Consider the following 1,153,433-nt stretch of genomic DNA (forward strand, 5'->3'; position numbering starts at 1 on the left):
AGCTAAAACCGCTGTGCTCATACGCGCTTTTTGAATCCAGCTTTTAACAGTCCTAGTTTTCCAAAGCAATCTGAGTTCCAAAACTTTATTCCAACAGTTCATTAAACAGCTATGGCTTCCATTATTACAATCCATTTTCCAAATACACAAACCAAAGTGGCATCATTCTTCTGTTAGGACAAAGCAAATCAGGGTGCAAAAAAGGAGCAGGCTGTGTCAAAGGGAAAGGTGGCCAGCCATCAATCCAGTCCTGTGTTCAGCCCAAATAAAGGAGCTGCAGCAGAGGTCATCCTGGTGCAACATTCCTTTTACAAGACACTGTACCTAAAACTGCAGAGAATATGCTGCTACCATGAACATCATTCTTCACCATGAATTTTCTTGTCTTAAGTGAATGTTGCATTGTTGGCTCAAGTACAGAAGTGAAGGCAATGAGTGTCAAAAAGCCCAGTGCTATCCCAGTAAGATTTGCAGCCTGCCTCTGCTGATTGAGTCAGGGCACTTGAGATTCAGGCTTCTATTTATGCAATCAAACATGGAAAAAAGGAACAAACAAATGAGGAAGCTATTGCTTCTGTGCTTTTTAAATATAACTTTTTCTAATTAAGCAGAAAGTTTCTGATGAAAGAATTGTTACCCCTGTGTTTAGACATACATAAAACATGCATGTTCTATGATGCAGCTTTGACAACTTTTAGAATAAAAGCTCTAAGCTCCAGATGATAAACTGTACTCAGACACTTTGACTATTATATTCCAGTGGCACAAAGGAACAGAATTTCCATCCTGGGATACCTTGTAATTATGTTGTAAAGTCTCCTGTGAAGATAAATAATAACTTATAGTACTTAAAAGCATGCCATGCATGAATAAATGCTGTTTCTCTCCTCCTTCAGCATCTTTCATTCAATAGTATCCACAAGAATGTATAAAACTATTGCATATTATTGTATTGTGTATGTTGTGTGTATATATATATAGCCTTGCTATATAACAAAGTGCATTGTTCTAAAATTCTAAATAGGTCTCTCTAGAGTGCTTCTCTCTTCCCCTCCCCTCTCTCCTCATTTTCTCCATATTCTTTTCTAGTATACTTCGCTGTTGCTTACACTCTTTTCCTTCCTGAAAACTCAGCCTTTCTCTGTCTAGACCCAATACCACTACAATACCCAAACAACAATAGTTATTAGAGGTTATCAAATCTTGTTGCCCAGTAGAGGCCAGGATGCCAATAGTGGCGCTGAGCATGTTTTCTCAAGAGGTGGAAGTGTACAGTACACACATGCACACGCAGCCATCCACACAGATACACAGACAAAAAACACAGCCCTGGCACAATCACCAACAGCACCAGCACCCACAATACTGTTCCCCTGTCTGGCTGATTAGGATGAAGGCCTGCAAGCAAGGAACACATACTCCATACAATACTCCAGTGGCTGTTCATAGACACTCCATCTGTCCAGTAACTGACTGCTGGATCTTCTGGTGTCTCCAGTGTCTGGCACCTGGACATAAAAGCCCCTAAGGCCTGCACGTCCACATGGGTTGCTGGGTCCCAAACCCCCAGGAGCATGTGACACACACCCTCTGACTCTCTCCGGTAACTGGTCTTACTCAATCTATACCCAGTCCCTGAATCCCCTGATCTGACAGTCGCCACATGTACAAAGGTACGTGCTAACAGGCTCTCTTACAGCTGGTCCCCTGACCCCATGGGTCCTTCCCACAGCTGGCCTGGAGCTCCTAGTCCCTCCCATAGACCACACCCAGGGTTCTCTGGTATCTCCAGTACTTGGCTCCCAAGCTTATCTTAAAAGCCTGCTAGCCCAGCTTCATGCTCTTTAGTAATTACACACAGTGATGTACAGATCCTCACAAGACACATGTACTCCAGTCTTTCCAGCTGCTGCCACTCCAGACAAATGGATATCTATGACTGGGCATTTGTCCAGTTGCTGGCACTCAGCCCTACACACACTCCAGTCTTTGCAGCTGCTGGTATCACAGAAGCATGGGCCCCTGTGACCACTGGTCCCCTCTCCGTTCACTGGTACTTAGCTGTCCATCCACTGACAGACAGACTCTCATCCATGAAAACAGTTGCAAATGAAGTTCAGCAACAATGCTGGAAAAGCAGCTCTGATCAGGTACTTACCAGCGGCCTTACAACTGGCCCTTATTGCTACCTCTTCCTTATCTTCTCACATTTGTCCCTCCTCTAAACACCTTGATCCTCCTTTTCCCTACCTTGGTCCTTCTCCTTAATGTTTTATAATAAGTCTTGCACAATCCCAAGGATTTCTGAAGTCATTATGGGATGCAAGGACAATGTCCCTCTCAGGATGATGTGGCATCTGTAGTAACCCAGAGAGCCTCTTCCATTAACTTGTGTGGTGAGTTTCACACTTGGTCCTGAGGCACATCCTCCTCCTTTTACAGGCCCAGATCCAGATCAGGGTGTTCTTCCCTGATGTTTTCCCAATGATTTCGTCACTGGAGTTTCACCTCCTGTCATCGCTCCTCTGTGCTCATGGCAATCAGCCTCTGGTCACATCATGTGGAAATTAACCAATTTTCTGTATTATTGTTACATTATCAAGCCCAGCTGAAAAATTTACAAGTTATTTTCAATACAGATATTCTAGATACATCATAAGCATTGATGAACACAAAATACAATCAAAATTACTGAACACAAGAACCCCAACAGACCCAAACTGCAAAGCTTTTGGTTTGTAAGTGCCTGTGATAGCATGCACAAATCCCTAGGGAGTTTTCCCAATGACTTCAATAACTGATAGATGAAGCTAAAGGCAAAAGATGCTCTGTAGGGAAAGACAGCACAACTTTCATATTTTATTTCTGTTCTTTACCCTTTTAATCATTTTAGGGCTCATTCTGTAGAAATTATTTGCAAGTACATCTAAATAGAAATGTTGTGACTATAGCCACGATTTGTAAGAAAATATAAGATACAAGTTGAAGCCCCATCCTGGCAGTTAGTGCTTCCGTGGATATCTGTGTAGCTAAGCACAGCACAAAAGGATCTAATGCTCCTCCTGTGCAGCTTCCAAATAACTATTTCTTCTGTTAAAACCTCTCTATTTCAGAGAGGTCTTCGGAAAAGAATTTGTTGACATGAGAATGAGCCACTGAAGAGAGACAGGAGTACAGGAGAAGGTCCTGGAGATTCTTAGGTAAGGGCTTAGGTACTGCTTGTTAGCATCTCTATTGAAAGACATATATTTATATATATTTCGTTACTTAAGAAACAACTGCTCTGTTCATGTACTAATTAAAAAACCCCCAAACCCCCAGAGCTCACCTTGTAGGCTACTAAAAATCTGCAGCCATTCAGCAGATATAGCCAGTAATACTATTTTTCTCCAGACAGAATTCTAAGTATTTTAAAAACCATCACAGAACACACACACAAACTAAGGACATTGCTACATTAAAATATATCTTTAGGAATTAGAATATAATAACATCAAATATGCAATTGCTAACTAGTTGTTCAGTATGGCATTGGGGAGAGGAACTTTTTGGAAGAATAACAGAAGGAATTGCTGATTCGGGGATTTCTTTACAATTGCGGAATGCTGTTAATAGAATAAAAGGATTACTGGAGATTTTAAAGAAAAATAAGGGAGTTTTGCATGAGGCTACACTGGTCCAGGAATTGCACGGTAACAGCTCTGCAGTCTAAAACAAATTTTTGGTTTTTAACTTTCAGAGTTTTCATTCATACATTTAATATTTCTAATCACATAGCTGTTCTCAATTAAAAGTTAAAAGGCAAGGAAATATAAAACCTTCCAAATCTCAAGAAAATTCTATGGATAGAAGCTTAGAAGGACCACAGAAGAGTGGCCCTCAGCACCATGCTCAGGGCCACTTCCCTGCTCACTTCTTTATCATCACCTCTGCTAAGTGTGTAATGTTGAGCTCGTACAACACAGCTGTGATAAAGTCATGCAAAGAGACTAGAACTGCACGAACAGCCGGCTCCTTACTGGTTCCACACCACTACGTTTTAAAGCATTTGCATTCACACATACTCAGCAAAGCAATCAAGAAATTTTTGGGCAACACCAGTCAGAGCAGTTAAGCAGGTGGTAATATTTCATAAACTTTTCCACTTCTATCCTATTCTTCCTCATCCATCTCTTTTCCATGCTGAAAAGGCTGTCACCTCCTGAAAAGCTCTTCTGAACAGGAAAAAAAATAACCAAAAATCTCAACAAAGATGGTCTTTTCAATTCCAAACATACTCTTTCAGGAACAGAGGCCTAGAGCTATAAACTGTCATTAAGATGAAGTCCCATGATGAATTAAGACAGCTATCAAACTGCTTCCTGGTTTGCTCTCCACTGACTCTCTAAGTAATGTTTCCCATTTGTCCACAGGTTAAGAGATTTTTACACATTCATTAAACCATCCACAAGGGTCACCAAGACCTTTGTTTTATCTGATCACAGCTACTCCAGAGCTCATGGCTGGACTAAGACATGGCTAACAGAAAGGGCAAAAATAGACTGAAGGGCTTTAATTTTACCATGAGATAAACTTACTGAGATAATTCAGATAAAACATCAAGTTTTACTGCAAATAAGTTTTTTCGGTGAATTGTTTTGACCAGCATGGGTTCTTTTCGCCTACCTGATGTGTGTTAGCTACTCAAATTAAACAAACAAACAAAAAATAGAGAGCATTTTAGCACTGAAGACCAGTTCTGTGACCTAAGCTCTAGCACTTAGGTCTGTACATGACCTTGACAAGATGTTAGAGGAAACTGCAGATTTTACACAACGAAACAGAGACAGTGGATGCATTCAAGAGGCTAGAAAAACAGGTTCCATCATTTAGCAGCTGCAATTTGAAAAAATTAAAAAAAAATAATTTACCCCAATCGAATGATTAACAATAGCATCATAGACATAAATGTTGTGTTACTGAAATATTACTAAGGCATCTAGTAAATAGTATTCATGGTAAATGAATTAGCATTAAACAAAAAACGCCACCCACTCCTGCATTTTATAGTCTCCCTCTCTTCCTCCAGGGGAAAAGAAAAAAAAAAAAGAGTAAGGTTGAGGGACACAGAGTTTTTTTCAATACCTCAAAAGTGACTGCACAGAACAAATCCATAACCTTCTGACATGTTGCTCTCTGTTTCTGGAGTTGTTCACAACACATATTTCCCTTCTGTCCTTCAGTCAGCTGAACTCACAAAACAAAGAGGTTTAATTCAGTCAGAGTTGGAGGTATTAGGCATAAAAAAGATAGATCTGTCACCTCCTGACTGGTGAGCAAGGTCAAGAATGCAGACAGCAGAAGGAAAAAGATGGCCGAGAATGGTTTGGATGTTAAGTCACTGGTATAACATTTAGGAGTCATTGGTAAAGCCAGACCCTGCGCAGGATTCAGTGTTGCTTTCACACTCCAGCAAGCTGAAAAATCTTGGCAACTGATCACACAAGAGAAGCCAAATTCCAGAGCCAGCTGGGATGGGTAAGCACAACTGCACCCACTTTACTAGCAATATTAATCATAAGATGGTAGAATGTAAAACTCTGGAAATGGTAGAGGAGTAAAGAGGAAATGTAAGAGAGCCTATGCCAGGAATACACAGTGGTGAAGGGCTCATGATGAGGTAAGAAAAGCGGTACAGCAAAGCAACGTTTGAAAAACTGAGTATACCTATTCAGAAGAAAGCAACATGTTTTTAGCAAGTTTCAAGCCTTTCTCCGAGGTGACCTCACTCCTTTCTTACAGCGTCTTTCTCGACTCGTGAGCAGAGCACAGTTTTCTTCTGCCAGATCGTTAGTTACAATGGCAGTTCGACCAAAGAGTGTTCACTGCCATGGCCTCGTGGATGCCAACAAAACCCGACATCGCCTGCCATTTACCCGCACCCCTTGTTTACAACCAGTCAGCCCACTTCCAGCCCTTGCTTGCCTGCACACGTACTCTCTGAGACTAGGAGTCCTCGTACAAAGCCCTTTCCAAGCATCCCTCCAAGGGATGCTACCACACCCAGCACCATCATCCAAACCGCCGATTCCAGCCCAGAACAACTCGTATTTTCTGGGAGGAACCTCTCTGACTCTCGTCCTTTTAACTCTTTGGGGAGCACTTCACACCTCGCACGGAACCGCCATCTTCCAAACACCACCAAACCCAAATTTCAGTGCTTTCGTAAATAACGACCCTCTCGGGACTCAGTCTTCCTCCTGGGCCACCTGCTCCGCGCTGGTGACTCTCTCCCGCCTTGCCCTTCCCCAGCCCGCACGGTTCCCCCTGGAGCAGCTCCCGCAGGGCACCGGCAGCACTCGGACGGACGGAGGGGGGGGTGGGGGTGGCGAGACCCTCGGGTGGTGTGGAAGCCACACAGCCGGTGTAAAAGCCACACAGCCGCTGTGGAAGCCACAGCTCCGCCACCCCCACGTGACTCCCGCCCCCCTCCGCCGTTGGGGAAGCTCCGGAGCGGCGCGTGGCGGCCGCCGTACCCGGAAAAGGAAGGGAAAGGGAAGGGGCGCGGCGCGGCCGGCGCAGGCGGGCAGCGGCGGCAGGGCTCAGCCCGTCCCGGCGGCGGGCCAGGTAACCTCTGTCTTCTTTTTCTCCTCCCCTTCCCGCGGCTGCTGCCCTCTCACGGCCCGGAGCCGGCCCGGGGCCGGGCCTGCCCCAGCGCGGCGCTCAGGGCAGTGCCGGTGTCCGGGGCCGCCGCGGCGTTGGCAGCGGGGACCGTGAGCGCGGGCGCGGCTCCTGCGGGTCACGAAACCACCGAGCGGGTCAGGTCGGGAGGAGCAACAGTGGAGCATCTGGTCCAGCCTCCCTGCTCAAGCAGGGCCGTCCTTGCGCACGTGGCACAGGATGGTGTCCAGGTGGTTCCTGAGCGTCTCCAGTGAGGGAGACTCCACAACCCCTCCGGGCAACTCGTTCCAGTGCGCGGTCACCCGCACAGTAAATAAGCTTCTCGTCATGTTCCGGTGCTACTCCTTGTGCATCAGGTTCTGCCCATTCTCTCTTGTCCTGTTGGTTGGCACCACGGAGAAGAGCCTGGATCCATCCTCTTGGCACTCCTCCTTCAGATACTCATAGACATTGATGAGGTCACCTCTCGGCCGTCCCTTTCTGCCGGCGGTGTGGGGTTTTTAAGGCTGACTAATCTTTTAGGAAACTGAGGTTCTCGGCTTTAGGTTATGTTCTCTGTGTCTCCCTGGAAAAGGGAGGCAGCCCTCGGGTGTAGCCCTGCACGCAGCCTGCACAGCAGTTCATTCGCAGCCTTGCTGGAGTATTTATATTTATGGAATGAAACGCATAAACGCTTGTGAGCGTCTGGTCCACAGCAATGGTCTGCCTGCCTAGTGAAAGAAGCCGTGTGGCCATAATGTTAAAACACAGATAGAACATGGCAGCACAACAAATGCATTTTTGTGCAGTGGTGGAAGCACTCGCCCAGCTGGTTTGCCAAAACCTCCAGGAAATCCAGTGATTAAAGGTTGGGAGTTTCGATTTTTAAGCAGGAGCATATAGTTTATACTACTTATTCATTCCTAAGAGAGAAATTATAGGGCTTCTTTTAAGCACGAGAAAACCCTAACCTAGAACTGAGTTGGTGCACCCTTGAGGGCTCTCATTGTTTAGCCGGTGCTAGCAGTGACTCAGGTGAAGCTAAACAAAGGTAAGCTTGCACCTGGGGAGGTGTTTATGGCCAGTGACCTCACTGTGGTATGCAGCTTCATCTCCTGTTGCCTGAGGCCACACATCTGGGAAAAGTGCTGAATGCATAAGAAGTTTAAATGTCTCTCGCTGCATTGATGCTTTGAGAAGGGTTTGATTTTGTTGTGGTTTTTTTCTGTTTGTTTAAGCAAATTATGAACTGGCATTACAGAGGAAGATGTGATCGGTTCTATGCAAACTGTTAAAATTTTCCTCTTTTTTTAGGTTGTTTACACTGCTAAAAAGGAACTGCAATGGAGAGTACGGTATCGGTTATTTTCCTTGTATCCTTTTCCATACTGCTGTGTGAAAGTTATCACCATGGAGTGGAGACCGTTACTGTTGTGCATACATCAGAGAGAGCTTTTCCAGAAAAGACAGTGGGCATTAATACTGACTTGGCAGGACTAATACAGAAGTTTCACCTTCAAGAACTTTTTCATCGTTATGGAGAAAACAACTCTCTATCAATTGATGGGTTTAGAAAACTTCTCCAGAACATAGGTATAGATAAAATGAAAAGGATTAAAATAGGCCACGATCATGACCATGATCGCCATGATCATGACCATGATCACCACGATCATGATCATCATGATCATGACCATGACCATGATCATGATCATCACTTTCACCATAATCATGTTTCGTTGAGTAAAAGCTCCGAGAAGACTGCTTGTCCAAACCACGAATCTGATGCTAACAAAGACCACAGGAACAGCCACGTGAAGGAACCTCATAAAGCGGAGAATGTGGAACACCAGCAGAACTTTGTACGCAGCAAGAACACCGTTAATGAAATAATGGCATCTGTCATCACTGCTTCTGCAGGTGGCCACTCCGAGGTGCAGAATGTGCAACCTGGGGAAGTCAAGACAGTTGCTCGCTCGGGGCTGACCGGCCCCAACGCCGTCAATGTCACGGGCGGCCGCAATGCGAGCTGGCTTGCTGTCAGCAAGGCAAATGAATCTCGTGCTTCCCCGAAGGAGTCGGAAGGAGGAAGTTACCTGTATTCTAAACTGAAAAAACAAAGCACTCAAGAGGTGAGTCCGATTCTGTTGTATTCTCAGGAATCCGGATCCACTGGGAATGTTGTCGTGGCTTATTCGTCAGATGCTTGTCGTTCAGCTGGGTGCAAGCTTTGTGGTGTAACCATACCCATGGCAAAACACATGCAAACAACTTTCCTTGAAACTTAACGTTTTGAAGGAATGTTGTGTCATGTTCACAAGCTCAGAGGAAAATTAAGTATAAACATATACTTTGTTTAATATATTTACTATCTATATAATAATTTAAAATATTACTAAAAATGAGAAACATTTAAAATTTAAAACTTGCAGTTCTGCCTTAAAGTCAGCCTCTGTCTTGTTTTCCTAATAATATGATGAAAGTAAAAAAATCTAGTTAAAATACTGTCATTCTTATCAAAGCTGTCACAGCTGTGATAGCATAGAACCATTTTCCTTCAACCCCCTCCCCGTCTTCAAGACTGTATATAGAAACCAACTGTAAAAAATATTGTGTCAAAAAGTTACCTGGTACTTTAAAATAGTAAAAAGTAGGGCCAATAAAGTCAATAATTGTGTTGTAGACAGTTTTCTTACACAGTCAAGTCCTTTTCTGTTAAAGCCTTTAAAAGGCAATTGGGGTCTTAACATTTGCAGCCAGGTAATTCAGACTGGATGTTGTGTAACGTGTGACTGTAGGTACTGAATTCACAAGTTGTTGCTGTGTTCTGCACAGTCAAAGCAGAAGTTCTTTAAACTTGGTGAGACTACATGTAGGTCGTCCAATGGGGAGCTCTTTACTAGAGGAAGTGTATGCAGAACATGCTCTGTGTAAGACTTTCCACAGTAGTCACTTCTATAAAAAGGTTTTTGACCTTGTTATAGCTTCCTTGTGTGGCCTTTAAAACAGAATGAAATGTATTAGGCCTTTTCTATTTGTACAGCAAAAAGCACCTGACCCACTTGTGCTGAGAATGAGTGATAATTATGTACCAGGACTCCCAAATGAGCTTTCTGGGAGAGGAAAGGGGTGGAGGGACATTTTTCACTTAAATTGGTCTGTTACCAGTTTTTGAGTTGTGTTGATACAGCTGTTTTTCTATGGTACCACTGCATTTCAATTAAGATGGGATGTGCAGTCCTTTTAAGGTATGTCATGGTATTTTGGTTCTGGTTAATCTTTAACATATGTCTTATTTCCACAGTGCTCAAATGCTTCAAAACTGATGCAGTCACATGGAATAGGCACTCAAGTATTGCTGTCTGCTACAGAATTTAGTTACCTCTGTCCAGCTCTTATTAATCAGATCGATGGCAAGTACTGCATAGTCCATGCAACTAGTGAAAAAGCTGAAACTCCTCCCAAAAGTTACTCTCTGCAGATAGGTAGGTTGTTTTTTAACATCAAAGCTTAATGGAAACATATTTCAGTTGGTTATGAATCTTTGTGGCTTAACTGTGATCAGAAGTGTTTGATAACAGAAATGTTAAGTAAACAAAGTCATGTACAGCTGTTACTTACTGTTGTTACTGCTTTATTTTTTTTTTTTTACCAGCCTGGATTGGTGGCTTTATATCCATCTCCGTCATCAGTTTTCTTTCCTTACTGGGTGTTATATTGGTGCCGTTGATGAATCGTGTATTTTTCAAATTTCTTCTAAGTTTTCTTGTGGCACTGGCTGTGGGGACCTTGAGTGGAGATGCCTTCTTACACCTCCTTCCACATGTAAGTATTAATTACTGTTTCATTTCTCATCTCGGAGAACTTGACACCTGTCTGTAATACTTAATGATAATTTTAATCCCTTTTAATTAATACCAGTTTGGTGAGTCCCTTTTCAGCCTTGTAAGGTAGATTATGTGATGGAATGGTTTTCCATTTGAAACTGTTTGTGTTACTCATTTCCGTCCTTACAGTGCAAGAACTTCACAGCGTTATCCCTCTCTCTATTTCCTGTTTTTAGGCATATATATGCTGCCAAGTTACTTATTGTTCCTTGTATGCAAGAATTTTGCATAAATGTTCTTAGTTGTTTATGGCAATGCTGCCTGTTCTTCTTCCAGTTTAATGGACTTTACAGATAGTGGAAATTGCTCACTGAACACTTCAAATGTGGAATAGATAATCAACTATTTTCTGTTATAAGCCACTTATGGTGATGGCTTATCTATAGTAAATTTTTTATCAGAATCAAGCATTTCTGAAGTCCAGGGAAAATATTACTTGATAGTTGTTTTTGGAGTTGTTTTTATGTAATATGGACAATGAAATAGGTAGAAATTTAGCAATCAAATTCCCTTCTTGAAGCTCTCAGACAGACGTTTTGCTGCTTCCTCTCCCAAAAGTAACTTGTTCCAGCTTTCAGAAAAGTATAAGAATGTAGCTTCAGTGAATGGGTGAATACCAGGCCTATTCTCAGTCCTTACAATGTTTCTTCCCATCAACAAATTTCCAGCCAATGGATTTCTTTGTAATTGTTTGAGTCTGTATGCAGAGCATTTACCCTGTGAAACTTGTCAAGTCTGGCCTTCAGACATGAGGAAAATAATATGGAAAAAATACTTTCTACGTTTCTTTTGTTACAGTTCTTTTGAATGTAACAACTTTCCACCTTTGGTTCTCCTTTTAGTCTCATGGAAACCATCACCATCACCATGAAAAGCCTCTAACTGAACAAAACAAAGGCTCTATGCACAAACATCCTGCATTTCAAAGTACAGAGGAGAGTGCTTACCTGGATTCTACATGGAAAGGACTTACAGCACTTGGAGGCTTGTACTTCATGTTTCTAGTGGAGCATTTGATCACTTTAATAAAGCAGTTTAAAGACAAGAAGAAAAAGGTGGGGAAACTAGTACTTTGAAGCTCTATTGTATTGCATGCTCATTTCTGAAAACACTTATTAAAACCCTTTTGCAAGTATTATATGTTTTTGATTTAATAGCGATAGCTGACTTGATTAGTGTTAGAATTTCATTTATATTGGTGATACATATACTTTTAAACTGCGTGATAACCTTTTTGTGTGGTCCCATTATTAAGGGCTTTTAGCTATTTCCATAACCAGACAATGTAGTACAGGCTTGATATCACAGTGAGTTGTTTAATAAGCAAATGTGCAAACATCCAAATGCACCTTTGTTTTAACAGAGTGATTTAAGAAGTCACTGTTCATTATTGACTTCCTTCTGACTGAATTTTGGCAGGTCATAAATGTTGGTAACTTGCCAATTACTCGTTCTTTACAGACTAGTGTAGCCAGGAATAATGAATGATGTAAAAGCCGACTCAGTAAAATAAGATACAGGAAAAGCTGGTGATATAATAGAATCATAGAATGTTTTGGGTTGGAAGGGACCTTGAAGGTCGTCTGGTTCCAACAATCTTAAGCTTTACTTTGATCAGGGGAGGTTGTGTTGGCGTGGTTTATACTGAAGCTAAACTAACTGTGAGCTTTCCCTATCACTAGTTAAGTTTATTTGACAGGAAAGAAAATGAAGAGTTTCAAGCAAAGCAAGTATTTTTTGTGTCCTTCTCTGAGCCACAGGAATGAATCTCCTGTTAGACTAATTACACTCTTCTAGACGCTGAGTCTAAATTGTTGTGATACAGACATTAGTGAGCAAGGATTAGAGATTTTACTTGGTTTTCCTTCTGTACATTATAAAAACCCCCATTATATTGACCTTACAATAGAAAAGAATGAGCGGAATAACTTCTACTCAGTATTTGATGTGTTTTGCTTCTCAGCTAACCCCTTTGCTTATTCCTTGTGCAAAAATGTGGTGTATTTATTTGTGTGGGTTTGTTGTTTGTTTGTGTGGTTCTTTTGGTTTTTTTCTCCTCTCCTGTGGAGCCTGAGGAATCCTTTTTGTCTTATACTCAACCGGGTTTCTAATATTCCTCTTCTCCACTCTTTATACGGCCTCCATGTTGTCTTCTTTCTATGCAGGCTGCATAAATGTTGTGAATATAATTTTGCTTATGTATATCCTGAAAAATAAGTACAATATTTGTAACTGCAGTATTTTCTTTTCGACTAAGAAAAAAAATGAAGATGATGGAGAAAGTAAGAAGTTTTCAGCGAATGAAGAAAAGTTAGATGCAGATGATCGTAAGTCTCATTAATATTGAACAGTTGTTATTTTGTGGCAGAGCTGTTTAAAAAACACCTGATTGATGGCAGCTCATAGATCTGCTTCTTACTGTAGGTTGGATAACTGCCTGCTTGAATTCTTTCCAAAACCAAACCTGCCTCTGCTTTGATATATAGAGGACTAGCTCTATTTGCTGCTTTCCTTTAAAAAGGATCAATAGGTTGGAAGTGGAGAACTCACAGTTTTGAAACCTTAAGCCTTTTAATTATGGATTTAGCAGCAGAAGTTGAAGTCATCCTGTGAAGCTCTTCTGGCCATGGCTGTTGCAAATACAGCTTTACCTGCTGGCTTCTGCACTTCTCTTTAGACTGTTAGATGTTATATGTGTGATTCATTATTTAGATTTCTGTGTATTTTAAGTCTGGATTTTGTTAGTTTGATTATTTATAAGGGTGATAATCTAAAATTCTAGATATTACTTGAAGTATTTGGAGTGCGAATGATCATATGTCCCCAAGGTCACGCTTTAATCCAAACCACACCTCACTAGATACCTGTTAGCTCTTGTAGCTAAAGGAGACGCTAAGTTTTTCAGAATAATTTTATAACTAATGAAAAAGTTGTCTCTAAGGTAGAAAAAACCCCGTAAATGTATTCATTTAATTGCAGGGGAAGAATTTGCAAATTTTAGGAGTTAGTAAAAATAACCAACCTTAGTGTGCCTTGATGTCTATACGAGGATCTCTCATGGTCTGTGTTGATGGCTTTATTTCTATGTGTTTTTCAGGCGTAAAACCAAAGTGCATATATTTATATGAAATACAGGAGTTTCCAAAATTATCTGTAACGTAATCCTCTTTTGTGTCCTTATTCTTCAGCCCTAAGATGAATAAATGGCACATGCTTTTCAGATACTTGGTCCTTCTGAAGCAATTGAACTAACAGCCTTCATGCTGTGAAACTGGGACTTGGAGCCTTATGCTGTTGTGTTTAAATTGCACTAGGTCTTAGATTAAAAGCTTTTTTACCTTTTAGGAAGCATTTGTGGCCATAATGTAAGGGCTGTTTCAGCAGCTGGAGACAGAAACTAAAAGTTTTTCTTATTTTGAACTATCGGGAATTATCTCTGAAAACTGATTAAAGAAAATAAGTTGTGGAAACCCTTAAAAATAAAATTTCTGGTGCAAGAACCTGCCTTATCAGTCTCATCTTCAAGACTAACTGGTTTGTTCTTTACCACATCACATGTTCAACTTGTTTGTTTGTTTCTTCCTAGGTGTTTTTAAAAATGTATAACTTTTATACTCTGGGTTTTTGTAACAGGGCCTGAGGGCTATCTAGGGACAGACTCTCAAGATCCATCAGCCTTCATGTCTCAGCAGCCAACTGTACAAGAGGAGGAGGAAGTGATGATAGCTCATTCTCATCAGGAGGAGGTTGACAATGAATATGTGTCCAGGGGCTGTAGAAACAAATGCCACTCTCACTTACATGATACCCTAGGACAGACAGATCATCTTAGTCACCATCACCATGACTACCATCATATTCTGCATCACCATCATCACCAGAACCATCATCCCCACAGTCACAGTCAGCGCTACTCACGTGAAGAACTGAAGGACGCGGGGATAGCAACTCTGGCATGGATGGTGATTATGGGAGATGGACTACACAACTTTAGTGATGGGCTAGCAATTGGTAAGTGTTAACTTGGACTCTGCAGCTTTGCTCTATGTGAAGACGGTGAAGTCTTCTTGCTGTCTCTTATCTCTATTAGGAATGTAGCTCATTAATCTGTGAAGCCTAAACTGCTATCCAATAGCATCATCTCTGAATAAGAAAAATCTCCAGTTTAGCAACATGGAGGTCAGTTAGAAATGAAACAGAAATTATGTGCTTACAGCTGCGTTTCTTTAGGAAATCCATAAACTTTGCTATATTTTCTACTTCTAGCAAAGTTAAAGCTAACATTTTTCAAAACTAAAGCTAGGCTTATAAAACAGTATTTAGGACTGACTTTTTATTTCAAAACCTGCAGATGTTCCACAGTTTTTTTAATCCTAATTATTTTTATGACAAGCTTGTATTTTTCGTCACATACAAAGTAACTATGGTTTTTTTACTTTAGTCAATCCACTAGTGTCATTGGTTTCTTTACTTCTTTTTCTCTTCCATCTTCACTTGTTATGCAGCAAGGTCGGGTTCTATACTTGGCATATCTGTCTTTTGGGCCCTGGTTACATGTCATGTGTAAGTTCCCCTAGAGCACTGGTGAGTAGGGAGGTGGGGCCCTGGTTTCAATCTGCTTTAGCCTAAAGTTTACTCAAATGGATTAGGCAATATATATGTGTGATTGCTGTGCTGTGGGAGGTAGGCATGCATTCATTTTTGCTGTAAAATTAATTTGGTCCAAATCATTGCGTTCTTCAGAGTGCTTTTACACTTTTGCATAGCAGTCATGTCACATCCAGATTTTCAGATCTTACCACCCCCTAAAGAGCAGCATTGCAGTTCTTCCTAGTGCTTGTACTAACCTTCCAGAGAAGATCTATGCTGCTTTTTGTATCCTAGGAGTGTGTGAGTAGGACAGTAGTTGTCCATTACCAGTCAGAAACATGATTCATGGAGAAGATACCAATGAAGTCACTGTATGTTGCCTTTATGCAGATTTTTGGATTAAGAATACCTATATCAATTGTAGCATTAACAGTTGGACTTGATCTTTTGCAACCTAAATGATTCTATGATTCCAGAAGTAGTTTTCTTCAGATGCTCAGTGTACTGCCCTCAGTCTCTCTTCTTGGAAAAGGTTTTAAAAAAATTTTATTTTCTTAAACATCGGTTGGTCATAATCTACTCAGAATCTTGTTCCTAAAGTTGAGCTTAATAGTCCATTTTTTTTCAAATTTAAAATTGTATAAACAGTTATTTTATCTGTAAACAAAAACATGTCTCTTTTTGTTCCTGTTTTGTTCATGTCCCTATTCTTCCCTTAACATGTTGTAGTTGCTCAGTCTTTTTTGCTAATGCTTCAGTGAAAATATTTCTTTATCACAAAAATAATAGGTTGAATATTTTGTTTTGGACTTCTGTCTGGGAGGTCAGGTTTGGGGATTGTCATTTTTTCTAGGAGAGCTAGACTACTGGTATTTTGAATTTAAAAGGTTAAAGTAAGTTACAGAAAGTGAAGTCAAATCAGTAATCTTCAGTTCTTATGCTAATCTTTTCTGATCTTGACTTTTGTATTTAAGACTAATCTTTACAGGTATTGTATTCATTTCCAGCTTGTTTAGGATACTGGGGGCAGTTCAGCAGTATCAGTCTTTCTGTAAATTTTATTGTAGGACAAGTTCATTCTTGTTTGAGGAGAAAACCCAATAATAACTATTTTTTCACAGCAGTATTTGCAGTTGTTCAGATTCAGTCAATTCCAAGTATAATGTGAAAAGAGACTTTCTTATTTAATCTCATTTTTGGTGAAAGTTGAAGCATGAAATGTAAATTTCTGAGCAGATCAGTAGTGAAAATGTGGTAGAAAGAAGATTTGCATACAAATGACACACAGAATCAATTAACCTCCTGGCATTAGGGAGATTTGAGAAGGAGCTATGACTTTATAGTTACGAAGGGAAAAGTATGAGAAAGGTTAATAAAGGCTTATTGAATGGGAGAGCAATAGCTTTTAGAAGTCCTGCTGTGTAGCTTGTTCAGGCTAATGGAAATATGGGTTTCCTTCAGTTCCGTATGTGCTTAAAAGTATTATGGGAAAACATCAGTTTGATGGTGTCGTGAAAATGCTACTTGTGTAGTCTTACCTGTATTTAAAAGATGTGAATGCTTCTGTAAAGATAGCTTTAGCCACCATAACCCTTCATTTAAGTTCATTCACTCTGTGAATTGTTATTCATGATTTCCATCAGTTACTTCTTTCCTCAGATCTGTTCTGCTAATTATGTAGGAACAAGTTTTAGAAGTGCTTATTTTTTTATTAGAGCATGGAACAGTTGCATCTGACTCGTTTGTACAAAATCATCATCTGTGATTTGGACTTTTCTGTGTAACTGCAATTAAATAAGTAAAATGCAGAATCCTATTTTTAGGATACGCACTAGTCTTGCGTATAAATTTTTTCCTTCAGCTTTTGAAAGAAGTGATGTCTTTAAAGTGTATTTTAAGATACCAATGATGCTACTAAATCAACTTATTGATAAGGGATAGTGCCAGATTTATTAACGTCATCTTCAGTTTGTTGAAGTTTCAAGGCTTCTTTTTAGCAAAAAAGCAAAAATAGATATTTTTATATAAACTTGTACTTTGGTTACTTCTTACTTTTCCTTCTTGAACTTTGTAAGAATTAAGTTTACTGTGGTCTTGTCTAAAGCTCCAATGCTTGATGTGTCACCTCAGAACTTACTTCCTCCCCACTGCCCCCCAGCTTAGTGTCATCTGCAGATTTGCTCTTGGTGCCGTCTGTTTCATCCAGATCATTAGTGAAGCCACTGAAGAAAATTAGTTGCAGTTTTTGTCCTGGTGAGCTCTACTTCTCACTAGCCAGCCATCCGGCCCTCTTAGCTCAGCATTCGAGCCAGTGTGCAAGCTCATGTTTCCTCTTTGCCCAGATGAGACTGGCTGTAAGAGATAGTGTCAGAAATCCTACTAAAGTCAAGTTCTGTTACATTCACTGCTGTCACTGTCTCTGTAGTCAGTTATTTCCTCAAGCTGGATGAAGCATCTGGAGAGGGATTTGAAGAGGATATTCAGCATGATCTTTCCAGGAACTCAGATGGTGCTGACTGTTCCCTAAGTCCCGTTCTTTGCCTTTCTTAAAGATGGGAATAATGTTATCCTTTTCTCAGAGTTCCACCAGGGCCTTCCATAGCCGTGGTTCTCCACAGACATGTGGAGACTCCAAGACTGCAGCTTTGTAGTCACACTAGTCAACTCTGTCAGCGCCCTTGAGTGTGAGTCCCATCCTGGCATGTGTATGAGTGTTTCCAGTTTTTTCTACATATCGCTCAGCTGTTGCTTGTGTGGTTTGCTGTGCCTTGGGGATGGTGTTGGGATCTGGCTTTGCCAATGAGGACTGAGAGGAAGGCTGTGCTGATGCTTTGCTCTTTTTTATGTCTACTGCTTGTTTCCCTTCCTGATCTGTCAATTTTTGCAGAATGTTGTTTCTCAGCTAGCATTCTTGTAGAACTGTTTCTTGTTATCCTTGGTGTCTTGTTAGTTTTAGCTCCAGCTGGGCTTCCGTCTTCCTCCTTTTTGTTCCACTGCTTTTAACTTCCTTGTTGCCAGTCTTTGTTCTATTTCTTGTGTGCTTCTCTTTTGAGTCTTAATTCATTAAGACACACTGCTTAGCTGGGCATGTCTTCTGTGAGTGTTCTTGCACTAGCCACCTCTTCTGGGCACTATTTCCCTTTTGACTGATTCCCAGGGTATTCTGCACTGCAATTCCTTAAAGAATTCAGAGTCTGCTTTGTTAGAGTCTCAATTTTGCTTCCTCCTTTCCCAGTCTCCTTCTGTATCCTTAACTCAGTTACCTCATGCTCTCAAGATGTCATTTTTTGCTGTATTTGCCATCGTTTTTTCCTTGGTTTGGTGCAGTAGCATCAGTTAGAAGGCTAATCCTGGTAGGCTTTTCTGTCATTTGTATTGAGGAAAGCATTAGCAATGCAATTTAGGGCCATCCTGGATTGTGTGCCCAGTACTGTTACCTTCACAGCTGAAAAATCTTCTGTGAATGGTGATGTCCTGTGTTCACAGGTAGCCTTAGCCACCACCTTTTCTTCATTAGATGGTTTGTGAGTGGTACTCCTGGGTCTCTTGTGTGCCAGCTACTGTGTCATGGCCTTATGGCTCTTTAATTGCTTATTGGCAGCACCTTGTTTGCTGGCAGGCTGCTGGTAGCAGCTGAAGAGGAAGCTGGATGTGGTTCTGCACCCTGGGGGAGGCTCTCCATGCAGCTGGGGACCTCCCATGCTGCGAGTGAGCTGTGGTTCAGCTCTGCAGCGTGCTGCGTCCTCCTCAGCTGCTGCCAAATAAGAAAAATGGCAAGCAAAAGGAGAAACAGAGAAAACCAGAAAGATGGAGACTGTTGGACTAATTTAAGGGGGTTTTGTGTTTTTTTTCTTTCCTCCACTTAAAGTGTAGTAGTTGGCTTATATTCAAGCTGCCTAGAATTCAGTCTTTGACTGTTGATTTCATGTGACTTACACAGCATCTCTTACTGTTGAATTGACTTCCTTTTTCAAGTGCTGACTCTCAGATGTAGTTGAACTCCTTCCCTTTGTATCTTAAAAAAAAAAGTATTTATTGCATTTTTTGGGAAGGGTTATGTTGTGGAAAGGTATTAGTTCAGAAATAAGATAGTGAAATGTGGTTTACTTTACTTGGAAGATTCTGAAGGAGAATTTTGAAACCTACGAATTGTAAACAACACTTCAGTTAAAGTTTAAATACTTCCACAAACAGAAGAATAACTTGAGTGAAACTAATATGTCCTAATATGACACAAGCATGTGCAACGATGCTTCTGCACTTGATGTCTAAATATGCAGTAATGTTTTGTTCACACCTTTTTTTTTCCTGTCTCTTCATAGGAGCAGCCTTTACTGAAGGGTTATCTAGTGGTTTAAGCACTTCTGTGGCTGTGTTTTGCCATGAATTACCTCATGAGCTAGGTAAGACCCCTGTATTTCCATATACTGCATGTATATGTTCTTAAAGGTGCATATGGGAGAATAAGTGATTTTATTCTGTGTCTCTGTAAAATTTGATCAGCAAACTGCATCTGTGTCAGGTTGTCTATTCAAGAATACTTCTAATTTACTTAAAGATGTTTCTAAACATTTCTTAATTGAAATCATCTTACTTTTAAAAATCTAAATATTTCTGCTACTTTGTTTAAAACTCTGCCTCTTGCAGTTACAGCTTGTTCTGTCTAGTTTAGTTGTAGTTTTTACTCTCCTTGTATATAACGTAAGTTGTGAATTGCAGGAGGATGCATGACAGAATTTGCCTTTCTCACATCTCTTTAATTTTATTCTTGTGCTTGTGCTGTTAAATGAAGGTCATGATTATCGTCAAACTACTTTCCACATAACATTTGCTGCTTTTTCATTAAGTCTTGCAAAGAACTGCTGTAGCTCTAAATTAAACTTGAAACTACTTAGAAATGTTTCCTAGAAATAATTTGTCTTTCAAGCTCAAGTGATTTAAATTCATGTGCTGTCCCACGAGATATTATTTTCGTGTTTTACAATATAAGTTCAGTATTTGGCCCTTTTGAGGGGCAGCTTGTGGGAACAGGACAGATCTGCTTAGTTTAACCCAAGATGAAACTGATCTTCCCAATTGTCAAATCATTTTGAATGCAACTGGTGTTTATTTCTTAGCCGTCATAGTCACAGTCATACTGGGTGTATAGAATGGAGAAAGAAAAGTTTGCTTGCACTTTAAGGTTTAATTCCCTAGAGAGTAGAACATTCAGTTTCATTTAAAGGAGCTCGTAAACCAGTATGTGTAAACATCAAACGCTATATTAAACAGCTTGATGTATTTGTGCAGTAATGTTATGCAGAAATAGTTATTCTGGGGAAAACATACCTGATTTTATGACTTGGGAGGAGTTGAGTCTTATTCATATTAATCATGGAATCTTGTATTAATTACATGTATTAAAAGTTGTTAGTTCAGATATACAAAGTAAATTCATGTTATGAATCTGATAATTTTAGATTCAGCTGTTCTGTTGGGCTTGGAAATAAGAAAAATCTTTTAAAGTTTAAATCATACTTCTTTAATCAGCACAGAAAATTTGATAAGAAATACCTTCTTTAGCAGAGGACATGAAGTGGCATAGGAATATCGAAACAAATGGGACTAGCTGAAGTTAGCTGGGATTAAAATTGGATCATTGTTGTTAATGCTAAACAATGTTTATAATATACCAGTTCATTTTATCAGCAGTATCTTGTAGGAAAAGCTGTTGTAACAAATTACTCAACTGAGCTTTGAAGATCACTTTTGTTTGTTTGTTTACTTTAACTGGAGATAACTTATATAAGCTTCTGTTACTCTGGTTTAGAAAAAAATCTGTTCTGCATTACAGGAAATCTGTTTCTGGCTGGGGGCCTATCATTTCTTCAAGTAAAATTAAGACACTAAGGATCATTTACAGAAATTAACAAAGAAATTATTTTAAAATTTATGAAAAGACTTAAAGAACAAAGAGCAGTTACAGGATAATAAATGGAATAATCACCATTGCTTTATGCAGTCGAGTGGGAATATTTTATTTTAGGGACTTCTTTAGAATGCTCATGTATATCAAGTACTGCAGCATTTTACAGTGGTGGTTTAAATGCAAACTACACTAAGATATAAAGCTCTTAAAGAACATCCAAAGCAGGGCTATGAAGATGGTGAAGGGCCTTGAAGGGAAGCCATACAAGGAGCAGCTGAGGTGACTTGGTCTGTTCAGCCTGGAGGAGATTGAGGGGAGACCTCATAGCTGTTTACAGCTTCCTCGTGAGGGGAAGAGGAGGGGCAGTGATCTCTTCTCTGGTGACCAGTGAGAGGACCCGAGGGAGTGGCCTGAAGTTCTATTAGGGGAGGTTTATGTTGGATATTAGGAAAAGGTTCTTCACCTAGAGGGTTATTAGGTACTGGAACAGGCACCCCAGGGAAGTTGTCACAGCACCAAGCCTGACAGAGTTCAAGAAGTGTTTGGACAATGCTCTCAGGCACATGGTGTGCTTCTTGAGGATGTTCTGTGCATGGCCAGGAGTTGGACTTCCATGATCCTTGTGGGTCCCTTCTAACGCTGGTTATTCTGTGATTCAGTGCAAAGTTGCTTCTTCCAAAACTCCTAAGACTTTAAGGTTATAAACTTACAGTGTTTGCTGCTGTGTTTGTTTGCTGTGCTTCATGTGCATCCTTTAATTTTCCGTCCCCCAGTGATTTCTAATTTTATGAAGGAAAAAGAATAAGACAAATAACAGCATAGACAGAGCTTAGTAATCTTGTAAGTAAGAGAACTGTAAGTAAGAAAATACTACAGTAATTACCTGAGAGTGAAAACTTTGGGTGTTTTTTTTCCTTCCCCTGTTGTAGGAGATTTTGCTGTACTTCTAAAAGCCGGTATGACTGTCAAGCAAGCTGTGCTTTACAACGCTCTGTCTGCTATGCTGGCCTATCTTGGGATGGCGACTGGGATCCTTATTGGTCATTATGCAGACAATGTCTCAATGTGGATATTTGCACTTACTGCTGGCTTGTTCATGTACGTGGCTCTTGTGGATATGGTAAGTGGCTAGACTTACTTGAATTTTATATAACACAGTTTAAGAATTAATGCTAATTTTTTCGTCTCAAATTCTTCCATTTTTTCTCCCTCAATTAACTTTCTCTGTGCTTGGAGGTGCTAATGAGTGTAAGTGCTCAGTTAAATGTTAATGTGAAAGTGCCTTTATTCAGATTACTGTAGGAACAGGCTCTGTTTTCCCCTTAGCTGTTAAACAGAAGCAGTTAACAGCAGAGGTAAAGAATTTTCTGCTGACAGTGGCCAGTATAGCTGGTAAGACTGCAAGTTGCACACTATCAGCACCACCAAATTTGCTCCAACTTTTCCATGAAATCATTACTGCTTCTTGGCATGAAGACAGATATTTTTTAAAAATGTATATTGTACCTCCAGAAGTATGTTTGTACAAAGTGGATATTTGTGAAAGCTCAACTGTCATTTTAAGAATAAAACTCTTGGCTCAAATCACTTATTAAATAATCATATCCCAAGTCAATGGTTGACTTAGGACATCAGCATAATTATCATGAAAACAATAATTAGAACATTACTGGTTCTCTCCATCTGTAAATATGAAAGTAGCCTCTCACAGTGTTGTCCATGTTGAGTAGCACCTAATTCAAGGAGCAATATTAATGCAGTCGACAAGAACTAGAGGAGTAAGACTCCTCCACCTTGTGCCTCATGGTTGAAGAACTGGGTTTGAAGTAATTGTTTGTTTTGAAGGCATTTAACATTTTCATGTTTGTTTAGGTACCTGAAATGCTCCACAATGATGCCAGTGATCATGGATGTAGCCGGTGGGGATACTTCCTGTTACAGAATGCTGGGATTCTCTTGGGTTTTGGGATAATGCTGCTTATCTCAGTGTTTGAACATAAGATTGTATTCAGGATAAACCTGTAATCCTGGCTGCCAGAAAGACAGTTTGGTGTTAAATTATAACTAGTAGGGTTTTTTTCTATTAAGCTCCTTATTGGAGAGGTACATTTGATATAGACTAGATATTTTTATTGATGTGCTTTGTTGTTAAGCCCTTTCCTCCCTTCTCCCCAGATAGAAATGAACACTGTAAAGTTTTGGTTTTTTTTACTTGGGATTTAGCATTGCTTATGGTACTGTGGAAAGTGGTACTTAGTAAAACACGGTTAAAGTGCCAAATCGGTATTATCTTTGGGGTTAGGTTGGTTTTTTTACTAAACTTATTTACTGTATGTAATTATATGTAATGTTTTTTTACTTCAACGGTTTGGTTGGTTTAGAGAGGCAAAACAACAGTGGTTTTTATTTTAGCACAATAAAAATCAGTGGATACAAATCACAGTGAACAGCGTAAAATGAGACAAAGATGTAATGGTTAACATGTGTTTATATTGGTAGACATTCATCTCTTCATCCACCTAGTGTATACGGATTTACAGTGGTGGTGCTCTGAACAGCTTGTGGATTCCCTGTGTCTTATTCCAGTTGGTTTCTACTCCACACAAATTAATATGAAATAACGTTCTAAGTGTTTGCATCAAATGTTTTACTTGTTTCATCCCTTCTGATACTAGTTGCTTTTCACTGATTTGTCAAATCAGCAACAAAAGTACAGCTATGAAATTGTAAAAGTATGGCTCTAAAATATGTGAATTTCACTAAAAAGGCTTTAAAACCAGTGCTATATCCCACTTTGCCTGAAATGACAAAGGTGTATTAAGCCTGTTTTATATCAAAGAGAGGAATGGTACAGGCTGAGATAAAAGTCATTTACTATAACAGCTTCCTGAAGTCAAGTGTTGGTTTACTTTGGAAAAATGAGCTGAGTGGGAGAGCTGCCTACTTCTAGTTCAGTATGATTGCACACAAACTTGTGCTCGCAAAGCAGTTATAGTCTTTGCAAGAACTAAGGCTGAAAAATACAAAATACCAAAATTTCTTTGACAGCATATCTAGGGAAGCAGCATGTTAAGAATAATAAGTGTAGACTTAACTATGTGGTTTGAACTTAATATTTTTCACGACCCTGAATGTAACTGAAGGAAGAAGGCTGAAAAAAACAATAGCAAAATAAATAAATTCTGCATTTACAGGGAAGGTGAATGTTAGACAACTTTTGTTTGATTACTAACTAACAGCATTATGGTATCTTACTAGCTAGCTTTAAAAATCCCAAAAATATAACAATTAGAATTTGTTTCTGATCCACTGCTTCAAATCATGAGCTGAATAAGAAGCTTGGACACCACGGAAGTGTTTAATGATACCTGATGGGTTGAAACAGTCTGTTGGTCTATCATACAATGGAAGCCAAAACCTATTCTATCACCTCAAAAATAGATGTTTTCAATTAATTGAGTGGTTTGAGAGTTTTTTATTAGTTGAGAAATGGGTATCACAGGAGTTTTTGCAGCCAATGGAATATTAGCTTCTGCTCCTCCTTCAGTCTTTTCTGAGGTTAAAAAGATTGAGGTTTAATCTTCTGCCCACAGTGATGAAATGCTGTTCAGTGCCTCCTTTGAAGCCAGGGGACTGAGAAAGGCATACTTCCTTCAGCGCTGCTAATGCATCCTGAAAGCAGCACTAAGCTATGATGAGGTCTTAACACCTCCCCTATATCTGCACATGTAGGACCCTGTGTGTCTCTGCTTGGTGAGCAGTTGCTTGGAGAGAAGAACAGAATTCCCTTTTGGAAGCACTCATTTTCCTCCTCCTAACCTAACTTTTCATCACTAGAAGCTACTCTGGTGCTGGGCTTTCATCTTTAGTGAGAACACTGACAAAATGTAGGTGTGCATTATCTCCCGTCATCAAGCAGTTTACATTCCGTATGTCTTCTGTTCTATGCTATTGCATTTGGATTAAGCCTCTGGACTTTTGTTGGAAGCACACCTCTGAACAGAGGAGTTGTGCCATGGTACAACAGCCATCTGCTATGTTTTTATAGCATCTCCTTGATCACCCATCCTGTGCTGTCTTTACTCCTGTCTTATAACAGTCATATTCTAGTGTTCCCAAGCTTGAATTAGTAGTATTTATAAGTATGATGAAAAATGGATATATATCTACTCATTGCTTCTGCATCTTCCATACACTTAAACGGATAGCTTATTTGAACTCTCAGAAGAGAAGGTAACCTGGTTTTTTCAGTCTTAACTCTGATGATAATTCCGCCCTTTCTTCTATGTTCATTTAACTTCAGAGTAGCTAAACTCTGCATTAAACCCACCTGCTGATCTTCATCTTTCCCTTTCCACCTCTAGTGCTTGAATACCATAATCTTTGGCTCATCAAAAGCTGTTTCATTTTTGCTATCACCACCTCCCTTTTAGAAAAACAGATCCAAACAACCATGCTGACACCCATGCTGACACACATACACACACTAAACCTGTCAAATGGAATTTTTTCATGCCTTTTCCTAAACTGACCTCCAATCTTGGCAGTCCCACCTCATTCCAGATCTCTCAAAATATAGCTGCTTTTCCCCTGGAGGTGTTCCTGATAATCTCTTTATTGGAGCCGAATGTATGATTCTTTGGGGTGATCTGATTTCACCCTGACCTATCTAAACAAGTCTTGCCTTTGCTAGGGTAATAGTGCTGGTCACCATCAGTGCTGATGTGCCTCAGTTTGTGCTCCGGTACTGCTCCTCATGGGCAACACATATTACTGAGGAAAAAAAGTCAGCAAGACTTGTCCCTTCCTTTCCTCCAGACCTCTCATTGTGACTGTTCTGCATGATGCAGTTTCTGGGATGCAGCCTCACTGTGTCCTAGCAGGCTTTGTAAGGCTTGGGCACCATGTTTACCCAAGGTGTAGTAAACCACCATAAATACTGTGCACTTCAGCCCATGGGGCTTTCACCTTCTGTCCTGCACTCTCAGCTGCTACAGAAATTGGGCATGCTCCACCTCTGTGGTCCTGAGGGATTTCAGACTTGGATGAACTCAATTTGCTTTGAATTTTTTACTAGCCTACAACCATAATAGCTGCCAGTTCAGCTGGACTTCTGTTGTCCACGTACTGGATATGACACAGGAAGCGGACACGTGGCCCAGTGTTGCTCAAGAGACTTTAACATCAGTGACTAAATGATGGAGATAAATCTACACATTTCAGACAGTGTTTCCAGTGGGTTCTTGGCTGGTTTTTGATGTGCCCAACTGACATTAAAATATCTGCATATCAAAACGCATTGCTAATGTAACAATATGAAAAATGAATGGCCTTTAGAGCATGTGGGTAGAAATGTCTCTAACCTAAAAAACAAGCATATTCCACCTCTTTAATGATTGATGGAGAGATGTCCATGACAGACAGCTGTCCAAACTAGTAATTGAGAAGACTGAAACTTGCTGTAGGTTTGTACCAGCAAGATGACAAAAGGTTGTTTGTTTGTTTGTTTGTTTTGGGTTGGTTTGTTTATTTGTTGTTTTGTTGTCAGCCTTATAAAGTAGAATCTGCATCTGTTGCAGTGTACTCATATTGGAAATATTCGTGGTTTGGCCAACTGATGGGGCAGAGCCTCTAAGCAGCCCTTTTATGCATATATTTTTCTGCAGCAGTTTATAATGTGCCTGCTGATATTCTGACTGATAAATGGAAGTGTCTGTTTTGTGTATCTGTCTATAGCTTAATTATGGTACAGACCTTAATTTTATATGCTGTTACAGCTGCCTTTAGCGCCTGCGCTAGATGCGGGTAAATGGAATAGGCAAACAATGCTGGAATCAGTTGTTTGGGATTTTGGTAACATGTTCTTCTAATAATTTTTGCCTGTATTTATACAGAAAAGGTGTCGTGTAGTTACTATGTGCAGCGAAAGTCAAAACAAAGGAGTGGAAGCTCTCACCTGCCTGGCCTGTGGGGTTCAGGCGCCGGTACGGTTTCTCTGCTCCTTTGTGGCTATATGTGATGGCAGGTGTGTATTTATGTTTATCTAAAACACAGTGAAGGCTTAAATGGAACTGAGAGGCTAAAATGGAATTCATCAAGGCTCTCCTGCTGCCTGAACTGAGACACCAGCACAACTAAAATTTCTGTGGAAAATGTGGCTCATTGTGTGTGTGTGCCAAAAGCAAGAAACAAAACGATGTTTTAATGAAATGTGCTGTTTACTTAAGGTACCTTTTTTGGCGTGTATATATATCATGACTGTTGCTGTTACTGTATTGCTGTGTGCTAGAGAAAATAAACCACTGAACCAAATGCTGGGTTTTGAGCGTTTTTCTCACTGACGTAGATGTGGCGAAAGATGCTACATCTTTCGTTTACCTTCTCGGGGCGGGTGGGTGGGGTGGGGTGGGGGAAAAAGTAAAATTGCATTTCTTTGGAGTTTCCCCTGCCGGCGAGAAGGAGGGGGCCGGGTTGGGGCCGCCCCTCTCTCCGTCATCGCGGCGCGCCGGCTGGGCGGGCCAGGATGGGCGGGATGGAGGCGGCGGCGGCGGGTCCGGGGGGAGCGGAGCGGTACTTTACGCGCTGGTACAAACCAGGTACCGCCGGGCGGGGGGACCCGGGACCGGGGCCTGAGGGGCGACGGGGCAGTGACTGGTGTTTGTGCCCTTGTTGCAGACGTGAAGGGGCGGCCGTGCGAGGACTTCTGCGTGCTGCAGCACTCCAACAGGCGAGTGGGGCGGGGGGGCTTGGGGTCTGCCCTCTGCCCGCCGCGTTCTGACCCCCGGCAGGACTCTGGCCTCGCTTTCCATTCAACAAGGGGAACTGCCGGGTTCTGCACCTGGGATGGGGCAACCCCGGATGTACGTACAGACTGGGGAGTGAGATGCTGGAAAGCAGTGCCACGGAAAGGGACCTGGGGGTCCTGGTCGATGCCAAGTGGAATCTGAGTTAGCAGTGCTGTGTCAGCCAGGAGAGCCAATGATGTCCTGGGGGGCATCAGACAAAGCAGCCGGTCGAGTGGGGGGATTGTCTCGCTCGGCACTGGTGCGGCCTCACCTTGAATATTGTGTGCAGTTTTGGGCACCACAATATAAGAAAGATATTAAGCCCTTAGAGAAAAGGTTCTGTACCTAGAGTGTGGTTGGGCACTGGAACAGGCTCCCCAGGGAAGTGGTCACAGCACCAAGCCTGACAGAGTTCAAGAAGCATTTGGATGATACTCTCAGGCACATGGTGTGACTCCTGGGGATGGTCCTGTGCAGGGCCAGGAGTTGGTCTCCATGATCCTTGTGGGTCCCTTCCAACTCAGCGTATTCTGTGATTCTGTGATTTGTGTACTATGGATGGTGAAGGCAAGATAGGAAAATGTCATGCGTTGCTTCTGCTTGGCTGTAGCTGGATATCCATTTATTTGGAATAAATCAACCTGTACCTTATTTGGAGTCTCATACTTTACCTCCCTCAGCAGCAGCCTGTTGGGGCATTCGGAGTGCCCCAACACATTGCCTTGCTGCAGCCTTTTGGAGCTGGAGCTTCTCTGTGGCTGTTTTCTGCAGTTCTTTCTCGTTCTTTCAAAACAGAAATCAGAGTGCCTGTGAATAAAAGGCATGACAGCAACGGCAAGAGAGGCCACCCTTGCATATGTACTAAATACTAAATATGTAGTTACTAGTCTCAGTTGTCTGATATAAACAGTACTTTAAATCCTATTGAGGTGGGGGAAAAGGAAATTAAAATTTGTTCAAATGTCTATGAAGACTGTTTTGCTACTCTGAATTGTGAAATATTGGCTTACACAGAAGCTTAGCCAAATGCTCTGTGAAGTATTTTACCCTTATTATGCGTGGGGCTGTAGCTCAGTTTGGTTTTTCGAGGCAGTATAAAATTCTGGGGGGATTTTTTTTTTGTTTTGCAAAAACAAAAGTCATCCAACAGATGACTGTTCAAATAAATGATTTGCCATCTCCCCCTTAGAAAGAGGCTGGAGTGAAGTGGAGGTAGCTTTGCTGCTGGGGCATGCTGGATGCATTCACCAGGATCCAGCTCCCTCTTGTGGGAGCTGCGCAGCCAGAACTCCCTAGGAGTGTGTGGAGATGGATGCAGCATCCACCGGGAAAGATCCGATTCTGTGCCCTGGTTTCCTCTCCAGTCACTGTGCTGTTAATTCTGGTCCTCACTGCAGGTTTTATGCTCCTCTTGAACAGAAAAGCTTCATCTCTCTTCATTTACTGGCAAGTTCTGGGCTCTCCATGCTTGTGTGTTATGCATGGTTCTGGACCAGGGATGAAGACAGGCTGTCTCTTTAGCTTGGCTTGTCTCAAACTGTCCAGTTTCATGGCAAGAAATAACCCTCCTTTAGAAAAAGATGAAATGCAAGCAGCAGGCTAACTAAAGCCCAGATCACTGAAGGATTTATCTTCTCTAACTATTCACTACAAATGGCCTTTAGCTGTTCTGAGAAACATTGCCTTGCATTACATTTTGTGACAAAAATGTACTGTGCTCATACTTGTTTAAGTGAGTATCTACTTCAGCTATTAGCTGTCAAGTGAACAAAGTATGCTCCCACAGGGTACATCAACAGACAGAACAGCTCTGGCTTATTTAAAAGCAGTGGTTCTGTTTCAAGTAAAAAGTGTAGTGCTTTTGATGATCCTGTCTAATATCTCAAAATGAAGCACCTTTTATGGGAGTTTTAGGAATGAGTGCAGTTTTCATTTGGGGTGGCACAGCAGGCATCAAGTAAGATAGGCAGAGAAGGTTGTGGAGCTTGCTTAGAGCACAAGAGCATGGCTTCTCAAAACTATAGCATAATACTTTTTTTTTTTTTTCTTCAGAATCTGTGTCATCACCTTGGCAGAAGCCCATCCTCTTCTTCAAAGTGGGAAAACAATTAAAAGCATTAATTACCAAATCAGTGCCAACTGTAGCAGACTTCAGAATAAGGTCTCTGGGAAGTCAAAAAGGGTATGGCTTTTTTCTTTCGTTAATTTTCATTTTTATCTCTCATACTGCCTAAAACTTTCTGTCCTTTCTAGGATAGAAACCTAGGAGGTTACTTTTGTATTGTATTTTAAACCAGCCCCTCTACAGCTGAAGAATTCAGACTTCCTCAAGAGGTGCCTGTCTGGCTGTCCCAGCCCAGGTCTTGCAGTGCTCCTACAGCACTGGTGGTTTCCAGCGTTGCTCAAACCCACTCACTTTTAGTAATTTTTTTTTTTTTTATAGTATACAGAGGGACATAAGCATCCCTGAAAAGACACAAATTTATTTCCAGGAAAATGCCAAGGATTTGGAGACTGCTGTTTTTCTCAAGCTAGTCTAGATAGCAAATGGACCAGTTTAGTGTGTTTCATGGTGGGTTTTTGAATGTGTAGTTTAACCTGCTTATACTGAAATCAGCCATGCTGTTTCTTCCCCGATTTTAATCTGATCAAACTACAGGTCTGCTATTCTGCAAGAAACTTAATTATGACTCAATCTGGAAGCCCTTAACAAGCTTCTGTTTGATTTGTGCATCTTCCCTTCGGTAGGGAAGCACAGCTCTGTAACTTGCAATGACCTGTAACTATCACCCATCCTTGCTTTCTGAGAAGCTTGCAAACTTATGTTGCTGATGGTAATACTTTTAAAAGCCCTGTGTCATTAAACTACATATATATTTATTTATTTTCCAAATGCAGGGAGCTCAGTTTTTAACAGAACTTGCCCCTCTGTGCAGGATATCTTCATCAGATGGAGAGGAATACACCATTTACAGGTAAGGTTTTTCCCTTTTTCTTCTTACCTTGACATACCATGCACATCTACTGAATCTAAACACTTTTGCAGTTGTATACGAGGGCGGCTGATAGAAGTGAATGAAAACATTCTCAGTAACCCCACTCTTCTGCAAGAAAAGGTAAGACACTTTCTTGCTTTTTATTTTTAACTTTTATTTCACTGCTTACTTCAGTCTTGCTTTACAGCCATCAACTGAGGGTTACATTGCAGTGGTTCTACCCAAATTTGAAGAAAGCAAGAGCATAACTCAAGGACTTCTGACGCAGAAGGAGTACGAGGAAGTTTTGTTGAAACGCCGTAATTCTTCTTCATGAAATCAATTCTACACTTATCATCTGTACTTGATACTAAACAAGCTACTTTTATTGTACACTGTGAGTTTTGTAGTATTGAAAGGCCTAGTGCCAGTTTTTAAAAGTGGAACTAAACTGCTTGATTCATACAAGAATAAACCAGTTCAAATAGTTTGTATATTAAAATTTCCATACTCTTTTTCTCTGAGTTCTAACACTACAAGTTCTTAAATAAGCTCAGAATGACATGTTGGAGTATTTATGTTCCACAATCAGTTTTGCTTAATGCAAGGCTAAAACATACAGAAAAATCATATGAATTAGCTATCATCAAATTCAGCTAAACAAAAACAATATGGAGAGTTTGACCAAGGTGAATTGAAAATAAAAATGTAACAGAAGCGTAGGCACAAAGAGCAGATAAACTTGAAAATAAACATTTCACACCAGGTTGTATTTTCATGGCATCCTGAAGTCAAATAATGCCCTTTGTACAGAATTCTGTAACAATCAGTATCTATTTTCTTAAATTTTAAATGGTATAATGTCAAATCTGCATAATACTTCAGTGGTTCAACATGCAACTCAAATTCTCAGTAAATTTTAATAAAAAAAGGAAGCAACAACTACCATCTACAAATAGAGAGGGTAAAAGAAAAAGGATTTGAGTCAAGACTATTAGTCACTTAGAAATACCCTTTCGTAAAGATCAGTCATGTCATCAAGATTAAAATTCAGGGGTGCAGCTACTGAAAGAGGGTTTTTTTCCTAAAACTACTTCATTGCAGGTATAACTTGTAACTAAGATAACATTTCAGTGCTTCAGGCCACAGCTTTTCAGACTATATTCCTGATTCTGCTTTGTCAAATATATAGACTGATATAGGCCGGAGATGAGTTTACAGACTTCAACAGTAGTGTTACATATAGCATATGCAGCACAGGCATCTTTACATAAAATGTCTATTAGCAGCATCTTTGGGCTGAAACATCCAGTAAGACATTCATAAGCATTAATTACAAAATCGGTATCAGTGAGCATAGGAAAGGCATTCACATTATAAAAATACAGAAGATTTAACTAGTTGGCGTTGTAATAGCTAAGTAATGGGACATCTATTAGATGTGACAAAGGCCAACAGTTTCATTTCAAATTAACCTGGCTTGACTTTCCACAAATGAAAGCAATATCGAAAATTCAGGAAGTGTTATTTTCAAATGGGAGTTCCTGCATTTCTCAGTGCTATAATTACTTGCTCTCTAAAAACGTCATGTTTGTTACATGATTTTCTAAAGACTTGATGCCAAATGTCTCCGCTCTCCTTTCTGGAGTATGTGCATTTGTACCAGTTCGTATTCTGTCTTCTTTCCATGGTGGAGCAGGTTTAAGGCAACCATTTCCTGCTTTATTCTGTGTATATATATAAAAAAAGAATATTTCTTAAAAACAATCAATCAACCAACCCCAACAAAACAAAACCCAAAGTCTATTTAAAATAGTGCAGATGAACCAAATACTGACCTTTCTCAGTAATTTGAAGCAAAGTGGAAGAAGTTGGCATAATAGAGTCATCACATTCCTTGTTTTCAGAATGCATGCATCAACCTAAACAAGACAATTAACAGTAGAACAAGACCACTCATTACTTGTGTTAGGCAGTTGTTTTCTACATGAGATGGTAATCTGCTCTGAGCTGGAATAAGTAATATTTCTCCTTCTGAAATCTCATGTAATCAAATGGTTTTGCCTACATTTTTATAAATTTCTCTATATAGTACATGTAAAACAAGAGCATCCTTTCTGTTTAGCTAAGACTTGAGCTATGATGCAGAAGGGAGTGACACACATCCCAAGAGAATGTGTAATTCTCTACTAACAATACAATATTAAACAGTAATAGGAGTTTCTTGGAAAGGAGCTCTTGTCATGTAAGTATGAATCATCACAATCCTTCATGATTTTCTCTTCTGTTTTATGTCCTGTCAGCATGCTTTAGAAAGCCATGCATCATGAAAGCCTCACTTTGATGTGAGTTACACTAAGAGTTGTCTTAAAGCTTAGAGCATTTGAGTTCATGCCTCAAGTCTGACACTCAGCACAGATTATAAATTTGGGCCCTTTACAAACACTAATTTGAGAGCCTAGTACTGCTTTCTAGTGATACATCACTGTATAAACAGACTGGAGTTCCCATTCAGTTTAGAGAGTGTAAAACAAACCAAGAGGTAGCCCCAAGGTGCTCAGTTTGGTTCTGAGTGGCTTGCATGCTCTATCTAGTTTTAGACCTTGCTGTAAAATTGAAACACCTTTTCCACAGCCAGTTGGAAACAAACATTCAGGTGCACAGAAGTCATGTTGCTCACACTGATCATACTGCTGCTCAGGGATACTTCAGTTCTTCAAGAAACCTGACCTCCAGTCCCCACTGAGTTTTGCAGATCTACTTCTTGTGGTAATTAACAATGCTGAAACTTTCATGGCAGCTGTATAGGTATTTATTTATAGCAAATATGAATATTATCAGAAAAAATTCTGGGTAGTCTAGGGTACACTACCTACCTACTGAGAAGGAAGCATGTATTTCAGAAATAGAGCCAGGGGGTTGGAATTTACATTTATATTTATTTACATTTATGTTAAGCATTAGTAACAACAGAACAACAATAATTATTACAGTGGTGGAAATACTGAAGTCCACAGTGAGGTATGCTTAATTACAGCTCCTATTTCTCTGGATGAAATTCGAGTGGATTACAGTATTATTACTGCAATCTAGTGGATTGCGGTGTAATTATATACAGTATTACTCCATCTCTTATTATTCTGCTGAAAATTCTCATTTGCAGCATGATAAAATCCCAGTACTTCTCTTTATCTAGTGGGTAAGGTCAGGGGCATGTTGATAGAAGTTCTCTGAAAAAAGATCTCAGCAGCAAAAAGAATATAAAGTAGTGGAAGCCTATGGACACCTTCCCACCTTTTAATTTTTTTTAAGTGCAGTCCAGGAAAATCATTGTCTTGGCAAACATTTCTGTAAACTCTTTCAGTAACAGTAATTTCAGTACTTTAAGCAATAGGAAGGAAAAAATATCCTATTACTTATTTTACTGATTCTTAGACTCAATAAGTCAGTAAAAGCTCAGAGTAGGGAAACTGTTCCTTAAAACATTAATATCAATTATATGTATGTGGCCATTGGGCCAATTACAGAAAACTTGATATCCTATGATCCCTAAAAAAAAATTCATATAAGCCTGTAGAGTAATACCATCCAATATCCAAGTCATCCAATGACAGGCTTCCATGTATGCTGGGTGCCAATGTACTGTATTTTGCCTCCTATCAAACTCCCAGCATGAATGAGTGGATCAGGTCAGGATAAACTTCAGTGAAACCCTTCTCTGGTAGTAGGGAAAACATAAAGAAAAAAAAAAATAAAAGGCCAGAAGACAACAGCACCCATGCTGGAGAGAATCCCTTCCTGAGACAAGGCAGTGCAGCAAATGGCTGGGACTCGTTATCAGTGAGGGGTGTCCCAACAGACAAAACATTTTCAGCAAGGACAGCAGTTCTTATGGTTTTTCCTCTTTATTTTGCACATCAGCTGCTCAAAACATGTTAAGTGCAAAATAATACTTTCGTTCCTCTCCTACACAGGGAACAGCAACAGTGACACACTGCGTAGCAGAAAAATGCTTGCTCAAAAGCACAAAATTTTGTACTTATTAATTTTTATGATCCTCTGTCAATCCAGAAGCCAGTCAAGAAGTTCAGCTGTCATGAACTGTTCCATATTTTAACAGGAGCATAAATTAGTAAGTTACTGCATTCCTAAACAAGTTAGGCATTGCTTTCAGGAATATATATAATATTTACCTTACCTTTGTAAATGTAGCACTTTTTCCCTGAGCAGAAGCTTTAGCTGTTATCTGGAGCTGCCTGCACACAGAGATGAGTTTTTCAGCCTCCAACAGAAGTAAAGGCTTGTCATCCTCGTGTACCTGAAAACATGGTTCAGGAAGACAAAACAACTTGTGTTAAAGATTCTGACATTAAGTTAACAGAGGAGACAGCACAGCCAGCTTTTAAGCACTGGTGTCATAAGCTGAATGGCTCTTTTAGAGGTCATACATCACCTGATCAGAAAAAGCATGAAGAGCTGAAGCAAGCTTTGTGCCCTCTGTGGCAAAAATCTGAAAGGAGGAGAAAGCATGAAAGAAAATGAACCACAATGGAAGTTTTTCCTCGTTGTTTTAATAGTGTGCTATAAAGTTAAAAGGTAGCAGGAAATACTTGTAATTGTTGTATATATTTATAATTCACAAGTCAGCAGTTTGCAGTGACTTCTGAAATAAAAAGCTACATTACAAACTGCCATCCTCCCAGATAAGCAAAGCTTAAAGGCTTTTCCTTTACATATAAAACCCCCTGTGATTTCCAATTATTTTTTGCACTGTGGCAGCTCAGAAATTTTTTGTGGGTAGATAACACCTGCCGTGTTTGTATCTTGTCCTATCAAAGGTAACCAGTCTCCTGTTATACACAAGCATGAAGGCTGGACACAAGGAATCCACGCGTTCCTGCATTTGGTCCCTTCCTTCTGTTTGTATTATGCAATTTTTTACACCCTCTTTCTTTCCCAAGAAAATACTGCTGCTCAGACTAGGATCGAGCAGCACTATATAGTTAACATTATAAGGGACTGAGCTACTACTAATGTATTGAAGTCCACTGATTTTTGCCATATAATGCCATAATTTGCTATTCTTCCTCCTATCTGGAATGTAACACCTATTGGTATAATGAGTGATGTCTCAAGCTACTACTGGAACACTGAAAAGTTTGCTTTCAGAAGGTACGTACCAGAGTTAGGCTGCTTAAAATCTACAGCTGCCAGTCAATTCATGGTACACTGTACTTATGTGTAAGGAATCAGAGACTTAAGTTCCAATTTGGCCTTCACTCAAGAGTGCTTACCTCCTGTTTTGTTTAAAACATATTACCTCTGCTTGATGAAATAAATCTTGAGTAGTTTTCAGAAGTCCTTCTCCTCTGTGGGAAATAAAGGAAGCAGAAGATATGCCATGTATAGACTGCAGATTATTTTGCCTATTACTTCTGTAAGTTATAGTCTCACCACTGAATATTTAACAGTGCACACCACTGAACTGTAAAATATCAGTCTTTTAGAAGATACTAGACACAACAATAACTTACTATAGGAACTGCATTTCAAAATATTATACCGACACCTCAGTAGCTAGAGCACTATTGGGGAATTAGCAATGGCTCAGTTCTCTTAAGCTGAACAAGAACAGAAATCCATGTCTCTGGCATACTGAGTATTATTGAACTAGTAGCTTAGAAGAAAAAAATCTCAACTCTTGCAAATAAAAACAAACCTAAACTCTTCAAGTAAGAAAGCTAACATTACAAGGGTAAGTTTCAGAACAACTCTTTTCACTACAGCAAAGATTATATACCTGTGCTTTAATTCCCTTGATTTTCAAAGTATTTACGAACATACTTCTTAAAATGTTTACTGTCCCCAAGAGATATTTAAATAGACGTGCTGCAGCCCTTTAACCCCCCCCTAATTTTATTACTAAACAGCTCAGAAATTTACAAAAATTTATAAAGCTTAAGGATAAAATCAAGTTCCTATCTGAATGGGTCCCAATTATTATACTCCGAAAATGAAACTATCTTCTTTCTTATAAACACTGTTAATGCTCTTCTTCCTACCAAAATTTGCTGCATACAATGTAATTACCTGGTAAATAAATACATGGAGTAGGCCATACTTGACATGCCTTGTCCATGTTGCACGATCTCATTCTCCTGATCTTCCCATTTCTCTGTCTCAGAATCCACATCAGATGTGAGCAGATGCAATTCTAATCCAAGTTTTGCAATTTTTGCCTGTTCCTGTAACCACATTTATGGTACTTGAAAACGCATTCTTCAGACAAGATAAAAATAATAAAGGAGTTTTTTTACAAAAATGATGGCATCTTACCTCAGTATCTAGTTTGACTGGCTTTAATGCTTTCAGATTTGCATTATGCTTCTGTTTCAAACAAAAATAATATTTTTAAATAAAAGGAATTTGTAATCATTTTACTAACAAATCATAAGAGGTAGCTCTATACTCAGAGGAAGACTTTGCAGGAGAGTTCTAGTGCTTTACACAAAATTCTCAGTAGAAACTGAGAGCCTGTTCTGTCTGCCTTCCTGAAACTGGAATATGCAAACAGCATCTGTGCCCTGTAGATGCCTGAAATTTCAAGGAAAAGACCTCTTCCACAGTTCTTGGACTCCACTTCCTAATGCAGTACAATCTCTTCCCCTTACCCTCTAAATCTTCAGTAATACTTGGGACTAAAGAGTCTCAATCAAGTGCTCCTGCACTGATTTTTCCATCATCAGAGATGACACTATGTAACAGGGAAGTTGATTTAGTCAGCTGATGTAAGCTCCAACCCATGTAAATACTAGTGTAGCTCATTTTCTGTGTCCCTTTGTTGAAATAGCTGGTAACAAACAGTGGCACTTTGATTTTTCCTTCTTTTATTTAAGTCATGAACTATTGAAAATACCAGTCTGTCTGCAAGCCAAATACCGGCTCAGATTAAACAATAATTAGTGCAGTGCTTGCCAACTGCATGACACACTTATGCAGGAATACATCATTTGTTTCAAATTAATTTGCAGATCCTGGCTTTAACATTGTGTGCTGGTGCTGTCACTGTGCAAAGACAGCAAATACTAACAGATGTGAGATCCACAGTCCATGTTCAGAAACTGCACTGGATTGCAGAGGAATAGCAAGTACAAAGTTGGTGTCATAACTTGGAGAGGTGTGAGACAGAGGAAGAGGATGGATGATCTCTGAGGAGGAGAGCAGGACTGAGACCCTTGTCTGAGAATCTGAAAAAAGCTGCTGTATTCATTAGTGGGAGTACTTGGGCAAATTAAGCTCAGTAATGCCTGAGGGGGAAAAAAACCCCAACACTGTTCATTATGAACAGCATCAGAAATGAAGCCCCCTGGCACCACCATCAGCATCTCTCACTTCAGGCGTCTGAGCAAAAGTAAAATACTACTACTGAATTTCCTACTGCAATTTGGTGCTCAGTTTAGCTTTCATGCCATTTCTCTTTTTCCATCTTGAAATGTTTAAATATTCTGAATCTTATGAATGTCTCCTCCGATTTGGAACTGTAATTCTGCCTATGTATTAGAGATGCTGATCTCAAAGATTTAGCACAAAGGGTAAAACTGATACTCTCAATTGTGATTTGCACATTAGAGATGCAGTTTAAGAAATGCTGGTTTTAAGGCATTTTAAAAGAAGAAAGGAAGACAAAACCAAACTAAATTTGCATGTAAACACAAATTTTGTGCTAGAAGGTATCACAAATATTTAAGGTGCAAGAATGAAGGGTACTCAAGAAAACCAGCCCTCTAGCACAGGTTAAGCTTTTCTATCCACAAATAACTAAAGAAATCTTGTAATGTTTTTGTAGTTTTCTCCACTCTAGTGTTCACTTGCATTATTTGAATACTACAATTGTTAAAAAAGCAGACAAGTTATTCTGCTTTTAAAACATGATTTAACACTTAATACTATAGAGAAAAAAATATACCCATGCAGTAAGCACACACATGAATCAGCACTGCTGCTCTGGTCCTCAGCTACGGCATGATCTGGGATGCCACTCATTACCAGCAAACAGCACAGTTGCAATTAAACAGATGTAACAAAATATGTAATCTAATTAGATCGACAGGAACAACATGGCCTCTGTGCAGGGACAGCGTGGGTGTTAGCCAGGCACAGAAGACCTCTGTGCTGACAGTAGGGAGAGAAGAGGCACTACTGAGCGTAACAGCACTGGGAAGAGAGGCAGTTCCAAAGCTTAATGCATCAGTTAGGCAAAGAAGTTAGTCTGTGAAGAGACTCTAGTGTCTTATGGAAGTAATCTACATCTCCTGTCTACTTTCGAACTGTGCATTTATTTTAACTCCCACTCAATGGTAAGTATCTTACAAAACTCAAAAGAAGGCAGCAACCTCTCAGAGAATAACAATGCAGAACTGTTTAAATCCTGGGCACGAATTTTTTATCCAGAGTATTTTAAAAGGCATATGAATCAACAGGTGGAAATCTGACTTCAAATTTCTCTTTAAATTTTGGCTGAAGTCTAGGAGCTATGTAGCTTCTAGACAGTGAAGGACAAAAACCCTATCAAAAGTCACTGAACCAGTCTGTTTGCAGTTTCAATATTTAGTTCCCTAACCGTGGAATTCACCCATGCTCATGCAGCCAAACATTATATTCTATTTAAATCTGCAGATTGGGTTGATAAGATATGAGCTTTCCTCTTCTTAAGGGTAAGAAGTAGTATTGTGTTTGAAGTCATAGAATTACACAACAGAAGACACGGAGAGACAGGGGATCATTTCACACCCAAATTCCTGAACACTACAGGTTAAGGAAAGAAAGCATGGAGAGAAAGAAACAAGCTAGAGCTTACTGTACTTTCTGAGATCATTCTTTCCTTTTTTCCTACCCATGAAAAGATTCAGTTCGTAGCAAGTGAATGAAATGACTGATGACATGATACTAACAAGGTTTAGAAGGTTTCCTAACATACAGATGCTCTCAGAAAGAATGTAATATCAATTATAATCAGCTAAGGATATTCAATGTCTCACACCTAAACCTGGATATTTGGTGTAACTTTTTTCTCTACATTAAACACACTTAAGATCACAGAAGGAAACAAGAACCCATTATCTGAAGAGCCTACAACAGGTTCAAACGTCCATAGGTTCCAAATAGGTCAATTTGGGCTACAATGTTAGGTCTTGGTAATTTTTTTTTTTTTTTAAATTTCGGTATGTTGAAGCATATTCTTACTGTTTTAATAGCAACAATGCATCTTTAAATTATATAGCATGACAGTAGAGCTATGTGATAAGAAATGTCATATTAATAAACAGGAATTAAAGTTCATGTACAATCAAAGTGATCAAAGCACATTACATAACTAGTTACCATAGTTTTCAGTCTGTTTATTATTCCTTTAATAAATTGACAAAGTTTGGTATTTTACTGTCAACCATCCATCCATCCATTCAGGACTTGTTACCAAGACATTGCTGTCCCCATCAAGTTGTGATACAGAAAATTCAAACAGATAAAAGCAGATATAAAGTAAATACAACAAACCCAACAGCAACTTACCCCTGGTCTGGGCAGTGACAAGTAGACACGCTTCTCTCCTATGAAGAACACACAGGTTTATACCAAAATTTGTATGCACATTTTAATCAATGGGATCAAATGCCTTACTTCATCCTTAAATTGCAGTACTACAAAAGCAAATTACTTACCTGTAATTTCTCCTCTCTGAATATTGCAGATCTTCTGTCTCATGCTTTCAGAGAGACAGGCCAAGAGCTCTGTACTGTTCAGATTTTAGCTCCCAGCAACTGGCAGTTAAGAAAGCTTCTCTGAACAGTTTCCCTCAGTAATATTTCTAGTCCCCTTGCTTGTATTCCATAGGGAGTAAAGCAACTCTCTCCAATGACTTACTATTTACATGCACTCGTTTTGTTGCAAAGTATAGAACATGCAGTGGGTAGCTCCATGTAAGGCTTGTTTTGGCATGGGTTGTATGGTCTAAAATTTGGAGTAGACACTGCCACTGGTAAGAAATATCTAGGCAGGTTTTTCTAAAATATGCCAATAAAACCCTCACGTTGTACTGTACTATATGTATCCCACATGCATTGTATTTTATAAAGAAAAAAGTTCTACAGCATTTTACACACTTATTCACATGTTTCTTGTATCACTGGGAGCCTCAAATATTCCAAATCTGAGCAAAACAAACAGGAAAAAAAATCCTTTTACGTGTTACCTAAAAGTTCGTAAGAAGATTTTATTAAAAAGAAGAAACAGAGCCTGGGCTAAAAGCCTGGGATTAGAGCTTCAGCTACCAGAAGCCATAATGATCTATGAAGACTTACATTTATTGCAATAGATTCAGGAGAGGAAAAACTGCTAAACGAAATTAAAATAAATAACAACCTTAAAAGCTAGTAAGAAATAAGATTTTACTCAAAAACCCCAAGGGTACTACAATGGATGTCACTACCAGGTTTACACAGAGATGATGCATCTCAACAAAGGACGAGCAACAAACCCTCCTACAGTCGCTACTTCCTCATCTTGTATCAGCTTCTAGAGAAATTCTGTTCTGAGTCCTCAGAAGACAGTTCCTTTGTGCATTCATGATTTTTTGAAAGCATGCCCTTTATCTCCTGACACCACAGAAAGACTGTGAGCTCCATGTCTAGGCAACTGACTCCTAAAAAACAACTTTTAGGATGTTGACTAGTGTCTCTCCACCCTCCTGATAAATATGAAAAATGTAACTTTACTTTTTTCTAATATCACCTCTTCCCCTACCCAGTTTTGCAAAAGATGAATGAGCTATCAGGGAACAAGCTGCCTAACTATTTTTTTTTCAGAATGCAGAGTTATTCAGATATTAATTGCCCAAACATGTATCCAAGCAAGATTTCTCCCTAAAGACTGATACAAATTATGAGAAGTGATTTACAATATCCCATGTATCAAAACATCAGCTAAAGGGCATATAAGAAAGCATGTAAGACATACCAAGAACAAAAGCTAACTTGTAATTTTAAAATGCTGCAGCATAAAAGATCTCCTTTGGAGCTATGTCAAAACTTGTGCCTTGTTAAAAAAAAATAAGTTCAAACACGAAAAGATTTGACATAATAAATGGAATACAAATGTATACTGAGAAGACACACGTCTCACACACAAAAGGTCAACATTCAGAATTACAGAAACCAAATGGAAATATGTAGCAAACAGAAATAAGAAAAAACCTTGCCTTTGCTCTTGAAGTAATTCCCATTATTTGGCTTTGCAAGGTTTAGTTACTCATATTCATTTAGTTGATTATATTCAGAAAGAAGAAGGATCTTACTATTTATATCTTGGGACAATTTTAAAAAAACCCTAAAAACCAAAAAACCATGCAAACAAAAAACACATCTCACTGGACCCACAGACACAGGAACTTTCAAAAGAGCAGATCAACTCAAGGCAGAGATAATTCTACTTAATCAGAAAATACTTAATTACATCAGTATAATCACAGAACTTTCACTTCATTAACAGAATACATATATATAATTTTTCAGGTATTTAATTTCCCTAGTTTGTGTGTCAGATCTTACTATAATAATATGAGGCTTTTTGCCACATTATGATCTTTTTATTTATTTGAGTCTGCCTTTGCTTTCCTAATGCATGTTCTCTAACATGTTTTTCGTTTTTTAATTTTTTTTAACTTATAATTTATTTTTATTTCTCCTTGTCTTCCAATTTTATGCTTTCTATTAGTTCCAATCATGTCTTTCCCTCCAAAGTGCATCTATTTCAACTTCCAAATCCTGCTTTTCATGTCACTTCTTCTCTGAGAGGATGGCAGCATGCCTGCTTCACTCTTCTTTCTAGAATTCAAATGTCTTCATTCTGAAATTCTGATCTGTATTGCCTATTCATCAACTACGGCCCTCCCAAATCGTCATGGTCATTTAACTCCTCGCAAATCAAGTGGGCACAACAAAAGAGGAGAGCAGAAAAGTAAATTATCTTCATCAACCATTCTCTCACTTCCGACCAAGTTATAAGGGAGCAATCAGAGAATTATTTATATTCTTATCCAGCCTGTTGAAACCAAAATGTTAGAAAAAAAAAGAGACTGGCTGATATCCAACAGCTTGGACCGATGAGAGGTACTTCTGTCAAGTGATCCACCTCCAAGTACAGGAGTTTCAGAGTTAAGTATCAAAGCTAAAGAAACAAAATGATCCTGCCTGTGCGTGCAGAACCAAACCTCCCAGGTGGCAGGAGCCTCCCTCTTGAGGAGCCTGTCACCCTCAGCCCAGACCAGATACACTGACATTGAGCAGAATGGGCCTCACCGCTGGATTAAGAAGTGGTTTAGGACTGAGTAAAAGAGGGACAACTCTACCTCCCCATACAGTTCTGCACAGCACAGAAATATTTTCAAAATACAGATGAGGGTTACTGGGCTGTGGCGTCTCACCAACCTCCCCTACCCCAACATGCCTGTGCGCCCTGCTCCCTAAGACAAGACCATTTAAATTTGGGCATGATCTGGTGTGATTATATTAAAATTGAGTAAAATACTGCTTCACTTTCAAGCTAAATACAGCCCTCTATCCAAGTGAGTTTTGAACCTTAGTATGAGAAATACCTCATTTGCTGTTATGAAAAAAAACTGGATAAGGAGATATGCAATTGCTTGTAAAAATAAAGAAATTAGTATAAACGTGAATCTAGTATAATCCGAAAAATGCTTATTTTATTTTTTGTGTCCAGCACATTTAGTCAGCATTCAATTTTTGCATCTCAAGCTGTATTCTGAACTCTCTATCAAAGCCAAACATTTCAGTTGGTAGTACAAAAATACAGGTTTTTAAGCTGAGGAGAAAAAAAATATATACCTCTTACTGTAATTCTATATTTTGTTACACACAATCACAATTTTACTAGGAATAAAGCACTTGATATATTTTAGTCTGTACAATAAAGACACTTTTAGCAACCTCAACATTAAGACAAATATCATGAATTACAAGAAGAATAAAGTCTTATGAAATAGTGAAACTTCACTGTGTTCAGAGGCAAAAGTTTTGTGAATGTCACTCTTATACTCTCTTAGCAAACAAATATTTTAGTGTCATTTATTTACTGGGTCACCAGTTGTATTTTCTAGGAGATGTCCAAAGTGTCAAGGTAACTTCAGGGTATTTTCCGGTAGCAAAAAGGTGGGACTACTAGGGGAGAAGGGGGTTCCCTCCCCGCTTTTTTTTTTTACTGACAAGGGTCAATCTGAAGTCCAACAAGAGAAAACAAGCAAACAAAACCAGATTAGCTCACAATACAAAGGAAAACTTTGTAAAAGATGGGTGGATATAGGAGACCAAATTACTTCTAAGGAGATAACTGATGGCTAATATGAAACAAATCAGATTCAGAGAGAAGGTCCCTACTAGGTAGGTCCAAAAGACAAGGAAAATGGAGACATGATCTCTTAAGCATTGTTTTGGCAATGCAAGGCCTAATGTACCTGAGGCCATATAGAGAACATAAGCTACACTTAGTATCTTACCAGTGGTGGTATCAGAACAATTTATGCTGAAAGACTAAGGAAATGAGAGATGCTAATAAAACAGACTCATCTGACTATGCCAAACAGGAGAAGGTAGTCTTCAACTAGGTCTACGCATGAGATAGCCTCCAACACCTATCCATTTTCTTTTCTCTCCTTCAAGCAATGACATTGGGTTGCCCTTGTGAAATGATGCTTTTAAAGAAAGTGGAAAGTACCATTTATGGGAAATGTGTTATCTGCCATCAACAGCCCCAAGAGAAAGTTACTAACTACAGAGGAAACTGGGCACCTCACAAGAACAATTTGTTTGGAGAGCCAAGTATATGCTTTGCTGTGGCTGCATGATTCTCATCCTATTATTTTTAAATATAGCAATATATATATGTATGTACACACGCACAGATAGATATAAATACATAAAAAGGTTACAATTCAACCCTGCTAGACCACTGTATGAAAAAAATCAGATACTGCATTATCAGCCCTAGAAATTCCAAATTTATTCTAACACATTAATAATAGAGCAATACCATTATTTAAGTTTCATTTTATAAAATGTTATGTTTAAAGAAAGTGAGTATGTCCCTGGCTCCCAAAACAAACCAAAACCCGCTGAATGTTAAAAGGCCCATAAACAGAATCTCTGACTGCTACATATATTTATGTGGCATTCCAGACCAAGGTGGAAGAACAAGTAGGATAACAATCATGTATTTCTCAAAAGTCTCAAATTCCCAATAACCTGTGCTACACACAAGTATTGTAAACCCACCTAGAATTTCAACATATGTTTCCCTTCTACAAGTCTTGAGGCTCAGGCACACACTCATTTAGCAACCAGCAGCAACAATTTAAAATATTACACCCTGTGGCTGGTTGCTACTGTGTTCACAATGCTGGCAGAAAAGAACTGCTTACACAAAAAATCAAGTACAGAAAGTTAAACTGACAAAATAAGCTCCAAAAATGGAAAAAGGTCTCATGTTAATAGGTCTCATGTTAATAGCAAGATGAAGTATTTTATCACTGATAAAGTGTCATCTAACCTGAATAAGGATTTACTTTTTCTGTATCTTAGATACAAAAAATTAAGTCCCTGTATTTAACTAACTCTAAACTTTAAAACCTGAGCAATTCTCTTAAAAATACAAGACATTCAGTATTATTATATATTACATTCTATCTGTATTATACCTTAAAGACTGAAACAAACACATAGCTGCAAGAAGTATGACAGACTACACTAAAGACATAATCTGGAAAAAATTATGTTGGACAAAAATGAAAACCAAAATGCCTTCCATTTTAAAGGTAAAGTACCCTGTGCTAAAAGTAAACACAGAATTTTCTCCTTAAGATTCCAAGCTTTTCTTCTACATGTTGTACAAATACCAATAAACTTACCAACCAGAGCAAATATCCCAAGATTGTGCAGAGTCGTCAAAGATTCCATCCAGGAGGAAGGACAGCAGTTTAAAAATCAAATAACTACATTCACTACTTTATGAAGTGAATACAAGGCAAGCTGACAGTATAGAATATATATGGATATATGTATTGTGCTAAAATACAGGAAATTAATTAAACATGTCACACAATTTAAGTTGTATCTTTACTCTCATGAGCTGATATGTCTTAGACAAACCAAAAGGTGGGATGAAAGCCCTACACACCTAATATCTGGACACTGGTGGCAAAGAGCTGTGTCTAATGCATTTGTGTCCTTTCAACAGTTCATCTGATTTTGCCAGAACTAACCACAGTGCAGAAAGTTAAACATACCTAATCATACACAAAACTAGACCTTTAAATTTTTGGCTGCTTTTATTTGAGAAAATCCAGTAAGCAGCCTGATTCAATATCTATACAAAACTAATATAATGTGTATTGATACCTAGATCCCACAGGATGTGGAACTGTTTCTTGCACTCCTCTCTTAAGAAAACAGTATTTCCTAAATCACACTTAAAATTCTTAGATCATGTGTTTTGAAAACTACATTTTTCTATTTCCATACAGCATTCTTACCTCGTCTTCCTTCAAACACATCATTGATTTCTCTCAATAATAAAGACATGTCACTCAGTTGAGACTCCCATGCCTCGCAGAACACCTCAAGGTTTTCTTTTGCAATCTTGCTAGATGGGTGTAATGCCAGTGTTTCTGCAGCAGAAATTATCTGGACAGAGAACAAAGCATTTGCTGTTGCAAGTCCTAGGACATAGCGTTCCACATGAATTCACAAATGCCTCCACAGGCAAAACACAAAATTAAACTGCTACTATTATGTCTTTGTAGTGTAGTCATCTGACATTTGCAGGCTTGGTGATCTTCCTTGTGTGTTCTTTTAGCTGCTACCCAGCATTAAAGTGTAATTCCTTCTTAGAACTGCTTTGAACAGTTCAACATTATATTTCAAAAAAATTCACACAAGTAATTTTTATTGATGTATTATGTTTAGTAGAAGTGGTCAATTTGAAAGCTAAACATACCTGTGGGCCAGTGACCTGAAAGGTGTCTTCTGCATGTATGCAAGTAATCTCAAGGGGCTCAGTTCCAGAAACATGCCTCAATAAGCGACACATCTAGATTTTTTAAAAAAAAATATGAAAAGAATGGTAAAAAATATGCTTTCATTAGTAGTGAGAAAAGGTGTACATGCAAAAACCCACACAAACAAAAACTTCTGACAGTCCAGAAACTTACAGGGAACCACACAGCTGGGTGTTTTCTCATGGAGCATTTACAATAAAAATTCTGACTTGGAAGGTGTAGAAAACCACCAAGAGAAACACAATTCTTAATAAATAAATTAAAATGAAACAAAAACAATTTTACATATTTATGACAGGATAAAACTGAAAGCAATCACACATGTATAGAACTTGGTAATACTGTAGCCTAAATAATTTCACCAGAGCAGGCTTATTCAGCAATTAGCAATGATGTGGAAAATGTAGGCTTTCATCATCCAGGGGACTGAATTATATTTGAGCAAATCAGCATCAAATTAGTTTAGGGAAGTAATACTGTTTCCTTTCACAGTAAGCTAACATCCTTTTTTTTTTTTCTTCTTCATTAAGACTAAGAGTGAACTTTTGCTCAAGAAGGAACATGGAATTTTTCAGATCAAAAGGATTTTCTAAGACAGAGACAGCACTTATGAAACCTACTGCACTGTCCATCAGAAATGCTCACATGCAAACACTAAACCTCATGGTTATGACTGAAAACAAAAATCAGTGTCTCACTGGAACACTAAATAGTCACAGATAAAGGGGACATTGAAACTGAAATCAAAAATTCACAGCATTGATCTGCTAGTCCTGGAAGTTCAATGGTATTGCTTTTGCTTATTTATACTTCCTCAAGCCCTGTATAGTGTGTATTTTTTTAGAAATTACTATTAGATACCATGCAAGTACAGCTGCTGGCTTTCATGACCCATATTTCAGATCAAAGTGATCTATCTTTGTATGTCTCCTACTTGTACAGGTACCTTAGCTCACAGAAAACAAGGTACAGGTGGCAGACATCCTCTCCACAGCCACTCCTACAAACCACGATGTCTCAGTACTCAGAAGTCCTCTTTATTCATATGTGTGAATACCACCGTACAAAACCATAAATGCATCAGTCCATGGAACATACAAACTGCTTTTCACGAAGGAGAAAGATTTTCAGTGGCTTTCTTGACTGACACAAGACCTTCAAAATGGTCAAATTCACTGAATTAAGAAACTTTACCACATAATTTCCAGCATTATTGTATATTTGGATTCAGCTATTGCTAGATGCCTCCTGCTTGAAAGAAAAGGGTTATCATCTCTTCTTAGATCTAGAAACCCATTTTTTTGTTAATATTTTAGACTCAACATATACATACAGATTGAGTCTAGATCCAAGAGGAGAATTGGATACAACTGTATATGCTTTCTACAACACCTGTATGCCACAGTGACACCTCTGGTTCAGACCCTACCAAGAACAATACAAAATTCAACAACATACCAGGAAAACAAAGTTAAAAAAAAACCCCACCAACACAGACCAAAGCCTTCTTAAAGAACAGATTGATGCAAATCCAGCCACTCATTTTCTAAGTGTCTTACACAGTGAAAGGTGTTGTGAACTCACCTCAACAAGTTGTTCTTTCTGCTCTGATAGCTTGCAAGTATATTCTGCTACAGCTTCAAGATTTCCTTCTACTCCTGTGATTTTTAATGCTTTGAGAACCATATGATCTGTATGGTATTTTAGAAGATCTGCTGCCAAAGATGTTGCTGCACTGTGGACCTTGAGTAGCATTAAAAGGAGAGATAAACCATGGAAGGAAAAAAAATTAATTCAGTACGAAGTCAAACAAAAGACATACTGATTTTTCCAAGAAGCAAAATTTTACTGCTATGAAAGCTCATATACAGCTTGCTTATTATCTTGGGTTTTATTTCTTCTATTACTATTCAAAGTACAAAGGTAAAATGCACGGCACTAAAAAAAAAACAACAAACCACTGCAAAACAATAAAACCCCCCAAAAAAACAGAACAAAAAAAATAACCAAAACCAACAACCTCACAATCGAATATGGAGGGAAACAAAACAGCAGCTAGGTAAAATGAGGACATGAAGTTACCACACTGCTGCTTTCTGATTATGTTACAGATAGGGAAAAAACAGGTGCATGAATCTGTGGGTCACCAAGTTCAGCATAAGCAAGGAACAATGTCCACTGCACTTTTCATAAAGAACACACATTAAACTGTGTGAATCAGACTGAAGCCACACAACATATGAATTTATAATACATTAGAAATTAGAATTATCAGTGGTGCAAAGAAAAGCTTGACAGTTATATAGCTTGTGACACAGCCTTAGGAAAGTAAAAACCACCTTTTCTACAAGGAGATGGGTCTTGGAGAAGTCTCAAACACTCACGCTACCAAGAAGAAAGAAGGTTCTACTTTAAACACATCCCTAGATCCAGACACACTTTCAGACTCACAGATGTGCTGAAATTGTGCTGTGAAGGACTCTGCTTGACAACAGCTATCAATGACAGCTGCTGCTAGTTCTAGTAACCAGTCAGGAGGTTTACCTGTGCCCTTAAGAACAGAGGTAAAACCAAAACAGCAACCTCTTTAGAAAGAGAAGAGTACTCTTATGCTCATAAGACTATTATGAGTCTTGTAATATTGCACTCACTTTGCTAGACTACGCTGAATATAGAACAACTTGGCTGATCAAGGAAAGTATTTTTCAAGCTCTTACGAATGCAATGAGCTTGAAACTGATGCTGTAGAGAAGGGAATATTTACTGTAATGATATGCTGGGTTTTTTATTTCATTGGACTCTATTTATTTTTACCCCTTTCCCTTGGCAGTACAGTGTACCCAGAATTAACTTTCTCTGCATTTGTTTTTTAGTTTCACAAAAGACAGCTGAATTACTGCCTCAAAACCTGCCACAACTGTTTTTAGAGAGGAAAGAAAACAGCTATGACAACCTGCTATAAACTATTTATATAATGTTGCCTGCATGGCATTAAAAATTAGCACAAACCACTAATCTCAGAAATGAAGTCAGCTCGGAAGAAAGGATATGTGAAAGGCTTGTAATGTTGAAGTGGGAACTGGCAATTCTCATTTATATATAGGCTACATAGAGATTACCTTTTCATTAGAGATTCTTTTCATCATGATCTAAGACAGAAATATACTTCTAGTTAATGCTGTCTCTGATCATTAGCAGGAAAATCATCTCAAGGAATGAATGTAACTTTCGTTTCTTCCATAAAGAGACAGAGATGGGAAAGAACTACTTTTAACAAGGCTGTCTTGTGTTCTCAGCCACTCAGGCTCTCAAAAGCTTTTTAATTAGAGTCATAATACTTTCATTTTACCAGTGAGATCCTGGTTGCTGACTGATACACTGCAGTACCCCTGACAGGACAGTCCTCCTCAGTCATGTAAAGAAGCATGGCTACTTTGGGATCAATTCAATCACTACAGAGAGAACAACAAAAATGACATAATACTCTAAACTTACTTCTAAGCATAGCATCAATCCCGTGCATTTTAAAATGGCTCTTACTAAAGCAAGCTTTTCGACTCTATAAGTCAACAAAGCAAATAACAGAGGATTTGTGGGTTTAGAAATCCACACCCACTCAATTTGCTCCACAATTCCTAAAACGGCATGCTATGTTTTCACCTGCATTGCTTTTAATACGGAGCTACATCACAGGGCAGAGGTAACCCACCATTTTGTATTTTATGCCACCTTTGTTAGCTGGTTTACAGAACATAATTTTCTATTTTTGTCACCTGACAAAGTTCTTTAACTTAAGTGTGGTACATGTGTAGTCTTTGCTGCATGACATTTTCATAAATATAAACCTGTGGGCAGGATGATGTGTTAACATTTACATTTACAGAGCTGCAAGAAAATACAAGATATTAATTATTTCTTCCACATACCATATTCCAGCCACCTGTGGCTTTACAATCTATGAAATTACACAGCTGCATACTAATTTGACTGGGAATCATCCCTTCTACCCCATTCAGCACCCAGGAATGATGTTACTCAGAAATTATAATCTTACAGTTAAAGTAGCTGAATGCCACTTTGGAAAAGCTCTGTGACCGACTTTCTACATAATGGTGACCACATTACAAACTGTTAATCAAAGAGCACAAATTATGTACCCTCCACTTTCTGGGAGCCCAACATGCTGCCTAACAGCAGAAGTGCAAAGCACTTTACTGAAACTGAAATGGATTCAAAGCACTGTTTAAATCTTCAGGACAGCTGCAGGAACTGTAATCCAGAAGACAAAATTTCTCATTTCATCTATATTAAAAAAAAAGGAGCATGATTTTTTGAGCAGTTGAGGTTTTCCAGTTACAGCACCTGACAGCTCAGCCTAATAAGTTCACCATGCTTCCCTAAGATCTTTGCACTGCTCTGTGTTGAAACCCTCACTGTTCTTAGTCTTCATTTCTCCATCTGTTTAAAAGAACAGTAATTTGAAGCAGTTGAAAAGATATCTGAATGATCTGCAAATATTCAGGAAGCTGCCAGAAACCAGTAATTCTGTATTTGACTCAAATCTGTGTAACAGATAAGGCAGCAATGCTACTCCTTACCAGAAAGGGGGAAGACCCTGATCAGCAAATGCAGTCCATCCCAAGTACCAAGGCAGCTATTCTATGTGTATATGTAAGCTGACCTCCAGCATGCTTGCATTTAGGAAAAGAAACATGATTTACAACAGGCACATACACAGCTGCCAACAGCAGAGAAAAAACTCCAGTTTAAGGCACTGACATAACACATTTCTGCTATAGAAATCAATAGAACAGGTTAAGTACAAACAAACTGCAAATGTAATTTATTGATTTAGGTGCACACTAAAAGAAAAAGTGTTTAAAATGGTGACACACAAATCCCCAAGGAAACTTTGCCTTTACATTTAAAGCAATGATTATATGCATAGTACTTACTTCCAAACACTTCTTTTTTGTCAGTTAGCAATGAGCCCATGTATCCAACGGATTTCTAATCAGTAAGGTCAGAGAAGATAATAGCTCCCTGATGTAATTCTGATGTAGCTACTCTTTTCTATAAATAGATATTAGCCTTTTTGGGTGCAGGATACCATTTTACAACTTCACATATAACAAGTAAAAAATCCAAACTCAATTTATCTTGCTTAAGCTACACTTACCTCTCTTTTAAGTTCATTCATGCACTGGCATGTTTTTAGAATGGCTACTTCCAAGTCTTCCATGAGATCCTTTGTCTTCTGGTTTTGCTACAAGCCAAAGAAAGCAACGAACAAGACATTAGACAAAAACCCCAGCAAAACCCACCTTCATGTCATGTGTCATTAGTTCAAGGAGCTTTAGAAGATGGCCTTTTCCTTCCAGATGAAATGCACTCCTTTGCACATCCTGTGTATATCCTAAAATTCTTTTATAGAAACATTCGTCACAAAATTAAAACTAAAAATAATAGTGGTTCAATCTAATTGACTGCTTCCATTCAACAGCAATTTATTTCTAAGTCTCACTGAGCTTTTCTTCAGGAAAAGGATTTCCTTAAGCTTGCCAAGTTCCTAAAATCTGTCTAACCAGCCTAGAGTAAAACAAGAGTTTAAGGCTTTTTTTTTTTTAAAGATAAACACCCTTTTAAAATGAAGTGATACCTAAAATGTTATACCAAATGTTCTATATTGAATTATAAAAAGAGACTCTCAGGAGTCCTTGAGAAAATATTCACCCTCCAATGAAGCTATTGAGCTGAACCTAAATAGCCATTTCAGTGAGCTGATGCTATTTTATCTGCTACTGTGTCTTTAGGCACAGCTAGGTTGGGTTATTTATCAATAAAAATACTTAAAGCATAAGCACACACGTGCATGCCCAAGTATCTTCATGGATCATATATATGCATAATCTAGTACAAGGCTCTCATTTCTATCACTTGAAACATAGCATGTAAATTATTTAGAGGTGATCATTTTCCACCAGTAATAGAGCTTAGAAATACCCAAGTGTCCTAGTTTTGGCTGGGATAGAATTAATTTTCTTCATAAATCTGGCATGGTGCTGCTTTGGATTTGTGATAAAAACAGTGCTGACAACATGGGGATGTGTTAGTTATTGCTGAGCAGTGTTTACACAGCTGCCTACCAGGGCTAACAACCAACAACAAGCTAAACACAGGTTTAGTTTCTATAGTTAAAGGTGTCTATGCAACTAATATTCTATATGTGTCTTGTTTGTCATAACAATATTCTGTTATATCAGTAAGATTTATATGCCCTTCAAACTGCACTACTGTGTTAAGAACACCTGACTGCAGTATCTGATTCAAAGAGATAAAAAGGAACAAAAATGCTTTCTCATAAGTAATACACTCAATTAAGTAAGTATCCTATACTAGTACACATCTGCCATATTTCATAATGTTGGTAAGATTTTGTGCTATATGTTTCCCAGAAGCAAGACTGAAAGCAAGTCAGCATCAAAACCAGAAACTGCATTTTCCATCTCTGCTTTTCCTCTCTCTTTTGCATGTATCTTCTATCATCTTCAAGGAATAAGTAAGACAAATGACAAGAGAGAGGCTTAACATGCTTCTTCTCTAAAAAGAAAAACTCCCATCATTTAAATCATGTAAAAAAATAGCTTGTAAGTCTTAGTGTCTCTTCCTCTCTCCACAAGAATTAAAAAAATCAAGTCAATTTTTTAGAGTGTTTCCCTTTCCAATAGTTTAACTGTTTTCAATATTCTGTTAAAAACAGGAAATAAAACTGTGGTCACTGCTATGGGATCAAGACAACTGAAATCTCTGAACTACTCCAACAGAATACCTAACTGTTTAAGACTGCACAATGATACTTTAGTTCACTGCCTTGTTTCCAATTACAGCTTCTTTAAAATTAGTCTACTGCCACCAGTAGCCTAATTTAGCCATCAAAGAATCAATGAAGCAATGACACTGGGGCAAGGGGAGGACAGAACATATCCAAGTTGCAGAAGGCACAGAACAAACTGTGGCTTCCTTGATCAGCTCTCACTGTGAGGAATACACTCAGTTCTCTCTTCCCAGAACAGAAGAAAGACTGCATCAAAAATTTCTTTCCAAAGTAGAGGTGAAAAGATTTACTTTGCTAAAAAGCTCTTACAGCTTGCATCCACACTGAAACCAGCTGCTCTAGTTCCATTTTAGCCTGTTTAGACAGCTCCAAAATGTGTTCTCTGTGCTCATGACTGGTATAGGCAGAGTCTGTGAAGTCTTCTGTATGTTCCAGGATAACTTCCAGCATTGTCGAAAGGTTCTCTTTTGAGAGAAAATAAAGATTCTCACGAAGACCCTCCACCTTATTCTGAAAAAGAAGCATATAAATTCCTTGAGAATTTATGTGATCATACAGTTGCGATGCAAATGCAGAAAGCAGAGGCATCATTTTACATTTTATTTTTCTCCTCAATGCTTTCTTTAGTTATTCACTTATTTTCAAAGTAATCCAACAATCTGCTTGTGCCCAGACCTCCAGTTTGAGGTTTGGGATAATTTCTTTAAAGTGATAATGCCATCAGCAAATTACTGGCCACTTACCAGGAGTAACAGCAAATACATCACTGTTCTACTGCTGTCAATAAAAAGTTTCTAACTTTAGTAAGTTTCAGAAATTAAATGTGCATTCCAATTTTGTTTGATCTTTGTACATCCATGTAATCTATTTTGAGTAGTTTTCTAAAACTTTGTATGTAGCAAATTGAATACTTTGAGGCACACTGCAAAAATTTCAATTGAATTCTAAAGGGGGAAATAGATAAGTAAATAAATTAAATCAAAGTGACAGGCTCAAAAGCAGTAAGACGTGGTGTTCATTAACTGTTCTTAACAGAGTATGAAATTTAAAAACGCCTTTATGAGGAAAAAAAACCCCTGAGCTACAAGATAAATTTCAATTCAGAACATTTCCTTTGAATGACAGCTTGTTCTTCTAAATGTTTGTATGAATATTTTTGTCTGCAGTTTTACTAAGTAAGAATTCTTGAACAACAACTATTTTAATGAAGGTCTGATCAGATCCTGATACTTCAGTTTATTCAACGTCAAGGCATCACCTCAACAAAACATTAGAGTTCTGAATGCATACTGATTCAAAAGGATATGGCAAGTATCATGAGGTGTATTTTGGCAATGACTTTGAAATTATAGTCCCTTCTTGTCAGATTCTCTAACATTTTGGGACAGTTATTTAAGTTAACACTGTTGAAGAGATGCAGCTCCACCATTTTACATTTAAAAACTACTTTTTTTCCCCCTAAAATCCTGGTTACGAGGTACTTTATTGGCTGTAGAAAACAATATAATTTCTACTCTCACCTTGAATTCTTTGATGCCAGAATATATGCTGATGGGGGCCATTTCATTTTCTCCATTTGGTCGTGAGTCAGTTACAATTTCTATTACCTGTTCCAAAGCTAGTCTCATCCGATGAAACACTCCATCTTTGTTAATGCGAGCAGATTCACAGTCTGGATGCCGCAGACAAGTCTTTTTAAAGAAAGTTAAGTAACTATTATGAAAGAGTACACATGCAGTATATTGAAATGAAAGCTTCCTATTAAGGCAAGTCTAAGGAATGTGTTAGAATATTACGAATTCTTTCTGTTAAACTGCTGTTAAGTAGAATTCACACCACTACTGAGAATATAAAGGTTTTCTTTACCCATTCTTTAGTCTTACACCCTTCTTTAGCATGAAGTTTAAACTGGGGCTGAGAGAGGAGAGCTGGATATCCTGCCAGATGTCATGCTCTGTGATTTAGCCAAGTTGTGTAAGAGTGCACATACTCACTCACCTTTGAAGCAGTCAGGAGCATCATGGTGCACTTCTCAAGAACAGCCCTAGATGCTGCCATTCTAGCCTTTTTCTTTTCATCCTTCAAATCCTAAACATCAAAAGAAAGAAAATGACCTGAATAATACACAGTATCTAAAATACTAACTGCTTGTGAGATTGGAAAAAGGAAACTTTCTAGCAGATGAATGGGTTGTGAGAAGGCTTCCCAGTGTCTGACAATTGCTATTTTCAGCCTAACTCATGATCTAGAACTTGCTTTTCAGAGAGATTTTAATTTATACATTTATTCTTGGCTCTATTCAATTCAGATTTCAAAGAAGGAAGATCTCAGAGCATGTTATGTAAACTGTTGCTAATTTTGCTATCTTTACCATATAGCATTATTCATAAAACAGAAAAAGGATGGGAAAAGAATACCTGACTGAAAATATTTTCTGAAATGGGAAAAAGGGTAAGGCAGAGGCAGAGAACATCTGCTTTTCATCGTACTGCAGTGAAGGAAATATAAACTAAATCTTTTTTCTACTTGAGTGTTGTATTTGCTACATACCAGTAATAAAGAAAGTCTTGACAGGCTAAAAAAGCAATTCTTCTGTATTGCTCTGCATTGAGTACATAAACTTATCAAGAACTGTCCAGGGAGATGGATATACCTGCAAAACTGAACTAACCCCCCAGCAAAGTTCATCAAAACGGAAGAGTTTAGACACCACACTGGGATGTAGGGGAAGAGGGCAAGACATGAATCCCTCAGCATAGAAGGATGTCTAGCAATAGGAAGAACTTTGAAAGCTACAAGTACAATCTTCTCACTGCTCACAAAGATAGCTGAGTGCTATCTGAGTCAACTGAATGGGACTGGCTGAAAAGGGAACAGTTTACATTAATGCGACTACATTAAAAAAAAGGCACACAGATAAATCACTGCAGCAATCTGTTTTGACATTTTTATAAAATTTGTATTTAGCAACTACAGAAAATCTTTTAAGATCAAAATCACCACATTAAAAAAAACCCAAACAAAAACCAAAAACCAATCAAACGACAAAACAGTTAATTTCTGAAATTCTGACATTACACTCTGATAATTCTGATGGTACTCAGGAGTTTCCAGCATACTTAAAAGTACTTTGAGGGATATTTCCTCACAACAGGACTAGCAATGCCACATATCAGCCTACACATTGTAAACTGAGTATATCGAGAAAGCAGACATAATTTAAAAAGTGGTAATAAAACAGTCTTTCCAAAAGAGTCAAGTAGGAAAGGAGGGGAAAGCAGAAGATGAGTTAACACTGAAAACCCAAAACAGTTGAAAATAGTATCACTTACTAGTAATGCATCTTTCCCTTTTAAAGGCACAACTGCTATCAATACTTTAGGGAAAAATAGAGTTAATTTCCAAGGAGAGAGTTAATTTCCTTTAATTATATGCAGCTTTCCGAGAAATGGTTCTTCGAGACTGCGCATGTACTTAGCAGACTCAGCACACATCAACAGTAAAAGGGAACACATGAGGCTGGTCAATTGTTTATACAAACTGAATTCTGAAATTTGCTGGATATTAGGGACTCTGTATATCTATACCAAACCCTGGTTCAATTCTGAATAGGGGATTGGATTGCCAAGGGAAAGCAATCTGAGCTCACAGCAGAAGTCTTAAGCCTCACAGCAAACCCTTTATTTATAAGGAAGTTGCAGGGAAAAAAGCTTCCTGCATGAATGAAAGGTTTTGATAGAGTAGCTGCATGTGAGAACTAAAAAAATCATTGCCCTAACACAAGAAGGTTTTGACCTAAACCTAGAAAAATATTCAATAATAATAATGAAAGACAAACCCTAAAAAGCCACCAAGCAGATGCTTTATTAGAATCTAAGGATTTCATGTTTGGAGTTTTCTAAAATAATTACTCTGCTTTCAAGTCCCTTCACTGTGTGCACACATCAAATATTTCTGTCAAGTAACAACAGAAAAATTCTCTACCAATGTAAAGAGCCAAAAAAGTTAGAGTCAAAAGACAGGGATTGAAAGCAAAGGACACCACAAATAACATGCAACCAGGCATCTGGAAGATATGCAGATCAAATAATGCAGTGATATTTCTCAGGCTGAGCTTTAAAATCAAAAGATGTACTTTGGGTGGAGCAAGGACAGGTTAGGTTCCAGAGACAGGACACCAGCAATTGTTCTGTTTCATTAATCATCCCAGAAGAACTCAAATCTTTCAGATAATAAGATGAAAATTACAGTGTACAACATCCCTCACAACCTTTTATTAATACTTACATTTTGACGATCTCCAGTTAAATGGGCAAACTCTACCATTTCATTTCCAAACTGGCTGAATATTTGTACAAACTCCTGGAAACTACTAACTTTTTCTAGTTGTTCCATTGTTGCAAGAACCTGCAAGATAAGGGAAAATACTGCAAATCATCAAGATGCTAAACAGAAAGTGTTATTATTAACCTAGGAATACTACTATTTACAGGAACTTCTAAATAGTGTAGTTTAAAATGCATATATTTTGTTACTATTTAAGCATTAATAACTCAACAGATGGAAATCAAGTGTAAATTAATAATCATGCTTCATTCAAAATGAGTAAACCTGTTGTCAGCCCTCAGAAAACACTGTCTTCATTTCTCCCAGTATCAAGACTGACAGTATTACAGGATTCAGCTTCCAGATTTAGGAAAAACGTGTATTTAAATTTAATATGACAGTAACAAGTGTTTGAAATTAATATGCACATTATATCCGTGTTGTAACTCTCAATTTCAAAGCTCAATTTCAGATGCATAACTTTCAAAGTCTAAAACCACAGTTGCAAAGGCAGGTGTTTCAATGGCTCTGTGCACTAAAAAAAAGGGCAACAGAATTCAACAAAAGTAAACAAAAAAGTTAGAAATTAGTTAATACATAGTTTTATACTATCCGTAGCAATTTTCTCTAACTTTGGAGATTTTTATTAGTTGTTTATAAAACAAAGAACTAAATATATCCAAGTTGTATCAAGTTCTTACTCACAATACATTAAAGCATGTAAAATCAGCATTTTTTAAAAACATTCAGCAAAAATTATCATATAGCTTATAAATTACTGATTACTGAAGCTATCCTGTGAAGTCACTACAATATGGTTTATAACAGAGATTAACATCAGGGTTTTTCAGGTTAGACATATACTTGCTAATCTCAAAGTGACCTTTCAAATCCATTAAAAGTCTTCAGAAGTGAAAACAGTCAAGGCAGTTCTTTATTGTTTTTCACACTGGAGACAAGATACCACATAAAAATTCAACAAACTGAAATTTAAAGGGAGAAACTTCGAGTTATTCTTCCTTTCCTATGCCTGAACTAAAAAAACCAGTCTATATTCTGGATTATGACAAGCTACCTTTGGCGAACTCTCCTAGAAACACCTGTTCCTTTGTGGTAGAGCAGCTGCTCAGTCTCAGCTATAAACTACTAAATCCTGTGACTACTGTGGAACTGACTGCTTTATCGTGCAATATTAGACCTCAGTATCTGTCTGAGTATATTATGTTATGCAGCCAGTTCCACAAAGACTGTAGAATAAGGACTTTCCTGATTCATGTGTTGATGTTACGAGTAAGGATGGAATATAAAGAACTTGGAAGGAAGGTGCACAAAGAGAAAGATGTGAAAATAGCAGTATGAGAGTGGAAGGAGAGAACCACAGGATTGGGAGAATGAGGATGTAGAAAAGAAAGCGCAGAGAAAAGAGAAAACATACAAGTTGAACTCCAACTTTCTCTACTAAAAATGGACAAAAGATTAATTATGATCTACTGTTCTTGTTTTAAGCAAGTATAGTATTTCATGAGTATGGTCTTGGTTGCAAACAACCCTGTTACAGTTACCCTAGAGCAAGTGTTTCTCTCATGACAAACCTCGTCAAATAAAAATTTCAGTGAAAGCACATGCATTTCCATTACATCTAATAATTCTAGACATCCCAGGCAGAGCTGACATTCCAAGAAATTGTACAGACAGCTCTAAATTTGTCTAAAGGTTATTCAAGAAGCTGCTACAATGCAAAATACCCGTGATGTCTTCATAATTTTTCATTTTAAAAGTTCTTCAACATGGAACACGCAGATAGTAATGAAAATGTACATTTTTAAATACAAGATTAAAAGTACGTAACAAAATAAGGCTTTAAGTTCTTACTAATATCTAAATTAGCACCTGGTATTGCACAGCTACGGTTGCAGTATGAATGTTGCCTTTCAGACAGCGGTCGTAGGCTGACAGCACTTCAGGGCACATCCATATTTTGATCCAATCTGCAACAGTGCAGCAGCTCCCCCACTACCTGTCACTTCTCTGCTCATTGTTCTGGCACTCCTAACCTGACTGGTGACAGCAAGTGGAGCAAGACCTTAAGCTCACTGATGTAATGACTAAGTCTGATGGACAATGAAACTAATTTTATAAGGTGGAAAGATGTAGGCAGGGACAGAACAAATGCACACAACCTAAGAACACAAGGACAGTATATATGGTGCAGAGGATGCAGAAGCAGGAACACGATCATTGGGATCATCAAACAGAAGTTGGGTTCTGGAGCTGATCACCACCCCAGAAGATCTCAATCACTTCATCATTCTGTGCAGTTGAATGTCCAACCACTAAGCTGTCTTTCTATCCTTTGCCCTTGGTTGACTCTTGATTTATATGAGGAAGATGATGATGACAATGAAAATAAAAGGTGTTCAGAAAGTGCTGCAGAAAAAAAAAAAAAAGGGCAATAAAAGTTTAACATTGGGCATTCAGTCTCTAAGATAAAAATGGAGCTGAGATCTTCTGGAACAGTGACCCACTTCAAGAAGCCAGAGTCTGTTCCTGTTGGCAGTACTGATGATCCTATCTTTCCATCCTCTATGCCATATTATACTACACTGTCTCTGAGTATTTGTGTTCACTTCTTAAGTCCCTGCCCATACCACCCCTCTACCAGAAAATTTCTTAAAGGAAGAACTGCTTTGCTATCCATCATAGTGTCTGACACACTTTTCAGGAATGTACTCTATAGAAATCAGGGCATATATAAATATCAGGCCTCTAAAAGACACCATCAATTGTTTAATTAAATAGAGATGTGAATTGCCCTACTGGTACCATAAACAGAAGCCACCTTTCTCAAATACATGTGCACTATGCACAGAAAAACTCAAAAGCTCACAAACACTAGCTGTGTCCTGGGGGCATCAGGCAAAGCATCACCAGCTGGTTGAGGAGGATGACTGTCCCACTCTGCTCTGCACTGGTGTGGCTTCACTTTGAATATTGTGTGCAGTTTTGGGCATGACAAAACAAAAAAGATATTAAGCTCTTAGAGAGTGTCCAAAGGAAGGCACCAAAGATGGTGAAGGGCCTTGAGTGGAAGCCATACGAGGAGAGACTCAAGTCACTTGGTCTGTTCTGCCTGGAGAAGAGGAGATTGAGGGGAAACGTCATTGCAGTCTACAGCTTCCTCTTGAGGGAAAGTGGAAGAGCAGGCACTGATCTATTCTGTCTGGTGACCAGTGACAGGACCCAAGAGAACGACATCAAGCTATGTCAGGGGAGCTTTAGGTTGGATATTAGGAAAAGGTTTTTCATCCAGAGGGTGGCTGGGCACTGGGACAGGCTCCCCAAGGAAGTGGTCACAACACCAAGGCTCTCTTGAGTTCAAGAAGTGTTTTGACAAAGCACACAGGTACATGGTGTGGTTCTCGGTCCTGTGCAGGGTCAGGAGTTGGGCTTCCATGATCCTTATGCATGATCCTTGTGAGTCCCTTCCAATTCAGGATAGCCTATGATTTTATGACTATGGCAGTCAGTCAGATATGCTTACTCTGGACTATGAGACTTTGCCTGAAATACCTTCAAAATTAAATTCTGCACCTATGCTTACTATAGTCATTTCAGAGTATATACGACAATATTTTCGTATATATTTAAAATTATCAGAAACCATGCTTGCTGCTGAAATGATATATTCTTCCTTATCCTTTCATTATACATACACTTGCACAGTTGCTCTGTAGCCTAAATCTGTGTTACCACCAGCCACCTTTGGAAAGGTATATTAATTAGGATTATTGCATTGTAGGCTGTAGACAACAGCAGAAAAGCAGCAAAAGGTATTAAATACACCATTCTGGTCTCCAGGGCAAGAAAAGACCAAAGCTGCAAGTAACTTCATCAAACTGATACAGATGAAAATGCCACCACCTTAACCAACCACTGGGAGATGAAAACAGCACAAATACAGCAAATCAGGAGCAGGTTATTTTTGTTGGTTTTCAATCCTGGACTTAACTAAGTGTCTTGGACCTAGGAGCTGCAAAACAGAGACCATCACATCTGCAAAGCAAATTGGGACAGAAGTATAACGACATCATGAGGAGTCAAAAGAGGAAAGAGGGGCACTGCTCTGGATTATGAATTCCAAATTCATGGAAAACCCCAGGCTTTATGAGGTTCTCATTTTTCAAACATGAGCGTTTTCTATTTTTGTTTTAGCACATTGTGGAGAAAAAGAAATGGAAGAATATCCTACAGGCAAGACAGTGAAGTCTGCACTGCATGAAATGGATTATATTTGAGGTTAAATGGGCCTTCATACATTATTTAAACCAACTAAGTAGATTCATGCTAAGTTTCAAGACCTAAGTTAAACTGCGTAAAAAACTTTTAATCTGTAAGCCTCACATCTCTAGCACAGAATTTCATATGCATTCCTCACAGCTTTTTGCTTAGACACATCCATAATGCTCTCTTTGTCTTGATCCTGACAGTACAAACATCCTGTCATTAGCAAGGAGAAGCTTTTATTGACCATTTTACACACACACACTTTTATGTAGAAGTAAACCTGAAGTTATATAAGCAGTAATACAGCATCTTCTACAGCATACTAAGTCAATAGAGCAATAAATATGGGTCACATAAGATGTAGAGTCATTGAAAATTGTTATTTTAATACTACTGACTTACAGCCACCTCCTTTCAGATACCTTGTGGATAAACATGTGCAAGACATTAATTTTTACCTTTTTATTTTAGACTTCCCCTAGAGATATAATGAAAATACCACTTCATTTACCACCACTCTTTTGCACTGACTGCAGGTATCAGTTAAACAAAATAGAAAAGGAGCTACAAATACCTTATTTCTGGAAGTTATAATTTGCTTTATAACAATTCTGTCTGCTAACACCAGCACCTTTGTGACAGAAGATAGCAACAATCTTGCAGCTTTTACCACACCCGTTTTGTCTGTAAAGATTGTTATGTGGCTATCAGATTCTGGATGATCCAAGTTTGCCACATCTGTAAGCTGTGCAATTGTTTCACCTAGAAATAAAAAAAATAAGTTAACTTTTCATACTCAGAAAACAGATACTGGGCCATTTAGCATTCTTAACTTTTACCTTTGAGGGATGAAACAATTTCAGAGCTACCCACAACTCTTTTTTATTTCACTTCACTTCCTTTTATTGACTGTTGGTGGCACCCTCTCCATATTTAAATTTGGACTACTACTCAGTACTACCTTATTCTTCCATCTGTAACATACACCAATTTTCTTACAGTCTACAGATATTTGAGTGGGGGGTGGAGTTGAGCAGTGTGGAGCGAGAAAACATTAACGAGAGATATGTTTTTAATAGCAAAAGTCAAATCAGTATCTACACTTGCAGCATCAACCCACTGAAAGAGTGGGATGCAGCAAGGAAGGAAGAACTACAAATTCCCTTCCACTTTCCAAATTTCAGTTAGCATTCCCATAATTTATAGATTTCTACCCCTTTAGAAGTCTTCAGGCACGAATAATAAAAGAGATTCCAGTAACTTTATAAATTATAAGACTGAAGCATTATAGTGAGACTACTGCACTTTTTATTCTAAGGAGAGACACTAAACAGTATGCTGACAGAGAGAGGAGACAAAAAAAAGGCAATAAAGCACTGATTTTCAGTTCATCATTATCTTCTTTTTCAATTTGCATTTAGTTAAATAGATAGTAGTTAAATAGGCTTAACTGACCACTTCTATTTCTTATGCAGTCAAAAATTCTGCATCCAGTGCAGCCAAGGGATCTGCTTATTTGAGAAAAATCACAGACCCTATCCAATTAAATCTTCTGGAGTACACTAGATAATAGTGCAATAGAGAAAAGACAGGGCAGTTTCCTATTCCATTATCACAGAAAGGCTGCTGGGAGACTGAACTCAGGCAAGCTCTGAGACATGCTTTTGGTTAGCATGTAAGACAAGATTATCAACCTACAACTGACCTATAGATCATCCTTGAATATAAAATCTAGAAGATCTGATCAAGTTCCCTAAGACTCTTTAATAAAACCGCAGGTAATTCACCTAAACAGACAAAATACTCCAAAAGCCTGATAAAGCCACTGCTCCCATATGAAAAACCTGAGGGTGCATTATTCTGGTACTCCACAAATATCACACACAAACACTACAGGACAAGACCTGACAGTCCTTCAAACTATAGGGCTTCACACTGCATAGCATTCATGTATAGATTTCTCTCCTCTGGTAATTGTAATCTCTTGGCTTCTTAAGTTGCCTAAATAGGTATTCCATTATGGCAAGGAACTTTCAGGACTTTTGCCAGGACCAGGCCAGGTCATAAAAGGCATGCTCCAAATAATCAGAGGGTCACTCTAGTGTAAGCATGCAAATATGATAAACAGAGTACAGTCTGAGATGGTGAGTTCCCCAGCTGAAGGGCCTAAAAATAAGCAAGAAGAATTATAAAAGTAGAGCTACTATTCTAACAGCAAAGGTAGCCAGATGCACTAACAGTGAATCTGTAGGATGAGTCTCCAGTCAGGTAATGAGACAATTTAACAGCAAAACACACTGGCCATTGCCTTTTCCACAATCCAATTCATTTTGGTTATGCCAATGTCTGCTTGCTCACCTTTGTCAGCTAATTAATCCCAATCTCTTCCTTTGACCTCAAAATATATGATACAACATAAAATGGTGTAGAAACATACAGAGAACAATTAAAATAGATGTAAAGTTCTTCTGGTAACCAAGAAAGGATGCACAACATTACTATCCCGTTTCTTATGCTGTAGGATTCATCTTCTTGAAGATGAATCAAGTCATAGGTGAAGCATCTACTCATACAAAAACTTATCAGAGAACGTGAAAGACCTGCAACATCTGCCTGTCAAAAGCTCCACACAGCCCCAGAAATTCGAGACTTCTGATAATAGAACAAAGGCTTCCTCCTCTGCCTGTAGATTGCAACTACAGGAACATGAATTAAACCTTGGGAGTAAGCCATGAGGAGCAAAATCTGTTATGGTAAAGAGACTGAGTTAGGGAAGACATCTGGGTATAAACAAGCCCATAAAACACACCTGAGCATGTTAAAGAAGCAGTTCACTGTCCCTGTAATTCTCCTATTGTGACTGAAAGATTGTGACAATTGGGAGAGATTTCCAATGACAGAAAGACAACTGTCACATCCAAGAAGGTGCCACATCCACATGCAAGAAGGGTAACAAGAAAAATTCAGGCAATTATGGGCTAGTCAGCCTCACATCAGCTTCCAGGATTATTACTAAAATAACACTGGAAGCCATTACCACATGAAGCAGAAAAAGGCAGTCAGGAAGAGACAGCACAGACCTGCAAGGGTGAATAGTCCCTTATTGATCTGAATGCCTTCTATGATGAGACGGTACCAATTTTAAAAAAAGAAAGCTATGAATGCTGTGCATCTCAACTTCAGCAAGGCCTCTGACATGATCTCCCATAATGTCCTTATAACTTCATCATAAGATACAGACTGAATAACTGAAAAATGGTGGGTAGAGAATGAACCTGACTGTTGGGCTTAGGGATAACTGCTACAAAGTCCAATGGGCAGTCAATTTTCAATGGTACCTCTCTGGGACTGATATGAGACATCAAAACCGTTCCCAGGATGATGGGCCAGCATGTTCAGCAAGTGTGTGAACAATACCAAAATGGGGCAGTGTCTGATACTGTGGAGGGCAGATCTCCATTCTTGAAGCTAAAATGTCCCTTACAACCTCAGTTATTCCGTGATTCAATTTATTCATCTTAAATTGTCATTTTTCAGTCTTCTTAATTTAGTCCTCTCTGTACTAAAAGACATGGCAAAAATAGAGAGCTATTTATTGCTTTCATTTTACTCCATGTCTTCCTCTAGAGCTATGTAGTCAACTGGTAGAGAATACCGGAAATGTTATGACACTAACTTATTCCTGACATGTGCTTTATCTTTTAAATTAACAGTCTTTCCTAGTTTTAGAGGGAAAAAAAAAAGATAAAAATCACAGAAGGGCATCTAAAATGCACTTCTTTTGAGTTACGTTCCACTGCTATACTGTCATTGTTAACACTGACACAGTGCAAGACTAATGTTAGGCAAAATCTGCTACATGACCCTCTGCAGTGTTTTATGATTCTATTTTGAGTCAATCAAATTACAAGGTTTATTACAAGGAAATAGTCATAACAAGTCTGAAACACTTCAGATCACTGATTATACCCTTCACAAGAGGCAGATACAACATCTGTCATCCTTCAAAGCCTCTGCAGGATATGCAATTGATTTAAAGACTCCCTACTTTTCTTAGCAACTGAGATGCTTAATGTTCTAAATCCTTTAGTGTTGAAATCTATCTTCTACGCCTAACAAAATGTCCCTTTAATTTCCGAGGCACAATCTAATTTATCAGCTATAAAGAATAATGAAAAGCTTACAACACACTCTGCCCTAAACAGCAAGGGCTTTCTGCTACCTATGCCTCCAGAACATAGGACTCTTTTATACATGTCAATATTCTTGGCTATAATTGTCCAGGAATTTTTTTTTTATTTGCTTGGAAACACTGAGCAGCCCACAGAGATAATACTGGCACAAAAAAACCCCATCAAAAAAAAACCAAAACAAACAGAAGAAAACGTGTTTGCTATATTGAATTTCCCATATAAGTCTTCAGTTAGCTCTAAAATGCATAGCTCACAGAGAAAAACTGGCCCATGCCAAGGTAAATGTGAGGCTTGAGAGAAATGTAAACAATCCATATCTTCACTCCCCTAGACTGAGGCACATTACTGCGCAACAGGAAATAAAACTTACTGTGTAAAAAACTATAGCCTTTTGTTGAGGTAAAATACCGCAGACTATTTTTAGATTCTGAGATCCTCCTGGATACACTGATAGGAAGAAAAAACACTTGGCCACAGCATAAATGGCAAGTCAAGAAACAGATTCAGACTTCACTGCTCTTCTAGCAGCTGAGATTATGAATGTGAACTTTGGCAATTTTGGCTTGTCAGCATTTTACTTGGATCTCTGAAGAGAAAACACATGCTTCACATAACAACTGGAATGTTTTTAAATTAGGACATTTCTGTTCGCAGCCAAATTTACTGGAGCGACTAGGAATTTTCAGTCTAAAGTTTATCCAGAATAGTCCTTCAAATCACAAGAACAATCATTCATCACCAGCATGTTTCTAGACATTGTGATTCATTGTTGAGGGATTTTCAGAGGATTTCTTACAGTACCATGCCTAACTTCCAAGCTTTTTTTTTCTTTTAATCACAAATAATAGTATGACCTGCATCCCCAAAGTTTGAGGCCAGTACAGTGAATCAGCAAGAAATACACCAGTTAGGACAGCAAAAGACAGGTTTTTCAGAATTCTGAGGTTATTTAAAAGATAAAAACCAAACACCCACCCACAAGTCCACTATTTAACTTAACAGAATGGTTTTAAGGACAGTAACCCCTGTCTTGGAGTAGAGTAGTGCTCCTTTCTGGAGTCAGAGACATTAGCATTGAAGGGTCATTTATTTGCCTCCACATCCAGAAGCTCAAGATTGTCTCCCTGAAGCCACAGTAAGCAGGAAGCCTATCACACTTGTAGCTACATCCACCTGCTCAAACTGGGAAAGCTTCAAATAGAATTTCCTATGATCCAAAGGTATTTGAAAGAAAAACCAAAACCTCACCTCACTTACAACAAAAGGAACATTCTACTAGAAGTCATCTTGAAGGCTGCACTGCAGATCTAAGGATATGCATTTACTGAGAGCCACTGAAATATCATGCAAGGAATAGTACTTAATATCTAGGATAGTAGTTTCTAGCATGACACTGACATTCTCTTATGTTATCCCCTATTTGCCTAGACAGAGGCTTCTGTGAGGAGGAGGCTGACAGCAGGCAACTCAGTTATCCATACTTCACATTCAATTCACACACACAGCAACTTTGCAACAAAACTTGAATCCAGCAAAAAGGCAAACACAATATGATTTTCATTCTACTGAGAGGAGTCATCAGATGACTGATGTGAGTCATCTTACTGAATCCTGATGAAATATGGGTTGACACTGACCTTCATTCAGACATTCAGATTTAGAATGCAGTGACCTCAATAGCATAACACCCAATTTTAGATACTCCACTGTTTTAGCTTGGTAGCAATAAAGTTGTATTCTCAACACTCTGTTCTTTGTCTTTAATAACATCATAAAACAAAGAGCAGTCAGATAAATTCCTTGCGGCAAATGATCCTATAAAAATCAGAGCCAACTTACAATTCCATTCCCTGTTCATAAGATGACTGTAATTTAAATAAGTGAAAAAATCAGGTAACAGATCAGGCCTTGAATGAACCAGCAGAAGATGGTTAAGCAATCAAATAGTAAAGTTCTTACGTTATTCCTGACACTAAAAATAGTGTGCCAAAAATGGCACAAGTACAATTTCATGAGTAACTACATACCTGCTCTCCTTGCCTCAATGCAAGCAACACTCATTTCCTCTTTCAATTCATGGTTTTCGTTGGCTATGGCTTCACCCACTGTAACAAATCTTCCAACTGCCAGGTTAACTGCTTGGCCCACTCGCTGAATTGCTTGCAGAGTCTTGTCTGAACGCTTTGGTTTATCCTTATGATTAATAAGAGTAGTTATCTGCAAACAAGAAGAGTTATTTATTAGACCATTTTAACTTCAGCGTTAAAGGCAAGTTTTGAACTGAACTCCGTAATAGATTTTTACCATACTTCACTAATAACATTTAGTGTTGAGTCATAAGGTATCATTTAACTTCTCAGAGAATAAAAAAAAAAAGGTTGCTCATCTGCTGTGATCTCAGATTAATTTAAATGAACAGAAGAATTTTTACTTTTTTCCCTCCCATTTGCAGTATTAAAATAAGCTCCCTCACATCTGAACAGCCTTTCACACTACAGACACATTAAAGTATCCCCCATTAAAGTATCCACTGTACTTGTAACTTAAACTCAATTGCACGTGTTTCTAGAATTTAGAAAAAGGTTGCCATTTAGATGCAAGTTATCAGTAAAACCATTTGCAAGGACATTCCTATTCTGAACTCCTCTCTCAGCTTTTCTGTCCACATCATGCTATACATTCCCTCTTGGATCACACAGACCAGAGATCAGCTGCACACTGGCTGCAGGAGACTGAAGATTTGTCCAAAACACCAAACTTAAGGAAACAAAGAGATCCTTTCCCCTCACCAAGGAGAAAGGCATGAATGCAGAACCAGATTCTCAACCAAGGCAGTAAGTAAATGTGAGAACAGCATGCAATCCTGCCACTCAGAAATAAGTGAGCTTTACGTTTTTGGTATGACAACTGTTTTCTTATGAGAAGCAGGACTGAAGTTAAACTCTGTAGTTTCAAACATCCTAAATCACCATAAAGGCCCAACAAGGATAGTCCTGCCTGTCTTTGCCTCCCACTGTCATGGCTGCAATTAATTTATCTGATGTGAGTTAAACCTGAGTTGTGGAGAAGGTGATGCTTGTTAATTTAGTTTTTCCCATAATCAGGTTTCCAGTCCAGTTCAGTGCGTAGCTCTACAAACACTTCTAGTAGCAAAAGGTAAAAGGTACAGACTGGAGAAAGATGGGCAGAAGTGCTCCTTTCAGCAGCAGTGTGATTTTAAAATGCCCACAGAACTCTACTGTAAGCCACATTCCCAGGCGCTCAAGGATGCCTGCTGAGAGAATCTCAGAAATACATGAATTACTTAACTGTCTGAACACCTCAGCTATATCAGCTTAATCACAAGTGTCTTTGCCATTCCTCAGAAAAATATAAACCATCATTCACTCATACATTCTCCTACTAGTCAAGCCTATGGTTGGAGAAGAGCATACAAGCTCTACCTGTAATGCTCACATGAGATCCAAGGACATAGTAGGAAACAATGTAGGAACTGTTCTGCTTCATGATGTGATCAATGCCCAGTGCTTACCCTTCAGATGTCACTGAGTTGTCTTTCTGGGGGGAAAAAATTGTGGTTTTCAATACCTTTCTGAGGCTAGTTTTGAATGCCAGGAGTTCGTTTAGCCAAGTGTCCAGTATTAAACTCTTTGCAATGGAAAATGTCAATACTTCATAGAGTTCTTTGCACACTGGGGGGGGGGGGGGGGGGGGGAAAGAACAGTGCTGTCCTAAGGAAGAACTGCTATGAGAATGGAAGAGTATTTTGTCCCGGTCCAAAACATCAGTACAGAAATGCTTAGTCTGTCCACTGCCTTCTTATATATGCCCTATTTTTCCAACTTGTACATAAGCCACAAGGTCTAAAGGAAGGTCACTCACTATAATTCATACAACAAATCTGCCTGTGTAAGAGTTCCCCTGTAAGAAGTCACCAAGCTTCAACCCCAAAGCCTATGAACCCCAGATGCCCTTCCAGTGCAAAGATCTTATGATGATGAAAACAGCTTTATTACTTTTACTACTATTATTTACTGAGCAAATAATTCAGATTCGTTTTAGAGGAGGAATGACATTCCTCAAAACACACAATTACCACCACTTCAGTGGAAATTCAGATCAATATGAAATTGATGGTACAACCAGCTGCACTATGCAGCTCTCCTGAATTCTTGCATTGTAGATGCTTCAGGTATACAAATATTAACAAATATTAACAAATACCCAAAATCTAACAATCCCAGTTGGTGGATTCTTGATTAGGCATGGCCAGCAAGCCTACTGAGAGCATTAGTCCAAATGTTGAGGATGACCAATTTGATAGAAGGTCACAACTTTCTTTCCTCAACTGCTTTTTAAGCAAACAGCAACCCAATACTGGGTTAAATATTACATTCATACAGTTAATGACTTCTCATAAGTGTATATAAAATAACACTGGCCTAAGACAAACTGCAAGTTTACATACTGGCTGCAAGTTTACCTCCCACAGCATTTCACACCAGTAAAAGTTTAAATATGTTCTTCATAACCCTGAAAAAAAATGCGTATGCAAATCACATTGCAGAGTGAAAGGAATCCCACTGTCTCTTAAAAATCACCAAGGGCATTTATTTTAATTCCTATGTTACTGTAGAGGTATGCAAATAATAAAAATCATGAAGATATCACAGCTTAAAAGGCTTTATTAAAATCCTACAAAACACTTTCAAAAACATGAGTGCCTTTTACATTTCTATCCTTTCTTTAGCACTCTCTTCAGAGGGCATCATAAGTTTTGCAGAAAAAAACCCAAACCCATTCCCCCTCCCCCCCCCAGTCTTTCCATAGGTTAAGCAAGAATCAGGAGCTGTTTTGACAGCTCCCTCACCAGTGTCATGTTAATCTCAAAGTTCAGCAAGACCAAATGTATGGTCCTGCACTGGGCCCGGGACAATCCCCAGTATCAATGCAGGCTGGAAGATGAATGGATTGAGAACAGCCCAGCAGAACATGACTTGGGGTACTGGTGCTTGAAAAACTGGATGTGAGCTGACAACATCTGCTCGCAGCCCAAGAGCCAACTGCATTCTGGGCTGCATCAAAAAATGTGTGGCCTGCAGCTCAAGGGAGGTGATGCTCCCCCTCTCCTTCACTCTGGTGAGACCTCACCTGGAGTGCTGCATCCAGCTCTGAGACCCCCAACATAAGAAGGAGCTGGACCTGCTGAAGCAAGTCCAGGGGAGGGCAAGGAAGATGATGAGGGGGATGGAACACCTCTCCTATGAAGATAGGTTGAGCAAGCTGGGGTCATTCAGCCTGGAGAAGGGTCCAGGGAGATCTTATAGTGGCCTTTCAATATGTAAAGGAGGCTTAGAATAAAGATGAAGAAAGACTTTTTACCAAGGCCTGTAGTGACAGTAGAAAGGTCAATGGTTTTAAATTAAAAGAGGGTGGTTTTAGACTGGACTTAAAGAGGAAATTTTTTACCAGAAAAGTTGTGAGGCACTGAAACAGATTCCCTGACTTGTGGACGCCCCACCATCGTAAGAGTTCAAGGCTAGGTGCTTTGAACAACCTGGGGCTTTGATGAGGCTTTGAGCAACGCAATCTAGTGGAAGCTATTCCCACCCATGGTTGGGGGGGTGGAACTAGATAGTCTTGAAAGGTCCCTTTTAACCCAAATTATTCTGTGATTCTATGACCTACTTTAGACACTCACTGGAGTAGCTTGTATGTGCAAATTAAACCCAGCTTGGATGCCTATAGTTATACACAGCAGCAGAGGCTTTGCAAATATCTCCTGGAATAATGAATTTTTAGATGGATAATATAATTTCTTCTCAGACTGGCTAACTTAGGGCCACTATAGTAACTATCTTAACATTGGCATGGAGGGAAGTTTGTTGAGCTCTCTTTTTTTTTTTTTTCAGAAAAGTCAAAAACTATGGATTGCCAGTTAAAAACAACCATTGCGAAAAAACTAAAACAGAGGTTTGTCAAGAAGCTTGAAAAATAACAAACATCTTCACGTAACACCTATTTCAGATGTCATCAACATTATGTAGCAAATGCAGCCTGTACTGATATTAGATTTACATAGGATGTGTGCTATAAAAAAATAACAAACAGCCCTGAAATAGGAATAGGTAGGTCATGATGAAAGAAAGAGATAGAGAAAGATATAAAATATAGATCAGCTAAAGCAAAAAGGGCTGGTCTTGGTTCTAGAAACATGAGTTAGACATAAACCAAATGTAAAATGCTTAAGAACGTCAAAGGCACAAGCAAAGCTGTTCAGACACAGATGGACTTTTCATAACCTGCCACCTGCAGAAAACATTGCTATGCAAACAAGGAGAATGTGTAATTCTGAGAAATATCTTACTCTTTCTATCATGAAGTGTTAAGAGTGACAGGTGTATTTCTAGCTATGTCCTCCATTTCAAATAAACTTTTGGAAAAGCAGAGGCAATAGCAGTTTCAGATTCTTTTCAAGAGTTAATCAAGCAGGTAATTACCAATCAGTTAAAAAGCTAACAAACAAGATCTGAACTGAGCAAGGAGAGGACTTTCACTAGCATGTTAAGTGACAAACTGAAGGAACCTGAGATGCTAATAAGCAGCACAAAGATTATTTAGTAGTTCAGACCACAGTAAAAAAAAAAAATCCCTAGGCAGTGAAACTGGAGGGTTGTTGGGAAGAGGCACACAATACTACTTGCCTCAGGACACAAACAGAGCAATGAGCATTAAAAGGCAAATAATCTAGGGTTCTACAATAAAGAATAAACAACGTTTTTGCTCCTGGCTTTTAAACATTTAAAACAAGGATAAATTAGGTTAAATGGAGAAAAGCAAAGACCCACAAGAAACCTAACAAGGAACTTTGTCCCCAACAATCATCTTTCTCCAAAGAAACCCTAAGAACCTATAAAAAACTGAACTAGTAAAACGTGCAGCATTCAAGATATTTCAGATTACCAGGAATTGCTTTTCCCCAGCAGCCCATCCAGCTGCAACCAGACCAGAACTGTTACTGCCGTGTTTCTTTCATTTTTTTTTCAGTTAAGGAAATCACTTCAAGTCCCAGAACATTATCTAAGCCCTCCTTTAAAGCTTAGCACCTCCCAAATATTTAATCTGTTGTATTCTGATCATGTATTACCCAGTGACCAACATCTGTGGTATTTGGACAGGAGCTAACCACTGAAAAGATTACCTGCAAGTCTCTTTGAACAAGAGTAATATGTTACATGCTGTTTACTTAAGGATTTACTGATCAGGTCTTAGAAAGGAAACAGTCCTTTCGATGGTACTCACCCTCTGTTTAATGTGAGCTCTTACGCCGCTGCCATGGAATGCTTATCTGAGATTGCAGACAATCAGCTTAAGGAGTGCGCAGTCTCAAGAAATTGGCAGTTACAATCTTTTGTCACTTTTTACGAGAAGCCACAGAAAAATAATGGCCTTTTCCCAAGTACTTTACCAAAACTAACACATACAGTCATAATGTATCACGATATATTTCATATTTAAGGAAACCAGCTCAGTTGTGGCAGTTTTTGAGCAGCTGTTTTCAGATCTCTTTGAGGGCCTTTAGATACTGACATTGAAGTCGTTATATGCTTCATGCACAGGAAACATCATGGCAGCACGCTTAGCTAAAAATATTCTAATGTCTATTTATTGTCAGTGTAATTAAGTCTTGCATGACAGAATTAAGTGATACTTAAGAGACTGGGTTTCAGGAAGTATTTATAGACATCTATAAATAAAACCAGAGGAAATGTAGCTATTTCACAGCCACTGCTACAAACATAAGAGTTAAACTAAGAAGTTGCATTGGAAGTTACCCTATCCATATCCCTCCCTAGGGAAGTACCCGCATTGTACACAGGATGATTTAGACTCTAAAGAGTAGTATTTGTTACTACCTCTTATGTGGTGGGTTGACCCTGCGTGACTGCCAGGTGCCCACCAAAGCCACTTTATCACTCCTCTCCTCAGCTGCACAGGGGAGAGAAAATAAAACAAAAGGCTTGCGGGCTGAGGCAAGGACAGGAAGAGATCGCTCACCAGTTACCCTTATGGGCAAAAAACAGCCTCCACTTGGGGATATTAATTGAGTTTATTACCAATCAAATCAGAACAGGATAATGAGAAGTAAAACAAATATTAAGAACACCTTCCCCCCACCCCTCCCTCCTTCCCAGGCTTAACTTCATTCCCAGTTCTCTATCCACTCTCCCCCAGCAGCGCAAGGAGATGGGGAATGCAGGTTGTGGTCAGTTCAAAGTTGTTTCTGTTGCTGCTTCCTCCTCAAAAAGAGGTCTCTTTCCCCTGCTCCAGCGTGGGGTCTCTCCCACAGGAGACAGTCCTCCATGAACTTCTCCAACATGAGTCCTTCCCACAGGCTACAGTTCTTCACAAACTGTTCCAGCATGGATCCCTCTAACTGGTGCAGTCCTTCAGGAACAGATTGCTCCAGCATAGGTACCCGGTGGTGTCATGCCATTGAACCTGCTCCTTTCTCCATATCCTCCCTTGGACATCTACCTGCTCCAGTGTGAGGTCCTCCATGGGCTGCAGGGGCACAGCTGCCTCACCATGGTCTTCACCACGGGCTGCAGGGGAATCTCTGCTCCAACACCTCGACCACCTATTCCCCCTGACTTCTTTGCTGAGCTTGGTGTCTGTGGAGCTGTTTGACTCACATATTCTCGCTCCTCCCTTATCTGGCCGCAACAACTTCTGCACAACATTTTTTCCCCTTCTTAAGTATGTCATCACAGACACAATACTACCATTGCTGATGGGCTGGGCCTTGGTCAGTGGTAGGTCCATCCTGGAGCCAGTTGGCATTTTCTCTGTCAGTCGTAGAGGAAGGTTCCGGCAGCTCCTTGGAGAAGCCATCCCTGTAGCATCCCCTGTCATCAGAACCTTGTCACGAAAACCCCATACACTCATATTAATCAGCTTTCCTGCTAGAAAGAAAATCAAGACGCTATCTCTATGCAATAAGGATTAACAGCCTCAGAGTAACAGCTCCTACTTAATTTTGTGTATTCTCTGCTTTCTACCTTCCATTAACTTCATAATGGTAGAAAATTCCTTTCTGAAAAAAAATGTAATACTGAGAATGAAAAGCCTTTGCTAAGAAAATGCAATAGCACTACATGTGTTGGAAGAATCACAGAATCGATTAGATTGAAAAAGACATCTGAGATCATTGACTCCAACCTATGACTGAACACCACCATGTCAACTGGACCATGGCACTAAGTGCCATGTCCAATCTTTCCTTAAACACTTCTAGGGATGGTGATCCCACCACCTCCCTGGGTAGCCCATTCCAGCATCTAATCACTCTTTCTGTGAAGAAATTATTCCTAATGTCCAACCTAACCTCTCCTGGCACAGCTTAGGACGATGTCCGCTTGTCCTGTCACTACTTGCCCAGGAGAAGAGACTGACACTCTCCTTGCTACGACCTCTTTTCAGGTAGCTTCTACAACAGAAGAGTGTTGTACAGTAAATTTGGTTGCATTTGACAGGACATAGAAAAATCTTGGTCAAAAAGGCCTTTCCCATGCAGCCTGCACTTTCATTAGTTCATCTTGAGTTTGAACTTCTAATATTAAATTTTAAGTACTGTCTGTCATTAGCTTTGTGTACTACTTACGGACAACCAGGTCTTCAGACTCATTAGCCAGAGAGCAGCACATGTTGTTCCAACGCCCACACCTGCTACAGAATACAGCCATGCGTGAGAGAGAGCAGAGAAGCAGCAGCTGGCATTTGACATCCTGTCCATAAGGGCTACAAGCAGAACTGTCACACAGACTTCTCATCACAAGATGAGCCTCAGGGATCTCAAGAAGTGAACAAGAACTACCTGCTTACTTGTCCTAGAAATCAGAAGTCTGTTAAGATTAGATGCCTGTCCAGGCATAGTAGAAAATGCTTAAGATTTCCATTATTTCAAGCAATAAAATATGTTTTAGAAGTGTGGCTAATGATTGAGTTTTTAGAATTGGAAAGCCTTATCTCTCTACTCATATTTCATTATGTAGAAAAATTGCACAAATAAACTCAATTTTGAAAGTTTCTGAAGGTTGGAAAAGACTAAACAAAATAGAATTCAACTGCATTAATTACTAGTTAACTGTAAGAACCCATACTGTATTCATCCTGAAAACATTATTTGAGACAGCTGCCACTGCTTTATGGTCAACTGAATGTGTCATTATTCAAAGGGTAAACTAAACTCTTCTTGCAGAAGTCACAAAGTCCTCAACACATCATTCAGGACCCTGAGTCAACACTTGTGTAAAAAAGCAGCTCCCAACAAGTGGTGTGATCCAGCTAATGTGTTTTCCTCATAGTGCCTATGCACTGATGTCTAGAAGGGCAGTACAAATATGCTCCATGTCCAGGACTGCTGAGTACTATTATTGTTGCATTGAGACTATTGTAGTTGTACCTTTACCTGAAGGCTCTTTAGAAGTACCTTCTCATTGGTTTTATACACATCTTTCACAAAAACCTTCAGGGAAGCAAATTAAATAAACAACTTCAACAACCTGTAAGCTGGTTCACTTATCTGTGGGCAAATGCTGACACAATTAGCGGAGCCTCAGGTTAACTTTCACATGTAGTGTCTAACAAGCTGGTAAGACACCTCTGAAAGGGTGAGGGAACAATCTAGGACCTGCAGTGACAAGTAGAAGCTGTCAAGCAACTCAAGAGCAGCCCTACCAAATCAGATCTGGTATCTGGTATCCCTGACCTAGAATTTTATATCTGATAGTACAACTTACCTACTTGTCTAGAGACAATTGTGAGAATGAAACAAGCAAATGCGACACTAGCCATAGTGCAGCTGTAACCAGAATTTTTGGTTAACTGCAAATTGTACATTTAATTTTAAAACACCATTTAATTATGTACTTCTCACAAGCACAATAGCTTCAACAAATGGAAATATTATCTGGAAAGCGTGAAAACAGTCCTCTTCATCTCCTTCAAAACCCACTCTTTGTAAAGTTCATCAGGAGTGACAAGAGTACACAACATCAAATTCAAATACACGCCTCAGACTATTAGTACCATCACTATGTACTTGTTAGACATTCTTGGAATTTTTAAGAGATCAAAAGAAAGGATTCAACTCACAGCAAGACTGTACTATAGTAGTGAATAGCCTTTCTTTGTGCTGACTGCATTCCTAGAAAACCAAGGGCTTTTTAAATTTCAAGATCCAAACTGCACCACTGAGAAAATGATTATCCAAAATGTGATACAGATGAACTTGTTCAGATGAGGTGTAGTATTTTGATGACAGCAATTTATTTCCTTGAGAGACGGTTATTTTGGGTTTGGGGGGATTTGCGTGACCTTTTTGGTTTGGTTTCTTTTGTGGGTTTTTTCTTGTTGGTTTGGGGTTTTGTTTGTTTTGTTTGGGTTGGGTTTTGGTTTGTTTTGGGTTTTTTTGGGGTGTTCTTTTGTCAAAGCAATGAAAACTGGAAACTTCAGGAATTCTTTTTCTTCAGTGGGATTAAATTATTTCCAATTCTTTCTTTTTGCAAGTTTTTTTTGAAAAGGAACTTTGGAGAAATAAAAAACAAGAACAAAAAAAAGGAATGAACACAGCTCTCACTATTCTTTCAGCCTATGGATTCTTAGATATTATGTGGAAGACTGAATTAATTTAGCAATGTTACTGAAGTAACGCTATTGAAGAGGAGAAATGTGCTTTCTTCTAAATGTTCACTTTTCACAGGTTCCTTAAAATCAGGGATCCCCACTGATCTGCAGAGGTGAAGCAGAAAAGTACACAAAAACTGATGTGCACTGCTGCTATCCCTCCCCTCTTTTTTCCACATATGGAAGAGAAGAAAATGATCACTGGAAAATGCTCAGTGAGGCTTGACCACTGATCAAAGCTACCTTGTTTACTCTTATTGCCACGTGCCTTGCAAGTCAGAGAACTACTGCCCTATCTTCCCCTACAAAAAGGGGGGATGTCTCCAGAAATTAGTGACCACGATAAAGATCTTAATTTTCAGATAATTCAAGATCAAGCTTTCTTCTCTTTTTATACAGATGTACGGAATTTCACAGACTGAAATTTGTACCAAAATTTGCACCTTTGGGCAACTTGACATGAGTTAGCAAAAACAGTTTTTCAAATTGGAAGTCCAATTTAGCCTCTTCTGATTATATGATACACCCATTAACAAGTACATGGAACATGAGAAAATATGTGTTTACCTATCATAAAATGCACGCAGAGGTAAAATTGGCTAACTCATCTGCTGTCTTGAAGTTTGCTGAAATGCACCACTACGTCACTAGAAAAGGTGAACATAAGCTAAATGACCAAATAATTGGGTTTTGAGGTGCACAAGGCAGTACATTTTCCTCCCCTCCTGTTGCCCTCCAGTTCACTAACTTCTTACCTAAAAGGGTAGATTTCATAAACAAAGCTATTACCCTTTTTCATTCCACATATAGAATTCCTGTGCTTGATCAAGTCTAAGAAAACCCAACTCGGAGGAAAGTTCATTGTTTAAAGTGTGCTTTCAAATGTGGTCAAAACAAATGTAGACATGTTTTCAGCACCAGAGAGATGCAAGTCTGAGAAATAACTCAATTTACTTATACAATCAGGTAACCTCAAAACTAGAGACTGGCAAATGTTAATTGTGGCTTTTCTCCCTAACTTGCCTTTGTTAATGTACCTAACCGTCTGCTACTTGTGCAAACAATGCTCTGAGTTGCTCTTTCCAAAAAAAGCCACTGTTGTGGAACTAAAAATTCAGACATTGTAATAAAGAATGTATCAGGGACAACACATTATTATCAGCAATTGAGAATTCTTTCTATTCAAAAGAGGATCAGCTCCTGAATATGCAGCAAAAGTTGCTTGTTAGTTCCATAAACAGGCAGCTTCCCTGGCATGAATACCAGCCATTCAATCCATCTTGCACCGAATGTTGCCAGCCAGGAGGGTTCCTACAGCCTTTTTCAGAGAAGGCTTCCTTAGCAGCATTTTGGCATACCACTTCCATTCAGAGCAACACCTGGTATTCCATTTTGAAAAGCACATACTTGCTCTAGAGATTAATAAAGAACTACAGCGTGCTATGGAAAAGGCTATGCAAATCCAACTGCTATCCACCTACAGGAGTGCAAAACAAAACGTTCATATAATCCAGGAACTATTATTTACGTTAAAGTGCCTTTATGTTCTTTTGATTGCTTCGCTGAAGAGTTCGAGGACAACAAAAACTCATTCAGCTGGAAAATTTAAGAACACTTAAATGTAACACAGAGATACAATACAAAATCTTTGATAACTAAAAGGAAGCACTCCATACACCAGCTTAACTCCTACATGTTAAGCACTTGCAACATTGGACAGTATTACCCTTCTACTTCTAAACCATTTTCACACCTGTGAATAAACAAACAAACAAAAATACCATCACAAACCCCATGTTTACAAGATTATGTTACTACAGAACAATTTTACTCTATTGCTATTTGAAAATAGAGGATTTGCGTGGTTCTAAATGGTTACACTTATTCTGCTTAATACAAACATGTTTCTCTAAAACAAAAGCAACAGTATAATTTTTTTATTTTTTCATATACATCTGAAAGAACTTTAGGATTTGCTCTTACATTACTGCTGTAACTGATGTTTAGGAGTTATCTTACCATTTGAGAATTCATTTTATGCATAAAGTCAAAAAAATAATCCAATTCAGCATCTAAAGTAGATTAATTAGTAATAAGCTGGCACTAGGATCTATATCACTGCACATTGACATCATTAGCTTTAAACAAGGCTATTAATGGAATGTAATATAACTCAATGAGTAAAAAATAGAACTTAAGGTTCTAGCTAGCAAGGGTTATACTTTGTCAATGAATTAAGAAATGTAAAATAAATCCATGCAGAAAGCTATAGGCTCATAGTACCACACAGCAGTTTTACTGAACTATAATCAGAGTTGTTTGCAATCATTAATTCATAAATCATCCTTTGGGGATTTCCCTACCTAATCTATCTAAAACCATCTGTTAACAATGCTGAACAGCAAGAAAGCTGCTCTAATTCTTCCTGTGCAGGATCACAGAGAGGCAGTTTTGATTTAATAGTCATTCTAATGGAGAACTACAAAAATTTGTCTAATCTGTAGAAAAGTCATTAATCAGATCTCAAAAATATGAAAGATAAAATTCCATTGAAAAAGATTTTCAGCTATGTCAGTAAAAAGCATCTTCCTTCAGCTACTTGAAGCGCTAGTCTGACTCATTTATCACATCAAAGACTAAGGTATAGAACATTATAAAGCAGTAGCCAAGCTTAAAGCCAATTTCAGTATCCAAGGGTTCATGGAAAAAGAAGCCTGAAACCACAGTTGTTTCATGATAGTGCTGTTGCTCATGTGGTAAAATGTTCAAGTGCAATTTTCTTTGTAAAGCAAAATATCATTAGTGATAGTAATATCAATAATTATTAATGTAACAAAATTGTAACAATATTTTAATTTACCTCTTTATAGTCTACTCTACAGTACTCCTGGCCTCCACAGTACTGTAAATGACCCTCTATTTCTCTTTCACTTTTCATAACGACCTAGCTCCAATGACTAAAAGCTGTCAATTAAAAAGTAATCTCAGTAAAAGGAAAACTGTGATCACATCAGCCAAGAAATACAATTGATACTTTTACTGAAATAATCACCTTTTCGATATCAAGATGACAATCTCCTAAGATTAATTTTTCTGCATAAATCGATGAGAAATAATTAGACTCCTTTAGGGGCACAGAGCACCAAGTGTAGGCTGTAGGCTGAGTAACAGCTGAGCTGCTGCCAGAAAAAGAACTTGTATGGAGTGGAAGACGCTTAACACAAACCAGAAATCACAACTTAACCCACAATACCTATGGAACCACGGGGAAAGGGGCAGTGAGTTAGTGACTAATTGAAAGTAACGAGGTGCAACTCTGTTCCCAGGCAGCACACACCCTATGCTTCCAGACTCATGGCACTCAGAGCGTAGGACTCTGCATCCATGGCAGTTTCCCCGCAGCACAGATGTAAACTAAGAAGAGTTTAGCAGGAGGTTTGCTTCACTCTGTACAAGTTATAACGCAAGCTTCTACACCACAATTCATAATTTTATTACTCAACAGTAGTGCCAAGTTTCAAGTCTAAAGGGAGTACCAAATTAACTCCCAAGGGAGAAAATTCTGGAAAAGGGGGTAACTTCTCAAAGCTTGCAACTTACCAGGTTTTTTTAAGTAACAACAAGCAAAGACTAGGTCCCAAGAAGCATTTTAAAAAGAGCATGCTCAGATTTATTTTTTTTTTCCCCTCAGATGCACTGAGAAAAGCAATGAGTTTAAGACAAATATGCATCACCCGCCTTTTTCGAAAAAAGAATTTTCCCATCCACCAAGAAGAGCCATAAGGGGCAAGCACAAGCCCTGGCACCATACTGGAGCAGCAACAGTCAGCAATGTAAAAACCCTTTAGCACCTTAGACATATGAAAGGGAAAGACCTAGAAGTACCAAAAAAATTCCCAGTGAAACAAGGCAGCCAAGGGACTTGCTAGAACAAATCTGTCAGTGCATCTGCTGCATGGGAAATGCAAATAAGTTGAAATGGATCTGAGCTTGGACTGAATGCTGAAGTTCAGGAAGGGAAGGAGACTATGTATATTTCTTAGTTTTATGAATGTTGCCCAGAGTGTATGAGATGCTTCTATTCAGAAGATGCTTCTGCTTAGAAAAGGGCCACGGCAGACCTCGATGAAAAGATGGTATCTACTTTTGATACTGTACCAATGGAAGCCTATTTAACCTAAGGCGACTGAAGGCCCACACCAAGACCTTAAATTATCTTGTCTGGGAGCTGCTTTACGCTGACGATGGCACCCTCATCGCCCACACAGAAGCAGCTCTGCAGCGTTTAACATCCTGCTTTGCTGAGGTTGCTGAGCTTTTTGGGCTGGAAGTCAGCTTAAAGAAGACAGAAGTCTTCTATCAACCTGCACCTCAGGAAGTCTTCCATCATCCCCATATCACCACCGGCGAATCAGAGCTCAAATCAGTCCAGCAGTTTAATTACCTAGGCAGCCTCATCTCCTCGGACGGTAAGATCGATGGAGAGATAGACAACAGGTTAGCAAAGGCACATAGAGCTTTCAGAAGACTCCATAAAAGAGTTTGGCAAAATAAACACTTGAAGAAAAGTACAAAGATCAGTGTTTACAGAGCCATAGTGCTGTCTACTCTTTTATATGGATCCGAATCATGGGTCATCTGCCGCCACCACCTGCGACTCTTAGAACGCTTCCATCAACGCTGCCTCCATACAATCCTAAACATCCACTGGTCAGATTATGTGATCAATACATCTGTTCTAGAACAAGCAGCAGTCACAAGCATTGAGGTCATGTTACTGAGAACTCAGCTGCATTGGGCAGGACACGTCTCCAGGACAGAGGACTACCGCCTCCCTAAGATTGTGCTTTATGGTGAATTTGCCACTGGTTGCCACATGAGAGGAGCCCCAAAAAGAAGATACAAGGACTCCCTGAAACAACACCTCAGCCTTGGCCATAATGATCATCATAACTGGTCTACTCTGGCTTCCAATCGGAAGGCCTGGAGACACATCATCTTTAACGCTGCTGCTTCTTTTAAGAACGCATGCAGGATCACTCTAGAGGAGAAAAGACAATGCAGAAAGAATCGTGTCCTGCTGATACCATCCAAGGAGTCTTTCTGCTGTGCCTTTTGCAACTGGACTTGTCTATCTTGCATTGGCCTCTTTAGCCACCAGAACGCTTGTAGCAAATGTCGGTAGAGTCCTTCACAAATCTTCATTCGCGAAGCCTAGCCATGATGATTTAGAAGAGTGCCACACATGTACAACCCAAACAAAATAAGCCTGGTGAAGCTCCTTGAATACATCCAGAGGAAATATTCTTCAGCAAGGAAGCATACTAAGGTCCACGTCTACAGGTATACTGAAAATCTCAGTGTGAGTTGCTGTTCAGAGTTCTGCTGCTACTAGGTTACAACATGAGCAACCTAGTAGTTTCCCGTCACCTCAGAATCACAGAAGGGTCAGGCTGGGAGGGACCACAGTGGGTCATCTGGTCCAACCACCCTGCTAAAGCACGGTCATCCTAGATCACACTGCACGGAATTGGGTTGTCAGTCCTTGAATATTTCCAGTGTAGAGGACTCCACAACCTCTCTGGGCAGCCTGTTCTACCCACAGAATAAAGAAGTTACTCCTCATATTCAGGTGGAACTTCCTGTGCATCAGTTTCTGCTTGTTGCCTTTTTTCCTGTTGCTTGGCACCACTGATAAGAGCCTGGTTCTGTTCTCTTGGCACCCTCCTTTCACATACTTATATACACTGATGAGGTCCCCTCTCAGCTATCTCTTCTCAAGGCTGAACAGGTCCAGTTCCCTCAGCCTGTCCTTGTAGGAGGGATGCTTCAGTCCCTTAATCATCTTTATTGCCCTCCACTGCACCTGCTCCAGAAGCCCCATGTCTCTCTTGTCCTGAGGAGCCCAGAACTGGACACAGCACTCCAGATGTGGCCTCACTAGGGCTGAGTAGGAGGGGCAGGATCACCTCCCTCTACCTGCTGGCAATGGTCTTCCTAGTCCACCCCAGGACTGAAGTGCCACTGGCCTTCTTGGCCCCTAGGGTACACTGCTGGCTCATGGACATCTTGTTGTCCACCAGGACCCCCAGATCCTCCTCCACAGAGCTGCTTTCCTGCAGGTCAGGCCCCAGCCTGTACGAGGTTATTTCCCCCCAGGTGCAGGACCCTGCATTTGCCTTTGCTGAATTTCAGAAGGTTCCTCTCTGCCCATCTCTCCATCCTGTCGAGGTCCTTCTGAAGGGCTGCACAGCCCTCTGGGGTATCAGCCACTCCTCCCAGCTTTGTGTCGTCAGCAAATTTGCTGAGGAAGCATCTGTCCCTTCATCCAAGTCATTGATGAGTAAGTTAAACAGTACTGGGCCCAGTATTTTACCTTGGAGGATACCACTAGTGAAAGGCTTCCAACTAGACTGTGCCACTGATTATGACCCTCTGGAATCTGATGTTCACCCAGTTGTCAGTCTGCCTCTGTGTCAATACAGCCAGTCCATGCTTCCTGAATTTGCCTATGAGGATGTTGTGAGAGACAGCATCGAAAGCCTTGCTGAAATCGAGGTAGACAATATCCACTGCTCTCCCCTCATCCATCCAGGATGTTTCATCATAGAAGGCAATCAGGTGGGTTAAGTGTGATTTACCTTTAGTGAATCCATGCTGACTATTCCTGATCACCTTCTTGTCATCCATGTGGATAGAAATGGCCTCCAGAACAAGGCGTTCCATCACCTTCCCAGGGACTGAGGAGAGGTTGACAGGCCAGTAGTTCCCTGGGTCCCCCTTCTTGCCCTTTTTGCTGCTGGGGTGACATTTGATTTCTTCCAGTCCTCAGGCAACTCTCCTGATCACCACAATCTTTCAAAGATGAACGTGAGTGTCCTTGCTATGGTGTCTGCCAGCTCTCTCAGCACTCATGGATGCATCCCGTCAGGGCCCATGGACTCATGGATGTCAAGTTTGCCTCCTTGACCAATGGAAAGTCTTCCTTCCAACATTCCTTTACCCTAGCCTCCTGGGTCTGAGATTCCTGAAGGTTGGTCTTGTCAGTGAAGACCGATGCAACCAAGGTGTTCAGTAACTTTGCCTTCTCTGCGTCCTCTGTTAACCTGTTGCCATTTAGCAACAGGCCCACATTATTCTTAGCTTTCCTTTTGTTATTGATGGATTTGAAGAAGTCATCTGAGGACTTCCAAGCCAATGAATCCACAAAACAGCTTCCCCCAAGACACTGCTAGCCTACAGACAAAATTCAAAGACCAGTGTCATGGAACAGTAGCATACTGAACTCCATATCTACAGTTTTACACTTTTCTTAAATCTCTCTCTTGGACAGCTCATGCTTTTTCAGTGCCATGGAGAATAATATCAGTTCCACTAAAGATACAGTAAAGTACCAGCTATTACAGTCCATTTCTTCAGACGTTATAACTCTGATGTACTCAGTTACTTTCTTACCACAGTTTTGTTCTATTCCTTTGAAAGAAAATAAGAACAGAGCAAAGCAGCTCTTCATAATTGTGCTAAACTACAAAAGAAAGCAAAGTGATCCCTACTCCAGAATGTACCTTATGTGATGTACTCAGAGAATCTGTGTAATCAAAGTGACTGCAGAACAGGCTATAAAAGTGTTAGATAAAATGAACTGGAACAACTTGACAACATTGGATGTTATTCACTAAGATTTCAAGGGGCTAAAAGATACAACGAATTATATCAACTTCCTCATGCAATCTCCTGCCTAGAACTAGATCGACAGTTGAGGTATGAAGGTTGCCCAACACTTGCACATGGAAAATCAATACAAAAAGTTAGGAAGAAGTAGCAGAAACCTGCATAATTATGACATATTGACAAAGACTCAACATAGTGTTTGTTAAAGGAATTGCTGCCTCACAAAACAACCAGATTTCTCTGTAGACATCTCAGATCACACGGATAAGAAGGCACTCTGCTAGAAAACTAGGAAATAAAGTGCATACTATTTCAGAGGACATTAAGCAAGTCTATGAAAGAAATAGAAGCCCTTTTGTATGAGTATTTTACTTATTAAGAGACAGCATGATGAGAAGATGAAGGATAAGAGAAAATAAATGACTGCACACTTTAACAGAGGGAGATGACCAATGGACTTACATAGAAAGCTGCACTGCAACATGGATTATTACATATAATCATAAAGAGGGAGGAGAGATAAGCAAACTTCCTGTCAGATCATCTTTCCAGCTTGTCCCTCTGTCTAGTAGCCCTGTTCTCTACAGTATCAGACACTCTCTAACTCACTGTGGAGGAGTTCACATGCCCGTTGAACATGCTGGCCCATCACCCCAACATTCAGACCATTAAAAAAGATGTTAAACAGTACAGTCCCCCATATCAGTCCCTGATAATTGATCAGAAAAGAAACAGAGAAAAGGTCACAGATTATATACAGACCTCTAGCTTGATGTACAATGGCTATTCTACAGTCGTATCTTCAGTCTGAAAACTGCGTCAGTGAGCTTTTTACAAAAGTAGAAAAACATCAGCTGTTGGTTCTTCTTTGGGCTCTAATAATTAACTCCAGAAACTTATTGAAAAACAGAATACTGACAGAATATTATGTAATGGTATATAACATTTACTGAAATAGGAATTATTTTAGCTAGCTTCAGAGAAAGCAAGGAAACAACACCATGAACAGGTTTGTTTTATCCAACTCAAGGTATGTACCACTGTTAACTTATGTAGAATCTATGACTGAAAACAACAAAATTCAGAAGCTTTGGTATCATGGGCTTTTTGTAGTTAAAATAAAGAAAAGCTTAAAAACTTTTATTTTTGACTATATAGATCAAGTCAATTCCAAAACCTCCGACAGTATATCCTATACCAAGAAAATTGGAAAAACATGTTCAGTAATATACAGGCACACAATCATTCTCCAAAGTGCCTATGACAAAAAGGGATTTCTGAAGGTTGAGCAGCTAGTTGTAATCACAGAGGTCTGCCCTCTGGATGCTGGAGGATAGCTCACCTTCAACTGTGAAAACTGTGTTCCTTTGGGAATACAGAAGCATAGAATGATTCGGGACAGAAGCAATCTTAAAAGTCATCTAGTTCCACTCAGACCCTGCCAAGGGCAGGGACACTTTCCACTAGACCAGGGTGCTCAGAGCCCCACCCAACCTGGCCTTGGACACTTCCAGGGATGGGGCATTCACAGCTTCTCTGGGCAACCTGTTTCACTGTCCCACCACCCTCATAGAGAAGAATTTCTTCCCAATATCTAAACATATCTTCTTTCAGCTTAAAGCCATTCCCCTATGTCCTATCACTTCATGTCTTTGTAATAAGTCCCTCTCTAGCTTTCTTGTAGGTCCCTTTCAGGTACTGAAAGGCTGCTACAAGTCTGTCCAGAGTCTTCTCTTCTCCAGACAGACAAGAGCTCAAAGCTTCCCTCCTTTCCCCAAGCACCTCATTGTAAAGGTTGACAAGATCCTATTCTGCAGTTTCTCAGAAGGCTTCCTTAGAACAGATCTAGACAGACAAACTCCTACAGCTGTGAAAATACCCAACTGCTGCTAGACCAGCACCCAGGTGCATAATGGCAGCTGCGGAAGTCACTGGTGGAACCACATCCTGGAAAGTGCTTTTCCCCTGCCTTTGCCTTTCCTCAACTGCTTAAATGACTTGTTATTAAATGAGTCAGCACTGACCACTTCAAACACCCTTCCTGACTTGTGTTGCCAAAAACTTTCCATAAAAAAAAATAAAATCCAAAATAATTAGATTGGAAATGGGTAGCAGCAGTGAAGGAAATGTCTAGATTTTTGAAGAATACCATACTATTTATGCATGGAACACTGAACTAAAGACACCTATCCAGAAGAAGAAAATTCTACTTATTTTAAAGAAAATTTTGGTGTTTGACCCCAGAAGCCCCATTTTCTGAACTGCATGCCACATGCTTTGCAAAATAGTGTACAATGATTCTTTTCACAGTACAGCTATGTATATAGTGAAGAAGTATTAGCACATATGCTTAATACTGCAGCTTAAATCTACCATCTTCTTTTGTCATTTGTGGCACTTCTAGAAATAGGTTGCATCAGGGTCTGAATAGACTCCAAGGGTAATTTCTCCCAGTGAAAAAACAGGAATCTTATACCACTGCTGGTAGCAAATATACTCTGTTACAACATAGTCTATAAGAAAAAAAAAAATCAAACAAAACAACCCTCACATTTGCTGACTAAGAACAAGTGGTCAAACACGTTTGCAACATTAAAATCAGGACGATGTACTGTACAGCACATGAATTTAATAACAATCAATGCAGCTTTTTTTCCTTAAAGAAAAGATTTAGCTCCTCATGAAAGATTTAAAGTGAGTTTGTCAGACAGAGCACCTTTTGTTTCCTCTTTGCTTAAAGTAGTGAAAAGCAGTAGCAATGTTCTGTTTTTTCAGTAGTATACAAGTATCACACTTCTCAGCTTTTAACAAAATGGTAAACTGTAAAGTTAACTTCACAGCAAGAAAAAAGCCCTTTGCAAGTGTATTTCCACAAGCAAAAAAACAAAGTCCTGAAGGTTACTGCCATACACAGCTTATGCAGAATCTAAAAACAAATTCTGAGACTAAGTACTGTATAAACACCATTTTGCATAAATTCCCAAACAAAGCCAGCCAGTGAGATCTCTACTGAACAATCTAAATGAAACAGTACAGACAGAACTGATTAGCCACTACAGTAAGTGGGGCATTTCAGGAGTCAAGTGTAGAGAGCTACTGCTGACACCATCAGCAAATTCAGCCTGGATCTGAACAGAGCTCAGTGCTCACGCTTCAAGGGAACAAGCTTGTCTGGAATCCTTTAGCAGCAAAAGAGTAAGCTCTGAGTGTTCACAAACGCTCAGACACCTTACCCTGCATATAGAGGAAGTGAAAGCTGCTTATTCCTTCTGGAAGATGCTGTCACAGGTTTTGTGGTCAATGAAAAATTATACATGACATATTACATGTCCAACAAACCCACAGAGAAGTAAAATCATTGTTATTAAAGAGTATTCCAGAGAAATAAGAACGTGCACATCTTCATTTAAATCTGTTAAAAGTAAGAATTTAACATTTGCAACTACAGTCAGCTTTTGCAATTGGATGTGTTTCTGATTGCTCTTAAGCTTCCTAAAAGAGGTCTCCATATTCTACCTCAGTTGTTTCAGGACTAGGAAATTTATTTAACTTTACTTTGCCTTGGAACAAGTGGTTCAGGTTTTGCAGAACTGACTGATTTCTCCAAACAGAAAAATAAATATACGTTACCATGATAAGTACAGAAACACAATCACCAATCACAAACCCTTCCAGCAGCCCAGCTGTACAAATGCAAAACAAGGCTTATCACATTTGTTTCCAGATCGGCTACGATGGTATAAACACAACTCGACCTCACCAGGACTAGTTATTTTTGTATATCTGTTACATACTGCCTAAAGATTTTATACAGATAGGTTTTTACTAGCTAACTTTAATGATCAGTGCCCAAAGCACAAAAACTCCATACAGCAAACACTGTGCTGTTTTCATAGATTATTTTTCAAGGAAGAAAATTTTATGGGGTATGTCAAACGCCAATTTTGTAACTAAATATTGCCAAACACCGACTTTGTAACTAAAAAAACCAACAAAAACCCCACCAACGCCAAAGCGGCAGGCAAACAATTACTTAGCAGACCGATTTTTATTTTATTTTAAGGTCATTTAGCACTGTGAGGGAGACGTTAAAAGGTCACCCAGACACAGTCTGCGTATTCCTGAACTTCATAAAATCGGACACTACCCTGCGACGCGGTTAGAGCTCCAATCCATGCAACGCTCAAGCCAGACCGCGAAAACACAAAGCTCCGCCAAAGCCCCTGGAAGAGGAGCGCTCTCGCCAGCGCCAAGCTCCGAGGAAAGGAGCGCGCTCCCACGCGGACAGCCGCCAGGCGGGAGGCTCGGGAAGCCGGGAGCACCCGAGCGGCGGGGCAGTCCCTCCGCCCGCCACCCACCGCGGCATCCCGGGGCTCGCCCCGCCGGCGGCACCGCAGCGCCCGGCGTTACGCAACGCTCCCCGCGACCTTGCGGGGAACTTCGGAGTCTGTCTGGGGACGGACGTGCGAGCGGCATCACCCGCACGGCCCCCGCTCGGCCAGCCGCCGCCGGCCGGCGGGACCCCGGGACGGGAAGAAGGGAGGGAGGGAGGAAGGGGGAGCGGCTCGGAGCAGCCACCCCCGCCCGCGCGGCCGGACAGAGGGGGCTCCGGAGCGCCGCAACTCGAGCGCGCAAACTTCGGCGGCGGCGGCCGAGCCCCGTCCCGAGCGGGCGGCGGGAGGCGGTCAGAGCTTCCCGGCGGGAGCCAGCGCTGCCGCCCGCCTCTCGAGGGCTGCGGGGCGGGGGATGGGGGGTGCAGGTGTCTCGCGGCAGCATTCCTACCTGCGACACCAGCGGCACCAGCGTCTGCTCCACGGAGCGCGTGCGGATCTCCAGCCCCGCGTCCGCGCCCAGTCCCGACGAGGACGACGAGGAGACGCCGCTGCTGCTGCACGGGGACGTGGCCATAGCGGGGAAGCCGGGCCGGGACCCCCCGCCGCCGCCGCCACGCACGCTCCCGCACGGCCGACCCTTCTCCCGGCGCTCCGCTCCGCTTCCCTCCGCGCCGCTCCGCCCCCGCGGCCGCCACCGCCCCCTCTCCCGTTCCCTGCCCGAACGCCGGGGCGCCGGGCGAAGCCGCGCGCGCGCGCTCAGCCAACCAGCCCCCCCTTCCCCGCCCTTGGCGGCCCCTTCCACGCCCCTCGGGACGGGATGGATTTAAAGAGGCAGCTCGCGCTCCTGCGCTTCCCGCCCCTCCGCGGAGCCGGATCCCGGTGTTTGCCGCCTACTCTCGTGCCCCTCCTTTCCCGCGCCCGTAGCCCCCCGCCCCACCCCGCAGTCGGCGGAGGAGGGGGAAGCTGGGAGTCGTCCCGCCACCACGGCTGCCAGCGGGGGTTTCCCCGCCGGTCTCGCCCGAGGCAGGCTGGCGGGTGCAGGCAGAGGATCTGTGCCCGAGTGGGGAAAGCGGACCAGGCAGTGGCTGAGGGGCTCTGATGGCCCCAAGGAGGCGGGAGTCCGATCCGGTCACCGGGGCAGCAGCGGGGCTGCAGTGGCTTCGGCTGGCGCGAACCCCGGGAAGGGTGGTCCCGGTCGGGAAGTGAGGGGCGCCGGTGTGGGGGCCAGGGAGAGGCAGCCGGGGACCCGCTCTCTTTCTGGGGAGGGCTGCAGTCACGGTTCGCGTACTTTATAGCATGGGGGAAGGGGCCCTGATGGGTGTCTCGAACTAAACGCCATCAGCTTTTCTTAGCAGCCTTTAGGGCGAGGGGGCAAAAGGCTTCTCCTGGCTTTGAGTGATTTGTGTTCCATACCTGGCACACGGGCTGCTCTCAGAGAATAGCTGTCGTGGGCATCCGGGTTTGCCCAGCCCTGGTGCTAAAGCAGAGCACCTATGATCGATCTAGCAAGAAGGCGGCAAAAGTAATTCAAAGGAATAAAAATGATTTGGTTTGTGTTGCGAGTTGGGGGATTTTTGTTGTTGTTCTGGTTTGGCATGGGCTAAACTCACTTCACGTTACTTAGTACCCTGTATTTGAAAAGTAGCAGGACCTGGATTCTTTCAGGTCTGATTTGGCTGTATGTATTTGGTATGGCTGGCTCTTCTACAGGCTTGTCTGCACAAAATTGTGGAAAGGGAATGGAGCTCTTCTGGCTGTGATCCAAACCACCGAGGTGTGAAGCAGATCCAGCCCAACACTCGGGTCACTCGATGCAGTGCTGTGTATGAGAGAGCAAGCCCTGTGTAGGGTCTGGGACAGTAAATCACTTTAACTTAGCTACTTAGTTTCCTGGTCAGAACTGAGGATTTGTATTTGACTGCTCAGCTCTCACACAACACAACTCTGTAGCGGTGTCTTTGGCTTTTTTATGTTTTCAATCAAGGACTTTGTATCATTTTGTGTCTTCAGAAAGATTTCTGACCCATTTTGCGCAAAGCATCTTTTCCACAATTTTGAAACATAGACATAAGATAAAGGACAATATTTGTTGTCCTTTGGAGTCCTATGGAGTTATCCATATTTATTAAAAAAGAAAATTGCCTGAGCTGCAAGGATAACCCTAGATAACAATATGACCCTATTCCTAGCTCTTCAGGAAATTGATTTCCAACATGGTCTCATATTTTCTAAAATGACATCTTATATAACATCAAGTGTTACAGGAGAGAACTGAAGGCTTAAACCTGCCATGGCACAAAAACATCTGAATGATGATGTAGACTTGAAATTAATGCTAGTCTTGCTTGACCAAAGGGGTTTAAAGCACACTTGAGATTTCTTTTTTTTTTCTCCTAAACTTTTCATTTTCATGCAACATCTTTCATTCTTTTTCAGGTAATTTGTTTTTCCTCTCAATATCCAGATTCTAAGCCTTGCCAACAATTGTTGTTTTCTTTTACCTTTTGGTAGAGTACTGAGGGCAGGGGTGGTTGCAGCCTCCCCAGGACTGTGAACTGGTACTGGAGACTTCTGGATCATATGAGGTGAAGCATCCACCAGACAAAGTGGCAGTAATACCAGACAGAAGTGCATTCCTTTGCCCTCTTCCCCCTGTTTTTCCCACTCTGACTATTTTATGAATATTGCTGTAATACAGATTAACTATGTCATCAACATCTACAGATACAAATCTACAATTCACATCAGAAATTAACTAGAAGCACATGCACACTTGGATGCACAAGTGTTTTATAATTTGACAATTTGTGTCACTTAATTTCAAAGACAGCTGCCTATCATCTTCAACACAATAACAGATCGGATGTCCCAGGGATGATGTTTTCTGATTGAAAGCCGAGTTAGTAGCAGAGGTTAATGATTAATTTTAAAGATTGTAGCTTCTCTTTGAAAAAGAAGACAAGTTTACTATAAAAGATACTGGCAAAAATAGTTTAAAAATAATTTCCTACACTTATTGGACAAACAGTAGGAACTTTGCAATACCTTTCTGCAGACGGAAGTCTTGGTCCCAATCTACCACGCTCTTTTGCTGCTTCCATTTTGTTTTCACTAGAGAAGCAGCATTAGTGGGTGGTACTAGAGACAACGCTGTCTAGTTCTCCCACTTCTCTTCCTAACATGCTTCCAGTTTAAACATGGAAACCACATGCTCTGCTTCTGAAATCCTGTGCTAAGCAAACAGAACGCATGTTGTGATGTTTTTAATATAACACGATTGAAAAGCTCTAGCATGCTGCAGACTAATGTCTTTGAAGACACCTTGAGGAGATCTTCAAACATCATAGCCTAGAGCTTAATTGTGCTTTTTAATTATGTTAAGACAATTTGAATGAGGCAGAGTGATAGATTGCAACCACACCTTTGGCATGCCAACACATACCTCTGAGGGAGCACACTGCAATGCACAGCACTAGACTATTTTGCATACAATCATCTTCAGCCCATGTGATGGATTCAGGAAAGCAATAGCCCATCACCCCAGAAAGAACATCCCTCATGCCTGTACGATGTGAGGACCACCCACTGGCCATGGCAGTCTCGAGGTACCACTTGAGTTAGCATTGTTTAACTCTGCTTCGAATCTGAAAAGCATTTGAAGTATTAAGATAGAGGACAAGAGTAATGCCTAATGGACTATATTTCTAACTTCATGATTTGCCAGCGCTCAAGTAGAAGGGATTCGTATCCTCATAGCATTATCAACATGTTATATTGTCCCTCCTTGTATTGTTTCCAAACTTCACTCAAGGAGGTGACACCTGTTGCTCTGCCTACGATCCCCCACAAGCTTGGGTTCTGTGACTGGTGGCAGGTTCTCACACACAAAGTAAACCATTTTTCCCTCATCTTGCTCTTCATCTTTATTGTTCCCATCTGAAGCACCTTTTATAGGAGATAACATTACTACCCAGAACGGTGCTCTGCCAAAGTTCTCAGACTAAAGTGATGACCCCCACACGCTGACAATGACAGTGCTCCTGAGAAGGATGGTTGTTTTGAACCTTTATGTGTAGCTAGGCCTCTGACCATGGATGCTCGCCTCTTAGCTTTGATGAGAATTATATGAAACGTACTAATGGGTGTACTGAGCGAATCTTATACTACCTGTGCCATGGCTTGTTTGGAAAGGCTGTCAGCCTCAGTTTGATGGAGTAGCTGGCACCTGCTTTTACCTTCTAGCTAAGACGTGTGTGCTACCTGATCTGTTTAAAGCAAACCAAGATGGGTAATACTTTAACAGTTTATATTATGCTTTTGCTAATCCGGTCATTTTGACCAGAATAAGGTCAGTGGTGAGAACAGAAACCTTTTTCACATGAAGAAACCTTCCTTAGGAAACAGGTTTTATAGTTGTTCTGTATGTGCTGTTGAGGCATATACAGGAAAGCAGATGCCATTTAGCCAGTCAAGACAGGATTGAACTTGTGAACTTTGAAGAGGAGCCTAACAGTTTCTGTCTACAAGGAGCAGTTGGTCTAGGAAGCGCAAACTGCAGGGAGAACAAGGAAATACTGATAAAGGCCAGCTGATGGGATCAGAGGGCTTTTCAGTAAATGTTGATAATGAGCACTTTTCCACACATGTTAATAACGAATGAGATAAGACATAGGAATTAGCTACATTAATAAAACTTTGAGGTTGACTTCCAAGGAGTAATTGCTCTTTATCCTCCCATAGAGAGCATCCCAGATATCCAAGGGTGAGAGGAAGCGGTGCCTCCATTGCTTCCTTATCTCCGAGCTGCAGTCTGGAAAGCAGAGCTGAGTGAGCTAAGTGTCAGATTGCTTTCTTTCTCTTTCCTCCAGGTAAGATTAAAGTTATAGCAGTGTGGGAGGGGAAAGTGCATCAATCATCTTTCTAGATGAAATTTACAAATCCACTTTAAGCTTTTCCCTTGATTACTTCTAGTTTCCTCTAAAACTTGACAAAGTCATACTTCTTTTTGTTTCAGTGGGGATGTTTTGCAGGCAACTTGTGAAATTAGTAATTTTAAAGACGGCTAAAAATTTTAGGCTTTTGGGAAAAGTCAAAAGATGGTAGACAAGCGTTGCGTGAAATGTCTAATCCTGATTATTAGTAGTTATTAACTCCAAAATACATTACACTTCTTTATGAAACCAATCAATCTTTTATGTTTACTTCATGCCATATAGTAAAATACTTTACAAAGACTACATTACTTTTTTTCACGTGGAGAGCATTTTATGTGACTGTACACTGACTATATTTTTTTTCCATTTTTATGAATTTACTAGTTTCACAGTGGGATTACAGTAATTATTACAGAAACTATGAAGAAGAGGGGATATAAAAGTAATGTATAGACATATGTGAAGGACTACAAGTCCTACTAGTGTCTGTTTTTATTCTGACTGTTTATCCAGAATGCCTGTGTGCCCATGCAGCCCGAGAGTGATTTCAAGCACTGGCTCCCTTTTTGTTTATGAAGTGGTGGCTGTTACTTCAGCAAGTAACAGCTGTTTGGCCATGCTACCAAATGTGGTACACCTCTAAACCATTTCTGTTCCCTATTACTGTGGAAAATGAGAAACCTTGTTTGGATGGTCAGATACTGATAGCCCATCATGGCTTGACTGCCTCTTTTAGAGACCACTTATGAATTGAGTTACCCATGCTAGTTCTCCAAGAAACTTAAGGACTCAGTACACTTCATCAGTCCCAGCACCATCAAGAGACTTCTGTAATGAGTAGCAGTTTTTGAGAATACATCGAGCCATAAAACATATGTTTCCTGTGACATACTGAATGCAAAGAACACAGAAGCTTGAGTCAACCTATTAAAATTAAAGAAAGATCATTAAAGTCAGGGTCTGAAGAAAATATCCTACCTTTTCACTGATGTTTCCTACCCAAGCCATCTACAGTTGTAGTAGATGTGTGTCTCAGGTAGGGAAGAGCAAGGGAACAAGTTGCAATCCTGTAAGGCTTTGCTTTTTTAACGATGAGAGTTTTTGGCAAGGAAAGATGTATACTGGATAATATATAATGGATGCTGCTAGAGTTGCACAAGACTCTCCATTGTAAGACCCTTGTTTTTGGCTGTATATACATATGCTAAGTTTCAAAACTTTGGTGTTTTCTCCAGCAGGTGTTTGTCTTAGAATGTGTTGTTCTTTTATTTTTTCAGAAGAAATTATGTTATCCTGAATTAAAAGAAAATAAAACAGAAGAAGTGAGGTTAGGGCAAAAAAGGCATTTATCAAAGCTGCATAATTCTTATCATTGTTTTGCTGAGGTCTAGGCTGGCCCACAAAGGTGAAATTTAATGACATGTATGTAAATGAGATGGGACAGTCAAAGAAATGCCTTCTGTACTTTCTGTAACAGTATTTCTAAATTTACCTGAAGAATAAATTTGTGAAAACTTATTTTTATATGTTTTGAAGGATTTATTTGTTGACTACCAAGTAAATTTTCTGACACCTCTACATACATTGAGCGGGACTGGTTTTTTTGAGAGCCTAGAATAGGGATCAAATGTAAGGAGTAGGAATAAATGAGAATGGGACAGGCTGAAGGAGAGCACAGCAAGTGATAGGAGAATAAGGGCCCAGCTGCAAGGGAAACATGTAACAGGAAGCAAGTACTGTGCTAGTCAGAGATTTTGGTGTTCTCCAGCTGCAGGAATTACCTTCACCAAGTCTTGTGTGGGACAAGTGGGACTCAATGATCTTAGAGGTCTTATCCAACCTAAATAATTCTTTGCTTCTGTGACAGACAGGGACTTGTGATTGTTGGACAGGTATAACGTATTGCGGGAGAAGCTGAGGCTGCTCTGTAGTCAAGCCTGGTATTTTTTTCCTTTATTTAGAATTTGCTTGTGCTGTCCTTTAATACATATTACTGATATATGGACTGGAGTCTAACACCCACATTGGTGTGACAACTTTTGGAGGTGAAAAGTCTCATCAGTTTAGCTTCAGCTGTGAACTTGGCCTTATTTCAAAACGACATCTGAAAAATACAGTTTCAACTTGAACTGTAGGTAGGAATTCATGTGCAGTTTTATAAAATCATACCCTAGGAATAGGAGAGTACAGGACCCTTTTCAGACTAACACTCTATAGATTTATCAGTGCATTACTATACTCTTCAAAACTCAGTGCCGCTGTAACATTTCAGGCAAAATCACCTAGATGATCAGTTCCTAGATGCTAAGTAAAAATTTGGGATTTTTGTCTTGCAGTCCATGAAGTTTTTCTTTCATGCATATATATTTTTAAAAGAACTATGTCTGAGGCTCATTCATTACATCTAGGACCTTGTTCTAAACAGGAGCTAGCACACTAGTTTTAGGAGTCATAAGCAGCCTTGAAATAAGCAGGTACACGATAATCATCCCTCATGAAAGTCTTAAACTGACCTGTAGTTAGGATTGGGAATAAGCTTTTGATGCCAAATCTTTTACCTCTTTCAAACCTGCTATCATCCTAGCACTGAGTGGTATTTTCTGGGGCTTTTTTACTGTTCCTATGGGTTATAAAATAAATATGGAGGATTAAAGGTTTGAAGAAATCTCTAGCCTGCAAAATCTTTAAGAGCATTTGCCACCTAGCAACAGCCAAGAACGTGTGTTTCCTTCGAACAATCTGCAATTGTGTGATTCAGAAGAAATCTCCACAGTGTTTATAACTGCAATTGTAACTTATGTAGGAAGGGAAAATGCAGCAAAAGGCTCTGGTTACATCACTGACAAAAGGATTTCATTACCATAAGAAGTCCCTAACAGGGTGACAAATAATCAAGATCAAAAAGAATGTGTGAGACCAGCAGAAAGGGAAACAATGACGTTCCTATTATAGCTGTGGCCTTTGCAATAAATGATATGTCAGCTTTTTCATTTTGAATTGTGCTGAATAACTTAGTGATTTTAATTCATCAGCAAATGAATACTTAGATTAGAAGCTATTTTCTTTTCAAATGTGCATTTGCTAATTTAGTCATGCAATAAATACCACATTCCTTGAAAAGTGTGTGTTATTTTTAGAGATATTGTTTATAGATATTAATGATTTAAAACCACAGCTACTCTGTTAGTTTGCACAGATATGTGCGGAAAGTATGGTAATTATATGAGAGGAAGGGTAATTGCAACATGCGTGAGCTGGCTGGCTATCAAAGTCCCATTGGTCTGCATTTTGTGATGCTAATGAGATAGTAGGGAAAAATTACACAGATGCTAATGCACATGGGTTCTACTTAGATGATTCGCATGCATAAGTCTTTACAATGTCTAAGAATATGCTTTACTGGGTATCAGTTATCTCAGTTGCTCTGTTTTCCTCATTTTTTTTTTCACCTCCTTAAAGGAAAAAAATGGGGGATACTTAAAGACACTGCATCTTTCATACCTTCCAGACCTCCGAACCATGTACACTTGTTAAGGAATTTTACCCATGTGACATTGTTAAATTAACCTGGATCTGTTTAAAGAAAAAAAAGAGCTTCTAAACTTATGTTCATGGTATTACTTAAAATTACTTATTAACAGGGTACTAAACCCCACTTTGTTTCAGTATATGTTCTTTTTAAAACATGCTTCTCAGTTAACAAACTAACTTAAGCCCAACAAAGACATTACTAATATACATTATAACAAAATACTTCTGATTTTAAAAAATAGACGGTGTGTTGTTGCTAACCTCTTACGGGCAGCTGGTAGGATTCAATTCTGTTTCTGGCAGCAGGAAAGTACATGCTGAAGTATCAGAATTAGAGCAGAAAATTGTAAGTGCAGCTGAAATGGAAGGGGAAGCGGCAAGCTATTGCCAAGGGAGCACAACCACTTTTGAAATAAGCACATTCAGTGAGTTTATACTAAATATTAAAAGTTCCAGAAAGCATAACGTAAATAACTGAAAATTTAGAACCCTCTCTTTTTCAGTCATGTTCAAGGTACTAAAAGCATTTCTTAGAACGTGATATTTGTACTGAATTGCCAGTACAAATTGCAATATCAGACATTTTTGGAAAACGTCATAATGTAGATAGGCTCTAACAGGCAAAAGTTTTGAAAGCAAAATGAGTTGTTGGGGTTAAGGAGCACATTGACAGAATGTTTTTTTGCTGTACTTACTAACAGTAGTCCTGACCTGGCAATTCTTCCACTGATGTACATTGGTGTGGTGCCAGATGAGGACTGCATGTTCAGGTGTGCTTGGGACACTGTATGTGTTCCTCTAATAGGAATAAATTTGCAGATCACAGGTGGAAGGCACTTAAAAGTCCAAGCTTTCTCGTTTCACAGTTGGTCTATTCTAGCAATCAGAATATGAAATCTAATTGTCTACTTTGTATAAGGAGAAAATAGTTTCCTAATCAAATGTTTCTTTGATTCTGTCATAAAGGATGGCAAAAGTTCTGCTTCTCTGGAGAGAAAACAAACCAATCAATAGGAGACAATTTGTGTTTTCAGAGTTCCAGGATTCACGTCAGCTATTTAGCCTGCAAGTTGCTTCAGGATTCTCAGGACTTCATTTAGTGTCTATACCTATATATGTACCCATTTTGATTTCTTACAACACTATGTATCTTACCAGGCAACATAATTAGAAAAATATCACTCTATTTAAAACAGTGTATTTTTTGAAACTTAAAATATCACAGAGTAATCAATAATTACATCCTGACGGAATTGCTCTATACTCTGCCTGTCATGCTCAAATACTGATATGCATTGAGTAGGGAATCTCAGCCCTTTCAGCAGAAACTGTGCAACAACTGTATTTTATCTACCTCTGTCCTTCTCAAGAGTTATGATCAAGGTGCTGAGGGGATACAACAAATGATAATATTCTTTTAGCTCTAGCAGAGCTTCTCCTTGACTTTGAAAGATAGATGATTAAAAATCACATTTTTTAAAAAGTAGGCACAGCAGAAACAAGTCGGAAAGTGAAAATCCACGTAGATTAGTGTAACCTGGTGTCCAGGTGACATGTGTAGCATACATAACCTGATTAAAATCCCTACTCAGTCAGCTTCAGATCATAGTCTTTAAACTAAATTCCCACTTCCCATTTGTGTGTTTAGCCATGGATATTTCAAGGTAGTGTCTTTCTTTTAAGAAGTCTCAGTCAGGCTTTGTCTTCACCCACATACAAAACAGGAACTGCTGTGTTCCCCACAATTAATTCTTACCTAAATTTAGGAAAAAAAATATATTTAATAGGAAATTTCCAGTCTTAACCTTTTACTAATGTACTTATGATTTATTGTTCTTTTTATTTCAAAATAGGACTAAAAAGAGTGATCTAGAGCAGCTCATATCATGTTTAGCAATGTTCCTGCAGGTTTACTATTCATCCCAAACAAATGGTCCACTTATGTCCACTTAAGGATTTAAACTTACGTTTCTTTCTTCCCTCCTAATGTTCTTTTCGATATCTGAAGATGCTTTAAGACATTTCTGCCCCAAACCTTCGTAATGGAAACTGTGAATTAATACTTTTGACTCCTAAATCATGCATTATTTAGTTCTTCCTCTTAAAAGTTCCTTAAAAAGAAGTCACATATTAAATATGAGTTTCAGAGAAAGTTCAGCATTCCAAGGGCACCTTATAAAAGGCATGAGCACCTGTCTTCAGATGGGGATTTTGTGTATATAGGCTGATCCCAATAGACTTAATGTGCGTGATGAAATTGTACTATAGCCATGCAGTTTGAATTAGACTGTTACTTTTATATCTCTTATCACTACTCCTTTCCAGTTAACATTCTCTTCATTTACATCCTGAGTTTGTAATCCCTTAGGATATTTTTTCAGCAATTTTTCTGGAGTAAAATATTCATAAGATTAGAATCACTAGTTTGTCATATTCCTCATTTGTATACAGCAAACGTGCTTATAGTTGGTTCTGTAGTACTTGTTTGCAATCCTCTAGCCAGGAAGAATAAAACCCAACAAACTGGTTTGGTACCTTATACTTCTCCCATTACGATTCCACTGAAGGAAATTCTTTGGAAGAGTCAAAACCCTTCAGATATTGACCTGAAACTGTTCCTGTGGAAGTCAGCTGTCATCTCCTGAGTTCACTGGGTCGGGCACAGGTCAATAAAGGGCACTTCTGTGAATCCCCACTTACTGTAGCCCAAGCTCTGTTCATGAGGGGTGGCTGTATTCTTGCGTGCTAGCACCTGATAGCTTTTCTTCCTTGTCCTCTGTTCAGCACTATGGATGGTCTCAATTTTTGGCAGGCTAATGTGGAAAAATTGCTAGAAGGAATTAGGCACAGGGAACATGCATCTATTGAACCTTACAATATTTATAGTCATCATGACTCTGTCCTGTCCTTCTAGAGTTGATAGTGAGAGACATTTTATCACTATTTATTCAGCTCTTTTTATATTTATTTCCTGTCTAATGGAATGGATGCAAATTGGAAGTGGGGGAGCAGGGAGGGGAAGAGGAGAGAGAGGAAACCCTTCCTTGCTCTCTGTTTATGTCACCCTGAACAGTGCTCATCATCAAATACCTCAGTAGTTGAATTCACCTTCTAATGATGAACTCACCTTCTAATGAAGCATATTATTAGTTATGCCTGTGCTTTTCAGAGATCCAGACTCCTCTAGTCGAAGGTCAATGGCAATCTCCAAGAGAGTGGAAGTAGATTTGCTCCCAGTAAGGCAGCACTATCTTCTTCTCCTCCCTTGGCAATTTTGCTTCAGAAGAATTGGTTACAGATTTTCTGGTTGTTTTTTTTTTTAAACAGATTTTCTTTTGATCCTAAGAATGTATTGAAAGCTGATCCAACCATAATTAGTGTTCTCTTCTCTGGATTATTTATGTGAGGCTGCTGGGAGAATTGGCGTATTCAATACTCTGGCTTTTACTTTCTATAGATCCCAGCCTTTGAGAGCACTCTAGGTTAGAAAAAGTAACAAATGGTATTATTGTCCCACAGGACCTCATACCACTCTAAAAAAAATAATAGGATATGCATAGTTTAGCAGAGTAGGTGTTTCAATGATTTCTAGTTGAGACATGTTGCTGTGTACACTTTTATCCCTTTCCAGTGGATGATAGACAAAATTTTGAAACTGTTAATTAAAGGGTAACTTAGAAGAGTTTTTTAGGTTGGAAAGTAAGACTTTATTAAGTTCAACCTTGGTAGAAGACAATGCCAGGAACTATAATCAAGGATAAAAAGGCTAAGTTTAGCCCACTCCTTTCAATTCTTTTGTCTGAGGTCAAACTCTTGTTGTTAATAGCTGCCTCTCTTTTGCTAAGCCATGCAGTTTAGGTTCCTATAGGCTTCCATATAAAAACGACCAGTATGATCCAACATAGACAATTCATACTTTTTCAACCATGCAGCTGTTAAACACTAACCAGTTAATCATAGCCGTTCAATCTGAGAAGGCATACTTCAGCCAAATTTAATATTATTTCATGGAAGTGTTCAGTGTTTTCAGAGGCACATTTAAAATCTAAGCCTGTTGGCAAACAGAGGTAGCTGAGCCTCCCCTGTTCCACAGCACTAAAGCACAGAGGACAAGCAAGGCAGGCAGGCTATGCAGGCTTATTAGACTCAGCTTTCTTTTTAGAACAATTTCTCTAACACATTTTGCTAAGCTGTAAGTCGAATATAAATGGAACCTGTTGCTCTACTATAACAGTGCAAGGAACCTTCAGCTATCACCATTTCTGAACTAATACCTAAATATTTGGAGAAAGCTGTGGATCACTAAATCTGAGATTTGAACAGGAATCTGGAATCCTATAACAAACTAAGTTCTCAGATACTCTAGGAATATGAAACTTAATGTTCATAGGTATGTAACACATCTTAGTTCAACAAAATAAAGGGCTACTGGATTAAGCTACAATATCTAGTACTAAGTCACAAAGCTGGTAGTTCCTGAAAATGCCTTTGCATCTGAAAGGCTCAGGAGCTATATATGAGTCAAAGTAAGGAAAACCTGGATGAGCAATTACATAAAACTGGAAGGGTCTTTTTGCAGCAAGCTCTACTTGTGCATCACTAATACAGCCCAGACAGCTGTGATGTCTCAGTGAAGACTATAAAGAGCATTAATCTTGTTTTCTGACAGCCTATCATATGATTTTTAACAGCTTTATGCAATGAATATAATTTCTTTCGTTTTTTTCAGTGTAGGCTTTACTGGAAAATACTACAGAAAATTTTCTTTAATTTCTTATATTCTTTGTTATTTGAAAGCCAAAAATTAGGCTAACATCAGTGGTTATAGATTCCCTAGTAATTTATTTTACTTGGTTGAATATAGAGCTTTTATCAGATTTCTACAGTGAAAATTTTCCAAAGTAAATTCAGAATTATTTTCAACAAATATTTCACAGTGAGACTGAAACATATCACAGATGGTACCATTCAAATGAATGAGTGTAGAAGATAATGCATAAAATTGATTCATCAAATGAATTTAAATATTTATGGGAAAAATATATTCCATAATATTTTCAACAGATTTCATATGCTCTCATGAAAAAAATGACAATCCTACAGACTTTTCTGGTTAGGGATTGGAATGATGTTGTTAAAGAAATATGTCTTTACATCATAAAGTATAAGCCTGCAGCGTCTAAGCTTGCCTTCCCTATTAATTTTTCCTAAATGTATTTCTAAAAACCTCTTAACTTGTTTTCTTTCATCAACTAATGTGTCTAACCTGTATTACTTCCCTGTAATTATTTTCTATATTTTCTCTGTAATCATTTTCTATGTCATTTATCTCAAGGGAATTTGAATGATTGAAACAAGCAGACTCTATTTTGTCATCATTCAATGATATCATTTTGATAATTTCTTTATTATTTACCATATAGTTTGTGGATCCTGTTATCCAATAATGCACTCCACAGTAACCAAAAGCCTGCTGGTGAAATCTCTGTAGTTAGATTAGCTTGCTGACGTTTGTCACTTTTTCCATGAAATGAAATTTACCCGTTCTATCTGAAATACTAGCTGGTGCAAAAAGATTGCTGGAGGACCAGCGTCTGTGGCACTTCCATCCCCTGCCATTGCTCTGGTAATCAGGTAAACAGAACATCCATCACTTTTAGCAGATGAGCAGTGCTGCTGCCTTCTGAACTGAGAGACCTGAAGGGATCTTACCTGCAAAGGGCTATTTACACTCAGGGTAAATTCCCACATGCACTCTCTTGCAGTCACAACTTAAAGACTTCCAGCTTGGTTTTAATGAAAACATTAATCAAGTTCTAATTATTTCTGAATTATTTTAATTCTGTTTATCAACAGGTACACTATGTTACCTTGTAATTACCAAGTTACAAAAGGTGCTTATATCAGAAAAGCAAAGTGTTTTTTGTATATTTTTAATATGTAAAGCTCATGAGTACTTATAGTTGATACTGCATCCCATTTTTCTAGTTAAACTCTGCCTGATAGCATTTCAGTGTTTACACAGTTCAACTTTTCAGTTACCTTTCGTGTCCTGATTCTGCCAAAGTATATTTTTTTAAAATCTAATGTGAGCAAAACACATAGTTTTTTGTTTTAGCTAGAACTGTTAACCAGAAATAACACAGTTTGCCATTCCTTTCAAATGTATTTCTCAGGCTGCAATGTGGTCTGTGCAGTTAAAAATGTGGCAATAAAACAAATAGTCTTATAAATTCATGTACAAGATGTTCCAAGAATGCAGTCAGAAGAGAAGGAGACAAAGAGGACTGGTGAAGGATAAAACACTGTGCAGGCTCATTTGCAGTTCTACAGTGAACGCCTTTATGTGGCTGGTGCCTTTCCTTTCCCCTCCTTCTCAAAAGCAAGAGACTTCCAGGAGAGACTGAACTTTAAATTCGTTTTGGCATTTCTTACTAGGAGGAATTTACTAGTAGCTACAGCAAAAAGAGTTAGTGATTTAGGACCAACTTTGACATATTAGCTTTTCCTTTAACTCCTTAAAGACAAGACTTATTTTACAACATAACTGGATATTTTTTTCTTTCTCTAGTTTGCAAACTGAGTTAAGGGAACATAAAGAGTTACATTTAGTTGGACTTCCACAGCAAATCTGTAGCTAAGCCAGAAACAGATGCCTGGGTTCTTCTGTCCTCTGCTCTAACCTTGAGACTCACTATGTGTTTTTGCCAATACATATGTGATAGCTCATGGGTTTTGAACCGATAGCATTCTGGATAGTTAGGAAGCTGCTCAAGTAGAAGCTGTCATTGGTAGATTGTATTTTTATCTGGTGTCATCTCACCATCCACTCTACCCAGAATCAATTTGGCTGTATATTCCTTGCAGACCATTTATTTGCTTCTACTCCATTCCTGCCAGAAAGCGTTTCTAAGCTTCTCTACAGTATGCCCCACTACTTATGCAAATCTCTTAAGATATTATAATATACTGCTTAAGTGAAGCTAGCAGCCTAAGAGCTACATGACATGCAGTTAGGCTTCATTTATATCGAGAATATAATTCTGATTATAGAGGCAAAATACACCAAGCACTGCATACACACAAAGATAGTACATGTATAGTACATGTCTCCGTAATAGGCATATTCATTATAGTAAAGCCCGAGGATGCTTTGGGTTACTTTCACACTGACTATTATTACTATTAATGCAGTGAGAAACGATACCAGCCATAAAATTTGAGAAGTTTTCAGTTCCAGGACATTTAATAAATTAATTAATTTCATAATTACAAAACAGAAGGTTCTCTGCAGTCAGATAACAGCAAGGAAAGAAGCATAGAGGCTGAGTTGTGGCAGGGTTTTTTAGTTGTCAAGCAAATTGGAAACTTGACTAATACAACAGTTACACTTTGTTGTAACACAGTGCTAAATGGAAGAGCACCCTTCAAACACTGGTACTGTTGAATCTCATGGGGAGCCACTCCAATCCTTATATAAAAAAATGAAGAAGCTTTAGCACCCTAAACCAAAGGAAGCTAGAGATACTTTAAACAAAAGTATTTAACTGTTTCTCTCTAAAACAAACCCAGAACATTGGCTTTCCACCAAGCAATTCAACAAATGTAGAGGAGAAGCACAGATAAACTGCCCTGGGAACTCTGACTCATGATGTCAGTCGTCCTCCTTGTTGCAAAGGGGAAACAGTTTGCACCACCACCCTTTTTCCTGGCACAGCCTGTTTCCTCCTCTCCTGTTCCAGGACGCAGCCCAGCCTGCTGACCCATGAGCCTGTGGTGTTTTATGTACTCTGCCCACCACAGAAAAAGGATAAACCAGTCCACCAATAGCCCTTTGCAGGTAAAATCCCTTCAGGTCTCACTTCAGAAGGCAGCAGCACTGCTCATCAGCTCCTTGCTGTCTCATACATGACAGCAGGTACTTGCTCTTCTATGCAGACATTCAAAAGGGCTCACAAATGGGCTTCAAATATTCGTGCAAATGTTTGTTGACATTTTTAACTTCATAAAATGAAATGTTACTGGTCCGACTAATACTCTGGTGAATTTACTATTACTTTTTGGCATATTTTCAGCAATTTGAGCATGGTGAGAACTTCTGTTGCTCAGTTTATCTCAGATACACTTTTTTGCCAAAAAAGGTGTACCTACTGCTTAAGTGCATCATGTACGGTTGCTGAGTCTGAGTGTGCAGACAAGGTTTCGTGCTAGCCCTCCCAAATTTGACCTTCAGTTCTGGTTTACTGGTCTCCTACCCACTCACAGAAAAAATTAAATTGAAGGGTACCCTCTCAGTTCTGCTGTAATTAATTTCCAGGAAAAGCATCGTGAGTTCAGCTACTGATGTGGTACTGGTCCTTTGCAGCACAAACTTCACCGTCAGCCCTCCTTCCAGGTCATACAACCTATATTCAGATCAGTAGTAGATCTCTTCATTTCATCCCTGGTTTGATAAGTTTTGGGACTTGGACTCAGTGATATTTATGGGTCCCTTTCAACTCAAGATATTCTATGAGTCTAAGCTGAACCTCTATCTCTGCAAATTGCATCCCTCTCTTCTTGTTTTCCACAAACTTGGAGCACTGGGAAAAGTACTACAGGTACACCGAGATCCTGTGTTTCTCTGGAATAGCACTCTCCTTACAAAACTACTGTCAAACACAGCATAACTGTCCTCCAGTTTCTTGCCCTGGAAAGAGTCTACCCCGCTCCCTCCTTCTTCTGCCCTGCTCCTTCAGGAGTCCTCGCAAGTGAGATCTATCTTTCTGCTCTTCTATCTGCTGGTATATGTACTCAGTCAAACTGGGGACAGATCAAATGGTGATAGCAATCCCCTCCAGCAAATATCTACACATTACCTGTGCACCTCAGCACTAGACTACAGCAAAACCCAGCATGACTGGGTTTCCAACCAACTGACAGACTGAGACTGGTACAAGATGGATGGCTTCATTAATCAGAATATTTTACTGTAAGACAGTGTATTAGTGCTTTCTTTTTTTGCAACAACTAGTCGAGGATTATTGCAACAGCTAGTTTCAGGATTCAGAAGTGTTGCTTTAAATATATAAATCTCTAGCTGGCCCATAGCTTATTTTCATGAGACTGTATTTTCTCCTATACTGTGCTACCTCTCAACTATCACATTCAAGGTAGAGACTTTTAGCTGAAGGATCTAATGGCAGTGCTCTTTGTGCCTTTATTATATGTTTGGAAGGGGATTTCCAAGCATGGTGGAAATTGCTATTAGTTCCATCGTTGTATTATGGTTTCTTTCTGTCTATGTTTACATACTAAAAGAGTCAACGAACAGTGAATCAATTCTTTCAGTAATATTCCATTGCTGTTATCTTTACAAAGAGTTGGTATCAATGATAGTCTTCAAAACTCAGAATTTTATTCTTATTTGTGTTGTTACTTGAGAGGGGGAAAACCTCCTTTAGTTTTTTTTTTTTAAATCCTACTCTTTTCCAGCTTATGCATATTGTGGACAGGTGATTAATATACTATGGGTATGGCAATGACTTCACAGTTACTGCTTCCCAGTTTATGTTGTAAAACTTATGACTGCTCCATAAAAATATCTTGTTTTTCTCTTATGGGGAATTTTCATTAGAAACTACTTTATAAATTCAGCATGAACATTAAAGGAAAAATTCATGAAAGTTGAGCACACTATAAGCTGAACTTGGCAGCTGCACTGGGTAATATATGTGACAGAAGAATGGAAACAGAAAAATTAATAGGCAATGGATATGAATATGAACTATGTCAGAGTTGTTCTAAATCACTAATGTTTAACAAAAGATTTATTGTCCAAAGATAACATTTAAATTATTGGATTTTCATCACTTAGTATAAACTATCATTCCTTTGAATATCTTTTTGAAAAAAGGTGAAAAATATCAGATTTACTTTCCTGTTAAAATCCAATAATGAAACACCTATCTAGAAGTGCATTTCTTTCTCAATGTAGGTCAGGGTAGTAACATTGTACACGTTTTCTTAATAGAAGATATCTAGGCCAAAAAAATTTCATTATTTCATTAGGAGATTACAAGGGTGGATGACTTGAATTGAAGCAGCTTAGTTAGAAATCCTTTTCTTTTCTTAGTTCAAATTACTCTGAGACAGGGAGTCTCCCCCATCATTAAACTGATAACAGTGCAATTGGGGGCCATGAGCAATGGCACAAGCAACCTACCTGGAAAGTCCAGACTGCTGAGAAGGATGGGATTACAAGTTACATCTGAGGTACCAAGGAAAGGAGAAGGGACAAGTTAGTTTCAAGACAAAATTCTGAGATTTTACATTTCTAAACTGAAATTTGCTAATTGAAAAAGTATAAAACAGTATTTTGGCTTTTGGTTATCATCTATTTTTTAACGGTAGAATTCCCAAGAATTTCAAATTCTCAGTTTTAATAAATGCTACTAGAAACAGCTACCTAAGACCTTCATCTCATTCAGGCTTCAGCTCTACAGGTCACAGGGGCACAACAGTAATAGCTTTCCAAATCGCTCAATTGCTAGGGCTGTTTCAGAAGATTTATTTCAGATTTGTGAAAGTTCTGGGTCCTGAGCAGCTCAGCTGCCCTGTGAGTCCTATGCCAATGCCGCAGGGATTGGGATGGTGTAAGAACTTAGTCTGAAATAAAATGGCAGGTCACTGTGCAAAGTAGTCAATTAAAATTTAGGTGATCTATATTCCAGTTTTGTTTTCTGATGCTTGTATGCTTGCTGGCTTCCTAAGCCTGTAATTCATTTATAGAAAGATAAATTTCATATCCATGACTGTGACAGCCTGCATGCCTTGTCTATTGGAGCAAGCTAGCAGTACTCCATATAAAGCAGTTCCCCGAGGGGCCCATAATGTTTAGGATCGGTGCCTTGGCAAAAAAGTGCTCTCATTGCTATAAGCAAAAGAATCCCATCACAATAATTTTTCTGTTCAGAATATTTTTCTTTGCAATACAGCTTTCTTCATTTTCTCCAAAGGCCTTCCAGTTTCTACATTTTCCTGTGCTGGCATACTTAGGACTCTGTGTTATTCCAGAGCATTTGCATTTTTGGTGTGGGGATAGTGCATCCTTCTTTTCACACAGTAACAGAGCACAGCCTGCAATATCAAATAAGAAAAACTTTAATAGATATGAATAAAATCCTATTCTGAAGAATTTTACCTCTGAACTGTGTGTTACTACTTAACAAGCTTGTGATTTCAAGTTTGATTGATAGGGTCTGTTATTCTGTAAATTTGAGAGGTTAAAACGAACCATGACATTAGAAACTGGCACAGTTTGTTAGGGGAGAAATGTTGCCTTTGTTTGCATGTTTAGGGGGATTATTGGTTGATTGGCTATTGGCAATTCTTGCCACTTTTCTATGTGCTAGTGTCCAACAGCATTTTATTTTCCAGGCATTATGGACTTGGTCACTTCATTACTTGAAATTTCCTGGTGTTTTATCTGAGCATAATTTGCTACTGGCAGATTATTCTCCTCAAGTCCACAAAACAAATTTCACTCACTCCCTATGCTCTCATTCCCCTTTATTTACCCCATGTAAGTGGTTATGTGGATCTGAGGAGACCTTTAGAACAAGGGATAACAGAGTATGGGGTAACAGAATATGAATTAATCAGACCTTACAACAGGCAGCCAGGTATTATCTTATTTTTTTATTTCAAAAATATTTCTTGGTACGATCTAAGATGCTGGAGATGACACCAGATATTTCAAATTTCCAGGGAATGAGTCCATATATATGTTTAAAATTAGCTTCACCTCATCAGAGGCCCAAGACTCATCATGTAAAGGGGCCAGAGGTTTTATTACAATGAATATCTAGTCCTAGTTGTCATTTACATTAAACACAAACATCTTGATCTCTTTATACTTGGGAGATTAAGGAGTAAATAAACTATCCAAAGATGAGATATTCAGCATTGTTATGACAGAGAGAGGACTCAAACACAGGTCTCTGGGAATAAGACACTGGGACACTTAGGAGAAGCACAACTTTTTCCAAGAACTCATAATTTATGCATTTAGATAGTTATCTCTTCCCCTGATGACTGATACTGCTGATAGTTAAATGGATGACATAACTATTCAAAGTACCAGGAAAAGCAAGTGTTAAATCACTCATCACTAATGAGACTGCTACTGCTCTTGTCCCAGTACTAATGAACTAGAGGTACATTAAGCTGGGATGCCTGCAGGAACTGCTCAGCTAAGAGAATTCCAGTGGTCCTCCACTCCCTGTTCATTGCCGCTGACCTGTATTCAGATTTTACCTCCAACTTGAGTAGTCTGAAGGGCTGCCATCTTTCAGAATATGGGAAGTGCAATATTTACGCTGCAACTGATCAATTTTAGCTGCACTATTGCCTCGTGTCCTCACTGCTCTGGGTTACGCCACCGCAGTTGCACTGAACTTAGCGTACAGCCTCCTCTGTGGCAAATTCCAAGTGATTTTAGAAAGCATTCTCAGGATTTAGGAGACTGTGAGTTAAATCCCCCAGAACATACTGCTGTTTTCTTCTGAAACTGGGAATAGGAACGAAACTGTGATTTTCTCATAGGGCAGAGCAGCTTCAGATTTTGGAAATCTGCCATAAGGTCTATGCAGCAGCTGTTGGGAAGTAGAGGGAATGGCAGAGAGCTGGAAACTGAGATCAACAGCTGCAGAATTATTCTTTACAGCTGTCTTATGTTCTTTTCCTTTGATATGCCTCTTTTAAAAGTTTTTGTAATATGTGAGAAGAGTTTCTTAAAACAAACCCCTTTTTCTGGGTCTGCGATGGACTCAGCATCCCTGAGTGACAAAAAGGTTCCCTGCTTTGTTGTAATGAGGTGTCTGGAGAGCACTTCCTCTGAGCTGAGAGAAAACAACATATTTTCTGTGGAAAAGATGTGCAAAAAATAATCATTGCACTTTTTGAAGTCCCCTTGGTGGATGATGCTATTGAGGAAGACTGCAGGGAGACAATGATGGAGCCTATATGTCCTTTCTGTGTACCACCTCTTATCTCTTCTCAAAGTACCTAAACCATATCGGATTACACAGGAATGCAATAGTAACTCATCATGGTGGGTATTTGAGGAAAGGCTTTAATTTGCACCAGCAGAGGTTCAGATTGGATATTAGTAAAAAAAAACCCACTCTGAAACACTAGTTAGGCATTGGAATAAGTTGCTCAGGGAGGTGGCGGAGTCACAGTCTCTGGAAGTGTTCAAGAGGTGTCTGGATGTGGCACTTGAGGCCATGGTTTAGGCGTGATTATGGTGGTGCTGGTTTGATGGTTGGACTAGGTGATCTTGAAAGTCTCTTCCAACTTTTATGATTCTGTGATTCTGTATTTGATGGTGTAGTTAGAACTGTTGGGTGAGTGTTAAAAACTCTGAACTTAACAGGACCAACAGAAATGATGTGATGACCTTTAGATGGAAGGAAAGAGGATAACTGCAAAAAATATCAGATAATGTTTTAAACAGGAACTCTGTAAGCTTTAGGTGTACATTCGCAGTTCCCTCAGATAAATAATTGTGCTGGTTTAAAAGTTAACCAGCAGGGGGAATGAACCCAACTCAAAGGAGAGATTATAAGTCAGAATAACAATTTATTAAAATAATATAGTAAGTACAATAATACAAACAAACAATTGGTCTCAACCCACAAAAACCCAAATGTGTAACCCAGTACCCTGGGGCCTGAACAAAGTGGTGTTCCTTGGGCCCTGTTTGAGTCCAAAGTAAAGGGAGAGGGGAAGAACCTGCTGGTGGGAGAGCTGCTGCAGTCTGGCCAGAACTGGTGATCGCAGTCCAGTGGTGGTCTAAGTCTGGTTGAGAGCGATGAGATGCAGCCGTCCTCTGGATCCCACGAGTGGGTTGAAAAATGTTCCAAAACTCCAAGATTATATATCCTCCAGTTCAGGCAGGAATGCTTGGTACTCTCCTCAGGGCGGGGAGTTCACAAAGGGTGTGAGGACAGAAACATCCTCCTATCTCACAGGCCTCTTAACACCTAGTTTATAGCCTGAGGAGTCAGGCTCTATGGGCAGAAGGTGCGAATAGTCTATTGACAACAATAGTCTAGTTTCTGGGAAATGACATGGAAGGCTATAGAATACAGTTTTGGGTTACACCCACCATGCTCTATGGGCAGAGGGTGCGAATAGTCTATTGACAACAATAGTCTAGTTTCTGGGAAATGACATGGAAGGCTATAGAATACAGTTTTGGGTTACACCCACCATGATGAACTGATCTCAGCTGTCCTAACTAGGACATTATCCACCCCTTATTCTATGCCATCCATGTCATGCCCAAATTAACCCCCTTTAAAAACTATATCCCTTTAAAACTATATACATCTATCTATCTATCTATATATATACAATGAAACATTACAGACCATTCTCACTCAAAATTAGGTCCCCTTGTGGTACACAACGTGTCTCCCCATCTTTTTGCATTGCCCACCACGTGGAACCAGGTCCCTGAGCAAAAACAATCCCTCGGATGGGTTTGCCTTTGCTTGAGGTGGGACTAATCCAAACAGTCTTCCCTAACATTCCTCTCATATGTACCACGGGGACTTTATCTCCATCTACAGTATGCAAAAGTTCTGATTGGGCAGGGCCAGCTCGATTGATGGAACCTCTGGTGTTGACCAACCAGGTGGCCTTTGCTAAATGCAGCTCCCAGTGTTTGAGAGTCTCCCCACACAGTGCCTTCAGAGTGGTTTTCAGCAGTCCGTTGCACCGCTCAACTTTTCCAGCAGCTGGTGCATGGTAGGGGATATGATACACCCACTCAATGCCGTGCTCTTTGGCCCAGGTGTCTATGAGGCCATTCTTGAAATGGGTCCCATTATCAGACTCAATTCTCTCCGGGGTGCCGTGTCGCCACAGGACTTGTTTTTCAAGGCCCAGGATGGTATTCCGGGCAGTGGCATGAGGCACGGGGTATGTCTCCAACCATCCAGTGCTTCCTTCTACCATGGTCAGTACGTAGTGCTTACCCTGGCGGGTTTTGGGGAGCGTGATGTAGTCAACTTGCCAGGCTTCCCCATACCTGTACTTTGACCACCGTCCACCATACCATAGAGGCTTCACCCGCTTGGCCTGCTTGATGGCAGCACATGTCTCACAGTCATGGATGACCTGTGAGACAATGTCCTTGGTTAAGTCCACCCCTCGGTCACGAGCCCATCTGTATGTTGCATCTCTCCCCTGGTGACCGGAGGCGTCATGGGCCCATCGAGCCAGAAATAATTCTCCTTTGTGCTGCCAATCCAGATCTACCTGAGAGACTTTAATCCTGGCAGCTCGGTCCGCCTGCTCGTTGTTATGATGCTCCTCATTAGCCCGTTTCTTGCCTACATGAGCGTCTACATGACGGACCTTCACACTCAGCTTCTCTACCCGGCCAGCGATGTCCTGCCACATCTCCGCCGCCCAGATGGGTTTCCCTTGGCGCTGCCAGTTGGCCTTTTTCCATCTTTCCAGCCATCCCCACAGAGCATTGGCCACCATCCATGAGTCAGTGTAGAGATAGAGTCTTGGCCACTTCTCTCGTTCAGCTATATCCAAAGCCAACTGAACGGCTTTAAGCTCTGCAAACTGACTTGACCCACCTTGTCCTTCGGTCGCTTCTGCAACTCGCCGTGTGGGACTCCATACAGCTGCCTTCCATTTTCGGTTTGTCCCTACAATGCGGCAGGAGCCATCCGTGAAGAGCACATATCGCCTTTCATCTGCGGGTAGCTTGTCATATGGTGGGGCCTCCTCAGCCCGTGTCACCTTCTCCTCCTCTTCTTCAGAGGATAGTCCGAAACTCTCACTTTCGGGCCAATTGGTGATAATTTCCAGAATCCCAGGGCGATTAGGATTCCCTATCCGGGTTCGCTGCGTGATCAGAGCCATCCACTTACTCCATGTGGCATCGGTGGCATGATGTGTGGAAGGAACTCTTCCCTTGAACATCCAGCCCAGCACTGGTAGTCGGGGTGCCAGGAGGAGCTGCGCTTCGGTGCCGATTACTTCTGAGGCAGCTCGAACTCCTTCGTAGGCAGCCAGGATCTCTTTCTCAGTTGGTGTATAGCTGGCTTCAGATCCTTTGTATCCCCGACTCCAGAATCCCAGCGGTCGTCCTCGGGTCTCCCCAGGCACTTTCTGCCAGAGGCTCCAAGAAGGGCCATTCTCCCCGGCTGCGGTGTAGAGCACGTTCTTCACGTCCTGTCCTGTCCTTACTGGCCCAAGGGCTACCGCATGGGCAATCTCCTGTTTAATTTGTTCAAAGGCTTGTTGTTGTTCGGGGCCCCACTGGAAATCATTTTTCTTCCGTGTCACAAGGTAGAGAGGGCTTACAATCTGACTATACTCGGGGATATGCATCCTCCAAAAGCCCACAGCGCCTAGGAAAGCCTGTGTTTCCTTCTTGCTGGTTGGTTCATTTCTTTCTCCCTCTGACTCAGCTGTGGTTTGGGTGGACGTGGTGTCTGCGGATTTGGTCCTTCTCTCCTCGCCCTGACAGTGCTGTATCATGTCAAGCAGTGCCCGGTAGGCAGTGGCCAGGGCCCAGCAGGTTGCTGTGAGCTGGCCATCTCTGGAGCTGCCAGAGCATTTTTCCTTCACCAGTCTTATCATGCTAACAGGATCCTGCAGTTGTTCAGGGGTGAATTTCCAGATCATTGGAGGAGAAAACTTTTCCAAATACTGGCTGATGTCCTCCCACTTCCCGTGCCACTCAGCATTATCTGCTCCCAGGGCAGGTGTCCAACCAACCTCCCTAAAAGGCACTTTTCTGACCCTAAACATGGTGTACACAGTACAGAGCAGACAGAGCAACACTAACAATAACATTATGCTGTCCTTAACATCAAAAGGGAACTCAATATTTTCAAAAACTGTTTTAGCAGGTCTGAAGGGGAAGAAGGAGGTGGGAGGCAGGAAACCATCCACCCCTGTTCCCCCAAAAAGCTGGGTACGATTTTTAATGAGGCCCCAGAGGTAGCAACCCAAACCAGGACAGGCAAACAGGACTGAATACACATTTACAATGAAACTCATTGCTTCTGATGTTAGAATGACATAAACATAATATACTAATAAAGCAATTTGGATCCCTCTCCCTGGTCTTAAAGAGAGCATCAAAACAGGCAAATAATACGCCATCTGTGGAAATATGAACAGGCTCAAATACAACATCCATGTGAGTGCATCAAACAACATGGTGATCAGGGAGTTTCTATATTCAAATAGACAAATGCTTCAAATGAAATTGTGATTCTGACTTCTCTCTCTCTGCCCCACGTTGGGCGCCAAAATGTGCTGGTTTAAAAGTTAACCAGCAGGGGGAATGAACCCAACTCAAAGGAGAGATTATAAGTCAGAATAACAATTTATTAAAATAATATAGTAAGTACAATAATACAAACAAACAATTGGTCTCAACCCACAAAAACCCAAATGTGTAACCCAGTACCCTGGGGCCTGAACAAAGTGGTGTTCCTTGGGCCCTGTTTGAGTCCAAAGTAAAGGGAGAGGGGAAGAACCTGCTGGTGGGAGAGCTGCTGCAGTCTGGCCAGAACTGGTGATCGCAGTCCAGTGGTGGTCTAAGTCTGGTTGAGAGCGATGAGATGCAGCCGTCCTCTGGATCCCACGAGTGGGTTGAAAAATGTTCCAAAACTCCAAGATTATATATCCTCCAGTTCAGGCAGGAATGCTTGGTACTCTCCTCAGGGCGGGGAGTTCACAAAGGGTGTGAGGACAGAAACATCCTCCTATCTCACAGGCCTCTTAACACCTAGTTTATAGCCTGAGGAGTCAGGCTCTATGGGCAGAAGGTGCGAATAGTCTATTGACAACAATAGTCTAGTTTCTGGGAAATGACATGGAAGGCTATAGAATACAGTTTTGGGTTACACCCACCATGCTCTATGGGCAGAGGGTGCGAATAGTCTATTGACAACAATAGTCTAGTTTCTGGGAAATGACATGGAAGGCTATAGAATACAGTTTTGGGTTACACCCACCATGATGAACTGATCTCAGCTGTCCTAACTAGGACAATAATTCTCTACTGAATCTCTCAACACATGTTATTCTTCACACACATTATTATTCAACAATCCAATTCCGGCCTTTTGTCATATTTCAACTCTTCAGTCCTACTTATGACATGTTGAGAAGTGATACTTTTCTTACAGGAGGTGGCTGAAAATTTGTTTACAGATCCAAAACTGTGAAGTCAGGTTTCAGAGAGCTGAGATGCGCTACTCAGGCCCTTCTCAGGCCTTGTGCTTTGTTCTGATGTGTTTCTTAGATAAAAGTTACTGCTATGACAAAAGAATTTGTCATCAGTTCTTCGTCATAACTCTGCAGAGAATGCATCATTTCAAAAACCTCAGCATATAAAATGAAACTGCTCTAAGATTACATCATTAAAAGACTTTTAGCACACTATAAAAGAATGTAAGTAGCATTCAGTTACCAAAAGTGGTTTGCCATGATCTACACCTTGATCATCTTTAACCAATTTAAAGATTGCATTTGATAAGTCTTCACCTAGTGTACAAAGGCAACTTATAGAAGCTGGAAAAGCTTTTAAGTGCCTTTTAAGTGCACTTATTTTTGATGAATAAGCCTCGGAATACTTGTGTATTATGCTGACAAAATGAAACATAACCTGAAGTTCCTAGATATTTTTTGGCATATGAGAGTGATAAGAAAGTTTTGTTACATAACTTTCAAATCAGGAGTTATATTATGCATGTCATTGTTTTATGCAGCATATGATCTGAGCAGTTAGATAGAAGCAAATATGCTTGTATTCAATACTATGATAACTATATAATTCCAATTATCAAAACTATAATGGACCAATGAGAAAAGTATGTCCTTTTAATTAGTCTTTAATTATTTTTTACTTTAAAAGAAAGAGTTATTATATTTTTAAACTGTATTATATTCTTTTCCATCCAAGTTATAGGAGAACAAGTCACTCACTTCAGATTAAATAAACTGCTGTCCCTATCATGATTCGTTTTCTTGGCAGACTTTTTATCGCTTATGTTGCAGTCACTTCAGCCTTTTTCTTACCAACCAAATAAGCTGTTACTTAGCAGAAGTGCTGGAATTTGATTTTATGCTTTTCTCTTTTAACATTTTATCCCGTGTCTGACAATCCATCATGAGAAACTGGAAAGCTCTTACCTTTTTTGATAGGTGCAGAATTCTTCTACAGTGAAGGGGTATCTCTTGTTTTACAGATGAGTTATTTTAATGATCTCTAAAGTCATGATCATCATGTATATACGTATATAATTCAATAAATTAGTAATATATGAGGGCCATAGCCAACCCTAACTCACAATCAATTACTCATACCTTTAGTGCCGGTCCATAGACAGGCATCATGTTTGACTATATGTGACATTTTAAACAGGTAGGATAGCACAACCTTTATTGAAGGTAATTCCAACTGAATATCTTGGAAATCAACTAGAGCTTTCCTGGAAGACACATAGTGTAACATCTTACAATGCAGCAGCAGCTGAATTCCTTTCCATGCCAAGTTTATTAATGAACATATGAAAATTTGCGTTCAGGATTTAATTCAATTACTCGGAAACCTCTCTAGGAGTGAGCGCTCATCATACTTCTTTCAACTGTTCCTAGCTGTCAGAAAACAGAAGGAATTTCCATGTCAGGTTTTTTTGGAGGATGTCTGGCCTCTGGAATGCTCAAGTGGTCTTTCTCCTAAAATCAGAAGGGGATCCCAGCTCGCTTTCCAGTTCCCTCAAAGGGCTATAACTTTTATTTGTTCAGTGTGATAGTTTGTGGGAGTGAAAACATCAGTGACACAGTAAAACCCCCAGAGGCTGAAGGTCTGCTTTATTTATAGGATGTTGAGCCTGTTATGAAACTTCCATACAGCACTAGCAAAGCTACTACTTAGGGATAAAAAAAAATTATAGAAGCCATATGGGCTGGTTTGTTTCATGTTTTTGCCCTTCCCACAGTACTCACTTAATGTGCAATAAAACATACTAGACTTCAAATAACATTAAGTATTTTCTGTTCATATAACTTGACATGAAGCCTTTGAAAGGTTTCTTTTTTTGTGTGCCACTCCCCTAACTGGGTTACAAATACATAAATAAAAGTGTGAGGGAACATCAGACTTCAATAGCCAATGGCTCAAATACAGTTCCACACCCATGACTATATTTCAAGCCTGTAATTCAGGATAGCCACAGAATAACAGAAAATCATATTTTTCTTAGGCTTTGTCTTTAAATTTTTTTAAAAAAGATTTAATTTCATCAAGGCTGAACTCCAGCCTAAAAAAGGTTATAGTCAATGACTGGATCTGTTGGTGTTGCCTGGCAAAACTTATGTCAGTAGCATTTCTCCAAATGGTTCAATCTTCCCCACATCCTTCTGAGAAGTGAATGAAAAATCTATGTCCCTTACAATTAAGGATGGAGTGTGCCCGTGGTGAAAAAGATTCTTATGCCAGCAGAGAGTGCTGGTCCTCATGTGGTCTCATCAGCCTTTACAGACTTGAGTGCATCAGAAGCTGCCCCTCTTTTGACATTGTCCTTAAAACTTACCTCTGGTTAGCTAAGCCCAGGCAGATGATGGCTCAATCAGAATGTGTTGTCATTAACGATGGAGTTAGATCAGAATTATAGTTTTGAAATGATTCTCCTGATTATGCTCATTTACTGTGCTTTTGTTTGCATCACAGAGAGATCTTTGACATAGGTGGATGAGCTCTTCCTAAAAAAAAAGAAGAACACTAAAGAACCCCCTTCCTTTATAATGAAAGTCAACCCAACATTTGGTTTCATCAAACAGTATGCTTCACTAAGTATGCTCCAGCCACTACTGGGCTGTTAGTCAGCCTTGGCTGTCGGGTGACTGGACAAAAGCTGAAACACATTGAGTGTCAATGTTGGATCAATACTGCAACCTCAGATTGCAGTCTGCAAAGTTGGATTCGCTCCACCCACATCGCACAATTTGCTAATGTAGACATTGCCTTGGCAGGAAAGAACTGGGGAGACTTTTATTTTTTAGATGTCAGAGGGAAATGCCTTTTGGGTGGCAAAGTCCTGTGTTCAGAGCTCATTGTGCTAGTCATCATGCTTCCTGCATTCACATAATAGGTTTTGAAATTAAAAGGGGATTTTTAATGTGGTAAACTGGGAGGACAGTTCTACAGTCTTGAGGTGGCCAAAAGACTGAAACTACTCATCTTTAATTAGGCTGTGATTAAGTCATAATGTCTACAGGCACATGCTTTCAGACTGGATGCTGGGAACTTGTAAAAGACGTGCAAATTAAAATTTTGTTTTGTAAAGTGGGTCACTGCCGGTGTATGTTTACACCTGCTCATCTTTGCTGTGAAACATTGTCTTTGCTTGGAAACTACAGCACAGCTGACCTTCCAGAAATGGCATAAAACCCTACCTTCTGGGTTGCAATGTTACCATCATTATCATCTTTGTGTTTCCCTCCTTGGCAAAGTTTTAAGTAAATAGCTGAGTTTGGCACCAACCTTGTGTCCTTTCAGTTTTGATTTTCCCTTCTGCTGTGATTTGGTTTGGCTTCTCCACTGTCACACTTCAAAACCAGGGATGGGCCTCAAGAAAATCATATCAATGGGGAAGGAATGTGATGGGACATGGGTATTTAGCAGAAAATCATGCTGTTGTCCCCACTGGTATTTAGGCCACCCCCAATAGAATAAAGGGACAGCTGGATATGTGCAGCAGTTATTTTTGGCTTCTGGAACAGTCAGTTTGGATTAGAAGAAGCTAGGTGCAAATTAAAGAGACCTATAGCTGTCTTAAATTGTCAAGGATTAATGACTTGTCAGTTAGCCCTAAAAAGAGGGACCAGGAAGATGGAGGATGATCTGCTTTAACAGAATTTGTGAGCTGCATTGTCGCCAGCATTTGCCCAGAAGAAACATTCAGACACGTCATGTTTACAGCAGCTGCTCTGAAGTCTGAGCAATCAAAACACAGATTTCTCCCAACACTCTGAAACCAAAGCAGGCCACACTGAATCTCCCATGCGCAGATGAAAACTCCCAGCTATTATTTTCTGTTTGTTTAGCGTGCCTGTGGAATAGACCGTGACCGGTGATTTCCAGTCCATCCCGCTGTGTCTGTGTGGGCAGAGGCACTACAGCTCTCTTGCAGTGGTGGGAGGCAGCCAGGCTGTCTGCACAGGCAATGCTGAATTCAGTGGTGGGTCTATTGCTCAGGAGAGCTTGTGCTGCCCATGGCAAAAGAGTCAAGACTTCCAGCCCACAGTGCTGAGTGGGATATTGTTTTCTGTAGTAATCCTTCCCCAGGATGAGTGACAAGGAAGAGACTGAACTTGCAGTGTGGTCCTGCTTCTGGCTATTGGAAACTTTTGAAGAGATTGTGATAGTGATCACTTATGCGCAGGGTGATTTAAAGTAGCGTCTCTTTTTTAAAAATGCAGAGCCACCACTCTGGTGACAATGGATGCAAGATCCACTTGGGTATAGTAGAAGAGGATAAGAGCTCATTTGGTCTTAATCCAGTCCAGCTATAGAAAGAAGTACAACGAAATCAAGCATTTCAAAACATAATTATGGCGGAGACAAACTGTGCCCAAAGGACAAATTCTACACCAAAATTTCAAACCCTGTCTGTTTATGTGCATTCAGGAACAATTTCACATTAAAGCAAATCTACTATTTAATGGCTGAATCAGAAGACAGTGGGATTTTCTCTGTAGAGAGCTGTACAGCTTTTTCTTTGGAGAAGCAAGGCCTTGCATGGTTGGCATCAAGTGGAAACTAGGAGAGCTGCATGACCAAGGGTCATAAGAAGTGAGATTTCTTCTCCAGATGAGCCTGACTGTGCTGAAAAGTACTAACAGGCTGTAGCAGAGCAGTGGGCTAAAAACCAAATTTCCCCTTAGAGCTTTTGCAGGGCTGCAACAGGTAGCTTCCACCCTGATAGAGTGAAATTAAAGGGCATGTTTCAGACTTTGGGGACACGAACAGAGCTTGATGAGCTGCATTTTACAAATTCTCTGTTTCCTTCAGATGTGTGAGTAACTAGGCTGACATCTCCAAGCCATCAAGAGCCCCAGACTGGTCCGTGGGCCATGAGTAAGGTCCTTTGCCCTTTGCTAGCAGCTTAGTCTCAGTTTCATATGACTGCAAAGACACTGCAGTTTGAAAAATCTTAATGAACTCGTTCCTTGAACTGGAATATCCACTAGCCAGTCTAGTTTCCTAACTAATGACCCTCTTATCTGGATTACTTTCCTAAGACAAATTTTCAAATGCAAACTCATCATTGTTTTTTCTGCTTCTGTTGATTCGCTCAGCCCTGCTCACAGGCCTGCAGGGTTACAAACCCTCTCTGATCATATGCTAATGAGTCATTAATACTGACTGTCTCTTAATGTGAATAAAGCACCCCTTCTTAGTCAGCCTTTGTCCAAATAAAGAAGTCTATTCTGATAACAAAAATGTTAAAACCAGCCAAAAATCAGTGAGATAAAATTAGAATAGCTCTTCTTCAGGGCTGCCAGGAGCAGGACTCAGATCATTCTGCTGCAGCCTGGCTGGTCCTCCCTGCCACTGGCCCTTGTCTCATTTAAGCCTACATGTTCACTAAATTACACTTTGAGTCTAAGATGGGGTAACTATGTTCAGTCAGATTTTAATGTCTTTAGATGGCCAAGAACAAAAGGTCAACACTGTTACTAGCTGTACGGCTTTCCTGGCATGTGACTTTTCACCATAAACTTGGCACAAGGTCATTTTAAGATGTTTTTTGCACTTTTGTTAGCAAAGGGGAATTACCCATTCACTTCTAGACAAGGTTAAATAGCTGACAACAGCTACAGGTTAAATATTAAGCCGTTGGGCCTTCATTTCAAGTAAGAAATTGCAGCTGTCTTCAAAAACACTTGAAAGTTCAGGCAACATCTTGGAACTGGTACAAGTAAAGGCCACTTCTAATTAGCACAGGAGAACTGTAGGGATTTTGAGTCAGACTCTGTTGTGCAGGACCTTAATACAACTTTGCAAGATTAATAAAGGCCATATTTGAAAAAGCTATCTTTTTCAAGAACAACCAGTGTTTGCTTGTATTATATTCAGCAGGTCTGAAGATAAAATCAAATGAGATGGCTGAGCTGACTTCTCAGCTTGCTATTTCTAAAAATAATTCTCTCACTTTTTCTTTTCTGTGTTAATTTCTACCACTTCCATGAAATGAGCTGCACCTTGAACGATAGCACCAAGGGAGCCCAGGGAAGTGCTGGGGACCAGTGGGGTAAGAGTAAGAAGGAGGATGCCAGTGACAAAAAAGGAGGAGGAAGAGACAGAGAAAGACTGCTCCTTTTAGGAGGAAGAAGAGGGAGAAGGACTGATGGGTCAGTTCATCCTATTTGGTCTGACTGGACCCCTGGGATCCTACAACAGATTTGCAATAGATTCACAATAGCCTAAAGGCTCCACAGTCCAAGCATTTAGACATAGGTTTAATAAAATGTTTAGGCTCATGTATTTTTTTTCTAAACTTGTAATTTCCCCTTTTATTTGCTTTTCAAAGAGTTTGATAATAGCTAGGATCTATATCTCATTGTGTTAGGATCTGTGGAATTATGATAGCAGTGATAATTTTGAAAGTACGAACCAAGTTCAAGTCCCCAGTTTGCTCACAGCTTGCAGTAATAGCTACCACAGGGGGTAAAAAGCTGCCTTCATTTCAGACAGGAACTGTGTGCTTCCAGAGTGCACAATTTTGGCATCTTTTCCAGAATGTTACTGAATTTGATATTTGTACTCTAAAATGCACCAGCTCATTACATTTGGCCACCATCCATTTCTCATTACTTTGGATGGCCAGGACATGCTTGCAGCTCAGTTTTCCTTCCTGGTTTTCCTCACATGGTTTTCAAGGCTGCCTGAATTATGGCGCATGATGCCTGAACTGCTAAACCTTTACCTAAATAAAAGCACATGCCCTCATTTACTATCCAGCCATAGTGTGCTCTAGCTTAGCTCTTGAAAACTGCTTGAGGATGTGGTTCAGAGTAGAGGCAAGAGCAGCCCACATTTCTAAAGGTGGTCATGACCCATGTTCTACATGCTGTGTGGCTTGAATAAATCAGGGAGAAACAGAGGCTAAAAGTTGGCAGTCTGTAGCTTCATAGAAATAAGGATTTATTTTTTAATTGCACCAAACATGTGATGGTTCCTAATTCACAAAGGTTCAAAGTAAAACACATCACCTTATTAGAGTTGAGTTTAAAATTGTCTTGAAAGAGACTGGAAAAGCTTAAGTGTCCTAAGATGGTCAAGAAACCATTCAAGAAGGTGAAATGCCTCAGCTCATTTTTGTGTTCTCCTCCCAAAACACGGGTTTACTGTGTGAGTCCTTCTAGTTCCCTTCAGTTCAAACTAAAAAAGATGCTTTCCACATACCTATGTAAACTTGCTCTAAGATGAGGAGGGAACTTCACAGAGAGAAGATGCCTGTATAATGGTCACTTAAAAGCTTTTCCTTTCTGCACCTCAGCTGGTAGTTGCTCCTGGCTGGTTGAACAGTACACAGTTGTATGACGAGGTGGTAAGGGCAACAGTGGGTCAGGCCTGGAAGAAAGTTCTGTGCTAAAGGTCAGATGTAGGTGTGTTTCAGTGGTGCTGCAGGCTTAGTGCAGTGGGGAAAAACTAAAATCTCACTACTCTAGTGTTTTATAAGCAGTATCTTGTGCTGCTTTGCTTTTGATAGCAGGTACTTGGCTATTTATGTGAAGTTTCTATGAGGCCTCTCTTTTGTTGCATTTTGTAGACACCAGTGCAAGTCTGATTAACTGTGACAGATGACTGCAGATGCAGTCCTCTTCCCAAATGCTGAGAAGTGTCCTGTAATATTTGCTGGTCACATTTGCCTAGGTTTGGGGTTGGTGATCACAGCTCTGGGACTGCTTTTTTTGTAAGTAATACTCTAATTCATTTAATAATGCAAATGTGGTCCCAGCAGTGCAGTTTTACTGCATAATGACTAATCTCTGTCACAGCAGGATGCCGAGAATGAGTTTCTCTGGGAAGCTGTGGGTATGCATAATGAACAGCTATCCCTAATAAAGTCTTTTTAATCAGGACTGTTTCTCAGATCAACTAAGTTAAATGAGTTTGCACTTTGTAAACACAAGGATTGAAGTCTCTGACTTGGGCAAAACACCACATCTACTCTGAAGTCAGTGAACATTCAAATACATTGACATCCTGCCCCTAAGAGCTAACTCTTATGCTCACGTGTGGACAGAAAAGTCCATGTCACACTATACTGCCTCCAGTTAATGTATGCAGAATACGTGATGCTGCTTTTCGTGTACGTGTTTCAGTTTCCCTCTAACAATCTATGAATACAAGTCACAGCCAAGGACTCCATCAGAATATTTCAAGCAAATTTGAAAACAAAAAGACATATGTTTCAAAGATGCAAGTTTCCTGGGCATTAGAAGAAAGCAGGTGAGAAAGGAGAGAGATATAACTTCAGGAAAGCTACATCTTGAGTTCATATCTTATCAGATGCCAGGGAGCCCAGTTTTCCATCAGTGTGTCTGCATTGATTGCACCTCAGCAGGGAGATCCCTCTGAAAGCAAGCAGGACTCCTAAGGTCTGCTGTTCACAGTACTACCAGTTTAATAGAAACAGCTCTACTTCCAGTTTGGGATTCATACAAATATGACCACGAGAAAAATCTGTCTTGGGAGTCTGGACCATTGCAATTTTTATTAAGTAATTAAAAATCGCTTCAGCAACACATTTTGTGTTTTGGAGGCTATATTCCCTCAAGGACTTGCATTTGAATGTCACAGCATTATAATTAGACATGAGAATAAGTAAGTAAAATGCCAAGTTTGCCCTTGATGGCCATCTTGTGTATAATCTTTATAAATACCTACATACCTGTATTATACTTAAAGTATAGGTATAATACAGGTCTAACAGACTGATCTTTTGTTCATAGGATCACGACCAAGGAAATGAATCTGTGCTTCTTAATATGACTATTGACTCAACAAGATTTTGCAGGCTTACCCCAAATTCAGGTACATCTTTTCCTTATTTCTTTTGTTAAAGAGAAGGCAAGTCTACCTTATGCTCCAGTAAGAATGCTAATCTAAATTTTCAGTACAGACAGACTCAGGAGAGTAAGATACTCTTTTTGCTTTACTGTTTCTTTGTTGATTACAGAGGTCAAAGCAGCCAGTCATAAAAATTCAGAGGTTATTGTGGTTAAAATCACTTTGTAAAAGAGCCTGGAAACATCTTGAGTTTTTCTTATGCTTTTATGTCTTTTTTTTTTTACTACGTATTTAATGAAGAAAAAAGATAAGTTATTTTCTTTTCAAAGATGCAAAGTAGATGTGCTAATAATTTCTGCTTACTTCTAGCATCATTTGCAAATACTGTCCCCCTAGAATTTCACACCAAATAGGTTTTGTAAAAAATCTAAGCCTCTAAATTTCATGTCTTAATTTTTTATCACATGCAATGTTTCTGGCAGAGGGAAAGCCCATAGCCCAGCCAGGGATGTCACACCAACTGCAGTTTTACTATATAAGCACAGGAGCTGCTGCTCCCACTTTGTGGTGGAAACCCCCGTCTTCTCACAGAAATCTAGCATAGAAAATCTATTTTTTCTGTTAAAAGCAGGAGTTTGCTTTTATTTTCTGGATATGATAATATGATTAATTTTTCCTTACATACTTGTCCAGTTAAAATTGTAATTATTACAAATCCATATCTGGCTTTTGTGCTTTTAGAGTTTTACAAGTCAAGTCACCACTAGGATGGGAAACTCGGGATGATCTGTTGAAGGGCTGATAAAAAAGTTGTTACACACAGGGTGATAAATTAAAACCAAGGGTTTGAGGTTCTTCCTTCTAATCTTTCATGGGAAGTGTAAGCCTGAGGACTGTTTCAGAAGGCCAGACCTTTATGTTTGGCTTTTTGACCATGTGTTCTGCACTTTGATCTCCTTCCTGTCATTCTATGTGACAGTGTATATGAGAACTACAGCAATGTCTCACCTAATATGATGTTCTGTCAGCGAGCAACAAGGAAATCTGGGAGGGACTACAAAGTAAGGCTGAGAAAAAAATTAATTATAGATTAAAACCCTAGGTTTTTTGGCTTGTTGGGAAATTTGAAGTGGGATGTTCATGAGAGGAAAATTTAGCTCATGAGTAGTATTTGATTTTTTCTATTTAAGCAGAACCACTATCCATTTATTTAAATGTTAAAAAAAAGGAGAGAAAAAGAGACAAAGACATTATTTCCAGTTGCCCCATTCAAACTTTTCTCTCACCTGATCTGAGACCTTCAAGGGAAAATGGATTTAAAACAACTCTTTTGTGAAAGTAATTGGTAAACTAGTCTGAATTTCACAGCTGTTCTCAGGAGCTCTCTGAACACTGTCTGAAAATGAAATTGGATGTTAAGGATATTGCCTATAAAGGAATCATCTGAATTTTGTCACTGGACTTATGTGACTTAATTAATTATTTTGGCAAGGTGTTAGCTGATGTAGAATCATTTGTAATGTTGATGTTTTTGTTTTCACAAGCCTATAAAAACCTACAATCCAGGTAGCTTAAATCGCTTAAATCAAAGGCATTAGGCATCCCCTTCTGAGGATGGTGTGTATATTAAATGTCTGTACTCATACGCTAGATCAAATTTCATAATTAGCAAGATGCAATATGTTTTGGGAAATATACTCACTTAGAAGGGTGTACAGAAGCTTGCAAAAATATATTCCTTGTCTATATGTTTAAAGACTGTCACAGTGAGTAAAAACTCCAAATATAGAAGTTTAAAGGAAATCCTGTCTCTACTCCTCCCTGTTAAGACCAGCCTGTTCACAGTATGGCCAGAACAGCCAGCATGCCTGAGGTGGCTGATGTTCACAGGTGAGTGTCACTGGCAGGAAACCTTCAGGTGAACAGGGATACCTGAGCCCCACTCTTGATGTGAGGAGGGACCCAAGTACTGCAATTACTACTGTTGCGAGAAAAAATAGGGTACAACAAACAGCATTTGGCTGGTCCCTGAGGGGTGCTCCTTGCAAGGATATTCTCAATTCTTATTGATGTCTTCATAAAGCTGATGTCTTTATAATGCTTCAGGAGTCTCAGAGGATGTTGGGGAAATTGCCTTGCTTCCACTTTCTGGAACTGGTAACACTGTATTCCTTGGCAAAAAGCATTTTTATTTCTTTTCTTCTTTTTTTAATCTCTTATGGACAGAAACAAATGCTCATATGAGATCCTAGGGAATCACAGCCCTAAACATCTATAATTTCTGTGGATTGCTAACACTGTTTACACTTACAACAAGGATGGGAATTTTGGAGAGAAAGCTCAGCTAGCACCATGCAAGAGCAACAAAAAATTATCCAAATCTGCTCTACAAGCATCCTGTAAAGTACTAAAAGTTGTTGATACTAAGAGCCTTGCTGACTGCTAGCTGCAGGACACTCAGCTCTGCCTTTGTGCAACCTGGCTCTTTTTGGTGTAGTTGCTGGTGTTTTTTCATTTGGGCTTTTTATTTTCTCAGGATAGATTCTTTTCCAAGTTCTCTAAAATAATTTCTTCTATCTCTCTAAAATAGTCTGAAAAGCATTAGCTGAAGACAGTGTAAAGAAGACAGCGCAAAGAAGACAGTGCAAGCACAGTAGTTCTGCATGCTGTTTAGTAAAATCAGGAAAGACAGCTCTGTTGCTAGAGTGCTCACAGCATTTGAAAAAGTCTTCTCAAAGTACCTTAGTCTCAAGAGATATACCCCTAGGCTACTGTGAACTCGTACCATACCTGACCCACCTTTATCATGAATCTATTTGTTACAGACATGAATATTTTAAAATTGTCACTCCTCAAGAAATTGAGCACAGCCTGTCCCAGCTTTTATCAGATCACAGTAATAGCATGTGTTTGCTGGATGCAATATAATTCTAGGTTTTAAATTAAGTATACCCACTGTGGGAGATAACCCATAGCAACAACAGCTTTTGATAGGGAATGGTGTTTGCCTTTGGAATATTACAGACTTTGTCCAGATTTTTTTCAAATCACATTGTGAAAGCTAGTAAACATTCACATTTAAAAATACCTTCACTCCTTTACTGCCTAACTCATTCTCACTGTATTCTTTTTTGTTGGATATGGATTGTATACTTTATATAGAAAGCTGTTCAGGAGAGGAAAGCTGTTCAGGAGAGGAAGCAATTTGCAATTACATATTCATCATAAGAAAAATATTAGAGTGATAATGGTTCCTATATTTAAATTGTGAAATAATTTGTTTGTGAGATTAAAAAAATCCCCATAACAATGCCAAAGGCAGAACATTTCCAAAGAGTTTCTCTAATAACCGGACTGTAAAACTGAGGGATGCTAACACTTGACAGTTATCTCAGGCTGGGTGTATAGAAACTTGGTTAACTATAAGGAATAATGACAAATCCAAACATGTGTGCTCTCTTTCCAATTCTCTCCATGCTGTGGAGGGTTGAGTATTTGTAGTGGGACTCTCCCTTTCTCATATAGTTACACTTAAAATACTCCAGGACACAGTTTGGAACGTGTAACATTTCAGAACATGCATTTGCCTTGTGCAGTGGGCAGTGGTGGTGCTACAGGCTCAATCCCAATCACATCCCACACTAACTGTCTTCTGCTGCCAGAGAACCAAAGTTTTCTCTCATGTCTCTAGAGAACTATTTTGCCTTCTTTATTCTTCCATCAAGTGCACTGTGCTGTTTCTTACAAAAATGCAACATCTATTTTGGATAATAATATTAAAAATGGATAAAGATATAGCATTTGAAGTTCTTCTGGTTTTCCCAGCATTAATAGTAGCAGATGGTGGAAATCAATTTGTTATTAATTTACTTTCATGTCAAACACTCAATATAATTAAGCAAAGTGTCATCTAAATTCTGATTACTTACTTTCAAATTAAAATGATACGTAAAACAGACTCCTAATTATCATGCTAATACCTATGAAATGCTGCTTTCAGTTTCCAAACTTCATAGGCCTTTTAGTATAAGACTTCAAAGTCTCCTGGGAGGAATTATGGGTAGGAAGGTCAGGACTTAAAGCTGGATTTGTTTAATACTATCCTTCATGTGGGAGTGCTCATTTCAGTTGTTAATTCCCTTTGCTAAATTTCACACATGCAACAAAGCATGACTATCAGTGTTATATTTGGGTACCATTTGCTCCAGCTGCATACACATAAAAAAAAAGTGGTATTCTCCCTGATACTTATAGAAATTACCCAAGTGCATCACAAACATGATTTAAAACCTTAACACAGTACATATCTCTGCTTATATTTAGAAAAAAAACTTACTTGTGTTAGTGTTAATTAAAGCCAAATTAGAAGAAGAGAAAAACAAATCTGACTGAGGAAAACATCATCATGCATGCCATTTGCTTTGTAATTGTGCACATACCTAATTACCCTTCCATAGAGATGAAACATCAGAGAGGACTCTCAAGCCCTTTTCCTTATTATCTATTTAGTACAACAGTTTTCCTCCATGAGCTATCGCATCCAACCTTGTTTTCAATGTTTCAAGTTACTCAAAATTCCTCTTTTTTTTTCCCCCTGGGGAAAACTGTTTAATCTTTTGCAGACTGACCATGAAAATGTTTCCAGATACTCATCCAGTCTTTTTCACTCCTCTAAGTCATCCAATCCCTCCTATGTCTGCTGCAGGACTTCAAAATAGGATTATTATATGTGGTTTACAGCCTGCAAACTGGATATAGGATTAGCCATTTTAGCTTGATCCTACCTGATAAACTGTGAAATAGTAATAGGACAGGAAACCTTTTTCCAAGCATTAATTTTCCACATAAGAAATGTACCTTTAGAAATATCGTTGCCTCAAGTAACAGGAGAAAATCACAATTGCTGTGAGTGGGAGGGAGGATGATCCATGCAAAAATTATTTCTCGTTAACATTTTTCACAAAGGTTTGAAAATCAGCCTCAGATGAAGAACAAGGAAGAAAATCAAGGATCAGTGCAAGGATCAGCAAGGCTATCACTATACTTCATTAGCAGAAAATACATGTGCTTTTGTAGCATAGCAAAAAGCAACCCACAGGCAGAAGCTCTTTTCAGCAAGAGGAAGAAATAAGGAGACGCCAAGTTTTAAGAAAACCAGCCATATAGGGCTTTGACCTGCCTGCAGTGGGAGGCTGAGAGCAACCTATGTAGATGGTACAGAAGCAGCTCTGGAAAAATTTTCTAGAATATCTCACACAGTGTTGGGTGATTTGCTTTTATACAGCTGGTCCCTGGGACTCCTGACAGTCCTACATTCAAAAAAATCAAAAGAACTTAGCTTTTACTTTGGAGATTAAATAATTTCATTTTTGTCATTAGCAAAGTTACAACCTCAGTGTACTGTGGTAAAAGCTATGCCAGAGGCTACCAAGAGTCCACCATACATCCTGTATATCTGTAGTGCAGCTTATACAGGGGCAGATCAGCAGATGGAGGGCTCAGAGCACATCACATCCAGGCATCTTCACAATCTCCTTCCAGGCTTTTATAAATGACGCTCAGCAAAACAAACCAAGTTTATTTTAAACCAATCTATAGTCAAACAAAAATAAAACAGAGCCTGCATTTCTTCAGTACCATGAAAATGATTCATGTAAGGACAATGCTTTTTATTAGAGATGCTAACATTAAATATAAAAAATATATGATGGACTCGGGAATAGGACCAAAATACCTCTCTGTCAGAGCAATAGATTTCCCAGTAATGAAGACCAGTATTACATCTCCAACTTGCCTTTGTTTGGGAGGGCACTTGCACAGAGATCAAACTGATCACATTACTCAGAAGTGGAGAAGAACATCAGGTCAAAGGTATTACTTAAATGACATAGAATGACTGAAATCAATGACTACTTGAAATCAAATGACATTGAAAAGATGGATATGCTTTTGAGAGCTAGATGTGGTTGTGCAAATACATTTTACATGTGAGAAGCTGTATAAGTACTGTGATACAGTGGCTCTGCCAACCTATGAATGGTTCTCAAATATCTGACCATTGAATACAAAATGGATGAAAATACAATATATATTCTTCACGCCCACTGTTTGTCATCAAGATAGAAATGGAAACAGATGTATGACATCGTACTTTAATTGAAAACATAACAGTGCTTGCCTTGAAGGAACTCTGTTGTTTAGTAAATATAGGAATATTGCAATATCTCATGATAAAAGTTCCATTATGTAGCTGCTGAAAAAGAAAACATGACAGAAAAAAATAATGTCTCTGTGAGATAAGAAGCATCCTTGTTTGTTCATATTGTGTTTTGTCTGTACCATTCATTCTAAGGGTTGAGGAAATTGATAAAAAAATTCAGGCCAAACTTGTTGCAGCAATTTAGGAAATAACAAAATGTGCTAGTCCACTCTGTGCTTTGGCTGCGGTAACTGCTCTCTAGCACAAAGCTGGCAGGACAGAAGTGTTTGCTCAGAAATTCAGTGCAAAACCGGTCATCTTAAGCTGAGTTCTGGATACTAAACTTCGCCTTCGGTCTTGTGGGTTCATATGTATCCCTGGCTCCACAGTAGGGCTGGATTGATGTGGTGGGGGAAGACGGAAAGAAGAAATAAGTCACCTTCCACTGCATTCCTCTTTCTACAGAAAGGAGGGGACGAGAAGGATGAATAGTGGCCCAAAATACAGACAACTGAAGCACCAGAACTTAGAACTGCAAATGACCAAACTTGATCAGATTTGCAGGATCGTCAGCAAGTGTCATGCATTGAGGCATGGTCTTAAACACATATTTGCTCAGACATAAAAATCTTTCATTGTCTGGAATAAATTATTGTCTGTGAAGAAATAAAAATGCGAAATCTCATTATAGAAACATAATAATGTAAATCTCTAAATAGGGTAGGAACAGGGGAAATAATACACCATAGGGAAAATGGGGGAATAATATATGAAGAAAAGGTCATGGTCAAGGTTTTATTCAGTGTCTTGCCTTATAAAATTATGAATGGAATTTAAAATTATTTACAAGCATACACAGTTTTGTTGAAAGGGTTTAAGGAGAAAACAGGTTTGAGGAAAAAATTTGGGGGAAGAGAATTAGAAGGAATGTGTGATAAGAGAAGATATGTCACGAGTAACAGAGAGCAGACAGGGCAAAACATGAGGATTTCAGTGGGATAATATTATGAGTGAGAACAACTCATGTCCACACCAGCTGGGATTCAGCACCTTTGCAAGGTAGGTGACCTCTGGATTACAATGCTTAACCTGAATTCAGAGGCCAAAGAAATGAAAACTTTATCAGATACCTTCTTGTCAAATGAGATATAAATCAATGGAGCCTTCCCAAAAATGTAAACACTAAACCAGATTATCTCTGGCTCCAATGTTCAAGAGGATTTTTGAGCTTTAATATGATTCTCCTTTTATGGCTATTATGGATATAAGTACTAAATGATTGCCATATTATTAAATTCTGTCAGTTAATCTATTTTGTAGCTGTGTATAATATTTTGTTTACCACTAAATCTTAGTTAGAATTCAGTCATATTTAGAAAGAAGCAGATCACTTAGAAAACAACAGCTAAAATATTTAGGTCTCTTAGACACAAAAATAATTTTCAAAGTTTTGAAAGGACAAAATATATACAAGCTAAAAGCAGAAGGATGTCTGTGTACTGAAAAGTACAATATTAATGTAATAATGTGCTTGTAAGAATCAAGGTAAAACTTAAAGTAACTGAAAAGAAATGAAAGAAAGGGAACTACTATATGAGAAAATTATTTGAATAAACCAATAGGCTGTTAATACAGATAGCATCCTAACATATAGGCTGATGTTTTCACTTGGACGTGAACAGTGACGTGAAATAGCAGTAAAAACCCTATTAGTCATTTTTATGTTTATCAGAGCTTCTTCCAACATATTGTCAAATTGCATCTAATGATCTCTTTTAAAAAAGGAATAGTTCTGGACAAATAGAAATAACAGAATGTGGAATGATACCGATGAAGAAAATAGAAAAAAATCCCCACCAGGTATTTTACAAAGATACATGAAGATGAGCTATTTTTAATATCTGGAAAGATTTGGATGCAATTATCTATGATAAAATAGGGAAGGTACATCCTATTTCTATGCCATAAAAACAAAACCACAAATACAACAGAAAGGGAAAAAATCTGCCTAAGAGGCCTGGGATCCTTTTTTGTCTATTTCATCAACACCCACCTAAAATTTATTGAAGTTGTTTTTAAGCTGCAGTCCTGAAAAAGGTTGAACAAATTTTCAACATTCAGAAGACGATTTTTATAACGTATTAGGGCTACAATAAATTGATTCATGTCATAGTTTACTGGGCATAGTGAACAGTTTGTAAAGTAAAGAATAAAATTCCACTTTCTTTATCACAGTTCAGAAGAGCAAACCCTGAGAAGATGCAGACAATCAGAGATTTGCTCCAAGAGAAGTATAACAATTTATATCAGCCTTGGACAACTCTTGTAATGTTTTTCATGTCTTGAGAGAGGTTATATTTATTCTAGGAATTCTCTGAATCCCTGGGAGTGTTCAAGGCCAAGCTGGATGGGGCTCTGAGCAACCTGGTCTAGTGGAAGTTGTCCCTGTCCATGGCAGGGGGTTTGGAACTGGATGATCATTAATGTCCCTCCAAACCTAAGCCATTCTATGATTCTGTGATTAAATTAAAGAAAATATAATTTTCCTGTATGTGATGGAAATAGCAAGAAGGAAAACATATTCTATTCACAGATCTCAGGGGAAAAAAAAGGATCATGTTTAAAAAAAAAGATAATGTTTAAAACATTTTCTTAGCATTTTCTAGATCAACATCTTTTACAGTACAAGAAAATCTGTGTTTACTTCCTAACAGATGTTACATATTCAAAAGAGGATCAGAAAATATTGTTTAGATATTAATTTTTATACAGAAAGTTACAAATATACACGAGAAATCATAACTATTTCTATTCATATTGATGACTTTTATCAGGAATTTGGAAAAGGTTGTGATAACAATTCCATTGGTGTACATCTGGAAAAATACAACAGAATTATTAGAGATTATATCATTCAAATATGACCAGAAGCTGGCTCTATGGTTTTAGAGCTTACCTGCTAATATTTTAGTTAGTTTTTTACTGTCTTATAAAGTAGGAATGTTAGTTTATTATAATTAAATTAGAAATTCCTTCTACTAAAAACTCTATAAAGATGACTAATGTTTTATGCAGGCTGTAATAAAGTCCAAGTAAATAACACTTCTTTTTTTTTTTGGCTCCAACATGAATGCATCTTTTTTAGTTTTCCCCAAGGCTAAAGGTTTATTCTTTTTTTGCCATCCTTATTATTACACCCTGGTGTTCAAAAGGTAGAACAGTCCTCAGGGTAATACCACCACCTATTAAGTTCATGGCATGTGCAGACTGGTACAGACCCCCCCTAGGGCTCATGCTTTTCCCTGATACTCATCTAAGGTTGTCCTGCCGCAGTGACCTTGGGCTCACTGCAGGCTCAGAGAGGGAGAACTCCCTCACTGGAGACTGTGGTGGAAAAACTTCTCATTAAGAATAAAGTTTTGCCATCTGTCACAAGCCTCGTGTAAACAGCTGAACAAAATGCCTTGGCTTTCCCAGATCTTAAGCACTTCCAGTACAAGTCAGGTAATGACTAATGACAGTCAGGGAAAAAAATAGGCAAAGGGCCACGGAAAATGGAATAATTTAAAGCCAGTCTTACAAAGAGCTAAACAAAAACCAGAAAAGTGTGCAAGCAGAAGTCATGTCAGCAGCTCCCCTTTTCCTTGCTTTCTTGCTATATATATTTTTGGGTGACTTGGTAGCATTATCAAGCACATGTGCTGTACCATGAATAGACTGGGAATGATACACAGTTTCCAAGCTCCCCCATAGCTGGTTTCTACATGAGGCATGTGTGCAACTCTTCAGTGCACATCTGTCAATTTCTGTAGCACTCATTTTTTTCTTTTTTTTTGTTTGTTTTTTGTTTGTTTGTTTTAGTAAAAACAGAACTAATTTATACAATTTAAGGAACATGTTATAGTTTGAGAAATGTAAATGTAGTGCAAACACACTGAGGTAGGTGACAGAGTCATTCAGCCCCTGGTACCTGGACTGTACGCTGTTTCATGAGCACATCAAAGTCTTTCTATAGGCTGGCTCTCAGGGCTGGCTCTCAGGTGGGAAGTGAGCTAATGGTGCAGAGACATAGTGGGCCAAGGGGGCAGGGTTACAGCACCCTAGGGCACATGGAGTGGGGAAAAGGCAGAGGAGTTTGTACTGCACTGGGCAGGGGGTGAGGTGAAGGGGGAGAGGGACGGAGCAGGGCTCATTATGGATATCAACAAGAAAGGCCATAAACTAAACAGCTTAATAAAATAGCAGATTTTGTAAGATAAGAAAAGAAGAGGAATATATATATAGTGAGTACACCTCATATCCCTTCAGATGCTGGGCATTCTTGCGCTTATGCAGCATTGGATGGATCCACATGGATTTCCCCAAGGAATTCTGCAGAGAGCAGACCCTGTCCATGGAGAGACATTCTCCCACTCTCCCCCTTTTGATAATTTGAGCTAATATAGGAGTTTCTCACAAGAAAATTATTCCCAGAGGACGCTCACAGAACTTTTTGCTGTTAGATAAAGGCAAGGCCACGTAGGAGGCAAAATTTGCGGTACAGTGTGGGAGCTGCCCACAGATAGCTCTGTGACTGTGATGCAGCTGAGGTGGTTCCACAGCCAGGGGACCTGTGCAGCCTGGCACAGCCCAAGGACCCTTCTGGGCAGGCAGCCCAGCACACACGTGCACCTGCCTGGAGTAACAGTGACAGGGGTCACTCACTCCTCCAAAGGCAGCTCTCTCCCAGGCAGGAGAGCTGTGATCCACCCCCTGATCCAAACAGAAGTTACTCTTCTCAACCATTTTGTAAGTTACAGATTATCTGAGTGGGGTGTCCCGCTAGCAGACAGTTTTCCAACAGGTTGGAAGGTTATTTCCACCCTAGCAGACCCCAGCGCAGCTCAGGCTGGTGTGGGACAGCAAGCTCTCTCCTAATGCGGCTCCTCACACTAAAAAATGGGCTGCTCAAGCCCTGTGCATAAGGCCCAGAAGAGCAGGGATGTTCAGGATTGCTGGCTCCTTGAACACAGTGCAGAAGTTAGGGCAACAAGGAAGTGAATAGGAGAGTGGAAAAGGAGATGAGAAGGAAAAAAGTTTCTGGTATGTAATGAGAGACTAGGAAAAGGATCATAAAATATCTCAAGTTGGAAGGTACCCATAAAGTTCATTTAGTCTAACTCTCTGCTCTTCGTATGACTACCTAAAATTACACCATATGACTAAGAGCATCATCCGGATGCTCCTTGAACTCTGACAGACTTGGTACTATACCACTTCCCTGGGGAGCCTGTTCCAATGATCAGTCACCATCACAGTGAAGAATCTGAACTTCCCCTGACACAGCTTCATTCCATTTCCTCATGTTCTATCTCTAGTCACCAGAGAGAGGAGATCAGCACCTTCCCCTCCGCTGCCACCTTTGAGGAGGTTGTAGACTACAATGAAGCCACCTCTCAGCCTTCTTTTCTCAGAACTGAATAAACCAAGTGACTTCAGCCACTCCTTGGAAGCTTGCCCTCGAGACCTTTCATCATCTTAGTTGCCCTCTTTGGACACACTCTCATAGTCTGATGTCCTTCTTACATTGTAGCACCCAAAGCTGCACACAGGACTTGAGGTGAGGCTGCACCAGTGCAGCACAGAGCAGGACAAACACCTCCCTTGACCAGCTGGTGATGCTTTGCCTGATGCACCCTGGGACAATGTTGGCCCTCCTGGCTAGGAGGCCAGTGGCCAGGGCACAGTGTTGACTCACATTCAACTTGCCATCAACCAAAATTCCCAGATCTCTTTCTGTGTGGCTGCTCTCCAGCCTGTCTGCCCCACAATTTGTTTGTATAACAAGGATTACACTGTTCCAGATGAAGAATCTGGCACGTGCTCTTTTTAAAATTCATACGGTTGGTTGCCCAGTTCTCTAGTCCATCCAGATCTCTCTATAAGGCCTCTCTGCTCTTGAAGGATTCATCTTCAGGAAGCTTACTTAGTTTACATTTGGTTCCTGTAGCATAAACAGCACTGGCCCTAAAACTGAGCCCTGGGGAACTCCACTACTGACTGGCCACCAGCCTGATGTAACACCATTTTGTACAACTCTTTGAGCCTGATCCATCAGCCAATTGCTCACTCAATGTGCTACAGACTTGTCCACATTTTGTACAGAAGGAGAAGAAGAGTTAAATAAACTCAGAATTCAATGTCTGTTGAAAATATGATCACCTGTTTGAGCAAATATGCGACTTACGCTATGGTTTAGGCTGGATGGGGTCTCTGAAGGTCCAGCTCTTGCTATTAAAAGAAACACTACTGAAAGGATAAATTTCAAAAGCAGGAAAACATTTCATAAAGGAGGTGACTGAGGGAGCAAATGGATGCAGCAGTTTGTTTAACAGTTTGTGCAGAAGGACACAACAACTCTGCTCTGAACCGCATCCATGTCCTCAGCAATGGTGGTGATGCACGGCAGGATATGGTCCCCAGCAGACACTGGAGCGATTTCCCTGTAACAGATCCATAGAATCACAGAACAGCTGAGTTTGGAAGGGACATCTGAAATTTGTCTTGTCCAACCTTTTCCTGCTTAAGCAGGGCCAGAGGTCTCAACCCAGAGAGAGCTCCAGGAGGATGCAGCTCTCCAGCTCTTGGCCTGTAGGGAATGCCTAGGGCCTCTCATTGAGGCTGGGGCAGCAGGAGACGGTCTTCTAGCCTGTAGTAGGTGTGTCCTCATTGAAGATCTGTGTCACCAAGTTAAGAAGCTGTAGGAGTAGGTCAGCAGACTGCAGCACCAGGGGTGATGAGAAAGAGAGGGACTGGATCTTCTCGGACACACTGGAGCTTCAAGAGTCTGAAGTAAGACACGTGGAATAGTGTGGGACTAAAAGTGGGTGGATGAAAGTTTCTTCACCTGTTTGTCTGATGCACAATAAAGTTTTGCTGTAGCTGATAATATGGATGAAGGACTTTTTGGATGGAAGAAATGAGAGAATTGGGGAAGGAACTATGAGGAAAATTGCAATTTACCTTGCCGATATTCCTTCATGAAATGAGATTTTTTCATGTCCTCAAAATGATGTAAAAATTCACTCTAGCCCTGTGTAAGTTTGGTTTTGTTGACAGTTTATGCAGCATGAAAGGTAAGCATCTATTGTCTGAGTATTATTATTACTGAGTGTGCAGAAGTTTGATTCTCATGAGTGAATTTCAGTGTGCACTGCAGGCTTTTGGTAGGTGCCCCTTCTGCCTGGTTCTTTCATGCAAAGCTATTTGCAGAATGTCCTGTAAGGCTCACTGGTGCAGAGATTGCTTTTGCCCTCATTCTCTAGACATACTTGCTTCAGTATTTTACTTCTTTAAATGTTCTCTTTATGACTGGAAACAAATAAAAATTAAAACAAAATAACTTGCCTTAAAACACTTTAGCACATGAGAGTTAAAACTCATGTGCTTGGAAACGCTAGACTGAGTTATGTTGTATATATTTTTCCAAGTGGTTAAACTAATGTAGCTTTTCATATTTTCTCCATTTCATGGTGTTTTCCTTATGCAAACTAATTTTCATTTTTTTCCATTTTATCCACTGAGTCAATTTTAACTATCAAAATACTAACTCAAAGTCCAAAGAGTATGTTTTTTAGAATTGTTATTTAGAAGAAGGAAGTTGAACTCTAGATTTAGGTGCAAAGCAGCTCTCACTACCTTAAATCTGAAGAGGTATTACAAGTTCACGTTCAGTACACTGCAATTTCCTAATCTGGAATACTTTGATTGATTTACCATTGGGATTTTTTTTTGCTTGTGTTCAGTCAATTTTTTTACTTTCTGAATTTCTTTCCCATCAACTATTATTCAGCCTTACATCTCTGTAGGAAACATCTTTCTTATTAACAATGTTTTCTTAATGCTAGTGTGGTATGAAGTCTTCTTCTGAGCCGCTTATATAAGCTGAGCCATACTAAACAGAAAGCATATTTCCCCCTTTCAAAATAAAGTTGTTTTTATTTCTCCTCTGTTGCCTGTGGCATTTGTCCAAGCTGTGTCCTGCTGTGGGTGACAGGGGAAAAACAAGAGTCACCTGTGATGCCAACTCCAACTTAAATGGCACAGGGTGCTTTGTGGCCACTACATCAGGACAGGTTCAAGCCTTTCTTACAACTTCATCTATAACCTGTGGTAAAGCAGTTTATCAAATACTCCAGAGAAGCTGTTGTCTACTACAGAAACTTCGTACACCAATACACACCAATAGCAAAAGGAAAAAAAAAAAAAAAGAACACCCCTCCCCCCCCAAATTTTTAAAAGGAAACTGTAGTTTGACAGAAATTAGAGTTTTTTGTTACCTTTCCTAGAAGAGGAAGTATGACCCAACACAAGCAGGCTGCTGTATGAGTATTGAATATGCTGTGGCATGTTCCTCTTTCCCCTGCAGCTCTGAGACTCAGCAGACGTTTGCCTTTGAGAACTTAGCACTGGAAATGGGGATTTCCTCATACAAATTTGTAATGCTGTTTGTGCTTCCTCCTAGCTGAAACCCGTGACAGCTCCAGATGGGAAGGTTAGAAGGTTATTAATTTTCCTACCTGTGCTCACCAAGGTACCAGGTGTGAGACAGTGAAAAAGAACAGGGAAATGTGGCATTATCATACAGTTAAAAAAAGTTGCCAGTTCCTAGTGTCAGTAACCAGATCCCTGACTCACAGCCTCATCTAATACTGGGAATCTGTTTGACTGCTGAAGGCTTTGGATCAGGCTTATCCTTCCGGAGATTACTAAATATCATATAATTTGTGCAACAACCTTTCATGATCAAATCCATTATAAATATATATGCAGTGGATGTGGTTGCATACATATATATTTATGTGTGTGTATATATATGTGTGTGTGTGTACAAATAAAATAATCCATTGACCATAATTCAACATGTTAAGCTTGGGTTTTTCAAAATGAAGAAATGTGTCAGGAGATTATTACCCAATTTATTTTTGGGTTTGGAAGATATTATTCTATGGTACGAAAGAATATCCTATAGAAGCCATACCAAATCTACATACAGAATGCAAGTGTAAAATATGATTTTAAGTATTCCAGATGGCATTTCCACATACTCTTTCTTTTTTGTGTGTGTGTGTGTTTATACACGTACGCCCTCTGGTATGAATGCCTATTATCATGTCTCTTTTTAGAGCTTCTGCTTCAAAAACATAATGCATAATCAATTGGATTATGTGACAAGCTGTTTCATCCTTTTTCTCTCTTTTTTTTCCCCCTAAGCAATTTTCTAGGTCATGTTTGCGTTAGGTCTTCCTTTAAAAAAAAAAAAAAGAAAATCAGAGAGATTTTCTGTGGAATTTCTTTCAGCCAGCAATTACAGTCATTGTTTGGAGAACTAATTTTGAATGATATTTCTAAATAATTAATTTATTTTTTCTTTAGAAAATCAGAAACCCATTTTGGCAGTGGGGATGTAAGCTATTCATAAAATAATTAGAATACAGCCTTCAAGAAAAATGGAAATAGCTATAGTTAAGATTTGTTCAGTTCAACTTCTTTCACCAGCATCATTCAGATTTCAGTCTTCAGTGAGATGAATTAAAGGAGAAATTGTTTCTAAAAACTTATTCTAAACATTTTAAATTAAACCTATTCAAGTGACAATATCTGCTTTTTTTATCCCAGCAAGCCCATAAGTATTTCTCATGCACTGAAATGCCTTCCAAAGTAGATCTCACAGTTGGCAAAAAGGAAGAGGCTGGATCTGTACTCAACATGTCAAAGGCAAGAGAGTTGTTCCTAGCCTCTCTGTGTTGTATGGGGTATCCTCTGTGAAGCTTGGAAGTAATTTAAACTCGTCTTTATGGTTTTGGTCACTATTTTTTATTATTTATTTTCACAATGCTCCTGCTCTGTTCCCACAGATGAAACCTTGGCCCCAAGCAAGCCATCAGAAGTGCCCCAGTGCTGGAATCTGATTTCCAAGTTTCAATTCAAGCCTCGCAATCCAAGCTGGAGGCAATGGATGCTGTGGGTGGTTTGCTCCTCTTCTGGATGTTATTCTTTGTCTTCCACAACAGGCACTTCATCACTGAAGATATATGGTGCTTGAGAGATTTGGGGTTGTTCCGCCTGGAGAAGAGATGTCTCTGGGTTCACCTTAGAGCAGCCTCCCTGTACCTAAAGGAGGATTTCTACAGAAAAGAGAGGGAGGTACTATGTATCAAGGAGTGTAGTGGTAGGACAAGAGGGAATGGCTTCAAACTGAAAGAGAGTAGGTTTAGGTTAGATATTAGGAAGAAATTCTTTACTGTGGTGGTGGTGATGCACAGAAACGGGTTTCCCTGAGAAGCTGTGGCTGCCCCATCCCTGTAAATGTTCAAATCCTGGTTGGATGGGGCCCTGACCAACCTGGTCTAGTGAAAGGTGTCCCTGACCATGGGAGGGGTATTGGAAGTAGATGATTTTTAAGGTCCCTTCCAACCCAAACCATTGTATGAGTCTGTGATTTTATTATGAATTCTGGTCTATGAAAAAATTGTCACCCAGAAAATGAATATAATAATACCCCTCTGCCTAACAGTTATCTTATAAAGAAAAACGTAACTCGTAAATTTTTTCCTGAGACATTCAGGTGCTGTGGCCATAGAAGAAGGCTACTAGGAAAAAGATAATTCTGGGCTAAGACTACTATACAGCCATGATATAACTAATGAGGAGAAATTAAAATACTGAATAGCTGTCTCATTCTCCAGACACTATTTGTCCAGGTTGATATTGGAGGCAAGCAACCTACAGTAAAAATAGCAAGCAGTAACTTCTATATGAGGCAACTGCATTAGGAACTACTTCATAAGGCAAGTATACAATGAAGACACATAAAGATAGGCTAAGGTCAAAAACTTACAAGAAAAAGGCCTCCCAACCTTTGAGTACTTGGCTTTGCTCATTTAGCAACTTTCGAACATTCCTCTATAGAATTAAACTACATATAACTTTAAACCTAACATGCGATTGCTGCTTTTCAAAGTATCATGTATGATGACTCCTGTCTATTAATATATGTTCCTCTACATCAACAAGACTCCACCCAATAACAGAAAGCATAACACTTTGATTTAACCTAGCAAAGACTAGAGTTCCTCTCAACATGTATTCAATTAACAATACATGCAATATATATCCAACACCATGTTTTCCGCAGAAAACAAGAAAAGAAAGGTGAGGCTAAACATGCTGTATAATACTTTGGAAACACTCTGCAGGAAATGAAAACACATTTGCAACGTTATTATATTTTCATCTCAATGTTTAGGCATAGATAAATACATTAAATACTATATATAACTTTTTGACTGGTATATTTTTTCAGTCTCTATCATAAAGCTGTAAGCATAACTGAGTTGAGTAGGGAGCATGTGAAGAGCACTAAGCCACCTCTGCCTGCAAAACCTGTCTTGCAGAGATGAGTTTACCATCAAAATTACTATTTTGCTACTATTTTACTATTGGAACAAACGTATTCCAATAACGGAATAACTGAAGTTACTCCAGCATCTAACTAACTGGCAAATTTATTTTAAGCTCAAGAAACCTTGTCAGTGTAAGTACAAACTCTCTTATGGGAGTTTGTTGATGTAACTCCATTGGCAGAACCAAACTGGGACATGTAAAAGATGTGAATAAAACTATGGAGTGACTTTTGAAGTCTGCTTAGGCACCACAGCAACTATTTCTGATGTTCAATGAACTGAGCTCTTCCTATGCCTCAAAAATTACACCAAAGGTGGCAAAAAGCAAAAGATTATTTTTACGTATATTTCTGAAAAGTGAAGAAGTTATTTTCTAGGACTATGAAGGAAAACAGCAAGGACAGATTTTAATTCAGTAAGGACATTAGCTATGAATGAAGACTGGCTGTTGCTGACTAGTCCTTTTTCATTCCTGTAACATCATTGACCATCACCATTAATTCCTTATAAAGCACATTCCTAAAAGGCATATTGGTTCTGTTATAATTATCCAATATTCTGAACTTCTCATATACTATCCTCAAGATATTTCAGTTTTCAAGAGAATTCACAAAAAAACTTTCTTGGGTTAGACCCAAGGCTCAGGGTCTCGTGTGAATGAGGACTTGGTCAGACATAATACTTACAAAAAGTAAGAAATGAGGCTTGTCTGGGCTGATCTGTCCTGACACAAATCCAGCTTCCTGCGCTTTTTGGCCATGCTGCCATGGTGCTGTTACAGCATTCCTCATGGTACTTTCAAGTCCATAATCTGCGTTGATTTATCTCAGTTCTCCCAGTGCTGGGCAGTATTAGAGTGACACAAGGTCGTAGTGACAGACCTTTATTTGGAGAAAGGAGGCAATCAGTGGCAATACTTGGCACTAGCAGACCTCTACAATGTGCTCTCTCAAATTGGCTGGGAAAGCACCATCCTCGAGGTGGTGGCCTAAGAATGAGAGGACCAGCGCCACAAAACCCTGCAGCATGGAGGCACAGTGCCCCTGCACCCTCCGGCATAACATGCACCTCAAACCTCTCCAAGAGGACAGCAGCAGCAGTGGGTTATCTATCAGCTGAGCTAACTTTTTGTGTCACAGAGGAATCCCTTACCCAGTCCATCTTGGAAAAGCCTACACTTATGCCTACAATCACAGTCAGAGCCAGCTTTGTTCCCACAGCAACAGAGGCAACTCCTATAACATGACCCAGCTTTTTGGCAGTGCCCGACCTCCTTCTGCCGGAGCCCTGACTCCAACCCTGGCAGGGCATGCTGAGAAGAGGGTTGCTGTGCAACCTGACTGCTGTACAGCCATCCTTGGCACCTCAGGACAGCACTCCTCAGTTAAAGCATGCTTTGATTACTAGATCCATGCATTTTTCTGCAAGGAGTCATTTGTTCCCTTAGCAGCTAACATTTCTGGCTGTATCTTGTGTGTGATCAGGCACAGCTTCCTTCCTCTCATACCCTCTGGAAAAAACTGTGCCTAGCTGGAACGTTTTTGTGTCAGGTTACAGTGCTGCTGACAGCCAGCATTCAAGAACACACAGGCACATGCGGAGATGAAGGCCTGGCAGGAAAGTTTCAGGGCCCAAAGTGTTCCCTATGGTATGCAGAGTGTTTCTTCTGGATGTCTGCTTGCTTTCTGCTTTCTCTTCCTGGTCCCTGCCTCATTCCCTGCTCAGCCCCATAGAGATGACTTCTACCTCTAGCCCAGGCTTTCCAGCTTTTCAGTTCAGTTTTAATTATTTCAGGATATCCCAGGTGCGATTTAGGGACGGGAAGCACATCTCTGTTTCTCTGCCCTTCCACACTTTCATTGCAGAGTTCTCCATTTATACTTCAGCCTGGCCTCTACTCCAGGGCCTTCTGCATGTGTGGTGCAGAGCATTTGGAGGCAGAGTGGAGGTCTTGAAGGTCCTACTGAGACTCCTACGCAGCCTGTGGGGCAGCAGGTTGCACCTGTAGCTACTGGGAACTGGCAAAACCCTTGAGCCTGTGAAGCCAAATGGCTGATGCAGTTCAAGCACATCCTTTCTTGAAAAACAGAGGCATTCAAACATATTCAGATCACCCGTCTGGGCCCTGACCATTGCTCATTGCGAATTCTCCTGCTTTCTGTGACACTAATTTTAGGACATCATATACATGGCAATAAACACACCCCGAGGTCAGTGACTTAATTTACGCATGACTCTTTATCAGAAGGTGGCTTCACAGGTGACTGAAACAGACTAGAAATGGCTAACAACGACATGATCTCTGATACTCAGCTCAGCTCTTTCCTAGTACCTGTGGAATCAACTTGGTGAAGGGTCTAGAGGCTAAGTCCTGTGAGGGGCAGCTGCAGGAACGAGGGTTGTTTAGTCTGGAGGAGACTCAGGGGTGACTTTATCACTTTCTACAACTACCTGAAAGGAGGTTGTAGGAGGTGGGGATTGGCCTGTTCTCCCAGGCAACTAGTGACAGGATGAGAGGACACAGTCTTAAGCTGTGCCAGGAGAGGTTCAGATTGGACGTCAGGAGGAATTTCTTCACAGAGTGATTATACACTGGAATGAACTACCCAGGGAAGTGGTGGAGTCATCATCCCTGGAGGTGTTTAAGGAAAGACTGGACATGGCACTTAGTGCCATGGTCTAGTTGACAAGGTGGTGTTAGGTCACAGGTTGGACTCCATGGCCTCAGTCTTTTCCATCCCGATTCTGTGATTCTGTAACTTCCATACACACAAACACAAACCCCCTCCCCCAGCCAAACAGAAAAGTTTTAAACATTTTACACCTCTGAGCGCTTGGCAAAAGGTGCAATAAAGATTAAAACTAAGACCTCCCCCAGAAATACCCCAATCACCCCACACTGACCCGCCCGGAGCCGCTCAGGCCGCTCCTCCCCCGGGCCCGCCTCTCGCGGGGTCGTTGCCAAGGGAGCCGCGCGGGGTCGCGCACGCGGCGGTGGCCAAGATGGCGGCGCCCGTGTCGCTCTGTCATGTCGCCTGCTGCGCCAACCGGGCGGGTGGCGGGGCCGTATCTTGGGGCCGTGGCGGCCTCTTCGCCTTCGGCAGCTGCCACGACGTCGTCCTCTACGACCCAGCGGTTAGCTGATGGGGCTGTGGAGCGGGTGGGGCCGGGGCCGGGGCCGGGTCAGGGCTGGTCCCTCACGTCGGTGCTTTCTGTGTCCCGTAGGCGAGGCGGGTGGCCGCCACCCTCCGGGGCCACGCCGGCAGGGTGAACTGCGTGCGCTGGGTTCGTCGGCGGGACTGCGGTGAGTAGCCCTTGTTCCTTCGGGTGTGGGATGCCGCGGGGGGCTCGGAGCTGGTTCCCCTCGGGGCCGGGCAGCTGCTGTCCTCGTAGGGGAGGGTCGGGCCGGCAACAGAGGGGCTGTGCTGTAAACTGAAGGAAATGGGGATATGCAGCGTTTCCTCTCGCCTTAAACTAGGCTTTCCAGTAGGTATTTCACAGAATAACAAAATCAGTTAGGTTGAAAGAGACCTTTCAGATCTTTGAGTTCAACCTATGGCCAAACACTATCACGTCAGCCTAGACCATGGCACTGAGTGCCACGTCCAGTCTTTCATTAAACACCTCCAGGAACGGTGACTCCACCACCTCCCTGGGCAGCCCATTCCAATGTCTAATTACCCTTTCTGTGAGAAATTCTTCCTAATGCCCAAGCTAAACCTCCCCTGATGCAGCTTAAGACTGTATCCTCTCATCCTGTCGTGAGCTGTCTGGGAGAAGAGACCGACCCCCACCTGGCTACAGTCTTCTTTCAGGTGGTTGCAGAGAGAGCTAAGGTCCCCCCTGAGCCTTCTCCAGGCTAAAAAATCCCAACCCCAGCTCCCTCAGCTGCTGCTCATAAAGTTGTGCTCCAGACCCTCCACCACCTCCATTGCCCTTCTCTGAACTTGCTCCAGCACCTCAGTGTCCTTCTGGAATTGAGGGACATAGAACTGGACACAGTACTCGAGGTGTGGCCTCAATTTGACATTACTCCTCACAGGAATGTGACTTGCCAAACCCAGGTGAGCTTCCCAGTGAGTGTGGGGATTTGGTTGGGCTGTCTGCTTCCAGCCTCACAGCCAAGGGCGCCTTGAGAGGATGGTTGCCCAAGGCTGCGGTGTTCCTGAGAGATTGGTGGCTGTGCTGCTTGAGCTGCCACCGGGCTCTTTAGTAAGGGTTTGGAGTCTTACCTGTTTTAACTTTGTAAACTGATTCTCAGTGCCTTATGAGCAATCTCTGACTATACAGCTCTAAGTTGCATAGAGTTCATATCCACGAAAAACTATGATCTTTAGATGGATAGGAATCTTTGAGACACTTAGGAGGCTTTTGCTTGATAGTAATTCCAAGATTTAGCGTTGCTTAGTGCAGACTGTTCAAAGGCACTTATTCTTGCCCTTAGGCATTTATGGAAAATTACTGACAAAGAGAAATGGGGCCGTTGATTAGACTGTTAATGTAATGTGCAGGTTGTCTTTTTGGAGGAGATGTACTGAGGTGAAAACATTAGTGTTTAATGGTGATAAGACCTACCATCCTTCAACTGATTGCACTAAAACACATTCTTCTTAAAACTGATAAAAAGAAATTATTTTCAGGGAACGTGGGAGTTAAATTTTCATGTGAGACCTTTGAATTCTGTTTGATTAGATTTATCTTGCTGTGTTTTCCTATCCTTCAAAAAGACCAAACAAAAGCCCAAAATATTAATTTACAGTGTTGGATTTGAGGTTCTTTTGGAAAGATATTTTTATCACATTCATCCAGAACTTTAAATATTCCTATGACTTTTCTCTTTATGCTGTGTTAGGTAATACATTTGCTCTTAAGCTGTTCTGCCCAGTGCAATTCCTATTAGCCATACTTTATTTTGATGGAAACTTTGGTTACCAGTGATATTTTCTGACTTGTAACCAATGTAACTGCTTATGTTTGTTGTCTGTTGTTACAAAGGTAAGAGTTCTCAAAACTTACCAAAACGTATTTTTTAGCTTCTGAAACAGAGTTAATTTCTGGTGGATCTGATAAACAACTTATTCTTTGGGATTGGAATGGTGTAGAAACATGGAATAATCAGGTAAGCTACAGTAACCCCTTTTCAAAGCTCCCTCTTCACTAGTTTCTCACTAATCTCAAATTATCTGTTTTGTCTATATTTCTGGTTCATACCTCATTGTTTTACTTTGACTGTTGAATCCCATGTGTGTATCCTTTTAATTGTTGGTATTATGTCGTGCTGTGTTTTACTATAAATGTTGTTTCCTCTTTTCTATAGTTCATCTTTTTCAAATCAGAAAATAAACTAACTAATCAGTCATCAGGTGGATTTGTTTAGCATGTCTGAAAGATCTTGATTGTCTCTTCTTTACTCATCAGCTTTCTGATGTCATGTGGCTCTTTTCTTTAAACCACCTTAAAATCTTCAAACTATGAGATCCATTCTGAGTTGACATTTTCTGTACCCTCCTTCCTCATTTCCTTATGTCCATTTCTAGTGATTTCCAGTCAATCTGTGCAACAGTGTAATGTTTGTTTGTAGGTAGTCTTAGAAGGATGGTATACAAGTTGGGGTAGGTGCTTAACAAAAATAAAATTAAAAAATGCATGGAACAATTGAGTTTTGTCAGAGAAATTGAGAAAAGAAAGGAGACATGCTAACTTATTATTCATACTGTAAAATATAAGGCAAAAGATGGAGTACTGTGTAATAGAGCCTTCAGAATGAACTGAAATTTAGATAAAAAAACGCTCTATTATCTAACTTTTAAAATCTTGCTTATTAGGCATTGTTTTCTGAATGGCTGTGTAGGTAACTCGTTTCACTGGCTGTCTCAAACTAGATTAGGCTTGGCACTTTAAAGTGCATGAGAATGCATAGTAGGGGGAAATGCATAGTAGGGAGAATGTAATTGATGTGGGAATGTTCTTGGAAGTAAGTTATTTCTGATCCTGATCCATTGTAACTATTTATGCATTTATTTAAGATAACATACAGACTTCTTATTAACTTTTTATGCTGATGTGGTGCACAGCCTTATGGCAATCATTGCAAAAGAGTGTGGCTAAATATACACATTTTAATGACAGTTCTAGACTAGTGTAAACTCTTAAAAACAGACAAAATTCTATATCAGACTGATCAAAAATTCTTACTGGGGGATACCAAGCTATATTTTGGAAAGAGATGTCAGATATGTTTGTGATAAAATTTGTATAAATGCTGGATGATTTGTAGTTGCAGAATTAAAGTAATTTTGGTCTTTATGTTTATCAGGAACAGATTGCAAATTGAATCACCTTTATTTATTCATTTAGAAAGTAGATGCTTAAGTCTAGACTTAGAGGTTTTGTTTTTCATGTTGTCATTTTGAAGGAATAAAAAGCTGGTTTGATTTGTGAGAACACGCTAAACATTGCTGCTAGAGCTGCTCTAGTGCTACTATTTCATTGTGTTCTCTGTTCTCCTTCACCAAGGTTCTCCAGACTTTTGTGAGATGTTCCTTAGGGTGAGGGATAAGAGAAGTAGAAGAAGGAAGGAAAACTGCTCTTCCTAATTTCTATGCTGTTTCTATTCCTCAAGGAGTGATGATGTTTGTATAGTGTACACAGCAACATTTAATTCTGTTCAGCTTTGAGCAAAATCAAGTTAATGTTCATTATGTGCTGTATCCTTTCTCTGGGTTTCTTAGAATATGCTATAGCTTAAGCATAGTTTGTAGATGCTCTGCCATTGCAGGTACACAACTCATTTTCAGTATTAAATTCTCTCGGATAAGTTACTGGAATTTAAAAATGTGTAAAATTTTCTTCTGTTCAGCCTGTCAAAAGTGTTCCCCTCAAAGGCCACACGGAAGCTGTTTGTGCTGTGGATGCTGTCTACCAGTCAGAGGAACCTGACCTTAACCTGCTAATAGCTTCTGCAGCTTCTGACTCCACTGTGAGAATCTGGTCTCGGCATGGTTCAGAAGGTAACATTTTTGTAACATTAGGGACAACATACTGGCTGGATGAAAGTGATAAATGTTTATCCATTTAAGTAATAGACTAAATACTAACATCTTTTAATGCAACTATGTTGATTTCTCTTAGACTTTGGTACATCAAAACACTGTATTGCTCTTTTAAAGCCTTGGGTCAGATTTGTTCTGCAGAATGATTTACCTTTATTTTTCATCGGTGATGTGTTGACTAAATTTACTTTTTTTTAATATGTATTCAGAATCTGATGATATGAGCCATCATTTTGCCCTGTAACATGGGAGCAGACTAGCTGTATGTGCATGTGAAGTAAAATTATGTAGTACAGTCATTAATGCTGGCATTAGAAAGGTGTCACTTGTTTGTTACTATTGATTTGAGTCCAATGAAGTTTAGGATAACAGGATCTTGACCTTTTTGTGAACTAGACTCTTGCATGGACACATGGGAAAACGGCTTTTTGAAATACATAAGAAATAAATAGGGTAGATAATCTAGATTTAAAGTGTTATTTGCTAGTTGAGTTGTAGTGACTGCATCTCTTAAGGTACTTTCTTCCTTATCTGGTGTATTTGAAGATTTCGCATTCCCTTGCCTGCATGAGAGAGATAGGTGGGAGGTGCCAATCTTCAGTCCCATGTGCTGGAAGACATTTCTCATGTTCCTAGAAAACACTGTGAAATCCTGTCCTTTCCATTTTGTTTTGCTGTTTTGATTTCCAGAGATGGAGAGACCAATTCTTCGGCTGTAGAGAGGTTTTTTTTGCTATCCTGTTGTTTATTTTGATCTGGATGGCTTACCAGTTTAGCCATTTCTAGATCTCAGAGGTGTTTGCAGGTTTTTCTTCATCTCTCTAGCTACTCTTCTAGCAAATGGATTCAGTTGTAGCTGCCTGTGTAGTGAATGTTGTTGCCACTGGATATATTTTGCAATATTTATTGCTTCTGATGTGTTATCACAGTGAAGCTGTATAGATCTAATACTCGGTGGAGAATAGTGACTTATCTTCTAACTGATTCTGGATGTATTTCTATGGCCCCACAGAAGATAATGTTATTATTTAGGCTTCTAAAAAGTGTAGAAGATTTTTAGCTCCTTAAGAGAAAAATAGATGGGAAATTTTAACTATATAATGTATTAGGAAAGGACAGTGCAACGGTAATACTTACAGTGAATAAGATCAACACTGTCTGTTCCTGTTTTCCAGCTAAATGCATTGAAATTCTGCAGTTTGGAAATGGATTTGTTATGGATGTCTGCTTATCCTTCTTGCCTGGCAGCAATGGTAAGTACAGCTGCACGTCTTGAATATCAATGCAGGAAACATAAAATCTAAGAAATCCCCCAAACAGATTTTCACTTGACTGACTCCAGACTCTTATGCCACAGTTTTTGTTTTCTGTGGAATAACCTAAGCTGATGTTTGTATTTAAAGATTTTCAATGAACTCTTCTTAGTAATTAGAAAAACACCGACTGATTACAGTGTCTTCAAAATGACAATGAAATGGAGTTTTTAGTTGAACTCTTGAAACGGAGAGCTTTAAAAGGAGGTAACAATGCTGTATGTGAATAGGATAGGATGATCGTAGAATATGCTGAGTTGGAAGGGACCCATCAGGATCATTTAGTTCAGCTCCTGGCCCTGCACAGGACCATTCCCAAGAGTCACACCATGTGCCTGAGAGTGTTGTGCGAATGCTTCTTGAACTCTGTCAGTCTTGGTGCTGTGACCACTTCTGAGGGGAACCTGTTCCAGCTGTCAACCATCCTCTGAGAGAGAAACCTTTTCCCAGTATTCAGCCTAAACCTCCCCGACTCAGCTTCGTGCCATTTCCTCGCGTCCTGTCACTGGTCGCGAGAGTGATGAGATCAGTGTCTGCCCCTCCTCTTCCCCTCACGAGGAAGTTGTAGACTGCAATGAAGTCTCCTCTCAGTCTTCTCTTCTCCAGGCTGAACAGACCAAGTGACCTCAGCCTCTTGTATGGCTTCCCCTCTGGACCCTTCACCATCTTTGTTGCCCTCCTTCGGATGCTCTCTAAAAGCTTAATGTCTTTTTTGTATTGTGGTGCCCAAAACTGCACATGGGACCCAAGGTGAGGCTGCACCAGTAGTTGCACCTACTCCTTATTGTGCTGCTGTATATGTTTGTTCTTGAATTGAAGGGCAAGAGCCAGAAAAAGAACTCTCAGGCCTGCATTGAAAATTACAGATTAACAAGCAGTGCTTATCACCTGTTCAGTCTTAAATGTGAAAAAACCTGAGATGCTGAACTAGTTTAACCTGACTGTTCAGTATGGTTTATATAGTTTTCTATTAACATAAATGCTCAGATTTTGTAGCCTGCCACAGGCACATTCTTTTGTTGCAAATATGTAGAAGCTTTTTTTTTTTTTTTTAAGCTACATGTATCCTCAAGCCAGATACACAAGTTAAGTTTTTGTTTAAGTATCATTACAGTCTTTCACGTGGATGGAGATGTGCTGGGGTCCCAAGAGAAAAAGTACTAAATTTTCTTACTGTATCTAGAGTTTTCAACTCTTTACTGAATGCATTTCACACTGATATGTTGTTTTGATTATATGCCTCCAGAGTAGTTATTCACCAGCTTATTTTATTCTTTGGCTTGTGATAGTTCTGGGAGATATGAAAGCTCTATCAGGATATGTTGTCCCATTTGAAAATACCAATGTCTGTTTTCAGGGTGTGTCTGATACCAAAAGCATCATCTGCACCAGTAAAGAGCTTTTAAACCTCACTCTCTTTTTCTCCTGTGAATGTGTTAACAGATGGTTGTTAGATGAAGTTAAAAGGCTTGAGGATAAATTAAAATCATTACCTCCAATATGAATTTTGTTAGAAGTGAAGCATCTGTGGTGCCAGCTTAATGAGTATATCATTCATATTGCAAAGCAATGGATTGTTTCTTCATTTATGATACTGTACAGATAAGAAATAGTCACTAACACTCTAGACTAGTGCATCTGTTTAATGTTGTATATAAGAGAAGTGATTATTCACTTTGGAAACACCTTAAATTAAGATTTATCATATTAATTCTTAAAACTAAATGCTTTTGAAACCAAAATTGCGTAGAGTACTTGGAGCTTCTTTAAATGGTGGAATAGTAAGCATTTTCTTTAGCTGTGAAAAGCTCCCAGAGTCCCCCAAACACAATTTTGCTGAAAGTTATGTTAAGAGCTTGACAGTCCTTTACTATGGACTCTTTCCATCCCCATTCAAATTAGTTATCCTAAGTAACACAGTGCTCATAACATGAGAAAGAGTACTTTACTTTTCTGAAGAACTGAAATTATTTTCGAATGAGAAGTTATTTGCATAGGTTTTGTACGGAATTAGAAAAAAAATTCCTATACTTTGGTGTTTTTCGTGCCAATGAACTGTGTTGCTATAATTGTCACAGAATAGTTTAGATTTGGAACCACAAATTTACTATTAGAAATGTTTCTTGGAGAAATCTATAGAGGGGCTTTTAATATAGCATAGCCATGTTCTCTGTTTTCTCCATAAACCTGACATAATCATCCATATAACAGAAATGCTTTTATTCAGAGGAGTATGTTAATTCTGAAATCTAAATAAAGTAGCTTAAAATATATTATTAAAAATATCTCTACTGATCATTTTGTCAGAAACGTTAATCTGTAGTGGCAATTTGGAATTTTTATGAGCTTCGGGGAAAAATGATCTATGAAAACTTCAAGAGTTGCTCTGAAATCTTTATGAAGGCTGTGTTGTCAGCTGTATTAAGATTTAAAAAAATCTTTTCTCTTGGGGAAAATCTTCATTTCTTAAGTCAGGAATTAAATACAGAATTATTTTTCTGAAAATCGTAAACTACACTTCTAAACTAGAAGCATTTGCGGTAACCTCTAATTTCACCAAGCAAAGAAATGTAAAGCTTACATTGAAATTTGATTCGTACACAATGGATGCTTTAGCTTTCAGAAGGCATTGATGTTCATGATGCCTAGTATTTTAACTGATTGTCCTCAAAAATAAATTATTAAAAAAAAATTGGCCCATTTTTGTGAAGAAGTCAAATGGGGAAAGCTGACAGACTTCTCATGAAAATCTGACCAGTCATTTGCAGCTGGAATACAGCTTAAACACTTTACTGAGTGCTTAAGTTGAGGAGTTTCTGTACATTTGTTTCTGAGTCTTGAAGAAGAGCTTTGTGCTGTTTTGGTTGGTTGTCTGCAGAACTCTGCTTCTAAGATGCTGGGAATAGGATTTACTATTTTACAAATCTTGATCAGCTCTTTTGTCACATTCCGTGTTTCTTCCTACCACTTGGATAAGTGCCATGATGTAGCTTGGCCTTTGACAGTAAATAATTGTCTCCTCAGAACTGAATTACAACAGATGGAAAAAAGAACAAGTGAACTTGAAAAAGCTTTGCTGATCCAACTTTTCTTATTTCTTTTGTAGGACTTTTATCTCAGTAAGATTCTAATAACCTAGAACATTTATATAAGAAACTGTATACTGGTCTGTTTTTGCCAGTTACACATTTCTTGATAGAACTTTTGAGTGAAACTATTTGCATTTGTCTGCTACAGCAACTAGATCATAACTCTGCCCTTGTTTTTATTAAAGTTTCATTCCATGGAGTAAATATATGGTTAGAGTAATGGACTGTTTCCAAGAACATCCATTGTGTTGTATTTTGTGGAAGAAAACCTCATGCTTGCCCAATTTCTGTGGACCCGACAACCAGGTCTTCTTTCACAGCAGCTCATTGCCTCCAGTTCAAAGGGGGATTTTTTTTAGCCCTATGTAAAATGAGGGGGAGATGGAGGTGAAATGTGACTTAGATGTTGGAAAAAAGCAGCAAATGATGGAGGTACAAGAATGTGGAATGCAGCTTAAAAGTGCAGGAGGAACAGCAGATAACTAGGCACAGATTTGGTACAAGCAGAAAGAGGAAATTAACGTACAGCATAAAAGTATTATGAATATTCAAGTTGATTTTGGTCTATCCACACTAAAGGAAATAGTTGATTTTAGTGAAATTTAGTATGTTGTTTTCTACTCAGACTTGAGAAATGCAAATGTCTAACCCTGAGAACTTATTTCTTCATAATTTTATAATGAATTCATTTTCTTTTACTATTTCAGTCCCTAGCAGTAGTACTTCATCCTTAGGTCCTAAAAAAACAGTAGAGTAAGGCTTACCTGTTTCCCCCCATCATCTTTTATGGGAGAGATGAACTAATACACTGCCAAACTTCTCTTCTTTTACCCTTAGACGTAACTTTGCTTGGTTTGATTCTATAGACTTATGGGGTTTATGCACTTTCTAGGATAGCCGGTGGAAGTAAACTATTACTCAAGACTTGAGTACGTTTGTAAAAATGCTCTTTGCTTTCATATTCTTGGTTACAGATAGTGGTGATCTGTCTTCCTTTTTTGGTCTGTCTTTTTATTTGCTGTATAATAATTGTACTAAGTTCATCTAAACTTACCTCAGTTGATTTAGGAACTTGAACTGCATTAGTTTTGAGTCATTTTGTTTTGCTCCTTGCTTCCTCTTTATTTAGAGCAAATACCTGTTGATATCAATAAAATATATTTAATTAAAAACCTTGAACTTCCTACAGATATGGGAGTGTGAGGCGAACTACTCTTGTTGGCATCTTAAATATTTGCAGATATTGTTTGCATGCAGAAATAACTTCTGAGTTTTGTGTTCTTGAGATACTAGCCTATTTCAAATAGTGTTAGGCATGTAGTGTAGAAAACATTAAAAAGTGGTATCACACTTGCCTGTCTGTAGATGGTAATATATTTCTTAATACTATATTAATTTTTAAATTAGCTTTATATTTTTTTCATATCTTAGAATATTAGATTTTATGAAAAATGAAGACTTTCTTTTCCTTTCCAGTACCAGTTCTGGCTTGCGGTGGTGACGACTGCAAAATAAGTTTGTTCACACAGCAAAATGGTCAGGTAATTGCAGTTTTTGTCTCTTGCTTAGAACATTACTCATTTCTTCTGCTTCTTTTCATTTGTGCTATAGTTTAAGTTCTTCATTAAGTACTGTGTCTAGATAGCCCTCACATACAACTGCCCCTTTTCAAATAGTTCATCCATTTTTCTAAGTAATGGTGAAATGCACATACAGAATATTGAAGTTGGATTCAGTGTATGAAAGTGTTTTTCTTAACTTTTTTTCCCTGTGTGAAGATAGCCTGTGTTTGTATTCCCACTGATACAAAATAGCTGCAACTGTCCTTCTTTATTAAGTATCCATGCATTGAGTGGTTCATATGGAAATGATATTACTTTCAGTCTATAAATTCTTATAATAAAACTGTTATGATTTATATCTGAGGAATTTTATGGGGTTTTTTTGTTAAGTATTTTACGCTAAGTATAATTTTATGCTAAGTATGCTCTTGATGTTTGAATGCTTTTGAACATCAAAAAACATATTTTAGGAGTATCTGATCTTCTAAAAGCACACACATTTTTCATGTATTATTTGGAAGCTGGCAATTCTAATTTTTCATACAGACGAATGTTCCTTTGGAGCAGTAGAAAAACATTATGTCCTCCCTTGCATCTGTTAGATTCTAAAGCATGTGTTGAATGACTATTTTCCAAAACAGAAGTCAGTGTCACTTTTTTTCTCTCTCTCACTCCCTTAAAAAACCCCTCAAACCACAAGCACTGCCCCAATGCACCAGTGAAGCTACGAAACCCCCATTGAAACTGGCATCTGTATTCTTCTGGATCTTCTGTTCAGGCCCAGTGCCCTTGGAGATTAAAGAATAGACACTCCTTTTTTCTTTCTTTTTTTTTTTTTTTTTGAGAAAGATTAAAGCTACTTTATGGATAATTTTGCCAGTTTGTGTTGCCATATACAACAATAAGATATTTTGGTTGCTGTTGTTATCAATAAAATAAGTACTTCCTTGTTTGTCTGCTATGTTCAGTGATTTCGTGACTACTAAGCAGAAAAGAAGGGTACTGTCTAAGATTTTAAAATTTTTATTTTTCTTATTTAGCTCATGAGTTAATTTAGTGAATTCTGTGGGAATTAGCAATGGCAGAATGCCACATGATTCTCAGTGTGCTAAAGAAAGACTTATCTCAGGGGCTGTGCAGTTGATTTTTCTCATTCAGAGTCTGTAACTTGTTTTCTTGTATGATTCAGATTAACAAATTGTATAGATTTGACTGCCAAAAATGTTCAGAGATACATAACTTATTTTGCCAATTGTTGGCCAAACTTTTGAGTATAGCAATAGTCTTAGCCATTCTTAAATGCAGTCAGTCTGTGGAGGATAAAGAAAGGTAACTTGTTTATTCAAGTTTCATCTCCATTTTCATGAGCAAGTTTGTGGTGTTTTTTTTTGGAAGTAGTAGAAAACTTTATTTGTACAAGGGATGAGCAATTTTCTCTTATTTTACATGTGTTATTTTTCGCACCTTCAATTTTAGAAAGCGTTTTCACCAGCTGTTCTGGCAGAGTTGGTGTTCAGAGTATCTCTTAAATGAGGTGGGACTTCTTGTTGGTGCCTATCTTAACTTTCCAGAACATCTCTTTTAACTAAGAGTGTGTAGGTCTCAAAGAGAAGAGACCAAATCTGATTCCTTGTAAAAGTGCTTGTGTGGTGCATTGCTAACAGAATTAAAACATCCTCGCAAGCCTTCTGACATAAATTCCTTCCTAGCTGCTAAAGGCAGGTTCTCCTCTGTAGTTAGATTCTCTCAGATCTACTGACACCTTTTTAGATGGCTACTGTAGTACTCTTAAAGGTATTTGAAGGAAGTGTTACCGTTGTCCTTCCATTTTTTACTAGAACTTAGCATAGGAGAGTCATTAGAATCTAAACTCTGTTACTCCCTTAGTGGTAAGGATTTGTGGCTCTGTCCTGTTAATTGTGACTCTTGTAAACCACTTACTTTAGTTAACATCCTAAAAAAAATTGTATGAATCCAGAGGTAGAATGTACATTTATGACGGGGCATTCTAATGAAACTTAAAGGGCACTGTTAGATGCTGAGGGAGGATGAGGCATCTTCAGTTAGCTAATTCAGGCTACCTTTTGGTAAAGTCATTAATTTTATAGTTGAAACATTTATTCATTAGCAACTGCTTGGTTTTTGAAATTGAATGGACAGGCTTTAAATATTTTTAAGATTCCCTACCCATAGATCCCTTCCTGTGTTAAGTAGTAGAGAGAAAAATAAACTATTTACTTTTCTGACTTGTTGAAAGAGGGTATTGATTTATGAAAGTATCCAGGGAAAAATCTTTCAGAAACCATTATATGTCTTTCTGCTTGAGGTATAATATCTATGGATGTGGCCTATGGAGGGGAAATAAGTAAACCAGGGGATCAAAATAGAGCTTTAAACCAAAACATTTCTGTATTCAGCTTAGTTACTCTGAGAAGATGGTGCAGTGCGTGTTTGACTAGGTTTCACCCAAATAATTTGCCCTAATTGAAAAGTGGAGTAAGAGACTCAAAGACAATTTAGACTCTTTCTAATCTGATGAGATATACAGATGCAAGAGGGATATCACATCTAGCATCTGCTGCAGAAAAAATGAGAAGACTTGAACCTGTGTTGCCAAATTTGCCAAACAATGCTACTAGCCTGGTCCTGAAGAAGATGTACCCCAAGTGTGGGCAGAATTAGTTGTTCAGAGTGTGCTGAGCATGTCCACAGACAAACTGGCTTCATCAGTTTTGCTACCTACAAACAGCTTTATTCTTTGCTTAAAAGAAAAGAGACCAGATTGTTGCTTAGCAGCAATGTTCAGAGATTAGTTAAGAGGCATGGGAAAACCTGTGAAGTAGGTGAGTCAGACCATGAGGTTTTGTTCAATTTAACTGTTGGTACTCTAACTTCTTATGTAACCAGTGAAGACCAAGTGGAAAACTGAAATAGAGAAGGAGAAATATGAGCTATAGAAACAAAATCTGTAAAAAAGAGAAGAGTGACAGCTCAAAATACTGGTAAATGTAACCTAGACAATAATAAAAACTTTGAGTCAGTTAAAAATAATGACCATATGCATCTGCAAGGAGCTTTATATTGATTCAATTTTAGAACAGAATACATCTAACAAACTGAGTATGTGATACTAAGAAACACAGTCTTCAAAGAAAAACGCAAAAACAATACAAGAAACCCTAGCAGAAGGCATAACAGCAACACTACTGCTTGCTCAGTTTCAGTGGACAATTTTTATTTTTATGGGAAACAATATCTTGAAAACTTTGGGTGAATCATAGAATATCTCAAGTTGGAAGGGACCCATAAGGTTCATTAAGTCCAACTCCTTGCTCCTCACAAGACTACCTAAAATTAAATCGTATGACTAGGAATGGTCACAGTCATGCTTCGTGGCATCTTCCTTCTGTACGTGGTAAAGGACCTTGTGTTCACCGCTGTTTTCCAACCACTGTACTGACACTGTTCAGATGGGTGCAAAGTTGAGGATGATGTGATAGGAATGGGAAAGACAGCACCATGAGTTTTTCATTTAAGGGAGTGAACGTGTTTACAGAGGTATGGGGATATCCCTCCTCAGCAACGGGACCACATACACCATCTGGTGCTAGTATTACTGCTGATGAGTGAATATGAGGTAATGAAATTCAGAAACCTCCACCTTAAACCAGGTGAATTGCCACCAAGTTCAAGGGGACTATGCAATGTAAGCATGTAAAAATAAAAATTAATAGGCTTCTAGCTGACTGGTTAAGAGTGCTTGTTCTATAGCACAAAGAAACTGAGTACTTGACTTAAAGCTAAGTAGTGCATAAAAGCCCATTTGGGAAATGACTTAGAAACGTGGGGTGGTATTAATAATCTCAAAGTAATTAGTTTTACTCTTTAAAGAAAGAACAAATGACTGCTTTTTGTAATAGTTCTTTTTGATGTGAGACGATGAGGGTGATTAGAGAAGAAACATGCCACAACACCTTGAAATTAAAAAAAGGAAAATTATTAGATGTATGTTTAGATTAATGTTAAAGTCAAGTTTTAGGAGATGGGCACACTAACATTAACAGAACCATAAAAGAGAAGTATTTTAGCAACAGTTCAGCCTAAGCCAATCTTTCATTTGGAAAAAACCTTACCAACTTACCTTGGTGAATATAAAATACAGAGCATTATGTCAAAGATGGTGTAAATGAATAAATAAATACATGTTTACTGTCTGAAATATGAATTGCTAAATTTTTTTTTTAATGTATTGTCAGAAACATGTAGTCTTGAGGAAAAATCTTAGGTTGCTGTTTGATCTTGCTTCCTGGAGTGTTCCTGCCTTTACTTACACATAATATGTTGGGTGCTTAATATAAATATTGATCCGGAATGCCACATCCAGAAGTACCAGTGAGTCCAGAAGTGACTAGCTAAATGAGGCTTAGATGACCGTGAGAACACATTCTTAAGACCAAAACTTTCTGATTTGGAAGCATCTGATCAGCTATTCTAGCTTGGTATTTCATATATAGATTGTTCTGTAATTTTAGGGGCATTTTACAAAGGCATGTAGTCATGGGACAAGGGCCAATGGGTTTAAACTGAAAGAGGGTAGGTTTGCAGTAGATACTAGAAAGAAATTCTTTGCTGTGAGGGTGGCGAGGCACTGGAACAGATTACCCAGAGTTGTGGATGCCCCATCCCCGGAAGTGATCAAGGACAGGTTGGATGGGGCTTTCAGCAACCTGATCTAATGGAAGGTGACCCTGCCCATGGCAGGGGCTTTGGAACTAGATGATCTTTATTGTCTCTTCCAAAGCAAACCATTCTATGATTCTGTGACTGCAAATGTAGAACAAGGAGAAGCCAATGACAATGATGGGAAGGTGATTTTGGAGAGTATCAGAAACTTTGGGTGAATGAGAGAGGCACCAATTTCTGAGTATGGTTTTTTCATACTGCAGATTTTTCCTTTGGCTGAGTTACTGTTGATTACCATCAACTCTGTAGCAGAAGAGAGAGATTTTGAGAAAGAGCAGACATGCAATGAGAAAGGCTTTTGTTTTTGCTCCTAGATAGGGAGAAAGAGCTCAGTTGCAGAGTTGTGCTGATAGCAGAGGCTGTCATTTAATCTTAGCTCTTAGTAGGCCTAGGTAAGGGATTTAGCAGAATATAAATGCCAGAAATAATGTGATATTTATTCATACTAAACTACACTAGTGTTTTAACGGTAATGGTTATTTCAGACATTTTAAGTCAACTTGAGATAAAAAAGTGTCATGAAAGTGTCAAAGAGCTGTTTCTGGGCAAAGAAAAATAGAAATGGTTTAAACGCTAAGTAAGCAGTAAACACTTAATTGAATCAAAATAAAGTGGTAACATTATAAGAGAAATTATTTGTCAGGTCATACTGGCATTATGTTATTCTTTGTGTACCGCAGTAAACCTGATAAAGGTAAAAAAAAATTTTATCTTTATCATAGGGAGACTGTAGCCTCTTGAGGGTGTGCACCTTAAATTCACATTCTTTCCTGCTCATGTGTGGGTAATGCCATAATGTAACGTGTTTATCTAATGGTGGCAAAACCAAAACAGCTTACGAGAATCTATCTGTAAATAAAAATGTTCAGTAGCAGCTGAATTTTTTCCAGTTTCAAGTAGTGGAGCTGTAAATATAAAAGACTTGAAAAACCAAAGCTCGTTGGTGATATGTGCATAGTAATTAAGTGCATTTCTGTGATCTAACAGGAATTCTTGTTCAGTTTCAGAAAACATTAATACTCCCTGGACATGAAGATTGGATAAGAGGTGTTGAGTGGGCAGTCTGTGGTCAGTATGAAAGATGAATAAAGTGGAATACTGGTTTAATGACAGTACTACTTGTATTACCCCTCCAGCAGATGACTTTGATGCACTGTAGCACCTCAGCTCTTGCAGTTGTGATGTTTGGTTTCCTGAGATTGTGGTACTAATATTAAAAATCAAGATGGAACTTTGTGTCCTGTTAAGATGTAAACATTTTTCTTGCTTGCTTCAAGTATGTTTACCTGACTGATACCTAAATGCAAACAAATTGGAGTTTTAGCAATAAACAGATATCTGTATCTGAGTGAGAAAGAGTTGGCTGCTTTTTCAGTGGGGAGAGTAGGGGGAAATAGTCCTTTTCTCTTTTCTTCTCCTGCTTCCCCCTCTTTTTTTTTTTTTTTTTTAAGAATAAGAAATTAAGAGGATAATGTTTTCAGACGTTAACTAATCAAATAGCTGGCACAAATAAAATAGATGGAATTAGAGGAACTCCAACCCTGAAGAAAAGAAAGGAGGAAAGGAGTTCTTGACAAGTATTGAGACTAATTGGTAGAAATCCAACAGCAACAGCCATAAGTAGTAGGGAAGCATATGTAGAACAGTATATGTACAGTATTTACCATGTTTTCCACATTTTGTAAGCAGGGATATGTTCCTAGTCAGTGTGTTATAAATTCATAGAGAGTTTGAAATTAGAAAGTGAGTTGATGTTGAAATAAAACAACAACTTGTCGTATGTTGTATGATATTGTACACAATATGTTTTGTATGATATTGTGTACAATAGGAAAATTTGGATAACACTGTAGGTGCGTTTTGGAAAGAAGGTAGGTTAATCATGGCAGTGACTGAATGAAAAAGCAATGAGAATGTGGGTCTAATTTTTTCTTTGAAAACAAATAGGGGAAGACCTTTTTCTAGCAAGCTGTGCTCAGGATTGTTTGATAAGAATTTGGAAAGTGTGTACAAAATCAAAGCAACTTCCAGAAACTGAAGATGATTCCATAAGATTGAAAGAGAATGTTTTTACTGTCAAAGGTAGGTAACAACTGTAAAATTCTCTTGCACAACTTTTCACTTGTGTATCTCTTCATGGTTTTAGGCGAGCTAACAAGGTGGTTGCCATCTAATTTGATTTGTTTCTTGTATAAAAAGACTGTGAGATGGATTTGACTGCCTTATTGTTAGCTGTTAGAAAAAGCGGAGTTACTGTTTTAAAGCTGTAACTATGTAAAGTTAATGATGTGTTACAAGCAATGGTGAAGCAGTGAGAGAGCTTAATATTAACATACACTGTTATGTATATTCCAAATGCTGTATGTAGGACATATGTTTGTGGGAAGTAAGCTGTTGTGCAGTTCTCCTCCAGTTTAATAGCATATCTTTAATTTTGTTTCAAATGCAATTAATTAAAAGGTGCTTCTATTACTTAAACTTTCGAAACATACTGGAGAGAACAGATAAGCATGTGCAAGCTTACTTTATGGTTGTTTAACGTACTGTTTGAGCACTGTAACACCAGAGGTTCGCGTTGCTGCTGTTGTGGGGTAAATTATCAGGCAACATAGGTAATATAATGAAGTGTGTATGATGTTATGTGTAAAAAATGCTCCTGCTACTTCTGCAAATCCCTATTCATTGTCTGAAATATCTTAATGCTTGTATTTTGAGTCATTCAGAGATGCAAATATGCTTAAGATTATGGGTAGAGCCAGTGTCAGAGCATTTATTTCAAAATTGCGGGAGAGTTCTCCAGGAATTCTGTGATACCACTCTGAGGCAATACACTGACCTCTTCAGCCTGGTACTCAGGACTTGTAGCAAAGTAGGTTTTCAAGGAGCTGTTCAATGTCAATAAGCTATTGAGGTACTGGAAGATGTTGAAAGCAATTGATTATTCTCACTGAAGATACCAGAAATGATCTGGTTTTGTCGTGGCTTTTAGAAAGCAATGTGCTTTTCTCTGATTTCTGGTAGATACTGACACATCATATGCAATTACTTTGGAGTCGGTATTGGCTGGTCATGAAAACTGGGTGTATGCAGTTCACTGGCAACCTTCATTTTCCAAAGGTAAAAAGATACCAAAAACCTAGCAACTGTGTTAAGTGTTGTATACACAGAGTACAGTCACGTGTCTTTGTATTGTGTTTGCATGTTCACTTGTTACTGTAGACTATGAAAACCTTTTAATTCTGCAAATAAGGTTTTATGAGTAAATGGATGTTGCCTTTTACTCAGGTTTTCTTTAAAAAATGAAATAAAATAACTGAGCTGTAATGACTTTACTGTAATTGATTTATTGATTATGGTGTACAAATTAATTAATCAGTATGAATTAATAGCTCTAATAGTTTATTTCTATATATGTATTTGAAATGTCTATTCTTCAGAAGGTAAACATTACCTCAAGAGCACTCCTTTCTTTTTTGTGGAGTAGAAAGAAAAAAATAGCAACATTTAGAAGATTAATCTTCAGTCTTCCATGAATTAAGATAACATGGCAGGGGTTCCTGGAGTATTGATTTTCTCTAGCCATAAAGCATTAGTGCAGATTCTCATTGAAAAAGTGTTATTTTAAATTGAATTTTGTATTTTATTCTAGTGTTTATCTTTCTTTTAAAATCCTTAAATTTTGACAGCCTGGTTTGCAATACTGATTTGCTGTTAGGTGTCTGCCTGGTGTATAACAGAAGGAGATTCTTGGTTTGACATGCTTGCACAGTCAGAATGCCCTTGTGTATTTGTACTGACAAAGTTGCCTTTTTTTCTGATATATTTTAGAATTACTGATGGCAGCTGACTGCAGTGGTATGAACAACATCTTTTTTGGTGTATATGCAACACTTGAACAGCAGAGTGCCATTAGAATGCCAAAATAACTGTAGTGAAAGACACAGGACTTGCTTTAAAAATTTTGGCTTAGTTATCTGGTCTTTAACCTTTTTTTTTTTTTTTTAATTAGACTCCAGTAAAAGATTTTTCCTCTTATAGCACAATGTAGGCCTGTCAGTCTTGTACTGCAGTTTGAAAACTGTCCTGTCAGACCATGAAGTTTTCCAAGTGTCTTACATCAGGCTTCTGCATATGTGCAGCTGCTTGCATTCTGTGGCCTGCCCAATCTTGGGTTCCCCAAAACACATTGTCAGTAGAGGCAGACTGATCTGAGAGACATATTCTCAGTGCTGAAGGTAGGTCTGGTGCTGGCATAAGATATCACCTCATTATGAGATGCCCACCAACATCTCTATTATCAAGAAAAGTTCCGCAGTCATTCTCCTACAGGTTTCACAGCCAGTTTCATCTTTCCCATTCTAGTTGTGTTCAGCATTTTTCTGGAGTGTTTCACTGTATTTTTGGAAGCAGTCCTGACTGCTTTATGTATTACAAGGTGCTACAGTGTATTGAAATTTGTAGTGAATCTAAAAGTTTGGAAAAAAAAACAACCAGGGAATACTAGGAGATTGTTTTGTTTTAAACTGTAAACCTCTCAGTAAAAAATTACTTAAGGAATGGAACTGAGAACTGCTATGCATTCTCTTTGTGAAGCTCCAGCTTATCCTCCAAATTATATTTAATTCAATATCAGTTTGGAGTGAGTAAACTGTGGAATACGGTTGTTCTCATGTACATGTTTTGCATTTTCTTTGGGCGATTATGGCTGAAGAATAGAATACCTCCTAATGAACGCCTGGCAAGAATGCAATGGCTTTAAGTCTGGCATATAGGTACTGCATTGCACATCTCTGATACTGAGCAATTTTCTTATCATGTTTGGATTACAGTATGACCTAATTTTTTTAGCAAATATTCTCCTAGGTTGTAGGGTAATAATTTTCCTTGTACTGTAGATGGCAGCATGCAACAACCAATGAGGATATTGTCTGCATCAATGGACAAAACTGTGATCATCTGGGAACCTGATAAGGAATCTGGAGTCTGGCTAGAACAGGCAAGTGTCAGTCTTTCTCACAATATGTACTGTATTCAACTTGTGTTTTCAGTATAGTGTGTGTACTGCAGGGAACAAAAGCTTTATAAAATTCTGACAGAGAAAGGCAAAAGCAGTTTCATGCAAAAATACTCACTCTGATGCTGTGTTGCAAATAAAACTATATTTAAAAAAAAGTAATGTGATACAAAATGATTTTTATCGCTTCTTTGCTTTCTTATTACTGTATTGGAGAGTTTATAAGGTGTATTTGTGCTCAACTGTCATTCATAGTATAGCAAAAAAGGTGCTGCATAGTTACACATGCTCTGCAGTCCTGGTAAGAGGAGGAAGAAACTTTCCTGAACTATTTGCAGTTAATCCTTGTGGGAATGTGACCCAAGCAGTTACTGCAGAGCAGCTGACATGAAATTCATAAGCTTGGTTTTACTCACAATAACTTGTTCATGGGCTGTGTCATTAGGTTTGTCTTCCATTCGAGCTGAATACTCATGTCACTGTAGTATTTTGAAAGGTGTTCTAATGTGGAGCATCCTAAATAAACAAGTGGTATGACAAGATTTCTCTAGTGCTTTGATTGATGTCTTTGTTTTCAGTTGACCTGCTTTTCCAAATTACAGTAGTTCAGCTGAAATTGTTTGTGTTGGGTTATGCCAACCATTGTTTGTGATCTTTCCTGTCACAAAGGAAGTTCTAATCCTCTCTTGGGTGAAAAAGAGAGAATTACAGTAGTGTATTTATTTTTCCTCTGTTTCACTGAAAAGTTCTTGTGCCTTTGTACTGAAGTAGAAATTAGTTCATAATCAAGTGATCACATGGAGATGCCATTTGATGTCCTTAGTTGTAATGCTTAGTTGTGGCTAAATTTACAGGCTTCTAAAAATGGGTTGTGCAGTAAAGCTTGTAGCAAGTTGTTATTCTTTTATTCTTTCATTTTACGTTCTATTTCCATTGGTTTGACCACAAGTGTGCAGCTTGAAGTTCAGATCAGTTCTTAACTTTGCAATTAAAATATTTTTTAAATGTATTTGTGTGCATAATGTGAACTTCTGTCTGTAGGTAAATTTTCATCTCATGAAATAAGAATGATTTCCTATGAGTGGAAGACCATTTTCATAGATATTTCACTTCTGATTCAGGTACGGGTAGGTGAAGTGGGTGGCAATACTCTTGGATTTTTTGACTGCCAGTTTAGTCCAGATGGTTCGATGATCGTTGCTCATGCTTTTCATGGAGCACTACATCTTTGGAAACAGGCTACAGTTAATAAGGTATGTTGGTTTTTTGTTAGTAGTATTACTTAAAAGAATTATGCTTTTATGTCACTTCAGGTAAGTTTCTGTTATTAATAGAAAAGTGTAACAGTACAATTTAAAATTAATGATTGAAATAGTCCTTCTCTGAACATAATATTGTAGGAATCTCACTCCTGCACAGAAGGGAGATTGAAATCTCCCAGGCTCTAAAACCTGTTTCTTACCTATGGGAATCATGAAGTCAGTTGAATAGACTGAACTCATTTGTGGTTTGCTTAGTTTACAACTGAACCAATAACACAAGTTTCTCTTAGATTGGAGCAATAAATCAGTATTTGTATCTCTTTAGTCACTCTTGAGTTCTAATAATTTGCTGTTTACAAATGTCTTTTTCTTGCTTTCTTAGAAAGTACATCAATTCTTTTATTTTGGTTAGAATATGCCAATCAGTCAAGTGAAAACTCCTTGCTTCTTTGGGTGACTTTTTTAATAGAAAGAATGGACTCCAGAAGTTGTGATTTCAGGACATTTTAACAGTGTAGAGGATGTAAAGTGGGATCCAGAAGGAGAGTTTATCATCAGTGTGGGCTCTGATCAAACTACTAGACTCTTTGCTCCATGGAAAAGAAAAGAAGAGACACAGGTATGATCTTCAAAGATTTTGTGAGTTTGGTTAAGAGGGCTTGTCTGTCCTGAGTTTGGAATAAGTCGCCTGAATATAACTCAAACCTTAAATATCCCCAGGAGGTGATCTGTTCAAAATTGCTTGGTTTGACCATTCAATGTGTCCTGTTTTCACTGTAAAAATATTAAATGGCAGAGTTTTTGCAATCACATATGACTGCTGTTTAATCCTGAGTTCACCTCCAGATTACCTTCAGTTAGTCTTCTTCCAGGGTCTTGGAAAAGGCTCTGCAGTATTTCAGAAGGAGGAATATATGGCTGATTCTAACAACCATCTATTGCCGTTGTTTAACAATTGGCTAAACACTGCTGCAGGTAATCATAAAGAAACTCAACTTTGTGGTTTTTTTACACAAGGTTAATCTAAAAAAAGTTCTCACTATGTTTTTTTTTACACTAGTTTGTTTATGACTGACTGTTTTACTAGAATGGTTATCTGAACTACATGAGTGCAGTCAGAAACTAAGGACCGCACAGGTGCTTGCTCACACCTCCTGCATTGGGCTGGGGGGAACCCTGTCTAGGAGTGCAGAAGTGTTGTGTTGGAGGAAGGGCATTTCCAGTTTCCTTCTCTGCTTTTTTCCTTAATCTCCAATCTGGAGGGTACAGCAGCTTTGTGGAAAAGATCATCATCATGGCCAGGCTTCGCGAATGAAGATTTGGGAAGGGCTCTATCTACATTTGTTCCAAGCACGCTGGTGGCTAATAAGGCCAGTATGAGATAGACATGTCTGATTGCAAGAGGCACAACAGAAAGACTCCTTAGGTGGTATATTCTGCAAGGCATGGTTCTTTCTGCATTGTCTTTTCTCCTCGAGAGTGATCCTGCATGCATTCTCAAAGGCATCAGCAGTGTTATAGATGGTGTGTCTCCAAACCTCCCAACTGGAGGCCAGAGTAGACCAGTTATGTTGATCAATATGGCCAAGGCTGAGATGTTGTTTCAGGGAGTCCTTGTATCTTCTCTTCGGGGCTCCTCTCTTGCGGCAGCCAGTGGCAAGTTCACCATAAAGCAAGATCTTAGGGAGGCGGTGGTCCTTCACCCTGGAGACGTGTCCTGCCCAGCGCAGCTGTGTTCTCAGTAACATGGCCTCAATATTTGTGTGTGGAAAAGATAGTACGTTGGATTTGACATAGTGAAGCAGAGTCCGGGACTAGCACATGATGTAAGTTGGCAGCCTTCAAGAATTGTCAATATCACTTTCTCTGTGACCTACTGAAGTACCACTCTTTGTTATATATGCTGCTTGCTAAATTTTAATCCTATTTCTGAAAGAACTGAGCTTTGTATGATTTACCTGATCAGCTCTCCCTGAAACTGTTGAATCAATTGATTTAGCAGACAGATTGTGGTCTTCATATCTAAATCTGGTGTGAACTGAATTCTTATACTTTCTGTTCTGACACAGAGCAGCCACCTTGCATCCAAGTAGTGTCAGCATTTGCTGCATGGGGTATGGGAGAAAGCTATAGTATTCTTTTGGTGAGATGAAGTGGAGGGTTGACATAGAAATGGGTCATTTGAAGGAGTCTGTTCAGGACTTCTGAACCCTGAAAACCAGGCATTTAGTTTTGCTGCTTATGAACTTGGGTAACACAGGCCTTTAAAATGCCTTAGTTTTTTTACTGAGTTTAGTATCTGAAAAATTAAAACAGGTGACATCTGATATTTATCTTAACAAGACACAATGAATGGTTCATATATCTATGAAGAGTTAGTATTACAGCTCAATATTCATGTTTTTCTTTATAAAAAGGAAACTAAGTGTTAAATGCAAATAATTATCCCTTCTTAAAGTCTCAATTCTGATAACAGAATATCAGAAATGGGGGATAATGGTCAGCTTCAATTTGTCATGCAAATTTGCATCCTGATTTTTCTGGAAGAAGCTTATCGTGTGACTTATGCAGCTGTCTCTTTGTTTTGGGGTTTGAGTTTTTTGTTGGTTTTTTTTTTTCATTCCTGTTATGTGCTGTGATCTAAAGTATGTAAAGGGTAAGAAGGGCTTTCTACACTGTTTGATTTTATTTTTTTTTAAGAATGAATGCTTTTTTTTTGCATTGGGAAGTAATCAAGCCCTTGTGAAATCATGAGGTTTTGTAGGATGTCTCAAATTCCCATTTAGGTCCTATCAGAAACTTGAGCATTCAAAGCTCAATTGAATTTTTAGGGTGAGGCAGTTTACAGTCAATAACATGTCTTTGTTTATATTCATATGGTATCTAGTACAATGTAGATTCTGTCTTGGCTACAGGGATTGTAATACTGAAGTAGTCTAAATTAATTTTAATTGATGAAATTAATTCTAATTCTGTTAGCTGTTAACTCTAAAGTGCACACTGTATTTTTCCAACTAAAGTATCATATAGGAGCAGTAGCAAATGACACTTGGGAAAAATCTCTTCATGAAAGTGTATTTGCTAGAAAAGAAAGATGTTTTTTGAAAAAAATTTTTTCTCATGTGTAGAATAAATCAGATTTTTAGAAAAGCAATTTAAATATTTTAATATATTTTTTACTAATATTCTTTGTTTAGTATGACTGTAAAACTGCCTTGTCTATCTATTTTGATTAGCTGTTAATTCTCATTTTTTTTGTGTTAAAACTTGAAGAGTGGATATGAATATAGAAAAGTAGGAAAAACTAATACTTCAAATGAAAACACTTCTATAATTTTCCGGATGTTTTTTCTACAAGAAACTATTTTGGTTTTGACAGTTTTTTTTCAGAACTTATATTAAATGGTCTCACTAAAATCAAGTATTTAAAGAAAAGAGGGAAGTAGGAACCTTTATCCTGATAACAGCAGTGCTGCTGTGCTTTGTGAAAGACAGATGAAGGAAGCAAGGTAATTATCACTACCTTTCTTAGGTCTTTCAGAGCTACAGTTTCTAAAGTAGTAGCATCCAATCCTCCTTTTGCTTAGGCAATTTATGTTCTATTCCTGACTGTCTAGCATAAAGAAGTCACAGTAAGTGCCTTAAACACATCTGTGCAGGGACACAGTTTACTAATTACAGGAATTGTGTGGTGGAAAACTAGTATTCAGCTAATGTTATGTGATCATACATCAGTTTTATGCACATCAGTAGAAGGCTGCTTTATGTTAATGAAGTTAGCAGGTAAAGGATTAGTACTTTTTTCAAACTTGAAATCTTACTGCTTCTCTGGTTAAGGATTGTGTTTTAACTTTGTGTATGTTCATTTAGGTAACCTGGCATGAAATTGCGAGGCCTCAAGTACATGGATATGACATGCGTTGTCTGGCAATGGTTGGCCGGTTTCAGTTTGTGTCAGGAGCAGATGAAAAAGTGCTTCGAGTTTTTCGTGCTCCCAGGAATTTTATAGAAAATTTCAGTAACATCACTGGTATTTCAATGGAGAAGCTGTGCTCCCATGTAAGTGTGCTAAAGCAATGCTAAATGAAGACGGCCCTCTTAGATGTAAATAAAGTTAATGCTTTAGAAAATTTCAGATCGCACTAAACTCTGTAAAAATTCCTTTAATCATTCTTAAACCTTAACCTTGTTTTTCCTTTCCCTTCTGCTTACTTCCATGTGTGTTGTTGCATATGTACTTTTGTGGTGTTGTCATATGAAAAAGGTTCTATTTGAAACCAAGCAAGACCTAGTGTCAAAAGATTGTAGAGTGTGGGTGAATTTTAAGTAAGTCAGATCATGTAGACCACTGTACACACTTGGGGATTAAGCAAACAATAAAGCTTGGGAATGTGCTTCTCCTTAATTTACGGGTGTAGTAGTCCTGGCTGGATGTAATTATTGTTGTGTGGTTATCTGTTGGTATTATTAATTGTTTTTTTTTTAATTGTATGCTTGGAAATAGCATAAAGCTTTCAGCACAGTTGTTAGTTCTTATATATAAATATTTATAAAGATGTACTTGCTCATGCTTAATTTCCTCTTGACACTGAAAATTTTTTTGAGGCCTCTACATTCCAATTCTTAGGTGTTGGTACCTATGCTGTCCTGCATTGCTGTCCTTTCTTTACTCCCCATTTGCATTAAGATCTAATTCTGGTTTTCCCTGCATTTTGTAGAGTAGACCTTGTTCAAGATAGATGCCTCTGTACAGTGCCTTGCATTCTCTTTGGATTTCTTGCTCAAAAGCAGTGTTTTCTGTGCAGTGTCTCGGAGATGGATTGGCCTTTCAATTTAATTTAACAACTGAAATATCTGGGAAACAAGTATAATCATTTTTGATACCAAGAAGTCACACAAGTAGCTGTTTAGTGCTTTAGTTCTACAAGACTTTGTAAGCATTTGCATTAATGACCATTGTACAAAAAACTGTGCTCTTATAATGCTGGCAGATACCATTATTTTACTTTTACGTAGACTTTTCTTATCGGCTCTTTGTCTGAGTGCTGTTTTTTGATTCATGATATCACAAAGTGTTCACATGGGCTTTGGTTAAAGAGGAAGGCTTTGTGAGCTCTAATGATACAGCTACTCTTAAGTAGCTTTATTGAAATTGTTTTCTGTGAAAGCTTTTTATCGTTAAAGTGGGTAAGCTTTTTTGTAATTTGGCTCACATGCCTTCCCCCAAAAAGTACTTAAAACCAACAAAGCCACCTTTATGTTCAAAAAGGATTGAATAGGATTATATTCAGTTCAAATCCATTGGATTGTATTATACTTAGGGTTGTAATGAAGAACCATTTTTGTTTTAGGGGCCTTAGACTTGTATGTGTCTGTCATATGTTTTCTCATCTAATTATGAACATATAAATAAATTTTAAGCTGTCACCTAAATTATTGATTTAATTTTGTAAAACAGTCTTTGAACTTTTCAGACACTGTAAGGAAGGGATTTTACAGCTATTAAATCTTTTTCATCTCTGCACAAAGGTCCGCAAGTTCACTTACCCTTTCTAAATTTTTACTTTTTACCCTATACCATTATAAAAGTAATTTCTGACTGATGATTTGTCTGTCCCCTGTGCTGCTTTAAACAGGCACGTATTCCAGCCACATCTCTGTGCTATTTACTGAGTTGTGTTTGAAGTTGTGGTCACAGGCACTCAACCCCCCCTCTCTTTTCCAAAATGCTGCTTTATTATTTCACCTCAGAACAACTATTCCCAGTTCTATTGTGTTAAAATCTGCAGTGCTCTCAGTAATAGATTAATTGTCATGTATGTGCTGGAATAAATAAAATTGTCGAAGAAAACCTGTAATTAGGGATGAAGAAAACTCTTGACCTGAGGCCTAAGAAAAGGTATGTGGGGTTTTTGTTGGTTGGTTGGTTTTGTTTTGTTGTTTTTTTTTTTCTTTTCTTTTTTTTCTGGTGGAGTACTGGTCTTTGTTTTGTCCAGGATTGGAAGTTTTTCAAAGTTTCCCCTTTCACTTCTCTAGCAAAGTAACTCTCAGATATTTCTTAAACTGTGGCCTTTGAAATCCAAACCTACATAACAATCTGTGTGTAACCTTTTTTTTTTTAATTCAACAGTCATCTGATCTTCCAGAAGGTGCAACTGTGCCAGCGTTGGGATTATCCAATAAAGCTGTTTTTGAAGGTATGGCAGTGAGAAATAATTGTTATGATGTTTCATCTGGAAACGTTTTTTAAGTGATTGTTTTAGTGTACATATTTTTTGTAGGTCTGTAAGTGCAGGTGTTACTGCAAGTTCAGAGTCTAGAAATAAAATTGTGCAAAGTGTTTAGTTCTCTGGTAGCACCTAAATATGGTGCTTAAAAATAAAAGCACGAGTGAGGATCTTTTCTCCCTTTATCTGCCTTTGTTTTTTCCCCCTAAACATTCCCAAATGTCTCGTGCAAGCCCAAAATGCTTTCTCTGCTCTCCATATTGTGTCCTGCACCTCTGTAGGAATTAGCCCTACTCAGTCTGAACAGGGCTCCTGAGAGCCTCATTGCTCTTCTGTGATGCATCTGGGAGTAGCCAGGGCAGGATACTATAAGAATTCCTCACCTGCCATTTTTCTTCTTTTTTCCATGCTCACTACCCCCCACCTCCCTGCCCTAAGAAGACTAATGACTTATAGTCAAAAAATTAGTATTGAATAGCATACTGTGAAAACTAGGTTCAGAGTTATTAAAGCAAAACTACCTGTTACTACTTGCAGTTACTCTGTAAAATACCTAGCTACATTCTTGAGTCCTTTTCACACTCTCCTCAAATGTTATCACCTTTGTAGAAGCTTATAGAAGTAATGCTTCTTTGAGGGGAATCAGTCAGATTTTCTCTTACAGTGAAAATAGCCATTTCTCCAGGTAAATGATGCTTTGTAGAAAGTATTGGGAGGGAAGAATTAGTTAGCCAACAGTAAGTAATGTTGTGTCTGTAAAGACTGGTGGGGCACCAGGTGAATTTCTTGGAGAGGCATTGGAAATGACATTGTGGGGGAACAAGGAAGGAGGGACAAGCACCTGTGTAGGGCGATAAAAAATATTTTCTTGAGAGTGAGGATGAGACTGGTAGTCTGGTTTTTGATAAAGTCTCTGGTAAAAATGCACTATAGTGGAATCTACAAATTAGGTCAGACCTGTTTTTTGTCTGCTTAAAGCTTTTTCAGAAGGTGTGATCTAAAAAAGGAAGCATTTTAATAAGCTTTGTCTCCAGGGTCTCTGGTGGCAATAAGCCAAATTTTCCTAAGCCATTTGTGAGAGAAAAACCAGCTTTGTTGTACTTGAAATACAACTCATACTCGAAATAACTCATAAAATATATTTTGGCAAAGGTTTTTTTCCCATGCTTTCTAATGAGCTCTTCTGCTGCGAGAGGAGAAAACCCCCTCCTTCTCTATCGTCTCACAGAGAATAACTAATATCCACTGATTTCACATGGCCCACCCAGAAGCAGCCCTATGAATAGAATTTTCCTGCCTTGTCCACCATTGCTCAGCCAATGCTGTCAGCACTAATGGCTTGGGGTAAAGCACCACAGACCTCTGTTCTCACACTGCAGAGGAATCTTCGTGGTGACCGATGATCAGATAGTGGTCTCAGATAAATGTTGCTCATTTCATTTTCAAGGAGAGAGAAGACAGTATGAAAGAGAAAATAATCTTTTTTTTTTTTGCTTTTTCTATACCTACTTTTTGAAACTACTGTATTTGAGATGTACATTTGGCAAAAAGGTAGTTTATGTCTGAGGGAAACTGTTGCCCAGCTCGGTACCTTTTTCTTAATACTGTCAAAGTGAAGGACAGAGTTGAATTTTAACTTAAAATTAACTACTTTCAGTTACTTCTGGTACTTTTACCTAAAGCTAAGGACTGAGCCTTCAGCAGTTTTGCAGAAGTTTGCAAGGTGTAGATACTCTTGCTCAAGCAAGAGTAGGGATCTACATTAAATTTAGGAACTCATCACTTTTGTCAGAGATTTTTGTCTTAAACATTTTCAAGTACAGAAGGAAAGGTTTAACATTGAGGAAACACAGGTTGAACTCCTGGTGACTGCTTTGTTCAGTCAAATCAAATTTTCTTTAAGAATATCTAAAAGAATCTGTGCTGATGGAGAGAGGTCATTCTTGAAGGTTAGATTTTATCTTTTTTAGAAATTTCATTGTCACATGCATCAGAATAACTAGCTTCTAATAGTCATATTATTGTAACTGCAAGCAGGGAAACCTGGTTTCAGTTACTTGTATTGTAAAAACAATACATACTTTTTATGCATATAATAAGTCCTCATGTTTTCCCTCCTTTCAAGTATGTTCTCTAGCTAATGGAGTCCTTACTTTGAATAGGAGATATGGCTCTTCAACCAGCAGAGGATGAAGAATCATTTAATACAATTTCGAATCAGTATCCTGAGATTTATTTTCAACCCATGATCCTTACAGGTATGAGATTCATTTCTGTTGTAGGAAATAGAGAATGAGGTTCGTTGGATATAAACTTGAGGCATTATTTAGCTGATTTTTAGATTATTTAGTACCAAATTTGAATACACTGTACAAATGTTTTTTAGAACCTCCATCAGAGGATCACTTGCTGCAGAATACCTTATGGCCTGAAATTCAGAAGTTGTAAGTTTTTTCCTTATTGAAATTACAAAATTTCCAGAACGCTATTGTAACATTAATGTAGTATGGTCTTGTAACTCTTCCTATTTACTATCTGATTTGCCTTGTCTTTACAAATACTTGTAAAATAAATACATTATATGTGTATAAAAATTAGAAAATATAAAATACATACATGTATGCATGTTATTATATGTATATAAAACATATATGTTATTATGTGTATATAAGATTAGGAAATTATATATAAAACTTAGGAAACAGTGCCACAAATGGCATTTAGAACTGATGTGTCACAATTTTATTTTACTAGTTGTTTCTCCTTAAAACCTTGCCTATGCTCAGGGTCTCTTCTCTGTAAGGAGTTTTGTGCTTTCTTTCCACTTCATGGCACAGGCTTGCAGATGAAGTTTGTCTTTCTGGTATGGAAGTAAAGGCTGAGGCATCAATAGAGGAGCTTCCCCCTAAAGCCTAACAGAGTTATAAGATGCAATAGATGGAAGCAGCAGCTAAAATAGGATGTGCCTAGTGGTAGAGCAAAGTGATGAATGTTGAGTAAAATGGTTACAAACCCAGTTTGGGTACTAAATGCTGACAGGGTGGTTGTGGATTGCAGATATTGGACTTATATGGTCATAATAATTGTTTTGTGGTTACAGAGTTTTAGAATTCTTCAGCTATGTTTTCTTCCTTTTCTGAAATTCTCAATTTGCAGATGAAGGTTGTCACCTAATTTGTTCCCTAAGGATCCCAGTAACATGAGGCTATCCTTTCACAGTCTTCAAAGCTTTAGTATCAGTCTTAAAACTACAACATGAAGAAATTAATAATCTCAATCTCTTATGAGTTTTTTTTATCTGAATCTCCTAAAAGAGTGGTCTCAGGCAGGAACAAGAAGAATGTTGGCCTTTGCTGATGATTACAGCTACCTTTATACTTTACCAGTTTTGTGACTTCAGTTGGGGGTCAGGAAATAAAAAGCTTTGGAAAAACACTTTGCAGCTTGCTTTCATTTGACTGAGGGGGAAGTTCTGTGGGAGCTCATCTTTACTTTCAACTGGGCAGTAAATCTCCTTTGATTACTTCTAAGCTCTTTTACTATGTTTGTACTCAAAGGAGGGTTTCCTGAGAGGAAAGCTGGTGGATGTTAGACAATATCTGCACACCTTGTAATTCTGTTACATTAACTGCTTCTTCTGTGCATGCTATGGCTGCTAATGCACTCACGTAAGAAGTTTGATAAGGGATGTTTAAGTAGTGAAGCGGAGCCAAGGGCAAGATTTTTCTTCATTTGCCTTTGACATTTTGCCAAGTCTAGTGGGACATTAATATTTGATACTCTGCTATGGGAGTACTGCCTATCTTCCTGTATATCCTGCATTCATTAAAATAACTCCATTTTATGATGGTCTTCAGATGACTTATCTGAGAATTTTTTTCTGTTTTCAGAGACACAGCTAATGATAGGGATTATTTTATGCAAGAGCAAGAAGATGTAAAGCATTCGTAGACTTTGAGGTTTTTTGCTCAGAATAATCTTGAAAGGAGTAACATGAAAACTCATAATGTAGATTTCAAGTTGCCATAGCAGCAGAAAACCAGTGTGAGGCACTGACTTGCTAAAAATAGCTTGTTTGTAATTGACATTTGTGTATTCCTAGCTCTAACTTGACACCAAATTTTGAAGGATTAGTGTTGGATTTTGCAAAATGTTTGCTTGAAGAGGTTTTAGTATGAAGAACTTGCTGAATTTTTTACATAATCTAATAACTTAAAAATATGGTGAATCTTGTGAGAATGTGCTAATCTTTATCCTCTTTGAAAATTACTGCAGAGAGTTTGTAGGCATCCTACTGAGATTAAAGCGTGAGTGTTGACATATGTGTTTATCTGCATATGTATGTACATTTCATGTAATACACTTGAAAGTCTAAGAGATCCTTTTTGACACTAGAAAATTACTGTATTCATTTGTCTGGACACTTTGAAGGTCCAGTCAGTTTACCTGTGCCTAAAAAAATGCTATGAACTGCATAATGCTAAGGCAAAACGGTTTGTGGTTGAAAATATCATTTCATTATTCTTTCATGCAGTTACTTCTCTCCATTGTGAACCTTTATTTGGTGGTGTACTACATAATGAAGAAATCAGACTGTGTGTATGGGATCAGGGAAAAGAGTGGTACTAGAGCTCCTATACTGGCAAGGCGTATATACTCATGTACACAGCATCTCCTATTGCTGCTGTCTTAATTTGCTTTACTAGAGACAGCACTGGCCTGTACAGGCAGCCAGTCTGACCTAAGACAGTCCTGCTCATGTGACTTTGCCAAAGCCAATATTTTATATTTTCTGTTAATTTAACAAGAAATGTTACATTTTAGAGCTTCCATTTAGCAAAAACAAAGTTGCATGCAGAAGCTTGAAGTCTTTCCGTCAAGTCCTCTTCAATACTACATTTAGGAGATAAAACCAAAACAACCGAGGACTTGTTTCATGACTTGTTCCACAGGTTATTTTTCCTTCATGGAATTTCTGTAAATTTATACTTTTGATGGAATAAATATTTTTTAGTTTTAGAAAATTGACTTTCAGTGGTTTCCACTACAAAATAATCTCCAGGAATGTGCTTTAAAGTTAAGCATTATGATAAAATTCCTGCTAGTCGCAAGTTAAGAGTAAGCCATGCAGTACTACTTTCATCATTGTGTTTTCCTTTTCCAACATGATTCTTGTCCTTTGGTTCAAAAATCAGGATTTCACAGAACTCACTGGGTGTTTCTGGTATATTTCTTCAGTGGTATTCAAATATATGGCTTCTGATTTTTATTGGTGGTGTTAAAATTGTTTTTCAAGAAAATAAGGGTACATTAAATGCTGCTTTAGTTTGCTTTGTTAATCATTAGTGTAGCTTCTGCAGGACTGTGGAATGGGCTGGAGAGATTTTTTTGTAGTCAGTTTCTAATTCTGAAAGAATTTATGCAGATGTTTAAACTGAATGCGGAACATTATTAGGAATTATTTGGAATGTAATACTGAAAATGACTATGATGCGTTAAATATCTTTTCACATGTATTTCAGATATGGACATGGATATGAAATATTTTGTGTTGCTTGCAATAATTCAAACACTGTAATTGCTTCAGCATGTAAGGTAAGAAAAGATTCTAGCACCATCTAGTGAAAAGTGCCCACCAGATTTCTAGGGCTGACAGAGCAGGAATCAGAATTCAGTTTGGGCTGAATTCTGTTCTTTTACATAAATGTGAAAGATTTTTTATAGATGGCAGTTGCCTTGCAGAGGTGAGAGTCAATGCAAATAAATTATTCCTAAATTATGTATGATTCATTTGAAGATACTAATAAGATAAATTCTAACAAATATAGGTCTGAAATATTTTCTTGCTGATATATTGTCAACATTAGTAAAAAATAGTGAAACAATCTTGAAAATTCCCAGAGGAAAGCTGGATCTTACTTGATTGCAAACCTTAAAACAAGCCCCCTAACATCTTAGTATTTTGAAATGTGTGATTTTTATATTTGCTTTCATTAATTCTCACTGATATTTTTTTTCCATCTATACAGGCTTCCAAAAAAGAACATGCAGCAATTATTTTGTGGAGCACTACTTCTTGGAAAAAACTGCAGAGTTTGTCTTTTCACAATCTGACTGTTACTCAACTGGCATTTTCTCCTGATGACAGATTTTTACTAGCAGTTTCTAGAGACAGGAATTGGTCACTGTGGAGGAAAGAAGACTCCTCTGAGTCAGGTAAGATATGCAAAGTGGATATACACATTTGAAGACTTTGCAGTTTGTTCAATATTTTTGGCTGCAGAATATTTGAAAGAGAATTGATGTAATATTTTAATGGACATTTTCCTTACAACTTTGAAGAATTAATTGTTGTAGACTCTTGTGGTTTTAAGAAATGCAATTAATAATGTATGGAAAGCTAGAAATTAAATTAAAATGCAGAGAAGAATATAATCAGGCTTTAAATGCTGTTTAATTGATGGATGTAATGAAGTCTACTCTTCTGCCTTCTGCATGTGATAGTATGTTTGACTTATTGAAATCAAGTGTACAAGCTGGCGTGTAATGCCTGAACTTCCAGTTGGCATTCTGTCAAGAAAAGCCTTCATCGCGGTATTCTGTGCAGGCATAGCTGGAGGGTTCGTTGCTACACCCGTATCCTGCATAGAGCTGCCTTGTCCCTGTTTGCAGGACATGGCACTTTGAGACTCTTGACAGGATTAATCTCTGTCTTTAGTGTGGCATTCTGATAATCCTACACAATTGATTAATTTGACTAGGACTGTCTCTGTCTGGAAAAAATGCTGATAGTAAGGATTCAGTTGACCCTCTCATTAAGACTTTGAGCCTTGCAAAATCATGAGGAGATTGCTGTTGAACGCTTTAATGGAATCCTAGACCAGATGCTTGTGCTGAAAGTGATTATCGTTGCTCTGTTGGCTTAATAGCATATAAACACTGCTGTGCTCTATAGAATGTTCCTAGAGACTTGGCAGTGAGTTTTGGCCCCTTCAGACAGTGTCCAGTTGTATCCTGGCTTGAATTTCTGTTCTATTCAGACTTCTATTCTAAAGCCTGGCATATTGTCCACAGTAGTTACACAATGTTTCAGAATAAGGATCATGAATACTCACAGCAAGTAGAGGAAATCCTCTTTTCATCTCTTCATCAATAACCCTTCTGTCTACAAATAACATCATTATCAGTGTAAAGAAAAAAGTGCTGGTATTGGCATCCCCAGAAGTGGTTATTCAAAGTCTGTGCTCCAAAATGGCAACCTTTCCTACTTAGGAAAAGCAGTTCCATTTAATGATCTGCTGATCAGATTTAGTTCTTAATTGTATACATGCTGAAATGGCAGCCTGTCTCTTTGGGAACACATGAATCTTTACAATTAGACCATTATAATTTCAGCTCTTGGGGCTTTACTGGTAAATAAGAACTGTGGTGAAATACTGGGAATATGTGAACACATGGTAAATGTCGCACTATTCAAAAACTTCTGAAGTCAGTGTTCTTACAAAAAACTTGATAGAAATAATCCGAAGGTGTTATACTTGGACTTAAATTCTTCTGAAACAGAAATGTGTGTAAAAGATTGAACTGTTCCTACTGTTTTAGGGCTCTAAGGGCTGACTGATACTGTCTTGAACAGTTGCTCGTTATCACTAGTAGTAGTAAGTGTTGCAAAAAATACCCATATGGTCCTAAGTATTCCCAGTTGCTTTAAAGAGGAATGGAATAATATCCAAGTATTCCTGCAGTTCTTACATAAAGTTAGGTAAGAGTAACAATTACTTTTAATATGTAAAGTAGTTGAAGCAAGGGTTTTGCTCTGTATGTTTTGTTCCAGGAGCAGTCTTCGCTTGCTGTGCATACACAGACAAAAATACAGCTGTTCACAGTCGAATCATTTGGTCTTGTGATTGGACACCAGATAGCAAGTATTTTATTACTGGTAGTCGAGACAAAAAGGTAATTAATATTAAAGGTTTGGAAAGCCCAGAATTATTTTAATGTATTTTAGATTAGCAAATGCTTTGTTCTAATGAGCCCTTTTTCTATAAATACACAAAAGGCTTATTGTGTGTTTTAGCGCAGAAATCAGTGATACTTTCATAAGCTAAATAAAGTGCTTGAATATATGTATATACAAGACTGTGGGCTGCCAGTTGGACTTTCTCCCTTCTTCTTTCATGCAGTAAGACAAGCATATGTTGCATAATTCTATGGGTCTCAAGTTTTTCTTCAACTTTCATAACAGAATCTGTTTTTGTTGTCGGTAACTTTAATGATATCAGACAGACTGTCTACAAAGACGAATCTTTGTAGATAGAGATTTTTTACTATTTTCAGGGTCATCTACTTTGTTCTGTGTCCTAGAATTCCTTTAGTTAAGTTATTCCTTATGTTTTGTAAGTGCATTTACAAGAAGTTCAAAGTGAAAATTCCTAGATGACTCTATTTTCTTACAGGTCGTTATCTGGGGCCAGTGTGATTTATCTGTGAATACTGAAGGGAATATGCTGGATTTAGTCAAGCCTTGTTCAACAGTACTAGATGCTGGGGATTCTGTAACTGCTATTAGTATCAGCCGTGTGCTTACTCCTGATGGAAGGTATTGCTGGTTTTCTGTAATGTCATTTTGTATTTAATTCGAAATTAATATTTTCATAGTCAACTGATGTTCTGTGGCTAAACAGCTCCCGAAATCTACCTGTCAATTATTTCAACTATTCTTTAACTGAATGACCTCTACTTTTTTTTCCTTCCTAGCCACCTTTTCAGCTGTATAGTGACTTCTCCAAACAGTGTAACAATAAAAAAAGGAAGTGGGAGCGGGAGGGAGGAAGGCATGAACACACCTGAAATGCATTAATTTTTCCAACAGTATTAACTGATCTGATGTTGTAATAAGCTCCTTACTTTTTCCTAAGCAAATATATTTTGCAGGTTTCTGCTTTGCTGGTTTTTTTAATGAAGTGGCTTTGATTTCAATTGTGATGTATTAATTTTTGTGGAAAAGTAAATACTGATTTGAAGGGCAAGGTGCAAAACAGTACTTGAGTGCTACTTCTTTCTATCCTGCATTAGAACTAGGCCTTGCTGAGCTACCTACTGTAATTTCTGTTAACTAATGCAGTTATTCTCTTGATAGATATATTGTTGCAGTAGGCTTAGAGAATGGGAAGATTGTCTTGTACACATGGAAGCAAAGTGGACAAGAACTGGCAGTAGCTGACTGGACCACATGTGTTGAGATAGGTAACAGGTATGTCTTTTGAAGTAAGTTAGGAGCAATGAAATATTATTCTTGAGACTAATAGTGCTGGAGTTATGTTCTTGTAATATATAAAATGATATGAAACTGGTTTATTTGTATACCAAAATTGTTATCCTTTGATCCCTGACGGTCTAAAGATACCTTAAAGCGAAACTCGGGAAAAAAATATTGGTTATTTAGATGTATTAAAAAACTCACCCATGAATGTGAACAAAAAACAAGAGGGGGTTAAACCCCGAAATAAATACTTCATGCTATGCAAATGCTTTGAGAAATATTTCTCTTTGTTGGCCCTACTTAAAAAGAAATAAAAATAAAAAAGTCATAAAATAAGATGATAGAAAACACTGAAGAGACGGGGGAAAGAATCCCTGTCTATATACATCAGCAAAACATTTTGGAGTGGATGACAGCAAGCTTTCAAGAGCAGCTTCTACCAGAAACCAAAGGAATGACAAGATCTATGCGGTGCTGCTGCAGTGACAGCTAGAGAGACTCTGTAGAAAGACTTTGAATGTTTCACTTGAAGCACTCTCCTAGATTCTTCTGTCACATACTGGCATTGATAGTAACAGAAATGAAAGCTGACGGTGACTTTGGCCTGTATGTGTGTGAAGTGAATTGGGAAGGGATACCAGATAACAGGAAATTGTAGGCTAAAAGCCAAAAATCTGTCATATCTCAGTAACTGAGATGCTAGACCTGTAGCTTAATGTGGTAAAACTGGAAATCAATAGCTGTTTGAATTATTGATGAGCGAGAGGATAAAATGTCATTAGTGTTAATGGCCCTACTTATTTTAAGAATTTAATACCTGCTGGTTGTCACAAATCAGTTTTTCCTCAGTTGGTAGTGTTAACTGAAGAGTACTAATTATATGAATGTTGATGTTTACAGTCACATACCCAACTGTGTTTGACATTTTGCAGTTATGTATGGATTTCTTTTTGTTGCAGCCAAAGTCATGCTCTTGCTGTGAAACGTTTATGTTGGAGACATCATGCAGGCAGAGCTGGACATAATGATCAGAACAGCAGCGAGTGGTTGCAGCTTGCAAGTTGTGGAGCTGATCACTGTGTTAAAGTATTCAATGTCAACAGATTTGCTCTTTAGCAAAGACAGCAGGCCTGTCTGTGCCAAACAGATTCACAATATTTTATGTCAACTTTTAGCCATTTTGATTATTGAATTTTCTGTTTTCTGCTCGGGGGAGTGAAACATCTGACATGTAACTTATTAAAGCAACTTTGGTGGAAGTTTGAAATGTCAAATATTTTTATAATCCTGCAGTTCTGGGAATATGAAATATTTTATATGTTTTGGTTGGTGGATATCCTGGAACTGAGGCATGGGAGATGGGTAGGGTATAGGAGGAGGATAATGAGACAGCTTTAATCACTGGCTCCAAGGGTGGGTGGGAAGCTGGTGACACTTGGGTTATGTACTTGGGATTCCAAGTGGAGTACTGAATTTTTTTTAAACTCCTATTCCTATCAAACTTTTACTGTCAATTGGCTTGCCAGTGCTGACGTGTTTCAGGATGTGCAGTCAAACAGATCAGAGTTAAATGTACAGCTTTCTCTGATTGCCTTCTGAATGTGTATTACAGTCTTGTTCCAAGTCTAGGGCCACCTGACGTTAGAAGGAGTAGTTGTGTCTGTATGCTTGGACAGGCCTGTGTTTGATTTTATTCCTTTATTCTGCTGTGCAGAGTGCTGAGCTTGTGCTTCTCGGTCACGTGGGGCTTAAAGCCAAACTCACAGACCACTTAAATCTTCTGGTGTCTCCCCTGTGTACCAGTGAGCTCTCTCTGAAGAGAGTGCTGTAGAAGAGCCACCTCTTAATCTCTTGGAGGGCTGTCCTCTACAGTTTGGACTGGAAAAACTTACAAATATCACTAGGCAGGAGCTAAAAGGAGGCAGCCATTCCTTACCACTGCCTTTGGACTCTTCCTGACTTTTGACGGCTCCTTATCTACTCTGGTGAAAACAGATTAGCTTAGTTGTCCAGTAGTGTTGTAATTTAAGCAGAATGTTACTAAGACAGTGAGTACTTCAGAAAGAAGCCTTTACCTCAGCAAGTCTGTGTCTAATTCCAAAGTCTAATTCAGAAATTTGTTAAACTTTGAGAATGAAATTCTTGTTATTCCAGAAACACTTGCTACCCAGAACTGGTAGTGCAGAGGTAATTGGAATTGCGTCTAACTTTTTACTGTGTTGCATCTTCAAATTAAGAGTACAGTTCTTTCAGAGTGGGCCATGCTCTTTCCAGATAATAATAGTTTATATTTTAAACAATTTTGTATTTTAGCTTTTCATTTTCAGTTTCATTTTTCAACAACTAAAAAATCAACTTTTAATGTGGGGGCAGGGAAATAAAAAATGACTTGTTAATAAAGGTGATTTGCTATATTTTATTTGTGCTTTACCCAATGCTTTTCTTACATGTGTGCTTTAAGCATTTAAGCATTTGAGCAGTGTATTTTACTTGTCTGGGAATTTCTAAGCAGTCGTGTCCTGGCAAGCAAAAGATATAACTTATCACTCATGAAGTTTCAAAAAGCTGCCAAAGGTGGAACTTCATTCTATGTCACAGTTGTCATTTGGTGTCTTACCTCCAATTTGATGATTGTACCAGATAATTCTTTCCAATACTAGTATGTCTTGCCATGTGGCCATTCTTATGTATAGTTCAAAGTGAAACATCGTATTAGTTGTCCCTCTCTTTTATTTGCTGAAATGCTGTCATTAAACAAGCATCAGCTGTTAGATGATTTAGTAATCCTTTCCATTACCCCTGGAACTTTTGTGACTCAATCAAATTAAATACCTCGTTGTTCCAACTTTAAATACATCAGATTAGTCTGTTGGTCTCACAAGTCTAAATGTTTATAATAGACACTTTTAATTTTTGATTAAGTTAGAGATTGTCAAGAGAGACCTTGACACATTATTAATATTTTATGTATGATATTATCTTTGCTTGCATATATCTTTGCTAAGCATTTAGTGGGCATGACTTTTACATACACCTTTACCTTCTCAGTAAGTCCGCTAAAGTCTTAAAACTAGCATGTAAATCAGCATTTTAAGAAAAACTTAGAAATGAGCTGCTGGCCATGTATGTGGCACTCAAATTCTCTGCTTGTTGTACAGTGCCATTGGAAGTAGAGTTGAGAAAACTGATGGGATAAACTAAAGTTTTGCATAGAATATTCTAATATCTTTTGATACATTTGAGGTAAAACCATTCCATTAATATTTTGAATACACATTATCAAAAGTATTTTACTGGCTTTATGCTTGTTCTGAGAAGACTTTGTGGCCAAGGATATGAACATACTGTTTCATGTAGTCAGACTTAAAGGAGGAAGATTGTCTTGTCTTACAGGAGAGATATCTATGAAAAAGCAAGCAAGAAATGGCATGGATCTTGTTATTTATAATTTGAGATCTGTAACTAAAATCAAATGGTTATTGAGGTGATCCAAAGCAATTTTAAGTCTTTCAGTCCAGGATGTAGGCATCCTCAAGTGTTGGACCAAAAAGGCATGCAAACACTGACTTTAGAGGTGAGGATGCTGTGGTGTCTACTGGATTAGAAGGACAAAATATGCTGTTTGTGTAAACTGGGAAGATGAGAGATACTGACATTCAGCCATAGGAACTCCTGCGTGGGCTCCACATGGCAGGTTCCATACACACTACTGCTATTGATTGTGTTAATTTTTTCCGTTATGAAATGGGAAAGAACAAGCAGGTTACATATCATGCTAAGCCTTAGAAAAAAAAGTATAATTTTCTGCTGTTGTCTGTCTTGTGGGCTGGGACTTCAGAAGTAACTAGAAGCTGTTGAAAATTTCAAGGAAGTCAATTATTGAACTCTCAGCTATTGAAAACATCACTTTGGTAACTCTGAGTAATCTCTGTTTTCCAAAATATTTAATGGGGAAAAAATGAGAATGCTCTGAGGCTCACTGCCAATTGCAGCTAATGCAGAGATGAGAAAAGAGGAGGCAGCAGCTGTGTCCTCATTTAGAATCGAATCTTTAAAGAAGTGGCTGTTGCAAATAAGGAAACTTTAAAATAACTGAAATGGGAAGCAAAAATATTACTTGCTCTGTTTTAGGGAGCATCTGGAGCTGTACAAAAGATGAGACAAAATCACTGACAGGACAGAAATCAGAATTTGCCTTTAGTGCCTTAGGAAGCTGGTGGAGGTGGGAGTTGTTGAGCACATTTTAATGATGCTCTACTACTGCTATTTTAGCAGCAGTACTGTATCAGGATCTACAGTGATAGTTTTGGGATGGCAGGGTAGCATGTTTACCCCATGACTTTCCCAGCCCTTGACCCTCCAACCATTCCTGGTTTTGCCCTGTGTACTGGCACATCCTCAGAGAGTTCTGGGACGTCCCTTCATATGCTTCTTTTCCCCAGCCAGGGTCTGCCTTTTTGCCCATGCCAACCACCCGATTTTCTTATCCTGCTTCTGCCTTTGCTGGTAGAGAGCCTGGAGGGCTGTGGGCCCCATTTGCCAGCCCCTGAGACTCTCACTCAAGCACGGCTCCTGCTCTCACCTTGTGTGACTAGCTCTAGTGACAGTATGCAAGCAGTTTGTCCTCAATGGCACATACAAACGTTGTTAGCAGCATCATTTTATTTTCTGCAGTAACTGATCTATGCTGTAATGCAATAATAAAATAATAAATAATGCAATAATAAAACTAGAAATGATCACTTGCTCTTTCTGGAGGGAAAAGGGTAGGCCATGTGACAAAGCCCGATGCTGTACTATAATAATGGGGTTAGCTCCAGTACCCTGGGGTAGCTGTGCCAACCACATGTGCCCTGGACTTGAAGTCCTCTAAGAAAGCTGCACCATGTATATGGTGTTTGCATGATTCAGCCAACATTACTGCTGTACAGATGAGAGGAGGTGCTATGCCCAAGGTAATCACCATGTTACGATAGACTTCAGCATAGACTCCAGCAGATCTCAACTGAAATAATGAGGGATGCAGCAAAGAGATTTTTTTACTGCAGAGGAGCTATTCCCCTTGAATCAAGAGCTTGTGCAAACACAGATCTTGTTGTCTTGCGTCATTTTGTTTTTTTTCTAAGCCTTTTCTCTCTTTTCTCTCACCCACCCTTCTTCTGAGATGTTTTGCCTTCTTAGTCCCTTCTCCATTCTTGCTGGCCCCTAAATCCTCACTTAATCAATCCTTATTTTCTCAACAGCCTCGTCTCTCTTCCTATTGTTCTTGTAAGATAATCCTATCCTTTCTAATACAGGATCCTAAGAGAATTCATATATAGTATAACATCCTTTTGGTATTTTCTGTTCTACCTTCTATGTCCCTGATTCTTCCTTTGCTATGTTTTGGGCTTTTGGTATTTACACAGTCTGTCCAGTCTCATTACCTACTTTCTCCCTGACGGCAAATTGCTGGCATACGTGTGAGCAGCACGCCCTTCCTCTCTTGCTGAAGCATAAGCTATATACCTGCCAGTGGGGAGAACTTTTCTCCTCCACAAAAATGAATTGACTGCAGTTCCCTCAAGGGAAGCTTTCCAAGTGCTTTTCAAGATGAAACAATAGTTATGTTTGTCTTTCCATTTCATAATCTTGGAGAGTCTCCTTCCTATGAGTTATCATATAAAGATGTACTTCTGAGAGAATATCTGTACTGCATAGATGGACTTTTTAGAGCATGGGAGCTTTCTGCTGTTTAAGTTCTTTGCTTTGACATGGCAGGCATTTCTATATTCGTATTTCTGGATGCTACTAGTTTTCACCACTGTCCACAGAGAGCACTGAGCTGTGCCACACATTTCTCTTTCTCTGCAGAAGAGGTTCAGCCAGCGAGGTTGAAACAGCTGCAGTTCAGGGAAGTGCCTGAGATGCCTGTAGGTTGCTCTGTGTGGGTCTTCAGGATGGGTCAGTCTGACCTACACAGTTGCTAAAGGTGCAATGTAGAAGCCTGCCAGGGATCCTTTGGTCAAACTTCTGCTTCTGTGGTGTGTGCATACAGTCTCTTTATATCGCAAACATTGCTGTGCCTTCAGTAGCAGTTCTGGTTCACTAAACCCTATGGGACTAGTCAAGGTGAGAGCCCCTTTACAGCTGGTGACCATTGATTCAGGCTGGTGGACCTCCCCTATAGTAACAGGTACATGAAATGTACCTGTAACTATAATATAAAAGCTAATATTAAAGCTAATATTAAAGCTAATAAAAAGGTATAAATGTCGGGTTTGCTTAGCTACTGCTAAACAAAGGCCTGCTTCAACTTTTTCTACCCATTGAAAAGAAATCTGGTGTGTTTTTTCATGTAAAAAGTATTGTCAATGCTCAAAACATAGCTCTGTGATGTGAAATTCTGCAATTCCTCTTAATTGTGCAAAAGTGCATTTCCACAGGTTAATAGTACTGAAAATTTTTAGCTCAGACCTGAAATAAAAAAAGATTGTGTTTCACAGAGCAATAGGATCACAGGATTATTAAAATTGGAAGGGAGCTCAGGAAATCTGTATTCCATGCTTCTGCTCCAGGCAGGGTCAGGTATGAAATCACACCAGGTTGCTCAGAGCTTCTTCTGATCTGATCTTGAAAATCTCAGAGTGGCGACTGCACAGTTTCTCTGAGCAACCTGTTTGACTGCTGACTGTCTTCATGGTGAAAACTGTTTTTCTCTCAGTTCTGAACCTCTCTTGTTTCAGTTTATGCCCTCTCTTACCTTCCTTCAGCTCACCACTGTGTAGAGCTGGGCTCCATCATCTTCACAGTCTCCTCCTAAGTGTTAAAAGGCTGCTACCAGGTGCCTACAAAGACCCCTCTTCCCCAGCTGAACCTGCCCCATTCTTCTGCCTCCCCCTACAGGGCAACTGCTCCCTGCTCCCTCCACCTTGGTGGCCCTCTGCCGCACTTGCGACAGTTTACATCACCTTTCCTGTATTGGGAAACTCCCAACTGGACAGGTACCCATGGTCTCATTACAGTAGCATCTTATTACAATGGTGTGTCTAAAGTCTGTTGTACAGTTTCCTCCCCTACGAAGTTTAAATCTGTAACTCTCTCTTCTTTAAACTTATCATGTCCCTTTCCTACACTATTCCTTTGCATGCACTTGACTGTGTGTGGTGGTGATGCAATCCCGTGACCAAGAGCAGCAGATTTTAACATTGTGTCTGCAGAGCTGGGCCTTTCCTGTATCCACTCTGCAGTGTGCTCCAACATCTCTGCCAGATGTGAATTCAGACATTGCTCTGACCATGTGGCAACACAGCTTCTGGGAACAAAAGAGCCCCCATCACACTACTGAGTGTCCTTACGCCACGTTTCCACCACTGGCATGGTGGAAAGGGCAGAAGAAAGATAAGATGGTTTGGGTCTGGCTGGAAGCTCTGTTTGTCTCCTGCCTCCATCTGAGCATGGGGAGTCTGCCAGTAGGGAGCAAGGCACCCAGCCCAAGTTTTTGTCCAGAGCCCACAGCAGAGCTGCAATCCATATTAATTGTTTCCCTGTGACCTGGGGTGGCCAGAGCAGCCATGTGTTTAGGTAACTAAGAGCTGACTGCACTACAGACAGGAGCTGTCGTGTTGGTTGTAAACCCAAACAGCCCCTCACCCCTAAAAATTCTATATTAAAAAAATTACTTATTGTCTGTCTCAGAGGAGAAGAAATTGATGCTATTTTAAATGCCTAAACTGTGGTCATTTCACTGAAAAATCAGTGAGTTGATTGCTTCCACATGCCGAGGACCACCAGGTGGCAATATAAGAAAAAAGATAAGCGCGAATTTCCAGCACCTGTCATATATACCCAAAAAATCAAAATAAATTAGAAATTTATCAGTCAAACACAGGTATTTGGTATCCTCTGAGATGTTTAAATGCAGTGTTTCAGTGATAAGCATTTCTCATGAAATACTGATTTTGAAAGCATTCTTTCTTCTGTTTTTGTACTGCAGTCAGGAAACTGACTGTAAACTTCAGAAAATGATGAGCACCTCTGAATCACAAAGGGTCTTATTGTCTGCTATAGATATTCTCCCTCACTGCAACGTATCAATTTGAAGAAGATTTTTAAAAATGGTAATTTTCTTACTTTACTTTGTTGAAGTGTAAAATGGGACTTTTTTTCCTATGTGTGTTTTGTTGTCTGTGTTTTGTATTCTAAAAGGCTGTCTAACCATGTGGATGCCCCTGGGAAGGGTTTAAGCTAATGAAGTCTCATGCACCTCCTGTAGACAGCTGTGATTAGATTAGAGGGCAGATTTAGATGAGATATTAGGAAGAAATTCTTTACTTTGAGGGTGGTGAGGCTCTAGAACAGGTTGCCCATAGAAGTTGTGTGTGACCCATCCCTAGGAGTGTTCAAGGCCAGGTCAGATGGGGCTTTGAGGAGTGTGACCCAGTGAGAGGTGTCCCTGTGTGTGGCAGGGGGGTTGGAACTTGAAGGTCTTTAAGGTCCCTTCCAAGCCAAACCGTTCCATGATTCTATAATTTGTAAGTAAAGAGTCACCATATTGGATTATATGATGAAACTCTCCCAGATTCCAGTGACTTATGTTTCAGGAACATTTTCAACCAGAGGAAGAGCCCTAATGCCTATTAGCTATTGAAGAATTTCCTTTTCCTTCCATGTATTTGTCCAACTGCTTTTTGAATCCATGCAAACCCATAATTCCCCTAGTGATTAGTGAGAAATCCTCAGGGAAACTAGAGGGAAATCCTCAGTCTCTACCAGTAAGAAGATGCATGTCTTGTTTGTTTTGAACATTTAATGCCTCCTTGGTTTTATACTAGAAAAGGATTAGTTGTTTTTCACTGTCTTCTTGTTATTCCTGATTTTATAGACCTTTAGTATATTTCTCACCCATGGATTTCTTTTCCAGTCTGAAGAGTCCTGTTGTAATTAAGTGTTCCTTTCATGGCAGCTGTACTCTTCCTTTCATTGAACTTATTTCCTCTTCCTCAGTGCTACAAAATTTCTACCAATAAGGAAATATTTATTACTGATTTTGCACCTTTTTATTTATTCATGTTTATCTGGGAGCCTAGTCAACAATACTGTTTGTGCTGGCAAATAATTTTCTTTTTTTTTTTTGTTTTGTTATTTTTTTTTTTTAAACAAGTCAAAACTTTCTTATTTGAAGCATTTAAGGTGCATGATGCTGTCTTTTGGGTATTTGTGACAGAGTGTAGTATCTTATCTTTGGACTGTTTTGTTCTTACGTCGTTTAAGTCATAAATTGATTTTTCTAGTATCATTCTGCTCTGCAGTGACAAGTTGCAGAGGCCTCAGAATCACAGCACGGTGTGGAACGATTAGCACTTGCTGCTAAAGGATAAACCTAATACTAAAATAACAGGGTAGCTGCAACCCAAGACTGAAGGTACTGGCAGCATATGTTTGGGACGTCTGTGCAGCAGCTGATATTATGCCTCCTGCGTCTTTGCAGCTCCATCAAAGAATCAGTCAATCACGGTGGTGAGAATTTCATTTATTGACTCAGTAAAAATAGAGGAGGCTGCTGAGTGACTTTCCAGCCACGTCAGGAAAGGGGTTTTCACACTGTGTGGAAGGCCTCCCAACAGACGTGGCAGATGCCAGAAACCTTTTCCAGTTGACCTTGCCAACAAAATTAGCAGAGAGAGAAAAGTCTCCATAGGATTTTACAGATTTAAAAACAAAGAAATAATTGATTTTTTTAAGTCTAGAGGAAAGTGCCATTGCTGCTCAGCTTGTCCTTTTGCATAACATAGGAGGGAATTATTGTATCCTATTGATGCAGTGACTTGTGGTTAACCAGGTTATCCAAGATCTTTAAAAAAGCAAAAGAATTTGGAAACATCTCCTTACTCCTCCACAACTCGTTCGTTATAATGTGAGGCTAAAACTCAGTGTAACGTGAGGCTAAAAGAGGTGCTCCAAAAGCAAGGAAGGGCTTGCAAGGTTGTGATGTTGGTCTTAGGGTCTTGTTCTGTTACAGTGGTGGTGGGGTTAACTGATCATCAAAATGAGGTGAGAGAAGTCATGTAAAAGAGTACTATCCACTTTTCTCCATATATATTGAAGAAACAAATAAAAATTTGGGTTTGATATGCCTCTAAGAGGAAACAAATGTCAGAAAAATTTTACCCAGACTTGCCCCTATCCCCTCCTCTGATGGCTGTTTGGTTGAGGGTTAGAACTAGTGCCCCAGATACAGGCAATGAGCCAGCCCAAAGCAGGCAAAAATGCCTGATTTCATCCCGAGCATAACTTCAGCATGGCAGAATTGCAACAAACAAAGACATTGGAGAGTTTTGAGATTTGCCTAAGAGTGCAATGTTTGCAAAACCCCTGCCCTTCCTGGGAGCAGACTGTACTCTGCCATGGTGATGACGATGATGTCTGCGTGGAGCCTGTTCTGCACCTTGTGCTTCTGCGTAGGTGTGGGAGAAAGGTGAACATATGCTTTTGAAGAAGCTGTCGTATCCCTGTTTCCTTCTGAAGGTGCCATATGTGGCTCTCTGAGTCACCAGGACGTAGTTTACCCTATGATAGGAGCAGCTCTTGACAGCGCTGCTGGTGCAGTGGGCTCTGAGGTCAATGTAGAGGTTGATGTGCTTTTGGATCTGAGATTCATATTCTACACCATCCCTTCAGCTAGCAGTGGTGACAAGCCTAGTCTTCCTACAGGTGAGCTGCAGGGGCTTGGGATCATTCCTCTTTGGGGTCTTTTTCTTACAGACATCTTCCCACTTTGTTCTGCAGCCTGGTGGAAGCCCTTTTTTAGGTATGCACAATATTTTCGCAAAAGGGTGGCATCTGAAACTGGCCAGTTATGACTTTGGCTATGATGCCATTCCCATGTTCAAATCTTGAAGCTGTTTGCCATGTCTCATGGCAGTGTGTCGGCAGACAACCAATTCACCTCAGCTTCTGAAAGCACACCGTGTTCCAGGCAGACGTTCTCTTTTTTGTCATCAGCTCTTGGCTAATATAAACAATATTCACTTCCCAAGTGGCACAGATATGCAAATGAACCTTTCATAGGATAATGGCCATATGAAGCTTTGCTAGCAGGCATTCACGACATGTGGAGGCATGTTGGTGCCAGATGCTTGCAGGGTTTTGGCTGTGCTATTCTCTTTTCCAGTAGGATAGTCAGTACCAGGCTATTTTGGGAGATCCACTGCAGGCCCAGATCAATGATTGGTGCTTCTTTAACAGCTTTCGGCAAAAGCACTCTCCAGGTTGCCACAGGATTAGCTGGCCCCTACACAGTGTCGTTCTGCTTCCTAAAGCCCTTGGCTTGTCTAGCTGTTGTGGAGTCCTTTACAAATACCAAACCAATGTCATGTTGCAACATCTCTGAGATGTGACCGTTTTTCATGACACAAACAGAGTGGTTCATCATTCTTAGTGAAACCTGCTGGGGAATCATGTTGTGATGGGATGAAAAGTAACAAAATCATCAGATTCTTCTGTCTTTTCCAACTGGAGTTAAAACTTGTACCGCTGTATACAGTCATCTATAATGATGTAAAAGCCACTCATACTGGTATACATGGAACTCTATAATTTTTGCTTCTTTGTTTGTCAGGTTAAAATACTGCATGATATATTGAGGTCTGTTGCTTTGTCAGATAGAGGAGAACATCAATCTGCTTGCCCTTTTTCTTCTTTGAAGATTAAAGCTCACCTAAAATAGCTGAATTCAGTTTACAGCTTGGCTAGCAGCAGCAGTCAAATTGAGATGGGTCAGGGGCTGACCCAAGTCAAACTCATAGCCTTTGCTTTCATTCATGTCAGTTCAGAAAATGACAAGCTCTCACCCTAACCATGGAAACCCAGCGCTTCCACTGCAGGGCAGCAGCCATGACAGAACGAGACAGCTCATTGCTCTGGGAGACCAGAAACTGGAACTAAACTCAAATGTCCCCTGCACAGATGATCTTGTAATGCCCTGTGTTGTATACTGGGAGGAAGAAAGCAGTAGCAATTGTAATGCACTGTGGTTCAGATGGATTTCCTTGGAGCGGAGACACCTCCTAAGACATGTATGACTTTCAGGAAGTTTGTTGTCAGGAGGACAGGTTCCTTCTGACCCACTGTCTTACTATTTGAGTAGCCACAAATTACTTGACCTGGGTTTCACCTTGGCATTCTGCTCTGAGCAAAGTGGAATTACGAGAGGCAGCTGAAGCAGCAGGAGAGCTAAAATGCGTTGTTGATGGCACAGTGGTTTTCAGTGTCCAAAGCTATCTGCAGCTTGGGACTCTTCTTCATTCTGCTCACCACAGAGATAACGGTTGCAGGCTAAAGCATCAAACTTTTTTCCTACACAGAGAAGAGATCTGTGCAACATCACTCTCTCACTGGGAAGATACATGTCCTAACCTCTCTGCCCATGGAGCTGGGTGCTTTGCCTCTTTGTATGTGTGATTGTTAGGGGCAAAGAAGAGCCCTGAGTGGTGTCTCTTCTCCCCGATCCCCCTGCGTGTCCTGCTGTTGGGCAGCCAGCCTGCTACTGCTTGTCCCATGGTGGGGTTCTTCACAAGTTCTCGGCTAATACCAGCATTTTGTGATTACTGTTACTCATTTGTGCCTCACAGTGTTGCTTTTTACTAGATCATGTTTGCTCCATAGATGTCTATTTTAAATAAGCCAGAGTTGATGGTAAGTAGTCAGAACATTTGAAGGGCCTTTACTTGCATTTCTGACAATGCATGCAATTATTCTAGCACCAGCATGACTGTTTTGTTTGCCAAATGCTGATCTGATTTATCGCTATAGCAGCTTGAAAAGTGGTATAGCTAATGACAGTCAGCTCCAACATCTTTTCCTGATTGCCTATTATTGTCCTGAACCAGTTTAATTTCCTATTTTCTTTGTTAAAAATGTAGAGGGGGAACAAGAGGTTGTTTTAGTCCTCAATATTGGACTATTGAGAATAGCCAGAATTTAATCTGCCATCAGGAAGGCAGAGCTACAGCCTTGCTTTTTGGTAGTGACTCACTACATAAATTAAGCAGGATGGTCCCCAAGGCTTATACTTCTCATGCGCTCTGCATCATGTTAGAAACATTAAAATATTAACGAACTTTGGTCCCAGGGCAGCTCAATGCTCACTCAGCTCTGTTTTCAAGCTAGAATGCACTCCTTCTTTGGAGTCTGTAGTAAACTTCAGAAAACTTAACCTGAAAGCCAGAGCATCATCATTCAGCAGCACCTAAACTCCCTTCAATTATTCAAAAGCCACTCTGAGAGACTCTTTGGAGTCATGTTACAGATGTTTGGTGGTATTATTATATATTTCATTAAATGGCATATCTCTCTGGCCCTCACTGTTCTTGTGAATGAGATCATTACCATTTCTACACAACAATCTCACCTCCTCATTCTCCCTAACACCTTGAAACTATCAATGTTCTTCTTATGTTTATGTCACAAGGGTGAGATCTTAAATATCTTGAAGTCATTACTAGATAGCTGGTGCTCCTAACACAAGAAAACCACAGAGATCAAGTTTCAAGAAGCAAAAGAGAGGAGGCAGTTGAAGGAATATACCTTTTTCTTTACCTGAATATTTCAAGAGGAGCATTAGGTACTGGCCAACTATCAAAATCTTGCTTTTTTCTCACATGCACTCCTCCCTTACAGCCCTTCTTCAAGGGATCTCAGTGGTGGCTGTAGCGAAGAAGATCCTGTGTGAGGAAGACAAAATTAAATCACTGACAGCTCTGCCTCCTCCACTGAGCTGCCAATTCAACGTTGATGATGTTTTCTTCACAGGCTCCTGCAGCTTTGTTGTGTAAGGCTATCATCCCAACCAGATCTAGAGGGCCAAGGGAAAACTGGATGCTTGCAATAGCAGCAGTCTTAGCATTCATATTACCTGACAGGTGGGTAGTGAAAAGATAGAAAGCAAAGGGGGGGATACTGGCCAGTGTTCCATTATTTTTTTTTAATTTTCCCCTTCTCTTCCCTCCACTCAAGGCTGATAGAGCTTTGCCTAAAGAAGTTCAGAGTATTTCCAAAACTTACTTTGTTTTGAAAAGGTCTTCTGAAAATTTTCTGCCAGTTAAGGCCGTGTGAAATCACACATCAGAAAGAGCTCCGGTGCTGCAAAATGACACGCCCATCATTTCTACATTTCTGTCTGTGAATGTCTTCCAGTATTTCTCCTTTAAACTTCAGCAACGCCCTCACCTATTTTTAATTGTTACTTCTCTTTGATCTTTGCACAGCAAGTATTTTTCAGTCAGCTTCACCAGAAGAAGCTGAAGTATCACCTAAGGGTGATGGAAAAGGGGGAATAAGTGCACAGCTGGGACAGGCACTTTTAGGAGGAAATAGCTCCTGTTGATGTTTGGGTGTCCTTGAGTGACCAATAGCTCTGGACTTTGAATCCCTTCTAAGTGACAGCTATTTTCACTCACTGGTCTGAGTTTCCAGATCATGAGACAGACATTAAGAAACCCTTCTCACTCTGGGCTGACTGAACTGAATGGAAATTAAACAATAGTCAAAATAGGGAATTCTGGGAAGACTCTGGGGCCTGCAGTGGGCTTTGAAAGAGGAGAAGTCTTGTTTATCTACTGAGTCTTGTTTATCTACCTACCAGAGGACAGGTAAAAAGCTGTGTGTTCATTAGGAGCACAGGATGAGTAGGGTGTTCTTGCTGAATGTTTTTCTGTGCCTAAGCATTGACTAGAAAGTCACTCGTGCGTCTGAGAAACCCAATGGAAACTGTGAAATGAGATTTTGAAAAAATATTGCAGCAATGAATTTGGACAATTCAGTGATTTTGAGAATGTCAGGAGTGGACAGAAGGAATACATCTTGACATTCTTATCTTATTTGTTCTAGAATTAGAATAGTTGTTAAAGTCCCTTCCTTATTGTATTAGGGAGGGTTTGAAACATACCGAATCTTGAAACCATGACACTGTTAAAAGCTTAACAAAACCCAATATTTATTACCAAGAGGTGGCCAACAAAAATGAACAAACCCAAAAGGGAGAAAGGAGGAGAGAAATAAGCCCCCAGCATGACCTCAACAGTTACCCAGCTGTTGCCCATAAAGTTATCTTACCGACCTAGCATGCCTATAATTACCCACAGCAGAAGCTGAATCCTTGGAGAATCAGTAAGTTCACAAACTGGCAGGCATCCCTGCCAAAAGGCAACATTGTCCTTGTGGTAAAGCTAGCTCCCCTCAAGAAAGCACTATCTGCTTTTATACAGTTAACTGAGTGACCACGACCTCCCAGGTGTGGCCAGCACCGACCAGCCAGAGGCCCTCAGTCCCACCTCCCGGTTATGTAAGCACATCTCTTCTGCGCATTCATGAGAACTTTGGAAATCCCCTCACGCACGCGCAGTATGCTTTGGAGGTCTTTCTTAATTGAGTCTGGGGGCGCTACTTCATCCTCCTCCTCCTCAATCTCTCCTTCAAGCGACCTTGGAGGACAAGTAGCCAATCACAGAATACCAATTAAAACAGTTTATACAAGAAGCTCTCTTCAAGGACAACTTTCCCATTTATTAGTGCTTGTTTTCCCATAACTTGGCAGGGAAAGAGCAAAATTTTCACAGGTGGCGGGGCCAAACACAGACCAGCATAATTAACCCCTGACACACTTACATAGAGGGACAGACTGCAAAGATAACAGAAGTAGATATGGGCGTGCATTGCCAAATTATTTGAAAACCAATACAATGTAACTTTCTAAAACATCTTTTATGCAAGCAGTGGCCCAAACTGTTTTAAAAAAATAAATCAGTGTAACTGCAAAATTAAGCAAAAAAGAAAATTTACTGCTAGGAGAGTGTCCTATTTTTGGTTGAAGGTTGGTGCTTCCTGACTGCCACTACTGCTGTGTTTTAGCTGTCCCTCAAAACCAGCTGATGGATGATGAAACGAGGTACATGTCAGTCTCTTCTCCCAGATAAAAAGCAACAGAACAGGTGTAAATGGCCTCAAGTTGCACCAGGAGAAGTTTAGAATGGATATTAGGAAGAATTTCTTCACTGAAGGGATTGTCAAGCGTTGGAACAAGCTGCCCAGGGAAGCAGTGGAGTCACTATTTCTGGAGGTATTTGAGAGATGTATAGATGTGGCACTTAGGGACACAGCTTAGTGGTGGACTTTGCAGTGCTGGGTTAATGGTTGGACTTAATGATCTTAGAGGTCTTTTCCAACCTTTATTATTTGATGGTTCTGTGAATGAGCATTTCTGGAAACGTTGTTAACTGACTGAGGAAAGAAGCTGAATATTGAGTTTATGAAACAGCTGATGCTCTTGTAGGAAAGTACAAAAAAGTGTTTCCATTTTAATGATGGAACAAGTACCTAGATTTTATTTGACTTAAACAGATGCATTGGGTGGGCACTTGTAAGTCCTAGTAGACAATGTTTGGCATGAAGCTGAAGTCCCGAGTGTGCAGGGTGAAAATCATCAGCTTCATTTCTACAGTGCTCAGGAAAGTTCTTTGTGTTTAGAGAGAAGAGAAACGGCCCGGGATTCCACTCTGGGAGAAAAGAGTAAGGAAAGGGAAATAAACCTGCCTCTTGCTGGGACAGCTGCTGACAAGAGAGAGAAGCCACAGCAGTGGCCGTGCACCAGGCACTCTGAGCAAGGGGGGAAGGTCTGATGGAGGCAGAGGCTAATGACTGGTGGGGAACTCGCTGTGATCGTCTCTACAACTCTCCACTTGTGGTGGGATCAGAGCTGACAGAAATCATCTCAAAGTGAGGACTTAAAGCACCCAAATCTGACCACAGCAGGCTGATACAAAGCTGACCACAGACTCCCTGTCTGTAGCAGAATCCCTCCCTGCGTTGAGGGATTAGGTCTAGGAAAAGTAACTGCAACCACTGCTTTTCAAAATAAGGGTTTCCTGACAAAATTTTGTTCTATGTAATTTAAATCCTGTACTCCAGTAACCCTCATGGTTATTGTGGATATAGTGACTTTACCATCAGCTGATCTTGGGGACACCAGTGATGTCTCTATGCTTTGCTACATGTACGTCTGCCCAAGCACATGGCTAAGCAGAAGTGATGGATGCTATGTGGAACTGCTGTGCTATTAGGAATTCCCCCCTCCTAAGCAGTGCTTCCTGGCAATGAAATTGTCTTACTCTCTGACAACAAAATCGATCAGCAGGCTCCTCTCAGATCTCATCACCACCTTCACCACCTCGCTGCTTATACTACATAAACCAATTTTTAATATTCTTATTTCTTTATTCTGTTTCACCATGTTATATGTAACAATTATGGTTAGTATTAAAAATAAAGAAGTAAGGAAGTAAGATGCTTTTACAGACCATCTAGACAGCTACAGAATTACCTATGACCCCACTTCTCCTCCAGTCAGCTATGCCACAGTAAAAGTCCTTGATAATCAGTGTGAAATTGCATCAGGATTATCATCCAGGTGGCAAATCTATACCCATTTAGGCGGGAACAAGTGTTTCTCTCAAAGATTATAGAAATGCAGATTAGAATCCTGTATCTGAATCACTTTACACCAAATTAATTGTTTTGCTTTTCTTTAAAAATACATAAACAGACGAAGTACATGGGGAATTTTGCTTCCATTATCTGTAGTTAGGGATTAGAGTTGGTGATGGCTGTACCTTTGCTTGGAGTGACTGAGAAACATAGTGGTTAAATTTTATTTGGGTCACTTGTAACATTTAATTTTCACAGCCAGTTTGGTTGGCAGAATATTTGATTATATATTTTTTTTGCATAATGAAGCAATGGAAATCCACAGCAATCCTCCTTGATAAAAGACAGTGGGATTATACATATTTTAAAAGTCTACATGGGCTTTCCTGTAAGCATGAGGCTCGGGAAAAGAGGTTTTTTCTCCTGTCAAAGCCAGTGGAGCAGAGCTAGGTCTTTTCAAAACTGTAACAGCCCTCTAAGGAAGGAGAGAGATGTAAGCTGCAGTGACGTGAGGGAGGCAGACACCTCACCCCCACCCACCCCCAATTGCAAGTGTGTAAAGGCATGTGAGAGCTAGTCCTCTGAAACAGAGAGCTGGCAGGATCCACCTCTTCTGCTGGTGCAACAAGAATGGATTTACATCTCATTTGTGCAATCCTCCAGGGCAGGAATCAGAGCTAAACAAAGACATCTTTGGCAAGGGAGAGGAAATCCATGTATTTTATGTGACAGCTAAGGTTTACTCTTTGGTAAAGAGGACTTAACTACACTGTACCACCAGCCCACGTCACACTTGGTCCAGGCTGAGCAGCATCAGGGGAATGCAGGACCGATGCTGGTGACTGGGGTCAGCTACCAGCAGCAGCTGAAAGCATCTTGCTTGGCTCTCTGAGCCTTTGGGGTGGGGGAAGCAGAAAGCAAGCAGGTTGTATAAATTCTCAGCAAAATGAGTGTACTAAATTTGCAGCATTTCTTCCTTCTGAGTGTGGGCATTAAAAAATACATTTTCAGTAGGCAGGGAGTGGGTGTGTGAGAGAGCAAAGTGTTTGCACTCCTTTCCCACCATCTCAAAAAGGGTGGATGTTTCAGGGGAAAGGATCCTGACAGCAGAGTTCATCTTTGATTAGTGCATCATAAAGAAGTCACGCAGAGTTGCCCAGTCCTAAGTGACTGCAGAACAGACTGTGGAAGGAATAGACAAAATGAGTATTATCAGATCACCAGGACTGGAAGACATTCACTCAAGTCTCCTAAAGGAGAATGTAAGGATGAAAGAGCTGATCTGCATGCAGCAGCTTACAAACTCCTGTCTAAAACCAGTTTGATGGTAATTTTGACACTTCCATGGGAAAACTAATAGGAACTATAAAAGTAAGAGAATTAGTGGACAGGCAGTAAAAATGACAAACAGAAATGTTAGTGTGACTTTGTACCTGAGTCCTCTCTCTTAAATGTGTATCAGCGTGGTGGGTAAGACTGGACTGCTCAGTGTAATCCTCTTGAATTCCCTAAAGATCTGTGAAGACCTGGGTTGCCTGGAAGCAAGGGTAAGTTCACCTCTGGTTGCCTAGAACAGTTGGTAAGAGATGGAGGGGCTGATGTGAGGATGCAGGTAGTAATGGAGAAGAGACAGTGCAGAGGTGCAAGTGGTAGGGTGTAGGGAGGAAAGCGTAGCAGAGTGGGGACAGGCAATGTGACAGGGAAGGAGACTGGGGAAGGGAAAAATGGATGTGGGGAGGCACCTGTATACTGGCTTTTTTCTCTCTGTTTAAGAGAAGCTGAAAATGCAGGGGGACAGTAGGAGTGGCACTGATGGAGGCAGCCGACAGAATCTGCTTGGGGCCATGGGCAGGTGTTGCTCTGCATGACATGGTCTCTTGTAGAGACTCAAAAAAGTATCTTCGACACAGCAAAGGCCTTGACTCAATGTAATCTCTGGAGGTAGGATGGTGATTTCCAGTGGAAAGATGAGGGGCAATGGGCAGAAACTGAAATATTGAAAATTCCACTTATATGTCAGGAGGATCTTCTTTATGGTGAGGGTGGTCAAACATAGGCACAAGAGGACCCAGAGAGATTGTGGAATCTCTCTTCTTGCAGATATTCACAAGTGATCTGCACCTCCTCCTGGGTGAGTGGCTCTAGATGGCCCTGCTTGAGCAGGAAGGTTGGAGTAGATGACTTCCAGATGTTGCTTCCCACTTTGACTGTTTTATGAAGAGGAAGATGAGACAACTGTTTGCTTGTAAAGTAGTAATGGGAAGAGGATAGCAATGGCTCTGGGTTTTAGGATTGATTCAGTTTTTCCATACCAATGTGTTGTCCCTCCTATTCTCTCTTTCTGATAGCTTAAAACTCATTTATAAAATGCCACTTCTGCATTCAGCTTTCTCTCGAGCCCCCAGAAAGCACATTTTAAATTCCAAATATCTAAGTGTAAACCTTTTGGTGAAGACCTCTTGGAATAGAGCCAGCCCTATTTCTGCCAACCAGTACCCAGTATGAGAGCTTTGGTCTTTCTAGAAGCCATTACTTACCCTGTTTCTCCAAATGCACTGGTTTTCCTTGTGTGAATGAGCCCATCAGTAAAATTATGATTAACCCATGTTCTGCATTGCATATTGACCTTGAGTTCACTTCTTGTTGTTGCAAATTGAAGTACTCCAGAAAGCAGTTAAAGTTCTCAAATATCTTAAAGGCCAACTTCCTCTTGAGTCATTTGGCAGCAGCTACAATTGCCTGAAGCATTAAAATTGGCAGCTTAGCTGAAGGAAGGTGAGACACATGGTATTTTGAACAGAAGAGACCTTGACCTTGAAAATGGCTTTTGTGCTTGTTCTCCAGGGTCTATACTTGTGCATCTGGAGGTTTTGCTGCAAAATTTCCTGGGTGAGAAGAGTGGGGTGGGTCAGGAGAAGCCAATGGGTGAGAGTGGGGTTCATGAATGTGTGATTGTTTTCTTTTAGTGTATTTTACCTCTGAGCCCAAAGGCTATACCTATTTTTATGTGTAGTTTAAAAACAGATATCTTTGTCAGTGAGCCATTTAGCTAGAAACTCTCTTAACTCTGTAAAGACACCATGTGGTGACTTGTTATGAGCCTAAGCAGAGTTGATAAGAGCTAGGTAGGACTGCCAACATCTTCGTATAAAGAGAACTTATTTTCCTAAATTAGAAACCCATTTAGAGATGGCACGTCCTCCCTTTCTCGAGCGGAAGTCCTCCTGCCTTAGGTTTTCAGAAATTCAGTGATTTTAGACACCTCTGTTTTGCATGTTACAGATGCAGATTACAGACTACTTTGAGGGCCAAGTGTTTTTGAAAATGGAAATCCCTTAAATACTTTGATCAGTCAGCCCCTTCAACAGCTTTTCTCATGGCTATTAGCTTTTGTCTTGTACTGAGTAATTCACTTGCTCCAAGAATGTGCTCTGTCCTTTTTGCTAATTCTGTCTACTGGGGAATAGTCTACTTCTTACCTCAGGTTTCAAAAGTACCCTAAATAAAGACGACCTCTGTGATATTGCAAAAACTAGCCTGCTACTCCAGAATGCTACTTTTCTAAAGGCTCAAGCAACCTGCTGCGTACAGTCAACAGTGAAATAGCAGAGACATCATCAAATGAACCAGCTCTAAGACCTGGTTACCTCTCCTCCTGGTATTGCTGCACCTAGCTCTGAGGATGTCTGGTGCTGCCAAAGCTGCCTCATGCATGTGTGCTCCAGCAGCATTGTAATTATGGGGAGAAAGTGTCGGCTGTGAAGACATCACCTGAGCATCTCCTGCTGGCTAACACTTCTTGATTTGATGGTGGGTTTGGTTGGGGGGGAAAATGTTATGGAAAACAAAGGGTACAAGGCACTAATTCATCTCTAAGTCTCTTTCCCACTTGGTCTTTCTTCATTAGTTTCACTGGCCGTTTCTCATCCTCAACAGAGTAGCTGGAGCCATTGCACTCTTCACCAGCAGATGCTAAAGGAATTAAAACATATATGCTGTTATATCCATTGCAGTAAGAGTTCTTTTAAAACACAACAGGAGAAGACATCTGGGCTCACATGTACCACAACAAACATGAATGGATGTCAAGGAAAAACTTTTCCAGTAATTCATTCAGCTTTCACTGAGCAGTCAGACTGTTTTGTGGGGTCTGCCATCATACAGAGACCTCCCATCTGGCTTATCCTTTTGGTGTAGACTTCTGCTCCGTTCTCTGGATTCGGTCGCTCTAAGTATCTATAGTGACAGAAACTAAAACTGGTATTTTCATGTAATTTAGAAACCTTTCAGCTGTCTGACAGGTTGTTACAGAGGTGAGGATATGTTATAGACCAATAAATACACAGTACTCTTTGTAATAACAACTGAAAACCTGTGTCGATTTTCTTCTCCCATTTGGCAAGACTCCAAGCATCTGCTGTCTAAGATTATCAACTTTTTGTAGCAAATTGGTACAGTGAAACAGAATAGGTCCAATTTTCTTATTCCTTTTGTAACTGGAATAAAAACTCCAAAGAATTGCTACCAGACAACAGAAGATAAAGTACTATGTGGTCAGATTTATGTTCCTTGTAACACTTCTCTGGTAATGATACAAACATCACATTAGATTTTATTTAAAAAACAACAAAAACCAACCCTATTAATTTTTCCTTCTTTAATGTAAGTGAAAATTGGTACGTGCAGGGAACAGGTTATCCACCTTGCATTTTGGAATATGTTTGTTTGCTGGGTTATTCACACACACACTAGAGAAATTCGTTATATCTGGTGTTGAGGATGGAAAGTGCTTGAGCTTCAAGGAAGGGAAGGTTTAAAACTCTTTGGGCAAACCTAGACATAGTCATCATCTAATCACCAGGCCTCTGGTCCTGAGGCAAGATACCTCTGTTTACTGCTGTCTTTCCAAATTTTCCTGTTGTTACGAAGTAGGTAGGGATCTGTGCCCCATAAGTGAGGAGGAGGTCTGCTTTCCAGCCATCAGCACGGCAGGCAGAGGCAGCGAAGAGGCAAGGGGCTCCTAGTGGTATGCTCCTCTCTGGGTGTTACAACAATTTCTTGAACTCATTGAAATGATTTGCCAGAAGGCTTCAGCAGAGAAAGGAAAACAAATCAAGCCAGAAGCTGGCTAGTGGGGCAGAGGAAAAAAATGGGCAGAGGAACATAAATGATGCAATCCCTTCATATGGCAGCAGCTAAGTGGTTAAAAACAAAGAGTACCAAACCCATGTCTGGTTCCTTAAGCCATGCCTTTTTGAGACTGTATCTGAGGCCAATGGTGTAGGTGAACACAAGGCTTCAGAAAGCAGACAGTAGCAACAGACATAAGTGCATCTGGATGTTGCTGTCTCAGGTGACAGACAGCTGCTGTCTGACCTTGAGGTAGCAGCAAGATGTTCTGTTAACCCTTCCTTGAGGAAATGATATGGGAGGCTGTTTGCACCCTTCAGCTGCAAGCTGGTGAGAAAATTGTTAGGAGCTGCCATATCAGGCAGGCAGGCAGAGGTGAGGCTGCTGCAGCCAGCAGCCAGGCTGAGCAGGTAGGCCCCACAGGCACACAGGGACATTGTAAGGACTTAAAGAGCACAGTTGCCTGTGTTAAACACTGTTAAGGCCACAGAAGGAATTTGCCATGATGTAAGCACAGAATGGAGCGACAGGATGGTGCTAAGTCCAGGCCCAGCAGAGATAAGTCTGGTTAGCACATCCTGGATAAGGGATCCAGACAAAAATCCACACTGTGGTAAACTATGTAAAGAAGCAACAGCTTGTATACATATCACTGGTCAAATAAATATCACCCCGAGTTATGGGACAGATGGCATCTAGAACCACCAACGACCCCTGAAGTCCCCCAAATATGCCTCCATGGATAAACCCCCACAGTGAGACATTGAGATAAGGTGGTACTGTTGTCTAGGTGTTATATTAGACCTAGTGGGAAGTAAACAAAGCTGTGGGAGAATATATCACTGAATATTCACATGAAGAATGCAGAATTTACACACCACAGAGAAAGCCAACTCAGCAACTGTGCTGAAACCAGCTCCGGCTGGGTAAAAGGTAATTCTGGCAGAGGGAGATTGTGGCCACTGACTCACAGCCCACTGACCCAAGAAACCCACTGGCTCAAAAGGAAAGAAAGAGTCAGCATGCAGAATAATTAGCATTAGAGAACTGTTTAGCCAATGAGCATTAATTCCTTTGTTTGCTAAAATGTATAAATAGTGAAAAGTCTTGAATGATCTCGAGACTCCCACTACTGAGAATCCCAGGGTGAAGAAGGAGCAATGGGATGCTGCTGGATCCATGGGTGATGGCTATCTTCCACTTGATCTCTCTCTCTCTTCCGTACCTCTTTTCTATTTCTTTCTATCTCTTTCCTTCATATTCATTGTTAAATAAAAGCCTTGTTATTGACTTCGGCATATGGTCTTGTTTACACCTTAGTTTGGGCAGAGGCATATCTCAATAATCAGACCATTACAGGCATGTACAAACACAGCTGGCTGCACACATCAGCATGGGCAGAAAACACAGCACTTGCAACACCTGGACATCCAAGCCCCTGAGACCCCCAACCCCACTCCAGTTGCTATGACAAACAGAGGCACACTGTAGGTCTCTTCAGTCACTGGCCTTAGACCCTCAGCCAGCAGACGGCCCCTGGATCCTCTCCTCTCCAATGCCTCAGGCACACAATATGCAAAGGTTTGTCTGAGCCAACTTCCAGATGCCAAAATCTCTCCAACAGCTGGTTTTGGGCTCCTGGTCCCTCCAGCAGCCAGCTCTCAGACCCTCTGGTCTCTACTTCTCAGCCCATAGTTCTGGCTGCTATAATATCTGGCTCCCAGGACTCTCACCCTGCTCACTGGCTAGTGTGGCTCCATGTTTGCTAGTGATTACACAGCACTATGCACACCCATGCATACCTCCATGTGTGCCAGTTTCTCCAGTTGCTGGCACCACAGAAAAAAGGGCTCTCTTACTCATGGTCCTCTAGCCTGAATGCTGACACTTGGACCTCCATGCACACAGAGCAGAGAGCCCCTCACTCGGGAAAATAGAAATGGGGTTTAATGAGAAGACAGGACAGGCTATTGCAGTCAGGCACATGGCATGGCCACAGAAACGTGCTTAGCAATGTTTACACACCATCAGTTACTTTTTTCCCATTTCTTATCTTTTTTGCCATGCTTATTGCTCCAAAACCACATTAATCCCTCACTGTCCCTTCCTTACAACCTGTAGTAAGTCTCACAAAATCCTCAAGCGTTCTTCCCGTGCATTCCTCAATGAATCCCACATCCCTTAAGGTAGTAACGCATCCTCAGTCTGTAAGGCCATCCAGAGCGGATTTCCCACAAAAACTCATCTTGATGATGGGTTTCCCACCAGGACAGTGGACTGAGCATCCTCCTGCGATGTGCCTAACAATAGCCAGGTCAAGGTGCTCCTCTCTGTCTGATTAGGATATTAGGCTTTGGCTGCTTGTCATCACTCCTCCATGCTCCTTTTTGTTGGTAATGTGTTTTGATAGCAAAAAAATTAAATCTAGATAAGAGAACTTGCAGAACTCTTGTAGGAAGGCTGCACATCCACAGCTGTCCTTGCAGTTAATGGGAGGTGAAGCTAATTAAAATTACTTAGGGCTATTGCCAACAAAATTATATGGAAGCACTGTATTCATTATTTAGTAAGCTTTGCACTCTAAACTTTACCACATAACCTCACTGCTATAAATCATATTACATTCAAAGAGCAGTTAAAAGTGCTTGGGTTTTGCCATATGCTCATTTCTCATTTGTTTAATTCTTGACTCATGAAGTTATTTTTGTTTCACACTCCTAAATTAAAACTGGATTGGCCCAAGGGTGTCAATTTAAACTTAATGATTAAAAAACACCAACAAAAACAAAGTAAGGAAAATGTACAAAGGCAGGGCAATGAAAGCTAATGATGAAGTTAGATATAAATCCTGGTATGATGCATGGTAGCAATACAGGAAATTGTAGCCACTTACTGCCATTGTTCACCCCACATTTCTGCTTTACCAAAACAGCAATAATTTTTTAAAAAATGTATGAGCCCAGAACATCCTGTCAAAAATTTCTTACATGATAAATCAAAATAGTATAAATACTGCAAAATGTCTTATCAGCTCAAGAATACAGGGTGATTGAAACCTTAAACTTGCTGGATGCCTGATGGAAACTGAACACGGCAGAGAGGAGGCAATCTAGGAGTTCCTGGAGTGTGTGAAAGATAACTTCATGATACAGCTGGTGAGCCTGGGGTGGTATCCTGCTAGATCTGCTGTTTACAAACAGAGAAGGGCTGGTGGAAGGTTTGGTGGTTGGAGGCCATCTTGGGCACAGCAACCACAAAATGATAGTTTTTGATTCTTGGTGAAGTAAGGAAGGGCATTTAGAGAGCAGACTTTGGGTTGCTCAGGACACTGGTTCAGAGAGTCCCTTAGGAAACAGTTCTTAATAACAAAGGGGTCCAGGAAGACTGGACATACTTTTGGAAGGAAATCTTAAAGGCGCAGAAGCATGCCATCCCTCTGTGCAGAAAGGTAAGCTGGTGGGGAAGAAGACAAACCTGCTTGAACACTGTGCTTTTGCTGGAACTCAGGAAAACCCCCAAAATTTATGACCTATGGAAGAAGGAGCACACAACTGAGGAAGAGTACAAGGATGTCATAAGGTCAAGTAGAGGGAAAATTAGAAAGGTGAAAGCTCAGCTAGAACTCAATCTGAACACTGCAGTGGAAGATAATAAAAGGGGTTTTATAAATACATTAACAATAAACAGAAGGCCAAGGAAAATCTCCATCCTTTATTGGACGCAGGGAGGAACGTTGTCGCCAAGGATGGAGAAAAAGCTGAGGTATTAAATGCCTTCTTTACCTTAGTCTTTAACAGAAAGACTGGTTATCCTCAGGGCAACCAGTCCCTGGTTTAGTAGACAGGGATAGGGAGCAGAATAGACTCACTGCAACCCATGAGGAAGTAGTTAGTGACCTGATGACCTGCTGAACCAATTAGACACACATAAGTCTATGGGACCATATGAGATTCATCTAAGGTGCTGAAGAAGCTGCCAGAATTGCTTGCCAAGCCTTTCTGCATAATTTATAATCGGTCCTGGTTAAATGAGGGGGTCCCAGACAACTGGAGGTTAGTAAATGTCACATCCATCTGCAAGGGTTGGAAAAAGGATCTGAGGAAGTACAGGTCTGTCAGCCTGATCTCAGTGCTGGGGTAGGTTGTGGAATAGATCATCTTGAGTGTGATCACATGGCATGTACAGGAAAACCACAGGATCAGGTCTAGCCAGCATGGGTTTAGGAAAGGCAGTTCCTGCTTGACCAATCTGATCTCCTTTTATCACCAAGTGACCTGTCTGGTGGATGAGGGAAAGGCTGTGGGTGTAGTCTACCTGGACTTCAGTAAAACCTTCATTACTCAGCATACTTCTGGAAAAGCTGGCAGCCCATGGCTTGGACAGGTACACTCCCCACTGGGTTAAGAACTGGCTGGGTGGCCAGGTCCAGAGAGTGGCAGTGAATGGTGCCACATCCAATGGGTGAACAGTCACTAGTGGGGATCTCCAAGGCTCAGTCTTGTGGCCAGTCCTGTTTAATAACTTTATCAGTGATCTGGATGAGAAAATTGACTGCATCCTCAGTAAGTACAGATGAGACCAAGGCTGACCTGCTGCAGGGCAGGAAAGCTCTACAACGGGATCTGGACAGGCTGGAGCAATGGGCCAAGGTCAGTGGTATGAGGTTCAACAAGGTCAAGTGCTGTGTCCTGCACTTGGGCCACAACAATGCCATGCAGTGCTACAGGCTGGGGGAAGAATGGCTGGAGTGTGGCCCAGTGGAAAAGGACCTGGGATTGCAGTTGGACATGAGCCAGCAATGTGCCCAGGTGGCCAAGAAGGCCAATGCCATCCTGGCTTGTATAAAAAATAGCATGGCCATCAGGACTCAGGAAGTGATTGTCCTTCTGTACTTTGCACTGGTGAGGCCTCATCTTGAGTACTATGTCCACTTCTGGGCCCTTCCATTCAGGAAGGACATTGAGGTGCTGGAGTGTGTCCAGAGAAGGGCAGTGGAGCTGATGAAGGGTCTAGAGAGTAAGTAATACCAATAAGATGAGAAGCTGAGGGAGGTGGGGTTGTTTAATCTGGAGAAAAGGAGGCTCAGGGGTGACCTTATTGCTCTCTACAACCACCTGAAAGGAGGTTGTAGGCATGTGGAGGTCAGCCTCTTCTCCCAGCAACTTGTGACAGGACAAGAGGAAGTGGCCTCAAGCTGCACCAGGGGAGGGTCAGGTTGGACATCAGGAAGAATTTCTTCACTGAAAGGGTGATTAAGCATTGGAGTGGACTGCCCAGGGAGGTGGTGGAGTCATCGGCCCTGGAGGCGTTCAAGAAATGACTCGATGTGGCACTTAGTGCCATGGTTTAGTTGACATGGTGGTGTTCACTTAAAAAGGTTGGACTCAATGATCTTGGAGGTCTTTTCCAACCTTAGTGATTCTGTGATTCTATGACTTCATATTAACTTTGCACATAGGACTTCAATGTTCCAAATTTGGCAGCAGGAAAGTTTAATTCTGCAGTATAAAATAAACATTCTTATATGTACGCAAGTTGTCAATATGTCCAGATAACAGCTTCTGCTGTAAAGTTTTGGTTGGAAAAAATGTAGAAACTTATTCTATATTGCTTTATAACTTTCTAAAATTCTAACTGATTTTCTCAAACTGCTTTTAATATATGCATCCACACATATGTTTTCCCCCTTCTCCAGACTGTTTTGTTTTGCAGTAAACCCTTACTCTGCTTTATGGCTTTATGGTTCCATCTGGGAAATCATATGAAATAATCTGGGAAATCATATGATTCAATATTGACTTGTCTTCTCCCTCTGCAAGTAATGTTTTCTGCCCAGTGACAGGTTTGACCAGCAAAACCACTGGGGGAGGAGGACTAAGCAAGTGGTGGAAAACTGTTACCTTTTTTTTTATTATTTATTTTTTTTCTGGTATTGTGGGGTTTTTTTTGTTGTTTGTGTTTGATATTTTTTCATTTTTGTTTGTTTGCTTTTACAGTTTTTGAGATGTTTTTCAGGTTGATCTAAAAGCTGTGATCAAAAATGTTTTCTCCCAAGGAGAAAGAGTGGGGAAATCATTCTTCTTCCTTCTTCATATATTCCCTAGTTCTCTTTTTTTTTTAATATTTTGATTTCCAGATACTTGCTCTTGTCTAGAATGTTGATAGGCAATAATAAGGCAACAGCCTGCTCTCCCTTATAGATAGGATGAGCTTGTTTCAGTAGAGTAAACCTAAGATGAATTTACAGTGGCATAAACACTGGAAATAGTGGTGAGTGTTGAGGAAGGAGTTGGAAAGTACTTTTCATGATCAGCCTTTTTTATGGTGATTTCAGGGAACATTGAGTCATTCAGTTTATATAACTGTGAGGATATAGACTTGTTCGTCTATACAAATACCTTGCATCTCATGTGAGCTACTGAAGTCCAAGCTCTCTCTCTGGTGCTAATGGTGGAGGATGGGAGAAGAGCAGCAGACACAGTGTTTTTTGGCAATTGAATGGCTTCAGATGAAAGGATCTTACTTTTCCTCTTTTTGCCTTAGACTCCATGAAACTTACGTGGACTTTTGTGCACACCTTTCCTATGCCCTTCTGCCAACTGCACCAGATTTCCTTTAGAAGAAAGCTTTTGCAGTGAGTTGTTGGTCACCCAAATTCTTCACCAGGAGGAGCATAGTTACGAGAGTGGGCTCCCTTTCTCCAGTCCTGGGAGTGGGCTCCCTTCTGTCAGTCCTGGTTGGCTTAGGGAGGCTATCTTTGTATCTTCCTAAACAATCTGGACACTTCTTGTTGGTGAGCTAGCTAACAAGAATAATTACACAACAATCACTATGTTCTCTTAGTCCTTTACCATATATGGTGAAACCTGTCAGCTTCGGGACAAAGAAAAGAACAAGTTAAGCAGCTGATCCCAACTGTTTAGTGATTCTGCAGCCATAGACAAACCAAGCTCAGAGCTGCCCAAAACACAATCCCATAAGTCCTGACAGCAGAGTCATCACTCAGTAAATGCAGATAATGTGGCCCTTCACTAGCAATAACAACACTGATCTACTGGCTTACGTCTTTGACAGAGGGTTTTTTTCTTGGTATTCATACCATTTCTCCTGCAAAAGAAGGGCTCAGTCTGTAGTCTAGCAAACTATCAGGTGGCCTGAGGCACTTGGCAGTTGTGAGGAGCAGATTTGGCCACCAAAGAAACCCAAAGAGATGAAATCGAATAGTCATAGAAAAGCAGAAGGGACTTCTTAGGGTTTGAAGCCAGAAACTCTCACCAAGAGGACTGAAGAAAAACGAGGAGGATGATAGGTAGGGCAAGAAGGAATCATGTAATTTATGGGTAGCCAAATGGCTGCCTGACAGGTGCAAAAGCAATTTAGCAGATTGTGGGATGTTTTTATGCAGAAAGGTCTGTCTTTGGGGAAGTGCAGCTCTGCCCACAGCAATTGCATTGGGAACAGCGCCAGAAAGACAGTATGACAGAGGACTGTCTTCAGCAGAAACATCTATTGTATTCTAAACCAGTGATCTGTGTATCAAATATAAAGAAAACTATAGTGCATAAAGCAGTGTTGCTCAGTGTACCACAAAAATCCAGATAAATCTTTGCCAATTTAGTAAATACATGCATATGATCTGCTACTCCACCCTTCTTCTGTGTTAATGCTATCTACAGGGATGTACAAACTACCGGTAGGAAATGTCTCTGCCACAGATGCAGGAACAGACACTTGTCTTAGACCACCACAGTTTACATGGTATGGCTTACATGGTACAGCTTACAACATTGCACGTAAATGGAGAAATATCCAGATGTATCCCAAAGAGTGGGGTAAGTTCCATGACAAATAAAATCTCCTTGGACAAGGGCATCTGTCCATTCATCATGGGGAGTCCGAGGGTAAAGTCAACTTCAATGTCTTTCTGTGTCAGCTATGTCAGGAAGAAACAGGGAAGTCTCATGTGGTATAACAGATGAATTTCATAATGGGAGTCAATTAAATGGCAGTGAATTCTGAGGAAAGTACTTTTTAAATGCTATACTGGTGACTGGGATCAACAAAGTTAAAAAATGGCCTAAAGCTTTGGGATGAGGGTTGCTGATGACTGCTTCAGGTATTGAACTTCAGTCTCAGGGAGTACGAAGGGACAGTTCAAGACGGGGCAGAACTTTTGGAGGAACTAATGATTTCCATAAACGTCTTTCCCTTTGTTAAGATGTCAAACACATTTTTGAACTTCCATGATAAATAAGTTGGTAGTGTAAGTAAAAAAAAAAAAAGCAGTTCCTTTCTTCCATTCACTTTAGTCTTTCTTTCATAAGTACAAACAGTACACTGTAAACACAGTTCCCCTGTAGGAACAGCAAAGGAAAAAAAAAGATGAAGAGTCCTTATTTGCATAACTAGTGTAGTACTTATAATGTACTTGTAATGAAGGTAATATAACATCTATTTAGAACAGAGTAAAAGAACTGAACATCAGTAAAAGGAAAGCATTATTCCAAAAGAGAGAGAAATTAATGGGAAACATCTTTTCATCATTTTCAATAGACCCCATTAAATTAATTTGAGCAAGTTGTCTAAATTCTGGTATGTTCATAAGTGTTTTTTACACATACCAAGCTGAACTAGCTCCAGAAAGAAAGAAAAATGCCTTCCTAGACTCTTTCTCTATATTCAACCAAAGCAGCAACGTGTTCATCAAAGCCATAAACAAAGTGCATAACCAGAGATTTAATTCTTGAAATTGCACTTGGCTACAAAACTTTCAAAGCCATGTGGAGAAGGCCTTTGTGCAGAGTCCCTTACTGTAGCTTTAGAGTATGATGAACTAAATTAATTCAAGGAAGTTATTATTTCTTGCAGTTTGCCTGTGATGAGAGCTGGGACTGCGTTTTCTTTTCGGAGCTTGGATTTTAATCTATGTTAATATTCACATCAACAGGGTAAGTTAATGAGGCCCAAGCTCATTTTATTATCTTTCATCTGACTGAAGCTCTAAGCTTCCACCCGCACAGTCTGGGATACGCAGTTTGCATGCTGGATGAGGAAGAGCAGTTTATTCTTGAGCATTTGTACTGCACAGACAAGAGTGCTCTGTGGTTGGTGTTCTCCATATGGGAAAGTTAATTTTATTTCTGTCTTGCTTGAAAACAAACAAACAATAAATCAGCAACATAAAAAAATAAAAGGCAAAATATAAGGGGTATGAAAAGAAATGCAAGCGTTCCCGCAAGGTCTGAAACGAGCTGGGTGTGCACTTATTTTCTTTGTAGAAGACAATGAGTGGTTGATGATTGCTGATGTACACTTAGAGAAAATAGAACTTATTTAAAAGAAGACTATATTAAAGTAGGCGCTTTTTAATTCTTGAAACGATTTTTGTCACGTTTGGGTCTCCTGAAGTGCGTATTCACTCCAAATGATTTCTGAAGTAAGGACTGACTGACTTTTCAGAAGGATTTGAACATATCAGATATTCTAGCATTGGTAACAACTACAAAAAGAACAATGGAAATGGCATGTAGAGTTGAACTGGTAAAGTAGATGAAAAGGAAAAAAAAAGAAAATAAAGATAAGGTGTGCAGCCTTTCTGTATGTTGCATTGCAGAGAAATGTGGTTTGGAGAGGATCTGCCTGGCTGCTGAATGTCCCGTCCACTCTGCCTGCCTGTAAGAGCACAGGGTGCTGGAGAAGCCTAGCAGGTCCAGGAGAATGAAGGAGAAGTTCCACTGTCTCGGTAATTTAAAAAATATTCAGTCAGGGGAGTGCTTCTCTGGAAGAAGAGAGGAGTAATTAGTCTTCCTACCCTGGGATCAGGTTAGGATAAAAATGCAAACCAAACTTCTGTGGAGAGGAATTGATGGCAGATGACGCAACTGCTTCTGTCTTGTGGCAAAACAAATAACCTATTGCTCAGTGGGGTCAGATCACAAAATCACAGAACCAATTAGGTTGGAAAAGACCTCTGAGATCATCGAGTCCAACCTTTGACGGAACACCATCACGTCAACTAGACCATGGCACTAAGAGCCACATCCAGTCTTTTCTTAAACACTTCCACCCTGGGCAGTTTGTTCCAACAATTAACAACCCTTTCAGCAAAGGAATCCTTCCTGATGTCCAGCCTGAACCTCCCCTGGTGCAGCTTGAGTTTATGTCCTCTTGTCCTGTCATCAGTTGCCTCGGAGATGAGACTGATCCTCACCTTGCTACAGCCTCCTTTCAAGTAGTTTCAGATGCCTTTGGGTTTATCAGTTCGCTACTCCTGATACTGAAATGCTGTGCTACAGACCAATTAAAGAAATGTCTTTATATGTCTTTCCATCCTCTTTACAATTTTTGTTGTCCCTAATAGGAGCAGTTTTATATCAAATGAAAGTATCATATAGAGCAAAACGCGACGGGAGGAGCGACAGGTTAACATAAGGCAAGAAAAAATCTGTGGAGAATTCACAAGTGCTAGTCTGAATTTTACAATTAATTCTTTCACTTTCAAAGAGTTACAAGCCTGCTTTTGCAGAGATGAAGGCAGCTTTAATTAGCAGTGAGCAAACAGGCCCCAGTGGGTGGAGCAAGTAGGTTTGATCCCAGGTTTGGCAACCCAAATCAGCTGCTCAAAGATAACTGAAAGCTGTCATCTAACTCAATAGTCCATTAAACGTGGGATGTGTTTACTTGATTTTGTTTTGAAATTATTTTCATTTGTCTCAGTGAGATACATCTGAAAGTTTTGAGCTGTAGTAAATATTGTTCTTATTTGTTTGCATGCATTATGTTGGAACAACTCATGCGTTTTTTCCACTTTGCTGAGCTTTACTCTCATCATAAATTGCTTATTTAAGTTCAAATGTCAGTAAATAAGTCCAGTTAGGTAAATAAGTTTGTGAGTTTTAAAACTAAAACAAAGCAGTAAATATAGAATATTAGCTGAGAAAGGAGTGGGAAACTGAAAGTTCCTCAAAGAATGGGGATGCTTATTAGAGAAATATTCCTTGTCACACAGCAGTACGACAGATTTTCAGCTGTACTTTCAGCTTGGAGAGTCTATAACCTCAAAGGAAAATTCTGAAAGGCCTCTGAAAGGCCTCTGAAAACAATAGCGTATGTATACGTAGGGAGAATAGAGAAATAAGTCCTCTCTCCATTCCCTGACTAAGGCAGTCTGGTTAAAAAATGTTTCTTTGTCTGTAAGAACCAGTTTCCATAAAATTTTCATAAGGATTGATAATTTGCAAGCTTCACACTACTTCAGCCCTCCAGTAATAACAAAAGCCTGGAAACAGCCTAGGATATTGAGGTACTGGATTGAATTTCAAACTTCAGGCCTACTAGAAACTGAGGTCAAAAGTTGGAGGAAAGTTGCTCCCATTTTAGTTACTACCAACACTGAGGCAGTTAGTGATGGTCTTGGCTGAGTTTCTGACAATTTTAGCAGCTTTATTTGTACAGCTAGCTTTGTGGGATGACAGTGACTACTATCTTTTGCTAGGGATGCTCGTATTTGATGCTGACATTGATGTATCTTCCTCAGAAGTGATTGCAGCTGAGTTGCTTGTTCATTTGCATCTTTATGACTCTCAAGCCATCTTGTATATCTGTTGTTTTGATATTTTACCCCTTTTCTCCCATTAACTCTTTTACTTTTCTCAAATAGTGTCTTCCAGTGACACAAGTATGAGCCAAGGCAAACTGAAGAGGATTTCTTTCCAGTGTTGAGTCAGGATGAGTTGTGGGGCTCATGGAATTCTTAGCTTAAAGATTTAACCTTTATCTCATCAGCCTCCCTCTGCAGACCCAGTGTGAAGCTACTGTCCTTGCTTCCCCTGTTATTGTTAGTGTCCTTCCACCCATCACTCATTATGAGGAGAGTCAAGGTCTTTGGAAATCTCCTTTCTTGAGGAGAAGCTGATTTATGCTCAGCAATTTGGTCTTCTCAGCAGGTCTGTTAGTGGCACCTCCATCTGCAGATTGCCCCTAAGAGCACACTCAGGCACGTGGCCCCTGCACTGCTGCCCCCCCCCTTACCTTTATTTCCTGAAGTGCTCAAGAGACAACTTTCACCTCTTCTGTTTTGTCTGTGGCTCTCTGCTTCAGACACAGCTCTAATAGGGGAAAAAGTGAGAAGTTTCTCAGGTTGGAGGAACAGTTTTGTTCTCTGGAGTAGCAAGAGCTATGTTTGTATTTTGGAGAACACTTTCCTGTTACAAAGCTTGTGCTGGATTGTATCACCAGTTGATAGCCTGTTTAATAATTTGGACTAGTTATTATGTCAGCTAGCTTGTTTGGTAAGGATGCGAGGTTCCTCCCTCATGTAGAACAGATGTATCCATCCCTCTGTCTGCTGTGACAGGTCCCTGGTGTTTGGAAATACTGGAGTATCCTTAGACAGGCAGAGTAGGAACCACTTGGGTAACTACAGCAGAGCACTCTAAGAATACAAAGTCATTGCATGTTTTCCTGTCTGCTTTTAATTTCTGCTTCATGCTCTTTTTCCCTAAAAACAGGGGATGTTCAGTCGCATAGGCTCAGGGTTTTGCGCTGTGTGGCAGAGCGGGCCAGGGCCAAGGAGAATTAATTCTGATCTAGGGATGGCTTGTGTGTGTAAGTCCTTAGAATAGCTTTTGCTTTTAGATACTTGACAAATTCCCAAAGCAGGAGATGGCATGGATGTCTCTGCCTTGACCCTCATGGTGTTTTCCGAGGCCATTAATGTCGGGCTGCTTGTACTTTCTCCATGTCCTGCCAGTGCTCTCTGCAATGAACACACACAGCCTGTTCCACCTCCAACCTCCCGCTGCTTTGCAGTCAATTAGACTTGCTAGAGTGGACAACTTCACTTCTGTGGAATGGTTTGCTGCCAGTAGCAGCTCCTCTGATCAAGCAGGCATCCCACACTGCTGAGGGCCATGGTATGTAGGTGGGCCATGTGGTTGCTGAGGTGATTGCAGCTGTGGGTTGTAAATGTAATTGATACTTTTCTTAAGTTGCTCCCATTGCATGTGGGTACAGGGTCAATTCTAGCCAAAGCCCATGTTTGCTGACTCATGAAGATGTCTGTCCTTTCTCCTGAAGCTCAAGGTCATCTGAGCTCCTTTTTGCTATGCTCATTTCTGCTAGTGAGTCAGCCCAGAGGCTGACTGGTACCTATAGATTCTGTCCTCAGGTCTATTTGATCTCTACTGAATTTAGCCTCTTAAGTTCAGTAATTTGTTTAAATCCTTGTGTGATGCTCGGCTTTGATGGGCATCAGTAGCAGCCACTTTCTTGCGGCAGTGAAGGACATTCTCAGTGGCTGGAGATGGCTCTCCCTCCTTTATCCTCCTGTCTGTCCTTCCCTCTTTCCTTTCATTTGGCCCACTTCAGCACCTCATCACCAAGGGACGGATTTTAAACCAGCTACAATTTGCAAAGATGGTGGCTCAAAATGTCTGCAGGTAAGAGAGGTCTGTGGCAACACTGACATGATGGTACTGCCACCCAGGGTTGCCCTTGCCAGCAGCCCAACATGGGCTCGGGCTATCTCCTCCCCAACTCTTCCAATGCATCCCTAGACCTTCTGTTGATCCTCTGCAATGTCATTTAGTGAGTAGTGATAAACATAGTAGTGCACTCAGAATCCTGATTGGCTCAAGAGGCAGTGTACTCTTAAAAGTGCACTCTTGTATAATATTCCTGCATATTGAAGTAATGGCTATAAATACTATTCACTATGTCAGGAGATAGAAAAGGCAGTCAGTAACTGAGAACTGAACTCAGACAAAAATCACGATGCTTAAGCCATTGTAATAAACCTACCATTCTTCTCAGATATTGAGCAGAAAATCCCTATTAAACTGGTCAGTGAGAAGGAAAGTCAGCTTACTGAACAGGCAAACCAGACCATCCTTTGGACTGTGGCATGAGAGCAAAATAAAGCCCTGCAAATATCCATAGGGTGCTGTGGAAATGCTGGGACAGGTCTTGCTGGGCTGGCTTCCAGTAGCTAACCAAGCCTGAGCAGAAAGCGACAGAAACACTAATCCAGTCTTTGGGAGAACAGGCTCACTGTCCTGAGATTTGTAATGAACAAACAAGTTTTGAAAAGATCAGAAAATATTTGACTATCAATGTCTAGGAAGAGATATCTCTTAAAAGAAAGAGGAACTACTCTTTCTTTATCATCCTTTATTTTAATTATTTGAAAGTAGTGCTGCAAGATTAGCAATCTTTCATGAATTCAATAGCAATTTTATGATTGTATAGGAAGTGTATTTGTTGTGGCTCTGTAAACTCAATGGTTCAAGCAAACTTGCTCCTCTGACATCTCCCTCTTATTTTTTTCATGACTTCTTAAAGTAATGTTTTGTTTTGTTCTGGTTTCCTATTACTCATGAACAAGCTAAGATGTTCACATCCTCCCACAGCTTTTGGTTGAATATAGGTTTCACATTAAAGTTGTTCTGGACTTTTTTTCCTTTCTTGAATGATCTTTGACGTATCTGTTTGAGTTTCTCCTTCCAGCTGGTATTCTGCATTGAGAGCCACGATCCGCACTGTTAACTCGTCTCTGGTATTTTCTCTTTTGCGTATATTTGGTGGAACTCCTAAGCTGCATCAGAAATCTACTGAAAACACATTTGTTGTGGGTCTAATTCCTTCACCTTGGGCTTTATGACATTTTGTGCTGGCTTGAGAATGCTGCCCTGTTGAAAAGCAGAAATCTCAAAATACTCTTTCTTCTAGCTTTCTCATTGCCCTACGTTTTCTCCCTCTTCCTCTTTTGCCATATAGAAGAACCCACTTTAGGACACAAACCCCACTACATAAATGAAACTAGATGGAGAAATTTAGTGTTTGCCTTCATGAAGCAATTGGATCAGTGTTTATTCTCAGAAACTTCTCATTTGGTGAAGAAGAGATTTTACTATTGCGCTAGAAGATTGGCTCAATTTCAATAGTTTATGTGAAATAGTAAAATCATTCTCTTCTGAATTCACACTCACTGCAGTGCAAGACAGAATAGTGAGTGGATTAAGTATGCTTTGGATATAAATGTTCAGTATATATTATTTTCCCATTTAAAAAAGGTCTTAGACTTCACTCATGAGTACTGCAATGAGTACTGTATTTTAGGGCAGAGGCTCATCTATCTATTTTGTCAAAATGCAAACCCTTCAACTACTAGGATGTGTATTTTTATTACATATTACATTTTTATTAAAATGTGGTGTTGTAATAGGATTCCTCTTTCTCCAAGGAGGCTTTTATATATACTTATGTTTATATACACACACACTCATTAAAAATGGTTTTGCTATGGGGAAGAGGGCATTGAGTCCAAAAGGCTAGGTTTTACATATTTTATTCATAAAAACAGATTTGCAACAATTTATTAAAAATTGATCTCATGCAGTATAAGGTTATACAAGAAATTCTTCATTTACATTTTATTCTGGCAGTTCCAGTCTAGTTTAAAGCATTTGTGCACTAACATCATTGGAAAATGCCATTGGGGCACAGCCTCTTCATAAATTTACAGTACATTTTTGCTGCAGTATAAAAGAACAGAAACATTAAATAGCTATATTCACTTGGTTGGTCTTGTTATCTGCAGTAAAGTAAAAAAAATGTTATGGGAGAAACTACAGTATCATTGAGACAAAGAATGTACTGCATGGTTTAAACCTAATAAACGTCACACAGTCAGTATTCACGAAGTTACAGACACACACACACACACACACACTCACCTCCAATGGTCTGATACTTCTGAATTTTTTTCCTGCTAAGTTGGAATAATATTTCTACAGAGATCTTTGTGTATACATTATATACAATATTGTAATTTTCTCTTTTTAAAAATTAACATTCCTTTTAAAATAAACCAGGCCCTGATGATATTAATAAAGCAAGAGAATACTGTCAACACACATTGAGTGACAACGTCAGTGTTTAGTGCTTAAACAGAGTAATGAGTTCTATTTTATCTGTGATTATACTTACAGGTTTTTTTTGTTCTAAAAACTACAGATATTTCCATACCCTCTCTTACTGTATGTGCCAAGTGAAATATTTTGTGATGCTCCTGATTGTAAGATTCAGATACATATTCATGTTGGTTTTGGCCACTATGAGGAGTATTTTATTTTTAATGGAGATTTATGCTAGCTTGTCAAAGCTGCAGTTAAGTCCCTCAGCTAATGAACCCCTTCAACTGTGCTTCAGTCATTGCTATCTGTAAACCTTTGTAGGTATGTCTTTCCAAAGGTTTGGTCTGAGATGCACAGGTGTTGGTCAAAGAAAACTGAGAGCCCAGTGGGTGCTTCATGTGTTTTTTCCCCCTACTTTCAGCAAACAGCCCTGGAAGTCAGAGGACACATTTGCAGTCCCTTTGAAAAAGAAGCTGCATGTGTGTCTCACCTGTGCCTGAGGGTTTGGCTCCAGAGCTGGTTCAGACGGTACGCCACTTTCATTCCTCCTAATTGCTTCGGTTCAGGGAATGGAGCTAAAGTATAAAACCCTTTGTTTTTTTTTACACAGTCCTTTTAGGCTTCAGATAAAATATTCTATTGGTAAATTGGATTTGTCCTCTCTATTATCTGCTACAACTGTCACACACAGGTACGAAGCAAACATGGTGTATATTCACATCTATGTGCTCTGCAGGCTTTGCCTGCAGCAGCAAAGTGCTGTGCCCTAGCCCCTCCCCCTCTCCAAATCAACTAAATTAATTTTATTGTAATTATGTGTGACACAATTCAAACAAATTAGGAAAAACAATTCATCCTGTGACATTAAGACTTTACTACCCATCTGTCCTCAGTTTCCTGAGTTATCAGCCCTAGGACTTTTCCAGACAGTTTAGTATGTTACGATTGGTGGTGTTTATTCTGAAATAGGTGCAAAAACTTTGCTAAAAATGAAGCTGCAGATGGTCAGCAGTTACTACCACTGCCCCTGGAGAAGGGCAAAGTGCTCCTCTTGCAACTAGCAGCTCTCCAGCTGGTGGCAACTCAGAGCTGGAGCTTCTGGCTCTGCTTGGGTTTCACATACAGCTGCAAAATAGAGGTGACCCTGCTCACAGCACTGCAGTCTCAATGACACCTGAGGAATCATTTCTCACAATTCCTTCCTACTGAACATCATCACCTGAAATGAAAACAAGCAAGACTAACCAGTGCAGAATGTTTCCAGCAATTTTACACAACTCTTGTAAAAATGAGTGTATCTATTTCAACATGGTATAGGTCAACCACTGCATTTTCCTTACATGGATATAGTATAGAATTGCATGTTCTCAGCAGCCACACAAAGCTCAGTGACATTTGAGTGTTTGGTTTTTTTTCCCTAGTGTCTTTTTTGCAAGATCCGTATTTCCCAGCCTTCTTGTTGCTAGTAGAAATTTTGGAAGAAATGTTTTTTTTTCAGTGACTTCTAGGTGAAGAAATAAAAACTCCATGAATAAGGCTACAGATCAAACTCCTTGTGTCCTTCTCCTTTGCCTTCCCACATGAGTTACACGGGCACTCCTGTGATGAGGGCCTCAGCGGCAGTTCCTCTGTGGTAAGAGCCAATGTTACATGTTTGTAGCAGAGTTCCAGGTCAGATGTTTAGTCCAGTCATTGAGTACTTAAAAGCAGTTCAGGAAGCACTGATCTCCCTTTCCTACAGCCCCGAAACCATCACTCGGAAGGAGGGCGGCACGTGTCTGTGCCGAGGGCTGGCACTGGGGCTTACACACGGACTGGCACAGCTCGCATCCACTCCCCCTATGGACGGCAAGTAGGCATGGTGAAGGATGGGCAGCTGCAAGGACAGCCGACGCTGTATGCTGAAGGAGACACACAGAGAGAAAGGGGTTAGCCAAGGGGAAGATGTAATACATTACACGGTTGATATGTTCACAGGTTGCCGCTAGGATGTTTCCTGTGCCTGCTGCTGCGACTGGGAGGGTTAATGCCAAGAGCATTGCACTTGCTGCTGTTGAGCTACGCCACCATGATGTTATTTCCCCTTGGGGAATTTTTCTGACAGGTTAGACATGACAGAGGAATCTAAGGGTGCTTTCTCAGCATCCCACAACCTTGTAAAATTCCCAGGCACATTCAGGTTAATTGCTAGAGTGCTGATGCCATGAAAAGGGAAAACCTTAAGCTTGCAATAGGGGTGAATGGCTTGGTGATCCCCCAGCCCCTTGTAAAGCTATCTACTGCATGCAGAGCCCTGGCTAACTGTGTAGACATGCATGAGGTCACAGAGTTTTAAGCCATGCACCACTTAGCACAAGGATTAAGGATGGCATTTTTGCAACTCCAGCTAAGGCAAACACAGGTGCGTGGCAGGTGGGAATTGGGACTGATGGCTTTTTCCAAGTAGTTCCTCTTTAAAGCTTTTGTCTGTGCTTTTGAGGTGATGGACGCTTTTGAGTTCCAGCAGTCAGTGCTACGGGCCTGAGGAGTTGGCACTATAAAAGCAGTCTAACCTACCACCAAAATTCAGTATTTAAGAACCTAACATTCTCTATTCATTTTCCCAAGCAGGTTGACATAATGATATCTTGTTTAAGGTTTTCTTAAATGGATATTAAACTGTGCTCACAGGTATCCCATCTAACCCCTCTCCCTGGAGAAGATGGTGCCATGAGGGGCTCTGCTACCCCTGTGCTGTGAATATACTAGCACCTTTCACAAAATCAAAATCCAGTTAATGTTTGCTAGTGTAAGAGATATTTTCAGTCATCAAGATGTTATCAACAAGATGGCTTAGCATTTGGAGACAGTCACCCTTGAAACACAGAGGCACTTTCTAAAGAGAAGACAGTTGTCAAGGTGACTGAGCTGAACTGAAGACTGGCTTTTTGATTCCAGAAGAAAAATGCCCATAGAAAGCATTTTATCAGTAAATTTATGTTTCCCTGTTATCTGATATAATGACTGTGTATAGGCCTTTATAAGAGGTGTGTGTTTGAAAGCTAGTCTTTGGACAGCCTTTCTAATTCAAACAACATTTAATTTCTTTTTTGCTTTGTGTTAGGAAGCAGAGACAAATACCAAGGCATCCATGCACTGCTCAGGGACCAAGCAGTATAGTTTTTAAATTCAAACAGAAAGAAATGTAATACTCTTCTCTTTTGCTTCTTCACTACAAATCATGGCTTGCTTATAGAGATATGCAGTAGAAATAGATGTTGTCTGTCTATTCAGGAAACTCTTTCTCATTGTTTTTCACCCTCAAACTCCCTATAAAAGTTTCATGCAATGTTAATCCACAGTGGTGATCATTCTAGTGCTGGCAATGCATTCCTGGGACTAAACAGAATCCATTCATTGTTATTTTGCTACTGTGCCCAGCTCTTTCTGATGCTATCAATGAAATCATGCCTTGTTCCCAAGGAGTGCAGAGGTGGCATGGCTCGCTGTTTCCATGTGCTGAATCCTTATGAGCCTGATGCTGCAGATTGTCATTCCATCTCTTGTTGCAGGGTCAAATGCAGAATTGCCTGTGCTTATTTTCCCACCAGTGGAAATGCTTACTCTGTTCAACTGTTATAGACTTCTCATTAAAGAGCTTTTTGAAGCTATTCCAAAAGAATCCAGTTGCATAATCAAGTGAATAGGATTGTTTTTTTCATCCATTTCAGTGTTAGCCATACCATGGACAAAGCATGTTTATTTAGCTATGCCAATGGTGGCTGCAGTGAGTGGCAAATTTTCCTTTAACTGTACTTAAAAGTTTGCTTTCACTTGAAAACTAGTTCCGGGAATTGGGGCAGAGAACTGTAGCCTGGAGACTCACACACAATAAAGAGTTTAGACAGAACCCTTAGAGGGGAACACAAAACAAAACAAGTAAAAAATCCAAACAAACCTGCTATTTTCTCCTTAAGCAAAAGTAAATCTTGTGACCTGCTTCACTCTTTTTAGGGTTTGTGCCTTGCCTCACTCTTTCTAGGGCTTTTTCTGCAATATCAGTGATTTTTCTCTTCTCCCTCCCCTGCCACACCAGTGTTGTCAGTGCTTTTGGGGGATCCCTCAGTATCAATAAAAGCTAGGGGATGAAGAGATCAAGAACAGCCCTGTCAAGAAGAAGCTGGGTATGAAGAGATCAAGAACAGCCCTGTCAAGAAGAAGCTAGACATGACCCAGCAATGTGCACTTGCAGACCAGAAAGCCAACCATATCCTGGGCTGCATCAAAAGCAGCATGGCCAGCAGGTCAAAGGAGGTAATGCTGCCCTCATGAGACACCACCTGAAGTACTGCATCCAGATCTGGGGCCTCCAACATAAGAAGAATGTGGACCTGGAATGAGTCCAGAGGAGGGTCACAAAAATGATCAGAGGGCTGGAGGATGTCTCCTATGAAAAGAGGCTAAGATAGCTGGGGTTGTTCAGCCTGGAGAAGAGAAGGCTCCTTACAGCACCCTTCCAGTACCTAAAGGGGGCTTACAAGAGAGATGGAGAGGGACTTTTTACAAGGGCATGGAGTGATAGGACACTGGATGATTTTAAACTAAAAGGGGGTAAATTTAGACTAGATATAAGGAAGAAATTTTTTATGATGAGAGTACTGAAACACTGGCGCAGATGGCCCAAAGACGTTGTAGATGCCTTATCCCTGGTAACATTCAAGGCCAGGCTGGATGGGGCTTTGTGCAACCTGATGTGGTTGAAGTTGTCTCTGCTCATTGCAGGGAGATCGGACTGGTTGACCTTTCAAGGGCCCTTCCAGAATTCTATGAATATGAAAGCATATATATGGTCCAGTATTTTGAAGAGGGAATGGTTAGTATTAGCGGGTCTAGAATCATAGACAACCACTGAAGGACATGGAAAGGAAAGGTGGTGCCACACACAGAGCAGCCACCCAACAGGGCAGGGCATATGTCCTCAGCTCTGTACAGAAATACTATTTATTAGGAAAACATAAATCAGGTAAAATCTTGACTTCCAGTGTCAATGTAAATGGAAACACAATGCAATGCACATGGGAATGCACAATACCACAAAGGGGGCAGAGGCATCTGAAAAAATATTTTGGTTTTGTAATAGAAAACTACTACTGAGATCTATTGGTATGTGGGGGGACAGAAACAAGTACTGTAACTGTCAAGCATCCAAAGTTCTGCGGGAGTGTGTAAACTGTGTCTAAACACTTAGGGATTATTTCAGTTAATTCTGCAGCCCATAAATGTTTATTTTTAGCAGCTGCAGGGAAGCTGGAGCAGTTTTAAAGACTACAATAAAGCAAGATGTTGAACAAGCAAGTAAAGTAATCATTCTAAATCTACTATATTTTAATGACAGATTTGAGTAAGATCACAGACTAATATGATCCACTGTCAATGAAGAAACTGAATAACAGAGGCATGTTCATGCTGAGGCATATGGCTGTTAATGCAATAATCCAGCCACAACCAACTTCTTAGAATGAGAATTTTTAGTTACTAAAATTAAAATAACTGGCTCCAGTTATGCTTTGAAGTTATGCTTTGAAGGTTACAAAAAAACCTGCATATAGAAATAGTCTATTAAAATGGTAGGTTTCAGTGGGTTCCTTCAGAAATCTATCATCACCTTTACTTAGAGATCTGGAAGGCTGTTACATACTGTTGCTGTTAAAATGAGAACAGTATAAATTTTTAACAGTGCCAAAAACTAATTCAGTGGATGTAGGTCACGGATGAGACAGGACAATAGACAGAAATGAAGGTGCACAGAAGGATGACTTTGAGGGTCACAGAAGATAAACCGTTGAATGTATTCATGCAGCCATCACACAGATAAGCTGACTGATGAGATCTTTAGATAAGCAAGCAGGACTGCCCAGCAGGAAAGAGTTGACTTTGTGTGTGTGAGAGACAACTCAGTCTGCTGGGAAACTGTTGTATCTATTCTGAACTGATTCAGGCTGCTCTCTGGACCTCAGATGAACTGGCATGGTGCAACATCCATCCGCGCAGCTACGCATCCCCCAAACAGGGTTTCTGAACACTAGATTGTTGCTGAGCATTACCCAGGAGAGTACAAGTTGAAACAGTTGTGCTAGGGAGTATGCTAAAAAGCACAATAGAAAATCAAAGCACAGGGCTTGAGCCTGTGCACTGGCACTGTTTTGCCTACTGTAGGAAGTGTTAATTTACACTGTGTAGCCAGTGTAAACAGGAGAGAAAGCAGTCAGCATCCACTTTTTGCTCTTCTTATCTGATGGTCTGACTAGGTATGGATAGTGTATGGCAGTATGGATAATGTATGGCATCCTGGCCAGCAGGAAAGGGACTAAGATGCAACAAGAACTGAGAATCATCTATATTCCTGCTCTAGGGCTGCTTTACAGTCATACAGACCACATTTTCCCTAGGCATGGAGTTCTAAGTCTAAGGCAAGCACAAACCAAGTGTTTCTCACATTCTGATTGAGATGATGTAAACATCACACCATCAACAAAGGTGAAAAAGCTTCCTGCACTACTGAGGCTGAAGTGCATGTGTACTGCTGTGCCTTCACTTTGGACACAACTGTAGAATAAGAAATCATACTTGCAAACAGTGAAATACAGCACTAGTGGTAAGAAAGAATGAAAAAATCCCAAATCAACTCTTTTCTGTACTCTATAAGAATCTTTATGCTGGAAGATGTCAGCTGTAATGAGTGCTGACAAGCACAGGAAGCTGGGATGATTCTTTTTCCAACAGCCATCAAAGAGTTAACGGTTCTGCAGGCAAATTATTGTCTTAACATCCTCCTTTCACAGGCTTGTGACAAAGAGGAAATATTTTTCAGACTAATGTCCTTGAGATTTGTGTTCTTGTAAAAGAAATAGGTTTCTCAGACTGTGCAAATACCTATCAGGTGCCCTATGTATGAAGTGAAATGAGAAAGAGAAGACAGAAACTACAACTTACTTCTTACTCCTTTCTTTATTTTATTTTTGACAAAAAATGTATATTTAGTAACCACTGAAGGTCAGAAGTCCTGCCAGACAAGTTGATAAACAAGCCCTCAGTTGCAGAAGGATATCTTAAAGAGTAAAAAGTTTGGAGAGAGGCAATCTCTTGCAAAAAGAAGGAAGTCCTGAAGATGGTTATACTTCTCCTCTCTGTCAGGTCCACTGTGCCTAGGTAGTGTGGCTCTCAAACTGCCAGCTCACCCTCAGGGGAGACATTGATCCTTGGACCTGGCACATTCACAGCTGTGCAAATGCTGAATGACACTGTTTTGATTTAGCAGGACTTTATTAATTGCTTTCCATAAATGCCAGTGACTGTTCAGATTTGTACTGAGCCACTCTTCAGGACCTTTAGGAAATCTCAGTCTTGTCATCAGCTATCACTAGCCTAGAAGTTCTGTCATCACCTTTCCTTTTTTTGTCTGTATTAAATCTATATCAAGACAATTGGATTGAGTGTCTGTCTTTTTCTTAGCATCTTTCTTAATGTAAGGAGGCCACATGTGGGTGAGTCTGCATTCACAAAACATTATTTCTGACAAATGGTGCTGAAAAAAACACAGGCCTCTAATAGCTGTGCATTAAAGCGCTCTGCTGACCCCATGAAGTCACGAGAGCTCTCTCAGCAAGAGCCCTGCCTTTGTGAAATTACAGGATATTTCGTATACTGTGGGCTTTTCTCAGTGTATGTGTGTATGTGTGTGTGTGTATTAGCTTCTTTGCAGGTTTGGGTTGGGATTTTTTTTTAAGTGTAAGGACAGAGTTAGAAATCCACATGTTTTCCTGCACCAGGTAGTACAAGAGAGTAGCTACTATCTGAAATTAGGGTTGATGTCACAGATGTAACATGTGACTCATTCTAGTAATCTGTTTAATTTATTCTGTTTTTAAATAAGCTTTTAAGTTGCTCAGGAGTCCGACAACTATTAGTTCAGATCCTAATGAAGCAATGCTCGTGTCACCAGACTGCCATGAGGAAATGGATGATCCAGGGACAAATGAATATGGCACTTCTCTGAGCTCTGGCCTATGGCAGGTCCTGATCAGCTATTAGAGGGTAGGACATGACTTTATTGCATAGGTTCCTAGAGAGAAAGGCTGACACCATAAGACTCCTTCCCTTCCAAAAATCTAGCCACTGTTTTGTGCCACCTTCTCCTTGTAGCTGCAGCATTGTTTCTAAGGGAGACTACTTGGTGCAGGCTTTCCTATGCCAAAACTCAGGTCCAGCTGCTATGGCAATGTTGAAAAGCCCTCAGAATGTTTTTTATTTCTCAGCTAGCTTAAGATTGGAGAAGAATAAAATGTCTATGTACACCATGAACCCCTCTGGCAGGTGTGTGGAAGGACTTGGACTTTTGACAAGAGCCATAAGACATGTGTGCACTTATGTACATCCTCTTCATTCCTCCATTTATTGGTGGTCGGGCACAGCTCATCCTGCAACTCTCTACAGAAACTTTAGCTATGGATGTTTCTGACAAAAGAAAAGCAATATGTTAGTTTGCCTTTGGGGCACCTTTGGATCTCATACCCCTGATATCCTTTAAATTTCACCGAGGTGGTGACCAGGTGGCAGGGAGGCATCACAGTGCAACGTTGCTGCCTACTGGTGCTTTAGGAGGCACCATTCACATTCTCTGTTGCTGATGTTTCAGGCCCTCTCTGTAGATGGGGCTGGCTGAAAGGGGGTTACAGTGAAGATCTTCCCATAAAAAATGCATGAAAGAGAAATATGGGCTTTGAGGAAATGTAATAATTTAAATTAACATTTTGTCAGCAAGGCAGCTGGTGTCCAGGATGGAATATACGTCTAAAACAGTAGCAAGTATGTGCACCCAAGCCTGTGCATACCCAGGAGAGCAAGGGGTATCTCATGTTGTATCAGCAGCTAATGATATATACTTACTGTTCTGGAGAGTTGATGTCTTCTATGGGATCTTTGCTTGTTCTGCAAGGGTCTGATGAACCCCACTGTGCTGGTGGATTTTGATCAAGATGATTTTTCAAAATGGCTTTCTCACCATCTGGATGGACAAGACATTCAGTTTTATTTTACTGTGACCAAGTGACCATTGTAAAATTGTTCCATTTTAAAATTTCCCAGATATCCATAATGACAAAAAGTAAAATTATTCTACCTATATTCCAATTTGTTCTCAGGTTTTCCTGTGAGAATTTGGTACTCTTATGTGTTGGATGATGTATTCCTCCATAAAAACTATCTTGAAGAAACAGAAAAGTGACAAAAACTCTTTTGTCCTTCCTTTGGTTCCCTCCGCCTTTAAAAAAACCCCACAAACCAAACCTTGTTGCCCACCTCTTTGTAGCTGTATAATGCTCTCTTATCTACACTGAGGCTAAGGGGAAAATTAATGTAACTGTACTGTTCTTACACTCAGAAATTGTAACCTTTTCATAAGAAACACCCTTCTTTGTTAAATCTTTTCCTAGAAAAACTATAATATCATTGATGTATAAAACCTTGGTACTCTCATAATCACATAGGCAATTAGGTGCTGTCATTTGACTATCTGCTACTGCTATCATTTAGCATGGAAATATGATTCATATCAGTTGCACTGGTCCATAGGCTGTCTGCAGAAGGACAGCTAATGATGTCATTAAGCTTTCTCCTGCCATTCTCTTTTCTGTGGAGTGATAATGAAGAAGATCATAATTTTCCCCATCTCTCACTTCACTTGATTCCCCTGGGTGTCCTGTGAGTCCCTGTGAGTGCTGAAGCCCATGGCATCATTCCCCTTGAGAAACACGGGCAAACACAACCATTTTAAGAAGGCCATCTTTGCCAGGGATCCTTTCTGTTCCTGCCCGCTTTTCCAAAGTATCCTGCTGCGTTAAGCCAAATAAAATCACATGGAAAGCATCTGAATAATGAGGACAGTTCACAGCTTTCATAAATAATTACAGAGCAGCTCCAAATCCATCACCAGCAGTTGTTTGCCACACAAACAGAGAAACAATGATTGCTGCAGGCATTGAGGCAGCAAAGAAAAGAAGTCTAAGGTAAATTCTTGAACAGGATACTGGAGGATTTGAACATAAAAATGGGCATGAGAGGGAAAAACAGAAAAAGAGTAAAGGGAAAGGAAAATAGCATGAAAAAGCCAGTGCATTTTGAAGGCCTAAGTTGCATTTCTGTTCTATTTGTGCTCAGAAGCCCCATCTGAGTCTCCCAGCATGCAAGGAATATATGTGTTATAGACAGGCACTGGTGGGACAAAACAAACAGCAGAAACAGGAAGTGAGGAAAGAAGTTGAAAGCATAAACAGAAATGTTTTGAAGGCAAACTCCAACACGTATAATTGCCCTCCCAGCAAGGTCATCCCTGGCATTATTTGACAGTATTCCCTTTCTGCTGTGAAAAACATAACAAGCAACGTGGAAAGAGGAGTGTAGGTGAGGATGTAACAATGTGCAGACATGAGGATCACTACAGCTCAGAAGAGAAGTTTTTGCACTTATGTTGCAGAGAAGGGTCTTGGTGAGAAAGGTGACCAGAACACATGAAGCTGCTTTGGGTGGGGCAAGAAAATGTCAGTAAAAGAGAGCTAAGGAATTCAGGTGTGGCAAGACTGTTTAAAAGAAAGAGATGGTAAGATTCAGTGATGGTTTAAATGTGAAGGGAAGACAGCATAGAGTCAAATCTGACAGTGGTTAAGCAATGAAGTCTGTTGTCTCGGGGCAGCCTGAAGTTTGCTGGTGTGGCATTTGCTGTTACAAGAATTCAGTTTTTATTTTCTATATAGCACATTTCTTTGTATATTGAGTTTGACATTTTTTGCATAAAAGGCTTGTGATGTCTATAAAGAGTCACGTAGAAAAGAACATTTTTTTACTTCTATGATTAAAAACAATGTTCAGTTTAGTTCAGATCAGTCCTGAGCTGATCTAAGCTGACAGTGAAAACTGCTGACTTTTTGACATAGACCAAAGTAAAAATTTGAGTAACCCTTGTAATTAGGGATGGAAAAGCCCTATGACTTAATTATTTTAGGGTTCCAACTCATTTGGCCCAGATAAGCAATTTATCATTTTACAAAGCCACTGAAGATATAATTCTTCATCAAATGATTGGAATATGCAACTGTTCACGTTTGAGAGTATGTGATTTAATATATTAATCTGTGTTGTATACCACTAAAGGAGTTTCATGTACTTTCAGATACACTGTGTGAGAGAGAGAGAGAGAAGGAGGTGGTCCCTGTCAAAAAGGTGGGGGATTTAGCTTAGAGTAGAGCAGAAATCATATATTCTCTGCCTACTCACCTCTCAACACCAACCGTCCGTTTATCACCGTGTGTTATTCTTAATAGACCCTTTTCTACCACCCTTGCAGATGACTCTCCCTTAATACACTGAATAAATTTCTGTATACAAGGCTACCAAATGCAAGTTTTAATGTATATGCATAAAATACACACAAAATTCACATAAAACTGTCACTTTCTTTTTTTTTCCTTTTTCCTTTTTTTCTTTGCTTCTTTCAAAATACAAATAACAAAAAAAAGGGGAGATAATTCTTATTTGTTAAGCTTTTTGGGAGAGGAATGGTTAGATTTTTATTTTGCAGCTACGGAAACTAGAATATCTTCATTTGTCATTTACTTTTCATTTAAATAATGAAGAGCAAGATTCTCACTTAGTCATATGCTTCTAGGAGCTGGAGCTTAAAGGAAAAACACTTATCATATACACTTAAAAAACTTACAGATGGAGAAAACTAGTTTTATATATATGAACAACTGAAAGAAAATAAATTAAGGGTAGTCGTAAGCATTTGAGTTCCCAGTTTCCCCTGGAAAGTGTAGCACTGCTTTTAGTACTTTCCCAGCTTCTCCTCCTCTGTCCATTAATTATGCCGCTTGGAAAATGCTTTCCATTCTCAGGGTACTATCTTCCAATGCAGATACTATTGAGAAAGTTGCACTGGGATGATATAACTACCTTCTAAATTGAATTTACATTACCCAGAAGCACCTTCTAAACAATTTTCACCTTTGTAGACCTCAAACTGGAACTCAGAAGTCTGGATAAGTGATGCCTGAGCACTTTCCATTCAGAAAACTGTTGGGGAAAAAAGACAAATAGATCTCAAGGGCCTCGAACAGCACTCACTGATGGGTTCATTAGAAAACAAAGCTTGCTGTCAGTTGTCGGTGAGAGCCAGAAGGCTTTAGGTCAGGACTTTTTCCTGCCTGTAGCAAAGCTTCCAATTACAAAGCTCTGAGCAGCAAGAGCACACCCGATGCAGGTTGCCCAGGGGCTCAGCGAGGAGGTCACTGCTCCCAGCTGCTGCCTCTCCCTCAGCCAGGGGTGACGGTCGCTTCAGACATATAATCACTCCGCAGCCTGGTGCTGCCAAAATTACCTGGGCAGGCTTAAATGCGCCATGCATTTTAATGACCCCTGTTCAGCTGCAGGCAGGAAGCACCAGGTGACTGATGCTACTTCAATTTCTTCCAAGAGTTTAGAAACCATGTTTCCTTAAGTAGAAGCTTGTTTTGTTGATGTTTGTACACTGCAGCTTTATTGAACATCTTCATCATTATATTTTAGCAGCAATATTCCTCTGATGGCTTACGACTGGGTGGCAGAACTGCTCTTCATCCAACATCAATTTTACTGTTGTTTTCTCTTTGCTGTAAATCGTATTTTATGCCCCATAAAGAAGCAAGTGTGATTTAATAATGACTTAGAAGAGCTGGCAGAGATAACTTTGCTGATGTATTAAAGAGGTCTAGAAATTTTAAAGCTTAGAGGTAGATTTTTAAAATCTGCTCTAATATTTCCAAGTTCTGTTGCTTGGACTGTGAAACATGACCTGCCAGTCTCTGCTTTTCAGGTGAGTTGGATATAAAGAAAGTAAAATGAAAGGAAAAATTAAAATGATCACATTGTCTGCTGGGTAATCAGAAAAAGTTCTCCTGAAGTAAGTGCTCCACATAGGCAGTCTAAATTATGACTCTAATAGTTATGTTATGAGAGGAAGAAAGGAAAAATCAGCAAAGTTCTGCTCTGGTTTATACTACTTTAAGTGAACTCCCTTTACTACAGATTAATTTCTGTGAAAGAAAGGACAGGCACTGAACTTCTGACAGTTTGATCTCCCTGTTGAAATAGAAACAAGCTCCTATCTCAGGGTTAAATCCATTTGCTAGGCTTCATAGAAACTAGTATACATATCTCTATATACCTCTATATACAAGGGATATAAGGAAATCTATCCTTTCTTTAAAACAGTATTCTTTTACAAGAGTTATTTCTGAAAACCTTTACCTTTGAATCAGTATTTCAATCTCAAGCTTAATACTTGAATCATACAAACTTCATAAAAGTGATATTTCCCCCATCTATCACAGATGAACTCTGTTTTGCTTCACATTTGAGAGCAATATGCCTTTGAAATCTGTTTTTCTTTGAGCTGCTTTTACACGGGGAAAAACTAACACTAGGGAACATCATAGTGGGGTGACAGGTGACAGTATGTAGGCATATCTGACATGTAAATGAATGCTCCCAGTTCACTTACAGCAATGAGTAAAGGCTGCTTTCTGGCTTAAAACAGGCTTTCTGAGCAAGGAAGGGTGCCTGCAGAGAGATCTTGTGAAAAGGGTTTGTTCATAAGTGGGGCCTATGGCAAGGCTGTCTCTTGCTTCTTCTGTACTTCCCATAGGATGGCTGTCATTCATTAATTTCCCTAATATGCTACTCTGAAATGTACTGGCCAAGGTAGTGATAGATGGATACTCTACTGTAGGATTTCTTCTGAGCTTCACTTTATATGAAACTCTTGCAATCTATGAATCTATTAATTATTTCATGTGGAAATGATTTCATGTACTAAAATGTCAAATAGAAGTCAAGTAGAGTAAGATAGTAAGATTCCAAGTGCAGCAAAATAATCCAGCCCCCTTCCCCCCCCCCCCCCAACTACATAGTATCTTCCCTCTGTGTATGTTTTTTTCAATAGTTTTATCTCTACAGGAACTTGCACAGCAGAAATAACTTCTACTTTCATGAAGTCTCTCCTGTTTCTGGCATATTGATTGGGTGCAAGGAGCCCTTTTGGGAAGCTCTGGTTGTTGCTGGGCAGCTGCTTCAGGCTCCCTAGCCTGAACACCCATTTGATTTCCCACAGTTTTGTCCGTGTCAGGGTATTTCTTCCCTGGAACTGTGTGACACAACCTTCCTCTTTACGCAGAATCACAGTTACAAGCATTCGTCCTCCTTTTTTTCCAAATGTCAGCCTGATAAACACAGCTGTGCCTTCAAGCCTGACTCTTCTTGCTGAATGGCACTGCCAGTTACAGGGACAGCCTGATCCAAGCATTGGTCTACCTCATAGCCCATCCCTGCCTCAAACCCAGGCTCTAATGTGACTGCTGCTCCAGGAAGGCCACCAGATCTAAAAAATGCTGGGGACAGAAGTTAATGTTGCGTTGTGTACACAGGTGAGGTCACTAGCAGACATAGTGACTCAGTCATCCAAGGAAAGTACTGAATGAAGTTAAGGGAATACCCTTTTCAATTCAACAGGGAAAGCCGTCTGAAGTCCCAGAGCCACAGTTTGTGGAGTATGTTGAGAACTGCTTGACCACACAAAGCTATCTAGCAGCACAGCTAAAAGCCTGCATTAAAAAAAAGCAATCAAACCATAAACCACAAATCACATTTTCCTAATTGCTTTTCTTACATAGCCAATTGCTGTAGATGTCTCAGGGACATTATGCATTTGTGAACAAGAGATGAGTGTTTCAGATAATATCTCTCTTTAAATGAGATGTACTGAAATGTGCTGTAAAGGAGCAGTCCCCGTGCCAGGAAAGAGCTCCTGGGCTGCACTGGGAGCTGTTGCTGTTAATAGCTAACCAGAAATCCCAATGTTATGAAACATTGCCTGAGGTCAGGCAGGTATAGGAGTGCACAGCTGTGTCTACCTATTTGGGCTAAAACATTTTAAAACTTGTATCCTAAATCCATATTTGATATAAATGAGGGTGGTGGGGAAGGAAGAGTCAAATAACCTCCTTTGGCACTTGGCTATAGGAGTTAGGAATTTTAACTCGGGACAGTTTTTACAGATCAGAAGCCTACTGAACTGTACTGACATGAAAGCTTGATTAGGGCTTGTTAGAGATGCATTGCCTAAGTCCCATGTTGTGATCTGTAGTGTGAAGAGCTGTGCCCTGAGTTTGTGTAAGCAATAGCAATGGGTTACACTACATGGCATTCTCTACATGAACTTCTCCAGAACAGCAAGGTATTTCATAAAGACAATTGATGTGAGACTGAGTTACAAAGTGAATGTGGTAAATGATCTGCTACGATTTTTAGCTCCGAGCCAGCCCCTATTATGAGTGTTTCTCTTCACTGTCCTATTCCTGCTCTCTCAGCTCACGTTTTTCATAAGGTCAAGGTAGGCACAAACCTCATAATCACCTTAAAAACAATATTGGACTGGCTTCCCCAGTTGCACGGTGCAGATGAGAGACATGGTTGCTTCTAGGTCATGCTAATAGTTTATTTACAATTCTGAAGCTTCACTCAAATACCATCAGGCATGCATAATTTCAAGACTCTACTTTCCTTTACAGAAACTTACATGAAATACATAGCTACAGAAAGCATAGTTATGTCATTCAGAGTTAGCTTATCCGTAGCCGTAAGGGTCAGAATTTTTTTAAGTACCATTTAAGTGATGTCTGTTTGAATCTGCACAGGAGCAGCAGTGACTCAGCAGCATGAATTCTCCAAAGCCTTGTTATTTTGATTGGAATGGCAAATTTAAATTAAGCACATAGGTTGACTATTGGGAATGGTTGCAGTGAGAGAGAGAGAGAGGACATTCAGACATGTAGCTAAGGGACAGGGAAATGTGGAAAGAGGGAAAACAAGAGGCAAAAGAAATAGAGGGACAGAAAAAGGCTAGCAAGGGTTGTTGGTCATGGTGGCTCAGAGCCTGGAAATATGAATATTTGATGTCACTTGATTCAGGATCAGGATACACCATAATATGCACGCTGCTTGGAGCATTTGCCACCAGGTATGGGACTAAGCTTCGAACACCTGCTTCAAATTGGGATCCAGGTCTTCCTCATTCCCAGGTAAATGGATACTCTAATCTTTCAATACATAGATGGCCAAGGGAAAACATCTTTCTCCCCCTTCCCCACATTTTGGGTGAAGATTTATGCAGTAGGTCCACTGAGAAAAATGTTGGCAACTTCAGTATGCAGAAGAATATCTACCCTGCAAATCCCAGTAATACATAGTTTCAAGCTACTCTGGACATTAAGGCTCTGTACCTGCAGGTGATTTTAAATATGTACCCCACAGCAGAAATGTCGAAGTCAGGGAACTGTACTGTGGGAAAAACAAAAACACAGAAAATTTTGGATGGTGTTGTTTAAAGCAGCAGTTAGGCAGCAATGTCTTTTGTAGATATAGCCACAAGTAAGTGCAGGAAGGTTATATTTTATCCTTGATTTCTTTGCCAGCATCTTATTGCTAATGGAGTGTATCCTGCTGTGGGAAGCATCCCATCCTAAATTTATACCCAGTGTATCTCTTGAGAATAATTTTTTGTTTCTCATACCCAAATTCAGATGGGCATTTGGCACAATGCAATGTATCTTTTCTGCTTGAAATATTATTCATGATTTATCATTTTTCCTGGAGCATCTGACATGAGAAGAACATTCTATGTGTTCCTTTCAAACACTTGGTAAAACTGCCTCATCCCACTCACTGATGTTAGTTCTTGCTCCTGATCTCAGCCCAATAATCACACGCCTCCAGCAGCTATTTACGTTTTCCTTTTCCTCCTTTTCCCCCTTCTGTTTTTTACTTTTAAAAAAGGACACTGGAAACTCTTCCTTTTTTTTTTCTTTTTTTGCCACAAGTTACACAACCCAGCGTATATCCAGGCTAAAACAAAAGGCGCAAGAAAAAGTAACCTCATCCAGCCAAAATTTCAATATACTTCAAAAACATATGTGAACTGTTTGCTGTTGTTCTAAAATTATTTTGCAACAACTATATTTACAGGAGTAGCTTCTGTTCCACTTAACCAAGCTTATGGTTTCACATCGATAGGAAGCCTGCAGTGTAACAAACATGCAAATCTACAACTTCCCAACACAGGGCAACTAGTTTCTCACATACTATAGTAATATTCAGCTGTACAAAGTTATTTGCCAGAAGCCACAAAGTTGATCCATTCTAGAGTTAGAAATGGAAGGTGGGTGTCCTGGCTTCCACTTTTATTGCACTATGCACCAGATCTTATTGCTTCCCAGAAGCGAAATGGCTTTAATGGAAGCAATTCTCTTGCATGTATTTCTTCAGGGAGTGATGCAAGAGACAACTTAGGAATATTACAGTTGTCATGAAATCCTTTTTTATCAGTTCCAAGGGAAGAAATTTCATACATGAGTGCCTTCAATTCTGCATTTAGAGTCCAAATCAGCACTGAAATATTTACATTCTTTTCTTTTATGTGCTTGATAGCAGTGTTCAAAAGCAGGATTTGAGCATCCTAGTGAAGCAAGCACATATTAAACTAGGCTTCCTACTGCTGAAGGCTTAACTCTTGCAAGATCTGAAACATTCTGTGACTTTCCTCCCTCCATGCAGCACAGAAAACTTGACTTCTGAACACAAGTATTCTTTTAGAAGTTTCCCACTTTACCATGTGTATTACAATAGCTGACATACATACATACCTACCTACAGAAATAACTACTCAGTGGGTACCCTATTGTTTATTATGTGAATCTGCATACTCTCTATAATGCAACCAAAATATTTAAAGCTCTGTCTTACCAAAGTCTGAGTGCTCTGGGACCAATCCAATGAGATTGCTATTCAAAGTTTTGATGGGTTAAGCTACTAATGGATTTTACTAACTCTCACCTTTGCTGTCTGTGAAGTTCCGTATACTAAGAATATCATTAAGATCCTGATAGTGGTTCTGCTTAATGTATGTTGTTTTCTCAGGAGTGTCCTGAAGTTGCATTGTGACCTCTTCCAAGTCTTTGTCCAGCTGAAAAACAAAGAGAGTATAAATCCCTAAAAATTCAGAAGTAATTTCTTCAGGTATCTGCACTAACTGCATAGCTTTCCATAATTAGACTAGAGGGCAGGTGGTAATGCAATTACTACACTGTGCCAAATACAGCTGTCTTCTTATAGCACTACTACACTACCTCTAAAAGTCATGCTACAAGTAACAAATTGTGTTCAACTGTTACACACAGCCGTTTGAGAGGAATAAGCTTTAGTAGTTAGCCGTTTAAGCAATTCAGAGGTACTGGTGAATGAGAAAGATATGAGATATGGGCATCAGAAAGCCCAGTCTACAAACCCCTCAACTCTTTATTTTTTATGTGTAAGATTGTGGCATACATAGCTATAACCACTTCATCCATCAAATTATCAAGCATACAGGAGAATATAAGTCACCTGTGACAAGGAAACTCTGATTTGGATCCACTGGTTCTGGGCATTTAGTCTATCCAAGCAAGGTCCAAATGAGATCAGCAGAGCCCTGTGTGCACTAATGTGGCTCAATTGCTCTGATCAGCCTTACCTGTGCTCACCATCATGAGCCTTGCAAGGCACAGGCTGAGATCTTGTGAGTTAGGAGGCTTAGTAGAAAAAACTATGGTAGGGTAAAGGAACAGAAATAGCCAGTAGGCAGATTATTCATTAAAAATTTCAAGGCTCTCACATGAAAGGGAGCTGGCAAAGCTGAACTAATTTTTCTTTAACAAGGCAGAGATAACTTTTCTTTTGGAGTCTTTGGTAGCCTGAGTAAAGTCCTTCTAGTTACCTACGCAGTTGTTGTTACTTAAGATCTGGACAAAGAAGTAACTGTTGCAACAAAATACCTTTTCTTCAAGGTATAAGAGTACTTTACAGATTGGGCAAGAACAGGTTAGTTTCTGCACAATATAGATCTGTTATGGTTATCTTATCTCACAAATTGGACAGTCTTCAAGACTGATTTGTCATCATTTCAGGTCTCCTGAGAAAGGATGTATATAATTATAAATGTACATCCTGTAGCTCTAATGGAATTCATGTACTCCACGTACTCAGCCTTTCCCTCAGTAGGTGGAGCTCCTCACTGAAGGAGCTTCATGGCCTTTGTGCAAAAAGGATCAGCTTACATGATCATAAAGGTCTTTTCTATCTTAAGATGTAATTCCGTTTCATAGAAGATGTAAAAACCCATCTAGCAAGCTTTTGAGCAAACTCTCAGAGAGGTTGAGAAATAACAGCAACGGCAGTCTCTGAACTCAACCGTAAACAGGAACAAAGACTTAAGTACCCCTGGGGCTGCGGGTCCCTGTTACGCTTGCACATAAAGGTTACACTCCTAGAACTACTGCTTCTGTGGTGCTCAGCATGCCCATGTGAAACAGCAGGGTAATTGGCCTGTTACAAATAAATAGGGGATGTTTCTTCTTATTTTGCTGAGGTACATTTTCATTTTGTCACACCTGCTAAGTATTCACTGTACTAATTAGCTATTCATATAAATCATCCCTTTCCTATTATTTTAGTGTTTTTCTATGGGAAAAGCTATTTTTTTTTCTCTCTAAAAAGTAGTCAGCACTTAAGCAGATTTCAGAATTGCTACCAAAAAAATAATAAAAGATAAAGTTCCTGGGCAGTATATGCAATAAACAATACCTCTGTAATTTTCATTCTCAAGCGGTGGTTCTCTGACTGCAATCCTTCTAGTCGAGATGTGCTGGCCTGATTGACGCTGGTGACTGATGTGGATGTTTTTGAATCTTCTTTCTTTTGATTTTGAGTGAACTGAAATCTTCTGTTCTGTGTGGCTGCATCTGGATTTGTTCGCAGTGTGATGAGCTGAAAGGTTGAAAAGCCTTAAGAAATCCTGTTTTATTTTTGCAGCTATTTATTTTGTATCTCAAAATACTGAGAGGCAAGCCAAGAGTTCCTTTTTGACTTTCAAGTACAAAACTCTGGAAAGTGAGCTCTGCTTGTCATAAGCAGTACTTGAGGCAATTTCTGAATAACTCTATAGAAGAGGTTGAATGAAAATGATTATGAGAATGGAAGCATTAAAAAAATTTAGAAAAAAATAATTCAAAATATATTTATCTGGATTTTAATTACATTGAAATAAATATATTGTAACATTCTATCAAATGTATTTTTCTCCTTCATTGATATCTTTTTACTTTCAGAGGATATATTCCTTCCCCAAGAAAAAAAAACAATCCACCAAGCCCTTCTCTTCTCAAGCACAGTTTCATCTGAAATTTCTCCTTTCCTACTGTTACAAGTTACACTCAGGCAGAGAGAGGCATGAAGCAGGAGCATTAACAGAGAGAACTCATGGGAGATTGCACTCTGGAGATAACAGAAACTTAATTAGTTTTTAGCAACCAAAAATAAACCAAATCTGTTCAAACAAATTAAATAAGCCATTTAAAAAAAGGTTAACCTTAAACATACTTAATTTAAGCAAATATAAGTAAAATTTAACACTCAGTGACAATGTGAAAATATCACCTCGACATGAGGAGAGAAAGCTACTGCTGTTTGGCAAGGGGGAGAGAGATTCTCAGATTACTCTAGAGAATACAAAATTTATGTTACTTGCCAAGCAGCATACATATACATTTGTATACAGACAAAGCTGAAGGAGCTCTCTGCCCTGAGAGCATAGGCATGGCATAATAAATCCAAAGTTGTCTGAAAAGAGGGAAGGGGCAATAATTTTTTAAGCATAGCCTAGACAGATTTTGTGGTATAGCTGCATTTTGGAATTGGTTCCTCTTATTTTTAAGAGCATTCTTAAAATTCCGCAGCTCTGGTGGCATGAAGTAAGGCCCTAACTTCTGATTGAGAGAGATCTGACTGGGCAGACACTGGAGCATCTGGTCCCTGGTATGTATCTACAGATCGAGTCTGCAGATTGGGATGATGCTTGCAGACAATAAATTTCCTTTTTACGGTGGTAAAATAGATGGAGAAGGCTAAGGTTCTCTGTGTCTCCTTCACCATAATCTTTACTGGTAAAACTTGCCTTCTGAAATCCCAGAACCGTAAAGCAATTGAACACAAGTTCAGGCAACCTGACAAGTTGCGTCCCTGAGGACTAAGAGAATGGTCAATGTCATTGTGAGGCCACTCTCAGTTACTTTTGGAAGATGATGTCAACTGGGAGAAGTTCTTGAGGACTGGAAGGAAGGAAATGTCACAGCTGTGTTCAGGAGAGTGAGAGGAGGATTCGAGGAAATGCCTTCTTCCCACCTTCACCTCAGTCCATCGAGGATGCTGCAGCAAATCCTCTTGGGAACCATTTCCAAACATACAAAGAGCAAGAAGGTGATTAGAAGCAGTCATTATTGATTTATGAAGGAGAAATCCTGCCTGACCAGCCTGATTTATAGCATTCTTCAGTGAGATATCTGGGCTGATAGATAAGGGAAGAGAATTACTTTTCTTGACTTAAGCAAAGATTTCAACACTGTGTCCCATAACATCCTCATAGTCAAACTGCTAAAATAGTGACCGGGTAAGCGGCCACTGAAGTGGATTCAAAACAGGCTAAACTGACAGGCTCGGAGGATTGTGATAACCAGTCACCAGTGCTGTACCTCAGGACCACAGTAGGACCCAAACTTTGTTAGTGACTCATCGGCGAGTTTGCAGATGATCCTTAAAGAGGAGGAGGCGGTGGCATTGATACACCAGATGATTGCACTGCAGTTCAATGGGATGTCAAGAGACTGGAGATCTGGGCCAATAAGCTAGGCCCATATCTGGCCCCTGAAGCTAGGCAAAGGGGAATACTAAGTTCCACCCTTGAGGAAAAGTAAATTCCAAGCACCCACCCAAACAAAATGAGGGGTGTTTGGCTGGAAAGCAGCTTTTCAGTAAAAGCTCTGGAAATTGTGGTGGACAACAAGTATAACATGAGCCAACAGTACCCTGGGCCAATGGAAATGATCCTTCCTTTCTGCTCAGCCTGAGTGAGAGCACAGCTGGTGTGTTGTGTCCAGGTTTGGGCTCCCCAGAGCAAGAAAGGCATAGGTATACTGAAGAAAGCCCAGAGAAGGGCTACAAAGATGCTGAGATTGGAGCCTTATGATACAAGTGGAGGCTGATGATTACTTAGCCTTGAGATGGAAGAGATTGGTGGGGGAATGACACTGTGTGTAACTACACTACGGAAGAGAGTAAGGAGGATAGAACCAGACTCTTCTCAGTGGTGTGCAATGAAAAGAAGGGAGGCAGAAGCTGAAAAAACAGAAATTTCACCTAAACATCAGAAAAAAACCTTTTCCTACTGTGAACATGGTCAAATGATGGTATAGATGCTCAGAGGGGTTGGAAAGTGTTCATCTCTGGAGATAACCAAGACCCAATTCCTCAACTGCAATTACCCTGCGTATCCTACTGTAGCTGAGCCTTCCTTGAACCCCTGTATCTTCACTTCCACCTTCTTTATTTCTAATTAGGCTGGTTGTAATTACTGGTGTGCCTAAAACCCATACCAAAAACTACATGAAAATGAAGTTAAAGGTGAAGAATGGTAATAACAAGGCTTATTAATTTAGCAGGTAGAAGCATTACAATATAAAAATTCTGCAATTTGTTGTGGTCTAAGTTCAAACTGAATATAAGATTGAATCCTCTTCACCTGGAAGTTTATAGCTGAAAACTGGATGATTTGAAACAAGGACATATGATGCAATAAATTTGTTCACATGGTGAGGATTGTCCATGGGCAATGTTGTTGGCTTACACTGCAAAAAGAATGAGGTTAAATGAGCTTTTTTTTTTTTTTTTTTTTTTGTTCTTCAGGCCATAAAATCAGTGGAACTTATATCTTGCTGTCTTACATCTGTGCAGTTTCAATTTCAACCAAGGGTCAATTGTGAATAGACAAAAATTGCTACCAACACTGAAAATTAATGTTTTAATCCCTAGAACTGATTTTGCCTTGCTGCTTTACAGGAAACTGGATCAGAATTAATGTGGTAATGCCATTGCAGCTAACAATGGTATGTACTCAGTGGGTGACTACAAGTGAACACAATGTTCTCTCTCAAAAAAGATAGAGTAGAAAAAATAAAAGGACGTGGAAGTTTGATAAACATGGATAAACGTGGGACAATTACTTCATTTATATTAGGCTTTCTTCTTTTAAAGAAGTGAAGATTATGCTGAAAAATACTATAGACATGTCGGTCCTTAAAAAGATAATCAGATGTAGCAGTTAACTTCTAACAGGAAACGTATGCATAACATGTTTCAATTCTGAAGGTCACTTCTACAAGACATCCTTGAACCCAGAAATCAATAATAGGTCTAAAAATGTTTGGACATTTTTTTATTGGATAACAAGAATGTCTACAATTACTGTCAGTAGGATGCAGTCTAATGTTATTAACATTTGTACCTTTAAATGGAGAGAGTGATGAGCATTTGTTCCCTGATCTGTCTTACTCTGCTATGGGATTTTCTTCATGGTTTTTTTCTGAGGCACTTGGTACCGAATGAAATGGCAGTGGATGAAGTGGACATTTAACTGGAGACGTATAGCAATTGCCATGTTAGATGTAAATAAGATTAGTAGAGCTGAGAAGAAGGAAGGGGAAAATGTCATGTTTCATTCCCTAATGTGTCTACATTGTTGAATAGTTGCCTATTCAGATTCATAAAAGGACTGTGGGGCAAAATTGAATTTCAGCACTGTTGACCCAGGGGACTGCTGAAGATTAGTTAAAAGGAATACACTTCACTTGGTATAGCAGAGAAGTAGTAGCACTCACCTGGCTCAAAACCACATTATTGCTTGTATCTGTCTGGTCAGAGTTTAATAAATGAAAAAGCGCAGTCTTTCAAGTCTTCATTATCATCTCCTGTGCTCGACAAGCCACAGGCTTTAGCAATCTTCCTATGTCACCAAAATTGTACTAATTTAGGACATACTTGTTAAGGGGAGCGATTTGGTGCCTGTCTCACACTAACATCTCTCCTAGATGTGCAAACTGGGTGGTGCCAGATACAATCTTTTGTGGGGCCCAGAAGGGCTATTGTGAAACCTGTGCTGAAGCAGGTTGCAGGAGAGGGCGCTTGCCAGCCATCCTGCTGTGACTGTGGCACAGCACAGAGAGAAGAGACACAGGACAAAATATATGAGTGTAAGAATAAGAACTCTCCAGCTGTGGAAGCACTCCATGGGCATTGGAAGTGTTGCATTCCAGCCCTTGCTTCAACATTTTTTTTGTATGTTATCCAATGACAAATTTTGTTGCAAAAATGCTAAGCATTTAAAAACCTGAGAATACATGGAAAGAGGTTAAGTACTTCACACTAGATGGCTATGTTTCATAGTTGTATTTTGAGGAAAAAAGAACTGAGAGAAAAAATAAGGGTAGGGTAATTGGGGTTTAAAAGAAGATCAGACAAAGGGGTTAAAAAAGGAAACAGAAAAGTAATTTCAGAGCCTTTGACAATGTAAGAGAAGGATGGGCAAAGGAACATGAAAGCAAAAGGGCAAAGAGCTTGGACAGCATTAATGCTTCTCTTTGAAGAGAGTTCTGACATTCTATGGAGGTATTTTTGGCATCAGAGTTTTAATATGCTGTAGTGGTTTGAACCAGGTTTTCCCCCTGAAGCTAAGAAAGTGGTAACCCCCAGGGGGTGGTAACACTTGAGATTTGAACCAATCTGCACTCCTGCAAAATATAAACATACCACAAGCAAACAGAAGAGAAGTAGTTGTAGTTTGGTTGTTGAAGTGGTAGCCATGTTGTAAGACCACGAGGAGAGAGCAGGAGTCCCCCTGGGGGGGCTCCAGCCTCCCAGCCCCTTGGCTGGGGCTGCAGGGACCTGGAACAGTGTTAAACTGCGCCAGGTGTCTGTAGCTGAAAGGTTGGGAGTTTTCTCTCCACCGTGGGCAGTGGCCGGAGTAGCGGCAGCCAGCACTGACCAGAGGGAAAGCGGCGGCACAGAGCCAAAAGATGAGAGAGCAGCAAACAAACATGCGGCAAAGCAGACAGAACTTCTGCAAGCTGAGAGAGAAAGAACAGCAGCAGAGAGCAGAACTAAGTTATACAGAGACAAAGTTTGGGGGTAAGAACTGCAAAACTCCCCTAAACATTCTTTGAGATCCCTCCAAAATGGAGGGGGTGGACTCTTACTGATTCGAAGTCCTAAATGGAGTAAAGGAGCTAAGAAGCTCGGTTGTCCTGAGAGCTCAGCCAGGACAGTGTGTAGGAGGTTGACCTTGGAGCCCTCCCTTGCTGCAAGCTACAAAGAAGCTCACAGCCATCTTGAGGCAGGGCACAGAAATTCTGCAAGGGGCTTGAGTACCCTGGAATACCAGACCGTCACGAAGACCCCCTGTGCTTCGTGGTATGACCGTGGTGGAACGACCTTTGTCTGGGGTGAACGTAGCCCACGGAAGACCCCTTTGCCTGCGTCGAGGGGCCGAGGGGGGCTTGGAGGCCTCCCTCGTGTGTGCTGGCAGAGATCCAGCTCCAACTGCTGCATGGAAGACACAGAGAACCTGCTGCCTTAGAAGATACTGCTGCTCAGAGACTAGAGGGATCTTTCCTTCTTCCCTCCTGGACTTTTATTTGGAGGGGAGAAGAGATCTGATCCATTGTAAATACTTACGTCATGGTAGAGATAGTTGAGATCGTGTGTATAATGTATTATAATATTTATGTGTACAGTCATTGTAATATATATTCCCTTTCCCCCATTCTGAGTCTTGTGTTTTGTCTGGAAAAAAAATCATCCCACATTAGGTTGAGATGTGGGAGGGGGCTTAGACTAGGAAATTAGATTTTTTGGAGTTCTCAAACCATGACATATGCATTTTCATACAGCTTACACACTTAAATCTTGCAGAATTTTGAAGTACACTCTATTATGTTTGTGAATGTTCCCTTAATTTAGAATGAAGTTATGATTCTTCCCTAAGATCCAGAATAAAAATATGACTAGGCATGTCTATGTATGGCTTTTTAATATTTGAGAAGGGAATTGCAGAACTTGTAAAGCCATCCTATTTAGTCAGTCCTGGAGGATGAATTACTTCGCTTTTTTTCAGATCAGAAATCAGCTTCTATTGCTAGTCTGTGCCTCTAATTTCCTTCAGAGGGTACACTTCTATATGAATTTATTAGTTTTTTATTTTACACACATAGTTCTTGCCCCCCTCAGTAGATGGGATGCCACTTAGCACCAGAATCTACTGACTACAATTTGCTCAATACATTGATTGAACATTGTCCAGTAAAGAGCCACAAACTTTTTATCAATACTCATTTGAAAAACCTAAAAACAGATCTGAGAGGTGAAAGGACCTATATTTTGGCTCTTGCCTTGCAAACATTTTGGACATCCAACTGCATATGCGTCTGATTTGGGGTGATAAGCTACATTTATGCAAGTCACTTAAAATTAATACAATTGCACATTTTACTTCAAAATATCAAATACATTCCCTAGCACTTGAGGCTTTGCTAGAGTAAGCTTACGTAAAAACCAGTTTTCCCTTCATTCAAGATCTGTCATATTCACATCTAAAGCTTAACTCTGCAAGGAAAATGGTCAAGTTCCAGCGCTCTGTGGGTAAGGGTCTTCTCAGTTCTTCCGACAAGGTGCAATGAAAGCACTCTTAGAGCCCAAAAGAGCAAAAAGAAATGAAAACATATGCCTTCCAATCTGTGCCTCACTTAGTCCATTAATATACACAATAAAAAATACAAGTTCAGCACTTGCAATATACATACAGATTTCCTCTTAAGTACTGAAAAAGCCTATTGTAGCACCATACTTAGAGATTTCAACACAGTTGACCTTACATAGTGCCAGTGAACTAAAATGATCTTATTGTTTTGTAGGTATAGAAACAGAGATCTTGATTATCTTGCTTAGGATATGTAAGAATCATAGAATATCCTGGGAAGGGACACACAAAGATCATTGAAGTCCGACTCCTGGCCCTGCACAGGACCACCTCAAGAGTCACACTGTGTGCCTGTTCAACTGCTTCTTGCACTCTGTCAAGATTGGTGCTGTGACCACTTCCCTGGGGGGCCTGTTCCAGTGCCCAACTACCCTCTAGCTGAAGAACCTTTTCCTAATATCCAACCTAAAACTCTCCTGAGACAGCTTCATGCCATTCCTTGGAGTCCTATTGCTGGTCACCGGAGAGAAGAGAGAAGAAACATGGCGGAGCAGATAACAGGACCTGGCCCTCCTGAATCTCCACTTATAATTCTTTCCAAAAAGTTCCTGGAAGTTGGAAATAGAGACTATTCCATTGAAACTACAGAAAACAATGTTTGTTTCCCCAGTCACAGTTTCAGTAAAAATATAGGCATTAGAAACTCATATATTCACACTCCTGTAACTTTGCATATTCCATTAGCTCCAAAATCTCATGAAGCTTTGTTTTTCCCTCAGGGTCCAGAAACAAGAGTTTATAGATGGGCTTGATTAAGAATTCACACACATCCCCTGCACTTGGAAAGGCAATAAACATTTATATATTAAATCGTGATTACAAAACAGAAGAAAAAAATCCAAATCCATGCAAAACATATTCACCTACCTTAGGTACAAACACAAGGCAGAGAGTAATGGTGCTGCAGAATATTATGACTAAAGCAACAATGCAGAACTGCACATTGGGTTGGTCTCGGGTAAGGAATGAAACAGCAGCACCAATGATGCACATTATCCCCACATTGTATACACTCATTCCGATGTACTTGCTGTCATTCAAAGCAGGAATGCTGACATTTCGTGTCTCCCAGGCTAGGAAACACCCAAATAACTGAAATGTTAAAAGAGAGAGAAAAGATGATAATTATAAGAGTAACTGGCTGTCATCCAGAAAAAGCATTAATTTAAAACAGGTATGTTTTTTAACTTAACAAATGCAGGTGCTATTACAATACAGAGGTATACACCTACCTTTTATTCAGTATCTAATTACACATGTGATCTGTTTTGCTCACTAGGATAGATTCCTGCTCTCCCTCTCATGAGAGAAATGGGAAACTTTGAATTAGTCATTATGGGAAAAAATTACTCTAAATGCTATGGCTATCTTTATTTTGTACTTTTAGTAATTTTTAAAGACAGTTCTTCCTCTTTCTTGTAAAGGATTCCAATAAAGATGTAAAGTGCACTGTTCTTTTAGCTATTTTTAACAGCTGTTCTCAATATACACTTATCAATCCAGTCATTCATTATATGATTATCACCTACATTAATAAGCAGCAGTGCCAAGATGTGTCCCTATGGGACATAAATAAACAACATAGAAAGTGTCACCCCAGTTGTTCAGATTGCAATTATAATGTCTTTTATTATAGTGGGAGTTGGTAATGGCCTTTCAATTGCAGTTGTCTAATGATTTCTGGCATAAAACATTCTTGTGGCAATTTTTTGTTTGCTTTTTTCTTTGGTGTATTTTTAAGTTTTAGCCCCTTTGTTATTTGCAATATGCTTTTGCAGTTCAGCAGGGGAAAGTCTTTAGTGGAAGGAAGCCATCTTCATCCCTTGAAATTTAATTAGATTTTTCTGCAACATGAACTGCTGCAAACAATTATTTTCTTACTCTTACATTTCTCAGAGAAGTTCTGGCAATGCAGTAAAACCCTAAACAAACTCAAGATGTTGTAAATAGGTAACCAGCCTACAGTCTAGGCAAAGGAATACACTCTTGTGGGAGTGAATGGTGCCTTGGGAAGAATAACAGACAGCAGATGGTATTGGAGGGAAGGGAAGTATAGAGAGAGAAACCACCACTAAGACCCACCCTCCCCCCTGTACACACTGCTGCAGGAGATGGTCCTATACAGGGCATTCCCTTGTCTCATCATCGCAGTCCTGCCTCTTTGATTTAATCCATCTCCTCTAGTAGGACTAGAGCTTACACCTCACTCCAGCTGCTTGTCTCTTCTCCAGCTCTTCCCAGCAGCCTAAGAATTGCAGGAAGAACAGTAGTGGCTGCTGCAGTCAGAGCATGGGAGAGGGCTCTTAAGGGGTCAAGGTGTCTGTAAAGAGCTACCCGGGTCAGCAAGGAGTCTCAGACATTCGGGTAAGGCAGCTGAGGAGAGTGAACCATTTATCAAGCTGTGTAGCTTTGTGCCAGAACAGCAGCTCATCCCCTAATACATTTTCAGAGCCCCTCTGTTAAACAAGGTAATACCTCCAATAAGGAGGGATGCAGACAGCACTCCTCTGCTGTTGGGTGGGTCCGGCATTGTGCACAGGCAGAGCAGGAAATGTACAGACTCCTTTACAGGCTCTGCAGTAACAAATCATTCACTGAATTCACTGTATTCAGGCTGCACTGGGGACATAGAGTGGTGGTACCTTTTTGCAGGACACAAACCTATTCCTCCCAGACATCCCACTGTCTCAGCGGTTGCCTGTCCTGCACTCCCTGCACTCTTGGTGCTGCGCAGCTCAGCCGTGCTGCAAATTTGCATTTCACCAGCCCCTGAAATGACAAATAGGCTGGTCTGGGCTGAGCTGTTTTGAAGGATAGAAGGAATCCTTGTCTGTATTTCTACATCACATTTTTAAAGGATGACACCCTGATTAACTATGGAGAAGATTTCTATCTTCTCCTACTACTGTTCATTATTAATGAGATTTTTAGAGTTGCTGGTTATCCCTCACTCTCCTCCACCTCTCCCAGTATGAACAAATTCCCTTCCAAAAGTATTATTCTGGGAATACAGCCAATATACTTATGTGAGGACAGCACTTATTACAAATAATGGGGATTAATTTATAGCTGAGGCGGTTATAAAGCGATCTAAAATATCAATTATAATGGAAAAAAGATGGTTTGAAGAGTATTGTGGGGGTTATGGTTTGGCCTATTCTCATTTATGATTGAGAACAGCATGGAAAATAGTTAAGTATCTTCCAGATGAAAAGAATATATTTATTTATACAATAACTAAAGAAAGGGAGAGGTTCTTGCAGCAAGTGGGTTTCCTGAGAATGATGCACTATTGTAAGGGCTTAAGGATCACAGTTGCCTGTCTCAAGCACTGTTTAGGCCACAGAAGGACTTAGTCATGAGAAAAGCACAGAATGGAGCCACAGGATGGTGCTAAGTCCAGGTTGAGCAGAGACAAGATCTGGTTAGCACATCCTGGGTAATGTATCCAGACAAAAATTCCCACTGTGGCAGTGGGAAAAGAAGCAACTACTTGTACGCATATCACCACATCACAGGTCAAACAAAGATCACCCCAAGCCATGGGACAGAGGCCTCCATGTATAACTTGGAATGTAAATTAAGCCATCTTAATGGGAACTTGAGATAGGATAAGGGAGGTACTATTGTCTGAGTGGTATCTCAGGCCTATGGGGAGATAAACAAAGCATGGGAGAAGAATGCATCACTGATAATGGACACAGAATGCAGAATTTACACACCACAGAGAAAGCCAACTCAGCAATTGTGCTGAAATCTGCAGGAGGTAAAAGGTCACTCCAGCAGAGGGAGACCGTGACCACTGACTCACGGCCCACTGACCCAAGAAACCCACTGACTCAAAAGTAAAGAAAGAGTAAGCATACAAATTAATTAGCATTAGAGAACTGTTTAGCTGATGAGCATTAATTCCTTTTTTTGCAAAAATGTATAAATAGCGAAAAATTTTGAACAACCTTGGGACCTCCAACACAGAGAATCCCAGGGTGAAGAAGGACCAAAAGGATGCCGCTCGATCCGTGAGTGATGACTATCTTCTGCTTAGTCTGTCTCTCTCTGTCTCTCTCTCTCTTCCTCCCTCCTCTCTTTTCTATGTTTTTTTGTCTTTATACCTCATATTTTATCTGACTATTGACTTTGGCATATGGTCTCATTTGCACCTTGATTCAGGCAGAGGCATCTCTCAATAATCAGATCTTAACAACTATAAATTTGAGAGCATTTTTTAAATTTTAATTACCCCTTTGGGTAAAATGCTTGCCTCAGGAAGAGAGATCTCTTTTCTAGAAGTCACAGCTCATCTTTGAAACATGGATAGAAGATGAGAGTTTTCTGCAGCCTGTTGCCAGGGTAGTGGTGATTGCAGAGGTGCTCCTTGTTTGCCTGCTACAGATGCCTGCAGGGCTCCATGAGGTTGGTAAGATTTCTCCTCTTAGATAAAGTTTTCCTAAGGGAACATGATGCTTTGCTTTCTCCCCACCTGCCCTTCTTATTTTCCCCCTTCCTGAGGCTCAGACAATCTGCACAAATAAAAGATTCAGTTTTATGACTGTAAAAATCCTGTAAATCCCCAAAATGGCTTGCTTGAGGAATGGGATGCAGACATTGTTTGTGAAAGGTTCAGATTTCTGTGATTCCTTGACAAGTTTTGAATATGAAACTTAGGAACTTCAGTTAAAAACACAGACTCATAGTACCTAGTTCAGCTCCTCTTTACTCCTGGTACCTAAACTTTAAACATTAATTTTCTCCAGATAAGTAAATTACATTTCAAATTATGCTTGGGGGCACCTAATTCTTGAGACTGCTGTAAATTTAAGGACTATTTGATATTTAAGGCTGCCTGCTGGGATTTGCAATGCAGCTGTCTCTCTTACTATTGCTCCTAGAGGGCTCAGGCTGCTAAAGTCTTTTCAGACTGTCTACTGGCTTGGGCCTCACACAAAAATGATGCTGGTGATGACCATTGCATATCTTCATGTTTGGAGAACACAGTACAGTGATGTGACCAAGATGTGCTCCCCAGTCCCAGAGTAGAGGCTGGCTTCAGAAGGAGCTCTCAACTTCTTTCAGAGCTGTCAGATTTTACGTAGTCAGAGAGTGACTGTCTTAATTACTTGGGCATTTGCGTGGGATGTTAGTTCTGATCTCTGCTGGGAGTTTTGATTAAACAGTCTTTAGAGAAGGCGTACATGAATACACATTGGGATAGAGGCAGGCAGCTCTTAGCAGTGCTAATGTGCTGGATTCAGAGAGGTGTAGGACATATTTGTCCCACTGCTTTATATCAGCTCACTTAGGCAGCTCCTTGCTGGCAGTTACAATTCCCATCCTGAGGCTTCTGATGGACCCTGTGAATCACAGAAGGAGTTTGAACAACTCAGGGCTACGCATTCTCCTATAGAAAGCAGTGGTCTAAAAGTTAAGGATATAACAGTCTACTGTTATATCCTTAATGGCCTAATTTAAGTCCCTTTGGGGATCTCAACCAATGACTTATAAAGCATGTAACTGGGAAGGCTTTCTGTATTTTTAGTCATGAACTTAAAACCTTTTTCCAATCTGATCTTCTAAATACACATCTTACTGATATAGAAAGTGTCATAAAATGTTGTTTTGGATTTTCTCAGAAGGTACGGACTGCTGTACAGGCAAGAGATTGGTTTGTTTCATTTTTGTTTGAGGGTAGGCAGCTTCTATTTGACACTACATTGATGTAAAGTATTAACTTTGTAGTAGCTGGTATGGTAGTTTAGGCTGTGTTGTCAGTGCACCTGAAAAGGGTATGAGACAATAATTGTATAAATTTGGGGAAAACAGTACCTGAAGACCACATAGTCTGAAGGATTATATTGTGAATACACTGTGACTAATGATAGAATACTGCTCCCTAAGAGAAATCTGTATTAAAATCTCAGAGGAATAACAACTATGGCAGATACAATACCTGTGTTTATAGAGTTTAACAGGAAAACTTTAATTTTAAAAAATCTTGTACTAACGAAATTGTGATAGCTGGGGGTATAATAAAAGTGTTTGTAGTTGACGTATTGGAAAACATTTAACACTGCCTTTTAAAACTCTACTAGCTAATTAATTTTAAAGCTTGTTCACGGGAATTACTGTTAAAGACAATAACGATTGCCTACTGATGCACAATATATATTGATACAACCAAGTGCCTAATTTGATATTGGACTGCACAGACTGTCAGATGACAAGCAGGAAATTATTTATCCTTCTCCATTCCCTCTTGCCCTGTACTGCCCTTAAACCATTTTTTATATGTTTCATTTCAAAGTCATGTCAGCTTTTACTTTGAGCGTTGGTTATGAGCAGTATTGGGAAAAGAAAGATAAAGAAAGAAAATTATACTGAGGATATCAGACAGGAGCAGAGAAATACCAAAGGAAAAGTCTCCAGTGTTGCCAGAAGTCATGCTTGCCAATAACTAGTGGATATGGTTTTAGAAAGATTATATACTGGACCGGGCTGCAGCTAATTGCTGTACTGTAGTAGCACTTATAGTGCTCACTTGTGCATCATAGCCTTGCTATGTCACATGAAAGAATAAAAACAAGCCTTTACTACAAAGATTTTACATCTTGGGATTTTTGCTTGGTTTGGTTTTGGTTTGGGGCTTTTTGGGGGGAAGAATTGTCTTTTTTTTTTCCTTAGCTAGGTTACCATGAGATTTTTCCTCGTGTCTCCCTTAAAGACAAAGGTAGTTCTGGACTGTGACCTGTCTCAATCTGAAGTAACTGTGAAACTGGACTTGTGGATTTCCCCACTTATGTTCAGTCATTAAATCCAGATCATCACAGACATAGGCATAATGGCTGCAGATATTTTTCAATGACATTTTTCAAAAACAAAAAAAAAGAGATTTTTGGTTTTCATGTTTTCACTGGAGAATTGGGCAGTAAAAAATATTGAGCATTTTCCAGGAAGATGCATAGAAAAGGGATTTTTTTTTAATTAACGGCACAATAAGTAAGATTAGAAAACTGAAAGACGAACTATGGCCTTGTAGGTCTCTTACCTTCACAATTAGTACAATCTGATGTTAAACCATTGCTTACTCCCCTGATCTGGTATGAGTCAGCTGTGTATTTAGTTCATTTTCACAGAGCTGCTCTAGATAGACATTACTAAAAGGAAGCTTAATATTTCTATTGATCATTAGGACAACAACTAAATATTGTTTTTAATTGCAAGATATGATATTTAGCTATTCAGCTGAAGGACTTTGTGTTCTCAAAGGTCTTGCAAAACCCTTTATGCCCAGTGCAAGATGGAAAGGCAGCTGCACAAAGCTGTGAACACTAATAGGCGCCCAGATAAAATTTTTCACTTTACACTCCAGCCTCCAAATCAAAGGGTCAATAAACTATTTTCCCTTCTTTCCATTCAGACTATATTTGACTTTCTATTATGAAAATTCTGCTTAGTCATTAAACACATTATGATAACTAAGTTGAAACAAATACACAATTGGTTATTAGCAAACATCCATTTGGAATAGCTTTATATTTTCTCTGGCATGAGATTATCACAAACAATCATAACACTGTAAAGAACTGAAGCACGTCTCATCAAAACCAGTGTGTGCTACAGTTTAAGTCTTTCTGCTATACAAATATTGATGTCAAGAGACATGTAAGGGAATTCTGCACTATCTGCAACATTTCAAAAACATATTTGAAGTTTCCTTATGGCCATAGTAGGGAAAAATTTATCGAACAAAACCATATGAAAACATGTGGTTTTGGATACTAAAATACTGTCAATGTTTTATTAAAGAGATAATATCTGGTACCACTATAAATTATACCAGAAAGCTTAACTATGTTCCTCTCTAGTCATTGTAAGATGGGACAGATAGCTTACTGCTAAACCCATCATAAATATGAGCTGGAATTATGAAAATTGGGAAGGGGGGCAGTCCCTTCTTCCAAGTACTCTTTTTGATCATGAAGGGAATTAGGAAAGAATGCAATTAAATGTGTTAAAAATCAAAGGTATTTTCAGAAAATAATTAGGAATTTTAACTTTTGAAAACTATTCCATTTTTATACACATCGAATTTATTAATTTGCTAAAGAGATTAATTAACAATACTGTTGACATAGTATCGTAAGATAATTTGGAGAGACTTGAGGAAATTATCTAGTGCAAGCTCCTTCTCAAAAAGCAGGCTCAGATGTGAGATCAGACTACGCTGCTTATAGCTTTATCCATCCTGGTCTTGAAATCTTCCAAGGACAAAGGGTGATCAGCCTCTCTGGGGAACCTGTTCCACTGCTTCACTTTCCTCAGAGCAAAAAACCCAACTCTTTATATCCAGCCTTCACTGAGTAAATATAGTAAAAGAGTAAAAAGGAGGAGCATGTGTTGCACACCACAGCTATATGATTCATAAGCAGCTCCTGAGCTAGACAGATAGAGAGGGCATAAACACCTGAAGCAGTAGTAAGAAGCTACATCCAGCATCCAGCAAGGACAATCAGTCCATCCCCATTTGTAGGTACCTAAATGCTATTAGTGACTGAGTTTCTGCTGAGTATTTGATTACTGATGCCTCTCACACAACCAGCCTCTGCTGGAGTTCAGAGAACCTAGTGAGGACCTTCTACCCCCAGCAAAACACTCTGCCCTCCTGCCTACCATGGCAAGAGCATGGAGTGTTAACCAAAGACTGGGCCATTGGGCACCAACTGCAGCCCAAGGTCTAAATCATGGTATCTAACTCCTTTTTTGTAAATCTACTTCCAGATGCATGAAAAAAATGGAAAAGTAATGCTTATGGATTAGCCACCAAAGCAAAGGAATCTATTAGAAGAGAAAGCAGGGGAAGCAACAGGAATATCTACAAACAGCAAGTACAAAATGTTTGGGTATGTGTGTAAACAATCTGCCCTAAACTTCATGGGTAAAAAAGCTTTTCTTACCTTAAAAATTGTTTTGGTGTTGTGGAATGCAAAACAAATAAGCAACAAAATTGGCCAAAGTCTAGACAGAATGTAACAAAAGTTAAAAAGAGGAAATTAATAATAATGTTTATGAATTAAAGGTCTAAAATAGAGATAGTGAAAAGGGTAGTTAAATATATAATAGTAAATTAATAGCTAGCAGCATTAACAGAATTCATAAGGATTCCTAAAAATGTATGTGGAGGAAAAGGAGTTGTAATAATGATTCATTCCTTGGAAGATCACAAATTCAATAGTAATGATGAATGATAAGATATGCTTAACAAGTGTTTTTATCCTATATTTACATAGAGATGGAACAATCCACTCCCATCTTGCCAAAACAGAGGACTCATTGAAAACCCTCTCAAGGCAAGCTGCTGTAATCACCGAGATCTGGTAACTTACATCAGGAGTTTTAAGAATTGATTTAGAAGGTGTCTGAACTGTTGGGCTTAATTGTTGATATTTATTGGAATTCTGGCAAAGCTCCAGTTAAGATACAAAGAGGCCATATGGGAAAAGAGAAAGTGGAACATCTTCAGTGATTACAGAGCTATTACTATAATTTCTATCCTAAGCAAATTAATAAAATGGTTGACACATGAACTCAGGCAATAAGTGAAAAAAAAAGTGATAGGAATATAATTCAACGTGTTATTATTTTTTTCAATGAGATTGTGAAACTGAATAAGAGTTAATCACATTCACGCAGCTTACTTGGATTTCTCAGTACTGTTTGTCTTAATACTGCACGGTATTGTTATTTAAAAATAGAATGTTATAAAATCAATACAACAAATTTAAACTGATTGAAATCTACACAATTGATCTCAACATATAACTATTAACAAGAAGCCACTCAAAAAGATAATTATAGGTTTCTAAAAATTCCTAACCTAAGCTGTCCCGTAGATGTACATTGACTTGAAGGAGACTATAATATCACAGCTGAAAATGATGCAGAGGAAGAAGAGGAGGAGCAACTCAGAGATGTCATTTTCAATAAAGAGCAAGAGTTTTAGAAAAATCACGGAAATTTGGCCAAATGCAGGGAAGTTTGCCTAGAAATAAAGGCACCAAGTCATTTTAGAGAAAGAGGGATAAAATATATGCAAGACCACCAAGGTTCAAGGTTTGGAAGTAAGACAAATTCAACTTAGCGATTAGAGAGCCTCAGAAAACAGAAGATTCTTTCAGACTTGAAACTAAGATTGAACATTATCCCAAGGATATATTTTAGTTGAATTAATACTTTTTTTGGCTTCACAAATCATAGAATCATAGAATCATAGAATAGATTGGGTTGGAAAAGACCTTCAAGATCATCAAGTCCAACCCCTGATCCAACTCCAATTACTATATCATGGCACTAAGGGCCATGTCCAATCTCTTTTTAAAAACCTCTAGGGATGGTGAATCCACCACCTCTCTGGGTAGACCGTTCCAATGCCTGATAACCCTCTCTGTAAAGAATTTCTTCCTAATATCTAACCTAAACCTCCCCTGGCAGAGCTTGAGCCCATGTCCCCTTGTCCTGTTGTTGGTTGCCTGGGAAAAGAGACCAACCCCCGCCTGGCTATAACCTCCCTTCAGGTAGTTGAAGAGAGTGATGAGGTCACCTCTAAACCTTCTCTTCTCCAGACTAAACAACCCCAGCTCCCTCAGCCTCTCCTCATAGGACTTGTGCTCAAGTCCCTTCACCAGCCTCGTTGCTCTTCTCTGGACCTGCTCCAGCACCTCAATATCCTTCCTGAACTGAGGGGCCCAGAGCTGAACACAGTACTCCAGGTGTGGCCGCACCAATGCAGAGTACAGGGGAAGGATCACTTCCCTGCTCCTGCTGGCCACACTGTTCCTGATGCAGGCCAGGATGCCATTGGCCTTCTTGGCCACCTGGGCACACTGTTGGCTCATGTTCAGCATCCTGTCGATTGGCACCCCCAGATCCCTTTCTGCCTGGCTGCTCTCCAGCCACTCTGTCCCCAGCCTGTAGTGCTGCAGGGGGTTGTTGTGGCCAAAGTGCAGGACCCGGCACTTGGCCTTGTTGAACTTCATTCCATTGGAGTCAGTCCATCTCTCAAGTCTATCCAGAGCCCTCCTGCCTTCCGGCAGGTCGACACTCCCTCTCAACTTGGTGTCATCTGCAAATTTGCTGATGATGGACTCAATCCCCTCATCTAAATCATTGATAAAGATGTTAAAAAGGACTGGGCCCAGCACCTGGGGACCACCACTGGTGACCGGCCGCCAACTGGATGCAGCCCCGTTCACCACCACTCTCTGGGCCCGGCTCTCAAGCCAGTTCCTGACCCAGCAGAGAGTGCCCCTGTCCAAGCCGTGGGCTGCCAGCTTTTCCAGGAGTATGCTGTGGGAGATGGTGTCAAAGGTTTTGCTGAAGTCCAGATAGACCACATCCACAGCCTTTCCCTCATCCACCAGGTGGGTCACCTGATCGTAAAAGGAGATCAGGTTGGTCAAACAGGATCTGCCCCTCCTAAACCCATGTTGGCTGGGTCTGACCCCTTGTCCTTCCTGTAGCTGCTGTGTGATTTCACACAGGATAATCTGCTCCATAACTCTGCCAGGCACCAAGGTCAGGCTGACAGGCCTGTAGTTACCCGGGTCAGCCTTGCAGCCTTTTTTATGGATTGAGGTGATATTTACCAACTTCCAGTCATATGGGACCTCTCCAGTGAGCCAGGATTGTTGGAAGATGATGGAGAGCGGCTTGGCAAGCTCTTCTGCCAGCTCCCTCATTACCCTAGGATGGATCCTGTCTGGTCCCATAGACTTGTGAGGATCCAGGTGACTCAGTAAGTCACTATTTCCTCCTGGAATACAAGGGGACTATTTGGTTTCCTATCTCTGTCTACCAGCTCCAGAGGCCAGTTGCCTTGAGGGCCACCTGTCCTACTGGTAAAAACTGAGGCAAAGTAGGTGTTAAGTACCTCAGCCTTCTCCTCATCTCTATTAACTGTGTTTCCCTCCAAGTCCCTCAAAGAATGGAGGTTTTCTTTGCCCCTCCTTTTGTTATTAATGTATTTATAGAAGGACTTTTTATTATCCCTAACAGAAATGGCTAATTTAACTTCAAATTACACTTTTGTATCCCTGATTTTCTTTCTGCATGATCTAGCTGTCTTCCTGAATTCTTCGTAAGTAGCCAGTTCTTTCTTCCACAGTCGGTAAACTCTCTTTTTATCCCTGATTTCCTTCAGAATCTCCCTATTTAACCAAGCTGGTTGTCTTCCCCGCCGGCTTGCCTTTCGGCACACCGGTACGGCCTGTTCCTGTGCACTCAAAACTTCCTGCTTGAAGCACATCCATCCCTCCTGGACCCCTTGTTTTCAAGGGTTGTTTCCCAGGGTATGCTCTGGACTAGACTTTTGAATAGGTCAAAATCTGCCCTCCGGAAGTCCAGCGTAGAGGTTTTATTGTTGTTTCTCCTTGAATCTCTGAGTATTGAAAATTCTATTATTTCATGGTCACTATTTCCCAGGCGGCCTTCAACCACTACATCTCCCATCAGCCCTCCTCTGTTTGTAAACAGCAGGTCTAGCGGGGCCTTACCCCTGGTAGGTTCATTTACCAGTTGATGAAGGAAATTGTCCTCTATACACTCCAGAAAATTCCTAGACTGCCTCTTCTCTGTAGTACTGAGCTCCCAGCAGATATCCAGCAGGTTAAAGTCACCCACAAGGACAAGGGCTGACGATTTCGAGACATCCGCCAGCTGCTTGTAGAATATTTCATCCCCTTCGTCATCCTGGTAGGGCGGTCTGTAACAGACACCTATGATGATGTCGGCCTTGTTGGCCTTCCCCCTGATTCTGGTCCACAGGCACTCAACCTTATCGTTACTGATCTCAAGTTCAACAGAGTCAAGAGACTCTCTAACATATAAAGCCACCCCTTCACTTCTCCTACCCTGCCTGTTCTTTCTGAAGAGCTTGTAGCCATCCATGGCAACACTCCAGTCATGTGAGTCATCCCACCACGTTTCTGTGATGGCGACTATATCATAGCCTTCCTGCTGCACCATGGCTTCCAGCTCCTCTTGTTTGTTGCCCATACTGCATGCATTAGTGTACATGCACTTCAGGTGGGCTGTTGATTTAATTCTTAACTCAGGCTTTCCATCCTTAGGCTGATCACTGGAGAGCCCGGTTCCAACCCCTTCCCCCTTCAAACCTAGTTTAAAGCCCTCCTGATCAGCCACGGATTCAACTACGGAGTTGTGTTGTGCAGTATATCAACTATAGTGGCCACTGGAATTTTTGAATAGGAATCATTAGAAGAAATTAAATTTCTTATTCTTAGTGACCTTTATCAAGTCCCATGATGCATATGCATTATTTTTTTCCTTACCTGAAATTCTGATACTTTCATCCTAAGCAAGGTTAGCTAAGGATGATACGTTAAAAACACTGTATGAGAAGTGGTCAGTATTATTATGGCTTAAAAACGCCTCAATTAACACTTACGGGAAAAGAGTAGGATTTGATACAGAGAGTAACAGTCAAGCTGAAAACACACCTTTGCCGCAAAAACCTGTTTCTCAGTAGCTTAATAACATACCCGTAATAATTTGTCAGGGACAAAATAAAACTTCCAACATATGTACACCTTGAGTCTAATGTTAATTAAGAGCATTATCAGGAAGAGAGGAATCAAATAGTAGACAAGACTAGTTTGTGTGATTAATAAGCAAAGCATTAGAGAGGAGTCTAGTCCGGTATTGTTCTGGCTGAGATCAGAAAAATAACTCATACCCCTCAGAAATATGTTAGTGCACTCACTAACAACACATCACTGACAAGTTTAAGATGGTGTGTTTTCTATCATCCTTTGGAATGGATGAAAAAAAGGTACTTTTCAACTATGTCTATATCATCAGAAATCAAAAGCTTGACATACTAGAATTGACTAGTTGACATGCAACTGGTCTATTTGACTTGGTGGTGTTTGGTCATAGGTTAGACTCGATGATCTCAGAAGTTTTTTCCAACCTAATTGATTCTGTGATTCTGTGATGGTCAACATGTACATGCAGAGAGACCTTGAACTCGAATGTAGCCTTTTAGGAGCTGAACCTGAGATGGGAGAAAACATGGAATCCCATAAGTATGGGGGAATTTGAGAAGACTAATAAATTGGTCATTAAGAAGACTTACACAATGGTAAAGGCAAGATTTAGGATGATCACCTTCCTATTATTCTCTAGTCACCAGTCCTGAGGAATATGAATCCAATAACTGAGAAGCCTTCATGCAGTTAGTAAGCAATTCCTCACATCCCCTCAAAGGCAATTGAAGAATTGTGAATCTGACTTTTAAAGTTTGCTTACTTTAATATAGAGGGATCTGGTGCATCCTGGCGAGTAATGCCTTCCCTTATTTTGCTTTCCCTTGCCTTCCCTTCCCTTTCCTGCCCTTCTGTGCTCTGCCCTACCCTGAGTGATTTATTCACTGCATCAGTGCATTTAAAACATCAAAATGGACAGTATTGTTTCATACTTCAAAAGAAAAGTTTTTTTTAGGTTAACCCAATTTTTTGAATTCCCATTTTGAGACAAGAAGTCATGGTAAATAATTTTGACCCAAGCATATCACTAAGCCATTTCACCTTAAATATTGCTTTGCTAATTGTAATGAGCAATACTAGATGTTTAGTATATAGCAAGTTAAATTAGATATAAATATTTCATTATTACAAACCACAAAATTTTGTATCAGGTAAACGTTTATAAATTGATACAGTAACATGAGAAGTTCTGTTTTTTGTTCTGAAGACAAATTATGTGTGGCATACAGAAACATCTTTGGGGATGAGATAAAATGCATCAATTCTCTTGTCCTCATGTCACTCACCATCACAATTATTTAAATGACTCAGATGAATATATTCCTTTTTCTTATGTAGTGATTTGTGTGATAAGAGGGCAATGGAGTAATAAAAAGTGCATATTTCACTGCTGATTATCAAACAGTTTGCGCCTGAAATAAGTATGGTGAGTAATGGCATTTGCAAAATAAGTTTGCAAATGATGCTTGCAGACTTAAAGAGTCAAATACCTTGTAGAAAATAGTCCAACAAATATGTTGACAAATGAATCTAGGGCAACAGACTAGTGGGAACCAATACAGTTTGGTTACTGTCTAACACAACTCAAACTTGAAACATCAAAGAAAATTGCCTGAGAATGTAAATTAAAAATTTATGCCGCTATTTTCCCTTCCTAATTTTTAATCGAAAACATTAATGAAGTTATTTTTATAAAAAAACAGCAAAAACCCAAATCCAAACCAATCCAAACAGAAACCCCTCTACCATTTGTTTGAGTCCTTGAGTACTTTTAAAGGGATTTTAATTTGATTTGTCTATTTACACGACCTTAGGAAAATTAAGCATATTTACTTGGTTACTTTTCAAACATATTCACAGACAAAAATGCCTTAAGCAATTGTATAAGAAACACTGGTAAATTCTAACTGGAAAAATGCAAAAGGAACTGCTTAAAATTTCTATACAAGGGGATTGGAAAGTGACAGAAGCAGGAAAAACTTTTTTCCTTTTAACAAATTATCTAAGACAAATCTTGTAAAATTAAACTTGCCCTCCTAAGTTAAGGGCAGATATGTGAAACCATGAGTAAAGTAGTATACTAGAAAAGGGATGAAAAGTTAAGAACTTCATCCCTGAAGATAAATCAATGACCCAATAGATACAAACAGACCAAACAGATACCAGCACAAAGTATGCAAATATTGTAATAAAGTTAAATAACTTGCCAGCAACTGAGTACTAAAGCTATGCTTTCCAGTCTAACTATACCTCTGGAAGATTTGTCTTAAAAAAGAGACAAAATCAGAAACTGACACTATTCAGACTAGGAAGAATCAAACAAAGAAATATAAGTAGGAATTTCAGAAGCTCCCAGCTCCACAAAAGTCTTTGTAGATGTGCCCTGCAGAGGAGTACGACAGCTTTGACAGCCTGAAGGAGCCCTCGCTCCCTTTTGTTTGTAGCAATCTGTTTTGAGCTGGACTAGTTCCTTGGTGTGTAAAGGAACATGTAATGTTCAGGTACAATTTTGGGTCGTGTGCTGTGTTTTTTGCATAAAGAATAATGTTTTATGCCAATGGACAGTTATATCTTACTGTAAAGCTGTGGCCCCAGTGCTGGTCAATGTCATGGCTCCTAACTTCTGGTTCCTTGCCTTCAAGACACATACGTCTCAATTCTGTGCTACATGCTGAGGCTACTGTGAATCTAGAGCCACTCAGAGCCGCCCAGTAACACATGCTGAGGTGTGGAATCTATGCTAATTCCTGATCCCTTTGGAGGGATCAAGTATGTCCTAGCTTTTGATTTCACAGCCTGCTTGGACATTCTCTGAAAAAGAAGAATCTACACCTAAAGTTGGTTTTTAAAAAAAGTAATTATTAAATGGAAATATGAGAAGGATTCCTTTTGGCTAGTAGCTCCAGGATCAGAGCTCTCACCTGGGAGCTGCAAGCACTTGGTGCTAGTGCCTTTTTTGCCTGAAAGCTCACCCCAGCAGACCAGTCTGATGACAAAACAACTGTTCAGAATTTATCCCTCCCTGTTGAACCTTATATTGGATATTTAAAGAGCTTTCAGCCTGAAAAAAGCAGCATGAAAAGCAGCAGGACTCGACAGAGCAGTTATTCACAGTGGAGAAGGAAGAGGAGGAGTCCAGGCACCAGCAACTCTGTCTCCCTGGCTTAGCCCTGGGCAGCAGCACCAACCATGCCAAGTGGAAGCAGCTGATCCAGTCTTTCATGGATGTCCTAATGAACCAGCACGCTACAAATTCACAGAACAGATTGAATCCTTCGGGCAGTGCAGACTAATGTTTATCTAGGCTTAGGATCCAGATGGGGCTCAACTCAAGATAGGTGTTCTGCTGGTCAGTGCTGTCAAAATCAGATATTTTTAAAACCTTCAGGCTTGGGAGCTTTTCATCACTAAAAGTCATCTTTACAATTTCTCTCTCTCTTTTTTTTTTTTTTTTTAATTAACTATCAAGCTTCAAGGTTCCTGGTTCCTGAGGTCTGTTTAAATAACTAAACCTTTTTGTGGAGATGGGCCTCAGTGATAAAAGGGTTATTTTCATTCAGGCCCCAAATTAATCTTGTATCTTGTGACTATTCCTGAAGGACATTTTCAACTCAGAGGCAAACACCTAGAACCCTACTTTTTTGGAGAACCTACAGGAATTCAGATGATTTGGCCTCTTTATTTATAAAGCTGCCTCATTTATAGACCCATCTTTTCATTATTGAATTTCTTGGTTCATGGTATATTTATGGTATTCCACTTAAGTGCTATTAATATCTTATTTATTTTAGGCATGCATATATCCACATATTATTGCCCAATGAACTTTAGACCAGATCTGATTATAAAAGTTGTACTCAATGCAGTCTTAACTCACTCCCAACCATCAGGAAAGTAAATATAATTCAGTTCATGCCTATCATAAATAACAGCTTGAAATCCGTGTTGTACAGAAAAAGCTATGCTTACCATCAGCAGCCCTTTATAAGCATAGACAATCCCAAGCCAAATTGTCATGTGGGTGTTTTCGCAGTGCTCCAAGATTGGTCGGATAGAGATGTCTCTGCCTGCAGGGTCCGGCTGCAAAAATAAAATATGAAATATTTGGATTCAGATTCCCTTTGCATTCACACCTCAGTGGATCTTAAATCTATTTTCAGTTGATTGAGGATGTGTAGAATACAGAGTGGACAACTTTAAAATAACTTGTGATGAGTGCAGACCCCTGAACCTGCAGAGAAATACGGTGAAAAACAAGGATCTGAGGAAACAGTTGCATGACAGCTACCACATGGTGAGGTCACATCTACTGCAAAACAGAAAGAAAATGTCTGAAGTCACTCTGTATTTAACACTGTCAGTCACATTTATCAGCTTTAGGACGTCTAATTTTTCTACAAGGCAAACAGCTTGAAAGCACAGGAATGAAAATGAATGTATTTAAATTCATCTTTCCTTTCACCTGTGGTTCTTGTGTCACTGGCAAATGGCTGATAAACAATGTATGAAACATTGCTGTGTTTCAGGTGTTTTTTCATTGATAACCATGAGCTAAATCAAAGATCATTTACTATGGAAACTACAACAGTAGCTTAGAAGAGAGCATAAATCATAAAAATAAAATAAAAAAGTCCTTTAGAGCCAGGGATTGCCTATAAAAAATGCAATACTGCTGGAAGCTTTGTAGCCTTCCATTTATTTTGAAAAGGAGATTGTATAATATTGCAGAGTCAAGAGGACTTGGATACTATCAGGACTGTTTGTATGAAGACTGAGAAGAAAAACCTTCAAGAACCAACCCTTGCTCTCTTCACCTTTTTTTTGCTTTTTAAACAGGGGAAAGAACATACAGAGCAAAGGGGTACTAGCTACTATTCTGTGTGCAATTAGAACATATATTAGGATCTGGTCAAACCGTTAAACTGTTTGTTAATGATGTACGTTATATAAAAACACAAGGATCTTTTTGTATGTGATTCTAAGAGATCTTGTTTTACTTATATACCACAGAACACTCCTGTTGGCTATTCTGAGACATGTGTACCTGCAGTCTGTCGTGCTTTACATAATATTGAAAGCTATTTTTCCTTTCTACTCTGAAACACTGTATCTGAACTTCAGCCAAACTAAGATCAACCCAGACATAACTTTCTGTACCTGGTTGTCTCAGTGGGCTTTGCAAATTTCCTTTTTGATGAACAACATGAGTAAAATGTGTCATACAGAAGTATAATGACTATTATATAAGAAAAAATAATGTTTTTACTAATGTAGAATGAAATGTAGAATTGTATGTAGAAGGACTTTGGAAGGATCTGAATAATTTCCTAAAGCTTATTCTTGCTGCTTCTGATGGTGCATGACTTTTGCCATGAATTTCAGTGGTCACAGCATTAATCTGCATCTCACTTTCTTCCACTGGTATTTTTGTATGTGTGGCACTGCCCCATACCTCATATACTGTAAAAAAATAATGTAACAAATAAGTACATAGATGGTGGTGGAAAAAACCCAAACAATCTTGTGCTATGCACTGCAAAGTGAAAGGATTCACAATTTTCTTTGCAAATCCTTCAGTAGGCAAGACATTAACATTTAAAACCTATTCCTATCCTGGACTTCTGTAGAAACCCTGAACAGCAAAATAAAGCTCTTTGAAAAAAGATGTCTTAAAATAAAATAAGATAAAACTGACGGCAGCAATATTAAGTCTCCCAGAGAGACTCCATCCTAATGGTTGTTGATGTCAGGCAAACAACCATTAGCTGAAGAACTGAAATGACTGTAAGCATTAAGTGTCATCCACAACATTTAAGATGTTACAAATGTTTGTCTGGGGATCAGTTGAACTCCCTTATTCTCCATCATCAGTGACACAAGCCCAATGTTAAATTTTAGGTACACTGAAAACACTGTTTCACATCAAAGTTACAACCTGTTATGTTCAACATAATTTCTTTCTATTACGAAGTAAAGTTCACAGGAGAAATCATTCACACAGAGCTCTGAATATGTAACTGATGTGTGAACAGGACTGTACGGCAGAGTCATTTTTCTGAAATTCTAAATTACACCTAAGCCTGCCAACAACTTCATTCCTCATGGTCTGGAATTACGGAAGTTACATAAAACTTAAGGATGTGGTCATCAGACTGTTTTCTTTATTTTTTCCTTCACACTGATGAGTCAGCACAAGAGTCTCTCTTTGTTTCCCCAGTTCCATATCACTCCTGTCATGTATTCCTTCTATTTTGGTTTCATCCTTTTCTGAAACAAGAAAGTATATAAATAATTTAGTCTTCCACCTGGTGCAATGGACAATGTGATGTGGTTCATTTCACTTGTTCCTGTTGAAAACTCCAGTCACACTTGGACTGAAGGATTCCACCACTTTTAACCAGCTATAAGTAACTGGAATAGTTCCTTGTTTCTAAGAATATTACTGAAATGAAAACTGCTATTTGATCTGTGGCAGATTATATTTTTACTTTCCCTATGTGGGTATTCTCTAATTTTATTTGCTTCAAAATTGGAAAGCATATGTCCATTCATTACTCAAAAACTCTCTTTAAAGACCCAGGCAGAAAAATGATGAAATGGAAAACATAACTTGTTTTCAAATACTATTAGAGAAAAACCATCATTTCCTTAGTAGGAAGTTTGTCAGATTTTGTGAGGCATGATAGTTTAAAATTTATGTTAATTAAATAAAACAGTGTTTGGGAGATAGGGAAATCTCGTGAAGTGCTCTAGTGGGAGCAGGGAAAGAGGATAATGATTGCAGCATTAGCAAAAATGTACATGGGGCAGCACTTTTTCAAAACAATTTCCAGATCTGCTAGGTAGTGGTATTTTAAACAAAAGTTTACCAAAGTTCTGTGCATGTGGAGTTAAACATTGACAGGTAGCAATAATTTTACAGTGAACTGATTTTGCTGATTACTTATTGCTACTGCAAAATGACATTCCTGTTATACTGCTTTTAATTTGCCATTTTGTTTCTTCACTGATTTTGCATGAATTAACTAATCATAGCAAAAAGCTGGGTTAAAAAAAATATGATATTTTCTGATGTCAAAAGAATTTTTAAAAACTCTACAATTACAGCTGAATGGGACACTTGACTGACCTCTCTAATCATCCACCATTTGTGCACTTTGTTACTGCTTTAGAGAGGATGACAACATAAATGCTACCAGTGATTATATATGTACTGGAAATTTGCCCTTTCCTTTTATAGAAAACAGTCTCAATGCCCTTCAGATGTCATTCTCAAAAGCCTGAAGACCTTCTGCCTTGTGATTAGTCTGAAGCTTTCCTACCTCTTCTGAAACCTAATAAGATTTCTGACACTGACATCAATTTCTGGAGTGCTTTCAGCAGTTGAACATAAATAGTTTAATCTGTTCACTTCATACAAGAGTTGTGTATCATCACCAGTAAAATGCTTGTTTTACATGAGATCAGCTAGGTCTAGAAAGCAACCCAAACCGGTAAACAGATTATCCACAGAAAGTTTATATCCTCTGTGTGTGTGTGTTTAAACTATTATTAGTCAATTCTGTAGGCCTCTGCTCTTCAGTCTGCCTGGAGTGCTGGCAAATCCTCATCATAACAGGTGAGTGACGGCTTAGATGGGTATTGCCAGAATGACAATTGAAGCTTAAAACTACCTGGAACCATCAGGGAAATTTCCAGGAGAGACCCTGTGATGACAGAGACTGCTGAGTGCCTCCTACCTTCCTACATCCCCTCCAAATAGCTGAGCAGCACCGAGACTCTTGTTTCCTTCGCGTATGTATGGATTGCAATACCAAACTACAGGCTTGATTTAGGTTGTTTTTCAAAGTGTCCTGTGTTAGGGAGGCAGAAAGACAGTGCTTCAAGTGCAAATGCCATTTTAATTGAATGATTATGTCCATTTCCTTTAAGAATCTGGTTCCACTTGAATAAACAAATGTATTCAATGAATTCCTTGCCTTAAGCTCAGGTGTGGGAAGACAGGGCAAAATAGACTGAGGCACCTGTGCCTTCTGGGCACGATGATGCTATATGATCCATATAGAAACAGCTCTTATCTATTTTATTTTATTTTATTTTATTCTATAACTATAATTTATTAGTGGCTACTATAGTGGCCAAAATCCCCCTGGAAAAGGGAGATATTTGTATGATGGCTAATGTATCTTTGACTTATTTGTTCTTTATAGCCATTCCTTTTCTATAGCTCCACAGAGGTCTTAAAAGGGTCTATGTTCCATGGGAAACTTCCTCCAGCAAATGTCCAGGAAGAACAGAGTGGGCTAGTACACAGTATTCAAAAGTCCTTGACCTTCCTAAAGTACTACTTTTACACGGTCACTTCTTCAGGTCCCTTGGCCAGTACAGTAGATGATTCTATGTACAGAATTGTGGTGTTGCTTGTGTGACAGAGCTTGCAGGTGGTCAATCTCAGCACGCATGAGAAGAAACTTTGCAGATCTCTGGTGTGACACTGTGCCATTTCTGAAACTGCAGTTTCACCAGTGAGAGAATCAGAACATTAGGCCCCAGACTTTTCCGGAGATGGATGTGGAACAAAGGGTAAATAGTTCCAGCTTCTGTTTACTAGGTTTAAAATAAACTGTGCAGTCCCCATAGTACAGGAAAACACAGGATCATACTCTCCTGTCACACTGTTAACATGTTAACATACCATCCCAGTGTCTGTTTTATCTTCCCTTTAAATGGTTTCAATCGAACCAGCATGAATTAGATAACTCTGGCATTTTTAGTTTGGCACATTTAACAGTCATATGGAGCTCAACTGTGATTCTTTGTCTTAAAATTCAGACTTTGCTAAATTAGAAGATCATCCTTACTTCTTAAATTAACCTTTTTTTTTATTTAAGGATAATTATAGTTGGCTTATTCTATAAGTTCTGTAAAGGTGTTTCACAAACAGATTTAAACAGTTTGAGCATGCAGTGTGAAATTGAGAGCTAGGCTCTTAATTACTGATGAAAAGAGAACAAGAAGGATCAGATTCTGTTGACTTTCCAATTACTTAATAATTTGAAGGCATTTTTACAGCAAAACAACTGCGATATGAAAAAGAGATTTTCCAGGAAATGGATCCCTTTTGTTTCATATATTTTTTATGTTTTACAGTCATAGCTTCCACTAATGCAAATTAGGAAATGCAATACTAAGCTGGGGTAGCTCATTTGGAATATCTTCCAATTAAAAATTTGGTAGAGTAAAAACTTGTTTGTCTTTGTTCATATTAAAATTTGAGTTCAGATACATTACGAATCACACTGCTTGTTATGCAGTAGCTCAACCAAGTACAAAACTATTACTGAATTCTTACAGTCCAGTGGCCAGTTTAATTTCTCTTCAAGATTAATTGAGGAGTTTGAACTTTTCTGTAACATTATAATGATTAAGAACTGAGGTATGAAGTATTTCAGGACAGAAGATCTGAATGCACGTAGATCTGAATGCACACCCCTTGCCCTCGTGACATGAACTAAAGGATATCTTTAGGTTGTCCAGGGGGATTACAGGGCATTTTCTGCTTCAGTCATTTTCTTCCCACCCCACCTGAGTCAATGGACTGGATTTTAAGCATTATCTGGCTGCATAAAAACTTCAACAGCTAAACTCTTCCCACAATTCAAAAGAAATCCTGTTTATTTTTTAATTTCTAAAAAAAAAAATAATTCTAAGTGGTATTTTAGTATGGAACAGTAACTCTGTAATGGCTGGCTACCTAGAAATCATGACACAATGAAATGACATTTGCCAGAATATCAATATATATATATTCTTATTTTTTATCCAGTCATTTTTCTCAATTTGGTTTTCTAAAGAATAAAAAAAGATGTACCATGTAAGTCAGGGAAAAAAGAAATAATACACTGAGGGCTTCAAGGATATTGACGATGCTATTTTACATTACTCAGCTTGTTACATATACAGAATCCAGGTCTAAACTTCCAAGTGGATGGGAGCAAAGAAAGACAGGAAAAAAACCCCAAAGTGTCAAAGATAACCACTGTAATTCCTACTATCCCAAAACAATAAATTTTGGTAATACAGACACAGTGATATCACTCTGCAATATATTTAAAAGAAACTTACTTTTTAGGTCCCCATCTGTCTTTTGTATAAATAATTCCATAAATCAGCGAGTGTACATACTGTAAATTAACATGATTTAAAGATGATAAAATGCCAGGAGAGCTATTTATAAGCTCTTTTATAGTGAATTTGTCCATACACTTACTTATAGAAAAAATCTCCCATCAGCATTATTTATAACATCACTTCACTTCATGAGTTTTATTTTCCTGTTGTGGTGGTTCATTTTGTTTAGATGAAACTGGGTTTTGAGAGCCAAAAGGTTCCCAGAGATTTCTTGCTATTTTTATTAAGACCATCCCCTAATCCAAGCAGTTTCATTTATTTGCATTAACATAAAATGCAAAATAGTAGTTTTGACTGAGTAAAGAAACCCCTGTGATCCCTGCGAACAACTGTAGACTAGGAAATGAAAGGGAAAAGGCAAAATTGGCTTGTATCATGGAGTGTTTCAAACAACTGTGACTGAGTCTTCCCACTCCACTCAGCTATTGCTTCAGTAGAAATTTCACATCATATTATTTCCTCAGAGAATGTTGCCCCAATTGCATATCTAGTGACTGGATAATGAAACGTTTCCATGTATGTGCATGAAGGCAGAGGGACAAGTGTTACAAAGACTTAATAAAGTATTCTGAGCAGTAGAACACGTCCTTTTCTGTGAAGGGAGGGCAAAGGGCTAAGATGCGTAAGAAAAGTAGGTCAGAGGAATGAAGACCTTTTTCACTATCCAGACCCTCTTGCGCTGCACAGATTCTTCCAGAAATGTGCTCTTCTTGGTATCAGCTTCACAAACTGAGTATGAGTATTTTCCCCTCCTCTCCCATGAAGCTGCCCAGAACTGTGCCTCACAAGCCGGACTGGCAGTTGTTTCCATTTTTTTTAACTTTCCTAGCTAGATTTCCGGCTATGCTGGAGGCCACACCAGTCACTCCTTCTGGTGACTGAAGGAATTCAATATCTCCTTGCTTACGGTAATGGAAACAGACAGCTTTCTTCTGGAACTATGGCAAATGCATAAAGAAGAAGAGTAGAACCAAACCACAGGGGACAGCCATGAGCAAACTGTTTGGGTGGCCCCAGATGGAACCAAGGAAGAGGCTCTTTTTGCAGATAATGGGGCTCTTTTTGCTAGTGGGTAGGTTTTGGGTTGCAGGCAAGGATATGACTTACCATCCTTTCTGTGGCACTCAGAGAAACGGGATTTAACACCTTTCCTGTAAGTAAGGCAGATTTGCAACCAACAACAAGCAGAATCTATCATCAGTTACTTTTTCCTGCAAGAAAAATGCTCAGGCCCTCTATTGCGCCCAGCTATTTGGGTCAAGGAGGAAAAAAAATCTCACCTCTATGATCATCCTATATTTTCTGGTTAATGCTATAGTTTTTTTGATCTATGGTTTATGAAAATGTTTGTTACTATGCTTATTTGCATTGCAGTGACAACAGTAACAAATGGATGCTGACTTCTTGCAGAAAGTGAAAAATCCATGCCTTAAGAGGATGTAAAAAGATGTGAGGTGTGGGAGAAGAGAGAAGAAGCATAATGTGGGGTTGTGTGACATTTTCAGAGCCAAACATCATTGGAGACCACTATCACCCTGTGCAGTCACTGGTAAATTAATAGTTTCTGGGCAGGGGCAAATAAAAAAAGGATTATTTCTTAACATGAAGGAACATTTTAACTTCCTCAGTTATTCTTTTATATTCTCCAAAATGGTAAGATGGTGGTCCACTAACCTACTGGAGGATTTTCTGTTATTTTTATCACTGTCAAGTCTTTCCATTGTTTTCAAAAATTTTGAGTGAAATTTTTAACTTCTAAATGCTAAGACTAACTTAATAAGTATATTCCCATAATTACATCATTATAGTTGTAGCAGAAGCATGTACATCTCCTCCAAAGTCTGTCTAAAATTAGGTACTCCAACTTCTCCATCACAAAAGCTGCCATCTTAAATCAACTCCCGGTTTCTCGTTGACAGTCAAATGTAAGGTGCATCTCAATATACAGAAGTACATGAAAATATTTGTCTTTCATAATAATTTTGAAGATTTCAATTTTTCTCCCACCTTGCAACACTAGTAATGTATCAGATATAAACATTTTTACACACATTTTTCAACCAAACAATGGGTGAATGAATAAATCAATAAAGGTCAAGTCAACAGAAATATTTTGATTGCTTCAAAAGATTTAATTTGATTTTGACCTTCTAAAACTGCTAACCTTCTTTGATATAACCTAACTCCATTTTGAGAAGAAAGGTCATGCTGAATTCAAAAGAGATGTTCTTTAGTTAACAAAGGTCAACAAGAACATTTTAGCACTTTTCTACCAAAATAATTTTGCATGAGGAAACTGACTGAGATCGTCTTTTTTTTTTTAACAAGTATATAAATCTTACAACTACGCTACGTTTTCTGAGAAAAATATCTCAATACTTAAATTAAGGAATATCATCAGCAATAAGATTGCAAATCCACCATCTTGAAAATTACCTCTGAATGCTCACACTTGCTAGTATAACTGATCCTGTATCAGAGCAGTGACACCAATGAGTGAACCACACAGCTTTACAACTTTTACTGGCACAATTATGCCAGTAAAGCCTACGGACTGGAGGCCAGGACAGGTGATTAAAGGCACACAAAGTATGCCTTGATCTTTGGTAGAGTCCTGCTTCAGGTATGAAAGATCTAGGCCTCAATAAACTAAAATTACTCTCATAATCTTAAATCTAAGAATCTCATTAGTCTTTCCCACCTTAAAGAAAGACTCTGAAGTGAGGCTTAGTATTTCATAGTTATATTGACATTACAGTTAAATTATACCATCTTAACTGTTTTATCTTCAGCAAAACACAGTATATAGATTTTTATTGCATTAACTTCAGTTTGAAATAAAACATCTCTTTTAGAAAAAACATTCAGTGACAATGAACTTACATAGCTCTTGCTGAGCCAATTCTGTTGACTGCAAAAAAAAGGACCTAATTTTTCTTCTTATGTCTAAAATGAATAAGGTTCCCTTAGTTCTTACTATGTTTTGTCTACTGACTTGAAAGGCTACATAACAAAATTTTGTTCCTATCTTGGTATTTACAGATTTTGGCCCAATAAACTCTTCATTTAGTCCTTGATCACCCACACGTTTTTTACCATGTACATGTTTTGTCTTTATTGACATGTTTTATTGGTCTTCAATGGATCATTGGACCAGCATGTTTCCTGAAGACTGGAATGGAGCATGCTAAGCCCTGCAGACATATCCAGTATTAATACCATCATAATACCTAAGGTCAGGTTAGATCAATATATATATATGAAATCACAGATGCCATAAAATGTCCCAATTTCTCTTTATTCTAAATGGATAGACAAATGTGAAGATAGTTTAAAAGCTACAGAAAAGAAAAAAGATAATTTTGAAATCTTATTCACCAAATACTTCTCTTGACTTCATATGAATATTTGGAATGAGTAGGAACCCATAATAGTTCCACTAAGGTAGCTTGAAAGTTACATGCCCCCAAAACACAAAAAGAATAGCAGTTACAGGGATTTTTGATTTTTCCATTACGCCTTTCTTCTACAAATAGCTATTTCGGTGTCACTATTTCTATTGACGTTATTCAGAGCAAAGTAGGTAGTCATGGGAATTTTTTCTTTCTCTCAGTTCAGTAAAACTTTTATGCAACATTTTTCTTAAATAATTTATCTTCTTTCAGCATCTGTCAGACCAGATTTGATTTAACACAAGTCTACCACACACTTTAAATGTTGCAGGTCCTTTGCTCTGATATACAACAGAAGAATTTTCAGTTTATAAAGCAAGTCAATGTGAAACAAAACCTAGCAACCATAAAATCCATTTTATATTTCCATAGATTTTTGTTAAATTCCAAATCATATAGTTTTTTTGTTTTGTTTTTGAAACATATTTGATATATATATGTAACACAAGCAGATAACTCTGAACATACTCTGCCTTGCAATTCCTAAATCTTCTTGACAAAAGCAGTACATTTGCTTATTTTTAAAGTTTTTTTTCAGTGAATTCTTGCATTAGAAGATCTTGACAAGACAAAATGTTTACTTTCAAACTAAAGAATTTATTGGAAATCCTGATCTGTAACGATTCTCTGATGTATTTTTATATATTTTTTTCTATAACTAAATATACAGTGTATATCTATAGCTATACATTTTTCACTTGTCATGAGCACTTGAAGCTGTCCCAGTAGGTAGAAATGATCTTACCTACAAGCATCTTCCTAGTAGAGGTGTATCATACTGTGTCAGGCATCAGCATGTTTCAGGAAACTGTATTGTTCCAGTACTGGCAGTAAAGCTTGTAATCTTTACTGGACTTGAAGAATTTATTGAGATGGTTATTTCTGTGGTAAAGTGCTTCCATCATCCTCTGAATCTATCTATCATTTTTTTTAATGGAGTGTACTTAGCAACTTTATCATTCATCCTGTTATTTTTTTAGGGATGTCCATTGCCTACTGCATCCCTATTGCAGTTTTATTTTAGCAGATGAGCACGTGTAATTCTTACAGAGCATTTCCAAAGCTGCCATGAAAGCCATCAAAAACTCTTTCTCAGCATAGCCCCTGACAGCTTACATTTACACCCAAGTTTTAATTTCTGAGATCAAGGCACTGAAGAGAAACAGTAAGCGGTTGATGCCTTTGTTCTTGATGCCACTTTTCACTGCTCACTGAGAGACCATCAGACGACAAGATAAGCACAGGGAGACAGGCATTATTACCACGAGGGCAGGAGAAGCAGCACATTTCTGAACAGTGATGGCTGGTGTCAACTTGGGTTTTCTGACTGTCATGGTTTGAGATAGCCCCATAATCCAATCCCCTAGCTCCATTCCCCCCTCCCACATCTCAACCTAATGTGAGATGGGTTTTTTTCCAGACAAAACACACCAGACTCAAAGTGGGGGAAAGGGAATATATTACAATGACTGTACAAATAAATACCATATCAAATTATACACATGATCACAACTATCTCTACCATAACATATGTATTTACAGTGGATCAGATCTCTTCTCCCCTCCAAATAAAAGTCCAGGAGGGAAAGAAGGACAGATCCCTTTCAGTCTCTGAACGGCAGCATCTTCTGAGGCAGCAGTCTGTCTTCTTCTCCACGTGCAGCAGCTGATAGCTGGATTTCTGCCAGCACTCACGAGGGAGGTATTCAAGCCTCTCTCGGCCCCATCGCCTCCAACCGAGGGGTCTTCCGTGGGCTTCGTAACCCCAGACAAGGTCGTTTCACCACGTCATATCACGAAGACACAGGGGGGTCTTCGTGACGGTCTGGTATCTCTTGCAGGGCCTCTGTGCCCTGTCTCTCAGGCTGCCACCGTGGCAGCAGTGCAAGGGGGGGAAGCCAAGGTCAACTCCCCCTGCATTCCATCTGGCCGTCCCGGTCTAGCTACGGGACGCTCTGAGCTTCTTAGCTCCTCTCTCACTCCGGTGCTGCATGCCCAAAACTGCTCTCCAAAATAGGAGTCCATGTCCCTCTTCTCCAAGAGGGGTCTCAAGGGAGTTTTAGGGGATCTGGTACATTCTTACCCCCAGAACTCTGTCTCTCAGGCTGCTGGCTCTCTTTTTTCCTGGCTCTCCTTCCAGGAGCCCTTTCTCTGGTGCTGCATGTTGCTTCTGCTGCTCCTTCAGTTCAGGTCCTTATCTCCTGTCTGGCTCTCTGCCACCGTTTCTCTGGTCAGTGCCGGCTGCTGCTCTGCGCCCATGGAGAAAAACATCTCCCGGCATAACCACAGGCACCTAGCCCAGCTTTATGCTGTTCCAGGTCCCCGCAGCCCCCCAGCCAGGGGCTGGGAGGCCCCAGAGGGCCCAAGGGGCTCAGAGCCCCTTCCTCGTGGCTCTACAACATGGCCACCTCTCCCACAACAAAACTACAACTCTTCTTTTCCGGTGAGCTTGTGGGATGTTGACATTTTTGCAGGAGCGCCCATTGGACAGAACTCCAAAACTTCCAGGGGTTTCCACCCCTTGGGGTCTACCACTTTTCTAGCCTCTGGGGGAAAACAAGATTCAAACCATGACACTGACTTGGCATTCACCTGCTTTGTAATATCCACCTACAGCCACTAACTAGCCCGTCACACATTCCTGAACAAACCTCTTCTGTTTGAGCTACCTGAGCAATTATAATGCTGTCACCATATCCCCCTAAAGGTAGCAGTGTGACAAGACTTTAGGACAGGTGGGAGGTGTGACTTTCTGGCACTTTACACTGGGCTGTGTGTGGCAGTGCTATAGGAATCCTTGGAGCAGGACCAGCCTGAGTAGCTGGGTAAGCAGTAGCAATATGGCCCCAGGAAATCTCAGTTTCGCTGATGTGCTCTGAGAAGCTGATGAAAATGCAGAATGTTCTGCTACAGAGCTCTTAGTTGATCTTCCCTGAAGTAAATCCACACTGAGGATCTCTGGAGCAGGTATGGTAAGAGCAAAATGATCGAACTCAGCAAGGTTAGATGTCTTGGCTCCTCTGCTGGAAGAAGCTTTCCTTACCATTGAGAAACTGAAGCTTGAGCTGGTGTTCACAACTCATCTGAGGCTTGAAAAAGGGTCAGTGGTGACAATTCTCAATCACTTGATTCTCTATACAGCAGAGTAGATTTTTGTTAAATTAATCAGGAAATTAAGTAAGAATCTCACAAATCAAGGATAGAAATAAACCTTGGGAGAAATACTGAGATCTGATAGAACAAGGGAAATATGAAAATTGAAGAAGACTGAAACATTAGACATTTTGGTTCAAGAAGACTGTGGGGAAGAAAGGAAATGGTGGTGAACATAGTCCATTCTGTCTGCCAAATTAAGGAGAAAGGGAAGAGGGAGCTAAAACGGAAAGTGGACAGGTTCACATGCTCCCGTAAATAGCGTTTCCTTCTATCACTTCCTGCACCAAGTGGGGTGTGAATTGATTCAATATAAATTTCATACACAGTCTCCCTGTTAACATATACACACCAAAAAAGGAAAGAATTCTTTCTGCAACCTGTTCAATATATTAAAAAAAAGAGTATCTCTTAATGAACTTTTATAAAAGCGATTTTTTTTAAATGTGTTTGTATAAGTAAATGTGTGCTTTCATGGCAACAAGGCCTGATATTCCAACAATAACCTTGACATTACTTTGTGAATACATGAGGCATTCAATAAAAAAAAAATAGGAATTATTTGTTAGAGACGGAAAACTGCTTTCTTAGGAGGTGGTTGAAGGCTATGAAATCTCCCTCTATAGGAATCAAAAACTGTATTACTGTTTTAGAAAGAGGAACTCCTATTGAGGCAAAACACAAATGCATTGTTTTGAGCTTGACTTAACAAAACCAATGTTTATTAAATTGAAAAATATCCATCCAATATTACTGTCCAGGGACAAATGGACAGAGAAAGACACGCGATAGTTTTCATACACTTGTTTCTGAATAGACAAGTATATCCACCACTGAGTAGTGCTAGGATATCTTCAATGGGGTGAACAAATGTAAAAAATTTGAGTGGACCATGATTAAGCTAACCTGTTAAAATTAAAACATCAGAATTTATGTATAACTTATTGTGAATATGTAGCATGATTTGTTTGCATACAGTTTAGGGGTTAGAATATTTATTGTTTATAAAAAAATTTGAAAGAGCCACCGAAGGTGTATTCATACTATTATTTTCAGGGAAAAAACCCCAAACAAATTCTTACCTTAAATTTCAGAATATTACAGTTTTTACCTGGACTTTTTATCACAGTTGAAATTTACAAAAACCCATTCTGTACAGTTTATGATATGTAATTTATGATAGCCTTCTCCAATTAAATAGAACCAGATTCCACAAATAATTCTTTTCTGTAGTAATTTGGGCAACCCATGGAATAATTAATTAAGCAAAAATTACTTGAATAATGTAATCTAGTGTTTCAAAAGCCAAAATAGTTCACATTATCCAATTGTATGTTAAATAGCACCTTAGTAGTGTATGAACAAATTGTCACAATATGGCCCTATGCATTTAAGTTTTTATGGAGGCATATTAACTTCTTATTGTTCTTTTGAATACGTTTTTCTCCTTAAGAAATAAAGTATGTGGTATCTCGGTTACTATATCTGCTAATTATGATTAAATAAAAGGTTTCAATTTTCAATGTAGTATTTCTAAATACATTCCTTTCAAATACTGTACCAAATATAATAGTCACAATATGCAATTTAGAATGAATCAAGCAACCATGAGTCTAAACATTGAGATATGCATTGTTCACATGTGAATCAAATCAAACTCTAAGAATCAGTATCTCTTGTGACAAGCAATAAGAAGCTTCCTCCAAGTCTCTCTGATACATATTAGCCGTGTAAATATGTTCTTTTTAATTAAATGTTCTTTTTAAGATGCAGATGTTATAGTTTATTTTCTATTCCCAACGTATTTTCACTAATATGACACGTTGTTCTCTGTTTTATAGACTTTAATATGTTCTCTCTATGTTTGCCAAAATAGTCTCAGAAGAATCCAGTAACATCTAACTCTATGACTAAAATCATTTGCCTATGCCACAGGTTACAAACACACAGTATGTAGCATACAGATTGAAATCAAATCCATGAGGTACCATTTGTTGCTTCTGGATTTTTTTTCCGGAATATTTTACTTGGCGGAGAATTAATATAAAAATGTACCTGAAATTCTCTGATCAAACACCTGCCTATATGGACATAAGAGTATCTTTACTGGCATCTCCTAGAACAGATGTGGGGTTATCTGCACATGTGAATGGCTATCTTCAACCCTTAGCTTTCAAGCATTATCTAAATGAAACAACAAAACCAGAAATTATAAATATACAGATGAAGGACAAGACCGAATATGCTTTTTTTACCATCATCATGCCATTTTTTAACAAATGATGAACACTCACATCTGTAAAAATAGTGTTTAAAATGGCTGTAAAAGACAGGCAGGTGCAGGCTGTGTTCGCAGAGGAATTTGTTTTGTGTGCATGGACAGTGGCAAACAAGTAAGATATGATGTTATTAAATCTATCCGTTAACATGGCTGTCCAGCAGGGTTAATGTGTCTTTGTTAAAGGGTGTATTTTTCTAGCTCTGTGGATAAGTGCAATTCAGAGCATATTATTGGTTTGGATCCAGCAACCATAACTAAAAATTGATTGCTGTAGTTGTTCATTCTTGTCACCCAGCTGCTGGGGTGGGAAGAGTGCCTAGTCTAGATATAACACGCCTTCCCTAAATTGAATGGGCACCTTATTTTTCACTGGAGTGTAGTCAGGATTATGCTGGTGATTTTTTGCATTTTTCAAGCATAACAGGATTCCTGCAACTGCAACTACTTTGAATCACCACCTGTATTAATGCCTGGGCTACTCATATAATTTCAAAGTCCTGTGGTCTTAATACCCACCAGTGGATGGAGTACTCTAGGGACACTTTTAGAGCACACTTGATGCAGTTTCACTGAAAAAGTGAAGCTAAATCAGAATTGCATTCCCAAATCAAAATGCTGATGCAGACAAAGTTCCTTGAGGAGAGAAGCTTTTTCATATTGTATTTCAAGATTTACATTAAACTGAATAACTTGATTACCAAAGGTACATGTGTGTTTGTATGTCTATAGTTTCATATGACATACCTCTGGTATGGATTTTTTTTTTTAAAATTGACTTTTAAGAAGCTGTGAGTTGAAGATTAAGAGTTGCTCTTTTAATTTGCATTCGAAAGCTGAACTATGATTTAACAAGATCAAAACAGAAGACTGAACTCCCTTACAGAAGCTGTCTTTCAAGCATTTAGAGAGATTCAGAATGTTTCTGTAAATTGCAGTCTTCAGGCTGATTAGACATTCCCTGTGTCAGCATCACCACAGACAGAAACCTGGAGGGTCTTTTTAGCTATACCTTCACTCCTGATCTGCATTTTTTGAATTATGTCAAACCACCTTGTATGGTAAGGCTGATTTGTGAGGGTTGCTCCCATGTACTGTAATAGAGAACACCAGTCATTCTTGGTAGTGCCTTTGAGGCATTGTATCCAATTGGTCTCTTGTAATACTGTGGTATGTGCAGGTACACCTGTGCATGTGCAACAAGTACAGAACTTTCTGAAGGTGATCAGGAGAAAAGCCACAGTGTGCTGTCCTCTTCTTAGTACACAAAGCTCACACAGCCAACAGCTTGAGCAACTAGCAAAAGGCATTGCCCCCAGGCATTTCTTCGTATGGCAAAAAGCGTGTCCGGTTAGTCAACTAGCAATTTTTGAAGTATATTTTCAAATTCTTAGTCTATGTCAATTTGACAATGCACAGAGAATGGTGGTACGGGGGTGGAATTTACCCAGAGAGCTTTCTTGTCTTTTTCACTTTATATCTATGTCTCCTTAAGAACGTCTCTAGCTTAGACTGTTGGAAGGACAACAAGATATCAAGCTATTCATGTATTTCAGGGAACCAAGGAATAGCTGAGGTCACAAGGCACCTCTGGAATTCATCTTGTCCTCTCTGCTTCACACAGAGTCAGCTAGAATTGACCGCATATTGTTATCTCCTGTGGTGGTACGCAGGACCCTTCTAAAAAGGACCCAATATTCAGCTTGTTTGCCCAAAGCTGGCCAAGCTGTAGTGCTGCAAGTAAATATAGGGTACTCACAGCACAGGGTACTCATGGCACAATTAGCTCAGACCCAAGTTCCTGGCTTGTCCTGAGGTTTGCATAGAAATATGGTATTCAAGTGTGGGCTTTGTTCTGCACTCAAAATGAAGTATAGATATGCCAGCGGAATATTCCAAACACAGATCCACAGATAAAAAATCCCATGTTTTACCTTCTGCTTAGTCTTCATGTATATGGCTTTTCCCCTAACATATGTCCTCGATTCCCAAAGTGATGAGTATATTGAAAATTTATGCATGCTTTACATTTAATTTAAGCATTTCCATAGCAACCTCTAGATTTCAGGATGTTTTACTTTTGTCCCAAGATATCGAATATATTCTTTTTGGAACAATTTCCCAGGCTGTATTTAGCCACATTCATATGACTTTCTACAATTCAATTTCCAACAAAAATTACCAAATCATCCACCAGAAGCCAAGTTAATGTTTATTATTTCTTTCATCTCACCGTGTTTAAATAAGTAGTCCTGTATCAAATGGAGTTAATGTAGCCTGATTGATCAGAATCAGTGTTTTTGATTGATAGATGCAGGTGTTTAGGAAGGTTCAACTTCCAAGGAATAGATCAAAGGTGCCTCTCCTCCTCTTTCTCTCTCTTTCTCTCTCCCTCTGGGTCTTTTACACAGGTGCTCTACTCTCAGGAGACTCTAAAGGATGAACACACTTACAAGAGGCCTGATATTCAACCAGTATTCATAACGACATAATGATAGGTAAAGCAAACATAACTGTCTGTATGCTGAAGTGTCAAACAAAATTAAAGGGACTTGAGGTGAAGTATGATACACCTAGCAATAATGAATTGATGAGCCATACTTCTACATGGGTGACCTTAAACACTTTCAAAACCATCTGAGATTCAAGGAGGAATGAAAAACCAGTATAGTTAAAAGAGGAAATTTATATACAAATAAAGGAATACAGGGGAGGTATGGAAAAAAAATCTTCCTTGTACATTTTCACTTGTTTTTCATCTGCATTTTGCCTTTCTAAATGTCACTTCTGAAAAGGATTCCACAACTGCCAGCTATTACCCCCGCCCCTTTGCTGTCACAAAAGCAAACTTTCATCATGTTTGATTCCTGTTCCAGGACCACAACTGGTACAGCACACATCTTTTACACTGATATACCTCTGTGAGCAGCCAGCATAAAGCAAATATCTAATGAAGAGTAGGCGAATGAAGCATTTAAATTTGCCATCAGGTTATGCACACATCACCTTCATTTTGTGCAAGCAGTAATGCCTAAACCAGGTGGTGAACAATCAGGCTTCCCATCCTGTCAGGCAGTAACCTGACGCTTTACTTGCCTGATGTGTCACACAAACCTGAGCTGCTATGTAAACAGCAATAAGTAACAGAGAAGTAGGTGGTGGCACATTTGCATTTGCAACTTGCGCATTTCTTCCAGTCCCATCTCTTTCATGCTAGGAAGCAAAACGAGGCAGTAAGGAGAAAGGTACTCTCAGGATCCTGGCAGGCTCCAGGATATAACTATCAAATAAATCAATTAATTTGACCCTAACGTAATTATCTGCTTTAGAAGAAGGGTGATTTTAGCTTGCTGAATTCACTTACAAGATCAAACAATTATCCTAATAAGTTTATACTGTTGTAAAGATGATAACATTCTCAGCAGCCCCAGTACAACTCCAATGGTTTGAGTAGAGCTGCTACACACTTACATAGATCAGAGCAGCTTTCAGTCAGGCAGTAGTGATTTGATCTCCAATTAAAAAATTAATCTTCAAAAATAAAGCCAACCGTTAGAATTAAACTGTTGTCAGAGATACAGTGAATGTACACCTGTAGCATGGAAATTATACTCCGTTTGTGGGTGGATATATCAATAACAGATTCAAAATTGAAGCCATTTCCTCTGGTTTCCATGCCCAATCTGTTGTAAGCCATAATGTCCTTGGGAGGGAAGTCTATGGGTGAGGCTCACAGCAAGAATCTAGGATATTAAATGTTACACTTTAAGATCTGTTGTTTATTTTTTTGTAAAAATGGTGTAGTGAGGAGGAACAATGTCAGACTGGGAGTCATAAAAGCTGAGCACTTCACTGAATGTATGTGGTGTTCTCAGGTCCTGTTCCTGCAAAAAGAAAGACCAAGGTACTTCTCCAAGAAATGTGCTAAAAACCAGGAGAAAAAAATCACTAATGTGCCTCCTGTATTTCAACAGGTTACTAGAGTAGAAACTGCTGCTGGTGTGGTATCTATTTTCACAGAATCACAGAATATTCTGAGTTGGAAGGGACCCACAAGGATCATTGAGTCCAACTCTTAAGTGAATGGCCCATGCAGGGGATTGAACCTGTGACTTTGGTGCTATTTTATCTTGAGTCCTCTAATACAGACAATATGCTCCAAGACTGCAAACAGAATATCAGATGGAACAGTGCTCAGCCTGTAAACCCTGGCAGAGTTGGAAGAGCCCAGCTGCTCAACAACAAACATGGCTTAGGCAGTTCTGCCCTAGAAACTGTGCTTGGGCATCTGAAAAGTTAAGAGCTAGAATTTCAGAAGCCTGAAAGGAGAAGTGGTAGCTAGATTGAGATTGTGTTAAGATTAATTTTCACCTAGGGACCTGTGGAAAATCTAGGCAATTAAGAATTTAAATTAGTTTGGAGTCCTGACCCTATATTCCCACACGCCTCCTACAGTACTTTGGCTATTATGGGCTTTCCCTAAACAATGCACCACCATGCAACAAATACTGTCAACACAGAACCGTCATGTCTGCCATCACCAGCTCATTTTCTTCTGCTTCCCTTGCCACTGTCCATCTTCTTCTGTTCAAAGCAGATCCCCTCCTTAGCTCAGAACATTATCCACGTAGCTAATTAATCTAATTTCATGCATCCCTGGCATTTGTGGACACATTCCTTGCTCACCATTTACTTCCTTTCTGGTGACAGAGGTAAACACAAAGCAGCCAGGTTTTTAGGGGGATGAGAAAAGCTGGGAAGCATCAGAGAGGACGCCACGCTGCCCACGCAGCACAGGGCAGCTCAACTTATGGGAAACTGAGCAACAGGCACTCTTCTACTCATGGTGAGTGGGAAAGAGAACTAGATGTCTGAGAGAAGGTTGGAAGAGTAAAGCTACAGAGACCTAGTAATAATTGCCCACTGCATCCAGAACTCCCCAAGCCAAACAGCAGCTGTTATGTTTAACTTCAAAACTACACGTGTATTCACTCCATCTGGAAGGCATACTTGGCAGACTATAATGATGGTCTCTAAATTATCAAAAGTATTTAACATATAATACCAAAGAAGAAAAACGGCAGCTGAAGTTAATAAACTGTTAGTAACATATTATTTCAGCTACCCACATGTAAACTGGTCAAAAGTCACATTGGGACAAAGTTTAGAGAAGAAATTTCTTTACAAATTAAATGAACTGCCTCAAGCATGACCTAGTTCCAAGTACTGAGAAGAAGGAATGAATCTCAAGCAAAAAAATTACTTCAGCTAAGATGCATTTGGACATTATTATTCTGAAACTATAAAGGCTACACAGATTAACAGTAAAATAGTCAAAGTTAGCAATTGATTTAATTATTTCAGTTCATGTTTATTTGCATTTCAGTTCTCAGTACTAAATCTAGAAGCAGGAGTTTGTTTTAGCAGTAACTGGAGTTGAACCTTAAATGGTAATGATAACCAATTTCCTTGAAGAATAGAGAAGGATACAGTGCAATTTCTATTTATGCATATGATGAAAATTTAAACCCATCTCAAACACAGTCATTAGAACATGAAGAACCAATGGGTATATAAACACAGGAATAAATAGCAGGCAATTTTTTAAAAAGTGTTAGATGGAGGACATTTCATGAGGCCATTCACACTAAGGCCAAAGACAACAAAACAGAACAATTGAGAAGAAGAGAACTGTTACAAAGATGCTCAAGGATGTATTTACAAAGAGGGCAGGAGTGCTGGGTTTCAAGGATGCATGTCCATCATTTTGATATCATCAGTACCTGTGGCAGGCCAGCCTGCAGGCACCCAATCCTTGTGACACCTCAGTTTTCTCTGCAAATATTTCTAGTAGGTACCACTGTTTCTGCAGCTAGGTGCATGCATGGCACCTCAGGACATTTGTCCACCTGTAACTTGCTTTATGATGAACCTCACCACAAAATGCTTCCTGACTGACTGACTTGTGGGGCCTGATTTTCTAAATCTGCTTAGCCAGTACCTATGCCTTTGTAAAACACAGCTTGTGGGAAGGAGAGAGAGGTGTCCTTTTCCTCTTCCTCTTCCCTCACCCCATCCCAGCTGTTGTCTGTCAGGATGGAATAGAGATGGGATCCTAACTCTCTTGCCCTTCATTGTATTTAAACCAGCATCTTCCACCTGAGCACACTAACTTGCTGGAGCACAGTAGTGTTTAAAACCTAATACCCAAATTGGGAATAGAGAGCATGAGAGAAACTGCCACTGCCACGACCCTACAGTTTGATGTATAGCTGTCAGCTAGAGGATTGGCACTTCAAAACCTAATTTTGGGTCAGGAATTCTATTAACTAGTGCAAGTACTTTAAATGGACCTAGTTCTCTGTGTGGCTGCACAGCAGTGAAAGAAATGCGCATGCAGGTGTGAGAGTGATGTGTACTGGAATATGGAAATCACTGGCCATGGAGTGTCTCTAATCCTCTTCTATTTTTGGTCTAACATGTGGCACTGAAATCCATCCTGCCAGCTGTTTGGCTAGCTTTAAGGAGAAAAACAAGTTCAAAATGTGGTACAAGTCAAGGTAAATTAAACATTTCTTGACAAATTGCTGTGTGACTCAAATAATCAAGGAGGTAATAAAATAAAGAGGCATCGTGGTCATCAACACCCTGAACTGCCATCAACAGATCTCTTTATACTTTTAAACAAAATTATCTCCAATGCTTCCTTGCGCACAGCAAACAACTAATTTCTTCTAAATGTGAGTAATGCTGTCATTCATGCATATACTAGTCACTTTTTAAAAAGATGGTGACAGGAAGATGTACATGTACAATCTACATTGACTATTGGAAATCATCCATTTAATCAACAGTCAATGCCTTTAATTTGTTTCCTGAGGATGAAGACAGCTTCTACAGCTAATCCTAACTTTAAGTCCTTAATATTCTAATCCTTCTCATACATGGACAACATTTAATTAGAAGTAAGCTGCATTTGGTAGAATATGAAACTGCTCAATTATCTGTGTCACCATTCATTTGGTTGGCTAAAAAGAGAGAAGAAAAATCACGTATTTTTCATAAGAATTTTGTAAGAATGACAAGTTTTATCACAAAGACATTTAACTATTCATCTTATTATTAAGTAATAAAAAATATCTTTTTAAAACCCCCATAGAGTAAAGAAATAATACCCTAAAATAGGGTATGTTATTGAAATTTTCCCACTCCAGTCTCAACAGCAGAGTATATACCTCCAGTATATTTTGGAGAAAAGAGTGATTGTCTCATTTTAGTGGTGGGGAACTGCAAAAGACTAAATTATCCAAAGTTATTATCCAAAAGTTATAAAGGCTGTAGCTACACTCCAGTGGACTTAATTGGAATCCTGAGTTAGTTATCAGACTATTATGCCAATCTTCTACCCTGGTTATTGATAGGTTTGATTGTAATTTATACCAAGCATCATAAGATCTTACCTGTTCCTTGCTGCAAAACACTTTTTCATGGCATAAATGACAATTATTGAATTAATCTCAAGGACAAACGTGGTAGGAAATGAGGTTTCATCCTTACACTTTGATATCTGAAGTGCTTCTGAGAACTAGGGTGGGGAAAGAAATAACCTACCCAGAAGTGTCATGACAACATACAAACACGAACTTCTGCTGTGGTAGCAGAGTTGCTTCATTTACACAAAGAACTAATTTATTACTGATAGTAAAGAATATTTAGATTAATTTAAGTGGACTTTAAATAGAACATAACAGAAAAGTTAGACCTTCATTATTGCTGTTACTATATAGAAATAATGCTTATAGTTCACCGACAGGTGTGAATTTACACTTAAAAACACAATTTCTTTCAATGTTTTTACATTTTTTTAGGGTAATTAGTATATCTGCACTGCACTACAGCAAAGACAAAGGAACTGTCACTGTAGGTAAGACCAATAGCATAGCTAGCTGGAACCTTTCTTGCAGAAGTGCTTTGCAAAATGTCCAAAACTTGTTAGCTAAACATATTTCCAGGAAAATGAAAATAAAATCCTTCTCCCCAGGTGCTGGAATTTTCTCTAAAGGAGTGGTAAAATCTTTTTTACTTGTATAATGGTTAAACTGCATTTTTTCCTCTGCATTTCTTACACAAGTTATTTCAACAGGTTAATTATTCATAGTCTGCAAAGTATATCCTTTCATCTTAAAATTGTGTTAAAAAAAAAAAGACTTCTGCTGGCAGTTTGCTTATGTCATATTAGAAAGAGTAAATATACTGTTTGGCAATTTTCACTATTAATTATTTTATATACTACTCTCATCTTACCTCCTATGTATTTTCTGAGATTTTCCAAAAGTATCCGAACTAAACTGCTTTATCATTTCTGTTGTCCTCCTGTTATCTGAAATTTGTCCTTCATCTCTCTGATCTTGATTCCTTATATTTTCCACTTTCATCACTGTGTGCCACAGACATCTACCATTCTTATTAGCTGTAAAATTGCTCTTCAAAATGGAAACTCTTACATTATGCTTCTCTTTGTTGCCCTTACCTCAGTCCTTTTAAGTTGTCTCACAACATTTTAAATTTAACTGAACTGATTAACTTATGGATAGATGCAAGTTTCACTACATAAACATGACAACTTTTAAACTTGTTAAGTTCCTATGATCTTCATGCTGATTTTGAGGCATTTCATTGTTAGATTAAATATATACATTTTTCTATTTATTTCTAACCAATAGATGTACGAAGCCAACTTTTCTAATCTGTTAGTCACTTTTTGAACTAAAGTAGCAGAATAAAAGCACCATCCTCTCACTTTCACTGGTAAAATGTAAGGTAATAATACCACCATGCATTTTTTGTAATAGAGTAATGACTGCCTGGATCACTGTTTTATGTAATACATGTAAGTTCTATTATTGTGATATACTCATGATTTAGTATATTGTGATAAGTGAGATAGATCCTGTAAGAAAACCTTTGGAAAATATATATAACTGCTCAAGCCTACATACATTCAAATTTTGCTGCTCTTCACACTTTTTCTCAGGTATTCTTGAGAAGAGAGTATTTCAGTATATTCTTTAAAGGTTTAAGAAGTTTTAAAGCTTTAAAGATATAAAAGACAGGAATGCTTTGCTGTTTTAGTGATGTCTGAAAGTGATGGTAATCCCATATTCTTTCAAAACACCTAAAAGGTATTTGAAAGCAGGGTATTTCAGCTTCTGCTATGCTTGAAAAGTGAAACTCCAAAGGTATCCCCATTGACTACGACACATTTTACTTATTAGAATTACTTTTCTCTTTAGGCTTCATACTTGAAAGTGGGAGGTTTGTCCTACAAAAGTGCTTGAAAGTTTCTACTTTCTTCATATATTACTACTAGAGCATGTCGGATATATTTAGTTTCTGTTTTTCACAACTGGATGTAGTGACTCACACTTTGTGGCTGTTCTTTTCATTTTCAAAGCAATTATTCCTGCAAAGGCTCATATACCCAGGTTGTCAGCCAATTATTTCTTATATGCCTGAAAAAAGGGCATTTTTGCAGAAATGTATCATTTGACAATTTGCTGGAGCCTGTGGTATTGTTAGATTTCTTTGAATATTTCAGCTTGGATTTTAATTGTTTCTGTTCATAGGTGCTAAATTAATGAATTAAATCCAGGAACACATTCATCCCTGGAAAAAGCATAGATTTACTACCTTAAAGCAAATCTCTGTTTATTCCAAAAAACCAACATCAAGAACAAGAAGGAACCTTCAGGGTGCTCTGAAACAAACTTCCCTATACTGTGCAGTGAAAGCATACAGAAGAGAGAAGTTATGTTTAGAGCTTGCTTTGCAGTCACCACAAATAATCTGTATTTTAAATATGAAACTCAACAGTACATGAAATCTGCAAGCACATCTCATGTAGGATTTCACCCTGCTGGCTGGGGAAGAAGAGAAAACTATGACAGCTACGGTAAATTATTTTGAAGAGCCCTTTCATACTAAACAGAAGCAACTCCACTTAACATGAATCTTACATCTAAATAAAATTCAAATAACTACATAAAGGCTACAGAGCCTTAAAGATTTAGAGTCTTTAAGCTAAACTGTTTAAAAAGAATGGCAGAAGTGGAAGCAATCCTTTCTAGTGTATAACCAGTGTTACACAAGGGCAATACACTTCATGAGTTCCTCCTGTCAGAACTTCTTATTGTAATTTTTCCTCCCTAATGTCAACCTTGCTGTAGACATTTCCATGTCTATGACAAGGAGAGGAAATAATATTCTCCTGTGGTTTTAGGGATCATTAAGTGTAATCATGGCAAAGCTCCTTTATCAGAACAAATCCAGTTTAGCATGACATTGTTGGAGGTCTCTTGAGATGGCTAAACCTCAGGGGTTTTCTCATGTAACTCCTACTGTGTCAATATTGCATTTAAGTATGTTTGTGACACACTGATAGACAATTTGCCTTTAAAACAGTGTATCATAGGTTCACAGGAAAATTCTAAGACACCTCAGGGACCTGTCTGTAGTTTAAACCACTGCTGAAAGCAGGGTCAGCTATGGAATCAGATCCAGTTACTCATCCAGTTCAATTTTTAAACTGGCAGACTGCACAAACTCTCTGGGCAACCTGTTTTAAGGCAGGATTGTGCTCTCTGCAAAACAAGATTCTCTTTGTGTCTAGGTCAAGCCTCTCATCTGTCTTTTTGCTCATTGTTCCTTGTCCTCCCACTATGTAGTTCTAAGAGGAAGCTCACCCCATCTTCTCAGTAGTGTTCTTAGAGGTAATGGAAGGCTGATGTTAAGCCAACCTGGAGCTTCTTCTTCCCAAGGCCATTCCCTCAACCTCTTCTCTCATGTGAAATGCTCCAGCCACTACCATGCTCTTTGCTTTGATTCCTGGAATAGTACAGGAACTCAAAGGAATGGTATTCAAAAAAAGTTGCATTTTTTAAAAATAATCAGTGATATATTGAAATTGAAATTTTCAAATATAATTTTAATGACTTTCAAAAAATTTCAAAAAATTGAAATTTTAATCACATGAATTTTAGACATTAGCAGCAAGAATTTTAGGACAACAAACTAGCTCTGTCCTAGTGTCTTGCTTCATCAGATCTAAGATCACATGTGATCTAGAACATTAAAGAGTGTTAATTTTACAATCTCCATTTAATGTGAATTATGGTTTTGACAGGTGGATGTATATGTTTGCAAAATCAACAACTCTACTTGAACGCTCATGGCAAGTAGCTGATTCTGTAAAAGAGAACTGCAATAAAAGTCTTCCATGTGCAACAAACCAGGTGAAAATACAAAGAAGTAAGGTTTATTCTGAAGCATATGATGTGGTTTACACTTTATTTGAGACAATGACTTTAAAAGCTGATGTTCAACTTTGCGTTTGCTGGCAAACACAATTTTTTTGTTTCATTGTCTTTGCAGTGAAAATAGTTAGCAACAAGGTTATATAATAATTTGAAATATGATGCAAGGGCATGGTGAATACTCTATCACCTTTTTTTCTGAGATGATGAGACCTTTCTGAGATGTTTTGAAAGACCCAGAAAAAACAGCAGCTTATGTATTAAGTGGAGGAACTACAGTCTGACATTCAGATTAGAAATGCCTCTGACACAAAATATATGGGAATGCGTTTTTTTAAATTAAGGAAAGAGAAACTGGACCAAGAATATGGAAAAAAAATCTATTCGATATTTTAAAAACATAGAAATATGAACAGTCTGGATGTTAACTCTACACTGACTTTTGTTCTACAGGTTGGTTGCTTCACCTGTGCCTCTGGGGCCACGTGCACCCCGCCAGGGCAGTCGCTCAGGCCACATCTGCCCCACCTGCTCCAGAGAGCAGCGAAGAAATGGCCTGCAGGCTGAAAATGTTCATTAGAACTTCATGGTGAATGAGCAGCAATGTCAGAGCAGCCAGATGTGTGCAATGTGATTGATCTGATGATATGTGGTCCACCTGACGCGGCAGGAAAGTGGGTAGAGAGGGGGGTGTTATGCAGGCCTAGACTGAATTTAATGCAACGGTGCTGTAGAAAAGGGGATGAGGTGACATGGGGGAGGCTGCAGCAAACAGCTCACTCTGACACTGCAAGTGAGGTGGAATGTCCTGCAGAAGGATATAAATAAGTTGTTTCCCAATCTCTCTTCCAAGATAAAAGCTACAATATCTAGCACACTCAACCCTCCTGTAGCAGTTCTGCATTGCATATTTAATTAATTACATATAAGTGACAATTTAAAATAACAGAAAACAGAATAACTATACTTACCATTGTTTCCTGCTGGAAGTAACTAATTTTTTTTTTCTAAAACAGTTTGTCCAACTCTGAAACTGCTCGCTAACAATAAGTCTTGTTAGTGACTACTGTTGGCAAAGAATAACTACAATCGCACAAACACAAAAGCACAATGAAGAAAAAAACAGCATTAAAAATTGGGAGACCATGAAGATTTTGCAAACAGAAATTCTACGAAAAATAACCAAAGGAATGTTGCAAACAGTATTTTGGGTTCCGTAGCTGAATCCGTCAAGGCACTGCTGTCAACTCCCACCAGGTGGCTCTCCACTCTGGAACATAGCAGCTTGGTAGATCCCTTTTCATAGGAGAAAGGGGTTTGTGCTTATGCAAAAATACTAAGATTTTCTTCTGAATCTAAATATCCACCTCAGCTGCTGAACAGATGCTCAGACTAGGAGATGGCGCAACAGCCTCACACTCAATTCTTCTGTTTATTTAGAGGCTGTTATTTCTGAATTATTTTCTGAATCTGGAAGGACTGTAACCCCCTGCTTACTCAACTCCATATCCTGCAGTACATGCAAACAGAATGTGTGTCTGAGTTTGCTGGGTGCCTGTCTACTATAAAAAATAATATGGCTAAAGTCCTGGGCACCTTTAATATCACAATTAAAGGATCATGAAATCTGGCTTATGAAATATAATTTTGCTCATTGGTTGAAACTTGTATTTCTCTTTAAATCTTTTCTATCTCTACCCACGACTGCTTAAACTTTCCACAATTTCTCTGAAATAAAGCTTCCATTCCTTAATAATGTAATATATTTTTGCTTTATTATGATGGTAGGCATTTGTAAGATGTTTTCCTCTCCATCCCTGCACACCTGAGATAACAATGATTATCAAAGTCATCATGCTAAACTGAGATGTCATTACTGGGTCAGAGTCTGAAAAGGAGGCAGCAGAGAAAATCACCTTTATGTGCACCCTGCTTTAATTGAAGGACACAGCAGATTGGCTCCTGTAGCACTAACTTTATATGACCTTGGTCTTTTTTGCCATTTTAGAGGAAGACACTGTCCGTGATTCCAAGTGCTTCATTTTTTCATACCTCACAGCATTACATCATCTTTTCCCCTCTGCCTGTTCAACAACAAGGTTTTTAACATTGAGAAAGAAGCAATGGGGACACAGTTCTCTTTGTTTTCTTTCTCACTCTAATTTTTCGTTTTGTATTGATTCTTCATAGTGCTGGCACCTGGACAAAGAAAGGGCACTTTGCAGCCTGGCCTTGCTTCTTTTTGGGATTAACACTTTGTCCTCATTTCAGTCTTTGCAAAGCAGCTGCTTGTAATGTAAAATGTTATCACCAAAGCAAGCTAACAAAAAAAGATTCATTAACTGAGCAATCAAAGCTATTCTCACAAAAATGGAAATATGGACTGATATTATGGGATTTCTGTGAAACAAGCTGAAGTGGTCAGTATATGAGGAGATAATCCCTGAACCAGATCACAGGTGCTGCTCATTTTTCTCAAAACTCAACCCCACATTTCATAATCCAGGGAAACTGAAATCTATCCTCTAGGTATAATGTGTTACATAATAACTTCATCTTTAGACAGAGTATATCTTTATAAATACATTTTTGTATTAATTTTTTTTTAAGTAAGAAGACTTCTAAATTCAATGCTGAAGTGAGGAGCACAAACTGCCTGCAGCTGAAAACCAGGTTCTGTTTTGCCCACTTCTGTGGTTAAAGTCTCCCCACATTGCCATATTTTACCAAGTGCATCACCAAAAATCCTCATTCTGACATGCTGATGTTGCACACAAGGAAATGGAAAGTGCATAGGCAATCTCCTGAGGAAGCAACACCATCACATTCTTCTCCACTCAAGGATGCTAAGAGAGAGAATGTGGCCATGGCAACAGAAAAGGGATGGATGGGGCCTGCCTCCTAGGAAATACAGAGAAATCCCTCTGCCAAATAGCACATATGTCACAGATGGTGGTAGCATGGGCGACCCGGGGATGCTTTTTGCCAGCAGCAAGTGTGTTTCCACACATACACCTGAGCCCATGCTATAGAATTACAGGATTATTAGTTGTCAGGATTTTAAAATAATACAAAAATTATCTCCCAATACTCTATTTTAGCTTAAGGTGCAAGGGCCATAGCAAAATGTAGTATGCAGAAACTTAATTTATGTCCCTAATTTATGCCTACTTTAATTTTAGTGTGTGCATTAGTAAAATATATATGGTATTGACTTCACAGGTACTTAAAAAAAAAATATTTAATTTTTTTTTATTGGAAGGCTACATGTGTCTTAAGGATAATTAAGGGGACAATGAACAAAGCATCAGTCACGTTGTTTGAAAGATGTAATGAAGAGCAGACTGTGCAATGTTAGGAATGAGTTACTTCTAATTTCAAAGACGTATGGCCATGACAAATGTTAATCATGAGGAGTGTCCTGCTAAAATTAATAGGACAAGCAAACAATTTTGAATAAAGGCAAATTTTTTCAAGAGAAGAGATAAGAAAGCCAAGAAAACCCTCAAAAGTATGAAACTCATGATAACATTGTGAAAACTCCAAGGCAGTAGGTTGATCTTTCTTATTTGCTATGACTAATCCCCAGTTGGACTTACAGATACATTTAAATATTACCTGGTATTATTTCTGAAGACAGAATATTTCTCTACTTTCTGCTTTTTTAGTGCTTTTAAATTTGTGATATGAATGCACTAGTGTAGTTTCTGCTTTCCTTTTTTTGTTTCTTTGCATTGCCACGAGGAAAAATAAGAAAAAACTTCCTGCAATTCTAATCGTGACCAACTCAACAGCCCATGGGGTTTGTGTTCACAAAAAACTCTAGATGTGGGTCAAGTTCAGACTTGCCAATTTTTGCCTTGAGGCTTTTTCCTGCAAAGCTAATTCTATAGGGCAGAAGCACATAACGTTATACTCAGACAGACAGCTATTTTTAGCAATTAAAGACATTATGTTTTAAACAATAAAAGCATTGCAATTTGCAGAATAATTGTGCTATGCAGCAAAGATTACAGATAACCTGAATATGCAGAAATGGCATCTCTTCCATGACAGCACTTGTTTTCTGTCCTTGATAGTGACAGCTTATTTATTTTGTATTGTTTTTTGAGATTCTGAAGTGCCTGAAACGCAGTCGCAGTGTTTTTCATGTAAAATGATTCCAACAGCAGCCTGATGTGGAAGTTCTTCTTACAATCAGGTCAAACAAAAAGAATGCATTATTTTAATAGTGGAAAAGGCTAATCATGTAGGAAGCACTGTTTTGTAGCACAAGCACTTTGAGACAGCAAACGTTAGAGCAAATTGCCATAAAGAATGAACAAAGCTGGGTTTTGAGCACTCATAAAGTGTTTTTTCCAATCCTTGCTGCGGTTCATTGTATCTCTGGGAGATGCTTGGACAAAAAACGGAGCTGGGGAATTTTACATCTCCAGCTAACAGAGGAGTATCAGAGAGACAATAAAACTGATATTTACAGTAGAGCAGAACATGATGAAAACCAAGATACAGATGTGTCTGAATTACCCTTGGTATCCCAAACAAGGAGGTGGAGTGGAACCTTCCTTATAGATAAGACTTGCCTGCTGATCCAAGAAGATAAGCACTGGAAAACACGCTATCAAAAGACACTCATGAGCATTCTTTTCTTCTAAAACAATTTTTCTTGAGGATATAGGAAGTCAACTGTTCATTGATAATGCAAAGGAGACGTGTGGTCCAGATTATCAAGTTTGCTTCAATTACTTTTCACAGCTCAACTAGTAGCGAGGATGAGACACATTTGCCAACTAGGGATTCTTTCAGTACAAGACAGTTCATTATCACAAATACAGTAGTATCCCACCATTCCTAGAAAAGGAAACATATTGGAAAGGGCTGTAGTTTTCTTGCACTCTGCTTGGTTTGGTAAACAGCTCCTTTAGACCAGTTGCTAATTAGCAGTCTTCTGATCAGCACTAAATTCTCCCAATACCATAACTCACGCAAAACCATTCTCGGAATCAGCAAACAGGCAGTCTCAGCCATGATCATTGTGAATGCGAAAACAAGCTTGTTACAAAAAGTTGTTTTGCTCTATGAAAAAATTAAATATTTTAATTTTATGCTAATTAAAAAAAAAAGCAAATGTTACAATATCTTAATTTCTTCAAGACAGTTTTCTCCAGCAGCCTCAATAGAGGTTCACAGTAGTGCCCTGCCTAACAAAGCTGTATGATTCTTCCCCTCAAATTACACAGGTTATTTTTTTTTTTGTTTTGCATCAGGAGTTACATACAGATTATGCATAGACACAGAATTTGTGTGAGTATGTGCCTCATCCATATGCTAATTATCGTTTTTTAAAATATTTTCAATTTGGGAATACGGATTTTTCCCCTCCAAGTGTCTGACTTATTGTGTAACTGTTTTGGTCATAATAGTTGACTGGATATCATTCATATATTTTCAGAGATAGTGAAACTAATTTTCAGATACCTCTGTATTCATGAAAAATTATGCTGTCACCAAGAACAATTATGAAAGACTGTTTCTTTTTCCTGTCATTCCAATTATATTCACTGTTTCCCTTACTTTCTTCTCCTTGCTGGATGGAAAGATGAAAATTGCCCATGGTCTCAATTCATTTTCTCACTCTGCAAATTAAACTTCCTAAAAATTGTTCCCTTAAAAATGAATTTATTACTTTTGCTGCTGCAGTCTGCACCCAGATAATCTCATTGTCACTCTCTCTCATATATATCTGCTAGTCTCAGATGGTTCCACTTCATTATGCCCAACTATGGCATTAGGATGGCTACGCAGAAATGGGCGAGTTCAGGATAAGTAGGTATTGTTTTTGGAAAACTGATCCCTACTACAAAGTAGGAGTGTGTTGTTTGGAGGATGATGTCTGACTATGTGGAGCTTCACCAGCATTTGTGAGATGTTAAAAGTTATAGTCTGCTTGCTGCTGAGACAGAAAAAGGTAAGTGACATTTGACTAGCAAGATCACTGACCTGAATAGAGCCTCAACCTTGTAGACATGTAACCTCTGTGTATCATACTACAAATAAAAACGTGTTTTGCATTTTTCTGAAAAAATATTGGAAAATGCCTAAACCACAATAAAGTGCTTGGAAATGGTTCCCAGTGGCATTTGCTCCACCACTATCACAGCGATCAAGGTGTGGTTGACTCGCCTGTACTTTCCTAGACCCTTCTGCTTGCCCTTATTGAAGATATTGGTGACCTTTGGTTTTCCAGTCCTCTGAAACCTCCCCCAGCCATCACAGTTTTCCAAAGATAATCAAGACTGACCTCACAATGACATCAGCCAGCTCCCTTAGTCCTCAGGGATGCATTCAGTTGGGTCTCACAGATTGTATGTGTCCATTTGGTTTAATGATCCCTAGTGTGATCTTCCTGAGCATAAAGCTCCACTGCTCCAGCCTTTCTTATGGGTCTCAGGGGATAGAATTCTTCAGGGCAGATTTTATCAGTAGAGGCTGAGGTGAAAAAGGCACTGAGTATCTCACCCTTTTCCATGTCCTTTGTCACCAGGTCCCCTACCCCTTTCTGTGTCAGGCCCTCATTTTTGTCGATCTCCCTTTTGCAGTAGATAACCCTGTAAAATTCCTTCATGCTGCCCTTCCTGTCTTTTTCAACTGCAGATGCGCTTTCACCTTCCTAATGCCATTTCTGCTCAGTCAGAGAGTATCTCTTTATTCCTCTGTTTCACCTGTTCCAGCTTTCATCTCTTCTGCTATTCCTTTCCAGGTCTGAGTTGACTAAGAAGCTCTTCCTCATTCATCACAGAATTGTAGCATCATTAAGGTTGGAAAAGACCTCTAAGATCACCAAGTCCAGTCGTCAGCCTAGCACCACCACCATATTCATCACTAAACCATGTCCTCAAGTGCTATATCCACGTTTTTTCAGCACTTCCATGGATGGTGACTCCACCCACTTTCCTGGGTAGCCTGTTCCAACGCCTGACCACCTCTTCCATGGAGAAACTTTTCTGAATATTCCCATCTCTCTACAACTTCCTTTCAGGTAGTTGTAGAGAGAGATAAGGTCTTCCCTGAGCCTCCTTTGCTCCAGGATAAACAACCCAAGCTCTCTCAGCTGCTCTTCACAGGTCTTATGTTCCAGACCCTTCACCAACTCCATTGCCCTCCTTGGGACATGCTCCAGCACCTCAATGTCTTTCTTGTAGTGAGGGGTCGAAACCTGAACACAGGTATAAGCCTTCTGCCACTTTGGCTTGATTTCTTCCTCACTGGCATTGTTCACTGTTATACATGGAGAAGGTGACCCTGAAAATCATCCAGGGCTTCTCATCTGCTCTTCTCTCCATGACCATCTCCTATGGGATCCTTTCAAGTAGATTCTTCAACAGTCCGAAGTCTGCTGTTCTGTAATCCAAAGTTGTGTTCCTCCTATTTGTCACTCAGGAATGGGATCTCCATCACCTCGAGGTCACTGCAGCCAAGACTGCCCCCAACTTTCCTATCTCCAATCCTTCCTTGTTTGGAAGCATCCAGTCCAATGGAGGGTCAGCCATTGCTGGATGACCAGCCAACCCCGCTGAAAAGTTGTCATCAATGCAATCCATGTATCCTCAGGATTGCGTGTTTAATGCTGTGTCTGGCACATATTAGGCCCTTTATGAGAAGCAGGGTTTTTGAACATGAGGTTTCTTCCCCTTGTCTGAAGACGGCAGCATCTTCTTCCCAATTAGGCAGTCTGTAACAGATATTGCTACAATATGGTCTACCCTCTAATCCGAAGCCATAAACTGTTGACTGGCTTATTGTGTGTCCCAGGGCAAGGTTCCATTAAGTCTGCCAGTCTCTCACAAAAAGCTGAATTACTCCACAACCTTCCTCATCACCTGTCTTTGCTAAAGAGCATGTGTCCATCCATTGCAGTACACTGGTTGTGGGAGCCTTCCCACCACGTCTGCAAGGTTGTAGAGCCACACCTGCATGCATGCTTTTGATCCCTCCTTTTTTTTGGTCTCATGCTATATGCACGCAGCAGTGTAAAGCCTTTTCAGAGAGGTGCTCCAGCCTGTTGATTTCTCAGATATTATGAGAGCTTCCCCCATGATGCTGTCCTTGTGGCACTTCCCTGTTTGCATGTATATGCTTCACCCTGTTTTGCCATTCTTAAGCTCTGTCTTGTCTACTGCACTTTCCTGCCAACACAGCCCACCACTTCTGCAATGGACTGTGGGTCACCATGTCGCTTCACCCCCTCATTCCGAGTTTCAGTCTCCTCAGCAGGCTTTATTGCCAGTCTGCTGGCAAAGACACTTTTGCCTGAATCCACCTCAGTGCTATTTTCTAAAATCCACCTAAGTAGTAATTTCAGACATTTGCATTACTAAGTAGAAATCACACAAAGCTAGGCTGAAAGAAATCTCTGAGACAGGATGAAGTATACTCAGCTCACTCTTGATTACACATTCATCTAATGTGTCCTCAGAAATCTCCAGTGAAGGAGACTGCACAGTTAGCATGTTCTAGCACAATCTGTCCCCACACTTACATTTTCTTAGCATCTAACTTAACTCTCTTTTGGATAAATCCAGCTAACTATTTTTGTTCTATACTCAGTGGATAAGAGGAAATTTGGATTTTTCATCATTATAATAATCTTAATATTTCATGGTTCTTTTTATGACAAGCTTTCTTATACTTGTTTTGTTTAGAACAAAGAAGGTACAACAAATCAGCAAATTCTCAAACCTCCCTCACAAATCTTTTTCTAAACTTCTCGTACCTATTCTGACTTTCTGCTGGACTCATAGCAATTTGCTTACCTGTTCTTGAAGGCCAGGCATCCAATGTAGTTGTCTAGTTAAAATATCATACGTAAAATAAAGTATTGTCCTATCTCCCACGCTTTACATAAAACCATTGTAATTCATCACTTTTTTTTTAGCAGTATTAAACTGCAGTTTCATAGTTAGATTGTGAGCTATCCCTGCTCCTTTGTACAGTATAATCACCATTATTTCAAATCTTCTATTTGGGTATTTTATTCTTCCTTAGTAAGTGTAGCACTTCTATCATGTCTAATGATTTTCAGACCACTTCTTCAAACTACTGTGACATTTGAATTTGAATCCCCTCCTCCAAAATATTCCCATCTTATCAGTGGAAAAAAAAATCTCCATTTTTTGATGAGCATTTTCTGATAATTAATGAAACTGGAACAAAACACAGGAAAAGTCTGTAAAGAATGTTACATAAAATGTCCTCCCACTTTGACAGTGAACTGTCATAACTGCTTTTTGGTACATTTCTGCAGCCAGTGGGTGCACCCACCAGATGGCAATTTCATCCAGAACATTTCCCTAAGTTGCTTACGAGAATATAACTGGTAGTGTGTCAAAAACCTTATTAATGTCCAAATATATCACATCCAATGCTTCTTTTGTATCCACTAGGCCAGTTATACTGTCAAAAAGGAAAACAGATTGATTTGACTTGATTTGTTCCTGATAAATTGGTGTTGGCTGTTTCATATCACTTTGTTATTTTATTATCTATGTGCTTATAAACTGATTATTTAACAATTTGTTTTGGTACATTTTTCAGTATCAAAGGCAGGGTGACTGTTCTACGATTTGTATTTTGTCATTGATAATATTTCACAAAACGATCATTTCTATTGTAGTCAAAGCATTCTTGAATGTTCAAGTTCAAAGTCTACAATTTATAATGTAATTGTAAATATTACACATTTTTAAACTATATTACAAATTTCAACAGAAACCTTTGTATCTCTGTCCCTCTGTATTTGGGTTTTGCCTTTTGTTTCTTCTACTATTGCAGTTATATGTGCCCCAAGCCTGTTTCTTTAGTCTATGGTAAATTATGAGGACTCCGCAGAGAAATTTCTGAATTACCCTTCTGAATTATGCCACAAACTGCTTTTCTTACCTCCCTTTGAAGTCCTCCTCAGGAAGGTCTTCCTTCATGATCCTTATACAGAATTAGCAAAGCAGAAGTAGTTTACTATGGGCTTGTTTGCAAACTCCTAACAACAACTAACAAAACAAAACTACTGATTGCATGTTTTATCCTTCCTTTGCCAATTGTTTTTGCACATCCCAAGGGTTCAGGAATTCAAACCACCTCACTGTTTGGACAGTGCAGCCTGATGGTTTTAAACAAGAGATCCAGTAGGATCTATTTACAGCAATTACAGATCTACCTTTACCTCCAAACTTTTTCTTTGTGTTTAGCCTGACTAGACAAGCATGAAGCAAGGAATCTATAATTTCTGAGAGACAAGAGATTTAATTAGCTCACAGGACAACACATTGCAGCAAAGTATTGTGAGAAATAATAAACCAGAAAGTGCTTCAGCCTCAGGAAAATATTGTTTACAAGTGTTATTCTTACAAAAACCTCAGTAACAAAATACTTTGAGGTTGCTGTAAGAAATCTGGATGCTTGGAATGATGGATTAACTATATTGTGAACTGTCTGGTCTAAACCATTATTCAGAATGGTGTTCCCTTACTGTGTGACTCCCAGAATTACTCTGGATGGAGTAAGGAAGACAAGGAGTTTCCCGTGGTACACAGTCCTACGGCTTCATCTTGTCTGAAGTTACTGAGCTAGTGGAATATATTATCCAATACTTGTATGAATTTAGCACTGAGGTGCTACACAGTTAACCAAGTCAGATAACATCATCCTAGTTTATATCAGCAACTTATTTTAAACAAGAGAGACTCCTTTTCATAAGTCAAGGCCTTCTTTTTTTTGGTCAGCCTGCTCCTGCACTCTTAATGCAAGGACCAGTTCACTTCTCCGTGCTGTTTCCTCTCCACTGCAGGATTTGTCAAAATAAGGTCACTGTAACATGGTTTTCAGAAAGAGCTTCCTTGTGATGCCTGAGATGTTGAAACCTGGTTACATGGAAGGATGAGTAGGAGTTAAGCCCATTACACTACTACCCTCAGCACCACTGGCCTTCAGTGAGCTCTTGGGTGGAAGTGAAAGGGACAGTTTAAGCCTATAAAGCCCTAAGTAGTCTGACAAGGATCTAAATAATAATTGCAGAATAAACTGCTGAAATCATTATTCTGCTGTGTAGCCTGTGAGGGTACCAGAGAAGCAGAGCCTCTGCAGAAGACATGACAGGCAGCCAGCATTTTACGCCAAGGGATCTTCATTCTTACTCTTCTCACCCATGGCATTTGTTGACTTCTAGCATGCTGTAACTACCAATACTCTTCTTGTATTTCAGAGGAAAAGGCAAGATCAAAGTTTGAGAAGGTGGGGAATAATTGATGTGAATATACAACTGAGCATAGGATTATGTACTAAGATTTATACACTAAGAGGACAGATGTATGTGGGCACCTGTAACTATTGCAGTGAATCCACGTGTTCATACTTTCTCATCCCAACATCTGTGAAAACTATCTATCCAAACTTACAGATAAGAAAGTGCCCAATTTAATCCAGAACTTATTCAAACATTAATGCCAGCTCACAAGCATTTCTTCAGTAATGTTTCTCTCTCTTCAGATCTCAGACAAGTGATAGAAAGACAAGACAGTTGATCAAAGTAAAATTAAACCGCCTGTGGCTGAGATTAGGGAAAAAAGTAATAATTGCTAAATGAGAGAAGGCACTTCCCTGCTAATCGACACACTAAACCCTTAGGTCCGTATTTGAAATGCCATGGACTTCACAAGTCTGTGGGGGGGAAGGCTGGCTTGACATTAACTGTGTGCTGCTTGGCACTCAAGGGGATAGAAAAACTGCAACAATTAAGTTTTCAAAAGACTTTTTAGGTAATTCAAATTTTAAGTTTCAGTTGCTCTTTTAATCATTGCTGTTAGCAGACAGGAATTCCTATGAAACAGACTGCCAAGAAAATGGCTTATTTTCAACACCCTTTATATTCCTGTCAAAATTGAAATGGGATAACTTCATTTGTCAGTCGTTTTGCATTTTGCAGTCCTTTTCTTTCTCTTTCTGCTTCTGTTATTTAGAGAAATAAAAAAGGGAGCACACAGAAAATATTTTTTCTCCTTCATTGCTGCACACTTGTTCCCACCCAAATCTTCAATTTTGAAATTAATGGAATTTTCACATAGGACAATATAATCAAAAATTCCTCTAATGCACTTCAAAGTGTGTTTACTGTGTGCTGATGCCATCCCTTGTCACTCCACAGGGAATTGCAGGCATTCCAATACAGAGCACTCTGAAGATGCTTTTGCATGGAGAAGTAGTGTGAACTGTTTATGGTCTCTCAGAGCTGTTTAACAATAATCTCCATTCTCAAAAGAAGAAACAACTCTAAGTATTTCCTTCAACCCCTCAAATCAACTTGCTATATCCTATAAACATATTTATGAAGAGGATACACACATCTTCTTAGAGCTTATTTTAAGGAAAATGTCTGTAAAGACTGAGTCAGGTTTGCCAAATGAATGTCTTTGCATACTGTGTAATCCAGAACTGTGTTTCACAGACCATATTAACATGAATTGACCACTTTTATGAAACCAAATACAGCTTGGAAAAATATAGACTTATTCATTATAAGAAGAAAAGTTCTGCTCTCCTCCAGCTCATCATTTTCCTGTCTCAAAGATGCCAGACAGATGGAATTAGAGTAGTTTAAAATTATCATGTTGCTTTTTGAGTTAACTAGTACCAGTATGTTTTACTTCCTTCTGACCTTTACACTATATTTTTTGTTGTATATTTTCTTTTCTATTCTTTCCAGATGATATGTTCATTTTGACAACAAGGGTCCTCTTCTGCTTGGAACACAGTGCCCTGTATATATATGTATATATATATGTATATATATATGTATATATATATGTATATATATATGTATATAGGTATATAGGTATATATGTATATATATGTATATAGGTAAAAGCATATATGAGGAGCATTGCACAACTATAGCTTAGAACATAAATAAATTGATAATGACTAAACACAAGCAAGTTCAATTAGAATGATAATATCAAAGAGGAGCAGTTCTGTAGTGTGATCTGTAAATGGTACCTTGTGCCAGATACTACTCAAAACCTGTCCCTCATTGCTCTACTGAACCACTGGATGGCATCAACCTGTAACATTATCAGTTGCTGCTGCTTTTGTCTTCACACTCTTTTGATTATTCTACCATTTACTACTGCTACTATAAAATCTGTGCACTCTTCATCTAAAACACCAATCCTGTGAGAGCAGCCTTTGGGAAAAAAATTGACAATTTATTATCCTAATAGAGATACTAACTGTGATCTTATCGCCATTTCAGTAACTGATTTTAATTACACTACAACATACAGCACCAGCTGCACAATACTTGAAAGAAATCTTATTTATGCAGTTCATACAGTCTAGTAAACTTGTTAAGGACTCATAAACCATTTATGCTCAGCAGATTTTAAATAAAAAGATAGTTTTAGAGTATGAAGTCACGTACTGCCAAAGGTATTTCTTGTTTCATACCTGTCAATATCTGCTGGTAAACCAGGAAAACTTTATAATGAGTCATATTCTATGAAGAAGAAATACTGCTTTTTGTAATATCTGAAACTCAAATCTTGGATTTTTACTGAATATTCATTTCTAATGGTTATGAAAAAACATGTGTCTCATGTTTGAAAAACTTCTTGTCAAAGGTATTCATTTCACAAAACATCTGGCCATATAGTTAATGCTGTCAGTGGGAATCTTTGTAGGATGAGTTGTTTCCACACACATCACACTTTGCAGCAATGGAGCCTTTTATAGACTCAGTTCTACCTTCAAGTATATCTGAACAACTCTGTTTCAAGTCAATGCAAATTAGAAGAACTGTGCTGTTTTTATAGTTTGGTATCCCTGATAGCCTCCTTCTAAGGAGAGGAAAAGTGCTTGACTGGGATGTTCAGACTATTATAGATAAATGTTGAAATTCATTGGTGCATTTGTATTGTGATACTGTCAAATCTGTACATGAATTTGTACACACTAATCCAGTTATGCTAGGTACATCTGGCATGTGGTATTTGAATGGATGGTCATTGCAAACAAACCCCATACCACACAGCTAAACAGGACTGACCGTACACTCTATGTATTCCCTATAGAAATTACAAACTTTTTCACTGCCTTTACAGGGTCAACTAGCCAAGATCTCCTGGTAGAAGCCTCATAGTTCTCATTCATGTTACAATTTGTTGTCCTGTGCCCATCAGTGTTTATGCCCTCATGCTGTTTATGCTTCACTTGAGGGCAGGAGTCAGCTTCATTTATCTCTGAAATATTCAACAATGAGCATCCACTAACTGTCCTTATAATTCATGCTGGGCTGTCTTAATTAAAATGAGATTTATTAGAGGGAAAGAATCAAATTAAACTTTAAGCAGAGTAAAAACAGTCAGATTAATGTCATGATAAATTTAAATCTCTAGGCCAGATTCTTTCTCTTTTTTAAGGTTGTAATATATTAGATAGATAAGAAGGAATTTAAAAACCCTATATGTCATAAAGTTGATTTGCTGCTGCCCAACAGCAATGTGCTCTCAAGGCTGTATCCAACAAGATGATCCAAAATGTAAGGACAGGGATAGCTATCTTTCAGGCATCTGCCTTCACAGGTTTGGTGGCTAGATTAGATATGTGGCTGTAGACAGATACCCTCAAATAAAAACCAGCACAATCAGTATCTTGAGTGGAAAGCTGCCTAGAGTTAGGCATTAGGATAGCAGGATCATTAAATCTTGCCTCTTAGGCATATCATCCAGATTTTGCTTTTTTTTTTTTCTCCAGTATGAAATACATTCATCAAACTTACCTCTGAGTTTTTCTTTAAAAACAAAGCTACAAAAGAAGTGGTCTTGCAGTCCCACATAAAAATTGGTGTCTTAGAGTTCTGATCAGGGAGAGGGGAACCACTTCCTAGTTCATTGAATAAAATGCAAAAAAAAAAAGTAACCCTGAGATTAAGAATCAATCATCTACGAAAGCAGTTTGTTTCTCCAAATAATAATGCAAAGTGACAAGTTTCCAGGAGACAGACAAATGTGCCTATGAAGAAGAGTCAATGCCTGAAACTGGGAGCTTAAACTCTGAGCAGGGAATTGAAATTGGTGTTCCAGTTCTTGGGCAAACAAGCTCACCATCATCTTGTGCCATATAAAGGGTTATGTTTTACAAGGAAGGGGCAAGTGTCACAGAGATTTGTTGGTTTTACTGAAGTCTAAGTTGTTCAAACTTAATAAGAGAAGTGATGCTTCCCTTCCAAGTACTGGTGTAAAACAATGTATGTGTTTGTTCCATCCTCCCAAGATTGAAGCAACTCATCATATGTATTATCATTCTGGAAGATTTTGAAGCAACAAATAGAGTGTTACTGGTTTAGGTCACAGTTGCACAATAGTCTTCAGCAGTTTTGGATTTAATTACATAACTCTGCTCAAGTTTCAGTTAAGATGCTTGAACTTTTTCTCTTTAATTCCAGTTTTTAATTTGTTTGTTAACATAGCCTTTTTCTTCATATTGTATATCAGCTCAGATTTGCAAAACTAAGAATAAAAGAAGGCAATCAGTAACATTATTCTTAGGCTCAAACTTCACTTCATAGAGCCTCAAGCCTTAACCAAATTTACTCAACCCTAATGTAACTCAGTCTGTGAAATCAGCTGTGCTGATGTTTATGCACACCAGTTCAAGATATTTGGACTTAGAAAGCATCAAACTGAGCAGCTCAACACTGGCTGATGAAGATATTGAAAAAGATATCTGGCCTTTCTGGCCCCAGATATTTTTGGTGTGGAGGGATGGAGTCTCAGTTTCCATTTCCTGCTACTTTATTCCATCATGGAAGGGAGGTGCCATTGCCACTGCTTGCTTCTCTTCAAATAAGATTAAGTAATGCCTGAAAGGATTTCTGATAAGTCTGCACCAATAAACTTCTATAAGTAAGTACAGCTGGAAGAGTGGTGTGCTTTTTGGTTTGAATGGGAGTTATCTTTCAGAAGAAAAAACTATTTTTTAGTCTGGTTTGCAATGATAACTGACTTCAGGTGATGCAGAAGAGGCAAATACTGCTAGTGTGCAGCATGTCAGCCGGTAGCATGCTTCTCAGTCTGTAATTCCCTCTATATTCACTTCTGCAGAGCTGCTCTGGCTAATGGACTGCATATTACAGTCCATACTGTTGTTTTTAGTAAGTGTGGTTAAAGACATGCCTGTAGCAATGCAATGAGAGTATCAGAGTATATAACCGAGAGGTTTCTGGAAAAATTCCTTTTTGTCTTAAAAGTCAGGCTTTTCTCTGTACGGTAATGAACACCTCCCCTCCATTTACCCATGGGAGCAGACGTGCAATAGTTTCAGAAAGTGGCCTCAGAATCCAGGCATTTAGGCTGGATTTGAGATCATTGAGGAATTATTATGGCCTTATATTTTCATCTCAGCTGTACAATCTTACTCTTATTTTATTTATATTGGGAAAGGGAGCATAGATTAAAAACAGATTTATACAGAATAGACAGAGACCAGATTAAAATAGCCTGTCTGAATATTTTATCTAGTCTGACTCTCTGGAAGGTTCATCCAGATTGGTTTAGTTATATTGGAAAAAAATTACTTTTCTAAGAAAGCATTTTCTGCTTTTCCCCCTTTGACCCTTTCCATCTCTCATGCTGTCAGTTACTTCTGGATTAAAACCACTTTTCTCTTCAAATCCCAGACCAGTGAGTTCATGTCATTTGCTTGTAAAATCTGACAGAATTCATCATCCTATCAGAGAAACTGATTGGAACTTTATGACCATTCCAGTGATACAATGTCTGATCGAGTGCTCTGTCTGAAGTGGGTAGAATAGCTTTTTGTTCCTGGTAGATTAGCCACGTCTTTCATTTCTTTTGACATACATATCTGCTGATATATCTAACTCTGTTGTATTTTCCAGTTCCATCAAAATTTAATATTTCAAATGTACCTGTCATTCAACTGGTGTGTTACTCAGTGAAAAGAGGTCAAGGTGCACGGATCTCAGATGACATATCAATTATTCTTGTCTGAAGACAAACCATGTGTTTTGGCTCTGTATCTTAAAAGCAAAGGTCCATAACTTAGATTTCTGCCAGCATGTTTCCTTCTCTTTATTAAATACAAATTATTTATAAATTTCATAGGTTTAAAACTGTCATAGTGTTGAGCAGTTTAACTTAAAATATTCCATTCCAGCATTTGCTGAACAAATCCAGATAAATGTTAGCACCTTCCCTCACACCAAAAATAACCTGAAAACAAATAGTGAGCCACTTATCAAAACAAGAAAGAAATAGTGTTTTCTGATTTATTGCCTATCATTTGAGCACTGTTTGAATTTCTTGCATGAATGATTAATATTTTATGAAAAGGAGAACAAATAGTGGACAGTCACTGTTCCGGAAAAATAAATTTGCTCTATTAGTATATATTAATTTGCCATAAAGTTCACAATGCTTTTAGATTGGAGAACAATTTTCCTAAATCTTTTAAACTTAAATTGAGAATAAGTAAGTGCCTCACAAATTACAGAAATATAAATCTAGTTTGGGAAGTATTTTCTGACTCATACAGTAGCTAACCCATTATACTACTTATAGTAATGTCAACAGTATAAATGTCATTGTAGTAGTGGTATAGCTCAACAGGGGAGACACCAAGAATTGCACAGTTAACATTCAGATTTGCACATACACAAACTCCAGAAGAGGAAGAGGACTTCAAAAAGCAATTGAATAAACCAGGCTATTTTTGTATAATGCCTCCTCCCACTAACCAAAACAGGTAACATTCACATGTTCACTGAATTTACTATAACTATATTTTTCTGAATACTACTCTTTATGCATCCCTTATACATAGGGACACTCCCATGTCTCTCATACTCCTTGACTGGCACATACATTTAAGGACTTCAAGTGCCCCATCTCAGAGTCTGTAGAAACTTGTATTCCATCTACCACTTTGAGTGACGTTAGAAGCACAGCAAAGTGATGATAGAGAGAAAGAAAAATAGATAATAGGGTCCACAGAGACAAAACATTTTGAACGACTGTCATTTCTTAAGAGCAAATAGATTTAGACTCTAGTAATAATGTTTTTTTTTTATAAGGATGCCAAAGGGCATCTGAGAAAGAGCCAGGAGCGTGGCCTCATGGCACAAAAGGGTATATTTTCAAGTCATTACTCATTCTCCTTCTTGTACTGACGGGATTGGTCTTTCACATTACCTGGAAGCCTGGGGATTATTGACTGTTTAAAATAGTCTGGTGGGTTGTTGTTTACACCTGGTAACTGCAGTGCTGTGAAAGTTATTTCATGCTGAATGTATAAGGGTGAAAACTGCTCCCTTACACAGTGAATACGGCCAATGTAATGTGCACAGTGCAGTCTGTCAGGATGCAAAGTGTGACTTCTCTTTTAGGAAAACAAAATCATTGCAGGAGAACTGGATTGTCTGAGTTTCAATGTATTTTCAGGAAGAGTGGACGACTGAGGGTCCATATGCCTCCTGTTTGCATGTGTTGAGGCATGTGTTAAGACCATACGTTTAAAGGGAGGGAAATATGACACTGCGACTGGTTATGCTCACCACTCCTGTGTGAAGACAACGTTAGAGAAGTGATACTATAAATGCCCACATGCTGCTTCGAACTGGCAGCCAGCTTTGAAGTAGCCTCAGGTGAAATCTTGCAAGTGAAGACATATGAGATAATGATGATTATAATCACATTGCAGTGCAAGGATTTAAGCTGACCACATTGATGATATTGACCAAAACTCTTGATGAAATTGCTCAGGATCCCAGGACAGTTCCTATGGAACCAAGAATGGGGCTGAACACAATATCTGGATAAAATATCCCAAGATCCTAATGAGCATGACAAGGCTGATGTCACAGTCCTGAGCTGAAGATCCATATGGAAAACCAACTGAGCCATATTGGTTACATCATCCCATTTTCTCTTGGATGTGCATGAGGAAGCGATACAGATAGCAACAGAAATTTTTCCTGTAGCTCTGAGATGGAAGTAAGATATGCATTTCCATAAGATACACTGGTTTACAAAACTTATTTGCAAACAATTTCAGAAATTGAAGAAGAAGAAATGGCAGCAGTAATATGTGGAAAGCAAGTGGAAGGGACAAATTTGCTGCTTTTTTTTAGGAAAAGATGTCCTGTGTCTTCCCTGTTTGCAGGATTGTCTTGTGTTAGGATCTCCGTTACTGATTTACGGATTAAGAAACATTCCCTCTGTCTGATCCTTTAACTGAAGTGTGGGCTTGAAATCTATAAAAGAATGGATGTGTAGCTTTCACAAAGAAATTCCTACCTTTCAGTGACATCTGTCATTAATTGGAATGATTCAACAACTTTTATCTATGAGGCATGAGGCATTACATCACAATTGCAGGGCCAGAAAGATGCGTGCACATTGATGGAAAAATGTGTGTACATATTTTTTTGTAATGTCCAGTATTTCAAAAAGATTTCTTAAATATATAGGGGAAGTCAGCGTGACTTTGAGTAATATCAGAACAGAGCATTAAGGAATAGAGACAGATTTAAAATGCAGGAAAGTATTCCACAGTAAAGGTATAATGTCAATGTGATTGACAATGGTAATGCCAATGGTAATGTCAGTCTAGAGAGATGTAATCAACAGAACTGATAATAAATATCAGTTTTTTCAATTCTAAGGAGTTCCAAATCCATCTTCTTTCTCTACTTGTCTGAATTGTAACATATTTTCCAAGAAAAACACCCCTATTTAACCAAAGCAGGATTCCTGTAGGCCAAAAAAATCCTTATGGTAGTCATTATTCTTCTACAGAATTTGGATACAGTGACATGTAGAAAGAGGAGAGACCTGGTGACTGAATTGCTGTACTGAATGCAATTTGAATGGTAAATCAGAATATGTCTTTCACTGAGATTGAACTCTCTAAGGAGGAAGTTACAGAGCAATTAGAGACGCAATTACAGTAAGTCATCAGGACCAGATGGTATTTCATTCAAGGATTGAAAGGAATAATGTGAAAGAGTGTATTGAAGAGGATATTTATTCTGCAGCTTCCAAAGAGGCAGGTTTGACTCTCTCAGTAGAGTGAACAGCATACTGAACAGTCCCTGACAGTTGTCCACCGAGTCTCTGGTGACACAAGAGCAAGTTCTGGTCTCTGGGTCCTTGCTGCTCCCTGAGAAAAAGAATGAGTTTCATACTGTAAGTCTGAAATTCAACACATTTGGATTCTGCAGAAAATTTTACTTTCTTATCAAGTGATTTCTACTGAGAAAAAGGCTTCAAGAGGTCAAGATGAAACTCTCAAACTCTACCATAATGGCAGATAGCAAAATTAGTAGAAATGTAGAAGGTATTGCATTTGTTCCTTCTAGAAAGAGGAAAGTCGTGGTTCAAGCTGGATTGGTTGTATCTATGAAGTAAATATAAAACTCTGGCTAGTAAGAGATGTGCCAGTGCGAAGAGCACTGGTTGATGTTAATCTTCAAACAGGTACAGTATAACTCTCATGTCAAGGATATGCCACAGGATTACAGGACTACCCAAGGGAATATTTTCCCATCCCAGAGTAAACTCTATGATTCTCCAGAATTAAACCCAGTTCTTCCCTGTGAGTTGTCCCTGAAACTCTCTTAGATTCTGTTAAGTGATAAATGCTTTATTGCTGTTGACCATATATATGGTCTTATATGGTCTGCAAGTTTGGACTGTTTTGTGTATTTGCTTTTTTGTCTGCCCAAAATTTAGCATAAGGTTCTTGCCAGCAATGGTGGGGAACAAAATTTTAGCTGAATGTAAAGAAAACAAAAATAAACAGATAAATGAAGACTTATATAAATTCAGACCTTTAAGACTGATAACAACTATTTCAATAGGCAGCATACATAGGATTTTACACTGAATGTGCATATATTTCAACCATGCTATGCTGGCCAATAAGAACTGATTAAATATTGAAGATGAGACCAATCTCTAACATTTAGCAGCTAGAAAACATGTTTTGTTTCTTTTTCTGGGCACATGTACATACTGAGCTAGCTCCGCTATATATCCAGAAACTACTGTGCATAATTCAGTGCAATTAAACCTACTGTTTATGCAAGTTATTCTTAAAATAGCAACTGTTTCCAAAGATAGCAAGGCTGCTCCTAAAAAGACAGTCTTGTAATCTGTAGACAGAGGCAACTTAAATCAGAGCCAGGAAAACGGTCTAAGAATCTAGTTTATAAGTTAGTAAGATGCTGATACTATTTCAGATGATTAAATTTAACATCTGATCTATCAGACAAAGCAAACAAAAAAAAAAAAGAAGCACAAATTTTGGCACATTTTGTCCTCCCTCAAGTGTCCCTGTACTTACAGAGCTTTTCTTATGTGAAATGTCTCTGCAGCAACCACCAGCAGTCTCTACCCAAAAAGCCAATCCCATTCCTGGATGCCCACAGCTGATAAGTCAATTGAGTAACAATATATCTAGCTTTATACTAGGTTAGAACACAGAATGGCAGGAAACTGCCATTTTCACACTATTTAGTAGGGTTAAAGGTCAAAAAGTTATGTCCTTCAGAGTTATTATTAGGAATATTTATTTTACATATTTATATCAAGAGAGAACTGGACTGTGCATTACTAGAGTTTGCTGATTGTACTAAGTGATTTCAGACATTAAAACACTACAAAGTACTTAAACTACAGCAGGATTTGCACAAATTGGGGGGATTGGACCATCTTATACAAGATGTTACAGAAATGAGCTCTTCAACTTCTGAAAGCATAATGCCAACATTAACTAAATCCCTGGAAAACTTCCTTTGGTTTGGACTGTGCAGGAGTATGAATAAACACATTTAATGAACTAGGTGAGAAAACTGAGAGAAAAGATTATGCCAGATAATACTGTGTAAGGTTTTTTATTCCAGCAGTTCCACAGCACTGATCCATATTTTTAAAAAATATTATCCAGACCCATATATTTATAATTTTGAATACATAATTGAAACTACAAGATGGAGCTGTAAGATAATGCACGTAAGCAAGTCTGCATTTATTAATTTTATTAACAAGACCTAAATCTGTAGCCCTCTGGAAGGGAAACAACTTTGGAGTGTTATGTTCACCAGCCATCTAAAATCTGAAGTCAAACTAAAAATCATGTATTATTTACAGTCTATTAAAATCCCTCTTGTCCCCTCAGAAAAAAAACTGCTGAATATAGCTAGAGAGTTTTCAGAGTATCTGGGATGGAGAACCTGTTACAAAAAAAGAATATGTACCCTGTTCCATTTAACAATCTACCTATGATTCCTTACATGATTTGCAAAGGCTGGAGACATGAGTAGCAGCCATGCTTCTGTGCTTTGATAGTTATCTGTGATGAATTTTTTCCTGTCTAGAATATGTTGAGTGGAAAGTGGCAGTGGCTCTGCCACTCTGTTTCCAGACACAGCAGTTCCAAAAACCGTCTGATGGAGCCTGACTATGGATTAGTACATCTGCATTCTGACAGTCCTTCCCGATCTTTGTTCTTTGTTTTGGCTGGTAGGATGGCCTTTGGTACACCAGGAGAGCTGGCTTACAGATAGTTTGTTATGCTGTAACCCTAATTTGGGTAAAATTGCTGTCATCCCTGGCTTGAAACCATGTTTCCTCAGTTATTCTCCATAAAGTCTGTTCAGTTCACTCATTGATAGGTGAAATATCCCTGGCAGTCTCATGAGAATATTTGACAGGCTTGTTACCGAAACAAGAGATTCCACAGAAAGTACTGCAGGGAAAAGGCCATGAAATTACCATCCCAGGAAATGTTTTCTGCAACATTAGCAGAAATGCTAATGTTTCCTCTAAAGGAAAGACTGTAATTCTGATATTGTTGACTCACAGTGAGGATCGCAGTAAGATGCCTGAAGCTGTTACATAACCATGCCAAAGGATGGTTGAACCACACCTGCAGCAGTCCATAAACAGCTGCAGAAAATGCTCTGACAGAGACTATAATTTTTTTCATCTTCTGGGTTGAAAACTTCATGTATGGTCCAGCCACACCTGCTTTGGAAGGGGCAACATCTGGGGCAAGGAGTGGGAAAACTGGTAAAGGCAACATGCACTTCCATATCTGTTAATTCACCCTGTGTCAACTCAACTGGATTAAAACAAAAAGGAAGAAAGGTAATCACTGCACCAACCTGGATGAGTAGCTACACATGGTTGCTCCATAGTGTAAACTTGAATGCTTCAGGCTAGTTCATCAGACTGTGAATTGGTATAGTCAAAGCAGGTAAACAGAATGTTTGGCAGCTCTCTGCTCCTTCTCTCAACAGAACATGCCTTTAGATCTTCTAATGTGATCCACACTGTAACAGTCCTGTAAAGTGCTTTTTTTTTTTTAACTGAAAACTAATATCCTGTAAGGATGGTCAGCAGCATCTTCTTTTAATATTGAAAGTAATATAAATCTGTTTGTAAATAACAGAAAAAGTATAATATCTTTTTCTCCTGTCCGAAAGCACATAAAACATTACAAATCTCTAAATACTTTTACAAATCTTGGTTGTAGAGGTGCTGTGGTTTGGTAGAGAAGGACATCAGTCTATATCAAACTGTTTAGTTCAGTCTTCATATTAAGTTTCAGGGCCACACTCAACCCAGATGTAAAAATGCAGCTCACAGTAGCAGTCTTCATAGTTATGACAGTAAAATTTTAGCTATAGTAAAATTAAAATGACTACTGTAATAGAAACTGTGAGTAACCTCCAGATTTTAGATGTTCATGCATACCCCTGGCTTAAATAGAAACAATACTACTCTTCATCTTCTGGAGTTACTAGGAAACAAAATTATTGTAATTCTTCCTGATTTCTTTTTTTCCATAAGTCAAAAGTTAATTACTTCACAGATGGCAGAATGGTGAATTGAATGAATGCAGTCAGCTTGCCTAGAAAACTGGATTCCAGAACATATGCAGTGAAATGAGACAGAAAAAAGGGCTGGCAAACAATAAATATCTATTTCCTTTTTGCTTTAAATAGACTGAAAGGTCAAGAGAAATATATGGCTGATATTTGTCCAAGTAAATAGCAATATTACTAGGTATATTGGTCCACAAGAAATCTCAAACAGAAGGATGAGCAATAAATTGGTTAGTAAAAGGTATTCCTCCATAATAATTTATTTCTTTAATATTTTTAATCATAATAAATTGAAATAAATAGTCCTAAGTTTTGCTGCTATTCTGTCTTATTGCTAACAGTGATAGAGATCAAGTTTTTATTACACATTTAAGGGTATAAAGAAAATATTTTCGTGGTTTTTAAGTGCATTATATGTAGGAACATCGTAGATTGTAATTTGCAGCATTCATGATCAGCACACAGGAAACATTTAGTACCCATAGCAAAAGATTCCCTCTTATTCTTTTGTGCCAAAGCTGTTCTTCTACCTCACTGATTTAACACTGACATACTATTAGGGAACTATACTAATAATGAGAATGGCTACAGGCATCCCAGAATGAGCTGAGCTCAAATATTAGGGAGCTAACATTAGAGACAAGGCTCAAAAGCGACAAAAGTAATGTGTCAGTTCTGGCTAAATTCATCAGACATGTCTACACCAGAAACAACAGACACAAGTGAATGCTGGGTTTTTCTTTAGCTTAATCTGCTAGGTTTAACTATTTCAAATTATACAGGTTTATGTCATGGCCATCAGCGCCTTCTCATGGAAGCCTAACTCCATTACCCATAGTCTGAGATTAGGGAACGAGTGTATTTAAAATCAGCTGTATATGACTAACCAGCTGATAAAAAGGTTGAATGTTTGAATTCAACCAGCTGTTGAATGAAGCAACATCTGTTGTCCAAATTGCAACACGTTATAATTAATTTGTTTTAAATTTGTTTAAATTTGTTCACTGTCTTCATAAGAGTTCTTTAAATATGACCAGTAAGGAGCCTTTGCTTTGGACTGCTACTGTATGAAATTAAATAGGCCAAGTCTTGCAGTAAAAGTTCTGCGATCAGATTTTGCTCCTCAGTGTATATTAAATATTTTCCTCATATCTCTTTACAACAGTGATGGCATTTAAATAGCCAGCTATGGATCCCTTATGGTACTAGTGAAAGAGTACAATCCACCATAGAGGAGTTTTATTGTGATGTGATACTTTGGCACCTGAGAACATGTGATTTACACTCATTCCTAATAATACATTTTACACCTGAGTTAAAAGATCCATTGGATTTGGAAGTGTATTCACTGGTTCTGTTGTGTTTAGCAGAACATCAAAATGAAGCAAACTCTCAATGCAATAGCCAAGACCTACACACAAGTCAGCAACACTAACACATCCCTATTTAGAGCTGAACTGTCAGGTATGGCAGCACTTTCAGCACCCTTGAAAACCTAATGGCAGGATGTACCAGGATGAAGAGCATGGAGATGAAACCAGCATATTTCTACAGGGGTTGTCAGTGCTCAGATCAGGATTTTCATCCTCTACAATCAACTGTGCTTCAGCAAATACCTTTCAGAAGGGCAAATCACAGTTTTCATTTATGTGACTGTCACCTTTAGTACAATAATTTGTACCTTATTGTGAAGCCTCTGTCTTGCTGGAATTTCGCTGTACAGGCAAGACTGTAAAAGAATCTGGGAAATTTCAGTGACTGATTCCCTTAGCTACCAGTTGGGACTTCAGTACATATTTCCTCCTCATCTCTCAAATATTGCAGTCTGGGGAGAAAAAAGTCTGTTTTGGAAACATGCACTTAAAAAGTAGTTACAAAATGAAGCCCTATTTAAGCATAACCACGTTTATGCCTGTATTTTTAAAAAACTTCAGAGCTTGATCTTGGCAATTCTAGGCTAATAAATTTCACATCTAAACCTGACAAAAGGGCTGAAATGATAAATTAAGCAGAAGGGAAAGAGACCTGAGAGACCAGGCTTGCTGACACGATATAATTGGCATGGATTCTCACTGTTCTTTGACTGCAAATAGAATAGTGGCTATGTGAGAAAAAATGAGTATATTTCATTTTAAAATCTAAGTTTCTACAGAAGAGGTTATTGCAAAGCTGTGAGGTGATAGGCAAAATGCATACAAAAACAGTGAACTGCAAAAAAATAGTATCAATATGCACCTGACACAAGGGGCTGTTTCCAAATATTTGCTTTAAAAGCTCAGTGTAGGGGTGTGAGGAATGGGTGAGGTGGGGAGGTAGGAAGGGGTGTTTATTTTTTTTTTTTTTTTTTTTTTTTTTTTTTTTTGTTATTTCAAAGAGACATTGATTCAAAGTACCTAAGTGTTAAACTATCCAAATTAGACATTTAAATTCCCAGTGCAGCCAATGACAGATTTCTAGTCTTTTTGCAATCACCGGGAATTTATGAGGATTCAAGAGGTCACCAATCTGAGCCATTTACCTCTGGCACAGGCTATTGCCACCATACCAGACATGGCAGAATGGATGATATACTTGCTGCAATTCAGTTCTCACACATTAACTTAAAATCACTGCTGACTTTCTTTTAGGTTAATGACTTAGGTGGAACACTATGGCAGCCAAAATGTCATTCTGTCACTTCTGTTAGCAATCTGGAGAGCGCCAACAGATATCAGACTTGGATATTTGGTGGCAGTAAATTGCCCAGAGACCATCTGCTTAAAGCACAACTGATGGTAACTGAAGTGCTTGAAAAGGCATTTCAATATTCTTGTATAGTGGAAGTTGTCCTAGGAGTGCTAAACTGTGCCTGACCACTGACCCCTCCCAGATGCTTCAGCCTGTGAATGAAGGTTGCATGGTAGGCACCTTGGTCTGCTCAAATCCAGAACTGAGAATCCTCTGCAGCTGCCTGCATCTCCTTTTAAACAGGAGAAAGACTGCATAGATGGTAAGCAACAGCACTGAGTAGCAGCAAACTTGCCAAAAAAGAGGAATTCCTCAGTATTCTTGTTGACATGGGCCCGTCTACACACAAATGCCAAAGAGAGTAAAAACTCACTGCTTAGCTAAAATCCAAGATGGAGAGAACACAGCTGGGTTTTGACCCTGCCCTCAGAAATCTCTCTGCTTTCCATTACACTAATGGGCAATGTAAAATAAAATAAAAAAATCTGATTTCATGAGCAGATTATGTTAAATAGATTACCCTAACACAATTCATCTATTACAATTACAGATAAAGAATGAATCTGTAAGAGAAGCTGCAAACTGATCATTTGAATCCAGCTCCTTCAAAGTTAATGAATAGAATGAACAGTGAAAACCTAGCACTATTTCATGACCTGAATAGAAACTCTTTGCAGAGCTGTACAAAGAAATAAATCTGGAGTACAGGGTAGGACACAATCTTGTTTAGCATCTATGCAACAAAACCTGATATTACGCTATCAGTCTTCATAGAAGTTAAATAGATTATCTGTGAAAAGCATTAGCCAAACTGTTCATCCACCCTTCCAGTTACATAATGAAGTCTACAAAATTTGCTTATGGTTGTAGAGGATGATGCTACATCAGCTCATACACCTATATAGAAAGAAATCCCGCAAAATATAGCTTCATGGCACACAGACAGAAAATGCGGAAATACGTCAGGTGTTCTGCTCTTCCACATGGTGGAAGAACAGCAGTTTCATTACATTGAAGCTTCTCCAGCTTTAGATCCAAATCTGGAAAAAAGCCCTAAAACCTCACTACTTAGCCATATGCTTTTCTCTAAGTATGAATCACCTGTTTACTTCAGTATGAGTACCCATATGCTGAAGGTTCACAACATGTTGAAATACTATCTTGGTCTGGAACCAAAGCTAGAAACAAGACAGATCTTTCTAGAGACCTGAAATGGTTTGAAGTTTGCAATATAAAAGATTTACAGATTATACCAGGATAATGAAAAATAGAAGATAATTAACAATGCAATTGGGAAGATGAAAAAGAAAGGGATTGCAAAAATGGCAAGAAAACTTCTATATTCTGGGATGACTAGAAGTAGATTAATTCACAGTAATACAAAATTGGATCACTCTGTCTTTTGCAGTTTGAATGCTACAGGGCACTGTCGAATTGAGGGTTGCAAAAAAAGAGGAATGGCCTCATGGCTCATTACTGGTGTATTTAAAATGTTCTGTCTTGCTTCTTAATGTAGGGATTGATAATTTTGATTGTCACTCAGTAAATAATTTTTTGTTTGTTTGCCAGATCAAAAGGCTAGTTAACTTTTCTCTTAGCAAAGGTATTTCTGAATTTACCTTAATATTGTATTGGAAAATAAGCAACACAGATTGTAGTATCTGGCACAAAAGTTAGATCAGACTCCAAAAAGATAAAAACTACTCAGTAATGTGAGATAACAGAGTTACGAATTGGGTGTACTTGAGCATTCTTAAATTGCATTCGATACCTTTTCCAAAAGCTGTTTATAGCTCAGAGGAATATTCTCTGAGGTGTGGAGTCCCAGCTCTCCCACTTACATATGGTAATATTTCTGAATATTCAAACCCCTTAGCATCAGGCAAGGCCTCTTAGTGCTATTGTTCAGGAGTAAGTACGTATCATCCATTTCACTCATGAGGTTACATAAGGATATTTTTGGCAGAGCTGTGCACAAACGCAGGTTTTTAATGAAGCAGCTACAAATATTTTCCCTTGCTGCACCACAGAACAAATTTCCTAAAAGATAAGCAATATTAGTGTTGTTCCAGCTTCACTGTTTTAATGACATAGAAACACAGGTTTTGTAGGAGGAGGGGATACATTTTGTCAGATTGCCTGGAAAAAGCAAATAAATCTATGGATTTATGAGTTTATCATCAGGTTTGAAAAGGAAGCAAAAACTTCAAACTAATGCAGGAAGAGAAAAAATGTTCCGAGTTAAACTGAATTTTGTTATGCGCTTAAGACAATTTGAGGCAAATAGATAGTTAGCACTAATGGCTAAACCAGGTATTTTTATCACTTGCTTGTTCCTGGATTGAGGAAGGCAAGCCAAGCATCAAATATCTAATGTACTCTCTCAGCATCATTTATAATTGTACTTCCTAGTAGGTGCTGCGTTACGGTTCTTCTTACAGTATTAAAGGAAAACATTTCTTCTGAATACCAGAGAGCTCCAAAGGTGGAAAAACTACTGATGTCCCCAGGACATAAGATACATAAATGCAAGAAGATTGATCTAAGGAGTAGCTCAAGCTTAGCTCAAACACTGCTCTAGAATTTGATTACCTGATGATATCTATTGTGGTCTTTTAAAATTTATTTTATTTATGAGTAACACTAAACTAGCTTTGTCTTTTGGCCTCACTGGCAACAGAACATTTCTTCCGTATAATATCTACTGTACTTCAGCCCCGTTCAGTAGGATGCTAGAGCCGTTCTTGGTTAAAAGACTCAGGAGGTGAGCTTGTTGGCTGCCAGACTCAGCTTCCCTGTCCATCAGCATGGTCTGCATGCTTACTAGAAAGTCAAAGCTGTACAAATCATTGTGATTGAAATGCCTGTTACCTACAGAAGAATTTCCTCTTCCCTTCTGGTTTTAGTTTGTTCACAGATCACTGTCAGAGAAAAATTAGCCTTAATCCCAATCTATAGACATAAAGCTTCATTCATCAAAATTACCAACTTGCAGTCTTTCATCATTACAAAATTTATATGAAGGAAGGTAATCTTCAGAGAAATCTGTAAATTTTTAAAAAAATTTTGTAAAATAATTAAAGGTTAATGCATGATGGAGGTCACAACATTAGATAATAGGGACAGCTTCTTTCAGTACCTTGGGATTCTGCACTAGAAAGGACATCATCCTGCCTTACTTTCAGAACACCACTAAAAACCATCAGATTTTCACTAGGGCAACTCTACCCTGTCATGTATCTTCTAAACATCCAGTTCTCTGAAGGTTTCAAGTTCTGTTTCCAGCCTTCATCTCTGGACTCCTCACTAAACTAGATTATTCAAAATGGTTATACTCCCAGTATACACTTGACTGCCCTCTCCGCAGTGCAATAACCACAATGAACATTGAAAATCAGTCTGTTATGAAATTCCTTTCACTTCCAAGGTTCTTCCTTAACTCCCAATGACATTTTGCTCAGTCTCAGGAAGGATGACTTTATATATCTAGACTTTCTCAGAAACTGCCAGAAGTATATATGGGGAAGTAAACTTTCTCCTTTCATAGAAACAGTCCAGAGGATTTCTTTACGTATACTAGCAGACAGATTCTAAGTTTGTGAAAGCAACAGATTTCATAAAGGCAGCTTTCAGTAGACTAATTAACTAGTTTTATGATATAAAGTTTGTGTTTTCTTGGTATATAATCTATTTTAATTAACCATGAAGTGGAATGTTAATTACTGTTGTCATTTCATTTTAGACAGTCACATCAGTTTCAGAATGGACTTCACTGGATGTTATTGAAAACGCATTTCAAAGTAAAACATGTGACAAATTAAAGTGTTTCAAATAAGCACCATTCAAATTTGATTCTGCAAGTAGGTGGGAAAATAATTTTGATCTACAGCCTAGATATCATGTCACTGTATGGAAAAGCCTTTGTGGCAAGGAGATTAACATACACAGCGCTTCTCTTTTCCACATTACCAGAATTTTTTCAGTAGACATGGATTGCAGAGACAGACTGGAAGGGCAAAAAGAAGCTGGGCGTTTCTAGACAGAAAGCTTCCCTCAAGAATTTTGGAATATTTTGTTGTACTAGCACATGCATTTTCTTATCTGCACTTTGCAGCTGCCTAGCAGACACTAATGAGAGATTTCATGTTCATACCAATTACTTGAAATATTTAATGTCCTTCTTAAGGTGCATTTACACATCAAAGAAATGACTCAGTCCAAGCATGTCACAATGCTGTAGAGGAAAAAAAAATGTCCCCACTTTGTGTTGTAAGAGAAACAACTTTGAGTTTTCCTGTAGTTAAGGCTACATCATCAGTTTTATTTTAGATCTTCGTTTTCAGAGGTTCATAACCCAGGGCAAAAGCGCTGTATCTGTACAATTCTGGGTAGACAGTATATCAGGTAAACACTAAAGTCATACTCTCCTTAGCCAGTTGGTGACATTTTTAGGTAGGCAACAGACAGGATCCCAACAACAACTTGGACACAACAATAGTGAATAAATGAATAGTGAATGAATAGTTGTGCACAACTAATAGGCGTTTGGACACTGAAGCAAAATTACCCAGCCTGTGTTATAGAACTAGGGTGTTGTAGCCAATTCTTTAAGGTCTGAGACAAATTACTAAACTTCTCTGTCTGTAAATATACCCTTCTTGAAATAATAAATTATTTTGCTTCATTGGTTTTTTCAGAACTCATTAGATAGCATTCACAAAATGCTTCTGTGAAGAACGCTGGGTGTTAATTAACCTTTTAATGTTTAAAAGTTACTGACACAATAGTTTTCAGTTGATGAGAAAACCATAAAAGATGTAGGTTAGGTTGCTAGTGATGTGTTGCAGTGATGGTGGCCAGTAGCTTAGGAAGCAAGCTGTAAATGCATAAGATTTTTTAGGTTTTTTTTCTGCTAGAAAAAACATTTGGTCATCTCTACCATTATAAACATGAAACTAAAGAAAGCTGGGTTTGTCATGTGAAAAGATCTGATTAATTTCATATTGATTTCATTTTCTGTACTACTATCTTATTAACAAATTTTTACCATGCAGCTCAGGGTCGTTGGTTACAGATCACTGTTGCCTACAGGAGTACTAGCCTGCCCCTACTGAAACTCATCTACAACTACAGTGTTTCTAGTTGGTGAGAAAGGATGTGATCCCTTCAGAAGGTAGTACATCAGCTGGGTGGTAAATGGTGAGCTCAGCAGTGTCTGAGTGAAACACCAGGCACTGAAGCACCCTTCCTTCACCACACCATGAGGTGACCTCTGTCTTGCCACTTTCCATCCAAAGAAATTGTTGTTATTGCCAGAGATTGTTGCTCACAAAGACAGCTTACCCTCAGTACATAAACATTATCTGAATTTAGCCTCACATCTTTTAAGGTCTTATTAGACCTGTCTCTGGTAAGGAAGGATCTTTAGCTATTAAATCAAATAACATTTTCTAAGCACACACATTTAAATGTCTGAGTTTGGTTCACAGCCTACTGCTTCATGCTGTATATTCTTTAGTCTTTTTAAAAAATATAAGAGCATTGGGAATACATTTGCAGTCTTAAAATAGTTGGAATCATATTGGAACTATTTTTTTTGTTTAGAATACTAATACAAACAAATACATTCAGAGATAGGAAGTATATTTCCATATGAAGAGAATGTTTATAAATAATATCAAGATTTTAAAATCTGTAATTATCTCCCATTTTTCACTGATTTGAAGAGAATTTATAATCTTAAACTTATGAAAATTAAAAATGAAAGTATTAGTCTATGAAAAGCAATATATTCGAGATATAACAAAACCAAACCTCTCTATTTTTATGGCAGCTAATATGCAAAATACCATAAGGTTATCTTTTCTATAATGAAACTGATAAGAATCTTTTAGCAAAACACATATTCATCATTTCATTTAAAAAATTTAATTGCTGAATTTGAAAGAGTAAATTTTGCTATTATTAGTGCAGCCAGTCTTTGATTTGTAGGTCAGATGAAAAAAATGGTCTCTTTGACACAATTAGCAAAAATCTGTTTCATGTTTAATCCTGTTCTTCAGCTAGTACTCCCTTTGACCAGGAACTGTTAATCTCTGTGGCTTTTCATTCCAAGCAAAAATTAGCTTTTGGCACTTAGCCTCCTTTTAAATAACCTTTTCTCTTTTTTTGGTGGCGAAATGTGGCTGAAATTGTTCAGAGGTGCCCTTTAACCTTTGTTACTGTGTGGTCAAGTATGGTCCCAGGAAGAGAAGAGAGAAATTCAGTAAATTTCCCAGAAAATATTTATATCCTCATTCAGAACCCAGAAATTACACTGTCAAAATGATACTAAAATCTCTACAGAAATGTGTGCAATTTCACAAGTAGGTGTGTGGGGTGGGGAGGAATAAAAATCTACCAAAAGAGGTTACTGAAATGTCAAAATCTGGAGACTTCAAAGGAAGCAGGAACACAACCATCATTGGTCTTCAATAAGACCTAGGAACTAAATACTTTCAAGTGACCCTTTTGCAAGTTCAGCACGACTGGACCTGTGACAGGACACTATGCAGCCATAAGTCAGACACGGATTGTTGTAGTAAAGAAATAAAATTCCTCTATGGGTGCATAATAGCTTGATGTGCATGTGTGACTGAAGATTTCACACCATCTTCTAAAGCATGTGCTATTGCCTCTCACAGAATATTAATATGGATTGAATTACTAATGTACTCCTTAACAGTTTTATAGAAAAATTTTTACCAAATCTGGAGGTGATATAAGACTATGAAGTGTTTGTATACCTACAAAAGTAAAGAGAAAGCAGACTTATGATACTTGCAGAGGATGATCAGGGGTGTGAAATACAGGGGAATAAAAAGATAAAACTATCCTCAGGATACCTGTAATAACAATGCCCACAAAAATTCTGCACATCAGAAACCAGTAATATTAAGAGAACTGTGGAGAATCAAGTGGATAAAAGGTTTTAGTGAAATATTAACAGAATCTTCATCCCTCTGTTTTGCTTCTCTTTCCAGAAGAGTCGCAATGAGGTCTTCAGCATATGGCTCTCCCTGTTCAGGGTCAGAACAGTTCATGAAATAGGAGGAGCAGTGCAACAAGAGCAGAAATTATTCTAACATGGATAAGACTTTAGTACTGAATTTAGAAATAAACATAATTAGCAAAATTATATGAAGAGTAAGTATGTCCTGGATACCTGCCTACAAGAATTTCAAGAAAGTGTTTCTTTATATATATATTAATAATATATCTTAAAAGTGTTTAAAGGTAAACTAAAACAAGGGAAGATTCAGATTGCTGAAAGCAGAAACTTTAAGAAAAGTGATGTGTCTCTAGCTGTGGAATGGTCTGGGACGTATGATGACTTTGGAAGATATTTTATGCTGTGTGGGGATACCATTGCACCAGCACACAAAGGAAAGACCCAGCAGAGTGAGAGTGCAGAAGTGGGAAGTGACAATTGATAAGTACACTGTGACTCAACAAGAAAAGAGAATTCTGCTCAAGGAATTCAACATGTCTGGAGCCTGTTGGCTTGTCCAAGTCGCTCATCCAAAGGCTGCGGAGTCCTGCCCTACCTTTTGCCAGCCTGCCTGATTACTAAGCTGATGACTGGACAGGCTGCCTTGAGTTACTGTGCACTGAAATGGACTTGCATGAAGGCATTTAGCATAAAGCGCATTTCTGCAATGCACAATAGATGAAAGAGATGACTCAAATGCTTTCTGTCAGTGGCAGATTAAAAGATTAAAATTAAAATTGTAAAGGTGTGTTACGCAAAAGGATGCAGACACAGTGTGAGACCTGGCATTGTGGTGCCTGACTTTGAAGTGGTTGGCATCTGCTTCTGAAGTGCAATCTACCACCCCACGGCAGCTGCCTGCACTGTCTACAGCGCTCTTCCGAATGAGATTCAAAGCAGTAGCACATTGAGCAGTGAGCCACAAACACTACGCCAAGAAAAAAATCTAACAACAGAGGTGTTTCTGAAATTACACCTTCCTTCAGCTTTAGACTTCCAGAAGAGGATTAGCTATGCTAGGGAATCGCACACCGGTGTCTTTCCAGTACAGTAAACCAGCTCCCTAGCTTCAGGTAAAATCTGTGGAGATTTTACTCCAACCTATGGGACTGGGACACCCAGAAAGCGCAGCTGCAGTAATCATCCCCCAGTTGTGTAATACGTCTTCTCAAGGACACAGGGAAGTGTAGATGTTGAGATGCTGAACCGCCATCACACCTTCAGTTCCAGCTGCAGAAACTGCTATAAGTCCAAACAGAAACCATCTTGGATATGCTGGGCTACAAAGAGAAAGGTACAGTACAAAGCACAGTACAACAGGCAGGCTGATGGGGCACATCTCAATTAGGGTGGGTGAACCGAGAACGGTTCCTCTACTTTTTTAATTAAAGCATCTGAGACTGCTGTGTTTTCAGCTGACTTTATTCTCCTTGAATGAATTAGACTTGCTCTGACAACAGACACAAGACTGAATGCCTAAAGAGACATACGTAGAGAAAGGCCTGAGGTACATGGGTGGTGAACATCCAGTTACATGAAGTCTGCCCAGATGCAGAAGTTCAGATGTGAGGGAACTAATGAGGGAACTAACTGGTGAAACTGAAGTGTCTGCAGACCAAGGGGCTGCAGAAGAAGGGATTTCTAAATGAAGTATAAATACTGCTAAAGCTCCCCAGGAGTAAAAATCTTTTGTCTTTTCAGAATATGAAACTGAGAAACGGGAAAGGACAGAACTGAAGGAAATATCAAACAAACAACAAAAGATAATTTCGTTTTTTTTTCTTAAATATCAGAGGTGCAAACTATGGTGTAATTTACGCATGAAGTGTGAATTAGACAAATATACTAGCTACACTGAGTACATATAGGCCACCAGAGCCTGCCCTCAAAGGCTGCAAAGCAAATAATGTAACATTAAAAGAGGACAACAAAACACAGAGTGAGTGCAAACCCATAAAATAATTGCGAAAAATCACCACTATTTTGGTTATGAGAGAACTTCAGAAAATTGGTACAGGATTACATGCCACTGAGAAAAGTCCTGCATCCACAGATGGAATACTACTGTTGCTTTCTAAGAGTTAAGACTATTAAAAATCATAAATCATACCCTAAAATACATGTGTTTCACTAAATGTAAGAATTTGTGAGTTGCAATTCTCATTTGTTCACCTTTGCTAGTTACCATAATCAACCAGCACCACTGCTGCTCTTCTTTGTCTATATTCTTCCTAGTTCTCACTTGCGTGAGAACTGCTTTCCTCATTGTGCACCGATAAACAGGAAGACGTTGTCCTGCTCATAATATTCCAGGATCTTAGCAATAAAATAGAAATAAAAAGATATGGAAAGTAATTCACCTTAATGGCAGAATCACAAAGGTGATGTTTGGCAGATTCTGTTTTAGTGCACGCATACAATGCTACTACATACACCTTATGTACAACCCTCCCTGCACTATTAAAGACCAATAAAGTTGTAAAGTTTTTCATGGCTGGGCTTCGCAAACGAAGATCTGGGAAGAGCTCTACCCACGTTTGTTGCAAGCGTGTTGGTGGCTGAAAATGCCAATAGGAGACAGGCATGTCCGGTTGCAGAAGGCACAGCAGAAAGACTCCTTAGATGGTATATTCTGCAAGGTACGATTCTTTCTGCGTTGTTTTTTCTCCTCAAGGGTGATCCTGTGTGCTTTCTCAAAAGCATCAGCAGCGTTATAGATGGTGTGTCTCCAGGTCTCCCGATTGGAGGTCAGAGTAGACCAGTTATGTTGATCAATATGGCCAAGGCTGAGATGTTGTTTCAGGGAGTCCTTGTATCTTTTCTTTGGGGCCCCTCTCATGTGGCAGTCGGTGGTAAGTTCACCATAGAGCAGGATCTTGGGGAGGCAGTGGTCCTTCATCCTGGACACATGACCTGCCCAACGCAGCTGTGTTCTCAGCAACATGGTCTCAATGCTTGTGACTGCTGCTTGTTCTAGAACAGATGTATTGGTCACATAATCTGACCAGTGGATGTTTAGGATTGAACGGAGGCAGCGTTGATGGAAGCGTTCTAGGAGACACAGATGGTGGTGGTAGATGACCCATGATTCAGATCCGTATAGGAGACTAGACAGCACTATGGCTCTGTAAACACTGATCTTGGTGCTTTTCTTCAGGTGTTTATTTCGCCAAACTCTTTTATGAAGCTTTCCGAAAGCACTGTATGCCTTTGCTAACCTGTTGTCTATCTCCCCGTCAATCTTACCGTCCGAGGAGACGAGGCTACCAAGGTAATTAAATTGCTGGACTGATTTGAGTTCTGATTGGCCAATGGTGATGTGGGGATGATGGGGGACTTCCTGAGGTGCAGGTTGATAGAGAACTTCTGTCTTCTTTAGACTGACTTCCAGCCCAAAGAGCTCAGCAGCGTCTGCAAAGCAGGACGTTAAATGCTGCAGAGCTGCTTCTGTGTGGGCAACAAGGGTGGCGTCATCAGGATAAAGCATCTCCCGGACAAGATGGTTTAAGGTCTTGGTGTGGGCCTTCAGTTGCCTTAGGTTGAAAAGGCTTCCATCTGTATGGTATCGAATGTAGATATCATCCTGATCATCGAGGTCTGCCATGGCCCTTTGGAGCGTCATGCTGAAAAAGACTGTGAATAGGAGCGAGAATGTAGCCTTGTTTCACAACATTCTTTATTAGAAAGGGCTCATAAAGTGTGTTGCCGTATCTGACTTGGCCATGCTGATCCTCGTGGAGTGGGATGATCATTTTAAGGAACTTGGGGGAACAACCTAAACGTTCCAAAATCTGCCATAGACCTTTTTTGCTCACAGTATCAAAAGCCTTGGTGAGGTTGACAAAGGTTACATAAAGAACTTTGTTCTGTTCCCTACACTTCTCTTGCAGTTGTCTGAGAAGAAATACCATGTCTGTGGTACTCCTGTTGGCTCTGAAAAGTTGTAAAGTAGTATTTAAGGGACAGCACTTTTACCTATGTGGAAGATTATGGATAGGATTTGGATTCCTACAATACCTTCACTATTGTAGCAAGCTTGCCTTTGACAGGTACACATTGTTCTTAGTTGAAAAGTCATGATTTAAAACCTAAATCCAAGCACTGCTCAAAACCTCCCCACTGAAATCAGGTGAATGCTTGATGATTAATTAGTTAATGCAAAACATGATGCAAAGGCAGGAGACACAATACTAATATCTCAGAAGAATGGAGGGCACTATTAACAAAACCAATTACATTTGCAACAGCAGGTGACAGTTCCTTTCCCTCCCAGACTCCTAGGTCAGCAACTGTTTCTGTCTTTGGTGAGAGGCTTTTCATCTCAGGCTACTGAATGATGCCGACAAATACTGACCTTGCTTAACCATGGTTATTATCTACGTTCACCACCACAAATTTAACAGCACTTCTGTTTTATGCTGCTTTCTCTGAACCATTTCTTCCTGGCTTCTCGCTCAGGCCTGGCTCCGGATTCCTCTTTGCCAGGATGAAGCCTCAGTGTCAAGTTTTCCCAAATGTGTTTTGTCTTTTTTTATTTTTTTATTTTTTTTTCAATCTATGACCTGGCTCGGCTGGCTAAAGGGGAGAGGCTCAGCAGTCTGTCAAGTCTGACAGTTCCCCCAGGCTGGAGAAGCAGGCATGGCTCTTTCAAAATGTATTAGAGTGCCGAGGGGACTATTAAGAAGAGAAAAACAAGGGAAAACAGTCCACTGGATTCTACTTTCTGAGCATGCAGTGTGGAATAAAACAATTCATGTCCTAAGTTTGGAAGACCAAACAGAAAAGCAAATTCCCTGTGGGAAAATGAAAACATAGGTTTTCTTGCATTCATAATTACAGAGCATAGTTATGGTTTGAGAGACCCCAAAATCCAATTCCCTTATCCAAACCCCCTCCCACATCTCAACCCAGCGTGAGATGGTTTCCAGACACTACATGAGACTCAGAATGGGGGAAAAGGAATATATTACAATGACTGTACAAATAAATACTACAATACATTATATACAATCTTAGCTATCTCTACCATGACATAAAAGTATTTACAATGGATCAAATCTCTTCTCCTCTCCAAATAAAACTCCAGGAGGGAAGAAGGAAATGATCTTTTCTACTTTCAGAGCAGTAGTCTCTAAGGCAGTAGGCTTTCTTCTTCTCATGTATGTAGCAACTGTGGCTGGATCTCTGCCAGTACTCATGAGAGGGTATCCAAGCCCTCTCGGCCACTCGTCTTCAAGTGAGGGTCTTCTTTTCCGTGGGCTGCGTTTCCCAGGACAAGGGCACTATCACCACGTCATACCACGAAGCGCAGGGGTCTTTGTGATGGTCCTTATCTTCAGGGGATTCAAGTTCCCTACAGAGCTCTTAGGTTCTGTCTCAAGCAGGGTGTGGGGGGGCAAGGTCACCCTCTCCGCATTCTTTCTTTGAGCTTTTCAGCTCCTTCTGCAGTGCTGTAGCACTCTTAGACTCTTTTAGGTAAGAGTCCATCTCCTCCTCCTTTTCTAGGAGGGGTCTCCAAGGAGTTTGGGGTTTTAGTTTCAGTTCTTACCCAAACTTTCTCTGTAGAACTCAGTTCTCTCTCTGCTGCTGGCTCTCGTTCTCTTTCTCTCTCTCCTTCCAGGAGTTCTCTCTGTGTTGCTGCCTTCCTGTTGTTGATGCTTGGTCTTATCTCTTCTGGCTCTCTGCCACCGCTCCGGCCAGTGTTGTTCTGCCGCTGCTTCTGCTGCTCACTCACAGTGGAGAAAAACTCCCAGCTTTCTAGCTACAGATACTTGGTCTAGTTTAACACTGTTCTAAGTCTCTGTAGCCCCCCTGCCGGGGGCTGGGGGGGGCCCAGAGGCCCCAAGGGGCTCCGAGCCCCTTCCTCGTGGCCTCAGAACATGGTCACCTCTCTCAACAACAACCTTCTCTTCCGTTCTGCTTGTGGTATGTTTATATTTTGCAGAAGCGCTCATTGGGTAAAACCTCAAAACTTCAAGGGTCACCACCCCCTGGGGTTTTACCATTTTATAACTGCAGGGGGAAAACTGTTTCCCCCCACCACAATAGTTGTCCAGGTAGTTCAACTTTTTACAACATACATTTTATTTAAGCAAATTTTCTATGTTGCTCAACTTAACTATTAAATTACTTGGCACAGGTATGCAAAATTTCACACTAAAGAGAGTATTTGTGCTAATTTGATACTGTGAGCAGTTAATTTTGATGGATGGAAAATATGCAATATTAAGAGAGGACACTTGAGTAAAGTGAAAAAAATAAGCACTATAAAATGTCATACCTTAAAATATCATTGGTTCAGAAGTCTCACTGTTGTTGGTATGAGCTGAAAAATGAGCAGTGGAAATTCTGTATTTCAGGGAAGAATAAATAGGCTTTTCCTTAAGTGTCAGATGCTTGTACTTTAATAATAAGTGTATATATGTTAACAGAAAGAATGGAGTTAGAACTGTCAAAGGTGGTTGGCTCTAAATTGCCTCAGGAGAGCCTTGCCAGTGAGAAGTCTCAACTGAAATATGATATTCTCCCATTCAGCAGTGAGGATGAAATCGATAGCCCATTCTTCAAAGTTAATAATAATCTTTATATAACAGCAATTTTAAAAAAATGACAAGAATATTTATAAAAAATCTGATTTATCGCACACTGAGAATATGCTTTGCCTGAAGAAGCCATCTGTCTCTGCACTTCACAACTCTGTTTTCTGTAGGAGATAGGCTGTCATATGAAACATTTCTTTCTGCTGTTTATTTTGGGGTTCTCAGTTTGAAAGAGATCAAATATTTTGTATATTTTTTTCAGCACAAGAAGACATATTTGAAGGCTGACACATGAATCAAAGGCCCAGGAAAGGTGTTAAGCTTGTATAAAAGTTTAAGTGAAAGTGAAGATTGAGTAAGACAACTGTCAATGGCTGGAAAAGCTTTCAAGCAAAGTGTCTTGGAGAAGGGTTATAGTAGTGTTTGAATCTGAACGAACCAGTGTACTGAGCAGAGTAGTCTGGAAAAACAAGTGCTTTGTTTGTTCCAACACCAATAAGTGCACTTTTGACGCTGCCATTACTGCAAGAGTGCCCTTCTACAATTCTCTTCAAATGAGCATTTTTCTGCATGTATGAACATTTGTGATGGAGTTCTGTTAAGAAAGTGTATTGTTAACTCTCCAAAGATTAACTCCTTTTTATCTACTTATACATGAAAGGAAAGTGAGAAAAAACAAGATAGTTTCAGAGGTTGATAAAGATCTGATCTGTATTGGATGTAGATGATTCAGGAACAAAACAGGGGGTGTGTTTTACAGCTTGTTTTGCAGCAATATAGTCAACTTCAAAACTCCAACAATAAGAAACAGTAGCAGTGATCCTAAGGTTTTTGCTGTAGAATCACATTATGGAACATTCTAGCTGGACAAAATCAGTGCACATTTGTCTAGTTACAGAGGTACAGTAGCAGAAAAGGAAGTACTCTATTTAACTAAGCACAGGTGTGTCCTCAACATAGGAGAGGAAAACAAACATCTTTCCTTGGAAGAAGAAGCTTTCGATGGCAAAAGCTGAGTCAAGAGATGTAGTAGGTCAAAAATTAATAAATGAATAAAGAAAAAAGGAGTAATATGGAAAGGAGGCAGCTGAAAGAATGAAAAGAGAAAAAGAGAAAATGCAAAACATCCAGAGAGAGAGAGAGAGAAAGAGAGAGAGAAAATGAGAGAGAGAGAGAGGAGAACCCAAGGAATGAGGGTGAGGAAATAAGAACATTTAAGTACTTATCTGGATCAGTCCAAAGCCACTAATATTTGTAATACTTTCTCATCAGTTTCAACAGGAATTGGCTCTGGGTTGTACTTGAGTTTATATTTCTGTTAGACATGTAACTGTGTGAAGCAAAAGGAAACTAATAGTGGGATCTGATTGTTTCAAAATAGCAGGAATGCTGGGCTAACAAGTCTGGGGGAAAACAATTCTGCCCACACAAGCAATAAAATGGCTTAGAGCATGTGTGTTTCATGTGGGTTCAGTTGGAAAGACTGCAGAAGTGGTGAATACACACCTCATTGCTCCTTTAGTGGCTGTATTTTTTCAGAATAAAAGTTCATTTAGGACAAGTTGTATCTGGAAGGGAAGCAAGAGGTAGCAGACAATTCTGGTACCATTTCATCAGATACAGCATAAAAGGAGTTATGTGTGCTGAGATGGAAATGTGTACTATAAGTGTTATAAAGTGAAGAAAAGCTTGGAAGACAATTCCCCTTCAGGGCTTAGGTATACACAAAATCCAGAGTTCTTTCAGTTTAGTGACAGGTATTATTATATTTTTTTTCATTCAAGGAAGAAAACAAAACCCAAGAGTTGCTAATCTCAGGCAAAAAAGTTTCAAGTTTCCTTCAAGGTCAAATCAAATAATCAACCCAAAGAACCAAGTCACCTTTTTCTGAGAAGTTTAAAAGAGACTCATTACACTGGCTCACCAAAGTCCACAACTGCAGAGAACCTAACTCATGAGCACATGTAGCTTACAACAGTGACAGAGTCAGACCTTGGATAACTGGCACCAGTCATCTCCCCACGTTCCCCACTCTGAAAAACGGGTTGCACCTCTCTGCTCCTTCCTCCTGCCCTCTCCCTATAGGTGCAACATGCCTGGGGAGAAGGTGCTTAGGAGGGTAACAGGGGAAAGAGGGAGAGCAGACTTCATAGGAGATATCCAAGCTGAAAGTTGCCAGGGTGCATAATAAATTGCTGAACTGGTGAATCAAAGAAGAGTGTGAGAAGAACACAAGCAGTCTAGACTTCTTACAGTAAAAACAGAGTGCAAAATCAAAACCTGTAGTATATTAATATCATGTGTAAGAAGTTAAAGGTCTTTTACAAGTCATTCCAAAGCACTTTCTCAGGACAACAGTCCATTTTGGCCTCAGAAAAGCTACAACACACAGCCTGGGGATTTCTGGGAAGAACACTGACCAGTGTGAGCTCCTGCATTGAGTGCCATTGCACTTGATCTACATTAAAGGAAGCAATTCAGCAGATACACCTGCAATCAAATGAATTTTGCCAGTATATACCCAGTATATTTTATGGCTGGGTATTACATGATAACCACTTTAAGTTAGCAAAAGTTTATGTGTTAATCATTCTGATGTCCCAGCCAGGAGAGCCACAGGTATTGCCATAATGTTAAATGAAAAAGAAAAAACAACCAAAACCACATCTTTCTTGCCAAAACATGGATATCCACCAAATGCTTTCCAAAATTTTAAAAAGTCAAAATACACAGTACTGTATTCTTGTTTCCAGTTTCCAATATTGCTGGATATTGCCAAGAAAATAACAGACATGTTACATGAAAACAACGAGCAAGAGAAGAAAAAGATGGATTTGTACTTTACCTAAACAAAACTCTCTGATTATTTTTATTATTCACAGCTTGTTCTTTCAGCAGGTGATATCATCTACTGCTATAGCCCTTATTCCATCAGAATTACCCCTGGGTCAGCCTAGGGATAGCCTGATAAATAGTTATTCCTACACATCCACCGACTTTCCTCTGCAAAACTAACAGAGGAGATCAGAGGGACTGCAGCTGTTCAGCTGTACCAGCCAAAACACAGAAAACAGGTCACATAAGGGGGTACAACTATTCTGTAGCTTGAAGACCTTGGAGCCATTCTCTTGAGGTAAGCCACTCTTCCTAGTGTTTCATGTAAGTCCATAAGGAATCAGCAGAATACTGGTTTTCACAGAGTCTATAATCTGTATTTGATGATCCATGTAATTTTTGGTTACTGTGGTTCTTAGTGGTTTTTGAGTTCTTGAGATCTTTTTAATAAATTGTCATTTTGCCAGTTTTCTAATGCTTTTCCTTATAAGACATTACAATCTTTGATAAACAGTCTCTCACTGGAGTTTTCTCAGTAGTTACTGACTTTACAACATGCCACCTTAATGTTTTTTTCCCTCTGTAACTGTATTTAACCACTGAAGCCCTAAAGCAGTACCTTTTCATCTAGACTGTCTCAAGTGAGTATTTATTTTCTTTGAAGAGTAGCAATAAAATTTAAAAAAAAAAAGGAGAAAGAAAAAGAAAAAAAAGGAAAAGAACCCCCCCCACACCTTTCCCAGAATAATCTTCAGTATCTTAATGCAGAATTTGGTGGTAAAATGAGTACTGCATGTGTCCGGAAAAGTCACAGTTCAGCCAGTGAGCACATGCTGGTAGCTGTGCACAACAGCTTGCAGAGTCAGGGCCTGAATCAGCAGTATTACTGGTAAGAAGAAAAGACAGAGGATAAAAATCTATGATATGTTATGAGGAGCTGTTTCATGAGACAAAGACAACAAAATGACATTCTGTACTCTCATGGTTAAGGACAGGAAATTTTGTCAATATTTTTACCCTACTCTTTTTCAAACACTAAACATTAGATACAATAAATTTCACAGATTGTGCTGACCATGTTAATTATGTATTTTGTTTCATGATGATCTTCTACCCAATCTTCAGGACAAATATTAATAGTGAATACTTTCTTTTTAAAATGTAAGTTAAAAAATTACATTGAAATGCACCTGTGCATAGGACAGTCCCCTAAGCCTAATTTGATCTTAAAACAAGACCTAAATTATAGATAGCTTCACTGATCTTATTAATTTCCTCTGTTCCCACTACATATTTCAGAAAGCATTAAATGGTGTTATTGTGTAAATATGATACCACTAATAAATCTAAGCTGATAAGGAAAAATCACAGATTTTAAAAAAAGACGCAAAATACAAATCCAGACCATACTGCATTCAAATACATACTTCTGTTATTTTCTCAAGCATTCAATGAAGTGAGCAATAGTTTCTGTTTTCTTTATTATCAATTTCCCTTATTCAGCTCCTCATTCCCTTGAAAGACTACTTATAGGCTTCATTACTTGATTTCTTCTGCTTCTCTGCCTTTGGTTTCATGCCAACCAAGGTAAAATTAGTAGCAGAAAGGAAATCCCATGCAGCCCTGAGGTAAAATCTTAGGAAATTCACGTTTTTACTTTACGAACTTGAAGAATCACAGAATGGCTAAGGTAGGAAGGGATCTCCTGAAGTCATCTTGTCCAACTCATTTGCTCAAGCGTGGCCACCTAGAACAGGCTTCCCAGGTGGCTTTTGAATATCTCCAAGGACAGAGACTCCTCCATGTCTGTGGGCAACCTGTGCTAGTGCTCAGTCACCCTCAGAGTGAAAATGTGTTTTCTGATGTTCAGATAGAACCTCCTCTGTTTCATGTTGTTCTCCTTGCCTCTGGTCCTGTCACTGACAGCCACTGAAAAGTACTTGGCTCCATCCAATCTGCTCCCTCCCTTTGGGTATTTACATACATAGACAAGATCCTCTGCAGTCCCAGCTCCCTCAGTCTTTCCTCATAGGAGAAAGGTTTCAGTTTCTTCATCTTTGTGGCCCTTCATTGGACTCTGTTGTATATTCATGTATCTCCTGTACTGGGGAGGCCGGAACTGGACACAATACTCCAGGTGTGGCCTCACCAGTGCTGATTAGAGGGGAAGGATAATCTCTTTTCACCTGCTCTCAGTGCTTTGCCTAATGCAACCAAGGATATCTTTGGCCACCTTTGTGGCAAGGGCACACCACAAGTTTTTGTTCCATGTGGTGTCTATCAGAAGCCCTGCTCCTTTTCTGCCAAGCTACTTCCACCTGGTCAGCCCCCAGAATGTAAGGGTACCCAGGCTTGATTCTCCCTGGGTGAAGGACTTTGAACTTCCTCTTGCTGAGCTGCCTGAGGTTCCTGTCAGTCCATTTGTCCAGAATTTCAAGGACCCTCTGCCTGGCAGCACAACCCCCTCATGTATTGGCCATCCCTACCAGTTATGAGTCATTAGCAACCTTTCTGGGTGTGTGCTCCTCACCATCACCCAGATCATTATTGAAGATGTCAAACAGGACTGGATCTAGTATTGACCCTTGGGGTACACCGCTACCTACTTGCCTCCAGCCAGACTTCGTGCTGCTGATCACCACTCTCTGGGCCCAGCCATTCAGCCAGTTTTCAGTTCACCTCGCTATATGCTCGTACAGCCCTTATAGCAACGGTTTCTCTATGAAGATAAGGTAGATAGTGTCAAAAGCCTTACTAAAGTCAAGGTAAACAGACAGTATCCACCTCCCTTCCCTCATTTACCAGGCCAGTCCTTTCATCATAGAAATTTATCCCCCTTACTTAAAAGGAGAATATTAAACTGAATTTGTGGTTTGATAAGATAGCTATTTCTCTGTCAGGATTTATGTGCAGTGAAAATTGCTAATGTACTTGTATGCAACAGCCACTGCTTGGAGAGCCACCAAAACCAGTCAAGTATCAATAGCTATATTGATGAAATCACTTGGCCAGCACTCATTTGAAAAAGAACAAAACTAAAGAAGGAAAGAGGGAAGAAATAGAATTATCACCATTTAAACAGGTTAGGATGGAAAATACCATTTAATCGACAAATAAGTAAGTAGTCAGTTTTATCTGAACTTCTCTCTGGTGTATGAAGTTACTGTGAAAAGCACTGTTGTTGCCATGACTGCACTGCCATATGATAAGATGAAAACTTTTAAGCACACAGTTGCAGGAAACAGTCTGAAATTTCTGTCCTTTTCATTATCAGGCCATGAGCTAATTAGTTAGAATAAGTACGAAAACTTCTCTCAGGGCACATTAATTCACAATGCATATTCATGGGGGTTCCTACTCATCCTCTCAAGCATTCTGGACTGCCTACTGAGAGGCAGCATGGTTTACCCTCCAGTAGTGCCCTGCAGAAAAGTGGGTATAACACCACTTACTGTGTTTTGAAGTCTAATTAGCTGTTTGCAAAAAGAACTGAGGTCGGCAGATGAAAAGTGCTTCAGAAATGCAAAATATTATTATTACTATTAATAATAGTAATAAAGCACATGCACCAAATAATTACCATAGCAAAACAACACTGATGATTTATAAGGTTCCCAAACAGTATGAAATGGATGTTAAAAGGAAGTTGAGAAAATACCTTCTTTTCCTTCAGCAAAACCACTTGAATATCATTGTTCTTGTTTTCTTAATAGATACTGTTAATAATACAACTGGCATTAAATGTTGTGCATAAGCTAGGTGACTTTTCTAAATAGAGAAAATAATACAGCTAATGTTTTAAAATGAAGTCCGTATTAGGTTAAAAAATGCTGAATGTTAATCAGGAGATTTTCCAGATTTTCAAGCACTGAATTGGCTGGTCTCTTGAAAAACATGACCTATTTTTAAACACTGATCTTCAAAATGCTCTACTTACAGTCTTATGTTCAAAGTATTAGGCTGCAAGGTTTGGAACAATCTAAATAATTGATGATCGTCTAATCAAAAGGGACATACATCAAAGAGAGAAAGCTCCAGTTCTGTTCATTGAAAGAGTTAGGCAAACATGGAAAAAAGAAAAAGGAATGTCATGACTGAAAATGTGGGCAAAAAAGGAATCAAATTACTACTGAACAGTTTTTTTGCAGACCACTCCTATCATAAATCCCACAAATTGTTTATGATGAATAATTCCATTGACAACATCAAGTAAAAACTGAATCCCAAAGCAAACTAAATTTTCACAAGTCATACTTTTTATCCCTTTGTACACAAGCTCCTAATAGACTCTAATAAGTATTCAAATGTCTAATAGACAAGATTGCAATCCTTCAATTTATTCCACCTAGAATGAATATGTTTTTGTGACAGGTAACTTGATAGCTTGGAAATTTGTATCTTCCCTGCGTAATAAACATTACTGGTTTAATTTATTTTAGTTAAAAATATTTCAGTTAAACTGGTGAAAAAAATTGCAGAATTAGAAAAAGTTTTACATTAATAACTGCTCACTGGCAGGAGTTCTGATGTGAATTAAATGGCTATAAGTTAGGTCAAAATCAATTTAGAGATGTCACAAAATATGTCCATCTTAGAATTCACCTTTACTTAAAGCCTCTAAGCTTCATATGCAAATTAAGGATAAAGACATATCTTAAATCTTGCAGTACCAATGGAAGTAAATTTCCAGGCATTCTAATTTTATAAAATTGTATCTCTTTCTCATAGATGAAACATAGGCTCTGAGAAACCTGATCTTGTGAAAGATGTCTCTGTGGAGAAAGGTGTCCCCACGGCAGGGGGTTTGAAACTAGGTGATCTTTAGGTCCCTTCCAACCCAAACTATTCTATAATTCTATGACTTCTGACACAGAATAATATCGACATCATTTCACCATGCAATTTTCTGAATAGATCTTTTAAGGCAAGAGTCTTCTTTTTAATTTATATTTACAAACTGCACTAAAATAGTCCAAACTTCTAAAACACACTCCAAGCCCCAAAATTTTAATGGATATACTTCATTAACCTTTTAAAAGGAATATATTCCGTAATACTTTTCAGTCTGTGTTTAAGACAATAAAAGAATTATCTTGGTATTTTCTTTATAGATGTATATGAGTTATGTCCAGGCACAGGCATTTTCATTGGTAGCCATGTACTTTTGCCTTCTTTTCTTTGCTGGCTTCTGGGACTCTATTTCAAAAGAATATTCTTCTGCTCCTTTTACCTTTTTTCTTGAAGTCACTTTTACCTTCACTCCTGTTTCTCATGTTTTTCTGCTACATAAGAGCAATAGAAAAAGGGTTTCTCCTTTTTCTATGACACTGTTGTATATAGGCAGCCTTACAATTCAGGAAAGATTAAAAGAATCTGAAATCCTAACATCAAATTATTTTTAAAAGATTAATATGTAGGTTTCAATCTGTTTTATGTATTAACCCTACCATTATAAAAGTAACTAATTTTTTGTCCTTTCTAGAGCTTTTATGCAGAGCTTCAAATAAGGCTGTATTCTCAGTGAGCTGAATATGGTGCAAACATGTGATAGAGAGTCTATGAGGCAGGTTGCAGCATTGCAAGCAAGCAAGTTTGCTTTGTATGAACAGCTACCAGGCACCTGGTGAGATAGATCAAAAACCAGAGAAAAGGAAGTCTTCATGGCACAATTCCTACACCCTAAGGCAACCACACCCCTAATTATTAATACAACTTGGAAAGCAAACTTCTTTTGAGAAAAGAAATTATGAAATTAAATTTTGTCCTTTACAGGATACACGTACATAATGTTTGCAACTATTTGGATACAAAGGCAAAATATCTTGCAGCTCTCCTCTATTCATCACAAATATAAAAAAAAAACAAATGCAAATTTTCTTCTAGCTAGAATGTTTTACAGGATAAGAAGAAAAAAAAAAGGTTCAGCACCTGCACTTGGCACTTTCCCTGATACACAAATACCCGTTGTTCCCCTTTATCCCTCTAAATCTCTGTGAGGCTTTGAATAACACTAAAATAATGTGGCCACTTCCTCTAGGTGTCTCCTCTTTCAAAGACGGGAAACAAAGGAAGACACTACAAAAATGACTATGCCTTTCTAAGCTGTTTCACAGTATGGGATAAATGTCAGACACTAAAATCAGATTTTAGTCCCAGACTTAAAAAAAAAGGAAAAGTCTTAGAAATAGTTACAGACTGGACATCTAATATCTTGGTATCTCCCATGACTGAATTGAACCCAAAGACTAAACTAAAAGCTCTCCATGTAAAAGAATAAGGGTGTAAAGATCTACAAAGGTGCCTTTTATCCCACTCTTGGACCTTTATAATAATTTACTGAATGGAAAATCAGAGCAACACACCTTCAGGTACTCTCCAAATGGCACACACCCTTGACTTTTCTCCAAAGGAATGAGAATTGGATGCCTTAAAAGACATCCTAGGGACCTACTTAGTTTGTAATATTTCCTTTCACTTCAGAATATCAGCATGACACTGTAGTTAACAAAGAGGGCTGTTGGAAGTGCAGAAATGCAAGAGGTAAGGGGAGGACAATCACTAACAACTCAGTCTCTTGGCTTGTATCTCAGCCCATTTCCCATTTGATAGGCAATATAGCTCTTCTCTTCTCTACCTGCTCCAAAACATAGAAGATAACTGCTTTGTAATGAAAGCAATTAGCTTAAAAAATTATGCCATTCTCTATAAACTTGGCAGTTATGAGAAGTTGCAAACTTATTTGATGGTCAACATTAGGTTCATTTGCCAATGTACTACTAGTTTGCTTCAAACACAAGGCTGCTAACAAGAAACTAAAAATGTTTTCATTTAGTCCCTCGTGATTCATGTATGAAGTTCCTGACAGAAATTAGAGTACACTGCTCCCAGTTAAAAGGTGGCAGCTCTTTGCTGAAGGACTGGTTGTCACCAACTATTAAACATTTCTGTCACACAGTTGAAAGCACCTTAATTCTGAGTTTAGATGAACATGCTTCTCTTTTGCCAAAGGTTAAACAAAACTTGGGGAACAATTTGTTACAAGCATTGACACAACTGTCACTCTTTAAGCCTTATATTTTTTTTTTAATTTGCCTTGTCTAGCTTTTCCTATTAGTTTCTACAATACGCTGTGACAGTGTGATACATTCGGAGCCCTAACAGTAACTCATAGAGCCTTCTTATGTAAAATGAAAATAACTATTTCAAATAGGTTAAATATATTTACACACAGACAGATATAAAAGAGGTTTTGAGGTTTCCAGATGTGTATTATTCTGTGTTGGGCTACTGAAAAGAAATTGTCATCTAAAATAGATTTTATTTAGCCATGCTTTGTTTCTTTGCATTTAGTACAGTCTTTTACTTTCCTAGTCAGCAGCATGCCACCTGCTCTTTCATTTCCTCAAAGTAGGTCAGCAGTCAGCCATCAATCTTTCATCTTCATTACAGCTAAATCCTGAAGCCTGAGGCAAATGAACCATTTTAAAGAAGATGCAGTGATAGCGGTGGTATTCTCTCTCTTGTGTTAGCCATTTGCAGTTGAAAAAAATATCACAAAATGCAGGTGAAACTAACCAGCATTTAACTGGAAAATAAAAGGACTGCAAGCAGTTCTCACAAGGTCTTTGTAAAAATGTGGGAACCAGTTCCTAAACACAGAAAGATGGGTCCAGTCTACACATCATATAAGATTCTTCATATTATTATTAAACTCTGAATTTCAAATGTTAAATCATTACTCCCCTAAAAGAAGACAATTCTAGATCTTCAACTAATCTAGTGCCTTAGAAACATAGTCTTACTCCAGCGTCTGTTCACTTATGATCAATTTTTAACAATTTTTCTCATGTGTCAGCACTGACACACAGTTTGAATAGTTCATCTCCCCTTCTGGTATATAATATCCATGAAATTTAGATGTAATAATCATATATCCTCCTGTCATCAGTTCTGCAAAATTAAGCAAGTTATACTTTTTACAACTTCTTTAATAACAGTGGTTTTCAGGTTTCTTTTAATTAACCCAACATTTCTTGCATGCACCTGCTCCTCTATGAGCTCTCTTTTTTTTTTTTTATCAGAGGTGACCAGACTTAAAGAAAATACCATAATTTAGAATTTTTAAACAAAATCTGTGGAAATTGGATTTTCTGTGCAATAATTAGAATCACAGAATCATTTAGGCTGGAAAAGACCTCTAAAATCACCGAGTCCAACTGTTAACCTGGCACTGCCAAGTTCACCACTAAACCATGTCCCTCAGTGCCACATCCACATACCTTTTGAACAATTCCAAGGATAATGACTCAACAACTTTCCTGGGCAACCTGTTCCAGTACTTGACAACCCTTTCAGTGAAGATTTTTTTCCTAATATCCCATCTAAACTTCCCCTTGAGGGACTCAACTTGAAGCCATTTCCTCTTGTCCAATGGATTGTTACTTGAGAGAAAAAACTTATCCCTGCCTTGCTCTAACCTCCTATCAGGTAGTTGTAGAGAGCAAGAAGGCCTTGTACATATTTGTGCTGAACCTTGGAAGCCTTTGGCTTCACACAGCACTTCTATTTCTGAAAGTCAATGAAGCACAGTTAAGTTCAGTGAAGCATGGAATAGTTATCAGAAACACAGATATTTGATAATTTCACCAGATACAGGCAATAAGTCACTGATATTTTCTTGAACAGTGAAAGATCAGGGTGAGGTAGACAAGAAAAAGCTTTGAAACAACAAAACAGGATGGAAGGAAGCCCACATAAAGCGTATATGTGCAAATGACAGGTGGACGAGGGTGAAACTGGGGGAAGTGTTCACACTTTTTCTGGGAAGTCAGCATGATGGAGCATCTCTTTGAAGTGCCTGTACATAAATGGATGCATGCAGCATGGAGGAAAACCAGGTGGAATTAAGAGGTATGTACGCAGTTGCAGGGCTGCATCCTCACTGGAGTCACAGAGATGTGGTGGGAAGGTCCCCATGACTGGAGTGTTGCAAAAGATAAATAGGAAGGAACAGGCTGAGGAGGGAAAAAGGCAAAGTTGTCTATTACATGATTCAGCAGCAGGAATACACTGGGTTCTGCCCTGGGATGGATGATAAATCCAGATCTTAGGGGTTAAAATTAGAGGGCAGAACAAAGTGGTGTATGTTGTGGTCGGTGTTTACTACTGACCACCCAATTAGGAAGAAGTTGATGAGGTCATATTCAGACAATGAGAAAAAGCTTCATGTTTGCAGATCCTGGTTCCCATGGGGGAATTAATTGCCTTGATATATCCTGGAAATACAACACAAGAAACCACAAATCCTGGTGTTCTGTAGATTGCATCGATGAGAACTTTCTTACACAGATGATGGATAATCTGATGACAGGAATTACACGTCTGGACCCAGAAAAAAGGCAGAAGCAGTGGAGGAGGTTGGTGACAGTCTCGGCTGCTGTGACCACGAGATAGTGGAGTTTGTGATCCTGGAAGGAGGAAACAAGGCAAATAGCATAACAACGCTGGATTACAGGACAGCAGATTGTTGAAGGATTTTTCCACAGCAAAAGGGAGACTACAGAAAATGAGACCCTTCCCTCATTAGTTGAATATGAATGAGACAAGGGACCTGGTGGCAAAAGACGTGAATGAGGTACTCAATGCCTTCTTTACCTCAGACTTGGCTGATAATATTTACCCTGAGGACCTGCAGCCCCTGAAAGCAGTGGGAAGGTCTGGAGCAATGAAGTTTTATGCTCATTTAGGAGAATCACATTAGGAAACATTAAAGCAAGTGGACATACACAATTCTGTGGGACATGCTTGAATGCATCGATGAGGACTAAAGGAGCTGGTTGATGTCATTGCAAGGCCACTCTTGATTATCTTTGGAAGATTGTGGTGACTGAGGGAGGTTCTAGAGAACTGGAAATTCCAAGAACTCTGTTACCATTGATATGGGCAAGTAGAAGGATGTAGAGAACTACAGGCCAGTCAACCACACCTTGTCCTGTTATAGTGATGTAGTAAATCCTGCTGGGAACAATTTTCAAGCACATTAAGGACAAGAATGCAACTGGAATTAGTCAGCAAGGATTTATAAAGGGGATCATTATAAAGGGGATTATAAAGGCCCTTGCCTGATCCACCTTATAGCCTTCTGTGAAAATTGCCTAGCTTGTTGGGTTAGGGGAAAGCAGTTGGTACTGCTTATCTTCACATGAGTAAGGCTTTCAACATTGTTCCATAATTTCCTCAGGAACAAACAGTAGGGATTAGATAAATAGACCATGAGAGGGACTGGAAATTGGCTAAACTGTTAAATTCAAGGGATTGTGATATCCAGCAGCATGATATTCAACAGGAGTCAAGTCACGAGTGATTTTTCCTAGGGATCAACCTGTTGCCAATGCTGTTTAACGTGCTAATGACGTAAATGGTAGGGCAGAGTGCTTCTTCAGCAAGTTTGCAGATGATACAGAAGTAGGAGACATTGATAAACCAGATGGTTGTGCTGCTATTCAGTGGGATGGCAACAGCCTGGAGATCTGAGCTGAGAGAGATCTCCTGAGCAAAGAGAAATACCAAGTCCTATCCCTAGGGATGAAGAACCACAGACACCCACTCATACAGGCTGGGTGGTGTTTGGCTGGAAAGTAGCTTTGCAGAAGGTCCTGGGTTCCTGTCAGAGACCAAGTGGCCTTTGAGCTAGCAGTGTGCCCTTGCATTAGGAAGAGTGTCACCAGCAGGCTGAAGGACGTGATTCTTCTCATCTACTCAGCCCTGGTGAGATTATATTTGGAGTACTGTGACCAAGCCTGGGATCCCTAATGCCATAGTGACAAGGCAAGTGACAAGGCAAGGACATACTGGATTGAGTCCAGGAATAGAGCATTAAAATGCTCAAGGTATTGGAGCATCTGACATGAGAAGAGGCTGAGAGCTGGTGTTTTGCCTTAGAGAAGAAGCCTTTAGAGAAACAGCATTTTATGCGCATAAAAATAAAATGGGAGGAACTAAAGAAGAAGAAACCAGACTTTTGTCAGTGGTATTCAATGAAAGAACAAAAACCACAATTTGAAATGCAGGAAGTGCCAATTAAACATCAGGAAAAAAAGGGGTTTTTTTATGAGGGTGGTTTAACACTATAACATGTTGCCCAGAGAGGTTGTAGAGAGTCCACATTTGGATATATTCAAAACATGACTGGACATGGTCTTGAACAAAGTGACCCTGTTTTGAGCAGGGTCAGTGGACTAGAAAATATCCAGAGATTCCCTCCACTCACAACGATTCTATAATTCTATATTTCAGTTCTCAACTTCAGTTTCCTTTTCAGAAATCAGTTTGTATGAATTAAATAAAAACTGAGTAAACACTGGAGATGTCTTCCTCTTTATGACATATTAGAAGAACATGTTTTCCCACTTTAGCACTACTATCAAGTGCTCTAAAAATATGATATTGTGACATACTTAGAAAAGAATGCAGGGAACCGGGCATTGAGAATTACTTTCTAAACATTCTTCCATCAAAGTTCAGACGTGCTATCTGCAGTTTGTCAGAACACCTCTCTTTATTCCATGAAAACATTATAAATAACAGAAATAAAATTAAACGCCAAATGTCAAGAGAATTAAAAAATTATAAAGGCATTTTCTCTCTCCATAGCTGATGCATATAACGAGAGGCGTACTTACTCACAAAGGTCTATCTAGCCTAATACATATCTCTAGTTCTACCAAACTATCCCTTCCCTAGTGAGGGATCTGAAAAAGGCCAAGCACACGGAAAAAACTCTCTATAATATTCTGTCACTCAACGATTTCTTCAGAGTGAGGTCATGCCTTCTTATTTAACATCTCAAGACAGCTTCTTCTTTCATTGGTGTGCCCGAAAAAGTTGCTATATTAAATCCTGTGTAAACATTTAGGACGGACAACACTTTGCAGAAAAAGTTCTCCATCTGCACTATGTGTTGTCTGTTCTTTGAACCTGCCAGTTCCACTTCATGCTCCTTAGCTCTTGTATTGGAATAGACTATGTGTGATCACTTCTAATCGCATTTGCTAAGCCACTGAAGATTTTATTCTTCCCTGTCCTCATCAATCTCTCTTCTAGACAGAAGCAATCACAGCCTGTTCCTTGGATGGGGGCTCTTCTGCACTTTCAAGGCTCTAAGTAGCTCTGTATGTTTTCCACCTCCTGAAGGTAAGGAAGTGTGTTGGGACTGTACACAGTAGATGTATAACTCCACTCTGGATTTAAACATTGGCATAATATTGCTTTATATTTTGTTGCCTACTTGTGGTCTTATAATTCCTTACACTTGGTTTGCCTTTTGACTCCTACTGTGCATTAAGATGATATTTTCTTAGAACTGTGTGCTATTTAACAAGATCTAACCATCACTTGGCATTTATTTACATTCAGTTTCACCTGTCATTTCATTTTCACCTAAACCAGAAATCTTGCTTGGCATTTCAATTTATGAAATCAGTGTCATAGGGACTTGTGGAAATGACTTGTCAAAGGTGATTATTTTAACAGCTTAAATAACTACTTTGATCATTTCTGATATGGATCTCATTTCATATTAATTAAAATTTTATTAATTTATTAAAAAAACTTCAAAACATGGGAAAATATGGAAAGAATATCCAAATTATCACACTGGTGCCCCCACAGTGATCTCTTCCATCTTATTCCAGCTTAATTCCTTTATAATGCCACTTCTTATAATGTTCTTTGATGGTTTGCCAGCACATGTACATTTCCATCCTGAATGTTTCTCCATAGTGCTTTAACTGGCTCCTCTTTCTTCTATTTTAATGTATGGAAATAAAGAATATGAAAAAACTTTGCTTTAAACTGCTCACAGCATTATTGTAGGATTAGACTCCAAAGAAAGCATTAAAGATATGTACCTTCAACCTATATAACCAAGGTGAAGAATACCTCTGCCTTGGCAGCAAGAAATTTTCATTTTGCTTTCACCTGTTGCACAAAGTTATGTGCTAGCTCCATGGCATTACTGCAAACAGAAATTCCACAGGAAATGGAACTTTCAATCATTAGCTCTACCAATTTAGGTCCTAGATGTACTGTTCCACTTTTATTTGCAACAGTCTCACAAAAGGAGAGAGAGGACCGATCAGAGCAGTTAAATTAAAAATCCCTTTTCTGCAGAGAAATAATCAGCATGCAGAAATAAATAACAGGAGGAATATCCAGCTTTCACCTACCACAATCTGGACAACAAATGGGTTGTTTTAATTATGTTTAGGTCCTCTACCATTGCATAAGAGATTCTTGAAAATTCACATAAGCTAGGAGTTCACACATTCAAGACTGCCATAAAACAAGAGAGACTCCATGCTCTGTGCCTCTTCGAAAAACATACGAACAGAAAAAATAATTTAAAAAAAATAAATTTAATTGGACATTTGGTCATCTGAATCATCCCTGACCAGATGCCAGAACTGAAATATCATCAAAACATTAAACATATATATGTATCTATTAACACTCATTCATACATATACATGTACATCTATATACAACACACTGAAATTAAATATTTAGAGAAGCATTTTTTCACAAATATGTGTCTTTTGGAGTATCTAATTCTGAATACATTAGAAGACACTCTTCCACACCAGGACGAATTACACAATATTTCATTTGTTAACAAAAACCCCAGACATAATGATTTTAAACTGTAAGCAGGGTATTTCCATAAAATGAGGATTCTAGCCCTGTAAACTCTAACCTGACATAATAATAGTAATAAAGGAACTATCAACTGCTTTGAAAGATTCTTGGAGCCCTAAAATTCTCAAAAATGCTTACTTGGGTCACAGATGCAAATATCTCAGAGTGAATGCAAAGTGTCAAATAAAATGGGAATTCTAAAGAAATAAATACACCAATCACTTAAATCCAAGATGTTATTTGAGATAACTAAGAGTCCCTTATAACACAATCATAATAAGGAAGTTATATATTATAGCAGATATTACATGAGAAATATTAGGATGGCTAATACAGGTTTTCAGAGTATCTAAAATACAACACTGTTTCTTTAAATGTATGTGAAAAATCAAAACACTGGATCCATGACATGGATCCATTGACTGGATTTAAGGTGAGAAGTAATGGTGACAATAGAACGAAGTCTCAGCATTTTCTGGTGAAAATACTCTCGATTACCACCACCAAAAAAAAGGACAAAGCTGCCTGGCAGCTACAGCTGTGGGGAGTGGGTCTCTCCCTTTATGAGTCACCCTCATCCACTAGCAACTTGCTCCACCTCTTCCACATAACTTAAGCATTTATATTTGAGTCTTACTACAACCATTAAATCAGGTCGTACTGGGAAGCCTCAGGTTGACTGTGCAAAAGCATGTCGCTATCAACCTGTGTAGCTCATGGTTGATGTGCAATTTGTAACTCTTTCTTTAAAGAAAAAATGAATGATTGGATCTGAGCAGCCTGAGCATTCTTAACAAAAACATAAGCCTCGTACCTCTTTTGGAAAATCAACAGATCTGCATCCATTCTTCATTTTTCTGCTTACTCCTGACCCATGGTCACCTGCAGTTAGGTCATTACCACTCTTTAACAGCTGCATAAGAGTGGGTAGCGATCTAAAGCTGAGCTAACCCAAGCTGTCCTTTCACACAGTCAGTTTTATGAATGACCTGAAGATTAGAGTAGTGAAAATGAGCATGAGGTAAGATTTGGTGAGCATGAGGTAAGATTTGGTAAGCATGAGAGTTCATGGACAGAGGCAGGAGAAAGCATTACAGGAGGGTAGAGAAGCATGGGAGGAAGGCATGCACTGCCCGTATTACAGCTGCTGGAGGAATGAGAACAAAGTTAGGAAAGTAGACTGAAGTCATTAAAAAGCAAGACATCCTCCATTTTACAGCTTTAAAAAATACATATCTCATTGAAGTGTTGTTAATGCATATTGGCCTCATTAACAATGCAGTTAACAGCTATTATGTGCTTCTTCTCTTTTATCCACAGAGAGTATATACAGGAAGACATTTTAAAATAAAAATGCATATGCATAAACACATTCTGCTGGATGTCGATGCTGGAGAAAGCTAATTGAGAAACAATCCTTGCTTTTGTAGGAGTGAGGAGATTTGTGATAATCTGAAGTTTTTGTAGAAAAGTTCATTCTCATGTTTGGCAGATCCAAAAAAAAAAAAAAAAAAGCTTTTTCTCACGTATGAAATGTCCATTTAAATTTTAGAGTATGCTTATCAGAGAAGAAACAACTTTATCCTCAAAAGCGAAGCAAGCTTTAGTTACATCATATAGGCATATAAAAGCTCTGATTTTACTACCATATGGGAAACGCAAGCAGAGAATGGCCCAAGGCACTTGCAGTAAATATCCTGTGTTGGCACTAGCACTTTATTCCTAAATAATTTTCAAAATATATCTATATTTTCACATCCAAATACACTGTATTTGTGTTTTGCAGATGATAAGGTCTAAACAACTGTGGCTGCATTCCCTTGCCAGGGTATGACAGAGTCTTCAAGAAATAGAGTACGTTGCTTACAGATGCTGCTCTGTAAGAGAGCCTAGTAACAATGAGGAATCCAGGACAATAAATACAGAAGTGAAATGACCTGTAGTGCACAGAAGTAAAATGTATGGCTTTGGTCATGGAAGCTCTTCTTTAGGCCTCTCCCCACCAGCACAAAGTCTATTTTACTTGGGTTAAATTTTCAGCACTCCACCATCTACTTATTGCCTGTGTGTGTGCCCATGCTGTCTAGCTGGTACTCCCTGTCTCCCTGGGTTCCACATCTCCCTGGGTATGCTAGGATCAGATGTACTCTACCTGGTACTTCCCCTGCAAGTGAAAGTACATCAGTATCTTTTAAGTTTGAGCAACATTGAAGTGGTTTTAGTGCAAAGCCAATGTGCACCTTTGGGATGATCAAGCACTGCATAAAGATCTTGAGGCTGGTGACTCAACGGCTTGCTTCTCCCAGTTGACAACAGGACTAATGGCTGCCATTAATCCATCCCAGCACAATATCTTGGCCAGAACTCAGGACAGTCTAGGTGAACAATATTGACTATTATTGCTTGTAACGTAAGCTGAAGCTTGCCTTCTCCATAAGATTGCTTATGACTGAAAGTTTAAAGAAGTACCAGGATACCCATGTTATATCTTTTCAGTATCAGCCTATCTAAACATTTGAAGGAACAAGGGAATATTCTTCCCCCCCAAAGAAGTATTAATTACATTAGACAATTTGTTATCCTAAATAGATATTTTAATGCAAGATTCTCTATCTTCAGAGAAGGATTTTATTGATCTCTATTGCAGCCTCAGCATATTCTTGGAGTAATTCATTATGGTTTGTTTCATCCACATCAGTATCTGTTTTCTGACATAAACATTTAAGTCTGTTTTTCTTTATACAGTGGTTATTTGCTTCCAGAAAACAAGAGATATGTTACAATACTAACAAAGCGTTAGACATTGAAAACCCAGGATAGAATGCAAAAAGGAAGATTAATCAGTTCCTAGAGTCTGTTTTCTGGAAGTTTTTTTAAATCAGGTTTTCATGATTTAAAATTTGGAGAGAGAGTTTTATTGTCTTTTTTGCTTCTGATATTAAGAAAACTCAAATCAGTGACAAAAGAGCAAAATATGTTCCTGTCTGGATTACAAAGCCTGTAAATCTCGACTCTCAATATACAGTTTAGGTTCTCTGAAAGAAAAAAGAAAACACATGAGGAGATGAGCTTCTAAGCCCTTGTTGCTGTGGCACTGTTAGACACCAGACCAGTTATTATTGGATCAGAACCACCTTGTGGGGAGTGTGTAAGTGTGTGTGTAGGGGGAAGGAATGGGTCGAACCTCACGGAGGTGGGGTGGCATCGTATCCCTCATGGCAGGCCCTTGGAGCCCACATGGGGAATCCCCAGAGTAGCTGTCAGTCACAAGTAGCCTAGGAAAACTGTGACACACCACATCTCCTGCAGCCCCTAAGCCAGGCTCAGATTGGCAGGGGCAGTGAGGGCACTGTCCCTCATCCTGGCCTGGAACCCCAGAGTGGCTGGTGGGTCAGAGATCCCACCTGGAGGGGTTGGCCACAGGGACCAGAGCAGATAAAACCGTAGTCATATGGTTTGCCTCATGGCATGGCCCTGCCACGTGGACTTGTGAGAGCTGGTCTTCTACAACACTTCTCTTCCTTTTTCTCCTTTTCTCTTCTTGCTCCCTCTGCTTCTCTTTCTTTTTTCCTTTCTTGATGCTAGGGTGGCTTGGAGCTGAAAGGATTGGATCTTAAGTGTTGTGGAATTGGTTAGATTTTGCCTTAAGTGTTGTTGATTTATTGGATCTTAAGTGTTGTGGGTTTATTGGATCTTGACTTCAGTGTTGTGAGTTGGTTGGACTGTGACTTAAGTGTTGTGGATTAATAGTATATGCTGAGTCAGTATTGTGGTAGAACATTTTTGTCTAGCTTGTGTAGTGTCCTTTTGAACTTAGGCCAAGTTCCTTTATTTGCTTCACTAACTTAATAAAGAAATCCCTTGAGAATAAACTCGTGGCTTATTCTCTTGATGCTATCTCAAGGTATTAAGGAACCCTATATCTATATATTAAAGTAAAACTCCTAGCCAAGCTGGTGACCTGGTAGCTCCTGGGGCTTGGAGTCTTACGGGACCTGCTTTAACAAATGCTGAAACATTCTAAAGCCAGGTATGTTGCTATTTGGTAGTCAGTTTCTAATTGCCAAAAAGTATCAGTGTTGTCCTATACCAACTTTGTAGTTGTTTGCAGCCTTTTAAGGGTGCATAAAATCAGTATTAACTTTGGATCTGGCTTTAGGTTTCAGAGAAATAAACCTGAATGATTGTATCCTATGTATGTGACGTTTAAAGTCAGGAATAGCCACCAAGCCTATGTCCTAGTTACCTGGACTGGGACCAGTTTATCACTATGTGGGTATAACTAAAACTATGTATTCTACACCCTCATCAAAAGAGGTAAATAAATTGCTTTAGTCTGTGCTTATGTGTTGACTTCCTGGTGTTAGATTCTGGCATCTGATTTCCTTTCATCCAATAGACTAATTTCACTTAGAACTAGGGATTATACCTGGAATTCCCAAGGAAGAACAATAATCTGAGTTTCCAAATGCAGTTGAAAGGATGGGTCCTGTTGGGTACCTCTGGTAGCAGAGTCCTCAGAACTGGAGGAGCTACAGCAAAGAGTTCACAAAGCAGCAGTGACATGCCAGAAGTGTGACTACATAACTGTAGCACAAGTAACAATAATTGTATTTTAAAACTCCTCCACTATCATGCTTCCATATTCCAGAATAATTCTTCCACTCTAAGAACCATAATTCCATACTAAAATCAGTGTTGCTCAACAGCACAAGCATGAAAATATGCAGACAAAAATACTGAAGCTAATTGAGTCTAAAAATGTGTGAGGAAAGTAACTGAGTGGGCCTTATGATGACAAATATAATTTGATTTCAGTAACTGTAATGCCATTTTCACCTAAAACCAGTGAAACTGCTTATATATTTTCTCAGAGTCATAATTAATTCATGGAATTGATCTGGGAATTGCTTTGACAGTGAAGTCCAAAATTTTGTTCAGTGGTGTGCAACAGTGAAAAATAATACACTAAATATAAAGAAGAGGATGAATAATAGATAAAACACATTACATAGATCTTCTAAAATATGTAATATTAGTCATCCTAACTAAAAAGGATGCTTTATAGTTTCTATGTCATCGGAAAAAGATCTTAATAAGATTGGGGCTGCCTACCAAAGAGAAAAGAGGAAAATAATGTTGCAAACACACAGATGCATAGTAATAACTGGTATTGCAAAAGGAGGCATGGAAGATTCAATTCTCTTTTTTTCCCTAAAAGAAAAATAATGTACGTTCAGTGAGATTGAAAAACGACACTTCCAAAAGTGAAAAAAGAACTTCTTCACACATTGCGTAGTTAGCAATTACACTGAACTGTGCAATGTTAGCAAGAGTCAAAACCCCCTGACATTTATGGGAATAACAAAAGTGTTCAACTAGTGAGGGAATAAAAGAGTTATGAGATATACTCAACTGTACACTTCAAGTCACTACTCATTATGAATTATGGCCAAAATTTCAAGCGTGACTGGTAAACTCTCAAATGTGCAGTACACACTTCTATCATCCACTTCTGAAGGTATTTGGGCCAGTCATTGTTTTAAACAACCTGTTGGACAAGAGGAATTACAAGCCTTGTCCATGATAGTGGTTCCTACATTCCTGATGTTGGGAAGTAGTGCTTTTTGGGAAGTGAATAATTCCTAAAATTGGATTTGCATACTGAAGAGGAATAAATACCAGCAAGCCTCATCTTATTAAGTAGCTGAAGCAGCAGCCATTGTCCTGCCATTTTGTAACTGGCCCTGCCCCATTTATTTTTTTTTTCCAATTTGATACGTGTTTCCATGGGAACAGAAGCAGGACTAGCCACCAGCTGAGTCAATCTCAGCTGCTGGCTCCCAGTTCTCACGTTTTGTTCTGTTTCCTTGGAAACTGATGTCAAATGAGAAAGAGAAGTAAACCAGTTTTTACTCTTTAATAGTTACTCTTTCTTTGGACCTGCTCTACATCCTCTGGGCTGGTGGAAGGTTTAGAGCTGACTTTAATGCCATTCATTTTCCCCTCCTTTGGAACGTCTGCCAGCCACCGGTGGGTCCCAGCAGATGCAAGTAAGAGTTCTCAGTTTGAGCTACTGCTGGCAGCCGCCTGCTGTGAACTACAATGGCAAGATTTTAAAGCAGGCTACAGATTTCAGGAGACATTTGGCTCCCACAGTCTGTAATATTTCAGATTGGAAGGAAAGAAATTAAATTTATTTAAAAAATAGTAGGGGAAACAGATGGGCATAATGATATTTAGAGAACAAATTGACTAACAAGCTCTGACCTGCATTAGTCTGAACACCCCCAGAAACTACTTCAGCCAATTAAATTCTTCATTTCATATTACACATTTGACAAAGTTCTCTCTAATCCAGCTGTTAGCTGACTGAATAGCCCAACAGCACAATGTAAACAACACCCCATAAACACATCTGTTTCTGCATACACACATATGCAGAAAGAGAAAAGAACATGATATGATTGTTTCAAAATGGTGAAGAATCTACATAATTCTATTTGAGTACATGAATTTGAAACAGACATCTTTATCAATTCCATACCTATGTTACTCCCACATTTTTAGCATGTGTATACAAACACACACATACACACCCTGCACTCTCTATATAATTTTGGACCAGGGTATTTTCCAGTTCCTACAGCAACAGTGTCATTAATGAAGATGAATACTGAAGAGAAAAATCTACATTTGTGCAGGTTGAATCCAAATTTTCATATAACTTTCATTTAAAAATGTAGAGACAAGTCAATTTTACAAGACAATAGTCTGTCCAAAGGAAAAGTTTTAAATTTGATGGCCTCTGCTCTTAGTTAACTAGTCCATCAAGGTATAGAAGCATGCTTACCTTGGACATGCTTTTACCCTTCCTTTTCTATCACACCTAATGCATGCATTCCTTGCTGAGTATTCTTTACATCACATCTCAGTTATGAGAGAGCTGCAGCTCTCTTATTCTGCAGCTGCAATAAGGAAAGAGAATTCCACTTTATGTTGAACTTTGCAAGATCTGTCCAGAATTCTTCACAATCAGCCCTCATTTTAATTTTCTGAAATAACTTACTGTAACCATTAAAACGTTGTCATCTTCTCATTCACCTTCTCTTCCACTGAACAACACAGGTACCAGCACAAAGACTGGAACTTGTCCTGAAGTACTCTACTGGCTACATCTGTCCATACTAGAAAAGGAACTGTTATTTATTTCTTAATTCTGTTTCCTTATTCTAAAGAACTTAATACCCATTTCAGGGCTTCTCTCTTATTCCGTGGTTATGTCGTATCCACGAGAGCCTTTGATGAAAGAAATTGATGAGTCCTTTTTGGAGACCTAGTAGGCTGTGTCAACTTCTATTCACAAGTTTGCTGGCTTCTTCAAAGGACTTCGATAAGTTTTAATGACTTGTTCCTTCACAAGTGCCACGTCAACTCCTCCTCAATGTAGCATATCAATTACTAATTCTACTCCTGATTATAATTTTTATAAGGTGGCCTACTACAGACTTTAACTTACAAGTCTGAGGTTTCCATTCTGTCATGAAAACATGGCAAGACATTTGCAACATTTTGTTCAGATATCAAAGTAGTTCTGAGCTAATGATTACATACTGTTGTTGGTAGTTTGACTGTTACTCTTTTGAATTACTTTAGAAAGCCTGGGAGAATATAATATTTTTGCAGTGATTTATTTCTGATCAGTTTCTCTATTCCTACCAGAAACTCCAGTTACTCCTCAGTGGGTTCATCAGAAGGGTTCTAGCACAGCAATCTCCACAAACTCTTCCACTAAGAATTTTTCTGAATGAAGCAAATCAATCATTTAATCATTCTACACGGCCTTGTTTTCTGCAGGTAATGCTCTTCTATTCTGATCAAATATTGTTCCAAAGGTTCCCTGGCAAACTTCCTGCTATCTGTATTTACAGAAAGATTTACTATTAGTTTTTCATTCATTGCAAGATTTTTTTTTTTAGACTGCTTTATTGTCTTCTACATTTAACTTAGCAGACTTTATGATCTTGTCTATTTTCCTCATTTGGATACAACTTTAATTTTTTTGAAGGATGTCTTCCTGCTGCTTTGTCATGTTGAATCTCTTCTTTTTCAAGTCTTACTCAATGTGTGGCATGCATTTACTCTGTGTCTCAAATATGGTATTCTTACTAATCTCTAGATCACCCACAAAGACTTAACTCTCTACAGTGTCCTCTTTAGTCTCTTTAGTGTCTCTTTAGTGTCCTCAGTTTAGTGTTGTTCCCTTTTCTGAAGCCTGAGTATCTGTCTACTGCTCTTTTTTGGCTGTTGCTTCTTCAAACTATGAAAACTAAGAACAATATATTTGGAAATATACTGGAGAAAACTCCTTCAGATATCTAGACATTGGAACAGATTCTGTATGCTATTCAGAATGAAATGAAGGGTTAATTCTCTGTAGGTTCTCTAATCTATTGAATTACAAAGCAGTTACCAAATGAGTTAGTCTGAGCAGCACATTCATCTAGTTCACATATACATTTTTTTGCTTTCTGTGATGTTTATGACTCCCTCAACTTATCAGTCAAAGCTGGCCTTCTGGCTTGTTGGTTAGTAATATGTATCCAACAGCATAGTTATACACTTGGAATGCACAAAAAATATTAATATGGTAATTTGAATTGATTTTTCGTTAACATACTGCACTACTCTGACACTGGCATGGTATACTCAATCTTTCCTGCATATTGGCATTTTTGTTATTGCAATATCCTCATATAAGGTTGGGTATTCTTAGTCTCCTCACTTTGCATCTATATCAATGCTAGAAGCCCAAATAGGTTGGGTTTCATTGATCTCTCTTTCTCTTCTGTGTCTTCTAAAATTGCACTTTTTCTCCATTTCACATTTATTACCATCCCAGGACAATTCAGTGTGAAACATTAAATACTAGTATTCCAGATACCAGAATAAAGTTAACTTTTAAGTATTGATATTGTTGTCATAAGAATGCACAAGAGACAACATCACAGAGATAACTACATAACTGGTACTAAGATGTCAAGGAAGGGAAAGGCTGCTGCACTGGACTAACAGGTTTTAAAATTCTACAAGAAATATTGTAGAATCCAGTGTGCAAGGTACTGTTTTTATTGAATCTAACACTAATGAAGATCTTTTTTCCTTGAGAATTATAAAATCTAGTCCATCTCCCCTAGTATACAAGTTATTATTTATTAAACACTATCATTGTCTATCTTCCCTGGCCACAGAGGTTGTCTGTTGTGTTGTGAGAAGATAAGCCAGACAGAGGCTTTCAAGCTAAACTGTAAAGTAAAAGAGTTATTACACCATTGCGTTATGAGCAAGAGGTGAGTGTGACTGTATGTCTACACACAGACCCTTTAACTATACTAAGTACCTAAATGAATTATGCTATGGTTATTGCACAGACTCCACTTTGTAAAGGATTTTGCTATTTCAGACTGTGGTTTCAGTCCAATGCAGCTGAGCAACTGAAATTACAGCAAGCTGGTTTCCTAAGTATTTTTTGTCTTGTGGCTGGATTCTCTTGGTCTAAGAGTGAAGGTCCCCTGAATTGGGTCATTTAAAATGTCTGTTTTTAGACAAAGGGATAAACTCACTCTGTGACCCTTCTCTTTGGGGAGACACTACCCAAATCTCTCCTCCACACAGCTGTCTGTTTCCATCAAATCTGTTGCAGTGCTATGTCCTTAAAAGCTGTATCTTCTCAAATCTGTCAGATTTGACTGAAACAGGAAAAGTTTGTTAGGCAGTAGGAAAAAACCACACAGAGCCCCTTGTACATAAATGTGGCCTTCTTAAGAAACCAGGACAAAATCCAGATGGTTGGGAAAAGATGGTAAAGCCTTTCTACTGGGGCAAAGCTCTTGCACAGTTACATACACAGAAGCACCATAATTCCTCATGGCCTGTTGAGCTGAAGAACCCAGACAGCAAGACAGAGAGAAAGGATACGCTCCAGTTCATACAACTGGGAGACACTTAGTCTGGCAGGAACCTAGCTGAGATCTGATCATAACAACAGAGCATTTTGATGATGAAAAAAAAGGTGAATTATGATGAAAAAAGCAAATTCCTAGTTCAGCCTAGGAAGAATCTAGTGAGAAAAAAAGCGATTGGTCTCTCCACTGGTCTGAAAAATTAGCAAAAGGAAAAATGTTACAGCCAGTGCAACTAGCAAAACAGATGAATAGGGGTTATATTATGGATTAATTCCTATTTTTTGCACTGCTGCTTGAAGTTGAGAAGCATTTTTTATCAGTAAACTTTTGTGTTATGTGAAAATCAAGCCTACAGTACTCTATGAAATGTACGTAGGGGCAACCTTACAGTTCTTCTGCAGGAGATCAACATATAGTTATGGAAATTTTAAAGTTGTGCCTGCCTTGATCTTTAACCTGTTTGCTTTTATGCAGCAATTTTATTATCTATATATCATATAGCATAAACCACTCACCCTACTGATGACCGGAGGATCTGGATGCCTTATGGTTCAGTCATTAAAACTTTTAAAATGGTGTCTTATAGCAGCCACAGATGTGCTTTTCATAAAGAACCCATACATCTGGGGTCAGGATGCCAGAGACAAGTCTGAAAACTGACAGACCCAACATCCCATGTGACTTTTGTCTTCTGTAAGGGCCAGAAAATCTCCACAAAAGCCTTCACTTCCCTTTGTATTTTTAGATTTAGACTGCCTATTCTCAGCTTTTAGGCATGGATTGCTTGGACTTTGCAAACTACTCCAGAAAAGGAGCCTGAATTTTTACGCTCTGGATTTAAGAAATTTTTAAAAGTTCTTCATAATTTACTGCTGTTAATTCATTGAAACAAACTATTTTGTGAATAATGGCAAACAGCAAAGGACACTGCCAGTTTTTAGGCTTCTCGTCTTGGTTACTTTGATTGACGTGTTTATGAAGACACAACTAAGAGAGGACCACCTGATAGTAACCAAATGCAGAACTATCATGTAGGAAGCCAGTGAGTATTCATAAACAGCACTCAAATGGTTCATTAGCTAGAATGACTGATTGCATTCATAACTTTGGAACCTACAGTTAGCTTAGTCTTTATCACTAGGATTAGCTTTAACTGAGGGAAGTAATCCCTTTGAAATTATTTCATAGAAGCAAGTGGGACAAGGAATATATGTTACACAATATTCCTGAAAACAGAAACTTGCCTCCAGCAGTGTTTACTATGTGGTAAGTACTTTTCAAACACAGAAAAGATAATACCTGCTCAGTCAAACTCAACTAAATAATTGACCATTGCACTTAAAATTTATTTATATGATATGATATTATATTTATTATATTATAGCATAATAATAATAGGGGCAAAAAATTTGTTATTTGCCTCTACTAAGGAGTTTTTTAGACCTGAAGAGGTGTGCTTCAGGAAAGCAAATTGCAGTTCACCTCATGACTTATATAATAAACATATTTTATGCACATACAATATTTTAATGACTTGTTTGCATAATACTTTTATTTCCTTCCCACCCCAAATCCACTAGCTTAAAAAACATTCTGCACAACTTATAGTAATAGCTAAGAGCTTTAACAGTACACTCAAGTCAATTCTACGCTGAGTGCTCAAAATATTAAACAGTCTCATGTGTGACTTTGCATGGGATTACATAGTTCCCAGAGAATTTCAGTTCTGTTACAAAGTTCAGGCAACTGGTGTGCAGCCCCATGGTCTAGTCAGCCCCAAATGTGGAACAACTACACTAAGTTTTTAGTATTATACATTACATGATAAAAGAACACTGAAAAGTTCAGATGGAAATTGCAATAATTTAAAACTGCAGTAAACATTATTTCTCAAATACATGGCATTTTATGGTTTAATAACTTCACAGTAATTGCTGCTGACTATGGACATTTCACTTAAGTGATTCTAGTAAGACTAGATATCAGGATTTTTAGTTATACTAAAGTAAAAAGTAAAATTCCTTCTAAAAGTAAAATTCCTTCTAAATGAGCATTATTTCAGTTGGATTTCATGACTTTTTTCATGTTTTGTTTTAGATGAGCAGAGAAACTGTTAATACTGACAATTGAAATATCAGTTGCGATACAGTTGGAACAAAATGATGTAAACAAGGCTCTGAACAAGCTACTATGGCTTCAAGCTGTACACACATAGAGCAGCAACATCTCCACAAGACAAATTTCAATTGCATTTTCCATTTTTTATTAAAAACCATATTAATTGAGAAGTCTTTTAAAAAAAAGTTCAAACTTTATGGAATGACTGACATATCTTTTCAGACTCTAAAATGATTTCTTGAAAGGCAACCCTTGCAGTTCAGGAGGCATTGTTCTAAGGTATTTTCTACAAATTACATTCAAATAAAAATTAAAATCTTCTCCTAATAAAATTCCAGAGCTACCCTGCAAAGTAAGAACAAAGTAAAAGCAATGAAGTAAAATAGCATATCTTTTCTTGTGTATGTTAACATCAGAAAGCTCCCATTCTTTTTCTTACTGATTGCCAAATATTGGAGAATAACACCTCTAGACTGTCCTCATATGATCTAGTTTTCAGATATCACCAGTTTCCACGTTGAAAGCAATAAACTCTCAAAAACTGCTTATCTACATACAGATAGTTTTTATTTTTTCTGGTTGTGCATTGCTGCTGTCCTGTTTCTTACTGTCAGTTTGTCCAGAAAGCTCTGCTTCAGCTTCCCTTCTAGAAACCAACCAGAATGCTGGAAAATATGTACAGTTAGCACCAAGCTATTACCTCCTCCCTATCCAAATTGCAATTGTGACCTTTCTGAGAATGACATTAAAATACGAACAATCAGTATGGATGTATGAATATAAAATTACTAAAAATAAATATAGCAGTAGGTAACATAATTCCTGACCACCTCCACAAAGAATGCAGTCTAAGCAGTGACCTCTCCTGCACTTATCTTGAATGAGCTGTTACTGAAATCCACTAATGGGTTCTGATAATCTATTATTTATTGCAACAAACTCTAAGAGAGAGTCTTAGCAGAGGACTCTCCTGTATTTACAACCCTTTCAAATAAAATCTCTCACAAGTGACAGAATTGTGGCACCTTCAACTACAGATACAATTTCTTCTGGTTGCAGTTATTTCATTTCTATTTCGTTTAAAAAACAGAACCCTTCCTCCCCCAAAATACACAGTTTGATTTGCTTTCTTATAACCTACTGCATTTGTAGCTTGGTCTTATAGAAAGCTGAAGATACTGATATGCAACCACAAGTATTATTTGGGCTTGAGGACATACCTCCATGTTATATTTTTCCACTGTCCTCCTCAAAGGATCCACAACCTGCCAGCAAATCAGGATGCAAAGATCAATCAGTAGCATCCCTCCAACTATCACGAGTAGCTTCTGGTCTTTAATGATCTGGAGAGACAAAAAAAAAAAAAAAAAAAAGAAAAAAGAAGCAGGGAGATTCCCATGAGCCATAGATAGATCCCTGTACAGCTTTTTTCCTATACAGGGAGAAAAATACAGGTTGCTAATAATAAAGGTTTTTAACAATGAACAAAGAAAAGTTTCAGAAATATGGAAAGTTGAAAACAAGAATACATAAATTATTTTATTTCATTTCATCATTATTAGAAGTATCTAAAGTGCTTTCCAATTTCTAAAAAGAAATTTGGAGGACTCTTAAATATTAATATTGAAGTCCAGGTTTATTACTAATTCCTGGAAAAAGAAAAAAAAAATTTAGGGTGCTACTATTGTGTCTATGTATGCAAATGTGGACAAGTGTTCATCTCACCTCTCAGAGTAGCAGGAGTTGAGATAGTTTTCACTAGGATTTACAGTGTTCACTTTTTCATAACCTTCTTGGATGTGGAAAACACACTCAAAAGGTATCAAAAGATAAGTTTATTTTGGAGTTTTTGTGTGTCTATGTGTTTAACATTTGCCTTTGTTACGCAAGTAGAAAGGAATGATTTATTTTTTCTATATAAGAAAGGTCAGAGGCCTTAATGCACATCCAGTGTAAGACATGCTTTTAATTCTGCAAGGATTTTAGGTTCAAAAAAGAAAGACAAGAGTTGCTGATAAAAATAACAAGCCAAACCACATATTACAATCTTGTATAGCTTTATGCAATTCCTATGTTATATGCATAGCAACACAAAAAATATACTGCAAAGACATTATTTTAGTTGCCAAGTTGTAAACATGTTGAAATATCAGGCTTAAATTAACTTTATGTCGGTGCCCTTGAACCTATGTTCACGGTTTTTAAATTAATATGTACCTCTATTACTAATGAACACTCATACAAGAGTCAAAAGATTTGCCAAGTTGCTTTAACGTGGACAAAGCTACATATTTTTTTCCCAAGTTTTGTTTCTCAGAAATAGTTGGCCTAATCAAAATGAAATATTCAAAAATATTGAGACTGAGAAGCTTAATAAAGTTGTGATTATTTCAGTTCAATTTAATGAAATTGTTAGGATTTTGAAAATGTGTTATGAAGTATTAGTGTCAGCTAACACTGGCAAGGTTACTATTTCTGCCTAGAAAAAACTGTATTTGCATTGAATTCTTATCAAGTTTAAGGAAATTATAAAAAAGGAATAAAATTTTAAATACTGTAAGAAGAAATTTAGAAAGTTTGGTTTTCATATTGTTTGCTGTGATACATTCTTTATTTTGAAAGATGCTTCTGCAACATTGTACACTGCTTTTTGTTAATCTGCTGGATTATTTTATAGATAATTTGGAGTAGACTAAGACAACAATCAGAATGAGTTAAAGGACTCGATACATTATTTTCATTTCCTGAGATAAGTTATTTAAATCCATGTAGCCACCATCATTATAAAGGAGTGGAAAAGTATGCTTTCCACATGTTTGCAGCAGTAATGAAGCAGTACATCCATTTCATCAGAGATAGCACAGACATGTCTAGAGAGGGCAGATGAAGAGGAAGGCTGCAACTTTCATGGTGGTACATCTTGCTGCTGGATGGCTTGGTAAGGAGAACTTTGCAAGGAAAAGGTGCCTTGGTGGGATGTGCAAGGGGAGAAAGACTGTTGAAATGTGTTTCCTTATTAAGCTAAAATGAAAGCAGATATTAAGCAAAGATTCTCAGACACAGCTTGGTCCCTTGTCTTCTTTGGGAAAACAGAACTATTGCCTAACTTTTTAGTTCCTTACCAAGAGACAATCAAAGCTGAAAAGGGTCAGGTTATCCGCTGTAAAAAAAAGCCCATGCATTTTTTAATCTCCCTTACAATGCCTCTAAACAGGTCTTGAGTGAAACAAACATAATGCTGCTCCTAGTATGAGTGGAGATATGGAAGAGAAAAACCATGGGGAGTCAAGTTCAAAGAGAATTTGGATTTAGATGACATGTAGACACCTCAACTCAAATTTCTTTTCCTCCCTCTTAAATGGCTAGGGAAATTATTGTATTGGCATACTTTTGTTGGCCTTTCTTTTTAACTGATGGGGTTTATTATACTGAAGTTGGCTGTTGAACTATTACGTCTAGCCTTTCTCAGTAGCCAGTGGGCAAGGACAGAAGCCTTTAAAGGACAATTCATCCCACCTGTGTGGGGCACAATTTAGGATCAGAAAAATTACTATTCTGAAACATGTCCCTCCCTTCTTCCCTCCCCACACCCTAAGAGGATGTGAAGACAATTAACTTCAGCTAAAAATACGTATTTGAGAAAATTAAAGCTATGTGAAAAGCATCTGCCAGAAATGTTTCCCTTTGCCCTCCTAAACCCAAAAGGTTCCTTGAAAAAAAACCCAAAACATCTTATCTTTCTAATGAAAATAGTGAGCATTTTAGATGCAGATTTACCAACATCTGACAATACTAATTAAACTGGTACAATGTCAGAAGCAAAAGAATGAAAGGATATTATTAAAAGCAGTAATACTCATAATCCATTCATAGGATCAAAATAAATCACTTCATGATCACATTGCTAACCACTCCTCCTTGCTCTTGGATGTCTTTCTTTCATTCATACCTGACCTTGCACTACTGTCAGTATTTTAGTTCACATGTAAGTTTGGTAACCTTTTTTTGGACAGGTAGTTATTAGAACAAATAAAAGTAGAGATACAGCAAACAGTGGAGCTCTTCCTTGGATACCTCTTGGAGCTATTTTCCCTACATTATGCTGTTAATGGACCTTTTCTGGACAGAAGGGGAGAGTTATTTAAGAGCAGTTGTCACTGGCAGTGGGTATTATTCGTCCCTTACTTCTGCCAGACAGCCAGGAGGAAGGCAAGCAAAAGAGAGCCCATAAGATAACCAGATAAAGTGACCTACACTACTGTAATGAGCTCTGTAAAACACTGGGGTACTGATGCTGTGTGCAGGGTGAGCAGGCTGAATGCAGTGTGCCTGGGGCTGCCTCACACGCTCAGCACAGTGCTGGTCTATCCCTGGCAAAACCATTGCTGGAATGTTTTTTTTTTCTGCTGAAGCAGAACTCTCCACCAAAATGCTAGCTTTCAGAACAAGACACTGAACTTCAATTATTTTCATTTCTGTCAATGATTAGCAGCTTGTCCTAACATAAATTTGCTCTGAGAAATGCTGCTGGTATATCACTAGCAGCATTTCTAAAAGGCTTGCTACTCTCCTCCTTCCACCCGCAGGAAGCCCAGCTTTCCCTCTCCCCAGCCATCACTCCCACCCACCAGCACTCCTTAAGTTCAGTACATTCACTCCTTGGGAAACACCAGATGCACTGAAGGAGTCTTGACTCAGATATTGTGAATCCAACAAATCCTCTGACAAAAGAAAGTCACAAGCAACTGAGGCTCCTCACAATCAAATATATCATTCTTCTTTAAGAAGAAAGTTCTTATTTTTTCCCTTTTCATTTTCCTTCTAGCATACAGTAAATCAGCTTTTGGAGAAATGAACAGTAGCTAATAAAATCCATTTTTGCAAGTGCTTCTGAATCCTTCCTGAGGCCAAGCTCTCACACAGCAGCATCTGTGAGTCATATTTTCTACCATCTGTGATTGGATAGGTGAATCTGTCTCATCCTGGCAGATCTGCCCACTGTTATAAATGCCATTGCTACCAGTCTGGACTATATATCTGGAAACGATGTCCTCAAAACAAATTCACTCAGTAGAGAAACTGGTAAGCCATTCTTTTCTCAGCAACATTGTTGCATGAGCAAATAAAAATTATTCTGAAAACCTGTGACTATAAAGACAGATCAAAATCTTTACCTTCCATAGACCTTGCAGTCAGATCAAAGGAGATATAAAATCTCTCTAAATCTTTCTGGGATAAAGTTTCTGCTCATGGAAACTTCAGAGGATTTTCTAGAACTATCACAGGCTACGTGCCACAGTAACTTCAATTGTCCATTTAGTTATTATTTCATAGACTTTTTGTGGGGCTTTTTTTTCCTTTGCTTCCTAAAGCACATCCATTGCGCCCTGAAGGACACTATTGTCAGTCAGTTTATGGGATTACTTGGCAATCTGGCAAACAACAGTAATTAAACATTAGGCTTTTTTTTTATAGTTAAGGTTAGGGAAAACTTTTTGTTATTTCTTACCTTATTAGAAATCAACTCTGCATATGCATATGATGTAGAACTTAAAGCTGAACTTCATTCTAAACCAAGAAGAAAGAGCCTTGCATATGAAGACTAACCCTTTTCTCCGGGATGCAACATTAGTGATGTACTGAGTTCCACCAATGGCTTTTCAACATTGACTGAAGAATTAATTTACCCTGTCTTTTTTTCAGAGTTAAGTTTGTTTGTTCCTGGTAACAGAGTTAGTTTCTTGTTACCAGGAACTTCACCTGCCTTTGTCAGAAGAAAATATCTTTAGATTTATAGGAAGGTAAATTATTAGGTAAATCTTTGTGGTTTGGTTGATTGGTTGAGTTTTTAATTGAATTCATAGAAGCATAGTAAGTCTGGGAGTAGTTTTGTATCTATTTATAGGTTTGGATATAAATATATATATATTTTCTTTTTCATTTAAAATGTAGGGGTTTTCTGTTTAAGAAGGTGATTCTGGTTTCTCTCATGTAGATCAACCATTTCTACTCTAGCTGACAGAGCTGTCCCTTGCCTTCTGGCACTAGCTGGATAAACACTTAATGGTATTAATTAACTTTTTTTCAGTTGTCTCTTCCCCAGACTCCGGGGATGGAATCTGTAGAGAAAAAACCTTTTTAAAGGATCCCTCTGTGAAGCTTCCTAGACCTTATTCAATTAAATGAATAGCACTGACAGCAATTATAAAAGCCCTCAGAAATCTGAAACCAAATATTCCTCTCCCTGGTACATAGAGAAATCATGCTGATAAGAGTTCTTCCTCTGAGCTGGAGGGGAAAGGGAAAAAATAATAGAGTTTTGGGGGCAAAAAATTATAAAGTCTTAAAGGCTGGAAAAGGAAGCATAAAACCACTCCTGAATTTGCCTTCAGGATACTCTCTCCACTGCATAAGCTACTCCTTCCTTTCCCTCAGTATGATTAATAGACACCTCTGGGTTGGTCCCCTACATTAAGTGGGTTGACACAAGTGGGATGGCGCCATGAGGTTGGTGATGCAGAGGCAGTGGTAGGTGGATGAACTTTGCCATACGTGGGTTGAGGGAGATATCTATCTTATAGTTATTAAAGCCATTAATATTTTAGAGAACTGTACTGTAATACATTCTTAATTTCTATTGTGTAATGGAATGAGAAAAAAGGACTATTGAAAACACATTATACATTGTTCCAAATAACTCCACAATGTTTTTTTCAACAGCTATTATGAGTATTTCCTATAATAGATTCTATGATTAGTATTGGGAACACATCACGCTGCAATTACACTAGCTTTAGTGAGTGAATGCTAACATTTTAGAAAGCATGCTTTGTAGAAACAAGGTTTTTTGACCAGTAAGTCACTGGGAGTAAAAAGCTAAGTTTTACACTCTTAGAGGTATTTTGATTAATTTCATGGAAGATTTGTATATCTACTTATAAAAAACAAACAAAAAAGTTACATTTCTGTTTCCTGTGAGAATCTACTGTGATCCTTCTAGTCTAGGAACTTGATGACTTTTTCTGCTTTCCAGGATAGTGGAGTGTGTAGTACTCTTGACAAAAATGGACAATCGGATATCACCAAAAAGCTTGGTTTTGAGAATTAAATAGCTACAGTCACTAGCCTGCTAAAGAACACATTTCTAAAGCACGTTCTCTTTGCTAACTCCTGTTTAGGATAATTGCATCATTGGGTAGACTCATCCTCTCAATAACAGTATTGCGAATGTGGATCTGTTGACTCTATGCCTTGATGCCAGGAGAAGCTATCCAATCAGAGGACACATTTCCTCTTTTCCAACTCATATAAAAGAAAGCAGGAACATCCTAGTGGTAGTGCTCCCTAGGGGATGTAGAAGATAGAAACTTTACAGATGTTAGAGAAGGAGAGGGATTCAGTGACGGGTTAAAAAAAGTTATAAAAATCCTCATTTTTGAAAGCCTGAGCCTTAGTCATGACTACAATGCACTAGAGAATTGGAGAGGTGATTGTTTTACTAATATTGCTAATCCAAGCATAATGAGCCCACAGAGTGATACAACATGGCTATTTTTCACAAAACTCTTTCGAAAGGACAAAAATAAAAAGCATTTTCATTTAAAAATGGCACTAAAGAAATCTAACTCGACAAAATCAGAACCAGCTATTTTTGCTGAACTGTGCTTTAGAGAATAGTCTTACAAACATCCCTGAATATTGTGTTAACTTCTGCTTACTACCATAAATAAAGCAAGACATTTTGCCTTGAGAGAGCTGCATATGACATCAACACAGCAGGTCAAATTCACCTTCGAGAGAAATGCACCTGTTGAGCCCAACATCACATTGGCAATAAGGGTGAAGGAATTTCTGCGAGAGCTGTGAATTCTCATGTTTACTGTTAAAAGGAATCCCAATCTTCAGGAAAAAAATGAAAGTGCATAAAGGATTTGAATGCTCTAGAAGAAATGTTCTGATTTTGTTTGTGATAACATTAAAATACCTAGACTTTAATATTTTCCTTAATGAAAAATTCTGTGGGAAAGCATACTACATCATTACCAAATAGTTAGGAACATCAATGCACTTGATTACATTTACAATCCAATTTCAAGCTATTCAGGAAAAAATTGCCTCATACTTTGTAGCGACATGTCTTTATTTCTCTGTCATCCATTAGTCTCATAATACATAGAAATTATGGTTGTAGTACCATTTATGAGCAGTTACATTTCACACACAGTTTTCATTGTTTTTGTCACTACTGAGTTTGAGCCTTATCAAACTGTACCATGCAGAAATTTACATACATAAATTACTTCAAAAGCAGATTTTTCTCCTAGATGTACAGTTCATTAGCTCAGTTTCTCTCTGTGACAGGAGCTTGAGATTAAGCTCCCTGATCCATATTTATATGAATGTAAATTTTAGAGATATGATTCCTATTGTTCCTTGGTTGACACTTTGGCTGATCAGCTCTTATGAAAACCAGGATGTTTATTTTACATCTAAATATGGATTCTAGGATTACACTGACTATTTTTGAAGCTTTGGACTTAAAATTTATAGTTGTAGCTATTTGGGGGAAAAATAATTTGCTTTCTACTTATATCGCTTTAGGAAATACTGTATCTGTATATTAATAACCCATGAAGTCACCTGAATAATTTACACACTGCACTGTACGTATCATAGATTACTTTGTCCAGTGGTAAATATTCATAATAAAAAAAAAAATCCTAAACATAAGCAAATTTCAAGCTGCTGTCTTATTTCTTACTCTCAGGAACTGAACAATAACACTGAACATTGCTTTAGGTATCCATATGCTGGTTCATTTTTAGCAGATGGTCCCTAATAGATTGTTACTGTTGGTATGGTTACCCAAAGTAAATTTCTGGATCCTGACACATCTTGTCTTCAGACTTATGATCTCTCATATATATTTAGTAGAATACATGTGTATTCCAGGGGAAATCCATCGTATAACTTTTTTTCATACACACAAAAAGCTCTGGCTAGATTGAACAAAAATGTTCTGCAAAAGTATGAATATTTACTGTCTGAAAACTGACCTGGAAAAATATATTATAGCAGTGGTTACAGAAAGAACTATCGGATGATATGAACTATATTCATGCTAATACAGAACCGCGTCTACAAAGGATTAAAGTGAATAAAGGAGACATGGCCTGTGAGGTTCTGACCTAAACCCTCTGTCATTATAATCTGGAGAACTTGGCTTCATCTATTTTTAAATGACTAAGATAATGGGTAACTTTTTTTAAACCTCTAGCACTTTTGTGAGAAAAATTATAGATTGTAATAAATTCTAAATTCCACAGGTGGCTCAAAAAACTTATAGCAAATTTATGTCTAGAGATTACACTTGTTCTATAAACTTTCTCGCAGAGGTAGTCAAATGAGAGGTGCAGATAGCAATCAACAGAGACAAGTTGTGAGGAGAAGAGAGCAGCAAAAAAGCTGATAATCGTGCACACTCCAACTGCTTTAATCTCTCTTTCCCCCCGGGGACACTGTGCAATTGCAGGAACTGGCAGCTTCCCTGCAGCTGGCACCATGCAGGTATAGGAGCACACAGCCAGCTGCTGCCCACCCTGACCTGGGGGGATCAGAACCTGGGGCTGCTCAGAGTAATCCGTGTGCCCTGCTCCCCAGAAAGAGCCTGGATGGTCTTACTCCTTCCGGTTTTCCCATGTGCCTGTTTACAAGATATTAACTATACAAATTATGGAGGTAGAGCGGCCAGATTTGTGTTGGGATGGAGTGGGAAGGCAATGAGCTACAATTTTGAGAATTCCTGCTCTGTTTCACTCAGGTAATAAATTTCCTTCTCAGAAACAATGAAACAAAAGAATGATTTCTGAAAACTATGCTCAGAGATATTCCTAAAGCATAACAAATAATTCTATGAAGTAATTATTTTACTTCATTTGGCACTTAACTCTCTTATATATGAGACTGTCTTTCTCAAAACTCCACGTTTGCTCCATGACAGTGGCATTATGTAGAAAACTAAGGCTGAACTGGGGAATGCACACAGGGAAAGAAATGGAAATTGTAGAGATCTGAGCAAGCTGTAGTTTTTCAGTTATTGACATTTAGCCACAACATAGAACTTTTAATGTTTTCATGAGCCCATTCTTCATAAAGAAAACCAAAAGAAAGAGAATTCAATTATTAAGAGCTGCATGCATCAGCAAAAGGAGCCTTTACATCTTTGCACACCTCATCAGCTTGAGCTAAAACAGTCACTAGTAGCTATCATGAGCTGTACAACCACATAACAGGAAGACAAGGTACAGGTTTTGCCTGTAGGTTTTATAGGTACATAGTAATAGAAAAAGAACAGAGAAATTCTAAAATCCTGTGTTCAGATTTTATGCTCTGCCCACACTTCTTGTGCAACCATTTTTGCCAGTCCTAATCTCAGCTTTTTTCTTGCCTCTTACTCCTTTCTAATTCCTACATTCCTTTCCCAGTCTGTGTCCCTACTTTTCAGGCCTCCCATTTTGCCTCTAAATTTCAATTGTAATCTAATTTTTAAGTCAGACCTAATCTCTCATCTAGTTTGCCACTTAAATACCGAACTCAGGCTCTACATTCCATCATACTCAGCTTTCTTCATCAGTTCTTACAGCCTTTCCTGTCTTTACTGGCTTGCAAACTTAGTTTAATTCTAGGGGAATTTTAATACAAATTCAGTCTCCCTCTTCAACATTTTCTCCCAGTATACAGTTCCAAGCTTTTCCCTACCCTTTTCACATGGACAGGTTTCCCTGTTGAAGCTCCTAGCAGCAAACCTGATTTCTCATCTTCAGCCTCTTTCCTGCTCCCAACGTCTTGGCCCTACCATTCCCTTGCAGTGCCAGCCTCCCATCCTAGTGTCAACAACATAGTCTGTACAATCTCCTACCCATCTTTGTAAGGCATGAAGACCATAGCTCTCTTCAGTAGTCTTTTAAGGACCTAGGAGGCCAAATACATGAAAATAAGTTTGCCAGATGGCAGCCTGACAGGCATAGCTAAGTCGGGTTAGATTGATAAGTCATTTTTCTCTGTTGTGGTTGGTTTCTTGCCCTGTGATAGTACCAATACAGAGAAAAGCTTATGAATTATCATGAAGGAGTAGAATAATGTTGGCAAAATTATAGCAGCACAAGCCTCAAGAAAAGACGCTGTTATACATCCCTTGTGTAACTATATTCTGTATTTGTCTTGTAACAACTTTTGTCAGCATGAAGACATATGCCACCAGAAGTCTACAGGGGTAGTAATAATTGAGTACAAGGATAATTATTTTCAGTGAAAATTAAACATAAAAACCCCCACTGTGATGCCACAGTTAAAGAATTAAGTCCAAGTAGACAAAGCCAGAATGTACTATGTTAACGGTAAGACAAGCTTATAACATCAACTGAGATGTATTCCACTTTCAAACAGGAACTGCGACAAAGCAATATTGTGACCCACATCATATTCGTGTTTTATTGTAGCCATCTAAAAATGGCCAAATGGTTGTCTTTGTAGGAGCAGAATATATAAAACTTATGGAGGCTTTAAATACCACGACTTTGAATTTCTTACTATTCTGGTATTTATCAAAAGTGTATGGGCTTTATTTGGCATGCAGGAGTTATGCAGGAGCAGTCATTATGCAGGACTGCTTTAACACCCCCAAAACCCCAAGACAGTGCAGATCCCATCAAAACAGACAGCTTCTTATCCTTCTAAATTTTACCAGAAGGTCTGGCTTCTTCAAATGGTTCAGCTCGCTAAAGCTTCCCCAGGACATCATGTGCTCTCCTGCCACTGATATTCTCCTCTCTCTCCTCTCATCTGCTGCCAGCCCTCCCGCTGCCAAGGGAAACATAAAAGTAGTTCCCACCTCTCACTGAGCAGAAGACATTCTGCTGCCCAAACCAACAAAAAGGAGACATAGAAACCCAGAATTGCACAGTTATTATTAATACTAATTCTATTCTATTTTCCATTACCTCTACTAATCTTTTCAAAACTAAAAAGTAATGTATTTCCCCCTACTGACTTCGTAATTTCCATTTGACAAAATCGATTCCTTTGCACCCCTCTGTTTCTGTTCCAGTTAAAATTAATGCATTTTTAATTTGCTTCCTTTGAGCCCTAGGAAGATCAAAGATGGTAACCAAGCTCTGGGAATTTTGCAAAATTTGTTCATTAGTAGTTTGATAGCAGAAGGAGTGTATTCTTAATTTTTTTGTTTATTATTTTCCAATAATAGAGGAGTGGATGTATAAATGGGTGAAAATAAAAGAGATTTTTGAAAGCTTTATAAACAACAGTTAATGAGAATCTTTGACTAATTCAAGACACTCTAAATACTTTAGTTCCACTCTCCACTGCACTAAAATGGAGCCATAGTGTATTTTTATTATTTAAAAATCTGTACACTTTCTCACAATGAGACAGAAATCCACTCATCTCTTCACAAAACCATGCTGTGCACTTAAGATAAGTGTCCAATAAATGTACGGAAGCAAGCTTGCCCTATCTGATGAAGATAGATTTATTCATCATATTCTTCTCTCCCTTACTTAATACTCACTTTAATGAAATCAATTAACCAATATTTTCAAAAGCTGAACAGAGATTCTTCCACGTTGTGAAGAAATTTCACTGTTGGGAAAAATTTTCCTCATGAAAATATTGAGGATGACAGGCAAAAGTGGTAGGCCTAAATGTTATATGGATTTTACTGTCATACTTACATACGAGTAGTAACTGAAGCGATTACAAATTAATAGGATCCACAGTACTTAAATAATTTTGGAACTTTGTACTCCTCTGACTGTAACACCAGTCTGCTCTATCATGACACAGCTAATTCAAGAAACATTAATGTGCTTTTTCATGCAGCACTACTTTTGTTTATTTGTCAGTATAGATATTGTTTGTGAAAATTTCTAATGTCTGTGCACCCAAAGATAGAAAATATTTGTAAATAATATCTGCAGAAAATGGAAATGGCATTCTTGTAAGACATAAGTAAAGAGTGCCACATTTTTCAATCAAGTCCTAAAGCCAGTTTTATCTATCCTGGCAAATCAAAGACAGAAAATGTATGACTAGTAAATATTTATCCTGGATAGCTAATTTGTTTTACATTAAGAAAACTGTTGTCTTCTATGATTCATGCTTGTGTTTTGGAGTGGGATATCCAAATAAAGCACTCTTTAAAGTTTACAGAACAAAATGCATTATTTACTTAATTCCAGAATATTGAATAGGGCACCCTAATAGCCTTGAATTTCCAGTATCACTCAGAGCAAAGTAGCTCATTAGTCAGCATCCAGATATCTGAAAGTTTATCTCCCTTATACTGGTTGGTGTCTTTTTAACTGATCTTAAATAATTCTTAACATCCAGCTGTGCATAAACAATTGCAATTTGCAATTTGTTGAAGAACAGGGGCACTGTAGAATTGAAAAAAAAAAAAAAGTAATTGCTTAGTAAGAGTTCATTGTAGTACCTGTTCATTCCTCTTTGAAATGTACGTGTTGTGAAAATGATAAAGTTCTGAGGATAATAAAGGTTATTAAGTAAATGCTTTTATGTGTTAGACTGAGAATATATTGTGTAAATTCAATGATTTACAAAGACTTGTACCAACATAGCTGAAAACATATTTGCAATATAAAATTTAATTTTTCAGAAAGATAAAATACTGGCTCATCTTTCATTAAAGAAGTTTAATATAGAAAGTGTAAGATCCTTGACAAATATATATAGAAGACTCTGGTAGCATAAACTGATATATTACAGCGGGCTCTTTGCACAGGTGCAGAAAGGGTGGTTTCCAATTCCCTCCATCCAGAGTATCCTGTTCCTGGTACAGAAATTTTTTATAATTTTAGGTTTTTTTAGCATATTTTGTATTTACTCTTCATTATTTTTTACAATGAATGATATTTGGGATTTAATTAACAAACATTTAAGCAAACCTGACAGGACAGAATAGTAGGGGGAAGTACTAGGTGGCTGTGTTGTTAGGGTGCCAGAGTGCTAGATCCAGTTCCAGATGCAATTCCTTAATAACTTCAGACACAAATCCTCTTAGAAACTGAGTTAACTCTCTGTGTTTATCTGAAGTCCAAACCTTTTAAGGGAAGGATGTATCCCATTGTAACAGACTCCCTACACATTGCAATTGTGGAAAAAATAACACAGTACTGACAAAAAAAATTAATAATAGAGATCTCTGACCACACATAGAGGGAAATAAAAAGAGAAATCTGACAAGGTTTTGGAATATTGTTCTACTTATTTTGAATGTGACTCTTTATCACTTACTAGAATAAATATATTCAGATACACATAGGAACTGCATTTGGCACTACTCTATAATAATACTAATTTTGTTTCTCTGTTTCATGTGCATTTCTCCTAATGCTTTTTCTGTCAAAATGATTTCTATTCACCATTTTTCCAATTTTTAAATAAAACCATTTGATTAAAAGTACTTCATGTGTGAAAAGAAGCTCCACAGAGGAAAGTATCAAATGAACAATACATACATGAAGTGCTGTACTAGTCCTGAGCTGAGCCTAGCTGTTTACAGAAAATATGCTGTACCAAAAATGACAGAGACAGTTGTAGTTCAGTTCTGATCAGTCTTAGAGTAAACTTGTGGAATTTCAATCAAAATTAGAAATAGAAAGCTGTTTAAACAGCATTTTCTCTTGCCTTCTCCTACTAATTCATGAGAAATCTGGGTGTAACATCTGTATCTAAACCAAACGTAATAAGAAAACATTTCCTAACAGTTGTGAATCTACCAGAAGGAGCCCTCTGGATGCTGAAACAACATACTAAGTGAGAGTGGGGATTCGAATTCACTTTGACATTTTATAACCATCTCCACTGCCCACCTCTTGTTATAAAGACTGAAGAGAGGATGCTTGACTCCAACTCTCAGAGACTAAAAAGGAGATCAAGAAAGCCCCAGTATTAAACCATTCAGGATCTTTGAACGGGACACATGAACAGAGTCAGCACAGCTGTGGCCAATTAGGAAAGGTAGCAAAACAATTAGAAAATTATATTTAAAAAGCAATAAGAAAAGAGTTTGTTTCTTCTCACCTTTTTCTTCATTTTTACATTTTTGAAAATTGCATGAACTCTCCATGTTTTTGCAAACATTGCTCCGAATGCAGTTGTGTATCCCACTGTAAGAATCCATGTTCGGACCTAAAATATATATACATAAATAAAGGCAAAGTCATTTAATTTTCAATGCACAATGTGGATATCACAATTTAAGCCAACTTGTTTCTCAAGGCCTCGAGAAAAAAATATTCAAAGAACTTCACAAAAATTTTAACATTTCAGAATTTCTCATTACCTACTTGCTTTTTTAACTTCTCCCTCCATCCTCTCTCCAACCGAAACAAATCTGGATGCTGAATTAACCCTCTCTTTCATATATAAAATCACAAATCTCTTACAATATTCTGCATTTTTGTTCACTTTTGTTGTGTTCTGTACAGAGAGTGGAAAGAACTAATGGAGGAACTAGAGACAGACTATAAACAGTACTCAGTGAGTTAACATTAACAGTAACATTTTGATCAGAAAATGAACAGAGAAATAGAGATGTTATTCAGACTAAATAAGATAAAATTGTACTATGTGAGGTATGCATCACTCAGTGAAAACCCTGAGCATTCTGGAAAGATAAGAAAACAGGAACATAGTCTTGGTAGGCAGGCCCTGGAGATGGTGAGCTTGCACAGAGTGATGAAGCAATAGGACCCTGAGCTGGCCACAGCTATGACATAGACCTATCGAGACATTTTCCTCATAGTGAGCTTCACAGAGAAAACCAGAAAATTTAAAAACTAAAATAGAATTGATGTATGTAGTGTAAAAAGGAGAATAAGGTGTTGTTTTTTTTTTGTTTGTTTAATAGAAAAGCTTCAAATTGATCAAGAAGGAGAGAATACAAGTTACAAAAGCTTTTTTCTGCAATTTCCCAACTGCCCATAGCCTCTTGTACATAGGCCCTCGCTTTCAGACTTGTTTTGAGCTAGGACAGTGACTTTCAGAGTTGTAGTAAGTTCTGCACAACCCTCTCTAATTCCTTGGAAGTTTCTCTTTTCATTACCTATAGGTTTGGTTGTTTGAAAGCTTTTCTGCCCTCAACAGGCCATCTTCCTCCCCAAAGATGGGTCAGACACTACAGCGTATAGCAGGCAGAAGACCATGCAAGAGGCACAGCATGGAGCTGGAAGCCAATAGCTAAGAAATCACAAGGAGGAGGAACAATCTCATCCTCTTTTTAGAGACTACACATGGACCAGTTGTCAAAAAGGGAGACTGCACAGAAACAAAGAAAGAAGTCCCTTGCAGATGAAAAAAAATGAGGGAGAGACAATGACTAAAGAAAGGGAAGGGAAAGCTATAAAAAGGGAAAGCCAGACTTCTTTTGGCCGTATTGATCGTGCATCCTTGGCCAGTGGTGTTTTGTGATGTAAAACTAATCTGATTTAGAGAAACCAGCACATTCTGAGAAAGTATTTGGAAAATAGCCTTTAGATGACCTAAAGGCAATGTTTTTCATTGGAAACCAGGCTAGTTTCACATCTAACATCTGGAGAGTTTGGGATTTTTAACTTGTAACTTCAGGATATGTATATTGATGAGAAACGAGGTGTTCTAGTAAGATGAAAAACTTGGCATCTAAGATAAATATGAGTAATAATATAAGTACTTCATTTCTAAATATATGCTATCTAGTTTTTGCTTTTCCAAATTTTTTCAGAATTTCCATTTTAGTATTCAAAACGTGTTTTTTTTTCTCCCAAAATTTTCTGTGGAAAAGAAATTCTGAGTTTTCATAAGTATGAGCGATTGGGCATCAAAGCAGGAAAGAAAAGATATGAAAAAAAACATATTACACATTCAAAAACATTGATAAGGTAATAAGTGACATAAAATTACTGTAGTTCCTTACAGTAAACAAACAAACAAACAAATAAATAAATAAGACACATTTGATCCATAATGGTTGGTATTATGTATAGAAGACTGTTTAGATATATATTAACATCATAGTGGCACCTAATGTTGTGGTTTATCTTTAGCATTGCTCATACTGACCCTGAATTTAGAGTTCACTGATTGCTGGTTAATCTCGTTGTTAATAAAACTGATAAACCAACTGCGATTAGATTCAAACCCCACTTTGTGACATTCTTGAATGTGATATTGAAAAAGAAACCCCTAACAAAAAAAAAAAATAAAAAAAGTAATAGATATTTAGGTCAGCAAAGTATTATTTTTAACTGAAATACTTCTCAAGTCTGCTCATTATCCATTATCATACATTATGCTTCAGTAAAACCACTGTTAGATCAACTCTGAGTGATTCAACAAATTCATTTCATATCAACATGTTCATCTTAGCCAGTTACGTTTTTTTTGACTTGACACCAATAACCATACTTAGCATTCAATCTTTTTGCTGCTATTAATAAGTATTCAGCTCTTTTCTGTACAGTTTAGTGATATATTTGGTAAACAAATACATGGTATTTTCGTGTCTCTAATAAGAGTCTGATTTGTTCTCACTGAGACAGTAATTGTCTCTTGGGAATAGTAATAAATTCAATTATGCTCATAATATGTTTCTAACCCAATATTCAGAAAAATGTTATTTCTAGAATATTTAATTCAAAAAGTTTTATATATTCCTGATCTGGATTGTGCATATTAGAATAACATAACCACTGTCTGTATTGGAAACATTCTAGCTGAAACATACCAGGAGATTTTGTCAAAATGAGATCACTGTTGCTAAGAAGGAGATGGTAAGTTTCATATGAAAATAAATTTTTAACTTTGAAGAAAATTACCTCGAATTTGTCTGTTATAATTCATTAATGCAGCTGGCAAAATGAAAAATTTAGAAAACAGTAGAAGCCGCTGAAATTCATATATCTGCTCATTTATATTATTAAATGTATTATATCTCCAAATCCCACTCATTTGAAAGAACATGATAAAAATAACACCAATAATCATAGAGGATGACCATTATGTTATAGAATTGATCCAGTAATTCTCTCATGTTGGAAGTTTATAATGACGTATTTCGACAGAAAAAGCTGAAGAAGATCACCCTTCACCCAGTACCTACCAAATGAGCAGGAAAGAGGTCTCTTAGTAGACAAGAACTTGCATTCAAATACGTATTCCAAACTAGACACAAAACTTAAAAACATTCTTTTTTTTTCTTAATTAAGTGGTTAGGTCATAACAAAATTCTTCATGCCTTCAATTAATTTTTGGATATACTGACTAATTGAATATTTCCTACTAATAATTTTTTCTCTATAATTCAAACACAATGTAGAAGTGTCAAAGGAAATTATATTCTTTGGTATACAACAATCAAGTATATTTATACAGATAGTAAAATGCAGTCTCCTAGTTCTCTTTCCTTTATACTTACTACACTATTTTGGTTTAGGGTTTGTTTTTGAAAGTATCATGTAGGAATTTGTGCTTTTTGTAAGTAGAAGCTCTTACAGGTGCATTGCTTGTGATAACTAAAAAAACCTAGAAATCATTTATCTGATGAACAACACTGTTGACAATCACCAAACACTGAAAGTGTCTCCATAGAGAAACAGACCTTTCTGGGTAATTTTTTTTAATGGAATAGTGAAACAACTTGATTCTTTAAGAACTCTTTCTTCAGCTGGTAAAATATTTAAATTATGTTTCTGTAGTGGAATCACTTAGATTTAAAATTCTTGAAATATATTTTTTACCATCTCAAAATGTTAATTTTATTGTGTGTGTGGTTTTTTTTTTTTTATTAGGGTTTTTTTTGGCTTTTTGGTTGGTTTGTTGGTTTTGGGGGTTTGGTTTTGGTTGGTTGGTTGTGGTTTTTTTGGGGGGGTTTTGTTTGTTTTGGTTTTTGGTTTGGTTTGGTTTGCTTTGCTTTTTAATAAAAACTTGCACATCTTTCTTTTGTAGGACTTGACACTCCAGACACTCTCCAGCTTAATATATGAGACTCAGACTGATTAATTTAGGGAATATCAATAATTAGCCAGTTCTACACACGCACTGGGTGGAAGCTCCAGTGCCCACAGGGGTAGGCTGCAGCTGAATATTACTGCTGAGCATCTTAGAGGCATCTCGTACTAGACTTAGGCACTTAAAAGGGACAAATGTGAGAATAAATCATGCTGTTGGTTTAGCCCTGCAGAGCACAATTATGTTTAAGAGGACAATTCTGTTGACTCTTATGGACTACTCATGAGTTGAAAATTAAGTACCTTCTATTTTTCTTGGCAAACCAGAGATGTAAAGGACAATTATTATGAACAAAAATGTGTCATCTCAACAAGTTTTCACTGGGTCGTGATCCTGCTTCTATTAACCATGGCAAAATTCCTTGCACAGGTCTACACAAGCAGACCACAAAGAACGAGTTCATCCCTTTGAATTATACTTTTCTCATTTATATCAAACATTTTTGACAAGTTTTTATGACTCTTAACACATTTTTAGAATTTATGTGGCACCAGCACAGATTCCTGCAAAATGTAAGTGGCAATAATGTTATAGAATTGAATCCTGCTGTTTTCACATAAATTAAGTACAGTGGCTCATCACATGCTGTGAGATCTCCTGTGGTGATTTCTTAATACACTTTAGATCATTTTTCAGAGTTAATCTGTGGGCAGAGTAAAAGATGTTACACTTTCTCCTTTTTCTATAAGGAGCTTCTGAAATCTGTCTGCTGTCCTACTGTAGGAGAGGCAAAACACTCTAAAAATATTACCTTAATAAATCTCTGACAAGGTTGTGGTGTATTTACTTCATCACACAACATAATTTTGTTTCTAGGATCTATTCAGCCTCATAACTTTTGTTTGAATCCTTTTTTTTTTACCCCCAAGAAAATGTCATTTACTAAAACAGAAGCAGAGCAGGCTTATGTTAAACTCAGTAACATGAGTTTTTCAAAGGCAATGAGAATTGCCTTTGAATTAAATAGGAGTGAGATCAGTCTCAGGCTGAAGGACAGTGAGGACAATTATGGAAGTGATTATACAAAAAAGGGATTAAAATTAACAGCTAAACAATTAAGTAGGAAATAAACTGAAGAATACAGACAAAATTAAAAAGGCCAGATGAAAAAAAATAAACAAAGGCTATGGTTTCTGGAGACAAAGAAATAGATTAGAGGTCTAAATCCTCTTGCAGTTCAGTAAAATTTGAGTATCTGTCTGTTTGGGTTTTCTTTAATTCCTGTCCAAAACTAAACAATTTGTGGAAAAGAATTAGGCAAATATGAGGTCTAAAGATGGGAAAAAAACCCCACCCCAAAACCTGAGTTTTGAAAAATGCCTAAAGAGCATAAAGAACATGAATAAGGAGCACATCTTCAACTACTGTCCAAATATCAAAGCCAGATGCTATTTTGTAGCACGGTATCTAGTCCCAGGGGCTCTTGCCCATAGTATAATGAGAAAACCACGGCTTCAAGGTGGCACTGCCCAGATGTTTTACTTTCAGTCAGTTGCCTCAAAAATGATTAAACAGAGAAAACTCAAAGTGACAAGTGAAGACAAAGCAGAAATAAATATTTAGGCAGAAGGTTCGTACATCTTCTCCCTCTCCCTGTTTACCCATTAGAGGCAAGTCCCTTCTTCCAGAACTGCTCTCAGCCATCTTTCATAGTTTTAGCAAGTTGCCCACCATGCCCCTCACCCTGCAGCCTGCTCCCATTCCTAGGAATCTGTTTCATAACATCTCACAACTGTCTTTTCCTGCCTGCTCCTCACTGCAGTCTCTCAGTGTCTGATGTCTTTTCCAGGATGTCTCTCCACTGTTAAACCACCGTGCAATCCTCACCTTGCACAGGTTCAGGGTTTCCCAAGAAAAGATGCAATGTGGACCATGGAGTTCCACCTTGCCTAGCTGTTCTCTCAGCATGGCAGACATAAGACTATGAAAAATCAGTAAAAAAGAACAAAACCTGCCTTTCACGTTGTTACACGGCACAGAGTCAAAAGTGTTAGTGATCCATAACTAAGAATAATACTAGTTGAAAACTAGAAAGGGCTTCTGAATATCTAGATATGTTTAAAGGTCACATCTTAAAGTACACCTTTGAGAAGATAAGGTCTATAACATCTACTGTTGCCAAGAATGCACATGTTCTCAAAATGTTTGACTGAGAAAAACACAAATTCTGGATACTAGCACAGACACACTGCAGTAGGCAGCTGGATCTTTCAGTGGTCTGACAAAGTGGTATCTTTATACTCTCTCTCTTTCTGTCTCTCTATCCCATCTCACCCCACTGTTTGGTTTCTTCTTTATGTACAAAGTACTCCTAGAAGAGTATGAATCCTATACTGAATTATTCTAAACATATCATTTGCCCCTTTTCTATCACTGCCATCACCCAGTACAGCACACTCTCTAGGAGATAGTGATGCTACACATCAGAACTACCAAGACTGAGGAGAAGCAGAGATGTTCAGTCTACCTAACACAGTAGACCTTTCTTTGAGGAGATTATGGGTATTTTACTCCAATGTGGAGTACTCAATCTTCAGCCCCAACCTAACAATTAGAAGTACCTATTTGAGGAAAATGCATAACAGAGAAGACTATGGTCCTCCTCGGGACCATAGTAGTCTTTCATCCCGTAGCAGTTCCAGCTTGCAAAGACATTACTTATCTTAAATGTAAACCATGAAATTCTCAGTGGAATGTATTGCAGAAGTCTAAATGTTATGATCATATCTAATATTCTCTCTATTTTAAGTATCTACATTTAGTATGTCAGCTTAAACTCTATTCATAGGATATGTCACTGGCATTGCTAATTTTGAGTCTCTCTCTTCCATATAATGAATGCTTTCAATTATATTTCCACTTGCTTGCATTTTTCCAGTTGGCATCACATCTCGTTTCACACCCTTACTTCTAACCTTTTTTTTGCTATGATATCATGGTAATTCTGAGATTAAAAACAAAGACAGAACATTCTCATTCTCTCTCTCTCTCATATCTGAAGCACTTTGTACTTTAGCATACATGCATTTAATGAAATATTGTATTGCTTTTCCTTGTTCTGTACAACCAATAAAGTTGCCATTAAGTAAGACTTGATCTAATGATTCAATAATACACTGACCACTTTCTCAGAACTCACTGTTCTGGATCATTTTAATTCCATATAACTGGAGTTTTAAAATATGATACCTAATCTCTAATTCTGATGTGAAACTAAATAATGCTACGTTTGCTATTATGAATTCTTACTGCAAGTACAAACAATTATTATGCATGTATTTGATTACTTTTCCATAGAAAATGGGCATACCAAGATAAAAACAAGTGTGTTTGGGAACAAATTACCCACTCTATCACAGAGTTAACATTATATAATTTCAAATACAAATATAATACCTCTATTCAGCAAATTATTTGACCAAATGTTTGAAGTGCTTGCTGACTCTCAAATACATTTACACTTGTTTCTGTTTCAGCATAATGACTTATACACCATATCCTCCCACAGTGCCTTACAGAGTGGAAAAGCTTATCAAATAAATCCTTTGAAACTTCCAGGTGTTAATGGTTTAATTTTGGATTATATTTCAGTGTCCTTGGAATATTACAGCAGTAAGCATATGGCATATGTAGATTTAGATTTTAGAAAAGTATAAAACAGACATTACAAAGCATTTCACCCTCCAAACAGTGGTATGAACACTGTACTACAAAGGAAACACACCCAATAGAGTTGAAAGTAATATCTACAATTTGGAAAACATTTTTTCTTGCATTTGTGAGCATAGAATCATAGAATGGCCTGGGTTGTAAGATATCTTAAAGATCACTTAGTTCCAATTCCCCCTCCATGGGCATGGACACCTTAGTGAACACAGTAGCTTTAAGGACTTCCTATAGTTGTTGTCAAAAATTTTCAGAAACTTGAACAGAGACTGTATATAACATATCTAATTAGGTACACTTGCTCTTGTGTATATACTGCTACCCTGGTGAAATCTAACCACTTTTGAAATACAGAAGACAAAGAGGGTGATTACTTGGCTTAGAGAGGGGATAACACTAATGACAGCTTTATAGTTTTGCATGTGCTTATAAAAGCCGAATGAAAATTTTTACTTCCCTACCAAAAAAATATCTCCCTTCATTGACATAGCTCTTCTCTGTGCCTGAGATGTATTTACTACACCCATGATTTGACTCAATGGCTTTTTATGGTCATTTTCCATTGTAGCTAGTTCTTTCAAAGACTAAGCCACAGTCTTACATAAAACGGGAATTTTAAACTAATCTCTCATTATGGCTAGAATGGGTAATCAAAATCATGCATTTCCAGGGAGATGGATGATGAAGAGAGATTTGTAATGGCCTGATCCTATAAGCACTGGTATCTGTAAGCAGTCCTTATGAAACCACTAAGCATACTGCCCATATGGAAATCTGGATGTTTACGACATGGAGCCAAATGTATGTACTGTACCCATCACTTTGTGGAAGTTTTGAGGAGAGGAGGAGAGAGAAAAGAGTTATTGAACAGAAAAGCATGTTTGTCTTTCATATTTATGAATTTCCCAGCATTAATTCAGAGTTTTCTAGATATGAGAAAAATGCATTGCCATAGTCAATGATAGCCATGTAAAGATGGTTATCATTATCTATGCTATATCTATCATTATTATCTAAGCTTCTAAGAGAAGTATAAGCTATTCCATTAAAAAATTATAACTGGAGAAGGAAATTTTATAAGAATTGTTTTAATGATCAGGAAGTCAGAAAAAAAAATTCCTGATTGGCAGCTACAGAAGGGTTTGTTGCATCTATGGATGAAAAACTAATTGCTGACAGAGCTAGGATTCATAAGGTACATCAGCAGCTGTGCACAGGAAAATACAATCAGAAATGCTTCTGTACGGACTGAAAATGTGGAAAGCCAAGACTGGGAAGAAATCTCATAGATACAGCATTTAACTATGTAAAAAAAAAATAAAAAATCCCAAAACTCTGTTTAAGGCAGGTGGTGTTACTTCTTAATCAAAGTTGGCTTTAGGACACAGCATTCTTCCTCACCCTTTTCTTTTATTGGTCATTTAATCAAGTGGCTATATTAATCAAGTGCCAACCCAGATCTATCCCTCTTCAGCAGATAGAGATTTAGTGCTTTACTGTAGAAAGACTGGATATTCTTTCTTTCTCTTTTCTTTTGCTGCTAATGTTTGAGTGTCTAAAATACAGCTGTGTCCATGCCCAGCTAAGGAGGGTAGGACTTTCCACAGACAATCCTGTACGTTCACCTATACTGTATCTTCTAGTCCATCTTGGCATATGCTAAAGAATCTCCAGTGTTTTGAAATGGTATAACTGAACAAGTCACATGGTATTTCACTTTTTTAATGGTTCTAGACAGTATGGAGGGTTTCAGCTGACATATTTGGATGTCTTCGCATCAACTAGCTTTATGCATCCAACTTTCATGCTTTGAATTATCCTGTCTCCAGTCATGACATCAGAAATTCAGACACCTAAAAAAAAAGTGCAGTGAACTGCAACTTTCTACAGACTTGAAGAAGGATCAAAACTGTAGTGAAGATAACTCCTAAGTAAGTCTGATATTCTTAGGCAACAGGTCTAAGCACAGTCTTCAAATTTTTTGAGAAGAAAATGTTTGTTTCTGGAGGGAATATCCTTGCAGTGAAGTTCTTTCTCTTTTCCCTTCTTTGAAATGTCCTCTGTAAGTTAGGCTGCACATTACAGTGAGCAATTAAGACATTTTAGATTTCTAGGTGGACATATTTAATTTGGTTTCAGAGTTGCTCGTTTTGATTTAACTAGACTGTATTCTATATGGATCTAAGCGTGTGTGAGTTTATAGTGTAGCCTGGAAGTAGTAGTACAAGTCTTTGGAGATTCAGCCAAAAAGATTGACTAAAAAGATCTAGGCAAACAGCAGTCATGAAGTTTAAAATAATATAGAATATATAAAGACAACATAGTAGTTTTACAGGTACTAGAGTTGTCATACTATGAGTACAACCTTTAGTAAATCATCTTCATATATATGATTTCAAAACAAGAAAGTACATCTACCCTTTCAGTCTGAGGTCAAATACCTATGCACATGAAGCTTTCAATACTAATACTAGTACTAACAACAACAACGTCAACAATAATAATAAAGCTTTGTGCAGGTCTAAGAATTTGGTCTCAGAAAATACCCCAGTAAAGAACAAAGAGATTCAGTGATTAAATGGACTAAGACATCCAACTACCTAAATTTTCTGTTTGCATTTCTCACAGGGCTTTCTGTAAGACTATCTTCAACTAGAATATATGGAGTTACTTACTGTGCAAAGTGTCTCAAATGTCTTTTCGGAGACAAAGGATCCATCAAGACCAAAAAGAAAAATAGATGCATAAGAAAGCATCCCTCCAAGGATAATAAGGTTGTTCATGTAGGGACTGGACATCTTTATTAGTCTATGGACAAAAGGTGATAGTGCATTAAGAGGAAAAGATTACTGCTAGGCTATTAGAGCAATAATGAAGAGCTTTTTGTAACCAGGCAAACAGATAAACCTTCTTGTAGAACTTTGTGAAATCTATAGGCATGCACAGTATTTGCTGTTTTATAAAGTCTAGCATTGTCTAGAATTGTTTTAGTATTTGAATGTTTACTAAAAAGACCTCCTGTTTAACTGATGAATTAATTAGCAAGGGTTAATATTATTAGAAGACAGTCAAACATAGATTAAAAAAATTACACTGTTCAGAGAGTATAAAAGAAAAATACAGTCTGTTTCATATATTACACAGCGATTTCAATTAAACAGTTCTAAAATATCATCTTTCCACAGTTTTAACATTTTCCTTACATATTTATATGTAGATAGATATATATACGTGACGGGTTCTACAAACATGGCATTTAAATATGAAAGAATTAGTGACAGAAGTAACACAAGTGTCTTACTTTTGATTTCTGTTTTTGATGTTAAAGAACAAGAAAGCACTGGCCATTATCATTCCTAGGATGGTGAGGGCAGAAAGGATGCTGTAGAGAGGTAGGGAGATTTTGCGCAGCTCCTCTTGTATAATTGTTTTGTCCTTTGGAGGCTCAAGTCCTAGAATTACATGAAGAAAAAAAAGCAAAACCTCAACCAGATGCAGAATTTCTGTAAGAAACTTTGCCTTATACATGATTCAGTACATTTAGCAACCGTGAACTACACCAGTAGTTGATGAAGTCATTGACTTTGACAGACATATGTTAGTCACATAGATTGACATGAAGATTTGTATTTCTGGAACAGGTAAATATACTCTTTGGAAGAAAAACCACAACAAAACCCTGATGCAGAAACTCATACATGATAACTAGTCTCATTTTAAAGTTCAGATAAACACTAAAATGAATACTATGACTGTAAATCTTAACATGAGGTTATTGCTTTTCTGAAACAAGTGACAGAACAATGAGTAGAAAACAGAAGGCATCTCTTCTGTGCATACTGTCATGACCAGAGCAAATTCAAACGGCCTGTTGAGACCATTCTTGGTGTAACATCACTAGGACAGGAAATAGCCCTGTGGGATGAAATGGGGTCCTGGGCTGAGGGCAAGGTGGGGGAAGCCCTGGGAGAAGGGAAGGCAGGACTGTTGGTGCCTTCAGAATAATAGAACAATATGGAAAAATATTTTTTGGCAGAAGTGTTATAGGAACAGATCCACTTTGCAAATCCCTGCAGACGTGGACTTGAACATATGAACTTAAAAGATATGTTTAAAGCCATGAGCTTGATTGACAGTCAGCTCCCACTATTAAAAGTCTTGGTTTAATGAGGAGAATCACTGTCTAACAAGTGCAATAAAGCTCTGCATCCCCTACTTCCCACGCTTCAGTTTACCTGCTTACTAACTTTTTCCTTGGTGCAGGGAATTGGAAAAAGGCCCTTTGCATCACTGTCTTCCTTCAGAATTGTATTTGTGTGCTCTACACTGCCTGAGCCTGTCCTTTTTCATCAGTCCTCTGTGGGGTTGCAAGGGTGACCACATGGGGCCAAGAAGCTCCACTTCACAGCATGGCTGCAGAAGCAGAGCTCTGCAGAACCACAGATCACAGAGCTATAAGTGACTGACTAGTAGTTGCCATGGCTAATTTTTACGTCCACTCTTCTACTTTGCACCTAAAAGAATATTCAAGGATTTATACAACAAAATAACTTTACCCATACCAGTTAAGTTGAAATAATTCAGACCATGGAAACTTGCTATCCTTTTGTCTTTATGCCAAAGATTTAAAAAAAAAAAAATCCTTTAGGTGATTACAATAAAGTGACAGTGAAGGGATCATTTACTGTTTTGATAGTGGAGAATTTTCTTCTTTTCTTTTTCCCTCCACAGAGTATGCATTTACAGTCCATGGCAATTCACAAAACTAGACGAGTAACAAAACAAAAAGATAATAAAGCACACATCTGATTTAAAATAACTAACACTAAAGAATAAAACCTCACAATGCTGTATTTGAACCATAGAGAGTATACTGATGGTTTGCACTTATTAAATATAAGAACACCTTCAGATGTGGTCAGAACAAAAACTGTCTTGTTCTGAAAAAAACTGTATAGAGATTTTTTTTCCCATCATATACTGTCTATAAAGGCAAGGAATTATGAACAAAGCCTGTCTCCTGTTACTTGATTCATCCTGCATACATTCTCTGGAAATTAATGGTATTGATTCACTATTCAACTACATCATTAGTTCCTCCTTGCAGCAAAAATAATCTGCTGGGTCCCAGACTCTGGTAACTGGGACAAGTTCTGCATTCTTCATTTCCAAAGCCTCATTCTCCAGACAGATGTGAGTTTGTGTAGATGTGCTCTTTAAAGTCCTTTAAAGCAAAGGATACCAAAAGGAAAGGCGGAAAAGTAGCCATGAATTAGATCACTTCAGTGAAACTCCACCCATGCTCATGCCATCCTTGGGTTTTGGGACACTAGAGGAAGGTGTAGTAGAGTACAGCAGCTTGATACTCATGCACCTCACCACTCCTAGAGAAAAACCACACAGAACTGACAAAGTCAACTTGACTTTATCTTACTGAACTGCACCATAGCAGAACTTAGGAATAAATCTTAAATATTAGCTTTGAAAAAATAGTATGTATGCCTATATTCAACAGGAGACACCCTTAAAACTCATTTCAGCTCACATCTGACTGCTATGACCATATGCTCTGAAAACCATGGGTATGCCCACACTCCAACTGCTGTGAGGGCAGACGAAGTTCCCATGTTATCTTTGGAACTGCATGGGATAAAAAAAGGCAAGAAGATACAGCAACAAGGCTATATGCCTGCTGTGGACCTTGGGAGAGCTGCTGGGCTAAATACCCTCTCTGGCCCTGTTTCACATGGGCCATGTTAAAGCTAGTCTTTGTATTTTAAAACTCTATTTTCTAACTACCTAAAAGACATCTCCCAAAGAAAAACAACCACCTCCCTCTTGTGTCTGCAAACATAGCACATGAGAACATCCCTCAGGTGAGATGAGCTGGGGGAGTGGGAAATAGGGATTAAATAAGAACATTATTCATTGGTGGAGACGAAATAGAAGACACATCTGCTTGCTGAAATATCAAAGAACATTTGTGTACACATATAAATTTGAATTTGCCCTGTCATTGGAATAAAAACCAAGTATACAATTTCCAAATATTGCGATTTTCTGTTCAGAATCCTATTTTTTAAGCACAGCTTAGTTCCCTTTCTCTTTCTTCAGTGTCATACTTTTTTATTAAAAATACTAAACCAGTTCTTTAAGAGCATGCATTCTTACGAACTACATACATCTATTCATGTCACTCCTATACCTTTTTCCAGTCTTCTCTCCTACCTTGGAATCTGATGACACTGTTGTTTATTTCCAGTGTGTCAGCTACAGCATTGTATTCTCCCACCTTTACTTCCTTTCGCTCTGCAGAGAAACAAACAAGAGTGATTGCTTATGGCAGTTCACATGTTCTCAATTATTTAACCGATTTTTTCTTCTTTTTTGACAGTATGTCAAAAGGAAAAGAAATATGAAAGAATAGGGTATGAATTATTAAATCAGAATGCCAGACAGCTAACATCATTAAAAGAAATATTTCTGATTCTTGAAAGAAATGCAAAGTATTTTTAAGAACTCATTTACATAATCAGGAAACTGTTATTGGGCACAGACATCTCCAGCTTAAAGATCACACAGTTTCTTACTGGCTCATACTATGCAGGACATTTTTGCTGGGAGAGCAGGTATGGCTAAATCACACATTCCCCTCCCATTTAAACAACTAGGACATCTTGCTTAGTGAAGTATTTCCCAGGAGATTCATAGCAGCAGGCTCCAGCCAGTATGAAGTAGATTGGCTAGTTAGCAGATAGGCCAGGAATCAAATCTCTTACTCTGACTGGGAATTAGCAACTCATTAGTACCCTGACTGCAAACCTTACTATGTTATATAATTAAAGCCAACATGCATTTGAGATAAAATTTTACAGTTAGTCTCATCTGCTATTTTGGGACTATGGTCACATACATGACTTTCCTGCACCTAACGGAATAGCGTATGCAGATAGAGGAATTTAATTTGTTTGTCTGCTGCCTTGGTCACTGTAGCTGGAACTCTGACATGCATTTTTCCCACACATCTGATAGCATCTGGCATGAACGAATTTCTGCCATTTCTGTTGGGTTTTTGGAATGGCTTAGAAGTGCAAGAACTTACTAAATTATCACTCTTACACTAAAACTTTTACATTTTGATCATACTTATAAACTCGAGGCACACTGGACACAGTTTTCTTTGATGAGTTAGCTCAACAGAAAAGTAGGCCCTTCAGGCCTCTATATTGGGGCATGCAATTTACATTTAAATTCTGAGCTCATGACCCTATTTGTGACACTGATTTTGGGAGCTGATGACCTTGAACTAGATTGCGAATTTGAAAAGTCTGTATTTTACCCAACAGATCCACAGTAACCTTTTCTCCTTTCTCACTCAAAGTGATTTTTGCCTCTTCAGCTCTGCTGAATGGAGCACCTAGCTCCATTTTAGTAAAATCTGCAGGCTGACTAATACTAATCTGAGAGCTCACAGGAGGTAAAAGTTTTCCTTACATAAATAATTATTTTTATTGTTAAAATTGTCTACACAGAACTGTAGATTGGGCTGCAAATCTGACAGGGAGACCTAGGCATTTGTCCCCCCATCAAAAGCTGGAGTTTCCAGCTTCGAAGACTAATTTTCATTTCACATGAGTGTGATCTACTTGGAGGGCCCTAAGACTAGTTTGGAATAAAAGCAGGATCCCCTGGTCCCCAGCAGCAGTTTACAGAGCCCATCCATGTGGCATCATATACTCTTAGGAGTGAATATACGTTTGTAATTTCTGTCACTGACTGAAATTCTCTGTGAAATAGATACATGAATAAATTCCCGACAGTTGTAAACTGTAAAAGAAATATTCCTAGTAGTCATTTAAAAGCTAAACTTTTAAATGTCATTTAATGCTAAAAACAGAACTGATTCACTTCCATTTGTATTTGTATCATGACAGCTTTTACCTGTAGATCTAAAACATCAAAACACAACCTAGAGAGAAGAGAGACAAACATCAGAATGCATATTGATATACAGTGTGCATATTAGATGCCAGATGGTCCACAGCATCTACTGATAGGAAAGAGGGAAGACGTGCACCTTGATGTTGGTCTAGCCACAACTTTACAGCAACAGGTTAAAGCCTGATAGCTCTGATAAATGTAGAGGAGAAAAGAGTAATTGCTCTGCAACTATTTCTGGAGCTGGGACTAGGTGAGATGTGATAAGCATGTAACAGGTGGAGAGCATACAAAAAAGACAGTGTAAATCCATGGTCTGATTAAAGTACTGCAGTTGAGAAAGTTTTTCTGTGATTACTTCATGTGACATACAGTGTCATTCCTTTTCAACATTTCTATATTCTTACATGGCTTCCTTCGCAGATGAAGTAACACAGAGAATGTGCCTGATGAGGTAGCCTACAACTACCTAGCCTGGGTACCAGGAGCTAGCCCTTGTAGGAATGGAGCTTGGCAGCTGGAGAAACAAACTTCCAGGCCAGCCCGAAGATCAAGACTTTTTTGATCGAGAAACCCAAGACTGTGGGGAAAACCTGCAACATTTAGTACCAGGGAACCACATTATCAATGCCTTGTCCCTTACAAAAAGGAAAGGACAGTTCATAGAGAACATGCCAAGCTTTACTGAAGTCAAGAAAAGCCATAAAGATATTTGATATCTTAAACAACTGGGGGAATTAGTCTATGAGGGAAATAAACCAGATTTTTATTGAGAGGAGGGATATACTATCCTCTTGGTATGATTAAAGGGGTGCTGAGAGGGAGACACCAAAAGGTTTTGTTCTCTCAGCAAGGAGTACAACTCAGTTTTTGGTTTTTCAGATCCCCAAGTACAAGTGTTGATCAGTGAAAAAGTCACCTCCAAATACTAAATAAAGGAAGCAAGGAGGCAGCATTATGGCTCTCTCCTGTTTATCATAGGTCAACATAGATAAGGATGTAAGTGGAGGCTCTGTATTTCTATGTGTCATTTCATCCAGTTTGCTTTGAAAATTCTGAATTATTCAAGTTAGTATACTGTTGGTATAATGTAGCTCAGTCAAAACTTCTGAGTGTTCAACAACAAAAGGATAGGAGGAAGTGGAACTCCTCCAAAGAAACACAACAACAAAGTGCTTTGTACAATATTCACAATATGATGCTGACTTCTTTTTGTAGTGCTTCCATTATTTTTAACTAGATCTTTCCACACTCATGATAGAGAGATTGTACTGAAATCCCTCAGTTCATGTTAAAATGAGGAAGAAAAATATTGGGGGAAAATATACTGGGTTTGTGAGATAATGTTTGTCAATACAATGACAGGAGGGGTGAAATTTCAGAATTTGAGTCTGCAGCTGTTCTTTCAAACAGGAAGAAAAAAGTATGAAAACTAACCAACACAGAGAAAACTGCCCCAGAAATATGTGAGTGAAATGTATGCCTATCTCACAGAATTATAAACAACTAATCCTTGATTTTAATTAATTATCTCAGAATAGATTACTTATATGGCCAAGATGAAAGCCTTCTACCAACAAAGAACAGAGCTAATCTTAAAGGTATATTCAAATTTTTTCTTCTACATATTTTATTACAGAATTTTATAGCCCACTTTAAGCAACTCCAGACAAATTAACACACTACCATTAAATAATTGGCTCCCATTTCACAAAGTTAATATGATAGATTTTCAATGGCATATCAGGTAGTTACATGTTCTTATTCAATAAAAGCAAAAGAATCATCCTACAACAGATATTAGCTGAGTAAAACAAACTTAGCAAAATTCACAGCAGTATTATGATTGCAGGTATGACTTATTCACTTACACTGAGAATTTCCAGATAAGACAGTGCTTAGGTTCAGTTCCTTTCACTACATAATTTCCATTTCCACCACATTTTTGTATTTAATTTACACCTCATGAAGATAGTTTCTACTGAGAGATATTTAAGGATGAGAGAAAGCATTTGTAATGCATAAGAGATGGGTCTTTGTTTTGAAAAAACATCCCTGCATAAGGTGCTGCCTCCATGACTCCTTCTCCTTGAAGAGCTTTTCAAAATTTTTTTATATACCTCCTCCTACTTCTCGACTCCCTTAAAACCTTCCTGTGACAACAGTTTAAGAATCTCTTATCCTACTCTTTGTCAACTGCCCCTCTTGCTTAACCATCCTAATTCAGTGGGAGTGATTATATGTTTAGCATATTAGAAAATCTTGCTGCATATTCAGCTCTTAGCAGCCTATCTCAGGAGCCAATGTTATTAAACCTTGTCCTACAACAGAATCATTTAGTTCCCTGGACATTGTTCCTCTTCCATGCATCACAGCTCAACAGGACTGCTGGCAGCTATAGGGAAAATTTACCCATCATATCTCAGAAGAGTTTTGGAAAATGCCCAAGTGATTGCAGACTGGTAAAACTAAGCAGGGTCCATAAAATCCTTAGGAAGAGAATGACTCTGAAATTTGGAAAGACTTTAATCTCAAATTTCAAATCAGTCTCCTAGACATGAACCAGAAATCATGTCACTGCACAACTACTCACACTTTCAAAGACACATCTAACCTATCTGAAAGCTCACCATTCACAGGCTGTTGGCAACTCATTGATGGGCTCAGTCCAGAGACAGGGTGAATAGTGCTCAGAAACATTACATTAGTGTCCAGAGGCTTGCCTTTCTCCATTTTAGCCTCTGCTCATGTTCCCTTTTAAAGAGTGAATGCTTTTCTGTAACACTTTACGCTGTCAGTCTCATCTAGCAATCATTTGTCACTGTTGGGTCTTAGGTCTTCTATCTCATTCCCACTATAGCCTTCTGTGAAGGTTCCTGGAGAGATCATGTGCTGCACTGAGTGACAGCAATCCTGTGACCAAGAGTGTTCAGAGAGCAAGACATGGGAAGGAAGATGGGCCAAACATAAGCAGTGAAAATCCTAAACTGGAGACTGCAAACTGATGCCAACTTTGAGAACACTTCCCATATTTCAGTAAATCCTGTGCAATTTGCCTGCAAAGTCCCTTCTAACCTGCCCTACCTGTCTCACTCATTTTGAAAGCTGGAAATGCTGTTTCAAATGCCTTTACAATGCTAAATGAAACTAAGCACGATGAAAGCTAATTTCCTTCAGAATAAATACAGAAACATTTCATGTTGTGGTTCATGTAGAAAGTCTTAGCAAATTAATGTAATTTTAACTTTCATAATATATCCTTGTCAGACAGGACTGAGAAGCTTTTCAGTTATCCTTATCACATATCAGCAATAACCAACACAAGTTGAAAGCTTCCAGTTAAAAAAAAATAAATCACAATAGAAGCTTATAAATAATGAATGAGCAAAGCCTTTTTCACGAATTTCATCCACTTGCAGGCAACTATTTCTTTGTTTAAAGACAAAAATGCTGAGATTAAGAATCACAGTTCAAATAAGGAAGAAAATGTCAGGTCAGATAAAAGATTATTCTTCATCAGAAGCTGCCAGAAAAGAGAGAATCAAGGAAGAAAAATAGGTTACCTTTGCAAGGATTTGAATTACCACAGTTTTTACCCTTGTAATTAGAGTTTAAAATCTGTTTTGCCTTAAGAAATATTACCTTCATCTTTAACTCCTTCATAACTATTTCCTTCATTTGAAGTTATTGTCTAATGTTTTATTTATGAAATCCCGTATTCCATTGTTTTGGAAACATACATACACAGCACACAGGAAATCCTGGGTTATGCAAGTAGTATATCTAGCAAGTGATAATTACTCCTCATAGCCAGTTCTCTGGTTATGAATCTTTCATTCATCCATAAAACAAAACAGACAGAAAGGACAAACCAGACAAAGGCCAAACAGGGTATCCTTAGAGTTGGGATAAAAGCTAAGCAGTCTTAACCCTGGGCTTATTTCACTGTGTTAGTAATGGTATTTAGCCAACCAGACACAGCAAGCAAGGAGGCAAGTTGTAAATAAAATATCATTAAGTAACCTGAACTCATAAAAAAACCTAGTAATTTTGTAGCCTGAGTAGATTTTTCTATAAAAATTTCAAGAATCTGCATTTTTAAGAGCATATAAAAATTATTTTAACTGATTCTTTTTTTCGCTTTGTTTTGTATTTTTACTGATTCTTTGTTTTTACTTTCCTGATTATACCTCTGCCTCCTATTTTGTTTGCTTATGTCTAGATTTGCATAGAAATTTAGTAATATAGTTCATGTGGATTTAATACCTAAATGTCTTAGATATTTATATATTATGCATCAAAAAGCTATATAATGAAATAAAAAATAAAAGCTTTGAGTTTAAACCAATTATTTCTTAAAATGAGAATTGTTAACACCATCATTATAGCTTTCATTTTGGAAACTGAGAAATCCTGAGATTAGCTCAGTCGGTTAAAACTGGGTGCTAATAACACCAAGGTCATGGGTTCAATTCCCTGTATGGGCCATTCACTTGAGAGCTGGACTCAATGATCCTTGTGGCTCCCTTCCAACTTGGAATAGTCTGTGATTCTGTATGAACAAATATACAGTAATGAAGGCAGATCATCCATGAAGCATAACAATGTTTGTGATGAAGCAAGTGTACAGAGCAAACACTACTTCTTCTGCATAGAAGTTCCTCTTTCTTAGGGTGCTTAAAAAAATCCTTGATAGTTTTACATGAGGTCACACTTTTTTTTGGTTTAATAATTTTAGCATTAAGTCTTGACTGATACCAAACTGTATAACCACTGAAACATATGTAGTACTTTGGATGAACTCTAACTCGATTAAATAAGTTAACAGACAAAAATATATATTCAAATGGATACAGTATGATTCTATTTTAGGATACATGCATGTGCAATAACTGCAACGTCTTGGTCCAGCTAAGGGTTCTTCTATTCCATTGCTTATTGTCTTTTATGATTTAACTTTTGAGAGAATGTAAATCATCATTCTGAAAGTTTATCTGCCACAGTAAATTATTCTTTGAAGTTATACAGAGTAATTATACATATGTTTTTTAGTATTAATATTTATCTAAATGTATCATGGTCTACAAACAAAAATTTATATTTATTTCACTTATCACTTGGAATCACCTCTTCTTAGCACAGGCCAAACCCAGAGTGCTTTTCTTAACTCAGAATTTAGAGTGGAGAATAACACTGTACATGTAAAACTACAGGCACTCATCATGAGAAGACGTTTTCTCAATTATGAAATAATAACTTCATTACTTGTTATATGCCTTCAAGTACTTCATGCACTCTAGTCACATACACTAGTCCATTTTCTACAGTGAGTGTGCTAGGCAATCAGCCTGTGCAGACACACAGGCTTGGGCTGACTTCCCGGGAGAACTCCCAAGAGCTTCCTGGGTTGGAAAGGCCATCCAGGCAGTGACAGGTTTGGACGTGGATGCCACTGATCTGCAGAGAAGCCCTCCTGGCAGAATCCCAGGGCCCAGCAGCAGCTCCATCTGTCAGAGTCTCTCTGGGAGAGGGACAGTTGAAGGCAGGACCAAACAGGGGGTGGAGGTGCCAGTGACAGAGGGTGTGGTCACATTCTGTTGCCTCATGAGCTTGATTTCAGAGTGTGAAAGATCAGAGGCTATGAGGCACAATTCAAGATATACCACGATACTGCACTCATTCAAAGGTAAAGGGACAGCAAACCACAGGATGGGAGCGTATCCATTTTGACAATCTATGATGCTTCCAAAAAAACCCCAAGATGACAAAGCAGTAGTGTATCCACATATTTCATTCAAGGGGAATAAATGTAATTACTGTCTCTCTAGTGTCCTGGAAACTCAGTATGAGTAGGCACAGTGTGCATTATCAGGAGAGTTTTGCAAAAGAAAGATTTGAATCATTATCAAATTACCAGATAATTTTTTTTTAGTTAACCTAAAAGTTACTTATGAACTTAAGTCAAATTCACCAAGTAGTGTCATTTAGGAAGAAAAAACTATGAATAGCACTGCTGTTGGTCTTTTCTGACTCACCAGGGTTAAATGCATATGCAGTTGAAAAATGCAAGACACCCAAGATAGTGGCCTAATCCCAGTTTCCATCTGCTAGCTCAGCATTTAAGCTTTCCATACAAACATGACAGAAGATGTGACAGGGAATATCCTGACAGGAAAGACAGAGTCCCTAGGGACCTGGATGACCCTGTCTCTAGCCCAGTTGAGCACTCTGGTTGAATCAGACAAAAGACCAAGGTGATCTTTTCCTTCTCTGGTATGTTTAATATTCTAGCATTTAATTTGATTTTCTTGTGCATGCCCAAAAGAAATGTTTCACTACACTTACCTAAACATGTTACTTGTAACTGAAATTTTAAATTCAGTTCAACGTGGAAGATCAACTATTTTTTTGCAGTAGACAAAACAAATTTAAAAACTCACATCAGATACCTAGAAAACCTTGCATGGTTACCTTTTCCCAGGGAGGCTTTTCTTGTCTATGTGGTGATTTCTTGTCAGTGTGGGGATGCACAGCACAAGAACTGACAGAAGCTCTAGTCTGTGGACAGCTTCAGCTGACCTGCACATGGCTGCCAAGTCTCTGCCACAGTGTTTTCAGTGGCTGCTCAAATGTACAGAATGAACTGCACGATGCAGTTCTTTTGAGGGCTCGTTGGCCCTTCCTAATTCATATGATAACCAAACTTAAGTGCATAACATGACAGAAATAAAAATGTCTCCCAGCACAGAAGATGTTTGCTTGACCAGTGGATCATGCCAGCAGTCGTGCCTCTCAACAAGGTTGTTTTTCCCTCCACTTAGCAAGGCATGCCTGCTTTCTGGTGATCTCACACCACACGGGGACAACGCAAAGGCTCCATTATAGCATATTTGGATGCATACACACGATTTTATAATTAAGGCCTTCCCTCACCTTCTGTCAGGGCTGTGTTTTCCCTCCCCTGGGAGAAGAATGTTCAGCACACCGCTGAGCAGCCTCCCAGCAGGCAGTGCCTGCTCTGCTTCAGCTGAGAGGTCCGAAAATGGAATGCTCTGGCTTCTTCCTTACACACTGCATCCTTAAAATTTTTCAGAGATAAGAGGGCATTATTTAAAAGTTGGAGTTTCACAGTTACTATGCCTGAGATGGGAGGAGAGCAGCAGCTGCTGTGCATATTATTTGTGTTAGATATCAACTACTCATTATGTCCTCGAATAACCACTCTTGCCATTACACCAGGTGGCCTGTGAAAACACTGTAGCACATGAAGAGCTTTGAATATCTTCATTATTCAGGGTCAAAACCAAAGACAGAATTCCTACTGCCTTCGTCCTAAGATACTAAATAAGGGATCTGAGGCAGTGTTAAACACATTCATACAACGCTGCAAACTCTATGCTCTTTTCTGTTTTGTCATTTGTGCAGTAACTGCCAGGGCTTTTTCCTGTACAAGAAATCCCATTTTGAATCACTCAGGCCAGTTTATTCCAGATACTTTATTCCAGAAGAGTAGGGAAATCATTAAGTTAAAAACTTAGAGCAACAAAAAGCCCACTTGTGAAACAAGTTGCAAGTGCAAGTGCACCCTCACTGAGGTATAGGGGAAACTACAAAGGCACCCAGGCAGTGACACTCCCCTAGATCACTCGTTCCGTTTCCTCTGCTGAGATGAACAAGAGAGCTGTCACTCAAGGTGCCATCGAAAGCCGTAGACTTTGAAACTTCCCAACTCTTGCCTACCCCTGACAATCAGCTCCCCATCCAGAAGTCACATGGGATCACAGATTGGATTTCCCTGTCCTCAGGGAGGTAGTCTCTGCTCCCATCAGGGACGGGGTTGTCACTGCTGTATTTAGGGATGGCACACTAGGGAGCAAGAAAACAAGAAATGTTATGCAATGCCAAGATGCCCATCTAACTCAAGAATTACATGATTAGTAGAGTGAGAAAAGTGTGTGCATGAGTGCTACTTTGAGTGTTTCTAGAATCATAGAAAGGGACCTTAAAGATCATCTAGTTCCAACCCCCCTGCCATGGGCAGAGATGCATTTACAAGCAGCAGGTAGCTGCTTGAAGCCTGGGGCACTGGCCAAGGAGTGCAGGTGGTGAGGCTGTGCAACCCCATGCCCTCAGGCACTGGAAGATGTGAAAGCTCAGCAGTTAGGAAAAATGACCATGGCCTACTCAGTTCTCACAGGTTTTAAGAGACAGATCCAGGAGATGGATCACCTCACAAAGGTACTGTCTACAAAAGAAGTGGTGAGTTTTCACACACCAGCATTTGAAATGTTTTGCGTGCCAGCCCAGCCCAACAGACTCCTACAATGATATTTTTCACTTTATAAATTTCCATTTGATGCTTTTTTTTAAAATGTAAGTGTATGCAAATTGTATGTCAGGATGAGACCAAAGCAGTTTTGAAACATAAGATGATAGTAACAGTCAATTCAGAATTTATCTATCCTGATACAGGTTTTTCATGAAGACAGAGTAGTGTGGCTTCCTTCAGGTACTACCAGTACATTTTAGTAAGATGCATTCTAGTCTTGAATTTCAAAATTTATCAACACTACTATTCCTTTATTTTTTTCTTTTAAAATCTAAAGGTGGTAAAACTTACTAGGGAAAAAAAAAATCTTTGCAAAAAAAGCTCATTCAGAAAACTATGTGGGTATAGTCAGATTTTTTTTAATCTGAAAGATGATCTTGTATTCAAGAGATAAGAAACACACTCCAACTGAAACTTTTTAAAAACCAAAGTTCCAGAGAAATAATTCCATTTTCCTGCTAATTCAGTAAACTTCCACTTGCTTTAACCTGTTTTGAGTAATCTCTTTGTACTAATCCACTAGGAAAAACAGAAAGGAGGAAAGAGATACAACAGTGATTTCCTCTTAGTACTAACAAGGAACAATGTGTTTTACTAAGAGTAAAAAAAGTGATGTAGAAGACTGATTAAGATACAAAGAGTTTTGAAGTAAAAGTCACTGATTATATCCATAATGATTGCTTCCAAAATTTCCTAAAATATGGTAGATATTGTTGTGCTGTTTCATTTTAAATTCTGATTTATTTTTCCTTTTGTTTCTTCATCTGGAATAGCTACAGGAAACAGACTAGCATTAAGAGAAAGAACTTTCCATGGAAAGCTACAGCCATTAAATTATAATTACTCTAAATAATAAAGGATTTAATAATTAATATAGAGCAGTTATATAATACACCTGACAGACAGCTCTGGAATAACGTTGCCTGGCACAGCACGGCCAGAGCACACAAGCCTTTATGGATAAGCATAGCGTTGTTTTTGTACATAACATTAGATACACTCCTCTAAGAGCTTCCAGAATTAAAACTGATATTTTAGGCACTGAGAGAAAACAGTTTGACAAAACACTCATAGTTTGAAAGAATCTATTCTGCCCAGAAAATTGATAGCATACAGCAATGATGATTTTTAGTTTGAACATTATCTTGTTAGAAGAGGACAGGATTTATCCCTGTAGGAATGAAATATAATATAAGGCAAACGTCCTTGAAAAAGTGGATGAAAACTAGAAAATCATAAGTATGCATTTTTTCTCATGTATGACTATTGCAGTATGAGAGTGAAGAATGGTAGAAATTTTTACAACGGGTTGGGCATAAAAGACTAGGTTCAATAACCTCCATAAGAGGAACAAAACCCTGGAAAACCACAGTACAAAATTGATGTCATCAGCTTTTTATTACAACTGGGATCAAAAGTTGACAAATTCCAGTGCTTCAAATGAGAGGGATATTTGTGTAACTCTTCTAACATAATGATTTGCCTTTTGCCTGAGACAATGTTAAAATTGTAGATGCACAATAAGTAAAGAAAGCTGAAGCTTGTTAAGAGTATGAGAGTAAGAGGAATTTCAGAAGCCGGAATTGCTAAAAGGAGTTTAAAAATATTTTTAAAAGTTTTTCCCTGAAACTGCTAGCAAAGTATTAGTATAAGCTACCTACAAAACCCAATCGTCCCACAAACTTTATTTCTGACAAATCTGAAAGTCAAAATCATGGTGATTAAACTGTGGGAAGAGTTTTAAAATCTTACTTGAAGTGAGTATGTATGAAGTGAGTACTTCAGTATATCTGTATCTGAGTATATCTTACCACTAGTTACAGCATTCAATGGAAATTTAAGTCACAGAATGTTTCCAGAAGGAAAAAAAAAAAGAGATTGAATGGAACAGAATGATAATCTATATCACGTGTTTTATATGGGTAGCAGAATTATGAAAAGCAAGTACTTTATATACTTGACCATAAATCTTTAACTACCCAAATTTTAAGAATCTCAGTACAAAACTGTATTAGAAAAATACTACTAAAACTTAGATACAGTTTTTGTCTTTTCACCGTCTTATACAAAATTCCTTCTTCTGCAATAGCATGTACAGATTAGTGAGAGCTAGCAATGCAAGCAAGTGTTCTTACTGCTTTTCAGTAAAAGATGTAAAAAAGTTGTCTTGCTTTCCTGTGTTTTGGCTAGGTACACAAAAATCTAGCACAAATTTCTTGCTTCTAGATTTAAGTACATTTGATTTAAACAAGAAACATAGGATGTAAAACAATAAAGTTCAAAACTATGAGCACACAGAAGCCAAAAACGTATGAAACATAACGTAAAGAAATGGTCACCCTTCTTATGTGAGACTGGTGCCTGGATCTTCACTTGAATATTTGGAAATATAGGGCCTCAAATTCTAGTCACAGTCCTTTCCTTATTCCTGATGCCTTCAATGGTATTATCATCTGACTTTCTTGGAGGAATAGAGATGTCCTGGTCTTGGTCCTGGTAGGACCAGTACCAGGAAAGAGAAGAGACAATAAAGGGGCCAGGATTTATGGCACATACTGCATGCCCCTTGCTAAGTTTTGCCTGTGCTAAAAACCCATCCTGCCTAAATTACTTTTTTCACTCAACTAGACCATGTTACTCATTGCATCAGTAGCATGAGTAAGCATGGGGAAAGCACAGTTGCTGAACAGAACAGTGCTGTGTTGCATCCTCCTCTGCTCCGGCCTTGCTGTGAGGAGTCGCTGGCTCCTTTTCAATCACACCATTGGTGGGAGAGTGCTGCTGTTTGGCAGCACCTCTGTTTTCCATGCACAGCATCAACACTGAACTGTATCTTAGTTTGCCTTGCTCTACTGAATTATTTCTGGTACGCAGCAGTGGATATGTTCCCAGAAATGGAAATTTCTCACTTAAATAGAGAATATTCTATAACTCACATATCCTATTCATGGACTGTTTCTGCAGATGCTTTTCATCCTTGAACTGTAAAGGATAGCAGTGTTGCAATTTCTCAGGAAACCAATTCTCACTTCTGCAACTGGTATCGAAACCTTGTCAACGTGCTGTATTACTTGGGTTATTTCTTCCCTGTGCAGCATGCCCTCAGGCATTCTGGCAGATTTTTAAGCTGCTGTTTTACTCAAAGATAGTATGTCATGGGTTTTCCAGTATTTCTTGTGCGTGTATGTGGGAGAGACAGTAGACCTACCATAAAGACAAAGCCTGACAGAGTTCAAGTTTGGACAATGCTCTCAGGCACATGGTGGGACTCTTGGGGATGGTCCTGTGCAGGGCCAGGAGCTGGACTCAATGATCCTTATGGGTCTTTCCAACTTGGCATATTCTGTGATTCTGTGAAAACTTTATGGACTCTTGTACTACCATTAACAATACAGTCGTTTCCCATTCTTACTTCTACCCTCAATGCACTGAATCCCTTCACAGCTTTGACACACACCCTACCACCTCCAGCATACCAAAAATACTTTGCAAGACCAGAAGGAGTGACAAGAGACATCCCTGGTGACCAGTAGGCACAGGTGGTGGGAGGCACAGAGAAATGATGGGAGGACACAGACACTGCTTAGCCACGCTTCAGTCCCAAAAACTACAGCAGGTAATCCTGGAGATATCAGAGCCCCGAGAAACAGCAATGTATATCCTTAATACTCATGTACTTCCAAAAGAAATATTATTTATAGGCCTTTTTACCTACTGTTAAGTCCTTAATCTCGTATTTGGAGAGTCTAAGTTCCTCAAAACGAATCAACTGTTTTGGGCATATCTCTACCATTTTGAAGTTTTACAGAAAAGGTCCAAACAGAGAGTTACAGGTATCATTCAACTAGGTCCATTTCAAAGGTAGCGACTCACCAACCAGAACAGTATAACTACTTGGTTTGTGACTTTGGTTTATAAAACTGTCCTATTGAGTTTCCTGATTTTGCCTATAAAGATGAAGTAATGAACAAGCAGAAAACATAACATTTTTGATAATGTATAAAATCATTATGATTTTTTTTTAACTTGGGGTATGATACTCTCAGATATACTGCTTCTATTTCCTTCAGTGGGGCTTCTCATGTCTTAGGTTTTTACAGGACATGCTGTAAAACAAATATGGCTGAAAGACAATTGCATCCAATTGAAAGGAAACACCAAATCTATCTTATGATCTAGCTTGTGCATTGTCTGTTACCTTTAATAGTTGATACTGGTTTTGTGAAAACCTGCTCACTGATTTTAGTAAGAGAAGTTGGGTAAGTCTGTTTTGAAGAGGTTCAATTTCCTGCTCCTATTTTCTTAATAAAATCCTCCTTCTTTACACCCCATACAAACCTTTCATAGAGCTTAAACACAAAATTACCTGCTCTCTGAAACCCAGTAATATGCTCCTAAATTATCTAATTCCCATTCATTTAAAAAAAATAATAATTTATTCTATACCTTGACCTAGCATAGAGTGTAATTTAACAATCAAGAGAGCACTATACACATAATTTGAATGGTGAAAAATCATTTGAATTTCTCTGCTTCTTGTATGAGACATTTTCTTAGAGGAACCCGTGTATGACTAATTTAGTTCTATATCTGAAAGAAAACAGGCCTCTTGAAGATAAAGTTGAACAGAATTATCACAACAAATTTTTGTATCATCATGCCATCTTGGATGATATTTTTCTAACATTAAATTGCTATTGCTTTTGTATCAATCACAAATAAAAGAAAGTTTTAAAGCCAGTTTAAAGAGGACTGTCTCCAAATTTAATTACAATTTTTTGTCAGTATTTAATTTTTGGTGGAAACAAATAATGAATTAATGAGATCAGCTTGTAGTTCTGAATACTGTATAAATGATTTTTTCTTACTACAAATAAATTATTCTTGCAACTTTATTTGATCATCAAAACATGCAAAATATTACATTTGAAATAGTTAATCTCTTTCCCAGGTATTAAACAGGATTACTACATGTAGCAAAATTCAGTAAATTTTAACAAATATTTTTAAAAGAGAAAAATAATACTGCAGAGAAGAAAAATTTAAAATTATATATTTATAACCAAATGCAGCATTTGTTTTTCGCTTGCTTTGATTTTTTTTGTTTGTTTTTTTTTTGTTTGGTTTTTTTCTGTGATTGCCCAAACATTCTGTGTTAGTAATGAATTTGAAAAGAGAGAGGCACAGGAATCTGTACTAATGTGACTAGGTACCAAACTGGCTTATTGCACTGGACAGGCACATGGGGACAGAGTCAACCACAGCCGTCCATCAAGTGTAAGACAATGAGCAATTAGTGAGGTGCTTCAGGGAGCCCACAAAATCTCCAAAACCCAAGTATGACACTAACAATTTCTGTGCTCTTAAAATTCATTCTAAAACTGAACTTACTAGCGTCAGGTGATACATCCCGCAAGACTGCTCAAGACAGTCTTCTGCTGAAGACACAAGGTACCACACACAAGAAAGTTGCACCCTTTCATAGGCTGTTGGATCACTAACCCAGCTATGCTGGATTAGCCAACTCAGCTTAAGCATCATAAATACACATTTAATACAATTTATCAGACGATTATCTATTAAAAACCCTAATTTGCTCAGTTCTTCAAAGCAAATGTTTATTCCTGACCAGCTTTAAAGTCAGCCTAAATGGTGGAAAATGTGGATGGATCTTCCCATTCATAGTTCGCCATAGAGAGGGTAAGAAGCGCAACAGAGCCTGGTATTAACAACCTTGCTGAAGTCTTCCTGGCTCTGGATGGTGTACTGTTTGACATTTACCATGATTTGCATGTACAAGAAAACTTTATGAACCAAAGTAGTATAAGTTAGGTCCGTAAAGTCTCCTTTTTTCCCTTGTCCTTCTACAATAAGTCATTCAGGGTGATATTCCTACCAGTCTTGCTCTGAGGAACTAGTCTTCAGATTTGCCGTGTTCTCCAAATTATTGTGCTGGGGAGGGATCTAAAATGAATTTAATCTTAATTTGCATTACGAAAAAATACAGTTTGGGCTTTCTTAGCAAGGATTCTGAGTTCTCATATTTACAGATTTAATTTTGGTTGATTTACTCTTCAGCAATACCAAATTATTTTCTTGAGCTCTAAAGTCAGTAAATAATAAGTGTCTGAACTTGGCTATTTAAACTTTATTATATGAAAAGCGACTGCAGACTTGAAACCTACAGAACAGGCAACTGAATAGTACTTATAATTATTGAAATATTACTGTAGTTAATTCCTCCCTTTCATAGCTACTACACTGTTTATTAGTTAAAAGATGATTTGATGGAATTCCTCTGTCCAAACTTTGATGAGTACAGTGTAGACTTCTGTATCACAACTACCTTTTCTAGGGTGCCTGTCAAGATGTTGAGGAAAACAGGCACTTCTTACAGAGCATGATTTGCTTGATCTACCACAGACACATACCAAAAGATAAGATTCAGTTTCTTCTGGAATTGCCAGTATGTTTCCTTAACTTGGATCAAGACAACTTGCCTGGATGCAAATATCTGGGTAAATTCTTTGACTTTTCATGGATATCACAGGTAACACGGATTTCATCTCCTGAGATGACCATCTTACAAAAGAAAGAGGAGTTAAAACATATTCTCTTCTTACACAATGATCCATCGCACATAGTAGCATAGCTTTGAAAAGAGTTGAAGAACAAATGTTTGAAAGAAAGGTTTCCAAAAAGGCCACTGAAGAAAACAATACCAGCTCACAAACAATAATCCTGCTGTCACACCTGTACAAATAGAGGGGAGCACACAAACAAACAGAAACTGAGCTCAGCCAAAGATGGCTGCTGGTGCACGGATATATTTGGGCTTAGGATTTTTGTTGAAATTTCCTACTGGTTTAACTAGTTTAAGCTAATTTTTTAGGTTTTCCTGTACTTCAAAGTACTTCAAAGTACTTCAAAGGTCTATGACTGTTCAAATATACGTTAAGGAATTTCTATTTCTGTTTCCAGTTTTGTTGGCCAGGACATTCAATGACCTAGGCACCAAGGTCAAACACAAATATGGGCATAATTAATAGTGCAAATATATGCTAGAACTGACCCAGTACGTTTTTGTTCCATGAAAGAGGAATTCCTGTTAATCCTACTTAGTCTTGAAACAAGAGTCAGGCCTAAGAGAGTTAACTAAGATAGGTCCCCTAACATCTACTCTGCCTGAGCTACCAAGACTCATTCTGTTCTGCCTACTGGATCAAAACTTAGAAGAATGATAGAAGCAGTATACAATAGGCCTAGAGGTAATAAATTAGGATAAGGTAAGATAAGGTAGACATTTGAGTAGGAGGAATAAGCCTGGAGCCAAGGCTTTCTCCAAGCTTCAGTGAGCAGGTTGAGAACAATGGAAAGGTAGAGAGGTCAGACCCATGAAGATGAGAAGAAGACCCCAAAACCCGGGCTAAATGCCAGAACCCCCACTGAAATTGGGGGCCAAAAAAAACACTGCCCTAAGCGCCGCCTGAGCTCCACCTATACTCCGCCTGTCATTAATATGTATAGATAGATGTTGCAATCATATGAATATGTATAAGAATTATATATGAAAATTGTATAAAACCCCTGAATTTGTGATACCTCTGAGTAAGTTTTCTGTGGTGTGAACCACACTTGCTCCCAACGTTGTAATAAATACCTTTGCTGCTCAAAAGATCCAAAGTGTCTGAGCAGTTCTCCGTACTGGATTTTTTGGCATCAGTCTCTTAGGTCAGTCACAGGACCACCCCTCTGAGATACATTACAGAACAGTTTAAGTTCCCTCTCAGAAAAATCTGGATGAGGGATCTAAACTCAGCTCTCCCCTACTCTAAATGAACGTTCCAGCTTCTGGACTGTCATTTTGCTCTTTCTTTGTAGTAAATTAATATTTAGTTACGTATACATAGCAAAAAAGTACCAGCATTAATGACTTCTTAGAAATTCACCCCAGATATATCTCAGGAGCAATTCAGTACCTTTAGAATAAAGAGAGGTTTTTATGCAAATTCCTGCTTTGCATCAACTGGAGGATGGAACTACATCTGAATTATGCACTTTTCATGTGGGTGTTCTGCTTGCTAGGCAGAGGAGCATCCTGAGCAAAGTTGCATCCGACAGCATACTTTCTTGTAAGAAAACACCTTATTTGTCCTGAGGTGTTAGGACTTAGAAGTGCCATATTTCAGTGCAAATGTGGAGCAGAAAAATGCTGGTGTAATTATGGGCATGCAAGGAGTTATAGAACAGGCAAATATCTGAGGAACAGTTCTGAGGATCTACATTCTTACTATTTAATTGGTAAACCAATCAAAATCAATTTCAATTAAATCCATAATATTCAGTTACCGAATAAAACACATTTATCATTCAAACTTAGAAGTTCATTTTCATCTGGCAAGGACAGTCAGTTTGTGTATGTGTCAAAACCAAAGCAGAACCACAAAAAACAATTCAAAATGACAGACACTTTTGCAATAACTAAATTCTATGTACACCTTTTATGTTTGTAGTCCTGGGAGAAGGCGTTACAACAGAATTTCACATGCTGGTATAAAAGCGTTTCTTGAAGGAAATAAGGATTTGTATTTCATATGCCTCAAGAACATAATTTCTACAATTGGGCACTTAATATTAATATTGGTTCAGAGATCAAAGTGGTCTGTGGAACAATATCTTGAAAATTAAAAGCAGCTATATTCCCAGATGAATATTTAATCCACATGCAAAATAAAGTCTCTTGCATTGTCTGTCAGATTACAGGTTTGACTATGTGAGATGCTGAAAGTCCTGAAAGCCCAATCAATTTAGTATTTCAAGACTGACTCAGGATTTTGCTGTATCAGGCTCAGAGTTTACAATGGTACAACTACACTGCTTCATAAAGGACTGCTTAATTAAAGCACATACACAGCAGTAATTCATCATACCATAAGCTATTGCTGATTAAAACCTGTAAGCTGGTTTTAAAACCTTGTGCACTCATTATAATAAATAGTAGGGAAGGATTCCCAAAGGCTTGACCCATTTCCAATGCAATTTGACCCAATTCAGTTTGATGCAGCTTCATTTATATTTTATCTGTTGATTGAGTTTTATCCATCTAACAGATCAGCTATTGATTTCTACATAACAGTACAACTTATAGAATCACTCCAGATGAAAAGGAGAAACAACTATTGTTCAGTTTTGTTTGTCCTTGGTCTCTCCATTGGGATTAATTATCTAACATCATCTAGTTAGCTTGTTTTGAAAAATGAAATGTGGATGGCATAACCTCCCTGGCAGTTTGTTCTACTACTTGACCGTTACACAGTTATCCAGTGATTTGGCTGATGTGTAATCTAAATATTCCCCTATGTCCTTCTCTAGCTCCATAATTATGGACCACAGGCAAAAGTCCTTCCTTGAGAATGGCAGCTAAATTGTATTATAGGAATGAAAACTTATCATGTGTACAAGCCAGGAAGCTTTCCTCCTGTTTCAGACCTTTATGATGCACTCACATCTTTTAGTTTAGGGAATCAGTGGCAATTTCTTGAACAGCAATTTACAAATCTCAGATGAGGAGAATTCCCAGCAAACTCATATCATCTGAGAAAAGGGAATACATGGGAGAATATTCCAGTCAAAGCACAATGGAGTTTACCACTACTCCAGGGACTGATTGTTACTGGTCCTCTACAAAGAGTGGAAAATACACACACAGTGGTGACAGAGGACATATTATATATTGCTTATGTTGTATCTGAGACAACAGTATATGCACATGACTATCTTTTATACAAAATTTAACCGATTGTAAAATTCTTAGCATTTTTTCCCACAGGAAGAATTAAACCCAGTTTTCAAGGTCTAGTTTCCCAGTAGTCCTCTGCTCTGGGAAGATACCAACAAAGATGAATAAAAAATGATCAACAAAGGGGAAATTCAGAGAACCCTGATTGTACTGCTTTTCTGTCCATCTTGGGAAGCCTTCCCATTTCTGTATTAGTCAAGAAACTGTGTGGTATGCTAAGTGGCAAACAATTTGACTGAATTAGAGTAACATTATGAAACATTTCAACTCTGTGTTTCCATCTCCATCCTGAGAAATGCAAAATAGGGACACAATTTCACTTTCTTAATGCAAAACGACTAAAACCCACTCTATGGCCTAATCTCTCACTCAAGTTAAAGTCATGTCTCTCAGCATAAAATCATTCCAGTTTCTTTATCTGGACCTTGAATGAGTTTACCTCAGTTCCATGTAACTTTTCAATTGCTAGAGATTTTCAGCAGTAGTAATTTTATACTTAAGAATAAAAGGAAAAAAAGTACTTGTGAGCTTTTACCTTTGATCCTGTAAGTGCTGACTTTTGAGTGCTTGGTTTATGGCATGCAAATGTTGCATTTCAGTCCCACACTCCCATCTCCTGTTTTTTGCTTGTTTTTAATAATAGTTGCAAAGCCAAGATGAAAAGAAACCAAGCAAGTGCAATATATCTATTCTTAAATAAAGCATAATATTTCACCCTAAATTTATCCAAAATAATGAGAATATAAATGTCACCTGGAATGAATACCTCCTGAATGAGTGTGAATTACAGATAGTCACAAAATCAATTACATTTTAATGAAGAATACTGATGAGCTACTTTTACACCTGTTCTTTTAGTCTATATGTTAGGGAGCTGGTGAAAGCACAAAGCAACAGATACTGCCAAGGCCTAGAAACCGTCTCTTCTCTCACCATCCTTTGCATCTGCACCTTGTAGTTATCTGAATTTCAGGAAAAGCACTGTTAATTTTGGAGTTCAAACATGCAAAATTTTAATACATGCCAAGAGTCCACAGCTGGCATCAGCCCATAGGCTTGAGTGCACCTTCCCCCCATTACCCATGCCTGGCTATGGCAACGCTACTTGAGGGAAGGAGGCTGAACATAATTGCAGAATCACAGAATCATTTAGGTTGGAAAAGATCTCCAAGATCATCAAGTCCAACCTTTGACCAATCTCCACCTTGTCAACTCGACCATAGCACAAAGTATCATCTCCAGTCATTTCTTGAATTCCTCAAATCTGTCACAAAAAGAGGCAGTACATATTTCTGTAGTATCTGTTGCCCAGCACAAGGAGGAATGTATGCAGATTGTGAAGGCTCAGAGTTACTCTTCCAGTACATCTGTCCATGTCCCTGAGGGATAGGAAGTCCTGCCAGGGATGCTAGTTGGACTGCTTTGCATGGATGCATCTGTAGGCAGCAAAAAGAGCCTTTTCTTCCAACTTCTCTGCCCATGCAAGAGAAGCCAAGGTTTTGCTAAATGGAAGAGCTCCAGGCCAAATAAATTGAACCTGACAGATCATTTAAGATAAACTTTTATTCCTCTTAGGATCTCATGCTAAGTAAATCTCAACATAAAATTTCACAAGGCAGAGATGAGGAACTTTGCAATGCTCCTGCCTAGACTGTTTTTCTTTCTTTTATTCAGTAAAGGAGCAAGAAAACATTATCATTATTCTGTCCAGATCTTCTTTGTCAATCAGAACAAATGTCTAAGGGGAGAAAAGCTTGGAAAAATGCTTGCCTGATGAGGTCTTCAGTTACAAAGCTGAGGGAGATGCATTTATCTGGCTACTTCATCTTACGAAAGAGTTAGGTTTTGGATTTGCTCCATTTGGGATGGGGGGATGTGTTTATTGACCTGGCTGCCAGCTAGCTTCACAGAATCACAGAATATTCTGGGTTGGAAGGGAGCCACAGGGATCATTGAGTCCAGCTCTTAAGTGAATGGCCCATACAGAGATCAAATCCACGAGTTTGGCTCTAACCAACTGAGCTAATTTTTGGGAAAACCCATTTTGGGTAGCCTTTTCAAAATGCCTGAGTGACTTAGAAATACATGTCTTGTAACTCATTTGTCTTTCCCCCTAACATTTTATCTTTTATATTTCTTACATTTAGTCAGCTTCTTCCATACATATAGATAGATCATAGAGGGCTAGAAAAAAATAAAATCAAACTTTCATTAAAAAAAAAAATATATATATATTAATAAGGGAAACAGAAGCACAAGTCCAACTCAAGCCCAGAGGAGGAATGAAATATTTTACTTCCTCAGTGGTCCATGGCATCTGTAGGGCATTCTACATCCATAGGACACGTCTACATATTTATGGTTTATGAGCCCAGAGTCTTCTCCAGAACTCACACTTTTGTAAACACCACTAATTCCAGAGCCAGCCCACAGTTAGAGTTATGTGCTCCACTGATTTTAGCTAGCACAGTACATCAGCTGGCCAAAAGCCGCCTGAGTTTTCCAGGGATTAAAACAGGACTAAAGTGCTGAAAAATGAACCTGTAACACAGAGGCAATAGTCTAGCATTTGGCTACAGGTTATCACTTAGGTTGTCAGCTTAATTTATCAAACCTGGATACAAGCAGTTAGAGAGCTTTTGAGGATTTATAACTTCTGTATACAACTGCAGCCTTAAATCCACCTTAACATTTTCTCAATGTGAAAATTCACATATGGTTTTTCAAAAATTTTGCTTTCTTCTCGGAATTCAACAAGACCCTTGTGTATTTAGTGACCTTTGGGATTCACACTTCAGGGACTTTTCAAAGTCTTTCCCTTTGAAGGGGGTAAAGCACAGACTAAATACGTGAACAAGTCCCTCTTTTTTATCAGGCCCTCTGTCATTTACTAACACAGCACAATGCAACATTCGCCTGCTGTCACATCAGACTGCCACAGCCATGCTCCAAATGTCACATTAGCAAAGTCAGGTTAAAATCACTTTGTGTTACAACACTGTCTGCAGTGACCTTTTGAAGGGCCAGAATGAAAGGAAGGCTTAGCTCCCCTTGCTCTGTGCAGGGAGCATCTCCTAATTTTCTCTCCAAAATGCAAGAAGCACAGGCTTCATATTCAAGAGGGGGTTGTCAGATTTTATGAATGTGCGACATTTCTGCAATCCACTGAGCTCTCCATGGCTCCATCCTATAACCTGTGGGTACAAGCAGTCTTCTAAAAGAATAAAATTGATTACTTGTGGATTTCGGTCTGTTTATGTCAGACACCTTGTTCTTTCCAATATGCAGGTTGAGGAGCACAGGGATCTGTTTTCCCCTGATGTACTCAGCTTTCCATTTTGACACTGTTTAGGGCAGTATGCGGAGTTATTTGACTCACCAGGTTTATTAATAGCTTGACCTTTTAAAACGGCCAGAACAGGGTATGTGAATTGCTAATTTGGGACCTATAGGGTACTCTTAACTGAAGCAAGGATCCACCATGACTGTATGACAGATGGGAATATGTTTCCCAGGGAAGAGCTATCCAGCCTCCTCAGTGCAAAAGCTTGTGGACAGCTATGCAGAAGGACTGGAACAGACTGCCCAGTGAGGCAGAGGAGGCACCACATCCCTTGAAGCATTCAATAAGTGACTGGACCCAGCATTTAGTTCTATGATCTAGCTGACAAGGTGGTGATTGGACAAAGGTCGGACTTGATGATCTTGGAGGTCTTTACCAACCTAAAGGATTCTATGATTCTATGAATTTAGATGAAACCCTTTAATGAGGTATTGCTATTTTCCTCCTCCTTCAAGCTAGCCTTTATTGGTAAAGCTGAGATGATTCACAGTGGCCAAGCCACTGGCAGGAAGCTGTCCCAGTGCTTCCAATGTCATGTGGGTTTTCCAAGTCCACCTAGTAAAAACAGTCAAGTCCACAATCTTGCAAAATAAAAGGAAATTGGTTGTTATACATAAATGCTCCTACACAAGAGATTAACAGGTAAAGATTGTACAGTCTGTCAAGGTCAAGCATGGCCTGGATAGCTCTAAATTGGATATGCAGAAAGCAGCTCAAGGAGGAAAAATATGTCAATGGCATAGAGGTTAAACAAAGTGGGGAGGAATATACTGAGAACACAGTAAGGTATCAAACAGCTTTGTGTCAGTAGTTTGGGATCATATAAAACAGCACTTAGTTTTATGTACAAATGACAGTTCCCTATTTCTCTGCCCGACCTTGTTCCTTACATGTACAGTATTAATTCAATATATTTTTCATACTGGCAGTAGTTTGAACTAAACCACTACTAAAACATCTGTGGTGAAATAATTTTGTTACAGGTAGATGTACTAGATCAATCTAATGAAAAAACTTACTCATGAGGAATTCATCCCTTGTCCTCTATAATCATTTAAGGAAAAAATTATACATGCACTCCAGTTGAAGATAGCATATACCAAGATGAATAGAATTGTAAGCAGACATTTTTCTCAACAGTCCACACTCATGTTCTCCCTTTGGCATTAATCTTTGAACCAGTAACTCAAGAGTGGGAAAATTATGACTCAGTCCTTTCATTCCAGGGGCAAGGGGATGTTTAGGTCCATAGTAAGTTTTTTAAAAATGTTTTGCCTATGTCCAAAATATCTGGAATGTGGTTGTTGTGGTTTTGTTGACTCCTAGAGTCTGTAAAAGTCTGAAAAAATGAGCTTACTCTCAGATTATGTGACTACAAAGGGTTTATACTGCCACTTGGAATAAAGAAATGGAAAGCTACTGTTTTCTGAACTGGCATCCCCACTTCATTTCTTTTCAAAAGGAGGGTGATAAACTCCTGTTCAAGGAAATCAGCAGGATTCACTGAAAATAAACAGAGAAATGCTTATCACAGATGTGTAAACAATTCAGTATCCAATAACATGATTCAAACCAGAAAATGACACCTGTGCCATTGTGGAGTACTACCTAAGGTCAGACATTTAGAAACAAAATCCAAAAGATTTTTTCCTTCCAAATCTATTAATTACATGTGCTCATTTTCTATTACCATGTTTACAGAATCAGAATTCTTTAATTTCTGAACTAGAGTCCAGTGATGATGTATTGAAGTAGATAGTTTTTCCAGAAAAAAAAATGTCAGTTTAGAGAACAAGGTGCCAATACAATGACTGCATGATCTGCTATGACTTGAAATTAAATTACCATTTGTAATGACAGAACAAAACTAAACTATGATTAGGACGCAAAAAGAAGGAAAAGTAAATCTGAAAAGCAGTTCAGTCTTTCTGTAAGCTTAACAAGGAGTTAACACCTGGATTAATACTGCTTCTGTGCTCTCAAACTTTTAGTATGAACGCCTCTACAAATTCTGGAGCATAAGATTCACAACTGCCTTTGGTCACCTACACAGTGAATGAATCTATATTCACTGTTTTTAAAAAAAATATTCCTTTCTCACTTCCCTTATCTATGATAGGTCTGCCTGTCATAGTTGTTTTCTCATAAAACTGGGATGAAATTGTCTACCATCTCAGAAGTAGTTCTATAAAGGACACCCTTGTCAAATGTACTTTGTTATAAAATTCCACAGATTTAGAGATCTGTTAGACTTTATAACCTTATCTTGGCATCTCTAGCCTACAACTATACAAACATTTACATACTGGTTTCCTGTACTACTAAACAATATTCTGTTTCGTCTGTTCAAATGGTGATATCAAATGATAAATCTATGTCCTTTCAGTCACCTAGATAAAGTTCATTTTCTTCTTTTCCATTAATTAAGAATTTAAGTTGTTCTAAGTCAACGTTCTCTGTCTCTCGGGGAAATATTTGAACTACAAGTTAGGGATGATGCCACTGCAATAGATGGCATTCTCTAATTATTAACTCAAATGAAATATTTTCCCACAATATATACCAGAATACACCAGATAGATTTTTTTGTAAGTCTTCTGGCTCTTTTTATCCCCCTGTAGATGTATTAAAAATCCTTCCAGAAAAAAAATGTCTCTCTGAGATGTCGAGGGGAGAGATTTGCCAGCACACAGCTCTGTAGAGATCAGCAGGTCATGGTGGCCCTGTAGCCCTCAAGAGAGCCTCTGCCTCTCTTCAAAAGACAGGGAGGACTGGGTGGTGACAGGGTGGGACAGCGCTGTACATCATCTGAAATGGAACATCTGAACAAGTTAGCTCTAGTAGAAGTAGGATTCTGAATACTAATTGAAAAAAATTGTTTTCTAAATTGCAGTAAAAGTTGGAGATTTCTGAAGGAAAGACCTGACAATTCTTTCACGTCCTTTTTAGACACCATTTCTTTAGTAGGGTACTAATTTCTGTTAACTTTCTGGAGCTGGGTACTTCAGTCTTTTGTAGAAATTAATTACTATAAAATTACTTCCATTGCTTTCCAACTTTTTTTCTTTGCTGTTATGTTTGAAAGTTAGTCCTTTTTCTTGGTATTTAAGACATCTCCTAAGACATTTTTGCACAGCATAGTGACAGAGACTTATCAGATCCTGTGAAACCGTGTGCCTCAGAGTATGCTGGATGCACTGAAACAGAATCCTATAAAAATGGCAGCTATCTCTATAATGCATGTGCTTGTCCCAGTAATAATTATTTGCACAGTTCAAGCCACCTCTCAAGGGATGAACAGCTCTGTAAAGCACAGGCACAGACACAGTAAAAAATAGGTCTCCCCTGTTCCTCACGTGCCCAGGGGAAAACAATGAATCCAACTCTTCTCAGCAACCCTGCTTACTGCAACTTTCAGTGGCACAGAAGTACACCCATCTAGCCTGAAACTGGTTGTCTCGAATACCGACAGCTGCAAAGCTGTGGCCTCCCATAGCTGCGCTCCCAATGGAAAGGCTACCTACCAAATGCTGATTTTGCTCCTGGGCAGATTTCCAGCCTACAGTCTGCTCCCTGTTATTGTTGCTACACTGCTAGCAGCACCCCAGTTGGCCTGTTTAAAGCTAGCTCAGGTAAAACAAAATAAGCTGCCATGACAACCAGCAGCTGCAGTATCAGCATACCCTTTCAGTGTGTCCTTCCTGGCCTTGCAATTTATATCCACACAATACCACTTGCTCAAAATGAGGTGACTCAAGTAACTCCACACACTTAATCCCATTAATCTTTCTTTGTAAGTAATGCCCTAAGACCTCAAACAATTTCTATAGCCTTATCCATCCTTTCTTCAGTTTGACAGCACATGTACGCGACTTAGGTACCTGAATCTCAGTACATTATTCCATGTTTATTTATAAAAACAAACCCAATGAACACAAACCCCAACTACTAGTAAGTAATACTAACAGATTACAAGAGGAATAACTGGTACAGGGGGAAACAGTGCTGCTGGTAGGTATGGAACAGAAGAGAAATCGAACAGGAAATATGTTAAAAATAATCTGAAAAAAGGGGGAAACCACTATAAACGTATATTAAAATATAACCTCCTTTATGGTTTCATCTAACAGAGGACTGTTATAAAATTGTCTCAGATACTGATAATAAAATTATCAGGTGGTGTTCAGTGCTAGTAAGGTACAGTGTAACATACAAGAGAAAATGAATATTGAGTATACAAACGTAGTGGTTGGTACTAATTAATTAATAATATCCAGGATGATACCTTGGACTTACTGTGGCTGGTTCTTTGAAAACATCAGTGTTGTGCTCACCAATGGCCAAAGAAGCAAAAAGAAGACGAATGTGGCAGAACAGAATATTGGGAAAGTAGTTAAAATAATACAGAAAGGTCATTCAGAGTGTGAGGTATGGAGGTGGATATTTCAGTGCTATGTGTGGCTCACATTAAGCTCTCACGGAAAGGGAATAAGAGTATCATGAGAGGTAGGGGTTTATTAGAATTATGGAGCAGGTTTTACAAGATGGAAAAACTAAATGGATGATAAAGACTCGCATTTCTAAAAAGACTCATTGATAAGAGAGACCTGTAAAACATGAACAATATGTGGAAAGTAAGACACATTTATTAATTGCTTCCCACACTACAGGAATCAGGGTATGCCCAATGAAATTGTAAGACAGTTAATTTAAAACAAACAAACAAACAAACAAACAGATGGAAGGGTTTTAATCCTTACATGCGTATTTATTTTGTGAAACTCATTGCTAGTGGATGTGTTGAAGGCCAAAAGTATAAATGGATTAATAAAAGATATGACAAATTTATAGACAATAAATCCACATGCAACTGTTAAACCTGATGGTCCAAAGACACCTTCCAGCTCAAAAACTCATGAAAACATTTGCCTTTGGGAACTCGGAGTGTAAACCAGACAAAAAACAATTCTATATACTTCTGTTCTGATACAGATACCCATAACATATAGAGTCTTCCCACACTTGGGAAATCTCAGCTTCAATTCACTTTCTGCCTGAGGAGCATTATAGTTTTCACTTCTTTGTATTTATGACCAGGCGATACATAAGTCTGGATAAAGATTTTCACTATTTGTCCTGCTAAAATCCTGTACAACATAGAAAAAAAATCCAGACCAATAGACAGAAGATAAAGAGTAAGAGGCCCTGATACTGTAACTTTTAGCAGTTATGGTACTCACTTGGATGAGAGATCTAAGCCCCAGAGATTTACATTCAAATACTGTGGATTTAAAGGAAAATAGAGAACCAAAAAAAATAGAACTGATGTTGGAAGAGCAATTAAATCTTATGTTTTCTCCTTACAAATAATCTAACCACCAGTCTAGGGTTTCATGATTATCCTTACTAGAAACAACACAAAGAAATACACCAAGTGGTATCAGTAGCATATAGTGGACAAGTATCTGTAAATAAAGTGCCAGAATCACATGTTGCCGAGGAGCAATAGGTTAAGATTAAATACAGCTGGCCTAGCAGAGAACTCAATATATAGTAAAAGTGATCTGTCTGTCTCAAGGCACATCTACAGCACTTCAGAGGTCTGTTTAACTTGTTCTTCAAAATTTCCAGAGGTAGAAATTTTATGCATTTTCCAGTGATTAAATATCCCTTTCATTAGAAAATTTTTCCTAACATTTGGCTCAAATTTCCACTGCTACTATTCAAATCCTTTAATTCTCAGCCAGATGATGAGAGCAGAACAAGCAAAGGTTTTATCAGCAACTGTCACGCATTTCAACCATCTTCTCTTCTTTAAGCAGCCTAGATATTTTGCTTTTCTCAAAGAGGTATCTTTTTAGGCTTCTGTCATCTCTGCACATATTTCTTAAATCAGCACTGGACATAGGAGTTTGCTATAGCCTTTTGGCACTGGGGAAATTAAAAGGATACTATTATTTATACATCCCAGTGCAGAATTTTTTTTTTTATCTTTTCAAGTTTTTGCTTATTCATGTTCAGCCTATGACCCATTGTAATCCCTAGTTCCTTTTATAATTATAGCCCGGTGAATTGTTTCCCATTCTGTTTTTGTAGAGCAGTTTACTCCCAATGTAGCACGAGACATTTGACCTAAAATAACAGTATTATTTTTTTTCCTGATTACTTCTTCAATTTCTTCATATTTGTTTGAATCCTTGTCTAGTCCCCCTCGTGCCTGCTGACTCTCTCAGAGACCACTGTACATTTTGACAATTATATTTTCTAGCTCATCTTCTTTATCAGTAATGACAATATTCCATGACTCAAGATTGAAGGCACCTTCAGAATTCTGCTTGATATACCTCTCCATATGAGGAGGCTATTATTTTCATTGAAAGGGGACTTTAACTCAGTTTTGTGGACACCTTCTATTTTCACAGAGATCATATAGACAATAGTATCCCAAACTGCTTAAGAGAATGGCATTGACAAAAAAAGACAAAAGTAGTACTCTGCAGAGTTATGTGACTGAAATGCGATGCCTAAAATATTTTTTGAATCAGTGTTCTAACTGACAAGTTATAAGACAAGATAACACCCCTGGGGTTTTGTATACCACAGTTCATACCAACAGAATAAACTGCTATTGAAATATCTGAGAGAATGTAGAAAATTATTATTTAGGGGATATTTCAATGGGGGAGGACCTATGAAATGTTCCCCAAAGTCATCACTAACTGCTCTGGAGCTGAAAAATGTTTGGAGTGGGGCGGGGTGTCATCATGTGTGTCAGTGTATTGGAAAATTGCTACAAATCACCATGGGCACTGCTTAGCAGACCTAATTTGACAGCATTTAATTTTAACGGGACTTAATTTTGATGGGACAGCATTTAATTTTGACAGGACTTAGTTTGACACACCTACAGGTTAGAGCAAAGAAGTGACTGAGAGTAGCCCTGTGGAGAAGGACTTGGGGGTGATGGCTGATAAACTCAACATGTGTGCTTGCAGCCCAGAAGGCCAACCACATCCTGAGCTGCATTAAAAGTAGTGTGGCCGGCAGGCTGAGGGAGGTGATTCTCCCTCTACTCTCATGAGACCCCCACCTGGAATACTGCATACAGTTCTGGTGCCCCCAACAAAGAAGGGCAATGGAACTGTTGGAGCAAGTCCAGAAGAGAGCCATGAAGCTCATAAAGGGACAAGAGCACCCTCCCTATGAAGACAGGCTGAGAAAGTTGAGGCTGTTCAGTCTGGAGAAGAGAAGGTTGCATGGAGACCTCTCAGCCTTCCAGTATCCGAAGGGGGCCTACAAGGAAGTTAGACAGAGAATCTTCAGCACGAACTGTAGTGATAGGAAAACAGGGAACAGCTTCAAATTGAAACACAGTGGGTTTAGATGAGATATGAGGAAGAAATTCTCTACTGTGAGGGTGGTGAGGAATAGGTTGCCCAGAGAAGCTGTGGATGCCCAACCCTGGAAGTGTTCAGAGCCAGTTCGGAAGGGACTTTGAGCAACCTAGTCTAGTGGGAGATGATCCTGCTCATGGTATGGAGGTTGGAACTAGATTATATTTAAGATGCCTGTCAACCCAAACCATTCTATGATTACATAAATTGATCACTAAGCTAAAAAAATACTGGTCACTAAGATACAGATAGTTACAATCTAACTACACTACTCATATGGAGATAAAATGAAGTCGATACGGTACAACGAGAAGTCTACCAAATACACATTCATGCAATTACAGTCAAGATCTCCAGTTAGGATGTGTCAGAAGAAAGCTTTCTAACTCCTTAGTTAACTCCCTCTTTTTGAGTGCAAAATGATAGTCTTTAATGACACAGTGGTCTTTTTCAGAAGTATCCGACTCAGAATCCTCTGACCAGGATAAACAGCACACAGTTTAATTTACATCTTTATTGTTCATTACATGACATTAGCAATTTTTTATTGATCACTAGTCAAATTCTGCTCAACCAACAGAATTCTGAATTTCTTTATATACTTTTCCCCAAAGTTCATATCCAGATATTTGAACATACTCCTCAACCTCAAAAAAACCACTTAATATTTACAAGGAAATTGTATTCTGAATTTTTAAGTTTTCTGCAGAAGTAGTGAAATATGAATCCATCAGTTCTGGATTTTTGACACCACAGTTTCCAGATATATATCTCTAAGTTTTCAGAGTTGTTACTAAATATTTTCTGTTTATTGGATTGTATTCCTTCAACGTTATCACAGAAATAAAATCCACAGACTGGCTCTTTGGCATCTATTCTGGACAGATGTTAAATACAAAAAAAACCAAAACCAAAAACAAAACAAAAAAAAACACAACAAAAACAATAAAAACCAAACCAAACCAAACAAACAAACAAAAAAAACAAAGGCAAATAATCTCATTATTTAAATGAACATTTATGGAAGCAAGGACCAACAGCAGTTAAGAGTATGATGGCCTGTACTTAGAATAATTGAAGGAAATTTTTCCAGGCTTGGATTAATGCCCTTGGAGAAGAAGCTACTGTATATGTGGATAATTCTGGAGAATTTCTCCTTCATTGAAGGACAGCAATCCTGGATTCTTGTATATCTTTCTCTTGACTGTAGAGTAGACATTTGTCTATGTCTTTTGATTAAACTCAGAGAAGAGTTTAAGTATATCTGGGGCTCTTACTGCAGAAATTCAGTAGAGCTTTTTCTAAGACCAAAGGGGTTACACTTGACAAGTTACACTCTTCCTCTTACTCAGCACCCAGATCACCTTTCAACACTAACAGATGTCATGCCATATTACCTGGCTAAACGAGTTGAAACTCTTAAATTCTTCCCAGAAAGACACAGCAGGACTTATACACATTTCAATGGTATTTGCTTACAATTCACCTATAAGTTTCCTTTTGAACCTATTTAAGGACAGATGTCTCTTAGGTTTTCTCCACAGCCTGACAGGAATAGGCATCTGACTGAAAGCCTTTTAGGCTTCAGTCTGATTAATCAGAAAAGACCTGCCAAAGTGAAACATTTTGAAGGACAGGTATAGATCTGTTCTTGAGGCCTCCTGTATCCCAGTAATCTATAATCTCAGTTTTTTTACTGTCCTCCTTGCTCCTTGATATGCACACAAAAGTTGTCAGGATTCGCTTTCAGCTCTTACTAGAGAAAAGATTTTTACAATCTACTTCAACTACATGTTTGACGATGAGAATAGTCCTTAAATTGTACCTCTGGAAAAACTGCCATTCATTTGGAAGGATGCCAGCTTCAAACATCACTTGGATACTTGAGCTAGGCTGGCAGTCTGCTCTTTATTTACCAGGTAGAGGAAGAAAAGGTTATTACATGTGCTTTGAATTCTTTGTTACATATTAAATTGTTCCTGAGTAGTATCCATGATCTATAAAGCACTAAGTAGTTTGGTCACAGCTATCTCTGGCACCATCTGTTTGACCACTTGTAAAAGTAACAGACTGCACAGAAGCAGAAAAAGAGGCATGACTAGCATGAGTTTGGGAAAAATTATATCTAGATTCAAAATTAAACCAGATATTCAAAATTTCATCACAGTGAGTCAGGCATGCTGCAGTTATCCCCTGAAGCCTCACAGGCTGTTTTTCCCTTGCTTCTGGTAGACATAACTGTCTGCTTCTTCCATAACTAAAACTTTTGCAGATAGTCTCATTAAAATAAAAATTTCTAGCAAAGAAGAGAAGATTTAGCTCCTGAGTCTGCCCAGCTGATTTTCTACCCCAGAAAATGAGGAACAGAGGTTTGGGTCATATTCTGATATATGATTTCATATTTATCTGCTTTATTTTTCTGCACTGAATTATTTGTGACAACTGTGATAACTTTCATTCAAATTGTTAAAAAAATCTGTAAAGTTATGTAAATGAAAAAATGATTCTTGAGGCATAGAGAACTAAAACTGGTGATTCCCAGTTATTATGTTTTGATAATAAGCTACTAATACATTTAATATATTCTATATTAATAATTACAATTACTCCTATAAAAGCATTTCCAAGACATCTTTGATGTGGTCTTTTATCCTTGAAATCATCATGATTACTACTACATTCCAAAAAAAATTTAACCAATGAGTTGTATATCTGTCTCATGCTTGATAGTACCTAATAGCTATAACTATAAAGGAAAAGCCCATTTTCCATTTTAAGTACTGGACTTAATTAACTTCTTTACATTACTAGGAACTTTCCTAACAGTCCAAGAATTATTAAAAGTTAATGAGACTGTTTCAGGAAGCTTTCTAACCAATAAAGGATTCTTTTGAACAAATTAATAATTTCTACAATTATACCATAAGTATTGAATATAAAAGCTTTGGATAAAAACAATACCAACAAAAGAAGAACAGAAAAAATCTCTGTTAATAGTTAGAATATAATTTGTAGTTTTTAAAAAGATAACTTTTATCGGAGTTGTTATACTGTTCCTTATTTCAATTTCTCATACATTTTTGTACCTTCTTTTCATTTCCAAAATGATTGAGAAACTAAACAAAACTTGAGACCAGCCTTAAGACGTGTTGACAGACTATTGTACACACAAGAAAAAAATTAAGCCCTTCTCTGGCATTTCTCCATTGGATGACTGAGTTATTTTCTTCCCATAGGCTAATTGGAAACCTTTGTTTGATGATCAAAATCCCAAGTATGTGCTTTAATCAGTTCTGAAATAGTAATTTTTAATTTCAAGGAATTATAAAATGGGCATATATCTCCTATGTTCTTATTAATCCAACAGTACTTTAACTTATGGTAAAACCACTGGCATTAAATAGTAGCTAATATGAAACTGAAGACATAAAGAAACTCAATTTGAATGGTTGGAAATATAAATTAGTATAAAATCAGTTATCCTGGACTTGTATTGCTCCTCCAGATTAGTTCAGAAGATACATGTTGGAGCTCCCCATGATTCCAAATCATATCCTTAATGCGCAAAGGAAATGCACCAAATTCCCTCCTCTCTCAGATGTTCTGAAAGGTAGCTGCCTTAGTCATAATGCATAACAGCTCCTTCAGACTTCTGAGCAATAAACACATCTTTTAGAACTTTTCTCATGATTTTTGCATGTGGCTGTAAACACTGCTATTATGAAAAAAGGGGGGTGAAAGGGAAGAAGAGGAAGCAATCAATATTTATTACTAGTGTTGAGCAAGAATTGCTAAATTATACTACCATGAGATGACGTCTGCAATGTTTTAGTGGGTCGAAATGCTTCCGGGAACAAGAGTTAATAGCATCAGTTATAGTTGTGAAGGCAAGAGCAATCCTGACCATTGCTTCAGTAATTTAGAAGGAGTAACAGATCCCCTCAAGTGCACTGCTGTTCATTAATAATAATGCCCATACAGCAGATGATTTCTGTTTAAAGAATGAGCCTTTGTAACTTGGTCAGCAGGATTATGTTTAAAGCGATCTCCTGAAAACAAAAGGAGTGCAAGCTTCTCTCTCACACATTGTTTGAAAAGAATTTGCCATCTTACTACTACTCTCACGAGATCATCCAAATGCAATCATCTCCAGTTTTATCTCAGCCTCAGCCTAAGAACAAAATTGCATACTATAAACTGCAGAAACGACTACAACATGAATCACCATTTCTGCAAAAAAACTCTCCCAGCAAGCACCTCATCCTGGCTGCAAATGGCCCTTGACAAATCCCTGCGGCTGCATTTGAGGTCTCTGCTGCTGAGACCATTCCCTGGAGGCACAGCTCAGGCTGAGAGGATGCAGCAGGCTTGGTGAGTCGAGCGTGTTGCCTCCAAGGGATGGGGTCAGCAGTTTGTGTCCTCTGCGCGCTGAGGGACTGACTCCTCAAGCAACTTTTAGCAAGCAGTTGCAGAATGTCAAAAGTGAGTCTTAAGAGAGCATCAACACTAACTTGAAAGAGCTTAACAGCAAAAATCTTCTCTAAATTCCCCTTCAGATTTCGTTTTCAGAAACAACTGTATTAAGGAGTGGATGATTAGCTGACCAGGAGGGTTTTTCAAACAGCTGCTGGTTGTTAAAGATCAGTAATTTCTATAAATGTGGACTGTTGTCAAGAAAAATTCTTGGAAATACCTCACAGAACTCAAGATTCAGAACATAGTATTTTAAAAAGCTAATGAAAACTTATTAAGTACCTTGCTGGATCTTCTAAGCAGTTCATTGTACATATTTAAAACATCCTGAAACAAATGCAACTGATACACAAGTTTGAAACTGTATACATAATTATAAGGAAAATTGTTTGCAACCTACCTTGGAATTGTGTAAATTTGATGGTTCCCATCCTCTCTCCATTTCTGAAAACAACTTGACCCTAAATAAAATAAACAAATACCTTAAAAGTTTTATAAATCTCTCATAATATAGTTTCATTAACACTGTAATTTTCTATTAACTATTAAAATTACCAAAACAATGTTTAAACTCTGAACATAGTAGATAGTAGATTCAACGAAGGACAAAATAACTCAATTAACACCTCCTTAAAGCTTTCTTCAAATGGCCTTAGAAAGTTGACTGGTGTTACCACCCATTTTTCATGGATGGAAATGGAAGTACAATAAAGCCAGTAACTTATTGAATCTCAGATGATGAGAGATATGCAAACAAACAATTTTCACGGTTTGACTGTTTTTATCAAGGATATGTGAATCTATCCAAGATCACGCAAGAAAATCATTCTCCATTTTATTCATCATACAGTTCTCCAAAGATAATTATCATATCTTATATACTTATCCTACTAGATTAGGGATACCAGTGGCTCCTGTGGCTTGGTTTTGTACTATGCCAACACGTGTGTCCTAGTATTCATTTTAAATGTAATGTCTTTAAGTCAGTACTACTGTTTGTGGTGCTACAAATTGTTATTCTCATTATAATGGTCATGTAATGCTTAAGCCTCCTCACATATCCCTAGGAAATTACTCCCATCTTTCATCACATCTTTCTGGAGTAAATTAAGAAAAGATCTTGTTAAATTTCCTCCTTACTTCAGCTGTTTCATAATTAAGTATGAAAAAGAGGGTTTCATTCATTTATGCTAAGAAGTATTTTTAATATTTTGAACCCGTAGTGGAGGTCCGAGTGTTGTCAAGATGGATTGCTGTTCTACTGCATCCCTGGTTTGGTTTATTAACATCATCGCCATTAATCTTTGTTTTGGCAGACATGAGGGTAAAAAAAACAAATGGCAAACATGTAAAGCTACAGTACATTTCTCTGTGCAAGCCTGCCCTTTCTTGAATAATCTGTTCTGGTCACTGAAGAGATGCACTGAAGGCCTCTGAATTACTGAAATCAACTCCCTGCAGGAACTGATTGGAGCAACAACAGTTTGGTAGTACAGCACACATACCTCCCATTTCCTGCAAGCCACAGAACACCATTTCCCTTTGATAAATAGAAGGCAACACTCTTAAATAAGTGTAAGCTACCTTGTGCTAAGCCTTAAAAGTCAGAAACCCTGATCTGTGTCTAAAAGGGACTGAGAGAAATGAACACTGGTAATGGGAGGGATTCTGGTGACAGTAGCCAAAGGACACAGTAACCACACCTGCTGAAATCCAGCTAAGTCTCATCTAGTGGCTGCTAAGGCAGCTCCAGAAGAGAATATAAAACATTAGCAGGCAGATTTATGCATGCATCTTATCAGCCTTCATCCAGATCTCCTTTAGTTAGGAGAAATACTTTTTCATATCCCTTCATTGGTTTGAACGTAATGATAACATATTTGGCTAATTGGCTTAAGTAAAAAGTAGTAGAAAATGTTAAAGAAAAGACTTGTAAAGATGCTATGCAAGTATCACCTATTGCAGACATATATTTATGATCAATCCAGTCTTAACTTTGGTTCTGTGACCTGTGTTGGAGAATGCTGTAGTTAAATTTTTCAATATGTGGAAAGATTATTTTTTATTTGATTTTATATTTACTGCCTTCTACTTTAACTCTGTCTCCTCTTATTCATTTATTACAAGCTAACAGGACTGTAGGTAAGAGTCTACTAGAGAGCTCTTTATAGACAAACATACAGCAAGCACCACTGTCATCATCTATGGTGAGAGCCCTCTACAATTTTCTTCCATTGTTGATAGTATAGTGTTGTATACAGACTCAAGAAATTTTCTAGATTCCAAGTGCAACTGCTTGAAATATTATTGCTTCCTGTAAATCACCCACATTTTCATCATTAAGTAGTACAGACATACACCATATGCATCTACTGACTAGAGATAAATACATACATTCTTGCTGGCATGTTCTGAAACTATCAACAGAATGTAAATCAAGTCTGAATAAATGCAAAATTTGGGATTAAAAATATAAACAGGATTTTATGGCTTATACTGATCTAAGCAGCAGATAAATAAAGACATGGATGATGATGATGATGAAAGAGTCATGGAACAAATTATGAAAAAATGTCCTAATTATCTGCAAAATTATTCAATCAGCAGTTTATTTTCATTATAGATTACTGGAAAATCCTGAAAAGTCAAATGGGTTATTATAAGGAATAACAATTTCTACATACTATTTTATGAGATGACATTGTCATGACTATTGTTTATGAACTACAGAGTTTGTATGTAACACATACAGATACTAACAGGAAAAGAAAGTGGATAAATTAAAATAGGCTACCATTTCTGTGTGCAATCGAATTACTAAATCTGTTTTCGAAGGTCAAAGCAATAAAAATCCATAACAGCAATAATTTTCAAAGCAGGATTCTCAACTGAAATCTCTGAGGTTGACAGTTCGTACTCATTACCCAGGCACCAAAAGTGGAACCACATCTGCAGTTACCATTTGGTTCTTTCCTCCTCAGGAACAGGCTGCTTCATAACAACATTTGACAATTAGCTACTGTGCCTCAAGTACCTTCAACCACTAAGGTTCTAAAGGAGAACTGAGGAAATCTTGAGGGTTTCCTTTAGGAAAGGAAACATTCTTAGATGTTTATTGAGGGTTTAAGTAGTCCCAGCAGACACAGATATGGTGTTGCTGCTGCAGTATTTGATTCTGCCAATGCGGCAGAAAGGAGTGCTCCTCATGAACACTGAGAAACTGTATAAATAGCAATACCTTTAGTTCTTCAAACAGGAATAGGAGGAAAGTTAATGATAGTCATCCCTTGCTCTATGCTTCCCCTGCTATTTAATGAAAAATAAAAGAATTTGAGGTAAGTGATATAAATACATAATAAAATGTTGTAGAATTTAATTTAATAAACTACAGCAACACTAGACTAAATAAGTCAACCAATGTTTCAGAAATTATTGTTTTCAGTGTTTTCTGGAAATTATTGTGCTTATTTATGGCATGGGAAGTGAGTTATAATTTGATGATGTTCTTATCAAGCCATTTCATTGCCACTGAGGTAACCTACCATAAGACTTAGCTAGAGAATTAACTTCTTTAGACTTAAGATTCATAAATTACTAAAAGCGTTTTTCCTTTATTTAAAGTAGCAGATGTTTGAATAATAGATATTACTAATACACACATTAAGCTCTGACATTACAAAAGCTAGTCTTAGTACTATTTTGTCCTCCAGCACATGTGCCAGTATAGACTGCAGCCATCACAAAACATAGATCTTATGAAATCCACACGAATATAAAACAGACAAAACCCTCTTTTGCATTCCATTATGTTTTAGTGACATTATATAGGCATATTTAGATACTTAGGAGCAAAAAGATCAGTGGTTGTATAGATGAGAAGTACCATATTAAAGAAAATAATGGAAGTAATGTTAATACTAACTTCTTTAGAACATGATCATCAGATTAAAAAAAATATTTCCCAAACAAGTAAATATTTTATTTCGAGAGATGTAAAATAAGAAGTCTGTCCTGAACTGGCATTTAAATGAACTGCAAAAGTGAATAACTTGCACTTAGACCAAACCACACATTTTACTATATATTAAATAGTTAATCAGCAAAATTTTCCTCTTCCGTTACACACAGATCATCCCAATGGAGACCAACAGAAACCACACTGGTATCTTAGTGCCTATTTTATTTTCTTCAATCTACCATCTACAATTTTTTTCTTTTTTTACTAGTTGTAAAAGTCAATGCCAGAGTAAACACCAGTTCTATAACAGATCTGCCCAGCTTTTAGCTGTGGGCAGGCATGTTTACATCAGCAATGACCCTTGAAAAGTTGATGGGAAGGATATAGAAAGTATGTGGCTTGGAGTTCACTAGACAGCAATGTGAACAGAGGGTAGAAGAGGAGCTACATGAGCTCATTCTGGCACAGTGTGGCACCCTGGTGTGTACAGCCACCGCTGCACACACTGTCCTAGTTTTTTTGGCCCAAATATATCCCTGTATTTGGGATTCGCTGCAGCTGTGTAACTTATCATGCAGCCTTATGCAGGTGTACTTCATTCAGTTTGGCTAAATCTACAATCACCCATAAGCATAAACAATTCTAGCCTCACATTGCAAGTTAGGTAGCTTGGACAAGTGAAATATAGAAGCTTATGTTGTAGCTTTTTGGTTTGGTTAGTTTGTTGTTTAGGTATTTTTTATACATCTCTGAGTCCAGCTGTTTTTCCTGTAATTGTTTTTTTTTCTTTTTTTTCCTCCCCAAAAGGTACAGTTCTTGAATGTCCTTTACAAATTACAAAAACCAGAACCAAGCATTTCAGTAGTGTCACTCTCCCAACTGCCACATGCAAGGACATCATCTCCCCGGTTCTTCTGAGTAACATCATCTTCTTTGTGCTCTATTTTACAAGCCTAACATCAATTTATGTACTCAGTTATACAGAATAACTCTTTCATCTCCTTAACAGAAAGACAGTCTCAACCCTCCCTGGATGTACAATATTAACTTTTTATCTTGAATTGATATTCCTTAAGTAATTAGTCCTTTATCTGTGGTCAGAATAACAAATTCACATCGTCTATTCACAATTACAAATTATTAGCTGACATCAGCTTTATTTCAGACACATGGGACTTCCCCTGTCTTATAGCAGTTATTTGCCTACACTTGGAAGCAGCTGTTTATTATACTTCTATATTTTTTCATGGTGGATAAAATGTAGATATCTTTGCTATATTGTGAACATGTCATTAAGCTCTTTTTGAGCTATAGAATACTGGCATTTACTAGAACTTTCTTTGTATTATCTCTGACAGTATTATTATTCAGCTCTGGACGTAGGCCCATGCCAAAGTTAGAATTCTTTCATTCTTCATATGCTAAAATCCACAGCCAACACATTTTTTTACTGATGTCTTTAGTTTCCTTCATCTTTTTCAAGCAAACCAGAGTTCAGAAATTTCTTAACTGCTCTCTCAGTCAGGGCCATGTCTGCACTTTGACCACCATTTGATTTTCTGTGTATTTTCTTCTGCAGAGTATCTTAAATACAGTAAACATAGAAATAAATATATAGCATTTACTTCACAATTTTCAGTACTATTCCATCAAAAAAGGTCTATTTTAGACCATCTTCACTTCCTTCTCCAACACTCTTCCCCCACATGGCACCAAACAATTATTAGCTCTGGGCTACTCTGTCCCGTAGGCAAATCATCTCCCCACATAACAGTGTTTAAACCCAGTGGCTTTCCCTGTAATGTCTGAGCCTACACAACTAAACTTGCCCCTAAAATAAATTAACTCAGTCACTTTTGGGGTACTTGAGTTAGATATTTGATATCATGTAAACCATCTAAATAAATGCAGGCAGAAATACCTGAAAAGCAGTGGGATAACTATGACAACTTAATGATATTACTATACAATTTTATATATATATATATAATTTTATATACTATTTATATATTTATATAATGTATAAACTTAGAGCTGTCTCTTTAAGCTATATGACATCTGCTGAAATCAAGGTGTACTTCTGAACCTTTAGTTTCCTTATGGCACTATGTCCAACAAAAGTAGAAGCCAAGGAGGGTGAAGCATCACAGGACAGGAAACCTAAGAGCTAACATCCAGAGGGTAAGTACTGCCCTCCCACATTGCTTCTAGTTGCACAGTTATACACCTACCTGGTGGTAGCTCAGCATTCATCAGGCCTCTTGTGTGAGCTGCAGTGGCCTATTAACCATCAAAATAGTTTGGTTGGTCAGTTGGTTTGGTTTGGGTTTTTGTTTGTTTGGGGTTTTTAATTTTATTTCTTATTGTTTTGGCAAGTGGGCGACATGTTGTTTCTGAATTGTCAAAACCGGAGCCAGCACAAAGGAACCCTGGATGGATGCAGAAAGAGTGAGGAGGAAGGGAGCAAGATATGCTTTGTTAGTCCCAGATGCTTTCAGAAGACTTGCTGTTTTATCATGTAATTCACACAGCCTGCTACTCACATGTTGTACTTGGTTTACTCACACAGGACTCCTTAGCTGCCAACATGCCTTCCCTGACATGCACAAAACAGCAAGCTGGCATTCTATGGGTCTTGGCTCTGCAGCTTCTGGATGGTGAAGAGCTATACTCTGCAATTCATAGCCCCTTCCACCCTCCAAACATCATGTCCAAGAGAGCAGTGCTTTATAGAGAAAGGGAATATCATTTAGTCTACCCAATGGGCTTTTAGCTACAAGTATAACCTCATTTCTGAAACAAAACAGCAAACTTCCAGCTGGGGGCAGCTTGTGCACAACTCTTCTGGCTTCAACGTAGTTACATCACTAGCCATATTTAGACACAGGCAAAGAACTAAGCACAGGAGCTGTAAGCAGAGTGCAAGAGAAGAAGGATATTAGGGAGACAGCAGTAAAGTTGTAACCCCTTGTGGGATAAAGAGATAACTGTCACCTTTGGATCAATGAGAGAAGGCAGAGGTTGACGAAAATTAAAATGCTCCATAAAATCAACAATGCTGCTGAGTCCATGATTTTATATCCTTAGTCCACTGTGGATAAAATGTTTCCAGAACATTTGGTCAAAGCAGGTCCAGTGACTGTTGCTTTTCAAGGCTTGAGACTACTTTCAAAAAAGGTGTTTCACTGAAAATTTTCAAGATTGAAGATTAAAATCTGAAATAGTTTATGATCCAAAGGAATGCCTTTTCCCTGCCTGTTTTCTCTCTTATGGCATTTTCTAAAAGCTTTGAGTAACTGAACTCTGGAGAGCAGCAGCAGCAGGGCAGCTCAAAGAGGAGGGTGAAGCACAGCTAAAAATCTGGTCTTGGCTAACATTTTCTAAATGAAGCAATAACATCACTCTCATCTAAACAGAAACTTGTGTTATAGCTATGACAGAGCAGACATAAAATAGCAGCATAATGTGCTTACTTAGCAGGCATAAAATGATTACTTACAAGCATTAAGTATCTGTCTGCACCACAGCAAACATGCTGTGTGTGCTTAAAAACATACCTCAAAACAAGTAAGTTTCCCAAACGTAAAAATGTGGGTTTTGGAGGAAAAAAGTGTGGACTTTCTGTGAAGGAAGATAAATTTTTGGAAGAGAATTGCACAGAAAAAATATTTCTGGTAATCATGACAGTGATGGAAAAGAAGAACGCAGAATTGGCATTCATCAAATCTCATAATATTGGAACTAGGAGGCACTCATCTATTAGGACGTTAGTCTAAAACAGAAAAATCAGTGATGTTTTTCACATTGTTCCTTTGCACAACAGGTAATGACCTTCTGAAATTTATACTGAGTGAGATTTCCTTGTTTTTTTCTTTTAGAAACAGAGGACTGGGAGGTGAGCCAGTCTACTGCCCTCATGAAACACTTCACATATTCTTATGTATCTTCTCTATATAAGTAAACTTAGCAAACTCTAGTCACAAAGGTAAATGGCAAATCAGCATTATCCCGGAGATCAGAAAAAAAATCATGATTTTTAAATAGGTTACAGATACTGCTCTAACATGAGTGAAGTATGAGATAAGCAGATGTACAGGTTAACATCAGAGGCCATTTGGAGATAAAGAACACAGGATAGAGATATAAGTTCCTTTTTTATTTTTCCCCCATGGCAAAAACAGTTCTGGGCAAAAATATCCAGAAGTTTTAATAAAAAGACGGGCTAGATGTCTCATATTTGCCAAGATTTTTGTTAGCATCAGCTGATTGAAGTAGTCTGTGGCATTGGCCCATTGTGCTCTGCTTTGGCACTCATCTACCTTAAATGCCTACAGAATAAGCAAGAGTTTCTAGAAATTAAAAAATATATATATAAAAATCGCTGGAAATCCCTGGTTCCCTTAATAAACCTTCAGTTACAATAATTTCCTAAAAAAAAAAAATCTACACTGTGCATCTCCTAATGTCATGAGTATCATTATAGGAATGATTTACAATGTGAAGACCAACACCTTCAAATTCTGGGAAAGGTGATCAAGTATAACAACATCTTTATGTGCCTATCATTCATATACGTTCTGAGTCTATGATTATGTGAAAATACAAAGTCCTGTAGGTCTTACCATCATGATTTCACCATGTTGCTGCTTCACTCCCTTCTAAATAAAGAGGTCCAGTCTATTCAGTCTCTTCTTCAATGGAGAGGGGATTTTTTTGTTTGCTATCTCTACTCTCTAAGTCCCTTTTAAAATTTTATTTATTTTCTGACAAAGGTTCAAACACAGATGCTCTTGCTGTGTAGAAGGGTGCCTCTATTTCTAACTATGATTTTGCTATCTGATATTTATCACCTTTTGGGCAGAACTTCCTCTCTCTCTTTTTTTTTTTTAGGGAAACGAAGGAATCAGATAGGGAACAGAAATTCTTTAGTTGAAATTTCTTCCCTCCATTTCAGCATTATCCTCTATCTTCAGTTGTCATTGCATAAAAGTGTGCTGTTGCCAGTACAATGACATAAGCTCAGACTAAGCTGCTCCATTAGATTAGCATTTAGATGCATCTACACAATTTTACACAGCTATGCTGAAATAGGACAGCATAATCATAGCATTTCTTTCAGCACAGCAAGCAAAAGCATCGTTTACAAACATCTGAGCTCTCCGTTTACACACAGAAGGGAATAATGTTCCTGACAAGGTACTAACATTTCATAAGCAGGTAAAGGTGCGGGGAAAAGGATACTGTTCAGGAAATCATGTATTGAATGGTATCAAACTTGCTGGCCATTGCAACTGAAGACAAAACCTTTATGCTTTGTCACTCATTAATGTGCTTTTATGCATTCATCTGAGCTTAGGGTCAGCACAAGATAAAGCAATTAGATGCTCTTTTTTACCAATTTTTTTTGACATATCATTTTCATGCAGAGATGGAGTTTTTTTGTAAAGAAGTTTTTTTTAATCCAGTGATTTTTTTGTGAGCCACCTCTTTCAGTGATCAGGTAAGCTCTGTATTGGACATCATTAGTGATCCTAAGTTTAAAAGCATGGCAGGAAAGAAATTAAAATGAAACATATATATTTGACAAACTTTCTGGCAAGGGTTTTTTTTTCTCAATGCTTCAGAAATAAAATGACAATCAGGGGAACGGTTTGCAACAAATGCTTTCAAGTCTGATGATATATATAACTGAGAGTGGACTAGTAGTATTTAGCCAATTTCCTAATCTGTGGTTGGCCCTTGAAGCATGAGCAAAACAATTCCTTTCCCCTTGATTCAATTTCTTCCAGGAGTGCATAAAATCATTGATGTAAACAACCTGTCTTTCAAGGTGTCAAGAAAAAAGGAAATTGTCTGAAGCACTGGGACTAGGAGCTCAAGCCCTTTCAAGAGTGTATTAAAAAGTAAATATGAACTGCTGAGGTGATGTTCAGAATTGTTCTCATGAGCTTGAGTCCCTGAAGATTTCAGTTTCTAGCTCTGTGTGTCTGTAGAAACAGCAACAGCACATTATATTTCACCATCATAGTTTTTTTTCCCACTGCTTTTGTAAAAATGAATCAGAAGAGACGGCACAAAGCCTTTTAAGGACACTGCATTAAGCAGCGTTTCCATCTCTTCACCAGTGCAATTTCAGATGATGTTCTAAAGTAATTTCTATTTTCTTTAAAATACATTAAACTCAGCAGAGAGCAGAACTGTGCAGTCTGTATTTCATTTCTTCTGATGATGACCCAAACGACTGCAAGAGCTACAACCTCTTCTTTGTGCACTTCCTGCCCAGGCTCTGTCACGTTGGCTGGACACAGGAGATTACTTTGTTTACTATGTTTTTTCTAATGAGCAGGCAGCCTCTGTTATTAAGAACAGAGCAGGTAGCCTCTGTTATTAGCCAGTTCTTCACATGCAAAGTAGAACACACTGTCATTACCCCTGTGCAAGTGCTGAGCACAGTATCTTCAGACTATTATCTTTCTAAGTGAGGAACTTTAATTCAAAACTGCCTTAACAGGAAAGGGGAATTTAAAAAGGCACAAAGACCAGACAGCTTTACAAATCTCCTTTTAAGTATGAATACCTGTCAGTCTTGGACAATTCTTGCTACTGGCTAGAGAAAAGGCTATGACAGCAGACTCATTCCCAGTGTTAAATGGCTGCTCTACACCTGAAAATTCCCAGGCAGAAGTGTGAGCTGATGCTGACCAGGAAAGACTATTTGAATCAGCTAAAAGATGAGGGTTTTTTAGTGAACAGCCATCCGTGTCTAGAACACTAAAACCGATTTTCCCTCTTTTTGCTCAGTACAAGCTCTTACACAGAAACTCAAAATATTTTATTCAATATTCATAAAATGTTTCTAGTGATTAGAGGATTTTAAACTTTTCTTTGGTAAATCAACTAAGGCAGTTCAAAGCACAGTGGAACTTCCAGGACACTGACTTTCTAGTACATGTTTCCCAGTGACAGTCACTGAAATGGGTCCCTTTTTCATTTCAGAATGAAACAACCATAATGTTTGTTCATTTAAATTTACAACAAGCTTCTAACAGCCTTTTATTTTAGCCCAGTTGTAGTTTCAGCTCTATTTGACAACTGTCAGAATTGCTATGACATTTAAGATGGCTATTTCTGTAAAGCTAAAAAGCCTAGATTAAGCTATTTCCAATGCTAGAACTCTCAGAACTACTTTTCTTTAAAACTTCAGATTTTTGTCTATATTGCTATCAGAAAGTATTCCTGAAGACAGCTATATTTGATGATAATGAAGTAGAAGCTTCATCCTCTTCTATTTCTTCTTTACTGCATCCCTCCAGGTGATGCTTTCATCAGCATCAAATTCTGACTGAAATTTGCAGAGAAGAGCATTATCATTGCTGAACACAGATTTGAACAGGCTTGGCAGTGGCAGGAAGGAAGTCTAACCAACATATTCTTAATAAAATCAAATTCATCCCTTTTCATTGTCTATTTTAATCCTTCAGGCTATTCTAACCTGTGCCAACAACCTGCAGAAAATCAGTGAGATATAATTGGCATAGTTTTGACACTTTAAGGATTCTCCGTTTATATCTTTGTAGCAGTTTTGCTGAGAAAAGATGGCAGACTCCAGATTCATTGTAAAACAGTCAGATCCAAAGATGCTAAAGAGGTTCAGTTTGGTTTCTGAGTTGGGAGTAATGAGCATCATATACCATTAGATCCTACACAACATCTTTCCAGCTGGCATATGTCAGAGCTCTCAAAGGTGTAGCTCTCTTCATAAAGCAATGCTTAGAGTAATGGTGTTACTTTGGGATCACTTTTCCTACATTTTCAGAATACTAAAATTAAGGCTTACTGATACTTAAATATCTTCCCACTGTGATGAATGCTTAAAAAAAACTTGTAAAATACTTTGTTATTTCAAACAAATACTCTACCCAAAATTAATTAAAAATCAATGTCATACAAAAATTTGAGACATATTGAGTCACTTAACAGAGAAAACAGTGCATTTTTAAAAGAAATATACTATTTGAGAACTCTTTAAGATTCCCTATGTATAAGATGATGGAGACGAAAATAAGACAACAGATAATATCTCATTGTTACCCCTTAACTCACGCTAGCTAATTTGCCAAAATGAGAATAAATGCAAGTTATTAGTAAACTGAGTCCTCTTTTTGGTTTTCTTCTAATTCAAAGTAGTGTTCAAAGTCCAGTCAGTGATACAAAATAGCTAAGGGATAGACATCTCTGTCTCTTTTTACCCGTGCCCCCCAACATTCCCACATCGAAGACGGTATTTACACTATATCATGCAGGCTAATTCAGATGCACCCAGGCAAGGGAACTGGTAGATCTACATAGGAAAAAAGGATTGGTTTCAGCCTGAAAGTACAGTCAGATTCCCAGACTACCAAGCTTGGTCTAGTGAATCTCCTTTCTCAGCTCAGACACTACAAAGCTGCTTCTGGACAAAAAACCAACCAGGCAATCAAATAAAAAAACCCAACAACCAAAAAGACCCCCCAAAGCAGAAAAAATAAAACAAACCCACAACAACCCCCCCAAACCAAAACCAAAAAAACAACCCCCCCAAAGAAAAATAAAAAAACCCCAACCAAACAAAAAAAAACCACCAGCAAAACTAACCAACCAACAACAAAAAAACCAAAACAAACCCCCCCCAAAACAATCCCTTCCTGAAAAACAAACAAAAGGATTTGCATGTATCTTTAAGGTACTGCTCCCAGTTCTTGCTTCAAGAAGAGTTCAGGCAGAATCAGCGAGTAAATTTGGAAATGGAAGGGAATTACTACGATCAATGCATTTGCGTGGGGCTGTATTCATATCTAAGTCCTTGGGGTAATAAAACTCAGTGTGGGGAGGTTTTTTTGCTTCCATTATTTCCATCAGAAGACTGCTTCTGAACCTGAATCTTCTCATCATTTTAAGCTTTCCTCTAGCTTTTAGGTTCCTCTTACTTTTGGCCATATACTTTTAGGCACACAGTATTATTTGGAGGAGCTTTCCCCCTCTTTTTTTAGCTGATATTTATGCAGAGAACAAGTAGTTCTCCACTCAGCATACTAGGTATTATCGGAGCTGCAACAGGGAGACAAAAAACAAACCAGCTCAGTTATCTTTCCATCACAAAAATTGGTATTATATAGGAGGTAGACTTTTACCTGCCTGGTCTGAAATGTCTCTCTCATGCACAAAGTGTATAGGAACTTCATGTTCCAGAACATAGGCAGGGATTGGTTTTCAGCATCCTGCAAGTGAGACTGGAGAGGAAGCAAGCATTCTGGGCTGCTCCTCTTTGAACCCTGGACACCTAAACTCTCTTTAAATGCCTCTGGTATGTCTAAAGTAGACAGGTTAATGCTCTCCTCTGATTATTTGGCAAACAACACAATTCAGTTATTTAATACTTTAGAGAATTTGAAATTGGTATATCCCTTTTACTTAATTGCAATGAAAAGGAAAAAGAATAAATTTTAAAAGACATACAAAAAATGCTTGAAAACAGGAAAAATGCACAAATTTTTCCTAATGAAAAAGGGCTAAAATAAGTTCTCAGATTTTAAAAATACTTTATTTGAAACGAAAATGTTAAATATTGTCTTTTGAAACTGTAAAAATAATTTTCTACATATTTTTAAATACTGAAAATACTAATACTTAAATTTTGAAAAAAATATTTGAGTGTGTCTATCAAAAGGCTGATGGTGTCAAAATATCACTCAAAAGAGCAGATAATCTTTAACTCATAAGTGCACTCTTTAGAGAATAATGTGCACAAGTGTACACCAAGTTCCCCAATTTATATTCAGAAAAGACTGCACTTATTTGAATACAAGGTGAGGTTTCACTTCCCTCTCAACAGTGGTACCCCAGCCCCACAGACCTGAATCCCGCTGAGCTGTGCTGAACTGCTGTTAGAGCCTCAGCAGTGTACTCTAGCAACTGAGCAAGCCAATGCCAGGGCAAATCCACTGGGACCACTGCTGGCAGCACCTCAACCCGTGCTGAAGGAAGTCCTGAAATTGAAACTGTTCTGCAGAGGGTGCTGAACTGATTTAAAGCTAAGATTTTCAAAGACAAGCACAGACACCCAGCCATTGCTTTGCTCATTTTTCTATTCCCAGGGAAAGAGACAGTTGCCTCACACTCAAAAGCCTCATCTTATCAGCTTGGCTGATTTCTTCACCCCCGTTTAAGAGATCAGACCTTCAAGGTATAGGAAGCATTACAGTTGGAAGAGATCTCACTGGAAAACAGAGAAACTGTTGTTTAAAGATGCAGTACTATTCATTTTCCTACAAGAGATCCCACACTACAAGTTCTAAATAAGCACCATGAGTTGAAGCTCACGCTGACACCTCTGTAATTAAAGCATTTCAGCATCAGGCGCTTGGCTTCTTGGAGAGACAGCAATAATATCTAAACAGCCTGAAGGAAGACAAATGACAGATTCCATTATTTTTTCTGGCTATCTCCAGTATCGTAACCTTTTCCTTATCTTGGTCAACACACTCACACTGAATGGAATGGGACTAAATTTCTTTTTAATACTCTGACAAACTGCACTGCTCCGTACAATAGCAGCAAACCTCGTATTCACAGCTGCCCTTAAAAATCAGTTACTTCTATTTTTTAACACTCATCGTCAATCATCTATGTTAATTGGCCAAGAGTATGGCATGCCTATAGAGTATTAAATGTCCCAAAATAACTAATGAGAATTCTTTTATTTCATCTGTCTCAAATGAAAGTGGTATTAGAATAAGAAAGTGTCTCCTTCTCTGCCACTGGCATTCAATGAATATTTATGATGTTTTTCACTATATTGCAGTGATATGACAATGTTGAATTCCAGCTAGAATGAGGATACAGCACTTAAAAGGAGATTCTACTCTCTTTCTATCACTCATAAAAGGAATTAATAATTGCAAAACAGCTAACAAACAATTACTTCTCAAATTAGATCTTATTTATATTCTATGCTGAAAAAGGAATCTCCTAATGTGTAGCAATAACTATCTTTAAAAACACTAATAATGTGAACACATTTATTAAATATTTGTAAAACTATTTTATGCATAGCACTAATGCTGACTGATCAAAGCATATGTAATTAATGGACAAGAAAACAATCATTGCAATAATGGAAATCCTATTAACATATAAATTATGTTGTTTTCAAAAACTTAGAATATTCATATAAGGAAGATATCTCTTATTCCAAAACATTTTTTTGAAGCCATTGAGCCAAGTCAACTTCCCTGGAAGGGCCATATTGCTGTGTCTCATGGTATTAGAAAAATCATTATCCTCTGGAGAGGTACTTGTAGGAAATGATTAGGAAGTTTCAATGCAGATCTGGGTACCAGGTGGTACTGTTGGGCTATGTTACTGTCCACATTAGGTAAAGGAATTTATGCAGCACTGTTTTTCAATCCTATTTCTCTCTCTTCTATTACCATCCACCAGATAATGTACATTGGTAACCCCTAGAGGCAAAGAGGGCTTTATCTATCATGGTCTTTTTTTCCTCATCAGAAATCTTCCCTCTACAATGTGGCAGGGGGACTATACAGGAACAGTAGAGGTGAGGCATTTGCTAATGACAAAGGGATTTTTTTGACTCAATGTATTCAGAAAAGGAATTTTACTTACTAAACCCTGACAGTAATTTTTGGGCTGGAAGCCAGGAACAATTTCCAGCACTCTCTGACTTATCTCCCAGGGTGGACACAGCCTGTCCTACAGACAAAGACACAATGTTCAGACTCTTTCCTGACAAGGCATGTTCATACTCTTGAAGAGAGATACAGTGTTCATACTCATATTTTAAAGACTGAATTTTATTTGCTTCCCATACAGTGCACACAGGGAGTAGAGAATCCAGTGATAAAGCTGCTCTTAGTTGCAAACCTTTTTATATCTAAGCCCCAGAAGACTATCAATATCCTATTTAAAGGTGATGTCTGGAGAGAAAATTCATGTCTCCAGACATCCTAACCAGTATTTGATCAACAGTATCATAGAAAATATTTGAAGTCTTCTACTGACATCAGTGATGTCTAATATAAATTTCTGTCTCAAGACAGCATTCATCTTTTTTTTTTTTCAAAATGTGTCCAAATAATGACTATTTTTTCCCAGAACATGCACTACTTTATTAATAAAGACCATAATTTGGAGATTTTCTGAGCCTTTGAACATCTTTAAGATTTATTCCTAGAAGTTGGGCCACTTCTCACTTCACCAAGATTTTAGTAATGGAATTTTCCCATGGAAAGTAATGGACTAAATATTCTAGATGATACCTAAGAGAAACTTTCTTGCTAACTTCTCTCAGTGAGAAGGATGAGACTTTTATTTTGTGTGTGGACTTCCAGATGCCATTGTAACATGTCAAAACAACATGCATTTTACATGGGGCTAAATATTCCCACTGAAATTAAAGCAGAAGCCAGCTGCTGTCTTTATTCAATAGTGCTGAATTTATATAATGTACACATGCAGTAAAGCGCTATGATAACTCTTTGTGCCCTCATGAGTAAAAATGATGGTCAGGTGGATATAAAACATTCCCTCTTTTAAAATGTATAAATAGATTGTACTAAAAAAATCAGTTTTTCACACATCACAGATATACTTAATAGTACATACAGGTGAGGAATAGGGAAATGACAGGCAAAGCATTCTCCATTCTGATTGTTTATATTTAATGAAATAATTGTAATTTCCATGTTGTAATAGTCTAGTAGCCCAGCACATCAAATATATAGGAGTTAGTATGCTATTTTAGTATTACAGAGTTTTCCTCTAAAATTTTCATTTTATCAGAAATGGTTTCCTAAAAGAATAACTCCAATTATAGCTTGAGATGAACCATCTTTAGCTCCAAATTTGTCTAAGGAATCTATGGTAGGAAAAGTAAGTAGTCTTCAAATGCCCAACCTTCTATTGGAGGTTTATTTTAAAATTTTCTGCACATCAAATGCTATAAACCTCCTGCTTCTGATTCTCTTCTTCCCAAAAGGTATTAGTTATAATAAAATTGTCCTTTTTTTTTTTTTTTTACATGCATTAATTTCAATCAAGATTGTTTGGTCACTGTATACAGTCAAACAAAGTTAGTATATCTGAGAATGGTGCTAATCAGGGAAACATGTTATCATTCCACAACTTTAGTCCACCCTGTAATGAACTAAGGGTGCTGTCATAGTAAGCACTTCACAACTCTTTAGGCCTTTTGTTTCTTTCCTATTACCTATGTCTTTTACCCAATGTAAACAGAAAATCAACTGAACAAAAATATTGTCCCTCAACATTTAAAATAAGCAGCAGATTTCCTCAGAGCAAGGTACATTCAAGAGTCTCGTGTTAGCTCTCCTTTTCCAGTTTAGCCTGCAAACACGGTAAAAACTTCAGCAAGCATCAAATCCAGGAAAAGCTCTCATGTTTTGCCAAATCTGCACTTTTTTCAGTAAGCAGCAAATATGAGAAGTTTTTCATTCAGACACACTGCATGAAACACCATTCATTAAAAAGAAAGATCATGCAGATAGCTGTTATAAGGATATGCATTCAGTAAGAAAATGCATTTAAATTCTATTATGCTGGCTACACTTCAAACACACTCCACAACCGCGCGCTGACTCTCGTGTCTGACCTTCAAACAAAGCCCTCTCACCATGCAACAATTGACAGAGGCTATCACGGAACATATCTTCAGGTAAAGTTCCAAATGGTGCCTACTGCAGAGCAGGCTTGACTCAAGTGCTGCCTCTGCAGGGTGCTGTATCATGGTTCTCACATGCCAGCCCAAGCCCATTGCTGCTGGGTTATTCTACCTCTGCACCAAGAAACAGCTCCCTTAAAGGGCAAGAGAGCAGTTCTCAGACTCCAAGTTCCCACCCGTGCTCAGTTTACTGTCCAGCAGAGTGGGTTTGATAGTATCTCAGAGTTGAAAAGGAAACAGTAAGACAAAATGAGGGGGGGGAGCAGAATAGCAACCCTGAAATAAGAACACGAGACACCGTTTTTTAAGATGAATCATCTTTCCTTCTTGTATATCCTGGATGGCTAATCTGAAGAGAACTATGACCCCTTCTGCTGAAGCAAACAGTGCCATCTGGTTTCTAATTAAGTTTTACTTTTTCTTTTTTTCACCTTTTTTAGCAGTATGAAGACATACAGCCCTTAAAAAACTGCTGGTTTGCAAGTTACATAATCTTTAAACTTAAACTTTGCTCTACGGTGAAATCAGGTCAGGTTTTTCAAATAGTTTGTAAAAACAACTTCCTATGAGTAGCATTCGATGTATAGCTGTTCTAAATAACTAGCAGGAACAAGCTTCCATATTTCTCCTGTTAATTTATTGTAAGTCTAATAACCTGTTTTGGGGTTCGGAGGGTTTCTGAAAGTGGTTTCCACTTCACCCAGAATTCAGAAAAACCCACAAACTCTTACAATTTCTTTCTGCTTACATAGGTAGAATTTAAAAATGCCAACAATAGCATTATAGTTTTGGAAAGAATTTTGACACATCCAACTTTTAAAGAAATATTTGGTATTTTAATGTTAAAAACCTGCCATCAGTCAGTATGAATGCATGCCAATTACTGCACATTTAGAAGAGGTATACAGCAAATATGAGAATCACTTGAAAGTTTTATAAGTATCATAGAGCAACACACTGGACATACTCTGTCAGTAAATGCATCTTTGTTATTCTGTCTGCAAAGAGACTTCACCAAGGAAGCCTGGAGAGGGTTCCAGGTGTACCCATCTACATCACTACTACCTTCATGTATTTGATTACAAGATTAAGATAAAAAAACACACAGGTTTCAGGAATCTGGAAATCAGGGCAGAAAAATAGCCCGTGTTTACAATAAAATAAGGTATATCTAAACAAATAATCTTCAAACTAGAGGCAAAGAGGAAAAAGAGTGAGAAAGATAAGAAAACTGCCCCATCTGTCTGGAATAAGCTTCAGAATAACTTGTATTGAGAAAACTCCTATCCCTTACAAACACTTCCACTGCAGAAAGATGTGAATTAATGAAGAGGAATTCAGAAAGCCAAAACACAAAAGCAGCTTTTGCCAACATCATGAACGTCCAATACTATTTCTCCTCTCAGATCACAGACTTTAAATCAATGGCCTAATCACTGCCACATAGCTTCCCAACATACACATTGGTAGAGGAATTTAAATTAAATTAAGTACATAGGGATTAATTTCCTGGGGAGGATTAAGACCTTTCCATCTATACAGAATGGTTGAATAAGAAGTGAATAGAGATATTGTCTAAAATATTTGAAGCAGGCAATCAGTAAAGGAAAAAGCTTTTTCATTTAGGAGATGTAAAGGTAAAGAAGAACTATAGCAGGAGAAGCAGATTAGATCTACAGCACAAAGGCGAGGAGAGAGAAATATATCTTTAATAAAGACTTCAAGCTTTGGTCATGACCAGCAGAATTCTTTTGCAAACACAAAAAATAGGAGCAAAAGATAGTGCCATCTCAGAGCGGAAGAGAGGTGGTAGAGATGGTGATCAGGTGCATATCCTGGGGGGGGACACTTCAAGGCTGTGCACTACAGCATCTGAAGAGCAAACTACGCACATTTGATAACTACAATCAGTGTTTAAGTCAAACAGACAGTGTTGTCTGATTTCTGAATGTAAACTGGGCTTTATTTTGGTTGCCAGTTAACAAAAGATAAATGGACATGAACTTAAAGCTGCATTTAGCTAAAAAGTTGTGGCTATTAAAGGTAAATTCTCATTGTTATAACTAAAAGAATTGAAACAACAAAATCTTGTGAACGTGAGAGAGATGAAACATTTTGCCATGAGGTAATTAATTTTAAAAAATGGAGAAAACAATTGACAGAGAAAGATAGCCATCCCTCTTTTCTCTTCTTAAAAATCTCATTAAAGCATGAGGGAATTTTTTCTCTTGTTGTCCTTCCTGTATGAGATCCACTGCTGAATGAGTTTATACTAGTGACGCACAGGGCATTTGGAGCACCTTCTTTCCTGGCTACTCTTGCCTATGTACTGCCAGGAGTTACTGAGCCTTGTGGAAAGCAGCCTGAGATGTAGTTGGTATGACAAACACAAGAGAAAATAAGGTTTTTATGTTGTATTGGGATTGCATTACATACAGCTGTGTTTTAATACTAAATGAGAGGAATCCATGGTGTATGTATTTTAAAAAGCATTTGTAGATCTCAAAGAATAAAGCCAATGTAAAATTACAATAATAACTTCAGCTTTATTATCTCCATTTGAACTCAGGATATTCTGTGATTCTAACTTAAGATGATAAAATACATGCAGCCTGAGAAAGCCTAACACACGATATCTCTGATGTAGGACTGCCTCGCATGTCACTTGGAGAAGTGAAAAGCATGTCACAGACTAGTTTTTCAGCCATGGCAAGCCCCCAGGCTGTAGCATGACTTTATTTAAAAACCTAAGCCTGACATGCCTTTAATTTCACTGAGATGCACATTAAAAATTGTATAATATTTGCATTTTATATAACCAAGTTTATTCTCTCTTACTGCTAGCATTTGGGATATTGTAAAACAGTTCCACAGAGAGAGGAGACTGAATGTTAACTCTTTAAGGGGTATGTTTTTCTTACTTGAATAGAACCTACCTTGCAAAACAAGGAGCCTACTCTTTTAAGGTTTGATTCAATACGGCCCTTCACTAGTCCATTTGGAATACTCACACGTAATATTCAGGGTGCTCTTAAGCACTTCACTTAAACAGAGCCTAACAGAAAGACAAGTATAAGCAGTTTAAAATGCTGAGAGAAAATACTTTTCAGAAATAAAATATCAAATGCAGCTGTTCTGCCCCGATGTTTCTAAGTATCTGTATTAAGTAGAGAAAAATATTCTATGTTTTTTAAACATTTGGTTTCACAGTACATATTCCCTTGATTTACAGTGGAGAGATATGTAGTTTGACATTTGTAGATGAGCAACAGTTAGGATCTTCCCTGTTTATTTTATAATTTTTATGGAGTTATTTCTAATACCACTCTTTTTTATCACTCATCATTGTGACAGCCTTTGACCAATTTACAAATTTATCACATCTAAATTCACTCCTCATCTAAAAAACCCTGAACGTATAAGACAGATAACATGATTATCAGGATATACATAAAATGCATCATCATCACTTTCCTGTGGCAATACTTTATAGATGTATTTCAATCAGAAATACAATATGGTATGGCTTATGCTTAAATACATATAAATAATAAGTTTCATAATAAAATCAATATTCTAAGTGCTTAGCTGCATCTTTACTTGCCTGAACATTTTAACAGCTGACATTTACTCACCGAAGCCCACACAAATACAGAAACCTAGATGTTAAAAACCTCAAATGCCCAAACATAAAAAAACCCAGACTTTTTACCCCCATTAAAACGATCTTAGCTTCATGACCAACCAAACTCCATGAAAGTCAGGACACAAACTGGGATTAGATACCCCACTATGCCTTGCCCTAAATCTCAATGCTTTCATCACTCAAGCATCCACCAGAGAACTACAAGCATAAACGCTTAAAACTCTAAGGACTTGGCGGTGCTCCAAACCCACCTAGAGGAGCCTGTTCTATAATGGATAACCCACAACATATCCAAATACCTCTTACCAAACCAGCCTATATACCACCGTCACCAGCTCATCCCTAAACTGAGGGACTAACAGTGAGCACAACAGCCATACTACGCTAACAAGACAGGTCAAGGTATAGCTTATGAGATGGAAGAAATGGGCTACAGTTTCTAACATAGAAAATTCCATGACAAGGAATGCGAAACCACTTCTGAAAGGCAGATTTAGCAGTAAAGCAGGACAATAATGCCTCCTTTAAGTTGGCTCTGGAGCATGTACATACCGCCTGTCACCCTCCTCACAAGCCATAATCATTTTCATTCCTAATAAACCCCCAAGCTAAAGATGAGGCAAGTCGTAACAAGGTAAATGTACCGGAAGGTGCACTTAGTCTACCAAGACGTAGCTATAACAAAAGCATTCAGCTTACACCTGAAAGATACCTGCTCCACACCAGATCGTCTTGAAGCCTAACTGTAGCTTTATATGCCACCCACCAGCATATAAACCAAATCAACCTCACCCACTAAACTAAAACATCTTCACCCGACCCAGTATTGGCGATAGAGAGGTACATCCAAGATGCGATAGAGACCATGTACCGAAAGGGAAAAATGAAATAGCAATGACAAACCAAGCACTAAACAGCAAGGACTAATCCTTGTACCTTTTGCATCATGATTTAGTAAGAATCACCCAAGCAAAACGCTAGTTTAAGCCTACCATCCCGAAACCCAAGTGAGCTACTTATGAGCAGTTATTTACTGAGCAAACCCATCTCTGTTGCAAAAGAGTGGGATGACTCGTTGGTAGAGGTGAAAAGCCAACTGAGCTGAGTGATAGCTGCTTGCCCATGAAAGGAATCTTGGTTCTTTCTTAATTCACCTCCAAGGACCCCACTCAACCCACATGAAGTGAATTAAGGGCAATTTAAAGGAGGTACAGCTCCTTTAAAAAAGAATACATTCTTTCCCAGCAGATAAGCTAATTCACACCTTAACTGTGGGCCTTCGAGCAGCCATCATCAAAGAGTGCGCCGAAGCTCTACACCAAAAAAAAATATAAATTCCCCATGACTCCCTCTCCCTTAATAGGCCAACTTACACTAGATAAGAGGATTTATGCTAAAATGAGTAACTAGGGATCCCCTCTACAGTGCAAGCTTACATTATCACATTATTAACAAATCACAAGATATTTACTAACATTAACAAGACCAAATATCACAAACTCTGTTAACCCACTCTGTTACATTTTTCTTCCGTCCTTCTGTCCATGTATATGCTATTTGTAGTAAGAGCTACAGAAATTCATGAGCTCAATGACTCAGATGCCACTACTCAGGTTTTAAGGGAAAGCATGCTTAATATTCATGATTCATAACACTTACTTATCCAAATGTTTTCTGAACCACATCTACAGGGATTTCTGTTCCCACTATCACAGTTTTTCCCACAGCCCAGGAGCAGCTGGGATGCATTTTAGAAGTGCTCTGAAGCAGGTTCCCTCCCCTCCCTCATAGGTTAAATGTTGACTCAAATGGGGGAAATGGCCCCTGCTGGGTCCCTTAGGGCTTAACACCTGTGTTATGGAAAATAGACCTAAAGGAGAAAGAAAGAGCTTGCTTTGCTCTACACTGTTAGGTAATACCAACTAATGTATGTCTTTCTTCCCATAAACTTTCCCCTTACTTTCTGTAAGAGGGAAAACTTGAAACTAATATGCACAGGTCTGAAACATTAGGCAGAAAACTGAACACTGAATCTTTTCTAGAATACTAATTGCAGCTTTTAGGCCTCTCTAAAATAACCTGCATTTTCAACATGGAAACTAACAGAAAACATCATCTAGATGCAAAATTTCCACAGTGCCACATTAAAACAAATAGCTTTAATATCACATAATAAAATCATGAATCAATTAACATCTCCAGAATTTACAATAGAAAGGTCCTTACAAAGCATTTGTGATGCTGCTGAGGTCTACTCACAACAATCAGTATGTTATCTAGTATTAATGCTGTGTTGGTTTGTTTTGTGTTCATATAAAGGGACTGGCAAACAATTATTATTCAGATGTATGTGTAGCTTGACGGATTTATTCCTAGATGCAATTTAAGTGATCTATGTGTTCTTACCTGAGGCAATTTATATCTTTAATCCCCGATTAAATTTTGTGGTGCCATAATTGCTTTTCTTATATTTTTGCTTTGCTTCTATATCAATGAAACTGTCATAATGGAGAAGAAATTGCGTAGCCTGACACCGGGAAAAGATTTTAATTAAAAAAAAGGAAATTAACTGACAAGTTAGATATTTTGGGTCTCAAATGCCAAGCTTCAGTGTCATTCATAACAAAAGCACTAATAACAAAATTTATGAGATATGAATGTGATCTTAGAAAACTCAATGTTAAGAAATTCCATCACTTCCAATTAGAAAACACCATTATCATTGCAGCCTCCTTTGGAGACACTCAGATGCTTCTCTGGTCTACAGCAAACATCTGAGTTCAGCAGAACAAGAACCTCTGGGCTACAGAAGAACACCTCTGTCTCACAAAATTCACATTCACCTGAGACGTGCACTTCTGACCACTGAAAATTCCTTTCCCCTTTGTAACTCCTGAAGAACATTTCAACCAAACATGAACAGTCACCAGGCACATGCAGCATCACCACCATGCATCAGAAGGCAAGTCAAGCAGTGGCACACAGGACAAAAAAGTCAGCTGGGGGAAGACCTTCAGTTCTTCAGACTTCAGAGGCAAATCAACAAGCTATTTCCTCCACTGCATGGAGCAGGACCCTGTCCCTCACCGAGGGTGGCTGAAGGAGGGAGGGAAAATTGCCAGGGTCTGCTGCTGTCTCTTACTCCTGGGACAATATTCTTTGCAGTTTCTAGCTGTGGCTTTTAGCTCTGTATATTTTGCAGCACTCACAATGATGACTGCTTATGCACAACATCATCCTAATTATCAAACACAACTGAACCACTGTCTAATTCAGCAGTCAGAATGAATGAAGCAGAATTGAAATCGCACAGGCAGAAGAATTTTCCCAGAAGTTTTTGATAAACAATTTACAAGGTAGAAAAGGTGTAGAATTTACAAGGAATAAAATAATATCTTTATTTTTCAAAAATTTCCAATTAAAGGTTTGGTTCCTATATAGTTAATCTAAGCAGACAAAAAACGATCTCTCAGTCCATCATAGATGGAAAACCACTGTAGGTTTTGCTGATTTTGAAATACACTATTATGGACCACTCTTCCCTCAAATCATTCTCTATAATCTGTTGATTTGTGCTGATTTACTCTGGAAAATTCTTCAGTTTTTCAGCATTACAGTGATACTCAGAATTTTACATGTCATCACTGTAGAGTGTACTCTTCTGTGATGAGGAAATGTCAGCCCTGGACAGCTTTATTTACACATTCTATGATATTGTTTAGCTGTAAGTTCCCTCTTCAGATTCAAATTACCTTTTTTTGGTTAGAGCTAGGTTTCTTAATCTATTTACTTTTTATGACACCTACTGACACTAAATGAGTGACATGATACAGAAACTGTGCAGGTTTTGCTCAGAGTGAAGGGTCACTCAGTCAAAAAGGCTTGATCACGTATAAGTAAGAGAGCTGTGTACAGCTTTGTTTGTCTTCATCACAGACACAAAATTAAAGGTTGTCAAAGCAGTCCAGCAAGTTCTTGGATGAGAGGCAGGAAGACTTCTTAAGAGAGACAATAAAGTTTCATGAAGCTTTGACTAGATATTGAAGGCTGATATATAAAAATATAGATGCTGTTGGAAGGATCAACAGCACAGAGACATGTGAACTTCTATTCAGACTGTTTGAAAAGAACAATCTGATTCCTGACAGTGGTTAGTAGGCATGGTTATAATTTTTGGTGCATTTGAGGTCAATACTTATTAAAAAATTGGAAAAAATACTGTCACACAGAAAGATTCAACAAGTAAAACATGACAGCTCTGAGATTTGATTAAAACTGTTTATTAAAAAAATGAGACAAGAGCCTGCTTTCTGTCCAGTGCTTTGGGTTCATATGCCAACAACCTCAGCTGTCACTACAGACCAGATATAAAGTGGGTGATAGTGTAAAAGTCAGACACCTAGGATTGTTTTGCTAAAATTTATAGATCAGAAATACTTACAAATAGTTCACATTAGGTGACGGGGCGGAAAAATAAAAAAAAATAAGGCAAACTCCTTTAATTTGCAAAGTACTGCCTTTGGCTTCTGCCTGCTATGTCAGAGCAGATCTGAAGCTGGGACACAGCACAAAGGAACATGTCCTGTACTAAAGGAGCTCCACCAAGGGCCTTGCTGCAATTTCTACTTCATCACCTTTCACAAGTTTCTTCATGTGAAGAACTCCAAGGGGGAAGTCCTACCACACCATATCCTCTACTATGTGCAAGATCTTTCTTGTTTTATGAAATCTTAAAAAAAGAACTCTCTCTACATTGCTATAGTAGAGGCTAGACAATGCAAAACCTATCCTCATCACCAGCGGCAGCTGAGGAAACAACCTCCTATAAGAAGATGGTGGGGAGAAGAGCAGAAGGTAACAAATACAGAAGTTCTAAAAGCTGGCTCCAAAAATACTAAAAAACTATTTGAAAATATACTGTGCATTTGTCCGCATTAAATGTCATTATAATACTTAAATTTTCTTGTGTTTCACTAAAATGCTCGCAGGCTCCAAGAATCCTATTTGCAACTGGAGCACCTCTCCAAGGAAGAAAACTAGTTCATCATAGAAATCATGACTGTCAGAAAAGAGGAGCAGTGATGTATGAAAATATAATCCATTGAACATCAGACCTGACAACCCCAGAGCATTTCCAGGCTAAGTCAGCTAATAATGCCACTCTTAACATTGCAGGTGGATTCACACTCAGCAAAATGACATATTCAAGTTAAGGAATATTTTTGCCTAGAGCTGTCATAAAGACTAACAACAGCAGAGAGTATGTTAATTGGTGAAGCTAAAATTTCAGAAGTACTGCAGTGTGAACAGAGAATTAAAATACAGTTCTGAAAGTTAAGGGTTTTTTGCTGGCCATAAAGTAAAAATGTCACATTGCAAAATATTCCCCAAGGGAAAATTTTGCTTTTAAGTGCACACAAAAATTCCCACCAGGCTAAATTCTAATTCTCGTAACATTAATGTGGGTCACTTTCACTGAAGACAAAAAAGACTCCTTTCAAAACCCTTTTAAACTTGTCCACTGATGGGGTAACCCAGATGAAAGCAGAACATAAATTAAAGTTTGCCAGGCAACTATTCAGCAGTGGAAAGAAGTATATTTTACCGAAATCAATTGATCTTTGTGAATATGGTTCAAAAGTTATCATAAAAATGTACTTATTTAATTTCTTCTCTTAGAGTATCCAAATCAGTGCTGTAAAGGATAAAAATAAGCATGTTAAAACTAATTTTATCCTTCATAATTTATTTACTAAATGAACCTGCTTTCAGATCTAAGCATATTTAGAAAGATATTTATTATTTGTGTGCTTTCCTCATTCTCTAAACTCTCAAGAAAGTCAGATGTTGAGAAGATATTAGAGTAGTATGATGACAACCCTTCAAAAATTGTAGAAATCATATTCTTAAGATTTCGACATACTGGCTTATGAATAGTCTTCCTGTTTCTTCAACCTTCATAATGTTATCTCTATGCTTTGAGATTTCTCGTTTATCTTTTTTCTGTGTTTTACATTCCCAGCCAACTGATACCCAGTTAAGAATTACACTGTTGTGCCAAAGGACTATACATAATGAGCACAACTGATCACTAAAATATTCAGTATTTCTTTGATTTACATGATCCGCATTAAAAGTTGCAGGTTTTTATAGTCATCATTAGACATTACTTCTAAATTGCTATACTCCACCACATCATTTTAATTGCTCACAGCTATTTGACATCTGAGTCATGAAATTCCACGTAGTATACTACCTAGACACATTCTCTAAACGTGCTTGAACAAGCTCTTGAGACTAATCAAGAGCTAACTACCTTAGAGCACTACACCTGATCAACACTCTTAGAATATAGTCATTAATTCTAGAAAGCATTTCAAAAGAAGTTTCTTTTAAATTTTCTATGAATAAAAAGGATTTTGGAATAACATTTTGAGTTGTATTTGCAAATTATTTATTAAAGCACTTTGCTAGGTAAGGACCACCTCCTTCTCACAATGAAGTTAAAAGAGCTTTGCCACCGACTCAAAGAACAGGATCAAACCAGTAAAATCTTAGTATACTTTGCCTATGAAGTGAAATAATAATAAAAACAATGTCTATTAAGAGAAGGGAGAACAATAATACTAAAATTTTGCATCTTTATGGTACTTATTGTCCCAAAGAAGTCCTGGTGTAAAGCTAGTAAATAATAACTTCCTTATCCATCTGAAATCTCAGTGAGGGTTTTAGGTACACAGAACAGAATTACCAGAGCTGGAACATTCCCAAGGCAGCAGGGCTAACATCTGTTCCCGTGGAAAATAAAACAAGAACTGTAATTCCCTCAAGCACTCAGGAATTCAGTTTTATACTATTTCTAAAATATGTTTTCTCTAAAATAATAGTGGTTTTTAACTCCAGAATCATGACAGAAAGGCATTCACATCTCAAACTTTAAGCTAAATCAGGTACTCCTGTAGTGCCCTCTTCTAGGAGAGGAGAGAGATAAATCAGAGACAGGTCTGAGGAAAGAGTTTGCAGATTCAGGTTGATGCAGAATAACTAATTTTGCTGTTCTGACCACTGTACCTAGAAAGACAGGATGGTGCACCTGAAGGCTGTACTGTTTGGTGAATTCATCCCCAAGAAACCGGGCAGCTGAGGGCTTGGAAATATCCATGTAAGACCACTTTGCTTGTAATTTCAAATGGAGACATAGCAGATAGTAGCATCCCTAAATTTGCCATGCATATTTTTTCCTTCTCTTAGGGGCACCAAATGCAGGAATAACTATACCACTGCAAAACAGTTACTCTGGAATGTCCATAATTCATAGATTTTTGCCTATGCTTCATTGCACCACCTGCAAATACGCACCTGGAAGTATGGTTCAGCTGTGCCTGTACTAGCCTGCACTTGAGTCACACACCATCTGCCAAGTAGCCATAAAGCAGCCTAGCTGACTCTTCAGGACCATCAAGCTCCATCTAGTAAACACTTACACTGTCCATCTTCTAAACACATCCATATCTCAACATATTTCTGAGGAATGATCGTAATCTGTTAGTGATATGCTCTTCAACAAGGACAGTTAAATCAGTTTCAAGAAAAGCAGTCAGGTGAGAAAATGTTTATTAAACTCTAAGCAGTACTAAGCAAATCAGAAATAGAACAAGAGATACTGGAGACTGGAAACTCAGAATTGCTCAGTGATGCAGATTAGATGAACGCCTTCCAAGAAATCTTTTTCCTTCATATTATATTCTCCTAAATGCACCTTCTCCTGCAGTCTTTCTTTCCAGACTTGTTCCTCTCAAAAAAAAAAAAGGTGTGTGTGGGTAAGGGACACAGCTATGGATACAATTTCTCTCCCAGGGCTTCTCCACCCAGAACTCAGACTCTGCTGACACTTCATCTGTTCCCTCTCTTGGGAAGGGGCAGTCCTCCTTTACAGGCAACATTACTTGAAAGGGCCTTGAAATAATTTTAACCTGCACTATGTAATCACAGCACTCAAGTTATGATACATAATCCTAGCAAGGCTACTGTACTGACTGACACAGTATGGTAGCTATCACAGCTACCAAGAACTGCATCAGGTCCCAGGGCAACTAAATCACCTTGGACTTTTCTTTCTCCATCAGACTTCAATTTCCCTCTGCACCTGCCTTAACAGGAGTGTTCTAATCTTTCCTTGGGAGGTTGCAGCTGCAGTTTCAGTAAGACTAAGGGTGACATTTCAAATTAGAACTTTGCAACATTGTCAACATCACATACCTTGGACCACATTTTCCATTTTGGATAATAATTGCAGGAAAGACTCTGTCAAAACAGTTCTTTATAGCATATATTGCAAATCCTTAGGTCTTTCCTATGGCCTTTTGTATGATGAAGAGAGATGTGTATAATCTCTTGCTGATATGGGATAATCACCAGAGATCCACACTGATGTGTCATCTGCCTTTGATCATAAGATACTGACATTTTTTGAAGTCACAGTGTAGATGAGTGGAGCTACTCCAGGTTTTCTATAAGTTTTAAGAGATGGTATTTCATTGGTACGATTGTTACAAGCCGGTCACTTCTTCATAAGTGTCTGTAGGATTTTATTCTATCACCCTTTTTCAACAGGCACACAAACAACATTTCCTATCTCTTAGAAAAAAACACCAAAACACCTTGGTGAAACAGAGCACAGGGCTTTACCACAGTGAAAGAAGGTACATAACATTTTTCCTTCTTCTTCTACTGAATGCTGAAGGAGTGTCAAAAGAGCAGCTTACCTACCTAGTACTTCTGACTAAGTAGAACACAAAAGGCCATCTAATCATCAGGAAAAACAATCTGCTACTTATGCAACAGGTACCAGAACCTGTAGTTTCATATAGCATGTCCAAAATGTATACGCTGTCCACTCTTTCAGTATCCTTCTATTTTCAAACAGCCCTGTGCACCAAACTCAGAGAAACCCAACTGGCAGAGGTAGAAACCATCTTGAAAACTGTCTTTAAAACCACTGATACCTTCTCCCAGCTTAACTGTTGATCTGGAGTAGAACAGAGATCTCAAATATCACAAATACATATTTTTTTTTCTTTAGTCTTTCATCCTTCAAAATCAAGTAATATAGAAACAAAAAAACAAACAAACAACAACAACAAAAACCCACCAAAACCAAAACAGAGCAAAAGAAGAAAAAGTCCGAAAATATAAACCAAAGATGGATTAGAAACAGCTATAAAACAAATCACACTTCAGAAAAAAATAAGGTGATGGAATTACTGAAATGTGCTTGCTTTCTTCAGAAGCTTGTAGGAGAATTACCCTGTGAAGTACAACCTGCATCATCATTTATACAGTGCAATCACCTTTCCTTGGCTTTTTTTTCTTTATTATTTGTAGGGACTTCCATACTTTGTACACAAAATAGCAACAAAGCAGCTTCTAGGGCATATTAAACATTATTTTGAACACTATCTGGATACAGAAAAAATTAAATACAAAGCAGAGGAAGCTAAGAGGCGGTAGCTAGAAAATATTTCACTAGCTTTTCTATAAATATATGTTGTTCATTTATTTTCATCAAATATCCAGCTATTAAAATGACAGATGCTGCAGTAAGTGTTCTACAACTTCAGACTAAAGCCTTTTTTCCTTTGACACCTACTATAACTATTAAATCATCAACTGCTGATTAGCTTGAGGGCTAATCTTTGAAATGTCATAGTTAATTTCAGTTCTCACTTTAAAAAGTTAGGATTTCCTTCTGGATGCAGTTTTACACTGTTGGCAGATGAAAACATTTGCACTGAATTTTCCTAACGAGCAAACATTGCTTATGACCTTATGCAAACTTGCTGATGGCTTACTTTAAGAGCTCTCTATTTTGAGGAGTCTCCTAAATGAACCAGCCAGATAGAGAGCAAATTAGTTCACCAACCCAGTTCACTCTTCTCACTTGCTCATCTGAATTGGATAATGCACTGGAAGTCTAGAGGAAGGAAAGCAGTAAGAGATTCACTATGTTAATCTCCGCTCAGTTAAACTGAGATTCAAAATTCAGGAAAAACAAAAAGCTGCGTAGGGGGTCTTGCACACAGCCAGACCCCAAGTATTTTTCTCTCTTGTGCTACACAAGAAATTCCACAACAGGAATCAAGTTCTGGAAAATCAAAAGACAACACAAGGCATTAAAGTCGGCATAGTTCACATTCATAATCCATGGGTCTAGGTGTGGAAAACAAACAGATTTGCCAAGAGTTGCTGGGGTTGTGAGCATCTCCATGTGTGTGCGTACATACATATAGTTTCCTATGTGTTTTGTTAGCTTATTGTACTCCCTCAAATCACTCCATTAGTATTAATGTCTAATTACAAATTTTCAAATGCTCAAAATTAAGTCAAAATTTGAATCTAAAAGCATTTCTCAGGAACAGATGTTAAATATTCCATTGCACAGTAAACCTCCACCTCTCCCACTCCCTCTTATAAAATTAAATGTATTTTTAAAGCTCTACTCCAGATTAACAAGAAGTTGCTTGATTGAAACTTCTGCCCTCACCCCAATACTATTTACCCTACCTCAGGCATATCAACAAAGAAAGTGGAGGTAAGTTACTAAGATAAATCTTCAGAAACAATCAGCATCAAAATAGAAAGTGAACTTCATATAAATAAGCATTTTTTCAGTTATGAAACATGACTGGATCCCTTCAAATGCAGGATGCCAGGGACAGACTTGAAAGCTATTTCATGGCTGTGGTTTCAATTGCGTAGCAGCTACTGTGGTGGAATTTTACCCTACTGTGCTAGTGTCTTTGGTTCACACAAAAGGAAAAGACAACACTGTATTTAATTTTCTCTCTCCTCCACTGCAATTCTTTTTCCATTACACAGAAAAAAAGAAGGCCATGAGGATGAGAAATAAATTAACAAATTTGAAACCTGATTTATAATAGCAGATAATAGCAATAATTGCAAGGAGAGAATACCCCACTGCAACAGTTATAAGACTTCAGGCATAAAACAGTGAGAATGATAACATTCATGACTTCGCATCAGTGACAAAGGTGAAACTAAAAGAAAATTAGAGAAAAACATTTTTAAAAAGCAGTGACATTTTTTGCATAAAAAAGGAATTAAAAATTACCTCCAACATGCACTGTATTTTTCCCACTACCTGGCTACCCCATGGAACCAATACAAACTTCTACCATTCTGAGAACAAAGGAGGTATTTAATACGCCAGCCTTTCAGTAGCTACAGGGGACATGCAAGAAAACTGGAGAGGGACTACTTATAAGAGATGTAGTGATAGGACAAGGGAGAAAGGATTCAAACTTCAAGGGAGTGGGTTTAGATAAATATTAGGAACAAATTCTTTATTGTGAGGGTGGTGAGACAAAGGAACAGGCTGCCCAGAGAAGCTGTGGATGCCCCATCCCTGGAAGTGTTCAAGGCCAGGTTTAAAGGGGCTTTCAGCATCCCTGTCTAGAGAAAGGTGTCCCTGCCCATGGCAGGGGGGGTTGGAACTAGATGACCTTTAAGGTTCCTTCCAACCCAAACCGTTCTATGACATCTTCCCAGGTATAATTAACCTTTTTTTTTTTGCTAACAAATATCAGTGCTGCTGTAGTTGTAAGTGTATCAATGCTGTGTAGCCATTGATAGTCTTTACAAGGAGAAAAAAAAGGAAAAAAATTACTAAAACAAAATCCTTCTGTTCTCTAGACGGATTTCAATTCAGTATACTCTAAATATTACTTGATATCCTGAGAAGACAGCACTAATTCTTCATAAATTTTTAAGCCTACAAGCTAGATAGTGCTATTATGGTAGTACTACACAAAATAAAGTTTGACTTTTCTTCTTCTCTTTTTTTAATTATCCTTTAGACAAACAATCTTGCTGTAGGAGAATTATTCTAGCTCTATGGAAAATTCTCTTCGGCTTTCATACATACTTGATGAGCATGTTATAGGTAGCATGCTATAAACTGCTGAGTAATTAAAATGAAGATGTATACATATCCCAGATATATATTTTGTCTCCCACCACTTTATCCCTCTGTACTGATTCCAAGTAGTAACAGAGACCTCAGTAGATCCTCCAACTCTAAATTACTTTCATTGCTTCTACCAACTATATAAGGGAACTCCTCAAACATTTAAACTGTGCCAGAATAAATTGTTTGAATATTTCTCATCTTCCATTTTCTAACAGTTAGGTTATCAGAAAGAATGTGTACTATTTGAGAAGAGGGATATATCTAGCAAGGAAACAGGCACCTTGTACTTTATAAACCACTAAGGTGGTGGTGTTGCATTCAGTTTACACAACTGCCTTTACCTGAATTAGGAGAAGTGGAAAAATAATGTCCAAAACCCTTTAAGGTATTTTCCCATTTCAATAACTTTCCCATTTATAAATAATTAAGTGTTCTGATAACCAAAGAATTAGAAAAATGTACACCATGAAGACCAAGCTAGTCCCAAATCAAAAGAACTCCAGTCCTGAAAGTTGGTCACTGCAGATGGACCATTCTAACCACACAACGCCTTACTCAATTAGAAAACAGACACCACCAGTGAATCTGACTACAGAATTAGAGTATTTAGATTAATAAAACTGTAGGAACATCCCTGCAGGTCTTTTGTTTGTTCATATTTCATTTCTTATCACAAAGTCCTTTTGTACCTGTAAAACGGTACCTAGTTTATCTTTGAAAAAGTGTAGCAGATAACTGTATTACTATTTTCTGATAATACACCAAATTTATGTTTCCTTGCTCTGTATTCAAAACACATAAGAAATCTATATGGTAAACATGACTTTGATATGCACAGATAATCAGATAAAGACAAAGGAAAAATAACAGAAGGAATTAATTTGCTATGAAAAAAAAAATTCCAGAAAGAGAGCAGAACACTCGGGAATATTTAAAAAATGTCCATATTTTTTTTTTCCAATAGATTTCTGACAGTAGAATTAGAATAAATGACACTTATGCACTGAGTTTCTGATGCATAAAAATAGGATTAGTCATGTCAAGTCTCTGGGCAATAGCCTTAACTGTTTTCTAAATGTTTCCTCCTGGAAAATAAAGAAAAAAAAATAACAGAAAACTAAAAGAATGATATTCTGTATAATCAGGAACTAGTCCACTTCATCCCAACAAGTCTTTTCAAAATTATTTAAAAATTCCACAAAACACACCACTCAACAGTTTGGTTTGCTATAAATAATTTCAAAGAAAATGAAAACTGGGTAAAAGGATTTATTATTTATGACACAACAGTGTTTCTGATATCATATTCACAGAAAGCATAAAGAAAGATGCCTCTACCTAATAGATTTTACATTTTTAGATTCTTGGCTACAGCTTCTTGTCTATCTTCTCTTACCTAATAAATAACATCACAGTTTACAATATTATTGGATGAGGTTTTGAATATTGATAAAATTTAGTCCTTTTTATGTCTTCTTTTTTTCAGAAACTCATTTTATATTTGGCATAGATACTCTTGAAAAAAGGAATGTCCTTTCCCTGTTTAGAATAAGTTTCTATACTAAAATACATTTTCTGGAAGAAAAAAAATTAGATTTGGCACTCCAAGACTTAAAACTTATATTGCAGTGAAAGTTTTAAATTAGGTCAAAAATTACAGCAGATTATTACACTGAAGAATAAAAACTTTAAAAATATTTCTGGTATGAATCAATCTGTTCCTTCAACTTTCTGAATACTTCAATGAAAGACATTTAATATCTCCTCTAAAACACTTTTTTTCCGTGCTGTCTGGAAAAACCTGAGTATCATTTGTTCTAATTATGTCCTAAGAAAGTGTAGCTGCTACAGATTTTTTTCTCTCCATATCTTGCACATTAAAATGTTTTTGTGAATTACGGGAACAGGAAGCATGATCCTTGTATGTACCAGATTTGGGCTGTGCATTGTCATTATGACTTGGTAGAGCAATGTTAAAGAGAAAGATTTTACAAAGCACCTCAGACATGCACTAAATACAGTGAATAATCATGCAGTAATTTCTTTGAAAACCATTATACCTGTGAGAATAAAATAAGTAAACAGCTGAATATCGTTGGTGAAGCTTTGATTCATTCACTCCCTAAAGGGATGTGTGCGAGGTTTTGCTGGTGTCCCTGAAACTAATGAAAAAACAAGTTTTTTTCAGTCTCAGAGATTTTGGGTTTGGTTTTGTTGGATTTTGGAGGGGGAGCAGTAAAGGGCAATTAAGCACTACTAATGAAATCTATCAATGTGACCATAATTTGCTATCCCATTGCATCCATAGTAGGATTGGATCTTTGATAAGTAGTAGCTATGAACCAGACTCTACAGGGACTCAGATATACCTGTCCTGAGTTATTCCAAGTACAGCATTTATCAATAGGCTTGAAATTGCATACTGCTACGTAGTTCCTTTTTTTTGTTCAGTTTTTGTTTTTCTTTCTTTGTCTTAGCCTCTTTGCCTCCTGCTAAGTTCAGCACTGGAGTTAGAGATGGTGTACTATAACCTATTAACAAAAACTAACGATGGAGGGAAATGTATTCTCAGATCTCATTCCATCTACTCCTTAACTGCTAAACATTCACTTAGGTCACTGCATCTAGTAACACTTGTGGTTCCCTTGAGACCACTCTGAGTTCTTAATTCAAACAACATTCATGCTTAAAAATTTGACAACTAAGAAATTGTACAGTGTCATCATTTGGCATCAGAAGACAGGTAATGCACAAGAGTCTCAAGGCAACAATATTAATTTTTAATATAAAGTAGAACTGTGGAAGCTCTGAAGATAGAAGAAATACACAACTGTGTTTCTTTTTCAAGAGTACTTAATATTTAATGATTGTTGCAACTACTGACACAGAATCACAAGCCTCCTCCACCCCACAATTATCTGATTTGGACCTACCGTTACTCCAAAGAAGTTGGTTTCATTCATAGCATCCAGGAAAATTTTGCCAAGTTTGTGATTTGTGTAGTTAAAATCTTCAATTTTTTGGTGCTTGGTAGTGGCATTCAGATACTTCATTGCCCGCTGCAGGGTCTTGGCAATCACCCATATTCCATCATAGGCATAACCATGAAATTTGCTGGATTGTCCATCACCACGCTTAGCATTGTATTCCTTTTCATACTGCTGTGGAGTCTGTATAGGAGAAAAAACTGTTTTACCTCAATACTTAACATATTACAGAGTTGCATCCAAACCAACAACTCAGACTGCACCCTCCTATTTAGAGACATGCATGACTAACACAGAAAAGGCCGCCAAAACAAAAATTATGAAAGAAACTAAAATTCAAAAAACGTGCGGCCTGACTTATAAAACTGCTGGTGAGAGTGGGAGAAAGATCTAGAAGACAGAGAGACTGAAAGCAACTGTGCTGCTTCACTGTGTGAAGAACAACTTGCTTTATTTTGCTTTTGTACAAAAGGCTTTAGTTCAATCAAAACTACCAGTGTACTAGTGAGCTATAATACTTGAACAGAGAATAAGTCTGTATCCCTGCAAATTATTGGTCTGATTACACTTTACAGGATAATGCAAATCAAATAACCTTTACTTAAGTAAGCATTTGCTTAATATGAAATTATCTGAGCGGCAATTTGCCTATGTTTTACAAGTTCACTACATTCTTGATGGTGTGCTCTCTTATGATGAGTTGCCTTTCAGTAAAGTTGCCTTTCACGCTCACTCAGCAAGGCATGAAAGGTACATGGAAAAAAAAAGATGAAAAGCAGCAAAATCAGCCATGTTTATTCATTGGTCAGAGTTTGTATGGATTTGTTCTGTGATCAGATGTTATGTGCTTTATGGAAATACCACATATTTATATATTAAAAACAAGCCTCACCTACTGCCCCCTAGTTCTGAAAGGCACAAATCATCATTGAAATTAGCTGTTTGCAGGAATAGGTTTAAATATAAAAGTTTTCTCTTTCTGTGCTCAACCATTTAACTTGACATGACACAGCACTATACTGCAATTATAATTCAAGCTTTAATGTACATTTGGCTATAATGTTCATACAGAGGGAAGAGGACAGATTTGAAGCAAGGGACTTTAGTGTTTTCTTACCCTGTAGAAAATTTGAATTGATTTTTAAATATTTACAAATTGCAAACCAGTGAAAAGATGAGACTAACCATGATGACTGCCAGGTCTCTTTGTAGAAGAATCATTTAGCTTCACCTCCCTTCTTGGTGCTTTATTGTGCCAACGCACTGGTGAGACAACTGATGGTATAATAAAATAGATGGAGGAAAAATACTAACCCTTCCTGATATAGTCTTTGATGTTTTTGAGCTGAGAGGCTCAAAATCCACTCCAATATAACCTTCCATGGCTGCAAGAAGATTTTTACTGAGACACTGTGAGGAATTAATCCAGGATTCCCACCAAAGATTTTCATACCACCCTGGAATAATCCATAGATATTTGCTGCCATACATTTCTTCATCATAAGCCTGTAAATAAAGAAAAACAGAAAAGATAATAGTCATTGTAATAGAGGTATTGAACATAAAAGCAATTGCTTTCTGTTAGCGTTTTTTTCCTTATTAATGAAATTATGGCATAATCAAAGGATCCACAAGTATTTTGAACAGTTTAGAGTAGTCACTTGCTAATAATGAAGACTCTTTTCTTGAAGCCTCCTGCCTTTAGAATACAGGAAATTAGAAGAGAATTTACTAAATCCTGTTCTGCTTTCAGTAGATCATTTCTTCAAAAACAGAAACCTGAAACTATATTCTAAAACTAGGGGAGTTTAAGAGGAACACTGGCAGAAGGCACAGCTGTGCAGAGAAAATTCTTCATAACACAACTAGTACATGAGTGATAGGACTACCACCATGCTACCACATTTAAACTAAGTTATTATTACCCTTATATCAACCTAAAGACTACATAAACTAGGATTAGGTTAAACAAGAAAACTTGGATCATAGGCACCATCAAATCACAATGTGGTAAAGATGGATTAGATGACTGTGCTAAAACAGAGACCGCAGAGTTTCTTCTAAAGAGTATGAATCAATAGTAAATTGATAAAGCAAAACCTTAGTGATTTCTTTTTTTTTTAGCAAGCAATTTCTTCATGTGAAATTCTGTACTGCTTGAATACTGAATACAGCCCACTGTACTCCAAGATACTGAGGTGGTGGTTATCTCTTTTCAATACTTAGCAGATATATATAACTGGAAACAGAAATACTTTCTTAGTCAGACACATATGCTGTTGTACCTAAAAGCTGATCTATTCACAACAGATATTCTTTTTCATTGTGAAAAGTGTTCTAGGATAAAATTAGCAAGTTTTATCTCAGATGTTTCTCTCACTGTCTTGCAACTAGATATTTTTCTTTTGACATTTCAGTCAGACTCCATTTCAAAACAGCACATTTCATGCTTCTTGGGATCCTAATAGAAGCAATACTGGAGATAGAAGGCATAAGACAAAAATTCCAATTTTCAGAAATACATGGCACAAGCTTAGAGTTCTTAACAGGAAAGTGGCAACATTTTCACAGAAAATATTACAGAAGGAGGAAATTATAAGAATGCAAACAGGACATATTAGTCATTCAGAAATAACTGTTTTGAAAAGTATCCCAAAGATCATAGAAAAAGCATATCAGATTTATACATGAATAGCAGAAAATATTAAATAGGGCAACCTCTTAAATATGTTAATACCTAAATTAAAAATGGGCTTTAAATATGTGAATTCTATTATAGTGGTGCCAACTCAGTTCATAACTGTATTGTGCACAAAGCAGATTTGTTTGGCCACTGGTTACAGGAGCTTTTGTTCAGCTAAAATCAAATTTAATGTGTTTGTATACAACGTTGTTCAAAGTCCTCGTATCTGAAACCTCATGTCTTGCATGTCATATCTTACTGTATTGGGTTTCTGTGGCCTGGTCTTGGTAATGGGGGGGCTACAGGGGTGGCTTCTATGAGAAGCTGCCAGAAGCTTCCCCCATGTCCTGCAGAGCCAATGCCAGCCAGCTCCAGGGACAGACTCACTGCTGGCCAAGGCTGAGGCAATCAGGAATGATAGTAACATTTTTGTGATAAAAATAAGAAGGGAAAAAAACCTCATTGTGCAGATGAAAAATGCAGCCAGAGAAAAGCAGAGTGAGAACATTGCAACAACCCTGCAGACACCAAGGTGAGTGGAGAAGGAAGTGGAGAAGGTGCTCCAGGTGCGGGAGCTGAGGCCCCTGTAGCCTGTGTTGCAGACCATGGTGGAGCAGCTCCAGCCCATGGAGGACCACGGGAATGCAGAGATCCACCTGCAGCCCATGGAGGAACCCATGCTGGAGCAGGTGGATGCCCAATGGAGACTGTGACCCCGTGGGAGGCCCAAGATGGAACAGGGGCCTGGCAGGGACCTGCTGACCCATGGAAAGAGGATCCCACACTAGAGCAGGTTTTCCTGGTAGGACTTGTGGCCCTGTGGGGGACCCATGCTGGGTCCTGTGCCTGAAGGACTGCACCCCATGGAAAAATGACCCACATGCTGGAGAAGTTTGTGAAGGACTGTGTCCCATGGGAGCGACCCCACAGGAAGCAGAGGAAGGACTCCTCTCCCTGAGCAGTGGCAGAAACAACTGACCGTAACCCCCATTCCCCATCTCCCTGCACTGCTGGGGGGGGAGGAGGAAGAACTTGGAAGGAGGGAGAGGTGAGGGAAGGTGTTTTTAAGATTTGTGTTATTTCCCATTCTTCTGCTCTGATTCAGTTAGTAAAAAATTTAATTAATATTCCCACTTTGAGTCTGTTTTGCCCATGATAGTAATCAGTAAGTGATCTTTCCTGGTCCTTATCTCAACTCATGAACCCTTTGTTATATTTTCTCTCCTCTGTCCAGTTGCAGAGGGGAGTGAGAGAGCAGCTTCAGTGGGCATCTGGCATCCAGCCAGAGTCAACCCACTACACTTACTTATTCCACAATCACAGAACCATAGAATATACTGAGTTGGAATCTGCAGAAATAGTTAGTCTTTCTCTTACTCATTAATTCTACCCTTCCAGAAACACATCTGCTTTTGTCCCCCTGCCCTTCTCCACTCCTGCCACAGCTATGGCAACACTGCATCCCAGATCCATGTGGGTGGAAAACAGCAATCCCATCCTGCAGTACTTCCTTAGGTATAAAAGAGCTTCCATTACACAATTAGGTTATTCAAGACCTTTCAGTGACACAGTGTCCTTTATTTGACAGTTTTCAAATCACTAAGGACACAAACTGACACAGAATAGTGCTTTTAGAGAAGGACAAACTTATGTAGCTTCCCCCTGCTCTATAGAGATTAAAGTATCAAATTGTGTGTTGCCAGAAAGTATTGGCTGTGAACTATTCTGAAATTAGAGCTGTTGGAAATTTTCTGTTTGCATAAGCACTTGAACTGTTTCCTGCATAATCTGTGAATGCCCTGGGATATGGAATGAAAATTGAATGTTTCAAAAAAGCCAGGAACTCCATCCTGGAAATGAGGGATCATTCCCAACATGGGTGCACTGAAAGTCTGGTTGCATTTTCACATTTCTGCAATAATTTGGTTTAACAAAAACCAAAACAAACACTTGATGAGCTGGTAGCTCATTGTTAGAGATATGGTGACATGGTAGGGCTTGAAGGGTAGTCTGGGGAAGACAAAGGAAGGAAGAAAATCAGCTCCCTTATGGCTTAGTACCATGACCATGCAGTCATTTTTCTAGTGATAGCACAGTTGATAGCATTCAGTGACAGTGTTTGGGTTCCAGAAGACTTAACTGCAAAATACTGCTTTTTACCACCCTTTCCTCCCTGTTCATTCTGTTAAATGGAGATGATTTTGATGCTTAAAAGATACAATCGCTTGAAATACGTGGACCTTTGCTGAACTGTCTGAATGCATGTAGACCAATTCTTACAAGTTTTAGTTTCTAAAGGAGGATTTTTTGACACACAAGAGAAAGGTGAGGAAGGGTTACAAGTACTTCGTACCACCAGAAGAGTATATATCTTCCCTACTTTTTCTCTCATGCCCTATGTAGGCTGCAAAGCTCTGAGTTGCTGTCAAACAGCCAGGAAACTGTCATTGACAATTTTTGCCCTTGTGAAATTGAATTTTTGTTTTTCTTTTTAAACTTTTTAAAGTTTAAAGTCTTTTTAAACGTTTTAAAGTTTAAAAACACAGATTTGTGCGTCAATTAATAAAGAGATGCTTATTTACAGCAAAGAAATTTCTGTAAGAGATCTTTCTTATATGTAGTAAACAATTACTGGCAACTTGTTGATTGCTGAAGTATTAGGTTTTGAGCAAAAAACTCCAATTTCTATTCCATGAAAAACATCAAATTCATCCCACTGAGGTGGAAATGACATTGCAAAGCTAATATTTCCCATAGAACTAAAATTGCTTACTGTTTTTGACACTGGTGTTAAATGAATAGCTAAGCTTATTTAAATCATTGTAGGAAACACCTCCTAACATTCACTTTGGTTTGAACCAGTCCTGTCCGGTTTTTAAAGTCTGCCATTGAATTATACAGTCTTTTAGCACATTTATTATGTGGATGTCAGTCCCTTCCAAATAACAAGCAATACAACAAGAGGAAACGGTCTGAAGTTGCACCAGGGAAGGTTTACATTGGGCATTAAGAAAGATTTCTTCACTGAAAGGATTATCAAGAAACAATGAAGTGGTTGGGTCGTCATGCCTGAAGGTATTTAAAAGATGTCGTACTTTGGGACATGGTTTAGTGGTGGACTTGGTAGTGCTGGGTTAATTGTACTTGATAATCTTACAGATCTTTTCCAACCTAAATGATTCTATGATTCTATATAAACTCAAATGAATGGATATCCTGAGGAAACCTCGCAGCACATGACTGTTGAATTCTGGCAGAAAAGTGAGGCAGACTTTAAAGATTTTACCACCTACATAAGTCATTAGCAAAAAATATTCAGGTTATAACCACAATCAGAAAGAAAAGAATAAAGCTTGCACTCGTGAAATAATATCTTCTTTTAATAAACTCAAAGCCTTTCTCTGGCTGACATCAGTCACCCTGCAAAATATAATAGGGAATCACAAGTGAAACCTACCCAAAGACAAACCTGGAAAAGAGGGGTTAAAAACCTTGACATATCTAAATTATTGTGCTTTTAGACATATATCTGTAGGAGTGCATGAGTCAACAATATATTTTATGACTAATAACAAGCTCTCTGACATATCGTAGTGCATTAAGGTATAAATGACCTACTTTGAAGTGCCCTCTCCTGCATATAGTCTCCTTCTGAAACTCTCAAATAAATACATTTATACAAGTCTAAATACAAGATCTCTCAGATTTATCTAGGTTTCAGAAAAATCCACCTTTTTATTTTTGACACTAATGCACTTTAGAAGCAGCCATCATTCTTCAAACCGCTCAGTTACGCATGTCTCCCATGTTCATACCAAACCATAGCCACAGAAAGCTCTGGTGGGCATTTGTGTGAAAGAGGCATCCTCTCCCCAAAATCCTTCAGACTAGAGTGATGCAGAGGAGAGGACAGCCTGCTTCTCCAAGGGCTTCTAGGATTTCTTCAGTGGCCTCACATGCATGTGGACTTAGAAAAGAATTATAGAGGAAGACAACTAGAAATAAGGGGCAGTGGCATAAATGAGATCAATCTCTTGCTAATGTTGGATTGCAAGACAATTCTGACCAGGATCCCTCAGCTGGGGAAATGCAGCCCAGCTCCAAGAGATCTGAAGAGGAGATGGGCTGCGAAGGACTATTCTTTCTTCCAGGAATGAAAAAACAGCATATTATCTCTGTCAATCCAGTTTAAATGCCAGAACAAAAAGATCTATATACAAAGACCTAGAGATGAGAAGAATGAAAAATAAAAGAATACTTTCCATTTCCTTTTGGATGAAAACAGATTTTGTTCCTTCCAAATATACTCTAAAATTTACTTTCCAAATTTTGCCACCAACTGGGACAGCTGCTGAGTATGAGCCAAAACGCATCTGGGCACACATAGCACTCAGATTTTGAATTTCTGCCTTTCCTTTCTTTTCTTGGGTAGGTAACTGTCTCTCAAAGTGAACACTAAAAAACACCCTCTGAAATTTAGTTGCCATCATTATTGCTTTTCCTTATATCTATTGTGTTCTTGGATCATACAGGATTAATCTGACTATTTAGACTAAGAATTCAATACCAATACAAAATTTAGGTCATTAAAATCTGCCTCTTTGGGATTTTTTTTTTTCAGGCAGGTACAAATATAGATCCACAATTTAATCCCGCTACTTCCAGTGGCAATAACAGTGTGCATGTTTGCAGCACATTTGCACACACAAACAAATGGTGAGGATAGGGAATTTTATATTTGCTAGTGTTACTATATGATTTTAATTTAAAAAAATATTTTTTACAAACTAAATAATTTACTTTTGTGTAATATATTTAATATGTACAGCAGTCAGCCAGGAATGGCAACTATACAATTAGCAACATTTTCAGTAGCAGGAATTACTGGTGTTGCTGAGTTCCGATGTATAAGAACTGGCTTGAATTTCTTTTTCTTTCAAAACTAACCGTGCAAAACTGCATACACCCAGAAATTGCCACCATAACACAACTCTTAAACATGATTCAAATCTTGCAGTTCTCTGTATCTGCCGCTACGTATACAAGTATTTCCCTGGATCTGATGTGAAGAGAAATGCTTAAATTCGATTTGGCATTTAATTCCTCTACAGGAAAGCAATAAGAAGAAGCTAACCTTACAGTCCATGCCTAAATTCCACTGAGGTCAAGTATGAAGTATTTTATTGAAAGAGAAATGGAGCTAAGCATGTCTAACCTTTCTTTAGCATATAAATCTTCACAGAACCAAACTCCATGAAGAAATGTTTATGCTCAAGTTACTTTTTATTTAAATGTAGCACATTCTTTATTCTGATAATGCAATTAAATATATTTACTTACACAGCAGAAAACTTTCACAGCCATTTCCTCATCAAACTGGCCAAGGATTATCCGAACATCATTTCCCTGCAGATTGAATAAAATATGTGGCAGTTAAATACAGTCACTTTCAATTGGCCAGTCAGATCATGTAGGGAGTTAGCACAGATTACAACTGCACACAGTAGAATTAATAAGGAACTAGTTAACTTTCTATAAATTCAAGAACTTGAAGCACCGCAAAAGAAAGAAGCTGAGGTGTTCGAAGAAAATGATTAAGCAATAGCACTAATTAGAATAAAATTGTGATATTACAGTCAAATATTACTTGTCATATATTACTATCCAATAACATTAAAATATCAAATATTCTTTTGATTCCTTGCAAGATTTCTTTTACAATTTTGCATTTTAAAACCAGCTGAAGGCTTACGCTTTTCACTGTTCACATGAAAAAATGCTGTAAAATTAAGAAACTAGATTTCTGAGATAAAATGCCCTGATATTATGTCTGCTTTAATAATTTTTAAAGGTTTTAATCATACAGCATCTTCTCTACAGTCACTATAACATATTGTCAATCCCCCCTCTTCTCCCTGTCAACTCTGCAGATTAAAAAAAAATCACATTTTAAAAATCTATGACTGAAGTCCAAAGATGGCATTTTACTTTCATATTTAGAAACATATTTAGAAAGTATTCCTAAATTCAGAAGCATATGCAGGAAAATATTTCTCCAGGAACAAGCAGGGCTAACCTTTTTCTCATATGAAAAATTACTTCTAACATCTATTAAACACAGAACAGATAGCTTTTTATGACTTCATATTACCTTTTCTTTCACACAAAGGCAGAGTTCTTGGCAAAAGCTTGAGCACATAAAATTTTTCATTTCTTTCATGAAACACCTGGTTAGAATTACTAATAGCTCTTTCCCTCTCCAAGGAAAAAACAAATATATGATTCAGATTGAATTTCAGTGGCGAAAAACATTTCAGTTTTAATTAAATCAATGTATCATAGATTTTTAGTTTAGATAATTCCAATGTTTATTTCCCATTCAGCAGAAAATATTATGATGGGCAGTGCAAAAAGATATTGGAATGCTTCTGCAATAGAATGCATGAAATTATTATCACTCTTAGCATGGTTAAAGTCAGAAATAATGTAATTTTCTTTGCTCATTCTGAATCTGTGCATTTTCAGTAAGCCTGCTTCTCTTCATTTTTATATTTAACCACAGACTGATAAAGTAATGTAAATCTTATTCAAGTGGATTAAATTTTTTTTAAACAAATCTAACAGGGTCATATGAAACTAAGCAAACAAATTACACAAATTACATCAATAGTATTACAGTTTTTGTAAGGACAATAAATAGATCTAGGAATTACGCAGAAAAAACCCACCTCATCTACTATTTCTATTTTTCACATTTTAAAAATAGTTCTGTCACTCTTGGAACCCCAAGTCTGAATCACTTGATTGCTCTGAACATAAAAATGCAGATCTGATATTTGAAAAAAAAAGTAGCAGAGTTTGATTACAAAATAAATGGCACAGTACCTAATTATTAAACTTAAAATTGAAGAAATTCCATTTCGTTTTATAACATGATGAGAACCAATTTACAAAAAAACAACGACAAAAGAGGTAAACTATGTGGCCTCATAGTTAATGAGTACCAAAGACTGTAGCCAGGGTGTAGAGAATAATCCCACAGTGTACATACAGCAATGCTGCCTGCTGGCTGTGCAAAACCCTTCAGACTGAAGTCATAGTGTCTGTGGTGTATGGTTCCACTCCTTAAGACTTTGCTTGCACCTGATCATCATATAATTTAGTAAGAAATCATGTAACCAAAGAATTGTGTGTTAAAACACAGGTAGAAGGAACTAATTTAGGAAAGTCTGTACAAAAACTCTTCCTCTTCCATGCATAACATTCTTCCTCTGTGCAATGATGAACTCCTCAGTAAGCCTCTTTCTCTTAACTCTACTTTTTGCAATCCTTTCTACATTTTTCCCAGATTTTTTCCTGAAGAATTGTATTCAAGATTACAAATAAACCTAGACCCATTTGATGCCAGGATTGGGTATCCTGTCTCCATCCTGCATAAGATACATTGAAGCTACAAATTCATTCAACTGGACGTAGCTCAAGTCCCTTGCAGATGTTTTATCTGGATGAATAATGAAGTCTGTACAGAAGTGTGTCAGAGCTGGGTTAAGGTCAGTGCTTGTGGGTCAAAGTATATGCCCACATTATAGTCTTATACAAAGAAGACAACAGCCACTTTCTGGGCGTAACTTTTTTTGCCCTTCATTCATACTGACAACTGACTATAAATCAATATGATTTCCTGGCAAGGATATACTCTTCCTTTACATCAACCCTCTTAAGCTGATGCAAGTTAACACGGTGGAACTTTCTTGTAGGGATCAAAGAAGTCACCCATTGGATCCCAGGAAGTGTCAAGTGTCTTTCTCAGAGAGTTGTAAATTGCTTGCATGGAGCTAAAAGATATTTGACAGAAGAGTTTTTAATTCATGGAACTAGGCAGGTGATCTACAAGATGATTAAAAACATCCTGGGGGAAGGCAACTCCCAAAACTGCACTTATATAAAAAGACCAATGTTTAGACCATTTGCCAGATGGTGAGCTGTCATATTTACTCTTCTCAGAGATTAGAGTAGCAATATCAGCCTTTAAGCTTTGCCCCTCAGTAAGAAATACATATGTTCCCATATGGAGTAAAGTTCAAACAAGATAATGTACATTTCATTTACCCACAGTTGTGGCAGCCTCTGCATAAAAACATGTTTTAAAAATAAAGACAATAGCACAGCCTCAAAAATTAATGACTCTTTTGCTCCCTTCTTTCTTTCATATAGGTGAGGATATTATTCAGCTACTAAATATAAAGTGTATTTGGTAGTACCATCAGCCGAGTACTATAAACCCTGAAAACAGTGAGGATCAACACCTCTAAGATGCTCCACCGAGGGATGAAGAACAACTTATCTCCTGCACTGCCATTTCTAACAGCCACAGACATGAGACACTCTTTAGCCTTTTCAGAGTTTTTGAGTGATGCACATTATGCTGGAATAGGCAGCTATTTTTTTCAGCCTGCAGAGCTTCTCTTCTTTGCTCAGATTTTAATCTGTCTCATTTCTAATGAATAACATGACTGTGCTGTATTATAGAGCTTTCCGGAGAAGGATTGCTACAATATCTTATATGCCAGGAAAAGTCAATGTCTTGGCATACTCTTTATGAAATACCTAAATTGAACAGCTCAGATACTCTGTCTTATTCTCTACCATGTATCTGATAGTCAAGAGGTTATCAATAAATCTACACAAAGCTGGGTAACTTTGACTTGTTCTGCCTTCTAAATACCTGAATGTCCACTTGAAGCACTATAGATGAGCCTGACCTTAACTATGGAATCACTGATGTTGAAGGTGAACTAGAGGATGTCAACTCCCAGCACCATAACACGCTGGTAAAACTTGTTGATGCCTGTTAGTGTGCATGTCACTTACTGAGATCAATGCCACTTCCAAACCTGTTCAAGGCACAAAATTTTAAAATTAATTAAACTTGACTGTTAGAATGAGAGATCATGTTCAATCAGTATTCAAAAAACCTACTGTACTTGGAAAATCAGATGGAAACTGTTTCATTGAATTGGAAGTCATATATTGCAATTTTTTTTTGTCCTGCATGCAAGACACAAAAAAGTTGGAAGCAGAAGTGTTATTGCTGATACAATTTGTCTGTGCATGTTTAGAATTTTTAAGCATTTAAGTTGATGTACAAATGCATATCCTTTAACATCCCTTTCTGTAAACACAAAAATGAGTTTTCGAGATATCCATAAGCCTAATTTTACCTTTCAGATGTGATTCAAAGAGGCTGGGGTCAATGCAGTAGAAACTAAGGTGTTACTGGGAAAAGTATAAAATATATTTCTGCAAATCATACCAGATTTTTCTACTTCCCATCACATAATCATCGATTTCATTAATTTAAACTGTGTTTATGAAAATAAAAGGTATTTCAGTAAGCAGATACCAGTTTACCTATATGAGGTTTACATCTTGAAGAAAAGAATTGACATATTTAGAATTGGATAGCTATGTTCTATGTCCAACCAAATGTCTATTATGCCTATATGTACCTAATGACAACTAACCTTATATTTCAGTCAAGAAGAAGAAATTGTCTGGATAATTTCTTATTTGTTATTTTACTAATTTGTTTTGAAGAAGAAATCAAGAGATTAATATATTTTTAGTTGAGTCTTCTGGTCTTCCCTATAAAACAACCCAGTGTGTTGTTGACGCACAGAAAAGCTAGAATCACACCTAACTTTCAGCCTAAGTATATATGCTTATATGAATTTTTCTTGTTATTACATTATCTATGGGTTAAAATAGTTCTTCATTATTGTTAGTCAAAAATGTGGACTTCACTGATAACACATACCGGAGTCTCTTCAACCCCACATAAGAAACGCAAACTGGTTTAATCTGGGCAGACACAAATGGTTTCCTATAAAGATAAACTTTACCCATTAGTACTTTAAATATTCCAGTTTACATTTCTAAATTGTGGGAATAATAAAGCCCACTTAATTTACCTTGTTCCAGAACTTTTCCAGCTAGCTTCAGTAGTCTAGTCTTACACAGACTAGACTCCTTGCTTTAATTTTGATTTTTTTTTTTTAATAACAGTTTACTAAGATTTTTGTAACCTGTTTTACAGATATTTAAGTGTTTACAGGATCATGGCTCTGATTGTATCTCAGATGTACTTAGTGCCAGCAACGATTTGACCATCACTATTTAAAAATGCTTTCTCCTGCTGTTCAATAATTTATTGCTCGTTGCACTGCATGGTAATGCTAAAATATAGTTTTAATTTTATGAGATGCCAGGAGTCTAATAAATCATTATAGTAAGAAAAGGTGGTAAATTATTCTGTTATATTTTTTTTTCCTTTTTTTACCCTATAATTCATATGAAATAATGCAGATGATGTAAGCAAAGAATTCAATCTAAAATGTGTAATGAAGCTAATGGAAAGAGGCTCAATGCTTTGGCTACATTTATTTACCTTTGCTACAATAATTTGCCTTAAAATGGTTCTGGTTCCAAGCCTCAAGAGTTGTCACACTTATATCACTAAGATTGGGGCTTTAGGTACAAATATTAAGCCAGCAACAACTTTCTTTACTTATTGTCACTATTGGGAACTATTAAAAATATTTACTATATGCATGGACCTTCATTGACTTAAGCAGGACCAGGCCTTCAAAATGCCATTTTTTTAATCTTATCATGCAATGGAATGTAATAATATGTCATTCTAACACAAATTTTGTTTCATTAGCCCTCTTCATCAGAAAAAAAAATCGCCGCTTTCTTGTTATTCCTCAAACAGCAGCACATACCTTAAGCTTCTTTACACTTGTGCAGGGATCATCGGAAAAACTCTCTGTATCTGAAATCTCGATGTCTTCACCATAAAGGACGCCAGTCAGATCATTCCTCACCTGTCAGAAGTTAAGAAAAAGGCAAACTAGTGAACTGAGATTCAGTGAGAAGGAAGCAGATGGAATATATTTATCACTGTGATGACAAGTAACGATCTTGAGAATGGTATATGAACCTGCATATCTTTTTCCATTTTGTCTAGAATCTGATCAAGGCACTATTCCTTTATGACCACAATCTACTATCAATGGCTATACTATGCAAGAAGCCTTATTATGCGTGGTGAAGAGTCCACAGTAGGTTCCCACTTTGCACCATGGGGATGGATAATTCTCCTATATTTCCTAGGCTGTTAAGACCAAAAACTTTGTTGCAGCCAAGATGATGTTTGAGACTCTATAAAGGCAAAAGACTCATTAAGGAAAATCTTACACATTCTCAAGTACTGATTTGAAACCACTGTCAGCTGGTCCTAGCATGAATCAGCAGAGCTTAGTTTCCAGCATTTAGGGACCGATAAAGCTTAATGAACTCCTTTGTGCCCTCCCCCTCTCTTAGACCATGGAGCAGCAGGTGGTATAGGTTGTTTAAAGGTGACACATACAACCATGTACCAACAGATTTTTGCACCTATTTTTTTTTAATAGTGGCAAGACCGTCCTCTTTGAGCTGTGTAATAGCACAAAGAAGCCAGATAACATACAAAGCAATCTGGCTTACCAATTTAAGAGGTTTGTTTCATATAAATACTTCAAGGTTTTCTGTCTTAATCATTGATGGTTTTCCTCCAGCCACGTGACTGCAAAACTAGTTTCTCATTACCATTCCTAATAGATGAGCAAAAATAATTTTAGTCTGTAACACGATTACAGACTGAAATGAACAGAGTGGGGCACCAATTTTAAGTTAATAAAATTATGATCACATTCATGGCACTGATTATCTATTTAATTTGTTTTTAATGACAGAAATAGGAGAAGTAAATCACAGTGTAAAACAGGTATCTCAGAAGCAAACACAGAAAATAGAAGATGGAAGATATGTGGTATTAAACATGAAAATTTAGAAGCCTATATATCACATGAAGATACTTTCCGATGACCCTCCATATGGGTCATTTCCTGACAATCATTACTACAACAGCTGCCTTAATTACTTCTTCCATGACCTCTATGTAATTTTATCTCTTTTAACCATGCTTTAAAATCACTAAGATGCATTTTTACATTATAACCTTTTACAATTAAAACAAACAGGACATATAAGTAACTTTTAATTTAAAAAATAGTTTATCTTAAAGAAGCAAGTCAGAATGGTCAGCTCACCAACATTTTAGTTAAAACTTTTTATCTTTTTGTGATGTTATCAGTTTTTAAGCTAATTCTGTGAAAATATATTCACTGACAAAAATGATTAGTAATGACTCCTTTTTCTGCTAGTTTACTAGTAAAAATGAATTATTGTTATTTTAGCTCCAACAATGCCATTAACTGCTCCTTACGATACAGGTTTTTCTCAATAAAAAGAAAAACTTTTTTTCTGAAACAAACCATTAGTGATACCAAAAGAAAACAGACCTCTCTTGATCATAGTTCAGCTAATGTCCAAAATCGTTTACCTAGTATGAAAGTTCACTAAAACTATCATTTGCTACTGACAAAAAGTAATATTTTCCTTAGCTATCAGCACTGTACTTTCCAAGCAAATGTGTCATATGCTTCTACCCCATACTGTCCTACTTTCTTCGGTATAAGAACATATTTAGTTTTAGATTTGCTTTTCTGATATTTTCTTGATTTTCCGCTGAAACCTATTCTAGTCATTCTTTTAATCTAAAAAAAGACTAGTTTAATATTATTCAGCTACTCTGAGCAGAAAACATGATTTACCCAAATACTCTTTAGTCAAATTAGACCATTATTAACATGAGAACTGTGATAAAAAATTCCACATTAAGTATTATTAAAATAGGTTAACACTTATAGATAGGCTTCAATGGTGGGCATAAAGCTGACAATTATAAAAATTATGCTTCAGACTGTCTACTGACTTGCTGTGACTCCATCCTTTCAGAACTCATTCATGAGCTCTGCAACTGAAGAATACAATTGCATACGTTTGGGTTTTTTTCTGAGTAACATGCATTTAAATTCAGCCATTGAGAAATTTCTCTAAAACGTCCTGGCTCATCTGCTAGAAGCCAAGTCCTCTGTAGCTTTCAGAGCTCATTGAACTACTTATCAACCTCCCAAAAGACATACCTTACTAGATTTTTATGCCAAAGAAGTTGAAAAACTTTTTCCTTCACTGCTACGATCACACATTTGATATTTTCCAGATGCATGTGTTGTGGAGATTTTGCCAAAGAAAGGTGATTCTTTCCCATTACCCCAACAAGATACTAAGAGCTTTATAAGCATTTACAAGGTTTACACTGGTTTTCTAGAAAGCAATGGTTTTTTTCCCCTTTCAATGCTCTAACCACTATTCTGACACGTCGTCTTGTGCCTGGTCTGGGGTATTTATACTATATTTCCCAGTCTTTGTTTCCTCTTTCCATACTTTTATTTTCACCATCCTCAGGGTCTTTTCTTCCTTTATAAATACTCTAAATATATAATGGAATGGAAATTTCTGATTTTCTTTTTACAGAGGTTATTAATTTCTTTCAAATAAATTTAACTACAGAATCTTCTGATTTGGATTTGGGTCCAAAGTCAGAATTTGCAAAGCAGTTCTAGAGCTGCCAATTCCTGTTGCAAACATTCTGATTTTGGATGAAATTTGTGAAACTCAGAACACAAAATTATGGATATTTTGTTTTAGCAGATGCTTTCAGTCCTGGAAAGTGTGATCACCAGCAGTACCAAGCAGTTTTAGAGTTCAGCAGCAATTGTTTCATTCCAGCAACTCCAAGTAAAGAGAATTATATAACTACTTGGCTGTGATGGAGAGAATGAGAAACCAACACTCCCACAGCATCACTGGGGCACAGACTGATGGCACCAGGCTGAGCTGAAATAGAGTTATGGACGATGAGGTGGTCCTGGGGGGCTGGTCAGAAAGGTCTTTAGATGCTCTCAGAGCCCCGGCACTGAATTCTGGTTGTTTTTTACTTCCTATATGAAGTATGTATGATGATTCTCTGCATACAATATCTAAATGATCCCGTACCTCACAAGGATACAAAAGTTGCACACACGTTGATCTTGTTTTAGGTGAAATGAGAATTCTCACTTCAGTTGGAACAAGCACCTGCTGACCAGTAGTAAATAGTATCCATTTGACCACAGTATTTCATTTTTTTTAAGCCAATTTTATCCTTTTTTTTTTCTCTAGTAAAATAGTAAAGAAAGGTGATATTCCTGATGAATTGTCACTCTAGTGATGGTTCAGGGGTCTCCACTGACCAAGGTTTCAGACTAGGTTTCAAAATATATGCTCAAAGGCACAGTTCATTCAGTCAATCCTAACTCTGCCAGTTATTTACTAAATAAATTTAATAATTTTTAGATTAATAATACTACTTTGCTTTTAACAGATATTTCCCATGACCTTTTGGTTCACTAAAGCTGCATGTAAGTACAGCAAACTAAATCCTTGTCATTCAGAGCAGTTTAATCCTACCAGATGCTGACCACAAGAGACTCCTAACAAATGAGAACTGGTCAGACCAGATGGATTACACAGTCAGATATTTTACTAAGATTTCCTGCTGCCCAAAGTATACTGTGTACTTTGAAATGCTGTGATGTAGGAGTTTCAGTACAGAGTTATAAATATATGTGTACAAAACAAATGTTTGAATGATAAGAAAAAAATACTTCCTCACTACATGGACAAAATGTAAATTGTGAGTAATTGCATGGGACAGATTACAATTTCTGGGATTAGTAGAGATCTCACCATACATGATGCATTACAAGCAAACATAATTATCCTTATTTTCATTCCAATGAAACAAACACATTACTCACATTTAGAGGCTTAGAAGCATTGAGTGAAACTTACTTTCAAGAAACACTCTGTCTGGATAAATTAGAGAGACACACTTTCATTGATATATACCTCATTTAGGACTATAAAATGAGACCTTATTTGAAGCAGAGAGACAATGCAAAACCAAAAGATGAAGCATAAATAAACCAAGAGGAAAGAGTAAAATATTATTTTAGCTATTAGTAAGGTGTCCCTAATTTCCCCCAAATTCTCTAAGGTAAAAAAATTAAAGTAAGAAAATTTCTTTCTCATGTTTTTTGGTCACAGTGGCTAAACATAGTCAGGAACTCTGATGTTAAACCTACCAGCTGTGTGTAAAAAGAATTGATAGGAATGTAGGGTCTTGTGGTAGGGGGATGTTAATTAGGGGGCTTTAAGGTGACTTACAAACAGTTCAAGTTAGAAGGTGATTTCTCTGCAAGAAAAAGATAAAATCCATTCATCTTATTAAGAGGTGAATCACTTGCTATCAGGTACTGGAAGACACCAGCATATTACAGTGAAATAAAAATTTAACTAGGGAAAAAAACCAGGGATCTGCACTATGACAAAATATGAACAGATTAAATTTCACTTAATCTACAAGCATGCTAAGAACATGCTCAATATGTTCACCAGGACTTTGTTTGGTCTGAAAAAAAAAGCTCTCTTCAATAAGATTAGACACTAAGACAAGTTAACATACAACTCAGTAGTACAGAAGAGAGGGGAAAAGACACAGTACATTCCTTATGGGAAAAAAATGCATAACATATTGTCAAGCTATAAAAGCAAGGATTGAAAATTAGTGATATATGCTATAAAAAATAACATCTGTTCACATGAGGAGTTCAGAGGTACCAATGAAGAAAATGGAGGAAGAAAATAAACACAAAATATACTCCTGGATCCTTCAGTGCGAGACACTATCTACAAAACTGAGGGCAGTGTGGTTTCTGATGGCTTCCAGATAAATAGGACAACCATCCTTCTACAAGTTTATCAGACTTGACTCTTACAGATAGCAGAACAAAAGCAAAGGCTCTGGAGGTTGTAATATTATACAACAGTAATTTTCACGCCTGGTATTATGAAAGTAAATAGGGGTCATATTGGGAATAGATTATTTAATAATTCATAAACCAATGCCAGAAGTGCAAGTAATTAAGCAAGCGTTTAGAATTGCTTGTTTATTAAAGCAAGGGAATGCAACAGGACTACTGAAAGTTGGTGCAAGAAGCATTCAAGTGACTAGGAGCGCTGAAATACTCAACATTTGATCTTGGAGGGAATGCGGAGGCAGACAAATAAAGGTGCTCTATATTATTATGTGTGGAGTATAGTCAGAACATATAAAGCAAAATATAGGCTATACCTGCATCTTTTTCTGAAAAATAAAATTTCTCAGGGTTTAGACTATGTGTTTAGAGAAAAAAATACTTATAGAAATTTAAAAAAAACCCCAACAACTACTTAGAATACATAGTAAAGCTGCTTTACATTGGTGAATTTGGTCTAGATCAGGAAATAAGAACAGAAAAAGAAGAAAAGTCTCATGGTAGCAGAGAAGAAAAGAATAAATCACAGCCTAGAAAAAGAAAATTAATTTCTTTTGACACACACTCTGTTACACCACCCTCAAAACCATTTCTGTAATAGCCTTCATGTAGCAAATAGACCATTCTGAATATGAATATAGACTACTGAACCAAAAATTAGGGACTCAACATCTAATTACATTATTACAGGTGGACAACATATAGTAGTCATTAGTAATTTTTATATACATACACATTTCAAGCACATTTATTATACTCAGGAAGAGCCTATTTACTAAAACAATTCTAAGTAGAATTCATTGACAGGGATAATTCAAACAAACATGAATGACAATTAAATATTGCTTAAGAAAATGTTAACAGTGCGAAAAGAGCTATTATTTAGAATTATAAAAGGAAGTGCCTTTATGCAAATCCTCCTTGATTAGGTAGAATGAAAGCAACAGTAACATTTATACATTTACAGTCTCTTCATCCATGAAGGATGAAATATTTTTTATTCCAACACTAACTAGGAAGGATGTTACATGGATGTTGGCAAAGTTAATAGGCATTTCTAAGGAATGAGTCATCTCATTCATAAATATATGCCTGGAACAGGTGAGATAAATTGCACCCTGGAAAAGCCTCTCTTCTTTCTCCATTAACCATAAATGGAGCCTAGATGACTCTCAGATATAGCAGCTGAACTGTAGCTGAATTCCAGGCCTCAAAATCTAACCTGTCTCAAAATGCCGGTGTACCACCGGCATCCACTGAAACTTAGAAGCCCCAGAGATCTCTTACTCTCATAAAGGGTTCTCAGGGCAAGGTCAGAGCAGTGGGCTGCCTTCCTGCACCCATTCTCAACCTGACCACCCAACAGCTGAGGGAGAACACACAGGTTCCAGCCACTTCTTGGCTGCTAGAGGAGGTTTGTACAAATCGAGAGGTTTTTGCAAAACCTGGAAGTCTTTATGTATCTGAGATCTTTTTCTTTCAGAAACCCTGGGCCAAGTTTGAAGTTTTACCATGCACTCAGTTGCTGTACCAAAGCTACAGCGGTTTACTAATGGTTTAATCACATCAAACTCAGGGGACTATATCAACATTTATGAAAATCTCTGCATCCAGGAGTACGTATTGTTATCAACTGAAAACTATGAATACAAGCCTCAGTGGGAAACTAAAAAAAGAAAGAAACATTTACCTAATATAAAAATTGGATGACATTTTGAAGAAAGGGAGATTATAGAACCTGTGAGAATACAGATGATGAGAAATTATTACAAACTTATTTCAGAAATCCTCAAAAATATCAATCCACATTCCTCAGGCTTCCTAAATGTCGAAAGGTCAGCAATATCAAGCTTAGGTTTAATTCCGTTCTGTGCCTGAACTATGGGAGTATTTGCCTTTATTACAACACACCGGGGTATTTGGGCTTTAGGCGTTTCAGGAGTGGAGGTTTGCATAAAGTTTGAGAACAGTTTAATAAAGCTTTTCATTAACTTACTTTCACGCAGCAATGCGCTGCTTCAAACAGTTTTGGTTAAATCAACTTTGTAAAAAACCCCTGTGGTTAAAATATCATAAGTCTCTATTTCTACTTTCAGATGAAAAATGGTAAAAAGACATCATTTTAGGGTCAAAGGTCATCACATTACAATGTTGCCCAAATGATAATGCTATTATAAATAGACAAGAAAATTTTACCATATGAACCATTCTTCAGCCCCATGTTCCTTTCTTCTGGAAAAATACAGAAGTTACCTTCTAATCTCTTCTGAGTCAAATTGGTTCTGCTACATTAGAGAACTAAATTGGATGCTAACTGAAGTGATATTACTGGGCAGAGACAAGTAGTAATAAGATTTTAAAAATAAATATTCCTCTTTCTCTCCATTGTGTATCATTTACATTCAAAGAACCTTTTTCACTTGCACTTGTCTATTAAATTGAGCCATCCTTTTTTGTTTTCTTAAGACTGGAATTTTGTAGCACATTGTAGTAAGGACTGTAAACTTAATCCATTTGGAAACTAAAGTTAGAAGAAACTAAACTGAAGGTACAAGTAGTAATGTGTAACGTATTGAAATTTCATACTAATGTATAATTTTCCAAAGTAACTTTTTGAGGTCTTTAAAGTAGGAATAATTAGTCACTGATTAATTTTCTTCTGTCTCAGACGCTTACTAATACCATTCCTGTAATCACTGGGATTATTATCTGGGGAAACAACTGGTTTACAAACCTAAAAGCCCACCTTCTGCACATGCAAGCACTGCTGATCTGATCATTCTGTCAAAATGCTTCAGCATCAGCTCTCTGTGCAGACACAATATTTGGTTTATTTATTTTTATAATGCAAAAAATGAAAATAATTTCACAAATATTTCAAAAGTGCAATTTTATTTTTTTTTGCATCTTCTCTGTTTGTGAGACACAGCAAAACATCAGCAGTTCAGACCTTTGAAAGTAGGATTGTGAATCTGATTATAATAGTTGGCATCAAGAGTCTGCACTCACCCATCTCTACTGGAGGAACTGAGAAGTATGAAATCTTGAAAAACTGAGATACTGTCGGTGTTACAGGAAATCTCTTTTCTTCCTGCTTTCAAACCCACAACCCAGAAGAAAGCTGAAATTCACAGTCTTAGTAGTGGCAGTCTTCACAATAGGAACCACATCCTTCCCTTTGGATCTCCTCGAAGTACTCCATATTTCAAATAATAGACATACTATCTCACAGAGTAGCTGAAAGGCTACATAACATAGGACATGGGGGGGAAAAAAATCATCCCCAGTTCAATTTTATTGTCATTTGATCTGCAAGAAAGTTCAAATGGCCAAAGACAATTAATACTTTTCTATTTTATAGTGCAGTAACTTCTGAAAAAGTGTCACTTCAGTGTATAGTTTCAAGAATGTTCACAGAGCCTCCTATGATATTCATTCAATTAAGACAGTTCTCTATGTCTTTTGAAGACATCCTGTAGTGACAGCTTAATGCTACAACTAAAACTTTTGTAGGATACAGCTGTTCCAGTGTTTAACTGTATGAAAAATAAATGCCCTAAAAAGTATTTTCATCAGTTGTGGAACAGTCAGAATGCTTTAAGAATTAGTCCTTGATGTCTTGACTCTACCCAAACAAGCATATACATGATGGAGTATTCTGTCTCATCTGAAACTACTATACTTGCTTGAAGATAGGTCTTAGACAAAACCACAGACTTGCTAAGAAATTGGGGTCACTCACCAGGTTACCCTCTCAAACAGATTCTACTAGCTAAAGATGAATTTTTGGTTCAGGACAGCACAAGAATAATCATAAAACCAATACATAATCAACAATTATTTTTAATAAAGAAACAGAACAAGACAGATGTTCAAGCATCCAAACTCTCCTGTTTCTTAAAGCAGTACATTCATATGTAAGATTTTCTATGTCAAGACTTCTTCAATAAAGGTTGTTAATCACCTCTTTGAGGAAGAGACGTTAACCTTAACACTGATTTCTGATTTCTGCAGATGCTATACCTGCAGGAAGAAGCAGCAGTCTTGTAGGAGCTGTATGGCAACTATGCACCCAGCTCTTAATCGTTGTAGGAAACCTCACATGAGTCTACCCATCAGTGAATGCTTCCTGAAGAAATGTCTTTTATTTTACTGCTCTGTTTCCAAACAAAAAAAAAAGAGGAGAGGCAATCCTAGAAAATGTAAAAAAAAAAAAAAAAATGAAGTGGATCATGTGGAAAATTAATGGTATCTAACATTTAGTGAGTATGATAATGCCACCCATGGTCTCAGAAAAAAGTATAAAACTGAAAATAAAGCTGGCAAAATTAATAAAAGAACAGGCATACAATTTTAACTACTTATATGTATTTTGAAAATGTGCCATGCAAATCATCAAATTGTGATTTCTGGGAAGCACATGAGGTTGTCCTGTTCCCTCTTCCTTATACGCAGCAGCAAGTTGAAGTTCAAGGCTGCTTAAAGGAGTGTGAGAGGAAGTTGCTAAGAGTCTGCAGCAGAAAAAATAATTGGTGTTTAAATGGCACTCCCTGGCATAAAAGGAACAACAGTAGTTGCTATCTCCCAAGGAGAAGAAATTTACAGACTAAACTATCATTTTTGCTTCCAATCTCTCTTTGTCTTTCCCACCAGTTTCCCCTAGAAACTGATACTGGCTCTGTCATATATTACAACACTGATTTTCCCAAATTCATCATAAGAGACATGACTGTCCTCTGCTAAAGGCTTCAGAGAGTAACTACTTCTGTTAAAAAAACCAAGCAACTAAATAATGTGTAGAAGCCATAATCAAATTCCTCTTTGGAAAGCAGGAATTTAGGTGAGTTAGTTAATAGCTCAGTTAACCCATGCCAGTTAATTTAATCAGGTTAATATATGCTATGCTAACTCTAAATTAAATTCACTTTTTAAGTTAAATTAAGGTAAAGCAAGCTAAAGTAGTGTCACTGTTAGAGCATTTTCATCCTATTTTTTAGGACTACTAGATGATTAAACTTTATTTGGGAATTTGGGGATTATCCCTTGGTTCACCAAGATTAAAGAAAATATGAAAACTCTATTAACATCTTTTAATATTGAAGAAAACCTTGCAGCAACATTTCCTGCAATGGCGTATGACTGTTATTTCACACTTTATTTACTTCAGAATCCTCAGAAGGATGCCATATGGTGGTGATAATTTACTGTACTTGAGCGTCTCAGTTTGGTTCACATACTTCCTCCACTGAGATTTCAATTGTTGGCTGAAGCTGTACTGCAGTTACCTGTGAAAAGTCCTTCTAGAAAAGAGATTTTCCTCTGGCTCTTGTACATATCTTTTTGAACCCTTTAATACCTTTGTTAATTGCCCTTTGACAGACTTCTGTGTTCTGAGATTTCTTCCTTCCAGTATGTTTTCTTGAAACTTCCTAAAGCACAATAATTCTTGGTATATCTCATATCAAGTCCTTCATAAATAAATTCTGCACATTATTTTATGTTATTCTCAGTGAGATTCTGAATAGGCACTGTGTTACATCTTGGCATATTGTCTTAAGCAGCCTTGTGGGGGTTGCACTCATTCTTACAGCAACGTAATTAAAAAAACATGGTGGCATCTTTTCACTTCATTAGTTTCAATTTCTCTTTTTCTGCAGTCAAATCCTCCAGGATCACATTAATACAAGCTATTTGGTTTAAGAAATTAAAGCAAATTTTATCCATGACTGGAAAATCATACAAAAATATAAACAGTTTATCAGTACTGTCTGAAGAAGACAGTAAGAAAACAAAATCTTCTAGGTTGCTAATAATTACTTGAAGTGTTTTATACTACAAATTAAGGAAGCAGTTTCAATCTGTGTCTTTGGGCAACTTGTTGGCAACTTCAGATGGTAAATATGTGTGTTTGCTATCGACTGGTGGTCATCTCCTTGACCATGTGTGCTAATACTTTTTACTGTTGCTGTCCTTGGAACTCACAAAACACCTGCAATCAGACTTTACCCTTCTATATCCCCACAAGAACTAACAACAATCTGGTATAAAAAATGTTTGGTACCTTCATAAGCATATGTAATGCTTCCCTCTTAGGAAGGAGAGAATCCTTGTAGCATTATTTAGGGATACACATTTGACCTCACTGGAATTGGACAATCTCTTTAAAAATAATTTTTACCTATTGCTGAGTTTTATACAAATTCGGTGTCATTTGTTACATGTTTTTAATTGGTCTGAAGGATAACACCCATTTAGCATTAAAAAAAACCCCAAAACTGTAACATTAATAGCCTGTAAGGAGGGATCCTTTAAACCAGAAAGAAATCTAGAAGCACAGGCAATAATCCCAATAGTCCACACAAGCAAACTCTGGCAAGAAGCTGGGACTGGGAGTTAGGAGAAAGCCATTAATTTTGTTTAAAGGATGTTCTCTTTTTTACAGAACATTACTGTTAAAGCTCTGCAGGCATATTTGAATTTAGATGTGTGGATCCTGCAACCTGAATAATTCTTTAAATTGTCATCTATTTATTAATCTTAATGCTCAGAAAGTTTGACAGATAATATCTAAGAGTGTAGGTGTTATTAGAGGATTCAGGAAACTGATCGTCCATTGTCGCTGATAATGTCGGAACGGCCAAAGCGACACGAAAAAGGTTCCAGCAAAATTTATTCCAAGAAAAAAGCAGGGACAACAACCCGGGGCTGCTGCGCAGCCCCTTAAGTACAGTTTTTGAACACACGTAATGCACACGGATAGGACAGTTCAAACTTTCACACCAGAATTCTTACAGCTAATAGGTGCATTTTCTAAACTCTACTTTCTCACAACAAGTTTGCTCTTTCTCAAAACAGCCCAGTTCTTTCCCACAACAGTCCCGAGCACCTGCTCTTATTTTTCTCTCATGTTGATGCTCTTCCCAACCACTCTCGTTCAAAACAGGTCCTTGTTCTCATGAGACAGTGCTCCTGTTCTCATGAGACAGTGTTCTCTGTTCCCACAGGACAGCTTCTTCAGGATGCATCAGTATGTTGTCAGGATCAGGGCCTCCATTTTCAGTCCTCTCTTTCAGTCCATCTCAGGGGTATACTTTGATCTGGTCAACATCTATTACTTCGTCAGTATGTGCCAAGGTGCTGACAGACCCGCTGTCACCCGTGACAGTCCATCACTAATGTGTGTGAATAAATGTTTAGATATTGATCTGTTGACATGGAACCAGAGTCCCCTTCACATTGTATGAACACATCAAAGTAAGGGAAATACAAAAGTTATTGCTGACATTTGGGTCTAAGAATGTATATTAGAGAAAGGAGGAGGGGAATCCTCCCTCTTTCTCTCCCTGCCCTGATTCCCTACGTCACCAGATGATGTGATACTCATAAGTAATGGTCCTAAAGAAAAGGAGAAATGAAGAAAGTGAGAATATCTTACAATGCAATGCATCTCTTAGTTTCCAATTGTTTCTCCAAACTGCTATACCATAGATTTTAATGGATTAATTTTCAGTTTTACAAGAGGAAGTGGCATGCAAGTGTCTTCATATGGTGTCATGGTGTGAAAAGAACTTACAGGAATTGAATAGGACATCTTACTAAGGCCTTTTATTCTTGCGAGAAATAACGATATACAGAACAGAATAACTTCCCCCAAAGAAGCTGTGCTCGATTCAGGGAGTACTTAGATTACGTAAAGGGTGGAGCCCTTGCTGTGAACATCTGTTTCCAAAATGTGCTCTCCATAGTACAAGTTTGCTCTCTAAAGCAGTGACTTTCTCATTCACTGTTAAAATGTCACCTTCATATTGAAGGGACACTTTAAGTGTGTGTCTTTTTTTTTTTAAATATCTACTATGGGCAGCTTCCTTTCATCACAGAAAAGGTCAGCAAGTTTGCAACACTTGTTTGTAAAATAAAAATGTGTAACATCTTCAAGTTTGAAAACCTTTTTAAGCACTTCATCATAAGAAAACCAGTGAACTTCTATGGGCTACAATGAATGTTCATGTTCAGTCCCCACCTCATTAGGGAGTACTGTAAATATACTACTATTTAAAGGTATTTTTACATATAAAATTAACCACATCGATAGCACCCTGGAGGACTTCATACACTTTTGGCTCCAGCTGCTTTGCTGCAAGAGCTTGTCTATGGCTGACACAGCAAAGGAATTTCATGTGTGATGCTAGCTCTGCAACTCCCTAGAATACATTTTTTGTCCCAGCTGCTCCATTAGTGGTTACACTTACATGATTTTTCCATAAAACATTACTCTCATTAAAGAAGTCATTTACTGCCAAGAATGTATCTTCTGCAGTACATTTTTCCTTCAATAGCTTACAAAGAAGTACTTCTTTATTTGTTTCATTATTGAAACAGAATCTAGCAAATACCTGAAACACATTAGAAACATCTGTATTTTCACCCAGCTGCACCAAACCTCCTACACTGTATGCTTTGTTTTAATATCCCATTTTCAATTCTTCAGCAATTCTTTAGTTCATCTTTCAACAGCATATGCTGACAAAGGAATGGACTTTTTTTGTCATATTGTTTTCCATGTATCATTTCAGCTATTTTCACTACAACAAGAAGAACAGGTGTTGCCCCAATAATATGGACCTTTTTGTCTTTTCCTATAAAGAAACATCAGAATTTGATTTTAAACATTTATCATTATGTTTAGCTATGTAAAGTACTGGACAGAGTATCACATGACTTTAAATATCACTTGAGGCTTGTTTTCGTGTTCTGGATGCTTAACTTAACGTCTTTCTAATTGCAATGTCTTCATATGCTATCAACACTAAACATCTCAAGGCACAAAACAACTTTAGAGAAAGGTTCACTATTAGCAACCGTAGCTATAAATCTCTATTTCAACTTGTAATTGGGGTGGGTTTTTTTGGCTCGCTTCTTGTCAGATCTCGTTAGCTGATCCTTGTTTTTATCCATAACATAGCTGATGAAAAGCTCATACTAGCAGGAGAAAAAATGCCAGCTTTATCATTTTCTTCTTGTTCACTTCTACTGGCATTATCAGTATTATCTTTGATCTGCAGTTGCTTTGCAGGAATCTTTTTAAGCCACTTGTCCATTTTGTAGTTTAGTAAAACTAGATAATATAATCCATAAATCCACTTAACTGTGGACATGTAAACTGTAACACATCACAATATGCTGAAAGTGAATGAATGAGTGAGCATGCCCAACCCCTCTCAACCCCTCAACGCTGCAAAGTACCCACTTTTCCCTCAGGACACTTCATGAACCCTACATGACACATGGATCAACTAAATGCACCAGTGTCAATTTGCATACTAAATTTCTTTCTTATTTTTAATATAAAAAGAAATATAAACGCAAATTTAGCCATTTTCTTCCTGCACCCCAACAGATCATCCACTGGGGTGCAGACACCCCTATCTGGAGATCACTGCTCTGGGGATCCTTAGCCCTACTCACTCTTTTACTGGGCACAGTTCAGAGTATGCCAGCATGTACTGGATTGCAGCAGGGATTGAAAGCAGTCTGTGCCCATCTGAAAAAAGACATGCACTTCAAGATATATGCCTAGCAAAAAAGACATATGCTTACAGTACCTGGAGTACTGCTAAAGTACCTACTCTCCCAAAACTGAAGATAGCGAATTCTATCCAGTCTTTCCACTAAAAGCAATACCAAGATAAAGCTCCAACTTTAGATGAAAACTGTAAGATTGATTTGCAATTTGGAAATAGACTGTACAGTGAGAGGCTAAATGAGCTCTAAGATGGATTAAGACAGAACTGAATCTTGATGATACAGTCTGTACATGATAAATTACCTACTTAAGGAGATTTTCTAACTCCCATCTCTTTAATCTAGCAGACAAAAATACATAAAATACGGTGCCTGGAAGTTAAAGATTAAATAAAACAACTTTTAAAATGTGTATCATTGGACATTAAAACAGTGACAAAAATATAGTAAATTTCCCAGATTTCTAGTGTTCTTGAGTATGAATACATGCAAAACAACAGGATTATACACATATTAATTAGATTCTGTAGCATTTTTCCTTATCAAACCAAGAAACACTGTGCATTTTGACTAGATATAACAAAACTTTCATATTTTGTACTTACTGGCATCCGGTCTACCTCTTTCATGTATTTTCACCTTGGTGTCTGCATTGTCAAAGTGATAATAAATCCCTGCAAAAAGTAGATCTATTTAAGATCTACTGATTAAAACCATTAATGGCTTCCATTTCACTGGTAGCAACCTGAGTACAAACGAGTAACACGATGTACTGGGTCTGGATGGAATGACGTTACGAAGTCAACTTTGCTCACAGCAGCCTGTGTGTTGCTGTGCTCTAAAACAGCAATGATAACCCACCAATGTTTTGGTTGTTGCTAAAACATGCTTGCATAATATCAAGGATTTCTCTCGGTCTGCTGCTCCCAAAAAACAGTAAACGGGCAATACATAAAATGTTGTGAGGGGACAAAGCCAGAACAGCTGATCCAAATTGACTGAAGGGGTATTCCCTATCATACAATGTCATGGTCATCAGTAGAAGCTCAAGAAAAGATTTTTACATTATACCACATAATACTGTATTAAGATCTACTGGTAGGTAACAGGTTTTTAAGGAAAAATAAAAAGATTTTAATGCCAGAAGGAAATCTATCAGTCTGAACAGCTGCAAAATAGAGGGCAGAATACTTTAGTCAGAAAGTACTGCATCAAAACTATGTAATGGAGGCTGACAGTATCTCAGCCTTAATAAACAAAATCCTTTTTTAAAAGTCCTTTCTGTCTTGGAGACAACTAAGAACTTTTAATTTTTCTTGTAGACATATTACTAAGATCACACTTGGAATCTCTGATCCCACAGAGCTTAGCATTTGCTTATCAAATAATTCTATTTAGCTTTATTTTTTTCACAGATAAAACTTTGCAGCTAAGCCTTACTACAGATTGATCTTCTTTTGTTGCATTGCTGACTGAAATGCAAACGTCCATACTGTGTACACCTGAAAAGACTTGCATTATTTTTCCTTGACTATCTTTCATTCTTACATTGAATTTTAAAGGAAATAGTAAAATTAATAATTGAAAATTAATGTGCATTCTGTACTTGTCTACAGTTTTATTTAAATTGACATAGAATTTCTACCACAGATTCAAAGGATCTGGGAGCTTTATTTAAGTTTACTTTCTAATAAATGTGAATCACTTCATCACGAAATACCAGACCGCTTACTATTCATTCAGCAGAAGTGATGTTTCAACTAGAGAAATAAAAAATAATCCATTTAATTTCAATTAACTATTTTTTTCTTATGCAAATACGTTAAGCCAGTGTTCAAAGCTCAGTATGTTCCACATTTCAGGCTGCCTGATTACTTCCACCAAACTCTGATCGATGAGAATAGCTGTCACAACATACCAAGGTTGTACTCTATTTTTCAGTAAGGGACTACAGATATTTGAGGCACGTGTCCCTTCACCCTGCTATATTGCTCCTGTAGTCTCTCTTGTTCCCATCACCCTGCACCCTGTGCTTTAGCTCCTGCCTACCGTCATCTCACTCAGCTGTGATAATCTCCTTCCCCTATGGTTCCTAGATTAGGTAAACCAATGCAATGCTGTAGGAATCCAGAAGCATCACCAATTTTTTTCCACTGAGACATCTTACCTTTAGGGTGAGAGGTGCCCACAGGCTATAAATGATTAGCTTACGCTGCACAGTTAGTTCAGGATGCTAACATTATACAGAAAGGAATCCCAAACACAGAGCAATTCCTGTGAGCAAAGGGAGCATTCTGGCCCTGTTTTTGGGTGTGTTCAGTTCATCACTAAAGTCAAAACTTTATGTAGGTCACACCCCATTAATACCGTAAACATTTAAGAGGACCAATTCTGAATCTAGTCTTCCATTTAATAATGGTGAAAAAAGTCTGTTTTATCAAGCCTATTCAGAAGTTACCTTTACCTAGTTTTGAAGTAAAAAATTTGCCGAAGAGTGTTGTTTGATAACATACAGGAATCCTGCCTGAGAGAGAAAAAAGGTGCAATCAGAAGGTAAAGTTAAGAAAATGATGGCAAGTATCTTCTATAGAAAGAGCTAAACAAGTTATGCAAAGCATTTTAAGGAAACAAAGTTTAAGCTAAAGAAGGCAGTCCAGGTAGGGAGATTTCTTTAGATTCGTATTTGTAGAGCTGCACATAGGATAAGTACTTTCAAGAGAAATGAAAAGCTAAAACCAACTAGTTTCCAGGTGAAAGGGTGTTGTGAAGTTCTTGCTTTCTGTCTTTGCATTCATCCTAAAGTGTCTAACATTCATATAAACAAAAGCCTCAGTAAACCCATGGATGGTGGTATCCATCACAGAAACCTTCATAATAAATACCATGGTTTTTCATTTCAGCAAGATGGACAAGAGAAGCAAAACTGGTCTGAGGGCAGACCTCAGGACTGATTGCAGAAGGCTGACGAGTTAACACAGAGCACTTGTCTGTTCCACCAGTGCAAGAGCAAACACTTGCAATCATTAGACTTGACAGAGGCAAAACATGAATATTTTCCTAGGCTGTAGGCAGATTAGTTTGCTAGTGCATCAGAACATTATACAGGCTGAAATTAAACAAATAACGCTAAAGTGAAGAAAATGTCTGGAAAACAAAGTAAGAGCTGAAGGCTACACTGCAGAGTATCATAATCAAAAGATAATTCATATATTTCCCTCCTCTCCTTCTCCAGGGCATAGCATTTCAATGTGATGTCAACAGGCCTACAATCTCCGGTACTGCAAGAAGTACAACTTTCCAGTATAGACAAAGAAACAAATCAGAGCTGGGAACTTTGCATGTAACACTGCACGAGCATGGCAATTTGGAACTATGCTAACCTAGGGGTCAGGTCTCTGAATTCTTACTGTAATTGTCAGAACTGGATAGAAAACCATGTAGTGAAAATTTATGTAATTTTTGTATTTTGAAAGATATTTAACCCTCTTATACCTTCCAACTAGTGATTTTAATGCTTATATGAATTGCCGGTTTAGAGCCTTAGAGAGAAGATGTCTTGAAAAGACATATGGACATATTCTTGATGAAGCTGGGAAGTGATGAAAATTTCTTGAAGGACATGAAAGGCTAGGCTTTTCATTGATAAAGTTGCTGCAGCTGAATTCTGCAGTCCTATTCTGTTTAAAATTAGCATCTCATATACAGAATCACTTTAGACAGATGAAGGGTACAGTGACTATATCTCTATTGTATGCAACCTCAAGAAGCAGAAGGATCAGAGAAGGGAAGTTTTCAAGCTGGAGGCATGATAAGATTTAGAAGAGTTCAAAACAAAGCAAGGGGGGAAAGTGGGCCAAGTAAAGTCTGGGGAAAACATTTCTGCTTCCTTCTTAGTGACTGCAAACAAGAACTTTGTTGTGTCCTGAGCTTGAAGGCAAGAGGAACTGTGGGGGAGTGTAGTTCTATATTGAATAGGACATTTGTTTTATGGATGGATTCTTGCTTCGGTAGGAAGCCATGGTTTCAGCAATCACCATGCAAAGCACCACCCCTGATAACTGCAAAGCCATAGCCTCCCGTTTCCCAACATACACTTTGACTTACGCATTTTTTAAATGCTACTGTTTATTTACTTATTAGGAAAAGTAATTGCATCCTGAGGTATGCAATTGAGATGGCTTAACAGATTCCCCTAGTCCTTGACACCTATTTGTCCTGTCTGGCAAGTTGCACTTGATCACAGAGTTTTTTAAGGAAGTTTTGTTGTGACTGTTAGGACCTTTTAATGCCATACATTGTCTTGTCTGTCATCACGAAGTTTTACTTTCTTTTAGCAACCCCTCTTTAGATCGGGGATGTAAAACATGCCAGAACAAATCTCCACTATGTGCCTGCATGGCAAACAAAGGTGCAGTAAAGGCACTCCTGCTCATGCCACATTACTAACTGTACATATTGAAGGAATGATAAGAACAGTCTCTCCAGAAGAAAGACCAACATCTGCTCATTTCTCATCATCCTGATAAGAACAGTCTCTCCAGAAGAAAGACCAACATCTGCTCATTTCTCATCATCCAAACAACTGCCAACTCAATGTTCATGTACAGGCTGAACTTTAAAAAGTTTTGTAAGTGAAATGTTCTCTACAACACTGTCTAATTCTGCTCTGTATTCCTCCTCTCTTTAGTACATGTACAATTTGCAGAATGAAATACAGGAATTCACCACCCACCTTCCTCCCTCAGAACAGTGCAGAGCAAACATAAGCATTTCTTGTTATGGATCTGTTTAAGAATATCTGGACATATTCCTAGTTTTCCACCTACACTGTACCTTTCTGGAATGTGTTACTCTCCCATTTATTACAGTACCAAAAGTACTTGGAGTTACTGCCCGAAAAGGTTGCAGATGTCTGCCACTTGGTCCTGACAGTGGGCTGATGTAAGTCCTGACAGTGGCCTGATGCATTCCTTTTAGAGGATTCAAAGAGAAGGGAAAAGAGAAATTCCACTTCTTTGGTGTCTTCTTCAAAGAGAAATTAAGATAAAAATATCATCATCTGCAGAAATAGCTTTCTGAGAGAAAGGACTGACCTCCATTCAGCCTTTGAAGTACAGACAGTAGCACTCTGGAGTCCAGAAAATTATTCAGGGATGCGAACTCTGCATGTACAGAAATACATCTGTATAGCCCCAGAAGAAGGCTTTAACTTCCTAGAAAAATGCCAGGATTTATAATACATAGAAATCTCAGTGCTGACTCTTGGCTACCTTTACTAGTTCCTTGATCTGTGTGCTGTCATCTCTGACTGATTTTGGGAATGCATCCAAAAATCATTTATCCACTACTCCATCAATTGTGTAAGGAGTAAGAACAACTGAACTCCACAGGTTTTGAAGCTAGAAATAAGAAGCCTAAATACTTTTTACAGACCCAGTTTTCTGAGCCTCCTTGAAGCTCCTTCACAGCAATTGCAAAGAGCTCTGGAGAGGAAGCCAACATAGCCACTGCAACAACATTTTTAGTGAATCTAACTCCTATTTAACATTTATGTGATTTAGCTTTTGACATTTACAAAAAGGTTGATCTCAAGTTCTTTTTAACTGTATTGACTGCAGTCAAAGTTTAGATATGTGTGTGCTGGAAGCCTTCATGCATTCATTCAGCCAGGCAATACTAATACAATGTCCAAGTAGTTTGTCTGATCCGGACTTTAAAAGAGGTATTTGGCAAAATTAGAACACCTTCAAGTGTAGCTTCAATATCAAAACAGAATGATTATTATAATAAAATTTTCAAGAATTTGGATTTGATTAATTCTGTATTTTCTAGCAAAAAGAAAAAATACATTTTTCATAAATAAGTTCTCCACAGAGTGATGAAACACTGATTAAAGAAATCAAAAATTTTTACTTGCAGAAGGAACTCATGGTTACAATTCTGATTGATTAGATGTAAGAAAGAACTAGGAAAGGACACTCTTGTTAAGAATGGGGTGTGTTTAAAATCCACAAGAATTTACCACTGAAAGGGACTGCCTGGGACAACCAGACAGTTGATACATAGTTTTAAAAAATCCACACATGGGAAGTCTCTTCATGTGTTGTACGCTGTAAAACATTTTACAGAATCAAAACTTAAATCTGCAATAAAATATTTAAAGCTACAGCTATAATGTTCCAAAGCAAAAGAATTTAAAAGGAAAAAAATTTGAAATCGTCACCAATGTATTATGGTCCTGCAAGAGCTGAAACCTGTTTAATTAAAATCCTAGAAATTCTAGTAAGCTTACCACATGTGAAGCCTACCACACTTCCTTTCTAATTCCTGTTAACAAGATCATTCAGACATCCCCTATGATGATTCGTTTTTGTTTTTTTAATGGGAATTTCTTCATTCCGTGTGTCATCTACAACTTTCACAAGTTTGTAAGTTGTTCTCCCCAAAGTAATGAATTAATACAATTAAAACAATTGGTCCCAGGGCTATTCCTTTAAAAAGAAAAAGTCGCTGGCAACTTCTTTATCCTGAAAATACTATTTGCTGCAGTCTTCCTTCTGGCTGTGCTTCTGAACTGCCTTAGAAATCCCTGCACTGATCCTATCCTCCCTATTCTACCAAGGTCCTGCAGGGCACTGTGCCAAACAAAATAAAATTCAACTAAGCATTAAAATCCACTCTAGTAGTTCTAAGAAATCAATTAGCTTAACATCTCTGAAATAATTTTCCTTTGATGAAACTATTTTTCCTGCCCTCTGCCTCCCCCTGTATTATTTCCTTACAGATTCTGCTTTTCCTGTGTCGCACATGGACATGGCAGTCTGTGCAGAAGTCTATGGGCTTTGCTTTGCAATCATCTAGGGACAAGGTCTGGCATCATCAGGAAACTTCTAGGAACCCTCTGAGAAACTTCTTGCAGACACTACAGTCTCAATATCTCTGTATTCCAGGGGTCAGTAGAAATTGAGACACCATCTGTCCCAAATTGTGATCTCTGCCACCAAGAGGAAGGTTCCTCCTCCACCTAAAGGCTTAAAAATATGAAAGAGATCCACCACCCTCAAAGTTGAAGATGAGCCATATGTACTTTTGAGAAAAGTATCTGGGTCCCTTACACCCAAACCTGATCCTAAACCAGGCAAGACCACCAGGAAGAAGTGGCAAGATATAGTAATGGGCGGCTCCTTCCTGTGGAAAACAGAGGACCTGTTCCATCTGTTACACATCCATCTGCAGACCTGACCTACCGCCTAGGGAAGGTGGCTACTTGCTGGGGACTCAATTCAGGATGATGTGGAGAGGACACCAAGGCTTGTCTGACACTCTGACTATCACTCCCTGCTGTTCTTCCACATGGGCACCGATGATGCTGCCTGGAGAGTATCAAAAGTGTCTGCAAGCTCTGGGGACAATAGTCAGGGACATGGGGGCCCAGGTGGTGGTGTCTTTACTCCTGCCAATAAGGGGAAATGTTGGGAGGAGGAGGCAGCTAATACATGTCCACAACTAGTTGTGGGACTAGTCTTGGTTAGAGGGTTTTGATTTCTACAATTATGGAATGCTCCTTGTGGATCAATATCTGCTGGGGCGAGATGGGATCCTTCTCACTGAGTGAGGCAAAGTTATCTTTGCCAGCAGAATGGCTGACCTGGTAAAGAGGCACTTCAAATTAGGAATGAAAGAGGAGCGTTACCACAAGCCCTGTGAGAGAGTGATGGGCAGGGAAGGTTGATAAACAAAGGACCTGGAATGATGTGACTGAAAAGGGATCACAAAAACAACAAAACAAGGCTTAAGCATGTCACTTCCAACAGCTAAGCAAGGATGTGCCTACAAGGTACCATTATGGAGAAATCTTTCCAATCCTTTTAGGGAATTCAGCATGTGGGGTGCCTCTCTGAAGTGCCCATACACTAATGCAAGCAGCATGGAAAATAAACATGGTAACTTTGATTCAGTGACCAGTTGTGGGACTACCATTTTATGGGGTTCACAGACGAGGTCAAATAGATCCTGTCACTTGAGTGCTGCAGTGGAGCGATACAGCCTCCTTAGGAAGGAGGGAAGGAAGATGAGGAGGTGGAGTTGCTCTTTATGAGGCAGAACAGTCTGACTACAAGGAGCTCTTCCTAGGGATAGAAAATGAGCCAACTGAGATCTTATGGGCAAACAGTTACTGAGCACACCAATGCAGGTGATACTGTAGTGGGTCAATAATCTTTGAATAATCATGGTGACTTGGAGAAGTGAATGAAGACTGGAGGAAAGGAAATGTCAGAAAACTACAGGCTGGCCAACCTCACATCAATCCCTGTGAAGGTGATGGAACATATTTTCTACCTAGAATTCATCAATGCTTTTGATATTGTCCCATAAGATTCTCCTAGAGGAGTTAATAAAGTATGGGCTGGAAAAGTGGGCAGTGAGATGAATGGTCTGAATGGCAGGGGCAGAGGGTGGTGATAGGTGGCATGAGGTTTAGCTAGAGGCCAGAAGGTACCCCAAGGGTCAATACACTTGAACTTCCTGTTCAATGTCATCATTAATTATCTGGACAATGGGGCAAAGTGCACCCCCAGCAAGATTGCTGATGACATGTAACTGGGATGAGTGACTGATACACAACAGGGTCATGCTGCCATCCGGAGGGACCTCAATAGGTTGGAGAAATGCACTGACAGGAACCTCATGAAATTCAACAAGGGGAAGCAAGAAGTTTTGGGCTGCGGAGGAACAACATGCACTAATATATGCTGGGGACTGTCCAGCTGGAAAGCAGTTTGGTGGAAAAGGACCTAGTAGATGCCAAGTTTAAGATGAGCCAGCAATGGGTCCTTGTGGCAAATAAGGCTAATGGCATCCTGGGTTGCATAAAGGAGGAGTGTTGTCATAGTAGGTCAAGGGAGGTGATCCTTCCCCTCTACTCAGTGCATACATGGAGTGCCAGGTCCAGTTCTCAGTTTCTCAATAGAAGACACATGGAGACACTGGAGAGAGTCCAGTGAAGGGCTATGAAGGTGATTAAGACACTGGAGCATCACTCTTATGAGGAGAGGTTGAGAGATTTGGGACTGTTGAATATGAAGAAAAGAAATCTTGATAGGGAATCTCATTAATGTGTACTAATATCTGAAGGGAGGATTAAAGAGAATGGAGCCAGGCTTCTTTCAGTGGTGCCCAGTGGCAGGATCAGAGTCAATGGACATAAACTGAAACCTAAGAAATAGCATCTGAATGTCGGGAAACACTTTGTAACCATGAGGATCACCAAGCACTGACACCAGTTGCCCAGAGAAGTTGTGCAGTCTTCATCTGTGATGGTACTAAAAGTCTGCCTGGACACAGCCACTTCTAATTACTTGTTATTCACAATTTTTACCTAAATATTACTCCTTATTCTGTAGCTGAATGTGCATAGGCCATTTCCCATAAAGAAGGGCAAATGAAAGGCTAAGGTTCCATCTCCAATTTGTCTCCATTTCCTATATCATAATCCTAGGATCTTCCTATAATCTCAGGGCCTCTAAATATTTACCAGGACTCAGAAGAATCATGCTGGATCCAGCACTTCAGTAGTGTTCAAAACCTCTAGAAATCCCACTAATAACTTTTCCCTGTTTTGTTTTCATCATATTGTCATATTTTTTGCAAACAACAAAAGAAATTTACCATGGCAATACTCTTTCCTAGCAGAAATACCTAGATCCACTTCATGCCCCACTCCCTCCTCTCAGATGTGAAAGTACCTCTCAATGCCCTCCCCCAAAAATAGTCCTTTACACTCCCATCATGCAAAATCTTTACTCTTCACTTTGAGTGATGTCCAGTAAGTCTCCATTAAATTTAAGTTCCCACTTTTCCAAAGGACTTTAGAACTGCAGTGCAAGTTATAACCCTAGAGCTTGAGTCACTCTGAAAATGAAAAATTAGCTTTGGACAGATGAGCTGATTCACAACACAGTGAAATGACTGCTAAGATCAATTGCAGCAGAGAAGGCCGAAACTTGGGAGAGGACCGCCCCTTTCATCAGCGGTCTGCAATTATAGGGAAGTAAATAAAACATGAAACTGCACTGGAAGCCAAACTATATGCAGATCAATCTGTCTGTTCCAGACAAATAAAAAAAGACTGGCCGGCTGTTAACAGCTTACGTTCTTATTTCTCTGGGAGACTGCCAGACTGAGCCATAGGCTGCAGCGTGGTCCACACCACTGTTTTATTCAAGATCCCCGCTATAACACTGTAGCACAGATAATCAGAGGATGAATAGCACTGTACTAATAACAGTACAGATACATGTTTTGGGCATGACTGAGAATACATGAAAAAATCTTATAATAGTGTTAACCCTTATCTTGGACCCTTTCTTCTTTTCCTGTAGAGTAAATTATTAACATGAAAAGATGGCAGAATTGTGACTATATGACACGATGTATGTTCTACATTTCTAGCTTTAAAGTCCAAGAGGGATGACTATGATGTTTTTTCTTAAAGCCTTTTCTTAGGAAAAGGTATCTCTAGCTCTACAAAGGTTCCACTTTCCTCACAGGGCACAAAAGGTTTTGAAACCTGCTGAAACTCAATTCTGAACCATCACAAAACCATCTAAAAGCAAGAATGAATATAGAGAAAAGATGGTATACATCTGAGTTGGATACAACCAGAATAATACAGAAACAATCACATTTCTTAAGAAACTATTAGGTTGCTTTTATTAAAAAAAATTCAAATAAATAAATGTATCTATGAACAGACAATAGCACTGAAGAGAACACACAAAACCACTTAAAAATTATTCTCATAACCCGAGATAATTCTAGTTTTAATCATTCATAGTGAAAGTGATAGGAAATAGACATATTTTTTAAATTGAACTCAAGTAACGGCCCTAGTCCTGGACATGGTAACTCCAAGCAGTTTAACAGCTGATTTATCTTCTTGACCCCAGTACTTGCAGATTACCTTTCACAAAGAACAGATTCTGTTAAATTTGCATGCTCTTCTGGGAAGGTTCATCATTCCAAAGGACATTCTGTGACTTTTCCAGGATTTTATTTTAATCTCTTAGCAATCAAGACCCTGGATTTTGAGAAATTGTTTCAGAGATGGATATTTCATGAAATAAGCTTATTATCTTCTGATTTAGGCAATATCACATTTTACCTACTATTCAGCTACATCATGTGCACTTTTAAATTTTATCACTTTACCATTGATTTTAATTTGAAAATATCCTGTAATTGCCTGATGAATGGAAGATAATTAGAGACCAAATCAAAACTATTGTGTGAGGGAGGATGGTTGCATCGGAAATCACTGTTTTGAATCACATTTCATCCTTGTATTACCCTTTTCTAAAAAAACAAGCATCGAAGAATAGAAAAACCCAAAACAGAAACAGGACAATGCTGCAGTATAAGCAATAAAATTTCAATCTGCAATGTTAACATCTGTTACAATTAGCATTGTCTTGAAACATTTTTTGATATAATCTAAATAGGATTTTTTTTTCTTTAAATATGTCTTGGTTTCAGATAAAGTGAAGATTTTTGTATCAGATCCATTAGGAAACTCTTAACCATGTGGAATTCTCAGTCATGAGGTATTAGACATATAGAAGGTACTGATCATTCCACTGCTTTATCTTGTGTTGCAAATACCAACCTATCACATGTGCACCGTGTAAGGTTTAAACATGAAAGAGTGGTGAGCAGTTCTCTAAAAAACTCTTCAATTTGGTTTGGTTTTGTTCAAGGAGTGGAATTTGACAAGGACTAATCAATTCATGTGAACCCTGGGAACTCTCAGGGTGATAGTGGAGTGTGAATCTTCAGTGCCAGATGACATAACCATACAATACTACCGCATAGCTCTAATTCTTGGCCAGGTGAATTTCTTCTTTTCTTCTTTCATTTTTGGAAGCTAAAACAATTTAAGAAATGTACTGAGAAACAGACTAAAAAGTGAAAAAATATTGGATAAAATACTACTGTCATAAAGAAAAAAATTTCCTTAGCACGAATGATGTTTGTGCAAAACGCCAAAACCACACTTATACATGACCTTCAGAAAATTCCAGCAAGCGACCATTTGCCTAAATAGCTTCTTTTAAGATTCTGAAATTTCTTACTTAAAGAAATATCTTGGTTATTTCCATTTGAAATTACTGCAGTGATTCTTCTTTAAACCACCTACAAGCACCATCAAAGATATAGTTTCCCTTTTATTAGTAGAAGTCACTTTCAGAGACTGCTTTTCTGTGAAGATCTTAATGGGTCAACTTGAATTATAGGAAAGCATAGTTATAAGACAGAACAGGGCAATTCATTCTTCTTTGCAAGCTCAAGAAAACTTGAATTAAATTGTTCCTAAGACCTTGCTATAGAAATTAGCCAAGAACTGGGAATAGGGCAATATGAAGGAAGACTTCAGGTACATGACCCTTTAAAAAAAAGTATAAATTAGGAAGTGATTGTTTTAAAAAGTTTTATAGTTAAACAATTACATTTATGCCTCAGTTTCTCTGCTGTCATTTGCTTCTTTCCATGCCTTTTCCCACATTTTCCCTCTACTGCCTTCTGTGTCTCTCTTACCTTCTACCTTTTTACTGTTCAAAGTTGAAGGCATGGCACTCCTTCTAGGATGAAATCACTGTGTACTATTCAGAGCTCCAAGATTTAACACTGCTGTTATCGGTCAAATTTGAGGCTTCCAAGGTCATTCGTGGACAAAAAGTAACATTATTCTGCTGCCTTAAAACATCTCAGCAACTGTGATGGAGAGCGAAAATCTCTGCTCTTCTTTTCTTTTCTCAGAATTCAAGCCTAAGATGTCAAGAAGCATAATCACACATAGAAGTCTACATGATGTATACAAAGAGTCATTAAAAATTGGTGTCCCAAGCTTGTTTTCTGCCTGAAATTCGAAAGGTCAACATATATTTATTTTCCCTGCTTAATCCCTCTCAGCCCCTCAATAACTCTCTCACTGCCTCTGCTTATTCACTGAAGTCTCATCATAACTGACCACTAACTCAGATCCAAATTTGCAGACTCCACAGTGAGAGAGCAAGGCTACAATAAATAAACTTCTAGATTAACAATACTTCTACCCTGCTTTCTCTAGAGCAACAGACACATACTCTGTTGAGAAGACTTGTTTGCTAGCTGCTTTTCTTTGGAACAATTTTCTTTTTCCCAGTATTACATTTTCTGGGATAAGACTTGGAACTGAGATGCTCAATTCCTTTAAGTTAGATAAAACAGACCCTGATAACCTGCTGATTTTTGCAGATGATGTCAGTGTACAAAATGCAACACAATCTAAAGAAATCCTAAGAGTGTTAATCATGCCAGAAAAAGTGCTATTTTGTCCACTTAAAAGGTTTGTTTCTCTTTAGTTTCTGTCATCAACGTATTTTTAGGTTATTGAACTCAATGAAGTCTGTGACAGTCACAAGAGAGAATATTTTATCTTTTATTTTTCATATTGTTAATCTATTTCATTAGCTTGCTGCACACTTCTCATTTCTTGTCTTTTTGAAATCCCACCTACACTGATAAAATTACATTAGAAGTTCTCAATATTTCCAAGAAGAAGCAGAGAAGGCACATAAAGAGACAATTAACAAGAAGTAGCGAAAAACAGAGAGTCACTTGAGACGAACAGAATTTAACTTATTTTAAAAACAATCCCAGACAAGATATTCAGTGGGAGGGAAACATATATTTTAAAAAAATCTAGAAATATCATGAATATGATACCAAACGTCAAGTTAAAAAGCAGTTTCACTGAATTTTAACATGAGAGGATAGCAAAAAGAAGCAACTGAAGCCAGTCTAGAGGAAGTGTCCTATCACAAAACAAGGAAGACAGAATCCCTCTTAGTGTACCAGTGCAATCAAGTGGCAACTTTCATTTTGAAACGTACTATGAACAAAAAAAAGTGTATAAATAAAATGAACAATATGCAGGAAACAACAGAAAAATGCTGAAGTAAGGTAAACTAGAATTACTGATTAGCATATATAGCATTATCTGAAACCCAATACACAACACATATACAGTATACATTTTTCTGTTCAGCAGTCATATTCTGAAGCCTGTACATCTTCTACAATACTGGTGGCTCCCATCAGTTTTGACTTATTAATAGTTAAGTATGACTTCATTCTCATGACTCTTCCCATTGAAGCATGAAAAACAGTAAACAACAGATCACAGGAATATTGCTTGGTTTGCCTAATTCAAAATACAGTCTCAAACAGGTAGTGCCAAACAGCACGAAAATTGGGGGCACCAGTCACTGCATAATCTCTAATCAGTTGAAACTTCACCTGGGAATTGGAAACAGGACATAGTCAGGACTTTTCCAAGAACTGTATGTGCAACAGTGTTATGGTTTAGGAACCTTATTCTCCAGTTTAATGCTTCTGGTGAAACTATGTGCCACTCACTCACACTCTCCCGCCCCCTCCTCTGCAGTGGGCTGGAGTGGAGAATCAGAGGCACTGAAGGTAAAGATCACAAGTTGAAATAAGAACAATTTACTGCAAACAGCAATGAGATAAGAAAATGAACAGTAATAGCAACAATACTAATGACAGAGGGTACAAGAAAGAGGTGAATGATTCACATGGAAACAAAAATGCTTGGCCATTCCCTCCACCACACTACATCAACCTCGAAAAGACTCTCTTTCCCCAGCCCTTGGCAATGAGGTGAGGTGGTATAGAATAACCTATGCATCCCACCCATGGCCCCTCCTGCCTACTGCAAAAATCAACCCTGTCTTGGCTGGAACCAGGACAAACAGCTACAACTCTCCAGGGTTGAGAGAGACGAGAGACCTCTCAAGATCTCTTCCAGCCTCAATTACCCTACAGTTTATATACAGTAAACACTTTTAAGCTGAAAATCCTGAAAATATTTTGTAACCTCATTTATAAATCTTTGCCCCAGAATTAACTTTTGAAACACAATCTTCTCCCAGAGGATGAGAACAGGGCAGCAATCCATAAAATCTAGGACACAGAAGCACAATAGGTATGAACCTGTCCTACTTAGGTAACAGAACTGATGAAGTGTGTATATTATCCTTATACCAAGTCAACTTACACAATTTAAAAATTAATCCAACGGAAGGGATATTCTCATTGTACAAACAGACCTGAAGAACTCACAAAGAATGCTAACAGTGAGCTGAGCTATTGGCAGCCATAGAATTCAGGTCACTTGAAAAGTCATAATCCTTGAGATTCAAGTAATGCCAAGAAAGGGAGTCTCGAGCCACACTAACAGTATGAGATGTATAGATGTTGCGCATGTGCTTTAAGAACTGAAACATTAGCATAAACTTCTCCATTCTCTCTACCTATCCTTTATTTCCCTATGCAACCTGGAGAATAAGAAAGATGTAACAATTTTTAAAAAAGAAAGAGAAGATTTATCACAAAGTAAAATGAAATGGATGACAATGCAAAGTCTCAGCAGAAAGGGTTACCAAAGGAAACAACTGAAAAAGAAGTAATAAATCCTCTGTGATTTTGGCCTTCAGAGATGTATTGGAGTAAGACTGATAATCTAAGCAATTGAGACAACTGTCTCACTACAAGGCAACGTAAACCAAAAAGCTTTATGACTTTGAGGAGCGGCTAACTTGCAGAGAAATTAGATGAGCTGAAGTTATTCAGGAGATAAGACAGTGATCCAGCTAAGGAAAAATATGGTCAGCCCCCCAAAAAAAATTAAGTTAGATGGCAGTTGAAGAGATGCAATCAGAGTTCCTGTTGACTAAACTACATGAGTATGAAGTCCCTGCACAATAAGAATAAGAAAGAAGCATCTATTTCTGTATGTGCTTAGGTGGAAGGACCACTGGAGGAAATTTAGATAGATATCCAAATTGTTCTAGATTAAAAAAAAAAAAAAAGAGATCTGTCAAACTGATACAGTCTTTCTGGGACATGGAAAAATGAGAGAGAGAACTGCTCTGTCTTGCTGCTAAGATTAAACCCTCCCAAGTTACTACACAGGCTTTTCTAAAGATTCCATTAATTTATTTCTACTTATTTTATTTCAAATGAGAGTAACAGAGATGACATTCAGTTACTTCTGATTTAGTGCTTTGTAATGCATTTTCAGTATACATAAGACCAATCACATCTTAAACTCAGGGGCATTTTACAACAAAGAGAGAAGTTTTAGATGCTTTTCAACTATTTTGTCACTTTCAAAAAAAATGTTAGAAGTATAGTTTTGCCTGATATTTCTTTAGAGGGAAAATTACATTTTCAGTGGATGTATAGACTTATACCTGCACCAGGAGGCCACAAACAGGCCTTGATGGTCCTTCCTCTGGGACTTCCACCCACACCTTTTAGTCTTGTGTTTTCAGTTTCTGCCACAGACCTGTGCAGCAGCCACTAGAACTGATCCTGACCTGTGGAATGATTTCTCAGCTTGGCCTTGGACCTGCCTCAATGCTATGGACTTAATTGCCTGATGGTCTGAATGCTTGGCTGATACTGGTCTCAATCCCTGGGTCTGCCTTTCTCCCTTGCAGTGGGACTGGGCTCTGCCCAGACACCGCATGCTCTCCTGCTCTGTTGCTGGTGGCTCCCATCCCTCACTGATCCCAGACAACAAATGAATCATTTCCTTCACTTCTTCCTGTGCTTTCACTGTCTGCATGAGGAAGGGAGAAACTTTGCATTGAGCTGAAAAAGGAAGGATTGAGCTCTAATCATTTTGAAGATCCAGGACTCAACATGCTCTATAATAATCAGAATTCAAGGAAGCTTTAACTGGATCTTGCTTTACCTGAAAGCTTTAATGAATCACACTAAATTGAGTTTGTAGTCTGACTTAGAAGGTTGTTTATTACCTTTCAAGAGAAATGGAAAGGCTTTGAATGCAAGTGCAGCACTCTTGCAAACCTTTGAAAGTTGCAATTTTAACACTTCTTAAGTGACCCTGACACACATGAAGTCCATCCCTCTGTCCCAAAGGAAGACCAAGAATCACTGTATTGTGTTTGTTTAGTCTTATCCTAAAAAGCCCTACAAGAGAAAGATTAAAAAACCTACCCTGTCTATTTCACTATTTTCCACTTCTAATTGTTCTCATCAAACTTGTTTCTAGATGACTGAACCTTTTTATAGGTGTCTCTGGTCTGCTTCCTTCTTGAAGATGATACTAGATCTGATGTTCCAACTTACATCTAATGAACACTAAGTAGCACTGAAGTTTACTCAGTGTGTCGTGTCAATATTGCATTACATTGGTGTGGTGAAATGGGAGTTGTTTCTTTCTTTTTTATTTTTTACAAGAGGTCAGGCACTATGAACTTCTTGACCCTTACTCAGTTTGTGGTTTATTGTAGTGTCTCCCATATCTTTCTCTGGAGATCTGCTGCCTAGATAGTAATTTTTTTCACTTAAGTATTATTTATAACTTTCATCAATGGGTTGGTTTTGGCTGGGGTAGAGTTAATTTTCTTCACAGTAGCTTGCATGGGGCTATGTTTTGGATTTGTGCTGAACATGGGGTTGATAATATAGAGATATTTTTGTTTTAACTGGGCAGTGCTTACACAGAGCCAAAGCCTTTTCTGCTTTTTGTAGTGCCAAGCTGTCAAGAGAGTTGAGGGTACATGGGAGGTTGGCAGGAGACACAGCTGGGTCAGGTGACCCAAACTGACCAAAGGGATGTTTCATACCATATGACATCATGCTCAGTATATAAAGTGGGGGGGAGAAGGAGGAAGTGGAGGACTGTTGAAGTTACTTGTCTTCCCAAGTAACCATTAACACATAATGGGGCCCTGCTCTTCTGGGGGTGGCTGAACATCTGCCTGCCCATGGGAAGCAGTGAAATTAATTCCTTGTTTTATTTTGCTTGTGCACACGGCTTTTGCTTTCCCTATTAAACTGTCTTTATCTCAATCCATGAGTTTTCCAGCTTTTACCCTTCAGATTCTCTCCCCAGTCCTGCTGGTGGGGGAGTGAGTGAGTGAGTGGCTGTGTCGGGTTTGGCTGCTGGCTGGGGTTAAATCAATATAATTCTGAAACCTAATCCTGTCCTCTGCAAAGTACTTTCAGTTTTTCCCAAGTAGGTATCAACTGCAATTTAATAAACATTTTCTCTATCCCACTGTCCAGAGAAAACCTTATCTCTTTCTGGAGAAAACTACTTGACAGAATCTCATCCTTCTTGTTTGACAGTAAACCACTGATAACTACTCACTGAAATTATAATTCCAAGACAGAGAAGGGTAAAGCATACCATACTTTTTGGTGACTTTTAGCTTCAGCATTTGTTTTAAAAACAAATATTTTACTGACTTGATGTCAATTAACTTTAGTGGTAGCAATATTTGTTAGAGACTAGACTGCTCTTACAGTTATCTTCACCAAGATCAAGTTTCCCTACTTTTCTTTAGGAGCACTTTTAACATTTTTGTAAGTAAAAAAACACCACACTTACCACTATCACACCTCTTTGAGAGCTGTTATCTTGTCATAGAGGGAAATCAGATTGCTTTACAAGATTTATTCTGGACAAATCCATTTTTGTCATTGTTTAGCATCTTTTTATCTTCTGTGTAATTCCAAACAGATTATCTGCTCGAGTGTCTTTCTAGGAATTAAATTTAACCTGACTGGTCTATAATTCCCTGGGCCCTTGTGTGTTTTTGGGAAAGACAGACACAAATGTTTCTTCCCTCCCTCTACAATTCGTTTACTTTTTATCCTTTAATTCTTGAAGCTCATAAGGGAAGAGTCTAAGATTTCTTAAGTATTCCATAGTGAATTAATTGTGCGAGACAATTTGAAAATATTTGACTCATCTAAGCAGACTCTAACCTGTTCTTATCCCTCTTCACTAGTTTTAATTAGGCTGATCTTCAGAACACAGTCAGCCTTTTTAAAATGAATGCTGAGGAAGATAAAAAACCGAACAACCAAACAACAAGGCATACCTCTATTAGTTTTGTCTCTCTGTCAGTTAATGGGCTGACTCTTTCCCTTGTCTTTTTGTTATTAATTACTTATAGGGTGTTTACTTTTACTCTATTGTTAAACCCATGCTTAAGTCACTTGGTCAATACTTTACCACCATTACATTGACCAAAATGATGGTCAGGGTGAAACTCAGATTTTAGGAGTGCATGGTATGTGATCACAATAGTTCTGTGGGCCTCAGTCATTTCTGTCTCAGTAAGCTCCCCCAATATTTTCAGCCATAGACTTACCAGATTTTGTTTGTCATAGTTCAGATTGATGCTTAGAAGAAATCAGAGCACAAAAGGAGCACAACAAAATTTGATTTATTCTCTCTTTTATGTGAGCCAATGTCAGGATACCAGCCTCCTTCAAAGACATACATTTTTGCAAGTCAAAGAACATAAAGGGACTCTGCACTTGGGTGCAATGGTCTTGGGTGTAAAAAAATAGACATGCAAAGGTGTGGGTAGTTTTTTACTACAGACAGTCAAATTAAGCTTATTCAATACAGAAAAGGTGACCTATTAAGAGAAAGCCAAACAAGACTGATATAGTGGGTCTGTTTCTTTTTATTTAATTGCTATTAATAGAGGAACCGACTCTTTAGAAATCTGATATTAGTAGCTCTCTGTGTGTAAGAGAAATTGTGCAAATCTTACCTCAGAAAACCTTGGTAAATCCTGGGTTAAAGTTCCTACTCTCTTCCAGTGATAGTATTTGAGTAACTTCAAAATTGCTGGATTCACTGCATTATCAGATGGCACTGTCCGGAAGAAATAAGGATATTTTTTCTTATCAGCCAGCTCTGGGGTTGTTGCTGCAAATGAAAGCTGGAAAAAAATCAAATAAAAAAAAATAAAAGTCAACACAAGTTCAGCTAGCAGTCAGAAAAAAAACCCTTTGCTTTTCTGGGTGCAAAAAGGTACAATCCGTGCACTGCTGTCATGTAGAGAAGTTTCATCATCATATAGCTTGGAAGTCCTACAGCACCATTTATTTTAAAGAGATTTTTTAACTTTAGCTCTATAATCCACTGTCTACAAAATTAAACTAGGGAATTGTAAAAGTCAGTGGTGTAAAATCCTTTGTTTGAGATCATGCGTCTTACACATTGCACAGATCAAGAAGGCCTAAGGGATTAAATCACCATGATGAATTCCCCACCAACTGCTCTTCATATAAGTTGAGGATAGCTCCAAGAGGATATCATATTCTCAAAGTCTTATCTATCTTTAAATTACTGGGTGAACTTCTAGTAGCACTTCTTCCTATCTTCAGGTAATAAAACAGATCCAGGCAGCAGAAAAAGAGAAAATAATTATGTTAGCCAAGGCTGAAACTCAGAATTTTATTTGAGTTCCAGCTTCCTGCTGGTTTGTGTTACAAAAGGGGACTCAGTGGCTAAAACACTGGAAATTGTTCATGATTTCACAATGGTTATAACAAAAGAAAAGAGGAAAAACCTTTAAAACATACACACAAAAACTCCAGAAAACTTCACCAAATTCTTCTGCCCAAGTTAAAGGCAGCATATTTTCGTGAATGATTTTCAGGCATTGTTATGAATAGAATGCCTATATGTTCATTTTTGAAAACAATCCTACTATGAAGATACTTCTGGTCATTCCCTCCAGTACTATTTATATTGCTAGGAAAGTGCTTCTCAAGTATTATTTTTATTTTTCAGCCGGGCATAGTGGTTGAAGGGTTTCTTAAAGTAATGTTTTAACGCAAATTGGTTTGACTGTCAAAAAAATAAGCTCCTTGATACAGTTACTTAAAGTCTTTCAAACTCAAGACAGTCAGAAAATGTAGGTGAATTCAAGCCTATGTAAGTATATCCAACTGTAGCATTAAGTTCACTTTCTTCAATCAAGCATTCAGCATATTTGGGTTAGATACCCTTTTTGGAAATTCAGATAGACAAGTTTAATCTGAAATAAAAATTCAAGTCTTTTCTTCATGTTTATGAAAATCTTGATTTAGCCTACCAGAGAGAGGACTCATTTTCTGACTGATTTTAGACTCACAAAGAATATATTACATTGTAATAATGGCATGAATACAGTCTATTTTCCTAGTTAAAACCCCTAAACTCCAAATAACTTATAGTGTGCATAACTGGACAGTTTACATTATACCATTTAAATAGAAGGTTCTTTCTCTTCACCAGTCAGGAGCTACAGAATATTTTTTAGGACGTTCTGCTGCCAGATCATTCTAAGGTAAAATATTTTTATTATAGCAACTGATGTTCTATTAGATTTCATGAAAAAAGTACAGCATGAAGAGGTGCTGTTTATTGTCATCTTTATTTTCCAAAACCATTCCCATAAGGGAAGAAGAATGAACCTCTCCCAGGTGGACCTAGTCAGCTTTTCTGTTGAACATCATTCATTCACTGTACAATGAAAGTGGAAATAAGGACCTGTACCTCTGACTGAGAAAGAGAGAAAATTCAACATTAGAAATCCAACATGAAGAGGAATACCTCTCAGCAGCCTACCTGCTTGCAGCCTGCTGACTACAAAGGACTTGTTTTTCAAGCTATTATGGTTTTGGATCAAACATAATTTGATTGATCCTTAAGAAAAAGAAGTAAAGAGCAACACTGAAGTAACAGTAGTGGCAAGAAACAAGTTCACCTAACTCAGGTTTCAAAGATTGAACGGTAGATTTTTCTGATCGATAGTACAAAGCTCCATAGTAACAAGAAGCATCTCTATACCTGTGAGATCATTTTAGGATGAAGATCTGTGATATAAGCAAGACAGCTCATATCCCTCCTTTGTGACTTTTTTGTGACTTACAGTGCCTGTATGCACTATCCTAATTGCTTACATTTCCTTAGAAACAATGAAGCAAAACCTTACTTTTCTTCATTGCTTACAGAAAGATGAAGAAGACGTAAGAGATTTCTCAGCCATGTAAGGTGAGATGAGATGAATTCAGGTTTAAGCACAAAACTAATGACACCTGAATTACAAAAGAACATTATTCTTCATTTTCTTTTTGAGTAAAGGTTTTATTAAAATATAAAATGAGAAAATTTCATGCTCAAACAATTCTTGGATTTTAGGATATGTCCAGAGGCTTTTTTTTCAAGCATCACATATATCATGGTTGATCTCATTCTGCATCACTTTGACATTTAATAAGACACTCAAAAGAGAAGGAGAAATATCCTGAAAAAGTTAAGTCATTGAAAGTAATTAACTTTTCCTAAAATCATCCCTGTAAGAATTTGGGACATGCAATGAACTTAACCCAACAAACACCAGCACTCAATATTCTATTTTCAGAGGGACAAAGAGGTAAAATGAAAAACCTCATTAAGTTCTAAAAAGTGGTAGTGAAAAAATCATGTTAATAAATGAACTGACATAAGGTAGACTTACTGGAAAGGTATTTGATACAGCGCAACTATATGGAAATATCAGGAAAATATTCATAACTAAAAGTTTATGTGATAAAGCAAATAAGATCAAAACACAGTCCACCCACATATTCATTGAGATGGTGCAGGCCTTTTTAACCAAACAAAAATCCTCTGTATTTTAGGTCTAAAGTGGTTTATTCATGGCTGATTTGAAACTTGCAGCCTTTTCATAGTTTCTTCGCTTCATTCTACAGGACAGAAAGCCATTCTGCTTTTTCTTACCGGAATCTCTTTTTATAACTTTCAGTTATGTAGTCAAAAATCTGGATGAATGGCATCAGTCTGAAGTACTTTAAGTTAAAGCAAGCATGCTCCTGTTTAAGGAAGTAATGGTGCATTCCCTTAAAGAAAGTCAGTACAGAAGCGGGAATGGTAAGACGATAAGCTCTGCCATTCAATGGGAAAGACTAGGAGTTCCATAAGAAAGGATGGTGTAGGAGGAATAGGTGCAATTGTGCAAGAATTTGTAATGGCAAGCTAGAACTGGTTTCGTTTAGGAAGACTGCAAAATGCCTTCTCAAATGGGTTAGATGTTTTTTTTCCTTCCTTCTGCATTTCAGATAAAGTTGCAGGGAGAAACTGTGAGGAAGCTCTGTCTCTCCCTGATATGTAGAGAGATAATATGTTTGCAGACATGTACAGGGCCTCCTCGGGACAGAGAGGGTGGGGGAGGAGAGAGAGAGAGAAGATACAAAAAGCCTTGGAGAAGGTGGGGCATTGTCTTTTTCCCTGGGGCCTGTTGTGTGCAGCATTGTTTAGAAGTGGTCCTTGCCTCTGAAATAAACCTTCGATCCTTCCTTGGTATTCTTGGGAAGAATACCTGCGTATGTTTGACCTTACAGATGGATATTAGAAAGGGAAAACAAAATTAGAATAGGAAACAACACTATATACAGAATGCATATCCATAGGAATCCAGAAGTTGGAAGCTGGAAGGCTGAATGAAGCCACACTGTTGTCCCTAGTACTGGAAAGAGAAAGGAAGCCACTGGAAATGACAAGTGATCTTCTGGTGTTCAGATGTTTTATTATCTCAAGGAAGCATTTATGTTTAATTTTTGTCACTGTAATATTGTACAGAAGTCTGGGAAAAATAAAAGAGCAGAATTATCCTGGGTAACCAGTCACTCTCATCTAAGGCAACAGGTCGGTTTAAGAGTTGTTTGTTTAAGAGGACTGTATCAGCTAAACTAAATCAGTAACAGAAACTCCTAGCAAAGTTATTGTAAGTCCAATAAAAGAGTAGGGCAGGAAACTACACTCCCCTCATAAAGCTGGTGGAGTAGAGTGGTGAGAGCATATCCCACCACAAGCTCATCAGCAGATCAAAGAAGGAGCCTGTCACCCAGCAGAAGGTGCCAGAGCACTTGCCTCTCCAAAGGAGAAGACTGTGAAACAAAGCTACACACTTGTAGTATTATACACATAATGGAGTATTATACATTGGAGGGGAAAAAGAAAAGTAAAAAAAAGGATCTTAGGTAACAGCATAACCTCTCTTGAATAAAATGTCTTCTTCTAAGACAACTGATTCATGTTTGCAAATGGGGGAAATCTGCTGATTGAACACCAGAGAGACCAGAGAGATTAGCTTAATTTTCCTAGGTTTCTTCACTAGGCTTGTACAAGAATTTTATTAATGATCACTAGAAATTTAAATCTGCCCCTGCTGCTGCAAAACTAGCCCTCACAGAGAGTTTTTTACGTATGGCAGTTATCACCTTTATTTCCTGCACCTTTTCTAGAAAGCTAAATTGTGCTGATAAATCAGCAAAAAAAGGAAAATGCAAATAATTCTTTCCAGAAAAAAGGGCATAATGTCAGAAAGCTCCATACAAAATAGTCTTACAGTGATACAGGGTTGGACACAGAATCTTGTCATAGGATAATAAATAACAAGGGTGAAACTCAGGAACATGATGGTAATTTGCAGAAATGAGTACTTGTAACACCACACACCACTCCTTTGCGTGCCTTGCCAGGAACTCTTATGCTCTGACAAGCCTGTGCCAACAATAATACTAGAGTGCAAGCATGTGATGACTTGATGGTCCCAGGAGCTAGAAGGACCAGAATGGAAACTAATGAATAATGAAGAGTTAAAAGATTTGCCTGCCACAACTCTTGAGACAGCATTAGATGACTTCACATAACGAGTGAAACAATACATTCTTAACCCAGAGACAGAGAATAGATTGAAGTATAACAATTATATTGCATTTTTAATGGAATGGTAATTATAAAATATAAATATTTAGGTTAAATGTTAATTTGCAGTAACTTTACTATAAAAGCCAACTTTTCCAGATGTGCAGTCAAACTATCACTGAACTTGATCTTGCCACTAGTGAAGTCATGAATAAATTTTAATATCATAACAGTACTTGAAATAAGAAAAGACTGATATTTATTCAAGAAGAATATTAAGGAGAACCTTAAATACATGATAGCATGTAAAGAAAAAAAGGAATATATTAGACTGCTTCTTCCCACCTCAATGCACAAAATGTACCATTTAATCAACTTTGATGGATGACTTAGAGAAAAAGAAATCACATTGCAAAGATTGTTGCAAACACCTATATATTTGGAAAATATTTCAATATAAGAAGTTAAGTGCAGCAATTTCATTGACAGTTGCATTGCACAGATCTTCAAACCAGGTGAAAGAAGCACAAAGTAGTGAAGATCAAGAAACAAAGATAATGTTTCTTGCCATTTTACCTGTACAACTGCTGGTGATAAGTGTCTATATAAAGACAGCAAAGAAGGAGGTTCTGAACTGGACCCAGGAATCACAGTGGCAATCTCCCCTCCTAGCTATGCTCTAATCCTGATCCCCAACTAGGAAAGGTAACACGCTAACGTAATTTGACTAATGAAGAAAATATTAAGTTTCCAGCTTTTCCAGCAGTGGTAAATCAGTTACATTTTCACCTGTCATATAATAGTCTAAAATATGTGAGTATTTTTGAATATTTGAATATTTTTTAGCTGTCATATAATACTCTTGGACAAAAGCTCCAGAGACTCCATCATTCAGAAGTTTTTATGGACTGGACAATCTTCATTGCTATAACAAATAAAAGTAATTATAATTAAAAAATGTTCTGTTAACTCTGTAAAGGTTTTAAGTATGACAGTTAGAAGAAAAAATAAACATCTGGGAGAATATCTATGATGGTTCACTAGCTGGTACATGGGCAAGATGCCTCATTCAAATGGGAACATAAAATGCACGTTGTATTAAACACACTGGACAAGAATTGATCTCGTGGATGAACATCCCTCTCATCATCCATAGCACATTATCCATGTGATTAGAGCTACTGTTCCTTTTAAAATCAGATGTTTTGCCAAATGCTGCTGCCCAATATCATCTGTTGTTACCTTCATTAATTCTGTGTCTGAAATTGCTTCCACTGACAGCCTTTTGGCACCTGGGAATTTTCAGAAAAAGCACTTCCAGCTGGTCTCAAGGTTGGAAGGCACCCGCCTCCATGCTGATGGTATTTCAGTGAATTAATCCAATCACAATAAGTCTGATATTCAGCTGCATTCTGCTCTGGAGACATTTTAGGAAGCAATTCTGGCTACTGAACAAATCAATATTTTTGAAGACAGAAACTGGTTTAGATAAAATAAAATCCATATGCGAAATACTTCAGCTGAAAGATGTGTGCCTATAGGTTAATGGGAAAGGAACGTTCAGTCCTCTCTGTTCCCTGCTTGGGCAGCCTGACCTACTCCCAGTGTAACTTGGTAAGACCTGCAGATGTCTGAATGCAAGAAGTCAGACCAGAAAATAAAATCTGGTCTTTTGATGTTAAACATTTTTACTCCCATAAAGTCTGTGGGTTATGATGAGGAACAGTGATTGAAGCTTTGGGGACCCCAATATAAGAAGTGAGTCCATAGTATGGAGTGAGTCCATAGTTGGACCACAAAAACATTATCAGAGAGCTGGAGCACCTCTCCCAAGAAAACAGGGAGAGGGTTTAGGCAGGAGAAGAAAAGGCTCCAGGAAGACCTTATAGCATCTTCCAGTACCTAGAGGGGCCCTACAAGAGAGATGCAGAGGGACTTTTTACAAGGGAGTGGAGTGATAGGACAAGGGGGAATAGTTTTAAATTGAAAGAGGTTAGATATTATGAAGAAATTCTTTACTATGAGGATAGTGAGGCACTGGAACAGGTTGCCCAGAGAAGTTGTGGATGCCCCACCCCTGGAAGTGTTCAAGTCCAGGTTGGATAAGGCTTAGAGCAAGCTGGTCTAGCAGAAGGTGTCCCTACCTATGGCAGGGGAAGTAGATTATCTCTAAGGTCCCTTCCAACTCAAGCCATTCTATGATTCTATGAATTCGTTCTCAGCTGACAGGGGTTTTTTTTGTCTTCAAGTCATGGAAAGGATAAACAGTCACTGAAAATTGTAGCAGATCTGCTCAAAAAAAAAAAAAAAGAAGAAAACAACCTAGACATTAGCATTACTGCTTCACCTGCCTCTTGAGCTAAAAGATTCACTTCATTCTACCTATTCACACCACCAAGAGCTATGTTTATGAACTTTGTAGAAAAAGAAAAAGTAAAAGGAATTCCTAGAAGAACATTTCGGATGAACAGAAAATTTAATATTTATTATTGTTCAGAGCAAAATAAAGTTACATATCAAATCCAAGTCCAAGTAATAGAATCCATTGTAAGTTCTAATAAATACTGCCTAACAAACTTAATGCATTCGTCTTACTTCTGAAACATGCCAAGAAAGTATACAATGGAGTTATGGAGAATGTCCTTCAGTTCAGTGGTTAACAGTGCAACCAGTAAAATTAATAGAGACTTTATGGTTAGAGTTTCAGTAGGTAGTCAAGTGAACATGAAGCAGAATCATCTCAAACCGATTATCCTATCCAAATTCAAAATTTATCATTACGTTTAACTTGATTCTTTCACTATTAATGAAAAATAAGCAATTGTCATCCCCTTTTCATTGCATATTTCTTCTGACCATTCATTTGAAAAGGTCTATTCGAGTTTGAAGCAGATCTAAAAATGTCAATAATTGCTTTTTCTATACTCCAGAAAATATTTTCAGATCTACATTAGACAAAAATAATTTACAGCTAACACATATGTTCTATATTCTGCTAGAGGTTGAACAGAGCATTGAAATTAAATGGCAGATCTACTGAAGTTTCTGCAAATTTTCTTTCCAATTCCAAACAGAATAAAAGACAAAATCTATTGAGAATTTTCCATAAATGGAACTGTATTGCAAAAGAGGGTTGTATATCTTTGTCCGTCACACTCAGTTGCTTAGCATTTGGCTAGTGGCCTGGAATATATTAGAATTCAACTTCAAATCCCTGCTGTCCTTCAGTCATGGTATTATTGTTTATCCCAAATCAAGCTGAGTTTCCTCCACTCATACTCTTGCTATCCAGTTTGCATGTTTCTTGTCTATAACAGATTATCCTCAAAATTTAATAGAAACCAACGACTTCATAAAATATTTTACCTTTGATAAAACAGGCTATATTGCCATAATCCATTAAAGAAAAAAAAAAAAAAAGAAAATTCTTTTCAGACCTATTCACAGCAGTGTGTTCCTGGCTGGCTGCCCAAAACTATTATCATTCTATTAGTATTGTTTGTTAGATTTCATCCAGCTATCACATGCTAAAACTACAGCTGTTCTGTCTACATTTGGATTTTAAATATCTGCTCTATTTTTTTTCTGCCTTTAAATGATGTAAAGGAGGGAAAAAACTTCCCCAATATAAAGATACCTTAAATGTGTGATATGGATATGTACGATACTGTTCTTTTGAGCAAAGGAACCCTGCACTCTATTGGAAATGGGGAGAAGAACCATTGGTGGGCTTTAAGTTGAGAATTTCTCAGTTCTTCTGTAGAGTGGACACTCTAATACAGCCCAAATTCCATCCTTTCCATCTTTTATTTCTTTTACTAGACTACAACATCTTAAGAAATAAGGTACACCATGTTAGCTCAAGATTTAATGAAATCTTTACAAAAATACCTTTTCCTCGTCCTAAATTGGGAATTAATGGTTTGTTCATTTCTTCATTCTCTGGTTTCAAACCTAAGCAAGAAATCCCAGATTTTTCAAGCTAAAACAGGTGACATCCTCCCATATGCAATACATAAAAACATTGTTTATTCTATACAGAACAGCACAACTTAGAGATGACTTCTCTGGTCCTGGGAGCAATACCCCGTCACTAATTCGGTACTTGGCCCGGGCTAATTTGCCTTTTCTTTCAGCTCCGTAACTTCTCCAATATCTCAGAGCTGCATGCTGCAGTTACACCCCACCAGAAGTGCTTAGAGAGTAGTTTGACATCAGTCACTTGGAACTGTACCTTCTCTAATAATGGATAAAGAAGGGTTATGCTACAGAAGTCAAGGGTTTGCTGGAGGGGAGATGTTGAAATAAAAACTAAACTAAAAAATAATAAAACTAAAAAATCAGGGAACTTTCTCTGCCAACAGACGTTGCCAGCAAAATAAATACTGCTTGCCCAGCAGCAAGGGCAACTTGAGTTACGTTACCACTAAAGACCTTCAGCAGAAATGTCAATCACAATTATGATTATAATATATTTGGCATTAAAATGTCAAACGTGTCATTGATCTTCCTCTAAGAAATAACCAAGATCATGCATACTATATGCATATTTTTCTTAATCTGTGGTTAATACAGATTTTAACAAGATGCTCTAGATAAGAATCAACATGTACAAAACCTTTGTAACATATGCAACTAGGAAATGTTCATGCAGATATACTCAGACAACCTAAATTGCAAAGCTGCCAAAGCTGCATTCTGTGTTTTTTGATCTATAAGTATGAGAAGTTGTAAAAAAAAATCTAATGAGCCATTGTAATCTATTTTTCTGAAACAAAAATGTCAAACAGTCTTGGTCCAAGCACAGTTACAAAGTAAAAATCCCCTCCTGAACGTCACGGAGGAAGTGGAAGAAAGCACAAGTGTTTCCTCCCAGTGCTGATGGCTGCAGGACATAAGCTAATCATTGCCTCAGTAACCCTCAATGTGGTTTTCTCAATACCTATGCCTTGCAGGTCACTTCAGCAGTTACTATTAATTTAATAAGAGTTTCTTTATGCTTGCATTTAAGTACAGTACTTGCCCCCGGTCTTTGAATGCATGCTGGGTAGAAAGCATTAACATTATCTACACCATTTAAGATTATGCACACTTCAATTAGATCTCACAACCATTTTTCCTTAGTTGCTGCCATCATCCTAGTTCCTGCAGGCTGAAAGCGGAATGTTTTCTCCAGACCTTGTTATCTTTTTTGTCACTTATTTCATAAAACTGCAATCCCATCTATTCCTGAAAAATATTCCTTATCGATCTGCTCTTCTTACTGTATTTTCCATAACTTACATCCATCCAGGTGAGATAAAAACTGAACTAAATTATTCCACATTCATATGTAGTACTAAACCCAATGTAGCCTTAATTTTTCATACGCAAGGAACAGCTTTGTGCTCGATCGTTGTCACAGAGCCAGAAAAGTGCTTAAGAATATAGTTGATTTTAAATATTTCAGTAGTCTTATTGATTTGAGAGAAGGAACTCATATATGAAAACTCAGACATGCATTAGAGTTTGGTTCTGCTTATTAGTTTTGGAAGGCTGTTTTAAATATCGTCTTTCCTAATTCAATCTCATGTATTTCATTATTTATTACTTCTCTGTGCAGTGATTAAGTTGAAATTTGTGAAGTCGCTTGCCTCCTCTCAGCCCTCTCATTTGCAACCCAGTGTTTTCTGAATTGCCATTTATTTTTATACAACACTTCTGACCAAACTGTCGTCATATTTGCACAGGGTTTTTTGGTTGGTTTTTTTACCACATATCCTATGGCTTTGTCTGCTTGGTCTCAACAGTTTACTGACTTGGGCATCTGTTATTTTGGGTACTGCTGAGTTCTTTTGGTCTTTTTCGAACACTGCTCTTGGACATATTCCTGAAAAATGTGAACTTGTCTGCTATTTTTACTGTCTCTACATGGGACAAACTAATGATGGGACAGACAGCAGGGAAAGTGAAAAGCATCTGTGAGAGAGGTGACCAGTGTAATTCCAGATCAGAAAATATAAACCATTAATATTCAGCTGGAGATTTCAGAAATTAAACTGGTAATCTGTATTGCTTTTCCTAAGGAATTATACTTTATTTCATGCTAATATGGTTTCGCTATGAATTTTGAAGTACCTCCTGCAGTTAAAATAATGTCAGCTTTATCAAGAATATATGTCAAGAGGTGCATTAACAACCAATATTAATGTGCTGTGCATCTAGGTGAAAAACAAAATAAAATCTTATTTTCACTGTCTTTTTTACAAGCAGGTTATTCAGAAATTCTCTGAACGCTAAAGTTTCTTAAATGAACATTGATTTATTTTTTTCTATTTAAATATAGCTACTAAAGAGAACTATGTCTTTGAGAATTGAGACTCCTGGTGTATTTAAACATTTATCCAATAAGAAAAGAGAAGGTAAACCACAAGTGACAGACTACCTTTCTGCTTACTGAGTGGTAGTAAAAAGTAAGGTACTTTTCCTAATATGTACATGCTACCTTTGCAGCAAGTTCACAGAAATCACTAGAAATTAATAGGGCATTCTTTTCTTTTTTTCTTTTGTTACTTTGTTTATCATCAGATTCACCCAGTTTACTATCCATAAATTACTAAAATTGTCAGATTTGTTTCTACCATACTAATAGTTTATTTATTCTCCAACTTCCTGGACTTCTGTTTTTCCCCTCGTAGAGAGATTCGGATTACTCTGAGCAGAAAAGCATGTTCCAGAGTACAGGTAAGGAGTGACCAGAAGGTGACCAGCCTTAATACAGCCTCTTGATCAATTCCAAAATAAAGCTCTAAAGAGCAGGGAGAAAACCCTGTCAGAATATAAGCAACAGCACAAGAACTGGATAAGAGGCTGTGAGAGAGATGGACAAGACAGAACATGAGAAGTGTTGTTCACAAGAAAGACACATTGTAGGGAAAAAAAATGAATTAACAGATCAAAGCAAACCATGGATGGACTCCATGTACAGATAAAGTAAAGAATTGGTCTTATTTTTGTAATCTGCTGAAAGCTTGGCTTTGTGAGTACTTGGACTGATTATGCATACAGAGGCATCTAACCAGCTGCACCGTTACATGTCCACAGATTTAATGAACGTACTTCAGAGGTCTACAGCCACTGAAAAACCTGTGTCACTTGGATGTCAGAGATAGAAAGTAAAGACTAGCATATGCTTTCTAAGACTTTTCTTAAGTTAACATGAGAAATTTTACATACCACTATATTTGAAGGAGTGTAAAGCTTCAAATTTGATGCAGTTTATATTGGTGCATCATAACTTATATTGACTTGCCTAGGGTAAACCTTAAGGTAAGATGAATCACTCCCTAGAAGCATCTGCTTCTCACCACTGTAAGCACTAGTGGGAACTACAGTGACTGTATCAGATGCAGCCACCTACACTGCACCTGGTCGAATGAATCCCATAAAAATTATTAGACCTATATAAATATTTAAGCATGTTAAGCAGTGAAGCACTTAGAAGACACTTCGCCTCTTAACCCCTGAGGATTTCTAGGTATTTGATTTCTTTAAAAGGTTAAACTGGATGGTTAGTAAAGCTGACAGTGCCTTAATTCTTCAAAAATCATATTAAAGGCAAATATGGATGTCACAAAATTTTCAAGTGGATCCATATCTTCACTGTCTGGGAAAACTTTTAACATAGTGCTAAGATTTTAGATAACTGAATATTCACTGTAATTTCTCTCAACCTTAAAATACTTGGAGATTCAGACCAGGCGTCTCAAAACAGTCTTAACCTTGTTCTTACCTTGTTCTATTTCATCATAGTATAGTATTTCTACATCTACATAAACCACCAAGCAGTTTATGGGGTAGCTGTTTACTTTGTTGACTATGAGTTCTCATTTGAGCCAGTGATTTTTTGCAGTGTCATTAAGCATGTAACATCATCATATGCCATGCCCATATAATGTTCCTCTATGACTGGCAATCTCATTTACCGTAAAATTCAAACAATAGCCAATCAAAACTATGTTGATACACCTTCACCTGCTCCTTTCATGCTTTTGTATGTATATCCACACAACCAAGGCTGCAGTTGGACTAGGTTCCTGCTATATCCCAACTGCTGCATGGCACTTGAGCTTTCACAGTCACTCATGGAGCTAAGCCCTCACTCTCTATTTTCTGCGTGTTCTGCTTGACCAAAAGACAAATGCAACACACTTGAAATATAACAAGAAATGTATTTTAAATGAATAAATCAGAGAGAAGAGACTACAGTTTTAACCCACCCCTTTCTACACTAAACTTCAAGGCTTTGCGGCAGCAGTGGGGTAAAACTGAGGCAAAAAGGATACTGGACAGATACTGCAAACAAATGCAATCTTTGGCTTGGGGATTTAGGAATCATTATTCCCCTGTGACAGCCAGCTAAACATGGAAGAGAGGTAGGTGGGTAGAAGGCTTTCTCACTGTTCTTTGCACAAACAGTGCACCAAAGATAAGAAGTTCTCCCAGAAATAGTAAGGATGAACCAAAGAAGCAAAACAGAGTAAAGCTTCAAAAACATATGGTCTGGAAATGTTTTGAATTAGTTGATCCAGTAAAAAAAAAAAAAAAAAAAAAAAAAGAAAAATATTGGGAAATATACTTCCAGTTCCTAGACTGGCTATAAATAATATGATGATGTTGTCAGGATGTCATTCAAATAAAAATTGTCTCAATTCCTTTTGTATTAGATGTTTATTTTTAAGCTACTGATGGAAAGGATTTTTTCTGTATCCACAGAGAGTACACAATAATTCAGAAATTTTGATGCTATTACTTATTGATGTTGTTGAGAACTCATAAGCTATACATAAAGATCAATACACATAATCTACCTGCATTGAGAGCCCCTATCTCTCACTGCCAGTAAAACCATGCATTTATTCAAGTTCTGAGCCTGCAGGACACAATTGAGTGTAGTTGCTGGAAGGGAGCTGGTCAGGAAGTAGCAGGGAAGGGCAACGTCTCCAAAAGGAATATAACAGCTTCTGGGTTTCTGAATCCTTATTTCGGAAAGGCATAGCATTGCTTCACAACAGCTTTCAAAGAGTGAGAAGCCACTCCAAGTTTTTTGGGGTGAGATTGGGAACAGACATGTACATCCTCTCTGCCCCATATGTCTTCCTACCTTTCCCTTTTCTCGTTTATTACAAAATATTTGCCTCCTTCTTGAGACTTGCAGTACAAAGGCACAAAATAGCCATCTTTTTACCTGTGGTATAACCTCAACTCACCTCCTCCTGAGCTGCTCAGAAGAGGCAAGAACCAGAAGCTGCTCCCCAGAGAAGATGGAGTACAAAGGTGAGGGCAGAACAAACAACTCAAAGGGCTGGAGAAAGTGGTGTCTGCCCTTGCTGATCTGCCCCTTGCTTCCCTCTGCAGTGATCCCTCTCTCCCTAGCCCCTGCCTCACAACTGTTCAGAGAAAGAGCAGATACCAGCGGGATGCCTGTCCCTGTGTTTAAGCACAGAGATAAGACAGGTACCTCTGCCCTCATGCCACACCCCAACCTGGTGTTAGCAGCACATGCAAGCTGCTGCTGCAGAGTGTGACTGCGATTCTTAACAAGAGCCTGTTATGAGTGTGTGAGCTGTGTCCCTTGTGGATTCTTGAGAATGAAGTAGTTGTTTGTAGTGCCAAACACTGTCTTCATTCTTCTAAAATCCAAGTATTAAAAAAAAAAATTCCTAAGGTTGTTATACAGTGTAAGAACATATTCATACACACATCAGATCTCCTCTGAGACTTCGCCAGGCTAAACAATCCCAACTGTCTCAGGCTCCCGCATATGATAGGTGGTCAAATCCCTTCATCCTTGCAGTAGCTTTTGCCAGACTTGCTCTAGTACATCCACATATCTCTTGTTTTGGGTAGCCCAGACGTGGACACACCAATGCAGATGTGCTCTAGTCCGGGTTGAGCAGAGGAGAAGACTCACTCACTGCCCTTGACCTAGTGGTAACCAAAAAAAAAAAAAAAAAACCACAACAAGAAACTTGCAACCAGAGATATAAAACAGTCATAAAGATGACTTTTAAGAACGACTAATGTGCAGTTGCAAGTTAAAGCTCTAAAACATCATTCGTATAGTATATTCCTCTATTTTCCTCTCTGACAACAAACTGGAAGTAGAGCAAACACATTATTCTGTTAGAATGATGCCCCCTAGCCCTATTATTCACACACAGTTATACAGAAAACATCTTCGCTAAATCAGAACTAACAGTGTTCAACCACAATTCTTTGCATTGCTTCTGTATATCCAGTTCCATGCAGTATTCCAGGTTTGGGTAGCCAGCTTACTGTCTCACTATTTAAATGGCTGTCATCGAAAAAACAGTGTTACTTGAGTCACATAATTCCAATACATGATTTCACAAATGCAAATTCACAAATCCCACAAATACAGTTCTCTCAATGCTTCTGCACTCAGAAACTGCCATGCATCTAAGACTGAGGATAAGAGAGTAGCTTTAGATTTCATTTAAGATAATGAGCCATAAATTTATCTCTTCACTCCTCTTCACAGAGGTTTGAGAGCTGACAGTCTGAGGAGATGAATGGGAAAAATCCACACTACATTCAAATTTATTCATTCAAATTTATTCGATCAGGTTGTTCACAAAGGCAGGCAAACACCTATGCTGGAATCCACTGTGTCCAATCTCCATACATTCAAAAAAGCTTAACATATCAGGGCGATGGCCACACCGGGTCAAAGCAAAAATATATACCATTGTTTCTTTCACCTCTGTGTCTACTCTCTCCTAGGTATCTGCTCCTAGATATCTGCTAGTAAACATTTGCAAAAGAAACTCTCAACCTCCAGAAATTTGCAGTTCAGGAATTTATTTGGACTTGATGATCTTAGAGGTCTTTTACAACCTTAACAATTCTATGATTCCATGATGTGCATGCCTTAAAATGCCTGTGTAGCAACATGACATATTAAATACTGTAGGACAACTGGCCTACACACTGACCATGTTCATACAGATAGATGTCTTTAAAGGTTTAGTTTTTATTACTAAAACTTTGTAAGGGCAGAAGACCCTTCTGGAAGAAGACCCTTCTAAGCTTGTTTCACTTAGAAAGACTTTTCTGCCTAGAAGAGGTATCTTTCCCTAAGACAGTTTTAGATGTTTTCTCCTCCTGCATTCCAGGGAAACTCTCCCTGGTATGAGAAAAAGGCAAGTCTTTGCAGATATGTGAAGGGCTCCCACAGAGTGGGGGACCAGAGATGATAAAAACCCTGAGAAGAACAGGGTATGTGTTTTACTCCAGGGCCCAGTGTTTGAAACACTGTTAAGATTAATGTTCTGTAAGTCTAGTGTTCTCGACTTTGGAAATAAATTTTCCTACAATCCTTCCACTGCCTGGCATTTTGGGGCTACCTGAGTGTTATCTTACTTCACAGTCTTCCTGTACTCACTGCAGCTTCCCACAACGAGAATAAGCAGAAGATGCAACTTACTGGCACAGTGCGGCAACTCTGGCAATTCTTAGTTGGAAGTTAAATCTCTAAATCCTCGGGCTGCTTTCAATTATAATGAGATAGGAAATTGCATGGAATTGCTCCCAGGATATGAATTTTATAAGTGGTTCTGTAAAAGTCCATCCCCACCCTCAGGCAATAAATAGAGTAGGGTCACACTGAGAATCCAACCCTTTTCTTTCTTGAAAATGCAAGGACAGCTGTAAACTATTAAAAAAATGCTTGTAATGAAGCATATCAGTAAAAATAACTACATGGACGTTCTAAAATTCCTCAGGTTTCATCTTGGCAATTAGATTTCACCACAGCCAAGCAGAGATAAAGAAAAGAGAAGATGTTGCAAATCCTATATTTCGAGATCTGTGGCTGTTACATTTATTACTAGGAAGTCAGCAATGCTTGCAGCCATCAGGAGCCCTGCAGTTCAGCATTCCTGGCTGTTACAAGCTCTGTCAGGCAGCCGGCAAATGCTTCGAGCTGACATTAATCACCGACTTTGGGGTTCACAGCTGTTACAAGCAGTTCCAGCAACTTGGCGGTGCTAGTAACAATTTATTTCACTTAGCAACAAACGCTGGCATATGAGTGTTGCTTATAATTTCTAAGGAGCTTTTTGCCAATGCTATTGGCTTCCACAGTCAGCTGGGGTTATAGTAATGGGAGATTTAAGAACTTTTAAGACCATTTCTAGCTGTGGTGCCTAACGACAAAGAGTACCTTTGGCTACAGTAACCGTGCATACAAACATTGCTAATATGTTGGTAACTTTGCAAATAATAACCGAGTGCCTGATACTACCTACAGCTGTGGAAGCATTAGTCAGTGCTTCAAAACGCTGCTGCTATGTCAACAACATGTATAGAGTTTAACAAGTCATTCTTACAATACCAGGAGATATTCTGCCAGAGCTCTGCGCTGCAGCTAAGTCCCTCAGCAGGGTATATTAGCTCAGGCTCAGCACTGTGTGAATAAAGTCACACAGATTTTGAGCAACGTGAAAATATTGAAAGCTACACTGCAGAGAACAGGGTGCTAAGAACACAGAGACTCTGCTTCTGAATACCAAAAAATGTGTTTAATGCACCAGAGAGACAGTAGAAAATTTTGATTTAGACATCACTGTCATTATTTGTGAAGATAACTACAGTGGGGCTTTTTTAAACCTAAATTAAAAATGAAAAGGAAAATACTCAGTGCTTTATAAAGAAATTGTGGATTTGCTCCATTATGTCTTAACAAAGGGATGTCCAAGGAAAGGAGTGAAATAATTTTGAAAAGCAATATATCATGAAAGGTATAGTGTAATTCAATCCCTGAGCAGGAGAGAAACTTTTTTTGCAAAATCTTTCCTTATCTTCAAGTTTCACCACATCTGCAAATTGCACAAGGGAGTTTTTGAATATTTTTTATTTTTTTATTGGCAGAAGACAACCTTCACATTAAATTAAAGAATACCTGTGAAATTACTTGTTTTAACCCTTCTTAATAGAAAAAGTGTATTACATGTGATTTCTTAATTTCATTTTGAAAAATGGTTAAATATTTGCTTCTACAAATCTTTGGTTTATCTTGGATTGGATTTTATATATTATACACCTAAATATATGACATTAACACTAATGCTTTTAGATGCGTTAAGATGTCTTACGAAAAGTATGTCTAAAGGCAATTTTGATTTAAAAAATTTCAGACAGATGTTGAAGGACATAATTTTAGTGCATAACTGACTGTGTTTTCAAGTTTTTTTTTCTTTCACTGCTAACTCCTTCATAAAAATAAAGAGCAAATCACGCTAAACTAGTCAGATCACACTTTTCGATAGAGAACAAACTTTGTATCTGAAGGAGAAAAAAGGGAAATGACACATCTCATTTTTAACAAGGTTTTTGACACTATCTTACGGTATTTTCTAAGCAGACTTACAACCATCCTAAGCAGACTGAACTACCATTCAGTTGGTATATAACTAGCTAGGAAACTACAAAAGAAAACTAACTATGAAAATTTCCTACTGTATCATATGGTTTACTCCACTTACATACAGCCTATTCCATTTGTGATATCTTATGGGGCTGAGTGATGAAATAACATGTAAGCTATCACACTTGCAGATAACAGTTCAGAAGGGATCCAAGATACAGAAATGCAGTTGTATAATTCAGAACAATAGTAAATGAGAGAAATACTCTGGAGAAAATAGGATGAAATTCAGTAAGATGAAATGAAATTTAGCAACAATGAACCCCATCAAATTAGAAAAAAAAAAAAAAAAAGAAAGAAAAAAATTAAAAAACTGTTAGTCTTGCTCCAGAAAATAAAAATATCTGAGCATATAATAGTTCAGAAAGTTGAATGCGAATCAAAAATGGCATTCTGCAGGAATAAGGTCATGCTATTGTGTATGAACAGGAATCTTATCTGTACTCTAGTGGGAGTAGATTTTGTCCTCTACTGCTGATATGTGCCAATACAGCAGCTGAGTCTAAGAACATATTGTTGTTTCCAGTACCAAAAGGAGGAGAGGTCAACCATTTCTTTTGTGCTTCTTTCCAGAGGTTATGCCCAAGATCCACACAGAAGGTCCAAATGATACTTATAAAGAAAGCGCTTTCAGTTGGTGGCATATTGTCAGTTAATTCTGCCCACCAGAATATAAAACTAGACCTTATTCATTAAATCCCATTTCAGCAATTGTAGGATACCACGTAGCGAAACGAATCTAGAGAACATGAGCTCCAATAACCCAAACCCACACAATATTGCCTGCACACTTTATTAAACTGAAAACTTGTACTAAAACCCACTTTCAGATAGCAATGATGTGTCACAAAACGAGAGCATAGAAAGATGAGAAACAATGCCAATGCCCTTGACCTACAGAGAAACGGGGAATTTATTCTGCGAAACTCCTGATGACCTTTGTTAGGCTTGCTGAATCTGGTGGCCCAACAGAGTAGAGGCAGCCACAGCTCTGTGTCCCCCAATCAAGCCAACCTCAAGGCTGGGCAGGTATTCCCTGTACAGAGAATACACAAATACATGTATATGCATGAACATGCACACACGCATGTATAGATACAGACTTAAACAGTCTGCCCAGCACCTTTTCCTGGACATTCAGGTCTCCGCAGCTGGTGGTACCTGGACATACAAACCCCTGATACCCCCAGCCCTGCTCCAGTTGGTGGTGCTCCGGCACACACAGGCACACTATGGGGTTGTCCAGTCACTGGCCTTAGACCCTCAGCCTAATCATACACAGGACAAATTGTACTGGACAGGCACAGGGCGTGGTCAGACAAGTGCACTGACCAGCAACCTGTTTCCATACAACTAGCCTCTTTTAACCCCTTTCCCCACTATTTCCCATGCTTATTCCTCCACAATTCACCATGATCCCTCTCTTCTTCCCTTCTTCCCTGCTTGTGCTTCCTCCTCTAAACATCCCATAACAAGTCTTGCACAGACCCAAGACGCCCTTTGCCTGCATCCCAGGCAACTCCTATACCCTATAGGCAGTAAGATTCCTCTTTTCAAAGGTGGTCCCAAGACCGACTCCCACTGACTGATCCTGATGGGCCTCACACCTGGACAATGGGGCCCATCACTCCCTTGTAGCAGACCTGTGAGTGTCTGAGTCAGGGTCACCTCTGTCCCTGATAAGCTTCTGATGTTCCTCCAACTGCCATTGTCCCTTTGCTCCTTTGTCCTCATGGATACAACCTCTTTATCTTATCTTATACCATAACAACCTGAAGTAGTGGGTTATGTATCACGTGCCAGAGGAAGAGAGGAAGGAAAGGGAATCACCACTAGCCTGAGGTGGCAGACTTGTGATTCTGATTCCAACCAAAGCAGCCACCTGCACTCTTGAGCAGTACAGACAAAGTGAAAGAATTGCATATGAAGAGGAATATCATCATGACTTTCCCTACTTTCTGTCTCTTTCTGTAGACAGTTTCCAGTGTTTAAAAGTAAGGCAATAAACAAGGAAATGAACGAGCAGAAAAAAACAAATTATGAATCTTGGAGGTTGAAATCTTTCCTGGTCCTTGAGTGCACCTAGCATAAAACATTAAGTAAAGTGATTACTTATGTAGCATTCATAGAATGAAAGAATGGTTTGGGCTGGAAAGAACTTCAAAGAATATATATTTCGAAACTCCATGGCATGAGCAGGGACACCTTCCACTAGACTAAGTTGCTCAAAGCCCCATCCAACCTGGCCTTGAACACAACTTCTCTGGGCAACCTATTTCAGTGTCCATTATATATTCACACATATACGGAGAGAGAGTGAGTGTTTATATATATGTTCATACATATATATTTATTTGAATGTGTTATAAAAATATATACATTATATATTAATATAATAATTGTCATCACAATTAACAGAGATCTAAACATCCTAACCCCTCCTGGGTTTACCAACCAGTTAGCTATGCAATGACTCATCCTAAGCCTAGCTGTTTCACCACAAACTCTCTACAGTTTCTCTTGTTTTCCCTATATAAACACCGTAACACAGTCTACACACAGTCATTAAATATTCCCAATCTCTCTGCCTTCAACAACCTCCTTTGATGGAGGTCATCTAAGAGCTTCACCCTTTAATGTTTAAAAACTTTTTCAAAACCTTCAAATCTGAATACTTTATGAAGCCTGTGCATGCATTTACTCTTTGAACAGAAAGATAACCAGCCTCAAAGCCAGTTGGAAAATATTTATGTACTTTCTCATCATCATTTCAGTAAACAAGTTACATTTTCCCCCAAAAATCCTTCATTCTCTTATTCATCTTTTTTGGGTTGTTCCAGTTCAAATTATATGAACATTTTAGCCAGATTTTTGCAGAATATTCTAATGATTTAATGAGATACTACCCATATCTTGTACCATGGTACTCATTGTTTCCTGTTCCAATAAAGAATCTCTTGCCGTGACAAAACTGAATTACCTTTTGCATACACATGGTGTTTTACAGACACAGGTGACTGTCTGCAGCAGAAATTTCTGTTATTAGTTTCAAAATGCACACTTCTGCACAATTAATCCTTCCCTATAATCTCTATTGCTCCTTCCAAAAGTGTTTCCTCTGTAATACAGCAAGAAAGTTCTTTTCAGCAGTACAGTATGTGGCAGCTTTGACATCAGGATATGCAACTTCCCCCAAACTGTTGAACAGCCACCATGCTAATGATTTAAGGGGTCTTTGTAAGAAGGTGATAGATAGGGTTTTGAAGTCCTTCAGAAGAATAAGGGCAGTAAATCTGCATATAGCACACTTATGATTCCCAACAGTTATAAAGGAAATGTGTGTCTGTGTGTGAGCAGCGGGGAGGTGGAATAACAGGAAATGCTGGGTTATGTTGGACAAAATTATTGATATTCATTGCTATTATGGAAGAAGTGTAATTTATAGGGATGGTCTAAGTAGTAGACTATTTTGGGGGGTATTCTGATTTATTTGGTTTTGTTATTTACTAAAAGGCTTAAATACAACAATGGATTGGTGTGATTGGTGTGCCCTTATATTTATATTTTATAAGCTTAGCTTTGTTAATATGCACTTAATCATGGTGCTAGGTAAGATTAATTGACTTTACCTCATTTAAAAAGTGTTTATTTTCTACCTCAATCTAGTTCAAACAGTGAGATTTTACAGAAATACTGAAAATTTTTGCTGTTGGAAATATTTGTGGGGGTTTTTTTGCAAATCTTTTTATTTTACTTTTTATAAGTCTTTCTAATTTCACAGAATCATAGAAAGGCTTCAACTGGAAGGAACCAAAAAGATCATGTAGTTTCAACCCACCCCACTATGGCCAGGGATTTCACACCAGACTGCTCAAAGGCCCACCCAACCTGGCCTTGAACACTTCCAGGAATGGAGCATCTACAGCTTCTCTGGGAAACCTGTTCTAGTGCTTCACCATCCTCACAGTAAAGAATTTCTCCATAATATCTAATCTAAATCTCTTCTCTTTTAGTTTGAAACTGTTCCCACTTGTCCTATCACTGTCTGCCTATGTAAAAAGTCAGTCTCCCCCTTTTCCATAATCCCCTTTCAAGTACTGGAAGAATGCAATGAGGTCTCACTGGAGCTTTCTCTCCTCCAGGCTCTATCCTTTCAGCCTGTCTTCATAGGAGAGGTGCTACAGCCCTCTGATTATCTTTTTGGCCCTCCTCTGGACATGCTCCAACAGGTCCACAATTTGCATCCTAATAATTTCCTTTAGCTGTATAATCATGAGCAGTAGTCACAGAAGACTACAGAAGGTAACAGAGAGAAAGATAATTTTTGATACTAATTAATTAAAAATGAACAATTAGAGGATCTGTTAATTTCATTTTGTGGCACCAAATCAAATGGCCCATGTGTAAAATAAGAAGAGTACTTCTTGCAGGGGCAGAAAAAGAACCAGGCCATTAGGGTATAATCTGTTCATGCACAAATTCTAGCGAGGATAAAGAGAAATCTGTCTAGCAAGATCTGTCCTAAATTTGCCTAATTGCTTCATAAGTGCTATTGAGACAGGAAATGTAGCTGCTACTGCAGTTGTAAAATGAAAGGCAGAAAAGGAAGATGGTTATTGAGTCTATTTTTAAGTATGAAAAATGCACTCGCGTAGTACAATGATGCAGACGTTCAGACACACCAGAATGGAAACGAGAATAGTACAGTGAAAGAACTGGTTTGTGTTACATTTCAGCATGATGACAACCACCCCAGACCTACGCGGTATAGAAACACAACGGCTAAATAGCTCATAAGGTTTAAAGGTTAGTAGAAGCATACCACAGATGATATTTCCTGTGTAAAATATGCTTCTGAAAATTTTATATTACATCACAGTTTTAGAACTAGAGGGTTACTGTCCTGTGCATTCACATAACTTAAAGGCTGTCAGTACTTTCCTGAGGTCCCATTATTTGGAGAAACAACTGACTGTACTGACAGTGGCCCTCCTAAACAAAAAATCCCATTTTATGTCCTATTACAGTGACATTTTTTAAAACTACTCCTTCAAGACTCAGGTGGCCTCAGAAGAGAAAAAGTATCTTTTTTTTCTTTACTCATGACAGGAGAAAAATCATACCTGGATCTGGCAAACTACTGGTCTATTGGTAGTCCTGAAATCCTAGAATCAGAATCATTAAGGTTGGAAAAGACCTCTAAGATCATGAGTTCCAACTGTTAGCCTAGCACCACTAAACCATGTCCCTAAGTGCCACATCCAGACATCTTACAGAATCACAGAATCAGAGAATATGTGAGTTGGAAAGGACCCATAAGGATCGTTGAGTTCAATCCTTGAACACTGCCAGGAATGGTGATTCCACTACTTTCCTGGGCAACCTGTCCCAATGCTTGCCCAGACTTTCAGTGGAGAAATTTTTCCCAATATCCAATCTAAACATCCCTGGCACCTCTTGATGCCATTTCCTCGTGTCCTGTTGCTTGTTACCTGGGAGAAGAGACCAGCCTCCACCTAGCTACAACCTCCTTTCAGGTAGTTGTAGAGAATGATAATGTCTCCCCCCAGCCTCTTTTTCTCCAGGTTAAATAGTCACAGCCCCCTCAGCTACTTCTCATCAGACTTGCTCTCCAGACCCTTCACCAGCTTTGTTGCCCTTCTCTGGACAAGCTCCAGCATCCCAATGTCTTTTTTATAGTGAGGGGCCCAAAACCAAACGCAGAAATTTGAGGTGTGGCCTCACGACTGCCAAGTGTAGGATGACAATTAATTGTCAATAAATGCTGAGGGAGGAAAAGATTAAAATAGGTAATTAAAAAGTGAGGCTGTTGTAACTGAATCTGGAGAGGGACTACCACGTTCCCATTAAAGAAATTTAAAAGTAGCATTTACTTTGAAATACACATTTCCTTCTCTATTTTTTCATCAGATTTAATGTTTGTATGATGTTCATGATTGAAAAACAAGTTTTCCATAAAGCAGAGGAATGGATAAACAGATTCCTCCTTCCACACTGATAAAAAACTTGCGTCAATCATTATCAGATGAAATTGTGATCCAATTAGACTGGTACAAATCATGCCAAACTACGATGACAGAAGTGACTGCTGAACTTTATCACAGAGCTAGTCCCCCCAGAAATGGATAGATAGGCATGGCACTGACACAGCGTAATGCCAAGTGTGTCCAACTACAATTCAGAAGGACATTTAAACGTTTAGTAGACAAAGAAACTGTCTACTAAAGATAGACCATAATCTCTCCATGGCTATAGCAAAATGCTTCTTCTGGGGGGTTTACATGAGATGTATCTAGACTAGCATTGAAAAAAACAGGTATTTGTCATTAACAGAAGCATTATCTAAAAGAAGCCATTTCAGCAGTTAACCTATTACAATTTGTCTCACTGCAGATGGGAGATAAACAGATCAAGATAACAAACCATCAGTAATTTTTACAGTACTATGAACATCAAGCATCAAAAACCCCCACCTCTTCCTTTTTCAATAAAAATAACATTAAAAGAAAACACAGAGGCATTCTTCATAAGGTTCATAGTTTAAGCCTGACCTACTCATTTAAAGGGGAAAAAAAAGAAAACAGGAATTTATTTTTGCAGGGAGGATGAAGATTCTTGCATAACAACAATGCAGGAATTGAGGTATTAAGTAAAGAACCAATATCACAAGTTAATCCTGAGGGCTGACAGCTCTGTTCAGTCCATGTCTCCAGGGCCAGTGGCAGCTGACGAGCTGGGGCTGAAAATGAGGGAGTTTGTGTACGAACAAGGATCTGATGACATGTACCCACCGACCAGATTGTGGGTGATGACTCAACTAAGTTTGTTAATCACTTACTAAGAATAAAGTCCTAATTAACAAGCTAGTGTGAATGTGGATTTATGGCTTTCCAGCAGTCACCAAATTACAAGCCTAATGTCTATGTTTGAATAAAAAAACTTTTTAAAAGTATGGTTTTTTTTTTCATTTTAGCTAAATAATAAAATTCTGTTAACCCTTAACTATCCCAGTTAAACCCTTATCTTCCTAAATCACTCACCTAGATTTCAGAGACGCGTCTTAATTAAATTAAAAGAACATCCCTTCATGAATGGTTATCCTATTTGTGAGCTCACTGAACCAGCAGGTTCAAACCTGCAGGGTTGGCAGATGAGAGAGTCTGCTTTCTTCCCCCAAATCCTACATCCATCAGTGGCTCTTTTGGATTCACAAACTACTGGCATTTCAAAGTAGTTCTAACAGTCCTCAAGATTCTGCTGGGGTAGCTAGAAATTATAGCAAAATGGAAGACCCTCAGTCAGGAACAATTAATGGTTTTTCTCCTTTGCAGTGTCCTCAGAAGTGTTATCATGCTTTGGGAAACCCAGGAGTAACAGATGTAAATGCCTTCAGACTAGCAGATCCTAATCCTGTTTGTGCTGGTGTATGGCACAGAACATGTATATGGCCTTTGGCTTTCAGCAGGCAGAACATGAGAAGAGTCCATCTCCTCAGGGCACCCATTTGTGTAACTGTCAGTAGCCAGAGGGCAATGGCAAGCAGGAAAGCAGGCATGTAACTAATAATTGCCAGAGGGCAATGGCAAGCAGGAAAGCAGGTATGTAACTAATAATTGCCTTTCTGCAAAGATGACAGCTATCCTCTATATAAAAGCCTAATGGCCAGGAATTCCAGGATGCCTCCAGGATGGCCAGGATGCATGCCTCTCTTTAATTCCAGGTGTTTTCATCTTCCCCTCACACCATCCAGAACATCACTATAATGACAAGACCACAGCTCCCTCAAGGAAGGGTGCACTGCTTGCAATACACAGCAAAAGGTCATCACAAACCATCCAAGGCATTCATACATCCCTTTTTTGTCCCACTCTGCTCCTCGTGTTAAGTCTTGGAAGAAATTGTGGAGGCCACTGCTTCCACAATCCTGACCACACTCATATAGCACAGACAGCTTCACAGCACGACTTCTGGTCACTGCTGTCAGGACATTTATGCAAAAAATCAGGTTAAAGCTGGAGCCGGGTGGTCAGAGCAGTTCAGGCCTGTGGACAAGCAGAAGTATTGGTGCCAGCAGGACTTTAAGTAGGGACATACCAAGCAAGTGCATCTAGAGACATCATGAAAATTCAGCTTCTACAGCTTTTATTTTAGGTGCTCAAAGCCTTCCTACATCCAACATGTACAGATGCACATGATATTCCATGTTTGAACTATTCCATGGAATTGTTGAAACAAGTTGTTTTGTATTGTAAGTGAGTTTCTGTTGCCTTGGAAGAGTTTATCAGTTAACTAGTTATGTCAAAGACAAAGAGATAGGTTTGGCCACTAACTCCCCATTTGGTTTGCAACGAGCATTTCTACAGCAACTGGTTGTGATCTTGAAACTAGAAACATGAATTCATATGGTGATTAAGTAGATTGAGGAGAATGGTAACATTATACTCAGCAGAACACACACTAATATATCTTCCACTGGAGGATTTCAGTCTCATCACTGCAATGCTCTTCTATGCCCGACAGAGGTTTGGAAGGAACACAGAATCAACACTTGCTTGGAAAAAAAAGTTAGCTGACACTTCTAATATCACTAAAATTAAGTTTAAGCTTATTTTTGTCCACTTTATGTCTCAGGTACTACTAGAAAAACCCCTAGAGATTCTGACTTTATAGACTTAGAACAGATCCATACGGAAATGCATGTGTGTTGAGTGTCAGTATGAAAGCTACATGTCTAGGAGAAAGATGAAAATTTTCCCCATTGGAGGAAGAGGACTATATCCACTAAATGAGACACAGAAGGAAGAAATGAAACCATAGCCCGAGAACCAGGATAGTATAAAGAGAATACTACCTGGTTTTATAAATACTATATAAAAGTAGATACAGAGTAAGGAACCCGCTGTTTTGCCGAGAGGGGTTTGTTTGTATTTCCTTGTTGTGAATGAGAACTTGTTATGGCACACAAAGTAGAAATTGCTTGGGAAGTAATTAGAAAAATCACTTTCTGAAGAATATTAATCAATGATTGCAGACTTCCTGTAAAATGAGGCTAGAGCTTTAAAAAAGTATTTTTCCATGATGAAAAAGAATAAAATCATTATGCATGTGCAACTAAAAAAGAAAAAGGAGCTGAGAAAGAGCCTTTAAATATGTAGGAATGAGAGAGGAAATTAAGTCAGGTATGGGAGAACAGTGTAACAGGAGCAAGTCAGAGAATCCTACATCAGGCTGAAAAGGATGTCAGCTCTCCTGGCAGAGAGACTGCTCTGCTTTATTTCCTCAGATAATCTGACAAACAATAAGTGGGAAAGTTGTTCCTATTCTCATTGCACTGGAGGAAAGATCCTACCTCTGCTCTGTTCTTCCTGAGAATTAGCTCCTTCATGCTTATAGCTTGTCTCCCTTCTTTCTTTGAATTCCTCCTTAAATAACTTCAGGTCTTCTGGCCTTTCTTTGCAGATCAAGCTTCCTGGACCAAAAATAATTGTCATCGCTCACCTCTGAACACACAGCCTTCAAGTGTTGTGCTCAGACATGGACACAGGCTGTCCGGGATTGAGTGCTTATCCCATTATCATATTTCCCCTTGTACTTCTGCCGTTGATCAGAGAGCTGAGCTAATTCTTTGGGCTTTATGATCAGGTCAAAATTCAGACAGTGCTTGGTGGATCAAGCTGTACTAATTAGCTGAACACAGAATAAGAGAGCTGAAAATGCTCATAACTTGTTAGTTTCTGGACTTCTCAAGGATATTCTTCCATAGTTCTTGAAAAGCCAGCATGTTTATTTCTGTTTGATGGCATTTTTGTTTCCATTTTTTAATGCTTTAAGTTACAGAATTGCCTTTCCTGACAGAAAAATTGGCTGACCAGAGAAGACTTTTCAGTGGCCGCGCCTCAGTAAGCAAAGCTAACTCAGAGGGACAGGGAGTATGTGATTCTGTCTTTGTCTGAGTGTCCAATAGTCTTTGAACACAGATCACACATATTAAATCAGCAGATAGCACTAGGTAAAGATGGGTGCTAATCAAATCAAAGGTCAAAATTAGCACTAATAAGCAAAATCTCAACAACTTGAAGTAGTAGATTGCAAATAAATCAGGAATTCAATAGAAATATGGGCAAGCCATCAAATTTGCAGGCAAACATAAAATGGGAAATTGGAGTTTTTGCAGAATAGAACGTTGGTCCAGTTTAGGAAATAACACTTCAAGTAGGCTGTGGACCAAAGAGACTATGTCCAGAGATGAGCATTAGAAAGGACCAGAGGTCCAGAAAACAACTTTAAAGAAAAATTGGGGTTTAACCTCACCGCAACAAGAAAGATTCCGGTTAGCTATGATGAAAAAAATGCTGGTAGCCAAGCCCTGGAGAAGGCAGGTTGCACAATCACCATTTTGAAAACTTTAAAACCAGATTATTAAAGAACATTGCCAATAATAATACAGATATGATTTCTTTAACTCGAAGCCCTTTCCAACTAGAATTGCTATGGTGACAAGATAATGATTTCGGTTTTTTCTCTCTGTTGTGCTTATGAGGTTAAATGCAGAAATAAAAATAATTTTTTTTAAAGAGCGAATGTTCCCACCATATATATAGTCCCAGTGGATTGCAAAATTAATCAGAAACTGAAATGCCCAAGCACCATAAAAATCTTGGGGTTTCATGACAGAGTGAATCCCGTGACCACTTCTATCTTTCAGGCCTATGCCTGCAAATTGCGTTTGATTGCTAACGCAGTCTGAAAACATTCTTTTGTCCCTATGCCCTAATTAATGCCTCATGCAGACTACCATAAGCCCTTTCTTAGAGCTGGGAAGTAAACATTGTACTAACTTCAGAAAGAAAAAAATTAAGTGAGAAACTGTCAAATAAATAGAAACGAACATACTAAATATGAATAGAAAGTTGAATAAGAAATCATTTCAACTGTTTCCAGTCTGTACTTGATGTAAAGTAGAAAGAGCGTCAAAAAAACCCTCTCAATTGCCTAATTTTCCACTTCCATATATTGTCAGAGAAACATCAAAAAATTATATCTTAAAATTTAAATGGTAGATCTATGAAGATCTATATATTTATCACTTCTATTTCTAAACATAAGCATTTTGACAGTATATGAAGCAAGAAATAAGTCTATAAGTCTAGTTAGTTTCTATAAAAATTATATTTTGTTTTCCCCAACAATGAAATGTTTTGTTTTCCCCGACACTGAATAGAGTGTTTACAACCTTTGGGCAGTGCTTTTAGTTATCTACACTTTTCTTCAACACTTAGCAGCATTCAACAAATTTTCTGTTATCTATGTTTTATTTCTGAATCACTGGGTAAGTCAAACTACTTCTAAAAGAACTTAATGTTTACCCACACTCAGAAAACATACCAAAACAAAGGTCTGTTTATGATGAACAACAACAGAAAAGTCTGAAAAATTGTTTTAATGTGCAAGTCCCAAAATGATGGCAGACAACAGTTACCCGATTTTACAGAAAGCACTTCTGCATCTTAGCAAAGCAAAGGTATATTCCCCTTGGTCAAAAGCAGAACAGTGAGGTTTTGTTTGGTTATTTTTTTTTACATTTGTTTTCATGTTATGATATTGAAACAGTCAGTCTATCCCAACTGAAAGATGCCACAAGGATGATACTTAGAGCAGATACTAACTACCATCAGCCTAAAGTAGCCAGTGACCAATAACTGGTTAGGCTTTAACTGAATATATAAAATTGGTTAAAAAAAAGGAAGATTTTGCCAAACATTTCCTTTAGCTTTCATTTTTTAAAAGCTAAATTTCTTCTAAAGTAAAAAAAATAATAAAGAAGATTGCTACCAACATGGTTTTGATGTGATTGGTAGTCACAGAAGATAAACTCAAAATATCCTAATTGCTGTATATTTGCTCAAATACCTTACTCAATGTAATTGGTCTTACAGAATGTATTTATCTAAATGTGTAAAAAGACAGCTTTTCTTTAATATGTTTCTATCTGATGGTGTAAGAGAAGTTATTTTTTTAAGTGGTTTGGAAATAATATGCATGTTTTACTTTCCCATCTGCCTGCAGGCGTGAGTTGGCATTTGCTCTACCAAAGTGTCTGTGGTAGCGTACTGAGTTGCCATCAGGACTGCATAGAATGTTATGTCACGTCAGGCCAATAGTAAATGCAACCAGATTTTTAATTAAAAATAGCAAATCCAAAGATAATACTTATATAAATGTATACAAAATGAACAAATACATTGAAGTACTGCCAGGGCTTTTTTGGTGTTTCTGAAGACAGAAGCATAGGGCTTTTTATTTTCCCTATCCGCCTATTTGTCCATATTTCCTTATTAAGTAAATTCTCACTAAAACTAGTACACAAAAGTAATATTGTCTGTCAATTAAGGTTTCCCTTAGGGGAAGTATTTTGTGATTCTATTTACTTAATGCCTGCAATGTACTTGTTACAAGTAGTAGTAAATATACGTTACTTCACAACGTGCTACATTTCCCAAGACCTCCTATTCTTTGGCATAAAGTTCTCTAACAGTACCAGTATATTTGACTTTCAGGCATCTTATGATCCAGGAATTTTTTCTGCCAAAAAATGACTGCCAAAGTCACTCTAGAAGCTTTGCTTTAGCCTGCAAGTTTCATGCATATGGGACATGTATTGATTTTGATACTTGCCTAAGACAGATCCTTCTGTATGTTGTTATTAGCTACTGGTCAAGTAAAATAAATGTCTGCAGAAATTACGTACAGAAATACACTTATAATACACACACAGAGTCCGACACTGCAATCCGTAAACACCAACCCCCAATCACTAAAGTACAACACTAAGCACTGAAGGTCACCACACGCCTGCACTTTGTGCTACATCATGACAAAACACTCAGTGTGCTGATGAAGTCTATGCTGCCTGTGATACATGTCCCTGAGAAGACTGAAGAAAAATATAACTGTCCACTTTTTCTCCTGTAGATCTCTAGTCGTATTGTGAATCCTTCATGATTTAAGCAAGGGTGTTACTGGTGACTTTGAAAACAAAGTGGACAAAATGTGATCTTGTAAACTTGATTTCGTAGTAAAATAATGAAATATTCACTTAATTCTACAGGATTAAAATACTAATGGATTTCTATTGAAAACACATTTACAAACAATAAATCATGACAGATGAACAACTTCATGCAAGACTGCAAAATTTAAATAAGTAACAGATTTAGGCAGGTTATCTATCTCCAGGAGTCTTGCCTTTCCACTGCAACAGATTTCAAGACAATTTCAGAAAGACTGAGAGACCTTGACTGAAGATTAATGACAAGAAGCACTAACAAAGCAGCTGCTTCTGCTACCTTCTGCCACCATGGTGAGAACAGATTAGAAAACCATTATGACGTGATTTCCCTGAGAAATGCACCCCTGTACCTGTATACACTGTCACCTTTGATAAAGAAAGAAACAATCATTTCATTAGAGTCATCCAGAATGCTCCTTCTCCTCCCCAAAGAAGCAAGGAATTGCTGAATGCTGTATCTGGATAACAGCAGCACAAGCTGAAGACAGCACAAGCTGAAAGCAGATTTCCTCCCACAGTGATAGGAGTATAGGGCATATAGTGCTGCCTCTAGTACACTGCTGGACAGATCCACATCATCTCCTCTCAGAGTAAGTGCCTTTAATTAGAACTTGGCAGAAGGAGCAACAAAAAATACACATGACCCTCATCAAAAGCTGGGAAGGTGCAGGAAAAAGGTGAGCTGTTACTGCATCAGCTCAGACTCTGAAGTAATATTCTGTTCAATATTTAATTACTAGCTTATTAACTGAGTATAGAGCAGTAATTTAAGAGAGATATAATCACATAATGGCTTAGACTGGAAGGACCTTGAAGATCATCTAATTCCAACCCCTCTGCCATTGGCAGGTGTTCTGGTTTAGGAATGGTATTCCCCAATTTAGTATTCCCAATAAAAAGACCACAAGCTGCTCACTCTCTTCCCCCTTCAACTGAAAGCACAAAAGGCAGAGATCATGGGTTGAGATAAGAACAATTTACTGAAAATAGCAATGAGATAAGAAAACTAACAATAACAGCAACAATAATAATAATAACAAAAGATATAAGAAAAAGAAACTATTTACACATAAAGTAAAACAATACTGGAATGCCCTTCTTCACAGAAGCCAGAGAGAATCCCTTTCTCTCATCCCTGGCAATGATGTGAGGTGGTATGGAGCAAAATTAGAGTCTGGCCCCACCCTCAGGCACACCCCCTCTCGGCTACCACAAAAAATTAACCCAGTTGTTGGCCAAAACCTGGACAGAAGAGACATTTGCCATTTGATCAGGTTGCTCAAAGCCCCAGCCAACCTGGCCTTAAATGCTTCCAAGGATTGGCCATCTACCACTCCTCTGAGCAACATGTTCCAGTGCCTCACCACCCTCACAGTAAAGAATTTCTTCCTAATATCTAATCTAAACTAACATACTTTCAGATCTAGAGATTGATTTATTCCTTTCCTTAATACTTTTTCCCCCAAGATTATCTTAACTCAATATGTAAATTTTCTATTTTCCTATAAGACTTTTGAATATTAGTTTATTAGACAACAATGATTTTTAACTTCTTTTTAATCATAAATATTTTACTTGTCCTTTAATGACAACCTGTTTGTCACTAGTGGTAAAGAGCTGGTTTGAAAGACTTGATTTTCCACTTTTCCTTCCCCCACCCAAGCTGTTTCTTTACCATATTCTCTCCTTGTTTACCAAGGCCATCCACGATCAGGTTTTGCTCACTGCAACAGATTTTGATATGTCAACAGAAAAACGATGAGGGCATTGCTGCACCCTCTTGCTATTCAAGTGTTATTTTTGAAGTGCCTGAACTAATCTATCATGATAAGCACTTTTAAACACTATTCCTAAGCTAATTTTACTGCTTAATTCAGAACTTTTATTTCAATCCAACCAAGCTAGAAAACAATATAAAGATTAAACACATCCATTTATCTGAATTTTATTCTGTGCAGATACTATATTTCAGCAGATCCTGTCAAGTGGCTACATGCTCAAACAATATTCTACTATTACATCATTGCACATATGTCCTACAAACTTAACTACTCATGGTGCAACTTGCAGTCTGTCCATCTTGGTGGCATCTGTACTCCAGCAGATAATATCTGGATTTTTAGGAATAAATAACTCAGGATTTCAAACCAGCTATACAGTATTTCCCTGTTTATCAAAGACAATTATATCTTTGCAGCAAATGCAGCTGCTTGGCTTTCTTTAAGTATTTGTATCTAATTTTTAATTTGCTAAAGCTACTTTCTAGACACTGGGTACTTTTATTTTTCATTATAGCTTAAAGGACCTTACTTAACATCTTTCTTTGTATGCACTTGTAAGGTCACAGATTAATCATCTCTTAATAGGCACACTGATTAGGCAAATATTTCATTGTACTTTACACTACTTCCTTATACCTAAGATCACAGGAAAAATACACAGTATTTTTAAATGGATTTAAAGAAGACATGACAGTCGTGTTCATTATATCATTGAGTGGAAGACCAGGTCAACTCTCTAGCTTCAGAAATCAAATTATTTTCAGTTTCAGTTGAATTGTTTTCTGAAGCAGCATAAAGAATTACAATTCTTAAAAATACTTCACTCAGCATGAAAGGAAATGTCTTCACATTCTCTTTTTCTGAAGGGCTGTACATCATTGAGAAGTGTATTCTCAAGAATAAAATCAGCTAATAAGTTTAGACAGGAACACTAGGAATAGGAAGACTTAGATGTTTTCGGGTTTCTGAGTAAGTTATTTCATAGGGTCTTAGGGGAAAAAATATTGTATACGTGCTGCAGAAAGATCAGTTCTGGTGAACTCTGGAGATTCTCTAAGATGTGATGAAACTCAGTATTTTTGAATCACAAAGACTAAGAAATATCTGGTTATTACAGGGCGCAACGGCAATCAAAAACCACTCAGGAAATTTTCTGGAAACCACCTCAGAAAATTGTGAACTTCAAAGAATGTATTTTATCTAAAGCACACTTCATACTTTCCCCAAATCAAATGACTTCTGATAAGGAGAGTCTTTGAGTTTCAAGGCAAGACTAGCTGAGAAAAATGGCTACCTCCTTTCCTTCACTGCAGTGAAAATGTTATTTATAAGATGCATCTTCTCAGAGGAGTTAGACAGATTCATTATTAGAAGATTCTGGGAGAGAATTTCGGCTCATGTAGAGATACTTTCTCCCAAAATAAGAGGAAAGGCAAAATATTGCATTAGCTACCTTTATGCAACTGAAAGGACTCATATTTGCCTAGCATTTGTTTTGCTGAGATATCTATCATGTAACATGGTAGCATTATCAGATATAAAGATACAATCACTAATAAATGGCCACACTAATAAATTCCCTGTTGCACTGCAGATACTCAAAACTGATATATTGCAAAGGTTGTCAATCCTCTTTTCTGTATAAATAGACTATTTTAAAGCTTACATTGAAATATCTAGCCTCCATGAAATTCCTTCCTTGCTGTTAGAACTATTAAGAGATGCTAGTATATACACTGTAAAAAAATATAAAGCTTTATTATAGTTTTTGCACTGCAGTATTATTTTAGTGACTTTGAAACATGAGTATATTTCAGGCTTAAGGAAAAAAACCATGGAATTGCTGTAAAATAAACATTAACTGTGAAAAGAGATAGGGAAATATAATGTGATTGTACTGAAAAAAGTAAAATAAATCTGAGCAAGGACTCAGATTTACATTGCCTGCCACACAGGTGTTGTTAACACAGATTTAAATCTGATTCCTGTGCATGTTTGTGTGGGAAATAGCTATTCTTACATGCACAAAACCAGGAGGTATAACCTAATTGATACACCTCATTACCTTAAGTGTGGGCAGCAAGCAGAAGAGCGCAGAACTTAAGAACTGTCAACTCAGACAGCAGTTCTAGTTCAGGCCCTCAACACACTGAAACCATCCCAGTGCAACACTGAGCTCATTTAGCCTGCCTCTCAATAGGAAATAATTTGTGGGGAAGGCTGTATGCTGACACTCAGCAACCGAGTATCTCTGCCACTCTCTGCTCTAGAATGAATTTAGTCCTAGGACTTCTAGACCTCCAAGGTGGTAAGGCCAAAGAGTATTTAAAAAAAAAAATGGTGGGGGAATTAAGATGCAGAAGGAAATCATTAAGTTTTGTAACCTCTTTTTGTCCTGCACCAAGAAGGAAAACCAGGAAAGTAAAACTTACAAGACACAAACAAAAAAACCCCAAAACCAAAACAGACAGAGCAGAAATTATGGCTCAGTGGAATCCATAGTTGGGGAAATCTCATTGACAGAAAGATGAGCTGCCAGGACACAGCTGGTGTGGAAAGCGAACAGCATTGGAAGAAAAAGTGAGAGGTAGGTCTCCAGAGGAATGACCGCAGAGAATTTCATGCAACATGGAATTACAGTCTTCTGGATGGATTGCCTCTAATCTCAGGGGACAAAAACAGCAGTCATAAAATAACCCTCCATTCAACTAGTGAATTTACTACTATGCCATTTTTTATTCATTGATTATACTTCTCTCTTTAATACTTCATTCAGGTAAATCCAGATACTTTTTTTTCTTTAGCCATCTCTGCTTAAGGGTAGTTGATGTTGGAAGTGCCACTCTTGTTCTATCCCTCTGGTTGTAGTCATGTTGCAATTACCTTTGGTTTTCTTTCTCTGGACCATTTTTGTAAAATACAGTCATCAGAAGTGTTCTTGATGTAGAATGAAGTTATTTAGTTATTAAGCATACTTGTAAACAATTCACCACCTATTATCAGTATTACAACATTTTAGCCCTTTTGTTTTCAATAATGGGTTGCAATCCCCAGAGGTTTTAGATACAAAACCTCAAGTAGTTTAAGACCTTTCCACATGTCAGCTATATTAGACATATCATGTAGGCTGCAGGGATTCTCAGAAAAGTTCCAGCATTCCTTTGCTCTGGAAGGACCAGGCTAAGTAGATTGGTCTGGATGACTGTTGGACATGCAGCAGTTATAAGACTAGCAATTACTTCATAGAAACAGAAGAGAATACTGTGCACCTATTTCTTAACACAGTGTCTGAAACCTGTTTCTATTTTATTTTACATCTCTGCTTATGGTATGGTCCTGTTGGCAGCTGCTCAGAATAAATCACTCTCTAGGACACTGTCAGCAAGGTTGTTAATAAAAAGCAAACACTAGACATATTAATAAGTGTCATCCTACTCTATTAACTGGAAGAAGGAAGTTTCAAAAAGTGACAATAACAAAGTAGTATTTACAGAGATCATCTTTCAAATTTTTCCACGGTGATAAGAGGAAATCCACTGCGAATTGTACTTCAGCATTCCATCTGTTACACATGCAGTATTCTGTCCTGAAGGTCAAAATTAAGTTTATTTAATTTCTAAACTGTAGACATGGCACATGATAAATAATAGTGCATTTTGAGTCTCTATCACTGCTCTGTCTCCAAAAAGTACCCCCCAAATAACAAGATTCCTATATTCAATGTGTCAGATTTTATTCAATATTGCAGCTGAGAACAAGACATAAATTTCCTAAATATGATTTTCCTTTCAGCATTCACTCTGTTTTCATCAACTAGAACAGTAGGTCAGACAAATATATTTAAAAAGGTAAAATAGATTAAAACACCCAAGAAATTAAATTTAGTCTCCTGCCTAAAAAAGGTGAAGTCTATTTTAATTTTTTTAACAAAATTCACTCCAGTTAGTGACATATTATGGCTGGAAATTTAGGGGGTTGCAAATTTTTATTTAGGGTTTACCTTTATTCCTTTCTGAAACATGTAAAATTTTACTCATGTTACAAATAAATTATATTTAAAAAAAAAATCTTTTAAGTGATTGCTGCTGTTTATATTTTGAATAAATACATTTTCTTGAGCATTAAACACAAAAGAAAAACTTAAAGCTGAAGGAAGGTGCATTGGACCTAGGCAGTGATGTTCAGCTGTGCAATAAGCACTAACAGTGGGAATCAGAAGGAGGGGAGCTGGAGTGAGGATTGTTATGCAGTTGATGGGGTCATGGGTACTGTTTTCTAGGTCATAGTTTAAAGAATGGGAGGGATTCAGAAAAAAATTCCTTAGTTAGGAAGCATTTTGTAATAAAATTAAGAACTGTTGCCTTGTCTCACATACGGTAGTGGTTTCTTTCAGTTGACATTAATTGGGTGGAGTTGTCCAATTTCTTTGTTTACAGTAAATAAAAGACAGTTTGAGTTTCAAGTCTGGATTGCTGTGGTTTTCGGCCTTGAGAAAACCAGTCTCTGGATGGCAAGGAATCTGGGCAAACTTTGGTAAATTGGTAGGGTGCGTGACACCTCCCATTAGTTGGGACTTCACATCAGAGCAAGTGTTTGATCCTGCCGAGATGGCACGTCATTTGGCAGAAGGGTGTTTGAGGTTGACATGAGGCTCCAGTTTTAAGAGCAGTACTTTTCCATTTTACGTGATGTGCATTTATAGAACTGTAGAAAAGAGACTTCAACTTTATGCATCAGTCAGGATCAAAGTAATTCTAGTATAGACTCTAGAACTGCGTTTGCAATAAGGAAAAGGTAATAGGAAAGAGGACTTGTTAGAATATGCCACCTAAGTGTCAAATAAGAAAATGAAAATAAATTAACATTTCTGAAGAAACTGGGCCGCAAGAAAGACATGGACTTTTGGGAATGAGTCCGGGAAAGGGCAACAAAAACAATTAGGGGACTGAAACATCTCTCCTATCAAAAAAGGCTGGGACTGTTCAACCTGGAAAAGAGAAGCCCTGGGGAGGATCTTATGAATGTGTAGAAGTACCCGATGAAAAGGAATGAAGAGTAAGGCAAACTGTTCCCAGTGGTGCCCAGTGTCATGACAAGAGGCAATCTACACAAATGGAAACATAGGAGGTGCTGTCTGAACATCAGGAAACATTTCTTTTTACTAGGAGGATGGATATACAAAAGCTGCCTGGGCACAGGCAATCAGCAATATGTGACCCTGCTTGAGCAGATGGGTTGGACTACACAATCTGCATAGGTGCCTTTCAGCCTCAACTAGTCTGCAACTCCCACAAGTATGACTGGAGTTGTCATATGGTAACTCTACATCAACAAGTCAGAAACTTACTCTCTCATACCAAAGGGAAGGCTAACTGTTCTCGATTTATAAATCAGTAGGTTCATTCTTAATACAGAAGCTATAGACATGTTACAAGCATTACTAGATTAAACAGCTTGTGATACACAGGAGGCAAGCCTAAGTCATGATAGTAGAAATGCATTAATTTTTTTGCCCATAAAGACCTTCTAAGTAGTGTTTTAAGTTAATTCATTCCATCTAAACATCTATTTTATCAGAAATCAATTTAGTCAAAGACAGATAATACAGAAAATGTCATCTGACACATGGTTAAAATTTTGGAGTTCTAAGCAACTTTTAAATTCTCTCTTCTGAGCTCTTAAACTTCATAACCTCCTGTGACTCCAGTGATTGCTTGAGCACAGAAACAATGATCATAGCACTAGTGTGTTCTTTACCTTTACAAGATAAAAGTCTTAACATTGGTATAAAACAAATTCTTACCAATAAAGGGTGATCAACCATCACTGTAATCACCATAACTGATTTCTTTTCTAGAACAGAAGTCAAGACAATATCACTCCTCTATGACTTAAAACAAAAGGTGCTACAGTCCCACAGGAACATTTGCAATGAAAAAATGTATTAAAACGAGCAGGTAGATGCTGCTTGGAATACTTGTAAAGACTGGACAAGGAAGTGAAGAGTACTGCAAGCACCAAGATACATGCAAGGGGTCAGTGTTGCTAACATGGTGAGAAGAGAGCTTTCTTCTGCTCCATTTGCCAGGACACAACACTTCCTGTGCCTATCACTTCTCAAGGAGTATTAAGAAATCATACAAATGTTTGACAAGCCAAACACTCCCCTAAGATATCATCCAAACTACCTAGTCCAGAAAAAATAAAAAATCATGCTTTGCTAGTCTTGAAACATGTCTTCTTGGCTGGGATGTGGCATGACTTTACAATTGCTACTGCAGATGCAGTGATTTGAATTCTCATTTAACTGACTCGGTTCTTTGATGCTACTTTTATCTTCTTCTAATTGAACGTGGCAGAATATTCAGTCTACGCCTCGCAGCTGCACAGGTGATAGTATAATAACATGCAATAATTACATTTTACTGTCTCAGTTGTTATTAACACTTTTATTCAAAGTTACACATATTTTTGAGCTGTCAGCTTCAAAGTCAAGATTACAACAGGTGAGAACATCTGTCCTAGTAACTGCTTATTAGCTGCAGAGATCTATATCAGATTTGGAGGGATTTTTTTGCTACCTTATTTGCCAATAAATTTAAGAGCAGCATTTCATATAACATCATAATCTACACTGGAAATGCTTTCCTATTAGTGTCTTCGGGTCTCTAAAGAATTTATGAAATCGATAAATAATCACTCCCTCTCCAGAGATTTCTTTGTCCATGTAAAAAAATAAATGGTGCCATAAATATTTTTAGGTTAAGGCGGACACTTTAAGTGCAGTATATCTATACATTGGTAGTATTTGTGCATGGGAAACCACATCCATGCAGTAAAACCAAACAAGACCTTCAGCTCTAATTCAGTATATACAAAGTTGTGCTCTGAAACATTAAACATTATAAGGTTAAGACAGGTAAGCCGCTGCAGACATCATGTTAGTGTTTCCTGGTAGCTAAATATTTCAACAGAATATTAAGAATTTCTAGAAAGACCATAGCATAAAACAGAGGACATCCTTATGACAGTGTATTTATGTCCATGATGTCACCTCAGCTGGAATGCTGACTGTTTCCAGTTCTCTTTTCCATACTCCACTTCAAAAATGAGACAGTAGAAACCAAGAAGTTACAACAAAAGTCTGCAAAAAATGATCAAAATCATGGAATGATTCCCACAATGTGACACTAAATACACCAAGGAGAGATGTGAATGAGTTTGCAAAGCAGCTACGAAAATAAAAATAATAGTGGAGAAGGTGGTAAGAAAGAAAGTGGAGGTGGGGTAAAACCAACACTGGGCTCAGTATGGAACCTTGGAGGACACCACTAGTGACAGGCCTTCAACTAGACCCCATGACACTTATTACAAACCCTCTGGGATCTACTGTTCAGACAGTGTCAATCCACCTCATTGTCCAATCTACCAGTCCACTGGTCTTTCAAGGGTACAATTAAAAAAAAAAAAAAGTCAAACAAAAAAGCTCAATGCTTATATGATCCTTCTCCCATGCTTTATACGTCCACAGGGGAAAAAAATGAAAGAAAAAAATCATACAGTCCAGCATCAAACAGTTGAAGTAAAATCTCAGCAGACGTGGAATTCCACGTTCCACTGCACTTTGTTCTTTTTTCCAGTACATCATCTTATACTATAAGATACCACTATAGCTCTGAGCTACAGCCCCTCAACATAGAACAAAAAAAAATGGAGAGAGAAGTTTCCAGAAAACAACAGTTCTCTTACCTTTTGGCCATATCCCTGTGGTTATTCAAACTAATTCCTGAAGCACTCTATAACACAGGACTCCCACTCCCAATTCCTTACAAAGCCCTAACTCAAAGCCAAGTGAAGCCCTTCCATTGCCCTGAGAGGAATAGATCCTTTGAGCCCAGAAATAAGTGACTACCATCACTTATTACAGACTTTTCTGTAGGAGCTGTGTTGTGTTAATGTTCTACAAAATTTCAAATGAAGGGCAAATCTTATCAAAGAAATGTTGAGTAAAATAAACACAGTTCATATAACAATTTGCTTCCTCTGCTGTGAAAGACACTCTCATACCATTCAAGTTAAGGATTTTCCATTACAGTTTGCTCATCTCTTCTCTTTCAATTCTATAAAAAGAGAAATCACTAAGGAGCAGCTGCCTGTTCTTCAAGAGCAAAAACCAGCAACATAATCTAAATTCTGTTTTTCGTGCTATATAAGCATTTTCATTTCTTGACTTACATTTTAAACTCATTTAGCAGTAAACATATATTTAAAAAAGAAACCAAACATGTTCCATTTTCCACACAATCATGGTAAGTGGTTTAACACTGGAAAAGGACAAAATGCTTTTGATATCTAGAAGATAACTGACCTCAAACAAAAACTTTACATATTGTCACACTCTGGTGAGATTTGGTAGATACCTATCTATTGCTACCTTTATCTACCTATTTTTATCAATTGACTTTAAGGCAATCCCTATTAAGTCATTCCAAAGCAATATTTTACACGTAGTGGAATTCTCACATAGATTCAATACAAAGGTCAAGTAGTGCAAATTTCTTTATTTCTAAAGCTCCTGTAATGCAGAAAAGGGCAAATCTCTTTAAAAAAACAGGGCAGAAGATGCACCACACTTGTCATGGAGCTTTTCAGAACCCAAAAGGGTTTCCTGAATATCAGAAATGTTTGGTACAAATGAGATTTTTTTCCAATTACTCAGCCTAATTCAAGTTAATAAAGATCACTGCTGCTAATGCAAATTCTGTTCTTTTTAAGCACCTTTTCTAATTATCATTATTTTTAAATAAAGATGCATGCACTGCTATATTCCCTGTATTTTTCTACCTTTGCTAGTTCTGCAGAAACATTTGTGCACCACAACTGGCTTACTTGCAGCAACAAATTTTCTTCTGGTTGACATTTTCCCCAACTTTTAGCTCTGTAGCTTTTACACAGCACACATAGTGAAGCATTAAATACTTATCTCTAGTTATAAACACAAATTCACTTTTTCTTGGTTAAAGGTCACATAAGGAGTTGGGAGACAGTTCTTGTTTTCCTTTGTTCCCTATAGTGTTTAACATTGTCATGTATTATCCTTTTTTCCTCTACAAGTTGAATAACACTGATTCTTTTAATTGCTTATGTTTGTAGCTTATAATCTTTCCTCTTTCTTCCTGGAAATCTCCAATTTAACTACTCCTGGTTTATACTGTGATAGGATTATTTATTCCTTGCAGTTGCAAAAAAGGTGATTAAATTATTCCTTTAAAATAAGAGCACAAAAACTACCAACAGAGTAAAAGCCTGATGACTGTAAAACTGGGATCCACGAGTTATGCGTTTAAAAAAGCTAATGATCTGCATCAACTACGAATGCACCACTGAAATCAAAAAGCTCTATTTCTATTTTTACTACAAAGTCATTGACAGAATAAAGAGTCTAAAAGTAGTGCAATATTCATGAATGATTTAGTATGAGGAGAAGATGCCGATTACATCAAGATTCAGACATCAGTATTTGTCAGCCAAATGGGACTGAAAGCTTCTTAAAAATGAACCCTTAAAAACAATTGAAATAGAAAATGGAATAGCTATCAACATTTTTTATTCATTATCTATAGATAACTCAAAAGTCTGGTATGTTTTTCTTGTATATCATGATATATTTTCTTCTCTTTCCTGTAAGAGATAAAAGGATCTCCCTAACATGAAAAGAATAATCCTCAACTGAACAAATGTATAGTTTAAAAATCCTCTATCTCCACACTCTTATTCACTATAGAATCGTCGAGAACAAAATAAAGACAGAAAATGTATTAAACTCCCCTTTGGTAGAAATCTGACCCTGTCTCCCCACCCTGTATTTCAATAGAAGGGCATGGAACACAGAGAAGTTAACAATTTAGTAACACATTTCATAATTTTATAATTTTAAGAATGGATTTCTGACATCTGGTTCAAGATGCTCTAATCTGTCCCAGAAAACTTGAAATAGTTCTTTTAGATTTATTTTTTTTTTGTAAATTTTTGTCTTGTTTGTTTTTCATTCGAAAATAGGACTTAGAACTAAATATTGCATTCTAAAAGAATTAATTATTTAATTTCTTGGCAACTAAAAAATATCAAAATTAAATTGCTGACACAAGTAGTATGCACGAGACAGTATGTATTGACAGAAATTATTATCACACATAGGACTTAATTATGCTCCACTGAGGTGCATTTTCAGAAAAAAGTTGAACCGATCTGGATGTAACAAACAAATTTAGATCTAAAAATACACAAAACCCCCAGAAATTCTGCTGCAGAAAAATATGAAAATGGAAAAAGGTCAGCATAACCATTCAAGCAAGAGCAGGTCAAAGTGCAGTATCAATGATACTAGGATAAAGTAAATTCCAAGCCCAAAGAAGGGGAAAGGCAGATGGCTGAATATTCTTGAGGAAGTAAGAGGAATTTCAACAAATTCCTAAGAAAAGAAAGTGACATGGTATACCTGAGGAACCAGAGCCATTAATTCACAAGAAAATAGATCAGAAAAACTCATAAACGGGGGAAAAAAAATGAAGCATTTTATTTAGGGACAAACTAAAAGCAGAGAAAAGGATTGGATTATACCACCACTAGGAAACTCAGGAATGGAAGTAAATTTTCCTAATATCAAGATCCACATCAAGACCTAAGAGAATAAAATGGAAAGGCTTGAAGAGAGTTTGTAAGGAAACGCACACAAGTAGTTGAAAACATGCAGCCCAGCACTTTGTAGATACCTTAGTAAAGTAACAGTAAGCTAAAGAAACACACAGTCATTTTTGAATACATCTAAATGAAATATCAAACCTCATCTCTACTCCTGTAATGCAACACTGGGCAATAATCTTAAGATTCAATGAGTTTTATGAATTAGTTTAAAAGACTTTTCTCCAAGTTCATGAATTACATCAAAGGAACTAATAGTTCTATCTCATCATGACAGTTCCCACTTGAGTTATTTCTTAAAATGAAAGAAATCTCTAAAGAGACTACCTATAACTTGATATGCTTTACTGAACCAACAGTTTGAAGATAAAATTATTTCACTTTCCTAAGCTACAGCCGAGGTTTTAAAATAGAATCAGTTTTGTTCCCTGTAGTCATTAAGGTCAGTGAATAACTGCCCAGCAGATAACCAAAGGGATGTTACTTGTCAGTCAGACTGCACTGTGATTAGAACCAAGAGAGAGTCCTTTTTTTTAACCATTTTTGTTGCATGCTAATTACATGGTGACATAAATAGAACTCTTGAAAACCTCACAAACAGGGAGAGAGACAAGGCAGAGGTGTTTAATACATTCTTTGCCTCTGTCTTCAACACGGATGATGGACTGAGGGGGTCACAGTGCCCTGAGCTGGAGGACCACGACTGTGAGAATGATCAAGTCCCAGTCGACCCTGAAATTGTGAGGGATCTGCTGCTCCCTCTGGGACCTAATGGGATTCACCAAGAATCCTCAAAGAACTGGCTGATGACATTGCACAACTTCCCTCAATGATTTTTGAGCAGTCTTGGGAATCCAGAGAGGTCCCAGCTGACTGGAATCTGGTGAACGTTATCCCAGTTTTCAAGAAGGGCAAGAAGGAGGACCCTGGAAACTATAGGCCTGTCAGTCTCATTTCAGTGCCTGGTAAAGTTATGGAGAAGATTATACTGGGAGGTATTGAAGAACACCTGAAAGACAACATTGTCATCGGTCACAACCACCATGGCTTCATTAGAGGAAAGTCTTGCTTATCAAACCTGATTTCCTTTTGTGAAAAGGTAAGACACCTAGATGATCAAGGAAAGCCAGTTGATGTAATCCTTATTTGCATTTCAGTAAAGCTTTTGATACTGTCTCTCATAGGATCCTTCCAGACAAAATGTCCAGCACACAGCTGGACATCCATGTGGTGGATGAGCAGTTGGCTCACAGGTTGAGGACAGAGGGTAATAGTGGATGGGGCGACATCAGACTGGCAACCTGTCACTAGTGGGGTTCCACAGGGCTCCATCTTGTGTTGGATTCCAAAATTTGGATATGAGAAAAAGAAAAAAACTGCTAGGTTTAAACAAAAGCCGTGGGTTGACAGAGACTGGGAAAAAACCTCCGTCTAGAGTCCAGACAAGGATCCATTGATGTCATGGGTTTGGAATGTCCCACCCAAGCCCAAAAAAACCATGCCCTGATCTCATCAGGCTTGTGCAGAAGACCTATTGTACCTTATTTCTCCCTTTGTGTTCCCTGAATGCCTGCATTCTGTAGATCCGAATACCTGTTCCCCCCTGTAAAATTCCCTAAGATAAAATGGGTTTTTCTCTATGATGTAAGTGCTAAGACCCAAAAGTTTGTAATTTAGGATTTCCCCTTTACCTCATCCCTGTAAAGTCCCTAATTGTAAGAGTTCTGCCCCCGATGAATATGTAAACCCCCTGTTGAATATGTAAACCCTAAACACTTTAAATATGAACTTGTAAGTCCAATAAAGCATTCCAGTTTTCTGCCTCTGCTGGGATCGTCAAAGTTATTGACCTCTGCAACCTTGGGCCCTGTGCTCTTCAACATCTTCATAAATGACTTGGATGCAGGACTGGAAGGGATACTAAGCAGGTTTGCAATGACACAAAACTTGGAGAAGCTGTTGTCTCCCTCAAAGGCAGGGAGGCCCTGCAGAGAGACCTCAACAAATTAGAGGACTGGGCAGTCACCAACCATATAAAGTTCAACAAGGGCAAGTGTAGGATTCTGCACCTGAATGTACATACAGACTGGGGAATGAGATGCTGGAAAGCTGTGCCATGGAAAGGGACCTGGGGGTCCTGGTCGGTGGCAAGTTGAATCTGAGTCAGCAGTGCCCTGGCAGCCAGGAGGGCCAACCCTGTCCCTGGGGGGCATCAGGCAAAGTATTGCCAGCGGGTCGAGAGAGGGGATTGTCCCACTCTGCTCTGCACTGGTGTGGCCTCACCTTGAATATTTAGTGCAGTTTTGGGTGCCACAATGTAAGAGAGATATTACTATTAGAGAGCATCCAAAGGAGGGCAACGAAGATGGTGAAGGGTCTTGAGGGGAAGCCGTATGAGGAGCAGCTGAGGTCACTAGGTCTGTTCAGTGTGGAGAAGAGAAGGGGCGGGCTCTGAACTCTTCTCTGTGGTGACCAGTGACAGAACCTGAGGGAATTCCTGAAGTTATGTCAGGGGAGGTTTAGCTTTGATATTAGGAAAAGGTTCTTCACCCAGATGGTGGCTGTGTGCTGGAATAGGTTCCCCAGGGAAGTGATCACAGTACCGAGCCTAACAGAGTTCAAGAAGCATTTGGACGATACTCTCGGGCACATGGTGTGATTCTTTGGGATGGTCCTGTGCAGGGCTAAGAGTTGGACTCAATCCTTTTTGGCCCATTTCAATTCAGCATATTTTGTGTTTCTGTGAAAACAGAATACTTCCATTCGTATCTTTTAACCCAAAGACACTATTTTCATGCCTTCCAGTTCTTTTCCAGGATAGCTAAGATGACATCCTCTTACCCTCTCCTGAGAAATGTGACTGGTCTCCATTTAATACCAGTGGACAAAAAATTGCCAGCAACTACACACGGAGTGACAGAATTTAGAGGGTGAATTAGAAAACCTGAGCTTGTTCTGGATAACTCCAAAGTAACAACATTTGCAATGGTGTATAAAATCTTTTTTTGAGTTAGCTGAAAAGTCTTATTTAATCTCCACTTTTTATGTTTCATTGTTTTACAACAAAAGAATGAAAACAAAAATAGTTTCAAAATGACAGTGAACTTTCTTATTTATAAAATCTCTAGGTTACTAATTTTGGTTCATCCATTTTGATAACCCTGAAATTATACAGTCAGTTTTTCTTTAAAAAATACCCCACATCAGAAATATCCCACATCATACAAAAACTCCTGCAATGTTCCCCCAGTTTCATTAACCATTTAATATCAGCACAACTGCTTGCTCCAACAACATAAGTTTCCCTGGACTGATCTCTAAAAACTGATGTCCTGTTTGAAATTTCTGAGTGACTCACTCAATGAAATCAGCTGCACCATAAGTCTCCTGAGTTATGATAAGCAACTAAGTCATGCAGCTAAATCACATCGACATGGATTAACTGGAAATGAAATTTATTTATGATGAAATTGAATCTGAATATAGTGAGGTTACTTTCAGAAACAAACTTGACTTGGCAGGAGAAGTGTATGAAAATAAAGCTGCTAAATGTAGAAGAATGGAAACATCCATAGGTAAAAGTGCAGCGTGCCAGAGAATTACAAAAACCATAAGCAAATAAAAACTACCAACTGCAGATAGAAAAAACAAATGTCAGTTGTGTAAAATTACACTTTCAGTCAGAAATTCCAGCCTTTTTAAACTACAAACTAGTAACAAATACTAAAGAGTCAGCACAAAGATGGCAAAAAAGACTCTGATGATGAAAGATATATTTCCTTGGGTTCTTCAATAATATATATATATATATATATATATATATATATATATATATATATATATAAAATTAATAAATCTGCAAAGAGCAGATTCTGATATGGGAAATAAACAGACCAGTAATTCAAAATATATATCATAGCATGTTCATTTTGGTAAGGAAAGCTTTTAACTAAAATTTCTGATGCAAAAAATAAAACTCTATAGCTTGTATTCAAAGACAGATAATTTTAAGTGAATCGGGAGAACAAAAAAATCCATGATTAAAAGCAAAAGCTTAAACAGGAACACATATTTTTACGGAACAAATGAAAGTAAGTATGTAAAATCTAGTTATATTGTATTACAAATACATCATACCTACCTGTAGAAAATTCAGGTATTATGTGCAAGCGATGACCGATCTTTATCAAGTAATACAGAACATGGATCTACATGGAAAGTGTTCTTCATGTGTGCCAATCAGGTTTCACTTTCAGTGGCACTTTCAGGGGTTATTTTAAATCAAATACTATTAACTGGTTGGACAAGCTAGAAAGAGTGCCAAGCTCCTTGCAAATTCCTCTTAAAATAAACAACACGCAGTAAGAGGCTATGTAGCATTTTACTGCCTCCCTGCAAATGATCTCTACATTTTTCTCAAAAATAAATTTGGAAACCGTTTTCAATGACATTCCCATATTAATTGAGATATTCATGGAGCAGATATTTTGACTAGAAGCTAAAAAGCTAAAAAATAAGGATGAAAAAGTTGTGCACATGGAAGGTGAATTTATATCACAGAAAAATCTCCAACATGTTGATATAATTAAGCCTCTCTAATGAGTTAGAAATCCAGACTAGTCACACAAGATATTTCAGTTTCTCTAGCCTTCTTCTGCAGTCAATAGGGAAAGACTCTTCTTGAAGGCAATGCCTTATTTGGGGGCTGATCTTGCTCTCTAGAGGGCAATCTCTTGCTCCCTCTTTCTACACTGACTACAGAAAGAAATTAGAAAGATCAGAAATTAGCAGCACACCTTTGTTAATAAACTCATTCCATACTAAATTAGTGTGTGGAAAGATTGGAAAGAGCAATTACTTATATATAAAGAATTAAATATTGTCCCAGCTATAAAGTTCTAGTGAAATATTTCAAGTTTAACAAAGAAGCCAGGATACCTGTTAATGCTGCATCATCAGCAGGTTAGAAGGTTTCTTTCATGGTGATTAAACAGTGGCATAGTTTCTTAGTTACTAAAGCAAAGTGAAACTATTCTTACTGACAAAATAATACCAGAAACTTGTCTTTATGCTTGATAAATATTTATCATTTGAAATTTACTGACAGCAAAACAAATTAACCATTAGAAATCAGTTTATAGGAATTCTAGTGCAATTACTTGTTAAGGTCTTTTTAGGCTTTTAAAGTGATGCAAACTTGCAGAAGTACTCCTAAAAATGAAATACTATGCCAGTAAGAAATTATTGCAGAAAAATTTCAATGACACCTTTCAAAAACTAAATTAAGAAGGTGTAGGAAGGGAAATTGTGACTCATCTACCATCCTGTCCTATAAAAAAAAAAATTATAAATATATAAATTCTGAAAAATTCCAATGGGAAACACTTTTTTAGGAGCATTGATTCTGAAATTTATGAAGATTACAGAGATAATGTTTAAGTCAAAATCTAACTAGCTTCTTGACCCAAATCCAGAGGTAAACCTAGACATTACTCACAAACCAGTCTGAGCAAACAAGACACAACATTAGGTATCAACCTAATGTTTAGCAACCTGCCAAAATAGCAGCCTGTGTTAAGGTTGTATATCCTTCCTTGCTGCACAAATAAAGGACACCTAAAAAATCCAAGGCAATAAACTGACTTAGCATTTTTGAGGGACTGCTGTAGGCAGAAATAACTTGTGCCATCTCCTTCACTGAGGAAGTGACTAAAGGAAGGTGGTGAAAGGCAAGAATAAGATATAGAGAACACTAAACAGTCAAATGTAAGAACTCATCTCTGAAGTTCATCAGGGCAACATATCTCTAATCTCCCAATAAGAAGCAATGGAAAGACCAAATTACATTCAGTGCAAAATCCCTGGAAGACTAGTCTATGCCTGTGTGTGCTGGCTATCACCAAAAATTAGCATCACCAACCAGGAGAAGGAAGAAAACTGAAAACAAGTTATGGCAGCCAATAAAGGTAATGATGTTGACTTCTCTTCTGTGGTAGTGAGACTCATCTGAGGGGTATGTGTGTGTTTTGTTCATATAAATATATATTTTATTTATATAGATATATATACAAGTAAATATATAAATAAATGTGTTTTACCAACAATTTCGTAATAACTTTGTCTTAAAGCTTAGTAGTAGTGCAGCTGCAAAACCCTACAGAAATGTAGGAAGCTTGATCAGGAAGGCTAGGGAAAAAAAAAAAACCCACACCTTTTGGCTATGTAAAAGTCACCTTCCTTCTGTATCAGCCACCTTGGCTAAATAATAGAAAAGTCATTTTATTGATGTTTTATTATCTTTTAAGAGCAAGCACAGGGACTCTGTTCTCTTTCCAATGTTCTGTGTTACTCAGGGTAAAAATGCAAATTCTTGATCCATTGGAAGCTAGCCATAGGTATGGATGAATTAGTCAACACCCACAAGGCAGATCAGAAGGGCTTGTTACTGTTTTTTTCTCCAAGAAAGGTTTAAATAGTTACCTTTATTTGTTCACACCCAAAATTTAACAGTAAAATCTGTCAAATACTCTCGATTCTTCAACTTAATACTTCCCCAGCAAATGGCAAATGTCCTTATCCTCTGAAGGCAGAAAACAGCGACATCATCACCAGCACGGACATTATGGTCCCAATTATATGTTGCACTGCTATGCCTGGCAGAACTTGAGAGTTGTTTGATGTTCTTTTGTCTTCCTGAGTTGGCAGAAAATAAAAGTCTGAAACATGAATTTCCCTACCCTCGGTTAATCTAATTGGGTTGTTCACTCATTCTAAGTGCCAGCATTAACTGTTCAATGATCCTATTTTGGAAAGCAGTTGCGAGAGGAAGTGGAACTGAAGCACAGGAGGATCAGCTGGGAGTTCTCAAAAGCAATAAAACACAGGAGGGAAAAGTAAATGAGAAACAGAGGATGAACTGGAAAGAAAATGCTCAGAATGCCAGGAGAGAAATAGACAATAAAAAGCAGCTCTAAAATTGGCTTTCCAGGTCTTTGTGACATTCAGTCTCACCGAGACATTTACTCTGTATACCAGCAGTACATTTAGACATTATTGTTTATTTCAGCTTCTTAAGAACTTTCTACTTGCTTTAGTGGGAAATCTGTTATAAGGCAGAAGTGGACAGTTCCCAGGCTGTGTACAAGGGTAGAGATCGCCTTCCCATGAGGATGTGTTCAGTACCAACTTGTAATGCAGAAAGCCATTTTAATTTTTGTTAAGTGAAAACAAAATTACAAATGTTTACAGTGCTCTGGGCATAAAGTCAAGCAATAATTTTCTGAAAAAAAAAAAATACTTTCTTTTCTGGAACTTGTAAGAGCAGAGAAGGCATACTAAGCTCTTGACTTTTGGGGGCAAGTTGATTTGTCTGTGGGAGAAAAAGTACTCAGTTATATGTGATGAGATGACATGTAGGAGAGAAAGCAGAAAACTTTATTAGTTATAATGAAAAATACAAAAAGACGGGTGTGGGTTTGCTGCAACTGTTGCAAAATCCTACTTACTAGGACATTATTGGTGCAACAATAGGAGAATTTTTACAATATTTGCTATCAAATTTACTTTTCACACTGCTGGCAGCACCAGTCAGAGATTAATCAACATTGCCTAGTAAGACAGACAAGTGTTCAGTAAGCAAGTAGGAGAAACTGAGCTAAGTATTTAACATGCAAGAGTAGAAGGCCTCTTTCAGATGCATTATGGTACCATGAGGAAAGCTGTGGGTTTGCAGGCACGTTTTGGTTCTAACATACTGAAACACTGAGTGATAGACACCAAAAAAGAATTATTTTTTTTATGGCTGCAAAATTAAATTAATTCCTGCAAGTAAACCTTAACTAAGCATTGCAAAGGAAAAAAGATAAACATCCCCCTTTGACATTCAGCTAAAAATTTTCTTGACTTTAGAGTTTTGCTGATTATTAAAAGGAATGACAGAAAAAGCAGGGGTCATATGTTGTTTGTAAAGAAGGTTTCGATTGTCAAGGGGGCATCTTTTGGTTCCTTTGATATCAGAAATGGAAAATTTCTACTTCAAGTATTAAGCTACAGCACTAAAAACAAATAAGATGGTTGAATCAAGGAGACATACATAATCTATCATCTGAAAACATGACTGAGTAAAAAAGACAAATGTACTTTATCAAGGTAAAAAATTGTTATTGTTAGAAAAAGAAAAAAGAAAAAAACTGATCAATATTTTCATACACGGAAAATGTATAAATGTATAAGATTTTTGGCCTACAGACCTTTTTTATTTAATTTAGTATTCACATCGCACTTATTTGGAACCAGGTGTGATTAAAATCTTCCTAAATTCTTTGGTTTAGACAAAGGCCATGACAATTTGCTGATTATAAGAAATATGTTATTATTTACATTGATTCTTATCTAATTACTTAAAACCAAATAATTTTACCAGCAATTAAAAATGCAAGAACATGCTAAACTTTGTGGGACTACAGAGAGATCTAATTTTCTGAGTACTTTTTAAACAGTCTTAATGTAAAACCACAGTAAGTGTATTGTATTTTGCTTTCTTGATCCAGAAGAAAGGAAACTGAATATTCAAAAACTCTCACACATACACATCAGTAAAGATTTCCTCCTTTACTAGGATCTTACCATAACTTGGCCCTATGATTTCAAGTCACCTCAGCTAAATTCCTACTTACAAATGGTGAGAATGTTTCTGGTAAAATATCTGAAATTAACTTAAATTGCCATAAACTAATACTGACAGCAGGAAGGGGGGGGGGGAGGGAAGAATTCAAAGGAGTTTTTTCAGTCATTTTCTCAGAGGAGATTCAAATGTCACAACAGGCAAAGTACTTCTCTGGTCAGAACAACAGACACATATTATTAACCCACATGATTTCTTTAGCCTGCTCTGTAAAAAAAAAAAAAAATCAACAAAGCAAAAAGTTAAATACCTTATTTAAACACATGCTGCCTTGTTCTCAAAAAAAAAATTAAAAATCTAGGCAATTAAAACTAACATGAAAAAGCAAAAACATTACAAAAAGGGGAAAGTTACTTGCTTTAAATAAATAAGCTGACAAAGCTTATTTATCAGAATTTCATTCTACAAAGTAGATTTACTCTTCAGTGCCAAAACAAATTTGGTAAGAAATTTGTGTGGGTGTTTTAAGCATGTATTTATTTTTTACAAGTGAAATAGATTTTTCCCTTGAGAAAACATGTAATCTAAATTCATTTAATTAAGTAAAAATTAGTTAGAAACTCAGTGGAAAGAAATTTCATCATTTTCAGTAGATTTTCTCTCTGTCTTAAAACTATTCTACTGGTTATTCTAAATATACTACCACTAAAGTAAATAAAAGATAAAAATGATGGATATCAATAAAATAGATTGGGTACCCAAGCAGTCAGTAGGAATCTAATACTACTTTTCCAATTTGATTTTATTTTCAGTAAGGGTATATGTCATATGAGAACTTACTGAGAAGCACCTGAAACTCCTTGAAACCAAATCCATTATCTTTTCTAGTGTTTTCCTAGCAAGTTGCTTTTCATTTTTCAGTCACTTTCCTTGCTAACAAAATCCTTTTTGATTCTGTTTTCACTGTAAGAAGAGCAGCAATACCTGCCTAACCTTCCTGCAATAGCTACCACACAGTTGTTTTAATGCCAAATGCTGAAAACTGACAGAGGAAGTGAGATACTTTTAAATCTTCCCTTTACAGAGTATGTAATTCACTGCTTGTGAAGTTCCTGTCTATAAGACAGTTAACAGTCTAGACAGTTTTCTTCTTCATCTCTAGCCATTAGAAAGTAATATAGAGAAGAGCCACCATAACTTGGATTTAAAAAGCCCCTAACACTGTCAACAGGGAGCACAAGGAGCAATGCACCTTCTCTACTGCTTTTCCCAAGAACAGTTGGGGAAAAAAAGGTACTAGGAAGAGACAAGCAAATAGAAATATACCTTCAAAACATCTAACTTTCACCTCTATTCGTCAATGGTGTGGTAGCAAACAGTCTCTACAGGGTTAAGACAAAGGACAGGTAGGGTGTGAGGCCTGGAGGAGCATCAAAGGCCTTTATATCTGGCTCCCCGTGTGAGATGGACAAGAGAAGGTCGTTCAATACTTCCCACACCAACGTCCAACCTCCTGTACATAACCCAGAACATACTGTTCAGAAGACATACAGTCACAGCAAAGCTCCAACAACCCAGGAAACTGCAGCTGGCCCTTGCACAGAAACAAGATGTCTCCTCATACATACATTTGAATTTTTGTAGCTGACTAGGGATCACATTACGTTTTGCCTGCTAAGTCAGAGAAGGTCAGTAACATTATAAATCATCTCCTTGCATACAAATCAAGTTCTCTAAATCCTTATTTGATCTCTGAGAAACTAGATTGAAGAAAGAACATGAAAAAAATTGCCAAAATGTTCCCAGACAGATACAGTACCATTTCCATAAATTTTAATTTTATGGTCTTCTAATACATGTAATTTTTGAGTCCTCAAACTATTCTTCCTGCAGTTTCTGCAATGTAAGGACTACAGATAATCCAGTAGTTCCACTTGTGCTGGAGTCAAAAGTAAAACCATCTTCTTTATTCTGTATTTTCTTGCATTTACTTTATTAAAACCATGGAACCATGTGTTCACTTCATCTACCAAGACTGCTCAAATGACTTCAAAGTAAGTCTTTACACTTGATATGCAAAATGTATATAAAATTAGGATTTATTTTATCATGTTTAATCCAAAGTAAGCTTTCAACACCATTGCATTACATGGCAATAAAACTCCCTCTCTTTTACAATAAAGAAGAAATTCTAAACCTCAGAATTCTAAACTCCATATATGTGGGTGACATTCAAGGCAAATCAGACTTGAAAAACCCTACCATAACACAGATGGAAAAGGCGCTGACATCAAGAGCTATAGAAAGACTTGAAAAGACAAAAATGAACATTATGAAGACCAAAAGCATGAAATGCTTGAGAATGTACTTTTAGCATGGCCTTCGGTATGAAAAGGAGTATTCTTATTTTAAAGATCACAAGCATTTCCTTTCACAATTCACATTCTGTCACAGAATGATGCACCAGAATTTTTTCTTACATCAAAAATTAAGTCCCATAATGTTGGACTATAGCTCAGCAGGTACCTAGTTCCTCTTCTTGTAATCACACACTAAAATCAACAGGCGACAAGGAAACTAAATAGCAGTGAAGAGACTAAATCTGTAGCACAAATTGGTATATGTGCTCTGCATATTTTTCCAAAATGACAGCCCTGAATGGTGCCTTTTCTCTTCTTGCCTTTTTCCATCTTTATTACGTTGACTTGAAAATTTCTGATTTCACTATTTAGCTAAAGTGTAGACTAGGTGCAACCTCTCGAGTCAGAATCTAGTCCCTTGCTATTACAGGTCTGACTGCTCTTAATAAGAGACAGGTCCAGACCATCACTACTCTGCTGATGACAAACCTTCTAATTTTCAACACACATACATGAAAAAAGTTGAGTAAATTAAAAGGTAATTTCTTTTTCTTCCTAATTTATGTAGAGAAAGCAATTAGCCTTTGCAGATAACTCTTGGAAGATTTGCCCACTGAGCACTTTAAACAGATTACAATGCATGGTTCAAAAACATGGGAAGTAAACTAATGTTAGGCTTGCAGAGGGAACAGAAAGATCTCGAAAAATTGGCCAATAGAGTCAGTCACAAAACTTAGGTTATTTTTTCCACAGCGATTCTTACACTGCACTGCAGACTTTAAACTACTTAATGAACAGAGCAGCAGTACAGACTTATCAAAATGGTGAAGACAAGCTGCTCTAACAGTTTTCAGGCTTAGTCTCTCCTCTGGTAGATGGGAAAAAGCAGGTTCAGGCAGGGATTGTGTGTGTTGTGGCCTTACTGCTTGGAAAGTATTTGTTGAAAATATTAATCCAACATGAAATTTGTTGATTATTTTCATCTATTAATCATATTTTGTGTCTTTGCAAGGGCATAAGTGAGGAAAAAGTAGTGTATTACTTGGTAATGAAATAAATTGATATTGCCATGGAATTTAACGACTGCTACTGCAAAATACAGAAGTTGTTAACAGAGAATTTGATGTCATCACACAGCAGAATACAAATGACTTCAGTTACATTTCAAAATACCTGTATTAAAAACTTCAATTCATAAATTGCTTGAAAGATCTTCAAATCACACGTGCATTACCATACTCTGACCTATTTATCCATGAGTAGATATCATCATTCAAACCAAAGCAATTCCTAGTCAAAAAGCTGAAAGATCATTCTGTGCAAAAACAAAACTAAACTACCTCCCTCTCCACATATACAGAATTGTGTATAACCAACATAAAAAGTTTCCAATTTCTCATTTTATGATGCCCCAAGCAGATTCAGACAACTCAAACAAAATCCCAAAACCAAACAAAAATCCCACCACAACAACAATAGCAAACAAACACCAAAAAAAATAGAAAAAATAACCACATACCCCTCTGTCATATAGAAAACACATTAGAAATTGATAGGCATTGTGATTTTTTTTAATATCTTTTTCAATTTGGACTACTACAAAAATAATGAAAGTCTCTTTCAGAAAAAAATCACCACTGTTTTACTGGTAAGCAAATATAGTGTAGAAGAAGGATGCTAATCATGGTAATAATAATATATAAGGGAAAGAAATATAAATACAGTCTTAGTTTTAGTCATACTGATCTTGACAAGATTATGGGGAAAATAGTGGATGAAAAAAGAGGGGCTTAGCAATAATTAACTGAAACATAGAATCATAAATGCACATAGAGAGAGAACACAACAGAAAAGGGGTCATGGAATTGAGTTGAACTGTGTTGTGTTTTTTAGTAACCACATTTGATCAAATACCATGATTGCATGACCCCCACTATTAACAGTGAATTGAAAACTCCTTAAAATGAGTTTACTGTGGGTCCATAACTACCAAAATATTTGACCTTACTGAAACAAGCAATCAAACCAAATAGCCAATCCAGCAGACATATTGTTAATGATCAGTAGAGATGAAACGCATTTATGTTCCTAATGACAACAATGACCCTTGACACTCAATAATTTTAAACTGACATATGTGTACGTACTGAATACCACCAGGTTCACTTAAGTGCCTAAAAAGCTAAGCGTGTAATCACTTTGCTGAATCAACACCTTACATAACAAGTTTATTTTTATCAGATGCATATCAAAGAGTATACTCTTTGAGACAACTTTGAATTTGAATGCTGACAACCTGGTTTCCCTGACTTAAAAATTTCCAGACTTCATGGTTTATTTAGAGAAAAATTACGAATGTAAGTTTTTGATTAAAAGGAATGAATTAGATAATAGAATAATACTTGCTTAAATGTTGTGTCACAATACAGTGCACTAGAATGAGAGATCCATTTTTCTCAACTATTAATTTGCATTGCTTGTAGATGGGCTTGTCTGACAGAGGCAGTATTTTGTAATGGTTAGAGAATTGTGAAACAAACTTCAAGTGAACAAAAATGGGTCCTGTTTCTTGATTGTTGATGTCTTTCTGTCTAATTTTCAATAAATGCAAATGCCATGCCTCAATTTACTTAGTACCAGAAAGAGTTTTAATTACTTTTAGGTGTCACTATCTACCCAAATGTGACTGATTGTCAAAAGATAAATTTGTAAAATTGAGATTCAGTAATCAGCAGTATAGAATATGGGTAGTTTACTGTTTCATGTCAACAAAGTTGCCAACCTAAATTACCAGTGTAATAAAGCACTGATTCACATGCTGCATGTGCATAGACGAGATGGATAAGGGGGGACCTGCTATCTGTTTTGGAACTTCTTGCCTAGGGAAATGAAGCTTAGTTGCTCTGGCCACATGTTTCTCTGAATCTCAGACACCTGTTTTCAACAAACTTCATACAAGTCCTCGACGAGGTGGAGGGGGGAGCCCTTGTCAGCCTCCATCAATGTCAAAAAAGGCTGAAACACGTACTATTTACAGTGTTACTTCAGAATTCAGGACAGAAGGGACCCCTGAGGATCAAAGAGATCAACTCCCTGCTTTCAGCAGGATCTTCTAGATGAGGTAGCTCAGGGTCACGCATAGTCAAATTCTGAACATCACCATGGATGAAGATTCAAAAACCTCTCTGGGAACCCGTTCCAGTCTCTGATCATGGTAAAAAATAAAATATCTAACCATATTGCAACTTATGTTCATTGCTTCTTGTCCTACCATTGTACTCCTTAGGCTGGAAAGCTTGGCTCTACCATTCCTGCGCTTCCCATTGGATTTTTCTTATTTTATCATTTGGGAAAAAAAAAGAGCTTTTTTTTAATAGCAGCTATAATAGGAACAACTTTCTGAGGCAAAACTGACTGAAAAAAAAATTAAAAATAACCATGTTGAAAATTATAACATCTCTGAGGTAACAAAAACAAATGCTATTCCAGGCTTTCTTCATTTCAACTCACGCTCATGGTTTGGTAAAAAAGCTCTCTCCATCTCTTGAAAGTTCAGTATAAGCATACTATATAGAAAGAAACTGTTTTACCCCGGAAATTGGAAAGATTTGAAAACAAAACAATGTTTTAAATGCCGGTTTCTTTTCTTTTAAAGGATTTCTAAAATGTGTATCTATTTTCCCAAGGGCAACAAAGTCTCAGTTTGTAAGTACCTTTGTATTAAAAGATTTTTCAGTGGCAAGCAGCTCCTTGACAGACAAAGTTACAAAGACAAATGACTGGAGACCGAAGCTAAGCAAGGCCTGACTGGAAATATTTTCAGAGTGAGTGCAATTAATCAATAGAACACCTCACCTAAGGGTATGCTGGATTCTCTGTAGAACATTTTAAATAAAAAATGGATGTCTTTTATAAAGATTCAGTCTAGCTTAGCCATAAATTACTAGGATGTACAAAGAGGTACAGTAGATGAAAAATTTTGGCCTGAGTTTTAATTGAATGTCAAGCTAAATGTTGTACTAGCTGCTTCTGGCCTGAAGATCTTGGACTCTGCAAATAAACTATTTTCAACTTTTAGAAAACAGCAGTTTCAATAAAAGTTTTTAAGGCCCAGTTTTAGAATGAGTAAAGCCTCAGATACACAATTAGATAAGCTCTGTGTGATAACCCTGCCCACACAGTCTCACATTTCAGCTTTCTGAATATTTGGGATACTGGTTGCAAGAGAACTCTTTAGGCTTCTAAAGATACAGGAGTAAAAAACTGAGAAACCCAGCAGTTGCATAGGAACAATATTTACCGTGTACAGATGACAGAGAAGGCATCATCCTTTCCTCCTCAGTTAGCTTATGCTGCTCACATCACAGAAAGGGAACAAGGATCTGCTGTATGCTTGCAGTTCTGCCAGGCCAGTGCAAAGAAAGAAGAGGTTTCTGCCTGGCAAAACAGTTGCTGCTGAGGACCCAGTGTCCATCACATTGTACAGATTCACACAGGTCCTGTGGGCAAGCAACAATTTCTAGAGGAAGAAGAGTTAGTTGTGTTCCCAGAGCACACATGGCTCTTGGTTCTTCAGTAGGTCAAGAGAGGTGATTCTTCCCCTCTACTCTGCTCTCGTAAGACCCCACTTTGAGTACTGCATCCAGGTCTGAGGGGTCTCCAGCACAGGAAGGACATAGACCTGTTGAACAAAGTCCAGAGGAGGGCCACCAAAGTGATTAGAGGGATGGAGAACATCTCCTACTGGAAAAGGCTAAGAGAGTTGGGATTGCTCAGCCTGGAAAAGAAAAGGCTTCAGGCTGACTCAACTGCGGCCTGCCAGTACCTGAAGGGAGCCCACAAGAGAGATGGAGAGAAACTTTTTACAAGAGCATGTAGTGATAGGACAAGGGGCAATGGTTTCAAACTGAAAGAGAGTAGGTTTAGATTAGATACCAAAAAAAAATTCTTTACTGTGAGGGTGGTGAGGAACCCGAACAGATTGCCCAGAAAAGCTGTGGATGTTCCATCTCTGGATTTGGTAAGGCCTGGTTGGATGAAGCTCTGATTAACCTGGTCTAATGAAAGGCATCCCTGTCCATGGCAGGGGGGCTGGAACTCACTGATCTTTAAGGTTCCTTCCAATCCAGGCCATTCTATGATGTCATGATTCTATGATTCTTCCTTGTGGAAGCTGGCTCATGCACTCCAACACCTCCCCTTGCTAAGAGCCAAAGCATGGTAAGTGGGGACAATAGTACAATTTATTTTAAAACCATACTCCAGATCTGAACTAAAATGCTAATGGAGATATTGCCTTAGAGTCTTAGCCAGCTGGGCCCAGATGCAGTCTAAAAAGCACAAGGGCAATTTTCCTGAAAGGCCACCTCCATGTCTTCACAGCTGCAGAAGAATCTGTGATGTGTCTGATGCCTTGGGGCATAGAGACAAGCTTTTCTTCACAATACAAAAGCTAAAAAATGACTAATGATGGAAACAGAGTCTATCTTTTTATGTGATTTAAGGAACTGGTGTTCAAGCATTTAATAAGATCATTTCTTTTTTACTTTAGGAACAAAGGCAAAAATAAACTGATATAATTCCTTTGCCTCCCTGCAAGCTAATGTGATTTGGAATACTATTTCCTTCCTATCTTTCCCCAGAAAACACCTTCACATGAACTCATTTTCCACTTGAAAATGAAAAATATTCTGTTTGTTGAAAAGCCAAATATTGGGTTTTTTTACTGAAAGACAATTTCTTGCCTCTAGACTGTATGCAAAAATGAGGACAAAGTCACTAGATTCTTTCATTATGGATTTCTGACAAACAAAAAAAAGCAACCAAGTTATTAAAAGATCTGAGTAAAGAACTTAGTCAGTCATGGTTATTCTTTTTTTTTTTTTTTGTGGCAATTACTTTATCTTGTGTACAATGAGCTGTTAATAGTCACTACAATGATGCTTCACGCAATTTCCAGATGAATAATTTCCTTCTAAAACTTTTTCCTCAATTTAAGACACTAAGTAGCTTTCTCCATTATCCAAGGTAGGCTTTCTCATTTTTTTGCAAAAGGTAATTTTCCATGTTTTCATACTATAAATGATAACACTGCATTTTTCCTCTAAGAACATCTGTGTTCAACTGACTTCTAGATAAGACTGGACAGAATAATTTTGAGGATCTAGAGTGACCTCATATGAAAGACAAGGCAAAGGATTTCCCTAAATCCCATTTTCTTTAACCTACAGCATAGTTTTAGAAAAACACTTGCTCTTGACCTGCTAGTAAGGTAGAATTGAATGAAAGCTTCAGTAAATTGTTATACTAAATATTTCTGCTGTTAAAAATGTATACCTTATTTCTAGTCTTATTCCACTTACTTCAAAGCTTTGAATTATGTTTGATATGTTTCTTTTTAGTCTGAAGTGGTTAGTTTTTATATGGTTCAGCTGACAAAATTTCACCATCATATGTCTGAGGGTTTGAACAGAATCCTTGAAATCTCTCATTATAAGAAGACCTTTTTACTGCATTTTAGCTATTAGCATAGCTCTTCTGGGAAAATTTTGGAATTTATTGTCTTCAGATATGGGTACCAGAACTAGGTATGGAATTTATTCTAAAAATTCCCTTATTTATCTGCCTATCCATCCAAGAATGCTGTTTTGTTGAGTGCAGCATCACACTGTGATGATAGACCAATTATCTACCGAGATTATAATTTTTTTTTCAGGAACACTGCTTTCCAGAAGAGAGGAGTATAATCCAGAAGACAAGAGGACGAAACGCAGGAAGACGTTGTTCTCTCACTAATCAGGATCACTCTGTGCTAGTGACTTTGTTTTGTTACTTCTAATTCCCTAACCTCTGCAAGGCAAATGCCTCTATTACTTAGAAACTAACCCAATTTATAAACATGTGAGGATTTTTTCTCAACAGAAAATATAATTTCCAAGCAGGACAAGTTTGGCAGGAGGTAATTTTTCATAAACTTGTATGCATCATTTTTCTCTTGCCTCCGTCTGGTCATTATTAGTCAAAAACCTGTATCATGTGTTCTGTTTTGTAGGACTCACTTCAACCTGTATCAACTCAAACTGTCCTTTACAGTCTTTTAACATAGTAGTGAAGTGTTGGGTTCCTTCTAGTTCCTTTGAAGTTCTTTGATAGTCCTAGATGATAACATTCATGACAAACAGTCACAAGGTTCTTTGACCAATTTTTCAGAAAACTTAAATACAAATTTATTTAGAACAACTGGTTCTAAAGTACCTAACTATCATCCTCACAAGTTACTGCAGAAAAGCTTATAGCATTTTTTTGTCATGGAAAGATTATTAAAGCAACTCTTCTACTGTTTATACATTGTTACTGACAATATGATTTCCTCCTAACACTTAACTAGTATCTGTCAGATTTCTTTAGTTCCTTAAACATATCTTATTGCTATTCTCGTTTCTCTTACCATCCTGGAATTACAGAATAGTTTAGGTGGGGAGGCACCTCCAGAGATTGCCTAGAACAAATCTCTGTCCAGAGCAGCACTAATCACATCAGACTGTTCAAGAACTTATATTCCAAACATTCCTACCTTCTGATTTCCCTCAGTTGTTATCACTTTCTCCTTTTTAATTTTTTTTCATTAAATGTCATACAGTATGCTAGTTAGTTTTTCCTTTGTTTGGTTTTTATAATCAGGAGAGCCTGTAGATGTCTGGATATGGAACAATATTATTAAACAATTTAAATTATAAACTGTAGTAATTTAAACACAAACCTCTACTTTCAACAATCCTTTTTCTTTGTTGTTGTTGTTCAGGAAGTTGCCATTTCTAACATAATTTATCCAGACTAAAGTCCTCTATCATACATCCTCATTTTCTCCTGTATATATCAGAACTACATCCTGAGTTCATCATTTTGTTTTCTACCATGATCTAATGGTTTTCAGCAAATATCAGGTAATAACTTTATAATGATTACATGCTTCATAATTCTCTAATCTGAAAGTAATCTCTTAAATATTAATTTTCTTTTCAAAAGGTCACTGACATTGCAACAAGAAATGCTATTTTTGAGTGATACCTCTTATGTTTTGCTCATTTAATCTTTCTTAAAGAGGCTGTGACTGTTGAATTTACTCCAATCATGGAGTAAATTTTACAGTCTAATCGTGTCAATTTTTTGAGTAGAATTCAGTAATACATAAAATTGAATTTATATTTATATATGAGGAATTATAGTTATTTTCATTTGAAACTCAAGTGCAAACAAGTAAAGAATGTATTGACCATTTAACCAACTATGCAAAATATAATTTTGCATTAAGATAGGTAGACTTTCTCTCTTCCCTGTATTCTTTTATTATTTTCAGTGCAGTGATCTCTTGACCATCTTCATCAAGCTATCTCCCCCTGAATTTCCATCCTTGTTTTAGTGAGGAGGAAGCCATACAAGTTATGCAGTCTCTGCTTAGGACAGAAAGCAGCCACTGTTTCAATACATTATTACTGTAGATTTCTGCCTGCTCTCTTCTTTGGTTTTTGGGTTTGACAAGATCTTTTGGCTGTCATATTTTTGTATTGTTAGGGTTGTGTAGTAAATTACAAAGAGGCTCAAGAATTTTCCTCTTAGAACAATAACTTTAATACTTTATTAACTATGGTAAGACAGATCACCTTGAAAAAACTATGCTATTCTGTAGAAATACATGAAGCTAGAATTAACAGTTTCAATACATAGGCAATTGCCAAGAATGTCAACACTTTCAGAATTATAATGTGTGAGAGATAAACCATCTTTAGCCTTTTAAACCTACTAGGAACCACCATGGTTCAGCAATCTCAGAATCACAGGATAACAGAAAAACAAATAGTACAACTTCCTGCTCGAAAGAGGGTCAAACCAATGTCAAACCAAATTCGTGTTATTAGGATCTTTAAGTTTTTAGAAATGCATATTTATGCATGCATTTATATTCAATTCAATATTCAGAGTGTATATCTCTCTGTTTCATTGTTATTGCTTTTAAAGCCTGAAGGATTAAAATGAAATCTGCTCATCATTTTTAGTTGATAAGGGAATCTGTGGTGATTTCAGCCTATCAGGGGAATTTCACTGCTATTACTTCAATTTTTTTAGTCTATATTAAAAAAAATCAAAATAAAGACTGAGGGCTACATTCACAAAATCACAGAATAGCTGAGGCAGGAAGGAAACTTGAGACATTGTCTAGTCCAATCTCTCTGCTCAAACCAAGGTCTATTCATACAGGTTGCTCAAGACCCTGTCCAATCACATTTATGAATATTTTCAGAAATGGACTTTCCACAATTTCTCTAGGTTTGGTCATCCCTACAATGAGACATGGAATTTCCTGCATTTCAGTCTGTACCCGTTTCCTCTTGTCACTGGGCACCACTGAGAAGAGTCCAGCTCTGCCTTCTTCACTTCCGCCATCAGATATTTATACAAATTGACATGATCCCCTCAAGTCTTCTCTTCTCCAGGCAAAACAGTCCCAACTCTCTCAGCCTCTATTCATATGGCAGACACCCCAAACCATTAATCATCTCTGTAGGCCTCCATTAGAGACCTCCATTCCTTTGCCAGGAAGCCCAAATCTGGACACCAATACACCATTCCAGCTGTGCCGAGAAGAGGGGAAGGATCACCTCCCTCAGACTCAACCTGCTGGTTACAGACTGCCCAATGCATCCAGACCAAGGGTACCGAGTATCTCCAAGGATGGAGACTCCACACCACTCCTGGGGAACCTGTTTCAGTGTTTGACCACCCTCACGTTAAAGAAAATTTTCCTACCTATGTACTCAGAAGATCCTATCTCTACTATTAAATTATCCAGACTAGGAAATACGTTTATGCCAAAACCAGAGAATGTACTTAAAATGAGATCTCATTTGTGCACTGCAAATATAAGTCCCATTTCTCTAGCTCAAGATATTTCGCATATATTTCTAAAGAAAAATTAAACTAGAAGTCAAATGGAGATAAGATATATATAATGGTTTTAACCTCCAACCACAATAAGGTTAACACAAGTAAAGTATGTCTCTCTGAGAGCAGAACATTTCAAAACTGGTTTATGCAAAAAATTATGAAGAATTTACATCTTCATCCAAGAAAAAGTTGCATAGAGTAATAAAAACACAGAAGTTTTTATATTTATATTATATTTATAAATACTCCCAGATATCAGGTTTTAATTTTGAGCAATTTAACCAAATTTTATATATATATATATATGTATATATTCTAGATGTATATATTCTAGATGTATATATTCTAATAAAAACTTCAATATTTGTAGCTCTGATCTGCATGCTCTATCATACTTTCATAGTGCACAATTCTATACTTTTTCTGAGCAAAATAAAAATAGAGATGCTGCCATAGATAAATGGCAGTATATAGAGATAATATATATAATAGAGACACTGCCATAGATAAAAAAAAACGGAGGTTCATAATTTTTTATTTATACATAACTAAAGTAGCACATGGGATCTAGGAATCACCAAACAGAGATAAGTATCTTCAAAATTAAAAACTTAGTCTCTCAATTTCCTTGAAGAAAGCTTAGAAAACATTAAAATGAATTAATTTTTATTAATGTCTATGTTTTGAAATATTACAACATGTATTTCCAGATTCAAAAGAAACAGAAGATTACAATTTTTGGTACCTCTTGGCTACTGTCATATATTATGTTGTGAAACTTAGGCTCAATTTTTTGTAAAATAAGGAATGTTGTGATCTGTGTGTTAAGGTGGTTAAGATTGTGTTAGGTTAAGATACAGTGATTCTTCTGGAGTCTGCTCTGGAAAAGACTTGCATTGAAATTCTGAACATTGAGTGTAATCAATACCTAAATTATATAATATTCTTCCTCTATAAGGATTTTTTGACAGTTATCCAACAGATTATAAATGAACTGAGGGTTTCTCATACTGTATAAAAAAACCCATTCCAGTCATTTGTTCCTGTAAAACAGATAATTTGAGTGCCCTATCCTGAATTGACTCCAAGGAGCTGACAGTATTCTACATGGCCGTTAAGTTCAGACATACCAAATATCACATTCTAAATTTCATAAAAATTTAAGCTGACAAGATGAGTCATATACTGTTTAAGCTATATCTTCATGAGAACAGAGACAGATTATTGCCCTGTACACATCTAGAACTTTTGAAAATTACCCCGAAACTACAATCAACAAACCAGCTATTTTCTGGTTCTGTCCTCACTGTATGTTTATATTGCACAAGGTAACTGCAGGTAGCATAGTAAATACAAACTCAGGTATAGGTAAAATTAAGTATCCCAGTACCTACAAGTTAAATAGTGCAGAAAACAACTTGTGGGACCTGGGTCCCAGAAGGGGACCCTGGACTCTGTGCACATTTATCTTCCTTATAACATGAACTGGAAACTGTGGTGGTGCAAAAACACAGCTGAAAACAAGTCATATACTAAACAGGGCATACTCAGCTGACAGGAATGCCAAGGGTAATGGTGAGTGCCAAATCCCTTGCTCTGCAAAGACCAGGCACATCAGTCAAGGGAGCAGATCCATACACCCATCCATGCAAATCACAGACTGAAGAGCACTGATACTTGTTCTGTCAAAGCAGCTGGCTATAGTTCATTATTTTTATCTGGACACATTGGCTACCAGTATGTAGGAAGCACTCATATTTTAGAGGTAGTGTAAGTCTTGCCCAGAAGAAAGGAACCTTAGATGGTATACAACCCTCAGGTTGGTGTACCAGGACTGTTTTTATCATCGTACAAAGATCAGGGTAATCGCAACTACACTGTGCGATCTTCTCCTAACCCATGTCAGTGGTGCCTCACTGCACAGTAAAGTATTTAAAAGGTTCATGTGACCAGAAAAACAGAGCATGAGAGGACAGTGACTCCACAGCCTACTGGTTATGGCACTCAGATGTGATTTTGACTGTCTTGGGGGAGAATTGTAAACCTTCAGAATTCTGGGTAACTGTTCTGACTATTTTATTTTAACAAACACCAGCATCCTCTTTACTATCATGTCTGCTGGAAACATTTTAAAAGAAAAACAGTGGATTTTATTAAGGCCTGTTTCTGCAACTAAGTGACGATAACCTGCATCGACTAGAACAAGACTAAATAGAATGCACAACAGCAAATTCATACATATCCAGCACGTGGTGCCATCTGAGACAAAAATGGAGCTGCCTTATACATTTAGGCATTCCTGAAATCAGCCAAATCTCCACGAAGGGGATTTTTTTTTCCTATCAGTATGATGATCTTCAATGTCTAATAGTATGCCTCAGTAGAGGCATACAACTTCCTCTGTGTTGAGCTCATAAAGTTGTTATAACCACTTTGAAGAGATTTCTCCAGATGACAATTAGATTGCAGAGCAGGAAAAAGGATTTGGCTAATAACTTTTCATTTTGTTCATTACAGTCACTTCCACAGAAGCCAATTGTGATGATAAAATTAGAACTGCAATTTTATATATGGTGATTGAACATAGTAAGCAGTTGCAGTATGATGCAAGACAGACATGGTTCCAGAAATATCTGGCAAACACATGTACTCTGAGAACACCAATACTTTTTCAGAGCAATGGAATACAAAGTTGGGCTCTTAAGCTCACTGTACAGCACACAGGAAGAGTTAAGTGCCTCAGGACTCGATTCAAGCACATCAGGCATGATGAGCATGGGGGTGGTTAGAGCTGGAGCAATGAGCCATTCCAAGCCAACAAGTGCATCTGAAATCCCACCCTCTGCAGGGCTGAAGCAGCAGGTTTCGTAAATCCATGCTCTTGGAGACCAAAGCATGCTCTGAAAATGTGTACACTTCATCCTTTTTCACTTTTTGGTTTTCAGGTAAATGTGAAAGGTGAGTATTATTATTCCATATAAATCCTGTTTAGATCACCCAAAGAAAAGTGGAAATTCATCCCTTCTCTACAGTGACACAGGTACTCACACAGAGCTTGTGTTTGTACCACCAAAAAAGAAGCTGAGACAGTACCACTTCCAATTCTTAAAAATTAATTTCATGAGAGTAAGAACTGAGCTATGACCATTTGAGACAGTTCACTGCACCTTTGATGTTTTGTGGTAAGACGGAATTGCCTCCCTCAAAGGCCAAAACTGAAGGAGGTACAAAACCAGAAATTGTGATATTGGCCACAGTAATCCTTGTGACAGTTCAGGAAAGTGACATTTGTTTTGGTCCCCCTGTGATTTTGTTTTTCATAATGACTGTAGAAATTGCGGTCAAAACTCCTGGTAAACTCACAAGCAGCATCAGCTAGGATGGGATCCCTCCTGACAGAAGCAAGCATGCCATGGAGGTTCTTGTGCTTGGCAAGAGATGCAGAATGAGAAACATTTACACTCTGAAGCAGGGCAGGATCAAGGGCAAAGTCTGACAGCAAGTTTGATTTGAGAGACTGGGCCTCGAGATGTCCTCATATAGTGGGGTTACCAAAATTCATTTCATACATGGACAAGTCTGAAGCTCTATAGAATTCAAGTGATGCACATTCTATTATTCATCTAGGGATCTGAGGCAATAATGTCACCCTTGAGGGTGAAGTTTGCTTTCTAGCAGCATACATCTTATAAATTCAGCCTTTGTGGAAAACATTCAGGTAAGATTTATGTAGTCTCTGGACATGCAGCTAAGACTTCCAAAGTAGCACTCTCAATCACTTAGTAAACATTTATTCTTAGATTTACTGCACAGTGACCTCTCCCCTTTACAACTATGCTAAGAATGTCATATTCTGTGTGAATTCATTTGTGACTGGAGACACAAGATGCCTTTCTAAGGTGATTATAATACTATAATAATCTGCCTGTAAAACAGTAGAATACTGGGCAACAATGTTTAAAGTTTCATTTTCCTCATTCACATAACCAGTTAGACCATTGAACTAACTATGAAATTACACCCTGTTGGTTCATCTGCAGTAATAAATGTGGACTTCTGGACATAAAAATAAATGCCTGCTGTTCAAAGGAGCAGTGTGCAAGCCATGACTAATTGGCAACATGTTGCCTTTAAACCCTCCTAGCACTGCTTGTGGCAATAAGAAACATAAAAGTTAAGAAGGAGGTTAACAGAAAGAACAAAGAAATAAATATTTGTCCAAAGATTATTACTCAGTTTTGTTGTCTTCTGTTTCAATGATTTAAATTAAAAAACCTCAAACAAAAAACAAAGAAAAACCAAAACAAATCACAAAACCACAAAAACAAACAAAAAACCCCAAAGCAAAACCAAAAAAGCCCAAACATACCTACATACTGGTTTTTTTAGGGCATAGTAAGTTGCAGAATCCTATATGTCTTTTCGTGGTCTAACCACTGTACAGTGAATAGGAGACAAGTCATGCTGGTGCAAGCACATTTGTTATGAGGGAAGATTTGTTTTACAATTTAGGATATGCCTCCTGCAACTTTGCGTACAGTCTATTTATAGGGTGACTATATGATAATTATAGTTGCAAAAGCAGTAGCTTGAGGTCTTGATGAATAAAGGTGAATAGTCAGGCAGTGAAACTCAGACCCTCACAGTTGCATCTTTCTGCCTTTTGCTCTAACAAAGGAAAAAGAAAAGAAACCATCTTCTGCATTTTGTTACTTCCTCCCAAGCTAAGGATTTTAGGAGGAAAAAAAGCTAAGGATTTGGGAGGAATTTATCCTGTCCTAGGAAGGATGGGGTTTTATAACATTGTCAGACAGACTTTCAAAAGCAAGGACAAAATCACATTGGTCACAAGATTTTCACACTGACAACTCAAAGAACTCATTATCAACATTAATGTTAATGTCATTAATCATAATTAGATTTGGCAACTGCAATATTACTGAATTTTAATAGCTAAGAAGACACAAGCATTTGAAAAGACTGAATGAAATTTACTAGGTAAGAATCGTTTCTTAAACTTCTGTCTCTACAGCCAAATTTCTTCCAGGTTGGTCTGATTACGGTCCCTAATCCTTAATTCTGACCTCCTGTATCTAGATCCACAAATAACATACAGGATTTTTCTGTCAGAGCAAATTATTGGTTCTGGTCCTTCCTTCACCTTCGGATTTGAAAATCACATTTTTTTTCAACTTCTCACACATAAGCAGAATAATGCAAAACAGGTGAAGGGCAAAAACAACTGGAGAGCAGAAAGTCACAGGAAGAAAATTTCAAAGCGGGCTCTTACGTAGCACCCACTTATGCATGTCAAACATATTTCTGAATGAAAATTAATCCTCAAGCAATGTAAGAGAATGCAATTACTTTTTTCTGAAACACACCAGTGCCCTATCAGAAATGGGCTGTGCCATAAAAAAGACCGAAGACAGTTTCAGATAATTCTAAACACATAACTGTGTATGTATACACATATAGGTAGGCACGCAACTTTATTATTTAATTTTCATATTGTTAATAAGAACTAAACATCATCTCTATTGCTTGTTCAGTAACTCTGCTTTTCTCAGCAGCATTCAGAGCCTTCAAAACAGAAGGAGTTAAAATTTGCTTCCCAAACAAATCTTTGGATTGATTGATTGTTTAAATTAAACAAGAGACATGAGGAAAATTATCTTTTTAGCATGAGTATGTCTTTATAGTGAAAAGCCCCATTATTAGCAAGGCTGCATGTCTGCGCCACTTTCTCAGAACTGAGCTTTTTCTTGCAGCTATAGATACTCCCAGACAGAATAGTGGATTCAGTCTGGGAGTTTGTTTGGAATCATTGAATGGCTTTTGTTGGAATGTATCTTAAATATCATCTAGTTCCAACCCCTCTGCCATGAGTTGGGACACCTTCCATTAGACCAGGTTGCTCAGAGCCCCATCTAACCTGGCCTTGAACACTTGCAGGGTAGAGCAGCCACAGCTTCTCTGGGTAACCTATTCAAGTGCCTCACCAACCTCACAGTAAAGAATTTATTCCTAGTAGTAAATCTAAACCTACCGTCTTTCAGTTAGCCACTACCCCTTGTCTTATCTCTCCAGGACCCCCTAAAAAGTCCCTCTCCAGCTTTCTTCTGGATCCCTTTTAGGTACTGGAAGGTTGTTTTAAGTTTTCCCCAGAGCATTCCCTTCTCCAGGTTGAATAACCTCAGCTCTCTGAGCCTGTCATCACCGGAGATGTGATCATCACACTGACCATCTTCGTGGCCTTCACTGGACAAATACGAAAAAGCATCCAGCTTTTTATTTGTAATTGTAGAATATTTCAGACTTTTAGACTGTCATCACTCTTCTAAAAGCTTTTATTTTCAAAAGGGTTACGATGAAGAACTTTCTTGCTCTTTTCTATAGAAAAAAATTAACACTATATTTATGTCAAGATACTAGCGTTTAATAAAGAATACAAAGTTGAAGCTCCCAAGCACTTTACTGAATACTTCAGACTGTGGCAACCTGTCACTCCCATATCCTGTGTATTCCTATTCCCTTATCTGAATACTGAAGGACTTTAACAAACCTTTCAGAAGCTGTGCCACTAATCTTTTTACTTTCAGAAAGCAAACTGACATAATGAATCCATATGAATACATATTGTGCCCTCACAGTAGCTTAATTATAAGTAATCATAGAAGTTTCCTAGTTTAGTTTGTATCATAACACAAACAAAGCTCATACTGGTTATACTGTCAATCTTGCTGTAGTTTATTAATTAGCTTGAGATAGGTTGTCTATTAGATAACAAAGTCTAATGGACTTCTTTTGCAAGATAAAGGAAGATGAGAACTACTCTTCACTGGTGAAATGCTTTCCTTTACTCTGAGAATTAGGAGCAGAGTGTGTCATAGCTTAACACAGAGTTCAGAAATCTCAAGCTACTCATCTCCTAAATATGAACAAAACCAAGGCAAGACAAAAATCAAAGTAAATCAAGATTTTCAATTACAGTTTGGAATTAAAACATAGAGAGCCAAGAAGAGATTCTGAAAGACTGTAAAGGTGCAATTGTGGAACTCCTTTTCAGTACAAAAATAAGTTTAGACTCGGTTACTTAAGCTTTCTATTGCTGTAAATTTTAAATGTGATGAGAAGGAAAAGGAAATAAAATTATAAGTCAATGCTTAAAAGCTGTGAGATGTGTTCCTCTTCTCAGTGCAATCCTAGGGCCAAACAAAGCGTCTTACTCCAAATACAAAAATGGTTTCAGCCACAATTTTGCATACATTTATTAGTGGTTTTCCAACAGAGTCTGGAGGTTCTTAAGCTACACTGCTCATACCTGTTTTCTCTGTGCAATATGCGATATGCGATAACTAAGGCTATAGGAAATAAATGTGTTTCCAAGACACTTCATGTTTAACTAAAGCATAACTATCCCTTGTTCAATTGACCTTATTTTTCTCCAACTGTGTTAAAACTTAACTGATGCGTGGAGAAAGCATGTAGCAAGATCTACAAGTCCCCAGGAACTGTTCTAGAGGTATCAAGTTCTGAAAATACAAAAAAATAAAACAGATGCCATACAGATTTCAATACTAGATGAATCATACATCAAGAACATCACTGTATTTGAGAATCATGCCCTTAGAACAGCTTCTATTATATGAGGATTTGTACTTTAGCACTTCCTTTTCTGTAAACATATCAGCATTTTGTTACTTCTTCAATTGAGCATTAACCTTTTTCTGGTTTTAAAGGCCAATAAATATTCTATTTCATTTTCAAAGTTATATAAAGATGCTCTTTCTTTTTCCAAGCACTTGGTGTATGAGTTTGTTCTAAAATCTATGCCCAGGAGCTGCTGTTGTTGAATTTGTACGAATTATGCTATTCCCCTAAATAAGTAATTAAGTAGCTGCTGCCAAACAGCATTCAGGAGAAAGCAGGTTAATTTACCACATGAAAATGCTTTCCTTGTTCTGTAATAGAACAGTACTTTGAAGAAAAACATTCAAATAAGAAAGAACAAAATGAAGGAGTGAATTTAGGGCTGTGGGAGTAGTATTATGACGCAACAAAATTTACCGTATCAATTTTGACTTAGTTGCATTTGCCTTTTACTGTGGAAAGGTTTGTGTGTTCCAAGGACAGCTGTAGCTATGGTAGAGGGTGCCACTCTATATAAGGCCACTCAAGCCAGGTTGGACAAAAGGACTGGATAGAAAGCAACCACAGGGCTTTTCAAGAAGGCTGTTGAGGAACAGGGCAGCAAGCTGGTCCTGTAGAACACACTCAATGTCACCTTTCAGAAACAAATTAAAGTAGCCACTCTGACAAACAGCATACCAAAATAATCAATTCTAGCTTTACAGAAGTTATAGGTATGGTGAAAATAAACATAAGGACCACGTTTGGGGAATTGGTGGTAAAAGAAGCTTGAAACCAACTTTTCTAGAATATTTGAAATGTTGCAACAATCAGAGAAATACAGCACTGTAGTCTGAACATTTTGAAATAAATTAATAATGACTTCCAAAAATCAACAAAAAAGCCATAAAGTGACTTTCAGTTAAATAAGATAGCTTTAATCAATATAACCTTTAAAGCAGAAAAATCATATACAGATGAGCAACCAATTAGCATCTGATTTCCCTGAGCTAGCTTTCAAATGAGAGATATAGAAATGAGATTTGTAGAAAGTCAGGTACAGGGCAAAATGCAAGGGGTAGCTCAAAATTCAATGCTGCTAGTGCTGAGAAACTATAAAAATGCTCCCACTAAACAATGGGAGAATTCTAGATATGTTTGTGGGTCACAGAGTAATGAAAGCAATGCGATTAATGAATCAAAAGGTGATTCTTTGGGTTGGCAGAACCATGAATAAGTCAAATATTATCATTAATGGGGTATTAGTGTCACACAGCTATATCCCCACAAATCCCAGAGAAAGTCATGTGAAAACATGATGACGAGCTATGGAGTAGAATGAAATTTGGCAGCACTACTGTCCAGTGGGTTAGACCATAAAAACCCCAGACAAGGTATTAGAAAAAGTGCCATAAAAACAATCTCGAATCTGAAAAAGAAATTAGTGTATATCCCAGTCATCATCATTCCGCATAGAAAGGATGCTGAACTACAAGTGATTTTACAAAGAAGCAAATCTTAAATCTGCCTATTGTATCAGGACAGGGAAGAGGAGAGAAGGAAGACATGGCAATCAAAACTGCCCATCTATCTCCCCTCCCAAAACCACCTCCAGAAAAATCAGCAGCAAATAGCAATAAACGAGCCTGAGGGGACGTGAAGGGATACCTTCATAGCAGTGAAGGAAGCAGTAGCAATAGCTGCAAGGTGCAGCACTGAAACATTTTGGTGAGCAAGATTCTACCTGGCAAGTCTACCCTAGCTGAAGGGCTGCAAAAGCCACATGAGAAAAGACTTCAACGCTCTTTTATAGAAAGGAACAAAATAAGGAAAACAAAAGACCAGCTGAAAAAACCCTCAACAATACAAGCAGTGAGACAGAATAAAAGTTATACAGAGGAAAAAAAGAAAAAAGAAAACCAAAAATCCAAGCACACAACTGTTATTTATTCTGATAATAAATTAACCTGGATATTTTAAACACTTTATCAATAAAGTGAATTAGCATTAAAACACGAGGTTTTGTATTTGAAAAAAAAATATCAATGCTTGTATACTGCATTATGGGTTGAGAGTTTTAAATGTATTTTATTTTTGTACAAAAAGCCATTCAGATTCGTGGGAGGAGTTCATGAAGGAGAGGGAATATCTAATTCGTTCAGAATTAAATGTGTTTTCCCAAACACAAATTATAAAACATGGCAACATAACATCCTTGCCTTTTAAGTGTGTGTCTGTTCCCTAGACCACAACTCACATTCATTTTATATTATTGATCCAACACTAAACAAAAGTGATTGAATTATTGTGTACAAACAGCTAAGAAAAAAAAAGTGGTTTTTTTTTCTGACATAACATGCAGAATAGTTAGAATAAATAGTTAGAATAGTTAGAATAAATATATAGTTTCAGTCTCCAACTGCTTTGACTTAACTCTAGAGCTGTATTAAAATACCTTTACTCATGCTTTATGTAATGAACTGAACTTTAGACATTAGATTAAAGGCAAAAACTAGACTATATATTGCAGTTTTGCTGTTTTCTCCAGAACAAACAATATGAAAAAGGACAGTTAATCATATTTAAAGAAAAGTGAACACTGGATAGAAGCTAATTTCAAACTGATGGAAAGACAGGTTAAGCCATAGAAATCAATGCCACAAATTTAAACAGAAGGTAAAAAGAAGAGAAAAAAATGTCCTACTAACTCTTGCAGGGCATCTGAAATTTGGGATGTACACTTCTTGCCATAACTAAGCCTGGAAATTTTCTGAAATTTTCAATTTAAACCTTGTGGACCAAATTTCTACCATTAACAACAATGCAATGCTAATGTCTCCTCTGGAGTACAACTGCAATAATGCACTGGGAATCAGGATCAGTGCTTTTAATCACTGCAAAAGAACTTGTCTCACTGAAGTTATTCTTCCACCCTAGGCCAGTCTCCCCTGCTGCACTGCCACATTCATTTCTCTAAGTTTAAAGGTGAACATACAACTACTTCCAAGAATCCCAAGTGTGCTTTGTCTTGTGCACGTGTGCATCTGTCCACACACTGAGACACATAGTCTAATTAGGAAGTATGGCATTGATGATCTGTTTCAACTCCCCATGCTTCTGCTCCTCCAGCAGCAACCACAGAGCTTCGGAGGGTCCATCAATAACAGCGGGGTTCCTGCTGACAGCTTGTATCAAGGGGAGGATTTGCAGAACTAAAAGGTCTGTCTCCCTCCAAGTTCACCAGCACTTCTCTCAAATGAGGGGCAACTTCACATGAAACTCTGCCTGAAGGTCAGACCTACTGTGTTTTCTTCCTGTTCAGGAGCTCCCGGGCATTCCTACGGCGAAGTGAGCAAAACTTCCATATGTGCTCAGCTAACTCCCAAAAGTAGGACCAGAATGTCATCAGGTTTGCACCTTATTATATAAGACCTCAAGAGTTGTTTTCCCTCACACACTTTGCATATTAAAAGCACAACACAAATACAGAAAGTCTATAAAATCCCTTCAATCCCAAAAGAAAAAATAGGAAAGCAAAGGGGAAAAAAAAGAGGAGGAAAAAAAGAAGAGATCACAATGGTGATTTGTGGGCCAAGAAGCCAAAGACTCTAGTTTTGTGGTGCATTGGGTCATATTCCTGTGGGAGAAAGGTCTGTTCAAGTGGGACTGCCTGCATCACATAGATAGAAGTTGCTAATCTTCTTAGCCAAAGACTAGTTTAAATGGTCTTTTCATTACTCAAAATAATAATACATGGAAATTGTGCAATGAAGGCAAAAGTAGCACAAACTCACTCTACTGGAACAAGTGAGACAAGGAATGTTAAAAAAAAAGGAAAAACTCTGTGATGAATTGCATTACTGCAGTGTTAAAACCCACCATTTATAACCTGCATATAGTTATGAAATCCTGTAAACATTAGAAGAATTTTGCTGAGTAACAGGGACACCTAATAAAGCCTCGTTTCCTACAGATACATGTGTCTTAGGTTTCTACAAACACATACCTCAGCTCCTACTCGATATCCTTCTGGGTTTCACCCTTCCTTTGTGTTCCCTTAAATTTTTTTCTGCTGCTTTTTTAACAATCCTCTCAACGCAGTCAGTTCCCATTCCATAAACAGCCTCTGGACATGAAGCACCACACTGCATGGTTGGCCCAAAGTTCTCTGTGATCATGCTGCAGCCTTTCCTTCATTCATCTGGATCCCTCTCCTCAGCAGCTCATTTTCACAGAAATGTATAGAAGTTAATAATCTTTGGGAAATCCTTTGTTACAATTTGGTTGCAATTGGCCAGTGGTCAGAAATTATTAGGAGGAACTGACAATGCAATCACATCAGCCTTGTTTCAGAAGGAAAACAAAGGCTAGAAACATCACTGATTTTCTCAAACACCAGTAGCCTTTTCACTGATTCAGAGATGGGATCTTGAATACCTATGGGTTTTCTCTGGGACAACAAAACAAATCTTAGGGTAGGCTCTTTAATATTCAATTACATGATCTAGAGAACTAAAGGAGTTTTCCCTTTCTAACATCCCTTTTTAATACATGGAACTTGCCCTATGTTAATATGCCCAAAAGTAATACATCATGATTAGGGTACCTATAATTTTGTTAGAAAACTTTCTAACATGAGGTGCTGAATCCAAAATAAGGTTACTCAGTTTTGAATGTCATTACGATCTAATCACTGGATTGCCTGAAGCAGTTACTTGCCTAGAAGTTGGCAGTTATGACTAGATTACATAAAATATGCAGAAACAGAGGATATTCCAAAGAAGCACAAATATTTATACTTTGTTTCTAGCAGAGGTTTATTTCCAGAGTCAAATGAAATTGTAAATGAAGCAGGTTGTATGAGAATGTAAATGGCACAACAAAAGAAAATGACAAATCTCCAAAAATGGAGAAAGAGTTTGGCAGATTAAGAGAGATGACTGTTGTGGTCAAAATCCTCATCCCGATTAAATGTTTCTGTTAATATGACAATGAGGGAAAGTGAGAGATGACAATGAAAACAGAAGAAACAGCAATATAAAAATATATAAATTAGATGCTTTTGTCACTGTAAGAAATTCACATGGAGATGTAAACAGATGTAACCCTGAAATAAAAGAGAAAGACTGAATTGCTAATTATTTCCTCTGTTTTGCACTATTTGGATACTAGAAGGAATGCTTCAGTATAAAAATTCAAAACAAATAACTTGTCTTTTGCAAGATGTAGATACTATTCATTATTCTTCCTCACTTTGTTTAATTGCCTTGAACACACATTGAAAGGCAATGAGGATAAGATTAATCTGGAAGAATCTGACATTGAAATATTCACCCTACAGCACAGCAGCTACCCAGTTTTATACCTTTGTGACTTTAGGGCCCACTGTCAAAGGCACAGAACATTAACAACACTTTTAAACTGAAACACGAAGGGTTCAAACTGATTTCACACCACAGACTGGAGATCAAAGACACACATGCATCTTCCAGCCCATGCTCAGACTGTCACTCAACAAAGTAAGGACTGCTGGCACACAGAGATTACTCATTGAGAAGGTTTTCATTTGAGAGGCTTGGGAATGGGTGTCTGCATATGTCCTACTAAGAATGTGTGTTCAAAAAATATTTTCCAAGTTGTGTCACCTAGCATACCTCAGTGAAAGTCCTTCAGGACGACATAAATCTTCGTAGACTAAAACAACTTGCTCTTTTCACAGATATAAAATGGTCCATTAAAATATAATTAATTTTGTTACAGTAAGAGATAATTAAATCAGCCAGCAGTTGAAGACAGCTAATTGAGAACACAAACTCCCTTTCTGTTGCTGATCATAACTAAACCAGAATTTGTCAAGATGCAGAAAGAAAAGTACTCTGTTTTGATGCAGCATGGAAATAAGGCAAGTCACCTTCAGATTTACACTCTTCTCAACCTCTGATAGTCTTGCATATTTCACCTTGTTGCAGGCCATCAGTGACCTGATTTAACCAGCTAAGTAAAACAGACTACCATTATCAACAGCATACAGTAAGGAGAGTAGAGTCGGAAGCTGCTTTGCAAAAATCTATTTCCTTCCCCTCCCCCATCACTACAATAGTTGCCTGAGTAGCAAATGCAACACAATCATTTCCAGCACATTTATACTCTTGGGGTTTTGGCAACTTTATACTGAAGAGAATGAAGAAGAGGCAGAACAGAGAAATTTACCCAAACAGAGGAAAAGTAGTCACCCAGAGACTTGAAATTCAGGGCTAAAAAGCTTTCAAAAAAGTTTGGGTTTTTTTGCAGTCAGCAGGTCTCATATTTTATTTGCCCAGAGAAGCAATTTTTTTCAGTTATTATTCTTCTTTTCTTCTCTATTCTCCCCAGGACTATCAGTATCATCCTGCATTTCCCTTGCATGGAAGGCAGTCATCACTTTGCTCAACCTCATGACACCTGTGTAAATCAAATCAAATGTTCCTGCTAGGGTTAAGAGCTTTGTTTTCATGACTGCAGGCACAGGGACAAAGTGATGGGGACATTTGAATGCAAATAGCCTACTCAATAATACAATGTCAGGTTCTTTTTTGTCTGTATGTTGTTCTCCCTCGACTTGAAATGATTTTATCATAATTTCATATAACTATTTGTGTGAGTTTGCTGTGATTCCTTGATGCGAAGTTTCAAGTTTTGAGGGTGGGCAATCCTGTATTTTATCAGGCTGAATATTGCTCCACTTCTGAGAACTACAGATTTCTATCTTTTCTTTCTATTGAAGTTATGCTTTTAATCAGAGACACTTATGTCAGTGTATCCTGAGGAGTCAAAAATTTGTACTGTTCTCCCCACTATCTTATACCTGCTGATTTGCAGATACGCAAACCCCTGTCACCATGACATAACACTTTCACAAGCAGTATTTAGACTGTTGCTGCTATACCATCCACTAAGCCTTGCCACACTTCCCAGCCATGCTGCTATTTGTGTTTTTTCATCATCCAGTCAATCAATATCTAAAAACCTGACACAAAGTGTAGTTTTGCCATGTGAGGATTTATCTAGTGCCCACAGGATACTAAACCCAAAAAGTAAAGAATCCCTTTGATGGACTGATATCATAAATAATGTTTAAGACATAGTCACAACCATAATGGCTAAATACAAAGAAATAAATGCTCTCTGGCAGCAATGCATCATATCATTCTATATTTTAACACCTTTACTGACAAGTTCAGACATTTAAAAGCTTTCTAATCACCCTTCCTTCTAGCCTGAGCAACTTCATGAACAAATTGATTTTCAGATTTTATCAGGCAGAACTTGAATGTAAATAAAAAGATTTTTAGCACAATGAAATCCAGCTATTTAAAACATCCTACATCATATGGAAGTTCCATGTGACAACTTAAAAAGAAACAAGAGTTTCAGCCACATACTTCATTATAGGTCATGAACTAGACCATTTTCAAGAGAAAGTGTTAAAGGATAGTGTCAGGCTTTCTGTTTTTTCTCCATTCTCCCCAGAAACACACTATTATTTTGTTTCCACAGTAGAACTGATGTTTTTCACATCAGAAAAAAAATCCTGAAGCATCAGAAAAAAAGATCTGATCTGACAAGCATTGCAAACTCAGTTAACAAGCTACTTTAATTATCCTCCTAAGATTTTCCCATTTGTACTCTGATCATCATCTTTTTCACAAACTTAATTATGCCTCATTTGTTCTTTCTGCACTACTCTCGGTAAGTATTCCAGGTGGAAAAGAGGAGCCTGTTTATAACTGTAACCTCAGGTAATTTTTATATATTATTATTTTTTTATTTTGCTATAGAATAATTTGGGGGTTTTTAATAAAAAAATATACAAACTTATCTTTGGGCAATATGAATATTGAGTAGAAAGCTATGGTATTTCCACATGAGAAAAGCAAAACTGGATGGCTATGTGAACAGCCATCAGTCCGAAAATTAACACTAGACAGATGATTGAATAAATGAAAATCATGCTGTTATCATCTGCATTTTAAAGATTAGTATTAATAAATTCTGATTCCTCAGCAGAGGGAACCTTTCCACAAACTTGACCTTTGAGAAAGCCAAGAAGAAGAACAGCTGGGAATAAATGTGCTTTGTGAGCTACATACTGAGACATGAACCCAGTTACTACTTAGAATTTATGCACTTCTAACAGTTTTAAAGTCAATAGGAATTATTGCATTATAACTGAGTAGAGGCAGAGTAAATACCCAGAAGTACCATAATTTGAGGCCTGAGGAGCTGTTTCATGTTTTCAAAATCCTAGATCCACCCGCCTACCATGATTGAACTTGATTTCATTTAGGTTGCTTTTTGAGATGCATTAATTTTATTTAATTAACCTACTGAGACACGTGACTCCTGCCCCATACTCACATGCATTTTGAGTACAATGCCAAGCCTTAAAATCCAGTACTATATAGGAGTAACTATTCTTCTTTACATGTAATTTCATTGGCCTTCGGAACTGAGACATGCTAATTACACAAAATGAGAAGCTAGAAAAGCATCAAACCTAAGTTTCTATATTTCAAAAAAAAAGATCCAGAGATACAAGGTAGTTAACATTTGAATATATTCCATTCCATGCCTTACCTGAACCAAATTCCATCCCTTTAGAGATTCAGCAATGATAGAAGTAACTGTTGCACATACACCACCAAAAACCATCAGATGATTAGGTCCATATTTTATTGCATCATAGAAGGCTTTGAGTCCTTTTGCATTGTCGCACTGGGAAAAAAAAGAAAAAAAAGAGTCAATATTTAATGTCATAAATAAAATAATTAACTAAGAAATAAACTATTAGGGAGTTAGGCAGGAAAAAAGAGTCAGGAGTTGCATAGATATAAAAATTGTACAATATATAACATCTGAAAACCTAAACATGAAGAATTAGAGTATTCGCTTCCAGACTCCTAGTGTGATGTAGTGAAAGAACAGCAAACCCCCTCCTTACATTGTATAAAACCAGAACTTCAATACCACTGTTCGACAAATAATAAAAAAGGTCCAGCAAAAAAGGTTGACTGAAACCTTTTCTACATTGAGAGCTACCATTTCCAAAAGAAAAATTTGGAATGTAATACCAGATTGCCAGTAGGACTTCCATAGTTGGAAGAAAGTTGGACAATATTGCTGGTCTCTGTAAAAAAAGTTCTGTCTGTAATGAAAGCTTCTAAGTAACCTCTCTTTAAAGTCCAACCCCAGCATTCTGTGCAAAAATATATAATGAAGAGACTATTACTTAGAAGGATAACACAAAGTCTTCAAAAGGTAACAAAACAGTATTCTTTTAAGAATCTGCTAAGAATTAATTGTTCTGTTCTCATAACTCACACTGCTTTGAGCAGAAGGTGGGGCTAAATGACACTGTGAGGTCCTTCTAACCTGACCTGTTCTAGGCTTCTCTGATAATTAGTTTGATCTTTATTTCAGATGTAAAGAATTTTACTGTAAACTGAGACCAGGATTCAAAATTAAGAAACAAGGGCTGATCTAGTCAGTACTGCAAAAGATACATCAATCCATGAATGGAGTAGTATCAATCATTCATAATAACCCATGTAGTCACAGCTTTACTCCTGAGCTTACAACAAAGTATTAATAAATTATTTGCCTGAAGAATTTGATTCCAAACCATACTGGAAGTCAGAAGTGCCAACAGGCTATAATGGCAGTTGCCACTGCTCCATTAGCAGCCACTTCCTTATCTCTCTTTTTGAAACAAAAATTTTCTGCCCATTTTTGCTTCCTCTACAAAGTCTTGCACAAATGTACTCTTTATAAGAAATGTCATACACCAGCCTCCCATATTTCATTATCACAATTCAATAAAACAATTCATTAACTATCAGCATCCAAGTAGTAATTGTATTGCATTCTGTGGAGAGAAAAAAGATTTTGACTAAGAAGTTTGGAAGCTTATATTAATCTCCTTACTGAATTAATATGTGAAATGAAAAATTACTCTATTTGCATTCTGTCTGCAAGAATAGAATTATTGCTCCCACTTATTCAAAAGGATACAGATTTTTAAGGCATAGACCTTTTTAAATTGAATAATATAGCACAACGCCTTCCTTCTTAATGCAGAAAAAAACCCAAACCACTTCAGTATGGTAGATGCTTCCCTATCAGTTTGATGGACTGGTGGCAAGCTCACATTCTGAAGGAATTAAGAATGTGATTATTGGAAGAAGCAGTGTCCTCTATTCTTACTCCTCCACTCCCTAAAGACCAGTTTATTCCAAGTGCAACTAGAAGGCTCAACTAAATCCTGACTTTCATAAGCAGCCAAAGACACTAGAGCTTCAAATATCTGAACTTAAGTGGCATTTAGCCAAGTTTTTGCCCTCATCCACTGTATCATTTGAAGGTGCGGTAGCAGAGATTGTTGAACTTGTTTTCATAGCAACTTAAAACCAGTTAATACAAATTTTTTTTTTGCATTGTCACATTTTAGATGTCTCGCTGAGGAGCAGTTCAAGAAGAATACAAGTCATATATTAAAAAAAGATGATGTTAATGTAAAATAACACTCAGAATCTGTAGCCCATGAAAGACTATGTACATGAAAAGTTATGGAGAAATAAAATTCTGCATTCTAAATAATAAAGACATATGGCATGTTATCTGAAGTCGAATTCACACTGAAATTCACCTTTGCATCACAAAGCACTGATGTATTTTTAACTATTATTTGCCTACAAAACATTTCTCACTGCAGTAAACTTATGCAATTATGGGTCCCAGCAGGTTGACTCACTGGGAGGTCCAGAATTGCTATTATTATAAGGCTTTTTTAATTTGATTTTTACCTGTTCATGAAGACACTTGCATGACAAAACCCCCTTCTTAATCACAGAGCAGTTCTCTTGGGAAGGTATGCCAAAATCTTTATTCGTCTCTCCCAAAGTGAAAGGTTTACGCTGCTGAGATATATTACTGATCAATCAAAAGTACATACAATAACACCTGAGCTTCTCTTCAATGTGATTCAGTTAAAAGCCTACCATGTTCTCACCTTTGTACTTTCCTCCTGAATAGTCTTATCTCTCTGACTTTTATGCCACCATGAATAATTATACTAGACTCTGTCTACTCCTTGAGCAAAACCATCCCAATAGTCCAAAGTATGTCTCAGAGACAAAGAATAAAAACTTAACACTGTGGCTGGCCACAACTGGACAGATATGAAAGGAAAAATGAGAAAGATGGGAGAAAGCAGACTTTCACATTTGTTTAATGTCACATTTCACAACACACATTGTGTATAGCATTCTTCCCTGCAAGCAACAGAACAGTCTGTCACAAGTATTAAAAAATAAACATTCAGATAAAAATAATAGCCTTACCAAGCCAGACAGACAAGTAGTAGAAAAGGTTTCTTCCTGCCTCTAGTCTGAGGAATGTATCCTTAGTGAGCTCCTGAAGCCCTCTGAACAAGGTGAGTTTTTAAGAAATCCCAAGCAGCACCATTGCTGCTCACGGCCTCCTATTGCCAAAACCTACATATGTAACCCTAAATGAGGGCAACACTGTTGAAAGACAACAGTCACTGAAATTCCCATCGTATAACCACCAAACAAGTTCTTGAGTTGCTGTCGCCAAGTGACTCCAAACAGGTTCAGGAAGAATGCTATGCAGTAATCTAATTACTAAAATCCACATTCAAATGCAGAGGTTAGAAAGTCCTGGTCACATGTGGATGACAAGAAGCTGACTGGCTTTAATTGACTAAAAGCAATGAAGAGGAAAGAATCCCTTGTAAGAAGTCACAAGCTTATATGATGAAAGATATAATCTGAAGGAGTCAACACCCCTTTTGCTACCTAGTTTTGCTCTTTCATCTAAATTGTCACCAACATGTCTATTTCACCGAGCTGAAGTGCAACCAGCTCAATTTTGATCCCTATACAAAACTAGACAGCTATGCAGTGCCACTGAACTTGACTCATTGAAACACTAAGAATAGTTGTAATACCTTTCTTATTGAGGAAATGTAGTTTTACCATAACTAGAATTCCAAATACAGGTATTTTGATACATGTCCCAATTTTCTTCAGGGGAAGGAGCTGAGAACTACCTACCCCAAACACATCAATTGCTGTGCTCAGTCTCAGTCAAAAGCCTGAAATAAGAAACTTATAAATAGCAAACATATATATTAAAGAAATAATTACGTTAAGTGTATTTCTTAACACATTCACTTGATACAGATAATATGGAAAATTCACAAGGAAAAATACTAGCAAATCACCAATCGAAGGTGTGTGAAGTGTCCTGCGTCTTGTTGCGTCAAAGTCAGCTTAATATCACAGCTGGTATCTGACAAAGTGTGCATAGTTCTCATTTCCAAGGAAACAGAACCACCTATTTTAATTAAGAAAATAGCCAGATGAGCTGCTGCATGGGAGAGGAGTTAAATAAGTTTGGGGATTGAGGTGTTAACCTTCCTGAATCCTCTTCAGAGGAGAGGCTGACAAATAAAACTATAATCCTCCACCGAGAAAAGGATCCAAATGCACAGGGAGGAAGGACAGCCTGAGGCATTACGGGTGCACAAGGACGAGAAACATTTCTGTAGAGAACAGTACAGCAGCTGAATACACAAGAGACCTTCTCCACTGCACCCAAAGGCCCTCTGAAGCTGAGAGAAAGGATGTCCCATGTGAAGCCACTCATCACTGAAGCCAGGAGAAGCAGCAGGACTGATCGGTGAGGGTTGTTGGCTCCCAGGAAGGCTGTCTGGCAGACACTGAAAGTTAGCTATATTCTGGCACAACTTGACTTTTTCTGAGTGGAAGTAAACCTGAGGAACAAGTATCTATTGAGCTACTGACAATTGATATCAGACATCCTTTACGGTGAGTGGGAATAACAAACTGCTGCTGTCTGCATAATAAAATATCCAACTTTATCAAGTGATATGAAATTTTTCAGCAGCACTCTGCTGTGAATATCATTGGACAGAGAAGCAAGTGCTCATAAATATATAAAGAGACTTCTTTAAACAGAGAGAAGAGATGTACAAAGCTTTATTCCTATCCTCTGCAAAATCTTGCTCAGGAACTCTGTGTTATACCATCAGCTCAAAAGGAGCTAAGAAATGAGGAGCACCAACAAATATTTTAATTTCATTTTCACTGACTTCCTTAAAGTCATCAGTAAATACAGACCATTTGTTGAAAAACATACAGACAACTACTCTGAGCTACAACAAAGGTCAACCAAGTTAGCATCCTCTGCCTGTTTTATGGGCAGGGCATGCTTCCCCTGAGGTTACCTCTGTTTTCAAGTATCTGCAACTTAAGTACTTTCAAAGCCAGCAATCATTTTTACATTAAAGAGCTGTAACTGGATTTTCTTTCCATGAGTTTGTACAACTGCTCTTGGAACCACCACTTTGACAATCACAAACATAATAATCCATAAAAGAAAAAACACTACCTTTCATTTGTTCTAGAATTCTTCACACTTTGCAAAGTAGGTGTGAGGTGTGTTACTATGAATGTTAAAAGTTCATAAATACATGAAAATAAATGGGACTAGTTTGTAGATCAAAAACCAATTCAAAACTTCCTAATAGAGACATGGCAATTTTCTCAGGAAACTCCTGAATCACAGCTTGTTGATGGCTAGGACACTGTTCTAGGGAAGTAGGATTAAAAACTTGACTTTTCCTGCTGATCAGCGGTTTCAGGATGATGCCAAGCACTTGCATCAAGTCTGGTCTGAACCACTATAGGCATTCCTATATTCTGCATTTGAAAAACAAAAGCAACGCCCTCCAACAACACCAAACTTCTGTATCTTAAAACTGAAGTTAACTCATCCCAAACTGTGGGCTCTGCTGTATGTGATTTCTCTGTCATATTTTAATTTTAACTGCTAGCAATCAGATTTGGTTTTGCTTTAGAAAGTGTGGACGTAGCAGAGAAGGACTTAATCTATTCAGTGAAATATTTCCCAGTAAATTAACCCTCTCTCCTTGACAGCTCTTGACATACTTTGAAATTTTACCTAGCAATTTCTTTATCTGATTCTGCCTGCTGCACAGGGAATAGTTCACAGAGTGCTACCACTAAGGTGCTGGTGCCTGGCATCCCATTTAACAGATTATATTCTGCCTCAGGTGTCTCCAACCTCTTAAGTCATTGACCCCACAGCAAGGGTGACCACTCACTCCTCTGACACCTCATTTCCTAAAAGAATGTCTAAACACCTTGTGAAGGCTCAGCCTCTTGATCAGTGACATTTTCTTTCTTCTTGGTTCACTGTTTGGGAACTGAGTCCACCCAGCAAGATAAACAAAAATTTCCCATCTCTCTTTATAAGATAAGTATATTTACTTTTTCCATTCAGATACTTTGGTTTTTTTTCATTATATGACTTATAGTTTCCATCTTGTTACTATTTCTTGGAGAATATAACATTTACACGGAATTATTCCAATTTAAGAACTCCAATATGAAATGGAATTGGAATGTAGCAAATAGATAAATCCTGTGTAATCAAAACTAACTCTGTCTATGGTTCCACCCCGATTAAGTATGCAGTAATAACAACAGTAAGATCAATTTGTCTTCCTCTTTTCAGAGTAAACTTGGATTCAGCTTGAAAGGTGAAGTCTTTCCTCAAAGAAAGTTGAAGTTTTCCCTGATATATAACTGTTACACGCACAGGAATTCAGAAGATCATCAAGAGGTATTTTGCATATTTGCGATATGAAGATCACTCCCGTTCAATAACACAACCATTGGGTTAATGTGGTAAGGTTTTGGTAGCAGGGGAGAAGTAGAGGTGGCTTCTGTGAGAAGATACCAGGAGTTGCCCCCACATTTTTGCCCCCAGAACTGGCAGTCAGTTCTGGTCAGCTCCAAAACAGGTCTGCCACTGCCCAAAGCTGAGCCCATCAGTGGTGCTGATGAAATTCTGTGATAACATACTTAAGAACAGGCAAAAAAAATCACTGCACAGCAGCTGTGAAAGAGGAACAAGAAAAAAATGTGAGAGCAACAGCCCTGCAGGCATCAAGGTCAGCGAAGAAGGAGGGGTAGGAGGTGCTCCAGATGCTGCAGCCCATGGTGAGACAGGCTATCCCCCGCCGCCCATGGAGGTCCATGATGAAACAGAGATCCACTGTGTCTTTTTTCTGGCTAAACCACTAATCCAATGCAGGAGTTGTTCTGGGGCTACACAGTGATTAAATTCATAATTCAGGTAACACTGGCCAGGTTGTCTGTAAGATGGTGAGCAGAAATTCAAAACATTAACATCTCACTGTGAATTGCTAATGGAAAGCTAGCATTTGGGCCTTGGAGAGATCCTATTGTGCAATATGAGCAATTAGTCAGATCCCACTGTATAAGTTATTGAGTTTTGCTGGATTATTCTGCAGCTAGAACTGTCATCTTACCAAAATCAAATTGGTGTTGATTCAAATATTCCTAGGCCAGAGGGGATTTTATAACATCCACACTGTATTTGCTCACCTACAACATTCAGTCTATTTTGTTATAGTCATTCACTTCTGCATTAATCCAATAAAATATTCCACAAGACAGTTTTACAGGTGTTTTCTAATTAGCAGCATTAATTGAAGTAGATGGATGTTCCCATACACAAGGTCATCTTGAATTAGAAATTTTTCCAAGTATCCTTAAAGCTGCATGTAAATGTTCACATTCAGAGTTTTATAGTATAAATACATAAAACCAAAAACTCAGTCCTAGAACTGTATTGTTTTCTTCTGACCCCCTGGTGCTCAAACACTGTCAGATATTTTGGTACATTCAGTATTAACAGGGAGAGAATGCCTTGCTCACTTCTTCCTCCCAACATAATCAGTGCTACTCCACTGCCATTATGTTTTATGGAAATAAGTCGAATTATGGAAAAGCATAAAAGTCCAGAGGAACAGTGTAGGGAAAATAATGTATTCAAATACATTTAGAAAACAAATAACATATTCTGGTTTTGAGAATAAGCTGGCTCAGTCTTCTCCAGCTATTCCAATTTTTACCAAGAAGTTCAACATTACAACGATTTCTTACTAAACAAAGAATTAATTTTAATTATTCAACAATCCAGGAAAATATCTCTGGGCTTTATCTGCATCAAAAGACTTTTTAAATCCCCCCTAGGAAATCAGTTGTGTTTTTGCATTTAAGTAACCTCAAAAGGTGCTAATTGTTTCAGACTCTTGAGCCTCAAGATCATTATCACTTAAATTTCTTGTTGCCACCTACTTACTATTTTGTTGCCTCTCAGACATGTGCTGAAATAGATTTACAAAGCATTTGTCAGCTGCAACTCAAGTAAAAAATGACGACATAAGGGACATAACATTGCTGGGCTCAACACAGAATCGCAAATGTCAATTCTACAATTTTGTACTTGTCTCATCTTTTCTTTCCTTGCCTTTATTCATTACCATTTATTATTACACTAGTGTAAATAGTCCATATTTTCATAGTCACACTCTGTTGGACTATTTCATTTAGATTTCCTTTCATTCCATTCTCTGTGATTTTAAGAATATAGGGAAGAATTCACAGAAGTAAAAAGATGTGTTATTTAAATATGATATTTGATTTTCTTTTTTCAGATCTAGAGTGTAAGCACTGCAAAAGATATGATTTTTGGCATGAACAATCAAAATAAATCAAAAATTAAAACAGAAGTACATCATTCTATGTTTAGTAAAATAAATTTTCTGGAACTATCTTAAAAAAGTAGAGTTTTAGCAATGTTCTCCTTTTGTTTTGTCTACTATTGACTACATACTCAGCTTTAATAAGAGTGGGTTTTTTTCCCCAGGTCATTTTGGGAATAAGAAAAATCGCAGGATGCAGGGAAGGGTACTATCTCCGAACTGTTAGCATGTCTTTTCTGTACCCTGAAAATCATTACATACTAAAAATGTGTAACTCCTTCTAACTGCAGCTGCGCTCTTTGCAGGAAATAAAAGGAAGGAATGAAATAGGAGATTATAGAAGGAGAAAAAAAATCCAAGTTTATAAATAACAATCAAGAAGCTCTTGTAGATGGAAGAAAATAGAAGTGTACTACTACAAAACATTTGAAGGAACAGTGACACACATGATAGTATGCCTGGCATCCCATTCCTCAGTAACAAGCTGCAATTGAAACCAAGGTAGGAGTGCAATGATATTTTGAAAAATAACTTGGCCCTCAGCAATCAGCAAGAATCAGTTGTGGGGGAAGCCTGCTGTATGAATTCTTTCTTTCCCATGACCTACTTGCTCCTGAAACAGGCTTTATTTTTATAAAACAGGTGGGAAAAAAAAAAAGAAATATTTCTTGATACTTTTCTGACACAAAATAAAAATATTATTCTAAGGGTGAGGAGATATGGAAAAAGAGCTCTTCAGCATTTTCCTGGTTAAGAGCATCATGTTGAAATAAAGTCTCCCTTGTGTGCCTCTGTCATAAGGCAACAGGGCCTGTCTCTCAGTGCGCACAACCACAGACGTTTCTAAATAAGCATTCACCGGGGATGACATGAGGCACAGATGACTCCAAGGCACTTCAGAATTGTTCTTATAGCTTCTGAAAGTCACTTACCTGGAAGATGTGAGGCAATCTCTTAAGCTATCACAAGGATGTCTGTAGCATCCTTGAGAATATATTTGAATTCTAATAAAAGGTCCGAAAGCACCTGGAAATTTTGGAAAATAAGACGAAACTCTTTTCCTTTAGAGGTCAATGTTCAACATCAAGAGTGTTAAGTGCTACATGTAGCTCTCAGCATGACTTTTTCTGAAGCAATATTGTTTGAATTTTTTCATTTTATTTTTTATACGTTTTAAAAATTCCCCAACAAGAATTTCAACACAGATACAGATCAGAATTAAAATACAGCTGACAAAGTAGAAGTTTAGAAAGGGCCTAATGAATTAAGAATAGCAAAAAATAATTTTTTCTACTCAAGGATCAAGAAGATCTGGTGTAACAGTCTTTGTTGCACGTCTCCAATTTTTTAATTAAAATCTTTTTACATCACAATGTAAAACAGTTCAACTTTGTCTACAGCAAATAAAACTTTGTTAAGCTAATTTGTCTAAGGAGGAATAATGCACAATCTTTTGGATAAGCTACCATTAAAATTAACCCATAAAAGCCAAATTAAATTCATGGTATGCTTTAATTTGACTTAAATTAACATAGCACAAGATTACAATAATTCACCATTTTCTGGAATTGTTAGGCTGGAAATGGATAGACTGCATATTAGCACAGGTAAATATTATATTAATTTTTCCCCATTAATACCTGGCAAAAGAGACAATATGGAGAGAATACAGTTTTATTTCAATGACTACACAGATGGCATGACATTCACTGTGTAAGTAGCTGTAATGCTTCACAGTTGGCAGGTATGAAAATGCCTCAAAATCATGGGCTTATCTGCACTGAGGAGCTGACTCAAAGTTGAACGTTAGACGCAAAGGAAAGGAAAGGAAAGGAACAGCCCTGGAAGTACAGAAAGATATTGGAATAATAACATGTTTAAAACAGTTTCCAATTTCATGAGCTCTGCAGACAGGCTTATCACAGGTATTTCTTCACAGCTTTTCTTTAATAACTTGCCCAACTTAGTTTGTGTTTTCCCTATTTAAAGGCTCACTGTGATCCAGTTGAGTTTTATATTCTATGAAAATAACTGGTAGAGATTAGGAACCACTTCAAAAACATAAAATGGTGGAACTATATGACTCGTGGTCCTGTCACATTAATGTATGGACACTAAATTTCAATAGTTTTAAAGCTATACAAGCAAGATATTTCCTCCACACTGCAAACTGCAAGATGATTAACAAACAGCTGTTCCTTTACAAGATCAAGACAGGTTAGCAGACTGACGAATAAATCCTCACCACTTGTATTCAACAGCACAGTATGGGATTTTTACAAGCAGAATGACTAGTGCTCTTTCCCCTTAGAGTACCCACAGAAAATCTTGATTAAGCTTGCCAAGAGCAGGGTATTGACCTGTTTATCAAACCTAATTTCCTTTTATGAGAAGGTAACCCACCTAGTTAATCAAGGGAAGCCAGTTGACGTAATCTTTTTGGATTTCAGTAAAGCTTTTGATACTGTCTCTCACAGGATCCTTCCAGACAAAATGTCCAGCACACAGCTGGATAAACACATCATGTGGTGGGTGAGCAGTTGGCTCACAGGTCAAGCACAGAGGGTAACAGTGAATGGGGTAACATGAGACTGGTGACCTGTCACTAGTGGGGTTCCACAGGGCTCCATCTTGGGTCCTGTGCTCTTCAACATCTTCATAAATGACTTGGACGCAGGACTGGAAGGGATACTAAGCAAGTTTGCAAATGACACAAAAGTCAGAGGAGCCATTGACTCCCTCAAAGGCAGGGAGGCCCTGAAGAGAGACCTCAACAAATTAGAAGACTGGGCAATCACCAACCACATGAAGTTCAACAAGGGCAAGTGTAGGATTCTGCACCTGGGACGATGCAACCCTGGATGTATGTACAGCCTGGGGAATGAGATACTGGAAAGCAGTGCCATGGAAAGGGACCTGGGGGTCCTTGCTGACAGCAAGCTGAATATGAGCCAGTAGTGCCCTGGCTACCAGGAGGGCCAACCCTGTCCTGGGGGGCATCAGGCAAAGCATCGTCAGCAGGTCAAGGGAGAGGATTGTCCCACTCTGCTCTGCACTGGTGTGGCCTCATCTTGAATATTGTGTGCAGTTCTGGGCACCACAATATAAGAAAGATATTAAGCTCTTATATATCATCCAAAGGAGGGCCACAAAGATGGTGAAGGGCCTTGAAGGGAAGCCGTATGAGGACTGGCTGAGTTCACTCACTTGGTCTGTTCAGCCTGGAGAAGAGGAGACTGAGGGGAGCCCTCATTGCAGTTACAACTTCCTCATGAGGGGAAGAGGAGGGGTAGACACTAATATCCAGTGACAGAATCCAAGGGAATGGCCTGAAATTGTGTCAGGGGAGGGTTAGGTTAGATAATAGGAAAAGGTTCTTCACCCAGAGGGTGGCTGAGCACTGGAACAGACTCCCCAGGGAAGTGGTCACAGCACCAAACCTGACAGAGTTCAAGAAGCATTTGCACAATAGTCTTGGAAACATGCTATGACTCTTGGCAATAGTCTTGTGCAGGGCCAGGAGTTGGACTCAATGATTCTTGTTGGTTCCTTCCAGTTCAGCATATTCTGTGATTACTCACCTTGATGTACTGATCCTTGAGGGTTCCCTCCTTATACTCCAGAAAAAAAAAAGGACATGGAAAAAAATTGAAATAGAGCTGGGCTGTGTGCAGGTGCAATGCCCATGGAGTGCACAGCTCAAACCTGCAGTCAACCCCAGATCAACCATGCAGATGCTTAAGAGTAAATACATTCAGTGCAAGTCTGGAAGCTGCAAATAAAGTTCATACTAGAAGCTAAGGTCTGCTAGCCTGTCCATCTTAGCCTAATTACGTCACCCTAATTCTCTTCCTTAGTTATCTCATTTCGTTTCTTACATGTGGTATATACTTGTGATACTCACAACAAACTTATTTGTTATTCAGCTACTTTCCTGCTCGCCACCCAAGATGAATCAAGAGCCACAGAAGACACTGTTCTCTCTCTGTGCACGCCATACTCCATAATGAATCCCAATATGAACTCCCTCAGACATGTCTCACTGAACGAGTAATTCCTGCTGGCTGTTAACCAAGCTCTACAGAAATTTCATTGACACACCATAAAGAAGCTCCAAACTACCAAATCCTCTGTCATTTGCCTAGTTACCTTCATTGTGGTTGTATTTGACACTCCCTTATTGCTGCTATTAATTTGGCACATAATGCTCTGCTAGGCAGTGCTACCCCCCAAGCAAAGCTCATATGCATGAGTACAATTCACAGTTTTGTAAACTGAATTTTGACTTGCCTAAACTCTAGTAAAAAGGGTTTGACTAAACTCTACTTAACTCCAAATGACTCATAGTAGGAAATTCTCATATTAGTTTAATAACTGGATAGAGAAACAGATCAGTTTTTCCATCTGTCTACAAAAAAACCCCTGCCTTAAACATCTCCATGAATGACTTAGACTCATTCAGTCCTAAGTTGCCCAGAAATTTAAAAAATAATGCAAATATCAAGTTCCTCAAGACAGCCTGCTTTCTCTTACACCATGTACTCCAACAGAGCTAAATTGCTTTAAGCTTGCCCAGGGAACAGTGCAGATTCTTGACATTCCATTGTCAAATATGTACTGACTGTCACCCAAAATCTTAACAGGCTGACATGGTATAAAATGCTAATAGAATGATTCTAATCATTTTGTCAAGCATGGCTGACACTACATTGTCAAGTGAAAAAAAGTACTTTGTAGAGCTCTGGATCAATTTTAATTTTTGCCCTGGCATCAGAAAGGTAAAAGAAGTGGTGTGAATGAGTTAAAATTTTCTTGCTACTTTTTTTTAGGCAACGAACTGAAGGGAAATGTACAAGTCCTGACCAGGTGAAATATGAAATTGCCAATGACCTTGTCCAAGGAAACCATCCTCAAAATGAACCAGTGCTCTGAATACCTTACAAGATTTCAAGTGTTTTCTTGATGCAATACTCAGTGTCTCAAGGGTAGGAAACAGATTTCTGTCATTAAGTCTTCTACTACAAAGTCATGGTGCAGTAAAAGAGATATAAATAGGTTTTCTTTTGGCTACTGGAAGCTGCATAAAAATTGGCAGCTGTGGAAAATGTTGGTGCAGGATAGAGGCACAACATCTATTTTACAACCAGTACTGGAAACACATACTAGCAAGCCTAGGATCATAAGGCTTTGATAAAATACAAAAACACTCTTGTGCCATAGACCAGATGGTGCAGTAGAGCCAAGAAAAGCATTTTCTACTTAAGCTGTGGTCAGAAACTATCACCTGGCTGCTACCTTTCCACAGCCCAATGAGAAGAGTTTATGCAAGTAGTTCCCACTTCAGGTAAAGCAAGTTGACAAATTACAACCAATATTTACAGTTGTTCGAATATAAATCTGTTGACCTCACATTGAAATGGATAAGAGTTCACATCACCTTTTCCACTTTGGCAAAGCAGGATGTGTATGTATGTGTGTGTGTGTGTCAGCATGTGCATGCAGAAGCAGGCACAGAGGAAGGACAAGGACAACAGTGTTGCTGGTTGCCACAAGTCTTCCTGCAGTTCTGATTTGACTGGGATGATTTGAAGGTGAAGGACACCACAGCAGTCAAAAGGAAATGCTCTTTTCAAACACCCAACTTGGCTTTAAGAATATGACAATTTATTAGCAGAGTTCCACATACTAATCATGAAAAACGAATCCAGAAGCAAACAAACAAACAAAACCCACCTACTGTGAAGAAACAAACAAAAAAAACCCCAAAACAAATCCACGCCATCAATCGCTCCATCAAACAGAGATGGAAGTACAAGTCAACTTGCTGAGCTAAGAAGCAGGAAGTGACAAAATGACATCTCAGGTGCCAGTTCATGAGACCACAGAGCAGGTTGTTCCTTGGGCACAGTGGAATCTGTATTCCCTAGCAACAGTAAAACCACTGGCAAAAAAAAAGGATAATTTCTCCCACCGCCTCCTACTTACTCTGCTATATGCAAACTGATGGGAGACTCTGTCAGTGAGTACCTGCTTCCAGCATGTTCAAAACGTAGTTTAAGCTACTGAATGAGTTGGAAGATAGAAGACTCACACCCACAGCAAAGAAGAGGAGAGAAAGGCAGGGATATGCACGAATCACAAAACACACAATATGGATTTGGGTGGCATGTAGTGTGTTAGCATGCAAACGCGCCTGAGTTGGGGGTGGGGGGAAAGTGTTATATGTGTCTCCTCTAACCACAAAAGCTTATTCACTTCTTTAAGCTCAGCTTACTAGAGTATTTCCCCAGATATCAGTTAGATGTGGATATGACAAAAGAAGCACGCCTCCAGATTTCAGAACTCCTCATACTTTAAATTCACTATGATAACAAAACTCTATTAAGGAAAGGAAAACAGAAAATTTATCCACTGCTTTCTCTCCATTATGGTGTAACCATTTCTGTGAATTTTCTTTATTCATAAACTGTCAACAGTGTGTGTTCAACCATAAACTTTAGAAACAAGTATGAACATAATCAATTAATTGAGATCACAATAGAAAACAAATTTAGAAAAATTAAACTACAAGAGTTATTTGCAGTATTACTCAGAGAAATTATTGGGTACACAGCCTACTGATAATCTACTGATAATCAACTGATAGCCTACTGATAATCAACTTCCGAGTGCTGCATACTTCTGATCTATACCACAGCATACGGAAAACATATTAGCTCGCAGCTAACAAAATACTAGTTCTTCTTTTGACTAGCTCCTGGCAATAGAGGAGAGACTCTTTAGAGTCCTGTTTTGGTGATTTTTCAATTTGTTTGTGCATTAGCTCTACCATGTGTATTAGGAGCAACTTATACTGGTCGCCCTCATATTTCTCACCGAGTACAAAGCAGTTACCTTCCAGTGCATGATTTATTATTGCAAATAAATTTGCACACACACCTTGAAATGTCATTTAACAGTCTAGTTTGGCCTTTTCAAAAATATTTAGCAGCTTTAGTTCCTGTACTTTCTCATCTTCAGCAAATATTGGATAAGTTCTTAATTACAAATTCTTAGTGTTCAACAGATAGGATGCTGAACATTTAATCAAAGCATGTAAAACAATATGACTAAGTTATGTAAGATCTGTGTAAATTAAGCTGATATGAAGTACTAGTTCAGCACAAAGACAACCCCTTTTAAAAAAAAATCACATTTTTATCAAGTATCTGCATTAAAAGTGACACATTTTGTTCAAAGAAATGCAAACAGCACTGCTTCTATTCAGAAATAATAAAACAGAAGTGATCTTGGCACAGCTTTAATCTCTTATAAATAATTTATTTGCCTTCCATTTGGAAATAAGCCCCATTTAAAACTTCACAGAATTTCTGTAAGAACCCCTACTAACATAACTCATTCTGGGACTTCAAACTTTAAGAAAATATTTAGGGTTAAGTCTTCAAGAAGGTATTAATGAAAAATGTTTATTTTGTGTAGGATGATTTTTTTTTCTTTTTAATATAAGACACAAAACCAGTCATCAAGGACCTGAGTAGAAGATACCTTTTTTCCCCCCGATGGTCTAGACAGAGGAATGCTTCTAATTCAGCTCAAACAGTTTCAGGACACCTTTAGCAGGAAAATGGAAATATATCTTGTCTAGACAATCATGTGCCTGACAGTTAAAAAAAACTCTTCTGAATGGCAAGACTGGACTACCTCAAGCTGAGAAGAGATACAAACATGAGACTCTAAATATCAGCTAATGCTGTAAACACAAAGGCCAAAGTCAGCAAACCTCTTGTTATGGTGAGTCCAACTCCCGCCAGCAAGTGCTCATCTGACCTACCCTTTTAGACTTGAATCTAAAGGCATTTAACTCCTTGATGCCACCGATCTCTGAATAAATATCTTGGTGATGTACAAACATAAAACATGTCATTAATTTAACTACTTGAGGATTTCCAAGCTAATATTACCCACTTTGCTAGCTTCTTATAGAGTTAATCAATGATTCATGAACTTCTTGGAAAGTACAAAAAGTCAGAAGCTGGATGAGCTAAAGGGAACATCATGGCAACCCCACAAACTGTCGGGCCACATGGAACAGGACAGAGGTCAAAACTTCGCATTGATAGATCCCCAAAGGACACACCTTTCTCCTTTAAAGAAGCTGCTGGAACAGTAAACTGAAGTCCTTTGCTCATAACTCATTTACCTGAGCTCAGCCAAGTCAAATTGTTATGTTTGCACGATGCAGAGCTGCACTGCCCATCACTGGCGCCTTGACAAGCCAAAGGTTAACAGCACCCTCATGAATTTCATCAAGGCAAATACAAAGTCTTACACGTAGGAGCAAAGACTCCCCATGCAGAAGTTCAGTCTGGGAACTGAGAGGCCAAGCAGCACAGACACGAAAGTAGGAGTCTAGTGAACAGTAAGTTGACTGTGGGTCAGCAGTATGGTTATGCAGTAGTGAGTGTAACTGCAGACTGCTCTGCACTAGCAAAAGCATAGCCAGTGCTTTGAGAGGACTGACTATTCCCTTCTAGTCATCGTTGTTTGTGTTTCAAGGAGCCTGCTCACTTTTAAGCCTTCAGATATAAAGGACGATAAACAGGAGAGAATCCAAGGAGAGACATCAAAATGGTGATGAGCACACGATGCATGAGAAACAACTGAAGAAGCTGGGCTCCTTCAGTCTTAGGAAGAGAAAGCTACCGAGGTCTCTAATTGCAGCTTTCTAGTCCCTAACAGCGGGAATACAGATGGAGACAGACTCTTCTCACAGACACGCAATGAAAGAACAAGAGGTCACAGTCACCAGTTGCAGCAAGAGCAATTCTGACTAGACTTAAGAGGTAAAAAGGCAAGTTGAATGATCAAGGACTAGAACAGGTTGACTGGAGAGCCTGGAAAATCTCCATCCCTGGAAATTTTCGACACCTAACAGATAAATGCCCTGAGCAACCTGAGAGAGCTTCAAGATCATCCCTACTTTGAGCAGGATGTTGACCAGATGATCCCCAAAGGTACTTTTCAAGAAAAATTAATTGTGATATTCCAATAATAAGTAGCCACAAGAGCTGAAGCAAAGAAAGAAAGGCAAAATCAGCCTCACAACAACAATAGACCCTCACATGGATCTATTCACAGCAGCCTCCAATGCAGCATTATTTCTAGCTAACCCAGCAGCAATTCCAGCACTGATTCAACAAGGTCTGCAAAATTTCAAGCAACATCCATGAGTGCTGAAAAAATAGGGTATTAAACCCCATTTTTTGAATGAAGCTGTGCAGATAAAACTGTAAGGTTTTGAGCCTAAGGTCTGTATTACAACTTTCCATCACAGAAAAGAATTATTTTGTATTGGGAAAGCTGAAAATTATTTTGACTGACACTTACTTAAGACAGCAGTAGGAAGATATATGTTTCAGAAAGAAAGGCATGTTAATTTTAACATAACAACAGCATGATCTCTGGCTTTCATGTGAGATTTTATTTGAAATATTGATTTTTGTTTTGCTTTTTTAAGTTACATTTTCAACATGGTTTGTTCTCTGCAACCATAAAGAGTATTATTTACAAATTGCTATGGATAGTTGGACAATTGGTATCATCTGTTGTTTTCTTTGTACGAATGTCAAACTGGTATGCAGTAATTTTTCTAACTAAATGAATTTCGATTTGTCTAAAAAGCTTTTTAAACATAGTTTAGTCAACAAGTGATATCTTCTTTTGTTTTTACACACTTGTGTTCACCCAGCAACTTCAAACAGGTGAGTAAAAATGCTATATGACAAAATTTATTAGTCCACAAACACAGGATGTGTCACCTTTTGCTGCGATCCCAGAATAAATCCTGGCAAGCTAGAGTTTACAAAAGCTCAATGAAAGTAATGACAGTAACATTCCTTGTAATAACTTAAATGAAATATTGAAATACTATAATCATTTAAGGTATTTATAACTTATTGTAATTAAAGCTTCTCCTAGAAAACACCAGATTGTGTAGGCTATATTCCTGGAAAGAAGGCATCTGCTAATCTTGGTAAACAGAGCAGAAAAGTGGGATCTGATTTAGAATAAACACTCTTAATATCCATTCATTGCTTTTTCAAGATTGTTCCTTGAACTGGACCAGCCCCAGAAGTTGCCAACATATGCTCCATCCTGTAGAACTAAACCCTTGATCACCATCACCTCACTCCTCAGCTGTAGGGTGCACAGTGTTTCACACTGGAGTTACTGCTAGTCAGGAGGCATACAGAAGCCTGCAGCTTCAAATAAAAAACACTTAAATGTAATTCATGTGTTTCAGCATCAGAATCTTGTCTTTCACATGACTGTTATACTCTATAGATCTGTGAACATAGTATGGGGGAGATTTAGGTTGGGGAAGCAAAATGGGTAGGAACAGAGAGATGGTAAAATTAGATAAGGTAAGACAACCTGAACCAATCCTTGCAGACAAAAATCTCACTGAGTGAATCTGCGCTAAAATACTCTTCCATCTAAATTGTGATTGTGATCCCTTGTCATTTAAGGACAGATCTCATTTGAATTACTCCCTTTAGGTAATCAAATAAATTCTTTTGATTTCCTACCATCTGTTTAAATTGGAATAGAAATAGCAGATGTCAGTTGTGTCTGCAAGAATGTACTATCATATAGAGTTCACATCTCTTCCCTGAGTACTCCTTAAGCCTAGCACCACTTCTGCCCTGAGACATCCAAATTACTTTCACTCCAATCCTCCTTCACACTCTATCGAAAATCTTTCCTCATTCCTTCCATCTGCATACTGTTACTCCAGGGTTAGGCTTACAGAGCCCAAATGAATATAAGCATAATCATAATCCTTCCTGCTAAAGAGTGACAGACAAAAGTCTCTGCCTATACAGCATCTATATGCCTTCCAATGTGTCCTAACTCCCCTAATACTTGATCCTGAGCTCAGACCTGTGTCTAACCCAACACACTTGGCACCCTATCAATACTTCTGTCCTGCTTTCCCACTGACTACTGGCATCTCTCTTCAAAGAGTACAACCTGAAATGTCTAAATAAGTACAAGATGCTGGGCATGCTACTGCAGCAGATGTACGTTCAGGAAATATCCTCTGAGAAACCACATCTGTGGCAGCCTTTTGAGAATCTGTTCAATTTATAAGATAGCCTTGTCACACTGATAATTTGGATTTCTAACAGACATCCAAGTAAAATTGATACAGAATGCTCTGTAAAAAAATTTTGGGAGAACATCTTGTATGTTGCCTCATTACTGTATACTCTGTTATTCAGTGTAGCTTACATAAGGCTTTTTGAGATCCAGCATTCACAAATGCTGGCATTCAAATACAAAGGAAGTGGTCCAACACATTGCAATATCATTATAAAAAATGTATTTTTAAGGATATTTGAATGTGAAATTTTTTTAGTATAAGGAGATGAAAAACAGGATATACTATGCCTGTGCTTTATATAGTACTATCAACATGTTCTCTTTCTTTTTTTTTTTTTTTTGTTTTCCACTAAACATGATTGAGATGTCGGTCCCAAACATTCATGACACTAGCATACCCTTGAGTGTAATATACCTGTATTGATTTGACTGAAATTTGCTATAGAAGATAATTTAGGAGTTTCAAGAATAGTATCTCATGCTATGCCCCCTCTTGCTTCTTCCTCCTCTTTGTTCTAGCCCACTGATCATGAAGTTAGGGAGTACAAGCCCTCACATCAGCAAATTAGTACAATGGTTCTGTAATACAAGGACCTTTAGGATTGTCACCAGACAAAATTTGATATAGAACAGAAGCATGCAGCAGCTGTAATAGCTTCTGTGCAGCTCTTCCCTATGTCCCACAGTATTCAGCAAACACTAAAACCAGGGAAGAGGGGGAGGCAGAGAGAGAGAGAGAGACAGAGAGACAAAAGGACAGAGAGAGAGAGAAAGAGAGAGAGAGAGAGAGTAAATAACTAGCACTTCGCAGTATGTCAGGAATAACTAGCTTCCTATCACCCACCTAGTGCAGGTAATACAAGTTAAAACCTTAGTTGTTCTTTAAAATTTTTAAAGAATTTAATGAGTACAGCCAGTCAGAAGATAGACAGCAGAAGAGCGCACTAAGCCCAGCATTAAAACTCAGCCTCCTTGGCAGTGTATGCACTCCTTTGCCTGAATTATTTTCTAGAAGAGAGGAGGGGATATTGTTGCATTCCTGATTCTCATATTGACCTGGGGTTTGTCATTAGCCCCGCATTTTATTTCCAGATAGGCTCTGAATTGGCTAAAATCCAATCCATCATTGCCAATATGGTGGACTTAAGTTGCACAAAGTTCTCTATAGGACCCTAATTTATTGCTAGAACCAACTTTGTAATCAGCCAACACTAGACCAAACGTTCTTCTGGGCCCAGAGTAGAAGATAAGTTTCTACGATTCCCACATTTTTGCTTAATGGTAATGATTAATCACTGTCAAAGTTAAATTCTGTTCACACACACAAGAAAACAGTTTACTTCTGCTGCCTGTTATTCTTAGTTGAGGAGGTAATGATTTGTACTGTGCATTTAAAGTTTCTCCTTTCTAAACACGCTGTTGTCATGTCAGGAGCTTGCACTCTGAATTGTTCAAGGTAGCAAAAAAAAGTCCGTTTCAACCTATTGCACAACATCATTTATGAACAGTCAACAAACATTGGGAAGATTAGATGTATCCAGACCAATAAATCTACTGCTATTATTCAAAGCCTATGCTAACATCTTTTCTGGTAAAACAAAGGAGTGAATGCAAGGGGAAATTACACAATTACTGATGCTTGACATCTAAGTGATGAACAGACAATGAGAAGGGTGAACTACTGTCACTCACTACTCCATTTAGCCGTCTTTAAGAAGGATGCTGTGAGGACAGATTGAGCAGCCTAAGGAACACATGAGAGTCAGAAGACTGAATCTCACTATCAGACCTCCCACCCTGCCACCTCTGTATGCACTAGAGGTGCACAAGCTAGGGCTGGGACAGCCTGACCAAGTTGGGAATGAACCTGATAGCACCACCATAGGAAACACAGGATACTGTTACCTTTATCTGCCTTTCCTTAAATCGTGAACACCTGGGAAGCGGCATCTATGCTCCTGCTCTCCCAGGTCTGTTTTCGCTCCTGCTACTTCAGTGTCATGGGTCCAGCAACACTCTTCTGTGCTGCAAGCCAACAGTGTGCACTCTCAGATCACAGGTTAAACTTTATCCTGGGTTGCATCAAAAGGAGTGTGGCCAGCAGGTCAAAGGAGGTGATTCTGCCCCTTGGCTCTCATAAGACCCCACGTGGTCCTCAACACAGGAAAGATGTAGGGCCACAAAGATAGTCAGAGATGAAGCACCTCTCCTATGAAGATAGGCTGAGAAAGTTAGAGGTGTTGAGCCTGGGGGAGAGAAGGCTCTCGGGAAACTTTAGCAATCTTCCAGACTTTAAAAGGGGCTTATAAGAAAGAGGGAGAGAGATTTTTGACACAGGCAGGTAGTGATAGAACAAGAGGGAATGGTTTTAAACTGAAAGAGATTTAGATCAAATGTTATGAAGAAATTTTTTACTCAGAGGGTGATAAGACACTGGAACAGGTTGCCCAGAGCAGCTGCAGATGCTCCGTCCCTGGAAGTGTTCAAGGCCAAGTTGAATAGGGCCCTGAGCAACCTGGTCTAGTGAGAGGTATCCCTGTCCATGGCAGGAAGGTTGGAACTAGATGATCTTTAAGGTCCCTTTCAACTCCCAAACCATTCTATGATTCTCCTCACAAGCACAAGACCTTCAATAAAATCACCATGAGCCTGTGCTCAAGAGAGCAAACTCGACGCATTTTTTCAGCTAACCAATATCTCCTCTGACAGGAGTCTAAATGCCCCTACTTTTTTAGGGTGAAAGTTGTCATATGTTATCATATATGTAAGTTGACCTTTTGCTGTTTTAATGAGTCTTCATTTAGAGTCTTGGCATTTGCTGAAAAATATGAAGCTAGAGTAAGCAGAAAAAGCCTAAAACTGAGTTGTTATAACAATCCACATGCACTTTCCACACCCATGCCCTTAATGCATCTGAGAGTACAGGTTACCCCCATGATTGAAGCTGAACTAACACCTCACTGCTGATGAGAGCAAGAGGCACTGACCTTCTGCTCCTGCCACCCTCTCACCAAGCCTGGTTTTGACAGTCATTTGATCACACAGTGAATATAATAAAACTATAAAAAAGCAGAAAAGTACACAGGTGATTTCTTTTCCCCTTATCAGTGAGTTAAACTAGCTTACCCTGAAATAAGGGGCAAGCAGGCGGGATGGGGAGGTTCATTCAGGGAAGGTACAAGAAATTTCCCTTTCTGCAGCAGCAAGCCCTTAGCTGGGCTGGCTTCACTGCGAGCTCGCTCTTATGATGGCTGCAGAGATGCATTCCCAGTGTGTTTTATAACAAAGAGCAAGTCTTTACATCTCCTGAGGCTCACACCTCTTCTCTTACTTTTTTAGTGATTTTCCATTCTTTCTGTCCTATTTTTTTGGTTTGAGCGCTCACACACATGTATAACCTCTCAACATATGCCTTCAGCTTAAGATTGTAATAAAACAATAATAATCATCATCTAGCTTCCCTAGGTTCCTATCTATCTTCTTACCATGTCTAGATATCACTGTGAAGACGGACATTTAATTCCACTTACATTTAGCTTGACTAAACGATGATTAAGCCCATAGTTTTATCCACACCCCTGATTGCTTACACATCAAACGGGCAGTGGGTGGTAGCCATTAACACTACTAACAGTTGAAGAGATTTCTTTTTCTGGCAGCATTTCTTAAAGTCTCATCTTAGGACTTAGTTTTTAATATTTTTCAATAGTTCATTATAAAAGCAGATTCATGAAGAATTCTTTTAATATTACACATCCATGTCTGATCCTCCTCTTCCTTACAGTGGTTATTTGCTACAGTAATTTCACTATCTTCAGAGGTCTTGGTTTTAAGTACATTAATTTAAGTAAGTTTAAAAGTAGGCCATGCAAACAAAATGAAATATGGGCAAAGTGCAAAAACTCTTTAACAGTCTCATTTAATTTGACATATAAAGTAAATATGGATTTTATTCAGGGATGTATTGTCATCTTCAAAAGTCTGCTAATCCTAGAAGTCATTTTATTGAGTCTTTGGTTCGTGATTTTTAAGCAATAATTTATTTCAATTAAATGACAGCATCTTTTAATCACAGGGAAGTGACTTGGCAGACAAGCAATTCTCTCTTTGGAGCTTTCATACATTTATTCATCTGCCTAAATTTCCTAACACTTTGGAGTTCAGTTGAAGTTTCATCCTGAATTAATGAATTGGGTAAAGAAATCTGTTTCATTACAACACATAAGAAACACACATAAGAAATGAAATAAGGCAAATGTTAGGGGGAACAAGGGTAGTGTGATAACTTCAAGCCTGAAAAAAACCAGATGTAAACCCACTGTGATCATTGGCCATCCACCTCCATATGCCAGAGTTAAAATTAGTCCACAATAGCTATGATTTTTACATCAACAAAACCATAGCTTTCCCCAAAAATTACACAGGTGTCATACAAAGCAAGCAAAGGTGTTAAACACTGCTGATGCAGGTAAGAAGTATCTCTTTGCCTGGAAAATAATGTTTAACGTCAGATCAGGCAAAATAATTAAGCCTGGTAGTAGTCACCAGACCTCAGTACCCACACTAATGTGACCATTCCTGACAGGGCTGGAGAAGAAACAAAGTTCCATTCACTGACATCAGGCTGCTGCGTATGTGTGCCCTGCTATAATGCTCCATTTTTGAAATCTCTTTGCCTGCATATCACTGGAAAAACAACAATAATGCCTGAAGCTTTCTGATCATACATTTTTCCCCGTTGTATTTTTCAATTTAGAAAGAGCCCTAATAGCTCCGTTTTCTAAAAATGGATGTTTTCACTTGGCAGACAAGTAGCCCTTAGACACCAGGGCACACTTTTTTGTTGTTGTTCTGATGGCAATTGTTCTGCTGGAGTACATCAGAAAGCATTGAAATCTCCTTACAGAGTTTATCACATTTGCTTTCTTCAGCCAGAAATGAAAATAAGTTGTAAGTTAAAAAACTATGCCAGCCACTTAAGAAATAGTTTCACATTATTAGACCACATTGCCGTAATTATAAAAATTCCATGCAAAACCTCAATTCCCAAACTTACTAAAATCTTCTTTTCATATCCTATACCTACTTCTTTTCCTATGCTATTGATCCAGACTAAGTACTTGCTGTGTTATCTCACCATCTCCCAAGAACATAGTTAGGAAACAAAAAACGCGCAACAAATCCATGAAATTGTTAAGTGCACCGTAGCATAAAAGCATTTAACAAGGTTCTCTGACCACATCGCTTGTGTTCAATCCACAAGAGCACCTCCTACTACTTAGCCTAACAGTCCAGTTTCTATTCTGATACACACATCTGTCACAGAAAAAGGAATTAATTCAATCTACCATGAATTCATGGACTCTTTGAATCTAGGATTTAACTCCATGGTATGTGCAAAGCTGAGCACTGTACAGCACTGAAATCCTGAAAAGTATCAGGTAAATTATATATAGAATTAGAAGAGCAAGAAATAGGTGCTTAAATTGCTTGACTCCTTGATGCTGTGGTTTACAGAGGAGCTATTTTAATCATGGAAAGATACCCTTGCTACACCTAAATAAGCTGTGGGAAATGATCTAGGGGAGAAAACTGTATTTTTAAACTCAAGGTCCAGCCAGTAGACAGTCCTATATAATTTTATCTTAGAAAACAGCTCATAGTGCTGTGACACAAAGGGAGGAAAAAAGGAAAAAGAAAACCAAACAAGCAAACAAAAAAGAACAAACAAAACACAGTCATCACCTTGAGAAACTGCTACGGAGTCTGAAACTTAGACAGATCTCCAGCTTTTCGCTAGCAGCAAGAAGCCACAATAAAGAGATGAAATAGAGTTAGAACAGCAGTTGGGATTCTCACTTTGTTACACATATATCATGCTGAATTAGAAACTGCACTGCACCCAGAGGGTGGTTGGGCACTGGAACAGGCTCCCCAGGGAAGTGGTCACAGTACCAACACTGTCTGAGCTCTAGAAGCATTTGGACAAAACTCTCAGGTACAAAGTGTGATTCTTGGGGTGTCATGTGCAGGGCCAGGAGTTGGACTCAGTGATCCTGACGGGTTCCTTCCAACTCCGCATATTCTATGATTAACAGTCTTAATAAAATAACTGTGCTTATTTAGACAGTGTGTTTGTAAAACTCAAGAGCTTTAATCTCTCCAGGTTCAGCTTATAGCATAGGTCAGAAATTTAATGCTGTGCAACCCAAAACACAATCCTGGTTATCTCATGCTCACAACCCTTAGCCACACTGGCAGCTAGAGTATATGGAAAACTTAGTCATTCATTAAGCAATGGGAACATTTAAAGGATGTTTATGAACATTGCCATCTGAATGCCACTGGAATAAATTAAGCCAAAGTTCAAAAATATTTTCTCATATAACTATGAGAAATATATATATAAATATATCTCATATAACTATGAGATACACCTTATAATTACCTACAGTTGGTTTATATTTTAAAGGCTAACTCATTTGAAAGAGGGAAAAGACAACAGTTGATAGAGGCTGTGTCCATACTTTTCCCCCTTGCTATATGTTTCTATTGCCTGTGTACAGGGAATAGAGGGAAAACATCTTTAAATTGTGTTACCTGCAACATTTATAATAAAATGTATATAGTATTGCATGCATTTGATGTACATCCTTCTGTGTATTCCAGCACTGTGTCATTAAAATATTAATATCTGGTCTCTTCCTCCTTACAGTGTGAAATTGGCCATATTTCAACTTGTTTGTTTTCCTAACAGTTACACAGTTTCAATGGCTATCATATACAATATTTTCTGAATATATAAATACACCTAAATAACTGCAAACTATACAAATTATGAGGTTACATTTACTCATGTATCTTGACATTTAGAAATTCTTCTGCATTCTAGTTACTTTCCCCTCTACGACATTTAAACATCTCCCAAGATTTCACTATGATTGCTTCCTTTTATATCAGGTCACATTTAACAAATCTCAGCAATGCAAAAAAAAAAAAAAAAAAAAAAAGAAAAAGAAAATTCACCATCTCTGTGAGTAGCTCCAAATGCACAGTTCCAAACTTGCTCAAACTGTAGCAAAAGCACATCTCCCAGTTCTTTCACAACAACGGATTAGATTTGGTTTTACATTTCTTTAGCCTAATACTAAACACAGATGATATCTTAACAAACAATTTCTTCAAGAGCACTCCACCTCTAACTTCCGTCAATCTGTAACTTAATCTTACTCCCATAGAAAAATCAAGCAATCGCTTGGTTCCTCATCTGTTATTGCACAGCACCCATGGGGCAATCACAGAAAAGGCTTATTTATACATTAGTGGAAGATTAGATTATTTCTTCTGTGGTTTGATCAGGCATTGGGGTGTTCTCTCAATTTTTCTTACATCCTTACTAGCTCTTCAGTTTCCTTCAGCTGGAAAACCTTGCAAACCAAAACCACAGTTTCATACAAACTCACGGGTGGCCTATGTTCCAAAACACAGGTGCTGCTGCAAAGCATCAGTATAAAGGAACTCACTGGAATTAGTCCTGTAGGTCCAGATCTTCAACCACTGTCAATTCGTTTCTATACCACCAAAGTAAGCTCACATTAATAGTTTGGTCAACCCTTTAGCCATCCTAAACATCTCTAATTATGTAATGAAGGATCACAGTCGTAACTGGCACTGATACTTTGCCCTCTGATATCTTCCTTGAAGTCAATATTTCTCAGCCTATTTTGCAGCTAGATCACAACTGCTCATTAAATAATAAAACCCAACACCATTTACTTCTCTCGATCTAGTTAGAAAAATCTCTATGTCTTGAGTAGCTCAGGTAATAACTTAATAGTCAATAAAAAAAGTTATCTTTACAATTTAAGCTTTAAAGATTTTCCTCCCCAATTACATTTCTAACAAGTTAAAATAATGAGACTAGGCAATATTTTACATTAAAACTGCAGAATATACAGGATAGAGTGGTACCCATTAAAAAGTGTTTTAAGATGGTATGTTTCGAAAATGCAACAGACTGCTTCCATAGCAGTATTGTACACACATTGCTACGTTGAGACTTTGTCTTTCCAGAGGGCAAGGGAATAGTGCAATGGCAGACACATTAATTGCCTTATGGCAAATGGCTACATACCACGCTGGCTAATAAAACTAGGAATCAAATAAGAACCCCTCCCAAATCTTCCACAATAAATCTATGCTTTTTTAGCCATATATATTTATGTGGCAAGTTTTCACAAGAATGGCTCTTTGCACTTCACCCTACCCATGCAAGAAATTTCTTCAAAGTTATTTTGTCCTTTATTATCATTAATAAACCTATTTAGAAAAAAAAAAAAAAACCAAACCAAACAAACAACACACTATCTGTCATTTAATCCTATAAATGTAGTGCATTTAGTCAGTTACCTTAGGACAGACGCTGTATAAATGCAGTATCACAACATGCTGAAGCTGGTGGTCAGTACATACTTAAACCTGTACTGCTTAATGTTATACATTTGTGATACATTAATTATACGTAAATCTTTTGAGTAAGCCTAGACATCTATCCCTTGATCCTTAAAATTAAGGACAGAAGCAACACAGGGTTTAAGCCTGCACATGCCTCCCTGACAACAGATTCGTCAAGCAGATTCCTTCCCAGAGCAGTTCTCCAAGATATATTGAAAATATTCTGTATTTCTCAATGGAAAATTCTCAGGTTCAGCCACAGAATCACCTGTAATGAGGATTGTCTCAAAACTAGTTGTATTTTGGATCTACTAAGTAAAATAGAGGATAAGATGATTTTCTTCCCAATGCCTCCTTGGCCCTTTCCCTGAGGCTGTGTTGGCCTCCTTACACAAACCACTCCCTCTCCCACCCGGCTGATGCCTCAGCATAACCACATGGCTCTCAAACATATGGTTCAGGCACTTGGCTCTGAAGCTGCCAGGCACACACAAGGAAGTTAAAGTAGGTTAACTCTAGGAGGCTGCTGAAAACAAATTATAATATCAAATAGATTTAAGTGAGTAGAATTGATGAACTCCACTCTTTCTTTTAACAGCATTTAAGCACTGAATAGATGCATTGACCTCTGCGTGCCTGTTCAGCAGACCTGAAGGCAACTACATGAATATATCCCTCAATAAAGGCTCTAGCCTATTTGCACACAAGTGATAACCCTTTTCCTAATAAAAGCAAAAGATACTTTGTTGCTGAAAGTGATGCATTTATGAGAATCTTGACTACATTGCCATTATCTGCTTTTACTCAAAGACATAATTTCTGTTTATAAATAGCAATGTGAAACTCAGTTCCTCAGAGACAGGTATAGATAGACCACTGCAAAGGTCTGGAAAATGGGGTAGGAAATTCTTATCTGCCGTGTTCTGTTTAGAAGTTTGTCATAACAGTCTCATCTCCTTCAGTTTGTAGAGATGCTTGTATCCATCCACAGTGCAGGACAGTAACCAACAGAGAACAGAAGGTGAACATGTTTTGACACACTTCAGCCTTCAACACCTTCAGAAGACTGTGTCATACAGAAAGTATTTTTCACTCTTACGACTTACTGGATCATGTCCAAATTATATTAAGGCATATGAGTTCATAGTAAGTACTCTACATAACGTTAAACTAGAGGTTTAAAGTTGGCATAGATCTAGTACTACTGGTAAGAGGTCAGACACAGAACATTCATCAAATGGGACAAACCCACTGTTTCTATCCTTGATCTACAGTTAAAACCAGCACTGTTTAGCTGAAAAACTCGTTTGTTTTTGAGTCACAACTGCTGCTTCTGACTTGTGATTACTGCCCCACTGCAATCCCCAGTTTTCAGTTCTCCACTATGGTACATTCATTCCTATTGTCATCCCCTCAACAAAGAGCTTATCAGTAATTCATACCCATGTCAGTTATTTCGCTTAAAAATGCCCAAAATGTCTCCCTTCATTCTCCTCAAAAGAGCATCAGTTTTCTTTTATGCAAGGACTAAAAGACATTTCAACTTTTTCTTCAAAGTGTTGGAGCAGAAGCTTATTTTTGATTTTTACATCAAACTTAAACTAAAAAATTTAAGCATATACTTCTGATGCTACTCACCTAGATCTGTCCCATAACTCTAGGTTAATATTCCTATCACGGAAAATAAGAATAGCTAGAGAATGTAGGTACCAAAGCAACTTAAAAGAAATAAATTTATTGCAGCTGAATCACACAGAGATGCTTCCAAAAGAGAGAGGCAAAGAAGTAAAAAAAAAAAAAAATTACTTCTAATAATAATGAACAGATTATTTTTTAAGAAAAAAATAATTTAACTGATTTGTACTGTGCTGTGCAAGATAACACAAAATGCTTCATCATAGTTAAGGATGTGATTTATTTTTTACATGTTTTCTCAATAAGATTAAGACCATCTCATTACTCAATTGGATTAAAATGTCCTGATTTACAAAACTGAAAAAATGGTTTTCATTTTGGTTGTAGAAAGCAGTTTTGAGGTTATTCACAGCCACACCAGTAAATTGGCATTAGGTAACAAAATGAAACAGGGACAGAGTTCTTTTGTATATTAAAACTATAGTGGTCAGTTAAAAACTGACAAACGTACAAAGGGATGAGATAATTAACACCTCTTAATTCTCTTTTTTGGTGTCTAAATTACAACCTTCTTCCTCATGCTGGAACACTGTTAAGAGTCATTTTGTTCCTTCAGTAAGTTATAGATCTGATTCCCAACTAGACTCACTTATAACAACTGGAAACACTACAAATGCAAAAAGGAGTCAGGTCAGTCACTGTCAATTAATACGTGACACTACACATCTGCAACACAAAAGAAGTTTTTGCAATCTTAAAAATAACTGAGCCAAAGAATGAACCTAAGGGCTTCCACATAGTGGAAATGACAAATTGCATGACAAATAGGCATTTTTAAAGTATTAAATCCAAATTTCCAGAAGTATTAGAGATATTTGTTCCCTCTGCATCTCCAAAGTGACATACATAAAAGGACCCTGACCACCAATAGGGTTCTTCTGCTATGAAAAAAAAAAAAAGAAATGCTCCACAGTCTCTGAAAATTTCCAAAACACCAGAAAAAAAAATTTTAGACATGCAAGGTCTGCATTTCTAAGTCACACTTTTTTCCCCAGTTCCTAGGCTCAGCATTTGTAATCAGCAAGTCTCTAGTTCCACACATAATACACCCGATATCACTCTTTCTTTTTGTCTCCATCTGTCTTTAGTTCTAGTTTTCTTCTTCCTTTATCATATTTTCGTTATGAATAGTGGGAATTCTAGTTTCTTGAAGACATGTTAGAATGAGCAAATATCCTTAAAGCAGAGGTACTGCTTGAGGTAGACAGTGAGAGCACTAAATGTGCTTAGATATCACATATTGGACATATGCAAATATTAAGACTTAGGACTAGACAGTCTCCTGCTTGTATTTGTACTGACAGATGTGAATTTGTCTCTGTTAATATATTGAGTTACACTGCAGAGTTTGAATCTGAATTGAGGGGTTTGTGTCCTTCAACTAATTCTTCCTAATGGTGAAGCAAAATTAAGCAGAGGACCCTATTGTGTTTCTAGCACAACTCTAAGAAGTCTGCTTATTTTCTTCTCCTCCTCCACTCTGCCTCCTAAATGAATGCAAGAAAGCAAACATTCCACAAGAAAGATCCTCAGAGAGCAATTTCGTTCTCCCATTGCTCGGAAGGAGAAAATGGGCCACCAGGGGCAGACCATCCGAGCATGTAACTCCTTTGGGATTGGTATGGTCAGGATTCCCCTGCTTTGAAGGCAAACACATGCCCTGCAGCAAAGGGCTGCAGTGCACATGGGTAAGCTAGTTATTAATAATTTAGCTTGTATAACAATGGTCCATCTCTTGTAGCCTTGCCTTTGTACTGGGACTATGAACACTGGCTCAGTAGCTCATGCTTTTTGCTCCAGAACATCTCTGGCTTGCACCCAGGCTAACTATGTAAACCTGCTCAGACTGGGTTTCACAGGGTGCAAACACACCTCTGACTGCAGCAGGCACTGTAAAAACATTCTTCTAGCCCAGAGCTGACAACTGGACCATATAACATACCTGTATGTGTTGCATATGTACATGAGAAGTAAATTACTTAGTCTACTGCAAGGGGGCTAGAATGAGATGATCTCCCTTCCAAGATAAATCAGTAAAACAGAAGTACACACTAGGTTTGGAGCTCATTGGTTGCAAACTGAGGGGTAAATATTTAAACATCACATTTAAATGCAAAAGCATCAAACGCAATTTTAAAAATTATCTACTGCAATGTTTCCAGACACAGCAAATAATCCAAAAAGGACTATCATGTGCATCTTGAATCATAACATTTGAGAATGATTAACTCATTGTGTAACTGATGAAGAGAAAGGCTTCTAAAATAATAACAATAACAAGAATGGAAAGTATATCTTAGGAGAAGGCTAAATATTAGCTTGACTTATTTATACCACAAAATAGAAGGTGCAGAGAGTAGTCCTGTTTTTTACCAACTATGTCAAAATGGAATTAAATTATACTAGGAACTTAAAACATCTTACAATTTCTATTTCCACATTCAGTTTTGAGCATCTGGAACATTTTGAATATTCCACCTTTGAATGGAATATATTTATATCACAGCTAATGATCTTCATTGCAACCCAGAGGATGGGAAATTACTTTCTTTTTTAAGCAATTATTCTGAAAGGTTTTTCAGAGTGTATAGATATGTCAAGCAGATCAGACCTGACCCAGCATGTGAAGAGTGTCACACTTTCACATATATTAATAATATTTCTGAATCACGTCAAGCTGAAACCTGAAGTCAAAGATGTTCATGGAGACTAATATGCCTGACCAAGAGGAGAGCATGAAATGGAAGAATACGAGGTTGAGGAGACAACACTGGAACGCAATTCCATAATTCCAATAATTTATATTTATAGCAATAAAATAGAATATAAATGCTTAAGTTTAAACTGATTCATTTAATTTTAAAGCATCACTTATTAGAACACTGTGTTCATTATCTGGGAAAGCAATTTGCATCCTTAAACGTGTGATTTAAGTACAACAAAATTTTAGCACAATTCCCTTTTTTTTTCCCTAAAGAGAATAAGCCCAATACACTGCAAACAAGAAAATCACCCAAATTACTCATTCTTTCCTTCTGTGCAAAATGTCAGTATTATTAATTGAGCATTTTTAGTGAGTGTTTTCCATATGGAGGTCATAGAGATGAATTAGGTACATACAATATTAGCATTTATTTCATTTTACACTTACTATTGCTGTCATATAAATGCTTCCACAAGATGTGTTCTTATGGACACTGAAATCTCATTGAGGGAGGAAATACTTCTCTTATTTTATCTTCTGGTAATTATCTACTTCTAGAAAAATCTCATAACATCAGTTATAATCATAGAATTAATAGACATGTGGTCATTATATACTACATATTCTTCCTGAAAAGTGAGTTATTATTTATTGATAATTTCAGAAAGATTTGTAAATGGAAAAGATGTTTCTCAAACCCTTTATCCTGGGGAATGATATGTGCACATTCTCTATCATAAAGCAGCTTAATAGAAGTATTGATGAAAGAAGTATTGACATGGCAATTCTTGCAGAAGCAAACTCATCTTGTGTTTTAAGAGTAGAATTACCTGGTATACATGTGATATTGGTTCTTTACAGACACAGGAAAAAAAAAATCAACCTTAAAATATTTTGTTATCATATCAAAATATAACTGCAGTTAAAAGCCACAGAAATAATTTCACTCACTGGAAAATTCATTAAATAAAAAAATCCCTGTAGTTGTCATAGCTTACAGTTTAATGAATTGGTTCTTTTCCTTTAATTTAAATTCAAGCATGAGATGCATAATAAAAATCGAGATGGCTATACATTTTATTGCTATGTTAAGGTGAAGAAATAAATATGCAAATATGGAATTTCAAATTACTTTAGAGACCACGCAAGCAGGCAAGATTTATAAATATGAAAGGAAGTCAGCCCTGCTAAAAACTCATCTCGCTCTACTGACATTCTTCATAAATGTATATTTTTAGAAATGCATTTATACCAAATCTGTTAACACTTTGGGATCCGTACAGCACAAACACACTTGTTCCCATATTATTTTTTCCCTGAATTCTGCCATATCAACACTTTTCAACAAGTTCATTCTTTTCAAAAATTACACTAAGCTGTTGGTTGTGACTATTCCTTTGACTTTAAGAAAAATTTAAAATTTACCACTATTTCTACATGATGGATTTTCCTTTCAGTACTACTTTTCCCTCCTCTGTATTGTTCATTGTTTCTGCTGTTGTTTACATATTCTGGGTTTGTGCTGACTGTGACTGAAATCCAGAAAGGATTTCCGAAAACCAGCAAGGTCCAAATCCTGTCCTGAGGACAGAATTTGTCAATCCCTACTGGAGGTGTTAGCACAGATTCGCCCCTAGACTGAATGCATCACACCCAGGGAGGGTTTTTCTTACCTACAGGAAACAACTACTAGGAGGAAAAGCTTCTTTTTAATGTCCAGGCATGGAATCCTAAACCTGCAAGAAAACATCACATCTTGCCCTTTGCTTTTTCACTTCTTGAGTGACTTTCTAAATGTACCAGTTGTATCATTCTCTTCATAACCCTTCACCTTTTTGAACTCCCAAAGGATTATTATTAAGTTGGATGAAAACTAATGATCAAGAAACAGTAAGAGGCAAACTAGAGTGCTCTACTGCCGAAGGTGAGACAGTCCCACATGCTCAGTCACCTGCCAAGTGGGCAGGACATGGGCACTCTCTGGCCACACACAGACTCTACTTGAGCCACAGCTCAAGGCATTAGGGAACATGAGGCAGCTAGCAGCGCTATAAAGACTGAACAGGGACAAAATCCCACTGGACACAAAGAAAGCTTAAATTATATTTATCACAGTGCATGCAGAGATCAGGCAGATGGACAGAGGACTCAAATCTCCAGGACATCAGGCTTTATTAAGTATTTTTTCACAGAACTAATTCCTAATTAGATTGTACACATTTAATGACAAGTACACTGCGCCTACTCCTTTTCTCCACAATTACATTACCAGTTACTGAATACCACAGATATTTTTTTCATGGGGAAAAAAAAATCCAATAAAATTTAAGGTCTCTTTACACACTTTCTGAGCTTTTCCCATTATTTGTGCTACAACTAGGCTACTTGCACCAAAATCCTCAACAGTCCTATCTGACTTTATAAAACAATAAAATAGTAAAATCATAGCTTTGCACTTCTGAGCAGTCATCTGACAGTGTGGAAGGTGAAATCAACTCCTCTCTTAATTGATTCTGTGGAATCTCTTGAAACAGAAATAAGGAGAAGAAAGTAATCATGATGGAAGATCAAGAAGTTTCTCATTAAACTTTCCAAGAAGTTTCCTTGCTCTGAATCAGCACAAGGTAAGAACCTACAAATACAATCTAAAAAAAAACCCAAAACCCTGGTGATCATTGTGATCCAGTGTTAAATTCCTTACAGTTGTATTACTAGTTCTTTTTCTTGTAACTTTAGAGACAGTAAACAAACAATCCTTTACACTATCTCCAAGGTAGCATGACCATTCTGTGCCAGTCAAACCACAACATTGAGTAAACTCAGTTTTTCACCACATCTTAACTCTTAATTCATGAATTTCTGGAAAATAAAATTGAAAGGCAGCAGTTTCTTAGCTTAACTCTCTTGTCAAAGTTTACTTGCAAAAGTAAATAATGAAAACTTAACCTAGGATTTACTGACTGCTGATATCTGGTAGTATGTTTACTCCAGAGCATAACATCTATGTTCTTTCCTCATAAACTCTGTAGTGGTGACCATATGAAAGCTGGAAAAAGCACCTTTGATATGTCTCAATTATTCCTTTTTATGCAGACATGAACCTTGTGGAGTGTTTGATGACTTAAGGCAAGGAACAGAAGTCAAAAGGAAGGGATAATAACAGGACCTGCTCCAAGAGAGATTGAAAAACTAGAGACAGCTATCACCACTGCAAGACTTTACACATTAAGGCACACACCTGCTGTGGACTCTCAGCAAGAGCTTTTCTGCTTTCCATAATTCTCTAAAACAGGACAGGTGCAGGGCTAGGAGTTGGACTTGATGATCCCTGTGGGTGTCTTCCAACTCAGCATATTCTGTGATTCTGAAAGGTAGTAATTTAAGCGCCACAAAAAAAATACCTGGGGACTGACCAATGAACCACCTATTCCCTTTTCACCTGTGAAAATTATTCAGACCTCTTCTACTCTCCCATTTTTGCCCCAGGTCCTTAGATATGTCACAGCATATGTTGCTTTCTGTTGATCACTTGATTTTAAATGGTACCTTAATTCTGCATTTTCAGATTTTGTTTTGATTGGGCTAGAGAAGTGAGAGATCATATCGAGATAAAGAGATAGGGAGATAGAGATACGAACTTCTCCTTGGAACGTCCCAGCTACCAACTTTTGTGCCCAGAAACTACCTAGGACAGAGACGAGAAGATCTAACCCTCCAGTTTTGTGTAATGAAGATGCCTTGGCTGCACCAAGTCATCAATCAAGTCATGCTTTGACACAAACACTCTGACAAATCTAAGAACTCTCTGCTTTGATTAAGGTCATCAAGAAGGCAGATCCAGTGCTGAAAGCAAATACAAAAAAAACTCTTGATAAATTTGCTAGGGGAAACTAATAGGAAGTAAAGAGGAAAAGCAGGTAAAGTGTTAAAGATAACAGCTCCACATAGCTTTCTGGAGCATAGGGATGGGCTGAAAAAGACAAATTTCAGTACTGATAGACCAGCTTACTTTCAATACAAACAGTAATACACTCTCCACTAAAGGAAAAGGACTGCATTTGAGAGCTGCTAAGTCAGGATCAAACTTTGGGACACTGCAGGGAGTGTCCAGAGGAGTGGTACCAATTACTGATGAAGACAGGACCTGCTGGGGGAAGCTTCACTACACAGCAGACAGTGTCTCGGTACCATTTCCCACAAGGGCAGCACTGGAGTGCCTCACAAGTAAAAAGAGCAGTAGGCAGGAAGACTCATAGTCTTGTGAGAAGCAGACTGCTCTGGAGTGCAGAGTAAAAAACTACATCCCAACTCCTGCTACCAGTGGAAGGGTGCGCACAGGGGCCCAGGGATGCCACTCAAGCTGCCAGATGCTGTGGGTGTCTGCAGTATACAGGCTGTATGTACCACACCACATCACATGACAAGATAACTTGTCAATATTGGTACAGGATGGGCCAACCAGATATGATACACAGCTGGATCTGCAGTTAACTAACACAGGAAGCACCAGATGGACATGGGATAATCAGTTGTAGCATTGGTTGTGGTGACCCTGAAATAGGGTTCAAGATCCTGAAGGGAGTGAAAAAGTAAAGTAGAGACCTCAGATCTGGGAAAATAATGGAGTTAGTCCTCTTTAATTTCTGAGCACGTGAAGGAGCGAGTGACTGGGAAGAATCAGCAAGGGTTTACTAAGAGTAGATCCTGATGGACCAACCTGATTGTTTAACCTCAAGAACCAGAGGGGGAGTAGATGGGGTATCATAACACCAGGAGAGATTGGTGTGTAAGAATTTTAACAGTATTATTAGTCTTGCTTTTCTACAATTAATAATAATTAGACTCATAATCTTTCAGTTATATTAAGAATAAATGTTTGGTTTTACATATATAAATATATATATATATTATTTACACATATATAAATATATTATATATACATATACTCTTTGCTTACTTATATATATCCTCCTTACCATAACAAGATTTTCAACGTAACAGGAGGCCAAACTGTTTCAGTCCCAATCAACACTGGCCACTGAGTCCATGGCACTTGGGTTTGCTGGAGTTGCAGATTCCCATGTCCACCTCTGTGTATCTTAGCTTTACAGGAAGCACAGGTTGAGTATTTCCTGTGAGTTTCCCTTTAAAAGGCAAAAATTTACCAGTTCTGTACAGGATCTATTAGATACAGTACATGAGCCTTGCAGATGCAGATAATAAATATGCACAGTGTATTTATGCACATATAATATCATTTCATGTAAATGTAAACCAGTCTTTCACATATTCACAGAGTCCTTCTGGGTTCCCAGCTGAATAGGAATGCCCTGTGCCAACAAACTGTGCCACCTGAGCTGTCACCTGCAAGGGCAAGCCAGGACAGAGGGTAACAGAAATCAAATAGAACAAGAATAAATTTAAAATCTAATGGAATAAGTTTTGGTCATACTCCCTACCCCTCCCACACCTAACTGCAAGAAGAAAAGGACAAAGAGATGGGATTGACAAGGAACTGAAGCAACAGGGTCACATGATGAAGTGACTGAAGCCAATTTGCGGTCACAAGATTGAAACCTCCAAGTCCAACCAGTTCTGGTTTGCTCGTGTGAGCAAAGTTCCTCACTTGTCATGCCTGACTGCACCTCCATGGTCTCTCTCGGGGCATTCCTAGTTGCACCTCTTTCCCCAAGACATGCAGAGCTTGCAGCCTGCCCTTCCAGCAGAAGGATCTCCTCAGAGTGCAGGAGCCAGCACCTAGGCAGTGCTCCCCTGCCACCCAGGTCCAGTCTTGTCAGTACAAAATACCTTTTTTCCTTTCTTTTTTTTTTTCCCCTCCCCTGCCTTTTCCTTTTCTTCCTTTCCTTTCTTTTCTTCCTTTAAAACACAAAACTGAAATCAAACAACATTACAGAATAATTGATCAGCATGAGAAAGAGGTGGGTATCTTTTGAGTATACACTGAAGACAAAAACTGCAGAGACGCTCTCTGATGCAGGTGGTTCACAGTCACCCCGTTTCAGACTATGCATGGACTACACCCAAAACCTGAAAGGATGTAATGTGCAGATTTGCTTTTTATCCAGGTGTCACAAGCCTCTGAATAATTCCCCCTGATGCAATGGGGCTTACTTCTCATACACAGCTTTTTGAATAGCTGACAGTCCCATCAATAGAGCCACTGTCATTCCGAGATTGCACAAGTGCAAGCACAGATGCCGTTCTACACAAAACACCCTAATCTATTTGCTTTTTGAGCAAAACAATTTCTCATAAGAATATGCTGGTTTATGTATTTCAGGACTCTGAGCATTCTCCTCCTCCTGCCTGTTACCCAGGGAGACCATATGATGGCATGGTCACCATGGAAACAGTGGACAAACTTAAGATGTTTTCATTGCTGTAGATAAAAGCCATCTGCATTATTTTTTTCATTTCTCTTTCTCACACCACTAGCACGGGCTCCCAAGCCAAACTGTGGCAGCTGTGGTGCCACCCTGCAGCCAAGAAACAAGTCCTTTTCTCAAAGCAGGACCCTAACCACGTCCCTGCGCTCACAGGTGGGGGACAGGGCAAACCTCCTACTGGTTGCTGCAGCAGTCATCTGCCCTCCTTACTCCCCCACCTCACAGCATTCCACTGGGAGATAGGTTTCTGAAAGTTTTCTGACCATGTTCCAATAGGGGGAAAGTACAGTTTGCCTGAACAGACACAAAGGGGCCAATGAGCATTTGTGTAGGTTTATAAAAAAAACAAAGATCCAAATCTGAGTTGGAATACAACTATAGTTCTGGTTTATTTAAGAAGAATTTCTTTTCTCTCAAATTGATTCATTTCTATTCCCAGATGTTCACTAAAAATGTAGCCCCTTACTGGCTCTACAAGCTTCCTAGTTTTACTTTCAAGATCTTCTGTCACAAACATGCTTTACTCTCCCAAAGATATCATCTTCTGCAAAGTAGGGAGAGATCTTACTTAAAAACAATTTATCTTCAATCAAATAATTTTAGTAACAGATAGCACAAAAAATGTTTGCCTAAATAAACAAGGAATATTCAACCTATACCCTAATTCAATCAGGGCTATGGTGTACCTGTTGAGTTTTTACTAATACAGCAATACAGCATTTCAAGGCTGGTACCTTTTTTTTTTCTGTTTTAGGAATTAGCAATCCCCAGGAAAGGCCTTGACCATGGGTATTTAGCACTAATGGTGTCATCTCTCTGTGTACTCAGGTACAGTTCATCAGAAATTTATAAATAATTATTTACACAATACACAAGATGAAAATTTAGTAAGCACTCTTGAAGCTGCGCTGTTTCACTGTGGCTAACAAATAAAAACATTTTTTCTCTGCAGTAGGCCAAGATGACTGAATACAACCAGAAATATCTATTAATTAAGCATCAAATTAGGTTTCTGCAGTGTTTTCCAGACAACAACTGGATGTTCTGTTACACACAATTTATTTGCTGGAGGTTGAATTTTGCTGTTCTTGCAGGGTTTTGGTTTTTTTTAGGAAACCTGAGGGTTTCTGTTTCCTAGTCATTAAGCCAAATTTTTGACACTGTTACATGAGCATATCCTTTCCATGTATTAAAAAATTATATTACTGTAAAAAGCCAATTTCTTCACAATGGCACTTCAATTAAAATGACAGAAATCTCAGAGAATGCTTCTTAATTTCAACAGTCACTTGTAATTCTGTTTTAATCTTTGAGTGGGTAGAAATGTACTGTTTAATGTTACATGCCTGCTACCTGATTATGCTCTCTGTAGCCTATAAATCCTCTGACTCCTATCAAAACAATGGTATGAAGTAATTTTATTGTTAGATTTTGTTAAAGCTGGGAGCTTCCTATCAAATAAAAGACCTGACTGTAAGTTAAAGACAGTCACTAAGGAGGCAGCTGGTGTTTTGGACAGCTGGAGTTTCTTCCCCACTTGTTTACAGTTAATTCTACCCTGCACAATGGTCTCCAATGAAATCCTGCCCCAGGCTGTGATCAGGTCACTTCTGAAGCAACTCTTTAGTAAAATAGACTTTCCTTTTCTCTTATATTAAGAGACATTCCAAATGTCACATCAGTCTTATTTCTTACCCTGAATTCTTTCCAGTTTCTTTGCCGAATGCATAAACCAGAACTGAGTACGCTCTTGAAGTAAAAGAATAAATGTTCAATTAAGAAAATCTATAAAATGTTCCTATTACCACTCAATATTCTTGTACACTTGAGAATTACAGATATTTGTTCAGCCCATAAAATGATCCCCAAATCCTTCTTCAAGTTACTACTGTCATTATACCCAATATTCCCTGATAATGTACACAAAGCAGGAGTACAAATAGCTGTGGTAGCTCAACACATTGAATTAAGAACACAAGTAAATTGTAGCTAGTTGATTTCAGATCCCAACTTCAAAACATAACTAGTTTCTTTCAAGTTTAAAATTTATTACTTCAAACCACTGAGACAGCTTGAAATAAGCTGACAGCCAGAACAATCTTGCTTAAAAAAAAGTCAATATAAGCTATAGAGAAAAGATCATCAAGATTGAAAATAATAATAATAAATGGTTTGCAACCTTTCTGCCTAGATTTACTACTTTCATATCCTACTGTTTAAATAAATAAATAACATACAAACAAAGGGGAAATTTAAGCTCTAGTATGATTTTCCATTTCGAATCAGATAAAGAATCCATCAGTTGCAGACACAGGACACTGGATGTTTTGTGTTTCCCTGTGAGCATCATAAGAATGCAGGGTTCAAAAAACAGCAGTACGAAAAGAGCTGCAAGACATTAGGAGGTTTTGGTCAGTCTGTGACTTTAGTCTCAATAAGCTCCTGAAAGATTGTGTCTTTCTTAAGAAGACAGAGATCAGAAAGAAGAAAATGAGATTCACCAACATTTTTGATTGGGTTTTTTTTTCTCCAACATAGTAGCTGAAAGCAGGGACATTTATCATCATTTTTGTGGATAAGATACAACAATTATGACCATCCTTACTAATCCAACCTATAAACTTACTGACTGAATACATCCTATACATGCCACTGTTGGCGGTCATGCCTAATAAGTTTAAAGATCTCCTTCCATTTATATTATCAAAGGTGAAATCCAAAGGAGTTTTGTCACAATTTGTAAATGTCCATAGGGTAGAAAGGATTTATTTTTAAGAGACCAATCTACCAGCCAAGTTTAATGAAATCTAATGGCTGTGTGCTGTATAGTAATATACAGAGCTTTTCCACATTCCCTTATGTACTGCATAGAGCTGTAGGAAACACACACAAGCTTATGACTCCCTCAGTGCAGCAGAAGAGATATGAAGATTCAAAATTGAAGCATTTATGATGAAATTTATTTTGTGATTTTAAATTCTACCTGTCATTTGAAGTATAATAATCTCTCACTCTTCAATAAAACCTCTCTATCAGTGTAGAGAGGAGAAATTACTTCCTTTACAGAAATTCTTTGGGATATAGAGTAAATCAAGGCAGCAAAATGCTTTCTCTGCAAATTTCTTTTGCTGTAAGTCAAAGCTATATCTGGAAGGCCAGCTGTGGAAAAGCAGCATATAGGAGGACTTGATGCTGCATTTTGGGAGTCTGGCAAGGTGCAGAGCACCAGCAAGTTGAGAGGGATGTAGCAAGCGCAGAAGCCAGAGACAAGAGGTGACAACAGACCAGGAGGAGGAAGGATGATCTGAGGAACTATCCTTAAGAAAGGAGAGGTAAACCAGGCAACTGTAAAAGCCTAAGATACTGTAAGTGACACCTAGACACTTAAGTCATGGTAAGACAATGTGTACAGAAAGAGAGATACACTGCTCTGGAAGGCCTTGCAGCGAGGTGCTTGAAAAGAGCTGTTACCAATGAAATGGCAGACCTCTGCCTCATTTTGTAACTAAAGATACTTTTGCATCCAAAAAGGCATCCATCAACACCACAACTAATTCTGGGAAAGCAAAGGGCAAGGATGAGATAGAGTGTTTTACTTATACCACATACAACTTTGGGAACTAGTGAGAGATACATAGAAATCAATACTACTTTGAGGAGAATACTACTTTAGCATTAGTACTAATAGTACTAGTACTGCTTTGTACTTAAGTACAAATGCTAAGTATCTCTGGGGGGAAAAAAAAAAGTTATATTTAATGTTTTTTTTCACCTGAGATATATATACACATTTGTTGTCACCCTATTCTCGTAGCAAAATTGAGATCTTTTAGCCAACCAGCAGTTTTTTTCTCTTATCAGAGTATTTATAGTGGTTACCTCAGACCAAGCAAGCCTCAAATCTACCTCCTTCCTTCTATTCTTACCAAAGAGTTTGAGTTTCTCTGTTTATGGGCTACTACACCAAGAAACAGTTGAAACAGTTGCAACAGAGTAGCTCCCCAACCCAGCACCATGTCTCCAGAGTTATCGCAATTCTCAGGATGATCTTTACATCTATCTAGTTTACAAGCAAGCTTTCAGAACTTCTGAGGATAGACAGATCTATGTGTCTTGAAATACAGTGCCATTACTCTCAATGATAATGCTGGCTTGTGACTTAAAAGGACAGTCAAGCCTTTAATCCTTTAAAATTACAAGATGAAAGAGAGGATTGAAGCAGTATTTTCACAAATGTCAAACTGATTCACATGTCTAGTTCTCTCCTGAAATTTTGAGAATGCAGGCTTTAAAGTTGCTTAACAACTTATTTTAGGGGATCCAAATCTCTAAATAATGATAAGTATGCTCCATTTATGTAAAAAAAGAAGTAAGAGAGCATGCTCAGAACTGATTCTTAAAAACATTAAGATTAAAGCAATCAGAAGATAGAAGAACAGAAGTGTTCAGATATTTCCAAAGTCTCAGTACAGAGCAGCCTGTATGTGTTTCTATAATTGGATCTCACACATCTGAGAGAAATGTAAATTGTTTGGAAGTAAAAAGGGTTTGCTTTTTATATTTCCTGTATATCCATATATTTATATTTGAAAAAAAATATAAAGTATATTTTATATTAGAACCAAGTCAGCCCATTGCTGAGTACCAAATAACAAGAGAGATGGAGATGTCTGGAGGAACAGAAGAAAAAAAAAAGAAAATAAACACCGAAACCAACCAAAAAAGAAGTTTCATATTCTTTTTTAAAACTTATTTCTGTTGATTTGTTGATTCACTGGTCCCTCTTAACAAAGCAGTATTCAAAATTTCAATAAAGATTGCAGAACATACAGTATTTTCTTGTGCCAGCTCCTATGGTCTAGCTCTCCTTTGAACTATGATATAGGACTCTCATCCTTCATCTCAACATTCCTATTCTTGCCTGACATGGGAGACAGTCAGGCTGGTCTCTTAGAGATTTTGCCTTCCAATAACCATGCAAATATTTCTTTACTACACTAAATGTTATCTCCCCACGCTGGACCAGTTACTAGGCAACTCCTTGCTGCAATGAAACTCTAAATTCTTGACTTCCCTTTTGGTGGTTATTTCCTACTGCTTTATGCAGCAGCCAGGAATGCACTTGTCACTGGACCTTACAGTTTATATCACTGTAAATTAATTAAAAACACAAACATTTTAGTAGACTAACTATGTGTAGCTTATCACTGGTTCTTGACTGAGAACAAACATCATGATGATAGGCAACTTCGTGGGGCCAGCAGCATTGAGGCGATTGTAGACCTTCTACAGAGGACAGAAACCATCTAAATCTTGCTATTTGACTACAGTCCACATAGAAACAAGGCTGAGGAGAAAGCAGTTATTTATCAATTTCCTACATATTGCATTTTTCCTTCTATGTCTCAAGGGAAAGCTGTTCTCTCATATACAGTAGTAAAAAAAAAGTATATACACAGGTTTTTTCTCCCACATATTTCTAACCAGTCTAAGTATCTGGTTCAATCTTATCATGCTGGCATCCAGGCTACATCTCTAGATGTCACAAAGCTTATGTCTATTCGCTTCTGTAACTTACCTTCATTAGATCAAACAAAAATTTACTAAGTCTACAGGCCAGCTACCAGAAGGCAATAACATCCTAATGTTATGTGAAAACTACATGTACTGAAAAGACATTTGCTTTTTTCTCTCTCACAGGAAATCAAAGATAATCAGGTAATCAACATTGTTATTTGAACAAATGGAAAACAAAATAAAGCCCACCAATCTCACTCACTCCTCATAATTCTTAAATTCTAGTTTATGACAGAATAGTGAGTTTTAACAAATTTTATATTCAGCCAATTTTTATCATCAACAGAAACGTTTAAATAGATAAATTCCAAACTTTAACACAGAATAAAAGAAATCCCATTTCATATGTTCATGTTCATATGAGCATGAGACAAGTCTGTTTGTTTTGTGTTTTCCACCCATCTCTGCAATGCAATTTAAAAGTTTTTGTCTGAGCTATTTTTAAATGTTTCATTTCATTGCTTCCACTTATTTACATTAAGCAAAATTCTTCTTTACTCTGCTTAATCCAATTATTAAACACAAGTTAAATTAAAAGGTTAGTCAGAGGATTAGGATGGCAGAAAAAAAGACCATTCAGAACTTTGTGTTTTATGTCTAAACTTCCATTTGCATTACACTTCTGTCTATAAATAACACTGACTGCACATAATGTTAGGTCTAACTGAGGTAGGATTTCTGCTTTTTAGGACAAACAGGTAGGCAATATTCCTGACCTTCATTATATCTCATTCTGAAAGCTACTCTACTTTCTCAGGAGGAAGAGGTATCTCCTCTCTTTGTAGGGTACCAAGTCAGCTGCCAGATTTTATACAGTGGTACTGAACTCTTTTACCTGGACTATGTAGGCTGGATCACGCCTGTCCTGAACACGTGTGATCAAGGAGCGAGACTTCACCCACAGGCTAGACCTCAGCTTGTACAAAGGAGCAGAGTGAGAGCCTGGTGTGGCAGGGAGAGAGGAGAGATCCTGTTTGTTAACATATTAGACAGCAAGTCATGCCAAGGCTAAAGGAGTGGAGGGACAGCAGCTTGTTTCTGAAAGAGGGACATTAAAAAAATAGGAAGTCACCGCTGAAAACTGGAGTAGATCAGGTATTCTTATGGATCTTTTGGAGAAACATACAGTTCTGTTCTACCCATAGCTTATTGCATAGGCTTAATTTAGCCTTATATAAATTATCATTTGCAAGATGCCCCTAAAATTTTTTTTTTGCTTGACTCTGCAGCTTTCCACTTCTAGTTCATTCTGGGCAATGTGCTGACTAGCTAGGCAAACACTTTTCTATCACTTTTATTAGCTGACATTGTTTCAGAGTCAGTGCTAGTTTGTTTTCCAAGTACATCACTGCACCACAGCATGATTTAAGAATTAAATTGTCACACTCAAGACCAAGATTTTAAATCATAGCTCTGCTCCTGAGTTATTTGTTTATTTTACACAAGTTGCTCAATTTTCAGTGCTTCTAATTCCACGCATTAAATCCTGTTATCAGCAAGGCTGGATTCTCCCCTTAAGGCTATGAGATCCATAGGTGATAACCACAAGACTTTCCAAAACCTTTGCAGATTCATATGTGTTTTTCTACTTAAAATCTAGAGTTAAGTAAAGCAGATTAGGCAAGGAGAACTTTGAACGATTGCCAGGCTCCCCCCAATCCCAGCTTAGTGCTTCCTATAGTCTCTTTAACTTCCTCTGCCCTGGTCAGGGGTTCAGATAATCTCTTACATGCTAGCTATATCAAGGATACAGGTAAAAAGGAAAAGTCTCCTGCTCTTTCAATAAGAACAGTTAAATGTAAGAATTATTTTCTACAAGCTGGGGAAATCTGGAAGGAAGCAGATACTGCAAAAATATCTTCACAGAAGCAGCTAATAAATTGTTTTATCAGTGCTAAGAGGCTAACTAAAAATTGTTAGTGCAGCAAACGCAGAGAATAATTGTCTGCATAAGTAGTAATGAGTTTACTGGGAATACTGGAGGGTTTTGCATGTTCACTGCGAGTGATCTAAAAACATTGCTTAGTACATCAGAATCATCACCAGTAAAATAACTAATGAAAATTACAGACACAAAAAACTTCAAGGTCTTTTTCATCTTCTGCCTTTCTTTGCTTATGTAGGGATTCAGTGGAACCAAAGATGTCATTCAGTAAATGGCAACAAATAGCTAGTTGCAGTTCATCTTCTAGATGAAAACAATCCAAAACAGCAAAAAATTTCTTAGCAAAAAATTTTTGACAATGTCACTGACACATATGGAGTTGCAGACTATGGAAGATTAGATCTATTAAAAAAAAAAAAAATCCACTATTTTGAAAGACAGGTTATCAAACTGTTTTATGAAGTATTCCATAAATTGCTAGTCTCAACTACAGATACTTACTGCTAAGATCTTAATGCTGACAGCCTAAAGTCAGCATTTGCAGATGAATCCTTGAATACCATATCCCAAATGTCACTCAGATACTGACAATATACAGCAACTCAGAGGCAGGGCTTTACTAACAAGTTTCAAAATTAAATAAAGCCACGAAAGATTCAGCTTGCAAGTGTCTAACAGAGATTACTTCAGACCAGAAATTATATAGCCAATGTGCATGTGTTGTTTTAAATAGCAGATGAACAGATACATCTTCTCACTATGAAGGACATAACTGGGTTTCGGGAAGAATCGAGAAGTATATTCCCTGACTATTACCATAAATACATCAAAAATACACATGCACTTGTAAAGATGTGGGTCTGTGAATGCCATTTGTTTCACTGTGAAATCATCTGACAGCAAAACTTTTCCAGTCTTCGCCTAAGTACAGATTCCAGTCAAAAAAAAACCCAATCAATTTTCTGACGCTTCATCTTTAATAGATTAGAAAAAAAATAATAAGCCTAACACAAACAAAAGCCAACTGATTGAAAACTAGCACATTTTTGGTTTGTTTAACATGGGGAAAAAAGAGAAAAAAACTTTAGAAAGTAGTCCTCCTCATTAACTAGCTTAGTTTGGAAAACCTTCTAGGGCTCCCATTGAAATCACGGACCTTTATCTTAATTCAGTAAGAACAAAGGCAAATTTTACAGTTTCAGATCTATAGATGTAGGATAAGTTACTACATCAAGGGAAAAAAAGAAAAATCAGAGGAGGAGGCAGGTGCTGATCTCAGCTGATGGTGTATTGTTTTCTTAATTAAAAAAAAAAGGACCACACGATAATAAAAAAGGAAGAGTATTATCCATAAGACAACCAGAGAAGTGCTTTTGCTCTGTGTGGCACTAGCAAGGTCTTTACTAGCATGTCCAGTTGTGACTGCTAAAACTAAAAGAGTACCCAGAATCTTCACAGTTGGCCACTGGGCAATTAATGGGACCAAGCAGAAACCTGAAAAGTATAACTTGCAAGAAAGGGTTAAATGAGTCGGGACAGTTTGCCCTGGGAAGTGAAAATGAGTAATCATTCAGAGTCATCAAATATCTAAGTGGCAAATTAAAGAAGCTTAAGGTATGATTTTCCCCTCCACATTTGCTAGCAGTAGAGTATGGGCTTGCATCACAGATTTAAAGTAGAAAAAGTTTCCTGTGCCCAAGACTGAAAGCTAGAATATGAGTAGGAAAGGATCTGAATCCTCATCACAGAAGATTTTTAAGAATAGGTTGGACAAATGTTTATGAGAAGTGACAGTTACAATCGATCCATTTATATTTGGACGGATATATAGAAAACACAGCCTCTCAAAGTCCTTTCAGTTCTCTCCAATTTTCCTGTCAAGGACTTGCAGAGTTTACTTCACGAGCGTATCTTGAATGTCTCACATTTTTCCCATGCTGCAGCCAGTTTAACGGTAAAGTGTATGCAGCTTTCAAAAAAATATTACCCAGGCAAATTGGGATAAGAGACAATGACCAGCAGAACTAAGACTCACCAACCAAAGGAGCAGGCAGGAATATTGTGCTGCACCTTGTTCCACCATCAAGTTTATAGCCCACAGCAAATCAGCTTATGAAAAAACAGTAACAAAAAGGTGAAGGAAAACATTTCAGATCTGCAAATATATGCTAGGATATTTAAACAATTGCTTCTTCACTGCATCCCATCTGCCTGTCAACTGCACTACAGGCAGATATAGAGATACACTGCTACAATGCTATAGGACCCCAGTAGTGCTCTGAGCACAGGCCTGGACTGAAAACCAGTGAGAACTATGAAGCTCAGCTTACCAGCGTCTGATTTTCAAACCTTGACAGATTTGGTAAGTAAGGAAGTCTCTCAGGCACAAACATTAACAAAAAGAATAAAAAACAGGAATGAGAACAGCCAGGAATTGAAGAAATTGTACAAGAATAGGTGTGACAAGGATTCTTTATATTTAAAAAAAAATGTAAAAAATGCCATATGCTGACATAATATTATACACATACACAGCAAGACAGTAGGTGTAATACAATATTTTTGTTAATCACTGTATGTAGCTTCCTTTCCACAATCATTATAGCTACCAGAGAGCTTTGTAGCTTCTGATCAGATCAGGGCAGATGAAGCTCTAATTTAATTTGAATTGGGTCAAACCAAATGAATTGATGGTGACTCATTTCAGAGCATATAGCTTAGCAAAGTAAAGAGCTGGAGGAATTTATTCTCCCATCTGAGATAGTACTATTATTATTATTACTAGGAGTTAGGAAGTCTCCTTCACTTGTACTTTACTGGAAGCATGCAATCTTTCTTGTGACTATGCTGTCCCAGTTTTCAGATATTGTCATCCTGCTACATGGGGTGATGCTTGGAATCATTTCAAAGCTGAAATCCAGGGAAGCAAAAATCCTGTTTTCGAAAACTGAGTTGTAGGAAAGAACTGTTATTCAGGGTTTATGGTGACCTGGGCAGAAAACTGCTCAAGTACAGTCAGTTTGCTGCTAATTAAAAAAGCTGATTATCTTTTCAGAGACATACAGCCAATGTTTGAAATAGTTTACTTCACTGGTTTAAAGATATCCATGCATGCTTTCATACTGTCTTTACTTTAAGTATTACGTAATAAATAACACTTTGACTTCTTAGACTGCAAAATCCTGCTAATGCTCAATATTTGCATTGTTTAGTCAGTAGTACAAAGAATCATTCTGCTTTAGTAAGCATTCTCTAGATATCATATTCTATCATGCATTGGGTTCATAGGAGCACTAAACCCACAGCGACTTCTGTATTGATAATGTATGGAGCTAAAAAAAGTCACTGCATCTGATATCACAGTATCATAGAATCACAGAACAGTTTGGGTTGGAAGGGACCTTAAAGATCATTTAGTTCTAACCCCCTTACCACAAACAGGGACACATTTCATTAGACCAGATTGCTTACAGATCCATCCAACCTGGCCTTGGACACTTCCAGGGGTGGGGACATCTGCAACTTCTCTGGGCAACCTGTTCCAGTGCTTCACCGCTCCCAGTTTTTTCCTGATACCTAATCTAAACCTTCTCTCTTTCAGTTTGAAGCCATTCATCCTTACCCTGTCACTACAAGAGAGCTCTCCAGCTCTCTCATAAGCCCCCTTTAAGCACTGGAAGACCACAATTAGGTCACCTTGAAGCCCTTTCTCTTCCAGGTTAAAAAGATCCAATTCTCTCAGCCTTTCCTCGTAGGAGAGGTGCTCCTTCCCTCTAACCAAATGGTGGCCCTCCTCTGGACTCACTTCAACAGTTTGATGTCCTTCCTGTACTGGGGACCTCAGAGCTGAATGCAGTACTCCAGGTGGGGTCTCAGGAGAGCAGAACAGAGGGGGCAGAATCACCTCCCTCAACTTGCTGGCTTTTGATGCAGTCGAGGACACAAGTGCCTTTCTGGGCTGCATGTGCGCATTGCTGGCTCATGTCCAGCTTTTCATCCACCAGCACCCCTAAGTCCTTCTCAGCAAGGTCATAAAACTTTATAGGCAGGGTGGAGAGAGTGGGCAAGAGCTCTGAAAGTTCACATTGGAGTCTGACATGGGTACTTGCACAAGAACCAAACACGGTTGCTCTGCCCCTAGCTGGCCCTTAGCAAAGGCCCAAGAGGGCAAGACATGAACTTGCACTTCAGCTCCTCCCACTGACAGTCTGACTTCCTAACAGGAACCCATTCTCATCAGCACTTCAGTCTACGTGGGTTAAGAAATGGAAAGGCTGAACTGCAGGTACTTGCCTCATTCTTCTGACTATAATGAAGACGGTAATTTCCAACAGCTAGGGGAAATCTTAAATCAGTACAGGCAAATACATCAAAACCCACCTTCCAACTTCTAAACTAATTGCAATGCAAAACTGCCATAATATCCTAAGCACAATCAATCATAAACAGGCAGACTGCAATTAGATACATGGATACTAATCAGACTCAGCTACAGCATTTCTCACGTCAGCCTCAGCTATGCAGAAGAAAGAAAATGCAAAACTTTAAGGATTCCTTACCTTTTTCCAGGTCACTGTTTCCCCTCTAACATTTTAAGAAATAGAGAAACCCAGCAGTTCAGGTGCACAGCTAGTTTCTTCTCCTCTCACTGGAGGTGACCTAATTACACTACCACATCAATGATTCTTTAATGCATCTCTGTCCCTACACTGTACTGATAATAAAGCAAAAACATCAGTAACTACACAAGATAGGAATAACCACTGTGCCATTTTTTATATACTTACTATTTACTATAGTACTACTTACTATAAGTGCTATTATTTATAAGCTACCATCAATTTTTGAAGTTCAGTCTTTGACTGTCCTGCTCACCCAGCACTACCACAGGCCCCTTGCATGAGAACTTATTGCTCATAATATTCTGTGTATACTTATAGACTATGTTATGGCCCATGACAGTACAGGACCCCTCTTTGCACTGTGATGAAGGGCTTCTTTCCTTCAAGATTCATTCCTTCTGATTTACACCACAATAAGGCAGTACTAATACAAGTGAAGAGAGTTACACAACATGGAGAGATTGTACCTGGCCTTACAGTTTCCAGTATACAATTAAACCATTTCATGTAATTCTGAGAGCAAGACAGAGGGAAGAGATGACAGCTCTTTGTTCTGTCCTACTTAATTCAGCGCACAGCTCTACCATATTCTAGTTCCAAGAATTCTCCTTCTGTGATTCCTCCATAAGTTTTACAGCATCTACGTACACAATATATTTTAAATAAATTTGGTTTCGCAGCATACCTACAGCAAGAAAAAAATTATAAAACAGGGCCTAGAGAAACAGATTTAAAAAAAACCACCACCACACACTTACTACTAATTTTGGATACTCAGTCTGAAAGTGCTGAAAACTGCTTTTTCAGAAGACTTGTTCTATGGTGCTCTTCTATGTTCAAAGCCCAGCTCCTATTAACTTCAGCTGCAGCTGCAAGTACTCAGTGCTTCTGCAAATCAAACACTGAGGTCGCAAGTCAGCAACCCAGAAAATGAGAGCCACCTGTGAAAAGCTGTGTTTCTCTGCCGTGACTGGCACTGCATTAGCAGAAATGCTTCTTCACAGCTGTTCAGCTGTAACTAAGGCTAGGCAAGATAGCTGTTTGTTTTGCAGAGGGTTTTTTTAATTATTTATTTTTAAAGAAAATAGTAAACTATTTACAAGCTCAGGTTGAATTCAGTAATAAAGAACTTGACAAGTGGGAAAGCTCTACAGATGTCTTCCCTCTGAAGCAGATCTGGCTGAGGGGTGGAGAAGGACTTGGCACAACCAGTCCTACTGCTATGTAGGCATCAGCATTGCAGAGATTTTCACTGTCTCTTTTTCTGTTGCCTGTCATGTTGACCTTCCTTTCAACAAGGAAGCAGGTTGCAAAGAGTTAGTAAAAGCTCTTGGAAGTAATTTATATTTCCTGCCTGTGAACAACTTCCCATTTCACTGCAGAGTAGCGGTGGTCTGAACTGGAGGAAGCCACGGAGCAGGAACTAGGATAGCTCTATTGGCCACTTGCCTGCAGCATCTAGGATCTACTGGGTACTGCAGGATCTGTGCCAGCTTCCAGGTGTACAGCTTTGCTTCAACACAAAAAGTGCACTTGGGCCACCTGGAAATTGTGAGCTTCAACAATTAAAGAGACACAAAAAGTTGTGTTCAAGATACAGTAGTGACAAAGCTAGTCTTTCCTAGATAGCTGCTCACTGAGGGAACTCCTGTGATGATTCTCTCTCTACAAGGGGAAAAAAAACCAGCGTGGTGTTAGTTGGATGTAATGTCTATAGGGGTTTTTAGACCATTTTAAAAATCACCCGTGATTTTTCTGGGTAGTGTTTTTAGTTTCATGATTACCTTCAAGATACATCCATGCTTTGATCTTCATTTCTCATGCATCATTTTTCCAAGCCTCCAGTCTTACAGTAAATAACTATCCTCACAACCAGGCCGTAGGAATAATTCAAATTGCCCCTACGAAAAACAGTGTAGAGTTTCTTCTTTCAGAATTATGGTTGTAGAGGAACATGATTTGCACTTCCATTACATGTAACCTTGCTGCTACTGAGTGTATTTATGTCTCAGCTATAAATCTCTTGTCACTATCACTGAGTGCTGGCCAATACCTCTGACCACACACAATAAGGAGTTACAGTAGTGAAACTGAGCCTACTTCCAGCAGCATGCTGAAAGCAAAATTTTCAGAGGAATTCTTTTCTGCTCAAGTAGCTATTTGAAGCTTAGAAAACTACATGATGATGTGTTATCTTTCTCCCTTCTGTTTCCAATCTCTGTATTAATTCCCCTTTTATTCATAGTTAGATATAACAAAATTTGTAAATACTGGTTGCATAAACCACTCAGACTAATGAAGAGCAAAGCATAATTTAATGCTAGTAGGCTTCTGTCCTTTACATTAATTGCTTTTATAAAGGATATATTTATTATTTTTCACATGGCTTTCACTGGAATACAATGAAATTTTTTCAGTTATAAATAAAAGGTTTTCAGTTTGCTTTATTCAGCTCTTTATATGATTTTGTTACTTTTGTAAGAGCTTTCTGACTACATCTGTCTTGATAAGTTGTCTTCAAAGGTTTTATTGCCTTATTTGGTCACCTTGTCTCAACCCATATTGCCAGGTAGCTGCTGAACCTGTTGCTAGAAATCAGTCTTTCACGTATGTCTTCTTGTGCCCTTCACGACTTATCTCTGGTTTTAGATGCTAGTTTGTGTCCTTGTTTAGCAAGAATATTGGAAATCTCAGAAATCTGTCTATCTCTGCATAATAATATTTGGTTAGCTACCACTGGCTTAATGCTTGCAGTCACAATTTCATCTGCTGCTGGCTTCAAAGCCTCATTTGCTATAAACAAAATAGTCCATATATGGTGTGACATAAGCTGTACTGGAAGGCTGCCTTTGCCTTCTGCTGGTGTTTTTCTTTAGTGTAGTAATTCATTCTACATGCTTTGTTATTCTGATATGCTCCCACTTACCTATCTCTCTCCATCTGGAGATGGGGGGGAGGAAGGGAGAGAGAAAAACAATACAACCCGAAGCCCAGGTTTTTGGCAGTCTTGACAATTATTTCTGCCCTGTCATGGTGGAAGCTGTGCTGTGAAGAAGATTAGATGTGTTCAAGCTCATGACAAGAAAACTAAGGCCCATTAACTGTAATAACACTTGACACCTTCTGTTGTTCATTATGCTATCAGGTTACAGTCAAGAACTTCCTCAGCCAAACGTTATAGTGTCATCTGTGTTTGTATCTAACCCCCCTGAGGCCCCACACAACTAAACTGTCATTGGCACCATTACAGCACTAAGAAAATAGCAAAATGTCCTTCAAAACCGGGTGTATCAGCCAAAAGCCATCCAGAAGATCAAAAAGTTATTTTTTTTCTTTGTCAATCGGTGTTGGAAGGCATTCTGAAGGGAAATGTCTAACACTGAGCCTCTTGCTTGTGTGGCTGCTAGCTTTTTAAAAATTTTCAATGAGGAGTAATTTAATATGCATTGAAAAATGAGTGAGTCAGTAGCTATGAATTCACCTATGTTTCTCTAGAAGTTATTACACTGCTCATTCCATCTGATGATCGTATGATCTTGTTTTAAAGCTTCTTCTTTCCCCAGGCTATCAATTTGGTCTGATTTCTTCTTCCAGAGACACTGCTGTTGTAATATTTCTGCAGGGATGATCTCCAAATGATATTTTCAAGCAAATCACTTCAAGCCTTTGCCTAATGGTTCTAGGTTTTTATAAAGGACACCTACATTACAGCATGAGTTCATAAATGTTTCTATATACAGCAGACATAAGTCACTATTGAAGTCATAGGCCTGGGTATACCTCTAGTACTGACATTGAACTATTACCCCACTTATTCTTCTCCATCTACAAATTCTGGAAGATTTTAATTTCATAACTCTGAAATTGATGTCCAGATATTTATTTGTAGAATTACTTTTTCTTCCTTGCTTCACAGCTCCACCACAAGGAGCAAGAAGCTCGTGCAAGTTGAATTAATTTCCCATGTAACATACACTTCGTATTTGTTTCTGCTAGTAAGGGAATTGCTGCTTAATCCAGACACTGTACAAGCAGAGTTACAGAGATGTCATACAAGGTCTGGCCTGTCAAACAATAGGATTATCAGTAAGCAAACTGTTTTCCTGTTGCATTTGGACAGATTAGCCACAGTGAATATAGCAAATAGCATTGCAAAGCAAAAACAAGTCATCCAAAATAGCTCAGTGGCTTGCATTACAGTAATTGCTTCCAAAGATGAGTTATTTTTGTCAAGGTAAAAAGAAATACTTATAAGACTATTTTAAATGACTGTAACGTGACCTCAAAATTTGCATATGCAATAATGCAAATATTATTATTTATTGACTTATAAACTCTAATTTGCATGATATGTATATTCATATACTTTCAAAAAGATGCTGAAATGATAAGGATGAAAACAACAGGCAGCATAGCAGTGTTTTGCACTCCAAGAACATAAACATTACATTATCCTAGAAGATAAACATTTACAAATAAACACTTGCTTTGCTTTGGAGGAAAACAAAAAATGAGCAAAAAAACCCCCCAAATCAAAACAACATAAAACCTGCCACATCTGCCTCGGTAAACTTGGTTCACCTGTCCCTCACACCAGCAGCTTGTTAAGAACTGAGCCATCCTGTTCAGGTCAATAACCTTTATTAGGCAGTGGCCATGATACTTTGCATGACAAGTGTAGCTTGAGATAGGCTTTGGTTCATTTCCATTTAGAGGGTGACAATATACCATAAGTTTCAAAACCAAGTAAAATCTTACCAGACCTTCAAACTCATTAACAGAAAAATTCTAGATAACCAAAGTTAGGTTGATGGAATATGTGTGTTAAAACATCTTTCTATGCACAAAGAAGCACTGAAACCATGTCATTTTAAGGTGAGCTGGGGCTCAGGTGCATTATCTCCTCAGTCCAATTGTGCTGTAGTTTCTGGTGGAAGGAGAACTGGGCAAAGGGCTCCATGTGCTTTACCAGGCTATCCTAGCTGTGCAAATGCAGTGCCAGTGCTTGAGCACAAAACAAACACGCTCTTTAGCTAACATAGAGCCTGTGAGCATGTTACTGTAACCTCGGTCTTTTCTAAGTGATGGGAGCTGCCTCTTAAACCGAAAAGCTGTTACCATCCCTTACAGCATTACACAAACTCCACTGGGGTGTCTGAGGCCGTGGAGAAAGCATTGATGTTGTGCCTTATCTCAAAAAGAGCCATGACAATGGTACTGTGACCATTATTGCAAAAGAACTTCTCAGCTCAGGTTTCCAGTGAAGGTTCCATTTCTTCCAAAAAACTGTAACCTGGGAAAAGTGACCTGAAAACTGTCTTCAGTATTCTTTTTTTTTTTCTTTTGTCATTTGTTTTCTCCCAACAGTTAAAGTTTTTCTAGACACTTTTCATGGCCACTGAAAACAGCCAGTCAAAAAACAGAAGGCCTTTTATCAAATGGAGAACTTATGGAATAAACTGAAAAAACAATATTTTTAAAAAGCAAGCAAAACTAAACACAAAACCAAAACTCACAAAGAAAACATTTTGAATTATCAGTAAGCATCAGATCTTTGAATCTGAAGATACTATCCCAATAGGAGTTGTTTGGCTGGCATATTAAAATTCATCCAATTGTGCTGCATTGTCTGTCTTTTGGAGCAGGGGAAGGGGAAGATTAGCCCTACAATTAGCTACAAGGACTGCTACATTTTACAGGTAGAATTTATATGAAGCATTCAAAGACTGAATCATTTTATATGGCAGAGAAAGGGATGATAGACACAACTTTCTAACTCCATGCTTAAAATAATTTCATTTTCATGGCATTGGAAGTGTTAATACTACATACTCATTGTAGAGTTGCATTCAGGAGAGGAATGACAACCTGACATAGATGCCCTCAATCACTGGAAATCATCAAGATCATTGAGAGAGATGACTTCTGGGTCTGCTTCAAATTTATTATTCTCATAACAGCAAACAAAGGCATATCCTTGCTTCACAACCCACTTTTGGCCAAGTGAGTGACCTTCTGAGATGCAGCAAACTGTGCCCAGCCTTCTCTGCCTCCAAGAAAATTTTTTTGTCAGTTGTGTAACTAGTGCATTTGTCCTACACTCCCCCACCACCTCCCCAATGCTCTTGCTGCTCCACAGGCTCCTTGCCTTTTGCTGCCACCTTCCCTCTAGGCAGACCTCTGTTAACCTAACCCAACAGGAGCAGCCTCCCAATGCCATCTAGGGCTGACCTAAACAAGTCCTTCTAATTAAAGGAAGGAGATAAAAAAATCAACAAAATAACTAAAATAATCCCCCAGCACTCAACGAAATATGCCATCGGCCATGCCTCCTGTCAGGTTTTATTCCCATCCCTGTCTTTCATATTACTTTTACAGTCTGTCAGTGCAACTGAGATAGTTGTTTTCCTTTATTGACCCTTCCACCTCATCCACCTGATGCATAAACTTAGCCTTAATTTATCCCTTCATCTCTTCTTCTCCAACTCTTAATTTTAATATTTCTGGCATTTCCTTACTGTACAGTTTGTTCTACTCATTACTCTAAACTCAGTCTTCTTCACTTCTTTTTAAACAAACTCTTGATTATGTTTGGCCATTTGGTTATTTCTTTCTGCATGCAAGATTTTATGTCACACTGATTTTTGCAGGATGTGAGATTGACAAAATATTCTGTCACATAGATGAATAAAATTTCAATAATGTAAAAAGAAAAATTTTTTCCCAGAAAATTACATTTTTTTATGTGTATGGGGGGAGATTTTTCCCTTTAATAGTGGAATTTTTAATTTTTTTCTTCAAATCCAAAGGGTAAAAGAAAGTCTAAAGTATGATTTCTCCACTCACCCTCCTCTCATCAACTCTGTGATTATATTTTTATATTATTATGGCTAGCTCCTGTTTATAAGTCCCTAAATAATCCAATACACAGTTAATGCATCAAGTCTTGTTTTCTCCCCGTCAGCAAGAGTGTCATTTTCCCTACAAAACACTTAATACGTCCGCACATTATGTTACAGAAAAATGTCTGTGCACAAAAATACGCTCTTTCAAATACTTCCTTTAAATCTATCCCAGCAGGACACTTACAAATCCTTATGCACCTGTCAATCTGTCTAACATGTCTTCTTACACTAATTGCATGTGCTTTTCTAGCACGTTGGCCACATGCCACTACTATCATACATCTTGTACCAAGGGAACAAGATTTCTGGGATAGGGACATCTTTTTGGTACTAAAGCTACATCAAATGAAAACCTACTCTTTTCAGCAGCCTTCTTGCTATGATAACAGAAAAAAATAAGCGTTTGGAAACCAAGTCCTAAACTATTTTGTACTTACGAGCATATTTGACCTTTATGCTCTTTATGTCAAGTTGTATTTCAATAAACCCCAGTTCTGACATAGTTGCTCACAACAAATACGTTTCTAAAGGAAACCAATATCCTTTAAAGTTGAATTGAAAGAGAAAGCAATTAAAACAGGAAATATGTTTCCACTTTTTTATTAAAATTAGAGCTGTTGCAAATGTCAAACTGGACAAAGGACAAAGAAAATAAAACATTAAAAGCAATTATAGAAGATATTATGCTCAAATACAAATTACATATAGAAGCTTACACAACTTACAAAGTTTGTGAGAGGATGCATCTCTTTTCTTAATATTCTTAAAAATTATAATATGTACTATATAGACTTAAGATGAGTCTTAAGTTACTATTTTTGAGTAATTAATATCTGCTTTAAAACACATTTTTTAAATAATATTCCCATTTAGGTAGACAACTAAAAATGGATGTCAGAAGTAGAAGTGAAGCAAATCACTCATATCATCTTCAATACCTTTGTGAAAACTAACAAAGTCTCTTTCAGGAGAGATGGAAGGCATTCTACACTCATAGATCTCTCCTGTGCTGTCCTCCCTTCAAACAGCAGTGCAAGATATGTGTATGTGGGGGATACTTGTCTTTTGAATCTATTGCCAGAAAGCATGAAAGATGAAATTAGCCCACAATCATCATCCATGTTACCTTGCTTATGCAACTTAATCAAGATCAAACTTCGTCTTAAGTTTGAGAAAAATAGGCCTTGCATCTTGAAGTCATTTCTTATCAGTGTGATAAGGCTCACGAATTGATTTCTCAGCTCCATGTATTGTTTATGTTGGCAAGACATCTTGAAAGCATACCCTATTTTTGGTGGAACTTGTAAGAACAGCATTATTTTAGAAAATGATCTTACCATATTTCTCAAATATTTTTTCTCAAACACTATGACATGATGCAATTAGCCTGTAATATAACTAGATGTAATTAGACTATAAGAGGGAAGATATTATTCTTTTCTATTTGGCACTATGTCTTGAATACTCTATCTAGCTTTGATTGTCCAGCAAAAGTCCAGTTACCAGGTTGGTCAGAAGCCTGAAGCGCACAGCCCAGTACAGAGAGACTGAGGGAGCTGGGCTTGTTGAGCCTGGCTGAGTGACAACATAACAGTACCTGAAAAGGGGCTACGAAGATGAAAGGCCTGGCAGTGGGACATAACAGTGGGCAATAAAATAGCTAATCCCGGGAGATTCGTCAGGACACCAAGAATAACATTTTCGCTAGAACAGCACTGGGGCAGACAGCCCAGTGTGGTTGAAGTCTGTACCCTGAAGGTGTCTGAGGTTTGGCCAACTGAGCCATGGCTGACTCTCTGGAGCTTGGGCAGGAGCACTACTTGGAGCAGGAAGTTAGACAAGATGACTTTTTCGTCTAAGGGTGCAAAGATAGGAAGGGACACAAGAGAATATTTAAATCCATAACAGGTGTTTATAGAGCTTGACTAGAAGTTACACCTGAAATATAAATGTACCTTACCTTTGACCAACCCTAAAGATGTATTTTGAAATGTAAGCACTGTCTAATTTTAATAACTCTGTTTAAAATTAAAATTGAATAAAATTTTTCTGAAGTGAAACTGGAGTTAGACATCTCTTCACACTGATCATCATTCAGAAAGAATTAAAAAATATTTATAGCTTTCAATAGTACTACTTTCTGTAAAAACTGATTCAGAGATTTACATAGGTGGGTCTACTCACACAATTAAAGTCTGTTCTTATTTGTGCTTTCTACCTTCAACTGTTTTAATGTTCATTCATCTTTTAAATGTGTGTGTGGAGGAGACAGGAATTACATTTCATTCTGGGTGCATCATGGTTTTGCCATCTATATGCTATTCAGATTTTAAACCAAAACGAGACAACAGAACAACCTACTGGTATAAATCCAAACAGTATACATTTGCTGTTTATAAAAAAGGCTAAAAAATATTAAGAAGAATGTGCACTGTCTCTGGAGAAGCAAGGAAAAGATCCATCGTTTTTACATATATTACCAACGTGCTACCCTCTAAAACAAAAAAAATGAACGTAAGCGCACAACAAAAGCCTTCATGCCAGCAGAACTAGAAGTTGAAGAAAGTATATTTCAGAATTGTTTCTGGCTAATATTGCCATCTCCCCCACTCCTCCTGAACTTTCTGCTTCTTTTCCAGCTCACATAGCCTCTCTATGAAATACTTGAAGGTCCAGGCTATCTACAGGTTCTCGTGTTGTAGTACATCTGAAGTGTTGATAATACACATGAATATACTCTTTTGAGGGGAAGAAGGAAAGAATCTTTCATCTTGGGAAATCCAGAAAGGTCACCATTTCAAGGGATCTGAAGGAACCATATCCACACCCGATTGACACTTTTTTATAATTTCTGTATTTTTTTTCTTCCCAGTACCACTGCATTTAAGATCCAGAAAAGAAATTTTGAAGGAGCCAACTGTTGTATGAGAGCACAGTAAAACTTAGCAAAAAGTGATGCTAGGAGAGGGAGCTGATTCTGTATGTATCAGGCGACTCACAACTGCGTAAGCAGTCGTGAGCTGTCACTAACGATGACGTAATAGAGACTTCTTGTCTTACTGAGCATCATTACCATGGATACAGAAAATATCTCAATTAAATTTTGGGGGCTTTTTTAAAATTACTATTTGGCCAGTAAAGTGCTAGCTCTGCTTCACTGCTGAAATAACAAAAAGTTCTAAAACCATGTTGCACTGAAGCTGACAGACGTAATGGTGGAGTCTGATGCAGAACAGTTCAGCTGGAAGCTGCCAAGGAACAAACAAGGAAAAAAAAATCAATGCTAGATTTGCAGACACTTGCACAGTTTCATGTTGCATGTAAATGGCTCCTTTCCCCTACATTCCTATATATTTATTTTTCAAATACTGTAATTTTAATTAAAATTATTTCAATGACGAGCTTAACATTCCCTGTAGGCAGCAACATCTTTCAATACTTTTGGCACCATGTACTAATTAAAACTTTAAAAAAATATTTACATAGTATATATATAATACATTACTAATATGTTATATATATATAATTATTCTAAATATCTTCTGTAATCATCTAGAGCCTTATCTCCCCAAGATACACTCTTGCCAGTGACAAACAAGGATCAACTCTTCTGCATGTGCATATGTATGCATATTTTAACAAAAACACCAATCAGAACGCTTTTATATTGCACATGTCACTTCAAAAATGCAAAATGAGACAAACACTTGGATGATGTGGGAGATGGACTACAACCCACTTAATGCTACATTTTATCACAGTGTAATTTTTTTCCACAAATTAATCTAATGGGCAATTCTAGTACAGAACAGGAATGGAGTAAATGATCCCACCTCAATCTTACATAATGGAGCAAATCATCACCCACTCTACATGAGTTTTAATTTGTTACAGTAGAAAACAATTATAGATCAATCTGTCAATGGACTAATCTGAGCAACTAAAACTAGTTGACCTTTCTGGTATGCAGTTCCAGGACCAGAATCGCTCTCCTGCTAAGCAGCAGCAGATGGCCAAAGCTGTGCAGTTCTACTTGCTGGTAAAAAGTAATTTGTTTTTCAGGATCATTAGGTATGTAAAGAAAGAAGATACTGGCAAGCCCTTACTTAAGAATCCCAGCCCAGAACAAAAGTGCATCCACAAAAGGGGCAACAAAAGTGGCTGGCTGCTCTGGGTTTGGCATCACTGAGGTCATCTGTCATTGCTCCAGGGTCACCTGTGGCTGCTCAGACTCCTGCTTTAGTTTGGAGCATCCATGCCACCCAGAGCTACCCAGAAACGCTGATCTAAGCACGCTGTACACCACAAACAGCATCCCCCGGTGTTGCAGCACAAGAATGGAGATGATAGAAAAGAACATCATGATCAAAGACATAAAAGCAGAAAAACAGGAACAGGTAAAAAAGCACAAAGTTGAGAAGGTGAAAATATTACATGAAAAACAAAAATTCATTTCATAATAGCAACAAAAAAAAATTAAAACAAAACCTGAGGTCATGGAAGAACAACAACAACAAAAAATATCTTAAGCTTGGCTAAATAGTTTTCTCTTACACAGTGTGGATTCAAAATAGGAAATTTGGAAGAAAACCCTAGAGTAAAAGTACTACTACTCAGTTCCCAATAGCCCAGACACAAACAAAAAAATTTACTTCTGTACTCATATGTTAAAATATGATCTGTTGGTTTTATTCTGTTCAAATTTCTTTTATTGAAGAACAAGAAATAACACAGATGTAATAGAGAAAGCTTTTACAGAGGAGCACTTTTGCTACCCCAGAAAGTGAATCTTCCCCCCACCCAAAGGATTCTTAAGGCATGTAGTCTTCAATATCAGTAAATCGCTTTACTAACCACCTTAAATATGAATTTTCTGGAATGTTCATTTAGTATTGTATACATAATTAAAGTGCATGATAATATATACTTGCATCTCAAGTTGCCCAAAAAGTACCTGATGCTAAGAAAAGAGGTAACTTTTCAGAAGTCTATAGTTACTAATAATCTAGATGCTTTTATTTCTGCACGCTGCATTTTTAACACAAGATGAAGTTATGTGGCCATTTGGGCAAATGGCATTTTGTTAATATGGTTGTTGGAAATTTTTTTAAGTCAAGCAGAGCAGGTTCCCTAAAATTACTTGTTTAAAAAGAATTTGTATTCAACAGTGCTCATAAATAAACAGCTTAAAAAAAAATCCACTCATTAGTGAGTGGGAAGCCACTAATTCCCTGTTGTAGGTCCTAAACCAACAATTCTGGCTAGTTTTAGGCTTTCATTTTTAAAGCTATTAAGATTAATCCTTTGGAAGTAAATAAAGCATTTCAAATGAATGTATGAAAACCAAAATAGTGAGTTCTTGATTCTGCAAAGTGCTTATGCACTACTCACAGTTTTACCAAGAAATTAAAGTTTCTGATCAATTTTGATGTTATTGACTTGGAGATATCCAAAGAAAAAACTAATTATCAACACTCCTAGTATTCCTTTCACACACACGCCTGATGTGCTACAACATAAAATTGGTTAGGAAAGAGGAAAATAAGGTCTTGTATTTGCACCTCTTAGCTCTGATGTATGACCTATAGATTAGCATTAAGCCCCTTGTTCACACCTAGCCATCCATGCAAGAGGCTAATCTGACTATAAGCACTTTTGGCAAACTCTTCCCAGGCAGATGAATGGATTTTCCAGGAGTTGTTAACCATTCATAATCTGCTGGCAATACTTACTGGGTCAAAATCCAAAAGGTTTTGCTTGTTGGAATGATGCATCAGCTTAAATTGATGTTAAAGTTCTCACTATTATTGATTTTATAAGGCATTGTGACCCAAAGTATGGCCCTGGAGAGTGCTCACAGACTCTAATCTCACTAATTCCTCTTGTGCAGGCATAAGACTTTGTTTAGTGTAGCTCAAAAAAGTGTATCTGTATCAAATTGGTAAAGCAAATGTCCAGGATAAAATGATCAAGCTGAATATATATTAGATCTGGTTTTAATAATAAAGGACATAAATAGGCTATAACATAAACTTAACCCATTCTATAACTAGCAAATGTGGCTTTTGGGGAGGAAAATTACTGTCAACCATGTGGGAAGTTTGTAAGCATATATATGTGTGCATATACATATATGTATATGCCTACACATACATGCACAGACGAAGTACTCAATCTGAGAATTATGCAGGCAATTCATGTTACTTCAGTTAAAAACTTTTGCCACACAAGTAGGAATTGGAAGAGTCTGTTTCAGGTCTTCACTTTCAGAAAATTCAGAAATACTGCAATTGCAGAGCACTAAGGCAATGCATACAGTCTTTGTTCTCTAATTTAGCTTTCTTTGCACAGATGAGACATCTGCTTGGAGGAAAATGGGAAAATGTCGTTTTTGATAAATATACAATGCCTGTGGCAAATTAGGATTGTATTTGACAATCCTACAAAAGTACAGAGGACGCAAGGTTTTTAATGCTGATTATCTTCCAGATCTTCAATATATTTTCAACAGCCATTAAAATAGTCATCTTCAAAGAACTTGTCAGGGGAAAAGTAAAATATAGTTATGTGGAACAAATTCCTTCATACAAAGATTCTTTTTACATGGTTTCCTACCCAGGATCATCAGTCTTTTTAAAAGAAGGGGGAAATACTTTGGATCATGTCTCCTATTGTCTTTGAAATTATTGTTATTTAATTTTCTGACAGTATTCTCCTAATTGTCAAACCTGGTATGTCATTCTGCATTTCTTATTTCCCAGACAAATTTAAAATTTTGTGTTTTAAATCCTGGATCTTGAAAGCAAATGCATACATGGACTATAACAGACTACACAAATACGAATTATGACATAATCTGATAACAAGCAATGAAATTATTATTACCAGTTAAATCTGAAAAAAAAAACCAACAAAACAAAACAAAAAACCCAGCACAAAGACTGTTATCATTGTTTAGTAACTTACACCTTGAGAACAGAGCATAGGACATAATGGATCTGTGAGGTTTCATTATGCTACAATGTCTGTTCAAGACACTCTTCTGTTGTCTACTAAAACCCTTGATCTAAGTTTTATTATTATTTCCACTTCATTAAAGAATTCATCTTTCTTGGTTGCATTAAACCTAAATAGCAGGATGAAAAAAATGTTGGAAAACAGCTCTAGTTCTGTATCATCTGTGTGTCTGGGCTTAGATCTCTGCAATCCAGGTAGCAACCAGCAAACAACTACTGAAAGGACGACTTCTGCCCACGGTATACCTTGCTCTCACTGAATTTGCTGCCAAAACAGCAGAGAGCAACTGGAAAAAAGATTTCCCTTTGGCACAGAGCTTGACTGAAAAGACTTCAATTTTAAAACCACTCAGAAAATATTCTCCGATCAAAATCAAAACCTACATTCTCAAAAAAGACATCCTGGACATTCCTAAAATAGAAAGATAATGGACAGTTTTTCTATTGCTGGCATATGAATTGTTGCAAGAACCCAGCACTGCAACCTGCTGATGTAATTGCTCTTCTAACAACTCATGAGCTTATACTTCTGATGCCAAAAGATCCAGGTTCAACCTTTAAAATAGACCTGAAGGAAGCTGTGAAAGGAAACTGCAAAGGAGAACCCTACTGCCCCCAAGGGCAGGAATAGGCATAAAGAATTCCTGGAAAGATTTTCACTTTTAAGAGTACACAACAACGTAGACAATTTTGGATGCTGCTGGCACTGTCACACTTGACTTGTGTTTTCATGAGGTTTTGGTCTCGACAATACATCCTTCCTGACAAACAATGGATAATCCATGTCCTTCCCATCAACCTTCCATCATCAGTACACCCCTGAGGAACTGAGAAATTAGGAATTTCCCCTTAGTGGTAAATAAACTCCTACTTTGGCTTTGTAATACCTGTCTTTAAAATTACAACATTTTGGAGACCATATCTGCTTCAAAATGCAGCATTATAACAACAATAAACCTAGTTCTGGTCAAAAATAGAATTGTAACCAACTTTGAACCATCTTTCTGTGCTCACATGCACATCCAGAAGAATAAACACTCTAAACAAGTTCCTCAAAGGTCTGAAGACATCTCTGACACTGTTATTTTATATTACTATTATTTTATTTTATAATAAATGCTACAATACAGTACACATATATGGTATATATACCATCCTATTATTACATTTTCTGATGTATCAATATATTAGTGAGAAGACAATAAACCATTAAGTACATTATAAATGACAAAAAAAGTTCATGAGAGCAATGTATCAAATGACTCTGCATAAGCCTCTGCCTGCCATATCTACTACCCATTATACTTTACCCATTATGGGTAAAGAAACACCTGGACCTTATAAGCAGGTATCTGGCAAACCTCTGTATCTTTCATTTAGATAGCACTTTCCATGACTTTCCATGCTAAAACTAGTTCTTGAGGAAGAGAAGCATCCTTTGTTGTCTAGATGTTTATATAAATATTGATATGGATAAGGCCAATATAGGCAGATTAGATAATAAAAAATTCTTTGCTGTTTCATATCAAAGAAAAACCCAACACCTTGGGCTTGGGGCTTCAGTTCCTCCCTCATCAGCTAGCACAGCAAGTCACACTAATGTCATGGATTTGTCTACATAAAACATCAACTTTCAGTAGGAAGTGAACACTAAGGCAAGAGGAAAGGCACAGGTGACTTCTTTTTTCTTTCTCGCTGGTTTCAGGAGGTTTTCATTTTGCTTTGTTTCAACCAGAGTTTCTCACTGTCCATTCATCAGTAACACCACGAGGATGTGCTACCCTAAGTCCAAGACACTGTGAAGTGCTGTTCAGGAGCAGCAACAAAAAGCAATCCCTCAAATAAAGTTTTTTTGGGGACAGAGCGTTCCTGAGCTACATGGACAGAGCAGGAAGGTCTGTTTCTCCTGTTCTGCCAGGGATTAAGGGCTGGGAAGGAAGAAAGGTTCAGGGAAGGAGGCCCTGGCCTATGGTCTTTTTACACAACTCGAGAACAGAGGACAAATGACATTTGTGGAGCATCATATGATAGAGCAGCAAATGGGAACAGGTATGAAAAAATACGTGAAACGAGAGTGAATGATAACTAGAAATTTATCCTAGGTCCTCACTTGGGATCATGTCTCCCTCACCTCTGCTATTCCACAGCTTGGACTTTTCCAGACAGAAACAGAGCCTCTGCCTTTTGGTTTTAGGGTCTGGGAGTTCACTGCTCACAGCTGGGAAGCAAAAACTGTGATTGCTCCATATGCAGCGAGACCATATTTTCTATTTGAGTATTATGTTGTTCTGTTCCTCTTCTCCACAGAGAATAAGGGAAAATCAATCTAGTGGGACTTTTTTACTTGAAAAAGTACTACTTGATCTGCTTGATCCCTAGAAAGAGCACAAACCTCTCTACAGGGTTAAATGAGTGCAACAGGCACTGCTTGAAAGGCATGAAATTTGCAGGTATCAGGTAGCAGCAAAGATGTACAGAGCTGTATGCAACACAAATCAAAGTAGATGCAAAGAACCTCAGAAGAAATAAGTGAGAAGGGAAAGAGAATAGAGATAAAAGCATTTGTATGTATTTACATAGATTAAGCTGGGCAAACTGACAAGCAAATGTACACTTCTGGAAGAGGCTGGCAGAAACTGATTACAGGAAAAGGAGGGAAGGAAATAAAAAATATACAAGTGCTTCTAGAATATACGCATTCATGTAACAAGATGGAACAGCTGAAGAGAAGAGAATGATTTTTCCAGAGCCACAAAGAAAATCGTGAGACCCAGGGCATGGCTTTTGCTTGACTGGCATGATACATCAGAAAGTTAAGAAGAAAAAAAATTAATTTACACATCCTCTACTCTGGCTAACATTTCCAGACCTACCTAGGCATGTGTCAGAGATCCCTGTCCTTGCAAATCAGCCCCTAACAGCACTCCAGACCTTCTTCTTCCTTAGTGCAAACCCCCATAAGCTATGGAAGTCTTTGTAATCAAGCCTTTGTCTCAAACTTGTACATTCCTATGGTCTGTTTTTCTTTTAACACCACCCCAAGAATGACCAAGAACTGGTTTTGTGTTCCTCTCCAGAGACTGTAGTCCTAGAGACTTGTATGAACCTGTATCAGCCATGGCAACAGTTACACGCTTATTTACTCAGTGCATTTATTTCTCAAAAAAACCAACTGTATTAAAGAAACAAGGAAAAAATTATAATGCTAGACATACTGAGGTTATAGTATTGAAAAAATTAACACACCTGCTGGTCAAAATATTATCTTTGGTCTACTCACTCTGATGCACTGTCTCAAAAGTATGTTGATTATGAAGGCATTTATGAGAGTGTCATGTTACGGATATGAAGATAGACCAATATATTTGTAATGTATATAGATGTACACATTTTCTTCCATAAAAATCTAGCAGCTGGATAGATTTCTGCAGAGCTAATGGAAACTCTTCCTTCCTCTTCACAGTTTTTTAGTACTAGCAGGAATCTCTGATTTGACCTTGGGCAAGGCATTTAAATTCTTTGTGCCTGTGTTTTGTCATCTGTAAAATTAAGGCTATAATACCTACCTACTTCACAAGAGGGGCAGTGTTAAATTTAATGCACTAATGTTTTAAAGTGTTTTCAGACAGCTGGATCAAAAACACTACAGAATGTAACTTGTTATTAAATTATGCTTCACTGAGTTAAGTTGTTGCTTTGATTAAATAAGAAAAAAATATTCAAATGACACCTCTTGGATACTTTTTTTTTCCAAAGGATGCAGCCTACATACAGATGGACTCAAAGGCTTATTTTGGAGAAAGAAAGAAAGTAAGGAAATGTAGTAGTCAATAGACGTGAAAGAGTCCTGAGGAGTGGATGATTACAAGGGTGTTTAAAGCAATTGTGAAGTAGAGCAGAAGGCAACTGCACCTTGTGCCCTACTGTGACACATCAGTCTCTGGAAGCAATATAGTCGCTGTTCATCTCTGTGCCAGCGGAACAGGAAAACCCCCTCTGTACCATCACATTAACTGCTGCATCTGGCCTCTGCTTGGAGTAGTGAAGTGCAAGATCTGAAGCCTGGAGTCTCTTTCCTGGTGGATCCGACCACCTCCCAGGTACAGCTCAGATATGCTTGGAGTCTGTTCAGTCATGGCAGCTAATCTGTCTGCGATGAACGTGGCACACAAAAATATCAGTTGTAAAAAGGGGGATTTATTGCAGGAGGGTTGTTCGTACCTGATGCCTCTCCTACATCTCCTCTTGACCTGATGCGCAGATGCCTGGTCTTGTCCTGTGATCTCACATCAGGATCTTGTTGTGTGGGGGGAAGGGGAAGGAGTGTTTGGAGCAAGAGCTGCAGGAAGATGAGAAGGGTTTTTGACAGCATGTTGAGTTGGATGTTGTACTGGTGTTGATGCCGCTGGTCCCAATGCCATCAAGACATTTCTTGTGGATGACAAGGAATCTAGGAAAGTAGTGATTAACATGCATATCAGTGTGATTGACAAGCTATGTTGTCTGCTTTGTGCTAATGTATTGCATGGATAACACCTATTCTCGGCATACCAGAGTCAGCATATAGATTTAGAGTACAGACTTAAATCAGAAATATCTAGTACCTTTCACAATAAATAAAAAGAAATTGTTTGATGGATCTATATGCTCAATAGACCATGGAGATCAGATTCTGTCTGGTAAGGGAACATTTTTGCCTCAAAGGGTTCAAATGGCTAGTAGGCAACATTCTTTCAGATTGCAGAAAGACCCATTCATTTGCTTTCCCATTCCTCCATCCCAAATTTACCACTTGCAAAGGCAAGAAAAAAATAAGTACAACATCAGGTTTGATAACCTTCTCATAGTAGTGTGCTATTAAATATACACAAATCAGGGAGCTTGGAAAAACATAAGCCTTCCCAATCTGCCAAGAAGATTGAAATGGAAGTTTCAAAGTCTAAGGTTGTATATATTTTATATTCTTTCTGACACCATGCTGCATTCGTTAAAATTACCATTCTTTTTTTTTCTTTTCTTATCAGAGGCTAGACTACATGCTTTATTACTACACAGGTCAAAGATCACACAGGCTTCTAAACAACAACGATGCTACTTTATTTTCTTGAGAGAAACCTTTGAGATGTGAAAACTTACCACAAAAGCAGAGATGCCACTTTTGTCTGTTTGAATCCCTGCAGGACTGCCGCTGTGTGAAATGTGTGTAGTAGCTCGTAGGATTAACTCTGTGTGATAACTCTACTTTCTGTTGGTATTCCACACAAATATTCCTTCTCAATTTTCCTCTTTTCAGCAAAGCACATATGTGCCATTCCCAATGGCATTGGTTTAATCTATTGGTTTTAATTTATCTCATATTTTATAGAATTAAAGTCAAGTACCTGAAGTTGAATTCATAATGGTATCAGTTTTATTTATTTGCTTATTTGGCTGACTAGAAATTTTTAAGTTCCTGGTACAACTCTAACATATGATCATCCAGAATCAGTCTCCTGCTGCCAAAAATTATCTATGTCCTTTGATTGAAAGATCAGCCGCTTCCTTTGTCATCTTTATGCCAAATGTTAACTCTGAATCTTCTTTTAGCAGCAAAGAGGTAACATTTCGCAGTCTGTTACATGTACAACTTCGGCATGTAATTTCTATCAGATGATTAAGTATAAGGATCTGAATAACCATATTTCTGAGTGGTAAGCACAAAAATGTATTGTCAGAATATCTTCAGCTAAGAGAATACTACCTCATCGCTACTGCAGCAAAACAGTTTTCTTCCACCTCTAATTTTAGTGACATATCTTCTAACAGTTACAACTCTACCTTACAGCAAGGCTGGCTGGAGGAACAATAATGTGATTTATGTCTGAAAGCCATTTACCCAAAGTAAACTACAGTAAAATAAAGCATGTTCAAAAATATAATTTAAGACTACCATTTTTGTGGGAAGATAAAGTGTGTAGATTTGTATTTCATTTAGGAATAGTGCAGCAGTCAATGTTTCCAGTACTGTTTGAAGTGACTGATTCAGCAGGTTGTTGCAGGGAAGTGAGGCTGTTAATGTAGCAAGCTAATTTCTGGATATTATTTTTATGCACAGAATATAGAACCTTATCGATAATCATTTGGCTAATTACAAGCACAAGATGAAATGGCACTCTGTGTGTGTAAAAAAGGTGTAGAGAAGGAAAGCAGGAACTACACAGAACAATTCAGCATATAGAGTGGAAATTAAGGATGTCAAGTCATGAGCAGAGCAAGAATGCAGGGGTTGCTGTCAGAGGTGACAGGAACAGGAGGAGGTGCAGAAAAGATCATCACCCTCTAAGCAGGTAAAAGTGTAGCCCCCTACTGTGAAAGGTTTTTTTAATGATCTGGAAATGAACTGATTTCAGAGGTTTCCACAATTCACTACTCCTGGCATAGAACAAACCCACTATAGTTAATATTTCTAAGTTCTACAGGGTGAAAGGTCTGTTCCAGAGGTTTTGATCTTCTTCCTAGCTGTTTCACAAGGAGAAAGGAGAGGGAAGGTTGGATTGTTTGTTCTGTATGATGCAGCAAGTACATTTATACCCCTGACATTTCTCTTCTTTTGGCAGCTCCCCCACAGATCACCCTGTGCATGGAGAATATAGAAGCAGCAGGACAGAACAGCACAGCAATCACAAACCTCCTGTGTATCTGAAGCTGAGATAGAATCACCAGCACTGAAGCTAAAAACCAATTTCAGTGACATCTGGCAGAATTTGCCAGCTGTTAATATGTGACTTCATCCATGGTAAAACAGGTAAAAATGCACATCTTCAATGAATGAATTGCACAACATTGAAGAACTGAGAAAAAGTACCAGAAATTAATCATAAAAGAGGTAAGCAAAGAAAAAAAATAGTAGGTCCTTCATATGACAATTTCTCAAACACTCTTTATATTTAAATGAATGTTAAATGAAATTATTAAAGCTGGAAACCTGAACTTGTCTGTATTGAATTGTACTTATTTTTTCCAGGCTGTTTCTCCAATTCATTGTGATCATATTCAATTTTAATTCCATCCCCCAGCTAACACCAAAGAAAAAATATCAATGCAAATTTACAGATCATGTCCTGAACTGCTGTGCAGATGTCAGATAGGAGGAACATGTTGCATCTTTATTTTTAGATTCCAGCAGAAATGTTTAGAGCTGATTGGCCCCAAGTCTGACTGCTTCTGACTTTCAGAAGGATTTAAAATGGAATACTCTAAACTACACAATTCACTTCAATAGCTATGGAAGTCCTACTGCAAAAGCAACTTGAAGCTACAGGATACCACGAAAAGTCAGCTACCAGATCCATTCCATAGAGAGTCTTCAGAAAACAAATTAAGCAGCCACTGTTCCCACAGACTCATGTTTCAGACTGAATATTCACTGGATAGGACAGTGTTTTCAAGCTCTGGTCACACTCTCAGAATTCCCTTGAGACAATTTTGGTTTTTTTTGTGTCTCACTCTCCAAACACTGCCCATGTAGGCTCCTACCAGGCCTGTTGTGTAAACCCACTATTAAGGTCTCATCCTGCAGTGCTTCATGGAAAAAGAGTGTCAGATCCCACCGAGAATTCTACCAGAAGATTGTACCACCAGTGCCAGATGCAAAGCACTGTGTAACTATGTAGACTTCCCTGGGCTGTGAGAAAGCCCACAGGGCTATTTACCCAAGCCACCTCTTGCAGACTGACACATGCCTGCATTGTGGGCTCCCCTAAGTAGAGGACTGAACAGTATCCATCTTGATGATTCAGGATCATGGTGAACTTGAAAGTTGCTTCTCCTCAGGACTGCATGTTGTTTGAGGATATACTACTGCTGCTACTACTACTGCAAGTACTACTACTCCTACTACTACTGCTGTTATTACTGCCAGAAACATTAAATATAGAATAATGATCCCCCTTTATGTTGAAATTACACTCTTTCAGATTTAAAACAACCACAACTTCCAGACTGCAGACTCTTTCATAACAACCAAAAAAGTTCTTTCCTTTTTTCCCCCCCTTTTTTTTCAAATAATAAAGATTTTTCCACCATTTCTTCCTGATGTATCTTGCAAATTCCACCCTAAAAACATTTGGAGCCTCATGATGAGTAACTGCGATTCTACCACTGTTAATCTTGCATATAGATTGACATTTGAGTCAGGTTTAATATAACAGATGAACCCAACTGCTGACTGGTTCCAGTTATGTTTAGATGTTCAGTGAGTGACTTGTAAAAATAGCAAAAAAAATACTTCTCTAGAGGCTGAGGAATTAACACCATGCTGAAACACAGATCTCTTCTCAAGTAGTTTTCTTTTTGGGGAGATCTTTTCATCCACCTGTTATTAAGAGAAATCAATGCAAGAAAGAAATTTATGGGATGTGGGAAAAGGGAGGGGCCATGCAGGAGAGCTATAGGAACACTGTCAGAGTACACAGAGATGCAACAAGAAAGGCCAAGGCCCACTTGAAATTGAGTCTGGCAAAGGACATCAAGGACAACAAGTGCTTCTACATGTACATCAGCAGCAAAGGGAAGATTAGAGGAAATGTGGAGCTGCTGCTGAATTACATGAGTATCTTGGTAATGGAAGACACAGAAAAGATGAAATCACTGAATACCTTCTTTGCCCCAGTCTTCACTGCTGAGAACAGCTCTCAGGAGTCTCAGACCTCAGAGGTAAGAGAGAAGGCCAGAGAAAGGAAGACTTCCCCCTGATCATAGAGGGCTGGGTTACAGATCAGCTAGGCAGACTAAACACCCATAAATCCATTGGCCCTGATGGGATGAACCCACGGGTGCTGAGGGAGATGGCAGATGTTGTTGCTCTACTGCTCTCCATCATCTTTGAAAAATCATGGAGAACAGGAAAGGTAATGTTGATCCCATTTTTAAAAAGGGCAAGAAAGAGGACCTGGGAAACTACCAGCTGGTCAGCCTTACATCCATGCTTGGACAGTGATGGAACAGAACATTCTGGAGGTCATTACCAAGCATGTAGAAGAAAAGAAGGTCATCAGGAGTAGTCAACATGGATTCACCAAAGGGAAATCGTCCTTGACCAATCTGATAGCCTTCTATGGACACATTGCAGGATGGATCAATTAGGAGAGAGCAGTGGATGTTAGCTACCTTGACTTCAGCAAGGCTTTTGTCACTGTCTCCCACAACATCCTTGTAGGTGAGCTCAGGAAATGTGGGTTAGATGAATGGACAGCGAGATGGTTCAAGAAAAGGCTGAATGGTAGAGCTCAAAGAGTCGTGATCAGTGGAGCAGAATCCAGTTGGAGGCCTATAATCAGCAGCACTCCCCAGGCTTCAATACTGGGTCCAGTCTTACTAAACTTGCTTATCAGTGACCTGAACAAAGTGATAGAATGCAAGGGATCATCAGCAAGTTTGCTGACAATATGAAACTGGAGGGAGTGATGCCATCTGAAGGCTGTGACACCATCTACCCTTGATAGGGTGGAGAATTGAGCATAGAGAAACCTAATGAGTTTCAACAAAGGCAAGTGTAGGATCCTGCAACTGGGGAGGAATAACCCCAACTACCAGTACAAGTTGGGGGCTGACCTACTAGGGAGCAGCTCTGCAGACAAGGACCAGAGAGTATTGACAGACTGACCATGAGCCAGCAGTGTGCCCTTGGGGCCAGGAGGGCCAATGGTATCCTGGGGTGTATGGGAATAGTATGGCCAGCAAGTCGAGGGAGGTGATCCTCCCCCTCTATTTGGCCCTAGTGAGACCACATCTGGAGTACTGTGTCCAGTTCTACTCTCCCCAGTACAAAAAAGACAAGGAGCTACCGAAGATGGTCCAGCAGATAGACACAAAGATGATTAAGGGTCTGGAACATATCTTATGAGGAGAAACTGTAGGAGCTGGGCCTGTTTAATGTGGAAAAGAGAAAACTGAGAAGGGATCTCATTAACGCATATAAATATCATAAAGACGGATGCTAAGACTCTCTTCAGTGGTACCCAGTGACAGGATGAGGAGCAATGGGCATAAACTAAAAAAAACGTTTCACCTCAAGATGGGGTAGAACTTCTTTACACTGAGGGTGGCAGAGCACTGGAACAGGCTGTCCACAGAGGTCGTGGAGTCTTCTTCTCTGGAGACATTCCAAACCCACCTGGATGCATTCGTGTGTAACCTGCTCCAGGTGACATTGCCTTGGCAGGGGAGTTGGACTAGGTGAACTCCAGAGATCCATTCCAACCCTAAAAATTCTGTGATTCATCTGCCAAATGACAACACAGAATGCAAGAGTAGTGAACAATTCACTCATTTACTTCCCTGCACTATCGCAAAATATTAATGGCAAAATGCAGATTTGCATAAAAATTGGCAAACTGCATGTTTGGTCATAGCTGATTAATATGAAACCATTTTCATTTCTACTCTTCTTACAGAACTCAAGTTATATATGGGTTATAAGAATGTAACGTCCCTCCATTTCTTCAATTCACTGTGCGCTTTCCTTCCCTGTCTTGCCATCTGTTTAGGTGTTGTGTTTTTTTTAAGCTCTACTATTTCATGCTACTAAAACTTTGCAAATTTTAAGCTGAAAAGGGAGTTGAGTAACGAGTAATTTTGACTCTTTAACGTGGTTAAGTAAAATATTCAGTCTTTAATAATTTGAATTATCTTTGAGGTTTCCTATTAAATAGTAAATCTAGTAACCTTACTTAGTTCTTATACAGCGGTTTTCACCATGGACAAAGCAGGAAATTATCAGTTTGCCAACATTTCAGATACCCAAATATTCCTGAAATTCCTTCATTTCTTCCCACTCAGGTTCAATTTAGCTTATCTTGCTTAACAATTAGAAACCACAGAACAGATGAGGTTGAAAGGAGCATATGAGGATCATTCAGTCCAACCCCCTTGTTCAAAACAGGCTCAGAAAAACTAAATTTTCCAGGGCTGTGCTCAGTTCTGAGTGTCTCAGGATGAAGACTATACAACATCTCTAGATAGCCTGTTCCAGTGTTCAACCACTCTCACAGTAAAGTAAAAAAAAAAAAAATTCTTATATTCAGATAGAATTTTCTGTGTTTCAGTTTATGCCCATTGCCTCTTGTCTTCTCAATGGGTGCAAATGAGAAAAGTCTGTTTCTTCTTTATGCTCTGCCATCAGACATTTATAAATATCGATAAGATTTCCCTTGACCCTTCTCTTCTTCAGGCTAGATAATCCCACCTTCATCAGCCTCACCACATATGAGCATTTGCTCATCATCCTTGTAGACTTGCTCCAGTAAGTCTATATCTCTGTTGTACCAGAGCGCCCAGAACCGACACTCCAGATGGGGCCTCACAAGTGATGAATAGACAAGAAGGATCACCTCCCTCAACCTCTTGGCAACACTCCTCCTAATGCAGCCAGCCCAGGAAGCTGTTGGCTTCTTTTGCTGCAAGGGTACATTGCTGGCTCATGGTCAGCTTGTTGCCCACCAGGACCCTTGAGGCCATTTTTGGAAAGCTGCTTTCCACCTTGTCAGCCCCAGTATGTAACTGGTGCCTGGTGTTACTGCTCCCTGTGAGTAGGACTTTGCGCTTCCCCTTGCTGAACTGCATAAGATTCCTCTCTGTCACTTCTCCAGCACATCACGATCCCTCTAGCACACACACCTGGTTTATCAGCCATTTCTCCCAGATTTGTATCATCAGCAAACTTGCAGAGGGTACAGTCTGCCCCATCATCCTGATCCTTAATTAAAAGGTTAAGCGGTACCAGTCCCTGTATTTATGCCTGAGTGTCCGATCTCCAGCTAGACTTTGTGCCACTAATCACCACACGCTGAGCCTCGCAGTTCAGACAGCTTTCAGTACCCCTCCACTAGCCCCTCCTTCATCAGTTTGTGAGCTCCTTATCACTTATGTTGTTTGTAAATTATCACCAATGCCCTCCAGAAACATCCTGAACTGTCTGTGCCCTTCTGCGTTGTCCCTCCTGCAGACGTGAGAATGGCACAAGCCACCCATGAGATGAAGAGATGACAGCACAATATGGTAGTTGCACTTTACCTTCATGCTAGTGAGTCACCAAATACCATCTGTTTTGCCTTCTCTTACATACAGTATTTCAAAACTAAATTTTTAACTACATTTTGTACGTAATGTTCTCCAAACCATTTAACCGTCTTGGTAACCCTCTGCTGGACTCATGCCGTTATGTCAACGTCTTGCACTGAAGGGCCCCAGGTTAGGTCCTTTCAACCCAATCTTGTTGAGCTCCCTCTGCCTCCAATCATCTACAACCTGGTGTCATCTACAAACTTGAGAAGTGTGTGCTCCATCCCATCCTCTGCATCAATAACATAATAGAGGAATTACACAAAATCAGCTCCAGTGTTGGTCAATCTCAGAAGGACACTGCTCAGTCTTCTCAGTCTTTAGGAGGGATATATTTAGTTAGAGGGCTAGGTTCCAGGTGACATGTTTTAGAACTGAAAAATAGTATTTATAATTTGGTTTTCTATTTAAGGAACTCTCTCTGTATTTTTACTGACCTATAAAATCCATTCCGTATAGCAAAGTTTAAATATAACATATCGTTACATTACATTTCTGTTTTCAGAAATTTTGAGGACTCTGATCAACATTTTCCATTGTTTAAGAATTACTTGCTCTGTTATACACACAACTTCAATGCATATTTCTACTTTAGCCCAATCAGACCTACAAGAATTGCAGTTACCAGAGGTAAATTTAAAAGCCTCTTAAGAAATACATGCTCATATCTTACCATTATAAAGAAGAAATCTAAAATAAAGTTTCAGACAGATAAACCACATTCATTTAGTTAAGTGTGAAGTTGTTAACAAGGTATATTTCTTCAAAGTCAAATGGAACAATATAAAGAAAATGTCTACTCTGCACAGGACAAAAAGGCAGGAAGTTAAATTTCATTGCAAAAGGCACTATGGTCCTTACTTGACTGCTACACCTTATGAATCTCTTTCCTATTTTGTTAGTACCATCCATTACAGATGTTGAAAACCATGAGTCAGGCTCCAAGATGCCATAAAACTGAACCTGTAATCATAACGAATTTGTATTGCTTATTTATCTTTTGATTTTGGAGTGCATTCCTATTACCTTTTCAAGTTTTACTCTGCAACCACACAAGAGACTGCATGCCTATTTTTAAATGAAAGCATTAGAGTGGCTTCCTGATCATTTATCACACCACCTTTTTCACTGCTTCCAGTACTCACTTCAGAGCTCTCTCCTACTTGTTTTTTTCTTGTGTGCTATGGAAACTGTCCAAGACATCAGCTTCATTTCAAGGACCCAGAGTCTTCCCACATTTCCTTATGCTTCAAAAGAGGAAGAGTCAAAAGAAGGAAAGGGTGATCTGGGGCAATCTTTAACTGAAATAATAATGGAAGCAGTAATTTCATACATCAGTTCAAACAAATTAGAGGAACTGGTACAGGACAGAACTGTCTGGGTGTGATCTACCTGTGCATTATATATTGGGCAATACAAAAAGCGGATTGACTAACACTCAAGTAAAACAAGAATCTATGTGGATATCCCAGTGAAGCCAGAAATACTGTCACAGGTTTCTACATGTGATATCTGGGCCAAAGAAGATTTCACCAAGCCAAGTAAAATGCAAAAGTAAAAAACAAGAAAGTCTGGGGGCTTTTATTTAGGGGAATTAAGTTGAATAAGTCTCCCTATGTGATACTTGGGACTGACCTTCTCTTTCAAATCAGGCAGCGTGGGGATTCAATCAGATCCTACCTGTGCATGTATCTCTTCTGATTGAGGCATCTGCAGGCTTTGACCAGACTCATCTCCCCTCTGTGAACCCCTTTTATTACTCCTGTATTCATATTTACGATGGAGTTCAGCTCATATATAGATGTATCACTGTTTTGTCTAATATCTGTTTATAATATTCTATCCACTCTTTTCTATTTCATTTTTTATACATTGCACTTTGATTTTAATGTATTTGCTTTCCTGATACATTTGCCCACTGAATGGGAATTTTAATTGAAAACTGAACTTGAACTCAGAATGGTTGAAATTTAACATATTTTATATTATCTTACCAAATTAATTACATAGGTCACACATATGTGTGACAAGATAGTCTGAACTGTGGCTGAAGCATCACAGTGATGATGAACAACAAATTGTTAAGTTTGGGAAAAGTGAATATGACTAGACTGCCAGAGGATCAGTGTCAGAACAGTCCTGTTTAATATTTTAATTTTTATATGGAAGGCATAAACAACCAGTTAATTTGCTGGAAATTTGCTGATGCTATTAGACTGGATGCTATCAAGAATACTAACGAAGGCAAGGAAATAATAACAAGGAATTCAGTTTAGAAATGTGTTTGGAAAATAACAAAAATTTTCAAAGGTGTAAAATTATTAATTAGCAAAAGCATCCTGCAAAATTAAAATATCAATAACAAAAACAAAGTGAACACAGTTCTAGAAGAAGCACTGAAAGCAGAAAATTAGACAAACATGAATTCTACAGTGGAAGTAAAGAGAACACATATTAGGTAACACAGGCAGTTCCTGGGAGGTAGCAGTCCCTCAGGCTCAAAGATATATTGCCATTAGCAAGTTTACTTCTCAGATGCTAAATGGATGGTCTGTCATGTAAAAACCTAGGTAGTATCCAGGCATTCTATAAGCACACACACAGACTTGAAGGTATTCCCTAGATTAAGAGAAGAGCAGTTCATGAATATGAAAGAGTAAAAACACTATAAACACACAGTTTTGCTACACAGCTGGTCAACAATCTAATGATTGTCATGTATTTGAACAGTACATGCCCAGATACACAGTGTGATTCATTTGACCAAACTTAGACATGCTAAATATTCTGGCTTAGTTTAGTAGACAGTGGAAAGAAACAGACTATTCTAGTACGAGATTCATTGCATTCTAAAGCAGAAGTCTAAATGTCTTGACTACAAAGGCTGACCAGCTCAGACATACATATCTAAAAAAAGGTGTGATGAATCAGACATCATCTTTGCATCCATCACCATTTCTCAGTTCAGTTCAGCTTTGATGGGTCCTATCCATCCATATGGATCCTGATTGTGGATCAGGTCTTAGGAAGGGAAAGGCTAAACTAGCCATACTTATATAAAACTAAGAAAGAAAGCATTCTCAATAATTATCAAGGCAGAAAACTCCACAAGTGTAGAAAAAAAGTAACAGGGACAGGCGGGAATGGCCATAAGCTGAAGGAGGGTAGATTTAAATAAGGTACTGGGAAGAAATTCTCTACTGTGAGGGTGGTGAGGCACTGGAACAGGTTGCCCAGAGAGATGTCCCAATTCTGAAAGTGTTCAAGGTCCAGATGGATGGGGCTCTGAGTGACCTGGCCTAGTGGAAGGTGTCCCTGCCCATGGTAGGGGGTTTGGAACTAGACGATCTTTAAGGTCCCTTCCAACCCAAACCATTCTATAATTTTATGATTCTGTGAATGGGAGCTTTAGAAATGCCATCATTTCAAATTAGATAATTTTATTAGCAGTTCTCTTCCAGAGATTTAAAGAAATGTCTATAAAGCAAAAGAGCTCTCATACAGGAGAGATGAAACCTGAAGCAAGAAAATGGTCTTTTGGATGTCATATTCATAACTAGTCCCACACCATTTCCTTTAGTTATACATAGCTACATGTATTTACACATACAGGTTTTTTAGGTAAACAAAGTCAAAGTACAAAACTTCTGTTGCATCATTTCTATTGATTTACAATCTTTCACTGATATGTGAAACACTGTAAAATCTTAAAATACCCTCTGTTTCTCAAGCTAAGCTTTTTGTCATCAAGGGAATGGGTTTCAAATTTCTCCCAAGCAGAAAAGGTCATACTGTGACTCTGTCTATCAAAAAAACTCAAACTAAAACAATTACAGTCTAATCTCCTCATGTTTTAAGAAGACAGTCTGTATCTCAGTATTATTCCAAGAAGGAAGACTAAGTGTTCTCTATGTGCTGACAACCAAGGACGTGTCAAAGTTTCTAGAGACACTTTTACCTTCATATACAATTTTAAAATAAATAGGGTTCTTTTCCTATATCAGATATGTATCCCTTTTGCTCTTTGGACCTCAGCACATCAGTAGTAATAGCAGAGGCAATGCTGTGGGAACCATGCTTTTACAGTGTGAGGTTAAAGTAGGAGTCAAGAAGGGAAATGGAGAATGGTGATACTCTTATGTTCCTTCTCTAGAAAGTTAATTTGATGAATGGTGTAACTTCTGAAAATTCTGCCTTGCAGCAAGAAAATAAAAGCACTTCCTCTGTTTACCACACCTAATAGAAAGTAGTGAGATGAACTCACAACCAGTATACGGAGATCACAGTGTGATCTTAAATCTAACAGAGAGCCTTATATATTACAATTGAAATACAAAATGAGCAAAGTTTAACCAGAAATAAAATGTGAAATTGCTTATTGGTGCAACTTGGCAAAAAATGCAGCAAATTCTCTTCACCCTTGGAAGACTGAATAAAAATTGCACATCTTTCAAACAGATATATTACAACTCTGAGGGAGACTGGTGAACTGCTGTAGGAATCACTTGATGGATAGAGTAACGGGTCCATGGAAGGCTAATGAAGTCAAGATTACCATATTGTGCAAATACTGGTAAGTTTTTGACCAAGTTAGGATGGACAACAGTAACAACAAAAACTAGGCATGAAGAACTAGCAGTTCTTGTCATAAGCATACCACACTCAGCCTACCAACACTTCTATCACCATGTCCATCTCTGCCAAGACAAAAACTATTGCTGATGTACCAATATCTACAAGCAAGTATCCCTTTCAAAGACTACGTTTTGTTTCGCTTTTCAGTCATCTGGTTTTCTCTGCTGTTTGGTATGTAGGTTGTGCTACAAAGGAGAGGCTTTCTGATATTTCTGCCAGTTTCTCCCCTGATTTTCCATATAGGAAGAGATCTGTATGATCTCTTAATAAATAGATCTTAGTCCCATGGATAAAGGCTTGGCACATCACCCAGCTTTTAAAAATGCTTGTATTATAGCATCACTTTGACTGCAGCTACCAGCACACCAAACTTAAGGGAAACAACAAGAATTTTTTATCTTATCATTGCATTTCTACCCACCCCACAGGTTATATATCTTACTTTATTAATACTGGGGTTTGGATTTTGTAGAAAGAAGCTTACACTGAAGTAAATTCTTTTGGCTGTGGTTGTGGTTTCTTTCTACATAGACTTAAAGATCAGATATTTTTAAGGCACCTTTACCTTGTCAGGTTTCAGTAAAACAGTCCTTTGCATAAATAAGACTCAGATCAAGAGTATTTTTCCCATTTTTATATAAGTACCTACAGGATTGCTTGTATCAGCAAGGTTTAAATAATTTAATAGGTATCACATAAGTATTATAAACCAACTCCAGCTACTTGTCAGATCTTCATGTGAGTTTTGTTATGTATCAAGGAATTCTTATTTCTATTAGTGTTTTTTCATTTGGAACAAAACAGTGAATGCAATTCAATGTCCCTGTATTCACATTAAAAATAAATAAATACTTAATTAGACATGATTTAATCACAAAAATGGGAAAAAAATTACAAAACCCGCATGATTGTCCTTAAATGATGCATTAAACATAGTTTTCAGAAAATCTTCCATTCCAGCCTGAAATCCATGAAATATACTCAGTAAAGTACTGTAGCAATTCTGGATCCACTCAGCAACAAGAAGTCAATTCCAAACAAAAATGTGAATAAAAATGCATTTCTCTCTTCTTCCTGTTGCTAAATACCTTTGGAGTTAACACCCTTCACTACAGCTTCAAAGTGCATTTCTTCAAATACAGCACTCTGATCATAACATTTGGGTCTCTGAATTTCTTGTGGTTTAGCTGATACCAAGCCATGCACTCCCAAAGGGTTCCTGTGCTTGGAAGTTGAGCATAAGACATTGGGGTGACATATTTTCCTGATCCTTCTCATTTTAAAACCCTGTGAAACGCCTACTTATTCTTCACAACATTTCATCAGCCTCCTGTTGTTGACTCCTCTCTCTTGGATCCCTGCCTCTCTCTCTTACTGTGGGCAGTTGAGAAACCACAGAGCACCCAGAGTCAGTGGTCATGGGCAGGAAAAAGGAGCTCTGGAGCAGTAGTGATGTGAGACAAGACAGAGCATATGCTAACTGTGAGCAAGAAGACCCCAGCATTGGGAAACAAGGATAAGAGCCACAGATGGACTGAGTACTTTGACTATGGTGAACATAGAAGATCTGGAGAATAACTAGAAGAATTGGGCACGAACATCCTCAGAGAACAATGCTACATTCCTTTTTTTTGTTTTTGTTTTTGTTTTTGTTTTTTTTTTAAATTCCAGATTCCTTCTCTATGTTTAAAATATTTACTCTGCATCTCTGTCAAACAAGAAAATGTTTCTAATGGTATGGTGTTAGTTGGTATCAGAGAAATGCATAGATGGTATAGGTATGGCCAGTCTTTGCGAACAAAGATTTGGGAAAGTAAAAGTCATTTTTATTTTAAAAGATTTCCTATGCAAAAAAAAATTAATAAAGTTTAATTGTCATGCAAAACCAAAATGTCTAATCCTCCAGGGGGACTACTCAAATCAATCAAGTGGTCTGACCACCTCTTACTTACTTTGAAATAAACCCTGGTTTACTTCTCCTGACACTGTGCTAGTTGTCCAGCAGTTCACTATTCTCAGAGCAGTTCGTGAGGCTGCCACACTTCAGCCTAGCTGCAAAGGATCTATAATTTAGCAACATTTTTTTTTTTTTTAGTTCTTTGTCTTCAGAAGGTCCTTACATTTTTTTATCACTGCTTTACAGTGAAAGCTAAGAAAATTGCAAGATGTATCTGAGAATGGCAGCAGAATAGAGGCATCACTGGTGGTGTTTCTTTAGAGACTGATATTGCACAAACATAAACCAGCATAAAAAGTTGAAGTTGTCCTAAACAAAGTGTGCTTATATGCACTAACTTTTCCAGAATCTGATTGTTCTGATGGATCTTCCTTTTCATTTTAGAATGTGAAAAGAGTCATTTTATGAAATTTTCACAGTACAGATCAAAAAATATGCATGTGTAGAATTTCCATATGGAAAACATTCATGAGGAGCTATGAGCAGGGAGGTGCAGAACAGAAGCAAGTGATTTGGTGAAGTTTTGCAAGTGGTTTGCATGTTATTAAGAATTTTAATCTTCATAAAAACAGTAATTCAAATTCTGACTTTCTTTTTTTTATTATTTTGAATTTTAATATGTAATATAGAGCAAAACACTGCCATCTCAATTGAAACTAATTTTGAAAGGAAAATACAAGTGCATGCAATTTCAAAAATTATGTCAAGACTATCTAAATTATCCTTCCTTGGTTTTTGAACTTAAGGCTTGGTCACAGTAATGTGGTTTCACAGTCTTTGTGATTTTGAAAGAAATTGTGCTCTGCATTGATAGTTCTCCTTACCATTTTCCCCTTATACAAGAGTTAAAAGCAAGACCAGAGAGCAGGATGTGTTTCCCCAGCATTACAAAATTTCATCTATGAAAAAGCTGTAAATGGGGAGGCCCACCTAAACTACAGCTCCACACCACATTGCAGCAGCAAGCCCATGGTCACCTCTGGTGAGGGGTGACCTGGTTGTCCACAGGGTTGGCACAGAAATGCTTCCTGGTCTGCATTCCTGGCCACAGTGTGGCCACCATCCTGCTTCCCAACACAGGATAGAGTATTGCTGACCTGGTTTCCAGGTTTTTCTGCTAGACATGAGAGACCAAAGAAGGATATGTTTTAACCAAGAAAAATGAAGTGGGGGTGGTGGGAAGAGAGCACTCCGAACCATCTGCTGAAACCCCACAGAAAGCAAGAGGTGATGGAAATGCATTGTTACTACAGGTTTTTAAATTAAAATTCCCATAGACACCTAGAGTAGGCTCTAGCTGACACAATACAGACCCCCACATAGGAGACATTTGCATCTACACTAGGCAACTGAGGCTCCCTTTATACTTCATAGGAAGAAATATGCTTTCTCTAGTATACAATTCTTTTTATCTTAAAAGAGTCACCTAAAATAGGTTAGATGAATTTTTCCACATAGAAATGCCTACTCTTTGACAGTACAAGAATCCTGCTACACTAGCTGAAGGGAGATATTCCCAGCCCAGGCCTCCAAATTCAGATCAGATGAAATCCAGAGCTTGTCTGTCCTGGACATACCTCAGAACACCCCTGGCTTTATAGTGCCAAACCCTTCTTCTGCTCTGTCAGCTCTCGTTGGATCCACCAACCAAATCCTCTGCTCAAATTCCTTACAGTTCAGAAGCAGTAATAGGAAAACAAAAAATGCCAAGCTCAAATAATTTTTCTCACATCAGATGTCCATATGTACACCACCCATATGTATAAGGTACATTAAACCCAGCAACTTCAAAGGTCTGAAATGAATGAAGGGTGACACTAAGAAGATAGAGTAAAAAGATAAAACTACATAAGTGAATAAAGACTGAGTCTTCTGGGGCCAAAAGGTAAGAAAGACTACATTTCTTTCTGCTATATGAGAATTAGCTCAAATAACATTTAGAAAGGGTTAGCTTAAGGCAACTGTGTAGCCTTTGTGCATTCTGAACCCCTGATGCACTGAAAAGTAAAACATTAGAATAAAACTGTACCTGGGTAGATTTCATGGCAGTTCAAAAGAATTGCTTATAAGGAATTTGGCCAGGTTTATCCCATTTTTCTTCAATATATGATTTAGAAAACAAAGAGCTATTGCCAGGAATCATAATTAAGACTTTTTTTGGGGAAAAATATAGGCAACAGGACCCTTTTCTTATTGTTTTCAGTTAGACAGTTCTAATAATAGGGATAGTGATACAACAGTCTAGGAAAGCTAATATTAGCATTTGACAAGTGTTTTATGCTTCACAATTTTCATGACTAAAATACTGTACTGAGAGGCAGAATACAATACCTTGTTCAAGTGAATGTTAGATGTCAAGAACCAACTTACCAAATACATGGTCTTCTAATAACTTCCTAGGACATCAATTTACAGAACTTTTCAAAATGTCAAGTCTTTACAAAACATGAATGACATGATGCTTTCATTTCCTATGCTGTCCTGGCAAATGGTTTCATAAAGCATCCCAGAAGGTATGAAATGTACAAGGTGGAATTACAGATCATATGCAACAAGTTGCACACACAAAAATCAATAGCTATTTTTTCTTCTTTATGAAATAATGCTGGTGTTTTATATTAACACCATTGCATATTTTTTTTACTTTCTTTTAAGAAATTAATGTACACATACAATACAAAATTGCTTCAGTTTACTTCATCTTAAGCCTGAAGTAGATTTTTTTTCTTACTTAGGTAGGATAAGAAAATAAATATGTCTTGAAATTTTCAATTTAGAAATAATTTGCTTATCAATGTCACTTTCAGTGACTGTTCCATTGCTAGTTTGTGGGGTTTTTTTGGTTTAGTTTGTTTTGTTTTTTTTAATAAACACATAAAGATATGTCTTAAATAAGCTGACAAACACCTATCATGTTATTGTGTCGTTCCATTACAAAGGAACCAGTTTATTAACAAAATAAAGCCAACAAACCTTTAAGTCAGACAGATATGTTGTATCATCCCTGTCAGAAACGATACACATCAGGATAGACTCAGCCAAGTGTCAACAAGCAATCTGAGTGCAAATCAGCACTACTGAGATAATCCCAGTGGTAAAGTCTATTTGTTTGCTCAGGCCATGTCCTAATTACAGCACTTAAACTCTTCTTGTTAACACTATTGCTAATAAAGTTCTGGCTTCATATCCCTTTAATTGGCTACTAACTCACTGAAAACTAGGTAAGAATAGAAGAATAACTTTGAAGGACCAACATATTTTTCTTTACACACCAGTAAAACTATTTTTAGATTTGCCTAAGCCTGTAAGAATCCACCAGCCAGATCACCCTGAGGACAGCGTAGAAGGAGAGACTCCAGATGTCAGCCATACGGTGAAAGACAGAAATAAAGTGATATGCAGACAGCTCAATTATACCTGGCTGCCCACTCCCATGAGTGAAAATCTCAAGGGCATAATTTCCCCTACTGCACTAAAAAGCTACTCCATGGTTGGATTAACAAATCTGCACAAATCAGCTTTTCTGCCTTCCCACACCCTTTGTGCAACACTTCAAGGATTTGTGCTCTCCACACAATCCAGGTTCAGCCTTGCTTCAGCCCTGCTACCTTAGAGGGGGTGAAACACATCTCCCCATGATGCCCCTGCTTGGGGTGGCTGGAAAAAAGAGAAATATCAGTTCTATTAACACTGTCCTTCTGGTATAAGTAAGTAAACATTGCAGACATAGATTTCCATTTGATGGATAAGCAGTCATTTACCAAACTACAAGATTATTTTCACTTGCTTGTTTTTCATTCTCAGTGAATATTTAAGCATTTTTTGTGTGAAAGTGCTACATGAGTGTTCAAGGGACTCCCACTTGCAAGGAATTGACAACGCAGTAATTAGAAAATGCACATTTAATCACAGGAGACCTGAGAGACATCAGTCAAAGAAAGCATTCAGTTCTCAGCTCAGTGCCAAAGCCACCAGGTTATAAAGTACTCTGCTGAAGAAAGTTTTCCCAAAGGCTCCAGCTGAAACAGCTTCCTTTAATACAAAGGATGCAGACAGTTCTTGCAAGAGTGCTCCCTTTGTCTCATGGTTACCATTCAAATTTTGGAGTAGTGACAACTTAATTAGATTAAAAAAAACAGTAGCAAAGCAGAAGACTGAAAACTCTCCCAAAAACATACTACCTTGCAGCAGGGCAGTGCTCTCTCGTAGGCAGCAGAGAAGGTGGATTCAAAACCCCAGGGGCTCAGGACAGAGCCCAACCCTGCTCCCCTGTGCTCTTGAATGAAGCCACAACATTGTTCAAGCCCTGTGCAACATTTTATATTGGGTGTCATGATTTCTTTCCATTTTTTATTTCTGCAAAGGCAACACAAGTATTTTTGGTTGTAACTTCTCTCTCTTCCTAGTTAACTATGCCAAAAAGTCAATTATGTTTCCCCTCCTGAAAGATCTTGCATCCAAAAAGCAAAGTATATGTATTTTATGCTTAAAAGGAAGTTAATTCAAAGGTTGTGTAAGGTCATATGTGGCAAATCTAGGCTCACAACATTAACAAACAGAATCAACTCTCTTGCATCCATACTGTCCCTGAGAAACAATTAAATCCAAGGACCTCTGTAGCTTGTCTGTAATCAGTACTTAAAACTCAAGACTGTGTACTCTACTCTCAGAACCAGGAAGAAAAATCAGAAACCTTAAGAACCTGCATTTCGTTAATCTCTTATAAGTCACCACAACATATCTTTTCCCAGGGGTTGCTTCAAAAAGATAATTATAGATTACTTCATCATTTCAATTCAAATTGTAGAGGTCAGTGCAAAAGAGCTGAAGTTGTGCAATTCAAATACACTGAACGTTTATGTGGGGAAAAATATTTTGGAGTTGCTCCTGGAACTGGAAACTATGTAAACACAATCAGCAAATAAACATCCGCCTACACGCACACACACATACACACCCGACCCAAATGAAACAAATACCAGTAGGTTGTAATTGCTGTCCACTTAAAATCACATCCACAGTTTTGACTTATTTAAGCTGAAATGTTACTGCGTATCTTAATCTTTTTACATGAGAAATTAAGATGTACACATTTTTCAGGACTGCATATCTATAATTGAACTTACAGACAAATAAATAAAACAGTGAATTGTATTAAAAGTAATTTACAAGACAGATATTTTCTTAATGAGTACATGCAGTTGATACATTGGTCTTCAGTATTAAACATGGAAACTATCCTCAGGTAATTTTATAGCATGTTTGTTACATGTTAAGCACTTCAAAAATTACATATAAGTGCTTATGAACCAAATACACTATTAAAATTACATTCTAATTTCTCCCTTGGCTAATTTTCTATAGCTTCAAAAGAAGACATATAATATCTTCTTCCCATTATATAATGCAGCACAACTGTCATAGGTGTAATATTGTCACATTTTAATAACTTCATCATGATAGTATAATCCATATTTAAAGGTTTATATATAAGCAAATATGTTGAGACGCACTACTTCACAACTTCAAAATATTAAGCAGTATAGGGAGCCTGTATGCATGTAAGTGTGTATGAGTCTGAGGGTAACTGCTCCACCACACATCTTCAATGCAGGAGAGAGAAGTTCAAATCAGTGAAAATCTCCTTAAGAACAGGTTTAGAGTCCCAAATCACCCTGATATGTGAGTTCCTCCTCTTAAATTTGTCACAATTCTTTTGGTCAGACTGAAAGACAGGTTTTAGAAGCAGATTGCCTTAATTTCTGCACAGGAGATGGGGAGATATATCAATCCTAGAAGAAGATTTTCTCAAATTTGAAATTATTACAAAGATATCCTCTCAATACCTTTTATATCTAGTTTCTCAGAATCCTCAACTCTTATATTTTTCCTTTAACTTTCCTTAAACCAGCAATCAAGAATCTACACAGTCAAACACACTGCTCCAGTGGCACAGCACAGACCTCCCGCCTGCTCACGCAGAAGCAGAAAGACAGCAATCTGTAAAGCTCTCACTGTGGAAAGCTGGAAGAGCAAGATGCAGAAGACAGTGCAGAAGAACAGGGCAACTCAGCAAGCCATGGATTTGGAGATCACTTTCTGAGTACCTCAGACACACCTGAAGATACCATAGGTGTTTGCCATCCCTCCCAATTTGCACACTCTTTATTCCTGCTTCTAGCACCAAGAGGACACGATTGCACTGCAAGGTCCCTGTCACAGTCAGGCAACCACCCAAGAGCCCAAACTTTTCTGGAAAGCCACATTTGCTGTATTTCAGCAGAGCAGTGTTCGCCAGGAAGGGATTCAGTCGCAAGCTTTTCAAAGTGTGCTCACAGAGAAGGCTCGAACATTACACAACTCTACACCTACATCCATTTACCTGTGTGTCATGGAATGATACCTGGAGTTCATAGTTCTTCAATATCCATTTATGCTTGTATAAATGTTTCAAGGCTATATGGACCGCAGGCAACACATCTGTCGTTATGTTTCTCCGATCAATCAGGCAGCTGTTGGGTAAAAGCCCGAGAAGAGAGAGGCGAGTACGATTCAGTTCCTCAGAGCACCTGACTATTAGTAACACAAACAGCACCAGTGTGTCCAGTTTCCAGCTCCAGAAAACCATCTTTCTTGGTGCTTTTCTTCTTTTTCCTTCCCTTCCCCTGCAGCCCACATCCCTGAAGAGAAGGCCTTAGATTCCCCAGTTGTCCGACATTTTGCAGCTCTCGGTTGCTTCAGTCAGCTGTGTCCCTCTAAGAAAGGAGCTAATTGTTATTAAAGGATAAAGACCTCTCTACGACTGGCTTTTCCAATTTGGACAGTAATCCAGCTCACAGCAGTGCTGTGAATCAATACTTCACAAGAATAATCTCTAGGCAAATTGCTCTGCCAAGTCTAATTTTAAACGTGTCATTTTAAACATTTCTGTAGCAGAAATATTCAACCATAGGTGACAAATCAATACACAGACTTGTATGATTCTTATGAAAATAGATATTCTAGGGATTGATCAAGGTGGTTGCATACTGAACACGTATTTGCAGCAACCTGCATGCCATTGGCTCAGAAGACTGCTTCAGTTTGTTTTATCTTGCGCAGACCACATTTTCTATTGGCTTCATACACACCAAAGAGAGAATATGCAGTGTTGTGTATTGATAATACTCTACATACTTCTAGTGCAAAAGCTGGATCAGCTTAAAACTGTAGATCCTCTGCCTCTGCTTTTACCAGAAACCCCATGCTTCTCTTAAAATCAGTAGTAGTTTTGAGAAAACAGCATTCAGGCCTGTTCCTCCAATCTACAGTCACATAGCTTTTGATAGGCATTTCACATATTGTCGTAATTTCAACACACTATTTGCAGTTTTCCAAGTAATATGCCAGGCTACGAAATGGAACAGATGCTGTACATGCAGAAGTGCAGAGAAAATAGTAATGCTGGAGAAAATCTTCTTTGCTGCTAATCAAAACTCGCCAGAATGTGAAGGGATTATATATAGGATCACCACACCAGAGAAGAACACGCACCTCTGCTCTCCAGGACTTGCAGCCCACCTCACCCCGCGGACAACCACTTCCCTGCCCCTTTCACAGCAGCAAAGCCACTGTTCTCATGTTGGCAGCCACCTAGGTGATCTTTTTCCTCCCTTCAAGTAGCCAGGTCTCTCCAGGCACAGAAAGTCCCTACTGGAATGCTATCATAGGCAAAGGAAGGAAACACAAGAGCCAAATCCCAAGGCAGGGAGAGGAAGGACATGTGGCCAGGGAGATGCTCGCTTCTCCAAGAAGAATAAAGGTCCAGTTTTTAGCAAGTGTCATTATATATACAGTAGAATAGAAAATTGTTTTGCCATCTTGTGGAAATTCAAGATTTCAAAAGAATTCCCTGTGCCAATCTGGGATGGAAACCCAAAACCTCAAAGGTTTTCACAACTCAATATTCTGAAAGGAAAACAAATGGAAGGGCCATAAGCAGAAGGCTAATTTGGTACAAATCAAATTTGAAATTACATGTTCAGAGCTTGGCAACTTATTTTGGGTTTTTTTGACATTTCAAAAAAAAAATAGTTTGCTGCAGAAAGTAAGGGTGGTTTGTCTAATTTTAGTTTTCAAAACACAACATTCCAGGTCAACAAATTATTCTGAAACTGACATGCAACTAAAAAGTTTCTACAGAAAATGACTAAATAAATTCTAATTATAAATATTCTAATTACAATCTATATATTGTTGAATGAGGGCATGGAAGTAAATAAATAAATAAAAATTTAAAAAAGAGCAAAATTATATTGAATAAAGAAGCAATAAAAGTTTACCTTGGGCCCAGCAAATAGTCCCAAGCAGGAGATATGCTCAATTTATCACTAACTGTCCACAGTGACTCTTCTGCCAATTCACCTGTGCAACTGCATGGGCAAGAAAAGAGCCCAATGCATTCTTTGACACAAAAATGAGGTGAAATAGAAATACCTGATGCATAACCCTTGCTTTTCTTTATCACCATTGCCTATAGTCAGAAAGCAGCAAGGTTGTATTGATTATATATATCCCCTCCCACTTTGTGTGGGGAAGGAAAAACAGGTTTTCTTCCTACACAAGACTATGACCAAATCAAATGCATTAGGATCAAAATTTATTATAGGCATAGCAACAATTTTACACAATGACTTAATAGGTATCTTCCATTGTTTAGTCTTGTGATTCCATAATGTGATTACTGAAAACATATTTTTTAAATGTTTTTAAACTCAAGATTAAATTCTTCCCTGAGCAGAGGGCCAGTTTAGGCCCAGATGTTGCTTAAATCCCATTTAAAACCTTCCTTAGAAGCTTAAATGGGATTTTGTTGGTGAATAGTCCTTGGACCAGCCTTCCTTACAGCATTTTTTCAACATTGACTACATTAAGTAAGAGGGGAGGAAAGCAGGTATTCACACTGCCAAACCACAGCAGCTAAAGTGCTCCGAACTCTTCCTCCTTTGCCTAAATCTTTTCACCAGCTAAGTGGATACATGGGACTCCACTGAGTCATAGTTTTGGCCCATATGTAGGTAACAAAAAAACGTGCTTTGACTACCCAGTGTGCTCCTCTGTGTTCAAAAAAACACCAATCTGCCAGCACATCTTACACGACCCCCGTTGCTCAGGCAGTGGCTTTAAATTCATGAGAGAGCACAGGTATATCAGAGGTTATGAAATCATATTCAGCACCATATGGATGGACATACATTTTGGGGAACATCACCTTATTCTATAGATGTGTGACTGGTTTCAGCCTAGACAAGTATTTTTTCTCTCCTTGAGCTACTTCTGTGTGTCCTCAGCATTGCTGCATTTAACCCATGCCTCACAAAGAAGCAAACAAGATTATGTACTTGAGCAGCCTCCTGTTACTTGTGTCCTTGACAGAAACCTTAACTATCTAACCAGATGATCGTTTCTTATATAGTATTTTTATTGCTAATTAATCCTGTAATACTTTTGGAAAAACAAGGCCATGTGTTTTCGTTTTGATTGATAAAATAATCATGTTTACTGTGCTCATGACACAGGTATAATTTTTGGGTTTAGAATAGCATCTTTCTTACATCCCTTTCTCAAATGGGATGCTGAATTTCCACAATCATTTGAAATAGCACTAATTTTGAAACTTAACTTCAGTGTCAGAAAATGAAGGCTATTTCATTTTGAACTCTGCCTTCCTCACTGTTCTGGGAGGTTTTACCAAAGGTAAATAACTGTTGTTCAGCACAGTAAGGTAGATTTTACAAGATCTAGCTGAAAGGCTTAGGACAGAACTGGTGACCAGATGACTCACTGTTGGCATCTCCTTTGTGAGATCCACACAAACTGAGTAATTTTCAGAGTGGGAAACTGTAGGAGGAAATTGTGCTCTCTTGTAGAAGCACAGTCCCTGAGAATCTAAAAATAGAAGAAAACCCAAACACCTGGCATAAAAGTATTGCCCATAACCAATATTTTCCAAAGGAAAAAGGAGAAATCTTCTCAGTGTTGTCCTCCTCTATCACATTATCCTCTGCTTTGATAGCATTTTAAATTCAGTTCCCAATCCCCTGATCAGTATTTTTGAACTGTAAATCACTTAGAGTTATTAGTTCATGTAAAAGGTTGACTACAGAGTGTATTAACTATGTTAAAGGCTGGCTATATATTTAAGCTATATGTCACCTCATGCCTCCCACACACAGTTTCCTCCCCCTTGAGTAACACCCATTAACATTTATAGGATGTTCTAATCCCAGCCTCATATGTTAGTTTTTTCAAAGTAGGTAATCATTCACCCTTCTTGTCCCACATGTCTCTGCTCTTGCTGCTTAATCGCTTAGTGTAATTGGAGTACAGAGCACTTGCACATCCTAAGAAACCTTGGTGATATATTGGAAACCAATGCATTTATTATGGATGGCAACTCCTGTTCTTGTACTGAGACCAAGCCTCTACCCATTGCCAAGAGCAGCTTTAATATCAATACACTATTATCTGCTGTAATGTGTCCCAGCTTTCTAAGTAGCTGGTTGTTCAGCTAAAATTATTTACCTCCCACAGCATCACCCAAATGACCAGGCAGTGTATGTTGAACTGCTCTACCAAGACTGATCAGATTTGCTTGTAGCTAGAGAGACTCACTTGGAGAAGGCAAATGAAAATTTATTTTTGCTGCAAATCCTAGTGTTTCACTCCTCATGTGTAGCCTGAAAATCCCATCTCTGCCTCCTTTCCCTATTTCCCAGCAGTGCAGCACAAAGATCAAATTAATTTCCTCCATTCTGAACAGGAGGCTTGAAGAAAACAGATAAAATTACTAGTATATACGGTAACAGTGAGATTATTCCTGAAGTAACAGATCAAATTCTAGTAGCAGCACTTTGAGAATGAAGATGACAAATTGTAAAAGATTGAAAGACACAAGAACACATCAAAATCTGAGAGAAAAAAACACAACACCCAAAAGCCAATTCAGTCTATCTAGTCTAATGTTCAGAGGTGGCTTAATCTGTAATTTGATCCATAGTAGATGAAAAAACGATTTCTAGTAATGCCAAAATTTTGAACTCAAGGATTAAGGAAAACTCACTTTTACCCTTCAGTAAACTATCCCCTTTTAATGAAATTATCTTTACTATATCTGATAAAAAAGTTGTTTGCTGCAGTAACTACTCTAAGGGCTTCTGCTGACATTGAGACACCTCCCGATAGCCACCAGTGACATAATTGTGCCAGCCATATAGACCTGCCTTGAGTAACAAGACCCCAGGGAAATTGCACTCCCACCATGTCACTCCTTTTGTTTACATCATACAAGCTGTTATTTTTGCCAAGGTCAAACACATCATTTTCAGATATGTGTTCATTATAAAAAATACTATTTTTTAATTGTCTGGTTTTTAAAAATATCTGTACCTTGCATATTTCTCAACTACAAGATCTGAGATGTAATAATCTAATTCTACGGGATATTTAATATGCTACTGATTCTGAAAGGATCTCCATCCTAAAGGCTGAACAAAATCAGCATTTTATTCCATCAGGCAGTCTAAAACTTTAAAGCAAGTAAGGATGAATGCCTTTGGTCTTAATTAAAAGTGGCAATTCTAGGTCTCCTCCTCATAGAAGCACGTCGCATTTTTATAGGTGGGCTGGCTTTCTAAAGTGCTGAGCATTCAGCAATTCCCACTGTTGTTGACAGAAAATGCAAATCACTCGGTGGTTTTGGAAAGCAAATCTTTAGTTCAGGGAGCTGACTGGAAACTCTTTTTCTTTTGTTTTGTTTTTTTCCTGTGGCAAAAAAAAAAAAAAAAAGAAGTGATCTGGAGCTGATACTATTAGCATGCTTCACAGCAAGAAATAAGGAGCAGAGGGGAGCTTGGCTAAGTTTAAAGATCTGGAATGCAAAACTTTTTCTATCACTTATGTAGTGGTACCTATTCCTACTTAATTTACATTACTTAATTTACATTAATTTACTACATTGCACAAAGTCTTCTTGCCGCTAGAGCATCCCTCCAGATTAGATTCTTACCAAAAACATGGAATTTTTAGAAAGGGAGAAAGTTGGATTTCTTTCTTGGTCAACCTCCTGTAAATTATTAATACTTAGGGCTTGCCACATTTACAGGGAAAAGTGGAAAGCAAAACCCAAGATGCTTTTACAGAACTTCAAAATTACATAGAAGACCCGACAGAAACACAGAGCTTAATATTTTTATACCCTATGTGTATACAAAAATATCCCTACTTGATGCTGTTAGATACACAACAGCGCACGTTTGAATCAGAGTGCTTGAAAAATGTTATGTATTTTGTACCACACCAAGTGTTAGTCTGTCAAAAACTGTCCCTTCATATAGAGTAAAAATTGTAAAGAGAGAGATGTATTCTTTGCTAGAAAAACATTTAATTCTCTGTGAAAACAGGAGTAGTAAACAGTGGAAAGGAAGTTAATTAGCATCCCAAAAGGGGCCTCTTACTACTTCTCCCTGGAGGTTTTGGATGCAAAATGGTTACTTAGACACCTATTGTGTGTATGAATCTTCACATAATTCTGTAGTTCAATGAAGCTGCAGCAGAAGCTGAGGCCTATCCTAGATAAATGGTAAATTAAAGTACATAACTACTTTAAGGACATAAAACATTCAACAAATAGATTTTTTTAGAGGTACATGGTTGTGATTATTTAAAAAAAAATTGAGACTCTGGAAATAATCAGGCAGACAGGATGAGTTCCTCTGATGAGGATTGTGACAAAATAGGTCTTACAAAAATGGTGGATGTAAGGAAGAAAATGAGTTTAGCAAGAATTAAAAAAATGTTCTGCAGAACCAGCTACTCGGTGGCAGAGCACATGAATCCAGCAGACCCAGCTTGCAAAGAAGGAGGCAAACAAGGTTTTCACGTATGGTCTGCGACAACCCGGCAAAGGGAAGAAAACTTCTGATTCCATCAGGATCTAATCCACCAGAGCCCTTCATGTATGGTCTGAATCCCCTGGATAGCCCTAAAAGCCAGAAAGCCTTCAACCCACAGTCTTCCCAGTGATGTCCCGGGTCTGTAGCCAGGAAGGCATTGCAGGGCGAGTAGTGAATGCAAAAACCGGGAGCTGCTCTCTCACAGCCCTCAGCGGCTGCAGGGTCAGCAGAGTTTAAGCTGGAAATAGCAATGGACTTTTAAAGGGATTTCAGGCAAATCACAGGGAGAAGTTTTCCAGGAAGGAGGATTTGGGGGGATCATTAAGACAAGATCTGAAGGTTTTCTAAAGTACATATTCTAGTTGGCAGTGAAGCAGGCAGAAATCCCCAAGTGAAATACATGGACTATATTGTAAGAGGTGGAAAATCCTAATGGTCTTCTGATCTTAGAACTCATTAATTATTTAAGGGAAGTACCATGGCCATAGTAGGAAATCTAAGTTTTCTAATCCTATCCCTCAAACTCGTGATGTTCACTTTAAAGCAATTAGTCCATTATCTGGGCCTTCATCTCCCAGGAGCCTCAGTAACAACAATTTGGATAACCCTGCTGAATTAGCCCTCATATTCTTCATTCTTTGTGAGTATAATTTTCAGGCAGGAGGTGGATATTTGCCTTTAATTTGATATTTGATATTTGCCTCTTCACATTTGAAAAAACTTATTTGAAAAATACTATGGATAAAATTGTCGGAAATTTTAGGCCGATGATTATGAAAAACTAATGGCACAGAAACTGGACATCAATCACAGACTTCGAAATAAGATTACATGGTTATTCCATCACAAGGGGCAAAAAAAGAAATTAAAAAAGTGTTTGCCAGTCAGTATGTCCCATTTCCACTCAACAGGCAGTATGAAGCAGTCCCCAAATACAGCAGATCTTAGCCACAGCAAAACCTTCTGCAAGCAGAGAAATTCCCGATTAGCAAAGAACACAGCCTACAAGTGTCAGTGGCATGGCAAGGGAAGACAGAGCTTGACTGCAAATATATTCCACCTACTCTTAGGGGCACTACCTTATTTAAGTCAGAGCAATGGTGTGGCTGAACCAGGCTGCTTCAGGAGTCAGGCTACAGATCGATTAATGCTGAAGTCTGGGGATCATGAAAGTACTGCAAATCTCATTTCTAGCTCAGCTAGACCCACAAATCATAGAACAGCACATTGGGTTCCTGAAAATCTTGAGATCTGTGACTGACTTAGTTCCAAGATACTTAGTATGAAAATAAATTCAAACCAATATGATGTATGTGCACTGTACCATCTCAGTTTGGAATCCCAATTTGAAATATTCCTACTGCAATATAAGGGGCTGATGTATATTAACACACATCTCCACAGGACTGAGTCACACCCGTGCTGACCAACCTCAGTGCACCTCTCTGCTACCCCCAGCTGTTTCAAAAACTATCTGAGACAAAATGGATCACAGAGGGTTGTCCCACCACTTGATTCCCTGAACCAGACTTCTGTATGTAATGGTTCAACCCTTCCTAAGGAAAAGTATCTTCTTTCCTGTGATAGCAATGGTCTCCACTTGAGTTTTCATGAAAGAGCTGTTTGGCTCCCAGCTTCTTCAGTTTGCTCAAATGCATTTTTCTTCTGCTGTATGCCATGGAAAGGCCCATAGAGCAATGAAATGAAAAGCAGAGAATAAAGCTTGGCATGCACATGCATTGTCATGCTCAGATCATTAAAGTGAGATGGTGTTTTGTAGCCTTGATATGCAATGCTATTTATGTTTTCATCCTAAATAGTTACACGTATTTAATAAAATCAATATAAATAGTGCATGGACAACTTTCTTTGTGAATGCCATCATTAAATCTCTCTCATCTAGCTCCTTCCTCTCCCTTTTCCTGTCGCAAATATTTTCTTCACAGTTACCACCAGGATATTACACCCCATATTTTCCACAAACTTGAGTAAATCACTCTGGTTGATAACCATATCAGAAGATAGGGCCTTCCCCCTCTTTCTTCAATTGTAAATGGAAACTCCTTCCTAGATTTATTCAAAAAATAATTTTTCCCTGCTGATGGAGTGTGTTTGGCATTTGAATCAAAAGATTCCATAACAGTGTGTTTTGCAGTATGCATAGAATAAGTTATACAAGAAATTGCAAGACATATGCCAGAAACTGATTTTAATCTCTTTGAAGAGATATTTAGAGGATATACATTCTGCAGGTCTGGGATCCGCACCCAGAGGAGTGGGTGCAGTGAATACATGATTTCTCTCCTCTCCCCACCCACATCTTAACATCAGCAGAGAAGCCAGCATAGAATTAACATAAACACTTAACTTTTAGATTATTCCCTCCAAGTTTAAAAAACTCTAAAGCAAAAAGAGGTTATGTTGCAAATGGAGTCCTATTACGTGAAAGTCAAAGGGGACACTGACTATTTAAAGAAATATGTCCCTCCCAAGCAGAACGTTGTCAGCAGAGCAGACAGTGATCGTCACCGTACACGTAACGTATTGCATTTTAATGCCACAATCTCTGCAAATATCAGACAGCGCAAGTACTTGGTAATATTAAAAGGTAAGAAATTACCCAACTATCTCAACATATGCCAGACACAGGCTCACCTGATGATACAAGAAAAAATGTCTGCCAGTTCTGTCTGCTATAAACTGGACTCCCTTTCAGGCTCTGATGTCTCCTGTGTATTCAGCTGTTACTCTTAGAAGACCACACCACCACCTTGTTTGTTCCATTTTGAGCACTACAAAAATGAAAATAAGGCTCCAGACAATTTAGTACTCAGAGCATTCACAGGCATGACAGGGCTTACCCCCAGGAGCCCCACTTGACTTTGGTACACCATGCTTCCCTTGCGAATCCAGCTGCTGCTGAAGTGACTTCAATCTATGCCTCCTAAGACAAAGGGCCTTATCCACACATGGCATGCACTTCTTTTTGTTTATGGGGGGGAGGGAACTGAGGAGGGGGGGGGACAAGGGGGTTGCTCCCTTGCTCAGTTCTTTTGTTGTAGAGTTTTTCAGACAGCAACTAGTAGCTATTTGTCCCTCTGTGAGGACTGTTATATGCTATTGAACACTGAGCTCCAGTGAACAGATACCTTATTTTCCATCACTGACACAAACCTGCTCTTCTGTTTCCAGAATATATTCCCCATCCTTAGCAAAAATAAACACTTCTCTTACTTCCACTTGCAGGAACAAGACATGAGTCAACTTTGTTGACACTACTCATGACTGGACTTTCTGGAAAAAGCATCTTTATTTGGAGGCTTGGGGTCTTTTAAATTTTAGAACAGCTGGCGAGAATGACACAAACTGGTGCATGGCCTGTACAACTTTCTTAAGCTTTAAGAGTTTTACTGAAAAGACAAGTAATTTTTTTAGTAAAAGAAGAAAACAGAGAGAAAGTCTACATATAATACACCTAGACTGTAATTTCTTATCAGATGAATTAAGCAAGACACTTTCTACTTAGTTACAGAACAGAAAAAGGTAAATATGTATCAAATGTCAAAAAGCTCACATTTGCCTTCAGATTTTGCGGAGTCCTGTGCATTTTCCAGAGCTCCCTCTTCTATGCCAACCTGCTATTTAAAGGTATTAGAGTGTATTATTACACGAAGAGGAGATTATATCATGATTACCACAAGTTATTTGCTGTAGGTAGAGAAAAAGAAATAATCTCATCCCCAGAGTATGAATATTCTTCTCCCTTTGTAATAATATACCCACTTACTTCTGTAAGACTTTTTTTTTCAGCTTGTCAAGACTCACTTGGATCTTCAGAAACAAGTGACAGAATGCTAACTTGCATACACTGCTTTCTTGACTATACATGTTAAGATTCAAAACAAATTCACACTGTCTATGCACCACTTGCAGCACTGCTCCTACAAGAAATCAGAAAATATGTTGCATATTTGAGGGAAGAGGTCCAGATGTAGAAGGGTAGATATCCAAATTCCATTAAAGCCCTTGTCTTCTTCCACGATGCCTCTTCCTCTAGTTCCTGTAAGGTTATTTTTTCCCTGATGCAAATTAATACTGTTGAAAGTTATAATATTGTCTACTAGATGCTTAATTCTTTTCTTTTAACGTTATTCTGCTTTTTTGGCCTCTAACATAGGTGTGTCAGTGTGCTTTAGCTGAAATCATCTTTCCTGATTTACATGAAGTTGTGAGCTTTGTCTAGTGTATGAAGAGCTTTTTCTTTCATTATTTTGTGAAACATTTCTTTGTATATTCAACCAACTAAAGCTACAATCACTGGGATGGAAAAAAGGAAGACATACCGTATCATCGCCATTGATCCAAAGCCATGAACTATCAAGCACCCTTAACTTCTAGGACCTGGTCCAAGGGCTGCTGGAATCAGTGCATTACTGCCATTAATTTCAATGGGGTTTGGATGAGACTCTTTAGAGAAGATTGCTTCATAAATCCTCGAGTTTCTAAAACAACATAACTATGAAATTTTGCCTGAGAGTCTCATCTAGTGTGAGACTCCTGCTCTCATTAAAATGAACAGTAAAAATTGAAGTCACTAACTTAGACAAGAGTTCTGCAAATGCCTACACCTGAGCTTTGTTTTATTGACTGCGACTAAGTAGGAATGCCTAAATAGATAGAGATGCCCATGGAGTAGCAAAACAGAGTTTACCAAACTGGATCAGGATCATACTCCAAGTACATTTAATCTCAAAAAATACCCAAGACAGAAGCCTCTGCACTTTTTTACTTGAGGTAGCCTGTGATCATATTTCATAACAAAGATGTAATTCACACAATCTCAACTGAGACATAAACTAAGGATTGTATTTAAGTGCTTCATTCAATTTAAATGCTTTGAAAAACACTAGAGCTGCTGCTCATGTCCTCAAAGGTTAGTGAGTTCAACTGCTGACAAACAGCAGTCAAACTTAGCAGGAATACCGCAATTCTTTAAGATGGGTTTGTCAGAAAGTAAAGGCATTATAATGCTTCATTATACAAACCAGAAATATCAAGCAAGCTAGAATATTCAGTTCAATTCTGACAGAAAGGTACTTGAATGCATAATTAAAAAAAATCCGATATTTTTATTTTCATTATTATTTTTCACAAGCTTTTAGTTAAAGTATTATAGAAAATTGCAATACAAAGATCAGATTGCAAAAATAAGGGAGTTTGGAAAGACACAAGGGAGAATACACAATCACTGCCGTACATTTCCTAAGCATTATAAATATGCTGCAATTTTTTCTCAAACCATTAAAAAAATCCCATGTGTTCAAGGCTCTACATTCTCTCTTTCAAGAGCCAACAATGTCACAAGCACCACCTGTGAAGCCCTGAGAGGGAGAACTACTCCCTGGTTTGTGATTATGCAATGATAAGGATCCAGGCCCTTCAGGCATATCTATTTATTGGCGGCCTCAGAAAATAGGCTGAGGATCAAGTGGGCATGATGAGCCAGCTACCCTTCTGCTTACTGTAAGTGCACTGAAGGAGTAAGGTAATGTCTGAACCAAGTGAAAAAGTTTGCACTGCCATTATGTATTTAATGGCTATTCCAGACATTAGTCTGTTCCGTTTTGGTGCAATCTTCATGAACACTAAGTTATTTACTTGTCACTATTAAGCATGCAATAATAATCCAACCATACTCCAAACATATGCGTTCGCCTGACTTAACATTCCACAGCCATCCAATTATTAATTGCTTAAAAGCATTCAAAGCAACACAGCAGGCTGGCAACATGACCCTGATTCCTTATGTCCCTAGAGTACAAAACAGTAAAAATGCAATTTTTAAGAAACTGATACTCATTCCAGAACAAACAGGGCATTTCCCTCACAGACACCCCCCCTCCGAATATTTTAATGATATTTTAATGATAACTAGTTCAGAACCCAAAATCTTTATTAAAAACTTCAAAATATTTTGACTGCAATGAAGTGCAGCACCTTATTCATTATGATGTTACTGTATGAAGAAAGATCTACCTAGGCTTCTCTACTTCCTAGGCATATGTCGTTTTTATAATAGTTCCATCCAAGGGAAGAACTAATATAGAACAATGTAATGAAAATGGGATTAGAACTGTGATTTTTTCCTAACACGCATCTCGCTTTACGAGACAGGTAGTGCCATTCAGAAAATCCCCCATAATTCTTTTCATTATGATTGCAGAGTTCCCTGAGATTCATTTTTTTTTAAGGAAACAAGCATCTACTCTAGCCTGATCTAGCCTATTCCCTGTCAATATCTCAGTCTTGTTCACACAACAGGATGGCAGAGTGCTCCTTCCTAAGGAGCACATCTTCAGCAGTATTGCTCTCCATGCATTGCTGCTTAGAGGTATCTAAAAAAATACTATGACAAATTTATGTCAATAAAAAGCAGCCACCCTGCAAGGAGAGGCTTTTGGTAGCCGTTTTGGGGACAGAAACACTATCACGGAAGTGGTACAGCCTGTCATCGCCGCTCTCAGCTTGGTCGCCCCGGACACTGAGAACCGAAGGGGAGCAGACAGGGGCTTCCTTAAATTACAGGCAGGGAGATTTTCAGCAGTCACTCGATTTACCCGGGGTTGTCTTGGAAGCGAGCCCCGGCCGCCAGCATTACACAAGAAGCGACTGCCATCTTCAGGGGAGCGCCGGTACCGGACCCGCGCGTACCCTCCGCAAACACACCGGTACTGAAGTTACGACCAAAATCAAAGGCAGTTGTGGGCGAGTGGCGGTGGCAACCAACTCGACAAAGCCCTCGCTTTGCTCCCTGCCTCTCCCCCCCAAGTAAATGGAAGATGTTTCTCCGCGAAGCACGCCGCAGGACTCCCTCTTCTCCCATCCCTGACGGCTGGCCGTGGGCAGCGCTCCGGAACGGGGCGTCTCGCAGGCATCCCGCTGCGCTGCTGGGCGCTCGGCGGGGACCGGGACTGCAAATTTAACTCTTTCCGAGGAGCCAGCGCCTCCGCGCCCCGCCGCCCACGTACTCCCGGGCGGGCGCTTAGCCGCTCCTGCCGCGCCGGCCGGAGGGCAGGGAGGGGGTAGACCCCGCGGAACCCTGCGAGAGCTTCCCCGCCTCCTTAAGCTACGGTCGCTGCCCGTCGCGTCCCCGCGCCGCATGGGATAAGCCGGGCTGGCAGCGTGTGCCGGCTGGCGGAGCGGGGAATCGGAGCGGCCGGCGTGCATCTGTTGCTGAGCGGGTGGCGGCTGGCAGAGGGACCGCGGCCGCGGCTCCGCCGGGCGAGGAGGCAGAGCCTTCCTCCCACCGGTGTACGTGCGTGCCAAGGGCAGCAGATCCCAGTCACCGCCGCCACCAAGCACCTCCGGCACCCGCCCGGGCCCACCCCCGCGCTGTAGGCGACTCCCGGGCAGGGGCGCCCCCGGGACGGCGAGGAGAGCCCCAGCTGCCGGGGGAGCCGCCGCTGACACTCTGGGCGCGCAGGATACGGTCCGCCGGCTCCGCGTCCTCCCCCTCCGCCGCCAGTCCCCCCACATCTGCCGGCAGCCCGCGGGGCTGGGCGGGCGAGGCGGCTCGGAGGCGCCGCGCACGGCCCCGCCGCCAGTCGCAGCCCCGGCCCGGGCGTCCGCGCTGCCCTTGCGCCCCTGCACCCGCAGCGCCCCGGGACTGGGCGGCGGCGCGGGGCCCGCGGCGTCCCTACCTCTGTGTCGTAGAGCCGCAGGTCTAGGAAATAGGGGTTGAGCAGAGACTCGTTGCGGATCTGATCCATGGCCAGCTGCACGGCGGGCAGCACTCCCCGGCCGATCCTGCTCTTCTGGTCCTCCTCGGACTGGCTGAGTGGCATCAAGCCCATGATGGAGATCGGCGTGGTGGCGTTGGGGGGCAGCCCGGCCGCCCCCCGGGAGCTGCCCCGCGGCCAGCCCCAGCCCGGCGGCGCCCAGCCCAGGCACAGGAGCAGCAGTAGCATGGCAGGGTTGGAGGTAGCAGCGGCCGGTCTCCGCGGAGAGGGATGCATGCTGCTGGATCGGGGGGAGGAGGAGGACTGAGGGTGGGGAGACGGACAGAGCGGCGGAAGGGAGCTGAGCCCCTCTCAGTCCGGGCGCATCCCCCGGCGGCAGAAGCCAAGGCGGGAGAAAAAGAGCTGTCACTCTCCGCTTCCCCAGGAGCCTCGGGGTCTTCTCCTCTTCCCCCCCCCCCCCCCCCCTCTCCTGGCAATAATCCTTCTGGCAATGGCGCCCTACTCCTTCCCAGGTCTGCCAGCTGCAACCACCAGGAGCAATAAATAAATAAATAACCACCACCACCACGCACACTGACACGCTCCCCACCACCCTCCTCCGCTCTCCCCGGCAGCACAGCAAGGGAACGGGACCTGTCTCCCCGGCAGCTCTCCCCTTCTCCGCTCAGGGAGGGACAGCACCTCTCAGGAGCGGGGGGGGGAGCCGAGCAGCCCTCATTGAACACCTCCCTCCTTCCCCCTCCTCCTCCTCCAAAAGGGGGGGGAGGGGGGGGGAAGGATGCTCCGGCAGAAAACGCCGAAGAGGAAAAAGCCCCCCCTAGAGCCAGGGAGGCGGAGAAGGGGAGCGGTGCCGATCCGGGGCGGGGGTGCTAGTGCCGCATTCCGTGGGAGTCAGGGCAGCCCCCACCGCGGGCGGGAGGTGCCGCCTGCGCCCGTCCTTCGGGTCGGGCAGAGCCGCCGGGCAGGATGCGCGGCCGGGGACAGAGCAAAGTGTGCGGAGGCCGGGCCGGGCCGAGATCCCCTTCGTACGGTAGCAGCGTCCGCTGCCGGTGGGTCGGGCACCTTCTCCAGGTGGAGCTCCCGACGCGCGCGCAGGTGGGCGCGGGGAGGTGCGTGCGGTGGCCGCTGCCCATCCGCGGGCGCGGGGGGGGGGAGCGACCCGCGCACTGTCCCCACGCGCGACCCGCCTCGCACACGCACTCACACAGCCACTCACACGCACTCACACAGCCACTCACACGCACTCGCAGCCCCGCTGCCCGGCGCGGGAGGGCTCCGCGCACACTCCCCACCCGCCTCCGCGCACACGCGGCACGCAAGCCCGCTCCCACTCGGGATCGGCACCTCGCACACACGCACACGCGCAGGCAGCCCGGGCCACGGCAGCTCTGCGGCACGCAGGAGCCGCGCGTTTCGCAAGAGCAGAAGCCGGGATTTTTTTTATTTATTTATTTAATTTTTTTGACTGATTTCTTTTTTTCCCGCAGATTTTGGCGGTTTTTTGGGAGCCTGGCACGACTCGCGGCTACAAAAGAAAAAAAAAAATAAAATAAAAATTAAGGCTGCGGCAGGACTCTGAGCTCCCCCGAGGGCTGCTACAACCCTGCGAGTAGCCTGGGGGAGCCGAACCCTTTCCACACCTGTTCTCCCCAGTAGTTCCCTCCACATCTCAGTGGCCGTGGGGCATATCCCATATACAGCCCAAGGCTTTCTGCCTCGCTCCCAGCCTGTCCCCGCACCCCAGGGAACACATTCACACTGCCCACCCGCATCCCTGGTCTGCAGAGTCCCTGCACAGCAGTGTGCTGATCTGTTGCCTGGCGGGTGGATCCCACACAGGAGGCAGTACTGGCAAAATGCAAAACTTTTCTTAGCTCTCCCTTAGGCACCCCACTTTTTATACATATTCATAATTTTCCTGAGGTCACTCAGAGCAGAACTTTGAAGATCAACCTAATGCATCTAATTTATATCACATACACGATAGCAGTATCTGTGAATAAACTGGAAAGAATCTTCATGGATTAATAAATTCTAAGATCATAATGATCTGACCCTGGGCTAAAAGGCTTCAACCAGTAATTTCATAACACTTGCTGCTTTATAGCCTTTCCCTCAGAATGACATCCAGAAGCGTTGATTTTAAGGCATCTGTAATGAAGAGTCTACCACATCTCTTGATAAATCATTTCAATCATTAATAAGTTTGCTAAAAGGTGCAACTCATATTCAGTATCAATTTGTCTTATTCCAACTTTCAATCATTGGTTCTCACTATACCTTTATTAGCTTAAGGGGGCATAGTATTACTGATCTTCTCCCATGCACATGGCCTAAGATTAATCACACTTCGCTTTTGTAAAATAATTAGGCCAACATTCCCTCACCTCAAGAATCATTTCTGGAGGCAATTCCAAGGCATTTTGTGTGAACTGATCCTTCTAACCACATGACCTGCCAGCACTGGGCCATCAGCTGCAACCTCAGCACCTCCCTCAGCACCAACCAGTTCTGGAGGCTGGGCATGCTGGGAGAGCAACGGGCAAACCAGTCAGTGTATTGTCCTTGTGGGGATGCCTCTTTATCCAATAATCTACACTGTGTTTTGAATCCATGCTGCCTAAGCATGACCTACTTCTTTACTCCTGTGCACTTGATCTTGCACTAGAACAAATCAAACCATGAGCTTTATTTGTACAAGTGACTTGTCAAGCAGCTTGTTACCTGCAGACTTTTCAGTAACTCCTTTTCTGCCAGAAAATTGATTATTATGACACCAAGAACATTCCTAGGATGCCAACAGGAATAGGTGCCATATTGATTTTGTATAATGCTATTTTTAATCAGAATGTCATATGCTAAATCATGTTTTGCCATTCTCAACTTGATCTGCAATTGATACCAAGTTTGTCTGTTACAATCTCTTTCACAGAAAATCATTATTAACTCTTTTTACCCTGTGTCATTCCATGACTTTCTCCAGTTCTCCAGTACTTGGCTACCAAGACTACAGTTACTTGGATCAATTTGGTGATCATTTTACAATATTGGCAGTTTATTAGCACACACACATTGTCTCTGGAACATCAGCAGCTTTCTAAGGTTTTTTGGGGTTTTTTTTAAAGCAATTTCCCAGCTTTTGGAGAACTCAGTCGTTCTGAAAGAAAGCTTGAGTCCAGGTTCTGTGGTACAACAGAATTAACACCTTGAATATTATTAGCAGCTGGTTGATATCCTTCTTTGTTACTTCTGCAGCAGCAAATGTCCCTTTGTTAGCTGAAGAATGAAATGCATCTCCTCTCTTCTTTTCCAATACAGGTTGGAAAGAGTTATTGCACAGTTCTACTCAGCATAAAGTTCAAGGCTTGTCTTCGTGTGGGAGGCAAAGCCCAGCCACTGGCAGTGACCACACAGTGCACTAGGAAGGCCAGTGCTACAGAAGCAGGGCAAAGAAATGCACCTAGGAACTGCAGAAGTCTGGAGTATGGCTGGATATAATTTAAATCACACAAAGCTACACTTCAAATTACAGTATTTAACATTGTGGTACTTCTGACTTTAATCTGTTTGTCACTGCATTCCCTGTCAGTAAAACATGGGTGCTCCTCCTTCATGGTAATACAGTCAAGGCAAACTAATAAATATTTGGGAAACATTGAGGTACTGTAACATTCAAGTTCTACAAAAACAAACAAGCAAAACCCCAATCAACCAAAAAAACCAACCAACCAAAAAACCAATACAAAACAAAAATCCCCACAACTAAGAAAATAACTTTTATTTTTCAAGCTAGGGATTTATTATGGGGAAGTAAGTAAGACATATATTGAACAATGAGGATTAGGCATAGTAAATCTCTGAAGATTCTTCCTGTATATCAGTGAGGCACAAAAAAGACAGTTTCCACAACTTTTGTAAGAAAAATGTCAAAAACCAGGGAATATATTGCACAAAAATATTGTAATTAAAAATAATGGTGTAATAGATGCACTGAAGCTTACTTAGATTTCACAAAAACCTTTATTTCTTGCACTCAAATATTTAATTTGCAATCTGATAAAAAACTTTCATGTTGCACACATATGTTTTCAATAGGATTCTATGATAGTTAAATTTTTTTAAAGCCTGCTTCTTTCCAATTCTCAGCACCGAGAAATTTCTTCTTTCAAAGGCACTATCCTTTGTTTATGTATAACAGGTGGCCAGGTAACAGCTCATTTTAAATAAAAGGAGGCCTAAAGGAGAATTGCACCAAACTGCTTATTAAAGATTGTGTCAGACACAATTACTTGTACAGCTACCTTATTCTTTTTCATTAGAAATCCCCTGAATGTTTTGCTATCATGAAATTGGTAAAGTGCATTCCCTAGGATGAAATTCTCTGAAGCAGTGCACATCCTTTATCTGTCTTACAGCCTTTTTATGCAAAAAGGCTTTATATTCTCATTTGGTGGTCCACAGCAGACATCCTCTGCATCTGTTTATTCCTTGTTGGCTAAAATATCAGTTCACAAGAATTGGAAATCCTGTTCTCTTTACTTGAAAATCAAATGTCACTTTCCTCCTGGCATGTTACCCAGTCACTTCAGCATTTCAATCACATGAATCCTTCAACCATATTTCTGTAAAAACAGTGTCAAGTATCTTCCTGCTAATGATCACTTCCAATTTCTCAGTTATTACCAAGCCTTCTCACAGTGTAGGCACAGTTAACATTTTTGTTCTTTGTATATTCTTTATATTTGCTCATCACAGAGTACCTAATTAATTAATTTCACATTTAAGTATCTGTACTGGTACGACTCTCTTGACCACTTTTTCTTCAGTTGCAAATTAAGTATCTTCAGAGCATGGATAAAGTCAAGAAATCCAGAAAACTGATTTTTCCCTTAACATCAAGAAAGAAATTGCATCTGCTGCGAGTCCCTTCCACTCTGGGAGATGGTTTGATGCTACATGAAACCCATCAGGCCAGCAACTCACTTCCTGCATCTTGCATCTTCTTATTACTCTTGGAGTTTGAAGAGGTCACTGAGAAGGTCCTGCCCTGTTTTTGTCTCTACGCCCTTTGCAAACCCTGGAACCATGCGATTCATGTCAGTGCTGACTGGGACTGGTCTAATCAGGATTTGCCTATTCATAAAAATGTCACTGAGCAATGGATTGAAAAAAAGATTGAAAACTGTTGATCTAGGCATATTAATTTTAGTACTGCATATACATAAATAATGTTATTCCTCTGTAAATGGAAGGTGGAAGAATACTGTAATACTCAAACGCAGCTATTGCTGTAGCACTCTGACAAAACGGGGAAGGTCTGCTGTCCTTCTCCTCCCTCCCTCCCAAGGACTTTCCCACCTACCTCAGCTAATTTGATAGCACAAAGTTCTGTGTTTGTTACAAGCCTATACAGCATTTCCAAACTGCCAAAAAACCCCGCACAGTTGCAAGCGTGTATATGCAACTGCATGATCCTAGCCCTAGGATCTCTAGTCATCTTGATATCAGGGTATAAGAACAAAGCTCAGCTTCAAATTAATCTCCAAATCTAAAGGCTGTAAGAGACATGAATGAAGGTAAAAGAGCATCAGATTTTAAATTACACACCAAGCAGTATCACTGTGTAACCACCTGTGTTTTCATAAACAGGGAATAGAAGCACAGTCTCATCAGTCTTGGTGTTGTCAACCAATATGAATTTCCCCTTGCAGTACATCTTACCACTTTCTATAAATATAACAAAAATTGAATACAGTTTTGAGTCTCTGTTTCAGCAGAGCCAGCAAGAAATACTGTTTCTAATTTGTGTTGACTGATGCATGTACAATGATGACTGTTGTTCCCAGGTGTTTGTACAAGCTCTAACAGTTCCCCATCATAATGGTTTGGTCAAGACTGCACATACAGAAATCTTAGTGGTTTATTTCATAGAAGAAAGGTTTATATACTGTTTTCTGTTGAAGTAAAACTCCAGTAAGTTCTAGCCCATACTGAAGATCCACAGTTTTTAAATGAAAGGAAAATGGTGAAGGAATAAAAGAAAAAAAAAGTCAAAATAGTTACCTGATGATTTCAAATAAATAAATATGATAGACACCAGACACCGGACTGCAATCTGGATTGCTCTTATTTTGTTTGTTTTTGTTTAAATAAGGGAATACAAAGACTAAGAAATTAGCATCGATAGGACTGAAGTCCTCCAATTTTTTCCATTTCTATGAGGCATGCAGCCCCATCTCTGCCCAGGAGAAACCCAAAGTCCACAGTCCATTACTCAGCTGACCTCCTGCAAAAGGAAGTCTGCAGATGTGACTCGGATGCTTGATGGAGTCCTTTGCCCTCTGAACCTGAAGCCAGACATTAATACAGCTCCAATGAGCTGAGAAGAAGAAAAGGCTATCAAGGAGAAAAAAATGGTAAGTAGATGGTAAAAGGCCTACAGAGGGGGAGCAAGTTGATGATTTTGCTAACGTTCAGTGTCTTCTTTTGAACTCAAGTGTGTTTGTCTAGCAAATGTGCAACCCGGGCTGGCAGGTTTGCTGGCATATGCAAAAATGTCTCAGCTGCATGTAAGTGGAAGCCAAAAACATCAATACTTCACTCTAAACAAGGGCAGAGTGGAAAGATGTATGGAAAATAATTTCCAATTACTAAGTTTCACTTGCATACCTCCACATGATGATGAAATCTTGAAATCCCAAAACTAAGAAAACCTCACTGACCATGGAAGGTCAATGAGAATTTTGTCTGTGACTGTAATAGCTGGGCTTTTATTAACTTACTAATATTGTTCAATCAACAGTCAAGAAGGTAAAGCAGAAACTAACAGAAAATCCTTGCTGTGTTGCTAGAGCTCCCACAGTTCTCTCACGCGGCTATCCAGTTTTGATTTGTGGTTCAAAGTGCAAACTACTGCTGCTAACAAGTGAACAGAAGCATTACTGAGTTCAGGAAACAGAACCTGAGACACCATAAAATAAAGCTGTCTTCTCTCAAATGCTGCAGGGATCTGGGCCTAAGAGATTAGAGAAGTGATTAAATGGAAACCACTGACCATAAGAAAAACAAAAGAAATAGTTCGTAAGACAGTTCCCACTCTACTGAATCACAAAATATTTTATTAATTCTAACATCAATTTCATCAGTCCACAGCCCACAGAGACAAAACTTTAAAGGTGCTCACAAAAACATTCTATCTACACGGGTTTAGAAAAACCTTGGAAGAACCTACATATGTATCTCCTACAGGCAGAAACCCTCCCCCCACACCCCAATCATATAAATAGGTATGCCAAAATGGCATGAGCTTGTGGGGATTCAAAGAAAAGACTGTACATTTTTTATAGAAAACATGAACAAAGGCAAATAACAAAATACATCCCAAACTAATAAAATAGATGCCAAGACTTCTGAGGGGAAAAAGGTCGACATTTTCATCCTTCTATATATAAACATACATTCATCTGACAAAGAAAGAAATTATTCCTATGAGCTGAAACCCTTCTAATCAGCATTGTAGTGATGTTGGTCAATGACCAGATACATTGCTATACACACACTACTTGTCTGATTGGGTAAGGCAGATCCCACACACCACAGCAGAAACCATCTTGTACTGGTACAGATTAAACCTCACGTATTCAACTGGACTATATGCTTTGACATGGCCAGCTCATCAGAACAGAAGTCCCCAGATGAAATGCAAGTTATACCTGAAAGACAATTCTTTTTGTATTAATACTAGCTGCATATCATATCAATTATTTGCAAAACCATTCTTTAAAATATTATCATTTTTACATGAATCATTTAAACACAATTTAATTAAAGAATTTCTTAGGTTCATTTTCTTTAGTTGTAATTTTGAATTTTTTTTCAAAAGAATTATTGCTAGGTCTGATCTTGCAAGTTTTATGCATGTTAAAAATCCACATAATGTTAAAATGAGTTGTGCAGTCTGGGACACAGACACATAGCTAGGTCCATGTGAATCTAAATAGCTTTTCCCAAAGCATCATCTTTAAATACTATTGCCTTATTTCTTTAAGAAAGATGAGAAAATGCCCATTTTACTCCCAGACCACACTTAAGCATGATTAGAAACTTGTCAAGTGCCATGAGCATCTAAAATTGTCACAGCATTTAAGGTATAGTATTGTCAGGTATGTGCAATCTGTATGCATCTAGATTGTTATTTGTGCAAAACTATGCAACATACTCCGCCTTCATGTGTAAATCCACACTGTCTTCAGTGAGGAGTTTGTGGTAGTCACTGAGGGCAGAATATGGCCTACATTTACCTTCTTTGTATTTAAAAGAAGAGAATAACTATTAACTACTATCTGTTAAAAGGCCCAACTGAAGAATGTTTTAGTAGAAAAATAAACATTTTAAGTTATCGGCAGATTAATATTAGTGCAATTATTTTGACTGCCTTACTTCCACACAGTAGATTAAAAAAATACATTGTCACTTGTGAAAAGAACTTAAGACACTTCAGAAGCAGTTATGTAGCTGCCAAATAAAGAGAAAAGGAGCAGATTCTGTAGCACTTTACATAGCTCTCAATGCTTAGTGCCTTCTAACGCTCCAGGAAACAAGATCCAAGGTTTTTAAACTAATTACAGTTCTTTCCATACAAAAATATATCACTCATATGATTTTCAAAAAGGCTGACTAACTGCTGACCAGAAAGAGCACATTTTTCGTATTCAGCTATATCCTAGACAACATCTGGATCAACTTCGTTCTTTGAAGAACCATTTCTGGTAGTCCGAGTTGGTACACGGTCGTAACAATGGTGCTGGGTTACCGTTGTAAACATTTGACTCGGCTTGTACACACTTCTGGGTTTGTAGGTGAAACAAGGTACTATCCTACAACAGACAGAAAGAAATTTTGCTTTTCAGGTCTTAAAAATTACAGACACATCACTGTGTTTTAAAAATAACAGAAGACTTTTGCCACAAATAAATATCACGCATATCCTTCCAATGAGACCATGCAGTAAAGCCGAAATGCCTAACTTGAGGATCTCTGAACTTTATCAAAAGACCCTGCTTTTAAACTTACATTAACATTGCTTTAGAGGGATACATGTAGTGACATCTCAGCCTGTAAAGTATGTGTTAACTTCATTCACTTTCATTGCCTTTTGTTACTGCATCAGAACATGGGCAGTAAAAACCAAAGCCAAGTACAGGCATTACCCAAATTCAGCAATTTATTGCACATCTTGTAAATAAAAGGTAAATATTGTTCATTAAGTGTAGATGCTGAACATATTTTTAGCAAGAAATTTTTCCCTTTCTTCATAGGGGATATTTTTGGTGGAAAAAGTAAAAATATCTAAGCATGCCCCTTGCCTATGGATGTGTGTGGAGTTCACTTGCTTTGCTGGAGGGCAACACAGCTGTCTCAAATGTGTAAGGTCTGACAGGCCTCCACAGTCAAATTCCCTAACAAACACATTTTTAGGTCTCAGGTCCTCCTGTTACAGTAGTGTCCAAGCACATTTAATCTCCAGTTCACGTCTCTCACTCCAGTCCAGGAGCACTGACAACTAGGATAGTAAGCTGCAGAAAGGCAGTGTTGCCAGCCATGGAGAACTGCTCTGCTCTGAGACCATCCCTTTGGCCTGGGTGACATTCCCACATGCAACCATTTCCAAAGCCTTTAGCAGCTTCAAAAGAAAAATGCCCTGCTTCTGAGCATAACCCTTACTCCTTTGGAAGTCTGCTCCTTCCGTCATCAGGAATACTGTACTTAATTGCATCCTGAGCCACAGCTCCTGATGCCCAGTGGCGTGTTATTGCTCATGGGCTTGCTTAGCTTCTAAATGACTTCCCTGTTTCTGTTGTGATAATTCACATTTTTGAGAGGACTAATCAGTATTTGCCTCACTCATTTTTGACTCGGTGCCCATAAGAACTTAATTCTTGTCAGGCTGCTGGGAAGGCTGGTTAAATCTGTGATTATGCTACATCCATAAGGACAGCTGTCTGATATTACTCTGTGCAAAGCAAAAGAAATGTGGTACTGACGCCTCACCCATCACTTGCCTTGAAAGTTAGGGACTGTTGATTTTGATTTAATGCAGTATAAGAAGAGGAATTGGAGCTGAGCAGTATGTTCAAATCACACACAGGAACAAAGTGATCATGAGGAAGGAAGAAAATTTAAAATAATTCCTAAAGTTTCAGATGCTAAAAGTTAATGGTTAGGAATGCAGTGGAAACAGATGCATTCCAAAACTTTTTTTTCAATTGTTCAGATTTCTCAATTTCAAAATTTCCGTTTTCTCAATTACTTCCTGAAGAGACTAAAGAACTTTCAATATATTCTTATAGATTAATGCATATGACCTTGAGCACTTTTATTAAAAGTCAGCATTTAAAATGACACATCATTTATACAGTCAGCCTTTTAAACATTTTTATTCAGTAATACCACTATGAGCTTCAGTCTGGACTAGATTTAGTGAATGGACAGTAATTTTCACACAGTTTTTTAGAATTTACCCTGCCACTGGTGGTAGTATCTAAGCATGAAATAATCCTGTAGAGTTTGGATGCATTATGCAGACACATTATGTAAATATAACATTTTGATATATTATGTGACCTTTTCCTGTAGCCAAATAATAACACTCCAGAACCTGACCAAGGCCATAATTTTTCATCCATCTTATTTTCTCTCAGGCATTCAGGAACTTCTTTAGAGATTAAAAACTACTAAACACAAGTTTTTCTAAGATCATGTTGTGCTTAATAAATATACCACACTTTTCAGTATTTCCCCCCTTTGGGAGTAGGCTTGAGGGTTTAAAAAGAGAGGTACAGATCTGCTGAGTCCCCACAGCCAGTAAGATGTGTCACGTGTAGGGGCAGGAATAGGGTAGAAGGTATTTTTTGATGATGCATCAAATTACACAACTGCACATTACATTGCAGAAAAGGGAGCACTCCTGGTGCTTGTGGGAAGGGTTACGAGAGAGGGTCTGCAGAGGAGAAGCAGCTGTTCCAAAGCAGGGAAGAGTATAAAGTAAGGGTGGTATGTGAAGTACTGGGGATATATTGTAATACAAATACTGTGAAATAAAACAAGTCAATGAAAAGAGAGCAGAAGTAGAACAGTAATGAGACTGGTTGGGGAAGGGGTATATTGAGGCTCATCAGATCTCGGGAGAAGACAGCAGGGGTGAGATGCAAGAGAGTGTTCCCAGCTCCTTTGAAGTTATCAAGGTTGCTTTCCTTTTTCTCATCTTCCTATTCTTTATGACTGGCATACTCTTTGCCAATGCACTGCTGCTATCCTGGTTCTGTGTTCAGATATTAAAAGCCAAGATACCATATTTCTCCCAGAGATCTGTGCTAGTGTTGTGGCCTAAGATAAAAAGAAAAAAACCTCAACAATTCTCCTTCCACCCACTTCCAAAAAAACCGAACCCAAACTCAATGAGGCATACCTACCTCTCTGAAAACAAACTTCTGGTTTTCAGGAACACTGTGGACATTTTCTTGACACAAGTACATTGTCAAGTAGTCAGTCCCTGAATCGACTGCTGCACAGACTTCTGGTTGTCGGGTGTTGTAACGTATTTCATTATGGGATGTGTACTCAAAAAACTACAAACCCAAGAGAAAAAACAAAGGACAGCAGTCATTTCACATGCACACGTGAGAGTATTTATAAGGATATATACTAAGATACTATAATTAAGTTCACATATTAAAGTTGCTATTGTGAAGGGAAATTCTGCCAAAAATATTCAAGGATCCTTAACTTCTGCTGTTTGCTTACTATTTTGAAGAAAATGAATCTCATCACAGCACTGCTTTACTCTGGGAGCACTTCAAGTGCATGAAATGCAGAATAAATGTCCTGGGAAACAGGCATTCCAGCATTAAAGAACTTATAAAATTTGACTGTAATATTCTACTCTCACATTCTAGATCACCTATTAGAAATAGGACGGAAAACAGTTTCTGGCCTGATGCTGCACCTTCTTAATTCAATTGTCACAAAACAATGTTACTCTTAACTAAGGAGTTGCTCACTGCATATTTCAAATGCAGTTTGGTCAGAGTTCATTTCCAGTTACAAAGTACTCAGGATGCACGGTGATAACCACCTTATTCTACAACATTAAAAAAGTTACACTGGCTTTTAAACATGAACAAAATTTTATAGAAAATTTACTAGCTTTGCTTGTTGTATGATACTCTACAGAGTTAGAATGCTTTAAAACATCTTGGCTTCTGTAGCAATTATGGTTGAAGACTTCCTTAAAATTTTTATATTTATCATGGACACCTGCCAACTTTTGGTCTTTCATTAAAGAGTGGCAGAGTTTGAGAGTTGTTTGTATTTATCATGCCTGTAAATAATTTAGATGACTATAGTGCACAGATGTGTGTTTAGATCTAATTTAGATAATACTCAATAGAGTAGAGGAGAGTTTTATAAACATCAGAAAATTGCTTATTACCAATAGCGCAGCTGCATTAGCAGAAACCAATAAAAGGATGAGGGAGAGAAGGAATCCTTCTTTGTTTTGTTTCGCCCCTGGAGACTGTAAGGCTTTGTGATGGGAGCTGTACCAATTCAGAAATGTATATACTTGACCATACCACAAAAACATCCTTAACAACCAGCAAGGCTAATAACCTTGAAAGAGAAATCGAAAATGGAGTTTCAGTGTAAACAGGACCCTGTGGTTACAAAGTCTGCAGTCATCCATTTCCAGGTGTAAGAGCTCTGATCTAGACTTCTGTGATGAGAGTTGTTTCATGAAATCTTACCCTCCCATTATCACAATCAGGAATTTCTCTGCCACGGTGGCTGTTGCTGCCATACACAGACCAGTGCTGCTCACTGCATCACCCTATAGAGCCTCGTGGCTTTTCTTTTCCAGCAGTAATGCAAATGACAGACCCTCCCAGAATTAACCTGTCTACCACCATTCATTTGCAGTAAGCCACAAAAGGAAGTGACTATTTCAAGAAAGCAACATCAAGTTTGAAGTCTCCCTGCTGACATAACACCCTGGAGACCGTGATTTCCCCTTGAAACCTATTGCTAGAGCCTGTTCCTATGATGTAGGCTGTAATGCCTTTACATTTGCCTTATGCAAAAGAAGTCTCATCATCAAAAAATGTAAATTGTGAGGATATTGGTCCTATTATTACTATTATTATTATTTACCCTAATAGCCAGGGTCTATTCTCTGGCCCTTAGGCTTTATTCCCAGGTTCAGTATCTGATTGGCACATGGAAAGTCTGCCACTTTGGGCACCACAGTGAGCTATAGGGGCATGAAGTTTAATTCTATGGCTTGTGCATAAAGAAAAAGCTTCAGTCCTGCTCACTTGTGTCTGGATGGACACTTTTTTTACAGCTGTCACTTCCACAAGGCCTCGCTTGTTAGGGGATTTATTACATATAATAACTCTTTAACAATTTGTATTCAGTATCAGTGAAAGCCTGTAAGCTGCTTATTGTACCAGATGCATCAAGAGTAGATGGAGCAGCTACTAGATCAGAGCACTTCTTACTACTGATATCTTCCCTGAATGGTTTCTCAAGGACTTGCACCAGATTTTGAAGAGTAAGTAAAATGGTTAATTTCTGGATATCTTTAAGGAATGGGGTTATAGTATACCAAATCTCTCAGCTGCAAATGGGAGTATTGAGAAGGATACTGTCAGTCAGTGTTTTCCCATCCTCTTACCACATCAGGTCAACTTCCTGCCATCATGCATTGGTGCTCTCTGTTCTGCTTCCAAGCCAAACCAAGAAGAGGAAAGGGCTTTATTGCTGTTAAATTTCAAAGCCTTTCATTCTCATCTACTGGGGCAGATACTTCCACAAAACATAAGCACCTTGAGGTGCAAGCACTGAGTAGCCAGTGCCTGTATTTCCTGTCTGTATTTCTGGCCTCTCTTCCATATACAATCAGCTCCTATCCTTGCCATCATCATTTCATCAGCCAACAGCGGTGGATGTACATATGGGAGATTTGACTGGTTTGGTTCTGACACTGTCATCTACCAAGGAATTCATACCACCAGGAGCAGCATTTTAAGAATAACTGTCAAAAGCGTGGTGGGATGGGAAGGAAATGGAGAGAAATGTCCTGCTGGTAGATTTCACAGCTATTTATGAGCCAAAAAAGGGAGGTGTAAGCTCAGCAACCCTGACTTCCATTTCCTATCTCACTTATGCTTCTACATCTTCTCTATTTTAGCCTCTCTCTGTTCCCCCATCCACAGCTCTTCCTGCTGTCCAATTATTCTCTTGCAACTACCTGACACCCCTACTCATGCCCTCATTTGCACACTGGTATCTCTGCTGTCATGTTTCGTAACCCTGCCCCTTTCCACTAAAATATTCTCCAGTGACTCTGCTTCATTCTCCCTCCCTGTAGCTCCTAACTACTCCTCCCTCTATCACACATGCCCTGTTCATCACCTGTTGTCCAACCTCTGTCCAAAACTACTACTGCCCTCTGTCACCTTGGCCCCTTTTCCCTGGCTCCTGTTAACCCTCCCACGCCTTTTACCCATCTCACTAATCTTGTTTTATCCATTTCCTGTGATTGACCTTCCTTCCTCAGGCTCTGCAGTTCTCTTGAGTCATCTCATATTTTCTTTTATTGGTTTATATTGCAGTCAGGTAGTTTCTCCATTTCTCCTTCCTCCTCCTGCTTGGATGCCAGCAGAGGGAGCGGTTTGCACAGTTCAGAGTATCGGTGTTTTTAGCCTCGTGCCGCAGGTACACAGATGCATTGTACCATCAGCAGAGATGGAAGAGCACTAATATCCAGCGATGTGATATCTTTGCAGTAAATTCAGTTCATCTTTTAGTGCTAGCTAAACAAATGATAACTGTAAAAATGTCATCTCATGACAATTCATCTCTCAATTGTACTTCTCTTTTGCCTTCACCTTTTATCCCATGTCTTTATTTTTCTTGGTGAAAGGGATAAAATTTAAATGAACTTTTTTGGCTCAGAGAAATACAAATATTCAACCTCTCTCCTCTCTGTAATCTGTAATACAAGGAAAAAATAAATGTATAAACACCTTCTGTGTGCTAGCATGTAACCTTATAAATTAAATACTTCTTAATCTATAAAAACAATCAGCTCTTACTTATAAGAAAGTGGCTTAACTGGGTTATCTGATTATTAACTTCTCTTCTATATAGGTGTATAGAACTGTGCTTAACTCAGGTATGAAACTGAACTGAGGGAGTAAAATGGGTTGGTGAGGTGGGGCTTAGCATGACTGGCATACATCTGTGAGTATTGACATCCTTTGGCTTTTATGGTGCAAGATTCTCCTTCTGCCTTCCCCTGCATTTAGCCTCCAGGACAGAAACATTAGGAAAATTAAGACATAAACCAGACATGAACTAATAAATAATAGTAAATAACAGTTCTAATATTTAAGACAATAAACTTGCTATCAGCAACAAATCTATTTCCTTTTAAGATCTGAAGTACAGTGCTCAGATTGTTGTTCCTTTTCCCTTTCTCATATAAAATGCAATTCATATTAGAAGCTTTCTCCTCAAAACAGACTTGTTTTTCACTCCTTGAGCTTTTATGTCTTCTTTTAAGCAGAATCCAGAACAACAATGGATACACTGCTTATCTGCCACATTTCTCGTTCTTTTCCAAGCTAGATTTTCCCTTTTTTTTTTCCTTTTTCCAAACATTCTCAAACGAATGTTTGGATTATTTTCCTTAAAAAAAGACCCAAACAGTTAAGCCATCCAAGCTGTCACAGAGTTATATACAAGAGGTCTCACAAGACCTCTGATACTCGGCACTGGTGAGACCACACCTCAAGTACTGTGTTTAGTGTAATCTGGGTTAGAAGCCAAAAATCAAGCTCAATAGGCAAGTACATGCCACATGCCACACATCAAACAGCAAACCTCAAGTATGGAAGGTGGTCATGGAAAATCATGCAAAACAGCCATTGTAACTTGGCATACAGTGCCTCACAACACTTTTACGATGGCTTTATGCAGAGAGGGTTATGGGCATCATAACTAACCGCTGCTGCACACAGTGTTTCAATCATCATGGAGAAAAACACCAGCATTTTCAGCTTCAGAAGTTAAAACCAAGAGAGTAAAAATGAAAGTGTTAAATGGATCCCTGCTCTCCACCGTTGTGGAGCCTGAGTCCAGGAGGACATTTCTGGAGAATGTAGTATGGGAGAAGATGCAGTCCAAAACCTCTTGCACATTTACACAAGCACCAAGAGGAGGAGACATGATGACAGACCCAGGTGGAACTAGGTGAGGTTTTCAAAGCTGTTAAGGGTCTTGGAGGCATGGACAGACAAAATCTCAGAAGTGTGCTGGTCTGCCCAAGACCAGCTGGAGATGAGTGAACACTGGCCTACAAGCACTATAGCTGCACTGCTGTGCTATTAACCCCTGCTAATGAGCTCTGATGAAAGGCATAATAAAGGTATGCATGAGTTCTCTGGACTTGGTAGACACATCTGCAGAGTGAAGAAAACCTGACCTGAAGATACATCAAAATAAAAAGCGTTCAGTGCAAGAATCAAAATTAGAACTAAGATCACCTTACTGTGGCAACATGTTCCCTCAGCCTTACTGCAATGACTTTACCATACTTTCTTACATTACAATCATTGTGTTAATCAAAATGATAATAAAACAGGAATCTTACCTGATTTTGTCCCATGCCATGACACGGGTACAGTATGACCCTGTGTCCAGTTATTTGATGTTCATTTGTAGGGTTGTAATCAAAACAGAAGTTTTCCATCCCTCTATTCTTCAGCTAAACAAAACAAAAGAATGTTTATAAGTATTAGTCTGAAGTAAGGAAGATATTCTACACTCACTTTACACCCATCCAGCTGGGCTGTGAGATCCATCGCAAAGCTAGTGCAAATTGACAGGAATAGATCAAATGGATCCAATGGTAACATCTCTCAGACTAATGTGAAATTAAGCTGTTGGGACCATCTTGACTTTGGGCATTGAAACAGCCAGGTACCATGGCTTCCCCTAGGAATGACGCTGTGTTCCAGTGTATTTGCAAAGGAAGTAGGTAGAAACTACAAAAAACTGTTGAAACCCAACAAGCCAGCAAGTCATGCAGAACAAAATAGTGTGCCAAGTCTTTTTTTCCCCCCCAGGATCTACTTGTTCAAATTTCTTATGAAAAGATGACTACATAGTTCTCTCAGTTTGTCAAATGGGAAATGTTAGAAGGATTTGTTCTCGAAAGGACTCCAGTACCCTCTTGAGGTTGAACAAGCAGACAGATTTTAAGATCAGAAATCATGTAAGCAGACAAAATATATCCCTGGAAAAAGACCTAGATATGATATTAAAAGCTCTTTACTAGTGTTCCTGAGCTTTGACATAAGAGATGTATAACTTCTAAATTTTAAAGTATTAAGGTAGTTGATTTTAAAAACAACAGGCTAATTAGCAAGGATTTGCATTTAAGTATTCAGGAGGTAAAAGTAACTGAAAACAAATTAAACAATGCCTTAACAAGTACTGATTAACCAAATTTGAAATTACACAGAGCAAAATAGGTTCTGTAAACAAGAAGCTGAATGCCCCTGTTGCTGAGTGTAATTATATCACAGACAAAAAGAATAAGCAACGTAAATCTCACAAGAGTTAGTTTAGTAAGGTGTAATTTCACAGTTCTTCCCTAGTCATGATAATTTTATCTTCAGTTCTTAGTGTGGAGAATGAAGGGACACAAAGGAATTGCAGAAGGCTAAAACCAAACAAACAAGACAAACCCTCCAGGACCCAAATCCACCACAGAGCAAACCACGCAAGCTGGAAAATTAGATTCTTGTGTTCTACATATGTTTTGCTTTCCCAGCTTCTACTTTCAGTGCCACCCAACGTCTTTTCACTGATTTGTGCCCATTCCCACACTAGACCACTGCAAACCTCCTTGAGCAGTCAAAAGAGGACATTTTGTTTACCTTCCTAATGCAAGGTAAGATTTACACTTAGAAAACCAGGAAAGAGAAGTGTCTTATAGAGATTATTTTTTAAGCTACCATGGAACTACATAAACCAAACAATAAGGTTCTCATGTTTCTGCCTTCTACAACAAGAAATGTCAACTTAAAAGTCATAACAACTTAAAACTGGTAACTGTATCTCTAAAAATATGAATCAGTTTCGGTCATTGTCAGTAGCTCTCTTCAGGATCACAGGGTCTCTCATTAGTATGTTTAATAATGTATGACTTTGGCTGACTGTGTCCTGGCTCCAAGGCCAGCAAAGCCCTTATCTGTGGTGCCCTTCCAGGAAACCCAATGCCCCTGCTACCACTCTTCGCCATCAGCCCCTGGCACGTGGTCAAGCATGTGCTCCCCTTTGTGGCTCGGAATTCTAAATAACCTTATTTGAAAATGCCATGCACCATCAGAACTACTGCAGCTCTCCTATGTATGTTACTCAATGCCCAAATACACACAACAAAAGCTGTTTAAAAGCTTATTGAACTTAAGCTTTATTTCAGGTGGTTAAAAAACGAGGCTGTACTCCCAGGATGCTACTCTGGGATGTACATTCTCTCATTGTCTCTTTCATGCACAAATGCTTGTGATACATGCTGACATATTCCTACATATACATGGTCCATATTTTGACCTGGTTCTTTTAGTTCATTTTATCAGACATCAGTAGATGCTGTTTTGTGCCCACACTTTATCAGGAAGCTGAATAGGTATTCAAGACCAAATCTGTGGGAATAATATATTCTAAGCTATTAAATGACCTGATCTGAAATGACACACAAAGATTTGAAAATCTGCACCATTTATGCAAAAAAATAATAAAATCTGCCCCGTTATAAGGCAGAAAAAATGTATGAGAGAATTTGTGAAATATTTTTCTCTTGTGAAATGAGAATATATAGTTTAAGATCCTTTTACGTGTAACAGCTCTACCAAAACAGTGCTAATCCACTCATTTCTGAAGCTATCTTTTTTCCTATATCTATCATAAAAAAGTCATGCAATAAGAACAAAATTTTGTCTGTGACTTACCTTAATTCTTTTGCAGAATGCTGCATTAGAGAAACAGAAGCAAGAAAAAATGTTGATCACCTTGCCATTGAAACACATAGTTAAGTTCTAAAACATTCTACCCATGCAGGACTACTCACAGCGTCTTTGTACAGCATTTGCCTCCTATTGAAATGTTGCTGGTGTTACTCTACAATGCCATTTAGTCACCAGTCTGGAGGCTGGGATAGGTAAAAACCAGCAACTACTGAGATATTCACCTTAGACCTTATCCCTTACTGCTTGGAGAAGTTTAAATCTCTTGTTTCCCAACATCTGGACACTTGCATATAACTACATGATATAGACAGCATTCTATGAATAATTATTAGTTTGGGCTTGGTTTTTTTTTAAGATAAAATCCATTGTAAGCAAAGCATCAACAACAGATTTTTGACATGAAAACTTAATTACATTAGTTGATAAATACAGCCAATGGAGCACAGCCAACCTTTCTCTTCATCCACAAAATAGATCAGAATCCTCTTTATTTTACCACAGTGGCAATGGTGCTGACGTATTAGTGATATGGGCAGATGATACTGTGGAAAGCCAAACAGCTTCACTAGTAATGACCAGACATAAGCTTTTACCACAAAGGTAATCTGAGCAGTTACAGGGAATGATTTCACTGTGTGTATGCTATTTTCATATCACCTGTTAACTTAAGTGCAATGTTGAAATGGCTATATAGCATTGACTAGTAAGATCCTCTGAAGGAACCAATGATGATTCATTGTGGGACTCACTGCTGGATTCATTTGCTCACCCCAGCAAGTCCACATCTCCCCGGGAGGCTCAAAAACATATAAGCATGTGGTTCAAGCCACGGTGTGTTCACTTGAGTTTACTATCAAACACTTGAATTTCTTTCCACTTCCTTTAAAAAAGTCTTTATCAAGCTTTCAGAGGCTGTACAGCCAACAAAGTAGTGCATATTTTCCCGTGATGGACATCAGATCTCCAGGTCTAGTCAGTCATAATCTTGGGTACCAGTTCAATTTCAAGTGGAAGCTCTACAATTTGGATTATAATGCAGTTTTAGAGGTATACCCTAGAGGAGGCTGTTTTGGAGCCTCTGAGAACTTGGAATCTCAGACATGTTATGTTATCTTTGATAACATAATTTAAGCCAAATAGTTAAGATCTCTTCTTCTGTAAGCTGGTCCATATATCTCATGTGATATTTAAATAATTTATATAATGTGCTCTTTCATGTCACAGCAAAACAAAATTCTTCATGGTTTTAAAATCTTTCTTTCTGATTTTCTCAAGGTTATATCTGGTTTAAATTAAAAGAAAATTATGACTAGGCACTTGGAAATTAATTGAAGATGAGATGGTCTTAGAGGAAAATGTGGAAGGAAGCTGCCAATAGAAAGATTCAAGTTTTTGATCTCCCAATTGATTCAGTCAGTCACAGATGCCTTTATGGTTAGATAGTCTCAACAGACATCTACCAACTTAGTTGTTTCACATTCAGATGGAAGAAATATCAGCTAGAAAGTCTTTGAGAAGAACAAAGAGGAACTTCTCATGTCAGAACATAGGATGGTCTCACAGTCAAGTCAAAAGGATTAGTTCATGTCCCACACAAAGTTCCAAAGCTACTTGAAGCCCAAGGAGAACTAAGATGATATTTCTCTCACTTCTAGGCCTCAGGCAGTTTGCAGCAATGTAATCATATCTCAGGCGAAAAAATTCAAAATTCAGTATGTTTAAATAAAATTTTAGGCAGCTAACTTTTTAGATGACCAAACTTGGTAAGAATATTTTTATCTACATATCTAGAAAAAAAAAATTAGCACAAGGGTGTATTTGTCAGTGCATGGCACTGAATGCTGCTCAATAATTGCTTATTCTATTTCAATAACACATGGCTGACTTATGGGTAATCTTAGATAGATTGTCAACTTCAGTTCAAAAGTGTAAAGATTTTCAAGGGAGGGACAAATCCCCACATGTCTTTGTACACTCTTTGAACAATTAAATAACCTCGCACTAAGCTGTGCTGTTAACAAAGCTGCACTTTTAAACATAGTATTTTTGTGAACCAGAAAAGCACTACACAGCTAAGGCAGGAGTAAACACATGATCAATGATTCATTGAAGAGAGCAGATAGAACTCAAAATCCACAAATCGGTTGAATCAGTAGGTGTCATTTTTGCACTCAGTTTCTTAGAGTACAACTGTACTTTAATCATATTTTAAATTCTTCCTCCCCCCAAAAATGGTGTAATCTTATTATGTTCAGAACTAGATGACAGCATTTAAGAATTGTTTTTAGAGAAATACATAGAGCACACCTAAATTACACTATAGATACCTCAAGCAGCTCCGAATGAGAACTATTATTTCTAGGTTCTGTCAACATCTTGCTTGAGGATGCCATGTGCAGTCAAATCGTGAAAGAAACTGCACAAATTCCTCCCCCTCCCCAGGAAGTTGAAGCGTTATCACCACCACCAGTCCAGCTTTTCTTTTGGAGGGTGAAGGACGGAGGTGGAGGGAAGATGAAGTTACTTAACTGCTCCTGGAAGGTAAGTCTTATAATATCTTACTGCTTCAACTGTCCCTGACCTTATGAGTAGCAATCCAGCACAAAACAACAAAAACCAAACTAATGTTGTACCATGGTTTGTTCAAGGTACTGGGTAACGGGGGTAATACCTTTCATGCCAGCAATCACACAGAGATACTACCTCCAGTACAAGCTCCAAGACAAATGTAAGAGCGTGGTAACTCTCCCTGAGGCTCCTAAGGGCTTTGCTGACAACTGACGCACTCCCTTGTGGGAGCTCCCACAGTTCCCCATGGGAAATACAGTTCCCCATGGGAAACCAGAGCATTTTCACATTAGGATCTTTTTCATTTAAGAAGTAACAAAGATATTAGGGTAGACTGTGGGGAGACTTGGTCCTTGTATGTTTTGTATGCCCACAGTGATCAGATTTTTTCTGTTCCTGAAGGAGATCCAGCAGAGACTGAGTAACCAAAGGGCAGATGGCAGCAAGACAAGGGTTAGAAGTGTTGCAGCAGTATGGAAACGCAGCTTAGTTGGATCTGCAGAGTGATCAAGCTACCACCAAAAGTACTTCTAAGTCAATGTGGCATTGGTAATCAGGGAGGTATTTGATACATCTTTGCCTGGTGGAAAGGTGTAGTTTTATCTTCCCAACACGCAGCAGGTATATGGTGATTTTTCAAAAGAAACAGGTTATTTGTTGCATCATCCTCTGCCTTCATCCCTACCAAATGAGATTACAGTAATGTGATATGCATGGAGCTATAGTTTATATTTATTCGTAAGCTGCAAATAGCATAGTAAGCTGTCAAATCTTAAAAAGAGAAGTGGATTCTGATATTGAACCAACCCTTGCTGGTCTAAAGTGACCTCCTGATTAAAAATTAACATGTTGGTTTTGACATACAGAATCCCCTATGACTTGGGAGCACTTAGCACCAGCTGTCTTTCCCATTACCCTAGAGTGTCATAGTTTTCATCAGATAAAATGTGCAAAGATATGTTTCAAAGCACACTCTTTCTCCTTTCAACTCTACAACTAAAAACTAAAACACTCTATACCATTCTCTTTTTTCACTATGCAAAGTTTAAAGAAATGAAAATGACATCCTTTGCCACGTTTAACAGTCTCAAGATGTCACTTAGAAGGAGAAATTGATGGCAACATTACCTGATCTACTCTCTCACAGAACTCTTTCATAAACAGCATGCTCTAAAATAAAGATTCTCATAGAAACCATGTTTTAAAGCCTATCAATTCTAGCTGAATTCTACTAAAATCCCAAACTGACTTTGGCATAAAAACACATTCACACGGAGTTAGTAGGAGAGCTCAGAGAACTGCAAGGAGGCCCCTTCTCAGCAGCCACATACCATTCCAAAGAAGCCTGGTCTGTCCTCGGGTACGTGAAGTTCTGGATACACGTTCTCCAAGAACCATTTGAAGTCCTTACATTTCAGCTTCTCTCGAAGAAGTCTTCTTTCTGTCACATCTCCATATGGCTCCTGAAAGAAAAAGAAAGAAAAAAGATTAAAAAACCCCCATCCAGAACAGATGCTCTCTTTTAAATTATCTATATACATTATTAGGAACCGTATGCTACAGTGATGAGTAGGACTTCTAGCCAGGAAAAATCACCATGTTTGGGTGCTGGATTTGATTTCATTATCCTTACATTCGTTAAATGTTGACAAAAAAGAATTGGAACTGTGCAAGTAAAACTTTCAAATATTCTAGAAGACATTCTGAGAAAACTCCCTGAATCGGCAAGTGAGTAAGCCCTTGAATACAGATTGCTGGAGACCAAGAAGGCGTACTGGAAAATATGACTTCCTTTAACTGGATAATTGAAAATCTCAAAAGCAGTGAATGAATCTTGAGGATTTTAAATTATGTCACCATCCATTTGCAAACTACCTGTACAGTTTTACACTTAATTGATGAAACCTGTAAAATCTGCTAATGCTTCCTTTGAACTTCATAGTTTTGGGGGGTGAGGAGTATGAAGTCATAAACCTCCAGAGAAAAGCTTTCATTGTAGGCTTTTTCTCTGTCTATGGATCGGAGCAGAGTTCACATCTTTTCATGTGTGTCTTCAAAAACCTATCTTTATATTGACTAGGGCTTCAGATAGTCAGGCATGAAATAGTGTTCACTGCCCCCAGATTTTTACAGGTCACTTGACACACTATTTCCTCAAACAACAAATTTATTTGCATTTCTCAAAGCTGTGGAAATACCACTGAAAACACAAAACAGATGTAAAGCAGAGGCAGAGATGCCTGTTGGAATAAATAAACAGCGTGACATATTAGTTCTGAGGTCTGAACATTAATCTTGAAGTGAAACTTCATGAAACCAATTTTTGCAGCCATAGCTTCAATCTTTTTTCCATTATGTTACAGAACTGATTATTTGGGTTTGATGAAGTAAAAAGGTCTGAACTCAACTGATGCAACAAGTGGTGCACAGAGTATTACAGAAACCAGAGTTCATTGGCAAGAGCTCTGATATGGGAAAAAAAAAACACATGAGTTTCAGCTTACATCCACGGTGCTACAATAAGCCAATATGCAAAACTTCCAATACTAACACACAAATATCCTTTAAAGATAAAGCTCTGTCATTAGAGACATAAGCTGCTCAGCATTTTACAAGAAAAATTGTCAGTGTTCATTGCTCTTTTTGCGTATGACAAGCAGAATCAGCCTGTCATTGCCTATGGGTGACTCCCACATTTCTCTCTAAGTCAGACTCTAATAATAAAACCTAAATGGCTTTTATGACGTTAAAGTAAAAAATTTACAAATGTGTAGACTATAATAGTCTAATTACCCAGTTTAATCCAAAGGAACACAAGATGGAAGCTAACCAAATGCAGCTTCCCCAGTATCCTCCAGTATCCTAAGCCTAACGGTTTCAAGAGCATTTTTTCCCCTGGCATATCTCTTGGGGTGGGTCACTCAAACGTGCCGGGAGCTCCCTGTCCCTCAGTCCCTAAGCTCTGGTCTGGTGTAGCAGGAGACGAGTGCCCAGCAGCAACTGCAGGACAGCTCTCCTGAGGAACAAAACCAGAAAGCCAGTGCTTAGAAAACTTTCCATACAAAAAGTAGGGCCTGGGAAGATCAGGCACCTCCAGAAACAAGCAACAGCACAGAATGATTTCTTTTGGGCCTGAATTCTGGGCCTTGTGTCAGAGGTTCATTCACAGTGCCATTTCTAGGCACTGTGAGGACATTTTCAGTGTTATGTGTCTTCCAGCCTCTCATGATAAATATGTCCAAGTTATTAATTTGCACACTGCTTTACTATTTTGACATACTCAATTTTCACAGTATTTATCTTCTTTAAAAGTTTTGTTAACAAATGATCTTGTATTTTCATTTCAAAGCAAATAAAAATACTAATTTAAAAAAAAACCACCCAAAACAACAGAACCGATACTTTAAACATTTTATTGGGAACATTTTCATCTGAGTTTCCAGGACTTATTTTAATTAATTTAATCTTTTCAATATTGATTTTGGGTTTGGAGTTTCTTTGACAAACGTGGTGCAGCAGTAAAGCAAACAGAAATATCTATTTTATTTTACATCAGTCCAAAGTTTTACAATTATCACAAGACAGGTAATTTTGCTAAGGATTATTATCATGCTGTTCATCTTAAGGTCTACTGTTCACTCAAACTTCTCAATTTGCATTCATTAATTGCATTTCTGTAATTCTTTATTGAGAGAATCCTGTATCAGCCATTTCACAGAAGTGCACAATTTAAGCTAAACTCCTCCTTATTTTGGCCACCTCACTTAACATTCTTTCTTTCATTCATTCATTTAATATTGACATAGATTTGGCATTCTTGTAGTCTTACAGAATTTCAAATTTTTTCCAAGGAATTAAAAATTCTACACTTATTCTATGCTTGAGAAAAAGTTTTAGAAGAAATAAGAAATGAACATAAAAAGTACTCCATGTTAAATATTAGCTTAATTAATAGTTCATTGAAAACAAAGCCTACTGAAATTGCAGGAACAATGGACTTGAACTCACCAGGCGAGCGTGTGGGTTTCGGTGGTAATACAGTTCTTTATATTCATCCATCCACACTTCAGCTGCACGCACACTGTTTGCCAAAGCTTTGGACCGTGAGTATGGAGCTTGTTTGGGGAAAACGTGACCTACATGGGAGCAAGGATGGATCTCAAGACTTCCTCCACACTGCCATATCTGAGCAAGGAATTGACATTGCGTGTATCATTAATTTGAAACTTTGCAAGAAGAAGGATATAGTAACAACAAGGATGTTATGTAAGGATGATACCTTCTCGAGAATCACACCATACTGTAAGTAACACATACAATAATTTTGTGTGTCACTTGATGATTAAACTAGATAAAATTACATTCTTGTTGCTGTCAGTAATTTGCTCTGACTTCATAAGGAGATAACCTTATCTCTGGTTTTATCTGGTGTGCAATATCCCTTTCTTAGCTTTATGTACTCATGATAGGACGTGGTCTATGACATATGTTATGCAGGCATTGTTTCTTTTCCAAATTAACCATGTGAATAGCCACTTCTGAAAGAAACCAATGGTTGATAACGAATCCTTACCAGAAATCTTTGCCTATATTATACTGGAAAGCTGACTTAACCAAACAGGTAAGCTTGTCATATCATTGGAGAACAGTAAGTTGTATTCCCACTTGTACAATCAGCACTGTAGAAGAAAGGCATAAGTGCCTGGTGATAAAATCAAACTAACCTTTTCCACTGGAATGCTGGCAAAGGAACGAAAATGAAACGAAATGAAAAGAAGAAGCAAACTACATCTGTAACTAACTTATGGTGGTCCAATCAACAACAGTGAAACAACCTCCCTTTTATCTAAACCAATATTCCTACTTGCTGCCAAGGAAAGTACTTGCATCTGAATATGGAATTGGCAGAACTAACTCTGCTCTTGTGCTCATCCTCCTGCCTCTGGCTCCCCAGGTCAGGAAATGTACTGCCCATAAGTAATCACCAAGTGGATCCATTAGCCTCAGCACTCTGTGCACATTTTTCTAATTATACTCTTCTCCTCTGACAACCACGAACTTTTGGCAGTTCACCTACACACTCATTTTCCCATTACCCATTCTGATCTCAAATTTGATGTAATGAAAGGAAAGCACAGCTAGGTATTTCCTATTTAATATTGTGTGGGACCACAATGTGGCAGATGTCCTGTTCCTGAAAGGTGCCTAAAACAAGGTTTCTGAAATTTGGTCAGATGGGAGGAAAGGCGGGACATGTTACTGCACTTGAACTAACTTGAGGCTATCACCAATGACTCTGATAGACTTTCTATAGATTTTTAGAATTTTCCTTGTGTATTCAAGTGTGCATAAGTGGCAGCTCATCATTCCTTTGTAATGGAAGACAAGGGAAATTAGCTGAGATAGGTTTAAGGGATAGAGGTTTGCTCCCTGACAACCTTCTTGTATAAGACATACAATTTTAATTACACGTTATTCAAATGAACACAGCAGGAATGAAACATATAAGTTGCAAATAAAAGTTCTGTTGCTAACAATGTCAAAAGATCAGTGATGGGATTTTTCCCACCTCTCTCTTTGGGACTTTTAGAGATTTAAAAAGTCACTACAGACGAAGGCTTTCAGCATACATAAAATGGAGCTTTTCTTTAGACTGTTATTTTTTTTTAAAGATACTTAGAGTTTCTCTCAAATTTCTTAATTTGGAAAACAATGAATGTTGTCTCTATTGATTTGATTGTGGATAACGACATCAGACCTTTGCGTGTGGCACAATATTGTGCTTAATTACAAAAGTGTAAGCACTCACATACATATGTTTACTTCTGAAACAAACTGTTTCCTTAAAGGTATAGGTAATTCATTATTCAACTATAGGGAGCAGTGGATAATCTTTACTTTCTGGATTTAAAATTCATATTTCTTGTTTTTCATGTGAGGTTTCTCTCTTCTTTTTCACTGCTTTTCAGGGTAACAGTATACTTGTCATTTGAACAGAAAGATGATTAAAGGAATTATACAAGAAATCTAAAATTCTGTACTGATCTTTTAAACAATTTGCATAGTTTTACATGTAAGTTACCCTACTGCCATTTTGAAAGCTGCTATGAAACCAGGTATCCACTTTCACTTTAAGATCTCCCTTTTTGAGAGTTGTTCCAAAACAGTGTTTTTCATAATTATTATTTCTATATTCAAAATTAATTGTTAAGTTGCAGTTTATCACGCAAAATTTGTTAGCAAATATTAAAACCATTCAATTTATTAGTTTAACAATTTTCAATTTGTTATAGTCCACATAAGCATTTTTAATTCATCATTACTTTTTAGATCAGTCTGTTTTTAAACAAGATATGAGGAACAGACAATAAAGACTACTGAAGTAAAAATGTACAGCTAAAGGAAGCATATGCTTCAACTCTTCCTTGATAAAATTTGATTTCAATGGAATGAAACAGACTTACCATACTCTGTTAAATTGATGACAAAAAGAGAAGTCCATAACAGCTGAATTTTTAATAGCTAAAACTCTCTAAAAAATAATTGTAGGTTGCTAAACAATGCTTATTGAATTCTACTTACTTCACTAAAACAGTCAAAACTTATCTTGTCTTCCCATTACAAAAGCAAATTAAATATATTTCAGCTAAACAATTCCTCAAAAGGTTTATTTATTTTCATTTGAGTGGAAAACGTGACCTCTATATAAAATCAGGTACAAATGAACAGACATAAAATAAAGCAAGGAATTTAATAGAGAAATTAAAGTTGATTACTAAATGCTAAATAAGTGACTCTGGAGAAGATTCTCCCATAAAACTATTTCTTCTGTAACAGAAAAGCACATTAGGTTTCATGCATATTTTGCATGCTCACATACATAAAGAGATGTCTCTTTACTATGTCTGGCTAACTCACCGCTCACATTATAAAAGCATACATTTTTCCTTCACCTCGAGAAGAAAACAAGGTCACATTCCTTTTTACTTTCATTTTCATCTTGATGCATGCAGACTACCAGTATTTTTTCTTTTGTTTTCAGAGACAGGTGGTGGCATTATGAAAACCTACTGAAAATGCTCAGATCTTGCCTTGCAACCCCCTTCCCTGACAGGAAGGGGATTGGACAACTGACGTAATGCTGGGTCAGTGAATGCTAAAGAAGAAAAGCTCTATAAGCTCTACCAGTTCATTCTAACATCCTATGACTCTCTAGAGGAAATAAAAAAATAAAAAAAGGATGCTACATCCTGAACAAAGACAAAATGTAAAACCCACTATGTTCCTGCCCCTCTCTCTGCTACAATTTTTCTTGCTGATTTGCAGCTGAGCCCCCCTCCCCGGGTGGTTCTCTTGCACAATCTGCTGGAAGCTGGGTGGGTGGAGGCATCTCAGACACATGGACCCATCCTGGCTAGTCCTGACACAAGACAGATTTCCATATCCAGACAGAAAAAAACAATACAAAAAGGTCAGAAAAGAGAAGATCCCAGGCGATCGGAGGCATATCATCCAGGCTCATGGGCAATAAAATTTCTAAAAGAAGAAAGGTCTTTTCACACATAGCAGGCTAAAGAACAGAACTCAGGTGTATCAAGCCTCAGTCTCCAGAAACAAACTTACATTGCAGTGCCACTAGCAGGACTAAGAGCAGAGGGAGGAAGGAAGTTGCAATCAGATTCCCCTTGCTCCTTGTACAAGAGGGAGAAGACAAAAGAGTATGTTTTTAATCCCTCTGAAAGAGGAGTTTGAATGCCCATTATGCCCATGAAGTGAAATTTTATCCAGCTAAATAGCATTAAGCAATCCAAAATCAAGGTACATTGACTCAATTCTGCATTCAGCACGTAGCTTCCATCTCTCTTAGTCATCATGCTTTTAGCAAAAGCTTTTTCCTTGTTACACCTCTCAAAACCACAGAGAATTTCTTTGGTTTAGAATGACTGAAGTACAAGAAAGAGGAAGCTTGAGGACAAGTCTTTTCATGTCATCGAGAGAGAGCGGTGTTTACAGAAAGAAGAACAAAAATAAATTAATTTACAGTGGTTTTGAGTAGTCTTGCTCCTAATTTTCAGGTCTGACACATCTAGAAAACACAAGGACAACAGCATTAACACTGATTTATCCCTCCTGACCTCTTCGAGCACCGTGGGCAGCCAAAGAACACAGTTAAATAACATCATAGCACTCTGCTCTTTTCCACAAAAATCCTCACCACAGGGAGCACAAATAGAGGGGCTCCAAATCAAATAGAGGAAAGCATGTTGCCAGATCCTACTGGCAATCTGCACCAGCAAAACTGACGTGACAAGGCATATTGGTTGGCTGTTGCATAGTCTGCCCTGTAAAATCATTTGTGTCCCAGAAGTCGCTTGATCCACCTACACCACCGTGCCTGCTTGGCCCCTGTGGGGTACAGCAGTGTGCTCATGTGCTCTCTTCTGGAGACTCTGCTGCTTCCTTTGTGGTCTTCCTGTGCACTAGGTCACCTCTGATACTTTCTCTGTCCCATGAGGAAACCACATGCTAAAGGAGTAAAAGCACTGCTCATACAGGCTGCTGCAACTCATAAAAAATGACACTGGCTGCTGGAGCCTCACAGAGGTCTATGGCAATGAAAACTTGGCTCTAAAGCAGCAGGCAGCACAGGGGCACTTCAGGTCATAAAGGGAAAGGATCAGGCTTGTTCTGCCTGCAAGCTTTTGTCTCCTGAAAAGTGACACAAAGAGCAGAGAGTCAACAACTGCATGCTGAGCACACTGTCTTTAGATTTTCTAAAAGGAGTTGCAGTTCTGGATACCCCAGAACTGGAGACAGCTGGGAGACTTCTGCTTCAGAGGGACACAGTGCTGATGGAGGTGGGTCAACTGCTTTAAGCTTCAGGTGGAGGCCTGCTGAATTAGACCAAGACTACTAAGTAGGCTGTGTGTTTGGACTTACGTGACAGAAACTTTTCCCTGTGTGGAAAAGGAGGTGGCCATAAACGCAAACAGCATTTTCAGCTGAGAAATCCCCCTCTCCAGAAAGAAACCACGTCAACTCTAGGCCTGTGCTTATTATCTTTCCTAATAATTTTCTTTCCATATTTCTGTACCCTCTGTGCTAGGATTCCCGCACTACAGGCAGCAGGAGACAGGAACAGCAGCCAGGAAGACTCCATGCTTCTCTGACATCAAGAGAGGCAGACATCAAGAGAGACAGTCTGCTGATGGCTCCTTTCTCAAGAAAGTGGGTTTGTAACATTAAAATGCAATTTATCCCTGAAATCTATTGTCACACAGTACCACAATTCAGTGACTCACAGAAAGGCAAATATGACCATAAAACATAACTGGTGATGGGCACAACAGACAAGGGAAATCCAGAACAATAAGTTGTGAATCCCATGAAAGCCAAAAGCGGCCCTACAGTGTCCCTCCTATGTCATGACTGGATTGTTTCAGTGAGCTAAGTGTGATATGGGGCAAACCATAGGCAGCCAGTGCTCAGTAGGAATCAGCCACGCACTCATGACAGCTGAGTTGAGGAGGACAAGACTATCTTGCTTATCAGTCTGGGCTATCTTGTGTCTCCTCTCTTTTTCCCTGCTGTAAATCTTTTTCATTACAGCTATCTATCTGCCTCACACCTAAGCACGGCCCACTCTCGGTGAGGTGCAGCTCTACAGTTCCTGGAGATCTTCCCCATCATCTTATATAACCCTTACATAAACTTTTCCTGAGGTGAAACAGAATAAAGCCTTAAAAGAAGTACAGGGGCTGCCTTGTCCTGCCCCACGGGGACCAGCTACCAGCTGCCTCCTGCTCACTCAATCAAGCACATCAAAGAATTACAAATGCTTCTTTCCAATGACCTTCTTCAAGCCACAGAATGTAAACTTTACCCGCTAGTATCACACCACCACTTGTATTTTATACTGGCACTCAAAACAAAGACATGTTTTAAAAATTGCTTTAAAATGCCTATTTGGAAGGAAAATAACAGCTATACCAAAGTGTGAGGAAAACATTCATATAAAGACCTTCCAAAATACTCTCTTCTTAACACTTGCTTTTATTACAGCTATTTCACTATGTAAAAGGGCATGAAGAAAGAAATAAGAAACTTGTTTTATTCTCAGGAAAAGAAACTTTCAATTAAGCCACCTACCCTAAATGAGAATTCAAGGTTTTCTCCTCCCCAGACTTCCATTCCTGTGTCATATGAACCAAGATAATCAAAATACTTTTTGCTCACAGAAAACAATCCACCTGCCATGGTTGGAGACCTGTAAAAGAGAATAGTAACTCTGAATTAAATAAGAAGCAAAAAAAATTAATGAACCAATCAAACAGACAAAAAAAACCATATATTTTTATTTTCTATTTTCTCAGTCTTTTCTGGATACAAAGTAAAAGCCAGACATTGATTGGTTATCATGAGGCCATTTAAATTTAATTTTGTAGTAAAAAAATTGTATCTGAAACAAGCTCCAGAATGTACAAATATTGTCTTAAAATACTTTTTTGCAATTGCAGTGTCTTTGTGTATAAATGAGTTGTCTCTTACCTTCACATAATAGAACATAAATTTGGGGGTTTTGTAGCAGAACTGTATTAGTCAGCTCTGAAATTCTAAGTGCTGTACCTTTATGTATTTTACCTAAGTAATAATTAAAGAAATATTTGTGCTTTGGTAATTAATAACAACATTCTAGATCCCATTAAAATCAAGTGAAAAAACTCTCGGACATCAATTAAGAATTAAGTAAACATAATCTCTAAAGATATTTGTTTTCTTTCTAAGATCTGCCCATTTGTATGTTCTTAAATTCTTTACTAAGTTTGAGAAAAAAAAAATCAGGAGTCAAGATTGGATCCTCATGGAAGATCACAAGGCCCAGAGTGACAGTGCACTTAAAGGATGTACTTTCAGTAGGGTAGCATGTGCACACATACATAAACTTGTATTTGTTCAATACTGTTCCTAATTGTTCATAGTCTTAGAAAATTTCTCTCTTTAAAGTACCAAGTATATAATGCTGATTGGAAATGAGTTCAGCTGACATTTTATGAATTTTACTAAATTGCTGTTGAGGTAAATATTAAAAAATGCAAGGTGCAGTGACCAATTAGTCTTAATCTGTCAAAACTAATTTTACCAGCTATCTTTTTTGAAGCAACACTGTCTCACATTGTCATATGCTGTTTCAAATAATGGAATGAGATGAGGCAAGACAGAAGGAAAAAAACCAAACTCCATAACCAGTCAAGTTCTTCTATCTCCCTCCAGAACTCATCTTTCCAAACACAGCTGTTGGTGACACCACTCTTGGCACTGCTGCTTTCTCCAGACAGTTGTCGAGCTCACAGTCCCCAGGCTACTATGAAACTTTATCCCTCATCGTTCTCCTCTTAGCATGTCAAAAACAATTCTTCTTGTCATGAAGAAGAAAAAAGCATCATATTTGAGCTAAAGGATTTTAAAACATTTACTCTTATTTTGAATTTTTTTGAAGGAGGATGTGGACTAATATATGCTGAGAAGGACTAAACTACTGCCTCATTTTTCTCATGTAAAAAAATTGTTCTCTCAGTTGAGAATAAGTTCATTAATAATTGTGAAGTACTGGGTATTATTATCATGATAAGCCACCTAGAAAAGACTGAGAAAAATTAATCACTCTGTATTTGCTGTAGTCTATAAGATAACATTATAAATAGAAGTATGTACTAACAAAAATGCCAAACAGCTTAATTTATTACAATACACTGCTGAAATAGAGCAACTTTCAAGTTGAACACAGCAGACCCTCAACTATTAGGATTTTATCTACAATGCCCATTTTCCAGATGTCTTGTTTGTTCTATTACCTTACCTCTCCTAAAAACACAACAGAGTGACAAATAATACCAACTGATTGTAACTAATCTTAAATTAAAACAAAACTAATACCCAAAAGGAAGACATCAGAGTGAGCTCCTGTGAGATAGCCCTTAAGAGAAACCTTGGTGGATAGAGCTGTATCATTTCATCTCAATAAAAAACTGGCAAACTGGCTCACCTTTGAAAATAGCCAGCACTATGGTTACAGCACAGATAAAGTCTTCAAAATAACTTTTGCATTCTAACTGGCTAATGATTTTTTTCTCTTTTCATCATTGCTCATGATGTTTTTTACAACACGGAGCTCTTCACTTTGCACAGAGAACATCCTTCAGTATTTATCAGTTACACCCCTTCCAAGCACTGATAAACATCTCTGGGAGTATGCCTAGAGGAGTCAAAAGACTACTTTGTAATAAGGATTCTATATGGAAGACGACATAGGAGTTTCAGCTTTCAGACCAGTATTTTTTCCAAGACCATGGTAAGCAGGAACTATTTTGTAAAAAATGGGGAACTAAGCAAAATAAGTTATTTTTAGTAATATGCTTATTTCTCAAATATTTTTCAGCACCTGGCATTTTCAGGTGAAATCAAAAACACATTCACAGCATAAGATGCATAAAAATTAACCTGATCACATCAGTCTTGGACCTCCTCCGTTTTTGTTCTCTTTCAGGGGTACTATGCCAAGTGAAGACCAGTCTCCAGTCAAATCCACCAATCTGTGGCTCACCAGCATTTCCCAAATATTCAAATGTATTCCAGTCAATAACATCGATAACAGGGCAGACGACGGCTGTTTCTTCTTCCGCAATCCTGGTATTTTTTTAAAACAAAAGGGTAACTTCCGTTAGAAACTTCTCTCAAAAGCTGTAACTGACAAGAACAAGGAATGCTTACAGATACCAAACACAAAGTTTTGCTCCTTTTCAATTCACGCTGCAATACAAGGAAATGATGGCTACAGAAATAACCACCAGTTTCCTACTGAGGATGCATCACGATGGACTCAGCTATAGGCACCTGGTAAGCATCAATCTTCCTGGACAGTGGAAGGGAGGAATGTCAGATGACTTAAGATAACACATTAAGCATCTGGTTTGGCTTCCATAGCCAGCATCACATTCTCAACAAAAAAAAGTCTGTTTTCTTTTTGTACAGGTTGCTGCGTTTAAGAGAGTAGCATGATTGTATAGTTCTGCCAAGGTGAATAATAAATTAGCCAGCCTCTTGGCCCTCAAAGTCATGGTTGTTCTTGTGATAATCCACAAAAAGTTACACTAAGTACTACAACAATAACTCAAAAAGAAGCCATGAGCTTAAATGTTGCATGTTCTTTTGAACACACAACACTGGAATTAGATCTCCAACAGTGAAATATACATGAAGCAGGCTTCCAGAAACCCTGGCAACATAGGAGATGAAGAGGAGAAACGAGAATTACATACCTATCAGCAAGGGTGATCTAAAGATAGTCAAGATCTTTATCATACTAAGAATATATCAGAGCTGATGACATTTCTTGCAGGTCTACTTCTTCAAGAAGATAAGCCCCTTCCTCCCATTTCTTAGTACCATGTAGGGTTTTCTGGATTCCTTTCCAAAGCCATTTGCCCTTACAAATGGCAGCAGGATTCTTTGCCTTCTCCTCAACTTCTGGAAAGGCCTGTCTCAGTACTAGGGGCAACTTCAAGCACACAAGCTCAAGCTAAGGTCTTTCTTCTAAATCACTGTTTAGCATCTTCTCTACACTAGTGTTAGACATTCCCTTATAGCTGAGTGCAATGAAGTGACGTTTGACTTTAAGATGCTAGTACTTGTTTTAGCCCTTAGTCTTCTGGTTTACATATTCCAGAGGTGAAGGAAAAATGAACATATCGTATTGTCAAATAAGTAAGAGATGTAGTGTATCTGTCATTCAAAGAGAGCAAGTTCCTCATGGGATTATTAAGATTAAAACCCGCAGGCTGACCAAGGGCTCAGACTCTGAAATTAGAGCAGCTTGTGAAGGTTAAATGCAGCAGAGAACAGCAGCAGTTCCACAGAAGTATTGTCTGAGCTGACAAAGACTGCCTTTAGTATGAAATGGTCTCTTGTTGCTGGAGGCAATGTGCAACACAGCTGTTTTCTTCATTATCATTTTCCATTGAAATCTTGAGCACACAAAAGGGCTTATACAAATATTGCTATCTCCTCTCTCAGTCACATAAAACTAATGTACAAAGCAATGACAATCATATGTACACAGAGAAAAAAGTCCCAATAAAATGTAAAAATGCTTTGCTGCTCCTGTAACAAGTAGGAAAAGGAGTAAAAATTAGGTAGCTGGAATATGATTTTAGTTATGAAAGGAATCACATAAGTGAAAAGCCATCTCTTTTTCCATAAGTTAAGAATTAATTAGATGGTACAAGGCACAGGCAGCTTACAAATACAACCATGTTTGTGCTGTAAAATGCACTGTTGTATTGCTCCCATACATTTGAGTTAGATATGCCATGGAAAATTCCCCTTAGAGATGTACATCTGCATCTGCAGCAAGAAGACCAAGAATTCCAAGACACATTCAGGGCTAACTTTTTACAGAAGGTGATTTATTACGTGTAAAATTATCCCAATCCTTCCTCAAGATTGCCATCTAGTGGTGTGCTAAAGAAGTGAAGAAATTTCAGAATCGTCTCCACAGTCACAGTTTCTTTAGAAGCCATGCTCATTATTTGATGTTTACCCTTTTTCCTTTCTTCAAACTATCATAGTTAACCCACAGTCATCTGGAATGTACAGCATGAAATTTAGAAACAAGGTAAGTATGGCAATTTTAAGAAAACAAAAAACTAAAATAGTATTCTAGATACAATTTCAAATGGACCTGGGGAGTTTGAGAACACATCCCACTAGGTATCAGGAAGACTTGCATACATCAAGACAGCATGTGCTTTTGGAAATCTTTCTCCATTTTGCATAGGGCTGTTTTTTCTGGTCTGTATCCAAAGTCTATAGTAGCCTGTGGGAATCTTTACAGGATGCAAATCAAACCACTGGCCTTGAGGAAAGAATTATTTTTAACTGTGTTTTAAAGAGAACTGCTTTTCTATACAGAATATTTAGGAGGGTGATTCAGGTACTCTATGCATCAGCATATCCTAATGGCATCCAAGGAGGTAAAGCCATAAGCTGTCAGTAAGGGGGACAAAGCAATGGATGTGATGTGAGGGCAGCAGGGTGCTGTGGTGAGGTGTGCCAGTGGTGGAACTGACAGCAGGAAAAGTGCATGTATGGCTGATGAATACACATGGATGAGGCTTCAGTATTCAAAGCTGTAATGGAGAGCTTGTATTCTGGTTTCCAGGTTTTTTTCTTGTAGCTTTTGGAGGGTTCTTTGGGTTTTTGTTTTCTTTGTTTGTTTGTTTTTAATCAATGGGAGTTTTCTGAACAGCCTGGTAGATCTGCAGTATAGACAAGAGACTACATAGGTGTAAAGTTCAGTGTCCTGGGACAGATGGTTTCCAAGTAAAAGTCAGTGTTGACATAGCATTAACTCCTCCCTATCCTACCCCATCATGTTTTATATTAGAACCAGTTTGGAAAGACGGATTTCCTCAGGACTAGGAAGATGAAGTTTTTTGACTTGTATTCCACTCTGTGTATGCGCACATTGTCCTGCAATAGGGCATGTCTCGGGGCACACATCTTTCCAGACCTTCTTCTCACCCACAACCCTGGCTGACAGAAGCAGCCACCTTTCCCAAGGTAGTTTCAAAGCTGAGGGTGCGGGGATTCCTCTTCCTGAAAAATTTCCCTTGTCTGAAGAAAAAGAGCAGCTTGGTCCCCAGGATTAAAAAAAAAAAAAAATTCCCATTTCCTGATCTTTCACACTTCCATTTGCTTCCCCATAGCCAGGAGACAAACACTTGCAGTGCCTCAGGGACCAGGCTGCAGTAACATTTGGTAAACTACAAGTCATTTTTCCAGTGCAGAGGAGTGCCAAATGGTCTTGTCTCTTCTTCTCCAGTGGGAAAGAAAACCAGCCCAGAGCATCAGCTCACCTTTCCAACAGTGGCTCCAGCCAGCCCTCATGGCATTCACAGTGGCAGTCCAGGAAGGTCAGGATGTCTCCTTTTGCCACAGATGCCCCCAGCAGCCGGGCTCGAACCAGCCCCTCTCGCTTATTTGCCCGGATAAGACGCACCTTGCGTAAACCAGCCACGTAGTTCTCCAAAGTCTCCTTTAAATGTTCTATAACAAACAAACAAACAAACAGATACTGGCAGTTTGAACTCTTAAGAAAGGACATGGAAAAAGCACAGAACCTAGATGGACAAAAATAATGGTTGCTTTTAAGAAATCAAATGCTTTACATTTGGCCCTGCAATTCATTTTCAGATTGTTAAGTGCTTCTCAAATGTTACTTAAAGATTTGTCTGTGTTTTACTCTTAACACAATTCATGTGTAGTGGAAAATGCCAGCAGCACCTTTGTGTCCCATTATTCAAACTAAACCAAAGAACTAGGTAGCTGTCATTACTTGAGACACCAGGGAAACCTTAGAGCAATCAAAACTTGCTCAAATCAGGCAACCTAAAATGTTTCAACAGACTGTAGGTTATCTGTGCAGGCAAGCACTCATATACAACACATGCTTCCCCATTCTAAACTAAATTTGGTTCAGAAGCCAAATTTTTCCCTGGCACACTACAAGAAAAAATATTTTCCAATTAGATGCCTATGTTGTACAATATTATGGTATGTGACCTAAACAGCATAACTTTCTCCTGTGGACTGGCTGACCAAAAAAGCCCATCAACAATCAACATTATTTAGAATTATTCTTCCTACCTTTGTCACTGTAATCATCTACAAGAATAATTTCTTCCAAAAGAATATCTGGGGATGTCTCAAGAACACTGTGAACAGTTCGCAGAAGTGTTGACCAAGCCTCATTATAAAAAGCTATCACAACGGAGGTTTTTGGCAGGTTATAATAATCATACATCTTCTCTCTGCATCTGTAAGGGAGGGTATTATATTTAGTATAAGTGCAAAAACATTGTTAGTTTTCAGAAAATGATTCTCAAATGAAGAATTTGTATGCTTTTTACTAAATGTAAGCAAGAACATAGGATCTTAAAAGAACTGTATGTTTGTGGAAAAGTCATGCAAACACTTCCAGGAAGCTGCTCTTCTAGAAGCTCTATTTTCTTAGAAGCTTTATGACTAAAATTTTGCAAACTCCCAAAATTTCTAAAAAGAAAAATAATAAGAGGTATTCTGGGCTGCTGTACATGCAGTAGCTGTCTTTGTACAATATTAATTCAAGTAGAAGAAGAAGCAAAAGCCAAAACATGCCTCAGATAACAGAAAGAATATTAAAAAACAAACAAATAAAAACCAAGCAAACAAATCCCCAGCAACCTAAGTGCAGTAAAACCAGTAACATTAATTACTGAACACTTATGCTTTGGAAAATAAAACAAATGTAGACAGTAAAAATATAACTGTGAAGGAACAGCAACATATAAAGAGAAAAAAAAAACCAACCAGCAACAGAACTGAGACATATGTACACTAAAGCAGAAATTGGAAAGACCATAGAACTGCCAAAATATAATAGTGAAATCCGGAAAAACTGTAAACAGACATAGAAATGCGTGAGTTTGGGTCTACAGAGAGCCAGGAAGTTTGCAAGCCATTGAATTAAGCTCCAGAATGTATTTGCTATAAATACATATAGGAACTTCCCTAAATGATCGTAAGGATGCCAAGAAAATTACAACTGAGCCAAATGTACAAATTGTTAAAAGAATCCACTGGTCTGAAAGAATTTTAAAATAATGATTGTATTTATTACAATTTCTCCCCTTTGCTTAGAGCATTCCACATTAGCACTTTTATTAAAACTCAACAGAAATGGTTTAGAGATGTTGGAACTTTCTTATGTCTCCAGCTTACTGCCTGGAGTCACCAGGGCTTATAAGGGGCAGAAGGACATACTTCAACTCCTGTAGACTGCTAGGTCGCAACAGATACCAAAGCAGGCAGGACATCCCTCCTACTGAAACAGAACAGCAGTGAGTCCTCCAAAACCCATGGTATTGGGAGCAGAAAAAGGAAATCAAATTGATCAGTAGGAAACCTGAAAGCAAAATCCCTTAGGTCAATTTAGGGGCACCAAAATTCCCCAAAACACTCAGAAAACAACATTAAAAGCAAATTGCTTACCTATGGCACATCGAGGAAGTATTTACAAACTATTTAACACTGCTGTGTTTCCAATTAAAAAAGACTTGCAGGTTTCTTTAAAGATTATGCAACTATTAAGATCTATTGTACAGAAAGAAAAAAAAGTCTGAATCTGAATATTCGCAGAATTAAAACTCTTATGAGGGAAACAAAAGGTCTGTAGAATATTTCTGTAATAAATACCTGAAAATGAGGAAGGAAGGAGGAGAAATGACACTTGAGCAGAGGAGGCTCACAGAATGCTGCTTCTCAAACATGAAAGGAATGTTATGCAACAACACTCATATACCATGTGTATGCACGCATACACACAAAACAGATATACACAGATAGGCAAGTACGCATACACACACACTTATCTAGTGAAGTACAAAAATGCCTGTTCCTCCAGGCTGTAACTTGTCCTGAGGCAAACAGGGGGATTCACACAGAGAACTGCCTCACCTCTGGCTGGTGACAGAATTCATCTATTTAGCCAAACGTTCGCACATTAACACATGAAAAAAGAGTGACATTTTAATTAACTTTTTTTTTTTTTAATGCAGAAAAACCTACTGTATGAATCCAGTTTTGAAAACTTTAGCCTAACTGAAAAACTATTTATGCTCAGTACTGCCAGGAAAAAATTCTCCCTTTTTATTAGTCACTTGTACCACATAATTTTGAATTAATTTCTTGATGAAAACAGGATCTTCACATACCCATTTTAGAGAACTGAAGGAAAATATAAATAAATAAAAACCCCTCCAGTAAAACTTTCTCTGGAAAATATGGCAGAAAGATTTACAGAATAACAATGCTGTGTTCCATTATTTAAATAAGAAGGAAATCCAAAAGGTCTAAAGAAGCTTATAAGCCTAATTATAGATTAAAGACTTCAACAGATTTGCCTGAAAATTACATGCTGGAGACGGCAAACATAATTTGGCACACAGCAAGGCAATCCCCAAAGTGTTTGTGATTCACTGTATATTGCTGCCTCCTTCCTTAAGCACACCTCACATTGCGGGAAAGGGAAAGGAGGAAAAGGTCAGCCTCCTACAGGACATAACAGAGCACACATTTTTTAGGTTTCTGAAGTCAAGAAAGAGGTCAAAACTAAAACTTACAATCCCTAAAGAGAGTCTACAAGAAAGCTGATGAGGGATTTTTTACAAGGGCCTGTAGTGATAGGACAAGGAGGAATGGTTTTAAACTTCCTCTTTAAAGGAAAATTAGAAAAAAAATTAAAAAATAGGAAAAATCCATTATTCAACTTCTATGCAGACTCACATGTTTATCTCAAAAATTATTTCCAAGACATATATTTCTTGCTAAATTGCTACAAGATCTCTACTGTTAGCAGTCTCAAGTATGGCTGTTAAAATGAGGCACACTTTTCCTCATCTGTCGGTAATGAAAGAAATTTCAAAGAGTTTTGCTAAGCCTTAAAAATTAATCCCATTGGAGAGATTACAAACCCAAAGCATTTAAACCCTGCAAAAATTATAGTGCAAGAAAATCTTTAAAAAGCTAATGAATCCCTGAAATGGAAATGCTTGAAAGTGTTGCTGAATAACAATTAAGTGGCATGCATATGGACAACTTCACAAGATATAGAAGCTTCAAAAAACCCATGTCGAGTACAAAACCTGACTTGAAGCATAGCGGTCATAACTCAGCTTTTCCATTCCTCAATGCCTATTTACCACGGAAGCACCTTAGCAGAGCATCTTCTGTATTCACCTTTGCAAACTTCATGTACTTTTATTCTCCATGTGTCAGCCAAGTACGCAGGCTGCTACTTTCCAAGTGAATCATTTCACTCCTACTTTGGGTTATTCAGAAAAACAAATGCGTATCAGTTATGGTATGTCATTAAAATGACAGGGGGGATAAAAACTGGTGAGAGCAGTCCCAAAATATGTTTTTGCAGACACTGGGAATGTATATTTATGCTGCCTATACTGCAACTTGCTTTTGGCTTCTGACTAAGGCGTTCTTTTAGTGCCACCCTCAAACCCATAATTCTGTCCTTTCCAATACAGAGGATCATGTTAAGACAGGATTAATTGCTTCTCACATTAACCATCCTAAAAGCTAGGTGTTACTTTTGAGCTAATCATCCGGACTCTGCATATCCATAAACACAGATCTAGAGGGCAACTCTCCTCACCATTCTTAAGCCATTTATCTAGCACAGCCAAACAGACCTCTGTGGCTTCCCACCTCCATCTACAGAACAGCTGCTTAACTTTTCTATGACTAAAGTTAAAGTGCGTAGAGTCTCTACTACTGGCAGTTGATACATCACCTTGAACCTCATTATCATAGCTAGCAAATGCTTTGTAAAAGCATAACATAGACACAAAACAAATAGATTTGCCTGTAAGCGTGACATTTCCAAGCATGGACAATAAATGCAGATGCATTTGAAGTTCAATATATTCTTTCACTACTCTCATGACCTTATTCAACCACAGGAACTTTACTGCTTTGCAATAATTATATACATTTTAAAATAAACAACCACCTGAATTAAAAACGTGTGCATGTTGAATGGGCTCATTTTCTCCAGAGAAGTATACAATATCTCTAGTCATGTTGATTCTGGAAACAGTTATGAAATACTAGGGTCAGTTGCTGAAGAAAAACCTGATGCTAGCATATCTGAGGAGCTTTTTTAGAGTCAATAAATGCATAAAGTCTTAAACAGAACTCAGATTTCACTGAAAAACATTGATACATACTGGATAATAACCATAAAAGGTATGGTAATGCAAAGGAGTGACACCTGCTCAGCGCCTGCCCTCTGGTGACTCCCGCTCTCTGCAGACCACTAGAAAACGTACAAGCATAATCCTTGTGCACAGCAGAGTGGCACCCAGAGAAAATGTGGCCAGGACTGCCCCTAACCACCTCCCAAGGAGTGGCCTGGGACACTGCTCTGCTCCAGCAGCAGCCTGCTTCTGCATTATCCTCCATTTCCCTCAGGCACTCTCTGCCATGCTGGGTGGGTGTTCCAGGGTTCCTTTTGCTTGATTACTGTGACTTAAAAGACCAATATAAAACAAGAAATGCCAAGAGACAAAGTTTCTGTTTATCATTTTATACCAAGACAACATCTACATTTTAAAATTCTAATTGTGTTCATTCAAAAATTTTTAAATCTCTAGATAAAAAGAAAGAGAAAATAATGCTGGTACGCACCTGAACACAAAACCACATTCACTATGTACCATCTTTCCTGGATCTTTTACTACAGCAACTCATCTCAGTCGACAAATGCAAACTGAAGCAAAGCACGTAAAAGTGTATCATCATACATCCAAATTCCTGTGGGTTTGGTTTTGCCTTTTTTACACCACATTTTTAAGCCACAGTCTAACCGAGAGTATACGGTTGAAAGGTTTAGTAAATTAACCTTGGAATCTACTACGCTATAAAATCTTCTGTTAGCAAGTTTTACAATAGGTTATTTATTAGAAACTAAGGAAACATCAGTCAGGAAATGCCTAAACAAAATTAAATGGGCTGCTTTGAAGAACATTTGTGTCAATTAACGTAATCACTCAATTTATTTCATTGTAAGGAGCTCTTTCTCTTAGAGATTTGTATCTACACACAGGGAGAGAGAGTATGAATGTGTGCACACCGGGCATGCTGCCATGAGTTAATTAGGAATGGTTGCTGACATGCTCTTATTTAAGACTTTCACCACAACTGTGACAACGATACAGCAAGGGAAAATATATTTTTAATCTCCAAATTTGATCTTCTATATGCAGTTACTCATACTTTAAGAAAAAAATATTATATGCTCTGTGAGTTTTCAAAGATTTGTTAAGAATACAAACTGCTCATAAATTATTTAATGCTTTCTAAAGGTACACTATATAAGTTTTACTTTTGAAATTTCAATGTGAATGCCTGAGGCAAGTTCAAGATTGCGTAGCTTCTCTCAAGAAGCGTAAAACAGCATGTGTCGAAGCTGTATCTGATTCAAAGTGATTTATGTGACTACAGTACGTGACATTGCCATATATGCCCCACCATAGTGTCACCTGGAAAGCACTGCCAGGGTCCTACTTCAAGTTGGCTTTCACAGGGTGGGCTAGGAACCAGGTTCAATGGGTTTGTTATGATGGGCTGTAGATGTGTTGACTCACCACACAATCTCCTTTTCTATTTCTAATTTGAATGGTTGAAACATTGAACTAAACAGTAGATTTTTTTTTTAGTAAGAGGTGTGCTCAAGTGTGGAATTTTGTAGGCTGTAAGCAAATAAAGCTGATGGGGACAAATGGCAGCAGCCACAGGCATCTCAATCTATATTCACCATCTCCACTGTCACTCCATAAGCTGCAAAGCCAGCAGTGTGGGCTCTGGGATCTGCCAGGTATCTTCACCCAAGAGAAAATACCTCCTTCTCCCATCCTCCCCAAGTCATGGCAGAGAACACAGCTGTACTGGAGTCTTCTCCCCCCTTTTCTGTTTTGCCTTCCCCACTGCTCCCAGCAGCAGCTCAGGGTTCAGCACATCCATTAACAAGCATCCCAAGCTCTGCAGCATGACGCGGATGGCAGCACTGGTTTCTAAGCCATCCCACAGAGTTACCAGGGCCGTGTCACCTACTCCAGGCTGAACACACAGTTGAACAGTTGCTCCTCACCCCTCCTTGGGGGAAATCAACCCATGGATAAAATCCAGCATGTGAGCAAAAAGCAATGCCACCCTATACAATCAAAGCCTGGGATATAGAAGCATGGTATTTCCAGTGAAATTTAAGGATATGATAAATAACATTATTCTTATCCTCTTCAAACACTACCCAACTTTTCATGTGAAATTTATTTTCTCACATAAAACTATCAGTTTGAGCCAACTGTCAGTTCTGGGGTTTTCTCTTTAAAAAAAAAAAGTCTTATTTAAGCAGGAGAGGTTCCACTGGTTTTGCACACCTACACATGCCATGTGTGTTTGGCTATTACAGAAAAAGGCAGCAACGTTTGCTGAAGGTGTGTCTTGGTCCAATGAGCAAGGCAGATAGCAGCAAGCTGCAGATAACTGCCATAATGCCCGAATTATTCAGGGGCAAGGTTGGAACACATAAGCAGCGCAAGTTCAGGTGATGCTGGCCTACACTTCCCCATCACCTGGTCCCAGCCCAGCAGCCTAACTAAAAGATCCCTAAATTATGCCTGCTGAAACAAACCACATTAGAGAGAGCCCCCATGTACACTCTACAACACCGTGATATGATCAACTCTCTGAAAAGAGAGGCGAGCTAGATTGTGAAACAGTTTTCCAGGTTATTTGATGTTTTATAGAACAATTCTCTCAGTGACAATAAGGTCTTGAGAAGACAGACTGCCAAATGCCGTTTTAAGATTTCAGATAATAAAGGGCTGCACTGCCTAGTATATAAACATGGTGAGAAGCAAGAAAGAAAGAGATAGGAAGCCTTAAACAGAAGAAAATATTTGCTAAGAAGTTTGGAGGGGAGGGGGGAAAGCAAATCTGTGTAAAACAGATTAAAAAAAATTAAGAAAAAAATGTCTAGAAAGTTGACCTATGAGAGTTGACTAAATCTGTATCCTAAAATCTACAACTTCAAGAAATCCATAGAGCCTCTTAATTCCAAATTTTTAGAGAAAAGTTATAGAAGTTCCTACTGGCCCATATTCTGGATATGCAGATGAGAAGGAAATTGTGCATGTGACAATGAGGAAAACAAATTGATTTTCACTTTAGTTTCCTGATTTGAAACAGTGGTTACATTTTGCTCAAATAGTTACCTGTGTGCAATATGCTTCCAAGGTAGTGAGATACACTTAACCTTATGGCACATAGCCATACCATTTCCTACACCTACATTCAGAAACTTACTTTCATCATAGTAATTTGATGCAGGACAAGAAAAATATTAAAAACCAAAACAAACAAATAAACAAAAACCCCAAAAACAAAACAAACAAAAAACCCACAAAACATCCCCTCCAAAACAAAACAAAAAACCCAAACCAAAACAACAACAAAAAAATCCCAAACCACCCAATGATGAAGTATTACTCCCCCATTTGACTGTATGAGAAAGGAATGAGATGTCCCAGAGATACACTGCTTTGACAATCTAAAGCCTGTTTATATATGCAAGGAATCCTGCCAACTAACACTAAAGTAATAACTCAAAGGTGTTACAATTAATGTAGTTACAATAACCTCTACCAGAAAAGGTCAGAAGACAAATGAAAAAAAACCCAACCCTAAACAAGTGAACATAGTGTTACAGAACTACTATACCAAATACACTTTTAAGTGTTTAATGCAAAGTATTTGCTCGTAAGAAGTAGCATACTGTGTCTTCTGGACTCTGATTAGATGTAAAGCATGGGAATACCCAATGCCAAAGCCACCCCTGGGCACAAGATGCACCATCAGCTGTGTGTTTAGAGGGAAGGGATGTGAAGGAAGGTCAAGCTGCTGCAGCTAACCTCTTCAAAGAGTTCATATTTCCTATATGGACCACTGCAAAACAAAAAGAAAAAGTCACTGCAGTTATTTCACCTCTAGATAAGAGATGAAAGAAAAGCTCCTGGGTGAAGTCTGGCAGTCATGGTGGGCTGAGGAGGAAACACCTGGCTGCTGCGCCTTTTCCCGGAATAGAGTCAGGTTAAAACTCCTGGCAGGAGCAGCGTGCTCATCAAAATCAGATGCTGTGATTTTTGGAGTAGAAAAGGGACCAAAACCTAATATCGAGGTTTATTATGGGAATTTGCTAGCAAGATACTATCAGATGAGCATCCTGGGTAATTTGGTATTTACAGCCCAGAAAACAAACCAAAGAAGAAAGTGAGACTGTAAAAGGATCACACTGAAATCTGGGAACAAAAAGGAAAAAGAGTTTTGAAAGTCAGAAAAATCCTAGCACAAGATTGTTACGCTAAACTCAAACACAATATTCCCCCAAAATAAATAATATTACAGGTATAAATGATGGTGACAGAAGAGTTTAAGTATTTGTGTAAACTAGCTATCTATATAAAGACACTTAAACATACAAACACAGATATTTAAATAGATATATAAAATCATACATCTAAAAAACTTTTATATAAAGAATATCTATCTCCATCTCCAAAACACAGAAAATTACCTAGAATTAAAGAATGAACCTCTCAAACTTTTTTTAATAGCTGCAAAATATGCAGACCACATTCAACACTTTTAGGGCTTTTGTGGCTACTTAAAATCATTTGCCAGTTAAGGAAATACAGGAAAGAATTAAAAATCCATTTCCTTGTGATCACAAGTAAAATGAGCCCCAAGGGTTGATTCAGGTTTCTACAAGGAAAAAGACAACACGAAAACGCTGAGTTGGCACAAAAGTGCGTATTCCTGACTTGTTCCTTCTTGGCAAGAGTCAGCCAAAAGGCAGCTGGTGTGATTTTACAGAAACCATCCCCAAAATAAACGTGCAATGCACCCCTCCTGTGAGAAATACTGAAAGAAAAAAAAAGAAGCTAGAATGTCTAAAATCAGGAACAGCACTTGAAAACAGCCCTTCATCTAAAAGAACACAAGAAGAAAACCTGGAAATGTATTTCTCACACACCGTAACAACCTGTAAAAGGCTGTCTAAGAGAACATATCAGTTGTCTGCCTAACCTCGCAGTCCTGTAAAACAAGCACATGACAAGAAGCCCCATGGGACAGGATGCAGACGTGTTGTTGCGGGGGAAGAAAGGCAGAGCAGCACTGGCCAAACCGCACAGCTCAGAGCTCATCGCATCGCACTCGCAGGGCATCAGCCCCAATGGGGCCCTCGCTAAGTCAGTGTCTGATAGAAGATGCTTGTTGGTTTTAAACCAATTGTTGCTTCCCTTATGAGTGAAAACACAAGAAATCAAAAAATAGATGTTGGGAAGACAAGCAAGGCCATCCAGACAACATTATGAACAGAGGGGGAGGGAGGTGCAAAAAAAAGTCACTGTGGCAGTGGTGTAGCCTTGAAAGAGGTATCCAAAGAACCTGCTGAAACTCCATCCTTGGAGACTTGGAGGTTGGAGTAGACACCCCAGAGGTTCCTTCCAACCTCTGTCCTCTGACCCTACAGCAAATTTCACTTCTAGCCTTGTACAAATTGTATGATCATTTAGTAACTTCCTCACATTCTTATTCATAAGATTTTTCCAAAATAATACTTTTATAGATTGTCTATATCTATGTTTGTTTATATGTATGATTAAATATACATATTTATGTGTATATGAATAAATATATGTTCATAAATACATACACACACAATCACACGCACAGTTCTAGCCACCAATAAAACTAGAGTTCCTGTGTGATGAAACACATTATCAGTTGCTGATCTCAAGAGCAGACAGTTAAAGGAAGCAGGAACTGTCTAAAGAAAACGATAGAAGTTGTTGAGTTCTTCAGGTCTGTGGTTCTACAGAAACAGAATCAGTCGTCACAAAAAGCATGCTACAGTGGTGAGAAAAAGAAGGAATAAAAACCTTCTGAATATTTGCATTGTTGGGAATTTATTAGTAGGAGAAACATCTTATTTTGAAACTTCCTGGATTCATAGTCGAATATCATCAGTCAGTACATTATTTGAGACAGTAATCTCAGCCAAACTGTTCTCCTCTTCCTGCATAGTATTACCAGACATAGGTATTAGGAAGTAACTTGCCACATTTCTGTTTCAATAGCAGGTCTGGGATGTACAAGAGGTAGCAGTAGAAAATGTTTTTTTGTCATCATTTTCTGATAAAGAAACACTTTGTGCCATAATTTTGCATATCATGTTTAATGTCTTATTGGTTCAGATACTCTCAATCTTATTAGCAAAATTCTAGTTTTCATTGGATTCAAATGTTTGTACCCAGAAAGCAGGCTCATTGATGAGTGTGGGAGGACATTAAAGTTAAAAGGAGCAGGGAGGACCCAGGTGGTGGTAATGTTGCCTCTATTCTTCCTTCTTTCATCCTCCTATTTTACTGGCATTTAAAATTTCCAGACATGCCTCCATACACAAAAGAATATGCTGAAACAGACCAAAAGCCCATAGCCCAGAACACAGTCTCCAAGTACAGGATCTGCCAACATCTCCTGAACACTTGATTTAAATTTTCTCGTAGATGGACTTCCTTATTCTTTACAGTAAATGGATTTTTGGAACAAGGAGGTGGCAGAATTTGTTTTATCCACTTTTCATCAACCATGTATTGCAGCAGCCCAGGAAGAGGTACCAGTAACACATCTGTCTTTCAGGCTGAAGACCTGTCAGTTAGTCACTTCTTTATGAAAGCCATGCTGTAAGTTGAACAGCACTGGGTCCAACACAGATTTCTACGGGACTTTATTGGTGACCCTTCACTATTTAAAACAAAACAAAATAAAAAAATCCCCCAAACCAACCAACCAAATAAAAAAATCCAGAACAAATGCTTTCTAGCTTCTATTCAGTTATTTATAAATGCAAGAAATCTCCATCTTATTTCACAGTTGTTTAGGAACTCATCAAAAGCATCTGGAAATAACTTTTTATCCATATAATTACGACCTTCAAAGAACTCAAATAGGTTTGTAAGACACATCATCCTTGACAAAAGCCAAGCTGACTTTCTCAATAGATCATGCCTACCCATCTTTCCCTTACCACAGTTTGTAAATAACATGGCTGAAAGAGATCCAAGGCTTGCCAGCACACAGTTCTCTAGTTCTCCTCTGGGACTCCACTAAAAAAACGGTGTATTTGCCACCTTCTGGTCTTCAGGTACCAAAATTGTTTCACTGATCACACCTGAAATTTAGCCTTTGCACCATTTTAGTGGACAGTTGAAGCTTAATTTCAGTCTACCATTACAGCCTCACCTATCACCAAAATGTTCATTAAAGGTCATTACCAAAATTAAAATAAAAAAACTAAGTAATGTTTTCCCTAAAGTTGTATAGCCTCTAATCTTACAATGAAGTGCAATGAATGTCTATCACTATAGGCTCTGTGATACCTTTTTCATTTTTTTTTTTTTACTTCAATCACTTAAATGGTCTTCCCTCTTAAGAGAGGGAGTTAACAACTTCATTGCAAAATTGCCTTTGGAGAAGTTTTTTTACATTTGCTGTGTGAGTTGGATAGATGCTCTGTAACATTTTTGCCATAATTTAGATTTAACTGTCTACAAAGAAATTAAACACCAGCCAGACGATACTACAACAGTGCAATACAACCCCAACTTCAGAAGAGAATTATCTCAGAGGTTACATCACTGGTGTGTTGTGATTCTTTTGGTTTGGATATATTTTGCCATTTCAACATCCAAATATTCAAATCAAAAAGGGTCTGTCGTTGTAGCAAAATCTATTCATCTATTTACAATTTTTCATTTCTAGAATCGTCATCCACACACATCTATAATGTCTACTGTTCAACAACTGTAATCTCTCATTTCCTCTGACATCTTGTAATAAAGAAATGGCACAAGTCCAAAATAATTAATTGAAATTATTTAATTCTTCCCATGGAAAAGCAACTAAAATGGTCCTTTTGGACCTATGGTCTACAGACTGCTTATAAGGGGTGAATATATGTAACTAAGAAAAACAAGGCTAGTGTCAGGCTTAAACTTAAAATAAAAAGGCCTTGCATTTGCATTTGAGCTTTTTGAGAGCCATCATAAGATTCATATTTTAGATTCAGCACTTATAACTAGAGTTGGTGAAATACTGGCCAGGACGCGCTGATGTGAAATGAATGCATGGGAGAGACAGAGCCCTGCTTTCTTCACAGCTCTTTGCTACCATATCGCACAAACCTGTTGGAATGAAATAAACCTGCCGAAGCCAAGCTCAGGCGAAGCAGAGGAGAGGACTCTTGAGGAGTCAGTAGCATCCACGGCTCCATCCTGAGCCCTTTGCCAGATGGCACATAGAATCACAGATTATTCTGAGTTGCAAGGGACCCACAGGGATCATTGGAGTTCAACTCTTAAGTGAACGGCCAAATACAGGGGATTGAACATGTGACCTTAGCACCAAGCTTTAACCAACTGAATTAATCTCACCCATAAGCGGGTATCCTGTTTCTCTCACCAGCTGGTCACTCACTCACAGGAAAGCCCACGCTGCAGTGAACATGCAGCTAAACCAAGTATTTGCATTAGGCCAGGACAATCAGACCTGCTGTGCTACACTGGCTTTACAGCTGCACTGAACCATTGCCTGTAAACTAGAATCACCTCATCAAACAGTATCTAATCCTTAGTTTACAATTGCTTATGTCATCTGGCACTGGTTTCATAACTGTAAATGTAACTTGCAAATGAAAATTGTCCCAACAACTAAGCATCCCGGAACAAACAGTCTCACTTCAGAATAACGTAAACGCACCTCTGTAATCACCATTTCTAGCTCACTCCAGGTGATAATAAAACAATCTACTTTATACTGTGTGGCACAAGACATTTGAATACAATGAACAACTGAAGTCTGGGAAGTGTAATATCTGTAAAGCTGGGAGTGACTGGAAAAGAACGCTGCTGCCTACGGTGACTAACACAGGGGACAGCAGCAGGAGAAACACGGCAGCATGCCGTTGCTTGAAGGCTGAAACCACACTACCAGGGCTACTGGGAGAAATCAACAGACTGGCACACGCACCACCAACACCCTACGTGTGCTGCCTCACGGAGGTGAGGCAGTCAGTCCCCGACGGACTTAACTCTGAGAGCGAACGCTGTGATCTGAGAGCATTTGGGAGGGGAAAGAAAGTTTCAAAACCCTCCACATTCCTGAGCAAGATGCAGCCGACAGAGACGCGGTTACCCCGCGCTGGCCGCTGCCAGCAGACACTCCGGTTTGGCAGAGCGGCTCTGGCAGCCACACCTGCGGCAGGCACGGCTCCTCTGCCCCGGCCCTAAGCGCCCTGGGGGCCGCAGGGGGCCGGAGCCCGCCGGTACTCACAGCGGGTGCCAGCGCTCGGGCAGGCGGCGGTGCAGCGAGATGCGGTCGCTCAGGTAGATGTTGATCTGGTGCCGACGGATGCTCTCCTCCTGGCGGCGCTTCTCGGCCGGGCTCAGCTCCAGCCGCACCGCCCGGCCCAGCTCCCCCAGCGCCCCCGGGTCCAGGGCAGGCTTGGCGTACACCGGCCGCCGCAGCAGCTCGGTGTCGGGGGACGGCGGCAGCGGCGGGGCGCGGCGGGCGGCGTGGCGGGGCGGCGGGCCGTGCCACCACACGAGGAAGCCGAGGGCGGCCAGGAGCCCCAGGGCAAGCAGGGCGCCCTCGCCCCGGCAACCCCGGCCGCGCTTGCCGCAGCACATCCCGCGGCCGAGGCGGCCGGCCATGCCGAGCGGGCGGTGGGTGCCTCTCACGGACGCGGACACGGGCGCACCCCCGCCCAGGGCGGACTCGGCGAAGTTCTCACGGACCTGCCCAAGCGGCAACACCCGCCCGCCGCCAGCGCTGCCTCCGCCAGGAAACCCGCCCGGCTCCTTCGCCGGCGGCTCCTCCTTCCTCCCCGCCCCGCTGTCGGCCAGCCCGCAGGGGCGCGGCGCAGAAGAGCCGGGCACGGGCGCTGCCGCGGGGCGGGGAACGCTCCCCCGGGACAGGGAACCCGAGCCGCGGATCGGGCAGGGGCGCTGCGCCCCTCCCGCCACTCAGCCATCTTACTAGGAGCGATGCCTCTCGGTTTCCTCGTGGTCGGAAGGCTGCTCGGCCACCGAGGGTTCCAGCACCCCAGGGAAGGCGCACGGCTCCAGCCCGGTCCGGTCTCACCCTGGGGATCCAACCTATGGAACTAGAAATGGTCCTAACGCAGGCCAGGGCAGGGAGGCATCCCAGTTCTGCTGGTTCGTGTACAGCTGGGATGTGGGGAGGAGGGAGGAAGGCATATTCCGTTCACACACTTCCTGTCACCCTTCAAAAAAAAAGGTAATCTGGTCACCCTGAAGTTATAGGGACCTTCATAAACACTGGTAGCTGCATGGCAGATACTCAGGGGTACACCAACAAGGGAAAATTCGGCTAGCATAGAGCTGCTGGGGCAAGCTGCTTTGGCATTGGAAGTGACAGCCCTAAGGATTGCTCTGTCCTGACAGAAATAGCCAGGGCTGCAGGAGAACAGCAAGGGACTACGAAGAGCTTTGGGGCTGAAGGAAACAAATCGATAGGAAACCAGGCTTCAACCATTCTTCTGCCTCTAGAATAGCATGTCCTTTAGGAGTAGAGCAAAACATGGACCAAGAAGCCACAGGCATTAATGACAAGCTCTTTTGTTGAAAAAGGAATGGTCTTGGTTGAAAAATGAAGTCAACCAAAGTGGCCTCATTGAGAGAAATCCAGAAGACAAACAAAAATCCCAAATTTATTATCCAGATAATGGGCAGTCCAATCCATGGCTTGACAGAATTATGGGGCACAAAAGCAACAGCCATTAGTCAATATCTTCATATGTAATTCATACTCAACAACATATTTGTATGGCTTTTTTTACTTCAGCCCCAATAGGATACAGGCCCACCTGTTTAAACTTGTGATCTGGAGGCCATGAGATTACATGAAAATTCCCCATTTTGCATTTGAAATACCTTATTATAAATGTAACATCATCATCATCATGGCTGGGCTTCGCAAACGAAGATTTGGGAAGGCTCTACCCATGTTTGTTGCAAGCGCGTTGGTGGCTAAAAAGGCCAATACGAGATAGGCATGTCCGGTTGCAAAAGGCACAGCAGAAAGACTCCTTAGATGGTATATTATGCAAGGTACGATTCTTTCTGCGTTGTTTTTTCTCCTCAAGGGTGATCCTGTGTGTGTTCTCAAAAGCATCAGCAGCGTTATAGATGGTGTGTCTCCAGACCTCCCGATTTGAGGCCAGAGTAGACCAGTTATGGTGATCAATATGGCCAAGGCTGAGATGTTGTTTCAGGGAGTCTTTGTATCTTTTCTTTGGGGCTCCTCTCTTGAGGCAGCCGGTGGCAAGTTCACCATAAAGCAGGATCTTAGGGAGGCGGTGGTCCTTCATTCTTGAGACGTGCCCTGCCCTGTTCTCAGTAACATGGCCTCAGTGACTGCTGCTTGTTCAAGAACAGATGTATTGGTCACATAATCTGACCAGTGGATGTTTAGGATTGTACGAAGGCAGCGTTGATGGAAGCGTTCTAGGAGACGCAGGTGGTGGCGGTAGATGACCCATGATTCAGATCCGTATAGGAGAGTAGACAGCACTATGGCTCTGTAAACATGGATCTTGGTGCTTTTCTTCAGGTGTTTATTTCGCCAAACTCTTTTATGAAGCTTTCCAAAAGCACTATATGCCTTTGCTAACCTGTTGTCTATCTCCCTGTCAATCTTACCGTCCGAGGAGATGAGGCTACCAAGGTAATTAAACTGCTGGACTGATTTGAGTTCTGATTCACCAATGGTGATATGGGGATGATGGAAGACTTCCTGAGGTGCAGGTTGATGGAGAACTTCCGTCTTCTTTAAGCTGACTTCCAGCCCAAAGAGCTCAGCAGCCTCAGCAAAGCAGGATGTTAAACGCTGTAGAGCTGCTTCTGTGTGGGCGACAAGGGCGGCATCATCAGCATAAAGCAGCTCCCGGACAAGATAGTTTAAGGTCTTGGTGTGGGCCTTCAGTCGCCTCAGGTTGAATAGGCTTCCATCAGTACGATATCAAATGTAGATACCGTCCTGATCATCGAGGTCTGCTGTGGCCCTTTGGAGCATCATGCTAAAGAAGACGGTGAATAGGGTAGGAGCGAGAACGCAGCCTTGTTTCACACCATTCTTTATTAGAAAGGGCTCAGAAAGTGTGTTGCCATGTCTGACTTGGCCGTGCTGATCCTCGTGGAGTGAGATGATCATTTTAAGGAACCTGGGGGGAGAACCTAAACGTTTCAAAATCTGCCACAGACCTTTTCTGCTCACAGTATCAAAAGCCTTGGTGAGATCAACAAAGGTTCCATAAAGCCCTTTGTTCTGTTCCCTACACTTCTCTTGCAGTTGTCTGAGAACAAATACCATGTCTGTGGTACTCCTGTTGGCTCTGAAACCACACTGGCTTTCAGGTAGAATTTCTTCTGCTATAGTGGGTATTAGTCTGTTCAAGAGTATTCTTGACAGGATTTTGCCAGCAATGGAGAGCAGAGTAATAGCACAGTAATTTGTGCAATCTGATTTAACTCCTTTCTTCTTATACAAAGTGATGATGACTGCATCACTAAGGTCTGATGGTAGTTCGCCGAATTCCCAACAGTGCACCACGAACTTGTGAAATTTGGTATGGAGTGCAAAGCCCCCATGTTTCCAGACTTTGGGTGGAATTCCATCAACCCCAGCTGCCTTGCCGATTTTCACCTGCTGTATGGCCTTGAGGGTTTCCCCTAAAGTGGGGGCAGTATCCAATTCATACTTTACCGGTTGTTGTGTGATGGACTGAATGGCTGTGTCTTGGACTACACAGTTGGTACTGAAAAGAGTCTGAAAGTGTTCAGACCATCGATTCAGAATGGAGGTTTTATCTGTTAGAAGCGTTTGACCATCTGCACTGAGTAGAGCACTTTGTAACTGGTATGTAGGCCCATATGCTGTTTTCAGGGCCTCATAGAATCCTCTGTGATCACCTGTATCTGCGCATAGTTAAGTTTTTACAGCTAGACTGATCCACCACTTGTTCTGGATGTCACAGAGTTTCTGTTGGAGCTTGCTGCATGCAAGATGAAAGGCTGTTTTTCTTGCATGACAGGATGGCAGTGCAAGGTGTGCTTGGTGGGCGGTTCTCTTCTTCCTCAACAAGTCCTGGATTTCTTGATTGTTTTCGTCAAACCAGTCCTTGTTCTTCTTGAGGGAGAACCCTAAGGATTCTTCGGAGGATTTCAGGATGCTGTTTTTAATATGGTGCCAAATTGATTCAGGGGAGGAATCTGCAGAATCTGTGGAATGGTTTTGGAGCCTAGTTTGAAGATTAGTCTGGAATCTGTCTCTCACTGTGGCTGATTGGAGATTGTTAACTTGGAGTCTTCTCCTTGGGATACTGCCCCTTTTAGGTTTGAATTTGAGACTGAAGTTGAGTTTACAGCACACAAGCCGATGGTCTGTTTGGCATTCTGCACTGGGCATCACACGGGTATGGAGGACATCGCGAACTGAAGATACATGGTAACACAGTGGAGGAAGGATATGGTCAGGGTGAATAGTGGGGTTCCTTTAGAGTAATGGGGGTCCCAGCCAGGCTGGGGCCTTGAAAGGCACCCCAGCCTTGGATGCGTACGGGGGCCAGAACAGTTGGTCGGTTTGTTTGTCTATTTGTTTTTGGCTCACCTGCGGCTACTGCCCAGGTTCGGCATGTTCTGGAAATGTAACATAACTGGATAAATTTTCTCTCTCAGATTCAGTAGGGAGCTGGAACTGGTTTTGAGGTGTCATCTGCTCCACGCATTTTGCAAAGAGATTGTTCACTGCTGTACTCTCTGCTGTTGGAGGCCTGTCAAGATCAACCCAGCAGAGGAGTCTGGTCAATCCCAGGAGGGACTTCAGCCCGGTACATGGCACTGGGCGGCGCTCACCAGTATTGATGAGGAGTGCAGGAAGTATGTCTGACACTGAGGAAGGGAAAAGACCTTGTCACTACCAGACAAGGTCAGAGCATGCAGCTATGAGCTCTTTCTGATTTTACATGATAATAAATATTGTATGCAGCAACAAACACCGAGGCTGTCAACTACTGCGGAGGCCTTGCTCTGGACAGAAGGGTGTGGAATAAGAATGACTCATCCTAACACTTGTAAACTAGTATAAATCAAGTACTTTAGGCGGATTTGCAGATGTTTTGTGTATCTGTATGTGTGCATAGATATAAACTGATTATTTCTTATTCAGTTATACGGCTATCCATCACAGACAATTATGTAGGCAAAAAATCTAGTTTCAAAGCATAAATACCAGCTGGCATAACTTAAACCTAATAGTAGTGAAGTAGTGAAATATGCATTGTAGACAGCTACTAAATCCCAATATGTTGGACTTGAGAATCTGCATTACCTATAAAGGAAGCTGTGTCTAGTAGGCCTTGGGTGCTGAAGAGTCAGGTGGCACTACTAATTCCATGCCCAGTGATTGTGTTGTCTCCTTGCTCACCATCGTTCCTGAATAAAGGAAGACCATTCCTGGAATGAATAAAGGAGAAGAGATCCTCCTGGACTCCCAAAAGAAATTGTTGGGGAGATTTGGAAGATGTAAAGAACAAAATGGAAGACAGAGTTTTAATTAGGAGGAGTAAGAAAAAAAAACCCAGAGAGTTCCACTGCAGGGTTTCTTAAGTATTAGAAGAATCAGTATTTTATTTAAGTATTCTAAGTAATAGAGCACTATGAAAGAAATACAAAAATAAAGTCACATGACTAATACAAGTTCTGAGATAAAAAAATGGGAATCGGAGAACAGAATGTGGCAGGACTGCAGGAGGCATGCTGCCACTGGTGGCAGATATGGTAAGATCAGACAAGACTGTTGAAGAAGATAACCTCCATAGCTACGTCTCAGTCAGATTTTAAAAAGGAAGAAAGGGCTTGAAGAAAAGGTAGGAGAGCATCACTTTGCTTCCATAAATGCAAGAAAGGTTGCAGCTGGAGGTAAAGTAAGGGAGGTGGCTCTCGGTAGTAATCATGCCTTTACAGCAAAACAGCTGGGAAAGCTTTCTATGATCATTATTGCAGTGAGGATTAAAAGTAATGCTAGTAAATGGTAGTTCCCCATGGATGATGTCTGTCGTGGTTTGAAAGCTCCCAAAAATCCAGTTTCCAAACTCCTCGCAATTTGTTTCAAGGTGAGAGAGAAGGTTTCAGACAGGCACAACTTAGCATGGGGGAATTATATCAAAATTTATTACTAACAGAATAAAAACTATAGAAACTAAAAAGCAAATAAATACACAGTATTAAGACAATTTCTACCACCCCTGGGGCCCTCCCACTTCAATCCAGAAGAAGAACCTTCAGGACGATAGCTAAAGTCTCTCTCTCATTGAGGTACGGGGCAAGGGGTCTTCTACACCCCCACCAGCTGCTCAGCCTCTGCCGAGGTCTCCTCCTGGACTACAGGGGAACACTTGCTTCACCAGGTCTGCATCACGAGCTACAGGGAGTCAGCTTTTGAGTCCTTTCCCCCTGCTTCATGAAGGTTCCTCCCAGGGAGTAAGATTCAGGGACTTCTCCACTTCAGGTCCACTCTTCTCCCCAGGTTGCAGGGTTTTCTGGGTTTTTGCTCAGTCTTATACCCCAAATAGCTTTCATTAAAGTCCTTACCCAGTCCTTACCCTTACCAAGCCTGCTTGGTTTGGCTTCTCTCTATCCCAGCTGCAGCATCAGCTTGACTTCCACGTGGCAAGGGGGGCATCCCGCGCATTCCTCGTCCTTCGGTTTTTGGCTGCCCTCGTCCAAACCCCATGTAGGGCACCTCCGAGCCCTCGGCCTGTCTTTCTTCTGCTTCAGTCTCAACTGGAGTCGCTCCCTCCCCCCGCCATTGTGGGGGAGGTGGCAGTGAGACCGCTTGAAGTTTCTCCTCTGCCTGGAATTCTTTCTCCTCTGCTTCAGGATCGCCACTGCCAACTCCCCCGCTCACAGGGGAAACAGTGAGTAACTGCCGCAGCCCTGGCCATAGTGCCAGGGCCACGGGGTGCCCAGGGGCACCCCAAACTCAGGATTCCCCTCAGCTACCTCATGGCTCCAATTCTCTCTGCCAACAAGTTCTCTTCTGGTCTGTTGTAATATGCTAATTTCACAGGGGCGAACCGCAGCTCTCCATTGGCCCTGCATTGGAAACTTATTTGGGATTAACCATTTCCAGCCCCAGGGGAAGCTAGACGAGTGAAACCACAACAATATCCAAACAAACACTCAAGGAAATTCACGGGAAAGTACAATAACGATGTTAATGCAAAAGTCATTAAGAATCAATCAGTTACATTCACAAATAAGTTTGGACAAGATGTAAAGAATATGAAAGCAAAGACACATTTTCTTAAACCTTTTTAAAAGTTTGTGGGGTTTAATTGTGTTGAGAAAACAGAAATTTCTGAGCTGAAATACTTAACAATATAAAAATAAGCCCCAGGAGAAAAAAAAAAAATCTACAATTAAGGCAAATGAGTTTACTGCAATCCATAAAGCTTGTAGCAAAATTTTCATGGAAAAGTTCCTTTTAAGCCATTCTATTGTTTCTTTTAGGTTTAATAACAATGGAAGTTAAAACACTTTTTTCTGATTTTTTTTTTTTAATATTAGTGTTTAGCGAGCCATAATTTCAGTTGCTTCAGAAGTTTTAGTCAGAGATAAGTAGAGTAACCAAACAAGTCATATAAAAGCCATAATTACTTATCTAGAAAGATCCATTGTGCTCTCCATTGTCTAAATCAAAACAGAACAGTGAAATAATTAATATATTTTAAAAGTTTATTTTTAAAAAGTGAATTTTTATTTTTTTACCCCCAAAACAATCAAGATATTAACCAAAACTTTCAAAAAGCACTAAGAGAAGAAAATTAAGCACAACAATATGTAGTTGTCCATAAGAATTTACATTATAGTGAATGTAATAGCTCAAATTAAGGATGTATCTTGCTTTCTGAAATATCTATTTGAATTGCAGCCAGTAATTAAGTCACCTAAAATACTTAGGGATTGAGGGAGATGGTCTACATACAAGGAACACTTAAAGCAGTAAGTTAAGATGAACTATTTTACATGTGTATAATTATTAAAAGTTATTTTGTAGCAATGATATACACAGAAAAAATAGAGCTATTAAATTTTGCAAAAGCTTTAAAATTTACTTCATCCAATGTTTTGGGATTTTTTTTTAGATCTGTATTTTTGCTTTGTCAAAACAAAGCAAAATTCTAAAGTGGAAATGGGGTGGGAAGAAGTGTCAGCTACTAAGGACTGCACTTTTATTAAGTTCCAACAGCTTCCTAAATTCATACTTTAAGGGTAAAAAGAAAATATCAAATAACATATTTCAGAATAATGATCCTCATTTTAGAAAAAGCCAACAATTATGTATTCTAAAAAAAAAAGAAAAATTATCAGAGGAACATGATAGGAACATGATGTACAAATATATTGCAGATAGATAAGAAATTTGTTTAAGGCAAAGAAGAGTCAGCCAAGTTATAAAACATACCCATGGAGAGAGCTTTGAACCTATGGATCATTGTTCACCATCGCTTTAATTGTGCATAAAATAGCACTGCCCTCTATCTCCATAGAAACAGTCCCCCAAACTCCCACCTTGGTGCTCTTTCTCTCCTTTGTCAGCACAAGTATTTTTTAAATATTATTATTCAGCCCACTGTCCTACCAGTGCCAAGGGATTTTTTTATTAATGTGTTTGTGTTGAAAGTCTCTCTATTTGAGACATCTGTGTAGCACAAGCAAAACATGAAATGGGCTGGACCCCACTTCCCCAGCTCCAGGTCTGCACCAAAGGGTGGGTGTTGAGGTCCTCAGTGCTTCAGCTTTACAGGGTAGGCTTTGGGTCAAGAGTGAAGCTGGGTGCATAGTGCGGAGGCAGAGAGCATTGGGAATTTAGATGAGAGGAAGAACAAGTGGGTACAGAAGCCTAAAAATAAAACAGATTAAAACCACAGACTTGATGTGTGAGATAGAAACTGTCAGCTATTTCAGGGATCTTCTGTCAGACTGATGAATGATGTGCAATTCTCCTACTGACACACCAATAAAAACAGGTGGCATTCAGTGGATTACTTGGGCAAGACCTCACCTGTACCAGCTTGCAGATCTCTGTAGTACATGTATATGCATATGTATGTCTACACAGACATACACATACACACACAAAAAATACCTTGCTCAAAAGGTCACATACAAGTCAGGATACCTTAAAAGAAGAAACAGTATGTCAAAGGCTTCAATCAGTATATTTGTTTGCTGTAGGTGTGTATTGTTGGTATATAAATGTTCTCTTTAACTAAATAGCCAGCATGAACTCCAGGTAGTGGAAAAGATATTGTACTGAAAGGAAGCCAGGGTCAGAAGCTTAGCTTTCAGAAACAACTGGAACAGTAGTTCTGTGCATGGAATATGGCATGACATTACATGTTACTGAAGGTCTGTTATATTGGAAACCTGACTGAGTTTTCATACATACTTGTGCAGACACAGTGAATTAAAATACTGAATTGCAAATAATTTTTGAAAGTTTGGTCAAAATTATGGCATATTCTGAAACACATAAATGAAGTAAATTCCTCATAAAGTTATAGCAGCTGGTTATAATAGACGAAGTGGAAACTGCTATACACACCATTAAAATTCTGACCAAGAAGTCAAACAGATATCATGTCATGAAATTCATCTTTGTCATCCTACACTGTAGCCACTTACTACCATGTGTTTTTTAGTAATTTTTTCAAGGTTATTTCTGTTTCTATGCCTAAAAGGACCAAAGCTAACATATATGAGTCCAGTGATACTGGGCAAGTACTTGCTTTTCTATGATGGTATTTCTAATATATGTCTGCCTTTTCATTAAGGCAGAGATAAGTGTCGTCACACAAAACAAATGCTAAAAATTTCAGTTTTCTTTTTCTTAGAAGTATGTCTTCCTTGTGATTCACATCAGTAAGGTTTTACAGTAGAAAACAAGCCTTTTACTCCTTGAATTGCCATGAAAAAAGGCCATCGTATTTAGGGATTTGAGATGCCATCATCCGCAGACTTTCATAATGCAGAGTATGAGTGAATCAGCTGCCTCTAGTTTTATGGATTTCTTCAGAAACAGATTGCTTGACTGCTTGCATTTTTACATTTCTGTTTGATGCTTTTGATTATGATGGTAACTTTACAATCTTCCATATTATGTGATCCTGTAGAAATTTGCTCATGTATTAAGGTATATGTCCATATGTATTACAACCTATTATTACCACAAGGGCAATAGAATTTTTTGTCATGTTACCAGGCCAATTTGTAGCTCTACATCCCTGCTTTTTGCCATATTATACTCACTTTACTAGTTCCACCCGTGTGTTACGTGCCCTAATGGTTTCCTAGTCTTTGTTTTGCAAATGGTGAGTTCTATGTCTTGCAGAAGAATGGCTCTAAGTTTATCTCCTTTATGTAACTTTGTTTGATGAGTAGCATCCATAAAGCTTACATCTTCCTGCTGGTGTTTTCACAGACTCACAGAATCAATTAGGTTGGAAAAGACCTTAGAGATCATTGAGTACAACCTATGACCAAACATGACCATGTCAACTAGACCATGGCACTAAGTGTCACGTCCATCATTTTCTTAAACTCCTCCAGGGACAGTGACTCCACCACCTCCCTGGGCAGCGCATTCCAATGTCTGATCACTCTTTCTGTGAAGAACTTCTTCCTAAAGACTAACCTAAACCTCCCCTGGTGCAGCTTAAGGCTGTGTCCTCTTGTCCTATTGCTAGTTTCCTGAGAGAAGAGACTCTCACCTGGCTACAACCTCCTTTCAGGTAGTTGTAGAGTGATGAGGTCTCCCCCGAGGCTTCTCTTCTCCAGACTGAACAACCCCAGCTCCCTCAGCTGCTCCTCATAGGGCTTGTGCTCCAGACCCTTCACCAGTCTTGTTGCCCTTCTTTGAACACGCTCCAGTACCTCAACATCCTTCCTAAACTGACGGGCCCAGAACTGGACACAGCACTCGAGGTGCGGCCTTACCAGAGCTGAGTACTGAAGAATCACTTCCCTGGTCCTGTTGCTGATAGGCCAGGATGCCATTGGCCTTCTTGGCCACCTGGGCATGCTGCTGCCTCATGTTCAGCTGGCTGTCAACCAGAACCCCCAGGTCTCTTTCTGACTGGCTGTTGTCCAGCCACTCTGTCCCCAGCCTGTAGTGCTCCATAGGATTGTTGTGGGCAAAGTGTAGGACCCAGCAGTTGGCCTTGTTGAACCTCATCCTGTTGGATTTGGCCCATCTATCCAGCCTGTCCACATCCCTCTGCAGAGCCCTCCTGCCTTCCAGCAAACCGACACTTCCCTCCAACTTGGTGTCACTGCAAATTTGCTAATGTAGACTCGATCCCCTCATCCAGATCATCAATAAAGATATTAAACAGGACTGGGCCCAACACTGATCCCTGGAGGACACCACTAGTGACTGGTCGCCAACTGGATGCAGCACTGTTCACCATCACTCTCTAGGCCCAGCCACCAGCCAGTTCTTAACCCAGCAGAGAGTGCCCCTGTCCAAGCTGTGGGTTGCCAGCTTTTCCAGGAGTATGCTATGGGAGATGGTGTCAAAGGCTTTGCTGAAGTCTAGATAGACTACATCGACAGCCTCATCCACCAGACAGGTCACCTGGTCACAGAAGGAGATCGTGATCAGGCAGAATCTGCCCTTAAATCCACGCTGGCTGGGTCTGATCCCCTGGCCGTCCTGCATGTGCCACATGATTGTGCTCAAGATGATATCATTAGCAGTGGAGACTTATGTTAGAAAAGTTTCACAAATGTTGAGCTCACATTTTTGTTCTTGCTTTATCTGTTCGGCACTTTTTGGCAGGCTTGTCCTGTTCCTTGCACTTTTCTCATCTCCTTTTTTCTAAAGTAATTTCTTCATTAGGGTTTCTTCTGTCATTTTAAATTATTTTTACCTCAGAGCAATCCAACATTGACCTATACAGATTAGCACAGAATTGATGTGAAGGAATTTCTTGTCTGGAAGGAATTTCACTGACTGGACAAACAAGATGCAGTTTGGATGAATCTTCTGAACAACCAACACACAATCTGCACTTGAGAATCTTGGCTTTGTTTTGTCCTGTATTATCTGCATTATCTGTATTGTACTGTAAACTCTGCACTGGTGTGGCCTTACCTTGAATATTGTGTGCAGTTTTGATCACCACAATATAAAAACAATATTGAGTTCTTAGAGAAAATACGAAGGAGGGCAACGAAGATGGTGAAGGGCCTTGAGGGTAAGCCATATGAGGAGTGGCTGAGGTCATTTGGTCTGTTCAGCCTGGAAAAGAGGAGACTGAGGGGAGACCTCATTGCTGTCTACAACTTCCTGGTGAGGGGAAGAGGAGGGGCAAGCACTGATCTGTTCTCTGTGGTGACCAGTGATGGGACAAGAGGGAATGGCCTGAAGTTGAGTCAGGGGAGGTGACTTGGATATTAGAAAAAGGTTCTTCACCCAGAGGGTGGTTGGGCACTGGAACAAACTCCCCAGGGAAGTAGTCATAGCACCAAGCCTGACACAGTTCAAGAAGTATTTGGACAATACTCTCAGGCTCTTGGGGATGGTCCTGTACTGGCCTAGGAGTTGGACTCAATGATCCTTGTGGGTCCCTTCCAACTCTGCATATTCTATGATTCTGTGATCTTCCAACCTAAACTTTCTCCATCATCTTACCCTAATGAACAGTTTGAAAGGCTTAGCTTGTTCTTTCATTGGTGAAGAAATCAAATACTGTATTTTCCAGAGAACTTGGTACTGCATCATCCATGAGAATATTCTATAGCACTTCATTAATTTCAGAAGAAATCTGATTATTTTTTCCTTGCCCTGATTCTCATTCAGTGACAGAAATCACTGACTGATCATACTAGTATAAATGCCTAGGATGCCAACTGAAGATAGTAATGACCATCAGATAACAGCAGCAAAATTCATCACAAATAATTTCTTCTCTCATTTTGTAACCCCCAACAAAGATCTCCTATTGATTACTTATAAGTTTATTAAAATAAGAGTTTTATCTTTGCTGTTAGGTTCCTAATTACATTAATGATATCTTCGTCTGGAGTTTCAAACCATTAGTAGAAATTGATATCGTAATCATCAGCTACATAACATAAATTTGTACAATCACTATGTACATTAGCTTATCTCAAAGAAAAACTGGAGTGATTGTGTCACTAATTTGACTATATCTGAGCATGCACTTTGACATGGTAAGTATGACCCAGTTTTCTTCGATCATGAATAATGTGTTACATTAATTACTCTTGTCATTCCCTTCTTCCAAGCCCTGAAATATTAAACAGAGTAAATTGCACCATCCACCTTTATTGATAATGGCAAGCTTAAATGGTAATTTAAGAATGGCTGTACTGGCTGGATCAAAAGTCTACCTAGCCATGCATTTTCCCTCTGAAGATGGTCAATGTAAGCTTCTTCATGGTTAAGGAAATTATTTAACCTAAGTATATATGTTACATATTTAAATATTCTATGAGTTAGCACATCTATAATGAAGGAAGCATCACTGAATATGTGCCCTCGCTAGGAATTTGTTCTATTATTTCTGTAACGATAAATAAGCAATTTTTCTTTGCTGTGAATGGTACTTTCCCAGAGGAAAAGTGGCCATAACCACAGCTAGGACTGCTGTAGACTTTCTCCAAGTGTAACTTGTTTGGCCCTTTGCCATGATGGTCTGGCAATCTGGATTCACAAGTGGCTCCAAGTCAAAAAGCTGTGTAACTTGGAAGATAAGGATGCCACTGCCTAAAACCAGGGGATTGCTTCATTTTAATGGCATTTGGTGGTTTTACTACACTCCCTATAAGCTTTCCTAGTCCTCTCATCCCCAAACTCTCCACCACTGTAATAAGTGCCCTGTTCTGCCATTGAAGTAACTGATTTTCATAGAAGATTACGTGCCTGAACTTGCAGGTACACAACATAATATTCTTCACTGACTAAATTCAAGAGTTTGCTTTATTTTTCCCCTCGCTTTAGATTTTGTAAACCAGAATAACCTGGAAAAAATTTCACGTTACCTGGGAGGCTGAAGCTAAAGAGAGGTACCTGAAAAATCCAAATTTTATGCTCAAAGTCTTTGAACTGAAAGACTAGCCAGTGCTGTCAGGCGGTGGGAAAAGTATGGGGGTTCTTTAGGGAAGACTCATCTTTGGATCGTGTTAGTGAAGGGAGAGACTGGTTTGGAGCTAAAGGAAGGACAAAGTAGGAAGGTCCAAGTAAAGGCTGAAGTATCACATAAGCAGAGTGGGGCTGATAGAGGGACCGTGCCAAGCTGTAGAAGTCACGTTGTGAAGCAAAGAAAAGGGATTACTGTGTCAGGCGAGAGCGAATAAGCTCCGTAGTTCGAAGGCTTGCTGCCATGACCCCGGGCGGATACACTTATTTGTGTGAGTCAGTCACGGCGTGGAAAACGTCTGCAGCCCAGATGACAGAAGCCCCCTGGGCCAGGAGCTGGGCGAGGCGGGGCGGCACTGCCGGCTGGGCAGGGGAGGCGCCGAGGCCCCGGCCAGGTAGGGAAGCCCCCCGCCGGCTCCGCGGAGCGCGGCCCAGCGCGGCGCCCCCTTCCCGCCCTGCGAAGCGCGGCCGGGGCGCAGCGGCCGCCCTGGGCCGGCCTCCTCCCGCCGGCGGAGTCCCCTCCTCCCGGTGCCTTCCCGGCGGCCGCCGAGCCGCTGGCGGGGAGGCGGTGGCGGGCGGCTGAGTTGCGCGGGGCCCGGCGGCGCTGCCCATGGGGGAGAGCGGGGTGCCCCCCCAGGTCCAGCTCTTCCTCCGCGCCTGCGAGCAGGGCGACTGCGAGACCGCCCGGCGCCTCTTGGGGCTGCCCGCCGGCGGCGGCGGCACCGCCGACCTGGCGGCCTCCTCCTCCTGCGGCCCCGAGGAGGCGGCGGCGGAGCCCCGCGGAGAAGCGGCGGCCCCGCCGAGCCCTGCCGTGCCCGTGGACTGCACGGACGAGGCCGGGAACACGGGGCTGCAGTTCGCCGCGGCGGGCGGGCACGAGCAGCTAGTGCGGTTCCTGCTGCGGAAGGGCGCCTCGGTACAGAGCAGGAACCACTACGGATGGAGCCCCCTCATGCAAGCGGCCAGGTACGGGAGGGGGGGAGCGGGACGAGAGCGGCTGTCCGGCCGCTATCCCGCCTCGCCGCGGGGCACCGGCCTAGTCGGCGGCAGCGCCGGGGCGGGGAAGGCTCAGCCTCGGCGGCCCTCCCTCCCTTCTCCGCCCCAGGGCTGCCGCGGGCGCTCGACTCCCCTGCCCTTCTAATCCCGGTCCCCGGGCCAGGAGAGGGCGCCCGGGAGCGCTGGGGAGCTCCAGGCGGGTCAGGCGTGTGGGAGAGCGGGCGGGCGCCATGTTGGAGGCTGCGGTCGGTCGTGGCCGGGGTATCCCGGCGTTATGTCGGGGGAGCGAGCCGTCACCTGTTCCCGTCCCTGGGGGTGGGTGAGGAGGGGTTGTCTGGTGTAGATTTGGGTAGGTGTTGGTCTGGGGCATTAGGTTTTTATCTTTTGTGGTGATCGAAGCAGTGAACGCTATTTCTTGAATAAAGCCAGCGCAGAATTGCAGTCAAAGGTAACCCGAACGTGAAAACACTGCTCCCCTCTTTCCTTCTGTGACAATAGGATACGCACGTACCGTTACTTAATTTTTATTTTTTTTTGGGGGGGGGTATGTATGTGTCTTACCTACTTGTTGAAAAGTCACGTCTGACATAAAACATACTGAAGCAAACAGACACAATTAATTTCCCTTGGCTTTCCCATGTGTTCCTAAATGGCTCGCTGGAGGATATGGAAAATCATTGCTGAGAGTTTTTAATAACAAAACTGTGTTGTTTTCTGCATGGGTGATGCTGTACTTTCTGTAACCCACTGCTAGACTATGGGAGGTCCTCGAGTTGCTCATGCTGGTATTGGTGCTTATCTTTACACGTACAAGTATGCTTTGGGCTCACAGGCATGTTTTGCGGGGTTGGAGGGCAGTGCTTTGCTACAATGACTGAATGCTTAATTGAGAGGAGAAATGTTTTTTTGTGTTTTGGTCTTTTTTTTTTTTCAGTTTCATAGCGTTTGAATACTTGAAAGAAAAGAATCTGTTTCAAAGTCAACATTTCTCTTTTCAATTAACGGCCATAGAAAGTTCCCAAAGAATGAGTCACACAGCTGGTTCCCCAGCAAGAACAAGGAAGACAAGGTTCAACAATTTTGTTATTTTATGAAGGTTAAAAAAAAAGGAAAAATAGTTGCAGAAACAGTCTTAGATTTTTTCCCCTTAATGAAAACCATACGCTCATTCTGTAATAACAATAAAGTCAAATCACTATAGCCCTCTCACTGATTTCAAGAAGTTACTTGCTGACACTTGAAAAGTATTGTATGTATTATTGAAACCTGTGCAGAAAGCATAAAGTAGAAGAGCATGTTTCTTTTTTCTTTTTGGATAACCAAAAAGGAAACATAGTGTTTATACCAAGGTAAGTTTGAGACTATGTAGTGTTTAATTTTCTGGCTGTCGTTAGTCCTATTGAAATTGCCCAGGAGATAGCATATGTGCATAAAATTAATCATGTGTACAGGGGTTGCAGGCTCTGCTGAGGTGATGCAGTGAAGACTACCAGGATAGACCTTGTGACTATGCAGGCCCTGGAGGCTTCCTCCTGCAACTGTGTACTTTCTGAAAGGAAACTAAGGACATTTGGTCTCACGTTTGCTTTTAGTGGTTAGTAGCATTATTCAGGAATTCCTCAACTAACATTTACTCTGCTGCAGTGTACAAAGACTGCTTTTAGTGTTGAAGTTGGATTGTGTTACAAGCACTGCACAAACATACAGTTATGCATAATGTCTGCAACAAGAGCACAAGGCGCACATCTTGTCAAAGTATTATGTTTATTAAAATGTGGGGTTCCTCAGCTGAGGAACAGTAAAGGTTTTCCTTTTCCTCATGGTTACCTAGCTGGTTGGGTGTATGGCTTGCACGATTGTCTTTTGCTTACTGACAAACTACCAGAGCCTCTGATAATCAAGTCGTATCAAAGCTTGGTTACTGATAAAAGTGGTGTCTGAGTTCAGTACTCTGACCAAGTTCTTGTAGATATTCTACACAAGGAGGGTTTAATGATTTCATTCCAGCTTTCTTTATTGGAACATACTGGATGTTACATAGGGTTTTGATTTAGCCCAGTGATACAGCAGTCTCCTGAAACTGTAGCACAAGCCTGACATAGCAATTGCACAATAGACAGTCAAACCAGAAGACAAACAGCACACAGCCATTACCAGTCCCTGTAGGCTCACCATCACAATGCTGGGTGTTGGGAGGAATGGGTTAAAAATCAGAAGACTGTCCAGCAAGATTGTAAATCTCCCAAGAGACCTTCCAGCTGGGACTAACTCTTGATAAGCCTGTGTGAACAGCAGGCCAGTGATCCTCTAGCACGGACTGATGATGATGCATGTGTCTCTGATTGCTTACCTCTGCCTGTGTGTTGCTTTGTGGATCCCCTGGTTCACAATTTAACAGAAATTAATTTACCTTTTTCATTTTAGCTGCAAATTTGTGGTGGTTATAGCTGCCTGTCTGTGTCAACTCACACACTGGGTATCCCCAATTACCAGGGAGGAATATGTAACTGGAAGCCAAGCCCAGCTCAAGTGCCTTACTCTCTTCAAAATTCGTTTTGTTGGTTGCTCAGTTTTGGTGCTCTGTGTTGGGCTGAACTGTATAAACACTTCCCCCATGCTGGTCTGGTTGACTTAGAAGCAGAATATTTTCCATTGATTGTTGTAGGGAAGGCCATTCACACAGACAGTTGTCCCACTCTTCTAATAGAGCCATTTCTCTCTCTGATCCCCTTGGTGTTGAGTAAAGTTCAGGTTACTCTACAACAGCTGTGGCCACTGGCTGTTCATCTGAGCTTAACAGGCACATTCGTGTCTTCTTTCATTGTGGGTGTTAATTGATGGTTCACAACTGGAAAACAGGGGATAATGCAAATATAAAAGACTAGCTATCCAGTTCATAAAATGGCCATTTTTCTTTTTTTTATTTTGCACTGACTCTTTGCAGTTTTTACTCTACTAGTTCAGTAGTAATGAGGATACTTAATTAAGATCTCTGGAAACAAATTGGCTTTGATTCTTGAATGTGATACAGCCCTAGAAATAAAATGAAAGTGATCTTCTGGTTCATGTTAGTTATGAGTTGATACCATGCAGCTGAAAATGAGGCTGGCAGGTTGCTGCTTTAACCAGACCATCCTCTTAAATAAGGGTCTGCTTTATGGGCGTGGTCACTGGTATATGTGGAATGGTTTAGTTTACAGTCCTCAGCTGACAATTGCTCTCCTCCAATGAGGTGATCACTGTCATGTTCAGTGTTGTGTGTATGATCCTTCATAGTGTATTAGTCAACAGACCAATTCGATGACAGAATTTTCTGAGTTCAGAGTATGTTGGTTTTGGCCATCCAAGGTGTTAATTCTCCTCCCTTTCTCTTTCTCTCAAGGTTTGGACATCTAAGTGTGGCCCACATCTTGCTGGAAAATGGTGCTGATCTCAATGCACAGAATAAGTTAGGAGCCAGTGTCCTCACAATGGCCTCCAGAGGTGGCCACGTCAGCATGGTGAAGTTGTTGCTGGAATCTGGAGCTTTCGTAGACAATTACGACCATTTTGGCACAAATGTACTTAACAGCAGCAGAGACGACCTTCCCGATATCACTCCATTAATGGCAGCTGCTCAGCATGGACATGAGGCAGTGGTACATCTGTTACTAGACTGGGGAGCTGATTGTAATTACACTGTGAAGACGATGGGCTGGAGTCCTTTAATGCTGGCAGCTGTTAGTGGAAAGGTGAGCTTGGCACAGCAGCTCATGGAGAAAGGTGCCAATCCTGATCACCTGAATGTACTACATAAAACACCTTTTGAAATCTCTGTTGGCTTCAAACACAAAGACATGAAGGACTACTTGGAATCTCTCACAACGATCAGACCTCAGGCAGGTATGGAGTGTTATTTTTTTGTTTCACTTTCTTGCAGTTTTGATTGTGTATTTAGAAATGGAAAGTCTCATTGTGTATGTGCATGATGTTCTTTATAGTTTGTAACTAGACTATTTTGACTATATCGGAGTAGGTACACCTACTTCAGGTGAGGTACGAGCACCCAACATCAACAGATTTTTTTCCACATTAGCAGGGTGAGATTACTGTCTTGCAATAAGAATCATGTGAAACATAAGAATTATATGAAACATACTTTTTACTTTTAAAGCACATGATCCAGGTACTCATTTAGGAGGAAAATTATAAAGGCCTATTTGAAATGACATGAAGAAGTGGCATAAAAACCAGAATAGGATATCAAAGAAACGATGTTGCAGACTCAATGAAAACCTAAAAGATAGAGAATCTAGCAAACGTACTTGTCAGGAAAGACTGAAGAGTTCAATCTGTCTAGTTTCATGATGAAGTGATTAAGAAGTGAGGTTAATAAAGTGTCCATGTTAAAGACAGAAGGTCAAATAGTGGAGGGCCTTTTTATGTGGTTGCAAAATTAAAAAACTGTGAGTTTAAGGTTAGAGGAATTTAAACAGGAAATAATATACTATGGTGAAGCTTTGAGCTGAAGTGACTTAATAGACTGTGCAATCTCTAACAGTTGCAATCAAGGTTAAATGCCTCTCTAAAACTTGTTCTTGGGTTGTCTTCACTGGGTATTGCATACAAGGCCTGTGACACACAGAAAACCGGATGTTTTCTTCTACCACTCTAAATATGAAACCTACTCCAAGTCCTTTGAAAGTGGACTGCGTATTCTAAGAAAACTGAGTATCAATGTGGATGAATAGCAGGTTGGCATGTCCCCTACTTCTCTGATCCTTGGAGGAGCGGGGAATACTTAATTAATCAGTTTGATTTGAACATTGTGTAGGACATTTGAACGTCAGTAAGTCATTTCAGAGACTGAGACCTTATTCTGTATGTGGCTGTTTTTGAGACACTTTTCAAGATATTTATGCTTTGTGATACAGACCAGTGCTGAGAGGTGCTCAGCAAGAGGATTTGGAAGAGCTATATTTGGATTTTCCAGCTTTGGAGTGCTTCCTATAAAATCTAAGGATATGTCTGGCTCTAAAAAGATCCTTTTGTAGATGCTACCACCCATCCAGCCATGGTGGCAGAAACTCTGCAGGGTAGGATAGTCCACTTTAAACTCTATGCCACCTGTGATACCTAAATAGGCTTACTTAAATCTTACCTATTTGTGTCTATATTGCACTGCCACGTAGACACGTCCACAATCCCCAGAACTGTTAATTTTTATTTACATTTGGTACCATTCCTGCAGGTCAGGCTTCCTATGTATTTGAAGAAGTAAGGACAAAAATCAGACATTTGTGTCTGCTTCAGGGAAGGTGTTAGTCAGGTGTTGACTCCTGAGTTAAGCTGGAGCTCTAAGGCTTTCATACAGCCACACTGCCAGGCAGAACTGGTTGACTGTAGATGTTTGCTCATGACCAGTCCCTTGAGGAATAGACATGAATATATATGAATATACACATGGATGTACAGGATGTATGTGCAGATAGAGTTGGGTTGATGAATCTTGAAAAACCTTCTGTGGTCACACCACTTAAAGTATACCGAAGAAGGCTGTTAAAGCAAGGAGAATAGAATGTCAGAGGAATGATCCTTCACTCAAAATATTACAATTTGTAATAATTGCAGTTCTTATTAATGGGAATGGCAATCTGGGAGCAGAAAGATATCTATTGACGCACAAATAACAAGATGTGTAGGTAAACTGTCACTGTTATTTTTCACAAATTAACCCAGCAATACTCAAGAGGAAATGAAACTGGGACAGCTTCTAAAACACCTTGCAAAATAATCCTGTACTATTTGAGTGTTCACTATCGTACAGAGGATTACACCTGACCACAGAACCATACTGTGGTTCTTTAATGGATATTTTAGTCTTCCAGGCAGGAAACAGTAGAGTTACCAAATACAATTTCCTGATAGAGAATGGAATTTGAAAAACCTGTGCTGGTGCTGTATTATGGTTTGTAGCTTTAGCTCTGCGAAGAGAACCGTACAGGTGAGTTACTCTTCCCAAAGGGGATAAAGTTGTTGTCAGTGGTTTCTTTGTTATTATTAAATGTATGTCTAAACATATGTTTTATAGTACTTTTATGTAATTTTTAGTAGTTTTTACTATAAAAAAAATTACTAGAAATTATTGCTTTTTTATTGATTGCTAATAGAAATATTTATATTCCTTCCAGATACAGAAAAGAAGCAACCTGATGTCTTTCATGCTTTGAAACTGGGTAAGTACTGAACAATTCTTCCACCATGTCTAATTGTTGTAACTTTTGAGCATGTTTGTTTCCTAACACGGGAAACAGACTTCTGTTTCTTCTCGTCAGGTGTAGGCTACCAAAACATCTTCCTGGGAAAGCCTCAGGTCTGTTAGATTTTTAGAGAGTTCAGGTTCCCCTCTTGTACCCCTGTGATTACTGAGATTTACAAATATTGGTACTGGGTCAGAAGCAATACTAGAGGAAGGGCCGCATGAATACTGTCAGCATACTCTGTCTGTTTGGGTTTTTTTTTTTGCCAGCACTGTTAAAAAAAGCAACTCACTAGGTTATGGGTTGTCCAGGCCAGGGTTCAAAGTAAATTCTGGAGTCTCTGTAGGTTCCAGGGTTTCTGTTTAACAAAGTCTGTGATGTGGGTCTGTATTAAAAAAGCCACCTGCTCCTTTTACCAAATTGGGACACAAAAACTTAGTTCTGTGCTTTTGTATCATTCCCATTCCAACAAATCAGCTGAGTGTTGTTGTTGGATGTTAGTTCTAGTGAGTGCATTCAAGTGCCTGCAGGGTTTGTCTGGAATTCTGACTGACTTTCCAAGGAAAATGTACACGCCTGTGATTGAGTTGAAGGCAGCCCATGCCGTGAAGCAGTTTTCCATCTGTATAAAGGTGTAGTGGGTTGACCCTGACCAAATGCCAAGTACCCACTAAAGCCACTCTCTCACTTCCCTCTGCAGCTGAACAGAGGAGAGAAAAAACCCCCGCTAAGGATTCATGAGTAGAGATAAGAGCTGGGAGAGGTCTCTTACTGATTACCTTCATGAACAAAACAGATTCAAAGTAGGAATATTACTTAAATTTGTTACTAACAGGATCAGAGCAAAAGACTGAGAAGTGAAATAATCTTAAAAACACCTTCCCCCCACCCCTCCTTGCCGCAGTTCACTCAGGAAATGAGGGACTACACACTCCAAGGGTTCAGATGCGAAATGGTCAAGGAACTTTATTAAATTGAACTGATTTCTGGAACTGAAGGTGGACTTCAGAATGGCTCCTGCCTTACATATCGTAAGGCGAGAACATGCTGGAAGGTGGGCGGAATTAGGGAAGGGTAAGGGCAGTGCATGCAAATTAACAAGAAAACGCAACTAAATATGGAAACCACTGCAATGCAGTAGAAATTAACCAGTGGGGGGACAGGGTATAGGGCCGTGAGGGAGAGTGGAACTTTCCAGCATTAGAGGTACAGTATATGGGGAATTGTACAACAAACACAACATAAAACAAAACACAACATTGAAACACAACATAAAATCCAAAATGCATATTCTTCAATAGTTCACAAAAGTCTGTATCTGCTTATAAAGTCAGAAAGAATGCTGAATTTGGTGCTCTACTTTCAATCTTCATTTCCTCACCTCCAATACCTCCTTCTTTCCATGTTCTCTTTCCTCCCTCCCAGCGGTGCAGGGAAGCAGGGAAAGGGAGTTTTGTTCAGTTGTTGTTTCTGATGCTGCTCAGGGACAGGAGTCCTTCCCTGCTCCCATGGGGTCCCTCCCATGGGAGACAGTCCTTGATGGACCTTTCTGGCATGAGTCCATCCCACAGGCAACAGTTTTCATAAACTGCTGTCCCGTGGATCACTTCTCCATGGGGTACAGTCCTTCATGAATGAGCTGTACCGATGTGGGTCCCCCACAGGGGCCACAAGTCCTACCAGGGAAAAGCCCACTCCAGCGTGGGCTCCTTTCTCCACAGGCTGGAGGTCTCTGGCAGGACCCTGCTCCATCTTAGGCCTCCCATGAGGTCACAACCTCCTCACGGTCTCTGCACCCCGATGGTCCTCCATGGGCTGCAGAGGGACAGCCTCCATCATGGTCTTTACCACGGGCTGCAGGGGCCTCAGCTCCAGTGCCTGGAGCACCTCCTGCCCCTCCTTCTGCACTGACCTTGGTGTCTAAATTGTTGTTCCTATGTTCTCACTCCGCTCTTCCCTGGCTGGAATTCTCTCTGCGCAGTAGCTTTCTGCTCTTAAATACATTATCACAAAGACATTACTCCTGATTGGCTTGGCCTTGGCCAGCGGCAGGAAGTCTATCCTGTAGACTGGCATTGGCTCCACCAGACAGGGGAAGCTTCTAGCAGCTTCTAACAGAAGCCACCTCTGTAGCCCCCCCTGCTACCAAAACCCAGCCACAGAAACCCACTACAAAAGGTGAGACTTTTTTCATTTGCACGACAGTTATGATTTGCTTATTCCTGCCTCTGTTCCTATGGTGGTACGTACAGTCAGAGAGCTTTTCTTTCCTTTAACTTCCCTGCTTTTACTTGCCATATATCATCAAAAAAATAACGGAGGTGGGTGAGCTTAAGCTCTTTAAGATAACCCTGACTACTTCATATATTTTTTTAAAGTGCTTACTCCTAATTTAAGTTTAGAAAAAAACACAACCTTGTTGAAATATATTCAGTAACATATTTTGTACTGCTTTTCCTAATCTAGACAGGAACTCAAGTGACTAGCAGCCCTTATACTTGGAAACTGGAACATTAATTTCACTTTGAAAAAACTAGAAAGATGTCAAACGATGCATTACTCTTGAGCAGGGAGTAGGGATGTTTTGCATTGGAGATTTAGTTCAAATACTGGAGGCAGAACTTTAAAAAATCATTCTGAATATAAGGAAGTTGAGCGCTGGAGTAGATTAACTCCTTGGAAGGTTGTGGAATTCTATCAGTAGAGGTTTTTTGAATCAGTGAACTACTTCTGTTAGAGGAACTTATGGGTTAGTGTGAAGCAAAGCATTTTTCTACCTGCTTAAGGCAAGGCATGGCCTCGTCCAGCACCTTTTAGAGTACCTTTCTACCCACTTAGTCTGATTATAAAATTGTTGCTTTCTGTGATTTCAGCCTGTGGAAATGGAACAGGGATCTTGGAGTCATCAGTTTTCCTTGCACAACACCATCTTAGCACAATTTAATAGAAATATTCCCTATTTGTGTCTTCACATGTGGTTTGCAGTTTGTACAGCTTCCCAGCTTAGTCGTTCATTTCAGAAAATACTTCTTCTAATGGAGTTGCACTGTGAGTGTACAGGTAGGGAAAATCAGGAAAATACAGTGTCCCGTGCTTATGCCACAATTTTATGTAGGCTGAAAAGATGTACTAATTAACTAAAAGACCAAAGATCAGTACAGATTTTTAGCTTTAGTGTTGCAGTTGCTCTAGTACTTTATTTTTTTCTGTTTTAATTCCACTAGATGTAGAGCAGTGTCAGCAAATCAAAATACTTAATAATTCAGTGGCTGAGCAGTTCTCTGTTGCCCATGTAGATTATGTTTTATGCCTGTTTTGCAGGAAACTTCCAGCTGGTTAAAGAGATTGTTGATGAAGACCCAAGTCAGGTCAATATTACCAATGTTGACGGTGCATCTCCATTAATGATTGCAGCTGTAACTGGACAGCTACCCCTTGTTCAGCTACTTGTTGAGAAAAATGCTGATGTTGATAAACAGGATAATGTTCATGGCTGGACAGCACTGATGCAGGCCACATACCATGGGTAAGATATGTACTGTCTTTGGGTCTAGCAGTAAAGAAGTTTAATCCTTCTTGCATCCCAATAGAAAAAAACCTTTTTGATACTGACTGTGGAAGCAGAGGGGTCTTACAAGAAATTGAGAGACTTGTGACCTCAGTTTTCTGTGACTTATGCACTGTCCTCAGCTTTTCAGACCTGAATGATGTTTGGACTTCAGAATGAGTGAAACATTTGGGAACTTGAAGCTTGCTAAATAAATGCTGAGAACATAGTGCTCCAGGAGCTTTGGTGCAGATTTCAGTTTCCATCCTTTGATGTTTTTCAGCATTGTGAAAGATAGTATCACCCTGCCAGGGTTGTAAGCCACATCAAGCTGTGAAAATTCAAGGCAATCACCCTTCCATGTGCCATATTTTCCAGTCTTAAACCATTGCTGTGTTTCCTTATTCAGCCTTTAGTTTTCATGGAGTTTTCAGAAATGCAACCAAACTGTCATTTTCTCTAAAGCTCCTTTATAAATGTAGGTAGACACTTAAGAGTCAGACCCCAGAAATTTGCCTGGCTGGTACTTCACGTATGATCTCTGTTATACACTTGGCACTGTCTGAATACAGTTTTACTGTGATGAGCAATTGGGAGTGTGAGTGTTGGTGTACAGTTGAAGGGTAGAAGAGTCCTGTGTGTAAAGCCACATTTGGGGTGCCCCAGTTTGGCTGGAACACCTCATGTGCATAAAAAAATACTTAGCCTTGTAATTCTGTACTTTGCATAATCTTAGCCTTTTCTCTTGGCATGGACCAGTTGCAAATTTTCGTAACATCTGGAAATCTTTAACTTCCACAGAACCTCAGCTAACCCTTCCTGAGGAACATCAGTGGTGTCGAGGGTCTCAGGCTTGAAGGAGGGAGCAGACAAGTTCTTTGTGAGCCGGGGCACTAAAGGATTGTATCTCTGTGTGCCCTCAAGGTTCAGGACTGGAAAGCAGGATGGAGGGATGATACAGTTTTAAGGAAGAGAAGTAATGGGAAGTATGCAGAGGAGCTGTGCTTAGGATAAGCAGAATTTTTATTAGAGGAGTAACAGTCCTCCTCCATTTTGGGTTGATTTTTGTCTGGAGCGAGTTCAGCAGTGAAAACTTTGTGTGTATGATAAGTGATGCTCTGGAGATACTGAGATCTGTTTGTCAGCCTTCAGTGTTAGAATTTGCAGTCACTATTGCTGCTTGAGTATGTTTTTGCTTTGTATTGTTTATGCATGTCAGAGTTTGTTTTAATACAAGGTCAGTTGCTGCTCAAGAGAAGTTTTGTATTAAATATATTTTTTCATAGCTTTGTTGTCTGTTCAATTATTTTGTAGGCAGAATTAAAGTATTGTTTTTAACTCAGGAGGCAAGTCCTGCTTATTTATTCAGGTGTATGAGAGGGGAGAGGGGCTAATGGAGCTGAGGTGGTGAGTGTCTTTTATGCAGCTGCCTTTTAGGAGCTTTTGTTGGAAGGTGTTTGTGTTGGTTGACATTTAATGCTGATTGTTTTTGCATTTTAAACACCTCAAGGAAGTGATAATGTGCTTTCTAATTATATAATTTATATCTGTAATTAAGTGAAGTACTGTTTGAAGTTTATAATTATCTTCAGTCAATTTGGCTTTTCTGTGTGCAATTTCTTAATATGCAAGCTGTGAATGTGAGGTCGAGTTGAAGTCCTAGTGATGGCATATGACGACTACTGAGCTGACCTTTGTCTTTTCATCTGCTTTTGTGCCCTAGGCATTAATGGCCCTTCATTGGGTATTTGGCAACAAATTCCAGTCAGTTCCAAAGGATCAGTTTAAAAAACTGGCTATTCAAATTAGGTTTTTAAGGCTGACTTTCTGCATGTCGATTAATGTGATTTGTAGTGAGTAAAACAGTTACCCACAAGGGAATCATGGGAGCTTCTAAAGAGCTTGTGAATAAATTTTACACTAGATTAGTTGCAGAAAAGGTAAAACATCTCTAATTGAGGAGCAATGTTATAAAAGGTTGAACATGGAATATTGGGTGCTTCTATTTTATTTATTTATTTTTTAAGTGATCAACACCTTTTTTTTATTCCCTTAAAGAAACAAAAACGTTGTAAAGTATTTGTTAAATCAAGGAGCGGACGTCAATCTTCGTGCAAAAAATGGATACACGGCTTTTGACCTCATAATGCTGCTGAATGATCCAGGTATGCTATTTCAAAAAGCTCTGGGGAAATGTACAACATAAACAAACAAACTTCCTTTCCAATCTAGAAAATACATGAAAGTTGCTAGGAAGTATCCTCTGATGTCCAGGCTGGACTGGACCGAGAAAGAACATTTCCTGAAAATGGTGGGGTTTGAGTTAATTAGATAAGTGTATACATTTATGGGATAACAGATTTTGTGCATTCCTCTTGACTTCGTTTTTGAAGATGCTCAAAAAAATGTGGTGTTTGTTTCACGAGAGCCAGTTCAATGGCATTTCTGGGGGCACAGGTGTTCTGTGGTGTCATTAGCACCATGGAACTGGAGCTAGAAATTTCCCCTTGGTAAAGAGCAGCAAAGGGACAGGACGAAAAGACCGTAGTCAGAACAAAAATAGGGAACTCCTGGCTGAACCTCCCACTAATTTTGTAAAGGCTGAGAATAAATCACACTTCAGGGTTCAGGTTGTTTTTCACTTTTTTAAAGGGAGTGCTCTAGAAAAAGCAGCATGCTTTGGGAAGACTTCAATGAAATACATACAGTTTTTGTTTTAGTTTGTTTAGCCTACATAATTTGTTATTGTTAGCCTTGCTTGGTACCTAAATTGATTTATCTGAAGCCAAAACCCACTACTGCTAATGAAATTAATGTTTCTTTTCTCTGTGTTTACACGTTATAATGGTTTTGGTCACTAGCAGGTTCCTTTCCTTGTCAAAAATAGATCATTAATACTATGAAATTTTAGGAAATAAATACAGTGAATTGTTTTAGAACTAACTTCTGTGACAGAATAGTTTGTCTTGTAACCTTTCTCTCTTGATCAGTTCTGTCTGTTCCTCTGAAAATCCTACCTGAGTGCCATATAAAATGCAGATTTACAGAATATTTTTTTTGCTTTCCTGTCCTCATGTCATGCTTGTTCTATTTTCTTCCTCTTACTTTTATTTCTTTTTTTGTCCACCTTTTTTCTTACCATTTCTTTTCAGTCCCTTCATTGTCCAGGCTGAACATCTTCTTTCTCTTTGGGATTTAATTTCGAGCTTCTTTTCTGCAACCTGCACTTGAAGAAAGAATATTCATTTTTCTCTACTCTCTTCTGTGTCAGGTGAGAAAAGGGAGCATCACAATGTTGTTCTTAACTTGTACAAAGTGTGAGAGGAGGCAGTTCAGTTGGTCACACGTGACTGATTCTGACTGAATAGCTTGCTTATTTATATTGATAAATACCTTTAGAGAGGTGATGATAAGACTGCATCCCACTGTGTGGGGAGAAGGTGTGGGAAATGTAGGTCAAGAAATAAGGTTTGGGGTAATGGTAGATCCATTACTACTTATGTGGGATTTATAGGGAAAAGTGTCAGAGTCATAATTTAGGAAAGTAAACCAGACCAAACATTGTCTTAATTTGCTTTCTTTTAGATACAGAGCTTGTAAGACTACTGGCATCAGCATGCATGCAAGTAGACAAAGACAAGAATAAACTGAACAACAGATCATCTTTGCCTAGCTCCAGAAGTAGGCAATCCTTAAATGTCCCAATGTTGCCAGATGACAAAGGAGGTCTAAAGGTAAATATGTTCACTCTTGATAAATAACACAAATTAAATTAAATTACATATTCCTGCAATGTATAAGCAGAGAAAGTAATTGCTAAGAAGTATTTTGGATCTAATACGTAACTGAGTTTTTGGGGGAGTATGTGTGTGTTTCTGAGTTTCTTGTTGGCAGTGCTTCCTGGTTTTATAGAGTAGCATGTGTTGAGCATTCTTTTTCTCAGATGGCAATGCAATAGGAAGACTTAAGGAAGTTTGCATTGAAGCATTTCAGTGCTTAGAAATAGATCTCATAATTAAGTGGAAGGTACCATGTTCATAAGTTTGTAACTCAGTTTCCATTAGGATCTTAATTTTAAATCTGTACAGAGAATAGCCTTTATACCCAGAAATGGAAGCAGGATGTTGGCATTGAAAATTATGAAAATCATAGCAGAGATTTTAATATGAAGAGTAGTAGAAGAGTGTGCAATTCAGGCTTACGTGTCCTCTGCCATGCTGTATCCTTAGCTCCAAATTGATGGTGGTCCAGTAGGAAACAACATAGAGTTAGAATAAATGTGTGCCATTTAAACAAAGGTATTGGGACTTACGTTGTCTGTTTGCAAAAGAGAAGGGAAAAGTGTTAGTTAATTTTTTTATTGTTGCTGTTGTCCATTTACTTGAATAGTTTTTAATTATCATGTACCTCAGAATTTCCTTGAGTCCGTGATGTCATCTTTTAAGTATAAATATTATCAGGGTGCTGGAAACAGACATGTTACTTTCCAGGCTATTTTTGACATGAATTTTAAAGCCTGTTTAAAGTTCTGCTTCAGCTCAACTATGTTTTGCAGTTTGAGTTATGAATGAACAAGTGCTTATTTTCATATGATTACGCTGTTATTCAGTATGATGCAATATCAGTATCAATTTAAACTGGTCTATATAAGAATGTAGTTACTTAGGTGGGAAATTGTCAGAATAGCTTTTTGCTTTCTGGAATACAGATCAACAATAGATTGGATTCCAGCTCTTGCAGTGTTATGACACAAAGGTTTGAATTAAGGTCATAAAAGATTATGAAGTGAAATATAAAAAAAATTGTCAAAGACATACAAATGAATACTGACACAAATTTCATATTTGGGAATATTTAAGTATTTGGTCTCAAAACTACAAAATATTACAGTGTTTACAAGTCTTAATCAAGCATTTTTTCAGCAGAAATTATATTCTCTGTAGTTCTCTGATATATATAACCTGGCAGCCAATATAGTCCCTTCTTCCATCACTGCTTAATGCTTTATTAACCAGCCTGTCTGACCATGAGTATGCTACATATCCTACTCTCCCTACAAATGTTGAAACAGGGTAAAAATGGTATTTTCAAATTGTCTGAGTGGAGGGCAGTGTCGTAACACTCATCTCTCTTTTGACCAGCCTGTGAATTTTTTTTCAGTCATTCAATAAATGTCACATGAAATAGCAAAAAAAATTTTATTAAAGTCAAGCTACAATACAGCTTTTCCTCCCTTCTGCCCACCTTACTGGTTACTCTGTCAAAAAGAGATATTAATTTGATGGATTTATTCTCGACAAACCCATGTCATATGCTATGTCATATGAGCTGTGATGATGTTTGAAGTTTTTTCAATTATATCCTTTCAGATTAAGCATTTTGATCAGTAAATCTTCAGTTTTTCCTCTTTGGGTGATTGTGCCTTTGCCTTTTGCCTGATTTCTGTAACTTCCTCCATCCTCTTTTATTGAAGATAAGCAATATTTGTTCAGAGATCGTGTTGTCTATAGTTACTCTAGGGTAATTTTAATCAATCTTGTCTGGTTTTAATTTGTGCAAGCTCATTTAAATACTCCTGCTCTGTTAAGCGAATAGACATATATTCCTACCTCTCCTGTTAATGATATTCTTACTAAAATATCTGATCACAGGTAGGCTGGTTTTGGAGTTTAAAAAAAGAAACCCTTTTCAGTCTCTCCTCTTTGATCACTTTTGTTGTTAACTAGTAGACTTTTATTTTGTTATACGTTTCTTTTATTTGTTATTTATGCATAATAAAGGCCCTTGTTCCTTTACCTACTGACTATGCAGTGGATATTCATGATCACATTATTTACCTCTTTCACCCAAGAACTGCTAACTGCTTTGTTTGTCACCATTTCATAGCCTTGAAAACAAAGTTGTGCCTTTTCCATATGCAAAAATTTTATTTCCTCTTTTTTCTTCCTGCTTGTTTTTGGCAAGTTATACTCTCAATGTCAGTATTAGAGCAGTATGAATTACCACATTCAGTTTCTATTTTAGATTAAAGTTGTTTTAGGGCAGAGATTTCCAGTTCTACGCCTTATGCTTTCATTCCTAGTATTGTTACAAACGTCTAAGGTATTTCTCAAGGAGCAACATAATTTTTCCAGTTCTTTGATACTGTTCCCTTCTCCCACTGCTGCTAGATTTCACCCTCTTGATGGACACGTTTTTAGCCACAAATGCATTTTTGTTACTTGACTGCTTCAATGTAATTCAGAGCCCTTTACTCCAACCTCTGTACCTGTGCGATGTGGTAGGGGCATATGGAGAGGCCATGACCTGCTGCAACAGCGGACTAAAAACTCCGGAGCTCAGACCATCATACTGTGAACACCAGAGCACAAGATGAACTTCTCCAGTATAGTTCCTTTCTTGCCAGAGATCAGCGGGTTTTTTTCTGGTAACATGGTGGCTGTACTTACTGTATTTGGGATTAGTTTGTGGTGCAAGCACATGTTAAAGAAACAGAAGCACTGTGAGGAGGAGTAACAGAGATGACGAGCAATCAGAAGTGATCTTTCTTACACAAGCAAGCCAGCTTCAGTGAATGAAACCAAACCATGTCGTGCAAGCACTCTCGATTGTAAATTCGTTGTACTCTAGGTTAAACCTAGATGGATTTTTTTTTTGCCCTTTCAATTCCTTTTGGAAGGTGAATAAATGCTGAACTGTGTAGATTTTATTGCTTTCTCAGAGCTATTTGTCTCTCTTGCCTTTTTTCATCAGATCTTTGTTGCTGAATTTAACATAAGTCTTTACCAGTTATGACTCCAAAGAGACACAGAGGTCTGAGAACTCTATCCATTACTAATGCTCTGTGCAGATCTAAAATCTTTTTAATGATCTGCTACAGGGATTCATATGCAGGGGATAAGTTTACAGTTTACCTTACTTCTACTATATGACAATTGAGAAGACATGTATCAGTGAGCAGCTGAAAAATACTAAAGAAGAGAGCAGAATACATATTGTGAGAAGGGGTGGTTAAGAATAGAGAGTAAAGTAGGGAAGTGTTGTTATCTAGATTGGCTATCACATAAAGCTGCCTTGATGAAGTATTGTCACTTTTATATAACTTTTTTACAAAAAGGGTTCCAGAAAGGGAAGAAGAAACTTTACTAAGAAATAATCAGAAGATCCTTATAATCTGACTGATTTATCTACAAACCACATAATTTTTAATGCAGATTGCATATGTCTTTCATAGTCTAGAGAAATGTCCTGCTAAAGACTTGAAGCATCTTGCATTGTCTGCCTGTAAAAATGTGCAAGTCTGTGAATACTTGAATGAATTCTACTTTGAGCAAAGATAGTCCTTTTATGTTACAATTTCTGCATATGTGATGCCTGTATGGATGGAGGTTGTAGGTACAGTAGTCCTAGGGTTTGTGTTGTTTTCACAGCTGATATTTCCTTGCCTTGCTCTTTTTCAGTTTATAGTGTTTCCAGCCTGATAGAGTTTAAATTGTTTGTGTAGCAGCACTGTATGGATTATGGGACTTTAGTTTGACAGGAATACTATTAGAACTCTTCCAGTTTGCCACTGATTTTGAAAATCTTAAGGGAAAGTTTCATTCAGATCAGATAAGCTTCTGTGCACTCTTCTAAAAAGCAGAAAATAGACATGTCCGTTCATTGATGCCAAAGAGTATAAGAATCGATGGTGAAATTGGAAGCTAATGGAAAGAGTAAATATTTGCTATGTAGCTGTAAATATTCCCTATTTAAATTGCCCTAATGTTTCTATCTACCTTGGCTTTCAGGATAGTGTGGAAAAACATTGTAATGCATTTGCCAGGTGACAAATAAGGGAAGAGATTATACAAATGATGATGAAGGATTCTGTTGATAATTGCAAACCACTTAAATGTTGCTTTTTAGTTTATCTCAAAAACTCCTTGACAGAATTTTTTTATCACTGCTGTAAGGATCACTTAGTTGTACATCTCTTTTCCTTTTTTTTTCTTTTAGTTGGAACTAAATTGTTGTGTCTTCTTATCAATCTAGTCTTGGTGGAGCAGGATGTCCAATCGATTCCGCAAGCTGAAGTTGACTCAGACATTGCGCCATGGATTTCCTTCCAATCCGTTTGTGCCTTTTCCGGATGAGCCTGAACCATCATTAAATTCCACTATAAAAGCAGTTTCACAGAGTGATACGGGTGCCTCTGGAAACCTTGATGCTGCTACAGCTCGGATCACAAATAACAAAGCTAGTGGTAAAGGCAGAATTGTCTTATGGGAAGTGAGCTCTTCTGGGGTACTCAAGATGATACTATTTCTAATTTATTGAATTAGTTCTTATTTAGCTTAGTATAAATGAAAAGACATGTAATGTATCTGTAGTATGTAGAAAGAGATGTTCGCATTCCTGACTGTTGATCATGCTGAACACTGAGTGCAGCATCATTTAAGCAGGAAAACGCTGATATAACCATGTTACTGTTCTTTAGCAAGCACCATTAATTTGGAGAATAGAGACAGGTCACTGAGAAGTGTTAGTATCTTTGATAAACTGATTTATATAGTGAAAACCAATTTATTTGAAGAAATAAAGAAAGAATTCTGAGAAGAAAGTGGAAAAGCCCAAATTGTAAAGCACATCTACTGAAATTGTAGAGCTCTCCATGAAACCCCCTCACCCTCAGTTTGTGATGCAAAGTAAGACTATTGGCATAACTTTAATTTGGGTGCATGACAGTGTCACTGGAAATCTTTGTTCTGTGTGCTTACTGAGGGTAAAGCTGTTGACTGTTTGAGAACAATACACTATCCTTGGGGACAAAAGTAGGAGCATGTAAACAATAAAACATCATTTATGTATTTTTCAGGTGCAAACACTACAAAAGGAGGAAAGGATGATGAATTATTGACAACCATGGTATGTTGCAGCGCTCTTGGTGTGTCAGCCTCATTCAGAAGGTTGTGCGGCTCCCATAATTTTTACAGGTTTTTACCTCCTGTCCAAGATGCCTTCAGAAGGAGATCTATCATTTGTTTATAGTCATTAGACAAGGACTGTCAGCCTTTGATACATCAGTAGTTCTTAGACTAGGAGGTACTACCAGTGGTATGATATGGAAGCTGTGCTGACTTTTTTCAAGAGTTACCCATACGTTTGTTTGATCAACAGTGAATTAGTAAAGTAGATGGAACAGATGATTGGTTGCTGACAAGATGTGTGATGTGAGGAACACATGGATGGCACATGGTGCAATGGAAGTGTGAAATTACTAGTAGAGGCAACCACAAAATATTTAGTTCAGCATGTTCATTTGTGTTATTCTGTTTCTTCTTTTGTTATGCTGTAGCTTTAAATTTCCCTACAGCTTACTCCCTAGTGATATCATTAAATTTGACTGGTTATTCTTTATGTTCTTTTGTAAGAAGTTGGAGTATCTTTTGATGTAACTGAACAGATGTAACTGATGGACAGAACTCCAGGGAGCCAAATCAGTTGTGTCATTTTTAATCTCTTTCTGGAGAACATGTACAGCAGGAACAAGCAATTGTTCACTGTTTGCAGTTGTTCTGTCTGGAAATACAGAGAGGACTACATTGTTATTTCTTTGAAAATTAATTTTTAACATTCTTGTTAAAGTCAATTTGAAAAATATTTAGCCCAGTGAAGGAAGAGAAGTTTCTGCCACTTAATGAACTATATTCATTTTATCAAATGAATAAGCATAATATTGCGGGGTGCAATGATGTTTGTTGGATTCTCTGTTATTACATGTTGTGCTTTTTCAAAAATACCACTAGTGTCTCATTTCCATTTTATTCTGTTTAAAAATGCATGTCTCCATCTTTTTGCTTAACTTAAAATTTTGAAAGTACGTCACCAGCTCCTAGTAATCTCTTAAGAAGTGACTCTTCCCCCTCCCCCCTTCTTTGTTTTTCTCTCTCTCAGTTGAGAAGTAGTGCCCCATTTACCAGGCTGCCAAGCGATAAGCTGAAGGCAGTGATACCACCTTTCTTACCCCCCTCGAGCTTTGAGCTCTGGAATTCTGACCGAACACGACTCAGCAAAGATGGAAAAGCTGAACAGATGAGAACTGCCTGGCCACAGAGAGCAATCAAGCATGATTTTAACAGCAGCGGAAACTCTGATATAGTAAGCAAACTAAATGTGTACGAAAATACTGTGTTATGTCCAGGCCATGCTGACTGGTGAGCCACACGGTTTCTGGTTAGAAATTACTTTTAACCCACTGTCTCAGTAATGGCTTGTCCTTTTAAGCAATGCTGTTTAGGAAGAATGCACATCTCCAAGGAAAGAACGTAATGGAACAAAAGTTTTGTATGAAATGAGATGGCTTTTTTTTTTCTTGGTGTTATTCAGAATAAAATAGAACCGTAACAAATTTGCTGCAGGCTGCTAAAGTTGGCTGCTGGTTCCACCCATGTTCCATGTCTTTAAGTAGCCAAAGTAGGTACAGGCACTGGAGTGTGGTCAAAACTGCTCTAATTTGGAAGAAGATCAGGGACAGAAAAAAAGAATAAGAATTGATCAATTTTTAGGACCTGAGCAGGAGGTAAGTCATATCAGTAAGACAAATATACAGACACAACATTCTGAAAGATTAGCAGTCGTTAAAATTGTAGCAAGCAATGATCAAGTGGGCTTGAAGGCATACAGCCTTAAATTGTGAAGGAAAAAAGTCTGAATTGCTTCTGGTTTTTATAGAAGGACCTTGCCTGATTCTGCAGTGTTTTTAGTGAAAACGCAAACCAAAAGAAAAATAGCTGGTTTGTCTTGAGACAAGAAACAAAACAACCTCAACAACCTTTGCTTTCATAGTAGGAGAAAAGAGAGAAATCCTTACTCCCCTAAATGTGGACTGTAATAGTCAAGTGGAGAGAAGAGTTTATTTTACTAGTCCAGAACTGTTTCATGTCAGTTCTAGAAACAGGACACTGAAGACATTTTAGGAGGAATTTTTCTCTGTTTTCCTTTTTTTAAGTGGAAGTTAGCTTAATATCAGTAGGGGCAATTTAGGTGGAATAAGGTGGCTTCTTAGAAGGGAATTGACATAACAGGAAGGTAAACGTCTGTCATCCTAAAAAAGATGATTGTAGTAACATAAGTGGATAATTAGCTCACTTTATAAAGAGAGGAGCAGGAGAAGCAGGGGAGGACTAGTCATCAGTACTTCTGTGAGGCAAGAAGTGTTTTGCTTAGGGAATAGGGAGGAGAGAAACATAGTAAGTCAGAGTTGGAAGAAGTGATTTGAGCAACAGGATAAGAAATATGAAAAAGCTAAGCTGCAAAAGCTGTTTGTCAGATGTCTGGCAGTGGCCAGTGGTGTAAAAGCAAAAGAAATGAAGGAGGATGTGGCTGAGGATTTGGCTAGTATATAGCTAGATCAGTAGTGCCTCAGTTAGTGAAAGTCGGTCAAATGGTGAATTTAGATTGAACAAAATACAAAAATGCAACTAGTGGAGATAAAGTTTATCTCACTTCTTGCAGCTTAGTTTGTAAGAAACAGAAATATGATGGATGAGAAATAGATGGTAGCTGTTTTGTAAGATCGAAGAGACAAAACTAGGATTTCTCAGGAAAGCAGTTTCACATGTGACCATTTTTTTTCCTCCCCACTGCTCATAATATTCTGTACAGCCCATCTCAGGGGCATCGTGGATGCTCATTTTGTGCTGGCCAAAGGTTAAGAAGAATTAATGGGTTTATATGGTATAATTTCTTTCATTGAGTATATATATTAAATGTATATATATTTATGTAAGTATAGAATATATTCAGTATATTTGTATATGTAAAATAAGATTATTTCTGATATCCCTTTTGTTCTTCAGCGGAAGTTTCAGAATGTGGAATAAGTAAAATAGCAGTTGATCTTTATTGTGCTCAGTCAAGAAAGAAAATTATTCTTCATTTTGTTTTCCAGACATCTGTTAGCAAAGGTACTAGACCAGTCAAATTACCAACATTTGCAAGAAGACCAGCATCTCCTTCAAATTCCAACAACTTCAGTCATTCTCCTCATTCTTCTGGTGGATCCAATAACATTGCAGGAATTAACAGGCATGGAGGAGAACTGCATAACAGATCAGGTACCATTTTTAATAAGAAGGTAATTTGTATCTGGTTCAGCTAAAAAAATTAGTGTTTGTGATGATGGTAGAAGACAAACCTTTTCTGAGAGCTCCTACTGCTGTAGAGCAAAACTTCTATAAATTTTGTTGAACCAGGATTGGACTTTGAACATAAGGGAAGAAAAACCTCACATCTGTTACAGAAGTCTCACTGGCCAGCCTCTGTCTCAGAAAAACATGCAGATTTTATTGGGTCCACCCATGGTGGATCAGGTGGATGCTGGTTCATTGCAACATGCATTTCATAGCACTGATTCTTACCCATGTTGCTTACTTGTTGTTTAATTAAAAATCAGTTTTCAATCAAAAACAAAGCTGCAAGCACTGTACCTGACAGCTGTTGAAGACAATATGATGAAGTGTCTCATAAAACCCATATCCAAGAGTATGAAAGTCAACTCTGTGTGTATATAGACAGGGCTGGCTTCTCTCTTCTGCAGTTGATTTTTTATTCCTTTTTCTGAAACCGGCTGGATAGATCTGAACCTTACAATTCTCTCTTGCTTCATCCAGTCAGTTTTTAAACAAAAGTGAGTTGTGGTAGAGATGGGAGAATTGAAAGTTAACAAGTATTTCAAAATTCTGATTTCCTTGACTGGTTTTATTATATTTTTTGTTTTAGGTGGCAGTGCAGATAATGTTTTGTCTCAGATTGCGGCCCAAAGAAGAAAAGCAGCAGGCTTTCCTGAACAGAAACCCAGCCAACAGCACAGTCCAGTCCAGTCAACTACTTCATCCACTCTGTCTGATTTGCAGTGTGCTCAGGTTGTTGGCAATGGACATGTAAAGGTATGGAGAAATGTAAATTTTTGTACTTCCAAATTGGCTAATTATAATAGGTCGTGTCTCAGTCATGGATGGCTGATACATGACATTGCACAGCCTAAAGTGAATGAACACCTGTTACAGTAGTGGAAACTTTTTGGCTCCACAAACCTTACTTTTAATTACAAGCCTACAGAAGATCAAACCTAATAATAAAATGTGATTTTGCTTTATTATTAATTTAATTCCGTTTTAAAAAACAGTAAGTGTAATACTTGATCTTAGGGTAGATCTGCACCTGGTGCACTTAGTTTGGTTTCTCATTATTTCTTTCTATGGCCCAGATCCAGTGTTTTGTGTTAGTTATTCCTGGACTTTACTCTGAAGTGATATAGCCAGTTTCCCTTCAAAGGCTCAACGTGAATGCAGAACATGAAGTGATATACAGATTGAGGAATTTAGGAGATGAGGTACAGGGACTTGTTTTGGAAAAGACCAATATACGTACATATATATTCTTATTCCTCATTTTAACTCATGTATTTTCCTGTTTTCCATGCCTCCAAATGTGTTAAACATGTACAAAATACTTAATAATTTTGAATCATTTGACTTATGTTAGGTAATAATGAGTTTAAGAGTTGACTGGAAACTTTCATTCCAGTGCAGCAAGTTGTTAAATGCACCCAAAACTTAGTTTATGCTTACCACATATTTCTAGTTAATCCAGCATGAAATGCTACTTTAAATGAGCATCTGATATGCCTGTTATCAGAGTCAAAGTAATTTACTTTGTTTCTATTATTAAACTGTTCTTATCTCAACCTACAATTTTTACTTTTGATTCTCCTCTCCATTCCACTGGAGGGGGGGGAGGTGAGCAAGCCACATAGTTGCCGGATGGACTCAAACAGGACAGTCCTTTTAGGAAAAGAATAATTGTAGTGCTTGTGTGAGGTATTGCTTTACAAGAAATAATTTTCTTATTATAAAATTACAGCCTTATTAAATGTATTTTTCTTGATGAATTTGAGGAGACAGACTTTCACCTGGGATAAATCAGTATTGCTCCAATTATTTCAATATGGATCAAGCAGAAACTTCTAGTTATGACTACATGCTCTGCAGAAATTATATGCAACTTAAGTAATAATGAAGCATCATATATAGGTAAACATTCTTGGTTTTTTTTTTTACTGAAATTATTGTATCATTAACTACAGCAAAAACTGGAGATGAACAAAAGACCTCCATCTGGGACTTCATCTACGTCTAAAAGCACATCACCAACTCTCACACCTTCCCCATCACCTTCCCCATCTCCTAAGGTCCAAAACGCAGAGTCTTCTCTCTCTTCTTCTCACAGACAGGCCAAAAGCAACGGTTCCAGCAGTGGTACTATTACAGAAGATGGTGAGTAGGTCACTGTAGTTATAGGAGATTCATTAGTCAAGAGCACCGACTGTGTTTAAAGCTGTAACTGTACTGAATTAGTGTGTATCTGCATGACAATGAGAGCTTTTTTCTTTCTAGAAAATGTATTATGGTGTTTCTTACAGTGAGTTTGGCATTCTGCAGTAACTGCCTTTTTCTCTCCCAAAACCTGTGGTCCCTTCCATTTAGAGGGAGACTGGTACCATCTCAAAGCTTGCATGTAGGTAGGCCGCTCTTACGTGGCCTCCTTCCTTTGCCCTTTGATGGCTTAAATCCTGTTTTTCACTCTTTGCTGGGGGTAGAAAATGCACTTTCTCCACGTTAGAAATTATTTTTTTTTAAGTAAATGCAGTGAAGCACATCACTACAGAAATACATTTTTGAGTAATAGCAAGTCATAGCTACCTGCAGTTGATTTTTAAGAGCTGTAGTGCATTTATTTTTCTAAATGGCAAAAATAGCTGTATTTCAACCTATTTTTAACCTAAGGTCATATGAAAGAATAATAATGTTATTACTTTTCCAGTAAGATTACTACCTTTTAAGTTAAACATTTAGGTCTACATTACAACACTTTTTAAAATAAAGTCATGTTACTACCTTGGAAACAGGATATCAATAACTTCGTTTTGTTCTGTAAATATCTCAAAAATGTGAAAAAAAATAACTGGACTCAGAATCTTTTAAATAAGAAATGGAGGCACCTTATCTGGTTTCTGCGAGAGGCACTTCCTACTATTTTCTGATGTTGTCTGTATTGATTTTGGTTTGTTTTCATTTATGCTAACTTTATTGATGGACACTCTACTTCCATTTGACACTAAAGAGAGGTGATACTTGACCCTCTTTCTGTCCTCCTCTCATGGCTTAACTGTGACATATTGTACTGACCGCTGGAGAAAATCGTTTCACATTTAGTTAGTTTATAATGATGGCTTGATAACATAAGAGTTGTCAATTTAGAAATATATAAAAGAAAGAGAACTCACTGTTGGATAACAAAGGGAATTCCCCAAGCTATCAGCTGTTCTTATCTCACCCAGTGAGCTGGGCTTTGTGACTGCACCACTAATGCCATGATACAGTGAGTTCTCTGTGTAGCAGAGGAAATGTTGTCAGAAGCCTGAGTAGCTTTGGGTTCATTATGCTTGTAAGCTTCTGTAGTTAAGTGGTCCTTTAATTCAAGGGCTTCTCTTACTGTGATTTGATTCAGTAGCAACAGTACAAATGCTTATATGCCAAATAGGAATCAGAAGAGTAAGTACAGAAGGCCTGCAACGTTAACTTTGCTTTTCTTTCAAGTCAAATTAATTAGATAAATTGATTTGCATTGAATATTACTGTGAAGGAACAGTAGGCAGCAGGGTTCAAAGGTATGCTTGGTTTCTCTTTAGGCAACCACTCGATGGACCATCAACAGCTTGTCTCTATTCTGAGAACCAGTGATGTAGAGAATCATGAAAGACGAAACCATGTGAGAGTAAAAGGAGGCTCTGAAAACTTGGAGAAAGGTAATCTTACCTTACTACTACAGAGTAGTATGAAAGGAGGGGCTAAATGGGAGTAATGTGGCAGAAGCAGTAAGAGCTCCAAGCAACTTTGCTTTCTCCAGGGATGTAGGTAAGGAGACAAGATAAGAGTAGAGCAAATGAGAATGATAAAGCAAAGGAGAAACAACATGTTATGCAAGAGTTGTAAAACTGAGAGGTTTGGGAGTTTGTTCAAACTTGGTGTAATAATACAGGAACTGGAAGAGGGGAAGATGAAGAGAAAACTTGAAGCTCCTACTGCAGAAAGCATTCTCTGTGCATGAAAGGTGTTGACGTTATAGTTGTTTATGGCAACAAGACTCTGAGCTCAGAGATACTGTTTTTCTTCCCATATCACAGCCCATAGTTTAAGCCCACCAATGTGATGAAAAATGAGAAGCCTAACTACCAACCTAAAAGAAAAAAATTATACTATATCTAAAATTAATAATAAAATATCTAAAATTAATAATATATCTAAGGTCTTCTAAGGAAAGAAGTTTTCTTTCTGTAAGGTGGTATTTTTCATCAAACAGTGTGACATTTTTAAAACTGGTTACCTTTTCTTATTGATTAACCTCAGGGTACTAAAGCTTTTAGCCTGAGACCATGCCAGCTTTTGCAAATCATGTTAAGCATACCAAGTTAATTGAACTTGAGGTAAAAAAAAAACAAACAAAACCCTAGCAGAAAATAAGACTCAACTAGAATTTTTCTCTTTAGATTTTTGTGGACTCCTCTATGTAAAGAAGGAGTCTTTCCGAATAGTACACGGAAGTGTGTCTATCTCAAGATACTTGATGTCTTTTGAAAAGCTTGGAGAGAGAGATTCTCTTTCATGTTTCTACTGATGATGAAAGAAAAGTGACAGTCAAAAGACAAAGAAGTGAAATAAATAAAACCAAAGTACATTTGGGAATGGACTACTGGTGTCTTTTAAAGTGAAAGTGAGTTTATATGGTGAATTTAAATATAGTTTTGTTGTATAATGTAAATCATTCATGTTCTTAGTTTTGACTCCGACTTCTTAGTTTAACTGACCACTTTGGTACTTCTGGGAAAACAAAGATAATTAATCACTTGTGACATCAAAGCAATAAAAAGAAAACCTGAGTTGAGAGAGGTAGCATGTAATTAAGAGAGGTAATGTTAGGTTATTCTAAAAGTGCACTTATGCTTTTTAACACATTTTAAATAGGTGGGAAGAGTCACTATCAGGTCCTCCAAATTTTAATTTCCTTAGACTTTGAGAGGAAAGCCAGTATTCAGTGCTCTTAGCCTTGGAAGGTAAGCTTATAAAACTTCAATTTGGACCAGTTTTCATCTTACCTGGACTTCAAGGTTGCCTGGATGTCAGGCATTTAAGGAGAAGAGGTTCAGATAGATGTGTGTTGTATTGAGGTTCTGAATGAGCAGCTGGGTGGTTGTTTGCTCTGCAGTTTGCCTTCCTGGATGATGATGTAGAACCATGCTGTTCAGTTCCTTGTCTGCTTGAGGAGTTTTGCTGAGTAACCTGCATAATCAGCCATCTGGGGCCAAGCCCCTGCGTTTTAGGGATTGAACTGCCTAAATTGCCCGTAGTGGTTTGGTTTTGTAAGGCCCTTTCTAATGATGAAGAAAGGGCAATACAGTGGAAAGATTTTATCCTAGCAAGGTGAGGCTAGACAGAGTTACAGTATATGGAAGTAGGTGAGAACAGAGTAAGCAAATATTTCAATTTCTGGTGGAGAATAAATGTGGTGATTTTTAATGACTTTATATGACTATGTGGAATGTATGTTTTAATATATATTTTCAGCAGTTCATAATGCAGAGATCATTAAAATCTTTTCTGATCCATGTGCGGGTTGTTTTCTTTTTTTCTGTTACTACAGATGAGCTGACTGGCATTCTTAAAAAATTGTCTCTTGAGAAATATCAGCCTATTTTTGAGGAACAAGAGGTATGTCTTTTTTTAAAAAGTTTTTTTTTTTTTACTGTTTTAGCAAAAGTGGGGTGCGACACACATTACATCAGAATTGTGATCCAGAATCTCAGATTTCAAGTGCTACAACCATTTCCAGTTGCAGATGACCTTGAAACATGGACTAAGCAATATTCATGGCATTTTCCAGGATACAGCAAATATCAGAGCTTTTTCTGCTTAACCTACAATTTTTGTATAAATAGGTGCTTCAGGGTTTTTCTTTTTCTCTCTGTTTTTACACTGTGGCTTTTCTATATATGTCTATATCCAATGTGGCTAAACAGTTCATAGGACATACTGTATCATCCCTGCAGTCACAGCTGGATCCTCATTTGCAGATGGAGAACAGGAGGGTATGAGTCACTGAGATGGCTGCTTTATCTTTTTTATCCACCATGAATAAGCAACAGGAGAGTTAAACTGGGGGAACGTAGGCATCCTTGTAGGTGAGGCCTTGTAGGTGTTGCTGAGGGATGCAATGGAAAGAAATATTGCTGAAAATAAGTAAAGTTAATTCATTACAATATTTAAGACAGTATCAGATGTGAGCAAATATTGTGTGTTTATTCGGTCAAGGCAAAGAGTAGTGAATGGACATACAATAAATAGACGTTGCTGCAGAGTTCAGAATTCAGCACCACAAACACAGACTATTTAGCTGCATCACAAAACAATGGGTTATTATTGTTCCCCTGCATGATAGGCAAGGGAGCATTGCGTAGAAATTAATATGCTTTATGTGTGAAGTTTATATCAATATGAAATGCTTTAGGTGTTTGTTCTTATCACAGCCTTATGGATGTGGTGTTATGATAAAAACTGATATATGAACAAAACATAGGTTTTTCTCAGGATACACTGTAAAAGTAAACACAGTATTCTGAAATTCCAAAAATACTTGGGGGAAGGGGGGAAGAAAAGAAGAGAGAGAAACCTTAGGCTTATTCAGCTAGCTGCTACTGTAGATAAAGGAATTTTTTGTGGAGAGTGTATATTAATAGAGCTTATCTGAAAAAAAATTAAAATCCATTAATATTTTAAATGTACTATCATAATTAGTTGAGTTATTAACTACAGATTAAAAACCTTACAACAGCGTGTTAAAATATGTACCATTTGCTGCTGGTAATTCATTAAAAATTTTTCTTTGCAAAATATTTACAGTAAGTCTATACAGTTAAAAAAACCCAACAAACCATGTTTAACCTACAGTGATAAATCTTTTCATAGGTAAATTTGTCTTATCTTTTTTTCTTCTTTTTTTCTTCTTTTTTTCTTCTTTTTTTCTTCTTTTTTTTCTTCTTTTTTTTCTTCTTTTTTTTCTTCATATGCAGGTGGATATGGAAGCTTTCCTTACACTTACTGACGGTGATCTGAAAGAGCTTGGTATTAAAACCGATGGATCAAGGCAGCAAATTCTGGCAGCTATTTCTGAACTGAATGCAGGAAAGGTGTGTTTTGAAGTACTGTACTTAGTAAATTATTTCAAGGCTTGTTTATATTGTTAATTCAACATACATTTTGAAATTCAGTTGCAGATGTTAGTTAGAAAAGCTAAATTATTTTTTTCCAAACAAAGTATTTCATTTATTTGATTAGTGTGAAAAATATTTTCCTTTGTGGTACTCCCTGTTGTCTTTCAATCACTCTTTCCTAGTCCAGTGAAGAAGCTACTGGTAAACATGAGCAGTATTGCAGTTACCAAATATTGATTTCAGCAATGCTAAAAGGAACCTCCTGGCTGCGATAGTCCAGCTGCGGAGTATAGCGTAAGAGGAAGGGTGTCCCTTGTTTAGCCTAACAGTTTTTGATTCCTCTGTGATTAGGTAAATAGCCCTTCTCTACTTTCTTACACCTTCATTGCCTTTGAATTTTTTAATGACAGAAACAAATTTGCTAAGAATGTTATATAATAAGCAGTGTTCTTAGCGGAGGGATTTGGTACTGGAACATGACTTTGATTAGGCCTGCTGACACTTCTCAGCTGCTTTTTCAGTTTTGAGGTCCGTTCTCTCTCTGATAGTGGAAGCTTGGATAAACAAAACATAATTTCCCCAGGTTAAGAGTGACAGTAACAAGTGATGAGGCTAAAAATTAGGGGAGGTGGATGATGCTCCATGCTATAAAGAGATAAAGAAAATAATGAAAATGTTTCTATTACTGTCTTGTAGTTTCAGGAAAAGATTACTTTGAGGTTTTCTCTATATATATCTGTGAGGTAAGGATTTCTAATTATTTCAAATAGTATATTTAGCATGGAAACATATATTTACACATTTTTTTGTGAACTCTTCATAAATTTGTTTTTTAAACAGAAATTTAAGAAGTTTTATTTTTTTATCTTTTACAGGGTCGAGAGAGACAGATTTTACAAGAAACTATACACAACTTCCACTCTTCCTTTGAGAGTAGTGTTAGTAACACACGACCACCAGGTCATTCTCAATGTAAGTAGCACCTGAAATTAATTGAAAAATTAATAACAAAAGCATGGAATTAGTCACAAAATCAATTACGTTGGAAAAGACCTCTGAGACCATCGAGTCCAACCTATGACCCAACACCACCTTGTCAACTAGACCATGGCACTGAGTGTCACATGACGTCTTTCCTCAAACACCTCCAGGTCCAGTGACTCCACCACCTCCCTGGGCAGCCCATTCCAATGTGTAATCACCCTTTCTGTGAAGAAATTCTTCCTAATGTCCAAATGTATGGATACTTCCATTTAATAGTGGCTAGAAGACAGAATGTGACAAACAAGCCAGTTAACTGGTTTCCTGGTTAATGATTCATATGTGTCCCTGTCTCTTACTGAGACTGTAGAGAAGATTTCAAGGTAAAAAGGTAGAGGAATCTGTAAGAAGTTTATACACACTACGGTACTATCGGAAATAAGCGTAAGCTTTTTGTTGTGAATTACTAAACACTGCAAATGGATGTAAGTATAGCAAACTAGAGTATACAGTATACCATGTATAGTGTATGTGTATATGTATAGCATCAGTGGCAGGTGCGTTTCTTTATGATACATAGTTTACTTTTGCATACTCTTTGTAGGAGACAGTTCTTTAGTGTGATCAAGGAGAATAAATATTTTCAAGATTTACAGTTTAGTATAGTGGCTTAGGTAGCTATGTTAATTATGTGTTTTTGTATGCATGCATTTAGTTATTTTGCATAGGTAGTATTTTTATGTGATTGTCTACAGTTGGTTTCTTTGGAATACATCTACACCAACCACCAGTGTTATCTGCTAGCAAAGCTGGAGAAACTGCCTTTCAAAATGTACTGCCTATAACCAAAACATACAGGAAGGTGTTGCTGACCTATAACTGATGAATACGTTTATCACAGTCACAGATATAAAAGTTGCAAATCCCTGTCCTGCCAGCCACCTGGGCCAAAGGCAGATATTCGTCTGTTACTCAGGGTTAAGGAAAAGGGCAAAACCTATTCAGATTTGTACTTCTATATCCATGTTTTAGGAGAAACAATGGAAGCCATTGAATGGCCTTGAGAAGTTCACTATGTTAAAAGTACCTCTTCTTCATTTGCTCATTTTGCTGCTTGCATTCACTCACAAAATAATTCCATTTGTTTAGGGGCTATATTAAATAATATTTCTGATGTTGTACGCTTTAGGAGACCTTAATAACGAACAAGTCCCAGTTGTTCCAGTCTCAGTCAGCTGCTTATCACTACATATGTGAAAGCAGGTGCTAACTGCAGACCTCCTGGTGTCTTGGGGAAAACTGGGAATTGCTGGGGTAGTTAGTGAATGTGGGCTGCTTTCAGTATTCTGTATTGTCTGCTTGTCTGAAAGCCACTTTCAGATCTCCCTGTATGCATTGTGCAGCTTACTTCCCGTTCTCAGAGTAGTCAGCATGTTGGGAACTTCTGGATGTCTCTTGATAACATCCTAGACTTGAAGAGCCTCTTCTATAGGTACCATTAGGTGAGCAGAAGCTGCCATTTGGGATTTGATAACATGGTGTAATGAACTGGAATTACTCGAGAACCGAAGAAGCATAGAGATGTAACGTGTCTCCAAGCAACTTGCTGAGCCTAACCACTGAGCTTGAATGTGTCTTGAAGACAGCAAAGGACAGTAATGGTGGCACAGAGTTGGGGAGAACATCCTTTTGTAAGAATGGAAGCAACAGTTGCTACTGCTAACCATTTGACAGGATGCTGCAAGGAGGCTGCTGTGAGAGATCTAGCTTTTGGGGTTTTGTGTATGAGAGCTCCATGATACAGATTTGGCTGTGAAATAGCAACAGAAGCACTAACAGAGAAGGAAGAGACCATGTAGATAAAAGAAGTTTCTGCACCAGGTAAGCTGCTTTTTATTGTAAAAAGTAGCAGTGGGACCCTTATGCAGTCTCTGGAACTTGAAGTAATTTCCAGGAATGTGTAATATTTTAGAGCATAAGAGCACCTGTACCAAGTCAGGTCCAAGGTACATACAGTTGTGTTCAACTTTTTCATCCATTCTCATCTGACACTGATGTGAAGAGCTGCTTGCTTTCATTTTCTGTGAACTTGACATGTCCTGATTTCTTTTGCTTCATCTTACTGGATCAGAAGATACAGTGGGCAGTTGTTTCCTCTTCACTGCCTCCATGCCACTGATGATTTTACAAATAACAGTGATACTTTTCCTCAGTCATGTTTTTTCTAGATGGAAGACTTACAGGCTGCTTTATCATTCCCAATACCATAGTTTTTCTCACCTCTTTTTCTTTTCTACTATAATCTTTTCAGACTTGGGAGATACCAGTCTAGCATACAATATTCAAGATGTAGGCATATTACAGATTTACATGACACAGTGAAGTTTGTTTCTCAGTTGTGTTCTTTCAGTTTTCTTGCCCTTTCCTAGTTATTTCTGAATTGTTGTTAATTGGAACTATGTCTTGTAACCCTGGTGGTCTACAGAGTTTGAGCTCACAGCCTATAATTTTATATAACCATGCATACATCTTTTTTTTCCATTTGCCTTCATATTTATCTCCATCAAATTTTGTCTGCCATCTTATTTTTTGGGCACTGATGTCACATGAAGTCCTTTTGCCAGTCTTCTGTTTGTCTTTCTGTTTATTTTCATGGATAACTTAAGAAGGTTTGTCCCTTCACCCCGTATGCCCTTTTGAAATCATATATTGAATATATTGTTCATATCCTGAATATTCATATGTAGATCCTTCTGAAATGCTGGGGGTGAATTTCTCTGCTATGGAAATAATAATTTTTTCCTCCAACCTTCTGTCCTCTGCCTCCCTAACAGATTATTTATCCACACAAGAAATTTTCTTTTTACCCTGTGGGTTATTTATTGTCTTAAGAGCTAAACTTGGATCTTGAGTAATGACTTGTCAAAATCCAGGCATCAAACGGACCTCTTTTGTCTACAAGACTGTTGGCACCTTCAAGGAATTCCAGTAGATTGGTGAGGCAAGACTTCTCAAATCCCTTTTTGATTTTGCACAAAATTTCAGATTCTTTGTTACAGTTTTTGCTAATCTGCCTGGTATTACTGTCTATTAAAACAATTAGCTTCATTTTATCACATCTCAGTTATGTGGCAATTTAAACAACAACCTGTGTTCTGTACACAGCAGTTTAGCTGCTTAATCCTTTTGCTTCTTGGACTCCCACATAAAGAAAGATTCTGAAATGGAAACCTTCCCAAGTTTTTCCAGGGTGAATACCATTTTTTTTCTGATGTGAGCTTACTTCTCTAGCTCATTACGGTCTCGTTGATTGACATCATGTCATTTGTAACTGGCTGCCTCTTGTGGTGTGTTTGAAAAGTAATATGTGAAATTTTTATCATTTTTGCATGGTCCACAACCACTCATTTCTCTACAGCTCTTTCTAGGAACCTGTCTAGACACCATTAGCAAGAAAGCCACATCATGATTTGCCTTTCTAGAAAGCTAGGTGTAGCTCACAGGATGATGGAAACATCCTGCTCTTCCAGCTATGTCGGTACCACTGTTTTCCACGCTATCCTTGTGATTTCCTCAAGATTTTGAGTCAGTTTAAAAGCTTAGTACCTAAACCAGAGTGGCTCTCAGTGTAGCTCTGCTTTTATGAAGTTTCCAGCCTGTAGGGCTGTAAAGAAGAAAATGAAATACAGTCCAAATATATCCATAAGATTCAGAAATGAAAAAGCAGGAGGGAAAGAAACTTAATCCTTACCTTCCAGAAATGTAGCTTACAATTGTGGGAGGTCTGTAGGCTGGTTACCAACACCAAGCCTGTAAATGTCTACAGCTTCTTACACCCTTCCTCATCCATAGCTCCAGTGTTCCCTTAGCTTTAGTTCTGCCCAAAATGCCACAGTCCGCACTGCTCAGGCTCAGTTCCTCCCCTGCTACCCCTGAGTCAGGAGCTGTTGCTGCTTGTCAAATCTGGTAGGAGATTGGAAGGCAGCAGAAATAGATACACATCTGGATGAGTCTTTGTAGAATGGAAAGAAGAGCTGCAGTGATTACCTACATTCACCCTTCTAAGGAATGCAGTAGAAAGAAAACAAGGAGAGGCAGAATAAATAAAAGCAAGACCATCAGAAGTAGAGGATTGATGGTATAACTAATTTCACACAACGGGCTTGTTTAGGAAGATTGCCGCGGTCCGAAAAGGGGGGAGGGGGACCGTGGCACAGCACGGGTCTGGGACACGAGGATGGGATGCAGGTAGAATGCTTTATTCAAGCGTGCACCCGGTCTTTTATCAGCTCGGGAGGGGAAAGGGCCAGAACATAGGGCGGAGCATGAGACAGACAAGCAGGGGGACAAACCAGGATAGGGACACGGGCAAAAGAGGGAGGAACGTGGGAAGAACCGGGGAGGGAAGGGGCAAATGGAGGCTGTCCCCTCTCTCTGCAGCTTCTCCAGCCAATCGGCAGAGAAACGGAGGAGCAGGGAGGTGGACAGGCCGGGACATGCCCGGGAGATATAAATTCCGGGGAAGCATACAATGCGTATATACATAATAACTGTAAAGTCTGTATCATAAAGTCCTTTCAATCACTGTACATCTATTTCCACTTCTGAGATTTTCCCCATTCTGATTCCTGGTCCTTCACAGAAGATACTACAGTTTCCTACTGATGTTTTTTTGGCAGTTCAAAATCAGTTGCTGACTTCTTGTAGCTTCTGTTTGAGCATCTCCTGCTGAGGTTGTTGCTTCTGAGCTCCCTGTGATATTTACTACAAGAACTCATAGAAAAGTTGTTGAGTGTTTGGCAGATGAGCTGTTTAAGTTATAATAAAGCTCACAGTTGGGAGAAAGTTTCTTTTGTGCATTAGTTGCTGTGTCATCCCTGGGGCTGGAAGTGGGATGATTCTGTGTTGCAAAAAAACAACAGGCTTCAAAATACAATTTGCTTTCTGTCAGAAGGATACTGAGACTGCTTCCTCCTCACCCCATGCCAGGGATACCAGGTTAGGCTATGGAAACTCCACATTCCAGTCCTTGCCTTATCAGCATAAGGCAGATGGCTGCCCTGACTGCAGTGTAAATAATGCAATGGTTACTGGACCTGTAAGCCATTAGGCTCGGAGGCACCATAGTATTCTGAACAGGTGAACAGTACTTGCAATAGGGAGTGTTGCCTCCATCTCTTTTTTTTAATGGAAATGAATCGGTCACCTTCAGAAAATTCTGATGAAGTTAGTTCATTCCAAGAGTGCATGTTACCACAAGTTTTGACACTTCATTGGTTTTCAAGGAAAAAAATTATGGCTTGGAAAATTGCCAATGCATAGTAATCACTCCGTCCTTGGTAAGAGAAACTACTAGGAAGATACTGCTTCTTAATAACCCAGTGAACTGTGTCCAGCAAACACAGAATCAGCTTGTTGCTTCACCATTTAGAGCAGATGACCAGCCCATGGAGGCATAAGGCAAAATGACTGCTCTGTGGAACAAAATGGTCCTCCTTTGTGTGGACTCTCAGCTTCGATGAAATAGTAAGTGGCAGCATAAAGTCCAGATTTCTGAGAAAAGAGATTTGAGAAATTATATCACCTCAGGAAAAGTTTCTGTTTGTAGCTTGAGGTGATCGTTTTGCTTACATGATTCTGATTAAAAAAAAAAAAAAGGACTTTTTGAATGCTTAATTGCCAAGACTAATTGTGTAGTTTATTTTGGATGCGTGTGTCAAGATTCATGCAGTCATCAACTGGATAATTAAGAGGTTGAACAGATCTGGCAGTGGTCTGCAGGTTAATTGAAAGAAATGGCACCAAAGGAGAGGGAGTTGCATCTCAACACAAACTTGCCAAATGAGAAATGAAAAGGAAAAAAAAGTTCATGTGGATTCTATGGGAAAGAAAAAAGGGAGCAAACCAACTGAAATTATTTCCTCCAGAAGAGTACAAATAAAATCCTATATGCTAGTTATTAATAGATATGTAAGGAAGTGTTACATGTTAGATCTGTGAGAAAAAAATGGAAACATTTCATGGAAGTTCCCTTTCCCAAGTCTATGGCTTGTAACAGAATTTGCCATTTCTGCAAAAATGACATGAAAAAGGCAAGAGAGCTCCCAAGGTTTGTACTCTGAAGGATACAAACCTCATTAGGAAAAAAAACCATTAAGATTGGTTGGCGGTAAAGCTAACTGCTGGTTATTAGCTCAGTTTGCCTTCTAATACCAAGTTTATTGAAATGTTTGAAAGAAAATAATGAGCCTTGTCACTTGGTACAAGTGTCCAGGTGGTCTCCCCCATCTAAACATAATACTTCTAACAGGTGGCAACAAAAGAGAACACACCAGCATCTGGCAGGGGCAACGAAAAAAGGCAGGATTTGGATAAGCTGAATATTCTCCAGGCAAAAGTTAAATGAAGAGTAACTATGCCTATGATTATGATAAAAATAATATGATGCCATTCAGTCTATAATTTGTGGAAATTCTGGTCTTCTGGTTTTTCTTTACATATTATGGTATGTTGCATATTGATAGATAGTTACACATATGTATCTGTAGATAGAGAGTTGTTTTTATATTTACGTTCCACTTTTGGATTCAGAGTCAAAAAATATCAAATGGAAATTATCCAGAGGAAGAAGTTAGGGATTGTAGAGTGAGAAGTAAAAATAGGAGCAAAATCAATATAGACTTGCAAATAAAAATCATACAGGATTCAGATAGTCACTTGCTGGAAAAGTACAAATTGAAAAAAGAGGGATAATGGAAAGATTAGTAGATGACTTTTTTACACATGAATTTGACTTTTCATACCTTCTCCATACAGGAGTTAGCTTAAGATGAGTACAGTGAATTACAGGGTCAAATTGTTGGATTCTGGTGTAACAATTACACTGGGAAATGTGGGCCTGGTTCCAGTAGTTGTGGAATTTCTCTCTTCTTTAAAGCGGTAAGTCTTGCTGGTGGAAATTTTTCAAACTTTTTTTTTTTCTCTTATAGCACCTGGCTGCTCTTTAAAACCACAAGAAGCTGTTTCTCCTAAAAGGTAGCAACAAAAGATTTTTTCTTATCTTGAAGTTTGGCATCTGACTAAGTAAATCCAAGCGTACAAATGAAAATTTGTAAAGTTAGTCCTAACTACACGTGTGTAGTACTTTCTGCAGTAAAATACAAACCTCACAAAGAATCAAAGAAAATAATAAAGAGGTTGCTTTTATAGTTCAGCCTAAGTGTTGAATTGTTCAAGGCATCAGTGGTCTGGATTTGAGAAGAACTAAGTCAGAAGAGCAAGAAAAATGAATGATGGTACAAGAAGATGGATGTTTTCATTCTACTCATACCCATAGATGAACAACCCATAGGAGACCTACACAACAAAAGCACAGAAGAAGGCATGGAAAACACTACAAATTATGGCAGCTTCTACAGGATGAAGTATATAAATTGAATATGCCACTATTGACTGGATACAAATAAAGGAGTCCAAACTGAAAATGTAATGGTTTCATGAGAAGGAATATAAAGGAAGAGGAAGAGTAATGCTGCATTCTTCTTTAACTGAAATACACTTTATCTATTCAATATTATGAGGTTAGAACAACAGTAAAAGTAAATATGAAATACCTATTTATAAAAATAGCACTTTATTTGAGGAAATGTATAATCTGTCACCAATATTTAAACAAAAATAGTGTTAAAATATTTTATGTTACTGTTTGTTTTGTTTTTTTTCTTGAGAATAAAACCATTCTACTGACACTGGCTGGGTGTTTTTGAACGCTAACGCTAGCATATTCTTAAAATACGTTTTTGTAACTTGTTTTTGTAGCAATTTTAAAAGGAAAGCTGTAGTAATTAGGAGTAGAAATAATTTTCTGCTTAATAAATACAATTTTTATTGAGCAATTAAAATACAAGTCATCAGAAGCTTCTGTTTATCTTTCTGAAGACTCACAAATACGTGACTTTTAATGTGAGTCCAGGAGTACTACAAGTAAAGGCAAGACGATAGTGGAGCTCCAATGCAGAGGAGTGATCTCAAGTAATTACTTCAGTACACACCTAAAGATTACACATTTCTCCACCCTCCTCACTGTACTGGTTTTAGCAAACATAGGGATAGAAGTTGGGTGCATTGATAGAGATAACAGCAGGAGTGAAAGTGGTGGTTCCCTGCTGTCCCTCGGGTGCCTGAATGTGTCAGCTGGTTGTGTGATGGCTTCATTGGCTTGGCCATCTGAGGTACAGCTCCAAGCTGCTGCCCGCGAACAGCAGAGCGGCGTAGCTGCACCAGCTTACCCAGCTGTGCTGTGAGAGCTGACTTTGAATACAGTAAGTTTAAATCTCTAGGAGGAAGAGGAGAAGAGATTACAGAGGGGTATTTCAGAAAAAAAGGATGGTTATGAGCTGATTAGGGCAATCAGAACCTGTTAGTACCTTGAGGTCCTTGGTGGTTGTGCTAATAACATTTCAGGTGTAATGGTATAGCCATGGGCAAAATAATTTTTGTTCCATTTTTCTTTTTCAGTGCACATATGTCACCAAATTTCGAACACTTATCAATATTTAGCATGGCATTTTATGTTTCTGACATGTCTTAGGCTGAAGATAATCACTCCTTAGGCAGAATTGTGCTTCAGGATTTATTTCAGCTTTAGCATAAAAATATATAATTTCTGCTTTCACAGTTTTCAAGAGCTGCAGCCAAAGATGATAATGGCAGGACAGATCTAGAGAAATGTTGAGTGCAAACCATACAGCATCAAGCTAATGGCCCTGTCCTTTCCTGAAGAAACCTAGACGGTTTTGGTTAAAGCACTTCAAAATGGAGCAGATAAACAATTGCAGCTTCTTATTAAGATTAGGAAACTATAACAGTTGCTGCTTTGGAGCCAAAACACTGCAGTGGCACCTTCGGCCTCCTGTCAGTGTAACTGGGAATAGATGATCTGGAATGAGCTGAAACATCTCACTTACTACTGAGTGCCTGTGGGGCCCTATGGCAGCTCAATTTCCCTGTACAGTTTTGTGCTTTTAATCCAAACATCCAACATTCTCAGCAGAGCATCACCTGAAGCCTGCTGATAGGGAAACCTCAACGTGAGAACACTTCAGCCATTCCTGTGAAGAGCTTGTGGGCCTTATTCCTCGAAAGGCGGACTCATCTGCAATAGATTGAGGGGTGGGTGTTCATTTTCTTTCGAGTCCTTTTTAGTAAGACATTGAACAGTTCAGTGTGGAAAACACTTTGCAAAGTGGAGAGAGGCATTCTTTGTACAATCTAAGAGGGTTCAGATTCATGTATGCCACTGCCCAGAAGACTGTCATAACCTCAGGGCTATAAGGCAAGGTAGGGGCATGCTTAATTCGTCTGGTTGAATCTGTCTCACTGTGAAGAAGATAATTCAAGATTCATGGACTGTGGCCCTGTAAGACACTGGTCTAGGATAGGGAGGAGTTAGGCTTTAAGTCCTCTAGTTGATAGATTTATCTACCAATTCCTAAGCTGCATAGTGACTGAAGATAAATAGTGCTGTAAATTTGTGAATGTTAACCGAAGTGCGTCAAAGAACAAGCAGAAAATGGATTTAAATGGAATGCAACACTGTCAGAGGAGACCTACCAGCATACATGTGTAGGCTCTGTGTTTACACAACAGGCGGACAGGGCTCCTCAGGCTGTCCCATGAACGAGTCCCACCTTGTGAAGAGTTAGCTTTATTAACACAGGAACAAAAAGAGTTTGGGAACCTTTCCTATTTTCTGCTGCACTCAGTTCTTAAAGGTGGCCTGCTTTTTCTTCCTGATTCAGCTGCCATCATAGGTAGAGAAACAAAACAGGTTGCTTACCATGGCTGCTTTTTCTGGCTTTGAGAGGAGGTAAGTCTGAGATGGACACCTGCATTTATGTGTCTGTGTGTAAGGACTGATGTGGGTAGCTGTTTAAACTCCACGGCAGGTAGTGGAGGTACCATCACTGGGGCCTCAAAGCCCAATATCTCACCGGCCTAGGCCAGAAGTTTGATTCACTTTTCAAGACGTTCACTGGCACCTGCCAGGCCCTAAGGCATCCAAAGCACCCGTAAGAGGTGCCAGACATGACATTACATGAAGGTTATGATCACGTTGTTTGTTGCAGTTACTTGGACAAAGAGACCATTCAGAGATGGAGACTCATTGACTTGTCCTGATTTGTCACAGACTTTCAAAGGTGAGAAACTGTTTCTCATTTGCTCTTCATAGTCTATGTCCTCCTTTTTAGTTTAAATGAAAATCTTTGTTAGCAAACTTTGCTTACCTCATAATGAAAAGTGATACCTTCTGGGTTTTGCCAAAGAAGGAAGCTCTACAAGAAACAGTTCTTGTTCTAAATCAGTTTAGAGTTATGGACTTCACTAATCTTTAGTTATTAACACTAATATTTTGCTGAGGAGTACTGTTATTTTACAAGAAGCTTTTATAAGTTTCTTTGAATTTAATTTTTTCTTTCTGAACTTTAAGCATTAATCAAGATCAGATTTTAAATAAAGATATTTTGTTATCTGGAAATGATTCAAGCAGTCATCTGTAGTATTTCTCATGCTTCAGCAAATGCTTCAGAAGCCAGGTAGCTTCTCAAGGGAATAACTTTGGTTTCCAGAGTGAAGGGGAACATAAAAGTTCATGCAAAGAGATTTCTTTAATACCAAGATCAGCTTAATTTAGAACTGCTTGGCTGGTCTGACTCTGACACTAATAGCCTCAAACTTGCCACTTTATTTTATTTCAAAGCCCTCTTGGCAGTACAAGGGTACATTTAGTGGGAACAGGCTTTGTCCATTAAAACTGAAACTTCTTGTGCTATATTTAAAGCTCATTTGGAACACTTAATTTCCAGTCTCTCAGAAGTTTGTATTATTGAAATAAACCATTAATGCAATGTCCTCCTTAAAGTGTCACAGCAAAGAATTGTTTCAAAGTGATTTTTGCCACTTGTCATTCACAGCATTCCAGTGTGCGTTAAAACTTAATGGAGTTAACATGCAGTCATAAAAACAAAAGCAGATTTTTGAAGCATGATTGCCATATTCTCAACATTGTATCTATAGCAGTTTAATTGGCCTCTTATTTCTCTCAGTTTTTATCCATAGGTAGGTAAAATACTCTCAAAATCAGTCTGGTTGGTCTTAAGAGGAGTGTGCTATCATGGCTGTTAGCAGAGGGGCTATTGCTATACCTGGAGCAGGGTTTTGAAGGTGATAAACAGGTAAAGGAGCATGTAGAAAAACAGGCCCATTTGAGGTACCTCATTATAAACAACCTAAAAATATTCTGTGTTCATGGATATACTTGATACGTGGCTGTGAGTTCTTGTTTTTAGTAAGCCTAAGTGATTTGTTACCCCTCAGAACTGGTGGCCTCCAATAGCTGGTGCAGAGATTTCTGATTTTCTGAGTTGTGAACAAAATCACTGCACAGAGAGCAGCCAGCAAAGTGCAGTGGATTTTATCACCATGGGCCCAATTTCAACTGTTCTCAAAAGATTCCTTCATATATGATTTTTCTAAGTCATTCTCTGCTGCCAGTTTGTCCTAAGAAGGGGAAGATGGAATGAAAGGAAAACAGAATGAAAAAAGCTAGGCATAGAAGCATGGGTAGTATTTTTACAAAATTGGGATTTCTCATTTTCTTTCCAGCATCTGCCTCTCCTTTAGGCTGTTTCTTGAATACTCAGAATTAATACTGGACCACCACAAGTGAATGCCCTGGGACTCACTTACCTCAGCAGCTCAGGACTCCAAAGCAGTTACTTTTTATCACGGACTTTGCTCAAAATCTGTTGCTCACATACCTTTACTCAGACACAGAGCAAACAGAAAGCATCATCCTCTGTGCTAGTAATTAAATAGTGTATGCAGAGATCCACCTTTCCAGCTGTTTGGGCCACTGAATGTAAAATAAAGCTCCAATTTATAGATGCTCCTAATACATTGTGTTGTTTATCTCCTATCCTGCATTTTAATTGCTTATTTGGTTTATGTGTCAAGCACACACACAACCTGTAGTCTTTAACAGTGCCATAGATGCATCATCACAGAATCACAGAATGGCTGAGACTGGAAGGGACCTTTGAAGTACATCTACATTCTCAAGCAGACCACCTAGAGCTGGTTGTCCAGGACCATGGCCATTGCTCTCCCCTCATCCACTGAGGCATCACAGAAAGCTATCAGGTTGGTCAGACATGATATCCTCTATGTAAATCTCTGCTGACTACTCCCAAACACCACATCAAAATAACTGGAAATGATTTTCAGTATTATTTTCTCTCTCACTTTCCCCACAGTCAAGGTGAGGCTGATTGGTTCCACTTCCCTGAATCCTCCTTCTTGCCCTTGTTGAAGATAGGGATGACATGCTTTCTTCCATTCTGCAGGAACCTTGCCAAATCACCACAGCCTTTCAAAGATAATTGAAACTGGCTTTGCAGTGACACCAGACAGCTCTCTCAGTACTTGTGGGGTGCATCCTATCAGGTCCTATGGACTCACCTCTATCATACAACATCTCTTGAAATGCCGTGTAAAGACATTTTGTTATCTGCATGTCCCCCTCAGACTATACCACAGGTGTTGTGCATACTACGTCTCTGCTAGTCCTTTGGTGTTTTATGGACACCCTCTTCAAGTGAATTTCATAGTGGTTTGTCAGCTCCCATCATTTTAGTTATGCAGCAACAGCATTCATGGTTACCATTCTCTGGGCATGCTGTGTTGCTTCTTAGCAACATATCACTGATATATAAACTTTTGGGTTTTCCTTCCAATTCCTTGGACAAAGTGAGTGAACAGGTTGCAACTAAAATTTGCCAGCATTTTTTTGTGTTATCAGCATGCCAGTAAACCCATCATCATCATGAAGTGGGCAAGGATCTGTTTCAAAGTGCTGAGACTTTGGTGGGCTCTGAATATTCTGAGGAAAAGGAACTACTACATACTGAAGACTGCAATACCCTATATTTCCTAGCCTGACCTAACATCACTCTTGGCACTCACCACATTTGTGAGTACAATAAAACAAATTCATTCAAATACATGCACAGTTAGGAAACAAGCTATTAGATTTAGAAACAGATAGCAAATCCTGCAATAACGGAATACATCTCCTTAGTGTAGCCACAGGTGTTTTCCTGTGCTTTATTCAGATTACAGACTGTGAAGTCGTGCTGACTAGTCATATGATTCAGCCGGCCAGCCAGCCAGCAGATCTGGGCCCAGCTCTCAGGGAAGCCAATTGCTCCAGGTGCTATTTTCCACACAGCAACAATTACTTGCAGCCAAGCTCTTCCTCATTTCCTCTGCCTGAAGAGGGGTGCACCTTCTGAAGTATCCTGAAATCCTCGATAATCAAAGATGTTGACTTCTAACATTAATAGTGTCAATTTGTTGCTCGATTTAGAGGGCAGTGGTGTTCTTGAATTAGGCAGTGTCCTGTGACAGCTCATATATGTGCTGGGGCTTGTGATAGCACTGCTTAAACATAATAGTGGTTTACTACTTGTTGCAAAATGCTTGCTGAAAAGTTGTAATAACAAAAGAAATTCCCCTTTTTACCTTCCAGGTAAACTTGTGTATTAAACTAAAAAGCCAAATACTGACCTGATTTGTACTGCTGTAACTCCACCACATCCAAGCCACTCTGGATTTTAGTGCAGGGAACTGCAGCAGAAGCTGGGCTAAGATAGTCTGGAAATGGAATATGCAAGGAGACCATTGGTATGTTCTTAGACAAGGAGCTGCAGAATGACTCTATCATGTCGCTTTAGATATCTCTCTAATTTGTTGGTGCTCATCTCCCTGTTGGCATTCACTCTGCCACTGTTTAACCCCTTGGAAGCCCCTGCCACTCTTTAATCTGGTGAGTAGTTATTTGGTAAGTATTACAAATGTTAATAATAGACTTGTTTTATAATGCCTTTCTTTTCTGTTGGATCAAAACAACACAAAGAGCAGTTCATTTAAAGAGATGAGGAGACTAAGAGGGTAAAAAAAACCTACTAGAAACCCCTGACCTGGCTAGATATATCAACAAAACTAAGCCACTGATTTAGCCTGTGGAAATTAGGAAGAGCCTTCTCATATGTTAGCCATTATGTACATGTGTATATTTTAAATTAATTTGGGAGAACTGTGCATAAGCACAACATGACAAACTCCTAATTTCTCTCCTGGAGACAACGTGCAATATAAGAAGAGTTGCACAGCCATTTCACAAAAGTGTTCTTGGCTTTCTGTTGTAACTTTTTTCTTCTTCACAATCAGGAAAAGCCAAAGAAAAAGCAAATACAGAAGGTAGAGGTGATGATAGGCTGGGAATCCATGCTAGACTGTTTTCAACTTCTATGTCTGGCTCCCCATTTTACATGGGATTCCTTCTGGTTTACTTCCACACAGTCACAGAAAACCTAGATTCTTTGTTTTGTACCTTTAAGAAGACTTCTGGCAAAGACACACCAGTGATTTTTTAGGTGGAACAAGGATGATTCAGGAAGGGAATAAGAGGAGAAAGACACTGTCCTGTGCTTTTTGTACTTAAAAATGGCACAGAAAGTTTTAAAACATGAATAAGAGCCGTATAACTACATTTCTGTTAAAATGTAGTATTTCTAAAATCAAAACAAAACCACACACATTTAGAAATTTCCCATAAACCAAGAAATTTTTACTTTCCATTTCCAATAAAAATATTTTCGCCAGCTTTACTGTTTTTAGTTCATGTTCCTGCTTTTTTCAGTCTGTCATCCCAGGTTTTTTAACATTCCCCAATGAGCTTATGTTCCCTGTAAGTTACCAGAGCCAAGTGCATGTTGCAATCCAAATAATTCACCATTGTGTTGCTTTTTTGTTATACGTGTTAGACATGAATGCAATGAAACCTCAAGCTGAGGTCACTGGATAGAATAAGTATTTATTTGTCTCACAGGTTTGAATGGAAGAGTATGTTCTTGGCAATAGTTGTCATGTGGTGAATTTGGGGACAAGTATGTGACCAGAAGGAAGTACATCCTAAGTTCTGCTCCTGCCTTGACAACACACACATTGTGTGATGTTGAGTAAATCGCTTTTCTGCCAGTTTCCCTTCACCAATAGCTGGTCATGTTTCATCCTTAGCTGGTTATGCAGCCACCAGGAGTGACAACAGGAAGCTCTGGGAAGAATTAACATTGGCAGCAGTGGTAAATTGATCTTTGACATTCTTGATATTTTCTTGGTGTTGAAATGAGAAAGTAAAAGCACTACAAAAATATTTGTAAGTGTGTTAGTGCCCAGAGAGGAACACCACCATCCCCAGGCTTTGGATCATGCGCCTTCCCAAGATTCATGGTGAAAGCTGGAAGTCAGCATGAGTTTACCCACTGCCTGACCAACCTGATTGCCTTCTATGATAAAATGTCTGGATTTGTGGATGCAAGGCCTTGACTTTTGCAAGGCTTTTAACACCATATCTCGTGATATTCTTATATACAAGGTGAGATACCACAGTTTGGATGAGCGGACAACTAGATGGGTAAAAAAATGGGTTGGATGGTCAAGCTCAGATAGTGATAATTCATGCTTTACCTGGCAGCACTAAGTAGTAGAAAGTGGAGTATTTCAGTGGTTAATCCAGCAGAAACTTTACAAAATTCAACAGGGACAAATGCCAAGTCCTGCACCTGGGAAGGAAGAATCCTGAGCAGCAATACAGGCAGAGTGGTGTAGCAGCAGCTCTGAGGAAAAGGATTTGGGAGCCCTGGTGGACATAAGACAGGAGTGCAGACTGTCTGCAAAGAAGGCCAACAGCATCCTGGGTTGTAGTAGCCACAGGATGAGAGGAGACAATACCACTCTGATCAGCATTTGTTAGACCCCACTGCATCCAGTTTGGGGACCCACAGTGCAGGAAAGCTATGGATAAATTGGGATGAGTTCAGCAAGGGCATGAAAATGGTTTGGCACTGGAGCTGTTGCCCTGTTAGGAGAGGCTGAGGGAATGGGGTTTGTTTAGCATGGGGGAAAGAGGGCCTTGTGGGACCTTCTGATAGCTATGCAGCTAGTGAAGACAGCAGCCCTCTGATTCCTAAAGCAAGGTTGTTGAGAAGATGAAGCCAGGCTCTTCTCAGTGCTGCAGGGTGGGAGGACAGGAGGCAGTGTCACAGTCTTGAAACAAGACTGCCTATCTGGGGTGCTTTTCACCACAAAGATAGCCAAGCAGTGCAGCAGGTTGTCCATAGGGCTGTGCCTTCCCCAGTCTTGCAGGACTTTGAAATTTGAGGGGATGAAGCCCTGGACAGGCTGCTCATACCTCTGAGCTGACCCAGCCTTGAGCAGGGAGCTGGACCAGAGCACTGGACGCCCCGAGGTCTGCTGCTGGACCCCCACATCCCTCAGCGTCCCGCCGGCACAGGAGCGTGCACTGCTGCCAGGATGTGAACTGCTGCGCGGGGGCCAGCTGATACAGGCGAACCAGGGATCGAACTGGACACTTTCCCCTTCACTTCCAAAGAGTTAGAGGCTCTGCTGATCTCTCGATACCCTTATCGCGGGCTCCTCAGCCTCCGCGGCAGCGCCTTGAATTATTCATAGCTATTGACAATGACAGAAATTAACGCTCCCTCAGCAGAAGCGCAATGCAGCACCCTGATAGTAATGATCAAAGATGAGGTGAGATTACTGGGGCTCCCCCTCAGCGCCGGGGCCGTCCAGGCCGGGAGGGCGCCATGGCGGCGGCCGCCCGCCAGGGGGCGCTGCCGGCCCGGCTTTGGCGGTGCGTCCGTGCCAGGAGAAACCGGCGGGAATGAGGAACAGCCGGACCGGGCCGGGCGGGAGCTGGGCCGGGATAGCTGGGGGTAGCTGCCCGCCCGCGTGGCCCTTTCCTCAGCACACTGCCGTGGAGCTTATGGGCTCTCCCTCCGATTCGCCTTGCCTCAGGGCAAGGCATTTCCCAGTAGGGGAGAAGCCCTCCCCTCCAGCGCCAAGGGCTGTTCGAACACACTGGGTCTCCGAAAATACAGTGTGGGAAGTTGGTGCGACCTCCAGCCCCGGGTCGTGCCCCAAGGAGCGGGAAGGAGGCTGGGAAAGTGTCACCGTGGCTGCCTTGGCAGCGACAGCGGTGGCTTTGGGCGGTGAGAGAGGCTCCTAAAGCGTTTGCAGCGTCTTGTTTTTGCTGTGCCCTGAGCAGTCCCCAGGTTTGCTGGGAGAGGGCGTCCGAGGAGTCCACTTGCACTGACACAGCGGCTTAATGCCGGCCTCGAAGCCTTTCCTGCAGTCCTCTCCCATGTAAGGCAGCCGCTGCGTGTGAGCTGATGGATGCTCCGGCAGCTCCGCGGGGTGGCGGCTGAGCTCCCCCTATTTACGGACGGGAAAGGAGAACCCACAAAATAACGCTGGTCAGTGACTGGCAAACCAAGTTTTAAGTATTATCTAAAATTGCCCGTGTGCGTTCTCTGCTCCAGTCGTTATGCTACATATTGGCTGTAGAAATAAGGTCTAGAAAGCTCAAGAAAGGGAACTGTGACAGGAACAGCATATTCACATGTATGCTTCAAAACACACCAGCGCTGTTCTCCGTTGCAGTCGGCATCCCCAAAGCAGTGGAAAGAAGTATAACTGATCTCAACCCTCCGCTTGAGTGTCTATTAGTTTAATCCATATGAATCAAAAATGTTTGTGGTAGTGAAAAATCTCTGATCTGCTTAAATTCTTCCAAATTTAGTTTTGGCGTTGAGTCATCATTATTCCCTGCCAAATGGTTTTGTGAAGTCACCCAAAATAATGAGATGTCACTTGCCTGGATACATTAATAATTAGAAGGATTTATTGTAGTAGGCATCATGGGAAAGTGTAACTTCCCCATTAGATGTCCTTAATTAGAAAAGAATGTGTCAGATTTCAGATCAACGTAGGGGAACTACAACTATCCATTAAAGAGAGAAGGACAAATAATGCAAGTGACAGCCCTTGCAGAAGTACAAAGATTTAAATACTTAATAAATTAAGGGGATTGAAGGTGCTCATTTTCATCACTAAAGCTCTATGACCTGTCTTCATCATCAGAAAAGTTGCAGTCTCCAAACTGAATTAAAAAACATAAAGAGCAAATGCTGTATATAATTCTGACAATAGAATATTTTTGTAATCAGCGGTTATTCCTTTTTATGTCTTTCAGCAATGGCTCCTTAAGATGGGCAAAACTGCTGTGGAAAGTGTTCAACTACGCTAATAGGAAAATTTTATAGTGACATCTCTTGAACCACAAGAGCTATATCTAGTACATTTGCTGAGTTGGTGGATAGAGAAATGGTCTGACTGGCTTTTAGATAAAAATTGGTGAGCTGTTAGGTAATTGTAACATGTGGGAGGCATTACTGTAAATCCAAGCAGAATGAGGTGCCTAACTACTTGGGCATGTGTAAGTACCCGTCTTTTGTGTCCTCTGTTTGGCTGTAGGTAGTTTCTCACAGACCCAGGCTGAGGGTTTTACCAGATATTACACAGAAGCTAGAAAGTAAATCTTAAAATGCTTACATTTACTTAGAGTCACGAGTGGAACCAGTTTATACTCCTGTTTCTGCCCAGTGCTTGGTTAACATACAGGCATGCATTTTATTTATGTAGTCTTAAAATCATGGCATGAATGACATCAAGGCAAGAGTAATTTAAGAAAGGGGAACATGTGTCCGCAGTTTGTTTCAGCTTGCAAAGAGATGAGGTTCCAAGACGGGGAGACTAAAATTTTGCATCATAAGCAATCTACTCCCTTCTGAGACATCTGATTTATTAATTCTATGTCACTAACACCTGAAAGTTACTACAAGCTGATTACTGTGGCCTACAGCTTCTACTGCAGCTTTTTCTGCTGCCTCTGTGTAATCAGTAACGTTGGACCAGTGCCTAACTGACAGGTGGCCACATTACCAAGTTATCAGCTTGTTTCCTGCTCTTGATAAGTGTTTCATTAGGGCTGGTTGTGGTAGGAAAGCTGTATTTGTTTCTTAAGGGGAAAGGAAATCCTTAACAAGGAGGCTAAGCCACACAAACAAGGCCTTGTTAAATAAGCCTTTCAGTTTGAGTGACCATTTTGTGCAGCATTTTGCTTGAAAAATGTGGTTTTGATTTTTTTATGAGTGTTTATCTGAAGAATAATGATGAGCATTAGGTTTGGATTTAGAAAAGGATAGATTTAGTTTACCTGTAGGAGATAGGTGCTCAAAACTTGTATAGTTCTGTGGGATTGAATTTTAAAGACATGAGTTAAATGTCCTTTTGAAGTACTGTCTGGAAGCCTTTTTTATTGTTAATTTAGCCTTCTCTTTTCTAAATTGAACCTTTCATCACATATTAAGTCCTAAGAGAGCTAGGGAACACAGGGTGTGTTCCAAAGGGATACATAAAAAGCACCTTACTTCCATAAGTCATTAGCATCCAGCATTTGTGTTTTAATGAGCTAAAATGAGAAATCTTGTAAACTAATTTGAACAAACTACAGTGTCTTACTCACAGCGAGATGCCTCAAACATCAATCAGCTCTTGAAAGTTTGTTTGTGAGATACTTCTCTAAGAATCTTTCATCCTAAAAATGACACTTGAAAACTTGGCAATAGATCTTGACAAAATTCACATGTGAATGCCCAAGAGATAAGCAGTGCATTGTTTTATTGAGGAAGGTGATATAAATATTCTGCTTCTGAAGGTAGGTCGAAACAAAGCTTACCTGCTCATTAAAAGGTAATGAAACCTGACTATTTTACGTACTGTTTTGTGAATGACATTTTCTGAAACACACTTTTATTTTCAAACCTCCGAAAAACCTCTGTGGATAAGCGAAGTTTAGTATGATAAAGAAAACATTTTATTCAGCTTTAAGAACTGGGATGTCTTCTTCAGAAGAGTATTATGTGGGATGTGTCACACCATCAGTAGAGCTGACTATTCTTTTAGTAGTGCTAGTAGTATTTTCAGTTTTAAATTAAAATCTGCCTGAAGCCACAGATGAGTTCTCAGCTCACTGTTCTCTGAATAAGCATACAGATCAAAAATCCCACTTTCCTCAAAAAGCCTATTTGAAGGTTAGCTGTCAACTTGGACTGAGTAAAGCACCTTTGACTTGAAGAAGTCTGAAGTGCTGCAGGTGTTTGCACTTTAAAATATGGGACAATTTATGCCAGAAAAAGAGACAAAAAGGTTGAAGCCAGATCACTGCCCATTTGTTTATTTGGCAAGCAAGGATCTTCACATATCTGAATAGAATAATTTTAAGTTTTTTTACAGTTTAAGAATCTCTGTCAAATGAATCCAGGTGATGAACCAGCATACCAGTTTACTTTTCCTGTGTTAAAATACATGCCTGATTTAATTTTGCCAGTAAAAACAATGTATTGAACAGATTATAAAATGAGAAAGTGGCCCAAACCAAATGGATGATTTATCTATGCCTACCAAGATTGGAAATTCAGGCAGCCCAAGGTAACAAAATATGCAGATAGATATTTCAAGAAATTATGAAATATGCTTGATACCCCTTGAAATCAAATCAGGTATGCTGAGTAAGCCTTGCCTATTTTTTTCTACAAAAATCATGAATAATTATAATGATATGTGTCATTACTTATGGGTAGCAATGTATGCTTATAGTCAAAATAATTGCTCAGACATCAAACATTGTCCTGTTTACTGGGTTTTCAGGACCTTGTTTAATATTAACAGCAGTCAGAATGGTAGTAAACAAAGTAAACAAAACAGAGCTTATGCAGGGTCACCTCAACCATTTGTACATAAGCAAGGAAGTGCTTACAAGGCATCATTATCAAAAAATCTCAGACCTTTTCTGGGAAGTCAGCTTCCTGGGGTGTCTCTCTGAAGAGCATGCACATTAGTGCACACAGCATGGCGAGTAAACACCAGGAAGGAGAGACCTATGTGCAGCTGAAGGGCTATGAAGTTGGAATCACAGAGACAAGGTGGGATTATTCATGGGACTGCAGTACTGCAGTGGAGGGATACAGGCTACAAAGGTGGTGGAATTGACCTTAATGTGAGAGAACAGCTGGAGTATATAGAGCTCTGCCTAGGGGATGGACAGTGAGCCAGCTGAGAGCTTTTGGGTGTCAATTACTGAGCGCACCAATGTGGCTGACGCTGTAGTAGGTGTGTGCTATATGGCATATGCAGGCATAAGCAGGAAAAACAAATGGATAAGGCCTTCTGTAGAGAGAAGAAGCCTCATGTTATAGGCTGTGGTCCTCATGGGAAACTTCAACCACCTGATATATGCTGAAGGAACAACACAGATGGACATATGCAGTCCTGGAGGTTCCTGGAGAGTATTGAGGACCCAGTGAAGACAGGTGCTCTGCTGGACCTCATAATTACAAACAAGAAAGGGCTGGTTGAGGATGTGAGGTTCTCAGGGGCCACGAGATGATGGAGTTCAGAATCTTAAGAAGAGGAAAGAGGGCAAAAAGCAAGATCATGTCTTCAGGAGAGTAGACTTCGGCCTTTTCAGGGATCTGTTCAGGTAGACTCTGTGGGATAAGGCCCTGGATGGAAAAGGGGCCTAAGAAAGCTCTGATATTCAAGGACCACCTCCTCCAAGGTCAAGAACAATCCACTGCAAGAAGCAGGAAGTCAGGCAAAAGTGCCAGAATGATTACATGAATTAACAAAGAGTTCCTGGCAAAACTCAAACATAAAAAAGAAGAGGAACTGTCTGAGCATGCAGAAATGATGTTAGGAAAGCCAAAATCCATCTAGAATTTAATCTAGCTGGGGGTGTTAAAGGTAACAAGTAGACTTCTCATAGTACATAAATAGCAAAAGTAGACTAGGGAAAATACATGTCTACTTTTGAGTGGGGCAAGAGCCCTGGTAATACATGACGTGGAAGAGGATGAGGTACTGAATGAAATGTCATCTTCACCTCACTCTTTACTAGTAAGACCCAACCTTCAGAAATCTGGGGGCTGAGAGACTAAGGGGAAAGTCTGGAGCAAGGAAGGTTTATCCTTGCTTGAAGAGGATCAGGTTAGAAAATAGTTAATCGAACTGGACATATATAAGTCCACAGGCTCTGATGGGATGCACTGATAAGAGCTGAGGGAACTGACGTCGTTGAGAGGTCACTCTTGATAATCTTTGAACAACATGGTCATTTGAAGTATCTGAGGACCGGAGGAAAGGAAATGTCACTTTTGTCTCCAGGAAGGGCAAGAAGGAGGATCCAAAGAACTATAGGCCAGTCGCAGCCTCATCTTAATCCCTTTGAATGCGATGTTGCAACTAAACCTGGGAACAATTTCCAGGCATATGAAGGACAAGTAAGTCATCACCAGGGGAGTCATGCTTGACCACATTGATACCCTTTTACAATGAAATGATTGGCTTAGTAGATGAGGGGACAGCAGTGGATATTGTCTGCCTCAACTTCCATAAGGTTTCTGATAGTGACTCCCATTAGATTCTCATGGAGAAGCTGATGAAGTATAGAATGGCTGAGCAGAAAGTGAGGCAGAATGAAAACTGGAGAGAGTTCAGCAAAGGACCACTTAGGGGATCTCATCAGTACGTACAAATATTTGAAAGGAGGGTGCAAAGATGACAGAGCCAGGTGGTTGTGGAGTCTCTATCCTTGTAGTTACTCAATAGTCATCTTAACATGGTAATGGGCAGCTAGTTTTAGGTTGCCCTGCATTGGACCAGGTGACCTCCTGAGGTCCCTTTCAACCTCAGCCATGCTGTGACTCAGTGAATTAACCATACTTTTATTTCATATATGAGGGCAAAATAAATAAATAAATTTAATCTATATTTGCAACCCAATGCCTGAATCACAAAGTATAAAATTAAAGTGAAGAAAATAGCTGCAGAGGGTCAAAACACTGCAACAAGTAGGGTTGTACTCTCTGAAAACTAACAGGTAGTTTTCATGTCTCACTTTGGACTCACTTTGAGTAAGTAAAATGGCTGAACAGTATCCAAAACGATGGGGAATTAAACAGCCACATGAAAGATGTATTCATTTCTCTCAGTTATGGAAAGAGAATATGCAAGATGTGTAAGAGAGGCCAGAGAGAAGAGATGATACTTCCTGAGAGGTCTTGGTGTTGCATCAGTTCTTACCTGTTGTAGACAGTTGTCAGAGCCACTGAAGATCTTTTTCTGCTGCAACAGCAGAGCCACCCTGACTGCTTACTGACCCAGGAGCTCTACACCAGGATTCTGGAGCAACCTGGATGTAGGGCAGAAGTCTGTCATATTCACTCCTTCCGTTTAAGTCTTACAAAAGAATATTGGTCTGTGTTTTCACAGTGAGGAAGAGGTCCAGGAATTACTGCCAGAGAAAGATTTGTGTAGCCATATTGATATAGGAGAACTTGAGCTTCGTCAGTTTGCAGTTGTCTGCAGAGAAGGCCTCAGACCTAAGGCTAGATAAAGTGGTTAGGTGCAGATGGGGGTCACTCTGATTCCTGTGAGAAGTGAGTTTAAACATCTGCCTGAATCCTGTAGAGCAGGGAATGTAGAAATGAACTTCCCAAAACACTGTGGAACAAAAGAGGGGCACATGAAAAAGATTTTGCAAGGAGCCTGTCTTCCTTTGTACTGGTTTGTGAAATCAATAGCTCCTTGCTCCTCGATGTGCTAGCCAAATATGGTCTCTATTTAGAGGTGGGGGAAGTTGATGGAAACAGTTAACATGTGCCCAGGCTCTTTTTATCTGCCTGACTGTAAACATCCGTGGATATTAGCACAGTTTGTGTATATTTTTCCAATTACCATGGAAGTGAGCATTGCTGCTATGTAAGCATTTTTCTCCATTTGTCTTTTGAGTAAACCCAAGAAAAATAACCAATACCAGAGCACTGAAAACATTGCAAAATCACTAAGTGTTCATTACAGCTCATACAGATGTCCACTTTGACCTATTGTAATGCCATAAATAAAATTCTCGGTATTTTTGCAGGCTTCATTTACCTGGTTTCATTATAGTTTTAATCAAATGAGATTTCAGATGTGGGTTTTTTTTTTCTTTTGCATGTGCAATATGAATGTGATTGGAAGGGTCGCAGCTTTTTGGCGTATGCAGTAAATGTGGTCTGAATCGACTTTGTATATGAAACAGTCCAAATATAATTACAGGTATGGACAAAGTCACCAAAACATTTTCTATTCCTTGTGACCGACAGGGCTGAATTGGCTATCACTGTGCTTGATGATGGAAGCTTCTGCTTTGCATCTTACGTTTTTTCAAAGCATAATGCAGTTTCTATTTCTCTGTTGTTATGATTGTATGAGACAATCCCTAGCTTTAGAAAAGGCAGCAGCAAGTCAGGGCATTAAAATTAAAGGGGAAAAAAATCTACACAAACCACTTAAGCACACTCATTATTATGGCCCTTGCTACCTCAGGCCACTGGAGAACTTATAATTTAGTCAGCATTATGCAGTTTGAAGTGTTTTATGTTCTGCATGGGAGCAGGCTGCAATTCAAATATCAGTGGCCATGAAAAATATGCACATACGTTTAGTATGAAAATCTCCAAGGGCATAACAGAAGAGATGGGCACATGTAGCTGCAGTGTGATGGAGAATTTCTGTGAATTAATCATTTGGACATAGTTTATCACCATTTTATATTTTGCCAGAGATGCTTCCTCACCATTTGTTTGGAAAACTTATTATACATGCACATCTTAGAAAGATAATAAGGCCAAAGCCTTTGATGCTTAAAGGCAACAGCCTTTGTTAGATTCTGTTATGACACAGACAACTTCTCCACTGACAGAGCCATTCAGATAACAAGAGTAATTGCTTATTTTATCGAGTTTAGGGAATTGTGCTCAATTCTCCCTTCTTGCCTACTACATTAGCTATTATGACCCATCTTCTACCATAATTTAGGGGGAGTGGAGTATGTGCATTTTGAAAGCTTTTCCTGAAAGAATAGAGTGCTGTATTTACATACTTCCTTCATTATTCCACACTGCAAATACTATAATATATTCCTTCCAAAGAAGCAGGGTGACATGCATGTGCATGTGTGCATCTCTTTCTATGCCTAGGTGTTTGTGTGCAGTCTAGTGCCTGAGCGGGAAGGGGAATAGGAAGGGTTCATTTAGTTGTTTCTTTATACCCTCTCCTGACTGGAGACAATACCATTGTAATTGGTATTTGCAAAACTACAAACAGAGCAATTGCTTCTGACACTTTAAAAGAACTTTATTGACATCTCTAAACACGTGAGGAATTTTAAAGTAGAACTTTCCCATCTGTGAGGCTTGGCCTGATCAAAAGCCTGATAGCAGCTCCAGATTACTGCAAATGAGGCTACAGAACAGATTCCAGCTCCTTTTGGGGAAAAAAATTAGAAAAAAAAAAGACTTACATTTGATTCAGCCGAATCCTCATAAGACTATCAGAAAAATGGCATTGCAAGGAGAGAATTAAAACAAATAAAGAGATGCTTTCAAATTCTATGTGCTATCCAAAGTTTTTAAAAGGTACAAACACAAAATTTAAGTGTAAGATTTAATATCTTCAAATGCTGCTGTGCTTTATAGTTTTATTACTTAGAATAATCAGTTTTCCCCAGTATGAACATGTTCTGGTTCCAGCCGGGACAGGGTTGATTTTTGCAGTAGCCAGGAGGGGTCATGCCCAGGACCTAGAGTTTATTCTGTACCACCTTGCCTCGTTGTCAGGGGTGAGGGGAAGGTAATCTCTTTCCAGAGGGAAGGTCTCTCTTGCAGTTGGGGTGGTGTGGCTGCACTTGGGTTGCAGGCTCTGCGGTGAGCGTTTTGATATGTGAATCAATCTCAACCTGTGATCTTTGCTTTTTGTGCTTCCAATTCCCCTCTCCAGCGCCCCGCAGGGGAAGAGGGAGGGGGGAGGAGCACATGGTTTTAATGGGAGTACTACATTGGAGAACACCATTCCTAAACCACAACAGACCATTATAGCAAAGCCATGAAATGGTCAGAATCTGACTTCTGAAACAACACTAAACAATACTGATGTTAGCAGAGGGACCACTTTCGAATGGAAGTTGGGAGTCAAATGGAAACCGAAGTGAATTATACCTCCTTCACTGTATACAAATAGAATAATTTTCCAGAAGTGTAATCAAATATGAAGGCCAGTTCTGAGAAGATTCTGGCAGCTGTTTTATGAAGGAGGAATGCCTGATTTTTCCCCACAACAGGGCGGTGCACTTTCCCACTCCAGAAGCACTAGCGAAGAGATTGTGACACATAGGAAAGAACTTTTTCTCATGGTTTGTGTGAACGCCTTGGTAAAGTATCTGAAATGGAAACCGAAGTGAATTATACCTCCTTCACTGTATACAAATAGAATAATTTTCCAGAAGTGTAATCAAATATGAAGGCCAGTTCTGAGAAGATTCTGGCAGCTGTTTTATGAAGGAGGAATGCCTGATTTTTCCCCACAACAGGGCGGTGCACTTTCCCACTCCAGAAGCACTAGCGAAGAGATTGTGACACATAGGAAAGAACTTTTTCTCATGGTTTGTGTGAACGCCTTGGTAAAGTATCTGAACTCACTCATCTAGCATCACTGCTATAAACTGGGTAGCCTGGATGCCAGTTTCATTTCCCTGATGTTTGTTCTACTTTCGCCTCTGATGCCTAAAATGGGAGAAAAACATTGTGTCCAGGCAGTGTTGGTAGAGATAAGATAGAGAGCAGCCCTTTGAATGAAGGCCTTCTAGTGCATGGAGTACAAAGCTGCACACCCGTGTCCAGGGGTTCTACAATATTATAGTACTAATCCATCCAATCCAAGAACTATCTGCCCCTAGATCCTCCCCCAATCTACCCTCCGACATGCCTCCCCAGAACTGAGTTGGAGGTCTCAAGACCCCTTTCTTCCTCATCTTCCTCATCCTCACAGCACACATTGTCTTTGGAGCTTCTCCAAGGTTCTGGGCCTTCAAGATTGCTTTGGCTACAATGATATGTTGTTGTTCCAGTCTAGGTGCATATGTCCTAAACAAGATGTGTTTGCTGGAGTCTTTCCTTGAGAAGAACACTAAATAAGCCTATGGAATTTAGAAAATTTGCTACGAAGTGTGAGAATAGGGTTTGGTAAGTGTCAACTGCTATTCTAAAATGTGAGAAACTGCACAGCCAAACTAAAAATCCATATTTACTACACAACTACATTAAAATCCACAAAGAGCTAAAAATCTTAAAAATTCTAAGGCATCATCTCCATGAAAAGATCTGGTCAATGCATCCACCTTTGTGTTTGTCATATTTAAATGTGCAGCCAGATTGTTAGTTTTGCAAGGACAGTTTCTTCATCTTTTGAAGTCACTCGATGAGACTGGTAACAAATGAGAGCTTGCCACCTATGGAACGGGTATTAACAATGAATTTTTCATAGCAGACATTCATGCGATTGTCTTGTGGCTGGCCGCGAGGACACAAGTGTGTTCTGCATCTCAGTGGAGCAGCTGGCAAGATAAGGAGAGTGCCTGGATTAATGTGCTCTGCTCTAATTAGCTCCATAAAGAGGCAATTACACAGAAAGCTATGTGGATTAATGAAAGTATATATTTTTTTTCAGGACAGTCTCATTGCATAGCACTGGTTTCTATAGATGGACCAACTCATTTGGGCCAGCTTATTTATGACTAAACTATGATCCATATTATTTACTGCTTTGTTATTTTCAACTGCAAGGTCAAGAGTGACATCACATTTCTGCAGACTTGATATCCTTTGCAAAACTAAAGGAGATTTAGCCACCATGTATTTAAGCAAGTTCATGAAATGGAGGGAAAGAGGGTAGAAATTTGGTATTTCCTTTCACAAATACTCCATCCCTATTTTTGTTTATAGGGAAGTCACTTTGTTTCCTGCAACGGCACCTGCTATTCTCTACACCTCCATGATGATTTTGGCTGCAGGGCTGTTGGATCAGGAATGTGTTGACATTTACAGGTAGGTTTGCTGCGCTCAAGTCAGTTGTATGTACGGTGAACCTGTAAATGTCCCACCAGCCTGGCTGTAGTGCAGCTGGGACTGCAGTTGCCCAGCAGCTTAACACCCAGATAATGCCTGCACACACACACACACACACACATGCAATGCCTCTGCCAGACTGGTCGTGCCAGGCTTGCCATGTGTGCAAGCTCCGTGTGTGTAGCAAATCTCACACATTGTGGATTCACTGAGCTTACACTGTGCACCCAAAGTGTCTCCTCTGCATCTGAGTGGTAAATCCAGGGTGCTATGCATACACACAGTAGTTATTTATGTCTGAGTTTTGGGCATCTGGCAAGTAGTCCAAGCTACTGCCTCTGCTCTGTAGTCCAGGAGAAATGTCCAAATCCCGTGTTTCCTCTGGGAATAGTGGAAACTGCTCCAAGTCAAAGAAGATGTCCTATCTGGGGAAGATCAGGCATGTTGATAAAACATTGTATTGAGATCAGACTGTGTTTGATCCAGTTACTTCTTGACAACACTCTGAAATATTCTGTCTGTGGCACATTCTGCATTACATTGCTGTCATTACATGCTTCATCTCCTAGGGAGTCCAGCCATTTAAGTCCTACACAGAAATGGCACTGATGCTTTTAGGTTTGCTAGGAGTTAGTTATGGGTTCTATATCAGGATGTTCTTTTACAGCAGAGCTACTTCAGATTTGTCTGAAGTGTTGGTAATGCCTTATTGCAGCTACTGTTGAGCCTCCTGAAGTTATCTGGAGCATGTGCTTCACTGTTTAACCATACCTCTTTTCCACTTCCCACTCAAGTCTGCCTCCCTGCCTCCTTTCATGTTACTTTTAATACATACTGCTTCCTATTTTTTTTGCAGAGAGAACTGGGTAGAGTTTTTTATGGATAATCCAAGAGGTATTTCCCTTTGCAGTGCTGAACTGTGTTTCAGGGCACTTGCAGCCCTTGGTCTTTCTCTTACTTTTGGTGTAGATTTTTCTTTTCAAAAGCAACAATCAGTGTATTTTGACATAGAGTCTTTGAGATTTTATCAATTTTTCCTTATTGCCATATCCTTTCCACTTTGTGTCACTGTAGCCTCTCTGTCAGGAATGCATTCTTGCTCTTTCAGGTTGGTTACCTGGTCTTTGCTGTCCGCCTTCTGGCTGTTAATTTGTTCTCTGTTGGTTCAGGCTAGGCTCTAAACTATTTTTTATGCCTTTGAGTTACACGTTTGGCATTGGATGTTGCTGTTCCTTCTTCTCTCCAAATTAACTAACTGCTACTTTATAGATTCTCTGAAAAATGGAAAATCCACATAACTCTGTAGCCTGAGCATAAAGACTGTAGTCTAAGAGAGCACAAAAGCAGAAGGGAGCAGAAAGCCTGTGGCCTAACTCTATTGCTTAATCGAGGTTATATATATTAATAACAGAAGCTGCAAATGTAGCAGAAATTGCAAGTAGGGACAGGCAAGATCAAAATGGCTCTGGCAAAAGTTATTTTAGTCAGGTAAGATTTTTTTTATTTATTGGCTTGGGACAAAGTATGAATGCAAGCTAAAATTGCAACAGCAAATAACCCCAGAACATGGCAAGTTATACTTAGCTAGCATTAAGGTAATGTCATGTAGAAGCAGAATATTTGTGGATAGCTAAAGTGACAAAAATACAGCTGCACTGATATTAATCCTGTATTAATCTTGTAAAGAGATGGGATTTTAAGAAGTAGTGGTCTTTGGAAGGGATCTACCTGCTTCCTCTGCATAGACCAATTTTCTCTTTTTAGGCATTAACTGAACTTGTCATTCTGATTTTATTATTGATAACCTGACTAAGCTTTACTGCTCACTTATCTGTGAGTTTTGTGAGTTTAATTGAAATCCTTGTAATAGCTCTTAAATTCTACTGATCATTAGACGTCCCAGTTTGGGAGATTTATTGATGTTGTCATAACTGGTCAGCAGTTCAGGATGTGTTTTTAAAGATGCAGCTACTGGCTAAATACTTTTCAATTACAGTGGGAAAATCTCAATGTATATAATGTGATTCCATAAAACATGATCCTAGCTCAGGAAAGGATGGAATGTATTCTTCAAGTTATGTGAGTACATAGATAGCAGTTGAATGTTTGTAAATCTGTTTTATGTATTTTAATAACATGATCTTACTTGAAAGAGAACATCCCAGGTGGTATAATTCCATTCCGCAGAGGGCAGTGTATATATATATGTGTATCTAATACTTAAATATTTGCATTACTCTTTATTAAGTCACCTTCCGTTGAAAAAAAGCTGATGAATTGTGTAGTAAGTAGCTGGTTTTTAATATGGCTACAAAATTTGGATTATTTGCTGAGATATAAATGGAAAAATGCTAATATTTAAAGTAATTTGCTGTAGAAATAGGCTAAATTCAATCTGTGAAAAGACAACCCATGCAATTTAGGCAGTGCTGTTACATGCTATACTAATTAGATTGGAATTGTTAGTTCCAACTTACCTTTTGTTGGTATAGGAGAGGTGTAATAAATGGACCTTAAGAAGAGACTTTATGTATTTGAAACAAAATAGCAACTCTCATGTTTTTACTCTTTTCTAAGGGGTTAATATGATCCCATTCCATTGTCATCTCTTAGCATTTATTTTAGTTCTTCATTTCCCTGGGAAGTACTTAGGTGATAATTGTTGGATGTGAAATGGAGACAGCTTGGGTAGGTCTAGAAACCCTTGAGCTTACATTGATGTCCAAAGCTGGACATCAGCCTTTCTAACTAAATAACTACTGAGTAGCATTTGCACTCAGTGGAATTTTTTTCCAATAGTAAAAGGAGAGGAAACATGATCATGAGGGTGTTTATAGCTTTGACCAGTGTCCTTTTTCCCTCTTCTAGTTTCCACTCATGCCACTGTGCCTTTGGAACTCTTTTCTCCCAGACAAACATGCTTTGCAGTGTTTAAAAACTGTCTGCACCACAGTTCTTTGAAAAACTGTTGGCTGTTTGCTTCAGATCTTTTATTTTCTGTGTTACTGGATTCATGGCTGTTGTGTTACTGGATTACAAAACCAGACTGGTGATGAATTCTGGGATGTTCATGACTTCTCCCTCCAGGGAAATACAGTGCTAAAATGTGATTTCCCTTTACTACAGCAAATGTTGCAGGTGTCTGTTGAGTTTTCTAAGGGAAATTACAAAGCAAATTTGTGACTTCACATGCCCACACTGTCATTTTTAAAACTGTTGGATGGGTGTCTGATTGGGATGTTCAAGTTGTATCTCAGGTATCAGTCCTCATGGAATTAAAGAATTACAGTGGGAAATGCTATTTAATTTGGAGTAGGTGCCTTATATTATATCCTCTGTAGTTAAAGTGAGGTAAAGGGTGAGAAGATATTACATAGCCAGCTGTTTCACATGGCGGGATTTTCAAGATGATTCATACTTTAGCAGAATGAGAACATATTTTAGACAGATGTACAAATACAGGATGTAAAAAATGTACAGGATTTTTTAATGTGTTGGGTGCTGTTACTGCTACTTTCTCAGCAACTACAGATATTGATAGTTGCTCAGGTGATGGCTTTCTAGTAGAAATCTAATTAATTTCTGAGTTAATTTATTGGCTGTTCTCCTCCCTTTATTTCACTCACAACGCTATCCAGCACAATGAATGCATGCTCCAGTTTGTTTCTGTTTTGGTTTGCTTCTGTTAAATGATGTGCAAATTCTGGTCCATACCGTGCTACGAATCCACCATTTACTTTTAATTATGTTTCCGTAAAAGTAAAGGAAAGAAGAAACTGTGTTATTCCAGGTAGTTTGAAGAAACAACTTAGCAGGTATCATAGGAGAAGCAGGGATAATGTGGTAAAAATGGGCATATGCAGACAGTTATTTCGACTGCTATACACCTTTTTTTGATGTAGGTTTGTGCGCTTGCCTGCTAGTCCTCTCCTTCTTCACAGGGCAAGAGAGGGCATTTTCCTGTTGTCCATGTAAGCCACAGAGAGAGGAGAAGAGACTGGTGAGTGGCTCTGCCTTAGTCTTGGGAACAGATAGGGCAAATGGCTTCCTTGTTGTGGAGTTATTCCTTGTGGATCAGGTGAGAAGGAGAGATACTGAGGATTAACAATCAGGTACCTCTGCAAATTGGCTGAGTCTTCTGAAGGCACCATACATTTAAAGTAAGTAAGAAAAAAATTCATCTTCCTTGACCTCAGTGTTACTGCAAGATGACTGATCAAGTTGTTACTGGTTTTGGTCTTGCAAAAGAAACACTTATTTGAAAACTGGAGGAAGTAACTTCATATTTACGTGGTTAGCAACTGATAATAAGATCATTGATGGCTTTTTTCCCCACTGTTGGACAGTATGAGCTAAATTTTAGGTACCTATTTAATATGTGTATCAAAAAATAATTTGAAAACTAGGTCTTGATACTAGCTGATATCAGAAATAAAAAGAAAATAAAATCAGTCTCTTGGTATTTGCTTTCCTTATAACATGATATCCAAAACTGGTAATGATACAATATAGTGTAATGTAATTGCAACAAAATACAGCACAATATTAATATCTTCAAATTTTCTAGCTGAAACATACCAAGATCACAGAGACAGTGTCTTATATTTTGTGTTGCACAGTGTTTAGTCATTGGCAAATGTGAAATCAGGTGAACTTAAAAGGAAAGTAAGGAGAGTATAAATGAGTATAGTTAAAAACAAGCTGTGGATGTCTCCATTGGAGGTCCAGATTGCACAGTGGTTAAAGTTTTCTTTATTATGTTAGATTTCTGTTTTGTTTGTAGAGATGCTGATTTTTGCTCTTTATAAAATGCATTATTTTCAAGAGTGATTGACCGGGGGAAGTTTGATATATTCCATGTGCTAACCACATGCCAGACACTGGAATCTGGATGCAGCATAATCCTCTTGCAGCCATGTCATTCCTGGAGTTTTTTCATGAGAGTGAAGCAGAACACAAAACTCCCCAAAATTTCTCTTGACTTCAGTGCATATTGGTTTATGCAACAACAGGTTTGTTGTAGTAAACAGAGTCACCTAAGAGAAAAGACAACAGAGAAGAGCCTGGGATTTAAAGTTTTACCACAACTTCCCTGACTTACAGAAGTATAAAAGACCCATGTAATTCTGAGCTCTCCCTGCATATGATGCATTCAGTTTCAATGTAAAAGCCTTAGCAGAGGAGCCACAGGTCCTGTCTGTACCTTCTCTGTAATTAATGGAGATGATTTTTTTCTCAGAACTGTCAAGCTATTGCTGTTCATAAGCAGTAAATGTATACGAATTAATTTTAGGAGATGGAAAGAAGTTGAGTTTGCTCACAGGTGGACTTCAACAATGTGAAAAATTTAAGACCAAGTGAAAAGAATTAGAGAGCAAGCCATTTTTTTTTCCTTATATTTAATGAAGCACTGTGAATTTCTATCTCTTTGGAAAAGGTGTATTACTAAGAGTCATTAATGGAACCTAGGCTTAAAATACACACAGCTAAATTGCTGACTGAAGAAATGTCTATGTAAAACTTAATGTTTTCCTTTTTGTGAATATTTTAGAATCTTTGAAAAAAATTTTGAAGAAAAAAAATCAGTGTTACACTTCTTACCATTTGCTTTAAAAAGGATTTTGCACTTGCTCATTTCCAGAAGGTCATCTCTGAGATGTACAAGCTAGCCCTTCATTTAGGTCTCCTCTTACATTCATATTTAACTTTCTTTCATTCTGTGGCCTTTATTAGCTGAGCTCAAGGAGCTTGTAGCACATTTTAAACAGCAACACTGGGAGGATGTAAATGCAGAATAATGTATCAGGACTCAAATTTGCATGGTCAAATGTCAAAAAAATTAGGCCTTCCCCAGAACCATGTCAAGAGAAATAACATAAGTGGCCAGCTCAACAGCAGGCATGCCATTATCAGTTAGTTCAACCTGTCATCACTGACTGGGAGTGGAAGCAGTGGTCATTAGCTTTAACTCTGCTGGGGAAGGTTGCAGGGTTTTTTTATTTTATTATATATATTTTACACCATCTGACAGTATTTCACAGAGCACCACAATGTTATGGTGTCCTCCTTGACAGAGGAAGAAGGGGGAGGTGCAGGTGAGGGAGTAGAGGAGAACACTTGCAATCATCTGTTGTCAGCCGGAGGAGGCAGGAATTGCATTGCCTATTGGATAAATACTCATTTAGAGTAATCACTTTATTTCAGCCCTGTAATGACATTAACAAGCTTGGAATACAGGGAATTACATGAGTCAGAACAAATAATTGAATATTCCACTACTGGGGGATGCAGCACAAGTCTGACTTAATGTCATACTGTCTCTGAAGCCAGCACTACCATGCAATTAGATGATAAGCTTAAACAGCATATAATTGGCACTACTAGTATGAAAAATATACTATTAATTGTTAAATTTTTGTAACTTTCATGAAATAAAAGTATCTTATGTGTCTTTTTTAACAAAAAGAACTAGAGGAAACACTTCAGTAAGTTTTTATGAAAATAGGAGGACAAGGACTGGAGTCCAGGATCCAGAAGGAATAGCTTCAACATGAAAAACCACACCACCTTTTCTTTTGGGGAGGGGGCAGGATTTGGAAAGCATTAGATTGAGAAAATGATGAGAATTTAAGTATATCAAATGCTGCCCTATTTCATATCCAAAGGGAAAGGTCCTTATTTGTCCTTTTTTCTTCAGTACTTTTGGTCAGCTCACTGTTTTGTCTCCAGATATTATTGCCTGACAAACTGATCTCACAACTCTGAGCTTTTTTTTCAATCATTCACTCTTCTTGGTTAATAATGTAAAGGCCCTTTTATAAAAATGTGTCAAAGTATCAGAAACTACTCTGAACTCTGTCAGACAGGGAACCGGAGGTATCTTAATGTCATTGATTAACACAACACCTCATAATCTGTCTGATTTATCACCAAACTTTAGGTTTAATTTTTGACACATTCTTACAACATCCCACCACAGTACAATATGACAAGTCCTGTCATTTTAAGCATCAGCTAAACTGACTTAATCCATTCAATTATACACTCTGTGGTAGAATACTAAAAGGACTCAGTTGCAAATATTGTATACATTGAATGATTTGATAGCAGTTACCACAAACAGCACAATTCCTCATGTATGTGCCAGTTTATGTAAAGATTAATGTTGGACAGATACAATGCAAATGCAAAAGCAACATCATCTCCATCACCTACATAGACTAGCTCTGAAAATCACAGTCTTATCCAACAGATAACACATTAAATTTGCAACACTTGAATTAAACACAGTGGAGAACTTCTCACATTTATTATAAAGATGAGGTGATCTTAAAACTAAAATCCTGTTCTGGATCTTTGGCCATTGATTTCAGCAGTGTTGGAACTTCCTTATAGTTAAAACAATAATTGGTACTGGAGTTGCTATTTGTTTTTCTCACCAGTCAATTATCAGCCACTGCTGACCCTTTCGTTGAGACTTGAGCAAAGTATTTTGCAGTAGGAACATGGCAGGCCTGGAGAACAGCTCCATTTTTTTAGAGAAGTTTTGTGGGGAAGCCCAGGCCCAGTGCAGCAGTTCAAGCTGGCAGATAGCTTTTTAGTTCGAAAGGAGAGAGGAATCTGAGCTGAACGGGAATTGTGGGTTCTGATAAGTGAAGCTTTGCATGGCTAGCTGAGTCTCAGAGATCTGAGACTTGTCATGTTGAACACTTATTTCTGTTTTCTTAACAGAAGAGAATGACCCCACCTCTTGCTTTCCCGAAGATAAGGCATTCTGGGTGATCGTACTTCAGATTATCGCTGGCATTTGAAAAACATGACCCATGTGTTTGACAAGTTGACTTGAAGAAAAGCTGACTGTAAAGTAGCAAGCACAAGCTTTAGATTAGAAGGTCAGGTGAAATATCTACTATAAAGGGATGTAGTTGATCCCCGGATGGAATCCAGGTATGCCACTCCTGTAATGGTGTAGCTGTGAAATACTGAAGTTTTTTTGAAAAGAAATATTTGGTGCATTGCTACGAATTAGTGATACAATTTTAATTCATTTAGATTATGATTTTTACTCAACTGATGCCATACTCTCAAGTAATTTCATTTTATCACTAAGAATACTTGCAAACCTCTTGATTTTAATAATGATATTTACAGTTACAGAATGCATTCACAATTGACCTAACAAAATTTAGCTTATTAAAACAATATTAACATTTAAAAACATTGCAATTACTATCAGCAATCAGAACATTTAAATTCATTTACTATAATTTTCTATATATAAATGTGTATGTATTCATTCCAAGAAGACATTCTTTTTAGTATATTAGTATTTTCCATGCATATGTCAGGATTTTATATTACTATGCTGATTCAGTTGTTTTACCTTGGAATTGTACTAGCACTCCTAAAGAGGCAACTAAAAATGTTGATTTTTGCCAGAGTAATAATTTGTGGATAGTATTTATTAAAACCACGAAAATATTAGGAGGTACCTACTGAAGAAAGGTAAATCAATGCTACACTGGTTTTCATGTCACTTCCTATATATTTGTTGGTCTCCAAGTGCATCCACTCCACTCTGTGAGTTTAGCAGCCTGGGCACGAGGGCTGATATGGCCCAGCAACGTGGCCTTGGATCCAACTGCGGCAAAGGAAGCCTGAGAAAGAGCTGTGAGAAATCTTGTTGTTTTTTTTTTTCTATTTTGCTTGAGTGCTGTATTTAAACTCAGACCCTTGCCCCTTGCTGCTACCTGACCCTTATTGCAGCTATGGCTACATACTCCATTGAGCCAAACACGGACTTGTGGATTTAAGTCCCTGTTTTCGCTGTAGACCTGCCTCAGCATTACAGATTTGTTGATTAGTTTGGAATCTTGTTGCCATTAGACCTACTTTGCTCTTCCTTTTTAGGTACTGCAGGTCTGTGCCCTTGCTGATGAAGTCTCTGCCTGCCTTGCTGTCTGGTTCCCTTTACCTTGTGGAGAAACCAGCCCTTGCTGGTCCCTGTTTGTTTCCCAAACCTATCACCATTTTTCTCCTGAGCATTTCCATTATTTCTCTACTTTCTTAAAGTATGGTGCTGGGAAGTGGCTGCTGTGTTCCAGCCAAGCTGACTGAACACAAAGTAAAATGGTCTTTATCACTTTGGTCATATATATGACAGTCCTAAAATGCTAAAAAAGATTTTCCTTTCACAACAGCAACATCACAATATTGAGTCTGTCAATTTATGGATCTCTGTGCGCTAGCTACTCAGTTATTCTTTATATCCTATTATGCACTTCACTTCTTCAGGCTACAGTTCTTTCCATTTGCCTATGGAATATCTTCCTGACCTATTAGTGTCATTTTGATAACACTTCTATCCCTGGTGTGGTGTCTTCAGATCAGTGGCATCTGCAAACTGGTAGTTTGGTTTGCTCTGACATTCAAATTTTAAATTAGTGTGTTGAAGAGAGTTTGGCCAAATTCATGTTCTATTCCAATTGAAATGTATTCCCAACCTAACATTTATATTCCTAAGGAGCACGTTTTCTATCAAGTGAGTGCTCGCTCTATTGTGAGTTAATCTCCACTGCCTTTGCTGGTCCACTTACAAGACTGTCATGAAGTTTTAGAAAAATGAGTGTATCACATCTGCTGCTTTTCTCTTCCCATTTTTCCAGTTATGTTGTCAAGGAAAGTAAGTAGCTCGAACTGATGCTACAGGTTCTTGATGTGTTGGCAAATTCTTTGTCTCTTATATGCTTAAATGCTGATTGCTTAATAGATAGTCCTGGGGTCTTGAAATCAGGCTGTTTTGTAGCTCCTCTCATCTTTCTTTTCCTTCCTTTTAGGTGCACTGTTTCACTTTTGCTACTTTACCAATGTCTCTAAGTTCTCAAAAATTAGTGGTTTAGAGATCACACTGACTCCTAAATGTTTCAGGGCACTGATTATTCATCAGGGAAGCCAGTTTTTCACCAAGCAGTGAGAGATAAGGTGGCAGGGATATTCTGAGGCAGGAAGGATAAGGTGTCAATTCCAAGAAACCCTTTCCAACACATTCTTGTGGTAGGGGAAGCACAACAGTCATACTGAGACTGAGATAGCAAGGAAGAAGAGGCAAGGAAGACAGAGAGCTCTCCCTGAAGAAGTCCAAAATAATGCTAAATTTATGAAATATGGCTTGATGACAAAAAGATTGGCAATCTCTTCTAAAATTATTTCTGCTAGTGGGTTTTTTTGTTGTTGTTTTTGTTTGTTTGTTTTTGTTTGGTTGGTTTTTTGTTTGTTTTGTTTTGTTTTGTTTTTAATCGGTATGGTGTTTGGTCTTTGATGAGAATTGTATTTAAGTTTTGGAAATTACTGATGTTGTGAAGAGGTAGACTATGCTGCCATTAGGGGAACTGAAGAGAAGATTTCTGGTGAAGGAATTAATCTTTCCTCCCTCCTTTGGTTTTGATGTTTTTCAGAGGAGAAGCCACCTATGTGTGCAGTTATTGAATATCCTGATTTCCTGCTATTTTTCCACCTCTCCACTGCAGTAAGGAACCAGAGCAACTTTGCTTCCTGCTTATCCTCTGATACTTTAGCATTGAGTGGACTAATAATATGGGTATTGAGGAAGCCTGGAACAGAGTCTGCTTGCTGACAAAGCATAAATAAACTTTAGCTTGGTACTTACAGACAGATGTGTATAGCAGCTGGATCCAAAAGAAGATTTGGAGTGCTCAGCACTTGTTTGAAGGCTGCATCCATATATGGTTTTCATGTCTGGATGAGCAGCATTTTGTGTTGTCCAATACTGCGTGGAGGAGAGAGGGAGATATTCTGGCAGCATTTGGTACTTAGCTGCAAGCAGGCCCTGATGCCAGAAAATATTTCAGCATCAAAAATAGCTACATTTCTGTACAAACTTGAATAGGACCCAAGGGTGCAAAGCATCAGATTCTTGTTTTCACTATGTGACTTGTGGAATACGAGAAAAGGGACATCAACACAGGATGAGAGTAGTTTTATTTGGAGTGATCTGTATGATGTAGTGTTAGGCAAGATTCATTATGAATTTTCTCTGGTTATTCAGCTTTTGGTGGTTATTATAGATTACTTCTTAAAGAGTAGGAGCTTTTGCTCTACAGACTTTTTTTATTGCTAAGATGACTGTGCCCTCATGAATGCAAGTGCCTATATTGATCATGTGCCACAATGTAAGCAGGGAAATAAGAGTTTATTTTATATCTGGAGGTAGGATGATTTTTGATGCAGTTGTGGAGTATTCAGCAAGAATACTGTTACACCTGGAAGAGCCAAGTTTTCTTAAGTTCTTTTTGCCAGAGAAGGAGGGGACAGTAGACTCTTTTTCTTCTTTCTCCAGGGTGGGAGTAAAACTACCATTCCTTCATAACTCCCTAGGTGGCCTAGCAGATTCTACTGGTTCGTTTGTCAATTAGCCTTGTCCACCACCAGAGTGGAGAAATGGGAATGGGATCAGAGAAGAACTTCCCGTTCCTACTTTCTGCAATATCATTATAGTGGAGACTTGCAGAGTGGTTCTGCCCGTCTGTATGCCCACATAGGATATACAGAATATATATAGTATATATAGCTGGAGGTCGGGGTGTGCACCATCATTCACTGATCTCTGTCATGGATTAGGAGTGCTGTGGCAGCTGGCTTCCCTGCAGGAAGGGGTTTTATGGATCAGCGTTGCTGTCAAATTATAATGATTAGAAGAATAAAAGGAATATTTCGTTGTTGGTTTTGTGGGCATTTTGTGGTTTATTTTTGTTGGTTTTGTTTGTTTGTTTGTTTGTTTTAAGAAATTGAGGACAATTATTCCAAAAACTTCAGGAATCTTTAATGAAGAGATTTGAGTGATCTCTGACTGAAAAAAAAACCTGCCACAAGACTCATGGGAAAAGTCATGCCTACTGTGTTTAATAATGATTTCTCCGGTATTTACCTTTCTTGGTGATAATCATAAAATTGCACCCAATAAAAGGTAGTTTCCATCTGAGAAAGAGCAATAATACTTTTGTGCATTTACAGTATATCAGCAAAGAAGCATATCAAACTACAACAAAAACATTGTCCAGTTCTGTGATACAAACAGTATGCACAAAGAATATGGACCCCTCTGTCCCTCACAGGGACAGGATGCATTCCTGAGTAAGGACTGGCATTTTCATGGAAATGACAACTTTTCAATGTCAGACTGGCAAAGGGCTGGTAAGACAAGAAGCCCTCTTGATGTGTTTGCCCAGACAGACGTTTAAGAACACTTTTCAAAGGCATCTGCATCTCCATGGCATTCTGAGTTTGTGCTGGTTCATGGCTGTTCTGCCTGCTGGTTCAAAGGAGGCTGACAAAGCAGATAAATATAACATTTTGCTTACCCAGTCTTCTAGTTTTCCTCACCTTATAGTTTATTTTAAACATTTCTCTGATCTTGAGAAGACTCAGGACAAGGGAATTTTTAAATGTTGCAGTCCTCGTTCTATTGGGTTAAGTGGCCCAGTGTGTATTCGTGCCAATGTCTTTGATATGTCATCCTTTAAAAGCCTGCATATACATATCTTTCTTGTCTGTGCCTTAACATAGGTGCTGCTTCTTCCACTTTGGGAATTTATGCAAAAACATAAGCCAGCTTTCTTGCTTTCTCTATTCTTGTAAGCAGAGTTTTTTATAAGATGTAATATTAAATCCCCTGCTATTAAGCTGATACTCATAGAACCTGAAGAGATGCAATATTTGTTGTGCCCATAATTTCACTAAAGATATTTTTATCTTCTCCTCTAATATAGATCTATGAAACATCAAAACTGCTAATATGTGAGTCATGGTCTGTTTTGTATAAATTATCCCTGGTATTACAAATTTTGTTCTGTGGCAGTGTTAGCTATCAGTCCAAAGTATGTTCATAATTTGAAGTGAGTGGCTCTGTATAGGACCTCCAACAAACATCCATGGAGTTAGGGTAAAAGCTTTCAGATTATAGTGATTTTATTTAGTCTAAAATCCAGACCATTATTAAACTTGATTGACATTCAGCAGACCATTTGCAGCTGTTTGGTCCTACTGATTTCAATGTATTTATGTAATGATGCGTTCCTCTTGAGACCCCCACATTAACCTAGAAACCGTGTTTACAGATTGTAATCCTTTGTGCTCTACAGGTTTGAGTAATCAGATTACAATACGCCAACTTTAAAGAGACTTCCAGTTTAAACCTGAACAAATTGTCAGGCAAGAATTTAGGACCAAATTGCTATCAATATTTTTCCACTGACTTATTGAACTGATGCCTCAGAGCTTTTTGGTTTTTTTTAACTTTTGTAGATTTTAGAAGTAGTTGTGTAGTGAATGTAGATTTTAATGTAACTGTATTATAACCCTTACCCTTAACATAGTAGTTTACACATTTACCCAACCCTACTACCCCCTTTCATGTCAAACTTTCTAAATTCCTTAGCTTGATTAGACTTCTCTCAAGGTAGGCCATCATTCTGTTTAAGAACATTTGCACCCTGGCCTGGACAACAAGATACATCATAGTCAAAGCATCCTTCAAAACCCAGAACTTTGGAGGAGCTCCAAGGACTGGACATGCTGTGATGAAGAGAAAGATGAGGAAGAAGGGCTCCCATATGCCCCCAGACCCAATTACCAAAGGGGCATGTCAGGGGCCAGAACCGGGAGTGGGCAAATCTGGGATTGGATGGACCTTATTATAAAATCATAGAACCACTGTCTAGAAGCACACGCATCATGTGTATTCCCTGGACCTCAGGCCTGAGATTACAATATCTTATACACTAAATTGGCCTGGAGTCTTTTTCTCTGCGGTCTCTTAAGGCAACAAATAGTTATTATTGACAACCCATTGCTATGGTGGTCACAAGGTGAATAGACTTCAAGAAGAACTTTGCAGCCTGTAAAGGTTGTCTGTTAAAAATATATTTTTTTTTTCTGTGTGTTTCCCATACACTCTGATGAAGAAGTGCTGTTTTGGAACGCTCTAATAGCTGTAGGGTCCTTGAAGTTGTAGGTTGTGAGGGATGTGTAGGCAAAGGTTCCCAAAGAATGGATCACAATGAGCATCCAACACTGTGAATGTTTAGGTGAGGAACTATTTACACAGATGTTAATAATGAGACAAGAGTCTTCCCTCCGCTGCCCTTCCGGTTCCAAACAGAAGTAGGATATCCAGAATTTTTAAAACTTTGATAGAACTGGTGCCACACTGCAGATGAATTTATATTAATAATGACAGTAGGGCCAGGGTCCTAGTCCTTTAGGATATATACTATAAATTTCTAACTGCTGGGGGAAAAAAAAAAAAAAGAATCCCTAACCCCAAAATTCTTGTTCATATTTGAGAAAACTTGTACAAAAAATACTATTTAGTACTGATAATTTGAACACACACTTTTTGTTAAGGGTCCGTGAAAAACTGAGACCTTGTGTAGATGTAAAAGAAAGTTTTAATTAATTTTGAAAGCACATAAAGCAGCTTTCTGTGGTTTTACAATTGAAAGTGTCGCCCTTTTGGGCTGCTGGCTTGTACATAGCCCTTGCAGTTGCTTTCACTGCAAGTACAGAGGCTGAGAAATACCAGCTTCCTTTGCTACAGTTCAGTCTTTCTCATTAGAATATGAGACCCTTTCAGGCCGTTATGCTGAAAAAATTCAGGGACTTTTACCCATGAGTAGCTTTAGAATGATGTTCCATTTTTCAGAAATTAGTTTCTCATCAACTTTATTAATTATTAATTATTATATTTTACAAGAGCTGTAGTTTTCTGAGTTAGCATTAAAATTATCCTTACTTGTCTTTCTACAGTTTTGTTCAGCTGATTAACTCGAACTGGTTTATTGCTATGCCATCCATTTAAATTAACAATCTGCAAAGAAGGCCAATAAAATGCTTCACACATCCCATTACTGGAGTAGTAATAGTTACTCAATTAGGCACAGCTACTTCAGTTTCCAATCTGTTCTTTAATGATCAACAGAACACATTAATTTAAAATATTATTAACCAACAAATCTATTTAAAGAGATGTATTTTAGCAAGTAGAAACAACATTAACGGTGAGAAAAACACGGTGTTTTTCTTACTAAGCATCTACACTACAACTGCTATCATATCTGTGAAGTAGTACAGTATTATAAAATTTTTAATTGTGATCTCTAGTTGCAAGAATATAGCCTGATTGATTGTCCATCACCTTTCAGAGGTGATGAATTAGGAACATCACTGACACATTTTCCCATCATATGGTTGGGGCGGGCTTGAGGGTGGGAACACCTTGCTATAAAGTTTGTCTAGCATTTGATATGTTTTCGGAATGAACTTCTGGAAATCTTTAACAGTTACTTAAACAGCTGCTCTGTTAGCAATCTGATAAGAGTATTGGGCACAGGAAACATAGTTCAGAACAGAGGACGTTAAAAAGATGGTTTGATGACATATAGCACATCCTCTTCTTAAGCATTAATATGTTTTACACACTGGAGAAAAATAAAATGGAACATACTGTGAAATCTCTGACAAGCTCTCAGTCTCAGGAGCACTACTACAGAGTTTCATTTATACCTTAATACGCTTCCAGTACACTCAGTGCTGCATTAGCAAAATGGCAGCTCTGACCTGGAGAAATGTTCTGTCTCTAAAATGTGAAAAGCATGACTCATTAATAATTTTAACATTTAATAAGTAGAACTCCACTCCTTTTTTACCACTCTGTCGATGCTGCAAACATAGGAAATCAAATGTGTTGGTACTTCCTATGTACGTACTCAAAAGATTCTGAAGCTGAGCGCTTCTATGAAGGTTGATTAAACATCATACTAATTCTGCACAATCAGCATGTTATTCAGTTTTTGTAGGTGAGTAAGCCAAAGCATGGAGAATCTGCTTTGCCAGACATTACACAAATAAGTTAATACCCTTGAAAACAGCGGAAAAAGGGTAAAGTAAGGGAAAAGGATGTGGAAGTGTGAAATTAAAAAAAAAAAATTATTTTGCCTCAGCAACTGATAACTGCAAAAAATTTGTGGTTAATTGAAATTAAAATGAAATATAAAGAAATTTTGCTATGAAATGAAAGGAAAAAATTCAAACTCATTTGAAAAGACAGATATCAAATTTTCTTTTGAGCTTATCTCCCTGTTGTATCCTTGCAGATGTATTTTCAAAGTACATTCTTTTCATCAACATCCCATAACACTTTAACTGTAAAATGATTGGTAGTGTTATTATTCACAATTTAAACAAAACTGTACTTGTCAAAATAAAGGAACAAAGTACACTCTGTGATGCAGTATCCTTGACTTTTTTAATCCTGTTTGTTTATTCACACACTAATTGCAAAAATTGATAATCCATATAAGGTCACCTAGGTCCATGCAAATGAGTTTTTACTGTATGTTCTGATATTGTAAATATTTATTTAGCTGTCCAAGTTATTGCAACTAACAACTACAATTTTTCTGTAAAGGACAGATTTCTCTGTAAGAGCTTCCTGAAGGGGAAAAGACAGTAAGAGAAAAGTTATTTGTGGAAAGGTTCTTTTTATGTTAATATGCAATCTTATTTATATTTTGCAAAGTTATGTAAGTGTATAATAATATATGATTGCATACTATCATCCACATATATCATGGTGTAATATGCTATGACATAACCAGTCTTATTTACTATGTTCAAAGTGTGAATTGTCAATTCCAAACCAGATTGCAGTCACCCTGAAGTTTGGGGGGAAATGTATGAATATACATTTTAGCATACCTCTACATTTTCCACTGACTCACTTATTAGGTGTTAGGCAACCATTTTTGCAATGGGCAGAGGTAGATAAAATCTCAAACACCAAGGAATGTAACCTTTATATCACAAAGTTGCTTCAAGTGCCATATATATTTGAACATAAACTGATTACATCAGATACGATTATTTTTAATAGTAAATAATGATGTACAAGAGTCATTAAGCTTTTGTTATGCTTTTTGTCCTTGTATGTTGGCAGGTTGGAGTTCTGTAGGAGATTTAGAAATATCAAGACTTCTTTAACATCTTTGATAATTATCTTTGAACATTTCTGTTACAAACATACTAAGTGAGTCATGCTATGTATTTTGTATTAAAAAATGTCTATAAATGTTAAATGCTTATTCTCTCAGCCTTCATTATGTGTAACAATGCAGAATTAAGTGGTCTTGAACTTATGTTTTTCTCTATATAGACTCATAAATGAATACTTGAAGGAACTACAGTTTTCCTGTTAAAAAGAGGTATCATATCTTTTGTGTATGAGAGTTGCAGTTTCTGTTTATTAAATATCAGATGAAGCTGTAAAAATCGACTAGACAGTACAATTGTTTAGAAATTATGTTGAATAAAAAGAGGAGTAAAACATGATAATAGAAATGTAGTTGCTCTGATGTTCTATTGGAAAATTCAGGGTTCTGAATCTATATATTTGTAATAAAATGCAGACATTAGCAATTGTATGCTTCTGCAAATAACAACTGCAGATATTAACCAGACTGAGAGTACAGTACACAAAAATGTACATATTCTGCTTCAAAATCAGTTCTGCCTACAAATATTTTAATGTAAGTATTTTTAAGATTGAGTTTATGTTTATAAAAGGGCTTTCACTGCATCTGTATTAAAATATTACATCTGCATGTACATATAGGGAATATCTGCATTCATAGGCACTGGTGTTCTCTCATTCTGTAAAGTAACAGCTATAAATTGATATGCTTTAAGATCTTCCCTTGAGTATTAAAGAGACTAAGTGTGTGTAAACCCAGATTTGCTTGATGATAGGCATATAAACAATTATGCTATAATTTGTGATTATATTCCTTAACCTCTAAATATTGTGGAATTGTTTATGGTTAGTTTTTGGTCTCATTTGTTGATAATGGCCATTCCCTCCTTCCCCTTGGCCACTAAGATGTTTTTTTTAGGACCAAACATGTACCATGTTTGCTATTTTTAAAAATTTAAAATGTGAGGTGTAAGGTTCTTGATATTTAAATCGTGTACTTAATTTGTATTGTTGACTGTCTTTAACAGAAATTACTTATTTTACTTTTTTGTTTGTTTGTTTGTGGGGTTTTGAGACTTTTTATGTTTTTGAACCACAGGTAGGCAAGATGCTCCAACCTTTTTCAAAAGTAATTTAGTATATGCTATCTAGTCCAAAAAAGGCATGGAATCTATACTATCAGAAGTGATGTCATGCCTCTTGATCCTGCAACCTAATATAAAGCAACACAGCTATCATATTTACAACAGTATAAGCTTGATACACAAAGAGAAATGCAGTTCTTCTCCTTGAAGAGGACCAGGCAGGGCTGAAAAACACATTGGAAAGAAACTTTCTGCTAAAATCTGCTGGAGAGAAGGGAAAAAAAATGAGTAAATTGGGATTAGTAACTCGATGAGACATTTCTTTTGCAGGAGGAGTGAAGCCACCAACTTACATGTTTCTTCTGCTCATTTTGTTGCCTTTCCTGGGATAGATTTTAACTTTTTCATCTTGAGATACCATAGGATGATAGTTGCAAAGAGAATGAGACTGTAGACATTTCTTTTACCATCTCAGTAATATTGCGATATGTTAGCTTTGGTTTATTCCCAGTTGAAGACACCTCTTGAATTGAGGTCTGACATTTGTGTTGATTCTGATTCTTGGTCTTTGGGATTCATGCTCTACTTGACCAGTCATGAGTTTGATGGCTGCCCTTACTGCTCATTGTTTTCTTGCAGAGATAGCAAGTTCTTTGAGAATAGTCTTAGGCTTGTATGTAGACATTTTCTTCTGTCAAGTCCAGATGCTACAACAATGGTTTCCTTTCTGAAGTTTCTGAAGTTAAATTCTTGAAAAGTGATAGTGTGCATAGACTTAAAAGCCTCATCTCTGCTGTTCCATGATCTAGCAACGTCCTAGGTCTGACGTAAAGACTGTTGCTCCTTATGTGTGAAGATCAGAGTCCAGACTAATTCCTAACATAGAATCCATTCTGTGAATTCTGTTTGCAAATTGCAGAGTGCAAGTTGCTTGTTTATGAATATGCTTTGTTACAGGAATTATTTGATATGTATAGTCTTGGAGAGTGAACTGTTTGTTCAGCTATTCACTCTGCGCTGTTCATTCCTCATGCTGAGTGAGTGGCCACCTCAGCTGCTGAGGCTTGATTTTGCTGCCTGACCGAATGACTGAAACTTTCAAAATGCAACCAGAAATTAATAATATATGGGGAATGCTCATATTTGCACATGAATAGCCTGGTTTACATGCAAGTATTGGAATTCATATTGCTCTTTGTGTTTTAGAGTGTCTCTAGGAATGGCCTGAGAACAGGAACTCTCATGGTGCATTATTCTAAGAATTGATGCCACTCTCTGCCACACCTTTCAAGGTCTTAGAAGTTTTAACGGGCTCTTCTTTGTTACCATTGGTGATTCACATTTTATCATCCATCTCTCAATCCAGTTAATAAAATTGCCTTCAGTTTTGTTTCATAGTAGGAGATGGTAGTATTGCTCCATCACTACTGGAATATAGGACGGTGGTGGCAACATCAGAGATCAGGTGGCATCATGACTCTTTTTGCTGGTGAAATCAAAGTGGTATGTTGAGTCGCATTCTAGCAAAGAGCTCTTTTGCATGACCTCAAGGGAGAAATCTGGGTGATAAAACAGCAGTGATGAATTGAATTTTTCTACACCTTAAAACAGGTAAATGTATATGTACAAATATGGAATCATGTATACATAAATAAGTAAACAGATACATATGCACATACATATATATGTATGTGTGTGTTTCTCACGGTGGAAAAAACTAAGCATCTATTGCCCAGCCTTCACAAGTAATTTGAAATTCTTTATCCTCTGTGTAAACGTCTTAAATGCACTCTCATAAGTACAGTGTTTTTTCCCTGGGTGTCCATTCATGACAGTCATCATAATGGGCTTCTGGGGTTGTGAAGCTAGCAAGGCATGCAAAAGAGGGTACACAGTGCCTTCCCTGAAGTGGCTGCAGTGTGGAGATGTTTCTTAGGATGATATCGTTCCTGGTGCCTTTATTATAGGCTGATATTTTAGGGGTCTGAGCTGACCTTCAAGAAGCTGTCCTAGAAATGCTTTGTCCACTGTAAGTTTTCAACTGGTTTGTCTTGGAATGAGTTCTCCTGGCTGATTGCTAACGCTTAAATCTGCAGCGGAAGCTTGTAACAAGTTAGACAATTTCTCAACCAGCTTGGACCTAGACATGTTCTTCTATATGGCCAAAAAGCCACCTTGGGAAAATGAGAGGTAAATGCATGACAAGAATCACATTCTCACTGTCTCTCAGAGAAGAAGACAGCGTGTCTCTGTGTCTCAGACATAGAAAAGAGAATCAGAGGTTTCAAAATTCTGGCTCAGTAGTGTAGCCTTTGCTTTCAGAAACTGGGTATAATGTCTATAGAAGTTGCTTCATCTTTCATAAAGATTTCACCCTCTCAGCTGAAGGAAGTAACTTTTCCCTGCTTGTTCCACATTTTTTGACATTCAGATGTTTTACGTTGAAAAAGGTAACTGAGTCTACCCAGTAACATCTACATGTCACATGGGATTCCTGTGGCCTTACCATCTCTCTTTGTGAAGAAATCTACATGATGCTTTACATTATACATATTTGTGTATGCATAGTGCCAAATAAAACCTTTAATTATATCAGCATAAAGAGGGATGCAACAGCTATCAAACATCAAAAGTTTTTACCATCATGTGCATTCTTATCACAGCTATCTGTTGACTTCTTGGTTTGTTTTTCCTTAGTACAATATATCTATATTCCGTATGCAAATTCCACTGTGAGTGATTTGCCTGTTTTGTAAGCTAGACTGCACCTGTAACATGTGGGATTGAGTTAAAAATGACAAGCAGACAAGCACAAGGCACATTATCTTGACAAACTCAGCCTCCGAAAATTAGCCTGTGCCTGAATTATTAAAATAACAAGGAGTATTTCACTCAGCTGTGGAGAAATGCTCCTAATTGTCCACTTTAGCCAACTTCTTTCAGACTTCACGATCGGTCAATTTACAGTAGTGGCTTGCAAATTCCTGAACTCCCATTAGAGAAAAGTGCAACAGCAGTCCAACACACCCTCATTTATTTTAATAACCTGCCAAGCAGACATGAAAATGTTAAAGTTGGAAGGCTGTAACATGACAGGAACCTGACTTGTCACAGCCACATTATAATCTAGTTAAACTACTTTCTTTCTGCCTTTCATGTCTTTTCAGGTAAGTGGAAAACTAATTTCAAATTACTAATTTTGTTGGCATTAATATCAATACTAGGGCTAGAGAAGCATGAACAGATAGGCCTGTGGTTTTTCTTCATATTGTGCTTGGATGCTGGAAAGCATTCTGCAAATATAGAAGGATAAAATCAGAGCCCAGTCTTTTATCAACACTGACCTATTTATTTTAAGAGGCATTGAAGCTCTATAAACAGGCTAGTTAAAGTCTCTGGGTTCTTTTATTATTATTTAATGCCTGGAAATCTTGTTTACTTCAATCTTGTTTCCTTTGTGCATAATAGTGTACCTGATGTAACAGGGCCAGTATTCACATCTAAAGTATTAATGGCAAAGTCTGATTTTGTAGGAGACTACAAGGAACTGCACTACCAAGAAAAAAAATCTTCAACAATGTCAGGGTCACACTTTCTTTCAAAATGAACTGTAAGTAGGTCATGCTTCAGCTGCAGGCAGGGTCAGGAACATTACTGCAAAAAGTGCTTGGGATGGTTGAGGAGCATGTTGAGAGATCTGGGGACAGCTCAGGTGACTGGGAGGAGGACCTAATTGTGGTGAACATGGAGATATGAATCCAGCTACAGAGAAGCTGCTAGACCCTTATACTTATAAGGGGTTGCTTGCCCTACATGGCCTGAAGGTTCCCAGGTGCTTTCTCAAGGCAGGACTGAATCTATTACTTAAGTCTTCAATACTTTTTCTGTTTGTTGGTTTTTGAGGTGGAGTGAGGGTGGGGTGGTGTTTGCTTGCTTGCTTGCTTGTTTTTCTTGCCCATTTGATGATGACCTTTCTGGGGAATGGGGCTTGGCTTCATAAGTGTTTGCACAGATTTTACTGTCCATCATGGCACGGATAGCTTCCTAGGAGTAATAAGCCTTCCAGAAAGAAGACTGAGACTCCTTTAATAAAAGATTTTCCTACCAAGTACTTAGGGTTTGCAGGGAGCTGAGTGTTCAGATTGTAGAAACATGTTACTATTTCTTGGACTATTTGGGATAGAATTTATTTCCGTTGTCTTTTACTTGCTCTTTTTTTTTCCCCTGCTGAAAAGAAACATGCAGAAGCCCCTTCCCACAGCTAACTGCATCAGTTCTGTCCCAGCTGGAACCAGGAAATGTAGCATTTTAAGACCAAACTCTTGATGTTTCTGACAGGATTAAGTGTGATTGCACTTGAGTGAGTCCTGATGGCTTTGTAAATATGATCTTCTGGAGACTATGAGCCTAGGCAAATCCATAACAGGGCCGAGCAACAGTAGCTCCGTATGGGACTGAAAAATCAAACTCTGAAAGATTCTCTATTCCTCTGTCTGTCTTCATCCCCTCCTCTTTTCTCACCACTCTCACCATACCTCGTGCAAAATGCGTTGGCAAGGTTTGGACTAGGACACAAATGCTTGCAAAGGGGTATTACTGCAATGAGAAGGAGGAGAAGAAAGAGAGGAGGAGGAAAGTAGGTGTGGTGAAGCACAAGCAGGGGTGGGCAAGCAAAGAAGTACAGTTGCCTTTTCAGTTCCCAGAAGACAATAAGGATCATGTGCAAACTTGAGACGGTAAATGAAGCAGCTGAGGGTATAAGAGCAATTGCACAGCACTGAGACTGGGTCTTACAAATAACTGATTTTCTGGTGGTACCGTCAGAACAGGGAAAGTTTCTGTATTCCCTTGAGAACTGGGTCACCTGAGAGCAGCTGCTGCAAGGCTTCACTCAGAGTGAAATGTAGAGAAGACTCACTGTTTCCCAGAATGACTGATAGATTGGGTTGGATCAAAATTTTGCTAAATCATTTTCCTGCCTAAATAAAGCTTTTTGAATAATTAGAAGTTAATCAAAATACAATGATTTTTTTTGTCAGTGATACCGCCTTTGTGTTCATATGTCTGTATATGTGGCACATACTCTCCTGTACCTAGTTCTTCCTGTCAGGAATCTTCAAAGTACTTATAAATGTGCTTTTTACTTTTCCCATTGTCTGTTTTAAAAATGTCTCCATTTTGGGAGACAAGAAGACAGCCGTGAATGTTTAACTTGCCATTAGCATCTATATTTTATGTTTGAAACATTTAAAAGCTTCTGTTTTAAATAAAGATAAACACATCCCCAAACAGCTGTGCAATGCATGACACAGAACAATTGAGTAAGCATCAAAGTGCTTAATAGATAAAACAGTACTGGATGTGGTAAAATAAACAGGACTTAATCCCTTTATAACTTGAGTAAATAAATACAGCTTTAATTCAGATACAGTTTTGCCTTTAGGTTGCTCTGTTCTGTTAACACCTATCTGTCAGCAGTAATACCATGTAAATGAGCCACTCTGAGCCTTTCCCCTTGCATCTTGTTTAATCCTTTTCCATTCTTCTAATCATCCTACACACAGAGGCCAATATCTATTTTCATCTGGCAAGATAGGATCTCCTAAGGAATTAAAGACTGTTTCCACTTAGCTCCACAGTAGGCAAAGGCTGGGCTGTGATCTAGGGCTTTAGGGACTTCTCATAATGCGCTGGTGCTCGCTAGATCGAAGAATTGAGTTCTGGCTACTGGATTTTTAATCCTCCTGTGGCTGATGTTGGGCGCTCCAGTGATTTAAGATCTTTGATTACTCAGAGCTTGGCCCTTTGATTGAGTGAACTTCTGAAGACGGCATGTGACTGATTTCAGGTTAGTGGTTTTAAGTAACTACTGGAAAAAACAGATAGGAAAAGCCCTGTGATTAAGATGCACCATCTCTCTTTTTAATTGACTTTCTGAAGCTATCTGATGCTTTACTCTCTATACACAAAAGAAAAAATATATAGATCAGTATTTGTTCTAATGAAGAACTCAAGTGTCACCGCATTTGTCTGTGCTTGTTTGCAGTGACATGTCTGTTAAAACTGTAGACAATAAATATATTTTAGAAGCATACTTCTCACAGGACATTTATTAGAAATATCAGCAAATAAAGCCTCAATGCACAGGGCTAAATTAAGTAGTTGATTTAAGTAGTAAACCATTTCAGTTTGCAATACATTTTCAGATACTATATATTTGCCAATTGAAGAACTGTATGTACATAAAGGCAGGTAGGGGTCATGGAAATCTGTTTATGTTGGCAATTTGAAGTATTAGCAGTTTGTGAAAATTTGGAGTGACCTCACATATTTCTTTAATGATAAAGCTAGGGCTTATGATGTAGGACAGTGAGTGGGAACTGATCAGTTTTGCCATCTGGGAGCTAAGTTTTCCTTTTCCTGTTTTGCTGCTTAATTGTCAAGTTCACAAAACACTGCAGAAGGATGTTCCTTTTTGCTTAGTGAGGCAGACATAGGTTATTAACTATGTTTTGGCACAACCACAAGAGTTATAGATATCATTCCTATTCACTGGGTATGTAATTTAGTTCTGTTTCTTAGACCTGTCTGCAAAGACAATAGCGTCAGGATCTTTGCCTTACAGCAATTCAGACGTTTCAGGTATGCACCAAGAACAGCTGGTTGTTTTTAAAAAGTATAAATGACACTGCAACTCTTTACTGACCTTGTAGATAAAGGGGTTTTTTTTATATAGTTATATAGGACATTTTGTATGTTTTGTATACGTTTCTATCTATAAACCACCCATGTGTGCACATCCCCTCACTCCCATATATGTGTTTATATGAATGTGGTAGCTTCAGGAGCTATGACAATCATTATCATTTCTCCTCTAGTGAAATAAAAGTCTTGCTTGTCTTCTCCAGTGAGAGTTTCTTGTGCATTCCCTTCATGCAGCTGTGTGTTTGGAATAAAATGTAAGGTTTTCCTCCATGCTTCGCTACCTTGTTGCTTTTGCTTTGTATAGTCTCTATTAGCTCACCATTTTGGATGCCTGTCTCACAAGAGTCTTATGTCTTTCCCACAACTGTCTTTCATAAGCTAAGGTTTGCAATCCTCCCAGATTTCAGATTTTGCATTGGAGCTGCACCAACTGAAAAATGGAAGTGTTTGATGCTAACACCCTTTTGTTCTGTGTGAACATCCCCTGTAAGCTTCTCAAGCAGGCTTTAGGGAATGCACAACTTTGCTTTTGCACTTGAAACTGGGCTTGGTGAATATGCTAATAAACTATATGAATCTCATTCATATAGTGTAGACCATCTACTGCATTTCCGATGGGCACATGCTTGGTCATTTGGGCATGCTTTTGTGTGTGGACATGATGTGACAGATCTGCATAACCAAATATTGGGCAGTATAACACTCCCTGTATAATCATTCATTAGATTTATTAAAGGTGAGCTGAGACTGGAATGGGGATTAATTAGAAAAAGTAGAAAGCATAATTAGTAACATGCTTTTCCTCTCACAGATTTCTCTTTCTCTGAATTCTTTTTCCTGGTGCCCTAATTATTTTGCATCTTTTAAAATTCACTTTAATTTCAGTTTAATTCTCCCTGGGCATGCAAACTTGACAAGTGTTTTTTTTCTCAAAGATTGATTGACAGCAGTTTCGAAACTGTCACAGTGCTAATTAAAGCCTTGAATCTGTGTCTTTATGAAGCCCAGAACACTCTGCAGTTCTGCAGGATCCTGGATCTTGTGTTTTGAATGAGGTTTTTTAACAGCTAATATGGAATCATTATTACCTGGCTTTCCTCAGGCTTGATATCCAGCTCTCTATTTATCACTGAATTTAGAGCTTATGTTGACAACATGAGAAAGAGAAGCCCTCCAAGGCAATGACACCTGCTCTGTCTAGCCAATGTCACTTTACACTTGGCCTTTTCTGCTTGGCAGAGCTGGGCAGAGTTAGCCCTTACCAAAGTGCAGCACAATTTGACTCACAGTCCTGGGGAATTCATGATAGGAATACTGTGGTCATATTTTACCATCTGTGGACTGACTGACTTGACTGCAACTGTGTTGTCAGGAGTCTTCTACCTTGCACATAAAGAAGAATATTGATAGCATAAGACAATGAGTGCTGTATGCGTCAGACTTGGGTCCTGCTTTCTAGCTTACAAACTTTCTGGAGGCCACAGTTTTCCCAGAACCTTAAGAAAAGCATGGCTGGAAGCTAAGATAAGCATCTGCCACTGAGCCAGAATTGTAAAGGCAGTGTAGAATAACGGTCCTTGCATTCTGTTGGTACATGGCTGTCTTCCTCTCTCTAACCCCATATTAGTCAGTTTTACAGTAAAACAGAGAAAATTATGTGTAGGGTGAGGATTCAGCATTCCTTCCTTTGTGGCACATAGTAGAAATGAGAAACTGCAAATCTGTGTGAGAAGACATCCTGCAGCAAGCATGTTACCAGTCCTGGTGAGAACATCCAGAAAGGTCTTGCTGCTTTTCGTGGCTACAATAGCACTGTGTTACTTCTCAGTAAGTGCCGTTCACTTCATACAATAAATACTTGGTGTGGCAACAATGATTACATGAATAAATGAAATGAAACTGAACTGACTACTTCATGCTTTTAGAATCTGCTTAAATACGTTGCAGAGGCATTAGTATAAATAATCTGTATTATCAAGTTGTGGCTTTTGGGGGGGGATTTTTTCTTTAATTGCTGGTATGACTGTAGACAGGTGATGCATTTGCATTTTCTGCAATCTTACAATGCTTAAAAATGGGCTTATTTTCTCTTTCCAATGCTTGTTGACGTAAGCATTCTGAAAGATTGTTGTATTTAAAGACTTTTTTTACTTTTTAATACAGAGTGATCAAAAATGGAAAATATTACCCTTATTTAATCTAAGTATTCTTGTACTGAACTGTGTGAAAATAGAAAAATTGGCATTGTCTTTTTATGAGTTAAGATGCTATTGCTACAAGTAATAATTCTTGCAGAAACAAAATCCAACTTTAACAGTTTGGCTAAAAGTTCTTTCCTCTCTCAGACACTCAATTTCACTGGCTTTAATTAAGCTTTGTAATTGTTAGTTCTCTCAGTCACCGTGCTGCTTGGGCTCTGATTTTTCTTTTCTTGATATACAGCATAATCATCAGGATCACCTGCTGTTTTCATCCTCATCATCTTCCTCTGCTGAATCAAGGTCAGCAAGACCATCCAGAGGGAAGGACAGAAAAACAGCACAGTGACAAGAGATAGCAGAGCTTGGTATGAATTGATTGGTGAAGGATGATTTCAAAAGATCTCAGCTGCTGTAAAACCAGCCGCTAAAAAAAACATCTTCTCCAGGTGATAAGGATGATCTGACTCCTGCCTCTCCATCCCCCACCCCATGCACACTTGCTGTATCTATTTAGAATGTATGTATTTCTTAAGTCCCTTCCTGCATCACTCCTGTGTCACAGTAATTTTCATGGGGAAAAATTGCTATCCATCAATTTGTGAGCTGTTGTACCTTTTTGGAATACATCATAAGCACATCAGGGTATAGATAAGAGAGGTGAAAATGCATTCAGCTATGGAGGGCAAAAAGCAGATGTCACTGATACATTTTTCCCTTCCTATGCAAAAAACCTTTCTGGCAAAATTGTCATAAGGAGCCAACAGAGTTATTCTTAAGTAACTGCTTTTGCCACATGTATTCAGTCTTGGATAGAGGGGCTATTGATTACATTTCTGATTTTAATATGAACATTTGCACAAGAAATTGTGTCTGGTGATAGTAACTGCCTACTGTGGCAGTGATTGTGCCTAATTGCAGACAAGAGATATCCATAGGTCCATTCTCAGGAACAAAAACTGCTAATTTGGGTCCCCTCTGCTCATAGAAGTGGAAGGGATTATGTGATTTCGACTCATTTTTACATCAAAGGATGGTTTATCAAGTCCTTGAACATCACATTTTCAAACCGAAAAATTAGAATTATTTAAATATAAAAATATTTTTTCCCACGACTTTTAAGTTATTGTTAGTACTTAGAATAAAAGTGTCCTGTTTAGGAAGTGCTGGGCTCTGTATAATATGTATTATAAATACTCTTGCCTACAAATGCTTATAAGGTAATTTTATGACAAGCACAATAGATTATAGCCAGCTAAATACAGCATTGGAAAGTGGTAGAACAGCATAATGATCTTGTTTTGCATGAAAAGCAATAATTTTAGTTGATCATACTCTGAGAGAGATTATAGTTCAAAAAATGTATTAAATAAGACAGAATATGGTAATTTATTTTTTTTTTCTGAACAGGACTTTCTTATCAGTGTGCAGACACTGGAGGATCCCTTCTCCTCTTGATGGGTATCAGAGTGCAAAAGGTCTAACTGATAAAACTTTTTAATGATCTAAAGGTAACTTTGGGTAGTAAAGGATATCAGATATTGGAGGCTGAAAGAACTCTTGCTCTCTGTATAGTAGCAGTGGCTTATCTTTCATACAGTGAAAAAAGTGAGCGACGTTTGAGGCAGAATGACTGTTTATTCGACTTTGTAAATTTGGATCTAAACAACAGATAGAATGGAGAGAATAGAACAGTGAGAACCACTGTGTTTTTCATCTTTCCTCAATGAATTTCTTTCTGTTAGTGTTCTTAGATGAAAAAAAATTCTGACATTGTTATTAATCATATTTATTATTACAGTGGTTAAGGGTCAGCCAGGTATTGATCCCCATTTTGCTAAGCCCTGTTCAAACACAGAGTTGACAATCTAAATAGACAAGTTGCAAATAATGTAGAGCATAAGTGGAGTAAGCTGGTCATAGCAGGACTCAACTTGTCAGTTCCACAGTTACTTTTTACAGGAGATGAATCATCTCCTGCAAAAAAAGAAAACAGAGGAAGTTGGTTAGGGAATGATTGAAGAGCAGTAAAAGGAAGAAGGTGGAAAAAGATAAGTGTGTCTTGGCACCATAGAGCTGCTTATAAAGTAAAAACCACATTATTATTGAGACAATCATCTACTACATCTCTCTCCTCCATGTCAGTCATGAGACTGACATCAAATCTATTTTCAGAACATCATTCAGACATACATGTATTGAAAAAAAATACTTTTTGTTTTGTGTTGCCAGTGTGCAAGCAATTTCTTTTCGTGAACCCCTTTGTTTTTCACAGCATCGCGTGGTAGCATACAGAAGAGTTGAAGGGCACCTGGGGCTGATTCAAGCTTTTCAGCTCCTCTCCATCCTGTTCTTTTTTCCCACAATATCAACGTAAACCAGTTTCTAATTTTCCAGATCAGTTCTCTTGTATCACTGGCACTATTTTACCCCTTCAGACCAGGGCATGCTCGGCCACCAGTAAAAGTATTCTTTGGTTCTGATGTGGCCAGGAATTGCACGCGGTTGCAGAATCTTGTACTCTTCAGTTTTTGTGGAAGAGCCACTGCTCTTACATGCAGCCTACTTCTTGGGAGCCCTCTGTCTAAGCAGTCCTACATGACGTGGAGCCCTGTGTCATGTCACTGCTGGAAGGACAGGAAACCCTTAAAGTTCCAGTGGCTGTCAGAGACCTCTCATTGCTCGCAGTTTTTCTAGTACCATTACTCCATTAGTGCACTGGAACAGGTTGCCTGGACAGGTTGTGAAATGCCCATCCTCAGAGAGCTTCAAAATGTGATTGGACAAGGCCTGAGGCAATCCGATCTAGCTCTGATGTTAAGCATGCCTTGAGCCATATGTTCAACTATATGGCCTCCTATGACCCCTCATACCTAAATTACTCTGTGATGACCTGAATTACATTCAATACATCAGTAAAATCTCTGGGCAAAAAAATAAATTTGATCATCTTTTAAGTGTTTAGGGAGGGATGGAAAAGATAAGGCCTGAGTTGCCTCCAAATGAAACCACATATCTTCCAAAGCTGCATTTGAAGCGACTACAAAGGCTCCAAAAATCGTGTCACTAATGTCAGAGGCTTTTTTTGCATGGATTTACCATTTCTTGTTCGTAGAGTTTAAAACAGCTGGTGCACAGTTCTTCATTAAAGATTATGCTTTATTTACAGACTGGTGGATTGAAAGAGTTCTCAACAGACCTCAAATTTATGTGATCTATTTCATGGGACCTTTACTGCCACTTCTATATGCCTCTTTCAGAATTTCAGGAAAGATTTTTTGGGGTTTAGGGTTCTAACCTTCTAGGTCCTAACAAGTAGTATTTTGTCACAAAATCAACAGATCATCTGACAGTGGAATTCTTTCCTCTCCTGAAATAAATCAGAAGAACTTTTGTGGTTTTAACTGAAAATATCTTCAGGTTCATGCGCAGTGCAGCAAAATTTGGTAATTTACTCAAAACTCCTCAATATTAACCTATTTTCACCTCTCAAACCTGGTTTTCTAGTGGAAGCACAAAATACCTAAGAATATATTCTATGCTGTCAAGCTATTAGCTGTTTTCTTGAATCTTGTTATTGACCATAAGGAAATGAGGACTGGACACAGCAGAACAGTTTTAGTATCCTTATTCAGGCAAAAGAAAACATGGTTTCTGAATTATGGATCAAATAAATACAATTATACATATATATGTATCAGATATATAGCATATATAACATATGCATTCCCATCTTCTTTTTAATGTGCTGTGTTCAGTGTGCTTCAAACAGCACACAGTTTCTTCTTCCTTGAGAAGAGTACTTGGTTTTCTCCATGAGTATGTAATATTTAAACAGTATGGTAGATCCAAATTCTACTAAGGTCAATTAAACTTGCCACATTCAGTGGTCTTTCATTCTGTGTTAAGGTGACCTGTTGACAATAACTTAAATTAAATCACTATTTCCTTTCATTGATGCTATTGCTTATAGAGTTGGTGTGCAGTAAGTGCATCTGACTGTTGAGTGGGAACTCGTGCATGAGGAGTGTTGCCATCAGGTCAAGGGACATGATTCTTCTCTTCTACTTAGCACTCGTGAAGCCACACCTGGAGTGTTGGGTCCAGTTCTGGGCAGCTCAGTAGAAGAGAGAAATGGACACACTGTGTCCAGTGAAGGTCTGCTATGATGAATAAGGGACTGGAACATTTGTCTTACAAGGAGGGACTTAGAGAGCTTGGACTGTTTACCCTGGAGAAAAAAAGCTCAGGAGAGATCTGATCAATGTACATAAATACCTGAAGGGAAGGTGCAAAGAAGACAGAGCCAGGCTCTTTTCAGTGATGCCCAGTGACAAAACCAGAAGCAATCGACATAAACTGAAACACAGGAGGTTCCATCTGATAGAAACACTTTTTTACTTTGAGAGGCTACACAGAGATGATATGGAGTCTCCCATCTTGGAGATACTCAAAATCTGTCTGGATATGGTCCTGGAAACTGGGTCTGTGTGGCCCTGCATGAGAAGAGGATTGCACCAGGTGATCTCTGGATGTCTTTTCCAACCTTAACCATTATACAGTTCTGTGACTTCTTTGAAAAAAAACATGAAGATCAGGAAGATCCCTACTGAATGGTTGTACCATTAAGCTCAAAGAACTGTGGTTACTTTGCCATAGTCTACGGGGATTTGAATGACAAGAGCTGCAGAGGTTTATTCTGGAACCTGTCCTTTTAAGCACATCTATCAGTGACTTGGAGGAAGCGATGGAGTCCTTGCTTCTCAAGCTTGCAGATAGCACTAATTGTAATTAAGGCCAGGACTGCCACTCAGAGGCACCTGGACATGCTGAAAGAATGGATCAACAAGAACCTTTTGAAATTCAGTGGTGTCCAGCGTATGGGAAAGGAAAACCCTCTGCAAGAATGCGAGGTGGAGACAGAGTGGCAGGCAAACATCTCTGCAGAAGCTGGACGTGTGCCAGCAGCATGTCCTGGCAGCAAAGAAGGTCCTGCACTATATTAACAGGAACATAGTCAGTAGCTGGAGGAAAATTTTTATTCCTACCTGTTCCGCACTCGTAGAACCCATCTGGAGAAGGGCAGTGATAAAATGAAGCAAGGTGCAGATGGACTAAGGAATAGTTGTAGGTCCCTTTCTATTCTGAAGTTCAACATGGGATGCAAAAGGTTGGACTGGAGACCTCTTGAAGTCCCTTCCAACTTGAGTTATCGAAAGAACCATTGTTCCTATCCTAAGAATCCTTTTCACACTGGACAATCCCAAATAAACAAAATCCTTGTGAATAGGAGTTTATGTGATGCTTGCCCATCTGCAAATTCTCTAATTTATTGATACTTATTTGCACCAAGAAAACTAAAAAAAAAAAAAAAAAAAAAAAAGTGTAAATTTTGTGTTTCTTTAAAAGTCATGTAATATACAAGTATTATCTATTGGATAGATCTCAGTAAAGAGTTTTCTGAACATGTACTAACAAAGAAATCTTGTTTGGGTAAGATCAAATTATTGTCTTGAATAATGAGCTGAAGACTCAAGCCAAGGTAAAGGTAGTTACAAAAATGAGAGAACAAGACCTTCACCAAATGCTGTCTCTTACTTTCTATTAAGAAACATCACTTGATGTCAGCACTGATTGATTGGTCTAATAGCTGAAACTTAGTCTAAGCAAGGATCTTTTGGATTACCAGAGAGGGAAGCAAGTGACACAGGAGGAATGTAGTCTTTTTCAGGATCTTTCACTTTCCCTTGTAGCTTTTTACAAAAAATCAGGCTGCAGAAATAGCAGAGTGGGGGCAGAATAATTCTAGGGGCCAAGCTTCAATGAAGAAGGGCAGCATGTGGGATACAAATTTGTTTCAGAGGTTTATGAGTAGAGGGGAATGGCATGTTGGATTTCTTTACAGATTTACAGAATTCCTAGGCTTCTCCTTCCTAAAGAGATATTGACTTATGCAAAAGGTGTTGTTTAAAACACTAAGAAGTTCCAGATTTTTTTGTTGTGAAAAAATAATAATGTTAAAACAGGAATTTTCAAAGTTAGCTACCTTATTCTTTGACCACTTAAATCAGTGCAATTGTTTTTCTATATGTCAAACAAGTAGAACCTTAGAGCAGACTTTGGCTTCAATTGCATTTGTAAAAAAGGTAATTTTTGTTCATCTTAGTGTATGTGGTATTTAGTGATTATACATTACTGATCTGTGCAGCCAGTTTTCAAAACTGCTATTAATAATGAGAAGTCTTTGTATGGAAGTATTTTTTGAAGAGACCGTAGTTTTGCTCTTTTTAGCAAACTAGAAGTAAATTCTGAATTTGCTTTCTTATCATGTCCATACTCTGGCTCTGTAATAGGCTATTATATGTTTCAAGTTCTTGAGGTTTTGGATATGGTAAGAAAAAATGTAAGTGTCACTTCTGGAGCATACTGTAGGTAGTTTACTTTGTAAAAAGCCAATAACTTGGTTTTTTTCTTATCCCTCTAAAATGTAGGTGACAGGTTATTTATAAAAACACATCTTAGGCAAGTAATTCAAACCTCAAATTTCTATATTCCTTTAAGTGTCATTTTTTTTCCTAAAGGCTGTTATCAAAATAATCTAAATCACCTTCTTTCTATTAATCAAAGAATTACAGCACTTAAATTTGTAGTTGTCACTCACATAGTTTGTGCCTAAAGCATTTTGAAATTGTTTTGTGTGGTCTTTTCCATCACTCTGTTTTTTTTTTCTTGAGACATTGTCAACATGCACAAGGAATGGGATCACAACTGTAATGAATTTCATTCCTTTGGGACTTATAAGGTGAGATCTCCAAGGGTTTTAGCAAAAATAGTAGTTGTTTCAGAAATTCTGATGTTAAGCACAGTCAACAACTATTCAGTAATGCAATATCTTCTCCAGCAAATTGGAAAACAAGCCCAAGAGTTTCTACTCATCTTAACAAAACCCAATGAAATATGTAAATTAGCATCTTCAAGAAGTAGTTTCTAGTTTTCATATTGAAAGTTCAAAGACAGTTAACACCTCATCATTACTTTGGGCATTTTGTATTAAACAAATTCCTAAAATAGCACCTGCATTGTTATTTTAGATTAGATTAGATTAGGTTAGATTATTCATACTATTATTACTAGGAATTATTTGTTTGTGTTGTAGAAACTTGGAAAAGCAGACATTACTATACTAAATAACACATGATCTTGCAGTATTTTTGTCTGTAAATAACAGGGACTGAGAAGAAATAATAAATAGTTCAATGACTGATAGATTAGATCCATTTAAATCTTGGACAGTCATGCATAAATGTGAAAATAATATTTCTAATACAGGCTACTGCAAACAGTATAGTAATTTTAAGTAGGTTCATCAATTAACTGGACATTGTTGTGGTCTAACATATTTATCTTTGGCTGTGTATGCTCTTAATTAGCTCAAATTCAACAAACAAAATTTATCTAAAATTTATGGGATAAATAAATACAAATTTTTGCACAGCATCTTAGATTTTCTGGGGTGCTATTAACTTTTTGTTGCCTCTAAGTAAGATTATGAATTAAAATGTAAAGGACAAAAGAGAGAAATATTGATTATTATGTATTAATTGAATATTATCTTTAAAAAGTCTATTTTACATTTTCACACTTTGTTTAGCTCACTGTTATGACAGTTAGCCATCATTCATAATAAAATATTAATTATTCATATTTAACACTTAGTGTAGCATGTTGATGTAGAGAACAATAAATATATGTAAATTACCCATTGAAGTTGACCACAATTTATGTAGTCGCTCATATCCAATGTACTTATTAGCGACATGTAATCTCCTTAAATTATACTGAATTTATTTAAAAATTAGGCAATAAAATCAACAGTGGTAGAAAAAGTGCAAGAATGAAATATGTTTGGAGCTGGACAAGCACATCGAAAGAAATAAAAATATAAATGAAGGAAATAAATGTGTTCTTCTTTTCTTGATTTTATTCAAAGAACAGACAAAACTCTTGGGTAATTTTCTCCACCTTTTTGACAGCCCTGACAGAACTGAATGTTGTGGTTTGATGTCTTTTTTTTTAATCAGTAGGACAGCAACTAAGAATTTTACCCATGACAGCCAAAGAGTCAGAACAAGACAAGAAAGGTAAATTTCCTCTGGTTACTTCTATAAAGTTATGGGCAACTCTGCCAATCCTTTAAAGCTTTATTTATTTTAGGATTTCCCAACTGTTTTGTTGATAATATAATAAAATTGCAGAATAAAGCAATGAAAAATATATTTCCTAGATAATTTGCACATTTCTTTTAATTCTGAGAAGAAAAATATATTGAAGCTAATAAATTACTTTGTTTAAATGGATATATTTGGGAACCTTAGGCATATTAATTGGGGGTGGGGCAGTTCCACTCCTCAATTCTGACTCTGAGACTCATCGCAATCAAAATTTTAATAATAGCAACTTTAAAAAATATTTGAAATACTTTATTTGCCATTTCTTCTTGGTTTAGCTCATTTAAATTTATTTAACAAGATAATCTTGCTTTTTTCCTTGATTTATCTTTTTTTCTTCTTTGATGATGCCTTTGATAACTCTGGATGCTATAACAGGGAGACGGAAAGTGAGAAAGAGAAATGTGGAAGTGAAAGCATTCTTTGAGGAAGATAACAGAATCTGGTAAATATTTGAATAAACTGTGTTTAGTAGGTGGCTTGCATCATGTTATCTTCTTCCCACAGACAACCCTGGACCCTTCTAGTATATTTTAAAGAAGATATCTGAAATCACACAAAGAATTGAGAGATCAATAGACTAGCTTATTTGCTCAAGCAGTAAAAATCGATTTTGTGGTCTCTTGTTTTCTAAGCAAAGTTTGTGGAATTACACTGTAATTATGGACAAAGTATGCAAAAAATTAACTTCCATGAAGGAATAAAAATATGCAATTGTATATTTTTTCTTTAACAAACAGTACTAAATTCCATTCCTTAGTGACATTTTCAAATGAAAAAAAGTTGTCACTCAGTACAGTTAGCTATCCAGTAAATAAAATAGTTAATTTTCTTCCAATATATATTATATTTTCGTTATTATATAATGTGTATATAATAATATGTATTCATCCTCATCTTTTGGGTGTAAAAGGGGAAAAAAAATTGTGTCTTTAATTACAGCATTTAACCTGGTTTGAAAGACAGACCTTTCTATCATGAGCGGAACAGATTTGCTAAGGGGAGTAGTGGCCAGTTCATTCTGAACTTTTTGTCGGTAAATCAAGTCTGCATCCATACCAGCAGCAATGAAAAAGAATGAACCATCACATGAAAAGTCTGGATCTCAGATCTGTTGTGTTCAGTGAGAGGCTATTGAGTGACTGGGATTCAGGGAACAACTGACTACAGTGAGATTTGCATCAAGAGCTCTTTTTATGTTTCAAATCCATTCTTTCTAGAAGCAACATATAGAAAGGTTAAACATGCCTCATTCAACCTGGGCATGCATCATACCTATTTGTGCATGTGAGAAAACAGCTGCTAAGTGACCAATGTGGGTTTGAAGGATTCTGGATATTTTCATGGCAAACTCACATCACTTAGACAACCACCTTACAGCAGACTACCTAGGAGATACAAGGTCTAGTCCTTAGAATCTGTATATAAAAGGTGTGTTCAGCATTTTTAAGAAGGAGATGATATCCTTCCTAGGATTATTTTACTGAATTTTTTTGTGACTTGACGCGCCCAAGAAGAGGAAAGACTGACTACTCTTACCTCTATGAGAGATGAATACTGTATATGCTAGGTGAAAGTTTGCTATTGTATATATAGCACTATCACCAGTCTGTATGCAGTCTGAGAATACAAAAATAATCAAACTGAGCCCTGTGAAGAGCTACTGCAAAAGTACTGTGTGTCATTAGAAAATGGGTACCTATTTTCATGATGGCAAAATAATTAGAGAATAATCATCTAAGTCCCCTGAGGGACTTAGAGACTCATAGAATGGTTTGATTTGGAAAAACCTTAAGTATCATCTAGTTCCAACCATCCCGCCATGGGCAGGGATGCCATGGGTGTCTCAAAGTCCCATCCAACCTGGCTTTGGGTCCTTCCAGTGAAATGTTCATGATGCTTCTGTGTGTTCAACTTTGGCATCAAAACTAGAAGGTGGTAGGTAAATTTAATATTAAAATCTTAGAGTGTACAGCACACTGAGAGTATTGAAAACTAACACAAGAGTGATATCACACTTTCATTGCTGCTGTAAGAGACAGGAAAAAGCTGTGGCCCTGTGCAGGGAATGCAACTAGAAAATGGGGAGTCTAAAACCTCTATTCCAGTCATCTAATGCTGTTTTGTTTTTCCCTGAGAAGCTTCTATCCGTATAACCGGAAGGAGGAAAAGTGCAGCAGTGGATAAGATCTATAGTTCACAGTAAACATTTCACATATTTAAAGAAGTTAACACATTGTAGCCATCATCATGTTTAAAAAGTCTTAGTAGGCTTGTTGCTTGTGTTTTTAGAACTTACTCTACTTAAATTAAACCCCAAAAGGATTTTAACAGAATGAAAGGTTCACAAGTAGTATTTTTTAGCATTTAGAATTAAAGTGGCCTGCTCAAGCCAATGCATCAATGAAAAAGAAAAGCCAAGCTTGCCTTTTAGAGTTCTTCAAACAAAAAGACTTATTTTGATTGTAACAAAAACACCCATAAATCTATGCACATATATATTGATCTTTCTTTCCTCTTAAAAATGACTCTGTCCCAGTAGGTTGGCATATTTCATAAACAAACCAACAAATTATTGATCCATCATATACTCTAAAAATCCTGTGAAGGATCTAGGTTGCTTTTAAGTTCATGCTGTACCTAAGGGAATGAGAAACTCCGAAATGAAAAATAGATGTTTAAAAAGTGACACAAATATTAGAAGAGGTATAGCTACTTTTGCTTCTTCTTAAGCTTTCATCATAATTCATTCTGTGTTCATTAAAACTATTCTTTATGAGCTAATAGATTATTTAATTTGATAATATGATTCTTTGTGGTGGCTATTAGATATTACGTTAATTATATATCCCTGCAGATATCCCTGTTCCTTTTTGGCAAATGCTGTAACAGCATATATTTTCTTAAGCAGGAATCATACAAAGTTAAGACTGCCTGGCATTTTGTTGATGAAAACAATGTTACATTCGTTTTAGATTAGAGGTGGATTCCGGTCACATGTCCTTTTGAAAAGGAAATAATGAAGTAGATTGCAGATGTTTATTGGTGTTAAGTTAATGAACAAGGCTATGAAAAATTACAGCCAGGTATATTTTCAGTTATTCAACCTATCTTCCTTACACTGTTGTGAACAGCTGACACGACACACAGAAACACCAGGAGCTTAATCATTAATTACTTCCTGGCAAGAGATGGCAGCAGGCCTTTCAGAAAGGAGAGAGAATTCATGGTATTAGTTAGTGGCAAAATAAACCATTGTTAGAGGCTATTTATTCAGTCACTGATCTATTAACTACAAAGATGCAATTCTGCATTAAAGTGTAATAAATAGCAGGGCTGCACAAGCTAGAACTATTTTTGCAAAAGACTTATCTTGAAGTAGTTGAAATTCCTGTACTTATGCAGATATCAGAAAATAAGGCTTGGATAGATCAGTGCAAAACTGTAGTTTGAAAGAATCTTCCCTCTCAGCAGCTGCTTAATACTGGTGATGTTTTCGATTTAGACCTGAAAGGTCCCAAAAGGCACACCTGATGGAAACACCTGAAATATGTTTCCAGCAGTTAAAAACCACCAAAACAATAAGGTTTCTGTGTAGTCATTTAACAGCACATCTGAAACACAAATCACAGAGCTGATTCAAAGGTTGTAATTGTTAGCTCTTTTCTCCCCATCTTGCACTACAGTAGGGTAGAGCTGTGCACAGAAGAAGCCTTTGTGAATAATGACCATGAGAAATGTGAATATTTACTGTTTGTGTGCCCTTTGTATCTTATGGCAAAGATTGGATGAGAAATATCAGAAGGGAAAATACTTCTGTGTGCAACTTTAAGGGTCAAGGGACTTACTAGAGTTTTCTGAACTCTCACTTGACTTTGCCAGCCTGTCTGTTGAGGAAAATCTTCAGCCTTTGTGATGCTTCACTCTCCTGTACCACTGCCGAGAGGGTTGTAGAGAGGAGATTCTGAGCTGTGATGTGGAACTGGGAAAACAAGTCAGTTTTTTCTGAGTTTTACAGTAAGGCCCAGCTGAAATTTTCAGAGAACTGTGGTGGAAAACTGTCTTTAGGTCAGATATGGACTCATTTATATGAGGAGAGATGCATAAAGCCTTCCTTCACTTGTCTGAGTGAGGGAAAAAAATCTCAGTACAACAAACAGGGAGATGTATTATTAGTATTCACTGCATCAGAGGGATATCAGAATGACTCATACTGAGCTACTGCTCTGAAGGCTGCTTTATATTCTCAGCCCAACTGGTCTAAGATCAAGGCTTCTCAAATAGGAGTACTTTACACTCATAGGCTTAACATACTTTATACTTGCACTGACTTTTAAAAAGCCAATATCTTAAGTTTAAAAAAATTGTGAAGCTATAAATACTACAAGCATTGAAATTCAGAAAAATGTTTGAAATGTATTTGTAGAACACTTGTTGTGTAGTCAGTATGCTGGGTATCTAACAATGATTGTATTATATTTATTTATCAGGGGCTGTCTTATTTATATTTGTCATATTGGTTTTATGGGACACAATATTTTGAATTATTTGTTCAGTACACTACATATGGTAATTTGTGATGACGATATCAAGCTGACCCAAGTATTATTTAGGTGGTTTGATCAGTAATTAAGTTGTGAATGTATAATAACTTTGACAGTAAATTTAAAAGAAATATTGCATCAGTCTTCCTTCAAAAACAAAAGAAGACTTATTTGAGCAAAATTAAGGGTTTGAGCCCTTATTGAGGGCTACAGGTACTCCAAAATATGGAAAGATCAAATGTTTCTGATTGTTCTGGACACAATAGTCAGAAAGTATAAACTATTTTTTGCTTGATTATTTTTGAGGAGAAATATTGCATTCTCCATAAAGTATTTTTCATGATAAAGTTTACAATGATTGAGAAATAGTTAATTCTTCATGAAAGACTGACAGATGCAAAAAAAATTGCAAGCATAAATAATAGAAGTAAATTTTATAGAATTAAGAACACAGTTATTGAATCAATCTTGCTACAAAGAAAACCATGAAATGTATGCTACCAGAGTCTCTTCTACAGAGGATCTAAATATGAGTACAATGTAGTGAGTCCTCTAAAGGTATGTTTAAGAAGGAGAAAAAGCTATGTATTGTCAGGAAACTGCCAGCTCCTCTTTTAGATGAGAAAACAATAATTAAATTGGTTGAAATGTGAATGTTTCTGTATTGCTGCTAATTCTTCAAAACAGTTGAAATATGTAATGTTTCCAGCAACACATAAGAATAATCCACTTTTATTTTTTAGACAGCATTCAAATTTCATTAGAAATATTTGATAATGCAATAACTTTAAATGAATTAGAGGGGTTTCTTGGCAGCTTTTCATTATTAGTGCCTATCGTACTACTGCTAATTTGGGAAGAAAAACAGTTCATGATAAATAATGAAAAAGATTTGCTTCTAGCTAATTACTTAGTTTATATGCTGCATAATGCAACAAAGTATATGATAGATTAGTCATCATTTGATCACGTAGAAAACAGAAGTTTTCAATTACAGTGTATAGCAACAAGTTTTCTAGTTGCTGGAAATAATTTAGTTTTCCTAACTTTAAATATATGGAAGTGTTGAGCTATATCACCCTAAGATTATCTTTATGAGGTTGACAGGTTCTTGATTATTTCCCAAATATTAAAAGTTAGCTATCAAATGTCAGATGAAACTAAGATTTTTCAGTTCTCTGAAGATGAAGAAATGGGAATGATGGATTCACATCTGGTGCCTGAATGCTAATTATTTATTTTTCAGAGTATGTTAAAAGACAAGTTAGGAAAAGTGTTAAGTATCTCCATTTAATGATATACAATTGCTCTCAAATATCTGACTTCACTTTTTGATTTGGCAAACAAAGCTACACTTACCTGATCCAGTCACCTTTTGGAAAAAAAATGTCAAGCATTCTTGAAGGCTCAGTAATGAAACAGACAGGATATAGAGTGCTTGTCAGGAATATTGTAGTGAGATGCTTAGTAGAGCATGCATACAGCTTCAGAAATGTTGTATTAGGAAACAACATTTCAATCTTTAAATCTTGAGCATCTTAATTACTTAAAAACTGTGGAATTTATGTTCACTCTAATACAACAGCAAGAATAATATTTCCTTGAGTAAACAGGATTGCTAAAAATACAGAAATTTGATAAACATGGATTCTGTAGAGACTGTTTAAATTTAAATTTTATTTCACTTATACATGACAAAAGTTTTACGAATTGATTTACAGTGCCTATTTGCATGGAACTGCATTAAACAGGTATTGCTTAAACTTTACAGCCACAATACTGAATTGTATGTCTTGTAGTTAGGATTTAAGTATTCTTTGTGCAGTATGTACACATACAGATGCAAGTATAAATTCATATACTCTTGTACAACATATTAATGGAAAGATGACATATTTACATGTAGTTAATTTCCAGTGATATTATAATAGTAACTTCCATCTTCATATTTCACAGCTAATAGATAGGTATTTATAAGCTGAGTGGCAATATTGTTCTGAATCCTGTGCCTCCTTTTGTCACCAGTCTTTGAGTGGGAATTTAGTTTACCATGTTGCAGTTCTTTCATATATGTCAGTGGTGAGTGGCCAAAACATCAGAAACATCAGCCTGTTTCTCTGTTGCCCAGGACAGATATTGGACTGGATGCAAAGTGTGAGGCTACTGAGTGTGGTACTTCAGCATCAACCAACTAGTCTTAGGGGAGAACTACTTATATGTAGGTGAGATCCATTTATTTAATAGATCAAAATGATTCAGCCCTGAAAGAATGGTGGGAAGGCAGCAGAGGGAAGCTGTTCACAAGATTATCCTATTGGAAGGATTTTCAGTACATGGGATTATCTGTAATAAGATTAACCACTGGGAGATCAAATTCTGAATGGATACTTCAGGGAGACAAAATGCCCACTAAAACAAAAGAGAAGTGGGAGGTAAAAGCTATAGGATTTAAATAAAGTCTGACCCTGAAAGTCCTGTTTTTCAGACAGCAATAATGGGAAGAAGACCGGTTGGCAAACAACCAAGAGACGCGTCAAGTACTCATCAGTAAAAAAACTGTGTTAGGAAAAGGGTTTCTAATGAATGGAACAATGGAAATATGATAAAAGGTGGCCACTGATTCTTCTGCATCAATGGGCAGATGAAAATTCTTCTGTGAGCAGCAAGATGCTGCTGCAAGCAATCATGATGCGTGTTACATTTCAGGTACAATAACAGAGATCAGGATAGACCATACTTTAAATAGAAGCTTGGAATGGAGGAGGAAGCTACAAGATGTTGTACAAAAAAATAGGTAATATTTATACTTCAAACCACGTAGGAATTTTGAGATACGCATTTAACAAATTATTATTATTTCTAGTAAATAGCCAGTAAGCAGATTTTGGAACTCATTTTTATTGGTGCAACATTTAGACAAAACAGAAACTGGTTTTGGGGAAGTAGGTATCACTATCATAAAAAAATATGGAAAGGTAGGTCAATAAATCTAAAATTAGGTCAAAATCAAGATATTTGCGAGAAGTTTCAGTCCAATCCAGTATTTTGACCCTTCCAGTTAACATCAGATGCTGCTAGTGGGAAAGGTTATATTTGTGAGGCATAGCCCAAAACAGAGGTAGAGATTACATTTCCATTCAGAAATGCAACTGTAGCTTTGCCTTTCAAACCTCGGCATTCTACCATACTTTTTCCTGCTCTTAAGGCAGAAACTCACGTGAGACATACTTACTCTACAGTGACTTTAGCATATCTAGTAGAAACTTCTGAAGGCTAGTTTTTTTAAAAAAAAAACCCCATGGAAGACATTGCTCAGAAAAAGTACTCTTTAAAGAAACAATATTTTGTTCACAGACATATTTACAGTTCCACAGGATATGGAACTTTTGTTTTAGGTACAAATTATTATAAGGAACAACCGGCTAAGAAACCATGCCTTACCTTGCCCCCTCACCCTGCCTGGTCTCCATTATCTCTCTCTCACTTCAGAGAGACATGTCAACACATAGCTCCTCTGTTGAAATGTTTTGAGCTATTCTGCATGTAGGAAGGGATAGGATGTGTTTGGTTTTTGTGGACAGGTTTTGGTAGTGGGGGTGGGCTACAGGGGATGACTTCTGTGAGAAGCGCATATTTCACATGTCATCATGGGTAAAGAGCAGTGAATGTACAAGTTTAAAATTTTTGAACAGTCTGAATCTGCTTCCCTCTCCAGGTTGTCCAAACTTTATCTGGGAACTGGAGAGTTAGTCAAATGCCATAAACATGTACAACTTACTAAAGAATAAGGCCAATTTTTGTAAACAGGCTTTTATCATTTTTAATTAAGCACTGTCTTAGATTTTATTGGAATTTAATGGAGCTTGTCAAATGCTTGAAAAAATATTCCTCAAATAAATTATTCAGCAAATATTGCCATTATACATGAATTAATTTATTCAGTGAATAGTATTCAGCCAGCTACAGAATTGGTCAAATGCTGCTAAAAGCTATTTGCTGAAAATGGTTTTGATGAATAACAGCAGTACTCTTTGAATAATACATTTGTCAAAGACTACCTGACCAGTTCTATTTTTATCAGATTAGAAATTCTGAAGCCTTTCTACTGAGCAGCCACAGAAACTCTAGGTACACAAGACCAATGTGAAAACCAGTTGAGTATGTCTTGCTAATACAGTGAACTAAGGAATAATGAATATTTTGAAGTAGTTCACATACCATTAATATCTTCTGAAAATTGAGTTTGCAGGACTGCTGACTCCACAGATAAACTGTCTGATTGTTTTGGCTATTTAGTGTAATGCCTTAGTAGACATTTTGTTCTCTGATATTTTTTCTTGATAACCTAACTGCATCCTTCAGGAGATTCAGGACTTCTGTCATCTATTCAGCAGTTTAAGATATTGGAAACTGTTGGATTCTTAATAACTCTTAGAAACCAAGGGCAGCTCTAATTGTTTATATCCTGACTTATCATGGGACAGACTTCAAGCTCTCAAAAAAAGCAGTGTTGTGGTTGTGGAAGAGTTAGGTCATGCTGTAAACAGTGAAAAGCAGACATCATAGAGAGACACAATCCCTCCAGTCCGCTGACCATAGATTTAGGGGGACTGAAACTGTGTTAACTAGCAGGTTAAGTACTGGCCTCGTTGACAGGCAAATGAGTATGGTCTGAGAAAATGAAGCTGGGATGGTATGGGCATGGGTGGATGGGTGAGTATAAAATAGTATTTACATGATTTAGCCCTGGAACACAAAGCTTTGAGCTTCATTCACTCCGATACTTCCAGGCATTAGGTAAACTGCTGCATTCAGAGCAGCAGCAGGGTTAATAATCCAAATCAATTCAGATTGAGATTGCTTGACAATTCATCCCTGTGCTTTTTTTTAATTCAGAAGACCACGACTCTTAATATTTCGCTTCCTACTCAGTGCAGATTTGTCCTGCTCAATTTTTAGCGAGGGACTGATTGCCCTTGGTGTGTTTCAGTGACATTGTACAGTCCGTTTAAACTACAGTCAGAGCTTGTGAACGTGACTGAGGAAGCTGGATTTAAAATCTAATATAAAACAGATATAATAAAACCCACCTGAGAAGCAGGGTACTTAAGCATAGATCTATGCCGTGCTGGGCCCAGCTGCCCAGGCTGTCCTGTTTTATAGACAACAGTCTACTGCTGTAGCCTTATGAATCCATACAGTTTAAGTTTAAGCATGTTAAGATAATCTGTCCTCATAAGTTGGGCCTATAGACACACCTTCACAGGTTATGTAAATATAAGCTATTAAATTAGTCTGGCTAATAAGAGCATCCTTCTAGGCCTAAAGGATCCAACATCCCTACTATATCTGTTTCCACAGGGTTTACTTTTGTCTGGTTCTAGTATGATTCCATGTTCTGTATGCCCAATTTCATCTGATGTGCATAAGGTGTGCTGCTGGGGAGTGAGCACCTTCTTGTTTAATTTCATCCGAATAGACTCTCTGAGACTGCTACACAATACAAAGGAAAACACGGTTACTTGGGTGCATTCCTCAGTTCAACAAAACACTAACATAGACATGCTCCTTATTGCTCATGATAGTAGGCTTGCAGTGTGTTAGATTTTAGATAATCATGGAGCCAAATTCGAGTGTTATTATACTTTCTCATTAAAAAAGGCAGGGAGAAAAGCAGCCACATCTTACTGAATTATACCCTCCAGATTTCTTTAAATGAGCTTGCACTGATGAGTGGGTTGAGCAGAGGGGTGAAGTGAGGTGTTGAGGATTTGAGAAATGTGTTTATTCCACAAATTAATTAAATCTGGAATTACAAATGTATTAGTGTTTGTCAAAGTCCCACAGCATTACATATACTGTTAACCATGAAAATATATTAAAATTAACATCTTAGCTGCAAAATAATGTTGTTAAGCTCAGTTATATATTTAAAAATATAATTTAAATCCTCTTTCCTACAAGTTTTGATCTCTGTTTTGTTTTATTAACCGAGAAAGTCCCAAATGGTATGATGAGTGAAGACCTTTAAATCTGTGCTCCCTCTGGACTATAACAGTTTGAGTCTAACTGCATCCATGAGTTAGAAATATTATGGGTCAAAAGCAGGCCTAGTAGGCCTTCAAGTCTGACCTAATTATCTACAGTACATTTCCAGTTTTCTATATCTGGAGGCCAATTAATTTTCACTCTATGTACAGTGTAGTATTTTTTTGTGTCTCTTGTAATCACTTGAGACTTAAGATACTATAATATTTCCTTACGATAACAGAACATAATAGAGATATTGTGATTCAGTGATAGAATAAAAAGCTCAACATCACAGCTAACTACTATATGAACTACACCAGAAACATACAGCTGTATGCCTAACATTTTAGACAGAATTTGGGGAAAGGAATACTAAAAGCCAAACCTCTTCATCTCAAATCTACTTTTCTTCATTTTGGCTGTGTTCTATGCAATGCAATGGCCATATGCAATATATTAACTTTGGATTGGATACCCAGGACTCAATCGGATCTAAATGCCCTAGAAAACCATTATTTAACTGGTTATGTCATTATTCTCTTTATAAACTGGAAAGAGCACATTTAAACCTTCTGTGCGTTTTTTTCCTGGTGATGACATTCAGTCCTAATTTTACAGTGCTTTGACATAAAATTATGGATTATTCCAGTGTAGAGGAACTGAAACTTGCTAGTAAATCATCCTAGTTACTGTCTGTATTAAAAAATAAGAATCCTTCTAACTAAGTGCATCCTCCTCTAATATGAAGCTGTTTCCTTTCCTCTGTCTGTGGATTGAGTTCAAGAGGGTATAATACGCAGTACTGCTCACCAGGTGTGTGTGACATCACTTCTGTTCTGGTGCACGTAAGAGCTGAGAGCCAGAAAAATGTGGTACTCAAAAAGCAGGGGAGGTACCCAAAAGAAACCCCAAACCAACCCCTTCCCCCAAAAAAAACTCCAAGCCCCAACAACCCAAAAACAAACAAACAAAACCTACAAGAAAGAAAAGAATAACAACAAATTAAGACATGAACCAAGGCAATCACATTTAAAAGAAAAGATACAGGAAAACAGTATGATGACGCATAAATATAAAATGCAAGGTTGTAATTTCTAAAGCACTGCGTATTAGATTGATGCTATTCCATCAGTGGATAGTTCCCATGTAAAGTTTCTTCAAGTGCACGTTAGATTAGCTGTTGTCTGTCTCCCCCACTGTGGTTGACCTAATGCTCTCCAAAATATAACATACAGTTTCTTAATGTTCAGCCCGTATAGGTTGTCTAAATGTACATGCACCTCTATCTGGTATACACTTGCTCACTATTATTTTAGAATTCAGTGAAGAACAGTGTAATGAATGGTTGAAATATTTCTTTTGCTCACTGAATACATCCTATGTGCTCTCCTCTGTTAACAAGCCTGTAGGTGGGCAGCCCATTCTGTTCAGGATCAGGAAAGCTCTCCAGACAGAGAGGAGACTGTGTCTTTCCTTGAGAATGATCTTGTGCAGCTGTGAGGGGCATCCAGGCTACGAAGTGGTGTAGGTCGGGATGGCTGGAGGTGAGGTGGATTTTGGTAACATGGGCTTTGCATGAAATGAGAGTAGAAATGCAGTCAAACTTGAGCTAATAGGGATGATAAGAAGGTGCTGTAGAGCTCCAGAGGGTACTGTGAGGTTTGTGCATGTTAGGAGTTCAGGGCTAAAGAAAAGGGCATCCCTGTAAGGAAGAGTAGGTAAAGGTTTCCAAACCTCTAGTTTTAAGCCGCTTTATTCAGCAGCCCTGAGTGTTATCTTAGAGCTTGTGGTATATTAAGTCTACCTTTGTTACGTGGGAGGTTCCCCGTGTCCTTGCTGTGGGGAGGAGGATTATCTTCTGAGTGCTGGATTGGGTGCTGGTGCAGTTTGGTCTAATTCTGTGCCCAGTTTTTGCAGTGCTTTAGGGCCAGATTACGTGACATTGTGTGACATTGTTTAGTAGGGGAGAACTTGCTTGTTTTAATGCTGGCTAGGCTTTTTGTTTCTCTTAAATAAAGCTGTTATTGATTCTTTTAACTTATCTACTTCTGCTTATTGTGTGCTTGCTGAAAGAAACCAAATAGTGAGTGAATGTTATTTTGTAAACACTCTGATGGATTTCTTCTCCCTAGTGCCTTAAGTGCCAATATTATAGAGAGGAATTCTGATATTTCTTTTTCTTTTCAACTTCTGAGTGCCCATCAGAACAGTCATTGATAAAGAATAAAAACTAAACAAATGAGCATATAAAAAATTATACTTTTTACTATTCATGGACCTGTAGTTTCTGTGGGAGAAAAAGACAAAATCCCCAAAAGGCCTAAAGCAGGTGGCTGCTGAAGTGAGGCAAACGCTGCCTGGAAAGTAAGCCCTTCACCTAGAAAGTTTTATTTCGGTGGTTCAAATCTAGTGAAAAAAACCATAAAATTGGTGACTACTGAGAAACAGTGACCAATGTCCTGTCAGAAACTTGGTGAAATGTAAGTAATATTAAGAAATTGGGGACTGAATGTTATAAAACCTTCAGGATGTCCAAAGCAGGGTAACTGTAGTGTTGGGGAGACTGAGGTGCTGGGAGTGCTACATTGTGTTATCTTGCTAATGACAATGAGTAACTCAGCTGAAACTGGTCAAATTCAACTAAAAAATAAGACACAGCCTAAATGTGAAATGAAGTAAGCTGATGATGGATGCAGTCTCAGTCTTTGTCTTCAAATCAAGACTGAGCATCTTTTGGAAGAAATTACCCTGTAGATCATAGAATCATTTAGGTTGGAAAAGACCTCTTAGATCATTAAGTCAACCATAAATCCAGCACTGCCAACTCGACCACTAAACCGCGTCCCCAAGATCCATACACCTTTTGAACGATTAAGGGATGATGATTCCACCCCTTCCCTGAGCAGCCTATTCCAATGCCTGATCACCCTTTCTGTGAAGAAATTTTTCCTAATATCCAACCTAACCCTCCCCTGTTGCAACTTTGGGCTGTTTCCTGTTATCCTGGTGAATGTAAGCTTCTATCCAGACCAGGGCATGTTGGAGTAAAATGTAATAGTTTATGTTAGACTGACCCTTTTGCTGGTTCCTTTGGACCTTAATGCGTGTAAATTCTGATCTTTTTGACTGTACCAAATGCAAGTACCCAGGTACTGGCAGGGACATCTGCAGGGGCCTCTGTGAGGAGTGGCCGGAGCTTACCTGTGCTGGATACATCCCATTCCAGCCGGCTCCAATGGCTCCACCACAGGGCATGACTGGGCCATGCAGGCAAGGTGGTGGTGTCTCAGGGAAAGCCTGGGTAAGAAAGGATGAAAAATGCCATACGGGGAGGTTCCTGAAGGACTGCACTCCATGATGGAGCAGTGAAACTGTGAGGAGGAGAGCTGGGCAGAGAGGAACTGCTGTGTATTGACCATGTGCTCCTCCAGTTCCCTCCTGTGCCGCTCTGAGGGGGGACGAATGATGAATCTGCAGTGAAGGACTTCATGCTGTGCATGGGAAAGGGGGGAGAAAATATGCAGTCTTCATTTCTTGCTATCTGGATCTTTTTAATTGGCCATGAAGTAAATGAATTTTCCCCAACTCAAGTCTATTTTGCTCACAACAGCAACTGGTAAGCAGTGTCCACGTCTTTATAGGGAGATTTCCCATCTTATTTTCTCACCCTGCCTGACTGGGGAGCAGGTGTAAATTATAAGCGGGGTGGGTATTTGGCCATTGGCCACAGCTGGCCCACACATTGACACAGAATAGTAGTGAAGGTCTGAGTGTGCCACATGAATTTAGGGTATCCTTCTAAGCCGTAATCTTTCAAGGGATTTGCTGCAAAAACATTGTGCATAGAAATGTTTAGTCTGGCGAAATTTTTTTCTAAATTTGAAACACTGATATAACACTTACTGAATTAAACAGGATAAAAAATGATGGTGAAATTCTAAGTTCAAGAAGAAATAATGTAGGTAACAATCCTAATTGTTACCTACTTTCATAGTTCTGAAACTCTGAAACTAGCCCAAAACAGGAAAGGTCTAAAATTCTCCTGTAAGGCCATTTCTATGACTATAATAAAAGTGGCTGGAAAACATTGTATTGCAGGTCAGCAATATTTCCATGTAGGTAGAAGAGCATAACTGCAGTCTGTAAATGAGGTGGATGACTTTAATTACTGTCCTACCTGTATGATGCAGAGACAAATCACATAAATTTGGATGTCTATATATGTGTAGGTTCTGTCTCTCCATTGTGTCTTTGGAAGAGGTGTAAATACACATTGCTATTGTGTTTTATCCAAGTACAACAAAATCAGCAATGCAACGTGGGCAATTTAGATAAGAAAACCTAATCAGAACATAGCTTCATTGGTAGAGTAGTGATCTTACAAACATTCAACAAAAACTAGCCCAGAACCTTAAAGAGAAGTTTGAATCGAGTTTTGGTTGGTTAAAGTTAAGGTTAAGTTTTGCTGGTTAAATCTATATGGCTTTTCTGATCAGTGGCCACAAAAGTGTTTGTGACATGATGTGTTCTGCACTCTGTCCTCCTCCTGGGCATTGCAAGCAGCTGAGGAAAACCTTGCCGGGGTATGCCTGGCAGCATATTAACCATACAAAGCTTTCCAGAGTCCTTAGGGAAATAGGCTTCTGTATGTTTTAGAGCATGGCCTTCTGCTTTGCCTAGGGCTTCATGTCTGGGGTTGCTACCTAGATAGATGGTGACTGTGGAAACGAGTGGAGAGCTTCTTTCAAGTGACAGTCTGGATGTGCTTGTGGGCACCAGATTTTCGTCTGGCCAGGCTAGACCTGGGAAGTTTGCAGTAATTTTGAACAATATTTATATAGGGCATGTGATATTACAGGTTATGGACCTAAAAATACAGCGTATTATATTCCAATCACAGCCATTCATTTTACGGTTTTGACACATTAGGCCATGTTATGTTGTGCTTAGAGGCCATGTAAGTTGTATTTAGAGTTTCCTGGTCCCTAAGAGATAACAGTAATATACTGGCCAGTTGATATACATATGCTTCAGAAGCTGTAGCTAAAGACATTAATGAATATTGGAAAAAGCAGGGAAAACAGAAGATGGGATTCCAGGTACTGGAAACAATATGAAATATAAAAATCCCAAACCTTACTGTGGACTTCTGGCAATTTTACCTCCAGAGATGCATATGTATGGCATGCTTCTAGGGCATATACTCAGTCTTCACCTTTCATGAGTGCAAAAATCCTGCAGATTTTTGATATTATCTCTGTCAGACCTCAGTGGTCTTTGAGGAAAAGAATTCTTTTTAGCACTGTATCTCTTAGAAAAGGGATAAAGAAGAAATGTTCAAACACCTTTAAGTACCTGTCTCAAGAGGGTTGAGCTTAAGCCATCATTTAATCTCTGCTATGCTGAGACTAGAGGTCTGAGAAAGAATTTTTGTTTAAAGCAAAATCAGTGAATTTGGACTTCTGTTTCTTTTCTGTGGGGACGAAATTAGTCCAGTGTGAAAAATAACTCACTTATTTTGAGAGAAAAAAAAATCAAGATTGTTAAACATACAAAGTTTATTTAAAACACAACCAATCTATCCTGTAACACTAAAAGGAATAATTTAAAAGGCAGCATCTCAGGATTCAGGACCACAAATGTGGTCTTCATGACCTTTGTCCTTGTTAGCAAAGATTTCCTCTTCCCTTCTCCTTCAAATATTATTGCTTTGTGTCTTACCACTTTCTTGTGTTTCCATAGGTGACTTTCAGCTAAGTTGGACCTTGCAGTAAGGTATCATTGAACTAACCTGAGTCTCAGGTAAGGTATCACTGAGCTAACCTGAGTCTCAGGGAGGTGTGTTTAACCTGGTACATTAACCAGAACCCTGCTTCCTGGGGAGAACTCAGCTGCAACTTCTTTTTTTTTGGTGATATAATGGTGATAGGTATGTAGATCTCCCCATCTATACCCAAAGCCAAAGACTGTGCAAGTCTGTAGTACTTTGTGGCTGACGAGCGTGTGTTCTTATGGGTATGTTCTTTGGTTGCTAACAGTGAGAAGCAGTAGCAGATAGTGACATACTGTGAAGCAGTTGGGAGTTACTGAATGGAAATAGTTTCACTGTAGTTTGGTTGGTGCTTGTGAAGCTCTACAGCCCTGGTCTGATGGATGGCTCCTGGCTCACTGTGCACCTGGCTGATAAAAGTTCACACGTGAGAAGGCAACTAGCTCACAGTATGGAGGCAACACAACTGTGGCTCTGCTGCAAGTGCAGGTAGGGATAGGAAACATGAGAGTGTATGTAATAGATGATTGTCACCAGCAGAATGTGAAAAGGGATAAAGATTAAGAGATAGAGGGGGCTAAGAAACTGGCAAGGCATGCAGGATATATACTTGCTGAAGTGCTCCAAATCACAGTTTCCTCCCTGACCATCCATATGGCAAGGTCGGGTATTTATGGCAGATAATTTGAGGAGATGCATTAAGTTTGGCTCATTTCTTTAGCCTATTGTGTGGGCATCAACTTCTAAAAACTCTATTGCAGCTAAACATGCTTTAAATCCATTTCCAGGCAGTGACAATCTGCCACAGAGGAGGATTTTTAAAGCTCTGTTCACATTGTACGCATTGCAGCCATGCTAGAATATGTAACATAGTGCTTTTGCGACCCCCTTATTCTCTGCGAGAACACGTATGCATGTGTGGTGCAGAACTGCCACTAAATAGTTGAACCAGCTGGACTGCCCTTGTACTCCTCAGGCTCCTTTCTTCCTAACCTGCTTTTAATTTGAAGCTCTTCATGGCTCACTCACCCTCAGTGACCCTCAGTCGCCAAGTATGGGAGTCGCCATAAAAACGGATCCTCCTCTGTAGGATTTTATAAAGCTCTGCAGAGCCTCTGCAGTGTGTTCGTGCTGGTGTGCGGACACATCCGCCCATGCTGGCATGCAGTGTGCTAGTCAGTGAACATGTGTTAGAACAAAAAGTGAGAAAATGTGTTTTACTGTGGTAATTATAGCAGCCCCTGAACTGTCAACATTGTTTCTTCTAAAATCAGTTTTCAAATGCTCTACTTCTACTTGAAGAAGAGTATAAGTGAGGCACATACTAGGAAATTCTAATTGTAAGATTTATTATTGCACTCTTTGTAACTGAAATATTAAAAACATTTTTGGTGGACTATTTCAGCTAATTTTGGTTAAGTAAAGCTTAATGTTTTGGCTTTTTTTTTTTCTTTTTCTTCTGAAAGCTTTGCAGGCTTTTCTAGCATATTCTTTTCTTTGATCTTCTTTTGTAATAACATGATAGTCTCACATTTCAATAGAGAAACTGGAACTAAAGTGTACATGAAAAAGTCCATAACAGCTCTCTTGCTGTTTATTTCAACAATCTTAATTAAAGAAAAACCTAATCCTACAACAGACTTGTGATTTGCCTTTTCTTTGAAGCGCAATTAGTTTTCATTTATATCCCTTGATGTCAGTGAGGGAAAACTATTGGTGGGCGCATCAGTGCTGATGGGCTTCAATTAATACTTTTTTTTTCTGAAATGTATCTCACAATAAGACCATGCACACAACGCCCATGCACACACACACATATGAAAGTAAGCTCTGTATTCATGCTGCTTGCAAAGCCATGTCTAAGTCTCTCTTGGCTGCTAGCCAAGGTCTCTAAAAACCCATTAAGGCTATTAGAGAAATTATTTCTCTTCCTTTGTGAGCTGGGTAAATTTCACAGTTATCATTGCAGGAGGAAGTGAATTGGGAATATATCTGTCTGGGGATGGTTAGCCCTTCAGTGGGAATTAAGGCAACTCAGTGTAAAACAGCAGCTGTGTGTGTCAGTGAGCGTACTTGCAGGAGAGAGTCAGTGGATGGCACTGTAATATAACTATTGTGCCAAAAATATCTGAAAATTTTAAATGCTGTCTGGTATTTGTGAATAAATTCATATCTTTGCAATTACAGTCTTTATTGGAAATCAGCTTTTGCTTTAAAATTATATGTAAACCAATATTTCCCATGTGGTCTGCTTTCTAGATACAGGAGAACTAAGCCATTCATTCCCAAAATGGTGCAGCAGCATCACATATGGCATTGTATAGTGACCTTGTTGGACCATGCTAACAATATAAAAACATGCAATACGAACTCAGGATATTTACAAAGATGGCAGGATTTTGTCTGTGCACTGTCTTATACTTCACAATTTTTACAGTTGGAATTACTAGTTCCGGGGAGGTTCATGATCAGTGTGGAAGTTGGAAGCAGCAGAATTTCCTTTTGATTTGTGAGCTTAGGTGAGTACAATTTACATAGTCTGCCATTTCAAAGTGCGCAAGAGAATAGATTTGCTTTTCTTTAAAAAAAAAATAAATCCACTTTTCAAATACTGTGAAACTTTGAGTTTCTGGAACCCACATATAAAATATATGATGGAAGAAGTACAGTAACACAAGACAAACCTTTAACTTTGTACTTAGTCACACAAAGCATTTCTATCTATCAAGTGAAACAAGTGATATATGTTTCCCAACTTCTTACGCGAAATTTTATTTTTGATTTGGCAAAGGAGCTGTATTTCCTTCCACACATCATATACTCTTTCTGCAAGAGTCTGTTTGTTTATCTTTCTTTTACTTTTAACTCATTTAAATCTTGGTCTACTTTCCTCATCTGTTTGTCTTCCTGGTTGCTAGCAATTAGCAGTGGTCCATGCAGAACTTTTTTGCTATTGCTTCGAGGTGCTGCAGGTAACAAAATTATGCAGATCATCTCAAATTATATCCTGTGTACCCTCTGATCCTGTAAGATTTTTCAAACCTAAACTATGAAAATTTTGTAGAGGGACTTGCATGTTCTCCAGGCTTCTCTCACAAACCCTCAGATCCACAGGACTCAAAGGAATTTAGTAGAAGTGAAGCCCTCTCCATTTACATTTTAAAATGTAAATGCACATGGGTTTTTCCAAAGAGTGCATACTTTTTGTTAGCTGTATTATAAAACTACCTGTATCATTTCTCTGATAGCAAGATATTAGGCTGGTATGAAACCTCTTTTTCTTAAAAAGGGTAGGTAAAATTACTAGAGGAAATTAAATTAAGTATGTGAACCACTTAAAAAGAAAAAGTAGCCATAGGTATGACTTTTCCATTGCCAAGGTAATCCTTAGTGTGATATTTGCCCTGAATATCTTGTCCTTTTTTCTCTGCCTCTATTTTACCTGAGTTTTTTTCCCTTTGTGTTTAGAGTTCACTGTTGAACTCATTAAAAAAAAACTTTTCTATGCAATTCATGCGTCCTTTAAAATAGAACATTTGATTATTTAGACTTATTTTCTCTCATTGGTTCACTGATCTATTAAAGTGCAGGCTGTTTTTTCAACCTGCAGTTTTAAAAGGTGTAGTAAACCAGTGATAATTTCAACAGAAGTAAGCCACTGATTCTAGCTCTTGGGATTTTCTCTGAAGCCTCATATTACCTGCTTTGGTTTTTTTTAAATTCTTCATTATGGAAGTCAAGAAATGCAATGAGAAGTTTTTGTAAAAAGGAAAAAATTCTAAAAAAACCTCCCAACCTAGAAGCTCAGGAGTTAAAGCTCATGATCATGAATCAGTCTAGCTCAGAAATCGGACACTAGGAGAAACAGAATTGTTATTATGTCTTAATATGTCATGATTTGTAAGCTATTGCGTGATTTTGAGGCTAGTCATGCATGGTTTTTTGAAGGTTGTGGATTGATAGTATCTCTTCCAAAAGAAACCAAGTAGCCGTGAGGCAATGTAATATCATGGATCAAAAAGTATCTGAGAGGCAGGAGACAAAGCAGAAACAAATGGTCCATTTTCATCATGACAAAAGGTTAATAGCCACAAGTTTCTGTACTAGGTCTGTTGTTGTGTGATGTATTTATTAGTTATCTGGAAAGAGGGAGGAGAAATGAGGCAGCAGCGCCACATTATTGGTAGATAACCTCTTTGTAGGTTACTTGTTAATCAAGTCCGGAGAAGCCTTAAGGAATTTCACGTGGACTCAGTCAGACTTGGTAACAGTGAGGCACATTCATTTTGAAGAAAAAAAGAAAAAATTTAAAATAATCACATACACAGTCATTGTATCAGCCAGCAGTGTGGTGTTCTGTAAAATTTATTGGACATTAATGGAAAGTCCATCCTGAAAAAAAAATGCAGAATTGGACAGGCCTAGATAAAAGTAGAGAGAAAGGCTAGTGACATCAATGTATCTAAAGTGATTGTTTACCTGAGGACTCAGATGAGAATGGGAGTGATAACATATGTGGCTGAGAGGAAAAAAAAAAGAAAGAGAGTCATGCAACAAAAAAACCCCCCAAAAGCCAACAAACAAACAAACAGATCAGGAGACTACAGTTTCTCCCATCTCTTAAGACTAAAGAAACGCTACCCAAAAGGTGCCTGTATAAACTGTGGAACTCATTGACTCAAGATGAAGATGAAATCAAGAATTTTGAAAGCATCAGAGAGGGAAGGGGCATTTATATGGATAACAAGAATATCCAGAGTTATGATAGTAATGCTAAAAGAGACTATTTGAAGGGATAAAAATCCTCATGCATCAGGATTTAATGGAATCTATAACTAAAGGGATTAGGATGAGACCTTCGAGGGAGACAGATTATCCTGCATCTGTGGGGATCTTGTATCTTTCGCCAAAGCATCTGGTGCTGGCTGCTGCTGGAAACAGCACATTAGGCCCAGTGGGTGACAAGTTTGAGGCAGAATGGCAAGTCCTGTATTCAGGTCTGAGTTAGGTGTACATCGCCTGTGTTTGTGTCTTATTTTGTCTAGAGTGGGCTTTGTCTTCTCTTTATTTGCGTCATGATTTTGTACTAGGTCAGGCTCATGTTTCTGGTGGCACAACGTACGTTTGAAATCATCACAGTGAAAAAGTTGCGCGAGCTAGTGGGCACCATGCAGCTTCTGAGAAACTACTAACATGGTATCCAAACAGAGGGGAGTTTCTCATTTTTTTACCCTATTTCTCTAACTGTAAAATGGAATATTAGTTCTGTTTGGTGTCCATGTCCAGCCCAGGGACATTGGAATAGTTTCTCTTTGAGTAGCTTCCAGTTTTTTGATTTCTTCTCAGTGTCTTAAAGGAAGAAAAGTACAACTTCAAAACCCAGTATAAAGAGGATATTCTAAAAATGTTCCCATCTATCTTTTGTGAGATTAATTCATTTGTTCTGAATACAGAATATATCACTTAGAATTCTGTGTCTATGCCCCTAATTCTATCATAAAATGAATTTAATTTTTATTGCTACTTCATTTGCCAGTGATCCTTTACTTCTCTCTTTGAGTATTTTGTGATAATTTCTGATTCATTTTTTAAATTGACTTTTAAATTAATGTGATTTTTCTAAAATGTTATGACTGCTGTATTTCATTTGGCACATGTGTCAGTAAGACCTGAGCATGATTTTTGCTATAAAATCATAAGAAATTTTTGAAATTCCACAAAAGAGTTAATTAATGATGCAACCATTTATTGCATCACATTTTTTATGCAATCATATAACAAAGTAAGTTAATATTGATCTGGTAAGTTTTCTGTTTCCTGGAATTCATGAGACTTTGGAGTGTTGAGATCCACTGTGTAATGTGAATTAATTCTAAAGGTATCACACCTAATGCACAAGATAATTGTGCTAATTAGGCTTTTCATGAATTACAGATAACATCCCATCCCTATGACATAAGATCCTCAGATACTGTAGCATTCTGTGAATTCTGAATCTTGTGTATACATCTAAGCTGAGTCTTTTGTGTGGGTTTTTTGTCTCATCTGCTTTAAGATTTTATGACTCAGAAACCCAGTATTAACCATTGTTAACTTAGTCCTATTTTAATTTTCTTCTTCCCAAAGCCACAATGGTCTAGTTTAAACATAAATATGCTGCCTTCTTTTAATTGAAATCAAACTGATTAATGTGCATAACATAATTTTATCAATTTAAGTAAGTGTGTGTACAGATGCTATTTGTAAATGAATTTGTATATTAACTGCCTTTGTTTTACAGCAGCAAAACTAATAAAATTGGAACTTTTTTCACTTTTAAATCTATTTTGGCTCAGTGGTAAATTCAGGCATTGCAGTCTGCCTGGAAGAAATTTCAGTCTGCTGACTGTTTCACTGGGGTATATGACTTTTGGGCTCTATTAAAATTGAGTTGCATACTCAGTCAGTAGTTGGTGGTAAGATTTTAGGATTATGCAGACTGATTTGCAGTCACTTCCGCTATGGCTTAAACAGTAAGTATTAGTTATTGATACAAATAGTTTTGGAAATATTTGACTGCTTTTGAGAAAACCTATTCAAACCTGTCTACTCTTCCTAGGTCTTTCAGGTGTTTGATGAAGACAGATAACATGTCAATATATTGCATTGAAAAATGGCAGAGAGATTTCACCAAAATAGAAACAACTTCAAAATTTTTACCTTTCACATGATATAAGATAGAGCAACTTTTATCTTATTCTTTTTCTTTCCATTTGGGGAAAGCACTGTAGACTGATGAAATAGCCATATCAAAATTATTCAGGCCTAACATGTTCTTTTCTCATCCTTATCTTTCTTCTTGCAATGAACTTGATAATATCTTGGATTTAGTCTCTCCCTTCTTTTTTTTCTTTCACTCTTCTGCTACTTTGAAACCTCTGCAGTTTTACAAAGTTGCAGAATAACAATTAAAAATGAGTAAAACTAGCCAATTTTCATTTTTTTATTTTATTTCAAATAGAAAAAAAAGGGGGGAGTAGAAGAATACAAAACTTTCTTTTTTTCTCCTGTCTGTGACATAACTTCAATTTAAACCTTTGTTAGCAGCTAGTTTAATTTACCATTTGAAAAGCTGAGACATTTATTGCTCTTGGCAGAATAATAATAATCATGATAATAATAATAATAATAATAAGTAATTAAATACCATTTCTGTAGAGGAATGTTGAAGTCATCTCAGTGATGGGCTTCATTGGATGTCAGTTATTTCACAATAGGAACAGGTATCCCTCTTGAACACGTTTAGAGCCATGTGCAGTCTCTCTTGCATCATTCTGATAGCAGATAGGACACATCTCCTGTAATTCTTGTAAAAATGTGCTCCCCTAGCAGCGAAGTCATAATCATCTCGTAGTGTAGTTCTTTGAAAGCTAGTCAATAATTTTGTAGCTAAAGTGAAGTTGATTTTAACCCCAAATTAAAATAACTTTCTTGCAACAGCTTTCCTTAATTGTTTTTTATATATCATTTGGGTAATATCTAAACTGATATCACTGAAAAACAAAGGGAAAATGGTATGGAACCAATTCCCCCAAACCAAAGGTTAGATAAGGAGTGACAGCTCTTTTGAACTTAAAATATGTGGGAGGATAGGGTTGTAGAAAGTGACATATGGTGTGTGGATGTTAGATGTTAAAATGTGTGTCTGACAGTAAACAGCAGTTAGCTACTGTTTAATGCTACTCATATCCTGGTTTATAAAGATAGTGTTTGAAGAGGCCTACAGTACCCTGTCATCGTTGTCTTTACTGGGACTACATTCTGACTCACGGAGCAACCTTGTGGTAACAGGGGCGGACTTATTTTAATAAAGACGTGCATCTCTGTGTTCCCTTGGAGAGGCCAGCTCTTTAGTGAAGCATCAGCTTCACTAAACTTCAGCTTTGAGCATATTCCAGCAGCTTGGAAAAAGCACAACTACTTGAGAAAATGTGGGTCAGAAATGCCAATATAATAGCACTTCACTTGGCACAACCTTCCAGCAGCTCTGTGATCTTGGCCCTTCTGTAATACAGGAGCTTTGGGCATCCTGAAAGAACTGGAAGTCCTTTAACCTCACTTCATTGTTCACACTGCTGTTATCATGCCTGGTTTTCCCATGCTGATGGATGATGATTTTTGGCACAAACAGTAATCCTAGCTACTGTCCAGTCCTGTCCTCATTACTCCTGAAGTAAGTGACAGATTATCTGTGTAGCACTTTTCTGTTTCTTCCTCAAGTTTTTCTCCCCTGAGTTTTCTGGACATGAGTGAAAAGAAAATCCTGTATTACCACTTTTTGCTTCTTGGGACACTATGTTGTGCTGTCCATGACTAATTAAAAGTAAAACATCTTCTATATGTTTTCTTTCTAGTCAACACTGCGTATTTAGGTTGACAATGGTCTAATTGAAGTCTTCCTGTTTTGAAATAGCACTAATGACTCACCGCAGAAAGAACAAATACACGTTTTTAAAACCCAAAATATCTCATTCAGAACAAACCAAGATTATGTTGTATGGGATTATTTGTCCAGCCTTTGGCCTATCTGTACTTCTCACCTTTCTCAGGTGAGAGCCCATGTTCATAGTTCCTCGCTGTAAGGAGAACCATCTTCTGAACTGGCTTCATCCCACTAGTGAAAGCCAACAAATATAAAGAGCTCTCCAAAGTTAATATGAAGACTTAAACTTCTTGTAAAGTTCCAGCCTAAGGGTAATTCCATTTTAAATCTGGAGCTATTTTTACTGTGATGTGTATGCTTAAATCATGTCATGGGGCACGTCATGGGTTACACATTGCTGGTATCAAATGCTTTGGCTGCAGTCAACCCTGTCAGTAGGACAAAACAGCTTGCTCAGTGAGGCATATTAATTCTTCTGCTATGCTTATGGAGCAGTGTTTCCTTTTATTACACCAGATGCAAACAAATTTGGAGCTTACTCAATGCTCTCTAACATGTTGCCAGTTGTGCTGTGTGGATATGCTTTTCATCACCTTGGAAATGTGACTCTTTCTGAACTACATCCCTTCTATATAAAAATCTTTTCTGTTACTGCCTATGGCCTCTTCTGCTAGGTGCAGAATTTCCCCTGATTTTTCTGTGAAGTGGAAAGGAACTGTGATTTTTCTTGAGGTGTGGTGCTTCAATTATAAAACCATAAACTAAATGAGAGCCTTAATTATAATGGAAAACAGATTAGAATATTGTCATCTGCCTTGCTGGGGAGCCAAGGGGAGATTAAAAAGCCAGTGGCCTAAATTTATGTTATTTGTATTTCTGTGAGTCAAACCTCAATCATGTAAAACAGCCAGTAGGCCTGTATTAACGGGAGAGGCCAAGAGAACTGAATCTCAAAGGGCTGTTGCCCTTAGGACATGGTACATTATGATAATGTGATGAAGAATAATTACCAAATGTGAAATATATATTGTCAAACATGAGAGCAAGCTATTCCTAAATGAAAATGAGGATGTGAGAAAGATAGTGAATGCCAGTCAGCCCAGGCTAGGCTTCTAAAGGCACCTCCACTAAAACTGGCTGTTGAGTGACTGAATTGTCCTTCAGTTCTTGCAGGTCGAGGTAGATCAGTGGGGTCGAGTGAACTTGTATTGTTTATATTGAAGACAGATCCTAATGCTTCCTGCAGAAATCATAGTTTTATATTTATGGTAGAGAAAATAATAGCATTCCTGATGATGAGCATTGTTATGATAAAACCTACTAAATGGCAGTGATGACAAAAGTGTAAGACTTTGCCAAATGATATTAAAAGATGATGCAAAATTGGCATGGAAGCATTTATGTATGCATGTGCTATTGATGCTGTTATTTTGGACAAAATACATCAGTGCTTCCTTTCTCTTGTAAGTGTGGTAGGGTTTTCTTCAACAGCTCTTTTCGTGGCCGTTGTCTGCATTAATGTTTGTCACATGCAGGGTGGGACACAGAGCATCAACAGTCCTTTGGCAGCTTCTCTCTTCATATTTGAGTGGTACCAGGCAGCAATGTTGTATCCATACCATCATTTCCCTGCTGTTTATCTTCAAGAAAACTGTACTGTGTGTGCTGAAAGATTTTTTCTCGGTTCTTCAGTCTTCTCCACGATGTGGTGTAAGGGCAACCTTGCAAACTTGTGACTTCAGTCCAAAGGACATAGGTGTCCACAGAGGTGTAACCATAAATATGTAACCAGCTGGACTGAGTTCAGTGGCATTATTTTCATGCTTCAAGTTATGCTTGTTATGGATCAAGCCTTTATTATGGATATTTGTACAAATTCTGAGTGAAATCTGTCTATAGAAAACTCAAGTAATAGTATAACTCAAAACAAAAGCATGCCTAGCTAAGTTGATGTGGAGGTCGTGGAGCAAAACCTACTTACAATAACAAGCCAAAATTAATTTTTAATTAATTTTCTGTCTTGGGAGAGAAGAGTGATGTAGCAACTGGATATAATCATCTTTAGACCAAAACTGTTAGCAAATTTGTGACATGTATTTGCTTCATTTGCCAAATAACATACATGTGAAGTAACTACCCTTTGAGGTATTATTTTGTTTAGGTGTTACATTGATTATATTCTTACAGCTCTCAAAGCTGATAGCTGTGTGTCTCATTTTATGTAATATCTGTGCCTCCACACTATTACTATATTGTAGGATGAAGTAACTAAGCCATTTTAAAGATGGAGAGCTAGCATTCAGGTTAGCTTCCTCGAGATCAAATAGGTAATCTCTGAAAGAGAAGACTCTTGACCCTATACTTCAGAGTAGCATTCAAAGTAGTGCTTTCTCTGCTTCTTTGCCTATCTGGCAAACCAATATCAATAAATCACTGGAAAGAGCTTCTTTCTGTTGTTAAAGTAATTACCTTCTCATCGGCCCTGATGCAAATTTAGCGTCTTGTAAGAGTTTTTGCAAGTCACTGAAGGAAGCATTTTAATATTTTGGGGATCTTACCACTAAGAAAAATACGCAAGTACATGTCAGTACTTTTAAAATCAAGTGATCACTTGGATTGCCCAAATGTATGGATCGCAGGCTAGACATGTAAAGTAATGGAACAATCAAAGGAAATGGGCATTTCTGAAAAATACTACCTCTTTATAAACAAGAAACAGAAATATTTAGTGTAAAGAAATATGGATAAGCCTTTAATTTGCACTTAATATTTTGTATACTATTGGCAAACCCAACAAACAAATGAGATTTTTGAATACTGTATCATGTTTACTTGGCTTTTACCTCTACCTACTTTATTGTATTTTCTTTACAAAGCCTAACCATGTGACTTGTAGCTAAAAGGTTAAACAGTAAACAGTGAAAACTTTTCCTCTGTTTCTCTTGAATTTTGCGATGTAAATCATTGACTTGATCCAGTCTCCACCTCATTCTAGGATACAGATTAGTTTCTAGAGTCGTGTTGTAGATATGGTATTTGTTTTTCACGAGTTGAAAGGGAAATAGAGTTGTTCTGTTTCAAAGTCTTCAGAATGCTACCATACAGCTGAGAGAAGTAGATACCGAATAAAAACACCAGGAATCATGAAATTCTGTCCACAGACCTCTTTCTCTGTAAGGAAGAGTGGTAAAGCAACAGTTGTATTATATGCTTTGGTCTGAAACCATCTCTCTCTCAATTTGCCCTTAGGCCAATGTTAATTGCTGAAAAGCCAAGTGGTATGAACAGGTTTTCAGAGTGCAGTACTGCTGAAAAATAAATGCAATAAGAAAACAAGATAAATACCCAGTGCTAAGAAATGATGATTCTCTAGATTTCCTGAGTCAAGCAATATTTATCAGGTGCATTGATTTAACTAGCGGCTATTGGCAGTTACAAATGGATGATGACAGGAAACAAAAAACCCACCTTCATTTGCCATAAGGGGGCTTTTCATTTTAATGTAATGCCTCTTGGAATTACCAGTGTCCCGACTACATTTCAAAGATTAATGAACATCATCCTGTCAAGTTTAATATATCATACTTCTCTAGTACACTTGGACAGCATACTGTTCTCCTAGATTTCCAGAGTTTTCAGTGACACGAGATTATTTTAAGACATAAATTCTGAAAGGAACTAAATATTTAGGAGATTAAAAGAGAGTTTTCATTCCAATTTGGATACGTAGTAAATACTATAAAATTAATTTATGTCTGTGGAAAATAAAAGTGCCTTATAATGCTGCAGGATCATGCAGAAAGTTGCATATAGTTGTAGCCTGTTACCCTGGAAGTAGTACTATAACATGTAAATGTAAGGAAGCAGAAAAATTACTCTTAGACAACAAGAATCATTTGACGACCTCACTAAGTCTCATGGGTCTGTTATGAAAGTGAGACTGATTCAGGAAAATGTGTTCTTAATTTTTTGTAACTTGAAGAATGGATTCAAAAATTGATATTAAAGCAGACATTAATAAACAAAATCAAGTTGAAAAGTTAGTAATCCAAACTTAGAGTCATTTAGGCTTAAATTTATTTTGTTTCAATGAGTTTACTTGATTAAGCTCAGAAAACACACAACTACAATTTTTTGATATAAACCACATTATTTATCCTATTATGATGAAATAACATCAAGCATGCACTCCTACAAGAAAAGAATAATTTTCTTTTCCTTGAAAAAACCCTTGAATTGTAGTCAAAATGCCATCAGCAATTACTTTTTTTTACACACATGAAGCATATTCCAAAATGACAAAAAAAAATAGTTTTATTTATTATATATTTGGTCCATTATCCAATATTTATTATACTTCACAAGCAAATTCTTATTCTTCTTTTACACTGGGGAGTATCTTAATTTCTGAGGTGAAATGAGATTTTTCCTGACTTGTTATGTATCACAGGCTTCATTCATAAATTGTTTTACTAGTGGAATACCTCACAGTGTACGCAAAATTTGATCTTAGAAAAACAATTTCCAGGGGATGGATAGCTTTTCAGAATTATTATAATAAATATAGAATTGATTGTGTTATATATGTTTTAATTTAATGCATGTGTGATTTGGTTATTTCATTATAGAATGTTCCATTAGGTTCCTGTAACCCATAAACAAAAGTTTCTATGGAAAACAAGAATGCATATGCAACTTGACATTAAAATTAGTCTTCGCATTGATATAAAGATTTTGTTTCAGAGTGGATTTTTGTGTCAAAGGTGCACAAAGAACCTGTGCTGCTGTATTCTTTTGATTTGTGTAGATATATACCTACCGGTCTTTTAAAATTCTTAGCCACAATCTTAACAAATTTCAAAAGGTAGAAAAGAATAATGCATATGGGTTAGGGCAGCAATGGAAACTAGGTACATAGTTTTAAGAAAAATGAAACACCAGCAAATATCGATAAGTGTAGTGAGATATTTGTCACTAGGTTTTTAGATTGTTAGATATTTTACTAAAACCAGCTTTTGTTCAAGCACAAGTTACCAGTCTTGAAGCAGAAATGATTGTGACACTGTACAACCTCTCTTATGCAGGAAGTTGAAATACAGGATCAGTGTGACTCCTGATCTTAAATCTCTGAATAATTCCTTTGCAGAATATAAATGTCCGGATGGATTAATAGTTTTAACAAGCCTCTCTAGGTTTTTTATGGTTGTTTTGGGAGAGCTGCATGATAGTGACATACTTGGGCTGATTGTTTAATTTTGGCTTCTAAAGTTTGTGTAAAATAAATCAGAAAACCTCTTTATCAGCTGGAAATAATTTTTTTAACGCTATCTGTGGTTTTTTGTTTTTATTAAAATTAATATTGTGCCATCAGTAAGCAAATATAATCTGTGATCAGCATATCTAGTGCAGCTGAAACTAAACAGTCTGCTGTGTTTCCCTTCAAAACTCTTGAAATTGCTACTTTGTTTTAGACTTCTGAAATTGCTAGGGAAATGCTGCAGTTACCAAAAGTGCCTGACAAAGAATTCTCAACCTGAACAAGGTGTTTTGTGAGCTGTATGAGAAAGAAACTTTGTGTTGTTTGGCCACAGCACCTGCCTTAAATAAGCATCAATGCAAAGTGCAATAAGACTGAAGCGGAACTGTGCAGAGTGCATAACACACAGCATTATACACCTTTTTTTTGGGTGGAAAACACTTGGTCGTTGTTCTTTTTACATGCACTGAGTTTTAAGACTCCTTAGAATATTTACATTGAATTCCACTTTCACATTAGCTGTTGGAAATTTAATGGGTTAAGATGGATGAGAAAGAGGAATCTGATAGTGAGTATTCATAAATTTGATTTCTTTGGATTAGGAAAAAGCCTAATGCATCAAAATAGCCTTTCATTTTTACAGTAATTTTTGAAAAAAATCCCCACACCTTCATAACAACACAGCTTTTAATTAGACATACTGCGATATCTGAGATCATTCTTTGGGTGTCTCAGAATCTTCACAAATTGCTGAAAATAGCTCTTAAATGTAATTTATTACTTCTGCTGTGTAAGGCTTACTTTGCAAGATGAAAATACCAGTTATTTATTCCATTCTAGAGTTATCCAGGAGATCTCCAGAATCTCGTGCTTTCTGAGGAGTATATCACCTCTGGCCTTCATCCTTAGCCGTGCCTTGTCTGTGTATGGAGAATTACTAGCTGTGATATTAGTGATGAGCCCCTTTCCTGTGCTGTGATGTTTCTCAATCTTGTGTTACTTATCATGCCAGCTGCAGTAATCTCTGCATGCTGTGACTGGGTGATATTGCCTCCAGGAGGTTTAAGTCCTGCTCTCAGCCCTTCCTTAGTTTTCCTATATGGCCACAGGCAAATCTTGATCTGATCTCTCTGAGGTGTTAAAAAAGGGTTAAACTTCAGATGTCTATCAACTCATAAACATGATGAAGTAGAGGAGGAAATTGTCTTCCACTTGTCTTACTACTTCCTTCTCTCTTGCTAGAAAGTATTAGTTCCTTTTACCTAGAAAGCTGAGGTCATCTGCTCATGTTTCTCAACTAACTTGCTAAAAATCTCCTGTGTAGATAAGTGACTCTTTCTAACTTTCATGCCTTGAGCTAGTGTTCTGTAAATTCTTCTGGTGTCTTATTGAGCACATAACTTCAGTCATTATTGTCAGCTCTCTCAGTGGTGTGCTGAGATGTTAGAAGACCTGATTTTATCAAACTAGTTTTATCAGACTTTATTATGTCCTCCAGTTTCTTATAAAAGAAACAAATCTTGAAAAATATTGGTCTACAACTCTGATTTTTTTCCCCCACTGATTTTGAAGCTGTAATTCTCTTTTGCAGAGTTTTTTGAGATTTTAAACCTTCTTTAGTTTTATGTATGGCTTTTTAAAGGTGAGGGATGTTGTTTTTGAATACCAGTAGAGTCTGTAGACTGGAGGCCCTTTTCTTGATATTGCCATGCTTTGGTGTGTACCTGTTTGGGTTTTATGTTTGTTAGAACTGTTGCACTCTGTCTATGGAATTAAACAATGTTTAAAACAAGGACTTTCATTGGAAGATAAATGGAGGGACAAGATGGGAGGACAAGAGGCAACAAGTCCAAGGTGAAACATGAGAGTCCAAGCAGATGTAAGGACAATCTTTTTCACCATGAGTTCAGTCAAACATTGAAACATGTTGCTTAAGAAGGCTGGGCAAACTCAGCCCTTGGCATTTTCAAAACCCAACAGGATATTGTCCTGAGTAACCTGTTCTGACCTCAGAGCTGGTCCTGCTTGGAGCAAAAGGTTGATTTAGAGACCTCCTTAGGTCCCTTCAAGATACTGGATAAGCAGTTATCCGGCCCATTCATACGTACATTTCTTACGGAAGTGGGAACTGTTAACAACCCTCTGAGTTCTCACATTGTTTCATCATATAATTACTAATTTAAATATTTAGCTACTCAGAATTTCTATAAAGTTTTGAAAAGACACTAAGCAAAGTGCCTTTTCCTTTGAGAACCCTTTTACACAGAAAGCTGTTTGAAAAAGCAAACCAGAAATACACATATCAGGAAACACTCTGTTTGGGGTCTTGGCCCATATAAGGCAAACAGAATGTTCCCAGATTTAGCTCAGAACAGACAACAATATTTTTATGCAAGTTCAGAAACTGCCGTAAATAATCTGTGGGTAGGAGGTAAGTATATCAATTACTTATATCTATACTGTGTATATTGCCGTGTGCCTAGCATTAATAGTGATTGAATACATGTGTGTATATGTAAGTAGCTCATTCTGAATATGTGACTGTGTCACTACAGTAAGGTGGTGTATTTGGTTGCTATGTGCCTGTTCAGTGAGCAGCCTCATTTGCTCATGGAATTGACATTATAGCATTCTGCTTTCAAATGCATTATCCATCCTGAACAGAACACGGACAACATAAAAACCTAAGAAAATGATTCTTCCCTGAAAGATAATGCCACATAATTGAGTCTCTGTATAGGTTGTTTGGAGACAGTAAGAAAGAAATGTAAAACAGGATCCCTGAAACTGGTACAGCTTGTAAAATCTTGTTAAGCCATGTTAAAAAAAATACATGCCCCCATTAGAAGCTGCAGTTTATTTATTGCATCCTATTCTTTAGCCCTAGTAGGCATAGGCGTTTTTTTTTAATCTTCCATCCGTCCTTCTCCCTCCCCTTTGAAAGTGCACTCATTGAACTCTTGGCAATTAGTGTAATTGAAATTTATTGACAATGCGACCGTCTGCTGAAGCTTCATTGTTCCGAGTGCTTAGTGCACAGCGCTATTGAGCAGTGCCATGGCAGTGTCAGACAGCTCATACCTTGCTCAATTATATCAATGGACCAGTGACTGCCAAAGGTTCCTTTGGGGGTACGAATGTTACTTAGTGATAAGAGCCTTTCGAAACAGAATCCCAGGGCCCCATCTCTAGTGGGAGATGGAAATGAAATATGTATTTCTCTGCTGTGGAAAATTAATGTAATTGGCTCCCTTAAAAAGCTTTGACAAGTTGACCTGTTTGAAATCTGAGGAGGGCTTATACTGCAGTATCATATTATCTCCAACATAAAACCCCTCCTTTGGTGGCGGTGACAGTGGGATAAAATGGAATTTGGATAGTAATATTAAACTTCAGCTCTATTGAAAATGTTCATATGTTTTTCCATTTATAACTGCAAGATGAGGTCGTATAGAAATGCTACCTTTTTTGTATTGCCATCTAATCTTATTTTTGTTTGTTTGTTTTGATTTATAGTAGTGCAGGAGAGAAAAGAGTGTGTGTAAGTAAGATCTCTATACTTAGGTTTTCTTCTAAAAGGTCTATTGATGGAAATTTAAATAATATGTCAAATGAGAATATTTGATTCAGACTAATTCCGAAATCAGATTTGAACTCTGAGAAAAATTAATCAATATATTCCTTGCGTGCATAAATGTTTACACACCAAAAATAAATTAAAGGTTGGCACAGCAGTCAAAGAACAAAGCTGAATATCTAAATATGCATTTTATCTTGCATTTGAATACAGATGCCTACAACAATTTTGTCTTTTGTTGAAATTAAACTACCGTGATAGCACAGGAGACATTTACATTGGACCATATTCTGCCCAGGCTTAAACGTCATGCATTTCTACTAAATTCACTGTAACAGTGTGTTTGAAAATTAATCAGAGTTCAACTCATTTTTTTTTAGTTTTTTATTTCAGATAGTAGAATGACTTGACATTTTATTTAATAGAATATTAAAAAAGAAAAAAGTTTGAAATGGAAACCTGCACATATAAGTATAGAATTTTATTAAATTATTATTTATTTGTCTTCTTTTCAAAATCAGAGCAAAATCTAATGTTGGTAAGAGATGAGGAAATAATTATTCACATTGTAAATTTTTGCATTACAGTTGTCTTTACTCTTTGGCACACAGACGAAGATCTCTTATTCATGGGTGTTTAGGGAATATAGAATTCTGGTTCTCATATGTGGGGTTTTGGGGCTGTAAAATCCTCTTTTGTCACTGAAAAAGATTCACCAGAAATGAGAAGAAGCATGTTTAGAATACTGAGGCACTGGAAGTGGAAGAATCTTGGGTGGGAAAAATGTAAGACAGAAGGGAAGCAGCAGTTTAATTGAGGTAAAAAGAAAACTGCAGCAGAGATAACAAGGTAAATTAGTTATTATTACTCTTTAAAAAAGAAGAAAAAACCCAAGAAAATTCAGATAAAAAACCTGAACAAGTCTCCTTAGTCTCCTTGGATTTTTGTGGAGATTGAACTTGGTGATTACTTTGTGATTTGAATTGCTTCATCTGAATCTGTCCCTGCTTCTTTGCTAATCATTGCTTCCTGCATTGAAAGAACACTTTGCCTGGTTTCAGTTTGGATGCTGCCAAAATCTCTTGAGAGATGTAGAGTATTGGTAAATCAGAATTAAAATCTCTATCCAGGATTTGACCTCAGAACTAGAGTAATCCTACTTTTCTTCCAAATTACTATTTCTCAAATTATTGCTGCTCAGAGCTTGGTAAGAGTTGAACTAACTGATAGATTTCTAGTTTTAAAAGCTCTGGAAAGATCTCTACACCTAAGTAGCGTAAAATGTAGCCCACCAGCTATAAAATACTTCAACATACTTCAATAGTGCCCAGAGTCAGACAATACTTCAGTGAGTCCAATACTTCAACAGTGTCCAGATTCAGTTGTCTCTTATTTTTAGAAAAAAATATGGGGAAGGAATGCAAGAGTTTAAGAATTAAATTGTCAATATTTGAATGAAGGTCCTTTAAATGAATTCATTTAAATGAGGAAATAAGGATTTTAAATATTTTTTGGGTGTTATTTATTATTATCAGTATTATTAGTACTTAGTATTATCACAGAATACATTTGTATTTAGTTAATTGGAAGTCTACGTTGATAAACTAGAGTTTTGTACAGAGTCTCTGAATCTTCCCCTGAGTGATTTCTTTATGTAGTTATATGATTGTTTTGCTGGATGGTAAACTAGTTGGTAAAGAATTAATCCTTTATATCTCAGACTAAGACAAGATGTAATCAAAGCTTAGTCATCAAACCTATCCTACAGATCTTCCAACTGCAATCATCTTTCTTCTGTTTCTCTGCAAGAGAATCGTGCAGAAGATAAATATATATAATACTGGATTATTTATATAACTTTAAATAATTTCCTTTAATCGCATTAAACTTCAGTGAATGTTGTACATGTGATGGGTTTAAAGCTTTCATCCTAACTTCATAAAAGTATTTTCAGAGCCTGTACTAGAGAACGATCATTCTGAATTGCTACTAACTAATGAAAGCATGCAATTATTTTAAATGTTCCTCCAAGGGATTTGCTTGGTAAAGTATTTTAAATTCATATATAAAAAATTAATGACAATGTGAGTTTAACTTCCTCTGCATCTGGGCTGACTGCAATCATTACATAGAGAAAATTATTCAGATATCTTTATTAAAAGTATAGTGTTGAGATGCACACTTTTTTGTGTATCATAAATTGCTTTTTCAACTTCATAATATTGCCATACAGTGAAATATACTTTACCCAATGCTTGTTTAAATAGTCTGTCTTTAGCCATAGGAACATAAATTGTTGCTTTTCTTCCATGCATTCTACATACTGGTAGATGTTAAGATTAGGCAACTTTCTAGCAACCTTTAGGGGATAACTATGGTCTGAAACAATATACAGTAGGCCTGAAAGTATTTTCAGATAATATTAATTTTTTTAATTCCCTCACTGCTGTAAGGATAGTAAATTATTTTAGGCATTTTGTGGATTGATTAAAATGTCCATGGCATTATCAGCTCAAGAAATGTGTAGGCAGGGGGGGAAGAACGAGAGAGAGAGAGAGAGAGATTAAATATGAAACTCTTGTACATGAGTACATGTACATTTGGAGGAAGAAAGGGATCCCCATAGCTTGAAACCTGGTTACATCTGTTCTAAAACCTCATAAATTTCTGCTTAGCAGTCCAGCTGGTCAGAATCTTAAGAGAACATAAAATAGATACTCATCTTGATAAAACAATTATGTTGTCAGTTCCCTTGATCAGCACGAGCTTGACAAAGCATGCTCCAAACTTGTAATTTTAGCCTAGAGCTCACAAAATTTGAAGAGGTGATCTATGGAAAGGAATGAATGGTCTGAAATAAGGGTTTTCATGAATTGTTCCTTAAGCACCAAATCTTGACCTGCACTTATTTGAAAATTGGGCGGTACCAGCCCTGGGGTGGAGAGAGAGAAGAATATTTAGGCAGTGAATGTATTTTCACTCCCAGCTGACAGCTCCATACCATAACTGTCAGCCGTGACATCTATCTTAAGAGCGTAGCACTTTTCAAGTTCTTTTGTGTCTGTCATTCAACTATGGACATGCTGTGTGAAATCCTGGCCTGGCAGACAAAACTTGCTGACTGCCCAGATTTCATGCCCTCTCTGTGGAGTGGGGGAGAGGGTCTTTCTGCCATGTGTATTCCTTTCTGCCAAAAGTCGCACCCCAGGCCTGGAAGGTTGGTGTCTCCCACCAACATGAAAGGGGACATGAATGATGCGGTTATACAGTAAAGAGGAGAAGAAAAGTTTGTGCTTGGACTGGGGCTGGGATATGAAACTATGTAGTGCTCCATGAAAGACAAACTATAGGAAACACTGTGCATGAGGTGTGTGTAGTACAGCAAGAATTTGTGGGCAGAATCCACACACTTACATAATGCTTAGGCTAGGTTATGCATCTCAAAGGATGACAGTTATCATTGTGGAGGTTTCATTGTTTTCTTTTGTCTTATGTTCCTCCTGGAAATAGAAAACAAAATCCTAACAGATTTCAAGTTTAAAAAAAACCAGGAAACATCTTTCAAATTCCATTTTCTAAGCTGACATAATTGAAGTGTAAATTTCTAATTTTTACTTAAGACTTACTTAAAGATCATGAAGGTAAAATATTTATAGAGCCAATGCGGTATGTTTTGGATTTTGTGACATGTAATGTTCTGTTAAACCAATGAAAGATAGCAGTTTTGCAGAGATACATGTATTAGATTAGAGTAGTACTGAGTGTTTTCCTTGAAGTTTTGCTGGTTCACTGCCTGGTGCTTTTTAATTCATGTTCGTACATAAATTTGACACATTGAAGTATTGAGTATTCAGCATTAGGTTCTGATAAAGCAAATGCAGTCCCTTGGCTGTCCAAGAGTATAAGTGGTTTGAAACATGATCACAACGCCTGGGAGAAATCTTTCTAATAGGCACTAGAGAGAGTCGACATTTTTAAACGATAAAAGCATATGGTAGTCATACAAGAAGGCACTCCTCTGAGACAGAATTAACATGAGATATTGATAGTAGTTCTTTCAGATTAATACGTTGCATAGTCATTACTAGTTTCCTTTGCATTTACTTAATGCATTTCCTCCCAGCTACTTACTCAATAGGAACTGTCTTCTAACAAACACTGACCAAGTGATGTGAGGTATGTTCCAGCACGTTCTCTGAAAAACTGGGAGGGCTGAAATACCATTGGCTGAAATGAAAGCGCAGAAATAACCAGTTGAAAGATTAAAAAGGAGTTCTTTGAAAGGGCATATTGAAAAGCCTACAGTAGAGTGGCATAGATTTGCAAGAGATCTTATCTTTTGGCCTCCCATCATGGGAGTAGTTTTTGCATGTTTGCCTGTGCCTTTGAAGCTTCCTTAGAGTATGCCATTAGAGTGCTCTTTGGCAGAAGAAAATGAGGCATGCAAGAAACCCATTGCAATTTTTACAAAAAAATTAATGTTTTGTTTAGCAAAAGTTTAGTAGCGTTTGTTAAACAATGAGTTTTACCTTCACGCAGCTGTTTAAGAAATATCGCATTGGCCTGAAAAACATCCTGATGGCTTTATGAGAAGAGTTTAAATGGAAAAGATGTACACAGATGAGTTTAAACAATATATTGGTATAAAGACAAAAATGCTACTGCAGCACTGGACAGTATTCCAGGTCTATCAAAATACTAAGTTATTTTTTAGGAATTGCTGACACTGAAAAAAAAAAATTCCAAGAACCTCAAAAATATACCTGAAAAAAAGGTGTAGTACATTTAGGGGTCTCAATTAAAAAAATCATGTTGTTAGCATGACATCTGAACAATATTTTAAATCTGAAATGACTTAAAATATATAACGTCCTCCTAGTGGAAGGGATTTATTTGTTTCTTTTTTGCCTCCTGCTACAGATCTTTTGCAGGTCTATGTCCTGAGTTTCTCTCTCCTACCCTATTTTGGACAATCAGTCCTAAACTCCTGTTAGCACAGAATTCTGAACCCTTGTTTCTTCTCACAGGGTAAAAGGAACAGGAATTGCATTCTAGACAGGGAGTACCATTGCATTATGGAGGGCAATATGTATTATGGAATGGCAATATTAAAACCTGGAAAAGCAACCAGACGAACAACCCTCCCTAAAATTCATAAATTCTCCTAAAACTAAGACAGAAGAAAATAAACCTCAAATCAGCCAAATTAAAATTAATAATAATAATTAAAAAAAACCCCAGCCAAACCCCACCACCACCCCCCCTGCGAATTGTAGCAAAAAGTTATCTCATATTTCCTTTCTCGATGTCCAGGGACATTGTGTAATAACTGAAATTTTGGTCAATCATCATCTGTGCTAAACAAGCGTAGTGTGAAAAATAAATCTAATGGTACTGGTTTTTAGGAGTTCTGTCTTTTGCTTTGCTAACTCTGATAGACCCTGAAATAGTTCTTTCCAATTTTGTGCTGAAAACAAAAAAGCTGTTCAGGTTTGCCAGACAACTACATCATCACTTTCTCTATAATTTCCTGCCATAATTTGAAGAATCTACAGGGTGTGTTTCTTGCCATAATGTAATAAAGCTCAGTGGTTTATTTGCTGTGTGCCTGTATTTGCTATTACGTGTTTTACAAGAGGTGTTGGCAGCATGAGCAATATTGTATGTTTTCTAGTATATGAGGCAACTAATGTTTTCTGGTGTTCCTTTTTTTGGCGGAGGGAGGGGAGTGGATTTTGTAGGGGAAGTCAGAGGAAAGTGTTAACTGATTAGTCTTGATTTGTAAATTACATCCATTTAGAAAGGTTTTATGTAGTCCTACTCTCACTAAAGTAAGTCATAATGCTGATTGCTTTGAGGGGAGTAGAAATAGACCATTATATTTTCAGTGTGTTTTCTCTTCAGAGTCACTAGAGAAACAGGAATAGTTTTGAAAGAGGCAGGTGAATTTAGAAATCCCAAAGAGAATATTTATAGCCATTTCTTAGTATACAGGATTTTATATGAATTACTATAAACAGCGTTGGCTTGTTGAGATGTGGATTACACTAAATTTACTGATTTTATATGTAAGCAGTCTCACTTATGTAGGAAAACAAATGCATATCAATGTGACTAACCTACTCTGAAATTTTTCCATGTCATTCTATAGGAACTATAAATATGAAGCAGAATGACATTAACCTGATTTTTTTAATACCAAAGAGAGCAAGTGGAAAAATGTCATAAAATCAGATTTTGTATGACTGTCACAACTTGTCACCTACGTAATTTATGCTGTAAAAATATGAATAGAGCAGGATGCTATACATGATTTATAAAGATATAAATAGTAAACAGTGCTTGAAATGTATATATTTTTTATTGCTAGCTATTCTCTAACCCCGTGGTGTAATGCTGAGAATTGAACTTGTTTCACAATTTTTAACTTTTTGTCTCCAGCAAATCCGTCACATTGGAGAGAGGCTTACTGAACCGGTAGGCAACTGTGAGACCAGTTAGATTTCTGTAACCTAACAATCAGGACAAATTAAAGAGTAATGTATATACAGCCTCAGACTATTAGTAGGTGGCATTGTTGTCATATTTTAGACCATAAAAATATAGAAAATGTAGAGGCTTTTTGACAGGTGATATTTTGTCTGTGTTGAAGAACTCTCTGGTTGTACTTTTGAGCAGTTTGAATTTCTTAAGTCTCGGGAGGAAATAGAAAAAGCTGTGGTTTGGGGGTGAGGGAGAAGAGAAAGAAAATTACTCTAATTTCCAGGGGTGCAAAACTTTATTTACAACCTATGAAAGTCATCAGTGAGTTGTGAGTGTGCTTTTTCTGGATATTAATTGGTAATGTACTGGCATTTACAATACTAGACTGGGTGTCTGTAGACTGATATATGTCTACTGATCTGGTATTGATCATTAAATCTTTCATATTAGGGGTAGGTAGGCATGTCGGTAAGTAAAGTTCATTCACTACGGTTCCCATGTAAGTCTCAGTACTGATTTCTACCCAACCCTTATGTGGCTTTGTTAGGCTTTAAGACTAGATTTTGCTCTTAGACATAGACACAGGGTCATTTCAGCTTTTTTCTAGTAATTTTCTTTACCACTCTTTAGCCAGGCTGTCCATGCTGCCTCCCAAGCCAGTCTGAATTTCTATTGTATTATTATTATTATTATTATTATTATTATTATTATTATTATTATTATTATTATTATTATTATTTTGGAGTCGGTTTCTTGAGCTAGGCTATCAAATGCTATATGTCTTGGGGAATATTTTAATGTCACATTATTTCCATCTCTGGGTAATCATCTGTCACTTTAAATACCAGTGTCAAGTAAAGACTCCAAGTCCCTCAGGCCAAAAAGCTCATGCTTTCCTCCACTATAAATTAGGGCACATTAGGAGTTACCTTCTCTTACAGTTTGTATTTTATCCCATTCTTGCTGATGATCACCACCTGAACGGAAGTTCTTCCTTGAGGTACCTAATATTTAGTCATTGTCTAATTTCTGGAGGAGAAAAAGGAGGCTTGGATGGTACCCTGGAATTTGGAAGAGTTATTAAAAAAACCTCCTATTGTCTATTCCACAGCTGCTTCTGAAGTCTCAGGTCACTGCATTACTACACTCTGGATTGCTTGTTCCTTTCTAAGGAGTCTCCTAATGCATGTGGGATTATTACCAGGTGTCAGAAGAGAGGTGATACTACTAAGGGATTGCTCATCTGATTAGAGGTCAGTAGGAGGGGAATCCCAAGGGCTCTCTTTTCAGACTTCTCTCTCATTTGCATATCTCATGTTGAGAAACCAAGCATGAGTCATTGTAAAGACAGGTTGGAGCTGTTACTGGATAATAAGTGTTAAGGTTGATCAATTATTGCAGTTTGGTGAGGTACTAAAATTTTGTCAGATGTGTAGACGGTGAACCTCATAAACCTTGTTCAAAGCTGCTTATAGAAGAGATTATTTTTTATCACATCAGAACAAATCCATCTCTGCAAAATTCAGATGAGCTGAAAATGATTTATATGGCTGTGTAGAATCATTAATATTGGAAAGCAGCCCTTAGATCGTCAAGTCCAACCGTCAACTCATGTTCACCACTAAACCATGTCTTCAAGAGCCATATCCACGTGTTTTTTGAACACTTCCAGGGATGGTAACTTCACCATTTCTCTGGGCAGCTCTTCCAATGCTTGACAACCCTTTCCATGAAGAAATTTATCCTAATATCTAATTTAACTTCCCTTGGCACAACTGAGGTGATTTCCTCTCATTCTATCCCTTGTTACCTGGGAGAAGAGACTGACCCCCACCTCACTACAACCTCCTTTCATGTAGTTGTAGAGAGTGATAAGGTCTCTCCTCAGCCTCCTTTTCTCCAGGCTAAACAAACCCAGTTCCCTCAGCTACTCCTCATAAGACTGCCCATCCTTCTGAGGCAGACTCTGTGTTTGCTAACATAATGTCTCTTTCACCTTGTAGAAAGTCTGTCAGAGTTGACATGTTGCATGACTTTGATTTTGCAGTCTGGTGCATCAGAAGAGAGAAGTGCCAGCCCTCATGCCCATAACAACTCTTCCTCTGATTGTCTGACACCTCTAGTTCCCCAGCTTTCATGGAAGGGACACATAGTGGAAGGTCATTGCAAAGAGTGAGTATAGGTTGTCCTTTCTTTCTTTCCCACTAGTGCCAACCCAAGTGTGGGAAGAAGAGAGAATAATGGAGAGCCCCTGAAAATGCAGGAGGACCAAATACATTGCTCAGGGAGGGGTGCAAAGCCATGTAGGAACTGTGAAGATTGTATTAATTATGAATCTGTGATGTGTGGATGAAGGGCCAAGAAGCTTCATGCAGTTAGTAATTAGATAATTAGTTGAGATTTGATAAGAAGGTGTAAGTTCTATACAGCATGTTAGTCAGCAGGAACTTCTAAAGAAGGGTCCAGGTTTATGTTTGTATGTCAGTCAGGGTTGGCACAGTGAGTTGCACACATCTTCCTTAATGGGAGGTCAGAAGACTTGCCAAATGTGTAATAGAGAACAGGTTTTTTTCAATGGGACTTTAAAATCAAGGTAATGATTTTTTTTCCTTTTGTTTATCTAGATGTTGGAGATGGGTAAAAGTTGTATCAAGAGAGAAATGTTAAGGCCTCAAAATTAAAGGGGCTTCCTCACATCTCAAGAGCAATACACTGATTATGCAAAAGATATTCTTTTGCTAAACATCTCATTTTGTACAATAGCAGAGGAGAACTGAGTGCAATTGGAAGGCTTGGGACAGAAACTAAAACACCTGGTTGCTTTTTCAGTTTTTCAGCTGTTCGAGTGTAGTGTAGATTATGCTTTATGGCCAAGGTTCTTCCTTTTATGCATATGTATGATGAGAGGTCTCCCGTATTGTATTTCTCCAGTTGGATATTTGAAGTATTAACATTGGTTTTAGACTTTGTGTCATACTTCTGTCCTGAAGCAAAATGAACTGCTGTAATTGAATATGACTAAGAACTTCACAATAGACTAAGCCAAACAGGTGGTTATGAGGAATCAGAACACCTGAATTCATCCTTGATCACTTCCCTGCTTTTCTTTTTGGCTGCTTTGTAGGAGAATACTGAGTCTGGAGTTCCTGAAGTACTGGCTGGATATAAGTACAGGATGTTTTGTAAAGATCAACATTGTTGCAGTAAATTATTTATGCTATTAGCCAAAACTAATTGTTAGTGTTTAAGAGAAGTTTTACATCAGTGCATTAAGAATGAAGGATACTTCTGTAGTGACTGAATACAATTAGTCTACTCTCCCACACAATTACACAGCAACACACTGCATGTGAATGAATGAGTTTGTTGTTGCATGAATATGCTGATATTTTGTCTTGAAGTGCCACAATTTTCTTAGCATGGTGCTGAGTGTATGACGACCTTCTTTCATGCTGTCTTCACCTGATCTGTGACTTTTCCATGGAATTTCTCACAGGTCTGGATCTCAGACCTCTAAGGCTTTCATCAATGCTGCCAGAAGACAAGTCAAAACAAACAGGGAGATAATGTACTTACATTGTCTCCAGAGGTGTTAATATCCTATTTCTGTGATCTGGAGAGGTATACTTTCAAAAGTATTGCTGGTGCCAAAAGCAAGTTGTCCATGTGGCAGTTTATTAGCTGTTCTTCTGATATCTCAAACTAAGTCATTGGAAGCGACTGATGAAAATTTCTCTTTCATGAATTTTTTTTTTGACTCCTCAAAAATCACTGAGGCATTATCAAATCTTAGAACCACCACCTGAAAGCGTATTAGCACGTCAGAGATACATACTCCATCACTGGAAGCAGCACTGGAAGTACTGCAAGGATGAGGAGGTTTTGAATTGGTATGGCTTTGATCCCATATAGACAAGTTGTTTTCTACACTGTTGATGTGTATAGTAAGGCAGACCAAACTAGCAATTCCAGATGAGCTGATGAACAAGACTTTCATCCCTGGATCCAATTTTTTAAGTATCAGCAAACAGATTGGTTCTGTGGTCCATGATTTACCTGAACAGGCCAGTTGGGTAAGGTGATAACTTACCTCCAGCTAGCCAAGTTGTGTCCATATAGGCAAGTTGAAGGCTGCTGTGTTTTCAACATGGGGACAGAAGGTATTATTCATGCAGATGACAAGGACCATACTTTTGTACATTGCGTCTTCTAAGGCTTATAATGCAGTGCACTTATACTACAACAAAAATCAGCTTTATCTTCTAGAATGGACATAAGTTTGGGAAGCCATGAAATGATCAGCATTCAGTTTTTCAATGACTATCAGTGGCTAACCAGTAGAGTAGTGCTGTGCAACTCTATTTTCCATGTATGTTTAGTCCCATATTTTGTCTGATTATATAAACAGCATACTAGTTAAAAAATGTTCAATATAGATTAAGCATTGAAGATTTTCTGAGCTTTTCTGGAGTAAATATTTAAATATATATTCAAATTATTTTTTCCCCTAGATCTATGTGTGTTTTAGTAGATAGTTTTCTTTAGTAGATAATTATAAGTCAGTTTGAATTTTTCCCTCAGGGGGTTTAAAAATGCTAACACCTACTGAAATTGTATTAAGATCCATTGTCTTCATTGTCTGAATATTTTGTAATCTATCTGAGCCAATCTTCAGCTTAAAGGTGGTTTATTTTGTACATCTAACATCAAAAGAAGTTACTTTGGTCATATTTAAAATATGTGCTTTGCTTTTTTATCTCCTTTTTTTTTTCTTTCCCACTGGCACAGTGTTTTGTAAGCTAAAATTATTTCAAGGGAAGATCTTTGCTCTAGAAACTCACTCTTCATACATATGCCTGAAGTCAAGAAAAACATACTACTGTTTATTCCATATGATCACACAGCCAATTAATCAAGATTTGAATGAGTATCAAGATGTAGCCTTCATTCTGTCTCCTTATTAACTTTCATTATGTGTAAATCTAAGTTGTAATTGTTAACAGGATGGATTATGCTCTAAATTTTTTTTCCTATAACAGCATTCCTTCACAAGTCCCCTTATTAAAGTGTACCCAGGGTGATATATTATGTTAAGAAGGTTTAAAACATAAGGTGACAATGACCTTCCCTTTAATTAACTATGATGGAAATAAAGGTGAGAACAATGATGATGAAGCTCTGCTGGAGACCATAAATCATGAGCTGCACTGGTTAGACAGGACACAGCTACAAAAATAACCTTGCAATTCACAGGTTAAATGGCTCTTCCATTGTGCTGCATTCCCTATTGTTTTTATTTACATACATACAGATAACTTTAATTTTATGGCAGTGCAAAAAGTGTCTTTTATCAAATAATGAGTTATTTTCTGAATACACTTGAAAACATTTGAATATTCTGTTTGTTAAAATATTACTCAATATTGCAGCTTTTAAACAGTCAAGTGGCATATGCAGCAATGGAAAGTTGGGATACTTTGGTTTTTTTGTCTGTAAACCTGTGCTGTAAAGGACAGGATTCTGGACTTTCACTGTATGAGATGAGCTTGCCAATTATATTTTTCAAGACCTGAAAATATTTTCTAACTTAAGTAGGTTTAAGAGCATATTACATGTTCTTAGCAATAGGACTATTTCTTTTTCTAAATGCATCCCTTTATCTGAGAGTTGTAGTCCTCTACAGGTGCTGCAGGTTTACTCCTCTAATGACCATCAGAAACCTAGGAAAAGTTCCCATGAAGATATACATTTGAGAAATGTGGTTAGACTTGTTAAATCTAAAATAAACATTGCTTATTTATTCTCTGTTAAAAGATAAATGTTTCTTTTGATGACTGGGTGTCTGTTTTTTGTTTGGCTTCTGATTTTTTTAGTGCAGTTGAATGGAATTCTCTTGTCTTACACTGGAATCTCAAGTTAGTTTAGTTTTGGGCAGCCAAAGAGAACATGTAAGGGCACATTTAATGTCTAGAAGGTTTTAAGGAAAATGATTTGGATGAGAATATGATTTGCATCATGTCATCATTTCTTCCCGTGGTAACTGTGAAAGGACATGAGCTGCGTATGCAGAAATCTTTTTTTGTAGTATTTTTAACGGAAGTAGTAAGACCTTTTGCATTATTCCTAGAAGGGTGTAGAAATTGAAAACAAACTTTTCGGTGCTATGTATTGGGCAGTTGCAAAATGTTGTTGAGCAAATCTCAACATGTTGAGATCCCTCTGTAAAGGGGGTCTCAGCCAGTTACATGCGTTGAGTGCTTATCTGCACATCTGTGGGGGATTATGCATTGCATACCAATTGAGAGTAGATTCCTGGGACATGATGTGCATTAGTTAAGACGAATTAGATGCAGCCACTCTTTTAATGTTGGACTAGCTTCAAGTACATTTTTTCAGGTAAGATGTTACTGTCTGAGAAATACCATTCACCTTACAGAATTCTGTGATGTACGGGCATATTTAGGATTCATCATATAATGAAAAGTTGCTTTTTGATCTTGTGGAGGAAGGTTTGATACTAAGGGGGTTTTTTTGGCTTCTGTTGAGTCCTATTTAAAACAGAGGATGAGAGGAGTTAGTTTCACAGTTTAAATTCTAGATACTATTGTAAGAGATTTGATAAGTAAATGGTGAAGTTTTAACACAACTTTTCCTAGGGTGCAGTTAATAATAAAAAAATAAAGGTTAATATATAAATCAACAGGTGCATCCTATCCCCTTGAGCTTTCTGAAATATGATTGAGTTTGGTTGTAACTTTTCTTTTGACTCCACACTAGGACAAGAAGAAAAATTCATGGATTGTCAATAAAATGTTAATAAGGTTAATAAAAAGTCACTGGATTTTGATCAGATTTTGAAATTAGGAATTTTGAGGGATTGTTAACAAAAAAAAAAAAAGGAAGTGGGAATATGGGAAAGTTGCACTGACTATTATAGTCTAGGAAAAGGTTACCTTTACATGACCTCCAGTGTCAAAATTTCATATGGTTTCCTGACTGGGATGAAAAATGTTGTTCTAGACTCTCTTGAAGAGTTTCAGGAGCCTGGGAATTTTTCTAGGGAATTTTGAGATTAGTTTAAAATGTGGTTATCAAGCCTATTTGGCACCTAGTATAATTCCTGAAAATTTTGGTGTATATGATCTTTTTTTCAGTCAAGGGCTGGTAGGAGAATCAGTCAAGTGGCTTAGAATGAGATAAACACAAGGTAAAGTAACAGCATGATTAGAGAGTCCAGTAAATCAAAACCTCCCACCCCACTACTCAGTAAAATCATCTGCACTATAGTGTTAATATCTGTCATAGTACCAATGGGTGGTAAGAAATTTTATTCTGAATCACTAATTACAAAAAGCCCACAAAAGAAAACAAAGCTGTGACTAACTAGAATTTGTATTTGAAAAGTGAAAGTCAAATCAATTTGACTGGATCTTTTTAAAAACAGATTTTGCTTGGTTTGTTACCATTTTAATTTTTTTCCCATACTTGGTGCCAATCAGGCATGACAAATAGGCTCATCTTTAAACACACTTTGCTCTAATAATGTCATAAAGTAACTCCCTTTAATTGGTACCTCAAGCCACTCTCATCAAACAAGCTCATAAAAAAGAAACTAGTGACAGCTTTCACTTCTGCTAGATTTATGAATCTCATCTGTGCCCAGACTGTCTGTGTTTACATTGCTACTCTAGGCTTGACCTTAGATCGAGGAAGCAATATATTTTTTTGTTCCGCAACAAACTCACCCTGTCTCTTCAATTCAGACACTTATTCTTGCAGTGCCTGGCTATTGTGAAAACTTTGCGCTTAGAGATACAAAGGCAGTCACTTTACAGTCAGGGTTACAGTTCACTGTAATATAGCGAATATGTTTTGAAGCCAGACACATAATTTTAAGTTAATAATTTATTCCGTGCTTGATATTTTTTTCTTTACAGATTGTATAAGCAAGGACTCTCGTGTGTGCTCATTATTCAAAACTATTCACCTGATAACTTCTGTGAATAATTCTTGGTCTTGGTCTGTAGCTCATTCTCAAGGATCTCATTGTGAATATTTGATCATCGAAATTCCAGCTCAGTGACTCATCACCTAAATCATATGGTATGCTTCTGCCAGGATGGAGGAACACAGCCCTTAATTTTCTACTTAATGATTCAGAAAGTGGCAAGCACTTGTCCTCTGAAAGTCAAGGCCCTTTATCAAATACCAGAACTAGAGGTCTTATCTTAGTCACTGGTTTTAGCAGATGTTGGAGGTAATAACCTGTAAATGCAGATTCAAAACTCTTTTTTGTAACTATTGAATTTTAAATTAGATACTTTGATGGATGCACCTACTTTTATGTTCTTCTTTTCCAGCAAGTATTCCAGGCAACTAACAGATAAGAGTGAAATTATTCAAAGTGTGTTTCTGCAAAACATAGGATTTATAGCAGCAGAAATTCCTGCTTATATCCAGTAATACATACTCAGGAATTACATTATGAAAGTAAGAGTTTATTTTCAGCTTTACACTAAGTAACTGTACAGTCTATACTTGGGTTGGTTCACAGTGGAATTTCTGATCTTGATTCATAATAGATTTCAGAGAATATCTATTTTTTAATTTCTAGATTCTGTACGTAGACACTTGTCATCATTAAAGAACACTAGTTCTTCCAATGATAATTTGTTTTAGGATGCAAATTTTGTGTGAGCTGCATTTTGCCTATGCCAGTGCTTTCTCTTAGTAATAAACATTGTTAAACCAGAAATAGATTTATTAGGTTTAAATGGAGGTGGTTTATTTGATCTGTCTTGATATTGGGTTAATTTGCCCTTTTTCAAGCAAGTTTATGTCAGATGTTTTCAGTATAACATAGCATTTATGATCTTAAGCTCTGCCAGGGGAGGTTTAGGTTGCATAATAGGAAGAAATTTTTTACAGAGAGAGTAATCAGACATTGGAATGGCCTGCCCAGGGAGGTGGTGAATTCACTGTCCCTGGAGGTTTTGAAGATGAGACTGGATGTGGCACTTAGTGCCATGGTCTAGTAACCACGGCGGTGTTGGATCAAGAGTTGGACTTGATGATCTTGGAGGTCTTTTCTGACATGGTTGACTCTATGATTCTATAATTCTATGATTTAGAATGAATGAATTTGCCAATTAGTGATATTTATGGTTCATAGAAATGTGCATTAAGATTTAAAAGTGTGTTTGGAGTATAACTGTGCATCCATGTATAATTTGCTCTATACCCAGATCTTTATAGGGGACGTACCTGTATTTCAGGGTTCTCTGGATTAATAGGGATCACGTTAGTACACTATGAACAATATCAGAAAGGAGTTAATGATTCTGAGAGTCCTAGTTCTTCCTCTTTTCTCTCTTTGTTAGAGCAGTGAGAAAGTTATTTCAGTATTTTCTAATTTACATACCCATCTGCCCTTCTCTGGACAGTCTGTATAGATCAGTTCAACTTTGGTGATATGTAAGTTGTGCCTTTATTAACCTCTTTAGGAAAAGACACTCCCTGTCAAATGCATAAATGTACTCTCAAAATGACAGGTCGGTTACTGTTCTGAATGTTCTTTATAAGCATTTTATTTGACTTCTGTTTTATAAACTATTTGAAGCAGCTGTAAACTCTTATTTATTATATGGGTAAACTGTACATTCATCAAACTTAGACCTAGCAGAATATATGACTATAATTAAACTATTCTCATGAATTAAGGCATTTTAGACATGGTTTGCAATCATGTAAAAAATGTTTATCTATTCTTTGTGAGGAACATGTATATTTCAATAGATATATTTGGAACATTCTGCAGCTCACACTGTTCAGGAAGAATAATATTAAAACATTTTGCTTCAATTTGAAACATTTCTAGTTGTATTTTAATCATGTTTGGAGAAAAGGTGACATAGTGACTTTAAAATAATGTAAAAATATCTTGTAAGCTACTAGATATTCAGCATTAATATAAGTTTATTATTCTTTCTTTCCTTATGGGGAAAACTTTTATGTAAAATGCAATCACTTTCCTAGTTTATGCTTGATAAAACTTTCAAGCAATACTTCTTCATTTTTAGACTATATGCAAAAATTTGCAAACCAGTCAGGTACTGATACTGGATATGGCAGTAGACACATTTGGGAAAAAAAACCTTCTCAATAATACCACAAAATATTATTTCCTAATGTGCTCTGAGGTTTCAAAATTCAACCATCCAAATATGTAAAAAGTCAGTATGGGATAGAAATATCTAGTTTTTCATACTGAAAAATTCAAAATATGCAGTTAAATAACAGTTGCCTTTAGCTAGATGAATTCATTTGAATAAGTTCTTTCTCAGATCCAGTAATTCCCAAGCTGAGTTTTGGGTTTGTTTGATTTATGATAGATTTAGTGAAAAGACTGAAATAGCTTAAGAAATTCTGTCATCCTTTTCCTAATAATTTCTTTGTTCAGTATTAGGTGAGACTGACTATTTTCCGTTGATCAGCACTGTTTTCAAACACAGGGCCTGTCCTCACCTTCTAGTGAATAAATGAAAGCCAGCTAGGGGAAGATGGTACAAAGCCTCTGCTTTTGGTCAGGAATGAGGAAGGTTGGAATGAACAAATTTTAGGTTTAAATTCTCGTCACAGGAAGGAGTAACTGTACCTATCAGTATAGAAGGTGTATGTCAAGCAGCTTGAAAGTGACCCAAATGGTTACTTCCCTTTACAAATTTCATTTGCCTCACAGGGTTCTTTCTAAAAAAAAAAGAGGATGGGAAAGGGCTGCTAAACATAAAGAATACTTCCTGCAAAACCACCAGACTGGAAAAGAGGTAATTTTGCCTGGATCTATCCTGCTTCACTAACCCAAATGGGTTGAAAAGGTACATTGTACTCGTGACATTCTCCTGTTCTAATTTATTCAGTTTACATCAGAAATGTGATAAAGAAGCCAGTCAAGGATGCCTTGCTTTGTAAACAATGCAATAGTGAAGTGCCATTAAGGATTTAGAATGAGAAGGCAGTGCACTAGTTTCTTGTCTCAATTAGCAGGCACAGATCATACAGTCAAATCTCAGTCTTTATTAGACATACAAAGAACTAAATTTGTGCTGATTTAAAGAATTTATCTAAATTGCTCAGGGTGAAAAGGCACGTTCTAAAGTTAATATATTAAAAACCTATTTTTCATATATAATTCAGTAGAGATTCATAATGAGTGTAGGATATTTGGGGTGTGAAATTAAATCAAGGTAAAATCCCTTATTGAATCTTTCCAGAATCAGTTTTTCTGCTGGGGCAGATGGCTCCTTAACTGCAGGGCTGATGCTGCTTCACGTCACTGGGGGAAAGGTTTTTGGAGTAAAAGAACACCAAACAGATGGTGAGCATTAAAAAAGATGTTTTCAAACATCCTGATATGTCTGTAGGACAGCAATAGAGAAAGAAGTTGATATGGTTGGGGCTGGCCTTATTCCTCTTACTGGGGAGGAAGGACTTGGTACAATGGTTCATGGATTTCCATCCTTTCCTCTTTTATGTAGTGTGCAACTACAGGTGTGGCCTGTGCAGCCTTAGTAGCTGCAAAAACTACCTGAAGGAGAAATTCCTTTCTTCCAAAGCTAATGTGATCTAGTTTTCAGGTGGTGTCCAGGAAAAGAATATTTGCCCTTTGATGTTTTTAATTACATGTACTTATAGTAATGATTTCAAACTCCTTAATTGTAAGAATTCTTGCCTTAAGTATCTAAAAATTATTTGCCTTTGATGAATGCAAATGTGATAAAAAACTTAAAAGTATGTAAGCATTCAGAACTGCCATAACCTTGCTTAAATACTGCTTGCAGTGGATATGAATAACTTTTAATGTATCTAAGTGTATAGCATGCTGTTTAAAATAATTAATATGTTCCACATATTAATTTAAGCACATTCTGCATTCCCACACTTATTCATACAAATGACAAAATTTACACAATGAAATCCATTTATTCCAGTGCAGTACCATGAGAGTTCTATATCAAAACTACTCCTTTATATCCATTATTTTTAACTACTTTTGCCTTTTCTGTATTTGTGCTGTGTCATAAAGAAACTCAAAATACACCTCCGAGTGTACGTAATTAAACACAGAAATAAAATTGCAATGTTAAAAATGTTTTGTTTTTCTTTCCCCCCCCCCCCCCCTCCTGCTAATGGCAGATACTTTGGATTTTTTTTTTATTTTATTTTTTCTGGTTACCTTCCAATGTTGAGGGAAGTGCCTTTGCCCCATATTTAACTCTTTTTCTGAATATGTTTCTAGGTTTATGAAAAATACATGTTTAAAAAAACCCAAAACACACAAACCCCCTCAGAGTAAGCAAAATAATTGCCAGTAACTTGTCAGAAACCTTTTTTTTTTTAAACCTGCAACCCCAATAATCAGTACGAAGGAACAGTTTTTAGTGAGTTTAGTATTTTTTACTTGAAGCTTGTAGAAATTAATACCTTCGTCTCTGCAAGTGTCAAAACATTAATTTGTGTCAAGAACATATGCTTTCAGCACTTAAAACAAGCTTGTTTTTGTGCTGTTGCTCTGCCTTGTTAGCTCTTACACTTCGATTGTTTGGAAAGGTTGCCCCTCTCTACTATACAGAGAAAGGGCCAGGCATAATTTCACCATGGATTGAATGCATGTAGCGAACAGTCATTCCTGGCAGAGAAAGGCTGAGCCTCCTGCTATTGTTCTCATGACAAATAGTGAGTGTCCTCCCTTTCCACTGCCTGACCTTGACTAATTGTGTAGAATTGGTGCAGCTGTCCCTGGCTTATTCTGCACTGCAACACAAGAGCATGTAAGAAACTTTAAGCTGCCGTCATAAAACTCCAGTTTGAGGACTTCATCACAATGCGTGGTGCTCACTCTTTTGTTGAGTGCTGTTTAGTTTGTTGCTGTTTGCTTCCTCTGATAGCGTGTTTTATAGTAATGCTGTGTTCTCACTTGCTTTTGGACATATTTCAGAAAGCTATAGAGAGTGGTAGGAGGGTATTACTAAAATAGCTAGATAAAGTCACATGGAAAAATGCTTATAAAACTATAAATTAAAAAATGGTATGGGAAATGAAACTTATCTAGAGAGTGGAAAGACATGTTTGTACTTTTTCCTTATTATTGTCACAATCTACTGTTGCAAATTCTTTTGGTAGGAAGCTTCAGTATGTCAACTTGCAAACTGAAGGACATAGTCAGAAAAAGAAGTGCCATGTGCATATTAATACAGCTATAAAATTTTCTGGTGCTGCTTTTAAATATTAAGCATAACTGAATATTCTAACTACTGTGGGTACCAAAGTAAGCAAAGTGTTTTTCCTGAATAGATAATTTTCCATGATACATAGAGTGGTTAAATATATATTAATGACAATATAATATGCAGTTAATGTAACTTGGAAATTTTACTATAAATCTGTTGAAAAAATGTATTATTTCATTTGTTTAATTAGGGTGAAAATTTACCTCATGAAGAGGGAAAATTCAGTGTGTCTACACCATTTTTAAGTCACACAGCTTTTAATGTTAGAGCTAAATGGACTTGTGTTTGAATGATAAATAGGTCTTGCATTTGAGCAAATTTCATTCATATATATAGAACTATAGGCTTACTTTTTTTTAAAATTCAACCTAGTTCAATAAAGTTTGTCAGCTACTGTGTCTTTTTTGGTAACAGTTTCTCAGTGACAGATCCTTTTTATAGAATAAGCAGATTTCTATTAAAAAAAAAACATACAAAAAGTGAGAGGCCTAATTTGTCTACCCAATATATAAATCTCTCCAGAATAAAGAGAACTTCTGGATCCTTGGATTGTGCTCCTGCCGACAGGATGACTGGTCAAGTTAGACACATGAAATAAATTAAGAAAATGAAACAAAACCTCCAGAAGAAGTATCTGTAGAAACACAGATTTCAGATTAGGTGGAAAACACTTATTGGAGGAATGCAAGTAGTAGACCAATTTTCAGAAGTGATGAGTATTTGGTGGTTTACATTGATCTGGGCATTTCTAAGTCAGACAAGGCTGGCAATATAATACTTTACCTCATGACTGTTTTCCTGGATCTGCTGCAAGGAGTGTGATTTTCCACAGTGAATGGAAGGACTGACAAAATTTTGTTCCTGAGATCTTTCTTCCACAAAAACTCTGCCATTGTTACCTGTGATGACAGGCAAATCAATTGTTCTGCTTGGCATGTTGCTTACTGCAAGGAAAGAGTGGCGACGTGGCCTGAATTACTGCAGGCAGACATTTCAAATCTGATTGTTTTGAATTCCTGGTATTGCAATATGCTAGCAAACAGGATTCTCTTTTAGAAACTACCCATCTCCCTGCTACTCAGACCTGTGCTGGGAAAGCATTTAATACCACCTTGCGACCTGTTTGAAACATTTCCAGAGAAAATAAAATTTAGGAAATGTGCTGGTTGACTAAACAGTCCAACCTGAATGAGACTTGATAGTCTCACAGCAGTGCTAAACTCTGATGAGCAAGTTCCTCCTTGGTTTGACCCAAAGGCTTGATGGCCATTTCTCTCCTCTCACCCTTTAAAAGTTCTTTCTGATGGACCTTGACCTCTCTCTAACTTTCTGTGTAATGGATATAACAACCCCACATTACCTGACAGCCTGTTTTTGACATCTGAAAATTCTTAGTTCTTATTTGAAATTTGCAGAATTTTGAAGATGGTAAAGTCATATTTTAATAGCTCGTATGTAGAAAACAAAGCTTGTTTTAGTTCCTATAATAGAAACCAAATAAAATAAATATAAACAAAACAATTGTTATTGATGACAATCTATGGTATCCCTTGAGAACAGTCACTCATCAGGGCTGTGTACCCATGCTGCTGGAGGTGAACTGACCACAGAGAACCACTCTGAGATGGGAAGCCCAAGCTCTCAGACTCCCACCTAGCTAGCTAGGAGGCAGATAAACAGTGTGGCCCTGGCTGTAGGTCCATGCTACATAGTCCTTCAGCAGCAATGCCAGTTTAAGCTGCCAGAGTTTTTGTTTTGCATGGCAGTGTGCTGCCTTCCTGCTTGTGTCGGTACAGACGTTGCAGGCAGTGAGCTGGCTCAGGGACATATCAGAAGCTCTTCAGTGAGTTATTCTCCCATTTTATAGAGAGTTAAAAAAGATAAAAGGCTGGAATACATTCAAAGAGGAGGGATATTTTCAACCTTGTTCACACTGACAGTCTAGCAGTTGCAAAGGCACTGCTGGGGCATGTGGGTGTGTTGCACATGGATAGTAATTGGAAGGTGTTTTAAAGAAGAAATCTTTAATCTGACTTTGTGGCCAAGTCCTTTGTTCTGTGGAAATGCACAGGCTGGATGGTTTTAACTGTCAGTGATTTAGATTTTCTATTGTATGTAGATTAGAATATGATTAGTAAGATGTCATCCTTGAGCTGCCTGTCTTGAAGTCCTGTGTGGATCTTGATTTCAAGCACAGAGAAACAAGCTGATTCTCTGAGGCTAACGTGAAGGGATGAAACAGAGAACTTACCAGTTTTTTGCCTTTTCCCCTTCTGTCTGCCCAGCAGAGAACTAACATGTGGGAGAAACAGTGATAGTATTTCTGTGTTGAGTTTAGATATGCCATTACACACTTCTCAGTTGTGCCCATCAGTGTAGTACCAGCTGAATGGTGTCTGATTCAGGCTCTCCTACTTTCCCAGCAGCCCTAGAGATGTAAACCGTCAAATGGGGTTTGCTGGCTTGTGTGTGGAAAATGGGGCTCCTTGAGATGCTTATGTCTTTTTTTTTTCTTTGCATAGAGGATATGGAAGTAGTGCTTCCAAGAAAACTTGCAAGTCTACAATAAATGGGAAAAAAACACAGAGGAAGAGATAGGATAGCCATGCCATTCAAGAGAAGATGGGATAGAGACGGCTTTTGATCGTGTGCAGGAAGGATCTTTCTTTCTCCAGTGTACCTTCTGCTCCTTTTCCCCTGGGTATACATTCACTAGTTCTTTTCATTCCTTCCTTTTCTAATATGCCCTTTCTGCCCCAGTCAGAGAGGTCAGTACGTCTTTTTTTTAGCTTTTTTAAACTCTCCCTGAGACCCGAGGGAAAAGACAATCACTGGAGACCAAAACCAGGAGCAGCAGTGAATGCAGGTTGTGGGTAATGGCGGAACAGCTCCAATGTTTTGCAGCTTGGCACAATGAAAATAAGGAATTGTAATGCTTTTTAAAAAATGAAATCTATTTAAATACATGTGTTTCTATGGCCTGGCTCATAAAATCTTGTTTAATACACTAGTAACTTGCCTGCTTCTGTTCTTAGTGTTTGACTTCACTCATTGGCAGTATGAAGCAGATGAAATCTTTGCATCACAGGACTTAAGACAGGCTCACCAAATCCTCTAGTTATGTTTGGAAGTATTGGTGGATGATATTCCATGGCTGAATTCTGATTTTTATATTGAATAACCTTCTTGAATGTTGACTGTCTACCTTATGTACACATGTGTTCTTTATGTTTGAAAGGAAACCCAGCCAGAATGACTTTCAGAACATGGCACAGAAGTTGCAAACTGAAGAGCTTAATTTTTTATTTAGGAATGAACACTGGCATTAATTAGTTAGGCCCTGAATAAAATAACAGCTTTTGTGAGCTTATTGTGCAGCTGGGTACATCTAAACTTTCCTATTCTAAGTGTTTCGGAGCAGCTTTATTTATTTATCAAGCAGAAGTAAAAATCAGAAAGACCACTTTTTTTCTTGGCATTACACTGCCTGCAATGTTTATGGCATCCCATGCACAAAGACAGATATGCATACAAAAGTAGGGATAACATGCAAAGGATTACAGAAGAGCTGGCTAAACTATTTGATTTTCATATGTACAGGCACATGACAGGACATGACTTTAGCACAATGAATCTGTTCCTTAAAACCCTATGCACCATATTATCTAGAAATTCAAATAAAGCCTTGCCTTTGCTTTCAGATAGAAGAGGGATTGGCATATTTAGACTTAATGCTTCTAAGTTCTCTTCAGGAAAACAAAGCATCAAACAGAGTTGGAGTGCAGTTTTTCTGAGTAGGAAGACTGCTGCTCAGGGACAGAAGACAAATTATTATGTGTCTGATTTCTGCAAATCTCGCTTCACAGGAATTGTAAAAGCCAAGTGCTGAGGAAGACATGCAAGGGTTAATATAATTTCCATTCCAGTGAGTTTTGCTTGCCATTATTTTCTTTTTCTTTTCTCCCTTTTAACTGATTCATAGCATAAAATCTTCCTGGACACCTAATTATCAAGCCAGCTCACAGTCACAGCTGTCTGCTTGGAGAACCCATTAGATGCAGCAGTTGAAGCCTCCATAATTCCCCGAACTTCCCGGTTGTGAATATTAAGAAAAGATTTTTACATGTCATATGCAATTCGGAGGTGGTGTGAATGGCGTTGGAAATGACGAGCTCTGAATGCTTGTCCATCACTCCATTCACTGGTTACAGGTGGTCTCATTTTCCACTTTCAGATATCGGCTAGCTATGACAGCAGGCACTTAATTTGCATGTTCGACAGACAACAAACGGCCCTGTGCATGTCAAAATAGGTGGTGATGCGTGACAGTTCCTACACAATACTGTCTCCTCTTTGCTTGACCTTTGACCTCCCTGCATGTCTTCTTTCACAATCAGGAAAAAATGCACTTTTCGGCTTTGGAATAAATTTGATACCAAATTGATTATTTTCCTTTCTTCTTTTTATTCTTCTTTTTCCTCCTCCTCCACTTTTCAAGTATGCATGCAGGCTTTCATCTTAACGGCTACAAAACTCTGCCAGAAGAATCTCATAAAATTTAAAAATACGTAAGCAATGAGAACAGGAAGCACCTTGTTAAAATTCATTGTAGTTAAATTGCTTGAAAGTTCTTTGTAAATGCAAATGTAACCTTTAAAAGAGATCTTAAGTTGGGTTAATATTTGTTAAAAATAGGGTTTTTAAAAAAATCACAGAAGTGCTTTATGTTCATTTTTCCTCAGGCTCTATATCCATCTTTATATGTGCAAGTTGAGTAGTTTAGTACACATTTCATCAAGACATTCCTCCAGGTGTTTATGACTGCTGTAATTTGTACTAGTGTTAAGTAACAAGAATCAGTCTTTTAGCATCATTAGAAGTACACTTAGAGTTTGCAGTTTTATTTAAGTCAAAATGCTAAGAAGTGATTAAAGTGCAAAAATGTTTAAATGATAGCAGCTCTGTACACTTTATTGGGTTATTCAGTGTTTCATTCCTGGGGATTGCAGCTTTTTGTATGTGTGCTACCTCCTGGTTAAATCACATCAAAGGGAAAGCTAAGATGAGCCAGATTCAAGCACAGATCAGCATTGCAGAGTTCACCCAAGCACCTGAATTTTAATTCCAAAGATACACATTCCTCCTTGTCTAACCAAGAATGACCATAATCCTCTCACAGATCTTATCTGAGCTGTAGCTCTTGTTTTAATTAAGAATTAAAGCATGACAGCAGATAATCACACCTCTGGGGTGTTACAAGATTTGAGATGTGGTTGTGTACCCAATACCCGAGGGTGTGATTATTCTGTGATAACCCCACCCCTAACGAGTCATCTTGTCCGGGGCCTCGGTAATGGGCAAAGCACATTGCTGTTAGCTTCAAACATCGAGCTGGATCAGCAATGCACAGTGGGCTGATCACAGGCAATAATGGACTAGCATATCTTTTCTCTTGTTTTTAAATATGTCTCACCTTTTCTTTTAGGGTTTTTTAGACCATTAGAAGACTTGGCAAGTTGTAAGCATTTCCACCCCCCTCCTCCCTCCCACCCAGAGTAAAATCCCTTTCATGAAGCAGCGCCTGGTAAAATTTGATGGATATGGAACTTCAGTGTAAATTTAAGATATAAGATGGTCTCTTTGACATATAGCTGAAACACCTACAGTGTTACCTTCGTGAGTTTGTTCTGACTTTCCTGCTGTTCCACAACAACTTACTGTCAGTTTGGATGGTAGCTGAAGGCAGCAGACCAGATCATGCTTGAGCACAATTGATCAGTTAAGAGCTCAAACTCATAATTGCAATTTTAATATGAAGTTAATTAAACATACAGCAGGACAATTCTCATTTATACTACTAGCATTAATTGTGCTATTGACAGGTGGACTCAGAACCCTGATTTTGGTATCAGCTTGCCTGAACCCTATCTGGGAAAGGAATGAATTGCACCTGAGGGATGAGGCAGTCTCAGCTTTTAGCTCCAAGTTGTGAGAAAATTCTCTTCTATCAATTTATAGAAACGGCAAAAAAACTTTCGCAGGACAAGGAAACTTACAGAAAAGGATCCTTTATTTGCAGCGCTGGGTGCAGTCCCAAGCCGCCCGCCTGGAAAAGCACACCCCTCCCCGAGCCCGTGTCTTTCTTATACTCTTCAGTTACCCAATATCTTGAATATTCAGCAGGTAACAAGTATTTTACCTTAAAAGGGTACTTTTCAAACTGGCGGGTGGGTGTCACCCTCCCACCTGATTGGCTCAGGGCATACCCCCTGTACAGTTTGATTGATTGGTGACGTACCCCTCTGTACATGTACAGGGGGACCCCCCTGTACAAAAAGACACGTGGCTGATATTGTATCCTACCTCGGCCGCAATATTCCCTTGGTGTACAGCCCTGACGGGGCCTTTCACCTTACAATCTTCGCGAGACGCCTGAAATAAAATTAAATGGGAGGTAAGAAGGAAGTCCCAACACCCCGTTTCCCACTTACATAACTTTACTTATAATAAAACCAGATTATTTTATTTCTCATAATCCCCCCTTTTTGTCTTTATTCATGGTTTTATTATAAGTCTCTTGTTTTGTTGATTGTCTTTAGGTTTTCCGTGTTCGTTCCCACTCAGTTAGTATATCTTGTGCCTTATTCATCTCTTTCGTTTGCTTGGCAAGTTCCCACTCCAGCAGTGCTTTCCGTGCTTTCTCCATGCCTTTCGTCTGTCTGGGGGTTGGTCGCAAGATCATGATTTTCTGGATTTCTGGGTCTCTAGCTGTAGTGGTTTTCGGGTCCATTGGCATGGCAGTTAATTGCATCCCTTGGACAACACTAGAAATTAATCTCATAAAACATGGGATTAGACAGGGTATGAACAACAGTCCAGAGACAGCACATAATAAAAAGAATCCCACTTTTTCCACCATACCCCCCCAAAGAATTTAGCCCACCATTCTCCATCAACTATGGAGTTCCATTTTTGAACAGGGACATGGGTGATTTTTCGGATGTTGGAGGCTATTTCCATGACAGCTTCATAGTTATCATCAATTTGTAAACAGCAGTCTGAGGTGTTGAATTTCCCACAGACTCCTCCTTCCTCTGCCAAAAGGTAGTCTAGGGCCAATCTGTTTTGGTATATGGCTGCTCTACTTTGGCGCTGTTGTTCAGCTATTAGTTCCAATCCCTTTGCGGTTTGATTTATAACTATTTCTACTACAGCTTGGAGTCGTATAATTCGGTTGAGCATATAAATGGGTGTACGGTAACCCCATGTACCATCTTGTGCCCATGTGGCTGGTCCATAATACTCAATAATTCTCTCAGGAGGCCATTCTTCCTCCCCCCATTTTTGGGTTCCCCCTATTGAGTGTTCTTTGATCCCAATGTAAGGTGTTCTCCCTTTTACTTCTCTTTTTTTTCGGTTAAGGGAGTCATATAACGGGACTCCCAATTCATCTCCACTCTCCAAGGGCAATAGGAAAAATCCAGGCAAAATTATTCCTATGGTACAACAACCGCTCCAATTTTCTGGTAGGACTGTATATGCCCTTTTTCCACAAATCCAAAAAAGTCCATTTGGTGCTTTCCAAAAATGTTTGGACAGGCTATCAGCATTTTCCCAAAATATTGATATTTCCGTTATTCCGGAAAAAGGGTTTACTTTGGTTTTATTACATTGATATAGTTTTTTGTTCGCATCCCACTCACAGTTGGGGCTCTTTTTTTCTGACCAATAGTTAGTTGGGGCTTGTGGGAAATACCCACTGTGAGTGGAGTTGGTTTTTAGGGTTCGCTTGCAAGGGGTTTCTCCGACTGGGTACGCAAAATGTGGTCCTGTTCTCCGTATACAATCTCTCCCTATTACTGTGGAGCTTAATATCCATCCTTCTGGCCTATTCACTTTATTATGAGAAAATGTGTAATTTCCTTTGAGTATTTCTTGGGCATCCAGACTAAAACCTCTCCAGGGCCATTCTTCTGCCATTAAAGGCCCTCCGCATACCCAACATCGACTTACTCTTAACCCTTTTGCAATTTTTTCTGCTAGATCAACAAATAGATTTTGTCCCATTGCCGGGAGCTCAAAATTTCCATCTATCTCCCCTGTCAGTTCAGAATATAGGCTGCTTAACTGTGACAGCGGGTGGTTCTTGGATTGTTTTCTCTCAGTATTTTCAATGATTTCTTCTATTATTATTTCAGGGGCCCCCCATTCACTAGTGATATCCCAGCAAATCCATGTTTCTTTTACGGGACAACTTCGTCCTAGTCGTGTCCCTTCTGGTCCTAAGTTTTGTGCTATCCCATAGCGTCTGTTGCCTATCACACAGGTTTCTAATTTTTCCTTGTCATAACAAACTTCGTTCACATACTCATGTGCCATAAAGATGGTTACCGCACCTGTTTCATAGTATGCATTTTGGTAACATTTTTGGCAGTGGTCATTGGCAACAACCACTAGCAGGAGCGCAGCTAAGATAAGCAGAGGTCCAGTATAGCATATACCTCCACTGTCCATGCCTATCGGATTGCAGCCGACAGCAGGATGGGAAGATCTTCTTGTGGCAAGTATAGAGGCTAATCTGGTCTTGCCCTCTATTGCTCTCTATTGCTCTGTCTTTGCGCTCGAGTATAGCTTGGCACTTAATAGCACAAAAAATTTTGTTGGTTGGTTATCTATTTCCTAATACGCAGTCGTTCTCTAAGAACTATGGGTCTTAGTAGCGGTAGTCACTCCTCCGTGCTGGGTCTCCGATTTCGTTTGTTGGGAGTGGTGTTCCTTGGCTGTTGTCCTCTCCTGGAGACTGTAAAAACAAAATTTTACTTCCGGGTTATTTTCAGTTTTGGGTACTCTCCTTGGCATTTCCACTCGGGAGTGGAGGAAGGGGGTGTTATAGGCCCTTTGACTCTTGTACTATGGGTCCACCCCTTCTCTATAGTTCGTATTGCTGTTTCAGTGGTTAATACCACTTGGTATGGCCCCTCCCATTCTGCTTTGAGGGGCTCTTCTTTCCATGTTTTTATCAAAACCCAATCTCCCACTGAAATGTTGTGTATTTTCATCTCTAGTTTAACAGTTTGGGGAAGTAGTCCCTGTTGCCTGAGGTCGTCTAACCTCTTGGCTATTGTTGTGACATATTCTCTGAGGTATTTTTCGCCTAGTTCCAGAGTTGGACTTTGGTGGGTTTTATGGCACGATGGATAAGGCAGCCCAAATAACATCTCATAGGGAGATATATTTAGGTCTCTTCTGGGGGCTGTCCTGATCCGGAAGAGTGCTAAAGGTAAACATTTTGTCCATGGCAACCCTGTTTCCAGGGTGATTTTGGTTATGGTTCGTTTCAGAGTTTGGTTCATTCGTTCCACTCTCCCCGAACTCTGGGGGTGCCACGGGGTATGATGTTGCCACGAGACCTGTAGAGCCTCGCACGTTAATTTTAAAATTTTTGAAGTGAAATGTGATCCCCGGTCCGAATCTATGGTTTCGGGTAGTCCAAATCTGGGAACCACTTGCTCTAATAATGTTTTAACTACACTTTGGGCCGTGGCTTTTAAGATTGGAAATGCTTCTACCCAATGGGTTAAGTGATCTACAATTACCAATAAGTATTTCCATCTTTGTACAGGAGGAAATTCGGTGAAATCTACTTGCATTCTCTGAAAGGGTCTAGTTGCAAGTTCTCGCCCTCCAAGGGAGCGAGCTCTTTGTACCCTTTTGTTTACTTTCTGACAGATCATGCACTGGCTTGTTATTTGTTTAGCAACAGTATACACCCCCAGGTGCCCGTAAGCTCTCAAAAATGTTTCTACTAAGGCTTGGGTGCCCCAGTGTGTGCTGTTATGGAGTTCCTTTAGTACTTCTCGTGTAACTGCTTCTGATAGTATCTGTCTCCCATCTGAGAGAAACCACTTTCCCTCCTCGTCTTTCTTGGCTCCCATTTCAATCAGTTTTTGTTGTTCAACTTCAGTAAACACTGGCTGGGATACTTTTTTTGGAACTGGTATCAGGGCCATAATTTTTGCTTCAGGTGTCCTGAGGCTGAGAGCGGCCTCTTGGGCAGCCTGGTCAGCTCGAGCGTTTCCCTGACAGATCATATCTTTTCCCCTTTGGTGCCCCTTCACATGTACAATGGCAATCTCTTGTGGTTTTTGGATTTCTTCTAGCAAGGTTTCTAGAAGTTCACGATGACTTAAACCTTTCCCCTGGGAGGTTACCATTCCCCTCTCATGCCAGATTTTCCCAAATATATGTGCAACCCCCCAGGCATATCTAGAATCAGTATATATGGTTCCCATCCCACTGCCAATTATGCGTAGGGCACTGACCACTGCATAAACTTCACACGCTTGAGCAGACCAGTCCTTTGGCAGAGTCCCTGACTCCACCACTGTGAGATCTTCTCCATCAACTACTGCATAACCACTTTTTCGTTTCCCTTCTATGATTTTTGATGATCCATCTGTAAACAAATGTATTCCTCCCTCTATAGGGATGTCTAATAAGTCTTCTCTGATCTTTGTTTGGTAATCAATAATGTCTAAGCAATTGTGTGCAGTTATATCATTCTCGGTATTCCCTTGTCCATACAAAAATTGAGATGGATCTACACATGAGTTAGTTGTCAGGCTTAAGTCGTCTTTTTCCATTAATATAGTTTCATATTTTAGAATTCGAGAATCTGTCATCCACCTTCCAGATTTCTGACTTAAGACTGCTCTTACTGCATGTGGAGTGTGTACTTTAATCTTTCCTCCAAATGTTAATTTTCTTGCTTCCTCCACCAGTATGGCTGTAGCAGCCACCGCCTGGACACAGGCGGGCCATCCTCTGATTACTGGGTCTAATATTTTTGATAGGAAACCCACCGGCTTTCTGACTCCCCCCCAGTCCTGGGTAACCACCCCCTTGGCAGTCCCTTCTGAGGCATTCACGTAAAGATCGAAGGGTTTCTTTAGATCGGGCAAAGATAACACTGGGGCTTGGGTTAAAATTTCTTTCAATTTGTTAAATTCCTTCACCTCTTCTGGGGAGTATTCTGCTTGGTAGGCTTTTTCGGGTGCTGTGTCATTTGTCAACTTTTCGTACAGGAATTTTGTTTTACTGCTATAATCTAGAATCCATAGTCTGCAGAATCCTACTAATCCTAAAAATTGTCTGATCTCTTTCTTTGTTCTTGGGAGAGGGAGGTCTAAAATTCCCTTTATTCTTTCTGGGGTTAGCTTACGTCCTCCATTCTTTATAATGTGTCCTAAGTACTTTACTTCTTTTTCCACGAATTGAAGTTTATTCTTTGATACTCTCAATCCCTGTTCCCCCAAGAAATTTAACAGTCTTACTGTTTCCTTCTCTACTTCTTTTTGTGTTTTTCCGGCCACTAGTAAATCGTCTACATATTGTATGATGACGGTTCCTTCTTGTGTATCAAACTTGCTCATCACAGTTTCTAGGGCTTGTCCAAATAAGTTGGGTGCTTCTGAAAACCCCTGTGGAAGTACTGTCCACCTTAGTTGTTGTTTTCTTCCTGTTTCTGGATTTTCCCATTCAAAGGCAAAGATGTCTCGAGAATTTTCATCTAATGGACAGGTCCAAAATGCATCTTTCAAGTCAACTACTGAGAACCACTCATACTCGGGGGATATTCTACTCATTATGGTATAGGGGTTTGGAACAACTGGATGACGTACTCTAACTATTTTGTTGATTTCTCTCAAGTCTTGGACTAATCGGTAAGTTCCATCACTTTTCCTCACCGGTAAGATGGGGGTATTGTATGGTGACATACAGGGTTCTAATAGGTTGTCACGAATTAATTTCTCTATTACTGGTAGAAGACCCTTTTTCCCTTCTAGGGGAATGGGGTATTGTCTAATGCGAATGGGTATATTGGAATACAATTCTACTTTGAAGGGCGGTATTTCCAGTCTCCCTCGGTTCCCATCTTCAGCCCAGACTTGGGGATTTATCCCTAAGTCTTCACACAACACAAAAAGTTTGACTGTCACCTCTTCCCCTTGGGGTACTATTCCCACCCCTAGAATGCCCATTAGGTCCCTTCCTAGTAGATTTACTCCAGCTTGTGATGTAATTAGTAAATCTGCTTCAATTATTTTCCCATTTCCTTTTATGGTTACAGCTGGGGCTATGGGTACTTCGAACGTTTCTCCTTTTGCTCCCATTACTGTAACTGTGCGTTTAGAAATCTTTACTCCTGGTGGAGGTTGAATTATGCAAGTTCTTTGGGCTCCTGAATCTACTAAAAAGGTAGTGTCTTTCTCCTAGGGTCCTATCTTTAAATTTATCAAGGGTTCTTTTCTTTCTTCTGACCCCAGGAGAAAGAACCCCTGACTTTCCTATTCTAAGTCTTCTTGTAATTGGTAGACTCGGATGTCTTTCCGCTTCTTATTGCATTCTTTTTGTATATGGCCTTCTTCCCCACAGTAGTAGCAACAAATTTGTCTTCTACCTTGCGTATTTGGGGTTCTTCCTTCTGTCTCCTTCCTGTCTGGCCGCTTAGTGAATTTGTTGACATATTGAGTCCTCTGTTTCCTTTGGTTTCTGGGTCCATGGCTATATCCTTTCTGGGGTTCTTCTTCTTCTTTTTGTTCTGTTGTTTGTTTATTCATCTCTTTAATTGTAGCCATCATTATTTCAATTTTATTCTTCTGTCTTTCCTCATCTCTTCGTACATACACCTTTTGGGCTTCTTTTAATAAGTCGTTCAATCCTTTCTCGTTCCAATCCTCTATCTTTTCTAATTTCTTCTTAATATCAGGCCAAGAATGTGTTACAAAACAGACCTTTAATAGTTCTTGTCCTGTTCGAGAGTCTAGTTGTACCCCTGAATATTGTTGTATATTTCTTTTTAGTCTTTCTAACCATTCTGACGGTGATTCATCTTTCTTTTGTCGATCATCAAAGGCTTTGGCTGAGTTCTGCCCTCGAGGGACCGCCTCTTTAATTCCTTTAATGATATAACTACGATAATCAATCATATTTTGCCTCCCTTCATCTGTGTTCTGATCCCAATTCGGGCGAGCTACGGGTATTTTCTGTTCCCCATTTTGACCATTTACTCCTTGGGGGTGTTCTCTGTTCCATACCCGGATTCCTGCAGTTTGAATCATTTCTCTTTCTTCTACAGTGAATAAACTCTTAATTATAGATTGCATTTCGTCCCACATGAATACATTTGGGCCTAAAAACTGGTCCAATTGTTCTGCTAACCCTAGTGGGTCCTCTAGTAACTTTTTCATTTCCTTTCGGAATTCCGTGACTTCTGTACTGGTAAGGGGAGCGTTTACATATCCTACCCCTCCTTGTGCTCCGTACATGGGAACTTCTCTGAGGGGATAGAGTTTTCCTGGTGTTTCTGACTCCTGTTCTTTTCTCCTCCTTCGTGTTTGAGGGGGACTAGGAGGAGGGTTAGGAGGGGGAGGAGGGAGAGGAGGGGGAGGAGGGGGAGGGGGAGGAGAAGAAGGAGGAGGAGGAGTTCTGTTTAGATCTTGTGCTCCATTAGCTTGGTTTCTGTCTGGGTTGTATGGAGGGGGGTTATTTAAACACTCTTCTATTGGATCCCAATTTGGGCCTTTTTTCTTTTTCTCGTTTTTGTTTGTTTTACTGTTTACAGTAACTGGAAAGAGTTTCATGGGTTTTAACCAACATGCCGCATAAGCGCTTTCTTCTTGGTTCCATGGTTCCTTTTTATTGACATAGGTATTAAGGGCTTGACAAATCCAGTTGTCAAAAGAGCCAAATTGGGGCCAGATAAGGTAGTCTGATTTTATTGGTTCTTTTGTCCATTCATATATGCAATATTGTATCATAGTTGCCTTATTTTTTCTCCGAGTCCACCTGGCTTCGTCCCATGTCTCTAACATTCTGCCTAAGGGGGAGTCTTGGGGAATATTAGGTATTTTTTCTGATTTTTTCTTTCCCCTCTCCTTTACAGTTGTTTTACTTCCCGTAACTCCCATTGTAATTAATTGATAGGATTATACACACTTTGCCAAAACTAAACAAGAAATACCAAACTTGAAACTTGGGAAAGGAAATACTTATCCCAGAGGTAGCGGAAAAATCTGCAGGGATTCCTACCTAGGGGTTGGCCGGGGGAGGACCCCTGCGGGAATGCCCCGCCCAGGGGTTGGCCGGGGGAGGACCCCTGCGGGAATGCCCCGCCCAGGGGTTAGCCGGGGGAGGACCCCTGCGGGAATGCCCCGCCCAGGGGTTGGCCGGGGGAGGACCCCTGCGGGAATGCCCCGCCCAGGGGTTGGCCGGGGGAGGACCCCTGCGGGAATGCCCCGCCCAGGGGTTGGCCGGGGGAGGACCCCTGCGGGAATGCCCCGCCCAGGGGTTGGCCGGGGGAGGACCCCTGCGGGAATGCCCCGCCCAGGGGTTGGCCGGGGGAGGACCCCTGCGGGAATGCCCCGCCCAGGGGTTGGCCGGGGGAGGACCCCTGCGGGAATGCCCCGCCCAGGGGTTGGCCGGGGGAGGACCCCTGCGGGAATGCCCCGCCCAGGGGTTGGCCGGGGGAGGACCCCTGCGGGAATGCCCCGCCCAGGGGTTGGCCGGGGGAGGACCCCTGCGGGAATGCCCCGCCCAGGGGTTGGCCGGGGGAGGACCCCTGCGGGAATGCCCCGCCCAGGGGTTGGCCGGGGGAGGACCCCTGCGGGAATGCCCCGCCCAGGGGTTGGCCGGGGGAGGACCCCTTTAAACAAAGATAGGGACAATATCACTGTCTCAGTCTTTACCTGGGACACACACAGCACAGCACGCCTCTCTGGCCCCTGCCAGACCACGCTTCACCCCCGTCTCCTCCGAGCACGTGCCACCCCTCCAAACAAAGGCCGCACGCTCGGGGACACACACAGCACACCGCTCTGCCCCTCCACCGGAGCGCACGCCGCCCCCGTCCCTCCGGAGCAGGCAGGCACCTCCTCAAACAAAAGCAGCTACGATATCGCTCTCCCACCCGGGACTCACACAACACAGCACGCCTCTCCGGTCCCCAAAGGCCGCAACGCTCGGGGACACACACAGCACGCCGCTCTGCCCCTCCACCGGAGCGCACGCCGCCCCCGTCCCTCCGGAGCAGGCAGGCACCTCCTCAAACAAAAACAGCTACAATATAGCTCTCCCACCTGGGACTCACACAGCACAGCACGCCTCTCCGGTCCCCAAAGGCCGCAACGCTCGGGTCTCCTCCGAGCACGTGTCACCCCTCCAAACAAAGACCGCAACGCTCGGGTCTCCTCCGAGCACGTGTCACCCCTCCAAACAAAGACCGCACCGCTCGGGTCTCCTCCGAGCACGTGTCACCCCTCCAAACAAAGACCACAACGCTCGGGTCTCCTCCGAGCACGTGTCACCCCTCCAAACAAAGACCACAACGCTCGGGTCTCCTCCGAGCACGTGTCACCCCTCCAAACAAAGACCGCAACGCTCGGGGACACACACAGCACGCCGCTCTGCCCCTCCACCGGAGCGCACGCCGCCCTGCCCCTCCGGAGCAGGCAGGCACCTCCTCAAACAAAAGCAGCTACAATATAGCTCTCCCACCTGGGACTTACACAGCACAGCACGCCTCTCTCGCTCCGGTTCTGCTGAAAACGTATCAAACCCCTACTACGAGTTACCCCAAACTAATCTTTTTCAATTTTTATCCCCCCCACTGTGTTTTCTCCCCCGGGAGTTCTCAGTCTCACGTCTCACCAATCACTTCGTCTCTTCACTGGCCAGTCCTCTCGCGAGAGACGTGGAAACGCAGTTAGAAAGACTCCCTCTCGCTTCGCGCCTTTAGGCACGTCTCAGTCACTCTCACGCACTCTCCCGAAACCCAATTAGTCCCCTTCAGCCAAGGGACCCCAACTTGCCCCTCCAAGGGACTCCAATCCACCCCCTTAGGTTTAAATGACTCCCTTACCGGGTTCTTGTGATTCGTGTGTTGCCGCGGTCTTTTTAACCCTATATGCCGGCCGGCTCTTCTGTTTTCCTTGTTCTGCAGCCGTATTTCCTGGGTCCTTTTCCGCAGCCGCCCTGGACCGGGGGGTCTCGTCCTCGGGCCGCCAAGCTGGGCGGGGCGCGCGCCTCCCTGGATGTTGGCCCCCCAGCCCAAGGCTGCCGGGCGTTGGATCCCGGACGAGCCCCCAAATTGTGAGAAAATTCTCTTCTATCAATTTATAGAAACGGCAAAAAAACTTTCGCAGGACAAGGAAACTTACAGAAAAGGATCCTTTATTTGCAGCGCTGGGTGCAGTCCCAAGCCGCCCGCCTGGAAAAGCACACCCCTCCCCGAGCCCGTGTCTTTCTTATACTCTTCAGTTACCCAATATCTTGAATATTCAGCAGGTAACAAGTATTTTACCTTAAAAGGGTACTTTTCAAACTGGCGGGTGGGTGTCACCCTCCCACCTGATTGGCTCAGGGCATACCCCCTGTACAGTTTGATTGATTGGTGACGTACCCCTCTGTACATGTACAGGGGGACCCCCCTGTACAAAAAGACACGTGGCTGATATTGTATCCTACCTCGGCCGCAATATTCCCTTGGTGTACAGCCCTGACGGGGCCTTTCACCTTACAATCTTCGCGAGACGCCTGAAATAAAATTAAATGGGAGGTAAGAAGGAAGTCCCAACACCCCGTTTCCCACTTACATAACTTTACTTATAATAAAACCAGATTATTTTATTTCTCCTAAAGTGGTGCTGGGACAGAGCTGCAACAGAGCAGCTGCTCTGTATGGTTCAGTTGGTGTGTGCAAACACTGGTTTCCTTTCAAGAGGAAAGTCTGTCAGGAAGATCAAAATGGAAGGGAAGGTATGTTGGCCATATTTCCTGTCAGTCAGATTGTCCACTGACAGCTCAGGAGGGCATTTTAGTCTTTACCTTTAGTCTTTACCTCTGTCCACTGGCATTAGCAAAGACACCATCTGAGGGAACAACTGTTTTGCTTAGAGGGAAAAAGTTGTTAGAGTAGAAAGGCTTGAATTCTGGTAGAGTTGAATGAAAGCTCTCCCTTTCAAATCTTTTATATAAATTTTATTATTCATGTGTCAGGACATTGTTAAACAATATACTGATGTATTTACTGCTGATCATGGATTTTTGAACAGACATTTCATAGGTGCTGGTATCAGCCTAATAGTCTGTACAAGAGCAGCTGATGCACAGGATGTTGTGGATTGAGGTGGAGCTGAAGTATCTGCCTGGGTGGATATATGCCAGCAGCCATTAGTCTCTCAGTGGGACTTACCAACTGAGGCTCAGTGCTCTGCTTATGGCTATCCAGCTTCTGCATCTGACTTGTTTGTGTCCAGCCAGCTCAGAGCACAAGCAAAGGAGGGAGACAAGTATGAATTATGCAGTGGTACGTTCAAAGTGGATAGATTAGAGAATTATCTTTGGACAGGGAGAGGTGTTTTCAGAGAAATAAGGACGGGAAGAAGGATGCAGCTAGCCCTGTAACCATGGAAGATAGTTTATTTTAGTTCCCTCTCTCCTCCCATCCTGTAGTAACCCAGCCAAAGGTGAACTAGGTGCATCAGTGATGAAACAAAATTGATTTGGATGTGCAAGAGCTCTTGTTCTGTCAGTTGTGTTTTCTTATGCATTTGATTTGGCATACATCCTGGAGTGCTCTGGATGGCTACTCTGCTTTCCCATTAGAAATTCACACCTGTATTTGTAAGAATTCGCAATGAAAAGTCAGAGCCTAAGTGAAGTCCCAGAGAAGAGGGGGATTGTTTTTCCAGAAATCCCTTCCAACATGGTTTGATGACCAGCTTATTTGTTTATGTAATTATATTTTTTCTTTGATTTCTGTGAATAAATAAGGATGCAGGCCCAACACTTGGATACCAACCCTTATTTGACTGATTATTACTTGAAGATCTGCCTTCACATATAATTTCCAGGCTTGTAATTTCTCATCCTTTCTTGGGAATATCTCACTCATGAAGGTACAGGTTTTTTAAGCTTTTTAGCATTGGAGCTCTGATGAGTCGTGCAAGACTTTCTGCATGTCTGAGGATGTAAGGTAATGAATTTTTCAAAACTATGAGTGACTTAGACCTTATCACTTCAAATGGAAACAAAGCTGAAAAGATAAACTTTTCATTGTTAATTCAATTAGTAGAAAGTGATATATTAAAGCAATAGGAATCAAGAGTAGTCTAGCTTATTTTCTCAGTTCTCAGGACTACGGATATAAGGTTTAAAAGTTATTGGTAATCCTTCTCTTACAAAAAGACACCCTTAAAGCAATGTTGTATTTGTTACCACCTAGTGCACTGAAATACAACATTTAGTAGCATTTCGTTGCTCCTGAATATATTTGTATGTGATTGCTTTTCATTGTGCAGTTTTGATGCTCATTAAAAGAGAGTAAATTTTATGGTATGCTTACTACGAATATTTTTTTTTTCCTTTCTAGTGTAACCTTTCTGGCTAAATAAAGAGGAAAGGGAAATAGTGTGACAATTGCTGTTGGATCCATGGGTGACATAGTTCTATCTACCTTTCTTCTTCCTTTCAATTCAAGTATGCTTAGCAATTAATGATTGATGGCTAAAAGCTCATTAAAATGTCTTTTGCCCTAAGTTTGACATATTTCTTTTTGATTTCTTTTTAATTGTAATTGAATAGTAAATTAAAATTAAAATAAATAGGAAATTTACAGTGTACTTACATACTAAATAAATTTACAGTGCACAGCATGAAAGAGAACTAAAACAAGAGAGGCAACAACCATAACATCTAAAAAGAATAAAAAGAAAGGTTTTGTTTTTATTCTGTTTGAGAGGTGGTAAAACACAAGTGTAACACAGATGCATCTTGTTTGAGGTTAGACTCTATGTTCCCTTTTCAGAGATCTGGAGTAGGCAGAGTCTGCCCAGCACCTAGCTCACTGGAGGCTGAGATCTTGTAAAGCTTTTAATCAGTGAGAATAATCTCAAAAGTCTCAACTTGCCCTCAAAAACTGGCCTAAAGCATATTGCTGTATCAAAAGGAAATATTGGGGGTTTTTTAGTTGCTCTAGCATAGTTGAGGTTTGTTTTCACTTGTTAAAATGATAAGATCATCTGTCCTTTTCTTTGTTTGTATATATGGTGTGAATGAAGGAAGTACTTCTGTTCCTCTTTCTTCTCCTCTCAAAGCGTTTGACGTAGAAGCCCTGGAGCATCATGCTCAGGATACCAAATCTACTGTGCAAAAGCTTTGGGAAACTGAACGAGATCCAGAATTTGAGTAAGAAGATAATACTATGCATAGGTGGGACTTATCTAACACATTTTAAATTCCTATGTCAACTTTAAGTTCATTAAGCTCCTTCTGTAATCAGGAGATTTGTTTGATTTGTTTCAGGAAAGGATCAAAGATACCTGAGATAAATCTACAACTGTCTTTTAAGGAAGTGCAGAACACTGTCTCAGACTAGATGCAAAGATTCAGATGGATGTTAAGTAGTGCAGGTTCTCTAGCAAATATTTATTTTCAGCACATGCAGATGGTCCTGAACAGAGTATGTGAGAGAGTTTGCTATCATAGAATCACAATAACTTCTTGGGCTCCTGTGGCTTACTCCTCAGACTTAAATGAGGGGCATGGGAGAAACAATCAGAAAATGGTTAGGAAAGGGCAAGCAATAGGCTGTTGTAAGTTGCATTGTTAAAACACATCTTCTAGGGTTGTTATGATGTCAGAAAATCTGATGATGCCTTTATTATAACTCCCGAAGTACATAGAGACAAAGGACTTTACCTTTTTTGGGTATGCTCCTTCCTTCATGAACAGAAAAAGTTTTGCAGGTTTCTATTCCCAACTTGACACATAGCTTTATCACTGTTTTACTTGAAACACTGTGCTTAGCTGAATTAGCATATGCAACTATAAGAGCCTTTCACCAGGACGATGGTTCATACACATGAGTAATAAAGTCAGCTCCCAGATCAACCCACTTCAGTGGAAAATTTCTGAACCTTCACATAAAAAGCACCTTGAGTTTCACCTGTGGCCTTGTCATTTTGGGGTTACTTTTTGTTTGTTTGTTTGCTTTTCGAAGCAGGGTCTCCCTAATCGTGTTGACAGTACATTTAATTTATGACAGTTCTAGAACTGGTCCAAACTTACTTGCAGATATTCTGCTTTTCCTTTGTTTACTGTTTCTTGACTGTTGATGTTTCAGCTGTCAGCATGCACATACTATGAATATATTTTTGTTTTGAAAAATTTGAAAAGGAGATAGAAACTTATTTCTGATTTTATTTCTTCTTTTCTTAGGTGTGATATGTGATGACAAGTAGATCATGTAGAAGTCAATCTGTGGCCAGCCGCATCCAAACCTGAAAACCTTACAGCTTCACTTTGCAGGTGATGTGGTAATCCTACTGAAATAAACTTTAAATGCATACTCTGTGTATGAACCCTCGGGAGTTCACTTTTGTGAGTGTACCACTGCAGTAAATTTTCCATGTGCATGTGGTCATAGAATAGTATAAAATTGTTGTATATAAACATATGCACTGGGGCTACCCACTCTTAAACCTTTAGCAAGACATATACAGCTCTTGTGCTTCAGGGACAGTGGTGGTTCTAGTTGTGCTCTGTTGCTGTATTAAGTCTTCAAAGCAAATTAGAGAAGATGGCTTGGCCTAGAGAACTGCCCCCTTTGCTCCAGCTAGGACCATGGCTTGTGATTCAGCCTTTAGGATTGAAAAGACAGCGTGACACTTCTTTATATTTCCTTTACACCTCTAGCTTGTAATGAAGACCATGAACAAGGGGAGAATTTTTCAAAATAAACAAATTTATATAAAATCTACATCCTTCTTTGCAAACCTGGTCAGGTAGAACAAAGGTGCTGAAGAGAATTTTTTCCCAAAGATTATTCCTAACCACTTCCTTCAATGCTATGTTCAGATAGCAATACAATATTTCAGAGTTAATTTCTAGCTTAGTGATTTCAGGTAATCATCCAAACTTTGGGCTTCATTTAGAAACTCACCTGCAATACAATTTGTCATAGCTGGGCCCTGATTTTAGAAGAGAGTTTTCATGATTAGAGTGTCAAGATGATGCAAATTGGTGAGTTCTGATTTCTACTTTACCACTTCAAAGACTATTAGAGTTAATTCTTTTTTTCAAAGGTACTGCTATATAATTAACTTCTTTATACCAAGACATGGAATCCTAGACAATTTTTTAGTGCTGACCATTTTACATTGGTGTAAATTTTAATATGAAGTAGAAGTTTCCTCCTTACTTTACATTAACCAAGTTGTGAATCTCCTTTTTTCCGTGATATGTCAGACTTTACAGACTTTATGTGATCCAGAGCAGAATTTGAGCATCTGAGATTGGATCTATACACAAACTGTCTGCGGCACCATGTCACCTCAGATTTAGGTTTTCTCTGCTACATGTCCACTTATGTACAGCACAAAGTTCTTGACATTGCAGGTAAATTCTTACTAGCACAATGGGGTCTAAACTAGATTCCTGCATCTCTGAGGTGACCATATGGCTGATGAAAAAAATAATTTATTATTTTAATTCTCTTACTCATATTACCTCTAATTATAGGAAATCTGATAAGAAGAAAATATTCAAACTAATTGTTTAAGAGTCAAATAATACCAAAGGAAAAAAAAAAATCTCACAACCATCCTCCAGAACTTCTAATATGACTTATTGCAGTTCTCTTGAACAGTAAACTGTGTCACCAAAAATTAATAGTTCTTCCATGCCTGTTTCCACCTTCTACTGCAATTCTAGGATTAATTTTAACTCTCAGAAGCTATTGTAATACAAAATGATTTTTAGTTGTATTTAATTTTAAAAAGCATAAGTAATTTCCAAGGGGAAAGTTGAAATCTCATAATACCATGCAATATAAATATAAAACAGAGATCTTAAAACATCAGATGCTTCATACTGCTGCTAGTTAACTCCTGTATCATATTTGAAGTAGAAAGAAACACTTTTCCTGATTATCGGGCCTTATTTCTTTGTTTCTTTTTTTTTTTTTTAATTTCATATCAAGGGCTGCTTTTTCTACCAGAAATTTGCTGTCTTGTCTTATTGAATGTATGAAGTAAATACATATCATTATATCTCCACCCCCCCCAGTCTCCTTTCTCCAAAACTAAAGGATGCATTTTTATTGGAAAATATCAGTTTCCAATACTGATATTAAAATAATAAAGATAATTGTCTAATTTGCACTGAAAGTATTAATGAAATAGTCAGAAGATCTAAGTAGAATTACAATGTTCAGGAGATTTTTAATAATTAATGACTGTGTGATAACACAGACAGTAATGTTGCAGGCGTCCTCATGATCTCTGCTTATAAAAGTATTTTCTGTAGCAATCTCGAAGCATTGTTATGTTGAACTGCTGGAGTGATTGCAGGAATTTTTGTTACATACCAAATGTAGAAAAAGAAAGATGAATGAAAAGTTTAAAGGCAGCATAAAATTGGCCGAATGTTGTTGTGTTCAACAGCAAAAAAAGCAAAAGGGTTTGTAAACTGCTAAAATACTCAAGATACTCAAAATATCATAAATATTAGTAGGTTACAAGTACTATCCCTCCTGCATATTACAGGATAGCTTTGTAGCCATACACCACTGTAGCTACTTAAACTCCTCTTCCACCCTATTCTAGCATCCCACACATGCAGTGTCTCCAGGTGATACTCAACTTGTCTGAAAAAAATATTTTTTTTTTTTACAGATAAAGTCCCTTTAGCCTATCTACCCAGTTACTAGTCAAGAGTATTGCTGAAGACATCCCAGTGAGTGTGCTAAATTCTGCACTTAATCCCACCATTTCATACACCATGGGTTTAAGAATACCGTTGCATTGCCCAGGAATAGTACAAAACATTACAGATAAAAGTTTACAGATATTTTCAACTGCAGATTGATTGTAGCTACAGTGGTGAGAAAACAAGGAATTACCAAGTATTTGCAGCCTGGACTCCAGCAGGACCTTCCAGACACCTGGTGGGAGCCTGAGCTAATATGTTTGTCTTCTTTGCTCCTGGAGTGAAAGGAGGCCAGGTAAGTTCTGGAGGCCAAATAGTTCTCAGCAATTAACATGGCAGCTCCTGTCTTGAGTGAAAATAACCTCAGGCTTACTTTCTGTTTCTGCGTCATGTTGTTACCTGCATTTTGATTATAGTAAACTGTGACAAGGCTGAAATCTGAAGTATCAGAAGATACAACACTTCAAGGCTTTGCTCTTCCCAATATCTTTTTATCAAGTGATCAAGTATCATCTTTCTCATCTCCTGAACCACTCCCTTGTTGGAGCTGGTTATCTGCTGCTGTTTCCCGATGGTAGTTGTGGTTTTCATTACCCTTTGTTGGGTATGTCAAAACTACATAAACTTAATTTGTTTGTGCAGCTCACCTTCTAATATATCCTTTTATAAACCAAGTTAAACAAACATAATTTCAGCCTTTTGATCTTTTATCTTCTCTAATCCTAAATACTTTGTCTTCACATAAATTTGGGAAGGATTTCTTTCAGTGCTTTAGTCTTGAATATCCCACTCCTTTGCTGCTTCTGTCATTTGCTGTTATTTTTTTTTCCTTTTACTTCATTAAAGGCAATTTAATGGCCACCCTGTTCTTACTTCTTTCCGATCTGGGTGCACAAACATTCAGTATTGTGTTCTCAGATACCACTACCTCTTAGGAACCTGTTTTTCACATTATGCCATTTCTTCTGCACTTGAAACTCTGCAATGTGGTGCCCTGAAGAAGGGATTGTTTTCTTGTCCGCCCAGGCTCAGTAATATGCTTTTAGCTGAGAAGGTACAGTTTGTATAAGAAACAAAATTTTTTCTCATATCTTGTATGGGATTGGAGTAGCAGATAACAAATGTGTACATAGTATCTCCATTCTGCTTCTGAAGAAGCTTATTCCTCATTTAATGTAAATTATATGAGTGGGTTATCTTCATACTAAAAGAATAGTGAATTTAACACAATACTTAAAAGATGGTTCCTAGAAACAGAAGAAAAAAGTTTTTTTTAAGTTTTGGTGACTGTCACTTAATTGGCAATATTTGGATGGATGCACTTAGTGATTCTCATCTGTGGCTTCTGGCTGCCAAATGTACAAAGCTGGTTTTACACCAGTTCAGGTGATTTCAGCACGGAAGGTTTATCCAACAAGACCTGTTAGCCTTGCACTAAATCTGACCTTCCTATCTTCAAACTATGGACACAGAATTTCCTGTGTAAGGGGATGAGACATGTAGTCCCTAGAGCGAGGCTGCTCTGAGACTGAACTGAGAGTCCTCCCTAAGTACCTCAGCAATTTGCATCTCTGTAACTCATTTATTAATGTCTGCACAAAACTTCACCTCTGCCTGCGTGTGACTGCTGGCAAAGAAAAGGAAAGTAGAGGTGCTTCAGATACTTCATTGGCATTATTAATTAAACAACACTTGGCTATGGCTTCCTCCTCCCTGCTTTCTCGAGAGGTGCCTGTCAACATTGTAGGAACAGTCGCTGTGTTTCTGCTTTGGTAGATGTGTTGTTGAGATGTCCATTCAAACTGTTTCTCCCACTCCTCTGAGTCTGTTGTGACTGCAGCTTGCCAGTCCTTGGGCACGGCCATATGCACAGCTAAGCTCTGCAGTCAGGTAGAGCTGGTGTATAATTTTGGCTTGTCTGCATGTGAACAAAGCTGTGCAGCAAACTGATGCTATACCTTTGTAGTTTCTTTCACTGCACACTCAGCCACAGGACTGACTCGTACATGCCAGCAGTAGCTCAGAGTGCCACTTCTTAATTTTGATTCAGAGCTTTCTTGTTTTGTAGAAAAGCCAGTGAGATGTACCCAGGCAACACTTAAAAAATAATCTTAAGACTTCTTGCTCATGAACGTTTCTGATCAAAGATGTTCAGTGTAGAAGGATTTTTGTTTCAATGCAGAAGAATTTTTTTTGAAGGATGAGTCACACATTTTTCTGCTTATCTGCATTGAATCAGAGTAGTGCAGAATTCTATTCTGATAATACTTTTGTGCACTGGGGTCTGGTATGAACAAAAGTATCAGGAGTTTGGACAGCTGTTTTCAGATGTCCTGCAGCACACAAATCTTGACTTACCCATTCTTTGTCTTTCTTGCTAATTAGGATGTTGCTGAAGAAATTATAGAGAAATAACTCTTTTTAAAAATTATATTCCTAATTCATCATTCTAAACAAAAAGTTTCTTTATAGACATTGAATCTGCAGAAAAGAGTAGTGAAATAGAGCGAGTGCCATCTAAAACAAATAAATATGGAAACCCCCAAAATGTCTGTAAAGAAAAAAAGGCTAGGTAAAACTTACTTTTCAAGGAGAAAAGAATCCTAAAAAGGAGAGATATTGTAAAATGAGAATCTGTGACAACTAGCCCTGACACCATTGTTTCTGCAGATAAGAAGAACTTCAGAGGATTGCCAAGCGTACAGTTAGATTTGGAAGATAGTCTACGAATCAGTTCTTTTTATTTTTTCTTTAAAAGTATGATTTTTTTTCAGATTCCATCATGGCAGCAATGTAAGTGTTGTGTCACATGTAGGAGGCATGTTTCTGGGAAAAATAAAAATTTCAGGGATATGTTTCTAATTGTTATAAGTATAGAAGGAAAAAATAATTTTAACACTAAATGTTGGCAGCTAAAATATTGTTGTCTGCTTTCTACCCACTTGTACTGAGAGTGAATAAAAAGACATGAAACTATGAAACTGTGGAACATCTTTCCCCTCCCCCATTTAAATGAAACACTGTGTTACCATAAGTCAAAGATGGTATAAGGAAATTTTGGTTGAAGATGAGGTCTTTAGAGTTGTTTGCTTGGAGATAACAAGTGCCTACTGTTGATCTGACTGTTTTTATATTGATGTTGCACGATGAGTCATATTTTAAACTTCTGTAGTTGTGGCTCTGCACAAGAAAATTATTTGATCCTCATTTGCCATTAATTAACAGTTGTGAATATATTCCTTGAAAATATATTTTTGTATTAATGTATATTTTATGTCTTTTCATTCTTTGATATTTTGTAGAATGTCAGTCTTCATTTTATCAAGCCTTAGTAGTTGCTTTGTGATGGAATTTTAGTTTTTAAGGCCTCTTCTAATAGTAGATTTGCCACATTTTTTAATTCTTTTGCTTAAATGTTTACACTTCTAAAAAATATTTTAGAAGCAGCTCCAGAAATATTTCTAGAAAATGGTTAGAACACAGTGCTATTGAAATAAGCATATTTCTTTGTGTTCACTTCACAGACTTGTATGCATGCATAACTGCTATGCTTACCAAATTTTGACTTTTTCCATTTCAGACCTGAAGAAGGGCTTGTGTGCTTGAAAACCTGTCTGCTTTTTCAATTGTGTCAGGAAATATAATAAAATATGTTCAAACAGAGCTTGTAACGACTATATCCTTTACTGCAGATGATACAAAAGTGGTGAAAACTACGGGATAACTTATTTAAAAGTAAATACAATAAAACGAAACTACTGAATGTACTTCCAGATTATTGTCATAGTGGGCAACAGTAGGAACAAAGAAGAGACCAGAATGATGTAAATGTAAAACATCAGTAATTGTTCCATAAGAGAAATAATTGGTAACAGCCAAAGAGATTCTATAAGACATTACAAAAATAAAAACAAAAAAATTAAGGAATTTCCCTCACTAGGTTTATTTAGGAAGAGTTCTTTATAAAATTTGAGATTGCCTTTTAAACTTTACCTTTTTTACAGAGAACCGCATCCTGAACTATCGGTATGAGACATTTTGGCTTATGCATTTGAACCATTGAATTAACATCTGTTTTAATGAAAGTGGAAAAAAAGAACAACTAGTGAGATGTCTTTGGATATAAGTTTTCACTGTTCTTTGGCAAGTGTGTTTTCCGTAGCAATACCGGTAAATATGATGCATATGTATATTTTTTACAGCATCAAATTTTCATCAAATAGATAGATGTACATGTGTATAAGGGACATCAGAAGCAAATCAGTAGTAACACCAAGGAACAAATTAGGTGATTCAGAAGTGTTCTTGAAAACAAAGTACGCAGAACTTTAAAATCCTCAAGGCAAGTGATTTTGCCTAGCTCTATATGGACAACTTCCCAATCTCAGTTTGAGGTTTCTCAGGGGTCTGAACAGACAAATAACGTCCATAATCTCTCAAAGAAAGATGTAGATTCCACCTTGAAAACATATACAGTGGGTTACAGATGTTACAGAAAGCCAGATTTTCTGCAGCTTCTAGTGTACAGAAGTCTGGATTTTATTTTTCAATGAACTGGACCCTTAGCTAGTAAAGAAAAGCAGTTTAAAATGTACTTTGGCAGCTTTAGTATGCTCAAAATGTACACTTATTGCCATATCATATCAAACACATTTGTAGCCTCTTTCACGCTAAACTTTCCTTAATGTGCTTTACAGAAACAGATCAACATATTAAAGGGACACTGTCAAGGCTGTTAGTCCTAAAAATTGACCTACTTTGACACCGGTCCCATACTGAAGCTTTTACCTCTGAGATTTGTTCTGTGTACTTCTTCTGGATAACTGTCTACACAAGGGCTAGACATAAAAATATACATTCAAATTAATTTTGTATTAAAAGGGAGTTTTAGAAAACATGATATTATGATCAAAGTTTAATTTTGGGATCTTCAGCAGTAGTTTTTCTTAAGGTTCAGGTGTAACTGCTGTCACTATCAAGATGACCAGTGCAAATATAATGTGTGACTCAGAGGGCTGAATCTTTATGTGTTGGCAGGTTGATAAATACAAAAGTGACAAACAGGTATTGAATTTCTTCATGTAGTAAGAAGTCTATTCAGCCAAAAAATTTTTTCTGCCTTCTCAAACTTAACAGCCATCTTCCAGGAGATGACTTACTTGCAATTGCTTGAAGCAGGTATTCTCTTCTTTCCCACACATTAGGCACTATATTGAAATGAGGTGTTAATTAACCACTTAAAGGCTTGAGTGTGCCAGGACCTTAGTTTATGTTTACTGATTCAATAAACCATTCATGCAACTCATTGCATGCCAGGCTGGCAAATAATACCACAGACTGCTGAATTTATTGCTGTGACTATCTTGTTCATATCCTAACTTTTCTCTAATGATTTACATTCTTAGGAAATATTCGTTAGAAAAAAAATCCACAACGTTGATACAAACTTCTGTAAAGAAAAAAAACCAGGGTGATAGCCCAGCAGTTCTGGATTACACATGAATACCTAGCTCGTACTGTTTGCTATTTTTCTCCCAGTTGTCAGTTATTTCATAATGACAGACATTCTGAAGTACAGGTGCCAGCATACTTTTGAATACAACATGTACTGATCCAAGATATGGACATCCATTTCAAAATCCAAAATTCATATTTCTATTCTGGACAATTGTGTTATAAAAATCCAATCCTGAGTGCATGGCTGCACAGGACTGACATCTCATCCCCTCTCTATTTGTATTGGCTAGTAATATTAAGAAAAGAAATTACTCATAACTGATGTTTTCATGACAACAGACCTGATGTTTTTACAGGAAAGCTGACATTTGTAAAGTCTTGTGCCAAATCCCATGCCAAGTATCACATTTCCCAGGAGGTGTGATCTGGCAGTGGTTTTGCTGGATCTATACCAAAGACAGAATTTAGCATCCTCTTGCAAATCATTTGCAAGCCAATGCTACTGGAAATCAAGTGAGCAGTACCTATTCATCTGCATTAGCTGATTTAATGTATTTGATAGAGAAACATTTTATCCCATTATTCAGTGATACTACTTCTCTGTCACACCTGTGTAGCTAGCAGAAAGACTCACGTTTTGATTCAAAAATCTGGTTCAAAGAAATTGAACAGCATTGCTATTTATTCTGCTACTGTATTTCTTCAGTGGTTCAATATCTAATAATGCTTCATGGTACTAATATTTGGGGATTTGGCTGTCATCAGAAATGAAGTACTTATTTTAGCAGAGATAGTCTATTGAGAAGGTTATAGACTTGCACTTCATTTTGTAATGTCAGAAAAATTTGCTATGTTTGATTTTTTTTCCTTTGCTCTCTTCTTTGGGGAATTAATTTCTACAACAAATGGACATTACTGTTGGATTTCAGAACTGATTCTGTGCAGTTTTCATGGACGCCTCTGGCTAGCTGAAGGCTGCCATCGTATAACTGTTGCTACCAGGCAGGCTACTTGGTTGGTCTTAACTCTTATTTTTCTCCTTCCCCTCAGGAAAATTCACCGAAGTTTGTATCCCTCCTGGCTAACCCCGTAGCTGTCTTAATAACCTGAAGCCTGTCCCCAGGCTAACTGTCTTGGTGCTATCTCATCCTCTGTCTTGCAAACCCAAAAGTAGTTAATGTGACTTCAGCAGAGGGTCAGGATTATCCACTGTCAACTCTCTTTTGAGTTTCTGAGCTGCTTTTGGTCCTAACAGAGGCCTCCAGCAAGAGACGTCCCTAATCTCTACATGCGGTTTGTGACAGCTCTTCTGTGTCCATCTGGAGTGTTAATGGTTGCTTATCACAGGGAAAGGGGAAGGTGATTGATTAATAGAGGGTTCAGATATAATTGTGGATCAAATGTTGAATGCAAACCTAGCCGTTCACTTGGTGCATCTCAGGATGAATGGAGTTGTGTGGCTATGTTTATGGCACAGATGACAATCAATATGTTGTTTAGCTCTCATTACCACTTCCTTGAAAGCCCTGGTGTATTGTCTCCGTAATTTTCCAGCACTTTACAATAAACTGGTAACTGAACAAATATTATTTGAAACCCAAACATAAATACACGGAAGGGCTTTTTTTAGGATGTTTTCAGTTCTTTCTTTAATTCATCCTTAGCTTTTGTACCTCTGTACAAGTGCTTTTATCATTTCTATCTATACTCTGATTTCTCCTGCCTTTTTTAACATTTGCCAGAAAAAACCTTTTTCTTCAACTTGTTCATGAGCAAATGTAAATGTTTTGTAGCCCCAGTACTGTCTGGTATTGTCTGGTATAACCTTCTGTTCAGGACATATGTAACTTCAAGGTTAGATCATGTGATTTTTCTCTTGTTCTTCACATTTCTTGTTTATATACTGTTTATATGTATAGTGTTTTAGATATGTAATGTTTATCATACAGGTCCATGTTTCAGAAAGATATAAGAATGCAACTGTAAATTTTTAGTGCACCCTGATGCACCTTTCAAACTGTGGTATATCCCTATGAAACTGTAAAATTTAAGGAGTATAAATAAATGATTGGTTTACTTGGACTGTGAAAAATTATTGCAATAATCCTGGATGTTACTCCTTTAACTAAGACTTTTCACTTTATATAAGCAGTTTTCTTTCTGATTTCATGGCCTTAATTGCTGAGGTCAATGGTCTTCACTTTTAAGGATTTCCAAAATATAGGGAGCTGCATATAATTCCTTGCATGTTATTTTTTTCATAATTCTTTCTAAGATTCATCAGTTATTAATTATATTTCTCTTCTGTTCTATTTACTAATTTCTTATTTTAACTTTTCTTTCAGTTCCAGGTTGACCTCTGCCTTGCTGGTAGAACATATATCTGTCTACTTTTGAAAGTAGAGCACAAGACTTCTTGTCTCTGTTATTTTTGGCTTATGGAATGTCTGATCTTCCTCTGGATCCTGCAGAACACTTTGCTGATTTAGTTTTATTTTTCTCTTTCTATCATATTTATTTATTTACTTGTTTCAGTTTTAATGCTCTTTTTTGGAACTGGACTGTAATTTGTGCTCTCCTGAAGTGATCAGAGTGCACAGTGCAGTGTCTCTGCTACAGAAAAATGTAGAGGGATTCCTGGGAAAAGGTAAAGCATTCTCAGTAGTAGGAGAGAAAGAAATGACAGTGTATTTGCAGGGATTCTAGCTGAGGTATGCTTGCTTCTCTTCATGTACTTCTAGGAGAGAGAATTTTTGTTGATGTTTCAATGGAAAGAGGAGATGTTGTTCCAAGCATACCATTCAAAGACAGATGTTTCTCCCTCAGTAAAAGGGGTCTGGTGGTTTTCTGTGACAGTGATGATATAAAAGTGCCATTTACTTGATTTTTAATGAAAGCATCAACTACTTATTTCACATCCACTCAAAAAGAAGAGCTGTCGTAGTTTTTTTATCCTGTGTACTCACAAGGAAATACAATTGCATTGTTCTGAGGTCTGACTCTGCACTTTCACCTAATCAGAGCAATTTTCCTGCTTGTCATGCATAACATTACTACAGCTTTAAGCAATTAATTGGATAGTTCTGTACTAAGATATCCACAAACTGAAGACTTGTGGAGCATAATAGATGAGCTGTCTGCATCAGAACTGCAGTCTTAAAGATGACAACCTGCAACGTCCAGCAAAATTTCTTTTTTGAGTGGCAGTCCTTATTGCTGACACACATTTGATGCATGCTAAGCATATCCATTGCATGTCAGTTTATAGACCTATAATTCTGCAGACTTTTCAAATTTGTTATGAAATTCTAAGTATGACTTTTAGGATAAAGCCTCATAGACTGAGACCCTGCACATCTCTGCTTGAAGATTACAACCTCATTATAAACCTCATTTTGTAAAAAAGTAAAATCTGTGTGTCTTTAACCAAGTTTTCTTGACTTATCATGAAATATGCTATGCACTGACTGGCTGTCATTCTTACCTTGGAGGAGCTGAGTTTGTTTAAAGTACATTGTAATGGTTTTGGTAGAGAGAGGTAAGAGATGGCACATGAGTAATGATGAAAAATACGATATAAAATGATCCAAAGTGTAAGGTTTAATTTCTCCAACAGCTCAGAGTTTCTCTGTAAAACGTTTATGGCAAAAAAAATTGTCTAAAGATTTCTACAACTACTGAATAGAGAATGGTCCATCACTGTAGTGCCTGTTTATGTATTATTGCCTTTTGCATCATGAACAAGAATGAAAAGCTGTAAGAAAATAAGAGCAACTGATGTAAGCAAACTCAGTTGGTGTAAAACCTCTTATTCCAAAAGCGCCCAAACCATGTGCGGGACATACTTAATCTGGATAACGAGATTACTAATCTAGATTATGCACAATTATCATTATTTGAATAATCTTTGTTATTAAAACTTCTCTTTTGAAAGCCAGCTAGACTTACTAAAATCTTGAGAAAAATACACATTGTGGAGATGATAAAAAAGTGCAATGACTACTTTAGAGATCAGAGAAGGCCAAAATTATGGATCTATTTGTATGCATTACTGCTTAGTCTTTAATTAAATTAGATTATGTGAATTAAGATTCTGTATTTCCATTATAATGAGTGATAGCTTTCTCTGTGGGTTCTCGTGACCTACATAAAATAGGTAAGAGTGATAGAATAATACTTGTAACTTTCTAATGAGTATTACAAAATCTGCTTTCAGACTTAGATGTCTCTATATTCTGTGTTGCATTTGTGTTCTCCCTCTAATTCTTTTTGGTCATGTCAGGTATTTTTTTTTTATTTTAGACCATTTATATGATGACTGTTGTAGTCTTCTTGATGCAGTGATTTCATAGCATCTTTTAAATGTACTAGTTATTTCAACTTTAACAGTTAAATAGCAATTAATATATTTTGGATGCCTATAGTAGGAATTTCCCCTTTAATTCTTAGGTCTGTGGTGTGTCATCCAGTTGCTGACTACTGTGAACTTTCTGTCCACATGCTTCACATATTCAATTCAAATCATGTTCAGGACAGACTACAGCAACTTAAGGAGCAACACAAACTTAGAGTAGTTAGCTCACTATTTTCTCCGCTTTTGTCTGGGCTGGTCATGGCTGTTCCAGTATAAATGGGATTGGGTTGTGGCCAAGCAGATGCTGAGAGTGCAGTAAAGGCTCTAGCTTGACTGCTGAAGCCCTGCCAAAGGACTTAGAGCTTGCCAACATGCTGCTGTAATTTCTGAGTCAGGTAATATCCTTTCCACAACAGCCATTTAGGAACACAAAATCTTTTGAAACTCTTGATTGAGGGCAGCCATTGTCACATTAAGTCAAGTTCCTCTCAGCAATTAAAAAATTGACTGATTTCGGTAACTCTAGGACTTTACAGTCCTTTTTTTTTAGAATTATAATGTTGTTTGCTGTCAGCCAGGAGGAGCAAAAATAAGAAAATGTTAAGAAAAATTGTCTTTTCTTTGTTTTTTTGAATTAGATGAGTAATTAAACAAAAATAAAATGGTTTAAAAAAGTAAAAACAACAAAACAAACATAAAAAATAAGAAGGTTAAAGACCTACCTTGAAATATTAATTTTTATTAAAATTTTTTTATAATTAAGCTCAGAGGCGGTGGGGAGAATGTCCAGTGTAACATCTGAAATGAAAGATACTGATATTCTTCAAACTAATGGATTTGTTTTGTTTGGCAGCTTAACTGGAATTTGTATTCTCCTGTGCACTCCTGGTATCTCTAGGGGATGCTTCAGGATCTTCTTGCCTCATCTTTCCCTTAGTAAAAGTTGCTTTTACAAGCTGCATCACACACCAAAGTATTTCCTTCCTCTTGTTAGAATTCACTAAATAATTCCCTCGGGATACAGTTTGCTACAGGGGAAATAAAAGGAAGTGATATAAGACAGTCACCTTCAGTTAGGAGTTTAAGAGTGAACCTCTCATCTTCAGGAGAGGCCAGACATGAGAACAATCATGTGGGCAGAGAATTATTTACAAATAAGAATGAAATGCAGGCAACCAGGGTCATAATAATCTAAGTAGGCGTTCTATCAGTCAGAAATACCATTGGGAAGAGGCACCTCCTCCTCTTGCAGAACTGGTACTTGCAAAGTTTTTCTGTAGGATCTTCCTACTGTAGATCAGGCTGCTTGAAAGATCATAAATGGCATAGCCAGACTGACATATCTGTCTTGTTTAGCCATGCAGTTGCTGTCTGGTTTTGCTAATTATACTGAATATATAGTTAGACAAAACATGGAGCAGACATAGAATCACAGAACCTCTAAGGCTGGAAAAGATTTCTAAGATCATCGAGTTTGACTCTTAGCCCAACACCACTGTGTTCACCACTAAGCCATGTCCCAATGTAAAGACTAAACTCCATCCAAAATAAAGAAAAATACATAATTAGTATCTTCTTAATGAACATCTTAATGGACAATAACAACACTTCCATTTTACACATATGGCATTTTTTCTGCAGGCTTCAGATTTCTGGAACTGAAAGAAATCTTTATGCTGGCCAGACTCATATTAGGCCTACATTGCTACCTCTCTTCTTTTCAGATTTGTTCCGCGCAGTTGCTATTTCTCTTTCAGGAAGAATTTAATTTACTGGGTTGTTGTGTGTCTGTTTTTTCCTGTCCACCAGTGAATGGGAGAAGTTAGTAGTGGCAGGAAATGAACAAAGACATTTGATTTACTAAGTGGTTAGCTAAATTAGGGCATAAATGAGCTTACCTACTTGTATTTGTTCCTTGTTCAGATCAGCAAGAAAGTTGAGACAATCTAGAAAGATGCCAAGTTAGTGGTATTACAAAACATTTTAAGAACTGGAGGAAAAATATGAGTACATCATCTCTTGCATCATACAAGAGATTTCATTTGATAAAAGGGGTACCACATGAACAATTCACAGAATCACAGAATATTCTGAGTTGGAAGGGACCCACAAGGATCATTGAGTCCAACTCCTGGCCCTGCACAGGACAGCCCCAAGAGTCACACCATGTGCCTGAGAGTATTGTCCAAATGCTTCTTGAACTCTGTCAGCCTTGGTGCTGTGACCACTTCCCTGGGGAGCCTGTGCCTGTTCCAGTGCCCAACCAACAGTGAAGAACCTTTTTCTAATATCCAGCCTAAACCTCCCCTGACACAGCTTCAGGCCATTCCCTCATGTCCCGTCACTGGTCACTGGAGAGAAGAGATCAGTGCCTACCCATCCTCTTCCTCTCATAAGAATGCTGTAGACTGCAATGAGGTCTCCCTTCAGTCTCCTCTTTTCCAGACTGAACAGACAAAGTGTTCTCATACCACTCTTCATTATGGGTTCCTCTCAAGGCCCTTCCCCATCTTCATTGCCCTCCTTTGGACGCTCTCTAAGAGCTTAATGTCTTTCTTATAATGTGGTGTCCAAAACTGCACACAATATTCCAGGTAAGGCAGCACCAGTGCAGAGCAGAATTGGACAGACCCCTCCCTTGACCAACTGGTGATGCTTACAATTCTAATAAGATTCTAAATCTGTTAATAAAGAAGTGAATATTCATTCATTCATTCATCGGCACAAATATTTTAGATTTGTCAAATTCATGAACAGACTAACAATTTGTGAAACAGAATAGAAGAAAAGCTACAAACTCTATACACAAGGACATATTTTTGTGAGAGGAAGAGATGTGGATAACCTCATGATTTGAAGTGATTTGCTGGAATGAAGTTTAAGGGAAAAGCTAAAAAAGAGAAAATAAACACCTTGTCAGGCTTTGCTAGTACAATAATAAGCAGTATTTGTTGTCATCACTGTAAATGTATGTAGCTAATATGCAGTTAATAGCAAAGCAGAAGCTTCCCATGTCAGTATTAAATTGTAGAACTAATGCTTCTTTGGGGGGGTGACCTTTCCTTTGCTGTGTCACCTAATCTTTTGCCTTCATACATTGTCATAAACTACATTTTTCTTCTCCTGCTTTGCTCTGGCAGTATTTGTCATGTATCATTTTTTGTACCCCTGCTTTACAGGAGCAGGAGTTCAATCAATTTGCTATTTTTATTTGTGCACATTGTCCCCATCCAGTCACTCTGTAGCACCTGACACTTTGCTTTTTCCCTTTCCCTTCTCCATCTCTCTTTTGTAAAGGATTGAGTTGTGTTTTATACCCTAATCCTTTCAAAATGTTGTATACCTTTCTAAATGATGGCAACCTTCTGACAAGGCAAGAAGATGAGAAAGCTAGAAGCCACATCAGGAGGACCTACTATGTCTGCTGTGACAACAGGGGAAGAACACACTGACTTTCTCCATTAAAGTCTGAAAGCACCTGTGCTGTGTTTCTGACAGAGAAGGAGGGAAGGTGAGGACCTGAACTGCTGGTCCTTTTCCGTGCTGCCACTCAGCCCAGCCCTCAGCACTCTCCCTCCCTCCCCTCCTTCCCCTATGTCTCTTCCTTCTCACTGCCTAACAGCTGAAGAAAGTGTAAAATAGCAGAAGGCTTTGCTGAGAATTATGCAACTCATATCAAAATAGGAGAATTACCCTTTCCTGACTGAAGAAGCAGACAGACTAAAAGAAGCTAATTTGTGCCCATGTGTGTCACAGGCACTGCATTCCTGGGTTCCAGCCTGGATTAGTTATTATTTTACTCCTGAATTCACTTTAAAGAAAAAGCAGCATTCTTTTCTTTTTTTTGCCTAGTAAGTTCCTCATTTACATGAAACTGTCAAGCATTATGACATTTAATGTTAATAATGCCACTTTCATTATTTTACTGTAGGTGTGCTGCACTCTTATAAGAACCACTAGTATGAAACATAAATGTTTCTGATGGTACTGTCATAACCAGGGACATGGAGAGAAGCTCAGCTACAATGCCTGTTACAGGAACCACAAGAAGAGCTGATACTGTACTGTCTCTGTCACTCTGTTCTTGTGGGGCAATACTGTGACTGTTTGTACTTGCATTGTAATAATATTTTCTAATGCTATTCTAAAAATCATACTTTGGCCAACAGTGATAACTATAGAAAAGAAAGCTTAAACTGAAGTGCTCAGCTGGTCTATAGATGTTACTTCTGAGGAATAGGAGATCAGCTCCAAGACTAGAAGGCAAAATCAAAATCTCAAGGATTTTATTCAACCTGCAAAGTCATAAAGGGAAATTCGAATATCATTTTATGATACCAGGACTTAAATCATAAGACAAATGAAATATATGAAGTATTTGCCAACTTAAATATATTTTTTCCTACTGTTATCATAAGCAAAAAAAAAAAAAAAGTCTCCTTATGTTGTTTTTTCTGCACTGTCCAGTCTGGAACTTATGGTGCTGAAATGCATTAAGAGGTAACAACATATCATGTTCATTCTGAATAGTAATGCATATACAATGGGTTATGAATTAAAAACCCTGACAGCTTTTTTGTGATGGGTGGGTAATTTAATCTGTTTCATCTTTCAGAAAGAGAAGATGAGAGAGGAGGATGGTCGACAAAGTTTTCAAAAAACAGTAGTAAATCTACGATTATAAATCAGTGTTTTTCTCTTCTTATTTCTGTGTTCACTCTAGTATGTATACTAAACCTTAAGAGAGAGAGCCTGTCCTCATAAAATTCTAGCTCAGGTTTGAAAATCCAGGTGTTCTGAATAAGCATAAAATTTTGTGTGTTCCCTTCTAAGAAAAAAGTTCAAAAGACTTAGATGTTTTGTGTAATTGGGATAAGCAACAAGATTTCATGCTTATCCAAATAGTGCTCAACCTCTCAGCCTTTGAACTTTTCCTTAGAAGGGAGTACTAGTTGTAGAGATGAGAAGGGCTGTACATAGAGGGGTTCAAGGAAAGAGAAAGTACAGAGAAAAGAGAAGGAGTAACTAAGTGTGTCTGTGCATCTCTGTCTGTGTGTGAATATGGAGGTGCCTTTTGCAGTGGTAGGGAAGATTTACTTTGGAAGCAGCAGAGAAGAAAAAGGTCATGGAAATATTGCATGTATAGTCCAGTATTATACAGGATTAAGTGTTTTGGTCCGACCTTTCAAAGGAGCTAAACTTGTGTTTCAGCACATACATACACTTGGTAAGTTTATTGAAGTACTTGAAAATCAGTCCATATGTAGTACAATAGATTGGGATCCAACTTTGAATTCTACCATGAAAATAGATATGAAATCTATTAAGTGATAACCTAATTTTCTTCCTTGCATTGAAAACAACAAAGTAATTATGTTAAGACACGTGCTAGTAAAATAAGTGCAGCTAAGGAATACCTGTCCTTTACTGCATTTCTCACAAATGCAGATTGTTTCAATGAAATATGGGCTTGATGTTTATTAATCAGAACAGAATTTATAATAAAGTGGTTATATACTCATGTTTACAGAGTCTCAAGGAATGATTTCAAGATAGGATGTTACAAGAAATAATAGAGTAATGGAGTCAAAGTTACTTTAAAAAGGCACACACATGCAAATCCCATATCAAAATGAACCATGGCTACTTTTCTAAGCTCTTTATTAATTTGCCAGTCAAACTGGAAGGTCTAATGTAAAATCTGTATCTGCTACTGGCTGAATGAGAGTAATGAACCTAATTCAGAAGTTTGAAAATATAATTTAAATGAATACTCATTTAACTGAGTTGAAAACTGTTTTCCCAGGTAGTGTTTGTTCGCAGCTACCCCTTTTAGTGCCATTCATTAAGCATTCACTGAGAATCTGCTAATTTCCTCTATGAGGATAACGAGCTTTTTATTGAACTCCATTATAAGAAGTTTATGTACTTTTAAAATTCAAAACTATTTATAAACACATTTTTGAATTGAATGCAGCTGCCTAAAAAAAGGTCTCTGTTGTCATTGCAGACAAGTTGATGTATCCCAACCTGATTTTTGCTGCCATCCCAGAAAGATTTAACTTTCCCAGAGGACCTGTGTCATATCTGCCTTATAAATATCTCAGATAGCCCAAACAGCTCTAGATGCCTATGTTTAGACAACTGAGTTGAGACATGGGTCTTCGCTGACAGAAGCTCTCACTTATAGAGTCCTAAATTTAAACCAACAAAAAAAAAATCACATCCAAAATGTCACATCAATGACTGTTTACTTCAGCTGTTAAATGGTTAATGAATGTCTGAGACAGATAATTAACAAACTCACTGTCTTACAAAACAAGTACCATATTGAATGCATACACTGAAAAACTAATGCAAAGAAAAACAGGTTTTAGTAAACAGGTAAAAAATGTCAGCCATGTTGAACCAAGGCTCAGGCATCACTGTCTCAAATTCTGTACTGCTTCACAACTCACAAACTGTATATTTATACTTTATATTTATAAGAAAGATTACCTTTTGGGTAACTCTTTCATTTAAATTGCTGAAATTTTGAGACCAAAGCAGGATGTCAATTATTACAGGATTTGGGATAAGATTATTTTGTGGATTTATCTGTTTCTTGAATTCCATTTTTTTTCCTAGTAAAAATTGTTCTACTTTAGATGATCTTCTGGGTAGAGGGAAAAGTTCTCAGCCAGGTGCAGTAGGTCTTTCTTCAGTTCACGTAGATAGTCCAAGTACACAGGAAATAACTCTGCACTTAGGAGTGAGGGGGGAATCAGACCAGATAATTCACATTCTCTTCATTGTTCCTCCCAAGCGGTGGTGGAGACAAACCTTTCAGCTGAAAGAAGTTAAGTGTGTGGCTTCACAATTTTATTTATCATAGAGTTTGGTGTTGTTTCTGGTTGTTAGTTTGTTGTTTGATATGGTAAGAAGAACAAGACAAACCTGTGGTTGTTCTAGACATCATAGAATGAATATCATTCCCTACCCAAAGAAGGCATGATCTTAGTATAGAAGATCAGACAAATAATGGTAAGAAGGATAGGGCATCCACTTGGTGGTAGTATTTGAGGATCATTCCAACTCTGCATTAAGAAAAAGAGTTATTTACTTTTGTTTCATTTTTCAGGTATGATTAGATGAAGGGAAGGCAGTACAGTGAGAAAGGAGGCAGGGAACAGAGTAGGTTAGAAGAGGAGAGGGAGGGGATGTTTTATCCCAGTTCCCTTCAGGCTACTTGGCAATCTTTGTTGTTTTTTTCTTCAGATTTGACACTAAAGCAAAAAGGACTTTGCAGGAGCTTGCTTTTTTCATAACAGTATCAGGGAACTTTGAACATCTCTGTCCCTCATCTTGCCATTGAATCCTCATACTTCCCTGTAGTTGTTTGTGTAATCATCAAAGAAATGGTTGTAGCACTGCTTTTACTTTTCTCCATAGTGCTTCAGCCAGAAGTCATCTGGCTTTCTCCCTATCTCGTTTTGGAAAAGAGTGAGCAACTGAAACTAGGGTTATTAGCAGTAACAGTGCAGTGATCCATTTTGCTTAGGGTATCTTTGTCTCCACTTTTTTCCACCCTCTCTCCAAAAAGCTTAAAGACCTTGGGAAGTTACTACCACTATCGCTGAAGCTGGAACCTCCCTGCGTTTCTGTATTGGGCTCCCCTTCCACAAGACAGTTCTCGCATGGAAAGCTGCTGTGAGACATCTACTGTGATACAGATAGCATACCAAAATAACACAGATGTAGATATTTCCAATTAGCCAGGAATATTTTACTTCTATGGTTAATTTGCACATCTTCTAAATGAGAGAACCACATCAAATTGCACTAGCTTGTTGAAAATATATTCCTGTAGGAATAGCAGCTCTTTGCAATACTTGTAACAATAGACACTTATTTAATTGAATTTCACACTTTGGTGGGGTTTGCAGACAACAGTGATAGTCACAATGTATTCAGAAGAAAAAAATTATATAGAGGGTGATAAGGTGTAAGAAGGGTAAATTTACAATCAGTTTAGGGTAGCTGAGAGTTTACGTGAGTCTAGTCCGCTGAGAAAAAAAGATTTACTTCCTTGTTATTGAGATATGTTGGACTGCCATACTTTTGTTTCATTTATAATTAATCCATTTTTCTTTCTGAATGTGGGAGAAAACTTACGGTGAGATGATAAATAGAATAATGAGGCATTGATCTTCTATCATTGCTTGTCTTCTGTGAATTTTGCAAATCTTGCTATTTTTTCTCCAGTGAAATGATACTGAATTATAATGTGTTTTGCTGAGATGAGGCTGTATTATATGTACTGACACAACAGGTAGTATATAGCTGGATCAGAAGAATATTCAAGATGTAAGGCTATGTTCAAATGAACCTATATAACTGCCTAACTCTATTAACATTCTCCTTCAGCCACATGATTGTTCTAATGAGAAAAGCAAACATTATTTTAAATTGTATGCAATATATATTAAATCTTGCCTCATATTTTTCAGTATTTTCCAGATTAATGCCCTCTATTTTATTGAACTGCATTTCATGCAAGCTAATGCTTATATATCCTATGAAAAGGATTGAGCCCTTCTCCTCTTGTCCAGTAGACGTAGCAAGAAACTGAACCATTTTCTGACTTCTGCAGGTTGTTAGGAGCTCCTGAAGATTTGCAAAACTTAAAGGGACGTGTGGGCCTTGAAGTTGGATTGCTAGGACCTAGCACACAGTGGGAATTTCAGATGTATGAGTGCTTGACAAGAAATTTGCAAAGTTTGCAAAAACTTGCAAGAGTGTACACTCTTAATAACCCCTATTTTTTTTCTTTTTCATTTGATTGTTTTTATTAACTTTCCTATCTTCTGGCTCCCAAGTATGAAGCTGATTAGTGACCTGGCTTTACAAGTTTATGCCCTTATGACAGCACTTCCAGCAACACAAGTCTTCTAGTACTTTCTAGCAAGCCTTACTGTTAACTTTATGTTAATTCTAATAAAGTCTAAAGCCACAAATCCAAAATTCTTTGCTTTGGTTTTATTTTAGATCTGAATCTCCTTGAGAATATTTTTTTCTTTGCTGCCATTGGCAGATGAGCTAATATCCCTTCGAAGCAAGCAAAGCACATAATTACTTACATGAAAAGCAAGCTCTTTGGGAGAATTCTCAGCTAAACCAACCCCTTAGAGGAAAATAGGAAGGGCACTGGCAATTAGATAAGCTGCACTTCAGACATGAACAAACACATTTATCAGATAATTAGTAGATACTTTCCTAGGTATTTCTGGCACCAAGATCCAAAAGCAGTGCAAAGGCAGGTAAGCTCATCTGATGAGAAAAGCCCTGTGGCTGAAACAGACTGTTAACTTGAGGGGGATAAATGCCCTGTATTGTAAATCCTTGCATGCTTCAGACATCCAGTGTTCTTCGTTTTGAGTCTTCAGCCACTGTTACCAATTCTTCTCCCATAAACTGGAAGGCAAGAACTGTCACATTCAAAGAAAGAGCAGCCTTCTGTGAACTGTCTGCCTTTTGCAGGGGAGAAATCCCACCTTAAAGAACCTGAGAGAGGTATTTTGGGCAGAGTGAGGTGATGTAGCAAAGGCACTGAATAAAATTATGCAGAAAAACCTTCTGGATAATTTCACATTTCTTCTTGGGAATGGGGTTTGGCTGTACTATGCTACAATCTCAAAAATGTTATTTTGGCAGAAGCTGGCATATCAGTAAATTTACTACTAAGATGGATGGCTCCAAACAGTTTGCAGTGACCTCTGGAGGTTTCCAGATTTCTCTTTGGACCACATGGAAGCCTTAGAAGCAAGTCTTGTAATGTTTTTTTTTTAAGTAGAGAGGAGAGTTAATTTGTTCATAATGGTGGGAATGTTCTGACAATTGGAGTAGATAATGAAGTTGTTGTCTACTCTTTAATGATAATTAAGAGAATAAAATATACTACAAAGTTGTTGCAATTTCTATGCTCATGTATGTATATCGATGTATGTATAGATGTACATTTATATATATATATAAAGAATACACATGAAAATAGTCGTCATTTACTTTCATAAATTAGAGAATGATCCTTTTAATGATCAAAAATGTTAAAGGATTGAACCACAAAGCGACTGAACAATCTGATGTTTTCATTCGATAAATAAATCATTCCAGCCCAGTCAATATTATTGTGAATAAATTTATTCTTCAAAATAAAAAGCACTAGTGATACTTCAAAGAACAAGTTTATGAAACAGTCTTTGAAATGTTCTTCCCCCAGTGAGGTATATGCTTGTAGAAAATTTTTATAATCATTTATCAATTATCAAAATAATAAACCATAATCTTCTGAAAATTTTAACACGGTCTCCAGTGTTACTGGCTTTCTCCTCTGAATTTCTCAGCATCTACATATATATTTGTAGACATGTGCATTATATAATGTATGGAATACATGCTTATCCAAGAGCTATAAGGGGTTTTTGGACACATGAAATTAAACACAGTTTTTACATGAGTACAGATACACTATTTTAAAAAATATTTCAAGAATAATTTTAATTTTTATTCTAATTATGAATAAATGTTTTTAAAGGGTAAGCATTTCAAAAATAATGGTGATACCTGTTCCCCAACTAGTCGTCTTATACACAGTCACCATAGTGTAATGTGATGGAAATGACAATGTCATGTATTAAGTTGCAAACTTTCCTCCAAACTACCTTAAAAATATATTTATTCATTTGACAAGCTTTTAAGTATCTAAGCATCTCTGATTTTAATCTGCTGCTATATGAAAATTGCCAATCACAGGTTGCACAAAAATGAGGGACAGTTGTAATTTTAGCACTGCTGCCAAGAGTAATTTCCTCCAGAAAGCAACTTGCAGAAGTCTTTGTTTCATAGGGTGAACATCAAGTGAAACTTTGTCATTCTCAAGCACTAGAATCTATCCCATGTGTGCTGCTGTGGCTTCAACAACTGTATAGGAAAGAGAGAAATACTATTTTGCTCACAGGGAAGTTAAATGTGTCAGTGTTTGTAAGATGTTCTGAGAGCCACAAACAGAAGGTGGTATGTAAGTGTCTGCATATGAAGGCAATGAATATTGCTCTAGCTATGTGGTTTTATAGATAATATAGCATGGAAATTCTTTACTCAGACTGACCAAAGAAATAAGGATTATCTAGAAATAAGGAAATGTTATTTTCATTTTGGAAGTGAGATCACAAGACTTTAAACAAATACCACTCTGAACAGATATTTAGATATAGGTATTTCATAAAGTGAGCTATCTGAAAGCTACACATCTAAATGCACTAGTCATTTATATTTTCTCTATAATCAACAGGGAAAACATGCATCTCCTGAGGCTAGTTCTTCCTTGGTATACATCAAAACTAGGTGGGATGAAACACCCTCTGGAGATGTCTATCTGCATCCATTAACTATAGAGGGAACCTATTTTAGATTAGGTTAAAGACCTAATGGAGTCAAGACTCTCTCTTACTGTAACACTAATGAAAGATGCTGCCAACCCCTCCAATAATTTTCAAAAAAAAAAGAAGAAGGAATGAGACCCTGGCCCTACTATAATCAGTGACTACACAAACTTCAGCAAGCCTAGCACTGCTGCTTCCAGGTTGAAGTCTGTTTACATATGTGCAAAATATCCAGCTTCAATCTGGTCTTTCTTCCCCTTGAATAAAAGTTGTGATTGTGTAAAGTTATTTTACAAGCACAGCAAGTTTCTGCAGCTGCAACATACTGATTCTAGGAAGAGCCATAATCTATGTAACGTTTGTACTTTACTAAAGTGAATGTTTACCTACTGCATTTAATTCTTTGGTTATACAGTTCAAGCAAATGCCTAAATATTTCTTGCCTTTGTTCAGGTATTTAAAATACTGATTGTCTGCAAATGAAGGCAAGAGTAGACATAGTAGGCAAATTATTGGGATCCAGTTTTTGAGAAAATATGTTTTAGGATTTTTGTTATGTTATTATACTATGTTATTGTATTATTCCCTTTCATTGTACCCCCATTTTCCCTTATTTTCCCTAAGCCTTCGAACCCTGTGTTTCTGTTGGCCAGTTAGTGCTGCATTGCAGTACCAACCTTATATGCCCATTTCTTCCTTATATAGATATGCTCCTCCCCTTGCTCTCCCTAGATGGTACTAGTTTGCATACTCCACCCTTGCTCCTCCCTGGTTACCCCCCTTATTCCAGCAAGTTCTGCTCCTGCCCTATAAAAGGCAGGAGCCATGTTAATAAAGTGTTCCGTTTTGCGCCTAACGTTGAAGTGTCCATATCCTTATTCCTATTGGGCTGTCGAGGACGCTGAGAGCCTGTTTCCCACAGCAAATAGAGGTAACTGCAGCCATCTTTAAGCAGAATCAGAGCATGAGTAGATGATGGCACCTGCTTTGCTGCTGTGAAAAAATGTCACCACTCAGTGTATTTAAAAAAAGTAAGTTACTTGTTCCTTATCTTAAAGCTGATAAATTCAGTTGTGCCTGTGCTACTGAGAAACTTTGGGCAGCTCCACAAACCAATGGACACTGATCTATTTTCTAAAAACTTCTGCATTTGTGAAGGGTGTTGGTGACTGTGAGCAGGAGCAGACAACCTTGGCTGACTTAAGGATGTCACAGACAGCAGTCAGACATGGCAAACAAAAAGAAGGAGAAAAAGGACTTCTACGGTAATGGCTTCTCTACCTGACTACCAGAGAAATATTTATGCCTTTACACATTTAGCCAGCATAGATCACTACTTGTATCAAAGGATATCTCTAAAGTGGGAAACATTCTTGAAACATGGAAGATAGCAGTGTCAGATGAAATGAGAATTAATAATAAGAAGTTTGGAGAAGGAATTCACAGAAGGGATTGAGCAGGCAGTAAATAATAACCACAACAATAAATTGGTGCAGGGAGAGGTACACCCAGTATTTCTGAAGAAAGAAATTATCCAATAATGTGCACTGATTTTGATAGGTCATTTGCTGTGCAATAAGTATCAATTTATGTACAGTTTTGAACACATACAAATGCAGACTTCCATGCTATTCTTGCAAATAGAAATAAAGAAACAACAAAAAAGCAGGTAATAAACGCTTTGTTCTGGAGCCTGACTTCACTGTTGTTTCCTGGCTACTTTCTTCAGCCCCTGGATGACAGTGAAAATATTTGGAAAATGCATCTGTCTTTCTCTCGCATCAATTATGCAGCATACAGTTATTCTTATTTAGTGTTACCCTTAGTCAGATAATGCATCCTTTATTCAGTGTTTTAGAAGTTTCTTGAACCAGCTGCTTTGGTGAGTTTTTGAATAGATAGCATGTCACAGCAGCCAGGCAATCCTTAATGAAATTGTAGGCAGCTGCTTGTAAAAGGTATACATGTGTCCATGACATAAGCCTCTAGTCTTATAACAAGAAGTACTGGATGACCTTAAAAGTGCTGGTACCAGTTCTATCAATCCTTAAGCAAGATGAAGTTCATAAGAACCACTCTGTAAGTTTTAGATTTATACTTCCTAAAACGATAGACTCTTACTATCTTAATGTGGCAAACATCTTAAGAACAAACTTAGTGCCTGACAAAAAAGAGCAGGCATCAGTTATTGTAGTTTCTATGGGAGCCTTATTATGTTGGAAAAGCTCACTTTTTAATATTTGCAACTGCTGTGAGATCTCAATAGCAGTTCATGTCAGGATTTTTTGAGCTGATTTTCCCTTCTTTTTCTTTTTTTTCTCAAAGTGGACCTCTCTTGTCTTTAAGCAATACCAATGATAACTCTCAATTTTGATGGTGGGATTTATTTTCTATTGTCCTCCTAAGCTGTATGCTCTGAGAAATCCAGGGTAGTTACAGGAGTCCCTTCTTGCTTCTTTTGTGTGGACCTTGCAAGGCTCTGTAATAGCCTGTGCTCCTCAGCAGCAGATTGCATGGGGTTGGGAAGGTCAGGATGATTTGCCATCTCTTGCCTGTGCGACAAGTTAGTTTTGGCCGCAAATACACTCAAATACCGTATTACGCGTTGATGGCTTTCTAAAGTTGTTCTGCCCCCACACCCTGAAGAAGATGGATTGTTCATGATCTGTGTGTAGGATGCCACTGCTGTAGTCTGTCTTCAGCTCCAGCTCACATATCTCACCTCTGGGCAACATCACTGTGTAATTGATGTTCCATATGCCTCAAGGGGTTAAAAGATTAATGCACCACAAAGGTATCCTGTAAGCTGCAGTTTTAAAGAGCTAGACTGTGATCCGCAGTGTTCAGTTTCATTAAGAGATTAAATAAGCAGTTGTAACAGAACGTATATTCAGCCAGCAGCTGTAAATAGTGGAAAGTTTTTTCTTTCTGAAAGTTTTTGTTGTTTGGGTATATGATTTCACCATAAACACTGAGTAGGATTATATTTGACAGCAATATTTTCTTCAGTACAGATAGTGAATCAATATACAACAATGACTATTATTTTAAGAATTTCAAAGCAATTTGTGTAATTAAAAAAATTTATAAACATAACTAAATCCAGAACCCTGATTTCCCTTCTTGGGTCGTAGTGACTTATGTGAAGTCTCATGACTTCAGTAAGAAATTGCAAATGTCCAGAGCAGAAAAAAATGATCTCCAAGAGCATATATGCTTATATATATGCACACATATAAAAATATGTACATATCCTCTCACCCTCATTTCTAATTTTTTTTCTGTAAATGATTAGCTCTGAGAACATTCTGTCAAGGACACTTATAATAGGCAGATAAAGTGTTATTTCAGTGATTGTATGGAGAGCTGAGTAACATTAAACTTTGAATGTGAATGGATTTTTTTCCCAGTAACAAGCTTAGATTTCATATCTGATCCGGGCTTAACAATAGCAGTATAAGGCAAAAGAGAAAAAAACCTTTTATGTATATTCTGTTTAAATTAAGTGTTCTACTTTTTAAATTAGATGTGTAGAAGTTATTTCACTGAAGCTGGAAATTAAGTTCATTGAAAGCATTTGGCCATTAGCATAAATATCATAGAGGATGATAAAAAAAAAAAGTTAAGAAATGGCATGACCTGAATAAGCCATTAATATTAAAGCTGCAGTTTGGCAGATATTTAAACAATAGTGAACATCACCCTTCTGGCCTGTCTCACTGGAGAAGTCTTCAATAGAAAAAGTGGTTTTGGTCTCATCTGAATCCAGACTCAATTCTAACTATTTATATATAACAATATAATATAACAATAATGTGCTTGTATCCAGTGTAATCTGTTCAGCATTTTCAGGCAAATTCAAAAGGCCGGTTTAGAATAGGTATCCCTGGTCTTCAGCCTAAAAAATTGAAGCAAAGGGTTTATCACATGCTGGATTAAACTCCAAAGTTGTTTAATTCTGAGATCGCCCAATAGATCTCTCCTGCCCCTGCTTCAGCTACTGATCTGCAGACATAGTCCACATTTACGTCAATGTTTGGTGTGGTTCTAGGCTACTAAATACTTGTACAATCCAAGGAAGTTGGGGAAATTTGTCAGCTTGAACTGCCAGGAGTTCCCAATTCCTTTCCGTGTTTATCAAAACTCAACCGAGCTAGAATAAAATTGAGCAATCAATCTGTGCAGGTTTTTGAAGAACAAAAACACTGTTCTCATGATAACAATTGGTGTTTAAAAGGTGTCATGTTTGTAGTGAATCACTGGGGATGCTTTTTTTTCTCCTGTTTTTTGTACAAGAGTGTGGGATGAGAAGACCACATTTGCCTCTGCTTAAATTGGCTTGAAAATCCTATTTAAAAATTCTTCTCAATGCGTGAATGAATCAGAATGGCTTAGAAAAATGGAGTAGAAACCTTAAGAAAAAATAAATGGGTTGAAAACAGAAGCAAAGAACAGACAATGTGGAAAAATATGGAGACTCTAGTATATAAGAAAGACACTTAGAAAAAAAAAACAAACCAGCATACTGTGGCATATGCAGTACTTAGTGTATCTATTTATGTTGAATTTTTCCTAACTGATAGAAGTTTCCATGTATCTAGAATGTATTTATTTTGAGAATGTATAAGTTTTTCACAGAAATATTCTAGCTTGGAGGTTAGAGAGATTGCCATTATCCATATAAGTAAGGTGGTCCCCCTTGAATTGGCTCAGCTCCCACAGCTGATCTATGACAAACCAGCTTTCAAATCCTCCAGACATCACAAAGTTCACAAGTCTTCAAACACTACATGGTTTGACTGTGTCAAAAGCAAGATGTGCTGCCTTGTGGTAACAAGGTGGGAATCATGTAACAAGTTGCTGGAAACAATGGAATTACACAGTATGTTAATTACACAATTATCAGGAGATACAAAAGCCTAAGAGGACAAACTATGGCTATACCTCAAAGAGGTGAGGACCACAGCATTGAGACAAAGGGGGAATCTCTGCAAGATCACAAATCTTTTTTGATCTTGTCACACTGGTTGCAAAACAGATTTTAAAGGCATCATTTGGTTTGAATGACAGGTTACAAATTACTCAGACAATACAAAAATGAACCTCAATATTACCCAATGGTTAGTGCCTTTTTCAAGCTTTATTAATTAATTAATTTAATTATTTAATTTTTTTCTCTATTCAGTTTTCTTTGTTCTTGTTCTAAGAATCCATCCCAACTTTCACATAAAATTGTACATTCATATGACATCACTCAAGGGATTAAAAACATAGTCCTTAGTTTGTTTAAAGAAACTAAACTGATCTTTACTACAGAAGTTAGTTTGAGTGAAATGTTCGAGGACCCCTTAACAGATCCCTTGTTAGTTCATAAGGCACTAGTGCTTAAACAAATAGACTATAATTCCGTGAACCACATGAAGCTTTTGCAAAAAAACCTGAAAACAATACAAACTCAATTCAAGTACCTAGTACAACCTGAACACTTTCACTGCAGTTGCCAAAGGTTTTGCACAAATTCAGCTGTACCCCTGTGTGAAATGAGATAATAAGAATTATAGTACCTGCTTTTCTTATCTTTGGTCTGATTAAGCTTATATGGCAAACTTCATTGAGGGCTGTTTATTACTATGGGTAGTGTTGGTGCCCAATCCCACCTGAGGCCTGTAGGCATGATTAAAAGCAAGCAGTAATTACAAGTAAATAGAATATATATTGTTAAAAATTTCAAATGTAATCTGTTGGGTGATTTGAAGTGATTTTATGTGAGTGCCTTCTGAGAACTGACAAACTTTCACATTCCTTCACAGAGAGAAGTATCACTCTGAAGGCTCTGTGAAATGGAGCAGAGGATGAATGAGTGCACAAAATGCTGGAAGAGATGAAAGGGAGATCAACGTGGACAGCAAGGATGAAAAACATGACCATTCATTTTGGCAACTTTGGGAATGAAACAGGAAAAGCTAGAGGAAGTGGGAAGGTGTTGAGAAGTTCAAGTTGAGAAGGAAGAGGCACTACAGGAAAACAAATTCCCTCTAAGATGAAGAAAGCATACCAGCCTGTTTATTCTTAGACCAGTGATGAATACAGTGGTACTGCTGTCACTGATGCTTTTGGTACCAAAAGTGTTACAGTAGCAATAGGAGCAAAACTAGTTGTCAGACTAGAAACAAAGTACAGGACAAAACAACATCTTTCATTTCTATCTCTAGAGTTGCCACCAAGCAAAACTATTCTGTTAATATTTTATTATTAGTCGTAAGTACAGCAAGGAAGCGATTACAAGTGAAACACTAGAACAGACTGAGCTGACAGTAAGCTGAAACATGCCTAGGGCAACCAACTTCTTTTTTTAGTGTTGTGACTTTCTAGCTTCTGCTTGTGATGAATAATGTGTCAAAAGAATCCCTAAACTCCTTGACTGATTATTAAAGTTACTGAACAAATGATCTGAAAAAAAGCCAAATCTTTGGGTGACTATTTGTAAGTCGCTATTTTTGTTTTTTTAAAGTATCTATGTTAACCTGTCCTTTCAGATCCTTAATTCTTCTACTGCCTATATATTTACTTTTCCAAATGAGGCTGAACTTCCAACAAGTAGAATGCCTGTATTTGGAAAACTCAGTCCTGTGAATGTCAATAAACCCCTTTCTTACTCCCAGTCATTTTCTGGATAGGTTCATTTATGAACCTATAAATAAGTTGAGAGAGTTGGGGTTGTTCAACTTGGAGAAGAGACAGCTCTGGGAAGACCTGACTGTGACCTTTAAATACTTAAACAGCCTTATAAGAGAGAAGAGACAAAGTTTTTATTAGGGCCTCTTGCAAAAGAACGAGTGGTAATGGTTTTAAACTGAAAAAGGACAGGCATAATGAAGAAATTCTTTGCTGTGAGGGTGGTGAAACACTGGAACAGGTCGCTAACAAATGTGGATACCCCATCCCTGGAAGTATTCAAGGAAAGTTGGATGGTGCTTTGAGCAACATGGTCTAGTGAAAGGTGTCCTTGTCCATGTCAGGGGGCTTAGAACTCGATCACCTTTTGAGGTCCCTTCCAACCTAGACTATTCTATGATTCTATGCTAAGCACAATGCTTATGAATTAAACTACTCTGGGAATGCTAATCTGAGACTCATCCTGATGACTGAAGGCCAGGTATCTGAAGACAAGAGCAAGTCAAAATTTTTTCAGGCTGTGTCTGAGTATGTTGTGAGCTTTAACTCATTTGTCTACATGAGCTGTAAAGTTTCAGTTTTCATATGCTGTTACTTTCATTTTTAGATCCTTGAGTTGGTTGGAAGTGAAGCTACCTCCACTAAAACACTTTTGGAAATCAAGAGCTCCCTCATTTCATCTGATGAAGGACTTCAGAAATTTATTTGTATTTTCTAACTACCCTGGCTGACCTCATAAAAGATAATCTCTCTCCTTACATATATTGCCTTGCTAATTTCTTTTGACATGATGCATAATCTTAAACCAACTATGTAAACTCCTTATAAAGTCTTTTTTAACATCTTTATTTTGCTGTTGTAAGAATAGCAACTGACAGGCCACAGCTCTCCACTCTTCTGATGTTACTGCACATTGCATTTGCTTTCCAGATCATTTTGGTACATGTTGCTTGCATACTTCACTGCAGGTGCTCCTCTCTTCTGAATGTTGTGCCTGGAAGGGACGAGCAGGTTGAAATTAGTGGGGATAAATGACTTTTAAAAATTAATAAGCAGCACAGGCTTGATGACTGCTTGATAAAGAAGGGTCATGCATTTGTCCAGTTGGAGGAGCTGCTGTTCTCAGTTTAAGCCATCACCTTCTATGAGTGTTTAGGGGAGAATATAGCTGGATATGTTCCTGTGTTTTCGCTGCTGTGAATGTTATCACTCAGTAGAGCTCTTGTGGAGACTTAAAAAGACTTTTCTGTGAAGAGTGAAGTTTGCATTCTGCATCAGACAGCAGTGTGATTGCAAAAGAAGATAAAATTGTTCTTCAGAAACTGAGGACATTTGAAGAAGAATTTTCATATGTTACTGCAAATAGTGAACTATTTTCATAAAATGAAAAAAGGAAATCATGAATTGTTAAGAAGGGATTGAAAGCAAAAAAATTGAAAAGTCTATTAGGCTTATTTTTACATTGTATAATTTTTCAAAGGATATTAGGAAATAAATTTATGTCATTGTTTTTCTGGTTGAGTTGTTATGAAAGCCATTTTCAAATTTTATGAAAAATACAAATTCTAAATCATCCATATTTAAGAAGAATCTACTGCTGAACATTTCTTCCAAGTGAGGTAGCTTTTACACATTCATTTTGCTTAGTGGTACAGAAAAATTCATAGTTTTAGAATTTTTTATTGTGCAGTTGATTCAGGAAAGGAAGAAGGAGAGAAACCTTCTGTGAATAATGTCAGATAGTCACAGCTATCCTAAATACATTCTGTGTGATTCAGCATGGAAACAGGTATAGGCAGCTGCTTTATTCTTCTAGCACTCTCACCATGTTAGCAGACACTCACAAATGAGTCAACAAATTAGTCAGTGTTTACCATTTAAAAACATATTGCTCAGTCGCTTCTGTTTTAGGAAAGGTTTGGTTACGTTTAATCCTCCTAATCTTTTGATTGTACAGAATTATTCTGAGGCACGTTACCTTCCTCCCCACTGAACTCAGACAACATGACACTATCTTGTTTTTCCTGTAATCAGAAGCTAATGGGGACTATACAGACTGCTCCCTTCTCTCTACCCCATTCTTCTCCACCTCCCTCTGAGGCAATCAAACTGTGTAATCATTAGAGAGACTAATCGAGACAACAGGATTAAGATCCAGAAGCTCACTGTAAGCCTCTGCTGAATAGTTATCTCTAAACAGGCCAAGAATAGAAGCATGAGTAAGTCAGAAGTTCTCTAAGAAAATCATAGGTCAAGTGTGAAAGAAGGATGTAAACTTAGTTTTTGGTGATTACATTAGACTGTGTGTGAGGCTTCTGCTACAGTACAGATAGCATGTGCATTTCCTTTTTTAAAGGATACATGTTCTTTTTAAAACTCTACCATAACTTATATTTGGGAGTTGTCTGCCCTGTGTTTCTTGGCTTACTCATAGCATACGCAAAAATCCTTTTTGTATGTGCTTGTAGTGATAGCCTGGCAGTAAGCTTTTGTGTATATGAGTGCTTACTCAGCAGAAGATGTCTCAGAACGTGAAGTGTAAAGTGTATTAGAAATATTCAAGAGCTTAGTGACAAGTAAGAAGTAATGTATATAGAGCACAACTTGAGATGAAAAGGACAATCAACTCTGTGTGTCCGAGAGAGTGTATCCATGTCTTTATAAAAATATTCTTTAAGCATGAAGAGATGAACTGTGCAAAACACCTGAAGGAATAAAAAAAAAACGATCCACCAAGGCTGGGGTAAAATAGTTTTCAGCTGTTCATTGTCGAAGGTATTAGAACTAAATAGGAGGCTGGGTTGCCAGAAAATCCTTATAAGTTTATTTATTTATTTACATGTTTACAGTTGGTGACAATTCTAAAACAAAATAAATGTGCAGCAGTCTTTAAGAGAAACCAAAGATAAAGTGTTGATCCTTATTCTTATTTTAATAGGCCATGGTTGCATACATATACATTTATATATAAGTACTTAATTCTAAAGAGAGGGAGAAAAAGCATGGCAGGCATGTGTATGTCTGTGTGAAAGATGAATACATGTTATCTGAATGGAATATGGATTGACTGTGCATGCAGTACTTGGTAATGGGCAGTGGTAAGTGTACTGGCCAGACACTAATTGAAAATGCAGAGTTGTTTGCTTTTATTACAGTAATAAACTGATGATTTATTTAAAAAAAACCCTGTTATTGTAATTCAATAAATTTGCTAATTTAGCGACAGGATCTTTATTTGTAAACATAAGTTTTGCCAAGGTGCTATTTTTTCACTCATTTCAATAAATTTGTTACACAAGTAACAAAAGGAAAGCATGCCTGGGATTTTAGGAAACTGTAGAGTTGCTGTACTAACATGCATAGACAGGAGTGAGTATTATAGGCTCTGCTGAGCATTCCTCAGAGGTGTTAAAGACTTTAAGCCTGTCAAGAATGTCTCCAGCTTGTACAGCAAAGACAATTCAACAGTTTAATGAAAAGGTGTAACATTTCCTACAGGTAAGCTCAAGTGATCAAAGGCTATAATAGGGCTTTTGTTACTTCATTCAAAGAATGCGTTCTGGAGTTTAACCTTTGCTTTTGATGTAATGTCATCTTTGAATGCGAACAGCCTTTTCTAGGAAGAATTAAGTTGTTTGAAGTGTTTTTTGGTCTTTATTTAGGACCTGGCTTTGAAAAACTAAAGAAAGTGTGGAGTAACGTGCTATAAATTATGGAAAGGCTTCAAACAGTAATCTCTAGAAGAATAACTAAAACTTATGAAGGAGAAGGTCAGGAATGGATGGTTGAATTTGATCATACTGGGTTTATGTCCAACATAGATGTCTAAAGTTTACTCATATGAGAGAACCCTTTTGGATGATAATATTAGTGAAATGTCACCAACTGATCCATTTTTGTGGATAAAGTATTTGCATTTCCATCCTGGGATAAAACAGGATAGCACAGGAACTGGATAAACAACAAGGAGTAGATAACAACAGCAAAGCTGAAACTGTATAGGACCAGTATCTCCTCTAACTGCTTGAAGGATATTTCTGTTCTTGAGGCAGAGAAATAATCTTTCTCCTAAACCCTCAGCATTTTTGTTAATATTAGCAAGCCTATGACTGTCATTAATTATTTACTTTTGAGGTAGTGAATTTGGCATGACTGGCAAGGAATAGTGACTTTTGCCATCTTATTTTAATCCTGCTTCAAATATGTATTAGAGTCCACGGTCACACTTTCAGCATACCTGCAGATACAAAGGCAGAAGCCATAGCCTCTGGATGTGGCCAGTGTTCCTAATAAGCACTGCTACTTCCTCTCTCTCCTCACGAAAATGCAACCCAGAAAGCAGAACATCTTATTTACTTATGCTGTGCTGATACAGGGCAAAGCAGAGATACTGAAAAGTAATATGAGACACGACTTTTAAATAAATTCAGATTAAGCAAAATATGCAGAAAAAATGACCACAAGTGACAGTGGGAAAGACATACTGATGCTTTGTTTCTTGAGTAATGAAGACAGATAGGCAAGGCTGATTAATATAGTAGTTATTACCAATTAATTGATTGTCTTGGCCTGAAAGTATTATTATACCTCCATCCTCTGATATAAGGTAGCTCAGGTTGTCTTTAGAGCAGCTGCCTTGATAAAGAAACCAGAAGATTAGTGAAGGTTACAAAATGGTTTTAGGCAAGAGTGAAAGTTGTGGGAAAAATTCAGAAATGGTTTTCGCATTTTGAAGCAACAATTTGGGCTTGAGGCAGGCAACAGTAGTCCCAGATTACTAGAGCATGTTATACTTTTAAATCTGAAATAGAAGACCCTAGTGACGGGTAGGGAATTCGTACCTTTTAAAAAGGCCTCCTTGCCTGATTTTCAGTTTTCCACTCCTCCACTCTGCCACAACTCTCCAACACTAGAGAACAGATGTTGAGCCTTGAAAAACAACTGTAAGAGACTAATTTCAGATTGCCAGAAACAAGAGCATTGTGGCACATTTTTAAAGTTTACAGTGAGGTGCCCTCTCTCAAGTCATTGCCTTGAGTGAGCATCTCAGTTTTGCTACAAAGTTGGCACTGGAACTTCAGTTCAAACTAGTAAGTTCATGGTTGTGCAAACCTGTCCATTGTCACAACTCCACAGTGTTTCATAAGTAAGTAGTGGAATTTATTTGTGCCTTTGAAGTTTTTGCAGACAAACAGAATACAGATATAAGCCTCTATTCACCACTGCTGACTTGGGAGACTGTAGGCTGCTGGGTCAGGACAACATGAAAATCTGCCGAAGCACTGCCATGGTTGGAAGGTACACCACAGAGATGTTCTGGGTGAAGGTCACAAGTAAAACACACTTCTGTTCAGATAACATAACTCTTCACAAATGTGACTTTTAAGTCCTCATTTCTCATGTGGCTTCTTTTTCCAGCCTTCAGTGAAAGGCTCTCTCTCGTCATGATAAAGATGATCTCCAAGGATGGTCGTCAGGTTCTGGCTTTTTCAGACAACCCAGAATAGGAACAAGTGTCAGGAGGACTGGAAGAGAGAAGCAAGGGCAGTCCTCTGGTGCCAGAATTATAAGGCTACTCAGATACGTGCCTTTCATCTCTTGGGGGGACATTAAAGACAGATGAGGTAAAGGGATCCAAAAGAATTATGCTATGCATCCAAAGGCTCTAAATTTCTTACCCCCTTTTCTCTGACTGGAGAAAACATGAACCTTTCTGCCTTGGCCTACCTTAAATCAGAACAATGCCACACATCTTTTTTTGTAATATTTTTAATGAATGACACCAGAAAAAAACATTCTAAAAATAAAATGTGGGTTTTTTTCAGGGAGTTGGAAATTTTGCCATGATGGACATATTGTAACTGCATATAGTCATTATGTATACTATTTAAACCATCTATATGTACCTACAGAAGAGCATAAATCATAAATCTGTTCAATGAATCTTTATGTAGATAATGTTGGGGGGGGTTTTGTGGATTTTTGGGTTTTGTTTTTTATAATGCATGTAATTTTATTTAATTTTTTTTTAATTTTGTGATTTCATTTCTGTTTCTTCAGCATTTAGATTGAAAATGGCCTTCCTCTGTATAGGTATCAAATATGTCTTGGGTCCACTGACTCAGACAAGAGCAGTGGAATTTTAGGAGGGAGGACTGAGTTGTACATTTAAGGAAAAGAACTCCCAATTTAAGGTAGAGGCATATGTAGACAGATATTAACATGGGAAATAGATTTGTAGTATCTGTCTACAGAAACATAAAATTTTCATAATAGATAGGAAAGATAAGGGAAAATCCTATTTCTCCTGAAGCTAGAGGTTGTAGGATATCACTCTAAAAGACTTCTCCATACCTCTTTTGTCAATGCCAGATGAATTACTTGGCAGTACAGATACAGTGAATACCAAAGAAAAAACACAATACCTACATAAACACATATGACTGATCATGTCATTCAAGGGAAGGAATCCTACTTCTGCAATTCTAAAAAAGTCTTATTTATTGTGATTTATAAGGTGTATTATTGTATACTCTTTAGTATGTTTATTTTTTTAAGTCCCAAATACATCTTGCACAAAATATGTTGGGCAACTTATCCAAAAGTACTCAGTTGAAATTCTTGGTCTTTGAAGAAGAAATATACAGTATATTCATTTTAGACACCACTTCATTTCCATTTCCGTAACTATTAGAGAAAATAGACTTCTACAGGATTAGAAATAAATTAACATCTATATTGCTCTTAGCTATGATTCTAGTTTTTGGGTAGGGCCTGCTAACATGTGAGTTTTAGGACCACATATTAAAATTCGTTTGTTTTCTTCTGGTAATACTGACAAATCCATATAAATACTGCTCATATGAAACAAATGATTCATGCTACACAACTTTCAGGGTTTATGTTGTTTTAAATTGAGACATTATTAACCAGCATATGTAGTGATTCATTTCTATGAGCTCTGTGTGTGTTTCATCGCTAGTATAATTTTTTCCCCATTTTATTATGGGAAGAGACTGGTGATCCTGTGAAACTGTTTGAGGGAATAAAACAAAGGCATATCTTGAGTGAATGTTTTCTTTATTTTATGAATAAACCCATAATTTCACTTTCAGGAGCATCTGCGAATACTAAGCAGTATTCTTTACGTCTTTACTCGTAGTGAAATGGCTGAGGTTTCTGACCAGACAATAAAAAATCCTGACAAATAATTGTAAAAACTTCCTAGCTGAACAAACTATTTGCTGCTTTTACTGAGAAGCACCTCCATTTGCTGATGAGAGAAAGGAAGGTGTTTTATATGTTTATTTCATATGTATTATGAAAATGAATGTTTTACCATAGTAGTTAGCCTTAAACCATGCCACAGGGATGTTTTTTTCATAAATTCCTACTTGGTGGAAGACTAAACAGTTTTATATTATGGAAATTCAGATAGCTATACTTCCTGTAGAAAAGCAAATTAACTGACTGGAATGTCCCAACTTTTACACCAAATGATCATTTCATTGTCCCTTTTTCTAGTTCTGCTGACCTCACATTCTTTTTCTTTCTAGAATAGAAATAAAGTGTAAATAATAAAATATGCTTGCTTACTAGACAAATCTGCATGCCTTCAACTGTATCATGCAAGAGGAATACTTAAAAAACCAATTTAGTATCATGAAGTGCCTTATGAAACTTCTAAGGCAGAATGAGGCTACTGCCTTTATTGACAACGAAAACTATGGTGTTTGTTTTGTTTTACTTATAAATTGCAAAAAAATTGTAAAAACATTTTTTCTCTGAATGAGATTCTAAGGAAATCTAATGGCAAAATATGTTTGTTTAGGGAGAAGAACTGGTAAGAGTTGCAATATATGTTCTTTGTCTTGATAGGAAAAAAAATCTTAGAATTTTGGTGCAAATGTGGAATTGGAAAAAATTAGAGCTCACTTTTAAAATTTTTATAGCTATTAGACAATATAGTTCTCTACAAACTTGGAAAGGTAGAAACTTTCTGGACAGGTATGTTATTAAGGTGTGCAGAATCACATCTGAGATATTTTCTCATTGTAATTCCAACTTTCCATGGACTTCTCAGCTGGATCCATTTGAATCTGAAAACATGAAAAAAACCCTAGACTCATCTTTTAGATTTTTACAGTCCATGTTGTACAAGTAACAACTTACATGTTTTCCTATCGCAAGAATTTCTTCTGTATCATAGCCTTTTCCAAATCATCATCTTACATAGGAAGTTTAGCTTAATTTCACAAAATTAAATCAACTGGAATTGTTTCTGGACGTTGAATGGGGGAAAAAAAAATCTTGTTTCATAGTTTATTTTGTGACTAAAGATTCAAAATTTGACAATATGTAAAATGCAGTGTTCTGCTTGAGACAAGAAACATACCATGTGCATTTTGGCATTGTGCAGTGCTTATGTATGATGAGTAACAGTTGTGTGTCTGTTTCCAAACCTATCCTTTTCATTAGAGCCAAACTTGTGTCAGTTTGCGCTTCCGTTATGGCCTGAGGTTTTGCGTCAAAAGAAGTGTGGTAAAAGAAATAAACAAGGTTTCTGGATTACTTTCTTGGACCTCTTACATTTCTTTGTGTATGAAGAAAAACTGACCAAATTGTTGGACAGATTTAGCAGCATTAAATTCTCTCTCTAGCTTCTGTCTTCTGTTTTTGATGTTCATGTGATTGATGTTTGTCTTTCTGTGCTTGTTTTGTTTGTTGCCATTCTGTTCAGTCTCATTAATGTTCAATTTGCAGCAGGAAAACATTAATTCCCATGCACTATCAAAGTTGTATTTGAAAACGCAAACATTTAATCTTATATGTGTTAGAAAATGAACTCTAAGTAAAAAAGATTTAGCACTTATGTTGTTAAACATTTCAACTCACCTCTTTGGGAAGAGAGTGACATAAAAAAAAAATTACATTTTTGATCTTGCTGTGGAATCTCATAGGTTCAGAGAAGAGACTGCAGATTGAGTGAATGTACATAATAGGTTATCCTTTTCTTCCCATAGTTTGCTTTCCAGGTCAAATTAGTGAGGTATCACAGGATGGCTCATACACCCCTTGTCTAGACAAGTACTCTTACTATACATATTCTGTGGTCAAATTTCAGTTTAGGTTTAGTATGTCACACACCTTGGACATGCAATAGATTTTCTTTTTCCCGCCCATTTCTGGAATTAAAGGTATTAGTTATTCAGTTGCTTTTAAATCATGATGTTATCTCACTGTTGTTTGTATAAAAACGTAGTTTCTTTTCAGTCAAACTACTCCACTATAAAACTAAATAACAAGAGGGGAGTTAGACCACATTCTGACAAGTACTAGAGAAGAAAACCGCAATAGAAATAAAGCATATATATATATATCTGTGTGTATATGTATGCTCACAGCATGTAATGGTGTACAGCAGAAGACTGGCAGAGGAAATATATTAGGACAACAGCTTTACTGAGATAATGTCCTGGGAGATAACTTATCCTAAAGAAGCTAAATGAGAAATACTCTAATCAGAAAAGCATTTAACAGTTGGCAAATGTTGTAACAGCTAATAAACAGACACTGCATGTGCATCTAGTTCAGAAGTTGCATATATGAATGAACAGGTTTCTCCAATAAAGGTGGAAAGCAAAAACATTTTCTTAGCACTCAGAAATTAAAGGCCATAGTTTTTTTTTGTCCCTTTTCTCCTTTTTCTACAATGGAAAATTAAGCAAGAAAAGACTGAAATTTAAATTAGTTTAACTGTTGCTCTTTGATTTTACTGATGTAAAATGAGCAAGCGATGTCATTAATTTTTTTCCACTGCTAATTCTGGGGAGTCTGTGTTGGTTTCAAATTGATTTTAACCTGATTTATTCCATCACTGTATTATTTTCTAGAAAAAAACCCAGTGTTTTGGAAGACATAATTGTACAACAACATCAGTACTTTGCCAATTGCCAAAGGGAAAAAAATATGTACAGGAGCCCGATCTGCATTATATCCCATGTTACATTTAGTGTAGTGGAAATAGTACCACTGGTTTTTAAGAGATAGGCTCTGCCAAACTTCAGATTTCAGAAAATGTAATATTCTGACTTAAGCCTGTTTTGGGTTATTGGGAGAATATGTCATGAAGGCAAAATAAGATGGCCATGTATTTGTTATACTAAATTACAGAATCACAGAATCACAGAATCACTTAGGTTGTAAAAGACCTCTGAGATCATCAAGTCCAATCTTTGACTGAACACCTTTGACTGAAGACCTTTGAACCTTTGGCCATGTCAACTGGACCATGGCACTGAGTGCCATGTTCTTTCTGAGAAGAAATTAATCCTAATGTTCAACCTAAACCTCCTCTGTGGCTTAAGACTATGTCTTCTCATCCTATCCCTGGTGGCCACAAACTCCTTTGATGTGGTTGTAGAGAGTGACAAGGTCTCCCCTGAGCCTCCTCTTCTCCAGGCTAAACTACCCCAACTCCCTCAGCTGCTCCTCATAGGACTTGTGCTCCAGACCCGTCACCAGCTCCGTTGCCCTTCTCTGGACTTGCTCCAGCACCTCAATGTCCTTCTTGAATTGAGGGGCCCAGAACTAGACACATTACTTGAGGTGCAGCCTCAGCAGTACTGAGTACAGCGGGACAATCACTTCCCTAGTCCTGCTGGCTACACTATTTCTGACACAGGCCAAGATGTCACTGGTCTTCTTGGCCACGTGAGCCAATTGCAGTGCAACATTCCTTTATATTGCTAAACAGTTGTCTCTCTGCAGGCTGATGCTAGCTGCTGTCCTAAAATAAGCAGCCCACTACTTCACAAACGGATGTTGCCATTCAAAATCCTGGTATCATTAATGGTAACAAGGTAGCTGATAAAGTTTGTAACATGCTTGGGATCTCTTGGGTTAAAAAGGAAATGTCGAAACTCTAAGTTTAAGCAGTGGTTTACAAATTCACAAATCATTTGAGGTCTGTGTTTTTGCTCAGCTATAACATTTTTTTCTAACCAGTACCAGTGCACCCTTGGAAAAACAATAATTTGAAAGTAGATGCCTATATACTGTTTCATCTCTTGTTAGAGAAATTTAAGAGAGAGGCATTCCTTCAAGTTGGGTCATTCTAAGGAGTTTTTCATCACAGCTTCTCTCTGACAAAGTAAGACAATTATGGGCAATGTGAGGATAGGGGGAGATGAGACAGAATATAAAGCTTTTCACCTGGAGCAGAGGATTTTTTTTCTCCCGGAGATGCATCAAAATATGTTTTTGGTTTCTGCAATTTTTTACTAATCCTGTATGTTCCTTTCAGCTGTTTCAGCATGCAGAGCATGTTTACAGACAAGATAATGTAGGCAGGATCACTAGCTGGTTATAAGAGTTATTCAAAGCTCTGTGTATAAGTAAGGATAAACAGAAGAGTTTATTTTCTTGACAAGATTCACTGTGTTGTAGTTAGATGGAGTAGGTTTAGTGTGTTGTCCTAATCCAGCTCTTACAAACAAGATATTTATTCAGCAAATCCCTTGCAGTGGATTAAAATCTTAACCTTCTGAGTCCCCTAGCATGAAGATAAAATCACAAACTGAGGAAGTCTTGAAAGTATTTCTTGGTGGTATATAAACCTTTGAAAGGATGTTTATACATCTTAAAGCAAGATAAAAAATCTTACAGTATAAAAAATTGAACATAATGATCGGAAGTTTTTATTTGACTGTAAAAATAACTAGTAAAAATAGGTATTAACAAATTGTTCTCATACATGGGCTATTAATGGAGTCTTTCCAATTGAGATCTACAAAATAATATTCAGTTAGGACTTTTAATAGGTCAAGAAGAGCTACTAAAACTCAGGGCAGCACTTCCTTGTATAGACAAATGATTAAACTAACCTTTGGTCAAACTCATCTTTCTACACCAAATTCTGCTTTTACAATGTCTTTAATAATTAGATTCTCTCCTGATGAAATTTCTTCTTGTCTTTTTTTTTTTTTTTCCTTTTGGGGAGGCGTTCTGTCATTCTGCATGCTAGAAATACATTATTGCTTTACACTGAAGAATTTTTTCTACAGAAGCTTGCCACAATGATTAGTTTATGAAAATTGTTTTGAGACATATTTTAAGAAGTTACAGCTATATTAAAAATGAGCTTCTCTCTCAGAACAAGTGAATATTTTTTCTGTAAGTACCAATCTTCACACAATGAAGAGTGAATTTCATGGAGATGAGGTGTAACTGTAAGTGCATATCCAAGTTTGGAGCCAAATGTTTGAGATGCTAAGCCAGAAGCAAAGCTACCTTTGCCAAAGAAATGTCTTACTATACATCACAATGAGAAACTATTATATTTCAGGAAATAATCCATAATTCCAAAAATTATTTAAATATTCCTGGATGCTGAGTTTCAAGCAGACCAAGACAATATATAACCAAGTTCCCAATGAAGCCAGTGGTAAAACACCACACCACAAAGCCTGGTCAATTTTTTTTGGTGTATCAGAAAATCCTTCTTTCCAAAGATAAACTAGCCTTGCTTAGATTTTAACCTTGTGGTTACAAAAGCTCTTGCTTTCCTCATGCAAATTATAGACTAACAGATTTTACTCTTTTCTGTTTTCTGTCTGTTGGTCTCTTCTTCTCTTGTCCAACAAGTGAAAAACCTCTTGATGTGAAAGCAGCCTGGTATGTGAGGTAGTAGAGATACTGTGAGTAGCAAACCACTGCTTCAGAGGTGGCATGTGAATAATTGCTGTTGAACTGTTGGAGTTGCCAATCTGGCACACAGAATGGTGCCTGCTGAAGAGTGCAGCCATGCTAGGAAAAGTCGTCATTCCCTTCCGCGTCCTTTCTGTACGCAGGGTGGGGAGATTCCAGTATCCATTAGGCTTTTTGTTCACTATCACTATCACTATCACTCATAAGCAGCTGTCACATATCGTATTTTCCATCCTTTCAAGCATCAGATGTGGTACTACTGAATAGCTGCAGCACATTGATTCTGGAGCGGTGGTTATGCTGGGTTGCTGAGTGACTATTAGCTGTGGCAGATCAACAGACTTCTTCCCAGTAGTACTCCTAAGGGGGTCCTCAGTAAAAAGGCAGAATGATTTTTGAAGTTTCCTTTTCTATATGTCTGCCAAGAGCTTCCAGAAATAACCGCTACTGCTCCTGCTATTAGAGCTGAGGCTGGAGCTACGCACTTGGGGAGCATTCGCTGGGCTCAGCGTGGATCCTGGCATTTCAAAGCCAGTGCTGCTCCATGTGTAATTCAAGCAGAAAACTACTTACACCCCTTGCCCTGCAGTGGGCTAGGCCAACTGTCCTGATGAATTTACAGGCTTTAACGTTTCACAGCCACTTAACATTAAGCATGACTCCATCTGACCCCTAGCCCTCCCAGGATGGAGTAATAGGCCATTCAGTGCCTTACCTAATTGGTAAGGCAAGATAACAACGAGAGTAAAAGAGACACGAAGACAGATCATGCCTAAATGAACACAGGGGAGCTTAACCAGCAGGAATAAGAATAACTAAGATCTTATGCCTATTGTTTGCATAACATCCTGTTTTTATAAATGCAGCTTCCTATCAACACTTCAATCACACTTATAAACGCAAAGAAAAGGATAAATGCAGATGCTTGTGACACAGTAGGGATGACTGCACAGCATAAGTTGATCTGCCATATATCTTTCCAGAACAAGGAAAAAAATCTTGCACAATTTTTTTTCCCAAAGACCTCAGTACAGCACTGCATTCTTTTTTTTTTTTTCACAAGAGTAGCCAATTTAGCAACACAAAGGAAATAAAAATTCATCTTTGTACATCTAAATTTATTTTAAAACTGGCTCTGCAGAAACAAGGTCTCTACAACTTTTATAAAAGCAATATTCTAGCCTTTTTTGGATTCCTTAAAAGTGCTTATCAAGATGAATGAGAACAGTGGTGTGTAATTTCAAAAATGTAATTGCTTTTCTCTTTAGCTTTCTCTAAGCATTTTCAAGGTCATCCATAAAAAGGGACAGATAAACCTATAATCCAAGTCTTCTCCTGGTGTTCCATGCCAACACATATTATTTCCTGAATAAAAGTCTTACAACTTTTGAATTGTTCATTTCTACTTTCCCCGTTCTCAAAAGAGAGTATGAAACTCCTACCGGTTTGCATACCATGACTAAACCTCTGAGTGACCATGAAGCAAAGTATACTTATGTGTATTTTGAAGAACAGATGCAAATGGATGAAGAAAATTTATTTCCTTGGCATCTGCAGTGTGTATCAATTCTGGTTTAGTTCTTCAGTCTCACATGTAAAGAGTGGGCCTGTTCAGAGAGGTTACAAAATTTGAGCTCATGTCCTCTGCGTGGTATATTCAGGCCGGCTTTAGAAGGAGGTTGCCTACCAGTGAGTTTGTCCTCTCCTCTTCTTGGGCCACATTCGAGCAGCTGCTGTTTTCATTCTCACTACAGGATTCTTCTCTGAAGGGTATTGAGGGGAGCAAGATCAGTGCTGCACTCTTTCTACAACTACCTACATACAGTTGAAAAGTTTCCTGGAACAACATCAGTTGGTGTGCTACCAAATTGGACCCTCATGCCGGACCATGAGGATGGTGGTAGGATGCAGTAGGAAAGGTGCCAAGGCGGACATTCTTTCTGTGTATATAAAATGTGACAAAAACATCCTATAAATACTTACACATTGCCATGCCATGTCTTTTCTGGGGCTTGTAGTTCTAGAACCTGGTTCATTTCAAACATCACTCAAGGAAATGGTAAATGTCCTCGCAAGGAGAGTATGCACCATCAGTATAAATCTGTCATTTTCAAGATGATTCTTTTAAATCTTATGACTTTCAGCATTAGTTTCCTCAGCTCAAGAGGATTTGCAGTATCTTGAAAGGGACATGAAGAACCAAATTCCAATTTTTCCTTGATATCTTTATATCACAAATTAACGCTCACCCTGCTCTGACACTTCAGTTTTTGTGATAAAGCCACATCAGAAACCTGAAATATTGTCTAAAAAGCAAACTGGATAGAAATAGAGAAGTGGAAAGAAAGTTGATTTTTTTCTATTAAGGTCATTTTGGAGATTTACTTCTTTGACTGAAAGAAATGTTGCAGAGTCATATTTTATAGCCAAAATTTATGCTCAGTGCCAGAGGTCCTCTATATCAGCTGACATTTTCATCATCATGTCAAGGGTCTATGAGGACGAAGCATATTGCTATCACTGAACATTACATCTCTTGTTCTCAGGAGGTAAAAGAAGACTCAGTAACCTACATTGTGTCAGCTCAGGTACCCTAGGCTATGCCTCTTGATTGTGTAGAATCTAATGTGCTGTTCTCGTATTGGTGACCCTTCTCCCATTTATCTTTTTATTCTGGATTTGCATATGAGCTGTTATTTCCAGTGTCCTCCTGTCCAACAGAACAATACATATGCACTCTTACATAAAAAAATTATTTCTTATTATTTCCTTTGGGACACACATGCACACATGTCAAGCCAACAAAAAGCTAAACAGTGTTACCTGGAAAGATATCCTATTTTTGGTGTGCTGTCATGTAGAGATGCATGAAACCCAGAGATATTGCAATAGCTCATTGTTCTCTTGCTATTACAGAGTATTAAATGCAATTCATCTCTCCTCTGTCTAGCACTACAGGGCACAGGCATTTTCTGTTCAGCTATCTGCATATACATAAGCAATACCATATTAAACATCTAACTATGTTATAGTCAGTCATCAATTTCTACAATAAAATAAACAAATTTATTTAATTAAGACAACATATAATGTCTCAGGATTGTCATTGGCTACTTTTTTCATCTTGTAGTGCACCTGTGGTTTCTACTCTCCTCTAGGAATCTTAGAAGTGCTAAATGTTCTGCAGCTTGGGTACATGCTTCTGTTATTGTGATCAACAAAAATATTCCAAATGGAACTCTGATGACAAAATTGACATTTGGGGACAGGCTGCTGGGGAGAGTTCTTCCAGAGGACTACTTACTCCTTCCTTATTTAGTATCCCACTCTGATCTACCAGAAATCTGATTCATTAATCTTCTAGACATACTGGAAAATCCCATCTATTTTAGTAACCACAAGAGAATAGAAATGGTTGAGGGTCCTGAGATTATGATTGATCTTTGTTAGGTAATCTATGGAAGACACTCTATTAAATTATGTTGATCGACACTATTTGAGTTTGTAACGTTCAATTAATTTTTTTAAGGGTTCCAAAGTCTGGATTGCTGTCGATTAGCATTGTTATAAATGGATATAAATATGTTCCACAAACCGTAGCAAATTGAACTGTGAGATTTTTGTCAGTGAAATTATTCCTAAATCAATTATTCATAAGTAGTTCAAATGATGATTAAGTTTAATGCAGTGCCTACTCAACAGAAGTAGGAGAGCTATTGAGAAAGCCTTCTTTGAAGAGCCAGTTTGCCTCGTTTCATGGTAATCCTAAATTGATTACTGGCCAAATAGCTCTGATTTTCTGTTATATTTCACTGAGTTTGTTTATGTGTCTTACATTTCATTTTCTGCCATAAATTTCAGTTATGGATTTTCATGAATTTGGGAAGGAAAGCCAAAATAATTCTCTTTTATTGTTACTGTAGCCAGGGGGATTCTTAGAAATTGAACCTGTCAGTAATTGTTAGTATTGTTTTCCACTTCTCTGTGGAAAAACAAACAAACAAACAAACAAAACTATTGCTCCTTCTAAACAGAGGAGATTTAGGGTTCCCTACAAGACAAAACTTCTGTGGCTTGCTTTAGGTGTAGGTGTGAGGCCATTATCTGACAATCAACTACCCTGTACAAAACTCTCTGGCATTTGGTCTCAATCTCCACTTTGAAGTCTCTAGCATTAGTATCTAAGAAAGCAGCATTAGGTTGTCCCTTCTCTGTCTCACGGAAGCACTGTAATGATAAAATAGTGCCAGTGGATCTCTGTGGGTAGGTGACAAAAAGATCAATATTGTTGCAAGAAAAGAGGAAGGCATCATTGTAGGTATCATCCACTCTATCCCCGGTCATGTAGAAATGAGAACCTCATCTGTTTTGTCTAAACTCCCGTTAGCAGAAGATGGGGATTTTTTAAGAACAGTAGGGTTTTCAGGGAATCTCTTCAAGTTTGAACAGGGATTGGACTGTTTGCATTTCACGTTTTTCAGAACATTCAAAGCTATTTCCAAAGCATGGAAATTCTTTCTTGTCCAGGACTGGAAGAAACTGAAACTTCCAACACCACTCAATCAGCTCGGCTAAAAAGAAGCTTTTGTCTGAGATGTTTCCCACGTTAGCTGGGAGTATGTGAACTCTAAATAAAGAAGGAACAAGAAGACACTGATATTCTGTCTCTTGGATATTTGTCTACCTCCAAAATCAGATGATACAGTGCACCTTCACAAGCCAAATTAATCAATTTAATTATGAGTACCTTGAGGGGTTTCATTCTATTAGAAAAAGCCTGCTTACATCATGCTTTTCCAAAATAATCCTATCAGTGCATTTACTCAAGCAGATGAATCTTGAGCTGTCCTCTGGGCTTCAAAAAATATGTAATAACTTGCTGTAATAATATTAACAGAGAAGTGGGGAAAGGTTCAGTTACTAACACTACACAATCCACCTCAAACCTTGTTTTTTTTAAATGTTTTTTCAAATCAGAAACGTAATTTAAGGATAAGACATTGTTAGCTATCCTGCCTTGCTTGGGGCTTTGCTGCAGAGTGACAGGTCTTTCTTCCTCTGTAGACTGAATGCTCTAATTACACCTACTGCAAGTCAGAGCTACACTGCTATAGCATCAATGCAAATGTCAGATGTCTTTTCACTTTAAACTGTCTAATCTCTAATAACAGTGTCTTATTTCCAGGAAGAGTTTTTAGGAAATTTCTTTATATTTAGATACCCTTTATTTGTCTCCTTCATCTTTATGTCACTAATTGTGTTCAATATCATATTTCTTTTCAGAGGTCTGAGTGTAGAGCTTTGAAAGTTTATATGTTAATTGCCAAGGTCAAAAGAAAGAGAAAACATGCTCTGATTGTTTAATGACAAGTAGTGTGATTTGAAACAGAAGTTTAATGGAGTATTCTTTGTCTCTTAATAGAAAGTACTAATTCAGGGACATTGAACATCTGCAATTCAATTCGAATTCAGTCAGTATACTACAAAAGGTTTAAAAATACTTTTTAAAACACCATTTCTGTACAATTCAAAAGCTTAGTAAAAGCCTCACAAGCAAGTTGGCCTGATCATGCAAGCCTTTGTTCAGGGAAGTTGTCTATAATGCCACTCTTGCATATGCTTGTAAAGCTGTGCTCTTTGATATCTGTTTTTCTGCTCCTAAAAGCCAGTATCTAAAGCACATGAATAGATTTCCTTACCATTTCTGCATCTTTGTCAAAGATGACAACTATCTTTGGTAAATACAAGAGAATTGAGAATTGGCTTGTTATCATTTTTAACTAAGAACCTGATCCTGCCTCCACTGAAAACAATAGTGATTTACAATGCCTCAAGTAGAAGCAAGATCTGTACGGCTACATAATGTTTTATTACATTACATAGTATTGAACAAACTCCCAGCACTGCATAGAATCAGAATGTCTTCTGCAGAACAAGAATATTTTTGATCACAACTGATTCTCTCCTCATTTTACTCCTGCAAACCAAACTAATTAATCCAGTTTGTTGACTTATTTCTATCTGGTTTCCAGTAATAACTATGTTAAACTTCTTTTAAACAGTACATAGATCACCCATAAGGTATTATCTTACATGTGTCAGAGATGAGCAACTAAGTGCTGCACTTGCAACTGGATGTAGCATTTGGTTTTATAATGGACATATCATCAATCTGTCCACGCAATAGGAATGGTATGGTTCAGTTCAAATAAATGGCATTCAAGCTCCCTTCATAAAATGTTCCCTGCTGTTCAGAGTTATAAATGTCTATGCAAGCCTTTTCCTGTGTAAGTGTAGTAATGTGTATGTTAGACAACTGTATCTTGTTCATTTTACATTCATGGCATCTAAGTTTAATTTCTGGAAAAGTAAAATAGTTTGCTTATTGTGCTTATCCTTACTAGGGCTATGGCACAATGCCACTCTTCTGTTCCCTATAACTGTTATGCTACTTTGGCTTTCAGTTTGAAGTAGTAGTGTTTGGAAAAAAATTAAAGTAATTTTGATTTTTTTTTTTTTAAGAAAAAGGGACCATACTCTTGGCTTTCAGTCAAGTGTGAATTCTGATATGTAAAAAGCATTGTTGATCTGGTCTTCCTCCTCCCCTATATAATGCAGTAGATGAACAGTTCTAAGCCTTAAACACCTGACAGATGTGCACCATTTGTGTACAGTAGATGTTACCAGTTGGTCAAGATACCTCTCTTACTGCCTTCTGCTGCAGTTGTGGCTTTGGAAATAAGTTGTTTCTACTTTTTTTTCTGAAGAGGAAGTAGTGCTGTGCCTGATTTTGAAGTTCTTATCTGTTCCTGATGGATATACCCCTGTGCATTTCTTCAAGAAAGAGTCATATTGGCATTGTGACAGAAATACACTGACCCCCTCACAGCTCTCTGTATAAAAGCCTGCTCTTATAAATTATTTTGTGAAAGTGACTTTCCAGTGGTTATGACATAGCTATAAAATATTTCTATTTTCCAGGATTTAAAAAAATGCAAATTTTTTTCCTGTATTTCTTTCTACCGGCAGCCATGTATTCTTTGTGAGATGTCTGCTTACCTGCTAATGGAGTCCTTAGGCCTATTTATTTCATATTCTTTTCTACTGAAATTGAAGCTCTTTGGACAGCTACAAGTCTGTTTTCTTGGGTAAAAGGGCTACTTGCACATACCTGCTTCCCTTTGTTATTTTTGCAAGTATCAAATAAATAGTGTAACACTAGTAATAAGCTAAAGGTACATCAGTCAACACATACAGGGATGGGGTTCTTTTTGAGTGGGAAAAGTGCTTTTGAACTTTTCATTTAAATTTATTTTGTTATCACCGAGGAAGAATTCTCCTTTCCTGAAGAAAAATATTTTTTATTTATTTTCTTCTTTAAAACAACAATGTGTTTTTTAACAAGTGAAAAACAGTTTATGTTTTTATCCTGAAGAAAGTCCACTTGGAGACAGTTTGACATGTGCTTGTTGTAAGATGTTTCTTGCATATCATAGAAGCTGCATCTGTTTGGTAGTCAAAGTAAAACAATGTTTCTGATTCAGTTTGTAACTTCTCTAGGAAAAAACATGAATTTCAATACTAAATGAGAAGTTTCACATTACAATAATCTTGGCAGCAGCTCAGAATTCATGGTAGCAAAGTTCTCTTTGTCAAAATGAAATTGGGAGGCAATCAAGCAGTTTTCATTTTGAAAACAATTGTATATTTCCAAAAATATTGTTATGTTTTTCAGGTTTTTGTTAATTCCACTGGTTGGCAATTTCTTGAAAGATTATTGTTCATTATCATTCTTCATTGGTCTTGCATAACTTTTAACAGACAACGGGAAGCCTAGTATTTAAAGAGAGGCAGTCTTCTCAGTGGCCACTGTCTTTAATTCCCTGAAGCACAAATAGGGGATTACATCTCACCTTCCTCTAATTTTTAATTTATTTTCTAGAAAATATCAGTTACCAAAGATAAATACCAGTAGCCAAAAATAAGTGCTTTGCAGTCAAGAACTGCAAGCTTTATTCTTACATTTTCATTTTTAGAAATGGGAAATGCCATTATAATTCAGCTTAGAGTGGGCTTCCATTGCCTATCCCATTCCTCCCAGCAACACTTCATGTCTGGAACTGGGATGAGACCTAAACACAAAATTTAAACTCAGAGTTGATCTCACAAATCAGTCTTATCTGATCAAGGAAACATTAAGTTCTGGACTTCTGGTCTGAGTCCTTTGTAATCTTTAAAATCAGAGGCAAGGGAAGCCACGTCTTTCCATCTGGTATCGTGGTTGTCAAAGTAGATAAGATTCGTGCCAGCTGTTAGTGGTTCAATTACAACATTTGACTAGAAAGAATTTTGTCAGGAAGAAAAAAATATGAACACTCCCTTCAGTACTTGTTGATGTCAAAGTTGAGCAGCATTTAAATGCAGATTTTAAATCATATGTAGTGGTGCTGAAAGCTGAAGTGTAGAAACCTACTGTAATGTTAACAGTTGGGCCTAGAGTTCAATTAAACAATTAGGATATATTAGAAACTAAGTAGGGGGTTGAGAGAATTAGTATTTTGTGGGGTTTGTGTTTGCTTTTTTTTTAAAGAAAGAAAACTGCTGTATACCTATATTTATTACTCTTATTGAATAAATTTGTAAACAATGTTTAGTCCACAACTTCATAACAGCAGATAAAGCAGACCTTTAAAGACCGATATTGTTTTGGTGGCAAATCTTAAGATGCTAATGTGTCTTATAGGTATGAAATATTTCTTTGATAAAGCACCATGCAGTCCACCAAAGGTTTATATGTGAGTGAAAACTGTGAGAGCTACTGGAAAAGCATGCCTTTACATTTTAAGTGGACAAGCAGTTCCAGAGAAGAAAGCAGCTGGCAGCGAGATTTGGGATCAGCTAGTCTGAGCAGCAGCTCAGCTGTGCCATTCTGGCATTTTAATTGTGCTGTTATGTAATTTTTAAACAGCTGCATCATTACGGAAATGTTTGTTAAAATGCACACCCTTAGGTACCTTAGCTAACCATCAGGCTTGTCCAATGCTGGAATTGTTACCCTTAGTCTATCTATCTTATAATGATTAAACATAATGTAAGAAATTTAGTGGTTCAGGCCAAATAATTGCTACAGAAGGTCTTCCCAAGGGCACCCTCTCTCTGTCTCTTTCTGTGTACTGGACACGATTTTCTCACGATTAAAATTCAGGTGCAGAGTCCTTAATCAGGCACTAATAAACAAGAATTATGCTTGTGCTGGGCTGACAGCGTGGGAGAGCTGATGGCTTTGCTGTGAGGGCAGGTAGTGTTGCCACTACCACATGCTTCCTCTGGGCTTTGACCACGGTGGTCACCACAAGCCTATGCAAGCATTTGCACAGCTAAAAGGAGCTTTTCCTTCACTATGGAATTGTAGAATGTCCTGAGTTGAAAAGGATCTATGAAGATCATGAAGTCCAAATCCTGGCCCTGCACAGGACCACCCCAAGAATCACACCATGTGTCTGAGAACTTTGTTGAAACACTTAAATTCTGGTAGGCTTGGTGCATGTAAAGATGGGTTGGATCTTGCAGATGCTACAAATTGAAAGTACACTGTGACTTCGTGCTTGGCTAGCAGGACAAGCAGGTGTGATCATGGTATGTGCAACATCAGAACATGAAAATTCAGACATATTTGCAGGTACAGAGCGAAATGAAAATGTGGGATGCCATTGTCCTAAGCAGCCTCGCACACATGATTACACAAAATCAAGATTTTGAAGGAGAAAGGGCAAGGTGGTCCTTCCAGAACACCATATGACATTTTTCAACAGCTTCTTGAAAGCGTGTGTGTGTACCTGTGCATGTGTTTGTGTGTGTGTGCTGGGGAGGAGCAGCACACACAGGACATACTTAGCTAGTGAGTTAATTTTCAAAATTCTACTGGAGATTGCCCTACTCAAACAGTTGTTTGGAAAGAGTTACTTCTGATCATTCTTTACATAGACACCACCAGGGAATGTGGACAAATCCATGCAATGGTACTGTAAAAATGCAGAAATGGCCTGAGTGGGGCACTGCAGAATGCAATGTCCCTTACAGCCTGTAGTGAGTATGCTGTTGTAAAGTTTCCCTCCAAACAGACAATATTTAACCTAACCTGGATGAATTGGCAGAAAAAAAAGTAGCAGGAGTAATTCACAGAGGGCACATATTTCTTTAATATCATTATAATTTTTAAAAAATGCTTTTATTGATTGTACTTTCCCCAGTAAGTTTATGTGTGCATTTTTATGCATTTATACATGTATTTGTGTAAATTTTATAAATAAGATATTGTTATTACAGGCACTTTCATTAAGACAGCTTGATGTAGAAGTTTTTGTATATTTATGGGAGAGGCATTTTTGTAAGAAAAACATTTTTCACAGTCTGAAAACTAGGAAATAAGGGACACGTTGGCAAGGAGTATGCCATACTCCACAGCAATACAAATGCTAGCAGTAAAATCTCTGTTTAGAAAAGGATACTGTATTTAACAAAGGCAAGTAGTAGATGTCTAATTTATTTTTGCTTTTCCAGCAAGTGATACCGAAGTTGAATGCAGGACAGTGGACGCCCGGCAGAGAAGAAGATGCCAGATTGCTCCAAGTAGGTCCTAAGTAAGTGTTATAATCTCAATGAGGCGCTGGAAATTCTGTCCAGTGATGAGAACAAAACCAGTGTAAGTTATCTGCACAAGGACCGGGGCTGGGAAACAGGAGCAGAACCTGGGGAAGGATCTCAGAGGAGTGTGAGGCATCGGCAGGTGGCAGCATCGCCACAGCCCTGGCAGGACCGGCTGGGTGACAGCCCCCTCCCCATTGCTCCCACTGCAAGTTTTACATATGGAAAGTTCTTTGACCTTTCATAAATTTATTGTCACTCTGGGTGAGTGGCACTAGGTGCAAACAGTCCACCCCTCCTTCAGTGTTTGCCTGTGACTGGCTCTGGTAATTAGAGATTTCCAACTCTCTGAGCTGCTCGGCTCATTTGTTCCACTCATTGTTTTTGCTACGTGACACAACCTAAATTCTCCAGCTTGTATTTACATGAGCCGGTTCTCAGCCTCACGCAGAGAGGAACCGGGCTACAGTCCACTATAGCTGTGAGAGGATGGTTTTGTGCAAGGAAGAGTGTGGTGGAGGGGGTGAGGTTTGGGTTTGTTCACGACTGTCTTTAATGAGCATGAGTTTGGTGTTCAGTACCATTGTTAGAATCAGCAACTTTGTGGAGAATTTGAAGAGCAGGCTTCTAGAGGGATTCCTAAACTGATCTGAGTGTTTTGTTTCTGCTAGCACTTCTAGCTAATAAATGCATGCATAAATGTAAGCATTTGTTAGTGGTAATATTATATGTGCATACATATAATGAGTGAACCATCCTGACCTACGCATTGTAATCAGCAACCTAGTTCTGATGTTAAATAGCACCATTCAAGGAGTTTTTCCTTTTTTTTTTTGTCTTTCTCCACTCCCTGACCCCCCACCTCCCCGCCTCATGTGTATAAAATACACTTCTGGAGAAGGGTCCTTCTTTTTAGGTTTTATCAAAGGTCAAGCTCAAGATAATTATCCTTCCCCCCAAATTCAACTGGTCAGTTCACAGTGAAGTTGGTTTATCTTCAACTTCAATCCAATTAGACTTTCACCCCTGACACACTGGTGAAGTGATAGCATTATTTTTTTTGATTGTTTTTAATCTAACTGCTACTGTAGACACAGCATTATTCAACCTTGATTAAACATTTTCAAGCCGTCTCACCAAACAAGTCATGTGCACATACATTTTCACACACGTTTCTCACAGTAAATTAGTAACAATTGCTTATATGGTTAATAGTTCAGAAAATGAAGTTCTCCCTTCAGAGGTGTATTGTACTGCCACAATATACACTCCCAATTGACACTACATAGTTGTGTATGCAGGTTCTACTTAAAATGATGGTAGACTGAAGCACCAGGATTCATTAAACTGAGCAGAGTTTCTCATTAAATGTGTAGATTGACACTCAGAACTGACTGTCATTTGGGGTTTTTTGCAGCTGTTTTTTCATACCATCAATGCTTTATTTAGAGTGAAACTTTACCACCCAGTGGCTGAGAAATATCTGCTTTGTGAGGTAAAAAAAACACACAGAAAAATATTTTGCATTATTATTTTTCTGGAAAAGACAACTGGAAGCTTTTCAGATTTAAGTTCTTGATCTTGTCTTCTCCTTATTTTTTTCCCTGTGTCTAACTTATACCCTGAACAATGTATGTTACCTGGTTTGCAATGTGCAAGTATACATATACATTTGTTTTCTAAAGGGAACTCAGTTAGTTCTCATCTATTTTCTAATATAAACTCCACTGCAGAGGTGTTAGCAAGTATATTTCATTTTAACTGTGCCCTATAAATCCTTCATGGAAAATTCCAATTAATAAGGCTATGCAGCAAGCTGGGCCAAAAAATTAACTGATCTGTTCTTGCTCAGCAACGTGACTTGATGAATACATGAACATACTCAATACAATAATACTGTTTCTCCTTAAGGAGCTGGAGTCACTGGGTGCCACTGTTTTGCATCTTAACATAAAAATCTGTAAGACTGCACCTTCTGGTATTAAAAGATAACACCAGAATGCTCTACCCCACGGCAATTTGCTGAGATGCAAGATATCAGTGCCCTGAGACTCTCAAAAGATTTTTTACTTTCCATAAACATGGAACCTCAATCACTGAAGAGCACAACTTGAGGAGCGCTCTCACCATAACTCAGCCTTCAGGGAGAATGCTGACCTCAGGAACAGAAGTTATTAATGGGGGACATTCATGAGCTGGAGAAACTGGAAGGGACATCATTCTGAAATGGAGGCAAATCCTGAGAAAGCACAGTTCATTTGTTAAGAACATAAAAAATATGAACTCTGTGGAACACTGAACATAACATTGTAAATAATAGTCCTTGGGGTAGGGGAAAGCAAGGCCATGCTGCCTCTACCTCCCATGTTATAGCCTGATGGCCTCCTGGGTGAGTCCAGGAGAGGTGCATACAGCATTTGGGTTTTGTTACATGTCCATACTTCTGACTTGGGACATATTTCACAGTATCACAGAATAGCTGAGGTTGGATGGCATCTCCAGAGGTCATCCAGTCTAACCGGTCAGCTCAACTAGGGTCATGTGCAGACCTCTTTTGATTGTCTCTAAGAAGAGATACTGTGCCAGTGCTGGACCACCCTCAGAAACAGAGGGTGTTTCTTTCTTGTTGGACTCTTCCCAGTATCTCTATCTCTTTATTGAGGACAGACCTGGACACACAACTCCAGATATGATTTCCCCAGAAGAATCACTTTCCTCAGCCTGCTGGTAGCACTCATGGATCCCCATGACCAGACAATTTGCATCACCAAGTTGACAGAGGCGGGCACTGAGCAGCGAAAATGAGCTACTGTTACTTGCTCACATGGAACATTAGAAGGGTTCTTGCTCCTGCTCTTGTGCAGCTAATGGCCCTGGCAAGTACAAGGGCTACAAATTCAACTTTCTTGTATTCAGAGGTGCTCAGAGTCCACATGGATAGTGAATCCACACACATTTTCAACATTAAAACTATTTCCACACACCGTTTTCAGTCCAGAGTCCTGGTTTAGTTTTTAATAGATCATCATAGTTTTCTGACTTTTTGCATAATGCTCTTCTTCTAAATATTCTGAAAAAAAATTCACAAATTGCACAAAATATCCCCAGTCAAGTTCCCAAGTACAGATGCCAAAGTCTTGTATGCTTCTAGTGGCGAAAGAAGTGTGTTGAAATTGTGGTCAAGTAATTTTTTCTGGCATTATTCATTACAGTTTTTAAATTTGAATATTTGCAAAGTCATTCAACTCCATAATAAGGTCAGAAAAAAAAAGAACTCTTTTTTTCCCAAAACCTTTCATATAAAAAAATAATAAGACAAGTTTCAAAGGAGTAAGTTGGGAATATATAAAGCAAATTTCCACAAGAAAATTCTAGTAGAAATTTTCTTCAATTTCTTAATTCAGACCTGTCAGAATTCATAAACTCTCATAAGTTAAGCTTAACTGAATGTTAAGAAGTCCAACTAATGTTTAAAACCATTCCATTCATATTAGTCATGTTTTCTTCTACCACAATTTGTATCTGCACAGAACTTAATATAAATGCTACTTATGTGTTTGTATCTTTAAGATAACAAAGATAATAACCTACTAAAACCAATATGTTCCATGAACATAATGTGAAGAACTGAGAAAACAACATTTATGGGTCATCTTCAAAAATATGGTCATTGGGAAGTGGACATTTTGGATTGAATATAGTTATTATGAAAAAAATAGCAAACGGATTTCATAACATTACAGCACATTAAGAAAGTATATGAAACTAATTACTTCAGGAATAGATTTCAGTGTGCTGGTTTAGGTACCTGAGTTTCTTCTACATTGACCAGAGATGTTTTAATTGTCTTGATTGAGCTTTAGAAAAAAATTGACTGAGATGGACCAAAAGGTTACTTGGCCTGAAAGAGTTCAAGCTCAAAGCTTTCATTTCATATGGGGATGCAGCATAACGAATAGGCTTCATGATCTGGCTGGAAAGGACTGCTCCTCTCTTTTCTTCTTGAAGCTGGAAAACAAGAATAGTAATGAATGCAAAAGCTTTGGGTTAAAAGCGAATGCAAGAGAGTACTTACTTGGTAGCATGGGGTCAGAGAGCTGTATTGTCAGAGGGGAATTGCTGGGATCCTTATGTTGGGAACCCAGGGCTCATCATTCTGTCCAGGACTGGGTGCATCATGGTTCTCACCATTTCTTACTGGTTAGTTCAGACTCATCCTTGTTCAGTTTCTGGAATTTGTGAATTCCTTTGTAAGTAGTTGATACAATATTTTGCCATATATACAGGATATATAGGCCACTCTTCTGATTTTTAGGAGTAGAGTGGTTCAATTTTGATTTACTCTACTGTACTTTTTGTAAAAATTATCTTAAAATGATTGTGCAGCTCCTTTTCTTTCCCCATAGGAAAATAAATCTAAAAGAAAATATTTACTGAAAACTTGGAAAGCGCTGATATTTTAAAAATAAAATCTAATTCCTTAGTTTATTCTAGCTATAGTCTGCGCTGTGGAAACAAATCTCAGGAGTGCGAGTAGCAGAAATATCACCACATTTTTACATTGACTGAAAAATTCTGGAATATCTTTCTAAAATGCTTTCAGATATGTTGATGGTAACTTGTTACAGCATTTTAAGGTGCCAATTAATTAGAGTTAGCTAGAAAATCATTATCACATCTTCATGTCTGAAAATGACATCTGTAAGATAAATTTGCAAGTATATTACCACACACAGTTTTGTTCATCTGTGTAAACATTTTCATATCTGCCAATAGTTAGCCTACACTGGATTCTGTTTTGCAAATCAGCATGTGCCATTAGCATACTAGAGAAGATAAGGTAGTCCAGGCATTTCTAACAATAAGAAACACTTGTTATATGGACTCTTAGTACATATCCGTGCACATATTGATTATATGTTGTTTATTTTTGAAGATTCTGTTACTGTGAAACAAAAAAAGACCTGAACATTTTTTAAAATTTATTTTATCTTTCTATTATCCTCTTTACTTTGTAAAAGCCGGTTCACTCTGTGCTTTTTGTTACTCTTTAGATTACTGAAAATATGACACTAGAGTCATTGTAAGAAGTCAGCACTTGTTCAACATTTATTTAATGTTTTACTAACAGTTCTCTGTTTGGGTACTTTTGCTGTAAACACAGAACGCAGTAGAGTACTTGGAAAAAGGTGATGGGTCATTGGTCAGCAGAGCTGAAACAAGGGTCATTTTCTAACTTCTGCCTACCAGAATTGCAAATTCTCTGACCAAAAGGACATCCCACCTAAAGAAATTCTGGCAGAGATTGTGTTCACCTTCACAGCTCAGAAACATACAGAGCTTGGAGGTCACACAGCTCTCTCTTCCTCTATGCATATCTGAATGCGTAGCACTGATTTACCTGGATTATCTTAGTGGTCATTATATTTCTTCACTAAGTTCCCGTCTGTTTGCTCCTGCTCTGGATCCAGTGCCACCTGTGAAGGTACTGGTTTCATGTCCTTTAGACAAAGTCAACTGCAGAGGAGGAGACTGTATTGTGCCAGGTAGTGGTTTATTTCACAACTAAGTAAGAGTACCTTGTCTTCAAAATGAGCATGGCTGGTTTATTTCATTCTCAGGAGTTACAACTGCACAGAGGCCTGGTGAAATGCATTTGGTGACTTATGCTATTATCATGCTTTCCTTAAGAGTTATTTGGCTAGACAGAATGTACAAAGAAACCAATTTACAGCCTGTCGATATTGCCATATTTGTAAAGTATCCTGGAAGTCTGACTGGCTTTCTAGGCCTTAGCACATCAGCACATCAGCAATTTGCCTCAGGATCTGGCTCCTTAAAGATTATGGTGATGACTACAGCTTTTAAGTAAATGATCCCACACTTACATTTCTAGATGCAAGCTCCAATTTTGTGATAAATCAAAGCACTTCATGCTCTGCTTCCTGGAGGTCACAGCAAAGCTAAAGCGGATTTGCTTCATTTATGGTTACTGAGATATGTATTTTGTGAATCTCTTTATTTTCCCTTTCTGCCCCAGTGTAGCAGCACAATCAGTGGATGCATTACTTGTAGGCAATGCCTGCATGCTATTTCAAGAGAGATCCCAGTTTACAGGAATTATGTTTTTATAAATACTATACTGTTCTAAGTTGTCTTTTTTATATTTGAAAATATGAAATTTGAAAATATGAATTTCCTTTGTGATTTCCAAACACAGTTTTTCTTGAGCTTTGAAAGGAAAAGAGGAGGGAAAGGAAGTGCGTGGCATGAGAGGTATTTAATCTCATTTTCCATTCATGGGTCTTCTGTCCTACCCATTGCCCAGAGAAATTAAAGTCTAACAACATGCTTCAAAACAGAAAAATACTGTCCAAGAGGACAGGATTATACCTAAGTTTGCATTTTAATTCGAAAGGGGACAAAAAGACTTAGACAGAAAAAACTCAAATCTTTCCATCGACAGGGCAAGAACACGTTTCCTCAACAGATACAGGCTATATGTGAAGTGCATAAATACCTATTTCTTATTACTGAAGAATTTATACAAGGCACCTGAATGATTCTCTCTAAGGCATATTTTTTTCTTTCAGGGTTGAAATGCTATATGGCTTCTCTGAGGGAAAATTAATCTACAGTTTTCTATAGAGTACCATGGGATAAAATAAACAGTGCTTTAATATCTCTTCTAAAGGACATACTATAAAAATAAAAGTGACACATTTTTTACTTGTTTTGAGTGCACAATTTTTCACACCACAAGTAACTATGTAATTTATTGGAAATTACACATTTACTTTATTCATTAGTACTTGTAAAAAATAATTGAATTACTTCTAGCCTATTCTAGTTTTATGGAAAATGAAGAATGACTTGATTCAAACATTATTAACTAAATTAAGTAATTCTTTACGAGGCATTTATTTCTAGACTGCCAGGACTTTCAGCTGCAAATAAGCCCCTTAGACCAGGGTAGGCATTAGTTCAGTGAAAGCACAGAGCTTCCCATTCTCACTTTATAACATTCATCCCATTAGATTGTGCAAGATCTGTAACTCACAATAACAGACAGAGGAAATGAAGTAAAGGAAGAAGGCAGACATATGGAAAGAGAAAGAGAAGGAAGAGTTTTCATTTATCTGTAAGAAATATATCAGGCCAAAACTAGGAAACAATAATGTAAAACAAAGTGCTTGTCAATTAGAGTAAGTTGAGCATATTCTACTAGTTCGGTAACACCTCTCTCTGCCACTCTTCTTTGTTTTCACTATTTGCAGATGTACTGTAACAGGAGGACTTCTGGAAAGTATGGCAGCAAACCACAAAGCAGTATGCTACAACTTTTGCTAAAAAGTTTGACAGTGATCATACAATTAACGCTGACCAGTGTCTTGGTGAAAAAAAAAAATCAGTCCACAGCAAGGAAAGAGCAGCTGAGAGAGTTGTTCTGTAGGTGCTGTAAATTATGTGAGCCCAGACAAATTCACCCTGTTATGATCACAGATCGGAATGAAGCAGCTGTAGACCAGAAGCCATTTTCTCTGTGACCTTGTGGAAGTTCTGAGCTGGACCTCAGAAGAGGTCCAGAGAAAAAGAGAAAATGCCAAAGAGTGTCTTCAGATATAAACAAGAAAAGTAGGAAGAAGCAGGAAATATAAGGTGGTTACAGAAACTTCCATTCCTAGAAAATACATTCACCTAATAATGAAAGAATCTGCCAACACCTGAGAGATAACAGAAACGAATAATCAACCAACAGGGATTTGTGAGTGGCAAATTATATCAAAACAATTACATGATGGGTGAAAAAAGAAACTGATAGCATACATCCTTTGGTAATACATTTTGCACTGAATGAGACTTGACAGAGATCTGTCCTGGTTTTAGTTTTTCACTAGAGAATTGGCCAAAGGACTTGTGAGGGTGCTTAAGGAACCTACTAGATTGGCTGAGGCATGAAATGCAGTGGTGGACGTGATTAGAATAGAAAAACCATTTCTGACAAGTTGAAAAGACAGTGAATGAGCAGAGCACTATGCTTAGATAAGAATAAATGCTAGCAAGAACAAATACAATCTGACTAAGCAGGAGGGATGAAGCAGAGAATGTTGGAAGGGTTGTTGTGGACCCCAGCCTGAGTCAACCATACCAGTTATGTTGCAAATAGACAACCACCACCTAGGGTTTTCAAGTATATACCCTGAAAAACATGTGACCTAATGCTTTTACCCTGCTCAGTGTTGGAGTGACCCCAGTTGAGACACCATTTTTGGCTCATTAATACCATCTTTTAACAAGAGGAATATCAAATTAGTAGAAGAATGAAAAAGATCAGAAGCTTAGAAAATGTGAGCTGTTAGAACAGGTTGATTGAAATTATGCTATTTAGCTTAGAGAAAGAGAGACATAACTATGGGGGGGGTTAGATGATGGGGATAACTTTTTTCCTTTTCAGCAAAAGACATACTTGTTCTGCATTAAAAAAAACATATAAAAAAATCCTTCTCTGAAAGTAACAAGTACAATATTCTGTCACAGGGATCTCTGTCACAGGATTTTCATAAAATAGTTGGAATATGTGTCTGTCATGAATGATGCAATTTGAGGTGGTCCTGGGCTGATGGAAGGATGGGATGATTATATAAGTTCCTCCTTTCCTACTTCCTGTGACCTGTGTAGGTACAAATGACGAAGTAAATTGGTGGCTCATGAATTAGTAGACTTTATCATGACATTCATGATTTCTGAAATCAGAAAACTACTCATGGACAGACAGGAAGAAAGCCCTGAGGCCTAATTACAGTTTTTGTGAGACCTTTCATACCATGCTGATGAAAAGAAGCCATAGGAATGTAAAGAAACTATATAATCAGATTGAGTCCCACTCTTAGTATCTTACACCACGGCAATGCAAAATGTAAGTATAAAATTTTGATTAAACATATATTTTTTAATTAAGAGTCATCAACTGTTTACAGTTTCCAAATAGGATCTGTTTTTCAAAATCAACCACAATGCACTGAAAAATAATGAAAAGAAGGAGAAAAATAGCCACAACTGCTAACAGTAGTCATGTGTAATATACGGTAGTCTGAAAAGCATAAAAAGAAGAATGTTCCACTCTTCTTCACTGTAGAGATTAAAGGAATCTGCTTGTTTTGTTTGTAGTTATAATGTACCTGTGTAATGGTCTGCATATATATGCAAAACAATCTTTAAAAATGCATTACAAAAATACATTGCAAAAGCCAAAACTTTGTACTAAGACCCAAATCATCTTTTCTTGGTTAAGCGAACATGCTTAAGACATATCTTCAGGTAAAACTTGAACCCATAAAAAACTCTTAGGTGGACAAAGAAGATTAACAGCCTGAGATTTCATGCTATTCAGAGATGAAAGGCCCCAATCAATTTCTCTCTCATGTACAATCCCTGCTGTTGCACAGTTGTTTTTGCAGAATACGCAACATAGTTTGGGTTCCAAGCTAGAAGGAACTAAATTTTAAATACAACTGTACCTAGGTGAAGATTTCTGGAGGCAATGCCATGGATTCATGGGTGTTTTTCGTGCTGGTGCTTTTCTTGCTCTACTGTCAATCTGACCTCAAGAGAGGTTCAACTGAAAAGCCTGTTCTGCTTTTTCTTTTTTTTTGATTGTTATAGTTCTAAGGGGTAATGGGTTGACCCCAACACTGTCAAACATTTTGGAGTCACCATGTCCAGAACCAGATGTATTTTTTTAATTGGTATAAGGCTTGTTATTTCAGTAACTGTAGGTATTCCATTCTCCAGACCATGACCAGACTTCATGACCTGTCTCACTGTGTATGTGAGTTTTATATTGCTGACACAAATTTAGTGATCGGAATATTTTCTAAGAGAGGACCATGCCCATCATCTTACTGATAGATAAGAAATGACTGTAAGTCATGGTAAAAGATGCTGTAGCATATAGTTAAAATATAGTACTGGAAGATTCGGGAAAGACTGTGGGTAGGAAATGACATGTTGGGAAGAAAGTACACCCTCTAAGTCACCCTATGAAGCATATTGTCTCATGTAGCTTGAAAATTAATTTACATTATTTCTTTATCTTACCAATGGAGGAAGAGAAAATGGGGATTTTTATTAATAATTGTTGATGTAGAGATTATTTGCACTTTAGCTTTGAACAAACTTTTAATATCTGTAGAGAAAAAGGGGAAAAAACTACATTATCAGAGTAGTATGCTATCTGTCTTCTGGTATGTTTGTGAAGAACAGATAGCTAAACAGATTTTAGCAGAAAGGTTGCCTTTAGCCTCATCTGCCCTAAAGGCTTGAATCCATAATTTGTGCTCTTGAGGTCACAATTTCTACTTGCACTGTCTATATCATTTTCCTTCAAATTATGTTGTTCCTTAGGACAATGCTTTTTTAAAGAATGATTGTGCTCACCATTTGTGATTTCAGCATCACTGGGTTAATGTCTGAGCATCAGATTTTCTTGTATATACACATATTGAAATCATGAGAATTCAGCCTAGTATTTTCTCTCTATAGGAAACACTAAGGCAGATAAAGTTGGAAAATGGTTATATGGCATCATAAAATTAAAACTGACACTGGCCATATTTTTGTACCCCACCCACTCGTGTCCCCTCAGGAGATTTCCACAACAGTTTCCCATTACTGCACTGAAACATTGCAATCCTGCAGATGAGAGCTGCACAGGGAAAGTGATGGAGTCCTGTCTACTTTGTGCTTGCTCATCAACTTTTTGATGGTTATAAGACAGCATAAGATGGTGAATACAGGTGGGTTTCTTAGTTGAGCTGCAACAGATGCCACAGGAAACAAGAACAGCGTGTCTGTCTCATGCTGAGCCAAGCATGCAAGCCAACAAATCAATCTGCCTGCACATGCTCTTCCTTATAGGTTTTCCAAGGGCAAAATGGCTAACATTACATAATGATTGTGTCTGTAACATTTTAATGACATCATAAAATTTCTTTTTCAGTACAAAGGTTCACTTTATGATGAGCTCATCAAAGGAAGCAAAATATTAAATGAAAAATAATTAGGCTTGCTATTCTGTATAAATATTACATTGACAGTATTATACATTTTCTGTTTGTCAAAGATTATATTAAATGATAAGCAGCACAGTATTCCCAAACTTCATCAAGCATTCATCTTTGTTAATATGGTAGAAATCCAGAAAGATCTTGTCCCAAATTTGCAAGTCCATGTTATAGGCTGTAAGTTTTTATAAATTAGAACTGTACAGTCACCCTAAACCCCCTCAATTTCTTGTCTCAGGCATTAACATTTCAGTGATAATACTCTTTTCATAAATCTTGGCATTGCTGTTAAATTATTCATATGCTGTTATATGAAAACACATGACAATTTTTTAAAATGTATTCGTCAAGCATCTTGCAATCAGCTGAGATGCCACTCTGCCAGTTATTTTTCTGAATCTTGCCATCTGAATGCTCTGAATACGTTTTATTTTATTCAATAAGTTTCAGTCTTGTTTCCCAGTGTTTCTTTTGATTTCTACGGCTTCACTTGTATTACCCTTCTATTTTACTTTTTCTTGTCTTTATTTCCCTTTCTATCTGCTATGCACTCTATTTTGTCATTCTTGCAATATATTGTTTTAGCATTGAAAAAGATATTCCCTATTATCTGATCTTCCCTGGCTGTACTTAACTTTGTGACCTTCTTCTTCTCTGAGTGACCTTTGTAATATAAACTTTCATTGCTGCCTCCTGAAAGTGTATTCTGACAGCAAAGTCTGGCACACCTTTAATTCTTAAATACAGAAGTCACATTTCTTGACATTCCCATATCTCTCTCCATTGCTTACATTTCATCAATATGGCAATTGTATAGTGTTACTAAGTTGCATTATACCTTTCCTTTTTCCTTTCATGAATTGTCATATATTATTCCTCTGGTATTGATCCAGAATGTGATGAAATACAGAGTGGATTTTAACTGAAAAAATAATTCAAGGACAATGAAGCAAATAAAACTCAAATTCAATAATAATAGGTATCTTTGTTAATATGGGATTAAATTGCAAATATCTTTTGATTTTTTCTAGCTCAGAAGTCTTTAGAGTGTATTATCAGGGTTATTCTCAAAAATCAGAAATCATTTAAGGCTCAAAAATGACATGGGGCAGTTTCAATTTATCAAATGCTCAGAACATCACGAATATGGAGAAGAGCAATTAAGGTAATCTAAACAATCTTAACACTCTACTTGCTACATCACTTTAAGAAAACTAGTGAAACTTCAGCAAACTCTATCAGAATGCTACTAGTGTACACCCAAGTAGCAATCACAGGCTTATCTTAATAAACCTCTCCAGGACTGCATAAAATAGGAGCTTGATTTAGTTTCAGCTTACACTTGCAGGACTTACTGTAACAGTCTGTGGCTGTTTTGCAGCCCTTGAAAGTTCAGGGGGTTCTCTTTATTGAATTCACTGAAGTTTGAATTAGGAAAAATATGTTGGTAAAAGGAAACAAACACAAAAATAAAAACAGTTAAAAAAATTTCTAAGTATATTTCACTTTATTCAATGATATTTTTATTGAAAGAACAGAATCTTCAGACTAGATTTTCCGATTATTTTAGAGGTGTGACAAATTGGTCTGAATATCCACAATGGTAATCCTTGTATCAGAGTTTGTTGTGTTTCTATTAACATGAAGTTAACATGAGGGAAGCATAGGTTTATCTATTTTATAGAAGAGGATGAGTGGGGAAAGAAAAGAAAAATGCAAACAAAAATAACATTATTTCATTATGCTGATCTGAGTCTTGTATAAATCCTAATAAACTTTTCAGTAATTTTCTTTGAAATACCACAAGAATTACAAGAATTGCACCAAAATAACGTTAAAGGTTAGTTTACATAAAACACTTTTTTTGTCCAATTCATCATGTTTGCAATATCCTGAACTTTAACAAAGACACAGATCTGAGCCAATGAACATTAGGCATCCTAATGATTTCTCTAGGTTGACACAAAAATCCCAAAGTATTCAAAATGTCAAGTCAGAATAGAAATCCTGACAATCTGTGTGTATGTATCTTCTAGCCCTGTCTACATCAAAATCATCTGGAGTTTTCCCATGGACATGAGATGACCAAAAAGTAATTTATTCCTACAAACACCTCCAACAGGTTATAAAGGCAGAATTGAAGCTCTGTACAAATTTGTTCACTCCATGCCTCCCCACTTCAGTCTACTATTATTTATTTGTGACCTATCATCAAGCTTAAATTTATAGCACATGTTTATTGAAATGTAATTCAATTCAACAGTGCTATTTACCTGAAATATCTACTGAACATGTAACAGATCTTACCTTTTTTCTCGTAAAACAATGATTATATTGTATTGATTAAGTAATTAGTTTCAATAACCATTTTCTAATCCTTGAGAAAATACATTAAAATATTTAATAAGAAGGTTATGAAATTTTGCGGTAGTGCAGAAAGTAAATGAAAAGTCTATTTTAAAAAAAAAACCAACCACAAAACAAAAACCCTGAACCCAAACATTCACTGCCAAGAAAAGTGATTTTAGGGGAAAAAAATCATATTTTGAGTCAAACCACTGTAGACTGTTTTATTGAAATTATATTAATTGCACGCATTATGTCTTCCCCTAATAGACATCAAAAACAAACTAAAATTTTCAGTTAATAAGTAGTGGCAAAAGTAGTAGTAGTCATGCCCTTAGACCGAAATTTATGTTTCTTTATACTGGGGTTGACCAGATGGTTTATGATAATTTAATGTAGAAGAGCTTTGCAAATCTCACCCTAAAGTTTTCAGGTCAGGCATTATGACTTACCGTCATGTATTAGATATTTGTGTTAATATCTCCTTTAAATCAAGGTCCTTGAGATAAATTGTAACACAACACCTCAAACATTGGTTTTTTTTTTATAATTCAATTAACATTAAAAGATTGCAAAAACTACGCCAAATTATAAAAATATGTTATATAATATAAAAAAGGTCAAGTTACTAGTTTCTAAATCCAAACAAACTCCTTTTTAAGGGAAAAGACCAGTTTCTTTCGATTCAGAAAGTACTCAGAAAAAAATGCTATAACCAGATAGAAAAGGAAATTACTTTGGGCAAACATAATGGGTCTTTCTGGCCTTAAAATTTAAAAATGTATTAAAAATGCCTCATAATCCCGATCATAACCCAATTCTTTTGCAAGTCTATAGCAAAACATGACTTTACAGCTTCCTCAGAAGTTAACAAATACTTTCTTGGTATTCGAGGAAAGCGCATAAGACCAGGTGAGAACACCCTGACAGCAGAACATTCATTTTATAACCTCAGAAGATAAGAACATGACATTACCATACGAGGTAAGGCTACGTGTTCATGTAACTCACTATTCCAACTTCACTGGTGGCTACCATAGGACATTTTTTAATTTTTTAATGTACCATATTGTGTGTGGTTTTTTTTTTCCTGTAATTTTTTCAATTTTTGCTTTTGAAAAACTTCTTCATTTAGCTATGACTAAGGATGATAATTTCCATATTTACTATTGCTGTATTTACCTTTTCTCTTCAGCTCTATGGTTTCCTATGGAAACATATGGGAAATATTTTTTGCTGGTAGAAATGATTCACTGTTACAGTGACCACCTTATACATGCCCTTTAAAAACCTTTTGTACCACTTGTAGTCATTTTATCGGTTGTTGTTTTTTTTTTTTTTAATTTATTCTGTTCCTTGTCATTTAAACTAGTTGCCTTCTTTTTGGAAAGCTGAATTCTTATTCTGCTGGTCTCATCTGCAGCAGAACAAGTTCTCCCAAGTAAATGTACCTCAAACAATGTGACACTCTGCTAAGTTAATATTGTCACTTTTAAGTACCCCCAGAAAAAATAGCTCAAGAAATCCCCACTTTTAGCTATCATCACAAAACTCCTAGCAACACTGTGGTTTGCAGGACATCACTAAAGTTTTTGTGTGATACTCTAATAAGCTGGCTACCTCACTACCCATCAATTTCCATTTTTGTTGGGTCTCAGCATAAGTCTTAAGTGGCCAGTAAAAATGTTCAAAACCAGAACCTTTATTTATTTTCTGAAACCCCTTGATTTGAGATGCTTTTATTTTAACACCAGAATAATGGCAAAGGAATTTTATCATGGGTGATGGTAATAGATTCCTTAAAGTAGAAAAAAGTGGTTAGGTCTTGCCTCTTACCCTTTGCTCCAGCCATACAAAAAAGATTTATATGGCTCATCCAGAATTCCCTAAGGAACTACCACCCCAGCTACAAAGCAATCTGAATACCAGAAATTGCCCCGAAATAAAAATTGCTTCACACAACCACATGTAATATGGAATGACCCAAAAGACAGATGAAAAAATTAAAGTCTTTCCTAGTTTTGGGTCTCCTAGTATACCCTTGACAGTATTTTCAATTAAAGCTTGGAAATTGTGCAGTTTCTCAAAGGTTGTGTCAAAATACAGGAAGAACACGACTCTGCTATGTGTTGACTTAGAGTGAGGTAGGAGTTGATTGTTTCTGTGAGTTCAACTTTTAGAACCCTTTCTCTCATCTGAAGGAAGGAAGCCAGAGTGAGTAACTTAGTGATGATCAATACAAAACATGACTGAGAACCCCTGATAACTGACAGCTTCATTTAAGAATATTTAAAGCGAAAGTGCAGGGCTGGAGCTGATAATTCTCCTGGTACATTCCTTTCCAACTTCTCAGTCCATTGAATTTTGTTCTGTTTCATCACGTTGGTGATTAACTGTTGTGGAAAATTAATAGTGATGTCTTATGCAAATAGTGTGCTCTACAAGTAAAACAAATAAAAATGAGGAAATGTACACATTGTACCTTCGAAAGGTTGCAAGCAGTGGCGCAGAAGACTTGGGTTACAATAACATCTGAAACGAGCCTGGGAGTGGGAACGTAGCAAGGCTTGTTTCAGAAGGGAACCAGTTCACTAAACACCAGAGTGATTTAATGCACCATCAATTATTTCCTGCTTGTCACTTAAACAGGCTCCACATATGCATGGCAGGTCATGAGTGCAAAGAGAAGGTAGAAAGCATGATTTATTGGCTGGGGCAAACACCTGCGAATTAAGCAGCTCAGAAATTAGCCACAAGTAGCATATTAGTGCAGCTAATCAGGCACGGTTCAGTATTTCAGTTTCTTGATTTGCCCATAAATAAGGCTGTATGTGGCTGCCCTGGGGCGTTCTGGTGATTAACAGCCCTGACCTACAGTAAAGTGTGCAATCTAAACAATTTAGTGGGATCTGCAGGTGTACACTGTAAGCTTGTTGCCTATAAGGCTGCTACATTCAGTACCTAGAAAGCTCCTGGTATCTGGATGTCTTGTTCATACATTTTATCACACCATTTAATGATCAATTTTCTTTTCATTCATTTACCAGGGCCTGTTAACATTAACGAGTTTTAAACTACAAGGCACTGATGCGCAACTGTGAAACCCAGCTGTCTTCTTTGTCTTATTCGGATGCCAGAGAAACGAGATCACCCCTCTTTGCAGTGCACCTTCATATCTCACACCACAGTGGTTGACTTTCATCACAGCTGAAATGACAAGTTGCTACTTGACTAATTCAGGAACTGTGATTGGCTAGCCTGCCTGTTGATTGCTGATGTAAAGGTGCTGTGCTGCACATAGCCACCAGCAAACCGCTGTTCTGGTTTTGCAAAATGCTAAAACAGAGACAGAAATGCCTGATCACTCCATACTGACACGTTAAGCATGTACTCTGGAGGAGGTTTGAAGTTCTCTTCAAACACTATATGTGAGCTTATATAAAGCTCAGCAGTAGCCGTATCAACTTTGACAGTTGGAAAAATGACACTTATGAGAAAGAAAAGGAGGAAAGATATCCCTCCCAAACAAGCATCCTGGTTACCTAAAGTACTCATAATAGCCTACTAATTCCTCACCTCTGAAAGAACATGAGGACATGGACAAGGATGAAGATGAATGACTGGTAGAAAACCTATGTCATGTAGCATAACTTGTGAAGGAATGACATTGTGTAAATCTAGAACTGTCTACATTTCCATATAAAAAAATGCTGGAAGGAAGGAAGTACAAAAGAAGAAGAAGAAAAAAAGATGCATGGTTAAGAAAAAAAAAACAAGGTGACCGCTGCAATTCACATTTTTTCCTGCTATATGTACAACATGGTAGGGCTGCTTGGACCACAAGGTAGCAATTTGTTTACACAAAAAATGACTAATTACTTGAGACTGAGAACCCTGAATTATTTGAGCAAAAAGTATTAAACATAAAAAAGTAAGCACATTGCTAGCTCTAGGAAAGCATAGACAGCATGTACCAAACCTCTCACTATGCCACCCTGTGCCTTCCATAGGGCAGGTAGAAGCTAGAAGGACTCAGATACAAAATTTGCTTCAGTTTCTTTCAGATTTCATATAACCTTACATTGGAACAAAGATAGTTATAGGACTGCTTTCCATCATCCCATATTTCTGCTTCAGTAGCATGATGCTGAGGGTATGTACCATATGCAGACAAAGGTGGGATGAATGTGTTTTTGAATGTAAGGTGTTGGAGGACTGGAATGAGCAATAGAGCAAGCTGTGTCATCCCTGTACCTGCCTACCTAAGTTTTCAACCAGGCCTGGGTGCTGTCTGGGTAAAGATCTTATTGCTTCGTCCCAAGAAATATCCAGCACTCCTGAAGTGTGACCTGTCAAATAAGCAGGAACTCAGAGTGGAACTGAGTCATTAAAACAATGGCATAGACACACCTTGTACATTTTTCTGGTTTTTTTTAATGTTTAATTGTAACATAAATAAAATGAGACAAAATTGTTTTGCTGTTTTGTTGATGTTAAAGATTGGTTTTTTTGGAATAATTTCAAAAAAGTCCTCTTTCCTAGTTCATGTTGTCATCCTCATACCAGTATATTATAAACTTCTCATGTATATATTAAGAGAGGTGAAGAATTGAAAACATGAGAGAAGAAAACAAAAATGTACCAGAGAACTTTACAATATTGCCATATATTACAATGACATATGGAAGAGTTACAAGGTGCGTGTGAAAGAAAACCATCAAGAGTCTTTGCAAGTATTGATAATAATAAAAAATGGTCAAAATATAATGCATAATCTAGAATAAAAATGGAAGTGCAGGGATAGAATCAGATCTATTAAGATTCTTTAGATGCAGCACAGAATTTCAGACTATGTCTTTGGAAAAGTTGAAGAAAGATTTGAAAGTGTGTCTATGATTTTGAAAAAAGTGTATAGTATTGTCAGATTACCAAAGCGTCAGAGCTCTTGTTATAAAACAGGCTTTGCCTTTTGGTAAAGGGGATGCTAAATTTCAAGTACAGAAAACTTAAAATGGCTACATAAAACCAAGCAGAGGTTAAAAAAAAAGCAGATTTATTGTGAGAACTCTGAAATGATATCTAGACGATCCCCTGAGCAGCCCTTGAGATGTCAGTGATGATAATACAGTAACAATGTTTGGGAAGTATTTCTAGTTTTACACTTAGCCTTTTGGCAGGAATTTATTAAGACAGAATAAGCCTGTGACTTTTCAATTCCAAGTACAATTTGTTTCTGTAATATATCTGCAGGAGTAATGTGTGATGGAATTTTTCCTTTGCTGGGCCAAGTAGTTGTGGGTGATGATGTGTTATAATAGGTTCTCACAAGCCATATCTCAACAAGATAAAACACAACACATGTACATCTGTGGCCCAGTGTCAATGCCTTAAATGTACATCAGAAATGCATTAAATCTTCTGATTGCTATTTTGTTTGTACAGCTTGTTGGTTCAGAGTTTTCTCTGTAATGTACCCTGCTGATTGCCTTGAATTATTGGCATATCCTTGGTAGAACAAGCACACCTTGTTCCAAAATTCAGAATTACAGATGTGGCTTGAGTCTTTTCCTGTATTAGTAGAAACAGAAGAAATGTTCTTCAAGTTATTCCAATATGCTTTCTGAAAGCACATATCTCAGAATCAACTGGGTCTAGCAGTGCTTCAGACCAAAAGGAAAGGCACGTGGTATCACATCAGAAATTCATCCACACAGTTGTTTGTGTGCATCTGTGCTTGTGTCTATATATAATGACATAAGAATGTAGAAAATAAAGTATTATGGACAGCTATGGAAAATGGTACACCAGAAGAGGCACTTTTAGTTTTGGACACTCTTTCTGGGCCAGATTTTCTGCTGGTTTAAAGCTGTGCATCTCACATCAGTTTGCTTGCTCAGATGTGAGACTTTTCTTTGTGAAGAAAGCAAACATTTTAGAAGCAATCTTGAGCTAAACATTTATGGAAGCCATAGTGCCTGATAAAAATGAAATAAATATATAAAAAATAATATTAATTAACAGACTCCTGTGTTCCCATAACAGCATCTCTGAGCTAAGACAGCCTGCTGAAAGTGTATACCTGGGCACAGAGATACAGGGATGCATCCTTGGGGTTTCAGTTTGTGTCTAATCACTTCATAAGGTGTCCAAGGCAAGATGCTGACTGCTTTTGCAGATGAATTCTCCCTTATTTCCATTTGGTCATCAACTTTAGCTGTTAAGATTTGTGTCTCTGTGCCTGAATTAATACTGTGAGACCGATAACTAATCCATTGTGACCTTTGGACAGACCAGATTGGAGAGGTTACTGGAAGGGCTCTTTCCTCATTGACATCCCTGGATGTCTTTTCAAAGGAGCATCATAGAGAGTTACTCAGGGTACAGCAGAGGTGTTTGTGTGGGAAAATACACTCAGCCACATTGTTGAGCTACACAGGATTTGAGGTGGAATATTTTTGGTCAATTCCACGTCCATAGGCAACACATCTTCTTAAAGTAAGTTTCAGTCTAGGGGAATGAAAAGTGATGCTCTTCCATTGTCTGCTTGAAACAATTTTTAAATTTTATCCGTGGATGTTAAGTAACGTATACTTATCACACGTGGCACTTCTTCGCTGGTGTTCACAACTTCTCACAGGTGGATGAAAAAGTCACAGTTCTCAGGTAAGGGGTGAGTACTGGCTAGTCTCTCACTCACAGCTGAACAGTTGTTTTTCACAAGGCTGTGAAGTGGTCAGATCAGGCTGACATTTCTGCAAAGCAGATTTAGTTCATACTTGTGTTTAGAGAAAAACTGGTCTTTGCATAGATGAATGTATGATTGCTGGTGTGGCTATATTAATTGCTGCCTGTAGTTCTTTAGTTATTCAGTTGGGAAGGTGAAGTATCAGCATATAAGATAAATGTTACATAGGAAAGTCAAAACACATTTCTTGGTCATTCCTAATAAAAATTATTTTGCATAAACTTTTTGCTGCATGTGGATGACTAATTAATATATTCCTAGAAATTGAAATATGCATTTGTTCTGTATTTTATTACAATAATTGGGACTGTTTTTAGGGATGAAAATTACAGAAATGATATCTTGATTGTAACAGTTGTTCTGTTAATTATAATAAGCAAGAGTTGATATTTCTGAAGGAATTGAATAATTTTATTGATCTGCCAGATCCCATGGTTGTCAAAGCTGATTTTTACGTTGACTCCAGTAGAAGTAAGAGGCTAAAAAAATATACTTATGTATTTTAATATTAAGAGTGCATATAGAATTGCTGTATATAAACTTGAAAAAATATATCTAAAATGAGTTAATTTGGAAATACAAGCTTAAGTCTCTCAAATGTACTCTGAAGTAAGTGAAAGTAGAAAGGGCATTACAGATGTTTGGGTATAGCTGACATTCAGTAAAGGAATGGAGGTTAGGAGAAGGCAGGCATGAATGTCAGTCTTAGGTTAGGGTCAGAGTTTGTCTTCCCTTGCAGTAATCCCTGCAAGCTTCACTTTGAATGTAAATAACAATCCAGTATTCCGTAATTTTATATTAAGGTTTTATATGAAGTAATTTTAAGTTTATTTTTTGTTCTTTCAAAAAGTGAACAATAAAGAGTAAAAGCAGTGTATTTTTGTATTTGTAATGAATATATGTTATAGGTAAATTTCTTTTTATTCAAGTAAAATGAAATCCATTGTAAGATTACCAGCTCCAAAATGTAAGATGGCCTAACTACTGAAAATTGGCCTATCCTTGAGGTTTGTACAAGGGGTACAATTGCACTGCAATATCAATGGGCAATAGAGAATCTTTCATTGAACTTGCCATGACATTTTGAAACCCCGCTTGCAAGCCCAATAAATATCAAAATGGTTTTACAGAATTATCTAATGCTTGATATGTTGATTAAATAAGCAAGGAATATATGAAGCACTGCACCTCACCAAAGAAGAATGCTTTATTAAGAGCCACAAGTGAAAGTGAAGGAAATCACCAAGCAGTCTGCTGGACTACTCCAATAGAATTTTTACTGACCGGACTGATTTAATGAACTCTTTCCCCAGATCCTGGTTTACATCTTGCCAGGAATTTTTGACACTCATGGGGTGGGAAATAGTGACTTGCATAGAATTTCTATGCTGACTGAACTCTTGGTTTTGCTTGTTGAAATAGCAACTGCCCTCTACATGACTTCTCCTATACTTTTCTCTTTCTCCTCTCCTTCTTCTCTCTCTGTCCATTAGGTTAAGATCCCACTGCTGCCAGTATAGAAGAAAAAAGTCCAATCAGATCTGGTCCGAGTGATTCTTCTGATCCACAGGATGGTGTGAGATACCGGATTATTAGATTAATTATTGGCTCTGATCAACTCAAGCGTGTGTACGGAGGGAGAAAGGACACGTTGAATTTCAAGCAGGCGATGTAATGCCCTGTCCCACACCCCAGCCCCTGCGAGTCTCCTGGGGCAGCCCCAGAGCAGCTGTCAGTCAAAGACAGAGCACGACCACGCCTATACCACACCCTGGAGCCCCAGACCCAGTCCCCGACTGGCTGGCAATGAGGTGTGGCCACAGGGGGCCAAAGCAAGTGAAAACAGCAACATGTGTTCAGCATGCTTGTTCAAACCCTGCTACCTGACAGGTAGAAGCTGGATTTGCACAGGACTTCGGTGGTAGCTGTAACTTTGTCTTTTTCTCTTTCTTTACTTCTCCTAATCTCCTTTCTTAATATTTTGGGTAGCTTGAGACCAGATGGGTTGGATTTTGCTAAGTTGTATGTGTTATCATGTGCTAAGTCAATGCTTTGGGGAATGCTTTATTTTGGTTGAAAGTTACCATTTAAAATTTTGCCAAGTACTCTTATTTTCTAAAATTTACCAGTAAAAGTACCCTCTGAGAAAACAGTGTGCAGTTTTTTCTCCTTTGAATGCTCTCAAGGAGTTAAAAGAACTGAAGGCTCTTCTAATATGTCTGGAGAGTGGATACTATTGGAACCTTGTATATTTTTAAAGTAAAACCCCTCATAGCTTGAGTTTTGGGGTCTTACACCCATCCCTGGAAGTGTTCAAGGCCAGGCTGGATGGGGCTTTGAGCAACCTGCTGTAGTGGAAGTTGTCCCTGTCCATGGCAAGGAGCGCTGGAATCAGATGATCTTTAAGGTCCCTTCCAACCTCAACCATTCTGTGATTGTATGAGACCACAGTGCATTTTTTAATTAAAATTTTAATTTCTTTTTGGCTTCAAAAGTAGATTTTCAGTCTTTTCCATACAAACATGTGATTTCAGTAGAATAAATTCATTTCCACAATCCATTCAACACCTGATTAATTTGTAGTATTGAGGCAACAGACATATGATTAACTTATTTGTGTCTCACAATTCATAAACTGTGCTACAGATAACAATGTGAGCCAGTGCTGATACTTTGTGAAGTAGACAAGCTTTAGAAACATCAATAGAGACTTGTTTTTTCATTAAATATAGTCATTAAATTGTTTTAAATCTAATTTAGTTGTTAAAATCAGTATATTTCTGGAAACTGGAATCATATGTCAGATAAAATGGAGCTTGACAGCAGTTTTTTAACCTTCCTTGAAGAACAGAAAAACAGCTATGGGAGGCTGATTGTGCTGGCACCATTTTTAGACAATGTTCCAGAAGCTTTTCTACATCTTTCAAAGTGTATGAGGTGAATGACTCAGTGCACTCTTCTGGTAGTTCTTCACCAGTACTTCATTACTGTGAAAAAAACCACAAGGAAAGTGTCTTTTATCCCAAAGATGCTTTGTAAATACATCCTTCCTCTCAAATTACAGAACACTCATTGGAAAATGCAGTGTCAGTGCTTGGTTACCCTCACAGTAACTAACTTTTCTTGATGATCAGATTGCATTTCCTGTGCTTTGTTTTGAGTCCATTGTCTCTGGTCTTGTCACTGGACACCATGGAAAAGAGCCTACCGCTGTCTTTTTTGCATCCTTTCCTCAGGCATTAGCACAATTTGATGAATTCCCTAACCTTTCATCTCCTTTTCTTGTACAGTCACAGTTGACCCAAATGACCTGTTGTTGACCCATAGGACTGATAAAGCCCTCAGGTTCTTCTCCATCACTGGCAGGATTGAGGGCAACACTGGCTGGGCCTCCATGCTCTTGATCATTGCAACCAGAGTAATGTAGTCACATTTGACTCTTCAGGTCATCTCTGTCAGTGTCTTTGGTGCATATATGGAAGAGCAGCAAGGGTCAGAGGATCTGATAAGCCTCCATAACATCTCTATAATGCTATTAATGCAAGGCCATGGAAAGCAGCAAACTTCCCTGAAGGACAACTCAGGTCTGGAGATGGGACCCTCTGTCCCCCACAGCACAGTCTCCTACCACTGTCACTCACCACTTCCTCCCAGTGGTCCTGAGAGGCTCTGGCTCAGATGGCAAGTATGCAACCTTGATGGCACTTCCAGCTCCTCGTGTGCTATGAGGACACTGTACCTATTCTGTTACTGCAAGTCTTCAGATGCAGCAGGATCCTTCTTTCTGCTTCTTGAAGTCACCATTTTCAGCTTTTCTGATGATGACAGTTTCCACTTTCAAGCTTCCTGGGCCTCCACTACAGTTGAAAGTTCAAGTTTTTAAAGGTGCCAGGTCTCTGAGAAGATACAGGTGATCTTTTTCTCATCGTCTCAGCACAACCTGGAGACCTCCCCTGCAACTCTTTTACTTGGCACTACAGCTCATTGACAGCCACACACCCCTTGCAAGCTGGAAGACCACGTGCACCAGGCTGAACAAGTGTGCCAGGCACTCCCCGCAACTTGAAACTTGGAAGAGCTGTATCATTCTCTGAAGCTGCATCTGGGTCTAAGCACCAACTGAAAATGAAGGGACAGTTCCTTCAGTTGCTCCTGGGGAACATGTTCTGTGGCACATCACCACCATAGCTAAGGATGTGCACCCTAGAGAGGAAAAGTTTGCTGTCTGCTCCTTTGTGCCCTGTTTTGCTGAACTAGCACATAATTTATACTTCATATTTGCATAAATGTGGTGTCATTTCTGGTACTCCAAATGTCTTGGGAGAATAATTTGTTTGGAAAATGAGAAAGATTTATATATGAGTTGAATATAATCTGAAAACACGTGAGCGGACAGCTGGAGAATATAGTCAGTGATTCTGAACGCAGAGACTGGTAACTGGTAGCTGTCACCTAAAGTGATCATAACAGTACTGAATTTCATCTCCAGCATACCTGGTCAAATATGTTACTGAAATCATGCTGCCTGATATGGAAAAAACCTTGAAACTAACCTTTTTCACTAGCTTGATCAGAAGTAAAACAAACCAAAATGAATTTACCATAGACCAAACAAATTGTCACTCCTGGAATGGCTACTTGACTCTCCTTTGGAGGACAGTCATTGTCCACTTCAGTGTTCCATGGTTGAAGTGGAATAGCAGAAAGACTCTGCAACCCATTACCTAGATATAATGAAGAAATTCTTTTGGTCAGTTTGTGGCATTTCTGTAAAACCATTTTAGGCAAAGGATAAAACAAACAGTGTTTTTTTCCCGGTCAAATATATGATGAAAGGAAACTGAAATATTGGGACCTTGTAATGAGGTGAATGCAGTGATTAGAATAAAGTGAAAATATAATTATTGTATAGTACATAAAAGTGGATGCCAAAATTAAAATAATTGCTAAAGTTATGAATACAGACAGGCCAGTGTATAGCTACAAGTTATACAGCAACCAAGAAACCCATATTTTTGTGAATTTAGGGAAAGTCAGTCTCAACGTAGTGAACACCAGAGATTTTAATTGATAAGATCGAATATTTAATCAGGAAAAATTTATTATTGAGACGGCAACAGCTTATTGTAAACCATAATAATATAATATTGCTTGTTTAAAGAGTTGGGAGTATTCACCACAAATAATAACAGTTGTTGCTTTTTTCCCATCTAAATTATATTAATTTACCAGAACTATTTCACCTTAACACTTTTCAGGATTATTTCTGAAAACATTCTGAAATGGATATTTTACGTATAGTTATATACGTAACTATACAGTATATAGATAGTGTGTATAGTGTATATATATATACTATGTATGCATAGTTGTTTTGAATACGAAAACAGAGTATTGTTTTCATTTGTAGAGAAGAACAGAGCTAATGGAGTAATAAATAGCAAATATTTTTCTTCTGATGAAGATGTTGCTGAACAACCATATGTTCCAGGATTGCAGTTTTGGACATAGGCTGCTAAATTCCACTTCTTCATCTTTAGTTCTCTTTGGATCTGGCCATGAGATGGCAATGTCTCTGGGCCACAGGTATTTTTCTGCATGATGATTTTGTGATTCATGGTTTCTGGATTTGTGGAGATTATTACTAAAGTGGTCATAGTGGTAAAAAGAGAATAATGAACTTCAGCAGCCATTGTGTTCAGCTCTGAATGTAACCTTCACAAAACGGTGTGGTTTGTACAACCCCCTCAAAACATATCTCACTTCCCTTTTCAGTTGATTATGCCTAAATGCAGATGATTAGAGTTCACTATTTTGCACAGTCCCTGTGAGGAAAATCTGCTTTTGCCTGTGGTACTACTTGGTTACTGGCTGAAGTGTTCTTAAACAAGCAACTAATTTCCTTTTAATACCCTCATTCTCTCACAATAACAAAAAAACCCTCCCTCTTTTGTAGAGCTTCATATTTATATGTCAAGAAAAAGTCCTCACGATGAAAAGTCAGTTGAAATGAAATTCAGTGTATATGTAATGTTAATAATTTAATTCCATTGCCTTCCATTATTATTCTTTAAACTGATTTATGAGACTCTATTTGCAAATCTCAAAGTGCTCTATGAATTACAAACTGTGGCTCTTAGCTAAAGTCCTATAACTAGACCCTATATTACTGCACAAGAAAAACTTCAATTACAGCTGAAACATGCCACTTAATGGTAATAAAACATTGTAGTGATAACATAACTATCCTTAAATCAAAGAAATTCAGAGCTAAGTTGCACTCAAGAGAAATCCAAAAGTATTAGAGTACAAACCACCCCAAAGACTTTGCTTTTGATCTCTGTTGATGCCTTGCAGGGGCCAAAACCTTATGATTACAGAGTACCAACCCCAGAGATCCAAATTACATTAAAAAGTTTTTTAAAGTCATTAGATTCCTTCTGTCTCCTTTTAGTTCCTCCTGACTGATAATCTCTTTGTAACTAAGGGGAGACCTGTACTGATTCTGATTATAATAGAGGCTTTTTCTGTAGGGTCAAAGCATTTTTACAATTACAAGGACTATAAATGAAGGACATAACTAAACCCAGTAAAGTAATCAAGGTGGACATTGACATTTGTCTGTTTCAGATGTATGAAGTTTCAGACAGCCTTGATCTCAAAAAGCTTGTGGGTTTGGTGTCAGCAATTTAGAAGAATAAACAAGTAATACCAGGATTGTACGGTTCGTTTGTTTCTAAAATAGATGCTCCTACAGTGAGCTTGGATGGGTATACCAAAAAGATATGCGATAACCTTCCCTCCCCCCTTACTCCACCCAAGATGGACATAGAGCTGTGGTGAGAGGGACTGCATTTGGCCAGTCTGCAGGATCTCTGTGGGAACTTCTGCTGCAGTCCTGTATGCATTCCAAATAAAGCAATTTGGTTTAAGAGCATCTGCTTTTCCCTCTTGCAAGATACTGCTAATCAGCCAATTGACATTGTTTCGCCTCTGTAATGCCAGAGGCTCTTGAATAAAAACATTAGTGCTGCCATGCTGGATCAGATGAAAGAGTCCATCTTATCCCAGTTTCCTTTCTTCATTGATGACTAGCAGCAGATGCCTAGGGAAGCATACAGTCATAATTCCCACACTGTACCCTCCAAGTTGTGAGCAGCGTGTGGACTCGGTGAGTCAGAGGCAGCGTCTCTTTTGATTTTTCTTCCATGAACATATGCAGGACTTTCTGCTTTTACTTTTTGTGTTCATTAAGTGGTATAGTATCACCTCTTTGCACACTATTTTGATTCAACCAGGCCACTCTTGATTTTATATCCCTTTCTCATATATCTATTTATAGACCATTATTATCTTTCTTCCAGATAGTTGTTATTATCTCTTTAACAGTTCTTTGTACAGAAAGTCCTTTGTACAGATGCCACACATCATCCTCACTGCCTCTCCCAGTGCTATTTTACCCACTGTGGGACCAGAATGTCACTTGGTCTGACTCTTATTTTCCCTAAATAGTGGTTAACTTTTGTACTAGACATTTCTATTCCAACTTGAGAACCTCAAACAACCTAGTAATGACAACTTATTTTGAACACTGCAGATGCTAGTGCAGGTTCCTAACAGTCTCCATTATTGACCTACCTCTACAAATCACAATTTATCCTTCTTTTTGTTCCATAATATACAAATAGGTATTTGTGTCACCCCTTTGGAGTTTTAATTTCATTTAGAGCCTACCACAAGAGATGAGGCAGATAACTTTGTAAACATAAAAACCCATAGTATTTCAACTGGATCACCCTCACCTTCAGTCCTACAGAGATCATTAATAAACTTTAAGCACATTGCTTCTCTCTGAATACTGGATTATTTCTTCTCCACTGAATCACGTGTCCTTGAGTCCATAGTTTCTACTGGTTTATTCAGATTTGGTGCCATATATAATGATCCCAGATCCTTCTCTCCACTGGAGCCATTTTAAAAATTTGGTATCCTCTGTTTGCAAACAGTTACACTTTATAGAAATTTATTTATAGAAATATTAGAGATCACAAATACCGAAAAAACTAACATAAGATAAAAACAGATGTGTAGGTTGATGTTTAGAATGAGTGTTGTTGACTTCCCAGCAATTTTTCATCCCTTTCTATCCAGTGCACTCAATCCTACAGAAAATGCTTTTTTTTTCTTTTTCTAAAATGTAACATTCTCATTAGAAAAAATAATATGTTCAACCAAATTCCCTTGTGGAAATTCTCATGTGGCTAGAAAAAGTAAAATAAATACTACTTTAATGGAAGATCTCACAGAAATGTTCTGTCACTGTATTATAGTCAGAGATAATTTTTGAAAAATAAAGATGGCCCTATAACATTATTTTTCTTTCTGATTTTTTTGGTGGGTTTGTCTCTTGCACAATATTTGGTAAATATGATATAAAACTACTTAATTTCCTTTAATTATTTGATATTTTTTCAAAAATATCTATCTATATTAAAAAAACAGGTATATGCTTTGTTGAAAGTTAGAATATTTTCTGACAAGGAATGGGAAAAGAATGTGACATGCTTAACCCTAGGTTAAATTAGGTAGTAAACCAGACTCTGTGTGGATGTGAGGAAGAAGAAATGAGTGGCTTAACCTTTGCCCAAAGCTCTCAGAAGAGTAGTGCCACCTCAGTGTATGGAACACGTAGAAATCTGTTAGTACATTTTGCTGATGATTCCTCTCTATCTGGCCTCTTTCTTGGAGCCTGTTAGACTTGATGGGGTCATTTGGTCAGTTATGTCATAAAGACAGAACATAGTTGCCAAATAGCTGCAGTAATTTCGTGGTGAATGTATAATGACTCTCTAGAAGTTGGCGTCTGTCAATGAAGCTTGGAGTTAATAAAGAAGTTTGCATCTTGAGAAATGTGAAAGTTGTTTCAGCTGAAGCTCAAAGGCTTCCTCAGACCATATAGTCAAACCCAAGGCAAGATGACTGAAGAATTGAAAAGATTTGTTATAATCTTATTAACCCAATCTTGCAGCCCAGCTAAAGCTACTTTAAACTCCTTTTACATTCCTGAAAGAAGACAAAGTAAATAAGTATATCCATGAAAAAGAAGCCATGCTGGCTTAAGAATGAACAACAGAAGCCTGTGGATCAGGAATCCTCCCAGCTTCACTCAGTTCTTCCACTTTCGGTTGGGAACAAAGAGAGTCTTTGTTGGGATGATGCATATTAATAGTCTGTGACAAGTTATAAATACATTGTGGTTGAATGGATTGTTTTTTACAATAGATTCTTGTAGTGTTTCTCTATCAGAATTATATGCATGGATTTTAAACAATCTGAATACATTTTTGGAATTATATCTCTGAAAGTTGACATGATAGGCAATAATGCATATTTAAGATGATACAATGTAAAGTCATTTGGCAAGTCTATGACCCAGTAAGGTAGAAAAGAAAGTATTCTTAATAAAATGATAAAAAATACCCAACTAATTTTTTATTATGAAAGAGATTTGAGAAGTTAAAAACTGTCAATTTCACTCAATTTTTGCTACCTTTTGTGGCTAGAATTTAAAGAAGGAAGAATAGCTGATAGCATCCTGATTTAATATTCTGTGTTTTCAAAATATAATGTCAGTGAAAAAAGATAGTATTGTCATATTTCCTTGACAGTTAACCCACAGTTATATTTTTATGTAGGGACAATAAAGTTTCCTTCACAATACCCTCTTAGTTTCCCTTTGGAGGAAGCATATTAATGGTTGAAAAGAATACTGTACATCTTTTATTAATTCCTTATAATTAGCAGTGAATATTTCTAGCGAGACTTATTTGAATCATTTGAAAAAGCTTAGATTCTGTAACTCCTCTATAATCTCAGGGAATGACTGCAGTGATCAGTGTTAAGATGATTTCATTTTTTTCCAAGGGAAAAATGTGTGCCTGCAATTTGAATTTTATGACATCCAGAAACCAGAAGACTTTGAATATGAAAACCAGTGAAAAAAACATTAAATGAAAACAACTGGTTTTGAGTATTTTCCAGTGATATAATTTCCTGCAAATATGAAAAAAAGTAAAATGCAAAAGTTCTTTTAAATCCTAAATGGTAAAATTTAATTCTGTCCTCTGAATGGAAAAAAAATAATATTTCATAATTAATAAGATTGTGACTAGCATTCCATCAGAAACCTGGTTTTGAGTTCTCTCAAAACATGCCCCTGGCTGAATACTGAATGTATTAAATGTATATTAAAATGCATGTTACTTGAATGCACCCATGGTGCCATGTGATCTGGATGTCTCTGAATAAACAGCCTATTCTCATCATTATTTTTAGTCAACCAATCTCTGTGTCTTCAATAAATCTGATCAGTTTTTCTTACAAGTGATAGAATTACTGAATACACTGACCGGTCTTATGCACCAGAAATAATACCAACTTTTTTTTTCAATGTGTTTGGTTACGAGATCTGCCAATGGTTACTTTTCAATTCAGAAAACACGTAGTCTTTTCATTTTGTATATTGTAATTATTTAAATAGAGCTAATATCCAACCACAGTTTTAATATCTGACAACAAGAGAAGTATGTAACTTGATCACCTTATATTTTTATGGTCATTTTCAGCTGTCCATTTATGTTTAATCATTACCAAGTAAGTAGAGTACTTCTGAGCATATTCTAAAAATAATTGATTTCATTTATGGCCAGTTTTTTCAAAAGTATGTGAAATACCAACCTAAAAGAATTATTACTTGCAAGACCCATACATAAAATGTAAAACAGCATCTGTTAAAGGCTTTAATTTTAGTTGCAAGACTGCAAATCTGTTGTGGGGCATTTTAAGATCAATGAAGATTAACATTATATATAAATATATCTATTTATTATTTGGGAAGAAAATCTCCATAATCACTTCAGTACATATTAATGTAATGGTTGGCCTACTTTAGAAACAAAAACAAAACCTCCAAGAATGTTATTTTGTTGCTTACTTTGAGGAAAGTGGAAGGGTAAGAGGTTGTTGGCTTATTTTACTAATCTTGTTCTTAACCTGTTGAAAATTTTAGCCCTATCTGGTAGTATTTAATATTTTAGCTATATTCATGGTCCCCACAGATGTTATGGTAGTTTAAGCTTTTCAGCATGAAATCTAAATTGACTGCTAAGGAAGGATCTGCTGAGAACTAGCCTAGACAGACATGCTAGAGCCTATGCATATGACTGTCTTTTTCCAGACTCTGGGAGTCTTATCCACTCTCGAATCATAAAAAAAAAAATATCAAGCTTTCTTCTGGAGAAATATATTAGACTTACTCCTTGAAAACATCGTAGAAACACATAACTTCATGGTTAAACCCTTTGCACAGTGTGTGAGTGGCCTGGATTCCTCAACCTCAAGCTACTCAGACCAAGACACTGTGGTCTTTAGAGTGTTCCTGAACCACCTGACTATGATAATCGCCTTGGGCTGACACTGTTCCTCTACATGGCAAAACCTTCAATGTCCACAGGGTTTAAAGAGTGAGAAAGAAGACAAGAAAGCAAGTTCTTTAACCTGGCACTTATGTAGGATATTTTCACAGAGTCATAGAATGGCTTGGATTGGAAGGGACCTTAAAGATTATCTAGTTCCACACCACCCACCATGGACAGAGAAGCCACAGATCTTAAGTACTAGTGCCAGTGCTAGTTCCACTACTATAAGGTCTCCCACGGCCTTCTTTTCTTCAGGCTGAACAACCCCAAGTCTCTCAGCCTGTCCTAGTAGAAGTGCTCCAGCCCGCTGATCCAGCCCCCTGTAGCCCCCCAGTATTTTCAAATACTGTTTACCAGTCCTTGCTTCCAGATTTCTGTGCACTATCCAGTTGCATTCTATCCAATGACCTTATAAAAGATGAGCATTGCTGTAATGGCATTTTATAGTACTATAGGAGTTTTCAGAGAATTACAGACTGAGAGCTGTAAAAATAAGTTTCATGTAAGGGAATTGTGAACAGACTTGTGAATGAAATATGATCAACTCATCAGAAATGAAGATCCTGAATAAATGGAAAAAACCAAAACCAAAACTGACAGTTTAAGGGTTTATCCCTAAAATACATGAACAGTTCTTACAGACTAAGCATTCAAAATTAACTGGGGAAGAGCCACTTTGACTTTGTGCCTTGTTTTTAAAATACACCAAAACCCAGTTTGCATATGAGAGTCTGTCTGAGACAGAAGACTAGTTTGTTAATTAAATAACCTATTTTTTTAAGGTATTTGATTAATTTCTAAAAATTGCAAAAGCTCAGCTAATGTACAATAAGTTTTCTTTTTCTATATCAAAATAGTTTAATAACTATGAAATTCTGTATTTTCTGTTGGCAATTATGCATTAATACAGATTTGGTTTAGAATGAGTTTGGATTGATATAAAACTTGCCTTAGAAACTTGGTCATGCTCACAATAGCTTTTGAGGGAAGTGCAGCAGTGTTTTGAAGGCTGGTAAAAAAACATTTTTGGCACTTTTTTTCCTGCTATTGGCATACTAAATGCTTTAACAAATTGGTGATATTTTTACAATGTTTTTGTTTTAGCATGAAAAATTAAGAGAGATTGTAAATTGCTTTTCAATTGTTCGTTTACATGGGAATTGCAGTGTGCAATTACTTTCACCATTTTGGATCCATTTGCCTCCTATAAAAACATATTTATTTTCTGGCAGATTTTTTTGGCCAGTGTGTGTTTGGGGTTTGTTTTGTTTTTTTTTTGTTTTTTTTTTTTTTAATGCTGAAGACTGTCACTTCTTTCGGATCTTAGTTATGACCTACAGGGCATGTGGTTCCTTTGACATGAAGTTTATTTTTCTAAACCCACAGCTTGATATTCTAGCACTTAATTTCAGAATGCAGCTTAAATCACAGAAACCATAATATGTCAAATGATCCTACACTTGCAGGGGAAAACAGTAAGTAATGAAAAAGCTATGATTGCTTTTCTGTCCCTCCAAATGACAGTTATCACCTCAGTGACCTGCTCCGGGCAGACCCATCTAAACATGACACACTAAGGGATAACGTCATCTAACAGGGTAGTTATAAAAATCAATACAAAACCCATTTCAAAGATACTGTGTGTAAGAATCCTGGTGTAACGTTTATTTATTGAATAGGCCTGAGGAAAAAACCAACAACTTTCTGATATATATGCTTTACCTCCCAAGCAAAGGAATTCTGTAGGTAAGCAATAATTGTATTTTTCAATCTATTATTCAGTCTTGCCAAAGCCCAGCCTAGAATCTAATATGTGGATGACTGCTATAACTCAGTTATGAAACCTAAGCAGAGCTCTAATGCATCTGTAATGCAAAAGGAACATAACAAGACAATTGACTGTACTTCTTTTAGTTGTGGAGTAGCTGTCTGTGTTTGTGCAGGAATGAACAAAAACAGGGAGGGAGACTGTTATATTGTATTTTTCACTGAAGGATTAGGAGTATTCTGTCCTTATCTTCACTCATGAATATCGAAGGTATGGTTACATAATTGAAACCACTGCAGTCTCACAACTGACTGAAAATAGGTTTCTATTGTTTGCTTTTTCAAATGACAATAATGCTGAAGCCTTGAGCAATTTTATCCAGTTACATCCCATATACAAGGCATGCAGTTTGATTGGCTAAAAAGTCAGTTAAAAAAAGCTAGTAATTATTTTCCTTATCTTTATCAAACTATTTTCAAATTTTTATGACCTTTATTCCTCTCAGGAAATAAATAATAGATATAGTATTTATCTTCAGTTTTGATTTCTTACAAAAAGATGCAGTATAGCTTGATAGTTTTAAAAATATCATAAAGATCATATTGCTGGATATCAATGTGAAAACATGTTTATGTTTGAGAAAATATATGGTTTTAGCAAATATTGGGGGTTTTTTTTGTGTTGGCTTTTTTCATCAACATTTTGTTTTGTAATATAATGTGGGATCTCGCTTACCTTCACACTTAACATAATTCTGGCAATTCCCCACTCATATGGAGAAGTGACTGATCACTCAAATTGTCTCACTGAAACCATCTTGCAGACTTTGAAACAGAAACGTAAGGGGAGGATTAAGGAAGCAATGTGACAATTTCTAGGACCACTCAGAAAAGTGCAATGAAAATCTAGGCTTTCTGGTATACAGAAGTTGCCTTTCCAAAGTAGGAAAACATCCAGTCATCCATCTGCAGACCTAAAATATCACTACAATTCAGAAATGAATGTCTCTGATAGTTGAATTTGAATGGGAATGTTCGGAAATGTTAGCTATGTTTTTTTCTGAAGAGCTGGTCTGCTAAAAGCTGGTCTGAAGTTCTTTATAGCCCTCCCAAAAACCAAGGAGTTTGCTGAACCATTTCTACTTTTCATTCCTTGCTGTAGGTCAGCTGCCATATTGCATACAGAATGAAACTTGGCATCTAAAATAAAAGTTACTGAAGCAAACTTTCCTGTGAAACATGGCCAGTGTTCTCTTTCTGAGTAAACCGTGCCTTAATTCCATACTGTGTTTCCTCCAAAGACATGAACTGCTTAGATAATCTGTGTGCCTTGGGCCTTTGTATTCAGTTCAGTCTGAGAAGGTCTGAAAAAAACCCAACTCTTAGAATACAGCATCCCTTTCAAAGTATATCCAAGTGTGGAAGAAAAGGTCTGTGACAGTCAGTGTATATACCATACAAATGCTGTGCAGAAAGATACTATTTTAATTCTTTCTAGTGTACTTTATTAATTGGATTAATTGGCACAACAGACTCTTTTGAAGTTTGGTGTTTGTTTTTTTTTTTTAATAGTAGTGTTTTAATGTTCATCTGGTACATATTCAAGTTATGTCATGGAAAACCAGAGCCCTAATGCAATTGGCAGGGTATATCTAATACTGGGACATGTGAAGATGTATCTCATTAACAGGTGCTAGTGAGGGGCAGGAAAAGACTTTCTTTGAGAACATGAATAATATCTGACTTTTCTTTACAAAAGTAAAACTAGGAGAAGGGAGAAATTCCATTGCCAATGATCATTGACTTGGAAACAGCAACTAACAGTGCCCTTCAACTTAATGACTGCTCTGTGGAGGTCGATTGCTTATGTTGCCCAGTTACAGATGTTGATATACATTTTTTCTGGTTTAGAAATAGTGATTGCTTTCTTTCATCTTCCACTCCTTTGTTCAAAGCAGTACATAACTGCCAGGAAAATCTTGAGCATAAGCCATGGGCAGGGTGGGGGTAGGTGCCTCAGGACACTGACACTATATGTGAGAAGTGATCTTTCTAGCTTGCCATGTTTGCTGTCCTAAAGGTAGATACCTGGAAACATCATAGGATGGGACATTTGTTTTCCTGAATAATAGATATCTCTATTGGAACAGGGAGGGCCCATCTGGTGTTGAAGGTGCCTTTAATTAGTGCATAAAGTTTCTTTTCAAGTAATTAAAACTAGAATTTTGGTTTCATGAGGTCTTCATATTAACAAAACTCTTATGAATAAAGGATTATGGCAGTGTGCTTGCTGAAATGTCTCAAACCACAAATATCCAGCTGGAAATGATGTTGGGAAAAGCTGTTTGCAGGCTGTACCAAATTATGAGGTCAAGAGAAGAGTCATTATTGTGAAAGTGCAGTTAATGAAAAACCAATCACAGTTGGTTTTTATAGCTGATGTCTCAAAACCCCTTGAAGGAACAGGGTCAAGAAAAAACTTTAGCAGCTGTTTTTTGTGATGTGTCAGTGTGTCCTTTGAGAAGAGTAAATTGCTTTATAGGAATAAGCAGGGACAGTAGCAGATGCTGCTTAAGACAAGGAGTATTGCTTTAGAAAAACTCCTCTGTAGTCCTTCTGCACTGCTGTAAAAGAGAAGCTTCTTGTTGTACAGAAAACTGTCTTGAGTAACCTCTCTCCTGAACCTCTCTCACCTTGGCTGTAAACAAAAGTCCTAATCGAAATTCCGAGATATGCACTGATGACTGGAGGCACAGGGTGCTTAACAGATCTGCATTCATCCTTTGAAATAACTCACCAGAAGTAAAGTAGTATAATAGTCTTGACTTTGAGGTGCATATTGTCTAATGAAGTGACACCAGGTTTGAGGAAGAACAGTTTTGGTTTCACCTGCAAATTGCTTTATGAAGTCTAAATGTTCTTGGAGCACGTTAACAATGTCAGAGGGGTGGCATGATAGAGTCAGGTTTTGGAAACTGGAGTCCTTTTTATTTGCCAAGATGGCATCATTTGTTTCCACAAAGCTTTTGAGGGGAACACTTGGGAGAAAAATTGTGAACTCTAAATAGTGTTGACCTTTTCAGAGAAAAAATTTCACCAAAACTTCACCAAAGAGACTGTACATTTCTCCAGATATGCAGTCAGATGCTACAACTGTCAGGTTACTGTGAAGCATAAGGGTTTAAGGGGAACAATTGCAATTGTACAACTGAAACACTGACATGGAACAACTTGGATAACTGCATGTCCAAGAGATCGAATTGCGGCAATATTAAAACTCCCTTTCTGTTCTTATTAAAGTTGAGCTGAACCTTGCCTCCTTGGGTGTTATTCTTTAACTTGATCTCATTATTGAATTGTTGTCTTATTTTGGCATAATATTGTTGCCTTTGATCAAAATGTGAGGGGGATGCCATACTTGCTGGAGCTCTCACATCTTTTTTATAATAAGCCTTTTGATTTCTATATATTAGTATTAGAGTGTTTGTATCATAAGACACATTGTAGAAAACACAGAGAATATTAGAAATTTGAGAAGGCATTCCTAGTTTTCATCTTTTTGTAAAGATAGTCTGTACTAAATTCTTCCTCCTAAGCCAAGCATTCTGTTCTCTGTCCCCTCTCTTCCTGTACATTTTCTTTCTTTCCTCTCAGTTACTTCTGAATCTTTGCATGCCCATGCACACATACACTCTGACCCTCAAGAAAGTATAATGTGGCTCTTAAGGATCTAGTTAATTTTTTTCCATAAAACACTGTTAAGTATTTAACCATATCATACCTCAGTGATACCCCGAAAAGTGTTGCAAAAATATTAAGCACCACGCTTATAGTCAAAATAACAACCACATTGTTTCACAGGACTGGCCAGCTCTGCATGACTACAGTGAAGCCAGTGTAATTTCCTGGGAAGTATGTAAAGATATCTGCAAAACATGTCCAATTAAACAAAGGGGAGAAGCAACTGCAGCACATATGGAAAGCCCAGGATGTTCTTAACCAGTAGACAATCAACCAGTAAAATTAAAACTAGTTGCATTAAGACATGTGAAGATAGTTTCCATGTCAATATTTCTCATGAGGGAACATCCTGAGATTTTTCCAGTATGATAATGAGCATCTGGCTCACATTCATAAACCACAGTGCGTGTTTGCACTTTTGACTTTATTAGTTGAAAAGGAGGTGATATTCTACAAATAAGGTGAATAGCCTGATTAAATTTATCACGAAGTATTTTCCCTCTGTAGTTTTAGCTTCTGTTTAGTGGACCTTTGCATTTTTGAAAGGCAAAATTGGGTCCAGATCAGCCATGATCACGTAGGGCAGGAGGGATGTGAGAGGACTATGCATTTGAATGACAGGTCAGTGTCATGTGAACTGAAGCATGCAAACTGCATTAGGCCATGGTAATCATGGGGAAGAGATTCAACTCCCTTTGTTTTCTCTTCTCACCCAATAAATTCATGCTTGAAAAATGTCAGCCAGATTTTTTAGCTCTATAGGTATTTTAATGCACTTGTGAATTTTTGATCTAGTCAAAGATATATGCAAAATGTTACAGTCTTCTGTGTATTACCAGCGTAGCTGAGCTTGGGTAACATAATATCTTCATATTGCACAGCAGTATTTTATATTAGCCTTTTCAGAAATTAGAATCGACCAAGTCAGATCAGGTAATAATGTTAAGTACACAGTATCTTGAGGGAAACTCAATCAAACCCAACCAAACTTTTCATAAGGCATCACAAATCATCCTGTATTAGCATCACATGGATTATTTATGAAAATGCTGTTGCTTGCCTGACAACCTAGGTGACATTACCTCTGGAGGATGAGCATCACCATAGCAAAACAGACATGTCACCATTAGACATTAGTCTACTGTAACTAATTTATAAGGCTGTCCTGTAATTTGTTTTGATCAGGCAGCCTGAATATAGTTGAAGGGGATGAAAGGGAGGAGGGAGTGCAGGAAGGGAGGAGAGAGAAAGAAAATCCAGTATTATTATTAACTAGAGAATTCAAAACTGTAAAGAATAAAACAGGAAAATATGTAGCTTTTTTTTCTTTTTTTTATTTCCACAACTTCTCTCTTTACACATAGGCCTAGCTCAAAACCTCTAATACAAGGTTTCTCTCTTAGTTATGGAATTTTTCCCAAAGTTTTTCTAACTATGCTTTCTATGCTTTAAATTTGTTCAAGATACTATATATGATAACCATCCCCTTCCTTGCAGTTCTTTTAAAAAAAAAAAAAGTATAGATGTTCTCTAAAAGTGACTGTGAAAATGTCACCAGAGTTAATCAAGTTACAGTAAAAGTCATATCAAGTTTGTCTGTCAGAAAGAAAAAGGCTTACAAGCCAAGGCAAACATGTGAAAGTTAAGCTTTGAGCTGTGTCCCTTCTGACTTAGCAAATTCTTCAGTAGAATATTACAACTTAAGTCATCTTTTCTAATGCTGAAATGCTAATAAACAAAATTAAATAGGGAAGACAGAATCGATGGGCCATGCATGAATATGAAATAGTGAGCATTTCTCCAGCTATAATTGATAACTGCTAAAAAGAGATGAGAAGGTGCCGTAACTACATAATAACATCTGTGACTGTAAATGACCCTGAGAGAATCTAAGTTAGTGTAGACCCTGCTTGTGCCTGTGTTGGGATACAAAGCATTCTTTTGGGCTGGCTCCATCTTGTAACTCAGTTGCGAAAAAACATATTTTCCCTAGTGAAACAAAGATCACTGTTCTAAAAGGAAAGGTATGTGTTCCAAGTCAGGGAAATGAAGGAGGATATCAATGGGTTAGGAAAATTATGAAATTATTAATCTTTAAAATTCCTCAGAAAAGGGGACTCAAGATTTCTAAAGTGTTCCAAAGAAATTTGTTCTGTAGTTTGAGAAGATGCTGCAGTTGACACAGAGACTGACAATTTTGGAGCCAACAGTACTCTGTTTAGCTGTATTAATAGAAACCAAAAAGAGTCCAATTTTCCTTTTTTTTAGGCAACATCCACAACTTTTCTTCTTTTCTTCAATTTTCTTTCATAATATCACAGCTGCAGAGTAACCAATATTATAGTATTATATTGCAATTAATTCAAGTGTTGGAAGTAGACAGTTAACAGAAAAGCATAAGTGAGCTTTGCTTTGTATTTGGAAACAAGTGCTGTTAGGAATAATAGATGGAAGAAAGGGATTGCTCATTTGGAAGATTTCTCCCTCTTCTTGTGACCAGACATATCAACTTTGTTAACACTTTTGTTTTAAAGATTCCCATCAAAATTTTCCTCTCCTCTCCCCCAACCTTTACCAGACATTGTGCAAACCTAAAGGAAAAAGTGCTTCCGTCAGAATGTCTAGTAGAAAAATGACATAGAACATAATAGGGATGAAAGATGGGGGGATAAAAAAGTATGAAGAACAAGGCCTGCTTATATTAATTAGATTTACTTTTTTCACTTCTATTGTGGCTGTTCTGATGAACTCAGGAGGAAAGCAAGACAAATACATGGGCATAATTTGTCTGGTGGTAATGTGAGCTTTTGTTTTATAATCACATGATAATGATTTCTTTTCCTATTTTTACCTGCTAGGGACTCACTTTCATGCCGTGGTCTCTGGCTCCTAAATACATGTCTGGCTGTGTCTCAGCTATTTAAAATCTTGATAGGCATATTTGAAAGCAAAAGAAAGAGGATAAAGAAAAGAAAGGCTACATTAGCCCTTTGAGCAGTTTTAGAAAGCATTTAAATAGTACTACAAATTTCCACCAACTACTAGGAAAGGATATGTTTCCATCCAAATGACTTAGCGTTATTTTATTTGTTGGAGCAAACCAGTTTTTCTGGCAAGTTGTTTCTTGATTTTGATAGGTTGAGTTTTTTTCAGTCCCAAGTGAAATATTCTTCAGTCCTCCCAGTGAACGGTTGGCATCACTGGGAATGATGCAGTGTTTTCTTCTAGTTTTTTCTCTGATTACGTAGGTATACAAACTACACAGAGTATAGTGTAAGTTTGTTTCCTTCCTGCCCCTTCAACTTCTTAAATTCTGGTTTACTTGCAGAACATTTTTTATTGTATATCAGTCAAATTCTTAAAAAAACAAATGAAAAACCAAACTAGAAATATCTCCTCTACAGTTATCATCTATAGCTCCTCTATAATATCAATTAAATTCTATAGCAATAAGAAATTAATTAATATTGCCATTGAGTCCTGTATGGGCAGCCCTTCTGGAATGTCTATTATGAAAATACTAAAAATTCAAGACATCTTTTCTTAGCTCAGTTAATGACACAATTCAGCAGGTTTTTCTGTATATTTTACACAAAGTAACATTTTTCCCAGCTAGTTATTGCCCATAGTGATTCTAAAATCCAAGTTTAACATATACTTTTCAAACAATCCAGTGTTCAGATATCTCTAAGTATATCAAGTTAGGACTTATCCCTGGTGAATATATTTACTCTTTAAAGAATATTATTGCATGGTATCACCATTCTAAAGTGACCTTTACATTGCACAGAATGCAGATAGTAGCAGCAACAATATACCTCATATGCATACATTTCTGGTTTAGCAGTTTTCTTGATTTTCCTCATATACTGAACTTTCATTGTTACAGCTTGTAAAACTTTAACATAAACCAAAAAAAATCCTTCAGTAAAACATCTACCTTTATGGGGACACATCTTTAATGCAAGCTTTCACATGCAGAATTCTAATTCTGTGCATTATTTTCTGGTGTTTATACACAGTAGCATATATAAATACACATGCATACAATATTCTTTTTAATCTTGTACCCAAAACTTCAGGAAAGTAAAAGTGTACCTACACTGTACATAGCAAAATTAAATTAATCTTCACAAAACTCCATGATGTTGCCGTGAGATTGATTTCAGTCAATAGTTGAAATATTTTGCTGGGTATTGCTGCAGCTTGAAGTCCACATATAATATCAGAAACCTAGTAATACTTTTACAGGTCTTATTATTTTCCTTTTCCTAATATGAAGATGCTCTACTGCTTTTTGTGCCAATTTTTACAGCAAATTTAAATAAAAATGTAAGTTCCTTATGCTACATAAGTTGTGTTCATTGTATTTAAGTCTGTAGCAAAATTTCTGGTTTATTAAAATACTAGATTGTAGGAAATTTATGTAGAAGTGCTGGGGGTCACAGCAAGGTTGAAGAATGCAAACAGTATGCTCAGAAAAGCTCTTTAATTAATTATGATAAAGCCACTTGTAGCATGCTATAATTAGCATTTTGAGAAAGAAATTATCAGACTCCTGTTTATGAAAGATCTCTTGAACTTGAGGTGTTCACAATGTGAGAAGGACTAGAAATGTTTAGCAGCAGTAGGACATGAAAGTTATGCTTTGTTTAGGGTACAGTTTAATAGAAGACACTGTCAGAATAATTCCTTCCACAAATAGGAGCTAGTATGTTTGTCTTTAATTTGAGGCTTCTTCCTAAAACTCCCAAAATAACATTTCTTGCAAAAAGATGTATTATCAAAGTAATTTCACTAATGAACCAATTTTACAAGTATCGACCCAAGGAGAACTTGTGACTAATAAAAATGCTTATGGAGAGGGTTTTTTTTGTTTTATTTATGATAACCCTGTAAGTTTGGAAGATGAGTAACAACATTAATACAGATGCTGGGTTATTTGAAAGCTAAGCTTTTTGTGCTGTTCGTTATCAGACCTGACTAAATCTTTCAGAACATAGGATTCTTGTTTATTTTTCTCTATTTCAGTTAGCTGCACAGTGAGCTGCAGAATATCTCCTCTTACAGAAGATACAGGTTTGTGACAGGAAAACTGCAAATCGTGTTTGTTTTAGACATGTATGTCACAAAGTATCTGGGATTTGACATTCAGCTTAATGCAGGAATTCTGAAACCTGTTTGTCCTTTACTGCATTAGAGGGACATGAGCAGTTCCTCTATCCAAAGCATTGATTTGTGAGCACTCATCTCCAAGATTCTATGCTTGTGGATGTAACTACGATTAACTAGTTAGGAAACCTTTCATTAGAATCATCTGGTGGAAATTCTCTTTGCATCCTTATAGGTAAACTGGTGCAAGTGAGTTTTGACCGAATGCTTAGAAAGCTGTCACTGGTTTCATGGCTTTACTTCATGAAGTGGGGCAGCATAAGGCCTGCTAGGAATATTGTCCTTGATTCTGCTGTGATTCTCTCAAGCGGGAAAAAAATAAAATAAAATGTTTATCTTGTGTCCTTAATTTAGACATTTTTTGTAGTTCTTCAGCATCTTTAATGTTTTGAAATTCTTCTGATCCCCTAAATGTCAAAGGCTGGGAAATAATTAATCCTACTTCAGAGGTGTCTTTCTCAAAATAATGCTAGAAAAATGAGGAGCTAAACCAAAACAATGAAGACAAGGTGGTCAAATTACTAAGGAATAAAATACACAAAATGAAACCAAAGACAAGACTGTTGTACATCGATGGAACTTTATTATTGTTTCTAACTCGTTGCATGTAGGACCTTGGAGGTAATAATCTGGGCTATGCTGTTCCTCTACATGTTCCCCTATATGCCTCAGTTACTATTAAAAGGGTACCCAGGCCAAAAAAGCATAAAGTGCATAAATATTCTTTACAAGTAAAACTTGTATCTGTAAAACTGCTGCCATTATGCAATTGCAGTCACAAAATGGAGCAGTTTCTCAGTGTCTGGCTGGGCAAATCTATTTCTGGAATAAAACACACCTTCACATTTTGAGCATCCCTCCCTTCACTCCCTCTTTTGTTCACATCTGGAAAAGTATAGGAACTTACAGTTCAGGAGCTATGACTTTCCAGGGAGGCAAAATATATTTCTAAAACTGCATATGCTCCACTTTCTTCAGCTGAAAAATTTGGGTAAAAACATTTCTGAATCCAAAAAAGAGTGCTGTTAGATAATACCTAATAAAACAATGTCGGGAAGTCCTTTTTTTTTTGAGGTGTTGGAGAAAAATGGTAACAAAATATTATTATTTATTAATCAAATAACCAATTATTTATTCATCAAAGGAAACGAACACAGGGCTCCTGTTACCTACATCATGTCTTAAATCTCTGTTTCATATTCTAGTATTTGTAATTAAGAAAGTGAATATTACTAGTTTGTCTAGGAAATGAAAAAATGCCTCATTGCAAAAATGTAACAAAATTATAATATTCACTGTTGAAATGATGCAGGATGAAAATTTGAATTAGGTGCAAACCATCATGGATCTCATATTGATGACGATATGCAAAATCTTGTATAAAGTGACTTTCAAGACAAACTTTCCTTTTTGTCAACACTAATGCATTTATACCCCATTCTATCTGGAATAGATTCTGTAGTGTCAAAAAGCCTTTCAGCTCAGGGTGCAATTTTCCTTTTAGTTGTGACAATAATTTTGTAGATTCTTTGTATTTGCTTTATCTGGCTGTCTCTTTCCATGAAATTTGGAGGAATTTAACCTTTGAGACCTTAACATCTGAGCTGTATTTGACTGAAATTGGCCAATTGGTTCAAAAGTTATTGTAAAGGGAGGGACAATTGTTTGCCAGATGTACAAACAGACAAGGCAGTCATACAGGCTCATTTTCTAAGAAGTACAACTCAACTAATTTTCTAAGAAGTGCACTGAAAAACACTGACTGGTTATTAAGTTGTTGGTTTGTGTCATACCTATTCTTTCTGGCTCCTTTTTTTTTTTCCCGGATAGGAGATATATACGTTCAGTTTGTCTGACATGAAACAAAAAAGCGTTGATTATTATTCCTGTTTGCTATGCTACTGTAAATGTAGCTGCAAAACAACTTCAAAACACAGAAAATGCTCGGGACAACACATCACCAGGTTGATTATTTTTCCAACCTAAATGATTTTATGATTCTATGATTGCAAATGCTGGCACTGCTAAATCAAGAGATATGTATAAAAAAAAATTAGATTCCACTTTCAAAATGAACATAGAGGAAAAGAAAACACATAAGCAGCAACTTGTAACTTGAGCAATTGAGGGATGGAAAACTGCAGCCCAAAGACATTGACCAATTCTCAGTTCCCAGATAATTAAAATGCAGTAGACAAGAAGTGATTTCTTTGTCTGCTGAGGTCTCCTATGCAGGCAGCTGGTCCAATAGACTGACAGAAACAAAATATTATCTGTCTGCTATATCCCTGTTCTTTTTAGATATTGGTCCAACATCGAGAAATGAAACCTACATAGTGAGGGCTCCTACTTTTATCAAAAGTGCAGTCCCTACCAGAGAAGCTAAGGTGAAAGAATGTACGTTGGTGTGTTTTGAAGTCCTCCCCGAGGGTAAATCAATGGAACTAAACAAGTCTAAGGTAAGACCAATGACTTTTTGAAAAACAGTGAGATCTGTTAATGGTGAGGCAGGCAGAGCGTATAGAGATTAATCTTAATAATCACCTTATCTATATTCAAGTGATAAACTTGCTAACTGTGCATAAGATGAGAACACAGAGTTATTTCTATTATGTGATCTAATTCTTATTACTATCTGATTCTTATTATTTAACCTATTATTTATGTGGGTTAGAATCTTTACATTGCCTCATAGCAGTTTTTCATTTCATTGACATCTTTTAGACCATTTGGAAATCTGGAGAGCTTATATTTCCCAGATTTCCTTATGCTTATCACAGAATTACAGGTTTGGAAGGTTAGGTTTGGAAGAGACCTCTGGAGATCACCTAGTCCAACCCCTCTGCCAAGGCAAGCTCACCTAGAGCAGGTTGCACAGGAACGCATCCAGGTGGGTTTGGATCATCTCCAGGGAGGGACAGTCCACAACCTCCCTGGGCAGCCTGTTTGAGTGCTCTGACACCCTCAATGTAAAGAAGTTCTTCCTCATGTTGAGGTGGAACTTCTACTTTAGTTTATGACCATTGCTCCTTGTCCTGTCACTGGGCAGCACTGAGAAGAGTCTGGCACCATCCTCTTGACAACCGCCTTTGAGATATTTGTATGCATTAATGAGATCCCCTCTCAGCCTTCACTTCTCTGGACTAAATAGGCCCAGTTGCCGTAGTTTCTCTTCATAAAAGAGATGCTCCATACCCCTAATCATCTTTGTGGCCCTCCACTGGACCCTCTCCAGTAGTTCCTTGTCTTTCTTGTACTGAGAAGCCCAGAACTGGACCCAGTACTCCAGATGTGTCCTCACCAGTACTGAGTAATGATATGTGATCATCCGTGTTCTTGTGAATGACTCCAATATCTTTGTGAAGCAAGACTTCAGACCTAAGTTTGTTGAACTCTGCAGCATGTATCAGATCACCCTGAAGAGAAAGCTTTCATTTGTTTCTTTTGTTCCACATTCTTCCAGAAGTTCAGCATCAAGATCCTCCAATAAGTCCTGCATAGAAAAGGGGGTATTTTGGAGAATTCTTCCTATGTTTGTCTACAGGGAAAACAAATGGAAAACATTTTCTGAGTTTTCCTACAATAACTTTATCTTCTCTGACCATTTGTTCTGTGTTTGGTTACTTACTGGCTCTACAGGTGCTTTGGCAAGCCAAGTTTCCCGCTCCTGATGTGTTTAAAATAGGGTTTATTAATTTTGTGTCTCATGGATGTTGTTCTTCAGGTTTTTTCTTCTCTGCCTTTGTGTTTTTAATTTTCATCTATTGGGTTCGGTATAGCATCTTAAGTCTTCACAGAAGTCTGTCATACTACTGAAAGGATTCATATGAGTTTCAGTTCTACAAAGACAAATGCTCCAAATGCAAATGCATACCTTTCCTGCTACTGTGGAAAAGAGGTAGATGAAAACTGCTGCAAGAAAAATACAAACTTTCCTCCACTAACGCCTCAGAATTATGGGTAAGAAACTGGTATTTTTGTGGCTGAGGAGCAATGACTGATTAATTAGTATTCTTATATTGGGGAAAAGCTGAATTGATCACTGGGCTATAAGAACTCTTGCTGTGTGAACCAGAACAATTACATTTTGGACACTTGACACCTCCGTAGTTGTGACACAAGCTGTGGAGGGTAAGAAGACATTAAAAATCTAAATGACAGATCCAACACAGTCTCGCATTTAATCATGGCTTAAGTCAACCTTTTGACTTTAAATGTCTCATTCATGATTTTGAAATTTTAACATTGGCAACTCTGGTATTTTCATGTTTGAAATGATGTAGTCTTAAATTTTTTTCTGGTTTACTGAAGTTTCTACAATGACTTTCAGGGCTGTGCTGACATATGTACTTAATTGACAGTGCAAGGAGGGAAAAACTGTATCTGATCCTAGAAACTATTTAAATATTATTTGGTTGTTTTTGGTTTGCTGTTGGTTTGTTCTCTTTTTAAATGTATCTTCTTTAACTACTTTCTATTTCTGTATATGCTGAATGTTTTTTAATTCTTGTCATAATGCAGTGCCAAATTCATAACTGTGGGTAGGTTTAACAATTATTTTTTTCACTGTTGATTGTAGTTAGCTATGACTAGTTTTTATTATTTTAAATACAATTAATAAACTATAACATAAAGAATTAACTTTTTTTTTTTGTCTACTATCAAAACCCTATGAAAAGACTTTGGGAAAACACAAGGGGGAGCACAAGGCAGGTCAAAAAATGTCTTTCATTGGCATATATTATTGTGAGACAATGAAATCTGAATATTGCCTATCCTGATCTCCACTGGGATCCCTGAGTCCACAGAATGATCCTAATTGAATTTTCCCTGCCTAAATGGAGTATGCCCTGTTGTGAACCTGCTTTGAGCATGATGACAGGAAGGAACGTCTCAGAGCATCACTTCTATGAGACCCAGGGCCTTCCTTCTATTACCTCTATTATCTAAACAAATAACCTTGGACAAATCAATTTACATTAATCCAACCTGATGGTTTAAACCTCTCTCCTTTCCTTTAAAATATCTCAATCAAGTTTCAAGTGAAATTTCTTGAACATTTATCTCTTAAAATGTGTCTGTGTATTCCAACAAAAATCTGTAATATTTTTTTTAAAAATATAGATATGTTTAAAAGGGTAATGGAATATATAGGTCATAACAAGTTCTTCCTGCTTTGTAACACCAAGCACAGAATCCCCTAGGAACACTTATATTTTTATTTATGCTAAAATAAGTTGGTTAGTGAGAATTATCTTGGTTTTTTACTGTTTCCTTCTTTTATTCATCATGTGAAAAAATTAGTGTTTCAACATTTTATTGTATAAAATTAAAAATATGCACTCTCATTGAGCTTCAGCCATGTTCACTGCGATAATCACATGGGATTATTTCTCTATGATGCTTCCTACGTAAATGCACTTGAAATACATAGCAGTATGAACAATGGTTATTTAAATTTATGGGGAAGTTTTTTGAAACTTAAAAAATGTCATTCCTTCAATAGCTCATATGACACTTTCAAGTCTTGCTCTTCTTTTAGTCTATAAAGGATTTTATCTAGAAAATAATCGAATTTAGTTTTCTCTTGTTTTGAAAATTACAGATCAGGGCATGATTATTTTCACACATCCTGAGTTAATCCATAATCATGTGTTTGTGTAATAATTCTAGTGTTTTGTGGAAGTTATATAGCTTTATGCATAGGAATAGCCCCCACTTAAGCTCTTGCGTATTGACTATTTTTGCTGGGTTTTTTTCTGATTTCATGTTCAATGAGTAGAGACTAGGCACTGAGAAGGGATGCTAGGTGAAGCATTTAAGAATTAACATATTTGATGAACAACAAAATCACTATTTAAAATTTTTTAAATATATCAAATCCTATTCTTAATGTTTCTATCTCCTGAAGTATTTGTACTCAAGATATGAGTTACTAATCATACATCTTGCTTTTTGCCTTTACCAGCATTCTGATATTCTAATATTCTGAGGAATGATAAGCTACTTGAATAATACCCTTTTATATTCTCCTACTTTTTGTTTTCATCTTGTTATTCCATAAAGTTTCTAGGATAACAGTGCAAATAGTTTCAATTCTCAAATTCCAGTAGAGATTTGGGTTTAGATACACTGACTTGAAAAGAAAAAAAATTGTTTGTAATGCAAATTAACTTCACACCTAGGAAAGGTATTAGTTAGAAAAAAATCAGCCCATTGACTAAGCACATTATATGCAGGTTATAAGACAGTGCACAACACAGTATTTTGAAGACTTTATCTTTCTGATTTTTGTGGCTAGGGTTTCATGAGTAGCCAGAATTGTTAAAGGCCACACACACACACCCCCATCCACCACAGGGAGGAACAACTTTCAATAGATTAGGTTGCTCAAAGCCTCATCCAGTGTGGCCCAGGGATAGGGCATTCAAACTTTTTCTGGAAAACCTGTTCTAGTGTCTTACCTTTTAGGTACTGAAAGGTTGCTATAAGGTTTCCCCAGAGCCTTCTCTTCTCCTGCCCGAACAACCCCAGCTCACTCTGCCTTTGATCATAGGAGAGGTGCTAGAGCCCTCTGACTGTTTTTGTTGTTGTGCTCTGGACCCACATGGTTGTCTTATACTTCTTAAGTTAGAGCAATGAAATTGTGGCCTTTTCACAAATATCTTTGTTGAGACAGCAGAAGTTCAAAGATTTTCTAAAATGTGAAAAATTGATCCTGTCATTGCAGTGTTTGTACTCTTACATCACTTTTTATCACTCCTGCAAGAGGAAGTATTCTTCAGTTAAAACCAAGGGAGTCATGGTTGAAATTTTCATATTAGCTTCAAGTTTTTCTGTTCTCCTTAGTCAGTTTAGCTCTCATTACATTTTGTCAGAGCAACATTAGGATGCTCTTCAGTGACCCTTTTTCCCTATCCTCAAGCACTGATTTTGGATTGCATGGGGCAATCAGCAACCCAAATACATTTGGGTACAACTGTTCTGCTACAAAGACAACCCTTGAAAATCCTACTGAAATCCTTTCAGAAATATCTCAGTAGTTAGAGACAATGCATGGAGTGAGAAATGTCCAAGCTAGTTGAACTGTGATCACTTTGCCCTCACCAGGGTTGGTGCTGCTATAGCTCAATAGCTTCATATATAGCTTGCTCTAGTAGTTCTGCACAGCCTTTCAGACTGCAGTACAGGCATTAGCCAATATTATTATCATAAAACCCTCAGCTGATTCCTTTGTGCTGCACTCAAGTCTCTATAGGGAAATTTTTATCACTTTCCTCACATTTTAATTGTATTCATTCTACAGCTGGTAGCAAGATGTCCAAACCAATGACATGACTCGACAAGCCTTTCAAAAGATTGAAGTGACTGGGTTGACTGTATCTACTGGTGTGAGAGAGAAAAAAAAAGGAGAATAAATGAGATGAAAAAGTAAAAAGTTTCTTCCCATGCACTTTTATCCCAAGTAAAGCAAAAAGGTGAAGATGGTATAAACTTTCCAGCCTGCTACCTGTTTATGCAGTAAATCTATACCAGTAGGAGATTTATTAATTTAACTGTGGTCATGTGTATAGGATGATATGGTTAGTCTCAGAACATATTTATTCATCTAATGGAGTGATTTATTGGAAATGTCTAATAACCAAATTTTGTAGTTTAGATATTTTTTCCTTAATATTAACGGTTTTTCTCTGTCTTAAAAAGATATCTCTGTAGACCCAGATAACAAAAAAAAAAAACCTCTTTAGCTGGATGACATAATTTAGCAATCAGCAAATTAGAACAGCATGTAGCTTCTGATGAAAAAAATACTAAATGTGTGTCTCCTAACTCTGCTGCTGAGGTTTAGTTAAATACATAACCTTTATTTGAACTTATCTCATTAATCATAGGTAAAAATGTAGCTATTTCACGTATGGCACTATGGAAAAAGATAGCATGGTCATTTACCACTGTGGAGTACTCACTCCCCAAAGAAGAAAGATAATTCCTGTAGGGAAAGTTGAAAAGGCACAGGTTAAATACCCACACTGGCTTTCCTCTGGAAAATTCATGAAAATTACTACATTTTTCCCCCCCAAAAAAAATTATAAAACACCCTATTAGAGGTTGTGAAAAGCTGTTAATAATATCTCAAATTTTGCAGGATTTTTTTTTCTGTGCGACACCAGTTTCCTATGATAGATCGCAAAATTGCCTTCTTTTCATTTGCATTCATTTCCTCACTTTTTTTTGTACTTATACCTGCAGCCTTCAGTTTCACACAGACAACTAACTAGTTTCTCAAGCTAGCTTTTACCCAGCTTGGTATCCCACTAGCTTACTGTTTTCTTGTCCCAGGTTTTGCAGCATCCACTAGCCACCATTTATCTGACTTACTCTGATCTTTCGTTCCTAAGTGTTAGAGGATTGCTTGTTGTTAGATATTGTTAGATGCTGTGACCTTAAAGAAAGCAATGCCCCATGAATTTCAAAAATGACCCTATGCTACTGAAACACTCTTTATATAAACCCTCCCCTGAGGGACAAGCACAGTACAGTATTACACTGAAATGTTGCCATTCCCTTCCGCCTAGAAACACACAAGGTCCAGGATTCTCCTAACATATCAAATCCCTGGCTCAGTCCACTGTGACATATGCAGAGGTTAAATTTCATCCTCCTGATGATGAGGGAATTTGGGAAATTAAGATTCAAAGCTTCTAATTATAAGAGGAGTGGTATGCCTTTCAATTTCAAATGATGACATTTGTGATAAGATTGTGATCTTACTGAGTTTTCTTAGGAACCCAAAGCAAGTATATTTTAGATATATACAATTAACACTAATGATCCTGTCAGGAAACCAGTCATAGACTGTCCTCCACCTGTGAGGACTGTATATTTGGGCTGTAGATAAGACATGAGACTGTGCAATCATATGATGGGGAACTATCACTTCCTTTTTCTTCCTTTTTTTTTTTTCCATTTAATAAGAATGCTGCAAGTGTAAATTTCTCTAGAAGCTTGTAGGAACTTGAACACTATGGTCTTTAAGTACAAAATAGAATCATAGAATCATAGAACCACTGAGGTTGTAAAAGACCCTTAAGGCCATTGAATCCAACCGTTAGCCTAACACTGCCAAGTCCACCACTTAACCATGTCCCTATGCGCCACATTTACATTTCCGGGGTGGTGTCTGAACAACTTCACTGGGCATCTTGTTCTAATGCTTGATAACCCTTTCAGTGATGAAATTTTTCCTAATATACAATCTAAACCTCCCCTGGAGTAATTTGAGGCCATTTCCCCTTGTTCTATCTCTAGCACTACAAAGTACCAGTACGAGTACTGGAAAGATAAAGCTCTTGGCTATGTATCTCCATTTTTTTGTTTCCTAAGTAAACTGTTTGTAAGTAAATTAGGCCCATGCACCACTGTAGACTGGAATGATAGGAGCAAAGACTTGACTATGAATTATCGGGTGAATGCTGTAGCCAAGATTTGGGGTCTTCTGCAGGAATTGCTCCAATGAGTGTCTGGAACTCAATGGTTCAATGCCTAAGTGTCTCTCATTCCAGCTGAGTGATCCAGTTTACAAGGCTGTGGAGTCAATAGCTTTCCTTTGGTCTCAGTGAATGTTGAAATACTGATGGAACATGGCAGACTCCCAGTTAGCCAGAGAATACTAACTACACTACTCCCCTGGGGTGGAAATTCATGCTAGTCCTCTAAAACAGAGAGAATGCACTTTGAAGTAAGGGACTCCACCATCTCTGGTGACTGTTCATAGCATAGGTCTTTAGCAGCCCTAAGACTGTGCTTTATCTTGATTTGCAGAAGAGGGGTTTAGTATAATTCTCACTTAAAAAGAAAAAAGAAATAATTGTGGAAGTAGCTGCCTTTTTTCCCTGGTTTTCAAGACAAGAGTCTTACATGGTCATGCATGACCATAACACTCTTGCACTCTACTTCCAGGACCTAGAAGGCAACTCCCAGTTTCTAGATAATACTTGTTTTTTTTTCCACTTCTTGTTCGGCCACAAGAAAATCAGGGATTAATGTGCAATAGTAGAATATTTAAGCTAAGACATGAATGACTCTGAGGGCAGGTTTGAGGCAGCTGCTGCCTTCACACACTGCCTAGGCAGATGCAGGTCCACAAAGCACCCAAAAGCCACCTATTGAGAACTCCATGTGTCCTCTTGCAGGGATCAGTGATAGTCTCTGATTTGTTTTCAATATGTTACCACACATTAATACCGTATTCAAAATAATAGGAAATATATCACCATGAGGTGACGTTCTTCCCATCTCACAAATACGATCAGGTTCCTACTCTGAAACCTCCTGCATTTCCACTGAGTGTCAGACACCAAAAGCTATGTGAGCAAGCAAGGCTAAACCATGCAAGCTGCCAAAGGATCTGCATGTGTCAATACTTCCCAGAGAGCTCTGAAGCATCACTGCAAGCCCAGAGCTGGCGACTGCAACATGCACATCCTGGCAACTTCTGGAGGTGGCTGTATTTAAACCTGTTCAAGTTATCTAAATCAAGTCAGAAGTGTGGGCAGCAGGTGGTATGACCTGCAGATTTTCCAACATAGATCTGTCTGGGAAAGACTGGTGGTGAAAGGTTCATATCAGCATGAGGAGAAGCTCCAGGCTGCAGAAGAAATATACTGAAATAGCCTGTCCTCTGACTCACTTCACCATCATTACCCACTTGTCAAGATGCATAGAATTTGACTGCCATAACTGGTGGGAGACTGTTTTGGCATAGCTGTTCAAACCCATCCCACAGCTGCCTTGAAACTGTGTTTGTCCAAACCAACAATTTATAGTGTTTTGAACATCAAATTCCACTTTTTCTCCCTTTCTGCTGTGTCAGGAATCAAAAAGAAAAGCAACACCTCATAGAAGTGTTTAATCAATGTAATGAAAACATTCCTTTCCTCATAATTGAAATGATTCAGAGAAGAGAAAAAGGACATGAAGATATTTTGAGTTTTCTAAGCAATTTAAATATATGTAGTATTAGAAGACCATAAGTAAATAAATGCAAGATTTTATGGCTAATTTCAGAAGCCCTGGATGGTTTTACAAAACTCACGAAAGGTTTTTTAAATAATTCATAAAAAGGTCTTGCAGTAAGCGGCACTATATATGTGAGTGACAATGAAGACAGATATCTGAAAGCTGAAAATCACTGCCCAAACATACCCATTGGCTCATAATTTAAGTTCCTTCCAGTCCTGTTGTGGATTTAGACAGACAATTCAGACAAGACAGGTCTAATATATTACTCTAGTTTTTTCAGTTTCGCCCACTACAACAAGTGGAATCATAGGATAAGTTGTGGTGATGAAGTTAAAGGAGTTATATCTCACTTCCACTCTCTGAGGCTAGTTAGATGTTCTGTTTGGTGCAGGGACTCCTCGAAAGGGAAGTTTAAATTAATGAGCTTTCTGCAGGAGTCTAGGATGTGTATTTACTGTTTTCTTCAGAAAGAAAACTCCATGCTTAGAGAAATATTTGGTTTATTCTTTACTATTCACCTTGATACTTTTACCTCCTTGTGAATAGTGTTTGGGTAATCTTTCAACAAATTATGCTAAACCACTGCAGGTTATAAAGAACACACGTGCTAAATGACCATTGATTTTTCTGTTAGCGATCTTAAGAAGAGAGAAATTCATTAGCAAACAGTGGAATTTGTCTGTTCTACACCTCCTGCCCACTCAGCTTTGAAAATGCCTACCAGGTGAAACTGTTAATTAGTCAAAAGACACAAAAAGCACCAAACGAATATGTAGGACCATCTTTCCTGTCAGAAATATTTCAGTTTTGATAAAAATATGGTTTATAAAAAGTTATTTCAACATTTAAAGCCTCTGTGCTAGTCAAGTGGTACATATAGTTTAAAAGGAAATGAAAAAAACACAATATAGGACTTAGCATAGTTCAAAACCTGAAAATCATCAAATATTAAATGAGTTGCTCTTGAGCTTTCAAAGAAAAAAGTAAATCATATGTGAAACAAGTACCTGTGCCCATGACTTACGTAGTAACTGGCTCTCTGGGTTGAATTTTGTTTATATAGCAGGATGCAAGTAGTTGAAGAATATACATTTCCTTCTACCTTTTAACTCAGTGAAAGCTGATGCTGTATGTCCTGAACCAGGGTTGCACAAAAAACTTTTTGCCTGTGACGTGAATAGTCAGTCTTCCTCCAAATGCAAGGAGTGGGGTTTTCCACACACCCTGTTTCAGTGAGTTTCAGTAAGGGAAAGTGAACGGGAATTGCAGTGATGCATTTATGGTGCTCCAGCAATGAAAGAAGAGGATAAAAAGAGGTAAGAATGAGACCTTCACTATCCTTGCCTTTTCTGTCAAGAGCATGCTGAAAATGTTTTATAGATCTGGCCACATAAGCAAATTAGGAGAGGCAATACTTAAGTGGTGAACCATGGGACAACAGAGTTGTCAACATAATGAAAAGTAGGTATTTTGAAGCAAAGCTATATGCTTTTAAGACCCTGAGAATCTAATTTCCAAAACAATTTTCTTTCTGTCTTTTTGCCAATTAGATAGAATCTGAATAACGGTTTTAAAATACCTCTGCTGAGGGCAGAAGCAACAGCAGCATACCCTATCTTAGTCTCACTGTGGATCTAGCCCACATGCTATAATTCTTATTCACCCTGAAAGGTACCTGTTCACCAGAATGAACTAATTTGAAGCAGACTTTCCCATGGGATAGCTGTAGTAAAAATAGGAAAAAGTAAAAATACAAAGAAAGTTCATTTGTGCCAGTTAAAAAAAAAAAAAAGGTAGTAAGTTTAAAACAGTGAAATAAATTAGGATTTATATTTAGTTAACAATGACTTATCACAAACTATTCCAATATATTTCCTGATGGTTTACCATTACATAACCTGCTCTATATTTATAATGTACATCTGGCACACTGCACTTCTATTCAGATCACTTTAATTAAGCCAGCCTCCAAGCTCCCATATAAAACAATGGAAGTTCTGAAATGCAGGAAAACAGCAGCATGAATTCATGAATAGCCCTGTATGTGAAGGCAGGCAATGTGCAGATTACTGCAGTGGTTTCCTGTTGTTAATACCATAAACTTGTTGAACTCTGCTAGCTAAATTCTTCTAACTTCAGCCCAGTCTCTGCAGCTACTGCAGAAGAGATGGGCCAGAAGAGAAAAGATGAATAGCTTTTCTTAGATCGGAAAGAAAAAAAAATGAAAAGGAAAAAAAAACCCTAGCTTTTTGGGCTTGAAAAGAACCACAGTGCTTTGGAACTCTCTGACTAAAATTACAGTTTCAGTGTTCCCTCTCAAAGGCAAAAATTGCTTAAAACAAGTAATCAGTAATAGATAGGCATGAGAGGCCAATGTTGAGACAATTTCTAAAAGAGGCTTTATGATACAGACTTAATTTTTAGCAAATGTTTTGCTTAGCCACCAATCTCAGAGGGACTGAGAAGTTCCCAGTAGGCAGAGCTCTTCTCATGAGGACCTCAATCATATGTATTTAAAAATAAAGGATACTGCAGTGCTTGGGTGCAGATGGTTATTTCCGGTCTCTAAAAATCTTGACATCCTAACAAGTTATTTAAATCCTCAAGCAATTAACAGAGACTGTTTTTTAAAACTACAGGATTGATATAATTTTTAAACCTTGTTATGGGCCTCTAATAAATTCTTGATATGGATAAGGGTCACTGTAAAGGCAAAGAAGTCTGCTGATCAAGGGTTCATTTTTCTTAACTATTAATAATATATGCTGCAAAATCTGTGAACAATAGTCAGAAAAGCATTAACATGGGATAGCAACTGTTAATATATATATATTGATCTTTATTAAAAATTGTTAGTATATTCTACAATAACTTTTAAATATTCTATTACAGACTCATAGTATCATAGGATAATTCAGGTTGGAAGGAACCTTAGGAGGATGCTAATTGAACCTCATGCTCAAAGCAGGAGAGACCATGAAACTGATAGTCCCTCCAACTAGGTATCTGCAAATTATAAACTAAAAAACAGCTGAAATCTTCCTACAGAACCTGGATGCAAAATAGCTTAGTGGTTTTACAGTGATGGTCAAGCTCCTTTTGCCACCAATTATTTAATTCAGCTGAAAGTGGAATTAATTGGTAAAGGTTATGTTATCTAATTAGTGAACAGGATGTGTTCCTTAAGTCATCAAACAAATTCTTAGGACAAATGTGAACTCTACGAATTACTTGACATGTAACAGATCCAGAGTGTAACATCCGTTTACAGAACATTCTCTGTCAAATGCTTTGCCAATGGTGCAGTGCTCGTTTTTACCTCTCTTTGCACCTTTTTATCCTGTTCTTTCCTTCTGGGAGAGTGTCCTAAGCACAAGGTCATAGACCTGACAGTTTCGGGTTTTGATCTCTTAAATAGAAAGGGCTAATTTCACCAAATAAATAATTTGCAGTGCTTAATATGAGCAGTGTAAATAGCTCCATAAGCCACAGGGGAGGGAAGTTTCTCTTTTTTTCCTGCTGCTTCTGTTATTCAGGGAGAGATTGAAGTTTTAGACATTGTGAAGATTATCCAAAATGACATTAGTCTAGTCACTATTGTAGCAAAATCCTCCTGTGTTATACAAATTAATTTGCTGTGAAAACATGGATAAAGAGATTCTGAACAAATAGAGGACTACTGAAATACTACTTTGCGTTGTACAAATAAAATTTTTAATTAAGATTTAGGATGGGGAGTTTCTATTTCTGCATCCGCAGCCCTTCTCTGCAGAGTACTGATATCCCTTTTGTTTAAAGATTCACAAATTAGATCATTATTTCATCATAAATTACAGGATGTAAGAATTAACATCATTAATTCCAAAGGGAAATAATTTTAAGGTAATGATATAATATTCATGTAAGGCAAGACTCCATATGGCTGCGTGGAGATGTACGATACAAGGGAAGAGAAGGAAGGGAGGAGTGGAAGAAAAAGCAGGAGGCCAAGAATTAGGGTGCTATTTCTATATATAAGCACACAAGGCAGCTGGGAACAACAGACAGACACACATGCAAGTGCCTTACCCCTGCAGTGGCCAGCTGAGCAGGGGTGATACAGTGGCTGAAATGGGAGGCAACTACCATGTTCTGCTGCCAGACAGAGACATGCAGAATTGCTCCTCATGGTGCTCTGTTCCCTAAACTCTTTGTATGGGCTCACCCCTGGTGACATGGGCATTGTACTTCTAATTGTTACCTAGTGAAGAGAATGACTGCAACTGCAACGAAGAAAATATGGCTATACAAGAAAATATGGCTTAACAGCAAAATGTTAATTTTCTATGACATTACTTGGCTTGTGATGGCACAAGTCAAGCTTATGCTGGCAATTGTGAATCTCTATAATTTCCAGGAAAAAACTGACTTGACATCCAACAGGATACTGTGACCGTCATTTTAATTTGCTTTGAAATTTGAATTCTAACATTGATTATTGCTTTACTACTACTGTTCAACAGCCACTCAAGAGCAGGATGAACAATGCTGATGTGTGAGTCCCATACATCATAAAGTCAAAGTGGTATACGCAGCTCTCACTGTTGCTGGGTCGTCTTGCCAAGTATTCATCAACCAAAGCAAAGAGATGCCTTAGTAACTTTGTATACACAAACTTTAAAACAACAACAGAGAAGACTTCCCTGGGTTACTAAAGAGAGTTCATGAGTCCATGTGGGCTGCTAATCAATGGATCTAATCAGTAATATAATTCTTCTGGAATGGGAGAAACAGGTCTATTGGAGAGAATGGAAGCTGTAACACCAAGAGCCCAGGTATAGAAGTCACCACTAATACACTGGAAACAATAAGACAATGCAGAAGACGAACAACAAAGTCCAGGTCTATAAAAATAAATGACTCTGCAATCTGCAGTAAAGAAGATTAGGGTATTTCTTCAGATAAAGAAACAGTATAGCCCATCTGCAGACATTTTACAGTGCACTTTAAAGTCCAGGGGAAGTGAACAGAAGAACAGCAGCTGGATGAATAGAGACTGGGACAGAAACTACCAGTGATCAATTATTAGCCAGAAAGAGAAAAGCAAAAAAAGAGACACTTGCAGTGCTGCAGCATTTCAAACTGCACTATAAATCTTCCTGTTTTCTCCAAGTATTAGTCTTTCTGTTTTCACAGGAAAAAGAAATCAAGAAAAACATGGAAAGGATCATGTGTAAGTTATGGCCATGTAGGGAACTGAAAGCTCCCTTGTGGATATATCAGTTAACTTAAAATAACTGCAGATTAGGTGTCCAAATTCCTTAAGATATTTGAACGCTTTAGTCACTTTGTTAATCACTGAAGCTGGGAGGGAGATAGGGTGTGCTTGCTTGCTTGCAAAGAACTGCAGGAGAGCTTTCTGTGATTGACACAAATGTTAGATGTTAGATACTGAGAAAATTTTCTTTGGGTTCATTGTTTGATGAAAATTGCAGCTTTAGAGAAAAGAAAAGAATGTAAATTTTGTTTCAACATATGCAAAATAAATTACCTTGATTTTTGAGGTGACACTTCTTTTCAGTATTTCCTCAATTTAATGCATAAAAAAGTAATTCTGCACATACAGGTGCCCTAAAAAGATATGACATTTTTATGGATTGCCAGTCACAGGAGGCTTTTGGGGTCTGAAAGACAGGTAAAGCACAATGTACTGTGTGGATCTTCTAGCTGTTAGATTGTCTCCACTCCCAGGCACAGAATGGGAAAAATATCCCAAATATCTTAATCTAAGATTTGCCTTTGACTCTAAAAGAATGAAATATACATTTTTGCCAAGGAACTAAGATTTCACAGTAAAAACTAGCTAATTAGCTAATTTTAAGTTGTCAACAAAGTACCAAAGTGTAGGTAACATCCCAGGGATGTTTTGCTATATGATTTAATATCCAGTAAAATTGTCAACTGATAGCAGTGACCATAAACTTTATATTTTATTTCGCACGAAGAAGATTTTGCTAGAGAAGATACCTTCCTTCTTAGAACTATATTTGGATTAGCTCTTCTGTGATCATGCCGAACTGCATGAAATGAATTAAATATTTTAGCACATGAGGAATTGTTACAGCAGTCAGGAGATGCTGTATGAAAATCAAGCAAAAAGGGTAGGTTGAACACAGCTATGAAAGGGAGCAAATGCATTTAAGAGCTTTTTTATTGCAATATGTCGCTCCTTATTTTAATTATTTTTTATTGTTTTATCAAGTACTTTTTGCTACATGGAATGATGGTTAAGAACCTGCAAATGTTGCAATCATCATTGCATATCCTGAGACTCTCTGCTATTGAAAAGTCCCATAGCCATTTAGATCTTTTGCAAAAAGTACATTTTGTATTAGATTGTTTAGTTATTTGTGCATTGCAAACTCATCCACATTTCCAAAAATGTTAAAAATCCAAACTGAGGTTGGCCACAAATTACCTAATTTGAGACAATGAATTCATTGAGCTTTTAGGATGTGTTCACAGTTTTTCTTCTGTCTCTGTTTTAACATTTTGAGTCACTAAAGCTTCATGATGAAAAGGTCTAATACCTGTGGTTTACAGTCATCTGTTACCCATTCATTAGAGGGGTTTCTCTGAACCACTCTTTATCCTGCCCAACACTGAGGTTTGAGAAACAACCCACACATAAAACAATTGCAGTCAACAAAACAATCAACCCCATTGTTCTCTGCAGGGATTTGCTCCAAAGAGTACAACAACTGGAATTATTTAGAAAACTGAATTACTGCAAGATGGAGTCAGAAGCATACTAGTAACACTTTGAAAAAGCATGTTGTATGTTCTCTGCTTGCCTTTAAAAATATCTTTTCATTAAAAACATTAGTGAGAAAATATCAATAGAAAATTTCATATAGCAACATTTCATTGTAAGAATGAGAGCTTATTACTCGACTTCTGTGGTCTACTGTAATCCTGTAATGTTTTACATGGGATTTTGCATGACTGCAAATCTTTCCATTTGGACACAGTGATGTATGACTTCACAGCTGAAGCTTTTCCTCACGCTTTCTTGTATCAAAATCTTATAGATAATTGTAGTGGGTTGACCCTGGCTGGATGCCAGGTACTCACTACAACCTCTGCAACTGGACAGAGGAGAATTAGAAAGAAACAGCTAAGGATTCATGAGTTGAGATAGGAGCTGGGAGAGGTCACTTACTGATTACCTTCAGGGACAAAACAGATTCAAAGAGGCAATTTTAATTGAATATATTACAAACATGATCAGAGCAAAAGAGTGAAAAGTAAAATAACCTTAAAAACACCTTCCCCCACCCCTCCTTCCTTCTCTCCTCCCCCTCAGCAGTGCATGGGGACAGGGAATGGGCACTATGGTCAGCTGCTGTTTCTGCTGCTGCTCAGGGAGAGGAGTCCTTCCCTGCTCCCGTGGGGTCCCTCCCACAGGAGACAGTCCTTGATGGACCTCTCTGGCATGAGTCCATCCCACAGGCAACAGTGCTACACAAACTGCTGTCCCATGGGTCACTCTTCCATGGGGTGCAGTCCTTCACAAATGAGCTGTACCGGTGTGGGCCCCCCATCAGGGGCCACAAGTCCTACCAGGGAAAAACCTGCTCCAGCGTGGGCTCCTTTTTCCACAGGCTGCAGGTCTCTGGCAGGACCCTACTCCATCTTGGGCCTCCCACCGGGTCACAGCCTCCTTCAGGTATCCACCAGCTCCAGCATGGGCTTCTCCATGGGCTGCAGGGGCACAGCTGCTCCACCACAGTCTTCACCACGGGCTGCAGGGGCCTCAGCTCTGGCACCAGGGGCACCTCCTGCCCCTCCTTCTGCACTGACCTTCGTGTCTACCTTGTTCCCATGTTCTCACTCCACGCTTCCCTGGCTGGAATTCTCCCTGCACAATAGCTTTCTGCTCTTAAATATGTTACCACAGAGGTGTTACTATTATTCCTGATTGGCTCGGCCTTGGCCAGCTGCAGAAAGTCCGTCCTGGAGCCAGCTGGTATTGGCTCCATCACACAGGGGAAGCTTCTAGCAGCTTCTAACAGAAGCCACCCCTACAGCCCCCTCGCTCCCTAAACCTAACCACAGAAACCCACTACAATAGTTTAGTGAGAATCAAGATAAGGATGATGATCAGCTCTTTAAGTCATAGGTCCGTACAGCAAGTTATGCAGCATTTCTCAGGTTACTCCAATATAGTAAAAAGAAGACATTCCTGAAGCTGTTAAATACATTTAAAAAAATTTAGTCCATGCTCTGCATGTTAGCAGATGATGTCAGGACCTGGCTTCGCACAAGATCATCATGAGTATGAAGACACAGTGTATGGTCTTGGCCATTTTTTGAAGAAGACAGTTATGCCTGAGAGTCAGAGAGTCAGAAGGAGCTGTTGTTATCCACAAGAAATAAAAAAGGGCAAAACTTTCATTATCTTTCAAGGTACTAGAATTTTCCCCAGAAATTAGTTTCGGTTATGACACTGATTTACACAGTTACCAGTCACAATTAGAGAGTCAAGACAGGTCAGTATTTATCACATAGCAATATCTGAGACAGGTTTTTTCTTTCCTAGTCTAATTCTAGTAAGCCCGAAAGATAAGAGTTATCACAAGATGAGGTTAGCAAAGTCATTTAGATTACAATTTTCAAACTTGAGAAACCAAAATAAAGCATTAAATGCATATTTAGGAACCAAATTAGCCACAGGGTGCTTATAAGCCTGTGTAAGTGAGAAACACCAGTCAAATCTAATGATTTAGGTGCCTAAAAGAGATGGGAATTGTTGGCTAAGCAAACAATTTATAGCATGGCTGTTTGGAAAATTAAATACTAGGGAATTAGTGCTTCTCTTTTAAAGAGGTTGTGGTGTGAAAAAGCCCTCTAGACTGATGTTCATATCAGTTATCAACTCTCTTGATATGAAAGCAAAGGATTGCCTGGAGTATATTTCAATAATGAAAGTGACTTAAGCATGGCAGGTAAAGCAATTAAAAAACTTTGGGAGTAAGCAAGTTAAAATCTCCACTCTTTGTTTCTGACCACATGACAAGAGCAACTTGCTATTACCGAATCTGCCTTTTAGAAAAGTTAGATTTCTTTTTATTCAGAGGTTATTTAATTTACACTGGTGTCTACAGCACACATGAAGTAATTAATTTCATCTGTAATTTCATTGTGAATTTCATTAGATGAAATTATTTCATGTGACAACAATCTATGTTGGAATGACAAAAGTGTATCCCAAAGGGGGGTGCTTATTCTCTTATTTAGAGACCCTCATGTGCAGGAAGGCTATGATGCATAAGAAAATTAAAAGCACACATGGATGTGCAACATGATGAGTAGAACTGATAAATCTACAAGGATAATTCTCTTTACTTCCAAGGCTTTCTTTTCTCACTTTTGCTGGTAAAGCTTTGCAACTAAGGAAAACAAATATTCACACATTCCTTTCACTATTGTTAATCCCAAAAGAGAATTCTATGATTGTAACTACAAGATAAATTAAAAAAAAATTTCTATTGATTTTTATTGTTAGAGTCTTGCAATTTTACCTACTTGCTTAGCATCTTCTCACAGTAAAATAAGAAGATTGTAACTGATACTTGACTTTCCTCCCCCGCTGCCAATAAAGTTCAAACAAAAAGGATTATACATTTCCTCATTCAGAATCTTTCAATATAAACAAACACCCTCAAATAAAAGGTCAGTTTTCTAATACAGAAAAATTCAAACTCAGGTTGCCATAACACCTGAGAATGGAAGACCTTATTATACTATAGTCGATGACAAATATCAATGACAAAAATCAATAAGGTATTATAATAACTAGTTCTAAATCAAATAGGAATAACATTTTAAGTCACAAATCTCTAAAATATAATATAATATAAGAAACATATTTATATATATATAAAAATGATAACATTTTCAGTGGCTCATTCCTTGGGACAGCAAGTACCAGAAAAGAGGATCTCAACTCTGGGATTAGTTCAGAAAATGATGATGTACTCACATCACTCAGTGAATAATACAGACCTCAGCATAATTAAACTGACAGCCAGAGCAGAAAGGTACAATAAAGAATTATTAATATGGGACAAGCTGTACAAAGTAGAGTTTAGAAAAGAAAAAGAGAATGAAAGAATTTATATAAATACATATGCTAATAAATATATATATGTAAAACTATATTTACAAATAAATATATATGTCCATATCTATATAATTACACATACACACAGTAGTATGCAAGGATAGAATTGGTAAACAAGAAATGGATTTTAGTTCAATGCGGAATACAATAGCTTTAATTTGCAAAAAGTAAGACAAGCTGGAAAGGAGAAAGGCCTATTAGGAACTAGAGGATAAAATAGCATATTTTTAACTCTTGGGCAGAGAGACATTGGCAGAAAGATTTGTGAACTTCTTGCTTTACCATGGAGCGAAGGGAATGTGTAAGGCAAAAACTGAAAATATTATTCCTTTGTCTCCTTTTGATCTACAAAATGTGGTGACAAATACTTTCAAAGGTAAAATATCCCAAAACAGATCTATTCTAATACTATAAACAGTCAGCATGAACTCCACTTACAGCAGAAAGTTTTTGGAGACTATTAATTTCTAGTCTTTTAATGAATTTGAGAGAGAAGTTGAGAGAACATCACAGTGTCCATGGTAGCAGAGGGGAAAGAGGTCACTGTGGGACTGAAAGGAGTCATTTGATTAACTCAGAAGGCATACAGAAGGAGTAGGTCAGAGAATAACACCGTTTCAAAATATACTGGTCCTGGAATGTCTCAGGATTTATTTAGAGAATCAAAAACATCACTTTTGGTGTTGTTGCATTTACTTTTGAGAAATTGCAAGGGTGGATGTGGTATAGAAAATAAGAAAAAGAAGAGACACAGTACATAACTTAAAAATAGTGTTTTAAATGTTTAAACATGGGTTACCTAGCTACAAATCATGTCAAGCATATGTAATTTTATTCTATGACAAAGAAACATCATGGACAGAGTAGAAGAAGAAAATGTCATATATATCTTGACTTTAGAGTCACTAGAATCTTAATTCTGGTACTGTATCTCATGATATTCTTCCAAGGAAACAGTCTCTTATTAAGTGTACTTTAGTATAGTGTAAAACAAATAGGAAAATCTTTGATAAGTAGTATTTTTTTACTGAGAAGTACTGAGTCTGATTCAACATGTAACTGTTAGTATTTGGCACTATTTTTTGTTTTCATTAAGGACCTGAATGGTGGAAAAGGAGTAGTAATTAAACCTGTAGGTAACTCTGAGATGGAAGGCACTGCATTATACTGATGGATAGATTCAAAAGGATCTTGACAGATTGAAAGCCTGCTCTGAAGAAAACCAAAATGCAGTTCAAGAGGCATAAGTGAAAGAGTGCAGATAGACGGTCCTAATCAGAGATACAAATTCAGGATCTAGAAAAAACTGCCTGAGCAACAGGCCAAGAGACAGGGATTTAAAGGTATTAGTGGATCACAAGGGGAACACAAGTCAATAATGTCATGCTGTTGAGGAAAAGATAAGCACTATCCTGGGAAGATTAAAAGGAGCAAAGCGAATAAACATACAGTATTGCTTTCTGCTCTGCTCGGTATTTGTAAGAGTTCAGGAGGAGTCCTGCGTGGGGCATTTTGACAGAAGAGTGGGAGACTCTGCAGGAGAGAAAAGAGAACAGTCGTAGATCTGAAAAGCAGATCCTGTACAGACAGGCTGAGAATTCTGCTCTTTAATGTGTATGATCCACAGAAAAGAACAGGGAGTGTGTTTGACTCATACTGGCCTTAAGAAACTGCTGGAAGAGAAACCGAATTGTCTTTTCTCCATGGCCACAGTAAACAGGAGTAAACAGACTCTATTTGCCAAGCATTTTTAGTTAGATTTCAAGCCCCAGTACTATTAGGTGTCAAAATAAGTTGCCCAGTCATGTGTAGGATCTTCATCACTGTTTGTTGTGACAGCAGTTAGAGGTTTCATTTACTGCTCCAGCAAAGGTCTGTTGGGAGTGGTATACTTAACCTTACTGGGGGGGAGAGGGAGAAAAGAATAGAAGGATCCCTTGAAAAGCAGAAGTGTCCAAAGCGACTCCTTGCATGGAGACCTCTTCAAAAATGTAATGCAAAGTATTTGACGTGAGAACAGAAGAAATATAATGACGGAATGATGGGATAGGAAAGCTTGATCCATGACTAATGTTCTCTCACACTGATAAATATGGTTTTTAATCATCAAGTTAGGAAAGGAAAAGAAAGTTTATTAGAAACCATCCTTGCACTTACCATTGTATGCACTGAATCTTTGTTGCTATTTCACTTGTATTTTTGCTGAAGGTAAAACCAATAATAATGATCTACTTACATGGCCTAGTCTCTGTATATCTGTCATAATAAAGTCCATGCTGTTTGTTTATCATGCAGTGATCTATAATTCTCTATTAATTTAATTATACTAAAAGATCTTAAAAGCCTTGGGCTAAGTAACATGTCAATTACAAATGAGTTTAACTTGGAATAAATATAAACTTAATACTTGTAATTTATTGCTTTAAATATAAACAAAGCCCTTACTATGACACAATCTATTATTAATTGCTCCAGTGCCCTAAGTCCAATTAAGCAAATCCATTTACATTTTCTTCAGAGGAAGTCGATGTTCATTTCTCAGAGGAAGTGCAAGGAGCCTACCTTTCCACTTCTTTTAAAGCCCCTAATGCAACAAAGCACTCTGTGTTTAATGAAGTGTATCATGTCAGGGGTGAGGGGAATGCTGGTGGTATGGGAGGTACAGCCACGTGTGAGGGCTCATATTTACTTGAACAAAGGAACTTACAATCAAATATCTGGTCATATATATTTTTTTCTTTCGATATAAGTAATGAATGCATGTTTTCTAGTCAAAGACTCTGTATTGTCCAGCACCATTTCAGTAACAAGGACAAGCTGTTTGGAGTTATACAATGTGTATGTATATATGTGTGTGCGTGTGTGTGCATGCATTATATATCTTCAACTGAAAGGTATCTTAAAGCTTTTTTATATTAGTTATACTCACATGTATTAAAGTATCTAAACAGATTTTATTTTTTTTTATGTGTGTGAAAACGTGTACATATAAAAATGTCAGCCGCTGTGCTGAGACCTGGTACTTCATGCCTGGGGTAAAATTTTATTGCGCAGTTATAAAAGAGAGGGTTTATAGTGGAAACCCTGACACAACATTAACTATGGTTATGCTATCAAAGGAGTGCAGCATTTAAGAATTTAGGAACTATTTCATTTGTGTGTGTATGTGTCTGTGTCTAAAACTTTATACTGACTTACACATGCCATTTACGTTTATTTTTAAACACTTTGAGAAATGAAATCACAAATTGGTTCTGACAAAAGCATCTTCATATGTGTGTCTGTCCTGCTTGTTGTCTATAAACAATAAAAACATTTTAAAAAATGGGAAAAAAATGTGTTTAGCTTAAAAGTGGATGAGCAATGCTTTTTTCCCCTATTTTTTCAAGCTAGGGAATTGACTAATGCACAGGGAATTGAAAGAATTCACACACAAATCAGTTACAGAGTTGTGACCAGAGTATAAATCTTCTAAGTTCCAATCTTATACTTCAGATTCCTGGCCTCTTTAGTGATATTAATGAAAAACTGAAATCCTTGTGGTGTCTCTGTTTAGTTGCATCAAATGGAATGGGTCAGGCAATCATCCTTGGACCCATCACTCATCAAGTTATGAGAAAGATAAGGGTTGCATCTATAAACCTGCATGGAGTTTACAAAATTTCTGGTGGGACTCGCAGGTAGTTCACTGGCTCCTCTGAACATGAAAGGTTGCGTGGGAGGGGTAGAGACCATCACTGGTGTTGCCTGTAGCAAGAAAACAATAAAATACAAGAAAAAATGTATGCTAGGCACTATTTCAAAGGATCTCAAGGAAGTAGGTGCTCTAACATTATTCAGTCTTGAAACAAAGCAATGTTACTTCCTAGCAAATAAATCCTGCTTTTTCTTTTGTGTGACGATACCATTGATACCAAATTTCCAACTCATTTCCAGAAAATCTTGGTTTAAATTTCATGATTCTGGAGGCTAAGTGCAAATATAAAACTTTTACCATCTTATAGTATGTGGCATGCCAACATGCCAGTCCAATATAGGCAGTATGTTTAATTACTAGTTATACAAGAGTAGTTTTCTTTAAGATATTAAAATGTGCTAACATGAATGTTTAACTGTTGATAACACAGAACTTAATGCAAACTTTATACCCTAGGCATGGTCTCAGTGAACAAAGGGGAAGAGATACACTAGCCCCAGTGATATTACATAGTTATATCCATGCGATTTAGGTACCCATGCTTGAAATGTTGTCCTTTTGTTATTTCAAACGTGGCTTTGGGATCACAGACTCATTGAATAATTTAAGTTAAGAGGAACCACTGGCAGTCATATAGTCAAAACGCTACTTAAAGCAGTTAAAGTCAGACCCTTAAAGTCAGGGTCTTATCCTGTCAAGTCTTGAACACCTACAAGGATGGATACTCCATAGCTTCTCTGGCCAGAATGCCAGTATTTGACTCCCTCTGCCCTGTCACCCCCCATCCTGCCCCCCCATCCTCTCCCCCAAATAATTAACTGTATATCTTATCAGAATTTCCCACATTTTAACTTGTATCTATGGCCTCTGGAATGTCATGGTGCATGTCTGAAAACTTTCTGTCTCCTTTATGCACATACTCTTATCAATGCCTTTGCAAATGCCAATAGAATCTCCGTTTAACTTTCTCTTTTCCAGATTGAATAAACTCAGTTCTCTCAGCCTCTACTCAGATGTCACATGCTCCAGCTCTAAGTGATTTTGGTTGCTTCACTAGATTAGGTCAATTAAGTAAATATTTTTACTGTACTGGGGAGATCAAAACTGGGCAAAGCATTCCAGATGCAGTCTCCACAAGCATCAAATAGTGGGGAAGGATAAATTATCTTGGTAATACAGCCCAGGACACTTCTTCCTTGTTGCTGCACTGCTGACTCATGTTCAACTTGCTACCCACCATGATCTTCAGATTCTTTTCTGCAAAGCTGTTTGCCAGACAGCTTGCTCTCCACCTGTAGTGGTGCAGGCAGTTACTCTGTACCAGATGCAAGGTTTTGCATTCACTCCTGCTGAACTTCACGGAGTTCTTGTCAGCTTTCTTACTGGAACTTTATTCCAGTTCTTATTAACCTTGCATGGTTGCCATGAGATTTGAAAGATGGCATAGTGTTTTGCAGTGATGTTGGCCAACTCTGTTGACACTCTCACATACATCCCATCTAATCCCATGGACCTCTGTGCATGTGCTGTGATTGAGTGATCGATCACGTGTTAAGTCTAATAATTTCCATTTTTATACCTATGCTTTTCAACTGCTTCAGAAATGTCCTAATGCTCCATGTTAGTAGTAACATACACATAGATTATACTTAGACTTGATTAATGTCTCCTTCAAACAGTCAAAGAATTGTGAAAGCTTTAGAGTAGAAGAGAATGTAACTCTCAGACTGTAATTAGAAGAGTGTTTCTTTCTGTGGCAGGCTGGTTAAGCCATTCTTACTCCTCACCACTCCTTTCTGGGTCCACATAAGTCCCTCCTTAGGGCTGGTACAACTATTTGTATGGCTGTTTGGTGAAATGAACTGCAGGGGTTAAAACTAGCCTTATTTTTTCTGCAGGTTAAAATCCAGCTCTCTTATTTTTCTAGTTCCTTACAGAACAGTCCCACTGCCAGAAATAAGGACAGGAATAAACATTTAGTTGCAGTATTGAAGACAACAATGAGGCTGATGGTGAAAGACTTTGTTGTGCTGCACCCTCAGAATGAGAAACAAGAGCCAGAGTGATATAAGGCAGGAAGAAAAAATGAAACTAACAAAAAAGGAATCATACCATCCCATTTCTTAGCTTTATTTTAGCATCCTACCATTCTGGCATGCCTAAAAACCTCAGCATAATGATATCATTTCAAGTAGCAGGATCAATTGGTTTTGTTATGGCGCTTGTATATATGCAATGTGTATGCCCAATAAAACCTGATTCCACCTACATAACAATGTATGAAATTCCTAAGATAAATAGAAAAGTACACTTTTTATTACTCTATTTGAGCTATGATATCTTAATGAAATAGCAGGCACACAGAAATGTGCTAACTGTAGTCTGTTCTGGTAAATGTGAGGTGCTCTTGAGCTGAACCAGTCTGCACCAGTGAGATGGACTTTAAGAGGAGCAGAGGTAAGACGGAGAGCAGATTGAGCAATAAAATATTCACAGAATATATGCCACAACCACAAATAATTGAATTAAGCAATAACAAGGCAGACACAGGGCATTTCCTGGGGATTAATGACTAGCTAGGAGAGTTGATGGTCCACGGCGGTCATCAATTCCCCAGGAAATGTCCTGTACCAAGGTCATCGTTGCTATTATATCCCTCTTCTCTTTCCTCTAGCAAAAAAAAAAAAAAAAAAAAGAATCCCACATTTTACCTGTTTTCACACAGTGTCATCACTCCTTTAGATGACTGTGGAACAGATGGGTGTGAATGGCAGTTCTGCTGAAGGATTTCTGTTGTAATTGATCAAAACCAATCAAAACCCCTTTTTTCCATTGAAATTTTAATTGGGCTTATACAATATTTCAGTTTTTTACTTATTTAACTCTTGTGAATCTCTAAATAATAATTTTATTTTGTTTTGGGTCCTCATCCCTGACAAATCTGTGTCTGCATTATAGCTAGGTGAACTGGAGGAAGCTGGACATATTTTATTCCTTTGGAAGTTTTCCTGTGGCATAAAGAACCTGCTGAGAGAACTGGCAGAGAATTTATGCATTCAGCCTGCTCTTCGGCAATAATGTGTGGATTTATAACATAAAGTACTTACTTAGAACAGGTCAATAATGGAGATAATTAAATCTGTCTTTGCTATTCAATAACAATTATGAATTAAAATTTGTTATGGCAGGTTTTTCAATACAAGGCCTATCATGACTGAATTGCTCTAACTCATAATTTTATTCAGACATGTTTAAGATATTGTTCTGTAGCAAATATGTAAATCTTTAAAACCTGTTTTTCAGACAGTAAAATAAAACACTAACCCCAAAAGTCCAGAAGACAAAGGAGCTTATGATTATCTGCATGGTCTTGGGTCAAATTTATTTTACAGTTATACCAGTATTCCTTAACTCACTTATCTTCAAGATTTGTGAATCTTAATCTATCACTTTTTTCCCCCTTAAACTAACATTTCATATTCAATTAACCTAATCTTGAAATAGAACAGTGTAGACTATACATTTTTTTAATTACTGTTTATGATCCTTTATACATGTTTCTTTTAAGCACACTCTCTGTTACTGTTGGCATTTGCATAGTTTGTGGTGTGCAGTAAGTTGCTCTTTCTTCATTTCAGCATGATGTAGTTAAACTGTTTATTTTCACATGCCTGAAATTTTTTGGCTCCATATACCCATATTAATTTAACTGGCCAATTAGTTGTTATTAAAATATTTTAAAAGAACATACAACAACATATGCACAACAAATTATTTCTTTCCACAATTTTATTAACATTTTTGTAGGTAGTTTCCAGTTTCTCGCCTCCTTTTCCCACCAAGAGAGACTCTCCAAGTTTAGGAATACAGACTGCATGTTAAATTCAGGGCCCCACTAAATTTCCTTAAACTCCTTTAAAGCTATGTTGAGAACATGGAAAAACCGGGCTGAAGTAATGAAATCTTACATGCTATTCTTGTCTCACTCCAACATTAGGAGTTGATGCCACTCCTACAACATGGTAGATTCAGATCATCCATGTCAACAGGCTGGTGCTTCAGGAGTTTTCAGGAGGGGGTGAAAGATTATTGTTAGATTTAACTGTCCAACTAGGTGCAAATGTACAATCAAGATATTAAAAGGCCATGCAATGCCATGTATTTAATCTTTTTTTTTGGTCGGCTCTAACCATGTACCATGTATTGTTCACAAAAATGATTCTCGACAGATCAAAATAGAGTTGGTCTTTAATGCTGAAGGTTTAGGTGTCAGTTCAGCATGGGCAAGGGCAATGTCCTACATTTGCCTTGTAAACCTTTTGTGGCAAAAATAGCAGTTTTGTTTTGTGTTTGTACATAATTTGGTTCTTAATCTGTGATTTGGACTCATAGATAAAATATCAGTAGAAAAGCAGTTTAAAATGAAAAGTGGTAAATAATTTAGTCCTTCACAATTTTCCCTAACCAGTTCAGTTCTGCTGTAACACCAACAAAAGGAGTCCCTCAATTAAACAACCCTACTAGATCTATCATTTTTTCCCATTATACTTGCACCTCTTCTTGGAATGAATCTAAGCTTGGTGTAGTGGTACTCAGAAAGCAAAGAGATAATAGATTGGAATGATGCAAATACTTATGCCTCTATCTGTGTACTCATACGTGTGTGTGTATTAGTACATAGCAGTTATTTACCTTGCTAAATCTTTGTCTAATGACAATATCATAATTAAGATATGAAATTCAAAAAATCTAAAAAAAATATATTTTTAAAGGTGGAAGAAAAGACAGTCAGACACAAGTAACAAAATATCGGAATAGTCTTCAACTATTTCTCCCCATACGTAAAAAAAATATAAAGCAACAAAAACCCCTTTGAAAACATATTTTTAAATAAGGACACAGTCATAAAATTGTATCAACAGTAAATCTGTACTGAGGAAAAAGCTAAAGTACAGTAGCTGAGAATCTGGCCTAAAGTTTGCACATAAAATAAGGATAATAGAAAAATACCACCGTTTACTTCAGGGGTTCACACATTTGGATTTAGTGCCATAGATCAAGTACGGCCAACAGTTTAATCACTGGAAGGCAAGAATTGATAATGCTGGACTGCTTATTTAGTATTTTATAATTTTTTTTTCTGGAAATATTTTAAGTATTGAGCTTCACATTTTATTTATGGAAATGAGGAGCATGTATTGTCTTAGGATATCTTATTTTACCTTTGTGGAATAGTTAACTTATTTCCAACAAACTCAACGCTGGGGTCTCACAAAAATTAAAATTTCCCAATGTAAGAACCGTTACTGTAATTGTCACTATTACTGTACTTTAAAAACTAAAAAAACAAGCCATGTTGCTTCAGCACTGGCCACTGAATAAGATTCAAAAAAATATAGTCCTTTGCTCTCTTGCTGATAATATAGATAGGTTAAGACCATATTTTAGATGCCCTGTTATGTCTCTTGGGTCTTCCACTGTATATGAGACCAGAAACTCAAACCTGCTCTATAGCATGACCCAGAGGCAGCAAAAAATATACAAGTGCTTTCCCACTGAAGTTGTAACTGTCCAGGAAACTTCTGTAATGACAAATGGAGAGGAGGTAGTATACACAATTACATGCAAGATGAAAGGATGTCAGTCAGGTATTCCTTCTACCAGGTGTACCATGAATCATGAAGTTGAGTGTGGAAGGAGAGAATACTAAGGACTAAGTGGGTTATGTATACTAGTAGAAATGGGATGTGACTGAGTGTTTGCATGATGGCCAAGCCCTTTTCCCCTTAAACCAGCTTTTTTACCAGTTTCAACTCACACCAACAAGCACAGAGGAGAGCTGTAACTGTTTGTAAACCTCTCCTGAGCTGCTGCCCCTGGCAGTTCCCAGACAGTGGAGAATGGCAATAGCCCCTCTGTGTATCAGACAGTGCCAGTGGCTGCTGCTGCTTCCAGCCACTAGCTGGGTCCCTGAGTGCAGTCAGCATCAGTTCCTTCCAGGAACAGTTCTCTTCATCCAGAAACACTGACACATAAGACAATGCGGGCTGTCTGCTTCCACCACAAGCTTCATGGGCCATGCACGTACTTGGCAGTACAGTGGCAGTAATTTGTCCATAATACAAAACTGATGAGCCAGACAAGTACAAAAATCCTTAAAATTACCTCCATACTCAAAGCACTTTGATTTAAGTGTGGAGCACAGACACTGCAAGCAGAGCATGGAGAACTGTTTCTGAACAGGTGAATGCACTTGTTTGTTAATCATTCAATTACTTCTGGCAATGTTGTAAGGTATTTTTATACTGTTCTTGTGTTAAAGAAAACTTTGTTTGATAAAACATCACACCTGTGCAAACATGAGGTATGATGCCGTAAGCTTTACTTACAATTACAGTTGTTTTTCTTAAATTACATGAAGTATAATCCACAATAAGACACTTCATTGTTGGCAATTACAGATGTGTCTCTGAAAAGGCTGATTGCTTAATTACACTTCTTATTATGACTATTCTGGCAAATTTCTAAAAAGAATCTCTTACAAAGAACCGGATGAATGTTTCCTCTGTGTTCTTCAGTTAGGATTTGACTCTTCAACCTTTAGATTTATTAAAGTCAAACGGTTCAGCTTCTATTTTCAATTTAGTGTAATTTTACTTCAGGCAAATTTCACTTATGTGGTATTTAATCCAAATAAATAATATTATTCCAAACCGTCTTGCTTCCTATTGCAGAAAGCCGTTAAACAATTGTCTTTGAACACTCCAGTCATTAACTATGATGTCTCAATGTTAATATGTTATTGTTAGCATTTGTACTAAACTGCCTTTTTTGCCCGTACATATTTGAGCTAAATCTTAAACAGATTTTTTAAAAATAATCCTTCAATTAGTTTTTACTCCTTAAACACAGATAGCTTCCAATTACATGATTGGAAATTTCAATTCAACAGCTTTATGGGTATGTAAATTTGATCTTTGTATGAGAAGCCTGATGAAAATGTCATAGTAGATATAAAAAAAAATTAGAAAATAAGAATTAATATCTCTACCTTTCTTTTATTTTCCAATCAGATCATTCTTAACTTCCATGAATAAAAATAGAAATTATATTTGAAGGTTTCAAAACTATTTCCTTGATTTAAATTCATCGGGATTTTTATTAGGTGGATTATTTCATTGGAACTAGTCCCAATCCCTGAATTTAATCAGACATCTGAGTCTTTTCAGAATTAAGGCTAGAGGAGAAGTATGTTTTATCATTTCTGGAGAAAAGACTGCTTTGATGAGAACATTCATGAGTACTTCTTCTGAATGAATGCCTAAAAAATGACCAACTAGTCTACTCAAAACTTTTTATTCAACTTATAATGTTCACTCTTTTCCTTCTAGACCTTTAGTTTCAAGTACTTACAGAATATTCAGATAATATTAATTAAAGTGCTTGTCATTATTGATTTGGTCCTACTCAGGACTGTAGGTATGCAGAAGTCATACTGTATTGAATTAGTTGTCTTGAAGTAGACACTATATGTCCTTAAGCTGTGTCTCTGGAAGAAGTCCCTTTTTTTTTTTCTAAAACTAGACACTAGAGATGGTTTAATTCATCTGGACAGGCCCCCAGACCGACATGATCTAACCTTGAAGTTAGCCCTGTTTGGGGCAGGAGAGTGGTCTCACTGGGGTTTCTCCCAACACAAATTATTCCATAAGTATAAGATGAAATTTAATGTGGGTTGAACATGAGAAGGACTGCAGGTACCAGGGCCTAAGAAAGGTATGGCAGAAGAAGAGAAAATGTGGCTTACTGTTACTGAATGATAGTCTCATTACACACGAAGCCATTTAGGAATGACATAAAATGGAAACCACCCAAAATGAAGAAGAAAATAATAACTGCTGTAACTGCGAATCCACTTCTGGACAGGAGAATCCAGGGCACACACCTTCCCATGGACCCTTGGTAATAAAAATGTACATTTTTATGCATTTGCTTTTTATGTATTCGGCATTAGAAGTAACAAAAAGGTAAAACCAAGCAAACAAAACTCAAGCCAAATAAACTGCTCAAGTTAAACCTGTGTAACCATGAAAGCAATAGCACATATCACTCAGCAAATATGGATGCAAAAAGTATTAAAAAACCACTTTTTAAAACAGATGTAACAAAGTAACACTAACATTATTCACTGACATCCCAGGCTGTTAGGAACATCGCCAATGGTGAATGAGGTTCATAATACAGTGATGCATTTTCCTATGGCAAGGCAAATAATTTCCCTGGCAGCTGAAATAAAGTGTTGACTCTTCTTGAAAATTAATTAGCACAGAAACACAAGAGAAAAAAAATGAAAGGTTTCTTGTTCCTAAAGGTTATTCTGTAAGGAAATAAATCATATGAAGGTATGAAGTGTGCTCTCCTGTACTTTATGATTAAGTGCTTATAATATAGACAGTTTCTAAGCCTCAGCTTTTGCTAGGAAGTTCACATCAAAGGTGAGTTAAGTCTTTATTATAAAGACATGGTAAAATATATAAACCAGAACTGCTTTAAGTTAGGAGATCCTCTGGTTTCAGTAGGAAGACCTTTCTTTCTTTTTATCAACTCATTTTACAAGTGATGTCCCAAATTTATGCTAAGAACATTTCCATGAAGCTTTTGCTCTCTTCTTGGCAGAAGGCCTTAAAATTTGTGTCAAATAAATTAGAACTAATGTCTTTGGCTAAAAAGAGGAGCCTGTTAAAGGGCAGTAGTAATCAAGACAAGATAATAATTTATCTGTGATTTTGTGGGTATTAGTCTAATATCCTGTCTATTCACAGCATGTCAAAGATAAGAGCAGTCGCCGGTTTACTGTTTTTCTGCCCTCTCCTTCCTCCCTCCCTCTGTCCCTCAGGCCTGAGGAGATAAAAGATAAAAAACACATACTAGGCCAATTGCAATAATATTCCACTAAAAGGAATACACTGTTGCTATTATAAATTAATGCTTTAAAAGAAACTACTATTAGATAATTATCTGTCCCTCAGATAATTATGCACATGAGTAATTCTACCTCTCTGAAGACTTTATAGGATTTACTGGAAGTCCCTTGAGGTATCAACAGTCACATGTGAACCTGTTTACAGGATGTGACTGTAGTTCCAAGCGGCAGCCATGATACTGATTCCTAAAGAAAGTTTCAGGGTGGAAAATAACCAAAATATATATCTCATGGACATTTTTTTCCAATTCTTTTGTTCCTATAGGTATCAATTTAAAAATTAGAGTGTAAATCTCATACCTATGTCAGTTGCTACAGATACTGTTTAAAAACAAGGGGTCTCAAAGGTGTTGTTGAATTTCACTCTAGATGCTTACCAGTAGTTAGAGATTTAATCCTGTTGATTATGTCACCTTACTGCCTTTGAAGGCTCTCCTTTCTGATGGGGAACCATATCTAAAGGTCAAATAAATCAGATAATTGTCCATTCTGTATTTTTTATAGCCACTTTCCTGTCATGTAGTGATACAAAGTAGCCTTGAGAGTTGGCTCTAAGAGCATCCCCTGCTTGCAGAAACTTTAGGCTTGCACTAGGTAGTCAAGGGAAAGTGCTTTTCAGACTCATATTTTTTTACAACCTGCTTTTTGCACAAGCATGAATATTCTACCTTAACTATGTTAGGAGTTGAGGCTCGGTTCACCTCATAATTAATTAAGACAAAGTAATTTATTTAAGATTAAATTATTTTGTTATTGTGCACAGTGGCTAACCTTTCACATTTGACATATTGCATAGACATTTTATTTTATTCACAAATGTCTGTTTAAAGAAATGATTAGTTCTGTAATGTGTTCAGCAAGGCTTCTTTATAGCAAAGCCCTCCTGGGAGCTCTTATGCAAATAAAATCCATCTGGAGATTGAAAGTAATGCAGGTAAAATTATGAACAATATACTTAATTTTTAGGAGGATTTAAAGGGATATAAAGACACACTTCACTAGAAAATCCAAATTACAAGCACATGTCCTAGTCACTGTTTTTCAGAAGTGCTCCTTCATACAGCATCAGTTGTCCTCCCCAAACTATTGAAATCTGTGTCGTGTCAAATATGCATATGATTTATGTATTTACTATTTTTTACAGTTTAGTGACTGGCTTGTATTGGGAAGAAAAAGCTGCTCACAATTTGTAAAATTTTCAGTGCTGCCAGTAGTTCATTAGATTATGTATTCTAGCAGGAGTCTTTTACAGCTATTAGGAAATTATTTTATTTAGTTTCTTTTATTTCAAAATTAAAAATGGCCCATGAGTGGATGTTATCAGGACATATATGATAGAAATTAATTAAAAGTTTGTAGCAATTGTTTTCTGTAGCTATGGGAGGGCAAAATAGCATAAAAGGAATGTCTTAGATGTCTCTACTTTAAAAGTATATATGCTACGGAAATTTCGAGTCACAGAGTGTCACAGTATGGCTATTTTGTAAAATTTAGAAACCTTTACTTCCATGAACCAAAAATATGACTACGAAATCCTGTAATTTCAAATGTGTGTAATCTATAGAATCTAATCCTGCTTTACCACTCCCTCAGAGGTAAACCCAGAAAGGTACAGGGCTTTTTTTTTTCCTTTTTTTTTTTTTCTTTTTCTTTTTCTTTTTTCTTTTTTCTTTTTTCTTTTTTTCTTTTTCTTTTTTTTCTTCTTTTTTTTTCTTCTTTTTTTTTCCATCCAAAGAAAAGAAAGTAGAGAGAAGGGAAAGAATAAGAAAGGAAAGGAAGTAAAAGCCTGCTGATATTTGGGGGAGGGAGATGTGTGAATCCACTATTAAAGTACTCTTTTGGGACACATTTTCACTTTTGTATGACACACTTCATTCATCATTAGCACTGGCAAAAATTTAATGGGGATAATTTTGAAAAGTTTGATGCATTTCTAAAGGTAATTGCATAACAAGGGGAACAGCAGTGACTTTCTTTTGTGTTTGGGAAGGTTAACTGAGTTTCCTGGGTTTCATCTGAAGAATGAAAAACTGTAACTGAACAATCTGAAACAATCTTTGTTCTTTTGTTTGCTTCAAGTCACAGGAAGAGAAAATTTTGGCATCAAGAAGCATCATTAGTAATATAAATATTTTATCAACATGAAACTACATTGTCCAACTAGTGTTCCACTTAGAGTTTTGAAAGACATTTACTTTTATCTTCATAGGCTAAAAATTGCTTCTTTTCCAACCAGATCAACCTCAATAGTTTCTTTATTTGTTTAATGTAAGGAAAAAAATTTACATTTCAGGTTAAAAATCATGCTCCTCAGTACAAGAGAGGTATGGGATTGTGCCCTTCGGACTTCTGAATGAAGCTGGGATCTGTGCAGATTGTTGAAAAGGCAAGATGCATAGCAGGACTGTCAGCAATCAAAACAAGTCAAAATCAAAACTAGTGGATAAAAGACATATCCAATCACTGTTGTCAGAGAGAGGCACACTATTCTTGCAGTTTCTTGCAGGAAAAATGCTGTAGAAGGAAAAACAATTGTAGTCAGCTTGTGTCATCAGAAAGTGGGGCTGCAGTCATAGGATTTTAGCCTTAAAAGCTTTTAAATTCAATCAGATCTCTCAAATCTTGGGGTATATCGAAGATTCACAATGTACAATTTCCTTCTGTAAGGAGGCAAACCCCTTCTTCTCATCAGGAGTAAATTCAGTGGGAAGTCTAAGAGAAAGAATCTTCTAGGAATTTGTCTTTAAAAAGCCATTTTCAAATAAAACCCCCTAAGATTCTTGAATTCTAAGGTGAACCATCCTAAAGAACAAAATGCTAAAATTAAGGTTATCTGTGAGGCCTTTGTGCATTTGCTTCACAGCACAGGTCTCATCTGAGACCATGGAATATCACCTAAGGTTTCCCTCCTATGAAAGATGTGCCAGCTGATAATATAATACTTTCTTGCTTTCTTTTTAATTGTAATTCAGCAGTGTGTTGGCCTGTAGTTGCTGCCTATCCTTAATGTTTATCTGTAATATACCCTGAACTTTGATTAATCTTTTAAAAATTCTTCCACATCAAACTACTACCTTTTTTTAATTTGTTTGGTTTGGTTTGGTTTTTTGTTGTGTGTTTTTTTCTTTTTTCTTCTTCTTTTTTTTTTTTTTTTAATTACTGCTGCTTGCAATGTGATTCAGAGACTGCAGTTGTTTCTGACAGTTCCTGGGAAGCTGAGCCAGGTGTCATGTTTGTTTTCTATTTGTAATATATTTTTCTGTTTTATTTCTCTGGGTTATGGATTATTCTGTAAGTTTGTGTGCATGTGTATCTCTACGTATGTATATATATGTGCATGTGTGCATATCAATGTGTCCATGTATAACATTTCTCTTATAAATCTGTATAGATATTACACCTATAATATATATGTTTTCTTCTTTCCTCCTAATCTTACCACAGTCTTTTATATTGAATGTGCTAGAGTCTGGAGGAAAAAGTGAGAAAAAAAGCAAAAAAAAAAGAAATATATGTTTTTCAGTGGCTTGTACTGCACACAAAATATTTTGGAAGGTCCTAAATAGAAACAGTTTTGCTGCATGTAAATTAAACTGGCAGGGTATCTCTAATGGACTTCACAAACCTTGCTAGACCACTTTAATCTGGAATTCAGGCCTGCCTTGGTTTCCGCTGCAGTCCAGTGCAGTCCTTCCTAAGCTGCTTGTTTTCTAAGTTTAGCAAACAGTCTTGTTCAAAATGTACTGCAGACCTGCAGCCTGACATTATGGAGGTCTCTCTTCCCATTTTTCAGTTTTCAACCTTTAATGTTTTTTTCTTTGTCATATTGTCCAAGAAAGTTTATTATCACTTGAAAATCAGAAAGCATGCTTTAAACTCTAATTGTGCTTAAAAATGGCAGGTCTGTTCAAACTTTTTGTTTGTTTGTTTTTAAAGTGGTAATTTCAGACTTAAGTAGAGACCAGGAAGCATCCTTCTCAAGCAAATACTGCCATTTGCACTGCAACACTACCAAGCATATATGGCAAGAAATTCTCATGGGAGGGTGGAGGGAAGGCAAAAAATTACTATTTTACCTGCTTACCTGATGGCTGCTAGAACAAAAATAATCAATTTTGTTATTAATTATAAACAGGAAGATGGTTGTTTATTTACTTAAGAGGCTTCCCAGTAATTAGATGTGTAATTGCCCAACTGTAGATTTACTGGCAGAAGTCAGTCTCATATTAGTAGTGAGTAATTTTTTTGTTTGTTTGTTTCCCTTGAGAACATATTCCAGAGTAGAAAAATGACCAGCAGAATTGGAATTGGCTTACAGCTTTTCTTGACATTTCACAGATAGTCCAAAGAACAACTGGATATGGTGAATAAGTTCTATTTCCTTCAGAAAAACTAGTTTCTTCTGTCCAGGTAAAAAGTATGTTTGTTTAGCAGTGAAAGAAGCCTGCACTGCCTGTGCTATGCGCAGGCTGTCAATAAATAAAGAAGTTCAATTTCCAGGGCTGTCAATAAATATATTATGTATGAGGTTTTTCATTATGTTCAGATGCAACTTGAGGTATTGTCTCTGCCTTCTTGGAACTAAAGCTATTTTTCTCAACTAAAATGGGATTCCCTTAACACATATTTGCAAATACATTGTTAATAAGCCAACGAATTGCATTTAAAGATGGCAAACAGGTTATTTTTCTTTTCTCTTGATTCCTTCTGTGTGCTTTGAGTTAACTGAAAGGTGATCTTAAACTTAGTTTTATGCTGACTTCATATACTGAGAAATGCAACGTTTATAGATAAACACTCTCACTTTTAATGAAAATTATTAGCTATTAACATTTTGCTTGGAGGCATAAGCCATAGACCAAACTCCATTCAAATCCATTAAATATGCTTGAGACCCAGCTGTCAATAGGCACCATGAAGTAAATTTAATTTTCAGAGTCAATACAGAGCACAGCTGCATTAAGCATAGGATAATTCTGGCACATTATTAATTTGAATGGCCATGTAAGGCATTGTCTAGACAAGATATAAGCCCAAGTTTTCATAGGCAGTCTGTACATAAAATGAAGTATGTCAAGGTTGTAAAGAATACTAATAACACAGATCTGGCCTATTAACCAATATTGATTGCTCTTACTGCGACACAGTTCAGTAACTTTAGCAGTGAAATAGTAAGATGTTCAGCACTGCTGCTTCTTTTTGAAAAGCAACACTAAGCATGGACTTTTTCAGATGAGGCTTGAATGCATGAGATCTCAAATGTTTACTAGCATTATGCATGATTTCTAGTAATCTATTTCTGTTTAAAAATAGGAGATTCATCAAAACCAGCAATTAGTCTTGCTGGTAATATGAGGCATTTTTATTTCAAATGCTGTCAATATTTGATTTTTTTCATAATGATTGTAGCCATGCTCTGCATAAATAATGTCTGTTTTAGAAGGTTAAGCAAATTTATGCTTTATAATTTTACTATTTATATAGTTGTACAGAGTCTGTGTAACATTTCCAAGAAAAAGAAATAAGAAAGGAAAATTAATCTCTTGAAAACTGTACAACTCTGTAGTAAAATTTTTTCAAATTATTTCTGTGGTCCTGTATGAATTCTGAGTAGTGAGAATGACTGAGTAGTTTGGTGCTTGACCCATTCTGACAAACAGACTGGAAGTTCTTCTAAAACATCAGTGAAGTAAGTGTGCTTCACTTTCAGATGATAACAATATCTGGTCTGCATTTTGTGCATTCATTCAGATGCTGAGCCTGGAGGCTTGGATTCATTCCTGCCAGCCCTGTCTATGTCCGCATTAACAAGTAACAGAGGAATAGAGGTGGATCTGCAGAGCACAGTAGTTGGTGCTGAGGACCAATATCCTCATTGTACATATTTCCAGTGTGTTTTAATTTGCACTAGGACTGGTGTGCTCCTGGTGGACTCAATGCTCTGTTGCTACTGTAATACTTTATAAGTGCACTCCCACGGGTGCATCTTAGAGTTTTGTATCAACCAGGTCGTTTGTCCTAGTGTGACCTAAAGCACAGGAATGGAGAGAACTCCGGGAGATAAATTTCAGGAGCTGAACTAAACCCTTCACGTGCATAAAGCTTTTGGGTTCTTATTTGAGGTGACTAAGGAACACAGAATAATTCATAGGTTAATTTAGATTAGAAGAGACATCAAGAAGTCCTCTAGACAAACTTTTTAAGCTAGCAACTAGTCCCACTGCACTGGAGAGGAATAATCACCTTCACAGGTCAAGTTAACACATGCTACTATTTGAAACACTGCTAACGTGTTTTTTTCTTTAACAATTGATAGAAGACAGGAATAACACAGTTCAGCAATTAAAGTTAGTTGGGATAAATGATTAGTATTTAATGCATAAAAAAATACCTAGTTATCCAATTCTATCACAATAGAATAATTCACTCTTTCTGAGATTAATGGGACATTTTATTACCTAAATATAAGTACGACTAACACTCCTGGTTTTACCTTAGTTAGTGTGACACCAGAAAGTATTCTTTATAAAATTACGATTTTATGCCTGTTCATACTTTTATAAATAAGTATGCTGTTTATTTAGGATGAAATGTACTGCAAAAGTGAATCCTGAAAGTTAATTTTGAAAGTAGTAAATTATTTCCTTGCTCTTGCTTAAAATTTATGTTTCAGAGAAATCTAGTGTTCCCTTATTTCTTTATTATATAACATTTAGTTAGTTTGTCTGGAATTAAGGCTGATTATTAAATTACATGTTAATCGTTAACTAGATTCTTAGTCTTCTGCTTTTCAAACAACCTTTTGTAGAATTCTTAGTCTTTTCTCATTGCCAAATACTAGCATTTAGAATTCATGAGACTGAAGTAAAAAAAAAAAAGAATTCTAAGGAATGAAAAATAATTTCAACATGTAAAACTATTTTTGCCTCTTTTTTTGTTTGTTTGTTTGTTTGTTTTGTGGGGTTTTTTTTAATTGGTTCTCAGGAAAAAGTCCAACTCCAGGAATACAAACTCTGAAAGGGACAATAAATACTTCAACATTTGCAACAAAACCATGAGAACCGACATGACCTAAGATTTTTACTCTTCTATGGACAATTTTCCTTGAGGAATCTTACTGCTAGTTGATGTTTCCTTGGGACATGAAATAAATTCTTGGTCCCACTGAAGTTTACTCAATCAAATGCACTGTTGCAGTCTGCCACTCCTAAAATTGCACCTCTTTTACATCTCTTTTTATCATATGGAACTATCAAATCACAGAATATTTATTTTGTTTCCTTTTTGTTGCCTTTTTGTATGCCTTAGGTCTGCAGTTAAATAATATTTGTTATCAGAATAAATATAATTTCTGTTTTGATTCCTGTATGTATATATTTTCCCCTCTTGGTTTTTTCTTTAGAACATCTGTATCAGGTTAAATATGATTGCATTCTTTTTCATAAATAAGTTCAAATTGTATGTGGGATATTATAAAATAATAAGTATTTCCTGATTTTCAGATTGCTTTGTTGGCATAATACAAACATTTTATAATACAAAGTTTTTACTTATCTCTTTTGACTTCTATAAAAATAACCACTGGTTTCTAGCCTGACTGGTTATTGATTGCATGAGTAGTTCATGGTATCTAAAATTTTCCTACCATCTATTACAGCAATAAAGGATGAAATTATAATTTTTCCAAAAATCTCTCCTTTATGATTTTCCAGTTGCATTTTCATAGTTAAGTGTAGCTCTTGATTTCTACATATAGTTTATTTCTGCTAAGTGTTTCAAGTTTTCTTTTTTTTTTATATATGCCTGGGTCACCATGGTTTGGGCTTCTTTATCCCACTGTTATCCAGCAAAGAGTTTTGGAGACCAGCACAGAGTCACTCATTTCCAGTTTTGTGAGAGAGAAATCTTTGTAGAATTTCAAATGGAATGCTCAAATTTTAATACCTGCACTTCTTCTGCGTGGCCCTTCTCAAAACAAGGAGGAATCTTCTGCATATGTAGGAACTTCCCTCTTTCTTTTCAGTGGTGCGTGACCTGCAACCTTAGGTCTGAATACACATGAATATTGAGAGTGATTTTCATGTGAACCTGGACATTTTGGGTAATGACAGAGACAGTTACCAAGCATTTTTCTTACACACATTGAACACCCTTTTAAAAAGAAAGTGGAGGCTTTGTACTGTTCTTACACAGTGATGGGAAGTGTCACACTCACGTGGCCAATAGCTAAAGAATCAGAAGTCCCCTTGAGCAGAGAAAGAATCAGAAACAGAAGAATGCAAATATTTGTTAACTCAATATGAGTAGCTTTCAATATGTAGTGTGCTTCTGAAAATATTGAACTCTATAAATCAATTTACAGCAGGGCTCATCAAAAAGATGCAAATGAGATACAAATCCAAAAGTTATATTTCTCTTTGAAACACACTGAAATCACTGAGATGAATGTTCTCCTTGCATTTATTTCCAGCTACCAAATGGTCTTGATGTCTGAGCCACTGCCTGTAATTTAAAACTGCAAAGGAGAAACTTGCTAAAATAAAACTGCATTAGTCTGCTAACACAGTGCTACACCAGTATTAACACTGAACATAACCAATAAAATTTGCCATATACCAATATTATGTTTGTATTCAACTATTAAGAACAGAAACATGCTTTTTAAAGCAAATCCGACTTGTGGATCTTTCAAAGAAGACTCTTAGTTTTTATCAGAGTAGAAAAAAATTCTGACTGATTTATACAAAGGCAGCTGAAATGTTAAGGAAGTTTAAAAAGATGGCTACTAAGAAAAGAAAACACAATCTATTACCGTTTTGGAAAGAGTGATTTGAAGTGTCCTCTTCCTGAAAAAGAAAAATAACAAAATAATCTCAAAATTGAGCAGATCAGTTAATATGTTTTTATCAATGCCTTATCTCATGGATGTTCTCTGTGCACAGTGATGGGGTATTATGACAGTATGGTATCTTGTAATGGACTTACATTGCTCACATTTGAGACAGAAAAGCAGCAAAAACTTGTAGGCTGACTTTTAAAAAAATTTTAGACTTGTTCCAATAGCTTTTTTGTATTTCTGGATCTGGGAAAAGCTCAACTGTGCCTTGGACATGAATTTCATCCCTCTCCTTCCAGGCTTTGGTTTCTTCTCTCAGTAAAAACCCTAGATGCATAAACCAGCAGAAACAACAGCACACCCCAGGCACCTCTCTCCTCAAGAGGAGAGTAGGAGCAGAGAGTGCCCTGTTGTGTGTTGCCAACCTTTTACACCCATTGCTGCTTCTATTACAATGGAGCCCCCAGAGTCCTTACAAAATGTTAATTTTCCTTTCATGACAGTCAGGCACAAAGTACAGGAGGTAGAAGTGAAGAATAAACAACAAAGAATAAGACACTAGCAATTAGTTCGGGTATTTTTCACTCCCATTAAATATTTCAGAAGGTGACCCATGCTGAGAAATTGTCAGCACTTCACCGCTGCAATTATGGCTCCAGTGGAAATCTTAGTGAAGCTAATGAGTGCTTTCATGTACAGAAGGCCCGTTGGATTAGTATCATTACTCACTGTACAGCCTGGGAGAGTGGCTGCAGCCAAGACAGGCGCCCTACCGGGCTATGGGCTACACCAGCACATCACAAAACACAGGTATAACCCCCGCCACAAGTTTCTTCCAATCTAGCTGTAGGCAAAGGAAAGGAGAAAGGAAGCACCTCAGCTCCTTTTAGCTGCAGGCCAGAGCTCAGAAACAGTGAAATAATCATCTGAAGGTCATACAGAAAGTCTGTGGTAGAGCAAAAAAGTGAATGCAGAGTTTCCCAGGTGAAATCCAGCCATTTCAGCATCAGACTGTTGTTTTCTCCTAATCATTCACATGAGCAAACAAAGAACGTTTTTTGAGCAATTTTGTACAGGGATTGAGGCTGCCCAGCTGCTATTCTTTCACGCAATGCCGTGACACATATCTCTTTCACTATAGTTTTCTTTAGCAGACTGTAAGTTACTGACTATATGCAGGTAGCAATAATAAATGATATAATTAGCTAGATAATTCTGTTTTTCTTCAGTAAAAGCTTAATGGTTTGTATAAGAAAGCAGTAGATTCCTTTCAACTGTTGTTGTTCTTTGCATATGCTGAAACCACAAAGAACATTGATTATTTTAACTATGCTCAATTTGCCTTTGAAATCAACATTCTAAAAAGCAAAAGAGCTTAAACAAACATGAAAGTAATCTAATACTGACATAAACATGAAAGATAATAAGATTAATATGAATTGATCTAAATATTACTTAAAATAATTAGTAATTATTTTCTCATGGTATGCCATTTAAGTTAAACTGCTTCTTAATTTTACTTAGAAAAACAAGCAGAGCATTACTTCCCAGAATTTTAGTTGTTTTTGTTTATGACATTCAGTAAAACAATGGGCAAATATGCCTTTCTTTTTATTGTTTTACATTTTACATACAGTTTGTAACCAACTAGTCCAGTTTTGTAACAGCCAATTTTGTAAGGGCAGGATTGTTGCCATTTTAATGCTGTATAGTTTTATTACTTTAAACCATGAACCAATTGGGTATATTTTTTCTTTCTTGGCACCTTTTCTACTACTTAACTTTATGAAAAGCAGTAACATGAAGGAAACAAGTCATACTAATAACCCTTACAGCCACCAAACAAAAATGGCCTGCATAGAAAAAAATACCAGTTAAATTTCAGTGCCATTTGTCAAATTAGCTGTGGGGGCCAACCCCCAAATTAACCCAGTTTGGCATTGCTTTCACTACCTCAATCCCAAAGGATTTATTGGAAGTTTTGGTCTTGTAAGAAACATAACATTTGTTTTTCTTCCAAAGGATTACCTGAGTTATCTGAATATAACTAAATTTTGGAAAATAGGATGAAAAGCTGAGATCAACAGGTTTTCTCTCAAGATTTAAAAATCTACCTGCCTTTAAATAGTCTGGCAATCGTTTTCTTTTGTGATTTAAGAAGTACTTTCCTTGACTGAAAGGAAACAAAAAATATAATTTGGATAAACTATTTTTGATTAATTAGTGAAATATTTTAAACATTAAAGTGAATTTAAAAATAAATCCAAACAGGAAAGATATCTGGTTAGTTTGGTAGAAATATGAGGATTTCCATTGTGTTTCCTGTTCAGCTCTTCCATCTGGATTTATGAAGTTATCCTCTGCATGCCAAATGTAAGTCAAAATATGAATGAACTTTTTGTTCTTAAAGAATGCAATTTGTACATATTTATCAAGGTGTTTCATTAAATATAATTATAGTTTCTCTATAACTGTATTTGGAAGTCAGGTAGGAAAGGCTTGGAGAGAGATTTCAATAATTGCTCGCAAAGCACAAAGACCAGAAACACTAACAGTTTAGAAGAGGAAAGCTTTTGGACTTGAGTGTGAAAAGAAAGGACTTTGACACTTGGCAGCTGCTGTGTGGAAGAAAGAATAATTGCTTCCTGACCCACTCTTTCCCTGAACTTGTCATTTGACTCAAGATGTTGGAACCCTCACAACGGACATTTGACTTTCCTAGAGCAAGCAAAGGCAAAGGCTCTTAGGCCTACTGAAACCTAAGAATAGCTTTATACCAAGATGACTTTCAAGGCAGCATTATCACAAAGGGAGCCCTATGAAAATGGTCCTTAATGGCATGGAACGATTGTGGTAAGGAAAACAGAGGAGAAGACAGGGCCAGAAGTGTACACTGGAAAGGAAAGGGGAAAAAAATAACTCTATGTTGCCATGGGGGAATACAGAAAAAACTGTCTACTTCTTTAGGAAACTCAAATATAACATTCAGATTCCCATTCTCCTGTCTTCTTTCCTCCATGCTACCTCACCACCACCTTCCTTTATGTTGTAGGTATCTGCACTTTTTACATGCCTACTTCCACCAGAGAAATGGCCCAGATCCCAGAATATCACAGAAAGGGCTGTCAGTGTCTTGCTAGACCTGAGCTACAATGCTAGTCTCAAACTCAAGACCTCATGGGTTTAAAAAGCAAGGGGTGCTCATCTCACTTACAAGGTCAAAACTTAGCCAGTGGTCAGGAGGAGAATTTCTGCCTCACACCATGAAGATGAGCTTTTTACTGCCTAGAAGCACTCACCTTTCAAGTGAATCCCAATTGTCTCCGAACACAAATCTCCCCCAAAGGTGACTTAATCCATGGGCTAGTGAATAGGTACCTCTTAATCTCTCCGGTTGGAAGTGCTCCACTTCCAGTATATAATTAACATTCATCGCTGCAGGGACTGTGACTGGATTCTCCCACATTCCAAGGGAGTACCCTGACCACTGGACTGTAGGATTTATTTGTAATTTTCCCCTCTTTCTTCTAGCCCAGTTAATATTTCATTATTTTTATACACAGGCATACAGACAAACACAGAGAGTCATACACTCACACATCTATAAAATAGTATCTCTAATAATAGTCTTAGCAATACATGCCTGTTTTCTACAGCTGGAGAACAGAAAAAAGTATTATAGATGCCTGGCACAGGTGTACTGTGTTCGTTCAAAAAAAAAAAAAACCAACACAACAACCAAAACAACACAAAACCTCTCAAATGGAGAAATGAATAATTTTTATGTTAGGAAGCAAATTTTTTACCTATTAACATAACCACCTCACAAAGTGGCTGAAACACATCTTTAGCCTGTTGCAATGACTCCCAGTATGTGTATATTGAAGCCATGTAAAAATTCTAAACCACAAGTAACTCCCTGGGTTTCAGTTTTCGTTATAAGCTCAACACTCAGTTCAGGTTCACTGAAAGGACATTACAAGCCTGGAAAGTCCACAAATGATGTAATGCAGACCTCTCATGCAGCCTACTGTGTTGCACAACACAGCATGTTGACAGATAGCATTTGCTCCTCATTCAGGGGTTACTATCACTGTAGCACTCCAAAGATGCAGAACTGTTTCATGTAAACATCACTAAATGAAGAGCCCCTTTATGTTGACGAAATGCAGGGAAAGATAGGGAGGCAAGAAAGTTATTATTTTAAAGAGCTTGAAAATAGGTCAGAGGAATGATGCTTAGGCGGCAAACTCCAGAAAGAGCAAGTTGGGCATGGTGAGATTTATGGTACCCTGTGAGATTTTAATTCTGCTCCTGTGTGCATCCAGCCTATACTCTGTAAGAAGCAGTCTCGTGAAAAATACCCTGCCACTATATAATTAAGGTCTGCATCATAGTACAGATTCACAAAGGATCAAATAAAATTTTTGAGACATTTTTTGTGTTCTTCCATCTCAGATGGAGTGTGGAGCCCTGTGAACATTTTAAGCTAAATTTCTCTACATATGAGGACTTAAGTTTTTAAAAAAGAAGTAAAAATCAGCAGTTTATTTTAACAGTAATCTCCACGTAGAACAAGCAGAGCTAATTGCTACATTTTGTACATTAAAAAATTATTTTTAACTACTCAAGCTAAACATAGAATCACTGTGAACAAACACATAAAGTGGTTGCTACCTCAAGGCAATCTTGCCCTACACCAGCTTTTAGAAATATGGGCAATCTAATTGGTGTCAGAACACACCAGCTGATCTAGTGGCATACAACTAGAGTTTTCCTGAGGAATCAAAACGTAAAAACCAAAATAATAATTTGCAAGAGTTTGTAACTGAGTTGTTCATGGGTGGACTATGAGGAAAAAAAGAAATCTACTTCTTCAGCCTATAGGCTGAGTTGATTGCTTTTTTTTTATCTTTTGAGATTTGTCTGGGAGGAGAATGTTGCTTTACCTTAGAGAAACTATATTCAGTGAGTTGTCATAAATACTACAAACTTCACCCAGTCTTTCTCAGAAATTTTATTCTCTCTATGGAATAGTCCTCAGCCACATAGGAAGTACTCACTCAACAAGATGAGAACTGAGACAGTGAGAAAGGAGATTCCTTCACAAATACCACAGAGAGACAATGTGCAGCCCTGTAATGACTGTATTTTGCTAGTCCAGCTTGCGTCCCCCTGCACAGGAAAGGGAATATATGTTGTATCGCTGAGGTGGCAGAGTCCTCAGTTCTACCCTATATCTTGGCTTTGTAGCAACTACTTAAGAGCTTGCCTGAGTTGGACACACCAGAGCACACAAGGAACGCTCCCCTTCCACAGCCTCTTAATCCAGTCTGTTTCTTTAGTCAGAGAACAGAAGGGTAGATTTGTCACTAAAGGAGGTACAGTTTGCCTTCAATCATCTCAGAAGAGAACTATCTTTGAAGCTTCTGTTTCTTTATGCCCCTGGCAGAAAATAGTGGATAAATTTAATCTAAGAAATGAATTCCTGCTTATAACTGTTATTTGATAAATCTTATTATTCTGATTATTCAACAGAAACCACTCCTGCATGGTAGTTATTATTCTCACGCAGTTCTAATCCATACCATGTAGCTTTTGTACACAGATTAGTATTTTATTATATCTAAACTAAATATTGTTTGTATAATCTAACCAGACATTTTGCAAATAAATACATTCTGACCAGAGTTACACTATCTGAACAGTAATGTAAAGGTTTGAATACTTAAAGAATAAAACAGTTTCTTACTCGAAATTTCTGTTGCATTAAATTAAACATCCAGCTGGCACCTTTATTTGTATCTCATTTCCTTCCTGTAAAATATTTTGTGAAGATGCATGAGATAAAATAACATTAGAAGATGGGTGTTTATAATTCAAAAACTGTCCTGCTAGTGCTGAAAATATTGACATTTCTTCCTGAGGTTCTGACAGAAAACACAATACACTGTCTTATGTCAATGGAATAATCAGAGATTATAGTAATTCCTGCAAGGCTTTCATATGTGGCACACTCTGAGAAAATTTCAAAAGATGAGATTTGCATAAAGGTGGGTGTCAGGAAGTACCAGGTGCCTCTTCTCCTATAACAACGACCTACTAAAGAGAAAAAATTAAAACTCCTCTGGGGAAAACTGTTGGCAATGCTCAGGTAAATGTTGGGAAAGCCTGAATTGCTAGTGGAGAAAGGACTTGTCAGTATGCTCCATAGCATGTAAGGGAAGTGGTATATGAAGAAAATAACAAAGCATTTAGCATCTTTGGATAAAAATCTGGTAATGAAAACAAATGATAACCACTTGCACTGATTTACAAGAACACTTCTACAATTCTTAAGCAAAAATAATGCCTTTGAAACATCAGCGAGTTAACATCACTTCCCTTCTCCTTTTTCCTTTTAATGTTGTGTATATATTTTATGTGCATTTTATATACATTTGTCAGGAGAATATTAATGTTCTGCTTTATGATTACCACCACCTTTCTAATCATTGCTTTTTATTATTCTTGTTCAGTACAGCTTAGCCACCAAGCATGAGCAATGAAATGGGGGGAAAAAGAAAAGCAAATACTGTATTATATCATCATCTGGGGAGCGTGATTGTTTCTGCTGTGTTAATTTACACTAAAATCTATGACCCAGTGAGTCTGATTGATTGCCAAGGGCAGAAATCCAGCCCTGGCCTAGTTTATTTTGTGAACTGTAGCCTCAGATATCGCTGCAAGCCACAATGATATTGATTTGATATACACTAGATGGCTCTTTATGCTCTTTGGGAAATTTATTGTGCAGAGTCAGAACTCAGACAGATGGGGAGAAGCTGCTCTTTAAATTGAAGAGGGTTATCATGGTTTGACTCCTGGGTCACTCGGGTTACCAAGTGGCCTGAGTGTGGCTGGGTCGGAGCAGGCTCGAGGGATTAGTGCTCATCAGTTTTGAATGTCAAATCTCCTCGGTGCACTTGAGTTATTGCTAATAGGAACTTGCTTGGCCCTATAACATTTGGATGGCCTATAACTTAAACATCATAACCCTTTCTTCATGTCATGGTCCTTTAAATTATGGCTGAGCATACCACCTTTGCTCTGGACGTTTAGCAGGAGATGGTTGTGGGTTATAAAGAAACTTGCCTCCAAGGTGGACTGCGCCATTACAGCTGTGGTCTGTAGAAAAGCTTTACTCCTACACTTCCAGCTTTTGAGAGTGTTGCAGCCTCCCACTGTCTTCTGCTGCTCACTCACTGTCACCACCCTGGCTTTGCACAGGAGATACAGAATAGTGAAAGTTGGAGCACAAACCTACTTTTCCCCAAATTTTGTATTTTTCCTCCAAGAGGGAAGGGAGAGGAGGAGGTCTGGGGGAACTTCTGTTTGTGGGACAACAAATATTGTCATGGTGGGAAATCACATATTCTTTGGGCAATGAATGAATGAGGAAAATAAATGTGCTTCTAACTTGAGATAAAGCATTCTTTCAGATTTAAGAGATTTTTCAACACAAAACAAGGAGAGGTCTGCTATGATTAGCCTGAGCCTAATCATCATTTTCACTTAAGCACTGCTAATTGTTAACCAATATTTCATGCTACAGTAAATGCTGAAGAGACCAGGGAAAATAATATCTATGAATTGAAAGGGAGACATTATTCTATATATTATAATACACCCAAAACTTTTAATAACCAAAGAAGAACCTCACCATATTTTAATGGGTATCTCTAACAAAGTTATAAACTCTTCAAAGCCTACATTTTCATGCTCAGTGTGCTTGTATCAGTGTTTGATTCATTTCCTTTGAGATCAAGAGAATGATTTTCAGTCTCATTCAGAAAGGAAGGAAGCCCCACTTGTATCCAGGAGATGGGATAGGGCTCCATGTTGCCATTACAGTGAGAAAGATAACTCTGTTTCAACTTTTTTGTGGCTCCTTACTCACAAAAATTAAAGAGTTCTTTTCTATTTTTCTTCATCTGGTATATGATTCACACAGGAATGGGAGAAAGAAGAGTTTGTTTTTCTTAAGTACCTGTTTCGTTTTCTTGATCTGATTCTGGTACAACTGGGAATTCATACTTTTAAAGAAAATACAGTTTTCTGCAAACTAAAAGTGTAACACTTACTTCCAACAAAATAAAAGGGAAAAAAAATAATTAAAAAAAAGCCTTTTGGAAACACACGTTTATTCTACCCCATTTTGCATACCAAAACAAAGACATCTCATGACATTAGTGGTAAATGGCTTAGCCTGATCTTTTGGACTCTATTCTTGGCAATACACTGCAGCTTTAGCTGTGTATTATAGATATACTATTACCATTTAAATATAATACTGCCTGGCTTGTATTCTGGTCTGAGTTTCCTGGGATTTTACTCTTCATTTGAAATGAATACTAATTGAGAAAGTTACACATTTATATAGCTCCTGAAGAGTAACACCCACTTCACCTATCTCTCTATTGTAAATTAATATGTAGCAGATGGTGAGCTGAGATATTTTGACAGCCTACTTACAGCACCATCACTTTAACCTCTATCTGAAAAAAAAAAATCCCATTAGCTTTTCTGCTGTTGGGCTCTTAACCCCCCAAAGTATCCCTAGTTATCATATCATGGGATTTTCTGCAATGCCAAGGAAGAAAATAATTAAAGATACCCTCTTCCATTTAAATGCTTGTTCTAATTTTACCAGGCATATCTTTTCCTCTTAACTTCCCCAATAATTTCAATTTAAATCTTCATTTAGAATGAGATTTTTCTTCCAAGGGGATTTTTTTTTATCTTCAGGGACAACTTAGTGCATTGCAGAAGCAAACACAGAAGCCCTTCCATATATTATGATTAATGTGGTGTAAGGAGCTCCCCTTGCTAGAAATGCAGAATCAAAGGAAGCAGAGCCCATAAGTAGAATTTAAATTCAATACACATTGGAATCTTATGGTTCAATTCAAAGTGGCTCTAAAGGAAATAATTAGACACTCACCAAGGCTTTCAGTAAGAAACAACTTTCCCTGCTCAAAGTCCTCATTCAAAGAACTCAGTCACTTTTTTTTTTCCCCTTCACTTTTTCCAATAGAGAAAGGAGGATTTTTTAAAGATTTGGTAATCCATGTTAGGAGTTTTAAATTTAAGTCTCATTTAAAAGAAATTATCTAACTGAATGTTTTCTTCTGATGGGCTGATAGAAGTGTTTTATTTGTTGCAGAATATAAATGTATAGGTCATTGTCAGAGATTTGCAAAAGCACTGATAGCGTGTATTTAGGACTCTTTCACATGGGCTGAAATAAGTTGTTGTTCAGTCCCACAGCATTGTTCACGTGCTGTTGTATGAGGTTTTTGAAGTCTAAGAGGAAATGCTCAGTAACTCTGAAACAGTATCTGGCCTGGAAGTCTCACACGTGCATGATAACAAGAATGTCCTTTACTTTGTGAGCTTGATAACATATGATTTACTTAGGCCACTGTTTTATCAAAGCCTCCAAAATGTTGCCTTAACTCTTTCATATTTTACAGTAAATGGACCAAAACTTTACTTGTATAAGAGTTTGATTTCCTTTCAAATCTCCTCTTTCATGAGACTGTGAACGGAAATTGTCATCTTCATCATTCATTTCCACAGCTCTTCTTTACCTGGACAATTTTAATAAACACACATGCACCCAGAAGCTAGCCCATATAGATTTGGGTTCTCTTTTTCCTTTTTCACAAATATTTATAAAAAACAAATGCTGACTTACACATACATATACTAAAATACTTTCTGCTTCGATGCCTCTTTGCCTTCCATTTGTGAGTCAATGTAAAAGTCTCTGTAGTTATGTCTGACACCTGGAAATCAGGGATGTTCCAAGCCGCTACCACACCAGTGTCATCAACCGTGGTGCAGTCAGGAAAAGGTCCTCTTTTTCACTATTTTTTAACTCTCCTTGTGCAGTACAGAGCATTTTTTTCTCTGGATAGATATTCAGTCAAGGAAGGGCAAGAGAAGCTATAAACAGCACTCACAGGACACCAAAAACAGCTCCAAGTCTTACAAACTGCCTGTAGAGATTGCAACTGCCATTCCCAACCAAGCATTGCAAAGGCATAGATGAGAGCAGCTGGCAGGGGAACTGGAGTGGCGCAGAGTAGTCATGAGTCTCAGATTGGGAAGGATGAATTTCACCTCACCAGTCCCTTTACACAACCATTGCATAGACCTCCAATTACTCTGGCCTCATATAAGTGCAGGAGATTGAATTTCACCCAGAGAATTAGAAATACAAATAAACATTTTATTAAATAATTAGAGCTCATAATTGCAGATTACCTTTCATTTGTATTAGATGAAGGCACAGTATGGTTAGACCCCAGAATCTTGTTTGGTGTTTACGTCACATCTGATTGCTAACTGACATTTCAGGATTGTTTATTTTCTTTCCTTCTACTTTTTCTTCCTATGTAAATTGATTCCAGATATCAGAAAAATAATTAATTTCCCCTCAGCCTATACTGAGATATTAGGTTGAAATAGCAGATTGAGAACAACTTAAATTTTGTTTTCAATAAGAAAATACTTTACTTATTTAATTGTTAACTTTTAATACTTTCTCTTTGCAAGTCTGAGAGGTAACCAAAACATTTTTACTTGTTTCCTCAATTTTATACAGTATGGAGAATGTCAGTAACGTCCCTTAACACACGTCCAAGTAACATAATAAAGTCCCAATATTTCAGATTAGCAATGTCAGCAGGAGGCTTAAATATGACTTAGAAATGCATTCAGTCTCTTATTTTTAATAAGGTAAATAAGTAATGATTTTTAATAACACTTACAGTACTTGTGGCTGATTAAAACTTTATTCCTTATTTGAATGGCTTAATTTGGATCTCAATACAATTTTTTAGATGAAGCCCTGCTAAAAGATTTTGAGCTGCTATCTTCTACACAGGGCTGGCACTCTGATTTCCCAGGAACTAAGGAAGAGCAGGGACTCAGTCACTCTTGGTGAAAGATCCTACCATTTCTGGGGAAAACTGCTGACAGTCAAATTTTTCCAGAACTTCCAGGCTGGATAGGAAGATAGTAAGTTGTCTGTTGTGTCAAATAGTGTAGGCTTGTGAATTGCAAACTGCGAAAAGCACTTTAAAAGGACAAAGTCTACTGTGAGGGTTGTGCTTAGGACCTACACATTTTTCAAGCACTTGAGGTGCGTCTTGAAGCAGATCAAAGAAGCCAACTATGACCCCCAGTCCTAGTGCTAATGTTTTAAAATGGAAAAACAGAGGCCTTAACATTTTTTATTAACTGGATTATTTTTCTACTTTCAATTTATACAGCATTGAATGTCTAGAATGATGGCACCTGCAGCACTACTGATAATACTTCAGATCTTCACCTATGTTTGAAAATACAGTATTTTTGATTAACTGTGATGGTTATTCAGAGGCACATTAATTGCAGTTACCTGGCAAGAAGAAAATCCTTCTCATGCTGGTAAATCAGACTTGAATGATAGTAGTCTCACCATTGGTAAAAGTGTGAGTGAAGGCATTAGCCAAATGTATGTAAAATTCAGAAATAACACTAACCAAGTGAGATGAGTTTGTACGGTCTTTTGTGCAACATAAGCTGTGCCTGAATCACCCCTTTTGTCACTTCTTTTTTTTTTGGGAAACAAAATCAAATCATATAAAAAGCAAGTCACCAAACAATACTTTAAAATTGCATGTATTAGAGAAGATATATATACTTTCACTACTGAAAATGTGTTTTACACATTTACACATTTACTAAGGTTTAACTTCTAGCCATTTGATCTTATTATGGTTTTGTCTGGTAGATCAAAGAGCACTGTGTTATCAAATATCATTTCATCTTGGTGCAGCATAATACTGGGAACTCTTGTTCAGCTGATTATCTCCCACTGACCTTGCCTTCACCCCAGGAGTCCTTTTCATCATCACTACTTTATATACTACAGTCCCCCAACCATAAATATGTCCTTCACTCTTTGTGCGTACATGTAGGTTTTTACAACTTGCTACATTTACATGACCTCATATTGCCAAGCAAGCCAGATAGTCCTGCAGGAGCGACTTGTCTTCTTTATTATCTCCTGTACCTGCTGCTTTTCTCCCATCAGCAAACTTTTATGGGTTGCTATTTAAAGTTTTCTTGTAGATCACTGATAAAAATAGAAAAAGTGTAAAACTATTTTTTCAGACCCCATTTAGAAGCACAGGCATTTGATGATAATTTCAGCTTAGAAGCACTTTTTGAAATATAGTGGTTGGCCAGTTTTTAATCCATTTAATATATTACATGTTGATTTTGTACCGCTCCTATTTTTTAATCAAAGTGTTGTGTTGTAATAAGTGGAATGCCTCACTGAAACGTCAGTAGTCTATATCAACTTGATTACCTTTAGCAACCAAATTTCTAATCTTATTAAAAATATATTAAGTTAGCTTGATAAGATCTATTTCTGGTTCACCCATATTGACTGAGACTAGGTCTTTTTACTCTCTTTTGATTCTTTGTACATTAAGTCTCCTATCAGCTATCCCATCATCTTTTCCCAGTATTATTATAACAGCAGGCCTGCAGTTACTGACATCATCCAATTTTCCCTTTTTAAATAATCAGTACCTCATTGGTTTTCTTCTAGCCTTCAGGAAAACCAAAGTATTTTAAGAATTAGTGAAAAGTAACAATAATAATACAGAAAATTAATGCTTTCAAATTATTGGAAGCAAATATTTAAAGCTACTGATCTCAAAATGCCCAACTTTAGAAGCCTTTTAGTATCATCCTGCTTCTCCCTCAGTTTTGTGCAGTTCTAAGTTTATATTCATTGCTCTCCACTTCTCCTCTCCTTTACATTCATCTTGTTTCTATATTATTTCTTAATTCCCTTTTTTTGTAGCTGCCATCCCTTCCCCACTAAACCAGGCTGTTTTTTGAAATCCTCATAGCCTTTTCTGTCAGACATGGAATTGTGGCTTTTGTGGACATCTAGAAAACATTGTTAAACAGTTCCAAACTGCCATTTATGTTTTTCTTTTTGATTTCTTTCTCTGGCCTGATATGCCTTGTAATTATTTTCAGCTTTGTGAAATGGTCCTTTAAAAGCATCAAGTACATATATTGCATTCTGGATGCCCTCCTTACTAGCCTAGCCAGCCTCTCTCTAAGAACATTGGTTTCCCTTCTATTGAGATGGAAGCCATCCAACCTCTACAGCATGCTATCTTGTCACAGATGGCGAAGCAATTGTCTAAAAAAGAAAATCTTTTCTGTGTCCAACTTAATTAATTAGCTATTAAAAGTATTAGCTTATATTTATTGCTGTTTGAATTTTTTGCTTTGCATTTCCTTTCTCTTTTGGTACAGGATATGTATTCTCTGATAAAAATTTTCTCCTTTCTCAGCACTTCTTTTCACGCCTTTAGGAGCTGGCAAATTGGAAGATGTCTCATCTAGAACAGTGACCATTTAACTTGGAGGTCTGGCTTAATCTCAGTCACATTTCATCTCCTGGTTCTCCCAAGACAGAACAAAATCTATTTGTATGTAACATGTCCCATGTATAATGCAATCTCTTAAGGAAAGAATCCCTAACCAGGACCATTCCATGAATCATGTCTGAAATATATGAATATAATTTGTCAGATGGGTTCTCAGAGGTTTTTCTGTCATTTCCATACTGAGAAAATGACTGCATAACTTTAGCCATGCTGAGTTTATGCTGGGACTCCTCTAGTGAGACTCAGCTCTGGGTTAAGATTCGTAAATGTAAGAAGGAAAATGCACAAGAAGGTATCTTGGTGTACTGCAATTGTCCGAAGCTCCTACCCTAGTGAACTGATGTCCAGCCAGCACAGTCAGTGGCAATTCAGTTCACTCTGAAGAATCTCTGTCTTTTCCTAGTAGTGAATAGTTAGTAGAGTTTATATTAAAAAATTAAACCCTGAGATATCTGGGGACAATGAGGCATTTTTGAAACTTACTGAAAAAATACCAGGGAAGACTTGGAACTGTTTTAATACTATCTTATGGATAAGCTCACAGCAGAAAGAACTTCCCAGCTCACCCACAAATTTGCTCAACCTATCACTTGATTTGACAAAAATTTCAGTGTAGCTCTATGGTTAACACAACACCATCAATAAATATCCTCGGGTTTATAGTGGTTGAGAGTACATCCATGAAAGTGGCTACAAACATGAACTGAGAAATGACATGTAAGGCAACTTTATTAATGCATTGCTCTTGACCTACATTTCTTATCAGTTACTTGGTAGCAAGAAAAAATATTAGTGTGTTAGGGGATCCTGATTTTAATTTTCACTAGAAAGCAAAATGAATGAACTCTAAGATAATGGTAATGATGTCAACACCAAGTTTAGTACCTGAATGTCAGCATCCAGATCTAAGAACCTATTCATATTTTCACTTCATGAAGGACCAACAAGATAGGTATGGAACAGCTGCTGTTTGGAGAATCACTCAAGGTGTCTAACAATCCATTTGGGTTTTACTGTCCTAATAAACTGTAAATGATATAATTTCTCACTCTTCCCAAATGAGACAGTTAAAACTTGTATAGTATGTAGCTGTTATTTTGCACTTGATTTAGGCAGAATACCTATGGAAGGAAAATTTGTGAGGCCAGGTGCAAAGTTTAAAATCACACTAGACTTTAAAGAGCCATTTCAATGCTTTCCTACTTCCTTTAATTTTTATGTATGAGTAATATATCCATAACAGCCTTATCTTCCTGAGCTTAATACCAGCCTGGAAACTGCACTCCCTGCTGAAAGCAAAGAGATTTATTTCTCTGATTCCTACCTTAATGTTTATTTCTTCCTTCTCTGTACCTCTTAAGTCTTCTTTAACTTGATTATTTTAGATACCTGGGCTTCCACAGCATCAGTCAGACTTCTCTACCTACTGCAGTTTCTTTGCATCATTCATCACAAAAATTAGAGACTCACACCAAAAAGTGCTTCAAATATGCCAAAACCACTTTTGCCCCTTATCAAAACAGAAAAACTTACCAGGCCAGATCCAGTTACTTATTCATTGGTAGATGCTGAGAGCTTCAGACCTCTTTTTCCATTTTTTCCACCTGAATCAGCATTTCAAAAATGTTATGTTGATTTATTTTGTCACTCTAAACAAAGCTTAGGAATTTGGAAATTGCAGTTATTTTAAATGAAATCAACAAAGACTAAAGCTGAATTTCATCAGGCTGTGTTATACATCACATGCATTCATAAGCTGCTGTTCATTATATACCAATGAACACATATCATTATGGTAGAGGTTGCTTTCTAACTTTAAAAATAAGAATAGTTTTTAATCTAGCTTTGCCAAGGTTCCTGACCTCAGACCATAGGTAAAGACAGCATTTCTTTTGTGCACTTAGAGTGGTCACTGGTGTTAGTGCACACTGAGCTCTATATGATGAAAATCACTACATTTAGCCTGCTAATTAATCTTTCTTTTCACTTTCAATCATTTTAGAATCACTCAGCCTTGTTTTTGCCTAATATTATTAAAACTTATGTCCCATGAAAAAAAACGAGCGCAGAAATCTATGTCTTATTGGCAGCCAGCATGATTTAGCTTGCTCAGTGCCAGATTTGAAGCTGTATTTGGGCAGTTATGTGCCAAATTGGCCTTTCAGTAGCTAAATACTGAACTTTAATTGAACTGACAAAAAACTATACAAGAGTCCTTTCCAGACCCATTCAGTAAAGATACTTTTCTAGCTTGCTGATTGCCTAATATACATAGCAGTCCTGCAGGTATTTCAAAAGTTGTAATCACATGCCTGAACAAGGGGAAAAAAGTAAACAAAAGTTTTGGAAGCAAGACATCTCCAGGTGTCTGCATTTCTCTCCAGGAACACAGAACATCTGCGGAAGCGGGCTGTGAGATAGAGTGTAGGTAACTCCAAGGAAACATGGCACTAAGTGGAAGGATTAATCTTCTGCAAACTTCCTTTTCCTCTGTTCTTACTGTTGCAAACTCAGCTGACTTATCATTTGCAGGAGGATTAAATGGATATTCCTGTTTTGAATCATGCTACTGAAAGATGTTTGACCTCCTTCTGTGTAAAAGTTGATGGATTATTTTTAATAAATTTGTTTCCAACTGGGCTACACAAATATGGGTGCAAGGGAATGAAACCTGGGGGTAAGCAGAGAGGGTACTATAGCATATGGAAAGTTTGTATAAAACTTATGATGTTAACATGACTTCTTTCACCTAAGGAGAACCTATAAACTTACCTATTTTCTCAGCCTACAAATTCCTTAGTATTTCCCTGGGGACAGCTGAATGGTTCAATTCAAAGGATTTTTTTAATTCTTGTAACCCTAATCTTCATCATTATTTCTAATTCCTCAGTAAGAAACTAGAAATATTGATGATCTAATACGTTTTACAGAGCAGCACACAACCTTCTTTATGGCACTTACATCATTATGTAATATGTTATAAAGCAACTTGCATGTTGTAAAACTCATTAAAAAGATATATTTTTTTTTCTTAGGTTGAGTTCACGATGGCCAAAATTGAGGTGGAAAGCTATTAAAGTTCCAGAAATCCTAGCAGTACATGTTCCTTTCAAATGTTCTTTTCTGCCCTCTTACTTGGTGTTTTCTGTCACATTTTCAGTATTTCTGATGTGGGTCTATTGAGAGGTAATTTCTCAGCACGGCAGCTGAAGTAAGACTCCTACGGGATTAGTAACCCAACCTTATAAATTGTTACCTGGTTTCTGTCATTTACACTGATTTGGTCAGGACAGTTGCTAACTGAATGAAAGTGGCATAAGCCAAAGTGAAAGAAGAATGATACTGAAATATAATATAAAAATATAAATTAAACTTTTGTCATAAATGCCTGGACAGATTTTAACACTCGTCAGTGCTTTATCGACAGTGAGTTACGAGACACTTTGTCTGGGAAAACCACAGAAAAAGATAGTATGTAGAGCATTTTTAAAATTAATTTAGTGGTTTTAGCCTCTTACTGTTTTCAGCATTTCTCAGGTCCCTCTGTTTGCTACTCTCTTGCATACTGTATATGCACATCTCGTGCTGACTTTGTGGGATTTTTTGGCTGCAAAAGCAGACAATTACCAGGGCACACGCTTACTGCTCTAGTGGTTGGGAAAATTAGGGACTGTCATTACATTGAAATATCAGCAGGAATACAGTTCAGTTCTGTTCCCATTGAAATGAGTTGATTTCAGAAGAGTTGTGTTTCAGACTTAGACTGTAATTTGTTGTGCTGAAAATGGTCACCCCGCCAACAGCATCCTACTTCACTTATAATTTAAGAACTAGCATAACCTGTCAAATCTAGCAGCAAGGAGGCAAATCCTACTTCCGCACGGGTAGAGCAGAAGTCTCTTAGCTGAGAGTAGCAGCCCCCCATTCTCTGTGGTGGTCAGCCCAAATTGGAATATCAACTTGCTCATATAGGCAGCACCAAAACATAATTGTTGTGTTTTCAGTTTAAATTGGAGATAACCAAAAGTTAAAAGACAAGATGTGTTGCACATTTAATTTACACACCATTTCACTCATTTTTAATCAGGTTACTGAAGAGACCTTGTCTTCATTTGTGCACATAAAGACCCTATCATTACATGAACATTACCCTAAGTCCCTATAACCTTTGGATAGGAAGTAAAACTGAGGTGATTATTTTCACTTTCCCAAGCCTTTGCTGTTGAGACTAATTTCTTACTGTTAGTCATGAAAAACATAAACTTCAGGTATTCACAGAAGAGAAAAAGCCCAGGTATAAAGCATGACTTTACATAGGATTCCCCTTGCTGGACGAGGAGATAAATGATTAAACATATTGCAGCATATTTAGAACAGGAGTGTTGTTTCTGCTTTCTGGGAAATATCACTGCTGATTAAAAGCAATGCAGCTGCTTGGAGAGCTAAATAGATCCAATAAACTACAGGCCATACCCTCTCAGTGCTAATTAAGGTGTTAATTAAGAAATGTTATCTTGAGGAGGTGTAATTGAGGGAAGGAATCCTTCATGCATTTTTGTGTAACAGTAAGCCAAGGATAAGAGGTGGTAATATTTTTAAATCTGAATTTTTTAAATGAGAAGATGTATTTTTTTCTCTTAGGTTGAGTTCACGATGGCCAAAATTGAGGTGGAAAGCTATTAAAGTTCCAGAAATCCTAGCAGTACATGTTCCTTTCAGATGTTCTTTTCTACCCTCTTACTTGGTGTTTTCTGTCACATTTTCAGTATTTCTGATGTGAGTCTATTGAGAGTTAATTTCTCAGCACGGCGCAAAAAAATCATTGTTTTAATTAAATCCCCCACATATAGAACCATTTAGTTGCAAAAAACCCCCTCCACCTATTGTTACATGAAGTCCAGTGTTTGTGACTGTAAGGAGAAGATAAAGTACTTGATATTTTTTTCTCACTGTTTGGTTTGTATCAGTCAAAACAAATTTTGGGGGTGTGGTGGATCTTACCTACAGCTGTCTCACCAGGAAGGCTGTTCTGACGGTTTTCAGTCTCCCTACCTCATCATGAAGCAAAAAGCCACTCCACCTAAGCAGACAAGTGAGTATGAGGGAGACAACTTATACATTTCCTTTGATGTTCTGTAAAACCTGACAAATAGGAAACCTGTGGATTTGAAGAGATGGGACCAATGGTTTGTTCTGAGCTTTCAAAAGTAATATTAACTTTGTTAATTGGCTGTATAAAATTAATATTTTGTTCTGAATTGTATTTCCACATGTAATGGATATACATATAATAAAAATGGTAGAATGACTATGGCTCAGGTGAGGATGGGACACGACCAACACAAACAGGAAGGCCACACTAAACACCTGTAATCTCACTTTCCTAAAAACTAGAAGCTGGCCCACACAGTGAACTTACCCTTCAGAGGCTTTCCCTTTGCCTTTTTCACTTTAATGTTATCTCTGTACAATACTCTACTCTGTGTCAGTCTCCAGTAATGTGAGCTGAGCTAATTCAGTCAAACAAAATTTATGTGGTGCAACTGAGGCTACAAAATGGTTCAGATCCAGTTTTTATATAGATGCAGTGGCTCCAGGATGCCTGCAAAGGGGCTGCTAAGTTAGAGTAAAAGCTGGTGAGTCTATCCTGCTGCCTGGCACTGGTGCCTATTGCAAGCCCCACTGCCACCCCGCAGACATGAGTGTCCTCTAGAGTACTCTGGGTGTGTGTATGTGAGAGATGGCTCATGGGCGGCCAGTTTACAGCCAGTTTAGCCTGAGCCGGGACTCGCAGTTTCTTTTCAAATGTGCCATGCCTACAGACACCTTTATTTTAGATTTACTGGGAGGATGGGAATTGCTTTTACCAGCCTCCTTGTCCTTTGTGTGACCGTTGCTCTGCTGAGATGCCTGTTAAGGATCAGGTATCTGCAAGCCTGTATTTTTTCTGCACAGGCCCTGCGTCGGGCTGACAATTTTTTTTTTTTTTCCCTTGACATTGGCTTGGAAGCCAGCTGTTTTTATTTATTTATTTATTAATCTACGAACGTCCTTCTCCTATCCATCGCCTAGCTCCCCTCAGTGCGGTGTTAGCTGCGACGCCGGGCAGGAGAAGTTTATTTCCTCCCTGCGCACCTCTTCCTCAAGAATCCTCCTCTGTCAGGCAATTAATTTAGAACGACGGTAAAAGCTCGTAATACTCGGTCGGGACGGCAGGAATCGCTTGAGGAGATGCCATCACGGGGTGGGTTTTTCTCTCTTTGCGGTGCTGCCGGGATGTTGTTATTCCCGCCGCCCCCCCCAGGCCGGTCCCTCTCCCGGTGAACCGCGGGCAGCCGGGCTGTAGGGGGTGCAAGAGCTCCACTGAAACCGCGGGCCCGTCTTGTCCCCTCAGGGCAGTCCCTGCCTGGAACCGGCCTCCACCGGCACCGGGAGCCCGGCGACCCCCCGAACTCGCATCGGGACGGCGTAAGGCGCGGTCCTAAACCCGAAGCTGTAAGTGAGACCTCAAAAGGGAGCAAGCTTGTGTCCACCCCCGGGGCTCTGTCCGTCCCGCCCCCTCGCCCTCACCCCAGGAGCGCGGCCGGCCAAATCGGCAGGGTCGCTTCTGCGGGTTGCCGGAAAGGAGTATTGGTGCTGGAAAGGAATGCCAAACTAGTTTCTTCCCCAAGGAAATGTAGTCAAGGGACAAATGCGGTGTTTTGACTATATAGGGGAATATATATATATACACATATATATATATACACACACATATAAATAAGAAAGCACTGTTAATGAGGATTTTGTTTGGAATTATAATTCCAGCTAGTATTGTATTTAACCCTGTGAATGATGTCCCTCTCTCTCTTTTTTTCTCTCTCTTTTTTTTTTTTTTTTAATTCTGTATGTTACCATTACTATTCGCTTATTTTTAAGCAACAATGCGTTTCACTTTTGAACTCCAGTGCTGCCGTCTGCCACTTAAGAGACCGCTCAGCTTAAGTGATTGTCACTCAAATTAGTCCTGCTGTTCTGTGATATATAAGTCGCCTTCTGTACTGTCTGGATTAGTCAGTTCAATGGCAGTGACAAACACGCATTTTTTTGTTGTTAGAGAGGGGATTCTCACATGGGAAAACACATGTACATCCAGTCGGGACACATGCATTTCCCACCAGAGAGAGGGGGGGAGAGTTTTAGCAAACGTATTTATTGCTTATTCTTGCATGCATGTTCCGTGCGTTGGGTGTCACAGCTTGACAACAGGAAATAAGGTATTGAAGAAGTGTTTGGGCACGTAAAGATGTGACTCTCGAAGGATTAACAGAGCTCTGCAGTTAAAAGTATGAACTGATTATTTATAGCTGTGAATTTTGTAACACTGAAATGGGGTTAAGCCTGAAAATAGCAGGTACAAAAGGGAAGATCCAAATCTGTGCAGCCTGAGTTGGCAACGTTTAAAGGGAACTAAAGCCAACGGAAGCTGTGTGAGGCACTTGAAAAAATCATTTTGTTCCCACAGAAGTGCAAAAGCATCAGGGGAGAAAATTAATTCAGTACTTGTATTTCATGATATGATATCAAATATTTAGGGAGAAAGTTAAGAAACATTATATAAGGAAGACTTCACCAATTACACATATTTAAGAAAACTGATACTCTGATGATGGAATATTATAGTAATTTTCTTAAATATTTTTAGTCTAAAAAGATTGCACTGGGCTAACTTTAATATTTGCTATGCTGTAAAGTGTAATTTTTTCTCTGAAGTGATTTTCATAATGTGCATCAATCCACTCTACTTTGGTAGGAAAAAAAAATCCAAACCCAATCAATTTCTCCTCACTGTTATTAGTAGCTTTATTCCAGAAAAAAATTGTGAATTCAGAAAATATGCCAGAAATTAATTTTCTGTAGGTAGACAAACTTGGAAGAGTCATCTCTGCAAATCTGTACTACCTTCAGCTGTTCCAAGACTTCTGTTGAAAAATTAATTCCAAAGAATAGCGCAGTTTTTGCTATCAGAACAAGGGAGCTGTTGCTGTAACATTAAAAGAGGCCTCAGAAACTTTTACATTAAATGTTCTGTTATCTTTCTCACAGAAAATGGAATTGCACCAACCTGATCCAACCAAAGCTGAAGTGAACAGGCCAAATAAATTTCCCCCTGTATTTCAGCACATTTTTTCTTATTTTTCTTTTTCAGAAACTTCCTGTGTTCTCTTCTTATAAATAATTTGAAAAAACCCATACATTTTAATCTAGCATGTTTTCATACACTAGAAGACAAATTTTAAATGTGTTTTCTGTGGTCATCTGTATAAAAAACCAGATACCAAATCAGTCAAATTAAAAAAAAAAAAGGCACTACATACTCTCTTTGGGTTTTCAAAACTAGGCAAAACCACTGGAATTTCAAATTTATTTTTTCTCTTGATTATGAATCAGTTACAGAAAATATTTTCCATTCCTATGTAAATAAAAAAAATTGATCCATTTATAGACACGAGGATAAGGCAAAACATTAAAAGAAGAATGAAGTTTTCAGGTTTGTTTGTTTAAATCAACAGGACTGCTGCTGTATGAATTAGGGCTTTTGCATGTACATGTTACCTGTGACAGTTATGTGGGAAGTTATATATATATGTATATATATACACATTAGAATATATAGCTATAGTCTCGGTCTGATGAAGATTCTGTTTCTTTGTTGGTTTTGTGTGGGAGAAATGCTGCTTTCAAATGCGTGGGTTTTATTACATCCCAGAATTTTATCTGTAGTTATTTTTTTCCTGGAAGTTAGAATTGATCTCCATGTGCATAATTTCATTTGTAATTTTTCTCAGAAGCTGCCATGAAGTACATTCTAATCTTATTTATTAGAAGCAGTTGCCTCATGATGAAACTTAGTTTTTGACAAGGCTGTTCTATAGGAACTACTCATGTTAATGACATCGGTTTCAGAGAATAAAATAATGTGGAATGAATCATGAAGTTATTAATGATTTACTACATGAAAACATACCAAAATAGATTTTTTTGAAACTTGCAGCTTTTTTTTCTGTTTCTTTAACTATGCATTGAGCTTGTGAGCAGAGAGCATTAGGAGGACTTTTCATCCTGATTAAAGATTGACTGCATAACTCAACGTGCACCGAAATGAAAATATGCCCCTTAGAGCGATGGCACTCGACCTTTAACAATTGAAGAGCCATTTAAAGTCACAAAAAGGCACACAAGTCAAAAATACAAAAATGCATGTGACAATTTTATTAAAAATTATGAATGAATGTATTCATCAAAAACAGTTAAGCAAATCCAAAGGCACTCTGCAATTTGTGTCTTAGGGCAAAATAATTGATTGGGTAGATTGTATGTTTTTACAAGAAGGAAAAGAGGAACTTTATATACGTAAATGGAAGGAAATGGTGAAAGATATCATCCAACAGGTTTGCAGAATAGCTGAAAAGAAACAGAACTGAGCCAGCATGTCATATGATTTCTCACTCAGACCCATGATAAAAGCTCTATATAGGCCTCTGAAGAATGAATTCCATAGGTTGAGTACCACTGCCATTAAATACTGTAGGTGCTGAGGTTGTTTTCTCTTTACTGTTTCTTTTGAAGTTATTCACTGTGTGAAGATTAAGTAACATTTTTAGTGCTGTGATGATAGATTCTGCTTTTTACAGAGTATTTTGCAACTAGGACAGCCTTTGTGTTGTTGAATGCAGATTTGGCTGTAGGGAAAGGCAAAACTCCCTTCTCTGATTATATTCAGTTATCTAACCTGAAAATCACTGCTGCATATTCTGCATTGGTTCCATACAATAAATTCCCATTCTATTTCCAGAGAAAATGTACGCAAAGGCTGAGTCAAGAACTGCAATAGCAATCCACAGTGGGAAAGAAATTCTTCCTATGTGTGCTGCTGCTGCTGCAGGCTGCTAAACCAGGATGTCAGTTCTGAAGCACAGAGCCAAAATTCAGCCTTGTGATACCTTTTTTCAGGCTTTTTGAACTCAGTGAGGCTATGGAGGGTAAGAAATTTGGTTTTTACTTATTATGAAGCTGTTTAATGCGAGATGTATGGCAAAGAAATACCAGCTATGAAATGTAAATGCTGAAAAATGGCATGACTCTGTTTAACTCCATGTTACTTTACAATGCTGTGGACAAAAATTGGAGCTGACATTTCTCTTTGATCTGGTTTACCCATCTCGCTCTGCTGCTATCAGCAGTGTGTGACAGCAGCAGACATTAGCTAGGAAAGAGGGAATAGGGAAGAAAGAAATGTAATCCTCCCCATGGCCTTCATGGGAGAATAGTGAATTAGAGCCAGACGCTGCACTTTTAGGTGGACTTAAAAAAACAATGGCCTTCTCCCAGCGACTGTATGTGCGTGCAAGGATATTAGGGAATACAGTCAAATGGCCTCATTTATTTGAAAAATTAGTAAATAAAGGCAAAAAGACAGAAGACAAAATTGAAAAAGTAGAATCCACCTGAACCCATGCTGAAAATGTGATGTTTGGTTTCATTCTGCTTAGATTATGTAATACAAATCAGGACCTGCATCTTGCCCATGAAAATATCTTCCTTCCTTCTGAGTTTTATCATATTTTTGGTCTTTGTAGCAGAGAAGGGGAACCTTTGTCAGAGGAACGGAGCAACTTCCCTCTAAGTAGACACTATTCCTTTCAGCTTCAAGAGGAGGTAGCTAAAATGGAATATGGTAGGTATTGATAAAATTGTGAGTGATTTGGAGAAGGCTGAAAAGGAAGCAACTTTCAGTATTTCAGTACAATGTTTTCAGGGCACCCAAAGAAGTTATTAGAAAGCAGATTTAAACCACATACACAAAAAAGGATGTTACAGACTCTCTAACCAGAGAATATAAAAAAGGGTGAATACACTCAAGGAGTATTAGTCCATTTATGCTAGAAACTGTCCAACCTTTCTTAATTTCTGCCATGTCCCCACTGCTGCTCTTGGTTGGAGACTATTAATTACCAACTGGCTGATCAATATAGTGGTTCTGATGCTCCTTTTGTGATTTCAGCATTTTCAATATGGGTTACTCAAAATTGCTTTAATTTCTAAGACCTGAATCTATCATGCATTCCTGTGAGGGTCTGCTTGTGTTAATACTTTAAAACAGGGAATACAAACCACTATTTTATATTTATATTATATATTTAATTTTAAAAATATTTAATTAGCGTGGCCATACTGCTGCTTCTCCACTGATCACCTCACAGCTTTATGATGCTTTCTAATGCAGAACATTGTACCACAAATACTGTAATTTGTTTATCTAATTCTGCTCTATATTTTCTGCTATCCCCCATTTTCATTTTCCTTACATTTTAAGAGCATTCCAGAATAATAGAAGAATTAAACCAGTGCTTGCCATTTTAAATTACTATTTCTTTTCTCTATTATGCCATAATTTCTAAAGTGTTAGACTGGTTTACTAGTCTAACATTTCTGTTAGACTAGTAAACTGGTAAACTCAGCCTTCTGTTTCAGCCTTCTGTAGTAAACTGTTAGATTCTGTTAAGTCTTCTGTTTGGTTGGTTGGTGAATCAAGAAGGAAAAAGAGACAGCAAGCTTCTTCCCCTTGTGATGGTTGTAGCTGTAGCTTCCAGTGACCTGTTTAACAGAGGACATGGATAAGATTGAGGTACTCAATACCATTTTCCCCTCACTCCTTTAGTGGTAAAATTAGCCTTCAGGAATCCCAGGTCTCCGAGGCCATTGGGAAGACTCTGGAGAAAGAAAACCTTACCCTTTGTGAGGGATCAACACTAAGTAAACTGGACATAAAGGAATTTATGGGACCCAATAGGAGACATCCACAAATGCTGAGAGAGCTGTCTGATGTCATCATGAGGCCACTCTTGATTATTTTTGAAAGGCTGTAATCATTGGAGTAGTTTCCTGACAATGGAAAGAAAGCAAAGATCATCCTAATCCTGCCATTATGTGGGATCTTGAGAGGTTGCTGAAGTGGGCCAATGAGAATCTCCAGAGCTGAGTGAAGGAAAATGCCAAGCCTTGGCCCTGGGGAGGAAACTCTAGGCACTCACATGAACAAGGGTTGACTGACTGGAAAGCAGCTCTGCAGAAAAGACTGCAGGGCTCCTGGTGGACACCAAGTGCAATGTGAGCCAGCAAAGTGCCCTTGTGACAAGGGCAGCCAGCAGTAGTTGGCTTCATCAGCAGGTCGAGGGTGGTGATTCTTCTCCTCAGCCACACTGAGTGCACATCTGGAGTTGTACGTCTAAGTCTGAGATGCCCAGTGCAAGAGAAACTTGGACATGCAGCAGCAGGGCCAGTGAAGGGTCGCAAAAGTGCCAGAGGGATTATAGCCTCTGACATAGGAGAGGCTGAGAGAGCTGGGATCGCTTAGGCTAGAGAAGGGGAGGCTCAGGAGCAAATCTTACCAATGTGTGATAGCAATGAAGAAAGTGGAGCCAGACTCTTCTCAGTGGTATCCATGGAAAGGTTGAGAAGTGATAGGCACAAAATGAAACAGTAAATTCTACATAAATGTAAGAAGAAAAGAAAAAGTTACTGTAAGGGTGATTGTTCACTTGACCAGATTACCTAGAGAGGTGCTGGAGTCTCTATCCTTAGAGATATTAAAAAAATGAAGCTGGTCAGTATACTTTTTTAGTTGATCCTGCTTTGAGCAGTGGTGGTGAACTAGATGATCTTCAATGAAGTGCTATATGGGCAAATGCAGAGTGTAATGTGTGCTACTCAGAAGAGTATTGCACATGGTAGTGATGACTAGGAGCCACAACAGGACATCTACAATAACTAGGTTTCTGCTTGGTGCCGTGCTGTGCTATATGGACGTCATATTTTGGCAGTGCTCCTCCTCAATTTTTGTAACACAGACATAGGTTACACAGAGTTCAAAAGTCCAAAAATGTCAGTGGGAGATTGTTGTTGAGTGAGCAGTGCCTAGAAAAGATTCCAGGTCTGGACTCCAGACTTTGATCTGGAAGTACATACAGAACTGCAGTTGAAAAAATCTGATGGGGATTACCAGAGAGTTTAACAGTGCTGAGGCTAGGTGATAAGTCTTGATGCATGAGTGAAAAGGGTGCATTTCATGGGGGGTAGGAGGCAGGGCAGTGACACACAAAAATCACATGTCAAGGAGCACAATATAGCTGCAGCATGGGGAGTTGCATCCTGAGAAGTAACCAATCCTGGCAGCAAAGTGTTTGAATGGCAAAATTGAGGCAAAAAAAAAAGAGTATGCTCCTTGAATATATTAACATGGAAGTAATGAACAAATATGTAAGTTTATCCATGGACTCAATTTTAATATCTACATCTTAAGGGGTGCCCAAAAATTGGAGAGAAGACGCACAGCGATTATTTGAAGCCCAGGAGGAGGCATTTTACTGCAAGAAACTTAAAGATCATTCTGCTTATTGTATTAAGAATGTCAGAGGTGATTTGATCTCACTGTAAAAGTAATGTCAGGAGAGATAGTGTGGGATCCTAAAGGCTCTTTAATCTAGTAGAGAGAGGCATAATTAGAACCAATGGCTGGAGGCTGAGGCAAGGCAGAGTCATCTGAGAAATCAAGTACACAATTTCACAGTAGGTCTGAGAAGCCTTTGAAACAGATTACTGGGGTAAAGTGGTGGCTTTTCCCTCTCATGTTGACTTCAGCTCAGGACTTGATGTCTTTTTGGAAGATGTGTTTCTCCAAGCTATTGTACTGCATACAGTGAAAATGATGAAAGGCAGGCTTCTTATTAGTCAGGAGGTTAGTTTTGTCGGACTGATAATGGATTCCCTACTGGGCAATGAAGCTCTCTGTCCTATTACTGACTGTGTAATATTCTTTAAGATAACTGGATGGTACAGCAAAACATTTGCTTTTGGCCTTAAAATCTATGGTTTACATTGGAGGAATGAAAGAACTTTTCACTATGTATTTCTAACCTTAACTGTTCTGCCCTGCTCTGCCCAAACAGCTGTAAGGCAACATCGCAGCCATCAGCTCTAAGGCCTGATCTGATTGTCTTCAAACATCAAGGGTTGTGAGTGCTAAATGTATTCTAAATATTGTATAAACTGAGTTTAGAAGTGCAGAACTCGAGGAGCAGTTTCAAGGCGCTTCAGAATAGTGTATAATGCTTACATAAAGATGATAGAACTATTATACTCTCTCTAAAAATGAATCCATTTTAATGCAAACCATCAACAGGTTAATATTTTATAGCATAAATACTGGCAGAGAATCCGTGCATTCTTCTCTACTTACATTTTCATGAGCTCAGTAAACTGAAACAATAATCTTAATAGTAATAAAAAACAAGACTAAATTACAAGTTGCAGAGGCTATTGTCAATTTTACAAATCCAACAATAGCCTGCAGGGTTCCAGGTTTGTTTCTGGCTGCTCAGGAAGCTTGTGTGATTTGCTCACACATTTTTTCTTATACCCCAGAGCTGTGCATCTGCTGGAGTCAGGGATCTAATATTCTCTTTGAACTTCCTTAGCACCCTAGTGCATGCTGTGATCTATAATTAGTGCACGCACACACACACACAGACACAGACACACACACACACTAGCTGTGTTAACTCCTAAATGTCAGAAGTTTCACTGTGTCCAGAACCTGGTTTAGGTGCTGCACAAGAAGAATACAACTCTTGCTGTAACCATGAGATTGAAAGTCTGTAGTTATGACTTGTGTTCTTAGGGGGATACAGAAATAGAAAAAACAACTTTTTGTTTTTCAGGTGTGATACTATGATGCAGTTTTCCAGATATGAAATACCTAGATCAAGGAGGCAGTCATAAATTGCATAGAAACCAAAACTGTTTCAGGTTCAATTAGTGATAAAAGATGTGACTACAACTTCCTTGTGAGAGGAGGAGGAGGCCCAGATGCTGATCTATTCTCTGTGGTGACCAGTGACAGGACCCGAGGGAATGGCCTGAAGTTGTGTCAGGGGAGATTTGGGTTGGATATTAGAAAATGTTCTTCACCCAGAGGGTGGTTGGGCGCTGGAACAGGCTCCCCAGGGAAGTGGTCACAGCACCAAGCCTGACAGAGTTCAAGAAGCATTTGAATTATACTCTCAGGCACATGGTGTGATTCTTGAGAATGGTCCTGTGCAGGGCCAGGAGTTGGACTGGATGATCCTTGTGAGTCCCTTCCAACTCTGCATATTCTGTGATTCTGTAATATCCCTGGAAGACCAAGATGCTCTCTTTTTCTGTCCATAGCATATCATGGCTAGGAAATGACAATATGTATCGCTTCTGGAGAGAGATCTTTGGGAGAAGATCAGAAGCCAGAAGTAGTTTGGTTTTTTTTCTGTTGTTAAAAAAAAAACCAACAAAACCAAAATAACAAACAAAGAAAAACACACTCAAACAAACAAAAATCGGAAAACGAAAACCACCAAACAAACAATTCCTCCCCCCTTCTCCCTCCCTGCCAAATAACCATAAAACCACTTGGGATAAGTGGGATAAGAGTGCAGGTAAATCTGACAAGTTGTGCCATTTGTGAGCATTCTTATTAGAGACTTAAATGACTCCTACCTACCTATCTAAACCAACTGGGTAAAAGTCACCAAGTTCCATGGCATTATTTGCATTTGCATGGGAAACTGAAGTCTCAGAAGACTGCCAGGTGCTCCACTGTGAGCACTTAATAGGTTTCTTGGGGAAGAGCAACACTTGTTGAGTAATTGTTTGCAATTAGGAGTGCTCTCGTTTCTGCTAATGACGGTGATTCACACAAACCTGCATTTGTTTTGCAGTAATGAGGAAGACATTAAACACCTCGTATCCTTGAGATATCCAGTCAGTTTCAATGGCAATAAATAAAATGAAGATAAATAGTAATGGGAGGAGGGGAGCAGATGTATGGAGGGGCACTGATCAAATGTTTGTCATGGAGTGTAGGCAGAAATGTAGAGGGATGTATGGATTTGTAGATTTTAACTTCCTAGTTAGTGCAACTAAAGAATAATTATGTTCAGTCATATTTAGCAACATAGTTATAGATCTGTATTCTGTTATTGTTGGGGACGTCCCAACAGCTATGTTTGAAGCTTTTTTTCAGAGACTGAAGAAGGATCTCTATTACAGATCTTTGAGATGATAAACTATAGTAATAAGAGAGTCAAGATCCCAGGTTAGCAGAAGACTATATTCTCAATGAGGAATTCACTGTTAAAATTACATTAGTATCTTAAATGTCTGAAATAATCGCAGGGCCAGGTATTTATATTCCTGACACTGCTTTTAGTTTTTCAATATGCTATTGAAGTGTGCCAGGCTGTCACTAAAGTACAATATATGTGTGTGTGAAAATTACAATATTTTGCACCAGTCAACTTTTTGAAAGTTTTGGAAAAAGTCTTGGAAACTTCCTGATGCAGCAGGCACACAGTATTACTTCCCAGATTATTAGATACCCTTCAGTCAAGCAGCGTTTGTTATTACTTTTATCCATTCTTTTCTGATGCAATTAGTAGAACTTTGCATACATATGAGCAAAAGGAGAAACAGAAGGTAACTCCAAAAGTTCAGGCCTCTCTGGTTAGCAGATGGCTCAAAGGTTAGTGAGACTTGTGTTGGAGTGTAGGGTGTGTAGTCAGCATGTGTTCTTAGTTTTCCAGGGTGAACAAGAGTGGTTGCACTACGCACACTGTAACTATATTATTCCAAGAACTAAGTCTTACAGAATTACAATTTGATTTAAAGCCTGCTCCGTGGCTGAATGTCCAGGTGTCACAGCAAGATCAGAGGATGCCAGTGGATTTCCGGAACATACATTAAGTCTTTCACTTCCCTGCTCCATCCCACCTCCTGGAGTCCAGACTGTATCTGGCTGTCCTGCAGGTCTAGCAGATAAGAACCTGAGGGTGATGTATTTGTTGGTTTTCCTCTCAACTGAGATGTAATCTAACTCATGTTAAACACATTTCAAGGATGTGGTGAAATGCAGTCAATGCATGCTGTAGTCACAGGATTCTTAACCTTACTTACCAGCTGCAACTTCTATACAATTAATAGATTAATCTATTTTCATTATATATGTCCAAGTTAAGGTTCTGCCCTCTGAAATTAGCTGCAGCAAATATTTAGAACAGAGATACGATCATTCATTATTATTTATTTATTTATGCTTATATAGTACTGCTGGAAGGTCCTAGATATGACCAAAGCTGGTTTCTCTGTAGATTGCAGTTAAAACTGTGTTCTAATCTGCAATCCTAAACAGAAGGAAAAATAAATAGGGTTTAAAAATTGTGTTAAAAAAAGGTCTTATCGTGTTATAACTGGTGCCCTGGTGTCAACTGGGACTGGTCATATTTTGATTTCCTGTGGTAGTAGTTAAATGTGACTGTCATGTGCTTAAAAGCACGTGTGGCTATGAGAGACCAAAGTACTTCTTTGAGCATCTAAGATTCAGAAACATTCATATTCAATACTCTTAATAATGATGTCACTTCTGCTCCTTTCTGGAAATAGAAAGGGAGAAAGAAATTCTTGCCATGTTCTCCTTTCAGTAACAGGGAGAAAAATCTGGATAAAAACAAAAATCCTTTGAAATTAGAAGCTGTTATTAAAGCTGCAGAACATGGGTTAGATTGTAGCACCCATGATAAATTATCAGCAGTGTAATATACTAATTGAAGCAGAACAGTTTTTTAGTCTAGTTTTTCTGCTGTTGTGCAGGTAATGCAAATAAAGGGTCAGAATGCACAAATGAGAAATGTTAATCTGGAGTCCTGTAAATCACTTTGTAACCTAGAAGAAATGTGTAGCAAGTCTTACTCTTTTTAGAACCATTAAACAAAGAAGTACACTCTTTTACTTGCATATGCTTAAGATACAAAGTCATCAAAACTGTAAGATGAAGTATTCCTTTAGGAAGGCTAGCAGTTTGGCCAGTGTGTGACTTAGGTAGAAGAGAATTTCTCATGGGGTTCACACTGGGTGCAGCATAAAGTATAACATGGAGTGAAGCTGTACATGCAGCTTCTGTATGGCCTTCATAAAGAAACTGAGATGTGAGTAGATAGATAAATAAGACTGTTGAAAAGTTAGTAGGTTGTTTGTTTGTTTTGGGGGGTTTGGTGTTGATTTGTGGGTTTGGTGGTGGTTTGTTTTTTTTGAGAAAATTATCTTCGGTAAGAAAGCTGCCTAACAGCAAAGAAAGCAGTGCAGTTTTTGTCTTGTGCCGTTCAAACTAAGTGCAGGAATGCAGGGAACTTTAAACTCAGTGCCTGAAGATTATTTCTATTCCACTGCTCCATGGCAATTCCGACTGATTTAGGCGAGTTTTGAGGAACACTTGCAGCATGAGTATGTAGTCCTGCCTGCCACATCATCTTCCACTTGTCTCTGAAATGTGGACTAAGAGTAGGTGATTTGAGTACTTGCAGATGCTGGAATGAATGTGAAGCAGTAAATAATCCCTCCAACCTCTACTCTGAAAAAAGGCAAATAAGTATATTGCAATAGGTATTAACATGTCCTTTCACTCCCTCTCTGGCATGCAGGTTATTTCAGTTTACTTAGAAAAGCAAATGTCAAGCTATTTTCAATCAGAAAATATATGTGCATTATCTCTGCACATATATCTCTACTGATGTTTGTTCAACAGTCCTTTACAAAGTGCACGGTGTGGATACATTTAGGTTTTCAACTCCTTGCTCAGTTAAAGCATATCATATAGCCTTAACTGGATCAGTCAAAGGGACCAAAGGAGTTTCCATCTTTATTTGATTCAGAGAACTGGCTGAAAATTCCCTTTACAAGTACAGTACACTGGGCCTTCAGCTATAGTGAACCACTGGAAAGCGATAGTTTATCATTCACAGCAGTGAAAAAGGAGGTCATACAAGGATCACCTCTCCAATGACATAAACATGAGACTTTTCTCACAAGCTGTCAAACTTCAATTGTTGGTGAGATCTGTTGTGTCAGTGTTTCATAATAATTGCTTCTAAGTCTTGTTAAGGGTCTAAAACAAATTACCTGAGTGACATGCTTTTGGCACCAGTGAAGGAACAGCAAGGGGAATACATATTGCATAACAGACTTGCCTATCAAGATTTTCTTTGAGTTTATTGCAGCAATTTTACTATTACTTTCCACTATTTGAAATACTATAATAAAAGTTGCAAGTTGTCTCATGCTCACAAGGAAACATTTGTTCCCTGGATAATAGTCTGGCTGGCCAACATAAACTCATTCATAACAATAGACTTCTTTTTAAGAAGGGGTATTTTAAACAAGCTGAAAAAAGTTAATCCTTTCAGTTATGAAGGCTTTTCTTTAGATTTAAAAAGTATATTGACTGTCTTTGCACTGTAAGTCAGTTACTATTTCTTTTATAGCATATACAATAAATGTATGGTAGATTATATATATTAATGAAAATCAACAACACACCATCCTAGCCTACAGAAATAAACTTGTTTGCAAAAATATATAAAATTTAACACAATTTTATATATGAATGTTATATATATTGATATATATGAAATTATATGTATTTCCTTGTTAATAGCTGTAGAGAAAAGTGAAACGACTGTCTACTTGCAAAATGCTGATCCTGTTTGATTATGCATACTGAGATTTATATGAGAGTGTGAAAAGGGGTTCTAGGCGTGGGTTTTTGTTGATTTTGTTTTGGGGTTTTTTCACTGACCAAACATACAAATAAAAATCCCACTGAAAGAAGAATGGGTCAACCCATCTCCTTTTTACTCTCATAAGCATATTTCATAGAGAAGTTCAAATAGTTAATCACTGTACCTTGCAAAACTTAGAATGTCAGAGTGAGTCAATTTAAGTGTAAAATAACTCAGAGGCAGACAAGAGGGACAAATACTTGATTATTTACTTTTGACTACCACTTCTCTAGGCTTTTATTTAAAAAAAAAAGCAGTCAAACCCCCTCTCTGTTTTCAGGGCCTGGTCTATTTTTCAGGCACTAACTGCTTTTTGGATTTGATAAACAGGACACATCAACTAACAATTTAAACTCCAAAGCCATAGTAATAGGTATGCAGCTTTTTCCCAGAGGCTTGAAGTTAAAATGCTACAAGCGCTGCAGAATGGCAGCTAAACACATGTCCCTTGGGCTCTGCAAGGCTTCATTCTGCACAATGATGGAAATGTGAAAAACAAGTTGAATGCAGATTTGGCCGTTTCCACCACGCTGTGAAAGCCTAGAGGATTTTGTCGTTTATGTCAGGGGATCAAGCTTTCATTGCTTAGTTTAAAGCAAAAAGTTACTGCGCTAAACTTCACTTCCTACTTTGTCCAGGGCCAAAGAAATAGACCTTTTAATTAGGAGCTTGCAGACGATGCTATCCTTAAGTGGACATCTTTGCCTAACAAAAATTGCCTTTGTTTGTACAGCTTTTTTTTGTGTGTGGCAGTTTTTTATTGCACTATCGTACTGCTCTTTATTCGTGTTGTTGGTGCCTGATCATTTAAACAGCACCCCAATACATGGATTTGATGCAATCTTTCAGTTATTCTTATATAGAAGTGTCCTTCACTGTTACTTGTTCTTTTCAGTTTCAGAGGACTGAGTTACTATCCTGGTCCTGCACCTCCACCCCAGCACAGCCAGGGCCTGGAATGTGGTGGACATGCTCTCTGACCTGCTGTGATGGTTTCACTCTAGGCCTTCCTGGACACCAGCTTGTAACCAGGAAGGAACTAGGAAGGTGATCACGGAAGTATTCCATGCTATTCCTTTACGTAACTTGAGGTATAAATAAAGCCAGCAGGAGGGACCTTGCTCTCTTCCTTTCCGGCGAGGTTCGAGAACGGTGGGTCCCTGTCCCGGTCTGGCTTATCTGGAGCTGAGGCCTTCAGTGACTGCTGTTATCTGCCACGCGTGAGGGGAGAGCACTGGGCCGTGCCCAGCCATCCTGCTTGTTCAAAGGGAAGTGGTGAGATTTTGCTAATTTACCTTCAGTTGGCTGGTTGACCTGTTTGGTCTTTGTCCCTTTTTGTCCTTCTCCCTTCTCCCTCCCCCTCTTCCCTTTTTGGGGAGCTGTTTGAGATTTCTGAAGTTGTGGTGTATAGTATTCTCATTGTATATATCTGTCTCATATGTAAAATATATATATATTTTTGCTATAGCTTTGGTTGCTTGAGTAGTTTTTTTTTCTCTTACCTCTGGGAAGCAGGTCCTTGTTGTCGAGTTTCGGGGACTTGGCGGGAAGCCAGCTAGAAACTTGCACACCTGCACAGCTCAAGCTCTTCTGAATATGCTGAGATCACTAAGGGTTTTCTGAATGGTGCTTAGTTAGAAAGATGGGGTCTTGGAGAGAAGTAGTAGTTGACATGCAGTAGGAATTAATTTTTACTAACAGCTGTTATTTTAAGGATTTGTGTAGTCATATAGTTGATGGTTAGCAAGGGCGTAATTCCCTTAGAACTGCATTTGCTGGGTGCCAGTAAGAGTACAGGACTAAGGACTGCTGTCCTGGCTGAGGTTTGCACTTGCAGCTTGCTTCTGCCTTTGTAGCCTACTGTAAACAGCATAAAAGCTGTAGTGTGTAGTGACTGATTAGTATTCTAAAATAGTTTAAGAGCCCTCTGATGGGCCTCCTTAACATGAATTGTGTAAGTCGTGAGTACCAGCACCAAAGGAGACATAAATTAAGCCATGTATGTTAGTATGTAGTTGGCAACTACAGTTATATGGACCTTTCTCTGGTAATATATTTGTAATATGTTGAATCAGCAGCAAAGATGCAACAATAGCCTTTTCCAGTAAGCAAAGAACTCAATTTCATTATGTGTTTGTGCTGAACAGGAACAAATGTAGACCGCAGTGTGGTCTCCATTCCAATTTGTGGTCTGAGTATTATTGCAAAATAATGCTGATAATCCATTATGGTGGATATATATATGTGAAATTTCACAGTTCCTTCCATAGTCCTTGACATCAGACCATCATTCTGCAAAAATAAAGTCATTCCACTTCATTTCTAAAATAAGACAAGCCTTCACCTCTTGCTGAGAAAATACTGTCCTACAAAACTATGTACCATTTATCACATATGGCTCATCAACCCAAACCAAGCACTTTTCTTAACTGCCCACAAACTGACAGTGAGAAATATTGTTCTGTCATTTTTGTTCTCCACATATATACTAGAAACAACCCTATTTCAGATCTGTTGTTCAGCTATGGTCTGGACAGCCCAAACTACTCTTCCCACCCTCCAAATACACAGTGGCTGTAAAACCACACAACAGCTCCCTGATTTACCTCCTGATATTGGCTAAATACCACACTGTGAAACTTCATGTTACATGAACAGTTTAATGCCTAATTACTGTATCTGTGTGTGTAAAATTAGAGTCTCAGTCTAGAAAATTTGGCTCTAAGTTGTTTGAGAGCTTGGTTCGAAGAGTGTGGATTTTTCATTATTATATTGTAATTATTATAAGTAAATCTTGAATTTTACTTCAACCTTTATCAAGGTCTAAAAAATATTTAGAATCTTTAAGTTAGTTTTGTCCATGTGGTGATATATATCTTTGTTTGAGAGTACAGATGAAAGTATTTTGCAGTTATTTAGAAACTAATCTCTGTAAATCTGTTAAATAATAAAAAGAGTAAAATATTTTATCATAAACTTTTGTGATACAGGAGGTAATCTTTGAATCTCAAACTTATTTTTATGGCTAAGCAGAAGACATATTTTCTGTGAAAAGTCCATTTGGACCTTTCTGTAAAGATGACTTGCCAGTGAGGGCCAGTGAATTTGCCTAACCTCGGGTTGGGCAGGAGGAATGACCATTGCCTTTCTCATCCCTCCTCTTCTGAGTAAATTTTCAAGTACGTGTATCTGTGTTATTCATAGACTTCATCAGTCTGGTCCCATTCTTCCATCAGGGAGCCATAATGAAGAATAACTATTTGGCACAAAATGCTTATGTTGTCATGTTATTGTCCTATTATTTATTGCCTAGCATTGTATAGGGATTAAAGATAAACGGCCCCTGCTATGATTGCTGAGAGTTTGGGATTAGTTCTTATTCCAGAGCAAGCAAACTGACTGGACAAGTGAGCTGATCACATATTTGTGACATTTCTACGAGTGTATTTACTTCTGAATCTTGGACCTGAAATTAGTGTATTTTTACCTTATGTTTGTGAGGAATAACCTTTCCTACAATATTCTGAAGGAATGCTCAGATAGGTTGCTGAATATCAATTAAGTCCTATTGACTTCAGTGACACAGAATATGACCGTACACCTTCTATGATTTATACAGTCCTGTAAGCTAAAATATCTTTTGCAGAATGACGATCACTGCACTTTTCTGACAGCTAATTATGTGACTCTCCCAATTTGGAGGTACTAAACAAGATTTCTGTTATAAACAACATCATAAATCTAGAATAATTCAAGCTTTATTGTAATGCATTACATGGAAGTTCAGATCATCTGCTGAGGTTCCCTTGCATCTTTCCTTCTCTCCACACTAGTGAAGTAGTACTGGATGGATCTAGACCTACCATGAAATGCTGTTTCTGCTTTCAGAAATTCCAGGTTCTATCAATAAAATCCTGGGAAACAAAGAAATTAATCGAGTCTGTAACTTTGTCAAACCATTTGAGTTCAGGTGGTTCCCTGATATATAAAAGTGATTTAACATTATTTTGAATATTATGGTTGTTTTTTTTTTTTAATTGAGGAATACAGATTCATAAATTATGCCAGTGTCAGAGATTTTGGTTTTGCTTGTTTCAATCCACTGTGAAATTGTGTGGACAATTAGTATTACTCGTGGTTTTTTTACAAAAAAATGCAAAATTTTTGAAATTTGCTTTAGCTGTAGTTTAATCTCATGCTGTGACCACAGAAAACTTGTAGGGCATGTTGTTCATACAAGCACACAGATCAGCGATGATGGACCAGAGTGTTTACCAGATCAACCAATCAGACATTTAGTAAACTTATAAGTTAAATGAAGTCAGACACTGCAACTACAAGGCAATTTCCTTTTCTGAATTGAGATCAATATTTACTAGCTTTCTACAATGTTGCCTATGCTTGCTTGATCAGCATCTGCTTCTGAAGACCATTGATTGTCCAGAAGGCCTTTTCAAAGGCAGATAATGCTCTTTTCAAATACACTTTGTATTGATCAGCAAAAAGAAAGTTTTTTGATGGTGCAGAGTGCAAAAGCCATTTATAAAGATTAAGGACAGTGATATGTCACTGTGGGTCACAGTGAGGTTGAATTAATATGGGCTAATGTATGTTCTACTTTTGAAGACAATAGACAAAAGTATTCGAGGATTTAAGTGATAGTATGCTTCCACTTGCAAAATACCTGCTATGCTATCTCCAGGGACTGAAACCTTTCTCCTTCAAAAATGAATTGCTTGTTCCTACTCTTCAGTCTCTTCCCACACAACTATTCATATTCTATGCCCTATGACAAATTAATATATTAACTTGATGGACTTGGTGGAATTTGATCAAACAAAAAAAAAAAAATCTTTGCTTTTAGGTGTTTTAAACCAATATGAAATAAAGAGGGATGAATGCGACCAGAATTTTAAAAATAAATAGTCTAGGATAATGTCTTGGGTTTTCACAAAAAAAAACCCAAGGTTAATCCAAAACTGAATTTCAGAGACTTTAAAAGCTTTACCTTTGATTCTTCTCCCTGCTATGTCATGTTGGAAGAACATAGTACATCTGAATTTTGTCCTAGAAATCTAAGTGTGTTCTGAAAGCAGTTGTATCTTCCTGAAAGAAAAAAAGATGATGGGATATTCACAGAGTTATTGGTGTATGAGCTGGCACTATGAGTTTAATACAGGAAGTGAGGTTTCTCCAAGGATGTCATAGACCAGTTACAATTCTAAAATAAGCAAAATGGAAAGAGCATGTATGGTCTGCTGGTATCTACATCCCTCCAACAATAGCAAGGGCAGCATATTTATGAAATAAGCATTTGGTTTCCTAGCTGGAGTTCTCTGCAAATGCCAAGGTTGATCACTGGAATATGGCACATATCTTCCATTAAAGTAAACAGCAGTGGCATATATAGTCAAGGACAAAACTCCAGTCTGAGTCTTTTAGCAACATCAGTAAGATATGTTTTACATACAGGAAATATGTCTTGAACCTCTTGTCAAAACTTTCTCTACACATATGAATCTTCTTTGAAAAAAAAAAAAGGTGATATCCACAAAGGGCAAATAACTTTCTATTGTCTTAGCTAAAGGAAATTGATAATGATTAAACAATTTACTTGACAGATCACTAAAGCTCACAGTTTCATAATTTCTGAGCTTTCTGAATATGCATATTGTGGGGTTCTTGTCTCCTTTAACAGGCACTGTCTGTCCTCCTGTGGTCACGATGCATTAAAAGTCTTTTCTCCAACAGGTGAAACTTCCTGGTGACACTGGCAAGTTGTTAACAGTTTGAATTTAGTTATGAGTGTCCAAGGAAATTGCTTCTGATCCCAAATGCATCGTCACACTATCACAAAAGCAGCCTGGGAAGGCTGAATTCTTTCTAGAGTGGCCAAATCTATCTGTGACAAGAACTTGAAATAGAGGCTACTTTTGTTCTTCTTTCTCCACTTCTCATACAGAAGTCAGGACTTTTCCCAATTTGACTTGGAGGCTTCCTTTGACAGTTTACTTTTTCTCTTTTAAACTCATTGAGCTTCTTTTCATAAATTCTTCTTGGTATTCATCCACATCAGGTCAGTGGAGGACATCACCATCTCCAGACGTTTTATCGTTCTTTTTCTTGTAGTGCTATTATATAATATGTTTATTATAGAGGATCCTGTCAAAGTGAAATCTAAGCTGGGTTGATCTGAGAGTTTATCCTTTATGGCTGTTTCCTGCTGTCCAGTTGGGGAGCTCTGGAGGTTATCTCTTTTCAGATATACTTTTTGCTCCTATTCCACAAGGATAGCATGTCCTCAGCAGACCACAGTTTACAGCCTCACCCCTTTCTGCAGATGTCAGCTGATACTTTGATTCTAATTTTTTTTTCCCTAAGACATAGCACATTTGGTTAAATTAATTATTCCACCTCTCTATAGATCTGTTATCCTATTTAGAATATCCCTTTTACTTCTTCACACCCTTTAAGATACTAGTGTAATTTAAATAGTAATTTTAAGTTTTTGTGAGAAAAAATTCTTGAATTCACAAGCGTTGTGCATTTAAAAGTCTGTAGTCTTCACATTTAACATCTTAGTGCCTTTCAAAGAGGTCTTCATTTGTTGAGAGGCAAAAAACATCTAACATTAGTATTAATATTCGACATATTAATTTTTCCATGAAGGTTCTCTCTATTTTGCACATATCATAAATGACAATATTAAGTTCTATAACAAATTTTTTAACAACTGTATATCTCATGTCAGTAAAAAAAAGTATCAGCTGTCACCATGATTAATGAGCAAACTCTAGGGGAAGAAATAACATGAATACTCTGCACACAAAGAGGTATTGCAATACAGACATTTTATTACCTGTGTTCACAAATGAACCAAATAACTGCACACCCACATAACATGTGTTTATGGTTGATATAATTGAAGAAAATATGCCGAGAATTGCAGTTTTCACAAAACCAATGAATGTTTGTTGAATATGTAATGCTAAATTCAGTGCCACTTAAGACTAAACACCTCAATGAAAAAAACCCTTGAAAAAATCCCAAATCCCCAAAAAACCATCTTCTGCATTTTGAGTGAGAAAAGTAATGGACTTTTTTAAAACTCAAGAAAGACATCGGAAGACTAAGATGATATTGATATTGATATTAATGATATTATAATTACCATCATTATAATTCAATTTATAGTCTATTGAGGGATATGGCAAAATAATATAATTTTAATATTTATTATTGGAAAAAAACCAATTGTTACACTTCAGAGCAATTTTTTTTTGTCTGGTGTAAAAATATAGGCATTGTTCATTTATTTTATGGGGCAAAAAGATAGTCAGAAGTGTTGTGGTTTGATTTACAAATCTGGTAAAAATAATTTTCAATATCTACATCGTAAAACATGTGGTTTTAAGACTTACCTGTGTAGTAATCAAGATGTATAAAAGACTCCTTGAAAATATTGTAATTAAATAAGCCATTTAGAGGTATTACATTTTGAAAATATTTTTTCCTTTAAGTACTCAGGCCTTTTTATAGAGCACTTTAGCTGCTAATCTTACAGACTTACAAAGTCTAGCATTTCAGGTTCTTCAAATCCCCCTTTGCAGTTATAAAGCAGAGGCAGCCTTGGTGCTGAACCACCTCTCTGTACACCTTGAGAGGTTTCCTGCTGAGTGCTTCCACTCTGTAGTGTACAGCTTGAGAAAGTTTCTATCAGATTGAGTCCAAGAGACATTTTGTTCTTACTCAAATTCATTCTTTCCCTGAAGGAGATCTGAGCCCTGGCTGGAGTAATGCATAAATGGTCAAGAAGCTTCCCTTTGACCATGAAGAAAACTATGCTATCCTCTCAGCTAGTGTTATCTCCTGAATTCTTTCCTAAGGCCCAAATTTTAGTGGAGCTTGTTTTACACTTCACAGAATACTACATTAGCTTGTTGAAATTTTGAATTACTTGTTAAAATAACTGTTGATTTTCAGGAGGCCATGGTTTTACCCCTTGTGTGAAAAGCTCATCTTGTTTAAGTTCATGCAAGGAATGTTTTTTTTCATGGGGCAGAGACATGATCAGAATAATTGAGTCCTTTATTAACCATTCTGAAGATGAGACATCTGAGAGATTTAGAAGTAGTTAAATTGGGTTCATCTTGGATTACGTATTTCACAACGCTTCTTCAGATCCAGAAGAGAACACATGCCTTCTCGGACATCACTTAGTGGCCTCAACTGCAGCAAAGTAGATGTACCTCAAAGAGGTTCCAGGACAATGTTTCTTGGAAAGGTGTATGCCCCTGGTTGAAACAGGAGCAGACTGCAGCCACATATCATGAGAAGTGGAGAGCTGCTAGAAGGAGCAGTCCTTCTACATCACTGCCCCCCTCTTCCCAAGCTAAGCTCATTGCATTTTGTGTACAGTTTGCACCACTGAAATTCCTGCTCCAACACCAGCAACTGGTCGGTGTTACTGATGTTGCCAGGCAATTAAAATTTGCTTAGTCTGTGATGATGGATAATGTTCACTTGCTTAGGGCCCAGTCCACATTTCTGGTGCATGCTTACTTGAACCTGCCATACCTGCTACGACCTACCCTACAGGGTGTTTTTAGTGCCCACTTTGATGCTGGCCTGATTGCATCTGTGTATCTGAGCAGCCAGTCCATGTAAGAACAGTCACAAACCAAATAAAAACTGAACAGCAGTGGAGCTTTTTAGGTTGCACAACTATCCTTGCAATATTCAAGATTCAAAATCCTGCCATGTGAAGGCTGTGTGCCTCAGACAGTGCAAAGCCCATGACCCTGGAAGGATGAGTGTAGGGGTTTGAACCAGGTTTTCCCCCTGAAGCTAAGAAAGTGGTATCCCCCAGGGGTGGTAACACTAGAGATTGGAACCAATCTGCGCTCCTGTGAAATATAAACATACCACAACCAGACCAGAAGAGACGAGTTGTAGTTTTGGTTGTAGAAGTGGTAGCCATGTTCTGAGGCCATGAGGAGTAAAGGGCAGAGCCCCTGGGGGGCTCTGGCCCCCCCCTGGCCCCCGGCTGGGGGGACTGCAGAGACTTGGAACAGTGTTAGACTGAGCTAAGTGTCTGTAGTTAAGCTGGGAGATGTTTTCTCCACCGTGGGCACCGGAGACAGAGCAGAAGGAGAGATGCAGCGTCCAGAGGCTATGACTGAAAGCCAACTGATAAGAACTGAACCAGAGAAACAGCAGAAACAACATGCAACTGAGTAAGGAAGACACCGAGTTGTCTCAGAGAGCCAAGAGAGAGCCAGCAGAGAGAGAGAGAGAACTGAGTTCTACAGAGTTTTGGGGGTAAGAACTGAACCAGACCCCCCAAACTCCTTTGAGACCTCCGGGAAAGGAGGGACATGGACTCCTATTTTGGAGAGGAGTTTTGGACATGCAGCACCAGAGAGAGAGAGAGGAGCTGAGAAGCTCAGTCGTCCTGAGAATTCAGCCAGGACAGAATGCAGAGAGGGTGACCTTGGGGGCCCTCCCTTGCTGCAAGCTACAAAGAAGCTCGCAGCCATCCTGAGGCAGGGCACAGAAGCTCTGCAAGGGGCTTTGAGTCTCCTGAAGATACCAGACCGCCACGAAGACCTCCTGTGTTTCGTGGTATGACCGTGGTGGAACGACCTTTGTCTGGGGTGAACGTAGCCCACAGAAGACCTCTTGTGAGTGCTGGCAGAAATCCAGCTATCAGCTGCTGCATGTGAAGAAGACTGCTGCTGTAGAAGATACTCCTGCTTAGAGACTGGAAGGGATCTGTCCTTCTTCCCTCCTGGACTTTTGTTTGGAGGGGAGAAGAGATCTGATCCATTGTAAATACTTATGTCATGGTAGAGATAGTTGTGATTGTGTGTATAATGTGTTATAGTATTTATTTATACAGTCATTGTAATATATTCCCTTTCCCCCATTCTGAGTCTCCTGTCTTGTCTGGAAAAAAACCCCACATCTTATACTAGGTTGAGATGGGGGAGGGGGGCTTAGACTAGGGAATTAGATTTTGGGGATCTCAAACCATGACAATGAGGTTCAAGCTGATGCTTTTCTTATAGGCTTGGCTTCTCAAGGTCAGAAGTTTGGTCTGGGAAATTGTCTTTCAGGAACCCAGCCAAGATGCAGAAGCAAACTTGGCACTTGGTTCACACTAAAAATTTCTCTGTCCATGCTGTAAACATTACTGCATGCTGGAGGTGGGGCCAGCTGGGCCCTTTTTGCTGACTTTCTCAAGGGCAGCCTTGTTGGAGCAGTGCTATTGGAACACTGCGTCTGAGGTTGCTTAGTACCTTTTTGACCTTGCATGGACATAACTGAAAAAATATGGAGCACTTACCCCAGACTCTCCTTTAGTCATGGACACTGTGCCATAGTTTGGGGCATGGCCTCTGAGAAAGGAGATGGGTATGGGAGTGGGTGCTGGCAGTGGGCAATCTAGTGAATCCAGGTACAGGTGGTATCAATGCATGCTACTCATGGATCCCAGTTCCTTGATCGTATTTTCCCATCCTTTCTGTTTCTGCTAGGAAGCATGACTAACTTGTATACAGGTGCAGCCCAAGAAGGCTGTAGAGCCCTTTGAGTGTAAGGCAGTGTGCCTATGCCATGCCCAAACAGCCTGTCATGTGAAAGTGTGAGAGCAGTTCATCTATGGACATTTTCACAGGGGGCATCTTTATAGTGTCTTATTTGTGTGGACATAGTCACAGCAAGCCTTTTGCAGTTCTCATTTGTGTGTCCCTGTCCTTCACTGAATTTATTTCTCACCTTCATTCAGTCACTATTGGTCCTGTCCTCTCTGGTGTTTCCATTCTTCTTTTCATGTGCCATGCCCATGCTTAATAGCCTCCCATTCGCCCCAAGAAAAGCAGTGATGGGTTGACACTTGTTGTAATCATACTGTTTAGTTTGAGAATTTTATTCCTTCCTGTCATTTTCACATATCATATTTAATTTAATTGTAAGCTGTTTAAAACAGGGACAGCTTTCCTGTGTTAATACAATGCCTTATTCAAGCTGTCTGTGACCTCAATAATTACTCAGGTGCAATTATAATAAAGAGTTATTATCAGCTACAATAATTATTCTAGGACCAAGAAAAATACAGTCATATCCTTAGCGCATTCCTTTCCAGTTCTTGAGCAATGAGTGAGCCTGAACACAGTTGAGTACTCTGTACAATACTCTGTGTATTGTAGTGATGTTGTTTTGGAAAAGTTTTTGAATGTTTACAGTTAACTGCCCAGAAGTTCTTCTCATCTGGTGCAGATAAGATATTAACACATTGCTGACCAAGGAATAAATCTTAAAATTTTATCTTGCCTTGTCATTGTTTTCATGATTATTTCAGAGATCTTTTGAGGATGTTTGCATTTTTCACGTGAGGTATTTGGCTGGAAATAATAGGGATTTGAAACTGTTCAGAGTTCTAGAAATGCAGGAAAAAAAGTTCTGAGTGATGTGGGCAGAGTGCAGATAGTAAATGATACATTTAACACAGCAAGTGCTTTCTGCCCCGTGTCTTAAGAAGACAGCACATACGTAACATCCCATATAATGTGAGGCACATAAGGACTACGTTTGCCACAAATTCAGATTTTTTAAAGAGTAATGTTGGCAGAGCACCAATCTAGTTTATTTACCATCTGGTAGCTCTCCTACAGGTATAACTCTTTTTGAAAGTGCCTAATGCAGAGAAATCATTTCCAAGTGCTGTAGAATTTATTTGGACTTAGCAGTTTTTAGCAAAAAACCCCTCAGACTAAGATTCAGCATACAGAATATTTGTTCATAATTCTTTTCTTGTGTGTTCTTCTGTAGGTTTGTTTACTTAAAAAGCAGATCTTGTTCATAAGTGCTCCATAACTAGTGGTAGCAGCTGAATCAATACTCAGAAGAAGACACTCTGTCTTCTTATTACACATGCTACTACTCTCTTCTCTCCTCTGAGGAAAGCCCAAATCTCATACTCCTGTGTTCTCTTTTTTTATCTTTGACTGGAATACTAAATTAAAGTGCTATCCACCTCACCACCCCTACAAAACCAAAGCCAGTTCCAAAATACATTAAGTATTTCAGATGCAGATTTCTGAAGATGAGCTATGTCTTAGAATATAAATGAATTAAAGATGTGGATATGCTCCAGAAGCCATTGGAATAATTTAAGTGATGTGAAAGAATGTTCCGTGGTAATGGTATCACTCTTGCTCACTTTTCAGGGAAAATTGACGGTATGAAAAGTCCTAATGTTACATACAATGTGATTCTCAGCTCTGGGATGGCCATTAGCACTCTAGAAGATCCTGAATTTAAGATGTAGTTCTGTGAAAACTCTGCTCAGGGCTCATTGGTGCAGTGAGCCCTAATCAAATGTTATGGTTTACTAGAACACAAGATAAACCACAAAATTGCATCATTGTGTAAATACACATGTAGATGCTCTGCATTTTGAACACTGTGAACAATAAGATTCTTCCTGTCACCCCTCCTCTTTTCGAATAAGATCAAATGCATAGAATATCTCTGCAGAAGGAACAGCTTAGTTGGGTAGGACTCTTCAGCTCAGAGAAAAGGAGGAACCTTGCAAGAAGATATAATGGGTGTCTATGAAACCATGGAGAAGGTAAATAAGAATTGGTTATTTGCTTATTCTCCCAATACGAGATCATGGGGATGTCAGCATAAAACAACCTATGACCTCTTCGAAACAAATGGTGCAAATGTCCATGATATTGTCACAAACCTATATTTAGTCTGAAGAGCTTCAACCTGAGGATGCTATTAGTGCTAAAATATTGAAAAGAATTCAGGAGCTGAACAGCACAGTGAATGAAAATGGTAAAGAGTGAGAAAGAGAAGGAAAATAAAAAATATTATAAAGTACGGAGGTATTACCTCTGGCTCAGAAGGCCAAGGTTGCAAATTGTTCAGACCTGGAATGGTATTTGTGGGAAGTATGACTGTGCAATCACAATTCTGTTGTGTTTAGGCCTTGATTTCTCATTCCCATGAAAGACCATATATAATTGGTTCCTCTGACCTGACCTAGTACACCATTTTTTGTATTGTTTTGTTAAATTCTTATGAGAATTGCCTGAGACTTCACATAGGAATAAGAATGTGCTATGAGTATCAAAATCAAGTGTTTTTCAGCGATGTTTACAATGCTTAAACATACCTGTAAAATGGCACCTTTCTTTGACTTTTTCTGTTATCTCAGTGTTTCTAATCAATAAAGATTACTTCTGACATGTAGTTTACCAATGATGTGGAAGAGCTCCTTTGTTTACTTTGATGAACTACGTCATTGTTTTGGTACTGGGAAGACAGATAAAGAATTACACTTGCAAGACCAGAGATCTGTATAGTATTTTCTCAGTGATACACACACCTGGCAGCACATGGAAGGAAGTGGTTTCCAAACCTTTTTTTTTCCCTTATAGTATCTGATGCCATGGAGAAAATATCATAATTATCAAGACTGCATATTCTCACAAGAATAGTGAATATTCTAATTATCTCTTTATTAATATGCAGGACCCATTATGTAGATTTGATCTTGTCATATTTACTATTGGTTTGATTATAGGTGCAAATAATAGTAATAAGAAAGGTCTAACTCATTCTGTGGATATTATAAACCATTCAGGTATTGACCCACAGGCTGTCCTTCTGCTGTGTTGAATGGGTTGTTGTCCTGCTGCTCACACTCTAGTTGTTATTCAGGCATTTCTGCAACTGAAGTAAGAGAACGGTTTCAGAAACAAGCAAAGACAAAAAGAGTCAGTGCAGAGAAAAAAAAATTGCAGCTATGTTTTATTCAGATTCTTCTCTACTCTGAAGCAGAGCTGCTTTTGCAGTCAGTAACTCCCCTGCTGTAGCTGATACAGCACAAGGCTTTCTAAAGTTGTTATGTTCCCATGGTAATAGAAATTATTACTCTACGGGAGAAGTCCTATCACAGAAAAAAAATGACATGCCAAGCTATCAAAATGAGTTCTGCCTGCAAGTTAAGTTCAGAGTCTTTTATTTAACAGAGATGGTTGTCCTCCACAGTTCTGCTCTTTATAGAAAGACTTGGGCTCCATATATGTAAACTCAGCTCATGGGTAGTAGCATTGCAAAACTGCTCTGCTGCCAGCGCAGGGACTGTATACTTGCTTCTCAGATCTGAAAATATGTTTGTCTTATTTTGCAGTAAATATGAATTATATGACTAGAATTTCAGAACTTTGGTGTGAATTTTGGAGTGCTGTTGCCCTTGTACCATTGGAAACAAATTTGCAAATTCAAGCTCCAGTTCTTTTCCATCTGAAACATCCGGAGAACAAGCATATTCTATGAGGCTTTAGGTTGCCTAAGTAATAATAAAAAATCACATTGATTAGACCTTAAAAAGTCAACAGGTGTATTTTTCAATGATGAGACAGTATATTTATACCATAAAGAGCAAAAATTTAGTCAAGAAAAAAAAATCCTCAATTTTTAAGATTTTTTTTTGTACATCTGTTATGTTTCCTGGGACATTCACATAATGTAAAGATGAAAGGCTCTGGTTTCATGGTTATGTTAAGTATTCATTCTTAGACCCAGTCAAAATTAGATCTTCTCAGTGGCAAAAGATTTGAAGAAGCAGTAGATAATTCAGACATATCTGTTTTGGAATTCAGGTGTATTGTCAGTTTCTGATTTGATTTGAATGAGATCACTGATGTGTTGGGGATTTATGGTTTGACTAGTTTCAATTTTTTAAAATATAATTTAACACAAATATATTGTATATTGCTTAATTTTGTAAGTGAAATAATAATTAAAAATATGGTGGAATATAAGAAAATAACTCACTTATAGTTTTTATTTGTAAATTACTTTATATCCAAGACACTCAAATTTAGCAGAAATTTTTACTTTTGGCAGCATGTTTTACATTTTCATGCCCTCCCATTAAATTAAAACTCAGGAATTTCTGGGACACCTTTCACTTGAACTATAATATTTTCAATTGGATGATAGACTGCAGGAGTGACAGTGTGTTGATTGATTCCTACACCGATCTATACAGCAACTGGTTAATACTGGCAGAACACTGAAGATGAATGGAATGGCACAAGTGAGTGAGCTCTATTATTTTCTTATTTTTCTGGGTCTGTGGCTGTAGAATGGGAGGTTTGTCTGTTACACCTCTGCAGTGGTCATTCTGTCTCCAAATTGTACTGCTCAGGCAATAAGAGAGCTGCCACATGTCTATATATGACTGGCAAAGCAGAAGCAGTAGATTAATCCTCAGTAAGTCTTCAATGCACTTGGAAGCTAGGCAGAGTGGTATTATGGAAGAGATGTTAAACACCACACAAAAGCCAGTTTTTATCATTGCTGTTTTGTTTATCAAATGCATTTTAGGGTGAAGGAGGACTTATAAATGGTAGGAATGAAATTTGAAGGAGTTATCCTAGTCCTGCCCTTTGAATCAATACAGATTTTCAAGGGCTGGGTTGCTATTTAAGATTTCTGCTATAATGAGCTTATAGATGCAAGTCCTGATCTTTCTTTTACTATGAGTAATTTAGTTTATGTGAAGATAGAGCATTTCAGACTACAGTGGATCTCAGTAGTTTCAGAATGTTAAGCATGTATTTGTAGAACTGGGACTTAAATGGATTTCAGCAAGAAGCGCAGAGAAATAAGTTGATGACAGTAGGTGGAGCACACAGTTGATGTGTTTGTCCACTGGTTTTTTTAAAATCTTTCCCATTTCATGATTCTTGGAATATTACGAGTGTCTCAAGTCAAAGTCACAGATTCTACTGGGTCCTTCTGGACCACCACAAGGTTTTTGTTGTCAGACTGCCTTTTTCTTTTCCAGATCTTTTATTTTTTATTAATGCAGTCCTTGCTCATATTTTTAATTTTCACTATTCTTTCCACTACTTATTAAAACTCCAAACCACTAAATTAGCAATAAAAAGTATCCATTCAGTCCAGCCCTCAGCATGCATGAGTTAGTTCAGTGCAGTTGTTCTTTCTTTGTCTTGAAACTCCTCCATCATTCTAATGGGAGGATGAGGATTTGTGGCTATCCTTTTTCACTTGCCATTGTGGGATCTGGTACTCTTCATCTATTTCCTGCGTAGTTTCTTGAAGTCACCTCAGATTTTCTTTGTTATAAATAAGGGAAGGGCATTTTGGGCTTGAAAATATATGTGTGTATCTATATGTGTAACTGTAAAATTCTTTCAAAAACATGATCCAGGTTGTGGCAGTACCCTAAATAGTGTTCCTTAACAAATATAGACATATTCCTTGCAGAAAAATGGTTGTTGTCTGGAATGAAAAAGCAGATAAAATGGAAGAGAATTACACAGGAAAAACACAGTGGACAAGTCATTTGACAAATGCGAAGAGACTTCTTGTTTCTGTTAGGGCAGTTACAGTGGGCAGGGAAACAGTAGGAAGAATAAAAAAAAAAAGGAAGAAAGGAGACTGAAGGGAAGTGAGCTTAAAAGGTACAGGAGGGTAGGACAGATTGGGGCATGGAAGACTGCAAGGAAAAGAGCTAAAGCAAGATTTCAGTGAGACTTTCAGAGCCCTATTTGAATAAATTATTTTGCTCTAATCCTCCTAAGACAATTGCTAGACAGCATTCCTCTGCAAGGAACAGCAAGGAACAACTTCTTGACAATAAGGAGTCATATTTCTCATGTTTCAGACTCCGTTACTAGAAGGTAAAAGTAAATTAATAACCAAGTGAACAATAGTTTTGAGGAACTGGTAGAAGAGACATAAAATCTTCCTTTGGAAAGAGGATAATCAGTGCAAGATGCAACAGAGAGCATTCCCATCGAGGAACACAATCTGTATAGCCTGGTGGTTATAATGATGCCCAGGGAAAGTCTTTTATAGCTCGGGTGGGTCCTGTGACAGAGGCCCCTCCAGATGGGGTCCTTTGGTTAGTAGCCAACTACAAGGCGATAATATTGCTTTGCATCAGGGCTGTATAAGTGTTTGAAAGTCAAGTTTGAGTAGGGATGCAATGGTTACTGAAGAGGTCAATAACTATCTGATCCCAGGTTTGGGGGTGAAAAGTGGAATCTTTATTGAATACGTGAAACGCAATTTAAGGGTCTTGGGGGCAGGACATGTTAATGAGGAGGATGGGTTATGCTAACTAGGGGATGGATTATGCTAACTAGGGGATTACACAAGTTTCTGCTGCAGTAACAGAATTGGTTAATATTTCCTGTAACCAGGATTACGTGGGGGGAAGGGAACAAAGGGTTTCTACATGATCTGATAACATCATCACAAAGTCTCTCCATGTCTTGCTGCAGGAGACAGACCAGCCAACATAGTTAAATGTCAGTAGGTCTTGTGAGGAAGGTCCTCAGAGTAAGGAGTTTCTCCCGGCTCCTGCTGTCCAAGGCTGGCTACATAATCCTTTTCTGCTGATATTCAAATTTCGGATTGCTACAGATTACCAAGAAAAATAGTTTACAGCAGAGCAGTGTGTTTAGGAACCACTGTTGTAACCAAGATACTGTTGTAACAGAAAGTGTCATCAACCTCCCCTGGCCCTGATGCTTTGTGAGAACCGGGCTGGCTGGAAAAAATGTTATGGCTTTAAGTATCAGAGATTCACCTGTTTCTCAGAAAACTCCTTCCTGAATGGGCTCAAGTCATACAGTCCTTGATGCTTCCCATTGTGTGCACTTTCAGCATCTCCCCAGTAAGCAAGCCACCTTTTGCTGGTCACATTTTTTGCTTCTTCACTTAGGAAGTCTCCTGCCACTGTCTGAGACAGAGAGTATGTGTAGGCATACCTTTAAAAATGCTACTTGAAGGTTTCAAAGGAAACTTCTAGAATTACAAGGAGATTCCCTGACATTTCAGAGTTTTTTTTTTCAGTTTGAAGCTTTCTTTCTAGAATATCTTCATATAATGCTACAGCTGAGAAATTGCTTCTCCCTTTGCTTCATCCTCCTTAGCTTTCATATGTATATCAATCAATTTCACATTTTCTGATATACTTTAAGTTAGCTAAAATGCAAAACTCATGTGAAGCAAAGTGTTCCCACAAAGATGCATTCCTGTTTTCTCTGCTGAAGCAGTGCTCCTGCCTTGATTTGCTTTATCTGCCTTCAGAATAAATGGCAGTCGTGCATTACCTTTACATCTATGATATTTGTCCTTTTGCCTTCTTACTCCATAAAATAAGATAGCAGCCTCTATGCATTAGTGCAGATGTCTTGGAACTGTACATTTACATTTCGAGATCACGCTGTTAGCTGGTTTTTTAGTAATTTAAAGGAGATTTGGAGTAAATACCCATTACTTAAATCAATAGAGTACTCTGTAATCACCTTGAATAAAAGCTTTTTTCATTCATGAACCAGAAAAGCACTATTTAGCATTCTTTCACTGCATAGTGTTATGTTCTGAAAGCAACTTATCATGAGAAACAAAATAGGTTTTTTTCTAAGCCAGACTGATGTTAAATTATGTTAGCTTTGCTTAACAACCATTGAATTTCCTACTTCTGGAGGTTTAGGCAGACTTTTTTTGTGAAAGGTTTTATTTAGAAAAGCATTCCAACACACTTACTCCTTGGTAATTCATAGTCTGTCTCACACTTAATCTTGCAGAGACAGATGCTACGAGCTGAGGCATCCTGCACATGACATAGTAGTCATTAACTATTAGCGTTATTCAATCTCCCCAAAATATTATTGAACATCCCTACTATATGACTGCAAACAATCATCAGAAATTCAGATATTCAGATAAGCATTAACATATATTAAGTGTTGTGCAAGCCCTGTTTGTAAAAAAAAAAAAAAAAGAATCTTACAAAAATAATTACTAAAAATGAATTACAGTTTTTGTTATTTTCGCTCAATAGCTGATATCATTAAGAGGAGTTTCTAGTGACTAAAAATGCAATTGTATTTCAAATAATTTCTTTAGGAGTTTATAGGAATATAGTGTGATGTAGTTAGCAGAATTTGTTTAAGAAAGGAAGAGAACCAGGCTGCAGGGAGACTGATTTTTCCTTTAGCATTAGGAAGGTTGTGGTTTTTTTCTCAGATAGGAATGACATGGAAATTCCTCTCTTACAGAAGAAAATTTGAAGTAGGGCTCTAATACTCTTCTGAAAATCTGGATAATGGAACTTTTCGTGCTCCACTGTTGTGGTCTTTAAAGTTTCTTTTCTGTCTTCATCGAAATCATATTGTTTTACTCCTTACTCATCTTCTATATTCATATTGATTGGCCCTTACATTTTCTGTTCAGGGCTTACCTCCAATTAGGCTGAGCATCTAACAGTTGAAGCCAATGTGAGACAGAAGTATAAAAGGAAAAGAAGGGGGTTTAGTCTATAACTCATAGGTGATGAGGTGAGAAAACAGTTCAAGTTGAGCTACAAATATGAAATGCAGTATTTGCAGTGGAATGTTGGCTTTACTAACTAGCAATATTCATGTTTCCTATCCCAGAAATAAGCAGCTGATAGACAAGGGGAAAAATCACTTTTACAGTATCGATTTGAAGTAGAGTAGGTATAAAAATAACAAAGAAAAATTATTATAAGTTCTTTTGAAAGAAGAATAATTGTGGAAAATAGTGACTCAGTGTTACAAATATTTTTTCCTGCTTGAGAAAATCATAATTGATACTAACATCTGTAAAATAGCAGGTACTTATATTTGTCTGGAGATTGCAATGATAGTGTTTATTCTTTTTTTTTTGGTGAATAATTTAAAATTAAACAGCAAGGGAAACAATGCCACAGGACCTTGCTCCAGCTCACATATCTTCTTTAATATGCCTGCCTGGACTGTACAGCTGCTATCTCCAAAGCATCAGAGTGCCTGAAAGCCCATAAGGCTCTGGTTTATTTTTATGATTTTATGATTAAAAATACCTATGCTTGTAAGTCAGAGGACCTATGTGACTTACATACACCATCATATGAGGCTATGTTTCTTCCCTACCAAACAGCTCTGCCAGAACTCTATCTGTACCTTCACTGTCCACAGATCAGATGTTTGTGTGCCATTTTTATTGTTGGCTTCTGACAGTGGCAGAGATGCTAGCTACTGTAGAGACTTCTGACAGTTTTAGAAAACCTGCCTCCGTTCATGAGAGCGGTAAAGCAGGAGGCTGCTGTAGGAGTTTGTTTCTGCTTTTAGATGTGGATAATGGGAATTGCTGAGAACTAAATGGTGTTACTTCTTCTCTGTTTTCTTTTCCTTTTGTCCTTTGGTCCATTCCCAAACTTCTTCTTGTGTTTCTAATATTCTTGTATGAAGATCAGATAAATAGAAAAGTTGTTAAAATATCAGGCAGTGCCATAGACTACCTTCCCTTGGTAAACTTGGTCAAATGTCACAGAGCATTCTAAAGAAATGTAAAGCAAGTAAAAATGTGGAGGTTTTTTGTAAATGCTACCACTGTCTTTCACTGTAATTAAGTCTGTGGTACCACATATATTTATATCAGATCTTTGATATATAACTGTCTATCTTACAGTTATCCTACAGTGTATACTACACTATTTAAGAACAATTTTCATGTATAAATTCCTCTTTTTGATATGGTGCTACTTTTATTCCTATGTATTGGCTTATGCTTTGTAAACATGATAGAGAAGCAATTGTTTTCTGCCCAATTAGCCCAAACTTTGCCTTGGCTGTAAAATTTTATGCAAAATATTCCTTACAGTCTTTGCAGTCCAATGGAACAAAGATAGACCTTATAACTCTTAAAGATTTTTTGGCAAACTGCTAATAAGAGCTTTTTAAAAACTATAAGACCTTCAGCTGATGGAAAAGTATAAGAAGGAAAAAAAGACTGCAGTCTTGCACAGGCAGTAATGATGACAGCACCATTAATAACATGGACCATTAAAATTTATAAAAAGCTATTCTTAATATAGGATATAAATACATTTCTCAGGCAGAGCTATGAAATTTATAACTTTTTTATTGTCACCAGAGGACCTTCCTAGTGCTCTGCAACCCTCCTCTGTCTGCTCTCCCTCATAAATCACTGTGTGGTTAATAACCTAGATTACAACTACCAGTTGCATTTACAGAATTAAATATTGACTATGTGAAAATGTTATTACATTTTTACTGATCGGAAGACTGGAGAACAGCCCTGCAGGACATGTAGCTGGACAGAAATATCAGTGTAATCTTTGTTACAAACACAGTTACGGGATGCTCGGTAACAAGTGACAGAATTTTCAGAAACAGAAAAGAAGTGGTGGAAAGTGAACCCCTTGATTTCATACCAGGCAACACACGTCAGCCAGAGCAAGTTGTATATTAAAGGCCACTTCATTTTTACCTGACAAGTTTCAAGGCTAAATATATGAAGTAACTTTTAAGGGTAAGTCCCTGTTTTGGCAAAGTGGTGCATCAGAAAGTCTGATAGCTTTACTTCTCAGGTCTGAGATCTTGGTGAAACTAAGCTGCATGTATGTCGAATAATGGGGCTTCTACCAGGTTGACTGAGAGACTGACTTAAGTTTTAATACTTAATGAACTGTTTCTCATCCAACTTCAAGTCTTCTCATTGGATGAAGTATTCCAATGAGTTATATGAATTAACATAACTGCCAGAAGAAAAGTTTCTTATTAAAAATAATTTAGGTTTCAATCCATGTTATTTAATTAATTAATTGGTTTAATCCTTCCTTAGACTCCTTTGACAAAATTTCATTACTAATGCAAGTTGTTATTAGGATTCAAGAAAAAATCATGTGTCCAGATAAATTACCATTTTCCATGTCACTGTCACACTGCTGAACTTCCATCTGTACCTGTTAATTTCTTTGGTCTCTTCCTTCTGAAGGGAAGTTCAATGAGCTTCCCTACCTCACATCATGAAACCAAACAGCGCGAGGAAAGTTATTTTTGGTCTTTTCCAGACGTAATTTTTCTGCTGCACTGGAACAAATCCATGCTTTTGTGCTGCAACACATTTTAATAACTCAAAGTAATTATTTTTCAATACATCAATGATTTGAATATTTCTTTGTCAATTTTCAATCTAAGCAATGCAGTTTTAACTTACCATTTTAACCTGAATTTCCACAATACCAAAACTTTTTTTAGACATAGGTCATCTTTGTCTCCCCACATTTTCATGCTTATCTCCAAACTGTCTTTAATTTGTCAACAGATTCTCTGTTATCTTGCTGGTAGACTGACATCCTTACTGAAGGAGGTGTTTTATTTCATTTGCAGATGAAAGAATGATATCCTCTTTCTTTATCATATGAATGTCCTCAAATTGTCCACAGTCTCAAGAACAAGTCAGAGTTTTCAGAGACTCTTAAGTTTTGCCTTTTTTAAATATTTGTAATGAGTCCTTGCTGGATCTCAGTGCAAATCATACAGCATAATGTCTTCATGATAATGATTGTGGAAAGATCAGATACTCCATTCTTTCTCATGTTAAAACTCTTTATGATTTGGAAGAAGCAGGGAGTTATTTTGAAGAGGCTTTTTGCAAATGTAATAGTAAAAGTGCCAGATTTGTGAAGTGTTTCATTTTTTTGTTTTTATGTGTGACCCTACTCACAACAGTCCTGGCTACTTGTCAGATGACTTTGATTATCAGTTATTTTGGTGTCACTTTCCAAAATTTGTTCCAGAATAAGTTGGCATGGAAGTCTGTAAGTGAACCTTTGCTTCAGAATGGTTTTATATATATAGTAATTAGTAACTGATAATGCATTTTCAGAACATTTTTCATTTTCTGCATGTTATAATATTTAAGATTAAACCTTTCTCTTTTTCTTCAGTTATTAAGCAACATTGGAATAGTACTTGACTTTTCTCAAGTTCTGTTGTGCATTAATACCCTTTTATATCGAAGGAATATGTAAAATCTAGTATTATTAAAAGAATTGTTCAAATTTATTCTACTTTGCGTATAGTTTCTGTTGGATAAATGTTCTAGCATTATGTATCAGTGAAGATCTTGGTGGAAAGGGGTAGCAGCCATGCTTAAGAGGGCAACAGGGAAAGAATTAGAAACGTGAGGTGTTGTTGAGTGGTGAGGAATACAGAATTGTGCACAACAACAAGGAATTTATATCCCTCTAGACACAAGCAACAAACTGAATAATTCTTACCAGAGAGAAAAACGTTTGCCTTGCCTAAGAATTTTACTGTTACACAGTTCTCTGGCTGTATATATCAGTATGGGAAATCTTCCAAAAGATGACCTTTGTCTCCCGAGTGGCATTTTGTATTTCATTCCTTGAGACACTGACATCTGAAAGCTTCCTTCTCTGTTTGCTGGGCCAGACTACTTCAGTATCCTTTTGGTCATGGTAGTATCAGAAGACAGGGATGTACTTAGAGAGCAGAAAGAAAAAAAATAGAGGTCAGGAAGAAGAGTAGGAAAAAGATATATAACGGGAAAGGATGACAGCAGAATCATAATTTTCACATAAAAGGAGATGTCTAGCATTTCAAAGCTCCAGGGCATGTCACATAGGACCTTCTGGATGGCTCAGTCCAATCAAAGCATCTCTTAGAACACAGAACATGCCAGCAACCCATCTTAAGCCTCAAAATCAAACTCTTCTTCCTTCTCCCTAGGTTTTTTGATGAGTGATGTACTGAGTATCTGCTCTTTTCCCCCTAATTATTCTTAGTATCAGAAACTTTGACCTTATTTAAACCATTTATCAGATTTCTTTGAATTACTTGAAATGTCTCAGCATGTTGTTAGAGTTAAGTCATTATGCTTATTTTGAATGGATTCAGACTTAAGGTGACGTTGATTGTAACCCCAGTGAGATCAGCGGAAGTGAACCATAGTTCACTTCTATACAATCAGCACTCTCCTAATTATAGAGTGCAACTTCTCTTCTTATTCCCTGTCTTTACAAAAGGCCTGTAGCCATCCATCATGATCCTTCGAGCCATGTGGGTTGTGACAGCGTGTTTCAGTTATTCCTGTGAATAACAGCACATTTGTTTCTGCTCTGGTTAGCCTGGCTTTTTCCCCAGTTGGTTGAACTGGTGTGAGCATTGTCACTTTAGACCCTGCTCTCCAAATCCTTCAGTTCAAAGCCCACCTCACCAAGTTGGCCAGCCAGCTGCTCTGGCTCTAGCGATGTTCTTTCACCAGGCAAGTGTAATGGAGGCTGTTGAGAGATGTGAAGTATGAAGAGGCTGTTGCCTACAAGCGATTAGCAGACCTTGCAGGCAACAGCAGACAGTGGCAAAAGCAGTGGGAGGAGTGATGAGGAGCAATCCTGTAACTTCATGCCAAATTTTAAAACAAGCTGATGGAGGATGGTGGATTCAGAGAGCTTTGCTGGCTAAATGTCATTAGATTAACTTTATCTGCTATTAAAACTGGTCTACCATGAGTAATAAGGTAAGTGTTTTTAATCACAGTAATGCACAACACAGTTTAATGTGGTTTATTCCCTGGTCTAATGGAAAGCCTCCAGCTGACTGCTACTGACCAAAGGGTTCTTCCATAGCTTATGTGATCATGGTTAGTATGTAAATGAGGGGAAGAAGGAGGAAGGGGGGGACATTTGGAGTGATGACATATGTCTTTCCAGGTCACCATGACATCAATCGCCAGTGATGAAGCCTTACTTTCCTGAGAACAGGAGATACCTGAACACCTGTCTGCCCGTCGGAAGTAGAAAATTAATTCTTTGTTTCGTTCTTCATGTGTGTGGCTTTTGATTTCCCTATTAAACTGTCTTTATCTCAATCCACAAGTTTTCTAACTTCTACCCTTCCGATTTTCTCCCCAGTCCCACTGGTGGGGGAGTGAATGAGAGGCCGCGTGTTACTTGGTTGCGGACTGGGATTAAACCACAACAGGTTCAAATACATAGACCTACAGAACTATTTAAAGTGCTATGGGAACAGAAGAAAAATAATAATTAAATATAGACAAATGATATTGCAACATAGTAAAAATTTACCTCACCTTTGTTGGAACAAATGGTAACAAAACAGCTAGAGTAAAGGTCTGTCTTAAGAGTTTTAGTGTACAGTGCCCATTCTTCTCTTCCAATATGCAAATGTCTGGTTTTACAGATGTTGATTACTAAAAATTATTTTCTCATATAAATGTAGTCAGATTACCTGATTGACTCTTGACAGACTTCCTTTTCTTCTCCCCAACTTTTGACAAATGTAATTTTTTTTCCTAATACATTTCCTATATTCAGCAGACCCTTTCAAAGAGAAGTTTTTGACAGATATTTTTATTGCTTCCCCACTCCCTAGTCTTTCATATTTGTCTATTAGATATCCGACAATAATAATTAAAACCAAAGCAGTTCTTACAATATGGGGGGGAAAGCCTATAGAAATAGCTGACTGATGCTTTACACAAAAGTTAATAGCTTATTCCTCTCCTATAAAAGATGGTGAGAATGGAGTATCTATTGGACAGCTGAGTGCAGTCAGCTCTCACTTTCATTTGTACAATGGCATCCCATTAAATAGTATCCCAAATTAATGTTACTATCTCTCAGTTGTTATATTTCATTTGAGATGGCACTGTGAGCTCTTTGCATGATCAGTAGAGTTTCCCACCACCTGCTCATTTTCACAGAGGAAGGAGGCAAACAGGACCAGCATTCTGCTGACAGGAGGGAAAATATCTACCTATCAAGTGATAGAGAATGCAGTAAAAGTTGAAGCAGAGCATCTATACCAAAACAGACCTTGTGCTGTGCAGTCTTTCATAGCTCTCGATGCTGTGTCCAGTTAAAAAGTATCACAGGTAAGTGCAGAACACAAAAATAATGCTAAACCTAAGCACAGGGCTTTAATTTACTTCTTGGAGAACTTACACAGCTTTTAGAGCTATGTCTTGCACGTGTCTGTATGTGTGTTTGCATAGACAAACATTCAACAGGAGAATTACAGAATAAAATCCATGTATTTGTTTTGCCTTGATACAGACTTCAAAATAAACCAGTTAACTACTAACTCCTTTCATTTCTAGCATGCAGTCTGTGAGAAACTGGGGTACTTGTCCTTCATAAAATATGATTTGGTTCATGAAAGTGTAAAACTACTAAGACTTATTTCTTCTAGAAGAACCCTAACACTTAAGCCATCTGCATTCAGCAGTTCTACCATGCTGTTTATTCAAATGAGAATTCTTAACAAAAGGGTTGCTTCATTGGGCCAGTTCGGCTTGTTTGCCCAGCAGGAGCTCCACACTTTATTTAAGCTTTTAAACTCCATATCAGTAGCATGAGTTGATGTTTAGTGCACAATAGGGATACAGTATAGCCTAATATATGCATTTTTCTTTCAGAATTCTAATGGTTTAGTACTGAAGGAAATTTACACAAGCCTTATAGAAATTAAAGCAAGGCATTTATTTCATTCAGAGAATGCAGTGACTTCCAATGGTTGCCCTGCTAAGGACTCTCAGCTTTGAAAGGGACCTTTTATTGTGCAGGAAGAAAGCTCAGATATAGCGCTAAGCGAGAATTTCGGAGTCCAGATTAGCATGCCTAGCAACTCATTGCTGTGTACCGTTTTTTCCCAGTCCCCTACTAGCTGAACTCTTTCCGTACATCTTTAATTGATTGGGTTAATATAAACCCTCAGCACTACCAGTGTTTGTGTGGCCCCCATAATAAGGCTATTGTGTGCTTCTCTCTACTCTTGTGTTCCCTATTTAGGAATGTGTCGCTCTGAGCAGTTCAAAAGTGTGAGCAAATGAAAAAAGCCACAATCACTTCATTAATGATTTGTAAACAGAATATCCAGTACTGACGCCACCTGCATAGGCTTTCAGAAGAAAAAATACTGGATTTGCTGAAGCTCTGTGTAGAATCACTGTGGAATTTAATTCGACAGAGTAAATAAATGCCCCAATTAACACTTTTACACTCAACCAAATGGCTGTATTTAGAGGAAACAGTTTCTTTCTTCAGGGAAAAATTCAAAGGAGACATGGGATAAAGATAAAAAAGAACACCCCAAAAACAAACAAACAAAAAATAACTCTTAAATCTCTCCCAGCAACTTTTACACAAGACGGCACACAGCAGTGGCTGAAGTTATAAAGGCAGACAGCAAAATGTGTTTAAAAAAGGAATGTGAAGTAAGAAAAAAGTTCACTGAAATTTCAAAATAGCAGCAAATGTGTTTATAACTTCAGTTTGCTGCTGCTGTAGGCCTCATTAAAGCAAGCCTTTGTTTTTTCCTTTTCAAACACTACCTATTATGACAGCTAGAAACAGCTTACCAGCTGCATACTGTCATCTTGGCCTGCCAAGATATCATGTAATCATTCTCAGAGTCTGAAAACGGGTATCCACCACTGGCTTTGTGAAGATGTCAAAAAGCCTAAAATTGCTCTGCATGCATATAGTTCTAACTACACTGCATAGCTGTTGATTTAAGAAAGACTTTTAGTAAACCCTACTGAGGTAATATTTATCTACTGTACCTTTCTAAATTAGAGGCAAGCCTCTTACATGGCAGCAGATATGCACAGTTTTAAGACCTGTCAGATACTGTGAAGTTCCTTCAAATTCAAGGAAAGGAAATAAGAGTCAAGCTTCTTTCTCAAATGCCAGGCATTCAGTTGCTCTCTGGTGCCTGCAGTGACAATGCAAACCCCCTCATCAGCCAGGGGATCACCTGGCTCTCCTATCTGATCTGCCATCCTTCTGTACTCTGCCTGCTACTAAAGCAAACATGCTGCAAAGGAAGGAGACATGAAAAGGAAGCTCTGAGTATTTTATCTTGCATTTCTAAAACTGTGTCATGGAACACCACAGAATGCCATAACTAAACAGCAGAGTGGGTCCACGTTTTCACTGGAGCGGGTGACCGTGGTCAGACACAGCACTGCAGAGGGAGTCTTTGGAGGGGAGAGTGGCCTCTGAGCAAGGCTTGTAGGCCACCACTGTTTTTCCTCTATCCAGGAGAACAAAGACATGGTTTCTCCCTTCAGGGAAGGATTTTGAAACACTGATTCTTCTTCTTGAAGATAAAATAGCTGCCCATCCTGAGGTATATATTGCCCTTTCCCACTCTCCTGTTTTGCAGTGCTCTGTACGATGCACTTGTGGTCAGGGTGAAATGGGCTTTGTCACCCTGAAACACAAACGGGAGAAAATATTTCCTGCAAAAAGGTCAGTTCAGAGTTCAGCCACAGCCCCCAAAAAACCACACGGACTCTTAGGATTTTTTAGAAAAGAAAGAGAACATAACCGAAGATGTTGATGTATAGGTTGAGGTGGGTTTGGGGGAAAATGTATCTTTGATATTGTAGGCAGTGCTCCTCCTGCCCCACATTAATCTGAAGCAAAAAGGGATTCAAAAAGGAAGCAGAAGTCCAGAATTTTAATAACATACCTTCACTGATTAAAGAGTCCAAATTAGGTCCAAAAGGACTTGGGAACTCCTGAAACCTTGCAGAAAGATCAGTCATCTTTACTGTGTAGCATGAGATGCCATCCATTTCCCGAATGTTTGACTATCCATCATTTTAATAGTTTATAGGCCATTGACTAACTGTCCCATACAAAGATGTAAAGCAGGAATAACGGAAATGGAACATAATTCTAGGATCCAGAGGTTATATGTGATTGCATCAAGAAAAATATTGGCATCATATTAATGTGAACCTCTTTGTCATTATTGTTGGCTTGGCTCTCAGTTCTCACATATGGGCTTATGGTAGTTTTATGTTCTCTTAAGCTGCAGCTCTGAAGCATATTTTTGCAAAGTTTGGGTTCTACTTGAAAGATTGAATATTGTAAACAAGGTCTAAAGGTCTATCAAAATAGCTCAAACAACTGTAAAAATTACTGAGCAAGGAGAACCCTCAGGTAATCTGAAATAGTATTCCTGGCAGAAGATGCAACAAAGAAAGCAAATCACAGGAGTTAGAGTAAGCATGAGTTAAAGTACAAATAAAGATAATATGTGTCATTAGCAGTTCATTCTTCCTCCAAAGACAGAAGTTTTTGGACAGAACAGTTCTGGATGGAATAGCTAGAAATGTTGCTACTTTTCTTGCATACTGTGTGTAAGCATTAATGATAGAAAGCCACTGCAGAAAAACTTACGATACCTGAAAGGTCTCACAAATTAATGCAAGATTACTGCCTAGCCTACTTGCCAGAAGCCCACTTCATCTCCTATTTTAAGCAAATGTGGGCAGGTATGACTAATGATTTAATTATTGCAGATACCACCAGCATCATTGTAAAGCAAAAAGCTACGTATAATGAACATCATTCCTACTTTAGGAATGTGTGCAAAATAGGCATGGATTTAGACGATCCTAAAGCAAGCAAGCTGACCATATGCTTATCTGATATTCACAATTATGGTACCAGAGAAGTCTGTTCTGTGACATACTTTCAGTTTTAGTTTCTTGGTGCTTTAGTTTCTTCATTGTATTGAGACCTAACCATACAGCAATCCTTTTTGTTTTCCTGATTCTTTTAGGAGGAAACTCACAAATATGTAGGAATGGAGTTGCAGTGTGTTCCCATTTTTAACTGCTGAAGAGACCAGGACAGGAGGGAGTACCATAGAGTTCTCTCTTCCCACCAGCTGGACATAGATCACATTTTTCTGCTTTGTATGTAGCGTACATTGGGGGAAAATGCAAGATGACTTTTTCAGAAACTGCTGCAGCCCTAGCAAACAGAACTACTTCAGTGCCCTGCAGCATGAGTGTTGGACAAGTTATTCTAACAAACATAACTTCTGAGAAAAGGCATTCAGAGCTTTTGGATGCCAAACTAGTGGACAGCAGCATATACATATCTTAAACAGGATGAGCTGCACCAGCACTTTCTAAAGCTTTCCTCTGCATTTGAAATACACAAGATGCCCAGCATATATACATCCACAAATATCTGACTTTGTTATGTGACCTTCCTTGTTCCTTTAAGAAGTACAAGAAATATGAACAGGACAGCCTGTCCTGCAGCTTGATATTTGGCCATATTTGCTGGATTATACATTCTCTCTGTTTTAACCTTCTGAATATGCAGTTTCTGCCAGATAACCAATTCCCTCTTGCCCAGGACAACTGATTGTTATAGTCACCACAGTGATATTCTTGCTAAAAATAGTGTTACACCATCCTATCCTAGGATAACTAGATGACTTTTGAGTAATTATTTGGAAATAATTTAGAATGAAGAGTTTCTGATTGTTTCTAAAGTGTTTCTGAAACATAGTATTTAGGTCTTTCAGGACAGACACTCAAAAATAGGTAACAGACTTATATTTAAGTTTGTGAATGTAAGCGAAAGCTTCTTATGAATCAGTATTACTAAATTCTATGCATACTGATAAATTGATCTTTAAGATGAATATGTAATTCTCATGCTTCAGTAAACAAGCAAAGAAAATTTAATGTATGGAAGGTATGATTCTAAAGTTGAACATGTAAGTTTGGGAAGAATGTCAAATAACCATTTAGACCTAAAATACTCTTGGGGCATTCATTTGCATAATTTTGTTTCTTTAATTAAAAAACAAATATCTCAAACTGGTCTGGTGATAGTCATCGTCTCTTGAGGAGAAAACATTAAAATTCTTTGCAGATATTAATGGGGGGGGAATGTTTGTGGTTTTTTTTCAGCTCTACCTTTTCTTTGGATTTTGCCAAAACTGTTATATTCCCTAGAGTAGGATGAGAAATTATATTTGCGGGATTTTAAATTATAGTAAAAGGAAATTGCATAGTGACCCTTCCTTATGTGCAAGCAAATCTTATAATTTTCTGCTGGAAAGGGATCATGTGAGAGTTTGTGATGCCTTTGAGAAAAGAAGCAGCCTTTTGGCAGTGCTAGCAAGCTATAGCCTACAAAATCATTTCATGAAGCTGAGCATTTGATTCATTTAGGAACTCATGCTTATCATTATTTTGAAATTTGCTAATTCGTGTTACACAATGTATAAATACCTCAGATTAAGCATATACTAGAATGTGGCAAAATCAGTTTTCTTCACTATAGACTTGGGTAACTCATTTTTGAAAGAAAGCAAAAGTCTTCGCTTTTTAAGGAGTGCAGTCAAAGATTTACAATTCCACTTGGGAATGTTTTCTAATCTACCACTTAAGGTAAATGGAAAATTAGAGACAGATTTTTCCATTCCAGAGAGGCACTGAATAGGGAGGAAAGACTGCTGTTTTCTGCAGTTGTGAACAGCAAAAGTCACTCATCTCCCTCATCATGAATTCATATTACTTCATATATTTCTGTGGCTTTTGTAAAGGTGTAGGCAAATACAACAAAGATCAGAGGAAAACGGCATTTGTGACTTTTTATTTTTCATGCTGTAAGACTATGATTCACAGCTATATCCTATTTGATGGACTCCAGATATCTCACTGAAACTGAGAAAAACAACTATTTGAATTTTTGGTATGACTTTTTTTGACATATCTGAACATCTTGAAATTGTCTTTGTAAAGGAAGGAAATGTTCAGTGGACAATAGTTTGAATTTGTCTAACTTCTGGGTTTTTCTCACAGCAGTGCAACATTTCATCGATAACTAAGTGTAGTGTTAAAATTTGACTTTGTGCAGCCTTGTATTAGACTGTGAAAAGGACATTCATACCTTCCCTGTCTCATTGATAAACTTCATGCATAATTACTGTGAAAATAACTGAACATTACATATATATTTTGGTGTCTTTTAGTTAGATTAGGATTGCATAATGTTGATTGACAGCCTAAATAGTACATTCAAACAACAACTACTTGAGTTCCTCACTGAATAAAATTAGCAACTAAAAGTATTTAAACACGATTAAAATACATTTTCTTTCAGTCTGAGGTGGACATGACCATGGTGGCTCACGAGACCTTCAAATAACCACTAACCTGGATGTGGTTTTGGTTTTCTCTGAAGGAGCACCTTCTTAATTCATTCCACGAGCCAAAGGGGGTGCTATCGGCTGCACAGAAACTGCTTTGGGAGTAAGGAATGAGTAGAAGGTGTGAACAAAGTTAATTATTTAATTATGTTTTGGTATATGTGTCTGCTTGCTTGTTTTAATTGATGCAGGTAAATGGAAAAGAAAGCTTGAAGATAAAACATAGGGGTTTTGGGTTTTTTTGGTATAAGCAGTTTGCAACACCACTTAGCATGCTACATAATAAAAGATTGTGAGACTCCAGGTGTATCCCATTGTTTTAATTTGGCAGGTCTAAGATGTTTGTGCATTCTGTTCCTATGTTTTCTTCTCTGAGAGTATAGAAAAATGCATACTTTGTATGTGCATTCTGTGCCTCAATTATCAAATGTATTTAAGTGGGCATTATTTTTCCGCAGCAGAAATGAGTGGTTTCTGTGGAAGCTAGCTTTTCCTAGCTTCACTAGAAAGCTCATTATTCTTTAGGGTAAAAAAGTTTGAAAATAGCATGCTTCAACTGTATTTTACTTTCTGATAGTGAGTGGCACTGTTAGTTTGATCCTGATGTGTTAAAATATTTTCAGCTCTTCTCTTTCCAAGAGTAGGTCCTTTCAAAGATGAAAACTTAAACATGGTTTTTACTTCAGACTTTTTATTCTGACCCTTCAAACAGGAGAAAAAACCCTCACCATGCAGTATACAATAAGAGCAATCAAGAGATCTTTTCTATTCATATTTTTACCTGGCTTTTGTCTTTTTTAACTGTTTTGGTGACATTTGCTTTGAAAACGTAGGTCTTTGTTTTTACCCTTCTTGAAAGATTATAATTGATTCAGGTGCCGTCTGTGTGAACATGATGAGTATTTGTTGTGCAGATGGAATCAGTACTGGCAGAATATTGCTGCATGCTGCATGTTGCATTATTCACTTTCATCTGCATGCAGCTCATGGCTGGCAGGCTCCTCACAGCTACCTTTAAAGTGGCTTATCCAATATAAAGCTCTGGCTTGTTCAGTAGGAAGTCTAGTAGATCAGTTGTCATATTGGAAGCCTCCTGCTGAATTCAGGAGAGAATACAGGAGAGGGGGCATGCCAAGGTCTGATAGAGGATTGTTTGAGATGGCATTACTGTGCTCCAAAAAGCTCTGGTCATTTCTCTTCAAGTTATCACTTTGTCTGAAGAGCAAAACAAGGTTGAATTGAGCAGAGATAAATCCTGGGATAGAAACAGCTTGTGTTTTTCCTTTCATTATTACTATTATATCCTGTTCAATCCAAAGGGGATAAATGCCTAAAATAAAGCCTGACAAGTCATTGCGCATTTGACATTTTGTGAGAATCATACAACTGACTTCAAAGTGATATAATAATGGAAGTCAATGGATATGCTTTTTAGGAAGATGATATGCAGTCTGAAAAATTTCTTTTCAAGACCATTTTGTTGATTTGAGGAATTCTGTTATGGCAATCAAAGAAGACCTGTAATGATTTTAGAGGCATCAATTTTGAGTCCGTAACTGAATTCTCCATCTGGGAGGTTACTGCCCCCACTACAAAATGGGAACATGTTTCTGCACCTCAGCTGCATCAGCAAGAAATCTAAGGGCTTACATCACCAGTGGCAGTGGGTTGATGCTAAGCAGCCAAACTAAGTCAGCTTTGCCTGTTTGCTGACTGTTTTTTGGGAAGAACAGACTGGTGGGGTACTAACATCTTAAGATTTTGCACAGCACGACTTGGAGCTTGTCTAGTACTGACTCTGGAAAAGGTCATGTGGGAAAAAAATGCAATAAATAATTTTTGCATTGGAAAATGTTGTTAAGCTTTGATGTTTAACTCTGACTGTGATACTTAAAGCTTACTTAAATCAAACTTACTCTCATGACCTATGCCAGCCAGGAAGATTACAGTTTTGATGGCATTTTGATGGTTTTGCACTGGCAAAACAACTTTAGACAACAAATATTTAAACCTAACATTGGACAGACTGAAAATATCCTCTTTTAGCTCCTGCATACACTCTTTACCCAACTGCATTGTGGGAATTTGTGTACAGGGGGAGCCCTTAGTGTATAGGAGGTATGAATGAAGCAGCTGGCAAAAATAAGAAAGAAATCAAAGGTGAAAAAAAGGAAGTAGAAGCCTGCTAATGCTTTAAGAAGGTTTTAGAAATGGTAGCCTGACCTAAGATAGAAAAGGAAGAGGGAAATTTATGATGACAGAGATTTGCAATGCTGATTTATTCCTTACACTGAATATACACATACACTATATTTAAATAAGTCTTTACCTGAGCCCTAAAAGTGGATTTTAATTGTCTCTTTTATACAGATATGTTAGTTACTTCCTGAAGTCCTCCCTGGTAAATTAGTGGCCATCCAGAGTTGTTCTGCCCTGCTGGTTGTCTTGTTTTCCTAATCTTGACCTAATTGCTACCTGTTAATTACTGGCAACATATCATCTGTTTTCTATGTGACTATTTTGCAACAGCTGTTGTTGCACTTTTTCTTTGTTTCTCTTACACTCCTTTCTTTCATTTTATTACATACGCATACATTTCATTTAAAAATTGATTTATGGATAAAGTACATACTTAGCACGTAAAACTATTTCATTAAATGTTTGCAAGTAAGGATGTTTCATCAGTAGGTTAGAATACCTAAATATGCTATGGCATCCTGGCAAAAATACTTTTTCATTGCATCTGGAATGCTAGCTGCTAGAAGTTTTCAGCAAGCTACCAAATATCTTTACTTCAACTAATAATTTAAGTGAGTTTGCCTTATGGTATGGTACTGGTTACATTTGCAAGTTACGCTGTTTGAAGGATTTCAACCATCGAGAGCTTGCTATCTAGACGTCCTTTGAAATGTGTTTCTTTTCCTGGTATAGTTGTTATTGCCTTCAGTCAAAAGTATGTAATGTAAATTGCAATAGGGAAGGAAGGAAATATTGTGTACAATACGAAAAAAAAAGTTTATTTACAGGTTTCTGAAAGGGCCACTCTGACAAGACAGTGGCAGGTTTTTTTTGCTGGAGGCTGTTTGTAGCCTAAGGTTTTTCAGCTTTGCTCCTCTTCCCTGCAAAGCTAGGATATGCTAAGATATGAAATAATATGCTGTCTTTTTTCTGTAACTATGAAAATAATGTTCATTTATCAAATATAGAATTCAAAAGAATCGCTTAGGTAGTTAAACACTGTTCCTGTTGCTTGTTTTTTCTGATTTCTCATAGTGAACTTGCATATAGATTAAAATAACCCACATCACCTTGTGATCTACTTACATTTTGGACTGACCATTCCTGTGCTAGTTAATTTTCTTAAGAAACTAGAAAAAAAATCCAAAAAACGAAACTAGTTTTAGAGACTAGAAAATTATTAGGACAGGACATCCTTGAGTCACATATTTCTTTGCCAATTGACCACTCCTCTTTTTATATTTGAAATGAAAATTATTTTATAATACAGAGTTGTGCTAATTAGTGTGGGACAGAAAAACTACTGTCTTATCATAAGAGGTGAGAAGTAGATATTTGTTTTGTGAATGTCAAATATAGATACAATTAAAAACAAGAAAAAACCAAAGTTATTGCAAGGATTTAAGTGAGCAAGAACTATTGAAGAATGAATAAAATAAAGAACATTTACTAAGTTAATGCTCTTTCATCCATTTGCATTTTTCAGAGAAAAATAAGGGCTTGAGAGTTTTATTTCAGTTTATCTGGGGGAAGTTTCATTTATTGCCTTCTAGGCAAGGATTGACAAGAAATTTTCAATGTATTTGTAGTATTGTTAGAAATTAATAATTCATATTGGTATTATTATTAAATTGCTGTCAACTAAGGATGACTGATAATCATTTTGCCTAAAGGAACACATCCTGGCAGTATATCTATTTGATATCAAGATGCCAATTGACTCTTAAATGAAATATTTGGACTCCTTTGACAATTCATGGATATTTAAGGATCTGTAGTATTTCATGAAGATTTTGATTCATTTCTTGCACCCTCCTTCCCAAGAAAGTATGCACATAAGCAGACACATCACAATAGTCTAGTCACAAAACCTGGAGAGTGTTGTCTGTCCATACATCAAGTTTTTTGTCTCTGTTAATGTCACTGAAAATTTCAGTCAAAATGTGCTACTAAAATGTGCGCTGAAACGTGTACTAAACCTTTCAGAGTGATTTCTCTGTCTTTCCTTGCCCCTGGTACAGTACTGAATCACTTCTAAGGTTACATACAGTAGAATAACAGGAACTATGCTGAACTCTCTCAAAAAATTATTGTGGAAATCATATAATGTTCTAAGTTAACTTACAGCACTGTAAGTACAAAAAATGTGTGAGTACATAAGATTTTACTCCAACTGTGGCTCAAAACTAGAAATTGTTTTGACATAGATATGTTAGATTTTAGAATAACAATGTCAGTTAAAATAATATTTCCATGTTTGATATTGCCATTTGTGCTGTATAGTTGTTGCTGGGATTTCTGCCGCTAGACCCAGGAAAAATTCTAAACTAGTGAATTAGAGGCAAAGGTTTCTTGTTTTAAGCTCATAAGATTAATCTTTCTTTCTCTGCCTCATTCACCAATTTAATTCTAGGGAGGTGAATTGCAAAGCAGAGCATAAGACCTCTGTCTACTGCCACCTATGTTCAGATCCTCTCACACAGGTGAAGTGCTGAGGATGAGCTATTGCAACATGGGTGGCTCTCTCTGATCTCACAAGACCCTACAACAGCATCATGGATTAAGGTTTTCTTGAGCTCTGTTTCTTCCTGCTGACCTTGCCTTTATTTCCTAATAGTTGTGTTGTATTGAAAATATCAACATGTATTAACAGAAATTAAGCTTCAGACCTTACAGAGATGGAGATCTTAACAACTCTGAGCGTTGGAGCACTAGTTTTTTTCACAGTTTGAAATGTAGTACTTTAGTTGCTAAGGTAGCACACGTGTTTGTGTGTCATTTCCAACACGCTACTTTCAGTTTTATGGTAAAGGCCTGGAAATCACAACACATCGTTGTTACTGTTTGGAAATCATCCCCTATCCTGCAGGTGACATGCACCAAGATTAATTCTGTGAAACCTGTTTTGGAGGAGGTGGATGATGCTAAATAATTTTCTTTCCAAAATTTTATTTACCAGCCTTAGGTGCTGCTCTGGAGGGAGACTTTCTACTGAGCTGCAACAAAGTCCAATTAGCAGGTAGTAACATCCCGAATACCAAAGTCAGTATTACACACACTGCTGCTGATCTCTTGTCTAAATAATTTTGACCACTGGGGGCTAAGCCTAACCTCTTCATGTGGCATGCAAAAGAAAGAGGCATTTGTCATTCTGGTGTTTCAAAGAGTGTTTCTCTTGAAAAGCTATCCTGCTTCAGTTTCTCCTTTTTACTACAGAAAAGCACTGCTAGGCAGAGTTAAATGGATTAATTACCTTTTCAGTGTAAGAGAAAAAAGAAATGAGTCTTGTCTTTATCTCCTCTGATTTCAGAGGCTGACTAGAGGCTTTTCAGATGCGCATATCCCTTTAATGACTTAATCATCTAATTAGATGACTTGCAAAAGCTATTGGCAAATGAGCAGAGGGTTATTTTCTAATTCCCATGTATCTGTTGATAGAGCAAAGGATTCTGGTTTAGTCTCTGTCTTTTTCCCCCATTCAAGGTTCTGGAGATAAAGAGTTAAGATTAAAGATGAACAAGCTCTTTGAATAGGAAATGCAAACAGGCTAAGAATGTGTTATTTTTATTTTAAACCTCTGCAGCTTTTTAGCAACAGAGTTGGCTTAGAGGGTAGGTTTAAACCACTTAAAACAATCCCTAAGTTTTGAAGTTGCCTTTTCAATGCTCCCACTTGATACAAGTCAAACCGGCTCTAAGTCTTCAGTTGTGTTGAGCTCACGCATTTCGCGGTATGTTAGAATGGGCAATTAACAAATGTTCTTTACATGGGAATACTGACTTAAAATACAGTCAGAGTTCTGTGATCATGGGAAAGCAGTGCTGTCTAAAGCAAGTATCCAGGAAACATGGTTTGAGTTTTTATCTAGCTCGAGCTCCGAGTTGATGCTACCTGTATTAGTTTAGGATGTGTGGGCTTCATTACATGTTGAGCCCTGTGTGTACTTGTGGCATTTCAAACGTATCAATTTCACCTTCACAATAAATGCCAGGAAAGCACCATGCCCTTTGCTGTTGTTTTGAAGTCATGCATTACTGTGAAAATAACACTTACTTAAAGGGGGCAGAGAAAGTTGTCTAAACCATGACTTGCAATAAAGGTATTAAAATAATGCAGAGATGTTCATGATGCTGCCAGGTATGTGACAAACTCAAAACTGGATTATTTAGTACAACTTTTGGATATTAATGGTAGTTCAGCACAATACAAACCACTGTCACAAAAATAAATTTAAATTAATCAGAGTAAATGTAATTAAGGAATGAACTTTGCCTTGTGTCTGATATAATGACTAGAGTGTTATATGGGAAAGTTTGAGCTGAAGGTATTGTCAAAATCATGGAGATACCAGTAACTGATTATGAATTGATACAGACAGCCTGTCCAGAAGATATATATAATTGTACCTTAATTGTTTCATATTATTCCACAAGCTTGTAGAGAGAGCAGCTATGACAAGTTTTAATGAGTTCTCACATCAAGGAACTCTTCAGCTCATCCAGTACTCATCATCTCACCTTCTGGAAGAAGGTCTTCAGTCTTTGCTCTGCCACACTGTGCAGCAGTTATCCATCTTCATTCCTTCCCCTAGACTGTTAATGTGGTTTTAGCACTTTTACTGGGCAGTTGTTATTCCTTTTAGCAGAACTTTCTCACTGTTTTCAGCAGATTTCTCCTTCTTTAAGATATGGTGAACTTTTTAGAAACTATGGGTTATCAAGCCACTACAGACTACACTGAATGTTAGCTTGCACCAGGAGAGCCAGTTGCCCACTAACACTGTTAAACATGTGATTTAGACTTACTACTTGTACATTGTATTCACCCAGATTCCTTACCTCTGTCATAGTTTTAGACAGAGCATGACCGTGGTGCAGTTTTATAACATAGATATCTATAATCTAACTAGACCTCAGCTGCCAAGAGTGACTGTGGTGTCATCCAACTCCATTAAGCTATCACTCTGATCAGGTTTGTGTATGTTTTTGGTGGATGCATCTAAAAAAGAGTGCACTGTGGGAAGCCCAGAGTGGAGGTCCAATTTGAAGTGCAATGATTTATATCTTCTGTGTTCAACCCTGTATGTTTTACATGTTCAGATTTATTTTCCTGACTGACAAACTACCAGAAAATAAATTTCTTCTTTTTTTTTTCAGGCAAAAGTTCTGCTTTTGGCAAATGTACTTTTTGTGTTAAGCCTAGTTTGTCATAAATTCCTGTAAAGTCTCTTTTAATGTGCTTTTTCTACTGCTTTCTGTTCTAGAGAATTATTATTTGTAAACTTGATATTTTATTGTTGTGACAAAAGCAGCCACTGGTTTGGAAACATCAAAATATGTTGTTCCAGTTCATGTTCATTAAAAAACATATCAAAAGACATGCATGAAAGAGAAATTCCTACTTTCGACTAAATTTAGTATAAGTAATTAGACTGTATATCAGTCAAATCTATTTTTCTTTTGTTAGGTAATGTAGGTCTGCAACACAACAAATAATTTAAAAACATTAAAAAAGCTTAGTTGATCTGTGCAGGCACATCTGTCGCTTCTCTTTCATTATTGACATCAGTGGCTTAACATACCATTAAAACAAACTCTTATCTTAAAATATATATAAGACCTGAAACCTGCAGTACACTGACTGATATCCTATGAATTCCAGCTCAGGCCTCACCAACCATATGGACTCATATTGCATTGTTCATTAATATTGAATCTAAAAGTTCTCAGCGAAAGCTTAGAGATTTCTGCCTCTCTTGGTACAGGACCATGCTGTATCTGCATAGATATTGTCAGTCCTAAAGGCCTGTTGTTTGGAATAAGTAACAGGGGTAATACTACATTTATACCTTAATGTTATTAGCAGTAAGAAGTTCTCTGATAAATACATCTGCAGAATTGTCTGGGAAGCAGTGATGTCCAGTAATTTTTATTTCAGATCTATCATCAGCTGGTACCATCTACTCTTCCTCTCATCCTGTCCTGATGATGCTCCCTGTCTGAAGTCTGCTTGCTACAAATGTTCCTCCATGCCCTTCCATTGATCGTGATTGTGTTCTGGGCCTGCTTTTTGATGTAGAGTGACTCTGTGGCCTCCTGTCCACGTATGGCATGAAAGAACAACTCTCTTCTCATGCATTTCACACATAGAGATTGATACTTCTAGGAGAAGAGGAGAAATGTTTTAACATGGATACTAGTGACCCTCATCTCCAGCAGTTAACAGAAATACGTTTGTTTTGCCTGCATTTTTCCTGTGGGTTTATTAGTTTAAAACTTGTTGCTGATGAAAGCCTTGTTTTAGAACTATGCGTACATTTTTTTAGCACCTGGAAGAAATAACTTCTCCTAAGATCTTGAATACCTGTTTAGGAGCACAGGTACTGAAATTCAGTTGTGACAGGGATGCAAGTGAACATGTGCTGGGAAGAAAAGCGTGCCCAGGTGATCATCAGGCATGCATCTTCCTTGAGACTGGGAGGTGACTGGGGAAAGTGTTTTTAGATATTTTGTGCAACAAGGCCTGAGCGTGTCACTAATACCAACATCAGTAAGAGAGAAGTCCATCCATTGCTATTAAATACTTTGGCTCACAAAGTCATTAAGCCGCAAATCACTGCAAGCGGGGAGGGTATTCTAGGGAAGTACTTCTATGTATTTTTTTGACAAGTATGCTGTGTTCTTGAGAGTTATTACTCTGTGTACCCGCGCTTCTCCATAGCCATCCTCCATAGGCTGCCATTAGAGACCCAGCACTGAGTGCGATGCCTCACTGATCTGATCAAACATGATCATTCTTGTGGGTTTTTTGTTTGTTTGATTGGTTGGGTTTTTAAAATATAAACCATACTGGAACATCTGCGCAAGATCTGTAACATAATCTGTCTGCCTGTGGTAAACATACTTGATTTAATAAACTGTCATTACTGTAGAATCCCAGAGCCAAGTATCACAGGGCCATCGCATACTTCTTGGTGACTACAAATTTACAAGCAGGCATGTCTGCAGTTAAGTGAAGTGGTAGAGGTATGCACATAACTAATTATTGGTGGGTAGAATGAAATATCAGCTCACTAATTACGTGTAGCAAACTGTTGCTCTCCAAACCATTTACTGTCTCAGAAGATGATTGGAAAGTGGGAAAAAGAGTGAAGCGTGCCTTAAATAAAGATTTCCTTTTTGTGGGGTGCTGGGAGTGACACAGAAAAAGCCTGGTCTCCTTTGTTCCCTATTGAGGATCCTCCAAGCAGGAGTACTCAGACTTGTTTGGAGGATCTAATATCCAATGTGAAACAAGGAGCGCATGTATTGTGCCTGTCGCCAGCGGCTCTATTAGAAACAATTGGTCCTTTTCCAAGGCTACATGGTGCATGATGTAATTCCATTTTCTTCCTGACTGCAGAAAAGGAAAATCAAGTAATTAAATGTGAGAAATCACCAGCCAGGGGGGCCCTTTCTGCTTGGGTGGATTTCTCAACACAGTTGCCCATCTGCAAAAGCCAGAAACTGACCCGAGGAAAGTCAGCATGGCGCTGGACAAAAGCGTGACACTGCCTATGAAAGCACTGCGTACCAAACACAGTTTGTTGTCAGGAACTGACAAGCCAGCCATGTCCAGCTCAAGTGGCCCTACTTCCCATCAGCTTGAAAAGGCCTGCCAGTGAGGAGACTTCGGTCACACCGCTATGCTTTGTGCTCCTGGCCCCATTGTCCCAGGACCTCAGGTCCTGGGCGGGAGGCGTCACTAACCCCTTCACTAGAAGGCAACCAGGGGTGGTGGGACTGGGGGATGGAAATGAGATGGGGGTTCGGAAGGAGGGGTCCTGAGGAAGAAGTGTCCTGCAGCCAGGACCAGCCTTGCTCACAATGACCTTGTCTCTCAGTTTTGGCTTCATGGCTTTTTTGCAGCTTGAAAACCTGTATTTGCAACACATCTCCCTCTTCTGCAGGCTACAGAACATCTTGGTTATGGCACACATAAAATCTTACTGCTGAGAAGCATTTATTTGGGTTTTGTGAAAACCTATAGCAGAATTCAAATGGTTTGTATGTGAGTAATAAAGAGTCTTGTCATATATAACCTTAACTTGCAGAAAGCCTGCAGTGCTGAGAAGTGAATGAAACTTTGCAAACAGGCAATAAAGCTGTGGAGAATTTGAGCCACAAGTTTAGTGGGAGAAGTAAAGTCATTTTAGTTCAATTTGATTACTCTTTTTAATAGGTAGCTTACGAGGAGTCTATCACCTGTTTTTTATAAGTAACTATGTTTGACATTTCAATTTCATTCTTACAGCTTTTAATACATTTTTTATCTTGTACTCTTCTACAGATAATTTACTTCCCAGTGTTTCTTTGTAATAGCAACCAGGATGGAAAAAAGTTCTCATTTATGTGTAAATTTTGTTAACAAACTCATCTACATAAATCACATTTCTTCCCAGGGATTTTCTTGTGCATTAGCTGCTTTTTCACTTAAGTTAGAACTTTAAAACAGCTTTCAAAATCAGCTAGAAAGTAAATTACAATGAAAATAAGATCAACACAAAAAACATTTTGATTTTGGCTTTTAAAAATAGATCAAGACAATGAAGGGTATTAAGTCCAAGGAAATTGTTTAATACTTATGTATTGTTTAGAAAGTTTATAAAGGGTTATAAAACATGTTACTCCATCCTTGTGTGTTTTTAATAATTGAAATGTGTAACCTTTTGTATCTTGTTTGAGCATACTTGAAGAACATAATATGGAAAAAAATTAATCCTTGTATACTTTCGTTCCTTGTGAATCTAGATACAAGATTAACATAAAACATGCTTTGTTGCCAGGTTGGCAAAGTTACAAAAATGGTGTCTCAGGTTAGGACCTTTTGTTTCATTCCTTTCAAAAAAATTGTGAATGTGAATCACAATGTGTGTATCTCAAAGTGTAAGCAAATTCACAGGTATTGTACTGGTCTCTGGTACAAGTAACCAGTACAGTGCAAGGCTGCTTACTGGTGTTCCTGTTACTCTGAGGTTCACTGGTTCAGACAGTAGACAAAGGATATAGAAATCTAAAATCATTTTGGTAATGACTTTTTTTTTGTTGACCCTAATTTCTGTGTTTCAACAGTCTGGGATGGAAATGCAGGATGCATGTGACATCGCCACTCATTGCTTCAGGTTTCAGTTAATCCTCTGCAGAGTGCTCTGAGTATTCAACAAAGAAGTTTATTTAAAATCATTTCCCTAGATCTCTTAGAATTATCAGTAGATTAGCTTATGTGCTGATTTCGAAGAGGGCAGTATCATTTGTCCAGTGCCTACCCAATGGTAGCAAAGATGGATAATTAGAGAAAGTCAGAGTTTCAGGTAGCTCTTCTGATCAATAAATAAATAATCCATCCCTGAGTGATAAAACTATTCCTTCATGGTAAATGTAGCAGAATATGCCTTTTCATGTACAACTTTGCCATGTCAAATATAAAATATATAATACTGTGGTGAAAGCTGCAATTTCATGTTATTTTCATGTATACATAATACTGTTTAGCTCTTTTGAATGTCTTAGTATAGTAGCCAGTCTTTCCAGTCTAGAAAAGCACAAAATTCATAATTGGCTTGTAAATGCTTTATTAGAAAGTCCGCGCTCATTTCCTCTGTAGCCTTCAAAGATCTAGCATAAATGACTATCTGGAATGAATTCTGCTCCTTGTTTTAGCGGCAGCTGCATCTGTGCATGGTTAAACTTAGCTGTTAAGTGTTACATAGTGGAATTACTTTTTCAATAACATAAAAATATAAGAATTTTAGCCAGTTCTGATTCAATGTCTCCTTCAGAAAGCAGTTGCCCAAAATGCTTGATCTGTAGAAAGTGAGGCCTATGTTTTTTAAGAAAGAACTATTTCACCTTGGCGAACCAGTGACTCAAAGCATGTTGTGCAAAGCAAGGATCATGAAACTGGCCAACCTGGTAAAAAATTCCACATTGTCAGTCCTGCCTTTAGGACTAAAAGTCATCAGGGGGTCACTAGGTTTACTGTAAACATCTTTTGGTTGCTGTAGGAAGTGCACAGTGGCTTTGTTGGTAATCTAGGCTTGGATAAATCAAAGTTTGGTCTTTGGAATTCAGGCAACACTGTTCCCTGAGCTAGTACTTATATGTGCTACTGGATTTTGAAGTATGGTAGGAAATACTATATTATGGCTGTCTTTTTAAATGGCTTTCACTGCTTATGGCTGTGACTCCATGAGCACCCACTGATTATTTGGCTGCATTTTTCATTTGCTGGATCAAACGTGGAAGGCAGATGTAGGAATCAAATCTCTTCTGAAGCTGTCAAAGACAGTGGATGAGATGTTCAAATGTAAAAGCTAGGACTGCAGTGAATGATTTAAAACAGAGAGGTTTCTGACTTTCATTCTGTATTTTGCTAAACATGGTGTGATAGTATGATTTTTTGTTACTATATATGTGATGTGAATATTGAATTGTTACCTGTGGGTCATCAAATGTAGTTTCTAAGCACTGTAGCATTTTGAAATTTTTAGAAATTAAAATGTCACCCAAGTGAAAACCAGAATATCTTTTTCTAAATTTTTAATTTTCCTCTGTTGTTTTTGCCAGAAAATATTAGGTTACTGAATGATGCAAGGGAATTTAATGTTAATTAAGCTTATTTTATAATATACATATATGTGTATTGCACTGATTGAGTGACTCAGATGGTTGGATCCTTGAGAAAATATTTAAACAAATGGACAACACTCTGAAAGATATGACAGTGATGAACTGTAATTAGTACAAAACTTTGACCATTAAGATGTGATTTTTGTCCCTCCATGGTTCATTATTGTATTGTTATTCCAGACTTCTAAGTGATTTTCATGAGTTTTCTCACAGTTTTATTTTTATACTTTTTCCTTTCAAGTGCTTCGAGCACTCTGTAGCATTTTCTCATCTTCTCTACAGCCATACACTGTGCAAAAGTGCATATTGTTTCCATATCCAAAATACGCCTGAGTGAGAGGAATAATGTGTAGAAGTTCCAGCTTAAAAATAATGCAAGTTTAAATCTAGTGGCTTAAGATTCTAAAGCAACAAATAGCAGTGGCAAGGTGAAAGATAGAATCTAGTTCCTAAAATTTGTATTAAAAATCTATTAGTAGTCAAGTGATGAGCTGTCACTGCTTTTTGTTAAAATTAGCACTTCTAGGGGAAAAAAAGATGCCTTATCTATACTTTTATTTTGAATTTTTACTTTAGAATCCACATTTTTAAACAAGGATTCCTCCAGTCAGATTCTAAATCTTGTGTTAGGGCATTTGACTCTGAACACGTGTCTTTTCCAAGAAATGTAAGAAACATATCCTAGGAAAAAGACAGTACACTACCCTTTTTTCCTTTTTTGCTGCCTGCGTACGCACTGATGGAAACAACTGTTGTTTTCCCCAGTTGTGAGCATAATGAGGAAGACCATTTTTGATGACCACAGAAAAATAAAGAGACAACATTATTTAATCAGTTTTGGTTTCTAAATGCTGTCCTTTTAAAAAGTTGGAATGGAATTTATCTTTAGGACAAAGTGAAGCTTATGTTAGCTCTCTTGAAGCCACACTTCAAAACTGGATTCTCTGCCAATTGTCTGCTATTATCCACACTTAAGCAAAAGTGATTTAAACAGTGCTCAGCTCTGCGTCATTTATAGGAGCTGGTGTGTCATCTCTGAGCACAAAGAGCATTCAGTGCTGCACCAAGGTTTCAGTGTCATGAGTGGTGATGAGCTAAAAGCCTTTGGAAGAGTGTGAAAGAATGAAGTAGAAAACCAGCCATGAGGAAATGGACTTCTACTTATTTTTATAAATGCATTGTTGAGTAACATATGTACAATGAAAGGAGAGAAAGGAAAGAATATCTGCTTTCTATATGTTGAGCATTGTTGCCTGAGCCAACTTTATGATTTCCCTTTGTTCCTCAGTATATGATCCAGCTTCTAAAAGACCTATAGTTTTTGATTTGCGATTGTCTGAGTTAAGATACAGTTAGAAAACGAAAGGCAGATGTCTCACACCTTAAGTCAGCCTCTAAGAGTATTTCAGAGCTGTTCAGCATATCCAGGGTTCTGACCTTCCTTGGCAAAGCTTCTTAATTTTCCCACACCTGCAGCTTTGGTGTTTTTTTTTGGTCTCACAATAAGCGTAGCTAAAACAAGCAATGCAGTGTGCATGAATAGAGCACACAGTAGGCAATTTGGGGACTCATTCATCACCGATCAATAGAACTGCTCAGACAGTGGATGAGATAGCAAACAATTTGATTTATTATGGCCAATGTAATAAAACATGATTTTAAAAGAAATTAAAACCACAAAGCTAAAAACTTTTATCTTACTTATTAGCCACCGATAGAAGTAATAAATGCATATTGCTGTTTCTTTAAAAAAAATCAGTTAGCTGGGTCTGTAAAATGTGATATATTTTCTTGAGAAGCATGAAAATTATGGACTTTTAAAGGTCCTCATTTTTTTTCTCTTTGAAAACAATGGTTCTTTACCTTTAGGGTAAACTTGTGTCCATAACATTTTTCCAAGAGTTCAAAAATTCCAGAAAAGAGAAAGCATGACTTTGACACAACCCTTCCCTTCCCTTCCCTTCCCTTCCCTTCCCTTCCCTTCCCTTCCCTTCCCTTCCCTTCCCTTCCCTTCCCTTCCCTTCCCTTCCCTTCCCTTCCCTTCCCTTCCCTTCCCTTCCCTTCCCTTCCCTTCCCTTCCCTTCCCAAACCTTCCCAAACCTTCCCAAACCTTCCCAAACCTTCCCTTCCCAAACCTTCCCAAACCTTCCCAAACCTTCCCAAACCTTCCCTTTGTTACGACCCGCCCCAGAAAAAGGGAGGGGGGTAACCCAGGTTTTATCAATAATTCCCTTGGGGTGGATTAGAGTGAAACGACACTGAATAACTGGTGTCTGAAAACATATACTGGCAAGGTTTATTTTAACAATTCTGTATCAACAGGCATGCTAGCATTTCTGTGTTGTCATATAACAATGTGGCCTAGAGATAGAAAATACATTGGAGACAATTTTGCATCAACAGGTATGCTAGAATTTTAGGTGCTGTCATGTAACAATGTGACATAGAGATAACCTTGGGGGGGGGGGAGAAAATGTATAGGGGAGAGAAAAGCAGGATAAGAGTAAGGGAAAGAAAAGCTGAGAATGGACAGATGTCTATAGTCACCGCCCACGGGGTCCAGCGATGAAACTTGGTACTTGCAGCTTCCATGTCTGTCAGTTGAAGTGGTGGCCTTGATCCGCCGGAGGTGAAGGAGGGAAGCCCCCACACTCCAAGAAGTTATGAGTTATTATATCCATGGTCAGTGTCACGGGCCATGCCTTGAGCCTCCAATCTCTCCCTGGGCCCTGTGCAAGAGCTGCTGTGTCTGGCCTGGTTCCCGCCCTATTCCCGACTGCCAGGGGGGGAGATGGGCTCCTATGGGCCATCAGAGGTCCTGCCCCTTCAATTGCCCATCAAAGGTCAAAAGCCTGCAAGCTCAGCCTTTTCAGGGCTTCACACCTTCAGCACTGGAGGGAGGGAGGGGCCGGATTGCTCATCAGAGGTATAATGCAAGTCAAAAGCCTACAAAAGTCTCCTAGAATGCATAAATCATCAAACATTTCAGTCTCTGACACCCTTCCCTTGCCTTCCCTTTACCTTTACCTTCCCTTTACCTTTACCTTCCCTTCCCTTTCCCTTCCCCTTCCCTTCCCTTCCCTTCCCTTCCCTTCCCTTCCCTTCCCTTCCCTTCCCTTCCCTTCCCTTCCCTTCCCTTCCCTTCCCTTCCCTTCCCTTCCCTTCCCTTCCCTTCCCTTCCCTTCCCTTCCCTTCCCTTCCCTTCCCTTCCCTTCCCTTCCCTTCCCTTCCCTTCCCTTCCCTTCCCTTCCCTTCCCAAACCTTCCCTTCCCTTCCCAAACCTTCCCTTCCCTTCCCTTCCCAAACCTTCCCTTCCCTTCCCTTCCCAAACCTTCCCTTCCCTTCCCAAACCTTCCCTTCCCTTCCCTTCCCAAACCTTCCCTTCCCTTCCCTTCCCAAACCTTCCCTTCCCTTCCCTTCCCTTCCCTTCCCTTCCTTCCCTTCCCTTCCCTTCCCTTCCCTTCCCTTCCCTTCCCTTCCCTTCCCTTCCCTTCCCTTCCCTTCCCTTCCCTTCCCTTCCCTTCCCTTCCCTTCCCTTCCCTTCCCTTCCCTTCCCTTCCCTTCCCTTCCTTCCCTTCCCTTCCCTTCCCTTCCCTTCCCTTCCCTTCCCTTCCCTTCCCTTCCCTTCCCTTCCCTTCCCTTCCCTTCCCTTCCCTTCCCTTCCCTTCCCTTCCCTTCCCTTCCCTTCCCTTCCCTTCCCTTCCCTTCCCTTCCCTTCCCTTCCCTTCCCTTCCCTTCCCTTCCCTTCCCTTCCCTTCCCTTCCCTTCCCTTCCCTTCCCTTCCCTTCCCTTCCCTTCCCTTCCCTTCCCTTCCCTTCCCTTCCCTTCCCTTCCCTTCCCTTCCCTTCCCTTCCCTTCCCTTCCCTTCCCTTCCCTTCCCTTCCCTTCCCTTCCCTTCCCTTCCCAAACCTTCCCTTCCCAAACCTTCCCTTCCCAAACCTTCCCTTCCCAAACCTTCCCTTCCCAAACCTTCCCAAACCTTCCCTTCCCTTCCCTTCCCAAACCTTCCCTTCCCTTCCCTTCCCTTCCCTTCCCTTCCCTTCCCTTCCCTTCCCTTCCCTTCCCTTCCCTTCCCTTCCCTTCCCTTCCCTTCCCTTCCCTTCCCTTCCCTTCCCTTCCCTTCCCTTCCCTTCCCTTCCCTTCCCTTCCCAAACCTTCCCTTCCCTTCCCAAACCTTCCCTTCCCTTCCCAAACCTTCCCTTCCCTTCCCTTCCCTTCCCTTCCCTTCCCTTCCCTTCCCTTCCCTTCCCTTCCCTTCCCTTCCCTTCCCTTCCCTTCCCTTCCCTTCCCTTCCCTTCCCTTCCCTTCCCTTCCCTTCCCTTCCCTTCCCTTCCCTTCCCTTCCCTTCCCTTCCCTTCCCTTCCCTTCCCTTCCCTTCCCTTCCCTTCCCTTCCCTTCCCTTCCCTTCCCTTCCCTTCCCTTCCCTTCCCTTCCCTTCCCTTCCCAAACCTTCCCAAACCTTCCCAAACCTTCCCTTCCCTTCCCAAACCTTCCCAAACCTTCCCTTCCCTTCCCAAACCTTCCCTTCCCAAACCTTCCCTTCCCAAACCTTCCCTTCCCTTCCCTTCCCTTCCCTTCCCAAACCTTCCCTTCCCTTCCCTTCCCTTCCCTTCCCTTCCCTTCCCTTCCCTTCCCAAACCTTCCCTTCCCAAACCTTCCCTTCCCTTCCCTTCCCAAACCTTCCCTTCCCTTCCCTTCCCTTCCCTTCCCAAACCTTCCCAAACCTTCCCAAACCTTCCCTTCCCAAACCTTCCCTTCCCTTCCCTTCCCAAACCTTCCCTTCCCTTCCCAAACCTTCCCAAACCTTCCCTTCCCTTCCCAAACCTTCCCAAACCTTCCCAAACCTTCCCAAACCTTCCCAAACCTTCCCAAACCTTCCCTTCCCTTCCCAAACCTTCCCTTCCCAAACCTTCCCAAACCTTCCCTTCCCAAACCTTCCCTTCCCAAACCTTCCCAAACCTTCCCTTCCCTTCCCAAACCTTCCCTTCCCAAACCTTCCCTTCCCAAACCTTCCCTTCCCTTCCCTTCCCAAACCTTCCCTTCCCAAACCTTCCCTTCCCAAACCTTCCCTTTCCAAACTTTCCCTTCCCAAACCTTCCCAAACCTTCCCTTCCCAAAACTTCCCTTCCCAAACCTTCCCAAACCTTCCCAAACCTTCCCAAATCTTCCCTTCCCAAACCTTCCCTTCCCATTTTCACTTCAAATTACACTTAATTTTAAAAGAAGGTGACAGGTAAATATCACAACAGTATTTCCCTCGTAATCTGAGCAAAACTTATTATTTTCTGAGTAAACTGGGGAACTGAAGACTCACCTGGTGTTCTGGATGGGCAGTGAAACCAAGCAATAGAAACCAGTGTCTGGAAAGCCAATGAGTTATTCAGTCACAGAGAAAAGACACCATAACTAATGATATGTCTAGTTTGTGGTTTTAAACAAAGACATATTTCCTTTCATAAAAAAAAATCTTTAAAAAGTAGCTGTTTTGTTCTAATATTTCAAAAGGAAGAGAATTAAATTTTGCAGGAGGGAGAGAAGTTCTCTGAAGACAGAGAACCGTACTATGTACCAAAGCTAACAGATATTACAAAAGATATATCTGCACTATTTCTGGCACACATATTATATGCAAATTAGATTGTAGAAGATTTATTTATTGCATAGAGAAGTCTACATGAATTTTGAACTTCTGCAGATTATTTTCTCTTTAATTGCAAGTGGTCTCTGAGTAACCTTTGATGCAGTCTTTTACCTGAAATCTCCCTGATGTTTTCACAGGTCTACCAAGTTGTTGGATTTTTTCATTACTAAAAATAAGTACATTTGTAATTTTTCTTATTTGTCAATTTAAGGCTATTTTTTCTGTATTAGACATTCCATAACCAGACTGCAATTTATCAACATCTTCCTCTTGATCTCTATCTTCTTTTACAGTGAAATTTTTTAAACTTTAGCAAAAGTGGTTTATTTTTGACTGAAAAACTACAACTAATAATAGTTAGCACAAAATATGCATATAACCATAAACAACTGTGACTGATATCTGTCATGGAAATCAGTCTCCACAAAGGAGAAATGATTTTGACTGTTTGCAGGGAAAATGTATTTTGTCAGTTGGGTGACAAGACTAAAAGTCTGCCTGTAAATGCGTGTTTGAGTGTATTGTTGCTAAGAGGTTAATCCTGCACCCACTCTTCTCAATGGTGCAGTAGTGATGGTACTTCTCTCTCCAGTGGTACAGAATCAGGTGTCAGACCAGAAAAATGCACTTTGAGGTTGTTGGTACACATGAATACGTATACATAAAATGGATTTGTAAAATGCAAATATCTCAACATTACAAGATCTCTTGAAAATAAACTCTTGCAGTGCTCACAGAGAAAAATGTCCAGTGGCTACAACAGGGAGTAGGAACTTTTGGCTCATTCTTGGTATTCAAATTCATAGTTCACTTAACTTATATCTTTGAGGAAATGTTTCTCTTTTTTTGGTTATTTTTGATTAGTACTCAGCTTTTTATAGAAAATAGAGAACACAGTTTTCCTAAAGAACCTTTCTAAATGACTCAAAACAGATCTTGCTGCTTCGAAAATGCCTTAGAAAATAACTGGGGTTTTAGTTTAGCATGATGATAAGTAGGAAGCTTTCATGAAATAGGAAAATATGGAGGAATATGACTGCTTCTTTCACTGTCATATATACAATAACAGTGATGAAAAGAGAAATTGCAGGATTTGTTATCTACTGCTTGTTTTTAATCCAATCTGGGGAAAAAAATATTTTTGAAGTTTTTCACCATTTGCATTCAGTGGAGTTAAAACTCTCTGTAGTGAGAGCTTTGTGATCAGCATCCCGTTAAAAGTTTTGCTCTCGGTGAAACAATGTTTTCTGACAAGTTTTCTAACATGATCTCTGTTATATCTAGATTAGCTCCATATATTCATTATTAGTACTTGCTAGACTCCTTCAACTTAAAAGACCACAGGATAGTGTCGAAGTGTCCTGCCATTAAGTTAGATACTGGTTAATGGTCCTTTCTTAGAGAACTCATATACCAATTAACTTTGATTCCTCATTACTTTTTTGGATTAATACAATGCATATCCTGAATACCCACCTGTATTCAGAAAGCTTAAGAGCTGATTGAATTGTTTCATAGGTAGGAACTACCTTCTGCTAAAAAGACGTGGCATTATAAATACTGTTTTATAATGTATTTATAATGATTTATTTTATACATACTAGAGATCTCGAAAGCACACGTACAATGACCAGAGCTGAGAAGGCTTTAGAAATTTATATATAACTATTTATGAAATAGAAGAATAGATGGGAAGTTCAAGTTGAGTTATATGAAAATAGTCATTGTACAGGATATTGCTTTTTTTTCTTTGATTTCATTATAAACTAAATAACAAGCTGTATTAAGAAAATTGGCAGTTAATTTGTGAACAGAACTGTAGTACTTCTTTTTTATTTTGCAACCCCTGAATTTTATTACTGATTGGTATAGATAAGAACATTAATTTTGGCAATAAAAGTTACAGAAGTTAAATGTTAATTATGTACATCTTTACAGTACATCTCTCTTACATGTAAAATCATGTGATACAGCATATATTCAGTTAACTGATACATATGAACTGACAATTGAGTGTTATTTGCTATATAATATGTTTGAAATATTATTTTTTTTGTGTAACAGAAAAAAGTACACTCTGCCTACTTTATTGTTAACCATTCTTCTACATATAACATCTGTTTACATTAGTAATGTAATTGCTGTGATAATAAGCTCATTGATTTAGTATCTAAGGAAATAATCAGTCAAGACATCACATTTGTCTTGCTTTACTTGACAGCCTGTCTTCTATACTGAATAGGCAATATCAATTCTTCCCATTGTTTCAGAGAAATGGAGCAACAAAAAAACCCAGAAAGGTCTCTTTCCTTTGCCAACTATTTCCATAAAAATGTTTGCTGCAACTAACTGGGATTGGACAAATTTAATTTTAACAGTGGCACAAGGCCAGTACACTTTAGTGTAGGAAAATTGTATTTCTTTTGTTATTCAGACAGTATGACAGCCTTATCTTTCACTTGACAGTTAACAGAAAAGGACTGTGAAATACTGGAACTGAAATAAAGCAAATACACAACTAGGAAACTTTGGTTAAACTGTCTCAGTAGGATTTTTTCCATTTTCTAAACATTTTTGTGTGTAAATATATTAAAAAAAAGTCTACATACTAGTTGTTAAGAAGCAATTTACAAGACTGTAAGATCTCTATGTACTTGGATTCACTTCCTAAAATAGCAGAGGAAAACTGGGCATGAGGGCTAAAATATAGAACAATCACAGGGCTATGATTTTTTTTTTTACTGTATCTTATGGACAGTGATGCCTTAATGAATCTGTCTTGCCTGAATTTAGGAGTTCATAAGCTTTCATTCACAGACGAGTTCATGGACTGAAGTCATAGAAGTTCAGGTTGTCTTGACCCTGTGTGATGTTCAAGCTAGGGAGGACAAGAGTCTGTCCCCTCTATCTCTTTGCCACCCATGAAAACCAGTGTTCACCACGGGGCCTTTACGCAGCAGTGCTGAGTGACTTCTGTACCTGGAATTCGTTGCAAATGAGCAAAGAGCAAGAGAAATCTCGTTCCCTGCCCTGTGGAGATGAATCTCTACTGATCAGTTTATAGGCAGCACAACTGAACCTGTACTATAAACAGAAATAATAATAAAAATAATTAAAAAAATAGAATACTACTCTCACTATAGAGCACCAATATGACAGGATGAGGGGTACTGGCTTCAAGCTGAAAGAGAGTAGATTTAGATTAGATATTAGGAAAAAAAATTTTACTATGAGGGT

At 38.2% G+C, this 1,153,433-nt stretch overlaps 7 protein-coding genes and 5 long non-coding RNA genes across 23 annotated transcripts; 6 read left to right on the forward strand and 6 right to left on the reverse strand.

The window, feature by feature from the left end:
* The first annotated feature begins 6,515 nt into the window (after window positions 1-6,515).
* Window positions 6,516-29,916, forward strand: SLC39A6 (solute carrier family 39 member 6). 2 transcript variants are annotated; one of them, XM_051812724.1, is made up of 11 exons: window positions 6,516-6,606; window positions 7,954-8,771; window positions 9,944-10,124; window positions 10,295-10,464; window positions 11,369-11,581; window positions 12,784-12,853; window positions 14,160-14,537; window positions 19,439-19,519; window positions 21,954-22,144; window positions 27,700-27,751; window positions 29,862-29,916. In XM_051812724.1, exons 2-10 carry the CDS (start codon window positions 7,983-7,985, stop codon window positions 27,703-27,705), a joined length of 2,079 nt encoding a protein of 692 aa, XP_051668684.1. In that variant the 5' UTR covers window positions 6,516-6,606; window positions 7,954-7,982; the 3' UTR covers window positions 27,706-27,751; window positions 29,862-29,916. The 2 variants fall into 2 exon arrangements, with proteins under 2 accessions (XP_051668684.1, XP_051668683.1); XM_051812723.1 differs by lacking the exons at window positions 27,700-27,751; window positions 29,862-29,916 and adding an exon at window positions 22,897-27,336.
* On the forward strand, window positions 27,524-31,353 carry ABITRAM (actin binding transcription modulator). Its single transcript, XM_051812838.1, has 6 exons — window positions 27,524-27,620; window positions 27,700-27,751; window positions 29,862-29,991; window positions 30,708-30,784; window positions 30,856-30,925; window positions 30,993-31,353. The coding sequence occupies exons 1-6, from the start codon at window positions 27,548-27,550 to the stop codon at window positions 31,119-31,121; spliced, it is 531 nt and encodes a 176-aa protein (XP_051668798.1). The 5' UTR covers window positions 27,524-27,547; the 3' UTR covers window positions 31,122-31,353.
* Window positions 31,354-32,049: 696 nt separating this feature from the next.
* On the reverse strand, window positions 32,050-90,898 carry CTNNAL1 (catenin alpha like 1). The gene is made up of 19 exons (XM_051812710.1): window positions 90,687-90,898; window positions 68,573-68,762; window positions 62,927-63,114; window positions 58,030-58,149; window positions 55,741-55,830; window positions 55,263-55,433; window positions 54,052-54,252; window positions 52,087-52,173; window positions 48,492-48,650; window positions 46,847-46,939; window positions 46,383-46,533; window positions 40,355-40,392; window positions 37,121-37,171; window positions 36,875-37,029; window positions 36,105-36,153; window positions 35,238-35,294; window positions 34,983-35,102; window positions 32,623-32,706; window positions 32,050-32,511 (listed from the first exon to the last, which is right to left on the reverse strand). The coding sequence occupies exons 1-19, from the start codon at window positions 90,810-90,812 to the stop codon at window positions 32,350-32,352; spliced, it is 2,292 nt and encodes a 763-aa protein (XP_051668670.1). The 5' UTR covers window positions 90,813-90,898; the 3' UTR covers window positions 32,050-32,349.
* A 50,936-nt stretch (window positions 90,899-141,834) lies between these two features.
* LOC127482482 (uncharacterized) lies at window positions 141,835-146,451 on the reverse strand. Its single transcript, XR_007908617.1, has 3 exons — window positions 146,363-146,451; window positions 144,145-144,339; window positions 141,835-142,180 (listed from the first exon to the last, which is right to left on the reverse strand). It is a non-coding gene; the product is annotated as an uncharacterized LOC127482482 (long non-coding RNA).
* Window positions 146,427-184,959, forward strand: ELP2 (elongator acetyltransferase complex subunit 2). Its single transcript, XM_051812708.1, has 22 exons — window positions 146,427-146,593; window positions 146,684-146,762; window positions 148,492-148,577; window positions 150,318-150,468; window positions 151,686-151,763; window positions 156,389-156,453; window positions 162,219-162,285; window positions 163,165-163,299; window positions 164,239-164,334; window positions 166,113-166,213; window positions 167,353-167,484; window positions 167,963-168,112; window positions 171,364-171,552; window positions 173,624-173,690; window positions 175,883-175,978; window positions 176,107-176,164; window positions 179,243-179,315; window positions 179,750-179,936; window positions 181,555-181,676; window positions 182,177-182,319; window positions 182,860-182,973; window positions 183,942-184,959. The coding sequence occupies exons 1-22, from the start codon at window positions 146,462-146,464 to the stop codon at window positions 184,096-184,098; spliced, it is 2,478 nt and encodes an 825-aa protein (XP_051668668.1). The 5' UTR covers window positions 146,427-146,461; the 3' UTR covers window positions 184,099-184,959.
* A 35,946-nt stretch (window positions 184,960-220,905) lies between these two features.
* Window positions 220,906-695,158, reverse strand: GABBR2 (gamma-aminobutyric acid type B receptor subunit 2). Of its 2 annotated transcripts, XM_051812705.1 has the most exons (19): window positions 694,159-695,157; window positions 590,340-590,477; window positions 509,178-509,348; window positions 474,910-475,011; window positions 469,466-469,531; window positions 462,757-462,948; window positions 461,389-461,625; window positions 425,525-425,585; window positions 390,077-390,157; window positions 387,150-387,300; window positions 386,524-386,656; window positions 376,217-376,324; window positions 362,317-362,439; window positions 265,812-265,922; window positions 249,151-249,375; window positions 241,227-241,409; window positions 239,442-239,571; window positions 230,412-230,529; window positions 220,906-223,387 (listed from the first exon to the last, which is right to left on the reverse strand). In XM_051812705.1, exons 1-19 carry the CDS (start codon window positions 694,471-694,473, stop codon window positions 223,222-223,224), a joined length of 2,811 nt encoding a protein of 936 aa, XP_051668665.1. In that variant the 5' UTR covers window positions 694,474-695,157; the 3' UTR covers window positions 220,906-223,221. The 2 variants fall into 2 exon arrangements, with proteins under 2 accessions (XP_051668665.1, XP_051668666.1); XM_051812706.1 differs by lacking the exon at window positions 362,317-362,439 and having other exon boundaries at window positions 694,159-695,158.
* On the forward strand, window positions 658,780-661,536 carry LOC127482493 (uncharacterized). Its single transcript, XR_007908634.1, has 3 exons — window positions 658,780-658,935; window positions 660,930-661,161; window positions 661,432-661,536. It is a non-coding gene; the product is annotated as an uncharacterized LOC127482493 (long non-coding RNA).
* Window positions 695,159-700,642: 5,484 nt separating the features above from the next.
* Window positions 700,643-746,468, reverse strand: GALNT12 (polypeptide N-acetylgalactosaminyltransferase 12). Its single transcript, XM_051812740.1, has 10 exons — window positions 745,926-746,468; window positions 732,567-732,736; window positions 731,777-731,966; window positions 728,361-728,546; window positions 726,012-726,129; window positions 719,871-720,047; window positions 717,194-717,325; window positions 710,912-711,025; window positions 705,669-705,824; window positions 700,643-703,073 (listed from the first exon to the last, which is right to left on the reverse strand). The coding sequence occupies exons 1-10, from the start codon at window positions 746,303-746,305 to the stop codon at window positions 702,936-702,938; spliced, it is 1,761 nt and encodes a 586-aa protein (XP_051668700.1). The 5' UTR covers window positions 746,306-746,468; the 3' UTR covers window positions 700,643-702,935.
* A 13,852-nt stretch (window positions 746,469-760,320) lies between these two features.
* Window positions 760,321-798,662, forward strand: ANKS6 (ankyrin repeat and sterile alpha motif domain containing 6). Of its 7 annotated transcripts, XR_007908605.1 has the most exons (19): window positions 760,322-760,808; window positions 764,221-764,720; window positions 767,009-767,053; window positions 770,399-770,603; window positions 772,683-772,789; window positions 774,210-774,358; window positions 778,659-778,869; window positions 779,482-779,531; window positions 780,561-780,764; window positions 782,557-782,722; window positions 783,387-783,553; window positions 784,753-784,942; window positions 786,358-786,474; window positions 788,367-788,434; window positions 789,793-789,909; window positions 790,809-790,905; window positions 792,318-792,795; window positions 797,904-797,949; window positions 798,151-798,662. XR_007908605.1 is itself a non-coding variant. In XM_051812699.1 (18 exons), the coding sequence occupies exons 1-18, from the start codon at window positions 760,453-760,455 to the stop codon at window positions 798,179-798,181; spliced, it is 2,826 nt and encodes a 941-aa protein (XP_051668659.1). In that variant the 5' UTR covers window positions 760,321-760,452; the 3' UTR covers window positions 798,182-798,662. The 7 variants fall into 7 exon arrangements, 5 of the variants coding, with proteins under 5 accessions (XP_051668659.1, XP_051668661.1, XP_051668662.1 ...); XM_051812699.1 differs by lacking the exon at window positions 792,318-792,795 and having other exon boundaries at window positions 760,321-760,808; XR_007908604.1 differs by having other exon boundaries at window positions 797,904-798,662.
* Window positions 798,663-1,058,249: 259,587 nt separating this feature from the next.
* On the reverse strand, window positions 1,058,250-1,070,153 carry LOC127482485 (uncharacterized). Of its 2 annotated transcripts, XR_007908624.1 has the most exons (4): window positions 1,069,868-1,070,153; window positions 1,066,545-1,066,578; window positions 1,065,677-1,065,780; window positions 1,058,250-1,060,246 (listed from the first exon to the last, which is right to left on the reverse strand). It is a non-coding gene; the product is annotated as an uncharacterized LOC127482485 (long non-coding RNA). The 2 variants fall into 2 exon arrangements; XR_007908623.1 differs by lacking the exon at window positions 1,065,677-1,065,780.
* A 19,815-nt stretch (window positions 1,070,154-1,089,968) lies between these two features.
* LOC127482491 (uncharacterized) lies at window positions 1,089,969-1,125,293 on the forward strand. Its single transcript, XR_007908631.1, has 3 exons — window positions 1,089,969-1,090,101; window positions 1,090,699-1,090,796; window positions 1,124,369-1,125,293. It is a non-coding gene; the product is annotated as an uncharacterized LOC127482491 (long non-coding RNA).
* A 23,157-nt stretch (window positions 1,125,294-1,148,450) lies between these two features.
* Window positions 1,148,451-1,149,550, reverse strand: LOC127482483 (uncharacterized). 3 transcript variants are annotated; one of them, XR_007908619.1, is made up of 3 exons: window positions 1,149,420-1,149,550; window positions 1,149,045-1,149,144; window positions 1,148,451-1,148,739 (listed from the first exon to the last, which is right to left on the reverse strand). It is a non-coding gene; the product is annotated as an uncharacterized LOC127482483 (long non-coding RNA). The 3 variants fall into 3 exon arrangements; XR_007908618.1 differs by having other exon boundaries at window positions 1,148,451-1,148,769; window positions 1,149,090-1,149,174; window positions 1,149,380-1,149,550; XR_007908620.1 differs by having other exon boundaries at window positions 1,149,505-1,149,546.
* Between the last annotated feature and the right edge of the window lie 3,883 nt (window positions 1,149,551-1,153,433).

The sequence above is a fragment of the Manacus candei genome, unplaced genomic scaffold (genome assembly GCF_025592945.1).
Source record: "Manacus candei isolate 608988 ecotype Guabito, Panama unplaced genomic scaffold, ASM2559294v1 h1tg000088l, whole genome shotgun sequence".
NCBI classification, from domain to species: Eukaryota; Metazoa; Chordata; class Aves; order Passeriformes; family Pipridae; genus Manacus; species Manacus candei.

Excerpts from the sequence above, each read along its gene's own strand:
- ABITRAM (XM_051812838.1), top strand. The coding sequence starts at position 27,548 with ATGGGCGGGATGGAGGCGGCGGCGGCGGGTCCGGGGGGAGCGGAGCGG. Across the intron at positions 27,621-27,699 it reads TACGCGCTGGTACAAACCAG|ACGTGAAGGGGCGGCCGTGC; the intron begins GTACCGCCGGGC and ends CCCTTGTTGCAG. Across the intron at positions 30,785-30,855 it reads GAGGAATACACCATTTACAG|TTGTATACGAGGGCGGCTGA; the intron begins GTAAGGTTTTTC and ends ACACTTTTGCAG.
- SLC39A6 (XM_051812723.1), top strand. The coding sequence starts at position 7,983 with ATGGAGAGTACGGTATCGGTTATTTTCCTTGTATCCTTTTCCATACTG. Across the intron at positions 8,772-9,943 it reads AAAAACAAAGCACTCAAGAG|TGCTCAAATGCTTCAAAACT; the intron begins GTGAGTCCGATT and ends TTATTTCCACAG. Across the intron at positions 22,145-22,896 it reads ACGTGGCTCTTGTGGATATG|GTACCTGAAATGCTCCACAA; the intron begins GTAAGTGGCTAG and ends ATGTTTGTTTAG.
- GALNT12 (XM_051812740.1), bottom strand. The coding sequence starts at position 746,305 with ATGGCCGGCCGCCTCGGCCGCGGGATGTGCTGCGGCAAGCGCGGCCGG. Across the intron at positions 732,737-745,925 it reads CCCGAGCGCTGGCACCCGCT|ATGCAGAGAGAAGATGTATG; the intron begins GTGAGTACCGGC and ends CCTCCCTTACAG. Across the intron at positions 731,967-732,566 it reads AGATGATTACAGTGACAAAG|AACATTTAAAGGAGACTTTG; the intron begins GTAGGAAGAATA and ends TGTTTGTTATAG.
- CTNNAL1 (XM_051812710.1), bottom strand. The coding sequence starts at position 90,812 with ATGGCCACGTCCCCGTGCAGCAGCAGCGGCGTCTCCTCGTCGTCCTCG. Across the intron at positions 63,115-68,572 it reads CATTGAGGCAAGGAGAGCAG|GTGAAACAATTGCACAGCTT; the intron begins GTATGTAGTTAC and ends TTTTATTTCTAG. Across the intron at positions 54,253-55,262 it reads CTGGCATCAAAGAATTCAAG|AATAAGGTGGAGGGTCTTCG; the intron begins GTGAGAGTAGAA and ends CTTCTTTTTCAG.
- ELP2 (XM_051812708.1), top strand. The coding sequence starts at position 146,462 with ATGGCGGCGCCCGTGTCGCTCTGTCATGTCGCCTGCTGCGCCAACCGG. Across the intron at positions 176,165-179,242 it reads TGGCCTGAAATTCAGAAGTT|ATATGGACATGGATATGAAA; the intron begins GTAAGTTTTTTC and ends CATGTATTTCAG. Across the intron at positions 181,677-182,176 it reads CTGGTAGTCGAGACAAAAAG|GTCGTTATCTGGGGCCAGTG; the intron begins GTAATTAATATT and ends ATTTTCTTACAG.
- GABBR2 (XM_051812705.1), bottom strand. The coding sequence starts at position 694,473 with ATGCATCCCTCTCCGCGGAGACCGGCCGCTGCTACCTCCAACCCTGCC. Across the intron at positions 362,440-376,216 it reads ATGTAAAAATGAAGAAAAAG|ATCATTAAAGACCAGAAGCT; the intron begins GTGAGAAGAAAC and ends TTGTCTCTCCAG. Across the intron at positions 241,410-249,150 it reads GCCTTGTGTTTGTACCTAAG|CTCATCACACTGCGAACAAA; the intron begins GTAGGTGAATAT and ends TCAACCTTTCAG.
- ANKS6 (XM_051812699.1), top strand. The coding sequence starts at position 760,453 with ATGGGGGAGAGCGGGGTGCCCCCCCAGGTCCAGCTCTTCCTCCGCGCC. Across the intron at positions 779,532-780,560 it reads ATGAATTATTGACAACCATG|TTGAGAAGTAGTGCCCCATT; the intron begins GTATGTTGCAGC and ends TCTCTCTCTCAG. Across the intron at positions 789,910-790,808 it reads CTGAACTGAATGCAGGAAAG|GGTCGAGAGAGACAGATTTT; the intron begins GTGTGTTTTGAA and ends TATCTTTTACAG.